Source organism: Triturus cristatus, chromosome 7, assembly GCF_964204655.1.
Source record: "Triturus cristatus chromosome 7, aTriCri1.1, whole genome shotgun sequence".
In the NCBI taxonomy this organism is placed as follows: domain Eukaryota; kingdom Metazoa; phylum Chordata; class Amphibia; order Caudata; family Salamandridae; genus Triturus; species Triturus cristatus.
In genome coordinates this window covers 411571968-412725400 of record NC_140590.1, presented here as the reverse complement: position 1 = coordinate 412725400, position 1153433 = coordinate 411571968, and the positions used below count along the sequence as shown (strand labels likewise).

Genomic DNA, 1153433 nt, shown 5'->3' with positions numbered 1-1153433 from the left:
AGAAGACAGTTATGTCCAGAAAAGTAATATTATCCATGCCTATGGTATAGGTACATTTGAGGTTGGTATCTGAGTTGTTTAGCCACCCGAGAAACTCCAAAAAAGATGTTTACAACAGAAACCACAGAGCGGAGCACATGGGGGTTACCAAACATAATGGGCCACTAATCTTGTGGCAACTGTAGTGTATGCCACCTGACCTACAGAACTACATCTTTTAATTTAGAACCATATAAAATATGGCATCTAAAAAAACACATATTGCAATTCCAGTAATGTCGTCTACATGATTACATGCTCTTGCGAACTGCGATACAGAGGAATGACAAGCAGAAAGATCAAGAAAAGAATTTATGAACATCGTAGCAACATCAGATGCAAATGGAATACCACAAAAATGACAGACCACTACCTGAAAGCATGCCACATGACCAATGACCTGAAATGGGTGGTAATAGAACAACTAGACACCCAACTAGGTGACCCCCCAGAATTTCCTCTTGGAGAAGGAACAGAGATGGATTTACTGCCTTTCCACATACCGACAAGGTTTAACGATGATATATACCGGAATTCTCTAAACCTTGGGAGATGAAACTGATTTTTATTCATCAATTTTTATTTTTTGATTGTCATTCCATCTCACTGTAGAGATTTACCTCTCCCTAGTAGATGGTCTGGCTTCCAGCAATACCAGACAACTTTGATAAAACAGCACTAACCAACCAACATTTAAATTTGCAACCCTCCTTAACCCCTTCAGTGCCACGCCCTTTCCCCCTCCTGTGCCGGGCGTTGCACTAGTGGGTGGGGTTCATGACGAGATAGTCTCGTCATGGGCACAGCGCAACCGTGCTCCATGACGAGACTATCTCGTCATGGGCACTGAAGAGGTTAATGAATTTAAGATCAAAAATACCTTGAGGTTTTACTCCTTGTTAATAATGGAGGTAATAAGACCAGTTTATTATTTTTTAATAGTCGCTCCCGACCGCATCGGTTCTATTAACTTAATACAGTGGATAGTGTCCATTAGCTGCCTTCTTTCACTGTAGTTTGGGGAAGGTAAGGGTTAACTCACGAGAGGGGCTCGCCTTCCCCAACCAATAGGAAGCCTCACCCTCTACATCCCTGGGTCAACGCGCACTGTGCATCAACGTACAAGAAAGCAGGCTTTCATATACACCTTCCAGCACCGGAGACACGGGTTCGCAGGAGAGACGAACCGTAGGTAACACAGCAGGCGACTGACCTTGATGCAGTGAGTAACTAAATGAAATAACCACTGAATCGGTTCTCTATGAGTCTTGCGGCAGCCATGATCCTAGTTGATACCATGTCTTTTTTTACCCTGATTTACATGACTTGAGTGTGACAACAGGCACCACTCCCACCGGGATCTATGTTACCAAAAATATTTGTACTTTAAGTAGGTGGTGCCAAATTCGCTCACACTTTGTAACATACACACTGACAATCTTTGCACCATCCTTGCTTTTTCCTGCCTAATTACCTGACGTGTCGGCACAATGTGGTGTTTAAGTAATGACACAATAAATTGGCTAATTGTTTGTAAATAAATGAGTCTTGCACCCAATGCTACCAACTGCATGTTATACTATACGACCATTTCACTCATGGTTGCATTAGTCAGTAGATGAATAACACTGGCCTGGGGGCATATGCATTGACGATTGGTCTTCACCGCATTGGACCCTGTAATGTTCACTTCCCCACTCAAAAACAGAAACAAAGACCAGCGCCACTGTAATGAGGCGTCAAAGCACATGCAGGAGGCACTCGGCCCCTTGGGTGGGAACACAATGATGAAGCCTGCCACTAACTAGGTTGGTGGGTGAGGGTTATTTTATATACCAAATGGGTTCCCTTCAAGGGAGACTTCTTTGATGACCTTTACTGTTTGGTTGATCAAAGCTGCATTTTGAGCATGTTCTCTTTGTTTGTTGACTCATTTCTAGGGGAGACGAACGAGCCCCTCTGTTCTCTCCTCCCTCTCCTTTTTGGTAAGATATTTATTTGTTGAACCATACAGTACTCGCTTATTCTTCTTTACTTTCTAACTTACGCTGTTTTGCCCTGACCAAATCCATCATATTTTCACTTATTTATTTGCTCCCTCTGCAGTGGGTAGAAAATAAGCATATAAAAGTACCATATGCAGGCACTGTCGAATACATGTAGAAATGCACCATTAGATCACTGAAAAGTCAGAAGATTCATAAGCTGTCTTCCAGAATAGCTAATTATAGATTTTAAATTGCAAAATGAAATAGACTGGTTGTAGCCAGAAGAGCCACTTTAGTTGAAAAAAGTGAATGGCTTAAATTTATTTTTGTAGTGTTATATAGCACATAGGAGGCTCAAAGGTAGTCAGTGGTGCACTTTACTTACAGATAATGAGAATAAATATAAAAATCTCACATAACTTCAAGAAGGATAACACTAGGTATAACAGAGTACAGGTAAAAATCAACTGCCAGGAGAAGAAAACAAACATGATATAGTTTACTTAAAAAGTGGTTATGTTTTAAGTAGAATCTTTCATTGTAATGAGGGCAAAGTACATATAAACAAAATATTGTACTGTCTTTCACTGAACTCATTACTGGAAGACAATTATAATGGTGATTTATATCACAAGCAATGATTGTGCATACACAGGTGTGGCCACCCGATAGAACTCTCATCTCTTTCCAGAAATGTTTCACATTAACTTTAGTTCCTTCTATATTAGAGCACAAGGCAAATCCCCACAGATGTGAGAGACATCACTCTCACATGACCCTATAAACGCCCCTCCATAAATAATTCACCTGTGGGTACCAAAATGTTTTCTGCAGGCTAGTCAGCAGACAGTGGCCCTTTGGTTTCCAGCAGGGCTAAAAACGTTCTCGCTGCTAACTGATATCAAACAAGTGTTATTTAGTGGTCTTCAAATAGTAAACGTCTGAATAGAAGTGGTTAAATGCACGCCATGAGATACAATCTAGCAACACAAACTTGCATGTAAGCATTCCTGCATATATATTCAGTTTTCATCCCATCCTGCCAATTATTTGATGTTCACAGTATGGGCTCTCCCTGCTCTGAGCGGAGGCGGATAGTTGGTGAACATATTGGCAGCTTGTAAGTTCAAGCTTCACTTCCGTCTTCGTGTGCTGGGGTCATGGGCTCTTCTCAATAATGATAGATCCTCAATAAAGGTCACGCAGAGGGCTGCAGGTTCAGAGATGAAATAAGCATGAGATTCCAAAACCAAATGACCAGAGAGTGTGATGGGTTCAGTGACTAAATATCGAGGGACAAAATATCGACTATACAAAAAATCGACACCAAAATATCGAGGGACAGAATATCGACTCCCTATCTACAAACAGGTAAGCACTAAAATATTGATTCCAAAATATAGACTGTCAAAATATAGTTAGCCAAAATATCGAATTTTTTAAATGTATTAAAAATAATATAAAATTAATTAAATATTAAAAACAATTAAATAAAACATACATAATATAATATAAAATAGCTTAAAATGTAAACATAAAATAAGTAATTTAAAAAAGTCGAGATTTTGTTGGATACTGAGAGCGTAAAAATTACTATTCCCACTCCAGTGAGTGCAACAGTAGGGAAAGCGTTGGATAGCGTAGGGGTAAAAATTACTATTCCCACTCCAGTGAGTGCAACAGTAGGGAAAACGTTGGATAGCGTAGGGGTAAAAATTACTATTCCAACTCCAAACAGTGCAACAGTAGGGAAAGCGTTGGATAGCGTAGAGGTAAAAATTACTATTCCCACTCCAGAGAGTGCAACAGTAGGGAAAGCGTTGGATAGCGGGAGGGTAACAATTACTATTCCCACTCCAGAGAGTGCAACACTGGGGAAAGCGTTGGATAGCGCAGGGGTAAAAATTACTATTCCCACTCCAGTGAGTGCAACAGTAGGGAAAGCGTTGGATAGTGGGAGGGTAACAATTACTATTCCCTCTCCAGAGAGTGCAACAGTAGGGAAAGTGTTGGATAGCGGGAGGGTAACAATTACTATTCCCACTGCAGAGAGTGCAACAGCAGGGAAAGGGTTGGATAGCGTAGGGGTAAAAATTACTATTCCCACTCCAGAGAGTGCAACAGTAGGGAAAGTGTTGGATAGCGTAGAGGTAAAAATTACTATTCCCACTCCAGAGAGTGCAACAGTAGGGAAAGCGTTGGATAGCGGGAGGGTAACAATTATTATTCCCACTCCAGAGAGTGCAACACTAGGGAAAGCGTTGGATAGCGCAGGGGTAAAAAATACTATTCCCACTCCTCAGAGTGCAAAAGTAGGGAAAGTAATGATTTAAATTAAATATAAGATGACATTAATTATCAATACCGATAAAAAGTTAATTAAAAATAATTACCAATTAATAACAATTAATTACCATTTAAAAATATTAATTATCAATTGATAAAATATATTACCAATTAATAATAATTAATTACCAATTACAAATTAATTATCAATTATCAATACACATAAATAAAAAAAATAATATTTACTTTATTACAATTAATTTACTTCCCACCCAATTCCCCTATAAACCCACAACCCACTCCCAATAATAAAAAATACAATTAACATTATTATCAATTAATCAATTAATAAAAATATTTTTGCAAATAATAAAAATTATTTAGCAATTCATACAAATTATTTACCCATTAATACAAATTAATTACCAATTATTAATTAATTATCAATTAATTATCAATACACATAAATAAAACATTAATTATTTACTTTATTACAATTAATTTACTTCCCACCCAATTCCCCTACAAACCCACAACCCGCTCCTATTAATAACAAATACAATTAACATAATTATCAATTAATCAATTAATATAAATTAATTATCAATTAATTAATTATCAAAACATATAAATATAATTAACATTTAATTAACCATAATTGAATTACTTCCCACCCTATTCCCCTATAAAACCACAACCTGCTACGGAATTAAATTACGCAATAATGAAATTACATAACATTCATTTGTTGAAATAAATTAAACATCCGTTACAAAAATAATACATCATTTTAACACATATACTACCATACATAACACAATTTTTTTTTCTCGATATTATGGTAATCTATATTTTAAAATTCGATATTATGGTATTCGATATTTTTAAGGTCTATATTTTGGTAATCGATATTTTGTACCCCAATTTCGATATTCTGACCTATCTATATTTTGATGAGTCGGTATTCTGTCCACTCTATATTTTAACTTCGATATTCTGGGCAGTCTATATTTTGGAATCGATATTTTGGGTGTTTACCAGTGTGATGAAAGGCCTGAGAGAGTGAAAACTCGAACACAAGCTTTTGCTTCTCTCTTGAGGCTGTGACTATCGTTTGTTTTCTTTCCTGGTCTGCTTTTTCCGTTTATCACCCTAAGAGCTTGCTTCCTGCAAATCAGAATGAGCCTTTGTAGCTTATGCTCTTCATAGGCCAGTGGGTGGAGATTAATGAGAGCTTGCCTGTCCGCAGAGGCGTGCAGCTGAGCGGAAACAGTGCCTGTGAGGCACCTCTTGGGGATCAGGCGTCAGGGAGCTCTGGTCCAAGCCTCTGTCCCTGTACCAGCCCTGCATGGTTTGCAAACATCCCGGGGGTCCTTGGCTGCTCATGTGCGTGTCCCATCTACTCCTTTGTTGTGCAGGCTATTTCCTTCTGGAGTATGGGCTTCGTTTTTGTATGTAACACTCTTGATAGGATCAGTGCTTGTTTACTGTTGTCATTGCTAATGCTTGTTGCACTGTGTTGGTACCAATGCATGACTACTTGTTAGCAAGGCACTGGCATGTTCGAGGACAGTCTGTTTACTTTGTTGCTGGGCAACCGTCATGCTTGGAGGTGTGTCCAGCCTTGTGCTCACCAATGGCACCTGATTGCATGTATAGTTTTTATTTACCTTACTGCACAAATATGTTCCTACGCAATGTATAAATCTTCAAGGTATGTTGATGTGGAGTTAGGCACAGTATATCTATACTTTCTCTACATGTACCCTCAATATTCTGTCCTAGATATTCTTGTACGATATTCTGGGAGTCGTTAGTAGTACAGCCAGTATTTGGGAAAGACTGCACCTATGATGCACTGCCTTAATGTTTGGTCATAGCCATGTCCCCTTAAAAAATATACTTGTGGCTATGGCCATGCTTACACACCCCTAATATTATTGACCAAGCTATGCCCCTGTGGGCACATTCACTCAATTCCTAAGGAACCGAAGGAAGGTAACGAGCTAATTTGATATTCAGGATGTTGTTAATTTAAAAAAAAAAAAAAAATGTTTGCATAAAATCAAATGTTCATTTATTTTAACCACCAGAGCCGAACTTGGACAAAAAATAGACCCGTGCAGTAAAATAAAAGGGGCCCCCATTAGGGAACATGATAGTTGAAAAAGAGGCCCACCTTTGCAAATCAAGCACGTTTAGAACTTGTAAAGGTATTTTGCAAGGTATGTGCAGCTGCATGCGTCTGTGTTTGCTGCAGGTAATGCTAGTGGCAATATCAGTGAAATCTCAAATACAGTGGGGCCTCTCTTATTTTTTACCTGCTCGTCGACAACGCTGTAGCGTTAAGGAGCTGCGCACCAGGTGCTCTATCTCAGCCGTAAATAAATAGAACCAGAGTTCCCGGCAGGCTCTCACCGTGATCCCCGGGGGTGGCGGTACCTTGACTGTAGTAACCCTTGCCAACTGTGCAAACAGCGAGTCTGATTGGCTCTGAGGCGGCGGACGGCAGCTTTGGTTTTTCCTTCGGCGACAGCCTCGGCTCAGATCATCAATACTGCACCGAGGTCCATGAATCTTTCAAGAAAGAGGATCCGACCGAGCCTGCCTTCCAGCGTGACGCCGATACCAGTGCGTCAGCATTGAAACAAACAATGTAATAAAGCACTTCCAGAGAGAACTGCACTGCACCCGACCTGCAGCATATCCCAGTTGGTAAGTGAGGATGTGGCTACCGGTCAGAGCTACCGACTTTAGCGCTGAAGAACTAGGCTTGAGTTTTGGCGTCTGCTCAACATCCTGTGGCTCTGGGCGAATCACGTAATCTGCCCGTTCCTAAAATCAAAACAAGCATCGGTAAATGGATTAGGTTTTTCCATATTGAATAAATAATAAGTACTAAAGTAATGCAATAACGTGCAGTGATGATATTACAAGTGCAGTATATATGAAGTCCGCATGTTGTTTAGACATTAGCATCCATTTTTTTGAAAGATCTTTTTATTGGCATTTATAAACATTACATACATAGGCACCTTAGGTAGTGCAGTTGGTATATAGGTGTACAAAGCAGGAACGCCTATTCGCGCCCCATGTGGATTCCTGTCTCGTGGGCCCGTGGGGTGTGCGTCTCTACTCTGTTTTAAGCTGCAGACAGGTGTCCGGGGCCTGCGTCTGGGTATGCCCTACTAGTGCGCATGGTGGTCGCCGCGCCGTATGGGGCCATGCCGTGTGTCTAATCCCCTGTGAGGTGTATCATAGAGGCTATGGGGCTGCAGCCATGAACTAACCATCAACGAATTGGGGATAGATAAACTGGGGGAGGGAATGCACTATGTCGCAGATAATGAGCAATAGTAGTCTTGCGCTTGAGAGCTGGACCATCGTATGGTAGACATTAGCATCCATACCCAGTATTGCACGTTGACTTGTAGGCTGCATGCCTCCTGACAGCATTCTAGACGTTCCTACTGCTATCGTGATTTTATGTGAGTGCAGGGCCGGCTTTAGGGCAGTGCGACTGGTGCGGCCGCACTGGGCACCGACTTGTGGAGGGGGCCTCTGACCTCAGGGGGGCGCAATGCTTGACAATATCTTATGATAGGAGAGATGAGGTGCACTTTTGCATGTGGTAGTGAGAGAATCCGAAGAGGCGGTCATGGGACATGAGGGCACCAAAAGGGATTTTTGCATCAGGGCGTCACCAGCGCTAAAGCCAGCCCTGAGTGAGTGTGCAAATAGGCATTGCACATTCTTTCAGGAGCTTGAAACACATGGACTCCGGTGGCATGTTCTGTGGCTTATTTATCAAACTATTGATGGTTGATGAGCAAGGAATAGTCGAAAGGGAAAAAAATCTAGCCCACTCATGTGCTTGGCAACAGCACAGCAGCTTGAGACGGGCTCTTGAGTACAGGGCTGGCTTTAGCACTTGTGGCGCCCTGTGCAACAATGTTTGTTGGTGCCCCCCCCCCATGACCACCTCCACCACGGATTCTCTCACTAGCACCCTTTAACAGTGACCAAGTCTCCATAACCACTCCCTCTCAGATGCATTGAATTAGTTATATAGTGCCACTGATAAAGCTGGAGTCTTATCTTATCTTACCATCCCTAAGAATCCTCAGGTCGACTGGACCTTTCTACCTGCTGAATAGTGTGAAGGGAAGAAAATCCAATTTCTCAATACATCCAATTAAACTTCAACTTTATACTTCAAAAATCACTGAATCCGAATTTCAAAATTTGGGGTTTATTACAAAGCAAAAATAACTGCACATACAAGCACCTCATCACGAGGTTATGGAAATAAATGGGCACTAATACAAAGAATATCCTACGCAGGAGTCTCATCCGACTCAGAATAAGGAGAATAGTTAACTCCAGAAGCATCAGGCAACCAATAACTGCTCCAATCTCTATGTTAGAAGTCATTAACCTAAAAGGAAAAGTAATCAATCTGTCCCTACACTATCTCTAAGGTGACATCCTACTTAGCATTTTCCCCAGGTAAGAGAGAAAAAGGTGTCAATAGTGAAGACTTCCTTAGAAGTAAACTCAGATTGCTTAAATCAGTAGCCAAAGCTATAGAGCTAGTTCTAAAATGCTCCTTCTACCTTCCCGTCTAATCCTCGACTGCTCAACCCTCTGGGCACTATCCCTAATTCAAAATCACAAAATAATAGAACACGCCCTCGTCACACCTCCTCGTCCAGGTCTTCCTTCTGTATTTTTCCATCGAGCGGTTGTATTGACCTTGGGTCCCAGGCCCCTTCTCCGCTGAAATTATCATATATGCATTCCAGTGTACTCCAATGGTTGCTTCTCCTACCGTCCTAACTCCTAAAACAAAGGGTTAGTCTTCCTAACGAGCTAGGTCAGTAAAGTAAGTAAGTAAGTAATTTATTTGTACATGATTAATTAAAATCTTTTCAAAACAATAAAAAAAAATTGCTAAAAGTTGTTAAAAATTCATCACACATGATTTCCTCAGTTTTACAAGTTTAGTTTATATCAGTTCGTAATAGTCAATAAAATGTTTCGATGTACATAAAACCTCATGTGTCTTTCTTTCTACTAAGTCAAAAAACTTTATGACCCGACAATTTAATTTTGTTTTTGCCGGGCTAAAACACAGTTTAACAGCCTGCCTGCTTGTCCTGACGCCATGTAATTTGAAGGAGGGACGTAATAAATTATACCTCAAATCCTTTAGTTTAGGACAAACGCACATGATGTGGACAATGTCTTCCTTGTCAGCTTTACACAGGTGACACTGCTGCGTGAAATTTTTTCTCACCCAGGGTGGTAAATGCGGAGTTACCGGGATTACGCCGAGGCGTAATTTTAAGAACTTTTCTTTAGTTTTTTGATTCATTCCAATGTTGAGATATGCTTGTGGCTGCATTCTTCGGTAATCACTGAGCGTGATCCAACCGTGCGTTCTTTTTGTTAATGCCTCCTTGTCCTCAATAGAAGAGATGATTCGTGCTGATTTTTTAGCAACTTTTTTGAAAGACAAGAGATCTGTTGGAGTGTCCAGAGGTCTGACAGACTCAGGACTTCAAGTGAGTCAAAAAGATAATCTCTAGCTGAAGATTTACGATGTCGGAGAAGCTCTTCCCATACATTGGAATTTAGAGAACCAACTTCAGCGCTGCGAATCTTGTGCCAGCTGGTAACGTACGCACTCCGCCTTTCTTATGTTTGTTTCAGAATACCGAATTCTAACCGAATTTGTGCAGGCGAGACGTATCTTGGCAGGTTAAAAATAGCCCTATATGAATTAGCTATTACTATATCCAGTAGTGCAGCATCCTTCCCTTGAAGGGATTCACTCCCGTATGTGAGAGTCGGTTGTAACTTTGCATACAAAACCTGAAGAAGAGGGTTGAGCGTTAGATCGGGAAGTTTGGCTTTCAAAGATTTTATCGCCAAGTAAGTCACAGTTCCCTTTCCTCGTAAAGAATCCAAATGAGGTTTGAACGAGTTCTTGAAGTCCAGAATTACTCCCAAATATTTGTAGGTGGTTACCAAGTCCAGCCCTTGTCCGTTGACGTGCCAATTGATTTTCCTTTTATTTTTTTTGTAGTTCACTGCCATAACCTTCGATTTATTGAAGTTTATTTGCAGGGCGTTCCTTTCTGAAAAGGAGTGGGCTACGTTTAGAAGGTGCTGGAAGCCTATTGGTGTCCGACTTATCAGCACCAGGTCGTCCGTGTAAAGCAAATTAGACAGTGGAATTTTCCCTAGTTTCGGTGCATGACAGAGGCATTTATCAAGTTCCCCTGGTAAGTCAGCAAGAAAAAGGTTAAATAAGATCGGTGCTAACACACAACCCTGTTTTAATCCTTTTGTTGTCGGAATGGGTTTAGAGAGGTGCATACCCACTCCAAGTTTGACTTTAATCCAGGTGTTTGAGTGGAGTAGTATCAACACGTCTAAAAGATGCTTGGGTATTCCCCAGTTGTCCAGTTTCTGCCAAAGTTTATTGCGATCCACGTGATCAAATGCAGCAGTGTAATCAATAAAGGAGAGGAAAAGGGGGGATTTGGTCTCTATTGCTGTGTCCATCAGCAGGGTCAGTGCCATGATGTTAGTTGTAGTCCCTTGACCCCTGCAGAAACCAGTTTGATTGATCGGGATTATTGAGTTATCAAATGCCCATGTCGTTAGCTCCTCCAGTATGGTTCCTGCAAAATAATTAGCCTCCACATCTATGAGGGCAATAAGCCGATAATTTATTGGATGTTTACTATTGCCATGTTTGAAGATTGGGCTGATTACTGACCCATGTCAGGACTCGGGAAGAGTTTGGGTGTTCTTTATGTTGTTAAATATCGGTGTTAGTACTACGCTCCAAAATTCCGCGTCTGATTTGTACAGCATTGGTGGAATGCTGTTTGGTCCGGGGGCACCTGTCGGTCCGCCCCTGGCTATTTGCCTTTTGACATCGGCTGGTGTGCTAGCCAGATGTCCAGACTCGGTGTGGAAAGAAGAACTTGGGTCAATCATTAATTTCTCTATTCGAGATGATAGCGTGGTTCCATTAGTGGCAGTTTCTTGAGTCATAACCATTGTATAGTATTTATCTATTTTTTCCCTCTGAACTTCTTTGCTGGACTTCTTTGTCCCCACCTCTACAAGGCTGTCCTCATTGGCAGCATTTATGGTGTTAAAGTGCTTGAAGAGGTGTTTTGTCCATGCTTCCTCCGTTATATTTGAGTTTAGGCCTAGATGGTCTGGGTTCTGTATTCTTTTGATCATTTGCCAGAACCTTGAAATATTTTGCCGTTTTGCTTCATAGAGGAGTTTAGCCCATAGCTTGTCGTTTCTTTGTTTCTGTTTTTCCCATTTCTTCCGTTGTAACAGTGTTTTCGCTTTCCGTAGAATTGTTTGCAAGTCGTAGTTTGTTGGATCTTTTCGCATCTGTCTCAGTGTTTGGTTTATTAACTGTTTTTGTGTTTTCATTTCTGGAGTGAGTTGTAATTTGGTTGATGCTCCCTTTCCTTGGCATATCCTGTTTGGCGCTCCTTTTAACAATTTCACACTGATGTCTAGGATGAAGTTTTGCCATACTCCTGACAGCTTTGTTGTGAAGCTTGCCACTTGAGTGAAAAGAGATTTCGCTGCAAGGCTTATGGAGTCGATGTTGCAGGGATTGCACCGAAGCCGCCTTAGATTCGAAGTCACTTCGATGTCAATACCTGTGTGCGGTTCAGTCTCAAGAAGTGAGTTGACTTTTATTGAGGCTTCTTGGGGCAGGTGGTCGCTGAGGTCGTTGGAGCCTATCTTGAACGACGTTACCCTGCCAAGCATATTTAAAGATGTAAATGTGTAATCCAGATGGGAGGATTGCTTGTCAGAATGAAAGGTTGTGACCGGTGGGTAATCTTCGGTGTAATGCCCATTCAAGGCTCTTAAGTTAAGGTGTTCTAATTGTCGAAGTAGATTTTTTGAGCAATTTGTACGTTTATTAATTTTTGCTGAACCCTGTCTTGGCACTCCCGATGCAGCGCTACGTTCTTGATTAAGATCGTCATCTGGATCTGAACTGATGAGAAACATGTTAAAGTCACCTGCCAAGATGAGTAAATCAGAATCCTCATCGTTCATTATTTTTCCCAAGGCTTTTATCAGTTCGTTCGCAGCTTGTCGTTTCTGTTTGGGGTGAATGTAAGTGTTGATTATTATAACATCTTGAAGTTGGTTATTTAACCAGAGTGAGATCTTTGCCACCTGTATTACACTTGGAGGTGCTATTTGAGATTCTATTGTCGTAATCCTGCCTATTGTTGCTATTGAGGCAAAAATCATCAGTCCCTCTGATCTACGACCAAAGGTGGAGATTTTGTTTGCTGGATTACAACAAGATGTGAACCCTTGCAGCTCAAATGCCTTTTCCTCCCAGGTCTCTTGAAGCAATAGTAGATCAAATGAGTTTAAATATTGTAGAAACTATGGATCATTGCTTTTGCTAGCTAAGCCGTTGATATTCCAAATGCATACGCTGATTTGCCTGATCTTTTCCAGGGGATGATTAAGATTCCTTCCCCTTTGTCAATTTGTATGGACAGCTGTATTGATGGTACGTTGAATCGACCTCCAGTTCAGTAGAGCGACCGGCGAAGCATTACCAGGGTGCTTTGGTTCTTGTCCAGAGAAGAATATTTTTGTGTCTTGAGGGTACACTCTTGGAGAAGCGCTCCTTGCTCCTTTTAATACTGAGTTTGTATTTTTTCGCACCAGTAACCTGGTAGGGGGTAAAAAAGGTTTCGGATAGGGAGGTTGCTTTTCTAGTCTCAGTTTAATCCCCCATTGTTTGAACATAGCTTCTTCCTCCAAAAGTTTCTTAACTATTTCGGTGGAGTTCCAGGTTGCTTTAATTGTTTCCAGGCGATGTGGATCATTGCTTGACAGAAACTCTATTTGGAGGAGATCAGAGGAGCTGATGTTTCCTAGGCTTGTAAATGAATGTAGAAGTCTTAATATGTTTCCCCTGTTCAGTATATCGTCTCTACCTCGGGACGTGTATTCTGGAGTGAAGAGAATGATAGTCAGACTGTCCTGGTGATGCATTGTTGTTGGCTTTATTAGCGGTCCCTCACAGCCAGGATGATCGGACTCGGAGGGGCGGCTTGGGCTGCCAATGACTGGGCAGGTTAGTTGCGCACTTTGTTGACAATCTCTCCCGGGTTCTCTTGTGTTGTTCATTGCTCCTTGTGTGGGTTGCTGAGGTAGCTCAGTGTTGCTGGTCTTGGCATTGTCCCGGATTTCTATTGTTAGAATGTTTTCAGGCATTGGTAGGTCGAGGTTATGTGCCAGTCGGATAGTTTTTGTTTGGGAGGACCTCCGCTTGATGTAACTAGCTCGAGGTTTCCGGGTGACGTCTCCAGGTAGTTTTGCCGGAGCTACTGGGGGGACGGCAATGGGCGATGCTGAAGGACTCTCTAGATCCTCATGTAAGGGTAAGTGTAGGAGTTGTTCCATGTCTGTGGCTTTTCGGCATTGGGTAATTACTGCTGAAGGTGGGTATAGTTGCAATTCTGTACGAGATCTTGCATCGATTAGAAGCCTGTTTCTTCCTTTCCTTTTTTTCTTTCTATTAGTTTTGCAAGAAGTCTGGGCGTTAACTAATGCCGGGTCAGCTATAGTTGCAGTGTGGTTCGTGAGTACCGCTTCCATTTCCTCTAACGATGATGGTAGAAGTTCTCTGCCCTCTGGAGATAGATTTCTAGGTGTGGTCTGTTCAACTGCTGACTGAGTCGCTAACGTTGCTAGTGTTGCAGGCAGTTCTGTGCTAAGGTCTGAGGTTTGTGGAACTGCTGATTTTAAGTCGGCTATCAAGTCCCCTAGCATGGATGGTAAAGTTGATAACTTGTCTATGATCAATAAGCAGGGGCATGGTGGTGGTATTGTTTGGACCACGTATGCCGCTTCTTGGCCCCTCTTTATAAGACCGTTTAGTTCTGATATCTTCCAGTCAATTCCTGAGATAGAGTCGGCCACTGTCTGTAGGACTGAGAGCTGCAGGTCCATTTTATGTGATTGAAATTCTAGAGATGCGGCTGAGACTTGCAAGGTATTTAGGATTGTTGTCCATACAGATTCCGGGAACGGGTTTCCGGCATTGTTACTTTTCTCCAGTCTTGGAAGATTGTTTGCTTCGTTGGGTGAGTTGACATGGGCTTGTTTCAAATTGTAAGATGCAACTAATTCTTCCCATTCCTGTGCGGCTATAAAGGTCATATCATTGTTCATGGAATGGGAATCGTTGTTTGGTAATAAAGTGCGACGCACTGAGGGCGCTTTTGCTGCTGGTCTGCTGTTTATTGCTATTTGCTCCCAGGTGTCTGCTTGGGTTGTTTGAGGTGTCTTAGTTTGAGTTGGAGAACTGTTGGTTGGTTGGAAGAATACTTTTGCGTTTTTTCTTCCCTGCGTTCCTGCTCCTTAATCGTTATTAATTGTTCTGTCTGTGTTACTTGGATTGTCTTCGTTGGAATTGGGGAACTACTGTACAGTTGGCAAAGAAATGAATCTTGTCCTTTTCCGTCGTTGTGAACCTGAGCCTTGGTTTTGACTGGTGAATCTAGATTTTCTGAATGCAGTATGCTAGCTTGGTTTGGATATGTCTTGACCCGACTGACTAAATTCGAGTGGATCGCTATCTCGGAGGATTTAACCGTCATTGGTGGGCTCCACAAGCTGTCATTAGTGATCCTTTTTTTGGAGCGTGACAGATCCAAGTTGTCCCTGCTTTGGCTGTTGCAGCTGTTAACTTCTTTACCTGCTGAGTGGATGGATACAGCCACTCCTCTGGTTCTAGATGATGTTGACATTGCAGTTGTTACCTCAGCGGTGGAATGATTGTGAACCGCAGCGAACCATGATGGGTCAGCTAGGTTGCTGTGGGTAAGGCTGTAGTCAGTTTTGCTTGATAGAAGTGGTGTTTGCAGCCCTTTTATGTTCCCAGTCTTGGAATAAATAGCTGTTCCAGGGTCTTTTAAAAAGGAAAACTTTGTATATCTCTTTGGTTGGTGGGTGCATATCTTTTTCCACTCAGGCATTCCTTCAACAGTTATAAGGCCATTTGGGTCCTTTGGTGATGGCGTTGGTGTAGAGGGTGATAATAGCTGTGGCAATGACTGTGGTATCTTAAATGAGGTCAGTGGTCTTAATGGCGGCTGATGAACTAAAGTTGGACTTAAGGGGAAGACATTTACCATTGATGGTACGTTGTCCTTTATATTTTCATTTGAAGTTACGTTTGAAATTGAGGTTGAAGTTGAGATTGCCATAATGGATCCTTCTTTGTATGTACTATGGGCGATGTTTTTCTTCTCCTGAGGATTGACTGGTTGTGATAACATTATTGGCTCGGGTTTCCTTTTCCTCGACTTGGAGTTAGATTTTGGTTTGAGTAAGGATTGCCTAACTCTGCCGGATCTCATTGCTCCTATGTATTGTTTTGTGAATGCTTTTTGTTTTTGAGTTATTTGTAAGAGTGTTTGATTTAATACTTAGGGCTTGGGGTATCTCCCCTCTGTGAGACCCCCTTTGACAGGGTCCAGCGCGGGGCTTCTCACTTAGCCCAACTGGAACCCAGGTCCTGAAATATTAACATTATAATTAATACTGATATTGGTAGTGTGATTGCTGTTGGAGGCAGAGTGCCTCACTCAGTGCTTTGTTTTGAGTTCCTTAAGGTCTTGGAGTCTTGGAGCCTTACTCTCATCCTGATCAACCCTCTTGGAGAGGTCACTAAGACGAAGGAAGAGGATAGTAGAAATTAAACAGACTGAAGATATAACAGTTATGACTGGCCACCCCAGTCAGACGTAGCGGAAACGCAGTCTCGGACCGAGGGCGCTGGAAGGCACAGGGGGCACAGGAGGCACTGGAGGCACAGGAGGCTCTGGGAGGCACTAGGAATCGCTGGGAGGTGCTGGGAGGGAGGCAACAATGAGCGGAGCGGCAGCTGGGGTGGTATAAGGGAGCAAGGGCGAAAACAAGGCACGCTACCAGGAGGGCAGCTGTTGCAGCGTACTCCATTGGCTTAAGCTACCACACTCCCCCGCCTTTTTATTACCTCAGCCTCAAACTCAACGTCAACCGCAGCCTCCTGCTTTCCACCTCGACATATGCCGGTCTCAATGCTCTGTAGACTGTGATTAATCTGCGCTGCCTCAGCTCCTCAACAACTTGGACTGCGGTGGTGCTTTGGTGGTACTTTGGTACTCTGGAAGTTGCTCTTGCTCTCATGTGAGGTTGAAAATGCCCCCCCGAAGAAGCCAGGGGCCGGTACTTCGTTGCTGTTCCAAGGGTAGGGCCCTCTTGAATGCTAGGGGTGCTAGGAGTGTTCTGTCTGTCACTGGACGCTAGGTGCTAACTTAGTCATCTTGTTAATGGCCTGTTGACCTGTTAGTCACCATCTAATGATTCTCGTACAAGTCTGCCCTCTCCCCCTGCCCTGTTGAGCAATTTTACCTGGCTATCTTTTTTTTTCTTCTTTGGTTGATACTCAGCACTCAGCGCTCGGCGGGCGGCAGGCAGGTAAACGAGCAGGCAGGCTCGTGCTCGTGGCAGGCGCCGGTCTGTAGCAGGTAATCCAGTAGCCTCAGGCAAAGGAGGCCGAGTGAAGGGACGGGGGGGGCAATCCCTTTCTACAAATCTTGACGGCCCCGGCCCCCGGTAGTAACAGCGGGTCTCGATGGCCGATTGAACTCGCGCGGCGGCGTTTTCCGCGGCACTCTGCGTTCAGCCTTCGCTGCCTGTGCTCTGCTCTGCGGCTCTCTCGGCTCTCCGAAAAACGTAAACTGGAATCCTCTGTGGCAGGAAGCTTGCCTCGGAGAAAAGATCGAGGTGAGGGATTTGGTCAGAGGCGAAGTATAGCCACTTTTAAGTGCTGCACAACCAATCCGGTAGCCAGCACAGAGACAAGACAAGTCCTCTCTGCAGCAGAGATACTGAATAGTGAGCCAGGTGTCCTTGCACCTGCAACAGAAACATGGGAACGGGAAACTTTCCACTCTCTGAGATATGCTGACTTTTCTAAAACCCAGAGCTTTTTCCAAGAAAAAACAATTTTCGGCCTACAATATTCGGTTAACATAAGAACGAATAGGCCTTTCTCCTAAACGTATATGCAGTCAGGCCATTGCATTTAAACACACATTTCTAAATCACATTAAAAGCATTGATTTCATTACTCTTCATACACGGATAAGCAAAACTACACATGCAGACTTTAATATGGTGCACTTTTAAACCCAATGCATCACCTTATACGTGAACTAATTCATTGTGCATCATCTCAAATTCATTTTCGATTAAACACTGCATCGATCTACATAATTGATGCTACTTTAGTACTATATTTCTAAAACTCACACGTTAATATAGTTCCTCTAGATATATGGGTGCGGACTACCTGTGATTATGATGCACCCCTACAATTTCAGAACGATATGACGCTCTATCAGTTCCCCCCTTTGATGACTAGTGTCATCACACCTTTACACAACTTCCTTGGAGAAAGAACTGACCTAAACAGAGCTTATTGCCATTCTCCCCCATTGGAGTCTCTCCAAATTCTTGAGGTTCTGATATTGACTGTCCTGCAGTCTGGTCATTCTCATCTCATTCTCCCTAAGGGCTCTCTCAACTCTGTTTCCTTTATACCACTTATAAACTCTGGCAAATCCCCACAAACAAACCATACAGACCACAATGATGATGAGAGGTCTCAACAGATAGCCAAGAAAACCTCTCCCCAGATTTGGGAACCAACTTCCCACTTGCCTGAATCCTTTGCCAACCTTTTCCCAAACACCTTCTTCAGTCAAATCCTCTATCTCATGATGGATTGTAGTGGTTACTTATATATTTCTCCAGATCTTTGCTATTGTCTGGTATATAAGTACAGCACTCCGGAACTTTCAATAATTTACAGACCCCGCCCTCTTTTGCTAATAAAACGTCTAAAGCAAGGCGGTTCTCCAAAACCATAGTCCTTATCGACAACATCTCTCCATCCACAAGTAACAGCGACTTTGCTGTATTCATTGGCAACTCATCAACCACAGTCGCCAATCTTATCACTCCAAACACATCTACAATCACTGCTCCTGCACTCTCAGCTCTTTTCACTTTCGAATGCGTTCCACTTTCTAAAAGCTCCAGATCCTCCACATGATAGATCTTTGGGAAAATAATCCCCAAATAACACGTACCATACCAATTCGAAGGCAACTTAACATAAGGATTTTTTTCACACACATAATATACAGTTGGTATCACTTGTACAGAACCTTGCAGAAAGTTGTTAGCAGAATCTTCCATAGTGAAAATGTGATCACACGTACTTTGCCCCACTGGGACCTTCTTGTAATAGGTCTGATACCGTCTCACACACAACTTCCCTCTCTGCTCCTTGTCCAATGCTATAGGACCATAACTTCCCTTTGCTCTGTGAGACCTTTCTTCTTCAGTCCAATCTACTGGACTGTCTCCTGTATCTCGTGTCTGTGTTAGTTTTCTGTATCTATCTTCTATCTGATCCACAAACTTTTTCTCAACTTCTGATAATGAACATGTTAAATTGTGTCTATGAGCATATGCTGTATCTAGTTCCAAAGACGGTATGAAATACTTCCTAAGCCTATCTTCTTGTTTATAGTAATCGTACTTGTTCAAATGCTTGTAAGCTGGAACCTCAGGAAGCACTGCATCATAATTGGAAAAGACATACTCAAACTGACCTCTTTCATAAAATATATTGAGCAACAAACTACATGAAATCCCATACGTCAGTGGAAGGTGGTGATACCTAATACCCTCATCCACTGAAGCAGGTAACTGCATACACACATAGCAGTCTTTCGCATCCATCGCATCCACGTACTCATATAGCAGCCTGGCATACGCATTAAGCTTAAAATCACCTCTAGACAAATCTATGTGAAATCTACGGCTCTCTTCGATTAGTAAAGCTCTTTCAGCTCCTATGGTGACCTCCTTTTGGGTAGGAGCGGTGGGTGTAGGGGTCCCTTGCACCTCCACTGCCTGCTCATGTGGGACTATATACGAAACCACAATTACTATGATTATGGAAACTATCACTCCACCTACGAATGTACCTATTACTAATTTAGATCTACGTCGTGTATCTCCAGCCTCCATGATTTCGGAAAAGTTCTCAAAAGTTTTTGGTTTCAGCAGCAAACACTCAAGAGTCTCTTTTCTCTTCCACACGTCGCTTAATAACCAGTTCGAACAACACTCCGAAAAGCTGGAAATCCCCTTTTGCAATTTCAGTTCTTTATTTACACAGTACACAAAAAGACTTCCCTAGCTCTCTTTCGTTGTCTCTGCGGAAAGTCCCTACGTTTATTCTTCTTCCACTCGGGCCTAGGTTATCTTCTTTTTAGACTCTTATTTACAACAAAGTTCACCCTCAGTCCAGAATAAGATCAGCTCCAAGAATCTCTAAAACATGCTGCAAAAGTTCAAGGCGAAGAATTATCGTTTCATGAGTCGGCGGCTGAAAACCAAATGTCAGAAAGGTCAATCTGTGCAATATCAGATTGCGAACTCTGCTCAGAAGCGGGGGATTCGGAACCGTGAGAGTCAACACTCCTTTGATTTCAAGTCCTAGAACCACCAATCCCACGTCGATTTTCACGTTAGTAATCTTGCTGACCACTGTCACGGACCTCAACTTCCCTGAGCTCACCACTCCTGGCATCAGTCACCACGTACGTCCACTCCAGGGTGGCATACCTCTGACACGGCACTCTTGTTCTCCTCGACCTTCTCGGACCTCCTTGAGCCTGTTCTTCGTCACTTGGTTCCAATTCAGACTCCCGGTGCACCACTTCCTCCTTCTGCTGAATTTGACTCTACTCCACCCACAGCAACACCTCCTTCATCTGAGTCAAATTCGGGGTTCTGATTGACGCAACCCCCTTCAGCTTGTTCCGGTGAACAACCAGCTGCATCAGCGATCCTTACAGCTTGACTTGCCCTCCCATGTGGCCCTGCCACATCAGCTGGATTTGCATTCACGAGAGGGGCTGTTTCTTCCAAGGGTGCTGGAACTCTGCGGGTATGGGAGGCATGCACCCAGTTTGGCAATCCTCTGCACTTCACTGTTGTATTCATTACCAGTATTACCTGGTAAGGGCCTCGCCATCGAACATCCAGGCAACTCTTCCTTACGTGCTTACGAACAAGCACCCAGTCCCCGGGACACAGGTCGTGGCATAGGTCACTCGAGGCTTGTACAGTTGCTGCTTGCACCTGCTGAGACACAGAACGAACCCCATCAGCTAGTCATTTGCAGTAATCAAGAATCAAGTAATCAGTGACGTTAATCAAAGCTGTAGCTGGTACTGCTGGCAATCACATCGCCCTCCCCATCAGAATCTCATGCGGGGACAACCCAGTTCTCCTGTCTGGAACACTGCGGATGTTCATGAGCACAAGGGGCAATGCATCAGGCCACTTCTCAGACGTTGATGTGCATCCTTTTGCCATCCGAGCTTTCAAAGCCCCATTAACCTGCGCCACAATCCCAGAAGCCTCTGGTCGATAGCTTCAATGTAACCTGATCCACATTCAATGCGGAACAAAGTAACTTCATGATTTCACTGTGGAAATGTGTCCCACTGTCTGTTTCCAAAGGGGTCGGAAAATGAGAAGCTCCCTCAATAACAGCTTAGCTACAGTAAGAGTGTCACACCTACGTGTTTGGTAAGCCTCCACCCATCGTGAAAAAACACACACCACCACCAGAATATACCTCAACCCATTACACTTAGGCATCTTAATGAAATCCAACTGCATCCTATTGAACGGTCCTCCCGACCTCCCAATGTGACTCAAAGTAACCACAGTCTTCTTTCCAGCATTCATCTGTTGGCAAGTAACACACCTCTGACACACTGCTTCAGCAACCGCTCGAAATTTCGGGTTGTATCATGTCGGTCTAAACACTCGCACTATTGCATCTCTGCCAAGAAGTACTGCACCATGTATCAGTCTTGCCATTGGGTTGAATACATTTTCTGGTAACACTGCTCGACCATCACTTGAAACCCAAACATCAACATCTCCTTTCTTGCATCCTGATCTGATCCATCCATCACGTTCCTGTTCGGTAACCTCATCCTGCAGGCATTTTACTTCCTCCCAAGTGTCTGCCATGGCTAACATCATGCTGAGCTCGGTTCTTTCTTGGTTCTCGCCTGTGTAATCTCCTGTAAATATACATCCTTGCTCTGCACAGAAACGGGCAACTTCATCAGCGTAATTATTGCCCAAGGAGATAAAATCAGTCCCCTTCCCATGAGCTGCACATTTTACAACTGCAATTTCCTTGGGACATTGCAATGCATCTAATAGCTGTCTCACATTCTCCCCATTCCTAATGGGTGACCCAGATGATGTCATAAATCCCCTCTGTGACCATAACTGTCCGAAGTCATGAGCCACACCGAACCTATACTGGCTGTCATTGTAGATCGTGATTCGGATTTGCTCAGCGGCCAGACATGCATGAGTCAAGGATTTCAGCTACCTGTGCGGAGTGTACTCCTTCTCGACAAGCAGCCTCAACAATTCCTTTGATGGTACACACAGTGAATGCTGCTCTCAATTGACCGACATTGTCTCTTAGACATGAACCATCTACGAAGAAAATTTCATTGGGGTCAATAAGTGGTTCCTCAACAATGTCAGGTCTCGGTTTGGTGCATAGTTCAGTCACATCGAGACAATCTTGGTCCTCACAATCTTTACGATCTGTATTTGGTACAGGCATCAATGAAGCAGGATTCTAGACAGAACACCTTTTCAGAGTCACATTCTCTGCGGCAAGTATGACTTGCTCGTAGCGTGTTAATCTGTTGTTCATTAGGTGCTGTGTCTTGGTCCTTGTCATTAACAATTCAGCAGAATGTGGTACGTACACAGTCAAGGGATGCCCCATCACAATGCTCTCACATCTTTCAATGCTGACACCTGTTGCAGCAACGGATTTGAGACATCTGGGCAACTCAGAAGCTACTGGGTCTAAAGTAACTGAGAAATAGGCACCTGTTCTACGGACACCTCCATGACTCTGAGTCAGGACTGACAATGCACAACCTTCTCTCTCACAACAGAACAACGAGAAAGCTATGTTGTAATCAGGCATTCCCAAAGCTGGGGCATGACACAAGGCCTTCCTCAGCCTTAAGAACGACATCAGACAGTCGTTGTCCCATGGCACTGGATCACTCACATCCTTGTGCGTCAGCCTCTGTAAGGGGTTCGAATCAAACGAAAAGTTGCGAATCCATTGATGACAGTAGCCAACCATCCCCAAGAACATTCTGACCTCCCGCTGAATGGTAGGCACGGCCATATTCATAATTGCCTCAATTCGGTCTAGTGACACCTTCCTCTTGCCTTTTTAATTTCTGTTACCTAAGTACTGTACTTCGCTTAGACAGTACTGCAATTTGTTCGGAGACACCTTGTGATCATTCTCTGCCAAATGATTCAATAGGGCTATTGTATCAATCCTGCAAGCGATTTCCGTTTCTGAGGCAATGAGCAGGTCATCTATATATTGCACGAGAACTGAGTTCTGCGGCAACACGAGAATCTAAAGAATTCTTTTTCAAGATCTGTTTAAAGATCGATGGGCTCTCTGTATACCCTTGAGGGATACAACACTATGTTAACACACAATTTTCCAGCCGGAAAGCAAAAAGAAATTGACTTTCCTCATGGAGTGGTATCGAGAAGAATGCTTGGCATAAGTCAATCACTGTAAACCACTCGGCTTCACATGGGATCTGAAACAATATCACTGATGGATTCTGTACCACTGGACAACATGGAACAACTATCATGTTGACCTTTCGCAGGTCTTGCATGATCCTGAATTTCCCGCTCGGTTTCTGTAGTCCCATGATAGGTGAATTACATGGGCTACCCATTATCTCCTTCAGAATCCCCTGCTTGATCATAGACTCGATTACAGGTTTAATCCCTGCAATAGTCTCAGGTGACAAATTGTACTGAGGCGTTCTAGGGAATTCTACATTCTATTTGACCTGAATCTTCACCGGTTCTACCCCTTTGATCAACCCAATCTCTTCTCCGGTGAAGTCCGACACTTCATGTGACAATGTATCTCTCAAATTGAGTGGAAGCTCTTCCACTGTCAGCGCTTCTATACACAAGTTCTGATTGTCAACCTTAAAGGAGGCATCGTCGTCTTTCATCTGTACTTCAACCCCCTTAGGTGTGCAATAGAAGGTACAATTTAACTTACACAATAGATCTCTCCCTAACAGACAGACTGGACTCGAGTCGCACACCACAAACTGGTGTCGGTCTCGGAAAGTTCCTATTTTCACAGGAATCGGTTCTGTCAATGGGTTAGTCATTTTCTTGTTCGCTACTCCAACAACTTGGATCGATTTTTCCGAGAGGGGTAGGTTAGGAGCTACTGCTGATCTTACAGTAGATCGGGTAGCATCAGTGTCAACCAAAAAGGTGGTAGGGTGACCGTCAACATCTGCTTCCACAAACGGTCCCCTCTGGTCTACCTCCAGGACTGCCCCAATTGTGCAGTCCTCCTCCCCCCCTCAGGCACCGTCATGCCAATGGGTCTGGGCTGTAGCCATCATACCCTTCAAAAAGAGGCATCTGCTGATAGGTCCGAGTTCCCTGTGGGACCCTCGGTGGCTGAGGAACTTGTACCTGCGGACTGAACGTCCCCCCTTTCATCGATCTTGGACTTGTCACTGTATTGACCACTTCAGGTGCAGGTACCTGTGCTATCTCTACCTCCTTCTGCACCTGGTTTGCCGGATTCAAGGGACACTCGTGTTTCCAATGTCCGATCTGGTGACAAAGATGACACGCAGTGGTCTTCTTCAATGTCGCCACATCCATTCCCGTGTTAGGGTCTACAGGTTTTCCTCTTCCCTGACCTTGCACGTTCTGATTCCCTTGATTATTTTCCTGTCTTCTTCCCAGCGTCCCTCCAGTAGGTTGGACCTGAGCCGGTTGCATCTGGACAAGCATCAGTTTGTCTTTCAACTTCCAGTGCTTCGGGTCTACCTCGTCACTACAGTACCTTGCATACCGCAAAATTTCATCCACCGGCTTGTTCTGCCAACAAATCAAATGTTGCTGTATCATGAGACTAACATCTGGCCTCAATCCCAAAACAAACCTTGAAACACACTGTCCCATATCCTTGGGGTCTAAGGTGTCTAGCCCACTATACTGTTTGAAGGCCTGCAAAAGACGTTCGTAATACTCATGCACTATCTCTTTTGGTTCCTGAACAGTTCGGTCCATTTTAACCCAATCAATATCTTGAGGTGAGATCGTCAACTCCAACCATGTGATCACTTGTTCATAACTATAGGTGATGGACCATTCATGACAGGATTCCCTGTCTGGTTCAGAAGTAGGCCATTCAACAGCAACCTTACAAGCTGACCATAGATCACCTGGTACTACAATGTCAAACAATGTGTTCAAATCAATCCACAAAACTTTCGAGATTTTAACAATACGGTCAACCTGTTTGTACCATTCTACAGACTTTTCCCTCAGCCGAGGAAAATAGTTCGTGAATGCAGCCAAATCTCCCCTACTCCAAGGCACATGCACATATCCTCCATTTTGTACTTCTCGCCAAGGGTAATTCTCTATCCGGGAGGTCTTGATCAACAAACCTGATCATAACAAAGAGCCACTTAATAAGGTTGTCTTTGTTAGTAAATTTTCCAATCTTAGCAATCAGATAAAAAAATGTGGTTAATAAGAACTGGCACATATTGAACTATGATGAGGAAGTCAAACTAGAGAGACCACTATATGCTTTTAAAAAGAACGAAAATCTGAGAGAGATGTTAGTACATACGTATAGGGAAGACAGTCGAGCCACTCAGAGATCTATGTTTGATACCCCTGCAGTTGGGAACGTTAGATGTGGCACATGCAATGTCTGTCCCCAATGTCTACAAATGAAAGAAATTACACATAATGGTTGTCTCAATAAATCTCATACTCTCAATAACTGTAGGAGCAGAAATCTAGTCTCCCTCCTTTTATGCCCCTGTGGCCTCGGCTATGTGGGCGAGACTGGTATTGAGGCACGCATAAGATTCCAAGAACACAGGTCTGCCATTAAAACCAGAAAAATTACTGCACTGTTGGTTAACCATTTTTTAGAACTTGGCCATGGGGAAAATGACTTCCTCTGGTATATTTTGGAGAAAGTCATAATAGGAAGAAGAGGTGGTAATGTCCACTCTAAACAGAAATCACGTGAACAATGGTATATCTCTCATCTGAATACTGTACATAAGGGCCTGAAATCAAAAGAAGAGTGGGGGCGACTTATAGGGGCGACATAGAACATGGCCTCTTTCCTTTGAGAGACAGTATTATAATGGTTCTGGATGTGAGGCTCATTCAATTTTATTCAAGAACTAACCAGATATTCTTAGCATTGGTGTGGCATGGATGGCAGACGCTTAGTCAAGCGGCATATTTTAAAGATGGCGACCCTTTTCATTTATGTAGTAGAAAGATGTGTCCCTTGTTAGTCTCTGAAATTTAAAGAGGGAGGTCCTTTAGTACCAGTTTGTTGCGAAATAAGTAGATTATGGATATGTAACTAGGGTTGCAGTATGGACATTGTTAAAGCGTCATTTTGATGCAGATAGAATCTCCTATGTGGTACGGTTACAGTGTTAAGATGGTGACCGTTTTGTCTATCACGTAAGGCGCGCTTGGGTTCCTCCTTGTGACCGGAAGTAGGCGGTTCCTCTTTCTTTCCCTGACCCGTTTTGCGTGTATTTAAAGACCCGAATGAGGCAGGGTTATTTACACCGTACATTCCCGGAGGCGTCGGCCCCGCGTATCTGGACGCAAAGAAGATAAACAGGTAATAGGTTGTTAACCCCTTCCATGCTCATGACGGAACGGTTCCGTCATGAGCCACGGTTGAGCTGTGCTCATGACGGAACCGTTCCGTCATGAGCCCGCCCGCGCTCGAACCCTTCAGCACCGCGGCGGAATTCGCCCAGCGCTGAAGGGGTTAAGCTGGGTGTTTTATTTATTTTTATTCTCTAGTAGGTGTCGCCCTTGGTAACAATACTATTCTTTTGCCCATGGTTTATAGATTTGGTTCGGAACTGCATTTAAACTTGAAACGTGATTCTTTTTGACCGTGGTGAATGAAGTTTCCTTTGAGGAGAATTTCTCATTCGGATTTAGAAATAGTAGGTACACGTTTGACTATCTTATGATGGGTTACACATTTTGGCATCATTAAGAGTTACGTATATAGAAACCACTAATTTAGATGTCATTAATAGCCTTATATATATAAAAATTGCTTTCCTCGTAGTTTATCTCACAGTTGGGGCGCTGGGGCATTTGTATTATTATATCTTCCTACGTCCACGCGGCATCTTCTTAATAGCTCCTTTTTTCTCAGAGTTTACTCGATACTTGGTGTGCTGTGGCGTTTGTATTATTTAATCTCCTTACGTCCACTTTGCATCTTTTTTTTAAAAAAGCTCCTGTTTTAGAAATAGCAAAAGGTTCCCTTAATAGGATCCATGTAGTAAGGCGGATATGGGTAGAGCATTGGTATGGTCCATTTTGATTTAAATTATGAGAGCTGCTGTGGTGTGATGGTTGTATCTATTGACCTCACCCCCACCGCCTTAATTCTATACTTTTTTTTATCCCTGCAGTTCATCTCGCAGCCTATTGTGCAGAGCTTACAAGGGGCTACTCTATCTCAGAATATTTTTTTTCCGGGTCACACGTGGAATCCTGTTCCGGATTTAAGACGGTATCACACTACGAATAAGCACCTATCCTGTGCTATTGGTGGTTTGGATTTGGAGGTATGATGTAGGAATATACAGCTTAAACAAATAGTCAATCGGGTGTACATATATACGTTATTGGTAAACAAACACTTCTCTTCATGGATATAGATACTGGCTGTCGCTAATATTAACTGACGGTTACACATGGAGATTTTCCCGTCTTGGATATTCAGGTACTTTGAGGATATCTTTCTTTTAGGAAACACCTTGGTACCAGCTATTAACTGCGTTTGGAGACTTTTGTCCTTGTTTCTCCTTAGATCATTCATAAATTTAAAAAAATGTGTTTGATTATTGAGGCGATTACCACACAGTACTGTGACCTGTATTGTCCTTTTTTTTTTAATGCACCTATTAGAGTCCATTAGGCTCAGTAAAACAATAGCCATGGCTCTATACATTAGAACTTGAGATTTTGTTTTGTCGTGTGGTTTTTGAGGTAGCTATGTCTGATCTCTTCATTGGTGTGCTGTATGCTTGCCTTTATGGTATGAATGTTATGCCTTCAATTTTGGTGGCATGTTTTTTCACCAGCTTTTTGAAAATCTGAACAATGAGGCTATGTATGTATATATATTGTGATTTATGTGACTAGATATTACATATTCTTTATTTCTGTTTGTTTTTAGATTTTAATATATGAGATTGGGAATATATTACTGTTTTCCTGAAGAAGGTATTGGCTATATATTGACTGCCCACCGAAACGCGTCGATGCTTTTTAGAAAAGGAAACTAGGTCAAGTTTGTGAAGATAATCATATTGCATGGAATAATCGGAATAACAGCTCTATGAATCATAAACTGATTTGTACTTACTGACGTATTGTTTCCTTGTCAATAGGAATTATTTCTTCCTTTTTTGTGTTCCCAATTGTTTAGTCTGTCCTGCATTTAGCAAATTTTTTTGGCACATTGTATAATATTTTTGTTTTTATTATTTTTATTTTAAGTTTATTAGTGAATATATTAATTAGAGATAATGTATTTTATATTGTGTCTCTTTGTATATTGTCAATAAAAATTTTATTTTAATATCTTTAAAAAAAAAAAAACTTTTGTGTTTGGTCACATTTCCTCCTTGTTCACTTTTCAGATGACTGGTGTATCAATGGTGTGTGAGATATAGTGATTTGGTGTGTATCATATTTACCCGAAGGGGACACGTTTTATGACTTTGGTCTTTGTTGGAACCCTTCCTCTTCGTTGTTGGGTCCCTCTCTCTTTTTTGGAGATAATTCTCTATCCCTAACATCCCTCTACCCGGGCATCTCTCCTACCGTCTTTTTGGAGCTCTTCTTCTCGGACCACCTTTCCTCCCATTTATCAAGCATGATCCATGCATGCATCCCTACAATCAAATCTCTGATGTGTGTCCTCAATCCTATGACCCTCTTTTGTTCCAGTTCTTGGTCACTATACTGCAACCTATGACTCCCCTGAAACTACTTTGTTTTGGACAAATCCACCTCGTACCTTTTTGCCAGGTCTGTCAGTTTCTCATGCGCAGTCCACGCTTTTCGAGTCACATCTTTTGCTACAAAAAGCAGCTCATCTTGTTCATACATTTCGATCCTGTCCAAAGGCAGATTTCCATTAATTATTTCATCTATCTCTGCTTTCAACCTCACTACATCCAACATACTCGCCCTCATGGCTCCTCTCCATGTTTGTCGACAAGCTGCGCCATTCCATTCATCATACTCGCAGCTCTGATCTCGAGACCTACTCTCTTCTGCCATGTTCCTAGAGACTGGTCTGTTTCCTGAATCGTCTTGCTCACTATTCCTTGTCGTCCTACTATTCTGATTACAAGTGGTACCCACATCCTCAAATCTGATCTTGACTCAGCCAAAGACCTTGGTCTCACCAATCTCACATCCATCTGTCCTCTAGAGGAGTGGCTGGCAATGGCGTACTCCATTCTATAGGTCTCGGAGCCGGTGCTATTTCACTCACTGTGCCATTCCCTTCGGTATAGATTCGCTCTCCTGCAGTTGACTGTGCTAGACTGCCATTCTTCACTTGGTCTGAGTCATATATCGATACTATGGGTCCAATGGTAACCGGTACTGTTAGAGCATCTGGTAACCTCACGTTTCCTGCTGCTTCTGTACCTACTGGAGACTGTATTTTCATGTCCTCTGTTCCTGTTGAGATTTTCCCTACTACTCTCACATTTGACTGGGTCTGTGATCCACTAGTCCCTTCTACTGGTATCAACTTTCCTTCATAAGAATCGGGATTAAAAGGAGGTGGTCTTTCTGACAACAATCTCTCTACCAAGCTGTCATCTGTATCACTGTCATCTTCCTCTACGCTCTTCGCCTGCGCGCTTCCTGTCTTTTCTATTAGTGGATATAATCTATCCCCCTCAATTGTTTCCACTCTCCACCTTTTCTCTAGTGCATCCCACCTGGCATCTTGAATGCCCTGATCGACTTCTTCACCCTTTCCTGACTCCTATCTCTTTTCCTGTCATACGCTGCTCTAATCCATGCGTGTAGTGCCTCAAATTTTGTCGGTCTAGGCAGCGGTTGCAAAGAAGACATCACAGATTTCAACTGGTACAACACATCTAGCCTGAAGGTACCATATCGTGGGAAAATCAATTCTCCCTCTCCTTGAGTCATTTTATGCCAATTTTCAAGCCAAATTATGGTATGCAACCCCACATTCTTAGCCATGTAATGTGCTGGAGTATCCTCTGGAGGGGCTTCTTCTCCTCCCCGAGTAACCACATGTCTCTCTCCTCGTTTACTTCCTGATGTCAATCCACCAATACCAGCGCGACTCATACCAACCGACATATTGCAGCACGGCACCATCTGACGTCACCCTTTCTTAGCTCGTAGCAGTTCCCCTCCTTTAAAATTCGCTTCTCACCCTTACATGCGTCTCATTCACACTCTGAAGTAATTATCTGTCTAGGAAACGACCGGACAATCACTTCTCTGACTGTCTGTCCACGAAACGACCGGACAGTCTCTCGAAACTGTTGATCTCAAATCTGGCAACTGTCTGAATGCAAAACGACCGGACAATCGCCTCTAAATCAATCGATAGGATTCACACTCTCAATGTTCCACATACAGCAACCTACGACCAGCGTCGGTTACTCACGCACTCACCCATACGCTTCCTATCATCCGTGGGTTGTCAACGACGTCTCATGACTCCCACAATCTCTGGTCAACAATTTAAACTCTGGGTGTCTTCTACACCACAATCTCTTATCCCGGGATATCAAAATCAAATCTCTTGGTTCACGCGCACTCACGGTCCAAACCTCAATCACATGACTCTTATTCCAACTCCGAAAGACATCACACACTCAAATCAGCACCACAATCTAACAAACATCACCCTGTTCATACTCATGCTACCACAAACTGCTACTTCCGCCGCACTGCTACTCTCCGTCAGTTTCCATCAACCGCCATCGTCCTCCGCTTACAATCCAATGGATCACCATCGCTCGAACTCTATGGGACTCGGTAATCTCCTATCTTGATCTAGGTCTCCCCTTACTATCAGAGATAACCATCCTACTCTGCTACCAACTGATAAAGCTGGATTCTTATCTTATCGTATCTTACCATTCCTAAGAATCCTCAGATCGACTGGACCTTTCTACCTGCTGAATAGTGTGAAGGGAAGAAAATTCAATTTCTCAATATAGCCAATTAAACTTCAACTTTATACTTCAAAATTCACTGACTCCGAATTTCTAAATTTAGGGTTTATTACAAAGCCAAAAATAATTGCACATACAAGCACCTCATCACGAGGTTAAGGAAATAAATGGGCAATAATACAAAGAATATCCTACGCAGGAGTCTCATCCAACTCAGAATAAGGAGAATAGTTAACTCCAGAAGCATCAGGCGACCAATAACTGCTCCAATCTCTATGCTAGAAGTAATTAACCTAAAGAGAAAAGTAATCAATCTGTCCCTACACTATCTCTAAGGTGACATCCTACTTAGCATTTTCCCCAGGTAAGAGAGAAAAAGGTGTCAATAGTGAAGACTTCCTTAGAAGGACACTCACTTTGCTTAAATCAGTAGCCAAAGCTATAGAGCTCGTTCTAAGATGCTCCTTCTAGCTTCCCATCTAATCCTCGACTGCTCAACCTTCGGGGCACTATCCCTAATTCAAAATCACAAAATAATAGAACACGCCCTCATCACACCTCCTCGGCCAGGTCTTCCTTCTGTATTTTTCCATCGAGCGGTTGGATTGACCTTGGGTCCCAGGCCCCTTCTCCGCTGAAATTATCATATATGCATTCCAGTGTACTCCCATGGTTGCTTCTCCTACCGTCCTAACTCCTAAAACAAAGGGTTAGTCTTCCTAACGAGCTAGGTGTCCTTGCACTTGCAACAGAAACATGGGAACGAGAAACTTTCCACTCTCTGAGATCTGCTGTCTTTTATAAAACCCAGAGCCTTTCCAAGGGAAACAATTTTTGGCCTACAATATTCGGCTAACATAAGAACGAATAGGCCTTTCTCCTAAACATATATGCAGTCAGGCCTTTGAATTTAAACAAACATTTCCAAATCACATTAAAAACATTGATTTCATTACTCTTCATACATGGATAAGCAAAACTACACGTGCAGACTTTAATATGGTGCACTTTTAAACCTAATGCATCACCTTATACGTGAACTAATTCATTGAGCATCATCTAAAATTCATTTTTGATTAAACACTGCATCGATCTACATAATTGACACGATTACACTTCTACTCGCACTATTATATGCTACTTTAGTACTATATTTCTAAAACCCACACGTTATTATATTTCCTAGTAAAAGATATAGGCAGGTGTCCAATAACAGGATCACAGGCGCACCTTTATAAATGCCATGTGAGGACTATTTTGTAATTTATGAAGAAACACGTCTGTGTGCGCTTGCTCAAATTAGCCTGAGTTTTGCACGTGTGACTGAAGCCCTGTGATATTTCCTGTGAATCATATAGTTTTTGAGTATATTAGATCTTTGTGATAAAGGCACACATTTTTTTTGCTTACTTATTTTTCATAGTGTTGGTTATTGTTGACTTGTTTGTGCAGTCTACTTTCTTAGGAAGGATAATGGCTAGCCGAAGGATTACTGCTCAGCAAGTTGTTGGTATGCTTTTTGAGTCTTCCTCTGACCATGGTTCAGAGACTGGCTCTGCATCGGAGGCAGAGGTGAGAGGGGAAGATTCTGGCAGTGAGTTTTCTCTCCACGTGGAATCATCGGATTCCATGTGGAAGCTACTCTTAGTGTGGATAAAGTGCCTCTGTTAGAGGAGGACATTGATGTGTCGATAGTGCGCCAAGAGGCACCTGGGCTGCAGACTTGAGCTGCAAGGCTTCCCGTTGGTATAGTGCGGCAAGAGGCATCTGGGTTGAAGCCTGGGGCTGCAAGGCTACCAGTTGTAAGTGATGACCTCTGGGTGGCCCCAGCATGGTGCAGCCGGCATTGCCAGACCTTACTGGTGTTTCAGGGTGTAGAGTGAATACAGAAAACATTTTGCCAATACATTTTTTTCTGTTGTTTATGGACGATGTGTTTTTGGCAGAGATTGTTGAGCAGACTAATTTGTATGCCAAACAGTTTTTGAGGGACAACAGTGCTAGCCTTAAGCCCCATTCTAGAGCTACCCAGTGGACTCCCCAAATCTGGAAGAGATGAAGAAGTTCTTGGGTTTAACTTTTTTGATGGGCTTGCTAAGGAAGCCATCAATGTCTTCATATTGGTCTACTAGTCCCTTGATGGCAACGGCTATATTTCCGGCAGTCATGAGTCGTGGTATGTATTTGCTTCTGCTTCAGATGCTGCATTTTGTCGATAATGGTTTAGCGTTGCCACAAGATCACCCTGAGTGTGACCGTCTTTTTAAGATTCGGCCTGTCACTGATCACTTTGTAGATCGATTTTATGAGATCTGAGCTCCAGGGAAAGAAATAGCAGTTGATGAGTCTTTGGTCTTGTTCAAGGGCCACTTGGTTTTTAGGCAATACATTCCTAGTAAGAGGGCACGCTATGGAATTAAGCTGTATATGCTGTGTGACAGTAGGACTGGATATGTCTCTAGTTTCAGGGTGTACACCAGTAAGGAATCCAGGATTAACCGCCTTGGTTGTCCGTCCACTTTTGGAGTGACTGAGAAAATTGTGTGGGAACTTGGTAGAGGACTTTTTAACAAAGGTCACCATTTATATGTAGATAACTTCTACACTAGTGTGCGGTTGATCAGGGAATTGGCCAAAGTGGACACTGTTGCTTGTGGCACAATCCGCTCTAACCGTAAAGGTTTCCCTAAATAACTAGTTTGTCAAAAGCTTGTGCGGGGACAGTGCAGTGCGTTGCGAGGAACTTCTAGGTGTGAACTTTTCAGACAGGAGCGATGTCTACATGCTGACTACCATCCATGATGAAAGCACTTCACCTGTGACTGTTTGGGGTCAGCTTGCTGAAGCACGCATACCTGTGTGCATTTTAGACTATAATAGGCACATGGGTGGTGTTGACAGAGTAGATCAGAGGTTGGAACCTTACACTGCTCTTAGTTATGCTTACATTTGGTATAAGAAGTTGGCTATCCATATTTTCCACTTGGCAACCTTTAATGGTTTTGTTGTATTCAAGGATTCTTCTCCTGAGTCAAAGATGACTTTTGCTAAGTTTCAGGAGTCTGTAATACGCATCCTTGTTTTAGTGGAACAGGCAAGTGTTCCTAGAATTGGAGTGGTGTAGGATGGGGCTAGATTGAAAGATCGACACCTTCCTGATCACATTCCTCCCACACCCTCAAAAGACTTTCCCAGTAGGAGATGTAGAGTCTGTTGGCGAAGAGGTACGCAGAAGGAGACTCGTATGTACTGCCCCAAGTGTCCTTCTAACCCTGTGCTGTGTGTGCCTGCTTGTTTTAGAATGTACCACGTGCAAAATAATTTTTGGGAGCATCCATGAGTGGTAAAGTGAACTGGCTGGCCTCTATTGTTTAATATTTTTGGTTCAGTTTCAAGGTTGGCATTTGTATAGTGTATTTAGTTTCAGATTTTGTGTTAGTAGATTTGTATCTATTTGCAATTTGTTTGTGTTTTCTTATTTGTATAAAAAAAATCCTAAATGTGATGGTGGTGTGCGTGGAGTGGTGCTTTTCTGGTGGTGTGCGTGGATTGGCACTTGGCTGGCTGTGTGTTTGGATTGGCGCTTGGTTTGCGGTGTGCATCGACTGGCGCTTGGCTGGCGGTGTGTGTGAACTGGTGCTTGGCTGGCGGTGTGTGTGGACTGGCGCTTGACTGGCTGTGTACGTGGACTGGCACTTGGCTGGCGGTATACGTGGACTCGTGCTTGGCTGGCGGTGTGTGTGGACTGGCGCTTGGCTGGCGGTATGTTTGGATTGGTGCTTGGCTGGCAGTGTGCGTGGACTGGCACTTGGCTGGCGGTGTGTTTGGACTGGCGCTTGGCTGTCAGTGTGTTTGGACTGGCACTTGGTTGGTGGTGTGCGTGGACTGGCGCTTGGCTGGCGGTGTGTGTGGACTGACTCTTGGCTGGCAATATGCGTGGACTGGCACTCGGCTGGTGGTGTACATGGACTGGTGCTTGGCTGACGGTGTGTGAGTAGTGACTAGCTGCTGGTCACTACACACACTGCTAGCCAAACGCCACTCCACGCAACCCGTGAGCTGGTGTGGTTTCTGTGTCAGGAATATGGGCGTGTGAAAGTGATCGGCCCTTGAATGGCACTGTCTGCTGGTGTGAGTGTTGTAATGTGCTGGGCCCGCGGCTTGCTGTGTGAAAGGGTTTGTATGTGTCACACATATGAAAGGTGTATGAATGGCCTGTAAAGAGGTTGGTGCCCTGTCGTGGCTTTACAGCTCATGAGCTGTGAGTCAATGGTTCAGTTTCTCGTCCTTTCAACTATTAAGAGTGCATTTAATTTTGGTGAAATCTGAGGTTAATACAACTATATATACTGAACCATCACTCCCCCTCGTGCCAAACCCAACCAGTATGTATGTGTGCTTGAGGAATAGGTAGTTGTGTAGAAAAAAAAATATTTTTTGTCTCTCTGCCAAGGTGTACATTTCATCTAAGAATAACCTACCAACTGTAGATTTTGTCATAAACTAAACACCCATGGGAGATCATGCAGCTGCCTCTCGTGTGGATCCCAACAAGTTATCTTACCCACAAGGTCCTGCAAACCTCAAAATGACATTTTCCTTGCATTATTGCGCTCATATTTTCACGCTGCAGAAAGTAACAACAAATTTCCAACCCCCCAGCATTTCTCCAAGTATCCCAATAGGAATGGTACCTCACTTGTATGGGGGGGCCAAGTACCCGTGGCAGGGAAGGGCCCAAAACCTATTGATGCGACATCAAAATTACCTATCACAAACCATCCAGGTTTTGCAAGGGGGAGTCCCATGAGTTTGTGGCCCGGGGCTCGACGGCCATCTAGGGAAACCTACCAAACCCACACATTTCTGGAAACTAGACACTTGTGTGGGTCCCCCAACATACTTCTACCCAGAATCCCCTGCAAACCTCAAATTTCGCTGGAAAAAAATAACATTTTCTCAAATTTCTGTGTGGGAAAGTTTTGGAATCTACGTGGATCCACAAATTTCCTCCCACCCAGCGTTCCCCCAGGTCTCCCAATAAAAATGGTACCTCACTTGCGTGGGTGGGTCAAGGACCCGCGACAGGCAAGGGCCCAAAACCTATTGAGGCGACATCAAAATGACCCAGGGTCAAAAACTCATGGAACGCCCCTTGCAAAACCAGGTTGGTTTGAGATAGGTAATTTTGATGTCGCCTCAATAGGTTTTGGGCCCTTGACTGTTGCGGTTCCTTGACCCACCCACGTAAGTGAGGTACCATTTTTCTCGGAAGACTTTGGGGGACGAGGGGTGGGTGAATTTTGTGGATCCACACAGATTCCAGAACATCCACCACAGAAATGTGAGGAAAATGTGTTTTTTTGGACAATTATTTTAGGTTTGCAAGGGATTCTGGGTAACAGAACCTGGTGAGAGCCAGTCAAGTCACCCCATCCTTGATTCCCCTGGGTGTCTAGTCTTCAAAATTGTATAGGTTTGCTAGGTTTCCCTTGGTGCCGGCAGAGCTAGGGTTCAAAAACTACAGCTAGGCACTTTGCCAAAAAAGGGTCATTTTTCACTGCGAAATTGTGGTGTGTCCACATTGCGTTTTGCGCCATTTCCTGTCGCAGGCACTATGCCTACCCACTAAAGTGAGGTACCATTTTTCTCTGAAGACTTTGGGGAACGCGGGGTTGGTAGAAATTTGTGGATCCATGCAGATTCCAGAACTTTCCGCCACAGACATGTTAGGAAAATGTGTTTTTTTGACAATTTGTTAGGTTTGCAAGGGATTTTGGGTAACAGACCCTGATGAGAGCCAGTCAAGTCACCCCATCCTGGATTCCCCTGGGTGTCTAGTTTTCAGAAATGTATAGGTTTGCTAAGTTTCCCTAGGTGTCGGCAGAGCTAGGGTTAAAAAACTACAGCTAGGCACTTTGCCAAAAAAGGGTCATTTTTCACAGTGAAAATGTGGTGTGTTCACGTTGCGAATTGAGCCGTTTCCTGTCGTGGGCACTATGCCTACCCACACAAGTGAGGTACCCTTTTTATTGGGAGACTTAGGGTAATTCAGATTTGTAAAGCAACTGTTATTACCTATTGACTTTCGATGCATTTCTGCCTTCCAAATGAAAGACAATGTGTAAAAAAGAAGTCATTCTAAAAAATGACCGATAATTCTCATGCTAGTATGAGTATTCCCAATTTTAGAAATGTGCAAATATCTACTGTTTCTAAACTCAATATTTTGTTCCCATTTCAGAAATACATAGGTGCCTTTCATACGGATTTTTCCATGTATACATTTTCCCAGAATATTTGCTATATACCCGGTACATAATAAAAAACCATTGCAAGTCACTGCTCAGTTTTTGGCTCTGGGTTCGTCGGGTTCTTGGAAAACCTGCAAGTCCTATATATCCCTACAACCAGTAAGGTCCAGTGGATGTAATGGTATATTGCTTTCAAAGACCTGTCATAATTAGAAGAAGTTACAGGTGAAAACGTTGACTCAAAAGGCTATTTTTTTCAACTAATTTTCAATTTGTCCTTTATTTAACTGTTAGTTTCTATAAAGAAACCTTGAAGGACCTACACAAATGACCCCTTGCTGAATTCAGAATTTTGTCTACTTTTCTAAAATGTATAGCTTTCCAGGATCCATTATTTCTTTCATACCCATTTCTACTATTAACTGGAAGGAGGTTGAAAGCACAAAAAGTAGCAAAAATAGGCTAGGAAAATGCCAAAACTGTGTAAAACATTTTGGTTTTCTGACAAAAGTCTGTCATACCCTAAAAGCTGGGAAAATGGTGATTTCAACCCCACAAACCCTTTTTTGATACCATTTGCAGGGAAAAGCCCAGACGCTTTCATTTGCAGCACTTTTTTCCCATTTCCCCCCCCCCCAAATTTTTTTTGCTGTATTTTGGCTAATTTCTGGGTCTCCTCCAGGGGAATCCACAAACCTTGGGTACCTTTAGAATCCCCAGGATGTTGTAAGAAAAGTACGCAAATTTGGCACGGATACCTTATATGGTCAAAAGGTTACAGGGGCCTAAGCGCGAACTACCCCAACTAGCCAAAAACAGGCTTAGCACAGGGGGGTTGGGGGGAAGGCCTAGAAGCAAAGGGGTTAATAATAAGAATCGATTTCTAGCCAAATTAACCCTTTTTGATCAATGTCCTAATGTATACTTCACAGTGTGTATGCAGTTCTATGATGGAAGTGAATAGCTCACTGTTGAACATCAGGACTTTAAGTTATACATTGCAAGTAACAAAAGGATGTCTCTTTTGAAAACAGTATCCTGCTGATCTGTTTACATTATATTCACTCTGTAATTTACTTGGTACACATTCTTTGCAGCAGGCATATTAACCCTCTGCACTAACTTCACATAAGTCAAAGCCTCAACTATACAAAATGCTGATCTCTCTCCAGGAAGATAATTAACATTTTTGTGAGGCTTGGTAATTGCCAGAGGAAAGGAACGTTGCAGCAGGTGCTTTAAAAACATAATAAACTTGCAAACATGGTGCCCCCAGGAAGCCAGCACCCGGTGCAGTGGCACCAGTCGACACCGCCCTAGAGCCGGCCCTGCTTGAGTAAATGCCTTATTGATAGTTTGTTGCATTTGTAATTTACCATAGAGACAGGTTTGATCTATAATTGGCTGTCTACAGAGGTAATCATCATGTCGATACATACTGAATATTATGGAAGTCATTGGTGAATAAAAAGAGCCATTCATCTTAAATCGCTTGTCCTCAGTGCTCACAGATTTATTTTGTCAACAGTGAATCCTTGGGAAGATAATCTAACTGAAGAACTAAAGAGATGTGTGTGTAGGGCAGTGAGTGATGTATGGGTTTGGCAGTGAAGCATGGGTCTGTGTGTTTCATACTGAAGAGGTGTGTGGGTGTGGCAGTGAAGCGATGTGTCTGTGTGTTTCAAGATATGTGTGTACGGCAGTGAGTGATGTGTGGTGTGGCAGTGAAGCGATGTGTCTGTGTGTTTCAAGATATGTGTGTACGGCAGTGAGTGATGTGTGGTGTGGCAGTGAAGCGATGTGTCTGTATGTTTCAAGATGTGTGTGTACGGCAGTGAGTGATGTGTGGTGTGGCAGTGAAGCGATGTGTCTGGGTGTTTCAAGATGTGTGTGTATGGCAGTGAGTGATGTGTGGGTGTGGCAGTGAAGCGATGTGTCTGTGTGTTTCAAGATGTGTGTACGGCAGTGAGTGATGTGTGGGTGTGGCAGTGAAGCGATGTGTCTGTGTGTTTCAAGATGTGTGTGTACGGCAGTGAGTGATGTGTGGGTGTGGCAGTGAAGGGATGCGTCTGTGTGTTTCAAGTAGGGTGACCAACTGGCATTGGTGCAAATTCAGGACAGTGAGTGTAAAAATTCAGGACAAAGGGTCAAAATTCAGGACACAAATTCAGGACAGGAGGTCAAAATTCAGGACAAAACTTCAGGACAATAGGTAAGTTTTACAGACACATCAGAGGAGGTCACGCAATAGTATATAAGTAACCCAGCCATATCCAAACATATTTAACCATTTGCAAACCTATCCATCATGTATCCTTCCATCTATCATTTCACTCATCCATCCCTTCATCCATCCTTTCACTCATCCATCCATTATCCATCCATCCAACCTTTCACCCTATCCATCTGTACACTCATCCATCCACTCTTCTACCCATCCATCCAGCCATTTACCCGTTCACCCATCCAGCCATCCTTTCACTTACTCATCCATACACCCAGTCACTCATCTTTCCACCCTTTCAGTCATCCATCCATCCTCCCTTTCTCTCTCCATCGACCCTTATACTAAGTCATCCTTCCTTCCATCCATCCATCCACCCACCCATCCATCTACTCATCCACTCATGAATCCATCCATTGACCCTATCACTCATCCATCCTTTCTCTCATCCATTTATCCTTTCACTCATCTATTCATCCTTTTGTCCACCTACCCTCCCTTTCACTCACTCATCCATCCTTACATCCATCCGTTCACTCATCCGTCCATCCATTCACCCTTGCACTTATCAATTCATAAATCCATCCATCCTTTCACTCATCCATCCACCCACTCACTCACTCATCATCCACCTTTTCACTCATCCATCCTTTCACTCATCCATCCACCCTTTTACCCATCCAGCTACCCTTCCACCTATACATCCAGCTATTTACCTTTTTCTCTCATCCATCCTTCCACTCACTCATCAATCCATCCTCTCTCATTATCCATCTATTCATTCTTTCATTCATCTATTCACCCTTTCACTAATTCATCCAGCCATCCACCCATCCCTTCACTTACTCACTCACCTTTTCATATTAATTTTGAGCTGAGCCTTTTTGAGAAGAGGCCCATCAAGAACTTCACCCTCGCTGCAGGAGACATTCCAGTACTGGGACAGAAGCCACCCAGGGCAGAGACAGGATCCACCACGGGGGGAGGGGGTGGGGGGGACAGGAGCCATCACAGGCGGGAGAGGGGGGACAGGAGCCACCACATGGGGGGACAGGAGCCATTACTGGGGGGGGCAGGAGCCATCACAGGAGGGGGAACAGGATCCACCAGGGTGGGCACAGGGGTGGGCATGCAGTATTCTAGTATCATCTTGGTCTCTTCCAGGGTGGGGTAGGGCTCCTCACCTCCTCCTGGACAAGTCAAAGAGATGACAGGCTCTCTTTCTAAAAGGTTCATTTTGCCATCCCCCACTGTGATGTACAGTACTTACAGGAGATGCTCCAAGAGAACTGATTAAACTGATTGTCCTTCATACTTTGTTAATCAGTATGGGTGCGATTGTGCCATTTCTGTATTTTATTACATTATAGACTGCATGTTTGAAGAGCCAAGGTTTGCTTACAATTTAGTAACCGTAATTAAGCTCTGTGAAGAGAACTGCGTGCTGCCTCGGTGTAATCAGTGCCGGTTCTACAATTTTTGGGGCCCTGGGCAGAAAGGGAATGTGTGAAGCCCCTCTAAATTGCAGAGACATGACGCATTCAGGGCTGTTTGCATCTGAATAGATGCCCCTTCTCCTAAGCTGCAGCCCCTCCCTCTCATGAAGTACTGGGTATTTTAAGCCCAGCGGTGCAGGGGAACACACCCTATGACTTCGGGGTTCTTCCTGTTTCAGACCTACAGAAACACAGAGTCTTCTGGGTGAAGTCAAAGATCAGTTTATTGGCTGCAGACCAATTACAGGTATCCTAGAAGTACAACAGCGTGTATGTTCTCAGGAGACTGCTAAAAATCACAGAAACGGGCTTCTCCTTAAATACAGAATTTCTTGCCTCAGGCATACATTCTTAAGTTTATGGTATGGTCATTCAAAGTATACATTACAAAACGAAAAGGCAGAGTCATGATGACCATCCCACATTCCAGTTAAGCCAGCCCGCAATTATTTACACAGCAAAGCTCAGATCCCACATCAGATATCGATAGGCCCCAATAAACATGAGCATCTCCTGTTTTGGGAAACAAGCCATAAAGCAGGAACAGTCAGGTGTGAAAGAGATTAGCTGGAGGCTTGTGTAGGATGAAAAGACTTTATGGTGTGTCAAGCCCTGATGCTAATCACAGGTGGCCAGAGGACGGGGAACTCGTGAGACCAGTTTGACCTGGGACAGCGGAGCCAAGCTGTCCAGGTCACAGAAAAGTCAAAGAAAGCCACATGTGCTCTGAAAGGCCCGTTTTCGCTTCATGCTATATAGCCTATGTGAGGGCAACCATAAGATGGCCACCGATACAAAATGGAACCCACGTAGTGATGTGAAATAGCGTATACACAGTGTATTCATAGCTAAAACGTTACAAAAAGCACTTGTACATACCGCATTAACCATTCGCGGTTCACTATTACCGGGATAGACAGGGGTAGGGTCCTGCCTCCTACGCTGTCCCAAATTCTAAAGTACGACAGACCCTCCTTTTGCCCTTACATAGGCAATAACTATACTCATTTCAATCCGAGTCTAGGTCAATATTCATGAAGTCATGGAGATGTTGCTGTAGCATCATCCTATTACTCAGCTCGTCCCTCGATACAGGTTTCCTTACACATAATGTAGCACAGAGGCCACATATCACAGGACCACACTGTATGCACAGACAGATCAGGAAAAGGATGGCTAAGATCATTCCAATGACCATCAGAACTTTCCAACCCCAGGCAGATATCAATTCCCAGAACCATCCCACCAGTGACCAATCTCCTTTATCCACGTGTATGGACTCAGATATTTTATGCAATTTGGAGATGGCTTGATAAACTGTTGGAGCGTTGTCTGGTATGAAAATGCAACAACTGGATTGGATAACCTTACATACCCCACCACGGTCTGCAAGTATGACGTCTAGAACCATGCGGTTCTGCAAAGTCATGAGGCGATCCGCTTGGAGCTCAGCTGTCAAATTACCAAGGGCACCAGCCGTAACATTAACAGTGGATTCAACCACACAAGTCAGTTGTCTCAGGTTCCTACTATTAACCATAGGTCCCCAAAATGGCAGGAAACCCAAAAAGAAATCTCCCGCTTCCTGACCGGCAGTATCCTCCTTACTAATCACGCCTCTCACAACTCTGGTCTTGTGATAGTCAGAGGCGGCAGTAAATGTTGGCGGTAGCAGATTTGCAATATAACATGTGCCCGAGAAATCAGGGGGCAACCATGTATATGCTCGGTCATTGCAGATAAAATATGTACCCTTGGCAGCCAAAAACGCAGGGGAAAACTGTGACGGAAAAGTGTACGTTTCAGTACAGTCACTTCTTCCCAGTTGAGCTCTAGGATTCTGACCATTACCTTGCAAACAGAACCGACCTATGTGGGGTACGACCCAGATTGGGGATGAGATTTTCCGTTGTCTTTCACCTAGACTAATACTATACCCCGTTGCGTTCTACCCTACATAAGCTCTCAGCTCTTCTTTGGGAATGGATGAGTATGCATCGATATCTCTCCTCATATTGGCAACTCCTTTCATTAAAGCTTTATTATTGGTGCTAGGTCTGATGGAACGCGGTTGTCGCGGGGAGTATACTTCTAGTGCATAAAGAAACATAGTCTGGAATGCCCATGACGATCCATTGTAACTATACGGCAGCACTAGATAAAGAATACCCTTATTAATGGTATGTGGCATTAAACCACACACCCAGCAATTGGTTGTATTCATGACTAGCTGGTGCTGGTGCAGGAGCTGAATAAACGAGTTATTCACAAACTCTGATCGTCTAACTTGTTCATGTTCAGGCAGAGGGTGAAAAGAGTGTGAGGAGACAGTAGAAGGAGGTATAGGCTGTACAGTGGGTGCAATGGGCTCTTGAGAGGAGAAGAATACAAATCCTACAGTAAACATGATCATACTACATAATACAAACAGGCATAAAAACACAAAACGTTTGCTTTTCGTTATTTTACATATTCTTGCTTTAAAATTCATTTCCTCAGTGAGTCTCTCCATCTTACAAAACTCCATCCTCTAATCGTGCCGCTCGCGGCGGATGAGTTTCTTCTGCTAAGGGGTACGCCTGTCAGTCCAGGGAACGCCCTAGACCAACCAGAACCGTCGACCTAACGTCTTCGGCCTGTACCCCAAAGTCTTGGCACCGCGACCCTGCGGCTGAACCCGGATGGTGGTTCAAAAAACAAAAATCAAGAAAGTCCTTCAGATGGGAGAGCTCTGGTTATCAAAAAATAAAAAGGTAAAAGAAAAAGAATATTTATTTGTCCATAGGCCTTGGTCTCAGATTGTAGTGGAGACGGCCAGGTACTGTTTGATCTTGGAACAAGAGTTCAGGCTCTGTGGTGTCCAATCGAATTGACGGTGGCACAGCTTCTTGCAAAATGTCGTCACTCTCCTGCGCTGAAGTTGTGCCTTTTATGCGTGCATCACTGAACGGCACAAAACGAGGTACAGTGTCTGTTTCAGAGTCTGCGATACCCTCCTGGACCCACTGGTCATACGGCAGAGGCAAAGGGATCCTTTTGATGTGGGCGCCGTGGATCCAGTTTTTCTTCCCCTTCACTCGAACAGCTGATATTGTAGACAGTAGTACGAGGTGCGGGCCAATCCAGCGGGGCTCATCGTTGGCTTTCCGCTGGAAGTTTTTCACAAGGATCCACGTGCCTGGTTCGATAGGGTGTCCAGGAGCTTCAGAAGCCGGGGGGAGAGTATCATGCACCTGTTGGTGTAAAACACACAGTTTAGCTGTCAATTCGTGCAAGTAATCAAACAGTACTGGATGCTCGATTTCACTGAATTTCGTCGGCCTTGGCACACCCCATACATTGGCCGGGCGGCCAAAAACGACCTCATAAGGACTAAGTCCCACTCGTGAGTGCACAGTCATTCTGGTGGACAGGAGTGCTAGAGGCAGAGCGTCAGGCCATTTAAGACCTGAGCTCGCTTGGATTTTGGCCAGTTTAAGTTTTAGTGCGCCGTTGTAGCGCTCTACTAATCCAGCTCATTGGGGGTGATTTGCAGCGTGAAACTTCTGCCTTATACCTAGTCCCTCACACACATTCTTCATCACTTGGCCCACAAACTCACTCCCATTATCACTCCACACCATTCTTGGCATTCCAAACCTAGGGAAAAATTCGTTCACAAGGGCTTTGGCTGTGGACAGAGCAGTGTTATCCTTTAGAGGATAGGCCTCTACCCATTTTGAGAAAGCGCAAACAACCACTAATACATATTTCAGGTTGTTGCACCTTTCCATGTGAATAAAATCTAGCTGCAAAACTTCAAATGGATATGATGGAGTCGCAAAATGACCAGCTGGAGTTGGGGTTCCCCTACCAGGGTTGTACTTCAAGCATACCATACAATTCTTGACCACATTCTCTGCACACTTAGGGATCCCAGCATTCTGCCATACTGGAGCCAACAACTTACAGATTCCTTTCGTACTGATGTGTGCCATTCCATGTGCCATAGTAACCACTGGAAGCACATTTGCATCAGGTAACAGCCATCGCCTATGTTCTGACGAATCAATCCAACAACCATTCTTATCCAACCTACCCATACTTTCTCTCCACTTACTCAACTCTTTCTCTGTGGCTTCAGCTTGAAGGGACTTTACACTCTCTATTGTGTTTTCACACATTCCAACATCACCAACCCATCTGGCAGGGCCTGCAACATACATTCGAGTCTTCACATCTTTTGCTGTTTCTTTCGCAACTTCATCAGCAAACGCATTACCACGACCAACATCATCAGTGATTTTCCTGTGCGCACTGCATTTCATAATCGCAACTTGCAACGGTAGGGTCAGCGACTCAAGGAGATCATTCACCAGCTTGCCATTCTGAATCTTAGCTCCATGCGAAGTCAGGAACCCACGTTCTCTCCACAATCGCCCAAAATTATGAGCCACGCCAAAGGCGTATTGGCTATCTGTGTATATGTTCACTTTCATTCCTTCAGACAAACGCATGCTCTCGTAAGGGCAATCAATTCTGCTGCTTGAGCCGAATTCTGTGGCACACGCGCAGTTTCAACAATCGTGTGCAAAGTCGTGATAGCATATGGAGCAGTCGTATCACCATTCGGAAGCTTGAAACACGAACCATCCACCCATAAAGTACCATCACACTCAGTCAGGGGAGTATCTTTGAGATCTACTCTTCCTTTCGTCCCTTCTTCTGTTCTGAACAGACAATCATGTTGCTCAATCTCATCTAGGTCTGCTGGGATTGGTAATAGTGTAGCTGGATTCAATGTGTTACATCTCTTTATGTGTATATGATTTGCTAACAGTGTCAGCTCATAACCAGATAATCGCGCACTAGTTAAGTGTTGTGTCTTAGTCCTGTTTAACAATGTGTCTACAGCATGTGGAACCATAACGATCAATGTATTATCCATTACTAGGCCAGCAGACTGTCGAATAGACATAGCTGCGGCCGCTGTGGCTCTCAGACAACTTGGCAATGCCCTCGCTACCGGGTCCAAGGTTGACGAAAAATACGCGCATGGACGCGGTCTGTCGCCAAAAGGCTGTGTTAACACTGATAATGCGCAACCATCTTTCTCATGAACATACAATGTAAAAGGCTTGCTGTAGTCAGGGGTACCCAACACAGGAGCTGAACACAATGCATCACGCATTTCCAAAAAACTTTTCTGACACTCTTCAGACCATGGAATAGGATTCGGTGTGTCTTTGCATGTTAATGCTAACAAAGGTTTTGCCAACAAGGAAAAATTTGGTATCCAATGCCTACAGTATGAAGTAATGCCCAAGAAAGCACGCACTTCTCTCTGTGTTCTAGGCACACTCAACTGTGCAATGGCTTGAATTCTTTCTGGGGTCAGTTTCCTTCCCTCCTTCGATAAGAGATGGCCTAGGTAGGTCACCTCTTGTCGACAATATTGCAGCTTTTTTGAGAGAGACACTTTGTGATGGGAGGCAGACAAATGACGCAACAATGACAAGGTAGCGTTTTTGCAAATCTTTTCAGTATCCGCGGCGATTAATAAATCGTCGACGTACTGAATGAGGATAGCGCCACTGGGTAAAACCAGTGCATCAAGCTGCGCTTTTAAAGCTTGGCTGTATATTGATGGACTTTCACAGTAGCCCTGGGGAGCGCGTTTAAAGCGGAAACTGCGACCTCCTAAACTGAAGCCAAAAATGTCTCTGCTCTCTTCTGCAATTGGGATGCTAAAGAAAGCATTCTTTATATCGATCACTGAGAACCATGCAGCGGAGGCTGGAATCATAGTTAACAAGGCAGTTATATCAGGGACAACTGGAAACTGTGGTACAACAATCTTATTAACCTCTCTAAGATCAATCACAAATCTGTAAACAGGTGGCTGTGAAGGGTCCGTTCGTTTTAAGACAGGTAAAACAGGACTATTACAAACGTTGCCTCTTGTCTCTTCAATCACACCCTTCTTGATCAAATCGCTGACAATTTCTAACAACGCTTTCTGACCTTCATTGGAGATCTTATACTGGGGAATACGTGGCAATCTGACATTGGCTTTTAAAGTGACCACATATGGCGGTATTTCCAAAAGACCCACATCATTGGGACCAGTAGCCCAAAGGACATCCGGAAGGGATGACAATTCAGGTGGCATTGCATTTTTAGACAAATACATTGGGGAAATCACTTTCTTACCTAATGTAAGTTGTACTCCTGAGGGAGAACAATATAGTGTTGCATGCAATCTTTTTAGCAAATCTAAGCCTAGCAAATTTTCACCACAACCTGTCGTTAGAATGAGGGGTGCTTTTAGCTCACAAGGTCCAACAGAAAGTGACATAGAACTAGAAATCGGGTTCCTAACTGGGGCGCCAGAAAAACCTACTGAGACATTCATTTCGCCAGACAAAGGCGCGCCAGGGAGTTTTGAATGCATGATTGAACTCTTTGCAGCACCAGTATCCAGCAGAAAGGGCTCCGTTACATTTGCTGTAGTTACTTTAACATAGGGTCCACTCTGATCCACTGGCACTGAAACAACTCCCTCTCTCTGTCTACGGCGGTCCTAGTAATCATCATCTTCTACATTGTCATCTTCTGCATAATAATCATTATTGTAATACTGAGCTGTATTACCAGTCGCGTTGGCTTGCTGATCAAAGCGATTTATGGTATTTTGAGGCGGAAGAGGACGCGCGTTCTGGGGAGCATTTCCACGCCCTCTACCCCTAGGAGCTTGCTAACCACCTCTACCTCTTGCGCCATACGCATTACTGTTACGCTGCATTAATTTAGGGCAACTATATTTAAAATGACCTTCCTCTTTGCAATATGAACATTGGTTGGGACCTACAGGGATTCGTGGTTGATAATACCCATTCATTTGCTGACTATTCTGAAACTGTTGGGGCTGGTGATAGACACCTTGTGTTTGCCTAGAATTACTCTGCCCTCCACATGGCGGATAGGCCTGCTGTAAAAGGACCTTTGTCTTTAGTTCTTTCGTTTTCTTATCTGTTCTATCCTTCTCATCTTTGCCTCTATTCTCATAATACTGTGCAGTAGCCAGTATTTGCGCTGAAGAGGAACCAGCCCAAGAACTTTCTGAGTCTTTAAATTTTTTACACAACTCGGGAAGTAGATTCTGCACAAATTTATCAACGAATAACCGTTGGCCACCTTCAGTGCTCATGTCTTGGCCACTGTGGTCAATAAACGTTTCTTCAAACCTGGTGAAGAAATCAGACACTGTCTCATCTTTCTTCTGCTTGCATGCGGATAGTTTGTCCCAATTTACGCGCATCGCAGGCATTATAGTTTTCAGACAGGTAATAATTCTACCAGGGAGCTCTGCTACCAAAGGCTCAGGTTTTGCACCACCAACTTGTCTAGCGTCTGCAGCAACGATATTAGCCCATGTGTCACCCAATTCTACAGCGTGATCTATATTACGAATGGATCCCCATAAAGGCTGTGGAACCACATTCCCAAACAGCATATCTATGTCGGCCAAATTCATTACACAAGATTCTGCAGTTTGGGACAACTCCTTATAATATCCTGCAGGGTTTTTACGGGGATCAGGCAATGTCTGTTTAAGTGCTAACACCTCAGATCGCTTCCATGGAACATGTACCCAAACACGCTGAAAATGTGCTGGCATAGCAGCAATACCATGAGCGGCATCAGTCGCAACAGCTTCCTTTCATACCGGAGGGACTTCTCTCATAGGGTATTGTCGCGCTTTTCCCTTTCTCCCCACAGGGAAATCTTGGTCAAACAATTATTGCTGACAATCGCCATTTCTGAGGGACAGTAAAGTCGCGACTGCTTTATCTACCTTGGGGCCCACAATTACACCTGTTTCGAAATCAAATCGCACTCGACACAATTCCTATGGGTTTGGGTTTGCACCCTTATCCTCCAATTCCTCACAGAGGAATTCACACATTTTATCAAAGACATACCTCTGTTTTGGGGCATCCCATTGGTGAAAAACGTTAACAACTGATTCCACATCATAGAGTGAAGGGAAACCAATCCACCTACGCGCCAGATGATCTAACACCTCTTTCTCGTCAGAACCAGGCAGCTGACTGTGCAATTGCTTACGCTGTAAAGCGGGAGTCGCACTAGATGACCCAAAGAGAGGCGACATTAGACTAGTAACTACATTAGCTAGTCGTTGTCGTGCTGAAGGAGAAGTTGAGGCGAAAACAGGGGGATAGACAGAGGGAAGAAAAACAGATTCAGATACAGGTACCGGGGTAGTGCAGAAAGGAGCGCCAGAGGAGACCGCTGGCGTGCTAGGCAAAGTAGCAGAAAGCGCGGGGGTAACAGGTAGCAAAACTGGCGGTCCTTGAGAGGGCTGCACTACAGGGATAGGAGCCAGCTGAAGAGGAGCTGGCAGCTGCGGGAAGGCTTGCGGCATATTTACTAGAGGCTGCGCATTTACAAGCTGTGGAGGTGCGGTGGCATTTTGCGCATATGGGGGTGGCGAACTTAACAAATGGGACATTAGGGAATCCTTCTCATTCTCTTTTGTCTCATCTTGCACAAGGGGTGACAAAACAGGGTAACATTTATCAATCCCTAGTTTGCGCTGTCTATGTAACTGTTCCTTCATTTGTTCCTCCTCATTATCTCTAAATTGCACAGCTGCTTGCATCACTGACATACCTCTCTCTCTCTTATCTCTTTTCGCTAGCTTAATTTCCTTCTGTTTGGCTTCCTTTCGCCATAGGCGGAAAGAATCAAACATCGCCGGCCGGGCTTTCTTTTTAAACAATTTAACTTCCAAATTATCTAAGATATCTGTATCGAAACTACCATTTTGGGGCCATTTTAAAACACCGTCCTTTCTGGTGTATCGGATCCATATTTCATTATATGCAATGGGGCCCACGCCATGTTTTACATAAAGCTCATAAGTAGGAGTTCCAATTGGAGGAACCGGACATGAATCCTCCAACTGGAAATCCCTTCCACAACCCAAACAAAACAATCTACAAAATACACTAGAACCAGGCATCTTTGCTCACTAGTCTAGTTTCAAACGTCAAAGGATTATCGAATACGATAGTCTCGTGAATACACGAGTCCTCTGGCTTTGGGACTTACAAGCACCAAATCGAAATGATCCCGAAGGATACCAAATTCAAACTGGGAGACGCTCCACTTATACTTAACTGAATATTGATGATCGATGGCGTCACCAGAAGACTCTCTCGATTGTTTCGCTCTACCAAAATCGTCAAGGGTCCAAAACAGGGCGATTAATCAGGGCAGCAGTCCTTCGTAGCCGTCGGGACGCGGAGAACCTCGCAGAAAAGACCTTCGGACCACGTCGACATGCAGGGGTCGATGAAGTGGCGGCCTTCCTCCAGAATTTCCACACGAAGCTCCTCACGAACCTCTGGCTTGGACCGGTACCGCTGATATCGCGCCGAGTTGGGCGCCAACTGAAGTACTGGGTATTTTAAGCCCAGCGGTGCAGGGGAACACACCCTATGACTTCGGGGTTCTTCCTGTTTCAGACCTACAGAAACACAGAGGTGGCGATTACGATCCGGTAATAAATTTCCCCGTGTGACTCGTATCCGGTCTTTTTACCGTACGAATCGTACAAGTGCCGTACGAACTGGCAATCACGATTCGCATGGTAAAAAGTCCATACGAACCGCATTGGGAATCATTCCCCACACGTCCTCGGGTCGGAAAATGTGTCCGACACGTCCTCGTACGATTTACCGTACGAATGTGAAAGGTGAAGTCCGACCGAGGAATCACGATCCATCCCGTGCGTCCGAGGTTACAACCGGATGGAAAAAACACCGTCCGCACCGAACTCCCATAGCAACCATGGAGACGTGCCCGCATACGCGCGACCCCCCCCCAGCCCCCGTACGTACGCACCGTACCCCCCCAGCCCCCGTACGTACGCGCCGACCCCCCCCAGCCCCCGTACGTACGCACCGTACCCCCCCCAGCCCCGTACGTACGCACCGTACCCCCCCCAGCCCCCGTACATACACGTCAACCCCCCCCAGCCCCCGTACGTACGCGCCGACACCCCCAGCCCCCGTACGTGCGCGCCGACCCCCCCCAGCCCCCGTATGTACGCGCCGACCCCCCGTGTATGTACACCCGTGTACGTTCGAGTCGTACCCCCCGTGTACGTTCGAGTCGTACCCCCACCCGTGTATGTACGGTGCGTACCCCCAGCGCTACGCGCTGGGGGTACGCACCGTACATACACGGGTAGGGGTATGACTCGAACGTACACGGGTGTACATACAGGGGGGTTCGACTCGAACGTACACGGGGGGTTCGACTCGAACGTACACGGGGGGTACGACTCGAACGTACACGGGGGGGTTCGACTCGAATGTACACGGGGGGTTTCGACTCGAACGTACACGCGCGTACATACGGGGGCTGGGGGGGTCGCCGCGTACATACGGGGGCTGGGGGGGGTCGGCGTGTACGTACGGGGGCTGGGGGGGGTCGGCGCGTACGTACGGGGGCTGGGGGGGGTACGGTGCGTACCGGGCCACCTACTCTGGTCGATTCACACCGTACTTCGCTTTTCCGGCACTTTTTGGGTGCCGTGAAAATATTGCCGTCCGGACTGCTGTCGGTTCGAATCGTAATTCCTGGGTCGTGAAACGCTGCCTGAAAGCGTCCCGACGTCACGTCGCAGCATTCCCGGATCACATTCGTATGTATGTTTTCGTCGGTCGGTGTTTTTTACGATTCGTACGGAAATGGTGTTTCCGTGCGAATCGTAATTCCATGTTTGTAAAGTTTTACGACCGGGTACGAGTCGGACAGGGAAAACGCTCCGACCGACGGTTCGTACCCGGTTTTTACCGGATCGTAATCGGCACCAGAGTCTTCTGGGTGAAGTCAAAGATCAGTTTATTGGCTGCAGACCAATTACAGGTATCCTAGAAGTACAACAGCGTGTATGTTCTCAGGAGACTGCTAAAAATCACAGAAACGGGCTTCTCCTTAAATACAGAATTTCTTGCCTCAGGCATACATTCTTAAGTTTATGGTATGGTCATTCAAAGTATACATTACAAACCGAAAAGGCAGAGTCATGATGATCATCCCACATTCCAGTTAAGCCAGCCCGCAATTATTTACACAGCAAAGCTCAGATCCCACATCAGATATCGATAGGCCCCAATAAACATGAGCATCTCCTGTTTTGGGAAACAAGCCATAAAGCAGGAACAGTCAGGTGTGAAAGAGATTAGCTGGAGGCTTGTGTAGGATGAAAAGACTTTATGGTGTGTCAAGCCCTGATGCTAATCACAGGTGGCCAGAGGACGGGGAACTCGTGAGACCAGTTTGACCTGGGGCAGCGGAGACAAGCTGCCCAGGTCACAGAAAAGTCAAAGAAAGCCACATGTGCTCTGAAAGGCCCGTTTTCGCTTCATGCTATATAGCCTATGTGAGGGCAACCATAAGATGGCCACCGATACAAAATGGAACCCACGTAGTGATGTGAAATAGCGTATACACAGCGCATTCATAGCTAAAATGTTACAAAAAGCACTTGTACATACCGCATTAACCATTCGCGGTTCACTATTACCGGGATAGACAGGGGTAGGGTCCTGCCTCCTACGCGGTCCCAAATTCTAAAGTACGACACTCAGTCACCTTCAAGCACCTCTTAACAGCTCATCAAGGGCTGAAGGTGTGAGGGTTGCCATCCCGCTGTGCCTCTCCAATGCTGCTGGGTATCTGATCTTTGGTACTGCATCAGAGTCTGTTACACCAGACCTCACCAGCATCGGAGTCAAGCAGGGAGGTGGGTGGAAGCTGTGACGGCTTTAGGGTGGTGCGACCAGTGCCCGGTTAAAATTACGGACAAATGGCGTCCGTTAAAGAATCCTTCACGGACAACGGACAGACGACCAAAATTACGGACTGTTCGTGAAATTTACGGACGGTTGGTCACCCTAGTTTCAAGATGTGTGTGTACGGCAGTGAGTGATGTGTGGGTGTGGCAGTGAAGCGATATGTCTGTGTGTTTCATACTGAGGAGATGTGTGTGTACAGCAGAGAGTAATGTGCAAGTGTGGCAGTGCAACAATGTGCCTGTGTGTTTCCTACTAAAGCGATGTGTGTGACCGGCATTGGTGTGATGTGGAAATGTGGCGATGAAGCGATGTGTAAAAATGCATTCACACTCTTAAACTCAAGATTAGGCTTTTTAGCGTCAAAAGTAAAAATAGTTTTTCCCTTTGGAGCACTCCTCTTGTACGTGTATTTTGATCCTTTTTTATGTGCTCTCACAGCGAGTGTGCTGTATTACTTTGCTCTTTGAAACACTGCAAAAGGTTGAGGCCAGATAAAATAACGTGGTCAGATAGAGCAAAGACAGAAATTGGCCATTATTTACTCTAAAAGAGGCTGATATAAGCGAATGCGTCAGAAGCATAAAAGTTGCAGAAAAGAATGAGGGCTAGAATGTATTCTGAAAAGAAAGACGCGGTGTTGTAATGATACATGTTGTAAGCTTTTGTCTTCCGCAACATAAGTATTAGTTAGTTGTCATAAAAAGTGACAAAGGCAACCTTCCAACACATTCTCTCACTTTAAAGTCCCTTTTATAAAGCAAACAGTTACAAAGATTCCCCCCCAAAAAAGTCGCTCTACCATAATTTTGTTTTCCAAATAAACTTGGACTTGTTGATCGTTTAAAAAATACATGATTCCTGCTGCCAGCAATAAAAGCTACTTCCAAAACGGCCACAGTAATACAATTTGAAGTGTAGAAATGACTGTGGAAGTGTCCCTTTTTTAGGTCCAGTCTGGTCAGCGCATGTGCTGCTCCGCAAGGCATGCTGTATTGAGGCATGGAATAGAAGCACTGCCCATTTCCCTGCCATCTTTTCAACTGGCTCCTGTTACCTGGAACGAGCTCCTGATCAACATCAGTCGCGCACCCTCCCTGAACATCTTCAGGAAGATGCTCAAGACCTGGCTCTTCGACTGAACTGAGCTGCTCCCCCCCACCCCCCAGCGCCTTCGGACCCTCACGGGTGAGTAGTGCACTTACAATTCCCCTGATTGATTGATTGAATTTCCTTTTGAAATCTTTGCTTTTTATTTGTGACTAGACTTAGCAGTCCCTCCTTGGTACCGCCTTGTCTGCATTTGTAACCTCCCATAAGGACTGGACTTTTTACTATTCCACCCACGACGTCGCAGCACGCTGCCCGCTTTTATATTGTTATTAGTAATGTATATATTTAATTTACAGTGTGTCCACTTTAACTTTAGTGGGCGTGCTTATTTATTTATGGCGTGGTCCGCTTTCACTATAGTAGCCGCCTTATTTATTTATTTAATTTACAGAGCGGCCGCTTTCACTATAGCGTCTGCACTTTTTTATTTAATTTACATTGCGGGCCGCTTTCACTTTAGCGACCGCGTCACAGATCCTTTTTTTAATTATTTATTTTTTCTTTTTGTATGAAAGCGCCCCATACCGTGCTTTCACTTTATTGTTGGCCGCGTCCCTTTCTTTAGACGCTGCTCACTGTAACCTAAATACGGAGAGCAGTGTCTGAAGAAAGGGGCGCGGGCATCATTAAAGTGGTCTACCATTTGCAAGAGTTTGTGCTATTATCATTAGACATGACAATGCCTTTTATATATGTGTTGCTTTTAAATACATATAAATAAAAGGCATTGCCATTTACAATACCAATAGCTTAAACTCTCGCAAATGCAAGACCTATTTAATTGAAAATGCTTGTTTATACATTTGGGAGCGTGACGTTTCCTTATTTTGGCAGAAGTCTTTTCTACTGAATCCAACTACCCGAAAAATAAATCAAGCAGAAAAGAAACAAGCATTTGCAATGCAAACGGTCTCGCCTTTGGGACCTTATATGTATTTAGCTTTGCCGCACATTGGCCAACTCCTCACTTCTCATAAGTGGGGGAGTTACGGCATGACGTCATGCCAGGTGAGTGTTGTAGGGTAAGGGAAATCCTTGCTTCTTACACCTCCCATGTGTGCTTTTTAAAACACAAAACTCTGAGCGCTGATGCGAGTGACGGGGCCCTATTGAATAGCGCACACTTCAAATTGCCACTTCACTTTTCGAAACTCAGAAGCAGTAACATTGTTGTGGTGTCACCAGGGCTTTAAGTGGAAGCTTTTTCAATATTATAATTTAGCCATAGTTGCTGCTTGATTATCTTATGCAACTAACAACCATTGACAAAGCCAATAGTCCTGACTTGTTGTAGATATGATGTTACTTGTTGTATCATATGTCTGGATGCAATGACAGAAACAGAAAAATACAAGTCGGCCGGCACACTATGCTAAGCGCATATTTTTAGCTTATGTGTTTTAAGCTATGCCCTTAATTACATTGGCCACGCCCCTTTGAGTGACCACCCCCACAGTTTTTTCATCCCACTTAAAGCCCTGTGCACCTCTATACAGTTCATAGAAAAAAGTGACGGTGACCGCCAGGTCCAGCAGCGCGGCCTCCGAGTGACTGCTTTTGGGGCAGGGCTGGGGCAAAGAGCCATGGCTTGCAGCCGGCTCTGAGTCGTACACAGCCGTGTGGCAGGGCGACTTAGACTGGGACGGACTGAACAGGATGTGCGCTGCGCTTGAGAAGAGCTCTTGGCCCGGGAGGTCAGCGGCAGTCTTTAACTGCTGCAGGTGATGATCTTTCAGAGGGTGCTTCTAACCTTAAATATGTTAAATTCTCCGGGCATCCCAGGCCGCACTGACTACAGTGCAGCCGCACCCGTGACAGACTGTGTACAGTACTCACACATTCAGTGTCACTGCTGGTGCTGTGCTCTGCTCAGCTCTGTGTTTTATTGAGCCCACGTCTGCAAATCTGTTTTTTAAGGCTGATAATTTTAGCAGCCGAGTTCAGCTGCAGCCCGACTCGTCGCTGTCTGTGCTTGTGAAGGAGAGCAGCACTGCTGGTGTTGCAAAGGATGCAATTTGCTGTGCTCTGCCCTTGTTCATGGGCCCCAGAAACTCAACAAATGTGTGAGCCCGATGGTGGTTTATGAAATAGACTGTTAACACTGAAATGTGTCAACAACTTGCGAGTAAGTCTACCCTCACCTCGCACAATGTACAGTGGATCTGGCCTGGCATGGGTGCACACTCACAAGTGCAGGGTAAGCAGAGAGAAAATGTGCTGGAGCCAGCTGGAATAAAACAGAGGGAAGGATGGTGGGATGAGAGAGGAGAACAATGTGTGCGATTAATAGTAGTGCAAGACATCTGACTCATTGCTGCCCTTTGGCTCCGGTATCCTTTGCAGAAAAAAACAATCCATGCTAATGCTAATTAAGTTGTGGTAATTGGTCCACAGGAAGCTACAGTAATGTAGCTGCCGTGGATTGTGTAAACCTGTAATAAGACTGAATTACTTTTTTTTTTGTTTTTTTTTTGGTTGCACATTTATATAGCGCAAACTCGACCCAAAGGTATTCGAGCGCTGTACATGAGCACCATATTTACATTACACATTCAGGCACGGGGAGATTAAGTGATTTGCCCAGAATCACAGGATGTGGACGCGACCTCGAGGCTCGAACCCTGGTTTCCTGCACCAGAGGCGGCTTTCAGAACCAAAGACCCCACTCGAGGGCACAAAAGGCATTTTTACTGGGCAGCACTGAAACACCCGATCAGCTGCTGCTTCCTCGCAAAAACAAAGTTTTCTTCAGTCACGTAAATGAAGATGCCCAATTAATGACTTGGTCTGTAACGCAATATCCTGCTAACACCTTAATTGAGATGGGGCCTCCATTCCCCACATGGCCGCCGCAGCTTTACTGCGTTTCGCGAGGTCGAGGAGTTAAAGCCCTCAAACCTTGCTGCTTAGAGGACACACTGATGGGATAATGGTGTTCAGCATGCTCCACCAGGTGCAAATGGGACCGCTTATGTCATGGAGGGCTTATTTACCAGCTGCACGAAAAGCAATGTATACAACAAGACCGTGGCCCAATAACCACAGGAAATGGTATCATATAGCATGGGCGATTCACACAAGTCTCTGGCAATGCTTTCAAACCCCTCCCCATGCCAATGGAGTACTAACTTGACATGTTTTCGCCTTGATCCGAGTCCCGCACTAACTTCTGGTCCACATTAAGGAGCAGGGTATGAGTGTCCGTATGCGATTAAATACTCGCGGCGCCCCATTGTTTAAGCCGGAATTGAGGTCTTATAACGAAAGTTAAATAAACATGAAAAAAAGATTCTTATTGCAAGTGTGGTGTCCATTATGTAACAGTGTGTGTGCGCGTAGCTGTGTTTGTTGGTGTGACTCCCCCCTCCCCTCTTCAGTCCCAGAGCACACCCTCCCTGGGGGGTTTATTGCTCCGGCCAGACAGTGACAGCCCCTCAGACGGCCATTGTTGGGGGGCGGAGGGGGTGATTTACTGCTGCAGAATCACGGGTGACTCTTCTTTACCAGCCTGGAATAAAGGCCGGGTGACATCTACTGCAGTATATCACTGCTGCAACGAGTGATAATGGTTCGGATATCACTCTTCCTGACAGGGGGCACCCCGAGTTATTGTATGGGGGGTGCAGGGTACTGGCATGGAGGCAAGGAACAACAGAGCACACACTGAGTGTGAATGCCTCCGCGAGACAGTGGCCGGGGGTGTTTGTGCGTCACCGTAAGAAGGAAACTGCCCCAGCGGGGGCAAGATGGCAATGATGGGGGCTGGGCACGTAGTGAGAGGCAAACTCAGTGAGAGGCAAGAGTCACCGATTTACGTGCAGACCCTTTGGGGTTGTTATGGCTTTTTGCCCATGCTGAATATTATTTTTCTTCTTTGTTTTCTCGAGTTTTAATAAAGCGCTATTGCTGTTTCCTTTGCACTGCAAGGACTCTATGTGAAGCCTCGGCCCCAGCAGAGTAAGTATCGCGCTTGGTCACACGGACCATAGCCTCACTGACGGTGCTTAGGACAAGGAAGGAGTGGCGTTGTTAGCTCGTGGAGGATATTACTGAACAGCAGTGACAATACTGCTGCTGGACATGTGCGTGCTGCGGGCGGAACAGGTCAGATTTTTACAACTAGCGCAGCATTGCTCCTGCATAGCACAGTACTGGGATCCAGTGCACGGTGTCATTGCAGACATTACGGCAAGTGTGCTACCACGACTGCCAAAAGGGTTCGTTCTCAGCTATGCCACCCAACCTTTCCCAATCTGTTGTTAGTCACTTGCCTGAGGCTATGACTGTCTTTGAAAGCCAGGGTAGCGTTGTGCCAAGTGCCTCTCCCTGATGAAGCCTCCGCGTCTCCTCCCGCTCTGGTGCTGGCGCCCTGGAAGTCACCTGCTGAGGCGTCCACTCGGTTCTCCTGACGTCCTCCTGTGGAACTCTGGCAAACGTCCGGCGACCTCCATTGTCCAACGGCAAATCAGTGCTGTTTTTTCAAATTGACTGTGGGAGGCAGAGACAGCACAAGCAGCGGCCGGGAAAATGCTGGGAGCAGATAATGAGCCTTTTCCCGGCCGCTGCTTGTGCTGTCTCTGCCTCTCACAGTCAATTGGAGAAAACTGATTTGTCACGCATGCGTACGATGTAAGGCATCGCGCGCATGTGAAACAAAGAGTGCAATTTGGGCCACCAATCAGAAAACAAACAAGCACTGAAAATGCAACGGGACTCGTATTTACGCGAGCCCTGTTGCATTTGAAACAGAAGTGCGGGCATTAAAGAAGCCACGAATGGGAGGGGGTGGGCGGGTGGTTGTGGTGAAAAAAATTACGGACTGCAGGAGGGAAGGGTTAGAGGCAGGGGAACAAAACGGTTTTTACAGTAAAGGGGCTGATAGCCTCGGAAGAATAATAATGACGACATGGCCGTCAGGAGGCGGGACTAAGAAGGTAAAAATCAATCAGAATGCTCAATTTATAATGGAAGACAATGAAACTTATAGATGGAAAGTGGGCGGAGCTTCCCCCAGGTATAGTGTATACTGCATGCCTCGCAAAGCGATGGCAGCGCTTTTGCGCTGCATCACTAGGCGAGACCTAAAAATGTGGCCGAATAAAGCGAACAGTGAGAGCAAATTTACAAATATCGATGTTTTGCTGCCATACGTAGGACCGGTTGCTATTTAGTTTAAGACAGTTTATTTTTGTGTAAGCTCCAGAGACACAAACACTACAGCAAATGTAGCTTTTTAAAAAAAATCTTTTTTATTGACACTTTCACGATAAAACATTTTTCCAAACAAGCATATCATATCAAGTAAAGTGTGCTCAGGTTCAGTTTCTCAATTTACACAACAATTTAATATAGGATCTCGTTGTTACTCTGCGCAACTATCAGCCAGAGTTCACCGATCTCAAATGTCATATTCTCAGTCTTTCAACCATCGGTAACAATAACTCTAAACATACCCTCCCCCCCAGCCCATCCCCCGTTCCCTCCCTTCCCCCGGTCATGGGTGAGTATGTTAATTGCAAGGCTAGAAGACCGCCCTGCTATTAATAACCTCAACTTTCTGTGTTATTCTCTAGCGTGCGGGGAACCACGTGTGGGCGTGACGTGCCGGTCTATATCTAAGTAGAACTCAGGGAAAGCTCCTCCCTCTCTGAGGATCCCCTCTCTGTGGTCAATTCTGTAATCTTTAAATACCAAGCCCTCACATCTTCTTCAAGCTTGTCGTCCCTCCTGACCTTCTTCATCTGCCTAATCCATTTCTCATACTGGCGATTCTGGAGTTAGCCAGTGAATTGCGATTTGTCTTTTTGCAAAGACAGGCCTAGCTGTATAAACCTCCCAGTGAGCTTTTTAGTTTTTGGCGTAGGTAATAACCCCAACACCACCCCTTTAATAGTGGCTGGTATAGTCCATCTCGTGTTAGCCTGCAAAGTTTCTATAACAGCCCCCCAGTAGCGTGCCAGTCTAGGACAGTCCCATAACATATGGATAAAATGTGCATCCGAACATCTGCATCTAGGGCATGTGTCTGCTTGGTCCAGGTGTATTTTATGTAATTCTCGGGGAGTGAGGTATGTCTGGTGCACCACATTATATTGAGTTAATTGTTTCCGTCAGCAAATGTAGCTTGATATGTACAGCAAATAATTTGGGAGATTGCCAACTCGGTTCCAGTCTCTATGTGAAGTTTCAAAGCTGGTGATTCAGGGCAATTCATGCCATGTTTATAACAAAAGACACATTTCCAAGTGTGAACAGCGATACAGCTCTTTATAGAAAGGCTCGTTTTCTCTTGCGTGCAGTGTGGGTATCGGCTTTCAAAATAGTGTAAGTGCATGGCAATTGGTTTCCATGATAAAGATAGAGTAAAGGCATAAAAAAGAACATATTTGAGCTTTTAAGCCATCTGCTGCAAGTGTTTTTTTTACCATGGACAACAGTAAATATGCAACAAGTTGTCTGGTGTGGCGGGAGAGGGTTAATTAGTGTAGGGCACTGAAAAAGAGAATCTATTTTAAATAAATAAAATAAAAGGACTCCACAATATTTAATGTACCATGCAAAGTTTGTCATTTTGTAAAGTTTAAATAAAAGATGTCTTTGTATTATTATTATTATTATTTCAATTTATAGGGCACACGGCTACCCAGCAGGTTTCCTGGTGTTAAGCATAGGTAGAAATATCTAACTGGAGGATTAGAATAACCAGGTCTTACGAAAGGTACAGTGTCTTAAAAATTCTGGGAGGGCATTCCTTAGTTTGGATAATTATTAAGGAACAACCTCTTATTTGCGCTAGGTGGATTCTGGGCACTAGGCGGAGAGCCTTATTCCAGGAGCTTAATGACCACCTAGGCTGATAGGGAGTCTAGCCCTGGCTTTAAAAATAAAACAGAGAATTTTAAATTGAAATCTCTATTTTTAATTGGAAGCCAGTGCAGTTCCTGGAGGAGAGGCGAAGTAGGAGCATACTTTGGGAGCTGATACAGGAGTCGTGTTGCTGAATTCTGTATTACCTGCAGGCGACGAATACAGAATGATACCATAGTCAACTCGTGAGAGTATCAGGGGTTTATTCAGTGTTCTTAGTGCAGAGTGAGAAATTATCCAAATTACATTCTTCACCCACTTGATCATGGCAAAACTTTGGCCAATTGAGGTCGCATATAGAGATTTTTATCCAGCCAGAACCCCAAGCTTTTTATTTTGGGAGATTGTGTTGGGAGAGTTCCCAGCGACTCTGTCCAGTGTTGTATACCCCAGAGCTCTGGATTCCTACTAAGCACCATAACCTCGGTCTTATCACCGTTGAGTTTAAGCAAGTTGCATCCATCCAGAAGGCAACTTGGATTAGACCAAAGTAAAGGGCATCTGGGTTATGCCCCTATGTCAGTGCTTAATTTGTGCCAGTGCTTTCCGGGGCTTAGCACCGGCACTTACTTTTCAGGGCCGGGTCTAAACGCGTCTGCACGACTGCACGTCACGTATGACATGATGTTAGCTTACTGACTCGGCGCAGAGTGTTGTTCTAACTTCTTGGTCTCCCAAGTCCCAGTGAGTGCTTCGGTTGAGTCACTGAGTATGAATGTGAGCCGGAGACTGCATTGAGCAAAGATTACTGCATTGATCACATATGTGATGGCCCTTAGTTCAGTGTTGCCGGTGGTGGGCGGGAGTCAGACACTGATTGGGCTGGGCTGGGCTGGATTTGGTGGTGGGTGCTGCGCACAGATTTATTTCCAATTGCCACGCCCCAGCACACCCGCTCTCAACGAATCATCAGCCCAACCATGTTGAGGGCAGGCAGTGCAGCAGTAGCAGCACCAGGCGGCACATCAGTTACTAAAGGCAGTGCCCCGCAGCCGCGGCCGACCACGAGTGTAACCGTAAGTAGTACTAAGCATTAAGCAGTGAGTCATCATGCCATGCCATGTCCATTGCCAAACCAACGTACACTACTTGTTTTTTTTTGCATGGTGGAATGTCGGGCACCGCGGTAGCTCCGACTCCTTCCACAAGATTCAGCCCACGGTACACATTATTACAGAGCAGAGCCCACATTCTGGGCCTTGGCACAAAGAGACCATTGATAGGTGATAGGCAGGGTGGAGGGAGCCAGGGGGAGGGGGTGGCTGAAGAGCAGTGTTTACCAATAAGGTGCCCAGATCCTACTGGCCCGCAAACCTGGTCGCTTCAAACAGGACTGGCTTGCAGATTGGAGAAGAGCCAGTCACAAGTCAGGTGCCAGCCTTGTCCGTGACTGACTCTGCCCCACTCCTGCTGGCCTCTAGTGTCCCTGGCTTTCCCGCCCTTAGCGCCTGAGTGCCAGGGACGCTGCTGACGGGAGCTGTGTGGAAACGGCAGGTTGTGGGCAGAGGCCATCCGGGTGTGTTATAGAAGGGATGCAAACCTGCAGGATGTCTTTCAAAGTTCTGTGGGAAAAATTCATATTAATGTTTCTTAGAAAGAGAAACATAATGAGGTCTGTGCATCAAACTGCTCTCACCACAATTATTTTCAACATTCCTGGATGTTTAGAAAACAAGATGAATGATATCTTAAACTAAATCGGGTCTCTGTATCCTCCTCACACACATCTGTCTGCACCTAGGGTTTGTGAAGTCAAGGTCTGTGCCTCCCTCACATACTGCCCTCCCACACATACATCTCTCAGCAGCGTCGCTGTGGATGTTCACTGTAGCACCTCTCTCCTCGCCCCCTCCAATATTAATTCAGTATACATTAAAAATGTCTGATACCTGCTCGCCAAGTCATTCTTATAGATTTGGGGGCCTGGAATAGTTTGTACTGTGACACTTGTGGGAGTGTGATGGTTAGTAGTTGTGTTGTTACTGTCATTGGCAGCACTGGCAGGGGCAATGGGCAGTGCCAGCTGCAGTGGCCTCCTGACGAGAGCCCAGGCACTTATCTTATTACAAATTAAGCACTGCCCTATGTATACGACAATGTGAAGACAATTTGTGTGTCATCTGCATATAAATGCAGTGTCAGATCACGACTCTCCACCAAATAAGAGAGAAGGCGAACATACTGGTTGAACAACATGGGGCTCAATGCGGAGCCCTGGGGACCCCAGAGGTCAAGGCACAGATTCCTGACCTTGCAAGTAAAGAAAAAACTTGGAATTACCTATCTTTCAGGAAGGAGTTCAACAAAGCTAGGGCTGTTCCTTCGAGGCCCGGTGTCCCCAGTCTATCCACCAAAATAGAGTGGGACACAATATCGAAGGCTGCGTTGAGAACTAAAAGAATCAACGCTGCTGTACCGCCTCCATCTAGAGGTTGTATTAGGTGTTCCATGGTTCCTAGGAGAGTGGACTCCATACTGTGTCTGGCCCTGAAATCTGACTGAGAGGGGTGTAGGAATTGATGGGCTTATACAAAGGTGGTGAGGTATGAGTTTACATGCTTTTCCAAAATTTTGGAAAAGACGGACAGGAAGGAGATGGGTCTAAAATTATCCCAACTGGTTGGATTAAGATAGGGTTTCTATGGTTTCTTTAGAAGTGGGAGGACCATGGCATGTTTTAAGAGCATGAAACACAGCCCTCATGAAGTGAGGAAATTAAGCAAGTCCACCACCACTTGCAATAATTCTGGATCAAGAAGCTCCAACTTGACTGGAGAAAGCAGGTCTAGGGTAGAGCCTGATTTGATTGATAGCAAGATAGACAAGAATCCAGAAAGGTCCAGCTGAGGCCTGCACTCAATTTTTGTGGCTGGGCCTGACATTTCCTGAAGAGGAATAGGAGGATAAAAGGGGAATGGCCTGTGCCATCATCAGTATCCTCAACTTGTATTCATACCTTGTGGCTCACCCCAAATTGCAATTTAATTGTAGCCACCTTTTCCACAAAAAGTGGTCTTGTTCTGCACATTAAGAGTGGGAAAGAAGAGGTACAGGGGACAATTTGCTCAGATAGTTCTTTCACCACATTAAAGAGCATCTTAGGACAGTTCTGAGCATGAGTAATTTTATCTGAGAAATAAAACACATGTGCTGCGCTGCACATTGCGTGATATTTATAAATAGCAGTTTTATATTCGGCTGTAGCCTCCAGACTGTACATCTTCCGCCAGAGTCCCTCGAGACCCTTGCAACGTTTTTTCTCTAAATGAAGCATGTCATTAAACCAAGGGGCTTGAGGATGGGATCTCACCAAAGCCTTAAGAGCCAACCCTCTATAAGGTACATGGCATCCGGAAACTTCTCCCCTAAAGAATCAAACTAGTATTGCTGATGTCTGGGTAGGGACTGACAGTTGAGACTATAAAAGCAGAACTAGTAGTGTGACTCAAGTCGGTATTTTCTTTAGTTTCTGAAAGGCTGAAGTCATCTAACTTAGCTGAGAAAGTACAGTGGGAGCAGAAAAGTGGGCTCGCCAGTGGGCCCACAGCATTTAGCAGCCTTCCAAACAGACAGGTTGTAGTGCCATAAGGTAATCAGGGCCATAGGACAATCTAGAAAATCTACAACTGTAGAGGTCCTCATAAACGTAAAAGGAATTTGGATCCTTTGGTTATTATCTGGTATCACCGCTAGTATGCTCAGGTACGTACTTTATGAAAACGCCAATTTTGAAACCCAGCAAAAGGCTGAGAACAGCAGAAATAACAGGAAGAGACAGGGCAAAGACACATATCCCCCTCAAAAAGTGCTATCTTGACTTGACCTTAAAAATAACATGCCTGCAAGCAGGCGCGGATCGTCCATTGGGGCGTTGGGGCGTAGCCCCCCTGCCCCCGCGCACCCGCCCGCGCCCGCAGCTCCCTCGGTGTCTCTGAACTTAGTTTACTTAAGTTCAGAGACGCCGAGGGTGGGGAGAACTAACTGACAATGCATGTCAGTCAGCATGACGTCGGACCGTGGGCGGTCCGCGTCATGTTGACTGACAAGCATTGTCAGACCAGGCAGCACTGCAGCACAAGTGCGCATGAGTGGGCACGGTGAGCTAGTTTTTAGCCCGTGCCCAGTCATGCGCACCTGTGTTTTCACAGATTTGCGCATGCCCATTAGGAGCCCTCCTAATGGGCAGGCGGCGGGCGAGGAGTAGGCTGTGCCCTCCGCCAATCCTGGCTCTGCAGCAGTGCCAGGATTGGCTGAGGGGTTGCCACGCAGTGCTGACGTGCTGTTCCAGTTCGAAGAGGGAAGAGGCGCCAACGCGGACCAGGAGCAGAGGCGGTCAGGTACGTTTTTTTCCTCTTATTTTTAAATGTATAAGGCTTGTTTGTACTTTGTAGTGTTTATAAATGTGTCTTTAGTGTTAGACATGGGCGTATTATAGCATTGGTGTGCCTGCTGTACTCACGCTGGTGGTTTGTGTCTGTTTGGTTCACTACCGGCAACTATCAGGTGTATGAAAACACCCCCCATTTGTGGCCTCTGAAGAAGGACTTCCTGCAGCAGGAAAAGGGAGAATTGAATTTGCCTTTTGACTTGCTTTGCTGTGCAGTAAGCCTTTCTTTTCGGGGGAGCCCGGATAAAAAGACGTCGAGAAATACCCAAAATGAAGGCTAAATAATAAAACAAAGCGTCCACTCTTCCTAACGGTGAAAGTCTTGTTACTTGCGCGCACGTTGTCTCACTTTTGCCAAGTCATGAATAGAAGCAATAGAATGCGTTCTCGCGCTTGAGAGTGGCATGCATTTAGCTACAGAAAGCTGCAGTCCACGGTCTCATTTGTGCGGAGTATGTTTAATTAAATATCACCAGAAATAGCTCTAGATTCGAAATTTCAACTCCTGGAAAATTACTTGGTCGTCCGTGCTTCAAGATTTTGTATTTTCTACTAGGTGTGTTAGTTTGTGTGTTCGGGAGCGTGTGTCCTATGAGTGCTGTGTCGCGCCCCGAGATGCAGGCACACTGTGCAGTCCGCCTTTCCTTCTCTGAGCAGTAGTTTGTGAGCGGCCGCCCCTTCCTGGCGTCCTACCTGATCAGAAGCACATTGCGACGGCGTAGTCATTAAACTGGGAGCTGGAACGGGCCAGACGTTTTCATCGGCGCTGTCAGTCAGCGCCGGTAAATCATAGGCGCACTTGAACTTGGAAGCAACTGGCTGAGTACGGGGGTCTCCGGGGCCTGATTTGGTTACCCCTGCCCTACTGCAGTAACTCTGTCCCTCTACTGGAAGTACGGTATGTATTCTGGTTCGTAACCTGGAAACAACCATCGCAAACACACACAAACATACACACCACAGATTTACATTGAAACAGGGAATGCAGGCGTGGGGGCCTATCCGGAGCCCGCAATCTGAATTTATTTGCAAGTGACGGTTTAAGAGTTTCATGTTAAAGGGGAAGTCATCTGTGGGACATAGTTATGGGTACAAGCAAAACAGTGACGCGGTTCGGTACATCTAATACTGACAGCGCTTATGTCGTGGGTTTCGATTGGTGCTGTAGCCCTTGGATGAAAATCCATTTTTCTATGGCAACGTAGACAACATGGGGACATGATGGGTATTGGTCCACCAGCCTCTTCGAGGGCAATATTTGTTCAATGTTTACTGAATGTGTAGGTGCATGTTTTGATTGCTTTTAGAAGCTTATACGAGAATCTTTTAAAATGACGATGTGAACAATATTAGGAGGTGGAGGGGGTGCTGAATCACTGTGCGCTTGTGGAACACAATTTTCATTTTTTTTTTTACAGTGTAGTGTATTGCAGATGCAACCGAATGCCTTCTTGTTTGTGGACGTGGTGGCCACCTGTACTCACGCACTTTGTTGTAGTCCTGTATTTGTTTCGAAATATAACGATGTTCGTACGTGTTTTTTGACATGGTGTTGACCTCGCTCGTTGCTCTGTATTAGGACAATAATTTTACGTCTCACCACTTTCAAATGTCACCGGCCGCCCCTGGCTGCAAGGCAGTAGATGGGAGAAGCAAAAGCAGCAAAGCCAGAAGACATGCAGAAGTGACCCTAAGTCCACAGAAACTAAAAGAAGATACTTTATTTAACAAGGCTCTTTGATTAAATGTTGTTCAAAGATCAAATGTAATCACACGGAAAATAAATCAAGTGGTTCCTATGTCCAAACCTGAAAAGTAAATAGCACTCCTTTCCACTCAAAACACTATATAGTAGTTTTTGTAAAAGTATGTTAACGATTCAATCGCCATTATGAACACTTCCCAAAAATGCAAATCATTTGTCCACAGTTACACAACTAGTAATCACAAAGCCTAAATGCAATCAAAAGCGACCTTAAAATATGGGTTCTTCCCAGAACTGCTAAACATATGTCCACAGTTACCCAACTAGTAGTCATGTAGCCTAAAATCAAGCATAGGCGACCATTAAATATCAGTTCTCTTACTTTAAAATACAAAACTGAAAGTATTCATGCGCAAATGTACCCCATTTCAAAAGCTGTGCAACTGTAATGGTTTCCACAAACAAACCCAAACCTGATGTGTCTTTAAAATATGTTAATTCCTCTTCCGAACCTGAAAACACCTTTTAAAACAGCCGCAATACTAAAGGATAGATCTCGGCTTCCGCGAAGCGTTCGCCTAGTTTGTGAGAATTCCTTTCTACAGGAAAAAACAAAGATTCGAAATCACACTGGAAAGAAAATCAAGCTGCCGCAGTGTACAAAAATTAAATAGCACTCCTTTCCTCACCTACGTAATACATTAAAGAGCTCAAAAAGCTATTTCTTCATGTGAAAGCGACCAGTAAAAAGTCCTCCCAAAACTGCCTTAATGCTGCAAGCTGAACCAAAATCACACACAAAAATAAATCAAGCGAGCGCTATGTACGAACCTCAAAAATAAATATCGCTCCTTTCCAAAAAACAAGGCGTCAGAGGCAAGAATGTAAAACAAGCTTCTGTCAGAAGCAGTGAGTAGTTAAACTAGAAGTCTCCACTCCCCGTTAAAGGTACAGCCTTGTTTACAGTATGAGTAACATCAAGAGGAAGGTGAGGGTGAAGGAGAAGGAAAAATATGCAGTTGACAAGCAGGCGCACATAAAAACAAGCTCCACACAAATGCGGATGAACACAGTACTTCGGCTCCGGTAACTGATATGAGCCCTTTTTAAGATATATTAACTACAGAAGATTTCACAAGCACAGCGTAGGCAAAACCTAAACAAGAATGCGTACTTGTGTAATGTAAATGGTGCACCAGTAAATCGCTCCAATACTTTCGGATTAAGTTTGCGCTACATAAAAGTGGCAAAAAACCAGGATGCCTGTCAAGAAGGGTCAAACACTGCTAGGGAGTGAATTTATTTATTTATTTTTATTTACTTGAGTTTTATATAGCGCTGGCTAGAACCGATGGGATCAGAGCGCTTTACATGAGGAAAGTTACATAGGTTACAAGTTACACATTGTTACAGAAGATACATAAGTTACAAGTTACATCAGTTGGTTTGTGGCATGTAGAAGGGTAAGGGGGTAATGTAAAAGGGTAACGGGGAGGGAGATGAAGTGGAGAGACGAAGGAAAGTCTGCCCAATGTCCGGCTGGGTACGTGACAGATTCACAGGTTCCTTGTCATGATGGGAGAGCCAGATGGGGGTGGCAGGTTGGGGAAATGAGCAAGGTCTGGTCGGTGTCCACTATGGGAGCTGTCGTATTCATACCATCTGTGCGTCGTGGCCGGCGCCCACCGCTACTCTTCTCTCCTGCTGACCTGATATTGAGTGCTCTCCCTCGGAGTACGGCCTCATTGATTTGTTGGGCTACAGTCCGAAATGCATCAGGTGCCATTTCAGGGTCAGTCAGGCTCGGGCGTTCCCTACAGCCTTTCCAGCAGTGAAAGCCGGTTTCAACCGGTGCAGAGCCCCTAGCCCCAGCCAGAGGGAAGCGTCGAAGTTAGGGAGCGTATATGATCATTGCTCTCACCATCTTTCCCAGTAAGTTGTTGAGACTCTAAACTGAAAATCCTGGGCCTCCACTGGGACTAATTATTGCTTCTCAGATGCCATCTTAGAGTCAGGCAAATGCAGTCACCAGATTAGTTACTGCTTCGCAGCCCTTGTGTGCACATAAAAGGGTAGAGATTTAGCTTGTCTTTCTCATACCCCAGTCGTATAGGAAGGACCCCTATTCAACTGCTCCATGCCCCCCTTACTGGTAAGCCTCGTCGTATGTTGTCCATCTTAGGGTCAGGCGTCTCGTCCCGACCGCACTCTCCCTCTCCGTACAGATCATGACTGGAAAAGGCCAATTTGTGATGGTGCAGGAGGAAACCTCCTGGTCAGTTTTCAAGGCGGGCGGCCACAGAAATGGAGGGCCGATCAAGGGGTGCACAGCGCCAGCGTCCGCCGATCCCTCCACATTAGCAACTCGGGCTCATACACGAGGTCACAGTGTAGTGAAAGAATTGCCTGGCCGGCGCCATCTTAGGGTCAGGCATTAGTCAATGGGTGTCTTAAAGGTAGTCTGGCCAGCCCCAGGCTTCTCTGTCAGCGAGTCTCCATGCCTCAAAACGTAGCATGCCGGTCCCCTGCACTTGTCGCCTCTTCCCCCTTCTCACTGGGTGCATCGCCTGAACGCCAGCTTCTCGTGCGTGCTGTCTGGAGGGGGGAGGGGTCAGGGAAGGCTCTCTATCGAGTCAGCGTGCTCGGGTTGCGGTCACATAACATCACCTCCGTTCCTCTCGGAATGGGTCGCGGCAGACTCATGGAGCGAGAGCCGCGGGCTTTCTCAATTCACTCCTTCAGTCTGACCGCGAGCCCTTCGTCTATTGTCCGATCCTCCGTGGCGGCCGCCATCTTGCTGCCTTCCCCGGGCTGCCAGGAATCTTCACTATAAGACACCACCGGCAGTCTCCGGGCTGCAAAAACGCTCAGGAGCTCATGATTAGCTCTTCATCTGGGTTCGAATTCTTGGCAGTCTAAGCGCTGTATTTGTCCATTTCTACGGGGCCTGGAGCGGAGCTGAAAGGATTCACATCCGTTCGGCTCCAGGCTCCACCCAGCCTATCAAGTGTGAAGAGTGAAGCCTTATTGAAGCATGTAATGTGGTACATTTATGAAAGGAAACAGGCAGGAGTTTGAATTTAATGATCAGTCTTGTTGTGGTAAAGTGTATGTAGTCAAACATGGTCTGGCAATTTTACACCTGAGACAGCAGTGTGCACTGCCTGTGGTACTGCAAGCAGGTGCACCGGAGTGCATGTAAAAATGTAGGTTGTTACAGGTCAGTGGCCTAGATTTAAGGTGCTTTTGCAGTAGTTGCAACAACTTGTTCTTGATACTCAAAATACTGTAATTTCTGCTATATATCTCATTCGATGCACTTCTTTCCTTGGTTTTACTTGAAAGAAAGTGTCACTCAGAGTGTCACACATTTCGTTGTTAAATATATTTCACTCAGAAGTACACTGAAACCATGTAAATATCACACATAAGGAATCTGTGAATTTGGCAGCTATGCAAACAGCTAAAAAGAATGGTCCACACACTGATCTGTGAGACCAGCCATCGGGCACTGCCTGCTTGTCCTATAGGCCAGTCCAACCCTGTTAACCGCATTGGCATACTGACATATAACAACTTTATGATCATTCACCTTACTTCTCAAGAAGCATAGTTATTCCATGATTTAACAAATGTTTAGAACTCCCCAACTATGAGGTACTACTGCGCTGCAGAACATTTGTCCGCATACTGAGGAAATGAGAAGATAGTTGAGTGCCAAACAATGACACTATTTATCAGAGATAAAACCATGCAGATATTTAAACTAGCAGTGACTGGACTTCCACTGGCCATCATGCTCAATCGCGCGTGGCCCTGTAATTTCTTACGGATTTTACGGTGCACAGTGAGTTATTGTGCTAGTGTTCTACCGATCCGCAAATTACTGCTTCTAGTATTCAATCACCTTGAAATCTCTTTAACCCAGGAAGATATCTTAGTGACTTCTGCTTCCATGGTGCAGCTTTGAAAACTGGTACTTGTTAAAGAATAACAGGTGAATCCTGCTATGCCAGCAAATTTGTAAATAGTTGTCTGTGTTGCACGTCGTCAAAGTCCTGCAGGACATCACATGTGGATTCTTTAAGAATGGTGTTCTTTAAAAGGGCATCATTCTGTCTGCCATTGGTTTTTGCAGCATGTGCATTGTGCATGACTCAGGAAATCTGGGAAAAGAAACCACAATTCTTATAAGAATAGCCAAAGACATCTGGGTGTTTTAGAATTCTGTTTCCAAACTAGTTTTTCCTAATAATAATGCGTGCATTTATTCTGAATTTTAGATAGTGCTATGTTCCGCTTTTCAGTTATTTCATAGGGTTTTTAGAGCCAACATTATACTAATTAGTGAAGTGTCTAGAAGGGCTGGAGTCCAGTCAGAAAGACAGAGCTCATATTCTGTGTTCATCAGTTGCAACCCTTGATCTGTGATGGTCTTAGAAAGCAACACATGCAGGAACAAGACAGTTTCCCTTCAGAAGAGATTTTAAACCTTAACCTTCTAGACCAAGAATTATGATGCAGAAATATTAGGATGGAATCATGCAGCTGGTTTAATTCAATACATTGTATCCCATTACAAGTGCACCAAAAACAAAGCTGTGAATGGTGACATCTGTGAAAGGTTGTGCGTTGGTGCTGTACAAAAATATATACAACATATATGTACACTTGTCACCAGGGGCTGATAAATTTAAAGATTCTCAACACTGCTCAAAATAGAAGTACAGTGTGTACTCCATGATAAATCATATCAGTGCACTAGTTCATTTGTCAACGTTTCGGCCCTATAGAGAGTGACTTACCAGGGTCATCATCAGGACAACAAAATAATGGTAGCAACCTAAAAGGAAGAAGAGAGCCAAGATAAATTAGCATGCACCCTAAACATATTAGGGGCGGATGCAAACAATTATATGTTGAGGAAAGCTACCAGTACAAAAGGAAAAATCCCCATATGGTAAAGAATAGGTCAGGAAATTAATGTAGAGTCTGCAAAGGATACAGAGCAGTGCAAAGTCAGAGGTGAAACCTTTTATCATCAACATCACACGTGCATCTCCAAAGAATCACAGTGGTCAGGATTCCTAGTTGAAAGAATTATATAGATTGCTGACATTATTTTGTTGTCACTATATTGTTTTGGAGCACCTTATTGCGATATGATTTATAGACTTAAACTAACTGTATAATTTAATCCTAATATTTTTGGATCATAAGTCTTGGCCTAGGAGGTTTAGGTCTAAAACTTCTCCCGAAGGGATCCACTGTCTTGTTCTTGCATTGGTCTTAGGAAGCAAGGCTGAATACTTCTACCTTCAGGAGTTTGCTCAATTTAAAGTGTTTATGGTCATATCTCAAGAAGGAGTGGAGGGCCTTCCAAGGTCAGGGCCTTGGACTCCCAGAGCTCTGACTATGTGTTTCATCATCTTGAATGATTCCATATGCATTAGGTGGACATGTGCTGATGAAGGGTTTGTGGCTGGGGTGTAGTACGGGACGAATCCTGCAGGTATTCTGGGCCTTAGCCCTAGCTGGTCTTGTAGATGGGAGAGAGCACCTTAAATTTAATCCTAGCTTTTAATGAGTGAGTATTAAGCCTGGGCTTCACTTGGTCTCATTTATTGCAATTCAGGTTCAGGTGTTTGGCTGTTTAGTTCTTTCGTTTTTGTTGGCTGGCAATAATATATCTGTGAAGGCAAGTGTAGATAATGTTGTAATAGTCCAGGCATGACATAACCAGGGCTCTCATCAGTTCCACTTGGTGAATGGTTTGGAGAAGCAGGAGCATAATATGAAAATCAGAGACCTCTGACCACTGCACTGACTTGAGGGCCTACTAAAAGTTCAGAGTTAAAATCACATTCTCAGGATTCCTAGCTTCTTGGGCGGCTGCAGAGGGGGTTCTTAGAACATGGGACTAGCCTTAAGGTAGAGAGGGTTGGCTTTTCTCCCATTACAAGGAGCTTAGTTTTGTCTCATGCATAGTTACTCCCCCTTCATGCAATTGATTATGTGGTCCACATATGCACATGATGTTGGTGGCTTTATATTATTGGTTTCCTAGCCACAATTGATAAATAATAATTTGTGTGTAATTCACATACATTTGGCAGTTCACCTGATACTGTTTGAGTGGCTGAGAAAGAGGAGAGGCTTAAACATTGACAAAGAGGAAAGGACGGGATGAACCTAGGGGAATACCATACGCACTTGGGCCCTGATTTACTTTGACACAATACAATTCAGCATGAGAAGTGCCTGAATTGTTTCAATAGTGCCACATCTGCTAAGACACAATGCAAAGGCATCTGCATTGTGGTCGGATTCATTTTTGTGCTGGAAGGAATATCTTACTGCACAAAAAATATTCTTAGAGACTTATTTCTCTTTGCATTTGTGCTATACTTGGGTTAGGTGCACCATACTGACAAAAACCCATATTTACTGACTTTGGTAAATATGAGTTTGCATCAGAGAACATGAGTGGATGCATGGAAACGCCCATGCTCCACCCATGTAGTGCTTCCAGGATGCAAGATAGTGCAAGACCCAGACACAAAATAGTAGTAAATCTGGGCCCTGGTACCTAGATGATAAAATTGAGCCTGTACTGAGGTTTTAGCTCTGGTTGGATAAAAAAGATCAAATCCAACATAGAGAAGATCCGGGTATTCCCATCTCTCATTCCAGCCTTTCCATCAGTGTCGAGTAGTCGACAGTGTTATGGGCCACAGAGAAATAAAGGATTGTAAGCCTTGCCAGGTAGGTCGCTCCCCCCCACTGCGGCGCCACCTGCGCTCCGAGTGTCCTGTGTCCTTCTGCTCCTCTGTGCCCCGCTGCCCATTTTTCTTCTTGTTGCCCCGCTCCTGTGTGCATTTGTTCCCCTGTGCCCCGCTGCCCATTTTTCTTTTTGTTTCCCCCGCTCTAGTGTGCCTTGTTCCCCGGTGCCCCGCTGCTCATTTTTCTTCTGTTTCCCCGCTCCTGTGTGCCTTTGTTCCCCGGTGCCCCGCTGCCCATTTTTGCCTTCTGTGTATTCTTGCCGCTGCATCCCCTGCGGCCCCACCCCCCCGTGCCCATTCGCTGCCCCCTGCCACCCGCCTCCCGCTACCCAGCTGCTCCTCCCTCCCACCTCCCCTTAAAATGGTGGCCGCTGGTGCAACAAAGGCGCGCCCATCTGCGCCTGTCCGTGCCTGGACCGCGCCCAGTGCCAGAACCCCTTGCCCCTGCACCAGCCATGAAGACCACCTCTGATACGACGCCAGCACCCTCATCGCTCTCAACCCAGGACAGACCCTCACCTGCTGCAGGGCCACCCCGAAGCGCACCCACGGTCCCTTCGCCTGCCGGAACTGCAGCTTCTCCTGCATCGAAGACGCAGAGATATCCACCACGACAAAACACAACCAACTCCGATGCATCCTGATCAACACCCGCTCCGCACGCAAACACGCCGTCGAGCTCTGGAACCTACTTGACACCGCAGCACCAGACGTTGCCTTCCTGACCAAGACCTGGATGAACAAAGCCTCCTCTCCAGACATCGCCATAGCCATCGCCCGCAGAGACCGCACCAACGGAGTCGGAGGAGGAATCGCCATCGTCCACAAAAAGACCATCAGGGTCTCAACAAACACCGAGGACACTCTCAGCACCGCCGAACACATGCACTTCTAGATCCGCATGGACCCCAAGACCACGGTAAGAGGCACCCTCGTATACAGACCACCCGCACCCCGACCACAATTCTGCGACACCATCGCTGACTTCATCAGCACGCACGCACTGACCTCCACTGACTACATCCTCCTCGGAGACCTGAACTTCCATATGGAGAACAACAACGACAGCAACTCCTCCACCCTGATAGACAACCTTGCCAACCTCGGAGTGGAACAGCTCGTCATGATGCCAACCCTCATCGCCGGACACATGCTCGAGGCCATCTTCTCCTCAAGCCCCCACGTCTCCTTCAGCCACGTCTCCGAACCCACCTGGACCGACCACCACTGCATCCACTTCACCTTTCGGAAACCTGTCGCACATCACCGCAACCTACAGATCACCCGTCGCTGCAGGGGCAAAATCACCGAAGTACAACTACAGACAAACCTCGCACTCAACCCACCGACCAACCCCTCCAACCCCGACGAAGGTGCGCGCACCCTCAGACGATGGATGGACGACTGCGCCAACACCTTAGCCTCGCTGAAAAAACAAACCCTCAAAGACACCAGCAAGAGAGCCAACTGGTTCACCCCGGAACTCCTAGCGTCAAAGCGCACCTGCCAGAAGTTGGAGAACATATGGCACAGCGAGAAGTCGCCGGGCAGCCGCGCAGCCCACAAAGACTCCATCCGCAACCACCACCACCTCATAAGGACCGCCAAGAGGACCTCCTTCAAAGACCACCTTGACAACAATGCACACAACAGCAAGGAGCTCTTCAACATCGTGAAGGAACTCTCCAACCCCAGCTCCAACGCCAACGACATCCCGACACCGCAAGCACTGTGCGACTCCCTCGCCACCTTCTTCCACCGCAAGATAGCCGACATCCACGATAGCTTCAACCCCCGGACGACCCTAGCAAGCCCCAACGCGCCGGAACCACCACCACCCACCGACCACCTGACAACCTGGGCCAACGTGAGCACCGAAGACACAATCAAGACCATGGGCACAATCCACTCCGGCTCGTTGTCTGACCCTTTTCCACACCACATCTTCAACAAAGCCGGCAGCTCCATCGCACCCCACCTGCGCAACGTCATCAACCTCTCCTTCAAAACCGCGTCCTTCCTTGAAAGCTGGAAACACGCCGAGATCAACGCCCTACTGAAGAAACCCAAGGCGGACCCGAGCGAACTCAAAAACTTCCGGCCCATCTTTCTGCTTCCGTTCCCAGCTAAGGTCATCGAGAAGAAATCCAGCTCACCCGCTACCTCGAAGACAACAGCATCCTGGACCCCTCCCAGTCAGGATTCCACAGCAACCACAGCACCAAGACCGCCCTCATCGCCGCCACAGACGACATCAGGATCCTACTGGACAACGGCGAGACGGCGGCCCTCATCCTTCTGGACCTCTCCGCCGCCTTCGACACCGTCTGCCACCGCACACTGCGCACACGACTCCACGATGCAGGGATCCGAGACAAGGCCCTGGACTGGACCTCCTCCTTCCTCTCCGGCAGAACCCAGAGAGTCCGCCTCCTCCCACTCCGATCCAAAGCCTCCAAGATCATCTGCGGCATCCCGCAGGGATCCTCCCTCAGCCCGATGCTGTTCACCGTCTACATGGCTCCTCTCGCATGCATCGCCTGACACCACGACCTCAACATAATCTCCTACTCCGACGACACGCAACTGATCCTCTCCCTCACCAAGGACCCCCTCACCGCCAAATCCAACCTCCACCAGGGAATGAAGGCCGTCGCCGACTGGATGGAGGATAGCCGCCTTCAGCTGAACACAAACAAGACGGAGATCCTCATCCTCGGGCCCAACCCCTCAGCATGGGATGACTCCTGGTGGCCCGCGTCGCTGGGGACACCCCCCGCACCCGCCAACCGCTCACGCAACCTGGGAGTCATCCTCGACTCGAAACTCACCATGACCAAACAAGTCAACGCTGTCTCCTCCACCAGCTTCAACACCCTCCGTATGCTCCACAAGATCTACAGATGGATCCCAACAAACACAAGGAAAACAGTCACCCAGGCCCTGGTCAGCAGCAGGCTCGACTACGGAAACGCCCTCTATGCAGGAGCCCCGACCAAGCTCATCAACAGACTGCAAAGAATCCAGAATGTCTCCGCACGCCTGATCCTCGACCTGCCGTGTCGCGACCACATCACCCCCCACCTGAGGAACCTGTAATGGCTCCCTGTCGACAAAAGAATCTCCTTCAAGCTCCTGATCTACGCACACAAGGCACTCCAGAAGACAGGCCCAGCTCATCTCAACAGTTGCGTCTCCTTCTACGTGCCCAACAGGAAACTCCACTCCGCAGACCTCTCCCTGGCTACCGTCCCACGCATCTGTAGAACCACAGCCGGAGGCAAATCCTTCTCCCACCGCGCCGCCAAGACCTGGAACACCCTCCCCCTCATCCTACGACAAACCGAAGACCTTCTAGCCTTCAGGAGACAACTCAAGACCTGGCTGTTCGACCAGTAGCATCTGCACCCCCCCTCTCCCCTCCCTCAGCGCCTTGAAACCCTTGCGGGTATGTAGTCCGCTTTACAAATTATTGATTGATTGATTGAGAAGTGCTGTTTTCATTTCTGTGTCTTCCACGGACAAGAGAAACTCCTTGTGCCTAAAAAAAAAAAAGTTGAGCCTGCGCTATATAAAACTTCAAAAAATAGAATAAATAAAATAAAACAAATCAAAATATTGTGTAGGGCTGCACGCGGTCTCGCAAACCTGCATCCTGAGACTGCGCGAGCGGCAGCTCCGCCTCCAATCACCGCCGTGGCAGGCTGCGGCACGCGTTTACCAACAAACAACACGCCAGAGGTACTGCAGTAGCACAAAGACTTAGCTCCTCTCACTTTGGGTGCCACCCACTCTGTAGCACAAATACTTTGCCCCTCTCACCGCAGGTGCCATCGCGCCAAACCCCAAAACAGTTTTCCATATTCCGGCCGCTCCATTTCTGGATGGAGAGACGGCCGGTGTGTTCACCGTATCAACTCTCCCCTTAAAGGGAGGGCCCGCATGTTTGTCCGGTAAAGCTCTGAAGTTATCGGAGTGCCTTGTTGTGTTTATTTCCTGGCTATTGTTGTTAATAGTTCCAGTTCCAAAACTTGGAGAAGACAATTAATTGTGTGTTTTTAAATGTACACTGGGTGACCTCTTTATGTGCTGGCACAGTCCCTTGGCAGTATGTGTTTGTAAAATCCTGGAACTGTACCTCCATGTTTGAAAAGCTTGTATTCATTCCCAAACTGTGCCACTGTTCATTGCACTCATTCAAAGGAGAAAAGGAATTCGGATCCCTACAACATTCTGTTTCTATCTCCCACAGACTGCACGAGTACCCACATTCTCACTCATTTTCTCTCTCGTTCTATATTTTCTAGCTCTCGCTATGTCGCCTCTTGTCTCCCATGTTTCTGTTTGTTTTTATTCTTCTCACAGTCACACACTTGCATGCCCAGAAACACAGTAGCTTTTTGCCAAAAAACGTGCTTGTTTGCTTCACTTTCCTCTACCCCAGCTGGCACTGCATGCTATTTTGATAGAGACAGAGCCTTCTTTCTCGCTGTACTGCACATTGACTGTATTTTATGTTTGTGTACTTAGTGCCTAAATTAAAAGCGAGAACGAAGACAAACACACATGAGGAGTGTAAATACAGAGCGAGAAAAAAGAAATATGAAATTGAGCGGTGCATAGAATCTGCTGCTCTCCCAGCTAGTTTGTCAGTGTTAAGGTTTTCACAATGACTGTTGTCTTTTCCAACCATTAAACATGTATCTCTTCTATTATATGGAGAATGGATTCGCACCAAAGGGCCTTATGCTTATGTGCCCAGCAGGGGACTCTTCAATTCAGCCCCTATGTTTACAACAGATCACCCTCCCCTTTATTCACAACAAGGGGCATTCTAGAAGACATAAAAACTCCACTAAACTTCAGTTGATTTTAAAAATAAAAATATAGAAACAGAAATTATAGAGTTTGATAAACAGACTTTATTTGGTAAACTTTAAACATGCCCATGCTTCACTGTTCAGAATGTAGAATAAAACAACACAGAGTGAGGCCAAATGTCCGGTGTACGTTAAATGCGAAAATAACGAACAGCCAACAAAATTAAAAAGAGACAATTCCACAGCTAACAATTCCAATTCAACCCACATAATAATAGATAAAATACATTATCATTTACAATGCCAATAGCTCTAACTCTCCCAAATGCAAGGCAGATTGCATTGCAAATGCTTGTTTAGGAGATGAGGGATGATGGCGCGTTTTAGAGGGCTGGACACAACTCCCTAATAAAAGGAAGCATTCATCATGTTTTTAGGGCGCATGTGACAGAAAAGATAAATTATTTGTAGCAGGAGCTGAGCAGATGTACATGGGTGAATTTGATACTTTTGCCTTGATAGTGACGCTTATCAACTTGGTGGCCTTTGTAGGTGTGATTGAGAATAAGGTCATTTATAGCAGAAATTGAGACATGGGTGGGAAGTGATGCATTTCCAGGTTCTTGGGAAACTGAGCAGTGGTTATTGGCAGTTTTAGATTTGAATAGCTCAAGTGGGTCCTTGCTGTGTTGTTTGGATGCACATAGATTGCCCAGCATCAAGACTGACCAGTTGATAATTAATATTGAAGACTTCTTTGTTTGATTACGTCACGTGTGTAGTTTATCCACATGGTCAGTGACTGGCTACCGCCCTCCCCCTATGACCACACCACCCCCGGACACAGCACCCAGACGTGGTATCTTTGGAAGGCGGGGGGTCGCGAAACCCCCCGGCCGTATTTATTAAGTACAAAACAATAAATTTCAAATTTGCATGATAAACGGTTATACAAAATTCAGCAGGACATTAGATACATTATTGTCAACAGGTGTGAGTGTCTATCCTTAACAAAGACTCTAATACAGATTGTTTCCTAACCGAGTCTAACATCCTCCTCTGCATTTTGTATACTAACATTTCTGGGCCATATGGCAAGGTCGCTAACCGGTGTCAGGTCCTACTAGCTGCGCCTCCCCTACAGGTGTGCACATGCGCAGCCGGGCCCGGTAATTACCCGGTCCACGCCGTGAACTTCATTTACCCACTAAAGGAGGGCCCTTACTCTGCGCCATCCGGTGACGTCATGAGTATGCGCGCGCGGGGTGGCTACCAGCCTAAGGAAAGCGTGACTCCCCAACCCGCGCCCCTTTGAAGCACCAGTTACCTTGCCCCTGAAGTTCTAGGAGGGGCCAGTGGCCCCTCCCCCTGGGCGGGCGCCTCCGTAGGATGATGCCCGCCCCCTCAGACCTTCAAATAGTTGCTCACCGGTCATGACCTTACCGCATGCCCCTCATACCTAATAAATACGACGACCTAAGGGAGAAAATTCTAAAGGACAACTACACTGACTAAAATCACAGGTCATGTATAACATCATAAAGCTACAAGGGAAAGAAAAGGCCTAAACACGACTGCAACAGTTACACATAGTCCAGTATCCTTCGCTACCTTGGGAGAAAAAAGGCCTACAAGAAAGCATAGTCAAGAACATAACTGCACAATACCATATTGATCACTACAATGGGAGAAAAAGTCCTAACAGCAAAAAACCTCATCAAAAACTAACATCTCATGACAGCTTCACGCGCCCAATGCCCGCTAGTTGGTCTAGCAACGCATCGACCACGTACTCCAGGGATGTGGGTGGGGAAAAGTTATCCGCCCCGAGCGCCGGGGCACGTCCTATGTGGGGGAGCGTCCAGGGAACAAGGGGGTCACCTGGGCGCTCCCCACCGCTTTATCCCCCCCCCCAGTGGCCCGCCCCCCTCCCTTCCGACCCGGATGTCGATTAACGACATCCGGGTCATGCAGGCAGCCAATCGGTGGTAGGGCGCGCCCCCTCAGTGACGCGCCCCACCACCGAGTAGTCCGGGGGAGGTCGCCGCACAGCCATGCAGGCGGGGGGGCCAAGAGCCCCCCCTTTCCACATGGTCAGTGACTGGCTACCGCCCTCCCCCTATGACCACACCACCCCCGGACACAGCACCCAGACGTGGTATCTTTGGAAGGCGGGGGGTCGCGAAACCCCCCGGCCGTATTTATTAAGTACAAAACAATAAATTTCAAATTTGCATGATAAACGGTTATACAAAATTCAGCAGGACATTAGATACATTATTGTCAACAGGTGTGAGTGTCTATCCTTAACAAAGACTCTAATACAGATTGTTTCCTAACCGAGTCTAACATCCTCCTCTGCATTTTGTATACTAACATTTCTGGGCCATATGGCAAGGTCGCTAACCGGTGTCAGGTCCTACTAGCTGCGCCTCCCCTACAGGTGTGCGCATGCGCAGCCGGGCCCGGTAATTACCCGGTCCACGCCGTGAACTTCATTTACCCACTAAAGGAGGGCCCTTACTCTGCGCCATCCGGTGACGTCATGAGTATGCGCGCGCGGGGTGGCTACCAGCCTAAGGAAAGCGTGACTCCCCAACCCGCGCCCCTTTGAAGCACCAGTTACCTTGCCCCTGAAGTTCTAGGAGGGGCCAATGGCCCCTCCCCCTGGGCGGGCACCTCCGTAGGATGATGCCCGCCCCCTCAGACCTTCAAATAGTTGCTCACCGGTCATGACCTTACCGCCACGGGCCAGCATTGTTAACCGACGATCTGGCCTCCCCCTCTACCCAGACCTAAACCAGGAGCGCGCCTATTTTTTAAAAACCCCTCCAACCAGGCCCAGACATTATTAGACCACAAGACATTCGCTGCCTCCGTCTAGTGCACCCCGTCCCTCAAGTAAAAATGCTCGCCCCAGATACACCCATGTGGAATCGTCTGCAACTGGGGGGTCCGAAATAATTTGTCCAACTGTGTGTTGACCCTCCGTACCGAGTGATTCAACGCCCTGACCGAGACCCCCCCTCGCCACTGCCACCGAGGAATAAGTTGCGACCAAACTACTGTGGAACCCGGGCAAGCCCTGGCCACCCACCCCGCAGTGGAAATGATCTCCTCAATGAGCACGCGCCTCCCCAATTTTGCCAAATCATTCTCCCCCAGGTGAAGTATCACCACTGATGGGGGGGGCCGCTGCTGAGCTAAGATTCCCTGGAAGAAACTCCGAAACTGGCTAAGGCATAAACCACCCCTCCCGAAAAATGATATCTCCAACCCCTTTTGCGCTGCACTCGTCCTACGGTCTCCTGAAAGAAAAACATGTTCCGCACGCCTAACATAAGAATGGCCCACAATCCAAGTCACCAATTTCTTGTGTCCTCCGTGCTGTGCCGATGTCGGTCGTTGTCGCCCGATGACGAGTTCCTCCCCTGCGTGACAGGTTTGAGAAACTGCAAACAAAAGAAACATACAGGGCGTGAGCACCATCTTGTCACAACATGTCAATTCGTACATAACTCTTGTAACGTTCAGACGACCATCTCCCCAGTGTCTTCACACTCTCCACTGAGAGACCCCTCGCCACTGCCTCAGTTGCTGCCCCAATCCTAAATGAGTGGGTGCCGAATTCCTTTGGATCGAACCCTGCCAGACTGACCGTTAGCTCCAAGACTCGCCTAAACTGGTACCTAGTCAATGGTGTACCATCGGCGTGACACAGCAGTGTGTCCCCCGCCGTGCACTCCCGCTGCCTGCAGAAAGCCTCCATGTGAGAAACCGGGCAGCAGGGGTTGGCCCGCGCCCGATGGAGCACTATGGTGTGACCCCGAGAGTCCTGATCGGTTTTTGATTTCTGAATTGTTATTCGCATAACGTCTTCCTTGATCTCAACCCCGGCCCACTGTAGTCCCCCCACTCTATCAGTTTTTGACCCAGCAACTAACTCCCCAACCCTCAAAGCCCCATAAAAGGCCAGGGAAAATGCCGCCTTGAACAAGATAACCTCCCACTGGGAGCTACAAACACTGTGCAGCGCCCCCAATAAGGCCGTCAGCCGTGCCAATCCAATGGGCCTCCTCCTATCGCCCCGGTAACCCTGTACACGGCGCCAACCCCTCAACGCCTTGCGCACCAGAAAGGTGTTAGTGGGATCTCGCATACCCCTACTCTGCGCAAAGAAGGAGATTGCCGCCCTATGTCTGTTCGCAGTCGCCACTGAGCGCCCTTCCCTGTGCATTGATTCTAGGTAAGCTGCAAAGCTGTCCTCCTGGGACCACCTAGCCTCCCATTCCCGCCCCAAGAAAGCCCGGTAAGACAAAAACGCCCCTTCGTAAGCTGTCTTGGTCCTGGGGGCTAAGCTAGCGACCACGAGGTCCTGTAATCTGGGGCACCAATCTGCCAAAGTACTGCCGGGAATTGCGCCGGCTGGGGATCTGCCGCCGGAAGATGTTCCCTGAAAACCTGCATTTTAAAGCGAGAAAGGGAGTCAGCTGCATTATTGAGGACGCCAGGGACATGCTTGGTCTGAAAACCACATTCCATTTTAAGCATTGCAACACAATCTCCTTCAGTAAGTGGAGTATGAATGGACAGCGTGCCCCCTGCTGGTTTATGCATTCCACCACCGTCATGTTATCCGACCAGAACACCACGGATTGGTTGCGTAAGTGTTCCGGCCAGACCATCAACGCTACCCATATCGGAAAAAGCTCCAGAAAACCAATATTGGTAGTCAGACCCTGTGTCCTCCATTCCGCTGGCCACCGCTGGGCGACCCACCTGGTACCCAAAATGGCGCCAAAGCCGGTACTCCCAGCAGCGTCCGTCCATAGGCCCAATTCCGCCGATGTGGAGGGAGGACCCGGCCACACTACTCTGCCATTAAAATCCTCCAGAAATGCCATCCAAATGAGCATATCCTGGCGAACCTCAGATGACAACCTCGTGTGGTGGTGTTTCTCCCGTAGTCCTCTCATTGCTTGGGCAATAGAGCGTGAAAAGGGGCGTGCCATTGGGATAACCCGAAGCGCAAAATTCAATTGCCCCACCACCTCCTGTAGCTGTTGCAATGTAACCTTGTCTTTGCGTAGGCATTCCCGTAGGGCTGCTCTAAAGCTAGCTACCTTAGCCCTGGGTAACCTGAAGCATCCCTCCACGGAATCAATTTCGATACCGAGGAATTCCAAACAGGTGGACGGGCCCACCGTCTTCCCCGGCGCTAGCGGGACACCAAAAGCCCGCATGAGCACGCAAAATTCCTGCAACGCCCAAGCACACTCCTGAGATCCCGCCGCACCCAAGAAAAGGAAATCGTCCAGATAATGCATCACCTGCCGGTGCCCCGTCACCTCCCTCATGACCCATTCCAAAAATGAGCTAAACGCCTCAAAGTACGCACATGAGAAAGAACAGCCCATGGGCATACATTTATCCATATAAAACTTGCCATCGAAAGTGAAACCTAAAAGATGATGGTCCAGAGGATGAACTGGGAGGAGGCGGAAGGCAAATTCTATGTCAGATTTTGCCATCAATGCCCCTGGCCCCAGTGCCCGCAATAAATCCACTGCCTGGTCAAATGATGCATACTTGACGCTACAAATTCCCTCATCAATCGCATCATTCAGTGACGCACCTCTCGGAGCCGACAGGTTGTGGATCAATCTGAACTCCCCTTTCTCTTTTTTGGGTACCACCCCTAGTGGAGAACACACAAAATCGGGGACAGGCACCTCCTGGAAAGGGCCAGCTATCCTACCCAGGGACAGTTCCTTGCTAATCTTAGCAGCCACCACTGCGGGGTTATGTTGCACCGACAGTTGGTTCCTGCAATGTGTGCTACCTGTGTAGCCCCCCGCCGGGATCCTAAAACCTTGAGAAAAACCTTCTTGCAGTAGAGTGGCCGCTGTGTGATTCGGGTACCTATTCAACCAAGGGATCATTGCCAAAACATCTATAGGGGTTAGGATATCCCGAATATCTGCCCTACACTGGCTTCCCCCTCCCCCTCTGGCTGTGGTTGCCCTGCTTGGACCTGCAAGATGACTCGGGGTGGGAGGGATGACCGCAGATCGCACATGCATGTCTGAATTTACAGGTGCCCGGGGCCCTCGTGCAGGTACGCTTTTTAAAGTCCCAACACACCCCTTTTCTCTCAAACCCCCCCCCCTACCCCTACCCGGGACCTCACTCCCCTGAACCGCCCGAAAGGGGTGCTGAGGTCTGGCGAAGTACCCCCTGCCCGCAGTGGCAGACTGTAGTGGGGCAGAGCTCCCAGAGAACTGCCTATGCCATGACACAGAGTCCACCTTATCCCATGCCAATGACGCGTCAAATTCCCTAGCTTTCCTGAAATTGACATCATACTCCTTCCAGGCATCCCCCGGGTACTGCTCGCTCCACCCCACGATTCTACTCTGGTAGCAAGCCAATGACGCCTGCACATTAGGAGGCCGCTCGGCCATGATGGTCGTGAACACTGCGAAAGCCCTAACCCAATTGAGCAAAGATTCTTCTACCCTAAACCTAGCACACTGTGCCCTCCACTCACTTGGAAGCATCCACTCCTTTAGTGTCTTTGCCTGTTCCATCTCCCTGTGATCCAATAGCAATGAAAAAATGTAAACATATTTCCCCGCCCAAATGCATTCCTTCGTTGCCTGGGACACATGTTGTGCCAAATTCTCACTCCTAGAGGGCAATGACCCATCGCCCAAGAGGGGCAGTGCCACCTCCTTACCCTTTTCCTGCGCCGCGACCGGTTGACCACCATCTGCCTTCGGTTGGGCGGGGCTGGAACCTGCAAGTGAAGAAGAGGGGGGAACCGCAGCTCTATCCGCTGCCGCTGCTGATTTAATCTTTTCTACCAGCTGTGCTGCTTCTGCTGCATGATCTGATGACGCTGGTAACACCCCCCCCTTTTTTAGCCAAGGTAATAAAGCCGCTATCTGAGATACCAATTCAGGCGGGACCGAGTCCGGGCTATCTGGTGGGACTATGGGCCCCCCGGGAGGCATAGCCGGTGGGGCTGGCATGGTAGGCAATGGAGAGACCGGTACCGGCAAACCCGGCACTGGGATCGGTAGCACGGGCGGGGGAGTAGGCCCCACAGGAGGTGGCGGCGGCGGCATGGCAGGAGCCAATGTAACGGGTGCCGGGACAGGTACCAAGGGTACTGAATCAGGTACCAGGGGTACCGAAACCGCGGGTGTGATTGAAACCGGTACCACTGGGGCTGGGGCACTGCGCCTTCGCTTCTTAGCCTTGGACGACTTGGGCGGGCTAACAAAATCCCCTCTGGACAAGGGTGCCTTCCGCTGCCGCGCGGGCCTGCCTGCAGAAGCTGGGGGGTCAGTAAACCTTTCATTCAAGCGTGCTTCCAATTCATCCACTTTACTCAATCTCTTATTGATGCTATTCATCTCCTGCATCATGGCCTGCAACATGGCCTCCATCCTGGACCCCCCTTCACCACCCATTGGCCCCGCCATGACTTGGGTGCACCGCCCTACACTAATACCCTAATACAGGCGTCAGTACGCTTATTACCTTCACTAGATGGAGGATCTACAGGGGGCTGTAAGCACCATGCAACCGTAACCGCAACGCCCCGGCTTATCCGGTTTGTCAGGGGTGAGTAAACTCTAACGTAGACCCACCCGGCGGCTACCAGAAGCAATGTAATGCGAGCCCCCCGCTCTCCTCTTACCGTTCCAATCCTGCGTACTCCCAGCCGGAATTGAAGTGACCTGCGACCACAACTGCTGGCCACCACTCAGGGCTTACCACAAGAAATTGCAGGGACGTAGTAATAACACCTGAAATAGAAAATGTATTAAATCCCGGTAGTTATGCAAAGTTACACACGTATGTACAAGCTCTACCTTCTTTCACTGCCCAGTCCACTGGCCTTGGCTGTTGCCCCTATCCTACCAACCAGAGAAAGTGTACTAGCCACCAGGCCAATGCAGGCGCCCTTACTATTCCCTTGCGCGTGTTTCAGTGTCACACAGTCCCCGCAGTAAAGCCGATACCCTGTACTTTCCCTGCCACCCCCTGCAACTCCTCCTGAAATTAAGCAGCGCCAACTTCCTTTAACTGCCTACCTAAGCAACCACCGATCGCTTTAATATTAAGGTGCACTAACAGTACTTCCAACTGTGCTCTGTAAAACAGACTTATTTGCACCTGTGATCGTAATATCCAAAAACAGGCTTCCACACTCGACGCCTTACTCCCCTGGTCCACCAAACCTTGTTTACTGGCTGTTCCCTCCCCTGTGCCAGCAGCGTCCGGAAAAATGAAGAACAAAGGACCCAGGAGTGACGCCAGCACCTAAAGCGGCAGCAATCAAGACTGGGCGGCAAATCCGCACCCCCCCGCTCCCTCGCAGTACCTCTGTCGTGTACCGCAGGACTCGACCCAGCACGACGCTACACCTCGCACCGAGACGGAACGATCCTTGGAAGGCAACTCGCAACTCTGCTCACATCACCGGACACCGCAGCGAAGGCACGAAGCAGCTTCCTTCGAAGGCGGGAGCCCAGCGCCGACGAGTCGCGATCCGCCTGAAAAACAAACAAAACAACAGAAAAGTTATCCGCCCCGAGCGCCGGGGCACGTCCTATGTGGGGGAGCGTCCAGGGAACAAGGGGGTCACCTGGGCGCTCCCCACCGCTTTATCCCCCCCCCAGTGGCCCGCCCCCCTCCCTTCCGACCCGGATGTCGATTAACGACATCCGGGTCATGCAGGCAGCCAATCGGTGGTAGGGCGCGCCCCCTCAGTGACGCGCCCCACCACCGAGTAGTCCGGGGGAGGTCGCCGCACAGCCATGCAGGCGGGGGGGCCAAGAGCCCCCCCTTTCCATTTGGTAAAGTACATCTTTTGGCTTTCTTAATTCCTTTGTACAGGCTTCTGCAGTACATATTTTTTTATAACAAGTTTTATCTGCTTTAGAAGTTAATTTGTGCCATTGTCATTCTAGATATTGGTTAACACAGTTAATTTCAAGTAGATATCCTCTGAATCACCTATCGTATGCTTTGATATCTCTCTTGGGTTTTCACATCTTGAGCTAGGATTCAGTGGCGGCTATCAGCTATGGGTACTGGGGAGCAGGAGGACTGGAAAAAAAATAGCAGGAGGAAAAGAAAAAAAATCCCTTACCTGGCTGCACTCCTCGCTCCGGTCCCGATCTTCTGCAGCATGGGCACAGCCAACTTCCTTAACCAATCCTGGCGCTGCTCTCATTCTGTGAGAGCAGCACGAGGATTGGATGGAGCAGGCTTGCTGGACTCTCCTACAGGCCCTGGAGGCCTGTGTTTGGTCTCCACCCAGCTGTCTAAGACAGCTAGGCAGGAACATTCAAAGTGCGCATGTCATTTTGGCCGGCGCAAGACAGCCAGCCAAACTGACATGCACATTTTGGAGCATCCAGCCAGACACTGCTACTGTCCTCTCCTGTCAATCGGCAGCAGATGACACACCTCGCTTGTCTCTGTGCTCAGGGAAGTCTGGATGCTGCAGTGTGGTGAGTGCACATGTTGGAAAAATAAAATGGCAATAAAATCGTTTCATTGCCATTTTATTTTTCCAGCGAGGCTCGCAGCAGGTTGACGCTCCCCTGCCCAAGTGAAGAAACTCTAGCTGCCAGGATGTTTAGGATGGAAAAAGAGTTACGGTAGAGATGGTCTAATGCAGTTTTGGATTTGCTGGGTCAGTTTGCTTGGTCTTCACAACACTGGAAATAGACTTGAAGTTCTCAATGGTGATGATATTTCTGAGGTGCTTTAGAAAGAAGGCAGAAGGATAGGTTTGTAATTTTGGTTGGCCTAGTCGCTGAAGGCGAAGAAGTTAAAGAAGAGAAAGTGATACAATCACTCTTGCAGCAATTAAGGTCACATTTGCACCCAGCACTCTGCACTGGGACATTCACAACCTTCAGAAAACATAATGGCTTCATATTTTCAAGGAGGTCTGTAGTAGGATTGTTAAAGTTGTTCATAATCAGGAGTTTGTTGGCAGTAGTCTGTGGATGGAGTGTCATTTTGCTTTTTGCTGATAATTTTGTTGATGTAACACAGCATCGGAAAACAGTTCTAGCAATGCTAGTAGGTCCAAAAGGTGAGACCAATTGACTTTGCCAATGCCTATTTAGTCTCTTTCTTGAGTTTTTAGATGTTGGCTACATGAGGGTAATCTCTCTGGACCTGCACATTGGAGCAATGTTATTTTCTGTATTTGGGGTTAGAGTATAGGTGGTGCTCGGGCAGTAAGACCCCATGCTGTCAAGAAGGAGAGTTTATTGAGGAGCTTGTGGTGTGTGATAGAATGACTTGCACTGCTGTGTGCTTAGATGATTTATAACACTAGGCTTCTCATGTAATCTTGTGGAATGCATGTCCTTCCACTGCGAGTGGATTTGTTATTTGGTGCCAAATTGTACCTGCTTTGTTGGGTATTGGGTGGTTGCCAAAGTAGTCATGAGGCTTGTTTTCAAGTAACGCTTTGTACCACAATCTTTTTTGCATGTGGTGTTGATACCAGGTGTTATTATTACCAAGTGAAAAGGCATACAATTTGCCAGCCTCAGAATGATAGACGTCTGATTTGGCCCTCATTACATGCAGATGTCACGAGGCATCCGTTGCAGGTGATTCATTCACTGCGCCATCTTGTGAAGGCAAAAGGTGAAACAGCAGGTATACAAATATTCAATTTGGCATTGTCTGGTTTCTATATTTTCTTTTATGAAGTTTGACGTTCATTTCATTGCATAGGCTTTACAACAAAAGAATTTAAAAACTACCATAAGTGCAAAGCAGGTCAGTTTAGGAGGTTACGTATGGACGTGTGGAAGATAGTGGAAGATATTGATTGGTGGAGGGAGAGACATCCTCAATGACAGAACATAAACTAGTAAGTATTGTAGGTGAAGAGTGAGGTATCAGCAATAACAGAATATAAATGTAGTATGTACGAGCTACTCTTTATACAATACTCTTGTCTATAACAATGAAATAAATGCTGTTTTTTCATTGTCACCAAAGTGGTTTGGCCGATTAATGCAGTAATCGGTCATGCTGGTAATATTTGTATGCTGAGCCTAGTGATAAATTACTGTAGATCAGCTAAATAAAGCCCTCTAATTAGATCGAGTTTAATGTCTGTTGATTTATCAAGGCACAAAAACCATATCAAGCCACTAAGTGTAATCCTCGCCTTAGCAAAAATGTAAAGCAACCAGCATGGCTACAGGGATCCAATTACATTTAGAGCAGGAAACCAAGTGTTGGCGCCTAACACTGCGGTAAAGGATAAGATGGCTTAGGGATTTATTTATTTATTTATTTGTATAATGCAACTGATGCCCTGAGGCGTCCAGGCGCTTGGCATCCAACCACATGACATCGCTGAGATTCCGTTGAGAGGCTCGTGGTCTGAATATGAAACACTATAAGGTAAATAACTAAGGGTCAGATGTATCAAAGGGTTTTACCCATTCTGTGTCTATGGGAAAATGTGTTCATACATATGGCCCTAGGTCTTTAAACCTTTCCTAAAGGAAAGCAGGTCAGGCGAGTTTTTAAGCTTAATAGGCAGACGATTCCGCAGTCTAGCTGTGATGTTTACAAAGCTTTTGCCACCCCAGTTCAAGAGTCGGGGTTTGGACACCCCCACAAACTTGTGTGAAGAGGACCGAAGATTTCTGGACGGGGTATACCAGCGGAAAGGATCAATCAAATAATCAGGGCCATGTTTATGCAGGGCCAGAAAGGCAATGCATCAGGCCTTGCAATTTACAAACTTAAGACAAACTTAAGACAAAATCCTAACTTAAGTCTGTCTTAAGTTTGTCTTAAGTCTGTCTTAAGTCTGTCTTAAGTCTGTCTTAAGTCTGTCTTAAGTCTGTCTTAAGTTTGTCTTAAGTTTGTCTTAAGTTTGTCTTAAGACAAACTTAAGACAAAATCCTAACTTCTGTGAATACCAAAAGTAGTACGTTTAGGATTTTGTCTTAAGTTAGTTCTGTGAATCGGGCCCGATCAGTTTTTCCATGGGTAGCCAGTGTAGAGCATAAAAGGCCTGCTTGGCTGAAGAGTGTTTAGGAATGCCAAAAGGCAGCCGAGCCGCAGAGTTTTGGAGAACCTGCAGGTTAACAAGGAGTCCCTTGTTTATACCGACCAGAAGGGCATTACAGTAGTCCAACTTGGACAAAACTAGGGCAGAGACCACTGTTTTCTGTAGTTCTGGACATATGAAAGGAAACGTTTTTCTCAGAATTTTCCATGTGTAAAAAGTAGATGATGTGAGTACCTTCACGTGATGTGAAAAAGACAGGGTTGTGTCAAAGATGGTTCCCAGGTTGTTGCCTTAGTGGCTGGAATGGGAGGAGGGCCCAATTCCACAGGCCACCAGTCAGTGGACCAGAAGGACGGATCTCTGCCAAAAAGTAGAACTTCGGTCATATTAGAGTTTAACTTGAGGCAGTTCTCTGACATCCATCTACTCACATCTCACATGTCACATTCAGGCGTGAAAGTTGTGGGCTGTGTCCTGAATATTATTTGGAATGGAGACAATAATCAGAATATCGTCCACATATCATACCATAGCAAAACCGTAGGATTTAATCAATCTTTGTTAGAGGGGTATCGTACACATTAATAAGGGTTGGGCTCAAAGACGAGCCCTGTGGGACCCGCATAGGAGCTTAAAGCTATGGGACCTAGAGCCGTCCACTTCCACAAATTGTTCTCGATCTGTCAGGAAGGATTTGAAAAGTGAGAGGGCTGCACCAGCTATACCTATTTTATTTATTTTTTTATTTCTTGGAGGCGATTTATCAGGACGTTATGATCTACCTTATCAAACACCGCCGAAAGATCCAGCATTATCAGGGCAGCCATGCCTCCATAATCTACTGAACGCCTAATTTCTTCTGTTGCAGTGATCAGTGCAAGCTCGGTACCGTGCTCACTCCGGAAGCCATATTGCGTTGAACCAAGGATGTGGTTATTGTTAATGAAAGTAGATAATTCTTGGTTCATGTATTTTCAAGAAGTTTTGCTGTTAAAGGCAGGTGGGAAATTGGACGATAGTTGCCTGGATCTGTTTTATCCAAATTAGTGTTTTTTAAAGTGGCAAAATGGACGTCTTTTCCCAGAATTTAGGGAATGTTCCAGTTTTAATGACTAGATTGAATATATCTGTGAGTTGACGTGCAACTGTCTCAGGTACTGTGTGCATTATCTTAGGAGAACACAGATCCAATGGCGATCCGGTTTTGGTGTCCGAGAGAAGTTTAGCGACATGCTCATAAGCTACAGGTGGAAAATCTAAACAGCTGAGGAAAATCTGAAGCTCAGAGAATGTTGGGTTCCTTTAATTCTGCTCTCTCTGCATCAGATTGTGAAGACTGAGTGCTATTGTCCTTTACAGGTCACAAGGCAAACGTATCATAGATGCTAGGTACCTTTTCACAGAAGAAAGATGCTAGGGTGTTACAAAAAACCTGGTCTATTACATTGTGCCTGTAGTCCTGCATGCGGCTGAGTTTCTGGACCGTAGCAAACAATTCTTTAAAATTATTTTTCACTACTTTAATTTTCTCCAAAAAATAGTTGATTTTAGTTTTATGAGTCATCATTATCATAAATCTTTATTTGAATCTTTTTTGGATTCATAAAAGTACAAACAATTTAAAATTCATTTTCAGTTTTATAAAATCCATGATATTGTGTTTAAAAGAACTTCATATAATAGCATTAAAATCTTCATCATTACACATCATTAAGTTATCCCAGTTGATAATGTTACTTTTTGGCCCAGGTCCATCCTTCATTCGGTTTCATAAACAAGTTGGTCTAAAAATGTTAGAGATTTCCTTCTTTGTGTGCCCGTTTTATGAAACCAACAACAGCACTATAGGCTAACTTATTATCAAGGGTACATATGAATTTCATTGTGTCTTTGTAAAAAAATCATTTCTGTGCGATAAAAATTGGGCGTAAAATGTTAACTGATAATCCTATGTCTTCATGTGTATCTATCCATTCTAAATATTATTAATAAAAAATTTGACACAAAAAAAATTGGCGTAAAAATATTTTTCTAATGTCTTGGTAAAACTTGCAAAACAACATAAAGTGCATCGTGGTCTGTATGGCTTTTCCCTCACATGGGCATTTATGTTCTATTTTCTGCCATTTATTATGTTTTGGGAAAGTCACTAATTCATGAGCTATACCCAGACGCATTCTTGTCAGATAGAATCTATCTTGTAAATTTGTAACTTTTACCAAGTCATTTGGGAGGCCAATTGACTCAATATTGGACACGTATCTTGATACGCTAATTTTTTCTTCCTCTCTCCTGGCTCTTACTTGGCTTACTTTCTCCTTATAATATTTGTTCACGTAATTTTTTCCAAATTGTAATATGGCTGTGGGTTTTTTTACCGATAAATCTCTGTCGATACTCTTTAATAAGCTGTCCTTGTATGCTAGCCAGGGAATCTTGTTTGTATAGTCCAAAGCTAAAGAATCCTTAATAATGTCCCTGGTGAATTTTAGTCCCTCCTTACACCAGATTTTATGCCAGGCGCACAGCGCTCTTACTTGAATTAGGTCAGTGACATATGATACATCCAGTCCCTTGTGTAGGAGAAATGTTGGCGTTGATCTTGGTACAGCCAGCGTACGACAGAGAAAGTAGTTTTCAAGGATTGCAATGCATTAGGATTACCATTACCCCACACTAGAGAGCCGTAAGTAGCTACGGGTAGGCATTTACTGCCATATATTTTTAGCATATCCCGGATAGATTTACTGCCTATCTTATTACAGAATATAAAATCACCTCTATGGTTCTAGTAAGTTTGAATCTGGTCTGGTCTAGATGGGAGGTCCAATTACAATTAAAAGTGAATAAAACACCCAAATAGGAACAACTCTTAACTTCAATTAGCTTATGGTCCCTTACATAATGGGACTTTTTCTTAGCCCTAGCTTTGCCACATGTCATCACAAATGTTTTGGAGATGTTTAATTTTAAATCTCTCTGCTCCATGTATGAATCAAAAGCTTCAATCAGATCTTGCAGTTCATTTGTATTTCTCGAGCTTAGGACTGCATCGTTTGCATACAGGAGCAGCGGGGTTGGTCTCACACCTATTTTCGGGACATATGTATTTAGGTTCTGGAGGGTTTTATTAATTCCGTTTATTTATAATGAAAATGGGAGTGGAGCAATGACGACACAACCCTGTCATTTTCCCCTGGATACCTTTAAATTTGATGTGCATTCGTCTCCCCTTCCATACCTTATTCTAGATGTCAGTCTTGAGTATAGTTGTGATAGAAATGATATAATATCGACAGGGCCATCATTCTCCATCATAGCTTCCCATAGTTTGGCGTGATTTACACAGTCAAAGGCAGTACTCAGGTCTGCAAAGCCTAGATAAATGTGTTCTTCCTTTGCCATAGTGTATTTATTTATGATTAAGTGTAGGTTTAAGCACTGCTCTACCGTCCCCATATCCCCTCTAAAGCCTTATTGGGTTTCAGTCAGGATGTTTTTATCATTTTCACAGTTCTCCAGTCTTTCCAGAACTATAGGCCCCATGATCTTGACAAATGAGTCCAGAAGGGATATGGGGCGGTAGCATCCAGCATCAACTCGGCTGTCCTTTTTGAAAATTGGGACAATAACACTGTCTGTCCAGGTCTTGGGGATGCAACCTTTGGCAGCTGCATTGCAGACCTGAGTTAAAATAGGTGCCCATAGCTGTGCATATTTTTTATATGCATCAGCTGGAACCCTATCGGGTCCAGGAGCCTTACCCTGTTTCGTCTTATTTGATTCTTATAGTTACCTCCTCCAATCTAATTTGTTGGAGAGGTATCACAGCTATAGAAGAGGGCTGTTCTATGTTATTAATGGATGCATTCAATATTCCGCTAAAATGGGTAAGCCAATCCTTTGGGGCAATGACTGTTTCAACAATAGGGTCTTGATCATTTTTCCACATAGGGGAGTTTATCACTTTCCAGAAGAGGGTGGAGTCCCTAGTCTCTGTGGCTTGATTCAGTTCCGACCAGGCCTCCTCTTGTACCTCACGCTTCCTATTTTTTAAAGCTTGCTTATATAATAGTCTGAGATGCTTGGTTTGATTCCTGTCTCTAGGTATTTTATGTAGGGTCTTAATTAAATCTTGTTTTGCCTGCGTACAGTCGTGGTTAAACCAGCCATTTTCCTGTCTCATTTTCACTGTGATTTCCTTTCTTAAGTTGCTAGATATTGCCACGGTAATTCTCTCGTAAGCAGTTATAATTTCTTCGTGCAGGGAATTGATATCAGTACAAATAGAAAAACTTTCCATATTATCGTTTACAACCTTGTGTAACATTGAGTCTTCATTGATACCTGTCCGTTTAATAGTGACAGTATCTTTCCCGGCTGCCACTACATTTGGCAGCATTAGCCTATCCACAGGCCCAGTTATGGTCAAATATAAGGTCAGGGTCAGCGAAGCATGGTCACTAAATCTAGTAAATTCGCTGGTTGGCAAGCCACAGTAGATAAGACCAGTAGTGGACACTAGCATGTGATCAATACATGATGAATTTCCACTGCCTTGGAAGGTTGGATAAGTGATTACTCCATCTTCTCCTCTTTGAGCTAATATCTCCAAGCTGTACTTACAAAGTACTTCATTTAGTGATTCCACATAACCATCATGTGGGAAGTGTTGTAGATTGGTCCCTGTAATATCTGAAAAACCACAGACATTTGTTTCAGAGAGACAGCATATACTAATATTAAAATCCCCCATCCAAATGCATGTGTATGCGGGATATACCACCTTTCTAAAGGTAGCCAGTGCTCTTTCTAACTAGTTTACAATTTATAGCAGGTAGCATTAAAAATATTATTATAGAAATTCACCACTACTAATGCTAATGGTTGGTTCTTCCCCATTATCAATAGAAATATTTGAAAATAGGTAGAGCCATTGTACAGCTACAAGAAAATGCAATACCGTAAATAGAAACAATATTAGTACATTTATCCACGCAAGTATTCATGGTGGCATAGGAGAGGAGTTGCTCGTTTTTAGTGACACAACTTATAATTTCAGAGTTGATGTTTAATTTTTGTTTGTGAACTTGCCAACCTGGCAAATTAAGTTCTTCCTGGTGTGACTTGCCAGTGACAACGTTTGAATCTCGGTAAAGTCTCATCTTTTTGAGGTTGATAAATCGAGTTGCATTCATTTGGATAATAACATTTACTATTTACTGCACTTTTAAGAAGCAATTCTGCAACATTAAGCAATAGATACATTCGAAATTAGCATTGTCGTCAGAGGGCACTCCAAAAAGTTTAGTAACTGGTAGCAGGGACACTTTCACAATGACTTTGCCGCTGCTATTTTGAAGAATGTTGATGTACTCTTTCCAGAAGTTATTTATATTTCATAGAAAATCGCTAAAATCAAAGCTTTACACTTGTGGACAATACACCCGTGGATTTCTCCTTTTGGTATGGTAATCGCCATTTTCTAGAAGACAATCAAATTGTTTTATTTAAGTCATTCAACATGATTGGACATAAGTTGTGGGCCATCTCAAATGTGCATTACCCCTCACCTCCGCACCCTCTCTGCTCTTCTCCATGTATTCCTCTCTGCACATGCCTTCCACATCAGCTGCTGGAGGTACAACAAAGCAGGCCTGCACTCTCCATTCAGTCTCCGTTTTATTCAAGCTTTGTATACTCCATTTGGGCATGTGGTTTGAAACCTGCACCAGTGGTTCCGCATATACTATTTGCAAACAGCATGTACCGTTTTGGCTTATGTCCCCTTTTTAGGTCTCGCCTGACCCAGCGCATTACTTTCACTTTCGCAGCCGCTTTGATATGTGATCGTGATCGCAATCCCGATCACTCTCACTTTTGCGGCCGCTTTGCATAGCCAATAGGTCTCGGGACAGGCCAGACATAAAAGTAAGGTTAAAGAACTCAGGGGCATATGTATCAAACGATTTTTTAACCGCAAACGCTGCGATTCGCAAAATAACAGCGTTTGCGATTAAAAAATCGCTAATCGGGATGTATGAGCCAATATCTCATCGCAAAATTAAGGAATTGCTAATTTAGCGATTTCTTAATTTTGCGTAAGCATTTAAGAAATCGCAAAATGCGATTTCTTAACCTCTTCAGTGCCCATGACGAGATAGTCTCATCATGGAACACGGTCGCGCTGTGCCCATGACGAGACTATCTCGTCATGAACCCCACCCACTAATACAACGCCCGTCACAGGAGAGGGAAAGGGCGTGGCACAGAAGGGGTTAAATGATATGTAACACGCACCCAAGTTGTGCGAATTATCCTTAAGAAATCGCAAATTACCACCAACTTCTAGTTGGTGGTAATTTGCGATTCCCTTTCAAAATGCACTGTTTTGAATTTTACAAAGTGCCACGTGGCGCACATACATGCCCTTAGGGCATGTATGTGCGCCATATGCGCACACATGCTCATTTCAGGGGGGCATCAGGGTGTCATCATGACACCCTTGCACCTTTGAAATGATTCTCAAATTGCGATTAGCAAATTGCGAATCGCAATTTGAGAATTACTTCACATTCATTCCTATGGTTCTCCTGGCCCATAGGAATGAATGGGAAGGTATTCCTTAATTGCGATTTCGCAATTTGCTATTCGCAATTAAGGAATTTTAAGAAATCGCAAAAGTTTTGCGATTGTTTAAATACATCCCGTTTTGCAATTCTCAAATAGCGATTCTTTAAAAATCGCTATTTGAGAATCGCAAATGAAGATGTTGATACATATGCCCCTCAGTCCTACTTGTGTCTGATCTGTTCCTATTTTTCTTCTCAAACCCTAGGCATAGTTCAACTACTGATGAGCGAGGGGGGTAGCGGATATGCTAAATCTTTGCATGTTCTGGAAGACTTGAAGTCCTCCCTAACTTACATGTTCTGCATGCTAATGGACTTTCTCCCTTTCCAGGCGCTATCTACACAGATGCAACTGTCATGTTTTCACATGGGTCTGTCTCCCTTGAAGTGCAGCCCCGAAGATGGGCTCGCGCTGGGTTACTTAACGCCCGCCGTACTCTTTCCGATTAGTCGTTCCTTTGCTAGAAGCCGTTCGTCTAATTGGCCCCTTCCTACAAAGGTCCGGGGCATGCGCATAGTGCCAATATCGGCAACAGTTGTCACAAAACACATAAGTACATAAATAAACCACACGACACTATTGTAAGTGGAGAAATATTGCTGCAGGTTTATTAGCATAAGCAATATGCAAACATGGTGGGTTATCTTACGGGCGATCCCAGGGCAGGCCAGCCCCTGTGCCGCCTGCCCGTCTGATAAGCCTAGAGTCACCATGGCAACGCCAGATGGTGTATACCAACTAATGGGAGGGGCCATCACTCCCATACGTGGACCCCCAGTCCACTTGCTTCACACGCCCCCTGCCCCGTGAGGGGTGGGCGGAGCATACATGGCAGCCCCCGGTTGCTCAGACCCACAACCGCCTGTCGGCTAACGGGGCGCCGTCGTTATTCCAGGGGACAACGCTAAAACATCCCTGGGTATCCTGGTTTAGCACCCCGCGGTGCTGCTGCATGATGTACCCCTTGGTATGTGCAGACCCTGGATCGCCCTGTAACTCCTCCACAGCCTTGGGAGTGGCCACCGTCACTACCAGGGCCCCCACCAAGGTAGACCTATTTACTTACAACCTGCTGCAGCCAAAGCTTCCCCTAGGTCCAGTAGGAGAAGGTCCATGCCTAAACTATAGAGGTGCACCCCATCTCCCTCCAGGCACCCTGTGGACTTGACGTGTAAAAGACCATGCCAGATGAAGCCAAGACCTCTTTGCTCTGCGCAACTGCGCATGGCTCCCGGTAGGCCTTTTTTTACCTACAGCATGCTGATACCGGGCTTCTCCCAGGTCCAGCCAACACAAGTCTACGCCTAACCGGCCAGCGGCCAGCAAGCACCATCAGGACAGGTTCCCTCATCCTTTCTAAACTCCCCCGGGATTTTTGACTGAAATGACCTTAAACCTAAACTAGGCGATGGTCCAAAGTTGCCTTTGCATGGCTGAAGAAAAATCCCTTTGACAGGACACTCCTGCCTGGCCGTGCCAATGCGGGAGGGGGTAAGGGTTGACAAGCCCGCCTTACTTCCTCTTTCACTCCGTTGGAGTGCCTCCTTTGCATTCCATCAGTCACCACCAAAGCCATGTGAAGCCATGTCCTCCCAAAATTCTGCTAGTATACCAGGGAGGGACAGGACAGAGTGACCACAGAGGAGAACCAGCGAGTAAAATTCTTCTCTATTTTGAATACTGGGGAAGCCAATTGTTCTCCACCTGGTTTCTAGCACAAAGTGTCACCCCGGGGAATCCCTTAATCATATGGACCATCTGGCCCCCGTTGGAAGGCCACTTCCACCACCTGCCTAGCTGCCAGCCAGTGCTGGAGGGTGAGAGAATTTACCCGGTACCGGTACTCGCATCAATGGTACCTGTTTCGTCGAACTCAAGGACGGGCTGCTGAGTGACCAACCAGGCTCCGCCCTTGATCCAGGGTCAAAACCAAGCCCCTCCAAGTTCTGCTGCTTCACCTGCCTGTTAACATGAATCCTAGGGCAGATCACCGGCCTATGACCCATGTTTGGCCATGCCTGAGCTAAAACACCTCTGAACAGCATGACAACAGGCTAACCACCAGCATAGCATTCCGAATGTTCCTGACACAGCCAAGAAACATGCGCATACCTAAAGCAACTGGCACCATGCCATAAAAGTATCAATTCAGCCTTCTATGAATGCAAAATGTGCTCTGTGGCGATCCGTATTAGTGTTCCCTCCAAACCAGCCGCCCTAACTAGGCAACCCGCACCCTCTTGGCACTGGCACACTCCCGCCCCAGCTGCCCTAGAGTTCCTGGTCGCGTGTGACCAACCGTGGCGGGAACCACTCCTGTATATTCTAGTACAAATGGTCCCTGTTGACCTGTCACTGCCTGATGTACGTGACCTCGGTACATGGTCCCTTGGCATGGCGGCATGCCATTGAGATAGATATCCAATCCCCGATAAATACCACTGCCTGCCTACGCTACAATCTTGCCTGGCATTCCTCCATGCCCCGATATACCATGCGATGATTGCTCTACTCCGTCACTTGACCCGACCATACTTCGAAGAACAAACACAGCGTGAGGAAGCGGCCTGTGACCTGCCCCAAAACTCAACGGAATCATCATATGAGCCGAGTGATGTGCGAGCTCGCCGCCACCTCTGTAAAAGCCTGCCAACCCCACCAGAATTTGGAGAGGGGCAGTCCCGTCTGGAAATGTGTGTCATGAAGGACATGTGTCCTAGAGTACATACTGTTTGGGTGCAAATATCAGTACCACAAGTACCTGGTGTGTTCAATACTAAGAACAAGTCTAACAACTCAATCATCGTCTTAAAACCGTGTGAGACAAACAGGGAGATTAAAGGCAGGCTAACCCCAGTGTGACCCGGAAAGATCCACCACGCGGCTGTGCCCCAAAATCCACCATCCTGCATCAAACAGACCCGATGGAAAGACAACAAGAGCCTAGCGCTCTACACCCGCGGATAACCTAGGAAATAACCAATAACACTCGAATAAATAACAACGGACATCCTTTCAGCGTCTGAAAGCCTAGCCCTTTCAGAAGTGACCTGGGGGCCCAGGGCCAGGCATCAGTGCAGGCCACGGCACCAGTGGTGTGTGTGATCGTAGCCCACTTCAGTGTGACCCAGGGCCCGCGAAGCATACTGTCTTCATGATCGCTAAAGCACACGTAAACCACCCTAGCTGTTCCTTGCCGCTAGGTCGTCCTACCCAAAGGAGCACCAATGAACGACCCGGAAACATTACAACTCCTTCAACACTAAGCTTAACTCTTAGATTAGCATACGTGCTGAAAGCGGTGAGTACACCTTCCCCCTGATGCCGGACACAGCGTTGAGGAGACCCCGGAGAACCCGGCCATTCTAAAAGACACCCAGAGCCGAGGGAGCCCTGCGCAAGCTTCAAGTGTCGTTAAAGAACGACAGCTAATCTGCAGTGCTCCCCAGCTAGCTCAGGCAATGACTATGGCCTGCAGACCGGCCACTGGCCCACCGCACATTTACTAGGTGTCTGGCTCACTGAAACCTGACTGATCGCCATTCATGGCATTAATCTATGCACATTGAGAGATACATTTCCTTATAAGAATATGTGAACGCCAAGGTGTTGAAACGTTGAACATGAGCTCCAGTTACATAACATACTGAGCACGTCAAAGCATCCCTATATTTACTACACACTGGGCTCAATCCGGCAGAAGCCCCTCTATTGGCTAATCAGTGCTGCTAATGCATATAGTGAAATAATTCCCCATTATAGTTCGGTTGCATGGCACCGAGAGCTATTCTACCTCAGATTAAACTATCCTGCGAATACGAAAGCTGGGCTGGCCTTCCCACACCTGCAGACAGCCAATTCTGCACAGCACCCAGGGGAGCCCCTAATAAAAGGTGTGGATTGAGGAGTTGCACAAGATACACAGTGGCCTCCTTGGAAGGAAGGCCCCACCAGCTCTTCCCTTTCCGTTATCGGCAAACTACCAGCACCGCCGAATCCTCACTCTCAACACCAATAACGATGTGATTCCAAATCATCGTAACCTGTTGCGCTTATACCTTATCATCCTACTCTTAAACAACATAATGCTTCTGTGTGGCCTATTGCGGCCTCTGTCACTGCCTCAAGCTACTTACTACAAAAGGACACTATACCTACAAGCCAAACTTGTTGGGAGGTAGTAGCCTCATTGCCTAGGCAACCTGTAGCTCCGTTGTACATGTTATGTTATGTTATGTTACGTTCGGTTTATATAGCGCCAACTCACCTACAGGTCTCTAGGCGCTTAGAACCTCTAGCCAACAACTATACTTCAAGCATAAAAAGCGAGGGAGATACCCTGCAAGAAACTATTTAAATAGGCCAAAAGCCTCTTTAAAAAGGAGCGTTTTTAGCTGCTTCTAAAACATAAGAGGTTTCCTTCTCTCCGGAGTGATTCCGGTAGTCTGTTCCATAATTGTGGGACCAGTACCGAGAAGGATCTGCCTCCTTTAGTTGACAGCTTGTATCGAGTGTAAATGTAAATATCAATGGGGAGGGAATGAGAAGCAGTGATCCATCCGGCTTCCAATGGTAATGCAAAAAATCAAGTTTTGGGAGAATGGATCACTTGTCCTGTGCTATCAGGGTCTGAGATCTTAGGAGTCTGTGTAAGAAAACCCTCATATGAGTACACAGGTCGGTGGCGGTGTATCTTGATTCTCCGCCTTCGTGTACTGTCACAGCATCTTCATTGGGTTTCTTTTTGTTAGTATGCTGTCCTCCACCTGGAGGTAGACCAACTGATATTACAGTAGCGTCCAGATATCAAAATGGAGAGGGATGTGCAAAGTGCTCATAAGTGGTGAGGTTAAAATTCACTACTTCACTCTAAAAAATGCAAAAAAATTTTAATGAAAATACGAATGAAGTGAGAAATTAAAATAAGAGTGATGTTTTGATAGACGGAGTTAATAGTCTATTACATCAGTGGATAAGAACTGTGAATGAGGTCAACATGTTTCAGCCTTCTTGTGTATTCTTGAGGCTTTCGTCAGGACCAGAAAGTAAAAAGGGGGGCCGTTCTGCCGCCTTTTTATGTGATCAGGTGATCACAATTATATTAATTCCTTTAATGAGTTATTGACTCTGTAATATAAACAAGATTTCATTATAATTATTTTACCCTCTTTACAGCATCAATGATACCGTGACCATTTGTCTTATATAATTGATGGGGCTGTAACAGTAATTGTTTTATAATCATTGTGCTTCCAAATTAAGCACTTCAACTAGGAAAATTACGCGCTAAAAATAACTGAGCAGTCAAGGAGAGATTGGCATGTGGGCTACACGAAGAGGAAAGTCATGAAAATAGCTGGATATTTTAATTATGATAGCTCTAGTGTGATCATATAGAATATTCGACTATTAAAATTAACAAGCAATTAGACAGTCCGTAAGCGTCTAAATCTTCAAAACGGTAGTGTATGTTTTCCATGAGTAAAGAAGCGCGTACAATTAACCCCTGAACCAAACTTACTACCAATTAATATGTACGCCGATTCTTACGGGTCAATCTTCCCAAATTAGTATAAGTATAAACATTATCTCTTTTACCTTGCCCAATGTCTTGTATGAGCTTCCTCGGGACCTCAGAGATCAAGAAACCTGTTCCTGTAAGGTTAAATGTTATTTAGTTAGATACTCTTACCGCGTTAGTCTTCTGCCTCGTGGTAGCGAGTAGCAAGGGCTTACCGGTTCTTCATCACGCACTGCTTGTGCTGACTCTGATCGCCGTGTCCCGGTTAACGCGGGGCCGCGTATCGGTCGTTTTTACCTGTTTGGGTTTAGAAACTGAGGAGAGACTCTTATTATTGCATCTGGTTGGCAGAGCGGTTGGCAAAGGTCTTCGATGTTAGGAAAGAAGACTAAGGTGCAAGATATAAGTTGGCAATGGTCATGTTGAAGAGAATTAATTAAATGATTTAAGGATTAGCGATGCGTTTAAAGGAGTTATATTAATGTGATCGCTATAATTGTGTTTTTCAATACTTATTCTTTTGGGGAAACTATTCTTTTCCAGGTGATGACGTGAATGGTTTCTGTCGTCTTTTTTAGATTGGCATCTGATTGTATCATCTCAACCAAAGTGTCACGCCAGCGTATGCCATGGGATAAAATCATTTAACCCTTCAATGTCTGTTTTAAGGCGATGTACCCAGCGCTGTTCTTTTTCGAAAAGGATGCGTTCAGCATTGTTTGTTGTTGCTGTCAGGGTTTCTAGTACTACCCACTTGAGATCTTCTGAATTATGGTTATGTTCTATGTAGTGTTTACTCATTTTCGTCGTTGCTCTCTTGCAGTTCACATTGCTCTTGTGTTCTCCTATGCGGAGTTTGACTTTACGGCATGTCATGCCAACGTACCTCTTTTGACATGGGCAGGTGATCATGTATATCACGTGGCTGGTATTGCAGTTCGTATGATGTCTAAGGGTCCATGTGAAGTTAGGTAACAAGTCAAGTTTTTTTGTAGCTGTGGTGAGTTTGCATACAACACATGACCCACATGGGTAATGGCCCGTAATGGGACTCATGTTCCAGAGTGATGTTATGTTCTGTTTTTTCTTGACTGAGGCTGGTCTGGTATGTACCAACTGATCTTTCAAGTTACGTGTCCTTTTGTTGGCAAACCTCGGTTTGGGCCATTGGAGGGTATTTGAGGTTAGAATCCTCCAGTTGCGATTTATTATTTTCTTCACAGTGTTGCTTGACGTGTTGTAAGTCGTGACACATGTTAGAAGGTCTGCAGGTGGTGTTTTAGGTGTTACTTCAAGAAGACTCTCCCTCGCTTGATTGCGTGCTCTCTTTTGGCATTTTTTGATAATTCTGTCGGGGTAATCACGTTGGTGTAGTTTTATTTCCAGTGCTTTAGCTTGTATCGAGGACAAACCAGCAACTGAGCATTCCCAGATCTGAGAGCTCGTTTGGGCCTGTAGAGCTCCAAACGTTCCTTGATATATACAGGAGCCTGTCCATAAATCGCCTTATGAGCCGTGCAAAGGCTCTTAAACTCCACTCTCTGCACGATGGGAAGCCAATGTAATTTATGCAGTAAGGATGAGGCTTGAGTTCTTCTAGAGAGTCTAAAGATCAGTCGTGCAGCATCATTCAACACAACCTGCAATCTGTTGGTCAAAGACTTAGGTAGGCCTAAATAGAGGGCGTTCCCATAATCCAGCCTTGATATTATTGTAGCAGAAACAACTGTACAAAGCATAGAAAAAGAAAAAAAAGGGACAAGTTTGCGCAGCTGTCTAATCATGCCAGTACAGGTCCCTACAACAGCGGAGATCTGACTGGCCATTGACAGCTCATTGTCAATCTTGATCCCAAGGCTTTTTACTTTGTTGCTTGGTGTCAGCGTAGGACCCAAATCCTGGGGCCAATATAGATCACACCAAGGTGAGGCTGTGGTCGAGACCACCAATATCTCTGTCTTATCTGGGTTTATTTTCAACAGATTTGCCGTCATCCAACTGACCGTGTGTCTGAGAATATTTTGAGCATTGGATTGTGCTGTCACCGTATTATCAATACTTAATAGGAACTGGGTGTCATCGGCGTAATTAAACACATGACAACCCATGTTAGCTAAGGAGTTGATCAGAGGTTGCAAGTAAAGATTAAATAGTAATGGAGAAAGGGCTGAGCCCTGCAGAACACCGCACTCCAAGACTCCCACCTCCGAAACACAGTCCCCCAATTGGATCCTCTGTGTCCTTCCTTTCAAAAAAGACTGTAACCATTTATGGGCCAGGTCTTTTATCCCAAAACAAGCCAATCTGTCCAATAGCTGGGAGTGGCTGACTGTATCAAACGCCGCTGATAGATCTAAAAGTATCAGGGCGCTTGGTTTCTTACTGTCAGCCATACCTCTGAGCTCATCCAGCACCGCAAGCATCACCAACTCGGTGCTGTGATGTGCACGAAAGCCTGCCTGACGTTCCTGCAGTATATGGTGTGACTCCAGGAATAAGGAAAGAGACTTCAGCACATGTTGCTCCAAAACCTTGGACAAGAAAGGCAGTTGAGAGATCGGCCTGTAGTTTTTCAAAATGGTCGCATCGGCTCCAGGTTTCTTTAGTAGTGGTCTAACTCGGGCTTCCTTAAAACTAGATGGTAAAAGGCCGGTCTCCAACGAGCTATTGAGGAGGGGGATAATGTGATCTCCTAACATTGGGCACGCCAAACGAAAAACCCTAGGGGGACATGGGTCCGCCGGGGATCCTGACTTAATTCTATTCATAAGCTGTTCAAGGCTTTGATAGTCTATTTCCGGAAACCTTGAAAGAGAAATTTCCAGGGGAGTTTGAGCTGCCTGTGGTGAAGGTGGGCCATTCAAAATACCGTTCTTAATCTCCAAGAGAATAGTCTACACCTTCTCCAGGAAGAAGCGTTGAAACGTGTCCACATTTATTGTAGATTCCAACGTTTCTGATTTTTTACTCAGCTCTGTCAGGATGTTAAATGTTTCCTTCTGGGTATTTTCAGCCTGATTGATACGAGTTTCATAAAAGGCTACTTTTGTAGCCATAATCAACTTTTTGTAGCCATTAAGAGAGATTTTATATCGTTCCCTATCAGTGCCATCCTTTGTTCTCCTCCAATTCCTTTCCAGAGAACGAAGCTTTTTTTTAAGGTCCCTCAATGCCGAGGTAAACCACGGGGCCCCCTTTCCTGTTCTTTTTACTTTTTGTGATTTCTCAGGTGCTATCTGATCTATCGCTAGACTCAAATTCCGAGTTATGTTCTTGTAGTCTTGGTCTAGATCTCCGCTAGATGCCAGTAGTTGAGCGTACCCAGAGAGGGTATTTGTCAGTGATTGTGAATCAACTCTTTTCCACTGACGAACTACTTTCATTTTTAGAGGTTTTTGAACTGGGTACCCTATAATAGGGATCTCACAGTTCTCCATATAATGGTCTGACCAGATACATGGCGAAATATCCACAACATGTACCTCGGGGTCTGAGGTCCAAATAAGATCAAGGATATTCCCCTTAATATGCGTGGGGGCATTTGCAAGCTGTCTAATACCAAAAGAGGACATGATGTTCTCTAAATGGCGAGGTGCCAAGTCATTATGGCTTTTATCCCAATGCATATTAAAATCCCCGGTTACCACAATTTTTTGGTATCTTGTACAAAGGTCAGATATCAAAGAGGCGAATAAATCATTAAACTCTGACGTCGAATTTGGAGGACGATAAACAGTAAAAATCGCAAAACATGAATTATTCAAAGTAATCTTCACTCCCAAGACGTCAGATATGTCCAACGTTTCAGCCGCTATCTTGACAACCTTTAGATGTTTTTTGTACAAGATTGCTACCCCCCCCCTAGCATTTTGGGCACGATTATGCCACACCGCATCGTATCCAAGGGGGAGGGCGGCTATGATATCAGGTAGGGAGTCATCACCCAACCATGTCTCCGTGAGGGTTAGGACATCAATGTCCTCATCCTGCAGGAGTGTAAAGATTTCTAAATGGTGCTTATGGAGCGACCTAGTATTCAAACACGTTAGCTTTAAAGTAGGTGATTTGGCCCCAGACCTCCCGCTAGGGACTCGAAGTAAATTCATGTCCCCTAGCCTAGCCATGGTGGTAGGATCTAGCCTCTGCATACCGCTGTCTAAGTGACGTAAATCACTGACAGAATATACATGGCGGGAGGTAATAGTCTGCTGACCTGAGCCCGGTCGAGCGTGGACGGGCGCAGACGGGCTGAACTCAGGCGTAACTCCGGCGGAAATCCGGTAGACCCGCTGCACGTGCCCGCTGCGCGTCAGCATGACCGCCTTACGTACAGTTCTAGCGTCCTTGTGACGACTAGAGCCTAAAAAAGATGGCGCCGCCAGGCGTCCTTCTCACCCACCCAATATGTCCCCCAAGTAGTGGAGTGTAATCAAGGACCCGCTAAAAGAGCGGTGAATATTACCGATTATAGTGCGAGTATGAGGCCTGCCCATTAAAACCAGGGGAAAACAAAGCAAAATCAACTTAAATAGCAAACCGGGAAATATTTTTAAAAAGATTCTTACAAGCGCACTAATGCCGCTTCCAGCGAGACGCGCAATGCGCAGTTAGTGTCCGTTCAAGGTCCAGCATGTAATGGTTTTGGAAAGAAGAGGCTGTGTAAATCCTAATCAGGCACTTTGAAGTTACATCCCCCTTACAACTGTCTACCCAACTACACTTTATCACCGCAATGCTTCAATGCGCACCCAAACGCGAGCCACCGTCGACACACCCAGGTGACAGCCCGATGTGACAAAGCACACAAATTTAAAGGCATCACAGCACACCTTGAAACCTTCCAATGCAACCCTATCTTACAAAAGGGACCCCAATCTTAAGGAAGGGTACCGCTCATCTGGTGGTGCGGAACCTGGGGGAGGTAATGAAAGCATGAAATGAGTGGCTGGGTGAGGTCAGGAGCACGCGAGAAATGGACAGCAGGTCTACTGAAGGTAACTGGAGGATGTACGAATATTGTATGTCTCCCACTACGTCGTGCCTTCCCAACTGGCAATAAGTTCAAGATCTGCATCACCCAGTAGCTCTGCCCATGTGACTGCGCCCATACTTCGAGACCCGGGCAGGAAGGACTGTGACTGCCCCCATCCCCTTGCCCTAACACTGGCCCAGCTGTGTCCAAAAGACCTACAATTCAGCATGTAAAGTGCTTAACTCGTATAACTCTGTCAGGACTGACACTAGGCGGTCCCTTATAATGCACCATACATGCTCCTGCCGTGCTGCCAAACCTGCACACACTAACTACTGACCCTTACACTCGAGCAACTAAGTGCCCGGACTGGCGACAGGCGGTCACTTCAGTTTGCCCCACACATGGCTCCCGCTGCACTGCCACTCCTAGTGGCATCACAACTCCTAACCCTGACACCCGACCAAGTGTGACAGTAAAGACTATTCCATACTCCCACCGCTATTGGAACGGCCTGGGCAGCAGGCAATAGCAATCGTAACGAGGTTGAATTACTCAATGCGTGCTGTAGTGGTATCCTCTAAAATTAGACCGGCAGTGCTAACTGGTAGCCTGTCACAAGTGCCGGAGCTGAACAATAAGGGGCGGTGCCATGCACCGTGTATGGAGCTGGAGCGCCCTATCGTGTCACACGATTGTCTGCATTGTCTGTCCCAGCCAGTGCGAGGTTGATGCTCCCCCACTCTAAGGAGCCCCTCTTCTCTATATAGTGCGTACCCGAACCGAAGGTATTGGAGCGCTTTACATTACCCCAGATTTACATTACTATTCTGGCCCGGGGGTAAGTATATTGACCAGCATCACAGGAGGGGGGGCACGGCCTAGTTTCCTGCTCCGGGATGTTAAACTATTTGCCAGCCATCAGTGTGCCTGACATCGCATGTGCACGCACGCAACCTTCCCCCTGTTCCCGCATACCGTACTCGGGCTAACGCTTCACGGGGGAGTGGGTGGGGATACTACAATTTCCAGAAATGGCCATCTTTCGCCTTAAATGCCCTGCAAAGCACATGAAAGGGGGGGCAGCGCGTATTGTAAGAATCAATGGGAATAGAACCTGTGACCTCGAATAAGAGTCTCTCTCGGACCGTAACCCTTAGGCCACAGTGCCTTCACCCGCGCTGAACCAAGGGGGGCGGCCAAATTAACTGAAGCCAGAGATCACACGATGGTGACGCAACCACTATGCTCGCAACTTGCAGTCGCGCACATTTGGCGGCAGCGGCGCCGACGGACCACCTCCTCCAGGCACCACCCGGTCACAACTCGACGCACAGGGGCATTTACCTTCAATAATTTCCCAGGAACACAGGATGGTGCCGCCACCACAAGGCTCGCAGCCTGCAGCACCGCCCTTCCGCGGCAGCGCCACCAACGGAACCCATCTTCATGGCCCCACTCGGATCCACTCGACGCCCAGTGAAATACAATAAATGATTTTCCCAGGATCACCGGATGGTGCCACCAACCTATTAAATCATTAGGCCAGGATCACGGGGTGGTGCCGCCACCACTAGGCTAGCAGCCTGCGATACCGCACCTTTCGCGGCAACACGACCAACGGACAACCTCGTCGAGGCCCCACCCGGACCCGACCTCGAGGCAGGGGAGGAGGGGTTAAAAGACTTGCCCAAGATCACATAGCGGCGATTCCCAATATCATCAGCAATGCCCAGTTATTAGTTAGCGTGCGGGCGTCTTCCCCCTTACCTCCCACGTTGCAACAAGTGATATTACAGACCTATTTACATCATACGCACTCTGAAATCTACTTGGCACACATTCTTTGCAGCAGGCATATTAACCCTCTGCACTAACTACACCGAAGTCCAAACCTCAACTATACAAATTCCAGATCTCTCTCCAGGAAGTTAACGAATCACACGAGTTATCTAGACATATATGTGAGGCCAGCACTTGCCGCGGGAAGAACGCAGCATCCGGTGCTTCAGCATAATACTTCCAAACCCGGCAGGAGGCGACGGCAGGGAACCGCGACAGAGGACAAGACATCAGGACATGGTGGCATGTCATGCGCCGTACTCATCTACCTGTAGCCGAGATTATTCCTTAGCGTTTAGTCTCGAAACGGACACTTCAGGGCACGAGAGAGAGACCAGGCCATAGCATTTCCTTTGTTCCTTGGAGTGCCCGACCACCAAGTAAAACGGCTCTACAGCCCCCCCCCTCCCCCCGGCAGCCTTTCAGAACACGTAGGTCCATGGCAGATGTTTGAAGGGCTGTTTCTGGCATCAGTTGTTAGGTAGCGCGGACTTGACCCGAGGTATTACCTGAGCACCAGTTACTTTACACAAGGATACTAATATTTGGGCAGGCGCGGGTCGATTCCGTGATTTGCCTAGAATCGCAGGATGTTTCAGCTGGCGCCGAACCTCGAATCCCCACATCTCCTCACCCCCACCAAGAACGCAGTGCTCCACCACAGACAGAGCACTTGTTTTATTAGCACATGCGTTCTATTAAATGTAGTCATCTCCGTGCGTGAATGAAGTCTGGATTACGTTGCAAGCTAAAAGGTTTGATTTAAAAACTAAATCGCCCAGGGCTGGTTACCTGTGTGCGTGGTGACTCGAGTCGCCTGCCCTTCATAGCACGGGCGTCCCCCCAAGTTTGCCCCGTTATCCTTTGGCATTGGCACCGCCTGCCGCGGGCTGCGTCCTCACTTAGGTGTAGCAGAGCAATGCGCCCAGACAGGGAGTGGCCACGCAGTCTGCATCGGAGATTTCTCTCAGCTATGCCTACTGCTCCAAGTTAGTTTTGTGACTGAATTGCTTCGTAAACGCACAGGAGGATTTTACTGAGGGAGTTTCTAGCATAATCTCTGGGAATCTCTGGGAATTTACCCGTTGCCCTTCTTTCTGTTTAATCACTCTGACCACGTATCCTCTCAGTATTCTGTCTTTAACTTTCAGTCACCCTACTCACCCATAACACTCCAAGACATCTTCGGTTATCACACCACTGTCACTATCTATCCCTCATATTCCGTCAACCCGGCTGCCACTACCCCGTACCCTACCTTCACCCCACTGTGACTGCCCCGTCACCCTCACTCCTGGCTGTCAGACCCGCTTTCGTCACACCCACTGCTGTCACCTTCGCTTCCCCCTGGTCATCACCCTCTACTTTCTTCACCCTGTCAGCCATTACCTCAACACTTCTGGAAGTTACTTTCCTGACAGGTTTCATGTTTTTCCTATTCATCTCTGGAGGCCCTGACGGGATCTGCTCCAAGGGATGCAGAAAGGAGGCTGGGGTTTCCATTCCAACACTTTTCTCTCCCACCCTCATTTGGAGCGGATCCAAGTGCCTCTCTGAGATGCATGCTGCTGTGGACTGAAGCAAAGGTATCTAGTGCGATGGGGGCACGGAGCCGCAGCCAAGGTCTCTCCCACCACGGTCTGAGGCTGTCTGCCCGCAGGAAGTCAGGACTTCATGGCAGACGGTTTGTGGCACGTGCCCCTTTGGCTCCTGTGGTGTCAGAAGTCGCCAGAACCTGTGAAGTGGGGGGCCTGAATTACCGCTGCCCACATGCTGCGTGAGTGACACTCGCTGTCGGTCATGGGCTTGAACGCTACAAGCTTAACTCTTGCCACATCGTGAGAGGCAACTGCCATTGATTCCGAGGTGAGACAGCAGCCCTGGTCCGTCTTACCCGGGAGCACCAGGCCCGTCTGGCCAGTTCCTGCCCACTGTTGACACCAGACTACCAGGTCTACAGTCCTACAATTGCTTCCTATTGAATTTGGTTTGTTCCAGAATTCTCAAATGCAGTTTTTGTTTGGCTGCCGATGAGGACTTATGTTGGCCGTGGCTGTAGGCCCCCGACCTATAGCAGTGTGACAATTTGTTAAGTGTCCTGCAGGTCTGTTTATACCTTATGCGTGTTAAAAGCCTCCTGTTTCCACTGTAATTACAGACAACCACGGGATAATCGACGTTTGACCTGGCTGTGGCACCCCGGGTGGAGATCTCTTAAGACCTTTGAACAGCTGGTGTGGGGGCACCCCGGCTTATCCTTCCTACAGCAGGCCGCCGGGGCCTGGTGCCTCTCTGGGCAGGTAGATTGCATGAGGACGCTACGGCCTGACTTTATACCGAGGGTACATAGAGCTCATTTTCCTCGACTGTGGCATGCTGTGAGCACCAACCCTGTAGCAGTGACGCAGGTTGAAATCAGGGTTATGGCTTCGCGCAACGTGTCCAGCTTCTTAGGTTATTCATGCCAGAAGCAGGTGACTCCCAGTGGTTCCACACAAACTGAGAGGGATGGAGTTCAAAAGAGGTGGAGTCCCATCTTGGAAATGCTGCAACTTTTTTTTTTTTTTTTTGTCGCATTTTTGCAGAACTTAGTCTGTTCTTCTGTTTCAGTTATGAAATTAAACCCAGTTTAAAGGTTTGTGTAACAAAAAGAGAAGCTGGAGCAATTGGAAACAAATAGGCAGAACTAGTAGCATAAAGGCTAGCAATGCTGCAAGGCAAAGCGTATTGTGATATGTTGTAATCAACCAAACCTGACAATAGATGCTTTTGTAAGGGATACATCCGGGTCCTGCATACCAAGAGGAAGTAGTTCATCAGTTTAAGATGCATTGTATAAGGTAAGCATTGACACCATACAGTCAGTCTCACATTTTATAGAGTTTAGAGGATGATTCCAGACCTCAGGGTGCTCATGCAACATCTCCCATATAGGGCAAGCCACAGCCAACACCCTGCTAAAAAATGCTCTTTTAAAAACGAACCCTGGAGCCAGGTACAAATCGGACCACTTTGTGACCTCTGGCAGGGATCTGATGCGCTGTCTAAATGATGCAGCACAATTATACGGCTGCACCCTTGAAGGATGGCTATATCCCTGAGAGATCAGCTGAAGTCCTTGACTTTGAGACAGAGGTGGAAAGCAGAAAGGAGTGGGTTGGGAAGGTTGTGGGAGTGCACATGCAGCACCGGGCATCGATAGCTGTGATTGAGTGTATATGACTACAAGCGCAGCACTATGCGCATTCAATCAACCTTTTCCCTACTACAGTGAATATGTGACCTCCTTTAGTATGTTCATCCTTTTAAGCCATTTCATTCGCCATTCGTATCCCCTCCTTCTCTCTATTTTCACCTATGTAATTTAAAATATGTACCAAAGTTAGTAATAATTTACTAGGCTGACTTGGTCTTCTCTGTCTGAGTTTGAGTCCTCAAAAATCCATCACAGTATTTGGACATGGCCATGAGAAATGCAGCAAATCCTCCAGACCAGGAGTCCTCATGTGGACACGTTTATTCTAGATGGTTGTTGTTAATTAACACACCGCTCGTAGTTTGATTTTTCGTGGGGCATCACAATGCTTTTAATAGCCCACGGAATGACCTTCTAATATGTTGCATAGATTCCTTCGCGGACAAGACAGAGTCTGAATAGGTTTGTGTTGGAGCGCTGTCAGTAGGGCAAGGAATGTCCCTTTGTAAGAAGATTTTCTACGACACAGTGAGATGGTTAGAAGGGAGCAGAGATCTGTACCAGGTCGTTTAAGTATCCTGCATTTTTATGCATGGACATAAAACCGGAGCTGAGACTTGTACAGTGGAACCTCAGCTCTTACATCTTCTTATGTATCGCAAATCGCATTTAAGATATATAGATCTAATACTGTTACTACTAGCCACTCTGGGGCAGTGGTCTGACTTCACTGAAAGACCTTCTTGAGGAGGTTGGTTGTTTGGTCTGGTTCCAGCCACAAATGACTACGTTCTAATCGTAGCCTGAATGGGCTAATGTTCAATATGTACCTTCCAGTGTGAGTCATCAGACTGGATCTCGAAGCCTAGTGCTGGTTAAGGAGACATTTGTGGCTAAGGACAGTCTTCTGATACTCTTTCCCAAGATAACAAGCATTGGCATAGCCAATAGGTCTCGCTTTTGGGACCTTATCAGTATTTAGTTATGCAGCACAATATCCTTGGTGCAACAACATCAACTGTTGCATGGTTAAACACTTAAAAGGTCCCAAAGGCGAGACCTATTGGCTATGCCAATGCTTGTTCTTTTTAAGTGTTGTTCTTCTCCCAAGAGCACTATCACCTGCTTTATGGTTTCCAGGGGATACCATAATCGTGTCCCCTGGTTGTTTACTTTTCTTGGTCGGTGGTGGGCTTATAGCTCGTGAGGTGGATAATTCTAATAACTCTAAGGATTTATTAGAGACACATGGTTGTTCCTCACGTTCAGGACATTCCTTCCCAGATTTCTCTTTTCTGAGGGCACCAGAACAGGCAGCCTCCTCAATTTGTGTCACTCCTTTATGTGAAACTCTGCTCACAATCTGTTTGGTGGCCGCTAACCTTTCCTCCGCATTACTTAATTCACTTTCAATCAGCCCCACTGCATTAGTTAAATAAATAGTTACGGCATTTGATGTTTTCGGCTGTGGTTTCCCTTGTGGAGCTTCCATTTGTTTTCTTTAACCCATTTCCACTCAGAGACACCTTTACCCAATTACTAATTACTAATTTCACAAAAAGTTATACAGCAACAATACTTTCAATTATCCTTAAACAGAAAGCTCTAGAGGCACAGCAGAAAAAAGGACATAACATCTCTTGTAACAATAATATCAGATTCCTGGGGAAAAGACCAATTGAGCTTTAACTAGTTAGAGACCTTAAAGCAGCAGTCAGCAAGCCTCTCGGGCGTATATTAATTGTTATGTCCAGATAGCCAAAATAGATGAAAAGCACAGGATGGCTCTCTTCCAGAAGAACTCACCCGTTTTCAGATAGCGCAGAAGAGTTCGGACAACAAAGAGAGGGGGCCTGGCCCACTGTAAAGACGAAGCGTCAGGAGGTTAAACTTAAGTAAGTTTATTACTCAGATAACGACACACTCAACCGGAGGCTAAGTGCAACCAGTACATAATGACATTAATACCAACTGTCACAATTGCCACTTAGAATGTCCGGCTGTCAACATTCCAACCGGGAGATGCCACGCGCAGGAGGGAGGGGCGCGCGGGGAAACGGAGCAAGTGACATATTTACTGTGTAACAACATAACACATCTCCTCCTCAAGGAAGGGAATAATTTGTGAAATGGAATATAAAAGAACAGCAAGGATAAGAGTGAGTAACAAGCAACTATTCACAAACAAAATCTTTGTATTTGCTGGGTTTAATCACGACGCGACCACATCTACTTGTGGTTGCATCTTCTTCTGCATTGTCCGTCTCCAACACTGGTTCCAGATTGGTTTCAGGTGTTTCATTAGGCTCCTTGGAATCTCCAGGTGTACAGGCAACTGGAACACATCTATCTCCGCTTGGTTCTACAGCTTCCAGTTCACTCTCCAACTCAATATCACTACCATGACTCACAGAAGACCCAGATTCACTTGTGGTCGCTTCACAGTTCGCACCTATGGTCTCGATAACTTCACTTCCCTGTACGTCTGTGCTGTTTAGTCCCTTGTATTGCTGTTGCATGTGATCACCGTCTTCCTCTGAATCTGTAAAATCCAGTTCAACACGACCCGGCACGTCTAACTCTTTACTATTTTCTTCCTTTTCCATGTGTATTTTACTCCTTGTTTCGTTAGGAGTCTTATCTTTCCTTTTACAAACAGACAATGCTGAGGCATGCCATACTTTCCCATCACTGAGTCGTGCAGAATTGCAAAATACTTTTTCCACTTTTAACGGGTTAGAGAACCTGTTTTGTCCTTTGCTTACGTTTCCACTTCTCCTTACTCTCACCATGTCCCCAACTTCCAGGTTGATTTCTTTGCAGTTGTGTTTGCTGTCAAATCTTCCTTTACTCTGGTCCTTAGACTCTTGTATCTTCTTTCTCACATTTTCTACAGACCATTCTGATTTTCTTGCGCTTTTCAGCCAACCAATATTGTCTTTAGAAATGGGAGTTCTTCCTCTCAGCATCTCAAACGGGCTTACCATGGTTTTTTCTCCCGGTGTTATCCTGTAGCTCCATACCATTTTTCCCAATTCCTTCCTTTCTTCCAGCATTTTTTGTTGTTGTTAGCCAACTGGATGATGCCTTTTATCACCCTGTTAAATCTCTCTACGGCTCCGTTGCCCGCTGGATGGTAGATGCTTGTAGTTTTATGTTTAATTCCTTTTCCATATACATATTTTTTGAAAACGTCAGACATGAACTGACTACCATTGTCACTGACAATAATTTTTGGTATGCCTTCCCTACTGAATATTTTGTCCAAAAATTTGACAATATCAGTTGCATCCACTTTCCTGCAAACCTTAATTTCCGGCCATTTAGAGAAATGATCAATTAAAACCAATACATACATCTGTTCTTCCTGCCATCTCACTGGACCCATTATATCCATTCCAACTCTTTCCCACGCCATATTGGGGCATTCTAACGGTTGAAGTGGCGGTCTTAAGACATTTTGGGTTTTATCTGAATTCTCACAAGGTACACAATTCCTCACAGCTCTTTCTATCTGTATGTCGCACCCTGGCCACCAATACCAGCTCTTTATTCTCTGTTTTGTTTTATTTATGCCAAGATGACCCTCATGGCATAAATCGATAAGCCTTTCTCTTAAAGCTGTGGGGGGTATCACTTTGCCCTGTCTTAATATCAATTCGTTTTCCATAGATAACTCATTCCTTAATTCCCAATAGGCTCGCATTTCTTTCGTCATGTTACTCTTCTTTGGCCATCCTACCACAATGTGTCTTTTTATCTCATCTAATGTTCCATCTTTTTCATATTCTTCTTTCCATGCTTCTTTGGTTATACTTGGGAATTCCTCACTCACATTGGCAACACATAGTTCTTCCTCCTTCTCTGCTCTCTCCACACTGTGCAAGGGTAACCGACTTAGAAAATCAGCAACGACGTTCTTTGATCCTGGCAAGTACTGCACATCATAATTGTAATCTAACAATTTGATTGACAATCTTGCTAATCTTGGTGATGCATTGAATAATCCCTTAACTGTGAGCACTTTAGTCAAGGGTTTGTGGTCACTCCTTAAAATTATTCTTTTCCCCCATATATATTGTCTGTAATGGTCAAGTCCCCACGCACACACCAGGGCTTCGCGCTCTATTACGGAATACTTCTCTTCCGTTTGTGTCAAAGATCGAGAAGCGAAGGCAATAGTGACTTCTTTACCATCAGGTTCCACTTGGGTTAATACCGCTCCAATGCCCTTTCCGCTTGCATCTGTGGTGACTACACATTGTAAATCGTTCTCAAAACCCTTAAGGGGTGGTGCGTCACAAATCTCTTTTTTTAGGTTTTTGAAACTGTTTTCACAGTCTTGCGACCACTCGAATTTGATTTTGCTTTTTAGAAGGGTTCTGATACAGTATGTTTTCATCGAGAAATTTTTAACAAACTTGGAATAATATTCCACCAGACCTAGGAACGCTCTAAGTTCCTCTTTATTCTGTGGCACAGGGGCATCCTTGATGGCTTTAATCAATTCTTTCTTGGGTTTCACTCCATCCTTGGTGATTTCGTGTCCTAGGTACGTGACGGAGTCTTTGCTAAACTTACACTTCCTGTATTCTGCTGTCAATCCACCTTTCTCTAAGATTTTCAGAACTTGTTCCAACCGTTTGTCGTGTTCTTTTTTGTCTTTTCCCATTATGAGAATATCGTCTTGAAAAATGAGTATGTTCTTTATTCCTTTGAATATCTCGTGCATCAGTCTTTGAAACAGTGCAGCTGCGGATGCTAGCCCAAAAGGTACTCTTTTAAATCTGAAGCACCCAGAAGGCGTTATAAATGTTGTAAGGTGTCTGCTCTCGGGATGTAGAGACACCTGGTGGTATGCTGCAGCTAAGTCGATGGTTGAAAATACAGTCATGCCCTTGGTAAGGGACAACATCTCGTTTATTTTCGGTAAAGGGTATTGATCGATTAGAATGTTCTTGTTAAGGTCGCGCAAATCAATGCATAATCTTAACTTTTTGTTGGCCCTCCTTGCGACCACCAGAGGTGCGACCCACTCTGACGATTCAGTTGTTTCAATTATTTCAGCATCTAGCAGTTTGTTTATTTCAGTTTCTACTTCTTCTCTGAGAGACAACGGTATCTGTCTTACTTTATGTAGACATGGTACTACACCCTCCTTGAGCTTTATTACATGTTGGAACCCTTTTAGTTTCCCTATTTTTCCGTTAAATACTTTAGGAAACTTGTTTACTAAATCACAGTTCTCCTGTAGTGTTATCAGGACAGGTTCAGCACTATTTGGATTGAGAGTTATTCCAAGTTTGCCTTGGTCTCTCCAACCAAGTACTGAAGGACCATTAATCGCTACATATAATTTGCTGCTAGTTTCCCTTTCTTTGAATGCAAACTTTAGTTCCTTAAACCCCATAAGTTCTATGGGTTCACCAGTGAATGTCTTGAGACTGATATCTGGTTCCTCTAAATGTTTTCCAACCTTGCTTCTAAACTTCTCTTTCCATACTTCACGGTTAATTATTGTACATGGTGACCCGGAATCAGCTACAATATTAATATTCACACCACCTATTTCCACCAAGCAGGTTGGTTTTTTTTTCTTGTACTTCTCCTCCTCCTTCACAGTCGTTTCCTCATTTATCTCCAGTATACATAAATTGTACACAGACTCGTCAGAGGATTCTTGCTCGGACTCTTCTTCTTCTACGTCTTCTACGAATTTCACCTTTCTCTTTACCCTTTCTTTTGCATGATTTCTGGAAATGGCCAATGATTCCACATTGGGTACATTTATTGTTTCTTGCTGGACATTTCCAATCATTTGCCAGATGTTTTCCGCTACCACAGCGGTAACACTTCAACTGTTCAAACTGACCGGCACTACCTTTGTATTTGGGCGTGTCCTTCATCTTATTCTTTGAATATGTTTTACTACTACTTATCTTTGCCACTACACTGGTTTCTTCAAATTTATTTTTCCCTTCGTTAATCACTTCCTTAGCACATCTACTGGTTAATTCTGCTTTCTTTACAATTTCTATTACTTGGAGAAGTGGTTTTTCTCCCTTTGCCCACAGAGCGTCTTGTATATTTGAATTCGCAGCACACATGACAATCTGGTCTCTTATTAAATCGTCATGCATATTTTCAAATTTGCATGAAAGTGCCAAGTTCTTAAGTGCCGACACATAGTCATCGATGCTTTTATCTTTCCCTTGTTTCCTCCTGTAGAACTTGTATCTAAATCCTCCATAGCCTCATCGTATACTTTTCTATCACCACCTGTTCTAGTTTTTTTTGTAATATTGTTATATACCGTCAAACCTCCTGCACCCAAACAATGTAACAAATTTTTTTTCTTTTCTTCCTGTTTAAGTGGTTCATCCTCCTTGTCAAATGTTGAAATATAATTGCAAAAATACTCTTTCCAATTCTCCCATTTTACACTCGGTACACCTGTACCCTTTAGAAATGCTTCTGGTGGCTGTAGATTATATACATTGCCTGATGCCATACTTGACTACCTTGGTTTTCTTTTTTTTTTTTAGGCTCTGTTCTTTCAAAATATTTTTCCCTATTTTTTTTTTTAAATTAAATTCCTTCAATTTAAATGAGATATACTTTATTTTTCCACAATGTCACTCTCACCTGTATGTATGATACACTTCTGCTAGAGTTCCGTAAAAAAAAACGGGGTTTTTCCTACTCTCCAGCTGGTCGAAACTGTCTTTGTCACTCGTAGCTCCGTAACATGTAAATAGCGCTTCACTTCCTTGTTAAGATGGCGGCACGCCGGTTTCCTGTGCGTGAATTCACTTTGAACTAGACCGCAGACTGGATACTCACTTCCGGTTGCTTCTACGTCACGACGTTCTATCTTGAACGCCCCAGGTCTGAGGTGAATTTTTTCCTCGTTACTTCACGACCACTTGCACCTCCGGAATCCTCCAAAAGAACACTTTGGTGAGTTTATCGCATGGCTTTTCCTTTACTGTCAGTCACTACTCACATGACTTTGTTCCTTCGCTGTTAGTTCCGTGGTGCGTCGCAAGTGATTCAGTCACATTAAGTCCAATTATTCTCAGTTGCGCCAACTATTCTTCAATAAGATTCCTTTCATCCGAAAATGTCGTAAGGAATATTCACTTCGCAGCTCCTTCAGTTAAAATTTTTTTCCCTATAAGGCGTAGAATTTAACATTAGTCTTTTCTATTCCGTAAATGTTGCAGCTCAATAGTTGTCCTCCATTGAATTTCTTTTTTCTTTTAGTGCCGCAATTTCAAAATTTTCCTTCGTACCGCTTCCGCTGCACATTCATCCGGTTAACTTCTTCTATTACTTCATTTTCACAATCCCTTACTCGTGGGTTCTTCTGTGTGTCGTTCACCATCACTCGTCGCCAAATTGTAAAGACGAAGCGTCAGGAGGTTAAACTTAAGTAAGTTTATTACTCAGATAACGACACACTCAACCGGAGGCTAAGTGCAACCAGTACATAATGACATTAATACCAACTGTCACAACTGCCACTTAGAATGTCCGGCTGTCAACATTCCAACCGGGAGATGCCACGCGCAGGAGGGAGGGGCGCGCGGGGAAACGGAGCAAGTGACATATTTACTGTGTAACAACATAACACCCACCCTCCTCCGGTCTCGGACGGGCGCAGACGGGCCCTGCTTTGGGCCGAGCACGCCCGCGTGGGTTCCGTGCTGTGAGAGATCCGGCCGCCTGAAATGCACCGCATGGCGCGTGGCTGGCATCACTGGTGTGCGTCCCACTCGGCAAGCAGGGAAATAAAGTCCTCGTACTCCGCTATCCTTCGGTCTTGTTCTGGTGCTAATTTCGGTCTCCCGCACTGCGGGAGAACCGGTCACCTGAAATCCACCTCCTTGCGCCTGGATGGCGTCACTGATGTGCGTCCTGAAGGGCAAGCAGGCAAATGGAGTTCCCGTACTCCGCTATCCTTCGGTCTTCTTCTGGTGCTAATTTCTGTCTCCCGCGCTGCGGGAGAACCGGCCGCCTGATATGCGCCTCCTGGCACCTGGATAGCGTCATTCGTGTGCGTCCCGCAGGGCAAGCAGGGAAATAGAGTTCCTGTACTTCGCTATTCTTCGGTCTTGTTTTGGTGCTATTTTCGGTCCCCCACGGTGCGGGAGAACCGGGCGCCTAAAATGATCCTCCTGGCGTATGGATGAACCGGCCGCCTGATATGCGCCTCCTGGCACCTGGATAGCGTCACTGGTGTGCGTCCCGCAGGGCAAGCAGGGAAATGGAGTCCCCATACTCCTCTATCCTTCGGTCTTGTTCTGGTGCTTATTTCGGTCTCATTTCCTTATATTGTGTCAGTAGTTCCTTACATGATTCTTTTTCCTTGGCGCCATAAAACTGTCTCCAACGCCTTTCTTGTCTACGACATTGCCTCTTAAGAAGCCTTAGTTCCTCCCATAATCTGTTCTAAACCTACACTGGTCTACAGATCCATGAGGGCACTAGAATCTTTGTTTTGGTGGTTCTCCAGGTGAAAATTAAGATCCCCAAGAATAGTGTAGTCGTGGGAGTTGACTTTATGTTCAAGTAAATGCCCCATGGTGTTGTGAAGTTAGCCCTAGGACAGGGAGGCCGATAAACCAGCAGCCCATTAAAGGAATATGTGTGATTAATAGCTATCTTGAAGGAGAACACTTTGCTATCAGAGCCTGTAGGGATCTCTTTAAAGGATGCTTTCAGATAGTCCCGATAGACTATGGCCAGCTCTCCCCCTTTTTAGGTCGAGGACCGTCCGGTCTGCCGAAGGCAGAACCGGAAGTTGGAGATTTAATGTTTCTGAGAGTGGCTCTTTTGCCCGCCTCTCTTTTTGCCTCTCCTCCATTGGCTGGCTTCCTAAACGGAGGCCAGCCATTGGAGGAGAGAGCCGTCCCTCCAAATAGGCTCCGTCTTTTTCAGATTCGGGGGCGTGTTCCGTGCTGTTCTTTCCACTTTTTAGCCACGCCCTTTCTCGAACAGCAGGAACACGCCCCCGAATCCGAAAAAGTTTCGAAGCTTCCAGCTGCCATTTTTAGGTCTCGGCTCGAAGACTGGCTGCTGGGCTCGCTCGCCGCGGCAGTCTCAAGGAAGGTAGAGAGCAGGCAGCAGAGGCTTGGATTTTCCGCCGTCTTCCCTTTTTAGAGCCACAAGCTTGCATCCAGCTCGCGCTCCGGGATCATGGTTCCATTGCAGGCTGGGAGAAGCCCCTCCCGATTTTTGGGGGCCCGTGACTCTTTGGTGAAAATGCCGATTCGGCACTACAGAGGCTCACTCGTCGTGATAAGAGAGGAAGCCGTTACTCGCAGGCGGACAGAAGCCAGATATAATTATTCTGGAATCTAGTTCGCTGCTGCCTGTTTTCTTTTTCGCCACCCGATGCCTCTCTGAAAATAAAGGGGGTGGGGGGTCGTGGGGTGGTTAAGGCGGGAGGGCCAGCGGAGACGGCTTCTTCAGAGCAGTGAAGGTTCCTTTGCACTCGCGGTGTGGAGGCGCTGGACTAGCGCCAACAAACACGCGCATTCATCAGCAGCTGGGTGTGACTTTTTTTTCCCTTTCATTTTCTTTACAGTGTTCCCATGCAGTCAATTGAGAGCAGAGGTGAGGGCGCAGGCTTAATTTAGGTCTATAAAATAACTGGGGGTGGGGAAACAAAATGTTCCTTTAATGACCTCTTGAATAAATATGGCAAGTTCATGAAAGACGTCGGAGAATTCAGTGGAACCCGAGTCAGGGGCGCAAGTGCCTGAGGGTGAGAGACGTGCAGGGGAGTTTATATTTGGGAGTCCGGAGAGCGACGCGCCGTCAGAATCACTTTTCACCCTGGACGTGGTGCTTTTTAGGCCCCCCTGGGGCTTCTGTGAAAGAAAACTGAGCGCTTTACTGCGCTGGTGAATGAATCGGAAGCAGTGTGCTCCTGCCACTTAATGAAGGTTTACTTCAGAGTCTGCAAATGCGTACCAGATGAGCGGCTGCTGCGGGCCCGGCTCCCCGGCCGTCTGTGTGTGTGTGTGTGTGTGTGGGGGGGGTGGAGGGGAGGGTAGGTGACGCTGCATGCCTGCCCCTGCAAGCACGTGCACACAGAGGTGGAGGGGTTGAGGCACAGGGTGGTGCGCATCCCTGAAAAACTGTCCGAGTCTCGGTGGCGGTTTGGATACGGACCTTACATTCCTATGGCAACCCGCATTCCAGGTGGTACAGTAGGAAGCGGCATCACATGCCAGGCAGGCCCCGCCCAGCGTGCGTAGGGCCCCGACACACGGTATGGTGAATATTTGTACAGTCAAAAAAAAAAAGAGAGGGGGGGACCAGGAGCTCGTTATGGTCCAATGTCCGTGCTCCACTCGTAACAGTTAAATCAATAAGGACATTGTTCCCTGTTGGCGGCGAAACTGAGAATATCGTTCACCTGCTCAACACAGGAGAAAAAGGTGGGAAGAGTGTGAAGATAGGGAGAGGGAACAAGAAGGGGGGGGGGGGGAAAGAAAGAGGAGGGAGGGGGATAGGGGTAAGTTGAAAAGAGGCAAAGAGAATTTCCCCAGTCTCAAGGATCCACTCCTGAAGGGGAGGACTCTATGAAGCCTCTCGTGAGCCCTCACACACCCCGAAGGATGTCTTGCTTCATCATTGGGCTAGTTGTTGCTCCTCGTCGGGCCGGCGCTGCAATGCCCGACGGTCCCCCGAAGGGTCTCTCTATCGGAGGTCTTTTAAAGAGAAAAGCCGTAAGGTGAATGCGGGTGTGTGGGCAAAAAAAGAGAGAGGCGGTGAGATGGATCCGAGAGGTTAGTGGTAAGATGCGTGCAAAGTGTGTGGGTTTAAAAATGCCTAGGGGTGTCCAAAAAAGTGGATATTTAATAATGTGGACCCTCTGGCAGACTAAAAAGACCAAAAGGTCACGGGGTCACTAATCAGCTCAAGGTGCTGGTGTGACTATAATTAAAAGGTCGACATGTTTCACGCCTTGGATGCCCAGACGGGTCAGTGGCGTTTCTTCAGGACCGTAGATAAGTGAAAAGTAGTGCACGGTGAAGACGGGAGTGCCAGAGATTGGAAGGGTAACTCACGTCTAAGGAAAAGGTTAAAAAAGGTACGGGACTGCGGGGTACAATGACCTGGTCAGCAAGAAGAACGTACCAAACTAGTGTAACCTGTAGGGGAAAAAAAAGGAAAACGGGAGAGGGAAGGTAGGGAGGAAAGGTTTCAAGAGAAAGGGGATGGAAAAAAGGGGGGGGGAAGAGGGGGGAGGGGTGACAATACACACATGAATAGTTAGGACAGAACTGGTACAATCTGGACACAGTTATTACGAGAAAGCACAGCAAGATCTGAATGTGCCTCCGCAAACCATTCACATGGTGTAAGTGTGGTCACCCCGGTGACCATGTCAACAGAAACGAATAATCGAGGACAAAGCCTAGACATCATCGACTTGATGGAGCGAACAGACCAGCGTAGCGACTAGCGTACACCACATTGCCAAGAACGGACCCACTCAACTAGTTGCGGTGGACCCGGACGTGGAAGGTTTATATGCCGTGAGCAAAACAGATGGAAGAAAACAGATGAACCAAACACGTAAAATACACACATCAAGTTGCTCGTAAACAACGCGCCTCACTGGACTAGGTGAGGAAGAGGCTTGGCCGGATTGGTTAGTGCGGTCATAGAGCGGGCGCTTAAAAAGAGAGTCATTCAAGAAGGCATTGTCTATATACAGGGTCATGAGGATATTTAAAAGCATGCAACCTCTATCAAACTTCTATAGTGACTCACAAGGTAATCCCATCCTTACCCTCGTGTATCTGTACGGGGCTGCATAGGATCCGCCGAGGCTGCCAGCGCCCTATTTGCTGGTGGGTCAAAACGTAGAGAGTATAAGGGGGTGACTCCTGCATGGAGGTGGACTTCGTATATAGGATAGTCCCTGTAGGATCCTGCATGTTTGTACTCACGGTTGCGTCGGAGGCCGGCTCAGTCAGCACCTACCCACTGCCATCGGCTGCCTGGAGATATTGTTCGTTGCTTGCAGGCTTCATTATAAGGCGTCATGGAAAGGGAGTGAACCATTTCCTGTGGGAGGGCCGGTGGCGTGTGCCGTGTGCCGCGCATGCGTGAGTGAGCGTGTCCATGGTTGTGCGCATGCGTGAGTGAGCGTGTCCATGGTTGTGCGCATGCGTGGAGTGTAGAAGCGAAACAACGCCAGATGCGTGTGCACTATAGACACCCCATGGTGTCCTGCTCGAGGATGGTGAGTTGTCCTAAGGAGCTCATAAGCCCATGTTTAACCCCAGGTACAGTCAGGACTGGAGAGGGTGGCGTATAGGGGTAGCCCGGGCTTGGTATGTCCCGTGATGTGTACTGTGGCTCCCTGGTGCAGCCAAGAATAGAAAAGGGGGGGGGGGAACAGATGTGTGTATCTTGGACACGGTGTGTCCCGTAGTGAACAGCGAGGCGAACACGGGTTCCCTAACCTGTACAAACTTAAAACAGGCGCAGGCGAAGGTGCGGGAGAAGGGAGACCCAGGCCGTAGGCTTGTATGTATACTTACATTATAGCGCGCCCCTGTGTATTCTATTATTCTCTCATACGTGGTGAGGAGTATCTATCGGGGTCAGGGTATGGCCAATGTGAGTTACAGTTCTACCCATGGTATCTCGTCATTAAGTCCCTGCGTGTTGGTACGGAGGCGGAACACCCAGCGTTGCTCCTGGCGTAGTAGGGCTTGAGCGTTCCAGGAGGGTCGTGACTCTAGTATGGTCCATGTAAGTTGTTCGCTGGTATGCCCTTGGTCAATGAAGTGGTTAGTGAGCTTCGTGGCAGTTCGTCCACGACGGATGGTACTCTTGTGTTCGCTGATGCGGATTTTAATGGAACGTGAGGTCATGCCGACATACCTTAGGCCACATGGACATGTGATGAGGTAGACGCAATTTTTGGTGTTGCAATTGGTGTGACCTCGTTGTTCCCATGTGAAGTTGCCCAGAAAGAGTTGCTTACTGTGCGTGGTCGTGGAGCAAGCGTGGCAATTTCCACACGGGTAGTGGCCTGACACAGGGGTTGAGTTCCACAGTGTGTTGTTGGGTTGATCCTGTCTACGTTGCAGCGGCCGTGTGTTGACCAGTCTGTCACGTAGGTTCGCTGTTCATTTAAAAGCGAAGCGTGGTAATTCTAGGTTCAGTGTGTCGGTGTTCAGAATTTTCCAGTTCCGTTTTATGATCTGTTTGATTTTATTGGACTTGGGTGTAAAAGTGGTGACGCATGTGATGGACTCGCTGGGTGTCTTTGTTCTGTGTTCCAGTAATGCGTCCCTGTGATTGTTTCGGGCTCTTTTTCTTGCGTATCTTACTACTCTCTTGGGGTAGTGTCTGTCCATGAGGTTTTGCTCAAGGTGGTTGGCTTCCTTCTCAAAATCTTGACTGGTTGAGCAGTTCCGTCGTATACGCAAGAATTGTCCGTACGGGAGGTTCTCCCGAAGGGCTTTAGGGTGGTGACTGTTAAAATCAAGCAGGCTATTGCGGTCAGTCGATTTTTTGTGAAGTGTGGTCCTTAGGGTGCCGTCCTCGAGGATGATCCGGAGGTCCAAAAAGGGGATGGTGGTCTCGCTTACAGTTCCCGTGAAACGGAGGTGTGGGTTCAGTCCATTGACCCATTCCAGGAAGGTATCGCAAGACGTTCTGGTGCCCTTCCAGAAGATCAAAATATCATCTATGTATCGTTTCCATATGATGATGTTTTGCTTGTATGGGTTTGTGTCGGGAAAGATGGGGCTTATGAGCTCCTTAGGACAACTCACCATCCTCGAGCAGGACACCATGGGGTGTCTATAGTGCACACGCATCTGGCGTTGTTTCGCTTCTACACTCCACGCATGCGCACAACCATGGACACGCTCACTCACGCATGCGCACAACCATGGACACGCTCACTCACGCATGCGCGGCACACGGCACACGCCTCCGGCCCTCCCACAGGAAATGGTTCACTCCCTTTCCATGACGCCTTATAATGAAGCCTGCAAGCAACGAACAATATCTCCAGGCAGCCGATGGCAGTGGGTAGGTGCTGACTGAGCCGGCCTCCGACGCAACCGTGAGTACAAACATGCAGGATCCTACAGGGACTATCCTATATACGAAGTCCACCTCCATGCAGGAGTCACCCCCTTATACTCTCTACGTTTTGACCCACCAGCAAATAGGGCGCTGGCAGCCTCGGCGGATCCTATGCAGCCCCGTACAGATACACGAGGGTAAGGATGGGATTACCTTGTGAGTCACTATAGAAGTTTGATAGAGGTTGCATGCTTTTAAATATCCTCATGACCCTGTATATAGACAATGCCTTCTTGAATGACTCTCTTTTTAAGCGCCCGCTCTATGACCGCACTAACCAATCCGGCCAAGCCTCTTCCTCACCTAGTCCAGTGAGGCGCGTTGTTTACGAGCAACTTGATGTGTGTATTTTACGTGTTTGGTTCATCTGTTTTCTTCCATCTGTTTTGCTCACGGCATATAAACCTTCCACGTCCGGGTCCACCGCAACTAGTTGAGTGGGTCCGTTCTTGGCAATGTGGTGTACGCTAGTCGCTACGCTGGTCTGTTCGCTCCATCAAGTCGATGATGTCTAGGCTTTGTCCTCGATTATTCGTTTCTGTTGACATGGTCACCGGGGTGACCACACTTACACCATGTGAATGGTTTGCGGAGGCACATTCAGATCTTGCTGTGCTTTCTCGTAATAACTGTGTCCAGATTGTACCAGTTCTGTCCTAACTATTCATGTGTGTATTGTCACCCCTCCCCCCTCTTCCCCCCCCCTTTTTTCCATCCCCTTTCTCTTGAAACCTTTCCTCCCTACCTTCCCTCTCCCGTTTTCCTTTTTTTCCCCTACAGGTTACACTAGTTTGGTACGTTCTTCTTGCTGACCAGGTCATTGTACCCCGCAGTCCCGTACCTTTTTTAACCTTTTCCTTAGACGTGAGTTACCCTTCCAATCTCTGGCACTCCCGTCTTCACCGTGCACTACTTTTCACTTATCTACGGTCCTGAAGAAACGCCACTGACCCGTCTGGGCATCCAAGGCGTGAAACATGTCGACCTTTTAATTATAGTCACACCAGCACCTTGAGCTGATTAGTGACCCCGTGACCTTTTGGTCTTTTTAGTCTGCCAGAGGGTCCACATTATTAAATATCCACTTTTTTGGACACCCCTAGGCATTTTTAAACCCACACACTTTGCACGCATCTTACCACTAACCTCTCGGATCCATCTCACCGCCTCTCTCTTTTTTTGCCCACACACCCGCATTCACCTTACGGCTTTTCTCTTTAAAAGACCTCCGATAGAGAGACCCTTCGGGGGACCGTCGGGCATTGCAGCGCCGGCCCGACGAGGAGCAACAACTAGCCCAATGATGAAGCAAGACATCCTTCGGGGTGTGTGAGGGCTCACGAGAGGCTTCATAGAGTCCTCCCCTTCAGGAGTGGATCCTTGAGACTGGGGAAATTCTCTTTGCCTCTTTTCAACTTACCCCTATCCCCCTCCCCTCCTCTTTCTTCCCCCCCCCCCCTTTTTGTTCCCTCTCCCTATCTTCACACTCTTCCCACCTTTTTCTCCTGTGTTGAGCAGGTGAACGATATTCTCAGTTTCGCCGCCAACAGGGAACAATGTCCTTATTGATTGAATATTTGTACAGCACATGGCGTGCTGAAGAGCAGCTACCCCGAACAGGGGCATCATTTCCACTGGTGCAGCAGGAGCAGTGACACCGGGACACAGGCCAGAGTAGCTCATTGCACTCGGAATATTGCTGTGTTTCCCAGTTCACACATCAGTCAATGGCGCGTTTCCTTACTTCGACTAGGGCCCATGACAAGCTGTCAATCCACTGATCCCAAACCCACTCTCTCCACCATCAGAGCTTTGGTCTGTCATAGACAGTTGTTAATTCCAAGCTGTTTGCGATTATCTTCCAGTACACAGTGCTGAATGTGGCACCCGCTTCAGGGCTTTAAGTGTGCCGGGTCTTGCCGGTGCTAAGCACCGGCGCTTCTTCAAAGCAGTTGCAGAGACGGGTCCCTATCGGGCTCTGCATTTATGCCCTCACCCTCAGGGTGGGAAAGAAAATCTTAACTCTGCATCAGTACCCCTGCTCAAAGACTTTGATGTAACTTCAAAGAGACTCGTTTTAGTTCTTTCACAGTCTCATCATTTTAAAAACTGAAACATTTTCAATAATATATACAACACAGCCATAGTCGTTGCTTATTTATTTTTTGCAACTAACAACCATTGACAAAGCTGATAGCCCTGGCTTGTTGTAGGTGTAATGTTACTTGTTGTATTATATATCTGGATTCAAAAATTCAAACATATGCAAAAACAAAGCTAATGCCAATAGAAATGACAATGCCGTTTATTTAGGGATACGAAAATGATAAAAAAATAATGAGCAATACCAATAGCTCTACCTATAATATTGCCGAGACCATTGAATTGTAAATGCTTGTTTCCCAATGCGATCTTTCCTAGCGATGGAGCAACCAGAAAGGATGGCCACCACCAGGTCGGGACCAGAGGTCTTATCCGCCCAAGTATCCACAACAAATATTATGTCGAGGGCATGCACTTCTATGAAATCCGCAAATTCGTTTTTGTGTTTAATTAATGAGCGTGCACATATGAGAGCGCAATATAGCCCTTGTGGGGCCCTATTTACCACAAGATCAAATGTGTCCTTCCCTTTTTAGGTCTCGCGAGCCAAAGGCTCGAAGAGACATTTTATATGTGGGATTTCCAAAGTGCTACCCACAGTCTTTTGGCTGGCCTAAACCTTGAGTGCACAATCACATGCACGTGCACAGCTGCTCCTCTGCTCATTGCATTCCCCCTTCCCTTCTCACCCAGCCCTTTGATGCTCTGCTCAATTACTTTCACTTTCGCCGCTTTGACCCTTGCATTCCCCCCTCCCTTCTCACCCAGCCCTTTGATGCTCTGCTCGCATCTCCCTCCTCCCTGGGCGTGAAGTGGAGACAGAGCCATCCTGCTTGATTAATGGCTTTGCATTCCCATGTGTTCCCGTAGTAAACATGCCCGAGGCGCCAGCCGAGCGCAAGGCTCACGGAGACATTCTCTTTACCCTCATCTCACTTGTATTCAGGCTCCTCGCATTCCCCCCTCCCTTCTCGCCCGGCCCTTCTTGTTTGTTTTTACCAGAATACTTCTGTGCCACATGCCTTGTCCCAAACGGATGCAGTTTGCCAAAGCTGGTGTTCTTTAACAATAAGCAATTTCTTAGGATATCCCCACATTGCGCAAACCACCCCATGCACCCACTTTTCCTCCCGTCACTTTTTAATCTTCTCCTTTTGGAATTGTAACTACACCCAAAAAAGAATTTGGGTGCATTTATTTCTGAATTTGGACGCATCTAGTGGACTACAACGCTCGACTGCTGTCCCGTATCAATTTACGTGCTTCTTTTGTGTCCTACCAAACGGGCTTTTTTTATTTATTATTTAAGCTAAAAAATTCTGCATCCAATCTTTAACTTGTCAGGCTTGAGGTAGGATTTCAGCGTGCAGTAATGCTCTGCATCGGGCCTCATTTCAACATTGCAATACTCGGTTTCAGTGAGAGGTCAGTGATTGCTGCGGTGCATGTGGCAAGGGGCGCTTTTCATTTCCCAGCTGCAAGCCTCTGATAGCAGACGTGAGTTTGAGGCAAGGGCTTAATGTTCCCGTCTTCTAGTGTATTATAGATGTTTTTATAGTTACATGACTCCAAACTCGAAGTTATTGTGGAGTTGTGATTTAAAAGTACAAGACTTAAACCCTGACATGCTGCAGTCCTCCCACAATCGTTGATATGATCTTAGGAACAATGATCACATGCCCCATGGCTGTTTTATTTATTTATTCATTTCTCATAACCTATTGTCCGTGTCCAATTGAAGATACCGGTTACAAAGAGGGCCTTGTGTCATGACAGAACTGTGATAACGAAATGAATCTCGGCTGCTGCATTTACCTCCCATTACCATGTGATTAGAGACATAAAAGCAGTCGAACCTTCGACGTGTCCTCTGAATTACTTTCTTGGGATCCCTGCGATTTCGGGTGAGGGCACGTGGTTTGCTGATAGGATTAATGTACTGAAATGATGCCTAAGCCACGTTTTATGGCAACACAGTTAAAATGAGTTCAGTTTTCAGGTTGAAATCTAGATCTGATGTTCTGGGCAAGCTAAGTACTTGTGTGTGCCTACACCTACACATCTTGATGTGCCTGTCAGGTCTTGGTCATGTGTGAACATGCAGCATGAGTTACCATGGGCAGGCCTGTCATTGAATATTGAGTGTGCAATTGCTCCACTGATGGGTATTTGCTGTATTTAAAAGCTTGCATATGTTGTGGCGAGGGTGCACACAGCTGTAAAAATAAAATGGTGACGAATGTTATACCAAAGTTCGACATTTTGTAAATCAGAAGTACCATAAATACTGTATTCTCTCATGATTACTTTGCCAATCTCCTATTGGTGCAGCTATATTTTTGCACAAGGCCACTGTAATTGATTTTGTGAGCAGTGCTGGGTGTTTGAGCCATAATGTAGACTGGCAACTGTGTTCTTGAATGTACAAATGGGCTCGTGTTTGGTGTACTTTGGCATCTTCAAAGGCATATTTAATTTTTTTCCAGATCTGATATGCACATTTCAATTTATCTGTAGTTTGAGTACACAATGTAGCAAGTATATATTAAAAAAAAATCCCAATGTAGTTTTAACCCCTACTAAACGAACAAGCATGTGCAATGCAATCGGTCTCGCATTTATGCGAGTTTCAGCTATTGGCGTTGTAAATGACAATGCTTTTTATTTATGTTTTAAAAACGGAAACAAAAATAAAAGGCATTGTTATTTGCAATGTCAATAGCTCAAACTCACGTAAATGCGAGACCTATTGCATTGCAAATGCTTGTTCTTTGTGGGGCTTTCTGGGATGAATATTAGTGTTCAGTGTACTCTTGATATTTGTGAGCATGAGTTTACAGGTGAGGCAACTCTGTGTCCCTGGGCTGTTACCATAGTTACAAACTGGTCCAGGGCAACACGGGTTAATGTTAGATAGCTCCAAAAGCTTACTTCCTGAGCATGAAATCATGGTTTCCGGATGGCTCCCCGATCCGGCACAGTGGCTGGCACTGAGTGCGGTCCGAGCGCAGACCGCGCCGACGGGCTTGCCTTCGGCGCCCTGACGGTGTGCCAGCTGCACACGTCAGGGCTGGTTTATGTAGTAGAGCAGAGTCCGATAGCCCGAGTGGTGTGGGATGACTAGAACGTCAACCGCTCAAGATTGCGGCCGTCGACGTCTCAGCCAGTCCACCAAGCCCAACTCTCTCCACTCAATCGGCACAAGCGAAGGCTGTGGTGGACTGGAGAGCGGCGTGCACGAGGGAAAGAAATCTGCTTAAGAGGTACAAACTAACTGACAGTATGACAAAGGACTTTAAAATATTAAAAGAAAAAAATAGTTGCTTGGTGCAACTTTTCGACGTGTGCAGAATAGCGTGTGGATTAAGGATTAGGTAAATCAAACTGTTCAGCAAATCTCAGTGAGTAGCTGTGTTGGTAGGAAACCTTGGATGATTGCTATGCTCCAAACTCCAGATTCAGATTTAGATGGCAAATAGGAAGAGAAACCAATTTCAGATCAGTCGGAGACAATTTAAAAGAAGATACTGAACAAATGTAGATGAGTTGACACATTTGTGTTGAAGTAGTGTCCAAATAGTTATTTTCAAAACAAGAAGATTTATAATAATTACACAATACTCAACAAATGTATTGTGTGTATAAATTAATTATAGAAAATATAGCCAACGATAGTAACAAATCAATGATTATATATTCTATATATTCTTGTGATTAATTAACAGCAGCATCAGTGTGAACTGAAAAATAAATGCTCAGTTCGCAAAGTGAGCATGCAGTACTCATAAAAAGCGTGTGTACTGCAAAAGGTGATACACAATACAGTTGCAGCGACGGCGGTGGGGGGTGGGGTTTAATTAAAAGAAAAATTACCTGAACCTGTGACTGCCTTGCGCTCGGGTGCTCCTCCGTTCTCCTGCTACTCCCTGCAGTCCTTGGGATAGTCTCCCTCTCCCATCCAGATGCTGCTCCCATAGCATGATAGCAGTGCCTGGTTCGGCCTGAGCGGGCTGGTTTTATGCTTCACCCAGGAACAGGGAGTCTGTGCTGTTTCTCTTCAACAGTCAGTGTTAACCCCTTCAGTGCCCCGCCCTTTCCCCCTCCTGTGCCGGGCATTGTATTAGCGGGCGGGGTCCATGACGAGATAGTCTCGTCATGGGCACAGCGCAACCGCGCTCCATGACGAGACTATCTCGTCATGGGCATAGAAGAGGTTAAAGAAACCTAAGTACGCATGTCTATTTGGCCTGCCTAAGATGGCTGACCAAACAGACAAGTGCACTTAGAAGTACACATAGCACTTTGTTCCTCCTCCCTCCCATGGTCTGGCCCGCCCCTCCCTACACACTGGCTCAGCAGTCTTTTAGCCAGTGTGGTGACGCTCCTCTGCCTTTGAAGAGATGCCGCCGCTGCACAAATAAGGGCTAAAAATGGCAAAAATAAAAATTTGTCAATCTGAGTTTTCATTGCACAGGATGTATAAATAAGTATATTTTCAGGCTGGATCTTGTCGACAGCGTTTCAACCTTCCATAGTTCATCAGGTCATCATCAGGACAGAAACAATGAAAGAGCATGGGAAATCAAATTGCTGGCTAGAAAAAAACAGAGAGGATTGGAGCATAGGATGAAATTTAATTCAAATGGATTTCTATATACTACGCTTAAGTTGGTAATGGCCTAAATCACTAATACCTGCACATTGATTTCCAGGAAAATCAGTAAGAATGATGACATAAATAAATAATGAATTGGTAAGTGTGCGAAACAGTGTGCATGCAGTCACATGCCAAAGTGAGATGTGCAGGTAGACTCATGATTAAATCTGCAGAATGCCTGCTCCTGTAAAATTAATAATAAGGCCAGAAAACGAGCACTAGCTAGTAGCTAGGCGAATCACCAAAGTACAGAGAACAAGTGCAGCCTCACAGATATTCACAGTTGATGATTGAGGTGACTGAGCTCCAGCAACAAGGGAAGCTCAAGTAGTAGGACTAAAAAGGCACTGTAGATTACAGGAAGTCTGGCTTAGAAAAAATCAGGGAGCAGTCACCCTAGGAGTTCAACTAGTGATGCTGAAACATGCAAAGGAGAAATAGGAAAGAGCAAACCTCTAGGGACATGAATCATTTATCAGAGGAGCTGCGTTATAGTCCAAAGCACTGGGTAATCATGTTGCTACGACAAGTGTTCAGGTAGGGTGTAAATAGGGCTGATGAGACGGCATTCAGAATAAGGTGCATAAAACAACTATAATGCTTAATGTCTAGGACTAGGAATGCAGGGAAGAGGGCTGTAGAATGTAAACGTCCACTGAAAGAAAAAAGGCTGATGCTGTGGCATACAGCATGTGGTACGTAAGACCTAGAGAATGCACTGGCCATGCACAAATTACTGTTGGGAATGTACTGACAGGCACAATTCATCATGCAGATTTTGGGGCAGTGCAGGATAAAAACACAAAAGGAAAACACCAAATATATGATTGGTAAATTCAGGAAGGGAAGGGACTCATGTCCGTAATAAGGACAAAAACAACAAGCATTTGCAATGCAATAGGTCTCGCATTTACGCGAGTTTAAGCTATTGGCATTGTAAATGACACTGCCTTTTATTTAAGTTTTAAAAAAGAAAACAAAAATAAAAGGCATTGTTATTTGTAATGTGAATAGCTCAAACTTGCGTAAATGCGAGACCTATTGCATTGCAAATGCTTGTTCTGCAAATGTAGAGGGGAGTAGAATTATGTGGTGTCAAGTAGAGTGGAAATATGCAGAGTGAAATTAAGATGTGTGGGGTGAAATTATGTGGCATGAAAGTATGTTGAGTGGCTTGGAACTGTGTGGCATGGAGCTGAATTGTGAGATGTGGAATTGATTGGCGTGGTGTGGCATAGACTGCAATTGTATGGAAATGAATTATGTTACCTGGAGTTAAATTATGTGGCATGGTGTGGAATTAAGAGATGTGGTGTGGAATTAGTTGGCATGGCGTGGAGTAGGATTATATGGTGTGGTGTGGAATTGTGTGGAGTGGAATTGTGTGGCATGGAATTGTGTGGCATGGAATTGTGTTGAGAGGAATGGAAGTATGTGTCATGGAATGGAGTGGAAATATGTGGCATGGAATGAAATTATGTGGTGGAGTTGAATTATGTGCCGCTTAGTGGAATTATGTTATTGAGTGGATTGACTAATAGTGGAGCGGAATTATGTGGCATGGAATTACGTGCCATGGAGTGGAATTATGTGGTATGGCATGGAATTAATTGGTGTGGATTTGTGTGGTGTGGCCTAGAATTGTGGGGTGTTGAGGGAAATTGTGAGACATGGAATTGTGTGGCGTGGTATGCAATTGTGTGACATGGAGTGCAATTCTGCGGAGAGGAAGTATGGGGGTGGAGTGGAATTATGTGATGTGGTGTGCAATTATGGGGTGTGGTATGGAATTATGTGGCATGAAATTGTGTGCCATGGAATGGAATTATATGGTGTGGATTTATGAGAAGTGGAGAGCACTTTATGTGGCATGGAATTATGTGGGGGGGAATTATTTTGCATTCACTGAGATAGACATGTTACTGTGTGGCGTGAACTACAATTATGTGACGTGGTGTGCAATAGTGTGGAGAGGAATTCAGTGGCGTGAAGTGGAATTAAGTGACATGGTGTGAAATCAAGTGGTGTGGCATAGAATTAGGTGGCAAGGAGTGGAATTATGCTCCGTGGAGTAGAATTATGAGATGTGACATGGAATGGTCTGGCATGGAATTGTGTGGTGTAGAATTGTGTGGTGTGAAATTATGTTGGTTTGGGGAGATTACATTTAGGTGGTACAGTGTGGTACAATGTGGAATTATGTGGTATGGAGTGGAATTATGTCTCATGGAGTGGAATTATGTAGCATGATGTGGAGTCATGTGATGTTGCATGGAGTGAAATTATGTGGCATAGAGTTGAATTGTGTGGCATGGAATTGTGGGGTGTTGACTAGTGGAATTATGTGGTGTAGAGTAGAATTAGGTGGCGTGAAATTATGTGGAGAAGAATTGTGTTGCATTGAATTGTTTGGCATGGTATTGTGCGGCATTGAGAGGATTGGAATTATGCGACATGGAGTGGAATTATGTGGCTTGGATTAGAAATATGAGGTCGGAGTGCAATTAAGTCATGGAAACAGCTGTATTTGTGTTCATATTTTACAAAAATGTCTGTAATTCATTTCAAACAAACGACGTTTTCGGCAAAACTCACACACGCTGGCGACTGTTTTTTCAGGAACATATATTTCCCGAGAGATATTTACCAACGCGTGTAAAAGTGTGAAAGTGAGGGTTTCAGAATATTGCTGGTACGGATTACTCGAAACATGCATTTCAAACTCAAACTACAGCAGCCATTTGTCAGAATTACTCTCTTCCCCGTGCCTCCAGACAAGATGCGTCATCGTGCATCTTACGTCTCAATGTGCATGGGGCAGTTCTCTGGTTCACACGCCACCAGTTTATCAACTGAAGCAGCAACCAGTGCCTGTGCGCTTATCCCCAACGCCATTTCAGGAACAAGGCACTTGCGGGATCCGTAGATGTGCTTAATGAAAGAAACGCTAACAAGCAAACATTGGCATAGGTACTGAAGATAGCCCCAACCCCCCCCCACCTAGTTTAAAATAGCCCCCCCTTAAAGTGTGTATGTAAAATAGCGCCCCTGACAGCAGATGCAGTGTTTTAAACTTTGGCCATGCGAGAGTTATGGCTGGAGGTCCGCGTGCACGAGTGGACACAGAAAACAACAGAGATACCGGTGATTGGAGAGCTCTGGGGCCAGCATGCATTGGCACGGTGTGATCCTGGTCACTCGTAAAGAAGAACCCACGCGTGCCGGCAGGAACGCCAGTGTAATTAGTGTTGTCAGAGGGAGAACACGTGGAAAGTATGCGGCCAGGAAAGTTTGAGAATGAGCCGGTTAAAGCAGGGCGAGAGGCAGAGAGGAGTAGGTGTTATTAGCGAGATGGAGAGGGAGGGAACACGGAGAGCTGTGAATGCAAAGAAAGATGTAGCGGTGAGAAAAGGAAGGGTGTAAAAGAGGAAGGTATTTCACGGGTTGCTGATAGCAGGGAGAATGGATAAAGGTAGAGGAGGAGTGAAAGAGGTGAAGCTGGCGAAAGATGAGGAGGGAGCGGGGTGTATGCTCAGAGCTTTGTCATAATGTGTGCTATTAAACGCTGCAGGGTGGCACGACTTGATGGGCAGTGCTCACGAGAGCACACCGACACCCAAACACATGGGATGTGACTCGTGTCGGTTTGTACAGATTTCTATCTGATTTTCGTAGTGTTTAGCATTATTGGGGCCCCATAGGTCATTTAAGTTCCTGCTGCTTGTTTCCTCTGACAGACGGTCACTTGAGAGCAATGTATCGGAGTTCGGAGCTGATCAATAACTTGTCCACAGGACCCGATGTGTTCTCGGCTCAGAGGGGAAACAGCAATTAAGGAGGATGTCTCTGTCTCCCTTCATGCCCAGGGAGGAGGGAGATGGGAGCAGAGCATCAAAGGGCTGGGTGAGAAGGGAGGGGGAATGCAATTAGCAGAGGAGCAGCTGTGCACGTGCATGTGATCTCGTGCACTCAAGGTTTAGGTCAGCCAAAAGACTGTGGGTAGCACTTTGAAAATCCCACATATAAAATGTCTCTTCGAGCCTTTGGCTCGCGAGTCCTAAAAAGGAAAAAAATCAATGAATCCATTTGTGAAATACATAAACAGTCAAGTTATCCCACCAGTAGAGGTTTACAATCAAAAGAGAGGTACAATCTCGTTGTGATGACTATATGACTAGAGGTGTGCAGAATGTTTCGTTCTGCCCGCGGCGGGATTTTAGCCACTCTGCGTTACTCTTTAATGTGCAATTCTGGCCAAATTTTGCCAATCACCATGTGGGGAAATTTTTCTCCCATGAGGCTCTAGAATATGCGAACTGGTGAGCGAGATTTGGTGTCTCCTAGGGTGATTTTACATCACAGACTATCATCCGCCTTTACCATCAGTTGCGGGCAGAGGGCTGCCACTCGAATAGATTTGATGCAGCTTGAGTAGATTTTCAACTCAAGCAGCAGCAAAATCAACATAAATAGCAGCGAGATTTTGCAAAGCGCATGGTGCTGTTTGAACTGATATATTCAGAGCTGCTCGTAGTACCGGTGCCAAATTGGAGCATGAACAGTGCGAGCTGAATATTTTCTTCCCATTGGTGGAATTTCGCAGAATCTTGCTGAAACTCCATGAGCTCTGCCCAACGCTATATATGACCAATGACACAATGTGAATCAAAATTAATCAAACTGAGGAGTCTAAATGCCTGAGCAAAAAAAATTACAAAAAAGTAAAAACAACATTATCATGTAGACACTTCATAGCAATAGTTTTAGAATGCCTTGAAAAGTAAGAAAGGTCTTAAAAATGTAATTGTAAAAGACAAGGAAAGATATTTGAGGGGAAGGGTATTTAGAGGAAAACTATCTTAATACAGGCAAAGCGGATTAGTGCTTGGTTTGTAATTTGTGCTTGCACCACCCATGCCCCCTGTCATCACTGCCAAAACAACTACTAACAACTTCTCTTGCCTGCAGGTGCTACAGTTCAGATCATTCTAGGTCCCTAAAGCTAAAGGAATAGCTGGGGAGGCAGGTATTCACAATTTTTTTATGCGTATTGTATTCATAAACAACTGTTGTTCTCCTCATCTCTAAATAATATGAGCAGCGCTTCCCTCTGGCAGTCGGTCCTATGTGCGGTGGTGACAATTAAGTGCTGGTGCTGAGCACCGGAAACCACTGGCTCAAATTTAGCACTGCAGCGGACTGTAGGGAAGTAGAATTAGTATGTTCACAAAAGAAGTCCTGAATGTGTGTGTATATTGAACACTGCATGGTAGTGTTTAAAGGAATCACAGTCACTGACCATTTCCAAAAGTTGGTAATGATCTCAAGTAGTTAAATGGTGACCATACTGTTCCATTCATCTAATGTATTTACTATTTAGTCCATTGTTCAGTGTGTCACATTTAGCGATCCAACCACCTCCACAATGTGTTCGCTATTGTAAAATGATGCCACACTTTAATGGTAGCCTGGGCTCGTCAGTTACCTGCCATATGAAATACTTTTTTGAGTGGTTGTGCAACAAGAAATGTGACACCAGGGGGGTACTCCCTGTACCACAACATATGCAAATATTATGTTGGATTATGCATGTTTTGATCATTTGGGTTGTTTGGCCAATGTAGATAGTTCACATGAGCACTGGATGGCATATCTTATATTGGTAGATCTACAATTTAGAAAAAAATTAGGGAGTAAGAGTTTATGCCTTGCTTGAACTCCTTAGTGTTGAAGGTTTGTGGGCATAAAGAGCAATTTTGACATTTGTTGTGGCCGGTTTTAAGTGTATACCCCAATGAGTGGCGATTGTCTGGTTGCTAGATATATCATTTGTAGACCAAGTCATGACATGTACCAAATGATCATCCAAATTCCATCCTCTTTTATATGAAAAGAGTGTGGGATTAATGAAAAAGTAATGAAATCAGAGGATATCCCATCTTTTCTAGACTATTTTACTAAACTTGTTACTAGATGGACAAAAAGTAATAACAAATGGAATGCATCTATTAGGGTGTCGATTCCGATCCGGTAAAACCCGGGTACAAATGGTCGGACGGAGCGTTTTTTCCGTCCGACTGGTACCCGGTAAAAACACCTTACAAACTCGCAAGTACGATTTGCACAGAAATACCATTACCGCCCGAGTCGGAAAAAACAGCGTCCGGCAAAAATTTACATACATATCTCTGTCTGGACGGCGCACAAGCGACGTCCGGACTGAGTCAGGCAGCGTTTCACGGACCAGCAAGTACGATTCGTGGCGACGTCACTCCGCACACACCAGTTTTTACGGGAGCCAAAAACTGCCGGGAAATTGAGGACGACGCCAACAAGGAGCCCCGGCACGCCATGGACAGCGATGGACCCCAACCTGCGCGTCATCCCGGCCCTCATATCCTACCACCTCGTATACAGAAACCGACGCAGACGCCGCAGAAGGTCAGAACAACCCCCAGGGGCAAAGGGGGGGTGTGTGCAAGGGTCAGGAAACATAACCCACACCCCACAGATTACTAAAACAACATGTACAGTAATTACCACCATGGACACGTCACTTTGGGGGGCGTGTCCACCAATCCCATGTCCCGCCACAACGGAAGTGGACGTGGGCGCGTACCCGTCACCACCACAATGGTGGTACGGCACATACCAAGCCCACCCCTACGTCACACCAACAATGGCGGTACGGCCTGTACCCACGTCCCACAGGCATGGGTACGGGCCGCACCACCACAGTTGGGGTGCCCTAGGGGTACGGGCCCTACCCATGCCAACAGCGTGTGTGGACGACACATACCACGCCCACCCCTACATCACACCAACAATGGCGGTACGGCCTGTACCCACGTCCCACAGGCATGGGTACGGGCTGCACCACCACAGTTGGGGTGCCCTAGGGGTACGGGCCCTACCCATGCCAACAGCGTGTGTGGACGACACATACCACGCCCACCCCTACGTCACACCAACTACGCCGGTACGGCCTGTACCCACATCCAACAGGCATGGGTACGGGCCGCACCACTACAGTTGGGGTGCCCTAGGGGTACGGGCCCTACCCATGCCAACAGCGCGTGTGGATGGCACATACCACGCCCACCCCTACGTCACACCAACTACGCCGGTACGGCCTGTACCCACGTCCCAAAGGCATGGGTACGGGCCGCACCCCCAAAGTTGTGGTGCCCTAAGGGTACAGGCCACACCCAGGCCATCAGCGCGTGGGTCCGGCTTGTACCACGACAGTGGACAGACACATAGGGGTGTGTGCCTATCACTCCCAGAAGTGGCCAGACATATGAGGGGTGGGTGTCTATCACTCCCAGCAGTGCCCAGACATATGAGGGGTGGGTGCCCATCACTCCCAGCAGTGGCCAGACATATGAGAGGTGGGTGTCTATCGCTCCCAGCAGTGGCCAGACATATGAGGGGTGGGTGCCCATCACTCCCAGCAGTGCCCAGACATAGGAGGGGTGGGTGCCCATTACTCCCAGCAGTGCCCAGACATAGGAGGGGTGGGTGCAGTGGACCCCCAGCAGTGGCCAGAGACATTGGGTGTGTACATCACCCTCCGATGAGCAAAACTCCATGGGTGCATGAAGGCATCCACAATGTGCGACAATGTTGAGAGTGCCATGACAACACATCACTGACAGCAGTGTCCCACGCCTAAGAGGATGGACGTCCTTCCCCCACTGCATGACACACCACATGTGGGTGTGATGACAAATTACACATGCATACCCACCCCTGGCGGAGGCAACACAATACACACACTGAGATCATGCCACAAGACTGCATCCTCATGTCAAACACCACCAAATCAACAGAGCCAATGGGAACACACACCTATTCACCCCGCCTACACTTTCACATGTTTTCTCCACACTATCTTACTATCTGTCTCATTAACACACTGTCATTATTCCTTTCGCCATTGGCTTTACCACCTTTTTCCAGATTACGCTTGTCTATACACTTGCGTCTTTTCACTTCTCTGTTTTCAACATTTCTTTTGACTTTTCGTATACCTTTTATTGATCCTGTACACTCTTCCTACCATTTACGTATCTCTTTACACGCAGCTACACAGCCGCCGTTACTTCGTAACAGGCTTGTAGTCCTCTGTTTTGAATGGACTCTACCATTCACGATAAACCTATCGGCTCTTTACACGTTGGACGACACATTTACCAGTACTAATGTAGACGATTGGCTACGAGGCCTCCAGTATCTGATTAGTGATTACGATCACCTGACACCCTTTAAAACCGCACGCGTTTCACAGTTTACTGACTTGCTGACACACCGGCACCTTTGACCGCTTTGTCTTGATCGACTTTAACCCAGCATCACGTAAGTAGTGTACGCCATTGCCGACACCGCCTCGCTCCTCTATAACTGTGCCGTTCTACACCCACCTTGTCTATTTACACACCTTTGGCTCTCTTTTTCACCTGGCTCTTAAACTTTTCCATCACCTTTCATCTTTGACTTTCTTGAAACTCTCCGTATAGTTTGTTTATCTCTGCACTTTTCTCAACTATGAGAACGCGTACTTGCCTTGTTTTCCCGTCACGTAGTTTAACCTTGATCTACACCGTTTCTTTATATTATTTTTTTACGTTCGCATGCAATCTATTTTAACACACTTCACTCATTCCACAGGATTTATCACCCACGCTCGTGACTTCAGTTCACTTTCTTAAACTTTGGCATAATACAATGTACTTGTTTACGCACCACCGTGTTCCTTAAATCACAATATTCAAACCTTGTTCACATTCTTGCTTGCTTTATTGACATCTAACCCGCTAATTTGGATTGTTGATTTATGCTTACCGCTCTTTAGATTGATTGCCGATTGACATTACTGTATTGAGTAAAAGCTGTTCCCTTGTATCCTCCCTTTTAGTGCTGCCCCTGACGAAGGGCCGCATTGGCCCGAAATGCATTGGGCTACATCGAGTTATGAATTCCAATATACTCGTTTGTGATGTTTAACCTTCAGTGAAAACGATACCTTTTCAAAGGAATGACTACATACATGTGAATTGAATAAACCTATGAAATACAGAAAACGACCTTCGCTTGATTAATTTCTCCATCGGAGTGCAATTCGAGTGACACGCTTCCTACCAGAACGTGCTTTCACAGTATTCTCATCCCTACTCAGGGGGATCTACTCGTCTGCACCCATACCTCGCTTACCGAAAGTACATTGATTTAACACGAGTGCGCTTCCTCTCTCTTCATCAACACACACTGTCACCCACACTCCAGGAATGATAGGAATGTACAGGTGCCGGGGCAGCCAACAAGCCGTTGCCTCCCATGGAAGGAAAAGGGTGGAGTACACACAGATACAATGCCCACAATAGTCCGGCAGGTGCCAAAATACCCTGCAGAACACATAACACATGTGTGTGAGGCAGGGAGTACACACATGCAAAGTGCGGAAAAGGGAAAATGTCCACATGAAGTCATGTCAATATACTACATACACAAGTACAGTGTCCACCAAGGATGCCACAAACGATGCAGGTGGAGACATTGCACAGCATGCATTGCCAAAGTCGAAGGGATGTGTCACACACCGAGGAAATGTTGACACAGCTCAGCACAACAATTGGGAAACACCCTGCAGGGAAGATGACAGGTGCCACAGAGGAAGGAACACACCTTGGGACAATGTCACCATGCAGTAAGAGCTAACATGACCTAAGAATATATGCAGACACCTTGTGACGGCATGCAGATACCAGGGTCCACCCCATGAGCAGGACACAACAACATATACCAGACACCCAACACATCATCACCACCCCAACTCAGGGAGCAGCAGCACCACCAGCAATACCAGAAAAGAAATAGTGTGCTAAGGAAAAAATAACAACCACATTCAGCATCTCGAAGAAAAGTAGCTACAGTACACCATTCAACAAGCCCATAGGCCATGCCAGTTGCGAAGTCCCGGGGGGGGGGGACACGTTGGGACGCGTCTCCCCAAGCCCGCCTGCACACTTCACTGTACCATATCATCCACAGCAGGGGGGCCATCATGTGGGGAGGAAGAACCAGGCACCGCAGGGACAGGAGGGGCAAGGGTAGGTGTTGTGGGTGCAGGGACGGATGACTCCACCACAGGGGGTGGGGCAGCGCCAAAGGAGGAGGGCAGTATGGCGCTGCACACAGCCGCCAGTTCTTCCAGTGTCTCCTCTACACCCGAAGGCACCACAGGCCCCAAGGTGGGGGGGGGTCGGAGGGATGGGTCGCAGCGCAACTGGGGGAGGGTGTGGACAGGGGGGGGACTCAACTACCCTGCCAGGGGAATTCCACAATCGCTTGCGGGGTGGTGTCACACTGGGGCTGAGGGACGGACTGGCCATGAAGGACACTCTGTCCGACTGTTGGGCAAGAGAGCCAAGGGGAGTGGTATTGGAGGCAGTGTGTCATGAGGAATGCGGACTCCTACTGTGACAGCGTGGCTGATGTTTGCCCCCCGACCCAGTGCCTGTGCCTTCTCCCCCAGTGTGTGCGTGACAGGAGGTGTGCGCTTGGCCTTCCCTGGTTGTGTGCTGCCTGTGTCCGGTGGGGTGCGTGCATGGGGACGTCTGGGTGTGCATGGGACAGGCATGGGAGTGGGAAGTGCGGATGGTGCCGGGGTAGGGGGGAGACGGAGTGCTGCAGGAGACCCACCGCTGCCGTCAGTGACGAGTCCATGGACCTCAGCAACATCCGTTGGTCAGACATTGCTGATGACATGCCCTCCATGTACGACACCATCTGTGTCAGCATTCTGGTGTGGCCATGGAGGACAGTCAGGATCGATGTCTGCTCAACCTGCAACTGCCGCTGAATGTCCACAGACTCTGCATTGACGGCAGCAGGGGAGACAGGGGCAGGGGGTGCGGTGCCTGGCACGAAGGAGACATGTTTGGCGTACCACACACTCCCCTCAGAACCCAGAAGCCCACATCCGACTAGCTAAGTGTCCCATTCGATATCCGAGGTTGGGCCCGGCGGTTCCAATGTATAGACAAGCCAGAACAAGCGACTTACAACATCCTCAGGAATGGTGGGAATCAGACATACCTGTTCGTCATGGTTCACAGATCAGTCCACAACAGAATAGACACAGACAAGGTATAGTTTAATGAGTACATTCAATGAACCTCGCGTCCCAAGATGCAGGACTGTGGCCAACATAAGCAGACAAATGGTTAAGGCCAGAAACATCAGCATTGTTGCAATATCATAGACATTGAAAGGAGCAATCATAAGAAACTGACAGTGGAAACAGCAACCTTCCTGTCGCCAGTAAACTAATAGTAGTATCATTCGACTAATAGAAGGTCCCTAAGCTAGAACGGGGGACCCCCCACCGTACAGATCAGCTCAGTGGAATCACATCACAGGATCATCTAGTCCCATCTCCTGCAAATGTCCTCCATCACAATGAAACGAAAACGTGCTGCACTGCAATATGGCAAGCCCTTGTCTATTAGGTATCTGCAGCTGAGTGCATGCAATGGCTAACTAGTGGGACGATCAACCTGCACACAACAACATGCACCGTCTAGTCACCCTGACTGTGTGTGCACACAATGTACAGTACAAGCTCGCTGCTCACTGTGAAGGATGTCAATCAACAGACAGTCCTCATGTGAAGTAAACTCGAGTAGGCATTTAAAAAGTAATAACACGCAACCACAGTGTCGCGTGCAAAAGCAGAAAAAGTGGCAAGATGGCTTACTGACAACTAACGCGGTGGTGCCAAATTAGCATTGTAAATAGGGAGATAGGAATCGTCACTACACCCCCCCTTGTTCGTACCACTAACCACTAGGGGCTCAAATTTGAGAACGCAGAGTTCAAGTTTGATAGAACGGAACCAAGGGCATGAACTGGAAGTCCATAGTAGGGAAGCGAAAAAGTCAGAAAAGAAATGTCAATTATGAACGATGTTGAAGGGCAATTAACCATGTAAAAGGGGAGAAAAATATCACATCGACGGATGCACCATGAAATGAGCAGGGCTAAAGTCAATCCATCAAGGCATAGGCACTATAAGTTGCAACAGCTTCCAACAGGAAATCATCTGCACGTTCCGAAAAATTGTCTGCCATCCAGTTCAGCAGGGGGAAAGAACACACGTGTTCCTCAACAATCGGGCTATCCAGCAAATGTGTGGACAACAGGTGGGGACATCAAGATAACTCCTGGACAAGAATTCATTTGCTGCCGTTCCGATGTCCCAATTCCCTAGGACTCCATGTGCAGCAGCACAGGCCATGACACTGACGCCAGAACAGTCCAACTCATGAGCCACTAAGGGGCTCATCAGTCGATCAAAATCCGGGTCAGGAGCCACTGAGTTAGACAGGCACAAATCCAGAGCCCATTTGAATGGACAATCTAGGCAATGAAAGACAAGTTGCACGCAGGTAAAGAAGGGAAACCGGAAGGACAATCCATAGGCACTGCTTAAGATCGCCAGCGGCAGAGTGCCGTAGAATTCAAGCATCATGTTCCGAAGATGGAGCAGCCGGTGCATGATGTCTTGTAACGCAAGTTGTGAAGCCACAGCGTAGTACGCAGATCAATTATGGCACCCCAGCTACGAGGGCAAGAAGCAAAGGGACACCTCCGAAGACGGTAGACAAAATCGAATGATGAAATGCGGGGATTACACCAAACAGAGTTTGGAAGGGGGTCACGAGGCCGGAGCACACAATATAGAAAAAAACAGCCAGGCCACCTGTTGACGAGGCATGAAAGATAGTCTGAATCCAAATCCCAAATATGTAGTGGGAGATCAGTGTTAAAAAGCGCTTGCACCTCTGTGCGCGTGTGATCTACGTGAAGGCCAAATGTTTCTCGGGATGAAGTCAACACGACTTGTTTTTGAGACAATGGAGCCCTTATACTGCTCATCTTGTTGAACTCCGCTTTCAAGGTTGGAATGGAAGGCCAGATGGATACATCCAGCTGGCCATGCGGGGATGGGAAAAGGTCGTAATGACAGAAAACCACTCGTAGTGATACAGTCACGATGTCAGGAATTGCCGGAAGCATCCCACAGCAAGCTTCAGCATTGAATAGTACATAATTACCGTTAGCAAACAGCCTACAAGACGGGGTCATGACTGGCACACGAATCCCTATCAGAATACACGCTACATCATGAGCGTGCATGTGACAAGCACCATGCTATTGAATGTGCCGACACACCACAGAATGATCCGGAGTGGAAGTGCACCCTTCACCTCTTAAATACACCTCCTTGCCGTGTCTCACGCATCTGTTGTCGCCTAGCACGGACACAAGGGACCCGAGCTACTGGGAGGGCGGTGATGAGAATGGAGGGGGCGGCGAGAGATGGAGTGCTGCTTTCAGCTCTGGGAGCAGCCTCCGCCCCCTCTGGGGGCTCAGCCTCGGATCCCTCAGCGTCATAGTCGGTGTTGGGACTGGACAGGTCCTCCGCCTGACTCCCCTCGGCCTCCATGCCACTTGCAGCGCCAGAATCCCCAGCACTGGTGGCCCCGGTGCTGGATCCCTCCCCCACGTCCGTGCCAGTGTCTCCCTCGGTTTCCCCCGACGATGCTGTGGCCAAGTTGAAGAAACAGGAAATGATCAGACACCTGTATACATATGATACATGAGTCCAAACTACATAGGACACAGCGCATAGCATGAACAGCAACATGAGTGACATCTACAATACTACAAACATATGTAGGCCCTGCACCACACAGTTGGTTTACCCACCATGCCACTGGGAAACAATGGGGAGCATGACACAACAGCAAATCACTTGATCTGAATCGATACAGAGGAGCCACTCTCTGTGGACAGTCGAGCACTGCATCACTGGCATGGCACAGTCACCTACACCCGCAACTGTCCCCCGATGCCAGGGACACGGATAATGACACCTGACATGTAACTACCGGCGTTGCACGATGTGACTATGTCATGTGTGTGTCATGTGTTCCCATGAGCTTGCTGTAGTTGTTCCGTGACATGCATCTGCAGTTGCTGCATTCAACATGTGTGTGCGTGTCGATGGGCATGGCACACTATTACGCACACCAGGCCACATGTGGAATCAGACGTGACGGGTGTATTTATGCCTCGCACATGGACTTGCGAGACAAGGACATATCTGCGTAGTCTCAATGTATGTCTGATCATTCCTGACATGTACCCCTACATGGCAAGGTGTGTGGACTGTGCCTCTAGTGTCCTGCTACTGGTCTGTGTGATAATACATCCTTCTCATGCACATATGTGGATGTCTGTCACTCCTGTAATGCGTCAGCCTCTTCACTAACACTGGCCCACACGTAGTTCCATGGCATGTCATGTTGACCCTGCGCACCCACGTGTGTAGCTGACTGTTGTTAGGGGCGTTACCTGGCTGGCATACGTGTCCTGGATGCATTGCACAGTACAGACTATGTATGTAGCAGATGTGTAGTAGCTGTTGAACATGTGCTCAGTCCATTGACAGTGGTGTAGTGCTGTACTCAATCTTCGTTATTCCTTCCAAATTTCTGCAGGGCACCGCCTCTCCCCCGACCAATGCCAGACTTGACTGCCATGAGGGAACGTGACTGTATACGCCGCTACCGCTTCTCCCAACCGTTGAGTGACAACTTGACCACAAGGCTCGAGCCACACCTCCAACCGCTACACAGGTATCCTACTGCACTGACAGCCAAGATGAAGGTGATGGCAGCCCTACATTTCTTTGCCACGGGTACGTTTCAATTGACCATAGCTGATGTAGGTGGCATGTCCCAGACCATGTTCAGCCGTGTCCTGCATGATGTGTTAGAGGCCATGTTGTTACACCTGGATGAATTCATAACTTTTCCAACTCGTGAGCAGTTGACAGGTGTCAAGGGTGAATTCTATGCCCTGGGAGGGATGCCCCATGTCATTGGGGCCATTGATGGGACACATGTGGCTTTGGTGCCACCACACGCACAGGAGGTAGCCTTCCGTAATTGCAAGCATTACCACTCCATCAATGCCCTTGTGGTATGTCTTGCTAACATGATGATATCTCATGTCTGTGCCCGATTTCCAGGATCAGCACACGATGCTTACATCATGAGGCGTAGCAGGGTGCCAGAAATGATGCTGCAGCTGCGCAACGAACATGCATGTCTTGTTGGTGGGTATACTCTGTCAGTCCTGTATTTGGCGGTTTCTTCATATCTTACTGCCTCTCCTGACCCACTTCTGTCCATGATGTTTCCATGTAGGGGACGCTGGCTATCCCAACATGCCATGGCTGACGACGCCTCTCCGCAACCCCAGAACAGCCGCAGAACACCGGTACAACGACACCCATGGGCAGACGAGGCGCATGATTGAGAGGACGTTTGGACTCCTGAAGAGCAGATTCCGGTGCCTCCACAAGACCGGCGGCGCACTCCCATATGCCCCGGTGAAGGTCTGCAAAATCTTCCTTGTGTGCTCCATGCTGCATAACATGGCAGTGGAGAAGGCCGTGCCACTCATCCTGGATCCTGATGAGCAAGATCATCCACCCGTGGAGGATGAAGGGCTTGGGCACGGGGCAAGTGAGGATGAGGATGAGGACATCCGGAGTCAGCTTATCCGCAACTTCTTCTCATGAGGGTGAGTCCCTGTGGCTGAGTGTGCACGCTTAGAGCCTTGTGTGGCATGTGTTGCAATGTGTGTGTCGAGCTGACTGTGTGCCAAGTGACTTGGAGGTGTGTTCTGAGGGGTCATACAAGTGATAATGTCATTCCCCATATTTGTGCAGGAACACCAAAGTCATTATTTCGATGGTGACAACATCAATCCTGTAGAGTGCATGTACATGTCTACGGATTACTAGCTCCTTGCTGACTTGTTGTGTGTCTGTCCTCCCCAGGTTCCTGCGGCTGTCGTCTGCTCATGTCATCATTGCACTCCTGCTATCCCTCATGAGTATTGCAACGTGTGCTGGATCAGAGTTACATGCACAGAGATGGTGAAAAGTCATCGGGGTAAGGAGTGCAGCAAGGCGTTTTGTGGGTGGTACGTGTTTGTGAGATGTGGGGACTGCTCCTGTGCATGTTGTGTCACCATGCATACATGTCGACTCACCATGGGCCACGTGACATCTTGCATGGCTCCCATGAATTGATAGTCACCCTTCCTGACAGTCATCTGTCATGGATTGTGGATTCTGATGAAGGCATGGATGTGTGTGTAACGACCCTCAGGTACATACGGGATGGCCATGGTGGACATGGTGTGGGACATCCCCATATGAGGCTCAATGTGGAATTGTAGACTCTCCGTGTGCAGCAAGGGGTGTGAGGCTCAACACCTTCACATGTGTGCCAGCTCAGTAGGATTTACCACATCTGGGTGTCCAGTGTGGGTCACACATGTTCAGCCGAATGACCTGTGCTTCTGTTCCAATGGATGCCATTCCATTAGTGTGAGGATGAGTGATAAAGGTGTTTGTCACACTCCAAGGTGCCTTGTCACTGTCAATGCAGGTCTCTTGCCACTTGGCATGCGGCATCTCTGGCATACTTGCTGTAGATAATGCATAGGAGTCCATGTGTAGTTTAGCGGCATGCATGCAGTTGATCATGGATTAGGCACTCTATTGGGCATGTAGTACATGGTCGTGTATGTTTTTTGGCGAGGTCAACCACACAATGGGCCATCACCAGTTGCTGAGGCTGTGTCTCCAGTGCGCAGGTCGACCTTCAGTTTCCTGATCCGGTGTAATGGTTCTTTGGTGATTGTGCATACATTGTCTCTGTGTGTGCCATGTGACACTGGACACTCCTCACTTTACACATGCGTCTGTTGCAGTTGTCCTTCTGACATCCTAGTCTTTGCGTGCAAAATGGGCCTTTTGGCAGGGAGATGGCGCCTGCTGCTGCAGGCCCTGCACAAGCACCCAGTGGCCACACACACAAGATGGTGTGCATCATGTTTGGCTCGCACACATATGTCATGCTAGTCCACTGCAACTGTACCTCATGCTGCAACGCCCTCTGCTTCATGCACATGATCCACAGATAGATCCACTCCAAGTTACGACAGACCATCCCCCAGGTCCATGACAACATCCATCTCAAATACTGCCCTGCCCTCTACGGAGCAACTACATCCAAACTCCAAGGACACTGGCCCACTTCCAGGGGCATCTGCACACCTCAGCTTCTACACCCTGCGCCCCAGCCACCTCACCGTTCACCATAGATAGCTGCAATGGATCACTGTCTGCTGCAGGGTGTCCTCCACACACCCCACCCACACTCAGGAGGCAGTCCACAGACACGACCCCACACCAACCTTGTACGTCTGTCATCCTAGATCCCGTTGGTCCATCTCCGTGCATCCAAACTTGCCCTGGCCACCATTCTTCACATCCACCGTACTCCAGCATACAGGACATTGTACTCCCACCTGGCCACACATACCTGGGACTCCCTCCCCGGGTACCTCCACATGGGCCATGACCTCTACGCCTTGATGGTGATCTCCCAAATAGGTCTCTTCGCACAGTTTTGCAAGCCCCCCCTCAGCAGCCAGCGCCCATCACAGGTGAGTATGGTGCTCCATGCCTACATTGAATGATACCTTGTGACCCATGTGTGTCCTGTACCAGACTCTGTTCCCAGGGTATGGATGGCTGGAGTTGGTTCAACACTCAGGCATGGTTAGACATTTCCACACACATTTGTCGTAGAATAATGCAAAATGACAGCAACATCTCATGTGCAGTACAATGTGAATTTATTTTGGGGGGGTGAGTCTTTTGGTAGATGTGCTAAGGTGCTCTACCGCGAATAGAATCCAAAGTTCACTGGGGGAGATGGCATCCTTGGCATTGGAAGTCATCAGAGTCCAGACCACAGTGTTGGTCAGCATTGGTCAGACTGTGACTAGCAAGTCCATATGGCAGAGAATGTCATTGGGTGAGGTGCTGCTGTTGCACCAGAGGGCCAGGTGCCAGGCCAGGTGACCTGGGAGATGGCGATGGTCCGCTGACTCTCACGGTCTTTTACGTGGACGACCCATCTTCCTCCGGGGACCCTCAGATGCAGGCCTTGACGATGTTAGGGACGCTCTGTCAGATGAATCCTCCTCCTCCTCGTCCCTCCCTGTGTCTGGTGCTGGTCTACGCCTGGTGGCACAGGGAGGGTTTGCCAGACTTTGGGCGATCTGACGGAGTGATTGGCTCACGTCCCTGTGCACCGCCAGGAGCTCAGCCAGTCGTGCCTCCATCCATCCTTGGTGTTGTTGATGACTGGCATGATGCTCGACCTGCAGGTTCTTTATCTCATCGAGCGTCCCCTGCATACAGGAAAGTCGGGATACGACCTGGTCCATGCCTCTGGTGTCACGCCGGTATGAGTCCAGGATGTTGCGTATGTGTGCAATACCGGGCTCCTGAGCTGGCTGGTCAGGTTCGCGCCTCCGCCTGCCTCCACTCCCACCACCCCTGCCCACTTGAGACTGGCCTGCCCTTGTGGGCACATCGGGTCTACGGGACCCCTGAGGGTTGGCATTTGCAGGGTTGCCTGCCTCCTCCTGGGTGCCCGCAGAACCTTGTCCCTCCTGTTCAGACTGGCTGTGTTGTTCAGTGCGAGCAGGGATCCTGGGTGCGTCCTGGGATGTGGCGGGAATGAGGGTGGTGGTTGGCACAGATGTACCTGACGCAGGTGCTGCAGGTGCTTGTACACCAGAGGGTCCAGGTTGGTCGGGGTCATCCACGGAGTGGTGAGAGTCGTCGCTGCCGGTGGGATCGTCTTCACGCGATGCCTGGGACTGTGATTCTTCCCCCCCAGTGTTGGGGGGAGATCGTCGACATTGCCCTGTGTGTGAGAGGGAGACAATGTTAATGCTGTTTCATGCCACATCCATGTTTCATACATAATCAAGTTGACACAGTTCCCCCAGGTAGTTGGATGTCCCTAGCATTCCTCTCAGTGTCCACTTGGGGATGGGTATGTTGCGGGGGACAGATTGGGATGTTCTCCTGAGTGTGTGACCTGTGGATAGTTGTCTCTGATCAGGCGCGCAACACCCATTGGGCTCACTGGGCTTCAGCCCCCCCCTCATGTGTGTCAGCCCGGCTGAGAGCCTTGCGGGCTGGCGTCCGTCTAATTGCAGCCGGGCCCGGGTACTTCACATGTCTTTGGAAGACCATTTACTCGTTAATGATGCTTTTGTTGTGTTTTTGCCCCTTCTTACAGCCTATGGCTGGATGATTTAGCCCCCCCCAAAATATTTTCCTGCCCCCCCCGGAAATTGCCCCGGAAATTGCCTCTAGTTGCCCGCCTGGCTCTGATGCTCACTTGGCTCTGGATTGGTCTTGTTGGGTCACATGTCCATTGTGGGAATGTGTGAATCCGTTGCCTGCCCCGGGGGTGTGTGCTTGTGTTAGGGGGGGGTGTGACCGGGCGTGCTGTTGTGTGTAGTGTGAGTTGTCATTGGGTCTCCCAGGTGATGTGTGTGTCCCCTCATGGTGTATGCTGGCATGACAGTGTGTGTGAGTTCCTGTGCTAGATACCTGTACTTGTGGAGTTGGTGTTTGAGTGTACAGTGGTCCCAGGAGGGCCTTGTGCTGCATACAGCAGGGCCCAGTGTCAGCTGCCTTGTCAGTAGTTTGCCAGTCCCTGTGCATTGTGAATGGGTATGTCCCTATGCCATATGGGCTGAGGACATTGTTTTCTGCGTCTTGACGATGTGTTGTGTGGGGCCCACCCTCCCAGCCTCCCAGACATCCAGTCTTGTGTTTGTGGTTGTTGTGGCCTTGGACATGGCCTTGCCTTGATTTGTGAAGGGTGGATGGTGATGTTCGTGGCATGGGCGTGGTTATTGAGTGTGGTTGTGTGCGGTGAGTGCTTGGGGTAGGTGCGTGCATTTGTTGTTGTTGGGGTGTGGATGCCATTCCCCCCATGTTACGTGAGTTGTTTGTGTACTCACCAGGCTCTGCGACTCCTTCCACTCCGTGTAGTCCCACCGGCGGTAACATGGCCATCACCTTCTCCTCTCAGGGATGGTAGTGTACGGGTCTGCGGGGCGGCCCACCTCCAGTGATGTTGGTCTGGGCATATTCTTCATTCATCTTCCTCTTGACCGCCCTGCGCAGATCGTACCACCTGGCTTGGCATTCATGCCTGGTCCTTTGAACGGGCGCAACGGCATTCACCTTGTCGACGATCCTCTGCCACATGGCAGATTTTTCAGATATGCTGGTCTGTCTGACCATTGTTCCAAACAGCTGTGGCTGATGACTTCGTTGACAAGGAGCTCCAGCTCTGCCGTAGTGAACTTTGGATTCTTGTCTGTGGGCATGGTGTGGGGTGTGGGTGGTTGTGGATGTGTGTGTGGGTGTGATTGTGTGTGTGTGTGAATGTGAAGAGGGGGATGTTTGTGGGGGAGGTTGTGTGGAGGTGTGTGAGTGGCAGTGTTGCGGTGTAGCGAAGGTATGAGTTTTGTGTGTGGGCTCTGTCCGCAGTAGGTCTGTTGCAAAGGCTCATGGTTTGTGTGTGTGGGCCCTTTTTATTGGTCAATTTTTGGGTGTGGCTGTGTTTGAATTTTGGTGGGTGTGTTATAAGTGGTGGTTGTGTTTGGGGCCTCTGTTGGCCAGTTTGGATGTGGCAGGTCAGTCATTGAGTTGTAGTTTGTCGTGTGGACGTGTTTTGTGTTGTTGTGTGAGTCGCTTTGACCCTCCTTGTGCTGTTTTACACTGTCCTGGTTCTGTATGTGTCTTTTTGGTGTGGGTATGACCTGTACATACGCGATGCTGGGAGAGGGTGCTGGGGTACGGTGTTGGTGTTTGGCGCATACATGCGGGGGGGCTGAGGGCACAGTGCGTACATGCGGTGTTGGTGTGCGGTGCGTAAATGTGGTGGGGGGCTGGGGGTGCAGGGAGTACATGGGGGGCTGGGGTACAGTGCGGACAGGGTGGTGTACGGTGTTGGCATATTTGGGGGTGGGGGGCTGTACGGCTCGTACACGGGCATGGGTTTACCCATGTACTTGTGTGCTGTGGAAATATGGATTTTTCTGATCAGTTATGTCCCCTATCTTGGACCCCAACGGTTTCATGTATAAATCACAAGTACATGTATGTTCCCTCCAGTTCCAGTTATGAAGACGCAAACTCATGTGCGTCCACCGTCAACATGTCCTCTTTCAGATCCGCCATGAATAGGCTGGATATTCCATTCCTAAGTATGAAAGGCCACCGGCTTTATATGGTTCACTTATGCCATTTTACAGTCCAGGCAAGTAGGCCCTGATTCTGTCATCAAGCTTTTCTTGCTTTCTGTCTCTGAAGCTCCAGTCTGAGCCTGCATCTGTGACCATGAACTTTGTCTCATTCCCTGCGCGGCTCACGATGCCTGACATCAGCCTGTTGCCTGCCAAGAAACTGTATTTCACCTTCGAAATTATCTGCTCCGCTCCCTGCCCAATGCATTCCTGTCTAGTAGTTTAAGTAAACATTCTTCCAGCTACCGAGCAAAGGCCCGGTTTCTCTGTCTTTATGCAAGTAATTCATAGCCTTATTATTATGGAAGACTTCTGCCCTCGCATCTAGTGTAGACACTTAGACGCTTGTACACGCACTAACAGTCAGTATAGGCAGTATAGAATAAGATTCTACTCTAAAAGACCTCTCTTTTGGATAACATAGTTCTTTAAACATAGGATGTTAGATATGATTTGGGATTAGGTTGACTTGACCCTCCAGACATCTGTCGCCACATGTAGAGCTAAATGTCAAGTCCCCTTCACCCCCTAGTTGCACGTCAATCACACGTCATGCTGCTGCGCGCGCATTTCTGCCAAGTAATTCTGCTAACGTTGCGAAATTCTTTCATGGAACCACCCTATTATGACATCCCACCTGATGACGTTCTTTAGTTACACCCAGTTACGCCTACTTTTGCTACGTATGTATGTTTTATCTACACTATCAATTGTTACGCCTCCTGCATTTGCTTCACTGTAATGCCTATTGTATAAAAGTGATTAATTATCAATAATGTATGTACTTCACTTCCTGAACCTCCGTGGTGATGGAACTTGGAGTCACCGATTCGAATCGTCCATTGGAATAAAGCCCATTCCGAACCTCTAATACCACGGATTCAGCCTCTTATTTATTGAGCTATTTTTATTATGTTTCTGTATCAAATTAAGTCCCGGTAATTAAATTATTTACCACAGTGCTCCAGCGTTGGCTCTGTACGGGCCTTTTTACGTGCGATTGTGTATTCGGACGGACGGTCGGGATCGTACTTGCGCGCTCGGACTAGTGTTTTACGATTTTTACGTGAGACTGTCCGGCTCAGTTTCGTACACTGTTCCCGACGATATTCGGACGTGAACACTTTCCGACGCACTCTCGTAAACTTTTCCCAACAGTATTCGTAGTTATTTTTCACGTACCAATCGTACTTGGCAGTTTGTACGGTACTTGTGCGACTCGTACGTAAAAAAATACGGATACGAGTCGTGCGGTAATTTTTTTTACCGGATCGGAATCGACATCTTACTGATTTCTCTTTTGAAGTTAACAAGGTATCCCTTGGACAATACTAGGTGTGTTTCAGTGATCGGCCCCGTACTAACAATTTTTGTGCCAGGTTCACGAAAATAGTCCTTTCGCCATTTGCAGGTTCTATGAATACATAGAAATTGTCTATATGGTAAACCATGCCGTAGACCTCTCGGTTGGTTGCTGGTATATTACAACAATTTATTCAATTATTGGGTCGTGTTTCTTTTTGTTTTTTAGTTGTACATATCGCGAACTAGACCCAAGACATCGGGTATCAGAGCACTTTACATGAGCCCCAGTTTCGTTCCAAATAGACACATTCATTTGTGGTAAGCACAAGGAGATTAAGTGATTTGTCAAGAATCACAGGATTTTGAGGATTGTTGCTGAGACTCAAACCCAGTCCCCCAGCTTCGAGGTCGACTTGTCTAGCTGTAAGGCTACATCCTCTTCCCATCTCTTCAGTTGTAAATGTTAAGTGTGAATATGTGTGATTCTTGATACTGTCTCTCCAGATTAGTATGATATCATCAATGTTTTTTTCCTGTAGGCAGATGTTGTCAAGAAAGGGAATATCTGGTCGCAAAACTTAAATTCAGTATAAGTCATCAACTTCAAGAATCGCTAAATCTGGTGCAAAACCTGGATACTCCCTTCTTCTGGATGTAAAATGTATCCGAGTACATAAAGTAATTCTGCATGTGTGCTATTTCAAGAAGTTCCATAATAAAGTCAGTGGGAACATGTGTAGGCTGTGGCCTCATGTCCAGTAGCTTTTTGATGATCTCAATGTCCTCACGTTGTGGGATATTTTCGAAAAGCGATGCTTTATCTAGTCCCACCAAGATGTCTGTATTAGGGTCTATGTCCATGTCCTCTATTATGCTGTTTTGATCCATGTTATCCCTAATATAGGTGTTTGCATGGGGAAAAAATTCATTGATAAAGGCTTCTATGTATTTTCCCAGTGGTTCTAAGATAGAGCCACAGCCTGAAACAATTGGGCAGCCTAGGGGCTTAGAAGAGTTTTAATTAATTGTAGGCAGTACATAAATTATGGGAGTTCTGGTGTTGACATTATTAAGGAATGAATATTCCATATTAGAAATAAATCAATTTTTCAGGGCTGATTAAAAAACCCTTTTAAGCCTTGATTGGATCTGCTGTAGAGGATCACCAGGGAGAGGGCAATAATGATCAGTGTTGGCAAGTAGTAACATAATCTCAGCACAATATTTGGCTTGATTCATTATCACAATGCCCCTCCCTTGACTGCTTGTTTGATAATGAGATCATAGTTATTTTTAGGCAGAGTAAGACCTGTTTTTCTTGGGATGAAAATGTATATGGCACATATTCAAAGGTCAGTATCTCTGTTAGTATAGTGGAAAAGGGAGGGTTGAAAGTAGAAGGGGGTGAAGTTGGGTAATGTTAGCTATAGAGTCCTGGGGTTTATCCACCAAAAATATGGATATCTGATTCTTCTGAAAAACCTCAAAAGATCTTCATGGAGTGTAAAATAATTACTGTCCACAGTTGGGACCAAAGAGATTCCTCTATTAAGAATATTATTGTCACTAGATGATCATAAATGGCTATAGAGATTGCAGAGAGGGATTGTGTCTATGTTGGGACTGAATGTGGTCTCAGTTGTTTAGGTCTGTATTGCATCCGTACACATTACTTGTAATGGTGGGCAACCCTATCTGTACAATGTACGGTGGGTTTGTTGCTCGTCTGAATGCTTGCACTAGAAGTTGCCTCTACCCCGACTCTCTGCTTCGACAATGACCCCATACTTGATCTAAAAGATAGGTTGGTTCCATTTACTGAATATCCAAAAGAGTTCCAGTGTTTATGCCCTTGCCAGGATCTAGTTCATCAACTGAACTGTTAGACGATTCAGAAAAAGTTACTACCTTCTGATTTTTGTATTGACCCCAAGACTGATAATTGTGAGCGAGGATTGGGGTGGTGTAGACATCGTTGTTCAGATAGAAATTCGTATTTTTAGTTAGTATAGTTGTTAATGTCTTACAGGATTATATTGATCATTTTGATTTGTTATATTTCTTTGAAAGTGCCAATGGTATTATTTATTTTCTCAAAATGTTGGGCGTCTGTTTAGAAATCATTATCAAGGATTTGTTTTTTGAATTCTGCTATTTCCCCCAAGTACTTTTTTGCTATGTTCCCGGGCTGTGTCTAAGCCCGGCACCATCCAATAATAGTAGTGAGGTGCATGTTATTTGACAAATTTGTATTTTTGCCATTTTTTTATCCCTCGTATGTGTATCAACCTGCACTGTTGTCAGAACCACTGGGCCTTCGACACGAGTAGTTAATGTGATTTACACATATCCGAAAATAAGCTGGAACAGGAGATGTGGAAAATGCACAAAAGATCGCGCTTGGAGTGCCTTGCTGCAAAGAAGAAATTCCAAGATGGCCACCGCGGTACAATCGCGGTAGCGGTCTAGTCTTTGTCTTCACACCTGTGTGGAGCCTTGGTGGAATGCGCTCTCCCTAACGAATGCGCACTTCACCGAAGCGTCGCCCGAGGTTGGAGCAGAACTTGCGCGTCTCAGGAAAATCTTAGAATTTTAAAGTTAGTGATTATTTCAGTTTACAGTAAGGGTTTGGAGAGTCATAGCCTTGTTACCTAGTTCTTACCCGATACTTCCCTCAAGTCAGGAGATTTCAAGACTGGTGTGAGGAATTCTTCCTGACGTAACTACTCCACCTCAGCAACTCTTGACAGGAGTTAACTCTAGCGGCCTGAAGGAAGAAGAACACGGAGCCGACTTCGAAAGCTAAGTTATATGTTGTTCATTTGTAGAAAGAGTATTACGAGAAATACATTGCTGGTAGAAAAAATATAAAAAGACATAGTCACTATATAAGTAGAGAAAACTTACCTGAATATAGAGAGAGATAACTGCTAAAGTATCAAGCTAAAAGAAAGGATGAAAACAAGATAAAATAACTGAATAAATGCAATAACAAGAAAACAACTACGCAGAACATAAATCCTAGTGAAGGAGAAGACAACGAAATCTTATCACAACGATATAGAGAAGAATAGAGAGCGTTACATTTAAAAATACTGGTAGGTGAGCTGATAAATAGAATAATAATAATTAGAATTAGATTAAGGAACAGGTATTAACCATTTAATGTTTATGTGTCTCAGGTAGAACTGTACAGAACCAATAAGAGAAAACCATTTCAGGCAGTCAACTACCACCACACGAAGAGAGGCTAGTTCAAGAGGATTAAGGGGTACGTTCCTTCCCAAGGGTACAACTAAATATTTATAGAGTTAGGTAGACAAGTGCAGAGTAGACTAGGGTGCTAAGTATTGTGCTCTATTAGTTCCCTCAGGCATCGTTCAAGAGAAGGTCTATAGAACGGGCTGACAAGAAGAAGGGTGCTGTGGAGCAGATCCGAAGAATCCTGAACCAGTCTCTTCTTTCTTTTATTATTTTGTCCACTCCCCCTTCCCCCTTTGGGGTTGTTTTAGAGACGTGATCTAATTCGGTCTCTGGAGGATCCTGGAGGGGGCATTGGGAACTAGCATCTCTGTTCCTGTGCAAGTTCATGGTAAGAATTCCTCTGTTGTAGATCTTGACAACTGTCCACATAAGTTTTACGAGCACTGTGTGTTCACCTTGCACATTGAGCCCCTAATTTTCAATCTACAATTATACAGCTCTTAATGTTCAAAAGAAGATATAAATATATGACCATTCATTTGATACTATCATTACTACCAATAAGTCTGGCTTGTAAATAAAAGTGCCTTTTCAGTCACTTGTGAGTTTAGGCACTCAATAAGTCATCATCGATGCACTCAGTCACTTGTTCTTGAATTCATGCATCCATAGATTTACCCACTGACTAGTTATTGAATTTATTGAATTCACCAACTTGCTCAGTCACAATAAAGCACACAGACACTCAACAAGCATATGCAGGATAAATTAAAAGAAAAAAGTAGAAAACATGCCTCCACCTAAACATGGCAGTCAAAGGCCTCAATAAAATATAAAATTATTCATAGCAGCACCGGGCCGTCTTCCTATGGCATTGTACAACATGTTTTGTTGTTGTAAAATTCCAATATGTTCATCAGGTTTACAAGCAACATTAGCTATCTTGGATCATGAAATCAATGACACACTGTGCATAGTACCACTCTAGGATGGACACTTAGTAAATATCACACATGGCTGCCATCTTGTAATGGTATTATACATAGTGTAGGCTTGTTGCACTGATCCAAGATGGTCGACATAATGCTGTAAATGTGGCTGCGTTTAGGGAACTGTGAAACAATTATTTATAGTAGACAATAACATTTAACTTGGGTGCCCAGTTTAGAAGCAGTTTCCACGGAGGGTAGGGCATAGGAGATGAATTGAGTGATAAGTGGCCCAGTAGCCATGTCTATCGAGCTAATACTTTTCACAATAAATACCTCGGGCGGACTGACTTTATCATAACTGTTCACTCTTTGCAGAGAGTGCAAAATGTCGAGATTCCCCCCAAATGCGAAGACTCCACACTAGTAAGTTTACTACACGTAAATAACCTTCGTGAATCGGGCCCTTAGCCACTCTGCCTACCTCACATGTAAAAACGCTGGGGTTATTAACTAGTTTCTTTTGTGGGTGCTCGCTTGGAGCAAAGCAACACAAAACGTTGCATTTATTTATTTGCGATTACAAGACCTTTGGATGTAGTGCAAATTTGCGCCCTCACAACCCTTAATAAATCTAGGTCTCTGTCTTAAGTTAAAGCTCTTTTATTTTATTACGTTGTGGGTTGTGTTCAGCCCACCTTTTTATACGTTTCCTTAAATATGGTTACGCAAGCTGAATGCACCATCGGACTCTCCCCACAAGACAATTCTGCATGCACGCTTTGAAAGTTGTAAATAATCCATTTGCTTATTTTAATGAAAAAATGCTGATTTGAGTTCCTCTGGAAAATGTTGGAAATGTGAATAGCAAGACAAACAAACATTGGCAAAGCCAATACGTCTGGCATTGCCTGCCAGCTTTTTTTGTGATTTCTTGTTTTGTTGTGGTTGTAACAAAACGTTATTGTTTGGGAAGGTATTTCAAAAGATCCTTAGCACACGTCAATTATTAAAGTACGGTACAATAAATAAAAATTACAGAACAAATGTAGGATAGATCAATAATCCACAATTAACAGCCGGTTTTCATGATATTCTTCCCTCTTTTAATTCATGTGATGATTTTCTTTTTTTGTATCTACTTCATTTAGCTGGTGCAAAATTTCAAAGTCAAAGCCCAAAGCCAACACGTGTTTTGTTGCTTTTTGTATTAATGTACATGCAACTTTTTCAATGCTAGGTTTAAAACAAATATAAACCAAGGTCAACACAGGTATGTACAAATCTTACATCAACTGCTATCGTGTAACACTTTATACCAACACCGTGATAATAAAATCATAAGTTGTCATCCTTCTAATTTCAATTTTAATTAGCGTTCTAAATTAATCAAAATGTGCAAATTAGTAAAGCATGCACTAGTTGCAAATTTGCAGCTAGTCAACCTAGTAGAGTGAACCTCAATTAGGTAATCATCATAATACAAATGAGGATACCATAGGATGTGTTATGTGTAAAGTTATGTCTAATATGAGACTAATCATCAATGCTGATATCACCAAAGAGCAAAGTGTCTACCAAAATAAGCACCAGCGGTCAACAGTGAGTGCCCTGCCACCCACAAACAATAAGTCATGCCATGGGCTTACTTACTAACCTGGATACGTACATTGTAATAAAGCTGTAAAATGACAAAAGAGAAAGGGAACAGTATGCATATAGTGCCACATTCTAAAATTCCATAACTGCAAAAGTAGCTGTAGGTCCGGAAACTGATCAATAAAGAACCTACTTGGCGTGTGGTGTTAATTCCAACGTAGCAAGGCGTGCGGTCAAACAAATTTCAGTTCATAAGTAGTCACAGAGTCCGTGTACGGATCCGAAGGTCAGTGTTCAGCACTGCAAGGAACATGAGAAAAGCGTCTAGTGCCACAAGCAATATATATTCTCTAGTATGCAGAAAAAATAAAGTGAAGTACTCTAATGTCTACAGCACCAAATAAATACATCTCTATCAATGTAGTAACATGGCGGAATTAGACTGTGGCCATCTCTCTATCGTTAACGTACCATCTGCAAGTAGCCACCATGTGTAACAAAGTTAGCATATCCACTCGAACAAAGGGAACTCTGGCCATGTTTCAGTGGGAGTCAGTATCTGTTGCTAAAAAACTCACGATAAGGGTACGCCCGTTTGTTCTAAAAGCCACTTCGCCTCCTAGCGTTAATTATAAATACCTGAACACATAATTGCCAGAGTAGCTATACGTATGCAGGATGTGATATTAAACACAAGTCATCTCCGAGAGTAAGTACCCCAAATGGGCTCGAAAAGTCGATAGGGAGACTTACCGATAACAAGAAGTCCCATCTAATCGAATATCTGCCACAACACGCCTCTCAATCTCGAGTGCAAGACTGCTAACCATCCCGGGCAGCCATTGAAGTAAGCTGTCATCTGGGTCACATGTTTTACAGAAACAGGCTCCATCCCATTACGCAAAATAGACAGACCGTGCGCCATATTGGAGCGAGTAGTGCACTCACGAAATCTATGTAAGTCACTGCAAAAGGTAAAAACCGCTTCGAGCATGAAATAAAAATAAACAGACGGAAAAGAGATCTCAAAATAGAAAAATTAAAGTCATGCCATCCAATATGCAAACTCAGGAGGTATAAAAACCCGACATAGTAACACTTCACAAACAAGTTGAAAGCACATATATAAAATGCATAAGAATCTGTGAACAATGAAGAGTCAATCTCGCCAAAGACTGATTGCTGCGTCCCGTCTCAAGTTAGTAATGTAAGGCAGGTGCTCTGATATACTCAGAATAGACTGTAAACACCATTAAAACTAGTCCCTACAATGCTTATACGTGTATATAGTGCATGAAATTAATCACTATTAAGGAAAATCACAACTTCCATCAAATTCACAAAGGAAAGTAAAAACATGCACAATACCTCTAAGGCCTAAAGGTACCAGTTTGTCCTTAAAGTATAATTTTAAAGTACATACTCATTAACATATGCGTAATCGTATCCAAGGTCGTTCTCTCTATATTTTCTCATGATATCCGCATGATGATATTCATTTATGTGTCATAAATTAGCTTATATATGTATCCAAATTAATATATCTAATGTCCCACCAGTATGCAAACAGAAAAACAATAATACACAATATAAATTCAGAGTACATTAGATGTGAGGACCACCATGTGCATCTAGTTAGATACATCTATCAGAGGAGTATGTAACAAAACGGTCATCCTGAGCAAGCAACATACAATTCAAACCTGCAGTGCATAAGACTCAAATCAGTACAGAGTGCTATTATAATACACATCAATTGGTGCTGGGCCTAAAGTGAATAATGTTCCAGTAGTATAAGAGGACCCCCCTTATTACTACCTAGTACCCAAGAAATAGTGTAGCTCCTGGTCAATATTCAGCCCCAGCTCGGTAGCCCGCAGTCTCAAAATCCATGTCCTCCTTAAAGCAAGTTCGCGATTGCCCCCTCCTGGGTGTCCGTGTGTAAGATCTATCCTGTAAAATTTAAAATCCTTGGATTTTCCCTGAGATTCGCACTGACTAATGTGAGCCGCAATAGGATATCTCTGGTCGTCATGTTTCACTGACCTGATATGTTCTCCAATTCTTTCTCTCAATGTGCGTATGGTGCTACCTACATATTTCTTGTGATATCTGCACTCAATGACGTAAATGACAAATATGGAGCAGCAGTTTATATTGTATCTTATGTGGTGCCGTTTGTTACCAGGTCCCAAGAACTCTGTAACGCCATGATCAGCCCATTCGCAGGCCACACAGTTCCCACATTTATAGAAACCAAGATCTTGTTGTAAGCCAATCAGTTTGTGTTCTCGGGATGCAAAAACTGGGACACAATAAAGTTCTCAAGCAAGTACCTCTCCTATATGTGACTTCAGGTCTAGTTTTGATAGATTCCTTCGGAGTGGCGTCCTCCCTCAATATGTGCCAATGTCTATTGAGGCTTTTGACCAGGGCTTTCGAATGGGTGTTGTAATCAGTGATGAGTCTTATTTTATCGTCTATAATGTCATTGTGTCGTTTGACCTTAGATAGTAATGTGTCAGGTCTTTTGATCTTTCTTATTCGGGATCTGGCTAAATCCAGCACCCGACTGTCATAGCCTCTTCTCCTGAATCTTTTCACCATGTTATCAGCACATAATTCAAACTCCAGGTCCTCGCTGCAGTTACGTCTAGCTCTCATCAGCTCACCATACGGGATTGCCTTGTTATGATGGGAGGGGTGTGCACTGGTGGCATGTAGTGTAGAATTACACTCAGTAGCTTTCCTGAATTATCGGCTATGTATCCTGCCATCCTTAGTGTATAATTCTGTATCCAAGAATGCAATTTTTTCACTACTTTTTTCATAAGTGAATTTAATATTGAAATCATTGCTATTGAGGTATTTTACAAAATCATCTAGCTTTTTATTGTTCCCTGTCCAGATCATCAGACAGTCGTCGATGTAACGCCCCCAGTAAAGGATGTCATCAAGCCACTTGTTGCCCAGCGAACTCCAGATCCACACCTCCTCAAGCCAACCCATGAAAAGGTTCACATACGAAGGTGAGAATCTGGAGCCCATGGCCACACCTTGTCTGAAAATAAAGACATTATTATCTAGTATTAGTTCGATCATGTTCATGATCATTTCCGTATGTTCCCAAGTGCTTGCAGACCTTACACTAAACATTTTTCTGATAGCTTTAAGACCATCTTCTCTTTGGATGCTAGTGTATAGGGCAGTGATGTCTAGTGTGACCACTGTCATGTTGTCTTCCCATGTCAAGTCCGTTAAGATACCCTAAACATGTTTCGTGTCCTTAATGAAGGAAGGTAAATTGTTAACTAACGGCTTCAGAAACATATCTACATACTCTGATAGCCTTTCGGTGGGTCCTCTATTGCCCGATATACTAGGTCTCCCCGGAGGGAATGGGAGCTGTTCGTGAACTTTTGGAAGGGTGTATATACAAGGGTATCTAGGTTTGTCTACCTTCAGATAACTTGTTTTCTCCTCATCCAATAACCCCATGCCATGCCATTGTTTAAGATGTCTGTTGATGTGTTCAGTCAGTGTCCAGATAGAATTGCTGGACAGTTTTTGGTAACAAGAGGTATCATTTATTTGTGACAGGATCTCAGTGTCATAGTCAGTACTTGTCATTATCACAATGTTCCCCCCCCTGTCAGCCTTTCTGATGGTGATGCTATCATCTTGCATTAAACTTTTCAAAGACTTTTTTCCGTCAGGTGAAAGATTGTCATATACCCTCCTATGTTGTTGTTTATTGCCTTTCAGTTCACTTCTGTCTAAGTCTGCTAGGACCAATTTATGGAAGATATCAATATTGTTCCCTGTATGTAAAGTTGGTGTCCATTTAGGCTAATCTTTAAGGCCACTAGGTACAGGCATATCACCGATCACATTAAGATCATGCATGATGATATCAGCACTCACAATCTCATCCTCGCAATCTGTTAAGGATAATAACAATCTAGTGTCCAGAATTTCTTGAATAGTGATTTCACTTAGCAATTGTCTTTGATGCAAGGATCTAGGTACTTTATTCATATCATTAAACAGTTGAAAATGTTTCTTAATTTTAACCTTTCTAATGAACTTATACAAGTCAATCTTCAAATCACATATGTCCCCAAAATTAGTCGGACAGAAACCCAGACTTTTTTTCAATAATGCATGATCGTTACTGGATAAATCTTTACATGACAAGTTCAACACATTGACATCTTCTACTTCCTCTGATTCCAGGAGCGCATCCTCATGCCGGGCCTGTCTTCCTCTGTTGCCCCCTCTTTTTCCCCTCCTTATTTTTGACCTATGGTGGGACGTCTGTTCTGTTCTATGTTTCCCCGTTTGATGCGCCGTACTTCCCTTAAAAAACGATTTTCAACATTGGTGTCAGTAGACTCACCCCCACTGTCTGACTCAGCTCCACTAGTGACGGGGGTGTCCAATGAGGTAGTGCTAGAGCTAATAGACACACCTTCTTTGGGTTTAGCCTGATTGTCTTTATTCGCCAAATCATCATACTTTCTCACGAAAGTAAATATTCCACCATTAAGGTAGTCTTGTTCATCCCTCTTCAGTTTCCTTGTTTTCCTCAATTTAATTTCGGCTAGATGACGGTGCCAGGCTCTCCCCAATGTCAAAAAAATAGAAATTGTATGAAGGCAAAAATGTTTTTGGGTTTGAAAATAGCACACATTACTATTGTACTTTCTGATACTGAAGGAAACTATGTATGTGAATTTGCCCCCTGTGAAAGGACAGAATGTCAATGATGTCATCAGTGATGTCATAAATTATGTCATAGAACTTTTCATGAGTGAAGTAAGATGTGAGTTCACAAGCAGTGCATAGCAGGGGCTCAAGTTATAGTTAGCCCTGCCAATTATAACTGGAGAATGTATGTGTTTTTCTTTAGTTCAAAGTGTTATTATTGTCACTGACATATTCACCTAACTATAATGTTATTTTAACCTTTGGTTTTTTCAGTGAATTTCTAGAGATTTTTAATTTAAAGTAATATTTAATTACAATATGTAAATGCGGCCACCTGCCGCGGGGGGCCTTTGGCTACAGGCAACCCCCACTACCGAAACTCATATGCAGTCAATCCCATCCTGCTTGTCCCCTCTATATAAAGTAATTTTTGCCCCTGGTGGGCTCTATGGGGCCTCTGGAGGCTCAAGGTGAGAGCCCATGCAGCCCCCTCTCCTTCACGAGTACAGCCCGAAGGGGGGCTCCCTCGGGCATAAAAATAATAAAGGTGGTCCTGCCACCATTTTGGTTTTTTCTCGATCCCTTAAGTATCCAGTGTGATCGCAGTATTTTTTTTATATTTTTTAATATTTTGGCTTCAGGGGAGGTCCCTTTGAATCCACTCCATGGAGCCCAGACGGTCAGGTTCCCTGCCCCCTTATGTTATTATTGTTTTCTAACTTCGGGACAGAGGACTATGTCCCTGAGTCTTGTAATGGCTGCCTGCATCATTTTTCTCATGTTGATGGCAGCCAACCAGAAGGCTCGCTCCCATGGGGATCTGACCCCACAGGAGTGAAAAGGCTCAAGGGAAATAAAGCTCCCTAGGCCAATCAAAATGCTTGAATTTTAAATTACCACTCTCATGAGTGTTGAGAATCTCATGGACTCAACCCTCCAGATATACAAATATTTGTCAACCATAATTCCTCAAAAAAGGACTCAATGGACCAAGATCTAGCTTCCTGCTTAATTTGATGTAGATCTGTTCAGTTCATTCAGCGGTTTTTGCTGTAGCCTTAATTAAAGAAGTCTATAGAAAATGCATGTGGATTCTGCGCTATGGGGTCGATCCCCCTTTATTCTCTGCCTCCAACTTGATAGATCACCCCAAAACTTTCCATCCACAAACTAGCCAAAAAGTAGCACCTTTTTGTAGAGTTTCGTAGAGATTCGTCAAATTGAGTTAAAGGCAGCAACACAAAAAACGCTTTTCCTAACTATACCCACCTATGTTATGCGAATCCTACAAACATATCAGAACTGTGAATTAGACCAACACGCACCTCATAGTATAGGGACTTCATCCACAAATGCCATCAGTGATGGTTTGCTCACTAGCTCACTGTTCCACACCTAACCCCTAAACCAACCAGGGTAACAAATGTTTTCAGCCACCTCAAACATGACACTTTGATTCCCCAGGAATCTGTGGAAACAGATGTAACCAGGGGCGGCTCCTCAAGTATGGCAGAGGAGCATCTTCCCACTGCTTTTGTGCAGTGCACAGTAAAGGAAATATAAAATGATAGTAACTTTTGGTTATCATTTTAAACTATACTAACTAACTATAACTCGCGCGCCCACAATCCACTGCTCATGACGTCACATATTACATCACTCATGACATGGTCAGTGGCATCACTCATGACATCACTGATGACATCATCCTTGTGATAGAGTGGCGGTCGCGCGAGTTATAGTTATCTGAACTAACTATAACGGGGGAATTTCATTGGTTTTTTACGAGTGAAATATCCACCTAACTATAACATGTGTGAAACCTATGGTTTTTTAAGTGAATTTGAAAGGTTTTTTAAATGCTAATTCCTAACTATAACGTGTGTGAAACCTATGGTTTTTTCAGTGAATTTGTACGTTTTTTTAAATGCTAATTTATTTATGTATTATTATTTTTTTTCTATATTTATTTTACAAAAAACTACGTATTAAAAAATAGTTTTTTTTTTCACCGTGCGCGCACCCCCGCGATTTTTTTTTTTTTTTAAATAAATATATTTTTTGGGGGGGGGGGGTTTCACCGTGCGCGCACTGTGCGCGCACCCCCGTGATTTAAAAAAAATAAATAATTTTTTTCTGCCTTCGGGGTCCTTCAGGGACCCCCTGACAAAGGCTAGGGGGTCAGGAACTCTCTACCCTGCCCCCTTTTCACGTTCGCCGCCTTCCTTTTTCACTCTCGCACTGAAAACAAACAAAATGGCGGCCGACACTTCCTGATTTTGACCGATTCGAATGTTGACTAACATGTAACCACCAATCAGAATTACGCTCGCGCACGTTAGGGTGCTCGCACGGTGCGCGCACCCTGCGCGCGTATAGATATTGATATGCTTTTAAATGCTATTTTCTCAGGAAATACTGAACAGATTTACACCAGACCTGCAAAAGACACTTCCTTGACCTTATGGCTACCTCTCTGCCAAATTTTAAGTAATTCTGTTCAGCCGTTCGGGCTGTAGCTGTGTCTAAAGGTCCTATGGAAAAATGCATGGGGAAAACGCGTTTTGGAACCCCCCTTTTTTTTTGGCCCCCGCTTGACGAATCACCCTGAGACTTTCAGGGTAGGAGCTGAATGGAGCGCCCCATTAGTTTTGAAAATTTCGCGAGGATTCGTCAACTGGCGCCAAAGTTATTCAAAATAGAATTTTGAGATTTCCTATGGAAACACGGTCCTAACTATAACTATCTACTGGCGACCGCCATTAGATAATATATATATATATATATATATATATATATATATATATATATATATATATATTTATATATATATATATATTTATATATATAAACACATATATATATATATATATATATATACATATTCTCTGAAGAAAACATTGGTTTCAGGCACGTTATAGTTAGAAATTAGCATTTAAAAAACCTTAGAAATTCACAGAAAAAAACAGGTTTCAGGGACGTTATGGTTAGTTGGACTTTTCGCTGGTACAAAACCAGTGAAATTCAGCCGTTATAGTTAGTTCATCTAACTATAACTCACGCCCCCGCAATGCACTGCTGATGACATCACATATTACATCATTCATGACATGGTCAGTGACATCACTGATGACAACTAGACTCCCGTACCGGAAGTGTACCAAGCTCCATCACCACGCGAATCCTATCCGCGATATTGCAAAACTCATTAAGGATGCGCATTTCGTATCCGACGGCTTCGTAGCACCGTGTCCCGCCTACCATCATATACGTATAAGGTCGCGCCAGCTCCTATTTTGGTATGCGATGGCTGCACGGTACCAAAACGCACGGTATGTCATCTATGTATAGGGTCACGGCGGCTGTGCATTCCGTATGCGACGAGTGCACGCTGCCAGGCCCTGTGTACGTCATAGACATATGGTATCGCGCCAGGTATGCCATTCCCTCATTTATTTTTTTATGTCTCAAAGCTATATCTAAATAAGTTTAAAGTGTATATGAGAGCAAGCGATAATCTAAAATATTTTCCACATTTATATATTTCTAACTGTAATAAACTTTTATTATGGTAAATACATTTTCTCAAAATCGCGTCGGGTGCGGCCTCCTTGCGGAGCTCGGTGTGCGATTGCCATGTGACCTTAAAAAAAAGCTTTTGATTGGTTCATAACATTTCCCATTGTAACAGTTGGAGTACCCCACCCATTTTAGTCATTCTCTCTACAGCGTTTGATGAGAGACACCTCTTCTGCTTAGAGAACTTTTTTTAAAAGGTTTTTGCTGTGTACACATATCTTATACTACACACAACATGCAACGATCATCTTGATCAATAATCATGCTCTGTACAGTAGCCTTCCACCTGTGATGGTCATGCATCTGAAACATTACATCAAAAAACAAATGTGTGTTACACGATGCCCCTGGTGTGTGTGTGCGCGCATTATTGTGCTGCCTTTCGGCCTGGGTATTGATGGCTCGAAGGGGTATCATCAGCCACAGGCAGAGTGCACATCCTAGATCACATATGACAAACAGTAAAGAGTAATGTGTAGATTTGTGTTGCAGTATGCTCTGTTGTCAGGCTTTACCAGTATAGTAGTGTGTCATATGTGATTTTTTCAGATTCACGTTTGACATGCATTGCTTGACTATAATGAGCGTTATCACTGTGTTTGACTTACTGCTGATCCTCCCTCCATCCGAGCACATTCACATGTGTTTGCTTCGCGATAGCAACACTTTCAATAATACCGCACACAATATGCGTGTCTGCGCATATCCACAAGCTTGACAACATGTGATGTTGTCCATTCAATATTTTTGGACAGCATCTCACTAGCGATAGTTGCCGCCCTCCCGGTACATGCTACATTAATGTAAATTGTGGATTGTGCGATGTCAAAACTGCAACAGGGACACACACATAAGAACGCCCAGGTCTCCGGAATAATTATTCACACCCCTATGCTGGCCTGGCGTACGCAAGCCCAGCCCACTTTGCGTACGTATAAATAGGATAACGATGACGCCACATGTCCCAGTTCTTCCACACTGCTTCAGGTGATATGGCCGCATCCACCTCCCATATCACAATGCGCAATGAAAAAAAGGGATCCATGAGGTGTACATCATCCTGGCAATCAAAACTACATCTGAATTGTGAACCCTGCTGGCTGTCATGTTTGGACACAAACCAATGACAGCAGGTGAGCAGTAGGGCCTGGGTGCACAGGGGCTGCAATTGAGCGCAGCGGGGGGTGGGGTGCATCAGCCTGGGTGCACACTTGCAAACAAGCGCTGTTGTCGTGTGTAATGATGTGATCTGTGACCTCATTCAGTCACATCTCTGTCTCATTTTAAGGACCTGCTGGACCGTAGTGTAGGCCTGAGCCAGCAGGCAGCACTGTCCTACAGACACGTGGCGTTCGCTTTTGGAACACTGTAGTGAGCTGATTACTAAGTGTACATGCACACAGGCTTGCACCACTGCATTGCACGTGCACATTATGACATTATGCTTCTAGCATGCGCTCTGTTCCTTTGTATGTGAACGTTGTTATATCATATTATTATTTACCCATGTCTATTCTCGTGCACTCCAACTCCTCTTTGAACCACGATTACTACTAACAGTTGGTAGATCGTACTTCAAGAAGGAAGGATGCACTCAACTGGTGTTCTCTCTTAAGCTTGAAATAAACCTTCATTTGCCTTAAGATGTTTCCAACATTATATTATTTCTCCCTTTTCAGACAGAGTTAGTTGCACGAAAAAGCAAGCAGCAGGTGCTCAACTGGTACTGATGCTCTGGCCTTTCTGACGCCTTCCATCATGGTATCAAGACACCGTCCCACACTGGAGACCTGCTGTGCCACCCTGAGAGGCACCCCGGAGTCGGAGTTCACACAGGCACGTCGTTGGACACACCGGTTGTGGCAGGTGAGCTGCATTTGTGCACAGTGCGGGGGAAGGGCCTGGGGTCCAGTAGCCTGAGTGCATAGGTGCAGGCAAGCGATGTTGCCGTAGATAATAATATAATCTCTGGCCTCATTCATATCTCTGTTTCATTTTAAAGACTTGCTGGACCGCTCTGTTTCTTGCTGACCACAGCATCCCAGACACACGGGTGACGGGAGGTGAACAGCGAGGACTGGGTGCAGTGACGTCATCAGCAGTGCATTGCGGGGGCGCGAGTTATAGTTAGCTGAACTAACTATAACGGGGGAATTTCATTGGTTTTGTATGAGAGAAATGTCCAGCTAACTATAACATGTGTGAAACCTATGGTTTTTTCAGTGAATTTGCAAGGTTTTTTAAATGCTAATTCCTAACTATAACGTGTGTGAAACCTTTGGTTTTTTCAGTGAATTTGTACGGTTTTTTAAATGCTAATTTTTGAATTATTTAATTAAATATTTTTTTTTATAATAAAAATAAAATTCCTATGTATTCATTTATATATTATCTGTATCCTTTTATTTGTTTTTGCTTTTTTCAAAAAATTTCAATTAGGATAAAGTTGAACAGTTTTTTTAATTTTTGCAATTAATTTTTCTCCACTTTTTTTTTAATATAAATTCTTGGGGTGCGCGCTCTGAGCGCGCTCCTAGTACAATTTCGTAAGTTTTTTATGAATACCGTCGTACGTTATTTACGTACGCATCTATACGTCATAGTGCGTGCTGGGAGCGCGCACCCAGTACGTATGCGTACGTACGTACGCATGCGTGCGTGCGTCCTACGCGCTCCACTTCTGCATACGCTTAAATTACGCGCAATAACGTTCGCGTATACGCGTGTTCAACGTATGCGTGCTACGTACGCGCATATGACGTATGCACATGCGCTCCTACGTGTTCGCGCATGCGTAATCACGAGGTGCGCGCTCGGAGCTTGCTCAGTGCGCGCACCTCGGGTTATATGCTTAATAAAACAACACTTCTTATTGGTTATCATTACTTTCAGTTTCTGATTGTTTCAACACCACACCCAATCCCCTCATGGCAAGTCATGTGATCAAGAATCATCACTTTTGATTGGTTTGAAGTACTTTCAGTTCCAGATTCTTCCCAAACCACACCTACTCCCCTCATTATTAGTTCTGATTCCTTTGGAGAAGGAGCTATTCTGTTGTTGAGAGACAATGGCTGAACAGCAACCATCTTCAGACAGTGACCAGGACACTCTTGAGAGGCAGAGGAGCAGGAAGCAGAAAGACAGCTTTATTTGGCAGTTTTTCACTTTTCCAGAGGGACAAAAAAAGGTAAATGCACCTAAAGTTACATGTGTACTTTGTCAAAAAGTCTTGTCACGTGGGAATCCTAACAAGAAGTATTCTTTTAGCATTCACAGTATGTTGAGGCATGTTGACAAAATGCATCCAGTGACTTTTTGTCGAGCTTCTGGAGCAAACCCTCCACCTGCTCAACCGACGACATCTGCAGCAGCTCAGCCGAGCACATCTTCGGCAGCTCAGGCGAGCACTTCTTCTGCAGTGGTGCCTTTGCCTTCTTCCACACCTCGTTTTGGACCACCTTGTTTTGCGAGGTTGTTCACATGCTGAACTGATTGCGGTCAACTTATTTCTGTGTGTGAGACCAGTCTTGATCTCATTCAGAGAAAATTTGATGCGCATCATTGCAGTAGGCCATAGATGTTTTTTCTTTTTTTTCGTTTTTCTCTTCCTGTTTCCCTCCATTAACTCAAGGGCTCTTTTAAGAGCCACTTAAAAACTAAACCCCAAATATTTTTTGGGGGGATTTTTTTTTTTTTTTTTTTGGGGGGGTGCGCGCACCCTGCGCGCACCCAAGGATGTTTTTTTTAATTTTTTTTTTTTTTTTTTAAATTTAATGTACAAAAAGAGGTGAAGAAATGGAAGCATGAAAAGGGAGGATTGAGAAATACAAATATTTTTCACTTATTTTTTAAAAAAAAAAAATTATTTTGAAAAACATTTTTTAAAGTATTTTGCAAGGGAACAGAATTTTTTTTTTATTTTTTCTTTCCAGTTCTGCAAAAAAAGAAAAAAAGTATTAATATTCAATCATACATTACAAAAAGCATTACATGTTTTTACATATTTTACAAAGCAATTTTTTGCCCTTTTTTGCTGTTTTCAGAATTTTTTATTTTTCACTTAAAATAGTGAAAACAATTGTATTCATCATTTAACAGCGGGCAAAAAAAACAATCTGAAAGATTGTTTAAAAAAAGCCCTAAAACTTTCCTCACTAAAATATACCTTGTTAGAAATATTACATATATATTACAAGTACTTTTCTAGATGAATAAAAATTTTCTAGACAAACCGTCTTTAAACCTTGTCGCAAAAGCACACATGCCAAAATAATTTCTGTCAAAAGAGTCCACAATTGTTTTTATTACTTTTCCTTTAGGCCAAGTAGTAATTTTAAAATCCTTTTTAAGTGATATCTTCAATTATAATCCTTTAAATTTACAAAAAATGCTTTGTTCAGATGTAGTTTTTAGTTTTCAAAATTTAGGTTTCAGAAAAATTAAATAAGAATTGGGTAAATCATAAGGCAAACGTTGCTTGAAAATCAATTGGGAATCATTACACAGTGTCCAGCCTTTTCACATTTAAGATAAACTGTGTAATGTCCAGAAGTTACAGTAGGTCCTTCATGAAAAATTATTGCAACTGTAACAAAAGTTTTTCCAGAAATTGATAATTGTTGTCCTATAAACTTCTTTATTAAAGTATCCAATTTTGAACCATCAGCTCTACAACGTTGCATCATTAAAATTACATACTGACCATATTTCTTTAAAAGTAACGTGGAAAACATGTCAGATTTACATTCAGAACATTCCATGTTGTGATTGGCATCTTTAACTAATTTACTAAAAGTCACTGATTTACTTTGTGGTAATAGTAAAAATATGAACCTTTCTGAATCAACATTACTACTACATGTGTTCATACAGTTTTCACAGCAATGTTCCCATTTGTAAGAGACACCAAATAAGTTTTCTAATTCTACTCCTTCATCTTCAAGTACACTCAAAATATATATTAAGAATTCCTGTGCATCTTGCTGGACATTTTCTTTAAACTGTGTAGAACCACAACATACATCTAAAAGATTTCTAACATCAGTAGCACTTTCTATTTCAGTTTTATCATTACTCAGCTTCTCATAAAGGAGACTCAGCAGAGAACACAATCTTTTTCCATGATTTACTATTATCTGTTCTAGCAACTTTTCAAGATAAAATACAACATTCAGCACTACATTTGCATAGCAGTTGACACCAGAGCTATTTTCAAAATGGCAACCAACAACCTCTTCAACACTGTCCTTTTTCTTTTTCCTTGCTATCACATCACTGTCCTTTTTTTTTGTTCTGTTCATCCACATTACAGATATTTTCAAATCTCCTTTTCCGAGAAACAACATGTTTTTCAATCACAGGATACTGACCTAAATGAGGAGCATAGGTTCTTCTTAATCTATTATACTCCTTTACACAGTTTGTATCAGCACTAACTTTTGAGTCATCAAAGTCTATCATAAATAAACCAGATAATGTTTTCACTCGTGACAAAGCAACATATGCCATACCTTCTTTGAACACAGTAGAACCAATGTTTACAAAAGCACTATCTACAGTCAATCCTTGAGACTTGTGAATAGTTACAGCATATGCTAGAGAAAACGGAAACTGCTTCCTACGTACATATAAGTCTTTCACAAGCATGAAACGAACTGAACAACGACAAATGTCTTTAACTTCTTCTATCTGATCAAATTTTATTTTTAAACATTCAATTCCTTCTTTTTTCTGATAATTAATAAAACCCACAACTCTTCCCATAGCACCATTCACTAAACCTTTTTCTACATCCAAATTTCTCCTTAAAATCACTCGACAATTCATGCAAACATATAGATTTTTTTCTAATCCAGCTGTTTTGGAAATGTTCTTCTCTAGTGAATCCAATTAATTTTTCAGTTTGCCTGTTAATGTAAAAGTAATTCTTTCATGCTGAATTTTGTCCTCTGCTTCCATTTTCTTAATCTCTTCCTTTTCCAATTTCAAAAGTTCCTCATTGAATATTGAGCACTCACGTAGTGTTGGCATTAAGCAGATTACAGTATTTTTTTCAGCAATGTTCTTGTATATTTTCTCTGCAACTATTTCTTCATTTGGAAATAAATTATGTAGCAAACGACTCTGTAATGCTTTTTTGCCAACTTCTGTGAGTAGTCCAATTCTGATATCTTTCAGAATACTTGCATAATCTTCGTCGTTTGCTTGTCTCATATTGGTAGTGAGTTCTTTGTACTCAAAGAACAACCAAATATTCGCATTACCAATGCTTCCTAATGACTTCTTCGTGTCTTCATGTGTCACAGTATTAAACACTGGTTGTCCTTTAACTGGAGTGAGCTGTAAAAGATCTCCAAAAACTATGACGTGTTTACCTCCAAATAACACGTCATAGTCTCTCTTAAGAATTTGTTGCATTCTTAAATGCACAAAGGCAAGCATTAAATTTGAAACCATGCTCACCTCATCAATAATGAGAACTTGCATCTTCTTCAACACTCTTGAAACTTCGAAGCATGCTTCTCCAGTTAGCTTGTGGTATTCTATTTTGTTCTCATGCTCCACTGGTAACATTAGCAAGCGATGTAAGGTAATTCCTTTTATGTTATAGGCTGCTAACCCAGTTGGAGCAGTTACCACACAAGACAAATTTGAAGCTGTTTTTTGCTGTAGGTAGCTTCTGATGACTTTTATTAAGAAACTTTTACCAGTTCCAGCTTGCCCACTCACATACATCCTGATTGGTTCAAATTATGTGCATGAGCACTCTTTCTTTTCATGTAGTAATCCATGATCAATTTTTTTGGTGACTTCTTCATAAATTTGTTTTTGTTCTTCATTCAGTTGTTGTTCCAGATTTAGTAAGTCGATTGAATCTTCCTGTGCTTGATTCATAGCCGTTTCTACTTCAGTCATGGCTACTGCAGCTTCATTTTCTATGATTGGTTGTCCTAGGGGATCTTGACTAAGTGTTCCTGAACTTTGGCTGTCTTGAGAACTGTCTCTAGCTACTTCAGCTGCAATTTTTGCTTCCTATTCATTTTCTTCATTTAACATTTGGACATAAGTTGTGAAAGTACTGCATTCTATGCTATCTTTGCTAGCATTAAAAGAATCTTCATAGCTTTGAAATTCTCCCAGTAGTTCGTCCTCTGAACGCCATGGTTTAAACAGCTGTAAAAGAGCCAAGTAGTAAAATTCCTTTTTGTCAGTAGTGGCGCAACTCAGCTTCCTGTGATTTATCAAACTTCCTTTTGTTTGCTTCACCAAACATCCTTCCTCACCAATGACTTTATATTTTCCATTGTTGATGTCTTCTGTGGCTTTCCGTGAAAAAATGTAGTTCTGCAGCACTTCATAGAGACACATGTTCTCAAGATGATGACTTCTTTTTGGGTAATATGTGTCCAATATGTTTGTTTTCAAAATATCTGTACTTTCTGGGTCATTCTCGGCCAAATATTCAATTTCTCCAACAGATTTCAGTACCCGATTTCTCATTCCTGCAAGGCCTAAGCTTACCCAAATTATTCTTCTGGATTTCGAGTAAAGACTTGCAGATGATAACCTATCTGAGCATTCGTAGGATCCAATTTCTCGATGCGATAACATCTTTAAACTGAAACTGTACAGCTTCTTACGGACAGTCTTCTCGTGAGAAATCTCTTCCCACATTTTCTTCAATTCTGTTTTCTCAGATTTAGTGATGTAAGATGTGACATACCGAGCAACAGCAATAGAATTGTCTGCCACATACTGAATATCCATGATAGCATTCCACATGGATAAAATGACTGGGTTGAAGTCATTTATAAATTTTGACTCTTCTTTTCTTTTTAGGTTGTATGTATTTTTGGGAGATTTTCTGGTTATAGTATGTCGCACAGCTGACATAAAACTGTTGACTCTTCCTTTTGAAAGAACAGGTCTAGTAAATCCAAATCGACTCTTTGTGTAGAATTTATCTTTGGTCTTGTGCTTCCGTCAACAGTATTTTCCACACCGATGACTTTGGAAACGTAAAACTTGTTCTTTTAACTTTTTCTCTTCTGTGCTTTTAGGTATAGCACATGTTGCATATTCTTCAATGAAAGATAACAGTGCTTCATCAGCATCTGTTCCAAATTTTGGGGCATCCTTGATCCACAACAGCATATGAATATGAGGAGCACCTCTTGCCTGGTACTCTTTTCTCCAAAAGAAATCCACTACTTCTCCAAGAGGTGGATTTTTTTTATTGCAGATGAAGGACATCATAGCCTCAAATCTATGATTGAAATATCTGCAAACATTAACCGGATCCAATGAGCACAGTTCTCCTGCTGTCTTGTATTCAATGTTTTTTATGTTTGAATTTGCCTCTCGTAGAAAATCCAGTAAATCATCCCAAGCGTACTCGGCACAGCTTAGGGTTAGAAACCATGTAGGAGTTCCTAAATTCCGTAACATGCATTTTAATTCACCATGGCGTCGGTACCAATATTCATTTGTCCCACGCTGACAAGCCATCAGATTGATCAGTTGTGTTTCCAAATGATCATCTCGGTGCTGCACTTTCTCCATAAAATCCTTAGCAGACACATTATGTAGATGTACTCCACTTTTTAAAATGTGATTTACTGCATAAGATAATGCAGACAAGTCGCTTTCAAATAAAAGATGAAACAAATAAGGAATACTTTGACGAAATCTTGAATCTTCAGCATATAGTCTTGTAGTCCGATACTCAGAAGCTGGAATCTGTTCTGGGCGTTCATCGTATCGTCCACCTTTTCCTGTAGGAAACAGCTGAGGAAAACATCGAGCTTCCAAGCTCTTCTCCCATACACTCACGGGAGTTCCTTTTGCTTTCTTCATCTGAAACAGATCAATAGTGTCTCCCATAACTTCTTTTGAATGAAGAGGATGTATGCTAAAATGTTCATAAATTTCTTCTTCCTTTGACTTGTCCACTTTTTCAATTTGACCAGTTGGTATTCCTTTTCAAATATAAATTTGCTCTTTGTACTTTCCGTACATCTACCAGCTCCTGCCAAATCTTCTTATTCTTTGTAGGTACACCATTAACCAGAATAACTAATGGTTCAGTTTCCAAAGTATCTGCATCAATAGTTTCCATATTTGTTTTCAAATCCAAGGGCAAATACACCACTCTTCCTTTTAAACCTCTCAGTAAATCTGAAGGAGGTAATTTACCAGTTTTGGGCTCCATACGTACTATGGTCTGGAATGGATGAACACATTGAATGAGTATAGACTCATATGTATTTAAATCAGAAAGTTCGGCAGGAATAGCATCCAATTCTAAATTATTATGTACAGCTCTGGTCGGCATTCTATTTTCTTCTAACTTGTTATAACAGTATTTACAAATACGCTGATCTTCACCCAATTCAAAACAATTTTCAAGAAATATATATGTTGCAAAATCTTTCCACTTATAATTATCTTCATTTTGACTTTTTTTATACAGATCAACATTCCTTGTTTTAATTTTATAATGGCTTCTGCCGCAACAAATACAAGTAATATTTGGTCATTTCATCCTCAAAATTTTCAGTAATAATGAGTTCTACATTCTGTTCCTCATTTTCCTCATTAACTGTGTCCTTTTCTGCACTTTCTTGTTCTGGACCAAAGTAACAAAACTGAATCTCATCAGTAACCTTCACTACATCTGATACAGATCCACGGAACAGAGCATTATTCAACTCAATTAACTTTACTGCTGGACCTTTAGCAAAATACAATGTTCTCACAAACTTTCTCATTTCAGTATGATGAACAGCCAGCATCCTAAAATGATGAAAAACACTTTTACACACTTTTCTAGATAGACAAGCCAGAGAATGTCCCTGCAAACCAGTATTCTCTCTCACTCTGCATGGATCTAGTGTTTGAAGCACCTTCATCTTCTGTTTTACACTCTTTTTACTATATTCTCTTAGAAAGTCACGTAATTTATCAATAGATTCCTGACGCACAGTACAAATACTACTACAGTTCCAAGTGTACACTGGGGCTTTTGGACGTCTCCCCATAGCCTCAGCAGCCATTACTTCTTCCTCATTTCTTGGGACCATTTTCTCTTTTTCCATCACACAACCATCCTTAACTTCATATGCTCTACCATTGGTGTCAACTGCATGCAACAAACTATTACTTTGAAGATAACTGTCTTCATTAAAAAATGGTTCAGTACTTGAACTGTGTTTCCATTCTCCCAAGAACACTTTACAAAAGTTACTTTTTTTCACTTCTCTTTTCCTTTTGCTTTGTGACTTTATTGCATTCACTAATTTATCTAATCTACGCTAGGCCTGGGCAAAAATTTCGTTCCGTTCGCGGAAATTGCGATAATTTGACATTTTTGCGTTCCGCGGAGAGCGCGAAAATGTCAAAAATTCCGGTTTCCGCAGCTTGGCGATAATTTGTTTCTTGCTCGCGCTGTAAAATGATACATTCTTGCGCGCGCGCGATCGCCTTACCTGAATCCCTGCGTTCGCCGACAAGTTTTCTTGATCCGGTCGCGTTCTCCATGAGATGTTGTATTGTTTTTAGCCATTTGCGCTGTCTCGCGACAGTTCGCGCCCGCAGTGACGTCATGCGTCGCGCGATCACGTCTTTCTTCTCGCGATCATGCACCGCGAGAACAACTCAAAACAAGATGGCCGCGCCCGCAAGCAACCACATGGGTAAGTTGGCGACCCGCAACCATGCAGAAAATCTCGCGAAGATGCGGAAGTTTTTTTCCGGCATGTTCGCGAGATTTTCTGCATGTTGTACATTAGCTTTTGTTTTTTGCTGTTGACTCTGTTGTTGCTTTGTACATAAAACACTGTTTGTTTTACATTTATTTTTGCCATTTTTTTGTTTTTTGAACATCTTTTTTAAGAAATCTCTACTCTGCTTACCAGTAGACTTTTTCTTTTTGCCATCACCAGCTTCCCCTCCTATTTTTTTTTTCCCAGTTTTGTCCAGATATACTTGTTGTTGCTTTTCTTTCCTCTTTCTTGTCCTTAAAGGCATTTTTTTATTTTTTCACTGTTGCTCAGCAATACCTGCAAGAAACTTAAAAAAAAATCTTTTTTGTAATTATAATTCATTAAAATATTTTTTTTTGCTTTTCATTAATTTCAAATGTTTATCCATTTGCCTCTCATTTGTGATTTACTAATTTGTGCACAGTGCTACCCACCACAGTTGAAAAAAAACAAGCTGCCCCTTTCCTGCAAGTGCATGTTTTACAGAACAACTGCAACACAAATTATATCTGTGGCCACAATTCCTGTGCGCACAGAGCCTCATGGTGTGCTTCTAAGCAGAAAACAGAATTTGATTTGCAAATTCAAAGCACATTTACTACTCTGGTAGATCAAGTGATAATTGCTGTTACAGCCTGACACATTTTCCTTATAGTTTACAGAGACAGAAAAGAGCACATTTCCTAACAGCTACTTCATACCATAAGCATCTGCAACCTGGGTGAGTGTTTAGAGTAGAGCAAAGAAAATGAGGCCTTGATGATGTTTTTATGTGTTTGCGTTATACACTGCTTTCTGAAACATCACACAGAGCTAAGTACTACGCATGGGAGTGTTGGAGAAGCTGCTGCATGTGTGCCAAGAGTGTGTTTCTGCAGACTATGTATTGTCAGCTGCAAGAGAGATGAGCAAGGAGACTTCCAGAACTGCATGAAGACTGCAGGGATGTATGTAACAGTGCATGTGTGCTAAGGGATAATTTGTGTAAAGACAACAGGCTGCCCCTTTCCTGGGACGGCAATTCTTACTGAACAACAACTTCACAAATTAAATCTCTGCCCACAATTCCTGTGCGCACACAGACTCATGCCATCATTTTAGGCACATAACACAGGCTGCCCCTTTCCTGGGACTGCAATTCTTACTGAACAACAACTTCACAAATTAAATCTCTGCCCACAATTCCTGTGCGCACACAGACTCATGCCATCATTTTAGGCACATAACACAGGCTGCCCCTTTCCTTGGACTGCAATTCTTACTGAACAACAACTTCATAAATTAAATCTCTGCCCACAATTCCTGTGTGCACACAGACTCATATCGTCATTTTAGGCACATAACACAGGCTGCCCCTTTCCTGGGACTACATTTCTTTCAGAACAACAACTTCACAAATTAAATCTCTGCCCACAATTTCTGTATACACACAGACTCATGCTATGTTTTTTGGAACAAAACAGTGTTCCTGAATAGTACCAAATAACTGTTACAGCCTGACACATTTCCCTTATCATTTACAGAAGCAGAAAACAGCACATGTCCTAACAGCTCCTTGAGACCATAACCATGTGTTACAGGGTGAGTGACGTTGAATGTGTTTGCATTACACAATGCTATCTGAAACATCACACAGACCTGAGTACTACGCATGGGAGTGTTGGAGAAGCTGCTGCGTGTGTGCCAAGAGTGTGTTTCTGCAGACTATGTATTGTCAGCTGCAAGAGAGATGAGCAAGGAGACTTCCAGAACTGCATGAAGACTGCAGGGATGTATGTAACAGTGCATGTGTGCTGAGGGATAATTTGTGTAAAGACAACAGGCTGCCCCTTTCCTGGGACTGCAATTCTTACTGAACAACAACTTCACAAATTAAATCTCTGCCCACAATTCCTCTGCGCACACAGACTCATGCCATCATTTTAGGCACATAACACAGGCTGCCCCTTTCCTGGGACTGCAATTCTTACTAAACAACAACTTCACAAATTAAATCTCTGCCCACAATTCCTGTGCGCACACAGACTCATGCCATCATTTTAGGCACATAACACAGGCTGCCCCTTTCCAGGGACTGCAATTCTTACTGAACAACAACTTCATAAATTAAATCTCTGCCCACAATTCCTGTGTGCACACAGACTCATATCATCATTTTAGGCACATAACACAGGCTGCCCCTTTCCTGGGATTGCATTTCTTTCAGAACAACAACTTCACAAATTAAATCTCTGCCCACAATTCCTGTATACACACAGACTTATGCTATGTTTTTTGGAACAAAACAGTGTTCCTGAATAGTACCAAATTACTGTTACAGCCTGACACATTTTCCTTATCATTTACAGAGGCAGAAAACAGCACATGTCCTAACAGCTCCTTGAGACCATAACCATGTGTTACAGGGTGAGTGATTAGACTAGATCAAAGAAAATGAGCCTTGGTGACGTTGAATGTGTTTGCGTTACACAGTGCTATCTGAAACACCACACAGACCTGAGTACTACACATGGGAGTGTTGGAGAAGCTGCTGCGTGTGTGCCAAGAGTGTGTTTCTGGACACTGTGTATTGTCTGGTGCAAGACAGATGAGCAAAGAGACTTCCAAAACTGCATGAAGACTGCTGGGATGTATGTAACAGTGCATGTGTGCTAAGGGTTATTTTCAGTTTTGAACATATGGCAACTACCTGTGCCTTTGCTATTTTGAATTGAAAATCTACCCTATTGGTTTCAAATGTTTTAGCTTTTGCCTCTAATTTCAGATTAAGTGATTTCTGTTGACTGCTAACCACCACATTTGAAGAAAACAAGCTGTCCCTTTCCTGCAAGTGCATGTTTTACAGAACAACTGCAACACAAAATACATCTCTGGCCACAATTCCTATATGCACACAGACTCATGCTGTGTTGGTAGGCACAAAACACAGGCTGCCCCTTTCCTGGGTCTGCAATCCTTACAGAACAACAACTTCACAAATTAAATCTCAGACAACAATTCCTATATGCACACAGACTCATGCTGTGTTGGTAGGCACAAAACACAGGCTGCCCCTTTCCTGGGTCTGCAATTCTTATAGAACTAATGCTAATTTCAAATGTGCTACCATTTTCCTCTCTTTTCTTTCAAAGTGATTTCTGCTAAATCCTAACCATCACAATTAAAAACAAGCTGTCCTTTCCTTTCAACTGCAAGTCTTACTTTTCAACAGCAATGCAAATTAAATCTCTGTCAACAATTCTTCTCTGCACACAGACTCATGGTTTGATGGTAGGCACAAAACAGTATTCCTCATTCTTACCAGTACACATTAACTTATTGTGAAAACATACTCCATAATATCTTACAAGTTCAAAACAGTTAAATATCTTGCAAACCTCAAAATGTAAAACATAACTTTTGAAGAAGAATCACAATTCTTATATTTATCTCAAAAATCACCACATACTTCCCCTCTCAAACTCATAACTCACCTTTAAAATTAGTTAGTTGTGAAAGAAATGTGCCACTCAAACAGCAGACTATCAGAGTCAGAATATCAGAGCTCTACACCTCTCTCCTCTCTCCACAACCAGTAAATGGCAATGTTTCCCTCTCTTTTTTCACACATATACATGTTAATTTCAAATCTCAGTGCTTCCCACTTTTTTTCAAATGAAATCACACATTTCTATTGGTTGAAAACTTCAACCCCTTTCCAAATGTACCCTTCCCCCAACTTGACTTCTGCCTGATACCATAGCAACAGGTCATGGAACACTGCTGTGAAGAGAGAGGTCAGAAGTTCAGCAGACAATGTTTCATATCCAAAGAGCAAGAGTGCTTGACTTTTCAAACCTAACAGCCAATCCATAGTAATGTTCTTTGGTAACACATTTTTCTGTACCAATACAAAACATGCTTTTTAAAATTTAAACATACAACATACAGCCTAGTTTTTAGTGTAGAATGGTTGGAAACAGCTGTCTTTCATTTCATATTGCCTTTCTACTGAAAGACACCTCCTGAGTGCATCCAGATCTCCTTGGAAGATGTTCACAGTGTGGATTGTAGGTCACAGCTATGTCTTCTGGAGTGAAAAATTTGCAGAAAAAAGAGGTATGGTGAGAGACCTTGCTTTGCCAAATGTAGACATTAAATGGATTGGTCAGAGAGGGTTAAAGTGGCACCAATTAATGCCTTTGGTGAAAACCTTTCTACATCTCCCACAGCCTAACCTTATTATTGTGCACTGTGGTGGTAATGACCTAGGCACTTTAACTGGGGTAGGTCTGGAAATGCTTATTAAGGCCACCTTTGTGCAATTGATGTCGCTTTTTCCACAAACTGCCTTTGTATATTCTAACATATGCCAAAGGCAAAAGTGGAACTGGTCCAACCAATTTTGTCCGCAGATTGACAAAGCAAGGAAGCACGTCAACAAATCTATTTCTGCTTTCCTCAGAGACTATGGTATGGGTTCTATATGCCACAACAACTTGCGTTACAACATGCAAGACATTTATAGAGGAGACGGTGTACATTTCAATGATGAAGGGAACAGAGTCTTCCTCTTGAACTTTAAACTCTGCATCGGTACTTACTTGTAGGTACCAAAAAACACACAATAAACACAAGGGCTCTTTTTAGAGCCACCTTATATCTTTTTACTTAATTCCTTTTTTTTTTTAATTTTTTTCGGGTGCGCGCTGGGTGCGCGCACTCGCCGATATTTTTTTTCAAAATATAAATCTTTTTTTGCCCTACAAGGTCCTACTGTGACCCCCCTTACAATGCCTAGTGGGTCAATATCTCCCCACTCTGCCCCCTTTTCATGTTCTCCCCCTTTGTTTATCACCCCCTCTTTATGCGAGAGACAAAATGGTGGCCACCGCTTCCTGATTTCCACCGATTCGAATGTTTACTGACATCTAACAACCAATCAGAAGTGCGCTCGCGCACGGCAGGGTGCGCGCACAGGACTTGCTCAGTGCGCGCACGCTGCGCGCGTACAGATATATATATTGATTTAAATGCTAATTTCTCAGGAAATACTGAACAGATTTACACCAAACCTGCAAAAGGCACTTCATGGACCTTATGGCTACCTCTCTGCCAAATTTCACATAATTCTGTTCAGCCGTTCGGGCTGTAGCTGCGACTAAAGTCCCTATGGAAAAATGCATGGGGAAAATGCGTTTTGGGACCCCCCTTTTTTCTCGGCCCCCGCTTTACGAATCACCCCAAAACTTTCAGGGTAGGAGCTGAGCGGAGCGCCCCATTAGTTTTGAAAATTTCGCGAAGATTCGTCAACCGGCGCCAAAGTTATTCAAAATAGAATTTTCAGATTTCTTATGGAAACACGGTCCTAACTATAACTACCTACTGGCGACCACCAGTAGGTAATATATATATATATATATATATATATATATATATATATATATATATATATTCACTTAAAAAACCATAGGTTTCACACATGTTATAGTTAGGTGGATATTTCACTCGTAAAAAACCAATGAAATTCCCCCGTTATAGTTAGTTGGTCAGTGGCATCACTCATGACATCACTGATGACATCATCCTTGTGATAGAGTGGCGGTCGCGCGAGTTATAGTTATCTCAACTAACTATAACGGGGGAATTTCATTGGTTTTTTACGAGTGAAATATCCACCTAAATATAACATTTGTGAAACCTATGGTTTTTTAAGTGAATTTGCAAGGTTTTTTAAATGCTAATTCCTAACTATAACGTGTGTGAAACCTATGGTTGGTTTCATTGAATTTGTATGGTATTTTAAATGCTAAGGTATGTATGTATTATTATTTTTTTTATATATTTATTTTTCAATAAACTACGTATTAAAATTTTTAATTTTTTTATTTATGGTTTTTCACCGTGCGCGCACGGTGCGCGCACCCCCGCGATTTATAAAAAAAAAATGTAATGTTTTTTTCTGCCTTCGGGGTTCTTCAGGGATACCCTGACCAAGGCTAGGGAACTCTCTACCCTGCCCCCTTTTCACGTTCGCCACCTTCCTTTTCCTCTCTCGCACTGAAAACAAACAAAATGGCGGCCGACATTTCCTGATTTCGACCGATTCGAACGTTGACTGACATGTAACAACCAATCAGAATTACGCTCGAACACGTAAGGGTGCGCGCACGGTGCGCGGCTATAGATATGTATGCGCTTTTTACTGCAGTTTTCTCTGAAACTACTGAACAGATTGACTCCATATATTCAAAAGGCACATCCCTGACCTGAGGACTACCTTTCTGCCAAATTTCAAGTAATTCTGTTCAGCCGTTCGGGCTGTACCTTCGACTAAAGGTCCTATGGGAAAATGCATGGGGAAAATGCGTTTTGGGACCTCCCTTTTTTCTCGGCCCCCGCTTGACGAATCCCCCCGAGACTTTCAGGGTAGGAGCTGAGCGGAGCGCCCCATTAGTTTTGAAAATTTCGCGAAGATTCGTCAACCGGCGCCAAAGTTATTCAAAATAGAATTTTGAGATTTGCTATGGAAACACGGTCCTAACTATAACTATCTACTGGCAACCGCCAGTAGATAATATATATGTATATATATATATATATATATATATATATATATATATATATCAAAATGTTTCTTCAAATGACGATGCACACTCAGGAGTCCATTGCATCCACAGGTATTTATTTCAGACAATCGCTACGCGTTTCGACACACAGAGTGTCTTGATCACACGATCTCAATGGAAATTCATGACGTGTATATATTAACAAACATAGAAAACAGCACTTCCTGTCAGGTATACACTTTCGCCACGTTGGTTGGCATCCATCTTAAACTAGTTTACATTTAATGAAATGCATCACTGTTTCTTTGGTTTGCGAGTCTCTAGAAAAAGAAGATTGATTCCAGCAATAATATACCATGTATTTCGTAGTCATACATAATGTAGTTGTTTGAAAACTGGTGATGTTCAACATTTAAATAAACCCAAACAATCATACAGCATTGCTATGAGGTTGGTTCGATTGCACAATGAGCAAATCTATGTATTGTGCTCGTGAACTGCAAGTGCAGAAGATTTGCAAAGTAACTCATCAGCCGAAAAAAATTCTAAAATCAATGCTGACAGTTATATGAACTCGTATTTGTCATTGTCGGTTGTCAATAAAGTTTACAGACAAAAAAATGAAAAAATGTTTATATATAGCGCGACAAGTGTCAAAATAATACAAGACTCCATTTGTTTCTTTGTAAGTTATTACCAGTGTTGTGCTTACAAGCTATTGTAGCAGAATAGATGGAATGCATCTTAAGGCATACTAAGATATGTGCGATCTAGTGTCCAAATTATTCAGCGTTGGTAACGTCTAAGCATGGCTTGAAAAGGCAAGTGCCCTACAAAAGCTGATTTGTTATTAAGAAAAAGAAAGTGAAATGGATCGTTTAGAAATTGAACGCCACAGTGGCTATGATCCAGGCCTTTAGACGTGGTTCAAGTTAATAAATTCCAGGTAAGTGCATATGAACGTACAAACTAATATCAGAAAAAGTGCTGTACATAATCAGACGTGTTTTTACTTCTCTTTGATGGTGAGTGCCCAGATGATTCTGACGAAGGAAAAGGGTAGGGTGCCCGTGAAAGTTGTGCCCGCAAGTGCCAGTGAAGGGTCCCTTCCTTTCCTCCTGAAATTCAACAAGAAAAAACCTAAGTTAAAAACACATTATATACAATATAAATATAAAGTATTCAATACATTTATCACAAAAAAAATTTTTCTCTGTACATACAATTTCATATTTAACACAGTTAGTAACCAAGAGAGGGGGGGGGGGAAATTTCTAATCTTCATGTAGATGACTTGCTAGTTCTTCATCGAGATTATGCCCCCCGGGAATCTGGTTTCTAATTCTATGATCCATTTCGATTCCTTCTTTCTAAGGGCTGCCTCTCTGTTTCCGCCCCTCTTACTTGTGTTGACCTGTTCAATGGCAAAAAATCTCAGAAGGGAGTTGTTTGATTGATGTTTTGCTTCAAAATGACGAGCTACGGGGTAATGCTGATCTGAGCACGTAAATGCTCCTGCACTCGTTTCTTAACCATGCAGGTTGTGCTCCCCACATATCTTAATTTGCAAGGGCATTCTAGAACATATATTATGAAGTTGGTGCTGCATGTTAGGAATTGCTCTATTTTACTGTTGTGTTTCGTCCCTGGGACCTCAAACTCTTTCACCATATGGCTAGATTTACACGCCCTACAGTGCCCGCATGGGTAGAAGCCTTTGAGGTTATGATTCTTTTCAGGAATTTCAGTAATATCTCCTTTAACTAAGATATCCTTTAGGCTTCTGCCTCTGCGATACGTGATCAAGGGTCTGTCTCCTATGTTGGGACCTATAACGCTGTCCGTTTTCAAGATTTTCCAGTTGTCAACTAGTATTTTTTTAATCTTTTCAGAATCATGATTGAATGTAGTAATTACTCTGGTTTCAACTTCTTCACTTGCTACTGGTTGTTTGGTTTCCAGGGTACTTGATCTCGTGGTATCCTTGATTTTATTAATTGCTCTGTTAAGAGCCCATTCTGGATAGCCACGTTCTCTGAACCTAGCAAGCATTTTCTCCTGTTCTTGTAAATACAAGTCCTCAGTACTACAGTTCCTCCTTGCCCTCAGTAATTCCCCGAAAGGAATGCTCCATTTGAGAGCTTCCGGGTGAGCACTGAGGGCATGAAGGAGACTGTTCCCAGCTGTTTCTTTCCTGTGGAGACTGCTGACTAGCTTTCCTTCTTTCACTACAATAAGAGTGTCAAGAAAATCCAACTTTTCCTTACTAATGTTAGAAGTTAGTGAAATGTTGTATGGGTTAGAATTAAGTTTCTCAATGAAGATATGTGCTTCTAATTCCGTGCCCTTCCAGATGACGAACAGGTCGTCAATGTACCTGATCCACATCACTACTAAATCAAATTCAGATTTGAGATTATCGTCCTTGCGGATTTCTTCCTCCCATTTGCCTAAAAACAAATTAGCAAAACTCGGTGAAAAACAAGAACCCATAGTGGTACCGCGTATTTGTTTGTAAAGGTCACCATCAAACATAAAAATATTGTTAGTAAGGCATATTCTCAACATTTCGATAATCATGTCTGTGTGTTCAAGATAACATATATCCCGTTGTTGTAAAAAATGAAAACAAGCCTCTATACCTTGGTCATGGTTTATAATTGTATAGAGTGAACTTACATCCATTGTGATCAAAAGATACTCATTGACCCATTCTACATTTTCGATTTTGTTAAGAAAGTCTTTTGTGTCTTTAGTATAGGAAGGGAGAAGTGTGACATATTCTCTCAAAAAGAAATCAATATACTTAGATATATTTTCATTCACACTTCCTATCGCAGAAACAATTGGTCTGCCTGGTGGTTTGTTTGCATCTTTATGAACTTTGGGTAGCAAGTATATTATGGGTAGTTTAGGATAGTCCTTTTTGAGAAAACAGTACTCTGGCCAAGTCAGTAGACCAGTTTCTTGCCATAGAGCCAGTTTTTCCCATGTGTCAGTAATAGTTTGGTTGTATTCTGTAGTACTGCTGACAACATAAAAGTTGCTATCATTGAGTTGTTTGTAGGCCTCTTCAATGTACATCTGCCTACCCCAAAGTACGATGTTGCCACCTTTGTCTGATGGTCTAATGATCACATTAGTGTCTTTGGCCAATGTGGTGATGAAATCTCTTTGTTGTCTAGTTAAGTTAAATTTAACGTTCTTATGTTTAACTGCTCTGTATTTTTGTTTGTTCAGTTCTCTGTTTACAACTTCGTGAAAAGTATCTAATGAGTCATGGGGTAGAGCAGGGCAAAATACAGATTTGGGTTTAAAAGGGGTACATGCTGATCTATTTGTATTGGTATATTGTGAATATACCCCATCTTCATTATTCGTTTCTATGTCACCCAAATTGTACACAGTTTGTAACATATTTGCATCACCTACAGTCAACATGGGAAGATTGCTAGCTTCATCACATATGTCCGACATGGTAGTTGGTCGCTCGTTGTTAAATATAGAGTGCCATTTTTTTAATTTTAATTTACGAATAAATTTAAAAATGTCTGCTCTAGTGTTGGTGTAATTAAATAGTTCAGTGGGACAAAACGTAAGTCCTAAACACAGTGTTGTTTTCTCACTTTGAGTCAGTGTTCTCGATGATAGATTAATGATAGTGCGATTTACCATTGACATATCCATGTTCATTTTGCTCCTCTGTAGCCCCCACGTTTGGTTCCCACTGGCTCTCTCCTTCCGTTTCCTCTGTTGTTGTTTGAGGCGTTTCTTCTTTGAGCGCCCCTGCCTCTTGTTCTTCCTCTCCCCCGGTTCCGTCCTCTTTCTGTTTGATATGGCTGGGGTGTTGATTGTGACTGTTCCTTTTGTCGACGTGTTCTCAACACCCGAAACTCGTCTAAAAAAGTCGCTGGTTTGGAGGTGATTTCTACATCAGAGGTACTGCTTGTGGTTGTTGCTGACACATCAGTGTCTGTATCACTAATCCGGTCATGATCTTGTACAGTTGTTGGAACTTCCTCAGTGATGATTTTATCTGCACGAACTCCTTCCTGACTATATAGATGGTCGTATTTGGGGCTATATGTCAAAATACGGCCGCTCTCGTAGTCACCACAGTCCCTGTGAAGTTTCCTTTGTTTACGGAACTTTATATCATCCTCATATTTCTTCAGTTTGTCTTTCAATTCGTCTTTGAATTTTTTGATGTTCTCTTGTTCAGTGCTGTTGTTAAATTCTTCATCTAGCTGTTGAAGTTCCTTCATGATGGCTTCCCGGTCTTCCCATGCATACTTCACCAGTATGCCTAGCATATTTTTCGAGCTGGCCGCTGAGTTTGCTGCCCAATCATCAAGCATCTTGGGGTTGGGTGATTCGTGTGAAGAAGTAATATAAATGCGCAATCCTCGTGGTACCATGTCTTTTTCCATGTAGTCTTGTAGGGAGATTGCCTCCCACCACTTAGAGGTTTCTTGTTTTTTCAATTTTTCGTATCTTCTGAGTTTAGTATTAATCGGACTCCCCTCCGATTTATCTGCCATTGTAACATTCTTTGTGCCTCTTCCCGGTGCTCTGGCAAATAAAGTTTGTGCTTCTCTTCGCCTTGCATCCTCCTCATCCATATTGGAAAAACCGTGTATAAAACACACCGAGTTATGTGTACTTTATCATAGATTATACACGTCACGATTTGAAAGAAAATTGCGGTTTGTGGGTCTCCGCTTCTTTTGATCCCTGTGTACTGCGCTGGCTCTCCTGCCCCACGTGAGCAGTTCCTGGTGCTGAATCCAATTTGAGAGTACCGTGGATACTTGAACATATATCGGAACAAAGTGCGAAAGCTTCCGCTACCATGAGTCAGTATTCAAGTTTTCCTAGTTCCCTGCATGCTAGCCCGTAAATTGAGAAAGTACAGACCAAAGGTACCGCGTCCCCGTCAACCCGGAAGTACGCTCGAACACTTGTGTACGAACGTCTCCCAGTCGGCGTTTCAGCAAACCAAGGCTCACCTTCAAAATTCGTAGCTGCAGCGTTTCACACGTTCTCATTACGATGGAAAAGTTCTTGCATTTCTTGATTCCAGCCGGCATGCTATCCCTCCAATAATATACCAAGAGAAATACGGGTCCTTCCAAGATCAGTCCCTTCGCCAGGTGATGCGTCGACCGGCAGAAACCCAAGCCGGTAAATAAGTATCAAAATGTTTCTTCAAATGACAATGCACACTCAGGAGTCCATTGCATCCACAGGTATTTATTTTAGACAATCGCTACGCGTTTCGACACACAGAGTGTCTTGATCACACGATCTCAATGGAAATTCATGACGTGTATATATTAACAAACATAGAAAAAAGCACTTCCTGTCAGGTATACACTTTCGCCACGTTGGTTGGCATCCATCTTAAACTAGTTTACATTTAATGAAATGCATCACTGTTTCTTTGGTTTGCGAGTCTCTAGAAAAAGAAGATTGATTCCAGCAATAATATACCATGTATTTCGTAGTCATACATAATGTAGTTGTTTGAAAACTGGTGATGTTCAACATTTAAATAAACCCAAACAATCATACAGCATTGCTATGAGGTTGGTTCGATTGCACAATGAGCAAATCTATGTATTGTGCTCGTGAACTGCAAGTGCAGAAGACTTGCAAAGTAACTCATCAGCCGAAAAAAATTCTAAAATCAATGCTGACAGTTATATGAACTCGTATTTGTCATTGTCGGTTGTCAATAAAGTTTACAGACAAAAAAATGAAAAAATGTTTATATATAGCGCGACAAGTGTCAAAATATTACAAGACTCCATTTGTTTCTTTGTAAGTTATTACCAGTGTTGTGCTTACAAGCTATTGTAGCAGAATAGATGGAATGCATCTTAAGGCATACTAAGATATGTGCAATCTAGTGTCCAAATTATTCAGCGTTGGTAACGTCTAAGCATGGCTTGAAAAGGCAAGTGCCCTACAAAAGCTGATTTGTTATTAAGAAAAAGAAAATGAAATGGATCGTTTAGAAATTGAACGCCACAGTGGCTATGATCCAGGCCTTTAGACGTGGTTCAAGTTAATAAATTCCAGGTAAGTGCATATGAACGTACAAACTAATATCAGAAAAAGTGCTGTACATAATCAGACGTGTTTTTACTTCTCTTTGATGGTGAGTGCCCAGATGATTCTGACGAAGGAAAAGGGTAGGGTGCCCGTGAAAGTTGTGCCCGCAAGTGCCAGTGAAGGGTCCCTTCCTTTCCTCCTGAAATTCAACAAGAAAAAACCTAAGTTAAAAACACATTATATACAATATAAATATAAAGTATTCAATACATTTATCACAAAAAAATTTTTTTCTCTGTACATACAATTTCATATTTAACACAGTTAGTAACCAAGAGAGGGGGGGGGGGAAATTTCTAATCTTCATGTAGATGACTTGCTAGTTCTTCATCGAGATTATGCCCCCCCGGGAATCTGGTTTCTAATTCTATGATCCATTTCGATTCCTTCTTTCTAAGGGCTGCCTCTCTGTTTCCGCCCCTCTTACTTGTGTTGACCTGTTCAATGGCAAAAAATCTCAGAAGGGAGTTGTTTGATTGATGTTTTGCTTCAAAATGACGAGCTACGGGGTAATGCTGATCTTTGTTAGTAATAGCACGTAAATGCTCCTGCACTCGTTTCTTAACCATGCAGGTTGTGCTCCCCACATATCTTAATTTGCAAGGGCATTCTAAAACATATATTATGAAGTTGGTGCTGCATGTTAGGAATTGCTCTATTTTTCTGTTGTGTTTCGTCCCTGGGACCTCAAACTCTTTCACCATATGGCTAGATTTACACGCCCTACAGTGCCCGCATGGGTAGAAGCCTTTGAGGTTATGATTCTTTTCAGGAATTTCAGTAATATCTCCTTTAACTAAGATATCCTTTAGGCTTCTGCCTCTGCGATACGTGATCAAAGGTCTGTCTCCTATGTTGGGACCTATCACGCTGTCCGTTTTCAAGATTTTCCAGTTGTCAACTAGTATTTTTTTAATCTTTTCAGAATCATGATTGAATGTAGTAATTACTCTGGTTTCAACTTCTTCACTTGCTACTGGTTGTTTGGTTTCCAGGGTACTTGATCTCGTGGTATCCTTGATTTTATTAATTGCTCTGTTAAGAGCCCATTCTGGATAGCCACGTTCTCTGAACCTAGCAAGCATTTTCTCCTGTTCTTGTAAATACAAGTCCTCAGTACTACAGTTCCTCCTTGCCCTCAGTAATTTTTTTTTTTTTTTTGTCTGTAAACTTTATTGACAACCGACAATGACAAATACGAGTTCATATAACTGTCAGCATTGATTTTAGAATTTTTTTCGGCTGATGAGTTACTTTGCAAATCTTCTGCACTTGCAGTTCACGAGCACAATACATAGATTTGCTCATTGTGCAATCGAACCAACCTCATAGCAATGCTGTATGATTGTTTGGGTTTATTTAAATGTTGAACATCACTAGTTTTCAAACAACTACATTATGTATGACTACGAAATACATGGTATATTATTGCTGGAATCAATCTTCTTTTTCTAGAGACTCGCAAACCAAAGAAACAGTGATGCATTTCATTAAATGTAAACTAGTTTAAGATGGATGCCAACCAACGTGGCGAAAGTGTATACCTGACAGGAAGTGCTTTTTTCTATATTTGTTAATATATAGACGTCATGAATTTCCATTGAGATCGTGTGATCAAGACACTCTGTGTGTCGAAACGCGTAGCGATTGTCTGAAATAAATACCTGTGGATGCAATGGACTCCTGAGTGTGCATTGTCATTTGAAGAAACATTTTGATACTTATTTACCGGCTTGGGTTTCTGCCGGTCGACGCATCACCTGGCGAAGGGACTGATCTTGGAAGGACCCGTATTTCTCTTGGTATATTATTGGAGGGATAGCATGCCGGCTGGAATCAAGAAATGCAAGAACTTTTCCATCGTAATGAGACCGTGTGAAACGCTGCAGCTACGAATTTTGAAGGTGAGCCTTGGTTTGCTGAAACGCCGACTGGGAGACGTTCGTACACAAGTGTTCGAGCGTACTTCCGGGTTGACGGGGACGCGGTACCTTTGGTCTGTACTTTCTCAATTTACGGGCTAGCATGCAGGGAACTAGGAAAACTTGAATACTGACTCATGGTAGCGGAAGCTTTCGCACTTTGTTCCGATATATGTTCAAGTATCCACGGTACTCTCAAATTGGATTCAGCACCAGGAACTGCTCACGTGGGGCAGGGGAGCCAGCGCAGTACACAGGGATCAAAAGAAGCGGAGACCCACAAACCGCAATTTTCTTTCAAATCGTGACGTGTATAATCTATGATAAAGTACACATAACTCGGTGTGTTTTATACACGGTTTTTCCAATATGGATGAGGAGGATGCAAGGCGAAGAGAAGCACAAACTTTATTTGCCAGAGCACCGGGAAGAGGCACAAAGAAAGTTACAATGGCAGATAAATCGGAGGGGAGTCCGATTAATACTAAACTCAGAAGATACGAAAAATTGAAAAAACAAGAAACCTCTAAGTGGTGGGAGGCAATCTCCCTACAAGACTACATGGAAAAAGACATGGTACCACGAGGATTGCGCATTTATATTACTCCTTCACACGAATCACCCAACCCCAAGATGCTTGATGATTGGGCAGCAAACTCAGCGGCCAGCTCGAAAAATATGCTAGGCATACTGGTGAAGTATGCATGGGAAGACCGGGAAGCCATCATGAAGGAACTTCAACAGCTAGATGAAGAATTTAACAACAGCACTGAACAAGAGAACATCAAAAAATTCAAAGACGAATTGAAAGACAAACTGAAGAAATATGAGGATGATATAAAGTTCCGTAAACAAAGGAAACTTCACAGGGACTGTGGTGACTACGAGAGCGGCCGTATTTTGACATATAGCCCCAAATACGACCATCTATATAGTCAGGAAGGAGTTCGTGCAGATAAAATCATCACTGAGGAAGTTCCAACAACTGTACAAGATCATGACCGGATTAGTGATACAGACACTGATGTGTCAGCAACAACCACAAGCAGTAACTCCGATGTAGAAATCACCTCCAAACCAGCGACTTTTTTAGACGAGTTTCGGGTGTTGAGAACACGTCGACAAAAGGAACAGTCACAATCAACACCCCAGCCATATCAAACAGAAAGAGGACGGAACCGGGGGAGAGGAAGAACAAGAGACAGGGGCGCTCAAAGAAGAAACGCCTCAAACAACAACAGAGGAAACGGAAGGAGAGAGCCAGTGGGAACCAAACGTGGGGGCTACAGAGGAGCAAAATGAACATGGATATGTCAATGGTAAATCGCACTATCATTAATCTATCATCGAGAACACTGACTCAAAGTGAGAAAACAACACTGTGTTTAGGACTTACGTTTTGTCCCACTGAACTATTTAATTACACCAACACTAGAGTAGACATTTTTAAATTTATTCGTAAATTAAAATTAAAAAAATGGCACTCTATATTTAACAACGAGCGACCAACTACCATGTCGGACATATGTGATGAAGCTAGCAATCTTCCCATGTTGACTGTAGGTGATGCAAATATGTTACAAACCGTGTACAATTTGGGTGACATAGACACGAACAATGAAGAAGGGGTATATTCACAATATACCAATACAAATAGAGCAGCATGTACCCCTTTTAAACCCAAATCTGTATTTTGCCCTGCTCTACCCCATGACTCATTAGATACTTTTCACGAAGTTGTAAACAGAGAACTGAACAAACAAAAATACAGAGCAGTTAAACATAAGAACGTTAAATTTAACTTAACTAGACAACAAAGAGATTTCATCACCACATTGGCCAAAGACACTAATGTGATCATTAGACCATCAGACAAAGGTGGCAACATCGTACTTTGGGGTAGGCAGATGTACATTGAAGAGGCCTACAAACAACTCAATGATAGCAACTTTTATGTTGTCAGCAGTACTACAGAATACAACCAAACTATTACTGACACATGGGAAAAACTGGCTCTATGGCAAGAAACTGGTCTACTGACTTGGCCAGAGTACTGTTTTCTCAAAAAGGACTATCCTAAACTACCCATAATATACTTGCTACCCAAAGTCCATAAAGATGCAAACAAACCACCAGGCAGACCAATTGTTTCTGCGATAGGAAGTGTGAATGAAAATATATCTAAGTATATTGATTTCTTTTTGAGAGAATATGTCACACTTCTCCCTTCCTATACTAAAGACACAAAAGACTTTCTTAACAAAATCGAAAATGTAGAATGGGTCAATGAGTATCTTTTGATCACAATGGATGTAAGTTCACTCTATACAATTATAAACCATGACCAAGGTATAGAGGCTTGTTTTAATTTTTTACAACAACGGGATATATGTTATCTTGAACACACAGACATGATTATCGAAATGTTGAGAATATGCCTTACTAACAATATTTTTATGTTTGATGGTGACCTTTACAAACAAATACGCGGTACCACTATGGGTTCTTGTTTTTCACCGAGTTTTGCTAATTTGTTTTTAGGCAAATGGGAGGAAGAAATCCGCAAGGACGATAATCTCAAATCTGAATTTGATTTAGTAGTGATGTGGATCAGGTACATTGACGACCTGTTCGTCATCTGGAAGGGCACGGAATTAGAATCACATATCTTCATTGAGAAACTTAATTCTAACCCATACAACATTTCTCTAACTTCTAACATTAGTAAGGAAAAGTTGAATTTTCTTGACACTCTTATTGTAGTGAAAGAAGGAAAGCTAGTCAGCAGTCTCCACAGGAAAGAAACAGCTGGGAACAGTCTCCTTCATGCCCTCAGTGCTCACCCGGAAGCTCTCAAATGGAGCATTCCTTTCGGGGAATTACTGAGGGCAAGGAGGAACTGTAGTACTGAGGACTTGTATTTACAAGAACAGGAGAAAATGCTTGCTAGGTTCAGAGAACGTGGCTATCCAGAATGGGCTCTTAACAGAGCAATTAATAAAATCAAGGATACCACGAGATCAAGTACACTGGAAACCAAACAACCAGTAGCAAGTGAAGAAGTTGAAACCAGAGTAATTACTACATTCAATCATGATTCTGAAAAGATTAAAGAAATACTAGTTGACAACTGGAAAATCTTGAAAACGGACAGCGTGATAGGTCCCAACATAGGAGACAGACCCTTGATCACGTATCGCAGAGGCAGAAGCCTAAAGGATATCTTAGTTAAAGGAGATATTACTGAAATTCCTGAAAAGAATCATAACCTCAAAGGCTTCTACCCATGCGGGCACTGTAGGGCGTGTAAATCTAGCCATATGGTGAAAGAGTTTGAGGTCCCAGGGACGAAACACAACAGAAAAATAGAGCAATTCCTAACATGCAGCACCAACTTCATAATATATGTTCTAGAATGCCCTTGCAAATTAAGATATGTGGGGAGCACAACCTGCATGGTTAAGAAACGAGTGCAGGAGCATTTACGTGCTATTACTAACAGAGATCAGCATTACCCCGTAGCTCGTCATTTTGAAGCAAAACATCAATCAAACAACTCCCTTCTGAGATTTTTTGCCATTGAACAGGTCAACACAAGTAAGAGGGGCGGAAACAGAGAGGCAGCCGTTAGAAAGAAGGAATCGAAATGGATCATAGAATTAGAAACCAGATTCCCGGGGGGGCATAATCTCGATGAAGAACTAGCAAGTCATCTACATGAAGATTAGAAATTTCCCCCCCCCCCCTCTCTTGGTTACTAACTGTGTTAAATATGAAATTGTATGTACAGAGAAAAAATTTTTGGGTGATAAATGTATTGAATACTTTATATTTATATTGCATATAATGTGTTTTTAACTTAGGTTTTTTCTTGTTGAATTTCAGGAGGAAAGGAAGGGACCCTTCACTGGCACTTGCGGGCACAACTTTCACGGGCACCCTACCCTTTTCCTTCGTCAGAATCATCTGGGCACTCACCATCAAAGAGAAGTACGTTCATATGCACTTACCTGGAATTTATTAACTTGAACCACGTCTAAAGGCCTGGATCATAGCCACTGTGGCGTTCAATTTCTAAACGATCCATTTCACTTTCTTTTTCTTAATAACAAATCAGCTTTTGTAGGGCACTTGCCTTTTCAAGACATGCTTAGACGTTACCAACGCTGAATAATTTGGACACTAGATCGCACATATCTTAGTATGCCTTAAGATGCATTCCATCTATTCTGCTACAAAAGCTTGTAAGCACAACACTGGTAATAACTTACAAAGAAACAAATGGAGTCTTGTATTATTTTGACACTTGTCGCGCTATATATAAACATTTTTTCATTTTTTTGTCTGTAAACTTTATTGACAACCGACAATGACAAATACGAGTTCATATAACTGTCAGCATTGATTTTAGAATTTTTTTTGGCTGATGAGTTACTTTGCAAATCTTCTGCACTTGCAGTTCACGAGCACAATACATAGATTTGCTCATTGTGCAATCGAACCAACCTCATAGCAATGCTGTATGATTGTTTGGGTTTATTTAAATGTTGAACATCACCAGTTTTCAAACAACTACATTATGTATGACTACGAAATACATGGTATATTATTGCTGGAATCAATCTTCTTTTTGTAGAGACTCGCAAACCAAAGAAACAGTGATGCATTTCATTAAATGTAAACTAGTTTAAGATGGATGCCAACCAACGTAGCGAAAGTGTATACCTGACAGGAAGTGCTTTTTTCTATGTTTGTTAATATATACACGTCATGAATTTCCATTGAGATCGTGTGATCAAGACACTCTGTGTGTCGAAACGCGTAGCGATTGTCTGAAATAAATACCTGTGGATGCAATGGACTTCTGAGTGTGCATCGTCATTTGAAGAAACATTTTGATACTTATTTACCGGCTTGGGTTTCTGCCGGTCGACGCATCACCTGGCGAAGGGACTGATCTTGGAAGGACCCGTATTTCTCTTGGTATATATATATATATATATATACATATATATATTACCTACTGGCGGTCGCCAGTAGGTAGTTATAGTTAGGACCACGTTTCCATAGGAAATCCGCAACATTCTATTTTGAATAACTTTGGCACCGGTCGACAAATCCTCGCAAATTTTTCAAAATAGGTGGGGCGCTACGCTCCGCTCCTACCCTGAAAGTCTCGAGGGGATTCGTCAAGCGGGGGCTGTGATAAAAGGGGGGTCCCAAAACGCGTTTTTCCCATGCATTTTTCCATAGGACCTTTAGACAGGGCTACAGCCCGAACGGCTGAACAGAATTACTAGAAATTTGGCAGAGAGGTAGTCCTCAGGTCAAGGAAGTGCCTTTTGTAGGTTTGGTGTAAATCTGTTCAGTAGATTCTGAGAAAATAGCCTTTAAATCAATATATATATCTGAGCCAGCTTACGGTGCGCTTACGGTACGCTTACCGTACGCGTACGGTGGCGTGCGCGAGCGCGATTCTGATTGGCTCTTAGATCTTAGTAAACATTCGAATCGGCCGAAACCAGGAAGCGGCGGCCGCCATTTTCTCTCTCGCACTGAGAGAGATGTTTAAAATATAAAGCACAAAAACTTGTAAAGGGGCTGTTTAGACAGCTCCCACACACATAGCCATGTTGAGGGAGTCCCCAAAGATCCCCCAAGGCCAAAAACGGAATTTTTATTTTTTCGCTAATTTCGCCGATTACGCTTACCGTACGCGTACGGTAAAAAATTATAAAAAAAAAAAAATTATCCACACTCTCCCCACCCCGTGTTCAATTTGTGGCCGAAGGCCACCAATTGTGCATGGCTTATTACACCTGAGATAAACTGTAATATTTAAATAAAAAAAAATTAAAAAAAAAATTATCCACACTCTCTCCACCCCATGTGCAAATGGTGCCCGAAGGGCACCATTTGTGCATGGCTTATAAAATTTACGAAAAATTAAAATATTACCTTTCAAAACGAAGTGCATCATATGTCCTCCATGTGCGCACGGTGCGCGAAGCGCATCGTGCGTACATGGCCCATCTAGCGTAACGTGGGCACGCGGTGCGCGTAGCGCACCGCGTGCTTAGTGTGCGCACCGTGCGCGCACGGAACGAACTGCGTTAAGTGGGCGCGCACGCCACGAATGGCGTAAAGTAACTTAGCATTTAAAAAACCGTACAAATTCACTGAAAAAACCATAGGTTTCACACACGTTATAGTTAGGAATTAGCATTTAAAAAACCTTGCAAATTCACTGAAAAAAACATAGGTTTCACACATGTTATAGTTAGCGGAAATTTTACTGATAAAAAACCAATGAAATTCCCCCGTTATAGTTAGTGCAGGCAACTATAACTCACGCGACCGCAATCTTCTGCTGATGACATATGTGTCTTTATGAAAAAAAAATATTTGTAATATATGTATAGCTAAAAATGTATGGAAGAAGACATGGGCAAATAAGTGTCTAAATACAGTATTAGCATCAGCAGAGGATTGCGGTCGCGTGAGTTATAGTTGCCTGCACTAACTATAACGGGGGAATTTCATTGGTTTTTTATCAGTAAAATTTCCGCTAACTATAACATGTGTGAAACCTATGGTTTTTTCAGTGAATATATATATATATATATAACCCACGCTTGCTCAGGAACACCCACCACCTCCAAAACAGAGGGCGCGTCGGCATTGCAGACCTCCCAAACACAGTCCGAGTAACTTTGCCACACTTCCAAACAGGAAAGTCGGCGCCGTGTCTTTACGGAAAATTGCCTTTAAGGTCATCTGTTAATGTTAATATTTACAGCTGACATTAAAGGCAATTTTCTGTAAAGACACAGCGTCGACTTTCCTGTTGGAAGTGTGGGGAAAAAAAAATACGATTAATATCGAGACAACAATCCAAGTGCAGTCATGCACAAAGTAGGTACGCACTTCAGAATATGCTGGTGCCAATTGAAAATTTCATTTAGCTTGTGCTGCCCATGACGCGTTTCGGCCACGTCCTGTGGCCTTGATCACATATATAGATATATATATCCTCAAGGTGCCTGTTCATAAATAAAAGCAGGCTCAAGCACGCTCTGGCACACTAATAACAGCTTTTAATGTGACTCACAAACACAGGTAATGCGTTTCAACCACTGCCGCGGTCTTTGTCAAACCTGTAGTCGCTGCCATTTTTGTTTTCATTTATGCATCCTAAAGGAGTTTCAAACCTTAAAGTGACAGTGCAATATTTTCTAATTATAGTGACGTGCATTTTTTTCTTTTTCTTTTTCCCTTAGTTTCTCAAACAAAGTGACCTGTGCCAAATGTGTTAAATCTTAGTGTGCATTGAAATTCATCACTACACAGTCGACATGATACAATCTTCCATTTCGTTATAAACAAAGATAAATTGAATAGCTGCCTAGTGCCTTCCTTATATGATCACAATATCACCAGGTACTGTACTGTAGTTCCTATATCCCTGATCTGCACATTGGAATAACATACACTATAGATTTTAGATAGGCCTAAGGTCAGTATGTCTCTATCGAGTATATTAAACTTAATTACTTGTGTGTGCCAGTTAACTCAGAGGTCACTAGAAACTTCTCGAATATACAAGAAGGGATTAGTCTCTGACAACCGCATAAACATGGCAATTATGTTTCCCTTTAGAATCGGAACAGTCTCAGAATCATAGAAACAATAGATAACAGTTTCACTCAGTCAATCGTGCATGCTTCGTATCTACAGAGTTGCACAGTAATAGAGAGATGGGCGTTTCAATAAAAGGGTTTATTGAACAGTCTTATTTCTCATGCAAGAGATATGAATTGCTACAATCATAAGACAGACTGCGAAGTACAATATGTATGAGGTTAGCAGTAAGATAAAATAATACTGCAATAGCATGGTTTGTAGCTATGACATATATGACTCAAAATACATACATAAATAACATAATGCTAAAATGTGATACTCATCTGATGCTTCTAAATTGTTCTACCCCAGTGTACCTAACCTAAGTGCAGTACGAGGTTTGAAGTAGGTGCTGTTTCTAAAGTATAGCTAGCTATATTTTAGTTTAGCCAAGATTTGCCAAATGTTTCTCTGATTTCTTGTCAGCTCCATACCTGAGAATGAGAGAGGTTGGAATCTCTTTTCTGGACTCGATAGTCTAACCCCCCGCAAGGGAAGTCAGAGAGCACTGGAGCTGGATTCTCTGCGAGGAGGATGTCAGCGTCAGGTCAGTGCATCAGGCTGGAATTCAATCTCCTTCCGAACTTGCCGTGGTGAACCGCATAGTCTGGGTTGGATCGAATCCTCTGGGAACTGCAATTTGCCAAGGCAAGTGCGGGTATATTTATACCATGAAGGTGTCTAGGAATGCCAGTATTGACGTAAAAGTCGGGCAGAGGAATGTCATGAATGAACCCCTATGGAATAGATGTTCATGCATACTTAATGAGTTCTTGGAGAAATCAATATTCAAGCTGAGGGAAATTCCTAAAGGTTTAAGGGTCTGGTTTTCCAAGAATTTGTTGTGACGTGGATGGACGGATGTAGGTGGCCATGCCTGTATTTGGTTTGTACGGACAATGTCTAAATAAGGGACGGATTTCTATGTCCAAATAAGGGCAATGTGAATTGTACCTATATAAGGGCATAAATCGGGAATCCTATATACGGAATCTAAATCTGCACACAACAGTGCCTCAATATTCCTCCTGATGTGGTCACAATATCATACAGGGAAAGTGGCCATTGTAAGTTAACTAACACATATAATCATTTTTTTAAAGGACATCCAAAATTCCTACTGAGTGTAAACTACCTACTTAATACTAAAGTGCTGTGCAAACAATGAATGTGAAACTCCCTAAAAACTTGAACAAAACTCTCTATATAGGAATTTGCTTAGATGGTAAAAATCTGAAATACTCTATGGACATTGGAACCATGTTCTCTACAGATCTCTTATGGAGTGGCCTCACTTGGTAATTTCATAAGTGGAAATGCAGATCTTCTTCAGTATTGAGACCATTAGGGATCTTTGAGATAAATCGTAAAATGTATCTAGATTCCAGCTGTCTCAAATACTTCTCTCTGTTGCCACCTCTCATTCTATTGGGCACCTGATCTAAAACAAAATACTCCAAGTTACTAAAATTGCTCTCATGGATCTGTTCAAAATGTCTCGCTACTGGGTATGTCTCAGCTTTATTTTTAATAGACCGAATGTGCTGTAAAATAAGTTGGTGTGCGCACAAAATAGTGCTGCCTATGTAGAGCTTCAGACAACTACACCTCAGAGCATATACAACAAACCCACTTCTATAATTCAAAGGTTTCATGAACTTCTATTTTCTATCTGAGAAAGGTACAGGCACTTCAGCGGTATTGACACCATACTTACAAGCTTTGCATTTATGGCATTGTCTAAATCCTTTACTCACACTCAGCCATGTTTCTTGTTGCTTTGTGCCTGGACTACTGTCCACAAGATTTTGCCTCATTGATCTTGCTTTGCAGAATGTATTAAGTCATCTGTTTTGTATTTTTGGCCCTAGTGTAAGATCACTCCTAATTAGACACCCTCCAGCCCACAGGCCACGCCCGCCCCTGCCCTGCCATCCGCGACTCATGCCATGGGGTTATTCTTGAGAGTCAACTACTATGGTAGCAGAAAATTAAATCAAGTAAAAACAAAATATGGGTTGGGTGTTCACAGGAGGATGGGCCTCCATAGAGGTTGTGGCACTAGGCCTGGCTGGAAGCCAGGCCCAGCAGGCAGTCCCCACCATGTATGGTTGAAGGCCTGGCACAGAGGTGAGTTGGGCGACAGTAGAGGATTAAGGAACAGGACTGTCAGCTGACGACCGGTCCTGCAGCCAACCCCCTACTGTGTCTCATCAAAGAGGGTTGGATGCAGGATGTTTCCAGAGGCCAGGTCCTGTGGCAGGGTCGGCTGCCCACAGGCCAAAGGCAGTGCTTAATTTGTTAAAAATTAAGTGCCAGGGTCCTTCTCGGAAGGCCACTACAGCCTGAACCACCCATACCCTGCTAGTGCTGCCAATGACTGTACCAACATAACATCTAACCATCTCAGTGCTACAAGTTTGACAATTCAGACTATTTCAAGCCACACAAAGCTACCATAATATGATGAGTAACTAGTAATATTATTTTTCAATGTATTTTGACCGAATTAACATGGTTGTTGTGCTCATCTCAAAATGAAAATACAGTGCGACCGTATTGTGGACTGTCACTAGAGCTAGTGCTGAGAATTAAGATCAAGTGTTGAGCACTGGAAATCACTGGCACAAATTATGCACTGACCACAGTCCATCTTAGCCCCCGCTGCACTCAGCCAAAAGCCCAGTGGTTTGCCTCTCTTGAACGCTTGTCACAGGGCTTGACCAAAGGCCAAGTCTTGCTGGAAATCTCTCCCAGGCCAACTGTTGGGTATTGGTTGCCTGCGGTCAACTCACTGCTGCGCCCAGCCCAATATTGCCCACACTGAGGTGGGGTTTGGAGTAGGGCCTGGATGGCGGCAAAAGGCCATGCTCGGCTTAGGAGTTGGCAAGAATATGATCAAAAAAACCATGACGTTCACACAAAAACTATGGTTAAAATGATGTTAGAGTTAGGTATTGTAATAAAATCTAAACTTTCATTAAGAAAAGCTAGAAATTCACCGAAGAAAAAACATTAAAGTGACGTTATTTTAATGTGTTGACATCTCAAATTACTTAATTGATGACAATTTCTGATTACATCATCCAGCCATTTTTACAGTGTCCTACAGGGTTTGTGCACTTGAAGTAATTCAATATGCTACACCTCTGGCTAATTTTCTGTTAACTTAGTGGGATAATCCACTTAGAGAGTTCACATGACCCGCAGTTTTAATTAGAGGTTGAAAGGCAAGCATGTGCCACTTCTGCCAGGCCCTTGAGCACCCTTCTGTAGATTGGTAAAATACACTACAAACATTCCTGAAATAGGCACAATGGCATGCAACCGCCAACCTCAGAGCCATGCACACCAGTGTGAAATAAATCACCTCTAATTAGGACACTATTACATTATTCAGCAATCTGCAATAGCTCAATACCTTCAGTGGAGTTCACAGTTAAATAAACATCCACAGCTTACAAACATCCTCACTATCTGTCTATAGAACTGTATTACATCTATTTATCACAGGCACATGACCAGATATACTTGCATAATGTATTGTCAGCTTAAACGTTAGCTTTTCTCAAAGGCTTGTTGGAACAGGGTTTGGCTTCCATAAGTGGGCACCATTGTAAATTGGTGAATCCACCAAGTCCACGAGGGTATGATTATGTCAAAATGTGGCAGTTTGCTCAAATGGATGTCTTTTTTATTATTTTTATTTGCTTTCATGTGCTACAAAACACAAAAAATAAACAATGTGCAGGCATGCAGAGCAAGATGGATTACAAACACCATGGCAGCGCAATATGGAAATAGAAATCAGTATATCATTTTCTAACAGAGGCTACCCTCTAATATAACAGGACTCCCGCATTGGTACATGTTGGTCCCTTTAGAGGGCCAGTGTAGGCACCGTCCTACTTCCCCAAATCCAGATGATGTCATGCTTTGCAACCGCCAGCGCCTCGTGACAAAGGAAGAGTGCATATTTGTTCAAGGTTTGCTTGTTCCATATTCCTAGAGCTACATATTATGGGGTGAGGGCCAGTTTGTCCCCAGGCACCGAGGACAATATGTGAGTGGCCACCTTCCAATAGCTTTGTATTTCGGGACAGTGGCAGAGAGTATCTATTAATGTCCCAGCTTTGGCTTGGTTGCAGCCCTGCAGGCAGCGCTCGCTATCTGTCTGCCCCCTACGATATAGCCATGATCATGTATAATAGGCCCCGTGAAGGATTTTTAATTCAAAGGACTGTCTTGAGGCATGATAAAGCTATGTTTATTTAGGAACTTATAATGATATTTGTCAATTTTATGGTGGATTCGCTAAATTAAAATGATGCCTACTTATGTGAGCGATATTTTGACCCATATTCATTTCACAATAGTTTAGGGTGGATTCACGAATTCAAAATTGTACCCGTCCATGGGAGCGATCATGTGATCCATATACCATTCCACAATAGTCGGGAGGAAAAATATATATATCGTTTCTATATATTTTAATAAATGACACGGAGTACCATGGTACTTCTAAGGAGGTACCACGGTACTTAAAAAAAAGTTAAAAGTATATATGGATTATTTTTTTATAAATCTGTATTACATTATATTTCACAAACATAGTGTACCAAAGCTTTTTAATTTTTTTCACATAGTTAATTATTTATAATTAAAAGTGGAATTACTGTAACAGTTCAAAGCAACTTTCTAGGTAATAGAGCAGCACTTTGTAAACATTTCTTTAAATTATATATAGAAAAATATGAATTAATTTCCATATAATTAGAAGGTAGGGATTGATAATAAAAACTACTATTTACTATAATTAAGGCCCTAACCCAGAACACAGGTAAACTGTATTAAAAATAATATGCCTGCCTTTTAATTTTGTAAAGGCAGCCATTAGCTAATTATATACTGCCTTGTCACCGGCATGTACTGCAGTATAATGGAAAGTTACCGAGATATTCTGTGGCAGAACATTTAACTAAAGGACACATGGTTTATTGTATTGCCTTTACCCTTGTGTCACCCAAGGTCTTAAATGGGTAACACAATACTTAAGTCACCTTTACAAAGTAGAACAGGGCCACTATGCTTGGCCTGTATTTCTTTATAAATCAGGAGAAATACAAGGCACCAGAAATTGCTGCCCTGTGTTAATCTACACACCATATTCTACATTCCTAACAAATGTAATCAACATCTGTATGCCACACCACACTACCCCACTCCACTCTACGCCACTCCACTGTATGCCACTCTACTCTACAATAATCCACTGTAGGCCAATCTACTGTACGCCACTAAATACTACGCCATTCAGTTGTATGCCAGTGCAGTGCATGCTACTCTACCTCATGCCACTCCAGTGTATGCCACTCCACTCTACTCCACTCCACGTTACGTCACTCCACTATATGCTGATCCACTCTACGTTATTTCACTGTGCAACACTCCAATCTTCGCTATTCCACTGTACACTACGCCACTCTACTCCACTCTGACACTCCACTGCAAGCCATTCGACTAAATTCAACTACACTGTACGCCACTCCACTGTATGCTGTGCCACTCTACCCTACTCCATTGTATGCCAATCCACTTCACGCTATTCCACTGTATGCAACTCTATTCCTTGCCACTCCATTCTATGGTATTTCATTCTACCAGACTCCATTGTATGCCACTATGGTGTAAGCCACTCCACTGTATGCTACTCCACTCTATGCTTTTGCACTCTACTCACTATATGCTACAATGTTCCACTGTAAGCCAGTCCACTCTACGCCACTTCACTGTACTCTATTCTACTGTATGTCACTGTACTGTACCGTACTCCACTCTTCGACACTCCACTGTCTGCTATTCCACTGTACCCCACTCCACTGTGTGCACTCAAGTCCACGCCACTCCATTATACACCTGTGAGCTGCCACTTCACTGTACGTTTCCCCACTTTACACTATCCCACTCTACGCTATTTCACTGTATGCCCCTCCACTGTACAATATTCTATTGTATACCACTCCAGTGTATGCTAAGACACTCTACTCTTCTGTATGCCACTCCACTCTACACTATTCACTTTACGCCACTCCACTTTCCTGTACAATAGTCCACTGTATGCCACTCCACTCTATGCTATTTAACTGTATGCTACTCCACTCAAAGCCAAGCCACTATATGACACTCCACTAGCCGCATCTCCACTCTATGTCACTCCACTTTGCGCTATTCCACAGGAAACAAATATACTTTATGCCTCACTACTCTATTCTATGCAACTCTACCGTGCTCCCCTGTACCTCTCTCCACTCAACGCCTCTCCACTGTTTGTTATTCCACTGTATGTCACTCCAGTGTACACTAAACTCTATGCCTCTACACTGTATGTCACTCAACTCAACATCACTCCACTTTATGCTAGTCCACTGTACAACACTCCTGTCTATGTAACTCCACTGTATGCTCTTTCATTGGATGCCACTACACTCTACTCTGCGCTATTCCACTCTACTTTACACTAGTACAATGTATGCCACGCCACTGTACACCGCACCACCCAATGGGGCTGTATGCCACAACACTCTACAACACTGTATGCCACTCCATTGTAGCACACTGCACCACAATCTAGTCTATTCTAACTCACTTTACTGTGCAACACTGTACTCCACTTTATGCCACTACACTGTACTCCACTTTATAACATTTTACCACACTCTATGACACAGCATACCACTCCGCTGTGCGACACACTACTCCTCTCTGTAACACTTTACTCCACTCTGTGCTACACCACTCAACTGTATTCCACCCTCTACCCTCTAGACCTGCTTAGGGGTTCCCACAAGGACCCCCAGGGCCCCCCCAATGTATTTCTTTTTTAAACGGCAGAATGCGCGCATGTCATGAATGATGTAATATGTGACATCATCAGCAGTGCATTGCCGGGGCATGAGTTATAGTTAGCTCAACTAACTGTAACAGGGGAATTTTTAAGGTTTTCTGTGAGTGAAATGTCCAACTAACTATAACGTCCCTGAAACCTATGATTTTTTCAATAAATTTCTAAGGTTTTTTTAAATGCTAACTCCTATCTATAACGTCTGTAAAACCTATGGTTTTTTCAGTGAATATATATAGATATATATATATATGTGCAGCCAAGATCGCTCCTTACGAGACCACGGACCCGTGGAGGGTGGTGTATACACCGGAAGAGCACCCGGTCCTGTAATTTTCCATCTGTCTGTACTCGATAATAATACTCTCAGGCTCCAAAGACCATAATAATTAGGACGTTTATTTCCACGCTACGCGTTTCGGCTAAACAGCCTTGTTCACACGATGGAAAAACAAACAATTGTCACCATTTTGTACATTGATCGCTCCACGTGAGGTAATAAACATGAATAACGGACTCATATGAAAACAGTTTAGATATCGTTTGTACAATAGTCGCGGCCATATTGGAATGGTTATATCTCATGTATCCTTTGGCTCTCCACATAACATACACCATACCTTATGTATCTTTTCTATACAATATATACATGTCATCACCGTTTCATTTTCAAAATATATCTATAAAATTGCATAAATAAAACGTGCCTCAAAATGAAAATAATTTCAATTGAAACCTTATATCCGTGAAGTGAAAAGTGTAAAATACATGATCAATATCATAAATCTCATCTTTACGTCAGTAATAGGTTCTGTCCATTGTTGATGGCAATCCACGGTTAATACCTAAAATGATGGACAAGTGTCCATTTGCTGGTATGCAAATGTTGATACAATATCTCAAACAAGCCTGAAAATATCTATCGTATCCTAGGTGCTAATTCCCGATTTCGTAAACGACGGACCAAATCATAACTGTATTCTCGGGAGGTTGTAAGGAGTCTATCGGACAATATGTCAGACAATAAATCACAAGCCAGTGCCTATGATCGCCTATGTATAGGCCGAAATATAAATCCAAAAAGACTAAAGGTGACAAAAATAAATCTACGGTGATACCAACTCGTGTAGTGCCTCCGGAAAAAAGGGTGGGGACCCGTGAATGTGATACCACCCCCGTGGTATGGGTCCCTGCCTTTCCTCCTGCAGTGAAAAAGAAAGAAACAAGAAGAGAAAGATGTGTAAGAGCATAGATATAAATATAGAAAATTGTGAATTAAAATCAGTTCAACAGAACAATCATGTGCCCAATAGCAATCTAAGCATTTTTTTCATTTTTTTCAACCTAAGCATGTTTTTCTTTTTGTTTCATGCTTATTATTTTCTATATATGCATGCTTTCTAGCATAATCAACATTTTTTCAGCATATATAAACATACTTCTTTCGGTTTGTTATGAAGAGCAAATGACGATCAGTTATACATTACTTATCATACAAATGTATTCGTAGTTCTTCATCCATATTGAGCCCCCCCGGGAATTTGGTCTGAAGATCAATAATAGACTTAGATTCTCGCTGTCTAAGTTTTAATACCCTGTTACCACCCCTCGGGGATCTTGGGATATGTTCCATGGCAAAACAGCTAAGACCTGTGTTGTTTGAAAAATGATGTTCTTGAAAATGACGGGCTACCGGATACTGTTGATCACAGTTTGTGATAGCCCTCATATGCTCCAGTACACGTTTCTTGGCAGGATGAACTGTACTGCCTATGTATCTCAACTTGCAGGGACATTCCAGACAGTATACAACAAATGGGGTTACACAAGTGAGAAACTGTGTAATGATTTTAGTTTTACCACCTCCATCTTGGTACTCTTTTTTCATGATACTGTTTCTGCATGCCCTGCAATGTCCACAGGGAAAGAAACCTTTGAGTCCCTGATTTTTCATGGTATTGTAAATGGTGATGTCACTATGTACTAGTCTGTCTCTAAAGCTGTATCCTTTTCTGTAGGTAATACAGGGTTTCTCACTAATGATGGTACCTATATTTGGATCACTTTTAAGAATATCCCAGTTCTTCGTTAGTATGTTCTTAATATCCCTAGCATTTCTGTTGTACGTGAGTATAATTCTGGTTGTCTCCTCAGGTGGTGTTGGTTCAGAATCCTTATCTATGCTTGATCTAAGAGTTTCTGTCCTCTCAATTTGTTCCACTTTACGCATTGCTTTGTTTAAGACCCATGTGGGGTATCCCCTTGTTTTGAATCTTTCTAGCATAATGGCAGATTCTTCTTTGAACCCTATCGGGGTACTGCAGTTCCGTTTAGCCCTTAATAGCTCCCCAAACGGTATACTCCATTTTAAAGGATCAGGGTGGCTGCTGAGGGCATGTAATAGGGTATTGCCAGCTGTGTCTTTGCGAAAGAGCTTGGTTTGGATGGTATTACCTTCTACTTCGACTTTGGTGTCCAGAAATTCTACCGAAATTTTACTCATAGTGCTGGTGAGAATGATGTTATATTTGTTGTTGTTAAGTTTCTCAATGAATTCCGTAGCCTCAACATCTGTGCCCCTCCACACCAGAAAAATATTATCGATGTAGCGGAGCCAGAGCCTGATCATATGTCGTTCTGGAAAATTGGATTCATCACCTAATGTCTCTTCCTCCCATTTGCCTAGGAACAGATTCGCAAACGATGGAGCAAAACAAGTTCCCATCGCTGGGCCGGTCACTTGTTTGTACAGTGAACAATCAAACATAAAGATATTGTGGGTGAGACAAAACTCCATCATCTCCAATACCATGGTAGTATGGTCCTTGAATCTGATGTGTCTGGTTTTGAGATAGTGTTTGCATGCCTCTACACCATGCTCATGTTTGATTATGGTGTAGAGGGAGCTGACATCCAATGTCACCAACAGACAATCATCATCCCATTCAATACCATCGATTTTATCTAAAAAAATCCTTGGTATCCTTGACATGGGAAGGCAGTCCACTGACATAGTCTCTCAGGAAGAAGTCAACATATTTGGAAATGTTCTTAGAAATACTTCCTTTGGAGGAAACAATGGGTCTCCCTGGAGGATTTGTAGGGTTTTTATGTACTTTGGGTAGTAAGTGCAATACAGGTAAAATAGGATAGTCCGGTTTTTTAATAGCAGTACTCTTGCCATTCTAAAATCCCCAAATCTTTCCAGTTGTTTAGTTTCTCCCAGATCAATTCTATACTTTTAGAGTAAACCTCCCTGTTGATTTGTATGTGGAACTTCTCATCTTGGAGTTGGCGTAAAGCTTCTGCAATATATTTGTCTCTGTCCATTATGACTACATTCCCCCCCTGTTTATTACCTCACGTGGAGCGATCAATGTACAAAATGGTGACAATTGTTTGTTTTTCCATCGTGTGAACAAGGTTGTTTAGCCGAAACGCGTAGCGTGGAAATAAACGTCCTAATTATTATGGTCTTTGGAGCCAGAGACTGTATTATTATCAAGTACAGACAGATGGAAAAAAATAATATATATATATATATATTCACTGAAAAAACCATAGGTTTCACACATGTTATAGTTAGCTGGACATTTTACTGATAAAAAACCAATGAAATTCCCCCGTTATAGTTACTGTAGGCAACTATAACTCACGCGACCGCAATCCTCTGCTGATGCTAATACTGTATTTAGACACTTATTTGCCCATATCTTCTTCCATTAAATTTTAGCTATACATATATTACAAATATTTTTTTTTCATAAAGACACATATGTCATCAGCAGAGGATTACGGTCGCGTGAGTTATAGTTGCCTACAGTAACTATAACGGGGGAATTTCATTGGTTTTTTATCAGTAAAATGTCCAGCTAACTATAACATGTGTGAAACCTATGGTTTTTTCAGTGAATTAGCAAGGTTTTTTAAATGCTATTTCCTAACTATAACGTGTGTGAAACCTATGGTTTTTTCAGTGAATTTGTACGGTTTTTTAAATGCTAAGTTACTTTACGCCATTTGTGGCGTGCGCGCCCACTTAACGCAGTTCGTTCCGTGCACGGTTTTTATCAACTTTAATAAGCCCTGTACATTTGGTGGCCTTCGGCCACCAAAAGCACAGGGGGTGAGGTCAATGTGGATAGTGTTTTTTTTATTTCGATTTTATAATTTCATGTTGCCAAAATTACGTTTTTTTTCTCTATTAATAAGCCCTGCACATTTGGTGGCCTGCGGCCACCAAAAGCACAGGGGGTGGGGTAAGTGTGGATAGTGTTTTTTTTATTTTTATTTTTTTACCGTAAGCGTACGGTAAGCGTACGGTAAGCGTACGGTAAGCGTACCCCGCGAAATTGCCGAAAAAAAAATAAAACCGTTTTTGCTCTTGGGGGATGTTTGGGGACTCCCTCAACATGACTATGTGGGAGGGAGTTGTCAAAACAGCCCCGTAACATGTTTTTGGCCATCATGTTTGATAAACAACACTCAGTGCGAGAGACAAAATGGCGGACGCCGCTTCCTGGTTTCGGCCGATTCGAATGTTTACTAAGATCTAAGAGCCAATCAGAATCGCGCTCGCGCACGCCACCGTAAGCGTGCTCACGGTAAGCGTACCGTAAGCGGGCTCAGATATATATATTGATTTAAAGGCTATTTTCTCAGAATCTACTGAACAGATTTACACCAAACCTACAAAAGGCACTTCCTTGACCTAGGGACTACCTCTCTGCCAAATTTCTAGTAATTCTGTTCAGCCGTTCGGGCTGTAGCTCGTTCTAAAGGTCCTATGGAAAAATGCATGGGAAAAACGCGTTTTGGGACCCCCCTTTTATCTCAGCCCCCGCTTGACGAATCCCCCCGAGACTTTCAGGGTAGGAGCGGAGCGTAGCGCCCCACCTATTTTGAGAAATTCGCGAGGATTCATCGACCGGCGCCAAAGTTATTCAAAATAGAATGTTGAGGTTTTCCTATGGAAACGTGGTCCTAACTATAACTACCTACTGGCGACCGCCAGTAGGTAATATATATATATATATATATATATATATATATATATATATATATATATATATATATATATATATATATATATATATATATATATATATATATATGCCACAAGGAATCGCCTCACAGGATGCGCTGCATGAATACGCCAGAGACAAACACGGACCCAGAAGTAGGTGCTCTTAATTCTTTATTTTAATCCACAACCTGCACCGCCGCCATGACGCGTTTCGACCTACTGGAGGCCTTGGTCACATGACGCTAACGATAGAAGCCTGAGTTTTTAAAGTGCAAGTGCGTGATAACGTGACATCGTAACCATGAACTTAGACAACAGATTTTAGCGTCGTTATTTTGAAAACAAATGTCAACAGTTTTCTTGCCATACATGAATTTGTTATAATACATGTTAAATACATTTTGATCCCTAAAAAACAACGAAAAAAGGTCACAGAAAAATAAATCAATTGGCACATGATTGGGGGACACCATGCAATCAGGGAGCACCTATAGCTGAGAAATAATTTCATGAATATTTTTTCATTGATTTTAAACAGCTTATATAAGAACCCCATCTGGTTACAAATCAAGGTTGTAAAAATATCGCCTAAAAACCACGCCATTCCTCATCATTTGGTTTGCGTGTGAACCCAACCTGAATGGATAACTCGGTTCGTGTCAGATTAATTGAGTTGCTACCTATAACTGGTTTAATCCATTTCAACTCACGTTAAACATCACCCCACAAATAAAGGAGTTGACCACTTCAATTCCTGAGACCTTCTAAGTATAACTACGTTCAAGAAAGTATTGTTAGTGCTGCCAGTTTAAAAACCAACATCTGAATTGTTGGTAGGGCAAAAAGGAAGAGACAGAGAAAGAGTGATAACTACAGTTCAAAATAAAAGAAAATAACAGAGGGGAAGAACAATGATGGTCAACAGTCGCATTGAATCCAAACTCTAGCGCGGAACAAGTGCTATTAGATGCTATACAGAATACACCTGCAGGGCAGATATTGTGTAGGAAAAAATTAAAGCCATGTGAAGAAGTCCTCACTGGCGTTTGGGTACCTTGGAGTCTAGCTCCAAAATGTACCGCGTTTCTAGATTTCTGAGGATGGCTTCCCGATCCCCCCCACGTCTAAGTGGAGGCACCGAATCGATGACAAAGTAGCTAAGATGTTCAAGGTTGCTGTTGTGTTTGTCACCGAAATGTCTTGCTACGGGATAAGATACGTCATGATTCATGATCACCCTCATGTGCTGGAGTATACGTTTGTGTGCCTGCAATTTGGTACTACCAATATATTGCAGGCCACATGTACACTCCAGCACATAAACTACAAAATCTGTCCTGCATGTGAGTTTTTTTAGTAATCTTACAGGGTGTATTGGCAAACGGAGAAGAATAAGTAGTAGTACTTCTGCCCAACGTGCAGGCCTTGCAAGAGGAACATTTAATGAATCCCGTACTGGCTTGTAACCAATTGCTTATGTTACTACTTAATTCGGGACTGCTCTTTACCAGCATATTGCTCATGGACCGAGCCTTGTGAAAAGTTACAGCAGGGGCATTAGGCACATTGCTACCTATTACCGGGTCAAGGCGAATAAGCGACCAATTTTTCTTGAAAATCTTACGCAAACTATGATGTTGGCGACTGTAGGTTAAAATCAATCTGGGTGCATCATCTTGGGTAGGTGTCACACTAGAGGCATTCTTAGAATTGGAATTGGTGTTTCTGGTAGGCAGGGTAAGGTCTCTGGACAAAGACCTAGTACGAGCCATTGCCTTGTCAATCACTGCCGGGGAATAACCCCTTGCTAGGAACCTCAGCTTACTCTGTTCCTGGGCTGATGTACAGTGTGCATCCGTACTGCAAATGCGTCTAATACGCAGCATCTCCCCGTAGGGGATGCTACGTATGAGATGTTCCGGATGATGGCTATGAGCATGCAGCACGGTGTTGCCCGCGGTTGCTTTGCGGAACAGCTTAGTGTGTAGATTGCCCTCAAGAACAAAGACCTCCACATCTAGAAAGCTAACTTGAGTTTGGCTAATCTGAGCCGTAAATTGTAGATTAAGTCGGTTGACATTGATGGCCTGAATAAAGTCCAAGGCAGAAGTTCTTGGCCCCTTCCAAACCACAAAAAGGTCATCTATATAGCGAAGCCAAGTAATGATGTTGTTAGACATGACCTCACTAAAGTCGACTTTGAGGACTTGCTCTTCCCACATGCCCATGTGTAAACACGCGTAGCTCGGGGAAAAGCAAGCCCCCATTGCCACGCCTCTTAGTTGTTGGAACACTGTATTCTGAAATAGAAAAAAGTTGTTATTAAGACAGATGTTAATCATGTCCAGAATCATTTTACAGTGGTCCATCATATACATAGGCTCAGTCCTCAAAAAGTGTTCAACCGCTTTGATCCCATCATGATGGTGAATACTGGTGTACAAAGCAGTAACATCCAGAGTGATTAACCAGTATTCATCCTGCCACTCAATATCATTGATCTTCCTCAAAAAATCGTTAGTGTCTTGTATATAGGATGGTAATCCCTTCACGTGCTTTTGTAGGAAGAAATCAACGTAGAGCGATGTATTCTCCAAAATACTACCCCTGGCCGAGATAATAGGCCTTCCAGGGGGTTTAGCTGTGTTCTTGTGTATCTTGGGAATAAGATAGAAAACCGGCATGATGGGATGGTTGACTTTCAAGAATTTGAATTCCTCAGTGCTGAGAAGACCAGTGCTCTTCCACGCCAAAAGTTTGCTATAGAAATCGCCCCATGCAGCTTTAACCACCTTCCATTCGCTTCTCTTGTAGCACAACCTGTCATTTAGATGCAACAGGGCCTCATCAACATACAACTTTCTTGGCCACAAGACAACGTTTCCTCCCTTATCCGATTGACGGACAATAACATTGTCATCACTTTGGATTTTCTTCATCAATTGTCCATAACCATGGTTCCAGTGTTGTTGAGTATGCTGAGCACCTTTAACTGATTTGTGTAAAGATTTCAATTGGCAGGTAACCATTTCATTGTATGTTTCTATATTGTCATGGACCATGATGGGGTTAAAAGTGGACTTTGGTTTAAATGGTGTTATGCCAGGTTTGTTGGTAATGGGAGCAACATCGACTTGTGAAAGATTGTCAACACAGCCTTCTTCTTGTAGCAATTGAAGGTCACAAAGAAGATTGTAGTCACCCACAGTACCTACTGGAGGACTGGAGGGAATAGCGGATGTTACACTTTGCGTTTTAGTGGCTTTATCTTTGTTCAGTTCAAAAAACTTACGAAGTTTCAACTTCCGTATGAATTTGTAAACGTCTATGCGGGTTTGCGCATAGTTGAAGTTGTCTGCTGGACAAAAAGAAAGGCCGAGGGCAAGAATCTTCTCTTCATTGGTGCTGAGTTGCATGTTGGTGAGGTTAATGACAGCAAGGGGTTTGGAAGCTTCGTTCAATGTTTGCGAGTCCATCGCTTCTGACCTCTTTTGTTGTTCTGCGGTCTTTGACCGCTGTTGGATCTTGCGGTGTTTCCTACGTTCCCTTCGCTTGATGTTGTTTCTCCTGCCATTCTTGTGTTCTGCACACGGGGCCTTAAGGTCTGGCGTCTGTCGTGCCGAAGGCAGGCCACCTCTTGCGCCGGGGTAAGCCTTGTAAACCCCAATTCTTTGCTCGCAGAGGCTTGTTCATTTTCTGATTCACTGCCTGGAATAGAGCTAAGATCAGAAACAGAGGATGATGAATACGCCCCGGTTTTACTGCCCGCCAATTGCGTTGTTGTGGCAGACTGGCAAACCTTCTGTTTCAGAGTGACAAACTTCCTGGCAAATGTAAATATTTGACCATTTTGATAGTCAATTTTGTCCCTCTGAAATTTAAAGGCCTTTCGTTTCTTGATAGCCTCTTCTTCTTTGGCTAATCGGGTATGCATTTCTTCACGATGTTTTTTCTCCAAATCAGAGGGACCCAGTTTTTTTATTTGTTCATTCAACTCTTCGATGGTTGTTTGGATTTTTAAACGATCGCTTTCAGCATACCTGACCAGAATTCTCAACAAGTTAGCAAAAGATTGTAAGTTGCATTCCGCCCAGTCTACCAGCATCTGAGGATCCGGGTTCTCATAGCTAGGTGCCAGCATGATACGCAAACCACGCGGTATGCGTCCAACTTCCAAATAGCGTGATAGAGAACGATGCTCCCACCATTTCGAGGTCTCAACTCGCATGGCCTTTTCTAACTTTTTAAATAGTTCTTTCAGATCCGTGTTGCCCACCCGGGGAACCTCCGCGGAACTAGTCGGTTCAGATTCAATGACCGGAGAATCGTCGAACATTTCCATTGCCGCCTCCTCACGGCTTCTCGCAGCGCTGGCGGCCATGGTGCCCAGGTTACGGAAAATGAATAATAATCTGTAAATTCACTTTGACGGCACCGCACCAAATGACGATGCTCGCGAATGTGAATACGCACACTTCTTAACCGGTCAAAAATGCCAATCCGCCTACCTTTGCAATCTTCACGGCCGCCTGCAACTCAGGCCGGCTGGCCTCTGGCTCTCGGTAGGGGTCGTAGCTGCTGACCGGGGGCTAGCGCAACCGCTCCGACTAGGAGCTTGTAGAACTTCCGGGTGACCAGAAGGATGCTTCCTGTTGCTAAGCCCAGGCAAAGAAGGGGTCCGTGACACTCCGTAGAAGCTGAACGGAGAAATGATAAACGCCACAAGGAAATCGCCTCACAGGATGCGCTGCATGAATACGCCAGAGACGAACACGGACCCAGAAGTAGGTGCTCTTAATTCTTTATTTTAATCCATAACCTGCACCGCCGCCATGACGCGTTTCGACCTACTGGAGGCCTTGGTCACATGACGCTAACGATAGAAGCCTGAGTTTTTAAAGTGCAAGTGCGTGATAACGTGACATCGTAACCATGAACATAGACAACAGATTTTAGCGTTGTTATTTTGAAAACAAATGTCAACAGTTTTCTTGCCATACATGAATTTGTTATAATATATATATATTCAGTTCCACAATTGCCCACAAGCAGGATGCACTCACTGTAAGCATACTCCAGTTAAGGGAAGGCACTCATGCTCCCAGCATCAGCAGAGCCTGACGCGTTTCAGGATTACTCCCTTTCTCAAAGGCTTTTCTGCAATTGAATGACTGCCAGCTACACAACTATCAGCGTATGTCCCTCCTTTATTTCCATGTCACAATCACACTCAGGTGAGTTAAACTTCACAGAGGCATTCTGGGGCTGATAGTTCGAAAAATAAATCCCAAGTGGGCTGCAGGCAGTCCATTCAACCTAATATTAAAACATCACAGGGGCACAGGCAGAGTCCTTCCCCGTTCGAATTTCATGCTAATCAGTCCAGTTCCGCTGATGCGTCGCACCGGCAGTGGGACCGCTGACTTCTGCGGCGGAGCTTCCTTCGACCGGGTCGGCCGATTAAATTCAGTTCCACAATTGCCCACAAGCAGGATGCACTCACTGTAAGCATACTCCAGTTAAGGGAAGGCACCCATGCTCCCAGCATCAGCAGAGCCTGACGCGTTTCAGGATTACTCCCTTTCTCAAAGGCTTTTCTGCAATTGAATGACTGCCAGCTACACAACTATCAGCGTATGTCCCTCCTTTATTTCCATGTCACAATCACACTCAGGTGAGTTAAACTTCACAGATGCATTCTGGGGCTGATAGTTCAAAAAATAAATCCCAAGTAGGCTGCAGGCAGTCCATTCAACCTAATATTAAAACATCACAGGGGCACAGGCAGAGTCCTTCCCCGTTCGAATTTCATGCTAATCAGTCCAGTTCTGCTGATGCATCGCACCGGCAGTGGGACCGCCGACATCTGCGGCGGTGCTTCCTTCGACCGGGTCGGCCGATTAAATTCAGTTCCACAATTGCCCACAAGCAGGATGCACTCACTGTAAGCATACTCCAGTTAAGGCTCCGCTTGAAGGTCTGGTGTCTGCCGTCTCCCATTCTGGGGACTATCTGGATTTCATTTGCTGATTTTGAACTTGCCACCGCGCCTCGCGGCCCCCGCTGCGCGGGAGCCGCTCAAGGGACCGAGACTCTGCTGCCTGCCTCCTCCCGGATTGCTGCATTCTGCCCGATATCGGCGAGGGAGTGTACCTGGACACTCTGATCACTGTGAGTGCCCGGCGCATTCGGGACTGCGAGGACCAGGGTGCTGCGCGTGATGCAGACCAGCTGCACCTGGTCCTCTTCCCGACTCCTCCCCCAACACCTTCATTAAGCATTGCTGCTCTCGTTCTATGGGCTCCGCTTGAAGGTCTGGTGTCTGCCGTCTCCCATTCTGGGGACTATCTGGATTTCATTTGCTGATTTTGAACTTGCCACCGTGCCTCGCGGCCCCCGCTGTGCGGGGGCCGCTCGAGGGACCGAGACTCTGCTGCCTGCCTCCTTAAAGTGTCACCGGTGCTTTTATTCTACGTTGCCCGGATTGCTGCATTCTGCCCGAGATCGGCGAGGGAGTGTACCTGGACACTCTGATCACTGTGAGTGCCCGGCGCATTCGGGACTGCGAGGACCAGGGTGCTGCGCGTGACGCAGACCAGCTGCACCTGGTCCTCTTCCCGACTCCTCCCCCAACACCTTCATTAAGCATTGCTGCTCTCGTTCTATGGGCTCCGCTTGAAGGTCTGGTGTCTGCCGTCTCCCATTCTGGGGACTATCTGGATTTCATTTGCTGATTTTGAACTTGCCACCGCGCCTCGCGGCCCCCGCTGCGCGGGAGCCGCTCGAGGGACCGAGACTCTGCTGCCTGCCTCCTTAAAGTGTCACCGGTGCTTTTATTCTACGTTGCCCGGATTGCTGCATTCTGCCCGAGATCGGCGAGGGAGTGTACCTGGACACTCTGATCACTGTGAGTGCCCGGCGCATTCGGGAATGCGAGGACCAGGGTGCTGCGCGTGATGCAGACCAGCTGCACCTGGTCCTCTTCCCGACTCCTCCCCCAATACCACCGCCTCCCTTTGCCTTTTATATTGTCTTCCCGCTTACACGCGCCAGCGGGACGCGCGCGGGCCTTAGCCCGGGGCTAAGACCGGGCAAAGAGCGGGCCGTTTGAGGCCGTTAGAGAACGGAAGAGACCGGACCGGGCCATCCCCCTAACGCTCTTAACTCTCTGTGAACTGTGTACGTATTACTACATGTAATTTTATTATATTATTATTGCATATGTATGTTTTAAAAGACTGAGTATTTCCGATAAATACGTGCACTTAAATTCCTACCCATTCTTATTGGTATTTAGGAAATATGGTATTAACCAGAGGGAAAAAAAACAAAGTAAAGGGGGGTGGGGGCAAACTTTCAGGCCCCATGGACGATTTTATAGTCAAGGCTAACACATTTATTGACCAAAGTATCAGTTTAATAGAAGGTAGGGTGTCTTTGGATTTAGCGTTGGCTAAAAGATCATCTATTGGCAACCTAAGGAATGCGAAAACCCCGGAAACTCTAAGCATTAATGGGCGTAGGTCGCCTTGCGAGGGTAGGCGTAGCCTGCCAAACAATGTTGACCTATCGGCCTCTCAACTATCTGATTTTCAGCTAAGTCTAGACTTAGAGAGGACACCAGAGATGATTCCCCAATTAACACCGGATGATTTGAGACAATCAAGAGGGAGGAGAGAGGGCGCCACACGGAAACGAAAGAACAATTCTAAAAATTCTAGCTCCCAAGAAATTGCCGATCAGCGTAGTGGGGAAGAGATTGTACCTCACAGTGCAGAACAGTTAACTGATCCCATAATGATAAACCAGTCTACGCATGATATTTTAGAATTAATTAGCGAGGAAGTTCCTATGCATTTACCATCTAGCAAAACAAGAAAGGAGATTGAAAACTCACAATTAATTAATAATATCACAGCCCTCCTAAAATCTTTCCTCGCTCCACTTGAATCAAGACTAACACAGATAGAGCACCAGCTATCGAACTTGATCAATATTACGAAATTTAAGCAAGCCCCCGGGGACCAAAGTAGGGAAAGAGCTAAGATGCCCCCTCAAAAGCCAGTACACAGACAAAATAAAGTCTCAGAAATTTTACCTGTAAAAATAACATCTAAATTACCACCTTCTAAAGTACGAAACACCAACAGAGTAGTGGAACCTACCCTAAATCCCACGACAACTTCGCCTCAGGGCAATGTCCCGATAGAAAAAACCCCTGTCCCGATAATCTTGGCACCTAAAAAATTGCTGCCTAATACAAAAACGTTGTCCCCAAACAAATCTCCCCCAAAAACCGTGGCGCCTGATACCAACAGAGGCGATTTAAGGAAACCTCTTGAAACTAGTTTGGCTGTTGATTTGCCCCCAGAAGCAAGTCCCTTCGTAGTTGTAATGACAGGTGTCCCTGAAATAGACGACCGAAACGCAGAACCTACGTGGTCATTGAAAAATAAGGTCCAATACTGGCTAAATACTAATCGTCCTGTACCAGCAAATTGGACTTGTAGGATTCTGATGGTACGCAGGACCCCTTGGATGGGAAATAGTAGAAAAACTATACCAGGAGACTGCATTTTGATTACATTCGAGGACCCAAGTGTGGTAAATTATATTTGCTCCTGGGAGTTCTCGAATGTAAATGAGGAAATAGGAACTAGGAGACTCTCCTTTTTCTATCCTTCCGGCCTCTATAAAGGGAACCCAAATCATTTCACTCGCCCCTGGGAAGTAACAGCTTTACGTCATGGGAAACATTCCAATCATTGGCAAGTAGCGGGTTCCCGCCATTATGACCACGATGGTCCCTGGCATTCATCGGGGCCACGATATTGGGGAGGAGGACGGGACGATTGGGGCACTCGTATAGCATATAGAGAGCCACCCCAAAGGGATTTTTGGTCCAGTATCCCGACGGTAAATAGGTACAGTGTTCTTGAATCAGTCGACTGACCACTAGTGATGACAGAAACAACTAATTCCAAGTTATGTCATCCAATGCCCAAGGAAAAAACAATCTGTCTAATCAATGAACCCGTGACCAACCCAGAAATTATTAACTCCAAGATATGTTACCCAGCGCCCAAAGAAAAAATGATTCGTGTAGTAAATGAAGCCCCGACTAATATAGAATCGCAGCCCTTACCTATCCTCTTCTGGAACGTAGCGGGCCTCCGCTCCAAAATCGACGATGGGACGGCTGTTACCTTCTTGGAGTTGGGGAAAATCATATGTCTTCAGGAGACATGGTCCACGACCGAGCTCCATCTTCCGGGCTATAAAACATTTTTTACCCCCGCTCTGGGTACTAATGTAGGCAGACCTAAGGGAGGGTTGATCACATACATTGCAAATACAGCTAATTTTTTGAAAGTATCTGTAGTAGTGTATGACCCAAATTTCCAGTTACTTTCCCTTGTGTTAAAAAACAAAGAGTCGATCCTATTGCTTAATCTTTATAACAACCTAGAAGAGGACAAATTCCTGATTCTTCTCTCTAACATCAAGGAAAAGCTAATCCATAATTTAAGGATAGGAAAAGGGGCAGTCCATCTTTTATGGGGAGGAGATTTGAATTTACACCCATGCCCACATGTCGGAAAAAATCGTTGCGTGATTGTGGATGAAAATGATATTCCCCTCATGCATTTTTCTCATAGCAGGGGGGGGAACGCAATGAATAATGTTTTAACAGACCTGGAACTTGTAATCGCTAACGAGCCAAGTCCAGGTTCAAATTCCCTGCAACCAACATATGTGGGTCGGGGTTACAAAACGACAGTAGATTACATCCTCGTGTCAATAGGACTGTTGCCTCGAGCCAGGCTGTTTGAGGTCTTGACAAATGATTTAAGTGATCATTCTGCCCTTAGGATGGAGTTTTATGTAACTAATTTTCAATCTCCAACTGCTGCTATAGCGAAGACCCTCGCACAAAATAACCTTGAGCTAGGAAGGCAAAATGATTACACATTAAAATGGGGGAAAATAAACCCAGAAGAAATCACAGGAAAATTGGTAAATGAGGCATATGCAAATATAATTAAGTGTTTGGATTTAGGAGTATCAGATGTAGAAGTCCTAAATAATTTCGCACAAATATTAGAGAAAATTAAGGGACTTCTCACAATAACTTCAAACAACTCAAACCCAACTACTAAAGGGTGGTTTAACCATAGCTGTACTATGGCTCTAACTAAATTAAAGGAGGCGCTAAATAAAACTGTTAGAGATCGGGAGCAGATCCAATCCCTGAGACATCAATATCGATGGGCACGCAAGCAAAGAATCAAAGACTTAAAAGAGAAATTATGGAATGATTTACATTCCAGTGCCGTCTCCAAAAACAGTGCCGCTTTTTGGCGAACTGTTAAAACCCCTTATTTACAAGACAAAGACGGCCCAAAGATAGAAGTTGCAATAGAAGAAGACATCTGGGTGTCTCATTTTTCTAAGATCTTTAAAAATACAGCAACACCGGTAGGGACACAATCGCTACTTCCAACAGTCGTATATCCAATTCCCCTGTACTTCGACATTTCTGAAGTTATAGTGGCCTTGGAAGCAAGTAAAAGTGGGAAAGCCCCAGGCCCAGATGGGGTTCCAGTGGATCTTTTTAAATTCAATCTAGATCTCTGGTCCCCCATCCTCACGAGAGTTTGTATTGCAGCCGTGAAGCTGGGTCTGTTAAAATCCTGGACAAAATCGATCATGGTCCCAATTTTTAAAAAGGGTGATCGTCAAGACGTGAAATGTTACCGTCCGATCTCCTTATTAGATTCTTTGGGAAAGGTCGTTGGCAGAGTCGTGCTTGAACGACTCCGGCTCTGGGCTGAGGAGGGAGATATCATTTCAGATCTTCAGTTTGGATTTCGGGAGGGTTTTGGAACGGTAGAGCAGGCCCTTAATCTCAGTTTGATAGTGGGCAAATATCTCCAAGCAAAGAAGGACACGGTTTACATGGTCTATGTGGACCTGTCCGCCGCTTTCGATTGCGTCTCGCACGCAAAACTTTGGATGATCTTGGCCCATATGGGAGTGGATCCCCCTCTTTTAGATTTTTTAAGAGAGCTGTACTCAAACGCATCAGCAAGGGTCCGTTTTGGCACGAGGGGGGAGTTGACAGCACCTTTTGCAGTAGAGCGTGGAGTCAGGCAGGGATGTGTCCTGGCTCCCTTCCTCTTCTCTCTGTACACAAATGGATTAGAGGGGGAGATGTTGAGGGGGGCTCAGGATCTACCACGAGTAAAACAACGCCTGATTCCCGCTCTGCTCTATGCAGATGATGCTGTCATTTTGGCACGCACGCCGCGAGAACTACAAAGGTCCCTGAATAGATATGTCGACTTCATGGGTGGGCTGGACCTACAAGTAAACGTTAAAAAAACGTTCATCATGGTAGCAGGTAGCGGGAAAAAACTTCTAAAGAACATTTACCTCAAAGATCAAAAACTTGAGGTAACCACTCAGTACTGCTACCTGGGTATCATGATTGATGAAAGACTTAATTGGAGACCAGCAGTAGAGGCCAGATGTCATCTTCTTAAAAGAGCCATAACCTCCTTGATGAGTTTTTCTCAGAGACTGGGGAGAAGGCCCCCAGTGGAATTACTAAAAATATATATAGCCAAGTGTCAGGCGATTGCACTCTATGGGGCGGGACTCTGGGGATATGCAGATGTTAGTGCCCTACAGGTGGCCGAAAACACTTTCCTTAGATTCCTCTTAGCAACACCGCGTAGCACTTCAACTTACGCTTCCCATCTAGAACTTGGAATCCCTTATTTAGAGGATTTACTAAGGATTCAACCACTACTGCTTTGGCGGCGCATTTGGACTTCTGATAAAAACATCTTAACCCAGGAAATTGTGGCAGATTCAATGATCCTTGACCAATCACTAAAAATTAAATGGCTTCGGTACATCAGAAATTTCTTCAATGATCTCGGATTGGAGAAGTATTACCTTGAACCTAAAAACATTATCGAAGTATCTAAGCGATCACTGAAACAACTGGCTCTGACACATTTAGAGTCATTGAGGTTGACATCCGAGTCGACAAAACCCTCAGTTCTTCATGCCAATATGACCCAGCTCACGTTTTTTATCCAGCCTTATCTTACATTACAGATTAGTACCTATGATAGAATGTTATTGACAAGATTCAGACTAGATCTTTTTCACAGATTAGTAGCCTTTCCAGACAGAAAAAATTGGGATCCAATTCTCCCTACCTGTCCTTGTGATGAGGAATCAATACAGTCAAACTTACATACAATACTGTTTTGTAAATTCCATCATTTACATAGAAGGGTTTGGCTATTACCCTTACTAAAGCAGTGGGGACTTAGACAATGTCGCCCTGTTATGCTACGTCTCCAACTGCTAGAATCCGAACTGGTCTGTTACCGCGTCCTTAACTTTTTAAAATGTATTATAAAGCATAGGAAAAATCTGTAAAACGTATGTTAGATGTACTCCCAAATACGGTATTGAAACTATAAGAATCGTTTCTTGCAAAATATTTGACTCTGGACTTGTGTAAATTTTATTTTTATTATGATTTTTTGTCTTATTGTGTATTTATATTTCTTTGTGAAATGTATCTTTTATGGTTTTACAATTTGTAATAACCGAATAAAGAAGTTTATATATATATATATATATATATATAGATAGATATTTTCAAAATAGATTCAGCTCCTCCTGGGATATCCGCCCATTGTCTGGTGGCGCGCAGGGCCGGTAGAGCCACAGCCGGCGTAAAGTTTTAATTCCAGTTTACAAAATGAAGCACGCTCTCAGAAGGGTATATCAACCAGCGATCTTTATTCCGACGTTACGCGTTTCGAGAGTGAACTCTCTTGATCACACGTCGAACGCTTGTGACACAGTGCATTACATACAATTCAAAAGCTCAACATAGAAAAGGGACTCCCATTGAGATAGTACCTCTGTGCGGGTGGCCGCCATATTAGAACATGTCATATTCGATTCATATAACTGTTTAAATGGTGAATACCAAAAGATTTCTGTGATCCGATTTTGTACGCAGATTTTACATATATATACAAAAAATATAACGCCTGGTGGCAAGGTGGATCTGCCAATCCTGTACTTGTTCACAGTCACTATATAATCACAGTGCTCTATATAATGTTGCAGACAAATGTCTCGAGTACTCGTTTATACATTTGTATAATGCGCCAAGTGGCATGCGAGCCTGATAGATTTGTGCGTCTACCTGTTTCTGCACGCAGTGAAGGAATCTAACTATGTGTTATCTATTGCCAGCGTAAAGTTCCCGTTAATCGCCTAATTAGATTTACTACTAGCGCAGGCAAGTGTTTAGGGTATTCGTATGTACGTATACAAATCAGCGCCAAGTGGCGTGCAAACTTGACAGGTGTGTGTGGTTGCCTGCTGTGGCGCGCACTGACGGCATCTATCAGTATGTGATCTATTGCCAACCTAAAGTTCCCGTTAGTGGGATTACTTGAAGCGCTGTTAGCGCCCTAGTGACACAGTAATCAGAGAGGCATAATACTATTAAGTGAGTAGCAGTCGACCTTATACAGTGAAGAACTATAGTGATATAATAATTTGTGAAAGTTCTTATCTAGTTTCTTCATCGGTGCTCTCCTTGAGATATTGAAGAAAAGGGTAGGTGGCCCGTGATTGTGCTTGTGTTGCTTTGATGGGCCCCTTCCTTTCTTCCTGCATGGAAAGAGAGAAATTCAATTAAAATAAATTAGAGCACACAGTGTTCTAAAGTCATAAAATCACAAAATCAAAATAATACTAGTAGGTACGGTCACTAAAGCATCATGAGTTAAGCACAAACAATCATCACAATCCACATTTTCGCAGTTACTCTTCTATCAGGTGAGTCGCCATCTCCTCATCCTGATTGTGTCCCTTGGGCTGCTTAGTTTCGAGGTCTAGGATCCATTTTGATTCCTTCCTTCTGAGGGACAGTTCCCTATTACCCCCTCTATGTTTGGCAGGTATCTGTTCTATTACAAAGTACCTCAACAGGCTGCTGTTGGATAGATGGAATTCCGCAAAGTGGCGTGCCACAGGGTATTGGGGATCTTTGTTTGTAATGGCTCTGAGGTGTTCTAAGACCCTCTTCTTTGCCGTCAGTGTGGTGCTCCCCACACATCTTTTGTTACAGGGACACTCCAGTATGTAAATGGCATACGATGTGGTGCATGTAAGAAACTGCATTATTTTGGATTTTACTTTTTTTTTTTGGTGTACTAAATTCCTTCACCATTCCGCTGTTCCTGCATGCCTTGCAGTGGCCGCATGGATAGAACCCCTTCAGATTATGCTGGCTACTGGCTGTCTGTTCAGTTATGTCACCCTTCATGAGTATGTCTCTGAGACTTCTACTCTTGCGGTATGTGATTCTGGGTCAGTCACTGATCTGGTGACCTATGATGGGGTCACTTTGTAAGATATTCCAATTCTCATTGAGGATTTTGTACACTTTCTGAGAATCTTTATTATACGCGAGAATTACTCTACTTTCTGGGCCCTCATCCTGATTTTCTCTGGGTTTTGCTTCCATGGTTCTTTCTCTTGTTATGTGTTCCATTTTTTTCACAGCTCTATTTAAGACCCACTCTGGGTAACCCCTCTCCCTGAATCTTTGTAACATGAGTCTTTCTTCTTCCTGGTAGCAGGTGGTGTCACTGCAGTTCCTTCTTGCTCTCAGCAACTCGCCATATGGAATTCTCCATTTAAGAGTGTCAGGGTGGCTGCTGAGAGCATGAAGGAGACTGTTGCCTGCGGTCTCTTTTCTGAAGAGTTCCGTCTGTAAAGTATTGGCGGTAGCCTTTACTTTCACATGGAGTAATTCTATCTCGTCTCTGCTTATTTTGTGGGTTAACACGATGTTATAGGTGTTTCTATTAAGAAGATTAACAAAATCTTCTGCCTCTTGTTTGGTACCCTGCCATATTACAAAGAGGTCGTCGATGTACCGTAACCATTTGTTAACCTTCTTGAAATGGGCATCATACAGGACATCATTGTGTATTTCCTCCTCCCAGAGCCCCAGGAAGAGGTTCGCGAAGCTTGGCGCAAAGCTCGTACCCATAGATGTACCTGTTGTTTGCTTGTACAGATCTCCGTTAAACATAAATATGTTGTTTTTTAGACATATATCCATCATTTCTATTAGCATTTTTGTATGTTCTAGATGCCTGATATCTATTCCCTTAAGGTAATGGTTGCACGCTCTCACCCCTTGTTTATGTTCTATAATAGTGTACAATGAGCAGACATCCATAGTGGGAAAATGATCGCCCTCCTCCCACTTCAAGTTGTCAATTTTACACAAGAAGTCTTTAGTATCTCGTACATGGGACGGGAGTTCTGACACATATTCCTGCAGAAAGAAGTCCACATATCTAGATATATTTTCAAAAGCACTTCCAATGGATGAGACAATAGGTCTACCTGGGGGGGGCCAGGGGATTCTTATGCACTTTAGGGAGGAAGTATATGATGGGGAGCCTCGGATAGTCTTTTTTAAGAAAGAGATATTCGTGCCAGGATATTATCCCTTGTTGTTGCCATTCTGTCAGACAACTCCACGTTGTCGTTATGCTTTCATTATATGTCTTTGTGTTACTTTTGCAGTAAAAGGATTCATTGTTGAGTTGTCTTAGGGCCTCTTTGATGTATAGTTCCTTGTCCTGTATCACAACGTTCCCCCCTCTGTCTGCTGGACGAATTATGATGTTTGTATTGTCTGCTAGGGATGAGATTATGTTTTTTTGTTTCACAGTTAGGTTGAAACCTTTAGATCTACCTTTAGCTTGTTGGTGTTTGTATTCTATGAGAGAATTAGTCACCACGTCCTGGAAGGTGTCCAGATTATCGTGTGGTAGGGAGGGGTAAAATACAGATTTGGGCTTGAATTTAGTATTCGCTGCTTTGTCAGTAGTGATATCCCAGCATTCAAGAGTTTCGAAAGTGTCCTCATTCTCAGGGATTTCAGTATTCATAGCCAGATCCTGCATAGTTCTTAGTATGCTGGAATCCCCTACAGTAAGATTGGGTTGGGGGTGAATTTCATTAATTGGGGTATCATTCCTCTTGCTGCTATTCTTCAGAGTATGCCATTTCTTTAGCTTAAGTTTCCTGATATATTTATACATATCAATACATGTTTCTGAGTAGTTAAAAGTTTCAGTAGGGCAAAATGATAATCCTAGACAAAGTGTTTTCTTTTCTAGAAATTAGAGCTTCCGACTAGAGAGATTAACAATAGTCTTATTTACCATTTCAGTATCATCCATTATTGTCGATTCCGATAGCCCCCACGTCTGGTTCCCATTGGCTCTATTTCTTTGTCTTTTCTTGTTTCTTTGTTTGCGTCTTTGTCTTCTCTGTTTACTCCGCCCCTCCCTAGTTGGTTGATATGGCCTTCTGAGAGCACGCTTCATTTTGTAAACTGGAATTAAAAAAAAAAATATATATATATATATTCACTGAAAAAACCATAGGTTTCAGGGGTGTTATAGTTAGCTGGACTTTTCACTTGTACAAAACCATTGAAATTCCCCCGTTATAGTTAGTTCAGCTAACTATAACTCGCGCGCCCGCAATGCACTGCTGATGACGTCACATATTACATCACTCATGACATGGTCAGTGACATCACTCATGACATCACTGATGACATCTGAAATGACATCACTGATGACATCACTGATGACATCATCCAGTGAATGTGTGTTTTTCTGAAAATTAAATATGTTTTATATATGTATATCTCAAGGTCGATGGAAGAATAAATGGGTATATAAGTGTCTAAATGGATGATTTGTTTTTGAAAAATTGATTGTGTAACTGACTGATTAAGTGTATCATAGTGAATACATGGCTTAGTGAGTAATGTTTAAATATGTAAATATCTGTATCAGTCTCTCACTTTGTGTATAAGTGGCTGCATGGGTTGGTGAGTAGCTACATGGGTGTCTATATAGGTTATTAGTTGGTTTTTTGAGTATCAGTCTGAGTGTCTGCATGGTTCGGTGGGGGGTATTACGTAGTGCATAGGTGCATGAATGAGTGACTCACTGTTTGTATGGGTTGAACACAGCATGTGTGCAGGACTGTATGGGTGGATGAGTGTGTGTATGGGTGTGTTAGTGAGTGAATGACTGTCTCAATAGTGTCTTTATGAAGAACTACATATGTTTTAAACTAGTATATGTGACTATTGGTGTATATATGTGAGTATATGTGAGAGTGAGAGATTGAAAGAGTTCCTGTATGAATAAGTATGTGTTTTTTTAAGTGATTGTTTAAAAGACTAAGTATGTGTAAGTTTCCGTAGAAGTAAGTATGGTGGTGTGTGTATAACTGTATATGCAAGTAAATGTATGTTTGATTCTTTATTAGCATGAGTGACTATGTGTGTGAGTAACTCTATGGATGAGTGGCATTGTGTAACAGGATGTATAGGTGTATGAGTACATATGATGAGTGAGTACATGTATGAGTGACTGTATAGGACTGTTGGTGAATGAGTGGATGTGTATGTGGATCTTAGAATTACTGAAGAGGTTGTTGTAACTGGTATTGGTATGTCCATTGTTTTGAAAATGTTAGTCTCTATTTTTGAATGTGTGTATCAAAGGTTATATTAGGGTGAGAGGAGGTCTGCCACTCTATCACAAGGATGATGTCATCAGTGATGTCATCAGTGATGTCATTTGAGATGTCATCAGTGATGTCATGAGTGATGTCACTGACCATGTCATGAGTGATGTAATATGTGACGTCATCAGCAGTGCATTGCGGGCGCGCGAGTTATAGTTAGCTGAACTAACTATAACGGGGGAATTTCAATGGTTTTGTACAAGTGAAAAGTCCAGCTAACTATAACACCCCTGAAACCTATGGTTTTTTCAGTGAATTTCTGAGGTTTTTTAAATGCTAATTCCTAACTATAACGTGCCTGAAACCTATGGTTTTTTCTGTGAATTTCAAAGGTTTTTTAAATGCTAATTTCTAACTATGCCTACAGAGATAGGCCATGTGAAGAAAGAAGAAAAAATGCACAGAAAGAAACAAAAGAAGTGCAGAAAGAAGCAACATAAGTCCTCAAATACGAAGATAAGTGCAGGAAGAAGGATAACGTGCAGAAAGAACAAAAAGAAGAGCAGAAAGAAGCCTTGTTGCAAAATCATCCTGTACCCTCAACTTTTTCAGACGGATACTGGTGGTAACTGAGTCTGACTAACCAGTCCTAGAGCCAGTGCTATGTTAAAAGACACTTAGAATACAGTGAAAACACCTACATACACTAGGGAACATTATGCGTTGGGGTCCCCCTGTGATTAGCATGACCTCCTCTGTAAGCCCCTAGTATATAATAGGGCATGGGGATTAAAACTACCTCTTAAAACAGGCCACAGGGCGTTTTTGCACACGTTAACTCAGGCCCCGTCCCCTCCATTCACCACTGTGTAAACACGCCCTGTGTCCATTTTTAGTTGGGAGATTAAGTTCATTTGAATCCTGAGGGTCCCTAGGGTCCAACTAGCCCACTAGGTACCTCCAGTAAGTGCCACAGAGCTGCGTTGCAGAGAGGTGTAAAAAGTGGCACGGCCTGGACCACCTCTCTGCAATGCAGCTCAGTGGCGCTTACTGGAAGCACTTGGTGGGCTAGTTAGCCCCCAGGGGCCCTCAGTATTGAAGGGAAATTATATCCCCAATTTAAAACGTGCCATAGTGCGTGTTTGCACACGTCACCTCAGGCCCCGTCCCCTCCCTTCACCACTGTGTAAACGCGCCCTGTGGCTGTTCTAAGTTGAGAGATTAAGTCCCCTTGAATCCTAAGGGTCCCTAGGGTCAAACTAGACCACTAGGTACCTCCAGTAAGCGCCACAGAGCTGCGTTGCAGAGAGGTGTAAAAAGGGGCTTGGCCTCAGAACACCTGGCTGCAGCGCAGCTCCCTGGCGCATACTGGAGATGCCTGTTGGGGGCGCATTTGCAGAGTGCTGCACGGAGGGGGCATGGCCTCCGGCACGATGCCAGTCTTTTATTTATTTTAGTTTTTTAAGAAGGGGGGCTGTTTGGTTCCCCTTCTTATTCTAATTTATTGGCCCTGATGACCCCATCCCCCAGGGCCAGTCTCCTAATTATATTTTTTTGACCCCATTCCCCAGGGCCGGCCACTGTTTTTTATTATTTTTAAAAAATATATATTTATAGACACACCTAGGACATGCTGGACAAACCGTACGTACCTATCACCATGACGATTTGCGTGATATTCATTAAAAGGCGACTATGCATGCAATGAATCCACGTGGAATGTATTTACACCACTAGTGAAGCTCTGACATGTCTGATGCCCTACCGTGCCTAATCCTGGTAGACACCCTTGTCGTTTATTTATACAAACATGGGTAGCTATTGACGGGCACATTTAATACACATGCACACCAAGCCATTCAAAGGGGATTCGACAAAAATTCGACCAAAACTATGCAAGAAACCCCCCTCACGGTTAATAAAACACACATCCACTGCCGGATGTGTAATACTTTTTATTTTACTCTCTGGAAAGGGGACGAACATCACTTGAGAGTCACAGCGTGCTCCTGACAGAGCCCAATGCTGTGTTACACCCACCATTGCCTGCCGAGTGCCACACACCTCTGTGTTGTATTCCACTAGCTAGTGCATATGCTATGACACTCTCTAGCCCATGTGCACTGTAACACCACCCCGTGAATATGTCATGCCACACTTGTCTTTGCACGGGTTATATTGCCCCATCTAACGTGCCTTTCTCGATGCCTATGTTATAACGCACAGTGCTATGCCATACATATTACAATCTGGGATCCATATCTTTGTCACAGTGCATATGCAACGTTACACTCCCCAGCACATATTTTATATTACAACTTTAGAGACTAGTTAGGTTACACAACACTGCCCTGTGCATATTACACTCCAAGGCGCATATCGCATAGCACACGCTAGTGCCTGTGCTATCTCGCGCTCTCCAATGAATCTGTCATTGCGCACAATGTATTGCATATTATATTTCACGCCCGGTTCATCTTATATCACACTTTTTGGTGCATAGTTTATACCATACACTATATCTAGTTTTTATTTTCAATCGTGCTCTCAGGACTATGTTCTATATAACACTGTGTTCACCTACCCTTTTCACGGGCATTACATTTTGCGATAGGGGGTGGAGGGTCAGGGGGTGTTTCTGCCAAGTGAGCCCGGAGTCACAGTCACAAACGTCCTCTTCTTCCTGAATAAAAGTGAGATTATGCTGCATACTTGTTCATATTTTAAGTAGTTCGCACAGACACAATGTTTTAAAAACAATAAAGTTCCTAATACCCGCCTTCTCTGAACAGTTAGCTTGCTGCCCCATCCCCTTCCTCCCTATCCTCTGTTGTGTGAATCCATGGACTAGCCTCCTCCCTCCTGCCATGCATGGTCTGATGTGCTGCCACTGCCCTCAATTTAGTATGATGTACCAGTCCACTCCTCCTGCCCTCCATTGCCCAATTCTATGCCCCATCATTGACCTCCTGCTTAAACTCTGTGCTTAGCTTGCTGCCCCTATTCTCCTTCCCCCTGCCCTCCGATGTCTTTGTGCATGCCCCTGCTCCATCCTTTTTGCCCACCATGTCCCATGGACCTGCCACTCCTATCTACTCTGAGTGTTCTGTTGAGCTGCCACTCCCCTCCCACCTGCCTAGCATTGTCAGATGACTGTAACCTGTCCCTGCCACCTCCACCCTGCCTGTCCACATGCCATGCCCCTATCCTCTTCCTCCTGTCCTACATGGTCCATTGTACTGCCACACCCTTCTGCCCTCCCTGGTCTGTTGTGCTGCAACTGCTCCTCCTGCCTGCCCCGTGTGGTCTGTTGTGAGGTCCCTTCCCCTGAACTTTCTTGTCTGTGCACAGGTCCTGACCCTCCCTTCTATCCTCCATCGTCCTTTGTGCATGCCCCTCCACCCTCCTTCTTGCCCATCATAGCCATTGTGCTGCCACTAACCCTCCCACTTGCCATGCATGGTCTTCTGTGCTGCCATGGACCCTCCCACCTTCCCTGTGTGGTCAGTTAGCTGCCCCTGACCCCCTCCCACCTTCCCTCCATGGTCTGTGTGTATGCCATCACAGTCTCACTGTTGCTCTTCATGGTGTGTCTTGCTTCTAGTGCCCATCCTGCCTGACCTCCATGGCTATCTTGCTGCTCCTGCCCTGCCCCCTTGCCCCCAGCCCTACTCCCTCCCTCCTGGCTTGTCTGTTCCATTGTAATGCCCCTGATCCGTCCCTCCTGCCCTTTATGGTCTGTTATGCTGCAGCTTTCTCTCCTGTCTGTCCATTATGGTCAGCTAGCTACCATTGCCTCTTGCCCCTGTTGTCCATGTGCATGGTCCTGTCCCCTCCCTATTGCTGTCTATGGATTGTTGTGCTGCACTCCCGTCCCGCATGCCCTGTGTGGTGTATTGTGCTGCTGCAAACCCTGATGCCTGCCCTGCAGGGTCAGTTTGGTGCACCTCTCCATGTCCCTCCTGTCCTCTGTTATCCAAGTCCATGTCCCTATCCCATTTCCTTCCATGATCCAATGTACCATACTTGCGAACATTTTGAACTTGGTAAGAGGGAGATTTTGAAAAAAAACTGGGGTATTGATTTTCCCCTTTGAGTTACATTGAAATAGAGGATATTGTAGACAGGAGACAGATCAAATAAAGCCCATTTGAGCTTAAAAACATTGGACGTTTCCTGGCTGAATCGGGTCTGTTGGCATGTATGGTTGTACTACCATTGCCTCTTCCTTCTGCCCACAATGGTCTATTACATTGCCACAGCCTTGAAGGAGGGTAGATTTTGTATCACAGGGGGCCCCTGGCCCGTTCTGTCCACACCTGAAGTATGAGACCCTTGTCCTTGCCCTGCCAGCTGCATTTGTAGGCCGTATTAAATTGACCAGCGGGTCCTGTGTTGCTATATAATTATCCTGAGACATCCTTACCACTCAGCCAGCATAAAACCCCTGTGTAGGCCCTTCTGTTCAATATGTAGGCCTCTTTGTTAAATTGACCATAGCTCTGCAATTTTAGTGTATAGCAGTCTGAAGGCAGGTCGGCGAGGCCTTCTGATCCAAACTAGTAGCCCCCACCCTACCCGAGTGCTCCGTGCTCGGTATCAAAGTTCAACATCCCCCTGAAGCTGTCGACATACAGTAGGCTGCATCCTGGACTGGTACTTGCTTCCTGGGCAGGTTTCCCGCTTTTAAGGAAGTGGCAACCGCAGAGCGTCAAGTTAGGAGAACTGAGGAGATTTTATACATGAATATATTGAATTCCCGTACAATACCCATTATTTTCTGCTTGCTCTATGGAACTTACGATAAGCGATTGGCCTGAGAGACTGACCTTTTCACCCAGTCCATTGTCAGCATTAAGTGGGTAAATGACGAAATGTCTGGTAAAATCTGCAGACAAAGCTTTTGGGTAGCATACGTAGGTAGATGTAGCGTGCAAAGGAGCCCACAAAATGATATAAAAAGGGAGCACCCACAGATATCGACGGACTACCTCGCCGTCTGTATGTAGGTTAACAGGCAGTGCAGGTTTTCCCCAAGAGCTGGGAGCTCTTGTCTTCCTTTGCTTAAAATGTCTTGCTCTGCTTTGCTTGAAGTATCTTATTCTATTTTACCTATATGAAATGTCATGTTATGTTTAACCATTGTTCTCTTTACTTTTGCATTTAAAAGATTTTGTATTGTAATTGCAGGAATGCTTGCTCTAAGAGTAAACGTGAGTGTTCCTAGGTAACATTTTCCTTGGTGTAACTTGTTTCTCATGATGCATTTATAGATGTGTTTTCTCTCTCTCTCTGTCAGTACATTACTTGAGATACAGAGAATATTATGACAGCTGTATGATTATCTGGATTCTGTATTTTGTACTTTATGTCTCTATTCTGCGGTTTCTTTGAAGTTGCATCTTCTCATTAAACTGCCATTGTATTCTGCCTCCAATTCCATGTCTCATATGTCTGTTTTCTTCATTTTTGGAGCAAGCGTTCCCTAGGCACCCCGGCTCAAATTAAGGTGCCCCTTTTGTCCCTGACTCACTCTCCTGCTCAGTTCTGTGGTGGCTCCCGGGGATCTGGGGACCGCCCCTAGCTTCCTTGACCCGTAATAGATCTTCCCTCCAACAGCCTCTCTTGCAAGTCATGTATTGTTGGTTTGTTGCCCCTGCCCCCCTTTCCACTGCCCTCCATAGTCTGTTGTGCTTCCACGGCCCTTCCTGCCTGCTCAGTGTGGTTAAATTGTTGCCTTTGCACCCTCCTACCTGCCTTCAATTTTCAGAGTCCGTGCCCCTGGCCTCTGCCTCTCAACAGTATCCTAATGAACAACTAGATTGCTAACATTCTATATTTATTACAAAAGTGTGGAACGCCTGACATCATCTTGATGTAATCAAAACTGTAATACCTAGAGCATTTCCTTTAGAAATTACATATATGAGAGGGTCTTATTGGCATCAAAATTATGGTTAGTGCTCTAAAAGACTAAAATAAGGACATATTTTCTGAGTTTTCAAATAGCGACAAAGCACTTTTAAATTATTTGTTATCTTTATGTTTTTTTATCCAGTTGACCACTTGATTAAATGTTGCACTTAGGGGAGAGGATGTGGTGTTACTTCCAGAACTGCAGACTTTGCAACTGGGGAACCAGGTTGAAGTTTCTGCTTCAGCTCGACATTCTGTGATTCTGGTCAAATCACTTAGTCTCCCCATGTCTACAAACAAAATGAATTTGTTCTTGTGTGATGTAACCAATGCTCATGTAAAGCACTCCAATACCTGACAAGTCTGCACTATATAACACTGCAAAAACACAAAATAATAAGTGTTTTGCACACTTCTGTCATTGGGCTATATTTGGGCTACATCTGGGTGATTTTGGGCTACATTTGGGCTCTTTTGTCTCCGGTGGCCATCTTGGGAGATTTATTTGTTATGAAGTTTCCTAATTTCCTCATGTACTGCAGTCTCCTCAGTAGGAAATGCTTTCAGTTTTTTACTTTGATTCCATCATGAAGGTATCCAGATATGTCACACATTTGCCATAAATTCTGAATGTTAGCACTCTAGTTGCTCATTAGATCACTGTAGTAAAACTACTGCACCATGGAAGTCTGCTCCTGGTATTAAAAGTGCATGTTTCAGTCTGCATGTCAGAATGTTTTAATGAAATAGAAGAGGATTTGAGAAGTCACTCAAAATGTGCCCTCATTTTCTTTCTTCAGCATTAATCATAATTTCTATGGCAAAATGAACCTCCTCATTGTGTTCCTTTTTAAATTAAATGTTTTAAGTGTTACCAGTTTATTCCAATCAAGATGGCTTCAGGTGTGCCATACTTTTGTCATAATGAAGACAGTAAGCGCTCTAGTTGTTTTTAAGAACATTCTGGGACATTCTGTCATTGGGCTATACTTGGGCTACATCTGGGTGATATTTGGGCTACATTTGGGCTCTTTTGTCTCTGGTGGCCATCTTGGGAGACTTATTTGTTATGAAGTTTCCTAATTTCCTTATTTACTGCAGTCTCCTCAGTAGGAAATACTTTCAGTTTTTTACTTTGATTCCATCAAGAAGGCATTCAGATGTGTCACACATTTGCCATAAATTCAGAATGTTAGCACTCTTTTTGCTCATTAGATCACTGTAGTAAAGCTACTGCTCACCAGGGAAAACTGCTGCTGGTATTGAAAGTGCATGTTTCAGTCTGCATGTCAGAATGTTTTAATGAAATAGAAGAGGATTTGAGAAGTCACTCAAAATGTGCCCTAATTTTTCTTTCTGCACCACTAATCATACTTTTTATGGAAAAATGAACGCCCTCATTTTGTTCCTTTTTAAATTAAATGTTTTAAGAGTTACCACTTTAATCCAAGCAAGATAGCTTCAGGTGTGCCATACGTTTATCATAAGTAGGACTGTTAGCGCTCTAGTAGTTCTTTGGAACACTCTGGGAAGCTGCAGTAGAACACAAAGGAATCAACTGACAGTCTCTGCCCTTGTTGGATGTACATGTTTTACTGAGAATGTCAGACTTCATTCTCACATGACTGAGAAAGATAATGTGAATTTACAGAAAATAAGCTCTCAGTTTAGCCTATAGATCACCTTCCAAACCTCTGTGGTAAAAGCATGAGAAAATATTTTTCTCTCAATCATGATATCCCAGCAGAAGGCTTTTTCACATGGTGAAATCACCTTAGAACATACCACAATTCCTAAAATGAGTATGGTACCATCAACAAATGATTTATAATGTAACTAAAGTCTTAAAACCTTCTATTAACTGCAATGCTTTTTAATGAGGTGCTATCATGTATATTGGTCCCAAGATGGCTGCCAACACTTCTTGGATGAAGTGCTGACAGCCAATCAGATCTCAGGATGAGATGTGTGGTTAGGCTCCGCCCACATATATATATGCTTTTAAATGCTATTTTCTCAGGAAATACTGAACAGATTTACACCAGACCTGCAAAAGGCACTTCCTTGACCTTATGGCTACCTCTCTGCCAAATTTCAAGTAATTCTGTTCAGCCGTTCGGGCTGTAGCTGTGTCTAAAGGTCCTATGGAAAAATGCATGGGGAAAACGCGTTTTGGGACCCCCCTTTTTTCTCAGCCCCTGCTTGACGAATCCCCCCGAGACTTTCAGGGTAGGAGCGGAGCGTAGTGCCCCACCTATTTTGAAAATTTCGCGAGAATTCGTCGACCGGCGCCAAAGTTATTCCAAATAGAATGTTGCGGATTTCTAATGGAAACAGGGTCCTAACTATAACTACCTACTGGCGACCGCCAGTAGGTAATATATATATATATATATATATATCGCCAATTCAAAGGGACCCAAGATACTGGGGCACACGGGCAGCGGGTGCTCTGCATACGGGCCGGATCCAGGCCCCAAAATTCAATAATAAATCCAAAGGATGCGGCACTCGGGAAAGAGAATTTTCAAAAGTAAATTTATTTGCCAAACAGCTCCACCAACGCGTTTCAGCCAACAAGGCCTTGGTCACGGTCAGTGAGTCCTTTCTCTATTGCACCTTATATACATCCACTAAATCGTAATGTTGCATTGTGGGTGATGTAGTGCATTAAAAAACAAAAAGTGTGTATGAATTCAAAAGGGTACTCAAAATCGACTGTTAAATAACAGGAAAAGAGGATTTCAACTGAGTTGCGGTCTAGTACCTGACATTTCTAATAACTGTGAATTATAATGCTAATAGAAAAACGATAAGTGACATTGCTATGATGTCTAACAGTGTAGATACATGCTCAAGTCATTGTATAGTACAATTATAGTATAAGCGACACAATTAATGTGAAATGAAAAAGGTTTCAAAGTCCTATGCTTTCTAAGGTGGAAGAAAAAGGGAGGAACACAAGCAAGAAGAGAAAGCAAGTCAGTTTGAGAGAGTGGAGGTCCCAATCAAGTTCATCGGAGATCAACAGCTTCATCATGTAGCGGGACTTTATTCCAGGTGTACATAAAGTTCTTCGTCATTGTTCATGCCTCGCGGGTTCTTCGTTTTGAGTTTAATTATGTAGCGTGATTCAAGTTGGCGAAGTTTCCTGATTCTATTGCCACCTCGCTCATTCACAGGGATGGTGTCGATCCCATAATAACACATTGATCTCCAGTCTCCTTTCTGGCAGAGTATCATGTGTTTAGCAGTTGCGTAGGCAATGTCTTTATTTTTCACTGCTCGAATATGTTCAAGAATACGCTTTTTTAGTGGGCAGATGGTGCTCCCCACATATTGCTGTCCACAGGTGCATTCAATGACGTAGATCGCGAATTTGGTGTTACAAGTTATTCTTGTCCCTATCGTTACTATGTTTCCATTAGGTTCTGTGATGGTTCTTGTGTTTTTGCCAATCTTGCATGCCTTGCACGAATTGCATTTAGTAAACCCATTTTGTTTTTCTGTCAGCCAAGTTGTTTCTTCTTTTTTTACAAAATGGCTTTTGACAAGCATATCCCTGAGAGATTTGGTTTTCCTGTATGTAACAGTTGGTTTGGTGCCAACTAGTTTTCCTATGTCTGGGTCTTTCATGATTAGGTACCAATGTTTTCTGATTTTGCCCATGATGGTGCTGCTTTCTTTGCTGTAGGTGGTTACAAATCTCGGTATTTGTTTTTCATCCTCAGGTATTGGTATTGTTTTAGGTATTAGGGTCTCTGCACGGCTCTTTTTGTCGATTCTTTTTTTGTTTTTCTTGAGAGTGCGTTCTGAGTAACCTCTCTCTCTGAACCTTTCCATGGATTCGTGAATTTTGTCTTCGGCATCTTCTGGTTTGGAGCAGTTCCGTTTTAATCGCATAAATTCCCCATAGGGAATACTGTCCAGAAGGGGCTTGGGATGGAAGCTTGTTCCGTGCAGGATACTGTTCGTCGCTGTTTCCTTTCTGTACAATGTAGAGTGAATCTGGTCGTTCTCAATGTAGATCAGAGTGTCCAGGAAAGGGATTTCGGATCTGCTCATACTGTATGTGAAGGATAGGCCGATTTCATTGTTGTTCAGTTTCTCAAAATACTTTTTGAAATCTTCATCTGTGCCATTCCAAATTAAAAACAGATCGTCGATGTAACGAACCCATAAAACAATTTTTTCTAATTCTTCCTGGTTGTCGAGATTCCATGCAATAGTTTTCTCCCACCATCCCATGGTGATATTGGCGTAGTTTACAGAGAAGGAAATGCCCATGGCTGTTCCGCACATTTGTTTGAACAGTTCCTTGTTGAAACAGAAGATGTTGTTCGTGAGACACATTTCGATCATGCTAAGAAGCATTTGAGTGTGTTTTTTTTCCGTGATTTTCCTTTGTCTCAGAAAGTAATTGCATGCTTCCAGGCCCACCTCATGTCGTATAGATGTGTATAATGAAACTGCATCTATAGTAATTAACAGAAACTGATTATTCCAGGATATCCCATTTAAGACACGCAAGAAGTCTCCGGTGTCCCTAATATAGGAGCTCATGCTGCGAGCTATTGGTGCAAGGAAGTGATCCACATATTCTGATACATTCTCAAACATAGAGTCACATGAGGACACGATCGGTCTGCCCGGTGGATGGTGTAGAGTTTTATGGATTTTAGGCAGAAAGTATATGGTGGGAATAGTAGGGAATTCATTCGTCATGAATTTCAGTTCCTCTGCACTGATAAGGTTTTCGTTGTGCCATTTGGTTAATTTTTCATTAAGGTTTTTAATCATTGTGTTCATTGGATTAGTAGTAATCCTGTTGTAATTATAGGTGTTGTTCAGTTGTCTGTATGCTTCATTCAAATAGTCTTCAGTGTTTAGAAGTACTATATTGCCTCCTTTATCCGCCGGTTTTATTATCAGATTTTTATTTTGCATCAGGTTTTTGATTGCTTCTCGTTCTTTTTTACTCATGTTCTCTCTGTTTGTGACATTTCTGGTGGTTGTGATTTTGTCCAGTTCTTCAATTACTGCCTCGCTAAATTGATCGAAGCGATTTCCAGGTGGTAAGATAGGGCAATACTTTGATTTCTTCTTAAGTCCGCTGTCTGGTCTTTTGTCTGTTTCTATTGCCAGGTGTTCAAGAAGTTGTTCCTCAGTCATCTCATCATCATTTAGATCAAATAAGAGATCAAAGATATTTTTTAGATCAGTTGCTTGGTCAATACTCAGCATGGGTTCTCGGTTTGGAGGAGATTCATCATTAGATGTCTGTACGTTCATCATCTCTTTGGAGGCTTTATTTGCGTGAATTTTGGCAAGTTTCAGTTTACGAATGTATTTATAGAGATCTATCCTCACTTGAGTGTGGTCAAAGTGACTTTCTGGACAAAAAGATAATCCTTTGTTTAGTGCGGATTCTTCTTCTGGTGTGAGTACATGTTTTGAGAGGTTAATGATCAAGTTGACATTATGTGTTTTTATTTTCGGTTCCGTAGCGAGTATTGTTTTTTTCCGCTTAGCGCGTCTGGTTTTTCTGGTACTTGTGAGGGGTGTTCTCCCCTTCCTCGTCCGCGGTTTTGGTTTCTTCCGCGGCCTCTTCCTCGTGTCAAGGTCTGATCTACATGCATCAGCCGCATTTCCTCTAAAAAATTCGTTTTTGGGCCAGGTGTTACTCCAGTGTTAGATTCTCCTTCACTAAGGTCTGATTCCCCTTCAGTTGTGCTGTCCGTTGATCTTGGAATCTGTGCGGGGTAATTTTTCTTCAAAGTTTCGAACCTTTTAGCAAAAGTGAGGATTCTTCCATATCGATAGTCGTGTTCATCTCGTATGAATTTTCGTTTTTTTCGTTCCTGAATTTCAATCTCATATTTTTCCAATCTAGACTCCATCTCTTTACGTAATTTTGTAACTTCCTCCAAATCTGAATGCGCTTGTATCAATGTCTCCAATTCTTCAAGATGTTTCGTTATTTCCAGCAAGTCGATGTTTGCGTGTTTAATTAAGATGCGCATCATATTCATGGAACATTGGGCGTTATTTTCTGCCCATTCTTCAAGTAATTCGATTTTGGTATCAGGATGTGTTGGCATTGTGAAGATACGAAGTCCTCTGGGGACTCGTTTGACTTCTATATAATTCTCGAGTGCAAGTATCTCCCAACTTTTGTTGATTTCCCTCTTGTATAGTCTCTCCATTTTATTAAATTGTTGTTTGATCGTAAGATCAGCCGGTGATGTCGTTACTCTGGAGGTAACGTCTTCTGTCTGTTCCGTGGGTTCCGTCACTTTAAATAAAGTTGCCGCTGTCATCGCTCGTTTTCCTTTGCGAGCTTCCATTTTCCAATTCCTGTATGTATTTAAGTCGAAAAAACACACTGGAGCTGTGTGTGAATTATGGCATATGATGCTAAAGTCTCTTTCCCAATGTGTCTGTGAGGAGGCTCCCGCTGTATAGGTATACAGAACGGGTCGTGTGCGTCCTACAACAAACAAACAGTCGCTTCGAGAAATGCGCTTTGTATCAGGCAGATGTCACTCACCCTGACAAAGACTCCCGTGCGGGCGGCGTCCTCCGACTCCGTCCTACGGCGCTTGCTCACAGGGCGAGTTGCTTTCATCCAACGTTGCGGCGCGCACTCTCGGGTGCTCCCAGGTCAGTTAATCGCCAATTCAAAGGGACCCAAGATACTGGGGCACACGGGCAGCGGGTGCTCTGCATACGGGCCGGATCCAGGCCCCAAAATTCAATAATAAATCCAAAGGATGCGGCACTCGGGAAAGAGAATTTTCAAAAGTAAATTTATTTGCCAAACAGCTCCACCAACGCGTTTCAGCCAACAAGGCCTTGGTCACGGTCAGTGAGTCCTTTCTCTATTGCACCTTATATACATCCACTAAATCGTAATGTTGCATTGTGGGTGATGTAGTGCATTAAAAAACAAAAAGTGTGTATGAATTCAAAAGGGTACTCAAAATCGACTGTTAAATAACAGGAAAAGAGGATTTCAACTGAGTTGCGGTCTAGTACCTGACATTTCTAATAACTGTGAATTATAATGCTAATAGAAAAACGATAAGTGACATTGCTATGATGTCTAACAGTGTAGATACATGCTCAAGTCATTGTATAGTACAATTATAGTATAAGCGACACAATTAATGTGAAATGAAAAAGGTTTCAAAGTCCTATGCTTTCTAAGGTGGAAGAAAAAGGGAGGAACACAAGCAAGAAGAGAAAGCAAGTCAGTTTGAGAGAGTGGAGGTCCCAATCAAGTTCATCGGAGATCAACAGCTTCATCATGTAGCGGGACTTTATTCCAGGTGTACATAAACCATCACAGAACCTAATGGAAACATAGTAACGATAGGGACAAGAATAACTTGTAACACCAAATTCGCGATCTACGTCATTGAATGCACCTGTGGACAGCAATATGTGGGGAGCACCATCTGCCCACTAAAAAAGCGTATTCTTGAACATATTCGAGCAGTGAAAAATAAAGACATTGCCTACGCAACTGCTAAACACATGATACTCTGCCAGAAAGGAGACTGGAGATCAATGTGTTATTATGGGATCGACACCATCCCTGTGAATGAGCGAGGTGGCAATAGAATCAGGAAACTTCGCCAACTTGAATCACGCTACATAATTAAACTCAAAACGAAGAACCCGCGAGGCATGAACAATGACGAAGAACTTTATGTACACCTGGAATAAAGTCCCGCTACATGATGAAGCTGTTGATCTCCGATGAACTTGATTGGGACCTCCACTCTCTCAAACTGACTTGCTTTCTCTTCTTGCTTGTGTTCCTCCCTTTTTCTTCCACCTTAGAAAGCATAGGACTTTGAAACCTTTTTCATTTCACATTAATTGTGTCGCTTATACTATAATTGTACTATACAATGACTTGAGCATGTATCTACACTGTTAGACATCATAGCAATGTCACTTATCGTTTTTCTATTAGCATTATAATTCACAGTTATTAGAAATGTCAGGTACTAGACCGCAACTCAGTTGAAATCCTCTTTTCCTGTTATTTAACAGTCGATTTTGAGTACCCTTTTGAATTCATACACACTTTTTGTTTTTTAATGCACTACATCACCCACAATGCAACATTACGATTTAGTGGATGTATATAAGGTGCAATAGAGAAAGGACTCACTGACCGTGACCAAGGCCTTGTTGGCTGAAACGCGTTGGTGGAGCTGTTTGGCAAATAAATTTACTTTTGAAAATTCTCTTTCCCGAGTGCCGCATCCTTTGGATTTATTATTGAATTTTGGGGCCTGGATCCGGCCCGTATGCAGAGCACCCGCTGCCCGTGTGCCCCAGTATCTTGGGTCCCTTTGAATTGGCGATTAACTGACCTGGGAGCACCCGAGAGTGCGCGCCGCAACGTTGGATGAAAGCAACTCGCCCTGTGAGCAAGCGCCGTAGGACGGAGTCGGAGGACGCCGCCCGCACGGGAGTCTTTGTCAGGGTGAGTGACATCTGCCTGATACAAAGCGCATTTCTCGAAGCGACTGTTTGTTTGTTGTAGGACGCACACGACCCGTTCTGTATACCTATACAGCGGGAGCCTCCTCACAGACACATTGGGAAAGAGACTTTAGCATCATATGCCATAATTCACACACAGCTCCAGTGTGTTTTTTCGACTTAAATACATACAGGAATTGTAAAATGGAAGCTCGCAAAGGAAAACGAGCGATGACAGCGGCAACTTTATTTAAAGTGACGGAACCCACGGAACAGACAGAAGACGTTACCTCCAGAGTAACGACATCACCGGCTGATCTTACGATCAAACAACAATTTAATAAAATGGAGAGACTATACAAGAGGGAAATCAACAAAAGTTGGGAGATACTTGCACTCGAGAATTATATAGAAGTCAAACGAGTCCCCAGAGGACTTCGTATCTTCACAATGCCAACACATCCTGATACCAAAATCGAATTACTTGAAGAATGGGCAGAAAATAACGCCCAATGTTCCATGAATATGATGCGCATCTTAATTAAACACGCAAACATCGACTTGCTGGAAATAACGAAACATCTTGAAGAATTGGAGACATTGATACAAGCGCATTCAGATTTGGAGGAAGTTACAAAATTACGTAAAGAGATGGAGTCTAGATTGGAAAAATATGAGATTGAAATTCAGGAACGAAAAAAACGAAAATTCATACGAGATGAACACGACTATCGATATGGAAGAATCCTCACTTTTGCTAAAAGGTTCGAAACTTTGAAGAAAAATTACCCCGCACAGATTCCAAGATCAACGGACAGCACAACTGAAGGGGAATCAGACCTTAGTGAAGGAGAATCTAACACTGGAGTAACACCTGGCCCAAAAACGAATTTTTTAGAGGAAATGCGGCTGATGCATGTAGATCAGACCTTGACACGAGGAAGAGGCCGCGGAAGAAACCAAAACCGCGGACGAGGAAGGGGAGAACACCCCTCACAAGTACCAGAAAAACCAGACGCGCTAAGCGGAAAAAAACAATACTCGCTACGGAACCGAAAATAAAAACACATAATGTCAACTTGATCATTAACCTCTCAAAACATGTACTCACACCAGAAGAAGAATCCGCACTAAACAAAGGATTATCTTTTTGTCCAGAAAGTCACTTTGACCACACTCAAGTGAGGATAGATCTCTATAAATACATTCGTAAACTGAAACTTGCCAAAATTCACGCAAATAAAGCCTCCAAAGAGATGATGAACGTACAGACATCTAATGATGAATCTCCTCCAAACCGAGAACCCATGCTGAGTATTGACCAAGCAACTGATCTAAAAAATATCTTTGATCTCTTATTTGATCTAAATGATGATGAGATGACTGAGGAACAACTTCTTGAACACCTGGCAATAGAAACAGACAAAAGACCAGACAGCGGACTTAAGAAGAAATCAAAGTATTGCCCTATCTTACCACCTGGAAATCGCTTCGATCAATTTAGCGAGGCAGTAATTGAAGAACTGGACAAAATCACAACCACCAGAAATGTCACAAACAGAGAGAACATGAGTAAAAAAGAACGAGAAGCAATCAAAAACCTGATGCAAAATAAAAATCTGATAATAAAACCGGCGGATAAAGGAGGCAATATAGTACTTCTAAACACTGAAGACTATTTGAATGAAGCATACAGACAACTGAACAACACCTATAATTACAACAGGATTACTACTAATCCAATGAACACAATGATTAAAAACCTTAATGAAAAATTAACCAAATGGCACAACGAAAACCTTATCAGTGCAGAGGAACTGAAATTCATGACGAATGAATTCCCTACTATTCCCACCATATACTTTCTGCCTAAAATCCATAAAACTCTACACCATCCACCGGGCAGACCGATCGTGTCCTCATGTGACTCTATGTTTGAGAATGTATCAGAATATGTGGATCACTTCCTTGCACCAATAGCTCGCAGCATGAGCTCCTATATTAGGGACACCGGAGACTTCTTGCGTGTCTTAAATGGGATATCCTGGAATAATCAGTTTCTGTTAATTACTATAGATGCAGTTTCATTATACACATCTATACGACATGAGGTGGGCCTGGAAGCATGCAATTACTTTCTGAGACAAAGGAAAATCACGGAAAAAAAACACACTCAAATGCTTCTTAGCATGATCGAAATGTGTCTCACGAACAACATCTTCTGTTTCAACAAGGAACTGTTCAAACAAATGTGCGGAACAGCCATGGGCATTTCCTTCTCTGTAAACTACGCCAATATCACCATGGGATGGTGGGAGAAAACTATTGCATGGAATCTCGACAACCAGGAAGAATTAGAAAAAATTGTTTTATGGGTTCGTTACATCGACGATCTGTTTTTAATTTGGAATGGCACAGATGAAGATTTCAAAAAGTATTTTGAGAAACTGAACAACAATGAAATCGGCCTATCCTTCACATACAGTATGAGCAGATCCGAAATCCCTTTCCTGGACACTCTGATCTACATTGAGAACGACCAGATTCACTCTACATTGTACAGAAAGGAAACAGCGACGAACAGTATCCTGCACGGAACAAGCTTCCATCCCAAGCCCCTTCTGGACAGTATTCCCTATGGGGAATTTATGCGATTAAAACGGAACTGCTCCAAACCAGAAGATGCCGAAGACAAAATTCACGAATCCATGGAAAGGTTCAGAGAGAGAGGTTACTCAGAACGCACTCTCAAGAAAAACAAAAAAAGAATCGACAAAAAGAGCCGTGCAGAGACCCTAATACCTAAAACAATACCAATACCTGAGGATGAAAAACAAATACCGAGATTTGTAACCACCTACAGCAAAGAAAGCAGCACCATCATGGGCAAAATCAGAAAACATTGGTACCTAATCATGAAAGACCCAGACATAGGAAAACTAGTTGGCACCAAACCAACTGTTACATACAGGAAAACCAAATCTCTCAGGGATATGCTTGTCAAAAGCCATTTTGTAAAAAAAGAAGAAACAACTTGGCTGACAGAAAAACAAAATGGGTTTACTAAATGCAATTCGTGCAAGGCATGCAAGATTGGCAAAAACACAAGAACCATCACAGAACCTAATGGAAACATAGTAACGATAGGGACAAGAATAACTTGTAACACCAAATTCGCGATCTACGTCATTGAATGCACCTGTGGACAGCAATATGTGGGGAGCACCATCTGCCCACTAAAAAAGCGTATTCTTGAACATATTCGAGCAGTGAAAAATAAAGACATTGCCTACGCAACTGCTAAACACATGATACTCTGCCAGAAAGGAGACTGGAGATCAATGTGTTATTATGGGATCGACACCATCCCTGTGAATGAGCGAGGTGGCAATAGAATCAGGAAACTTCGCCAACTTGAATCACGCTACATAATTAAACTCAAAACGAAGAACCCGCGAGGCATGAACAATGACGAAGAACTTTATGTACACCTGGAATAAAGTCCCGCTACATGATGAAGCTGTTGATCTCCGATGAACTTGATTGGGACCTCCACTCTCTCAAACTGACTTGCTTTCTCTTCTTGCTTGTGTTCCTCCCTTTTTCTTCCACCTTAGAAAGCATAGGACTTTGAAACCTTTTTCATTTCACATTAATTGTGTCGCTTATACTATAATTGTACTATACAATGACTTGAGCATGTATCTACACTGTTAGACATCATAGCAATGTCACTTATCGTTTTTCTATTAGCATTATAATTCACAGTTATTAGAAATGTCAGGTACTAGACCGCAACTCAGTTGAAATCCTCTTTTCCTGTTATTTAACAGTCGATTTTGAGTACCCTTTTGAATTCATACACACTTTTTGTTTTTTAATGCACTACATCACCCACAATGCAACATTACGATTTAGTGGATGTATATAAGGTGCAATAGAGAAAGGACTCACTGACCGTGACCAAGGCCTTGTTGGCTGAAACGCGTTGGTGGAGCTGTTTGGCAAATAAATTTACTTTTGAAAATTCTCTTTCCCGAGTGCCGCATCCTTTGGATTTAATATATATATATATATATATATATATATATATATATATATAAGCACAAAGTCCTGACCCTCCAATGTCAAAGAGGGATTCTTACGCAGGTACGGACCACAGTTCACTTCATTGTAAGCCCAGAGAATACACCACAAACAGTTTCTGAATGCCAATTATCCTTCTCTTATTCATTGGAATAGATCAGACAAGTGTCCGCCTCAGACGCGTTTCGATCACCTCCGCGATCTTGATCACATGACGCGCTGATGCCGGACCTCCCATTAAAAGTTAAATTCATCCAATCAGAGAATGATTCATTAATAGAAACTGTAAAACATACCAAAACAAGGAAACAATACATCATGAAAAAAGTTACAACCTGACCAATTACACTTAATCCAAAGTAAAGTAAAGACAAAATCCTAAACTTACTCCCATTTTGGTATTCACAGAAGGCACTTACTCATTTACGTATTCACAGAAGTTAGGAGTCCTAACTTTAGGACTCCTAAATGCCTTCTGTGAATACCGAAAGTCTTAAAATTAGGATTTTTCTCAGTTTAGTAGTAGTATAGTTAGGACTCCTAACTTTAGGACTCCTAAATGCCTTCTGTGGATACCGAAATTCTTAAAATTAGGATTTTTCTCAATTTAGTAGTAGTAAAGTTAGGACTCCTAACTTTAGGACTCCTAAATGCCTTCTGTGAATACCGAAAGCCTTAAAATTAGGATTTTTCTCAGTTTAGTAGTAGTATAGTTAGGACTCCTAACGTTAGGACTCCTAAATGCCTTCTGTGAATACCGAAAGTCTTAAAATTAGGATTTTTCTCAATTTAGTAGTAGTAAAGTTAGGACTCCTAACTTTAGGACTCCTAAATGCCTTCTGTGAATACCTAAAGCCTTAAAATTAGGATTGTTCTCAGTTTAGTAGTAGTATAGTTAGGACTCCTAACGTTAGGACTCCTAAATGCCTTCTGTGAATACCGAAAGTCTTAAAATTAGGATTTTTCTCAATATAGTAGTAGTAAAGGTAGGACTCCTAACTTTAGGACTCCTAAATGCCTTCTGTGAATACCAAAAGCCTTAAAATTTGGATTTTCTCAGTTTAGTAGTAGTAAAGTTGTGAGTCCTAACTTTAGGACTCCTAAACTGAGAAAAATCCTAACTTTAAGACTTTCGGTATTCACAGAAGGCATTTAGGAGTCCTAAAGTTAGGATTCCTAACTTCTGTGAATACCAAAATGAGTAAGTGCCTTCTGTGAATACGAAAATGGTAGTAAGTTTAGGATTTTGTCTAAAGTTAGTTCTGTGAATCGGGCCCTATTTGTTGTTATTGAAGATCAAAGAGGAACAGCAAAAATCGTACCTTCTTATTTGAATATGTGTATAGAAGCAAAGAACAATTCAATTAACACTCCTCTTGATCCAAAACAAATTATAGGTTTGGAAAAAATAAATCCTAGATTGATTGATAACTCCTGATAAATAAGTCCAATTGTGTTCTCAAATAGTATGTTTGCAGAGTTTGGTATAAAAAATATTTTTGTAAAAAATTACAATATCATTAAACACATATAAAAGAGAGACAAAGGTGAGGCTGAAGCCAAAGGTAACCGTTCAGTTTAAACAATGCTAACTAAAGTGCAAGTGCTACAATGTAAGACTGCCAGTGACAAAGGAATCTTTTTTATGTACAAAAGGATAATCCAAAAAAGATTAAACAACTAACAGATAAGGGGAACAGTCCGAAGTGAACTTAAATGTTCACCTCACTGACCAAAGAGGTAGAACTACAGGGGCAAAGAGAAGTACTAGACTGTATGGAATGTAACCAAACATGGATGTTGGCATGTTATTAACGGCCTATCAGATACAGAATTGGCGTCATCTCCCTGGTTTTGTCCAGATTGGACTTTTCCAACAGTCTTTACCTCGGGCTCCAAACTGGAGAGCTAAGACGCCTCCAGCTGGTTCAAAACCAGGCAGCCAGACTTCTCTTGAACATCCCTAGAAGGCAATCAGTCAGATCTGGCTTGAAACAGCTGCATTGGCTCCCGGTTGAGCAACGCGTGGCCTTCAAAGCTGGGTGTATCCTCTTCAAGTCTTTACACGACATTGGCCCCATTTTCATCAGAGACCTATTTAAAAAATACAGCCCCTCCCGCAACCTCCGGTCTGCTCATAAAGCCCTTCTGACTATCCCCTCGTATAAGAAGAAGCGTCTCGGAGGCAGCTGCTTTGACCATCTTGCAGCTGCCTTCTGGAACTCTCTCCCTCTTCATCTGAAACTTAGTGACAACATCCTCAGCTTCAGACACTCTCTGAAGACCTGGCTCTTCTCCCAGGCGCATCACTAAGCTGCCTTTTCTCCACCTACCGATGGCCACGCCTGTTCCTTCCTACAGCGCCATGAAGCCTCCGGGCGTACGAGCGCTTAATAAATATCATATAACATTAACATTAACATTAACATATATATATGTAGGTAGTTATAGTTAGGACGAAGTTTCCATAGGAAGAAAATTTTTTGTTTTGCTAATAACTTTGCCGTCCTTTGATGAATCTTCATGAAATTTTCCAAACTAATTCTTTGTTTATATCAACTCCTCTGTGGGAAGTTTGGGAGTGATTCATCAAGGGGGGGGCCGAGAAAAAAGGGGGGTCCCATAACGTGTTTTCTCCATGTTAATTTCCATAGGAACTTTAGACAAGGCTACAGGTCGAACGGGTGAATGGAATTGCCCCAAATTTGGCAGGAAGAAGGGTCTTGGTCTAGAAAGCACACTTTTGTTTATTTGGTGTACATCGGTTCAGTAGTTTTTGAGAAATATTGAAATTTACAGATATCAATAATTGGGAATTCTGCCATCTGATTGGCTGAGGCGTTACGAGCACGAGCTTGCTGCTTATTGGCTGCGAGCAGTGTGAACGGTTGCAACTAGGAAGTGTTGGCCGCCATTTTGTGATTCCATTGAAATGAGCAAGGGGGAAAAAGGGCGGAAAAAGTAGGGAAGGGGAAGGTAGGAGCACTGTAACGTCTGTGGGGTATTTAGGGTGTGCGATACAGGGAGTGTGAAGCGAAGTATTTAGTCCTACCGGTGTGAAAGTGCTGTTTTGCCGAGAGTGAGAGGGTGCTGAGGTGAGGTGCTGGTATACTTGGGGATGAACGCATGCGCCTAAACAATGAGCTGAGTGCTGTAAACTGATGTGCTGAAGTATTTATACCAACCGGTGTGAAAGTGGTGTTTTGCGCAGAGTGAGATGGTGCTGAGGTGAGGTGCTGGTACACTCGGGGATGAAAGCGTGCGCCTAAACCATGAGCTGAGTGGTGTAAACTGATGTGGTCTGGGTGCTGTAGCATCCTGGCTGCTGTAGGATAGCTGTGCAGGTGGTGTTGGTATGTGTTTAGAGTATAGCGGGAGTGGGAAGCAAACTACTCACTGGTACTGGTATGAAGATTCGGGGAGGAAACCGTGAGCGTAAGCCGTGAGCTGATTGGTGTAAAGTGATGTGTGTGGGCACTGTAGGATACTGGCCGCTTTAGCATATCTGTGTAAGTAGTGTTAGTATGTGTTTATACGATACAGGGAGTGGAAAGCGAACAACTCACCTCTACTTTCTGAAGACTTGAATGCAGTGTTTTAGGAAGCACGAATAAAGAAATAATCGTGAAGAATGTAATGCAGAATTTTGCAATGCCACAGAAGAGCAATGGTAAAATCAGATGTGTCTAAGAAAGTGGGTGTGTGTAATAGGAAGGAGGAATAAAGAAATAATTGTGAAGAATATAATACAGAATGTTGCAATGCCACAGAAGAGAAATTGTGAAATCACGTGTGTCTAAGAAAGTGGCTGTGTGTAATAAAGCGATGGAGTGTGAAAGTTATATATAGAGTGTCTTTATTTAAGTGACATAAATGGATCTACTGGTGCAAGAGTTAAGGCATTCAGTTGAGGCAAATTCTAACCGCTTCTGCTGTATTCAAACGTAAGCTCCTGCATCAGTAAAATCTATATTACATGTTACAGTTCCATGTGACATAAACAATACCTATTACACTTGAATGACTCGAAATTCTATCATGAAAATAAAGGTAGGATATGATTAACACATGTATCCTTTAAGAAAAGAAGCAAAAAAAAAATTGCAAAGTGTAATCATCAAACTTCTTCGGTACCCTGGTACTCCTTTGTTGTAACACAAAATTATCAACAGTAGAACAGTCAGCAATCTCTTCTACGGTAGATTCAATCTGGTGCGTATCAGAATTGGTAATAGTTCTAGTCACATCAGAACTTTGAGGAGGAACACAAAATTGTGCTTCTGAGAAGCACATTAGGTACCCTTCTCATCAAACCATACATTATTTTCTTCAACTCTTTCAAAATAAAATTATTGTGCAAAGAGCTAAGGCACCTAGCTGAGGCAAACTCTAACCTATTCTGTTATATTCAAATCTGAAGCTGCTGCATTAGTGAATTCCACATTACATGTAACAGTTCCATGTGACATAAACAATAGCTATTAGACATGAATGACTCAATTCTATAATGAAAATAAAGGTAGGATACGATTAGCACACTGTGCCAACCAGTTCCTAAACAATGTTATGTTTTTTGATGTTGATCGCCAGCTCGTGAGTAGAGGCTGAGGATGAGTAAATTTGTGGGAAAGGGCTTCGTGGATAACAGGCAGGCAGAGAGACGTGTGTACAAAGAATAGAGAGGGTTTCAAAATGGATATCGGGTTTAGACTAATTTAGGAAGTAAATAGCGTATTTGGATAAGCCATGCATCACCCATCCATGGTTAGACTGGAGACGTAAGGGGCAATAATGAAAACAGAGTTCAAATGCCTGAGCATACTTAGAAAGTTATTATATGAAAATAATTCAATTAAAGTGTATTAAAAAAATTGAGAGGAAAAAGTCAAAAAGTTGGTAAAAGTCAATCCAAGAAGAACGTGAATTTCTTACAAGTTTTGGAGCTTGCAGTCCGGAAGTTCTTCAGCACCTTGAGATGCGTAATGTTCGAAGAGGTCATTGTTGCCATCGTGTGAGAAAAGGGAAGCGATCCAATTCATATCTTTGAAGGGACAGTAATGCTCCTCGAAAGTTGGAGTGGCAATTTGAATTGGCAGGCCATCTGCGATGTTGTCAAAGGTCGTACGTTGCAGTGGATCTTTTGCGGCTGCCCAGAAATCCTATTCTGCCACTATACCTTTTTGCGTTTCATCCGCCATTGCTCTACTGCCTGAACAATCGAGTTCATGGTTTTCAAGATACTCCATTTCCTGCTGGATATCGGGAGCAATTGTTGGGATGTTGGCAAGGCATACATCCAGTCGAATGGGCAAGTTTTGCAATATGAAGATGGTTGGACGAACATTGGATATGTGTAAATAAATGTCATGTTGTAGCTCGCTCCGATAATAGATAGAGGCAGGCAGCCGAAAAGTAGTTCAATTTTTTTACGGTATTGATGTAGCTTCGTGTAGAGGCGTATTCTGTCGGAGATGCTTGTTACCACAGGGAGCTCAGTCATTTTTTACAAGCAAAAATAGTAGTAGGATGGCCGCAAAGAGAGCGAGAATTTTGAGCACTGTTTCTGTTATTCCAGAGATGATTGAATGAATGAAGTGTGGTATTATACCAAAAACAGTTTGAACGGGTGTGAGAAGGCCGGAAGAGACGGTATTAAAAAAGTGTGCCAGACCTTGAGTGTGAGATGTGTTGAAAATTGGGTAACAATTCACAAAGTGTAATGGGAGGTTCGAATTTAAAAGTGACTGTATTTTACTGGAAGTTCGTGCTATCTGCAGGCGATAAATTATTTTGCAGAAGTGAGGGACACTTGCGCTTTAGTTTGGTTAGTTTAATGAAATGTGTTTGCAAAGTAGGGATTCAAGGCCAAGTTGAAGTTTGGGAGTTAGTTCGTGTGGGTGGGAATAGACGTTGCTACGGGAAGTTACTCGGTTTGAAACAGTAATGACATACGGTAAGCCACCTCACATTCCGTAGGAGTGCATGTTATTGAAAAGCAGATAACTGCCGTTAGAAAGCTGTGTGAATGTTGATGTGATTGTGGGAGTTGGCATGCTTTCAAGAAAGCAGGCAAGATTGGGGGCTGTAAGCTTAGAAGTGTCGTGCAGTTTGGAAATTCTTGCATAGTAATGAATGACTGCCATTGTGCTCACAGTTTGCACCTGTGAGAAAAACTTCTGTATGCTCTTTAAGATAGCGATATGTAAATAGGAGAAACCACTGCTCGTGAATAAACGCGCTATCTTATATAATCGCATACAACATGACAAACAGCATGTACACCTATCAGACACAATGACACTACGTACTGTGGGAACTGTGACTAGCCATGTACACAAAGCAAACATGGCATAGCACCTCTGTTACACAATGCAGAATGCGGGGCGAAATGGGAGGAAAGTATGTGAGAAGGTGGCAAGTGATTCTCGATTGTAAAAGTAAACAATGGAAAGTGTTGAGGGGATGTTGCGGACAGACTTGAGTATGCAGAGCACACACATGTACATGTGAACATACACTGATGGTCTATTGAGTGGACAAAACCATAATAGTACAGTCAGTAGGGAAGATTTCGAAAACAAAGCGTGTACGTGCCCTTCCCCCCCAAAAATCTTTTGCGTAGTGGGCTGGCTCGGCGTACGCAAGGCTAGCGTAGGGGTATGAATAAAAGGCACGTTTCTCTGGGTGTGGTTCTCTTCCGGAATGTCGAACGTGTCTGCCAGGTAGGCCTGGGACAAAATTCCGTTCCGCTCACGGAAATTGCGATAATTTGGCATTTTCACGTTCCGCGGAAAGCGTGAAAATGTCAAAATTTCTGCAATCCGCATCTTAGCGGTAATTTGTTTCTTGCCCGCGCTGTAAAAAAATACATTGTCGCGTGCGTGCGATCGCCCTACCTGAATCCCCGCGTTCGCCGACAAGTTTTCCCAACCCGGTCGCTTTCTCCATGAGATGTTGGATTGTTGGTAGCCATTTTGCGCTGTCTCGCGACAGTTCGTGCCCACATTAACGTCATTTGTCGCGCGATCACGTCATTTGTCGCGCGATCACGTCATTTGTCGCACGATCACGTCTTTCTTCTCGTGATCATGCACCGCGAGAGTATGAGAAGATTGAGATCTCGAACACGTCATTCTCCAAAGCGAGCAAGAGCGTGAGGACGCGGGCACGTCTAATCGAATGCGAAAAGGAGAAAGAGACCCCGAACACGTCATATCCAACGCGACGGGGAGCGAGAGAACGCGATCAAGTCATTTTGGACATGCCATCGACATCCGGCGGAAGTAATGTGAAGCTCGAGAACTCGAGCATGTAAAACTTTCAATTTGGATAAGAATATCAGCTCTAACAGCCTGAAACCTTCTGCAAATGATGATTTTGGATGAAAACAACTCCTCAGATTAACATTTGGCTGTCCTTTTTTGTGCAAGGAGTCCTTTTTTTAAAAGGTGGGGAGAGGGAGAAAGTGCCACAGAATCTCCAACTTCCTGTTCCTGTCCAGCAGGCTCCTCCCAGTACTTTGCCCATCTCCTGCTCATTCTGCCTTTGGAATTTGAGCTGGAAAGATCACTTTTTTTGTCTGCTGCATCATTGCAATTGGATTTGAGGATTTTTTATTTGGATGTTTTACAAGTAAGTGGTTGTTGTGTCTGTTTGATTGTGGGCATTGCAGTTGTTGTAACTACAATTTATTTTTGGTAACTATCATCATTCCTTTTTTTAAAAATGTTGTGGGTAGTAGTAGTCAGTAGTAGGCCCGAGCTAGTCATGGCCTCATGGGTGTGTGCATGATGAAGCAACTGTTCCTTTGGTGTTTTTTGAATGTATTTCATTTTCAAGCATCATTTAGGGCCTGCATGGCCATTTTGAAGCCTAGGCCTGCAAGCTTGCCTGGCCTTGTCTGCCAACAGGCCTGCTTTCATCCAGTAGGATCAGAGCAGGTAACCACGGCTTTATTAATCAAGCGTTTTCTGTGTGGTCTGTTGAATTTAGACATCATTTAGGGCATGGATGGCATTGGATTGAGTTGGGGAAGAGTGTTTTTTTGGGGTGGGCTTTCTGATGTTGTTGGGCCTGGCCATGTGGCTGGTGGCCATTTTGAAGCCTAGGCCTGCAAGCTTGCCTGGCCTTGTCTGCCAACAGGCCTGCTTTCATCCAGTAGGATCAGAGCAGGTAACCACGGCTTTATTAATCAAGTGTTTTCTGTGTGGTCTGTTGAATTTAGACATCATTTAGGGCATGGATGGCATTGGATTGAGTTGGGGAAGTGTGTTTTTTTGGGGTGGGCTTTCTGATGTTGTTGGGCCTGGCCATGTGGCTGGTGGCCATTTTGAAGCCTAGGCCTGCAAGCTTGCCTGTCCTTGTCTGCCAACAGGCCTGCTTTCATCCAGTAGGATGAGAGCAGGTAACCACAGCTTTATTAATCAAGTGTTTTCTGTGCGGTCTGTTGAATTTAGACATCATTTAGGGCATGGATGGCATTGGATTGAGTTGGGGAAGTGTGTTTTTTTGGGGTGGGCTTTCTGATGTTGTTGGGCCTGGCCATGTGGCTGGTGGCCATTTTGAAGCCTAGGCCTGCAAGCTTGCCTGGACTTGTCTGCCAACAGGCCTGCTTTCATCCACTAGGATCAGAGCAGGTAGCCACAGCTTTATTAATCAAGTGTTTTCTGTGTGGTCTGTTGAATTTAGACATCATTTAGGGCATGGATGGCATTGGATTGAGTTGGGGAAGTGTGTTTTTTTGGGGTGGGCTTTCTGATGTTGTTGGGCCTGGCCATGTGGCTGGTGGCCATTTTGAAGCCTAGGCCTGCAAGCTTATCTGGCCTTGTCTGCCAACAGGCCTGCTTTCATCCAGTAGGATCAGAGCAGGTAGCCATAGCTGAATTAATCAAGTGTTTTCTGTGTGGTCTGTTGAATTTAGACATCATTTAGGGCATGGATGGCATTGGATTGAGTTGGGGAAGTGTGTTTTTTTGGGGTGGGCTTTCTGATGTTGTTGGGCCTGGCCATGTGGCTGGTGGCCATTTTGAAGCCTAGGCCTGCAAGCTTGCCTGGCCTTGTCTGCCAACAGGCCTGCTTTCATCCAGTAGGATGAGAGCAGGTAGCCACAGCTTTATTAATCAAGTGTTTTCTGTGCGGTCTGTTGAATTTAGACATCATTTAGGGCATGGATGGCATTGGATTGAGTTGGGGAAGTGTGTTTTTTTTGGGTGGGCTTTCTGATGTTGTTGGGCCTGGCCATGTGGCTGGTGGCCATTTTGAAGCCTAGGCCTGCAAGCTTGCCTGGCCTTGTCTGCCAAAAGGCCTGCTTTCATCCAGTAGGATGAGAGCAGGTAGCCACAGCTTTATTAATCAAGTGTTTTCTGTGTGGTCTGTTGAATTTAGACATCATTTAGGGCATGGATGGCATTGGATTGAGTTGGGGAAGTGTGATTTTTTGGGGTGGGCTTTCTGATGTTGTTGGGCCTGGCCATGTGGCTGGTGGCCATTTTGAAGTCTAGGACTGCAAGCTTGTCTGGCCTTGTCTGCCAACAGGCCTGCTTTCATCCAGTAGGATCAGAGTAGGTAGCCACAGCTTTATTAATCATGTGTTTTCTGTGTGGTCTGTTGAATTAGGCATCATTTAGGGCATGGATGGCATTGGAGTGTGTTTTTTTGGGGTGGGCTTTCTGATGTTGGTTGTCTTAAAGACATGCTTTTGTTGTGTGTGTCTGGTGTGTGTTGGTGTGCAATGCATGTACCCTGTACCCTACAGACCTTTTTGGGGCCTGTGAATGTTCGTATTTGCATTTTGTTGCATTAACAATGTAGAGCAGTGTGCTTTAGCATGCATCCTTTACCTGGCTGTTATAGGCCTTTTGTCAGCTCCTGGTGTTTCCCAGGCCCCCTGCTTGTTTGTGATTTGTGAGTGTCCATGTGGCTGGTGGCCTATTTTTTTCTGTTGGGAGTTATTAGTGTCCTGCTTTTGCCATATAGGCCTGCATGGTTTTCCTATTGGCTTACTGCTTCCATCCATCCACCCCCTTTGCCAGCAGCAGCTCCATGGATGCTGAGATGCTCAAATAATTTAATGGCAAATAGGGTCCACCCCACTTCCATTACATTTTTATTTTGGTGGTTCTTATTAACTTTCCTATCCTTCCTGAGAGTGTAGTGTATGACTGTACACAGTAGTATAACATAGCCCTTGTTAAAAAAAAGTCATAAATGGCTAGACTATATCTTTTGTTTGCACTAGTACAGTAGTAAGTAACTGAACCACAACAACAAATGCAACATTTCACTGATGTTCTTCTCCTGGCTTATTTGCTTTTAGGTGCACAAAAAGCCAGAGGAGGAGGTGTCATCAGCATCACCCGGCTACCCGTTGTTCTGCCAGCCAGGCAGGAGTCCTGCTGCGCATCACGTCCACGTGTGACCAGAAGTTGTTGTGCATCTGCATCCTGCCTGACATCTGAAGAAGATGGCCCCAAAGAAAGGTACCAGGTCCAGTACCAAGAAAGCTGCCGGTGAGAAGAAGGAACTGAAAAAGGAAGTGCCATTAACCACGAATGGTGGTGTGCCGGACAATGTTTTTTTGGCACCAAAAAAGTTACGCCTGCAGCAGCGTTGTCCGGGAACCAAGCTGGGAGCAGCACCTTAGCACCAGCGGTCCAACCCCACCAACCTAGGCCCAAGGGCTTTAGTGTCGCAGAGGTAGCCAGTCTATTAACGAGCAGCGATGTTGAAGAAATGTCATTATCGCAAAGTAGTACACAATCAACACAGGCGCAAACTCAGCAGATAAGTGTGCAGCCGCAACAAGAACAGCAGCAGCCGCAATAAGAACAGCAGCAGCCGCAACAGGCCACCATAGTAGTTGTTGCTCCTGACGTAGGGGCATTTCAGGAAATCGAGCTTCCTGCAGACAAAGTGGAGCAAAGTGAAGCCACTGTTTCAGAAGATCTACTGTCTTCCAGACCACCAGCAAGGAAAAGGAGACTTAGTCCATCATCTTCTTCTTCAAGCCCCGCTTCTGATGATCGTGATGCCACTTGGCACCCACCAGCTCAGTCTGAGAGTGATATACGCCACAAGACAATGCTTCTGAAAAGGAAGGTCCCAGAAAAACTTAGAGTTATGGAGGTAGATGTAGAAGAGGGGGGTGATGTTGATGAAGACGAGTCAGTCATCACGCACATTACTCCCACCCCAAAGGGATTGGAGACCAACATTCTCACCCTATCCAGAAAGGCTGCTACTGAGCGGGATATAGCACGGATATCACCAACACAGGTTACACCACCACTACCTCCAGCTGCCATATTTTCCAAGGCCCGGCAGGGACCTACATCCAGCTCAACCATCTCAGTAGGTAGTGGTAGTAAAAGTCACAGTCTAGGTGCACAGGGTCACATTTCAAGCACACCCTCCAGTTCATCTGGTATTGAAAGTGGCACATCCAGCAGTGCCAGAAAGTTCTCCTCCCCAGTTTGGGACTTCTTTTCTGTTAGCACCAAGGAGGAGAACGTTGCTATATGCTCAATTTGTCGGCAAGGTGTTCGGCGGGGTAAGCTTGGTACAAACTATGGTACCGGAGGCCAAGCAAGTCATCTCAGAATACACCACACTATCGTGTGGGAGAATCACCTACTTCAGTTAAAAGAAAGTAGAAAAACTCAACCCACTGAATTTGGTCAGGAAGAATCAGGGAGCGATATTATTGCAGTGGAAGGTGAAGAAGAGGGAGGCATTTCTAGCCCTGTCCCCAGTAGTGCAGTGGTACCGCCCACATCCTCCTCAGTAACATCTGAGTGGCACCGCAGTAAGAGCCATACCCAGAGTCAGGCTGAGAGACCAAGGCGAGCGAGTACCGCAATGAGACAAACTGTGTCGTTGAGCCTAAGTGGGTTAATGAAAACAGCACCACAAAGGAAAGTAATACAGCCTACCATTGAGAGCATGTTTAGGTTGGAGGGGAAGTTCCAACGCAACCACCCAACGGCACGGTTGTACAATGCGAAGCTTGCTAAAATGTTAGCGCTGGACCTTCTTCCTTTTTCATTTGTGGAAGGGGTGGGTTTCCTTGAATTTGTGTCAGCCATCTTCCCTAAATGGAAGGTTCCCAGCAGGTCCTATTTCGCAAGAATTGCTGTTCCGGCACTACATCATGATGTGCTGTAATTGGTTGGACAAGCTTTGCAGCAGAGTGCTGTTCACAATATCCACCTGACAACAGACATGTGGACCAGTTGCCAAGCCACAGATTACATGTGCATCACTGCACATTGGGTCTCTTTTGTGGGGGTTAGAGATAAGCTATCTGCACGAGGTGCTGTTGACACAGCTGCGATTTTTAAAGGTACTCGGAAACATGCAACTGTAGCCATGTTCGCCATGAAGAAATCTCATACGGCTGAAAACATTTTAGACGAGTTTCGCAGCAAGGTTTTGGAATGGCTGCGGCCAAGAGGGCTTAGTACTGGTTTTGTTGCCACAGACAATGGCTGTAATGTACTTAAGGCCATGGAACTTGGTTCCTATTTCAGGGTTCTGTGTTTGGCGCACTGCATAATCATTATAGTTCAAGACTTTTTTGAAAAAAGAACCCATAGTCAGCAATTTACTGGCCATCTGCTGAAGAATATGCACTCATTTCAGCCATTCTTTTAAAGCTCGGAAGCAGCTGAGTATCATCCAACGTGAACATAGGATGCCAGTCAAGGCACTCATCCAGGAGGTGGCAACACGTTGGAACTCAACGTATTACATGCTTGATCGTCTGTATGAGCAGTACAGGTCACTCCATGAATATGTCTGGAAAAGAAGAGGGGATGCTACTGTTAAAGGTATGAACCTTGAGATGGAGCAATGGAGCCTAATTAAATGCCTGACTGAGATGCTTTGTTCTTTTGAGGTCTTCACACGTGAAGTCAGCAAGGAGGACTGTACAATGGGCCAAGCTATCCCATTATTGCAAATGCTAGAGCATCAGCTGAAGAATGTGTCTGAATCATACAAAGGTGTAGAGGACAAAAGGGAAGCCTATGACTTGGTGGGGAGCTTAGCCCGTCGCTTAGCTGAAAATGTAAGGATACAAAATCAAATTTTGTCACAAGAACATTACATTTGTGCCACAATTCTGGCTCCACGTGCAAAATTTGGACTGAAGACATTCTTTGCTTTTTCCGAGATTGATGTTGCCCGCTACAAAACTTGTATAGCTGAAGCAGCTAGTAAGTTGGAAAATGAACGGCTGCTAATTAAAAGCCCGCAAGATCAACCCACAAGAAGCACTGCAGCAGAGCCAGCTTTGAATCTTCGTCGGCTGAGGGCAGTGCGTTTGGATCAAAACATTCACCATCACTATCGACAACAGCAACAATAACTGGATCATTAGGCCCAGTACAATTGTTAGACGATTGGTATGTACAGTTAGGCATTAATAAGCACAGTGCTGATGCACAGAGAAAAGAGCACGAAAGCTTACCAGCAGCACCCCTGAACATTGAGCGGATGGTCCAGGCCTATCTGGACGACCCAACAGAGGTGTACATTGATCAAAACCTATTGCAGTATTGGTATAGGAAAAGGTCTGAATGGCCACTGCTCAGCAGACTGGCGATAAGCTATCTGGCTTGCCCTGTCGCAAGTGTCTCTTCCGAATGTGTTTTCAGTGCTGATGGTTCCATTGTAACATTGAGAAGGACCAGTCTCTCGCCCAAAAACGTGGAGAGGTTAACACTGATCAAAATGAATCAGCACTTCATACCACCGAATTACACAATACATGAAGCAATGGAGGAAGATGAGGACAGCGGCTCAGGTGACGGAAGTAGTGTGTCACATGATGATTACCTACTACTGGCTGACCCCCCAGAGTTTGAGGACGAGCTATACTTCCCTGACAATTATGCTTGCACTTACTGTCTTCCTCCCCTTTTTCCCCCTTTATTTGTGTGTCTGTCGTTCAGGTTACAAACTTGTGAATCACAACAAATCCATTACCACCGTCTTCTACTCTTCTTATTTAATATACAAGTTTCAGGTGTGTGCAGTTTGATAGTACAGTCCTCCGAATCCAGCTCCTCCGCTCCATCATACTGAATCTCCCACCCAAATCCATTGCCCTCATGAATGATGATTGGATGATGGTAAATACTAGAAGAACAAATTCAAACTTTCCTAGTCCTGCCAAAAGAAGTGGAGCATGAATCAGATGACTACTATAGCTATCCTCCTTTCAGAGCCGAGAGAGACTGCCCATTAACTGAAAATAAGATGGAACAGGTAATGATTGATGCTATGCATTGGACGCAGAGTCGCAGACTGAATGATTTTGTTGTGTTTGTTGTGCATGAAGTTATGTTATTGTGCACTAATCATCTTTCTACAGAACACACTAAACTTAACTCAAGGTGAATTCAATTTTCCCCTTCTTGCAAATAAGAAATTTGTACTTCTCCTGCAGCTTGGTGATACATTGCTTTTAATTCAATACAGGAAGGGGACTCACTCAATCTGCGCAATGAGTATGATTGACACAACAGCACCGTCCATGATGATGATGGCGAAATAGACGGCCCGTTAACTTAAGATGAGAAGGAACAGGTAATGACAATTAATGGCATGCATTGGACACCTGACTCTGAGCGATTGATGTTTGTGTTTTCGTTGTTTGTTTGTTGTGCACAAAGTGAAGTCAAAGTGTACTAGTAATCTATCTTTCTGTACAAACGAAAGACTGACTCAAGTCAATAATATTTCTACTCTTGTTGTGTAATAACAATTTTACTTCTATGTGCAGGCCGATCTTCACAGTCAGTCAGTAAAAGCATCGGAGATGATGATGAAGTCAGGAGGACGTTTCATGAGTGGCATAAAACTTAAAAGCCTAAAGGTAAGCACTTCAACAACAACCACAGCAGACCCAAATGTCTGTGTAGAAGTGGAATAGAGTGTAGCGGTGGGATGACTGTGGTGCATTGATTTACTAACTTAAACTGTAAAATGCTATGTTTGGAATGGATAATGTGCTTTGCCTTTGTCCAACTCTTTAAACAAAAAAAACAAGTACTCTAAAGTCTAAACGTAGGATGTGCTACTGCTAAGCAACGTGCCGTCAGGCCTGTCACTGTGGGCCTGCTCTCTTCTGTTATTGTTGAAGGTCAATGCTGGAAACAGACTAGAGTAGAGATGATGCATACATGCCACCTCGGAAAGTGTTCTTGTTGCACCACACCATAACTTGTGCATTTGTTTCAACTTTGTTTCTCAATATCCCCTTTGGTTTTCCATCTACAATTACAGGCCGGGCCTTGCCCTATACTTTGGAAAACATTACAATGCACACTTACCTTACCAATAAATCGACATTTTTTTTCCAGCCGGGCAGTGGCGACACACCCAAGATTGACGGACGAGAGGACCAAGAGGAATGCCGAGATCGAAATCCAGTCCACATTTTTTACCAGGATAACACAGTAACAGTATCAACTTTTATCTTCTTTTAAATAATTTGAATAATTTTTTTGTATACAATCTTTACAACAGTGTGTTCTTGTTGTTGTTATTATCATCATTAGGTTTTCTCTCTGTTTACGATTCTTCCCTACCAATATTTAAAATTTCTATTTGCTATCTGTAAAAGTATTAAGGCCGGAACAACAGAACAAGAAGTGTATGTAATCCGGGTCTCTCATCATCATGCATGCATTTCCTTTTTCTCCCTTAACATATGGATATGGTAGTCTTCAAAGATTGTCGTTTGTTTGTCCATGCATACTGTTTTTCAATGTCAAACCTTTCCCAAAACCCCCTTCCCATCCATTCAACAAACCCTAACCCTCTTCCCCCGGGCTGTGTGACTTATTGTCGAGGTGTGACTAAATTAAATGTACACCAATACTTAATCACACGCTTGCTGGGGCGGATGTGGCGAAAGCAACAGTACTTCAATTTCAAGGCAGAGCAATGATGTTCTTCTGCTTTCCCACCCATGAGTAGGATATTTTAGAGGTTATTTTATTTAACAAAGGAACATATACCTCAGCATTAATTGCCGGCATTGATTGGATTTGTTTGTTGTCATTCCTCATACACAGCACTAACTGTTAGGCTGTATGCCTAGTTAAGTGACTCGACACAACTATAGTTTGTAACTCTGTCTAGTAGGCTATCCCAACCACCATTATGTTTTGTTGTAAAATATTTGAGCATATTATTGTTGCTCTGTAAGTTCTGTACTGTACTTCATTCTACTACTCCTCTAACAGTCTCTCAAAGGCGATTGACTGTCTCCTTTTCTCTTTTTTGCAAATGCTGCTGCCCTGCCAGTGTCTACTACTACTACTATACTACCACCACCACCCCAATCATGGCATGTTAGAAAAAGGAAACCATCTTCACCATGCAGCCATTGTTGTGCCTAAGTTAAACATCAAGCACAGGTAAGAGAGAAGTTTGGGGGAGGCAGAATTAATAATGGACATGTTTTCAATTAATTCAATTTCACAAACCCCCTTGAGTCCAGATAAAGAATGCATAGACTAGAGGAGAGACTGAAAGTACTAGTAGGACAAGTCAATCAGTGAGGGGTGTCGCATCTATCTGTTTGTGTCTTATACAGTCAGCCAATTATTTAAATCAAACACTGGCTATGGGCGGCCCTGCACCAGCAAGGAAACAGTGTGATGTAAAACAGTAACCCCACCTACAAAACATTAACAACATTGCATGTAACGTAGAAAAATATATTTAATTTACCCTAACAAAAATAAACTAAAAACCCACAAAAGCTGACCCACCCCCCTCCCTAACCCCAACCAATGTCCGTAGGAAAGTCCAGGAGAAAATAGTAGTCTGAAAAGCAAAAACCCAACGCCCATACCAGTTCCCACCCACCCAAACAAGAATTAAAAAAGGGGCAGAACTTGAAGACAGGGACTAAGGTGTGGGGCGGGACTGAAGGAGGACACGCATCTGCTCCTCTAATCGGGCGACGCGGCGTCTGAGGGCGCGGCAGTTGCAGCCACAGTGGGGGGGCACCAGAGATGGCACTGCGGTGGCGGCGGGCAGCCGCCAGACGGTGGTGCCGTACCGCTGGAGGGCGGTGGCTGGGGCCCGGGGCACTGGAGGAGGCTTCAAGTGCTGCTGCAGTCTCCTCCTCCTCCTCTGCCAAGACCACCAGCCGCTGGTATTCACGCTTGATTGCCTCCAGATTCAGGCACCGTGCCTTGGCGGCCAACTCCTTTTGATTGAGTTTAGGAGTAGCTGTGTATCAAAAAGAAAAAAACAAGACAATTGTGAAATATACTCTTAGAAAAACAGTAAGACAAGTTAATTATTTATACACATAGTGGCATGGTAGAGTAGCACTATAAAGCACAGTAGTACATAACATTTTAAATCTCGCCCGTCCTTCTTCCTTCCACCCGTCTTTCACTTTTTAGTTGAACAGTGCACCAGGTGCTCTTCTCCATAAAACTTTCAAAGCAGAGTTGAAATCAGATAGATGAGGCCATTGGTTACTCAATACTCCCGCTCCTATGCCAATTAAATGGATTCTAGTCTTCTAGTTCACTCTTCAAACGTTCACAACAACTCATACTTACTTAGGACATCGGATGGCGGGCAGACTTTGTCCGCTGGCCATCCTCATGCTAAAAAGGGTGGGGGTCCCGTGGGGAGAATTAATTAGGAGGATGCGCCCGGCACAGTGGCGGGCACATCCTGTTCTTTTTACATTCTGGTTGGCGGTGCCGAAAGCAATGCTAAAAATACATGTTGTTCTGCTTTTCCAAGCACAACATGACAGGTCCCGCGCAGAGCATGTCACGTTTTGCTTTGAAAGGCAGGGGGATACCATAGCATAGGTACCCTCCAAGGGGGCCCCCAAGCATACTCTGCAATGTCTGCAAGACTTTCTGTGGCGGACGGCAATGCCGCCACGCAAAGGCATTCCAAAATGCAGATCATATGGCTGGCGGTGTGTTCAGAAAGACACCACCACCATATTGAACCCTTTTCCGCCTGGTCGACATGTGGGGGGTCTAACTCTTTTCTACAGGGATGGCGGGAGGTTTGCCCCTGCGGTGTCGGCGGTGAATACCGCTGGCCCGGCGGGGGCAATACGCCCGCCATCCTAATGGGGCCCTAAGTCTCAACAGTACAGTATACATACAGTACACCCTTGCAGTGAGTGTACTGTCAAGTTCAACAATAGTTAAGGATTATGAATCTAACTTACCACCTCCTGCCACTGGTGCTGCCACTCCCCCTACCGCTCCATCGTCGGTATCTGCAGCAACTGCCGCATCCTCTCCCTCCACGCCGCCTTCGCTGGCCCCGGCAATGGTGGTCGGTAGTGCGCCTAGAAAACATTACACATTTATTAGGCGTCATATACACCTCCCCCTATTGATCAGTAGCAAGGTTGAAAAATGAGTTAATAGTATACTAACATACATCACTAGGACAAATCAGTTAGTAGTAGAGTAGACACTAATAGTTATATATGGTCATTCTAGCCTTTTCTTAGTTAGCCCGAGCCAATCAACCATTTTACATTTGTGTCTTTTATTTTTGCACATGTGACGTTACCTTGCAGCTTTTTGTATAAGACACCTTTGAGCCCACATGACCTGCCTCACACTGCTACTGTCTACGCGCTGCATACAAGCGGTCAACAAAAACATTAACAAGCCACATTTTTTATGAAGTACTGGTGCACTGTTAGTCCATATTGCTTATCCATAAATGCTACACTTTTTGGCACGGCTGAGAAATGCTTGCAAGTTGCAATATACTAACGTGCACCATTTCATTTTTCGCATTACAGACGGAAGATTCCCTTCTACGAACCAGTGCTTTGCAGAGCTTATGAATGATGCAACAACTACCAGTACTAGGTTCTTCTAAGGTGTGGGGTCCCTTCACTCAGATCTTCATTTATAAATTTATATAAACTAAATTCCTAGGGGATGGTGGTGCTGCCTTCCACCACTGTTCAGTTATCCTGATTTAATTCCCAACTGTAAGTAAGTGTAACAATGTTTATTGTTTTAATGTTATTGATTTTCCGGTTGGTGCTGCATTTTATAATAGAACAATGTACAGAGCTTCTCAATTCAAAATAAAAATTTTGAACTTACATAGACTTGGTGGTATTTGGTGTGGACTAACTTACACGAGTGAGCAAATTAAAGTAAGGGTGTGCATGTGCATTGCTTCCACGACTGAGAGATTGGGTGTGTTATGTTCTGGGTTGTCTACTTGTTGGGTATCTTGGGGGGAGGGTTCGGAGACCTAAAAGTTATGACAAGACAGTACTATAGTCGAGCAGGGGATTGTGGTGGGTTCTGAATTTCTGATTGAGGTGTGTGAGGAAGGTCCAACCTACCATCACCAACATCCTATTTTCTTGTGCAAAGGTCTGTATGTGCAAGATCCCTACAACAGTAGTAGTATGTCCTATAGGCTATCATATCAAAATAGTAATAAATCTGGTTGGGCATTTGTTGCTGTGAATTGTCAAAGCCTCAAGATTAACAAAGACTCCAGATCAATAAGACTAGAAGTAGTACAATTGGACGACCCAAAGGACTGGACTCAATGGCTAGAGCTACTGGTGACTCTGAGTTTTATTACAACCTTTCACATAAAGAGTGGAACTGGCCAACGGGGCAAGCTTAGCTACTACAGTACAGACAGACTGATAGTAGTAGTAGTACTGAGAGTCATCATAGCAGAAGCAGGGATAACAAGATGTTTGAAACAGTACAGATCGAAGGATAATTGTTGGTAAAAAATAGCATTGGGAAACTGAAACAATAGTTCGTGAAAAATATGGTGCAGTAAAAGTTATGGAATAAGAAATATTATTACAAACAAGAAGACTTACTAGGGCCAGCAGAGGAGCCCTCATTGGTGGTAGCCACTCCCTGTCTGTCTACCCCTGGGTACTGATGAACAGGAAAGATATAAGAAAGAGACAAACATTGATGGATGGTGTCAAACAAATACAATATTTTTAAAGAACGGTCAAAAACACTTATGTAAACAACAATTGCAATAACTAAATTGACCTATCTCATCTGGTCCACAAGTAGTATCGGGGGATTCGGGATCGACTACTTAAGTTACTATTTATCAACAGTAATCCAGTCTTCCATTCTGATTCCAGAATACTAAGTTACAACTAAGCCTAAGTACGACGTACCACCCGACCTAGGCCACCTATTCCAGGCATGCCAATTGTACATTAAGTATGCATTTCCACTTCTTTTATTCCTCAACAATGCATATGGTCAAATGGAGGACACATGACTACATTTTTTGTATACACCAAATTTTGGGTTGATTGATTGATGCTGATGTTCTGCTAGTGCTAAGCCAATTACCACTCATTGAACAAACTAGAAAAGGTTCTAATAAAGACTGCCGTACTAGCTGCACGTCACGTAACTGAGGGGGTATCACGCATACCACTAACAAATTAGAAACTCATACCAAGTACCTAAACCTAAGTATCAATCCGCCCCTATCTCTTAGTGACAGGACAAAGTAAGGAGTGGACTAGAGTCACTGTAGCATTACGTAACTTAATTTCTCTAAAATAAACTCTTACAGAATCACGCTAAGCGAGCGCAAATGCAAAGTTGCAAACAAGTAAGATTAGTAGTAGCGCAGAAGAGCACCTGTGCCATAATCACAGAAGACTTTTAAACGTAATTAACCTGGAATGTAAGCAGCAACATTCTAGCTCGTTGGAAGAAAAAAAAGATATTCACAATATATAACACAGAGCAGAAGAACAGACACAAAGTAGTAATAATTAAATAGTTACTCACCAAGCCCCGGGACCTCCACTCCTAGCAGGTCCAGCAGGTCCTGCTCACGGTCCAGGATGTCGGACCACCGGTGCGTCAGCTGCGCCTGGGTGCGCCGGACCCCAGAGAAGTGCAACCCTGCCCGGCGCACCTTCCCCCACCGCTGCCGACGCTCCCGGAGGCCGTACCCGGACCCAGGCCTGCCACCTGCTGCCAGGGTTGAGGGGAGGTGGCGCTGCACAAAGAAAATGAGTGCAGCCAACTCCACCTCCCCAAATCAGGCCCTTGCCTGCACCTCTTGTGGGCGCCGCCTTCCGCAAGGAAGGCGGTCGCGGCTCTCACTGCGACGACCAGCCCTACCCTTTGACATGGTTCTGGGACGGGGCGGGAAAGAAAAGGTAATAAAATTAAAGAAGTAAAGGAAATAAATAGCAGGCAATAATAGAAAGAGAGAAAAAGTAGCTAAAAAACTAAAAAAAGGTAGACAAAAACAAAAAATAGAGAAGCAGGAAAATAGTTAGAGAAATAATAAATAAGAAAGATCCAAAAAAAAGTGACTTTAAACAAAGGATTGAAAAGATGTAGGGAGGATTCAAAATCAGGCCCCAAAACCATGCAATAGAGTGAAACACAAGATGGCCTCGCCCATTGCGACCATGTGCGCGAGTTTGCGCGATATTTTCTCCCCGAGCAAGCAAAAAGCAACGCGATCAAGTAAAAGCAGTCGCGAACAGGAAATATCTACCGCGAACGGGCGCGAACATGCATTGCGTGACCCGGTACAGGAAGTAAGCATCGCTAGAGGGCGGGACAAGTGAAAACAAGATGGCCGCGCCCGTGAGCAACCGCATGGGTAAGTTGGGGAGCCGCGATCACGCAAAAATACCACGAACAGGCGGGAAAAAAACTTTTGTGTCTTCGCGATATTTCTGGCGTGTTTGCGGAGATTTTCAGCATTTTCGCGATAGTTTGCGAAAGTTAATTTCGCCCACCCCTACTGCCAGGTCTGCGCAGCTTACACCACCACGAAGTTGACCTCGTGAGTGAAGGTGGCTGTGGGAATAATGCTCTTAGCCTGATGGTACTCAGAAACCGTTGTGGCCTCTGCGACACACATATGCCCCACTGTTCACCTTTTGCTACTGCATTATGTGAAAGAGGGCCCACCACATGCCAGCGGAAGCTCCTGGGGCGAGGTCTGCGAGGTCGGAAGGTTCCTCAGATCAACGCTGGCTACCGCGACACAGGCACACAGCGTTCAGTTTGAGGCCTAGCAGCGTGGAGTGCTCTGTGTACTACTAACACAGTAGTCGAACAGGTACCAACAGTGGAACGGTGTCTTGGTCCCACAATGGAGGATGTTAGAACTGCAACTGAGAGTGGAGATGAAGGTAATCCCTTGGAGCAGGTGCAACCAACTCTAGGTCACAGTAGTGGAATGGTGTATTGATTCCAGAATGGACGATGTCCGATATTACTTGCTGGTGGGTTTTCACAGAACTCCTTCTGTTCATGTGCATCAGACTCTGTGCATCCGTAGGTACTTGCTGCACATGATTATTGTGCTTGGCTGACTGCAGTGGCTGGAGTACACCGCGCTATAGCAGGTCTGAACAGTGAAACGGGGTCTTGATTCCACAATGGATGATGTTAGAACTGCATCTGAGAGTGGAGATAATGGTACTCCCTTCAAGCAGGTGCTACCAACTCTAGGTCCCAACAGTGGAACTGTGTCTTGATCCCCCAATGGACTATCTTAGAACTGCATCTCAGAGTGCAGATGAAGGTACTCCCTTCCACCAGGTGCAGCCAACTCTAGGTCCCAATAGTGGAATGGTGTCTTGATCCCACAATGGATGATGTTAGAACTGGATCTGAGAGTGGACATGAAGGTACTCCCTTTGACCAGGTACAAGCAATTCTAGGTCCCAACAGTGGAACGGTGTCTTGATCCCAGAATGGACGATGTCCGATATTACCTGCTGCTGGGTCTTCAAGGAACTTCCTCCGTTGAGGTGCATCAGACTCTCTGCTTTCGTAGCTAATTGCTGCACATGATAATTTGGCTTGGCTGACTGTAGTGGCTGGAGTACACCGCAGTACAGCAGGTCCGAACAGTGGAACGGGGTCTTGATCCCACAATGGACGATGTTAGAACTGCATCAGAGAGTGGAGATGAAGGTACTCCCTTCGACCAGATGCAACCAACTCTAGGTCCCAACAGTGGACGGTGTCTTGATCCCACAATGGACTATTTTAGAACTGCATCTCAGAGTGGAGATGAAGGTACTCCCTTCCACCATGTGCAACCAACTCTAGGTGCAATCAACTCTAGGTCTTAACAGTGGAACAGTGTCTTGATCCCACAATGGACGATGTTAGAACTGCATCTGAGAGTGGAGATGAAGGTACTCCCTTTGAACAGGTGCAATCAACTCTAGGTCCCAACAGTGGAACGGTGTCTTGATCCCACAATGGACGGTGTCCGACATTAACTGCTGCTTGCTTTTCACAGAACTTTGTCCGTTGAGGTGCATCAGTGTCGTCTGTGCTTCCGTAGTTAACTGCTTCACAAGTTTATTGGGCTTGGTTGACTGTAGTCGGAAGACTACACCGTGGTACAGAAGGTCCGAACAGTGAAACGGGGTCTTGATTATATGATTGAGGATGTCAGAATTTAAAGTCTGTGATGATTTCTGTGTACCCCCTTCGACCAGGTGCAACCAACTCCGTGCATCCGAATCGAATGGCACATGGCTGTGAGGTGGTAATGACTACTGCCTCTGGCTTACACTGTGGTCAGTAGGGCTCACAATTCAGATCGAGTGGCGATTGTTTAATTACAGAATTCAGTAGGCAACTAACTACAAAGTCTTGAAATATACAGAACATTCTTTTAGTATATTTGCTTGAAGAATTTTTTGGGGATGAGTTATATGTTTAGTACAATGGTGAAATTCATCTTGCAAGTTCAAAGGAACCCTGAATAGTCTACACTGTGGACAGTAGAAATCGCACTTCGAATTGTTTTGATTTATTTATTGCAGAGTTTTCTGTAAATTATGTTGTTGTATTTTGGGAAGAGGAAGTGAGAAAAAGTATTAATGAATATCTGTGTGACTATTGCCTTCAATTTACACTGCAGACAGCAGTGTTCACAATTCAGATCGAGTCTGTATTGTAGATGACGCAGTCCTGTAGGAAAAGACATTGCTGCAGTGCGCTCTGTCCGCACCATGCATACACGTCATTGCAGGCTCTGCACACGCTTTTTCTTGTTTTGCGTACGACAAACTGTGTAGCTCAAGTCCACCTTACGTAGGTGTGGGTCCTTGCTGACTGCTCTCTCTGGTCTACACTGCAGACCGCAGTGTTCACAATTGAGATCGAGTCGGTATTGCAGATGATGCGGTGTTGATGGCAACAGACATTGCTGCTAGTACGGCCCGCTCTCAGCGCGATTCATCGCTGGCTGTACACATGCTGAATGCTTTTGATGTGGCTATCTGAGTGCACTGGAACTGCTGGACCCTTTATGATACAATCTTTTGGTGTATTTTTTCAGATCTATTGCCTGTGTCTGAATATAGCACAAGTTGTGGTTCTTTTAGGATAGAATTTTTTCTGTATTATTTTACATCTACTGTCCCTACCTTACTGCAGCACAAACTATTGACTCTTTTATTATTGAATCTCTGTGTGTGATCCAATGATTACTGTTGAAGTTGATGCTAGCAGCAACCATTTCCTGAGGGCTGGTTTACACTCACCCCACACGCATCCAGCCCAGACGTCACTGGATATGTGACACTGGTAATAAAGAGGAGTCGAGCGCATGTGCCCGTACCCACTTCCACTATCTATCTGTGTCTGTGTGTTCATTATGTATGTATGATACTGCCCCTGGGCCGTACCACATTACCTTGTGCTGTGGACAGCGTATGCAACCATGTTACCTCTGGCAGTGGGGAAAAGTTCTGTTATGTAGCTTTTAGATGCATGGCTATCACAGGTGGAAGGCTGCTTTCTAGAGCATGAATATTGATGAAGATGTTGTGTGTACTGTCAGATATGTGTACATAACAAAAAGGCTTCAAAAAAGCTCTGTAAGCAGAAGAGGAGTCTCTCATCAAACGCTGTAGAGAGAATGGCGAAAAAGGGTGGGATCCTCCAACTGTTACAATGGGAAATGTTATGAACCAATCAAATGCTTTTCTTTAAGGTCACATGGCAATTGCGCAGCGAGCGTGCAAGGAAGCCGCACCCGACGCGATTATGAGAAAATATTACCATAATATAAGTTTATTACAGTTATAAATATATAAATGTTTAAAATATTTTAGATTATCGCTTGTTCTCATATATATTTTAAACTTAATTAGATATAGTTTTGAGGCAAAAAAATGCAGGAATGGCGTTCCCAGCGCGATACCATACGTCTATGATGTAACACAGGGCCTGGCAGCGTGCACTTATCGCATTCGCAACGTGCAGTGAGTGTGACCCCATACGTACATGACGTGAGGCGTGGCTTGGTACTGCATACCCGTTGCATACCAAAGTAGCAACTGGTGCGACCACATACGTATATGATGTTACACGGGACGCTGGTGCCACGAACTCGTCGGATACGAAATGCGAATCCTTTACGAGTTAAGCAATATGGCGGATAGGATTCGCGTGCTGCTGGAGCTTGGTAGACTACCGGTACGGGACTCTAGTTTTCTAAAAAACTAAAAATATATACATACTTTTTTTTGAAGATATAAAAAATTACATAATTTTTCAAATTTAAAAAAAAGTTTATAGAGTTCCAAAATATTTGTAAAAAAATTTGAACAAATATAGGTTTTATAAATATTACATTATGAAATTAACATTTAAAAAACCTTCGAAATTCACTGAAAAAACCATAGGTTTTACAGACGTTATAGTGAGGAATTAGCATTTTAAAAACCTTGAAATTGACTGAAAAAACCATAGGTTTCAGGGACGTTATAGTTAGTTGGACATTTCACTCACAGAAAACCTTAGAAATTCCCCTGTTATAGTTAGTTGAGCTAACTATGACTCACCCCCCGGCAATGCACTGCTGATGACGTCACATATTACATCATTAATGACATGGTCAGTGACATCACTGATGACATCACTGACGGCATCTCAAATTACATCACTGATTACATCATGGATGACATCATCCACGTGAAAATCTGATGCACCTCATCAGACCCTAATATAATAGTTGATACACCCACTCTAAAATAGAGACTAATATTTCCAAAACCATGAACACACCAATACCAGTTAGAACATATCCATTCACTAATTCCTAGGTCTACACACACATCCATTCATTCACCCATACAGTCACTCATATATACAGTCAGCCATCAATACAGCATTATCATATCCAGTCACATATCTATACAGACACTCACACACTGCCTCTCAATGGTAGAGTTATTCACACAATAATGGAAATAATCAATCACAGTTTTATTTACTCACCTGTACAGTTACACATATCCCACCTCACGTATTTAAGCAAATACTAACAAATACTTCCACTCTAATACAATAACTAATACAAGCACATACTGATCCATACAGGCACTCTCATAATCACTCAGTCTCACATATAGTCATTTATACACTCCAACACTAATGTATACTATCTTTCACATATGCAGTTACTCGCACATGTACCACTGAGGTATCCATTCAGTCACCAATACACTCATACACACACTCACCGAGCCATACAGCCCTTCACAGATATAGACCTGAACACATATACCCATTGAATTATCCACTTACACATCTATGCACAGAGTCACAACCCCCACCCATCCACAAAGACACTCAGGCACCCATACAGATACTCAGACAACCAATCAATACCCATATAGATCCTCATTTAACTGCTAACCAACGCATGCAATCGCTTACACACCAACTGACAACCTAAACTGTGTGAATGTCTGTATCAGTCACTAACACATGCATTAAGTAAGACACAATTAATCACTCACTTATACAGTCAGTTACACACCTACTGATCATCAATCCTGACTCTCATACACCCATTCATTCTTCAATACAGCTTGACATATATATATAAAACATATTTACATTTTATAGAAACAGATAGTCACTAGATGATGTCATCAGTGATGTCATCAGTGATGTCATTTGAGATGTCATTAGTGATGTCATCAGTAATGTCACTGACCATGTCATGAATGATGTAATATGTGACGTCATCAGCAGTGCATTGCGGGGGCGCAAGTTATAGTTAGCTCAACTAACTATAACAGGGGAATTTCTAAGGTTTTCTGTGAGTGAAATGTCCAATTAACTAAAACGTCCCTAAAACCTATGTTTTTTTCAGTGTATTTATAAGGCTTTTTAAATGCTAATTCCTAACTATAACGTCTGTAAAACCTATGTTATATATATATATATATTCACTGAAAAAACCATAGGTTTTAGGGATAGTTATAGTTAGTTGGACATTTCACTCATACAAAACCAGTGAAATTCCCCCGTTATAGTTAGTTCCGCTAACTATAACTTGCGCCCCCGCAATGCACTGCTGATGACGTCAAATATTACATCACTCATGACATGGTCAGTGACATCACTGATGACATCACTGATGATATCTCAAATGACATCACTGATGACATTACTGATGACATCATCCAGTGTGTGTGTTTCTGTAAAGTTGAAACATGTTTAATATATATAGGGAAAGGCGTATTGAAGAATGAGTGTGTGTATAAGTGTCTGAATGGTTCAATCAATCAAGAAATTTGTAAAGCGCACTACTTACCCGTGAGGGTCTCAAGGCGCTGGGGGGGCGCTACTGCTCGAAGAGCCAGGTGTTGAGGAGTCTTCTGAAGGTGAGCAGGTCCTGGGTCTGCCATAGGTGGGTGGGGAGGATGTTCCAGGTTTTGGCGGCGAGGTAGGAGAAAGATCTGCCGCCGGTGGTCTTTCGTTGGATGCGGAGGATAGCAGCGAGGGCGAGGTTTGCTGAGCGGAGCTGGCGGGTGGGGGTGTAGAAGTGGAGTCTGTCGTTCAGGTAGCCTGGTCCGGCGTTGTGGAGTGCTTTGTGTGTGTGGGTGAGGAGTTTGAAGGTGATCCTCTTGTTGACGGGGAGCCAGTGCAGGTCTTTCAGGTGGGGGGTGATGTGGCTGCGGCAGGGTAGGTCAAGGATCAGTCGTGCAGAGGCGTTTTGGATGCGCTGAAGTCGATGCAGGTGCTTGGCTGGGATTCCTGCGTAGAGTGCGTTGCCGTAGTCCAGCCTGCTGCTAACGAGGGCCTGTGTAACAGTTCTCCTTGTTTCGGATGGGATCCACTTGTAGATCCTGCATAGCATGCGGAGGGTGTTGTAGCAGGAGGAGGAGACGGCGTTGATCTGCTTCGACATGGAGAGGGAGGAGTCGAGGACGAATCTGAGGTTGCGTGTGTGGTCGGTGGGGGTGGGTGCCGGTCGCAGCGTTGTTGGCCACCACGAGTCGTCCCAGGCCGAGGAGTTGGGTCCGAGGATGAGGACCTCCGTCTTGTCCGAATTCAGTTTCAGACGGCTGCTCTGAGTCCAGTCGGCGACGGCCTTCATTCCCTCGTGGAGGTTCATTTTGGCAGTGTGTGGGTCCTTAGTGGATGAGCTGGGTGTCGTCGGCGTAGGAGATGATGTTGAGGTTGTGCAGACAGGCCACTTGTGCGAGGGGGGTCGTGTAGATGTTGAACAGCGTCGGGCTGAGTGACGATCCCTGGGGGACGCCGCAGATGATGTCGGTGGCTTTGGATAGGAAGGGTGGGAGTCGAACTCTCTGGGTTCTGCCGGAGAGGAAGGATGTGGTTCAGCTGAGGGCTTTCCCGTGGATCCCGGCTTCTTGAAGGCGTGTTTTTAGGGTGCAATGGCAGACCGTGTCAAAGGCGGCCGAAAGGTCCAGGAGGAGGAGGGCTGAGGTTTCACCGTTATCGAGTTGGCGCCTGATGTCATCTGTGGTGGCGATGAGGGCTGTTTCAGTGCTGTGGTTTCGTCTGAACCCGGACTGGGATGGGTCCAGGATGTTGTTGTCTTTGAGGTGGCGGGTTAGTTGTGCGTTGACGATTTTCTCGATGACCTTCGTCGGGAACGGGAGCAGGGAGATGGGCCGGAAGTTCTTGAGGTCGTTGGGGTCCGCCTTGGGCTTCTTGAGGAGGGCGTTGATTTCGGCGTGCGTCCAGCTGTCCGGGAATGTGGCTGTCTCGAAGGAGGCGTAGATGACCTTCCGTAGTTGGGGTGCAATGGTTGCGTCGGCTTTGTTGAACACGTGGTGAGGGCATGGGTCTGATGGTGATCCAGAGTGGATGGAGTTCATGACCTTGCGTGTTTCTTCTTTGTTGACGTTGGTCCAGGAGGTCAGGTGGTTGGTCCAGGTGGTGTTAGCGGGGGTGGAGTCTGGTGTGATTGGGTCGATCGGGGGGTAGAAGCTGTTGTGGATGTCTGCAATCTTCTGGTGGAAGAAGGTTGCCAGAGCGTTGCACAGTTCTTGGAGGGCGGGATGTCGTTGGCGTTGGGGTTGGAGAGTTCCTTCACGATGCTGAGGAGCTCTTTGCTGTCATGTGCGTTGTTGTCCAGTCGGTTTTTGAAGGAGGATCTTTTGGCCATTCTGATGAGGTGGTGGTGTCTACGAGTGGCGTCCTTGTGGGCTGTGTGACTGTCTGGTGTGCGTTCGCAGAGCCATTTCTTCTCCAGTTTCCGGCAGGCGCGTTTGGAGGTCTGTAGCTTGTCGATGAACCAGGTGGCTTTCTTGCTGGCGTGGTTGATGGGGAGTTTCCTGAGTGGAGCGAGGGTGTTGGCGCAGTCTTCAATCCACTGTCTGAGGTTGCGGGATGCTGTGTTTGGGTTGGTGGAGGCCTCAGGTGGGATCTGGGCGAGGGTGGAGGTCAGTTGGTCTTCGGTGACTTTGCTCCAGCAGCGATGGGGGAGTTGTTGGGTGCGGTGGTGCGTGGTTGGTTTCTTGAAGGTGAAGTGGATGCAGCGGTGGTCGGTCCAGTGGAGTTCGGTGGTGTGGTTGAAGGCGATGTGGGTGCATGTGGAGAAGATGGGGTCCAGTGTGTGGCCGGCGGCGTGGGTGGGTGCGGTGACGAGCTGTCTGAGGCCGAGGTTTGCGAGGTTGTCAATCAAGGTGGCGGAGTTGGCATCGCTGTTGTTCTCGAGGTGGAAGTTCAGGTCCCCGAGGAGGATGTAGTCCATGGATGCGAGTGCGTGGGTGCTGGCGAGGTCGGCGATGGAGTCGCTGAACGGCACCCTGGGTCCCGGGGGTTTGTAGATGAGAGTTCCTCTGAGGGTGGTGTTGGGGTCAGTGTGGATTTGGAAGTGCAGGTGTTCGGCAGTCTTGAGGGTGTCGTCTGTGTGGGTGGAGACCTTGAGGGTGGACTTGTGGACGATGGCTATTCCTCCTCTGATACCGTTGGCGCGGTCTCTGCGGGTGATCTTGTAGCCGTCTGGGATGGCTATGGCGATGTCGTGCGCCGAGGAGTCGTTCCACCAGGTCTCAGTCAGGAAGGCCACGTCAGGGGAGGTGGTGTCGAGCAGGTCCCAGAGCTCGACAGTGTGCCTGCGTGTGGAGCGGGTGTTGAGGAGTATGCAGCGGAGGTGGTTGGGTCTGGTTGTTGGAGGTTTGGTGGCTCTGTCACAGGTGAGGCTGCACGGCAGGAGAACGGTCCATGGGTGCGTTTCGGTGCGGCCTGGAAGCAGCTGTGTTTTCATCCGGTGTTGAGAGCGTGGAGGGCCGTGGCGTCGTAGGGGAATCTGGTGTAGTGGCGTTTGCGGGGTCCTGGGGTTTGGGCGCTGGGCGCGGGCCCAGCACGGACAGGCGCAGACGGGCTTGCCTCTGGCACGCCTCAGGCGCGCCAGCGGCGCAGCCGTGCAGCGGCCTCCATTATGAGGGGGGGATGAGGGAGGGAGGAGCAGCTGGGAGGGGGGAGCGTGACAAATCGGGACACAGGGGGGGCGGGGCCACAGGGGAGACAGCGGCGGGAAACGCGGGGCGGCAGGAGGGGGGAAAACAAGGAACCAGCGGACGGGGCACGGAGGAGAGCAGGCAATAGAGCAAAAAGGGGGGCACAGAGGGGGTACAGTCAACAGCAACAGACAAAAGAGGAAATAAACGAAACCAAAATAAATACAGAAAAAGCACGCAATAGAGCAACAAGGGGGGCACAAGGGGGTACAGTCAACAGCAGAGACCGAACAAAAGGAAGTAAACAAAACCTAAATAAACAAGAACGCATGCAACAGAATTAAACAACAGTCAGGGGCAGACAGTACTTACGAGCCCACCACTGGGCCACCAGGGAAGAGGCGGAGGCGGGACCCTGTGGGTGGAGGAGGGCCTCCAACTCTCGGCAGTAGTGTCAGGGACACGGCGCTTAGCAGGGTGAGCTAGCGCGGTGGGGGAGTGGCCTGGCCTGAAATCAGTTGAAATGGTTGATTTAGTAGGTGCATGACTGACTCTATAAGTGAGTGATTAAATGTATCTTACTGAATGCATGGGTTACCGACTAAACTGTGTGAATGTCTGTATCCGTCTGTCTGTTGGTGTGTAAGCAGCTGCATGGGTTTGTGAATAGCTACATGAGTGTCTATATGAGTTATTGATTGGTTGTCTGACTATCTGTATCGGTGCCTGAGTGTTTGTGTGGGTGGGGTGTGTGTGACTCTGTGCATAGATTTGTGAGTGGGTGATTCACTGGGTGCATGGTTTCAAGAGTGCATCTGTGATGGACGGTATGGGTGGGTGAGTATGTATATGGGTGTGTTAGTGAGTGAATGTATATCTCAGTAATACATATGTGAGTAACTACATATGTGAAAGGCAGTATATATGTGAGTTAGAGTATATAAATCGCTATAAGTGAGAGTGTGTGATTATGAGAATAGCTGTATGGATGAGTGTGTGTGCTTGTATCAGTGATTGTATGAAAGCGTAAGAATGTGCTAGTATTTGTATGAGTAAGTGATCTGGTGTGTGTATAACTCTATAGGTGAGTAAATGGGAGTGTGATTAATTATTTGCATGACTGACTAGGTGTGTGAGTACCTCTATGGATGAGTGGCAGTGTGTGAGTGTCTATATAGATGTATGAGTGCATATGATAGTCCTGTACTGAGTGACCGTATGTATGAGTGATTGTACGGGTGAGTGGGTGGATGTGTGTGTGGACCTAAGAATCAGTGAGTGGGTATGTAGTTATTGATGTTGGAGTGTCATTGGTTTTGAGAATGGCCGTTTAGAGTGGGTGTATCAAAGGTTATATTAGGGTGTGAAAAGATGCATCAATTTATCACATGGATGATGTCATCAGTGATGTCATCAGTGATTTCTTTTGATATGTCATCAGTGATGTCATGAGTGATGTCACTGACCATGTCATGAGTGATGTGATATGTGATGTCATCACTAGTGCATTGCGGGGGTGTGAGTTAAAGTTAGCTGAACTAACTATAACTGGGGAATTTCACTGGTTTTGTATGAGTGAAATGTCCAACTAATTATTACTTTCCCTAAAACCTATGGTTTTTTCAGTGAATTTCTAAGGTTTTTTAAATGCTAATTTCTAACTATAACGTGCCTGAAACCTATGTTTTTTTCAGTGAATTTCAAAGGTTTTTTAAATGCTAATTCCTAACTATAACCCCCCTGAAAACTATGTTTTTTTCAGTGAATTTCAAAGGTTTTTTAAATGATAATGTTTAAATATATTCATTGTTATATTTAGTTTTTTGATACTGTTTTTCTATATTTTTTAAACTATTTATTTTTACATATTTTATTTTTTTAAATTACATACATATTTTTAATATAACTTGAAAAAAATGTTTTTAAAAATATTGAAACTCTATTATTGTTTTTTATTTTATATATTTTTTAATATATTTATATTTTTTTAATTGTTTTTTTCAAATTGTTTTTGGAGCCGTGCCCCCAACACAAGAGGAGTCGCGCACCCAACGCGTTAGAAGTCGTGCACCAAACGCATTAGAAGTCCCGCACTCAGCGTGTGCACACCAGGGGGCCGCGCTGAGCGCCGTGCTGGGTGTGCGACTCCTGATTTGCCCGTAAACATTTTTTAGCACCTATCACTAATTTCTATTCTCCCCAGGGACCCCATCCCCCGGGGCCTATATACAATGTTGGGGACCGTGGGGGAACCCCAATGCCCCCACGGTCCCAGCCTGCTCCCCGCGTCCTTCGGGAGCCGGCATTGCTTTTCCACACGGGGAGCTGCTAACATGCAGCTCCCCATGTGGAAAAGCAATATGGTTTGCATTTTGAAAGAGAGAGCAGATTTCCATGCTCTCTCCCTGCTCTCTCTTTCAAAATCCAAACCAAGCTTGCTATGACTGGACGGGAGCCTTGGCTCCCGCCATGCCATAGCAAACAGAAGTGTCCCGGGGGTGGGCACCCTGAGACACTGCAGGAGCCGGCCCTTGGGGGGTGGCGGTCCCCAGGGCCATCAACGGCTCCAGGAGGGGGGCACGCGACCCCCATCCCACAATACAAAAAACCCCGGGGGTGGTGGTCCCTGGGGCTTGCGGGGGCCTTTGAGCCCCCCACCCATTTTTTTGAAAGCCACGGGGGGTAGCGGTCCCCGGGGGCTGGAGGGGCCTTTGAGGCCCCACCCATTTATTTTGGAGCCCCGGGGGTGGCGATCCCAGGGGCTGGGGGGCACCTCCAGGCCTCCCATCAAATTTAATATTTTTGCCCCTGGGATTTGGCCCCCCGGGGGCTAATTGTTAAAGAAGTGTGGGAGCCCGCACTTCGTTTTTTTTTTTTTTTTACGGCAGTCTCCGCGCACCCTGCGCATATTTTGCTGTTTTTTCAAAAAAGAAAATTGGGGGGGCCCTGGGGCTCCTTGTGGGACCCTCTAAGCAGGTCTAGAGAGTCAGGGTTTTTCTACCCTGCCCCCTTTATACGTTTTGCACACTTGATCTACTGATTTCTTGAGCCTTGCTTCTACCGAGGCACAAAATGGCTGCCAACACTTCCTGGTTTGGAGTGTTGACAGCCAGTTGACAGCAAATTAGCATGCAGCTCATGATCGGGAGCGTGCGCGCTGGGTGCGTATAGGGTGCACGGATCCGCCGAGGCCATAGATATATATGTGATTTTACTTTTGATTTTCTCAGCAACTACTGAACGGATTTACACCAAAAGGCACGAGTGTGAACCAAGGGCTACCTCTTTGCCAAATTTGGTGTAATTCCGTTCAGCAGTTCGGGCTGTAGCTGCGATTAAAGGTTCCTATGGAAAATTGCATGGGAAAACATGTTTTGGGACCCCCTTTTTTCTCGGCCCCCGCTTGATGAATCACCCCGAGACTTTCAGGATAGGAGCAGACCGGAGCGCCTCACCAGTTTTGAAAATTGCGCAAAGATTCGTCAACCGGCGCCAAAGTTATTCCAAATAGAATGTTGCGGATTTCCTAGGGATAATAGGTCCTAACTTTAACTACCTACTGGTTTGCCACACCCTTCAGCTGCTGTTTGGAAATTTTTGGGGTGATTTGTTAAGTGGGAGCAGAGAAAAAAATTCAATTTTTGGTAGGGATTTTCGGCTGTTTCTAATTTGCTCTTAATCTGTTCAGTAGTATTGGGGTTATTAACCCACTTGCATGCTCCTGACGGAACCACTCCGTCATGAGCCACGGGCGCCGTGTGCTCATGACGGAGTGGGTCCGTCATGTTGCGGCCGTTGGCGGCCGCTCCGCCCATGCGGCGCTGTTTCCCCACCTGTGCGGGCGATCAGCGCAAGTGGGTGGAGTCATGACGGAACCACGCCGTCATGAGCACAGCTCGCCCTTGACTCACGATGGCGTGGTTCCGTCATGAGCATGGCGGCGCCGCGCTCACCCCAAACCCCCCCAGTGCTGCGGCGGAATTTGCGCCGCAGCGAAGGGGTTAAAGGAAAAAGATTTATGTACATCCAATGATTCGGATCCATCATAGAGGACTTGCGGAATCATGCACTGTTGGACAGGCCACACGAAGGGCTTGCTCCCTCCCCGCACGACAGGGCCCGAGCTCCGGCCCACCAGGCATAACCCACGAAAAGCACCTGTACCCCGTCTCCCGACGGATCTTCTGCCCTCGGACCTCTACTCATCACGGGGCCCAGCCCCACCGGCTCCCCCGGCCGGTTCAAGCCGCCATCTTGGGCCCTGCACCACGAGGCCGCGTGGCCTTGCCCCGACCCTAACCCCGGGCCTGACCGGCCCCGACATCCCGGCACCACCATCCACCCGGGAGGTGAGCGGACCACTTGGCAGGTCAATGGGAGGACGAAGTGTCAAGAGCTCTTCCCTCGCCAGGTGCCGATCGCCTCCAGCCCCCCCAGGCGCTGGCTCCACCCCCTGCTGGGTGTCTGGACACCTTCATCCCGGGCCCTCCGACCTCCAAGTGCGAGGGTCCGGACATCAAAGAGCGCCTGCCCTATAACTGGGGCAACTCCGGAGCAGGAAGGCAGTTGTATCCTGGAGTCGAGAGACACCGAGAGAACTCAGCCTTGACGGACTACTGGCGCTGCCGTAGCCCTATCTTGCGAACTATCGTCCTGCCTGCTGGCGCTGCCGCGGCCTTCTGCAACATCCATCCTCGTCGGGACCTGCTGGCGCTGCCGCGGCCCGTTGTAACGACCATCTTCACCGGGACCTGCTGGCGCTGCCGCGGACCGTACCCCGACCATCTCTACCGGGACCTGCTGGCGCTGCCGCGGCCCGTACCAGCTACACCACCAAGCTCGAGGATTGTGGGCTAACCATCATCTCATCCGAACTACCGGACTGGTAAACAGACTGTCCCGCTTCCCCTTCCCTATCCCAAGAGACCTAAATCGAGGGGACCCCTGGGTCCAGACCTCCTTGTACTATTTCATCGTACCTTAAGAAGTGCATATAAAGAACACTAAATCTTATCCTTGTGTGGTGTCTGTCTGTGGGGGGGGAGTCACTTGTCTGTACGATCGCTGGAGACGGCTCTCCCCGGAGACCTCTCCTCCTGACCTCGGCCGACCCTCCCGGTCCGTCTACCCTTTCTAACATTGGTGGCAGCGGTGGGATCCGAATCAACGCGTAATCGTACAGAGAGTAGCTCACCCCACGACAAAAACACGATGTCAGCCAAAGATAGCAGCTCCACCGAGAAATTCCAAATGGATAAGTTAGAAGAATACAACCACCGCGAATTGAGACAATTCTGCATAGAACTTGGCATTGCTACCACCGGCCTGAGTACCAAGGATGATCTAAAGCACGCCCTAGAGTCATGGACAGAAACTGGGGTCGCCGGACCCTCCGACCAAAGCAGCATCACACCAGAGGGGAACGCCACGGCTCCCGAGGAGCGGGGAACGGGCCTCTCGCAGGAGGAGATCCGAGAAAGAGAAAGAACCAGATTGCACGAGTTGGAAATGGCACGACTCAAGATGGATGGGGAACTCAAGTTAGCTGAACAGAAACTCAACCTCGAGCATATGCGGCTCCGAGAAGAACGAGAAGAGAAGCAGAGACAGAGAGAGCTGGAGGAGAAAAAAATAACGCTCGAGCACGAGCGCCAACTAGCGGAGATAGAACTTCGGAAACAGAATAAAGAACTGGGGGTGCCTGAGCGGCCACACACCCCGGGGCCAATCGAGAAAAAAGTCCACATCCCCAAGGATGTTGTCCGCGAGTATGTCCGAGAAGACGACATACAACAGTGGTTTAAAGCCTACGAGATCGCCATGACCTCCCACCGGATCGACCGGAGTGATTGGGGAGCCGGACTTTGGGGAAGGTTTGTCAACGAGGGTCGCGATGCCCTACTGCAGCTCCCAGATCACCAAATGTCGTCCTACGACCACATGAAGGCTGCCCTCCTCACCCGCTACGGCCTCACACCCGAGATGTACCGCCAGAGGTTCAGAGATTGCACCCGGATCCCAGGTACAACTTGGGTAGAATACGTGAACTATTTTAGCCGTGCCTTCGAGGGTTGGATCAAGGGGAGCCATGTCACCACCTACGAACAACTCTTTAACCTTATGGTATGGGAGCACCTGTCGAACAACTGTTTCGTCGAGCTCAGGCAGCACCTCCTCGACAGTAAGCTGACTGACCCCCGGCAGCTCGCCGCCGAAGCTGACCGATGGGAAAGCACCCGAGTGGGCCGGAGGGGGCCACACGAACAGAACAGAAGCAACCCAGGCCAGCACCGTCCTCGGGGAGGAGGAGGGGGCCAGGGGCGAGGGAGAGACGCCTTGCCAGCAACACCCGTGGCCAGCACCCCGCCTCCGGCCGGCCGGGGCAACCCCCCGTGGCGTCCTGGGTTCCGAGCCAACGTCACGTGCCACCGATGCCAGCGAGTCGGCCACTACGCCAATGACCCGAGCTGCCCGCAGAACCAAACACCCAAGCCCCGCCAGGTAGCTGCCGCCGCCCTGGGGGAAGAGCGATTATCGGGGGAACCAGAAGAGTATGAGCCGGCCCAGCAAGAGTGGGAACCGGCCGCCATGGTCCTGGCGTGCTTAGGGGGAAGAGACATGGTCCCACGGGCTCCCCTACCCGCTAACACCAGGAAATACGGTCAGTGGGTGACCATTAATGGACAGCGAGCCGAGGCCTTGCGTGACACAGGCGCCAGTGTGACGGCCGTCCGCTGTCACCTGGTGAAGCCCGAGCAGATCCTGCCGAACATTCTCTGCCCCGTCCGCTCGGCAGACAACTCTGAGAGTATGTGTCAAATGGCCTGCGTCCCGTTCGAATGGGGAGGGGTCTCCGGCCTGTTGAAGGTGACGGTCCGGGACGATGCCCCCGTGGACTGCCTCCTGGGGAATGACCTCGAGAGTTCCCCGTGGGCCACCGTTGAGAGAAGAGAGCACCTGGGGATGCTGGGCCTCCCGGACTGGGCCTGCGTAACCACCCGGTCCAGGGCCGCCCGTGCCGTCCCCCGATCAGAAGAACCGGAATGGCCAGCACCTCCGCCCCCGGTCGACCCAGTAGAAGACAACGACGAGGCCGGCCTCCCAGACCCGACGACCGAAGGGGACGCGCAACCCCAGAACCTTCCTGACCTGGCTCAGTGGCGTCAAGAAGGGGGGCCCGCCCAAGAACAGTTCCGCCAGGAACAAAAGACCTGTCCCTCCCTCGAGGGACTCCGCCAACAAGCCAGCGCCCAGAACGCAGGGGACTCCACCGGAACTCACTGGGTCTACTGGGATAACGACCTGCTATACAGCGAGCAAAGAATCGCCGAGCTGGGGGCCGGTCGAGTACTGGTGGTACCTCTCCGCTTCAGAGACTTTCTGCTCAACCTGGCCCACGATGTCCCCCTGGCTGGACACCTGGGCCAGGACAAAACGTACAGCCGCCTAGTGACCCACTTTTTCTGGCCGAAAATGAGGAACGACGTCCTGAACCACTGCCGATCTTGCCCCACATGCCAAGCCAGCGGGAAGAGTGGTCGGAAGCTGAAAGCCCCTCTGCAACCCTTCCCTGTGGTCACCACCCCGTTCGAGAGGGTGGGGATAGACATTGTGGGGCCTCTGGACCCCTGCACGGCACAAGGACACAGGTTCATCTTAGTACTGGTGGACCATGCCACCCGCTACCCCGAGGCGGTGCCCCTACGGACCGTGACAGCTCCGGTGGTTGGCCGGGCCCTAATGGGGATCTTCTCCCGGGTAGGCTTCCCCCGAGAAGTCGTCAGCGACCGAGGCACGAACTTTATATCCAAATACATGAAGTCCCTCTGGCAACAATGCGGGGTCACCTACAGATTCACGACCCCCTATCACCCCCAAGGGAACGGACTAGTGGAGCGTTTTAACCGCACTCTCAAGGGGATGATTGGGGGATTGGAAGAGCCCCTCCGTCGCCAGTGGGATGTACTACTCCCGTGCCTCCTCTTCGCCTACCGAGAAGTTCCCCAGAAGTCCCTCGGTTTTAGCCCTTTCGAACTCCTGTACGGGCACCCTGTGCGAGGGCCCCTCAGCCTAGTAAAAGAAGGTTGGGAGATGGCCCCCCTAAAGACCCCTCCAGACGTCTTCAAATACCTCCTGGCCCTACGCAATCAGACCCGGCGCTTCAGAGAGATGGCCAAGGCGAACCTCGAGGCCAGCCAGGAGGACATGAAGAGGTGGTATGATCACAATGCCTCCTCCGTTGAGTTCGAGCCTGGACAACAAGTATGGGTGATGTCCCCCACCGAACCATGTGCCTTGCAAGATAAGTGGACGGGGCCCTTCAAAGTGGTCGAGCGCAAAAGCCCCGTCACTTACCTCATCGACCTGGGGACCTCCCGGAACCCCCTTCGGGTCCTCCACACCAACCGACTCAAACCACACTTTGTGCGCTCAGAACTCAGCCTCCTGATGGCTACGGACAGTGGGGCAGAGGAAGACTCCGAACCCCTCCCGGACCTTCTGAAGACTCAGGAGAATGATGGCTCCGTGGACGGGGTCCGGCTCTCTGACGCCCTCACTTCGGGGCAACGCCAGGGCTGCCGGAACCTCCTGCTGCAGTTCGCTACCCTGTTCTCCCTCACCCCCGGGGTCACCCCTTGGTGTTTGCACGACGTGGACACCGGGGACAGTCCCCCTGTCCGACACCGGGCCTACCGCGTACCAGATCGGGTACGGACCTGCATACAGGAGGAAGTGGCCAAGATGCTCACAATCGGGGTCATCGAGCCCTCGGACAGTCCCTGGGCCAGTCCGGTTGTATTGGTCCCCAAAGCCGCTGCCCCCGGCACCGCACCTGAACTGAGATTCTGCGTCGACTACCGGGGCTTGAACGCTGTCACCCGGACCGACGCTCATCCGATCCCCCGAGCAGACGAGCTGATCGACCGGCTGGGGGCCGCCCGCTACCTCAGTATCTTCGACCTAACAGCGGGCTACTGGCAGATCGGCCTAACACCCAGGGCTCAGGAACGGTCAGCCTTCTCTACCCCCGATGGCCACTACCAATTCAAGGTCATGCCCTTCGGCATGAAGAATGCCCCCGCCACGTTTCAACGCCTCGTGAACCAGGTCTTGGCGGGGCTCGAAGAGTTCAGCGCTGCCTACCTGGACGATATCGCTGTATACAGCCGCCACTGGCCCGACCACCTCCGTCACCTCCAAGAGGTCCTACAGGCCCTCCAGCGGGCCGGCCTCACAATCAAGGCCGGCAAGTGCCAAATTGGCCAAGGGTCTGTGACCTACCTTGGGCACCAAGTGGGAAGCGGGCTGGTGGCCCCGCTACAACTTAAGATTGCTGCCATCCAGTCCTGGCAGCCCCCCGTCACCCAGACCGAGGTCCGAGCCTTCTTGGGGCTCACCGGCTACTACCGGCGGTTCGTGAAGGACTACGGCAGCATCGTGGGGCCCCTCACGGGTCTCACGTCCAAGAACCAACCCAAGCGGATTAACTGGACCCCCGATTGTCAAGCGGCCTTCGAGAAGCTGAAGGCCGCCCTGTGCACCGCCCCTGTGCTCCAGGCCCCCGATTACAGTCGGGAATTCGTGGTACAGACCGACGCCTCCGACCACGGCATCGGAGCCGTCCTTTCTCAGTTAAACCCCGAAGGTCATGACCAGCCGGTGGCCTTCATCAGTCGACGTCTCCTGGCCCGAGAACAGCGCTGGAGCACCATCGAGAGGGAGGCCTTCGCAGTGGTGTGGGCCTTCAAAAAGCTCCGGCCCTATCTCTTCGGTACCCACTTCCGGGTACAAACCGACCATCGACCCCTGCAGTGGCTGATGCAGATGCGGGGGGAGAACCCAAAACTCTTGCGCTGGTCCATTTCCCTGCAGGGAATGGACTTCACTGTGGAGCACCGACCAGGCCAAGACCACGCCAACGCGGATGGCCTGTCCCGCTTTTTCCGCCTCGACGAAGAGAGTCCCCAAGGAGATGGGTGACTCTCCCCGCCTTCAGCTGGGGGGGACGCATGTTGGACAGGCCACACGAAGGGCTTGCTCCCTCCCCGCACGACAGGGCCCGAGCTCCGGCCCACCAGGCATAACCCACGAAAAGCACCTGTACCCCATCTCCCGACGGATCTTCTGCCCTCGGACCTCTACTCATCACGGGGCCCAGCCCCACCGGCTCCCCCGGCCGGTTCAAGCCGCCATCTTGGGCCCTGCACCACGAGGCCGCGTGGCCTCGCCCCGACCCTAACCCCGGGCCTGACCGGCCCCGACATCCCGGCACCACCATCCACCCGGGAGGTGAGCGGACCACTTGGCAGGTCAATGGGAGGACGAAGTGTCAAGAGCTCTTCCCCCGCCAGGTGCCGATCGCCTCCAGCCCCCCCAGGCGCTGGCTCCACCCCCTGCTGGGTGTCTGGACACCTTCATCCCGGGCCCTCCGACCTCCAAGTGCGAGGGTCCGGACATCAAAGAGCGCCTGCCCTATAACTGGGGCAACTCCGGAGCAGGAAGGCAGTTGTATCCTGGAGTCGAGAGACACCGAGAGAACTCAGCCTTGACGGACTACTGGCGCTGCCGTAGCCCTATCTTGCGAACTATCGTCCTGCCTGCTGGCGCTGCCGCGGCCTTCTGCAACATCCATCCTCGTCGGGACCTGCTGGCGCTGCCGCGGCCCGTTGTAACGACCATCTTCACCGGGACCTGCTGGCGCTGCCGCGGACCGTACCCCGACCATCTCTACCGGGACCTGCTGGCGCTGCCGCGGCCCGTACCAGCTACACCACCAAGCTCGAGGATTGTGGGCTAACCATCATCTCATCCGAACTACCGGACTGGTAAACAGACTGTCCCGCTTCCCCTTCCCTATCCCAAGAGACCTAAATCGAGGGGACCCCTGAGTCCAGACCTCCTTGTACTATTTCATTGTACCTTAAGAAGTGCATATAAAGAACACTAAATCTTATCCTTGTGTGGTGTCTGTCTGTGGGGGGGGAGTCACTTGTCTGTACGATCGCTGGAGACGGCTCTCCCCGGAGACCTCTCCTCCTGACCTTGGCCGACCCTCCCGGTCCGTCTACCATGCACCTACAGCAATGCCGTGATTGGCTGGGCGCAACCTGCGAGGTAAGTGGCACCCTCCATTTTGTTTCTTGGCACTCGGTGAGTGGAGGAATAAAGATGAAATAGGATATAAGGGGTCTGGATTGAGGTATGCTGACCCCATAGGACTGATAGTGGGGTCTGTAACGGACCCCAATGTGATACTCAGCGCGGTCCCTGTGTGAATACGCAGCCGATCTGTGGATCCTGACCCCAATTCAAAAAAACTCAAAACACCCAATCACAGACCCACTCACACACTCTCTCACACCCATACAACCACACACAAACCCACTCACACACCCGTACAGTCATTCACATATCTACTCAAAAACCTACAGAACCACTCACAGGCCTAAACAGGTATTCCGACACCCACTAATTGACCCATAAAATACCCACCCACTCACAGATCCACACAGACACTTACACAGGCACTCAAACACCCATTGAAATACTCATAAACCCATTGACACACTCATACATCCACTCACAGAACTGAGAAAAAAACGTATACACCCACTCAGACCCACATAAACACTCACATACCCATTCACACACTCACACACCTAGTCACACACCCTTTCACACATTCACACACCCATTCACATCCTCACACATTCACTCACATATCCACTCACAGAACCACACAGGTACTCACATATGCATTCACACACTCACACACCCATTCACATACTCATACACTTACTCACACACTCATTTACATACTCACACACCCACTCAAAGATCCACACAGGTACTCACACTCCCATTCACACACTCACACAGCCACTCATACACCCATTCAAACATGCACACCCTCACACATTCACACTCACTCATTTATACACTCACACACCCACACATAAACCCACAAAATAACTGATACACCCAGTCACTCACCTACACAGCTAGTCATACACCGTACAGCTACTCTCATATCCACTCAGAGACTCAAACAGCCACTCACACACCCAATCACAGACTGACACTCCCACTTACACACCCTCATACTCATACAGCCACTTGCACACCCACTCACAGACCCACAAAACCACTCACACACCCACACAGTTGCTTACACATCTACTCACACACCCAGACTCAGGCAGTGATACAGTTATATAAATTGTAATGGGAAATGTTTGTATTAAATGTGTTGTTGTTTTGTATTAAATGTGTGCTTTGTTTGCGAAAGGATCTGCGGATCCATCATGGATCTGCCTGCAACATAACCAGTAGACCCCTTATTTGGCCGAGGATCTAAAGCAGATCTGCGAATACGAGTGAGAAATTAGAAAAATTGATTTTAGAACAAAAAAAGCAGTGTTTGGAAAAAGGGTTGACTCTGAAAAGAGCCTTTGTGCTTATGGCGTGTAGATGATAACTACACATAGAACAGTTTGCAGTCTTAAGTTGGTTAGGAACACCCTGTTGCCTCCGTCTATGGAAGGGGCTCAGTCTTTTCGAAGAATACAATTCATATAAAAGTGTAAGTTGTTATGGTATATAGAGCCCATGCCGTACTCTTGGAAAAATGCAGAAACAGTTTAATGACACGTAACCTGGATTTCTCTATCCGTGCACAAAATATGGTTGACTATTGCCACTTTTGTCTTTGGAAAATGTTGGAGAACATCAAGCCAGCCTGTGTGAAAAGTGTCATTAATTAACCAAAGTTATCCTTCATTAGGATTTCCAGTCCTACCCCAATAATTGTGCAGAGGGCATTTCCACCACATTATACAATCAAGAGGACTGTATGTTGGCAATCTGCAATGCTTTCAACCAAAGGCAGTAATTGATGCCCTTCAACCCTCTCTGGCCAACCCGAGCAATATCTACATTGGGTCAATGCCACTCTTTCTAACACTCTCTCTGGCTAAAAACACAGAACTACATCCTACAATTCAGACTCTGACCATATTGGTGACAAGCAGGTATAGCACACAGGATAAGGCTACCACAGATTGAAGCGGTTTTGAAGATGAGAACCATCCTAAATGGAGGACAGCAAGAAAAATATATAAGAACATATTTGATTGGAGATCTGCAGGGAACTAAAATTAGGTAGTGGCTTTAACAAAAAAAGAAACTACCTTTATGATTGGCTTAGAAAATATAAAAAAAAGTATATTGTTTGGGATATGCCTAGAATTGCTAACACTCAACCACACCTGCTACACTTAATATGAAGCTATTACGCTGTTTAGAGAAAGTCTTGTGAATTTTTCACCTACTGGATGGCAGAGACTATTTAAAACATGGTTTGGACCTGGCCCTTTTTGCAAGGTGGTTCCCAAACCTTTGCCGTCCTCCTGTATTAAGCGGTACTTGTGCCACACACAAAAGTAGTCTTTAAACTTGTCTCAGGCATCTGCCACTGCAAGGCCTGTGTACACAATGTACTGCCACCTTGACTTGGCATTTAAAGTACTTGCCAAGTCTGGAACTCCCCTTCTACTACTTGTAGGTCACCCCCAAGGTAGCCCCTAGGCAGCCCTATGGACAGGGTGCTCTGTAGGTAAAAGGTAGGACATGTTCCTTTGTTGTGTGACATGTCCTGGTAGTGACAAACAGCCTATTTGGTTTCTCACTGCTGTGAGGTTGCTCCTCTCATAGAGTTGCATTGGGAATTCCCTGAAATGTGTTTCGGTGGTAATTTCTAATCTGGAAGGAGTAGCGTTGCCATGTTTGGTATGTGTGGAATACTGGTGATGAATCCTTCTTATTGGTAAAAGTGGATATCGTATTACTATTTTAGAAATGCAACTTTTAGAAGTGGGCATTTCTATGTGCTTATGACCCTTTGTGCTTATCAGACTGACTCCAATCAACGTCTGGTTTAGACTGACAGTGGCCTGTTTTGTGCATTCACTCTGGACAGTCAGAACAGGAGCTGAGGTGTGCCACGCATATCCTGATGAGCCTTCTTTGGCTAGAGTGGTGAGAGGAGTAGCCACCTGCACCTAAATAGGGCTGTGCCTGCCTTTCACAATGCTACCTCCAATAGGGTGTCTGGAGCTTGGGCTGAGACTGAATGGAGGTGTTGTGCACTTCTAAAGTTCAGAGACGTTTTGAGTATAAGTTCTGGAGCTCTGACACCATGATTTTTTACACTTGTGTTGACTTGTAACCAGATGCTGCTTGCTCTACAGACTGCACATTGCTAGGAGGAAATGTTATGCTGCCAGGAGAAACCGCCATGGGTCTTTGCTTTTTTGTACCCACCTGCTAAGGAGGACCCTTATGTGCTGGCCTGCTGCGTGCATTCCAGCTCTGGTGCCCCCAGCACTCTTCACAGAATGCTGTTTATGCTCCTTGCCTCTGTTGAACCCAGCGCATCTTGAAATGACCAGTGCATGTTTTGAGCTCTGCTGTGTTTTTGGCCCTATGGAGAAGTGTGTGGTGGGCATTGGTGCTCTGGAGAAGCTGTGCAGCCTTTCTGCTTTCCCTCCTGGATGTGTCCCCTTCCACGAGTGCAGCATTTCCCCCTTGAGGTGTGGCCAGGGAGCAGGGTAAGTATGGCAGTCTCAGTTGTGGCAATCAAGGGCGGACAGAGATGCAGAGATGCACTGAGGTCAGCACGGTGTTCCACCCTGTGAGGCAGAGCAGGTTACCATAGAGGCTCAAGGAGGAGCCCTAGGCGAATTCCTCAGCTTTCCTACTCTCCTCTGCAGGCAGCTGCCATCCAGTATTTTTCCTGATGCAGACTCAGAGGTCCTCACACTGACTGCGCAGGTGGTCTGTGTTGGCAGGTCTGGCCAGCAATCCGCAAGTCCCCAGAGGCCTGAAGACTGCCACAGTGTCTCTCTGCTGGGGGTGGCGAACCTCACGGTGGAAGCGGCTGCCCTGCACATTGGTGAGCAGGGACTTTGATTACTTTCAACTCAGGGAAACCAGCGATGCCCCCGCTGAGCCTGCAGTGTGCACACCCACCCCATTTTGCTGCATATGGCGGAGCATTTGCACCAACTACTAGTTTGGTTTCAGTGATCCACTGTGATTACCGTATTCCTCGTTATAGGTGCAAAGGTGCTGCTGTGCCCAGTATTCTTGTGTTGGTTAACGTATAACATGCAATAAGAGCACAGGAGCGCTGACATGTTTCTGCTGCAACTTTATGCCTTTATGTTGTTATGTACGTTGTTCTTCCTCACAATGCCAGGATGTGCATAGGATGCCCAGAAGTTATGATTTATGTGTATTAAAGCCTACACGTTGTGCCCATATTTATGATGCATGTCGTTTTTCATGCTTGCAGGATAATGAGTACTATTTCAGTACCTGCATACTATGTACTGTGATGGTGTAGGGTGTTTTCATGACGTGTTCAACCTATAAGTATTTACTTTATTGCACTAACTGTGACGTTATGACAATTGCCTAGTTGGCAAAGTGATTTATGATTTATGTGCTTGTGGTCTATTTTACAATATATGACATAGTTTTAAATAATACAGTGTGCGGTCCCCTTTGTGGTGTGTTTTATTGTGTCACTGGTGTGTGTGTTGCGCAAACACCTTACACATTGCTTTACACATTGCTCTGGGGTAAGCCTGACTGAGCAGCCAAGCTTCCAAGGGGGTGAGCTGGGGTTTTCTTAAGTGTGTAATTCCTTCACCTGACTCAAGTGGTGAGATCTGCCTATATTAGGTACATACCGTAGCCAGCCAGAAGCCCCATTTTGAACACATGGTTACTAGGGAAACGGAGCTAATATAGTGTGGTGGGGAGGGAACAACAGAGACTGAAATTGAAAAGCATACTGGTGAACATATATTGCTAAGTACGGAGCGTATGTCTTATAATTAATGATATTTTACAAAATGAAACTTAAATGAAAAGCATTAACAGTAGATTGCTGAATGCTTTTCAGTGGTTCCGTGTGAATCGGCGGATCCACAGCAAATTTACATGGGCGCCGCACTGAGCGCGTCGGTGGATCCACAAAAAGCCTACCAAATTGATCTTCATTACTGAAAACATTGAAAGGGTTTAAAATTGGTGACCATTTAGGAGTGGTATAACAAAAATAAAAAAGGAAAGGAGGAATGTATGACGTTACTATGCCATACATTACCACGCAGTAGGTTACAACATGATCGTTACATTGTCCGCGTTGTTATCACGCATGGCTTTACATCGCAAGTCGTTTCTACGACTTGCACTAGATGGCGCGCTGAACTTAGGAATAGTATAAAATACTATTCTTACTCCAGTTAGCGCAACAGCAGGAATGTGTTGGATTTAAAATCCAACACATTCACTGTGGTGTGTGCCATCTAGTGCAAGTCGTAGAAATAACTTGCGATGTAATGCTATGCGTGGTAGCAACGCGGGCAATGTAACGTCTGCATTGTAACCTACCAGCGCGGTATTGACAGCGTTGAAAACGCTGTTTCCCTGAAAGGAGGTATGTGATATGCAAAGAATAGGAGTATGAGTAAGAACACATGGGAAGGGTAGCCATTTGAGGTACATTTCTAATAAGCGTGGTGGAGGTTTGCCACTGTTCTGAGATGAGATTCGCAGTGGAAAACAAATGTTAAAAGAAATTACACAAAACAATTGGACAACAGCAAAATCATTTTACAGGTATGTTAATTAGGTTGTAATAAAGTATATTTTAAAAAGAAAAGTGTGAGTGTATATCAGCTGAAAGAAAAAGTGTAGCTTCTAGAAACTACAGTAAAAGGCAAAATAGAAGGGAGCTTAGATGACTAGATAACTAAAAAATATAGTAAGCAGCAAAGGAGGAAAAGGAATTGTTGTACTGAAAATATAGCTATATTAATAAGCTTGTGTGAATGAATGTGTTAGAAATTAGATGTGGGTCATTGCTTATTGTGTGTAGTAGAATATTATGCAATTTGCACCCACTCACACAGTCAGGGAGGCACTTACATACCCAGTTACATTCCCACAAAACCACTTATGTACACAGCACTCACAGAGCTAGACATGACTGACACAGTCAGACACCCATAAATCCATTCACACCGCTATTTAGTTACCTATACATCCACTTACATAGAAATTCATATACCCATACAGCTACGGTCACACCCACCTACACACCTATACAGCCATTTATCTATCCAGCACTCAGAGGGGCATATTCTCAAGAACGTGTGATAATCATCGCAAAAGTAAATTAACGCAACTCGCAACATCGCAGTCTATCACGAGAAATTTACGCCGTGCTAACCAAGTATTCACAACACGGTGGTACCATGCGATAGTCACCAGATAACGTGTCAAATGGCCTCGTTAAAATCATCGCCACGCTGCAAAAATGCGAAACACGAATGCCAAAAAAGCTGCGATGAGGCAAAGCGCGATACAAAAAGCTGCGAAAACCAGCCACAGGCCTGCAAATCCTAAGCGTCTGGCGGGAAAATGCACTATAAAAGCAGAACAAGTAAAACACTCCAGAAACAATCCAAAGGGCGCAGCACCATGGATGCACCCTGACCAAGCGTAGAGGCCAACGCGAATCCCACAAGCCCCACAGACTACCAGCAAGGTATAACGGGGTTGGGGAAGGCCAGAGAGAAGAGGGAGAGGAAGACGGGGTGCAGTCCACAGCAACACAAGACCAGTGTCACGGAGGTGACAGAACACTACCGGCAACTGTCACACAATCAGGCTACCTGGAATGCAGCCGGAATGTCGAGGAGGACAATGGATGAGGCCAAGAGGCACTGGCATGACCTGAAAACCAAAACCAGGCACAAACCCGCTGCCAACAGGAACGCAGCAACTGTGACAGGAGGTGGGAGTCCTGCGCCACAGGAGGAGCAGGAGGAAATGGAGGCCAGTTATCAGTGTGGAGATGGTGCAAGAAGGTAGGAGTACAGACACAGCTCGAGAGGACCTGACACAACAACAGGGTGAGTAACGACCAGGGACTGGAGGGACGGGTGGCGATGGGCACAATGGCACACATGCACAATCAAGTATAGCACACTGCACACCCACAATGACCTGGGATCATGTCCCTCATCCCAGTGGCACACTGCAGCAGATACACATAGCAATCACAGCACATCCCATGACAATGTGGCACAAAGTGCAACACCGACACTGCAGAACAGGGGACACAACTGGGTCTGCTCATGCGCAAAAACAGGCCAATCACATTGGAAAGAGCAGGAAACTGTGAGATGCATATGCACGGATACAACCTCACATCCGTCATGTAGTCCCAATGCCCACTCTCCCCCCCAAATTGCCAGCACCGCCCAAACATTCACCACGTACATTGTCACACAGTCTACATGTAAACAAGAACAATGTGCAAACATAAATGTCAACACAATGTCAACATGCAACTCCCATTCACATTGCAGAGGGACAAAAACACCTCCAGCAGGTCAGACCAAACAACCCATCAGTGATGCCGGAGACGACCACCACACCTCAGACATCGATGCCCTACAATAGCTCATGGACTTCTCAGGCAACCCACCCCCAGGAGCAGGGCAGCCAAGCTACATAGAGAAGACCCTAGCCCCTGCACAGACCACAGAGCAGGTAGCACCCGCCACCATGGCTGGCTCCCAACACTTCACTGAGGCACACATTGCATTCCAATGCCAAGTGTCAGAATGCCAAAAGGAGGTGGCCGAAAAGGTGCGGGTGGGCTCAGAGCTCATGGAAGGTGACGTAGATCACATACATGGGCGTTCAAGTCCCAAAAGGGACCACCTACACCCCACAATGGAGACCCACACCACGACAGATACACATGCATGTGCACATGTACTGCAATGAACCACGCCCAGACCCACGGAATCATCATTCACACCCCGACGGGAAACCTCTGTACGACAGCCCAGTCCACTCCTCTTATGTATTGAGTGGCTGACTACAAAGCTACATGTCCAAGGTCTTACCCCCTACCTGCGGTGACATGTCTGTGTCTGCTGAACACAGCACAATGTAATGTCGTAGGGCCCAAGGCCCTCATGCATACAACAGGACCACAGGGACACATGCATATATCATGTTTAACTGGCTAAGGGCACGTGCGCCTGGCCCCTTTATTGGCAGGGCCACATGTAAAGTGACGCCTGTGCTGGATGTGTGTGGGGTGAGTATAAGCCAGCCTGCACAGAGTGCTTGGTGCTGGCAACAACTTGAACAGTGGACACCAGTGCAATGGAAACAGAAAACACCTGCATAAAAGAGTCAACTGCTGAGCAACATGGAGGGAGCCGGAGCAAGGATGGCTGTCACCCAACATTCAAACAGAAGTGTCCGTGAGTTGCAGTGCACTGACGTTGGGGCACTAGAGATGAGCATGCTCATGTGAAGAAATTGCTAGGATTGTGTCCGTTCGGGTTAGTCCTGATGCAGATGCAGAGGGGTGTGTTACACCTGCATCAACTTCCTCATCAACGTCCCAGGTCCCCCACTCTACCTGATGTGACATTGCTGCGCAACCTCTCCACAGCACATAACTCAATCAGTAACGGTCAGTGGGTGCGGTGCACTGAGTCAGTGGCAACTGGAGTGCTGAGCAGGGATCAGGCAGATAATTACATCCACGACAGGTCTGAGCAACTCCGTTAGTCTGCCGGTACCATTGTCTGGCAGATGGTGGATGGAGATGGCCCTTGCGATGGTGGCGTGTGCCTCTGCAGTGATGTGACGTCTGGCCCGGTCAGGACTCGATTTGATATGTGAGCCCTGGTGGTCCGCAGTTGAGGCCAGAGGCAGCAAACAGCGCAGAGCCACATGCACATGGCGTTGATGACCCCAAGACCACCATCACAGAGGTCATCCAATAATTATTCAGACATGGGGGCTTTTGGCAGCGGTGGGCGTCCTGCGCCTAACATTGGGGTGTCATCTAGCACCACTTGATGGGACGAGGGGTCTGAGGGCTGCCGGGGCATTACCTCTCTGCCTTCTCCCCCTACCACATGTACCTACCGTGGTCTACAGCTTCACTCAGGGGTGTAACTCAACACCCTATAGCACAAGCCTCCCCCTCAACCTTCCATGGGTCCAAATCCTTCAGAGGTGCCCCATTCACTTCAAGGCTTATGAGTGTCTGGGAGACTAAGGGGCCCTCATCACATATTGCAGCGGGCCCCATCATTTTACTGATGCCACTGGCTTCACGCGTCACACTTACACCCCCCCCACACACACACATACTTAACCCCGACCCTAGTTCCCCGATATTCTCATGTACAAATAAGGAAAAATAAAAAGAGGAACGATCACACTCTTCCACGGTACCTGGTTCATTATAGATGCTCTGGCATCCTGCGCATCCAAGAGCACCCGCCTGGCGAGAGCAGCCTGTGCATATAAATCATTTAACCAGCAACTACGCTCTATCTCACACAAGCAGGTCTTTTAACCAACCTTTGAACATTTTTTAAGACAAAACACCCCTGAAAACTGAAATATGTTCTCTTCAGCATTCCATTCTGTAACTTCACACCAGCAGCAGAAAGGCTAGTTGTCTGTGACATGGTCTGATGCCTCCCCTGCCTGCCAGGGCACCATCTAGCCCCCACTTTATACCCAATTATATAAATACACAAGAAACCGTTTTTTATAATCTGAAAACATTGAAAGCAAGGCACTGCATTTCTTCCCCTGCCAGAGCAAGGGATGCTTTACCACGGGGACCGCAACGCCCAGACTTCCCGCTATGCCAGATAATTCCAAAAGTTAAGCCCCCACCTCTTTCTGTTGGCGATGCTGTCCCTCAGGGGTTTAGAAGCCACCTCATTTCAGATGCTAATGTGCCTGTGAGCGGATTCAAGGAGGCAGGCAGCCGGCTCACATCCCAGCACTGTGGGTCGAGCAGTAACGATGGGTACCAGGCAACGAGAGCACTCTGTGCCTAAAAGGGTGGGCCCAGGCGGGCTGCCGAGGCTCACTGGTGCGTCTTCCGAGGCTGCCATCTGCGCTCCCTGCCCTCTGCGGCTATGATGCTCCTCGTGCCCGGATGTTAGCAACAGCACCCAGCGTGTGCGAGCTGAGGCAGGCTGTGACAGATCGTGTTACGGAGCCAGCTCCACTCTCCGCTGGCACAGAGCGTGGCCGCCCGATGCGATAGGCTGAGACTCTTCTGTTTACACCCAGGGAGGGAAGGGGGCGGAGGCAGGTGCCTTTAACTCTTTGCAGGCCACCAGCCTGCCGCTTTTGTCAGGAAAAGAAGACACGCACACCTGAGCAGTGCCTAAAATCGATCCGTAACAAAAAGGCACCCGAGTCCCAGATGTGACCATGCGCCGTCGCCCTGTTCGCTCGGGTTTGTGTGCGATAATGTTTGTGGTCCCCTTTCCGTGGTAGCTTAATGTGGCTGCGTTGTGCACCCCCATCTCTGTTATACAGCCCCTGGCATGCTCGCTGCATTGTTCATTGTGTGATGATACCAAGGGCGAGGAGGCGACGTCCCTTGTTTACCCATTCATCATTACCGGGCAGCATGAAACCAGAGTGAAAAAGAAGGATTTTAGTCAAATAAATCAGTAAGCGTGACAGGGACGACATTCCCAGGCTTCCGAAAGAGCATCGGTGCTGACTCGACAGCTGGGGCGGCTCAGCTTGTATGTAGACTTAGTCCATGACTAAAGCCACTACATTTTTTGGATGCGGCGGGGTGGGAGGGATGCAACAGCATTATGAGTAACCAGTTGTGCACGTGCACCACAGAGGAGCAGGGGGAGGGAGCGCGGCAGCGAGGCAAACGCGCGCTGCTGCACGTGCGAGACACGGTCAGGAATGGGCATTGCAATGGTGGGACATATGTCCGCCTTTGCCCAATCGCGTGCCTTTTAAAAAAAAAAAAACATGAGAATGCCAATGCCTGCCGGCGAAAGCCTGATCAGACGCACGATCGTGTGGTCAGCTTTCAAAACCCCATACAAAAGGGCTCTCGCTGCGCGAGCAGTGCAGTGCACTTCAATGCAGGTGCGAGCCCTAAAAACAAGGAGGGAGGCCATGTGGTTCCCATGGCCGGACCCTGCTGTGTCCTGGAGTGCCAACCCCAGGACATCGCTGTGACTTGGCTGTGTATGAGGGAAGCCTAACTAAAATGTCCCTGTAACTTTTGTTGTTTAACCTGTGCATATATATATATATATATATATATATATCTCCACCCAAAAGGTTCCTTTTTGCCGGTTCCTCGCAGCGCTCGTCGTGGGTGCGTTGCCCCGCGGTTGAACCTTACCGCTATTAATTTGCACAACAATCCTCCTGGAGGGGAGGAAAAACGGGCCGCACTCCCAAGGTATCAGTTGCAAACTCTTTATTTCTTTACATCAGGGCCGTAGCAGAGCTAGATCTACGCGTTTCGATGCCGCCTGGCACCTTGCTCACGATCAACTCGCTCTCGGACAAAAGTCTCATTTAAAAAGCAAACCACTTGCTATGACGTCACTTCCTGTTAGTTTCCAGGCTCAGTGGCTCATGGTCGTTGTAGTTTGTCAGCGATGTTTTTCTGAAACGAAGGGTGTCTTTGTGTTTCTTCTATCGAATTGTGATGGCTCAGATGTCCTTTTCAGTTAAGAAGGGTTAATGAAGTTACTCATTTCATATGTGTTTGTGCTTCCCCAGATTAGATTCTTCTCTCGGCTTGATGGTGATATATTGTCTCGTTTCGTGCGGGAAAGGGGTTCCCTGCACATATGGATTGTGTTTTTATTTGCCATTTTCTTCATAAAGTTATTCTGTTGTTTTTTTTCCTCTCTCCTGTATCTTTCCATTTTTTTCTGTTCTTTATCGCTTTGTTTGTTGATTTTTACCAAATCTTTGCATTGAGTTTATCTTTTAATTGTGAGGGTAATGAGATAATGTTTGTCCTTATTCTGCTTTGTTACTTATCTCACTTCCGTGTTCACCGAATAACTGGCATTTCACAATGATTGATTTCTTGTTATTGTGTGTTGCACGTCATTTATACATGACAATCGTTCCACTTCTGTATCTTTTGTTGAACTTCTGTTGATTTGGGGTCTTTTTATTGGGGGTCGTAAAACACTCTTCATTAGTGTGTTGCCATATTTCATGATTTTTCATTTGTTTCTTTTCAAATTCTTATTTTAGAGATGAATGTATAGCTCCTCAGATTGATTCAGGCCATGGGGAGTGAGAGTTCGCAGGTTGATGATGTAGCGCGACTCCTTCTGGCGCAACATTTTCTCACGATCTCCTCCGCGTTCTCTTTTTGGAATAGTCTCGATTCCAAAGAATTTCAATTTTTTCCAGTCTCCTTGATGTTTCTGTTCCATATGTTTAGATACTGCGTTGGATCTGTCCTTGTGGATGGTCGCCCTGACGTGCTCCATGATTCTCTTTTTTAATTCGCAGATTGTGCTCCCCACATACCTGAGTGGGCATGGGCATTCCATCACATAAATTGTGTATTGCGTCTTGCAGGTGATGAGTTGGCGAATTTCCCAGGTTTTGTTGTTAGCCAATTTCACCTCTTTAGTTGGTTTCGCTATTTGGCACATCTTGCACGAATGGCATTTGACAAATCCTTTGGTCTTTAACCACGTTGGTTCTTTCTTTTTGGCTTTGAAGTGGCTGTGGATCAGATGGTCCTTCAGATTTTTAGCTCTTCTGTAAGTTACCGTGGGATGTTTTCCCACTATCTCTTTAACCGTGTTGTCCAGTTGCAGTATCTTCCAATTTTTCCTCAATATTTTTGTGACTTGTGTACTTTCTTGCGAAAAGTCCATGATCATCCTTATTGGTTCTTGTGTCTCCTTGTTGTTTGTTTGCTTTGCTGCCAGGCATTCCACTCGAGTTTTCTCGTTGGTTCTTTTTAAACAGCGGGCTATTATACCAGGATTATATTGTCTCCTCCTGAAACGTTTCACTGTTCTCTCGCTGTGGGTTTGCCATTCCGTTTCTTCACTGCAGATCCTACGGATTCTGAGGAATTCCCCGTATGGGATGCTGGAGATCAGGGAGCTTTGATGGAAACTGGTTGCCTCTAGGGTAGCATTCGTTGCTGTTATTTTTCTGTGCAGCGTGGTATGGATCTCATTGTTGCTGATATATATTTCCGTATCCAAGAAGATGACCCTCTCTTTGCTGATGGTGTAAGTACATTTTAAGTCATTTGTAGAGTTGTTAATTAAATTGAAATACTCTTGGAATTCCATCGCTGTGCCATCCCAGATTATAAGCAGATCGTCGATGTATCTCTTCCAGCTGACGATTTTGTTTACTGCTTGTTCATTGTTTGTGCTCCATGCGAACTCTTGCTCCCATAGTCCCATGGCTAAACAGGCATAGCTCGGACTAAATGAAAATCCCATGGCAGTCCCGCTGTTTTGGCGGAATATTTCTTCCCCAAATAGAAATATGTTCTGATTGAGACATATGGAGATCATTTCCAACAGCATCTTGTTGTGGTTGCTGTTTGTGATGTTTCTATTGTTGAGGAAAAATTTGCAAGCTTCAATGCCCATGTCATTCCCTATGTTGGTATAAAGGGCTATGACGTCCATTGTTATCAGGTGGTATGATGATTGCCAAGGTGTATTTTGCAATAATCTCAACAGATCAGTGGTGTCTTGCAAGTATGAGCTCAGCTGCGTCACATATGGTCTTAAGAAGTGGTCAATGGAGTTCGCCAGGGGTTCCAACAAAGACCCCTTTGCCGACAGTATCGGTCTTCCCGGAGGCTTACTCTGATCTTTATGTAACTTCGGCAGGAAGTAAATAGTTGATGTTATGGGATGTGTTACCGTCAAGAATTTTCTTTCTTCTTCATCAATGAGTCCCTCTGATAACCACGATGAGAGTTTTTCATCCACCATTTTTTTGATTATTGCGGTGGGGTTAGTTGTTAATTTTTCATAGAAGCGAGTTTGTCTTAGTTGGCGATGTGCTTCTGTAACATATGCTGAGCGTTCCCAGATCACTATGTTACCGCCCTTGTCGGCCATTTTGATTTCAATCTGGTCGTCGGTAGATAATGATTTCAGGGCATGTCTCTCATCATTTGACAGGTTATCATCATATTTGGAGTGTTGTAATTTGTACAGGTCTTGGATTACAGCTTCCTGGAACAAATCAATTTTGTTTCCATGTGCTAGTTGGGGATAAAACTTTGATGTCGATTTTTTACCACTTAAGCCTTTCCCTGTTTGTTGACAAGCTTCTTCCAGGGGTATTTCTTCCCCTTCCATAGTATCCAAATTAATTAGAGTCAGAAAGCCATCCGCGTCCTTAACTTGCAATTCTCCCAATGTTTCCATGGGTATGTTTTGACTTTGTTTTTTCCATGTTGCTTCTTGGAAAAGTTTCGCCAGTTTGATTTTTCTGATATACAAATATAGATCAATGCGTACTTGCGCCAGATCTATGTGAATTTTGGGGCAAAAATTAATCCCTTTCTTTAGAAGTTTCGTCTCTGCTTCATTTATCGATCTCTTTGATAAATTCACTACCTGTAGCTCATCATTTATCGTTTCTGTCTCTGTCGCATGCTCCTCGTTTCCGTGCCTATTTTCTCCGAACCTCCGCTTGCTCCTTTTTCCTCGTCTCTGCGGTTTCTGTCCGGCCACTGTCGGCCTCTTCCTCTTCCCCTTTGTGGTTGCTGTTGCATGGGGCGATTTTGTTCCCATTGTCTCTGTTGAAGTACGAGGCGCATGTCCCCTAAAAAAGACATTTTCACGGTGTCTCTCATTGATGTGGATTCCCCATCATTAGAGTCTCCGGATGCTAGTGATGAAACATTGCTTGATAAGCTACTGGTGCTATTCCATGAAATTTGTTCTTTCAGTCCATCAAACTTCCTCGCGAAAGTGAATATGCGGCCTTCTGCATAATCATTTGTGTCTCGTATGAACTTGGAATGTTTTCTTTCCCTAACTGTATCTTCGTGTTTTTCTATTTGGATCTCCAGCTCGTCTTTGAATTTGTTCATTTCAGGTGTTAGTTTTAATTGCATGATTTCTTTTTCTGTATCTTGAAGCTGTAATTTGATTTTTTCCAAACCTATCTCGATGTGTTTGCATAATATTTCAATTAGGCCCAGTGATGATTTTAATATAAAGTCACCCCATTCCTGCAGTAGTTCATTCGTACTGTCTTGATTGTTGGGCATTAGCATTATCCTAAGACCCCTTGGTACTCGTTGTACTTCTAGATATTTTTTGAGGGTGATGAGTTCCCATGCTTTGTTGATTTCTTTACGGCTTAGTTTTTCCCAAAGTCTTAGTTTATTTTTCACATCCATTTTACCAGTCGTGGTAGTTGTAGTGCTGGTCTCCTTCGTACCATGACCTTTATCAAACATGTCATTGAGGAGTTCATTTCTTTTCGCTTCCCTTCATTCCATATTCTGCTATCTTTAGGCCCGTTTTGATGATTAAATGATCTTTAACTTCTTTTGTGTCCCTGATACCTTGCCCGGTATTCCTATACACAGTCAAACAAATGGCGTTTCATCCGCTCGTTTCTCACATTGAAACCATGTTGCGGTTTGAGGTGCTGTGACTGAAAGGCTCCCCGGCACTTAGCTGAAATGCACAAAAACTTGTGCAACAATGTATGCAATGATTATTTGCAGGCGTCCGCTTACCGTAGTTTCTAAGCGGCGTGTTGCTTTCCAAATGTTCGTTCGTTCTCCATCAGCGTTCACTGCAACCGGGCTGAATATCTCCACCCAAAAGGTTCCTTTTTGCCGGTTCCTCGCAGCGCTCGTCGTGGGTGCGTTGCCCCGCGGTTGAACCTTACCGCTATTAATTTGCACAACAATCCTCCTGGAGGGGAGGAAAAACGGGCCGCACTCCCAAGGTATCAGTTGCAAACTCTTTATTACTTTACATCAGGGCCGTAGCAGAGCTAGATCTACGCGTTTCGATGCCGCCTGGCACCTTGCTCACGATCAACTCGCTCTCGGACAAAAGTCTCATTTAAAAAGCAAACCACTTGCTATGACGTCACTTCCTGTTAGTTTCCAGGCTCAGTGGCTCATGGTCGTTGTAGTTTGTCAGCGATGTTTTTCTGAAACGAAGGGTGTCTTTGTGTTTCTTCTATCGAATTGTGATGGCTCAGATGTCCTTTTCAGTTAAGAAGGGTTAATGAAGTTACTCATTTCATATGTGTTTGTGCTTCCCCAGATTAGATTCTTCTCTCGGCTTGATGGTGATATATTGTCTCGTTTCGTGCGGGAAAGGGGTTCCCTGCACATATGGATTGTGTTTTTATTTGCCATTTTCTTCATAAAGTTATTCTGTTGTTTTTTTTCCTCTCTCCTGTATCTTTCCATTTTTTTCTGTTCTTTATCGCTTTGTTTGTTGATTTTTACCAAATCTTTGCATTGAGTTTATCTTTTAATTGTGAGGGTAATGAGATAATGTTTGTCCTTATTCTGCTTTGTTACTTATCTCACTTCCGTGTTCACCGAATAACTGGCATTTCACAATGATTGATTTCTTGTTATTGTGTGTTGCACGTCATTTATACATGACAATCGTTCCACTTCTGTATCTTTTGTTGAACTTCTGTTGATTTGGGGTCTTTTTATTGGGGGTCGTAAAACACTCTTCATTAGTGTGTTGCCATATTTCATGATTTTTCATTTGTTTCTTTTCAAATTCTTATTTTAGAGATGAATGTATAGCTCCTCAGATTGATTCAGGCCATGGGGAATGAGAGTTCGCAGGTTGATGATGTAGCGCGACTCCTTCTGGCGCAACATTTTCTCACGATCTCCTCCGCGTTCTCCCCACCGCAATAATCAAAAAAATGGTGGATGAAAAACTCTCATCGTGGTTATCAGAGGGACTCATTGATGAAGAAGAAAGAAAATTCTTGACGGTAACACATCCCATAACATCAACTATTTACTTCCTGCCGAAGTTACATAAAGATCAGAGTAAGCCTCCGGGAAGACCAATACTGTCGGCAAAGGGGTCTTTGTTGGAACCCCTGGCGAACTTCATTGACCACTTCTTAAGACCATATGTGACGCAGCTGAGCTCATACTTGCAAGACACCACTGATCTGTTGAGATTATTGCAAAATACACCTTGGCAATCATCATACCACCTGATAACAATGGACGTCATAGCCCTTTATACCAACATAGGGAATGACATGGGCATTGAAGCTTGCAAATTTTTCCTCAACAATAGAAACATCACATACAGCAACCACAACAAGATGCTGTTGGAAATGATCTCCATATGTCTCAATCAGAACATATTTCTATTTGGGGAAGAAATATTCCGCCAAAACAGCGGGACTGCCATGGGATTTTCATTTAGTCCGAGCTATGCCTGTTTAGCCATGGGACTATGGGAGCAAGAGTTCGCATGGAGCACAAACAATGAACAAGCAGTAAACAAAATCGTCAGCTGGAAGAGATACATCGACGATCTGCTTATAATCTGGGATGGCACAGCGATGGAATTCCAAGAGTATTTCAATTTAATTAACAACTCTACAAATGACTTAAAATTTACTTACACCATCAGCAAAGAGAGGGTCATCTTCTTGGATACGGAAATATATATCAGCAACAATGAGATCCATACCACGCTGCACAGAAAAATAACAGCAACGAATGCTACCCTAGAGGCAACCAGTTTCCATCAAAGCTCCCTGATCTCCAGCATCCCATACGGGGAATTCCTCAGAATCCGTAGGATCTGCAGTGAAGAAACGGAATGGCAAACCCACAGCGAGAGAACAGTGAAACGTTTCAGGAGGAGACAATATAATCCTGGTATAATAGCCCGCTGTTTAAAAAGAACCAACGAGAAAACTCGAGTGGAATGCCTGGCAGCAAAGCAAACAAACAACAAGGAGACACAAGAACCAATAAGGATGATCATGGACTTTTCGCAAGAAAGTACACAAGTCACAAAAATATTGAGGAAAAATTGGAAGATACTGCAACTGGACAACACGGTTAAAGAGATAGTGGGAAAACATCCCACGGTAACTTACAGAAGAGCTAAAAATCTGAAGGACCATCTGATCCACAGCCACTTCAAAGCCAAAAAGAAAGAACCAACGTGGTTAAAGACCAAAGGATTTGTCAAATGCCATTCGTGCAAGATGTGCCAAATAGCGAAACCAACTAAAGAGGTGAAATAGGCTAACAACAAAACCTGGGAAATTCGCCAACTCATCACCTGCAAGACGCAATACACAATTTATGTGATGGAATGCCCATGCCCACTCAGGTATGTGGGGAGCACAATCTGCGAATTAAAAAAGAGAATCATGGAGCACGTCAGGGCGACCATCCACAAGGACAGATCCAACGCAGTATCTAAACATATGGAACAGAAACATCAAGGAGACTGGAAAAAATTGAAATTCTTTGGAATCGAGACTATTCCAAAAAGAGAACGCGGAGGAGATCGTGAGAAAATGTTGCGCCAGAAGGAGTCGCGCTACATCATCAACCTGCGAACTCTCACTCCCCATGGCCTGAATCAATCTGAGGAGCTATACATTCATCTCTAAAATAAGAATTTGAAAAGAAACAAATGAAAAATCATGAAATATGGCAACACACTAATGAAGAGTGTTTTACGACCCCCAATAAAAAGACCCCAAATCAACAGAAGTTCAACAAAAGATACAGAAGTGGAACGATTGTCATGTATAAATGACGTGCAACACACAATAACAAGAAATCAATCATTGTGAAATGCCAGTTATTCGGTGAACACGGAAGTGAGATAAGTAACAAAGCAGAATAAGGACAAACATTATCTCATTACCCTCACAATTAAAAGATAAACTCAATGCAAAGATTTGGTAAAAATCAACAAACAAAGCGATAAAGAACAGAAAAAAATGGAAAGATACAGGAGAGAGGAAAAAAAACAACAGAATAACTTTATGAAGAAAATGGCAAATAAAAACACAATCCATATGTGCAGGGAACCCCTTTCCCGCACGAAACGAGACAATATATCACCATCAAGCCGAGAGAAGAATCTAATCTGGGGAAGCACAAACACATATGAAATGAGTAACTTCATTAACCCTTCTTAACTGAAAAGGACATCTGAGCCATCACAATTCGATAGAAGAAACACAAAGACACCCTTCGTTTCAGAAAAACATCGCTGACAAACTACAACGACCATGAGCCACTGAGCCTGGAAACTAACAGGAAGTGACGTCATAGCAAGTGGTTTGCTTTTTAAATGAGACTTTTGTCCGAGAGCGAGTTGATCGTGAGCAAGGTGCCAGGCGGCATCGAAACGCGTAGATCTAGCTCTGCTACGGCCCTGATATATATATATATATATATACATACACAAACTCAGACCCAGCTTATCCGGTTGCACGACACTTTCAAGATATCGACAACAACAATTTAGAGCATCTTGAAAATTTTGTAGTGGATTCGGTTCCTGCCCCAAGACGAGGGGGCAACTGGGAAGCTCAACTAATAAAACTTGAAACACGCTACATAATTTAACTAGACACTAAAACACCACAGGGCCATAATTCCAATGAGGATTTCTTTACATCCCTTTAATTTCAAAAACAATATTACAGTACACAGTAATAAGGTAATCCTACAAACATCTACTGTACATTAAACACGCATATCCCTTTTAGCAATTCGCTGTGTCCCATAAGATGTAAAAAATGTTAATTGCTATTTCTTTTTATACATGCACTTTCGCACTTTATGAACATGAATGTTCATTAGGGTGGCACTGGGTGGTTTTAATGCACTAATGCACTTTAAAGATTATATAAAGAGAAGAGACATGAGCAGGCCCACATGGGCTTTACCAAATATGAACACAGTCAGGAAGGACCTGGGGACTCCAATTAATAGAAAATAATCACGATGAAATATGTCCTCACAAGAGCCAGTATAGACATTCATTATCCTGTGTATTGAAATGAAATACATCTCATTTAATATGCAAATAGAATATCTTAATTATTGTTATGTACTATACAAAAACAACTGTTATCAACTGGTATTGTAAATGAATATTTTAATTATTTAAGTATCAGATGTGACTATACATTTAAAAATCTCAAATGTAAAGATGAAGACGCGGAAACTGCTCCCAATAGTAATCCTTCTCTTTCTATGCCATCCGCATACCACATCTGCATGCACTTGGCACTTTAAACATGTAAATACACTCTGCAGTCATGTCATGTGATCAAGGCCTGTTGAGGCCGAAACGCGTCATGGCGGTGTAAGGGCGAAATAAATAATTTTGTTGCCACAGAAACTGAAGTTTGCATTAGGGAAGGGGGTCAGAGAAATGTATATATATATATATATATATATATATATATATATATATATATATATATATATATATATATATTATCCCACAAGTTGCTCAGATTTGAGGCCGCAACTCGCCAGCAGGTGACTCACAAAGCCATTTTAAAGATCATTGCAGATTCCCATCAAGTATTTTGTCCTTCGGCCTGACGCGTTTCGAAGCCTTTGCGCTTCTCCTCAGAGGCCCCACGCAGGAAATCAGAGCATTTATGCCGCATTTACCCAGCATGCTTTAATGAGACCGCCATTAGTCCCCTCTTTAAGTAAAGTTCAATTTCACACATAGCATGTTGGGAGATGTAGTCACTAGGCAATTCATTACCCTGAATGGGTTCCGTTCCTGCATGTGTTTTAGGACCCGTTTCCAGCCCTCCAGTGGGCTCCCCGATGAGATTCGAACAATGTCAATTATCTACCTGCTGACGCCACTCAGGGAGGAACATTACCTCTCTGTAGGTCCTGATACGATTACAGGCAGCGCGATCCCTCCACGGCCGGAGCCGCCGCGATATTGATTATCCCACAAGTTGCTCAGATTTGAGGCCGCAACTCGCCAGCAGGTGACTCACAAAGCCATTTTAAAGATCATTGCAGATTCCCATCAAGTATTTTGTCCTTCGGCCTGACGCGTTTCGAAGCCTTTGCGCTTCTCCTCAGAGGCCCCACGCAGGAAATCAGAGCATTTATGCCGCATTTACCCAGCATGCTTTAATGAGACCGCCATTAGTCCCCTCTTTAAGTAAAGTTCAATTTCACACATAGCATGTTGGGAGATGTAGTCACTAGGCAATTCATTACCCTGAATGGGTTCCGTTCCTGCATGTGTTTTAGGACCCGTTTCCAGCCCTCCAGTGGGCTCCCCGATGAGATTCGAACAATGTCAATTATCTACCTGCTGACGCCACTCAGGGAGGAACATTACCTCTCTGTAGGTCCTGATACGATTACAGGCAGCACGATCCCTCCACGGCCGGAGCCGCCGCGATTTTGATTATCCCACAAGTTGCTCAGATTTGAGGCCGCAACTCGCCAGCAGGTGACTCACAAAGCCATTTTAAAGATCATTGCAGATTCCCATCAAGTATTTTGTCCTTCGGCCTGACGCGTTTCGAAGCCTTTGCGCTTCTCCTCAGAGGCCCCACGCAGGAAATCAGAGCATTTATGCCGCATTTACCCAGCATGCTTTAATGAGACCGCCATTAGTCCCCTCTTTAAGTAAAGTTCAATTTCACACATAGCATGTTGGGAGATGTAGTCACTAGGCAATTCATTACCCTGAATGGGTTCCGTTCCTGCATGTGTTTTAGGACCCGTTTCCAGCCCTCCAGTGGGCTCCCCGATGAGATTCGAACAATGTCAATTATCTACCTGCTGACGCCACTCAGGGAGGAACATTACCTCTCTGTAGGTCCTGATACGATTACAGGCAGCGCGATCCCTCCACGGCCGGAGCCGCCGCGATATTGATTATCCCACAAGTTGCTCAGATTTGAGGCCGCAACTCGCCAGCAGGTGACTCACAAAGCCATTTTAATGATCATTGCAGATTCCCATCAAGTATTTTGTCCTTCGGCCTGACGCGTTTCGAAGCCTTTGCGCTTCTCCTCAGAGGCCCCACGCAGGAAATCAGAGCATTTATGCCGCATTTACCCAGCATGCTTTAATGAGACCGCCATTAGTCCCCTCTTTAAGTAAAGTTCAATTTCACACATAGCATGTTGGGAGATGTAGTCACTAGGCAATTCATTACCCTGAATGGGTTCCGTTCCTGCATGTGTTTTAGGACCCGTTTCCAGCCCTCCAGTGGGCTCCCCGATGAGATTCGAACAATGTCAATTATCTACCTGCTGACGCCACTCAGGGAGGAACATTACCTCTCTGTAGGTCCTGATACGATTACAGGCAGCGCGATCCCTCCACGGCCGGAGCCGCCGCGATATTGATTATCCCACAAGTTGCTCAGATTTGAGGCCGCAACTCGCCAGCAGGTGACTCACAAAGCCATTTTAAAGATCATTGCAGATTCCCATCAAGTATTTTGTCCTTCGGCCTGACGCGTTTCGAAGCCTTTGCGCTTCTCCTCAGAGGCCCCACGCAGGAAATCAGAGCATTTATGCCGCATTTACCCAGCATGCTTTAATGAGACCGCCATTAGTCCCCTCTTTAAGTAAAGTTCAATTTCACACATAGCATGTTGGGAGATGTAGTCACTAGGCAATTCATTACCCTGAATGGGTTCCGTTCCTGCATGTGTTTTAGGACCCGTTTCCAGCCCTCCAGTGGGCTCCCCGATGAGATTCGAACAATGTCAATTATCTACCTGCTGACGCCACTCAGGGAGGAACATTACCTCTCTGTAGGTCCTGATACGATTACAGGCAGCGCGATCCCTCCACGGCCGGAGCCGCCGCGATATTGATTATCCCACAAGTTGCTCAGATTTGAGGCCGCAACTCGCCAGCAGGTGACTCACAAAGCCATTTTAAAGATCATTGCAGATTCCCATCAAGTATTTTGTCCTTCGGCCTGACGCGTTTCGAAGCCTTTGCGCTTCTCCTCAGAGGCCCCACGCAGGAAATCAGAGCATTTATGCCGCATTTACCCAGCATGCTTTAATGAGACCGCCATTAGTCCCCTCTTTAAGTAAAGTTCAATTTCACACATAGCATGTTGGGAGATGTAGTCACTAGGCAATTCATTACCCTGAATGGGTTCCGTTCCTGCATGTGTTTTAGGACCCGTTTCCAGCCCTCCAGTGGGCTCCCCGATGAGATTCGAACAATGTCAATTATCTACCTGCTGACGCCACTCAGGGAGGAACATTACCTCTCTGTAGGTCCTGATACGATTACAGGCAGCGCGATCCCTCCACGGCCGGAGCCGCCGCGATATTGATTATCCCACAAGTTGCTCAGATTTGAGGCCGCAACTCGCCAGCAGGTGACTCACAAAGCCATTTTAAAGATCATTGCAGATTCCCATCAAGTATTTTGTCCTTCGGCCTGACGCGTTTCGAAGCCTTTGCGCTTCTCCTCAGAGGCCCCACGCAGGAAATCAGAGCATTTATGCCGCATTTACCCAGCATGCTTTAATGAGACCGCCATTAGTCCCCTTGTGGAAATGTGGATTTTCCTGATCAGTTATGTCCCCTATCTTGAACCCCAACGGTTCTATGTGCATGTCACAAGTACATGTATGTTCCCTCCAGTTCCAGTTTCCAAGACGCAAACATATGTGCGTCCACCGTCAACATGTTCTCTGTCAGATCCGCCATCAATGGGCTGGATATTCGATTCCTAAGTATGAAAGGACACCGACTTTATATGGCTAAGTTACTCCATTTTTAATGTTCAAGCAGAATAGGCCCGATTCTGTCCTCAAAGCCTTTCCCTGCTCTCTGTCTCTGACAGCTTCAGCTTGAGCTCGCATCTGTATCCATGAACTTTGTCCTACTCCCTGTGCAGCTAACGGTGCCTGCCTCGGCCAGTTTCGCCTGCCTGCCAAGAAGCTGTATTTCACCTTCGAATTATCTACTTTGCTTTTCAGCCGATGCATTCCTGTCTAGTGATTTAGGTAAACATTTCCTTTAGCTCCCAAGCAAAGGACTCGGCCCTTCCGTCCTCATGCAAGTAATTCATAGCCCTGTTGCCATGGAAAGTTTTCTGCCCCTCGCATCTCATATAGGCACTTAGACGCTTGTACACGCACACACAGTCAGTATAGAATAGATTCTGCTCGAGAGTCCTTCCTTGTGGATAACATAGTTCTCTAAACATAGGATGTTAGATATGATTTGGGATTAGGTTGACTTGACCCCCCAGACTTCTCGTCTCCACATGTAGAGCTAAATGTCAAGTCCCCTTCACCCCCTAGTTGCACGTCAATTACACGTCATGCTGCTGCGCGCGCATCTATGTTAAGTATTATCTTATAGATCCACCTATGTATGATAAGCAGAGCCAATCATGTTTCTTTTTGCTCCTTATTACGCCTAGTTTCGATTACATATTTACTATGTCATTTCTCTTATCAATTGTTACGCCTTCTACATTCGTTTCATTGTAATGTATGACCTATAAAAGTTACTTCTTGTCAATAAAGTATTGTACTTCACTTCCTGAACCCTCGTGGTGACGGAACCTGAAGGCCGCCACTCGAGTCGGCCATTTTGGAATAAAGCCCATTCAGAAAACCTCTTATACCACGGATTCTGCCTCTTATTATTCTGAGCTATTTTACTTTATTTTAGATTCCGTATGAAATTCAGTCTAGGTAAAAGAATATTTACCACATAATGGCGCCCGAACAGGGACACTTTCTCATCTCACGCGCCGGCGGTGCGTTGCAGGCCCGGTCTCCTGCCACAGCTGGACGGACCATAACGCGTACCAGCAGGATTTTCCTGTAGCTCCCTCCGGTCAAGCGGGGGCGACTGAGGCTGCGATCAACCCAGACGAGGCGGTGAGAAGTGCGAAGTATCCCGACCAGAGCCTAGCTGAGAGAGCAAGATCCGAGGTATACAGAGGCCCACCAGGTTTTCGAAGTCCCGATGTCCAGAGGGTCCGCTGTCCGCAGTCATCGAGTCCCGTTCATTCTCTGAGGCCTTCCGTTTCAAGGAGCTACTCGTGAGTACCATCGCCGGGGAGGCGTGTTGACGCGCACATAGGTTGTGCCGGTCAAGACGGATTTGGGTACACAAATCCGGTCTGCACTGTTTAGCAGTGTATATGTACTGTTTAGCAGTATATCAAGTATTCCGAAGTATTCAGTTATTGTCAAGAATTCAGCTTGGTGATTAGTTATGCAGACTGTCATCATTGTCGGTCATTTTTTAAAATGTTTAATGTTTAAATGTTTAAAGTGTTCAAATGTCTTGCATATTGTGGTATGAATGATTGTTCATTGTTCACTGTTCATTATTGTGTTTTTTCGTATTAAGTGAGTTCAAGAGTAAGTATCAGATCAGTTGTCAATATGCCGCTCTTCTCGAAGTTAAGACAGATTACTACCAGAAAAGGGGTGCTTGAAGAAGCAGTTCCTATTCCTCCTAGGGACACTCCAGGGCATTTTATGTATCACAAGCATGGCTTAGATGCCATATTATTTCTTGATTTATGGGTAGATTATACCAAGGGATTGCCAGAAAGTCAAAGGTGGCCCGCAGCGGGAACCTGGGATGCAGAGTGCATCATGAAAGTGGAGGAAGAGTTATGGAAAAGAAAAGTCAGACAGTCACAGAAAGACGCTGTTGAGTTATGGCGTAAAGAATCTCATAGACGTACAGAAAAAGCACGTAGACAAGAAGAGAGGAGTAAAGAAAGTTCAAAGGAAGTTCAAGAAAATCTATTAATTGAGGAAGGTATCCGAGTGAAATCAGAACAAGTAGATAGACAAAGAAATGCTCTTATGAATGGTATGTATCCCCTTCTAGCCGAAGGACTACCTAAGGCTGTTCCAGAGATGCCAAAAGACTTGCCACCCCCATTATTTCCAATTAAGGTACATCCTAAAGGGCATCCCAGAACCGCAGAAGATGTTTTTCTTTCCTCATATCTAGATGACGCAGCTCCCGAGTATGCTAACCCCGCACCACATAGACCGTCTGGCGGAGGGGTTCAACGTCAGGATCAGGTATCTGTCCCCGTGCAACAGCAAGTCCCGACACAAGCTCCGGCAAGCACATCTGTTTCCGCATCTGTCTCCGCAATCGATTCTACAGTGGTATCGACACCTATAGTTGCTGTGTCACGTTCGACGAATCCATTCACACCCGACGCCCCAGATGGGGCCACGGGAGGTGCTAGCAATACTTTTACGCCACCTAGAATAAATAAACTTGTTTTTCAAGAGTCAGCGCATTCACGTACACCCAAATTCGTAAGTGAACGTGCGCTTAAGGAACTCCTTATAGATTGTAGATATGACCCGGTGGTCGGTAAAGAGGACGAAATGGTCCTGGCATCATTACGTATCAGACGAGCCGCAGAGTATTTAGCGAGGTTACCAGGAATGACTACGCATCTAGATAAAATATATCATTTTGTTCAAACAGGGCGAGATCCAGAATGTATTAACAGAGCTATGGAATTCCAGAAAGTAGAGATACAGGGGGAACTGTTACGTTTCCTCATAAACTGTATGATCAGAAATCAAGACCGTCCGGGGGTAGACCCGAATGCAATGCTTATTCTTACAAGATGGAGCCAGAATATATCAGAAGGGAGACACGATAAGCAAAACTGTATAATAGCCATGTGCCGAAAAATCCGTAAAGAAATAGAACGTATTCATGAAGAAAGATTGGAAACAGACGAGTTCGAGCAAGATGAAGTGTCCGAATCAGGGAATTCCGCAAGACAGTCAGAGACCATAGCCTACGTAGGCAGAGGAAGATCCTGTAATAATACTAGATGCTTTTCTGATCCCATACACTCTGTATGTCCAAATAATAGCAGAACGTATCCGACGCCTGTAATAAATCTGAAGTCTCCTGAACATTTGTTTCAAGCCGCAGATAAAATACTACGAGAACGAAGGGGTTACCACCTCCTCGATTCCATGGATGAGCAAGAATTAGCCAGATCAGCCGTTCACTGGATTGACAGTCCTGAAAAATACGGTGATGAGACCGTAGCACACACGTTTTTTTAACCTCAGTGCAGATGAACAACGTTTAGCTGGAATCTATATGATTCAGCAACTCCTTATATTATATAAGAGCCAACATGCTGACCCTGGTCCTTTACCTGATATATTAACGGAACTACTCGCGAACAAATGGAGAGGTTCTAGTAACAAGTTAATTAAAGAAATATTAGTGTCACGTAAACAGTATGTCCTTTTTGTAAGTCCGGATTCTTTCTCGCTGCCCCGCAAAGAAAGAACGCCGTATCATATGGATAGACAAAATCCCTTACGAGAAGTGCACCCAATAAAAGGCGAAGACAATCAGTTTCACCGTGTATTTGTATACACACCCATAACAAAAATTGAATTGTTAGAAATGAAGAAAGTAGTACCCAGTCATGACAAAGACCCAGCGGGTTTCCACCGAGAAATTAAGGACATGTTACTGATGGGAGAGTATACCTATCCTGATATTATGACGATATTAAAGGTGCTCTTGCCTGCTGGCATTTATGAAAAACTGAAAGAAAAAGAGTGGGAAGTGGGAGACCAAAAGATAGATTGGACAGCATTAGAAATGGAAGAAAAGGCCCGAACTGCAGGTTCAGGGCTCGGGGATAAAGTTAAAGCATTACCAGGTTTACTAGTACAAGTACTGCCACGTTTATTAACTACGAAAAAGGAAGATTGGGGTGCAATCTCAGCCTGTAAACAAAAGCATGATGAAGACACAAGTGATTATTATGCCCGATTTGAAAAATGTTTTGGAATAAATAGTGGTATAAAAACAAGTAGTGAGTCGTATCCACATTTATTTGTGACAAAATTAGTAGAAAATGCATTACCTCCAGTAAAGAATAGAATATTGAAATTCGAGAGTACCTGGCAAAGTAACACTCCGTCACAAATGCTACAAATGTTACAGTATCATCACAATAGAATTAGAGATGAACAAGAGCACGAACAAAGACGTATGAAAGATACAAAAATGAAAATGCTAGTGTTTCAGACAGTACCAGCTGAAGGACATAAAAAGGGTATGACACATTCCGATTCAGCAGGACCGGTAAAAGGGACATGCAATTATTGCAAAAAGTCAGGTCATTACGTACACGATTGTCCAGTTTTAAAACATAATATCGCCATAGGTAAAACACAAGAAAGACCACGGCCACTCAGACAAGATCAGAATGAACAAGGAGCTATGCAGCATGCCCAGGCCATGCCAGCCGCACAACAACCCATACAGTTTGTGCCAGCTGCACCACCGTTGCCTGCTACTGCCACACAAACCACAACACGACAAATGTATCAGACCGCACAGTATGAATACCCTGAGTATCAGCGTTACGCATGAACCAGCCTAGAGAGGGAAGTTGACTTACCCCTTATCGAGATTCCTGTAGATCAAGAAGGACCTTATGTACATAGTGAATTATTAGGTCAAGATAGAAAATTCTTACTCGATACAGGGGCAAGTCGAACAACTATAAAACGTAGTGAAGTTCCAGGGGCACCCCTCTCAGGCTCTCAGAATATCTCCCTTGGTTTTTCAGGAAAACCTATTGTTAATGAAGTATCACAGCCTCTTCCACTTACGATAGGACCTTTGACACGAACTACAGATTTATTGCTTACTAAATCATGCCCAGAAAATCTGTTAGGAATTAAAACTCTGAAAGCCCTAGGAGCCATAATATGTTGTTCTCCGGAAGGAGTAAGGTTGTTTTTACGTGATTTTAAAGGTCACTATGTGTCTAGAGACATGGATCCCCGACTACAGACTTTACCTACACATCTATGGGCACAAGGCCCTACTGATGTTGGTTGCATGAACATTACACCATACCGAGTCACATTGAAAGCAGGAGTGGTACTACCACGAATGCGACAATACAAGTTACCGCAAGATGCTGTAGTGGCTTTGCTGAAAATCATTGATGAGCTAATTGTCCAAGGAGTAGTTGTAGAAACAGACTCCAATGTATGTAATTCACCGATAATTCCGATTCTTAAACGAACTGATCCTACTGCTCCGCCAGTATACAGATTGGTTATTGATTTGCGTGAACTAAACAAGTGCATTGTGCCACAATTTCCTGTGGTCCCCGATATATCATCATTATTGACAGCAATTGATTCCGAAGCAACATTCTTTACTGTAATTGATCTCAAGAATGCCTTTTTCAGCGTCCCAATAGATCCGGAAAGTCAATATTTGTTCGGATTCAGTTTAAATGGGCGTAGCTTTAAATTCTCACGCGCTCCCCAAGGATTCACAGAAAGTCCCAACATCTACAGCCAAGCACTGAAACGAGAACTTGACAGTATCCACATGCCAGTCAATACTGCACTGCTTCAATATGTCGATGATCTGCTGATCACCGCGAGAAGCGAACCCGAATGTGAAAAGGCTTCTCTGACAGTTTTACATTTTCTAGCCGACAAGGGGCACAAGGTGTCTCCTTCTAAGCTGCAATTCTGTGTCCAGCGAGTTATTTATCTTGGTCACTCGCTGTCCAAGGAGGGAAGGCAGCTTACACCAGATCGCATCCAGTTAATTGCTAACATGTCAATACCCCAGACACAAAAGGAGGTGCGGGCTTTCATAGGCCTCACTTCATATTGTAGGCAGTGGATCCCTCAGTACGCATTTCTAGCAAAACCACTCATTCAGTTAACCACACAGGAGGCAGCCACATCGACTGTTCTCCCTTGGACTCAGGAACATACACAAGCTTTTGAAAGCTTAAAGAAAGCTTTATGTCAAGCACCTGTTTTAGCAACACCATGTTATAGCAAACATTTTACACTCTTTGTTACAGAACGCGAAGGTACTGCCTTGTCAGTACTCACTCAGGAACAAGCAGGATCACGCAAGCCATGTGCTTATTTTTCCAGTACATTAGATCCCGTAGCTCAGGCTTTGCCTGCGTGCCTGAAATCAGTGGCAGCAACAGCTTTAGCAATCAGACAAAGCGATGCCATAGTGTTAGGACATCCATTGACAGTACAAGTACCACATGCAGTAGAAGTTCTTGTGAACCGAACGCAAACACAACACTTGACCATAGCAAGACTTACCGGTTATGAACTGACATTGTTTCAGCCACACATAGAGATCCGACGTTGTAATACATTGAATCCTGCTACACTGTTACCTGTAATTGGAACAGACCCACTGGCTCATGATTGTGTTGAAATTATTGAAATAAAGACGAAACCTAGACAAGACTTGACAGACGTTCCATTGTTAGATCCAGACCTGACGTTGTATGTAGACGGATCATGCATGAGAACAAGTACAGGAGATTTAGTGGCCGCGTATGCAGTCACAACAGACACTGAAGTTATTGAGACAAACTGTATAGATACTTTGTCAGCCCAAGCAGCAGAACTTATTGCTCTAACACAAGCCTGTATTCAAGCCACAAATAAGAAAGTTAATGTATACACTGACTCACGTTATGCATTCGGAGTTGTACACGACTTCGGTGTGCTGTGGCGAGAGAGAGGTTATTTAACTTCCCATGGTGCCCACATTCAGCACGGAACCCTCATTCATGCCTTACTAGATGCAATACATCTACCCACTGCTATATCGATTATGAAATGTAAAGCACACACGAAGGTTACTGATATCATTTCTCAAGGCAATGATTTAGCTGACAGAACAGCTAAACAGACTGCTCAGACTCGCACATTCGACATGACAAAGCCAATAGTTCAGACACCAACACAGTGTATGACAATTAAGGATCCCGCACTTGACGTAATTGACATACAGACACATGCTACTGCAGAAGAATTAAAGAAATGGACTGAACTAGGAGGGATCCATACAGATCAGGGATGGATGACGAAGGAGAAATCTGTATGGTTTCTTCCTGACTCTATGGTCCAAGCCATTATAGCTACAATTCACAGTCCGGCGCATTTAGGGGAGAAAGCTATGCTAGATAGCATTCAACACATTTGGTTCAATAAACATTTACGAGCAGCAGCTAAACAAAAAGTCCGTACCTGTATGATATGTTGTCAGTTCAACCCAGGAAAAAGTGTTCCCGTAGAACAGGGTGGATTTCAGACTCCTGATCATCCTTTTGAAGTGCTCCAAATGGATTATATCCAGATGGAACGATGTCGAGGATTCAAATATGTTCTTGTAGTTGTCTGCGCTCTCTCCCGATGGACTGAGGCGTACCCAGTATCAGATTACACGGCCCCGACTACTGCCAAACAGTTAGTTCGAGAATTTTTCCCACGGTACGGTTTACCACGTGTTGTATATTCAGATAACGGCCAGCCTTTCTCATCCGAATTAATGAAACATGTCTCACTTTTGTTGGGATATCAGTGGAAATTCCACTGTGTCCGACACCCCGAGGCAGCAGGTCTCGTGGAACGACATAATCAAATTTTGAAAATCAGATTGTCTAAAATATGTAAGGAGAAAGGTGTTGACTGGATAGTAGCCTTACCAGTTGCACTATTTTACATAAGAATGGTAGCACACTCTCGAACAGGGCTATCCCCGTATGAGGTGATCTTCGGAAGACCACCAAATATGTGGGGGACGCCTATACCACGTAAAATAACTGATGTTAATTGTAATATGCTGACAGATTACTTGGCTTCCTTGATGTCTGCACTACAATCTTGTCGTTCACAGGTAGCTGCAGCCTTTCCTGACAACACTGAGGTGAAACCCCATGACGTTGCTCCGGGTGATCTGGTGTTTGTGAGGAATTTCGATCGAAAGACCCAGTTGGAGCCCAGGTGGAAAGCACCGAAGCTAGTCCTGCTGACCACAAGAACAGCCGTGAAAGTTGAGGGCCGCAAGGGCTGGATACATTCCAGCCACATCAAGAAATTTCATGGACTATCGTCGGATATAGACACTGTGCCCTGCACTCCCTCACAGACTGATTCAAAACTTCCCTTTGTTGAACAAAATGACTCTCAGAACTATAAATTAAAGCTTAGGCCCAAACAGTCGAGCAATTTGATTGTTTAAGTCCTCTCCAAGGTGAAGCGGTTGAATTGTCTCTGACATGTATCCCTTGGACCTGAGTAGAGAAAATACCCGAGAAATGTTGAAACGACAGGCGTATTGTAAATCACTGCGTAGCTACTGTATGAGGACATTATTAATTCTGTTTTTATTGAGTCTTTTAATAATTATTACGAGTGTGATTTTGCACATATATCATCCTATTTCTAGACATGTTTATAATGTTGCTGCTGAACATTCTTTTAGTGACCTACCGCCACATGAATTATCTTATAGACTTGCGCTGCGCAATAACACTTTCATTAGTATGTTACATCATTCCCATCAGACTAGTAATGCCACCAATTGTTGGGTGTGTGGCCGACTCCCTCCCTATCAGAATAACAAAGGAGTTCTGCCTTTCTTTCCACATCCGTTCACACATAATGGCTCCTGTGGAGCATGGTTTAGTTTACTAAATTCCATAGACCCAGACACAGCAGTTTATCAACAACATTGGATATGGGGAAATCTGAATCTAGTTTTATTCAAAGTCTGTCACCCTAATAAGGAGGGACACCCCAGTAGAACAGGACCAGATCTAGAAAATGAAGTGTATAAATTAGGTAATTTTACACCCAATCTTATGATTCTGAATGTCAAATCCGAAGTTGAACTAATTCTGCCCACTATGTCAGTATTTCCAGTTAAAGGTGAATTATGTGTAAGAAAAGTTGGTTCCATACATATGGGCCATAGCAAATGCGTTACTACAGTAGAATATAGTGATCAAGGTAAATCTTCATTTAGAGCTTCTCGCCATTCTTACTTTATATGTGGTCAGACGGCATATATGCGTCTGCCTCTAGATTGGGATGGTACCTGTTACATAGCATTCCTTTTGCCACCTGTTTTCCTAGCTCCTCCTGATTATTATCGAAATGTTCATTTAGTACACAATAGAGAGCGAAGAGATCTCCCAGTTGTCGATTATACTGAAACGGCATGGGACAAGTATGTAGATTTCAATAAAGGTATCTTTCCCTATATAGGTACAATATCAAATAGTAAGCTGATACGTAGACTAACCAAGACTCTTGAAGCTGTAGTAAACGAGACTATAGCCGCCCTAGGCAATCTGACAGAGGAACAATCAGTGATGAGAATTGTTGTTCTTCAGAATCGTCTTGTCCTTGACGTCATCCTGGCCGATAGGGGCGGAGCTTGCAGGGTCATCGGATCCAGCTGCTGCATATTCATACCAGAAAATTCGCCATCTGTATATAAAGCTATAACACGCCTTCATAAGATTGTGAGCCAGATACACGAGAATCCAGGCACTTGGACGTGGTCCGGGTGGTTTTGGAGTGTGATATCAGCCTGGGGATGGAGAGTTCTATCCTTCCTAGGTATTGGCCTTCTTATGCTCTTCAGTTGCTGTTTATGCCTGCAATGTGGACCAGCGATTTGTGGTCTGTGTGCCACATCGTGCATTCCATATCAAGGTTCTCGTTCAAAATGCCGGAAGAAGAAGGAAGAAGAAATGATGCTCCATGAGCAAATCGATGGAATAATGAAGATTGATATCTCTTGAAGGGCAAGTAGGGGACAAGGAGGGAATGTGGAAATGTGGATTTTCCTGATCAGTTATGTCCCCTATCTTGAACCCCAACGGTTCTATGTGCATGTCACAAGTACATGTATGTTCCCTCCAGTTCCAGTTTCCAAGACGCAAACATATGTGCGTCCACCGTCAACATGTTCTCTGTCAGATCCGCCATCAATGGGCTGGATATTCGATTCCTAAGTATGAAAGGACACCGACTTTATATGGCTAAGTTACTCCATTTTTAATGTTCAAGCAGAATAGGCCCGATTCTGTCCTCAAAGCCTTTCCCTGCTCTCTGTCTCTGACAGCTTCAGCTTGAGCTCGCATCTGTATCCATGAACTTTGTCCTACTCCCTGTGCAGCTAACGGTGCCTGCCTCGGCCAGTTTCGCCTGCCTGCCAAGAAGCTGTATTTCACCTTCGAATTATCTACTTTGCTTTTCAGCCGATGCATTCCTGTCTAGTGATTTAGGTAAACATTTCCTTTAGCTCCCAAGCAAAGGACTCGGCCCTTCCGTCCTCATGCAAGTAATTCATAGCCCTGTTGCCATGGAAAGTTTTCTGCCCCTCGCATCTCATATAGGCACTTAGACGCTTGTACACGCACACACAGTCAGTATAGAATAGATTCTGCTCGAGAGTCCTTCCTTGTGGATAACATAGTTCTCTAAACATAGGATGTTAGATATGATTTGGGATTAGGTTGACTTGACCCCCCAGACTTCTCGTCTCCACATGTAGAGCTAAATGTCAAGTCCCCTTCACCCCCTAGTTGCACGTCAATTACACGTCATGCTGCTGCGCGCGCATCTATGTTAAGTATTATCTTATAGATCCACCTATGTATGATAAGCAGAGCCAATCATGTTTCTTTTTGCTCCTTATTACGCCTAGTTTCGATTACATATTTACTATGTCATTTCTCTTATCAATTGTTACGCCTTCTACATTCGTTTCATTGTAATGTATGACCTATAAAAGTTACTTCTTGTCAATAAAGTATTGTACTTCACTTCCTGAACCCTCGTGGTGACGGAACCTGAAGGCCGCCACTCGAGTCGGCCATTTTGGAATAAAGCCCATTCAGAAAACCTCTTATACCACGGATTCTGCCTCTTATTATTCTGAGCTATTTTACTTTATTTTAGATTCCGTATGAAATTCAGTCTAGGTAAAAGAATATTTACCACACCCTCTTTAAGTAAAGTTCAATTTCACACATAGCATGTTGGGAGATGTAGTCACTAGGCAATTCATTACCCTGAATGGGTTCCGTTCCTGCATGTGTTTTAGGACCCATTTCCAGCCCTCCAGTGGGCTCCCCGATGAGATTCGAACAATGTCAATTATCTACCTGCTGACGCCACTCAGGGAGGAACATTACCTCTCTGTAGGTCCTGATACGATTACAGGCAGCGCGATCCCTCCACGGCCGGAGCCGCCGCGATATTGATTATCCCACAAGTTGCTCAGATTTGAGGCCGCAACTCGCCAGCAGGTGACTCACAAAGCCATTTTAAAGATCATTGCAGATTCCCATCAAGTATTTTGTCCTTCGGCCTGACGCGTTTCGAAGCCTTTGCGCTTCTCCTCAGAGGCCCCACGCAGGAAATCAGAGCATTTATGCCGCATTTACCCAGCATGCTTTAATGAGACCACCATTAGTCCCCTCTTTAAGTAAAGTTCAATTTCACACATAGCATGTTGGGAGATGTAGTCACTAGGCAATTCATTACCCTGAATGGGTTCCGTTCCTGCATGTGTTTTAGGACCCGTTTCCAGCCCTCCAGTGGGCTCCCCGATGAGATTCGAACAATGTCAATTATCTACCTGCTGACGCCACTCAGGGAGGAACATTACCTCTCTGTAGGTCCTGATACGATTACAGGCAGCGCGATCCCTCCACGGCCGGAGCCGCCGCGATATTGATTATCCCACAAGTTGCTCAGATTTGAGGCCGCAACTCGCCAGCAGGTGACTCACAAAGCCATTTTAAAGATCATTGCAGATTCCCATCAAGTATTTTGTCCTTCGGCCTGACGCGTTTCGAAGCCTTTGCGCTTCTCCTCAGAGGCCCCACGCAGGAAATCAGAGCATTTATGCCGCATTTACCCAGCATGCTTTAATGAGACCGCCATTAGTCCCCTCTTTAAGTAAAGTTCAATTTCACACATAGCATGTTGGGAGATGTAGTCACTAGGCAATTCATTACCCTGAATGGGTTCCGTTCCTGCATGTGTTTTAGGACCCGTTTCCAGCCCTCCAGTGGGCTCCCCGATGAGATTCGAACAATGTCAATTATCTACCTGCTGACGCCACTCAGGGAGGAACATTACCTCTCTGTAGGTCCTGATACGATTACAGGCAGCGCGATCCCTCCACGGCCGGAGCCGCCGCGATATTGATTATCCCACAAGTTGCTAAGATTTGAGGCCGCAACTCGCCAGCAGGTGACTCACAAAGCCATTTTAAAGATCATTGCAGATTCCCATCAAGTATTTTGTCCTTCGGCCTGACGCGTTTCGAAGCCTTTGCGCTTCTCCTCAGAGGCCCCACGCAGGAAATCAGAGCATTTATGCCGCATTTACCCAGCATGCTTTAATGAGACCGCCATTAGTCCCCTCTTTAAGTAAAGTTCAATTTCACACATAGCATGTTGGGAGATGTAGTCACTAGGCAATTCATTACCCTGAATGGGTTCCGTTCCTGCATGTGTTTTAGGACCCGTTTCCAGCCCTCCAGTGGGCTCCCCGATGAGATTCGAACAATGTTAATTATCTACCTGCTGACGCCACTCAGGGAGGAACATTACCTCTCTGTAGGTCCTGATACGATTACAGGCAGCGCGATCCCTCCACGGCCGGAGCCGCCGCGATATTGATTATCCCACAAGTTGCTCAGATTTGAGGCCGCAACTCGCCAGCAGGTGACTCACAAAGCCATTTTAAAGATCATTGCAGATTCCCATCAAGTATTTTGTCCTTCGGCCTGACGCGTTTCGAAGCCTTTGCGCTTCTCCTCAGAGGCCCCACGCAGGAAATCAGAGCATTTATGCCGCATTTACCCAGCATGCTTTAATGAGACCGCCATTAGTCCCCTCTTTAAGTAAAGTTCAATTTCACACATAGCATGTTGGGAGATGTAGTCACTAGGCAATTCATTACCCTGAATGGGTTCCGTTCCTGCATGTGTTTTAGGACCCGTTTCCAGCCCTCCAGTGGGCTCCCCGATGAGATTCGAACAATGTCAATTATCTACCTGCTGACGCCACTCAGGGAGGAACATTACCTCTCTGTAGGTCCTGATACGATTACAGGCAGCGCGATCCCTCCACGGCCGGAGCCGCCGCGATATTGATTATCCCACAAGTTGCTAAGATTTGAGGCCGCAACTCGCCAGCAGGTGACTCACAAAGCCATTTTAAAGATCATTGCAGATTCCCATCAAGTATTTTGTCCTTCGGCCTGACGCGTTTCGAAGCCTTTGCGCTTCTCCTCAGAGGCCCCACGCAGGAAATCAGAGCATTTATGCCGCATTTACCCAGCATGCTTTAATGAGACCGCCATTAGTCCCCTCTTTAAGTAAAGTTCAATTTCACACATAGCATGTTGGGAGATGTAGTCACTAGGCAATTCATTACCCTGAATGGGTTCCGTTCCTGCATGTGTTTTAGGACCCGTTTCCAGCCCTCCAGTGGGCTCCCCGATGAGATTCGAACAATGTTAATTATCTACCTGCTGACGCCACTCAGGGAGGAACATTACCTCTCTGTAGGTCCTGATACGATTACAGGCAGCGCGATCCCTCCACGGCCGGAGCCGCCGCGATATTGATTATCCCACAAGTTGCTCAGATTTGAGGCCGCAACTCGCCAGCAGGTGACTCACAAAGCCATTTTAAAGATCATTGCAGATTCCCATCAAGTATTTTGTCCTTCGGCCTGATATATATATATATATATGATCCTGAATGGAGTCCCAAACGCGCTCTTGGAGTAGAAAATAATTACCAGGGAAACGGATGGTCACATTGACACAGGTAGGTTTATTCACGTCATAAACCTGCTGCAACGCGTTTCACCCGCGAACGGGCTTGTTCACACAGCGTGCCAAACACAAATGCCACAATACATACTGTTCCGTAGAAAAATCATTAACATAGACAAAGGACTTGAAAATACAAGCAGTCTGTAATGGTACGCTAAGTAAGGCGCCATTTTGTAATGTGTTTTCACTGGTAGTACATATAAGTGATCATCCACTATTTTATCTGTTATTCTGTCAGAAAATATCTACCATGAAAGAAAGTGTCACCATTGTAATGGTGCTAATCCTTCACTAGTTAGCGGAAAAATCCGCATCAACATCATACTTTGGCGTATCTTGCGTTAATACAAACAACGATATAAGAAGTAATTTCAAGGCATGCGATACTAATTAAACAACAGTGTCTGAGGCTGATTATAGCATTGTGCCGTTCGTAATGTGTGGTCTCTATTTTTGGGTTAGAACCTTCACATGCTAAGTAGCCGTTTTTTTTAAAGAAAACTTTATGTAAGTATGTGAATACAACGTAATCCCTGGGATCGTGTAATGATCGCCTAATAGTGGCAAACACCATTGTAATGCATCTGTTTGGATATAAGCAGTAACATATACCGTAGTTAGTCACCGTCAACTTTGCATGCATGTACTTTGATAAATAAAAAACTTAGTACATGCAATTGTTCATTTAACTTGTTAAAAAGTTCAGACGGTTAAACAAATTCGCCATATAGTGGCAAAGAGAACATACCGTCTATCTATTGTTCCTCAGTCAATTGATTACGTCAGTAGTACTACGCCAATTCATAGCAAAAATAGCAAAACGTCTATTCCATGTTATCCTAGAAGGAAAGAGCATCAACCCTACTCTAAAGACTCTATGCAGAACTTTCTTCATGTACACGTGATGCTTTGAGTTATACAAGAAACGTCCAAAGTCACTGTCGGGACTATGAATGTGGTATATTGTGTTTACCCTGTTCAAACTAACTTCCTCTAAAACACCCATCAGTGAAAACAAAATAGTATAAGAAGAAGAATTCTTATAGAAGATAGAGAGAGAAGAGAGCATCTTGGTTTGTTTAAATGACAAGAGGTCACATTAGAGGTCAAAATCTCTGACATGCCTGTTAAGTACAGCATAAGACAAAAGTTCGTTAATATGTACTCGGAACCTCAAATTATAGTAAATTACTTGATAGTTGTCAAAACCCCAAGGTCTGGAAGGTAAGTGAAGAAAAGGGTAGGGACCCCTTTGGCCCTTGGAAAATCATGGTCCCTTCCTTTCCTCCTGTAAGAAGAAGAACAAAAGAAAAGTGGAGTGAGAGAAAAGCAGAAGGATATCGTATTTACATTTTACACATGTTTGTGACTTAATTCAAAAATTATGGAACAGTTATATAAACATCTGGAGACATTTTACAGTAAAAATTCTCTAGAAAAATCTATAAGGAAGACTAAAAAAGTATTGTCTCAATTAATACATGGAAGTTCGTTTGTACATACATCCTGAAAGTAGACCTGGTAAGAACCTGAAAAGGACCTAAAAGGATCACAAAAGCTATACATTATTTAAGAGATTCTTAGTCTGTAATATGTGCTGCTTCACAGAGTTTGTGAAGGTGATGGTGCTTTCAACAAAATATTCATTCAGACTGTAAATGGATCGCCATTTCCTCATCCATATTATGTCCATTGGGAAATCTGGTGCAAAGACAAAGAGAATCAAGACTATAACTCACGCAACCGCAATCCTCTGCTGATGACGTCAGATATTACATCACTGTATTTAGACACTTATTTACCCATGTCTTCTTCTATTAATCTTTAGCTATACATATATTACAAATATTTATTTTTCAGAAAGACACATATGTCATCAGTGATGTAATATCTGACGTCATCAGCAGAGGATTGCGGTCGCGTGAGTTATAGTTGCCTGCACTAACTATAACGGAGGAATCTCATTGGTTTTTTACGAGTGAAATGTCCAGCTAACTATAACATGTGTGAAACCTATGGTTTTTTAAGTGAATTTGCAAGGTTTTTTAAATGCTAATTCGTAACAATAACGTGTGTGAAACCTATGGTTTTTTCAGTGAATTTAAAAGGTTTTTTAAATGCTAATTTATGTATGTATTTTTTCTGGGATTTTTAGCGTGCGCGAACCTCGCTTAATTTTCTGTTAAAATTTTTTTTTTTTTAAATTACGTGTGTTTTACAGCGTGCGCGCACAGTGCGCGCACTCCGCGATTTTTCAAAAAAAAATTTAAATCTTTTTTTTGCCCTTGGGGGTCCTTCTGGGACCCCCTGACAAAGGCTAGGGGGTCAGGAACTGTCCACCCTGCCCCCTTTTCACGTTCTCCACCTTTGTTTTTCACCCCCTCATACTGTGAGAGACAAAATGGCGGCCGACACTTCCTGGTTTCGACCGATTCGAATGTTTACCGACATCTAACAACCAATCAGAATTGTGCTCGCGCATGGCAGGGTGCGCGCACAGAGCGTGCACGTTGCGCGTGTATAGATCTTTATATGCTTTTAAATGCTATTTTCTCAGGAAAAACTGAACAGATTTACACGAGACCTTCAAAAGGCACTTCCTTGACCTTATGGCTACCTCTCTGCCAAATTTCACGTAATTCTGTTAAGCCGTTCGGGCTGTACCTTCGACTAAAGGTCCTATGGAAAAATGCATGGGGAAAACGTGTTTTGGGACCCCCCATTTTTCTCGGCCCCTGCTTGACAAATCACCCCGAGACTTTCAGGGTAGGAGCTCAACGGAGCGCCCCATTTGTTTTGAAAATTTCGTGAGAATTCGTCAACCGGCGCCAAAGTTATTCAAAATAGAATTTTGAGATTTCCTATGGAAACTAGGTTGTAACTATAACTATCTACTGGCGACCGCCAGTAGATAATATATATATATATTCACTGAAAAAAAACATAGGTTTCAGGGACGTTATAGTTAGTTGGACATTTGACTCATATAAAACCAGAGAAATTCGCCTGTTATAGTTAGTTGAGCTAACTATAACTATAACTCGCACGCCCGCAATGCACTGCTGATGATGTCCCATATTACATTACTCATGACATGGTCAGTGACATCACAGATGACATCACTGATGACATCTCAAATGACATCACTCATGACATCACTCATGACATCATCCAGTGAATGTGTATTTCTATAAAATGTAAATATGTTTTATATATATATATGCCAAGGTGTATTGAAGAATGAATGCATTTACAAGTGCCTAATGCCTAAAGGAATTATTTTGTATGTGTGTGACTGACTGTATAAGCTAGTGATTGAACGTGTCTTCCTGAATGCATGGGTTAGGGACTAAACTGTGTAAAAGTCTGTATTAGTCTCTCCATTGGTGTGTAAGCAACTGCATGGGTTGCTGAATACCTACATGAGTGTCTATATAGGTTATTGATTTGTTGTCTGAGTATCTGTATGGGGCCCTGGGTGTCTATGTTGTATGACTCTGTGCATAGATGTCGGTGTGGGTGATTCAGTGGTTGTATGGATTAAAAAGTGCATCTGGAAAGAGATATATGGGTGAGTTAGTGTGTCTATGGGTGTGTTGGTGAGTGAATAAATGTCTCAGTGGTATATCTGTGACTAACTACATATGTTTTAAGTCACTATACGTGAGTGTTGGAGTATATAAATGAGTATACGTGAGACTAAGTTATTTCAAGAGTGGGTGTATAAATAAGTGTATGCTTCTGTCAGTGATTGTATGAGACAGTAAATATGTGTTAGTATCTGTATAAATAAGTGATGTGGTATGTCTAAAAATAACGAAGTTGGTGTGCATAACTGTGTACATGATTAAATGGGTATGTGATTAATTCTTTGCATTACTGACTAGGCATGTGAGTAACTCTATGGATCAGTGGCAGCGTGTAACTGGATGCATAGATGTATGAGTGCATATTATAGTCCTCTATTGATGAGTAACTACATGTATAAGTGACTGGATGTGTGTGTAGACCTAGGAAATAGCGAGTGCTATGTAGTATTTGGCATTCTTCTGTGTATGGTTTCAAAAATAGTAGTCAGCATTTTACAATGGGTGTATCAAAGTTTATATTAGAGCATCAGTATGTGCATCAGATTTTCACATGAATGATGTCATGAGTGATGTCATTTGAGATGTCATCAGTGATGTCATCAGTGATGTCACTGACCATCTCATGAGTGATGTAATATGTGACCTCATCAGCAGGGCATTGCAGGCGTGCGAGTTATAGTTAGCTCAACTAAATATAACAGGCAAATTTCTCGAGTTTTATATGAGTCAAATGTCCAACTAACTATAACGTCCCTGAAACCTATGGTTTTTTTCAGTGAATTTCTAAGGTTTTTTAATTGCTAATTCCTGACTATTATGTCTGTAAAACCGATGGTTTTTTCAGTGAATTATGAAGGTTTTTTAAATGCTAATTTCTAAGTATAACGTCTTTGAAACCTATGGTTTTTTCAATGAATTTCAAAGGTTTTTTAAATATCGAACTACTATTGTGTATTTGTCATTAATACTATTTTTTCTAACGTTTCAACTACATAAAATAAACTGCAAAAATACTATGTAACGTAATACATTTCACAAATTACAATGAGTTTTTAAATAATACAAAACAATTTAACATTCAGATAACAATTTTTCTCCCTTTTTTGCTGTCATCAGCTACTACTTAACTTCACTATTCACAGTGATGCCAGTGTAGTTTCATCATAAACAGCAGGGAAAAAAAACAATCAACTAGATTGTTAAAAAAAAAAAACTAATTCTCTCAAATATAATACAAAATCAACACAAATAACACATACAATAGTACTTCAAATGTTCAAAGGTTACCTTTACTTCGTAGATTAGCTGCAAATTTACCCAATACGCCAGATAATGTATCAAACATTTTGCTTTGATAGCATCCAGTATGAATTCCTTCAAGATCTTACGTAGTTTCTCTGCACATTTTCCCAATACGCCAGATAATATATCAAATATTTCTCTTTGAAAGCATCCAGTATGAATTCCTTAAAGATCTTATGTAGTTTCTCTGCACAATTTTTCCAATACACCACCTAATGTATAAAAAGAAAATCTTTGAAAGCATCCAGTATGAATTAATTAAAGATCTTACGTAGTTTCTCTGAACATTTTCCCAATACACCAGATAATGTATCAAAAATTTCACTTTGAAAGCATCCAGTATGAATTCCTTAAAGATCTATACACCTTCCCATTAAGGCCGAATAGTGTATCTAAAATCTTTGTTTCAGAAAAATTAAGTATGAGTTGGGTAATTCATAAGGCAATTAAGAAATCCTTCAAAATCGGTAAATAAGAGTCGGTAATTAACACTGATGGAAAGCAGGTGGTAATTTTCAACAGTGCATTTAAGCAATCCCAAAATGCAACAGCATGGACAACATGGCCGCTCTGTATGTCATTGCAAGGCGGCTACGTCTACAGGCTGCAGGACTGAGGATATGGAGACGGGAGGAACGCATCTACAGACAGCGCATCACACTCTTCCAACTGACTGACGCAGAGATACATAAAAGGTACAGGCTACACCCCCAAACCATCTTGGACCTGATAAGGGACCTGCACCCACTCCTGGACCAGCCAACAAGAAGGGCCCATGCCATACCACCACATGTGCAGGTGCTCTGCAGCCTACACCTACTTGCATCTGGCAGTTACCAGGGGGTGATAGCTGCGGTGGGCGGTGTTTCCCAGAGTTGCATGTCCCGTTTCTTCAGGAAGTTCCTGGATGCCATGATGCAGAGAATGCACCACTACATCAGCTTTCCAAACACACAGGCTGAACTGCAGAAAACTAAAACTGACTTTTATCAAATGGCACAGTTCCCCCATGTCATTGGCTGTATAGATGGCACACACATCCCAATCTGCCCACCAGCTGCCACTGAGCACATCTACAGAAACAGAAAGTCCACCCACTCCATCAATGTGCAAGTAATCTGCGATGCTGGGAACATCATCACTGATATCGTTGCCAAATTCCCTGGGAGCACCCATGACTCCTACATCTTCCAGAACAGTGGGATCTACACACGACTGCTTGCGGGAGAATTCGGAGAAGGATACCTGCTAGGTAAGTAACAGTGACGCTACATAGTACTCAGTGCAAATCATAGTGTATTGAGGCATGTGACTGATGTCTCCCTTTTACTTACCTAGGGGACAGTGCATATGCCGTGCGGTCATTCATCCTCACTCCCTATCTACACCCATCAACCCAGAGAGAGAGACGATATAATGTGGCACACAAATCTACTCGCAATGTGGTGGAGCGCACGTTTGGACTACTGAAGAGCAGGTTTCGCTGCCTCCATAAGAGTGGAGGTGCACGCCAGTACACACCCATCCTCTGCTGCAAGATTATTGCCACTTGTGCAATGCTGCACAACCTTGCCACAAAGAGAGGCACAGAGGTCGAAATGACATATATTGAGGACAATGATGATGAGCCTGCGCATGCAGAGGCCAACGCAGCAGGAGTACAAGCAGCAGCAGATGGAAGAGTGAGACGGGCAGAGATCACATCCAACTATTTCTGAATGAGTAAGGGGACACAGCCTGTAGTTGGATGCCATGACGTAGTTTAATCAGGCAGCACTACGCCACAACACAAAGGAAACTGTATTGCAACAACAATGGAAAATTAAATTTTGTGAGTTAAGGGTTACTTCACCCAAATGTGTCATTGTTTCGCATGGGGCATTAATGTTTGCGCCCACGCGCAGCAGTGCGGGATGGAATTGAGGGGGCGTCCTCACTGGCTGGGGTACCAGTGGCACCACGTTGACGCCTGTTGCTCCGACGAGTGTCTGGGACGGGGGGGGGTTATGCTGCTCCTGCTGGTCGTGTCTTCTGTGTCGCCAGCATCCAAAGCGCCAGCTGCTGCAGACTGGCTGGTGAGCAGCACTTCTAGTGCACTTGTGACCCTAACCATCCCCCTGGACACATCTGTGCTGCACTGTGCAAGGCCCTCCTGCATCGCAACAGAGCGCCTGCAGATCAGCGATGTGGCAGTCGCCAGCCGGTTCACTGCCCTCGAGGTCTGATCCTTCCTCTGATGTCCCCTGCGCCGTGTGGCCCTGTCCTCATCGAACTTTGAGCACAGCTCCATGATGGATTGGGACATGTCCCGCATGCCCGCTGCCATATCAGCAATGCCCCCTGCCATGGTGGTGATGCCCTTTTCAATGTTTCCAAAGGTGTTGTGTAGGCCACGCATCTGTCGCTGTACGGACACCATTGCCCTTGCCTGTACGCGTTGTATTTTCACCATGGTGCCCTCAAGACCTGAGAACACTCCATGGCCCTGCCCAAGAGGAGGTGGACTCTGCGGCCGAGCCCTGCGGCGCCGTCTGCCAACTGTGTGTTCTCCCTCAGACTCGGACGGCACACTGGCATGGGTTACATCCTGGGGTACAGTGGACGTTTCCGGGCCCCTCGACTCATCGGATGATGAGTCGGTCACATCCAACCTAGCTGCAGGACGCCTCCTCAACCTGTGCTGTGCAGGAGGTGAAGATGGTGGTGAAACCTGCAGGACTGGGGATGCTGGCTGGAGCGGCGATGCTGGCTGGGGTGGTGTAAGTGCCTGTGGTGCCGTTCCCTGGCCGGAACTGGTGGTGGCCTTCTCTGTGCTGGGTGTGTGGTGTGCTCTCTCTCCCTTCTCATGGCCAGTTCTGTGCGCAGTAGTGCCTGTGGACAGAAAAGCAACAGCAGCTAAGTGTACCTGAAGCTTTGTCTTGCTGACATAACAATACAATTTCTAGACAGTATCTCAATGTCCTCGTATCATGTTTGGCCTTTCAGGGACTACATCTCCCATGATGCATTGCAGGCATGCACTAATACCTGTACTGGAGTGGGATTCTCATGGCACATTTTGGGAGTTGGGATAGGGGTAGGGGGGGGCACATTGCTGTGCAAGCGTCTTACCTTGTTTGGAGGTGCCTCTGGCGGAGCTGTCAGCGTCCCCAATCCCCACGATGCTTTCTGGCTCAATCGTTGTCTCTACTAGCTCCTTCAGTTCTGTCAGGGCTGGTGCTCTGTTGCGTCCACCTCCTGTCTGGCTGGCCTCTTTTTTTAAATCTGCCACCTTCCTCTTGGTGATAATGCGGATGTCATACCACCGCTTCTTCAGGACATCGATGTCCCGGGGGGTCACTCCTATGGCATTCACCTGTGCCTGGATTCCAAGCCAGATCTTTCTTTTTTCTGACTCAGGCACTTGCTGTGACAGTTTCCCAAATAGTTTCTGGTGCTGCTTCACGACCTCCTCCACCAGAACTTGCAGCTCCTTTGGGCTGAATTTGAGCTTTCGCTTCCTCTCCCCTCCTTCCCTCTCTGTGTCCTGGCTGGCCATTCTTGCAGTCTCCAGGTCTGAATCTGGCAGTTGCTCTCTTCCTCTCCTCAGCACTCCCAGCCTCTCCAGAGTCTGCTAATTGTGTGCACCTGCCTGGGTGTGGCCACTCCCTGGTTGGGTGGGGTTGAGGTTGCACAGGATTGGCTGCTTGAAGTCATGTGTTGTTGAACTGCCGATTCGGTATTTACCGATTCGGTATTTACCGATTCGGAAAATACCGCTTCGGTATTTACCGAATCGGAAAATACCGCTTCGGTATTTACCGATTCGGTAAATTCCGATTCATGTTTACCGAATTTTACCGATTCGGTAAAGTTTACCGATTGTTGACCTACATATAACTTACCGATTCTTAAATACCAATTCGGTAAAATTCGGTATTTATGAATCGGTAAAAATAATTTACCTACATATGGCCCTGAATGTTTTAAAGATCCAGTACATGTATCCAACAGTTGGCGAATACCAGAATCAGAATTAATCTTACTTCTATCAGTTCTCAATTCTTGAAATAAAGTGTAGAGTGCAGAACATAAAGGTTTTTGCTGACTTTCCATAATTTCACCACAAACATCTTCAAGAAAAATATAACATTTAGAATGACATTACCATAGCAGTTGATACCAGAAGCATTTTCTAATTGGTATCCAACAACATCATCACTTGTTTGTATTTTCTGCTTCTTTACATCTTTTCTTTTCTGTTGATTTTCTTTCTGCTTTTCAACCATAGTTAACTCTTCAACATATTTGAATTTTGAACACACAACACGTTTCTCATAAATAGGATATTCACCTAAATGGGGAGCATAAAACCTTTTCAAACGATTATATTCTCTTACACAATTAACATCAGCACTAATCTTGTTCTCATCAAAACCAATTAAATACAAACCAGACAATGTTCTAACTCGAGATAATGCAACATATACCATTCCCTCTTTAAACACAGTTTTTCCATATTAACCAAAGCATTATCTACACTTAAACCTTGTGATTTGTGAATAGTTATTGCATATGCTAAACAGAAGGGAAACTGTTTTATATGAACATACAAGTCTTTTACAAACAAAAAACGTGCGGCAGAACATGCAATCTGTCTTACCTCTGCAATCTGATCAAATTTAACTTTAAAAAATTAAATTCCATTTCTATTTTGATATTTCACAAAATCAACAACTTTCCCCATTGCTCCATTCACTAAACCTTCTTCTACATTCAGATTACGCTTCAAAATTACCCGACAGTTTAAACATACATCTAAAAATGTTTCTAAGCCAGCAGTTTTTGATACAGACTTTTCCAAAGAATCCACTTTAGTCTGTAGTTTTTCTGAAAGAACAATTGTTATTCCTTGATGCTCTATTTTATCAATAGCTTCAATGCGAACTATTTCTTGATTTTCCAATTTCATAAGTTCTCTATTAAATGTATAACACTCTTCCACTGTAGGCATTAAGCAAACTATAGACTTTTTTCCTTTCATTTTCTTGTACATTACTTCTGCTGGTGTATTTTCATTTGTAAACAAGTTCTTTAGTAGACGACTTTTAAAAGCTTGCTTACCATGTTTGCTTAGAACACCAATTCTTACATCTTGTAGAATATTTCAAAAATCTTCATCTCTTGCTTGTCGCATATTCTGAATGAGTTCTTTATATTCAAAATGTAACCAGAGATTCACATTTCCAATACTTCCCAAAGATTTCTTAGTGTCTTCATGTAGAAGACTTTTAAACACTGGTTCTCCTTTTACAGGGGTTAGTTGTAGCAGAACTCCAAATACAATTAAATGTTTTCCCCCAAAGAGAACGTCGTAATCTGTTTTTAATATATGTTGCATTCTTAAGTGTACAAAAGCAAGCATTAAGTTTGAGACCATGCTAACCTCATCAATAATTAAAAGTTTCATTCTCTTCAGCACTCTTGACACTTCATAAGAAGCATCTCCAGACAACTTCTGATATTCTAATTTATCATCATGCTCCACTGGTAACATCAATAATCTATATAAAGTAACTCCTTTAACATTGTGTGCAGCTAATCCAGTTGGAGCTGTTACCACACAACATAAATGTGAACCAGTAGTTTTTTAAAGATAGGAACTGGTCAAAACTTAAACTTTTACCTGTCCCAGCTTGACCACTGATGTACATCAGAAGAGGTTTAAAAGATGAACACAAAACATTCTTTTAATTCATGCAATAAATCATGTTCTATCCGTTCTCTCACTTGCACATATATTTCTTTCTGTTCAACATTTACTTGTTCTTCTAACTTTTCCAATGTTATATTCTCCTTGTGTGCTTGTTGCATTGCAATTTCGACTTCATGCATAGCAATCGCTGCTTCATTTAACAGCATTGGTTGTCCAAGAGGATCTTGACTACATGGACCACTACTTTGACTATCTTGAGAACTTTCATGAGCTATTTCAGCTATAATAGTCTTTTCCTGTTCAACTTCATCATTCAACATTTTTAAATATGTCATCAAATGCTATCTTTACAAGCATTAAAAGAATCTTCGTAGTAGTCAAACTCTCCAAGTAATTCACTTTCGCTACACCATGGTTTAAACAGCTGCAGAAGTGCTAAATAGTAAAATTCTCGCTTACCTGGAGTTTCACAACTAAGGGGCATATTATCAAGGGCGGCTTTAAAAATTATCACCAGTTTAGCGGCAGAAAACTGCTGCTAAAGCAGCCATAATGGGCTTGATAATATGCCCTTGAGAATTCCAATAGAAGTCCATGTTCTGGTATGAACATGGGCTTCTATTGGAATTCTCCAGGGCACATTATCAAGCCCATCATCGCCACTTTAGGGGCAGTCTTCTGCTGCTAAACAGACGAGAATGTTAATGCCGTCCTTGATAATATGCCCCTAGGTTTGTTGTGGTTTATAAAATTACCCTTTGCATGTTTTACTAAACAACCATGATATCTAACTACTGCAAACTATCCTTCTTTTAAATTCTCTTTAACAATTTTTTTTAAAGCTGTAATGTTGAAGTACTTCATACAGACATAGCTGTTCCAGATGTTGACTCCTTTTCGGATAGTATGGGGCAGATTTATAATAACTGGTGCATCCCTGCATATCAGCAGGGATGCGCCAGTTATTGTGTGCCACAGCTCCGCCACCATGGATGCGCCGCATTTACAATGCGGCGCACCACGGGGCAAAAACGGCACAGATGCGTGACGCATCTGTGCCGTAAAAGTGGCGCATTGCTGGAGTTGCGTCGCAAGCACGACGCAGCTCCAGCAATGCTTTGGGGGGACCTATCTTCACAATGCTGCGTCAATCCTTACGCCTGCTTCAAGCAGGCGCAGGATTTTGACGCAGCATGGGCTCAAAAGTGACTGAGTGAAATCTTGTACAGGTACGCCTACTGTTGGCGCAGGGCTTTACAACGTGACGCATCTCCCAGATGCGTCACGTTGTAAATACCCCGCATCATGGCGCAGGATTTGCACCGCCGCTGCGTCACAAAAGTGACACAACGGCGGCGTAAATGAGGCGCAAGGGCCTCATAAATCTGCCCCTGAGTGTCTAACATATTAGTTTTAAGAATGTCTGTACTATCTGGCTCATTTGCTGCTAATTGTTCAATTTCTCCCAATGATTTCAACACTCTATTTAGTTTGCAGGCAAGACCTAAACTTACCCAAATGATTCCTCGTGACTTTGAATATCAACTTGAAGAACACAAGCGGTCTGAACATCTATACGATCCAATTTCTCGGTGGGAAAGCATTTTCAAACTAAAGCTGTACAATTTTTTGCTAAGTCTATTCTCTGTTATCTACGATGTAACATAACGTGCAACAGCAATTGAGTTATCCGCAACAAACTGGATGTCCATGTTCGCATTCCACATTTTTTAAATGACTGGATTGTAGTCATTGATATACTTTGACACTTCTGTTCTTTTTAAGTTGTAGGTATTTTTTGGAGATTTCCGAGTTATTGCGTGCCTCGCAGAAGAAAAAAAAGAATTTACTCTTCCTTTACAAATGACTGGACGGGGAAAATCAAACCGACATTTGGCGTACAATTTTCTTTTAGACTTGTATATTCTTTTGCAGTACTTTCCACAACGGTGACTTTGGAAACGTAAAACTTGCTGTCTCAAGCTTCTATCTCCTCATTCTTTTGGAATCTCACATGTCACATACTGTTCGATAAAAGACAATACTGTTTCATCAGAATCAGTTCCAAATTTAGGTGCATCCGTGACCCATAGTAGCATATGTATATAAGGTGCACCTCTTGCTTGGTACTCCTTTCTCCAAAAGAAATCGGTGACATCTCCAAGAGGTGGATTCTTTTTATTACAGATAAAAGACATCATACCTTGAAACTTATGATTAAAATATCTGCACACATTTACAGGATCCAATGAACACAGTTCACCAGGAGTTTTTATTTCAATATTTTTTATATTAGAATTCGCTTCCCATGCATACTCTGCACAGCTAAGTGTGAGAAACCATATTGGTGTATCTAAGTTCCATAACATACACTTGAGTTCTCCATGACGACGATACCAATACTCATTTGTTACACGTTGACAAGCCATCAACTTGATTAACTGTGCTTCTAAATTTTCTTGAACTTTCTCCACAATTTTTTTCGCAGAAAGAAGTGATTCAAGAACTCCAGTTTTAAGCATATGATTCACTGCATACGAGAGAGAAGACAGATCACTTTCAAGCAAAAGGTGAAATATGTATGGAATGCACTGTCGAAATCTAGTATCTTTAGAATATAATCTTGTTGACCGATATTCTGAAGCTGGAATCCGTACAGGCCGGTCATCATATCGTCCACCTTCTCCAGTAGGAAACAACTGTGGAAAACAACGAGCTTCCAAGCTTTTCTCCCATACACTCATTGGAGTTCCCTGTGTTTTTTTCATTTAAAATAACTCAATGCTACTTCTTATCACTTCTTTTCAATGCAAAGGGCATATTGTATAATATTCATAAATCTCTTCAGTCCTTAACTTGTCCACTTTCTCTATTTGACCACTTGAAATTTCAAAATCGTCTTCTAAATGTATTACCTGTTTATTATTACATTTACATTTTTGTAATAAATATTGTTCTCTATAAGATATAAGGTAGCCTTTTCAACTTTATTAAAATCCACAAATTCTTGCCATATTTTCCGACTCTTTGTAGGTACACCACTTACTAAAATAACTACTGCCTCATCTTCCTCTTTCTCTCCAGCAATAGTTTCAATGTTTTTCTTAAAATCCAAAGGTAAGTACTCCACTCTTCCTTTCAGCCCTCTTTGCAAGTCTCTTGGTGGCAGTTTACCTGTTTTAGGCTTCATCCGAATTATAGTTTGAAAAAGATTAAATTAGAACTGACTCATATGTATTCAATTTGGCCAGCTCCTGTGGAATAGCTACTAACTCCAACTTATTCTGCGCTGCTCTAGCTCTCTTCTAATTTGTTTCTCCTTTTCACTTTTCAAATACAAATCAACACTCCTACTTTGACTTTTATAATGAGTATGTCGACAACAAACACAAGCATAGTTTGGTATTTCAGAGCAAACTTCATTAAACTTTCCAATTTCTTCTTCAAACTGATCTGTGCTAATCACTATCCCATCTCCTCCAACATCTGTAATTGTCAAACTTTCACTTTGTATGAACTGGTCTTCTGAACCAAAATATCGCATTTCAATATCATCGCACTTTTTTTGAACATCTGATAAAGAACCATATAAAAGACTTCCATTCAGTTCACTCAAACTTAATTTAGGACTTTTTACATAGTACAGTTTCTTTACAAAGTTCAGCATTTCTGAATGGTGGACTGCTAACATCCTCAAATGATGAAAAACACTTTTACAAACTTTTCTTGAAAGACAAGCCAGAGAAGGCCCATACTTCTCAGTATATTTTCTTACATTGCATGGAACTAGTCCTTGTAACAACTTAATCTTCTGTTTTATATTTTTCTGACTATATTCTTGTAGCAAATTTCACATTTTATCAATGGGTTCCTGTTGAATACTACAAATGCTACTACAACTCCACTTATACACAGGAGCTCATGGACGTTTCCCATGCACTTCTTCAGCTATTAACTCTTCTCCACTTTTACCAACCATTTCCTCCTTTGGAAGAGGAACACCATCCTGAACTTCGTAGCAACGACCTCCAGTATCAACTGCAAATGATAAACTATTTTCCTGGAAGTAACTTTCCTCATTAAAAAAAGGCTCAGTACTAGAAGTATGTCTCCAATATCCACTAAAGATTTTACAAAAGTTGGTTCTGTTCACAAGTCTTTTTTTTCTACTTTTGTCTTTCAATACTTTGACTATTTTATCCAATACTTTCAATCTCTTTAAAATCAAAATTAACAACTTCTGTTTCATATTGAAAGCAGTATCCGCTATACTTTCAATACGCTGCTTCTCTTTGAATACATTCTGAATCATTCTAGATTGAAAAAGTCTCTGACGAATTTCTTGAAGTTGTTTTTGTCTCCGAGTACCAGATACTATTTCTTTATCATCTTTCCTTTTCCTCGTATTTGAAATTGAACTCTGCTTCACCTTACTTGAAAAATTCTTCTTTTTGCTTTGTGTGATGTTTTTTCTCATTAAATGTTCATAATATTTTTTTCAAAAATTGTCTTTTGCTTTTACTCGAACAAACAGTTTCTCTACTACTCGCATTTTTTCTACTTCAAGATCTTTCCTCTTCGTCAAATATATATTTTTCTTCTCTTTTCTTTTTTTTCACTTCTTCTAGGCATTTCCAAATTTCAATCCAAACTAAATAAGTTTCTGAAAAAAAAATAGATTCAATTATTTTTCACATTTCTTCACTATGTTAAAATAATAACATACAATTGCAAAACTTCCACTAACAACTTCCAGACCCAGTGCTGCAATGTGATGGAGCACGACAAATGAGCACTAGGATGACAAGTAGTGCCATAGAACATACAGCAAGTATTTATTTAATTAATTATTTACATACTCCTTTACAATTTATATATAACTGCACTACCTCATACTTTTCACCTCTCTGCCACACCCCACCACCCCACACCACTTTCTCTGCAACCCACCGCACACAACTTCATAAATAGTATTTTTTTAAATGTTAATCTATGTACTTAGAATGATATTGTCAACCAATCAGCACACATAAACATTTCCATTATTACCTAACAATTTTAGCAACAACTTCACAAACATAATACTGCACCCAGGGCTTTAATGGGAGCGGGTATCTGTGGGGATGTGACCACCAGCCCTTTATTTTTGGGAGCCTCGAAACGGGTCTTTATAGGGCTCTATTTTCCGACCTCACAAACGTAATCCGTTTTATTTTTCTTTATTACACTGCAGTGACACTGTGAGACCATGCTCATTACTCACTACTTAGAAGTGCAGACATCATGCCAAGTGACTTGCATTGTAGGAGAAGGGAAATCCTTTAAATAGAGCCATTTTCTCTCAGTATTTCCCTTCTCTTTTTGCAACGCACCAGCGACATCATCGTGGGGTGATTAGCAGACAGACCACCAGGCGTGCAATGCCCATTGCCCCAGACTCTCTGACACAGCTTCCTGGGCGCACACACAGAGCCGCAACCGATTACTTTTGTAAAGGAGACTCTGTTCTTTTTCACCCCTTTTTACAACCCCTACATGCCCACTCTGCCTATTGCTGAAAGAATTAGGCTCCCCTAAAATTTCCCTCTGGTTGTGCCTCTGCAAACGACCACAACAAGGCAAACCTGCTCTCACCTTACACACAGTCTTGTTTTAGTGCTATGAAAACACACACTTTGCCTGCCTCACTAAGCTCTCACACCCCCTCTTTAATATGAACATGAAAGCTTTCCAATTACTTTTATATTCCTATACTGTGCTTCACATGGAAATATAGAACTCAAGGATCTCACCACCCCAAATTAGCTCTCTGGTATACCTTATCAAATATAAGAAGTACAGGTATTCAGTATCTTTCAGTCACGGCCACTTTAAAACAGTGTACCTATAAACAACTCGACAAAACGTTATGTTTCTAAATTAACGTATTACACTTAAAAGCTCCATTACATTTCTTTCGCTAGATGTACCTTTGTTTAAAACACCACCAGAGAAGGGTGTTGAAGTATGCTCCACAAAGAGTAACTCAAAGCTTTATTATTCTTTATTAAAAAATCTGCCTGTCAATGCTTTTCGCAAGCCTTTTCAACGCCTTAAGAGGGTAGCTGGATGAGTATAATACATCGTATTTAAGATCGAGGGCGGACGATGCACGGAAATAAGAACGTATAGTTGAATAAAGGGCGAGTGGATGCATGGCCAGATGCATTAATGGATCGATACATAGATCAATGTATCAATGTATGGATGGATGGAAGGATGAATGAATGCAAAGACCAGTACTTACGATAGACGGGTGGGCTGATAAATGCTTAGGATTGATTCTGGGACAGATATATCTATGCATATATAGGCGTATCGCTGCATGAATGGCACAGTGCTTACTATAGGCGAGTGCGCTCATAGATGCTTAAGATAAGCGGACAAACAGATTTATGTATATATATAAGGAGGAATATATCCATCAATTAAAAGATGGTTGAATGGCGCAGTGCTTAGGATACATGGATACAGCGCTTTAGTTGGGCCAGGTCTGAGGACCGGCACTTATTTTCAGGCAGCCTCCAAACGACTCTCTTCGAGGCTCTATTTTCGGCCCTCTCAAAGATAGTCAATTTTTTTTATTTTTTATTACACTGCAGTGACAGCATGCACATCATTGTACGCATGCTTATTTTGCTCACTACTGAGAACTGGAGACATCACGCTAGGTTACCCAAGTTGTAGAAGAAAGGGAAATCCTTTAAACACTGTTTTTTTCTGAACCTACAATAATTAGAGAGGATTTTCTAAAGCACACAATGATACTTATCTTGATTTAGACCACGCCCCAACTTGCATAGCCCACACCCCTTTAAGAGCTTTGCCCCCCTTTTAGAGCACCCCCACTTTTTTTTCTCCCACTTAGAACCCTAACTACATCATAGTAACAAACAAACAGTGTAACTTTCCATTAAAATCTACAATGGCACTAAGTGTCATAATTTTCCATCAACGCTATCAGCCTTCTACCACAGTACAAGAGTGTCTATCAGCACGAAGATGTCTTATCCACAGAAATGTTGTGTAATTTCTTTACCTGTCTGCTGAAACACTCATCACCAAAACGTATTAAAACATGGGACTTTGCCAGAAAAACATATACCATACCATAAAGCGATTCATAAATGGGCACACTGCCACTGCACCACCCATTCTTCCTTAACTTTACAAAATTAAAGAAAGAGCCACCACAAACCTAGTAAACACACTATACCAATACAAGAACTTAATTTCAACAACCATCTACCGGAAAGCTCATGAGCAAAGCATAATAAAACATACAAATTTGCGAGTAAAACATATACCATGCCATAGGGCACTTTATAAGTTCTCCCAGTGGTTCTACATCACCTTCAGTAGCTCGACATCTGCACATTACTAAATTCTGTGTTTTAACAAGAAACATACCCACCTCCCCCACACCCACCCCCGCCCTTCCTTAACTGTACGAAATCAAACAGAAGCCCCCACCATTCCTAGTAGCGCCACTATACTCATACACAGGCTTAATTTTAACAGGTGTGTGCCGGAACACTTATCAACAAAAAGTATTCAAACATGCAAATTCGTGGGAAAAACATAAACAATACCATAGCACGGTTAATAAATAGGCCCACTCAAACTACATTACCTTTACTAACTACACATGCCCACGTTACAAATGTCCATTTTTTAATCAGCAACATACGCACATCCCCCACCCCCACCAACACCCATGCTTAACCTTACGAAATCAAACAACGAGCCCCTGCACTCCCGTTACCGCCACTATAGCCATAGATAGTCTTAATGTCAACAGATGTCTGTTGGAACGCTCATCAGCAAAACCTATTTAAACCTGCAATTTTGCAACTCAAACATACACCATACCATAAGAGGGTTAATAAATAGTCACAGTACAACTACACCACCTCAACACCCGCCCTTGCTTAACTTTACACAATAAAAGAAAGAGCCCCAGCAAACGTAGAAGTGCCTCTATAGCCAAACAGGCTTAATTTCAACAGATGTCTCCCGAAACGCTCATCAGAAAAACTTATTAAAACATGCAAAACTGCCACTAAAACATATCCCATGCCATAGGGCACTTTAGAAGTGCTCCCAGTGGTAGTAGATCACCTTTAGTAGCTCGACATCTGCACGTTACTATATTCTGTGTTTCATTCAGCACCATAACCACCTCGCCCACACCCACCCTTGCTTAACCGTACGAAATCAAACAGAAACCCCCACCATTCCCAGTTGCGCCACTATACCCATATACGACGTTAATTTGAACAGGTGTCTGCCGGAACACTTATCAGCAAAAAGTATTCAAACATGCAAATTGGCGGGTAAAACATAAACCATCCCATAGCACGGTTTATAAATTTGCCCAGTTGAACTACACCACCTTTACTAGCTAGACATCTATATGTTACGAAAGTTGTTTAAACAGTCTGTAGAGTGTATAGCCGGGCATGGGGAGAGTAAACAAAGTTCTAATTCCCAAACTTTTGATATACAGTCCCTTTACTGTATCTATATTAAAGATATTAAATGGAATGAATAACTTGACGAGTGTCTCAAAAGGGATAGTGAAGCTCACAGCAGTAAAACATGAACCACTTCAACACCTACATATATCTGCCACAGCGACACAGCCTGACAAATAGTATCACTTAAAATCACATGTAATTCTCTAATGTCAAAAAACTCATACAGAAAATATACCGCACATTTAAATTTTTTTATCTCTCACACATTTTTAAAACATCTCTTCTAATGAAGCACTCCCCAACTACTTCGATTCCATAAGAACAGACAATAATTAATACATTTACTACCATATATTTTAGTCAATCTACCTTTTTATTATTCACTAGTCAGAAGCTACAAAAACTATTCACTATACCCAAATGCAAACCAGAAACCATATTCATATTTATCTCAACTTAGGATCACATGATTCAAACTATGCGTACGTATAAAAGGAATGTATCACTTGTTCTATCTCCATCTCCTCTCCATGTAATCTCCAAACCCTGTACACGGCCCCACTGTTCACTCAAACCTACCTCTCAGTGTCAAAAATAGGAACACAACCTGCCCACATAACACTTTTGCATTTTGTTTTATTGCTTTTAACTTAATAACACATACGTCTCCTACAACCACCCCCACCCCACTATTTCCACAAAAAATATCAGTTGCAAACTTGCGACATTTTCTTTATCTCCCCAAATACATTACAAACTCAAATTAACGCTGTACCTCATTTTCACAACAATACAGTCCTATAAAGATGACAAACTATACTTCTCTGTGAAAAATTCCTAAACATATATAAAATACTTATAAACAACAGCTCAAATTTTATGCATATTTCATAACCAATATCAAACACCACACTTCACTAACACTATATTACTTTGAAATAAAAAATACTTTCAAAATTAAAAACATCACCTCAAATACTTAATCAAGACTATAAAACACATAACACACCTTGTTCATTTCTAACTCAGTTGTTATCCAGATTTCAAGTGACACATGAATACAATTCTCTCCTTCTCACATAGTACATGTAAAGCTCCGACTTCATCAAGAACGAAACCAGGAATGGCACAATTTCTCTGTCACTCCACACATTAATACATGTAAAGAACAAATCAGAATACTTCATTCCTTCAACGATATTCCAAAACTTGCCTCCATTGGTTAATTTTGAATTTTCCATCTGAAAAGCTACTTATTATTACGCGCCACATACTGGTCACAAGTTCAACCTATTTTATCACCACACTTTCTGGAACCTTCTACGACACCTGCACGTTAAAAGGTCATCATTTTTTTTTTACGTAAAAATATACTTTTGCAACATTTTATCGAACATTCAACAGCACGTGCATGTTAAAATTTCACAATAGGGGTCAGTAGTTCATCAGCTTTATTCCCAACTCCAGCAGCACCTCACCTTACGACCCCAGCGCCATCAAACCCGTAGGAGTCAGTGCTTTCCACTTTCCAAATACCAAATTCATTTCATATGCACAAATTTACCTTCGCACTCCCTATATAACACCCCCTAAGCACCATACACAAGTTACAATGTTCGAAACAAAAGTACCTCCAAGTAGCTATAGCTACATGCTGACACTACTTGCACAGATGTGGCATAGCGGCCAGAGCACATGACTTCACAGCACATGACACACAGTTTGGGCCCCGAGTCCGGCAGCAGCTCAGCTTAGGAGCATGAGACTCTACACACTACCTCACATATTTTCCGTACACCAGAACTTTCAGACCAGTACGGGTCAGTAGTTCGTCCTAGTAGTTATAAACACATGCTGACACTATTTCCAAAACTGTACTGCAGCGGCCACGGCACATGACTTCACAGCATAAGACACAATTTAAACTCACGCTCTAATCCCCGAGTCCCGCACCACCTCACCTTAGCAGCATCACACTCTAGGCAATACCTCACTTAATTTTTGTAGCCTAGCACTTTCACACCGGTAGGTGGGATTAGTTCACTTTGCACCCCCTCTATAGCACACACTAAACACCCCATAAAGGTTAAAGTGCTCCTACCCTCCTATTTCCCACTTTTTTCACCCTTTCTTCCTCTTACTCGCTTCAACGGAATAACAAAATGGCAGCCAACACTTCCTCCTTCCATGAGACTCTAGAGAATACCTCACATATTTTCCGTACCCAGGACATTCACACCACTACGGGTCAGCAGTTCATCCTAGTAGGTATAAACACATGCTGATACTACTTCCACAACGGTACTGCAGCAGCCAGGGCACATGACTTCACAGCATAAGACAAACAGTGTGGGCTCATGCTTTAATCCTCGAGTCACGCACAAGCTCACCTTAGAAACATCACACACTAGCCAATACCTCACTTAATTTGTGTAGCCTAGAACTTTCACACCAGTAGGTATGATTAGTTCACTTTGCACCCCCTCTATAGCACACCCTAAACACCCCACAAAGGTTACAGTGCTCCTACCCACCTCTTTCCCACATTTCTCACGCTTTTTCCCCCTTATTCACTTCAACAGAATCAAAAAATGGCAGCCAGCACTTCCTAGTTGCAAACGCTCGCAGCGCTCACAGCCAATCAGCAGCAATCCTGTGCTCATAACGCCTCAGCCAATCAGATGGCAGAATTCCCAAATATCTATATCTGTAAATTTCGATATTTCTCAAAAACTACTGAACGGATTTACACCAAATAAACAAAAGCGTGCTTTCTAGACCAAGACCCTTCTCTCTGCCAAATTTGGGGTAATTCCGTTCACCCGTTCGACCTGTAGCCTTGTCTAAATATATAGAATGTTGCGGATTTCCTATGTTGCCATTTTCCTACAGTAACTAGGCGGTATAGGTAGTTATAGTCAGGACCTAATTACTATAGGAAAATGGCAACATTCTATTCATAATAACTTTGGCGTCCATTGATGAATCTTCATGAAATTTTCACAACTAATTCTTTGTTGAGATCAGCTCCTATGTTGAAAGTTTAGGGGTGATTCGTCAAGTGGGGACCGAGAAAAAAGGGGTCCCAAAACGTGTTTTTTCAATGTTAATTTCCATAGTAAACTTTAGACAAGGCTGCAGTTCGATATATATATATATGTATTGAAACTACAATTCCCATAATTCCTCTTAACGGCTAATATGGGTATCACTATAAATAAAGAACATTGAAAAAAGACTCACATACCGTGAGCAAGACCGATTGTGGTTGAAACGCGTTGGTGGTGGAGTTGGTGACAATTTGCACGTAAAGAATAAAATCCTGAATCGTATAACTTCCTTGGTGTGCAGTGGTTCCTTCCTTGAGGAAATCGGTGAAAAAAAAAAAAAAATATATATATATATATATATATATATTATTATTATCTACTGGCGGTCGCCAGTAGATAGTTATAGTTAGGACCGTGTTTCCATAGGAAATCTGAAAATTCTATTTTGAATAACTTTGGCGCCGCTTGACGAATCCTCGCGAAATTTTCAAAAATAATGGGGCACTCCGCTCAGCTCCAATCCTGAAAGTCTCGGGGTGATTCGTCAAGCGGGGGCCGAGAAAAAAGGGGGGTCCCAAAACGCGTTTTCCCCATGCATTTTTCCATAGGACCTTTAGTCGAAGGTACAGCCCGAACGGCTGAACAGAATTACTTGAAATTTGGCAGAGAGGTAGTCCTCAGGTCACGGAAGTGCCTTTTGCAGGTCTGGTGTCAATCTGTTCAGTAGTTCCTGAGAATATAGCATTTAAAAGCATATACATATCTATAGCCGCGCACCGTGCGCGCACCGTGCGCGCACCGTGTGAGCACCCTAACGTGCACGAGAGTCATTCTGATTGGTGGTTACATGTTAGTCAATGTTCGAATTGGTCGAAATCAGGAAGTGTCAGCCGCCATTTTGTTTGTTTTCAGTGCGAGAGTGAAAAAGGAAGGGGGCGAATGTGAAAAGGGCGCAGGGTAGAGAGTTCCTGACCCCCTAGCCTTTGTCAGGGGGTCCCTGAAGGACCACGAAGGCAGAAAAATTTGTAAATTTTAATTTTTTTTTAAATCGCGGGGGTGCGCATACCGTGCGCGCACGGTGAAAACCCCCAAAAAATATATATATTTTTTAATACGTAGTTTATTGTAAAATAAATATATAAAAAAAATATTAATACATACATAACTTAGCATTTAAAAAACCGTACAAATTCACTGAAAAAACCATAGGTTTCACACACGTTATAGTTAGAAATTAGCATTTAAAAAACCTTGCAAATTCACTTAAAAAACCATAGGTTTCACACATGTTATAGTTAGGTGGATTTTTCACTCATAAAAAAACAATGAAATTCCCCCTTTATATTTAGTTCAGATAACTATAACTCACGCGACCGCCACTCTATCACAAAAATGATGTCATCAGTGATGTCATGAGTGATGCCACTGACTATGTCATGAGTGATGTAATATGTGACATCATGAGCAGGATTGCGGACGCGCGAGTGATAGTTATCTGAACTAACTCTAACGGGGGAATTTCATTGGTTTTTTACGAGTGAAAAATCCACCTAACTATAACATGTGTATATATATATATCAATCACCAACCTTTGCTTTAACAAAAGAAATCCAGGACACGCAAGAGTGTATGATGAAAAGATTTACTGGGCAAGTTAGCACCTCACCGACGCGTTTCGCTTTACAGCTTTCTCACGGTATGGCTGACATTTTCATTTTCCTGTATTTACATCCTGCTTGCCACCATTAACATTAAAGAAGGACTTAAAGGATTACATGGGCTTTTTTGTGTAAGTGTCACCGCCATTTTGGTATGTAGTATAGTGCACTGAACAAGTCCTAATTCATACACATATGTCGAGCAAGAATAACAAATAATATTCTGTTGTATCCGGCAAATGAAAAACTTTTCAGTTCACATTATATGGTTTAACTGCATTATGTTCGTAATTCTTTGATGTACATTAATATCCTCAACTCAATGCTTTTGTTCAGTGCAGCATTATTGGCGCCATTTTTAAATCGACAGTGGTCAATGAAATTTTAAACAAATCCTGCAACAACGCAAACCCAAGTGGGTTGCGATAACATCTGTTATGATGCATGTTGTGCACCTGATGCTTCAATATAACAGACATGAAAATCTCGCCCCATATATATGTATATATATATATATATATTATTATTATCTACTGGCGGTCGCCAGTAGATAGTTATAGTTAGAACCGTGTTTCCATAGGAAATCTGAAAATTCTATTTTAAATAATTTTGGCGCCGGTTGACGAATCCTCGCGAAATTTTCAAATCTAATGGGGCGCTCCGCTCAGCTCCAATCCTGAAAGTCTTGGGGTGATTCGTCAAGCGGGGGCCGAGAAAAAAGGGGGGTCCCAAAACGCGTTTTCCCCATGCATTTTTCCATAGGACCTTTAGTCGAAGGTACAGCCGAACGGCTGAACAGAATTACTTGAAATTTGGCAGAGAGGTAGTCCTCAGGTCAGGGAAGTGCCTTTTGCAGGTCTGGTGTCAATATGTTCAGTAGTTCCTGAGAATATAGCATTTAAAAGCATAGAAATATCTATAGCCGCGCACCGTGCGCGCACCGTGCGCGCACCGTGCGAGCACCCTAACGTGCGCAAGCGTCATTCTGATTGGTGGTTACATGTTAGTCAATGTTCGAATTGGTCGAAATCAGGAAGTGTCGGCCGCCATTTTGTTTGTTTTCAGTGCGAGAGTGAAAAAGGAAGGTGGCGAATGTGAAAAGGGCGCAGGGTAGAGAGTTCCTGACCCCCTAGCCTTTGTCAGGGGGTCCCTGAAGGACCACGAAGGCAGAAAAATTTTTAAATTTTTTTTTTTTTTAAATCGCGGGGGTGCGCACACCGTGCGCGCACGGTGAAAACCCCCAAAAAATATATATTTTTTTTAATACGTAGTTTATTGTAAAATAAATATATAAAAAAATATTAATACATACATAACTTAGCATTTAAAAAACCGTACAAATTCACTGAAAAAACCATAGGTTTCACACACGTGATAGTTAGGAATTAGCATTTAAAAAACCTTGCAAATTCACTTAAAAAACCATAGGTTTCACACATGTTATAGTTAGGTGGATTTTTCACTCATAAAAAACCAATGAAATTCCCCAGTTATATTTAGTTCAGATAACTATAACTCGCGCGACCGCCACTCTATCACAAGAATGATGTCATCAGTGATGTCATGAGTGATGCCACTGACCATGTCATGAGTGATGTAATATGTGACGTCATGAGCAGGATTGCGGGCGCGCGAGTTATAGTTATCTGAACTAACTCTAACGGGGGAATTTCCTTGTTTTTTTACGAGTGAAAAATCCACCTAACTATAACATGTGTGAAACCTATGTTTTTTTTAAGTGAATATATATATATATATATATATATATATATGTATATATATATATATATATATATATATATTCACTGAAAAAACCATAGGTTTCAGGGGTGTTATAGTTAGCTGGACTTTTCACTTGTACAAAACCATTGAAATTCCCCCGTTATAGTTAGTTCAGCTAACTATAACTCGCGCGCCCGCAATGCACTGCTGATGACGTCACATATTACATCACTCATGACATGGTCAGTGACATCACTCATGACATCACTCATGACATCTCAAATGACATCACTGATGACATCATCCAGTGAATGTGTGTTTTTCTGAAAATTAAATATGTTTTATATATGTATATCTCAAGGTCGATGGAAGAATGAATGGGTATATAAGTGTCTAAATGGATGATTTGTTTTTGAAAAATTGATTGTGTAACTGACTGATTAAGTGTATCATAGTGAATACATGGCTTAGTGAGTAATGTTTAAATATGTAAATATCTGCATCAGTCTCTCACTTTGTGTATAAGTGGCTGCACGGGTTGGTGAGTAGCTACATGGGTGTCTATATAGGTTATTAGTTGGTTTTTTGAGTATAAGTCTGAGTGTCTGCATGGTTCGGTGGGGGTATTACGTAGTGCATAGGTGCATGAATGAGTGACTCACTCTTTGTATGTGTTGAAGACAGCATGTGTGCAGGACTGTATGGGTGGATGAGTGTGTGTATGGGTGTGTTAGTGAGTGAATGACTGTCTCAATAGTGTCTTTATGAGTAACTACATATGTTTTAAACTAGTATATGTGACTATTGGTGTATATAAGTGAGTATATGTGAGAGTGAGAGATTGAAAGAGTTCCTGTATGAATAAGTATGTGTTTCTATAAGTGATTGTTTAAAAGACTAAGTATGTGTAAGTTTCCGTAGAAGTAAGTGTGGTGGTGTGTGTATAACTGTATATGCAAATAAATGTATGTTTGATTCTTTATTAGCATGAGTGACTATGTGTGTGAGTAACTCTATGGATGAGTGGCATTGTGTAACAGGATGTATAGGTGTATGAGTACATATGATGAGTGAATACATGTATGAGTGACTGTATAGGACTGTTGGTGAATGAGTGGATGTGTATGTGGATCTTAGAATTACTGAAGAGGTTGTTGTAACTGGTATTGGTATGTCCATTGTTTTGAAAAGTTTAGTCTCTATTTTTGTATGTGTGTATCAAAGGTTAAATTAGGGTGAGAGGAGGTCTGCCACTCTATCACAAGGATGATGTCATCAGTGATGTCATCAGTGATGTCATTTGAGATGTCATAAGTGATGTCATGAGTGATGTCACTGACCATGTCATGAGTGATGTAATATGTGACGTCATCAGCAGTGCATTGCGGGCGCGCGAGTTATAGTTAGCTGAACTAACTATAACGGGGGAATTTCAATGGTTTTGCACAAGTGAAAAGTCCAGCTAACTATAACACCCCTGAAACCTATGTTTTTTTCATTGAATTTCTGAGGTTTTTTAAATGCTAATTCCTAACTATAACGTGCCTGAAACCTATGGTTTTTTCTGTGAATTTCAAATGTTTTTTAAATGCTAATTTGTAACTATGCCTACAGAGATAGGACATGTGAAGAAAGAAGAAAAAATGCACAGAAAGAAAAAAAAGAAGTGCAGAAAGAAGCAACAGAAGTCCTCAAAGACGAAGAAAAGTGCAGGAAGAAGGATAACGTGCAGAAAGAACAAAAAGAAGAGCAGAAAGAAGCCTTGTTGCAAAATCATCCTGTACCCTCAACTTTTTCAGACGGATACTGGTGGTAACTGAGTCTTACTAACCAGTCCTAGAGCCAGTGCTATGTTAAAAGACACTTAGACTACAGTGAAAACACCTACATACACTAGGGAACATTATGCGTTTGGGTCCCCCGGTGATTAGCATTACCTCCTCTGTAAGCCCCTAGTATATAATAGGGCAGGGGGATTAAAACTACCTCTTAAAACAGGCCACAGGGCGTTTTTGCACACGTTAACTCAGGCCCCGTCCCCTCCCTTCACCACTGTGTAAACACGCCCTGTGTCCGTTTTTAGTTGGGAGATTAAGTTCATTTGAATCCTGAGGGTCCCTAGGGTCCAACTAGCCCACTAGGTACCTCCAGTAAGTGCCACAGAGCTGTGTTGCAGAGAGGTGTAAAAAGTGGCACAGCCTGGACCACCTCTCTGCAATGCAGCTCAGTGGCGCTTACTGGAAGCACTTGGTGGGCTAGTTAGCCCCCAGGGGCCCTCAGTATTGAAGGAAAATTATATCCCCAATTTAAAACGTGCCATAGTGCGTGTTTGCACACGTCACCTCTGGCCCCGTCCCCTCCCTTCACCACTGTGTAAACGCGCCCTGTGGCTGTTCTAAGTTGAGAGATTAAGTCCCCTTGAATCCTAAGGGTCCCTAGGGTCAAACTAGACCACTAGGTACCTCCAGTAAGCGCCACAGAGCTGCGTTGCAGAGAGGTGTAAAAAGGGGCTTGGCCTCAGAACACCTGTCTGCAGCGCAGCTCCCTGGTGCATACTGGAGATGCCTGTTGGGCTAGTTGGCCCTCAGGGACCCTCAGTATTGAAGAGGAATTAATTCCCCAACTTACAACTCGCCAGGGGGCGCGTTTGCAGAGTGCTGCAAGGAGGGGGCGTGGCCTCCGGCACGATGCCAGTCTTTTATTTATTTTAATTTTTTAAGAAGGGGGGCTGTGTGGTTCCCCTTCTTATTCTAATTTATTGGCCATGATGACCCCATCCCCCAGGGCCTGTCTCCTAATTATATTTTTTTGACCCCAATCCCCAGGGCCGGCCACTGTTTTTTATTATTTTAAAAAAATATATATTTATAGACACACCTAGGACATGCTGGACAAACCGTACGTACCTATCACCATGACGATTTGCGTGATATTTATTAAAAGGCGACTATGCATACAATGAATCCACGTGGAATGTATTTACACCACTAGTGAAGCTCTGACATGTCTGATGCCCTACCGTGCCTAATCCCAGTAGACACCCTTGTCGTTTATTCATACAAACATGGGTAGCTATTGACGGGCACATTTAATACACATGCACACCAAGCCATTCAAAGGGGATTCAACAAAAATTCAACAAAAACTATGCAAGAAACCCCCCTCACGGTTAATAAAACACACATCCACTGCCGGATGTGTAATACTTTTTATTTTACTCTCTGGAAAGGGGACGAACATCACTTGAGAGTCACAGCGCGCTTCTGGCAGAGCCCAATGCTGTGTTACACCCACCATTGCCTGCTGAGTGCCACACACCTCTGTGTTGTATTCCACTAGCTAGTGCATATGCTATGACACTCTCTAGCCCATGTGCACTGTAACACCCCCCGTGAATATGTCATGCCACACTTGTCTTCGCACGGGTTATATTGCCCCATCTAACGTGCCTTCCTCGATGCCTATGTTATAACGCACAGTGCTATGCCATACATATTACAATCTGGGATCCATATCTTTGTCACAGTGCATATGCAACGTTACACTCCCCAGCACATATTTTATATTTCAACTTTAGAGACTAGTTAGGTTACACAACACTGCCCTGTGCATATTACACTCCAAGGCGCATATCGCATAGCACACGCTAGTGCCTGTGCTATCTCGCGCTCTCCAATGAATCTGTCATTGCGCACAATGTATTGCATATTATATTTCACGCCCTGTTCATCTTATATCACACTTTTTGGTGCATAGTTTATACCATACACTATATCTAGTTTTCATTTTCAATCGTGCTCTCAGGACTATGTTCTATATAACACTGTGTTCACCTAACCTTTTCACGGGCATTACATTTTGCGATAGGGGGTGGAGGGTCAGGGGGTGTTTCTGCCAAGTGAGCCCGGAGTCACAGTCACAAACGTCCTCTTCTTCCTGAATAAAAGCGAGATTATGCTGCATACTTGTTCATATTTTAAGTAGTTCGCACAGACACACGTTTTAAAAACAATAAAGTTCCTAATACCCGCCTTCTCTGGACAGTTAGCTTGCTGCCCCATCCCCCTCCTCCCTATCCTCTGTTGTGTGAATCCATGGACTAGCCTCCTCCCTCCTGCCATGCATGGTCTGATGTGCTGCCACTGCCCTCAATTTAGTAGGATGTACCAGTCCACTCCTCCTGCCCTCCATTGCCCAATTCTATGCCCCATCATTGACCTCCTGCTTAAACTCTGTGCTTAGCTTGCTGCCCCTATTCTCCTTCCCCCTGCCCTCTGATGTCTTTGTACATGCCCCTGCTCCATCCTTTTTGCCCACCATGTTCCATGGACCTGCCACTCCTATCTACTCTGAGTGTTCTGTTGAGCTGCCACTCCCCTCCCACCTGCCTAGCATTGTCAGATGACTGTAACCTGTCCCTGCCACCTCCACCCTGCCTGTCCACATGCCATGCCCCTATCCTCTTCCTCCTGTCCTACATGGTCCATTGTACTGCCACACCCTTCTGCCCTCCCTGGTCTGTTGTGCTGCAACTGCTCCTCCTGCCTGCCCCGTGCAGTCTGTTGTGAGGCCCCTTCCCCTGAACTTTCTTGTCTGTGCACAGCTCCTGACCCTCCCTTCTATCCTCCATCGTCCTTTGTGCATGCCCCTGCACCCTCCTTCTTGCCCATCATAGCCATTGTGCTGCAACTAACCCTCCCACTTGCCATGCATGGTCTTCTGTGCTGCCATGGCCCCTCCCACCTTCCCTGTGTGGTCAGTTAGCTGCCCCTGAACCCCTCCCCCCTTCCCTCCATGGTCTGTGTATATGCCATCACAGTCTCACTGTTGCTCTTCATGGTGTGTCTTGCTTCTAGTGCCCATCCTGCCTGACCTCCATGGCTATCTTGCTGCTCCTGCCCTGCCCCCTTGCCCCCAGCCCTCTGCTTACATGTGCAGACCCCTACTCCCTCCCTCCTGGCTTGTCTGTTCCATTGTAATGCCCCTGATCCATCCCTCCTGCCCTTTATGGTCTGTTATGCTGCAGCTTTCTCTCCTGTCTGTCCATTATGGTCCTGCCTCTTGCCCCTCTGTTCTCTGTTGTCCAAGTGCATGGTCCTGTCCCCTCCCTCTTGCTTTCTCTGGATTGTTGTGCTGCACACCCGTCCCGCATGCCCTGTGTGGTGTATTGTGCTGCTGCAAACCCTGATGCCTGCCCTGCAGGGTCAGTTTGGTGCACCTCTCCATGCCCCTCCTGTCCTCTGTTATCCAAGTCCATGTCCCTACCCCATTTCCTTCCATGATCCAATGTACCATACTTGCGAACATTTTGAACTTGGTAAGAGGGAGATTTTGAAAAAAATCTGGGGTATTGATTTTCCCCTTTGAGTTACATTGAAAAAGAGGAGATTGTAGACAGGAGACAGATAAAATAAAGCGCATTTAAGCTTAAAAACATTGGACGTTTCGGGTCTGTTGGCATGTATGGTTGTACTACCATTGCCTCTTCCTTCTGCCCACAATGGTCTATTACATTGCCACAGCCTCTCTTGCAAGTCCTGTATTGTTGGTTTGTTGCCCCTGCCCCCCTTTCCACTGCCCTCCATAGTCTGTTGTGCTGCCACGGCCCTTCCTGCCTGCTCAGTGTGGTTAAATTGTTGCCTTTGCACCCGTCTACCTGCCTTCAATTTTCAGAGTCCGTGCCCCTGGCCTCTGCCTCTCAACAGTATCCTAATGAACAACTAGATTGCTAACATTCTATATTTATTACAAAAGTGTGGAACGCCTGACGTCATCTTGATGTAATCAAAACTGTAATACCTAGAGCATTTCCTTTAGAAATTACATATATGAGAGGGTCTTATTGGCATCAAAATTATGGTTAGTGCTCTAAAAGACTAAAATAAGGACATATTTTCTGAGTTTTCAAATAGCGAGAAAGCACTTTTAAATTATTTGTTACCTTTATGTTTTTTTATCCAGTTGAGCACTTGATTAAATGTTGCACTTAGGGGAGAGGATGTGGTGTTACTTCCAGAACTGCAGACTTTGCAACTGGGGAACCAGTTTGGAGTTTCTGCTTCAGCTCGACATTCTGTGATTCTGGTCAAATCACTTAGTCTCCCCATGTCTACAACCAAAATGAATTTGTTCTTGTGTGATGTAACCAATGCTCATGTAAAGCACTCCAAAACCTGACAAGTCTGCACTATATAACACTGCAAAAACACAAAATAATAAGTGTTTTGCACACTTCTGTCATTGGGCTATATTTGGGCTACATCTGGGTGATATTTGGGCTACATTTGAGCTCTTTTGTCTCTGGTGGCCATCTTGGCAGACTTATTTGTTATGAAGTTTCCTAATTTCCTCATTTACTGCAGTCTCCTCAGTAGGAAATACTTTCAGTTTTTTACTTTGATTCCATCAAGAAGGCATTCAGATGTGTCACACACCTGCCATAAATTCAGAATGTTAGCACTCTTTTTGCTCATTAGATCACTGTAGTAAAGCTACTGCTCACCAGGGAAAACTGCTGCTGGTATTGAAAGTGCATGTTTCAGTCTGCATGTCAGAATTTTTTAATGAAATAGAAGAGGATTTGAGAAGTCACTCAAAATGTGCCCTAATTTTTCTTTCTGCAGCACTAATCATACTTTTTATGGAAAAATGAACCCCCTCATATTGTTCCTTTTTAAATTAAATGTTTTAAGAGTTACCACTTTAATCCAAGCAAGATGGCTTCAGGTGTGCCATATGTTTATCATAAGTAGGACTGTTAGCGCTCTAGTTGTTCTTTGGAATACTCTGGGAAGCTGCAGTAGAACACAAAGGAATCAACTGACAGTCTCTGCCCTTGTTGGATGTACATGTTTTACTGAGAATGTCAGACTTCATTCTCACATGACTGAGAAAGATAATGTGAATTTACAGAAAATAAACTCTCAGTTTAGCTTATAGATAACCTTCCAAACCTCTGTGGGAAAAGCATGAGAAAATATTTTTCTCTCAATCATGATATCCCAGCAGAAGGCTTTTTCACATGGTGAAATCACCTTAGAACATACCACAATTCCTAAAATGAGTATGGTACCATCAACAAATGATTTATAATGTAACTAAAGTCTTAAAACCTTATATTAACTGCAATGCTTTTTAATGAGGTGCTATCATGTATATTGGTCCCAAGATGGCTGCCAACACTTCTTGGATGAAGTGCTGACAGCCAATCAGATCTCAGGATGAGATGTGTGGTTAGGCTCCGCCCACATATATATATGATTTTACTTTTGATTTTCTCAGGAACTACTGAACAGATTGACACCAGACCTGCAAAAGGCACAACCCTGACCTGAGGACTACCTCTCTGCCAAATTTCAAGTAATTCTGTTCAGCCATTCGGGCTGTACCTTGGACTAAAGGTCCCTATGGAAAATTGCATGGGGAAAACGCGTTTTGGGACCCCCCTTTTTTCTCATCCCCCGCTTGACGAATCCCCCCGAGACTTTCAGGGTAGGAGCAGAGCGCCCCACCTATTTTGAAAATTTCGCGAGGATTTTCCCATGCATTTTTCCATAGGACCTTTAGAACCAGCTACAGCCCGAACGGCTGAACAGAATTACTCAAAATTTGGCAGAGAGGTAGTCCCTAGGTCAAGGTAGTCCCTAGGTTTGGTGTAAATCTGTTCAGTAGATTCTGAGAAAATAGCCTTTAAATCAATATATATATCTGAGCCCGCTTACGGTACGCTTACCGTACGCTTACGGTAAGCGTACGGTGGCGTGCGCGAGCGCGATTCTGATTGGCTCTTAGATCTTAGTAAACATTCGAATCGGTCGAAACCAGGAAGCGGCGGCCGCCATTTTGTGTATTTCACTCTGAAAAAAAAGAGTGAAAACAAGGAAAGGGGGCAATGAGGAGAGTTACAGACCCCCTAACATTTGTAAGGGGGTCAAAGAAGGACAGAAAAGTACAAAGAAAACATTTATTGATTTTAAAAAAAATCACGGGGTACGCGTACGGTAAGCTTACGGTAAGCGTACGGTAAAAAAAATAAAAATAAATAAATGAAAAGCAGATTTAAGAGTTTAGATATTAGGGGGCTCTAAAAAGAGCCGTTGTGTTTATGAAGTGATTTTTTAGTGGTACCTACAAGTAAGTACCGATGCAGAGTCTAAGGTTCAAGAGGAAGACTCTGTTCCCTTCATCAGTGAAGTGCACACCATCTCCTCTATAAATGTCTTGCATGTCGTAACGCAAGTTGTTGTGGTAAATGGCACCCATACCATAGTCACGGAGGAAAGCAGAAACAGATTTGTTGACGTGCTTTCTTGCTTTGTCAATCTGTGGACAGAAATGATTGGACCAGTTCCATTTTTGCCTTTGGCATATGTTGGAAACACAAAGGCAGTTTTAGGGAAAAGTGTAAACAGTTGTGCAAAGGTGTCCTTCATAAGCATTTCCAGACCTACCCCAGTCAAAGTGCCTAGGTCATTGCCACCACAGTGCACTATTATGAGGTCAGGGTGTTGGATTTGAATGAAGGATTTCACCAATGGCATCAATTGGTGCCACTTTAACCCTCTCTGACCAATCCATTTAATGTCTACATTTGGCAAAGCAAGGTCTCTCACCATACCTGTTTTCTCTGCAAACTTTTCACTCCAGAAGACATAGCTGTGCCCTACAATCCACACTGTGAACATCTTCAAAGGAGAACTTGATGCACTTAGGAGGTGTCTTTCAGTAGAATGGCAATATGAAAAGAAAGACAGTTTGGAAATGGAGGCATACATATTTTTTTCAAAACAAAAAGAACTGATTGGCTGTTTCATACCATTCTAGAATAAAAACTAGGCTGTATGTGTAAATTAATAGAAGCATGTTTTGTATTGGTAAAAAAAAATGTGTAACCAAAGAACAGTACTATGGATTTGCTGTTAGGTTTGAAAAGTCAAGCACTCTTGCTCTGTGGAATTGAAACATTGTTTGGCGAACTTCTGACCTAACTCAACACAGCAGTGTTCCATGAGCTGTTGCTATGGTAGCAGGCAGAAGTCAAGTTGGGGGAAGGGTACTAGGCAGAAGTCAAGTTGGGGGAAGGGTACTTTTGGAAAAGGGTTGGTTTTCAACCAATAGAAATGTGTGATTACATTTGAAAAAAAGGGGGAAGCACTGAGATTTGAAACTTACAAGTATATGTGTGGAAAAATAGAGGGAAAGTTTGCCATTATCTGGTTCTGCTGAGAGGAGAGAGGTGAACACAACAGAGATCCTGGCTCTGATAATCTGCTGTTTGAGTGTCACATTTCTTTCACAACTAACTAATTTTAAAGGTGAGTTTACAGTTTGAGAGGGGATGTATGTGGTAACTTAAGAAATGAATAATAGAAATGGAAATTGTTTTTGTTGTAGTTACACATGGTGGTTTCATAATGTGTCAGTCTGTAAAAGTGATTTTCACTTGCCCAAAAAAAAGAGCAGTAAGTGTGCTTTCAAATTGGCAAAGAAATTTCGTTTTGGGACTAATGTGAAATCATGACTCTGTGTGCAGAGAGGAATTATAGGCAGAGATTTATTGCGTATTGCTCTGGTGATTTCACAGTTGCATTAGATGGAAAGGGGGAGCGAATTTTTGGGGGAAGAAGCAGAGTCTTAGCACACACCCATGTGCTTGCCATGTATAGTCATGCACAGTATTTACAAGCGAGTGGGGTTTTCAGGTTTCAGTCTGTAATGCAAATACATTCAGCATCACTAAGGCTGGTTGCCCTTGCTGGAGTGTAGGCAGTCACCGAGAATACACATGGTGGTGGTCTGAAAAAACAGTTTGGACATGTGCATTTAAATAAATCAAAAAAAGTGGTTTCATAATGTGTCAGTCTGTAAAAGTGATTTTCACTTGTAAAAAGTGATTTTCACTTGCCCCGAAAAAAAAAGAGCAGTAAGTGTGCTTTCAAATTGGCAAAGAAATTTAGTTTTGGGACTAATGTGAAAACATGACTCTGTGTGCAGAGAGGAATTATAGGCAGAGATTTATTGCGTATTGCTCTGGTGATTTCACAGTTGCATTAGATGGAAAGGGGGAGCGAATTTTTGGGGGAAGAAGTAGAGTCTTAGCACACACCCATGTGCTTGCCATGTATAGTCATGCACAGTATTTACAAGCGAGTGGGGTTTTCAGGTTTCAGTCTGTAATGCAAATACATTCAGCCTCACTAAGGCTGGTTGCCCTTGCTGGAGTGTAGGCAGTCACCGAGAATACACATGGTGGTGGTCTGAAAAAACAGTTTGGACATGTGCATTTAAATAAATCAAAAAAAGTGGTTTCATAATGTGTCAGTCTGTAAAAGTGATTTTCACTTGCGCCGAAAAAAAAAAGAGCAGTAAGTGTGCTTTCAAATTGGCAAAGAAATTTCGTTTTGGGACTAATGTGAAAACATGACTCTGTGTGCAGAGAGGAATTATAGGCAGAGATTTATTGCGTCTTGCTCTGGTGATTTCACAGTTGCATTAGATGGAAAGGGGGAGCGAATTTTTGGGGGAAGAAGCAGAGTCTTAGCACACACCCATGTGCTTGCCATGTATAGTCATGCACAGTATTTACAAGCGAGTGGGGTTTTCAGGTTTCAGTCTGTAATGCAAATACATTCAGCATCACTAAGGCTGGTTGCCCTTGCTGGAGTGTAGGCAGTCACCGAGAATACACATGGTGGTGGTCTGAAAAAACAGTTTGGACATGTGCATTTAAAAAAATCTGAAAAGTGGTTTCATAATGTGACAGTTTGTAAAAGTGATTTTCACTTGCCCAAAAAAAAGAGCAGTTTGTGTGCATTCAAATTGGCAAAGAAATTTCGTTTTGTGACTAATGTGAAAACATGACTCTGTGTGCAGAGAGGAATTATAGGCAGAGATTTATTGCGTATTGCTCTGGTGATTTCACAGTTGCATTAGATGGAAAGGGGGAGCGAATTTTTGGAGGAAGAAGCAGAGTCTTAGCACACACCCATGTGCTTGCCATGTATAGTCATGCACAGTATTTACAAGCGAGTGGGGTTTTCAGGTTTCAGTCTGTAATGCAAATACATTCAGCATCACTAAGGCTGGTTGCCCTTGCTGGAGTGTAGGCAGTCACCGAGAATACACATGGTGGTGGTCTGAAAAAACAGTTTGGACATGTGCATTTAAATAAATCAAAAAAAGTGGTTTCATAATGTGTCAGTCTGTAAAAGTGATTTTCACTTGTAAAAAGTGATTTTCACTTGCCCCGAAAAAAAAAAGAGCAGTAAGTGTGCTTTCAAATTGGCAAAGAAATTTCGTTTTGGGACTAATGTGAAAACATGACTCTGTGTGCAGAGAGGAATTATAGGCAGAGATTTATTGCGTATTGCTCTGGTGATTTCCTAGTTACATTAGATGGAAAGGGGGAGCGAATTTTTGGGGGAAGAAGCAGAGTCTTAGCACACACCCATGTGCTTGCCATGTATAGTCATGCACAGTATTTACAAGCGAGTGGGGTTTTCAGGTTTCAGTCTGTAATGCAAATACATTCAGCATCACTAAGGCTGGTTGCCCTTGCTGGAGTGTAGGCAGTCACCGAGAATACACATGGTGGTGGTCTGAAAAAACAGTTTGGACATGTGCATTTAAATAAATCAAAAAAAGTGGTTTCATAATGTGTCAGTCTGTAAAAGTGATTTTCACTTGTAAAAAGTGATTTTCACTTGCCCCGAAAAAAAAAAGAGCAGTAAGTGTGCTTTCAAATTGGCAAAGAAATTTCGTTTTGGGACTAATGTGAAAACATGACTCTGTGTGCAGAGAGGAATTATAGGCAGAGATTTCTTGCGTCTTGCTCTGGTGATTTCACAGTTGCATTAGATGGAAAGGGGGAGCGAATTTTTGGGGGAAGAAGCAGAGTCTTAGCACACACCCATGTGCTTGCCATGTATAGTCATGCACAGTATTTACAAGCGAGTGGGGTTTTCAGGTTTCAGTCTGTAATGCAAATACATTCAGCATCACTAAGGCTGGTTGCCCTTGCTGGAGTGTAGCACTCTGGACATGGGCTTTTTAAAAAATCTGAAAAGTGGTTTCATAATGTGACAGTTTGTAAAAGTGATTTTCACTTGCCCAAAAAAAAGAGCAGTTTGTGTGCATTCAAATTGGCAAAGAAATTTCGTTTTGTGACTATTGTGAAAAGAAATGTAGTAATATATTTAAATACAATAAAGGATTTTTTTTAGTTTTTTTCAGGTATTGCTGAAGAGCAGTGAACAAAATTTAAGATGCCTACAAAATCCAGAGTTCAAAAAACGCTAAAAAAAAAACTATATTTGAAGACAACTGGAGGACCAAAGTTAGTAGAAGATGCTCATGTTGGGAAAAAGAAAAAATCTTCTGGTAAGCAGAAAAAACAATTTCTTAAAAATATATTCAAAACAAAGAAAAATGTACAAAATGTCTGTACTGGAAAGAATGTTACAAAAGGCAGAGAACAGGAAAAAATTGAGAATTTAGTTAATGCAAATATACCTTCTGCAACTGAAAAGATTTACATAAACAGAAAAACAGCGTTTAAAGAGATACGTAGAAAAATGTTTCAGAGAAGAGTTATGTCCAATTTGATAAAGGATGTGAAGAAATATAAGCAAAAGGCAAAATATTACAAGAGAAAAAAAGAAATTGAAGCCATTGCAGCAAAGGCATTAGAATTAAAAAGGAAACTATTCATATTAATTTTGAATAGGATGCGTACATTAGATAAAATGGTTAATGTACTGAAATCACAAAGCAAAAGCAAAAGAGTAGTGAACAGAACAAACTTTTGTAAAGTGTTTTTAGGAAAGTGGATGCATAGTTCAAGTAGTGAACCTTTTTTTAATGAAGAGAGCTATTTTCAAAGTAATAGTTTGCTGCATGCAGTTGACACCAGAGGTCGTGCTTACGAAGTGAAAAATGGTTGCATAATGGAGAAGGAGATAATGGTTCCAAGAGATGAGGTACAAGTGATGGCAGATGAGGCAATGGGGAGACGTCCTAAAGCCCCAGTGTACACTTGGAATTGTAGTAGTATTTGCACTGTGCGTCAGGATTCTATTGACAAATTTCGAGAGTTTCTTAGAGAATATAGTAAAAAAAGTGTAAAACAGAAGATTAAGGTGCTTCAAAGTCTGGATCCATGCAGAGTGAGAGAGAATACTGGTTTGCAGGGTCATTCTCTGGCTTGTCTATCTAGAAAAGTGTGCAATAGTGTTTTCCATCATTTTAGGATGCTGGCTGTTCATCATACTGAAATGAGAAAGTTTGTGAGACGGTTGTATTTTGCCAAAAGTCCAGCAATAAAGTTAAATGAATTGAATAGGGCTCTGTTCCGAGGAACGGTATCAGATGTAGAGAAGGTTGTTGATGAAATTCAGTTTTGTTACTTTGGTCCTGAACAAAACAGTGCAGAGAAGGACACAGTAAATGAGGAAGAAGTGGAAGAGAATGTAGAACCTTCTGTAAGTAAGACATTTAATGATCACATAACAAAATTTGCAATAGTCTCTAATGAAAGACCAAATGTTACTTGTATTTGTTGCCGCAGAACTCATTATAGAAAACAAACTAGGAATGTTGATCTCTACAGAAAGAGTGAAAATGAAGATAATTATAAGTGGAAGGATTTTGCCACATATATATTTCTAGAAAATTGTTTTGAATTGGGTGAAGATCAGCGTATTTGTAAATACTGTTACAACAAGTTAGAGGAAAATAGAATGCCGACCAGAGCTGTACATAATAATTTAGAATTGGATGCTATTCCTGCTGAACTTTCTGAATTAAATACATATGAGTCTATACTCATTCAATGTGTTCATCCGTTCCAGACCATAGTACGTATGGAGCCCAAAACTGGTAAATTACCTCCTTCAGATTTACTGAGAGGTTTAAAAGGTAGAGTGGTGTATTTGCCCTTGGATTTGAAAAAAAATATGGAAACTATTGATGCGGATACTTTGGAAACTGAACCATTAATTATTCTGGTTAATGGTGTACCTACAAAGAATAAGAAGATTTGGCAGGAGCTGGTAGATGTGCGGAAAGTACAAAGAGCAAATTTGTATTTGAAAAAAAATAACAAATGGTATGAATCAATTTATATAGAAGAAGAAGAAGAAGATTTTCAAGAAGACACAGAAACACCAACTGGACAAATTGAAAAAGTGGACAAGTCAAAGGAAGAAGAAATTTATGAACATTTTAGCATACATCCTCTTAATTCGAAAGAAGTTATGGGAGACAATATTGATCTCTTTCAGATGAAGAAAGCAAAAGGAACTCCTGTGAGTGTATGGGAGGAGAGCTTGGAAGCTCGATGTTTTCCCCAGCTGTTTCCTAAAGGAAAAGGAGGACGATACGATGAACGTCCAGAACAGATTCCAGCTTCAGAGTATCGGACTACAAGACTATATGCTGAAGATCCCAGATTTCGACAAAGTATTCCTTATTTGTTCCATCTTTTATTTGAAAGCGACTTGTCTGCACTGTCTTATGCAGTAAATCACATTTTAAAAAGTGGAGTACATTTACAAAATGTGTCTGCTAAGGATTTTATGGAGAAAGTGCAGCACCGAGATGATCATTTGGAAACACAACTGATCAATCTGATGGCTTGTCAGCGTGGGACAAATGAATATTGGTACCGACGCCATGGTGAACTAAAATGCATGTTACGGAATTTAGGAACACCAACATGGTTCCTTACCCTAAGCTGTGCCGAGTACGCTTGGGATGATTTACTGGATTTTCTACGAGAGGCCAATTCAAACATTAAAAACATCGAATACAAGACAGCAGGAGAACTGTGCTCATTGGATCCGGTTAATGTTTGCAGATATTTCAATCATAGATTTGAGGCTATGATGTCCTTCATCTGCAATAAAAAAAATCCACCCCTTGGAGAAGTAGTGGATTTCTTTTGGAGAAAAGAGTACCAGGCAAGAGGTGCTCCTCATATTCATATGCTGTTGTGGATCAAGGATGCCCCAAAGTTTGGAACAGATGCTGATGAAGCAGTGTTATCTTACATTCAAGAATATGCAACATGTGCTATACCAAAAAGCACAGAAGAGAACAAGTTAAAGGAGCAAGTTTTACGTTTCCAAAGTCATCGGTGTGGAAAATACTGTCGACGGAAATACAAGAGCAAAGAAAAATACTACACTAAATGTCGATTTGGATTTCCTAGACCTGTTCTTTCAAATGGAAGAGTAAACAGTTTTATGTCAGCTGTGAGACATACTATCACAAGAAAATCACCTAAGAATACCTACAACCTTAAAAGAAAAGAAGAATCAAAAAATATAAATGACTACAACCCAGTCATTTTATCCATGTGGAACGCTAACATGGATATACAGTATGTAGCTGACAATTCCATTGCTGTTGCACGATATGTAACGTCTTACATTACGAAATCAGAAAAAACAGAATTGAAGGAAATGTGGGAAGAGATTTCTCACGAGAAGACTGTCAGTAAGAAGCTGTACAGTTTCAGTTTGAAGATGTTATCGCATCGAGAAATTGGATCCTACGAATGTTCAGATAGGTTATCTTCTGCAAGTCTCTACTCGAAGTCAAGAAGAATAATTTGGGCAAGTTTAGGCCTTGCAGCAATGAGAAATCGGGTACTGAAATCTGTAGGAGAAATTGAATATTTGGTCGAGAATGACCCAGAAAGTACAGATATATTGAAAACAAACATGTTGGACACATATTATCCCAAGAGAAGTCAACATCTGGAGAATATGTGTCTCTATGAAGTGCTGCAGAACTACATTTATTCAAGGAAAGCCACAGAAGACATCAATAATGGAAAATATAAAGTCGTTGGTGAAGAAGGATGTTTGGTGAAGCAAACAAAAGGAAGTTTGATAAATCACCGGAAGCTGAGTTGCGACACTACTGACAAGAAAGAATTTTACTACTTGGCTCTTTTACAGTTGTTTAAACCATGGCGTACAGAGGAAGAACTACTGGGAGAATTTCAAAGCTATGAAGATTCATTTAATGCTTGCAAAGACAGCATACAATGCAATACATTCACAACTTATCTGCAAATGTTAAATGAAGAAATTGAACAGGAAACTACAATTGCAGCAGAAATAGCTAGAGACAGTTCTCAGGACAGCCAAAGTTCAGGAACACACAGTCAAGATCCCCTAGGACAACCAATCATTGAAAATGAAGCATCAATAGCCATGAATGAAGTGGAAACGGCTATGAATCAAGCTCAAGAAGAATTTATAGACTTAGAAAATTTGGAAAGACAACTGAATCAAGAGCAGCAACAAATTTATGAAGAGATCAAAAACAAAATTGATCACGGATTTCTACATGTAAAAAAAGAGTGCTCATGCACATCATTTCATCCAATCAGGATGTATGTAAGCGGACAAGCTGGAACTGGAAAAAGTTTCCTAATAAAAGTCATCAGAAGCTACCTACAGCAAAAAACGGATTCTACTTTGTCTTGTGTGGTTACTGCTCCAACTGGGTTAGCAGCATATAACATAAAAGGAATCACCTTACATCGTTTGCTAATGTTACCAGTGGAGCATGAGAACAAAATACAATTCAACAAGCTAACTGGAGAAGCATCCTTGGAAGTTTCAAGAGTATTGAAGAAGATGCAAGTTCTCATTATTGATGAGGTGAGCATGGTATCAAACCTAATGCTTGCCTTTGTGCATTTAAGAATGCAGCAAATTTTGAAGACAGACTATGACATGTTATTTGGTGGAAAACACGTCATAGTTTTTGGAGATCTTTTGCAACTTACTCCAGTTAAAGGACAACCAGTGTTTAATACTGTGACACATGAAGACACGAAGAAGTCATTGGGAAGCATCGGAAATACAAATATTTGGTCCTTCTTTGAGTACAAGGAACTTACTACTAATATGAGGCAAGCAAACGATGAAGAATATGGAAGTATTCTGAAAGATATCAGGATTGGACTACTGACAGAAGTTGGCAAAAAAGCATTACAGAGTCGGCTGCTACATAATTTATTTCCAAAGGAAGAAATAGTTGCAGAGAAGATATACAAGAACATTGCAGAAAACAAAAGTGTCATCTGCTTAATGCCAACTCTACGTGAATGCTCAATATTCAATGAGGAGCTTTTGAAATTGGAAAAGGAAGAGATCAGGAAATTGGAAGCAGTGGACAAAATTGAGGATGGAAGAATTACTGTCACAGTAACAGGCAAACTGAAAAATAAATTGGACTCACTAGAGAAGAACATCTCCAAAACAGCTGGATTAGAAAAAAATCTATATGTTTGCATGAACTGTAGAGTGTTTTTAAGGAGAAATTTGGATGTTGAGAAAGGTTTAGTTAATGGAGCGATGGGAAGAGTTGTGGGTTTTATTAATTACCAGAAAAAAGAAGGAGTTGAATGTTTAAAAATAAAATTTGATCAGATAGATGAAGTTAAAGATATTTGTCGTTGTACAGTTCGTTTTATGCTTGTGAAAGACTTATATGTACGTAGGAAGCAGTTTCCGTTTTCTCTAGCATATGCTGTAACTATTCACAAGTCTCAAGGATTGACTGTAGATTGTGCATTTGTGAACATTGGTTCAACTGTGTTCAAAGAAGGTATGGCATATGTTGCTTTGTCACGAGTCAAAACATTATCAGGTTTATTCATGATAGACTTTGATGAGTCAAAAGTTAGTGCTGATACAAACTGTGTAAAGGAGTATAATAGATTAAGAAGAAGCTATGCTCCTCATTTAGGTCAGTATCCTGTGTTGGAGAAACGTGTAGTTTCTCGTAAAAGAAAAAATTAGAATATCTGTAGTGAAGATGTAGAGAAGAGGAAAAAAAAGAGGAGTGATGTAATTGCAAGCAAAAAGAAAAAGGAAAATGAAGAACAGGTTGTAGGATGTCATTTTGAAAATAGCTCTGGTGTCAACTGCTACGCAAATGTAGTGCTGAATGTTGCATTTTATCTGGAAAGTTTGCAAGAGCAGATAATAGTAAATCAGGGAAAAAGATTCTGTTCAGAGCTGAGTCTCCTTTTTCAAAAGCTGAGTAAAGATAAAACTCAAATAGAAAGTGCTACTGACATTAGAAAACTTTTAGATGTATGTTCAGGACGAACACAGTTTTCTCAAAATGAACAGCAAGATGCACATGAATTTTTGATGTATTTTCTTCAGGTAGTGGAAGAAGAAGGAGTTCCCATTGACATTTTTTTTGGTCTCTCTTATAAATGGGAACATAGTTGTGATAATTGTTATAATATATGTGGCTCTATTGTTGATAATGAAAGGTTTATTTATTTGACATTGCCAGAGAGTAAAACAGTCACTTTTGCAAAATTAGTTAAAGATGCTAATCATAGCATGAAATGTGGTGAGTGTAATTCTGACATGTTTTCAACATTAATTTTAAAGGAATACGGACAGTATGTAATTTTAATGATGCAACGATGTAGAGCTGATGGTTCAAAATTGGATACTTTAATAAAGAAGTTTACAGGACAGCAATTATCAATTTCAGGAAAAACTTTTGTAACTGTTGCAATAATTTTCCATGATGGACCTACTGTTACTTCTGGACATTACACAGTTTATCTTAAATGTGAAAAAGGCTGGACACTGTGTAATGATTCCCAATTGATTTTCAAACAACGTTTGCCTTTTGATTTAGCAAATTCCTATCTAATCTTCCTGAAACCTAAATTTTAGAGAGACTTGGCAAGATCTGGACAAAACAATTTTACCATTTTACTGGATTACCATTGCAATTTTGTAAAAAAAAGATTTTTTAAATTATCATTTGGCCTAATGGAAAGATAACCAATTGTAATGTGGACTTTTTTAATTTTTAATGAAACTTTGAAAAACCAATAATTTAGAGATTATCGGTAACTTCTGCACATTTTAAATTTTGGAATGTTATGGGACTGCCATTGGAAATTTTTTCAAAAATGTTTTAAAAAATTACTATTTGGCCATGTGGAAAAGTAACCAATTCTATTGTGGACTTAATAAATTATTCAAAAAATTTTCGTGAACCAAAATGTTACAGAGAATCGGTGAGATCTGGACAAATTAAACTTTAGAATTTTATTGGATTACCGTTGGAAATTTATTCAAAAAAAAAATTTAAAATTACTATTTGGTCTAAAGGAAATGAAATCAGATGTATTTTGGAGTTATTTGAGATATAATATTGTGATTATACTTCTGAAACAAACATATCAGACGGTATTTTAAAGAAATAACTATTGGTATTAGATGATATTTTTTTACAATATTATGCATTTCTATAATGTTAAGTTTAAGTAAAAAAAGAATCAGGGCATTTTTAATACAATCTTTGTGATTGGTATTTTTTTTTGCCCGCTGTAAAATGATGAATGCAATTGCTTTCACAATTTATAGTGAAATGCAATATATTCTGAAAACAGCAAAAATAAGGCAAAAATATTTTTTGGAAAAAAATGTAAATATGTGTACTGTATTATAAAATGTTTTAAAAATATTAATACTTTTTTCTTTTTTTCCAGATAGATATAGAAAATTTTCGAAAACTACAAACATTTTTAAAACTATTTTTAAAAAAAACAAATGAATAAATATTTTTTCAGTGAGTATGGTAAGTCAATAATAATAATTGTAGTCTCTCAAGGACAATGTAATGTGATAAATGATTTTTAGTGTTTTTTTAAAAAAAAAAAAAAAAGTACGCGCACCGTACGCGTACGGTAAAAAAAAAAAAAAAAAAAAAGTTTTTAAAAACATATGTAAAAAAAAGATGAAAGATAAGGTTGGCTCTTAAAAGAACCGTTGTGTTCATGCAGGGACAGAGGAAAGGAAGCATGGGAAAATTATTCAAAGCGACAAATGTGCTGATCTATTTTGTTGTTCACTAGGGAAACACTGGTCTCCCTATGGCAAATTAGATCTTTACAAAATGTGCAATGAATATCAACCTTCCGAAATCGAGGGTTCATTTCCAGAGGGCCAGCAAAAGGAGATTCTCCCCCCACAGATGAAGGGCTCACCTGACCTGCAGAAGAAGGAGTCAGCCCTGCAGATGATGGTCCAGGCTGAGCTACTGTGGATGTACTGGCTCGTCTTTCTGAAGAGTTACCTCCAAAAAGATGACCATGTGTCCTTCTGTGTACATCCTGGAGGTGTCTCTTCATGGTGTGATTCCCAAAGGAATACTTCCTGTTAGGATTACCTCTAGAAAGTACACGCTTACACAGCTTACAAGTCACTAAGGGTGCATTTACCTTTTGCTGGCCTTCAGGAAAAGTAAAATAATCCCATACATAAGAGGGCTTTTGTTTCCTCGATCTCTGCCTCAAGACAGTGCTGCTAGTGCTAGCCTCACTCTCAGAAGAGCTCTGCTGTTCTGCCATCGTATCCCAAAGACAAACCAGCTCCTTCTCCCAAGGGATCACAAGCAGAAATGAGGGGAATGGGTGTGGTGTAGGAGAGTTCTAGAACTGAAAGTAGTTTCAACCAATCAAAAGTTGTGTTTCATGATCACATGACCTACCGTACGCTTACGGTACGCTTACGGTGCGCTTACGGCAAAAGTGCGCATGCGCGTAAAAAAGACACGCGCTTGCGCGCATGCGCATAACAGTCACTACCCGACACTTCCGCGTAACGTGCGCGTGTAGCGTAAGCGCGCACGCGTCCCACGCGCAGTACGCGCGGCTACGCAAAGTGCGTAACTATACGCAAGCAGCGTAGATAGATTACGGACGTTGCGTAAACCGTACGCTTACCGTGAGCTTACGGTACGCGTACTAAAAAAATATTTTTTTTTTTAAAAAAGTACTGCAAATAAATTTTACATGTTTATTTTAAAAAATATATTTAAAAAAACATATTAAAGAATTTTAAAAATTTAATCATAGTCTTTATAAAAGGTAAGATAATTAAATTAAAAATATGTTAGAAAAAAAAAAAAAAAAAAAATTAGCATTTAAAAAACCTTGCAAATTCACTGAAAAAACCATGGGTTTCACACACGTTATAGTTAGGAATTAGCATTTAAAAAACCTTAGAAATTCAGTGAAAAAACCATAGGTTTCACACACGTTATAGTTAGGAATTAGCATTTAAAAAACCTTAGAAATTCAGTGAAAAAACCATAGGTTTCACACATGTTATAGTTAGCTGGACATTTTACTCGTAAAAAACCAATGAAATTGCCCCGTTATAGTTAGTTCAGCTAACTATAACTCGCGCGCCCGCAATGCACTGCTGATGACGTCACATATTACATCACTCATGACATGGTCAGTGACATCACTCATGACATCACTGATGACATCTCAAATGACATCACTGATGACATCACTGATGACATCATCCTTGTGATAGAGTGGCAGACCTCCTCTCACCCTAATATAACCTTTGACACACACATTCAAAAATAGAGACTAAAATTTTCAAAACAATGGACATACCAATACCAGTTACAACAACCTCTTCAGTAATTCTAAGATCCACATACACATCCACTCATTCACCAACAGTCCAATACAGTCACTCATACATGTACTCACTCATCATATGTACTCATACACCTATACATCCTGTTACACAATGCCACTCATCCATAGAGTTACTCACACACATAGTCACTCGTACTAATAAAGAATCAAACATACATTTACTTGCATATACAGTTATACACACACCACCATACTTACTTCTACGGAAACTTACACATACTTAGTCTTTTAAACAATCACTTATAGAAACACATACTTATTCATACAGGAACTCTTCCAATCTCTCACCCTTGCATATACTCACATATATACACCAATAGTCACATATACTAGTTTTAAACATATGTAGTTACTCATAAAGACACTATTGAGACAGTCATTCACTCACTAACACACCCATACACACACTCATCCACCCATGCAGTCCTGCACACATGGTCTGTTCAACACATACAAACAGTGAGTCACTCATTCATGCACCTGTGCACTACGTAATACCCCCCACCGAACCATGCAGACACTCAGACTGATACTCAAAAAACCAACTAATAACCTATATAGACACCCATGTAGCTACTCACCAACCCATGCAGCCACTTATACACAAAGTGAGAGACTGATACAGATATATACATATTTAAACATTACTCACTAAAACATGTATTCACTATGATACACTTAATCAGTCAGTTAAACAATCAATTTTTCAAAAACAAATCATCCATTTAGACACTTATATACCCATTTATTCTTCCATCGACCTTGAGATATACATATATAAAACATATTTAATTTTCAGAAAAACCCACATTCACTGGATGATGTCATCAGTGATGTCATCAGTGATGTCATTTGAGATGTCATCAGTGATGTCATGAGTGATGTCACTGACCATGTCATGAGTGATGTAATATGTGACGTCATCAGCAGTGCATTGCGGGCGCGCGAGTTATAGTTAGCTGAACTAACTATAACGGGGCAATTTCATTGGTTTTTTACGAGTAAAATGTCCAGCTAACTATAACATGTGTGAAACCTATGGTTTTTTCACTGAATTTCTAAGGTTTTTTAAATGCTAATTCCTAACTATAACGTGTGTGAAACCTATGGTTTTTTCACTGAATTTCTAAGGTTTTTTAAATGCTAATTCCTAACTATAACGTGTGTGAAACCCATGGTTTTTTCAGTGAATATATATATATATATATATATATATATATATATATATATATATATATATTACCTACTGGCAGTCGCCAGTAGGTAGTTATAGTTAGGACCTATTTTCCATAGGAAATCCGCAACATTCTATTCCCAATAAGTCTGGCGCCGGATGGCGAATCTTCCTGAGAATTTCCAAACTTTTGGCCAGCTCCGGTCCGCTCCTGAAAGTTTCGTGGTGATTCATCAAGCGGGGGATGAGAAGATAGGGGGGTCCCAAAACACGTTTTCCCAATGCAATCCCCCATACGACCTGTTAACGCAGCTACAGCCCGAACTGCTGAATGGAATTACACCAAATTTGGCAAAGAGGTAGTCCTCAGTTCAGACTCATGCCTTTTGCATAAATGGTGTTAATCCATTCAGTAGTTCCTGAGAAAATTAGACTAAAAAAGACAGATATATCTATGGCCTCGGAGGATCCGCTCACCCTGCCCTGCGAACCGAGCGCACACCCTCCCGATCACATGCTGAATGCTAATTGGCTGTCAATTGTCTGTCTACATTCGAAACCAGGAACTGTTGGCAGCCATTTTGTCCCTCAGTAGAAGCGAGACTGATTAAGTAAGGGAAATAAGTGTGTGAAAGATGTAAAGGGGGCAGAAGAAATACTCTGACCCTCTAGTGTTGCTTGGGGGTCCCAGAAGGACCCCCTGGGGCCCCCCTTTTTTTTTTTTAAGAGCGAAATGCACGCAGGGTGTGCGGATCCGGCCGAAAAAGAAAAAAAAAACCAAAGCGCGGGCTTCCGCGCTTCTTTAATAGTTAGCCCCCGGGTGGGCCAAATCCTGGGGTCAAAATCTTTATAAATTAATGGGGAGGGGGCTGCATGGCCCCCCTCCTGGAGCCCTCGAGGGGCCTGGGGACCGCCACCACCCAGGGCCGGCTCCTACAGTGTCCTGGGGTGCCCACCCCAGGACACTGTTGTTTGCTATGAGAGGGCGGGAGTCTCCCACCCTCCCATAGCATACTTCGTTAGGATTTTGAAAGAGAGAGCAGGGAAACCTGCTCTCTCTTTCAAAATCCAAACGATATTGCTTTTCCACACGGGGAGCTGCATGTCAGCAGCTCCCCATGTGGAAAAGCAATGCCGGCTCCCAAAGGACGCGGGGAGCCGGCTGGGACCGTGGGGGTGTTGGGGCTCCCCCCACGATCTCCAATGTTTTTTTATAAGCCCCGGGGGATGGGGTCCCTGGGGATAATAAAAATTAGTGATAGGGGCTATTTTTTTTTTACGATAAAATTAGGAATCGTGCATCCTAACGCGTTGGGTGCACGATTTCTCTTCCGTTGAGTGCGCGATTCCTAACACGTTGGGTGTGCGGATCCAAGGAAAAAAACTTACATTTTTGGGAGATAAACATCAAGCTTAAGTGTTTTGTTCTTGAGTGGCTCAAAAAAGAGCCATTGTGTTCATTGAGAATTGTTGGTACTTATAAGTAAGTACCTATACAGAGTCTAAAGTTGTTGAGGAAGACTCTGTTTCCTTCATCAGTAAAGTGTACTCCATCTCTCTTATAAATCTCTTGCATATGAAAGAGCAGATTGTTATTGTAAATGGACCCGATTCTATAGTCTCGTAGAAAAGCAGAAACAGATTTATTCACATGTTTCCTAGCTTTCTCAATTTGTGGACAAAAATGATTGGACCAGTTCCATTTTTGCCTTTGGCATATGTTAGAATACACAAAGGCAGTTTTGGGAAAAAGTGAAATCAATTCTGCAAAGGTGTCCTTCATAAGCATTTCCAGACCTACCCCAGTCAAAGTGCCTAGGTCATTGCCAACACAGTGCACTATTATGAGGTCAGGGTGTTGAATATGCATAAAGGATTTTACCAATGGCATCAATTGGTGCCACTTTAACCCTCTCTGTCCAATCCATTTAATGTCTACATTTGGCAAACCTAGGTCTTTGTGAATGCCTTTGTTTTCTGCATACCTTTGGCTCCAGAAAATATAGCTGAGTCCCACAATCCACACTCTAAGCATCTTAAAGGGAGGTCTGGATGCACTCAGATGGTCTCTGTAAATGAAATGGCAATTTGAAAAGTAAGATTTTTCTAAAATGGTGACTAAGATGCAGTTTTGAAAAAAGACAAGAAATCATTGGTTGTTTGACAACCTTCTACACTGAAAGGTAGGGTGCATGTTTCTGTTTTTTAAACGCATGATTCTTATTGGTTAACAAAAACTGATTGAAAGGAACATTATATGATAAGCTGGTATGTTGAAAAGTCAAGCACACTTGCTGTTTTGATTAGCAACATTGTGTGCTCAACTTGTGACCTGTGTGCTCAGTTAAGTGTTCCATGACCTGTTTCTATGGTAACAGGCAGAAGGCAGTTTGGGGGTAGGGTTCAAATTTAAGTCATTTGGAAAGGGCTGTTTAACCAATAGAAATGTGTGTTAGCTTTTGAATTTATGTGGGAAGGAATGTGATTTGATGTTTACATGTATATGTGTGGAAAATGAGAGGGAAACTTTGCAATTCTTTGGTTTTGCTGACAGGTGCACAGTGCAGAGATTCTATATAAGAAAATCTGGTGTGTGACTGATGCACTTCTTAATCTACAAAACAACTTGAAAGGTGAGTTATTTAATTGTGAGGGGATGTGTGTGGTCTATTTTGATTTTAATCAAACTAATGTGTTTCTCCTGCTAAAGTGCAGGGAGTACTTTTTTTTGTCTACAATCTTATAGTCAGTGTGTGTGCACGTAGAAACTATTCTGTGATAAAAATTTGTGTTTTTCATGTGTTTGCAGACAGAAAACTGCTGTTTTTATATTTTGGTACAATTACAAAGCAGTCATTGTTTATGAATTTGCAAAATGAGTCATGTTTCTACACTAAAATGTAGTATTTATAGATTAAGGAATGTGTTTTGGTATAGTGCAAGGGATAGTGTTGTTTGTCTAGAATCACACAGTGAGTCTGTGTGCATTTAGGAATCATTTTAAGAGAAGCATTTTGGTACTAATATGTAGTAGAACTTTTTTACTGTAATGTGTGCAGTCACCTTAGATCTTGTAGACTAGTAAATGTATTTTGTACAAGGAATAGTTGGCTGTCTACAATCACACTGAGTCTGTGTGTATTTGGGTAACCATTGTGAGAGAAGCATTTGGTAACATCGTGCATTTGCATGCAGATAACTGTTTTAAACCCCGTCAAGATGTCAAGTTTTAGTAGCATTAGAAGCCAGTCTTTGTTTATGCATTAATAAAATGACTCAGGCTTTGACACTAAAGTGCAGTACTTAAATATGTAGATTGTGTGCAGTACCCTTACCCCTTCCAGACTAGTGAAGGAGTTTTGGTAAACTCCTAGGATAGTGTTGCTTGTCTAAAATCACACTGTGAGACTGTCTGCATTCGGGTAAGGATTGTGAGAGAAGTATTTGGTAACATCGTGTATTTGCTGACAGATAACTGTTTTAAAACCGGTCATGTTGTCAAGTTTTAGTAGCATTAGAAACCAGTCTTTGCTTATGCATTGATAAAATGAGTCAGGCATTGACACTAAAGTGCAGTACTGAAATATGTAGATTGTCTGCAGTATCCTTACCCTTTTCAGAGTAGTGAATGAGTTTTGGTAAACTCCTAGGATAGTGTTGCTTGTCTAAAATCACACTGTGAGTCTGTGTGTATTTGGTTAAGGATTGTGAGAGAAGCATTTGGTAACATCGTGTATTTGCTGACAGATAACTATTTTAAAAACCTGTCATGTTGTCAAGTTTTAGTAGCATTAAAAGCCAGTCTTTGCTTATGCATTGACAAAATGAGTCAGGCTTTGTCACTAAAGCGCAGTACTTAAATATGTAGATTGTGTTCAGTCCCCTTACCCCTTCCACAGTAGTGAATCAGTTTTGGTAAACTGCTATTGATAGTGTTGCTTGTCTAGAATCACACTGTGAGTCTGTGTGCATTTGGGAACCACTGTGAGAGAAGCATTTGGTAACATCATGTATTTGCTGACAGATAACTGTTTTAAAAACCTGTCATATTGTCAAGTTTTAGTAGCATTAAAAGTCAGTCTTTGCTTATGCATTGATAAAATGAGTCAGGCTTTGACACTAAAGTGCAGTACTTAAATATGTAGATTGTGTGCAGTACGCTTACCCCTTCCAGACTAGTGAAAGAGTTTTGGTAAACTCCTAGGATAGTGTTGCTTGTCTAAAATCACACTGTGAGTCTGTGTGCATTTGGGTAAGGATTGTGAGAGAAGCATTTGGTAACATAGTGTATTTGCTGACAGATAATTGTTTTAAAACCGGTCATGTTGTCAAGTTTTAGTAGCATTAGAAGCCAGTGTTTGCTTATGCATTGGTAAAATGAGACAGGGTTTGACACTAAAGTGCAGTACTGAAATATATAGATTGTGTGCAGTCCTCTTACCTCTTCCACAGTAGTGAATGAGTTTTGATGAACTCCTAAGGATAATGTTGCTTGTCTAGAATCACACTGTGAGTCTGTGTGCAGTTGTGTAACCATTGTGAGAGAAGCATTTGGTAACATTGTGTATTTGCTGACAGATAACTGTTTTAAAACCTGTCATATTGTCAAATTTTACTAGCATTACAAGCCAGTCTTTGCTTATGCATTGATAAAATGAGTCAGGCTTTGACACTAAAGTGCAGTACTGAGATATGTAGATTGTGTGCAGTACCCTTACCCCTTCTAGACTAGTGAATGAGTTTTGGTAAACTCCTAAGATAGTGTTGCTTGTCTAGAATCACACTGTGAGTCTGTGTGCATTTGGGAACCCCTGTGAGAGAAGCATTTGAGAATTGATATCTTTGCATACGCATAACTGCTTAAAAACCTTTCCTGTTCTCAAGTTTTGGTAGAATTAGAAGGCAGTCATTGCTTATGTATTCACCCAGGAACTGTCCTTGCAATACTGTAAACATTCAGTTAGTATCCAAGTAGTAACGGAGTGAGGCAGGCCTTACCACATGCATTGATTCAAATGCTTATCCACTATGCATGCAGTCCTCGATTCATCTACACAGTTCTCTTTCACACCTTTAATTCCACAGTCAGTACCCGTACACTTCCAGCAAGCACCCTGTCACTCCCCTTGTACTTCTCTAGTGACCCATTCAGCACCATGTACTAATCCATTCCCTGTGCCAAAACCCAAACACTTATAAATTCACCGAGGCACTCTCCTTGTAGTACTCTAATGATTCAGTTAGTACCCAGGTACTTATGTAGTGAACCCGGACTTAGCACATGGAGTACTTGCAACATCTATACACTATGCATGCTTGCATCAAATCACCTATACAATTGTCCTTCACATCTTCAATTGCCCAGTCAGTATTTATATAGTCTAATAAACATCCTGTCACTCCCCTTGCACACCTCCAGTGTTTCATCCAGCACCATGTACTAATCTATTCACTGTGCCAAAATCCAGAAACTTAAAAGATTGATGCAGGCACTCTCCTTGCAGTACTCTAATGATTCAGTCAGTACCTAGGTACTCATGCAGTTACCCAGCCTTAGCTAGTGGACTGCTTCAAATGTCTGTCTAGTATGCATGCAGGTCTCTAACCACCTATACACTTGTCTTTCACACCTTCAATATCCCAGCCAGTATTTATACGGTTTCCGCAAACACCCTGTTACTCCCCTTACACTTCTCCAGTGACCCATTCAGTACCATGTACTAATCCATTTACTGCGACAAAACCCAAACACTTATAAATTCGCTGAGGCACTCTCCTTGTACTTCTCTAATGATTCAGTCAGTACTCAGGTACTTATGTAGTGAACCCGGTTTTAGCACATGGACTACTTCAAATGACTATCCATTATGCATGCAGGCCTCTAACCACCTATAGAACTATCCTTCACACCTTAATTTGCCCAGTCAGTATCTATATACTCCAATAACCACCCTGTCACTCCCCTTGCACACCTCCAGTGACTCATTCAGCAGCATGTACGAATCTATTCACTGCGCCAAAACCCAAAAACGTAAAAGATTTATCCAGGCACTCTCCTTACAGTACTCTAATGATTCAGTCAGTACCTAGGTACTCATGCAGTGACCCATGCCTTAGCCCATGGACTGCTTCAAATGTCTGTCCAGTATGCGTGCAGGCCTCTAGTCACCTACACATTTGTCTTTCGCTTTTTCAATTAACTAGTCAGTATCTAGGAACTCCAGTAAACACTCTTTCAGTCCATTTCCACACCTCTACTGACTCATCTGGCACTATGTAATAATCTATTCATTGCACCAAAACACAAAAACTTAAAAAGATTAACCCAGGCATTCTCCTTGCAGTAGTGTAATGATTCAGTCAGTGCCCAGGTAATCATGCAGTGTCTGAGGTCCTAGCTCATGGACTGTTTAAATGTCTATCCACTTTGCATGCAGGCCTCTAGTCACCGACACACTTGTCTTTGACTTCTTTAAGTAACTAGTCTGTATCAATATACTTCAATAAACACCCTGTCACTCATCTTGCACACCTCCAGTGACTGATCCAGTACCATGTACTAATCTATTCACTGCGCCAAAACCGAAAAACTTAAAAGTTTCATCCTGGCAGTCTATTAACAGTAGTTTAATGATTCAGTCAGTACGTAGGTACTCATGCAGTGAACTGTGCATTACCACATGGACTGCTTCAAGGTCTATCCAGTATGCATGCAGGCTTCTAACCTACTATACATGTGTCTATAACAGCTTGAATTCTCCAGTCAGTGTGCATGTACTTCCAGCAAACACCCTGTCAACCTTCTAGCACTCTTCCAGTGACTTATTCAGCACCATGTAGTAATGCATTCACTGTGCCAAAACTGAAACACTTATAAATTCTCCCAGGCACTCTTCTTGCAATAGTCTAATCATTTAGCCAGTACCTAAGTGCTAATGGAGTGAGGTAGGCCTTAGTACATGGATTGATTCAAACGTCTGTCCAGTATGCAGGCAGGCATGTAGTCACCTGTACACTTGTCTTTCACTTGTTCAATTAACTACTCAGGTGCCGATCACGATCCTGCAAAAACCGGGTACGAACCGTCGAACGGAGCATATTCTCCGTCTGACGCGTACCCGGTCGTCAAAATATACAAACATGGAATTATGATTCGCACGGAAACTCAATTTCCGTATGAATCGTACAAAACCCCGACTGACGAAAATAAACATACAAATGCGATCCGGGAAAGTGCCGACGTGACGTCGGGACGCACGCAGCCTGCCATTCACGAACCAGGAATTACGATTCGCACCGACGTCATCCCGCACGGACAATATTTTCCGGCTGCCAAAAACTGCCGGGAAATCAGGACGACGCGAACAAGGAGGACCTGTATGCGACGGACAGACATGGACCCGAACCTACGTGTCATCCCGGCCCTCATAGCAGTCGACCTCCTCTACAGGTTCCGACGCAGACACCGCAAAAGGTCAGAACAACTAAGGGAGGGGGGGAAAAGGGGGGGGCAGGACCAGGGGCAGGCCACAAAACCACCACCAATGTCACACAGCACACATGCCCTGGACATACCTGACCCCCATACCCTGGTCACTACGAGGGGGTGGGGGCGTGTCCAGCAAAGCCAGCGTCCGCCACAAAGGAAGTACCTGACGATGCGAACCGGCAACACAACTATACAGGTACGTCCCGTACCCACGCCTTAAGAGCGTGGGTACGAGTCGTACCACGCCCACACCTATGTCACCCCAACAATGGCGGGACGGCTGTACCCACGTGGCAAAGGCCTGGGTACGGCCCGCACAAGCATCACATAGCGTGGGGATGGATATGTACAGACCGTACCCCCACCCCCGTATGCATGGAGCGTACCCCCAACCCCAACAGTGTAAGTACGACCCGTACCCCCACCCACGTATGTATGGAGCGTACCCCCCACCCCAACAGTGTAAGTACGACCCCTACCCTCACCCGCGTATGCATGGAGCGTATTCCCCACCCCAACAGTGTAAGTATGACCCGTACCCCCACCCGCGTACGTATGGAGCGTACCCCCCACCCCAACAGTGTAAGTACGACCCGTACCCTCACCCGTGTATGCATGGAGCGTACCCCCCACCCCAACAGTGTAAGTACGACCCGTACCCCCCCGCGTACGTATGGAGCGTACCCCCACCCCAACAGTGTAAGTACGACCCGTACCCTCACCCGCGTATGCATGGAGCGTACCCCCCACCCCAACAGTGTAAGTACGACCCGTACCCTCACCCCCGTACGTATGGAGCGTACCCCCACCGCAAGTGTATGTACGACCTGTACCCTCACCCCCATACGTATGGAGCATACCCCCCACCCCAACAGTGTAAGTATGACCCGTACCCTCACCCGCGTACGTATGGAGCGTACCCCCACCCCAACCGTGTATGTACGGACCGTACCCCCACCCCAACAGTGTAAGTACGACCCGTACCCTCACCCGCATACGTATACGTCCCACCCCAACAGTGTAAGTACGACCCGTACCCTCACCCGCGTACGTATACGTCCCACCCCAACAGTGTAAGTACGACCCGTACCCCCACCCGCGTATGCATGGAGCATACCCCAACAGTGTAAGTACGACCCGTACCCCCACCTCGTATGCATGGAGCGTACCCCAACCCCAACAGTGTATGTACGTACCGTACCACCACCCCAACAGTGTAAGTACGACCCGTACCCCACCCGCGTACGTATGGAGCGTACTCCCACCCCAACAGTGTAAGTACGACCCTTACCCCACCCGCGTACGTATGGAGCCTACTCCCACCCCAACAGTGTAAGTACGAACCGTACCCCCATGGAGCGAACCCACACATGTGTATGTTCTAAGCGTACATATTGTTAAATAGGAGGGGTGTGTGCCTATCACTCCCAGCAGTGCCCAGACGCAGGAGGGGTGGGTGCCTATCACTCCCAGCAGTGCCCAGACACAGGAGGGGTGGGTGCAGAGTCCTCCCAGCAGTGCCCAGGCACAGGAGGGGTGGGTGTAGAGTCCCCCCAGCAGTGCCCAGACGCAGGAGGGGTGGGTGCCTATCACTCCCAGCAGTGCCCAGACACAGGAGGGGTGGGTGCAGAGTCCCCCCAGCAGTGCCCAGACGCAGGAGGGGTGGGTGCCTATCACTCCCAGCAGTGCCCAGACACAGGAGGGGTGGGTGCAGAGTCCTCCCAGCAGTGCCCAGACACAGGAGGGGTGGGTGCCTATCACTCCCAGCAGTGCCCAGACGCAGGAGGGGTGGGTGCCTATCACTCCCAGCAGTGCCCAGACACAGGAGGGGTGTGTGCAGAGTCCTCCCAGCAGTGCCCAGACACAGGAGGGGTGTGTGCAGAGTCCTCCCAGCAGTGCCCAGACACAGGAGGGGTGGGTGCCTATCACTCCCGGCAGTGCCCAGACATAGGAGGGGTGGGTGCAGAGTCCTCCCAGCAGTGCCCAGACAGAGGAGGGGTGGGTGCAGAGTCCTCCCAGCAGTGCCCAGACACAGGAGGGGTGGGTGCAGAGTCCTCCCAGCAGTGCCCAGACACAGGAGGGGTGGGTGCCTATCACTCACAGCAGTGCCCAGACACAGGAGGGGTGGGTGCAGAGTCCTCCCAGCAGTGCCCAGACACAGGAGGGGTGGGTGCAGAGTCCTCCCAGCAGTGCCCAGACACAGGAGGGGTGGGTGCAGAGTCCTCCCAGCAGTACCCAGACACAGGAGGGGTGGGTGCCTATCACTCCCAGCAGTGTCCAGACGCAGGAGGGGTGGGTGCCTATCACTCCCAGCAGTGCCCAGACACAGGAGGGGTGGGTGCAGAGTCCTCCCAGCAGTGCCCAGACACAGGAGGGGTGGTTGCCTATCACTCACAGCAGTGTCCAGACACAGGAGGGGTGGGTGCAGAGTCCTCCCAGCAGTGCCCAGACACAGGAGGGGTGGGTGCAGAGTCCTCCCAGCAGTGCCCAGACACAGGAGGGGTGGGTGCAGAGTCCTCCCAGCAGTGCCCAGACACAGGAGGGGTGGGTGCAGAGTCCTCCCAGCAGTGCCCAGACACAGGAGGGGTGGGTGCCTATCACTCCCAGCAGTGCCCAGACGCAGGAGGGGTGGGTGCCTATCACTCCCAGCAGTGCCCAGACATAGGAGGGGTGTGTGCAGAGTCCTCCCAGCAGTGCCCAGACACAGGAGGGGTGTGTGCAGAGTCCTCCCAGCAGTGCCCAGACACAGGAGGGGTGGGTGCCTATCACTCCCGGCAGTGCCCAGACATAGGAGGGGTGGGTGCAGAGTCCTCCCAGCAGTGCCCAGACAGAGGAGGGGTGGGTGCAGAGTCCTCCCAGCAGTGCCCAGACACAGGAGGGGTGTGTGCAGAGTCCTCCCAGCAGTGCCCCGACACAGGAGGGGTGTGTGCAGAGTCCTACCAGCAGTGCCCAGACACAGGAAGGGTGGGTGCAGAGTCCTCCCAGCAGTGCCCAGACGCAGGAGGGGTGGGTGCCTATCACTCCCAGCAGTGCCCAGACACAGGAGGGGTGTGTGCAGAGTCCTCCCAGCAGTGCCCAGACACAGGAGGGGTGTGTGCAGAGTCCTCCCATCAGTGCCCAGACACAGGAGGGGTGTGTGCAGAGACCTCCCAGCAGTGCCCACACACAGGAGGGGTGTGTGCAGAGTCCTCTCAGCAGTGCCCAGACACAGGAGGGGTGGGTGCAGAGTCCTCCCAGCAGTGCCCAGAGTCAGGAGGGGTGGGTGCAGAGTCCTCCCAGCAGTGCCCAGAGTCAGGAGGGGTGGGTGCAGAGTCCTCCCAGCAGTGCCCAGAGACAGGAGGGGTGGGTGCAGAGTCCTCCCAGCAGTGCCCAGAGTCAGGAGGGGTGGGTGCAGAGTCCTCCCAGCAGTGCCCAGACACAGGAGGGGTGTGTGCAGAGTCCTCCCAGCAGTGCCCAGACACAGGAGGGGTTGGTGCCTATCACTCCCAGCAGTGCCCAGACATAGGAGGGGTGGGTGCAGAGTCCTCCCAGCAGTGCCCAGACAGAGGAGGGGTGGGTGCAGAGTCCTCCCAGCAGTGCCCAGACACAGGAGGGGTGGGTGCAGAGTCCTCCCAGCAGTGCCCAGACGCTGGAGGGGTGGGTGCCTATCACTCCCAGCAGTGCCCAGACACAGGAGGGGTGGGTGCAGAGTCCTCCCAGCAGTGCCCAGACACAGGAGGGGTGTGTGCAGAGTCCTCCCAGCAGTGCCCAGACACAGGAGGGGTGTGGGCAGAGTCCTCCCAGCAGTGCCCAGACACAGGAGGGGTGTGTGCAGAGTCCTCCCAGCAGTGCCCAGACACAGGAGGGGTGGGTGCAGAGTCCTCCCAGCAGTGCCCAGACGCAGGAGGGGTGGGTGCCTATTACTCCCAGCAGTGCCCAGACACAGGAGGGGTGTGTGCAGAGTCCTCCCAGCAGTGCCCAGACACAGGAGGGGTGTGTGCAGAGTCCTCCCAGCAGTGCCCATACACAGGAGGGGTGGGTGCAGAGTCCTCTCAGCAGTGTCCAGAGTCAGGAGGGGTGGGTGCAGAGTCCTCCCAGCAGTGCCCAGAGTCAGGAGGGGTGGGTGCAGAGTCCTCCCAGCAGTGCCCAGACGGAGGAGGGGTGGGTGCAGAGTCCTCCCAGCAGTGCCCAGACACAGGAGGGGTGGGTGCCTATCACTCCCAGCAGTGCCCAGACATAGGAGGGGTGGGTGCAGAGTCCTCCCAGCAGTGCCCAGACACAGGAGGGGTGGGTGCAGAGTCCTCCCAGCAGTGCCCAGACGCAGGAAGGGTGGGTGCCTATCACTCCCAGCAGTGCCCAGACACAGGAGGGGTGGGTGCAGAGTCCTCCCAGCAGTGCCCAGACACAGGAGGGGTGTGTGCAGAGTCCTCCCAGCAGTGCCCAGACACAGGAGGGGTGTGTGCAGAGTCCTCCCAGCAGTGCCCAGACACTGGAGGGGTGTGTGCAGAGTCCTCCCAGCAGTGCCTAGACACAGGAGGGGTGGGTGCAGAGTCCTCCCAGCTGTGCCCAGATGCAGGAGGGGTGGGTGCCTATCACTCCCAGCAGTGCCCAGACACAGGAGGGGTGTGTGCAGAGTCCTCCCAGCAGTGCCCAGACACAGGAGGGGTGTGTGCAGAGTCCTCCCAGCAGTGCCCAGACACAGGAGGGGTGTGTGCAGAGTCCTCCCAGCAGTGCCCAGTCACAAGAGGGGTGTGTGCCTAACACTCACAGCAGTGCCCATGGAACGCAAAGGGTGGAGTAGCCACAGATACCATGCCCACAAATTTCAGTCAGGTGCACAAAGACCCTGCAGTACATGTAACACATGTGTGCGAGGCTGGGAGTATACGCATGCATAGCGCAGAAAAGAAAACATGTCCACATGAAGTCATGTCAATAGTCCACATACACAAGTACAATGACTACCAAGGATGCCACGAATGATGCAGGTGGAGACATCGCTCAGCATGCATGTGCAAAGTTGAAGGAGTCCGTCACACACCCAGCTAATGTACACACAGCTCAGCGCTAAATATTGGGAACACCCTGCAGGGAAGATGTCAGGGTACACAGAGGAAGGAATACACCTTTGGACAATTTCACCATGCAGCAACTGCTTACATGAACACAGAAACCTAGCTAACACCGTGTGATGGCACACAGATCCCAGGGTCCCCCCTATGACCAGCACACTACTACATTTCCCACACACCCAACACATGAACACCACCCAAAACCATGTAGCAGCCCCACCAACAGCAATACCAGCAAAGCAGTAGTGTTCCAAGGGGAAAAAAATAAATTGCTTTATTCAGCATGAACCAAAAAATCTTGTTTGTAGGAAGTTCAATATTTACAAAGCCCATAGGGCAGTCCAGAAGTCACAGCTGGATGGGGGACACAGTGGGATGCGTGTCCCCTAGCTTGCCTGCACAGTTACATTCCGTCGTCTTCCACAGGGGTGAGGGCATCATGTGGGGGGGAAGAACCAGGCACCGCAGGGACAGAAGGGTGAAGGGTAGGCGTCGTGGGTGCAGGGATGGAGGACTCCACCACAGGGGGTGGGGCAGGGCCAAAGGCGGAGGCCAGGATCTCGCTGCACACCTTAGCAAGGTCCTCCAGGGAATCCCCTGCACCCGAAGGAACCACAGGCCCCAAGGTGGGGGAGGGGTCAGAGGGATGGGTCGCAGCGCCACTGGGGGAGGGTGTGGACGGGGGGCGACTCAACCACCCTGACCGGGGACTTCCTTGACGGCTTGCGTGGTGGTGTCACTGTGGGGCTCAGGGACAGAGCGGCCATGAAGGAGTCTTTGGGGGAGATGTGGCCAGGAGAGCTGAGGGGAGGGGATTTGGAGGGAGTGGATTTGGTGGAATGCGGACTCCCACTCTGGCTGCGTGTCACACATTTGCAGTGGGTGTGCCTACTTCACCCTGTGTGTGCGTGTCAGGAGGTGTGCGGTGGACCTTCCCTGCTGGTGTGGTGCCTGTGTGTGTTGTGGTGGGTGCATGCTGACGTCTGGGTGTAAGTGGGACAGGCATGGGAGTGGGAAGTGTGGATGGGGCAGGGGTAGGGGGTGGGACGTAGCGCTGCAGGAGACCCACTGCTGCAGTCAGTGTCGAGTCTATCGACCTCAGCAAGCTGCGTTGGTCAGCCTGCGATGAATGAATGCCCTCCAAGTATGCCTCCATGTTGTTGAGGACCTGGCTGTGGCCATGGAGGACATTAAGGATCGCAGCCTGACCAATCTGCAACTGCCGCTGGATGTCCACAGACTTGGCATTGGTGGCAGCAGTGGAGACAGGGGCAGGGGGTGCGGTGCCTGGCAGGAAGGAGACATGTGGTGACCGGGCACGTTGGGAAGGGACACGAGCAAGTGGGAGGCGGCTGATGGCAATGGAGGGGGCGGGGCGAGATGTAGTGCCGCTGTCAGCTGCTGGTGCAGCCTCCGCCCACTCGGAGGGATCATCCTCGGACCCGTCAGCTTCATACTCTGTTGTGCCAGTCGACAGGTCCCCGGCTTCACTCTCCTCCGCCTCAGTCCCACTTGATGTGCCAGCCCCGATGTCACCGCTGGCACTGGTGCTCGGTCCCTCTGCTCCGTCTGTGCCCATCTCTCCCTCCGTGTCCCCCGACGATGCTGTGGGCAAGGTGAAGAGACAGAAATTAATCATACACCTGTATACATATGTCACATGAGTCCAATCTACATAGGTCACAGTGCATAGCCTGAAACAAAAGAAGAGTTACATCTACAAAACAAGGTACGTATGTAGGGCATGCAAGACACAGTTGTTCGACCCACCATGCCACTGAAAAACTATGGAGAGCATGACACAATAGCAAATGAGATGGAATGGAATTTTGACTGAGGAGCAAGGCCCTGGGGACAATCCAGCACTGCATCTGCACCACACAGTGTGGCAGGAAATAGGGATGAGCAGGGACCATATCCAGGAACAAGAGGCACATGCAGCATAGGTTATACTGAAAACATGCCCACCATGACTGGCTCACTTCACCTTGAGTGCATGTCCAGACAAACATCACACACTGGCCAGTCCTAGCAAGGAGATATCAGGTTGTGACATGAGGGCCATGCCCGCACCACCCACCCCCTAGATGAGACAATTATTTGGAGACACAGGAAGCACTTACATCCCTTAGTCTGGGTGAAATACACATGGGATGCAACAATTCAAGATTGCACACAAAATACCCAAGGTGCGCCTGTCCAAATAATCATGTACAAATGGGCATCATCATATGATTGTAACAAGGCACACAGGCAATGTCCACCGTGAGTATGAACAAGGAAAATCAGGTCAGGCTGTACTGTGGACACTTGTACTACATTTCACGTCAATATACATTTGGCCAGGGGACAATGGCACAGAGCACAACCTATGCTGTAGACACAGAGATTGTTGACATATTCGGATTACACACATGATACCTAGGAAAATATGCCCCTGGGGACAGTAGTGGCCACACAACTCCATGCTCCTGAATGGGAATGACTGCAACACACGCTACCATCCCCGCACTATGCGTACCGCACACTCATGCACATCATGTCACAGGCCACCACATAGGACATGCGTGCTGTAAGGCCTCACACTTGAGAGACTAACTCCCATGTCTGGACTCAGCATTAGTGCCAACTGACATGGAACCCACAAGACCAGAACTGGACAGGGCACAGGCAAGGTCCCAAAACCTGTTACACACCACCCCCACACATGATGCTGCAGGCATTGTACACATGGAGAAGGTGCCAGGCTACATAACCTTGTGACGGAGTGACTTCACACAGACCAGGGAACACATTGCAAGGAGGGGAAGGGAGGCAGGAGAGCACTGCAATACTGTGGGTAACAGGATCTGCACAGCACCATTAAACCCTGGCAGTGTATCCATGGAACAGTGCACTTACAAATGCTGGTGAAACACAACAAACACACATGTACCTACCCCCTTCCTGCTGCTGCATCTCCTGTAAGCACCTGTCCAAGTCTGGAAATACCACCGCCAGCACACGCTTGTGGATGTGGGAGAGACGGCGGCGCCCGCGGTTCTTATGGCCCTCAGGTGAGTCCCCCAGCAGGACCCGTGCGATCCTCCGCGTCCAGCACCGGATATCCTGCCAGCGTTTCCTCACCTGGGACAGGCGCCGCTTGCGACCATTCGCACTCCTCACGGCACTGACGGCGGTCAGCCAGATCTGCTCATTGGCAGAGGCGCCTACCTGTGAGGATGAACAAGTGACACTACATCAATACACCTGCAACATGTCACAGAGACACATATGAGAACAAATTAGCTGGTTACAACAAGGCATGTCATGCAGCCAACGCATTGCACCTTTGCCATAGGGACATACTCCTCTGGGGAAGGGCAAAAGCAGTACGTGCCAGTGAAATTACACAGGTGGAATGAGGGCAAAGACACAATCAATTATCAAGGCTCACACTGTGCATCACACCCACCCCTCCTGCGTCTGGGCACTGCTGGGAGGACTCTGCACCCACCCCTCCTGACTCTGGGCACTGCTGGGAGGACTCTGCACCCACCCCTCCTGTCTCTGGGCACTGCTGAGAGGACTCTGCACCCACCCCTCCTGCGTCTGGGCACTGCTGGATGGACTCTGCACCCACCCCTCCTGACTCTGGGCACTGCTGAGAGGACTCTGCACCCACCCCTCCTGACTCTGGGCACTGCTGGGAGGACTCTGCACCCACCCCTCCTGTCTCTGGGCACTGCTGGGAGGACTCTGCACCCACCCCTCCTGCGTCTGGGCACTGCTGGGAGGACTCTGCACCCACCCCTCCTGACTCTGGGCACTGCTGGGAGGACTCTGCACCCACCCCTCCTGTCTCTGGGCACTGCTGGGAGGACTCTGCACCCACCCCTCCTGCGTCTGGGCACTGCTGGGAGGACTCTGCACCCACCCCTCCTGACTCTGGGCACTGCTGGGAGGACTCTGCACCCACCCCTCCTGTCTCTGGGCACTGCTGGGAGGACTCTGCACCCACCCCTCCTGTCTCTGGGCACTGCTGGGAGGACTCTGCACCCACCCCTCCTGCATCTGGGCACTGCTGGGAGGACTCTGCACCCACCCCTCCTGACTCTGGGCACTGCTGGGAGGACTCTGCACCCACCCCTCCTGTCTCTGGGCACTGCTGGGAGGACTCTGCACCCACCCCTCCTGACTCTGGGCACTGCTGGGAGGACTCTGCACCCACCCCTCCTGACTCTGGGCACTGGCTGGGAGACATCAGGCATTCCCCCCCCTGGGACCCCCCCTACAGTACATAGCATGTGTGTCACACCTGGACACAATGGCAGAAGTCACAGTCACAAAAAAGGGACACAGTCTGTGCTAGTAGCCTCTGCACTCACCTGATACCCTGGTCGCCCATACAGCAGGGGGTACTGTGGGAGGATCACATCCAGCAATGCCAGGTTCTCCTCCAGGGTGAATGGCTGTGACCTCTCCACAGACCTTGACATGGTTCCAGGGAATCAGGAGCAGCAGCAGTGTGGTAGAATCGAAATATGTGCAGGCAAGTGATCCCTCATGGGACCTGGCTGCCTTATATCTGCCTTGCTGTCCTGTTTCATGCACAGGAGTACAGAGTGATTGGTCACTCACATTTGCATCCTATATTTCCTCCAATCCCTTCAAACCTAGCACAGTCAGTGGGTTCTTATTGTGTTTTTTTCTTCAGCATGATGTCAACCCCACAAACACATTGCAACAAAGTAGATTCATTCCAACTGACTTCTGCTGTGCACCTTCCAGAACAAATTCAAACTTAAAACTTGGTCTCCATGACAACCAGCATGCATGTAGGCCTTAATACTTGTCCCTCATGTGTCCCCTATGTAAACTTGAGCTTCACACACAGGTACGGTGCGTTCCGGGGCCCTAGGGCACCCCAAATGCATAGCAACGGCCCGTACAGGTGTGTGTACGGGCCGTACCACTATGAGTACGCATACGCAAGAACACCCATAGTGGTACGGCCCGTACACGTTTGCGTACGTTCACTATCACTATGGGTGTCCTCGCGTATGCGTACTCACAGTGGTACGGCCCGGATACACGCCTGTACGTTCACTATCACCATGGGTGTCCTCGCGTATGCGTACTCGCAGTGGTACAGCCCGTACACACGCCTGTACGTTCACTATCACCATGGGTGTCCTCGCGTATGCGTACTCATAGTGATAGTGAGCGTACAGGCGTGTGTACGGGCCGTACCACTACGAGTACGCATACGCGAGGACACCCATAGTGATAGTGAGCGTACAGGCGTGTGTACGGTCCGTCTCACTATGGGTGTTCTCGCGTATGCGTACTCATGGTGATAGTGAGCGTACAGGCGTGTGTACGGGCCGTACCACTACGAGTACGCATACGCGAGGACACCCATAGTGATAGTGAGCGTACAGGCGTGTGTACGGTCCGTCTCACTATGGGTGTTCTCGCGTATGCATACTCATAGTGATAGTGAGCGTACAGGCATGTGTACGGGCCGTACCACTACGAGTACGCATACGCGAGGACACCCATGGTGATAGTGCACGTACAGGCGTGTGTACGGGCCGTACCACTGCGAGTACGCATACGCGAGGACACCCATGGTGATAGTGAACATACGCACGCGTGTACGGGACGTACCACTATGGGTGTTCTTACTTACTGACCGTACACATGCCTGTACGCTCACCATCACTATGGGTAGACATACGGCAGCACTCCCATAGTGATATGGGAACGTACACAGGCCCTCTTAGCAGCAGTACGGTGGTTTTCACACATCACAGTGGTGACAGGCAGCACACAGGAAGGAATAGGGCTGACATACTTGTCAATGGATGGACATCAAGGCATTGTCTGGGCAGTACTACATGTGTGGGGCACAGGTGTGAAAGGCTGTGATGTGGCACATGACTGCTGAGTCGAGAAGGCACCAGATGTATGATGAGATGTGTACACATGTAATGTGTGACGGTGCAATGTGTGCCAGGCATGCCCTTGACTCCTTTGACATGTGTGCATGTCGTACTGCACACTTGTGATGAGCGTCACTGGCATGGCACGGACACCAACGCACGGAAGTGTCCCCTGATGCCCGGTACAGGGGTTACCACACCTGACATGTCACTACCCACGGTGCACGATGTGACTATGTCATGTATGTGGGGGGGGTTCCCATTAGGTTGATGTTGGAGCTCCCTCAAAAGCTGCAGCTGTTGCAGCAACCAACATGTGTCTGTGTGTAGATTGACATTGCACACTGTTCCGCACACCATGCCACATGTGGTATCGGATGTGAGGTGCGTATGTATGCATGGGACACGGAGTAGCGTAACAAGGACATGTCTGCATCCTCTCTATGAATGTGTGGTGAGTCATGACATGTACACCTTCATGGCAAGGTGTGTGGGCTGTCCTAGTGTAATGTCAAGTGACCTGTGGCTCTAGTGTTCTGCTACCAGTCTCTGCAACCGACATCCTACTTCTGCTGATGTGTGAATGTATGTCACTCCTGTCTTGCGTCTGGCTGTTCACTTGCACTGGGACACAGCTAATCCCATGCCATGGCATGTGGAGGTTCACAATCTCCATGTGTAGCTGGGTCTTGGTAGGAGTGTCACCTGGCAGCCATACGTGTCCAGGGCATGTGGCACATACCTGACTCCGTATGTAGCATATGTGTATAGACAGATTAACATGTGCTCAGTACAAATTAATTGTTGTTGTGGTGCACTCACTCTTCCTTGTCACTTCGAAATTACTGCAGAGCGCCGCCTCTTCCCCGACCAATTCCGGACTTGGCTGCCATGCGGGAGAATGACTGCATCCGGTGCTACCACTTCCCCCAACGGTTGATTCTGGATTTGACGGCGAGACTGGCAACACACCTGCAACCGCTGCACAGGTATCCTACGGCACTGACACCCAAGCTGAAGGTAATGGCAGCCCTACATTTTCTAGCCACGGGTACCTTTCAAAATACCATAGCTCATGTTGGTGGCATGTCCCAGAGCATGTTCTGCCGTGTGCTGCATGATTTCTTAGAGGCCATGTTGATTCACCTGGATGACTTCATCCATTTTCCTACCCCTGAAATGTTGACTGGGGTCAAGCGTGGATTCTATGCCCTGGGAGGGATGCCCCATGTCATTGGGTCCATAGATGGGACACATGTGGCTTTGGTACCACCACAGGCACAGGAGGTAGCGTACCGGAGTCGCAAGCACTACCACTCCATCAATGCCCTTGTGGTGTGTCTGTCCAACATGGTGATTTCACATGTCTGTGCTCGTTTTCCAGGATCAGCACACGATGCCTACATCATGAGGCGTAGCAGGGTGCCTGAAATGATGACGCAGCTGTGCAACGAACGAGCATGTGTTGTTGGTGGGTACACTCTGTCTGTCCTGTATTTTGCGTAGACTTCCAGCACGACCGCTTCTCCTGTCCTGCTTATGTCCATGTGCTTTCCATGTAGGGGACGCTGGCTATCCCAACATGCCATGGCTGATCACACCTCTCCGCAACCCCATCACGCCGGCCCAGCTCCGCTACAACACCGCCCATGGCCGGACAAGGCGAGTGATAGAGAGGACGTTTGGCCTCCTGAAGAGCCGATTCAGATGCCTCCACAAGACCGGCGGCGCCCTCCCATATGCCCCGGCGAAGGTCTGCAAAATCTTCATGGTCTGCTGCATGCTGCACAACATGGCAGTTGAGAAAGCTGTGGAGAACGAAGGGCTTGGCAATGGGGCTAGTGATGTGGAGGATGTGGAGCCACAAGAGGACATCCGGACTCGGCTCATACGCGACTTCTTTGCTTAGAGGTGAGTACCAGTGTCTGAGTGTGCACGCATTGGTCCCCGTGTGGCATGTGTTGCGATGTGTGTCTCCACCTGCATGTGTGGCACGTGAGTCAGAGGTGTGTGTGGGTGTGTCACTGGAGTGATGGTGCCAGTGATGGTTGTATTTCCCCAGTCATAATTGTGACCTAGCATGTTGTCATCCATACATGTGTCGAGTACATGCACATGCAAGTGGCTGTGCTTTTTGTGGCTGACTTCTTGTGTGTCTCTCTTCCCCAGGTACTTGCGCATGCCGTCTGCTGGTTGCATTGTTGTGGCACTGCTATTCCTCATGGACACGTCATCGTGTGCTGACTCAGCGTTACAGGCACGGACACGTTTGGAAGTCTCCTTAGGGTAAGGGATGCATCAGGGGTGTATTGGGTGTGGCAGTTGTTCACGATGTATGCACACTGCCCCTGTCGATGTTTGGTTCCTCTGCAGACATGTTGCATCACCATGGTACACATTACATGCAGCTGGGTACACCTGAATAGATGGTCAGACTTGTTGACAGTCATCAGTGATGGGATTGTGGAATGTGATGATGGCATCAATGTGTGTAACACTGCCCTCGGACACATACGGTTTGCATTGGCTTGACATGCTGTGGGACTTCCACATCAGCGGATCAATGGTGTATGGCAGGCTCTCCGTGAGCAGCTGGGGGTGTTTAGCTGTTAGCCGACACTTGTGTGCCAGTTCCATGGCTATCACGCATTTGTGCTGCAGAAGGGGGGTGCCAGTGTTGGACCCACATGTTACTCCACATGAACTGTTCATGTGTACTTCGAGTTGCCTCTGCAATCCCGAATACATGACTAATAAAGGTGTCCCTATGCCTCCAAGGTGCCTCTTCTCAGTCAATGCTGGTGTGTTGCCACGGTGCATCCGGCATGTCTGGCATGGTTTTCCGTGATAGTGGCTATGTGTCTATGTGTCGAGTAGCAAGATGCAAGCTGTTTGTGTGGGATTAGACTGTGTATTGTGCATGATGGCCATGACTGTGTGGGTATTGTGACATGTGCCATCCCCATGCATCCAACGTTGGCCAGGCCACCATTCTCTGCATCCACCTGACTCAAGCTTGCAGGACATGGTTCTGCCACCTGTCCACACATACCTGGGTGCCCCCCAGGACACTCCACATGATCCCTGACCTCTGCGCATGGCTGTCGCTGTACTCAATATGTCTGTCGGCACGGTTGTGCGGCCACCCCCTCAGCTGGTTGGGTCCATCACGGGTGTGTATGGTGCTCCATGTCTGTCTTGCTTAATACACTGTGACCCATGTGTGTCCTGTGCCAGACTCAGGCCCCAGGGTGTGGATGGTTGAAGTCAAAAGAGAACTCAGGCATGTTTAGACTTTACAAGACACATGTAAGGTAATAATGCAACCAGCAGGCATCTTCTCTTCATGGTGTGACTTTTTATTTTAGTGGGGGGGGGGGGGGTGGGTTTGACATGAGGGGCTTTCCGGGTGTGTGGAATCCAAAGTTCACTAGGGGAGTTGGTGTCCTTGCCATTTGAAATCCTCAGAGTCCATGCCACAGTCTTTGTCAACATTGGTCAGACAGTGACCAGCAAGGCCATGTGGCAGAGAATGTCTTTTGATGCTGTGCTGCTGTTGCTCCAGTGGGCCAGGTGCCAGGCCAGGTGTCCTGGGAGATGGTGCTGTAGCGCCGACCCTCACGGTCTTTTCCATGGACGACCCGCCCTCCTGCGGGGACCCTCAGAAGCAGGCCGTGACGATGTTTGGGATGCTCCATCGGATGTTTCCTCCTCCTCCTCCTGATCCCTCCCTGTGGGTGGTGATGTTCTACGCCTTCTGGCACAGGGAGGGTTGCCCATGTTGTCGGCCATCCGACGGAGTGTACTGTGAATTCCCTTGAACACCGTCACGAGCTCAGCCTGTCTGTCCTCCATCCTCCGTTGGTGTTGCAGTAGACAGGCATGTTGCTCCGCATGTTGCTGGGCCTGCTGGGTCTTGATCCCCTCGAGGACGGACACAACCTGGGCCATGCCCGTGGTGTCCTGCCGGTATGTGTCCAGGATGTTTCGGACATGGGAATATACCGTTTCCCCAGCCAACTGGTCAGGCTGGCGCCTCCGCTGTCCTCCACTCCCACCACCCCTGCCCACTTGCGCCTGGCCTGCCGTTGTGGGCACATCGGGTCTCCGGGACCCCTGAGGGATGGCATTTGCAGTGTTGCCTGCCTCCTCCTGGGTGCCCGGAGAACCTTGTCCCTTCTGGACAGACTGGCTGCTTTGTGGTGGGGGGGCAGGTATCCTGGATGTCTCCTGGGATGTGGCAGGAGTGGGGGTGGTGGTTGGCCCCGTTGTACCTGACGCAGGTGCTGCAGGTCGTTGGACACCAGAGGGGCCAGGTTGGTCGGGGTCATCCACAGAGGCGTGAGAGTCGTCGCTGCTGGTGGGATTGGCCTCCCGCAGAGCCTGGTCCTGTGAGTCTTCCCCCCCAGTGTTGGGGGGTGAACCACGACATTGACCTGTGTGTGAGAGAGACAATGTTAATTTTGTTCCATGCAACATCCATGTTTCATTCGTTTCAAAGTTGGAACATTTCCTCTGGGAATTTGGATCTGTCTTGCATTCCACTCACAGTGCACTTGTGCATGGGTATGTCCCTTGGGCACAGCTTTGGTGACTTTAACTATGTGTAGCACAGTCTTACTTGCTGCGTCAAGTGTGACTGCAGTCAGCAGTGGAGTGGGCAGGTGTGGCGAGCCGTGCATTGGCGCCTTCCGTGTTGCACTGTACGTGGGCACATGAAGTTGTTCCACACACTTCAATGATGCAGGTAGCTGTCGTTGTGCTCGTGCACAGGTTGTGACATGGCCCTGTGTTTTGCCATGGAGGAGAGGGGGGGTGCTGGCACTGGCCACCCTTGTCTACATGCACGCAGTCTACCTGCTGACGAGCAGACATTCCCACACACCACAAGGCTGATTTGCTCTCCCTGTGTCTCCCTCCCTCCCTCTCTGTCCCCCTCTCCCTCCCTCTGTGTGTCGGCCTCCTCCCTCTGTCCGTCTCCCTGTGTCTCCCTCCCTCCCTGTCCCCCTCTCCCTCCCTCTGTGTGTTGGCCTCCTCCCTCTGTCTGTCTCCCTGTGTCTCCCTCCCTCTCTGTCCCCCTCTCCCTCCCTCTGTGTGTCGGCCTCCTCCCTCTGTCCGTCTCCCTGTGTCTCCCTCCCTCTCTGTCCCCCTCTCCCTCCCTCTGTGTGTCGGCCTCCTCCCTCTGTCCATCTTCCTGTGTCTCCCTCCCTCTCTGTCCCCCTCTCCCTCCCTCTGTGTGTCACCCTCTGTCACCTCAGCCCAGCTTCCTGGTCATACACTGTTAGCAGTTCTTTGAATGGCCCTTGGATTGTTGCTGTGAGTTTGTTTCTGATCTCCAGGCACCCATTGGGTGTAGTGTCTGTGTCTGCGCTGCTGCTGTGGTGGTGTGTGCTGCCACACTTTCACAGTGTTGGCTGTTCATTAGCTGCTGTCATGTTCAAAAACGTGCCTTCACCCCCATGTGTTAATGCAAGGCGTCCGCCATTTGCTGGCAAGTCTTTCCTGTGGCTGTGACCTAGGCCATATGGGCAGAGGGCATTGTTGTCTGCTTCTGAGTTGCACTATGTGATTTTTCGGGCCCACCCTCCCGCCATCCGGGTTACCGTGTCATGTGTTGGTGTCGTCTGTGGCCTGTGACTTGACATTGTCCAGCTGGGTGCATGGGGCATGGTGGTGCCAGTGGCATGTGCGTGTTCATGGAGTGTGGTTGAGTCATGCGATAGCTTGGGGTGGTTGCGTGCCTGTTTGTGAGTTTGGTTGTGGATGACGTTCCCCCCATGTGAGGTGCGTTGTTTGTGTACTCACCCGGGTCTCGGAGTCCTCCTAATCCTTCGACTGCCTCCACCGGCAGTATGGCCATCACCCTCTCCTCCCAGGGATGGTAGTGTACGGGTCTGCGGGACGGCCCTCCTCCAGTGACGTTGGCCTGGTTGTGTTCATCCGTCATCTTGGCTCGGACCCTCCTCCGCAGATCGTACCACCTGGCTTGGCATTCCTGCTTGTTCCTTCTGGTGTCCGCAACAGCATTCACAGCATCGACGATGGTCTGCCACATGGCTGTTTTTGCTGAAATGCTGGTCTGTCTGACCAATGTTCCATAGAGGTGTGGCTCGACTCTGAGGATTTCATCGACAAGGACCTCCAACTCTCGGCTAGTGAACTTTGGATTCTTGTTAGTGGGCATGGTGAAGGGTGTGGGTGTGGATGGTGGGGGGGTGTGGATGGTTGTGGGTGTGTGGGTGTGGTTGTGCAGGTGTGTGTGTGAATGAGATGAGGGGGTGTTTGTGAAGGTGGTTGTGTGAAGGTGTGCAAGTGTAAGGTGTGGTAAAGCTTCTAGTATGGTGCTGTAGGTTGTCTGTGGGGTCTGGCAGCAGTGAGTCTGTTGCAAAGGCTCATAGTTTGTGTGTGTGGGCCCTTTTTATTGGTCCATTGGTGGGTGTGGCTGTGTTTGAACTTTGGGTGGGTGTGTTATAAGGAGTGGTGGTGTTTTGGGCCTCTGTTTGTTTTTGGCAGTTGCAGGTCAGTGAATGTGTTGTTTTAGTGGTTGTTGGACATGTTTAGTGGCTTTGTACCATTCGAATGGTGTATTCTTGTGTTGTTTTGGTTTGTCCTGGTTGTGTACGTGCGTTTTTAGCGTGTGTACGGTGTGTACATGGGCCATTTTGTTGTACAGTGCTGTCCTTGTGTGTGGCTTGGTACGACTCGTACATGCGGTTGTGATGTTGGGGCCTGGGGTACGACACGTACAGGGGTGTACATACGGGGGGGGTACGACACGTACACGGGTGTACATACACGGGGGGTATGACACGTACAGGGGTGTACATACACGGGGGGTACGACACGTACACGGGTGTACATACATGGGGGTACAACACGTACACGGGTGTACATACATGGGGGTACGACACGTACAGGGGTGTACATACACGGGGGTATGACACGTACAGGGGTGTACATACAGGGGGGGTAGGACACGTACACGGGTGTACATACAGGGGGGTACGACACGTACACGGGTGTACATACACGGGGGGTAGGACACGTACACGGGTGTACATACAGGGGGGGTACGACACATACACGGGTGTACATACACGGGGGGTACGACACGTACACGGGTGTACATACATGGGGGTACGACACGTACAGGGGTGTACATACAGGGGGGGGGTACGACACATACACGGGTGTACATACACGGGGGGTACGACACGTACACGGGTGTACATACACGGGGGTACGACACGTACACGGGTGTACATACACGGGGGGTATGACACGTACAGGGGTGTACATACACGGGGGTACGACACGTACACGGGTGTACATACATGGGGGTACGACACATACACGGGTGTACATACACGGGGGTACGACACGTACACGGGTGTACATACACGGGGGTACGACATGTACAGGGGTGTACATACAGGGGGGTAGGACACGTACACAGGTGTACATACACGGGGGTACGACACATACACGGGTGTACATACACGGGGGGTACGACACGCACAGGGGTGTACATACAGGGGGGGTACGACACGTACACGGGTGTACATACATGGGGGTATGACATGTACACGGGTGTACATACACGGGGGTACGACACGTACACGGGTGTACATACACGGGGGGTAAGACACGTACAGGGGTGTACATACAGGGGGGGTAGGACACGTACACGGGTGTACATACAGGGGGGGGTATGACACGTACACGGGTGTACACACATGGGGGTACGACACGTACACGGGTGTACATACACGGGGGTACGACACGTACAGGGGTGTACATACAGGGGGGGTACGACACGTACACGGGTGTACATACACGGGGGGTACGACACGTACACGGGTGTACATACACGGGGGGTACGGCACGTACAGGGGTGTACATACACGGGGGGTACGACACGTACACGGGTGTACATACACGGGGGGTACGACACGTACACGGGTGTACATACACGGGGTACGACACGTACACGGGTGTACATACACGGGGGTATGACTCATACAGGGGTGTACATACAGGGGGGGTAGGACACGTACACGGGTGTACATACAGGGGTGTACGACACGTACACGGGTGTACATACACGGGGGTACGACACGTACACGGGTGTACATACACGGGGGGTACGACACGTACAGGGGTGTACATACAGGGGGGGTACGACACGTACATGGGTGTACATACACGGGGGGTATGACACGTACACGGGTGTACATACACGGGGGTACGACACGTACAGGGGTGTACATACAGGGGGAGGGTAGGACACGTACACGGGTGTACATACAGGGGGGTATGACACGTACACGGGTGTACATACACGGGGGGTACGACACGTACACGGGTGTACATACACGGGGGTACGACACGTACAGGGGTGTACATACAGGGGGGGGTACCTCACGTACACAGGTGTACATACACGGGGGTACGACACGTACAGGGGTGTACATACAGGGGGGGTGTACATACACGGGGGTGTACATACACGGGGGTGTACATACACGGGGGGTACGACTCGAACGTACGGGGGCTGGGGGGGTGTTGGGCACGTATGCGGGCACATGACTCCATGGTTGCTATGGGTGTTCGGTGCGGACTTTTTTTTTCCATACGGTTGTAACTTCTGACGCATGGGATGGATCGTGATTCCGCGGTCGGACTTCACTTTTCAAATTTGTACGGTGATTCGTCCGAGGACGTGTCGGACACATTTTCCGACATGAGGACGTGTGGGGAATTATTCCCAATGAGATTCGTATTGTCTTTTTCCCATGCGAATCGTAATTGGTAGTTTGTATGGCACTTGTACGATTCGTACGGTAAAAAGACAGGATACGAGTCGTACAGGGAAATTTTTTACCGGATCGTAATTGCCACCTAAATAGAGGCCACAAAAAAGGGGGGGGACTGGCTATTATTTACCATAATTCAATTTCAGCTTCCTTCACCCCCATATCTATAGTGGATTGTGAAGTCTTAGAGTTCTGTCTAAACCTATCACACCACTGCTCGTTTAGATGCTCTCTCATTTACAGGCCTCCTGGTCCCAGAGGAAGTTTCCCCACCCAAGTTGGTAATTTAATAGAAAGAGGCATTAGCCTCGACTACTATACTATCCTAGGAGACTTTAATTACCATCTGGAATCCTCCTCAACTGACACAACTCAGCTAACAGAGCTAATGAGAGGCGCCAAATTTGAACAATTGGTGAATGAAGCTACTCACAAAGCAGGCCACACACTAGACGGCATTTTTTCCAATAACCCAAATTTGACCTTTTTAAACACGTTACAGCTGACATGGTCAGACCATTTTGCGGTTATCAGTGAATTTAATTTGCCTGCCAATGTGGCCCCTAAATTACTGAGAAAAAAATGCTCAGTAACTAGAGCCTGGAACAAGATTGATCCAAGAGAAATACAACAGCATCTCACTCTCACAACACCAACACTGCCCAGAAATTTAGATGCGGCAACTAACATCTACACAAACTGGTTGACAGCTGCAGAAAACAAACACACTCCACTGAAACCTCTTCGCGTCAACAGACAACATCCTTCGGCTCCTTGGTATTCCTCTGAACTTAGAGACCAGAAACTGGTGTGTAAGCGCTTGGAAAGAAAATGGAGGGAGGGATACAAGGAAAAAGACAAATCGATCTATAAAGTAAGCCTGTCAACATATAAACACCTATTGCAAAAAACAAAACAAATGTTTTTTACGGACAAAATCAACACAGCAAAAAACTCCTCCAAAGAAATTTTTAAAATAGTAAAAAATCTATCTCATCCATGTACCCCATCAGTTCAGGCCAGCCAAGAACTGTGTAATAAAATAGCTAAAAGTTTTTTTGAAAAAGTAAATAATATCTTTGTCACATTCTCTAATTCTGTTAATGAAACTACTCAGAGCTTAGCCTCTCCCCGAACTGACTCTATGACTAAAAGTCCCCTCCTGCAGAATTTTGTCCCGTTAACTGAATCTGATACATCGAAGCTAATGTGTAAGATAAAGTCAGGTTCCCCCTATGACCCCTGTCCTTGTAGGGTCGTCTTACTAGCAGTAGAACCTATTTCAAAAATACTCACCCCCATTTTTAACACCATGTATCTAGACGGATACTTCCCAAAAGTCTGGAAACATGCGTCAATCCTGCCACTTTTAAAGAAACCCAATCTAGACATCAATGACCCAAACAATTTTAGACCCATATCAAGAATCCCTCTTCCGGCAAAGGTCATAGAGAGGAATATTAACGCCCAACTAAATACATTTCTGCAAGACCATCAAGTCCTGGACCCAACTCAGTTTGGATTTAGAGGGGAGCACAGCACTGAAACTGCGCTGCTAAAATCCACTGGAGAGATCAGGAACATTCTGGACCAGGGAGGGAATGCCGCTCTGATCATGCTAGATCTGTCTGCGGCGTTCGACACCGTTCATCACGGTATATTGATGAAACGCCTCAAGGAGATAGGAGTTAAGGGTTCCGCTTGGAATCTCCTCAAATCCTTTCTTACGGATAGAGTACAAACTAGAGGACTTTCAGGCTGAATCATTCTCCCTGCCCTGCGGAGTCCCCCAAGGTTCTTCATTGAGCCCGACTCTTTTTAATATATATGTTTCCTCCCTAGCACCGCTTGTTGAATCATTTGGGTTCACTTTAACTTCATATGCTGACGATACCCAAATATTGGTCAACCTGCTTCCAGGAAATTCCGGGCATATACCCCTAAGACTACAACACTGTATGTCCGCAGTGGGAGACTGGATGACATTAAACTGCCCAAAGCTTAACTCCAACAAAACGGAGGTTATTCTTTTTGGCAACAACCCTAACCTATGGTCCCCAGATTGCTGGCCGATTGATCTCGGCCAACTCCCCATCCCTGTAGGGAAAGTAAAAAATATGGGCGTGTGGTTGGATGACAAACTAAGTGGCAGGGATCAAGTGAACAAAGTTGTCTCCACCACCACACATATTCTCAAATCTTGCAAAACAATTATGCCACTACTCCCAAAAGCAGCACAGCAAATAATTGTCACAGCTCTCATTATGCCTAGATTGGACTATTGCAATAGTCTCTACCTTGGGATACATGAAGGATCTCCAAATAAACTACAGATTCTGCAGAACGCGGCGGCCAGACTCCTCACGGACACGCCTAGGACTGGTTCCATCTCTGCTCAAATTAAAGCCCTACATTGGCTACCTGTGAGACAACGTATTCAATTCAAAGCCTTGACATTGGCCTTCAGGGCCCTCCATGGAATGGGGCCTAAATTCCTAACACAACAACTTCACTGGTACTCCCCTACCAGAAGCCTACGATCCTCGGATGCCAAATTGGCTATAGTTCCAAGAGTGAAGAGGGCCAATTGGGGTGGTAGAGGCTTTGTGGCCAGTGCTACCAGGGCATGGAATGCTATTCCTGTGTCTTTGAGAAGTATGACCGATCTTCTATCATTCCGAAAGACATTAAAAACACTTCTTTTTAATTATTGATCCTCCTTATCCCTTCATCTCTCTCACACTATACCTCTTTAGGTCTTCTCTGAGCGCCAGGACACCTTTTTGGTAACAGTTGCGCTTTATAAATGCTCATAACATAACATAACATTCAGGACTCAGCGACATCTGTGAGATCTGCGGAGAAGCTAATGTCTCCGCCATTCATGACTCAGGACTCAGCGACATATCTGGGATGCGCAGAGTCTTGACGAGCACATGGAGTGCCCACTGCTGCACACTCCGGTGGCACCAGGTAATTATTTGCTCATGGATACGCAGAGGAGGCAGTGTCTGTCTGTCTCTCTCGCTCTCTCTCTCTCTCGTCCTCCTTTTCCTTCTATCTCTCTAACTCTCTCTCGTCCTTCTCCCTTTCTCACTCCCTTTCTTTCTTTCCCTCTCTTTTTCTCTCTGGCTTTATTTTCCTTCTCTGTTTGTCTGCGCCTCTCTCCTTTGATATGCCCGTTACACACGTCCTTATTTTGTGCTTTATTTTCCAGGCTCTGTCGTCGACATCCATGGTCCCCACAGGAGTGTTCCGCCTTCTTGTTTTCTATTATTTTTGTTACATTTTGTTTATTAGTTTATCATTTATATATATGTTAATAAAAAAATAAATTTTGCAAATGGTTTTTCGTTTATCGTTTACATATATATTTATAAAAAAATAAAGTTTAAAAAAAAAAATAATAACGTTTTTGGTTGTTCTCTTCACTGCTCTATGACTCTTTCTTGTTCTTATTACTGTTATTTCATGGAGTCCACCATGGTGTTAAATTTTGGGGCACTTATCGTGGGAATACTGGTGATGTCTGCAGTTTACACCAACTTCTGAATAGTGTGTTAGATTTATCTCAGCTTTACTTCCATTGAAGTGATGATAATGAAATGCCATTCCCGTACAAAAAGACCTTTTCAATTTATTCTAAATACTAAAATCCTGTATTGAATTGCACTGAGGTAGTGGCTGCACTTACAGTGTGCACACAAAATCAATTAAGAACTCTCATTGTATTTATATTGATTGGGAATAGTGCATCAAGTGCTGCATCTTGACAAGATACACTGCTCAGTTTGTATATTGTTCTGCACACAAATCACATCACAACTTTCACACCAACTACAATGCGAAACAAATTCCAACGATAAGCCACGCTAGCACCAGGTATTTTACACCTGCTTTCTGCTGGTGATAAGCAGGACGACTACCTGCACCATGAAATGGAACACAGCCAAGAGTCACACCACAACACCCACAGGTGCTAAAGAATCAATGAGCATGATGCAGGGATACCCATAAGGGCCACAAGACTCATCGCAACAACTCCAGGACCGCCAACGCCCCCCAAACCCACATCTGAGCAAGTGTGTCCCTGTGGTCATTGTCTTAGCATGGTAGGCACGAGCCCTGCAACATCACAGTGTGCTGTCACCTCAGTGTTGGCAGTGAGCCTGGACATGTAGCTATGCACGCATCCTCCTGCATTTTGTTTGCCACCAGAGGTGAATGCCGTCCACTCACTACTAAGAGAGGACAGGTTATGGCTGTAAAAGCCATTGGAAATTTCAAGTGTGGTTTTAAACCTTTTTCTCACGAGACTATCGACGAGAGCCGAACTATGGGTGTTCTGTACCGCACAGGTCCGACAATGAGAGTTTAAGTGCCGGTAATCCAAAACTAGGCGGTACGACCCGTCAGGCTTCGTCACAGTGAATAAGGGATTATTCATAGGTGACACACATGTTTCGATTACTCCCTGATATTCCAATTGTTCAAGGATTGACGCGACGTGAGGTCTAGCTTCACGACGCATGGGGTATTGGGGTTGTGGTTGGGGCATAGTCCGCAACGGAATCTCATGGCCGGGAGCTAATTTATCCCAGCCAACCTGATTTCGATACAACGCAGGCGCTTGCACCTGAGCCCATTCCCTGGCGTACTTTTTAGCTAGGACCTTAGGCACAGTGTGTGCAAAGGCTGGGAGGATCACCTCCTCCCCTCTAGGAGCATCTAAAACGAAAGCCGGGGGCCAATCTGCCTCAGCCAATAGAATATCATAGGTAGTGGTCAGATTATCCCAAAACACCCCTTGAATTGTACGTTGTCTGTCACCTTCTATTTGAAGGACAATATTAAATAGTCTATCAGGGGGAGACACCCGAGTGTCAGCAGTCTCAATATTCATGAATATATCAGTTGCTGTCGCCTCCAGATATGGACGCAGTGCTTGTCGCACTACTGTAACTTCCGCCGCGCTGTCTAGCAGCGTTAGCGCCCATGTCAGGTTCTGAAGCTGCGTCCGTACCATCTGAGGCATACCTCGCTGTGAGAGCAGCAACTTTCTTCTTCTGAAACGGGGGTCTTTGACGTGCAGAGTCTCCTGGCTTGCCTTTGCCGTCAGTCTGTCGGGATTGCTCACGTGCTTGCAGTGCACCCCGACTTTTCCCAGCGCCTCCGCCACCGGATTGTGAAGCCGATGTTTCCTGTGAAGAACGAGGAGAGCGTTGTTCAGAAACCTGAAATCTATCAGGTGACTTAATAGTAGCACGATCGCGCAGATCATAAGTGCGTTCACTACTTGACTGTACTGGAGAGGCAGGACGAGACCCCTGTTTCTGTTGCTGTTTCTCCTGTTTTTTCGCCCTCCAACTTTGTTTTGGAAAGTTAGGGCGTTCGTCCTTACCAGACGAATTTGCATTTGTCTGCTGAGAATCAGGATATTTCACAGTCGGCTTAACCCCTAAAGCGCTCCGACCAACTTGTTTATAGGCCATCGCGATAATTTTCGCGAATTCCCTCGGCTTGTCATCTTCGTTTACTGCGTCTAATTTATTAAGCACCTGGAACTGCATAGCATTCCCTTTGAGGTTGCCCAATATCATGGTAGCAACCACATCAAAGACTCCGACAAGCCGCATACCCAATTCAATAGCAGCCACCGCACCATGATTCTCCTGAACACGTTTTATAACGGAGGGCAGTACCGACAGAGACGGAGTGCCATAGCACTTCGAGTATGTCGCTGCAAAGACCTTACCCCAGTTTTGATAATCGGCCATATCTGGGACTAAGTCTTTAGGCAAAGCGATGGTAAGGATCCTGTGTTTCTCCACAGGAGTCGTACGCGGATAAACCGCTTCCAGTTGGTCAAATTCCTCAGCAAGCCAATAAGGGAAATCATCCCAATTTTGGGGTCACTTGCCGACTACCGAATTAACCATAACAGAACTAATCACCACCACGTGGTGGTCCGTCTGATGTCCCGCAACAGCAGCAGCGACCGCCTGCACGTTGCGTGACACGTACTGCACTAAAGCCCTATGTACTGAAATAAGGGCAGTGTGAAGTACACGCAACTCAGCCACCGATACCTGTAGATAGCGGGGATGAGGCGTAAATCCGGCAAGTACCGGCCATGTGGCCACTGCAATCGACAAAGGGCCCATTCTCGCCGGTACAACCGCATGGGGAAGGGCGCCATTAAACCAAATGTTATGCTGCCAGGCAGAAATAGGAATTTCCTGTGTCCTCTAAGGCATATAGTGGGCTAGTAACTGTGTGGCAGTATAGGTGTGGAACGTATCATCGTCCTCACTCACCGCCGGCAAAGTAACCCAAGAGTAGAACAACTCAAATGGAAACAACGCATCGGCACTTACCACAAAACTCACAGCCATACCATCGTCCGGCACCCCATACTGCGCCAAGTGACGTTTCAAGGGTGCTCGGCTATGAGCCGGAATATCGACCGCCATTAGGACATAAACAGTAAATCTACAGTATAGTAGTAGCACTAGGGTTCAGATTAAAAAACCTTTTTAAAGATCAAGCATGAAGGAACCTATTTAGTCAAAACACAGGTAGGTTAAACCGTCACTTCCGCTATCCGGAAACCAGAGTGAGGGTGTTGTGGACTAATACAAGCACTACTAAGGCGTCTCAAATCAATTGACCAAACGTTAGGTGCGCCATGTTGCAGGGATTCTGCTTATGCGCAGAACTATGTGCAGGAACCCAGGCCCTCAGTGAATTGCGGTGTACCAAAAACCCACCTCAGAACCCAGAACACCTTATCCGGCCAGCATCAGTGTCCCATTTGATATCCGAGGTTTAACTCGGCGGTCCCAATGTATAGACAACTCAGAACAAGCGACTTAATATATTTCTCAGGAATGGTGGGAATCAGAAATACCTTTTCGTAAATATTCTCGTACCAGTCCACAACAGAATAAACAGAGACGCGGTTAAAAGTTTAAAGAGTTTATTTTATAAACCTCGTGTCCTAAGATGCAGCAGTTTGGCTAACATTAGCAGACAAACGATTAAAATCAAAACCATCAGCATAGTTACAATACCATAAAAAATGAAAGGAGTAATCATACTAAAATGACAGTGGATCTAAGCCACCTTCCTTTCTCTAACACACTAAAGTATTATTAGACTAATAGAAGGTCTCTAGGCTTGAATGGGGAACCCCATACCGTAAATATCAGCTCAGAGAGCTCACATCGCAGGATCAGCTATGCTCTGCTCCTAGGAACGCTCTTCTTCCGAATGTAATGAAAACATGTAACGCTGCAATATTAAAAGCATTCGACTTTCAGGCATTTGCAGCTGCGTGCGTGTTATGGCTAAACTAGTGGGCCGATCAACCTGAACTCAACAACATGCACCGTCTAGCGACCCAGACTGTTTCTTTACACGGTGTACAGACCAAGGTCGCTGTTCACTGTTTGGGATGGTAACAACAGACAGTTCTCATTTGAAGCAAAGTCGAGTAAGCATTTCTCAATTGAATAACATGTGACTACAGTGTCGTGTGCAAAAGCAGCAAATGCGGCAAGATGGCATTCTAACATCTAACGTGGTTATGCTAACTTAGCGTTGTACATAGGTAGATAACGATCTTCACTACAGCACCACCTCCAAACAGCACTGTGATGGTGTAGTTTGAATGTAGCAGGACATGCGCGAATAGGCATTACAATGGTGTGCTGTACGAGTGCACGAGATACAACAGCACACCGTAGAAAAGTGTGGGGGCTCATGGGATGGAGAAGCAGCTGTTTGGCAATGTAACACACAGTGAACTCGCCCATGTGCCACATGCTGGGCATCTCATCCATGATAACCATGGTCGCAGACATCCCACAACACCAACGACCGGCCTTTGTACACATCCTTTATGAATACAGCATGGTTTTCACTTCTATGCTCGTTCAGTGGTGTGATGTTGGCGGGTTGTGTGACTTGTGCTCCTTGTTAGTGCGTTTCATTTTGGCCATTGTTTGTCTATACTTGTGCTATACTTAATTGTGCATGTGTGCCATTCTGCCCATCTCCCCCATCCCACCACTTCCTGCTTCTTCCTCTTCCTGGTGCTGTTGTGTCTATAATTTTGTTGCTCCACACATAAAGACATGTGAAGAACAAATTAGAATAGTTCCTAGATTCTTTTAGGTTTCAAAACTTCTCTCTATTGGTTTCTTTTTAATTTTTCATATAAACCGTTTTTTTAATGTTCAACAACACATAGAAGTCAGAAGTGCAACGCATTCTATCAACACATTTTCTCGAACGGCACGTGCAGGTTAAAAGTTCACGATTGTTTTAAGTTTGAACAGTGCCTCCCAAATGCAAGTAGCAGCTGTGGTTCAGTTGAGCAAATTTTATCCTATGATATGTACTCCACGTTGAAACTGCTTTTTCTTAACCACTCACAAAGATGCTTTTCCACAAAACGAATGTGCACCCTACTTTTAAAAAAGAATGCTTTTCAACTCCCAATCACGTATCGTTTTGTATGGCAAAAGTACTTCCCCATATTTAAACATATCTCTTATTCTACCAAGGAACTGCATGAGCTACAGACATATTTCCATACCTTTCAACCATACCTTCAAAATGCTAGTGTGGATCGTAGGACATAGCTATATTTTCAGGTGCAAGAGGTATACAGAACACAGACGTATTGACTTAGACCTAGGTTTACAAAATGTGGACATTAAATGGTTTACACAGAGAAGATTGAAGTTGCACCAATTGCTACCTTTGGTTAAAACCTCTTTTCATCTTCCATACCCTGACCTCATGATTGTACATTGCGGTGGACATGACCTAGGCACATTGACTGGAGTAGGTTTGGAAATGCTTATGAAGGACACCTTTGGACACCTCAGCTCAGCACCATGTGACTCTGGGCAACAGCTCGCTTAATAGCTCACATAATTTCCACGCCTGCCTCGAGGGCCTTCAGAACCATAGGGATGAGTAGTTTGCGCTTTACCAATACCATATTGATATAATACACGCAAATGTACCTTCGCACTCCCTGCATAACACCCCCTAAGCACCACACACAAGTTACAATGTTCAAAACAAAAGTTCCTCGGAGTAGGTATAACTACATGCTGACACTACTTGACAGATGTGGCACAGCGGCCAGAGCACATGACTTCACAGCATATGACACACAGTTTGGACTCAAGCTTTCCTCCCCGACTCCGGCAGCACCTCAGCTTAGCACCATGTGACTCTAGACAATACCTCACATATTTTCCATACCCCAGGACTTTCAAACCAGTAGGAGTAAGTAGTTTGTCCTAGTAGGTATAAACACATGCTGACACTACTTCCACAGGTGTGCTGCAGCGGCTAGGGCACATGGCTTCACACCATAAGACACACAGTTTAGGCTCACGCTTTCATCCCTGACTCCCACAGCAGCTCACCTTAGCAGCATCAGACTACGCAATACCTCACTTAATTTCTGTACCCAGTACTTTCAGACTGGTAGGTATGAGTAGTTCACTTCGCACCCCCTCTATAGCACACCCTAAACACCCCACAGAGGTTACAGTGCTCCTACCCTCCTCTTTCTCACATTTTTCGCCCTTTTTCCCCCTTATTCGCTTCAATGGAATCAAAGAATGGTGGCCAACACTTCCTAGTAGCAAACGCTCGCTGCACTCACAGCCAATCAGCAGCAGGCTCGTGCTCGTAACTCCTCAGCCAATCAGATGGCAGAATTCCCAAATATCGATATCTGTAAATTTCGATATTTCTCAAAAACTACTGGACGGATTTACACCAAAAAACAAAAGCGTGCTTTCTAGATCAAGACCCTTCTCCCTGCTAAATTTGGGGTAATTCCGTTCACCCGTTCGATCTGTAGCCTTGTCTAAAGTTTCCTATGGAAATTAACATTGAGAAAACAAGTTTTGGGACCCCCTTTTTACTCAGCGCCCCCTTGACGAATCACCCCCAAAATTTCTACATAGGAGCTGATCTCAACAAAGAATTCGTCTTGAAACTTTTCTCAAAGATTCATCAATCGGTGCCAGAGTAGAATAGAATGTTGCCATTTGTAAATAGGTCCTACCTATAACTACCTACTGGCGACAGCCAGTAGGTAATATATATACATATATATTCACTGAAAAAACCATAGGTTTCAGAGTCGTTTTAGTTAGAAATTACCATTTAAAAAACCTTAGAAATTCACTGAAAAAAACACAAGTTTCAGGGACATCTCCAATTACATCACTAATGACATCATCCGGTGACTGTGTGTTTCTGTAAAGTATAAATATGTTTTATATATATATAAGGTGTATTGAAGAATGAGTGGGTGTATGAGTGTCTGAAGGGATGATTTATTATGTGTATGACTGACTGTATAAGTGAGTGATTGAACGTGTCTTACTGAATGCATGGGTTATTGACTAAACTGTGTGAATGTGTATATAAGTCTGTCAGTTGGTGTGTGAGCACCTGCATGGGTTGGTAGGTATTTTCATGAGTTTCTATATGTGTTGTTGATTGGTTGTCTGAGTATCTGTATGGGTGCCTGAGTGTCTGTATGGGTGGGTGTGGGTGGGTGACTCTGTGCATAGATGTGTGAGTGGGTGATTCATTGGTATATGGGTTCAAGAGTGCATCTGTGAAGGGCTTTTTGGGTGGGTGAGTGTGTGCATGGGTATGTTGGTGAGTGAATGGATGTCTCAGTAGTACATGTGTGAGTAACTACATATGTGTAAGGCAGTATTTGTGAGTAATGGAGTATATAAATGACTATATGTGAGAGTGAGTGATTGTGAGAGTGGCTGTATGGATGAGTGTGTGCTTGTGTCAGTGATTGTGTAAGAGAGTAAGTATATGTTAGTATCTGTATGAATCAGTGAGGTGGTGTGTGTATAACTATATAGGTGTGTAAATGGGAGTGTGATTGATTCTTTGCCTGACTGACTAGGTGTGTGAGTAACTCTGGATAAGTGGCACTGTGTAAGTATCTGTATAGGTGTATGAGTGCATTTGATAGTGTAGTATTGATGAGTGATTGCATGTATGAGTGACTATAAGGGTGAATGAGTGGATGTGTGTGTAGACCTAGGAAACAGTGAGTGGGTATGTAGTAACTGGCATTGGTATGTCTATGGTTGGAAAATGGTAGTATGTATTTTAGACTGGGTGTATCAAAGGTTATATTAGGGTGTGAGGAGGTGCATCAGATTATCACGTGGATGATGTCCATTTAAGATGGATTAATCCCCAAACGCAAAGTGCGCCAGGAGGTGCGTTTGCAGAGTCATGCAGGGAGGAGGCGGGTTTCTCTTTTTTTTATGGAAGGGGGCTGCGTGGCCCCCCTCCAGCGGCCAATTATGGCCCGGGGACCCCATCCCCCGGGGCCTGGCCAGCCTTGTCATTTTTATTTTTGGAGGGGGCTGTGTTGCCCCCCTCCTGAGGCCAATTATGGCCCCGGGGACCCCATCGCCCAGGGCCTGGCCAGCTTATTAAAAAAATATATTGTATTGGAGGAGGCCATGCGGCCCCCCTTCCCTGGTCCACTTTTGGCCTTGGGGACCCCAACCCCCGGGGGATGGCCATTATATATTTTTCTCAGGACGGGGCCTCTTTTTTTTTTAAATATAGGGAAGGGGGCCACGTGACCTGCCTTCCCTGGGGCACTATTGGCCCCGGGGACCCCATCCCCAGGGCTTGGCCATTATATACTTTTTTTAAGGAGTGGGGGCTGCGTGGCCCCCCTCCCCAGGCCAATTTTGGCCCTGGGGACCCCATCCCTCTGGGCCAGGCAATTTTATTTTTTAAATAAAGGGAGGGGGCCGTGTGGCCCTCCTCCCAGGCCACGTCTGACCCTGTGGGACCCATCCCCCGGGGCCGGCCCTAAAGTTGTGAACCTCCGGGGGAGCCCCAATTCCCCTGCAGTCCTTGCCGGCTACCCGCCTCCTGCAGGAGCCGGCATTGCTTTTGGGCAAGGGGAGCTGCTGACATGCAGATCCCTTTGCCCATAAGCAATTCTGCTTCGCTTCATGAAAGCGAGAGCAGATTTCCTGCTCTAGCTTCCATGAAGCGAAGCAGATTTTGCTATGACAGGGTGGGACATTGCAGGAGCCGGCCCTGGGGGGTGGCAGTCCCCAGTGCCATGTATGGCTCCAGGAGGGGGGCCGATCTGCCCCACTAACATCATTTGCATAGCCATGGGGAAGTGGTGGTCCCTGGGGGGCCGCAACGGACCCCCATGTTTAAATAAAGTTTGCCCCGGGAAGGCGGTGATCCCTGGGGCAGTGTGGGGAGGGGCAGGAGCCCATCCCACACTTTTTAATGTTATGTAAGCCCCGGGAAGTTAGCGGTCCCCAGGGCTTGGGGGCCGTGAGACCCCCCAAAAGTAATTTACAATGCCACGGGGAGGTGGTGGTTCCCGGGGCTGCCCCTGGACATAAATAATAAAGCCCTGGGGAGGTGGCGGTGCCTGGGGCTGTGGGGTCCACCGCAGGCCCCCGCTATTAGTAAAACATAAGAGGTATAAGCAGTCTCTCACAAACTCCCTATTACTCACTGCCAGTCTCAAAATACATTCCTCCGACCCTCAGACCTCATCACCTAGCCTTCAGCAAGCTCAACTAGACTCTCAGTTGATGTCAGAAACACAAGCAGTTTATGTTTGGTTAAGTGCTTAGAGGTATTCAATGTTTTTGGTTGCTCTTACATACTCCAAGCCATCTTTTGAATAACACCACCTAAAACAAAGACCACCTGTTAGAAATGGGATTTCTGGTTGGCTAGGGCAAGCGCCTAAGCCAGTCAGAAACCACCACTCTAGTCAGGGCACGGGAGTTACACACTGAAGATAACCCCTGCTCACCCACTTGGTAGCTTGGCAGAGCAGTCAGGCTTATCCCAGAGGCAATGTGTAAAGCATTTGTGCAACACACACTCACACACAGCAGCGACACACTAGGCACACCACAAAAGAAACTCTACACAAGGTTATATAAAAAATAGCCTTCATATTACTCATAAAACACATTAGAACGTAATCACTTATACACACTGTGCCATCTGGCACTTGATATGACTTTACAGGGATTATATACACTACAGGGCCAATCGGGCCACTATCAGAACCATCACAATTCAGTTAGTGAAGAAAAAAGTAACTACTGGTAAGGGTACACTTAGCACATTATTGTGCAAAAAATAATCAGCAACAGTGCACCATATCCACTTACAAGGTGCACCCACCAGCTGTGCACTATAGCACATTACATTCCCTCAGAAGGAGCCTTACAGTAGGGGTCACCCTGAGCATAGCACATTTATGCATAACATCAGCAGCCATGCACCATAGTAGCACCTGCCACAATGTACATCACATTAGCCCTTCTGAGGTATAAACGTAATTGTTTATAGGCAACCATCTCTCTGGGAGCCCACTGGCCCCCAATCGGCAGTCCCAGTGCCTCTGCATCCTGGACTGTACGGTGACATCTGTGAAGGGCCCTTCCTCCACCAAGACTCGGGGGGCATCCGTTGAGGTTAACCCCAAGCTTCCACGACCCCCAACAAGGCCTTTTCCCCCAAAAGTAGGACTGTGAGGCCAAGAGTCACTCCGGCAGCTGCCCACTACCACCCAGGGCAGCTGCTACCCTGGCTACGTGTGGTGACGCTGACTCAGCTCCTCACCTTGCTTTTTCCTCCCTTACTGCTGAGGGGGGGAGTGCTGCTTCCCCCGGTGTGGAGCAACTAAAAAGACTCCTACCCCAATGTTACGGTGTGTTGGGGATCCTTCAGGATCTCCCAGACTGCCGTTGACAGCCTCCCGCAATGAAGACACCGGTGTCTCTTCAGACGCGCGGACAGCGCGCTGAACACCTCGCCCACAAGCAGGCAACAGCCTGACTTCCGGTTACAGGAAAGTCCTGCCCACAGCGTCTGCTTCCACTGCACGGGCCCCGCCCACAGTCAGGCTGAGCTTATGCCTGACTTCTGGCCCGCTGGCAATTAAGGAGCGAGGTCTCCGTCTGCTTTTTGGAAACTGCACAACTTCCCGATTTGCACCTGCCTGGCAATCATGCCACACAAGCCCCCGTCAGGGCTCCAAACCCCTAGGGCACAGCAATCCTGCAGTGCTCTCCATGCCGCTATGGGCACAATGCCCTTCTCAGGCCCTCCTGGTCACAAGACCGGGGCGCTCACCACGCACTGGGTTTAGAGGGCAGATCAAAAGAAAAGTACACTGCTCAGCCTGTCTCCCACCCGGAACCACCAACAGGGAGGAGGCTGCGCTTCCTTGCCAGACCTCCACAAGGAAATAACTGGGCACAGGTAGACAGACACACAGGGCCTACCAGCAGAGGGCAGCCCCTCCAACGCCTTAGGCAGCAACTGGGTCCCACGGCGGTTCCTCCTGGCCATCCAGCAGCCCGCCGGCCACAAGTCCTAAGAAAGCACAACAGCATTTTACATGGGGTCACAGGCCCAATATTTATATCCCATAGTATCTTTGTTCTGCCCTGGCTCAGGGCACTGGACCTAGTCCAAACCAGTTCTGGGGGCACTTAACAAGCGCACAACAGTCCCCATTGTTAGTGTAGGCTCTGGGCCTAGACACACCACATGGGGGCGGAGCCAGCATTGTGTAAGGCAGGCACAGTCCTATTCAGGGTCAGGTGCTACTCCTCCCACTACTCCAAATGCAGATCACCCTTTTCAGCCTTGCGCTGACTCACCCAGCCCCTCTGGAGCCACGGCACCTCCTCAGCCCCTATCATCCAGAGCCAGACATGCAATACATAACAGGCAGGCACAAAGACACATAGCACACAGAAATGCCCACTTCCAAAAGTGGAATTTCTAAAATAGTGATAATAAATCTGCGAATACCATTACGCAGCATTTATTTCCACTATTCCAAACATACCAAACTTGATCACGCTACCCCTCTCATATCAGATTACCACTGAACCATATATCAGGGAATCCACAATGCATTCCTATGAAAGGGCAGCCTCACAGTAGTGAGAAACCAAATAGGCTGTTTGTCACTACCAGGACATGCCACACAATTAAAGCACTTGTCCTACCTTTTACCTACAGTGCGCACTGCCCATAGGGCTAGCTAGGGCCTACCTTAGTGGTGACTGAAATGTAGTAAAAGGGGAGTCACAGACGTGGCAACCACTTTATGTGCCATGTCACAGCAGCAGTAAACAGTGCATTTAGGCCCTGTAATTGCAAAGGCCTGAGAGAGGTTAGAAAGGCTACTTTGGTGGGTGGCACAAGCAGCTCTGCAAGACCACCAGTAGTATTTAATTTACTGGCCCTGGGTGAATGTATGTTGTTATCCCACAGTCTTTTTCCCCGCTGGGAATCACAACACGGTCGTTACAACCACCGCGTTGTGATTCCGCATATCATTACTCCGCAAGTCAGAACAACGACTTGCGAAGGGGGGGCGCTGGATGTTGAAATAGCATAATTTACTATTCCAACTCCAGTCTGTGCGGACAATATGGAAGGTGTTGGATTTTAAATCCAACACCTCCCCCCCCCTCCGCAGGTCGTTGTTCCGACTTGCGGAGTAATGGTATGCAGAATCACAATGCGGTCGTTGTAAATACCACGTTGTGATTCCCTGCAGGGAAAAAGATTTGTGGTAAACGTTGTTTACCGCCCTGGGTATATGAGATACCACTTGACAAGGGACTGATAGGTAAATTCAATACGCCAAAGAGGTGTAGACCAGTTTAACCACGTTTACCATAGTGAGTACATGTCCTTTACCGCTGGACAGTAGTAATGAAGTGCCCATAGTTCTAAAACCACCAACACCAGGTCAGAAAAAATATCAGGAGGAATGCAAAAAGTTCTGGGATGACCCTGCAAAAAGGGCCAAGTCCAACACCACTCCAACTGGCCCTCAGAGATCATCAACCGGCCGCCATGATGTCTTAGGTTGTCTTCCCTGGCTGGCCACCAACATGCCTTGGCTGCCCTCACAAGATCCTTAGAAAGTCTTCACCACATCGACGGTTGCTCCTAGGCTCCCCTTCCCTAGCCCTAAGCCTGCTCTTAGAACCCTGCAACTCATCTTTAAACATCATAGAACTCTTGCCTTGTCCCGAGCACCCCCTCACGGCTGCTCCTAGTCTGCTCTTAGACAGGCCCAAAGGGACGTTGCGGCTTTGGGAGCAAATTATGCGGCCAAAAAAAGAAACATTTGCAGCCCAAACCCTCAAAATTCACAGCATTTTTGCGGTGGACAAAAGATGTGCCCACCACAAAAATACTGAAGGCTTGAACTCTGTCACTGCTAGAGAATGTGCTATGCCACAATCTGTAATGTAGTCTCCAGCAGCACAGCGCTTGGAACCGAAGGGTGTCTGATGCCAAAAGAGTGGACTACAATATGTAGCCTACTCTTTTTAGCAGCAGACAACCTGTGCGTGCAGGGCAGAAGTGGTCGGGGGGGACGTACAGGGGATTCATGAACGCAGAGAAGGTTGAGGGTATGGAAAAAAGAAATATGACATGGGGAAGTTAGTGGTAACAGGAGACAATGGGGGGCCAAGGGAGAGAAGTGCAGTCGGGGGTAAGGTGGCCGGAGAGTCTTCCAATGGCCTGCAGGGGGACACAAACATGTGAGGCCGGCTGCAGGCTAATTGCTCAGGAGGGGGCTCGGTGCATTTCAGAGGCAGACGACAGAACACCTCTGTTGCCTGCTGGCCTTTTGCTCACCCTCCCTTTTCTGGCTTAGTGGCAGCACAGACTCAGTACAGAGAATGTAAAAGCCAGGTTTTTTTAATACATATTTTACGGGCACTTTTGTACAAATCACTGAATTTTTACAAAAGTTCAGATTTTGCAATTTATTTACAAATTGCAAAATCATGGGGGGTCTTCCTAGACCTAGACACTGGTCTGCAGCCTCCAAGCCACACTTATCCCCCAAGTAAGTCTCAGAGATGAGATACTCATTTGTGTGCATGTATCTCCATGACCATCCAAGGAGAGATGGGAAGCTAACCCTACAATGAACTTGGAGAAGAAGATGCTAGCTCATTAAAATCAGTGTAAACAAGCATTTGCAATGCAATCAGTCTCACCTTTGGGACCTTATATGTATTTAGCTATGCAGCACACAAGCCTGGGTGCTGAAACATCTACTGTTTTTTAACATGGAGGGAAAGTGAGCACCAAACTGCGTGACACATCAGGTATGGGAACACATGGAGAGAATATTGCCTTTCACCTGGAAATGGTATACTCCAAAGCTCTGTTTTTAATATAAAATCAGGCATTCGATGCTCATATAACTTAAAATTACAAGATTTGAAAAAATATTGTTGTCTACTAGTTCTTGTGGAAGACAATTTCTATGGACTGTAATCTAGAGCATGCGAAAGTGATTCTGGTATTTTACTGACCTCTGCTGGTCGTTTTTCCATCAAAAAAGTTAAATAGGGGCAGTTGCCAGAAAAAAAAGAAGAAAAAAAGTCCCTCAAAAGAAAGCAATTCTGGTATTTTACCGAACTCTACTGGTTGTTTTCTATAAAGACAGTTAAATTGAGGCAGTTGAACAGATAAAAGTCCCTAAGCGGAAGCAGAGAAGTCCTAGGGCTGATCTCTAGAGCCCACAAAATACATACACATGTAAGTATAAACTAAAATATATACAAGAAGTCTTGAATGCTCGACCTGAAAAACACCACGAGAGTCCTATAGGCAAAATGTAGAAGAGCAACACATAATTCATAGCATACCTTAATTGATTGGTACTGTAATATATATATATATATGTTGGACTTGGCCCTTTTGGCAGGTTCACCCCTCAACTTTTTGCCTGTCTCTTAGCCTTTTCCCTGTGTGGTGTTGGTGGTTTTAGACCTCTGCACACTTTAGCACTGTGGGCCAGTGGAAAGTGCGAGCGCGCTCTGAGTGCGTGTGGTGAGATTGGCCTGCTCTCCCATAGGAATGCATGGGGATATGTGTGTCCTTGGTAATTTCTGGTATGAGAGGAGTACAGGGGCTAGTTTAGTATGTATGAACTCGTGAGAATAAATGCTGCGCAATGGTGTGCGCAGATTTATGGTGACTAGTGGAGAAATGCCACTTTTAGAAGTTGGCATTTCTGTGTGCTATGTGTCTGCCTGCCAGATGTGGAGTGCATGTCTTGCTTGTGAGTGACAGGAGCTGAGGGGTGTGGGTGGCTCCAGGAGACAGGGTGAGTCAGCCCAGTGGTGAATAGAGAGATCTGCATCTAGATAGGAGGGAAGAGTTGCACCTGGGACCTGAATAGGGCTGTGCCTTCCCTCCACAATGCTGGCTCCGCCTCCTGTGGTGCGTCTGAGCACTAAGCCCCCACTGAACAAAGGGGAAGAGGAGCTGGGTAAACAGAGTGCTCCAAATCCCCCTGAACCAGTTGCATCTGGTCCTCCCCCAGCCCTGTGCCCTCACACAAAGGAAATATCCTATAAAAGAAGGGGCTGTTACCCCATGAAGATGTTCTGTTGTGCTGTTCCTGACTTGGGGGGGCCTGCTGCTGCTGGGCTCCAGGAGGAACCGCCACTAGGGACTGCCTCCCTGCTTGAAGACCTTGTGAGCTGGCCTGCCTGGGCCCAGCCTTTGCCCCACTTTCATCCCAAAGGGCTTACTTTGGACTATAGCGCCTGTGAGCGCTTTATTTTGCATTTGGAAGAGCGCTTGACTTTCGCCCCTGTGACCGCTATATTTCTGCCCAGGAGGACTGATGCAGTAGCCTGCAGCATGAAGCTGCCTCGTGGGAGATTCCCCCACCTTGCTGGGAAACCAGCCGGGAGCCCACCCCGCCATTGTGCTCATTGTCGCGGATGTCCACCCCGCTGGAGAGCTGTTGTGGCGTGTGCCCACCCCACACTTTGGTGAAGGACGGAGAAAAATCACCGCCGTGGCCCCGAGGGAAGCCGGAGTGTTGCCTGGCAACCGGGACTCCCACCACCACATCATCCCGATGCAGTGCGGAGGCAGGAAGTCCCGGCTCCAGGGAGATCGCAAGGAGGGAGTCGGTGTCTTCACACGGGGCCCCCGAGAGTGAGGGAGAGCGCCGTGGTGCCCGATGAGAAGCGGAGAAGTGCTGCAGTCGTTGGCGGGGCTCCCATGTGTCGGTGGGAGCCCCGTGTGTGCCAGCAAACAGAGCCTGAAGTTCGGCGGGAGCCTACTCCGCATGCCGCCGGGAGCCTCGCAGGCTCTCCGTTGAAGTTCCGGTCCCAGGAAGGGGGATCGGGTGAAGTAAGGGGTTGGAAGGAGCCTCCCCAACTTCAGGTGAGACTGCTGGTGCCTTCCCAGAGGGGTCCCCGGATAGCACCGAGTGGGCAATTGTTGTTTTAGAGTCCCAGTGGGGGATCCGGTGGCACCGTGAGTGCGAGTGCTTATTGTGCCTCTTCAGCTGCACCACCGTAGCGGGCAGCTGCGACATAGTGCCAAGATATTTACAGAGCCCCCGAAGGGGGGTTCACCCGGCACAGCAGCGCCAGTGCGATTTTCACTGGGGGCATTTTGTTTTGAGAAAGGGGGTGTGTTATACTCCCCCAAGCCCCAGCGCATTAACGGGCAGTAAGAGTGCTGCCTAGGTAGTTGGAGGGCCAGTTGAGAGGCCCTAGGTTTTACAGTCCCAGAGGAGGACTTGGGCAATTGGGATATTGGTAGCCCCCGAGAGGGCCCAGCGAGTGCCAATGCCTTCCGTGATGTTCAGAGCTGCCCAGCAATTAGTGGGAAGCTGCAACGTTTAGGCCGGCGCAATTGCGCACTTTGCTTTGCTGTTTTTTTCAGCCCGCCCTGACGTTCTGGACATTGGGCATTTTGAGCCCCTGTGAGAGGCCAGTTGGTCTGGGCCAGTTTCAGTGCGTTGTGCCCCCGATTGGGGCACACTGTTTTTATGCCAATTTATTTCCCAAGGTTTATGCTGGGTATTGCATAATGTATTTTGCTTGTGATGCCTATTGCACAATGCGTTCTCCTAATCTGTTTTATGCCTCATGATTCTTACATAATGTACGTTTGAGGTTGGTGCATAAGGTGTGATCCTAACATGTTTTATGCCTAATAGCATAATGCTAAGGTCATTATTGTGCCAGTAGTTACTGGTTGTGCTCTACATTTATGATAAGTCTTACTTTTATTATTTCTACTAAGTGATGATTCTGACAGTGGTCCATGTGGCCCTGTCATGTGTATATAATCCCCTGTAAATATTGCCCAGTGCCAGTTGGCACAGTGTATATTGCGTGATTACCATCTAATGTGTTTTATGATAATACAAAGGCTATTTTTGATATAACCTTGTGTAGAGTTCCTTTTGTGGTGTGCCTAGTGTGTTGCTGCTGTGAGTGTGTGTTGCGCAAGCGCTTTACACATTGCCTCCAGAATAAGCCTGACTGCTCGTGCCAAGCTACCAAGGGGGTGAACAGGGGTTATCTTTGGCGTGTAACTCCCTTGCCCTGACTAGAGTCGTGGTCTCTGCCTGACTTTGGCGCAAGCCCACCAGGTACCTCCAATAAGCGCCACGGAGCTGCGTTGCAGAGTGTTGTAAAAAGGGGCGTGGCCTCTGAACACCTCTCTGCAACACAGCTCCCTGGCGCATACTGGAGGTACCTGGTGGACTAGTTGGCCCCAGGGAACCTCAGTATTGAAGAGCAATTATTTCCCCAACTTAAAATGCGCCACAGGGTGTGTTTGCACACATGTCACCTCAGGCCCCGTCCCCTTCCTTCACTATTGTGCAAACATTCCTCTAAAATCAGCCGAACTACGAATTCCGATTTACTCACCTGTTATCAGGAGAGACCTCAGTGCTGCATCTTTGAGCCCAGTACTGATCCTGAAAAGAAATTCTAACCGTACTTACCAGTAACTTGAATGTCCTTCCATAGGCTAACATTGACTGGTTTCACATGGAAATTCTTCTAAGTGTGGAGTTTTGCAACTTACAAATATTCCTCTAAAATCAGCCGAACTACGAATTCCGATTTACTTACCTGTTATCAGGAGAGACCCTAGTGCTGCTTCTTTGAGCCCAGTACTGATCCTGAAAAGTAATTCTAACCGTACTTACCAGTAACTTGAATTTCCTTCCATAGGCTAACATTGACTGCTTTCACTTGGAAATTCTTCTAATTGTGGAGTTTTGGAACTTTAAAATATTCACCTAAAATCATCCAAGCATCGAATTGCGATTTACTCACCTGTTATCAGGAGAGAACCTAGTGCTGCATCTTTTAGCCTAGCACTGACCCTGAAAAGTAATTTTAACCGTACTTACCAGTAAGTTGTATTTCCTTCCATAGGAATCCATTGTGTGGTTTTCACCAGAAACGTTTCAAAGTGTCGATTTTCACAAACTACAAATATTCCTTAAAAATCGCCTGTATGACTTAGACGCATTCTTTCAACTGTTTACAGGAGATGCACCAGTGCTGGATCCAGGATTCACCACTGAGTAAGAAAAAGTAACAATACCACTACTTATCTGGTAAGTGAATTTCCTCCCATAGGATAACATTGGTGATTCTATGTGAAAAAGTTTCTGTCAACTTTTAAAATACAATAATATTCCTCAAAAATCACTACTGTAACCAAAACGCTTTTACTCTACTGTTTACAGGAGATGTCCCAGGACTGAATCAGTCCTGTGGTTAGAAAAGTAATCCATAAAGTAACTATTTGCATTTAACTAGAAATTCCCATTGAGCTCAATGTTGCATTGTGTTTGAAATTGTGTTGCCCATTGCAACAACTGTAACTACTGTACTTAAAAGTCTATTGCCTATTTGCAAAGTATTTATACTAAAGTAATTCGTTCTGAGAAAGTATATTTTGTAATGTAATGTATAATGTAATTATAATGTAATTTAAAAAATAAAATATCTAAAAATAAATAGTTTAAAAAAATGTAGGAAATCAGTATCAAAAAAATCAATATAACAATTAATACATTTAAAAATTGTAATTTACAAAACCTTTGAAATTCACTGAAAAAACCATAGGTTTCAGGCACGTTATAGTTAGGAATTAGCATTTAAAAAACCTTAGAAATTCACTGAAAAAACCATAGGTTTCAGGTGCGTTATAGTTAGTTGGACATTTCACTCATACAAAACCATTGAAATTCCCCCGTTATAGTTAGTTCAGCTAACTATAACTCGCTTGCCCGCAATGTACTGCTGATGACGTCACATATTACATCACTCATGACATGGCCAGTGACATCACTCATGACATCACTGATGACATCTCAAATGATATCACTGATGACATCACTGATGACATCATCCTTGTGATAGAGTGGTAGACCTCCTCTCACCATAATAGAACCTTTGATACACACACTCAAAAATAGAAACTAACATTTTCAAATGAATGGACATAGCAATACCACTTACAACACACCATTTCAGTAATTCCAAGATCTACACACATATCCACTCATTCACCAACAGTCCTATACAGTCACTCATATATGTACTCACTCATCATATGTACTTATACACCTATACATCCTGTTACACAGTGACACTCATCCATAGAGTTACTCAGACACATAGTCACACATGCAAACAAAGTATCAAACATCCATTAAATTGCATATATACAGTTATACACACACCACCACACGTACTGCTACAGAAACTTACACATACTTACTCTCTTAAGCAATCAATTATAGAAACACAGACTAATTTATACAGGAACTCTTCCAATCTCTCACTCTCACATATACTCACTTATATACACCAATACTCACAGATACTAGTTTAAAACATATGTAGTTACTCATATAGACACTATTGAGACAGTCATTCGCTCACTAACACACAACACACACTCATCCACCCATACAGTGCTGCACACATGCTGTCTTCAACACATGCAAACAGTGAGTCACTCATTCATGCATCTATGCACTATGTAATACCCCCACCAAACCATACAGACACTCAGACACTCATACTGATACTCAAAAAAACAACTAATAACCTAGATAGACACTCATGTAGCTACTCACCAACCCATGCAGCCACTTATACACAAAGTGAGAGACTGATACAGATATTTACATATATAAAGATTACTTACTAACCCGTGTATTCACTAAGATACACTTAATCAGTCAGTTATAGAATCAATTTTCCCAAAACAAAAATTCATCCATTTAGACACTTATATACCCATTTATTCTTCCATCAACATTGAGATATACATATATAAAACATATTTGATTTTCAGAAAAACAGACATTTACTGGATGATGTCATCAGTGATGTCATTTGAGATGTCATCAGTGATGTCATCAGTGATGTCACTGACCATGTCATGAGTGATGTAATATGTGACGTCATCAGCAGTGCATTGCGGGCGCGCGAGTTATAGTTAGCTGAACTAACTATAACGGGGGAATTTCAATGGTTTTGAACGTGTGAAATGTCCAACTAATTATAACGCACCTGAAACCTATGTTTTTTTTAGTAAAAAAAAAATATATATATATATATATATATATATATATATATATACACACACATATATATGAGAGAAGCCTTAAGTGCTCCATAATGCATACCACACTTTTGTCCTATGTAGTTTAAGGTTTGCATTGTTCTGGTGAGGGATGCATAGAAGGACTCAGCTTAATAGGCCACATGCTCTTAAGACATGCCAGTGATGCATACTGTTGCTTCATGTCCGCGATACCCGTTGAGAGATCCGCAGCTTGGTCATAGTTGTCGATGGAAATGGAGATCGCAGCCTTGGTGGTGCCACCACCAGAAATTATGGACTGAACGTCTCGCACTTTCTAGAAGCAGGATGGAAAAGGAATGATTAAATGACAACCAATGTACAAACATCCCTTTTCACCATAAAAATTAACCCTTCCAAATAAAGGCATAAAACGTTTTTCATAGTTCCTTCAGTTCAAACATTTCGCCATATGACAGAATGCATAAAAACCTCTGATTAAGTTGAATGAATAGAAGTGAGAATAAGATATTTTTTAAATGGTTAGTGTAGTGAATAAACATTTTTGATAGAATACCTTTGCAGACACCTTCTTTTACCGCGTTTTACCTAATAATTTCTAATACCTAAACCTGATTCAACATCTTCTTTGGTGCATCTTCTAAGGCCAATGTTGGCTTGGTTAGCTTACAACATAGTTTTACCTATGAAGCAAGCGAAAAAATAAAAGGAGGAGTACACCTCCAAAAGAAGGTCTCAACTTTCAGACCAGCCTGTGCTGGCAAGGCACACGGCCACAACACCTCTCCCAGACACAAGTGCGGTGACAAACAACAACACCCTGTCCGACTCACAGCTCAAGTGACACATGCTATATGCAAGATATACGGCTGACATCACATCTATTGCATTCCACATATTAAGCTAAAATTACACTTGGTGCCGCCCTATGAAAAGCTGGTGTGACAGCAAGTCTCTGCCCATGCACAGTTTAAATGGCACAATAACCATGCCCCAAACACAGCTAGGGTGACAGCGAGGTGCTTTCTAATGCACAGCTGGCACGCTGACGAGAAAGCAAATAATTGACCATGTACACAGCTGGAATGACAACCAGTACATGCTTAAGTGGCGCCTGGTGCCTAGCCCTGGCATTCGGAGAATGCCCCCATTTTCAGGGCCAGAATGGGGGACCAAAATCAGCCGTGGTAAAATGTGTAAACCAGTCCTCTCTCTACCTTCCTCTTCTCGCTCCGTCTCTTCCATCCATCCATTCTGACTCTCTCTCCTTCCTCTCTGATCTTTTTCACTCCGACTCCCTCCTTCTTTTCTCTCTCTCTCTTCTGAAGCACCCTTTGCCTGGCTCAATGGGCCAGCAAGGAGCTTGGGGAAGAGACAGATGCCCAAGCAACTTCCTGGACTTTTAAAGCCGGCCTCAAATGGCCCCCGCCCTCCAGAGAAGTGCCACCTATAGACTATCTCATGCACAGTTCAAGTGACATGGAATGCAGGGCCTGTAAGTAGCTGAAGTGCCACCATCATACATTTCACGCACATCTGAAGTGACATTCAATGCAAGACTTTAGACACCTCTTACGTGGTACCCATCGCCTCCTTTGTGCATAGCTTAAGTAGCACCAAGTGCAGACAGGAGTGCACCACTGTGCCTTGTATTCCATGAGCCGCTGAATGTGTTACTGCTGAATACTCTCCTAGAACCGCACTCAGCTGGAATGTCACTCTGTTCTAGATATGCAGCTGGAGTGATGCCCAGTGCCTACCCCCTACCCAGCCCACCCCAAACACAGTTGGCATCACACTAAGTCCTTTCTCGTGTACATATGAAGTGACATCTAGCGCAGTACTCGTCCTGAGTGGCACCAGTCGCCTGCCTCCAGCACAAGTAAAGATGCACCAAATGTTTTTGCTACAATTTGCTACAAAAAAGAAGTCTTCAAACACTGCTGACATGGTCGCTGTCCTCGCTTCCATACACTGCTTTAGTTGACTTAAGGTGGCACACGGGTAGAGTGGCAGCTAGGACCCATGCACAGCTGGAGTGACACCCAGTGCCCGCCTTCCTCCTACATCTGCAGTGACACCAGTGTCTCGGCATGTCTTCTTACCTTGTTGATGAAGGCTGCAAACCTGTTGTTCAGTGTCTGCAGCTCCTCCTTCTTCCACTGCCGGGTCACCTGCACTGTGTCCATAGATGGCAGGGACGGGTCAATGGAAGGCATGCTGAAGGTTGCGGACGGCCTCCCTCGTCCTCCAGGCCCTCCTGCCTTCAAGCTCAAGAAGCCCAGGCTAGGGCTGCCGCCGTAGGAGCCCAAAAACACACCTATAAGGTCTGAGGGAATTTTATAGACTCAATACGGATTAAATCCCCCTATTCTATTAATCACAAAACAATAAGTATAATCCGCGGTCTTAACAATACTTAGCTGCTTATCTAGACAGATTTCTAGAACAAAGTCCACCAAAATTGTTCTTAGGCTGAATGTAATCAAAGAGGATCAAGCAGGAGTACAAAGATTCGTAAACCAAAAAGAAAAAGACCCATTCAGGATTGTTGGTATCCCATCATTCACCAAAGTGACCATTGTCATCCTTTGGGGTTCCAACCAAACTCTCCTCTGTCCTCACTATTCATAGAGGAAAAATGAGTGAGTTGTATCCTCTATTGGATCTTTTCGGAGGGAACAGAGAAAACATAAAGTGAATTTAGAGCTTGTATTTGTCCTTTAGGGGTATTTCTAATTAGAAAAGTGCAGTGCAAAAAGAAGAAAAGTCCATGATTAAAATAGGATTTCCAAGAGAGAAAAACATTTTTTTGACTTTTTTATACTCTCTATTGCATTCCTACATAAAACCAGTGCAGAAAAAAAGCAGTTCAAAAAGTTTACTGCTTATAAATAGTCGACATGTTTCAGCCAATGGGACAACTGTCCCCGGCTTTCTTCAGGACCTCACCATGAATTTCTTCGCTACTGCTTTGTGTATAACGTGAAATATTTTTTATAATTATCAAGTATACATACAAATTGGGTTGAGTATACCCTTGTTATCTTTATGCTGATCCTCTGTATCTACAAGATGTATAGGACATCTGCAAAACAATAAAATTATAACTTCAGTCAAAGAGCATCTAGATTTCTGAATCAAAAAAAGCAGCTTTGTACCAAGAAAAAACATCACAATGGTATGAAAACTCAAAAAGCTCACCCGTAGTGTACGAGGACTAGACCTCACCTCACCCGGCACCAGCTCCAGTCAATGAGGCCCCGCTCTAGATAGCGTCCATCAAGCACCCAAAAACGAAGGGGATACAAGATTTCATTTAAAACACGCTTTTTAATGTCCATGTATCATCTCTCACATGGATCACAATCTCATTGATTGCATGCTTTGGAAAAAGTGTATCAATTCAAGTGTACACTACAATCTTTTAAAACCGATATCATCTCATGGCATGTTGCAGGAATGGCATCTGAGAGCTGGTGTGACAGCAAGTCTCTGCCCATGCACAGTTGAAATGGCACAATAACCATGCCCCAAACACAGCTAGGGTGACAGCGAGGTGCTTTCTAATGCACAGCTGGCACGCTGACGTGAAAGCCAATAATTGACCATGTACACAGCTGGAATGACAACCAGTACATGCTTAAGTGGCGCCTGGCGCCTAGCCCTGGGACTCGGAGAATGCCCCCACTTTCAGGGCCAGAATGGGGGACCAAAATCAGCTGTGGTAAAATGTGCAAACCAGTCCTCTCTCTATCTTCCTCTTCTCGCTCCGTCTCTTCCATCCATCCATTCTGACTCTCTCTCCTTCCTCTCTGATCTTTTTCACTCCGACTCCCTCCTTCTTTTCTTTCTCTCTCTTCTGAAGCACCCTTTGCTTGGCTCAATGGGCCAGCAAGGAGCTTGGGGAAGAGACAGATGCCCAAGCAACGGCCTGAACTTTTAAAGCCGGCCTCAAATGGCCCCCGCCCACCAGAGAAGTGCCACCTAAGGACTATCTCATGCACAGTTCAAGTGACATGGAATGCAGGACCTGTAAGTAGCTGAAGTGCCACCATCACACATTTCAAGCACAGCTGAAGTGACATTCAATGCAAGACTTTAGACACCTCTTACCTGGTACCCATCGCCTCCTTCGTGCATAGCTTAAGTGGCACCAAGTGCAGACCGGAGTGCACCGTTGTGCCTTGTTTCCCATGAGCCGCTGAATGTGTTACTGCTGAATATTCTCCTAGAACCGCACTCAGCTGGAATGTCACTCGGTACTACATATGCAGCTGGAGTGATGCCCAGTGCCTACTCCATACCCAGCCCACCCCAGACACAGTTGGCATCACACTAAGTGCTTTCTCGTGTACATATCAAGTGACATCTAGCGCGGTACTCGTCCTGAGTTGCACCAGTTGCCTGCCTCCAGCACAAGTTAAGATGCACCAAATGTTTTTGCTACAATTTGCTACAATAAAGAAGACTTCAAACACTGCTGACGTGGTCTCTGTCCTCACTTCCATACACTGCTGAAGTTGACTTAAGGTGGCACACGGGTAGAGTGGCAGCTAGGACCTATGCACAGCTGGAGTGACACCCAGTGCCTGCCTTCCTCCTACATCTGCAGTGACACCAGTGTCTCGGCATGTCTTCTTACCTTGTCGATGAAGGCTGCAAACCTGTTGTTGAGTGTCTGCATCTCCTCCTTCCCCCGCTGCTGGGTCACCTGCACTGTGTCCATAGATGGCAGGGACGGGTCAATGGAAGGCATGCTGAAGGTTGCGGACGGCCTCCCTCGTCCTCCAGGCCCTCCTGCCTTCAAGCTCAAGAAGCCCAGGCTAGGGCTGCCGCCGTAGGAGCCCAAAAACACACCTATAAGGTCTGAGGGAATTTTATAGACTCAATACGGATTAAATACCCCTATTCTATTAATCACAAAACAATAAGTATAATCCGCGGTCTTAACAATACTTAGCTGCTTATCTAGACAGATTTCTAGAACAAAGTCCACCAAAATTGTTCTTAGGCTGAATGTAATCAAAGAAGATCAAGCAGGAGTACAAAGATTCGTAAACCAAAAAGAAAAAGACCCATTCAGGATTGTTGGTATCCCATCATTCACCAAAGTGACCATTGTCATCCTTTGGGGTTCCAACCAAACTCTCCTCTGTCCTCACTATTCATAGAGGAAAAATGAGTGAGTTGTATCCTCTATTGGATCTTTTCGGAGGGAACAGAGAAAACATAAAGTGAAGTTAGAGCTTGTATTTGTCCTTTAGGGGTATTTCTAATTAGAAAAGTGCAGTGCAAAAAGAAGAAAAGTCCATGATTAAAATAGGATTTCCAAGAGAGAAAAACATTTTTTTGACTTTTTTATACTCTCTATTGCATTCCTACATAAAACCAGTGCAGAAAAAAAGCAGTTCAAAAAGTTTACTGCTTATAAATAGTCGACATGTTTCAGCCAATGGAATGCAGGACCTGTAAGTAGCTGAAGTGCCACCATCACACATTTCAAGCACAGCTGAAGTGACATTCAATGCAAGACTTTAGACACCTCTTACCTGGTACCCATCGCCTCCTTCGTGCATAGCTTAAGTGGCACCAAGTGCAGACCGGAGTGCACCGCTGTGCCTTGTTTCCCATGAGCCGCTGAATGTGTTACTGCTGAATACTCTCCTAGAACCGCACTCAGCTGGAATGTCGCTCTGTTCTAGATATGCAGCTGGAGTGATGCCCAGTGCCTACCCCCTACCCAGCCCACCCCAAACACAGTTGGCATCACACTAAGTCCTTTCTCGTGTACATATGAAGTGACATCTAGCGCAGTACTCGTCCTGAGTGGCACCAGTCGCCTGCCTCCAGCACAAGTAAAGAGGCACCAAATGTTTTTGCTACAATTTCCTACAAAAAAGAAGTCTTCAAACACTGCTGACGTGGTCGCTGTCCTCGCTTCCATACACTGCTTTAGTTGACTTAAGGTGGCACACGGGTAGAGTGGCAGCTAGGACCCATGCACAGCTGGAGTGACACCCAGTGCCCGCCTTCCTCCTACATCTGCAGTGACACCAGTGTCTCGGCATGTCTTCTTACCTTGTTGATGAAGGCTGCAAACCTGTTGTTCAGTGTCTGCAGCTCCTCCTTCTTCCACTGCCGGGTCACCTGCACTGTGTCCATAGATGGCAGGGACGGGTCAATGGAAGGCATGCTGACGGGTGCAGACGGCCTCCCTCGTCCTCCAGGCCCTCCTGCCTTCAAGCTCAAGAAGCCCTGGCTGGGGCTGCCGCCGTAGGAGCCCACCCTGGTCACTCAGCCACCCGTGCAGCCCCTTAGCAGGGCGACGTACGCCGCCCCCACCCTAGCTGCCGGCCCTAGGGGCCATGGCCCCCACCGGCTGCTCCTAGGACAATGCCCATGCTGGAGCCCCCGAAGCCCAAGTCCCCTGCCCTGCAGCCTCCACCGAACCCATGGGCTCCTCCGGACAACAGCATGAGCCTGGCCCCGCTGCCCCCATTCCTCCCCCGAAGCTCGCTCTGCCTCCGCCGAAGAAGCTGGCCGTCTTGCTGAAGAGACTGCTGCTCCCATAGACTATCCCCATGCAGACAGCGCCGCCCTGCACTTTGTGTTTTTTTTCTAAGGCCATGGTGCTTGTTGTGCTAGCGGGGAGGAGAAGAGGAATGACCCAAAAGCGAGTCCCCTGGTGCCGGTGCCGGGCTACTATACCCTGCCGCCCGGACGGGGGTACGCCACAGCCGCCGCTGCCATTGGCCTGCGAACCGGGCCTCTGCTGACAAGGCCCCACGTGTCAGCGTGCAGCCCCGGCCCGGCACGGGGAGTGCGTTGGTGGGGGAGGAGGGCTTCAGCTCCGCTGCCCCGGGGCCGGGTGGCAGGTGTTGATACTTGTAGGCCGCATACTGTGTCTAGCGTATTCATTTTGTACCTCGAACCAGTGAGCGAGCTAATAAAACAACCTCTGCCTACAGGAAAAAGGGCCTCCTTCTTCCCGTCCAATGCTGATTATGCTCCCCGGTAAGCCGTAAATGCGTGTGGTGTTTTGTCGCACATGCGCACGATGTAAGGCATTGTGCGCATGTAAGACACCGCGCGCTGCCTGCCATGTTGTGCATGGAACTGCTGTGCACCCCCCACCTCCCAGAAACCCTGGGGGTCCGCTACGGGCCCCCAATGGCGAAAACCGCCTTCCTTTCCGTGTCGGGAAAGGCAACACCCCGCCAGCATACTGATATGGATGGCGGTGTCTACCAGACACCGCCACCATATTAACTGCTTTTCCGCCCGGTAGGCCATCGGGCGTATTGCCTACCGGCGGAAAACCGGCAAACGGTCTTCCCATCCGCCGGGGTCCCCCCCACCATGATAATGTGGCGGGAGGAATTCATATGCGGGCGGTGGTTTTCTGCGGACAGATCGCCACCGCCATATGGGCGGTGGCGATCCACACGTTATCTTAATGAGCCCCATAGTTCATAAAATTTAACTCGCTGGTATTACAGGACTAACATGATTTTTTCATGAAAATGATACGTTTTTTGGGGGGTAAATAGAGTTTATTTTCTAAAATGAAATGTGTGTGTTTGATAGCAAACTATGCAAATTAACTGACCAGCATCCTTCAGTGTACATTGTACAACAGTATCAGGAGAGATTTCCAGGTTTACCTCCAGCCATCCTGAAGGCCAAGGCACCAATTCTGATAAGTTTGATTCTGGGCAACGAAAGGGGGATAAGATTAGCCGAGCACAAGGAGCGACTAATGTGATACCTGCTAGGCTTAAAAGCTGTAAAATCTGGAAAGTGCTGGACAATAGCTCTGTGAAAGCCATGGTCTTAGGGAGAGCCTGCTGGTGGACAAGAAGCCAGTGAAGGAACTGGAGAATAGTGGAATCGTCCTCCTTTCTTGGAAGACAATGTTTTATGCGTGCTGCTGCATCTTGCACTAACTGCATACAGGGCAGTGCTTTTCCCGACCCATGACTCAAGCGGTACATCCTGTACGTGAAACTGTTGCTCGATGTAGGGCAAAATTATTTTCAGGCGTTTTTGTTTGGAAAAACCTGTGCTTGCTCCTTGGAAAGTTGGACAGCTGATTCACGATTTTGCTGACGATTAACACCCAATTGGCGCACATATTTGGTAGCGGTCAAGCACTGGCCCATGACAGCAAAGTTTTACTGCACTGAGATTGTGAGGTTTGTGTAGTTTGTGATATTTATCTTTCCAACATGCAACCTTTCAAAGAGAGTCTCAGTTGCAAGAGAGAATCTACCCATAAGGAGCAGATTTAAAGTAGAATTGTACATAGATGCTATGGTCAATGATCGGTCATGTGAGACTTCATGTTCTCCACTACCTGCATCACTTGTGGTTTTTTACATGTTTTTTAAGGCGATTGTGCTGAAAGATGCACACTGGTCACCATTGTCTCAAGTTTATCTCAAAACTCTTGGGGGATGACATGAGAGTAAGAGTACTGAAAACATTCCACTTTATCTGCAAATTGGCCCGTAAAAATCATTTTTTTCTTAAGTGTTCTTGGGTGAAAACTCATGTTTACCAGAATCACCTTTGAATGACTCTGAGACCAACAACGAAAATATTTGGGACCCAGTAAGAAGTTTCCATTTTATCCCGTTTTGCCGTGTTTGAACTTGAGGAGGTATTCATTTAGAAGGGGGGGCTTGGGGGGGGTAGACGACCGCAGGGAGTTCCCCCCCCGGGCGGTTTGGGAGGGGGTGTGTGGGGGGGCGTGGCTGGCCCTGCGCCGGCCATTTTGCGTTTGGGCTACAAATTTTGTAGCCCAAATATAGCCAAAATATAGCCCAAGCTATAAAGGATTTTGGCGCCCCTTCCCAGCCACCATTTTAGTTTGTGGTGACCTGGTGGCTGGGATTTAGACGGTGTGTTTTTTGTCCTCGGTGAGTGAGCGGGGCCGCCAGCATTTTAAAAGGCGGCCCCGGCTTTTGTAATGCAGCCGCGGGTGCGGGCGACGGGGGGTGAGGTGGGAGGAGTGAGAGGGGAGGGTCGGGAGATCTGGCACGGTGAGGAGTTAGTGGCGTCTGAGCCGGCTTCAGCGGTGCGATTGTATTCCTCCCCCGCGGCGAGAGGCAGGCGCGGGGGAGGGCGTGTGTCAAAGAAGCGTTCCTCTTCTTTGCCGGAGGCTCCTCTGCGCGTTAAAAAGGAGGCGGGAGGTGTCACGATGCAGGGTGCCGGTGGAGCGTGTCATGAGGGTAGTTTTGTGGAGCGGGGGGAAGTTTCCCCTCGCGCGTTTGTTTTTAGTGAGGCAGGTGGCAGGACCGGCCGCGTGGGGGGTGTAAGAAGCCACTTGGCCAGTACTGGTTTGTTGCAGGGGAGTTTCTCAGGGCACTTGGGAGAAGAGCAGGATTTTGGAGTGCTAGGCATGGCTGACAGAGCTGGTGAGGAGGGGGTGGTGGGCGGTGAGAGTCCTTTATTGTTTTCTTCCCCTCTATCTTTGAGGGGAGGGTTGGGGTCTGTGGGAGCGAGCTCTTTGGGCGAGGGGGAGTGGGTTTCAGGTAGGGGGTTGGGTTCTCAGCAGGTTTTACTTTCTTCCAGGGAACTCGGGGGTTCTAAGGCTTCGGTGTCTTTGGGTGGGGGGGGTTGCATTCTACGGTATTTGGGGAGGGTCAGGGTCGGGCAGGGGCAGGTGGGGGCGGTAGTGGGGATGAGGGTTTGGTTTTGGCGAGTTGGAGCCGGCTGGGGGGGGACAGGGCTTGGGTCTGTAGGTGTTCGGGGCCTTGGCGGGGAGGTGGCATTGGGCTTTTCTCACGTTCAGGGGCGCGGCGAGGGTTTGGATATAGGGGTGCGGGCAGGGGTTGGTGTTAGAGGTCAGGATCGCATTGGGGCAGGAGGCTCGTGGGTTCGCGGGGTTCCGATAGACATGGGTTCTGCGTCTGCGGTGGTTCGGGCGGTGTTAGTTTGGAGTGGGGATGAGGAAGGTGGGGCTTCGCCGTTTTCGGGCGGTGTGTTTCACGCAGGGGGTTCTGGAAGTTGGCAGAATAGGGAGGTTTTTCCGAGTGGTCGTGAGGCAAGTGGTTTGGTTAGCTTGCAGGGCCCCAGCACACCAGTCCACTATTTTCTTTACAGGACAAAAAGCGTAGCAGCGCAGCAGACTCGGTAGGGCGAGGTGCGGCCCATTTGCGCCGAGGAGAAGGGAGGGTGAGGCCTGGCGCGGCACATCCGTACCAGCGGTGGATCCCGTCGCGGCTAGCGCACGAAGGTCCGGCGCGACCTCGCTGGCCCCAACGTCACTACAGTCAAGGTGGACAGCTTTTTGAGATATATGGTTTGTGATGCCAGTCATAGGAAGGGGGAGGACCGGCGTGTACAGTCGGCTCCCCCGCAGAGTGGTCATACAGGTCATGTGGGGTCTGGTAAGGCCCGCACGGTGGATCCCGTCGTGGCTAACGCACTAAGGTCCGGCGCGACCTCGCTGGCCCCAACGTCACTACAGTCAAGGTGGACAGCTTTTTGAGATATAATGGTTTGTGATGCCAGTCATCGGAGGGGGGAGGACCGGCGTGCACAGTCGGCTCCCCCGCAAAGTGGTCATACAAGTCATGTGGGGTCTGGTAAGGCCCACACGGTGGATTTTGATGAGGTGTTGCAGGTGGAAGAGCCACTCTTGCTTGATGATGATGAGGATACCCCTGTGGAAGGGGAATTGCGGGATTATGAGGAGGGGGGGCCCTCTCATGGTTCTTGTAGTTTTTGCAGGTTTTCAAGGGAGCGGTACCCCTAAAGCAGCCGGTGGTGGTGAAAGGCAAAGGAAAGCGCGGCCCATCGGTGAGGGCTCTTCCTGGAAGGGAATCTTATGAGAGACCGGCGCGGAGATCGGAGTCGGTCCGAGCGTCCTTTTTAGAGCCAGGTGAGAGCATATTAACACGGGCCAAACCTATTATGGTGTCTCTGGGGTCGGCGGGGGGGGAGTGGGGGCAGGACGGAAGGGAGATTATATAAGGGTAGGTACGTAAGGGACCCGGGAGTAGGCACAGAGGATGGGGGAGTGGTTTTGGACGCTAAAGTGGAGAGTGGGTCTAACACAGTGGCTGTGGGTGGCAAGGAGCCGTTGGTAAGTGAAGACTTGACAATTCAAAAGCTCCTTTATATGGGGGTGAGTAAGCCCTTAGGCGCACACCTAATGCTCGCAACAAAGGAGCGCATATGGAAAGGGGAATATGTTGAGATTTTGAAGGTTTTGCACAGGGAGGTGAGATCTAAGGGGCTCTAAGGAGGAGGAGTATGAATTGGCCAAGCGCCCTAAAGTACCGTTGACAATTGAGAATTGGACAGCGGCATTTTTAATTTCCGCCAGTGTGTACTGCGAGAAGTTCCCTGAGCGCTGTGTGGCTATATTTAAGTATATGGATGTCATACGGAAGGCCCAGATTACAGGTAGTGGTTTTGCATGGGCACAGTATGACGGAGAGTTCAGGGCTCGGATGGCTTGGGACTCAGAGGCAAAATGGGGTGAGTTGGATAAGGATTTGTGGCAACACAAACTGGATTTGGGGCATGTGGGGATTTTAACAAGGGTTTATGCACACGGGAGTTTTGCAAATACCGACACGAGTGCTCTAGTTGCGGGAACAGACATCCTCTCGTTAAATGTTGGGGCATCAGACCGTCCGGCGGACGGCAAGGGCAGCAGGCAGGCGCAGGGATGTCTGGCAAGGCGCAGCAATCTCAGGGTGGACGGGGGGGTAGGGGAGCACAGGTTTCTGGGCCAAAGGGCTCCTACGCTAATTAATTGGGTGGCGGATAATTTGAAATCTGCATCAGAGCATAATTTGGTTGTGCGTGGGAAATCGAACAAGGAAGTGCGGGAGGGGAGGATGGCAGGCCCCTTTTGATGAGTGGCCAGTTCACAATTTAATCAATTCACATATTGGTGTGGTGCCTAAAAAGGAGGAAGGGCACTTTCGGCTGATACATTTGTCATGGCCTGAAGGTTCATCAGTCAACGATTTTATTGATGAAGATGCTGCATCGGTGTTATATTCCCCAGTTGATGTACCCATGTCACTTGTAGTGACCGCGGGCGCAGCTGCAGGCATAGCAAAGTGTGATATCGAGTCGGCTTTTAAGCTGCTCCCGGTTCATCCGGATGATGGGCATTTGCTGGGGATACAATTTGAAGGCAAATGGTATGTGGACAAGGCCTTACCAATGGGCACTACTTGGATGATTTCTTTTTGTGGGTTTCCCGGGCTCCTCGGAGTGCCAGCATGCTCTGGACACTTTTCATGAGCTTATGGAAGAGCTTGGGGTGTCGCTAGCACCGGAAAAGACAAGAGGGCCTGATACTGTTATATCCTTTTTGGGTATTGAGCTTGACTCAGTGGCAATGCAGGCCAGTCTGCCTGAGGATGAAAAATGCAGAATGTTGGCTTTATGGGACGGGATGTTATCTAAGCGGAAAGTGACAGTGAAAGACATTCAAGTGTTGTTAGGTCATCTGAATTTTGCCTGTAGGGTGGTCAGGACAGGTAGGATTTTCTGCAGGCGCCTGTGCCGGGCTTTGGCGGGTCAGCATTTGCCTCACCATCACGTGCGCTTGTCAGCAGGGGTGAAGGAGGACCTGCGCAGGTGGTCTGTTTTCTTGCACTCTCTTAACGGAGTACCACTGGCTAGGGACGAGAATGTACAGTGGGATGTGCAAAAGTTTTCGGATGCGGCAGGCAGTGTTGGTTTTGGTATTTACTGGCAAGGGCGGTGGTGTGTAGAGAAGTGGCCGCAGAATTGGAAGAATGGAGGGCGGAGCATTACTTTTTTGGAGCTTTTTCCGCTCTTGGTGGCATTGACCATTTGGGGCAAAGAGCTGGAGCATGAGAAGGTGCTTTTCCGTGTAGACAATATGGCAGTGGTGCATATAGTCAACAGGCAGTCAGCAAGGGATGAGCAGATTTTGAAATTGTTGAGAGTGTTTGTGCTGGGCTGTTTGTGCTACGACATTTCATTCGGGGCTTTGCACGTACCAGGTGTGGACAATGACATTGTGGATGCTTTGTCGCGTTCACAGTGGGGGAGATTCCATGGGCTGGCCGAGGGGGCGGACAAGTCACCGACCCCGATGCCGGAGCACCTTTGGCATGTCGGCAACGCAGGGTATTTCAACTGGTGGTAGGTTCTCTGTCTGTTCCCACTTGTGTTGCTTGTTCTTTGGCGTGGAGGGAATTTTTGGCGTCGGGAGCTTGTAAGAGGGAGGAGTTTTGGCACAGTTCAGAAGATGTTGTGCAGTTTATCTTGGACCTCATTTAGAAAGGTTTGTCTAGATTTACTATTGCTGGGAAGTTGGCGGGTATTTCCTTTATGGGTAAGTTGTTTTGGGGATATTCCCCTTCTGCTGGGGAATAAGGAAGGAGGATGCTTGAGGGCTGGGCTAGGGAGCGGGGAGGGGCTCTTGTGTCTCGTTCACCTATTTCTTGGCAGACGTTAGCACGTTTGTTGGAAGTTTTGCCTGTAGTCTGCAGGGATGATTTTGAGGCATCGTTGTTTGCTACCCTTATGGTTTTTATGGTTTTTGGGCCTTTTCGGGTTTCGGAGCTTCTTGGGACCAAAGTAAAGAGGGGCGTTGTTGGCAGGAGGTGTTCTTTACGGACACAGGTTTGAACATTTGGTTGTCCAGTGCAAAAACGGATCAGTGGGGTGTTGATAAGGGGGTGTGGTTAGAGGCAGGAACCCCCAGTTGTACTTGTCCGCTGCGTTTGGCAAAGCAATGGAAGATCCTATGGGAGGGATCTGGTTTTCAAGCATATGAATGGCTCTCGTGTCTCGGATTATCAGCTGCGTATGGTTTTTCGCAAAGGATTACAGAGGATTGGTTTGGATGGGGCTCGGTTTGGGACTCATTCTTTTAGGATCAGGGCGGCATCTGCAGCGCATAACCGGGGTTGGTCCCAGGGTGACGCCATGCGGCTAGGGCGTTGGTCATCAGACTGTTTCCATAAATATGTGAGAGCTAATGCAGCGGAAGCGCATGCGTCAACCCTCTTTTTGTGAGTCTCATTCTTGTTTCTCTTTTCAGGTTCTGTGGCTGGGCCCCACGCGGGGGAATTGACGGTGTGGATTGTGGGGCATTCCTTCATCAAATGGGCACATGTACAAGCGTGCAAAAGTTATTTTGGGGGAATGTTGGGATTTAATGAGCGCCTTTTCAGGATTATAGGGAAAGGTAAAGGGGGAATGCTTTGGAGGGAGTTTATCCCGTGTTTGAACAATGCCATGGTGAGAGGTCAATGCTCGGATATTCCGTGGATACACTGGGGCGAGAATGATCGTTGTGGCGTCAAAGGGGTGGTCTTGTTGCGGGCAATGCAGAGGGATTTGGTTTTGTTGTAGGAGCATTGGTCGGGTTGTCATGTACTTTGGACGGAATTGGTCCCGCGGAGGGTTTGGAGAGGGGCGTTGAACCCCAGAGCCATTGACAGGTCTCGGAAGAAAGTGAATGCAGAGATTTCCAGATTTTGCCGCAATCTGGGTTGTGGTAAAGTGACTCACAAGGACATTCGTTTTCAGGCGGTGGAGTTTTTTGGGGGTGATGGTGTTGGGGGTGATGGTGTAGATTTGTCTAGGTTGGGCATGGACCTTTATTTGCTTGCAATTAGGGAGGTTCTGTCTTGGTGCGTACACGTGCAGAGTCATGGTTTTAGGGGTCTAAAAGTTTTCTTTGTTGGGGGGCAGAAAGATGGGGTGGTTAGGGGATATACCACCCCCTGTCTTTTTGGGTGGCGGGGGTTATGCGAATTTTGACATTTTTGCCGGAGGTTGGTTGATTTATTTGTTGAGTTGCGTTATCGGCAGGGAAAGGATAGGTTAGGTAAGTTTAGCTCGGTTACACAGTTTGGTTGATCGATAGCTGTAAAGGGGCAGGCAGGGGAGTTTGGTTATCCGAAGGTTTGGATTTAGAGATTGTTGATGGGTTATACAGGAATGTAATGTTTGATAATGATGTAATGTACGGGCGGGGGCGGGTTTGAAGAAAATTTAGGGGAGGGGGGTGGGGTTAGGTATATGTTGTATTTAGTGAGGTTTAGTTTTAGAAGGCTGTTTGCCAAGGTTTTAAAATTGTAATGTGCACCTGTTCCGATAAAGCGGCCTTTTTCACACAAAGTCTTTTGTCAGTGGCCTGCTTCCCCCCCACCCCTCCCTCCCAAGGGGGGCTTGGGGGGGTAGACAACCGCAGGGAGTTCCCCCCCCCGGGCGGTTTGGGAGGGGGTGTGTGGGGGGGGCGTGGCTGGCCCTGCGCCGGCCATTTTGCGTTTGGGCTACAAATTTTGTAGCCCAAATATAGCCAAAATATAGCCCAAGCTATAAAGGATTTTGGCGCCCCTTCCCAGCCACCATTTTAGTTTGTGGTGACCTGGTGGCTGGGATTTAGACGGTGTGTTTTTTGTCCCCCTCCCTCCCACAAAAAAAGTCTTTTGTCAGTGGCCTGCTTCCCCCCCCACCCCTCCCTCCCAAAAGAGGCAAATATTAACAGTCGCTGCCCAATAGCTTCAATTCAAGGCAGGCTGGGTCTGACAGCAAACAAGCACCGGAGTCTGCACATCAACGCCCAGCCCCGGCACAGTGAAGGAGAGGCTAGCGGACGGTTACCGGGCACACGGAGCTGCGGCGGTGCGGCGCGTAGGAGGGCGACGCGGAGGTGCAGAGAACCGCGAAAAACATTTACCAACTAGCCGCGCGCTGCTGGAGGTACACATATTTACTTATATTTTGGCACTGTGAAGGTTCCACCCTCTTGATAATGAATGATACCACAGTCTGAACTTGTCATTGAAATATGCTGGTTTAGGCATGTACTGTGTTGAATAGAAAGTGTCTGCATATCTCAGCACTGGTCAAATAAATATACTGGAGGGCCCCGGTACTTCTCAGTAACAAACATATTTTGAGGTAGTGAGTACTCGCGTGTCTGTATTTCCATTTAAGGTCATTTAAGCCTCGGGGGCCTGCAAGCGCCTGGATACCCTATCGGGTAATTAGTCGCGCTTTATGAATCGGGATTCATTGAAGGCAATGTTCACATAGGTTTGCATTAATTCCTCCTGAGTGTCACAAGCATAATTGTGAAAATGTCACAGTTACACATGCGTCATTCTTTCCATCCTGGACAGTCTGATTGTTGCTTTTTATCACCTGAAATACTTGTTTTCAGTGGCGGAGGCAGTATTTAGTGCCAGAGGAAGCGAATCGGTCCCCAGGGGTACCCCTCACATAAATCCATTCCATACACCTTCTCCTGAGACGTACCGAGAGGGGTTTATTTCTCCGTACTGCCCGTCTGCCGTCTCTCACCCTCACCCCCCCCTGGTAACACTCTTCTTCCTCACACCTGCCAGCTGTCTTCGCCACACACTTGGGGCCGATTCACAGAACTAACTTAAGACAAAATCCTAAACTTACTACCATTTTGGTATTCACAGAAGGCACTTACTCATTTTGGTATTCACAGAAGGCACTTACTCATTTCGGTATTCACAGAAGTTAGGAGTCCTAACTTTAGGACTCCTAAATGCCTTCTGTGAATACCGAAAGCCTTAAAATTAGGATTTTTCTCAGTTTAGTAGTAGTACAGTTAGGACTCCTAACTTTAGGACTCCTAAATGCCTTCTGTGAATACCGAAAGTCTTAAAATATGTATTTTTCTCAATTTAGTAGTAGTAAAGTTAGGACTCCTAACTTTAGGACTCCTAAATGCCTTCTGTGAATACCGAAAGCCTTAAAATTAGGATTTTTCTCAGTTTAGTAGTAGTAAAGTTAGGAGTCCTAACTTTAGGACTCCTAAACTGAGAAAAATCCTAATTTTAAGACTTTCGGTATTCACAGAAGGCATTTAGGAGTCCTAAAGTTAGGACTCCTAACTTCTGTGAATACCGAAGTGAGTAAGTGTCTTCTGTGAATACCAAAATGAGTAAGTGCCTTCTGTGAATATGAAAATGGTAGTAAGTTTAGGATTTTGTCTTAAGTTAGTTCTGTGAATCGGGCCCTCTGGTTTTTTAAATACTTGCGTCCTTCACACACTTGTAATGTGCACATACCCATCGAGTGTGTTTCCACACACCTGGCCATAAAGTGATGGTGGACACAGCAGGGAAAATACAGAATTTCCCCAATGTGCATGAACAAACTCCATGCGCGTTGTGGAAACAGCTTTTTTGATTTTGAGAAAAGAAACTTCTGTGTGTAGTTTTTTTCTCTCCGAACAAAACGGTTTGCCGAGTGGGGGCTTTAAATAAACATGACGGACCTTCGGTGCTGTAAATGGAACTGCTGTGGCAGCTGTGGTTTCACAGCACAGAAATCAGTGGCAGGCAGGGATCGCACAATAGGGCTGGCAGTCATGATCTCCTGCCCCTTATGAACCAGGGTCTGTCAGTCAGGGTCTCATAAGGCCCTTAGTCAACTGAGTGATACACATTTTATCAATCTCAGAAGGATGAAAGGCTGAGGATTTAACCCTTCCCTGCAGCCTCACATAGATGCCTTCAGGGTTTGCAAAAGTGGAACATATACACACATATATTCATAGCATGTCATGTGCATTAAGTACAATGATTATTAGCACAGCAAATTTAATGTTTGCTGTTGAAACATGCAGTTATGTGCTGGTCACATGTTTGAAGGCCAGCAAGGCAGACCCCCCCCCCCTCCATCCTTCTGAGGGTGCCATTACATTAGGTAGTATTAAAGCCTGATATTTACAGCGCTTAGATAAGGTAGAAGTACGTCACCGGCGCTTTACAAACTAACACTACAACACGTATTTGCTTGCCCAGTAATCATAGAGCAGCCTTTCTTTTCTATGAGGTTACATTCAAATAATACAGTGTTATGGAAAAAAAAATCACATTCACAGCAAAAAATGTTGTTCTAATTACGTAATAGTATTTCTTAATGTTTCTTGAGAGGGCAAATTCCGTCCCTGGTGTTTACTTCCAGATCTCAGTGTGTTCGTCACTGAATCATGGGCCCTTTACTGTGTTCCTTCTATAGGGGTGGAACTCGCACCCTGCCAGAGAGTTATCCCACAGTGCTGCTGATGTAGGACGAACGTCGGTGCACCTCAGAGGGATTGGATGCACGGTAAAAAGCAACGGGAGGCTTCAACAGCTGAAAACAGCCCTGCGAGAGAAGAGGGGCATGTACCACACCTGGGATGGGACAGGGTAGTCAGACGTCAGCCAATCGCAAAAAACCTGCTTCGGTCGGGGGAGGACACAGAAGCTCCTCCCGTTGCACGCCTGGTTGCTGCAGCCTTTCTCCTATTAACTGTGATCTGTCTGCGCTGCCTCGTTCCTACACCTGTCACGGTAGGCTCGCTGTGTCCTCACACATTTATAGAGTTGGCTTCTATCACTTTCCTTATCTATTCTCTCCACCCCGGTACCTGCTGCCTTCCCTAACTCCCCACAGTAATCTTCACAGCCTCTTCGTGCTTCTCTTTTGCACCTGCCCATTCAGCCTCTCCCCGCAGGCAACTAAATACAGTGGCTTACTTCCTCTCACACAAATTTCCTGTGCAGTCTCGCGCTTCACACCATCTCAGCAGCCTCTTTCTTTCCATTCCATTGTCTCTGCAGTCTTGCTCTCTTTGAACATGTCTGTAGGCTCTCTCTCTCTCTCTCTCTCTCTCTCCCTGCCTCTGCGCTCTCGCCCTCATTGAACACCTGGCTGTAGGTTCTCTCTCCCTCCCCCCTCTCTCCCCCCCCCCCCCTCTCTCTATCTGTCTCTACCGCCTCCGCAATCTCACTCTCCTTGAACACCTGTCACTAGGTTCTCTCTCTCTCACTGCCTCTGCACTCACCCTCCTTGAATACCTGTCTGTCTGTAGGTTCTCTCTCTCTCTCTCTCTCTCTCTTTCTCTCTCTCTCTCTTTCTCTCTCTCGCCCTTCATGAACATCTGTCTGTATGTTCTCTCTCTCTCTCTCTCTCTCACTCTCCCTGCCTCTGCGCTCTCGCCCTCATTGAACACCTGTCTGTAGGTTCTCTCTCTCTCTCTTTCTCTCTCTCCCCCCCCTCCCTCTCTCTCTCTCTCTCTCTCTCTCTCTCTATCTCTGTCTCTACCGCCTCTGCAATCTCACTCTCCTTGAACACCTGTCACTAGGTTCTCTCTCTCTCCCTGCCTCTGCACTCTCACCCTCCTTGAACACCTGTCTGTAGGTTCTCTCTCTCTCGCTGTCTCTCGCTCTCTCTCTCTGCACACTCGCCCTTCATGAACATCTATCTCCTGCCTCTGCAGTCTCACTCTCTTTGAACACCTGTCTCTAGGTTTTCTATCGCTCTCTTTTTTCTCTCTTTTTCTCTCTCTTTCCGCCTTGTACAACAGTATTATGAAAACAGAATTCCCGAGTTAGAAATGTTTGATGAGAACATTTGTGCTTATTTCTTTTGTGAAATTTTGGTGATGGTAGTGTGTATTGTTGTATTTTGTGCAGCTGTGTTCTAATATTGCCGTGTGATATTTTCTTACTTTGCGGTTGATGTGCTGCATTTTGTGACTGGTTTGTTGTTGTGTGCCTTGCTATGTTTACTTGCATTGTTATGTTGCTGTGTGTGTTATTGTGCCACATTCAGTTGTTTACTTTAGAGATGTCAACAAATGCTGCTGTATTTCTAGCCCAAAACAGCACATTCCTTAAATTTCCTTTGACAAACATTTACCACCGTCTAAGGTGGTAAAATTCTGCTGCTCCTGCCTTTCAACACCTTAAGACACCAGCCCCAAACTTTGGCAGCGACTGTTCATTTAGTGCTTGCTCTGCCCTCTGGCGCCCCTTGCACATCTCTCCCTAGGGCCTCGCACACTCTTCTCACACCTGTTCCTGATGTCCTGTTGGCTGCAGTCAGTCTCCTCTCACCTTCCCCTGCAGTCTTTGACACCCCACACCTCTTGCCATTGTGAGCAGAACCCTTACTACCCGTACGTTTCCCTTTAGGCCATCTCACCCATCTGTCCAGGAAGTGTATTTTCCCCTCCAGTCCAGTTCTTGGTGCCTTTCTCCTTTCTCTGTCCCACCAAATGCACATGTATGTGCAGTCTCTGTCCTCGCAGCTGTCACTGCAGTATGCCTTCTCACAGCTGTCCTTGCAGTACACTTCCTTCCTCGCAACTGTCGCTCCTGCTACCTGTCCAATCGTTTTTGTGTCTCAGACCCTTCCTTTCAGTCTCTTGCCTCACACTCGTCAGTGCAGTCTCGTTTCTCAGACCTGTCTCTGCAGTTTCTCACCACTCCTGTCAATGCAGTCTCCTGTCATAGCTGCCCCCCCCACCCCCCGTGAACCTTCGGTCTCTCTCCTCAGAGCTCTCCCTTCGGTCTCTCTCCTCAGGGCTCTCCCTTCGGTCTCTCTCCTCAGGGCTCTCCCTTCGGTCTCTCTCCTCAGAGCTCTCCCTTCGGTCTCTCTCCTCAGGGCTCTCCCTTCGGTCTCTCTCCTCAGGGCTCTCCCTTCGGTCTCTCTCCTCAGAGCTCTCCCTTCGGTCTCTCTCCTCAGGGCTCTCCCTTCGGTCTTTCTCCTCAGGGCTCTCCCTTCGGTCTCTCTCCTCAGAGCTCTCCCTGCGGTCTCTCTCCTCAGAGCTCTCCCTTCGGTCTCTCTCCTCAGGGCTCTCCCTTCGGTCTCTCTCCTCGGGTCTCTCCCTTCGGTCTCTCTCCTCAGAGCTCTCCCTTCGGTCTCTCTCCTCAGAGCTCTCCCTTCGGTCTCTCTCCTCAGGGCTCTCCCTCCGGTCTCTCTCCTCAGGGCTCTCCCTTCGGTCTCTCTCCTCAGAGCTCTCCCTTCGGTCTCTCTCCTCAGAGCTCTCCCTTCGGTCTCTCTCCTCAGGGCTCTCCCTTCGGTCTCTCTCCTCAGGGCTCTCCCTTCGGTCTCTCTCCTCAGAGCTCTCCCTTCGGTCTCTCTCCTCAGGGCTCTCCCTTCGGTCTCTCTCCTCAGAGCTCTCCCTTCGGTCTCTCTCCTCAGGGCTCTCCCTTCGGTCTCTCTCCTCAGGGCTCTCCCTTCGGTCTCTCTCCTCAGAGCTCTCCCTTTGGTCTCTCTCCTCAGAGCTCTCCCTTCGGTCTCTCTCCTCAGGGCTCTCCCTTCGGTCTCTCTCCTCAGGGCTCTCCCTTCGGTCTCTCTCCTCAGAGCTCTCCCTTCGGTCTCTCTCCTCAGAGCTCTCCCTTCGGTCTCTCTCCTCAGGGCTCTCCCTTCGGTCTCTCTCCTCAGGGCTCTCCCTTCGGTCTCTCTCCTCAGGGCTCTCCCTTCGGTCTCTCTCCTCAGGGCTCTCCCTTCGGTCTCTCTCCTCAGAGCTCTCCCTTCAGTCTCTCTCCTCAGGGCTCTCCCTTCGGTCTCTCTCCTCTGGGCTCTCCCTTCAGTCTCTCTCCGTACACATGTGCCTCCTATAACAATATAATGCGTAGTGGTGCACCACATCAATAACCAAAAATGGATAAGAGGAGAAAAACACCAGACTAAAACAAATGAAGTTTATGTGGTTCTCGTCTTTATTTCCTTTTGTTAAAAAGTATTACACATTTGCAGTAAAGACAGCCAACGCATTTCGTCCATAACAATGGACTTCTTCAGGGCTCCGATACAATATATATGTACAAAATGTAAAAACACCAAACATAACAAGCTTTTGCAATGCAGAAGGTCTTGCCTTACAGACAACCCTGGTGTTATTTGGCTATGCTGTGAAAAATACAGAACAAAAGCAGACTGAAATTGCGTGCCCTTTCAATTTTCAAAGAGATATTACAAGCGGGTATCAACGCGTGCTCCTTTTCAGTTAGCATGCACTTCAGCTGCTGTGAATGAGCAAGGACAGCAATGCGCCGTGTTGCCTACCACCGGGCTTCTGAGAGCCGCCGCTTTCTCCTGGACCGTGGCCATAGCGGCATCCAGCATTGTGCTCGGCATGAGTCGGGGCACAGGTGGCATGAGCGCCTCAGTATCCAGCATTATGCTCGGCATGAGTCGGGGCACAGGTGGCATGAACGCCTCAGTATGCAGCAATGTGCTCTGCATAAGTCAGGGCACAGGTGGCATGAGCGCCTCAGTATCCAGCATTGTGCTCGGCATGAGTCGGGGCACAGGTGGCATGAACGCCTCAGTATCCAGCATTGAGCTCTGCATGAGTCGGGGCACAGGTGGCATGAGCGCCTCAGTATCCAGCATTGTGCTCGGCATGAGTCGGGGCACAGGTGGCATGAGCGCCTCAGTATCCAGCATTGTGCTCTGTATGAGTCGGGGCACAGGTGGCATGAGCGCCTCAGTATCCAGCATTGTGCTCGGCATGAGTCGGGGCACAGGTGGTATGAACGCCTCAGTATCCAGCATTATGCTCGGCATGAGTCGGGGCACAGGTGGCATGAGCGCCTCAGTATCCAGCATTGTGCTCTGTATGAGTCGGGGCACAGGTGGCATGAGCGCCTCAGTATCCAGCATTGTGCTCGGCATGAGTCGGGGCACAGGTGGCATGAGCGCCTCAGTATCCAGCATTGTGCTCGGCATGAGTCGGGGCACAGGTGGCATGAGCGCCTCAGTATCCAGCATTATGCTCGGCATGAGTCGGAGCACAGGTGGCATGAGCGCCTCAGTATCCAGTATTGTGCTCTGCATGAGTCGGGGCACAGGTGGCATAAGCGCCTCAGTATCCAGCATTGAGCTCTGCATGAGTCAGGGCACAGGTGGCATGAGCGCCTCAGTATTCAGCATTGAGCTCTGCATGAGTCGGGGCACAGGTGGCATGAGAGCCTCAGTATCCAGCATTGTGCTCTGCATGAGTCGGGGCACAGGTGGCATGAACGCCTCAGTATCCAGCATTATGCTCGGCATGAGTCGGGGCACAGGTGGCATGAGCGCCTCAGTATCCAGTATTGTGCTCTGCATGAGTCGGGGCACAGGTGGCATAAGCGCCTCAGTATCCAGCATTGAGCTCTGCATGAGTCAGGGCACAGGTGGCATGAGCGCCTCAGTATTCAGCATTGAGCTCTGCATGAGTCGGGGCACAGGTGGCATAAGCGCCTCAGTATCCAGCATTGAGCTCTGCATGAGTCAGGGAACAGGTGGCATGAGCGCCTCAGTATCCAGCATTGTGCTCGGCATGAGTCAGGGCACAGGTGGCATGAACGCCTCAGTATCCAGCATTGAGCTCTGCATGAGTCAGGGAACAGGTGGCATGAGCGCCTCAGTATCCAGCATTGTGCTCGGCATGAGTCGGGGCACAGGTGGCATGAGCGCCTCAGTATCCAGCATTGTGCTCGGCATGAGTCGGGGCACAGGTGACATGAGCGCCTCAGTATCCAGCATTATGCTCGGCATGAGTCGGGGCGCAGGTGGCATGAGCGCCTCAGTATCCAGCATTGTGCTCTGCATGAGTCGGGGCACAGGTGGCATAAGCGCCTCAGTATCCAGCATTGTGCTCGGCATGAGTCGGGGCACAGGTGGCATAAGCGCCTCAGTATCCAGCATTGAGCTCTGCATGAGTCAGGGCACAGGTGGCATGAGCGCCTCAGTATTCAGCATTGAGCTCTGCATGAGTTGGGGCGCAGGTGGCATAAGCGCCTCAGTATTCAGCATTGAGCTCTGCATGAGTCGGGGCACAGGTGGCATGAGCGCCTCAGTATCCAGCATTGTGCTCGGCATGAGTCGGGGCACAGGTGGCATGAGCGCCTCAGTATCCAGCATAATGCTCGGCATGAGTCGGGGCACAAGTGGCATGAGCGCCTCAGTATCCAGCATTGTGCTCTGCATGAGTCGGGCACAGGTGACATGAGCGCCTCAGTATCCAGCATTATGCTCGGCATGAGTCGGGGCGCAGGTGGCATGAGCGCCTCAGTATCCAGCATTGTGCTCTGCATGAGTCGGGGCACAGGTGGCATAAGCGCCTCAGTATCCAGCATTGAGCTCTGCATGAGTCGGGGCACAGGTGGCATGAGCGCCTCAGTATCCAGCATTGTGCTCGGCATGAGTCGGGGCACAGGTGGCATGAGCGCCTCAGTATCCAGCATAATGCTCGGCATGAGTCGGGGCACAAGTGGCATGAGCGCCTCAGTATCCAGCATTGTGCTCTGCATGAGTCGGGGCACAGGTGACATGAGCGCCTCAGTATCCAGCATTATGCTCGGCATGAGTCGGGGCGCAGGTGGCATGAGCGCCTCAGTATCCAGCATTGTGCTCTGCATGAGTCGGGGCACAGGTGGCATAAGCGCCTCAGTATCCAGCATTGTGCTCTGCATGAGTCGGGGCACAGGTGGCATAAGCGCCTCAGTATCCAGCATTGAGCTCTGCATGAGTCGGGGCACAGGTGGCATGAGCGCCTCAGTATTCAGCATTGAGCTCTGCATGAGTCGGGGCACAGGTGGCATAAGCGCCTCAGTATCCAGCATTGTGCTCGGCATGAGTCGGGGCACAGGTGGCATAAGCGCCTCAGTATCCAGCATTGAGCTCTGCATGAGTCAGGGCACAGGTGGCATGAGCGCCTCAGTATTCAGCATTGAGCTCTGCATGAGTTGGGGCGCAGGTGGCATAAGCGCCTCAGTATTCAGCATTGAGCTCTGCATGAGTCGGGGCACAGGTGGCATGAGCGCCTCAGTATCCAGCATTGTGCTCGGCATGAGTCGGGGCACAGGTGGCATAAGCGCCTCAGTATCCAGCATTGAGCTCTGCATGAGTCAGGGCACAGGTGGCATGAGCGCCTCAGTATTCAGCATTGAGCGCTGCATGAGTTGGGGCACAGGTGGCATGAGCGCCTCAGTTACGCATTAGGAGTATCCTTGCACAGCAAGCAGGTTAAATGGGAATGAAACAGCAACAGAGGATGATTTCACCGCTTCCAGCACTTCCCTCCTCGGCTAGAGGCGTTGCCGTCTGATGAAAACTCAGCAATTTACGAATATATGGTCTGCTTCTTCAGAGCATTTACTCCGCCCTGCTTTTAACTGTGTTCCATTAATCAACCTAGGGGGGAAGGAGGGGTGGGGAGAGCCCCATGTTTTCTAAATAAAAAGTTACATTTATTAAAAACAAAAAAGGAACACGTACACAGAAAAGGGAGAGGAGGAGGGACGTGGGGGTGGTCAACCCAAGTAACAAGAGGGGGGTGTGAACGCAAGCAGTAGAAAAGCCACGCCGCCCCAAGGCATTCAAAGGCAAGAGTGCAGAGGGCAGGGAAGGAGGGAGGGGAAGCATAACCTGTCCAATCAGCACAGGAAGCACTGGCCAATATAAGACAATGGGGTAACCCAGATACGTGCAGAACCTGGGGATCTATGCTTTAAGGGAAAAGTGGTTCTGTAATTGTATAGTGTTTATCTGTGTGTGCATATATTCATTCCTTTTGAATACACAATTTATATACATTTTATATAACTCTCAAAGCAATACATGATTTCTTTTTATTTAAATTTGGGTTTGGATCCAACTAAAATACGTAAAATGTTTCATTAAAGGGCAGCCCTATAAAGAGAGAAGGACACTAATTGAATTTAAGTTTTAGGCTCTTTTGAAGCTATTCAGTGGCAGAACCACTTTTCCCTTAAAGCAGGAAGCACTGGCAGCAGGCTCTGTATATGTTTGTTAGGGGGAAGGTGGGTTCGCAAGAGGCCTGTGTATTGTATTAAACGAAAGTATTATTTATTACCCCAAAAACAAAAACACTCTGCGTTTAGAAAAGGGAGAGGAGGAGGGAGGAAGGAGATGGTCAACAGGCAATGGGAAGGGGCAGGAGCAAAGTCAACACAACAACAGGTGGCACAGAGCTTGGAACACAAGCTGGAAACTAAGATAAGAAGCTGAGGCAAAAAGTAGTGCGCCAACACTATATATGGCCAGTGGGGAAAAAATCAATGTAACAGGGCCAGTCTGCAGGGTGGGAACAAAGCAGCCAAAAGGCACGACAAAGTAAAACTTTTACCTACCAAACCAAAGGAATTTTGAGAAGTCTCTAGAAGGAGCCAATGAAGTGATGGGTGTGGTAAATGCTAATGCGCAGCCTAGGCTTGACTTAAAAACCAAACATAGCAACCTACATAACACGTGAAATTCCCCCGTTATAGTTAGTGCAGGCAACTATAATTCACGCGACCGCAATCCTCAGCTGATGCTAAGACTATTTAGACACTTATTTGCCCATGTCTTCTTCCATAAATTTTTAGCTATACATATATTACAAATATTTTTTTTTCATAAAGACACATATGTCATCAGCGGAAGATTGCGGTCGCGTGAGTTATAGTTGCCTGCACTAACTATAACGGGGGAATTTCATTGGTTTTTTATCAGTAAAATTTCCGCTAACTATAACGTGTGAAACCTATCGTTTTTTCAGTGAATTTGCAAGGTTTTTTAAATGCTAATTCCTAACTATAACGTGTGTGAAACCTATGGTTTTTTCAGTGAATTTGTACAGTTTTTTAAATGCTAAGTTACTTTACGCCATTCGTGGCGTGCGCGCCCACTTAACGCAGTTCGTTCCGTGCGTGCATGGTGCGCTTCGCGCACCGTGCGCGCACAGTGAGCACGCGGTGCGCTTCGCGCACCGCACGCCCACTTTACGCAGTTAGTGCCGTGCACGCGCGGTGGGCACGTGGTGCGCTACGCGCACCGCGTGCCCACGTTACGCTAGATGGGCCATGTACGCACGATGCGCTTCACGCACCGTGCGCACATGGAGGACATATGATGCGCTTCGTTGTGAAAGGTAATATTTTAATTTTTCACATATGTAATATGCTATGCACAAATGGTGCCCTTCGGGCACCATTTGCACATGGGGTGGGGAGAGTATGGATAATTTTTTTTAAAAAAAACTTTTTACCGTACGCGTACGGTAAGCGTAATCGGCGAAATTATCGAAAAAATTAAAATTCCGTTTTTGGCCTTGGGGGATCTTTGGGGACTCCCCCAACATGGCTAGGTGCTTAGGAGCTGTCTAAACAGCCCCTTTACATGTTTTTGTCCTTTGTTTTTTAATCCCCACTCAGAGTGCGAGAGAGAAAATGGCGGCCGCCGCTTCCTGGTTTCGACCGATTCGAATGTTTACTAAGATCTATCAGCCAATCAGAATCGCGCTCGCGCACGTCACCGTACGCGTACGGTAAGCGCACCGTAAGCGCACCGTAAGCTGGCTCAGATATATATATTGATTTAAAGGCTATTTTCTCAGAATCTACTGAACAGATTTACACCAAACCTACAAAAGGCACTTCCTTGACCTGAGGACTACCTCTCTGCCAAATTTCAAGGAACTCTGTTCAGCCGTTCGGGCTGTAGCTGTGTCTAAAGGTCCTATGGAAAAATGCATGGGAAAAATGCGTTTTGGGACCCCCCTTTTATCTCAGCCCCCGCTTGACGAATCCCCCCGAGACATTCAGGGTAGGAGTGGAGCGCAGCGCCCCACCTATTTTGAAAATTTGGCGGGGACTCGTCGACCGGCGCCAAAGTTATTCAAGATAGAATGTTGCGGATTTCCTATGGTAAGAGGGTCCTAACTATAACTACCTACTGGCGACCGCCAGTAGGTAATATATATATATAACACACAAATCCCGGAAGTGCGGAGCTTCAATCACAGCGGTCCTGGATGGGCTCCGGTAGCCCCATAAATCCCAAGCGCTACTTTTCGAAGGTCACGAAAAAAAAGCAATCCAGGACTCCCAGGAATGCTGTATTCAAAATTTTAATCCAGGCAAAATCGTAGCCTTAACCAACGCGTTTCCCAATAAAGCTTGTTCACGGTATGGCTTGCAATACAATCACATCCTACTTACATATGCGCAATCAACAAAATAGAAATGGGACTAAGAAAAGAATATACTTTCAAAGTCTAAGCGCCATTTTGCAGTAGTGTAAAACGAAGTTTGTTGCAACCAAAACATGAAATTAAATATGCATGTCATGTCAAAATCTAACATTTCATTGATTATGAACAATATAAACAGACAAAGATAATCCATTTACGAGATAGTATGTGATCAAAGCAACAATAGGGTCTGGATTTTGTGAAATACAAACGTATTTGAGATTCAATGCCCCAGTGGGCAAATGTTGCTAATGTCGTAACGCAGTTGCTGTTCAGGCAGTGGCATTCTTAAATCAATACACACTGAAAATTACGCTGAGAATTTCATCACATAAATCAATATGGTAGCCCAAGTGGGCATTGTCTGTATTCTGCAATCCATGGCATACCACATACAAATGTTGGGTTAACTCAAAGTTGTATAAACAATCCACTTGGCGCTTCCTAAAGTACAATAACTCCACATCAAGTCAATTTTTGGATGCTACATCAAGGAGAACAAAAAAGATAAGGAAGGGAAGGAAGGGTGGCAACTAAAAAGGGGGTGGGGGAAGAGGAGAAAGGGGGAAAAGAGAGAGAAAGACAGAACATTTGATAAATCTTTCAAATACTCTTATCATATTTAACTTATCCCAATCTACAATATAACCTACTACAGTAATCCTAAAAAAACATTGTTAAAATTGTAAGCAAAATCAGTAACAGATATAATCAACTGATAATATTCATCTCTTTAAATCACAAATGTACAGCCATCTCTTCACTTGAGTTCAACCCTGTGGGTGTAAGGGTGTCAAAGTTTATAATAAACCTAGATTCCATCCGTCTTAATTCACGCTCTCTATCACCACCTCGCTCAGGTCTTGGGATGGTATAGAATACTGCAAAAGACAACAATTTTTCATTTTGATTGTGTTCCTTAAAAAAATGTCGTGCTACTGGATATTGCACGTCATTTTTCTTAATTGCACGTAGATGTTCCAAGACTGTTTTTTTTTTTGCTCGATGGCTGGAACTCCCTATATACAATTTTCCACAAGGGCAGCGAAGACAGTAAATGCAATAGTCAGTTTCACAGGAGAAGTTCCCTCTAATTTCATATCCTCTGTTATCATTGGGGAGTATTAAGGTCTTACAATCTCTGCTGTTAGCACATGCTTTACAGTGTTTACAAGTTTTAAAGCCGGCAAAATTTGTATTACTCACCACATCCGTGAAAGAGATAGCATTTTTGCATAATTCATCTCTGAGAGATCTGTTCCTAGGTAATTTTATCTGTGGTGTAACATTAAGACATTTTTTCAAGGTCACATCGCTCAATAAAATATGCCAGTTGTGATTAAATAGTTTCCTAATTTTAAATGCACTGTTAGAAAAGGTGGTAATAAATCTAACATTATCATTTTGTTCATCACCTATTGGTTTAGGTCTCAAGAGTTCAGATCTGACAAGCATATCCGCCTTCTTCTCTGCTTGTTTAATTCTTTGATGGCTGTACCCGCGTTCGCGGAAGCGATCGTACATAACTGACTTCTCTTTCTCATACTCCACCAATGTACTACAATTTCGTTTTGCTCGTATAAGCTCTCCATAAGGGATGCTTTGAATTAAGCTTGATGGATGAGCACTTTGTGCATACAAGAGCCTATTTCCAGCGGTTTTCTTCCTGTGTAATTTCGTGACAAGGGTTAAATCTTTAACTTGAATTTCCACCTCTAGAAATACAATCTGTGTTTTACTGATGTGTGATGTAAATTGTAAATTTAACTCGTTGTCATTCAGAGTCTCAGTAAACCGATTAACCGATGATTCATCACCCTTCCAAATTAGGAAGATGTCAAAAAATTAAACAAGCAGAGAAGAAGGCGGATATGCTTGTCAGATCTGTTAGGAAGATGTCGTCGATAAATCTGGCCCATCGACGACATCTTCCTAATTTGGAAGGGTGATGAATCATTGGTTAATCGGTTTATTGTCCCTTCCTGCACAAGAACAATCTCCCCACCACGCAGGCATCCTTGCAGCATGGTGCAAGTGAGCCTGCGCCGGCGCATGGCTGCAGTTTGTGCACCAGCGCAGGGGAAGCATAGAGATGCGAAATATTCTTGTAAATATGTCACATCTCTGTGCTTCGAAACTAACGCAGCACGGCGCAGCAAAATTACTTGCTGCACCGTGCTGCATTAGTTTGTTATAAATCTGCCCCTCTGTTTCTAACACTCCTCCTCTTTCCATCACTCATTTTCCATCTATGTTAATTTTTTAACCTTCTCCGTCATTCTCCTTCCCTCACCTTCCCTAACTGTCACTATCCTTTTCTCATAGTCACTCCTATTCTCCTACTTCACTTCCTCCTGTCTGTATCTCACACCCCTTCACCTTTTCGCATTCTTTCCTTCAATCTCACTCACTCTGCTTTGCTCATTGAAATCCTGACTCCCTTTCTCTCACTCCAGTTTCCTAAATCCCTCCATCCCCTCACTCCCCATCTCTCACTTTCCCATACCCCCTTTTGTAATCCTCATACCTGTTATCTCACCGTCACTCCACTTCTCTTACTTTCAATCCCTTTAGCCTGCTGTACTTCATCCGCTTCATCTGTTACTCCCTTTTCCTATCTCGGTCCCTTACTCCCCTTTTCTCACTCACCCCTCCCTCACTCTCCATTACTCACTGCCATTCCCTTACTCATTCACTCTTCTTACCTGTATCCTCTACCTTTAGTCCTTTTGTTGCAGTCAGTCTTTCACTTCCCTTTCATGACTGATCATACTTTACTTTTCTCACTCATTCTGTCAGTCGTTTCCTCCTCTTCACTCAGTCATTTCAATCATTTCAATCATTCATGTATACACTACACATTCATTCAATAAAATTACAACACAGTATATTAAGAATATAGCTCTTCTTGGAGAAGTGAAGTGAGTTCTGAAAAGAACTGTTTTTTTTGTGGAGCAGCAAAAAAAAAAAAGAAAATGAAAAACTGTTCACCAGGAACAAAAAAAAAACAATATGGGGTGGTGCATTTGTGCTGTTGGATTTTGTTCTCTATCAGGTTAATGCTGCTCTCACCATAACAGAGAACAACATTGCACACATTGCACCGGATATGAACCCTCTGGAACAGAGGGTGGAAATCCAGAGGTCTGGAACCAGGTGATTCTGCGGCCGCAGATGATGTGCTTGGCTGAGGACCTGGAGGGTTGTCTCTTGTGGCTGTTCTACACTCACGTGCATAAGCCACAGGATGCACTGTTTGAAAGTGCCTCAACATAGTATAAATACTAAAGGAGTATTTTTTTTTGGCTCTCCTCGAGACAAAACAACTCCACAAACAGTGCAGGTGACTTTTGGGGCATTCACCTTCTTCTGACCCTCTGGAAAAGTAAAGAACTTCCAGATGAAAGAGTCCTTTTGTTTCCTCTGCCTTGCTGCCACAAAGGTCTCCTCCTCACTCTCTGAAGTAGTCTGCTGTTCTGCCGTTGCTGTTCAGCTCCTTTTCCCAGAAAATAAGAAGAAATAATGAGGGGAGTGGGTGTGGTGTTTGAAGATTCTGGAACTGAAACTACTATGAACCAATGAAAAGTGTTGTTTCGTAATCACATGACTTGCCGTGCGCGCACCGTGTGCGCACAGTGCGTGCACCGTGCGAGCACGGAGCACGCACGCATGCGCACACGGAGCACGCATGCGTGTGCACACGGAGCACGCACGCATGCGCACTCTGAGCACGCACGGAGCATGCACGCATGCGCACACGGAGACGGAGCGCGCACGGTTAGCGCACCCCCCGCTGCAGAAGATAGCCAATGAGAAAAGTTAAGAATGTGAAAACAAGTAATGGAAGACACTTCCTAACGCCCTAGGCATTGTCACAGGGTCTCAAAAGGACCCACAAGAGGTCGCACCGTCAAAAACCCTAAAAAAAAAAACACATTTAACTGTTTATAAGTTTATAGAAGATATTAACTATGCTGTTCAACTTTATCCAAATTCAATCTTTAACTATATACATAGGTAGTTTATTGTAAAATAAATATATAACACATATAATAATACATACATAAATTAGCATTTTAAAAAACTTACAAATTCAGTAAAAAAACCATAGGTTTCACACACGTTATAGTTAGGAATTAGGATTTAAAAAACCTTTGAAATTCACTGAAAAAAACATAGGTTTCACACACGTTATAGTTAGGAATTAGCATTTAAAAAACCTTGCAAATTCACTGAAAACACCATAGGTTTCACACACGTTATAGTTAGGAATTAGCATTTAAAAAACCTTGCAAATTCACTGAAAAAACCATAGGTTTCACACACGTTATAGTTAGGAATTTGCATTTAAAAAACCTTGCAAATTCACTGAAAAAACCATAGGTTTCACACACGTTATAGTTAGGAATTAGCATTTAAAAAACCTTGCAAATTCACTGAAAAAACCATAGGTTTCACACATGTTATAGTTAGCTTGACATTTCAAAACCATTGAAATTCCCCCATTATAGTTAGTTCAGCTAACTATAACTCGCGCGCCCGCAATCCACTGCTGATGACGTCACATATTACATCACTCATGACATGGTCAGTGACATCACTCATGACATCACTGATGACATCTCAAATGACATCATTGATGACATCACTGATGACATCATCCAGTGAATATGTGTCTTTCTGAAAAATAAATATTTTTTATATCTGTATATCTAAAGGTTAATGGAAGAAAACATTGGTAACTAAGCGTCTAAATGGATGATTTTTTTTGTAAAATTAATTATATAACTGACTTATTAACAGTATCTTAGTGAATACAAGTATTAGTGAGTAATGTTTAAATATTTAAATATCTGTATCAGTGTCTCACTTTGTGGATAAGTGGCTGCATGGGTTAATGAGTAGCTACATGAGTGTGTATATGGGTTATTAGTTCGTTTTTAGAGTATCAGTATGAGTGTCTGTATGGTTCAGTGGGGGATGTTACTTAGCGTATGGACGCATGAATGAGTGACTCACTGTTTGTATGTATTTTGAAGACAGTATGTGAGCAGGACAGTATGGGTGGATGAGTGTGTGTATGGGTGAGTAAGAGAGTGAATGACTGTCTCAATAGTTTTTTTATGAGTAAGTCCATATGTTTTGAACTAGTATATGTGAGTATTGATGTATATAAGTGAGTATATATGAGAGTGAGAGATTGGAAGAGTTCCTGTATAAATAAGTATGTGTTTCTATAAGTGATTGTTTTAGAGAGTAAGTATGTGTACGTTTCTGTAGAAGTAAGTGTACTGGTGTGTGTATAGCTGTACATGCAAGTAAATGGATGTTTATTTGCATGTGTGAGTATGTGTGTGAGTAACTCTATGTATGAGTGTAGGTGTGTAACAGGATGTATAGGTGTATGAGTACATATGATGACTGAGTACATGTATGAGTGACTATATAGAAGTGTTGATGAATGAGTGGATGCGTATGTAGATTTTGGAATTACTGAATAGGTTGTTCTAACTGGTATTGGTATCTCTATAGTTTTCAAAACTTTAGTTTCTATTTTTCAATGTGTGTATCAAAGTTTATATTAGGATAAGAGGAGGACTGCCACTCTTACACAAGGATGATGTCATCAGTGATGTCATCAGTGATCAGTGATGTCATTTGAGATGTCATCAGTGATGTCATGAGTGATGTCACTGACCATGTCATGAGTGATGTATTATGTGACGTCATCAGCAGTGGATTGCGGGCACGCGAGTTATAGTTAGCTGAACTAACTATAACGGGGGAATTTCAATGGTTTTGTACGAGTGAAATGTCCAGCTAACTATAACATGTGTGAAACCTATGGTTTTTTCAGTGAATATGTCTCTATATATATATATATATATATATATATATATATATAAATTCACTGAAAAAACCATAGGTTTCACACATGTTATAGTTAGCGGAAATTTTACTGATAAAAAACCAATGAAATTGCCCCGTTATAGTTAGTGCTGGCAACTATAACTCACGCGACCGCAATCCTCTGCTGATGCTAATACTGTATTTAGACACTTATTTGCCCATGTCTTCTTCCATACATTTTTAGCTATACATATATTACAAATATTTTTTTTTATAAAGACACATATGTCATCAGCAGAAGATTGCGGTCGCGTGAGTTATAGTTGCCAGCACTAACTATAACGGGGCAATTTCATTGGTTTTTTATCAGTAAAATTTCCGCTAACTATAACATGTGTGAAACCTATGGTTTTTTCAGTGAATTTGCAAGGTTTTTTAAATGCTAATTCCTAACTATAACGTGTGTGAAACCTATGGTTTTTTCAGTGAATTTGCACGGTTTTTTAAATGCTAAGTTACTTTACGCCATTCGAGGCGTGCGCGCCCACTTAACGCAGTGCGTTCCGTGCACGGTTTTTATCAACTTTAATAAGCCCTGTACATTTGGTGGCCTTCGGCCACCAAAAGCACAGGGGGTGAGGTCAATGTGGATAGTGTTTTTTTTATTTCGATTTTATAATTTCATGTTGCCAAAATATAGTTTTTTTACTGATGTAATAAGCCCTGTACATTTCGTGGCCTACGGCCACCAAAAGCACAGGGGGTGGGGTAAGTGTGGATAGTGTTTTTTTTATTTCTATTTTTTACCGTATGCTTACGGTAAGCGTACGGTAAGCGTACTCGGCGAAATTGCCGAAAAAAAAATAAAACCGTTTTTGCTCTTGGGGGATGTTTGGGGACTCCCTCAACATGACTATGTGGGAGGGAGTTGTCAAAACAGCCCCGTAACATGTTTTTGGGCATCATGTTTGATAAATAACACTCAGTGCGAGAGACAAAATGGCGGACGCCGCTTCCTGGTTTTGGCCGATTCGAATGTTTACTAAGATCTAAGAGCCAATCAGAATCGCGCTCGCGCACGCCACCGTACGCGTACGGTAAGCGTACGGTAAGCGTACCGTAAGTGGGCTCAGATATATATATTGATTTAAAGGCTATTTTCTCAGAATCTACTGAACAGATTTACACCAAACCTACAAAAGTCACTTCCTTGACATAGGGACTACCTCTCTGCCAAATTTCTAGTAATTCTGTTCAGCCGTTCGGGCTGTAGCTCGTTCTAAAGGTCCTATGGAAAAATGCATGGGAAAAACGCGTTTTGGGACCCCCCTTTTATCTCAGCCCCCGCTTGACGAATCCCCCCGAGACTTTCAGGGTAGGAGCGGAGCGTAGCGCCCCACCTATTTTGAGAAATTCGCGAAGATTCATCGACCGGCGCCAAAGTTATTCAAAATAGAATGTTGCGGATTTCCTATGGAAAAGGGGTCCTAACTATAACTACCTACTGGCGACCGCCAGTAGGTAATATATATATATATATATATATATATATATGTGTATCAAGACCATAGTAACACGGTCGAAACGCGTCATGCTGGGCACTTGCCATTACCTGACTGGTTGCTGTTTGATAGATTATTTATGAAAACAAAGCACTACAACTATGAAATACATCTGGTGGTCCGTACCTGCTTTCTCCATGCCGTGTGTGGTGGTGATCCTGTCCTCATATATATATATATATATATATAAGGCAGCATGAGACAAGGCAGCGTGAGACTGCTGAAACGCGTAGATGTGCCTTCATCTAATAATAAAAACTGACCGAGTGACCAAATTTTCATTGGAGTGCCGGATGATTATTTATGTGGAAGTGGAATAATCCTATATTGAATATATATATATATATGTATATATATATATATATATATATATATATATATCAAAACACAAGGTGCCTGGAGAGAAGGAAGCCCACAACAGGTAGGTTTAGCCAAAATTCTTTACTTGGAGGGAACAAGGAGGATGTAAAGTTCGCCAGCACAGGGGTGTCGTCCAAGCCGCCTGACGCGTTTCGTGATATTCACTTCTTCAGAGGCGATGGATTGGTTGAACGTGAGGCAAATCAAATTTCAGGCTTTTAAATGTCAATTTCTTGCTCCGCCTCAGTGGGCGTGGTCACAGTTCGTGGCATGATGGTAGTTGCAGTGCCTTGTATTTCTACAGTGAGCTGACGTTGCCTCACATTAAAAATGTCAAATGAAGCCAACAGTGGGGGGTGCTGCAAACCAAATGTCCTCGTTGACGCTGAGTGTCTCCAAGTAATAGGCACCTGTCCCTTGAACAACGGCGTCGATTGGCGTCGCTGCAGGGGTGCAGAAACACCAGTGCTTCCTCCGCGGCTCAGGCGAGACCGCTAAACATCAAAACACAAGGTGCCTGGAGAGAAGGAAGCCCACAACAGGTAGGTTTAGCCAAAATTCTTTACTTGGAGGGAACAAGGAGGATGTAAAGTTCGCCAGCACAGGGGTGTCGTCCAAGCCGCCTGACGCGTTTCGTGATATTCACTTCTTCAGAGGCGATGGATTGGTTGAACGTGAGGCAAATCAAATTTCAGGCTTTTAAATGTCAATTTCTTGCTCCGCCTCAGTGGGCGTGGTCACAGTTCGTGGCATGATGGTAGTTGCAGTGCCTTGTATTTCTACAGTGAGCTGACGTTGCCTCACATTAAAAATGTCAAATGAAGCCAACAGTGGGGGGTGCTGCAAACCAAATGTCCTCGTTGACGCTGAGTGTCTCCAAGTAATAGGCACCTGTCCCTTGAACAACGGCGTCGATTGGCGTCGCTGCAGGGGTGCAGAAACACCAGTGCTTCCTCCGCGGCTCAGGCGAGACCGCTAAACATCAAAACACAAGGTGCCTGGAGAGAAGGAAGCCCACAACAGGTAGGTTTAGCCAAAATTCTTTACTTGGAGGGAACAAGGAGGATGTAAAGTTCGCCAGCACAGGGGTGTCGTCCAAGCCGCCTGACGCGTTTCGTGATATTCACTTCTTCAGAGGCGATGGATTGGTTGAACGTGAGGCAAATCAAATTTCAGGCTTTTAAATGTCAATTTCTTGCTCCGCCTCAGTGGGCGTGGTCACAGTTCGTGGCATGATGGTAGTTGCAGTGCCTTGTATTTCTACAGTGAGCTGACGTTGCCTCACATTAAAAATGTCAAATGAAGCCAACAGTGGGGGGTGCTGCAAACCAAATGTCCTCGTTGACGCTGAGTGTCTCCAAGTAATAGGCACCTGTCCCTTGAACAACGGCGTCGATTGGCGTCGCTGCAGGGGTGCAGAAACACCAGTGCTTCCTCCGCGGCTCAGGCGAGACCGCTAAACATCAAAACACAAGGTGCCTGGAGAGAAGGAAGCCCACAACAGGTAGGTTTAGCCAAAATTCTTTACTTGGAGGGAACAAGGAGGATGTAAAGTTCGCCAGCACAGGGGTGTCGTCCAAGCCGCCTGACGCGTTTCGTGATATTCACTTCTTCAGAGGCGATGGATTGGTTGAACGTGAGGCAAATCAAATTTCAGGCTTTTAAATGTCAATTTCTTGCTCCGCCTCAGTGGGTGTGGTCACAGTTCGTGGCATGATGGTAGTTGCAGTGCCTTGTATTTCTACAGTGAGCTGACGTTGCCTCACATTAAAAATGTCAAATGAAGCCAACAGTGGGGGGTGCTGCAAACCAAATGTCCTCGTTGACGCTGAGTGTCTCCAAGTAATAGGCACCTGTCCCTTGAACAACGGCGTCGATTGGCGTCGCTGCAGGGGTGCAGAAACACCAGTGCTTCCTCCGCGGCTCAGGCGAGACCGCTAAACATCAAAACACAAGGTGCCTGGAGAGAAGGAAGCCCACAACAGGTAGGTTTAGCCAAAATTCTTTACTTGGAGGGAACAAGGAGGATGTAAAGTTCGCCAGCACAGGGGTGTCGTCCAAGCCGCCTGACGCGTTTCGTGATATTCACTTCTTCAGAGGCGATGGATTGGTTGAACGTGAGGCAAATCAAATTTCAGGCTTTTAAATGTCAATTTCTTGCTCCGCCTCAGTGGGCGTGGTCACAGTTCGTGGCATGATGGTAGTTGCAGTGCCTTGTATTTCTACAGTGAGCTGACGTTGCCTCACATTAAAAATGTCAAATGAAGCCAACAGTGGGGGGTGCTGCAAACCAAATGTCCTCGTTGACGCTGAGTGTCTCCAAGTAATAGGCACCTGTCCCTTGAACAACGGCGTCGATTGGCGTCGCTGCAGGGGTGCAGAAACACCAGTGCTTCCTCCGCGGCTCAGGCGAGACCGCTAAACATCAAAACACAAGGTGCCTGGAGAGAAGGAAGCCCACAACAGGTAGGTTTAGCCAAAATTCTTTACTTGGAGGGAACAAGGAGGATGTAAAGTTCGCCAGCACAGGGGTGTCGTCCAAGCCGCCTGACGCGTTTCGTGATATTCACTTCTTCAGAGGCGATGGATTGGTTGAACGTGAGGCAAATCAAATTTCAGGCTTTTAAATGTCAATTTCTTGCTCCGCCTCAGTGGGCGTGGTCACAGTTCGTGGCATGATGGTAGTTGCAGTGCCTTGTATTTCTACAGTGAGCTGACGTTGCCTCACATTAAAAATGTCAAATGAAGCCAACAGTGGGGGGTGCTGCAAACCAAATGTCCTCGTTGACGCTGAGTGTCTCCAAGTAATAGGCACCTGTCCCTTGAACAACGGCGTCGATTGGCGTCGCTGCAGGGGTGCAGAAACACCAGTGCTTCCTCCGCGGCTCAGGCGAGACCGCTAAACATCAAAACACAAGGTGCCTGGAGAGAAGGAAGCCCACAACAGCGTCAGCTCACTGTAGAAATACAAGGCACTGCAACTACCATCATGCCACGAACTGTGACCACGCCCACTGAGGCGGAGCAAGAAATTGACATTTAAAAGCCTGAAATTTGATTTGCCTCACGTTCAACCAATCCATCGCCTCTGAAGAAGTGAATATCACGAAACGCGTCAGGCGGCTTGGACGACACCCCTGTGCTGGCGAACTTTACATCCTCCTTGTTCCCTCCAAGTAAAGAATTTTGGCTAAACCTACCTGTTGTGGGCTTCCTTCTCTCCAGGCACCTTGTGTTTTGATGTTTAGCGGTCTCGCCTGAGCCGCGGAGGAAGCACTGGTGTTTCTGCACCCCTGCAGCGACGCCAATCGACGCCGTTGTTCAAGGGACAGGTGCCTATTACTTGGAGACACTCAGCGTCAACGAGGACATTTGGTTTGCAGCACCCCCCACTGTTGGCTTCATTTGACATTTTTAATGTGAGGCAACGTCAGCTCACTGTAGAAATACAAGGCACTGCAACTACCATCATGCCACGAACTGTGACCACGCCCACTGAGGCGGAGCAAGAAATTGACATTTAAAAGCCTGAAATTTGATTTGCCTCACGTTCAACCAATCCATCGCCTCTGAAGAAGTGAATATCACGAAACGCGTCAGGCGGCTTGGACGACACCCCTGTGCTGGCGAACTTTACATCCTCCTTGTTCCCTCCAAGTAAAGAATTTTGGCTAAACCTACCTGTTGTGGGCTTCCTTCTCTCCAGGCACCTTGTGTTTTGATGTTTAGCGGTCTCGCCTGAGCCGCGGAGGAAGCACTGGTGTTTCTGCACCCCTGCAGCGACGCCAATCGACGCCGTTGTTCAAGGGACAGGTGCCTATTACTTGGAGACACTCAGCGTCAACGAGGACATTTGGTTTGCAGCACCCCCCACTGTTGGCTTCATTTGACATTTTTAATGTGAGGCAACGTCAGCTCACTGTAGAAATACAAGGCACTGCAACTACCATCATGCCACGAACTGTGACCACGCCCACTGAGGCGGAGCAAGAAATTGACATTTAAAAGCCTGAAATTTGATTTGCCTCACGTTCAACCAATCCATCGCCTCTGAAGAAGTGAATATCACGAAACGCGTCAGGCGGCTTGGACGACACCCCTGTGCTGGCGAACTTTACATCCTCCTTGTTCCCTCCAAGTAAAGAATTTTGGCTAAACCTACCTGTTGTGGGCTTCCTTCTCTCCAGGCACCTTGTGTTTTGATGTTTAGCGGTCTCGCCTGAGCCGCGGAGGAAGCACTGGTGTTTCTGCACCCCTGCAGCGACGCCAATCGACGCCGTTGTTCAAGGGACAGGTGCCTATTACTTGGAGACACTCAGCGTCAACGAGGACATTTGGTTTGCAGCACCCCCCACTGTTGGCTTCATTTGACATTTTTAATGTGAGGCAACGTCAGCTCACTGTAGAAATACAAGGCACTGCAACTACCATCATGCCACGAACTGTGACCACGCCCACTGAGGCGGAGCAAGAAATTGACATTTAAAAGCCTGAAATTTGATTTGCCTCACGTTCAACCAATCCATCGCCTCTGAAGAAGTGAATATCACGAAACGCGTCAGGCGGCTTGGACGACACCCCTGTGCTGGCGAACTTTACATCCTCCTTGTTCCCTCCAAGTAAAGAATTTTGGCTAAACCTACCTGTTGTGGGCTTCCTTCTCTCCAGGCACCTTGTGTTTTGATGTTTAGCGGTCTCGCCTGAGCCGCGGAGGAAGCACTGGTGTTTCTGCACCCCTGCAGCGACGCCAATCGACGCCGTTGTTCAAGGGACAGGTGCCTATTACTTGGAGACACTCAGCGTCAACGAGGACATTTGGTTTGCAGCACCCCCCACTGTTGGCTTCATTTGACATTTTTAATGTGAGGCCACGTCAGCTCACTGTAGAAATACAAGGCACTGCAACTACCATCATGCCACGAACTGTGACCACGCCCACTGAGGCGGAGCAAGAAATTGACATTTAAAAGCCTGAAATTTGATTTGCCTCACGTTCAACCAATCCATCGCCTCTGAAGAAGTGAATATCACGAAACGCGTCAGGCGGCTTGGACGACACCCCTGTGCTGGCGAACTTTACATCCTCCTTGTTCCCTCCAAGTAAAGAATTTTGGCTAAACCTACCTGTTGTGGGCTTCCTTCTCTCCAGGCACCTTGTGTTTTGATGTTTAGCGGTCTCGCCTGAGCCGCGGAGGAAGCACTGGTGTTTCTGCACCCCTGCAGCGACGCCAATCGACGCCGTTGTTCAAGGGACAGGTGCCTATTACTTGGAGACACTCAGCGTCAACGAGGACATTTGGTTTGCAGCACCCCCCACTGTTGGCTTCATTTGACATTTTTAATGTGAGGCAACGTCAGCTCACTGTAGAAATACAAGGCACTGCAACTACCATCATGCCACGAACTGTGACCACGCCCACTGAGGCGGAGCAAGAAATTGACATTTAAAAGCCTGAAATTTGATTTGCCTCACGTTCAACCAATCCATCGCCTCTGAAGATGTGAATATCACGAAACGCGTCAGGCGGCTTGGACGACACCCCTGTGCTGGCGAACTTTACATCCTCCTTGTTCCCTCCAAGTAAAGAATTTTGGCTAAACCTACCTGTTGTGGGCTTCCTTCTCTCCAGGCACCTTGTGTTTTGATGTTTAGCGGTCTCGCCTGAGCCGCGGAGGAAGCACTGGTGTTTCTGCACCCCTGCAGCGACGCCAATCGACGCCGTTGTTCAAGGGACAGGTGCCTATTACTTGGAGACACTCAGCGTCAACGAGGACATTTGGTTTGCAGCACCCCCCACTGTTGGCTTCATTTGACATTTTTAATGTGAGGCAACGTCAGCTCACTGTAGAAATACAAGGCACTGCAACTACCATCATGCCACGAACTGTGACCACGCCCACTGAGGCGGAGCAAGAAATTGACATTTAAAAGCCTGAAATTTGATTTGCCTCACGTTCAACCAATCCATCGCCTCTGAAGAAGTGAATATCACGAAACGCGTCAGGCGGCTTGGACGACACCCCTGTGCTGGCGAACTTTACATCCTCCTTGTTCCCTCCAAGTAAAGAATTTTGGCTAAACCTACCTGTTGTGGGCTTCCTTCTCTCCAGGCACCTTGTGTTTTGATATATATATATATATATATATATATATATATATGTTCTGCGCGCTTGCCCACTTTTTCTAGTATGCTTGGAAAAAAGGCAAGACGCGTTTTGGCCAGTTACGACGGCCTTGAACACATGATAGCGCATGGGCGGCATTACCTCAATTTAAAGTGCAAATGCAGCAGCAATAAACATAGTAAACATACTACACATTTACAATACATAAATAACAGCATAATGCTAAAATCATGTTCAAATGTGAGTAAAAATTACAATAAAACCAGGAAAACAAATCGCTTTAAAATACAGTAAAGTGCATTGACAACCCCTACTTGATAAATATATAAAGGAATAGTGGGTATGGGGATATATTTTAGTCAAAATACTATTATAGAACCCCTATATCCTGCACTTATTTACTATCCTGGTTAGGTAGAGAATCTTGCTGCTGTATTTAATAAAGTGGCTAAGTGCTAAGTGAGTTACCCTCATCTTCCTAATGTGCGAGACCCGTATAGATAAAATTGTGTGCAAAAAGTGCAATAATAAAGTGCAAAATACTTCTATGTGTGCTAAGAGAGTGCTAACAGCCTAACTGGTACTGGCTAATGCCTGTTACCTATTAATTGACCGAATACAGAAAAAAACGCTAAATTATGTATAACCGGTACATTTAAGTAGAAGACGATTAGTCAGTAAGTTTATTATAGAGATAGTCATGAGGTTGATTCCCACAAAATGACATTCACAATAAAAATGTTGTAAAATCATTTCAACCTAAAATCTCAATAAATTAACTAAAATCTCCTGATTATATACTTGAAACATCATACCATTTTTTAAAAATGATAATGGAAGCAACTTGTGTGTTTGAAATACAACCTTGTTGGTAATTTATCCCTCAGTCAGAATATATATATATATATATATATGCATGTTTCTGGACGCCTGTACTGATCTACCTATTGATTGAGAGGGATACAAAATAAATAAAAAGTAAATCCCCCATGTGTAGGTAGGCCGACAACCTGAGCAACTAATAATACTGTGTAATCACTTAAATAAATTAATAAATAAATAAATACGCAATAAATATTAAATGGATGTTAAGAAACATTACAGTGACTAGGAAATATCAGAGATATGTATACAGATCCTCACTGGTATTGAGACCCCTTGGCTGCTTGGTATCTAGTTCTAATATATATCTGGTCTCCAAGCGCCGCAGTCTGGCTTCTCTGTTACCCCCTCTCTTGTTGATAGGCACTGTGTCCAGCACATAATATTTAAAATATTTAAGGCTGCTTTGATGGTGTTCCTTAAAGTGCCTTGCCACCGGGTAGATAGGGTCGTTGCTAACAATAGCTTGTGTGTGCTGCAGGATTTTTTTATGCACTGGTAATTTTGTGCTGCCTATGTATATTAAATTGCAGCTACATACCAGTGCATGAACACGAAATTCAGTTTTGCATGACAGATATTTCACAATGAAATGTATCTTAGGGCTAAAAGGCGTTTGATAAGTCTTAGTGTTAATGCCAAATTGGCACGCTTTGCAATTGGCACATTTATAGAAACCTGCTCTGGGAGCTAGCCAAGTGCTGTAATCCACATCCTCTGGGCTATTTTTCATTAGTGCATTACCCATAGATGCTGTTCTTCTGAACGTGATGGCTGTTTTTTTGGGCATAGCTCCACCTATAACAGGATCTCCTATTACTGTATGCCAATTGCGTCGTATTATGGCCCTTTTCTGTCCTTCCTGCTTGTTGTACCCTAGTATCAACCTAGCGGGTTCAGGGGGAGTAGTATCCAATGCTGCATTGGACTTGGATTTATATTGGAGTAAATCCTGCCTTGCTCTAGATCTGGATTTAGATATTGCTGCATCAATAGTGTGAGTCTTGTACCCTCGCTGTAAGGATCTGTTTTTGCATTCTTGTTGTTTCAATTGCATATCCTGTTCTTCACTACAGATTCTCTTAATTCTCAGCATCTCCCCGTAGGGGATGCTGTGAATCAGGTGGGGGGGGATGGGCACTTGTTGCATGCAATATCGAATTTCCCGCTGTGGGGTTTCTAAAAAGTGTAGTTGCCAGACCTTTGTGGGAAATGTATACCTTAGTATCTAGGAATGTAATAGTTTCACAACTGATGTCGTATGTGAACTTTAGATTAAAATTGTTTATATTAATCTCAGCAATAAACTCTTGTGCACTTTGTATAGACCCCTTCCAGACAACAAAAAGGTCGTCGATAAATCGTAACCAAACCATTATATTCTTGGAGAATATGTGGGCATATTGTTTCATGAGGACCAGCATCTCCCAACATCCCATAAAAAGACAGGCATTACTGGGGGAGAAGCTGGCCCCCATTGCCACACCTTGTATTTGTTGATATACTTGGTTCTTATATAAAAACAAGTTATTCTCCAGACAAAATGTCAATAAGTCTATCAACATCTGGTTGTGTTTGGCATATTTCACGGGTCGGTTTGCCAAGAAGTATTCCACTGCTTTGACTCCATCATTATTTTGTATGCAGGTATATAGGGCTGTTACATCCAAAGCTATAAGGCAATAGCCCTCCTGCCATCTGATTTTCTCAATTTTTCTGATGAAGTTGCTTGTGTCTTGCACATAAGAGTTGAGATTTTTCACATGGTGTTGCAAAAATGAGTCAAAATACACAGACATGTTCTCTAGTGGCCTGCTTGGCGGTTTCTCCATATTTAAGTACCTTCGGAACAAACTACAGTAGGGGGATAGTTGGATTTTCCTTCTTGAGGTACTTATATTCTTGCAAATCCAGTCGGCCCGTGCTTTTCCATGCCAATTATTTCCCGAAGAAGTTATCCTGTGCTTGTTTGAACTTCTGCATAGAGCTTTTACGATAGCAGTCCGTATCGTTCAATTGTTTTGCTGCTTCCTCTGAATAATCTTTGAGTGACCATAGCACCACATTTCCCCCTTTGTCTGCATTCCTCACTACAACCTGTTTGTTCTTGTTGATTTTCTTCATCAGTTGCTGATATTTCCGTTCCTGATTGTTAATCAATTTGTTGTTTTTACTAGTTTCCACATATAGATGTTTTATTTCCGCCACCACTTGCTCATTAAATAGGTGTAGGGAGTCACAAGGCATAATGGGAATGAACTTAGACTTGTGTTTGAAATTCGTTTCAGGCTTAGCACATGTTTCATAGCTGGGTGATAACAGGTCCTGGGTTACCAATTCCGGATATTCCCCTCCACCTGTATTGCTGCCATCATCTGTTTCGCATTCATTACCCAGATTGAGCAAGTCTTTAAGTACTCCCAAATCAGCCACACTTAGACTGCTTTCTCCAGTCTCTACTGTTTGGTGGCTGGTTGCATTTGTTGCTTGTGACATTCTTTGAGACCTAGCCTTCATTAGATGGAATTTTTTAAGTTTAAGTTTTCTGACGAATTTGTAAATATCCGCACGGGTGTTAGTGTAATCAAAATTAGTAGAGGGGCAATATGATAGGCCTAGTGAGAGGATCCGTTGTTCGGAGGGTTCAAGGTGGATGTCTGTGAGGTTAATGATAGTATTGTTAGTACTCACTATTCCTTCCATTTCTGTAGCCCCATGGTTATCTTGATTGTCTAGGGGTATTGTTTCTTCCTCCATTCCCCCCTTCCTCTCACTTGTTTTGTATTTCCCCTGCTGCCACCTTTCTCTGGCAGCCCTCCTTCGCTGCCGCCTGCTGTGTGTCCTTTTTTTGAAGTTTTGGTGGCCGAGGTCTGAGAGTTTCCCTGCGGCTTCTTCTGAGGCAGTCCAATTCTTCTGCCAGGGACGGTTTGGTTGCCCCTGAGGTTGGTCTACCCCTCATGTTTTCTGCCTCAGCTTTACTCTCGATGGCAGAGCTCAGATCAGATGCTGATGTAAATGATGCGCCACCACGTTCCTCATTGCGCTCTTGTTGCAATCTTTTGCCCCTCGTTGATTTGGTTCTAAAAGCATCGTATTTCCGCGCGAAAGTGAATATCTGTCCGTTTGCGTAGTCATCTCTTTGAAATTTGAAAAATGTTCTTTGTTTTATTTTTTCTTCTTCTTTATTAAGCGTAACTGACATTTCCTCATGGTGTTTCTTTCTTTGTTGCATGTCTCCTTGTTGTTCTATTTCTGCACTGAGAACTTAAATTTTGTTCTGTAGCTCCAAACTGTCCACCTCCGCATACTTTTCAAGTATTTCCACTAATCTGTGGGAGGAGTCCACGTTGCACTCAGCCCACTCAGCCATCATCCGTGGGTTGAGGGTATCATAGCTGGGGGCTAACATGATTCTTAGCCCCCTCAGAATTCTGCCAGCATCTAAATATTTTTGGAGGGACTTTGCCTCCCTCCATTTAGCAGTTTCCTGTTTCATGAGTTTCTCCAGTGCGTGATAAATATCCTTTAGTCCTTTGGTTACCGTTGTTGTTTCCACACCCCCTGATCATTCTTTTGCTGCCTCTTGAGAGGATTATCAGTGAAAATCTCCTCTGCTGCAGACTCCCGGTCTCTCAGCGCTGCGGCGGACATGGTGATTGCCAAAATAATACTCTAGTAGGTTGCTTTGCCTACAGTCCCCAATTGAAATGTCCCTGGGGACTTAAGTTAAGCTGACACCTCCCCGCCTGTGCAGTGTTGTTACGCTATTGAAAAAAGGTTACCTCGCTCGTCGGGCGTCTGCAGGAGAAATCTCTAAAGCTGCTGCTGAGCGGCTCTGCCGAGCTGCTACCGGCGTGTCCCACAATTACACCATTGAAGCCGACACCCTTCTGCTGGTTCAATCCTTTCGTTCTCTGCTGCATAAGCACAGGGGGCTCTGTAGATTCCTGACACGGAAGTATTTGCACAGACTTCCGAAACTCCCGCGGCTCCGATGGCGGCCGCCGAAACTGACAGCACCACTCACCAGGGTATTCGGAAGACAGAGACCACCAGCCACGGAGCCAACTTATGGAAAGAGGGTCCACAAAACTGGAGGAGGTCAATCCGGTAATAATATTCTGCGCGCTTGCCCACTTTGTCTAGTCCGCTTGGAAAAAAGGCAAGAGTAGCCCCATTTTCTTCTAAGTGATTTGTTTAGCAATCACCATGTCGCCATGACGCGTTTCGGCCGGTAAAGACGGCCTTGATCACATGACAGCGCATGGGCAGGATTACCTCAATTTAAAGTGCAAATGCAGCAGCAATACACATAGTAAACCTACTACACATTTAAAATACATAAATAACAGCATAATACTCAAATAATGTTCAAATGTGAGTAAAAATTACACTAAAAATAGGAAAACAAATCGCTGTAAAATACAGTAAAGTGCATGGACAACCCTTACTTGATAAATATCCAAAGTAATAGTGGGTATGTGGATATATTTTACTCAAAATCATATTATAGAACCCATATATACTGCACATATTTACTATCCTGGTTAGGTAGAGAATCTTGCTGCTGTATTTAATAAAGTGGCTAAGTGAGTTACCCCCATCTTCCTAATGTGCGAGACCCGTATAGATAAAATTGTGTGCAAAAAGTGCAATGATAAAGTGCAAAATACTTCTATGTATGCAAAGAGAGTGCTAGCTTCCTATCTGGTATGTATATATATATATATATATATATATATATATATATATATATATATATATATATATATATATTCACTGAAAAAACCATAGGTTTCACACATGTTATAGTTAGCGGAAATTTTACTGATAAAAAACCAATGAAATTCCCCCGTTATAGTTAGTGCAGGAAACTATAACTCACGCGACCGCAATCCTCTGCTGATGCTAATACTGTATTTAGACACTTATTTGCCCATGTCTTCTTCCATAAATTTTTAGCTATACATATATTACAAATATTTTTTTTTCATAAAGACACGTATGTCATCAGCAGAAGATTGCGGTCGCGTGAGTTATAGTTTCCTGCACTAACTATAACGGGGGAATTTAATTGGTTTTTTATCAGTAAAATTTCCGCTAACTATAACATGTGTGAAACCTATGGTTTTTTCAGTGAATTTGCAAGGTTTTTTAAATGCTAATTCCTAACTATAACGTGTGTGAAACCTATGGTTTTTTCAGTGAATTTGTACGGTTTTTTAAATGCTAAGTTACTTTACGCCATTCGTGGCGTGCGCGCCCACTTAACGCAGTTCGTTCCGTGCGCGCACCGTGCGCGCACAGTGAGCACGCGGTGCACTTCGCGCACCGCGTGCCCACTTTACGCAGTTAGTGCCGTGCACGCAAGGTGCCCACGTTACGCTAGATGGGCCATGTACGCACGATGCGCTTCGCGCACCGTGCGCACATGGACGACATATTATGCGCTTCCTTGTGATAGGTAATCTGTTGAAATTTTTGGGGGAAATGCTGTGCTCTTATATGCCATGCACAAATGGTGGCCTTCGGCCACCATTTGCACACGGGGTGGAGAGAGTGGGTTTTTTTTTATTAATAATTTTTTACCGTATGCGTACGGTAAGCGTACGGTAAGCGTAATCGGCAAAATTTTCGAAAAATAAAAAATTACCGTTTTTTGCCTTGGGGGATCTTTGAAGACTCAACTAACATGGTTATGTGCATGGGCGCTGTCTAAACAGCCCCTTTATATGTTTTTGGCATTTGTTTATCAGCTCCCCCCTCAGAGTGCGAGAGAGAAAATGGCGGCCGCCGCTTCCTGGTTTCGACCGATTCAAATGTTTACTAAGATCTAAGGGCCAATCAGAATCGCGCTCGCGCACGCCACCGTACGCGCACGGTAAGCGTACCGTAAGCGCACCGTAAGCTGGCTCAGATATATATATTGGTTTAAAGGCTATTTTCTCAGAATCTACTGAACAGATTTACACCACACCTACAAAAGGCACTTCCTTGACCTGAGGACTACCTCTCTGCCAAATTTCAAGTAATTCTGTTCAGCCGTTCGGGCTGTAGCTGTGTCTAAAGGTCCTATGGAAAAATGCATGGGAAAAATGCGTTTTGGGACCCCCCTTTTATCTCAGTCCCCGCTTGACGAATCCCCCCGAGACTTTCAGGGAAGGAGCGGAGCGTAGCGCCCCACCTATTTTGAAAAATGCGCGAGGATTCGTCGACCGGCGCCAAAGTTATTCAAAATAGAATGTTGCGGATTTCCTATGGAAACGTGGTCCTAACTATAACTACCTACTGGCGACCACCAGTAGGTAATATATATATATATATATATATATATATATATATATATATATGTGTGTGTTATTGCTCATTCTCTATTATTCCTTGGAAAGGGACACCTTCCTGTACATAAACAATAACCAGAGGTGATTTTCTCTTTCTAAGTGTGCTGCAGAACGCAACACGCATAGAAAGAAGAAATAAAACGAGGAGAAAAATACATTTCTCCTTGTGGCGACTCCCTATTACTCCGCCAGGGAGGCGTAGCATTCAGACACCTTTCCAGATTTACGATTTCTAGTAAATCTGGAAATGTGTTTGGTTTCAAGGGTGTTGCGTGGGAACACCCACAGCAACACCCATGGAACGCCCATTTCACGGAAAGTGCTGTGTGCAAATGGGCCATATTTACAAGACCAGGAAAAGTCACGCAGGGTGGCTTTTCCTGTCCTTGGACATATGGGGCACTAAAATGCGCCACCGGTGCGTCACTTTTTGTGACACACCCGTGGCACAAGTGGCTTGTAAATCTGCCCCATTATGTGTGTGATGTAAAGTGCTCTGACATCCTACAATGGTATGATAGATGCTGTAAAACAAATGAAATACATGTGACAGACGGGCTATGGAGAGATGAGAGGCACTGTTGGAGGGTGATAATAAGGGAATCATTGAAGAACCCCAACAAAGATTGTCGTATCCTGGTGCATAGTAAGGTCATCATTTACTATTCTTTAAAAGCTGATACAATTCAATATATAATGATAAATTTGTTGTAGAATGCACCATTGTTTCCTAAATTTTCTTGTGGGGACAGCCTCCCAAAGTCCCCTTTGTAGTGGTCAGACGCACTCACCACACTTGGTGTGCACTGTATGGGGACTGGTTTGAAAACATTTGCCAGGGCTGCTTTGGGTTTCCAATCTGGCCACTGACAGAAGCCTTGTACTGCGAAATAAAACAAACCATTTAAAAGTTAGTTACGGAGATGCAGCACTAACCTTCCCGTTTTTTGCGACTTCTTTCAATATAACATACTAAAATCCTTAGTAATTTGAGTATTTGTTTTGTCTGCACATGCATGTTTACTGTTTTCGAATTATTGTTTTAATGTTTGAAATTTAAATCATACAAATTGCTTGGGGGTCCCCGGTTTCCAGTGGTGACTCAATAGTGGTCCTCAGGAGTCAAACGTTTGGGAACCACTGTACTAGAGTGTTATACACTGACATAGACTGGATTATAGTGTTGTACAGTGTTGTGGCATAGAGTGGCATACAGTGGCCTGGTGTACATTGGAATAGCGTACAGTGGAGTGGGGTAGAATGGAGATGCATATAGTGGAATAGAGTGCCCACCCCAGGGAAACAGCTGTTTCCAATTGCTTGGCAGGAGCATTACCGCTCCCGCCAAGCCATAGCAAACTGTGCTCACTTTTTATAGTCCGCTTGGAAAAAAGCGAAGAGTAGACCCATTTTCTTTTAGTGATTTATTTCACAATCACCATGTCGCCATGAGGCGTTTCGGCCGGTAAAGACGGCCTTGATCACATGATGGCGCATGGGCGAAATTACCTCAATTTAAAGTGCAAATGCAGCAGCAATAAACATAGTAAACATACTACACATTTAAAATACATAAATAACAGCATAATGCTAAAATCATGTTCAAATGTTAGTAAAAATTACAATAAAACCAGGAAAACAAATCGCTGTAAAATACAGTAAAGTGCAAGGACAACCCCTACTTGATAATTATCCAAAGTAATAGTGGGCATGGGGATATATTTTAGTCAAAATCCTATTGTAGAACCCCGATATCCTGCACTTATTTACTATCCCGGTTAGGTAGAGAATCTTGCAGCTGTATTTAATAAAGTGGCTAAGTGCTAAGTTAGTTACCCCCCATCTTCTTAATGTGCGAGACCTGTCTAGATAAAATTGTGTGCAAAAAGTGCAATAATAAAGTGCAAAATACTTCTATGTGTGCAAAGAGAGTGATAGCAGCCTAACTGGTATATATATATAATTTTTTCAAACAGATAAAAGAGGGTGGAGGTTGTATTACCGCACCTGTCAAATGAATAGTGTCGTTAAAGTATGCTTCTATAGTGCAAAGAACCGAGGAACACTCCGCTCTGAGCTCCTCAATCAGGAACAAGTCCTATCAAAAACATACATACAACAGGGTTCAGCACTATTGATAAAGAGTCCGTTGTAATTAAAGGATGTCCAAGACGTAAAGCTGATTTTCAAACGAATTCCTTTCTTTATTTGGTTTTTTCACAGCCTTAATAACATGAGAAAGCCATAGCCAACGCGTTTCGTCTCCTACAGGGAGACTTCTTCAGGGCAAACAAATAATTGATAGGGTTTCCTCAGTTCAGGAATAAAAGCCTTTATCTGGATGAAGGCAAATGTAAACCTTCGTTCAACAATGTTCAATACCCAAATAGACTCAAAACTCTAGTTAGTTTTTCCTGGTCGCAGTCATGGAGAAGTCAAATACTCAAGAAATAGCTTCTTTAAATCTCCCGCTCCATAATATGCAGTATCAAAACGGCGTGGTAGCCCGTAGCCTCGTCTCTGCGGTCTCGAGTAACTAGAGACCGCAGTGATGTCATTTGAGATGTCATCAGTGATGTCATGAGTGATGTCACTGACCATGTCATGAGTGATGTAATATGTGATGTCATCAGCAGTGCATTGCGGGCTCGCGAGTTATAGTTAGCTGAACTAACTATAACGGGGGAATTTCAATGGTCTTGTACAAGTGAAAAGTCCAGCTAACTATAACGCCCCTGAAACCTATGGTTTTTTCAGTGAATTTCTAAGGTTTTTTAAATGCTAATTCCTAACTATAATGTGCCTGAAACCTATGGTTTTTTCAGTAAATTTCAAAGGTTTTTTAAATGCAAATTTCTAACTATGCCTACAGAAATAGGACATGTAAAGAAAGAAGAAAAAACGCACAGAAAGGAAAAAAAAGAAATGCAGAAAGAAGCAACAGAAGTCCTCAAAGACGAAGAAAAGTGCAGGAAGAAGGATAACGTGCAGAAAGAACAAACAGAAGAGCAGAAAGAAGCCTTGTTGCAAAATCATCCTGTACCCTTTTTTCTCTTCTGTGCCCCGCACCGGTCTCCTGTCCCCCGTCCCCGCCTCCCCTGTGGCCCCGCCCCCTCCACACCCATTCGTTCACCCGTCCCTCGTCTTCCGCCTCCCAGCTGCTCCTCCCTCCCCACCTCCCCATACATGACGGCCACTGCGCGGTGATGAGAGCGACCCTTGACCTTCCTGGTAGGTCGCTCCCCCCCCGCTGCAGCTCCGCCGTCACCCTGCTGTCTCCTGCTGCTGCTGGTGTATTGAGGCCCTCCACCACCCGCAGGCTCCACCTGCGCCTCATCCCTGGTGGCCAGTCGTCGCCTTAGGTACGCTTCGCTTGCTGCCTGTTGCTTTGTGCCTGCTTTGTAACTGTCTGTGCCCCCTGCCCCCCACTCGCCACTCTGATTCTGTGCCAACTTTTATTCTGTACCCCTCTCTGTTCTTTGTACCCCTGTGCTGACTTGTGCCTCTGTGCCCCTTGATTTTGTCCCCTTTTTTCTCTTCTGTGCCCCGTGCCAGTCTCCTGTTCCCGTCCCCGTCGCTGCCTCCCCTGCAGTGCTCGGCACCCATTCGGTCACCCGTCCCTCGCCTCCCACCTCCCAGCTGCTCCTCCCTCCCCACCTCCCCATATATGGTGGCCGCTGTGCGGCCGCGCGCAGCGGGTGCGCCGCTGGCGTGCTGAAGGCACGCCTAAGGCAAGCCCGTCTGCGCCCGTCAGCGCCTGGACCGCACCCAGCATCAGAACCCCTGGCCCCCGCACCAGCCACGAAGACCGCCTCCGGTACGACGGCAGCACCCTCGTCGCTCTCAACCTAGGAAGAACCAACACCTGCTGCAGGGCCACCCCGAAGCGCACCCACGGCCCCTTCACCTGCCGGAACTGCAGCTTCTCCTGCCTCAAAAGCGCCAAGACACCTGCCACACAGGAACCCAACCAGCTTAGATGCATCCTGATCAACACCCGCTCCGCACACAAACACGCTGTCGAACTTTGGGACCTACTCAACACCACATCACCGGACGTCGGCTTCCTGACCGAGACCTGGATGAACGAAACCTCCTCGCCAGACATTGCCATAGCCATCCCAGATGGGTACGAGATCACCCGCAGAGACTGCACCAACAGGGCCGGAGGAGGAATCGCTATCATCCACAAAAACACCATCAGGGTATCAACAAACGCCAACGACACCCTCAGCACCGCCGAACACATGCACTTCCAGATCCACATGGACCCCAAGACCACCCTCGTCTAGAGACCACCAGGACCCCGGCCTCAATTCTGCGACTCCATCGCCGACCTCATCAGCACGAACGCGCTGACCTCCACCGACTACATCTTCCTCGGAGACCTGAACTTTCACCTGGAGAACAACAACGACAGCAACTCCTCCACCCTGATCGACAATCTCACCAACCTCGGACTGAAACAGCTCATCACGATGCCGACCCACAGCGCTGGCCACACGCTAGATGCCATCTTCTCCTCAAGCCCCCACGTCACCTTCAGCCACGCCTCCGAACTCACCTGGACAGACCACCACTGCATCCACTTCTCCTTCCGAAAACCCAAAGTCACCAAAGAACAACTACAGACAAGCCTCGCACTCAACCCTCCAACGAACCCCACCAACCCAGATGAAGGTGCACTCACCCTCGAACGCTGGATGAATGACTGCGCCAACATTGTCGCCCCGCTGAAAAACCCCACCAACAGACACCAGCAGAGGAGTCAGCTGGTGCACCCCGGAACTCCTCGACTCAAAACGCACCTGCCAGAAACTGGAAAACATATGGCACAGCGACAAGACGCCAGACAGCTGCACTGCCCACAAAGATGCCATCCGCAACCACCACCTCTATCAGGCCCGCCAAAAGAACCTCCTTCACAAACCGCCTTGACAACAACGCACACAACAGCAAGGAGCTCTTCACCATCATGAAGGAACTCTCCAACCCCAGCTCCAACGCCAACGACATCCCACCATCGCAAGCCCTGTGTGACTCCCTTGCCACCTTCTTTCACTGGAAAATCACCGACATCCATGACAGCTTCAGACCCCGGACGACCCCTGCCGACCACACCACACCGAACCCACCGCCCATGACACCCTGACAACCTGGGCCAACGTGAGCATAGAGGACACAAGACCATGGGAACAATCCACTCAGGTTCCCCATCCGACCCTCTCCGGCACCACATCTTCAACAAAGCCAGCAATTCCATCGCACCCCACCTGCACAAAATCATCAACCTCTCCTTCGAGACCGCCACCTTCCCTGAGAACTGGAAGCACGCAGAGATCAACGCCCTACTGAAGAAACCCAAGGCGGATCCGAGCGACCTCAAGAACGTCCGTCCCATCTCCCTGCTTCCGTTGCCAGCAAAGGTCATTGAGAAGATAGTAAACACCCAGCTCAACCGTCACCTCAAAGACAACAACATCCTGGACCCATTCCGATCAGGTTTCCGCAGCAACCACAGCACCGAAACCGCCCTCATCGCCACCACAGTCGACATCTGGATCCTGCTAGACAACGGCGAGATGGCCGCGCTCATACTCCTGGACCTCTCCGCCGCCTTCGACACCGTCTGCCATCACACACTACGCACACGCCTCCATGACACAGGGATCCGAGACAAGGCCCTGGACTAGACCACCTCCTTCCTCTCCGGCAGAACTCAGAGAGTCCGCCTCCCCCCGTTCCGATCCGATGCCTCCGAGATCATCTGCGGCATCCCTCAAGGATCTTCCCTCAGCCCGACGCTGTTCAATGTCTACATGGCTCCACTAGCACGCATTGCCCGACAGCACGACCTCAACATAATCTCCTACGCCGACGACACTCAGCTGATCCTCTCCCTCACCAAGGACCCCCACACCGCCAAATCCAACATCCACCAGGGAATGAAGGCCGTCACAGACAGCCGCCGTAAACTGAACACAGACAAGACGGAAATCATCATCCTCGAGTCCAACCCCTCCGCATGGGACAACTCTTGGTGGCCCACATCACTGGGGTCCCCCCCAGCCCCCACCGACCACGCACTTAACCTGGGAGTCATCCTCGACTCGAAACTCTCCATGACCAAATAAGTCAACGCAGTCTCCTCCACCTGTTTCAACACCCTCCGCATGCTCCGCAGGAACTACAGATGGATCCCGACAAACACAAGGAAAACAGTCACCCAGGCCTTAGTCAGCAGCAGACTCGACTACGGAAACGCCCTCTACGCCGGAGCCTCGTCCAAGCTCATCAGCAGACTACAGAGAATCCAGAATGCCTCTGTACGCCTGATCCTCGACGTCCCACGCCGCAACCACATCACCCCCCCCCCCCCCGAGGAACCTGCACTGGCTCTCCGTCGACAAAAGAATCTCCTCCAAGCCCCTGATCCACCAACACAAGGCACTCCACAAAACCGGCCCAGCCTATCTCAACAGTCGACTCTCCTTCTACGTACCCAACAGGAAACTCCGCTCTGCCGACCACGCCCTGGCCACGGCCCCACGCATCTGGAGAACTACTTCCGGAGGCAGATCCTTCTCCCATCGCGCCGCCAGGACCTGGTACACCCTCCCTCTCTACCTGCGACAAACCGAAGACCTGCTGACCTTCAGGAGACAACTCAAGCCCTGGCTCTTGGACCAATAGCAGCAGCACCCCCCCCCCCCCCAGCGCCTTGAAACCATCATGGGTATGTAGTGCACTTTACAAGTTATGTGATTGATTGATTGATTACCCTCAACTTTTTCTTATGTTAAAAGACACTCAGAATACAGTGAAAACACCTACATACACTAGGGAACACTATGCATCGGGGTCCCCCTGTGATTAGCATGACCTCCTCTGTAAGCCCCTAGTATATAATAGGGCAGGGGATTAAAACTACCTCTTAAAATGTGCCACAGGGTGTGTTTGCACCCGTCACCTCAGGCCCCATCCCCTCCCTTCCCCACTGTGTAAACACGCCCTGTGGCCGTTTTAAATTGGGAGATTAAGTCCCCTTGAATACTGAGGGTCCCTAGGGTCCAGCTAGGCAACTAGCACCACAGAGCTGCGTTGCAGAGAGGTGTAAAAAGTGGCACGGCCTGGACCACCTCTCTGCAACGCAGCTCAGTGGCGCTTACTGGAAGCACCTGGTGGGCTAGTTAGCCCCCAGGGGCCCTCAGGATTGAAGGGGAATTATCTCCCCAACTTAAAACGCGCCATAGGGCTTGTTTGCGCACGTCACCTCAGGCCCCGTCCCCTCCCTTCCCCACTGTGTAAACACGCCCTGTGGCCGTTTTTTAAGTTGGGAGATTAGGTCCCCTTGAATCCTGAGGGTCCCTAGGGGCAAAATAGCCCACTAGGTACGTCCAGTAAGCGCCATTGCAGAGAGGCGTAAAAAGGGGCACGGCCAGCACCACCTCTCTGCAACGCAGAGCAGTGGCGCTTACTGGAAGCAACTGGTGGGCTAGTTGGCCCCCAGGGTCCCTCAGGATTGAAAGGGAATTATTTCCCCAACTTAAAACGCACCACAGGGTGTGTTTGCACACGTCACCTCAGGCCCCGTCCCCTCCCTTCACCACTGTGTAAACGCGCCCTGTGGCCATACTAAGTTGAGAGATTATGTCCCCTTGAATCCTAAGGGTTCCTAGGGTCAAACTAGCCCACTAGGTACCTCCAGTAAGCGCCACAGAGGTGCGTTGCATATAGGTGTAAAAAGGGGCGTGGCCTCAGAACACCTGTCTGCAACGCAGCTCCCTGGCGCATACTGGAGATACCTGTTGGGCTAGTTGGCCCACAGGGACCCTCAGTATTGAAGGGGAATTAATTCCACAACTTACAACTGGCCAGGGGGCGCGTTTGCAGAGTGCTGCAAGGAGGGGGCATGGCCTCCGGCGCGATGCCGGTCTTTTATTTATTTTATTTTTTTAAGAAGGAGGGCTGTGTGGCCCCCCTTCTTTTTCTAATTTTTGAATACCTTCTTGATGGAACCAAAGTAAAAAACTGAAAGTATTTCCAACTGAGGAGACTGCAGTAAATGAGGGAATTAGGAAACTTCATAACAAATAAATCTCCCAAGATGGCCACCAGAGACAAAAGAGCCCAAATGCAGCACAAATATCACCCAGATGTAGTTCACATGTAGCCCAATGACAGAAGTGTGCAAAACACTTATTTTTTGTGTATTTGCAGTGTTATATAGTGCAGACTTGTCAGGTATTGGAGTGCTTTACATGAGCATTGGTTACATCACACAAGATCAAATTCATTTTGGTTGTAGACATGGGTAGATTAAGTGACTTGACCAGAATCACAGAATGTTGAACTGAAGCAGAAACTCCAACCTGGTTCCCCAGTTGCAAAGTCTGCAGCTCTGGAAGTAACACCACATCCTCTCCCCTAGGTGCAACATTTAATCAAGTGGTCAACTGGATAAAAAAAACATAAAGATGACAAATAATTTAAAAGTTCTTTGTCGCTATTTGAAAACTGAGAAAATATGTCCTCATTTTAGTTTTTTAGAGCACTATCCATACTTTTGATGAAAATAAGACCCTCTCGTATATGTAATTTCTAAAGGAAATGCTCTAGGTATTACAGTTTCGATTACATCAAGATGACGTCAGGCGGTCCACACTTTTGTAATAAATCTAGAATGTTAGCAATCTAGTTGTTCATTGGGATACTGTTGAGAGGCAGAGGCCAGGGGCACGGACTCTGAAAATTGAAGGCAGGTAGGAGAGTGCAGAGGCAACAATTTGACCACACTGGGCAGGCAGGAAGGGCAGTGGCAGCACAACAGACTATGGATGGCAGTGGAAAGGGGGGCAGGGGCAACAAACCAACCATACAGGACTGGCAAGAGAGGCTTTGGCAATATAATAGACCATTGTGGGCAGAAGGAAGAGGCAGTGGTAGTACAACCATACATGCCAACAGACCCGTTTCAGCCAGGAAACGTCCAATGTTTTTAAGCTCAAATGGGCTTTATTTGATCTGTCTCCTGTCTACAATCTCCTCTTTTTCAATGTAACTCAAAGGGGAAAATCAATACCCCAGTTTTTTTTCAAAATCTCCCTCTTACCAAGTTCAAAATGTTCGCAAGTATGGCATATTGGATCATGGTAGGCAGGAGGAATTGGGGTAGGGACATGGACTCGGATAACAGAGGACAGGAGGCACATGGAGAGGTGCACCAAACTGACCCTACAGGGCAGGCATCAGGGTTTGTAGCAGCACCACAATACACCACACAGGGCATGCAGGACGGGAGTGCAGCACAACAATCCATAGAAAGCAATAGGGAGGGGACAGGACCATGCACATGGACAACAGAGAACAGAGGGGAAAGAGGCAATGCTAGCTAGATGACCATAATGGACAGACAGGAGAGAAAGCTGCAGCATAACAGACCATAAAGGGCAGGAAGGACGGATCAGAGGCATTACAATGGAACAGACAAGCCAGGAGGGAGGGAATAGGGGTCTACACATGGAAACAGAGGACTGGGGGCAAGGGGGCAGGGCAGGAGCAGCAAGATGACCATGGAGGTCAGGCAGGATGGGCACTAGAAACAAGACACACCATGGAGAGCAACAGTGAGACTATGATGGCATACACACAGACCATGGAGGGAAGGTGGGAGGGGGGGTCAGGGGCAGCTAGCTGTCCACACAGGGAAGGTGGGAGGGGCCATGGCAGCAAAGAAGACCATGCATGGCAAGCGGGATGGTTAGTGGCAGCACAATGGCTATGATGGGCAAGAAGAAGGGTGCAGGAGCATGCACAAAGGACCATGGAGGATAGAAGGGAGGGTCAGGACTTGGGCACAGACAAGAGAGGTCAGGGGCAGGGGCCTCACAACAGACAGTGCGGGGCAGGCAGGAGGAGCAGTTGCAGCACAACAGACCAGGGAGGGCAGAAGGGTGTGGCAGTAAAATGGACCATGGAGGACAGGAGGAAGGGTATAGGGGAATGGCATGTGGACAGGCAGGGTGGAAGTGGCAGGGACCGGTTACAGTCATCTGACAATGCAAGGCAGGTGGGAGGGAAGTGGCAGCTCAACAGAACACTCAGAGTAGATAGGAGTGGCAGGTCCATGGAACATGGTGGGCAAAAAGGATGGAGCAGGGGCATGCACGAAGACATCAGAGGGCGGGAGGAAGGAGAATAGGGGCAGCAAGCTAAGCACAGAGGCTAAGCAGGAGGTCAATGATGGGCCATAGAATTGGGCAATGGTGGGCAGGAGGAGTGGACTGGTACATCATGCTAAATGGAGGGCAGTGGCAGCACATCAGACCATGCATGGCAGGAGGGAGGAGGCTAGTCCATGGATTCAGACAACAGAGGATAGGGAGGAGGTGGATGGGGCAGCAAGCTAACTGTTCAGAGAAGGTGGGTATTAGGAACTTTATTGTTTTTAAAATGTGTGTCTGTGCGAACTACTTAAAATATGAACAAGTATGCAGCATAATCTCACTTTTTTTCAGGAAGAAGAGGACGTTTTTGACTGTGACTCCGGGCTCACTTGGCAGAAACGCCCCCTGACCCTCCATCCCCCATCGCACAATGTAATGCCCATGAAAAGGGTAGGTGGACGCAGTGTTATATAGAACATAGTCCTGAGAGCACGATTGAAAATGAAAACTAGATATAGTATATGGTATAAACTATGCACCAAAAGGTGTGATATAAGAAGAACCGGGCGTGAAATATAATATGCAATACATTGTGCGTAATGCGAGATAGCACAGGCACTAGCGCGTGCTATGCGATATGCGCCTTGGAGTGTAATATGCACAGGGCAGTGTTGTGTAACCTAACTAGTCTTTAAAGTTGTAATATAAAATATGTGTATACTGCAATGCGGCTTGGATTCGGATCGCTCAGCAGCGGGTGCGAGTGTTGGGCCAAGCCAGCGGCCAAGAGTCAATTTTACAGCAAATGACACTCGCACTCAGGAACCTTGCAGATATTTTATTCTTTAACAGAGTACCCTTCTGTTACACCAACGCGTTTCAGCCCTGTCGGCCTTGAACAAGGCCGACAGGGCTGAAACGCGTTGGTGTAACAGAAGGGTACTCTGTTAAAGAATAAAATATCTGCAAGGTTCCTGAGTGCGAGTGTCATTTGCTGTAAAATATAAAATATGTGCTGGGGAGTATAACGTTGCATATGCTCTGTGACAAAGATATGGATCCCAGATTGTAATATGTATGGCATAGCGCTGTGCGTTATAACATAGGCATCGAGGAAGATGGGGCAATATAACCCGTGCGAAGGCAAGTGTGGCATGACATATTCACGGTGTGGTGTTGCAGTGCACATGGGCTAGAGAGTGTCATAGCATACGCACTAGCTGGTGGAATACAACACAGAGGTGTGTGGCACTCGGCGGGCACTGGTGGGTGTAACACAGCATTGGGCTTGGCCAGGAGCACGCTGTGACTCTTCAGTGAGGTTCGTCTCCTTTCCAGAGAGTAAAATAAAAGTATTACACAGCCGGCGGTGGACGTGTGTTTTATTAACCGTGAGGGGGGTTTCTTGCATAGCTTGGTCGAATTTTTGTCGAATCCCCTTTGAATGGCTTGGTGTGCGTGTGTATTAAATGTGCCCGTCAATAGCTACCCATGTTTATATAAATAAACGACGAGGGTGTCTACTTGGAGAGTACCCACTGGCGGGGGCGCCGGGATTAGGCACGGTAGGGCGTCAGACACGTCAGAGCTTCACTAGCGGTGTAAATACATTCCACGTGGATTTATTGTATGCATAGTCGCCTTTTAATGAATATCACACAATCGTCATGGTGATAGGTACATACAGTTTGTCCAGCATGTCCTAGGTGTTTCTATAATTATATAAATATTTTTTAAATAATAAAAAACAAAGGCCGGCCCCGGGGGATGGGGTTCCCGGGGCCATAAGTGGCCTGAGGAGGGGGGCAACGCAGCCCCCTCCTAAAGAATAAAAAAAAAAGGCCATGACCCGGGGGTTGGGGTCCCTGGGGCCGATTAAGGACTTGGGAGGACCAAATTTATTTTTATCAACAAAAAAATGAGGGTGCAGGCCCTCGGGGATGGGGTCCCCAGGGCCATTAAATTAGAAAAAGAAGGGGGGCCACACAGCCCTCCTTCTTAAAAAAATTAAATAAATAAAAGACCGGCATCGCACCGGAGGCCACGCCCCCTCCTTGCAGCACTCTGCAAACACGCCCCCTGGCCAGTTGTAAGTTGGGGAATTAATTCCCCTTCAATACTGAGGGTCCCTGAGGGCCAACTAGCCCAACAGGTAGCTCCAGTATGCGCCAGGGAGCTGCGTTGCAGACAGGTGTTCTGAGGCCACGCCCTTTTTTTACACCTCTGTGCAACGCAGCTCTGTGGCGCTTCCTGGAGGTACCTAGTGGGCTAGTTTGACCCTAGGGACCCTTAGGATTCAAGGGGACTTAATCTCTCAACTTAGAACGGCCACAGGGCGTGTTTACACAGTGGTGAAGGGAGGGGACGGAGCCTGAGTTAACGTGTGCAAGCACGCCCTGTGGCGCGTTTTTAGTTGGGGAAATAATTCCCCTTCAATCCTGAGGGACCCTGGGGGCCAAGTAGCCCACCAGGTGCTTCCAATAAGCGCCACTGCGCTGCGTTGCAATGAGGTGGTCTAGGCAGTGCCCCTTTTTACATCTCTCTGCAACGCAGCTCTGTGGCGCTTACTGGAGGTACCTAGTGGTCTAGTTGGACCCTAGGGACCCTCAGGATTCAAGGGGACTTAATCTCCCAACTTAAAACGGCCACAGGGCATGTTTACCCAGTGGGGAACGGAGGGTACGGGGCCTGAGGTGACGTGTGCAAACACGCCCTGTAGCGTGTTTTAAGAGGTAGTTTTAATCCCCTGCCCTATTATATACTAGGGGCTTACAGAGGAGGTCATGCTAATCACAGGGGGACCCCAAAGCATAGTGTTCTCTAGTGTATGTAGGTGTTTTCACTGTATTCTGAGTGTCTTAAACATAGCACTGGCTCTAGGACTGGTTAGTCAGACTCAGCTACCACCAGTATCCGTCTGAAAAAGTTGAGGGTACAGGATGATTTTGCAACAAGGCTTCTTTCTGCTCTTCTGTTTGTTCTTTCTGCACGTTAGTCTTCTTCCAGCACTTTTCTTCGTCTTTGAGGACTTCTGTTGCTTCTTTCTGCATTTCTTTTTTTTCTTTCTGTGCATTTTTTCTTCTTTCTTCACATGTCCTATCTCTGTAGGCATAGTTAGAAATTAGCATTTAAAAAACCTTTGAAATTCACTGAAAAAACCATAGGTTTCAGGGGGTTTATAGTTAGCTGGACTTTTCACTCGTACAAAACCATTGAAATTCCCCCGTTATAGTTAGTTCAGCTAACTATAACTTGCGCGCCCGCAATGCACTGCTGATGACATCACATATTACATCACTCATGACATGGTCAGTGACATCACTCATGACATCACTGATGACATCTCAAATGACATCACTGATGACATCATCCTTATGATAGAGTGGCAGACCTCCTCTCCCCCTAATATAACCTTTGATACACACATTCAAAAATAAAAACTAAAATGTTCAAAACAATAGACATACCAATACCAGTTACAACAACCTATTCAGTAATTCTAAGATCCACATACACATCCACTCTTTCACCAACAGTCCTATACAGTCACTCATACATGTACTCACTCATCATATGTACTCATACACCTATACATCACATTACACAACACCACTCATCCATAGTTACTCACACACATAGTCACTCATGCTAATAAAGAATCAAACATCCATTTACTTGCATATACAGTTATACACACACCACCACACTTACTTCTACAGAAGCTTACACATACTTAGTCTTTTAAACAATCACTAATAGAAACACATACTTATTCATACAGGAACTCTTTCAATCTCTCACTCTCACATATACTCACTTATATACACCAATAGTCACATATACTTGTTTAAAACATATGTAGTTACTCATAAAGACACTATTGAGACAGTCATTCACTCACTAACACACCCATACACACGCTGTCTTCAACACATACAAACAGTGAGTCATTCATGCGCTTATGCACTACCTAATACCCCCCACCGAACCATACAGACACTCAGACACTCATACTGATACTCAAAAAACCAACTAATAACCTATATAGACACTCATGTAGCTACTCACCAACCCATGCAGCCACTTATACACAAAATTTACATATTTAAACATTACTCACTAAGCCATGTATTCACTAAGATACACTTAATCAGTCAGTTATACAATCAATTTTTCACAAAACAAATCATCCATTTAGACACTTATATACCCATTTATTCTTCCATCGACCTTGAGATATACATATTAAAAACATATGTATTTTTCAGAAAAACACACATTCACTGGATGATGTCATCAGTGATGTCATCAGTGATGTCATTTGAGATGTCATCAGTGATGTCATGAGTGATGTCGCTGACCATGTAATGAGTGATGTAATATGTGACATCATCAGCAGTGCATTGCGGGCGCGCTAGTTATAGTTAGCTGAACTAACTATAACGGGGAATTTCAATGGTTTTGTACGAGTGAAAAGTCCAGCTAACTATAACGCCCCTGAAACCTATGGTTTTTTCAGTGAATTTCTAAGGTTTTTTAAATGCTAATTCCTAACTATAACGTGCCTGAAACCTATGTTTTTTTCAGTGAACATATATATAATGATAAAACAAAGGTTACAGCTTAGTTGTAATTAGGAAAAGTGTATTTATTCTTCCTATGCAATCAAACTTAAACTACACAAATATTAGAAATTCTAAAGTTCTATTTGTACTGTACATTTATTAATTATGATCCATCTCTAAATTACTATAACTTCATTAATTCTTTCTAAACAACAAATCTTAAATTACACAAACAGTAGAACATGTGAAGTTAAGTTATACCTTAAATCTAAATTCTGCACAGCCTTCACATTATTATAAGTCGCGCACCTCCATGCACAGCTCACTAACTACACAACTATAACTTGCCACTCTGCCATGCACTGTGTTTTCACAAATTATGTGATGCAAGATTTTATAGGTGTTTTTATAAATGGTATGATTTCATATGGTATAAGCAATGTAATATAAAAGGGTATAAGCAGTGAATGGAGAAAAAGTGAGTTATAGAAATAGTTGTGGAGTGGAGTAGAGTGTCCTGGTGTTGCATACAGTGAAGTAAAGTTTCACAGCGTGGGGTGGGGTGTCATACAGTGGAGTGGCCTAGTGTGTTTTAGAGTCTTGGAAATTCTTGTCAGTGGAGTGGAGTGCCACAGAGTGGATTAGAGTGTTGTACAATGGAGTGGAGAGACATGGTGTAGACTACAGTGCATTGGTGTGGAGTGGCATAGAGTGGATTAGAGTTAAGTGGCATAGAGTGGAGTAGAATGAATTACAGTAGGTTATACGGAGTAGTATCAGAGTTGAGTGCTTGGAGTAACAAAGAGGGACTTGCGTAAAGTGTTTTACAGTGAATTAGACTGTAGACTTGAAAGAACCTGCTTTGGATGCTTCCAAACCAGAAAAAGTTTGCCCTACCTCTCTTCCACCCTTTCTTGCCAAGGTTAAAGAGGTACACATCAATGCTATTTTAATTAAGTATTTGGAAGAGAATCAGATCCTGGATATCTCCCAGAATAGCTTTAGGTCGCAACATAGCATGGAGTAAGCCCTTCTCGCAGTCACAGAGCAACTTCGCAGCACTTTAGACAAAGGCAGATAGTCTGTACTGATCTTCCTTGACTTTAGTGCTGCATTTGACATTGTACCGCTAAATCCTGCTTCAGTACCTACAGGAGATTGACATAGGTAGGTCTGCCTTAGCCTGGTTCGATTCCTTTCTTTCTGATTGATTTTTCCAGATCATTTCCCCTCACATGCTCTGCACCTCGGCATTTCCCAGGGCTCCTCTATTAGCCCTACTTTGTTTAATATCTACATTAAACCCCTGGCCCAAGTTGTGAAAGCCCTAGGGCATGCGCTGGTGTCTTATGCAGATGACACTCAGCTTGTGTTTTCATTTTCTAAAAACCCCACTTTGGACTTGGCTATGTTGCAGAGTGGATGGCTACCAACTGTCTGCAAATGAACACAAGTAAAACTGAAATTCTTCTTCTGGGTAAAGATATCCACTTCTGGGGCTACCACGGGTGGCCTCCTCATCCAACATCAGTGGTTAGAAACCTAGGTGTGTGGGGGGGAAGAGCATTAACTTTTGAAGCACAGGTGAAATCTGTGTTAGGCATTTGTTTCAGGCTTTTAGGTGGACTCAAAAACATTCTGGTTTTTTTTTATCCCCATATTCAACAAGTCATTTATCAGGCAAAAATCCTCTCCAGGTTGGGCTGATGTAAAATCTTGTACCTGGATACTAACACAGCTGGGATTAGAAGACTCCAGCTGGCTCCGAATGCTGCGGCTAGGATGTTGTTTTCTCTCCCGAGTAGTGTGTGGTAGAGTGAAGGAGTGTATAATGTTGTTGAGTAGACTAGAGTGTTGTAGAGCAGCATGGAGTGTGATGGCATACAGTCGAGTACTGTGTCATAGAGGATAGTAGAGTAGAGTGTTATAGTGTGGCATGTAGTGGAGTAGTGTCATACAGTGCTATAGAGTGGAGTAGTATGTTGTACAGTAGACTGTAGGGGCATTGAGTGTAGTAGAGTGTTTTAGAGTACAGTTGGATATAGTAGAGTGGAGTGTTGTTGGGAAGGGTGAAGTGTTGTGATGTAGCATAGAGTGTAGTAAAATGTCTAGTGGCATGTCGTACAGCAGAGTGTTGTGGTACTCTGTAGAGTGTTGGAAACTGTTGTACAGTGGAGTGGCATATAGTGGAGTAGAGCACTGTACACTACAGTGTGTTACTGTGTGGTGGAGTTGGGTGGCATAATGTCGAGTGGTGCAGAGTGGTTAGTGGAGTGCACTGGAGTACTGTGTCAGAGTGGAGTACATTGAGGTGGATTGGCATAGAGGGAGTTGCGTGGAGTGTAATTGAGTAGAGTGTTATACATTGGCATAGAGTGTACTAGAGTGTTATACACTGACATAGACTGGATTATAGTGTTGTACAGTGTTGTGGCATAGAGTGGCATAAAGTGGCCTGGTGTACATGGGAATAGCGTACAGTGGAGTGGGGTAGAATGGAGATGCATATAGTGGAATAGAGTGCCCACCCCAGGGAAACAGCTGTTTCCAATTGCTTGGCAGGAGCTTTACCGCTCCTGCCAAGCCATAGCAAACTGTGCTCACTTTTTATAGTCCGCTTGGAAAAAAGGCAAGAGTAGATCCATTTTCTTCTAAGTGATTTATTTCACAATCACCATGTCGCCATGACGTGTTTCAGCCGGTAAAGGCGGCCTTGATCACATGACAGCGCATGGGTGGGATTACCTCAATTTAAAGTGCAAATGCAGCCGCAATAAACACAGTAAACATACCACACATTTAAAATACATAAATAACAGCATAATGCTAAAATCATGTTCAAATGTGAGTAAAAATTACAATAAAACCAGGAAAACAAATCGCTGTAAAATACAGTAAAGTGCAAGGACAACCCCTACTTGATAAATATCCAAAGTAATAGTGGACATGGGGATATATTTTAGTCAAAATCCTATTATAGAACCCCTATATCCTGCACTTATTTACTATCATGGTTAGGTAGAGAATCTTGCTGCTGTATTTAATAAAGTGGCTAAGTGCTAAGTTATTTACCCCCCATCTTCCTAATGTGCGAGATCCGTATAGATAAAATTGTGTGCAAAAAGTGTAATAATAAAGTGCAAAATACTTCTATGTGTGCAAAGAGTGCTAGCAACCTAACTGGTATATATATATATATAAATATGTTATTGCTCATTCTCCATTAGTCCTTGGAAAAATAGGCACTCACTTGGTTTTTCATTCCAATCCGTTTTTATTGCGTTAGCAAAACATGACGCGTTTCAGCAAGCGCCTTAATCATATGTTTCACAAGCACGCCAGAGTCATGACATTTTTTATACAAAAAAATCAACATTCAAACCAGATCACATGCTTTCCGGGGCACTTGTAATCAAAGACGGACATTCCCTCCTTCAAGAGGACCCACCATGCTTGATTGATAAAAAATGCATTCAATTCAATTCATAATAAAAGCATTTTCTGTTTTAAACGTCTGTAAAGTATTAACAATTGTTGTGTTCGTTAATCAAAACAATTTCCTTAAACCCCACTTGTTTTTTCATTGCCCTCTCCATGTTGAGAAGCTGCATTATTTAGCCATCTATCGGCTTTAGCGAGTTCTTTCACCTATGGTGAGAAACACTCTATCATTGCTCTTGATCCTCATTCACGCTGTATATCGGCTTTTATAAATTAAATAACGTTTTCAAAAATCTTGTAAGCAAAATTGCCAAAAATGTATTTTGCCATATATTGGCTCGATATCAAAAACGAATATCCAAGGACTAACGGAGAATGAGCAATAATTGAATTATCGGTCGCACCTCCGCGAGAAAGGCACCCGTTCGAGAGTGCCCAAAGCAGGTGTAAACGAGCAGGATATATATATTTATACATATAATATATTTAAATATATATATATATATATATATATATATATATATATATATATAATGATAAAACAAAGGTTACAGCTTAGTTGTAGTTAGGAAAAGTGTATTTATTCTTCCTATGCAATCTAACTTAAACTACACAAATATTAGAAATTCTAAAGTTCTATTTGTACTGTACATTTATTATTTAAGATCCATCTCTAAATTACTATAACTTCATTAATTCTTTCTAAACAACAAATCTTAAATTACACAAACAGTAGAACATGTGAAGTTAAGTTATACCTTAAATCTAAATTCTGCACAACCTTCACATTATTATAAGTTGCGCACCTCCATTCACAGCTCACCAACTACACAACTATAATTTGCCACTCTGCCATGCACTGTTTTCAAAAATTATGTGATGCAAGATGTTATAAGTGTATTTATAAATGGTATGATTTCATATGGTATAAGCAATGTAATATAAAAGGGTATAAGCAGTGAATGAAGAAGAAGTGAGTTATAGATATAGTTGTGGAGTGGAGTAGAGTGTCCTGGTGTTGCATACAGTGAAGTAAAGTGTCACAGCGTGGAGTGGTGTTTCATACAGTGGAGTGGCCTAGTGTGTTTTAGAGTCTTAGAAATTCTTGTCAGTGGAGTGGAGTGTCACAGAGTGGATTAGATTGTTGTACAATGGAGTGGAAAGACATGGTGTATAATACAGTGCATTGGTGTGGAGTAGCATAAAGTGGATTAGAGTTAAGTGGCATAGAGTGGAGCAGAATGAATTACAGTAGGGTATACGGAGTAGTATCAGAGTTGAGTGCTTGGAGTAACAAAGAGGGACTTGCGTAAAGTGTTTTACAGTGAATTAGACTGTAGACTTGAAAAAACCTGCTTTGGATGCTTCCAAACCAGAAAAAGTTTGCCCTACCTGTCTTCCACCCTTTCTTGCCAAGGTTAAAGAGGTACACGTCAATGCTATTTTAATTAAGTACTTGGAAGAGATTCAGATCCTGGATCTCTCCCAGAATAGTTTTAGGTCGCTGCATAGCATGGAGTAAGCCCTCCTCTCAGTCACAGAGCAACTTTGCGGCCCTTTAGACAAAGGCAGATCGTCTATACTGATCTTCCTTGACTTTAGTGCTGCATTTGGCATTGTATCGCTAAATCCTGCTTCAGTAACTACAGGAGATTGACATAGGTAGGTCTGCCTTAGCCTGGTTCGCTTCCTTTCTTTCTGATTGATTTTTCCAGATCATTTCTCCTCACATGCTCTGCACCGTGGCATTTCCCAGGGCTCCTCTATTAGCCCTACTTTGTTTAATATCTACATTAAACCCCTGGCCCAAGTTGTGAATGCCCTAGGGCATGCACTGATGTCTTATGCAGATGGCACTCAGCTTGTGTTCTTATTTTCTAAAAACCCCACTTTGGACTTGGCTATGTTGCAGAGTGGATGGCTACCAACTGTCTGCAAATGAACACACGTAAAACTGAAATTCTTCTTCTGGGTAAAGATACCCACTTCTGGGGCTACCACTGGTGGCCTCCTCATCCAACATCAGTGGTTAAAAACCTAGGTGTGTGGGGGGGGGAGAGCATTAACTTTTAAAGCACAGGGGAAATTTGTGTTAGGCATTTGTTTCAGGCTTTTATGTGGACTCAAACCCATTCTGGGTTTTTTTGATCCCCATATTCAACAAGTCATTTATCACGCAACAATCCTCTCCAGGTTGGACTGATGTAAAATCTTATACCTGGATACTAACAAGGCTGGGATTAGAAAACTCCAGCTGTCTCCGAATGCTGCGGCTAGGATGTTGTTTTCTCTCCCGAGTATTGTGTGGTAGAGTGGAGGAGTGTATAATGTCGTTGAGTAGACTAGAGTGTTGTAGAGCAGCATGGAGTGTGATGGCATACAGTCGAGTACTGTGTCATAGAGGATAGTAGAGTAGAGTGTCATAGTGTGGCATATAGTGGAGTAGTGTCATACAGTGCTATAGAGGGGAGTAGTATGTTCTACAGTAGACTGTAGGGGCATAGAGTGTAGTAGAGTGTTGTAGAGTGCAGATGGATATAGTAGAGTGGGGTGCTGTTGAGTAGGGTGAAGTGTTGTGATGTAGCATAGAGTATAGTAAAATGTGAAGTGGCATGTCGTACAGCAGAGTGTTGTGGTATTCTGTAGAGTGTTGGAAACTGTTGTACAGTGGAGTGGCATTTAGTGGAGTAGAGCACTGTACACTACAGTGTGTTACTGTGTGGTGGAGTTGGGTGGCATAGTGTCGAGTGGTGTAGAGTGGTTAGTGGAGTACAGTGGAGTACTGTGTCAGATTGGAGTACATTGAGGTGGAGTCGCATAGAGGGAGTTGCGTGGAGTGTCATTGAGTAGCGTGTTATACATTGGCATAGACTAGAGTGTACTACATTGTTATACACTGACATAGACTGGATTATAGTATTGTACAGTGTTGTGGCATAGAGTGGCATACAGTGGCCTGGTGTACATTGATATAGCATACAGTGGAGTGGGGTAGAATGGAGATGCATATAGTGGAATAGAGTGCCCACCCCAGGGAGACAAATGCAAAAAGAACTATTGATGGACGGAATGCAGAACAAATCAAAACATTCACCCCAGTCAACAGATCTGGGTTAAATCCATCATTCTTTTCTCACCATGCTTCCCCAGTTTAGACCTGGCCATATGCAAATCAGTCTTGACCCTGTGCCTCATGGTAACAGTCCAGCCCGAACTGCCAAGCCAGGTCCTTCCTGGACCGGAAACAAGCATCCTAGGACCGGTTTCGGGGTTTCACCCCTCTTCAGCCAGGATAGCTTGATTCCAGTGGCATGGGGAGCATGGGACTCACGTCTGAGCATACCCGTCCCACTCGGGGTGACAAATGCAAAAAGAACTATTGATGGACGGAATGCAGAACAAATCAAAACATTCACCCCCAGTCAAGAGATCTGGGTTAAATCCATCATTCTTTTGCTCACCATGCTACCCCAGCTGTTTCCAATTGCTTGGCAGGAACTTTACTGCTCCCGTCAAGCCATAGCAAACTGTGCTCACTTTCAGCAAGCGAGACCATTGAACATGGTCTTGCTTGCTGAAAGCTAGCACAATTGCTTTGACAGAGAAGAAGGTGCATGTTAGCAGCTCCCTCTGTGTCAAAGCATTGCCATCTCCCGCAAGAGGCAGGGCCGGCAGGGACAACTGGGGCCTTGAGGCTCTCCCAGGGGTCCTCAACACTTAAATCTGAATGCCCTGGGTGGGACCAGAGCACCCACAATCGAGGCCAGGCTCCTGGCGATGGGGTCCCCAGAGCCAAAATTGGCCTGGGCGGGGCATGGGGTGCTCCTCTCTCTCTAAAAAAAAAAGGAAAACCGGGAAAAAAAAAATATAGGCGAAAAAAGCAGGGCCATGGGGGATGGGGTCGCAGGGGCCGAAATTGGCCTCCATCCCCTAATAATAGATTTCTTTTTTTTATATGGGACTGGCAAATCGCTGAAGGCCCCACCCCCTTTTACCACCTCTCTGGGAATTCACCTGCTGGTGCATGTCTGGTTGGGGGATGAAGTCCCCTAGGTCCATAGGGTAATTGGGGGCCAACAAGCCCTCCTGTTACCTCCAGTAAGTCCCATAGGGTGTAATTGCTGAGAGAACTTATGAGGACACAACCCCTTTCTCCACCACTCTGCAAACATGCCTCCTGGCGCACTTCTGGTTGGGGACTAAAGTCCCTTGGCTCCAGTGTGTCCTTGGGGGCCAACAAGAACTTCTGTTGCCTCCAGTAAGTCCCACAGAACGCGGTTGCTGAGGTGAATTTGGAGGCCCTACCCCCTTTCTCCACCACCCTGCAAACGTGAATACTAGTTAAAATGGTAGTTACTGACCATGTCGTGATTGATGTTTCATGTGAGGTAATAAGCACTGCAATGTGGGGGCGTAAGTTATAGTTAGCTCAGGTAACTATAACTGCAGAGTTTCCCTGGTTTTCTATGAGTGAAATCTGAGCTTAACTACTCCTTTGTTTTTTTCCAGCCAATTTCTAAGGTTTTTATAATTCTATTTCCTAACTATAATTTCCCGATAACCTTTACTTTTTTCAAGTGAATATAATAGTTTGTCTATTAAAGTGCTGGTTCATCAATGGTTTCTTGATACTGTGGGGTACATATCCAAAGTTAAACAGATTGCACAAATAAAGGCACGTATAGGCTTGTTTAAAACGCCAGGTATTTATATTTTCCCCCAAAACAATGAATTAAAAAAGTGAATTTTTGTAGCAAGTTCCTCAGGCCAGAAGTGTATTTTTAGGGGGGCATGGCTCTCCTCTATGACAAAACATGAAAGCTGTGCTCTATAGGTTAATTGTTTCCCAAATACTGGTAGTGCTACTACATATCGACCTCCAGAATATCGTGGTACAAGAGTATCGAGGACTGCACATTCCTTGAAGATATATCTATATCACACAGGTAAATATATATGTGGAATAAGTTAAAGAAAATCTATACTTGCTATGCTGTCAGTATTTTGGATTCGATATTCTGGTTTCAAAATTCAGCATGCAGAAAGTGTGAATCTTTGTGAAGGAATATGTGGATTTTTTATGTTTCCTAATAAAGCAGCTCAATCAATTTCCCATAATCCAAATTTGTTAAGCCATAGCAAACTGTGCTCACTTTCAGCAAGCGAGACCATTGAAAATGGTCTTGCTTGCTGAAAGCTAGCACAATTGCTTTGACAGAGAGGAAGCTGCATGTTAGCAGCTCCCTCTGTGTCAAAGCATTGCCATCTCCCGCAAGAGGCAGGGAGCCGGCAGGGACAACTGGGGCCTTGAGGCTCCCCCAGGGGTCCTCAACACTTAAATCTGAATGCCCTGGGTGGGACCAGAGCACCGACAATCGAGGCCGGGCCCCTAGCGATGGGGTCCCCAGAGCCAAAATTGGCCTGGGAGGGGCGTGGGGGTGCTCCTCTCTCTAAAAAAAGAAAAAGGAAAACCGGAAAAATAAATATAGGCGAAAAAAGCTGGGCCATGGGGGATGGGGTCGCAGGGGCCAAAATTGGCCTCCATCCCCTAATAATAGATTTATTTTTTTTATATGGGACTGGCAAATCGCTGAAGGCCCCACCCCCTTTTACCACCTCTCTGGGAATTCACCTGCTGGTGCATGTCTGGTTGGGGGATGAAGTCCCCTAGGTCCATAGGGTAATTGGGGGCCAACAAGCCCTCCTGTTACCTCCAGTAAGTCCCATAGGGTGTAATTGCTGAGAGAACTTATGAGGACACACCCCCTTTCTCCACCACTCTGCAAACATGCCTCCTGGCGCACTTCTGGTTGGGGACTAAAGTCCCTTGGCTCCAGTGTGTCCTTGGGGGCCAATAAGAACTTCTGTTGCCTCTAGTAAGTCCCACAGAACGCGGTTGCTGAGGTGACTTTGGAGGCCCTACCCCCTTTGCGGGTCAGTGACTCGCAAAATAGCGTTTGTACATGACATTACCCTTTTTTGCGGTCACAAACGGGAGGATCTCCCATTTGCAGTCGCAAAATAGGGTTGTACATCTGGCCCAGAGAAACATCAAGATTTTGCCTTTCAAGTTGACCCATACTGGCTATGTTGGTAGCTGTGGTATTTAGGCCAGGGCTCGGTCGACACCCACGGAAACCTGCCAGGTCCAGACAATTTTGAAACAAGGTACCTTGGGTAGTCTGGGGTGGTGTGACTTACAATATCTTTTCTTACCCAGAATGCCCTGCAAACACCAAACTTGGGCTAAATCATCAATTTTTCTGAAATCTTTAAGGATCCATTAAACTGCTCCTGTCCAGTGTTCCCATACTTTTACCAATAAAAAAACTACAGCAGGTGTTCGCCAAGTATTAAGCATTTGGAAAATGAATTACATGGGACCACATAACAGCAATTTATATGCTATGCCCATAAACTGGATTAAGATAAAGCAGTTAATTTTCATAAAGCAAATTCATACTATACAAATCTCAAATTACATTGTATAAAAACCAGAGAAAATGTGTCAGTGTTCTGTGGGATTGTCTAGAGAGATCAACTGTAATACAAATGCTTTCAGCCTCAGATGCCCTGATAATGGTTTCCAAAATATTTGGTTCAAGGTGATCATTCCTCAGTGTGTTGACTTTGGCAGAGTTATCTAACTAATAAACCATTTTAGAAAAATAGATGCTGTCATAGCACCACTTAGTAACATGGCAGGCTATATTAAGTCATTTCAGATTCCCACTACTGCTAGTTTGGCTATTTGCAGCCCTCTGCAGCAGGCACATCAACCCACCAAACTTTCAGGCTCCTGCAAACAAAATAAAGATCTCTAGAGTAGACACATTATCTCACCAGTCTATATTTCACAACAGACCTGTGCCCTAGAAATGTTGGTTAGATGCAAGTCATACCTGACTTGTGATGACTCAGCCCCAGCACAATAGCCTAATCAAAGCACTATGCAATCAATTGAATCGGGATAATTCCATTGCTTCTGAATGGCTCATAGGTTTAGGTAGTGACAATCACTTATGTATCAACTATAGGAAAGGTCATGAAAGTTCCTGGCTTAAGAACAGCATGACTCAATGTACACTTGTGTGATCTTTTCCACACACAAATTCTTGTTTGGTATACTATATGTGGAAGGTGGTGGAGTTCAGCTAATGTCCATTGAATTCTTGGCCTCTCAACTGTGACTTTCAACTAGTGTTAGTACCACCCGCAAATCTGGCTTCCATCATATCATTTCTATTTTCTAAATCTACCCAACCCCTTTACCAAACCGGAATCATTCAAAATCACCTTTTACAACTATGCAGATGACACAAAATCATTTAAAAAATGGATGATCTGGAAGACCATAACAATTTAAAACTTGATGACTGCATTTGGACCATGAACACATGGATACAGCATAATGTTACAAGTGAATAATTCAGTTATATTCTATAGTAACTATATTCCTACCCTGTAACTGATACATTTCTCCTAGCAATCTGAATTCTAAAAATGTAAGTGAATTTTATTCCCCCACAAGAAAAAATGGGTTCCCGATGCCATAAAGTTTTAATGTATATTTGTTCCACTGATTTTTATAATTGTGTTGTTCAATTGTGACGTTATGCAGTACATAATTTTACTGTGGTGGCGCAACTCTGTGTCCCCAAATGTATATAGTGAGACTGTACAACCTCTTGCCTTACTTGTGCCTGTCTTGCTTCCTTTACTATCCACTTTGGGCCTTCAATTGGATTTGTTCACCCTTGCAGCCCTCCTTCATATCATCTTTCTCTAGGTACCCCTGGGACACCTCTCAGTCCTACAGACCCTCCCAACGGTTTGTAGTATAGTTCCGTAATGCTGATTGATGTACCACATCTTTCTTAAACATTTTCCCTAATTCAACCCAGCGGCCAGTTGCTCCACCAACTGCCTTGACTCAGACCCCGCCTGGAGGAAGCTCATTCTCCCACAGCAAGTGCATTATTGCTCTACCCCCTTTCTAATGGTGGCCTCATATGTAATTTTGTGAATCTTTTCATTTAGAGGAAATCCTGTGACCCACAACGTATCATGCTGGTCTCTCTATGATGCTTGGCACATAGTTTCTCTCCTGAAATTTGCACATCTAACAAGCGCCTCCATTAGTTCAATGAGCCCAGCTGGGCCCCACCCACTTGCCCTACCTCTGTCTACTCACGGAGTTTCGCTCTATGAATTAGCATAAATTCACTCATGGGTTGGTTAGTGTACATTTCTATCGAAACCTCAAAACTATAAACTTAGTTGGTGTATACTAAATCCAAGACAGTGTCCTCACTTTATTTCAGAAATACTTTACCTCATGGTGTGACTGGCTATCGGACTCTACCGATGCCCTTGGCATTAGGATTAATTACTTCCTGATGCACTCCACGTTCGTACTGTCCCCATATGGCACCCCAAGTTCCCACCGGCACACTGTTTCACTGGAGACACGAGGGCTTCTTAAATTAAATTTACATCCCTCCACTCCCTGGCTAACCACAGGCTTCTCCTTTTTCCTTTTTCCTTATCTTAGGTTCAAGGATAACCATAAGGTATTTGCACTGACATTCATTCGCTAAGGCACTTTTTAATCTAGCCCTCTTTTAAATCCTTCTTTCGTTCTACTCTTCAGGCAGCAATCAATTATTCATATGATTTTTTTTCTCCTGATGAGGACCTGCAAATAATTAAGGTCAAAATCCAATTGACATAAAACAGTGGATTCACGGTCTCTGACTTGTAACATGATTTGGTAAAAGCTGTCTATCCCTATTTCATGTTTAATATCGGTTAAAATCAATGCACCTTCGCTGTCTCCTTGCCTTCACCTTTCCAAATTTCTGATGCGCTATTCACTGTTTTCTCCATCAGCGCTATGTGCTCACTATATATTTCATATTATCAAACAAACGTTGATACTACTTTTAAGCTCTTCTTGTTCATCTTTTGAAATATAACCGCAGAAATCAATCATTGGTGCTGCTAGTTTTTCTTTATGATTTCTTTAAGAAATTAATTGTGTAACTGATACCATTTGAGACGTTGTGTGTTACTACTAGTCCTGAAGTACTGATTGTAACACCCACTTAAAAAGCACCCTAAAACATGTCCCAGGTCTGTCACTGTATCCTGAATGCAGTTTTAAACTGCCATGTCGACCCTCTTGCCAAGCCTTAAACTCTCCTTTTTTTACATATAATTATTTTTCACTCTTTAGGTAGGCCTTAGGTTGCCCTTAGGGCTGGGTGCTCTGTTCTTGAAAGGTTGGGCATGTACTTTTAGGTTTTACATGTCTTGATAGTGAAAAACCTTTAAATGAATTTTCCATTGCTATGAAGCCTATACCTCCCATGGGATAACATTCGGAATTCCTTATTATATTTAATAGGCTGAAATTTCCAATTGGATGCCGGTAGCTATGCCATGTTTAGTGTCTTAGGAATTGTGGCGAAGAGTCGTGTTAAATGGTAAAGTTGTTTTTTCTATTACAATTTTAAAAAATGCCACTTCTAGATAGTTTAGCATTATTCTGCCCTTCACCCTTTCTGTGTTTTTAGCCTGCCCTGGGTCACATGAATGGGTGTAACTGACAGAGTTTGTGATCTCTTCCCAGACAGTCTCCTACTAAGGGATTAGGTGATCCTGAATGGGCCATCTGCTGGCAGGATGGTGTGCTGGAGCTGAGCACATCCAGGCCAAGGGATTTCAGTGGTTTCGGTCTAGCTAATGCAGAGGTAACCTCTTCATGTCTGATCGGCTGCTCCAGTTTTTCTGCCTGTGCTGTGGTGAGTCTTGTTATTTGGGCCTTCTCAAGGTATCTAGGGATACCTTCAGTATTCTATTTCTGGTCCGAATATAGATTTAGGTAAAAATCCCAGATGATAGATGCTTATAGTCTATTCCCCGTGATCTCCTCCCCCTACTCAACCCTGATCTTGCCTATGTTTTCTGCTGTCTCTTGGAAAGCAGACAGTGCACCAGCAATCATCCACATTACCTCCCCTGGCATAGTATTTGTGCTTAAGGTGCATCAGGGCGTATTCTACCCTGTTGAGGTTCAATTGTTTAAGCAGTACACATGCCTTGTCCAGTTCACGCCATAACCTGGAGACACCTGTGTGTTTATGGATGGTCTCTAATTCCTTTAAGGCGCTTTCTAATTGTGTCACTTTTCCCTGCTCAGACAGTTATTTCGAGCCAACATGGCAATTAGTTCCATCTGACTACTGTTTTAAATGTTTCACAGAGCGTGGCCACAGCCGTCATCCCAGTGTCGTTTTTGCGGAGGTAAGCAGAGAGGACAGTGTTTATGATCTTGACGTTGTTTGTGTCTTGGATGAGACTGTCTCTCAGCATCCAAGCATTTGGAGCCAAGAGCATCCTCTCCACCCCCATCACCAATGTTACGGGGTGTGTTTGGAGAGAGACATGGGATCGATGATCACCTCCCAGACCAGGGTCTGAATAGCAGGAGTGTCCAAAAAAGTCTGTGTGTTCGTAGGTTTTGTGTACCACGGAGAACAATGTATAGTCCCTGCCACTGGGGGTAGGAGTGCCTCCCTAGGTCTTCCAGGCCTCCATCTTGTGTCCACTACAGAGCTTTTGCTGAGAATGCTCTATTCTGACCACATCACTGACCCAATTGGTCTAATTTGTTCTTCATCACTAGATTTAAATCTCTGCCTACAAATTTCGCCGCGTCTGGAGACTGCATGGTATCTGATAGGGCTTCCTAAATGAATTGTCACTGTTGCTCTTTGGAAGCGTATATTGAGGCTTGTGTGAATATTTGAGACCCCATATGTATGTGATACGCTAGTAGGTGGCATTTGATGTCAGCAGTTTTCCCCAGCACATCCCCTCTGGAGCCCAGGAGAGAAGTGTGGCCACTCCCCCTTTTTTACCTGTCTCTGAGAAGCCAAATTGTCGGGAAACCATCGAGACTTCATCCTCACTTCATCTTTCAATACTAAATGCGTCCCCTGGAGCAGGCATATATCACTCACGCTGTGTTCCACGATAGACAATATGATGACCTGCTCGGTCGAATGATTTAGGCCTCTAATATTGAGGCTAAGTACCTTGAGTTCTTTTGCTAGTGGTCAAGGGAGATGATATTGTATTGGGCCTTGGGGTGCGCATTGTGCAGGGAAAAGTTCAGAGCCCCCTGCATGCGTCCATATGTTGTGGTCTCCAGTAGTGTTGAGATGAACAATGTGGGTTGTCCTAGTGTCATGAGTGGCAAACACAAACATTCCCCAATAAAAAACATACCAAGTTGTACTATCTGGAGTCCATAGTAAATGGAAGATGAAAAGTCAAGTAGATCAAGCTAAGCTTGATCGAGAAAGTGGAGATCCCCCATCTGTGGGAAAGGGAGTCCATTCTGCCAACCCCTGCCCAAGTGCAAATAAGGGATGAGGGGTTTTTGCTACTTGGCAGGCTGCCTTACATTGCCTCAGGAGGGGTCTCAAGGATGTTCCGTGCTGCATCCCATACCTGAGAGTCTGTTAAGGACCGCTCTGTGGTCCGGTGTGATCAGGCCTGGGTCTGGATACAACAGCTTGGTTGATTTTGAGGGCCTGCACCAGTATGTGGCCTGAGAGGGCAATGGTCCCAAGGACCCTGCTGGCACATCATTGGCTATCTTGTGGCTGCAGGCTCACTGTCCAGGAGATGCCACCCAAATAGTGAGGGAATATTTTTATTGTATCTTCTGGGGACAGTGGGCTCTCAGCCAACAAGTGTCTAAGCCACGAGCTATCAGTGAATGTTCTGGGGGAGAGTGGTTTGGCCCAGAGTTGTAGAGCTGGTTGCTGGCGTCAGCCCTATCTACCAATTTCCCCTCTCAAAAGATGGCTGTGAGCATTGTCCTACCCACAACTGTGATGGGTCCGTTCAGCTGGTTGGGCATCCCATCTGTCCTCTGGGTGTGGTATGTGCCTTCTTGGGCAGCTAGAAATCCATAGAAAGCCCTGGGAGCCCTCGCCATCCCAGGCTTTGGCTGAAACTCCTGCATGCCCCCCTGATGCCCTTAATGCCCCCCATAACAAGACACACTGTCAGCAGGAGAGAAGCACCCGTCTCTTGTGAGGAAGGCACTTTTAATGTCCCAGTCCATAGCACTGAGTTGGCGCCTCCACTGATGAATGAGCGGTGGATGGCCACTCCTGTGTCCCACTCCTGCGTCCCATCTCGGCCGCTGTATCCAGTCACCTCACCAGACCACCAATCTCTTTGTCCAATGCATGCTCCTCCGTGCTTCAGTCCCAGGCTCCCTGTGTGGGAAAGGTGAACACCCCCCCCCCCCTTCACACCATAGCTCAGAGGCATTGGATGGTCCCACACACCGATTTTACTCATCTGTGGGCAGTGCAGAGAGGAGAGCTCACCAAAGGAAGCTCAGGCTTCAGGGCTAGGCCAACGGCACTTAGTTGCTGTGCGGGTCTAAGTCATTTGTTGCATTGATGGGCAATGAGCAATATGCGCCAGGTGGCCTTCAGTTCTTCTCCTTTTGTAGGTGGTCATGCTGGGCTCCCGGGACTCCCTTAATGCCCAATCCTTGTTGTGCTGAAGTTGTGGAAGCCTCACGGCTCGCCACCCGGGCAGACTAGACTATCTCCCACCTTCAAATGTCACTAATCTTGTAACCCGGAGTGAGGAGGCATGCTCTGGATGTCTTACATGGCCACCATCCTTGCCATGCTTCGCCGTGCACTACATTTTAAAGTGTTGTGTACAAGTTGTTGGGTAAAATGCATCATTGACTGTGCAAAAGAGCCAGTTACTGAAGATGCCGACCCATTACAACTGAAGATGCCGACCCTAGCAACTCAGCCGTGTCCCAAATCTTCCTTGGTGACTTTAATCTGCACTGGGCTAACTCAATAGATCCGGCAGTTTCTAGCCTCAAAACCTTTCTAAGTGATCAGGATCTGACCCAGCATTGCGACCAACCAACCCATAATAAAGGAAAAATTCTTGACCTCATTATTTCGAACGGGCAGACCGTCACCTTGGAGTCTATTACCCCGTGTGACTGGTCTGATCACCACTGCATCCTTTTTTTTATCAACAAGGAGGTACAGCGGTGGAAGGCCCAACCAACGAAATCAAAGATTTGGAAAAAGGACCTTAGATTAGTAAACCCTGTTGAGCTAGCCGCCCACTGTACATCTGCCCTCTCCTCTCAAGCGGACCTGACGGAGGTGCAATTACTCACTGACTCCTACAATGAGACAATCTCCAACATCATGAATGACATTGCTCCACTCAAACATAAAAATGCTTCAACTAAAATTTCCAAACCATGGTATAATGAAAACCTAAACACGGAACGTCGCAACCTTAGGGCAATTGAACGCTCCTGGAGAACGAATCCCTCTTCGCACCAACTTAAACTCCTAAGAGATGCTAGGAGCATGTACTACAAACAAATCAGGAACGCCAAGTCTAACTATTTCAGACACCAATTAGATCAAGCGGCAAACCGCCCCAAGAAACTTTTTGAATTGGTCAAACAGCAATCAACTGTAGGTCCAAACCTATCGGAACCTGGAAGCAGTCCACCCTCATGTGAAGATCTTGCTTCCTTCTTCATTGAGAAATCCAAACTCATATCATCTGACCTCGCTGCTAAGAACGCTGAACTCCTCTCCTCCAGAGCCGCATCTCCACCTGTCCCCTCTGAAAAGTTCAACTCCACCCCCCTGACCCTTAAGAACAACGCGGCCTGGGACACCTTTATCCCGCTCAGTGAACAAGACATCAAAAAGATTCTCCGGAATATCAACCCGTCCAACCACTTCAGTGACCCACTACCCCCCTCCATTTTCAAGGAAATCAAGAATACACTCATCCCTACCTGGACAAGGATTGTAAATGCGTATCTTTCACAAGGTACAATCCCTGTTTGCTTAAAAGCAGCTCAAGTATCCCCTATACTAAAAAAACCTTATGCTGATAGGACAGACCTCAATAATTTCCGACCTGTCTCCAACATACCCACCCTTGCGAAACTCCTTGAAAAATGCGTTCAGGCCCAACTCTGTGCCCACATAGAAAACTACCAGCTCTTGGACCAACATCAATCCGGCTTTCAGATGGGGCACAGCACTGAATCGGCCCTCACTCATGTAATGGATGACATTTTAAAGATTCTCGATCAAAATGAATCCTGCCTCCTGATCCTCCTTGACCTTTCCTCTGTCTTTGATACGGTTAATCATGACATTCTCTTATCCATTCTGCAAAACAGGATGGGTTTTGGTGATCAGGTGCTACAGTGGTTCTCGTCCTTCCTCCATCACAGATCGCAAAGAGTCAAGGCAAATCACTCTCTCTCCAAGCCTTCGCCCGTTCTCATGGGAGTCCCCCAAGGATCTGCTTTATCTCCTATCCTCTTCAACCTCTGTTTGGAACCTTTAGCTAACGCTCTTACCTCCATGGATATTCATTTCCACATGTATGCCGATGACACGCAACTCTACTTGAAAATCTCATCCCCGGAAAACATCATATCACTCAACACCATCTTAACTTATACTCAAAACTGGTTAACTGAGAACCATCTCCTGCTCAACACCTCAAAAACAGAATTCTTGCTTGTCTCCCCTCAGAAGTACACCCCTAATCTTGACCTCTGGATGAGCCACCTCACTGCTTTCAACCGTACTCCGCTCATCGTAAACTCAGCCAAATCTCTAGGAGTCACCATGGATAATAACCTGAATATGAAAAATCATATCAGCACTACATGTAAAGGAGCAAACCACTTGATTAGGACACTCAGAAACATCAAACCTTTCCTTCCACTGAAGGATTTCAAGCAGGTGGTTCAATCGCTGGTCCTACCGAGAATAGATTACGGCAGTGTTATCCTCTGTGGCCTGCCCAAATACACCCTGGCTCCGCTAAGGGCTTCACTGAATGCTGCTGCGAGATTGGTTACAGGCACCAAACGCAATGAGCGCATATCGCCAGTCCTAAAAACGCTAAATTGGCTCCCCTTTGAAGCACGAATCCAGCTAAAAATTGCCACGATGACCAACAAAGCAATCCACCTCAAGACGCCCAGGTATCTGGCGCAAAAACTTGAGCTATCTGGTGGTGCAAGAGTCTCTAGAAGCGCTACTACCTTACTTTTGAAACCACCTATCTTTAACAAAAAGAGAACCTCTCACAGAGCCTTCTCGGGTGCGGCTCCAAGGATATGGAACTCTCTTCCTCCAGAATTTCGCAGAATCACCAGTACAACGGTGTTCAAACTGGAAGTCAAAAGATTCCTGATGAACAAACTCCTTCAGTAATTGGGCTACCCACCTTGGCCCATTGACATTGTTCCTTCCCCCATTGTGTCAACATCTACTACACTTTTTTTTTTTTCTTTTTTCTTTGACTCTTTGTTCTGATGTCCTTACACTGTACTTTGTTTAACTTAACTTCAATGCGAACTTTCGTGCACTTTATGGTTAATTTGTGTTTTTTTTTTTTCCTGTGGTTGTTTCCTGTTCTAGTTTGAATGTAAAGCGCTCTGATATCCCCTGGGATCTTGTTCGCGCTATATAAAACTTTATAAATAAATAAATAAATAAATACATTACCCTATGGTGTATGCTGAGGTGGGCAGAAGCAAAGGGTGAATGGCAATGTAACTGACCAATTGTCAATGGCAATGTACTGACAAAGCCCTGCACAATGAAGGACCAGCATACATCAACAAACAAATGACCTTCCACCAACCGGCCAGACACCCTCGACCTACCTCCCTCTTCCTCGCAGACCCCCCCCTATCCATCGAGCCAACAACTGAGAATGCTCTCTCACCTGGCAGCCAAAGCCTGGAACAAACTTTCCCTGTACCTTAGGACTGCCTAATCGCTGCCGGAATTTGGGTAAGGACTCAGGACCTGGCAGTGTGAATGAACATATCACTGCAAAGCAGCTAGCAACTCCAGCGCCATTAGACCCTTGCCGTGCTTTATAAATCCTTATTGAGTGAATGCATGAAGACCGCTGACAAAGAACCTCTGTATGATACACTGACCCATGCTGCATGCTCCAGTTGGCAGAATGTGAATGGCATCTTAATAGTCTAAGACCGCTAATAGAATGATGGATGGAGATGGCTAACCAAAAGCCTGGTTATGTATGAATGTATTTTATTTGGAGGTTGGGTAGATGAGCCCAAATCAAATAAGTAACAACAATATTTTACTAATGATACTACATATACAAATTACTAGGTATGGTTTTTATGTTATCATACTACAAAAACAGTAATAATTATTTATCCATACAAACAATACTTAATAAATAACATAAGTAGTGTCACTTTTTAAATATTTTGTATATTATTATATTTAAATTAAAAAATGAAAGTACATGGAAAATGGAAACTTTCATCGTGTAAAGACCCAATTCACATTTACATTTTTCGTCATGAAAATACTTATACAAAAAGGTTTATTATGCCTTTGCAGGAAATCGCAAAAGGCACCTTGCATGTGTAGGCTAATTCACTACTCATTAATACCATTCACTGTCATATAATATTGCATAGAGGTAAATCACACACTAGACTCGACTCTTACGCTCGACTCTTACACCTCGATTCGACTCTTACACCTGGAAAGCTGTGACTGGCACGGCTTTCCAAACATAATGCTAACATGATCAGTGATTAGCCTAAAGCTGTAAACCTACACCTCTGCATAGGAATATGAATATTGTTGTAAATCTATGGCATCTTTGCCAATCTGGCCCTCAATATTTAGGTGCTGCATGCCATGGTGTTATGTTTTTAACTATTTATTTTGTGTTTTATAGAGCGCGAACTTGACCCGTAAGGGTATCAGAGCATTTTACAGGAATCATGGAAGTGTACAAAGTGCTAGGAATCACAGGAATATACAATAGATTAGGAGGGGACGGGGTTCTGGGTACAAAAGCGATAGCAAGACACGTATGTACAGTTTACATTTACAATTACTCAAGACAAGGCCCCAGGTTTCTTGGTGGGGTGACTAGATAATCCGAGGGAAGGCAGTAGTCGGAAGTAAATCAGGGTCTCTGAGGTGGGTGAAGGCAACATTTTAAGCGAGGAATTTACCCATGAGAAAGGTTTTGGCATCCTTTTTGAAGCGTGCTAGAGAAGGAGTTCTTCTGATGGCGGGCGGGATTGAGTTCCATATTCTTGGTGCAGCTCCAGAGAAAGCCTGAGTATTATTATTTTTTACGAAAGCGTGCAGGTTGGAGAAAGAGGTCTCTGGCGGACCGGGAGTTTCTGATTCCTCCAGATACCACAAGTTTTTGTGTGAGATATGCAGGGGAGTTAGAGTATAAGGCCTTGTGTGTGATGCATGCCAGTTTAAGCTGTATTCTGGCCTCGAGAGGAAGCCAGTTCAGAGCGTTTAGGCGTGGCAAAATGTGGTTGAATTTCCTTGTGCCAGTAAGAAGTCTAGCTGCCGTGTTAAGGCAGGCTTTTACGGGAGCCAGGGAGATCTTGGGTAAACCTGAGAGGGTAGAACAGCATATTCCAGTCTTGAGATAACTAGTGCTTGGACTGCCATTTTTAGGGCGGGAGCGTCGAGGAAGGGTTTCAATTTCCAAAGATAGCTCAGGTGGAATCTGGCTGATTTGGCCATTAAGTTGATGTGGTCTTGCATGTTCAGGTTGCAGTCAAGGGTTATTCCCAGAGATTTGGCAGTCCACAATGGTCAGTGGGCAATTTAAGGCTGTGATAGCCTTAGTCCATATCTGAATCTCAGGGTTGGTTTTTGGAGGGGAAACTAAGAGAAATTCAGTTTTCTTCACGTTGAGTTTGAGTTGATTGGAGGCGAGCCATTGGACAGTCAATTTCAGGGTCTCGTTCAGGGAGGGGATCTCCTCCAGAGATGAGGTTTTGATGTAGATCTGAGTGTCGTCAGCATACATATGGAAGGAGATATTCGCTGTGCGTAGTACTTCGGCAAGTGGTTCTAGGTAAAGGTTGAAGAGGGTGGGGGACAGGGTTGATCCTTGAGGGACTCCAACCGTGACCAGAGAGGGAGCAGACAGGTTGCCGTTAATTAGGAATCTCTGTGAACGGTTATGGAGGAAGGACCTAAACCATTCTAGAACAGGGCCATCCAGTCCCATCCTGAAGTTGATGCGTTCGAGTAGTTGTCATGGTTGACCGTGTCGAAGGCCGAGGATAGGTCTAAGAGGATTAGGAGACAGGTTTTGCCTTGGTCAAGGGCTTGGAGTGCATCATCAACGATGTAGAGCATGGTGGTTTCAGTGCTGTGCCCAGGTCTGAATCTGGATTGGAAGTCATCTAGCAGGTAAAAGTTGTTGATGTGTTGACTTAGCTGCTGTTGCAAACATTTCTCCAACACCTTAGCTAAGACAGGGATATTGGAGATAGGTCTGAAGTTGTCAGGGGAAGCTGGATCCAGCGACGTGTTTTTACAAAACGGGGAGGAATCGATCCCTGCCAGAGAGAGGCATTATTTATTGCAGTCCAGCTAGGTATAATGGATTGGGCGATGGCAGCTAGGCAGTTGGCGGGGAGCGGGTCATTAAAATGGTTGTTCGGGTTTAAGGTAGATAGGATTTTCAAGAAGGAGTCTTCGTCGTAGAAGTTGAAGTTGGTCCAGTGTGCTTGATTTTTATGTGAGGCCTGTGGGGGCAGCACGGAAGGGGGAGGCAGTTCAGGAGGGGGTTGCGAGTGTGTGGCGGAGATACGTTTGTTTCATAAGGCTGTGACTTTTTCAGCGAAATAAGAAGCGAATTCCTCAGATGCTATTAGAGACGTGGGGGTTTCTTTTAGTGTTTTGGCCAGTTTCTAAGGGCCATATGTAGGTAGCTAAATACCGGTCGGTAGCAGCCAAAAATCGGTAATTTTCCCGTTACCGACCGGTATTTAGCCCTTTCTAATGTAGGAGACAGGTTTTAAGGATTCGGTAATTTACCGATTCCTTATTTTAAGGAATCGGTAAAATACCGAATCCTTAAAAGCTATGTAGGAGGCACTCAAGTGAGTGCATTTTTGCATCCAGGATTCCTTATTTACCAGCAACTACAAGTTGGTGGTAAATATCGAATACCTTTAAAAAAGCAATAATTTGCTTTTTTCAAGGTGCCATGTGGCAGACATACATGCCCTTAGGGCATGTATGTGCGTCACTTGTGCACACATGCACGATTCAGGGATGCAACAGGGTGTCAATGTGACACCCTGCCACCCTTGAATATGCTCCCCCTATTACCGATTCGGTATTTACCGAATCGGTAATAGTGAATGACTTCCCATTCATTCCTATGGGCCTCCTAATTTACTAAGTTTCATATCTTCTACCTTATGAATGTGTCTGAATTTCTTAAGTTCAGCTCCGTCCTCAAATATGTTGTCTGTCCTTGTAAGTAGCCTTAAAGAAACAAGGATGAATAAGGCTGTATCGAGCGTTCATTGATCAAAGCGTGGGTCTGTGATCCAAAATTAATTCCATCGCTTAGCAGTGGTCCTGGAAACATCTTGACTAAAGATCATTTCTTGGCCCGGCCTGAGCATTTGCGGACATTGTTTAGCAGCTGCAAGAAGCATCATTAAATCAGAATATTTAAGAAAAAATGCAATAATCCCTCTCGATCTGATTATTGAGTTCCACTGAGTTTTGTAGGCCAGCTATTTTTGGAATGTGAAGCTTCTAGAAGTTAATATTGTCAGGCGCTTCAGAACCTTGGTATCCCATAAATGCGCTAATTATTATGCCGATTACAATTTTCTAACTCTTCTGTTAACTTTTTAGATTGAGCTTAGCAGTGTGCATGCGCTGACTGCAAGACCTGTTGTATTCAGTTAAGGACTTAGCTCCAGCCTGCTGCTCACCATTGGTTTGACCCTGTGTCACTCTTCTTTGCTGACTGTTAACTGTTCGGCAACAATACATCACTTCTGTTTTTTTACATAACAGCACCAGCCAAGTACAGTTTTGTTATCCATTTTTTGCATATCTGTTCTTTCTGGGAACTCCTTTTTAATTGCTTTACATTTTGCTTCCATGTGAGGCCGTAGGATCCCTCTGCTGAACCTAGCCGGTCCAGCTCCTGTTTACGGTGTGCCACTACTTCGGCTGGAGGCCCTTTGATTTCTGTCTGTGGCTGTGTCCAATATCTGAGCCTTGCATTTCCACTTCATGTTGCCAGGTACTTACTCTAAAAATAGCTCCTTCTACCTAGAAGCCACTCTGCGGAGAGGTCCAGCTGTGCGTTGGTCTTATCTTGCAGATCTGATGTCTGCTGGCAGCACTACAATGTAAGGTTAAAAAAAAACATTGCCATGATGCTGCATGGACTGCAGATTAGCAGGAGCATGGCACCCCCAGGGCTGACCTTTGGATGTGTCCGCCAGGGTAAAAATACATTTGCAGGTAGGCTGCCTGAGGAGCTGCCATTCGTGCCTATTGCAGGCTCGCAGACCCACGGCCATGTCAACACAATTTTTCTTCCCCCTTCCCATCTGCTACAGAGTTGAAATCCATTTCTATTCTTTTTTGTCTGCCAAACTGCTCTGGCTGTGATTAAGGTGTCTGGGTTTGGAAGCGCACACTTTATTTCCCCCACCACCATTTTGCCATGGAAGCAGCCAGGCATTCCCGGCCCTTCTCTGGACACTAGACAGGGGCAGCAAATTCACTCTGGAAATTCAAGGTTGAGTTTCAGGTAAACTAATTGGCGGAGGAATTCCTCACATCCAAATACACATGGAGCGCTGGGTGATAATGCTCTCTGGAGGCATTAGTGCGACCCCTGGAAAATAAGAGCGAGTGTTATGATCCTAGGCAGGGAAGGGTGGAGCTAACCCTCAGCACGGAGCAGCTTGTGAACACTTCTCATGGCGTAAGTAATAATATGCAAAATTTGCTGCGCTATGCCACATAATTTACTTAATGCTACCACATAATTTGGTCCCTCATCGTATAATTCCAGTGGTCCTGCACACAAGTCACACAGCATCACGTAGTCTCTTCTATTGCATTGTGTGGCATAGCGGGTGTAGTTCCTTCCAACCAAAAAGTGTAGTGTGGCAGTCTATACTGTGGCAGAGTAAAAACAATGTGCAAAGCATTAACTGACTTAATTTAATAATAAATAATAATTTCTATTTTATATGGTGTTTCTGTTTTATAGGGTGCTTCACACTGCAGTTTTTGTCATCTCCGAGATCTGAAAATTACCTAATTTAATCATACACAATATATCAACCCCAAAAGGATGGAATGCTGTGTTGACCTTGCCATCATTTGGACTTGTGAGCAGCAGATGGCAGCAGCGAATGTTTAACTCATTGAGTCATTTTACCGGCTTACATTTAGTGGACCTAATTGTCTTTTGCAGCCCTTTTAGAGAATAGTACCAAATATAACACTGTAGCTGAACTATTGCACCGTTTTAATATAAATTAAAATGCTTGTAATTTCCCTGTTATTACACAAAAACAATGTTAAACGAAATGTATTCATAGAGATGGTGGTAACTTTATGGAACCACCTTCTGGTAAGCCAGTAGATAGCTCAGTGAGACAAACACTCACTGCTGGTCACTGTTATGAATCCTGGTGGGAGCGACTCAGCGTTTCCTCCTTCTGAGATTATTAAATGGAGTTAAGCCTAGTTGTGTAACAATGTATGTTTAGTTCTTTGCACATTACGCACTGCAAGACCTACTTGGGTGCTAGTGGTGCACCGTGGCTGACTGGTGTTAGTTGTGTTTGTGCTCTGTGTGCGTGCATGTGTGTGTGTGTGTGTGCCAATGAACGCACCTCAAACTTTTCCTCCCACACATTCCAGACTGGCGCCACTATCCACGGTGCATTAGCCGAGACCTTTTGAATTTACTAAAAATATATAAATAATATATTCACTTATGAGCTTCCAGCCTCTCTCTATCCATTGGCTTGTTGTTGTGTCATTCACTTTTTTTGTGTGTGATTACTAAAGCATGGTGCAGTGGGCCAGCCTACTTCAGCCTTTGGCCATTTTCACTGTGAGTGAAGGTATTCTGGTTTTACAGAAGGAGCGCATCCGCACACAAAGTAGTTCCTTTCAGTGGCAGGGGTTACTAGTGCAATGTGTGCTTTTTTCTTTAAACAAAAGAAAAAGGGGTTTGAGACAGTAATAGTTTTTTTATATGATTATTTTGGCGGGGTCCTGGCAGCTCCCACAATCATAAAGTTTTCCAGAAACTAAGAAAAAACTAAATATGCATTAATAATTACTTTGCTTGCACTCGCCCAGCGGCACACCTTCAACACCTCAGCGTCTCGGGAGGAGTTCTATCTAGCGCCCAACTTGTCTCGCCACCGCCACCACCCAGCAGTCTTTTCAACCTTGAGCAGCCATCAGGATCCATCTACCTACCTCACTGGAAATCATTCAGGGCCCGCAGAATCAATCAAAGCTGTAACCACTGACCCAGAGCCAGCCGCTTCAGCTATCAAGCCACAAGCACTCAATATGAAGCGCTTCCCTGGCTTGAAAAGCAGAGCAGTCTTTACCGATGAGGAAGAGGAGTTGGCGTAACGGCTAGGGCGCTCGACCTCAGACCTTGATGAATACAGGCCCCAGCTAGGCCCGCAGAATACTAGGGTTCGCTCTCCTGTAACGTAAACTAGAAGGAAGTTGGCATGGAAACTGCAAATACAAAGACAGAGTTTATTAACCCTTAAGGGTGGTCCTACAACCTATACAACACTCTTCAGTATTGCATAGAGTAGCACAAAGAACTTGCATACACAGTCCCCTTTTATACACAACAGAGGGGCTCATAAGTGGGTGGATACGACATGAGGCGAAAAGCATTACCTTTTATGGACATTTTCGATACAGAATCAATATGTGGGCGGAGTTGACGATTCCCTGAGCCCGCGAAAACATGGTCAAGCAAGTACTAACTGATAACAGATGTGGTCAAGTCTGGACATGCGCCAGAGGGACAAAGGAGCTATTTATAGACTGTTACTAGGCAGATTACAAGAGCAACTAACAAAAAGGAAGGACTCTTCTCGTGCAAAGCACGTGGAGACATGACAATACAAAATGGAGTCCAGACATTAGGCAACATAAGACAGAAGACATGTTTTAACTAGAGAGAATTCATGTCTTTAGTGAATGCTTAATCATATCGCCGTTTTAGTTTTCAACAGACGACCCTTTCAGCATTTACTGAAGACATTCGGCTTATTAGAATAATCATCATATATGTCAATTTTCATCATCTCTTCCACCTCTTTGGTTAAGTGTTTCTGATAGGTGACATTGGCAATAGCTTTCTTATCAGGAATACAGAATGACACACATAAAGAACAGAGTAAAGGACCACACTGGACACAGATGCAGCAGGAAAACAGAATTGCCACAATAATGCAGAGACCAGTTAAAACCTTCCATCCCCATGTAGTGATCAATGCCCAAAACCATCCAGAAAAGGTCCAAGTGCCATTTTCTGTATGAATCTCAGCTGCGATTTTATGCAATTTATTAATGGCGTTATAAACTGATGGCGTATGGTCAGGAATGAACACACAACAACTACTTCCGATAATTTTACTTGCTCCACCTCTATCAGCTAACATAACATCTAATACCATACGATTCTGCAATGCAACAATTCTAGTAATTTGTAATTCTTCCGTAAGATTCCCAAGAGCAGCAGCGGTTTGATTCGTCACAGCCTCTACAACTCTCGTTAATCTTCGAACCTTCCTACTATTTAGGGCAGCTCCAACAAAGAAAAACAATCCTAGGTTAAAATCAACATACTGCTGTAAGCTAGTATCGGTTTGATCAACATCGTCAATGGATAGAGTACGTTTATACCTGTTTACAGTCACATTATTCAACAACTTCAAATCTTTATGAAAAGATGCAGGTGCTAAAAATACAGGGGGTAATAAGAATGCTACATAGCATACTCCGGACCATCCGGCTGGTAAGCGATAGTAACCCTTATTCCCACATACAAAGTACGTATTATGGGAGGCTAAGAAAGTACTATTATTTAATCCATCGATATTTAACACAATAATACAGTCACTAACACCAACAGGAATATAACCCACACTCTGAACACACAGGTCCGCTTGAGCTTGTGCCACTTGAATCACAAATTTCTCATTCCCAGCAGTGTCTCTGGTGTTCGTGAAAATGTAGGGGATCGATTCATTGTCTGGTCGATATTCTTCCCACTCCCATACTGTCCCATTTGCTTGTGGATAGCCTTCTTTATCCTGATGACATTCCTTATTAAGTCTGAAAAGTAATCGTCCTACTGTAGGTTTCCGTGTGGCAAAAAGCAAAGTGTACCATGCTCTACAAGAGCCATTATGAGAGAAAGGAAGAGGTATGAACGGCGTTCCTCCTTTCTTCTGATGAGCTGGCATCATACCACATATCCAACAGTTCGTGGCATTCGTAGCAACATGGGTATGATGCAACATCTGGATGAAAGTGTTATTCAAATAAGACTGACGATGCTTCAATTCTTGATACGGAAGGGTATAAAAGTAGTGCTCCTCAGGCACTGGAGTGGTCAAAACAAGCAACTCACGGGCAGGAGTCACGTCCTCAACAAACCATGTGGTTATACCAACAATAGCTACAATGATAATAAAACTCGTCGCACAAAGAATCTTCTTCTTCTCCATCTTGTAATAAGAAGTCAATATCTTCCTGAAACTAAAAGGTTGTCAGAACTCTTCCCCTTAGGCAGCCGTTGATTTCTTCACCAGCGGGCCAAGACGGGTGTCACTACACTAATGCAGGGCTGATCCCCCCCCCCTTGCCTCATTGGCTCTCCGTTTCACTAACCTAAGGGCCGTTCTGACAACGTCTTTGGATACAACAATCACTTCCTTGGTCTGAGGTGATATCTTCTTCCTCCAGGAATCGCTTGGTCCGGGAAGAGCTCCTCAGTGTCGTCCGGTTCCACAGCACGGCCTTTCTCCGCAGTCAGGATCTCTCGATGGTCGGTCAACACAGCAGGCTCCACCAATCCAGGCGGCACTTTACGACAGTGCAAAGAGTGGATCCAGTTCTTCCGATTGGAAACTCGCACAGCTGTCCTCGTTGTGAGCAGGACTTGCTCAGGACCGACCCATCTCGGCTCCAGACTGTTCGTCCTTTCAAATACCTTTATCATAACCTGATCTCCAGGTCGGAGATTATGACCTTCACCCGTGGACCGATCAGGGAGCGCTTCTCGAACCTGTTGATGAATAGAAACCAAATTATCCGTTAACTGTGCCAGATAATCATTCATCATTACACAAGGTACATCATACACTGACTTCGGTTTTGGTGGACCCCAAATATTCATTGGGCGTTCGAACACGATCTCGTAAGGTGTGAGACCGGTCCGAGAATGCGGTATCGATCTAATTGACAATAATGCCAGCAGTAAAGCATCTGGCCAAGTCAAAGAAGTCGAAGCTTGGATCTTCGCGATCTTAAGCTTTAAAGTACCGTTATATTTCTCAACCAATCCCGCAGACTGAGGGTGAAACACTGCATGAAATTTTTGGGTAATTCCCAGGCCTTTCAGGACATACTTGATAACGTCTGCTATAAAATGAGGTCCGTTATCACTCCACAACAATCTACAAACACCATATCAAGGGAAGAACTCTTTCAATAGCATCTTGGCTGTAGTCATTGCAGTATTGTCTTTCGTAGGGTATGCCTCAACCCATTTACTGAAGGCACAAACCACTACTAGAACATACTTCAGATTGTTACAGCGCTCAAGCTGAATGTAATCCATCTGCAAAACCTCAAAGGGTGCAGTAGGTGTCGCAAATCCTCCTGCTGGAGTTCGCGTACCCTTTCCTGGGTTATACCTCAGGCAAATCATGCAGGTCTGCACCACCCTCTTTGCCGTACTAGCGATCTCCGGATGCTCCCAAACTCGTGTGAGTAATTTGACAATTGCGGAAGCTCCGACATGCGCTAGTCCATGTGCCATCTGAACCATAGGTTGTACGAAGGCTGTGGGTAACTTCCATTTATCCATCTGCTTACTTCTCCAACACCCTTCATCATCTAATTCTCCATCCTTGGACCATTGCTCCCGTTCCTTATCGGAAGCTGTCCTCTGTATTTCCAGCACTTCTCTCCTAGCATCGTGCCATCTTTCTGCCTGCGACTTCACAACATACATTGCAGTAGCCCCAGGCTGCATCGCAGTCTCTCGTGCCACCCGGTCTGCTTAAGCATTCCCCTCTCCAACTTTATCAACCACTTTTTTATGGGCACTACATTTAACTATAGCAGTCTTCTTTGGATATGTTAATGCAGTCAAAAGATTGTGAACTAACTCCCCATACATTATCTGTGCTCCATGTGACGTTAGAAACCCTCTCTCCTTCCAGAGTAGGCCAAAATCGTGCGCTACTCCGAAGGCATAGCGGCTATCTGTATAAACATTCACACACAATCCTGCACTGAGCTCACATGCTCGTGTTAATGCTATCAGTTCCGCTGCTTGAGCTGATTTCTGCGGTATGCGCGCTGTCTCCACTATTGTTTGTAATGTGGTAATTGCATACGCTGCCGAAGTCGTACCATCTGATAGCTTCAGGCATGATCCGTCCACCCACAGTTCTCCATCTACATCTGTAAAGGGCGTATCCTGGAGATCAATACGACCCTTTGTCTGTTCCTCAGTCACAAGAATACAATCATGTGCTTTCCGTGCTTCAGACTGAGTTTCCGGGAACGGCAACAATGTGGCTGGATTTAACGTTGCACATCTCTTTAACGTAATATGAGGAGCCAAAGGCGTCAACTCATATCCCGTTAATCGAGCACTGGTCAAATGCTGCGTCTTTGTCTGATTAAGCAGGGCATCAACAGCATGGGGGACTAATACCAACAGTTTGTGAGATAACACAATTCCCTCGCTTTGGCGTATTGACACAGCTGTCGCCGCAACCGAGCGAAAACAACCAGGCAATGCTCGGGCAACAGGATCAAGTACAGCTGAAAAATATGCACAAGGGCGTTGCTTGTCGCCGTGCAGCTGCACTAAAACTGATAATACACATCCATCTTTCTCATGCACATACAGTGAAAAGGGCTTCGTATAATCAGGGGTACCTAACACTGGTGCTGAACAAAGGGCTTGTCGTAATTGCTGAAAAGCAATTTCACACTCATTTGACCAGGGAAGAGGAATCGGTGTGTCTTTTGTCAAAAGGGCTAACAATGGTTTAGCTATGTGTGAAAACCCCAATATCCATTGTCTACAGAAAGAAGCAAGACCCAAAAATGCACGCACGTCCTTCTGTGTGGAAGGTACTGGCGTGTCCAAAATTACTTGAATACGATCTGGTGTGAGTGCACGCCCCTCCTTAGACAAAAGGTGACCCAAATAAGTCACCTTTGGTCTACAGAATTGCAATTTCTTCCTGGACACTTTGTGATGATGAGATGCCAAAAAGGAAAGCAAAGATAACGTACACTGCTCACAAAACTCCGGAGTGTCGGCCGCCAACAAGATCTCATCGACATATTGTATAAGGGCGACACCATCAGGCAGAACAAAGGAATCCAACTGCCTTTTCAATGCTTGACTGTAAATACTAGGGCTTTCTGTATAACCCTGAGGGACTCCACAAAATCTATAAGACCTATTATTCAGAGTAAAACCGAAAAGGTATCGGCTATCGGGATGAATAGGAATCGAAAAGAAGGCATTTTTCAAATCAATAACTGAAAACGTGGTCGCCGTTGGCGGGACCAGAGTGAGTAATGTCGTGATATCAGAAACCACTGGGTACTGAGGTATCACTATCTTATTCACTTCCCTTAAGTCAATGATAAAACGATAAACCCTAGTATCGGTATCTTTCTTCAAAATGGGTAAAATGGGACTGTTACAGACATTGTAGGGAACTTCCTCCACTACTCCCACCGTAATCAAATCCTGCACAATCTGTATGAGTGCCTCCTCCCCCTCCTGGGAAATACGATACTGAGGGAGGCGTGGTAACACAGCACCCTCCTGGACACTAATGTGGACAGGCGGAATCACCATCTGTCCCACATCCGTATCCGAAGTAGCCCACAAAGACTGAGGGAGGGAAGCTAATGCAGTATCCTCCGCAACCACACACATCCGGTCTGTCATTGGGTGATTGTCATTTAATATCACACGTACTCCAGTAGGGGAGCAGCGGATCGTAGCTCTGAAGTGCTTGAGCATATCAAGACCCATAATGTTGTCAGGCGTGTTCGGGGCAAGCAAAAACGGACAGGGTGCAGAAAAGTGGTCAACATGGAATGCAAGGGGTCGGGAAAGAGGGCTTCGAGAGAGTGTACCATCAAACCCTACTGATGTAACCATTAAGCCAGATGGGGGAGCCCTCGGAACCAATTGTTTGGACAGCGCACTGCGAGTATCTCCTGTATCAACTAGGAACCGATCAGTAGAACCCAAAACATTTGCTGAAACATAAGGACCCTTCTGATCAACCGGCACTTCAACTGATTCTAACCCCCATCCAACGCAATCCTACGCATGCTGTGAGTCATGGTACCCAGAACGGTCGTTCCCAGACATCTGATACTGGTGTTGCCTATCAAACACATTAGGCATATCCCGTTGCTGTACGTTAGGCTCCAATCGAGTACGATCATTAGAGTTCCCTCTATAATTCGAAAAACCCCCTCTACCTCTCGGTGGTCCCTGACCACGTCCCTGACGAGATGCATATAACACCGGACAATCTCTAGCCCAATGACCCGACTGTTTACAATACGCACATTGATTTCTATTAACATCTGACCGACCCGAAGGGGGACCATAGAATCCTCCTCTACCCCTTTCTACACCCCGACGAGGCGGACCATACACTTGTGCTAGCATCACCTTAGTTTTCAAATCTTTTGATTTCTTCTCCTCATTTCCCTTCGCTTCTTGTTCCTGACGCTCATAATACTGAGCCATGGTCAGGAGGGATGCCGGAGACGAAGTGGACCAAGAACTTTCACTCACTTTTAAACGAGCTGCTATTCCCGGCAATAAATTCGCCACATATTTATCAACAAAAAGATGTCGGCCCGTATCATCCGTAAGCGACTGACCACTGAAATCATGAAATGTCTCCTCAAAGCGTGTAAAGAAATCTGAAACTGATTCATCAACCTTTTGTTTACATGAGGCTAACATGTTCCAGTCAATCTTTTTAGGGGGGATAATTGTTTTCAATTTAGTCAGGATAGCCGCAGGAAGATCTAAAATAAGCTGGGGTGGTTTTTGCGCGGGTTTTCTCTCCCTATCCACATCCTCAATCTCAGACCATTTGGCCTTAAAAGCGGCTTGATCATCCACCTTCCGCACAGATCGCCACATATCCGGTGGTAAAATGAGCCCAAAGAACAAATCTATATCTGCTAAAGTCATAGTACAAGAATTCAAGGCCCCTTCGACCTCTTCGTAAAAGGCTGCCGGATTCTTGCGGGGGTCAGGCAGTGCATTCTTTAATGCCATAACATCAGCCCTATGCCAGGGAGTATAAACCCAATTATACACAAAATATCCCCTAGCATCGGGGGAAGACATATCTGAGCTAGTTCCTGCTCCTTTAGGAGGAACATACAAAGGTGCCGCCTCTCGCATTGGTTTAGCATGCACTAGTTCGCTCTTATCTGATTGGGAGGTAGATGATTGGCCGCCGCCAATGTGCGAATCCGATTGCTCCTTTTCCGCTGCCTGTGGGCGCGCTCTCTCTTTAAGTTCAAATGCCGCGTCCCGCAATGCAAACAGCCGTCGGACCGCATCAGGTGCCGTAGAGGGAGAAAAAACACCATTACGTAATGCTTTAGCATCCAATACTACAGCTTCAGGCTCGAAAACATCTGAATATTTCCGAAAGGCAGTAATCACTTCATCAGAACAAGTTTCAAGAAAATACAGCTTCTCTCTATCCTGCCACTTTTCCAAAGATTCCAATAATTCAGAAAGAGATAGCTTGCCCTTAAGCGCACAAAGAGAAATTTTCCGCAGCTCACCCATACGCTCAGTTGATAACATGGACCGCGTGTCTACCTTATCCGAAACCGATCCAGAATCCTGTGATCTCGGGGCGGACGCACCAACATAAGGGGGCGGAGAATGATCTAATAAATAAAAATCATCTTCAAGATTAGTAAGGACAGGATAAAGTGGCTGGCGGACAGCATATTGACCCGAGACTTGCAACCTACGCTCTTTCTCTTGTCTCTCCTCCAGTTCTCTTTCTTCCCGACGCTTCGCTTCCTGGGCTCTCACATGATCATTTTTCCATTGCTCTTTATCAAACAGCGCTTTCTCACGTTTCTCTCGCTCACACACTTCCTTCACCCATAACCGTACACATTCAAACATGTCTTGCCGAGCACGCCGTTTACACATACACTGTTCCACATACTCAATCTTACGCATATCAAACGATCCATACAAAGGCCATCGTAACTCAGGATCCTTTTTGGTATATTTCCTCCACACTGTGCTGTACATTATAAAGGAAAGACCATGCTTCACATACATATCCCTATTAGGAGTCCCCTCTGGGGGGGCTGGAGCAGATTCCTCGAGATTTAACCGGTTTCCAAAACAGCAGCACCACTTACAGAGTGCGCTAAAAGCAGGCATGCTCAAAAATAATGCAAAATATGCAGTATTATCAAAAATGGCACTTAAACTTTGCGCCGTTCAGATTTACACAGCTCCGGAGAAATATCTCCACATTACCTGCCTATATGTGTTGCAACGCATATATTCTCACAATAATCAATACAAAATATGACCGGTCATCACAAATCAAACTCAAATAGCCAACCCAGGCTTCAAAACTCGGAGCAAGTACCGTACAACAGTTCTTACCAATCAAGAGTGTCCAGATTCCAAATGCCAAGTTCCAAAATTCGCCCAAACGGCTGTCGCTGCAAACCGACAGAAGAGGTCTCAGTCGAGGACCGGCGCCACCCAGAAGGTCAGTTCGGAAGGGAAGGAAGAAAACCTCGGGATGCCAGGGCTAAAACCGCCGCTGGCAGTGATCACATCCCCGGCCGAATTCCTCACCTTCGTCACGACCAGTCCTTCGAGCATCCGAGTCGCCGATGAGCCCCACGTGACGGGCGCCAATTGATGAATACAGGCCCCAGCTAGGCCCGCAGAATACTAGGGTTCGCTCTCCTGTAACGTAAACTAGAAGGAAGTTGGCACGGAAACTGCAAATACAAAGACAGAGTTTATTAACCCTTAAGGGTGGTCCTACAACCTATACAACACTCTTCAGTATTGCATAGAGTAGCACAAAGAACTTGCGTACACAGTCCCCTTTTATACACAACAGAGGGGCTCATAAGTGGGTGGATACGACATGAGGCGAAAAGCATTACCTTTTATGGACATTTTCGATACAGAATCAATATGTGGGCGGAGTTGACGATTCCCTGAGCCCGCGAAAATATGGTCAAGCAAGGACTAACTGATAACAGATGTGGTCAAGTCTGGACATGCGCCAGAGGGACAAAGGAGCTATTTATAGACTGTTACTAGGCAGATTACAAGAGCAACTAACAAAAAGGAAGGACTCTTCTCGTGCAAAGCACGTGGAGACATGACAATACAAAATGGAGTCCAGACATTAGGCAACATAAGACAGAAGACATGTTTTAACTAGAGAGAATTCATGTCTTTAGTGAATGCTTAATCATATCGCCGTTTTAGTTTTCAACAACCTGGGGGACTGGGTTCGAGTCTCGGTAATGACGCTGAACATCCTGTGATTCTGGGCAAATCACTTAATCTCCCCGTGATTAAATGTGTGTCCTCATGTAACGTAACTGGTGCTATGTAAAGCGCTCTGATACCCGATTGGATTCGGGTCAACTTCGCGCTATATAAAACTCTGCGCAAAAAAAAAAAAAAAGTCACAGGACATGAGTCCCTGGCTCGAAATGCCAGGTAGTGCAGTCAGTCTGTTGGTCCATGAACAACAGACTATCCTGATCCTGGCTTGAAATGCATGAGGGTCGGAGGGCAGGATGCTCGTCCCTGGCTTGAAAGGCCTGACCATCAGCGCTGTCTGTCAGGGTGTGGACCGCAGGCAGGAGGCACCTGACTGTCCTGAAAGGCCAGGCATGCGGTGCAATCTTACGGGGTGGGAGCAGCTGACAGGATGCACATTCCTGGCTTGAAACTGAGGAAATATCAGACAGCTAGCACAGTCTGTCACATTGGAGGCACTCAACTGGATGCCGTTCCCCTGCGTACTTCCCTGTCCTGCTTTTGGGGCATGAGTAGCCATCAAAATGAAAATCACGTGTGGCCAAACAGAAGTACCTGTCAGAGCTTCCGCCTCTAGCACAGATCTGGCTTCTATAGCTTGAGGACCACGCTTCTCTCACGAGAAACGCTTTCTTTTCAGCAACATGTCCCACAGCGGTGGCATAATGTCTCAGGGCTTGAACCGATGGTAATCTGCACTTGCCTAACTGAAAGTCCCTAATAGGTAGAGCTATCATTTGTTAGGTACTCTTCAGTCTGACAGCCTAGAACAGAATGTTTTTTAGCTTAAGGCTCGAGGCTAAGAAGTAATGGATGTCTTACCCAAGCCCACGCTTAAACAGTTTCTGAACAGTATGTGCCGACTTCATGCAATAGTATGAGTGGCCATCTATCTCAACCGTAGGTTTGGGGCTCAAAAGTAAATATGAAAAAAGAAGCAAGAGAATTATGAGAAAATATTCAATTCGAATCCTTTTCGGGGTAGTTTGGCATGTGAGGTAAACGGCAGTGGTGTTTTGTTTGTTTCAAATACCCCTGTGATCCTATTGCCCTTCGCTCTCTTTTAGATGACTGACCCCTTGCTTGGCTACAATTACATGCATCATGTACCTGTATTGGCCAATGTCTAATTTCCTCTTACTTTAACTTTGTTGCAGTTGCAGAGCAAGGACTTCAAACAAGTTTTGAGCCATTCATGAAGGAGGTAAGTTAATTTTAGGCCTTAATGTCACATCACCGCATCAGTGGCACACACCTGGTTTCCAACTTCCTTCCAACTGCAGTCAGCTGGCAGACTACACGCAGCACGCAGCACGCAGCACGCAGACTCCAACATTCTATGCATGTTTGCGTTCTCACAGCACCACTCTGAACATTCTACAGCATGGTTTCTCAGTTCACGCTTACACAGGCACATCATGTCACTAGACATGTGCTTGCTAGGACTCTTAATACTGGAACATGTTTGGCACACTTTGATATATGAAGAATAGGCTGGTTTCATTCAAAATTGTCAAACATGAGTTACTATCTGCTGGATTCTCTAGTACACAAATATTATGCTATTGCGTCAGCAGAAATGTTTTACATGTCATGGAAGGTTCATGAAATGACTTACGTGCATCTGTTTTTTGCTTGACCGCGTGTAAAAATGTATTGTGGGATGCCAGTAGGAGATTGGTCCGAGCAAAATATGTCTCTTTGAAAGATATGTTCGGCACAAACCTGTATCCCGCAAGTGAATATTACGTGAAATCGCATAATGCGCAATTTATACATTTCATGCAATTCACACGTTTTTTATTTATATTTTGCCCATGTAATCCGTGTCTCCTAGGTCTAGCCACTAGCACTCTCGGCGGCGCTCAAGGGAGTTTCAAGGCGTAGCATGAAAGTGCCACAAATCATGTTATGTATCCTAATGAGTTCCTCATTTCATCATGAGTACCATGCATCTGAAGGAGCTCTGTTGTGCACGGAGACTGCGTTGATTCTGCTTGTTGACTCACCTGAGAAAGTGAGAGGCCTGAGCTGACATCTTTTGACCCAGGCTGTGACTCTGTGAGGGCGACCAGCTGGGACTGGCTCCTTGGATGCAGGGCTCAGCTGCTGTCCCTTGACGGACACCGCTGTATGGCTGGAGAGCGGCCAAGGATGTTGGCTGTGCGCCTGATTGTTGAGCCTGCTCCATTGACTCGGTGCCCCTGAGGAGGAGGTGTGACTTTGGCAGCTGTGGGGTCCAGGGCTGGTGACTGCCATGGCTTGCTGGAAACTGGGGACAATGGTGGGGTGCAGGCGTGCAACGCCAATGGGGCTCAAGGGGCTTCAGTCGTGTATGCCTGCCCGGGCTGAGACAACTTGCCGGGCACAAACATAGACAGTTTTTGAGCTGCTGCAGGCTGGCTGGTGTGGCGTTCGTCTTATTGCAGGCGTACCCAACTACTTCACAGGTCTTTAAAAAGACCATTTACTTGCTAACGAGGCTTTATTGTTTCTTTCACCCCTTCTTAGAGCCCCTGCATCTCTGTTCCACCTATTGCTGGAAGAATTACTCCCCCCCCCCCCCCCCGAAATATTTATTAGCCCCTCCACCCCCGCAAATGTGGCTCTAGTCGCTCCTCTGGTCGGGTCTGTGGAGCAGAGCTTAGGGGCTGCACAAGAGCTGCTTCATGTACAAAGCAAGTGTTCCCTGTCAAGGGTCTGTGATAACTGACTCCAGCAGAGAGAGCGCTCCCTCTAGTGAAAGCCATACAGGAGCGGTGATCTGCAATATGGCAACAGAGGGGACCCTTCGAACACCTATATTTATCTGACAGCCATTGTTTGTGCTCTTGCACTACAACTTGAGGGGGTGGCCTGCAGTCTACATGTACCATGCACCTAAAGGTTGATATAATGCTGAAGTTCTGCAAGACAAGTAAATGATATATGAAGGGAAAATCATTCAGAGAATCTACCCCTACAGCTACAGAAACCTCTATTTGCAAGGATCATCAGATGGTCTGTTAGATCTTTGAGGAATAATGGGCCAAGTAGTGGTGTGTAGTCAGTGGTTGTGTTTTGGAACTGTCACCCTTCCAGCTGATTGTGCCGGATTCTTATCTTTAAATCTCCCTAAGAATCCTCGGTTGACTGGACCTTTGTTATCTGCTGAAAAGTGTAAAGGGGAGGAAACCAATGTATTCACGTTTAAATAGCATGGACCAATTTACTTAGACTCCGAAAGAATCGCTGACTACGAATTCCAATTTAGGGGTTCTATTACAAAGACAAAACCAATTGAACATACACGCTCCTCAGGACGAGGTTAAAGAAATACATGGGCACTAATACAAAGTTCATCCTACGCACCAGTCTGATCCAGTGAAGCATAAAAAGAATGAGCAACTCCAAGAATATTAAACAATCAATAACTGCTTCGACATCTAAATTAGTCTTCATTAGTGGCTGTAAAAGAAATCTATTAATCTGTCCCTACACTATCACTAAGGTGGCATCCCTGCTTAGCCTTTCCCAGGCAAGATCAAGAAAAGGTGTCGGCACGTGAAGACTTCCTAAGAAGTACACTCACGTTGTAAAGGTCAGTAACCAAAGCTACAAAGTTTGCTCTAAGTCTTCTCAGTATCGATCCTTTCCTTCTACCCTGTAACGGCTCTCTGCTAACTCATCCCTTGGGGCACTGTCCCTAATACAAAATGCACAATAGGCAGGACACGCCTCTAAAACACCTCCTCTGGCCGGGCACCTCTCGTAGGTAATTTTCCACCAAAACTTGTACTCCATCCAGCAATGGTTGGTATGTCCTTGGGTCTCAGGTTTCTTCAGCGGGAAAGAGTAACAGCTCCCAATTATCGACATTCCTGAATATATTGTTGCAGGCCTCCTCCACACCTAACTCCTAAAACAAAAGGCGTCAGTCTAAATAACGAAGACGGTGTCCTTGCACCTGCAACAGAAGCATGAGAACAGACCAACCGTGCACGCACACGAATTTCGCGGACTACCTCCAAATGAGAGCTTTACCAGGGAAAGTACACTTCAGGCCTACATAATTCAGCTAACATAAGAAATACCAATAGGCCTTTTATAGCAAAACGTGAACATTCATTTAGGCCTTTACACATCAGGAAATTACAAGCATTAATAAATTATGCATCTGTAAGCACTACAATTCACAACATTTAAAGCACAATTTCACTGTAAAATCTAATGCATTACATTACACGTGAGCTACTTCATTAAGCATTTGCAATGAATATCGAGAATCACATAATTCCATTTAAATGCCACTTTACTTTCTCGAATGGCACAAACTAATTTTCTATCATTACAGTTACACATTTTGTTATTACTACACATTTCTAAAGATCGGTTTTTAGTACAACACAAGAATACATGTGGGTGCGGATTATTAATGATTATGATGCACCCCTACAATTTTCAGAATCTCATGGCGCTCTATCAGTTCCCCCCTTTGATGACTAGTGTCATCAACAAATTCACAATTCCCTGGAGAAAGAACCGACCTAAACAGAGCTTGTAGCCATTCTTCCCTGTTGGAACTTCTCTAGATTCTTGATATTCTGATAGTGACTGTCCTGCAGTCTAGACATCCTCATCTCTTGCTCCCTAAGGGATCTTTCAACTTGGTTCGCTTTGTACCACTGATAAGCTCTAGCAAATCCCCATAAGAAAACCACACAGACCTCAATGATAATGATAGGCTTAAGAATATAACCAAGAATACATTTTCCGGAGGAGGAGCCAAGATGGCGACCGGGACGGCAGCGTAGATCCCCGGCTCCGTGAACCTCCGCATCCCGCACGGATATCCTGCATGAAATCCTTATTCTGCGCTATGAGATCGTGTTTGTAAACGAAAGTGGCAACCGATCGTGTGACTCCGAGGTTTCTGGCTGCCGTACCGCCGGAGAAATCAGCGGTTGAACTTTGCGGCCCGTGCGGCCCTGGAGCCGGGACCTCGAGTGGATGCCTTGGCCGGGTGGCAGTTTAACAACAGCGGCCTGTGGTGACTGGGTGGAGTCGGTCCGCCGGAGTGGTGCTGCCCTCGGCCTGTATTTTGCCGTAGTCGCTCACCCTGCTGAGCGTTGCGGAACGAGGACATGCCCGGGGGTGCAATTCTCGGATTCTGTGGTGTTTGCCCCTGCCTTTGACGGTGAGCTGCCCGGACGCCGTCCCTAGCTCGCCCTGATCCTTGCGGGCTGCTCCCGGCTTTTCGCGGGAGCTGGTCCGTGGCGGAGACGACTGTTGCCCGTGACCGCGCAACGGCTGAATTTGTGCCTGGCCCAGGATCCCTGTCTTCAGCGACGTGGACCTCGAGGCGTTTGTCCCGGGGTCCTGGCCCCAATACGAGTCGGGCCTTCCCGGCGGCCATTTTGTTGCTATGCAGCCTACCATCCTGTCCACTGGGTCGCAGCAGGATTGGGGGTGTGTGACTTTTGGGAGTGTGGCAGAGCGATCGGAGAGAGCTGCTCTGGGGTACGGCGACCTCCTGGAGGCCCTTGGTGCCCTTCATTTCTCCTTGGCTCATGGCGCCGGGGTCCTGGGGAGGAAGCTAGATGGTGTGGCATCAGCGTTGGGACAGTGGCGGCATGCTGGTCCACAGGTACACAGTGGCTTCCCACACTGCACACAGGAGGAAGATGTTGCGGCCCCCCCTGCGATTAGTGCACAGCCGGACACTCCGGACAGTATGCTACCGTGTGGTCGGCTAACTGTGGGCTTGATCTGTTCCGGAGGTATTGGACCTGAGTGGAAGATGGTGGCCTCGTCCCGTGCACGGTCTCTGGCGACCCAGGGACAATTCCAGCAACGTGTGTCTCCTTTGGCTGATTCAGCCTGTCTGGACCTTGTGTGCAGTGCAGATCCTGGGGCAGCACTGGAAAAGACGCCCCTCCATGATGCGGTCTGTGCTGGTACTCAGAGACTTCCACCCCACCTGTGTGCGTCGCTTCCCGGTTGTTTTTGGACACTCCCGTACCTTGGAACATCGGTCATGGTGCTGGGTCGAGGGGCAGGCATGGGCAGAATCGCAAAGAGTGGTCAAGGCTGAGGCTGATCCTTCGGGGGTGGTCACCTAGTAGACGGGCGGACTCATGGTTGCGTGCTCTCATGGTTATTCGCATAGTTGGTGCATAATGCTCCCCATTCCCCCCCTTTTTTGATATGATCGACTTGGTGCTGCTAATTGTTTGCTGTGGGGAGACTTCACCGTGCGGGAGGGAGAAGCCGGGGGTATGATTTGTAGGCCCTCCTCCAGTTTATTATACTCTCTCCGCCCCCCCGTCTGGTGGGGTCCTTTCTTACTCCTTTTTCCCTGTTTCTTCTATATTTCGGGTCTAGTTCCAGGGCGACAGGCACACTGCTGGGGGGTGGGGCCATACTCATTCGCAGAGGTGCAGGGTGGGGGGTTGGGGGAGGGGACTCTTTAGTCTTTATCTCTTTTTCCATGGCCTCCTTTTTCTTCTCCGTTTCTTCTTGTCTTCCTTTTTCTGGGATCAGTGCGGTACACCTCCCTTATTGTGAATCGTTGCCTCTTCATGTGTGCCACAGTTTCCGGGGTGTTCGCTGGGCGTTAGGTACTGGGGTCTGCAGGCGCGACTGTTTTTTGATATTCTTCCCCATCCGGAATTTCCCGTGTCTGCACCATTGATTCAATATATTGCTGCTTATTGCTTACGTCTCCTATCCTTGCCCCTTATCGCTGTTGGGAAATTGTTTGGCACCTGATCCTACTGTTTTGTTTTATTATAAAATGAAAAACCCTTTTTCTCCTGGTATCCTACCTGCGCGGCTTATTGGCCGGACTATATTGGATTGAAGATTTTGCTCTCCGAGGTGCCGCCTGTGTTTACATTTGCTTTTATTGTTCTGATTACTTAGCGGCCGGCCCCGGGGGGTTGTAGGCCCATACGTGTAAATGATTGAAACGTCAATAAAGGTTTTTCAAAAAAAAAAAAAAAAAAAGAATACATTTTCCCAAGTTTGCAAACCAATTTCCCACTCTACCAAATCCTTTACCAACTTTTTCCCAACACCCTCTTCAGTCAGATCCTGGATCTCATGATGGATCACGGTGATGTTACTTATATATTTCTCCAGATCTTCACTGTTATCTGGTATATATGTACAGCACTCTTGAACCTTCAACATTTTACAGACTCTGCCCTCTTTTGCCAATAACCCTAGTCCTTATCAGTGCTTAATTTGTGCCGGTGCTATCCGGTGCTCAGCACCGGCACCTTTTTATCAGGGCCGGGTCTATACTGCCAGTGCCAAACTACATTAACAACATGACTGCGCTGCAGTCTGCACGTCATGGCCAAAGTATATTAAATATAATTCCTTACTGCAGTGTTGCTCACTTCACAGACAGTCTCCAGAATCCTCCGCTGGTGAAGAAGAGTGTTTCTCTGCATGGCTGTTGAGAGAGCGAGCCCGATAAATCCATATCCATCATGCAAATTAATTTGCATTCAGTGTTGCTGGTGGTGGGCGGGCCACTGATTGGGCTGTATCTGGTTGTGTAGGGTAGGGGGCTGTGGCAGCGTGCCGTGCGTAAACGTTTTTCATTCCAGGGACGGTGGACCACACCCCAGCACACACGCACTGGACGAGTCATTAGCACCAGTAAGCGCAACGTCGAGGCGGGCATTTTGAAGCAGCAGCATGCTACTTATAAAGTCAGTGCCACCACCAGTAACCGCAGTAAGTAATAAAAAAATGCTGCTGCTTTTACTGGCTCGAGGTGACAGTCATCTGAACCGAGGCTGAGGCCCCAGCAATCATGTTACTGGCATGATCGGGCGGGGCACCGTGTGCACTGCTACACTCCGAGGCTGCCAGAAGCGCACCCCTATTTACTAAAGTGTATACTTACTTTTACTTGGCTGCCAGTGCTCAAAAGAAATGAAGCAATCCTCGAAAGCCAAATGGATTAAAAAAAAGGTGTGATAATCTTTCAGGAAATGTGATTTGCATGGTGTGGGAAGAGCCACCAGCAGTAACCGTGGCTCGAGGTGATGGTCACTTGAACCTAGTCAGAGAGGCCCCAGAAATCATGCCACTGACGTCAGGCAGGGCACTGTGTGTAGTGAATCGACACAGCGCAAAGAATCGTTCTGGTCACATACTTGTGACACAAACAGTGTGCAGCCAAATCACGTCTCACTTGTCCCTGATTTCCAGTGTCCCCAAGTTACGCACTCTTCTACGTACAACACTCCCTGATTGAAATGACCCTTCGAAAATAAGAATAATCCCTGCACAGCCCCCTGCAGCTGGCTGTAAATCCATTTGTGACACATCGAACACAGTAAAGAAAACTTTTAAGCACGAGGGGCCTTCAGAAGCACATTTGCTAACTGACATTTTATGAGAACGGTGCTGCGAATAAAATACACAACTCAACAATGCCTTCTTCTAATTGCCACTTCACTGGTGTCCGACAACATTGTCCCTGCCTCAATTAAATAATCTACTTAGTTTCTTTAGCACCTGTCTTGCTATTTAATTCAAGGAGCAGAATGACCATCAGCGCTATAATTAAGGCAGGCCGACTGGCACACTGACATTCTGCACGCACAAGTGTTTTCTTTTTTCAGCAGCACCCTTTTCAAGGTATTGTGTCCTACTTTATTTTATTTGTGTAGAGAGTAGTTTCACGGTAGTTGTGTAACCTCTTCCAAATCATCTCCCCTGAGGCTGTAGGATTATCTCATGGACAAATTTCAAAATCTTTCTTATTGCTCTGCACTCTGTTTGCACAAGCAGTTTATTCATATTTATTTTCAAACAAAAATATTGCTTGCACAAAATACCGAAATGTGCAGTCTAACATGTACAATTTCAAAACTAAGTTGCGATAAACAGGTCGCAAGAAAGGCAGAGGAAATAAACCCAAATATCCTCCCAACTGAGCTTTTCACAAGCATACATCCAAAGTGTGCACAGGATCAGGAGGGCTAGCCATGCGAGAATGTGCCTGGCACAAATTTAGCTCAAGAACAGTGCAAGAATCACGAGGCCTCAGTCCACGGACCTGGCTGCAGCCTCCCAGGGGAGTTTGAGGGTCAGTGGGGGTGAAAGGTTTGTTGGCAGGCATGTCTTGGTACATGATGTACATGCTTGTGAGTGGTTAGTCTGTAGAATGAGGCAGTGACTTAACTTCACATTGGGGCAACTCCCTGCAGGGGGTGTGCAGTGCGTTCCTAGAGAAGTTTGAAATGCGGGGGTGAGGCCGGCCTGGATAACCCCCCCAGCATAGACAGAGGAGAGAGCAGGAGAGATAGTGGTTTGGAGGCCTGCCTGGAGAGGGCTGAGGAGGGCAGGTGATGTCTGCCTGGGGAAGAGTACAGAAGAGCGTGTGGGGTCGGTCCGTGTCAGTCTAGTACAGGAGACTGGAGACCAGAAGGGAGTGGGGGGCAGCCCTGTAGGAGAGAGCAGGAAAGAGGGACGAGTCTATGTTTATAAAGCAGAAGTGATGAGCAAGTGTGCAGGCCTACCGGAGGTAGGGGGTCAGAAGAACATGCAGGATGGGGAGGTGTCAGGCATAGCGAAAAGACCGAAAGGAAAGTAGGGGATAGCCCTGCGAGAACTTGACATGGGGGAGGGGGGTCATGCTCATGGCTGAGAGGCGAGGAGGCCTCACGGAGAGATCAGAAGAGATAGGGACTGGCAGCAGAAGAGGGTGAGTGTGCAGGCCTTGGGGATATCAGAAGGGGGTGGGGGGGTTAGAGCTTGTCTAGATAGAGGCTGAGTGCAAGAGGGGAAAGTGCGCAGGTGTGTGAAGACAGCAGGAGAGAGGGAGGTGTAAGGGCGTTTGCAGGTCTGGTGGAGGAAACAGAGGGGTATGGGGAGGTAAGGGCACACTGTGGAGGAAGTGGGTGGAGCCAGGGGGAAGTGGGTGTGGCCTCCAACAAATATTTGAGCACCTGGACTTCATATTTTACAAATTAAGCACTGGTCCTTAGCAACAACATCTCTCCATCAACAAGTATCAGCAACTTAGCTGTATTAGTCAACAACTTGTCAACAACAGTCGCCAACTTTCTAATCTACACATCATTCTGAATCACTCCCAAACTTGGTATTGCTGCTCCAAAGATATCTCCAATCACTGCTCCTGCACTTACATCCTCGTTGCTCTAGAATGCTTTTCACCTTCCAAAAGTTCTAGTTCCTCCGCGTGGTAGATCTTAGGGAAAAGAATTCCCAAATAACAAATACCATACCAATTCACAGGCACTCTCACATAAGCATTCTTTCCACACACATAAAATACTGTTGGCACCATTTGCACAGGACCATGCAAAAAGTTATTTTCGGACTCTTCCATAGTTAAAATGTGATCACACGTACTCGGTCCCACATAGACCTTGTCATAATAGGTCTGTACACGTTTCACACACAGCTTCCCCTTCTGCACTAGATCCAGTGCTATAGGGCCATAGCTCTCTTTTGCTCTGTGAGCTCTCTCCTCTTCTGTCCAGTCTACTGGACTTTCTCCGGTGTTATGTGTTTGTGTTAACTGTCGATATCTATCATCTACTTGATCTACACATTTCTTCTCTACACCTGTTAGTGAGCAGGTCAGGTTATGTCTATGGGCATAGGGTGTATCTAAAGTTGTAGTCCGTATGAACTACTTCCCAATCCTATCTTCCTGCTTATAATAATCATACTTGTTCAGGTGCTTGTAAGCTGGTACCTCTGAAAGCACCGCATCATAATTGGAAAATAAGTACTTCTATTGACCTCTCCCATAGAACATACTAAGCAACAAACAAATCCCATACGTCAGTGGGAGATGGTGGAATTTAATGCCCTCATCCACTGAGACAGGCAACTGCATACACACATAACAATCTTTTGCATCCATCGCCTCGACATATTCGTATAGCAGCTTGGCATATGCATTAATCTTAAAATCACCTCTAGACAAATCTACATGCAATCTACAATCGTTCTGATCTAGCATAGCTTTTTCAGCTCCTATGATACCCTCTTTCTTGATAGAAGTGCTGGGTGTAGGTGTCCCCTTCACCTCTACGACTTCTACTTCATGTGGAATAGCAACTGACACTATGATAACTATGACTATTGAAACTATCACTCCTACTATGAGTGTACCTATCATACATTTGGACCTACGGTTCGGATTTCCAGGCTCCATTTTCGTTGTTGATTTGGTTTTAGCAAACAAACACAAACAGGCACATGCATCAAGCACAAAACCGGTCGCAAACGGGCAGATTCTCAGAATCTGCCCCTTTGCGACCGGTATTTTTGCATTTGGGATGCATCATCCCGAATGCAAAAATCGCTATTTAAGGAATCTCAAAATTGGGATTCCTTAAATAGCGATTGCATTTAAGGAATCCCTAATTGAGATTCCTTAAATGCAATGCATTACAGTTTAAAAATAGCGATTTCGCTATTAGCGTGAGCAAATTACCATGAGGCTGGACCTCATGGTAATTTGCGAAAACTTAGAAAAATGCACTTATTTGCATTTTTCTAAGTTTCATGTTGCCCACACACATGCCCTTAGAGCATGTGTGTATGCAACATTTGTGCAGAGTGAACATACATGGGTGCAATAGGGTGTCATTGTGACACCCTTGCACCATCGAAATTGCGGGAGCAATTTGCGAGTACCTACTGGTACTCGCAAATTGCTCCCGCAATCTCTAATTCATTCCTATGGGCCTGGAATGGGAAGACATTCCTTAATTGCGACTCGCAATTTGCTAGTCGCAATTAAGGAATTTGTGGGAATCGCTATTTCTTTAGCGATTCCTACATGCATAGGGTTTTGCTATTCCTTAATTGCGATTCCTTAATAATCGCTATTAAGGAATAGCAAAACCCTATGATGATGCATGTGCCTGTTAGAGTCCTTTTCTTAACCACAAGTTGCTGTTTAACCAGTTCAAACACCACTCCGGAAGTGCTGGAAATTCCCTTTACAGAACTTTTGTTCTTCATTTACACAGTCCAAAAAGACTTTCTTAACCCTCTTTCTTCTTCTACGGAAAGTGCCTAAATTTCTTCTTCTTCCTCTCGGGCCTAGGTTATCTTCTTTAAAGCACTTATTTACAAAACACAGTTCATTCGCAATCTACAATAAGTTCAGATCCAATTGTGGCTAAAACATGTTGCAAAATCTCAAGACAAACATCTACCATTTCATGAGGTGGTGGTTCAAATCCAAACGTTGGGAAAACCAATCTGTGAAAGATCAGGATTCGTACCTTGCTCAAAACTGGAGGTTTCGGAACCATGATGGTCAACACCCCTTTGATTTCAAGTCCTGTAACTAGCAGTCCCTTATCGATTTTCTGTCGGATTCCTGCTCATCACTTTCACGGACCTCAGCCTCCCGGAACTCACTACTCCCGGCATCAGTTACTGCATAAGTCCACTCCGGGGCAGCACATCTCTGGCAAGGCACTCTTGTCCTTCTGGATCTTCTCAGGCCTGGAGTCTGTTCTTCTTCACTGTCTTCCGATTCAGAGAGATCTCAGACACGGGGGCAAGATCTCTCTCAGGAGCCAGTCTCAGATTCAGTCTTCCCTGTCTCTCAGGCCACGCTTCTTCTGCACATCTAACCCTTCTGCTTTCCTCCCGATCACTCTGCGCACCACTTCCTTCCGCTGAGTTTGACTCTGTACCACTCACAACGTGATCTTCTTCCTCAGAGTCAATATCTGGGTTGTGTGTTGCGTAACCCTCCTCAGCCTGGTCTGGTGAACAACCAGCTTCGTCAGCAACCCTCACAGCTTGACTTGTCCTCTATCATGGCCCTGCCGCCACAGCTGGATTTTCATTCATGAGAGGAGCTGTTTCTTCCAAAGGTGCTGAAACTCTGCAGGTGTGCGAAGCATGTACCTAGTTTGGCAATCCTCCTCACTTCACTGCTGTGTTCATTACCAGTATCACCTGATAAGGGTCTCGCCACCGACCATCCAGGCAGCTCTTTCTCACATGCTTGCCGACACGTACCCAATCTCTCGGGCACAGGTCGTGGCATAGATCACTTAAAGTGGGAACAGCGGCAGCTTGCACATGCTGAGACACAGAATGGACCACATCAGCTAGTCCTTTGCAGTAATCGAGGATTAAGTCATCAGTGATGCTTATCAAAGCTGTGGACAGTAGTGCTGGCAATCGCATCGCCCTCCCCATAAGGATTTCATGCGGGGAAAGACCGGTCCTCCTATCTGGGACACTGCGAACACTCATCAACACCAAAGGCAATGCATCAGGCCATTTCAAAGATGTAGACGAACACACTTTTGCCATCCGTGCTTTCAAAGTTCCATTGATCTGCTCTACTATCCCAGAAGCCTCTGGTCGATAGCTACAATGGAGTCTCTGATCCAACATTCAAAGCAGCGCAAAGCAACTTCATGATCTCGCTGTGGAAGTGTGTTCCTCTATCCGACTCCAACAAGGTTGGAAAACCAAACCTAGGGATCAACTCCCTCAATAACAGCTTCGCCACTGTAAGGGTGTCACACCTTCGTGTTGGGTAAGCTTCCATCCACCATGAAAACACACACACCACCACTAGAATGTACCTCAATCCATTGCACTTAGGCATCTCGATAACATTTACCTGCATTCAATTGAAAGGCCCTTCTGACCTCCTAATGTGACTCAACGAAACCACAGTCTTCTTTCCAGCATTAATTTGTTGACAAGTAACACACCTCTGACACACTGCTTCAGCAACTGTACGAAATCGTGGGTTATACCATGTCTGTCTGAACACTCGCACCATCGCATCCTTCCAAGGTGCACAGCACCATGAATCTGCCTTGCCATCGGGTTCAATAGGTCATCTGGTAACACTGCTTGGCCATCACTTGAAACCCAAATGTCAATATCCCATTTCTCACATCCTGATTTGGTCCATACCTCCTTTTCCTGCTCTGAAACCTCTTCCTGCAGGCACTTGAGTTCATCCCAAGTGTCTGCCATGGCTAACATCATGTTGAGCTCGGTTCTCTCTTGGCTCTCTCCTGTCTAATCTCCAGTAAAAATACACCCCTGTTTAGCGCAAAAACGTGCAACTTCATCGGCATATTTATTGCCAAGAGGAACAAAGTCAGTTCCCTTCCCATGTGCTGCGCACTTTACTTCAGCAATTTCCTTGGGACATTGCAACGCTTCCAACACTTGTCTCACGTATTCTCCATTTCTGATGGGAGAACCAGATGATGTTATGTAACCCCTCTGAAAACATAGGTGTCCAAAATCATGAACCACACTAAACCCATACTGGCTGTCGGTGTAGATGGTGATTCTGATCTGATCAGCTTCCAAATAGGCGCGAGTAAAGGCCAATACTTTCGGCCACTTGTGCGGAATATACTCCTTCTAAGCAAGAAGATTCAACCACTCCCATAAAAGTACATACAGCAAACGCTGCTCTCAACTGACCAGCATTGTCTCTTAAGCATGAACCATTTACAAAGAAAATTTCATCACAGTCAGACAGCGGTTCATCAACAATGTCAGGACTCGGTTTGGTGCAAAGTTCAGTCACATCAAGACAGTCGTGGTCTTCACAATCTTCATCATCTGCATTTGGAAAAGGTATCAGTGTAGCAGGATTTAAAACAGAACACCTTCTCAGAGTCACATTCTCCACGGCAAGTATGACTTGCTCGTAGCATGTGAGTCTATTGTTTGTCAGGTGCTGTGTCTTAGTCCTCGTCATCAACAGTTCAACAGAATGCGGAACATAGAATATAAAAGGGTGACCCATGACAATGCTTTCACATCTCTCAATGCTGACACCTGTTGCAGCAACGGATTTGAGACATCCGGGCAACACTGAAGCTGTTGGATCTAGAGTAGCTGAGACATAGGCAACTGCTCTACGGACACCTCCATGACTCTGAGTCAGGACTGACAATGCGCAACCTTCTCACTCACAACAGAACAATGTAAAGGGCTTGTTGTAGTTAGGCATTCCAAAAGCCGGAGCACGGCACATGCCATCTCTCAACTCCAAGAACGAAACCAGACAGTCATGGTCCCATGGTACCGGATCACTCACATCCTTGTGTGTCAGCCTTTGCAAAAGCTTCGCCTTCAGGGAGAAATTGGGAATCCATTGGCGACAGTAGCCAACCATTCCTAAGAACATTCTAACTTCCCTCTGAGTGGTAGGTACAGCCATATTCATGATCGCCTCAATTCGATCTGGTGACACCTTTCTCTTGCCTTTCTCAATTCAATGACCCAAGTACAGTAACTCACTCAAACAGTACTGCAAATTATTTGGGGACACCTTGTGTCCTTTCTCTGCCAAATGATTCAGTAGGGCAATCGTGTCGATCCTGCAAGCATCCTCAGTTTCTGACGCAATAAGGAAATCGTCAATGTATTGCACGAGAACTGAGTTCTGCAGCAACACAAGACTCTCAAGATTCTTTTTCAAGATCTGGTTAAAGATCGATGGACTCTCTGTATACCCTTGAGGGATACGACTCCACGTTAACACACAGTCTTCCAGCCGGAAAGCAAACAAAAATTGGCTTTCCTCGTGGAGAGGTATCAAAATGAATGCTTAACACAAGTCAATCACAGTAAACCACTCAGCCTCGCATAGAATCCGGAATAGTATCACTGGACAACATGGAACAACAATCATGTTGAACTTTTGCAGGACTTGCATGATTCTGAATTTCCCGCTTGGCTTCTGCAATCCCATAATGGGTGTGTTGCATGGACTGCTAATTATCTCCTTCAGGATTTTTTTTTGCAGAGTTTTATATAGCGTGAACTTGACCTGAATCCAATCAGGTATCAGAGCGCTTTACATAGCACCAGTTACGTTACATGAGGACACACACATTCATTTTTTGTTAGGCACGGGGAGATAAAGTGATTTGCCCAGAATCACAGGATGTTCAGCGTCATTACCGAGACTCAAACCCAGTTCACCAGGTCTGAGGTCGAGCACCCTAGCCGTTAGGCCAACTCCTCTCCCCTGCTTCCCTCCCCGGATTCCCTGCTTAATCATAGAAGCGATTACAGGTTTGATCACTGCGATTGTCCCAGGTGACAGATTGTACAGGGGCGTTCTCAGGAACTGAAAATTGTGCTTAATCTGGATCTTAACTGGCTCAACCCCCTTGATTAATCCAATCTGTTCTCCCGTGAAATCCCACACATCCAATGAAACAGAGTCTCTTAGGTCAAGTGGAAGCTCTTCCACTGTCAACACAGGATACATCTCTATGCACAAATTCTGATTCGCAACCTTAAAGGTGGCATCATTGTCCTTTTTCTGTACTTCCACTCCCTTGGGCCTGCAGTAGATGGTACAATTCAACTTGCACAAAAGATCTCGTCCTAGGAAGCAGACTGGACTTGAGTCGCACACCACAAACTGGCGTTGATCTCGAAAGGTTCCTATTCTCACAGGAATCGGCTCAGTCAATGGATTAGTCATTTTCTTATTTGCCACTCTTAAAACTTGGATTGATTGTCCCAAGAGGGGTAGGTTGGGAACTACTGCAGATCTCACAGTAGAAAGGGTAGCACCAGTATCAACCAAAAAAGTGGTGGGATTACCGTAAACATCCGCCTCTACAAACGGTCCCCTCTGGTCTACCTCTAAGACTGCCCCAAGAGTGCAGTCTTCCTCCCCCTCAGTCACCGTAATTTCAACGGGTCTGAGCTGTACTCATCATAATTCTCGGAAAGGGGCATCTGCTGGTACATCCGGTTTCCGGATGGAATGCTTGGAGGTTGTGGGACTTACACCTGCGGGACCATCGTCCCCCCTTCCATGGACCTAGGTCTCGTTTCTGTATTGACAACATCAGGTACCTGCACTATCTCTGCCTTTTGTTGCACCTGGTTTACTGGGTTCAATCTACACTTGCGCTTCCATTGCCCGTTCTTGTGACACAGGTGACATGCAGTGGTCGTTTTCAGTGTTGCCACATCCAGCCCTGTCTTGGGGTCTACAAGTTTCCCTTTCCCTTGATCTTGCGTATTCTGGGTCCCTCCTTGATTTTTTCCCTCTCTTCTCCCGAGCGCCCTTCCACTTGGCTGTGTCTGGAGTTCCCTGTCAGGGGTTTGCATTTGGACTAGCATCAGGTTGTCCTTAAGCTCCCTGTGTTTCGAGTCCACTTCATCGCTGCAGTACCTGGCATACCGCATATTTCATCCACTGACTTGTTCTGCCAGCAGGTCAGATGTTGCTGAATCATAAAGCTAACTTCTGGTCTCAGACCCAAAAAGAACTTGGAAACAAACTGTCCCATGTCTTTAGGGTCTAATGTGTCCAGCCCACTGTAGTGCTTAACGGCTTGTAGGAGTCTCTCATAGTATTCATGTACGGACTCCTTCGGCTCCTGAACAGTTCGATCTATCTTAACCCAATCAATATCTTGTGGCGAGATTTTGGATTTCAGCCATGTAATTACTGTGAGAAGTTGGCCTGGTATATGCTGTTCACTAGTTATAGTGGGTACCCTGTACCAGTCCAAACAACCCCTTATTGGTTATAGGTTAAAGACAACCTTTATTGAAAGTTATCCTAGTGGTAGCTATGGAGAGCAGCCTTCAGGCTAAGTCTTGAAGGAATGTAAAGCAGCTTGTTTTACCAGTCTATAATCTCTTGAGTGCCTAAATGAAAGACAACCACCCCAGGTATATATAACAAATATATGTATTTATTTCTAAACACACCCTCCTAGGCTCTTCATGAGTCTAGAGTTCAAAACACATAAGTTGCACTTCAAATATGACAGTAACAAGCACAAATACACGTCAGGCCCTGGGGCGAGCCAAACCATATACTAAAATAGTGTAAGAACCACGACTTAACTAGACACAAGGCCTAGAGCCTGTGGAATCACTGGGACCCCAAGGAACCACCCAAGGTAGTGACACAGGGGACCCACGGGGGCTGCGTGCAGTGTGAGAACACAGCTGTGAGCTCCCGTTAGCTTCTATGGGGAAAGTCGCGGTTAGATTTTTAAAGATTAGGGACACTTAGAATTGAGTCAGGACCAAACCCTTTGGGACCCAGGAAGTTCTAGGGACAACACCCACAGAAGCACCAGAGTACCTGTGTTACCTCACCCAGGGAAGCCGGGTGCAGAGGTGTCAAATGGTGTCGGGTAGCGTCGTCGATTTCAATGGGAGCTGGCAAAGAAGTGCTGCTGCTGGGAAGATGCGGAGTGTCCAAAGAGATCCAAGCCTGTATCAAAGATGAGAATAACCTGAAAGCAGAGGGGACAGAGTCTGGGTCACTAGCCAGTGACCAGGAAGGCGATAGGCAGATGCCCACCGATGTCGGGTGATTTCAGGTGAAGAAGGTGAAGCTTGACTCTTCAGCCACGAGGACCAGGAGGTGTCGAGGATGACCAGGAGCAAGATTCAAGCTGTCCCATGAAGAATGTCGAGTCCTGCAGCAGTGGTGCCCAGATTGGACACAGCAAGCCTTGGCAACAGCAACCCATGCAGAAACAAGAAAGATGCTTCGGTGCAGACCAGCAAGGTCTGTGGGACTCACCACTTGGTAGGGAGTTGGGGCACGTCTGGAGCAACCAGGGAAGCCCAAGGAAAATCAAAGTTACCCCTTCAGGGACTCACCAGTCGACAGACCATGGATCGCAAAGGGACCTCAAGACAAAACACAAAATGGCGGCCCACGGGTCACTCGGGGTGACTAGGCCAACAATCTTCGATGGATTCTGTGCTTGAGGTGGGGGCTATAAATAAGCCCAAGCACAACTTCAAGAGATGTCGAGAAGTTAATGCACTTGCAAAAGTGCACGGTGACCAGGAGTACCGGTTCCACGCTACTCACAAGGGCTGCGGGTCTCAGCTTTGCTGGGGACTCGGGTTGGCCTGTGAGATGTCTGGAAATCCTCTTCCTGGGCTGCAAATACTTTGGAGTCCAGCGGGAGCTTCGAAAATGCAGACAGGCAAATTGCTTTGTCGGTGCCTGCCAAGCAGCCAAGCAAGGGAGTCACTCCTTGACCCTAAGGGAGATTTCTCAGTCCTCTAGTCTTGAGTAGAGCATCGAAGTTCCAGGATTCTGCTTCAGAGTTTCGTCCAGGGATATCTAAAGTTCTGGTTACAGAGGTTCCTTACTTATACCTAAGGAAGGGGTTGGACTAGCTCTGGAGACCCACCTATGGGAGGGTTTGGAAAAAGGGGTGGCTACACCCATTTCCTTTGTCCAGATTTGCACCAGAGCAGGGGATGGAAGCCCCTGAACCGGTTTGTGCTGGACTATGCACAGGGACACCAAATGTGCCCCCAGTGAAGGACTTCAAAGCACTCAGAGTGCTCCCACCCAGCCCCAATACACAGAAGCCTGTCTGGGAGGTGGTTACACCTTCCTGTGACAGGAAACCTATTGTCCAGGCCTCCCCTGCCAGAGTTTTGGTCAGCAGCAGGAGGCCAGACCCGTGTCTGTGGCTGCAGCATCCATTCTGTGATGCCAGGGCTCTGTTAAGTTTCTACTGGGTAACCCAGTACTGTTGTGTCTCTCCCTTTAGAAGGGCGGAATCATACTCCCACACCAGTTACTGGTGTGTGGGTATGATTTCAAGGTGTTTGACACCAAACACGACATGTTTCCATGCAGCCAGTCCAAAGTTAGCATTAACCGTTTAAGATATAATGCATTTAAGAGTATATGGTCAGACTGCACCACTGACAACCCCGGAGAAGATATTCTGAAGGCTGCAGAGGGGCTCAGCTCATGCCTGGGCACCCTCTCACATATAACCAAGCACCCTGCCTTCAGGATGGATAAGGCCTGCCATAGGGGTGACTGATAGGTTTGTATGTGCAGTGATAGGTGAGGTATAGTGAACCTATACCTCAGTAAGAAGTGCATGCACCACCTTACCCAGGCTGCCTTAGTACACCTGTGGTGTCATTTTGGGTGGCTTTCCAGGGGTGGCATAATACATGCTTCAGCCCTTGGTAGGTCTCTGGGGTACCTATGCCCTGGGTACATAGTATACCATATACTAGGGACTCACAAGGGTACATTAGGATCCAATCTATGGTGTACCTAAAGTACATGCAATTAATTTAGAGAGGAAGCAGCTAGGCCGGGGCCCTGAATAGCAGGGGCCCAGCCAGACTAAAGTCGAAAAACAGTAAAACACCAGTAAAAAGTGGGGGTATACATGTGAAGCAGATCCTACTCTCCTACAATTACCTGTTCAAACTTTTTTATAACTATAGGTGAAGGACCATTTGTAACAGAATCCCTGTCTGGTTCGGAAGTTGGCCAATCAATTGCAACTTTACAAGCTGCCCACAAGTCGCTTGGCACTACGATGTCAAACAATGTATTCAGATCAACCCACAACACCTTCGAGATTTTAACAAAACGATCGACCTGCTTGTACGATTCGACAGGCTTCTCCCTCAGCCGAGGAAAGTCATTCGTAAATGCTGCCAAATCACCTCTACTCGAGGCACATGCACATACTCTCTGTTCTGTCCTTCTTGTAAAGGGCAATTCTCCACTCCTATTAGTCCCCCTCCTGGAGGCGGTGTCTCTCCTACGCTCCTTTTGGTGCTCTTCTCTTTGGACCATCTTTCCTCCCACTTATCAAGCATGCTCCATGCACGTATCCCTATAATCAATTCTCAAATGTGAGCTTTCAATCCTATGACTCTCTTCTCTTCCAATTCCTGATCACTGTACTGCAATCTGTGACTTCCCTGCAACATCTTTGTCTTAAACAGATCCACCTCATATCTCTTTGCCAGTTCTGTCAGTTTTTCATGTGCTGACCTTGCTTTACGAGTTACGTCCTTTGCTACAAACAACAACTCGTCTGGTTCGTAAAGTTCCACTCTTTCCAAAAGGCAGGTTCCCACTAATTATCTCATCTACTTCAGCTTTCAATCTCACCACATCCAACATCTTTCCTCTTATAGCGACTTTCAGGGTCCCTTGACTAGATGCACCACTCGATTCTTCATTCTCCGCGCATCTGTTCCCTTCCACTACATTCCTATGGGCTGACCGGCTTCCTGAGTCTCCACGATCCCAATCCCCTGTCATCCTGTCACTCTGGCTTCTCACTGGTGGTTCCCACATCCTTATGTCGGATCTTGAATCGGCCAAAGACTTTGGTCTTGCCGTTCTCACACCCACTTGTCTTCTAGAGGAGTCTGCAGTGGATGGCAATGGCATACTCGATTCTATGGGTCTCGGAAGGTGAGCTATTCCACCCACTGTGCCATTCCCTCCAGAGCTAGTCCCCGCTCCAACTGCTGACTGTCCCAAACTCCCATTTCTCACCTGATCTGAGTCATATACTGACACTATGGGAACAATGGGAACCGGCACTGTAAAGGCACCCGGTAACCTTTTAACACCTATAACTCCATTAGCTTCAGTATCTGCTGGATTCTGTGTTCCCCTTCCTTCTGTTCCTTCTGTTCCTGTTGAGATTATCCCAACAACTCTCACACTAGGTTGAGTCTGCAATTCTCCAATCCCCTCGGATGGTACTGAATTTCCCTCCTCTGAAACTGGGTTATATGGAGGTGGTCTTTCTGATAGTAATCTGTATAACAAGCTGTCATCTGTATCACTATCATCTTCCTCACCACACTTCTTCAGGGTGTCTCCTAATTTCACCATCAACGGGAATAGCCTATCCTCCTCAATAGTTTCCAGGCTAAATCATTTCACATTCAGCACCCCTTGAAGCGACCTTGCCCTCGCGAGTTTCTGCACCTGGAACAAGTGATGTGCCCAGGATAACACAATTGGCTAAGAAGAAAAGCAGAGAGTTTATCCACATTCTTAGTTAACCTTAAAGCTGCATATTAGCCACCAGAGCATCTCCCTGTTGCAAATAATGTCCCAGTCTTGCTAGGGAGTATGGGGCAAGGGATACAGATGCTAATCCTCCAAGTTCCATCCATGTTGGGACGTCTCAAGAGGTAGTGTAGTAGAAGTACCTCAGAAAGGAGGTCTGAAGTGTGGAAAAAGGGATTATAGGGGCTAGGTAAGTAAGAGAGAACACCACAGACCTGCTGGAGTACACCACAGAGGAGCCCCTCAACACAGCAGATGGCAAGGAAATGTAGCTTCAGTGTCTGAGCAGAACCTTTTGCCAACAGATGGCACAAAGATTAGCAGCACAGGGAAGCAGTACCATCAGCCAAGGTCTGATTTGAACCAATGGGTACTTCAGACGTAATAGCAGTGACAAGTCCCATAGGTACCAGGAAACACCATGGGGCTATGAAGGACCCAGTGGATAAGACACCAGTGGACCAACTGATGCGATGGAGAGGTTTAGTCCGGTATTCATTGTGGAGGCAAACAGGAATAACAATCACAGCACCACAGGTAACAAAGGTAAAGCTAACTGGGAAGTGAACAAAACAATAAAGGTGAGAGATGCAAGTCTGTGAAAAACTTAGTGAGAGTCATACAACATACGAGAAGTTACCGAGCACCATGTTGCTAGTTCAGACCTGTTTTATGGGAACCTGTGGCCAATATACTTGCACTACTAGCCCTGACACACAACTGTCGGTCTCTGATCTCGAACACCAGTCGTCTCCAATCTCTTGCTGAAAATGTAGTCTGTCTATAGCAATATTGTAAGTTTATGCACAGATGTCTTCTCCTTCATCGCATTCTTCTTGATGAAATCCTCTTTTGAGTGACTTTGCCATTGTTTTGCAATTAAAAGAAGTACGAAATATTTTATTTAAATGAAACAAATGCATAAGTGAAGATGTAAAATAATGTGTTAGTGCTTTAAATGGGCTGGTACTCACAGGTACTGAGTACCAGCACTTCCGATTTTTTTTTGCCCTCAGTACCGGCACTTCTCTGTAGCCAGGGAAGAGTACCGGTACCCTGATCCACAGCAGGGCAGGCGCGGGTTAGGTTTCTCATCCAGGGCAGATTCCGCTCTGCTTCAGAGGAGCATGTAATTATGTGTAATGGGTTTATCTGTTTTATTGCCATAAACACATTTCTCGTGTGTTTTGAAGTGCTGCAACTGGTACAGAAGTCATTAGCTATGATCATATATTGCTCTTCGCCCCGCCCCTAGTCCCGCCCACTTGCCACGCCTCTATTCTAATGCGTACCTGCACTTATTTTTTCTCATTTAAAGAACTGGTTCTGTTGGAATGCTCCTAATTGCAGACTCTCTGTGGTGCAATCCACTGTATATGCTATACTTGTGAAGTGCAAACACAATGACAGTTCTATTGTCCTGTGGGAAAGAGCATATTTCTCTTCATAGGCACAGCTAACTTCAGGTCAGGCTTTGTAAAATTATTGTGTATTCAGCACTCAGTGGGAGTGCACGTGATTAGTTGTTCCCTGCTACCTTTTAATCTCACTGCGCTCTCTTAAGCTCTGTCCCACTCCCCATTCCACTTATCATGTTAAGTTGTTTTAACATTCTATTTATTTATGTGTTTACGAGGGTCTGATAGTTACAAATTGGCGCTGGGCCACTTGCTTATTTTTTGGTTTCTATGTGCACTTGTTTTTCATTGCTTATACATTTCAACTAACCTTTCTAACTTGGGCATTCACCATGTTAAGACGGTAAATTAAAAAAATGCTTGCTTTGTGTCATGAGACTGTGAGAGCCAAACCTAAATCATTTATTGAACATCAATTTTTTATGCACCCTGATTTTAACTTCATGTAGTTTTGCTCCATAATTTCTCAATGATCTAGAAGCAAGAGATTACACTCCTCAACATTTGCCCAATAATTAGCAGAGTAGACTGAGTTTTCACTCAAAATGTAATTCAACGAGGTTTATTACATAATTATTACCATATAACATTACACAAAAATGCATAGTTTGCCATGAAGGATTAGATACAGAAAATTTCAATAAAATTCCTATTTAGGTGCCGATTCCGATCCTGTAAAACCCGGGTACGAATGGTTGTACGGAGCGTTTTCTCCGTACAACTCCTACCCGGAAAATCCTCCTTACAAACCAGCAAGTACGATTCGTACAGAAATACCATTTCCGTACGATTCGTACAAAACTACGTGCGGCAAAAAAATACCGACAATTCCGATCCGGGACATCGCGTACGTGACGTCCGGACGGAGTCAGGCAGCATTTTACGGACCAGCAAGTACGATTCGTGCCTACGTCACTCCGCACGGCTCATTTTTTACGGCAGCCAAAAACTCCTGGGAAATTGAGGACGACGCGAAGAAGGAGCACCTGTACGTGACGGACAGCCATGGACCCCATCCTACGTGCCCTCAGAGCGTGGGTACGGGCCGAACCCCTACGTCACCCCAACAATGATGGTACGGCCCGTACCCACGCCCTCAGAGCGTGGGTACGGTCCGTACCACCATAGTTGGGGTGACGTAGGGGTACGTGTGGTACGACCCGTACCCACGCCCTCAGAGCGTGGGTACGGTCCGTACCCCTACATCACCCCAACTATGGTGGTACGGCCCGTACACACGCTCTGAGGGCGTGGGTACGGGCCATACCCCTACGTCACCCCAACAATAGTGGTACGGGCCGTACATACGCCCTCAGAACGTGGGTACGGTCCGTACCCCTACATCACCACAACTATGGTGGTACGGCTCGTACACACGCTCTGAGGCTGTGGGTACGGCCCGTACCCCTACGTCACCCCAACAATAGTGGTACAGGCCGTACACACGCCCTCAGAGCGTGGGTACCGCCCGTACCACCAGAGTTGTGGTGATGTAGGGGTACGGACCGTACCCACGCTCTGAGAGCGTGGGTATGGACCGCATCACGTGTACCCCTAGGGCACCAGTACATCAGTGATACAAGGCATACACACGCCACGAATGTTGTCATAGGGCCTGGTGCAGCATCTAACCAGTATATTGGGGGGGTGTATGCCCAGGAGAGCAGTGTACTGCAGCAAGGGTGCAGGCGGGTGGGTGGGTGTCTGCCTAGGATTCACATCAGTGGACAGAGACATGTGAGGGGTGGGTGCCTATCACTCCCAGCAGTGGACAGAGATATGTGAGGCGTAGGTGCATATCACTCCCAGCAGTGCCCAGACATATGAGGGCTGGGTGCATATCACTCCCAGCAGTGCCCAGACATATGAGGGGTGGGTGCATATCACTCCCAGCAGTGGATAGAGATATGTAAGGGGTGGGTGCATATCACTCCCAGCAGTGGACAGAGACATGGGGGTGGGTGCAGAGGAATACCAGCAGTGGACAGAGACATATGAGGGGTGGGTGCATATCACTCCCAGCAGTGCCCAGACATATGAGGGGTGGGTGCCTAGCACTCCCAGCAGTGGACAGAGACATATGTGGGGTGGGTGCATATCACTCCCAGCAGTGCCCAGACATATGAGGGGTGGCTGCCTATCACTCCCAGCAGTGGACAGAGACATATGTGGGGTGGGTGCATATCACTCCCAGCAGTGCCCAGACATATGAGGGGTGGGTGCCTATCACTCCCAGCAGTGGACAGAGACATATGTGGGGAGGGTGCATATCACTCCCAGCAGTGCCCAGACATATGAGGGGTGGGTGCCTATCACTCCCAGCAGTGGACAGAGACATATGTGGGGTGGGTGCATATCACTCCCAGCAGTGACCAGACATATGAGGGGTGGGTGCCTATCACTCCCAGCAGTGGACAGAGATATGAGGGGTGGGTGCCTATCACTCCCAGCAGTGGACAAAGACATATGTGGGGTGGGTGCATATCACTCCCAGCAGTGCCCAGACATATGAGGGGTGGGTGCATATCACTCCCAGCAGTGCCCAGACATATGTGGGGTGGGTGCCTATCACTCCCAGCAGTGGACAGAGACATATGTGGGGTGGGTGCATATCACTCCCAGCAGTGCCCAGACATATGAGGGGTGGGTGCCTATCACTCCCAGCAGTGGACAGAGACAGATGTGAGGTGGGTGCATATCACTCCCAGCAGTGCCCAGACATATGAGGGGTGGGTGCCTATCATTCCCAGCAGTGGACAGAGACATATGTGGGGTGGGTGCATATCACTCCCAGCAGTGCCCAGATATATGAGGGGTGGGTGCATATCACTCCCAGCAGTGCCCAGACATATGAGGGGTGGGTGCATATCACTCCCAGCAGTGCCCAGACATATGAGGGGTGGGTGCCTATCACTCCCAGCAGTGCCCAGACATATGAGGGGTGGGTGCATATCACTCCCAGCAGTGCCCAGACATATGAGGGGTGGGTGCCTATCACTGCCAGCAGTGGACAGAGACATGGGGGTGGGTGCAGAGGAATACCAGCAATGGACAGAGACATGGGGGTGTGTACATCATCCTCAGATGACCACAACTCCATGGGTGTATGAACGCATCCACAATGTGCGACTATGTTGAGAGTGCCATAACAACACATCACTGACAGCAGTGTCCCACTTCCATGAGGATGGATGTCCTTCCCCCACTGCATGACACACCACATGTGTGTGTGATGACAAATGACACATGCATACCCACCCCTGGCGGATGCAGCACAATACACACACTGAGATCATGCCACAAGACTGTATAGTCATGTTTAAGCCTAATAAACTAAGAGAGCCAAAGGGAACACACACTGTCACGCACATCCCAGGACTGATAGGAATGTACAGGTGCTGGGACAGCCACCAAGTTGTTGTCTCCCATGGAAGGAATAGGGTGGAGTTCCCACAGATACAATGCCCACAATTGTGAGTCTGGTGCCCAAATACCCTGCAGAACAAGTAACATATGTGTGCTAGGCTGGGAGTACACACATGCATAGTGCGTAAAAGGGACCATTTCTACATGAAAAGAACGTTAAACAGGAGTAAACCCGTTGACCCAGTTGAGACCGGGTAAATTATAATACCAAAGCAACAATGTCTCAACTAGTGTTTCTAAGGACACATTTGGGAAAATGTATAAATCATGAAGGAGGGAAAACGAGAGACCAAAGTAAGAAATGTGTTTGTTATTATTATACAAATAGTTATAACAGCACTATAGTACAAATAGATTAAATTCAATTAAAGTACTGACCGTGCTTGGTGCAAGTGATAAGTGCAGTGACACAAGTGATACATACAGTGTGAAACAGCGCAAAGTGAGAACAAACATTAATCAAGAACAAATTACATAAATACAATAGATAATTTGTTATAAAGTATTAATCCTTCGAAGGCCGTGAATTACACTGGGATGTCCATCATGCCACTTGGAAACAATGAAAATTAGGACACAACAGCAAATAACTCGATATCCAATTAGACAGAGGATATGGTGTCTGGGAATTGTTGAGCACAGCCAGACTATGAAGGCATGCCACCTCTTGTTCACTGTGAAAGAAACAGTATTGGTGCACCCAAGGGCAAATAACTGACGCCAATGCTGAAGGTGTCCCCACACTCAGAGACCTGTGAGTAATTAAGAAAGCCAAAATAAATACATTGTGAACCCTTGGGAATCACAACACTTTACACAATCGACGTGTTTGGAATGTGTGAATGTGCCACTTTTTGATCAGAACACACATGTGCCTGTATAATAGAAGTCACACAAGGAGGTGCACAGAAAACTACATTTACACAGTCATTGTATGAACTGGCAGCCCAAATCAAATAAGCCACTGTAAAGAAGAAATGGGGTATCAGTAAGTACATATACATGGCACCATGGTGGTCTGGATGGCTTGACACTCATAAGTTGGTATCATCAACAACCAAGGACTTACCCAAATGCAACCACACAGTGGGAACATGTATATGTATAATCTCTAAACAAATATTTTTCAAAACTGTGCCTTTGTTTTTAATGTGCCAGCGTGTCCAAGAAAAGTGTAAAGGTGGTGTCTTGTGCACTTCCTTGGGAGACATCTGTCATGCAGGCACATTATTGTCATTCACGACAAAACATCAAAGTCATGCATATCAACTATTGAGACATGTTGACAAGTGTAGTGAGTGCCAACGTACAAGACTGCTTGACTAACAACTTGAATCATGCCACCTGTTACATGGCCATTCGTACCATCATGACACATTTGGCAACACATCTGACCCACTACCTGTCATGTGGAGTGGCACACATGTCCAAACACAGGACAATGCATTAGCTAATGGCCCTGCAATTGTGTCGGAACAAGGAGCACCTGCACTGAGGAGACACCCTCATGGGAACCAAGATTGTCCACACAGATGTCAGCACACACAGACCAAACTACGTAGCATCTGGACCACACACCGTTGCCAAAAATGGATGAGCAGGAACCATGTCTTTTAACTTTTGACACATGCTGCAAAGCACAAACATTAAACCCTGCACAACATGACTGGGTCACTGCATGTTGAGTGTCTGTCCAGACAATTATCACACACAGGTCAGACCTGGCAAGGAGACATGAGGTTTGGTCATGTAGGCCTTGCCCGCACAAACCCCCCCTACCTGAGACAATGTGATGGAGACAGAGCAAGTACTTACACCTCTTAATCTGGGTTTACTAAAATGTGCATCAAGAACTCCTAAATGTACTCAACATCACCCCGTGAGGCTGACCACACATATTAGTGACAAACAACCATCATCAGATAGTTGTACATAGACACACAGGCACTGGCCAGTGTGAGTATGCACAAGCCAAATGGGGTCACCCTGTACAGTGGACGCATGTAGCACGTAAATACAAATGAGGCCAGGGAACAATGCCACAGAGGCCAACCTATGCTGAACACACAGAGAATGTCCACAGTGTTGGATGACACACATGATTCCTGTGATTAGTTGTTCCCTGCTACCTTTTAATCTCACTGCGCTCTCTTAAGCTCTGTCCCACTCCCCATTCCACTTATCATGTTAAGTTGTTTTAACATTCTATTTATTTATGTGTTTACGAGGGTCTGATAGTTACAAATTGGCGCTGGGCCACTTGCTTATTTTTTGGTTTCTATGTGCACTTGTTTTTCATTGCTTATACATTTCAACTAACCTTTCTAACTTGGGCATTCACCATGTTAAGACGGTAAATTAAAAAAATGCTTGCTTTGTGTCATGAGACTGTGAGAGCCAAACCTAAATAATTTATTGAACATCAATTTTTTATGCACCCTGATTTTAACTTCATGTAGTTTTGCTCCATAATTTCTCAATGATCTAGAAGCAAGAGATTACACTCCTCAACATTTGCCCAATAATTAGCAGAGTAGACTGAGTTTTCACTCAAAATGTAATTCAACGAGGTTTATTACATAATTATTACCATATAACATTACACAAAAATGCATAGTTTGCCATGAAGGATTAGATACAGAAAATTTCAATAAAATTCCTATTTAGGTGCCGATTCCGATCCTGTAAAACCCGGGTACGAATGGTTGTACGGAGCGTTTTCTCCGTACGACTCCTACCCGGAAAATCCTCCTTACAAACCAGCAAGTACGATTCGTACAGAAATACCATTTCCGTACGATTCGTACAAAACTACGTGCGGCAAAAAAATACCCACAATTCCGATCCGGGACATCGCGTACGTGACGTCCGGACGGAGTCAGGCAGCGTTTTACGGACCAGCAAGTACGATTCGTGCCTACGTCACTCCGCACGGCTCATTTTTTACGGCAGCCAAAAACTCCTGGGAAATTGAGGACGACGCGAAGAAGGAGCTGTACAGGGTGACATGGGGTCACCCTGTACAGTGGACACATGTAGCACGTAAATACAAATGAGGCCAGGGAACAATGCCACAGAGGCCAACCTATGCTGAACACACAGAGAATGTCCACAGTGTTGGATGACACACATGATTCCTAGGAAAAGGTGTCTCAGGGGACTGTAGTGGGCACACTGCTCCATGGTCCTGGAATGATCTGACTGTAACAGGAGCAACCGTCCCGGCACTATGCATATCTCCCACTCGTGCACATCATGTCTGAGGCCACAACATCGGTAATGCATGCTGCAAGTCTGTTCACTTTAAGCCTCACACTCCTATGTTGAGACTCAGCATCAGTGCCAACAATTATGGACTCCCAAATGACTGAACAGGCACAGGGCACAGGCAAGGTACCAACACATGTAACAGACCACCCCACACATGATGCAGCAAGCATTGTGCACTTGGATTAACTGGCAGCCTAGATGACCATGTGCAAGAGTGATTACACACAGACCAGGGAACACATGTCAAGGAGGGGAAGGGAGGAAGAACATCCCCGGTTGACTTGGGGCAACAGGAAATGCACTGCACATATAAACCCTGGCAGTGTATCCATGCGACTGAGCAGTTCCTAAAGCTGGTGACACACAACAAACACACATGTACCTACCCCCTCCTTGCTGCTGTCCCTCCTGTAACCGCCTATCCATGTCAGGGGAAGACCACCACCAGGACACGCTTCATCTGGTGGGTCAGTCGTCGATGCCCGCTGTGGGGGCGTGGAGGTGAGTCCCCCAGCAGGACCAGGGCGATCCTCCTGGTCCAGCACCGGATGTCCTGCCAGCGTTTCCTCACTTGGGGTAGGCGCCGACAGCGACCCTCCACCGACATCACAGCCCTGACGGCCCGCTTCCAAATTCTCCCCTTCTCGTAGGCGGTTACCTGTGAGGATGACAAAGTGAGACAACATCACTACACCTGCTCCATGTCACAGAGACACACATTTGAACATCTTTGCTTTTTTGAACAGGTCATAGTATGCTGCCAACTAATAGCACCTTTGTCATAGGGACATTAGCCTCTGGGGAAGCCCAAATGCACTACATGGCATTGAAAGTACACAGGTGGCATGAGGGGTGCGACACACTCACTGATCATGGCTCACACTGTGCATCACAAGCACCACAAAGCTGATGGACAGCACCTCAAAGCAGTCACATGCCCCAGGCCACTGACGCTACCTCAGCAGAGTAGACAGACACACACAGGCACAGATCAATCACCTGCCATTGGCAACAGCGGATATAAACCTCACTCTGCACATGTGCCACTTGCCTGGGGGGTGTCACAGCTCAGCACATCAGACACACAGCACGGCTTCCTTCTCACATCAGATGGGTAGAGCATTTGCCTCCTCCATGCAGCTGTGGTGCAACACTCCACATAGACACTCACCCACATGACAAGGAACATTCACACACATCAATGTCTATGAGGTCATACACATCATTTGGACACTCTCACCACAGCTCCACTCAACTCACACACATCTGTGGGTACAGTCACCTGTCACACCGGAGGGACCACAGAATCACATTAGGACTATAGAACAAAAATGCCCAACAGGATTAGCCAGGCTGAATGTGCCATGCACCATGCAGTGATTGTCACAGTAAGCACAATGCAAGTGAGGAGTGCAGACATGAACTACATCATGCTCTGAATGAGAGACATAAGGCATTCCCCCCCGGGACCCACTCTAAACAACATTGCATGTCTGTCACACCTGGACACAATGCCAGAAGTGACAGTCACAAAAAAGGTGCACAGTCAAAGCTAGTGGAGTCAGCGCTCACCTGGTCTCCCATACAGGCTGGGGTACTGTGGGAGGATGACGTCCAGCAACGCCTCATTCTCCTCCTGGGTGAATGGCTGGGCCCTCTCCACAGACCTTGACATGGTGACAGAGGAAGCAATGACAGCAGCAGGGGTGTCCAATGACGTGTTGTGCAGGCTAGTGCCCTCTCATGGGTTCTGGCTGCCTTATATCTGCCTTGCTGGGCTGTTTCATTTACAGGAGTACAGAGTGATTGGTCAGACTCATTTGCATCCTATGTTTCCTCCAATCCCTTTAAACATACACCAGTGAGTGCCTTTGCATGGTTCAAATTTTGAGCATCATGTCAAGTCAACAACCACTTTGCAACATTGTATATTGTCTCCAACCAACTTTTGCTGGCCACCTGATGAAAAAATTTGAACTGGAAACTCGGTCTCCATGACAACCAGCATGCATTTAGGCCATAATAATTCTCCCTCATGTGTCCCCTATGTAATTGTACAATCCACACACAGGTACGGTGCGTTTGACACGTACCCCTATGGCACCAGTTGTACAGTGCGTTTGACATGTACGTGTACACACTGGTCATACACGCACGTGTACACACTGGTCGTACACGTACGTGTACACAATGGTCGTACACGTACGTGTGTACGGTCCTTACACACACGTGTACTCCTACGCCCACACCAATATAGTGATACGTACCGTACACACGCCCTCAGAGCGTGTGTATGGTGCGTTTCACATCTTCCACTGGTGATAGGAGGTGCACAGGACAGGAATGGAGGTCTCACACTCGCACAAGTCTGAACATCAATTCATTGTCAGTGCAGTCCTTCTTGTGCAGGGCCTATGTGTGTCAGGCAGTGATATGGCACATGTCTCCTCATGTTTTTGCACAATAGATATGTGATGACCTGTGTACAGATGGCATGTGTGATGGGGCACTATGTGGCACACTTCCCCTTCACATTTTGCACATGTGTGCATGTAGTAAAAACGTGTCAAGCACTGCATCACTGGTATGGCACAGTCACCAACACCCGCAACTGTCCCCTGATGCCAGGGACAGGGACACTGACACCTGACATCTCACTACCAGCGTGGCCCGATGTGACTATGTCGTGTGTGTCATGTGTTCCCATAAGCTTGCTGTTTGTGTTCCGTCAACTGCATCTGCTGTTGCTGCATCCAACATGTGTCTGTGCGTAGATGGCCATGGCACACATATAAGCACACCATGCCACATGTGGATTCACACGTTACGTGTGTCTGGATGCTTCGAACATGTTCTTTTGACATGAGGACATTTCTGCATCGTCTCCATGTCTGTGTTTTATTTTTTCATGTGTACCCCTTCATCGCAATGTGTGTGAGCTGCTACTTTCTAATGACATGTGCCCTGTGCGTCTAGCTTGCCGCCAGCTGTCTGTATGAGATGACATCCTTCAAATGCAGATATGTGGATGTATGTCACTCCTGTGATGTCTCTGGCTGTTCACTTACACTGGCCCACAGCTTGTTTCAGGGCATGAAATGTAGAACTTGACAATCAACGGTTGTAGCTGGCTCTTCGTAGGAGTCTCATCTGACTGGCATACGTGTCCTGGATGTATTGCACAGACCAGACTCTGTATTTCGCAGATGTGTATTAGCAGTTGAACATGTGCTCAGTTTATTGACATTGGTGTTGTGATGTACTCACTCTTCGTTATTCCTTCCAAATTTCTGCAGGGCACCGCCTCTCCCCCGACCAATGCCAGACTTGGGTGCCATGAGGGAACGTGACTGCATAAGACGCTACCGCTTCTCGCAAGAGTTGATTGAGCACTTGACCGCCCGGCTGGAACCACACCTCCAACCGCTACACAGGTATCCTACTGCGCTGACCCCCAAGATGAAGGTGATGGCAGCCCTACATTTTTTTGCCACCGGTACGTTTCAATTCACCATAGCTGATGTGGGTGGCATGTCCCAGACCATGTTCAGCCGTGTCCTGCATGATGTTTTAGAAGCCATGTTGGAGCACCTGGATGAATTCATCCATTTTCCGACTTGTGAGCAGTTGACAGGTGTCAAGGGTGAGTTCTATGCCCTGGGAGGGATGCCCCATGTAATTGGGTCCATTGATGGGACACATGTGGCTTTGGTGCCACCACAGGCACAGGAGGTAGCCTATCGAAACCAAAAACATTATCACTCCATTAATGCCCTTGTGGTGTGTCTACCTAACATGCTGATTTCCCATGTCTGTGCACGTTTTCCAGGGTCAGCACACGATGCCTACATCATGAGGCCTAGCAGGGTGCCAGAAATGATGCTGCGGCTGCACAACGAACGAGCATATCTTGTTGGTGGGATACTCTGTTTGTCCTGTATTTAGCGGTATCTTTGTATCTTACAGCATCTCCTTACCCACTTCTGTACATGATGTTTCCATGTAGGGGACTCTGGCTATCTCAACATGCCATGGCTGATGACGCCTCTCCGCAACCCCAGAACAGCTGCAGATCACCGTTACAACAACACCCATGGGCAGACCAGGTGAGTGATTGAGAGGACGTTTGGCCTCCTGAAGAGCCGATTCCGGTGCCTTCACAAGACAGGCGTATCCCTCTAATATGCACTGGTGAAGGTCTGCAAAATCTTCATCGTGTGCTGCATGCTGCACAACATGGCAGTGGAGAAATCTGTGCCACTCATCCTGGATCCAGATGAGCAGGAACATCCACCCGTGGAGGATGAAGGGCTTGGTCACGAGGCAAGTGAGGAGGAGGAGGAGGAGGACATCCAGAGTCAGCTCATACGAAACTTCTTCTCATAATGGTGAGTCCCTGGGTCTGAGTGTGCACGCTTTTAGCCTTGTGTGGCATTTGTTGCGATGTGTGTGTCCAGCTGACTGTATGCTAAGTGACTTAGAGGTGTGTTCTGATGTGTCACTCGAGTGATGATGTCATTCCACACATTGTGGCTGAGACAGTAAATTTAAAACTAGCATGGTGACAACCTTATTCCTGTAGAGTCAATGACCATGCATGCGGTTGACTATCTTTTCGGTGACTTTATGTGTGTCTGTCATCCCCAGGTAGTTGCGCATGCTGTCTGCTCGTGGCATCGTTGGGCTCCTGCTATTCCTCATGAGTATTGCAACGTGTGCTGAATCAGCATTACATGCACGGACATAGTGAAATTCTCCTTTGGGTAGGATTGCAACAAGGAATTTTGGGTGTGGTAGTTGTTTGGAATGTGTGGGCACTGCTCCTGTGCATGTTTTGTCACTATGCATACATGTCGACTCACCATGGGGTACCTGACATGTAGCATGACTCCCATGAATTGACGTGACAGTCATCTGTAATGGGATTGTGGATTGTGAGGAAGGCATCAATGTGTGTGAAACTTCCCTCTGAAACATACGGGGGGCTACGGGTGGACATAGTGTGGGACATCCCCATAAGAGGCTCAATGGGGAATTGCAGCCTCTCCATGTGCAGCAGGGGTTGTTTGGCTCACCCCTTTCACTTGTGTGCCAGTTCAATGGTTTTACAGCATCTGTGGTGTGAAGGGGGTGTCCAGTGTAGGTCCCACATGTTCAGCCAAATGACCTGTGAGTCTGTTCATATTGATGCATTTCCCTTACTGTTGGCCTGAGTAATAAAGGTGTTCCTCACCCTCCAAGGTGCCTCATCTCTGTCAATGCAGGTCTCTTGCCACTGTGCATGCGGCATCTCTGGCATAGTTGTCAAAGATTGTGCATATGAGTCTATGTGTAGATGAGCAACATGCATGGTGTTCTTCATGGATTAGAATCTCTATTGTGCATGAAGTCCATGGTTGTGTATGTATTTGGGCATGTTGGTCCCCACAACGGGCCCTCAATACCTGCTGAGGGTGTGTTTCCTGTGCGCAGCTCGGCCTTCAGTTTCCTGATCCGGTGTCAATCATCTTTGGTGATTGTGCATCCATTGTCTCTGGGTGTGCCATGGAAAACCGGACACTCCTTCCTTTACATACGCCTGTTGCTGTTGGCCTTTCTGACATCCTTGTCTTTGTGTGCAACTTGTGGCATATTTTCCAGGACATGCCGCCTGCTGCTGCAGCCCCTGCAGCAAGGGCACACAGTTTTTCCCGATTTGGCAACACACACGCCTCAAAGATGCTCCTCCCTTCCTCCCTCCACCCATTCATTTGGCTGGCATCAGCTTGTCTGTGCCACTGTTGCGGCCACGCGGTGCCAAAGGCTGGACCGTCTGCACATGCAACGTGCACATTGCACGACCCTCATGTCCTTGCATGACCCACATCACACTACAGTCTGATGTTGCAGCCACCCTCCATGCAATGTCCATCCGCATATCTACTGGCTGCTCTCAGGCATACACTAAGCGCACACACAACACCTTTGCATGATGAGTGTGCAACTCCGACTGCCTACACAGCGCTGCCACGCCTTCCAGGTCCTGTCACACCAACCAGGTCATGTCCCTCCTACTCCCCAGCAAGGCCATGTGCGTGGGACTCAAGGCTTCTGCATGTAGTATGGTGTCGTCATCTGGCACATGGCACAGGTATCACCTCTCAGTGTGTCAATCTACAATGTGTCCAGGACCCCCTCACCACCATCACATGCACACAGCACCTCATCATCATGTCGTATGCCATTGACAGCCAGGTGCTCCTCACCCTCACCAAAGACGCCGACATTGCCAGTTCCAATAATCAAGAATGCATGAGATCCATTGATGGATGGCTGAACATCAGCCACCTGAGGCTGGACTTGTACAGGACTGAGGTAATCATCTGCGGATTGTCCCCTTACAGCTGGGTCAACTGCTTGTGTCCCACCCGCAAGAGCCCTGCACAGGCACCCAGTGGGCACGCACACAAGATGGTGTGCATCATGCAGTGCTCGCTCACATTTGCCATGGTAATCACCAGCATCTGTACCTCAGGTTGCAACACCCTCTGCATTATGCACATGATCCACAGATAGATCCACTCCAAGGAAAGACAGACCATCCCCAGGTCCACGACAACATCCGTGTCAAATACTGCCCTGCCCTCTACGGAGCAAGTACATCCAAACTCCCGGGAAACTAGTACACATCCAGGGTGCATCTGCACACCTCAGCTTCAACATCCGGCGCCCCAGCCACATCACCGACCAGCAGAGATAGGTGCAATGGATCACTGTGTACTGCAGGATGACCTTCAGACTCCCCACCCACACTCAGGAGGCAGGCCACAACCCGACCCAAAACCAACCTTGTACCACTGTCATCCGAGACCCCGTTGGGCCATCTCCGTGCATCCAACCTTGCCCTGGCCACCATTCTTCACATCCACCGTACTCCAGCATGCAGGACATAGTTATCCCACCTGGGAAAACATACCTGGGACTCCATCCCCGGGAACCTCCACATGAGCCATGACCTCTACGCCTTAATGATACTCTTCCAAATAGGTCTGTCCGCACAGTATTGCAAGCCCACCCTCAGCAGCTTGAGGCCATCACAGGTGAGTATTGTGCTCCATGTCTGCATTGAATGATACATTGTGACCCATGTGTGTCCTGTACTAGACTCAGATCCAAGGGTATGGATGGGTGGAGTTAGTTCAACACTCAGGCATAGTTTGACATTTACACACACATATGTTGTGGACTAATGCAAAATGACTGCAACATCTCATAATACAAAATAAATCTTTTTCTTTGCGGTGGGGTATGTGTTTTGGTAGATAAAATAAGGTGCTCTACCGGGTGCATGGAATCCAAAGTTCACAGGGGGAGATGGTATCCTTGGCATTAGAAGTCCTCAGAGTCCAGACCACAGTGTTGGTCTTCATTGGTCAGACTGTGACCAGCAAGTCCATGTGGCAGAGAATGTCATTGGATGTGGTGCTGCTGTTGCGCCAGAGGGCCAGGTGCCAGGCCAGGTGACCTGGGAGATGTGGATGGTCCGCTGCCTCTCACGGTCTTTTCCATGGACGACCCACCTTCCTCAGGGGACCCTCAGATGCAGGCCTTGACGATGTTTGGGACGCTCCGTCGGACGAATCCTCCTCCTCCCTCCCTGTGGCTGGTGCTGGTCTGCGTCTGGTGTCACAGGGAGGGTTGCCCATGTTGTCGGCGATCCGACGGAGTGAATGGCTTATGTCCCTTTGCACCGCCAGGAGCTCAGCCAGTCTTGCCTCCATCCGTCCTTGGTGTTGTTGTTGACTGGCATGTTGCTCGGCCTGCAGGTTCTTCATCTCGTCGAGGGTCCCCTTCATCTCTGTGAGGCTCCCCACTACCTGGCTGATGCCCCTGGTGTCACGCCGGTATGTGTCCAGGATGTGGCGTACGTGTGACATACCGGTTCCCTCAGCTGGCTGGTCAGGTTCGCACCTCCGCCTGCCTCCACTCCCACCACCCCTGCCCACATGAGGCTGGCCTGCCATTGTGGGCACATCGGGTCTACGGGACCCCTGAGGGATGGCATTTGCGGGGTTGCCTGCCTCCTCCTGGGTGCCCGGAGAACCTTGTCCCTCCTGGTCAGACTTGCTCTGTTGTTCAGTGCGAGCAGGGCTCCTGGGTGTCTCCTGGGATGTGGCAGGAATGGGGGTGGTGGTTGGCACAGATGTACCTGAAGCAGGTGCTGCAGGGGCTTGGGCACCAGAGGGTCCAGGTTAGTCGGGGTCATCCACGGAGTGGTGAGAGTCGTCGCTGCCGGTGGGATCATCTTCACGCCGTGCCTGGGACTGTGATTGTTTCCCCCCATTGTTGGGGGGAGATTCATGACGTTGCCCTGTGTGTGAGAGAGAGACAATGTCAATGCTGTTTCATGCGACATCCATGTTTCAGACATATTCAAGTTGGCACAGTTCCTCCAGGTAGTTGGATGTGCCTAGCATTCCTCTCAATGTCCACTTGTGGATGGGTATGTTGCGGGGGACAGATTGATATGTTCTCCTGAGTGTTTGACCTGTAGAATTGTGGCTAGGATGCTTATTTGGCTATGGATTGAACTTGTTGTGTCACATGTCCATTGTGAGAGTGGATGAATCCGTTACCTGCCCCAGGGGTGTGTGCTTGTGTAAGGGGGGGGGGGTTGTGACCGGGCCTGCTGTTGTGTGTAGTGTGATTTGTCATTGGGTCTCCCAGGTGATGTGTCTGTCCCCTCATGGTGCATGCTGGCATGACAGTGAGTGTGAGTTCCTGTGCTAGATATCTGAGCTGGTGGAGTTGGTGTTTGAGTGTACAGTGGTCACAGGAGGGCCTTGTGCTGCATACAGCAGGGCCAAGTGTCAGCTACCTTGTCAGTACTTTCCCAGTCCCTGTGCCTTGGGCATGGTGCATGGGTATGTACCTAGGCCATATGGGCTGAGGGCATTGGTGTCTGCTTCTGAGTGTCACAATGTGTTTTGTGAGGCCTACCCTCCCAGCATCCCGGACATCCAGTCTTGGGTTTGTGGTTTGTGTAGCCTGGGACATGGCATGGCCTTGCTTTGTGAATGGGGCATGGACATGTTAGTGGCATGAGCGTGGTTTTTGAGTGTGGTTGTGTCCGGTGAGGGCTTGGGGCTAGTTGCGTGTATTTGGTGTATTTGGGGTGTGGATACCATTGCCCCCATGTTACGTAAGTAGTTTGTGTACTCACCAGGCTCTGCGACTCCTTCGACTCCGTGTACTCCCACCGGCGGAAGCAGGGCCATCACCTTCTCCTCCCAGGCATGGTAATGTACGGGTCTGCGGGGCGGCCCACCTCCAGTTATGTTGCTCTGGGCGTATTCCTCGTGCATTTTGCGCTTGACTGCCCTGTGCAGATCGTACCACCTGGCTTGGCATTCATGCCTGGTCCTTCGGATGGGCGCAACAGCATTCACCTTCTCGACGATCCTCTGCCACAGGCTACTTTTTTGGGCTATGCTGGTCTGTCTGACCAATGTTCCAAACAGCTGTGGCTCGACTCTGATGACTTTGTTGACAAGGAGGTCCAGCTCCACCCTTGTGAACTTTGGATTCTTGTCTGTGGGCATGGTGTGGGGTGTGGGTGTGGATGGTTGTGGGCATGTGGGTGTGAATGTGACGGTGTGTGTGTGAATGTGAAGAGGGGTTGTTTGTGAAGGAGGTTGTGTGAAGGTGTGTAAGTTAAGGTGTAGTTAAGGTGTAAGTAAGGTGCAGTTGTTTGTCTGTGGGGTCTGGCAGCAGTGGGTCTGTTGCAAAGGCTCATGGGTTGTGTGTGTGGGCACTGTTTATTGGTCCATTTGTGGGTGTGGCTGGGTTTGAATTTGTGGTGGGTGTGTTATAAGAGTTGGTTGTGATTTAGGGCCTCTGTTTGCCTGTTTGGATGTGCCAGGTCAGCCATTGAGATGTATTTTGTCATGTAGACGTGTTTTGTGGTGTTGTGCGAGTCGAATTGAACCTCCTTGTGCTGTTTTACAGTGTCCTGGTTCTGTAGGAGTCTTTTTCGCGTAGGTAAGGTCTGTACATACGCGATGCTGGGTGATGGTGCTGGGGTACAGTGTTGGGGTACGGTGCGTACAGGTACGGGGCTGGGGTACGGGCCTGGGGTGCGGCATGTACAGGTGAAGGGCTGGGGTACGGTGTTGGGGTATGGTGCGAACAGGTGCGGGGCTGGGGTACGGTGTTGGGGTATGGTGTGTACAGGTACGGGGCTGGGGTACAGGGCTGGGGTATGGGCCTGGGGTATGGTGCGCATAGGTGCGGGGCTGGGGTACGGAGTTGGGGTACGGTGCGTACAGGTACAGGGCTGGGGTACAGGCCTGGGGTGCAGCGCGTACAGGTGCGGGGCTGGGGTACGGTGTTGGGGTACGGTGCGTACAGGTACGGGGCTGGGGTACGGGCCTGTGGTGCAGCGCGTACAGGTGGGGGGCTGGGGTACGGTGTTGGGGTACAGTGCGTACAGGTACGGGGCTGGGGTACGGGCCTGGGGTGCGGCGCGTACAGATGTGGGGCTGGGGTACAGTGTTGGGGTACGGTGTGTACAGGTGCGGGGCTGGGGTACGGTGTTGGGGTACGGTGCGTACAGGTACGGGGCTGGGGTACGGGCCTGGGGTGTGGCGCGTACAGGTGGGGGGCTGAGGTACAGGCCTGGGGTATGGTGCGTACAGGTGCGGGGCTGGGAGACGGGCCTGGGGTGCCGCGCGTACAGGTGTGGGGCTGGGGTACGGTCCTGGGGTACGGTGCAGAGTGGGGGGGTACGGTGCTGACATCCGGGGGAACGGTGCTGACATATGCAGGGGGAGGCGGGGGCTGTACGACTCGTATCCAGGCACAAGTTTACCTGTGTACATGTGTGCTACAGCGTTCGCTCCATACGGGGCCTTTTACATGCAGTTGTGTATTCGGACGGGCGGTACGGATCGCACTTGCGCGCTCGGACTTCTGTTTTACGATTTGCACGTAAAAATGTCCGACTCCCTCTCGTACACTTTTCCCGACGCTATTCGTATGTATTTTTAACGTACGAATCGTACTTCGCCGGTTGTAGGGCACTTGTACGAATCGTACGTAAAAATATACGGATACAAGTCGTACGCAAATTGTTTTTAACGGATCGGAATCGGCACCTTAGTCATTTAAATCTCTCCAGAATCTAAGTCTCAAACTCTTAAAGAGAACTGACAGGATCCTAAAGGAGAAGTAAAAGTCTCAAATAAATCAGACAGAGCTTTTGGAGGAAAATGAGAAGTTGTCCTCAAACCTTCAAAACTAGGAGTTTTTATACACATTTTATGCATAAGCAATAATCAAAAATTGTCGATCCAGCATGGTATGATCATGGTTAGGACGCATTGAAAAATTAAAAGCAGCTTCATAATAATAAAAACGTTTAACACTAACCAATTTCATAAGGTAAGAGAAAATCCTCCACTTGCTTCCTCAGAAACTGCACTCCAGAGATGTACAACATAATCTAGAACATTTCTCAAACAGTAGCTCATATAATTTTGTTTGTCTGCACACCTGCATCAGAACGTCCAGCAGAAATTCTTGAAAATGATACATCAGGTACACAGTGGAAAGTTTAATTCACAATAGATGCTTTCTAATACAATCAATTTCTTTTTACTTCATAGCATATTGTGCTCGGCAGAAATTGTGGGGCGAGAAGACTCGCAGCGAGTCTCTAAATGGGAGGGGGAAATAAACTGGAGCAAGACATGTATACGTGTCATGGTGCATGCATGTGCATGCACATTGGCAGACATCTTGAAATAATTTTTCTTTAACAGAAAGCTCATTTCAAAGCCATGATCTTACTTGTACAACTGCAGCCTATTGGATTTGCAAATACTTGTTTTGCACAGGATTTACTATAAATTTGAAGGCGTCGCTATGCCGTGTGGTTGGTCTCTTCTTCCCTTTCAGACGTATCCAAAAATGTTTAAGGGTCAACAAATTGAAATGTATTCATCTCCCTTGTTTTTGACACTTGGCTTTAACCTTTATTTTGTTACTGATTTGTACAAAAGTGCATTCAGTGGGTTATGTGAAATTAAAAAGTTTGAAGGTCTGCAAGATTTTCAGGGAGGGTAGGGTCATATTTTTAGGTTTTAATTTATAGCAAGATTTTAGAGTAAGCAAGAGAGTTCACATTTCAGTAAAATCTCATATTATTGGCTGGCATAACATTAAAAACTCCATATGTGTCCAATAGCTGGAGCCATCACAAGATGCAGAAGCCACTAATTTCCAAGTTACAGTTGATGTCCTGTATCAAATACTGACAGTAATAAATTGAATATTGACCAATGATCAACTATCATTGGTCTATATTCAAATGTATTATTCAACTTCAAACTGAATCATACTTTGGCATGTTAACAATAGGTGTCGTCAAACCATTGTTTATTATTATATTAAATTCAGAAGGGTAGAAAGTTAATTCGGCACCCAGCAGAATGTGCACATTGTCAGGCATCTACTAGATCACTACAGTAGTTGCTCAGACGGATGAGCAAGCAAATAGGCGATGCTAAGCTACTTTGGGGAAACGTCCTTCTATAGTTAAGTACATTTTTTTTAAATGCTTCTCAATTCTTGCTGTGTAGTCCCAGTAGTTTGCACCCCAAGTAAACATTGGGATTGTTCTCTTTTAGGAACTTGGAAACCTGTGTGCCACTTAACCTCTGATTCTGCAATTCAGTCTGCTGCTGATGGAGATGTTCAAGCAATACAATGCCCCACTAGGCAATGGGAGTTGTCACTCAGCTACCAGAAACACAAAATTGCTTTCATTGTCATGCTAATACCAGGGAGTCTCATGAGTTAGGGCTAACAGGGGCTAAAACTGAATAGTTGCAAGTGCATAGATGCTGCTGCTGTATCACAACATAGTGAATCTCAGGCAAAACATTAAACTATCTGAATGCTTTTGTTACTCAGTCAGTGTGCAACCCAAATCAGAAAACCAGTTGGACTGCACCCATACATAACCCACTGAGTAATATTTGCATAAGATGTGTTGCGAGATTACAGGGACAGTTAGTGGGATACCAAAACCTCTTTCATAAATGAATAAAACCCTCAAGGCTCGCTAGAAAATCAAAAACACATTTTAAAGTATTTACTTTTTTAACTGAAACTCTAATCTTGTGCACACAATGTGAGTTGTTACCATAATGAAAATAAACATAGGCAGGAGAGTTATAAGAAATGTTAACAGTAAAAAATGCTCCAACAATATTGCTACATATTTTACAGCACTAGCATCCTTATTTCCTAATTTTAAGTGTTATACTAGTTAACCCCTTCGCCGCGGCACGAATTTTGCCGCTGCGCTGGGGGGATTTGGGGGGTTTGCGGCGCCGCCATGCTCGTGACGGAACCAATCCGTCATGAGCCATGGGCGCGCTGTGCTCATGACGGAGTGGTTCCGTCACGACTCCGCCCACTTGCATTGTTCGCCCGCACAGGCAGGGAATCAGTGCTGCGTTTGCGGAGCGGCCGCTAACGGCCGCAGCATGACGGAGCCACTCCGTCATGAGCACACGGCGCCCGTGGCTCATGACGGAGTGGTTCCGTCATGAGCAGGGAAGGGGTTAATAATAATGAAAAAAATAATAGTACACTTAGAGAGCGCACAACTACCTCCACCGGAGGTGTCCCGGCGCTAGACAGACTGGCAGTGAGGGAGGAGGGGAAAGACTACGGGAGGCTAAACAGCCAGGTTTCCTGCGCTTTCCTGAAAGCCAGCTCAGACTTCAGCATATTAAGATGGAGAGGCATGGAGTTCCAGAGAGCGGCAGTTCTCACTGAAAAAGCACATCCACCTATCCTCGCCTTAGAGAAGTGGGAAATCCTGAGCAGATTCTGATGATCAGATCTAAGCGCCCTGTCAGGGTGATAGTGCTGGAGTCTCTGTTTCAAGTAACCAGGTCCTCGATTTCTGATGGTTCTAAAGGCAAAAGACAAAGTCTTAAACTCAATTCTCATTCTGACCGGCAACCAGTGGAGGCTATGCAGGTGAGGGGGAATGTGGTGCTGGAACAGAACATTCCTAATAAGGCTGGCTGCCGCTTCTGGATAATCTGCAGTCTATGGCTCAAGTATGCCAGTAGACCGATATAAAGACTGTTAGAGTAGTCCAGCTGGGACGTAACCAACGCATGGACCACCGTCTTCTGGCAATTCATAGGCAGGAGATGAAGAAATCTCCGCAAGGCTCTCAACTTCCAAGGAGACTTGACAAATCTGGGCTTTAAAAGACAGGGTTGTATCAAATTTGAAACCCAAGTTCCTGGCAGAATCTACTGAAATCGGCGGAGGGTTGAGCACTGACGACCACTATATCTTGAAGGAAAGAGGAGCCGATTGATTGAAAAACAATACCTCAGTCTTGTCGGCATTTAATTTCAATCAGCTATTTGTCATCCAAGCCGCAATATTAGTCAGGCAGAGCTTAAATGTGACAAAAGCTGCCTCCAATTGTTCTCTAAAAGTGAGCATCAATTGGGTATCGTCAGCGTAGGATACCACTTTAACTCCCTATTGCTCAATTAAAGTCGCGAGGGGGGGCCACATAGACATTGATTAACGTAGGACTCAGAGCCGACCCCTGGGGAACCCCACATGAGAGGGGTTTCATTGAGGAGACGTAAGGACGAAGAAGGACCTGCTGGGACCTGCCCTCCAAGAACGACTGGAACCAGGCATGTGTGGTTCCCCTAACTCCCAAATGCTTAAGTCTCTCCAACAGAATCCAATGAGTCACTGTATCGAAAGTTGCGGATAAGTCTAACAGCACGAGCATTGCGGAGTTGCCCTAGTATAATGCTACCCGTATAGTATCCGCAACTTCCAACAGGGCTGTTTCCGTGCTATATCCGGATCTAAAGCCAGATTGGGAGTCATGAGGCAATTGTTGGATTCCAAGAAGTTGGAGAGTTGCTTCTGGACTTCTTTCACCAGGATTGTGGTGGGAGCAGATAGAAGGGAGATAGGCCTAAAATTCTTGAGTTCAGCTGGATTGGCATCGGGTTTCTTTAAAATAGGCAGTACCTAAGCCGATTTTCAGGCAGCTGGATAGAAACCAGTAGTCAAGTAGGAGATCCAGATTAGATTTAGATAAGGGTTCATCCAAGGGGCAAGTGCTTTAAAGAACTTAGCCGGGCATGGGTCCCCCGGAGAACAAGTTTTACACTTGTCTAGTTCTGTCAGAGAAGCTTTCGGGTAAAGCGGGCGAAATTCGGACCAGATGCTGCACGGATCCGAGGAGGCGTATAGTGAAGCTCAACCAGAAGGAAGGAGGAGTAAATAAGTTGTATTTTCTCCTGGAAGAAGGTTGATGAATCCTGACAAAGGGTAGCTAAAGGGGCTGTAGTGCTGTCCAGAGCCTTAGGCCTGAGAAAACCTTGGACGATCTTAAAGACCTGTTTGGCTGAGTTATCAGATGAACATATTGGATCCGCAAAGAAGTCCCTAATGGTATTACGCTTCAGTTTTTTTAACACCACTCTGTAGGTGCACTTGGCTGCGGGATTATACGATTTGTGCAAAACACGTTCAAGCTTCTTGCATAAACTTTTTTCCAATTGAAGTTCCAAAGTAAACCACGGGGCAAAGGGTTTTTTCCTGGTTCATTTTGCCGGCCTAAGGGGTGCAATTCTGTCAAGGGTGAGGGTGACCCAGCGGTGAAAGATAACCACATTATTGCTGGGGTCTCCCATCAGTTGAGGGGGATTATTTAATAGCTCAGAGCCCTCAGCTTTCGTGGAAACCTTTGTCCAATTTCTGCATGCAACGACTGTCGAACTGGCACTAAAGCCAAGCTGAAAGGGAACAACAAGTGTTCTAACCAGGTTAGCGATAGTGGAGCCTCTACTTTCAAATTGGGGATATTAGTGAAAATAAGATCTAGCATATGTCCCACTACGTGAGTAGGAGCACACACCCTTTGTATCAGATTTAGATTCTTCAGTGTGTCTGCCAATTTTGAAGCCTCGGGACATTTGGCATTGTCCATGTGGACATTGAAATCTCCAAGGACGAGGAAGTTGGAAAGCTTCAAGGACAGATCTGCATTAACATCATAAAGTGCAAGCAGGTGGCCAGCAGAAGCGTCAGGGGGTCTATAAAGCAAAATACCAGCCACCGAAAGTGCTGGGGAGGTCCTTATGCAGTAGGAAAGTGCCTCTATTGACGCCAAGCCATCAAGACTCCTGCAGGAAATCTCTCAATCCTCCCTCATAATGATGGTAATCCCACCCCCACACTTGTGGCCTATCCGGTTGGCAACAGAAATCTGAAAACCCTCCGGAACAGCCAGCCTAATGTCGGGATTGGAACCAGGTTTCAGTTAAAAACATGAGGTCCCAGGAGTTAGACTTCAAAGAGAGCCAGATAACATCGCAGTGTTTGGAGAGAGATCTGCAGTTTATCAAACAAGCCTGTATATTAGAGCTAGAGGCCCTCTGGCAGATTGGCAGTGACTTAGCGTCAGTATTATCCATAGTGTTACCCAAGGGTGTCCACTCCGCGCACCACCCCAGGGCGAAGGAGTAATGACTGCAGGGGACAGATCCAGACTGGCCGTCCCGGGACAGGCCAGTCTATTCATATCAAGAGAACCAAGAGAACATGGCTGCTGGTAGAGTAGGGGCAGCATGGCTGGCGCTGGCCGGACATGGACGGGCGCAGACAGGCTTGCATTTGGCGCACCAGCGGTGCATCCGCTGCATGTCCACAATGCAGCTCCCATTAAGTAGGAGAGTGTCAAGGTCCGGCCATTCAACAACTAGACCGCCGACCCAAGATGGCGCCTGAATTTGTGCCAAGAGGGAATTTGAAAAATAGCCTTGAGAGAGGAGGAAATACACTAAGAAGGAGGCAAAGCGGGAGTCCACACCCCCGCGACTCTCCAGGTAAGAGGGACAGGGGAAAAAAGTCGAGAGGAAGCCTAACTGCACCCTGCAACACGCAGCAGTACAGAAGGCCTGCGATGCCCCAAAAACATTGAACATACACCAAAACATTAAAACGGCTTTTTAAAACATTAAAATGAGTGCAAATAGCAATACAAGCAGCAGGATCAACAGCATAAAACCAAGTGGCAGCAAGTATTAGCAGCAGGGAGGGTCACAGCCCACTATTACCCTAGCACATTAATAGCACAAAGTAATTAAAAGCCTATATTGAATTTCAAAGATGGTTCATAACCGCATAGCTAATTCCAGAAAGATAAGTTAATAGGTTTTTTTCACTGTACAATGGATGCTGTATGTAAGTGAAAGTCAGCAGCAAAGAGACCTTCTCCATTATCAAATACCTTAACACATCAGCAGCAACATCACCTCATTGCAAGGACTATGCAACAACCTCTCAGACTTCTTTTGTAGCAAAATCATATGCAAAAACTTCAACTGTTAACCTGCCCCTTGCAACATCACTCCTAGTCTACAGATCAGAAACAGAGAACACACCTGGGCCCCCACCATCATGAAGTCTATCCACTCTGGGTCCCTGCCCCCACCACGTCTTCAACAAAGGGTACACTCCCATCAGCATGGCCCCACACTCCCCCCTCTACACCTCCATCGACACAGAAACATTCCCTGAAGCCTGGAAGCATGCGGCAGTCAACCATGTCCTAAACAAGCCATCAGTAGACCTCACCAAACTAGCTAACTACCAATGATTTCCCCCCTAACATACCAAGCCAAGGTCCTAGAGAACAGATGCCTCAAAGACACCCTCGCCAACCATTAGCTCCTCAACACCACCTAGACAGGCTTCAGGCCCAACCACAGCCCGGTGACAGCCCTGATCACAGGAACAAATGACATCTGGGGGACCCTGGATAGAAGAGAAACTTTGACTCTCATCCTACGGAACCTCTCGGCAGCCTTTGACATAGTCTCAACACCAAATTATGATTAGATAATTGCACAAGAGTGTCATTCACGGCCTGCCCTCTAATGGATCTTTTCCTAAATGGGAGAACCCAAACAGTCAACCCAACACCTTTCTCTCCAGAAGCTCGAACTAATTTGCGTAGAACCTCAAGGCTCCTTTCTCAGCCCCACCCTCTTCATCATCTACATGACCATACTGGCCAATGTCCTCCACAGCCACACCAACAGAATCCTATCATACGCCAATGACACACAGCTGATAGTCATTCTCAGATAAATCTTCCAGCAATAGGAACAACTAGGAACAACTTCACCACCTGCATGACCAAAGTGGTCACCTGGGTGAGGTCCAACTGTCTTAAACTGAACACAGACAAAATAGAAGTGGCCCTTTTCTGAAAAAAGTTCTTACTGTAGGACTCTACCTGGTGGCCTACAGTCCTCGATCTCACCCTCCTTGCACAAAAGTAGGAAAACTTGGTATCATCATTGACAACAAATAAATATGCCCGTCCTTGTCAACGAAGTCAATGCATCCTGTTTCAACACACTGAAAATGCAGAGAAAGATCTACAAGTGGCTACCAAACAAAAGACCATCAACCAAGCCCTCATAACAACCAGACTATGTGAAACTCCCTCTACACAGGAATTAACAAGCAACTCACAAAGAGACTACACACTATTCAGAACGCAGCAGTCAGACTCGTCCTCACCCTCCCATGCTGGACTCGTATCACAGCACACCTGAGGATGCCTCACTGGCTCCAAGTATACAAGCATGCCCAATTCAAGCTACTCATCCACACATTCAAAACACTTTACAACTAAGGACCAGCCTACTTGAACAGCAGCATACACTTGCACCAACCGTCCAGGCACCTCCACTTGGCCAAATCTTCCTAGCACACATCCAACGCATCCCCTGAAGCAGATTCAGAGGTCAAACCTTCTCATAAATTGCTCCTAACGCATGGAATTACCTCACACTCCACATCAGAGCCTCCTCTCTTCTTGAATTCTGGCTCTTAGAGTAAGTCCCCCCCGATAGCGTCACACACCTGCAAAGGGCCAGGATACCCTGGTGCACTATACAAATTTGTAACATAACATCACCACAGTCTACAAAGCAACCGGCAGAGACAGCTAATGAAGTTTGTATGACACAGGCATGCATGGCTAAACCACGCATGCCTTTACCATGCAATTTCGTGATAAAGGCATGACTGGTAAGGGATATGTGTGGTCAATTTGACACCTGAGTCCTCACCCCTGAGCCCCCAAAAATACCCTGAGCCCTAAAAACTACACCGCCCCCTAGACCTAAAAACGAACATGACCCCCGAACCTTAAAAACTACCCGACCACCCTGAGCTCAAAAATGTACCCCAAACACCAAGAGCCCTAAAAACCACAATGCGCCCCCAAGCCCTATAAACTACCAGACTGCCCCTGAGCCCTAAAAACATCCCTGATCCCCCAATCGCTGGAAACTACCCTGACCCACTGAGCCCTAAAAACTAACCTGCCTCCCTTGAGACATTACAACTACCCCAACCTCCCCTTAGCCCTAATAATTTCCCCAAACCCCAAATCCTAAAAAGTACCTGACTCCCCATTAGTCTTAAAACTACCCTGTCCCCCAGCTCTAAAAACTATCCCCTAGCCCTTAAAAACTACCCCACCCCCCACCAAAACCCGGCCCCATCCCCATTTACCTCACCGCTGCCTCTCCCAGTCCTTCCTGTTCGTGGGCCACCCAATTCCAGCATCTAGACTGCGCATATGCCTTATCACACGCATATGCGTGTTTTTTTGTGTTGTCATTTTGTATTGACTTTCACATGGAAAAATACATGTAAGTGGGATAATAGTGCATTAGTACATTTTGGTACATAGGTCCATCCACGACATGGCAAATATGATGATAGGATAATAATAATGGGAGGAGAGAAGAGGAGGGCAGTGAGAAAATATTGGGAGGTGAGGAAAAAGGCGGGGAGAGTTAGGAACAGAAAAACTGGCATAAGCATTAACATTGAGAATGACAGTCGTATAACACCTCATGATGAGTGGTATATGTGACTGTTCTTGAAATAAATATCTTGTCTCCCGATCATTGTTCAGAATATGTCTTAAAGGTGATCTTGTGCTATGAATATGACCTCATGGGGGGAAGGGTCGGTGAGTGGAGTAGGGCGAGAGAGGGAGAAGGGGAGAATTTACTAATATTTGATGGTGTGGACATCTGGTGGGGTGAGGGAACGGGTGTATATTATAACCAGGAGAGAAGTGAAATGTCTATAGGTAGAGGTAGTCATGATGTGAATGCGCTGCCACAGGGGCGGAGTGGTCTGCATCCTATGGGGCGAGTTAGTACTTCAGTTTCGGAGGCATGGCAAAGGTGAATCTATGTGGGGTGGAGAGGGGGGACGAGGGGTACATATGCATGTTTAAGACATATGTATGGTTAAGACCAGCATGGTTGCGTTTGCAGGGAAACAGCACATGTGGCATAGCCCACGTTGCAAAGGCTGTTTCCCGCTATTGAAGGCTTCAGTTAAGGCAGGTGAGCAATTGTGTTTATCGCCTGACATTAATTTTCTCTCTGACTTCTAGCTCTCTTTGCTCAGTTGTAAGATTATTCTGAAGTTTATTGAATACTTTCAGGGTAAACATTCAACAGTGACTGGCACAAGGCCCTTTCAACTACTTTTGCTCTATAAGTCAGTGATCTTTTGAAGGGACAACAAATGTTAACACGCAATTATCAACCGTGTAGAAACTTATTAATTTCACAATAATTAAACATAAAATGATCAACAGCTGTAATTAAATACCATGACTATAGTTGTGTAAGCTTGATTATCCTTATTGCAAGAACAGAACAATATGAAAATAATGTGCACTTGATTTAATCATACAAATTCATGTTTTTCATTTGTTGCCTTGGGTTAAAAAAATGTGTATGGAAATCAATAGCAAAAATGTGATACTTTCCCCTTTCAAATCGTTTTCTTCAAGAAAAAGCAGGAACTATTTTTTGCATGTTGTGATACAGAACTTGGCCATTTATACAGCTTGTGATGTTCATATAAATCTTCCATGGAATGTTGAAGTTAAAGGAACATAAAACACATGAACCATTGATTTTAAGGCTGGAGGTGTGATGGTTTGCAGAACAGGACAGCTGAATTTGGCAGCATCAGTCTTGTTGTTGACAGAGAGTTTGAGTTATTTAGATGAAGTGTAGCATGAATAGAACCCAAAGAAGAAAGGATTATTGGTCTGACTCTTGCCTGAGCAGGTGATGGAGAAGCTGTTGGAATAGGTGTTGGAGTAGGTGTTGTTGGTATTATTGACCCATCAACTTCAGCATATTTTAGGGTGGGTAACTGCATTGCTGTGCAGTATGCCTGGTGTGTTCTTAATATTCAAATAGCTTCTCTCATGTTAAAGTGTGCGATGGGTGGTGTTTCCAGTTTTGTGCCCATATTGGGGGTATTGATATGTTGTTCTCGAGTCTATGAATGAATGGGTAAATAAAAAGCGCAAATAGAAGAGGAGAGCAGGGGCATCCCTGTCTCATCCCCCTGGTGATGGTTATCTTTTCTGACGTTGACTTGTTTACCATTAAAACTGCCATTGGATCAATATATAACATTTGTATTGCTTTAATAAATTGTTCCCTAATACCACTTCTTAACATTACGGCCCAGAGATATAACCAGGAGACCCTATCGAAAGCTTTTTCAGCGTCTAATAATATAAATGCCATGGGGTCTACTGCAACTTCTGATTTGTCAAACAGTGATATCACCCTTTGCAAGTGATCTGTTGTAGATCTCCCTGGGATGAACCCATGTTGGCGGTCGGATACCATTTTATGTATAACTGGTGCTAATCAACTAGCTAATAGCTTTGAATATAACATTGAGTCCCCATTTATCAGGGTAAAAGGGCGATAGGACCCGAGTTCTGTAGGGTCTTTATTTTTTTTTAAAAGACTACAATTTTAGCTAGAGACCAAGATCCAGGAGGGCGTCCCCCCTGGAAGATATGTACGAACAGTTCCTGCATTATATTTTTTAGCTGCGGAGAGAATTTAACATAATATTCCGATAGTATCCCATCCATTCTGGCCGCTTTCCCTATCGCTAAGCTGCTCATTGAAAAGAGGATTTTGTCCCACTGTGGTATGCCATCCAAGCTATCTTGATCCTCTGCTTCCAGTCTTAATGGTTCATTTTGATTTAGGTATTCCTCAATTTTCCCATGCTGTACATCCGTGTCATCATATAACTTTTGATAAAACCGCTGAAATGCAGATCTTACTGTATTCGGTTCGTCCCTTTGCCCATATTCAGGGTCTCTAATTTCCCTTATTATATTGGCTGTGCTTCGCTCTCTGGTACGTACCGCCAATTGATGTCCAACCTGTTCGCTCAATTCGTATATGCTTTCCCTAACTGTCGATAATAAGATTTTTAGCGGTTGCTACATGCGCTAGTTGATTTTCAGTTTCCCATCCCTCTTGTATAGCTTTTACCAATACTTCCTCAGCAATACCCAAATTTCTCTGTAATACCATCAGTTTTTGTTTGGCCTCCCTGTTATAATTTAATGAAAATCGGAGCGGCTCTCCTCTGATTCCTGCCTTCAGGGTGTCCCAAACTATATCAATAGTAGAACTGCCTACATTATCCTCTAGAAACTCGGGTATCCATTTATTCATATGGAGAATATATTTCTCTTTCGCTAACAATGCCCTTTCAAACATCCACGTTTTAACATTGGCGTTCCCTGCTTCAAATTCGATATTTAAAACTAGGGGATTGTGGTCAGACAGCACCCTAGGCAGTTTCTCTATTGTACAGTTAGAGCTTATCGTGTTTGAGACCAGTATATAGTCCAGTCTCACATGTTAAGGGTGTGGGTAGGAGAAATAGGTAAATCCTGGATCCCTTGGGTGCCCTGTTTGTCAACAGTCGGTTAAGCCATGCGTTTGACAAAAATTTGTAAGAGCCTGAAAGACTCTTGGTTTCCTGCCCTGATATTTAAATTCTGAGTCCACTGACCAGCCACAGGGCAGATTTAGATTAAAATTGCCACATACTATTAGAGGGAGAGGCCAGTGAGTAAGTTCATTAGAAATATAGTTTAACACATCTGGGTCATCGCTGACACTACCATATAATGAACATAATGTCATTTTTTGATCGTTGTTATGCTGACATTCTTTAATTACCCACTGCCCAAGTTTGTCCGATAAGGACCGAATAAATTGTAGTCCTCCCCCTTTTGCTAATATAGCCACTCACCTGGTCCTAGTACCTTGATTTGTAGCAGTTATCAACCTGTACCCGAGAGATTTAAGTAAATGCCGTTGTGACCCTCTATGTGCGACTCCTGTAGACATATATATTAGCCCCTGTTGTTTGCAATCCGATAGAGACTCTTTGCATTTTCTTAATATCATTGAGCCCACATATATTGATAGTGAGAATTTTCAGTCTAGCCATATGGGTGCTCAGTTATGTCCTGCTGTGGATATTTCCCCTCTCGGGTCCACTTCCAGTTGTACACTTTTAGCCATTGTTTGCCCTTCCTCACTCTACGATGGTCTCCCCTAATTGCACCTTTTATTACCTCTACCTGTCTGAGATTACCCCCTCCCCTCCACAGCCACCCACCCCGCTCCCTCCACTATTATTAAGGCAGTCAGGCTCAATCCTGAGCCTGTGTGAAAGCGTCTGGTCCATCCTCACCCACACTCCACCTCCCCCTCGTCCCCTTGTGTCTTAAAACATGTTATTGCTCAGAATACAACAAATTTCATTACGTTAAATATATACTGATACAGACAACAGGTAACATCAGGCCTAACCCCAGTGTCGCCACCCTACTGGAGGCTACGCTGAAGCCTACTATTTAACCTTGACAGTGACAGTTTTCTGTGCTATGATTTCCTCTAAGGCTTTTTGAGCTAATATCTCTGAGGTAAAATAATAGCTTTGCCCTTGCAAGATAACTTTTAGTTTAGCAGGGTTCTGTAGAAACACTGTTTTTTTAAATGGCGTAATCAGTTGCCTAAGTCTCCATTTTCTTTCCACCGTGGCGTGCGCGAAGTCAGGTCTAGTAAAAAATGAGAAGTTCTCCCAATTCCTTCGCTTGTTGGGTCTTGCCAGATCATACACTACCTGTCGTAGGAGAAAGTTTCCAAATTATATTAAAATGACCTTTGGATATGACTGGTCATTCGGTGGATGACACAGCATTGTTAAAGGGACTCTATGGACCCGTTGGATTTCTTTCTCTCAGTCCCATTCTACTAGTTCTGGCAGAGAGCTTCTCAGTAAATTGATTGTGAACTTCCTGATATCATTCCCTTCAGTGTTCTCCGGAATTCCTAGCAACCTTAGATTATTGCGCCGTTGGTGGTTTTCCGCCTCTTCTAGCTTCCACATTACATCCTTCAGGGAGCTCTCTTGAGAGGCTGATTGCGCTTTTAATGTGTCCACTGTGGTTTCGAGGGCTTCTGCCCGGTTTTCCACTATGCTTAATCTCTCTACGATCTCTGTGCAGGTTTTCCCAATCTTACGTATTGAGCCTTGTAGCTTTTTTGAGGCCAGTCGGGCTTGACGATTTTCTGCTTTGACCTCTTCTTGAAATGATTTAATAGACCGTTAAATCAAGGACAAGGATGGTTCGACAGGCTGTTCAGGGGTTTTCGGTCCTTTCAGATTTCCTGTCTGTTTCCTAGATATCCTCTCTAACTCATGGGCTCCATTGGAGGGTAGCGGCTATACATATGAATAGTCCCATCTGAGTTCTCCTGCTTCCTCTCGACCACCCTGCTTCTGACTGCTCTTTTTCCCCTCCGATAACCTCTTAGCTCTCCTAGGCATCCTTTTTGTCCCTTTCTGGCTGTAGTCGCTTGTGGATGTATCTTCACCATCGTCCTCATTGCTACTACTGCTCGATACTGCATTGACTGAGTCACCGGACTCCTCGTTCGGGGAATAGAAGTTTTCCATGGGATCTGGGGACTGATATCCCATTTCATGTCTTTTTTCCTGTATCTCCTCCTCTGCAGTGAGACTGTATTTTTCTTGTGCTTTTTCCTGGATCGACTCGGCATTTCTCCTCTCTTTTATCGTGATTACTGATTCATTCCTGTTTTCTGTAGTGAGGGTACACTGATCTGGGCTACTTTCCTGGGGCCGCTCGTTTTATTGGGGAGTACTAACCAATGACCCAGGCATTCCTAACACAATATTTGAGCCCCACAACTCTTTACTTGATTTTAACAGCATGTCCTTCATGGCAGTCTGTGAGCCTACCTATTCTGGTAAATCCACGCTGGTATAAATATTCTTTGCAGAATGTGACAGTTCTATCTCCTTTGTGCCCTCACGTAAGTCTTTAGTTTGATTATCATCCTGTAAGCCACCCATTGGTATCCCTGATGCTCCCGGTTCAGTTCTTTTACTGCTTACTGTCCATAATGGAGTAGCCTGTGAGTCTGCTAACTCTGCTGATCTGAGTAATTCTATGCCGGTAAGGGTGCCAGTTACATCAGCCATTGTTTCTTTCCCTTTCATACTTTCATGTGAGCCCTTAGATGGAAACAAACTCGTAATAGCCACCTGCTTTTTCCCTTGCACTCCCATAGTTAAGCCCTTCTGGACAGGGTTTTTGCTATCATCTTTCCCCCCTTACCGGTACGTAGTTCATCTTTTCTCGTGTCGGGTCTAGGGTCAGGTTCCCATCTTGTCAGCAGCAGCAGCTGCACAGACGAGCGCGTTTTGCTCTGAGCTCGCTGCTATGGATTCCTTGAAATGCAGTCTGGGATCTCCGGAGTCCACATTGCTAGGAGACTCCGGTCGGCGTCTGTCAGTAATTCCCCAGCCGTAAACCACCGTTAGAAGCAGCAGGGCAAGAGACTCCCAGCGTCCACAGCAACCCTCGGTACGATCTTTTCTCCTTCTGCCACCGTGATCATCCGGTCTCCAGCCTCCTTCAAGCCCTTTCGTGCCTCTGATCCAGCGGTCAAATTCTGCTCGCATTGCCGGCTTAGCTCGGAGAAAAACTACATTGAGGGTCTGAGCGGTGCGGAGGTGAGTGACAATAGACCTCACTCAGACACCATCTTGCCTCCCGCGATGGGTGGTGTTTCAAGGGATAATCCAAGCAGATTGTTTCAAAACAGTTCATGCACCAGAAAGCTGGTCTCACTTGAGGAGCTTAAAGCTTGTTTAATGACAAAGTCCAATGCTCACTGACTGCAGAAAACAAATCTGCTCCAAAGTAGAACACCATATTTTTCCAGCTATGCTGCTCTTTGGGATATTTATGTGGACGGAGAGCACCGCGAACTGTTATCGAAGCTTTTCCCATTTCCTGTGAATTTCCATTGTGAATCACTGTGGTTTACTTGTACGTATTCTCTTGGACACAGTCCATTATAAAATCGTCGTTTTATATCAAACACTTAATTCTTGATTCCACTTATGGAATTTTTGAGCCCTGCCACTTTGTCAAGGCTCTAGCTTCTGATGAATATTTGGATACTTTTTATTGTGATTAATTCATTAGTCATTAACTTTTTTATGATGGATGCTTTTACAACGCTTATCTTGTGTCCTGATGATGACCTTCTAAAGTGATAAGGTTGAAACGCCGTCAACGTTCCCTTTGGCAACTAAAGAGAATGCAGTCACTGCACTATTGATCTTGTGATGTATTAGACATTTTGTTTATTACTCCTCTGCTATTGTTTGTTTGTATACACTGTAATTTATATTTCCATATGTTTATTATGTGTAATCCTGTGAGCACCATGTTATATGTTTGTATTAGTCCTGATATTTTTTATGTTGTACAATAAGCTGTTTCAATGACAAAAAGCTATTTTCAAGAAATTTCTGTCTTTGGGTACCTTTTAATCACACTTTTTCATACGGTTAAATATACTTCTTTTTATGTAAATTCCTCCCTGAATCACTGTAGCTATTGTATTGTTGAATTGCCACAGATTCTGGGAAGTAGGGCTTCCCCTGTTATGGGTAATCGCTCTTTGTGATAGTCACAAGTTATGTTTATTTTGTTGATATACATATTGGCTTATTTCTCCACTAAAGATCAGGAAGATAGTTTCTATTTCAAGCAGAACTGTAATCAGCATCATAATGCACATTATATGAAAAAGAAACACCCTAGTAGCAATCCATAAATAGGAACAAGCTGGAGAAAAAATCAGCACAAATAGGTATTATTTATTATTATTATTGCGTCTTGTAAAGAGTTTTCTGGTGCTGGGCAAAGGTAGGATGGATCGAGCCCACATATTAGAACAACCAGATCTTCAAGTTCTTACGGCACACGGTAAGAGATGTGCATCATCGCACAGATTCCAAGAGGGCATTCCATAACTTCGGGCCCAGGTATGCAAAGGATCGACCTCCCACGTGCGCCAGGCAGATTCTAGGCACTTTGCAGAGGGACTGATTGGGTGATTAAATCATGCACGTGGGCTGGTAAGGCGCCACCAGGTCTTAGATATAGTGTGGGCCTGTGCGGGATCTGGCCTTGTGTATCTAGCATAAGGCTTTAAACTGTATTTATTTCTCAATGGTATGCATATAAAGCTCTTGGAGGGGGTGCGAGAAAGATTTTGGAAGGCGATAGAGAAGACTAGCGGGTGCATTCTGGACTACTCGTAGGTGCCGAATATCTGCCTTGTCTGCTCCCAGATACAAGATGCTCCTGTAGTCAATTCTTGAAAGAATCAGGGCTTGAATCACTATTTTTTGGGCTGACGGTGGCATCATCCCAATGATTATTTTTACACACTCCAGCGCTGCAAAGCACGTGGAGGCCACCTTGACTACCTGCGGCTTCATTGATATGCTCTCCTTCAGCTAGAAGCAAAGTTGATATACCTTGGGATACAGTTCCGGAAGGGCTGTGAGATCCTCTGGCCAGTGCTGACAGCCCCATAACTGAGGGTTCTTGCTCAAAACCATTATCTAGTTCTTCTCTGCTATACATTGAAGTGATTTGTTATTCATCCAGGTAGAAATCTGGCTCATGCACAGGTTAGGGGCTCCGTTGCTGTATCCCTGCGTAGATGACAGTGAGAAGATAATCTGCATGTCATCTGCGCATGAGAACAGGGTTAGTCCACAGCTCTCTACCACGTCCACGAGAGGGCATATGTATATGTTAAAAAGCATCAGGCTTGGGGCTGAGCCCTGAGAAACTCCAGATGTGAGAGCACATAGCTCTTATCTGGCACTGGCTGAGAAAACCTGGAACCAGTGGTCTTTCAGAAACTAGCTCATCCAGGCTGAATCTGTTCATTGGAGCCCCATTGTCATTGGCCTTTTCAGGAGAACGGAATGGGACACAGTGTTGAAGGCCACGCTGAGATTTAATAGAATCAGCAAGGCTGTACTGCCCTCGTCCAGGAGTCATCTTAGGTGTTCTGTGGCTCCTAAGGGGCAGATTCTGTGCTTATTCACCCCTCAAGCCCGCATGTGATGAGTGGAGAAAGTTTGGGCTTCCACAAAGTTGGAGCGCTGCAAGTTTGCATGTTTCTCTAGGATTTTGGAGAAGATGTGCAGCATTGAGATTGGTCTATAATCAGACCAATTGGTGAGGTCGACGTTATACATTCTTAAAAGAAGTAAGACCGTGGCATGTTTCCATGCCAGTGGGGTGAGTCCCTCTTACAGTTAGGAACTAATTAGTCCATCCAGGAGATTGCGTTTGGTCAGACGGGGAGGATCTGGTGACGACCCTGGTTTAATTGACCAAAGTAGGGTAAAAATGTGAGCGGTGCCCAACAGAGAAACGGACTCCATTTCAGGAGTGGCTAACGGCGTGTTCAGAGAATTTACTTCCCCTCTTGGAATGTGAACCTTTGTGCTGATGTAGGGGGTGATGTTAGCAGCCTGCCGATCTGCCGTATGAACCATCGCAAGGTGAAGCTGAATGTCAGCCACATGTCTAATGAAGAAGTGTGCCAGCTCATTGCAACGAGCTTGCAACAGTGAAGGCACCGGAGATGTTTTACTTTGGTCTGAGAGTTTCATGACCACCTTAAAAAGTGTCTTCGGGCAGTTTTTGCCATTATAGATTTTGTCCGAATAGAGTGACGACCTAGCAACCTTGCAGAGCCCATGGTAGTATGTCAGGGAGCTGCACCCATGGCTCTCCATAGACATCTCAAAGTGAAGGAGTGCTATAAAGCTGCTCTGGAACACCTACAGTGTTATGACTATAAAGATTATGTTGCACAAGTGCACGAGGAGGAGGGGCGATGAGGAAGGCTCCTGGCTTGGCAGATCAGACCTGAGACTGGAGGTGCACCAATCTCCCAGCTCCAAGCAGCTGACGGTACACAATTCATTTTCCCGGAAGCCATCAGTGTTGCATTTTAGAATGATTATGAAACACTTTATCGTTACCCAGAGCTACTCCCAGAGGGGCTTCAGACAGATTTACTCGACCGGCTACCACTTACGATGTTGCCGCTTGAAGCCCTGGAGGCCCTGGGAGGTTTGGTGGTGGTGCAAGAGATTCAATCTGCCATTAAAGAAATGGCTAATGGCAAAAACCCAGGCCCGGATGGGTTTCCTGCGGAGAAATTTCTACATTTGTGGCCTAATTGGTCCTGAAACTGGAGGTCCTCTATGCAGAGTCTTTGTGAGTGGGATCCCTGCCTGATTCTACGAGAAGCACAACTGTGATACCTCTCCCTAAGACCTTTCCCCCACTGGTCCCTGCCCCACCACTGCCCCGCTACCATTTTTTATTAATAGCTGTCCTACACACACCATGAGGCAGTTTGATTTTTTTTCTTACTATTTTGGTTATTTTCCATGTTTCCCCTTTCCCTGCCTCCTGACCCAGAATCTTGTAGGTCACGTGGGATAACACAACTTTCACTATTACAGTATCTCTGCCTTGGTTGGCCTAGCTGACATGTTTCAGCAGTGGGTGAGAGGAGCCTATCACTATTTTACAGTTGAGTTGTGTACCTTTCCACTCTCATGGGACTGGTTCTGCAATTCTGTGATTGCTGATTATTCACATATCACTCTATAACTGTGATGTGCATATTTATCATCTGTTGAGTGGCAATCTTGCAGAGCTTAGATAATACTGTTTTTATTAGATTGCCAATAAACATATGTTTAAAAAGAAAAGTTGTTTGACCTTCATCGTGAACTATGTAAGTATAGCCTAAGGTACTGGGACAACTAATAATTACTAGGGTGTTTTAATTATCTCTAGTCTGTAAGTATTTCGTCTCTAGCGCGTTGGCTTACAGTCCATGTATGATAGCTGTGCCCGCTTTAGTCAAATACTTTTCAAAAAATGTGAGAGTAGTCAAATCAAACAAGGGATTCACTCTCTCAGAAAAATCTAGGAAGTAAGCTCTCCTGAACTTAAGAAATCCTATCAGGGAGTGCAATGTATTTAGAGCACCCTCATACCGGACATTTATCCTGACTGGATAACACATAACTCAAAAACGAATGTTTCAATACACAATTTGGGCTTTTAAAAATGTGTTTTATTTCCACTCTGGGCCGGATATTTCGATATCCTGTCCACTTAATTCAGATGTTCAGACGTTTTATCACCTGTGATGTATGTACCATCAATGTGTGAAAGCATCCCAGGATCTTCTTGTAAGATCTCCATAATTCTTGCTGCAGACAAAGCAGGACTGTTCTTATAGCTCATCAGTAATGCTGGATACACATACTCAAATCCACTGAAAGCTATTAGATATAGGCTTTCAGGAGATCTATGAAGACTAAAAAATAAAATTGATATATTCAGCGTCATTTTATATTTTTTCTTCATCAGGTTCATCATTGGTGAACATTTTGTTCAGCATGAGTGCGTGTATGTCTATTTAAATTGCTGTAATCTTAGTCTTTTCATTATCATCCATCAGGGAAAAAGATGGGTTTACTTGGTAGAACGACAAGGCACGCAATAGCAGGGTTAGGCCTTGCTTCTGTACCTAATCTCAAATGGCGTTAAAATTACATTTAGCTACTGGCTTCATAGGATTTTGATCCTGCACTAGTGTCTCTCTCCCGAAAGCCATGATATTTGGAACCAATGCTATGTCCCACCCTGCTTAGTTTCTGTACAATGCAGGAGCCTGTTTTAATGTTCATTCCCTTGCAAATTATTCCATGAGCTCTTTGTGTACTAAGGAGTAAAATGTTTGCATTATTCCCACTTCCCCTTGGGTTGCACCCTTTCCAAAACCTGGAGGCCAATCATCTTCTGCAAAACATATATAAGAAGCATCCAATAAATGAGGCCAGAATATTAGTTTTATGCCACATGGTCTATCCCCCTCAATCTGTATTTCTACATCAGGAGGTTTACATGTACAATCTAGATTTAAACATGTATATAATCTGTAGTTGGAGTAACCACCAGATGCTCTTTGAAAGTCTGCAAACCATCATCACTTCTGCTCTGCTGTCCAGAAGCACTGTCACCAAGGTCCGTGCTGCAGAAGTATCCATAAATTGCACTGCATGTTTCCTTGTTAGTCGAGCAACCTTCTTCTTTTAAAGCGAGTCTAGGAGTCTGCACCTTTCTCTTCCGTCTTTATACTAATCAGCGCCTCACGTCTTGATTTACTTTTCTGCTTGACATACTCATCTTGCCTGCAATACTCAGTCCACCTCTGTCAGCCCTTTTGCTGTCAGAATCCTGAAAAGAGCAGGAAGAGTGTCCATCAGGGTACATAGACATATCTGCCATTTTAATTTTATTATGGTCCCTCAGATTATATCCCCCTTTCTAGATCCCTGTGCTGAGGGAAGGCTATTCCTTGTTTTCTGGTTTACCCTTTGCTTCTCTAGTCTCCAGCATGGCTTTTTCTTCGGAGGAACCCTCAATCTATTTTATTTGTTTGTTTTAAGATGAGATTTAAGTGCCCGTGAACCTAGTGTATCAAGGTCAACAGAGGTGTAAACTCCTTTGGCTATTCCTGTTCATGATCCTGAACTGGGACTGTTAACACTCTCAGGGATACAGTCAGACTGCGTCTTCCTCTTGTATGTTGCTCACAATAACTGAGGACAGTCTTTCAGAATTTCTCAATCAAGGTCACTCCTTAATCACCAGTTGAAGCAGTTCTGTGCTCATTTTGTACTTGTTTTGATAATCCCATTAAAGCTAATGAGGGTGTGCCATGTGGAGGTGTAAATAATACTCACAAATACACTTACCCAGGTGTTGCAGTCATCTACTGTAGGCACCATCTCAAGGCATAGTCCAAATCTTATGCTTGTTCTGGGGTGTTACATTGAGGATTGACCGCTTCCAATTTACAAGCAATCCAGATTGACATTTCATCTTGTTTCATGGGCACTTTGCCAATGGTAGCTTATAGTCTGTGAACTGATTGTCTGCATTATATTGTGGCATTCATATGAGGTGCTGGTCCTGGAGGAGCTGTAATAGACGTTTGTAAAACATACTATTTGAGTCGCTTATAGAGATTCACTAGTTGATTCAGGAACTAAGTCATTTCTGGGACTGATATTTACTGTCTGGATATAGTGTGTACCCGCCCAGTACAGGCCAGATGGATCTCTCGTTACTTAGGGGTCAAATTCTATCATTATGTGCTACATGATGTAGTTGACCACCAAACCAAGCTTATTGTTTCTTGTATCATAAAGGAACTTCAGGTCACAGCTAGGTACTTATTTAGCTGGTGACGATGCAGGTCTGTATAAATGAACATTCCATATATTGGGATCAATAGGATCACACTCCACCCATGATTGAAATATTTTGAAAGGGTATGCCTATAAAACAAATGTTACAACACCCCGTGTAGAGGACACCTGTAGCAAGATACTCCGTGATTGATGCCCTTCTGTTTATGACTGTTGCTGCAGAAGCAGCTTGTGCACGTTTTTATGAAAAGATTCAACAAACATGAGGTTCAAAATCAGAACAACTTTTTATGAGTCAAGTACTTGACAAACGGGGGAGTGGCCTTATCGAGCACCAAGATGGTGGCTTGACCACACTGATACAGCTGCATACTGGCGCACTAGCGGGACGTGTACAGCCTTAAGCAGCGGCACTGGCGGCTGGAAACCAGCGGGCATGCATAGAGAGCTGCAGTGAAGGTGAGAGGGTCCCTAGGCACCTGTGGCAGCTTCCACACGACTGTGACCTGACGCCGCCTTCCGAGGGCCCGATACGCCAGTGGTCGCAGGTGAGCCTAAGGGCAGGGCTTCAGTCGTGTGAGTCAGCCGTGGGAATTTATCTGGCCCGGGGAGCTGCGGCCTGCAGAACCATGGCCGAGAGAGACCGGCGCCCAACTGAGCTGACATTGCAAGACATGGTGATCTCTGTGCTGTAGTGGGGGACCACACCCTCCCCTACTTAGCCTAAATATGCACCTCAAATCAGAGCAAACACAAGGAGATGATGGGCGGAGCGCTGAAACTTTTCAGACACTCACCCCCAGTCACAGATCTGGGTTGAATCCATCATCATTCTTTAGCTCACTTCACCACCTTATTTCAGACCCAGCTATATGCAAATCAGTCTTGACCCTGTGCCTCATGGGAACAGTCCAGCTCGAACTGCCAAGCCAGGTCTTCCCTGAACCGGAAACAAGCATCCTGGGACGGTTTCTGGGTAACACCCTTCATCAGCCAGGCTAACTTCAAACCAGTGGCAAAGTGAGCCATGGACCCATGTCTGAGCATACCCTGCCAACTTAGGGCGAACAAAGCAAACACAAGGAGATGATGGACGGAGCGCTGAAACTTTTCAGACACTCACCCGCAGTCAGAGATCTGGGTTGAATCCATCATCATTCTTTAGCTCACTTCAAATCAGAGCGACATGCCGAGGGCTTCAGGACTGCCAGCTGTCCACCGCATACTGGGAGTGGTAACTGACATGCATGGAGGCCATCTGAGGAGCAATATGAGGATGTAACCCCCATGCTTCCCATTGCCGATAAACCCATCGCAGAGCGCAGTGTTGTGTGCTTGAAGAATTGTTGCACTTGTGCTTGAAGCGCCCTGTGCAGAGAAGTGGTGGAGATATTTGCGGCCCACTGCTCTGAATTTAGGTCTGGGGGCTGAAGGAATTACTGTGGTCTCCCCGCACCATGAGCGTTGTGCCTCACGATATTGCCTGGCCTTGAGGACAGGTGCCCTTCCTTGTCACTGCACATAATCGATCACCATGGGTCGGAATGACCCTAAACAGAGGCAGCTCATCTTTGAGGCCTCCAAGACCCCGAGGAAGGAGAGCAGAGAAGAAATGCACCGGGAGAACCCCCCCTGAGCGTGCCGATTCACCGGTGACTGGTGGTGCTATGGCAGAGGGAACCTCCACGATCATGGCTGAACTGTGTGCTGGGTTTAAGGCCATAGATGCACGTTTTGATGAACTTGGCGCACAGATGGATGGCATGCTCCGCCGCCTAGAGCAACATGAGGCCCGCATAGATGCTGCTGAGAACCGCATTTCCGATACTGAAGACACGCACGTCGCAATGAACAAATGCCTAGATCTAGTGGAGCGCCTACTTAAAGCGACTGCGGCAAAGGCGGACGATCTTGAATTGTGATTGCGCCGCAATAATCTACAAATTGCGGGGATCACCGAATCCACCAATACTGGTCCCATGGAAGCTTTTGTAGAGACGGGTTCTGACTGGCCTCTTCTGCAGAGACAGTTTTTCTTTCTTTTCTTTTTTTTCTTTTTTTTCAGCTGATCCGTTAATTGACCTACCTCCTCCTGTTTTCCTATGCTGGCCTACGAAGCTGACAATCTGCCCCCTTAAACCGGCCTTGAACGCATCCCATACTATTTCCCTAGAGGGTCTAAACCTATTGATGTCAAAATACTGTCATGTTCACCCCCTAATATGTTCCACAAAACCCCTCTGTAACCAATAGTTTCCTGTCGAATGGTCCACTTTGTTATGCTAAGTTGATGTCACTGCACCATAATATCCAAAATCAAAGGGTTATGATCTGACAGTACCTTCGGCATCTTCCTTATATTCTCACCATTCATAAGGGCAGAGGAGGCAAAAAAATAATCGAGCCTAACATGTCTTCTATGGCGGCATGAAAAATAGGTATAGCCTAGATCCCTTGGCTTCCTAGAAGCCCAGATATCGACCCGCCCATGGCTGGTGGTCAGAGCCACTAAAGCTTTGTACACCTGGGGCTTTCCCCCCTGGTAATCCTTGGTAAAGGGACCGCTTGCCTGCAAATTAATGTTAAAATCCCCACACATGATAAGGGGGAAGGCCAAGCAGCTAGTTCTAACTCCAGTTCTACTAGCATCCCTGGGTCATCTAGATTTGGCCCATACACCGTGCATACCATAGGCCCATCTGATAACGAGGCTATGGCCCATCGCCCCCATTTATCTGATAGCATATGTTTTGCAGTTGGTAATCGATTGGAAATATGAATTGCGGCCCCTCTAGTAGTAGTGGTAGCCTGAGTGGAGCAGATTACCGGAGTATTACCTGGGATTAAGCCCTCTTTGCTGCCAGGGGATGTGGGTTTCTTGTTGGAAGATTACATCTATCCCTAGCGACCTAAGTACCTCATTTACTCTAACCCTCTTCCCCCTATCGGTAATCCCCCAACATTAATCGAGCAAATAGTTAGCTTTCCCATTACTGAGGCAAACTGTACACCTAAATCGATTACTATACATTTCGAGCGAAATAGTGTAACAAATCTCATTCCTACGATAGTTGGCTTCCTTCTGCTTTTCTGGTGTTTTTCACCCCCCCACCTCCACCCTGAACCATCTTCACCCCTCCCCTCCACCCTCCCTCTACCACCAGCAGTCCCACCCGTTCCCCATCCCTGTGCTCCCGCAAACTGGGGAAAAACAGATCTGAGCTGGTCTGTAAGTGATGGACGGCGGTGCCTCTTCCAGCTAGTGGCCTATTGTGCATACATACTTATTTGTCATTTCCCCTTGTTTAGCTATCTTTCCCCCTTGATATTTCTGCCCACAAAAAAAGGGACAATTATTTTCCACCTGAGGACAAGAAATCTTTAGCCTTAATTTCAGTAGTAAAGAGTCTGGTACTGTTTCCCCAAACTACTTTCATTCGAGCCGGGTTTAATAAAAAAGGCCTGTGCCCCTTTCTCCTAGAAGGCTCTAATCATTTGGCACAAGCGCCACCAGCGTTTCATGGTGACGTGGCAAAAAGCAGGTCATGTGAAAAATAAAAATCTATCCCCGGCTTGCTCAGCCTCTGATCTGGCTTTTTCAAAAATGTTTTGGCGCAACAGGAAGTTACCAAAGTACACCAAGAGTGCGCGTGGTTTGGCATCAGGGTTAGCAGGCTGCAAAAGAGTAAATGAGATGCGATGCGCTCTTTTTACTTCGTGTAGCCAGTTTCAGCCTTCTAGTTCTGGAAATTATTTCTGCAGTAACTGAACCATATACATCCAGGCATCAGATCCTTCTCTCTCTTTGGGAATTCCTAAAAACCGTAAATTGTTCCGCCTTTGCCAGTTTTTGTTATCCTCGAGCTTTCACTGAATGTCGATAAGTTGTGAGTCATGGGCTTCTTCTTGACCCTTTGTCCCGGCGATATCCGACTAGAAGGCAGCTGTTCTGGTCTCAAGCCCAGTCAGCCAATCACTAATGGCATGGCAAGTTGTGGCAACTTTCCTTACTGTCCCCTGTTGTTTTCGAGCTGTGGTTTGTGAGTGCCTGCTCTCCTGGAGAGTCTGCAGGTTGACTGTCACAGGGGTCCTTATTATTATCCCCCATCAGTTAGTCACCAGGTGAGTAGTCCCACTTCAAATCCTTGTAGCTCTGGTTGTCCATTCTGCTCCCTTTGTTATGACCCTTCTGAGTGGTGGCTATGGAATCCCTACCGCTGGTACTGTGAAGACTTTCCGACTCGCTTGAATCTGAGTTGGTCCCTGAAGCCGAACCCACGTCTGACCAGATGGCATCTGATAGAGAGAAGGACAGATCATTGGCCTCTGAATCCAGCTCTTGTTCACTCCAAGCCCCTGGTTTTGTGGGCCTTGATTCCCTATGTTGCTTTAGGCTTGCGTGTGCATCCACCTCGAAAGGGGCTAGAGCGAGCCCACTTGTCCGTCCAGTGTGTACTTTCATAGAGCCCTTGTGCCCCACTCAAGGATCACATGTAGAGATGGATCATCTTTACCTGGAGTTGGAGCATTTAGAGGGGCCCCTTGCCCCGGCTGTTGTGGTTGTGAGGTGTGTTGAGCCGTGATACCTGAGGATCCTCCACTGCCCCTTCCACTCCCACCGGTTACCTCATGGTTTACTGCTGGATTGGCCTCGATTTCTCGCTCCGGGTACCCAGCAGCTTCAGCTATAGCTTCTGCTTCCCCCAAAAGCTCTCCAGTGCTCAGTGCACCCTCCCCAGACCCTAGCTTCTGCTCTTCCAATGCCTCGACCCCCCTAGAGGTATCATTGTCCCCACCTCATGTTGTAACCAGCACCTGCATGACACTCTGGCCGCCTACCTGAACAGGGCAGAGTCCTGTCCTGTACCTCCCGCTGACATGGCTTCATTCCCAGCACTCCGGAGCAGCTCAATCACAGAAGGACCAGTCCGCTGTGGCTGGGGCTGCGCGCTCTTTCCCTTCCCCTCTTGGCTAGATTCCGTTCGTTATTTTCTGCCGGTGTCCTGTCACGGGTCATCCGGAGGCAGTGTCTGCTGGGCTAACTGAAGAGATGTACCAGATGTAAAGTGCTGACTTGCTACTCTCCCTCTTGCAGCTTTTGGTCCCATTGCTGACACTGCTCCTCCTGCAAACGGGAGTCCTGCCGTTGGTAGAAGCTCCCTCTCCAACCCCCTTACAACGAGTGAACAGCAACTCTGCCTGCTGAGCCACCAGTCGTATCCAAGATATGATACGGCCGGGCTCCGCTGTGATCCTAATCCGTGGGGGCTTCGTCATAATCTAGTTTTAAGAGCCCTTACATTTCTTCTCTACTGCCCCTGTGTTGGAAGCCGCTTATGGCCGAATCAAATGGCCGCTATCTTGGAACGGTGAGCACGCGCCACCGCAAATGTGGTTGAAAAACTGCAGAGACAGTTTTTCAACCCGATTTGCGGTGAAGCGTGCCCACCGTACCCTGGCTCCCATGTCTACTCCAGGTGCGCCTCCCCGTCTTATCATTGCGCAACTGCTGAATTATCATGACAGAGACGTTGCACTACGAAAGGCCCAGTGATAAAAAATCTGCAGTTCCTCTCGTTTTACCCAGACTTCACTCCTGTGGTGCAGGAGGCCAGGCGCAAGTTTCAAGACATCAAGCGAACTCTGAGGAACAAGAACATTTGCTACGCTATGTTGTACCTGGCACGCCTATGTGTGCAGCTCGGTGGTAAAACCTTCATATTTGACACACCTGCGGAGGCAACAGAGCACTGGAAATGCCCTAAATCCGGCAGACCTGCCTCCCCTGGAAAATAGATGCACGCATGGACTGGGGGCATAGGATGAGTGGTTGGGTGCTTACAGCTCCCTTGAGGTGACATTGACTTCGGCACAAACTCAGACATATTGAGCACATTGGCCAATTTGATGCCCTCTCTCCCTGTTTTCTTTTCTTTCCACTATTGACATGCTTGTTATGCTATCTCTACATGAAGGCAGCTGCATATAATTGATGGTGTAATGTTATCATACTTTGTGGTTTCGCGCGTGGCGTTGCTGTCCCCCTAGGAGATCTCCTACGACTCGCACTTATTGCAGTGCAGTTTCTTTGATTAGTTTGTTTCATTCAATGGGAATGTACTGGGATTCACCGAATACAAGTTGGGTGGATATCCGATGTGGGTGTGGTGTGGGCGGGAGGGACTTCTGGTTGCTCTTTCTTATTTTATTTATTTGTGCACAGGTCATGGAGAATACCAACAACTGGCTATCCAAACATAACCATACTGTTACATTGATCCGCATAATATTGCGCCTGTAGAGCCGAGGGCGAGGGTGGACTGTCAAATCGGCGTAAGGGTCGACAGGTGCTTGCATACCTAGCCAGACACAACATTCATGTTGCGCTGTTACAGGAGACCCATCACACCCCAAAATCAGACAATAGATTTGCAGCTGCATGGGGAGACAACCGATTTTTCGCAAGGTATAGTACCTATTCCTAGGGAGTTTGTATACTAATTCATAAAACACTCCCGTTCACTGCTCACACTGTGATCAAAGACCAAGAGGATCGTTACCTACTGGTGGCAGGATCTATAGGTACACAGCATCTACTGTTTATAAATGTCTACGCCCCTAATGTGGATGCGTGGGACTTCTTTGCCAGCATATCTACCCACAACACTGCCATATTAATCGATTCTATAATATTTGGTGGGGACTTTAATACTACGTTACAGCCAGGGGCGGACACCACGGGCACTGGACACACCACTAAACCCTGCTCCACGAGGGAGCTTCAGACACTGAGACATACACACCTACTGGCAGATGCCTGGTGACACTGGTGCCCGGCTGCCCGGGGTACTTATTTTATTCGGTGCCTCTTGGTAGCTGGTCCCATATAGATAGATGGTATGTCACCCCTGACTTGCTCATTAACATACAGGAGGTGGATCACTTGCCGTGTACTCTCTTGGACCACTCACCGGTTCTCCTGTCACTTGTCTTGCCCGCTATTGTGCGTCCATCCGTGGCCTGGTGCTTCCCTGCTTAGGCCCTTCTGGATACTGTTTTTAGAAGTGAAGTATATGACGCAATCGTAGAATACTTTCAGGTAAATACTGGCTCGGTGCCTCGATATGCCACCCTATGGGAGGCCTTTAAGGTCTACATCAGGGGTATGTGCAATGATAAGTAGTCCGGGGTGCTTCGCACTTTTCGCCGTGATCTCGATGCCACTGAGCGGGAACTAGGGGAATTGGATGCCCTGCTCTATTACATCAGTGTGCCAGGCTACAGTGAGAATTTCAGGAACTGGCACAGCGGGAGGCTACTTACTTGGGGAAATATGCTCGCACTCTGGTATATGGGGAGGGAGGGTGGTCTGAGCGCACTCTGGCACCATGCTACATATATTATTCGGGTCCAAGATACATATAGCGCCCATGTAACGGAGGGTGCTGATATTCAGTCATGTTTCTTGTCCTATACACTCGCCTCTACACCACGTGTTTGCCGCCGACAGGCGAATCGCTGACAGAATATCTAAATGTAATAGCAATGGTATGACTTGAGAGGGGGCAGCAGGAGTTCCTCGCCTCGCCCATTGGTGCAGATGAAATTATTGAGGCCATAGACAACTTGGAGGGCTCGAGGGCCCCTGGCACGGATGGTCTCACTGGCTCGTTTCATAAGGCCTACAAGGAGAAACTTGTTCCACTATTACTTGAGGTCTATGCAGAAGCGTTAGAGGCAGATGAGCTTTCCTCCACTATGCATGAGGATATAGTAACTCTGCTACTGAAGCAGGGTATGCCGGTTGACAACTGCGCCTTGTACAGGCTGTTGTCCCTCCTAAACCAGGACTATAAAATATTAGCTAAAGTACTGGCCACGCATATTTCGCTTAGAATTGGGTAGATCACATCTCCCTTCCAGCCGGGGTTTATGCCGAACAGGTCCAAATCAGTAAATCTACATGCGTTGTTCACAGTCATCAACTAGATTAATCCTGAGCTCCCTGCCGCTGCGATTTTGTTAGCTGCTGAAAAAGCATATGATGCTTTAGAGTGGGACTTTTTGCATGCGGCATTAAGCAAACTTGGCTTCCCTCTAGGCAGCTCTGCTAGCTGCTCCTTTGGTCTCATTTGGTAATTCCACATTCTAAGTCCTCTACACAGTGATGCTAACTGCTTCTCTGGTCTCATCTGTAATTTTGTTTTTCTAAGTCCTCTAGGCAGTGCTGCAGATGTGTCTCTGTTCATACATCCACTCTCTCCAAATAACAAGCATTGGCATAGCCAACAGGTCTCACCTTTGGGACCTTACAAGTGTTTAGTTATCCAGCACAGTATCCTTGGTGCAACAACATCAACTGTTGCATGGCTAAATATTTATAAGGTTCCAAAGGCGAGACCTATTGGCTATGCCAATGCTTGTTCATCATCGCAATGGATCCGCTAGTGCAGCATTTGCAGGAGCATCAACTGCATCGGGGGATAGGGTTTCATCAGGGTCCCCTCCTTGCTTCACTATATGCGGACGACATTCTTCTATTCGTCCGCGAGCCGGCTCAAAATCTCCCTCCTATCATGAGAGAGGTGGTGCGGTTCAGTGTCTTCTCCGGGCTGATCATCAATTGGAGGAAATCCAAAATATTCCCTTTGACAGGTGCCACCATGCCTTTTGCGCTTGCGTTTCCATTGTGATGATCCCCCAAAGTACCTCGGGGTAACTATACATGGCACAGGAGAACTCCGGCTGAAATTCACTCTCTATAAACCACAAGTTGGGCCTGGGAACCCCTGCGCAGGTACCTGGGGGCTGAACACCTGTATTCTCCACACTTACCGATCTTAAATAATCTCTGGATAGCACCCACGACTGAAGCGTTGACACAGCGGGTACTTATTCGCTGTCAAGTGCACAACATGAGAGGCATGTTCAAGAACAGTAAATTACGTACGGTGGCAGATCTAACGGCGGACCGAGATTTAAATATATTTGACTGCTTCCTGATGCATAGAACAAGGACCGCGCTGGCTGCTGCACTTTGCCCAGGAAGGAGCAGACCTTAAGGGGGATGCCCTGCAGCCTATCGGGGACCGACCTGGGGGACCTGCCTGAGCTGACCCATTGGCAGCAGGAGGGGCGGCCCACCAGGGAGGACTTTTGTGAGCAGCAGAAAATGTGCCCTTCTCTTGAGGGTATGCGGCGTCAGGCTGCAGCCCAGGCAGCAGGTGATATGTCTGGTTCGCATCTGATCTATTGGGAGAACAGTCTCCTGTATAGTGAGCCTAAGGCTGCTGAGCCGGGGTCGGCCCATGTGCTGGTGGTACCCGAGTGCTTCAGAGCCTTCCTACTGGGGTTGGCTCATGACATTCCGTTGGCAGGACATCTGGGGCAGACCAAGACCTTTGAGAGACTGGGCACCCACTTCTATTGACCCCGGATGCACAAAAGTACAGATACTTATTGCAGGAGCAGTGAGACTTGCCAGGCAAGTGGGACGAGTGGGGGGAAGATCAAGGCACCACTCCAGCTCTTTCCAGTTGTGAGTACCCCATTTGAGCGAGTGGGAATTGACATTGTGGGGCCTCTGGACCCCAAGACAGCCATATGCAACAGGTACATCCTGGTCTTGGTGGACCATGCCACCCGGTACCCTGAAGCCATCCCGCTCAGGACAGTGATGGCCCCCGTGGTGGGACGTGCATTGATGGGGATCTTCTCCCGTGTGGGTTTCCCCAGAGAGGTGGTGTCTGACAGGCGGACCAACTTCATCTCCCAGTACATGAAGTCTCTGTGGGAGGAGTGTGGGGTAACTTATAAGTTCACCACTCCTTACCACCCCCAAGGAAATAGCCTGGTTGAAAGGTTCAAACGGACCTTGAAAGGTATGATTATGGGCCTAGAGGAGCCCCTGAGGTGTAAGTGGGATGTCCTCTTGCCATGCCTGTTGTTCGCCTACTGTGAGGTGCCCCAGAAGTCCTTAGGGTTCAGCCCCTTTGAACTACTCTATGGTCACCAGGTCAGAGGGCCTCTGAGTCTGGTCAGGGAAGGCTGGGAGCAATCTCCCAGGAAACCTCCCCAAGATGTATTTAGCTACATCTTGGCCTTCCGGAACCAGACTCGGCGTTTCAGAAAGATTGCTGAGGCAAATCTGAAAGCCAGCCAGGAGGAGATGAAACATTGGCAAAACCAGAATGCCACTCTGGTTGAGTTTCAACCTGGTCAGAAGGTTTGGGTACTGGCCCCAGTGGAGCCCTGCGAGCTCCAAGATAAGTGGACCGGTCCATTTGGGGTGGTGGAGCGCAAAAGTCAAGTTACCTACTCGGTGGACTTTCAGTCACCCAGGAACCCCCTGCGAGTCCTGCATGTGAACCGCCTGAAGCCCCACTTTGCGAGGTCTGAAGTGGGCATGTTGCTTGCCACAGATGCTGGGATGGAGGAGGAGAGTGAGCCTCTTCCTGACCTCCAGTGAGCAGAAAAGAAGGATGGGTCAGTTGAGGGTGTGGTCCTCTCTCCACCACACTGACCGCTGAGCAGCAGAGAATTGTCACCAGCTGTTGGGACAGTTCTCAGATTTGTTTTCCCTAGTGCCTGGTGTCACTGACTGGTGCGTCCATGAGGTAGACACCGGGGACAGCCCCCCGGTCAAGCATAAGACTTACCGGGTGTCTGACAGGGTCAGGGCCTACATTAAGAAGGAAGTCTCCAAAATGTTTTCCCTAGGGGTGATTGAGTCCTCTAGCAGCCCTTGGTCCAGCCCAGTGGTCTTGGTACCGAAAGCTGCCACGCCTGGTGAGGCCCCTGAACTAAGGTTCTGTGTGGACTACCGAGGTCTCCATTCGGTCACAAGGACCGTCGCGCACCCCATCCCCAGGGCAGATGAGCTCATTGATCGGCTAGGGGCTGCCCGGTACCTCAGGACATTTGATCTGAAGTCTGGGTACAGGCAGATCGCCTTGACTGATGGGGCAAAGGAGAGGTCAGCATTCTCTACACCAGATGGGCACTACCAGTTCCGTGTGATGCTCTTTGGGATGAAGAATGCACCTGCCACCTTTCAGAGGTTGGTCAACCAGGTGTTGGCTGGGCTGGAGGATTTCAGTGCCGCCTACCTGGACGACATTGCAGTGTTCAGTTCCTCCTGGGAAGATCACTTGCGCCACCTCTGGGAAGTGTTGATGGCGCTGCGCAGAGAAGGCCTCACAATCAAGGCCAGTAAGTGCCAGATTGGGCAGGGTTCTGTGGTGTACCTAGGACACCAAGTGGGGAGTGGCCAGGTGGCATCCCTGCAGCCCAAGATTGAGACCATCCTGGCTTGGGAGCCCCCAAGGACCCAGACACAGGTGAGAGCCTTCTTAGGACTCACGGGGTACTACAGGAGGTTTGTCAAGGGGTATGGCAACATTGTTGCACCCTTGACTGAGCTGACTTCCAAGAAGCAGCCAGAGATTGTGAACTGGACTGACACCTGTCAAAAAGCTTTTGATGCCCTCAAGACTGCCATGTGTAGAGCGCCCGTACTCCAGGCACCCAACTTTGCTAAAGAATTTATTGTCCAGACAGACGCTTCAGAGCATGGGGTGGGGGCTGTTCTGACACAGATCAATGAGGAGGGACTAGACCAACCTGTAGCCTTCATCAGCAGGAGGTTACTGCCACGGGAACAGAGGTGGAGTGCAATTGAGCGGGAAGCATTTGCTGTGGTCTGGGCGCTGAAGAAGCTGAGACCATACCTGTTTGGGACTCACTTCCGGGTTCAGACAGACCACAGGCCCCTCAGATGGTTGATGCAAATGAGGGGTGAGAATCCAAAGTTGTTGAGATGGTCCATTTCCCTACAGGGGATGGACTTTACGGTGGAACATCGTCCTGGTACAGAGCACGCCAATGCTGACGGTCTGTCCAGATTTTTCCACCTTAGTGATGAGAACTTCCCAGGGGATGGGTAGTTCTCCCCATATTTCTGCTGGGGGGTACACGTGGTAGACCTGGCTCCATTGGCGTGAGTCTCCCTTCCATTTTTTCGCTGTGCCTCCTCTGTTTTTTTCTGGTGATAGGTGCTCTGGGCGCTGCACCACTGCCAATCAGTGCCGCAGCGTGGATGTTCCCTGTGTAAAGATGACATATGAATTGATGTATCCCTGATTGGCTTATTTGGTCTACCTGTTAGTCCCTAGTAATGTGGTCTGTGTGTGCCCAGGGCTAGTGAATCAAAATGCTGCTGGTGGGCCTGCAGCACTGGGTTGTGCCACCCACAGAAGCAGCTTGTAAATTGTGTCTCAGACCTGCCACTGCAGAGTCTGTGTGCTGTCCAGAACTGCCATCTTGGCTGTGAAGTGCACCTACTTCCAAGCCCCTGAACCTTCCCTTGGCATCATGTAAGTCCCCCTTATGGTAGGGTGCATTGTATGTGTAAGGTAAGACATGCCCTGGTGTATGTAGCATGTCCTGGTAGTGAATTACACCCTATTTCGTTTTTCACTACTGTAAGGCTACCTGTACCCCATAGGCCAGAATGGGTGATTTGACTATTACACCCTATAGTCCTAACTGAGCCCAGGAACATGGTAGAAAGATAAATTTAGTATGCCTGAGCTCAGAATATTAAAATACATCTTTTAGTGGAGTTGATTTATATATTCTGTGTTTGAAAATACTACTTTTAGAAAGTGAGTATTTTTTTGCCTAAGCCTTCCAGTGTGCTCTGCTGTCTTGTGTATTGACTGTCTGGTTTTGGAGGGGCAGGGCGGGCTGAGTCAGACCTGGGTTGAATAGAGAGGGCTCCTTCCTGAGTGAGGGGAGGGGCAGCTGCTTGACCTGAATAGGGCTGTGCCTGGCAAGGTGAATGCTGGCTCAACCTCCTGCTGTGTGTCTGATAGCAGGCCCCCTTTTCTGAAAGAGAAGATGCAGAACTGGTTCTGGCTGGGTTCAGTGCCTGGTAGCTTGGAAGACCAAAGACTTTTTGGGGTATAAATATTTGTGCCCAAACCCCTACAAATTGTATTGCCCCTGGATCTCAAGACCAACCTCTGTCCATGGAACTGAAGGAGACTGCAGGAGAGGACTGTCCTTGTGTTGTGTGCTGTTCCCTGGATTGGCCTGCAGTAGTTGTCATTGGACTGGAAAGAAGATGGAAAAGGAGCTGTAAGAGAACTTTTTAATCTTGAACCTGCAATCACTCAAGGGCTAGAGAGAGAACTAGCCTCCTACCTGAAGTCTCAGGCCCAGTAGACTTCATTTCGTCGCTAAAGCCTGTTAACGAGCCGTTGCAGCCGAGGAGCGTCAAGAAATCCATTGCACGCTGCCGCTGAGTGCTCGCTGACCAAATCATCGCACCGCCCGCTTACAGATGGCCATCTTGTCGCTAATGCCCGTTAGCGAGCTGCCGCGGCCAAAGAGCGCTCGGAGATCCATCGCGCTGCTGCCGCTGAGTGCTCGCTGACCTGATCATCGCCCTGCACGTTTGCGGGCCTCGAAACCATCGCTAAGGTCCGTCTGCGAGCCGTTGCGACCAAGAGCGTGAGGAAAAACATTGCTATCACGCCATACCGGAATTTTGTGGATTATTGACACCAACATCCAGGAACTGTGAGTAAAAGGATCGCAGAGACCCCTGCCCTGAACTGAACTTTGCATTCCCCAATTGAACTATTTTTGCAGCATCAAGAGTATTATTTTTGTTCAGTATTGTGGCTTTCTCGTGATTTGGTCTTGTGATAAGCCTATATATAAAGATAACTATTTTTGATAACTACCTGTGTTGTGTCCCTTTATAGTGTTCCTCACTGTATTACTATGTATGGTCATAGATGCTTAACACACTGCCTCTGAGATTAGCCTAACTGTTCGTGCTACGTTACCACAGGGTGGAGCAGGGGTTGTCAAAAGGGGTGCAGCCCTTCACTCTGACTTAGAAAGAAGGGTCCCTGCTTGGACGGTCGCCATCCACTGCCAACCAGAGACCCCCATTTCTAACATCACCCCTGTGTTACTTGCAAAGATGGATCGTTCGAAGCCAGACCACTGTCAGCGATGTGCGATGGCGCAGGCTGATTTTATCCATTTGGCATGGAACTGCACTAGGGTTCTGGCCTACTGGGAGGCATTGTTTGGGCATCTTGAGCAGATGGTTGAGACCGAGCATTCACACACACCCTTGCTTGTCCTGTTGGGGTATGTGCTTCCGCTGAGTCGAGGGATAAGGTGGTTTACTGCCATAGCGCTAATGCTGGCCAAGAGACAGGTTTCACTAAATTGGGGAGGAACTGCACTGCCTGTGGTGGGAGCATGGCTCAGGGATATGAGTTATTGTGATACGACCTGTGATGTATACTCGTCCCTACTTCCACTTGCTTCTCACCCTAAAAACATCTTGCAGCCACTCCGCTCCTATCTGTTATTACATCTGGAACTTACTGATTGAAGTGCTACACAGGATGCAGTGACTATTGGCTGAGCCAACTGGTCCTATGGACAGGGGCAGTCAAAATGTTTCTATTACATGAACCTGTATTGTTGTTTTATACTTAATGATCTTAGTGCACTGTGTGGATAATTCTTTACCGATACCTGTCAATTAATGCTTCATGTAGTCCACATTGGGAGAACAAGGTAAATGCATTTCTTATTTTTGTATAATTTGTTGGAAAATGTAATAAAAAACGAGTACAAAAAAAGCACTTGACGAACAATAGGGAGCATCCGACAATGCAGCAGGAGGTAACTGATATTACGATGGATGTCTCCACTAATTGTTATTCTTGGCTTTGGGTGTGTCATTCAAAATTATTCAAAGACCTAGATCAAGTGTACACGCAAACATTTTTCCAGAGGCCAAAAAGTTTGATCTGTGATGTGACCAAGGGCTGCACTGATGCCAGCAGGGTGGCGGTCAGGGTTTGGGGGAGAAGAGGTTGAAGTAAGGTTGGTGTAGGGGAAGGGAAGCATATACATCTCGGGCCAAATTTATCAAAGAGTTGCATTGCTCTTGTGCTTGACAAAACTAGAGTATCACAGCGCAGAGCAAATCTCTGCATTGCGCTAATCTGCCCCAGGGAGGCGTTCCATGGGTGGAGCTTGGGTGTTCTCACGCATCCACCCATGGATTTTGATGCATTCCCAGATTCACCATTACTGATAGACCTGGGAATGGGTCAAAACGCTACACATTATTTCTCCTCTTTTTTCCCTCTTTCTATGCGTGCTGCTTCCTTGATTATCATACTTGTGAGAACAGAAAATTATGGAAAAAATGGGTACTTAATTTATTCATACATATCCATTTTTGAATAATTAGTTGGCACATGTCATTCACAGAAAGAGATTTCATGCCCTAAAAAAGGGAAGAAAAACATACAGTGGCGGTGCGTCCATTAAGGGCACTGGGGCGTTCCCCCACAAAGCAGCCCGTGCCCGCAGCTCCCTCGGCATCTCTGAACTTAAGTAAACTGACTCAGTTTGCTTAAGTTCAGAGACGCCGAGGGCGAACTGTCTGACAATCATGTCAGTCAGCATGACGTCAGACTGCCCACCCCCTTCAGAGTCTGATACATTATTGTCAACAGGTGTGAGTGACTATCCTTAACAAAGACTCTAATACAGATTGTTTCCTAACCGAGTCTAACATCCTCCTCTGCATTTTTGTATACTAACATTTCTGGGCCATATGGCAAGGTCGCTAACCGGTGTCAGGTCCTACTAGCTGCGCCTCCCCTACAGGTGTGCGCATGCGCAGCCGGGCCCGGTAATTACCCGGTCCACGCCGTGAACTTCATTTACCCACTAAAGGAGGGCCCTTACTCTGCGCCATCCGGTGACGTCATGAGTATGCGTGCGCGGGGTGGCTACCAGCCTAAGGAAAGCGTGACTCCCCAACCCGCGCCCCTTTGAAGCACCAGTTACCTTGCCCCTGAAGTTCTAGGAGGGGCCAATGGCCCCTCCCCCTGGGCGGGCACCTCCGTAGGATGATGCCCGCCCCCTCAGACCTTCAAATAGTTGCTCACCGGTCATGACCTTACCGCCACAGGCCAGCATTGTTAACCGACGATCTGGCCTCCCCCTCTACCCAGACCTAAACCAGGAGCGCGCTTATTTTGAAAATCCCTCCAACCAGGCCCAGACATTATTAGACCACAAGACGTTCGCTGCCTCCGTCAAGTGCACCCCGTCCCTCAAGTAAAAATGCTCGCCCCAGATACACCCATGTGGAATCGTCTGCAACTGGGGGGTCCGAAATAATTTGTCCAACTGTGTGTTGACCCTCCGTACCGAGTGATTCAACGCCCTGACCGAGACCCCCCCTCGCCACTGCCACCGAGGAATAAGTTGCGACCAAACTACTGTGGAACCCGGGCAAGCCCTGGCCACCCACCCCGCAGTGGAAATGATCTCCTCAATAAGCACGCGCCTCCCCAATTTTGCCAAATCATTCTCCCCCAGGTGAAGTATCACCACTGACGGGGGGGCCGCTGCTGAGCTAAGAGTCCCTGGAAAAAATTCCGAAACTGGCTGAGGCATAAACCCCCCCTCCCGAAAAATTATATATCCAACCCCTTTTGCGCTGCACTCGTCCTACGGTCTCCTGAAAGAAAAACATGTTCCGCACGCCTAACATAAGAGTGGCCCACAATCCAAGTCACCAATTTCTTTTGTCCTCCGTGCTGTGCCGATGTCGGTCGTTGTCGCCCGGTGACGAGTTCCTCCCCTGCGTGACAGGTTTGAGAAACTGCAAACAACAAGAAACATACCGGGCGTGAGCACCATCTTGTCACAACATGTCAATTCGTACATAACTCTTGTAACGTTCAGACGACCATCTCCCCAGTTTCTTCACATTCTCCACTGAGAGACCCCTCGCCACTGCCTCAGTTGCTGCCCCAATCCTAAATGAGTGGGTGCCGAATTCCCTTGGATCGAACCCTGCCAGACTGACCGTTAGCTCCAAGACTCGCCTAAACTGGTACCTAGTCAATGGTGTACCATCGGCGTGACACAGCAGTGTGTCCCCCGCCGTGCACTCCCACTGCCTGCAGAAAGCCTCCACGTGAGAAACCGGGCAGCAGGGGTTGGCCCGCGCCCGATGGAGCACTATGGTGTGACCCCGAGAGTCCTGATCGGTTTTTGATCTCTGAATTGTTATTCTCATAACGTCTTCCCTGATCTCCACCCCGGCCCACCGTAGTCCCCCACTCTCTCAGCTTTTGACCCAGCAACTAACTCCCCAACCCTCAAAGCCCCATAAAAGGCCAGGGAAAATGCCGCCTTGAACAAGATAACCTCCCACTGGGAGCTACAAACACTGTGCAGCGCCCCCAATAAGGCCGTCAGCCGTGCCAATCCAATGGGCCTTCTCCTATCGCCCCGGTAACCCTGTAAACGGCGCCAACCCCTCAAGGCCTTGCGCACCAGAAAGGTGTTAGTGGGATCTCGCATACCCTTACTCTGCGCAAAGAAGGAGACCGCCGCCCTATGTCTGTTCGCAGTCGCCACTGAGCGCCCTTCCCTGTGCATTGATTCTAGGTAAGCTGCAAAGCTGTCCTCCTGGGCCCACCTAGCCTCCCATTCCTGCCCCAAAAAAGCCCGGTAAGACAAAAACGCCCCTTCGTAAGCTGTCTTGGTCCTGGGGGCTAAGCTAGCGACCACGAGGTCCTGTAATCTGGGGCACCAATCTGCCAAAGTACTGTCGGGAATTGCGCCGGCTGGTGATCTGCCGCAGGAAGATGTTCCCTGAAAACCTGCATTTTAAAGCGAGAAAGGGAGTCAGCTGCATTATTGAGGATGCCAGGGACATGCTTGGCTCTGAAAACCACATTCCATTTTAAGCATTGCAACACAATCTCCTTCAGTAAACGGAGTATGAATGGACAGCGTGCCCCCTGCTGGTTCATGCATTCCACCACCGTCATGTTATCCGACCAGAACACCACGGATTGGTTGCATAAGTGTTCCTGCCAGACCATCAATGCTACCCATATCGGAAAAAGCTCCAGAAAGCCAATATTGGTAGTCAGTCCCTGTGTCCTCCATTCCGCTGGCCACCGCTGGGCGACCCACCTGGTACCCAGAATGGCGCCAAAGCCGGTACTCCCAGCAGCGTCCGTCCATAAGCCCAATTCCGCCGATGTGGAGGGAGGACCCGGCCACACTACTCTGCCATTAAAATCCTCCAGAAATGCCATCCAAATAAGCATATCCTGGCGAACCTCAGATGACAACCTCGTGTGGTGGTGTTTCTCCCGTAGTCCTTTCATAGCTTGGGCAATAGAGCGTGAAAAAGGGCGTGCCATTGGGATAACCCGAAGCGCAAAATTCAATTGCCCCACCACCTCCTGTAGCTGTTGCAATGTAACCTTGTCTTTGCGTAGGCATTGCCGTAGGGCTGCTCTAAAGCTAGATACCTTAGCCCTGGGTAACCTGAAGCATCCCTCCACGGAATCAATCTCGATACCAAGGAATTCCAAACAGGTGGACGGGCCCACCGTCTTCCCCGGCGCTAGCGGGACCCCAAAAGCCCGCATGAGCACGCAAAATTCCTGCAACGCCCAAGCACACTCCTGAGATCCCGCCGCACCTAAGAAAAGGAAATCGTCCAGATAATGCATAACCTGCCGGTGCCCCGTCACCTCCCTCATGACCCATTCCAAAAATGAGCTAAACGCCTCAAAGTAAGCACATGAGATAGAACAGCCCATGGGCATACATTTATCCATATAGAACTTGCCATCGAAAGTGAAACCTAAAAGATGATGGTCCAGAGGATGGACTGGGAGGAGGCGGAAGGCAGATTCTATGTCAGATTTTGCCATCAATGCCCCTGGCCCCAGTGCCCGCAATAAATCAACTGCCTGGTCAAATGAGGCATACTTGACACTACAAATCCCCTCATCAATCGCATCATTCAGTGACGCACCTCTCGGAGCCGACAGGTTGTGGATCAATCTGAACTCCCCTTTCTCTTTTTTGGGTACTACCCCTAGTGGAGAACACACAAAATCGGGGACAGGCACCTTCTGGAAAGGGCCAGCTATCCTACCCAGGGACAGTTCCTTGCTAATCTTAGCAGCCACCACTGCGGGGTTATGTTGCACCGACAGTTGGTTCCTGCAATGTGCGCTACCTGTGTAGCCCCCTGCCGGGATCCTAAAACCTTGAGAAAAACCTTCCTGCAGTAGAGTGGCCGCTGTGTGATTCGGGTACCTATTCAACCAAGGGATCATTGCCAAAACATCTATAGGGGTTGGGATATCCCGAATATCTGCACTACACTGGCTTCCCCCTCCCCCTCTGACTGTGGTTGCCCTGCTTGGACCTGCAAGATGACTCGGGTGGGAGAGATGACCGCAGATCGAACATGCATGTCTGAATTTACAAGTGCCAGGGGCCCTCGTGCAGATGCGCTTATTAAAGTCCCAACACACCCCTTTCCTCTCAACCCCCCCCCCCCCCACCCCTACCCGGGACCTCACTCCCCTGAGCCGCCCGAAAGGGGTGTTGAGGTCTGGTGGAGTACCCCCTGACCGCAGTGGTGGACTGTAGTGGGGCAGAGCTCCCTGAGAACTGCCTATGCCATGACACAGAGTCCACCTTGTCCCATGCCAATGATGTGTCAAATTCCTTAGCTTTCCTGAAATTGACATCATACTCCTTCCAGGCATCCCCCGGGTACTGCTCGCTCCACCCCACAATCCTACTCTGGTAGCAAGCCAATGGCGCCTGCACATTAGGAGGCCGTTCGGCCATGATGGTCGTGAACACTGCGAAAGCCCTAACCCAATTGAGCAAAGATTCCTCTACCCTAAATCTAGCACACTGTGCCCTCCACTCACTTGGATGCATCCACTCCTTTAGTGTCTTTGCCTGTTCCATCTCCCTGTGATCCAGTAGCAATGAAAAAATGTAAACATATTTTCCCGCCCAAATCAATTCCTTCGTTGCCTGGGACACATGTTGTGCCAAATTCTCACTCCTAGAGGGCAATGACCCATCACCCAAGAGAGGCAGTGCCACCTCCTTACCATTTTCCTGCGCCGCGGCCGGTTGACCACCATCTGCCTTCGGTTGGGCGGGGCTGGAACCTGCAAGTGAAGAAGAGGGGGGAACCGCAGCTCTATCCGCTGCCGCTGCTGATTTAATCTTTTCTACCAACTGTGCTGCTTCTGCTGCATGATCTGACGACGCTGGTAACACACCCCCCTTTTTTAGCCAAGGCTATAAAGCCGCTATCTGAGATACCAATTCAGGCGGGACCGAGTCCGGGCTATCTGCTGGGACTACGGGCGCCCCGGGGGGCATGGCCGGTGGCACTGGCATGGTAGGCAACGGAGAGACCGGTGGCGGCAGACCCGGCACTGGGATCGGTAGCACGGGCGGGGAAGTAGGCCCCACAGGAGGTAGCGCCGGCGGCATGGCAGGAGCCGATGTAACGGGTGCCGGGACAGGTACAAGGGGTACCGAATCAGGTACAAGGGGTACCGAAACCGCGGGTGGGATCGAAACCGGTACCACTGGGGCTGGGGCACTGCGCCTTCGCTTCTTAGCCTTAGACGTCTTGGGCGGGCTAACAAAATCCCCTCTGGACAAGGGTGCCTTCCGCTGCCGCGCGGGCCTGCCTGAAGAAACTGGGGGGCCAGTAAACCTTTCATTCATGCGGGCCTCCAATTCATCCACCTTACTCAATCTCTTATTAATACTGTTCATCTCCTGCATCATGGCCTGCAACATAGCCTCCATCCTGGACCCCCCTTCACCACCCATTGACCCCGGCATGACTTGGGTGCACCGCCCTACACTAATACCCTACTACAGGCGTAAGTATGCTCATTACCTTCACCAGATGGAGGATATACAGGGGGCTGTAAGCACCATGCAACCGTAACCGCAACGCCCCGGCTTATCCGGTTTGTCAGGGGTGAGTAAACTCTAACGTAGACCCACCCGGCGGCTACCAGAAGCAATGTAATGCGAGCCCCCCGCTCTCCTCTTACCGTTCCAATCCTGCGTACTCCCAGCCGGAATTGACCTGCGACCACAACCGCTGGCCACCACTCGGGGCTTACCACGAGAAATTGCAGAAATGCAGTAATAACACACCTAAAATAGAAAATGTATTAATTCCTGGGAGTTGTAAATCACACAGATGAGCAAGCAGACTGTGTAAAGTTAAACACGTATGTACAAGCTCTAACTTTCTTTAACTGCCCAGTCCACTGCCCTTGGCTGTTGCCCCTACCTTAGCAATCACAGAACGTATACTAGCGATCAGACCAAGGCACGCGCCCTTATTATTCACACCCTTTGAGCAGTATTGAGAACAACCTACTCTATAGAGCTCGTTAAAGAAAGCCTTTAAACCTCTTTGCGCGTGCTTCTGTCTCTAAACACTTCCTGCAGTAGTGCTAATACCCTGTCTTTTCCTGTATCCCCCTGCAACTACTCTTTCAGTAATGTGCACCACCAGTACTCTCACAATGCTCTGCTAATGTCCTATTCCGGCCGTGCCCTCCACGCCGGTAAAACGAGAAAAAAGGACCCAGGAGTGCCGCCAGAAACTTAAACCGGCACCAGTAGAGAATGGGCGGGAAATCCGCTCTGCCGGCGCTTGCCGCCGCACCCCACCCGCTGCCTCGCAATACCTCTGTCCTGCACCGCAGCACTCGACCCAGCACGACGCACCGGACCTCGCTAATTTCCTTCGAGCCGGGTCTGCACCAGCTTCCCCACTACGATCCTCCGAAGGCTCCCGCACCGCAACTCCGCTCCGTCAACACGAAACCGCAACGCAACGCAACGAAAGCACGAAGCAGCTTCCCCCAGCGGGCGGCAGTCCAGCGCCGAAGAGTCCCGGTCCAGCCAGCCGACCTGTAAGACAAAAGAAAAAAGAAAAGTTTTCCGCCCCGAGCGCCGGGGCACGTCTGATGTGGGGGAGCGTCCAGGGAACAAGGGGGTCACCTGGGCACTCCCCGCCGCTTTATCCCCCCCCCAGTGGCCCCCCCCCCCTCCCTTCCGACCCGGATGTCGATTAACGACATCCGGGTCACGTAGGCAGCCAATCGGTGGTAGGGCGCGCCCCCAGTGAACACGCCCCACCACCGAGAAGTCCGGGGGAGGTCGCCGCACTGCCATGCAGGCGAGGGGGCCAAGAGCCCCCCCTTTCCAAGCGCGACTGTCCATTGTGTAGCTTTGTTGCTTAGGATTGGGGAAATGAGACAGTTCAGTTTAGAACAACTGGTATTGCAGGGCAGAATGAATTTTGTCCGTTAGGGCACACCCGAGGCAGAACTTTACAGTGGGAATCATGTACACCTTAGCACAAAAGTGGGCACAAAAATCCCCGGTGCAAACAAAATTTTCGCCAGTGCCTGACAATATTTGATTCTGCAACTTGTGTGTGCATGTGCGCTTGAAGAACCATGATGAAGTTGATGCAAACCTTTATGTAAGTGCAGAGATACTACAGTTAAAGACACTACATTGTAACTGCTGCAACTGCATCTTTCTGTGTGCCTGCCTATCTCCTTTTCACTTGTGCAGTAAAGAGTGTTCCCGCTTCCAATATTACAATGGACTGTGGCCCTTCACACCCATTGTGAGTTCCAACACGATACTTCCCGTACACAGTGAGTACCAGCCGTACACTGACTGACCCCTGACTCTGAGTACCACGCAGGCAGCACAGTCGTCACTGCCCTCCTCGTGCACAGGTGAGTTCCAGCGCCATACTGCCCCAGAGTCGGCATCCGGCCCAGGGAACCCGTCTGCTTCTAAAGAAACACGGGGCAGCGAGGGCTGGGGCGAGGGCCGGAGCAGCGAGGGCCGGGGCAGCGAGGGCCGGGGCAGCGAGGGCCGGGGCAGAGAGGGCCGGGGCAGCGAGGGCTGGGGCAGCGAGGGCTGGCACAGCTCGTTCGGAGTTCTGCAAGAATAAAAACAAAACTGTCTTGAGAGCAGCAGAAACATTCACTCCTGGGCAGAGCTCGTCTTTGTATAGTTGCAGAAATCCCCTGCTTTGGAATAAAAGGAGCGCGCCTTTAATCCTGACACATTTACAACATTTAAATTCTGAGACAAGGTAGTCCGCGCCTCCAGACGGTGTCCTTATCCGTGTTTCAATCAGGTATTTTTACGGGACAGGACAGCGCAGAAGGGAGGTGCTCGATAGCACAGGGCCCTTTTGTTAAAATCTTCAATTAATCTGTCATGGTCGGTTTTGTGTCACTCCGTTCTGCATGATTTGAGCCAGGCAACTGAGGCCAGGAAGATTAATGCTCATTGCATTACCCCCGAATAGGTGCATTTTTTACCGGTGCTTAATTTAGACAGGAATGTGAACGGTGCCCAAAGTTTTTTACAGAAGGGCAGCTGAGCCGTTGTGAAATGTAACAGTTGCCGTATCTCAAGGGTGTCTAATAAGCCATTGACCCTCCCAACCCCCCAAAAAAAGGAATGTCCGTCTGCCCCAAATGCAACTACCGGCTCAAATTAAACACTCATCGCCCAGCTCATGGTTGGTACGTTTTAGGAGTTTGTTTCTCGTTCTAAACTGCATTTATTATAATTGCATTTATATAGCACGTACTATCCCTGATGAGGCTACAAACACTTACATTGTGAGTTAAATCAGGATAAGGGAAGGTGATTTTCAAAGGTGGTCTCGTTCCGATTTCTAAAACTCTGAATGTGGCATTAATATCAATTTATAAAAAAAAGGCAGGGCGCAGCACAACTATATTATTGCGGTATTACCACATGGCATTCAGAGCATCATTTAACGAGGACGAGAGAATATACACAATCCTGGGTATGACGCCTGGGTAGCCTGTGAAAATATAACTTACAGTCTGGACAAACAAATAAACCAGACACTAACTCACTGATCACTTCCTCCACATGGTAATCTTAGAGGATCTACCACTGACATATTCTCAGCTTGAATTTTCTATATCTGTAATATGTTATGTCGAAGCGGTACAAAAGGGGGTGGTGATGGACGGAGCATCAGAACCAATCAAATACTCACACCCAGTCAACAGATCTGGGTTTGATCCATCACCGTTCTTTAGCCCACTCTGCCACCCCAGTTCAAACATGGCCATATGCAAATCAGTCTGACCCTGTGCCTCATGGGAACAGTCCAGCCCGAACTGCCAAGCCATGCCTTCCCTGGACCGGAAACAAGCTTCCTAGGACCGGTTTCTGGCATTTCAGCCGTCTTCAGCCAAGCTTGCTTGAATCAAGTGGCAAAGTGAGCAAGGGACTCACGTCTGAGCATACCCTGCCAACTTATGGCGGACAAAGCGGTACAAAAGGGGGTGGTGATGGACGGAGCATCAGAACCAATCAAACACTCACACCCCGTCAACAGATCTGGGTTTGATCCATCACCGTTCTTTAGCCCACTCTGCCACCCCAGTTCAGACATGGCCTAGTATGTTATGTCGAAGGCAGCTTGGCTGACCCAAGAACTGCTCGCCATCTTTGTAACCAAAGTACTTGAAATATGTGGCTTTACAGGAGGAAATTCTGTGGCATGGTTGACTAAATACTGTGGCATGAAAAGGGCTCATTATGCAGTTTTGTGAGTAAAGGCAGTTTATGCAGCATTTTGAATGTCATTTTTACATATTTGGGTGTTGATGCAGATCAGTCCAAGCACTCTGAACTTTTACGGCCACCACTTTCAAATGTCACCAGCTGCCACTGAAAACATATTTATGACACTTCACAGAAAAAACACAGTTTTGTTACAAGGTACATGTAAATACTTGGCCTCACCTGCAGCGTTACATCCAGTTCTGGGGAAGATCAGCAAAATTGTTAACAACAAATTACAGATCCACAGGTAGCGCTACCGAGACGTTTCAGTGTCTGCACCAGAAATAATATGAGGCACGTGATAAGCCTTAAACGTATCCAGTTTGGCAATGCAGAAGAAGTGGAGTGTAAAGAGAAGTATTGACTATTTCAAAGTTTTAAGATAGTTAGGCAAGCTCCTGCCAGTGCATGTCAGCTTCTTGTTAAAGGGGCAGTAAGATTAGGCAGGTCATAAGAGTCTCAATATTATTACGTTTTAAGAGGTTGGTGGACAAGTATGGATGAAACAGCCTTCTATGATGCAGAATTAGTGTAAAAACAGTACAAGAATTAACAAGCATTTACAGTGCAATAGGTCTCGCATTTTCGTGAGTTTGAGCTATTGGCATTGTAAATGGCAATGCCTTTTAGTTATGTTTTAAAAATTAAAACATAAATAAAAGGCATTGCCATTTACAATGCTAAAAGCTCAAACTCGCATAAATACAAGACCTACCGCATTGCAAATGCTTGTTTTTTTAATGTTGGATTTTTTTGGGTGGGGGCGATTTTGCTAATATTCGAACTTTAGTTGCACACACCACTATTTTTATGAACCTATAGAACACCTCCAACGTGCAGAAGCCCTTTTTAAGTCCTGTTTTGGGTTTAAAACAGAGGTGCAGCCACTATCCATGGGTGTAATCACTAATATACCCAGTCAGTGTAAGAACAAGCGGCTGGCAGCAAAATGGTACTTGCTTCTTCAATTCAAGTGTTCCCTTCCGATATGTATGCTAGTTCCTTCCCCTCGCGTGCTCGCTTCTACCGAGGCTTGTCCACGCTTGATCAGAACAAGAGTAGCCTTATCTTGCTGCGTCTGGTAATTGGAAAACTTAAATGGCTTGTTTAACTCGGCTTCCCTACAGCTTTTTTTTTTTTCTTCAAATGATCAAAAATGAAACTTAAATATATAATTGAAATGTCAAGACTTTGCGGCGCATAGCATCGCACTCTGGATGTTTTAGTTGTGTACAGACAAGCAATGGTTAAGTACATTGGTAATGCTCCTGAATATCACGAGGTGGTAAGATGGTGTTTTTACACAATGCATACTTGTAAGTGGTCCATAAAGCCACATGACTCCATGGCACCATCATCACCTGTATCCAGCCATGGGCCTTTCTCTCCCAAGCTGCCGTATTCTGGATTTTGCTGTCCACCTTCTTCTGCGATTAACAAGTACGAAATCTCCCAGAGTGCACTTGCTTGGTAAATGAATGCTGAAAAAATGTGTAGGTAACCAGAGGTCATGAGTTCTGCTGTCTAATGTGACCAGAACTGGTTAACACATGCAGGAACGTTTTGTGGCATGGGCACATTGGGCAATTGCCCAGGGCCCAAACCTACCAAGGGGACCCCCTGGTAAAGGGAACCTTTTCTCTTTGGCTTCTCTTTATTCAATTTCTCACTCTAAACTTCTACCCCTCTCTGCCTGTACCTATTTCTGACTATGTCTCCTGTACTGCATGTCATCTTAAGGATTTTTGGGGTCATGGGTTAAGCATATTTCAGCTGGTTTTGTGTGACCCTGTTAATGTTTAACTTATAATGTAGTATTGTCTGCCATCTTGCAGGCTTGAGCTGGTGGGAAATGGGTAGTAAAATGAACAAGAGAAGCAATGCACCCCTCAATCACAACACTCATCGGAGCCCAATTTCCAATCAGAAAGCCAGATATATAGTTTGTCTGCTGGTGGGGTTCCCATCTCTGCCAATGGAGAGCCCGGTGAACTACAACTCCCAGAATCCCTGCTCATCACGTGATGAGCAAGCCGGGGGAATGTGACCGACACAATGGGGCTGTTCCTTGCCCATAAGGAAGCACTGGGTTCCTTCCGATAAAACCACACCTGCACCCCCCCCCCTCTTGCATTAACCGGTACCTCTCTGCAGCAGGTCTTCCGGACCAGCTGCACCCCGGCAATAGAAGCAGTGGTTTAGTTGGAGAGCTCAACAGTCAACGGTCTGCCCCCGCAACCCCCTACAGCCCCTGACAGGCATGCAGGCAGAGCAAAGAGCATGAACAGGAAGCGCAAGAGTGCCCGCTGCAGCAGCACCATGCAGAGCTCCAGGCTGTGAAAGGAAAACTTAGCAAAAGTAAACTACACACAATAACACTTTGCCATTTGCCCGGAGTTTTTCTGTAAAAATAAAAATTACAAATGCCAACATTTTGAACTAAATGTCAGGCAACGGTATGCATTGTGGTGTAAAAATAAAAATTGCAAATGCCAACATTTTGAACTAAATGTAAGGCACCGGGATGCCTGCTGCAGCTGTGTAGCTGCAGAACGGTTGAGAAAGATAGATGGCTCTAGCATTGAAACTGCAAGTTAAAGCTAAATTACGGCGGACGTATTAAAACAAGTAGTCCCCAACAGGAACACACAAAAACTACGGTGTAAGGAAACTGTAGTTGGCCAGTGCTTCTCAACTAAAAAGTCAGAAGTGAGGTATCGGCAGCCCACCTGTAAGGAGCCAGGAAATGTGAGCAACAGAGAAGTGAACCACCTGAAGCAGAAGGCAGGATTATACTCTGTGTGGAGTGATTACAACAGATCTTGCAGACAGTGCATGCGCGCTGATACTAGACTTAAACACAGGCTGAAACAGACACTCAGGTACAAGTCATCTTAGTGTGAAAGAGTTATATACCATAAGCTCCATAGTGATTTGACATGATTTAGGTAACAGTTATAATCTTGACAGTGTTGGTAGACAGCACATTTTGTCTGCATCAGTTTATAGAGCAGACACAGGGCTTATTAAGAGTTGAATGTTACCTTGCCTGTTCTATTGTAGTTGCCTTTACATAGCACCTCATGGCCAAGACAGGGTGCTGGGAGTGCATTTCTGTATGTGCAGCATGGAACTCCAGAAGAGGTTTTTGGATGGAAGAGGGTGCATCTGTCATGTGGCTTGTAAGGGTGATAATATCATGTTGTGAATGAAGACCAGAGTTGTGCTCTCAACGTGTCTCTTTTTGCTGCTCATATTTATGAATTTAAATGTGAAAAGGAGCCAGTGATATGACACTTAATGTAGATATTACTGTATGGATGCATGGAAGTGTGTGAGTTATATCTGGCCTATTTGGTGGAGGGCATGTATTGTAAAGCCTGCTCTGACCCTGCTGCAGGAAGTGTGTAGCTCCTGATGTAGATGGTGTAAGAAAAAAGTGTGAGACCAGATGCTGTTGTGCAAAGATGGCTACCTACGCTTTTTAAACTCTTTGTATTTTACAGTTTAATCCAGATGGGAGGTTAATCCATTGAATATAGTGTATACTCTGGAGTCCACCCAGGACCGGGAGGGAGTAACCAGCTGCATTATACAGTTAACCATAGTATATGCTCTGCTCTGATTGGTCCACAGTTGAACAATAGAGAGTCACACATAGTAATATGTAATTAAACAAACTTGATATGTTCTCTACAGATTTCAGTCAGGAACAGCTGGAAGCAACCCATAGAAAATGGATATTTCACAATGTTAGTACAGGAACATCCTCATGGTAAGCTGGCATGTGCTCCTGCCACAAGTGAGCCAAGTGCAAGTGATGTCTGGTATTCTGACATTTAGTGGCACAGCATACAAAAATACACAACAATCTAATGCATTCTGAGGAACAGGCCTGTCCTTTGACTCTTACATCCAGAGTAGGGATGGGAAACATTCCCATTTTAACTGACAGAAAGCAGATGGGAAAGTAGGGAAAAATTTGCAATCTCCACCCCTGCCGTCCATTGATTAGAAAAAGGAAGTAATTCAGGTGAAATGCCCTGCAAAACATGAATTCCTCATTCTGGGCATTGAGGAATGCAAGGAACGAGAAATTCTTGTGCTGCATGGCACCATCAGGACTGCCCACTGTAATTAAATTAAATTAATTGTAATTACATTTTGTTAATTACTATGGCTGGTCCCTAACAGTGCTCTTCAAAACAACTTTTCCAAACAGGAGAGCTTATGTGTGGGTCATGCCTGCTAGAGTGGCAGGAAGACCTTGTAGGCAAGCACTGCACCCAGACTTTCCTGCTGCAGAAGTTGCTTCAAAGGGTACTGTCTGGAGTCCAGACAATGTATTTACTTCAATACAGTAAGCATTATGAAAAATACATTGCCCAGCCCCTCTCGGTACATTAGACAAAATGTGATTTTTAAATTTTGCCGGGACAGCGGTTGCCCTGTGCTGGTGAAATCTATTGTACTTAATATAGATCTTAAAATGGGCTTACATCCCGCCACTAATGTTCATTTGTTCAAGTGTTTGCTACTTACTTTTCCTCTGTTTCTATTGGCTGTAGCTTGCTATTTCTTGTTCTTCGTGTGCTTTCCTTATGAGTGGAGCTTGACTCAAGAACTCCTTTTCATCCACTTTTGTTGACTTACTTTGTTATCTAAGAGCAAGCGTGTTAGGCGGCTGCATGTGACTTTACTTTTGTTCTCTGCCCTTCACCTAAGCTCCACTCTGTTGTTTCCTGATCTCCCTTTTATTTGTTTCCCAACCCTGTTCGTTCTTTTATCTTATCAATTTAAGTTTAAAAGAGCACCAGTTGAATTAAAGTAAATGATGAGCAACGTTCAGTAACTGAACTCACGTAAGTTTGAAAATGGGTTGTCTGAGTAGGAGGTAATGGCCAAGGAAATGGTACTTTAACTCTAGGCATGAGCATCCGTGATTTGCCCAGAATTACATGATGTGGACCCACCTCCGAGACTCGAACCCTGTTCTTTAACTTCAAGGTTGGCACTCTAGCCCCTATACGACATTCTCTGCTCGAATTAGGAAGATCAACATATAAAATGTCTGGCACTCATTTGGAATGCATAATTGTTATGCATTTAAATTATGTGTTCCAAAGCAGCGGCAACCATCTTGTTTTCTGTATCATCATTGCTTTTTGACTTGTTTTGTACGTGGGCTGCTGGCTCTGAGCAGTTAGTGGAAAAACTGTGAATTAATGAGTCCGCTGGTACTTGAAGAAACATGCCACACAGAGTAGGTAAAACTGTTCCTTCTCAGTGCTGTGCACCCAGTAAAGCACAGTCTTCTGTGAATAAAGCTACCTGCCAGTCAAATTGTTTACGCTTCCCAGATGTTTTTTGCAATCCTTCTTTATGTATAGCTATTTACTATGCTTTTTACATGCCAAGATTTAAGATTCAAAGCACAGCTGTCTTGCTGTTTGTTGGTTTGTCTTAGTCCTGGGCAGTGATTTCTGACTGCTGTGGTACTTCAAGAAAAGGCCTCACATACGCAAACAGCACATGATGAAAATTGTGGGCTGAATGTTTAGAGTTTACTTTGAGGGCACATAGAGCCTTGTTTGTGAAGAATTTAAAATTCTGGCACACTTTTTTTGATAGGCACAGTAATACATTCTCTTCCACTTCCGAATAATCTGTGATGGCTGAGGTTTAACACATTTTGGGTAGCACTGTATTTTTTGTACACTAATCTTAATCACTGCACTGGGTGCAGCATCCATGTAAAATGTGTAGCTTGGTGAGTTAGCCATGTACATATGTAAACATCCAATGGCCGCAGGTTAAAGACCTTAGGAAGCTTTGCTTTCTGGCTGGTGTGTGTGTGTGTGTGTGTGGTGGTCTTGTCCCACCAGGAGCATCAGTTGCACTGCAGGGCTCAGGCTTTCCTGCCATGACACTGTGATTACAAGGCTTATACTACTGACCTTCATTGTGCAAACACATTTTTTCACCCTCTGCAGGCTTGACTTCCTACACTTTCTGCCCCTCCTTTCAAACCAATGTGCAGATTCCGATTCGGGTAAAAAACATTTGCAAACGACTCGTATCCGTATATTTTCACGTACGAATCGTACAAGTACCGTACAAACTGCGCAGTACGATTCGTACGTGAAAAATACATACGAATTGCGTCGGGAAAATGGTCCGAGAGGGAACCGTACATTTTTACGTGCAAATCGTAAAACAGAAGTCCTAGCGCGCAAGTACGATCCGTACCGCCCATCCGAATACACAACCGCATGTAAAAGGGCCCGTACGGAGCGAATGCTGTAGCACACATGTACACGGGTAAACTTGTGCCCGGATACGAGTCGTACAGCCCCCCTCACCCCGCACATGTCAGCACCGCACCCCCGTATGTCAGCACCGTACCCCCCCTCCGCACCGTACCCCAACACCATAGCACAGCCCCGCACCTGTACACGCCGCACCCCAGGCCCATCTCCCAGCCCCGCACCTGTACGCGCCGCACCCCAGGCCCGTCTCCCAGCCCTGTACCTGTACGCACCGTACCCCAACACCGTAGCCCAGCCCCGCACCTGTACGCACTGTACCCCAACACCGTATGTACGCACCGTACCCCCACCCCCCATATGTATGCACCGTACCCCCATCCCGTATGTACACACCGTACCCCCACCCCTGTATGTACGCGCCGTACCCCCACCCCCGTATGTACGCGATGTACCCCCACCCCCGTATGTACGCACCATACCCCCACCCCGTATGTACGCGCCATACCCCCAGCGCTATGCGCTGAGGTACGGCGCGTACATACGGAGGTGGGGGTACGGCGCGTACATACGGGGGGCTGGGGGTATGCGCATACATACGGGGGTGGGAGTACGGTGCGTACATACGGGGGGTGGGGGTACGGCGCGTACATACGGGGGTGGGGGTACGGTGCGTACAGGTACGGGGCTGGGCTACGGTGTTGGGGTACGGTGCGTACATGCGGGGTGGGGGTACGGAGCGTACATACGGGGTGGGGGTACGGCACGTACATGCGGGGGGCTGGGGGTACGGCGCATACATACGGTGTTGGGGTACGGTGCGTACATGCGGGGGGGTACGGCGCGTACATACGGGGTGGGGGTACGGCGCGTACATGCGGGGGGGCTGGGGGTACGGTGCGTACATACTGGGTTGGGGGTACGACGTGTACCGGGCCCCCTTTTCCTCGTGCATTGCGTCGTACTTAGCTTTTCCGTCACTTTTTGGCTCCCGTAAAAATATAGCCGTGCGAAGTGCTGTGGGTACGAATTGTACTTGCTGGTCCGTAAAACGCTGCCTGACTCCGTGCGGACGTCGCGTACGCGCTATCCAGTTTCGGAATTGTATGTATTTTTTAGCCGCACGGTGTTTTTTACGATTCGTACGGAAATGGTATTTCTGTACGAATCGTACTTGCTGGTTTGTACGGTGGAATTCCCGGGTACGAGTCGTACGGAGAAAACGCTCCGTACGACCATTTGTACCCGGGTTTTACAGGATCGGAATCGGCACCCAAGTGTCACCAGGCACCTTCTGACTTTCCAAGCAGTGGTTCTTGGCCAAAGCGTCCAACTGCTGGATGCCTTGCTGTTTCTTGCAGCTCCTGCTTTTGAAAAGTGATATTACACATTTTAATTTGTGGATGTGTGTCCGTCAGGTGTGTCATTAGGTCTCGCCTGACCCAGCGCATGCGCTGGTCTGCGAGACTTTTTGTGAGGGCTCAAAAAATGCTACCATGGCCAGCCTAGAGCTACAGTGCATGTGCGCGGGCGTGCGCTTAGGAGCAGAGGCTGGCAAACCTCGCCATGCTCATTAAGCGCCCGCAATCACTTTCACTTTCGCCCGCGATCACTTTCGCGGCGCCCCTGTTCAAAGAACATCAAACATCAAAGAACATGTTGTTGTGTTAATGCTTTGCTGTGCCCATTTGACTTACAATGTGCTTTCTATTTCCACAAACTCGATGTTTGTGTTCCTTTATTTTTAGATGCTTTTAGTATTACTGTTTTGTGACTTAAAGAACATTAAGGGAATGTTACTGTGAAACTGGACAACGTTCACAGTGTTTATTTCTGATCACAGCGGTTGCTTCATGTCCGCTGCACCATTCAGGGAGTCCTTTCGTTGGCACTTTCATGAGGACATGATGAGGAAGCTGGAAACTTCTGGAACATTCTCTTTAAAAGCACAGCATGGTGGCGACTGGTTAATCGATTAGACCTATGTAGCGCTTTAGATCTCAAAGCGCTATGATGGATGCAACAGTTACAACTCATGTAATATGGGGTGCAACTCACAAGGAAGGGGCAGGTTTGAGTGCACATTGGCTGCAATCGAACTCTTAAGATGATGGGCTGTGTGTATCCATTATCAGCACCTAGTCTTCGCTAAGTGATCTTGTTTGTTTTGTTGTTGTGTTAATGCTTTGCTGCGCCCCTTTGACTTACAACGTGCTTTCTCTTTCCACAAACTCGATGTTTGTGTTCCTTTATTTTGAGATGCCTTTAGTATTATTGTCACACACACAACCACCACCACCACACACACAACCACACACACAACCACACGCACAACCACACAACCACACACACACAACCACACATACAAACACACACAACCACACACATACACACAACCACATACACACACACAAAACCACACCCACAACCACACCCACAACCCCACACACAACCCCACACACACAACCACAACCACACACACAACCACAACCACACCCACAACCACACATACAACCACACACACACAACCACACACATACACACAACCACACACACAACTACACACACAACCACACATACAGCCACAAACAAAACCACACACACACAACCCCACACACACACACACAACCACACACACAACCACATGCACAACCACACGCACAACCACACAACCACACCCACAACCACACACACACAACCACACCCAACCACACAACCACACACACAACCACACACACAACCACACTCACAACCACAACCACACACACAACCACACACAACCACACCCACAACCACACCCACAATCACACACACACACAACCACACACACAACCACACACAACCACAACCACGCCCACAACCACACACACAACCACACACACACAACCACACACAACCATACACACACACAACCACAACCACACACACAGCACACAACCACACACACACACAACCACAACCACACACACACACAACCTCAACCACACACAACCACACCCACAACCACACACACACAACCATACACACACACAACCACACACACAACCACAATCACACACAAACAACCACACACACTCACAACCACACACAACCACACCCAACCACACACACAAACACACAACCACACACACAACCACACACACACACAACCACACACAACCACACCACCACACACACAAGCACAGACACAACCACACACAAACACAACCATACACACAATCACACACACACAACCACACACAACCGCACACACAACCACACACACAACCACACACACACACACACACACAACCACACACACATCACCACACACACAACCACACACACACCACCACACACACACACAACCACACACACAACCACACACACACACACAACCACACACACACACAACCACACACACACAACCACACACACACAACCACACAAACAACCACAACTACACACACAACCACACACACACACAACCACACACACACACACAACTACACACACAACCACACACACACACACAACCACAAAACCACACACACAAACACACACACAACCACACATACAACCACACACACACACCCACACAACCACACCCACACAACCACACCCACACAACCACACACACACACAACCACACACACATACAACCACACACACAACCACACACAACCACACATCCACACACACACCCACAACCACACCGCAACCACACCCACACACAACCACAACCACACACACACACAACCACAACCACACACAGCCACACACAACCAAACACACAACCACACACACACAACCATAACCATACACACAACCACACACACAACCACATACAACCCCACACACACAACCACACACAAACACATACACACAACCACACACACAACCACACCCACAACCGCACCCACAACTGCACCCACAACCAACCACACACACAACCACACACACAACCACACACAGCCAACACACACAACCACACACACAACCACACCAAGCATTGGGATAGCCAATAGGTCTCGCCTTTGGGACCTTATAAGTGTTTAGCCACGCAACAGTTGATGTGGTTGCACCAAGGATATTGTGCTGCATAACTAAATACTTAGAAGGTCCCAAAAGCGAGACCTATTGGCTATGCCAGTGCTCGTTTTTTCTTGTATTTGAATCCCATAGGCGACCTGTGTGATGGCGAACGGTCTCCAACCCCTATCCTCTCCCCCATAGCCTTAGTTGATGATAACTTACTATATAGTCCTGTAATGATAATAATTAATGAGCATGAGTTCCTGGTTGACCCACCTGTGTACTTTTCCTTTTAAGATCTCGTCTGTTGCAGCGCATGCACTACTGCTGCTAGTTGTATTGTTTATTGAAAGGGGCTTAGATCCCAACCATTACCATTTGTTGACTTTATTGTCACTCTTATTTGCTTCCTCCAAAATGGCCAGCACTTGCAGAAGCCACTTCTGTTCAACAGTTTGGAGCAGTGACCAAGTACTTATTGATTTAATTATATGAATATTGTTCCATGGTCCACCCGCTGCTCTCTGTGATTCAGATTCTTCTCCAATTGATTCTTCCACTTCCGCTCCTCACCCATTGTGTTGCTTCTTCTTCCTCTGATGTCCATTTTGCTTCATCCCTTCCACCTGCAACCTCCTGTTGTCCGTTTTGCCTTTAGCCCCCAATCCAGCATAAAAAAGACTATGATGCACGCAGGTTTCACTTACAACGTGCATGTGCTGTCTGTGAAAGCTATTGTTAAAGAAAGAAAAAAGCTTTAAACAGATTTAGAGCCCTTCTAATACTTACCAATACCTACCATTGGTTGGATTCCACATCACTCTAGTTTCTTTAGTTCTTACTGATCACACTCTTGCTTCCTGCCTGCTGCTCACCCACATATGCATTCTTCGCAGGTCTTCTGTCCCTGCTGTGGAGCATGGACCTATGGCAGATTCCTGTCTAGGGCCAGTGTCCTTTCATTGGCTGTGCCCCACTCCAGGTACTTTTGATAAACATTTTGCAATGCACTCTATCGGTCTCCACACTCCTGCCCTTCTCCTGCTGTCTGTAATTGCTCTCCCCCAACACTGCAGCACACTTGTATTCATGGTCCTATAACCAAGTTCTTGTATTCCAACCTCCCCGGCTCCCTCCCACTGTCTGTTGTGGTCCCAAACCTTGCCCTCCTCTCTCTGTCAGTTGTGTTCCACACCCCCTGTCCTCCTCCCTCTGTCTGTTATGTCACCTATGCAAAATCTATTGGCTTTGCCAATTTATTTTACATAACGCAGAGCAGTTGAACTGCTGTGCAACATGGCTTAAAATGTTTTAAAAACCTCAATGCCACGGCCAGCATTGTCCATATCATAGCAATTTTTTGGTACCTTTAAGTTATATTGCACAGAAGTTCATCTGATCTGCAATATGTAAAAAACATTGAAAAGTCAATACAATGCCAATGCTTATTGTTTTTATTTTCACCCACTGAGCATCACATCCACCCCAATTCAACACCACACACAAAAAATAAAACAGGCAAAAATAACATGTTTTGCTTTCTGTGCAACTCTAGACCAGAACTTGGTTATAGGACCCTGAGAGACTCACCAAGCGTGCCCTCTGGTTGACATGGGATTACTGTCCACGTCTTGGGTTATCACCATAAAACATTAGTGGCAGTTTTTATAATTCTAGAACTCTGATTCAGAAGATGAGTGGTGCCTACTAGCTGCTCTCATGTAAAGTTCGACTTGTATTGTCGTGTAGTTCCCACTAATCTGTAAGATCTGTGCATTTTTTGGACAACATAAACTTTGGGTGAGGTGCCCAGACTGATTCCAAGCACCTCCACAGGATATGTTGGACATACAGCAGCTAGCTCAAAGTGCCATCATAAGCCCCCCTAAACCTACCAGGGAGCAAACGGTTCCTGGCAACCACTGAACATGATCTCCCTGGCACCTCAGGGATCGTGGTTCCAGATCAGAACCTCTCACTCAATAACTCTTTCTTTTATAGAATACATGTGTTAGGATAATCAGTAGACGGAAGCAGATGAAAGTGATTACAAGCACCAATAGAGTAATAGTAGGTAGAGTTCTACCTTGGTGCAGAAACAGTGTATAAATGAAGGCATATACAACAAGGTAGTAATCGGGCATACTCCTACTATGCGAGCCCTACTCTGTGTGTACCTAGAGTGTGTGTGTGTCCCCCAAAGTACAATCCAACCCCATTACCTGGTGGGAGAGAATGTAGACCCCGGTCTTGGTCACTAACGGGACCCCCTCACATAAATGTCAGAGAGCTGGGTGGTGAAGTATCAGCATGTAGGGACCTTGGGTGTCAGCTGAAGTGCCTCCTCTGCTAATCTTATGAGATGCTGATTATTTAAAATAAAAAGCACCCTTGCGATGTACAAGTAGATTAGAAATGTTATGGCTGTTTAGAGAGCCCTGTCGCCCCGTGGATGAAGATAGAATGACATTTGTACATTTGTGTGTAGAGACATTTTACGTGGAGTTCGAGGTATTGTCATGCACGCAAATACGTGCAAAAGGTCACAGCATAAATGTTATTGTGAAAAAAAAGACAATGTAAGAAATGAGCAGCTTCACTACACGCATCTAACCTGAGCACAGAACACCTATTCCTCATTCTAAAGGTCAATATATAAAATCTATCTAAAAAAGGCAACATACCATAATGAAACAAAAACTAAAAAATGTCCTAAATCATCATAAAGCAAGCCTCCCTTTTAAATATTCATAAAAACCATTAAAAGTCATCATACTCTTTAAAACTCCAAGCACTCAGAAAGCCATGGTTCATAGAAAAGCAGAAAAAATATTGTTTTGATCCTTTTTGCTTAAAAAACAGGCCGAATCTTTCCGACCTCATGGAAAAGCCAATTGTTTGTGTTCCGAGTGATAGTCGCAACATTGCCGTCACAGGCAAACACAGACGATGTTCCCAGAGGCGCACCTCAAAGCAGGTTTCCGTAGTAAAGGTAATTCCATCCAGTTCCCACAGCAGCTTCTGAGGGAGTGACTGCATCCTCTAAGCGTATCGTAGAGCTGGTATCCAGTTCACTAGGAGCCAAAGCATCCCAAGATAGCTTGAAGAATGCATTTATCAGCAATGGAATATGCTGGGGACAAGAATACCCATGGACCTTTAAGGGGTCCATTATACTTTAATGTCCGGTAGCACAACCGATTGAGATCCAAGGAATATATCCAATATGCTTTCATGTCAGCAAAGCAGGTAGCAGAATGCAGGTTGTACGCAGTGAAGCCAAACAGGCCTGAAAGACAAGAACCAGTGCTCATTCAGTTATCAAAGTTGAGTTGTGCCGAAGCAGTGTATCTTGTGCTCACGGCATCGTAGCACAGTCAGTGCAGTCTCCATTCTGGGTAAGCAGGGACGTCCATTGTGGAGCTGAAAAATTAAAATCAGAATCCTGGCCACAAGTGGCAGGACATGCGTGAGACCTCCAAATACGCTTACCAACACGAGTGTATGAAAGATGGTATAAATTCGAAAATCGTATGAAAATTGCTAACCAGTCCAGAGTCAATACATTTAATAAAGTGTATCAGACATATTAAAGATATGTGGAACAGTTCCCCAAAATGGAGCAAGAAGTTAGTATGGAGTAGTGTCTGTATCTCGGATGAGGACCTTGAAATCCGTAGATCAAACGTCTCTCTGGCTGATGTTAAGGCCACATCTTTTTTTGTTAAAACATGGCTTTCAGTTTGCTCAGAGAATCAAAGCATATGTTGGAAATATTTATCAAAGGTTATAGTGTTGTCTCCTTAACTGTGAGGGCAGGTGAAAACAGTACTTGTGTGCAACAAGTGACTATGCAATTAACCATTACCAGATAAGTGATACCTGGTTCCATTCCGCAGCAACCTTGCTCATTCAACATCAAACAGCTACCATTAGAGAGCAGCTTGAAAACTGGATATGTCACAGGAACTGACGAGCCCGTCAGATAACAGGACAAATTAGCAACTTACATTTACAAGCCTTGTATGCCGAATGAAGCAAAGTGTCTCTGCATACTAAGATCCCGCACAAAGCATCCTCGCATTTGTACCTGTTATGGACAACCTCTGTTTCCTCATTCCTACATCGACACCTGAATGGTAATTCCCAGTATCCTTCCCAAAGCGCTTCATATCTGCCTACTTGGTGGTATTATAGACAATATTGGAAAGTGGTGCCCGGTAGGGTGATGAAACCACAGATTATTTAGTCTGTGGATGGTGTCCCAGCCATGGTGAAAGGTAATTAGCCTAACTTTTCAATGTACAACATAATATATTTTGCATCTCTTCATGCAATTATTATCTGTCTTTCAGTCAGCTCATATGCAGTAAACAGACTGATTCTGTTGATATAACGCCATGGCACATGGCCAAAACGTAACGTGTCCAGATTAATAGTCCAATGGACTGTTGTTTTGCTTGTCCATGCTGTAAGATAGACATATCCTGTTGTAATATGTAAATTGCAGAAGATACTATGTTGCCCAGTGATTATATCCTGGATTTTAATGTGATCATACTGTTGTCAACCACAGCCAAAGCCTTTTCTAAGTTAACCCAATAAATCTCACTTAGTTGCTCTGCAGCTTCCTGTTGAGAAACATTCCACAGCTCATTGTATATTGCATACAAGAAGCACTTGTTGGTTCCGGGGACCTAACAAGAAATCCCTGAGATCCTTGTCACCAGAAACAAGGGACAAGTGTTGTGTCACCTGAGAAAGTGTTAAGGTTTTTAGCCAATCGAGGCACAACTCCCCAGCACTATATGATGTCACCACCCGAGTGTTCTGATTGTACATATCGCTGGTCAGGCCTATTCACTTTAAACCCTTCGGCATTGCCTAGGAATCTAGACTGACACCCATTAGTGTCCCCAGTCCTAACCAACCATCCCTTCCAATTGGGGTCTGAAGAATTGTGAGAAACATTTTGTATCATGGCATCTAATGTATCCTCATTGTATTGTGTGAAAGGCTGCCAGTTCTCAAAACTTGAGAACGTGGGAATACGAGGTGTGTTCAAATCCTTAATCTTGGCTATTCCAAGACAGGAAGTGTGTGGTGCTGTTTTATTCAGGGAAATCACTTGATGTGGTATTTGGCATGCTCTAAACATGGCCTCAGTTCCCTGAACCTGCCAATCTTTTGTCACCATGACAGATTTTGGGGCTATCTTGTCTTTCCAAAATCAAAACCCTGTACAGACATATGGGAAAGAAAGGAAGCGGAGTATATCAGCTTGGTGTTTGTTAGCATATTTTTCTTTGCAGGTGTAGGTGCAAGCCTATAGTAGTAAGAGCTTGGGTCTGACGTGTCAAAACCAGAAAAATAAGCAAACTTTTGTGCAGATGTTTTTGAACTACCTTTAGGTGGTATTGGGCAGTGTTTCGATTGGGTGTAATTATAAACAGCGCGTGTAATACTAGCTTTATGTAAAAAATGGTGACCAAAATGTTGATAGCCAAACATATCACCGTAATTAGATGTACCATCATACAATTCATCAGAAAAAGAGCACTAGATTCTTCAAGATCTCTAAGCATATTATGTACTGTATCAATTTCCCACTTAACAGAGATAGCACTTGAGGTGATGAGATCATTTCCATTTTATTCAATTTTATTTTATTGATTTAGATCTCTGACAAGATCAACAATTATACTAGATACATAATTCCATCTCTTTATGGAAAATTCTTCTACACAAATATTTAAAAAATCATCTAAAACATGGATACAATAGATTTCATAAATGTATACAATTTATAACAAACAAATGTGTTTGGTTACTTTTGAAAAAGGCAATCAGATCAGTAGTAGAGGAGAGGTCATGTTTAAAACAATAGATATTATAAAACGATTTCTAGTCTCAACCACCTCTTTATCAGAACATAAACTAAAAACATGCGTCAAATCCTGTATTCCATAATTGCATTTATCACAAACCCCACAATCTTCATCTAGGTTACTCCAACTTCTTGTGTAGGCTTTTAGAGGGAGTATACCTAATCGAAGCATAATGATACATCACCTGATACTCTGCTCCAAAGTAAATCTTGCATATTTTTGAGGGATCTTAAACTCAATAGTAGAGGTGAGAAATGTATAATGAGATACTTGAAGGCAGTATGCCTTATCGAGCTCAATAGGGGAGTTATATTTTTCAAAAAGTGCTTTGTTTGTATTGGGGACCAGGATTGAAGGATGGTTTCCGTACATTCAAACTATTCTAAAGCTGTCTTAAGATTTATTTGGAAAGAATCATATTTTTCCTCTGACTTAGAGTTTTGTGTTTCAATAAGGCCAGTAAAGAGCCTTCTTTGGCATGCAGTAGTTTAAATCTGATTAAGTTGGCTAGATTAATTGAGAATGCACTTACTACAGCAAGTTATAAGCGAAGGATCTGTACTGGGACAGCCTGACTCAATAAGATTATTTGTCTTAATAATTTACCTTCGCTGTTACTCAGTACCTTCCATCTAGCTATGGGAATATACTCTTGCGTAGATTATGATTGGAGGAATGTTTGCACTATAAACTTCTATATGAGCTTGAAAGTACCTCTTGCCCGAGTAGGAGCTTTTGCCAGCTCAATTGTTCTATCACCTAATTTCTATTTATATTGGGTGTAGTGTTTCCTTCCCCTAAATGGGACTACCTCCGTCTTGGAGATATTCACCTTTAGGTGGTTCATTTCTGAATCTTTCGTGAGGGCATTCATATTTCTCTGTAAGCCCAATAGGATAAGGTCGAAGAGTACCAAATCATCGACATTCATTAACACATGTATATTTTCTGAAGCTACTTTAGAAGGGAAATGATTTACATTTTGGAAAATGTCTGGTAGATCACTTATATAAAGCGAGAACAGAAGGGAAGCTAATAGGCAACACTTCTTTAGACTATTCTCTGTGGATATCTTGTGAGTCAAGCCTTTGTCTCCGCCCATCTGGGCTTTACACCATGTTGAAGTGTGTAGGACTACTATCAGCCTCAAAAGTAAAACCGGCATCCTTATTTCCTTTAGTTTCCTGCAGAGAGATGGTCTATCAACCCTATCAATAGCTGTCGAGAAGTCGATAAAAAGGCTATACATTACTTGATTTAGAACGTGCTTAGTACATGCTTATCAATAATTGACTGTAGAATCCCTATATTATCGATCACAGAATGATTGGGCCAAAAGCCTGCTTGGAACTTTGGGATAATGCCCCTGGAGAAAGCCCAGTCACTTAAATGCTCAAGAACACTTGCGGTGAAAGTTTTCCCTGTAGCGTCCAGAAGTGCAGTATTGGAAATATGACACTCCCAGTCTATGAATCAGGAATTTGTGCGGTGGCATAACAATCTCGAAAAGGGGTGCCAGAAAGGTGCTCCACTTCCCTTGGTTGCTTTGCGGAGCTTTTATTGGTATTTTGTCTGGGCCCATGGCTGCTGAAGTTCTCGCTCTCTTGATATAGAGCTCAAGTTGTTTTCCTGAGGGAGGGGGTAAAAATTGCACAGTCTCATCAAAATGTCTCATATTGGGTGTTTTCCTACAACCAGAATGCTGTATATTTAATTTATAAAGTTCTAGAAGGTAGCTTTCCCTCTCGGTCTCTGATACTGGTGACACTGTTATGGCTTAAGACTTGATATCATTTAAGGATATTTTAAACAAATATGGTATTTGTAATAGTTCAGTAGGACCATACACATCATACGATTCCATATCGCACACAACTCCTTCCAAAACTGAAACCGCTGTAATGTTCACAAGGGACAGGTCCCTTTGTTCACTGTGCGATTATGTATGTGGTTTCAATACCAGGTTCAAAAGTTGTACTGCAGATCGTTCTGGGAGATAGAGTCCCTTCAGAAGCAGGAACAATACAATCACCAAACCAATCCTGAGGACCAGAAAAAATAACCCAATTGTAATGCAGAGGTGTAAGCAAGGAGTAACAAACTATGTATTTTTCAGCCAAAGATAGAGAGCACATATTTGTAGCTTGAAAGGAAGAGGTGGTGGCAATGGTGGCTCAGGTCCAGATAAATTTGATGAGAAATTGTCCTAGTCCAAGAAGTAGTCAGAAGCTGTTCGGTCTATCTTTGGCAGCTCAGCAGGTATTGTAGAACTGGGAGATGACTCCATCTGTGGCATAATCACATAGACATTGTCAATTTTTTGAATTGACATTGGGGTTTATGTCCTTGTTGCCTGTCCAGTTGTAGTTGTTTCAAAAGGAAGAAGAAATATTTCCCTTCTCTTTGGAGAGGGGAATCTTCTTTAGGTATTAAAGCTTCCATCTGAACTTCCTGAACATTTGCGAGAGGAGTGTGGCAGCTACCCAGGAGCCCACACTGCCTACAGTTGGAATCGGCCGCATAGTGTGGTATGATCAGAACAATTGAGACAAACCTTTTGTCTCGGCGGCTGGCAAGAGGGAGAAGTATAGTTCTGGTACCTTCGACAGCCAGGACAGGTACAGGCACTCTGTAAGATAGCTCAAATTCTTTCTTGTCCATGATTTTCTTTCCCTGACCAGATCCCCAATCTTTGGGACCCATCCAGGTCTTGCCGGAACAACCTTCATTTCCCCAGTTATGCAACGTGGAATGACGATGGACACTTCCCACGCGTGATACCAATAGTGTTCACATCTGGTCATGCACCAGAAGTGAAGGCATGAATGCGTAGCTGCAGCGGAATGCCGGTTCCGATCGGAGCAAATGGATCTCCATGGTTGCGGAAATGGCATGTGACACAGGAGTCGGTTCCCGCATAGCTGCATGGGGGCAGGAGGGGCCGAAGTGCCCTGCCTTACATCAGCAAAAAACAGCATTAGCAGTGTGTCCGGAGACGGAGCTTCCTGGAGGAGAGGTGAGAGCACACTGACACAGGGGCTGTGGTAGGTCGGGTCTCACTGACTCCATAGGGGGCGGCCATTTCTCGGTTTCTCCTTTGCTGTATGCCTTACTTTTCTCACACTCTGTTGACTCATTAGGTGTTAGCTACCCATTAAAGCGCCGCCCCTCTGGTCAAAAATACAAGGAAAGGAAAGCAGCAGCAGATGAACAATGCCATCATCTGAGGCTATACCTACACATTGAAATTTCTATCATCACTTAGACACTGCACCTTAAAAGACCTCTTGGCTACTATTTATATTTGACATTTGACATGCCTTAATGGTAACTTTGATGCCACCAGCCCGAGGTGATAGGAGAACAGGAAAGAGCAGAGCACTGAGAGCTTTGATGTCTAGTGCAATCCTTGAGGATGTAAAAAAAGGACACAGCAAGCATCAGCTGATTTTTTATTAGAGACCACTGTCTGAAAAACTAATCTCAACCAAAATCCTCAGTAAAGGGCGGTAAACAAATATCAGCTGCAGTATGTGCACAGTTAAGCATAAGCCCCCAAGTGTCAGCTCAGCTTCTCTCAATCAATCTACTCCCGCCCAGAAACTGCGACAGAAAGGCTCTCAAGAAATACCACCCAATAATGCTCGCACACTAGAAAATGCACAGCAAAGGATGGATGTAAAAAGACAACAGCTGCTTGAGGCAGGCAGTCTTGAGGGTCTAGACATCCAGGTTGAAAGTGAAAAAGGGGCAGAAACTGAAAGTGGCAAAGATACTTCGGAATTATAAATATCCTGTTCCCCTTCAACTTTGGAAGTGGTGGAAAACAGCATTATCTTGCAGGACATTCATTAGATATGTACCGCCAAGCCTCCTGTAAGCCCTACTCTATGCAAACAATACCCCCTTTTCTGCATAAATTGCACAAATCTCTGACAGCTACAGCCACGGGTGTTCAGTTGGAAACCTTAACAATGTCTCAGCCATTGGCAACCATGGCCCAACATCCGGCTCTTCATGATATATCTGCAGATTATTTCCCAGTATCGTTGAAAGACTAAAATAGGGCAGGTTATCAGGATTTGGAACTAGAACTGGTACCTGGCCAGTCTATGAAAAGTATGTTCGATCTTATTGCTGAGATAGAAGAGTTACGAACAACACAGTCTCAAGAAATCGCAACACTCCATGTGAGGCTGACAAGGATAGAGGAAGCAATGTCCAAATTTCCAGAACGTGTGACAGAAGCAGAAGACCGAGTCTCCAGCTTAGAGGACAAAGTTGCGTCCTTTAAACGGGAAACAGCAATTGCCATGCAGAGCCTTTACCACTCATTTTTTAACAACATATGTGGTGAGGGCATATGCTGGTAACGGTGGTAAAGGTACCTTTGTTGTCAAGGCTATTGGCGTCGTTAGAGGAGCGAAGAGATCCTTCTGCTTCCTCCCTGTTCCATGCCTAACAAGAGTTGCTTCATTGCTGTCCTGTAAAGGTAAGGGGGATTGGGCCTGCGACGGGTGTTGGGCTTTAGGCTGGGTTTTTTTTTTTTTAAGGAACTAGGGGCCAGGGGAAGGTTGCGCCGGGGTACAGATTTAGGGTTCAGGGCAGGGGCATGGTATTTTTTAAAAGGGCTGGGGGCCAGGAGGCTGGTCGCACTGGGGTCGAGATTTAGGGCAAGGGTCAGGTATTTTCTTAAAAAGAGCAGGGGGCCAGTGGGGGGGTCATGCCGGTTCTATTTTTAGGGATTAGGGCAGGGGTCGGGTATTTTAAAAAGGGTCGGGTAGGGGGGCACCAGGGACCAACTTGAGGACCAAGGACAGGGATCAAGGAAAACATTTAGCATGCATAGGCCTTTAACATACATGCTTTACAACAAAATAGGTTGTAAGAGCATGCATGGTAAAGGTCATGTGTGGTAAAGGCATTCAGGTTGTGATTTATACATGGTAAAGGCATACATTGCAATGGTATTCGTTGTTCCATCATACAACCCTTTGAACAAGAAGTCACTCAAATCAGGCAAAGCAAAGATGCCCTGGAATCTAAATTGCAGGACTTGGAAAACTACAATAGGCATTCAAATCTACACATAGTATGCGTTCCTGAAACAAGTGAAGATCACCAAGCGGCAGAGTGGGTTGAGTCCCAGTTAAAAAAAGCAATTCCAGAGTTAACAGGTGAGTTAACTGTCACAAGAGCTCTTAGGGTACCCTCCCAGCGCCCTACTAATGTGTAATATCCTTGCACAATTTTAGTCAACTTTGCCGATTTTCAACTGAGGGAAAATATACTGAATAAAGCCATAGAAAAAAAGCCTCTTTCAACGCAAGAAGTTCCGCACTTCAGAATTTTTTTGCACATGACAGCCTTACAAGAAGGCGAAGAGAATTTGTCGAGATGATTGTCCCTTTTAAAGAGAAGGGGGATCAATTGTCTATCGTCCAGTAATCTAAACTGAAAGTTTTAGCAGATGGCCAATTCCACCTTTTTGATGATGTAGGAAAGGCTCAGATGTTGCTGCAGAATTGGTCTAATGAATGCTAAGAGGGGTAGATGGTAAGTTATGGTGAGGAGGGGCTGGGGGTGTGCATATGTAGCCACGGTATGCGTTCCAGGGAGCCCAGATCCTAGACCACTTTCGGGGACAACCCCTAGCCGTGTACACTGTCTTTTCCCGCAGCATACACCAGTCGAGATCTGTCTCCCAATCTACGACACTTGGAGCATGTGTTGCCCCCCAGAGTTGGGCAATATTTCTCTTGGCAATCATGCAGCCCAATGTGACCCATTGTATAGCATGTGAGTTAAGGTCAGTAGGTTCCCAGATATTAAGGAGGCATCTGGGGGCCTCAGGTCTTACAGTAAGTTCCAGTGCTTGGCTCATAATGTTATGAATATCACGCCAGTAAGTCTGTACTGGGTCGCAGTGCCATATTATGTGCATGAACATGCCTAGTTGGGTGCATCCCCTTCTGCAATACCCATTCGTTGGACCACCCATGTGTATCAGTTGGGGGCCCGTGATGTAGACTCTATGCAATATTTTTAGTTGCACAAGACGGAGGCGCGCTGGGATGGCAACAGTTTTGGGGGAGGAGACTGCTGTCTACCAATTTTCATCGTCCAACTCGATACCGTCCTCTACCCATTTCTCTCGCACAGGCAACAATGGATCGTCCATATTGTTAATGAGCTTTCTATAGGTTAGGGAGATGGCTCTCTCGGGCAGATAACCATCTAGCAGTCTGTCCTCTAATGGAGAATAGTCAGGTGGGGAAGTGTCACAGGGCAGAGCTGTTTGCAATGCGTGGCGTACTTGTTGGTAGCGAAAACGCTCTGACTCCGCCATGGCAAATTGACGTTGAAGGGAGTCAAAGGATTTAACACCATTTTTATCCCACAAGTCTCAGATGTGGGAGATGCCAATTAGGTCCCATTTATCAAAGCCCTGCGAGTTGCCCAGGTCCCCGAGTCTCTGGGAGTCCCACAGGGGCGTGAACAGGGTCAGTCTGTTGGTCCAACCCAGCGATGCAGTCGCCACGTGCCAGATATGGACAGTATGCTTAGTGGGACCAGTGAGGGGGTATCTGTTGGGCTTAGAGTAAAGGGCCCGGGTGAAGGAACCATTTGGAAGGAGCAGTCTATCCATGCTAAACCCGGGGTCGTCAGGCCGTCCATAGTTGTTGTGGTTTATTGTCATTAGGTGTGAAGCCCAGTAGTATTTCTTAATGTCAGGCAATCCAATCCCCCATCGAACCAGTTGAGGGTGAGTTTTTGTAAAGCAATAGGAGGCCTCCCATCCCAGAGAAGGTCTCGTTGAAGCCCCTCTATTTGTTTAAAGTAAGAGTTTGGTACTGGGTCTGCCGAATTCTGGAGGACATAGAGAAAGCGGGGTAGGGACATCATTTTGAAAAGGGCCGCCTTGCCCAGCAAGGAGAGAGGGAGTGATTTCCAATGTACGATATCTTGCTTTAGTCGTTGTATCGGGGAGCAAGGTTTCAGGTAAAACAAAGAGTTTTGTCCAGCGAAATAAAAATACCCAGGTATTTAAAGCCTTCTGAGACTATTGGTATGGGACAATTTCGGGGTATTGAGGGGCCCTTTCCACTCAGGACGTAGAGGAGAGATTTCTGCCAGTTGATGCCATACCCGGAGTATCTACCAAAGACGGACAAGATGTCAAATACCGCGATAAGAGATCTTTTGGGGGATGCAAGGTATAGCAGTATATCGTCCGCATACAGGGATATACGGTCTTCCCAGTCAGCCGACCACCTCAACCCACGGATCATTGCGGCCCTGCGGACCCAGGCCGCAAGGGGCTCAAGAGCTAAGGTGAACAGTAGAGGGGAGAGGGGGCACCCCTGACGAGTCCCTCGGCTAAGTAGAAAGGATTCAGATTTCCTGTTATTTACAGTTACCTGAGCCATTGGAGAACTGTATTGTAGTCGTACCCATTGACTAAAGCCCGGCCCAAATCCCTTAGTGAGTACGGCGAAAAGATAAGGCCATTCAAGTGTGTCGAAGGCCATAGTGGCATCCACGGAGACCACAATGGCATCTTCGCGCAAAGTCGACGCCCTGCCCAAGACCCCGTGTAGTCTGCGCAGGTTAAGAGCGGTGTTTCGCCGAGGCATAAACCCCGATTGGTCAGGGTGCACCAGGCCACCTATAACCTTAACCAGTCTGTTGGCGAGTACCTTGGCTAATATTTTGGGCTCAGCATTCAACAATGAGAAGGGCCTATAGGACGCACAGTCAGTTTTAGGTTTCCATTCTTTATGGATCGTCACAATGGTTGCGGTTCGTTGGTCAAGGGGAAGCGATCCCTGCTCCAGACTAGTCTCAAACATAGATTTCAAATGTGGTGCTAGCCTGTCCGGGCGGAGCTTGTAGAGTTCGATCGGGATGCAATTGGGACCCAGCGCCTTGCCAGGACGGAGTGCTCTAATTGCGGTTGCAATCTCGTCAGCAATCAGGGCACTATCCATGAACGCGCGGTCACTGTCGGATAGTACCGGCAGAGAAATGTCACGCAAAAGTTCAGCGGAGTCCGTTTCGGTGTATGGCGCGATGGAGCAGTAAACTGTACGGAAGTGAGCTGCGAAGTGGTCAACTATACCTTGAGGATCCACTATGTCGGATCCTCCAGAACTCTTTGATTCAGGAACTAGTCGGCTAGCGTGCTCCTTTTTGTCCAGCCAGGCGATTAATTTCCCGGCTTTGTCTCCCCAGTCGTAAATTCGTCGCAGTCTGCACTGTCCTTGCAGTTTAGCACGGTCGGTGACCAGGGCTCGGTATTCCTCCTGACGGAGTCGCAAGGCATGAAGAGTCTCTGGCAAGGGGTCAGGGTCAAGGTCGTTCTCGAGACGATAGATGTCTTGTTCTATGTCAGAAACCGCCATCAGCTTGTCTTTTTTGGACCCTGCTATTAAGGAGAGGGTTTCGCCCTGTAGCACTGCTTTGAAGGCTTCCGACAGTGTCTGTGGGGAGTCGACCGAATGTTCATTCTCCTGAAAATAATTATCTATGGATTTAATCAGACCGGTCCGTATTTTAGGGCTTTTAAGGTACCAGGGGTTAATTGGGCGATACACCCCACCAGGGAGTCGTCGAGGACAATGTGGACCCAGAGGGGAGAGTGGTCAGAGATGCCTCTAGCTAAGTGCCGTATCTCGTGTATGTCTGTCACCTGCGGGGTGGGGACAACGATATAGTCTAGCCGCGAAAGGCTATTATAGGCGCCCGAGTGGAAAGTGTGTTGGACCTTGCCAGGGTGATACGTGCTCCAACCATCCACTAGTCCCATCGCCTACAAGAAACTAGAGAAAGAGTGAGCGGTGGGAGGTAGCGTGTGTGGGGGGTATCTGTCCAGTGTACCTGATATAACGGAGTTGAAGTCTCCCCCGATCACAAGATGCCCCTCCGCAAATGCCAGCAGCACAGCGCTGAAATCGGAGAATGTGGTGGCCTGCAACCCCGGGGGTGCATAAACGGACATGAAGGTGATGATTCTCCCCTCCCATTTGCCCGTGATACCCACATATCTACCTCGGTCATCTACATGGGTGGAAGCAGGTGAGAAAGGGAATGATTTCTTTTGCATAATGCCCACCCCTCTAGAATTAGACGCAAACCCTGCATGGGTGATCATGGAATAGCTCCATCTGTGCATAGCTTTACATGTGTGGCCAATGAGGTGTGTTTCCTGAAGTAACACAATATCCGGTGACAGCCTCCGAACCTGTTGCAATACTATACTACGTTTGATTTTGTCCCCCAACCCATTCACATTCCAACTTAAAATTCTAACTTCCTTGTTACGCCGTAGCCCCATTGATACGTGCGCGGAGCGTGGTATTGATACCCTTCAAAAATAGAAAGTGTACCATCATCATAACATCGAGTTCACCAAACAAAAAACAGGCAAATAAGAAGACCCTTACCCAACAACCCCCCGCCCTGCTGCCCTGCCCTCTGGGCTCGAAACTGCCCATTAACAACTTGCAGAGTGCCTGTCGCCCTAGAAAATTCAAGGAAAGAAGGAAAAAACGATCCAAAGGGGTAAAGCAGGGAGCACCGTGTCTATGCCCTAAGCTACATCACTGTCGCACCTTCATTACACAATGACAAATGTCCATTAATAAATCAGTAGTCCCGTTTAGGTGTGATGCCATGGATCCCATTGCCCACCCCCCCGCCCACCCCCCAAGCTGCAAAGAAACCTGTCCTCGTCGAGGCTCCCCTTAAGGTCGGTCCATTGTCATCAGGGCCTCCGGCTCTCCCCGCCGCAGGGCTTTTAGTGCCTCGATACTCAATCCCATCAGCTATGTCTTCAGGCCGATCAAAAAACCAAGCTCTACCCTCCGCCTCAACCCGGAGGCGGGCCGGGAACAGCATCGAGGACTTTAGGCCTTTCTCTCTCAGGATGCGCTTGACAGACAAAAATAGTCTTCGTTGTTTTTGTACCCTTTGTGTGAAGTCTGGGAAGAAGGAGATATTAGCATTTTCATATCGGAGGGGGGGGGGGTGCCGGCCCTGGAATTTTGAAGGATCACATCTCGGTCTCGATAGTTTAGGACACTGGCCAGCATAGGCCGCGGGGGAGCGCCCGGCTTGGGTTGGCCGCCCGGGACCCTGTGGGCCCGTTCGATCACAAAGAATTTACTGAGTCCCTTGGGTCGCAGGTACTTGAGGATAAGGTCCTCGACAAACAGATCAGGAGTCTGTCCCTCTGATTTCTCTGGAACTCCTATGATACGGAGGTTGTTGCGGCGAAGACGGCCCTCATAGTCATCCAACTTGAGGTCTGGGAGTCCAGTAGATCATGGACCTCCCTCTGCAGCAGCGCTACGTCACTCACCAGGCCGGCAGTCGTGATTTCAACCTGCTTCACCTTTTCATTAAGTTTCCCAAGGTCGGTCCTGATAAGGTTGACGTCAATAGCCACTGAGTCCAAAGAGGTCTTGACCCCCGTTATTGCCTCCATGACATCTTTAAGGGAGAGTTCCTGCTCCTCAGGTCCAGGTCCTCCCCGCTCGCCCTCCTCCGGCTGGTGATCCCGCTGCAGGTCCTTAGAGATCGTATACCTGTCCAGTTTATTTGTTTGGACCGACTTTGCTGCCCTGATGCCAGATCCCTTGACACAGTCCATCAGGGCACCAGATATGAGCCGACTCCAGGTAAGAAACGGAGGGGGCGGGTAGGCGAAGCGATACACAGAGCTCCCTGATCGGTGTGTCGGGATCAGTACAGGTGCCTTCACACCCGTGGACCACACAGTCGAAGTTCCGCTCCCCAGGCGCAAGACAGCGGTTCGTGTTGAGGCTGATGGAGGGGGTGTACTCAAGAAAGCGTCATAGTGAGACCGCTGTCTCCTCTCGGCGAGCAGTTACCAGCAGTTCCAAACCAGGGCCCGTAATGCCACTCCGTTCAGCTGCAATCTACGGTGGTAGGCCAAGGCACCTGGCGTTGCCCCCTGCTGTCCAGTGCAGTGCGCCCGACACCACACAATGCTATAGGAGCGAGTAAGTCCCCAGATTAGGCCGCCAGCATCAAGGGTGTGCCCCCGGTTGGTTCGCCTCAGTTCAGTTGCACTGTGTCGTGATATCGCACCCGCTACATTTCTGTAGGTCCAGGATCCCCTCCATACACCTTGCAGCGAGGTCCGTGCTCAGGCAGGGTCCCGACAGCCCCACCGATCGCTCGAATCCGGATAGATCATCCGCTTGTCAAAGAGGCAGGTCCCTCCGTGGTCCGCCACCAAGTGCCACTCTAAATTCAGGTATCAAACGGGGGGCCCCACCACTAAAGCCGCGCCGCCGCCATTTTTGAGTCCAGAGGCCGGCGCGCTCAATTTAGAACGCAGCAACGGTTACTCACGGTTCCCGCCGATGTCCCGTGGGACCACCAGTATCGCCAGTTACTCCAGAGCGGGCAAAATCTTTACGGTAGCGCCAGCAGGGGGACGGGGGTCACAGCCGCGGCGTCAGCGTTGAAAGGGGAGGAGCGGCCCGGATCTCCACGGCGGCCGCAGCCGTCACCACAGGCCCCGGCTGCAGAGCGGTGAGCAGGCCGCGAACTTGGAGAGGCGCCCGCTCCCTCGTTATCGATCGTCCACGCGCTGGGCTGAGGTGGATGGGCTCCGCCAATGGTCCGACATTCGGAATCGCGTCTGGGCGCTGCGGATCGATGAACAGGATAGTTAAGGGCTAAGTCGGGCGACGGAGCTCACATACTACGCAGCCATTTCCAGTCCCTGCTTGGCCACGCCCCCCCGAACATAAGCTTTTTTGACCAATTTAGAAGTCCAACCATTTTTGGAATCCCTTTAATAGGCCTAGCACTATTACTCCCATGGCTCTTATTTATTAAAACAACCAACCACTGACTAAACAATCGACTTTCAACAACTCAAACCTGATTTTTGGCACGTTTACAAAACAACTTATACTCCCCATCAACACTAAAGGACACAGCTGATCTCTTCTATCAGCCTCTTTAATAATATTTTTGATCACTATTAACCGGCTAAGCGTGCTGCCATATACATTTACCCCAACAACTCAACTCTCTTTAAACCTTTTTCTTGCTGTTCCACTATGACTAGCTACAGTTCTTACTCGACTTCGAAACCAACCAACTGCCGCTCTTGAACACATGCTACCAGAAGGCACTCCAACATCCCTAGTCCCGGTTCAAAATATTATTGAAATAATTAGCCTGTTTATTCGACCATTAGCTCCAGGGGTGCAACTAACAGCTAACCTTACAGCTGGACACTTACTAATTCAACTAATCTCAACAGATTTGCTAGTTCCTATACCATTAATACCCGTAGTATCTGCCCTAACCATGCTTGCATTGTTTCTACTGACCCTGCTAGAAAATGCAGTAGCCATTATTCAAGCCTATGTCTTTGTTCTCTTGCTGCTGCGTCATAAAGGACCTCCCGTAATGTATATGTATGTGATGGCAGTGACCCCTTAACCTGCCTGCCAGGCCCCTGCATGTGGTCTCGGTTTTGGGCACTATTGTAACTCTATTTACTTTTATGTTTAGCTCAAGCAGTAAACTGTAGTATATTTACTGTGGCATTGACACAACCCATTGTCCCGTGGTATTCTCAGGAACTTAAGGCACAAAAACTGAAATGTAAACAGTTGGAACGGTCCTGGAGGAAGGAGTACCGACCAGCTGAGAGAATAAAATACAAACAAGGCCTCTTACTTTATAAACAGTTATTGTTTAAGACTAAGCGAAAGTTCTTTGTTGGACAAATTAATTCAGCCCTTAATTCACCAAAGAAGCTTTTCAAAGTAGTAACTAGGTTGGCACATCCACAACCAGCAATTATTCAAACGAGCCAGGAACTATGCGAAGGCATCGCAAAGTTCTTCCTGGCAAAGGTGGAGCTATTTTTAGCACCTTTAAGGGTCCAATTGCCAGTAGGACAGAAGTCCTAATACAGGGCCACACAATGAGGCCAGACTCAATGCCCACTATGGATAGATTTGCACCAGTATCCCCAACAGAAACACTCAAGCTTCTTTTGTCAGCCAAATCAGGCTCACCTTATGATCCCTGTCCAGTGGCGGTTGAAAAATTGGCTTCAGAACCTATTGCCATGGCACTCCCTCACTTATGGAATGCTATGTTTGCTGAAGGGCATTTCCCTAAAGTGTGGAAAATAGCATCAGTTATGCTACTTTTGAAAAAGCCGCGTTTGGACACGAAAGATTCAAACAGCTTTCGCCCCATTTCACGCCTCCCACTTCCCTCTAAAATGTTTGAGAAACATATGAATATTCAACTGAGCACTTATCTACGCGAGGCCAAGATTTTGGACCCCACTCAATTTGGGTTCAGAGAAGGGCACAGTACGGAAACTGCCCTTCTGAAATCCACAGAAGAGATCAGGATAGCACTGGATCAGGGAGGAAAGGCCGCACTGATCATGCTTGACCTCTCCGCAGCATTGGATACGGTCCATCATGGAGTACAGATGGCTTGTGGAGTGCAGGATAAAGCATGGAATCTCCTCAAATCCTTCCTCTCAGATAAACTAAAGTCCCAGTAGGTGAGTTTTTCTCTAAACCGTTCTCACTCCCTTGTGCAGTTTCTCAGGGGTCATCATTAAGCCCTACGCTTTTTAATATTTATGTGTCCTCTCTGGCCCCTCTGATTGAGTCATTCGGCTTTTGTCTTACCTCATACGCCGACGATACTCAAATTGTGGTGTCCCTTCAACCAGGGTAGGAGAAGGCAACTGGGAAGAGGCTCCAGGATTGTATGGAGCAGTAGGAAGTTGGATGAACCAAAACTGTTTAAAGCTAAATTCTCGCAAATCAGAGGTCATCCTGTTTGGGAAGGATGCTAATTTCTGGACCCCCGGTTGGTGGCCATAATCGATGGGGACTTTACTTATACCCTCCAGGAAAGTGAAAAACATGGGAGTGGTTATAGATAACAGCCTTGAAATGGGCTGCCAGGTCAATGCGGTAGTCTCAGCCACAACATATATTCTCAGGACAAGGAAAATGTTGCCTCTTCTGCTGAAAGACAGCCAGCGCACAGTGGTCACAGCATTGATTATGTTGAGACTAGACTATTGCAATAGTCTATACTTGAATATGCAGAAGCGCTATATGCAAAAGCTACAGATGTTGCAAAATGCGGCAGCCAGATTGCTTACTGGAACCCCGAAATTTGCACCAATTTCTAGTGCATTCAAAAAACGTAATTGGCTTCCCGTTAGAAAATGAGTACACTTTAAAACCCTCTGTTTAGTTTTCTGAGCTTTTCAAGGTACAGGCCCAGCTCATTTGAATCAACAATTCCAGTGGTATGTGCTCAAAAGATCCCTACACTCCTCAGGAGCGAAATTAGTAATAGTACCACCTATAAAGAAAAGTTGGATGGGGAGGCAGAAGTTTTGCCACTGGCGCAGCAAAGACTTGGAATGGGCTCCCCTTCCATCTAAGAAACTCTATTGATTTATTGGCCTTTAGGAAGGCGTTGAAAACATGGTTGTTCTGAACAACATTCTGGCAGCAATCTGTGAAAGTTAGGAGGACTGCAGCAAGCGCCAGAATACCTTATGATAACTGTTGCGCTGTTTAAGTGTTCCTAACATTACATAACATAACATAACATATGCATTAGGATCTGGAGGTAATAATTATAGGACTGGACCCAGTAATATGAATCACAAACTATTAGTGTGGGGAATCCATGATCCATATTTTGGTAGTGTCAGTATCAGGGCTTTGAGTTCTGCCAGCTGCTCTGTACATTGTGTGTTTTTTTTCAGGACTGACCTTTCCATCATGCATGCGCTCCTTTACAATTGCGCATGCCGTGGAATATTGGTGTCTTGTCCCTACGGCAGGCTGAACAGACCCATCAGTGTAAATGATAGTTATATCAATCTAGAGGCATTATTTTATTTGTCAGAGGACATTCTTGTTCATACTGCAAAAATGCCTGTTTGTAATGTAGAATCAAACCTGTAGTCTACATCTGTTGTAGTGAGAGAGCTAGCCCATTGCATCCAACGTGGATGTGAACCTTTAGCTTTTGTAACGCTCGCTTTTGTAACGGCCTATAAGTCATAACAATTATGCATTTTCCCCTGCTCTCTCACTACAGCAGTCTGTACCGCTGTGAGAATATTCTCAGTGGGAGCAAAATGCATTTCAGCCTTTGTGTACAATTGTGATTTTTATGTAATCGGTATTGTATTGAAAGTGATGAAGGTGTACCCTGTTGGTCCAGCGACTACAGGGATCACCAGGTTGGATGTGTTTACATGTTTGGAAGCTATCATATCAGCTTGTACGAACTTAAAATGTTTGTATGTTCCTGTGTCCAATGGTTGATTGAAAAATTGGGTCTAATCAAGTCATAGAATGGTTTTACTTGTTCTGCATAATCCAAAATGTTTGTGCTGCCAAAATTAAAAAATACTAAAATGGATTGTAGTCTTTTCAGAGTCGTTGGAAATTGGAGCAACTCACATTTTTCTAAAAAAAACTTCTGCCACGTTTTTGCCTTCACTTGACAACTCGTATCCCAGAAACAGGACATGTAGATGGTCTATTTTAATTTTTTTAAATTTAATTTGTAGCCCAGGTGAGTACACCATAGAATTGTACAGTCTACTCTGGCCAAGTGTTCTATTAATTCATCGCCCATCAGATAAATATAATCTACATAGTGCAACGCCTCCTCATCAAATTTTGAAGTAACTCTATTACTCTGCCTGAAAACAGCCCAGGGCTATTCCTATACCCTTGAGGTAAACAGAAAAATTGTCTCTGTAACCCTGGTGCCGTAAAAATGCTGTCAAATATCTGCTTTCAGGTGCTATATTTTGGCAAATATCCATTTGAGATGTCTGGTGTTGTTTTGTACTTTTTTTGCACTATGTTATTAATTAGTGCAGCACTGTGCATTTTGTACTGCAAATGTGAGATTAGATGTGTTTAAATGCTGGTAGTGTAAAACTAGACGTTATGAATTGTTCAGTAGTATTACAGAAAAAAATGGATTATTCATTGGATGAGGCGCAATTTTCTATTACACCCTGGTATTCAGGTTCTTCTAGGATTTCCCCAACTTGTTTTTTAGCTTCATATTTTATTGGGTAGTGTCTCTCAGGAGTTGTTTTTAATGGGATTTTGTGATGAGGTGACTCATCATCCCACCCAACATCATTGTGGTATAAAGCAGGAGCTAGCGCTAATGCCCACACCTTGGCATATGAATGTTTAATTGATTCTGGAACGAGGTCAGAGAAAGCAGGTAAAATTACTGTTTCCCCCATTGAGCATTCCATTACAAACTCAGGTGGCCAGTATTTTTCAGCCAAAAGAATATCAGAACCAAATGTCAATTCTCCCAAAAGGGAGCCTTGATGTTTCTCTTATATCCCCCTCCAAATGAAGTGGTATTTCATATAAAGGATGGGGGAAACTTACCTTTGTATCAGGTGTTTCCACCCTTATCTGCTCACCTAGCGCTGCTACCACCAGATAATCCATCAGGTTCTGGTGAGATATTGTGACTTCTGCCGCACTGTGCAGCATCGTCACTGCCCATTCCCTGTAGAAGCAGAGTCCTCAGTAGCCTGGGCATGCATTATTTTAATCCTGGCTAACATCTTCTTTTTAAATTCAGATTAAGGTTTTTTTTGTTTCTTCTTTTTTAATGATGTAGTCTGATGAGCTTGTGATTCCCTCTTCGGTTTCACACACTCTTCTGATCCTCGCTCTGACCATCTCCCTCTCTTTGAACGTGTATCGGATAAATTCTGAATGAAACGAGAGGAACGTGTATCAGTATCTTGATACTAGTCAGACTTTCTAATATTATCATGGTTTCTCAGATTATATTTCCTATCAGTGGTTTCCTATTGAGGAGACCCACCCTGTGATTGTATATTGTTTTGTTTATTTTTTTGTTTATTATCCCATTTATACTTGGAAAAATCGAGTGCTTGCTTAGAGTTATCCTTTTCAGAATTACTCTTAACCTGTGGTTTCCTAGGTCTGGCTTCAAAAATTTTCATAGATTTCTTTGACAATTTTAGGCAATTCCCGCTCCTGCTGGGCAGGATTAAAATCCCTCAAGCATTGGTGTATAGCTAACATAGCTCCCTCCTCTTTTATGTTACTCAACATAATGGTGGATACTATGGCAAAATTGGCCGTCAGTTTCATCCCTAAGTCCAAGGCAGGTGTTGCCCCATACTCAGTCATAAGCTGTTTCAAAACATCAGGTAAGACAGACAGTGGAGGGGTACCATGAGTTCTGGTGTAAACGGCAGTGAAGACTGTACCCCAAGTGGCACAATCTTTCACCGGGGGAGCCATCCCCATTAGCATGCAAATTGTTCATATTCTGTATTATTCCTGCAGGCACATATAGGGAAAACTGCCTTGAGCTGGTTTGTTTTCTTTGCTATGCAGAACTGAATTTGCTCCTGACTGGTGGGAATCTTTCCCATTATGGCATTCACCATTTTCAGGCTGATACCCGTAGTAGCCAACTGTGATTGTGCAGCGAGAGCAGTCCGCGCAGGGTTAATTGTGAGTGTTCACACTGTGAACTTTGCTGGAGTCTATGATCGCTCCCACTTCTCTTTACCTACTCTCACTTCCCTTTACCTCAGTGAATGTGTGCCACGTTCCTGGAGCCAGACTGTACTAGAATGGTAAGACAAGTAAGCTGCACCTTTCATACCCTCTATTCTTGACAACCTAAGTTTAAGGTAAGTTATTAGCATCCATTTGGTGATCTAGAAGTGGATTGCTCCCATTTGAGAATGCAAATGCAGGGATGGGGGCTTGCTGCTCCTTGCAGGCCATCATCCTTGTTTCTGATGCCAATCACAGGGGGCGGCAAATAGTGACTTACCTAATTAATATTTATTAGGCAGGTTGTTCTGTAACTGGAGATTTTGTTATGTGAGCTAATAGTACATAACAGTACTCAAACACAAAGGAAAACCCAAGAGTTACCCGGGGCAGTGGTTCTTGGAATTTCTAAAATATATCTACTTACAAGGCCACAGAATATGATGATGCACTTAATGCAACCCAACCACGTACTTTATACAAATAAATATAGATGAACACAGTGGGCCCGATTCACAGAACTAACTTAAGACAAAATCCTAAACTTACTACCATTTTCGTATTCACAGAATGCACTAACTCATTTTGGTATTCACAGAAGACACTTACTCACTTCGGTATTCACAGAAGTTAGGAGTCCTAACTTTAGGACTCCTAAATGCCTTCTGTGAATACCGAAAGTCTTAAAATTAGGATTTTTCTCAGTTTAGGAGTCCTAAAGTTAGGACTCCTAACTTTACTACTACTAAACTGAGAAAAATCCTAATTTTAAAGCTTTCGGTATTCACAGAAGGCATTTAGGAGTCCTAAAGTTAGGACTCCTAACTTCTGTGAATACCGAAATGAGTAAGTGCCTTCTGTGAATACCAAAATGAGTAAGTGCCTTCGGTGAATACCAAAATGGTAGTAAGTTTAGGATTTTGTCTTAAGTTAGTTCTGTGAATCAGGCCCTAAGGGCCCAATTCCGATTTCGGTTGGAAGGGCCTTGAATCGGATTTGATTTTAACTAAACAGATCCGGAGCCCTTGCTTCCGACGAACTCGTTCCCAGTTCCGAACAATCAAGTATGATGCCTGGAAAACCTTAGCACTAACCAAATCGGTTCTGGAAAGCATACGGAGAGATAGAGCCCTCTGGAGCTGAATCGTACAGCTCTATAGCGAGCAAGTTTAATTAATGATTTGGACAGCTTTTATAATTTGTTTTGCAAAGATCGAAAAGGCTGCCGGAATTGGTCTTTGGGGTCCCATAGCATGGCCCCCTTCACCCGGGACCCTCCTAATCGTGCCCGTGGGGCTACCCATGGGTCCCCCTTACAGATGATGCACAGTGTGGCAGGCACCAAGAGTTGCCGCCACAGGGTGCACGATGATCCTGAACCGCCGCTTTTGTCAATGGGAGACTGCGTATGCGTTCGGTGCACAGGCTCCCTTTGAATTCAATGGGAGTCTGACCGAATCGTATCCGGATGCATTGAAATGCTTTGTACTTGTTCGGTCAGACTCCCTTGACACGAGTCATACAGAAAGCATTCCGGACATGAGTCGTTCTGTTTGCTTTCCGAACGAGATCGGAATAGGGCCCTAATTATTAAATAAACATAATGCATGGTACCATATGCACATTACAATTTTAATATGGAAAAACATGAAGTGGGCGAAAGCAGGCAGCCGAGGCTGTTTTTACAGTTCACAAAGGTTCGGGCTTTTTCGACTTGCAAAATGGATTTCAACAAACCAAAAGGCCATTTTGCTGTTGCAAACACTGTGATTTTGCGAATCAATTGCAAAATGGGTATATTGATTAGGCTTTACGTTCCATAAAGTTTTCAGTAATAAAGTTGAGCAAATGTTTTTCATTGTTTTGCTGTTTCTTGCCTTAAATAGAATGGAGAGGGAACTATATTGAAGTTTTTCACAATGGAAACACGACCTAGGCAGGCTGTGAAATTATTGTACAGATGCATGACATGCAATAGTTTTAAAAAATAGTGAAATAGTTTTAAAAATAGAAACAAGTTGATCCATGTAAACTTTGTTTAAAACATTAAGTAAATTAGAAACAGGGCAGACTAATTCATATATAGTTTCGTTATGATGCTGTAACTTGGAACAAAACTACATACAAATGTTAATTAAAAAGGTGCAAGGAGTGGCCAATTCCATCTTCACTGCTATGCTTAACTTGCGTAATAACTTTTCCATGTTTGTACTTGCATACAACTTGAGGCACATGACGTTTTTGTTTCATAGGCATGAAAGGCAAATAAACCAATACATGTTTAAAATATTTTTGCCCGAAGATATAGCAGCAAACTGAATATTGTGTTACATTTTTGCTATGTTTGCATAGAAAAGTAGAGGATACATTCTTATCTGGTTTTAAAGTGTAAAAGATAAAAGTGTTTTTTAGGTGAAATAGTGTTCCAAGCAAATTAATGAAATGTAAACAACATACCACGAGTAGTTTGATGCCCATATGGAGCTTTGTCTCTTATACATTCACAGTCGGAGCATAACGCTAATCTTGCACTTTTTTCCTCATACAAAAAGCAAGGACGCAGAATTCAGAACAGGAGGACTTTCAGAGCACTATTTAGTAATACACATTCACCCCTTCCTCCCTCAGCTTACAAGTGGTGTCTTTAGGTTATGTCAGTCGGGGGTGAACTCGGAACCAAAATCATCCCTGGCAAACATTTTTAAACCAGCCCCTGTATGCGGGATGCCATTCCTTGAACTGATGAATCAGACTTTGCTGGTGGGATCCTTGCAGTCCACCCAGCTCTTTAAGTAGACCCCAGCCTGCAGCCTACTGTGGGAAAGACAGAGTTGTCAGTCCGGTCCTACAATCAGTAAGCCCAGGGAGAGCAAAGAACACAGGTGCAAGAAGCTTGTGAAAGCACCGCCTGTTTCACAATGTAGGTGATGTTTCTCACTGGCTGTCCTAATGTTTAAAGCAACCTTTGGGGAAAGTTTTATTACGCAAAAAAGTCAGTGCAGTGCTGTCAATCTCATGACTTCTATTACTTTGTTTTTGTGCAAAAGGAATGTGATTGATCACTTTTCGCTTTTGTCTTCTATCATTAAAAAGAGGGTTTAAGAATTCTGGAATGCGGTAAAGTGATTTTAACGGTCAGAGCCTTTCACTCTGTCGCTGAGATGTTTGGAGTCTTCATCGGACAGGCTCTCTTTCCCCTTTGTGTCTTTTCAGCACAATGTTATTGCTCCAGCGGAAAGGGCAAATTTACATATTCTCCCTATGTCACAGACTCGTCACCATACTAACTCATCCATACACTCATTCATTGGTGGGGCCCATAACACCAATCACGCACTTGTTTTACACTAATCTGTACACAGGAGAAAAAGCGCTGGACATGTGGGTACCTTTTTACCTATCAGGATTAACATTTCTTTACATTATACACATTATTTACATCTGCACCTATAGAATCCTGACCTTAACATCAAGGCACTCCACCAGTTGGTCGACGGACCAATTAGTTGGACTGGTTGATGGTGATTTAGAACCAGTTAAAACACAACTAAAGCCTACGAAACATTTGATTAACTTTCAATACTCAATTAAAGGAATCACAAACTAATTTCTTATTAATCCAAATTTGTTTATCTAATATTAATTAGCTCTGCATCAGCATTTAGATGCTACAGATTATAACATAATTTAGTTCATTTCAAGAAGAAAATCAAATCTTTAGAACATAAGCATTGATTTCGAATTGCATTATATTTACCAAATATCAAACATTGGTGAACCTCCGATCACACAGATGTAATGTTCAAAGTCTCTGCTACAATCTCCCGAAACTGTTCAACCCACAGGAATGATCAAATTACCAGATGGAATAACTTTTCAAAAAATCAAAGAAACCCAAGGTAAACCATGGAAATCTTCATCAGCTCAACGTAGACCCAACGCCACGGAAGATCAGCCCAGTGAACCACTCGCCTAGGGCGGACGAGAGTCTTTATACCCTTTTCCCCGCTTACTTCAGATCAATATGCAACAATTTTAGGGTTAGAAACTGTTTGGATTGATCAGTCCAATTCAATTTGCAATTTCTTAAATGTTTCACATGTCCCACAGTTTTCCATGAGACGTGGCATAGCAAAGCATAAAATGTGTCCTGTATCCTTCGGTTCACAGGCGAAAGTTCCGAAGTAATAACAAGCCATTGTCCCCTTGGTAGTTCACACCGTTCATCACTTGGCAACCCTCAATGCTTCTATCCTTGACAAGGGACATGCCGGTACAGGGGCTGAGGTCACTTGGAAATATCCAGAGCCATCCGATTCTGCGCAGTAGTCATCGCGCTCACATGACGGCGGCACCACAAGAGCTCTATCTTAAGTACTGCGGCCTAGCAAGCCCGAATGCCAACTTAAGCAAAAACAGACATAACAGTAATTACAATATAGAAATGAGGATTCTAATGTTTAATCCCAAACTAATCCCAATGTATATTAGTATTTTCCTAGCTTATAGCAACATTTAAAGCAATAATACTCACCATTCTGAATCGCTGTAAGCACAAACCATCACAAAAGCAACATGAATCATGCAATTCTCTATCTCACCACAATCTAAAGTTAGTTTGCGTACCACAGTTAATTAATTTAGTTGTTCTGCCATGCAATTAGCATTTTAGTCCCACGTGTATCTTGTGTTTATCAAGGTGTAAGGGTTGGTTAGTTGTCTCACTTCAAACTAATTAGTACACGTTAATGCCTAGAATGAGTACGTAATTAATTTCATGCAAATAGAGGAGGTATACAAATTTTTGTTTTACCTGCTCCATCATTATCACTTGACAAACAGGTTTAGAGTAACTGATTTAGCCTCATGGTACAATTTTCCATGAATCCCCTTTTCTCTTCAAGTAAAACTGCTGCAGTTTCTGCAATATTACTGCATTTATTTGAGATGACTGATTTAAGAATTCAAGTCTGGAAACATTATTTTGCCTGATAAATGCACCAGTGAGGGAGCAGATTCATCTTGTGGAGTCCTTTTGTTCAGCACTTGATTTCTAGACAGAGATTGCGATGGCCGGTCTTGTTGTGATGTTCAATGGGATTCCCAAGATACTGAAGACACACATCGAAGCCTACCTCAATCTCGTGTTATGCTAGTACCTCAATTGTAGCAGATAGCAGCTAATTTTCAAGGTATCAGGCCCTTGCTAAGCTGCATCAGAAAAGCCTCGGGAGGTTCCTCCCAGCCACACACCTTGGGAAGGCTGTTTCAAGCAAAAGTATGCGTGGTCACTATATTCTCAGCATAACAAGTGTTTATTTTCTGCTGGTTTGCAGGGTGGGCCACTTTCCGTTATCTCAACTTTGCACGTGGAGACATTAGAAGATGTTTGTTTGATGGGGTGACCCACGAGTCACCAAGTGGGACTTTACCCATGCTAAAGAGTGTTTTCTTAGATGGCGTTGCTGTGGCAGAGAGGAAACAGAGCTGTGCAAGCCCAGTGCGCATAGGTAAATCGCACTAAAAACTGTATCAACCACTGAACCATATCTTTTTGGGCCAAAAAGCATTTAGAATTGCTTTCTATTGACTAGATTTTGGTTTGATCTTTTTCACTATCTCCTAGCACAACCACATGATGTTCACAGAGGGCAGTGCCTCATGCCCTGTGGCTGCGACAGTTAGTCTCCTCAGGACATGATGCACTTTTTAATGTTTTGTAGTTTTTATAAGGTTCTCAGAAAGTCTTTTATTATCCTTATTCTTAAAAAGGCTTGTTTTAGGAGGGTGAGACGTGCTTTTATTTTTTTACAACTTCTCTCTAATGACACTGTCTTGTACACACTCAGCTTTTTAACGGCCGCTAATAGGCTTAGATCAAGCTGCGACTAACCTTGGCATTGGAATCTATACATCTTACTTTGTAATTAGTTCACACGGGATGTACTGTATCACGATTTTGTATTTATGTGAAGTTTTTATCAATGCTTATGACTTTTATGGTTTTATTTGAAAAAACGAATAAAGATTGATAATGATGAGTCGCCAAGTGTATATTTGGGGTTTCATCCCACAACGCCACCCTCAAGATCAGATCCTTAGCCTTTTAAAACACATAGCATTGACGTGGTATAGAGTTTATAGAATATGACTTCCTTGTCATACGGTCATTGAGTTCTGATCTCTTTACCACGCCATAGAGTTAGCCTTCACTGCTCTCAATTGCGATCCTTGGAGATATAAGTAAACACGATGTAATGCTCCATTATCCAGTTGGAATGCCATATCTTCATCCCTGAAAAATCAATGGAAACAGCTTTATCCGAGATAGTTGCTGCCCAGGAACCTCCCACTTTCCTAGGACCCCTAAAACGTTCTTACAATTTACTTCTGCCTTTTTCCCATCATCAACAATCATTAGAGGTGCTAAAAAACAAGCTCAATTCAGGTAGTAGCTGCTAAAAGAAGAAACCTTGGCAGGGCCACTCATAAGATTGACAGGTCCCTGAGATGGGCAGACACTAGTGTATGGTGCAGTGAGTATGTTTTACCAGTGAAACAAGGAGACTTGGGGCCATATGTAGGTAAATTACATTTACCGATTCTTAAATACCGAATTTTACTGATTCGGTATTTATGAATCGGTAAATGTAATGTAGGTAAAAACATACCGAATCGGTAAGTGTCGGTATTTTAGAATCGGTATTTACCGATTCGGTAATGGTAACCTGTTTCCCATTGATTCCTATGGGCCAGGAGGCCCATAGGAATCAATGGGAAGCCAGTTACCATTACCGAATCGGTAAATACCGATTCGGTAATGGGGGGAGGCATCATCATGGGTGGCAGGGTGTTACATTGACACCCTGTTGCACCCCTGATTCGTCCATGTGTGCACATGTGGCGCACATACATGCCCTAGGGACATGTATGTCTGCCACATTGAACACTTCACAGTGCACAAAAATGCATTTTCACACCTATTCGTCATTTACCACCAACTTTTAGTTGGTGGTAAATAACGAATCCCCACACCCACCACACACTTTCCCTACATCTCATTTCTGTATTCGGTATTTACCGAATCGGTAAAATTACCGATTCGGTAATTGTACCGATTCGGTAACTTACCGAATACAGAAATGATCCCCCTACATAGCACAAGCCTAAATACCGGTCGGTAACGGTATATTTACCGAAAATCGGCCGTTACCGACATGAGGCCCTTGATATCTAATCCACCCTCTATCACTTTACCAAAAATGTTGGTGACAAACCCAGAATTACAAATCTGAGTTGGGCTTCCAACACAGTGGTATTTCCTGGCATATCAATGTCATCGAATTGTGTGCTATCTAGTCACTTTTTTACCCTTTTTCTCTTTTCTCATTTTCAGGTACGATTGGAAGTAGGAACATTTAGGTTAAAAGCTCTTAGTCAGTGTGTGATAAATAAAATAATGGCACCCAACACATCTAGAGAGACTGTGCCCAGCACCGGTCTGTTCACCAAAATGTACTTTAGTTGGAAAGTCTCAGTTCTCCTACTTTAGCAAACTGTTCTCTCTGGAGTAAATAATGTTCACCATATGCATCTTTCCCTTTGCCTGTCATCATTTGGGAACATTTGAAACAGCTAAATGCAGCAAATTCTCACCAACGGCTAATTTCCAGAATATATCGGAGCAAATATGTAATTCACACATGATTATGACTGACTCCCTAGTTTCACCATTTCCCAGTGTGGATGGATTTAAAAGAATCCAGGACGGCTGACTGGCAACTAAAATAATCTGACCAGTATGGGGCTGATCTCCTGATGGCAAAAGACAATTCACATTTCTCATTATCAGCACCTCTTTTAAAACAAAAGTGTATCTAAATTTGCATTTAGCACTCCACCCTCTTTGCTGCTGCTCCCGCTTGTAGCCAAGGCCGGACTGGCCAGCCGGGCAAGCGGGCAATTCCCCGGGAGGCTGAAGCCCCAGGAGGCCGGTATTGATACTTGAAGGCCGGGTTCAGCCTCTTGGAATGGTGGTGCTCATTATCGATCCCGGCCGCAACTTGAAAGAGTTGCTTTTATCCTAACGCACATTAGGACGTCTGCCCGTGCAAGCTGAATTTTTAGTTTTTGCCAGGACTGTTTTAAGTTTCCAGTCCGGCCCTGCTTGTAGCCACCCTCTAAACAACCTCTGGGCATCGACATGCACTAATTAAATGGGAGAGCCGAGTCACGCAAAGAGTGCGGCTCCTCTCTGTGTGCCCCTGCCAAGCATTGAGAATATTTGACTTGTAAACCATGCAGCAAACATTGTGTATAGAAATGATGAATAATATTCAAAATGTATTTAGCTTGCTGAAGCTTTGTTACTTTAGTACTTCGGATATATTAAACGGGATAGATTTTAATCATGAAGTTAAAGACATTTCTATTCCCCTAACTCTGATGAGAGTGCCCGTAGTGAAGAGGCAACTCAGTTATGTGTACCCTGTGTGCCTTTCATTCTTACTATACATGGAGCAATGCAGTGATGTTATAGTGTATTACATTAAACTCAAGGGGTTTCTGTGCAGCGTACAACATGAAATCACGTCTTTGAAGCTCCTCAAATGTGTAATAATGATGAACAAGCATTTGCAATGCAATAGGTCTCGCATTTGCGAGAGTTTGAGCTTTTGGCATTGTAAATGACAATGCCTTTTATTGATATGTTTTGAAAACCTGCAAGTAGTGCGTTAACACGTACTTTGTACTTATAGGCATTTCTTACTACAAGCGAGGCCGGCAGTAACTGCGCCTCTTTGTACTTGTGGTCCATGCTTACCAGAAGCAAGACGAGCCGTAAAAGCGACGCAGTTGCTGCCAGCCTTGCTTCTCGTAAGGAATGCCTATAAGTACAAAGGGCGTGTTTATGCACCACATTACAGGTTTTCAAAACAGATAAATAAAAGGCATTGTCATTTACAATGCCAATAGCTCAAACTCTCGCAAATAAGAGACCAATTGCATTGCAAATGCTGGTTTTGTGTTTCGAATTGTGAAATGTGGATTCTGGTATTGCAGTCGCACTAGTCTGTAACCCTGTAACAACGGTTTTTATGTATCCCTGTAAGTAGCTGGGGGGCACAGCCAGGAAACAAAGCTTGAACTCTTTTTCAGATTGTTTCATATTAAATGTTTGGAAAGGTTAGATGGGTTGGGAAGAGGTCACCTTGCCTTAGATCTGTGCATTAGTAAGAATGCTTTTGGTGTGCGCCGGATCGCTCCTAACTGGCAAGGGTTATTATTTAAAAAAACAGGGAGCAATTTAGGTCGCATTTACAAATGTTTACTTTGCATTAAATGAAACACATAAGATTTGCTGGGGAAAAGTCACTTTGCAGCCATGCTGTAACTGTATTACAATGTTTTTATGTATGTCTGTAAGTAGCCAGGGGAGGCGACCAGGGGAGGAAGTGTGAAGTATTATGCAGATTGCAATTTATTAAGGCTTCAGAGCGGTTAGATGGGCTGGGTAGAGGTCACCTTGCTTTGGACCTATGCATTAGTAAAGATGCTTGTGATGTGCGCCTCTAACGATCTACAGGCGAAGGGGAGGAAAGGAAGCTTGCAGTATAATAGGATATTTAGCGATTTAGACTTTAAAGTACAACTGTTTAATCCTATAAAAAGAACGAAAAATACAACATTGGCTTATTTAAGCAAGCTGTACCAGAAATGCTGCTTAAAATGCACTTATAGCTGTTTAAAAAAAAACAAATTTAAACAAAGTCTGTGTTGGTATGAGCTTTTTAATTGCACATCTCCTGAAAGCAAACACTTACAGTGCAATAAAGATAAAAATAGCTTAAAAGTAAATATTTTATTCTTTATTTCAGTGACATATGTGGATAAGAGATTAGATACAGCACAGGAATCACACTGTAACCCTGTAAACAAGCATTGGCATAGCCAATAGGTCTCGCCTGTGGGACCTTATGTTTATTCATGCAACAGTTGATGTTGTTGCACCAAGGAAATTGTACTGCTTAACCAGCCGCGGTGCGTCCATTAGGGTGCTGGGGCTTTGCCCCCCCAGCCGCCCGTACCCGCAGCTCCCTCGGCATCTCTGAATTTAAGTAAACTCTCAGTTTACTTAAGTTCAGAGACGCCGAGGGAGAACTGACAATGCCTGTCAGTCAGCATGACGTCGGACCGCCCACCCCTTTCAGAGTCTGAAGGGGGTGGGCGGTTCGGCAACATGTTGACTGACAGGCATTGTCAGGGGCAGGCAGCAGCACGACAAGTGCGCATGAGTGGTGAAGGTGGGTGAATTTTTCTGCCGTATCCACTCATGCGCACTGGTGTCTGCTGTGGCTGGCGCATGCCCATTAGGAGAGAGAGGGTTGAGCAAAGGCTCAAACCTCGGTCTCCTAATGGGCAGGCGGGCTAACAGTAACCGTGCCCTCAGTCAACCCTGGCACTGCCATCAGCGCCAGGATTGGCTGAGAGGGCTTGCCACTCATTTGCCAGCACTGCAGCAGTGATGCGGCTGTTGAAGGCGCCAACGGACGGACCCGAGGCGGCGCGGACCAGGTAAGATGATTTTTTATTTTATTTAAACCCCCCCGCAACACCTCCCCCTCCCCGCAAGCCGCGACTGATCTTAATTTGACATTAAAGTGCGCTGCAACCGAGTGATACGTTGAGAAAAAAAGAAAATATTGGTAACTTGATGATAAAAAACGCCTTACCTGACCATTACCTTAACTATTGGAACACAAAGAGACGCTGATTTCTTTCTTTCTAATACTCTATTTTAATGAATCGTACTTTCATTTTTGAGTGTTCGTTTTTGTTCTGCATTTATGCATCCTGATTTCCTGCGTTCCCCTGCTAGATTTTCTTTTACAGGTCATCCCAGGCGTGGCCTGCAGTATATTACACTGGGAAGCACACTTTCCACAGCTTCACAAGGGGGGTACCAAAGTCTCAAACATGGGCTGTTAGTGGCGAACGGGAGACAGAGGGGAGCGGCAAAATGGCAAAATGTAATTTCCCCTTGAGTTCTAAGAATGTTCTTTGCAGCATAACCGAGGCCAATACCCTGAGTTCTCCATGTAGCTTCTAAAGGCTCTTTTCTGAGAGAACCTGCACTAAACTGCTTGGTTTGCCCAAGGTGGCACAGAATCTGTTAAATTCAGACTCTTTGGCTTTTGGAACATGGCTGAGTAGGTCTGTCTTTACTCGCACTGACCAATCTCCTCCCAAGCCAGGATCAATGCTTCCATACACCCACACTTTAGATTTGAGGAGTATCACTGACATAACCCTTTCACTTTTTTCCTGCAAGAAAATAATATTTGCACGTGGAAGAAGTTCTTGCGCATCTTTTGCCATTGGGGTGAGCTGATACACAATGGTTTCGATCCAAGTTGTTGGTGTAGCAAATAAGAAACTGACTAGTCCATTGACCGAGCCAATTCCTGTGAGAATAGGAACTTTCAAAGATCGACACCAGTTTGTGGTGTGCGACTCGAGTCCAGTTCGCCTGTTAGGTAGAGACCTGTTGTGCAAGTTGAATTGCACCATCTATTGCACACAGAAGGGAGTGGAAGTACAGACAAAGGATGATGATGCGATCTTTAAGGTTGTGAATCAGCGTGTGTATAGAAATTTATCCAGCTCTGACAGTAGAGGAGCTTCCACTCGATTTGAGGGATTCTGTGTCAATTGATGTGTGGGACCTCAGTGGAGAAGAGATCGGATTGGACAAAGGTGTAGATCCAGTAAAGATCCAGATCAAGCCAAATGTAGAATTTCCTAGGACGCCCCAGTATAATTTGTCACCTGAAACGATTACAGGGATTAAGCCTGTAATTGAGTCTATGATCAAGCAGGGAATTCTGAAGGAGATAATGGGTAGCCCATGCAATTCACCTATCATGGGACTACAGAAACCAAGTGGGAAATTCAGGATTGTACAAGACTTGCGAAAAATCAATGAGATAGTCGTTCCATGTTGTCCGGTGGTACCGAATCCATCTGTAATCCTGTTTCAGATTCCATGCGAAGCTGATTCGTTCACAGTGATCGACTTGTGTCAAGCATTCTTCTCGATCCCACTACATGAGGAAAGCCAATTTATTTTTGCTTTCCGGCTGGAGAACCGCGTGTTGTTAACGTGGGGTCGTATCCCACAGGGGTACACAGAGAGTCCATCGATCTTCAATCAGATCTTGAAGAAGAATCTTGAAGGTCTTGTGTTGCCGCAGAACTCCGTTCTGGTGCAATACATTGATGATTTGCTCGTTGCGTCAGAAACCGAAGACGCTTGCAGGATCGATACCATTGCTTTACTGAATCATTTGGCAGAGAATGGACACAAGGTGTTTCCGAGCAAATTGCAGTACTGTCTGAGCGAAGTGCAGTATTTGGGTCACAGAATTGAGAAAGCCAAGAGAAAGGTGTCACCTGATCGTATTGAGGCTATTATGAATATGCCTGTGCCTACCACTCAGAGAGAAGTCAGAATGTGGATGGTTGTCTATTGTCGCCAATGGATTCCCAATTTATCCTTTGAAGCGAAGCCCTTACAACGGCTGACGTCCAAGGATGTAAGTGATCCGGTACCATGGGACGAAGACTGCTTGAGATCATTTTTGAGGCTGAGAGAAGCCTTGTGTTGCGCTCCAGCTTTGGGGATGCCTGATTACAACAAGGCATTTGCATCGTTCTGTTGCGAGTGAGAAGGTTGCGCATTGGCAGTTCTGACTCAGAATCATGGAGGTGTCCGTAGACCACTTGCCTATTTTTCAGCCACCTTAGATCCAGTGGCTTCTGCGTTGCCCGGATGTCTTAAATCCGTTGCTGCAACTGGTGTCAGTATTGAAAGATGTGAGAGTATTGTAATGGGACATCCCCTTACAGTTTATGTGCCACACTCTGTTGAACTGTGATGACAAGGACTAAAACACAGCACCTCACGAACAACAGGTTGACACAATATGAGCAAGTCATACTTGCTGCAGAGAATGTGAATTTGAAGAGGTGTTCTGTTTTAAATCCTGCAACATTGATGCCTATTCCAAATGTAGATGACGAAGATTGTGAGGATCACAACTGTCTCGATGTGACTGAACTGTGCACCAAACTGAGACCAGACATTGTTGATGAACCGCTCCTTGACCCTGATGAAATTTTCTTTGTGGATGGTTCATGTCTGAGAGACAGTGCTGGTCGATTGAGAGCAGCATTCGCTGTATGTACCATCACAGGGGTGGTTGAAGCCGCTTGTCTAGAAGGAGTACACTCCGCACAGGTAGCTGAAATCATCGCCTTAACCCGTGCCTGCTTGGCGGCTGATCAGATTCGGATAACGATTTATACCGATTGTCAGTACGGATTTGGTGTCGTTCACGACTTCGGACAGTTATGGAAACAGAGGGGGTTCATGACATCGTCTGGTTCGCCCATTATAAATGGGGAATATGTGAGACAGTTGTTGGAAGCATTGCAATGTCCGAAAGAGATAGCTGTCGTCAAGTGTTCAGCTCATTCCAAAGGAAGCGACTTTGTGTCAATGGGGAATTGCTATGCTGATCAAGTCGCCCGATTCTGTGCAGAACAAGGATGTATATTTACTGGAGGGTATACTGGAGAAAGCCAAGAAAGAACTGATCTCAGCATGATGTTAGCCATGGCTGATACATGGGAGAAACTAAAGCGACTGCAGGATGAGGTGACTGATCAGGAACGAGATAGCTGGATACGAGCAGGATGTGAGCAGGGAGATGTGGATGTGTGGGTTTCGAGTGATGGACGAACTGTGCTACCAGAATGTCTGTTGAACCTAATGGCAAGACTGATTCATGGTGCAGTACATCTTGGCAGAGATGCGATGGTGGGTGTGTTCAGACAGAAATGGTACAATCCGAAGTTTCGTGCAGTAGCTGAAGCTGTGTGTCAGAGATGTGTTACCTGACAGCAGATGAATGCGGGAAAGAGAACTGCTTTTCCCAATGAAGTCTAACTTTGGTGACTATGTTTTGATAATTGTATTTCCTCCCCTCTACACTATTTAGCAGATAAAAAGATCCTGGCGACCAGAGAGGATTCTTGGAGCTAACCAAGTAGGCAAGAATCTGGCCCTGTCACATCCTAAACAGCGCCCAACTGTTTTAAAAAATAAACCACAACATCGCCGGAGCTCTGTAATAGAAAAGTCCTACACACAGTGACGGCATTGATACTTCGGGCGGGTAGAAAGAGGCCTGGCTATGATTAGTGCGGGCCACATGCATGACGTATGTGAACTCATTAACTGAAGAGGGTGACCAGTGCATGCAGCCTGGACAAGCTGCCCGCAGAATCTTTTTAATACCCCCAACAGGGAGCTATTTGTAAACTTCACTGGGAGTCTTTTTGTTTCACATTAGCATCCCACAAACAGATTAATTTAAAGAAACGGGTAAAGGCTCCTATTCTAATAAATCTTTTTAGCAAATAAAAACATTTAATAATCTGTAGATATTTGCATTTGATTTTAAAGATTATATGCACTTAAGTTATCAAACAAAATTTAAAATACTAGATGACCTAAAATTATATTTTAAACAAAAAGTGTACGTTTATTTTGCAGACAGCCGGGACACAGTATGCAGACATTGTCAGAAAAAAAAAGTCAGCATGTTGTACCCAATGCTTTAGCGCGTTCTAGGACGGGGTAATGGGGACGCATCGTCTCTTTTAGCAATGAACTTATGACTATTTGTTCCAATGGCCTCAAACATGCACTGTTACAAAATGTCCCCTCAAAGTTACCTGTTTTAACCCCTCAAGGCAAAGTGGCATTAGTGATGGCAAGAGGACATGGTTTTTCAACTCCCCTATCCGACAGGCTCGCACAGATGATGGTATCACTTGTTTTCACATTGTCGAGGAACGATCATGTCTTCAAGTTTGTCATGTATTTAAATGACGTCAGAGCACGACTCGACCTGTTGAGCACAGTCTGTGTTCAGTGAACTTTCATTGCACCCCTACCGGTCTCCTGTTGTGTGTGAACGGCCCCTCCCTTTGTAGGATATGTTGATGTCTGTTCGCTAGTTCAGTTATAAATCATTTTGTTCTACCAGTTGTGAATATTCCGTATTTTAATGCTCTGTCTGACGTGGTTTTAAGCGTGCAGATATTTCGACACCCACACACACCACAAACATCTGTAGCAGCAATCAAAACGCAGGTAAACATTTTGGTCTCAAGCGTCAGGGATTTTATGGGGCAAAATAACAGTTTTTTTTCATTTTTCCAAAACAAAAAACAAGAGGTAAGACTGTTTAATTTATAAGTACATATCAGGGAATTTGTATGTCAGGGTCGCTGTTAATGACATTAATAATTTAACAACATAATAAAATTAAGAAAACGGTATATGGCCGAGTAAGTTTTACTCAGCACAACAGCAACTAGCTGTAGAGAAGTAGGGAAAGTTACCAGAAAATGCTGTATAAACTTCCCATGAGCACGCCTGGCTCATTTGTGTTATGCCACACGCCCACTTAATGTAGAACATTTAACTTTGGATGAATTTTTCAATCACCAGTGGATCAGCAGCGTGGATTCGTCAGGCTGGTGCCATCCGTACACGGACTGTGGCCATGACCTGCTCACGGTGCAGTTTAACCAGGGAAACTCATTGCCTGACGACCCATTCTCCTTGATTGCATAAGGCCTGTGGCAGGCATTGGCATAGCATATACAAGCGCTACTGCCTACTTGTTAACAGTAGTCCACTTATAAGGTCCCAAAGGCAAGACCTATTGGCTATGCCAATGCTTGTTTTTAGAAGTGGTGGTAAAATAATACACAGCAGGCAGTGAACATGAAAACCCTCATCAAACATGGAATCTCAGGATAAATATACAAGCATTGGTAATGCATCGGTTTCTGCTATATGATGAATAAAAAGCAGTTTTTATTAATCATCGTCGGGGAGGAAGGAAAGAAAGAGGTCGCTGACAAGTAACCCGAGAGTGAAGAGGATAGTGAAGAGGATGTGGCGCAGCGGCCAAAGCGGCTGATTTAAGAGCTGGGGATCTCGGTTCGAGTCTCGCAGCACAACATCCTGTGACTCTGGGAAAATCACTTAATCTCTCCATAAATTGCTATATAAATCTGCTGCAAGAGTTAAAAGCAAAAAGAAGCACAACTTTATAAAAAATAGTTCCACCAAAGCAGATGTTAACAGTATTTCGGCTCCACAAAACTGATTAGAGAAGCTGACCAGTAACAAGCATTGGTAAATGCAATAAAATGTGCTACAGCCATTATAAATAGAGGAAAGCACAGGGACCAATCAAAAGCCAGGAAAGAGAGAAGGCTAGATGTTAGTGCCTTTTTAAGTTTATATTAAAAACAATAGATTTCACAAGCAAGCCTTGTGCGGACAAAACCTAAAAAGGAGAGTACTAGAGATGAAACAGGAGCTTGAGTGTGCCGAGAAGAAAACTAGAAAAGGTGGGGGTAAAAGGAGAGTAATTGAAGAAGCAGGCTAAAAGAAGATGAAATCTGGAAGATTGAAGCCACAGAAGGTTTGACATAGATATGAGGTAGGTGAGATGGTGGTGGGGATATAGCAGTAAGAACATTAGAGAGGGGGAACTAGATATAGCGATAATTCACTGTCAAAGATAGGGGTGAATATTGTGTCGGATGGAGCTAAGATAACTTAAAACTTGCTGGTCTGAGGAAAATGAGGATGGAGATGATAATGACAGAAGTAGAGGAGGGAGGGAAACTGAGAAAAATGTAGGTGAATGTGAGATAGGCAGAGAGAAATGTGAGCGATTAGAGTGATAAAGTTGGAGGAAGAGGCAAATTTTGGACCCACATGAACGTGAAGGGCATGGAGAGAAACCCAGGAGAAAGGTTAGAAAGAGCCTGTCCGATACACAGGTAAAAAAATAAAGAGAGGCAGATGTGATGGGAAATGTGCAAGCAATGGTAATGAGAGGTGGTAATGAGAGGGAACAGGTGAGGGAACTGTGAGTTGGATATAACAGAGGTTCGGTTGAGAGATAAGCTGGGAAAGAGAAGAAGGCATCACGGGATGATGTAGAAATACTGTTAAAGGGATGAGTACGACATGAAATGGTGTAAGTCCGAAGAAGATGGAGTACGAAGGTGATAAGATAGCAACTATAGAGGTGAGAGGGATCCTGAGGCAGAGGTGTAGCAGATAGAGATGATGAATGAAAGAGAAATGTGAAGATATGATAAAGATATACACGTGGCATCATTTCTGGGAAAACATCAGAGGCCATATGATGTAATTTCCTGTGATGTCAAGCGGCTGGGGTAAAAGGGCATGTGATGTGAATCGAGTTGCATGCCAAGATGCACGAACAAAGAAAAGTGGAGCAGAGCAGGGGAGAAGAGAGGCGACGTGTCAGAAGTGGTAATAGGAGCCAAGTGGAAAGACAGGTGCAAGGGTCTCCGCCTCTGAAAAATTCTCTATCAAAATCTGGATGTTACAGGCATTATTTGTTACCATTTGGAATTGTGCTCTTAACACAGAATGTAACAGCAACATCAGAACCCCCAACAGGAAACCTGAAACACAGCTTTGTCCTCTCTAGGAGACAGGCCTCAATAGGCTATTGTTCTCCCTTAAAACATAATATTCCATCAAGCTAAGTTGGTGTGAGGTATTATGCAAACATCCTTATTGGCAGTTACCCAGTCTTTTATCCCGTTCCCCAGACTTAGATGCAGCAAGGTTGTGGGTACTGGACCTGGCAAACGTAACAGGGGTTTGTAATATGCATGCCTCCCCCCACGCCCCACTCCACTCCCCCACCCCCCACATAGACTAAATGTGCATGTGTGGATTTTGGCGGTCTCTGAATGGGCGTATCTGTGAGATTTAAACATTTCCTGGCAGGGAGACTCCTCAATCTTGTTTAGCAGCTTCGTGTATTGTGAGTTGTTTTTCAAATGCACTATAAATGGCAAATTGAAAATAAATGTGGATATTCTTAAGTCTTGAAAACATTGTATAATGTGGAAAGCAGCACATCACATCACAGTATGTGGACAATATATTCTTTTTAAATAAAAGAGGAATTGGTCTCCATAGACACAAACAGTATTAGACCCTTTCTGAAAAACAAATATGTAGTGCTTAATTTGAGCCGGTGGTTGCAGGTGGGGTCTACTAGTACTTAATTGTTGGGGACCAGTACTTACACCGACATTGACCGAGAGCGAGAAATACACAAATCGAGGAAAAGAAGAGGAAGAGAAAGAGAGGAAAAGAGAAAGCAAAGATGAAAACAAAAACCTGCCAGAATTAAATAACAGGGACAGGGAGTGCCTGATGGAAGAAGGAATCAAAAGGTGGAATCAAGACTATGCATCCTAGGTATTTCGGAATCTTCAAGAAAAACCTTGGACACTGGCACCTATTATTTTATAAATTAAGCACTGATTATATGGATGTAAATTTAGTAAAGTCAAAGGTTGTAAAGGTTTTAAGGACATTTTTAACAAGCATCTACAATGCAATAGGTCTTGCATTTACGTGAGTTTGATCTATTGGCATTGTAAATGACAGTGTCTATTATGTTTGTTTTGGTTTTAATAGGTTCGTAAATGCAAGACCTATTGCATTCTAAGTGCTTGAAGGCATTGCTGAATTGCCCCCTTCGGTTCTCATGGCCCCTGAAGAGCTCCCCGTTTGCTACAAGTTAAATAAACAAGCCAGTGTTCACAACTGCACATGAGAGGCCCTTCTGCAGTAAGAGAAACTCATTAAAGAAAATAGTGCTTACAGACTAAAGAAGACGTACTGTGTAAAAACCGAAGTAAAAGGGCCAGTCCTCATGGGAGGTTACAAATGAATACAAGGCGGTACTAAGGAGGGACTAACAGGCCTAATTAGGAATCAGAAGCCAGTATTTACAAAGGGCAATGACACAAGCCACTTACAAATATGGGTGGAGAGTGGGCAGGGCTTCAAGTACATACTCCATTACAGCATGGCTTGCAGTAAAAAAGTGAGCTCGAGGTATCTAACAGAGTCTTAAGAGTGCTGCTGCGTAAATATTTCATAATTTTGTTTAATGAAAGAGAAGGATTCCACAGCTAGCTTCATAACCGAAATCTAAAGCCAACCCCCTCCGCTTTGCCTTGAGCTGTCTAACAAAGGAAATGAATTAAATAAACTACAATCCCTTGGAACAGAGGTTTATCAGGGGAAACCTCCAACGTTTTTCGGTGCTGTACTACTTTTTAGAACCCTCTGAACTTCATGGTCATCCTCACAGGACCAAATCAGTATAAACAAACAATCACGGGAATTGGCAGCCTCATTTATAACAAGCATTGACACAGCCAATATGTTTTGCCTTGTTTGTTTGATCAGGAGCTACTTCTCCGCAATGGTGGAGGAGCTTCGCCCCACTGGCTCAGAGCCAGCACCTGGAAACTAAAATGATATACTTTCATCATTTAATTTTTCAGTTGCTTACTGAGGCAGCGTGCAATAGGGAGGGGCAGGGCCATGGAAGGGGGAGGAGTAGTGCTATGTGTACTTAAAGTGGGCATGTGTGTTTGGCCAGCCGTCTCAGGTCGGCCAAACACACATGCACACATAGGTTTCACTAACCCAGTTGTCTGGAACAGCCAGGCAGGAGAAACAGCAGAGACTCCCTGTCCAGAGCGGAGCATTTTTTCAGCCCGCTCAGGCCAATCCCTGCACTGCTCTCATACCATGAGAGCAGCGCGGGGATGGCACAGAGAGTCTATGACATAGTCCCAGTGTCTGCTGGGACCAGGAAGACCGAGGCTTGACGTGGGAGGTGGCCGGCCGCTGTAGGTAAGTTTTCCTTTTTTTATTATTATTAAACTCCCACCGTGATCCCCCTCCCCGCTTCCCCCGCTACCCCCGCACCCTCACCTCACCACGTTTTGTTTGTGGCGGCCGCCACTGGTACTTGTTTGGATTCTACTGAGTGATTGCCATTGGTTAGACCTATTGATTTTTTGCCGTTACCAATGCCATTTGCTGATACTGTGCAGCATTGGCAAAAATAGAGCGAAAAATAAGAAAAGCATGAAATGTCTTTCTGTAGAAATACACATGCGTGATGACTCATGTTAGAAATGGGATTTCTGGTTGGCTAAGGCTTGTGCCAAAGCCAGGAAGAACCCACCACTCTAGTCAAGGCAAGGGAGTTAAACACTGACGATAACCACTGCTCAACCCCTTGGTAGCTTGGCACGAGCAGTCAGGCTTATCCCAGAGGCAATGTGTAAAGCGTTTGAGCAACACACACACACACACACACACACACAGCAGCAACACTCTAGGCACAACACAAAAGAAATTCCACACAAGGTTATATCAAAAATAACCTTTGTATTGTCATAAACACATTAGAAACATAATCACACATTTACACTGCGCCAACTGGCACTAGGCAATATTCACAGGGGATTATATACAGGACCAAGCCAATCGGGCCATGGTCAGAACCATCAGAACTGGTAAGTCAATAAACACCACAACCAGTAACTACTGGTACAATAATGACCTAAGCACTATCACAGTCACCTTAAGACCAGTCCTGTGCACACATACAATTCATTGAATCAAAAATTGACATAAGTAAGTACAATGCAACAAAGAAAACATCCATATATAAATTGGTAATTCCGTTTAATAAGCATATCCAGCCGACACGTGTTTCATCGTGGGACGTGTAAACCACGACTCTATGTCAGTGTACACTGACATACAGAATAGATGCCGCCAGGACGCTTTTGATACTTCGTTCCATATATAATGGTTTGCTCAGACTTGGTATAACGAACACGTTACCTGACTCATACGAGCTGGAATTACTCTTTAAGGATACTTTTTATGTATAACTGAATTTTACGTGACTGGCGGTATGAAGTCATCTTTGATCCTTGTTGCTTTATTTTGAAGAGACGATACTTATCTGCACAGATCGACTGACCCTTTGTTCACCCTACCGGGTTGGAATTATCACCGGTGGAGGGTATCTACTTTAAGTTTGGCATTAGCTTCAGCCCTGAAGAGTCGTGGTTTACACGTCCCACGATGAAACACGTGTCGGCTGGATATGCTTATTAAACGGAATTACCAATTTATATATGGATGTTTTCTTTGTTGCATTGTACTTACTTATGTCAATTTTTGATTCAATGAATTGTATGTGTGCACAGGACTGGTCTTTTGCTTAGTTTTAGGTCAATTTTATTTGGCCTTTACAATTTGAGGGGTTTAGGGGTCTCCCCTCCCTGTTTTGCACCATACAGATATTGTAGCTTACTGTACCTACGTTTATCTGCAGAGCGCCACTACTTCCTAATTTTTGAATACCCTGTTTCTAAAAATTTTTATCACAGTCACCTTAGACACCATCCTAAGATATCATAGCATGACATTAGGCATATCCACATTAGGCCCAAACCTCACTAGTATAAACACATTACGCAATAGGCCTTACCAGCATAAACACGATATGCAATAAATCACGGTGCATAAATCACTGATGTCATGGGTATCACGTAAATGACAGGGGGCAAAAAATCACCAACATAGTCACATTACGCAATAGGCATCATAAGCCTAAACAGGGCACCACAGTAACTCAGCACTTTAGGCATAACCCACTTTATGCATCACATCACAGTAGGACATAGGTGTCACGTGTTATAAATACCTCAGGATCCCTTTCACTACTGTTCATCCATTGGGAACCTCAGTCCTTCAATAGGTGTGTTACCACCCAGTGTTATCGTCCCCAAATCAGGACACTATCAGGTAGGGGCCCTGTCCTGGGCTCGCCCCGCAGTCCCCCTTTCCAAGTGTGGGGTTTGCCAAATCCAGGCCCCTTCACAAGGCTTCCGATAGCGCCTTGGCTGCAGTTACAGCAGAGACAATGCCCGTAATATGAGGGAGGGGGCGGGGGTAAAACTCTCTGGGAGCTCTGGGAACTGCTCTGGGAGCTCCCCCCTCCTGGGAGACTCCAAAGTGCCGCAGCAACACCCTCGCTCTGTCCCACTCACCACACACAGGGGGCGCAACGGTTCAGGTCGCAGCCGTCTGCTGCTCAGCGTAGTAGGGTTCCGGTCACCATGCGCTCTCCTCCGTCTGCCGGGCCGGGTGATCTCCACGGAGTGAGATCTCCGTCGACTGGCTTCCCCTCACAGGGTAAGATTCCCCTCCAGCACTTTGCGGGACCCGGAGCGAAGTCTCCCTTCCCTTGCCTTCTTTTTCTTCGGTGCACGTCCCAGCACGGGGTGGGCTCCCGCTTGGTTCTTCTGGGTTGGCGCTGCTTTTCCGATCCCGCTTCTCTACGACCCCGCCCGCAACTCTCCTTTACTCTTTCTGGCAAGGCTTCCTCTCCGCCCAAAACCAGGCTATCCTTGCCTGTCTTCCGGGCCCTTTGCTCAGATCACGGAGTGGAGTCTCCGTCGGTTCTGGACACTTTACCCCACAGTGGCCACTACCAACAGGGAGAAGGAGAGCACTTCTTCCATTCAGCTCTCCTCTCTCATTTCTCTAGTACTCAGCACAACTTTCCCGCGATGAAGGGGGGGGTCACAGCGCTCGTCCTGCGCTCAGCCTGTCTCTACCTCAGAGACACGACACAAGGTCCTGGCAGCACTCTTCTTGCGCCAGGCGCGCTTTTGAGGGAAATGGCAATCAGCTTGAAGGAAGCCTGGGAGAAGATCCAGTGCTTACAAAGTGCTCACACCTACTGACACAAGTAGTGAACAGGTAGCAATCCCTTCCAAGGAGTGCACAGGCAGGCCAGCGCACTGGGGTCTCAAGCAGACAGCAGACCCCTCAGCTGCCAGGCAGGGCAGCAGGTCAATCCCCAGTGGCGATTTCCTCTGGTAGACCAGCAGCCTGCCGGCCACCAGCCCAAAAGTAAGCCCCCAGCTGCACAACACATGGGGTCACAGCCCCTCTATTTATATTCAGTTTTACTTTGTCTGCCCTGGCACAGGGCTTGGGGGAACCAGTCCCAACTGGTTCTGGTGGGGGTAAAAGCACTCTGTGTACAGTGCTCACACTCTCCTTTGTGAGATGGGGGCTCTGCCATCAGACACACCACAGGGGGGCGGAGCCAGCATTCACATAGGCAGGCACAGACCTATTCAGGGTCAGGGGACTTCTCCTCCCACCACTCCAAATGCAGATGTCCCATTCAGCCTAGTGCTTACTCACCCTGCCCATCCTGGAGCCACACACACCTCACCAGCCGTCACTCAAAAGCCAAACATTCAATTCACATCAGGCAGGCAGACCCAGAGCACACAGAAATGCCAACTTCTAAAAGTGGCATTTATAAAATAGTTATAATAAATCTGCGCACACCATTGGGTAGCATTTATTATCACTATTCCAAACATACCAAACTGGACCACGCTGCGCCTCTCATATCAGGGATTACCACTGAAACACTTATCAGGGAATCCCCAATGCATTCCTATGGTAGGGCAGCCCCACAGTAGTGAGATACCAAAATGGCTGTTTGTCACTACCAGGACATGTCACTCACTTAAGGTACATGTCCTATCTTTTACTTACAATGCACCCTGCCCATAGGGCTAGCTAGGGCCTACCTTGGGGGTGACTGACATGTTGTAAAAGGGGGATCACGGACATGGCACACACTTTAGGTGCCACGTCACAGTGGCAGTAACACTGCACGCACAGGCCCTGCAATGGCAGAGGCCTGGGATGTGTTTGAAAGGCTACTTTGGTGGGTGGTGCAATCAGCACTACAAGCCCACCAGTAGCATTTAATTTACCAGCCCTGGGTATATGAGATACCACTTTACAAGGGACTGACAGGTAAATTAAATAGGCCAAACAGGTGTAGACCAATCTTACCATGTTTTTCACAGAGAGCACACACTTTACACTGGACAGCAGTGCTAAAGTGCCCAGGGTCCTAAAACTACCAACACCATGTCAGAAAAAAGGCCAGGAGAAAGGCAAAAAGTTTAGGGATGACCCTGCAAAAAGGGTTAAGTCCAACACAATCCCCTTCCCGCCAAAACACAGGTTAGATCAATCACCACCTTGATGGGCTTCCCTGCCTTGGGTGATAGAACACGGACGCGGGCCCGCAACAGAAGGGACACCCTCCAGTTCTACGCCATTCTGAACCCATGTGGTTCCCTCTGTAAAAGCTCCCAGGACCTACTAAGCTACCCCACTGGTACTCCCTAGTTGTCCTCGGCCAGCCCAGGCCCTAGGCCATCCAAATGTATCCGGTCCTTGCCATCTCACAGAGTGGGGGGCGGTATCCCCAGGCACATAGTACCCATTCTCCACTCTACCCCTCATCAGGGCAGTTCTAAACTGCCACTGATCCTCCAGCCTAGGGTCCGCCCCCTTAGGCTGACCAGAAGTCACAGGCGAGGCTCTCATCCCCCTACCTCTCCTTCTAGGGTTCCGTACTCTCCTCCTTTGAGAGGCACCCTCAGTACACAACTCTCCCACCAGTTCTAGACCTCTCTCCAACAACTGGACTCCCAACTTAGGGTCTAAACCCTCAAGTTGCAACGGGGTCAGAGGCGAGGACTCCCTCCCTCTGCACCCCCTTCCAGAGTTCTGCACCCTCCCAACTGGCGCGGTATCCCTGGAAGCCAAACCGGCCAGGACACTGCTTACAGATGTCCCTCTCTCCAGGTGAGGCAGATCCTGAACCTGTCCTCCCAACCTTCGGGCTGACCCTTCGGCTGAAGACTTGCCTGGCATGCCAGGACTTCTGGGGACTCACACAGTATCCCCCTTGTTAGAAATTGGGGTCTCTAGTTGGCCATGGCTGGCGCCAATGTCCAAATAGGGACCCTTCTTCCTAAGTCAGGGCCAGTGGGCTACCCCCTTTGATAACCCTTGCTCAACCATGTGGTAACATAGCGCGAGCAGTTAGGCCTATCTCAGAGGCAGTGTGTGAACGGAGTCACAGGCCAACAAAACAGTCAGTGTCTGTCTTTCCCATTCTGAGAGTGCTTCGGCAGATTCTCCCGTTACTATCTAGTGATACTAGACCTCTTGTAGTAAGGAGCATAATTCTGAGCAGACTGGATTACTGCAACTCCCTGTATCTGGGAGCACCACAATTCATCTTACAGGGGTTGCAGAGAGAGCAGTCTATAGCAGCAAAACTGGTGTTAAACAGGCAGCGTAGGTCCTCTACGGCATTGGCCTTGAGGGATCTTCACTGGCTACCTATTAAGGAAAGAGTCTGCTTTAAGTCTCTCTGTATTGTGTTTAGAGCAGTACGTGGCCTGGGTCCAGTACCCCTGCAGGAGAAATTTACCTGGTATAAGCCCAAGAGGCAACTTTGTTCCTCCAGTGCAAATCCGTTAATGACCACCAGATTTAAGAAGTCTAGGATGGGAGGCAGAGCATTTGGGGTTGCTGCCTCACAACTATGGAACCAGCTGCCCCAGAGCATTAGACAAGCCAACTCCCTGCTATTTTTTTAGAAAAAGTCTGAAAACCTGGCCATTCCCAAGGAATGAGCACAATGCTTCCCTCTGATAATCAGGTCAATGTTTGCGGTTGTCATCTTTTAAGTCACAGCGCCAGGATACCAGCAGGGTGACAGTTTGCGCTGTATAAGTTTTCTATAGAATACAATACAATAGTATGCGAGGAACAGAAATTGAGTTATCTGCAACATATTGTATGTCCATATTTGCATTCCACATCTTCAAAATTACTGGATTGTAATCATTAATGTACTTTGATTCTTCTGTTCTTTTTATATTATAAGTATTTTTGGGTGATTTTCGAGTGATAGTATGCCTCACTGCTGACATAAAACTGTTCACTCTTCCGTGCAATGACTTATGGTGCAGTGACTTAGTAGTACCTTTGGCACTCAGCGTGTATGTACCCTGCGATGATTCGTTGTCTGGGAGTCGGAGCAATGTCTTTTGTCTATTGAATTCTGCCTCAGTAAGGCGACGTGTCGAGGTCTTGTGTTGCACTGAGTTAGTAGTACCTTTGGTGCTCAGCGTGTACGTACCCTGCGATGATGCGTTGTCCGGGAGGGCCGCATTCGGACCAATGTCTTTTGTCTATTGAATTCTGCCTCAGTAAGGCGACGTGTCGATGTCTTGTGGTGCCCTGAGTTAGTAGTACCTTTGGCGCTCAGCGTGTACGTACCCTGCGATGATGCGTTGTCTGGGGGGGCCACTCTCGGATGAATGTCTTTTATCTATTGAATTCTGCCCTGGTATGATTTGTGGTGCACTGAGTTAGTGGCATCTGAAGTACTCAGCGTGGGCGCACCCTGCGATGATGCGTGGTCCGAGAGGGCCGCACTGGGAGCAATGTATCTTGCGTACTGCACTGCGTCATCTGCAATTGTGAGGCATGCTGTCCGCAGTGTAGACCGAAGACAGTAGTCTGTACAGGCATAAGTCTGCGGTGCTGTGCCGCTGGGTTTGCAGGGGGCCTGTGTTGAGGAGAGCCGCAGTCATGGCGGCAGCCTCGTGGCAGGGTGAGGCCTGCCGCTCTGGCACAGTCGTTTGTCTTCACAGTTCACAAGTGAACCACGCCCAGAGCCCTGGCCAATTTATTCATACTCCTACGCTGAAGCGGCGTACGTCAGACCAGCCCACTCTGGTTACCCTTATGCTTAAAGGGGGGACGATACAGCTACATGATTGAGATCGGCCCTAGTGTTTGACGTAACATGGTTGGGTCAACTGTCCACAACACTACAAGCACCTTAGTATTTGTGCACATGGAGAGGTGTGTGTTCTGCATACTGAGATGTCTCCAACACAACACCGCTACACTTTGCATTGTGTGCATTGTTATTCATGGGTGAATTGCTTCCTTCACATATAGTTTGTTCACACCTGTACCAATATTCAGCTTTTGTGTGGCTGAGGGGCCATGCCGTTTTCGGAAAGTTCGCTGTCTTGTTCTGCGCTGCCTCGTGGTAGAGGTGGTGTGTCCTCGGGGTGGTGGTCGGTGTTGTGGCGTTCTTGGGTGTGGGAGCTGCTTCATCAGTAGGTCTATGACATGTGTTGGTCTTCAGATGTGGCTCTGGGCTGGGCTCCCTTTCATACTGTATGTAGTTGTTTAATATTTAAAATACAAGAAGACATTAAATAATAAATTAAAAAAATACAAAAACAATTTTTAGGATACTAAAGTTACAAAATATCACATTATTTTTCAAAATTACTGAGAAAAACATAGGTTTTATGAACATTATAATTAGAAATTAGTATTTAAAAAACCTTTGTAATTCACAGAAAAAAACATGTTTCAGGCACGTTATAGTTAAAAACTAGCATTTAAAAAACTTTAGAAATTCACTGAAAAAGCCATAGGTTTCAGGCACAGTATAGTTAGAAATTAGCATTTAAAAAACCTTAGAAATTCACTGAAAAAACCATAGGTTTCAGGGACGTTATAGTTAGTTGGACATTGGACTCATTTAAAACCAGAGAAATTCGCCCGTTATAGTTAGTTGAGCTAACTATAACTCGTGCGCCCGCAGTGCACTGTTGATGGCGTCACATATTACATCACTCATGACATGGTCAGTGACATCACTCATGACATCACTCATGACATCATCCACGTGATAGTCTGATACACCTCCTCACGCTCTAATATAACCTTTAAAACACGTACTCTAAAATACAGACTACCATTTTCAAAACCATAGACACACCAATAGCAGATACTAGATACTCATCCACTGATTCCTATATATATATTGTGAGCTAGACATACACTCATACAGTCACCCATACATGCTGTCACTCATCATTACCTCAGTATAATATCCACTTATACACCTATATATACATTCACACAGTGCTACTGATCCATAAAGTTACTCACACATCTACTCAGTCATGCCAAAAATCAATCACACACCCATGTACTCACTTATGCAGATATATACACACCACCTGACTTATTTATACACACTCCACCTCCCTTATTTATTTAGATGCTAACACATACTTACTCTCTTATACAATCACTAATACAAGTACACATTCATGTATGTAGACACTCTTGCAATCACTCTCTCTCACAAATAGTCAATTATACACCCCAACACTCACATATACTGTCTAAAAACATGTATAGTTGCTCACATATATACAACTGAGACATCAATTCACTAATCAACACACCTGTACACACAGTCAGCTACTCAGACAGCCCTTCCGAGATGCACTTTTGAATCTATACAACCAGGGAATCAGCCATTTAGACACCCCCCACATAGACACTCAGACACCCATACAGATACTCATACAATCAATCAATAACCCATATAGACACTGATGTAGCTACTCACCAACCCATGCATCTGCTTACACACCAACTGAGAGACTAATATAGGCATTCAAATAGTTAAGTCACTAACCCATGCATTCAGTAACATACGTTCAATCAGTGACTTATACGGTCAGTCATGCATCTACTAAATAATCCATTCAGGCACTTCTACATCCACTCATTCTTCAATAGACCTTGGCATAGATATATATGAAAAATATTTAAACTTTACAGAAACACACATTCACTGGATGATGTCATCAGTAATGTCATTTGAGATGTCATCAGTGATGTCATGAGTGATGTCACTGACCATGTCATAAGTGATGTAATATGTGACGTCATCAGCAGTGCATTGCGGGTGCGCGAGTTATAGCTAGCTTAACTAACTATAATGGGTAAATTTCTCTGGTTTTATATGATTCCAGTGTCTAACTAACTATAACGTCCCTGAAACATATGTTTTTTTCAGTGAATATATATATATATGCACACCACCTTTTCTCCGCGATCCCTCAGACAGGAATCAAGAAAGGGAACGGACTCTACTTCTTTTGTGCAAGTAATACTTCTTTATTCGTGCTCTGCCGCCATGACGCATTTCAGCCCCAGAGGCTTAGATCACATGATATGCCACCATTTCCTAAACCATTTAAAGTGCCCCGTGTTAACAAAAACGGAAAACAGACTCCTCGTCTGTTTTCCTTGCCGCAGCTTTAAAAATACATTTTACATTTAAAATCCACATGTGCAAAACTTGCAATATCTATATGGATACGTAACCTGTGTGGAGTACGCAATGATATCTGTATAACTACAATAATGCCCTCAGAATTGTCATTATGCAAGGTGGTACCTGAAAGCGCTAGTCAGTAAACAACACACTACACGTTTGTTTTCCTAGCATCAGTTACACTAGCTAGAATTGATATTGATCAACTTCATAGCCGTTTGTGCAAAATAAGAAAGATAACTGTTTAAATAACATATAATGTATAGTAGCCTTGCTACAAATCTTCATGCAAACATATACAATTTATACCCGTATGTATATGATAACTTGTAATCTGAGTTTACAATTTGACTGTAGCACTGTGCAAATTTATCGCCATCTGTGCAAAGTACACAATCATTTCTGGTTTCAATACCATACCCCAAAATATCACTTGAGAGCATATCCTGTGCAAAATTCCGCAAATCAGTAAAAAGCATCGTCACTGCAAACTTTTGTCAGACTGATCTTTGACATCTGTCATGTTTATGGCTTCTCATATGTGCAAATTAAATCAAATTAATTATGTGTATAAATACCCTAGGTAAAATACCACATAGAAAAGGCAGTCTAAAAACAATGCTTTGATAAATGACCTTTAAAATCAGGTATTAGTGGATTAACATAAAGCTGCTTTGGTTATGTACCTTACTATTTCGTTCTGTTAAATATGTGTGAAAAATGTGCTACCAATTGTGATTTTGATATGCAATTATCCATTCTTCAATTCCTGAATGTCATTAAACTGCAAAAAAAGTGCAAAAGTGCAAATAGGTACATCTTTGACTTGCTGAAGTCAACCATCCTGAATGACCTCGGCAGCCAAAATTAAGAATAGGAAACCAGGTTTGAAAGAGACATAAAAAGATGTTAGTAGGAGGTGTAAAAAAGTTTTTTGACAGGAGTTAAAATATACCATCTTGGATAAAAAAGTGCATTCTTCTTTTATCCTTGTGTTCACATAGGTTCTCATGGGATCACACGTTTGTATGCCATGTATGAATTATAAGAATTGATCAATTTAGTTCAAAGCCAAGTATGCAGATCCCTTATTGTATTTAGACTGTTTGGATTTTTGCTGTCTAATTTAAGTATATACTTTGTCTCCAAACGTCTAAGACAGGCCTCTCTATTCCCACCCCTTCTCAGTGGCAAAACAGTATCCACTACAAAGTATCTTAGTTTGTCCAAGTCGTTTTTATGGACGTGCCACGGGGTAAGTCGCATCGGAAATGGAGATGGCCCTTAGGTGCTGGAGCACTCTCTTGTGGACTGGCAGCTTGGTACTACCCACATACTGCGGTCCACAGGAGCACTCCAGCACATATACAGCGTATTCTGTCTTGCATGTTAAGAATTTGTCGATAGAGCAGGGCTTATTCTTAAATAGAGAGCAGAAAGTAGTTCTGTTGCTACCATATTTGCAAGCTCTGCATGATGTGCATCTGACAAAACCCTTGCGCACTGTTGATAACCAACTAGAACCTGTTTTGACCTCTGGACTATTGCTGACTATTAAGTCACTAGTGCTTGGTGCCCTTCTATACGTTATAGTGTGGGTGCGGGGTAACCTCTCCCCTAATATTGGGTCGCTGAGTACTAAGTGCCAGTTACTCTTAAAGATCTTATACAGACTATCCTTTTGTTTGTCATACGTAAGGCTCAATCTTGGGCTGTTGGTTTCAGGGCCTGTACTACTCGAAACTGTATTATTTCCCTGTGAATGTTTTAAAAGCAGGTCTTTGCGAGCTACTGCTCTTGTTCGTTTAATGGCCTCATCAATAGTGTGGTGCGAGTAACCTCTTTCTAAGAATCTGTTTATACACTCTTGTTGTGCTACTTTTAAGTCCTCTTCCTTACTGCAAATTCTACGAATTCTTTAACATTTCCCCGTAGGAGTTGCTGCAGATAGTGTGTTTCGGGTGGAAGCTGGTCGAGTGGAGTATCGTGATTCTTGCCGTGGGCTTTCGATGTAGTTTGGTTTCTAGCAACCCATTCGCCACGTATACTTCTACATCTAAGAAAGTGATGGAACTGTTACTGATAGTATGGGTGAAATGTAAGTTCATATCATTGTTGTTAAGATTAAGGTGCCGATTCCAATCCGGGTCGGCAAGCACTCCGAGCAAGCCGAATCCGGAGTGTTTTCCAACCGAGCTGGAGTCCTGCAGTCCGACTGAGCGAGTACGATGCGGCCATATGCTGCCAGACTCGGTTCGGTCGGACTCCCATAGAAGTCAATGGGAGCCGGTTGTACGACGCATACATGGGCTCCCATTGACTGAATGGGTACGTCGTGGATAAGTGCGCCCCCAACATGTGGGTACGCGTCGATGCCATCCGCACCATACATGCCTGTGTTGTGGAGACCCATGGGTCTCCCCCTGTGTCTGAGTCGTAGGGCTGTGGGTGACAGGGGGTCTGATGCGGACCCCCAAAGGCAACCACCCGTACGATTTGCGATCCGGACACTCCGGCTCGCACAGGCTGTCCGAAGCGTGCATCGTACTGGCTCGGTCGTTAATCACATCCATTGCACACCACGGTTAGCTTACGACCGAGACGTACGGAGCGGTTCGGACCCAGAAACGACTCGGTCGGTGAATTTTATGTGGCTCGCATCGTACTTGCTCGCTCGTACAGCTGTACAAGTCGGCCAGAAAACACACGTACGGCTCGTAGTTTTTCGGCCGGATCGCGTTCGATGCCCTTCCGCCCCGGATCAGAATCGGCCCCTAAATATGAACTCCTCTGCACTTCCTCTCTCCCCATGCCAAACTAGGAAAAGATCGTCAATGTACCGGGCCCATTTGACTACATTATGAACCATGATGTCTGCATATTAGTTGGTGAGAATCATTCTCTCCCACCAACCCATATGAAGACAGGCGTAGCGAGGGGAAAAGCTGGCCCCCATAGATACGCCTCTCACCTGATGGTACACCTGTTGGTTAAACATAAAGTAGATATTTTCCAAACATAATCTTGTGAGACTTATGAGCATTTTGTTGTGAGCATAGTACTAAATAGACCTAGTCCCCAGGTAGAATTCCAACACCCTAATTCCATCATCATGTTGAATAGACGTGTACAGGGTATAAACATCTAATGCTATTGCTAAATAGTCATTTTGCCATTCAAAGTCCTGAATTTGTTTTAAGAAATCCGTAGTATCTTGTACATATGACGGAAAGGTCCTTAAGTGTTCCTGAAGGAATGAGTCTATATATACTGAGACGTTTTCCAAAAGGCTCTGTTTGGCGGATATGATAGGTCTTCCCGGTTGACAAGCTATATCTTTATGTACTTTTGGTATTAAATAAATTATAGGCATGGTAGGAGAGTCATTTTTTAAAAACCTCAGTTAATCCTGATTAATCAGCCCTGCACTTCTCCAGGCTAAAAGTTTCGAATGTAAATCATTGTTTACCGCCCTGGTCACTTGTCGATTGCTTACTCTATAGGAATTTCGATCCAAGAGTTGACGATTGGCTTCATCCAAGTATTGTTTAAGTGGCCAGATGACCACATTGCCACCTTTATCTGCGTTACATACCACGATGGAATCCTTTTCCCGTATTTTGTGGATTAGTTGTTGGTGTTTTTTATTGCCAGGCTGATCGATTTTTAGCCTGCCTCTGCGTTATGATATTCAGTTTTTTAACCTCAGCTGTGACGATTTCATGAAAAGTATCTACTGAGTCCATTGGCATAACAGGTACAAACGTTGATTTGGGTTTAAAACCTGTTTGCGGCATTGTACTGATGTTTATGGATTGATGTGTTAAAACTCTTTGTGTGGAACCCTCCTCACTGTGTTCGGAGTTGTTGCTTTCTAGTTCCCGTAAGACCCTGAGTAGGCTGACATCTGAAGCTAACCAAGCATTTACACCCTCAGTAGATGTAGATCCGAGTGTCTGCCCTGTGCTGTTTTTCATTTTCTGGTGGTGCAACTTTTGTAATTTGAGCTTCCTAATAAACTTAAAATGTCTGCTCTAGTCTGGGGGTAATCAAATTCATTTTCAGGGTAGTAACGAGAGTCCCAATGAGAGCAATTGAAGTTCCGCTTGGTCCAAATCAATATTAGATAAATTGATTATTGAGTTTACATTTTGGGAACCTGGAATTACTTGCGCCGCCACCCCTTGTTGTTGGGTTTCTTTTCATTGGTTTTCTTTGTGTTGGCGCCTTCTCCTCCTTTTACGGCGCTTGATGTTTCTCCTTTGCTTGCATTGGGATTGGGCTTCCTTGGGCGCAAAGTTTTGTGCCTTTCCTCCCTTAAAAAAACAAACTCCCCCACTAATGTGTGTTTATGCGCCTGGGATTGGTTTGTTGCTCTCAGATTACCTTCTGATTCCGACTCGGTTTCCACGTATGAGCTCAAGTCAGACAAAGATGATGCGGTTTGCAATTCACTGCTGGGGCCTGCCACTGCACCCCCCCCCCTTATAATGGAATTGCCTCTATGACCTGCTCTTGCTGCATCATACTTATGGGCAAAAGTAAATATTTGACCCACAACCCTCTTTGACAGAAGAATGGAGCGTACTCAAGAGTGAAGTTTTGCAGCTTTTTAATCCATTTAGCTAGTTTCACGGGCAACGCGTTACGGTCTCCCTGAGACCTTGATCTCAGGGAGACCGAAAAGCTGCAAAACTTCACCAGTGAGTGCGCTCCGTTCTTCTGTCAAAGAGGGTTGTGAAGACAGCTTGGCTCTGTCGTGGAGTGTGCACCGCGTTTGGAAGCGCCGAGATATCCAGCAAAAGGGAGATGACATATGGTGATATATATATATATTTCCCCAAAATTCCTCTGGACTCCGCACCCACAGAGAGCGCTGCCATAATCCGATGCAGTGGAACCAAGTTAGTGGATTAATCAAATCGGAAGCAGTGAACGCCTGCAAAATCTGAAGCTCCAAGAACACAGCAGGAATCACACCGCTCGGAACGGAAAACCAAGGTAAGCGTGTGAGGCTGTGTAGACTCGCCTGAGAGTGAAAGTATTGTGTTTTTTGTTACCGCAAGAAAGTGGAATGCCGGTTGTTGTCGAGAAGGCAAAATTGTAGCAGAAAACAATCGCAACTTTGTTTCAACGAAGAAACAAGCATTTTGAAAGGTTAACTGAAAGATATTTGCGTATACCGACTGCAGGGAATCACGTTCGTGAATTGAAACATTCTTGCAAGAAACAGTTGCAGTTGTAGAAATGTTGAAATTTAAGGAAAATTTGGACGCCCAAATTGAGAAACATGAAGACACAGTCAGAGAATGCAAACACACCGAATTCATACGAGATTCAATTGATTACACTGAGGGCCGCATATTTACATTTGCAAGGAAATTTGGCTCACTGAAACAACAAGTAACTTTGAACAATACAGCCAGTGCATCAAGCAGTTTCTCCTCTCTAGCATCCACGGACCTAAGTGAAGGGGAATCTGGCCAATCATCTGACAATACAAAGCTCTCTTTTTTAGGAGAAATGCGCCAAGTCCTACAACAAAGGCAGTGGGAACAAAATCGCACCCCACTCCAACACCAAAAAGGAAGAGGCAGAAGACGCCAATGGACCCAAAGAAACCAAAAAGAAGGGGAAAAAGGCAGAAGCGGGACAACAGAAATAACGGGAACCGAAACGAGGAATATGCACCAGAGGAGGAATCGATAACGGATGAATTGCAAGTAATACATTTATCAAAAAGACCAATATCAGAAACAGAGACATCATTATTAAAATGAGGAATACATTTCTGCCCGACACAAAAAATTAACTTGGCCCAAGTAAGAATTGATCTATATTTGTGTATTCGTAAAATCAAATTGGCAAAGTTCTTCGCAGAAACTTAAACCAGACAAAAACTAACAAAAGCAACAGAAGAACCGTTGTCTGCTTTATTGGCAAAGGACACGGAAGGTTTCCTAACTGTACTAAATTTAGATGCACAGGAAGCTGAAGATATCCCCTTACAAGTGGCATGTACACAAACAGGAGAAGGCTTCGGTGGCAAAAAAAATAAATCCAAATTCTACCCCCAGTTAGCACCTGGAAATAAAGTAGAATTATTCCAAAAGCAGTTATTCAAGATCTGTATAAGTTGAAGGGATCCAAATATAAGGATAACCTGACAAAAACATAACGGGTAGCTTTGGCGACCCTAAAAATTGATAATTAGATCGAAATCAAAATAGCGGACAAGGGTGGAAATATACAGGCACATGCATCAAAGCTTTTTACGATCGCAAACAGCGCGAATTGCAAAAATCGGATATTTGCGATCGCAAAATTTGCTTTTGCGATGCATGAAACAACTTGCCACTCGCACTTTAAAAAATCGCAATCAATTTCAATTTATTAAATTGCGATTGCATTTAAGGAATCGCAATTTGCAATTCCTTAAATGCAATGCAAGAACCACTTGAGAATAGCAATTTCGCTAAAGGGGGCGCAAATTACCATGAATTTGAACTTCATGGTAATTTGCAAGAACTTTAAAAAATGCACTTTAGTGCATTTTTCAAAGTTTCATGTTGCGCACTCACATGCCCTTAGGGCATGTGTGTGCGCAACATATGTGCACAGATCAATTTCAGGGAGTGCAACAGAGTATCCTTTTGACACCCTTGCACCCAGAAATTGCATGCGCAATTTGCAAGGGCCTATGCAGGCCCATAGGAATGAATGGCAAGCCATTCCTTATTTGCCACTCGCAATTACACCGAAAGAAAACAGCAACCAATGCCACCCTAGAAGCAACAAGTTTTCATCAGCAGTCACTAATCTCAAGCATCCCATATGGTGAATTCCTCAAAATTCGAAGAATATGCAGTGAAGAAGAGGAATGGCAGAAATACAGCATAGCAACTGCAGCAAGATTTGAACGAAGGAAATACAACAAAAACATAATCAAATGATGCTGGGATAGAATCAATGAAAAATCACGTGAAGAATGTCTCAAACAAAAGAACACTAAAGAGAAATCTGACCCTGAACCAATAGGATTAATTAGAGATTACTCACAGGAAAGCAAGGAAATAATACAAATCCTGCAAAAAAAATTGGAAGATCTTACAGCTGGACAGCACTGTGAGCAAAATGGTAGGCAAACTTCCAACTATAACCTGTCGGCGGGCATGAAATCTAAAGGATAGACTGGGACAATTTGTGCATCATTTGCAGGTTCTTACCCTGCCGCTGACACCGCCAGGAGTCTGTTCACGAGAGGAGCCCCTGCCCCTGATTTTGCTACCCGCGCTGCCGCCACTGGACCACATCTCCCAAGGTCCTTTGCGGTGGCGGCGCTCACAGCTGACGACACCACAGCGCCCGGAGGCGCACTTAAGAGCCGCTGAGTTTGGCGGAGCGGGGGGACAATTTGTGCATCATTTGCAAGTTCTTACCCAGCCGCTGACACCGCCAGGAGTCTGTTCACGAGAGGCCCACAAGAGGAGCCCCTGTCCCTGATTCTGCTACCCGTGCTGCCGCCACTGAACCACATCTCCCAAGGTCCTTTGCGGCGGCGGCGCTCACAGCTGACGACACCACAGCGCCCGGAGGCGCACTTAAGAGCCGCCGAGTTTGGCGGAGCGGGGGGACAATTTGTGCATCATTTGCAGGTTCTTACCCTGCCGCTGACACCACCAGGAGTCTGTTCACGAGAGGCCCACGAGAGGAGCCCCTGCCCCTGATTTTGCTACCCCCGCTGCCGCCACTGGACCACATCTCCCAAGGTCCTTTGCGGCGGCGGCGCTCACAGCTGACGACACCACAGCGCCCGGAGGCGCACTTAAGAGCCGCCGAGTTCCGCTACGCGGGACGCGCCGGGCGAAGCCCGGGCAAAGGGCGGGCCGTCTGTGGCCGTCCGGGGCTGTACGAGGCTGGACTGGGCCACCCCCCTAACTAGTGCTAGACGTACTCTGAGACTGTGTGTTCCAACATTCTGCTGGATTTCAAGGTTTGCTTTTTCAAGGACTTCCACGGTTTGGCTGTTGTTGTTATAAACGCATTCAGGTCTCTGATCAGTATACACTATGGCGAAAATCCACATTAAGGGCTCTATAGCGGGGGGGGGTCAGGGACACTAGATGCTTACCTAAAAAAAGCTGAAAATGCTGTGTCAAGAGAAATTGAAATGGTGGAAAGAAGGTTGTCATTGGAGCCTTTAACCCAGTTTAATTCAGTGTTACAACATGGTGATTCTATTGTAGATTGTGGTTCTACACAGGCTACCCATCCTCTTCCTTCTGGGCCTGTATTAGAGCCCAGTCTTGTTACAGCCCCCCTTTTTATGAACGTCTCTAGCCCCTCTCTTTCCCCTCCAGCCACACGAACTAGGCAGTTAAAGATCCCTTCTGTTGCCCCTGTTAAAGCATCTAAGGGAAAGAGAAAAGCTAATTATGCCCCCAAAGGAGGTCGTCAATCAGCTAAACAACCCAGGATTAAAGATCCTGTTCAAGGGTTGGTTCGACCGGAATGTAGTTTGGTGGCTCAGGCAACTCCTGATAAGGGTAATGGGCTTATTGAGCATATGGTTCAAGGGGATGTAGTGACCATGGGGGACATGTCGGTCGATTTGATTACGCTTATGGACGAGCGATTGAGAGCGATCATATCGCCAGTCATGGATAGATTTAGTAAGATTGATGATAGACTTGTTCTCATTGAACGTCATATAGCGGGTCAGAACGTACCGGTGTTAAGGCATAATCCATCTGATTTCCACCCCCTAAGTGTAAGTGTAGTTACATCTAGAGTGTCTGAACTGGTAGAGTCTATGACGACACCTGTTGTTGGTCCTATAAACCCCCTACTACCTGCTCTGGGTACAAACTGTGATGTTAGTCCCGGGTTGAGGGGTCACACTGAAAGATTAAGTTCACGGGGGGAGCTTGCTCGTAAGGAACGTCCATTACATTTGCCACCGGAGGCCTGCCCATATACTGTTATTTTGGCCAATGTTCCGAAAATTTGTGACGGCAAGGAAGAGCATAGGTCCTCCTTAAAAAATAAAGCCCTTCACTATTTGGCTGGTAAGACAGTTTTGGGGAGTCACCTCTATGATTGTTTTAAAATGGTGAGAAGGGTTCCATGGGTGGGGAAGTCCAATAATACACTGAAGGGTGATTGTGTTGTTGTGAATTTTAGTTCCCTTGATATAGTCGATCACATCTTGAGGCAAGCTGGGTCTATCAGAATACAACAGGACTATGTTAATGTTCTCCCATTGGGCTTTTTTGATCCACCTCATTTTTTGGGGTCTGCCGGAATGAGAGAGAATACTTTTCAGCACGCCCCTGTAAGTAAATTATTGGCATTAAGTAATAGATATGAGGTCCTTAGTACTTTAGATGTTAATGACTGACTCAGGGTTGATAGAGTTTACACCCACAATGATGTATCTAGAGTAGTCTTTTCTAATTTCTCTGGGTCTTTATCGCCCAGGGCACCTGCTGTGGAAAATACGGTTAACTTTAGTGATTCAACAGATAAAATGTTACCTCTACAGGCAGAGTACGGCAAAAGAGCCATTCAGAGGTGCATTGAGGAAGCTCCTGTAGTTGGGAGCGGTATAGCTCCCACTATTGATCCTGTAAATCTGAGTGTTGAGTTGCCTATTCACGGAGTGGAAGTTGATTCACAATCTCTCTCACTTAATTTGGAAAATAGCATAATACAAGAGCTAGGGTGTGTAGGGGGTTCTCCTGCAATGGATATAATGACCAAGGCCCAAGAAACTTAAAAACTGGTTTGACCATGCTTGTGTTAGTGCTCACTCCGCTCTCTTGTCGGCACTGAAAGAACCCGGTTAAAACCCAAGTAAGATTGCAGAGGCAAGAAGATGTTATAAAAAAGCAATAAAGGACAGGAAAACTCAGTTAAGAAACAAGGCATGGGACGATTTGTCAGACGCAAGTGTTCAGAAAAATAGTATCCAGTTCTGGAAGGTGATTAATAGTCCACTTTTCGATGAACTGGAGAATACTAACAAAGAGTGCCTTATCCCGCCAGATAGATGGGTGGCTCATTTCAGTGTTCTTTACTCGGAGATTCAAGAATTTAATCCAGTAAACTTTGCGGATAGTATATTAGCCTCAAGAATCCTTTTTAAGGAAGAAGAAGTCCTGGAGGCCATTGAGTCAATGGCAAAAGGTAAAGCTCCAGGACCGGATGGAGTCCCCGCGGACCTTTATAGGGCAGATCCAAGGTTTTGGGCAAAACTTTTAACTTGTGTTTTTAATGGTGCATCTGAGGCCAGTGCTCCTAATTCCTGGGGCAAAGCTGTTATTGTCCCACTATTTGAAAAAGGTTCAAGAGAAGATCCGGCATGTTATCGGCCTATTTCTCTCTTGGATTCTGCCATGAAAGTAATGGGTAAAGTTGTCCTTGCCCGTTTAACAAGTTGGTTGGGGGATAAATCCATAATCTCTGACCTACAATACGGGTTTAGACAAGGAAAGGGTACTGTAGGTCAATGCCTTAATTTACATCTCATTATTGGGAAATACACGGTCGCTAAGCAGGGGGACCTTCATTTAGCTTTTATGGATTTGTCCACTGCTTTCGATCTTGTAAATCGGCAAAAATTATGGGCTTTACTATCTGTTTTGGGGCTTGACCCAATATTGATTTCATTTTTGGCTGTTATCCACGAGGACACTACCGCAGTCGTCCACTATAGTGAAGACGGGAGTCTGTCAGATGCTTGGCAGGTAAGGCGCGGGGTAAGACAGGGGTGCATTCTTGCCCCCCTGCTTTTCTCGCTTTACATTAATAATTTGGGTGCGGTTTTAACCTCGGTTAGTAAAGATCTCCCCAAAGCCGGCTCAAAAATGATCCCTGTGTTACTATATGCCGATGATACTGTCTTGTTGGCATGAACCGCGAGAGGTTTACAAGGTCTTTTAAATGGTTTTTATGATTTTATGGTCTCCTTAGACTTATTAATAAATTTCAAAAAATCACATTCCATGTCAATAGGTACTGGGAGGGCGAAAAGGGTTACATTTTTCTGTAATGGGCAGGAGCTAATAAAAGTGCAGACCTTCCCATATTTGGGAATCGTATTCGACGATAGAAGATCTTGGGTCATGCAACGTGCTCAGAAAAAGAATACCCTTGCTAGAGCAACAGGAGCGCTGTTGGGCTTTGCAAAACGTTTGGGGTGTAAACCGCTTCCCGCTCTTATGAAGATTTATAGAGCTAAGTGTATGCCCATGGCCCTATATGGTAGCGAGGTTTGGGGTTATAAGGCCTCGCCTGACATCCAAATAGTAGAAAATACTTTCTTTCGGAAATTGTTGTCTCTTCCCCCTTCTGCTTCAATTTTTAACATACATGAGGATTTGGGGTTGGGATATCTTATTGATCAAATTTCCGTGGCTCCACTATTAGGTTGGTTTAGAGTTTGGGCACAGCAGCCTCCGAATCTAAACCAACAAATTATTCAAGACTGTTTGTCCCTTGATGAAGCTATGTCTATCCCATGGATTCGTTACATTAAAAACAACCTGGAGTCACTTGGCTGTCTCGAATTGTTTGACAGTCCATGTGCGCTGAGCAAGGTGAAAATAAAGGCCTTTAAGACCCAATTTTTGAACAGAGCGATGCTGCTGAGGGAAGGAGATGAATTGGGGAAGCCGGCAGTTAGGAAGTTTGTCATGCTAAGTTTAGGTTGTGAGATCCAGCCATACTTAACCTATATAAACAAACCATTCCATCTGTTTTTGTTAATAAGGTTTAAACATGGAATGCTTCCCTGGCTATTGGCCTACCCCAAAGGTTTTTTCAAAGAGGGTACTTTGGGGCCTTGCCCTTGTGACAACATTTCTGAACAAAATACGTTGCACATGGTATTTTTTTTAAATTTTTACTCTTCACAGCGTAAAAAACATATTCTCCTGATTTTTAAGAATCGTCATTTTGAGCAAGTGAGGCCTGCTTTGGCCTATTTACAAATGCTGGAGTCTCCTCTGGTTTGTTTTGGGGTTGCTAGCTTCATCGTCGGGGCCATTAGGTGTAGAAATAGGGTTTAGCCCACTCAGTAATCCCCCTCCTATTGTTTTTAATAACTGTTGAAGACGGAATGCTGAAGTAGAAATGATTTTATAGATTTGTAATATGGTTGAATTAATTGAAAGACATACTTTTATTGTATTTAGTGCCAAAATGTATAGTATTTATTTTTGTGTGAATTTTTTGTAATTGCATTTACCCGTACCATGAAATTTTGTCTTGTGCTTTGATGGTTTTAAAATTTTAACCGAATAAAGCAAACTTTTGACTTTGACTTTGATAGACTGATACATAGCCACTTCAAGGGAAAGAAAAAGAATGAGACATGGGTAAAAACAAAAGTTTTCATCAAATGTCATTCTTGTAAAGTTTGTCAAATTGTCAAAGAACAAAAGAAATTTGACTGGCTAACAACAAAACATGGGAAATTAGAGAACTTATCACGTGCAATACCCAATTTACAGTGTATGTAGTGGAATGTCCATGCCCATTAAAGTATGTGCAAAAACAACAGTTGATGGACAGAATGCAGAATAATGTCAAACATTCACCCCAGTACAGAGATCTGGGCCTAAATCCATCGTTTTTTTGCTCACCATGCCGTTCGAGTTTGAACCCAGCCATATGCAAATCAGTCTTGACTCTGTGCCTCATGGGAACAGTCCAGCCCGAACTGCCATGTCAGGTCCTCCTTGGACTGGAAACAAGCATCCCAGGACCGGTTTCGGGGTTTCACCCCTCTTCAGCCAGGATAGCTTGATACACAGTGAGTCCTGGGCTCACTGTGCCACTGGAATCAAGCTATCCTGGCTGAAGAGGGGTGAAACCCTGAAACCGGTCCTAGGATGCCTGTTTCCAGTCCAAGGAGGACCTGGCTTGGCAGCTCGGGCTTGACTGTTCTCATGAGGCACAGGGCCAAGACTAATTTGCATATAGCCATGTCTAAACTGGGGTGGCATGGTGAGCAAAAGAATGATGGATTTAACCCAGATCTCTTGACAGGGGGTGAATGTTGAGATTTGTTCTGCATTCCGTCCATCAATTGTGTGTCTTTTGCTTTCTCGCCCCAAGTGCGCCAGGTATGCTCAGACGTGAGTCCTGGGCTCACTGTGCCACTGGAATCAAGCTATCCTGGCTGAAGAGGGGTGAAACCCTGAAACCAGTCCTAGGATGCCTGTGTCCGGTCCAGGGAGGACCTGGCTTGGCAGCTCGGGCTGGACTGTTCCCATGAGGCACAGGGTCAAGGCTGATCTGCATATAGCCAGGTCTAAACTGGGGTGGCATGGTGAGCAAAAGAATGATGGATTAAACCCAGATCTCTTGACTGGAGGTGAATGTTTTGATTTGTTCTGCATTCCGTCCATCAATTGTGTCTTTTGCTTTCTCACCCTAAGTGCGCCAGGTATGCTCAGACGTGAGTCCTGGGCTCACTGTGCCACTGGAATCAAGTTATCCTGGCTGAAGAGGGGTGAAACCCCGAAACCGGTCCTAGGATGCCTGTTTCCGGTCCAGGGAGGACCTGGCTTGGCAGTTCGGGCTGGACTGTTCCCATGAGGCACAGGGTCAAGACTGATTTGCATATAGCCAGGTCTAAACTGGGGTGGCATGGTGAGCAAAAGAATGATGGATTTAACCCAGATCTCTTGACTGGGGGTGAATGTTTTGATTTGTTCTGCATTCCGTCCATCAATTGTATGTCTTTTGCTTTCTCGCCCTAAGTGCGCCAGGTATGCTCAGACGTGAGTCCTGGGCTCACTGTGCCACTGGAATCAAGCTATCCTGGCTGAAGAGGGGTGAAACCCGGAAACCGGTCCTAGGATGCCTGTTTGCGGTCCAGGGAGGACCTGGCGTGGCAATTCGGACTGGACTGTTCCCATGAGGCACAGGGTCAAGACTGATTTGCATATAGCCAGGTCGAAACTGGGGTGGCATGGTGAGCAAAAGAATGATGGATTTAACCCAGATCTCTTGACTGGGGGTGAATGTTTTGATTTGTTCTGCATTCCGTCCAGCAATTGTGTGTCCGTTAAAGTATGTGGGCAGCACCATATGTGCATTAAAGAAACGAATAATGGAACACATGAGAGCTACAACAAACAGAGATAAAACCATTGAACAGTACCACCAAAGTAACTGGAAGCTACTGAAGTTCTATGGCATTGAAACAGTACCAAGTAGTGAACGGGGAGGAAACAGAGAAAAAATCCTCTGCCAAAAAGAATCAGATATATCCTGAATTTACGGACCCTGACACCACACGGCCTAAATTAATCGGAAGAATTATACATCCACTTATTAACTCACCAAGTAGCTCCCTTCAAGTATACAAGAAAGAAAAAGCACAAAGAGAAAATAAAGGGAAAAGAAAAAAATGAAAATTGAATGCAACAAAAATGTGGGTGTCATTTAAAACGGAAAACTTTATGAGTGAATGTTAACAAGAATCAGGTTATTAAGATACTTTGGACTTTGGATCAATAACCATAATCTCATCCCACTGGAGGGAAAAACTATTGTGAAAAGGACATGTGACCCGAGTAAGGGAAGAAATCAAATAAATTAGTGAAATTCTGATTCAAATATGATAAAATGGGCATCTATCATTTCAATATAATCGTCCTTTGATTATAATTGTCACACAAGATAAAATCACTTTGAACTTATCACTATGTATGAATTCATATTGCACTTATAAAATGGACATTTAAAAGAGACTACATCTCCCACAAAACTCACAGGGTGTTTGTGATGTCACACAGGAAATGATGTAATGAGTTTTTGCATGTAATTCATTAGCACTTTGCAAGCGGTTTGGCAAGATCGTTATCAAGGTATTGGGTAATACTGAAACGCATTGATCTATATCACCTGTATCCCTGGTAATGATCAGATAAAAGAAAAGAAAAAATTGCAAAACCTGTGGGAGTGTGATCCATTTATTCATCTGTGTTCAGAGGAATTGTTGGGAAATATGTAGTGGTGTGGTTCTGCCGCGGGACTCCGCACCCACAGAGAGCGCTGCCATAATCCGATGCAGTTGAACCAAGTTGGAGGATATATACATATATATATATATATATATTAGAAAATGGATTGGGTTACAGGTAAACTGCCCGGCGCTCAAATATATATATATTACCTACTGGCAGTCGCTAGTAGGTAGTTATAGTTAGGACCTATTTTCCATAGGAAATCCGCAACATTCTATTTGGAATAACGTTGGCGCCGATTGACGAATCTTCGTGAAATTTTCCAAACTGTTGGCCAGCTCCGGTGTGCTCTTATCCTGAAAACTGCACGGTGATTCGGCAAGCGGGGGCCGTGAAAAAAGGGGGGTCCCAAAACGCATTTTCCCCATGCATTTTCCCATAGGACCTGTTGACGCAGCTACAGCCCGAACTGCTGAACGGAATGACACCACTTTGGCAAAGAGGTAGTCCTCAGTTCATACTCGTGCCTTTTGCTTAAATGGTGTAAATCCGTTCAGAAGTTCCTGAGAAAATTAGAGTTAAAAAGATAAATATCTGGGCGGAGCCTAACTACACATCTCATCGTGAGATCTGATTGGCTATCAGTACTTCATCCAAGAAGTGTTGGCAGCCATCTTGGGACCAATATACATGATAGCACCTCATTAAAAAGCATTGCAGTTAATAGAAGGTTTTAAGACTTTAGTTACATTACAAATCATTTGTTGATGGTACCATTTTAGGAATTGTGGTGTATTCTAAGGTGATTTTACCATGTGAAAAAGCCTTCTGCTGTGATATTATGAATAATGTTTGAGAGAAAACTATTTTCTCTTGCTTTTCCCACAGAGGTTTGGAAGGTGATCTATAAGCTAAACTGAGAGAATATTTTCTGTAAATTCACATTATCTTTCTCAGTCATGTGAGAATGAAGTCTGAAATTCTCAGTAAAACATGTACATCCAACAAGGGCAGAGACTGTCAGTTGATTACTTTGTGTTCTACTGCAGCTTCCCAGAGTATTCTAAAGAACAACTAGAGCGATAACAGTCCTACTTATGACAAACGTATTGAACACCTGAAGCCATCTTGATTGGAATAAAGTGGTAACTCTTAAAACATTTAATTTAAAAAGGAACAAAATGAGGGGGTACATTTTACCATAGAAAGTATGATTAGTGCTGCAGAAAGAAAAATTAGGGCACATTTTCAGTGACTTCTCAAAACCTCTTCTATTTCATTAAAAAATTCTGACATGCAGACTGAAACATGCACTTTCAATACCAGCAGCAGACTTCCCTGGTGAGCAGTAGCTTTACTACAGTGATCTAATAAGCAACTAGAGTGCTAACATTCTGAATTTATGGCAAATGTGTGACACATCTGAATGCCTTCTTGATGGAATCAAAGTAAAAAACTGAAAGTATTTCATACTGAGGAGACTGTAGTAAATGAGGAAATTAGGAAACTTCATAACAAATAAGTCTCCCAAAATGGCCACCAGAGACAAAAGAGTCCAAATGTAGCACAAATATCACCCAGATGTAGCCCAAGTATAGCCCAATGACAGAATGTCCCAGAGTGTTCTAACGTACAACTAGAGCGCTAACAGTCTTACTTATGACAAAATTATGGCACACCTGAAGCCATCTTGATTGGAATAAACTTGTAACACTTAAAACATTTAATTTACAAAGGAACAAAATGAGGGGGTTCATTTTGCCATAGAAATTATGATTAGTGATGCAGAAAGAATAATTAGGGCACATTTTGACTTCTCAAATCTTCTTCTATTTCATAAAAACATTCTTACATGCAGACTGAAACATGCACTTTGATTACCAGCAGCAGACTTCCCTGGTGAGCAGTAGCTTTACTACAGTGATCTAATGAGCAACTAGAGTGCAAACATTCAGAATTTATGGCAAATGTGTGACACTTCTGAATGTCTTCTTGATGGAACCAAAGTAAAAACCTGAAAGCATTTCCTTCTGTGGAGACTGCAGTAAAGGAGGAAATTAGGAAACTTCATAACAAATAAATTTCCCAAGATGGTAACCAGAGACAAAAGAGCCCAAATGCAGCACAAATATCACCCAGATGTAGCCCACATGTAGCCCAATGACAGAAGTGTGCAAAACACTTATTTTTTGTGTATGTGCTGTTTTATATAGTGCAGACTTGTCAGGTATTGGAGTGCTTTACATGAGCATTGGTTACATCACACAAGATCAAATGCATTTTGGTTGTAGACATGGGGAGATTAAGTGATTTGACCAGAATCACAGAATGTTGAGCTGAAGCAGAAACTCCAACCTGGTTCCCCAGTTGCAAAGTCTGCTGCTCTGGAAGTAACACCACATCCTCTTCCCTAAGTGCAACATTTAATCAAGTGGTCAACTGGATAAAAAAACATAAAGATTACAAATAATTTAAAAGTTCTTTGTCGCTATTTGAAAACTCAGAAAATATGTCCTCATTTTATTTTTTTAGAGCACTAACCATAATTTTGATGCAAATAAGACCCTCTAATATATGTAATTTCTAAAGGAAATGCTCTAGGTATTACAGTTTTGATTACATCAAGATGACGTCAGGCGTTCCACACTTTTGTAATAAATATAGAATGTTAGCAATCTAGTTGTTCATTGGGATACTGTTGAGAGGCAGAGGCCAGGGGCACGGACTCTGAAAATTGAAGGCAGGTAGGAGAGTGCAGAAGCAACAATTTGACGACACTGGGCAGGCAGGAAGGGCAGTGGCAGCACAACAGACTATGGAGGGCAGTGGAAAGGGGGGCAGAGGCAATAAACCAACAATACAGGACTGGCAAGAGAGGCTGTGGCAATATAATAGACCATTGTGGGTAGAAGGAAGAGGCAGTGGTAGTACAACCATACATGCCAACAGACCCGTTTCAGCCAGGAAACGTCCAATGTTTTTAAGCTCAAATGGGCTTTATTTGATCTGTCTCCTGTCTACAATCTCCTCTTTTTCAATGTAGCTCAAAGGGGAAAATCAATACCCCAGTTTTTTTTTCAAAATCTCCCTCTTACCAAGTTCAAAATGTTCGCAAGTATAACAGACCGCATGGGGCAGGCAGGAGGAGCAGTTGCAGCACAACAGACCAGGGAGGGCAGAGGGGTGTGGCAGTAAAATGGACCATGGAGGACAGGAGGAAGGGGATAGGGGCATGGCATGTGGGCAGGCAGGGTGGAGGTGGCAGGGACAGGTTACAGTCATCTGACAATGCTAGGCAGGTGGGAGGGGAGGGGCAGCTCAACAGAACACTCAGAGTAGATAGGAGTGGCAGGTCCATGGAACATGGTGGGCAAAAAGAATGGAGCAGGGGCATGCACAAAGACATCGGAGAGCAGGGGGAAGGAGAATAGGGGCAGTAAGCTAAGCACAGAGGCTAAGCAGGAGGTCAATGATGGGCCATAGAATTGGACAATGGAGGGCAGGAGGAGTGGACTGGTACATCATGCTAAATGGAGGGCAGTGGCAGCACATCAGACTATGCATGGCAGGAGGGAGGAGGCTAGTCCATATATTCAGACAACAGAGGATAGGGAGGAGGTGGATGGGGCAGCAAGCTAACTGTTCAGAGAAGGTGGGTATTAGGAACGTTATTGTTTTTAAAATGTGTGTCTGTGCGAACTACTTAAAATATGAACAAGTATTCAGCATAATCTCACTTTTATTCAGGAAGAAGAGGACGTTTGTGACTGTGACATGCGCTCACTTGGCAGAAACACCCACTGACCCACCACCCCCATCGCAAGATGTAATACCCGTGAAAAGGGTAGGTGGACGCAGTGTTATATAGAACATAGTCCTGAGAGCACGATTGAAAATGAAAACTAGATATAGTATATGGTATAAACTATGCACCAAAAAGTGTGATATAAGATGAACCGGGGCGTGAAATATAATATGCAATACATTGTGCGCAATGACAGATTCATTGGAGAGCGCGAGATAACACAGGCACTAGCGCGTGCTATGTGATATGCGCCTTGGAGTGTAATATGCACAGGGCACTGTTGTGTAACCTAACTAGTCTCTAAAGTTGTAATATAAAATATGTGCTGGGGATTGTAACCATGCATATGCACTGTGACAAAGATATGGATCCCAGATTGTAATATGTATGGCATAGCGCTGTGAGAGGATGTGGTGTTACTTCCAGAGCTGCAGACTTTGCAATTGGGGAACCAGGTTGGAGTTTCTGCTTCAGCTCGACATTCTGTGATTCTGGTCAAATCACTTAATCTCCCCATGTCTACAACCAAAATGAATTTGTTCTTGTGTGATGTAACCAATGCTCATGTAAAGCACTCCAATACCTGACAAGTCTGCACTATATAAAACTGCAAACACACAAAAAATAAAAAGTGTTTTGCATACTTCTGTCATTGGGCTATATGTGGGCTACATCTGGGTGATATTTGTGCTACATTTGGGCTCCTTAGTCTCTGGTGACCATCTTGGGAGACTTATTTGTTATGAAGTTTCCTAATTTCCTCATTTACTGCAGTCTCCTCAGTAGAAAATACTTTGTTTTTTACTTTGCTTCCATCACACATTTGCCATAAATTTAGAATGTTAGCACTCTAGTTGCTCATTAGATCGCTGTAGTAAAGCTACTGCTCACCAGGGAAGTCTGCTGCTGGTATTGAAAGTGCATGTTTCAGTCTGCATATCAGAATTTTTTAATAAAATAGAAGAGGATTTGAGAAGTCACTCAAAATGTGCCCAAATCTTTCTTTCTGCAGCAGTAATCATACTTTCTATGGCAAAATGAACCCCCTCATTTCGTTCCTTTTTACATTAAATGTTTTAAGAGTTACCACTTTATTCCAATCAAGATGGCTTCAGGTGTGCAATACGTTTGTCATAAGTAGGACTGTTAGCGCTCTAGTTGTTCTTTAGAACACTCTGGGAAGCTGCAGTAGAACACAAAGCAATCAACTGACAGTCTCTGCCCTTGTTGGATGTACATGTTTTACCGAGAATGTCAGACTTCATTCTCACATGACTGAGAAAGATAATGTGAATTTACAGAAAATATGCTCTCAGTTTAGCTTATAGATCACCTTCCAAACCTCTGTGGGAAAAGCATGAGAAAATAGTTTTCTCTCAAACATGATTCATGATATCCCAGCAGAAGGCTTTTTCACATGGTAAAATCACCTTAGAACACACCACAATTCCTAAAATGAGTATGGTACCATCAACAAATGATTTATAATGTAACTAAAGTCTTAAAACCTTCTATTAACAGCAATGCTTTTTAATGAGGTGCTATCATGTATATTGGTCCCAAGATGGCTGCCAATACTTCTTTGGATGAAGTGCTGACAGTCAATCAGATCTCACGATGAGATGTGTGGTTAGGCTCCGCCCAGATATACATGTGATTTTACTTTTGATTTTCTCAGGAACTACTCAACGGATTTACACCATTTAACCAAAAGGCACGACTCTGAACCAAGGGCTACCTTTTTGCCAAATTTTGTGTAATTCCGTTCAGCAATTCGGGCTGTAGCTGCGATTAAATGTTCCTATGGAAAATTGCATGGGGAAAACACATTTTGGGACCCCCCTTTATTCTCGGCCCCCGCTTGACAAATCACCTCGAGACTCTAAGGATAGGAGCGGACCGGAGCGCCCCACCAGTTTTGAAAATTTTGCAAAGATGCGTCAACCGGTGCCAAAGTTATTCCAAATAGAATGTTGCGGATTTCCTATGGATAATAGGTCCTAACTATAACTACCTACTGGCGACTGCCAGTAGGTAATATATATATATATATATATATACAAATTCACAAGGACGTTTGTTTGGAAATGGAATTAAATCAATCAATCAATCATAGCATTTGTAAAGTGCACTATATACCCGTGAGGGTCTCAAGGCACTGGGGGGGGGAGCTGCTACTGCTCAAAAAGCCAGGTCTTGAGGAGTCTTCTGAAGGTCAGCAGGTCTTGGGTCTGCCGTAGGTGGATGGGGAGGCTGTTCCAGGTCTTGACAGCGATGTGGGAGAACGATCTGCCACCGGAGGTCGCTCTTTGGATGAGGGGAACTATGGCGAGGGCGAGGTCGGCGGAGCAAAGCTGGTAGGTGGGGGTGTAGAAGCTGAGTCGTCTGTTGAGGTACGCTGGTCCGGTGTTGTGGAGTGCCTTGTGTGCGTGGGTGAGGAGCTTGAACGTTAGCCTCTTTTTGACGGGGAGCCAATGCAGGTCTCTCAGGTGGGGTGTGATGTGGCTGCAGCGGGGGATGTCGAGGATCAGGCATGCAGAGGCGTTCTGAATGCGTTGAAGATGTCTCAGGAGTTTGGCCGAGGCTCCTGCATAGAGGGCGTTTCCGTAGTCCAACCTGCTGCTGACGAGGGCCTGGGTGACCGTTCTTCTCGTTTCGGTGGGGATCCACTTGTAGATCTTGCGGAGCATTCGGAGGGAGTTGAAGCAGGAGGAAGAGACGGCGCTGACCTTTTATGTCATGGAGAGGCTAGAGTCGAGGATGATCCCTAGGTTGCGTGCATGGTCGGTGGGTGTTGGAGCTGTTCCCAGTGCGGTCAGCCACCAGGAGTCATCCCAGGCCGAGGGGGTGGATCCGACGATTAGGACCTCTGTCTTGTCTGAGTTCAGCTTCAGACGGCTGTTCTTCATCCACTCGGCGACGGCTTTCATTCCTTCGTGGAGGTTGGTTTTGGCGGTGTGGGGGTCCTTGGTGAGGGAGAGGATCAGCTGGGAGTCATTGGCGTAAGAGATGATGTTGCGGTCGTGCAGTCGGGTGACGTGGGCGAGCTGTGCCCCCCCCTCCGTTATCCCCAGCATTAGGAGCTAAAGGGACTAACAGTCAATTATCTGAACACACTCTCGCTGGTCAAACACCAGCTCGAAATTTTTCATCTTTTAGATTCAGACAAAGCGGATATATTCTGCCTCATCGAAACTTGGCTTACTGAAGAATCTGCCCCTGACATCCTAGCAGTGGTGCCCAATAGTTACTATATTCTTCATGGTAATAGGTCTTCAGGAAAAGCAGGGGGAAGGGGTTGCAGCTATTATTCCTCAGAAATACAGTTCACTTCACTGGTAGTTACAGGTCAACCCTCAGTTGACAGCCTAGTCTTGAACTTTGAGTCTTCTCAGTCTCCGTGTATCTGTGCCCAACTTTATAGACCCCCCTTGTCATATGCCTACATTCCCCCAGCTACTGGGTGAAATTAACTCCCACCTAGTTATCAACCATGCTAGAATCCTCATAATTGGAGATTTCAATTATTGGCCTAACGATGTGTGATAGAGTGCTAGCTCTGTTCAATCAATCAATCAATCACGTGTTTGTTAAGCGCGAGTTTACACCTGTAAAAGGTGAGGTGTAGGTTCCAGTCCATCAAGGAGGGGGTCTGTCGAAGAGGAAAGTTTTGAGTTTTCTCGTGAAGATGGGGAGTGATGTTGTTTGTCTGAGGTGGAGCGGTAGGGCTTTCCAGACTCTGGCCGATAGGAAGGAAAAGGAGCGGCCTCCCGATCTGGTCTTTCTGTCATGGGGAACCACGGCGTAGGAGAGCTGGGCTGATTGTAGGGTTCTTTGGGGTGCATGGAAGTTGAGTCGGCTGTTCAGTATGCTGGTCCGGTGTTTTGGAGGGCTTTGTGTGCGTGGGTGAGGATCTTGAAGGTGATTCTAGTCTCGATGGGGAGCCAGTGGAGTGTGCGCAGGTGCTGGGAGATGTGGCAGTGTCTTGGCAGGTTGAGGGCCAGTCTTGCGGCAGTGTTCTGGATGTTTTGTAGCTTGCAGGTGAGATTTTTGTTTATTCCGGCATAAAGCGCGTTGCCGTAGTCGAGTCTGCTGGTGACGAGGGCGTGAGTGATGGTTTTTCTGTGCTCGAGGGGGATCCATTTGAAGGTCTTACATAGCAGGCGGAGGGTGTGGAAGCAGGAGGATGCAACAGAGTTGATCCGGCTGTCCATTTTAAGCTCGGAGTTCAAGTATGATACCCAGGTTTTGTGCGTGGTCCGTGGGGGTGGGTGGGCTTCCGAGGGCAGGGGGCCCCCAGGTGTCGTTCCAGGCATCGGGGTGTGGGCCCATGATGAGTACTTCGGTTTTGTCGGTGTTTAGTTGTAGACAGCTGCTTTTCATCCATCTGGTGACAGCTTCAATGACTTCTTGAAAGTTGTGTTTGGCTGCGTTGGGTTAGCTGGATAGGGAGAGAATGAGTTGGGTGTCGTCTGCGTATGAAACAATGTTGAGTCCATATGTTCTGACGATGGCGGGGGAGGGGAGCCATGTAGACGTTGAAGAGCGTTGGGCGGAGGGAGGACCTCTGGGGGACTCCGCAGGTGGTTGGTGTAGGGTCCGAGAGGAAAGGAGGGAGTGTGACCCATTGCGTTCTGCTGGAGAGGAAAGAGTGGATCCAGTCAAGGGCCTTGTCCCGATCCCTGCGTTCTGGAGTGTGCATCTTAGGGTATGGTGGGAGACTGTGTCGACGGCCGCCGAGAGGTCGAGGAGGATGAGGGCTACGGTTTCCCCTCTGTCCAGTAGGGAGTGGATTTCATCTGTTGCGGCGAGGAGGGTGGTTTCTGTGCTGTGGTTTTTTCTGAAGCCGGATTGGGACATGTCGAGGATGTTGTGCTCTTCGATGAAGGTGGCGAGTTGGCTGTTGATGGCTTTCTCGATGACTTTAGCTGGGAACGGGAGCAGGGAGATGGGTCTGTAGTTTTTGAGGTCGGTGGGGTCTGCTGAGGCCTTCTTCAGGAGGGGTTGATCTCAGCGTGCTTCCAGTCATCAGGGAAGGAGGCGTTCGTCAGGGAGTGGTTGATGGTGTAGCAGAGCATGGGTGCGATGGTGTCTGTGGCTCTGTTGAAGATGTGGTGGGGGCAGAGGTCCATGTGGGCCCCAGAGTGGATTGACTTCATCGTCTTCAGTGTGTCTTTGGTGGTGAGTGCTGTCCAGCTGTCTATCGTTGGCTTCAGGGTGTCGGGGGTGGCTGGTGATGGTTCAGTGTGTTGGTTGTCTTCGTTGAAGTTGTCGTAGATGTTCTTGATTATGTGGTGGAAGAAGGGGCTGAGTTTGTGGCATAGGCCTTGTGAGGGAGGGATGTCAGTAGACTCGCTGGTGGGTTGGGCGAACTCCTTGATGATGTTGAAGAGTTCTTTGCTGTTGTGTGCATGAGTGGAGATTCTGTCTTCAATCGCTTTTTTCCTCATTTTTCTGATGAGTTGGTGGTGGGCATTGGTGGCGGTTCTGAAGTTGTTGTGGGCTTCTGTGGGTTTGGAGTTCCTCCAGGCCTTCTCGAGGCGGCAGCAGATGCGCCTAGACTCTTGAAGTTCAGTGGGAAACCATCTAGCTTTCTTGGCATATGTGTTGTTGTTCTTCTTGAGGGGGGCTATGGTGTTGATGCTGTCGGTGATCCATCTGTGCAGAGTTCGGGCTGCGGTGTTGGGGTCATCATCTTGCGCGGTGGTTGGGGTAGAGTTGCCGAGTGGGGAGGTGAGCTGGTCGTCTGAGATTTTGGTCCAGTTTCTCTGTGGGAGAATGAGCTGGTGTCTGTGGATGGTGGGTGTTCTGAAGTTGAAGTGAATGCATCGATGGTCTGCCCACGGGAGTTCGGTGGTGTGGCTGAAAGTGATGGAGTTTCCTGTAGTGAAGAGGGGGTCGAGGGTGTGTGGGTTTGGTCACAATCTGGCCGAGTCCAATGTTGTGGAGGTTGTCCAGGAGGGATGTGGTGTTGGGGTCTAGTTGGTTGTCGAGGTGGAAGTTGAGGTCTCTCAGTAGTAGTGTAGTTGGTGGATGCAATGGCTTGCGGGCAGATGAAGTCCGTGATGGAGTTGATGAATGGTCCGTGAGGTCAGTAGATGAGGGTTCCCCAGAGGGTGGTGGTAGGGCTGGCCTGTATCTTGAAGTGAAGGTGTTCCATCAGGTCTGTGGGCTCGTCAGCTAGTTTGCTCAGGCAGAAGGTGGATTTGTGGACGATGGCGATTCCTCCTACCCTGCGGGTGGGGCGGTCCTTCCGGGAGATCTTGTATCGTTGTGGAATGGCGATGGTGATGTCCGGTCCCGAGGTGGTGTTGGTGCAGGTTTCTGTGAAGAATGCTACGTCTGGGGTGGTGCTGTCGAGGAGGTCCCAGCTTTCGGTGGCGTGTTTGTGGAGGGATCGGATGTTGAGGAGGATGCATTGCAGGGTCTTCATTTCGGTTGTGTTCTTGAGGTCGGGTTGTGCTGGGTCCGTGTTCCTGGCAGTGCTGTACATGTGCCGGCAGCGGTGACAGCTGAAGGGTCCGTGGGTGTCAGCTGGTGATGCTAGCTTGCAGTTGTTGTTGCGGCCTGGTTGAGTGCGTGAAGTGCTGCTGGGTCGTAGCTTTGGTGGTGCAGAGGTCCAGGGTTCCTGGCACTGGTTGCGGTCGGGTCACGCACAGACGGGCTTGCCTTTGTCGCGCCTTCTGCGCACCAGCAGCGCAGCCGCACAGCGGCAGCTATTAAGTAGGGGTTGGGGAAGGCTGGACAGCTGGCAGGTGGGAGCAGGGAGGGGAACTGGCTTGGGCCAGTCGCGCTGGGGGGTGGGGCCGTGGGGGCAGCAGCGACGGGGAAAAATGGGCGAAAAATGGGCGAAAAAAGTGCGAAAGAGAGGAATAATATTGAAATCAAAACAGAAAAGTGCAAGAAAAGTGGGGGAAAGAGATAGATGGAGAGTAAAAGGGAGAGATAAAATGAGGATGAAAAAACTAGTAAAACGGAGCAGGAGAGGAAAAGCGGAGTGAGAGAAGGAGACAGAGGTCCACTGGACTACCTGGGATAACATGCGGGTGGAGGAGGGCCTTGAACACCAACATTCAAGAATGCAGGGGCTCGGGGGAGGCCTCACTTAATGTTGGATCTGCGAGGGTGGGAGAACAATATAATTTCACTGACAATGAGCCAGTATTCTTGCTAGCTTGTCCCCACAGCGGCCGCCATTAAGTAGGGGTTGGGGAGGGCTGGAGAGATGGGAGATGGGAGGTGTGAGCGGGGAGGGGAACTGGCTTGGGCCGGTCGCGCTGGTCGTGCTGGGGGGGAGGGGCAATGGGGGCAGCAGCAGAGGGGTAAAACAGGCGAAAAAAGTGTGAAAGAGTTGAATAAAAGGGAAATAAAAACAGAAAAGTACAAGAAAAGTGGGGGAAAGAAATAGAAGGAGAGTAAAAGGGAGAGATATAATGAGGGTGAAAAAATGAGCAAAACGGTGCAGGAGAGGAAAAGCGAAGCAATAGAAGGAGAAAGAGGTCCACTGGACCACCAGGGATGAGGTGCAGGTATAACCTGCGGGTGGAGGAGGGCCTCGAACACCAACACTCGAGAGTGCAGAGGCTCAGGGGAGGCCTCACTTAATGGTGGAGCTGCGAGGGTTGGAGAATAATTTCACTGACAATGAGTCGGTGGTCTTGCTCTGTTGAACTGGCAGATCTACTCTCTGGAATGAATTGTACTCAGCATGTGAGTACCGCTACCCATATAAAAGGTCACATTCTTGACCAAGTTTGGACATCTAATCTGACCTCTAAGTTACTGATTTCCCCGTGCACTTGGTCAGACCACCATTTAATAACATTCACTCTCTCCAGTGTTCATTCAACCAAGCCCCAACGGACAGAGAACCGTATGGCTAGAAATTGGAGATGCGCCAATATAGGCGACTTTTGCTCGCTGCTAACTACCACGGCCCCGCTAGAACAGGAGTCACTTCACAATCAAGCAGAAAGTATCAAGATATGGCTTGAATCTGCTAGCGACAGGATCGCTCCTATTAAGAAAACGAAGATCATGAGATCTCATGATGCCCAATGTTGGTTTTCTGATGATTTAAAATTAAAGAAACTTGCCCTACATCAAGCAGTATATAACGGGAGATGCATTACTCCCCAGATAAGAAATATATATTCGTAACTCAGCTTAAAGAATATAAAAATGCCATTCTACAAACTAACTGAGAGAAAAAAAGCTGTGATGCACTCAAAAAGAATCAAGTTACAAACGATACACAAAACTCTGAATAGTAAATTGACTGATACAATCGTGTGTGCACCAGGTTAAGTGGCTCTGCGGACCACTGAATACAACAGTACAACTAAAACCCAGAAGTGTATCTGGGAATGCCCAGTGCACTACAAAAAACACTATCCAGTGTGAATCTATCACATTCATGAACATTAAATAACCATATACTTCACATGAAACACATTACAATATTGTGAGTCCAAAGATATTCGCTGAGTCAAACAGAATCCAATCGAAGTCATATGTTGATTGCACAACAATTCTTCTTTATTGTCGAAGAATATCAGTGTTCATAGTTGCTGTAGCATAAGACAGCGTTAGTAAATGATCAAAACAACCGTCTCAATGTATGAATTTCCCAATGCATTTCGGGCTGATAAAGCAAAGCCCTTCGTCAGGGGTATCTGTGAAACATAAACAATAACGGTCTGCATAATTGTCATTCCAACATACATATATACATTGATATTTACATTATGGCTCATGCGAGGACAGGGATAACGGAATGCCAAAAGTGCGTAATAATGGTAGAAAAAACAGGAAATGGAAAAAAAGAGAAAGAGTAAAGAATCAATGAATAAAAAAACTGACTGAAAAACAAAATCTAAAACAGTGATCAAAAACACCCGGAGTACTAGAGAGAGAACAGCCGTCAGCCTAAGCCGTAGCTGAAGATATCCAAAAGGTTTGAAACATAATATCATACCAGTGAACGGTCAGGATATCAATGTCGGGTGAAATGAATACCGGACAAACGTCTAACGGGTTGTGAAACCTGAACAATGAATAAAGACAAAAGTGAGCAGAAAAATAGTGTTTGCACAAAGATAACCATCACCACCTATCGTACTCGAGTCTTACCACGTAATGTAGTATTAAGCGCGACAGTGGCCCAAAGGAGAAGATGTCAGAAAGATTGCTGCAAAATATGAAAACCGCACCATGAAAGCGAGTAAGCTTTGAGCAATTAACTTAAAATAGTCAAAATACGCTACAAGAAAGCCGATAAACGCTTACCCGTGAAAATGAAACGAACGTCTCTAAGCACACAGCGTCGGCTCTCGCAAATGGGAGGGGAGTGCCTAGCATTATATGAAGCGTGCACGTCTAGGTAAGAGTCACCAGAGTGGAAAGAGGACTACGTAAAAAAGACACTGGCAGCCATGATAGAAAGAGCATCGTGCAATAGAATGTATGTGGAAAATAAAGAAAAGAAAATCAGTAAAAAGCAACCTACTATAATTCATAGGATAATCAAGACCATCTATATAAGAACAAAACAGTGTCATTGCAAAGCCTTATACAGATTCAACAGTACGAAAAATCAAAAAATAGAATATATATACAATGGTTGAAAATGGTTCAGAATAAAGTACCAGGCAGAGAGATTCTAAGTAAACACAGATGGTGACAATAATAGTGTACTTGGAATGCTATAAAAAACATGATAATTCAAATTTATCATTCAGCCCCAACGGGGAAAGTGTTTGCAAAAACCATATCCAATGAGACTCACGTTGTGATAACATTTTCGACATATTTCTTCCCGGGATAGCCTCAATGATTTCAAGAACCCCAAATTTAAGCTGGGCTATGGTGTGTTTAGCTGCTGCCCAATTTTGTGCGAGCGGAGAACTGATGGTCTTAGTTCGAATCCGACTCTTATGTTCGGTGATCCTGGTGCGGAGGACTCGTTCAGTTTTTCCAACATAGCTTAAATCGCAGGGACATTTGATGATGTAAACTACATGATGACTATTACAGTTCGCGTTGAAATGCAAATTGATCTTCTTCCCAGTGCGAGGATGAGGTAAACTCTTACCTACCATTACATTGTTACAGTGGGAACAATTCATGCATTTGGACATACCCTTATGAACCAAATTGGGTTTGTTACAAGACTTATTCAAAATTTCATTTAAGTTCAAAGATCTCTTGTAGGCGAACAGTGGAACATCAACAAATAAACCTTGAAAGTCAGGCTCACATTTAATTAAATCCCATCTCTGCAATATGCTTTTTTTCAACAAATGGGAATCGGTAGAGTATGTAGAGACAAAAACCTCTCTCTTTTTATCAGTGAGCGGTGTTTTCTTTTTAAGTAAGTCTTCACGATTGAGGGATGTGGCCCTTATCGCTGCCTGATCTACAATGTGTGAGGGATATCCTCTGTCTAAGAACTTGTTTTTGGAAGCTTCAATCGCCTGCATGCCAACCACTGGATCAGAAGTGATAAGTTTGACCCTGAGAAACTGTGAGTAAGGAAGGTGGCGTTTTAGAGGCCAGGGATGAAAACTTTGGAACAACAAAGAATTGTTACGGTCCGTGGATTTGGTGAAAACTGTGGTCTGAATGGAAGAACCGAACAGAGTGAGTTGTACATCCAGAAATGCTATGCTGGAGGGTTCAATCAAATGTGTGAATTGAATACGAGGATTAATGTGGTTAAGTGACAGAATCTCAGTTTCAAGGCTGCTGCGTGACCCATTCCAAATGATAAGTATATCGTCGATATATCGACGGTATACAATCAGACTTGAGGTCCATGCATTATCAGCTAAGATGTGTTCTGTTTCAAACTTGAACATAAAAATGTTCGCGTAACTGGGGGCCCCAGAAAAACTCATCGATGTGCCATTGGATTGAAGGAAAAAATGACCCTTCCACTGGAAATAGCTATGAAACAGACAAAAATTCAAAATTTCAACAAGAAATACTTTATTGGCTCTGACATCATCTTGACGCAGTAAAGCCCATTCGATGGCTTCAATGCCGTCCATGTGGGGGATGGATGTGTACAAGGAGACAACATCTATTGTACATAACCAAAGTTGTTCAGTCTCAGGAATGTGAGTGTCGTGAAGTATGGTCAATAAATGAGTCGTATCTTCAATCAATCAATCAAGGCATTTATACAGCGCACTACTCACCCGGAGGGTCTCAAGGCGCTTGGGGGGGGGTGGGGTGCCGCTACTGCTCGAACAGCCAGGTCTTGAGCTTCTTCCTGAAGGAGAGGTGGTCTTGGGTCAGACGAAGGTCGGTCGGGAGGGTGTTCCAGGTCTTGGCGGCCAGGTAGGAGAAGGACCTTCCTCCAGTTGTTGCTCTTCGGATGCGGGGGACGGCGGCGAGGGCGTGGTTGGTCGATCGGAGGTGGCGTTTGGGAGCGTAGAAGTTGAGGCGGTTGTTGAGGTAGCTCGGGCCTTGGTCGTGTAGGGCTTTGTGTGCGTGGGTGAGGAGACAGAAGGTGATTCTCTTGTTGACGGGGAGCCAGTGCAGGTCTCTCAGATGTACGGAGATGTGGCTGCGTCGGGGGATGTCGAGGATGAGTCTGGCTGAGGCGTTCTGGATCCGCTGGAGTCTCTTCTGGAGCTTGGCGGTGGTTCCAGCGTAGAGGGCGTTGCCGTAGTCCAGTCGGCTGGTGACGAGTGCCTGGGTGACCGTCTTCCTGGTCTCGGTGGGGATCCACCGGAAGATCTTCCGTAGCATGCGCAGGATGTTGAAACAGGACGCGGAGACGGCGTTGACTTGTCTGGTCATGGAGAGGGAGGAGTCCAGGATGAAGCCCAGGTTGCGTGCGTGGTCTGTCGGTTTCGGTGCGGTGCCCAGGGCGGGGGGCCACCAGGAGTCGTCCCAGGCGGAGGGCGAGGAGCCCAGGATGAGGACTTCCGTCTTGTCTGAGTTCAGTTTCAGGTGGCTGGTCGTCATCCACTCGGCTACGTCTTTCATCCCTTCGTGGAGGTTGGTTCTGGCGGCGGCGGGGTCGTTGGTCAGGGAGAGGATCAGCTGGGTGTCGTCGGCGTAGGAGATGATGTTGAGGTTGTGTTGGCGTGCGATGGCCGCAAGGGGGCTCATGTAGACGTTGAAGAGGGTGGGGCTGAGCGAGGAGCCCTGGGGGACGCCGCAGATGACTTCCGTGGCTGCAGATCTGAACGGTGGTAGGCGGACTCTCTGTGTCCTTCCATCGAGATGATCCACTCCAGTGCCTTCTCCTGGATTCCGATGTTGCTGAGGCGCTGCACTAGGGTGCGGTGGCAAACAGTGTTGAACGCTGCGGAGAGGTCTAGGAGGATGAGGGCCGCTGTTTCACCGTTGTCCAGCAGGGCTCGGATGTCATCGGTGGCAGCGATGAGGGCGGTCTCGGTGCTGTGGTTGGCTCGGAAGCCGGACTGTGAGGGGTCGAGGGATCCATTCGTCTCGAGGAAGGCGGCCAGCTGCTTGTTGACGGTCTTCTCGATGACTTTGGCTGGAAACGGGAGGAGCGAGATGGGGCGGTAATTCTTGAGTTCGGTGGGGTCCGCTGTCGGTTTCTTTAGTAGAGCGCTGAGTTCGGCGTGCTTCCAGCTCTCAGGGAAGGTGGCGGTGTCGAAGGAGGTGTTGATGATGTCCCGCAGGTGGGGTGCGATGACAGCGTCGGCCTTGTTGAAGACGTGGTGGGGGCAGGGGTCGGTCGGAGATCCGGAGTGGATAGAGTTCATCGTGCAGATGGTGTCTTCTGTGTTGATCTGGGTCCAGGCGCTGAGGGTGGTGGTGGGGGGCGTTGGTGCGGTCGTGGGGAGCGTTGTTTGTGGGCTGAAGCTGTTGTGTATGTCAGCGATCTTGTTGTGGAAGTAGGAGGCGAGGGAGTTGCAGAGGTCTTGTGACGGGGTGATGTCGTTGTTTCCGGCGTTGGGGTTGGAGAGCTCTTTCACGATGTTGAAGAGTTCCTTGCAGTTGTGCGCGTTGTTGTCCAGCCGGTCCTTGAATGCTGTTTTCTTGGTGGCGTGGATCAGTTGATGGTGCTTCCGGGTGGCGAGCTTGAGGGTGGTCATGTTGTCCGGTGTTGGCTCCCTTCTCCAGGCTTTCTCGAGGGCTCGGCAGTTCTTCTTGGAGCTCTTGAGTTCGTCGGTGAACCATGGGGCCTTCTTGCTGCCGGGTCTGCTAGACGGGGTCTTCAATGGGGCGAGGTCATCTGCGCAGTCGCTGATCCACTTCGTGAGGTTGTCGGCGGCCTGGCTGGGGTTCGCTGAGCTGGTGGGAGGGTGCTGGCTCAGGGAAGCGGCGAGCTGGTCTGCTGTGATCTTGTTCCAGTTTCTTCGGGCAGCCTGTTGCTGGTGGTGGTGGATCGTGGATCTTCTGAAGGTGAAGTGGACGCAGCTGTGGTCCGTCCAGTGGAGTCCGGTGGCGTGGCTGAAGCCGATGTCCTTGCTGGAAGAAAAGACAGCGTCGAGTGTGTGTCCGGCGAGGTGGGTGGGGGTGGTCACCAGCTGCTTGAGTCCGAGGTTGGCGAGGTTGTCGAGCAGGGTGGTGGTGTTGCGGTCGTTGTTGTTCTCCATGTGGAAGTTGATGTCCCCCAGGAGGATGTAGTCAGCGGAGGGGAGGGCGTGTGGGCTGATGAAGTCGGCGATGTCTTCGCTGAATTGTGTGCGTGGACCCGGGGGTCGGTAGATGAGGGTGCCTCTGAGGGTGGTCTTGGGGTCCGTGTGGATCTGGAAGTGCAGGTGTTCGGCGGTTGTCAGGGTGTCGTCGGTGTTGGTTGTGATGCGGATGGTGTCCCTGTAGATGATGGCGATCCCTCCTCCCGTCTGGTTGTCGCGGTCTCTTCGGGTGATCTTGTAGCCCTCTGGGATGGCGATGGCGATGTCGGGCGCTGAGGAGTCGTTCATCCAGGTTTCCGTGAGGAAGGCGACGTCAGGAGCTGTGGTGTCGAGGAGGTTCCAGAGCTCGATGGCGTGTCTGTGGACGGAGCGGGTGTTGAGTAGGATGCACTTGAGGTGGTTGCTGCTGGTGTTCGGCTTGGCGGGTGCTGGTGCGGGGCTGGTCCGGATGCAGGTGAACTTGCAGGCGCGGCAGCTGAAGGGTCCGTGGGTTCGTCTCGGGGTGGCTCGGTAGCATCCCGGGATTCGGCCGGTGTTGAGTGCGTTGAGGGTGGCGGCGTCGTACGTCTGGCGGGTGGGCTGGGGTCTGCGGGGGCCAGGGGTCCTGGCACTGGGCGCGGTCCAGGCGCGTCGGCGCTCAATCGGCGCTCCCGCTGCGCGCTCCCGCTGCGCGGTCGCTCCGGGGGCGTCATAAGTAAGGAGCCGGGAGGGAGGGTCAGCTGGGTGGCGGGAGCGGGGCGGCGAATGGGAGGACACGTGGGCGTGGCCGCCGGGGGCAGCGGCGGGAAAACGGATCAGCTGGGCAGCGGCGTGCGGGGCTGAATGCAGGCAGGCAGGAGGCAGCGGAGTCAGCAGGGCAGCGAGCAGGCAGAGGTGGCAGGAGGGAGAGGAGCGACGGAGCTCAGAAGCTGAGCGGTCTTGAACATATGAAGGACAGCTTTGGACTATGGGTTGAAGAAAAGTGTCAAGATAATGGCCAAGGGGGTCGAGGATAGAGCCACATCCCGAGACAATAGGCCTCAAGGAGGGGTCATTCAAATTTTTATGAATTTTTGGGAGCATATATAAACTCGGTCTTCGTGGAAATCGAGTGAATAAATACTCTCTGGTTTTAGTGGTTATCTATTGCATTTCAATGGCATGTGACAAAATAGAATCCAAAGTTCTGGAAAATTCATCCGTGGGATCTGTATCTAGTGGCAAGTACGTGGACCGATCTTGTAACATCTGATCAATCTTAAGCTCATATTTAATGCGATCCATGACCACTAGTGCACCACCTTTGTCGGCTTTGGTGAAATGTAAAGAGTCTTGAGATTGCAAAGATTTCAAGGCAAAACTCTCACTTTTTGATAAATTGGGAATACCCAAAGGCCCAGATGGAAACTTTGATATATCTTGTTTGACCAGAGTTTCAAATAAGTCAATAGCCTTATGTGTGATGGGAGATAAGAAGGTACTGCGTGGCTTGAACTCAAGGTATTCTACATCAGTATTTGAATGAGACTCAGTGTCAATGGTTGAGAAAAAGTATCTCAAACGTAATTTTCTGGTGAACTTGTATAGAGCAACCAAATCTTGTGTCACGTATGGAAACTGAAGCATGGTCCAGCACTCTCACGGACATCAATTTGAAATTAGATGTATACGCTAAAGAAATTCACGAGCGTAAAGTAAGGAAATTCCGTCGTGACTTCTTTGAAACTCTGGTCAAACAAGATATATCAAAGTTTCCATCTGGGCCTTTGGGTATTCCCAATTTATCAAAAAGTGAGAGTTTTGCATTGAAGCCATCGAATGGGCTTTACTGCGTCAAGATGATGTCAGAGCCAATAAAGTATTTCTTGTTGAAATTTTGAATTTTTGTCTGTTTCATAGCTATTTCCAGTGGAAGGGTCATTTTTTCCTTCAATCCAATGGCACATCAATGGGTTTTTCTGGGGCCCCCAGTTACACGAACATTTTTATGTTCAAGTTTGAAACAGAACACATCTTAGCTGATAATGCATGGACCTCAAGTCTGATTGTATACCGTCGATATATCGACGATATACTTATCATTTGGAATGGGTCACGCAGCAGCCTTGAAACTCAGATTCTGTCACTTAACCACATTAATCCTCGTATTCAATTCACACATTTGATTGAACCCTCCAGCATAGCATTTCTGGATGTACAACTCACTCTGTTCGGTTCTTCCATTCAGACCACAGTTTTCACCAAATCCACGGACCGTAACAATTCTTTGTTGTTCCAAAGTTTTCATCCCTGGCCTCTAAAACGCCACCTTCCTTACTCACAGTTTCTCAGGATCAAACTTATCACTACTGATCCAGTGGTTGGCATGCAGGCGATTGAAGCTTTCAAAAACAAGTTCTTAGACAGAGGATATCCCTCACACATTGTAGATCAGGCAGCGATAAGGGCCACATCCCTCAATCGTGAAGACTTACTTAAAAAGAAAACACCGCTCACTGATAAAAAGAGAGAGGTTTTTGTCTCTACATACTCTACCGATTCCCATTTGTTGAAAAAAAGCATATTGCAGAGATGGGATTTAATTAAATGTGAGCCTGACTTTCAAGGTTTATTTGTTGATGTTCCACTGTTCGCCTACAAGAGATCTTTGAACTTAAAAGAAATTTTGAATAATAACAAACCCAATTTGGTTCATAAGGGTATGTCCAAATGCATGAATTGTTCCCACTGTAACAATGTAATGGTAGGTAAGAGTTTACCTCATCCTCGCACTGGGAAGAAGATCAATTTGCATTTCAACGCGAACTGTAATAGTCATCATGTAGTTTACATCATCAAATGTCCCTGCGATTTAAGCTATTTTGAAAAACTGAACGAATCCTCCGCACCAGGATCACCGAACATAAGAGTCGGATTCGAACTAAGACCATCAGTTCTCCGCTCGCACAACATTGGGCAGCAGCTAAACACACCATAGCCCAGCTTAAATTTGGGGTTCTTGAAATCATTGAGGCTATCCCGGGAAGAAATATGTCGAAAATGTTATCACAACGTGAGTCTCATTGGATATGGTTTTTGCAAACACTTTCCCCGTTGGGGCTGAATGATAAATTTGAATTATCATGTTTTTTATAGCATTCCAAGTACACTATTATTGTCACCATCTGTGTTTACTTAGAATCTCTCTGCCTGGTACTTTATTCTGAACCATTTTCAACCATTGTATATATATTCTATTTTTTGATTTTTCGTACTGTTGAATCTGTATAAGGCTTTGCAATGACACTGTTTTGTTCTTATATAGATGGTCTTGATTATCCTATGAATTATAGTAGGTTGCTTTTTACTGATTTTCTTTTCTTTATTTTCCACATACATTCTATTGCACGATGCTCTTTCTATCATGGCTGCCAGTGTCTTTTTTACGTAGTCCTCTTTCCACTCTGGTGACTCTTACCTAGACGTGCACGCTTCATATAATGCTAGGCACTCCCCTCCCATTTGCGAGAGCCGACGCTGTGTGCTTAGAGACGTTCGTTTCATTTTCACGGGTAAGCGTTTGTCGGCTTTCTTGTAGCATATTTTGACTATTTTAAGTTTATTGCTCAAAGCTTACTCGCTTTCATGGTGCGGTTTTCATATTTTGCAGCAATCTTTCTGACATCTTCTCCTTTGGGCCACTGTCGCGCTTAGTACTACATTACGTGGTAAGACTCGAGTACGATAGGTGGTGATGGTTATCTTTGTGCAAACACTATTTTTCTGCTCACTTTTGTCTTTATTCATTGTTCAGGTTTCACAACCCGTTAGACGTTTGTCCGGTATTCATTTCACCCGACATTGATATCCTGACCGTTCACTGGTATGATATTATGTTTCAAACCTTTTGGATATCTTCAGCTACGGCTTAGGGTGACGGCTGTTCTCTCACTAGTACTCCGGGTGTTTTTGATCACTGTTTTAGATTTTGTTTTTCAGTCAGTTTTTTTATTCATTGATTCTTTACTCTTTCTCTTTTTTTCCATTTCCTGTTTTTTCTACCATTATTACGCACTTTTGGCATTCCGTTATCCCTGTCCTCGCATGAGCCATAATGTAAATATCAATGTATATATGTATGTTGGAATGACAATTATGCAGACCGTTATTGTTTATGTTTCACAGATACCCCTGACGAAGGGCTTTGCTTTATCAGCCCGAAATGCATTGGGAAATTCATACATTGAGACGGTTGTTTTGATCATTTACTAACGCTGTCTTATGCTACAGCAACTATGAACACTGATATTCTTCGACAATAAAGAAGAATTGTTGTGCAATCAACATATGACTTTGATTGGATTCTGTTTGACTCAGCGAATATCTTTGGACTCACAATATTGTAATGTGTTTCATGTGAAGTATATGGTTATTTAATGTTCATGAATGTGATAGATTCACACTGGATAGTGTTTTTTGTAGTGCACTGGGCATTCCCAGATACACTTCTGAGTTTTAGTTGTACTATTCTACAAACTAAGGCAGATTATTTTTCCAACAAGATCTTAAACTTGGCGAATAAGCCTAAAGATATCTTCTGTATAATAGATGAGCTATCCAAGCCAGATAGAGTCACGGTGAAACCTGTCCCTTCTCAAACCCTATGTGACTCTCTCAACTCCTATTTTATTGAAAAAATTGTCACTATTAAGTCTAGCATCCCCACAAATACTTCTCCAACATACTTTCTGCTCATTTGCAGAAACCCTCTTCTCCTTGACCAGATCCCTCCAATCTCTAGGGAAGCTTTCTTTGGCCTGCTCAGGAAGGTCGGTTCTGGTTCCCCTACTGATTGTTGCCCTCTCTACATATTACAGTAAGCTTTTCTCACCTGTCCGGACCCCCGCTTTCGCTCCTGAACAACTCTCTTAAGCAGGGTATAGTTCCAAATATATTTTAAGATGCGGAAATCCTCTCACTCTTAAAGAAACCGGGCTCTGATTCCTTGGCCCTTAGCAACTATTGTCCCATCTCCCTGTTGCCCTACTTACGCAAAATTTTAAAGGCTCATGCAGTGAGTTGCCTCAGCTCCTACATTGAACACTCCCACTATCACACCCCCATCAGGCTGGTTTTAGACCTGCACACTCAACGGAGTCGGTTATTCTTACAGTCATGGACGAGCTCAGAGGGGGGCAGACAAGGGCATCACCCAGGCCCTGGTACTTCTTGACCTGTCAGCGGGATTTGACACAGTCAATCATGATCTTCTGATTGACCGTGTCAGTGATTCTGGGATCCAGGGCTTGGCTCTGAAGTGGCTCTCCTCCTTTCTCAGTAACCGGTCTCAAGCAGTTCGCCTTGCCAATTATTCTTCTACCAAAATTAAACTGACCTGCGAGGTTCCTCAGGGTTCCTCTCTCTCACCGCTTCTCTTTAATCTGTATCTACTACCCTTGATCTGCTCTCTCAGACAAAGAAAGTTTGGAACCTTTAATTATGTTAACGATCTCCAATTGGTATTCGAGATCGATCAATCGACATCCTCTGTTTCCAACTTCCAATCCACCATGAAATTCATCAGGGAATGAATGAACAGCAACCAGCTAAAAGTAAAACCTGATAAAACCGAGCTGATCCTAATGGGTGAGCCAGCCAATCCCTGGAACTCCAACTTCTATGCACCCCAACTGGGCAACCCCCCACTCCCAGCATGTTCTACCAAAAGCCTGGGCATCGTGATCAGCAACGACCTGTATATGAAAGCTCAGATTGGGTCAGTGGTCTCCTCCTGTTTCTTCTAATTGGGATGGATCAGGAAGATTAGCAGATTTCTGACCACCGAAGCTCTGACCCTAGCCATCTTGGATCTGGTTATCTCCCGCATTGATTATGCCAACTCACTATATTTAGGTATCCCGGCATATCAACTACACCGCAGAACCAAGTGGCCAGATTAATTTACCACCAGCCTAAATGGCACCATGTCAGATACCTAATGAAAAGCCTACACTGGCTCCCAGTGGCCAAACGCTGAGCCTTCAAGTTAGGATGTATCTTTTTCAAAACCCTATCTCACAACAGTCCAGCATTCATCTCCTTTCGGATTCAGCGCTACGGTCCTTCTCGGGACCTTAGGTCCTCCCATTTGAATTTGCTGGTTATTCCATCCTTCAGACACAAGAAACATGGGGGAATAAGATCTGCAGTCTTGGCCCCTCAATTTTGGAACTCTCTCTATGGAGCTGAGGTCTGAGACCTCTTACGCACAGTTTAGGAAACAGCTAAAGACCTGGCTGTTCTCCCAGGCGTATGACTAATTTAACCCACCTCCAATGACTCCTGGGCTCAGTTAAACTATCAATACAATAAAGGTATCCACTGTAACTCAGTAGTCTGTTTCCCCTCTTGATTTAATATAGTTTGCTTGATTTCTTGCTGCCATTCTTTATCTGCAGGTAGAAAGAAAAAAAGATTTAAAAAATGCTCCAGAGAAATGGTATATGGATGTGTGTTTTTTAATTTTCCCTGGAAGGGAAAAATGTTTTATTTCACAATCTACATGTCTTTTTTATTGGTTATTTATCTTAGGTTTTGCTCTGTTTGCTTTGTAGGCTCTCCCCTTCCCTCCAAAAATGTCAAAGTGACCTCCTGCTCAACACTAAGGACACATGTGAGCCCACCCTCTCTATTGTTCAGGCTAGGAGCTTGCCCTGTCATAAATCACAGGGGATGCTGTTGCAGCTTCTGAAATTCACAACCCTGGCATTCCCTTCAGTAGCAGAACCTTAGGTTCTCCAGAATACACCTAACGTACAATAGGGCCATTTATTCCCCAGCAGGTGGGTTGGAACAGCAATTGTCTCCACTCATCAAGGTTGTTCAAAGGGCCCATGTCATTAGTGGGAAGCCTAGGAAGTTCTGCTTTATACACAAATGTGTGAAGGAATTTATGTAATGTAAACCTGAATTCTCGGTACAAGACATTGACTCTTGCCCTTGCAACATGTTTTTGTTAATATTTAATACATTTTTAAATATAAACTTCACAGTTGTGAAACCACCACAGATCAAACAGAAATGGAAAGGCACCTTCCCTTTCAGTATCCAACTGAATCATACCCCTGCTGGCCATAGGCAGCTGACCCTATGATAAATTATAGTCACCAGAGTTTGCAGCTCCTAGTCAATTTAAGTGGAGCTCTTCAAAAAGCGAGACGCAGTTTGGGAGCCTTACACCAAAGCAGAAGTATGAAATAAGAGGTTCAAGAGTGAAAACACTAGGCTGGGCACGGGTAGAACAAACTCTGGTAAATCAGTAAAAGACAATATTCGTATATCTTTTATGAGGGGGGATTTCAGAGGGATTATCACCTATAGCCAACCAATCATAATTGTAAAGTGTATTTGGTGATGGGCAGTTTACTTGGAGGGCTATCTGCCTGTATGTGTGATACACAGGTTAATCCCAGGACACCCACTTATGTGTATTTAAGCAGTGCAAAAATGTAAATACTTGAACTATTTGAAACGTGCAGCATTCAATGCATGTGCAGTCGTGGTTACCTGGAGTTGGTTTGTCTTCCTTTCATATGTTGCCACTGAGCTTTTCAGGAGCAGAGGAGGTGAAAAAATAAATATCCTTCTGTTGGTGTTCTTTACACAATATGGTGATCAGAGTCCATCAACCTCCTCCCTTTTTAGTCAATTAAATTAAATGTAAATCTCTGATCTGACCCTGTTGAAATGTAGGATTATCTGACAGATTCTGTAGAGCTTTGTCTGTACTGGTGATCCTGTCTGCCTATTTACAAGTGCCGTAGGATATAATGCACGTACTTGTAATATGGTGGACAGGATGTCCTGCATGTTTGTGATGGAGTAACACATCATGCAAACTCCAAATCAGGCCCTAGATGCTGAACAAACCTGTAATGCAAACCACTGTCACCCCTCCAGAGTATACTTTCCCGTTGTGGCCGGTGCGGGTAAGAGTGGTGGGCGGTGGAGCGGGTTGGATGGTAGGTCTGAGTCAACAGACAACGAATAGGGAAAATAAACTCGACTCGGTGGATTGTAAATGGTTTTCATTTTTTTTGTTTCTTGTCGACTTCACTGCACTTACATTCACTGGCCACATGTGCAAGTTGCAACTGCAAGTCCCCCCCCCCCCCAAAAAAAGAAAACTTACCTGGGCTTGCCATATCGCCCGACTCAGTGATTTTTCCTCAACGCAATCCTTTACAAATGAGTTCATATATTAATGAATTATTCAGGTTGGGGTGTGCTCTTTGTTATGGGGTTGGGATTTAATATATGACAATAGTACAAAGAAAACATCAAAACACTTAGAGAACCATAATATATGTTTTACTGTAGATTAGAAGGTTTCACTACCTTAACACACTCCACTGCACTCTATCAAAAACCCACAATAATACAAATGTTGCTGCAATCTGTTTCCCCGGAATTCACCAGTTTTTTAGCTGTATTCCCCGCTTCAAAACACTCTGGGGGCGATTACGATGTCGGTCAGAAAGCCTCTGACCGACACCTTCTCGGTCTCAGGACTGACCAACCTCCGGTAGGCAGTTCCGACCTCCTGATTACTAAGCAAACCAAACAGTGTTTGGTCGGATACTTGTATTTCTCTATGGGACCTTCTGTTACGGCCGTAAACCAGCCATAATACAGGCTCCCATAAAGAAATGGGTGTGTGTGTAAAACCCCACACCTTAAGGCAGGCACGCCATGGTGTCTGCCACATGCTGCATGGATTTACAGTTAGGCACCCTAGGTACACCCTCCCCCACCAACCATAGGCCGTGGAGGCAAAGGGGGCCCTGGTAGGGCCCCCAAAGTCGCTTTCCGAAAGCCTTTCCATGTCGGAAAGGCCGGCACAGAAAGGATGTGGGAAACCAACATCACAATCCCAATGGCACAAATGCCGTCCATAGGGCATTACATTGTGGGTCCGACTGGCCGAAAGACTCAGATAGCCAGTCGAATTCATGTCAGAAGGACCATCCGGTTCACGCTCTGATCGCCGATATTGTAAGGGTTTTCATTTGTTCACTTTCTGATTGCCGATATTGTAAGGGTTTTCATTTGTTCAATATTTTTACGAACATCAATCTCAATTGCAGAGGCAGAGTGGTTATGTTCAGTTGTTTTTTCAACAGTGTCACCAAGAGTAACCCCTCTACCTGTGCAATGGGGTGCATAATACTGCACACACCTCCAATGACCCCTGGGCTCAGTTAATTTCTCATTACAATAAACGTATCCACCGTAACTCAGTAGTCTGTTTCCCCTCTTGATTTAATATAGTTTGCTTGATTTCTTGAGTGATTTGGCAGTTGTACTGCAAACCAACTGTGTCGGTCAGAAAGCCTCCGACCGCGGCCGGAAAACTTCTGACTAGCGATCGGCGGCTTTCAGACTGACATCGTAATCGGCCCCAATATGTTTATTGCTAAAACATGAACAGAAGCAAAAATTCCTCTTCCCCTTTCAAATATTCACACTTTAATAATATTTAGCAAAAGGCATCCCAACTGGATTTGTCAGTGCTTGCTTATCATTGATTGTAGCTCTTTAGCAATCCTTTCTATATGCTATATTGACCTTATTTTATCTCACATAGCCTACCAAAATACAAGTTACTTCCCAAAGCAGTTCTTGTCAGTACTAAACCAGGTGATAGAATGTTTATCTTCATATTATTCTAAGTAACTTTCATACCCAGTTTTTCCTGGTTTAAATACAACAAATCTGAGAAGTTCTCTATTTTAGTTCAAGTAGCAGGGTGAAGAAAGATATCTGGCTTAGCACCACCTTCTGAACTTTCAGAGCATACATTAAAATTTAAGTTAGCAATCAGAAATGTGGCAGATTCCAGAAGAGAAACCACACCATGATTGGTGCCAGTGTTAGAAGCAGAACCTGACCCATGATTATAATTTGTAAGGCACAAGAAGGGAAGCTTCACCAAAAACCATGCAACAGTACTCCAAGAGGTCTACTTGGCCAGAAACCTCCTGGAATACCGGTGCCTGCTTTCTGGTGGAACTTAATTTCAGTGTTTTGCGTGGAATTATTATTGTGCCTCATTTGTTTACTAAGTCTTTCTGAAATGTAGCAAATCATATGATGTATTTGATGTAGATTCTTTAATGGTATTAGTCAAGTGGTGTCAAAATCCCAAAAGATCAGTGTTTTAACCCAACCACAAGGTAAGTGGCAGTGTTATGTATTTACAGTCTAATTGCACCTCCAGTTTGACTTTTGAAAATGCCCACAAACTATACTGTGAAAAAAATGTGATGTTATATACAGCAAAATGTGATGTTATATACATAGATTAATGTGTACTGGTATTCTCTTTCTCTCTAGGTGCACCATGTTCTTGGACACTAACACATATGTGCTGGATATTTTCATTTTCCGCATAATTGTTGTAGCTGCTGCCATCTTCTTCATCTACAAGTATGTTATTCTTAACTGTTCATTCATTTTCTGTATCACTTAGAATCTGCCACATTCTACAGTGTTTAAGAGTTCTTTGACTCCAAGATACGCACAAAAATTGAACTCCTGCTCAAATACAGTGAAGAGGTTTAGAGAAAAAGCATTTCATTCTTATCCAAGAATTTCCTGTCATTTTTTTGCACAGTAAATATACTGAGATGCCATAGTAGAACTGTGTTGTGATCAAGTTGTAGCCAACACTTTTTGTGAATATGGGAGCATTGGTGGCTATATATTGATTTGTATTGAATTTTGGCATCTGGTTCATGGTTCATTGAGGATTATACAGAAAGTACAAATTTTCCTCAATCGTGATGATCCTGCACATTGCAAGTATTTATAGAGAGACTTTAGGGTTAATGATGGAACATATATGTTGTCTAGTAATGTCCCACCTCAATGGTTTTGGCTGCATACAATAAGGTGAACCTATGTGAGTTATGGCACTTGGCTGTATAAGTGTAAAGTGTCTGATAATTATGGAATTATTGCCTACTAAACAAAACATAGACATGGCCTCTGGAACATTGCAGACAATGATGTGCAATGACAGAACACAATTTAATTATCCTATATTTGAATAATAGATTTATTAAAAAAATTAGAGAAAGTGGTTAATTAGTTGGGGTGGATTCGTGTGCACTTCAAGTAATAAAGCCTCTATCCTCTTAGGTCCAGCCAAAGTTTTCAGTAATTTAAACCTGAGCTCAACCTCTGGTATCTACAGTACAGAGTGGACATGCTTAAACTTTTTTTTAAAGTATGTTTTTATTAAGCTTTTGCATGAGTACAATACACATTGCTAGTGCATTATCATGTAATGTTTCAGCTAATCAGTGTACAATGTTCCATTAGGTCAATGCATCCGATATAGTAGCGGAAACACATGTAGGGGACATTGGTTCATTCTTTAAGGTAAACGTGACAAATGATATGATTAACAGTCTGAACTGGGAGGGCACTAACAGTTCCAGAGTCAAGATCTGTGTCTTCAATGTGGCAGGGTGTATGCATGGCACATGGCAGGCATCCAGCTCCTTAATTCTGTTACCACCCACAGCCGGCACCACTTAAGTAACCCACAGAAGGCGGAATGAGCCAAGGTGGGGTGGAACAGGCATGGCATCAGGAGAAAGGAAACAGGGGGGGACAGAATCGCAACTCACTGCAGGACCCCCTCACCTCAGTCTCCTCAAAGTTGATCTGTAACTCAAACGCAAGAGCATCCTACTCATGCGCAATGGGAAGTCTCCGTAGGCCCCTCGCCTCCTCCCTGCCTAGCGCTGTGGACTCAGCTCTACTCCATTTCTACATTGCTGTATACCAGTTGTTGGACTTGGCCCTTTTTGCAGGGTCATCCCTAAACTTTTTGCCTTTCTCCTAGTCTTTTTTCTGACATGGTGTTGGTGGTTTTAGGGCTCTGGGCACTTTAGCACTGCTGTCCAGTGAAAAGTGCATGTGGTCTCTGTGTTAAATATGGTAAGATTGGTCTACACCTGTTTGGCCTATTTAATTTACCTGTCAGTCCCTTGTAAAGTGGTATCTCCGTTACCCAGGGCTGGTAAATTAAATGCTACCGGTGGGCTTGCAGCGCTGATTGCGCCACCCACCAAAGTAGCCTTTCAAACCTATCTCAGGCCTCTGCCATTGCAGGGCCTGTGCGCGCAGTGTTACAGCCGCTGTGACATGGCACCTAAAGTGTGTGCCATGTCGGTGACCCCCCTTTTACTGCATGTCAGTCACCCCTAAGGTAGGCCCTAGCTAGCCCTATGGGCAGGGTGCATTGTAGGTAAAATATAGGGCATGTACCTTAAGTGTGTGACTTGCCCTGGTAGTGACAAACAGCCATTTTGGTTTCTCACTACTGTGGGGCTGCCCTCCCATAGAAATGCATTGGGGATTCCCTGATAAGTGTTTCAGTGGTAATTCCTGATATGGGAGGCGCAGCGCGGTCAAGTTTGGTATGTTTGGAATAGTGATAATTAATCCTACGCAATGGTGTGCGCAGATTTATAATAACTATTTTAGAAATGCCACTTTTAGAAGATGGCATTTCTGTGTGCTATGTGTCTTCCTGCCTGATGTGGGAGGTGTGTGTGGCTCCAGGAGGGGCGGGGTGAGTCAGCTCTAGGCTGAATGGGACATCTGCATAGGGAGTAGTGGGAGGAGTAATTCCCTGACCCTGAATAGATCTGTGCCTAGCCTGGACAATGCTGGCTCCGCCCCCCGGGGTGTGTCTGATCACCCAGCCCCAACCTGACAAAGGGGAAGAGGAGCTTGGAAAACAAAGTGCTTCAAATCCCCCCTGAACCAGTTGCATCTGGTTCCCCCAAACCCTACACTGCAGACAAAGGAATGCATAATATAAATATAGGGGCTGTGACCCCATGAAGTTGTTCTGTGCGTGTGCTGTTCCTGACTTGCTGGGGCTTGCTGCTGCTGGGGCCCAGGAGGAACCGCCATGGGGGCTTACCTCGCTGCTTGAGGGTCCTGTGTGCTGGCCTCCCTGGGTCCAGCTATGCCCCATGGACCTGGAGGAACTTTGGCTTGGACTCATTCCTTTTAAATACGGGACTCCTGCTTCTAGCGCCTCGTGAGGGCTTTCTTTTTATTTTCCCAAGAAGGAGAGCGTGGGCTGCACAGCGCTGAGCTGCTTTTTTTTTAAAGGGAATCCCAACCGTAGGGATTCCCCACGATGCCTATGCAGCGGGTGCCCTCCCCACATTTTCCTTTATTTTCGCGGGTGCCCACCCTGCTTATTTGATATTCAAATTGCGTGTGCCCACCCCGCTTATGCTTTTAATTCGAGCGGGTGCCCACCCCGCATTTGGTGCTTTACTAGCGGGCGCCCACCTCGCATTGAGGATCTATATTACGAGCGGGAGCCCACTCCGCTGTGCTGCCGAAAATTGTGAGCTGCTGCCAAGACGAGCATCGTGGCTGCAAAGGAAATCAGGCCAGTGAATTCCTGACTGTGAGCGGGGCATGAAGCAGAAGCTGTGGCAAGTAAAGTAAATGGAGCTCCCCTGTGGGAAGGAGAGCCCCGCGTCCAGCAGCCCTTGGTGATTGAGGCGGAGGGGACCCGAAGCACATTGTCAGTGCCTGCCTGCCCCCGCCACACGGGAGAAAACACCGCAGAAGCCTCTCCTTGAGCGAGGGAGAAGTCCCGCAGAGATCTGCCCCAGTGAGTGAGGGCAGAGAGGAGCGGCGGTGACGCTCCCTGAAGCATTGTCGTGCCCGTGCTTGGTGCCGACCCGAGGGAGCGCTGAGGAGACCAGAGAAGCAGAGCCCCGGTGAGAGTGGCTCAGTGTTGCACCCGGTTGGTGCCGTTCAAGGCACAGTGCTGGGTCTAGTGCCTGAGCGGTCCCGCGAGAGAGCGGGCCGCCCCAACGAAGGGCATATTTGTTGTTAGGTGCCTCTTCAGTTTGGCTATTATGTTTTTTACAGTTGCCCCGCTTGACAGTGGGCAACTGCAATGAGGGGGCCACTTTTAGTTAGAGGACCCCAGTGGAGCTTGAGGGCTCAGTCGTGCCAGGGCCCATTTACTTTGTCCTCAGCTGCGCCGCACCAGCACGGGCAGCTGCATAGTTTTTACATATTTGTTCAGAGGGCACAGTGAGTGGCCAGGCCCACATTCTGCTTCACAGCTGCACGGCAATTAGCAGCGGCTGCAACATTTCTTTGGGGGCACTTTTAGTGAGATAGGAGTGAGGTACACTCCTCTGCTCCAGCGCAATTGCGTACTGTGTGTTTGCCGGTAATTACTGGTTGAGTTCTACATTTATTATTGGTTCTACATCTACTAGTTTCACTTTGTGATGGTTCTGACAGTGGCCCAATTGGCCCTGCCAGGTGTATTTAATCCCCTGTAAATATTGCCTAGTGCCTGACTAGAGTGGTGGTTTCTGCCTGGCTTAGGCGCAAGCCCTAGCCAACCAGAAATCCCATTTCTAACACCAGTTAAGGGTGGGTGGCAAACTCCACTCCACTGAGTTTTGCCAACTCCCCACTCCACTGGGAATGCGGAGTTCAGGCAAAAACTCCCATTCCGCAGCGTGGTGGAGTTTGCTCCTGCTGCCCACCCCATGGAGAGAGGTACAGGATGAGGAAGACCAGCACTTACCTGGGTCTGACGTTCTCGGCCAGACTCAGGTAAGTGAAAGCAGGTGGCAATCTGGGGGTCAGGAACCCCGACCAGGTCTGCCGCCTGCATTCTGTAGGGCGGGGCGGAGCGGAATTCCACAGAGTTTTTAGGCAACTCCGTGGAATTCCATGTAGTGGCACTCCACCAACTCTGCCCACCCTTAATACCAGTAGGATATGCTTGGAAGGCAGGCACCCTCCAATTGCACGTTTAGCTATGATTAGGGCTAAATCTATGAAAGGGACTGTTGCATTTTCCCTCCCCGAGGTTGATAAATTCCCAGTAATCCTGCCTCCATGGTGCTGAGATCGACTCTACCCGTAACCTCTGTCAAGGCACTTAAGACTGCCCTCCCATAATAACTGTGCCTCTGGACTGTTCTAGAACATATGAGCCTTATCTGCATTTCAGAAACCATATCTGGGGCACACAGACTTGCTTCCATACATTCGGTGCAGTTGCTCGGGGGTAAGATAGACCCTGTGTAAGATGTTGTGTTGGATGTATTGAAACCTCGCATTGCGGAAATGTTTATGCAGGTAGATGAGCGCTCTATTCGATTCTTTAGGAGTGATCTCACACCCAATGTCCCACTTCCAGTCTAGTTTCATAGGCTGCATCAAGTCCCTTAAATTAGAGGCCATCACGTGTGTGAACCACGTGATAAGGTGCCGGCCGGAACCCATCACATGGACTGTGTTTAACAATGGATGTGTCTCAGGTTCTTCGTCTGTAATGCACTAAAGCCACCATAGTACGGTCAGTAGTGTACGGTGCACTAGGAAATGGCCTGTAGGGATGTCATGATGTTCGGCTAGGTGCTTAAAGGGCGCAAGAGCTTGCTTGTGAACGAAGGTGCCCAGTGTGTCTGCCTCCCACAGTTCCACCCCTTCCCTTCCCAAGCTGGTCCCTTAAAGGTCATATAGATCTAACTCTGATCCCTGGCATGTAAGGCACCTGTAACAGAGTCAAGAAGAGGCTTTTAGTGTAGCTGGCATGTGCTATGGTCAATAGGGTTTTGGAATGCGGGGGAGTTTACCAGTCGGCAACAGCCTGTCATGTATCATTTTAGCAACTCGGACCAGCGAGGATGAGCCCAGCGCACCAGATGGTGACCCACCAGCCATCGTGATGGCCACTGCAACTGTGCAGCGAAAAATTAGTGTTTGGCGTTGAGAGCCCTCAGTCCCCCCAAAGCAACAGACCGCTAGATCATCCTCTGTGCAACCCATCTCCACCCTTAGTTCCAGATAAAGGAGTCTAACATCCTGTGTAGTGTGTGTAATGTGGAAGCTTAATACAGTGACCGGCAGGTTCTGAAAGTAATATTGAAGCCGGGGGACCATCACCATCTTGGAGATGGAAATTCGCCCATGCACCGTGAGGGGTAGGGTGCTCCAGAAGAATATCTGTGGCTTCAGGGATGTAATTTCCCTGGTAAGATTGCCGTATAGTAGATCACAGGTGTCATGGTAGATACAAACACCAAGGTAGCGGAACGTGTACGGTCACTAATGCACTTGGTAGGGTTGTGCCGTGAGGAACTGCGGTGGGCAGGTTGGGCTCAACGGAAAGAGTCAAGTCTTGTCCCAGTTCACTCCCGGACCTGAGTGTTCTTAAATTATTTAAGCACTGAGTTAATGCATCCAAGTCCCTGCCGGATGTCTCATATGTAAAGAAGGACATCATCCGTGTATAGGTAGACGGCATGTAGTTCAGTCCCTAGATAAATGACCACTCCTCCCACAAGTGACTCAGATGCTGGGCCAATGGTTCCACCGCCAATGCAAATAGAAGCAGGGATAGCGGACACCCTTGGCGTGTACCTCAACTGATTTCAAAGAGGGCTGAGATAAGCTGTCCCTTTTTGACCCTGTCAGTATGGGCTGTGTAGAAAAGGAGAGTGAGGGGTGAGTAGCCTCATCAGGAGTCCCTAGTCGAAAGAGTACTGCAAACATGTGTTCCTAGTCTATGGTGTCAAATGCGTGCTCTAGGTCTATAACTAAACCGCCAGCAAAGGGTGAGTGGGTGGAGCCTGTTCCAGTACTCCATGCCACCTTCATATGTTTAGAGCATTTGAGCGACCAGGTATGAAACCATTCTGGTACACGAGCCTTGGCGTCAGCAGCATATTCTTCTTTACGCGGCCAGCGATGACTGTGCTGAATATCTTGTAGTCTGTGACTAGCATTGAAAGAGGACGATACGACTTTATCAAGTGGGTCCTTGTCAGGTTTTTGTAGCGCAATTATAAGAGTCTAGAGACTCGCGGAGTGTCGGCAATAGCCCCCCCCTCTGATGCTACTTGATAAATCTCCAAAAGTTTAGGGACTAGACTAGGAGTTTTGAAGGTGGCTAACCCCTGTATTGCTGCCCGAAGTTCTTGTTCTGTTATGGGCTGCAACTCTAGGACCTCAAGGAATGAATGTATGTGCGCTTCACAGGCAATAGGGTATGGGTGATATAATGCTCTGTAGTATGTTGTGAATGCATTATGTATATCTAACTGGGTGGCGATCGTATTTGTTGGGGATAGCCATATTGCTGTGATAGGTACTTGTGGAGTAGCTGTGCAGGAGCCAGGCCAGTATCTGGCCAGCTTTTTTTCCCTCTGCATGTACCCTGGGCTGGTATGCCCTAAGGTCGAGCCGTTGCAGCTGCACCACCAGCTGGGCATGGCGGTCCCTGCAGCAGTGAGGGCTTGATGCTCAGCCATAGGCTCTTGTGCCCGTGCCTCGAGGGTACTCAGGGCCACCTCCAAGGCTGTCAACTCGTTATATAAATCTATCTGCACCCCCATAACAGTGCTAATACACTGCTCCTGCAGTACAACTTTCAGTGCCTCCCACTCTGTCCGCCTGGACTTCGCTGTGCCCCAGTTTTCTGTCTTCCAGTATGGTCAACTGCAATCGTGGTGGGTGCAGGTGGGGGACAGACACCCCAGCGCAAGTGCAATAGCAGGGGATAGTGGTCAGAGAATGGGCGGGCTAAATATTCACCATCTGTTGCTTGTGTATGTATTGCTGGGAAACAAAGGATCCGGTCCAATCTGACATGCTAATCCAGCGGTTCTGAATAATAAGAATATCCCCTCGCAACAGGATAAAGTATGCACCACAAATTTAGGAGGTCCCAGTGTGGCTGACACCAGAGGGGGTGACAGGGTGGATGGGAGTGATCTAATCTGTTGAAGTCTCCCCCAATTTACCAGGGACTATATATACAAATACAGGTGGCAGTGGTCGAACAGCTCAGCTCGCGCATCACAAATTCAGGGTAAATGTAAAGACAAAGTCATAAAGTAATGTGTGTTCATAAGGACAAACAACACTATGTCACCTATCTAGTGTTGACAGATATAAGAAAGAAACTTTCAGATATTATCAAAATAATAAAATGTCCAGAGCACCACACAATTAAAGTATCTTGGTCTGTCAATCTTACAGGTCCAAAGCTTTTTCTTTAGAAAACAGAAAGTTGGTAGTACATAAATCATAGTCCAAATAGGAAGACAACATGTAGGTCTGTAGTCCCAAAGGATTTGATTTCTTAGACATTCATACTAATTGGAATCCAAAGATGAAACAGCTGACACATGTGTGTCATTGTTTGACGACTTTTTCTGGGCTGTTAGTTTGAAATATATATACTTTCTACACTATACAATATCAGTTATTACAGGTAATCACATTGTATTAGATATTACCTATTAATCATTCAATTGATCACAGAACAAGCGAAAAAGCACGCGTGCCAGGTTTAAAAAGTATGATCGAGAAGACTTCAAGAGCAAAATAAATTATAACACGCAAATACCTAAGACTACAGTTTAAAGGATGATCAGAAAAGATAAGAAAATACCTTAAATGTGACCCTCAAAGACCAATTATCAATTATTAAGTTTGACAGTAGTGAAAATAACAAAGGGGAAAAAAAACAAGAACATTTGCCCATACTTTCCAAGTACGAAAAATATATATGCTAAATACCTTAAAAGTCTCACAGAGCTGATGCGCTCCTATTGCATCTAGCACCAAAAGATTCAAAGAGTTCCTCGGAGCCCCGAGGACGAAAATCAATTCTTTGGATGATTTCTTAAAGCTAAATCTTAAAATCCACAGAAATTCTAGATTGGAGTATGCTAAAAAGTGCTGAAAAGAAACAACAACCATAAACGTTGTAAAGATGATGCAAACAACAATGTATGAAATAACATGAAAAGCGATATTGACACGATCAGTGTTATGCCCAAGGCATGCCAGGAAGTTCTCATCATGTTACCATACTACTCGTCAGTCAGTCACCAATATGCAATTAGAAGCAGCACCAAGTATATAATCAAAAAGCGCACCTACAGACTAATGCCATCTTACCTGAAGTCAAACAGCAACACCCAAGCATAGACGTTGCTCTGTCGATGGCTATGATAAGCCCATCATTATCATATTTCTAGGTTGCTAAAGAGGTAACTAGAAATACAAAGAAACACACCATCAGTGTCTAATGTAACACCTTGATCATCCTAGTCATACCCTAAACATTCATAAAGTGTAGAGCCAAAGCTTACAGGCACCTTCCTAAGTCCCGTCAGTATGGACGCGTACGTAATGTGATCACATGATCGACTCTAAATATGGACAAGGTTAATAGACAGTAAAGACGGTCCAACTTCACTATCCCATTGTGTAGAAAATGGCTGCCATATTGGTCGTGTAAATGTAAACAAATCTACAAGTTGATACAAAGCAACAGTAGTACCAATGTATACACATCCAAAGAAAACAGTCAATAACTGAAAGTGCAAGAGCCAACCCCTTGTGCATCACGTGCTCTGAAATAAAAGCAGACTGTGCTTGAGGAAAAGGAAAGACTGGAAATAGTGGTCCCAGAACAGTTAAAAAACAGAGAACATTTACTAACACAAAGTCCATGATAAATGTAAACATTGCACCTTAAAAGCGAAATGATCATATTTTTTAACATTAAAAAAAAGATTAACAAGCATTGGCTTAGCCAATAGGTCTCGCTTTTGGGACCTTATAAGTATTTAGTTATGCAACACAATATCCTTGGTGAAACAACATCAACTGTTGCATGGCTAAACACTTATAAGGTCCCAAAAGCGAGATCTATTGGCTATGCCAATGCTTGTTTATTTTTATTGTATATTCTTGCTATATGAAATGTTTAAAACAAAAATAGTAGCTCTGCATCTTGTCAAGCTCAGACCTGTTGACCTTACCATTGCTTCTTTAAAGGTCTTGTAGAGTTCCTTTCTTTGGTGGGATCTGCGTTTTATTGGCAGTAATATGTGAAAGGGTTGTGGTGAGCTAGGGTTTAAAGCTAGTACCTTTACTCGAATAGTGTTCCTTTGCCACATTTTCTGTTAAATGTATTGACTTTACCTGCAGCCATTCTTAGAACACTTCTTCCTGTGCCTGCGATTCTAAGAAGAGAGCAGTTTCATAATGTTCTATTTTCATAGCCTGAATGAATGACACTCCCCTGGGGAACACATCTAAGGTGCCTTTAGCTGTGAGAGGGGAGGGAGCGCGTGTATTCTGGCCCCTTTGGCTGCAGCACAGATGGTCGGGTGAGATGGGGAGCACATCTGGTCTGCAGTCACGCAGGGCAGGGCTCATTTTCCGTGGCTTGCTCATTGTGGTTAAAGAACAGCTACAGTTTTGTGCAGCTGTGAGCAATCGGCAAATTGAAGTGACGAGTGGTATAAAAATCAGTGCCAAAACTCTGTGTGTGTGTGTTCATGCTATCACAAATAAATACAAAATGAAACAAAAAATACGCCAGTGATGCTCTAAGCAGAGTGATAAACCCAGGCCTACAGTGAATAGTGGACACGTATGACGTGTTTGATAGCTGCAGCCCAGCAGCACTGTTTGAAAGTGGACGTGTTTTCCGCTGTGCTAGATTAAAACCTATTGGCCCACCGTGAGCCACATGCAGGCGTCATAGTGAAAAGCCAGAAATATTTAAAGGTCCCTTGACCCAACCATGTAAAAACTGTGAGGAGCGCTACAAGGGTTTTATTTTGATCCGCCGTGCGAGGGCTTGTCATTAAAAGGTGCGCAGACTTCTATTAACAAGCATTGGCTGCGCGGCAGTAAAAGTAATGCCGCGCAGCTGTAAAAGCGAATGTCATCGCGATCACTCTGAAAGCGAAAGTGATCGCGATCGCAATGACACGCTACAGCACGCTAGGGATGTGCGCGCAGCAGTGCGCGCGCTTGTGCGCGTGACAGTAAGCTGGTGGCCGCTTTGGTAGCACTTTTCAAAGCAGCTACTAAATGTCTCGGCTAGACCAGCGCATGCGCTGGATCAGGCGTGACCTAAAAACCTTCTTTTCAGTTAATAATAATATGAACCAAGCTTAATCCCTGCAAACATTCACCAGCAGATATTTTTAGCAACAGTATCAAAATAATCATTAGACGATTTCTAGTTATTACATTATAAGACGTAATATAAATGTTCCCATTCGGTTTCAATGTTAACACCAAACAGTAGCCATATATAGGAAGTATTCGCCTAAGTCTATGTAAGACTAGAAATTTATCCCAGTATTGCTTGCAACATAGGTGACTTTCCCCATAAGTTAGCATGAGAAAGGAATGGAAATATTTTCCATACAAAATGTATACCAAAGCATCCAGACATAATCTAGAATGAGCAAAGTTCAAAACACATAGTCATCTAAAAATGCATACAGCCCCCTGTCTACATTAGAAACAAAAAATGTGGCCCTAAGTTTGGTTATCCAGCTGTCTCTGGTTTTCTCAACATTTGTGTCCTGTCACCGCTTCTGGGATGATCCTGATCCATCCCCACACCGTGGAATCTTACTAGTGGCAGCTCGCAGACCCATGCCAACTGTTAAAGTGCACAGCTAGAGGATAGGTTTTGTTATCATTCCTGATAGCACAAATGTGCTCTTGAATCCTTACTTTTAAGGGCCAGATGGCACTGCCAATGTAAATGTGTTTGCACACAGACAGAACACAGTAAACCACAAATAATGTATTACAATATATAAAGTTCCCTATCTTATATTTAACATATTTAATATTGAAAGCTTTTGATTTTATCTAATGTGTATTGACACACATGTTGCAATGTCCACATTTGAAAAATCCCTTAGGTTGAGGAGGTAACCAACCTAAACTTGTATTTCTCTTCTTGGGATTGTAAAAACTGGTACACAGTATGTTGTGCAAACTTGTACCTCTTCTATAAATGATCCCAGGTTTATCTGAAATACATTTATTAAGAGTGGAATCCACCCTGAGTTTGTGCATAATATTGTAAAACATGTGACAGTGTATGATAGGGTGTTATCACAGATACGCTATTTTAGTTTTTTGCTAATCACATGTTGTGCTTGAGTAGCTTGTTATGATCAGTTTTCAATAACCATTGTTTATCAGCAGAAATTATATTCAATGGATGTCCTCTTGCTAGAAATCTTTTTTCAGCCATGTCAACCTCAGATCAAAAAACCTCATCTTCACTGCAATTACGTCTTACCCGAGTCATCTCTCCAAATGGGATAGGAAATTCCTGTGACCTAGGATGTGAGGAGTGAGCGTGGCAAATTGAATTGCATGCTGTGGATTTTCCTTTGCGACAGTCCTAGTGTGGCTGACCCTACAGGGGAGGTCTCAAAGAGGGGATGGGAGCAAAATAACCTGTTGAAGTCTCCCCTATTAACCAGGGAATATTTTCCTGGCTCGCAAGGAGAGCAGCAAGATGGGCCAGAAAGGACGGCTGCGCTACGATCAGCGCCTAAACACTCCCCAGTAATATAGGATGGCCATCCATTTGTCCCTCCACAAAGAAGTAACACCCCTCAGGGTCAATTTCCCCAACTAGGGGACGAAAGGGGACTGCTGGGCGGATCCATATAAGTGCCCCTGTTGCGAATCCTGAATATGTTGTGCTATAGCACTGCCTGCACCATTTCTTTTTAAAATGGACATCCTCCCCACCAGCCACGTGTCTCCTGGAGCAGCGTGACATGCGCATCATGCCTGCGTGGGAATTGCTGAACCAGATGCTGCTTATGCGCTGTCCCCATTCCACGTATTTTCCAGGTGAGGAAATTGAGGTTTGTCATAGATTTTTTTAATAAGCAGGGCTGGTGCATAGGTCTGCGCCTATGTGTAACCTTTCTCGTGCCCTGCATAACCAAAGAATATGAAATTCTCAACTCCTCCCTGGGGTAAACGCCAATGGGCGGTCACCCAAACATTGATCCAAGAGACCCATTACATGAGAGTTCTCCTACCAGGACTTCATACAAGCTCCACAATACCTGGGAGGTGGAGAGGACCACCGAAAGAATGGGGGGAGTCTACCAGTGGCCAATGTCAGTACTCCAACACCTACAACAAAAGGAAATCTGGCACCTAAAAGCGAGAGTTAAGGGAAGTAATCAGTTCAAAACCCAACCACACGGCCAGTGTAGTACGATCCATCATGGTATCAACAATTTGCAAGTAAGATAATAATAGTGGCCGGCAGTTGTACCAATAGACGGATGTTCACCAAAATGAACCAATTCCTCGGTAACAGCAATGTTACCAACTGTGTAACGGTGAGCAAGTCAGATCATTGAGTCCGCTGTCTGTGGGGTCAGATTAAGCAGAGTAAGTGAGGTAGTGCTACTGGGTGAAATAGGTGATCCAATGTCTGACTGCAAGTCATCAGTAGGTCTGTTGGGCAGGGGAGAGTGGTGCTCTGTCATCAGGAGCGACACATCCAACAGTGTGCCCTGCTGTTTGTATCACATCTGTTCCAATGAGGGCGCCCCTTTAGCACCAGATCGCGTTTTCCCCCAATCATGCCATTTCCTGACACATCGCTTCCTCTCTGTTCCAGACCACTTGCTTGGTGTAGCTGGAGCGGACGATGCATATCTCCTCTGCTCTACCGAGTCCAAGGCATCTGTCTGTGATGTGAAAAAGGAGTTGGTTTGGTGGCTATCACTTTTAGCTGTGCTGGGTACAATAGTGAGTACTTGGGACCAATCTCTCTCAAATGTTTCGTGACACCCATGAAGGATGCTCATTTGCGCTGCACCAGCAAGGTCTAGTCCAGAAAGATATACATGTGGGTGTTCTCGTATTGTAATGGACCTGCACCCCTGGCCACTTTCAGTATAGTTTCTTTGTCCTTAAAGTTCAAAAGGCGAAACACCTCCGGTCTGGGGAGGGATCCAGAAGGCCGCCGCCGCCTCCTCCACTGGACCCTATGCGCTCGCTCAATCTGATAATGCGGCGAGAGAGCTAACGGAACTACCACCTGTGCCAGCCACTGTTCAAAGAAAGAAACTGGATCAGGGCCCTCTGCCCCCTCTGGAAATCCCACAACCCAAAGGTTGTAGCGGCGGGAGCAGCCTTCAGAACCCTCTGCCCTGTCCTCCAGCTCCTGCCCTCTGGCCATTAATGTGGCTTCCTGATCCTCCATTTCTTTTACCATGCGTTTTAATTCCCCTCCGTCTGCGTGACTTGACCAGCCAGCTTTTTCTGGTCATCCCATAGTATACTATGTTCAGGTCTATTGCTACTGCGTCTATGCAGTTGCACAGGTCTTGATGGGTCTTCGCGATGGCTGACAGTATTTTGTCATATTTGTTACCTGCAGAGGGTTCACCCAATCTATCTCTCTGTCCATCAGGGGAGTTAATTTCCTAGCATCCCAAGGAATGTGGTTTAGGCCCCCCTCACCTCCCCATGTCTCATGACAGACATCTCAGGGCAAGCAGACTGTCCAGGCCGTCGACGGAAGGCACAGAGCAATCAATCGATTCCCAAGACACACAGGCGTGATGCATATCTAGTCAGTGCGTCAGTGTAAGCACGGGGATCTTGTACCTCTAAAAGTAGCCCGCGTCCTGAGGACAAGCAGCTGGGAGTGCAGTTCGCTGGCACTCATACTGGCATCAGTATGGGGGAGTGGAGGATCTAATACCCCTCCACTCCCCAATCCTCGCTTCTGTAGTAGCCCAGAGCAGTCTCTCAATGACACCTTCACTGCCTCCAACATCTTCTCACTGAGGTGCCAGGAGAGTGCTGAGGGTGAGGCGGTGTTCCACCCACTATGCCCCTTTCCAGGCTCACTGCAATCCCTCAGATCTTCACCAGGAACAGGGGGAATAGGAGCTCAGGCTAGCAACAGCAGCAACGGTCCCTGGGGTCCCACATGGTCATATCGCGCCATCTTGGGGGAACATGCCACTAGAGGGAACCCGCCTCACCTCTTCCTGCCCCAGTGACTCAGAGGCCATGCCAGCAAAGATGCAACAGGGGGAGGAGCAGAAGCAGCCCGCCCCCTCCCGCCAAACTCCTTCTAGGGTCATTTGAATGCTGGTGTCGGGTCCCCGGTAAGTCTCTGGTTGGAGGCAGTGGGGCAGGCCGAGCCCATTATAGGCCCCACCACTCCAGTCTACGCCAGCGAGGATGTTCCCCCAGGGCCTCACTCACCACCTATGTTAGGCTGTCAGGACCATTACGCAATTGCCTGCCTCGGGCAGTAGAATCATGGGCTGTTGAGTTGTGCAGGGGCTCGCCAGTCTCCCTGCCTGCTACACAGGTCGGGGCAATCAATCAATCAATCAAGAAATTTGTATAGCGCTCTACTCACCCGGAGGGTCTCAAGGCGCTTGGGGTAAGGGGGTCCGCTACTGCTCGAACAGCCAGGTCTTGAGTTGCTTCCTGAAGGAGAGGTGGTCTTGGGTCAGACGGAGGTGGATGGGGAGGGAGTTCCAAGTCTTGGCTGCCAGGTAGGAGAAGGATCTTCCTCCCGCGGTGGCTCTTCGGATGCGTGGAACGGCGGCGAGGGCGTAGCTGGTCGAACGTAGCTGGCGGGTGGGAGTGTTGAAGGTTAGGCGGTCGTTGAGGTACCTGGGGCCCAGGTTGTGGAGGGCCTTGTGTGCGTGGGTGAGGAGTCAGAACGTGATTCTCTTGCTGATGGGGAGCCAGTGCAGGTCTCTCAGGTGTCTGGAGATGTGGCTGTATCGGGGGATGTCCAGGATGAGTCTTGCGGAGGCGTTCTGGATGCGTTGGAGTCTTTTCTGTAGTTTGGCTGTGTTTCCGGTGTAGAGGGTGTTTCCGTAGTCCAGTCGGCTGGTGACGAGTGCCTCGGTGACCGTCTTCCTGGTTTCGTGGGAATCTATCGGAAGATCTTTCGGAGCATGCGTAGGATGTTGAAACATGACAATGAGACGGCGTTGACTTGTCTGGTCATCGAGAGGGAGGAGTCCAGGATGAAGCCCAGGTTGCATGCGTGGTCTGTTGGTTTGGGTGCGCTGCCCAGGGCAGGGGGCCACCAGGAGTCGTCCCAGGAAGAGGGTGATGGTCCAAGGATGAGGACTTCCGTCTTGTCTGAATTCAGTTTCAGGCGGCTGTTCATCGTCCACTCGGCTACTTCTTTTATCCCTTCGTATAGGTTGGTTTTGGCAGTGGCGGGGTCGTTGGTGAGGGAGAGGATCAGCTGGGTGTCGTCGGCGTAGGAGAGGCACAGACTGTGCAGGCCGCATCTGGCTCCCACAAATAGCGCGGCCCCTGCACCGTTCTCTGGAATGGCAGAGAAGAAGGGGAAGGACCTCTGTGGGCAGGGTGGGCCTCTCCTCTGCCCCTGCGCCACTGCAGCAATGCAGCTTGGCCCAGGTCTTCACTCGGGCACGCAACCTCTTGTCATGAGGCCATGCTATGCTCTGATGAGCCTGGTGGGCCTAAGTGCGATATGACGCTGCACAAAAAGCTTCAGTGGGCTCCACGGGTGTTGTGCTGCACATAGAGCCCACAGCGGATACAATTGTTCTGGTATGTCAGGATCATTGGCTCCGGATCGTGGATCTGGGCTCATAGCTCATTTAGCTTGCATCTGTCATCTTGCCGCAGTTAGCACTGTCCTCGCGGACAGGCTTAATCTAATTGAAATGTATGTGTGAAGCATTTAGTAGTACCAAAACAGTTAAAAAGTTGAAAACTCAACTCAATAAAAATCCCAGTTCAATTCAGAAAAGAAAAAAATCCAATAAGGAGAACCGGTTACATGTATTTTTAAATATTTAACAGGAATTAACACCAAAAAGCTAAATCTGCCAATTGTAGTCAATAGCGCAGGTAAACCAGTACCTAGGTGTGATGCGTGACCAACTGCGAGGGTGCACCAAGTGAACCAAGTAGATTGGTCCCACTGGAGCCTGGAAGCGGAAAAGTAAAAAGAAAAATATTCCAATCAAAAAACGGACTTTGTCAGTTGTCGGAAGAAATAACCCACCCTCCCCATCCTTCCCATATGGGACAAAGCTAAAATTGCAGCTGCTGCTGTGGAAGTTGGAAACATGGAGCCAATTTCTGAAGCTTTGGAGTTATTGAGGTTTTTTGGTTGAAAGACTTTCTATATCCTAAGTTAGAGTCTATCAGAGTGTCCGGCAGAGGACACCAGAAAAGTTTGCACTGATCATCTGTGAATTTACAAGTAAAAGCCCCTTGCAGCTTGTTGTGTTCATGTAGCCACACAGGAGGTCATACAACTGATGACTGGAATCCATTTCTTTTTCCTGGGTACTAAAAGGAACAGGTTGAGTCCTTCAGGGTCCTCTCAGGTGGCAGGCAGCAGGCCTAGTCCTCTGTTCTTCTTCCACAGGTCTTGAAAGAATTCTGAGGCAGCGTATTGGGTTGCCACATTTATGCCTGGCAATAGCTAGTGGGTGGGGGTGACTCCTGGTCACTCTCTAACCAATGGGGTAAAGGTTCCCAGTGACACCCCTACTTACTATTTCAGTAGTTTTTGTTTTCTTTACAGCAAAAGGTTTCAAAATGCCTTGTGCCAGGGCAATGCCAAGATAGATGAAGTATTCAGCCACACACTAATTGGGCTTTGAAGGCTGGAGGTGTGTGGGAGCGTGGACTATAAAATTTACCAGTGTCCACCAATAACTAGCACTAAAATCTAGTTTGAAGCAGGCCCTGTGCCCACAACAAATCAGAAAACAGAAATCTGGTAAGACAAAAACATGGCCACTCAGCACTAGACAATGAATGCACAAGAATTGTCCTGGCACTTTTTGCTCTTTTTCAAGTGCGGCAAAGTGTTATATGTAGCTCAAACAGATCTGTCAGGCCAGATTTGACATTGTGGTACCCACAGGATGGCAAGCCTCTACCCTTTTGCTGAGCTCCAAGGAGTCATCCTTGCAGGTTCAGCTCAACCTGTTGATCACTGTGGGGCCCATAACACCAACATTCATTCTATCAAACTATCCGCGCCTACAAAATGCTTTCCTTAGATGGAAGAACCACTTTCCCTGAATCACCCTAACGATTCCTCCATCAAATAGGTCGATCGAATCATTTAGTTGTTATTAGTTCAATGATACCTTAACACTCTAAATTAATCAATAAACATCTCAATGAAATAATCACCCGACACATTAATTCAAATAATGATTTTCTTTTATCTAATTTAAATGCAGGTTAAATCTTAATAATGGAATATCATCTTTTGTCATATTTACCTATTCTGGCTAATTGTCGTTTTCTAAGTCAGAACTGGTCCTCAGTAAATTCGTCAGAGTTCTGTTCTATCATGTAGAGTCACCGTCCTCTCCGTCAGCATAAGGATCTCTGATCATCGGTTCTCCGTCAACAGCTACTCTAAACACCTCTCTAGTCTACCAATATTTATACTAAAATTTGCATATCAAATGTTACATTTCTCATTTCACAGTAATATGATTGGCTGAATTCAAATACATCTCGGCACATCAGGATACATTTTTCAATTCTTCCCATGCGGTAAAAGTCTCAAAGCGAATGTATGGGAACGAGTAATCCGTGCTCCTAAATGTATCAGTTCGTTGAGAACAGGTCGAGTTCAACAGTTCATATTCTCAATTGTAACATTTTCTTTACGTTCAGGGGCATTGGCACCTCGCCCAGGGTAGTCTTCATGGGCATGGTCTGACAGGTCACACAGGGGACACGGTCGAAGTCAGTGCAGGCGCCTTTCTCCATTGTTCAAATGGTGAAGTAATGTACTTTAGTTAGGCTTCAGTCGGCGGCCATCTTTTGGTAGGCCAGAATAGTCAACTTTAAGCAAAGAGACACAAAATCGTAATTAATACATGGAAATGATTAAAACAGTGTTATTCCCTTGCTAATACCCTTATGTCTGTGCATTTATCTAGCCATATGCAACATCCAAAGCCGTTAAGAGTGGATTATTTAAGCGCAAATCGCAATAACATTACTCAACCAAGTTTATCATTTAATATGCAAACAAACTTAGTTCACTTATTATTTTAGCCATGCAAATGCATTCCCACGTGTATTCTTTCTGTTAATAAGGTTGGTTTAGTCCTTTCACATCACACTATTAATTATTATAATTATTCATTAATCGTTTTAATATAAACATATATAAATGGATTGGGTATATAAAAAGAAAACATTTTACCCGCTCCATCAATCCCCCCTTTGGTGATTTTATCACCAACAAAACCCACAATCAATTTATTTTCCCCTGTTATGGAAATTCTAAATGTTTTCTTGCTCAATTATAATTCTGTTTCCCCTTCATCTTCTCTTTTTGTTTTGTCATACATACTCTCCTTCCATTCTTCTAATTCTATTTCTTCAAAATCTCTTTCTTGTTTCTTTTCCCTCTTTTTAATAATTTCTCGTCTAATTTTCTTTTTATTTCTTTTGTGTTTGCAACACATACATCCTAGTCTAAGTATTAATAATATGAAAATTACACACGTTAATGGAAATAATATTTTCCCTAATATAGTACTACCTAATTTCCTTAAGAAAGTCTTAATAGCAGCCATTTTATTACTAATTTTAGTCCAGATACTTTCAACTTCCAGTGGTACTATTTCATCATGCAATTCTGTAATATTTTTTATATAAACTTTTAGATCTTTGCTTTCATCAGGAATGTAAGTGCAACAATGTTGAACTTTCAGCATTCCACAGACTCCACCCTCTTTTGCCAATAAGATATCAAGGGCAAGTCGATTTTGCATAATCATAGCACGCATAGCAACCATTTCGGTGTTTACCAAAAGAAACCCTCCAGCGGTGCTTGTTGACAAGCGATCCACTATTGTTGACAATTTCCGAATATTATTTGCATTCAAAGATATTCCCACTGCTGGTATCAAGGCTCCAAAAATATCACCTACAATTTCTAACCAAGTTTCTCTTCTACTACGCATTAGTAGGTTATGTGATCCACTATTTTCTACTCTACCCATGTGAAAGATTTTTGGAAAGACCAGGCCAACATAACATGTGCCATACCAATGGTCGGGCAGCCTGTAATAAGCCTTGTTCCCACAAATGTAGTATAATCCAGGAAAGACTGGATCTTCTCCGCCTCTAAATCCCCATCCGGATGCAATGAAGTATGTATCATGACACTCACTTGTCCCTATATAATAATAATCATATTGAGATCTTTCCCCTCATAATACATAATTTGCCTTTCTGTGGTGAATCTATAGCTATTGTTGGTCTAACTTCACCCTTTGTCTCCCTTTTCCCATCTATGTTCCAAACATTTTCTCCCACTTCATGTCCTTCTGCCTTTTTATGCATCTTCAATCTCCTTTCTTCGACCATATCTAGAAATGTTTTCTCTTCTTTCTTCAAACTGCAAGTTAAATTGTTTCTAAAAATATATTCTAATGTTAGTTCCTTAGTTTCTATAAAAATCTCACCTAGTACATTAGCAGTTTTAGCAGGATTCAATTCATTATTCATGGGCAATTGTCCAAGAATGTTATCTATATTAGACAGATTATATTCTAATTTCCCTACTTGATAAAATATACTTGTTAAAACGCTACATGTTATTCCATAAGTTGCTGGGAGGTGATAAGTCACCCCTTCTGAAACAGAGGCAGGTAACTGCATACAGACGTAGCAATCCCTTACATCCATGGTTTTTACATATTCATACAATTATTTTGAAAATACATTGCTAGAAAAATCAGTTATAGACCTATCCTTGTGCATATGTTCAGTGCTTGTTTTAAATGGAACTACCTTTTGTGAACTTTTCGCTATGTTAGTCATATCCTCTGTATGCCCTTCTAGTGTATCTAAAGTTACTTTGAAAGAGATCAAAAGAGCGAGTACGCTCCATAGAAGCATTAATAATCCTGTACAGCAACAACACATTTTGCACCATCTTTCCATAAAAGTACATCTACTCTTGTTAGCATCTATGTTAGCCATCTTGTTAAATTGACTGTGTCTTTTGACTTAGCCTCTTCTACTCCACTCCTTGCTCCTTCACCTGAAAGAGCAAAGCACTTATCAGGTTAACCCAGTTCTTCAATTTCTTAATCAATCCTTTATATTTTCATACAATGATCTTCTTGAAATTACTCAGTTTGGCATCTCATCGTTTTTCACTTCCTTTTTGTCATCCACATACAGAAATTCCTGAATTTCCGCTTCTTCTCCAATATCGGATAGGATAACTCTCAGGATTTCTGCTGTTTCTTCTTCCTCCACCACTTTCAGTCAAGTCTCCTCTGGATTTCATTGACTATCTACCTATTCTCCTTGTTCAGGCAGTGCCACATACGTCCAATCAGGTGACTTATACTTCTAGTTGGGTTTTCTTGATCTTTTGTTTTCTTCCGACACCTCTGTCTCTCCCTCTTTTTCTTTGAGCTGACTAGTCACTTCATTCACTTGTTCAGCTTTTGTGGGTTTGACTCGTGTCAATCGGTATCTCAGTCTCATTATTTTGTTTGGCCAAAGGTCTCCTTTAGCATTTCTTCTTAGTTTACCTTCTTTACTGTTTCTTTCCTCGATCCAAGTTCTCTTTCTCAGAACTCGACCCTCTGGTATTTCAGTTTCACTGTCTTCAGATTCTGTCTCGTTTGGCTTTTCCTTTTCAACAGTTTCTTTTTCCACCTCTTGTGTTTGCCCTACTTCTGTCCCTCCTCGGGTCTCCGACACGCAATCTTTCTGTTTGCTACTTGGCCCTTCACCTAACTCAGTGTTGGTTGTCCCTACACCTCTTCGGGGGTCTTCCGCAGAAATCTGTCCCTCTCTCTCTATTTCTGTCCCTTCTTCTCCTTCAAGAATTTTCTCCGGTGGAACTTCTCCTACTCTTTCATCTGGTGTGAATGTTACTTCTGTTGACACATTCTTTTCTTTTCTTCTTTCTGTGCTCGCGACTGGCGTTTTGCTCATCTCCAGAATCTGAACTATCTGAAATCTGCAATCACTTCCTCAGGATTTCTTCTCTTGGAGTTGAAACTAGTCTTGACTCCTTCTCCCCCCTTTCGGGGTTTTCTTTTGTCTTTGAATTCTCATCATCTGAATCAGCACTTGATTCCGAAGCATCAAAATATTCTTTTCCAATGCTATCTGCTGGGTTTGGAACTCTCAAAGTGTGACTCGCATGTATCCAATTTTTCAATCCAGCACACTTCACAGCAGTTGTGTGGTCAAGATAACTTGCCTTGGCCTTCCCCACCTTGGAACCAAGCAATTCCTTCTTCTGTGGACATTTATTTTCACCCAGTCCCCTGGGCTCAGGTCATGGGCTGGTTTTCTTTCAAGGGTAGTGGCATCCGCTCCAACCTGGTGAAACACAGAATGGACTGCGTCAGCCAGGCCTTTACAGTAATCCAAAACCATGTCATCAGTTAATGTCATCAACTTGTTGACGGGAACAAACACGTGTCTCATGGCCCGTCCCATGATAATTTCGTGGGGACTCAAACCTGTAGTTCTGTCTGGAGTAGATCTGATTGTCATCAAGACTAGAGGCAAGACATCAGGCCATTTCATTCCTGTGGCTAAATACATTTTCCCTATTCTGTTTTTGATCGTACCATTCATTTGTTCAACCACACCAGAAGCCTCTGGTCGATAGGCACAATGTAGTTTTTGCTGTACACCCAATGCTTCACAAATCAAACCCATGATCTCATTGTAAAAGTGTGCTCCTATGTCTGATTCAATGGTCACTGGGAACCCAAATCTTGGGATGAATTCCCTTAGCAATAGCTTGGCCACTGTGATTCCATCATTTCTTCTGGTTGGGTATGCCTCCACCCACCTTGAGAACAGACAAACTACCACCAGAACATACCTTAATTTGTTATAAGGGGGCATTTCAGGGAAATCTATTTGCATTCTGGTGAAAGGTCCTCCCTCTCGGCCTATTGTGCCTAGGCTCACCACTGTTTTCCTTCCAGGATTGTACTGCTGACATATCAGGCATCTTTGACAGAGACTCTCTGCTATCAACCTAAATTTTGCATTGTACCAGGTCTGCTTAAAGGCCCTTATCATGGCATCCCTCCCTAGATGCCCTTGGCCATGATACATCCGTGCCATGGTTGACATCATGCTATCAGGCATTACTGGTCTTCCATCCCGATAGACCCACACATGGTCTTTCTCCCTTGGGGCACAACCTGCTTTTACCCACTGTTTCATTTCTTCATCTCCTGCTGCATCCTGCAACTGCCTCACCTCTTCCCATGTTTCCACAACATTAGTGAACATTAAGGAGCAAGAAGACATTTCCTTTTCTTTTCCCCTATTAATTGAATACTGATTTCGGGCACAGTACTGAGCCATGTCGATTGCATATCGGTTCCCAGTAGCGATGTAATCACTACCTTGACTATGAGCAGCACATTTCACAACAGCCAGTTCTTTAGGCAACTGTATTGCTTCAAGTAATTTTCCAACCACTTCTGCATTCTTTATAGGAGTTCCACTGGAGGTCAGGAAACCTCTCTGCAGCCAAAGTTGGCCAAAATTGTGGACAACTCCAAAGCCGTACTGGCTGTCAGTTATCACAGTCACTGTCACATTCTTCCCGATTTTGCATGCCTTTGTCAGTGCCACTAGTTCTGCTTCTTGAGCGGATTTAACTCCTTTTAAGTGTGATGCCTCCACGACTGCTGCAACTGTGCATATTGCATATGCTGCACTCAACAATCCTTCATCCGTTCTCAAACAAGATCCATCCACAAACATCACATAATAACTTTCTGGTGATGGTAAATCTTTTATGTCTGGTCTGGGTTTTGTGCAGAAATCAAGCACATCCAAGCAATCATGATCAACATCATCTCTTACCTCCACTCTCTCCGCATCTGGTAATAGTGTAGCTGGATTTACATTCACACATCTCTCCAGACTCACATTGGTTGCACCTAGAATGACCTTCTCATACTTAGTCAGCCGACTATGTGACATGAACTGTGTTCGGCTCCTTGTTAAAAGGATCGCCACAGCATGAGGTACAAACACTCTTACTGGATATCCCATCACGATGCCCTCACTCTGCTCTAGGCTTCGACATGTAGCAGCTACTGCTTTCAGACATCCTGGTAGACCCACTGCTACTGGATCTAGCATTGATGAGAAATATGCAACTGGTCTCCTTAATCTTCCATGTTTCTGTATTAACACCGAGAGTGCACATCTGTTTCTCTCACTGCAGTACAATTCAAACTCTTTCTCATAGTCTGGCATACCCAGAGCTGGGGCTTCACAAAGCTTGTCCTTCAATTGTCTGAATGCTGCCAATTCTTCTTTTTTCAATTCAAGGGCATCTTTAACCTCACTTTTTGTCAATTTTACCAAGGGTTTGGCAATCAGGGAAAAGTTACTTATCCACTGACGACAGTAGCCAACCATCCCTAGGAACATTCTCACTTCTCTCTGGGTCATTGGAGATCTCATCCCTCTGATAATTTTGATTCTGTCTATTGGCACTTTTCTCAGCCCTTTTTCAATGTTATGTCCTAGGTATTGTACTTCCTTTTTGCAGAATTGCAATTTTGTCGGAGAAACTTTTAGTCCTCCATCTGCTAAATGATTTAGCAAAGCTATGGTATCTGTTTCACAAGCTTCACGCGTTTTCGATGCCACCAATAGATCATCGATGTACTGGACCAAAACTGAATTTTCAGGCATCGTTAGACTTTCCAGAGATTTCTTCAGCAACTGATTAAATATTGAGGGGCTCTCTGTGTACCCCTGTGGGATTCGGCACCATGCCAAAATATGCTCTCCAAACCGAAATGCAAATATCGGCTGGCTGTCATGATGCAACGGAATGGAAAAGAAAGCATGACACAAATCAATTACTGTGTACCATTCTGCATCATGGGGAATCTGATACAAAATCACTGATGGATTTGTAACAATGGGACAGCATGACACAACAATTTTGTTAATTTTTCTCAAATCCTGCACTATCCTGAACTTTCCATTTGGCTTCTTCAGTCCCATTATAGGTGAGTTACATGGGCTGCTCATGATTTCCCTCAACACTCCTTGTTGAATCATTCTCTCAATTAAAGGTGTCACTCCTTCAATTATTTCAGGTGTCAGTCTGTATTGTGGAATGTTTGGATAAACTACTCCTTCTTTTAATGTAATTTTTACTGGATCTATATTTCTCATAAGGCCTACATCTTCTCCAGTAAAATCCCAGACTCCTGCTTTCACAGACTGCTTCAATTCTTTAGGTAACTCATCAGGGTTGAATACTGCATAAGTTCCTATAACTTCATGCTCTTGATTAGCAATTGTCATTTTATACAGTACATCCTCATCTGGTGTCTCAAATGCTATTCCATCTGGGGTACAGAATATAGTGCAATTCATCTTGCACAACAAATCCCTTCCTAACAAATTCACAGGACTGGTATCGCACACCACAAATCGGTGCATGTCTGTGAATTTCCCTATTTTGACCTTTACCGGTTCGGTAAGATAGGTCCTAATCTGGGTGTTTGACACACCAACTACTTGGATTGTTTCATCCGAGAGAGGAAGATTCTTTACATCTGCTGACCTGACAGTTGATCGTGTAGCTCCAGTGTCTACTAGAAAAGTAATGTTTTCATCATTAACTTTCCCATCCACAAATGGTCCTGTCTGATCTATTTCTAGAGTTGCGCCAAGCACGCACTCTTCTTCCTCCCTTCGGCACCGTCAATAATTCTCCTCTGAATCACTCTCTTCATTTCGCAGCCAATATTGTGAAACAGCACTTGTGCGTTGCGGCTTGTTTACCTGCTCTTCATTGTAGAATCCCACTTCTTTATTGTATTTCTGGGTATTTCTGCTTTGCGGTAGTGGCGGTTTTGGCACCTGATTCTGTGGATTAACAGCCTTCTGCTGTTGCTGCGGCTGGCCACCCACCTCACACTGCACCTGTGGATTCAATGATGGATTTTCTTTATTAGTACTTGGTGGATATTTACACTCAGATTTCCAATGCCCTAACCTACCGCAATTGTGGCAGGGAAACTTCTTTTTAGCTTCTTCTATATTACCCTTCTCCCTTCCTGGGCCAAATTTCGATTTGTTTCCTGGGTTACTTGCTTGTTCAACTAGCTGAGCTTCCTGTCTTTCTGCAACTTTCACTTGTGCCCACATTGCCTTTTCCTCAAGTTTCCGCTGCTTTGCCTCAATCTCATCACTGAAGTATTTGGCATGTCTCAGAATTTCATCTATCTTCTTGCTTTGCCAGTCGACTGTGTGCTGCTTGATCATTTCACTAATTTCAGGACGCAACCCATACACAAATCTGTACACAAAATGACTCAGGTCCTTTTCACCAAGATTCTCATCTCCACTAAACTGTTTGAAAGCCAGTATCAGTCTCTCATAGTAAGCATGAACTGATTCCTTCACTTCCTGATGTGTTCGATCTATATTTACCCAATCTGTTTCTTTGGGAGGTACTTTGTTTTTCAAAAATACCATAACCTGTTCGTATTTCTTCATTACCTCGGGGTCTGGTGCTCCTGTTGTGGGGTCTCTCGGGTATTCTTTAGCTGGCCAATCAATGACTATTTTGCATTCTGCCCATAAGTCTGCTGGCACTATTATATCAAACGCTATTTAAATCAATCCACAGTACTTTTGACAGCTTAACAAATCTGTCCGCCTGTCTGTACCACTCGACGGGCTTTTCTCGTAATCGAGGGAAGTCATTTGTAAATGACAAAATGTCCTGTCTTGTCCACGGGACATGCACATATCCCCCTCCTGGAATCTCTCTCATGGGAAACTCTGTCACTACCTTTTCCTTTTCTCTCACAGGAAATGCTGGGAATGTTCTGTCTGAGGTATGATCCCGCTTTCCATACCACCTGCTTTTCCATTTGTCCACATCTCCCCATTTCCTTAACAATGTGATTATATCCTTAATCTGCCCTATTCGTCCTGCAGTATTCAGATTTTCAATATCCTTTTCCGTGAAATCCACTCGGTAAGGCTTCTGTAAAGCTTTTACCTTATCCATATCAATTCCCATTTCACTTGCTATTTCTTCTAGCCTGTCATGTAAATTCTTCGCTCTCCAAGTGACACTCTTGCATAAAAACAACAGCTCCGGGGGAGGAGCCTAGCGCGCATCCAAGATGGTCGCGTGAGCACAGGGCTCCCCGGACCCTCGCTGCTCCTCGGAATTTATCCTGACAATATCCTGATTTGGTTTATGGAATCTGGGAGATGACGACCGGCTGAGCACGTATCTCTTTTCAGAAATTTAATCGGACCCGGGAATCCTGAGTTATCGTTGTTTGAACTTTTGGGACCCACCCGACGGAGGTGCCCGGGGCGAAGGTGGGCCGTGGGGCCGTGTCGCAGTTGAACAACAACGGCTGCGGCGCGGTGCCAGGGGCCGCTCGGCCACTTTCGGTTTCACTTTCAGACCTCAGGGGGCTGGCCGGTGGAGCGATTGAGGTGGCGGGGTGTTTCCCTGACCTCTGCACAAAGCTTTGTCTCCACCTGCCACTAGAGTGCCTATCGCCTTGGGTCCCCCCGCACCGCCATATTGTGGCCTCGGGTGAGGCGCTGGTTTCCAGGGCCGGTATCCCAACTACTTTTGATCGGCGGTCCCCCTCGGAGTCCGTGGCCGCATGGGGGGCAGGGGGGGCCCCGAGGGGCGTAAGACTAAATCCTCCCTCCGTGGAGGATCGGTCCAGACCAACAACATGGACCGCTACACTCAGGGCAGAGGCTCTCCTGGAACGGCCGGTCCCCCCTCAGACGTCGCCGGTGGTGGCACATCCGTCTCTTCGGAACTTTCCCTACAGGACATCATGGGCGCCATTGATGGCATCAGGGAGACCATCGCCACGCAATACGAGGCCCTGGCCCGCAAGATCGATACGGTGGCGATTGATGTCACCTTAATACGGGCGGACCTCTCCAAAACAAACGAGAGGGTTCAAACTCTCGATGCGCGGACCTCCACCCTGGGTGCGGATGTGTCGGACCTGCAGGCCGCGCTTGGCGACATCAAGGTGGTCAATGAGCAGATGGCCCGGCGGCTGGAGGACTTCGAGGGACGGGCCCGACGCAACAACATCCGTGTCGTCGGCGTACCGGAGTCCTCCGACGACCGCCCGGTTGACCTCCTGGTCGAGGAACTCATCCTCCAACAGCTGACCCCTGCGGGCTTGAGTAAATTTTTTGCCGTTGAACGGGCACATCGAGTTCCGGGCGGGCGGCCACGGCCGGTGGCCCCCCCGAGGCCTATCGTGGCCAAACTGTTTTACTACAGAGACCGGGATGCGATTCTGCAGGCCTCGCGGGTCCATGGCCCGGTTCGACATGAGAACTCATCCATTAACTTTTATCCGGACTTTACTCAACTTGTCCAGAAACAGCGGATGGGATTCCAGGGGGTGAAACGTCGTCTTCGTGAGCTGGGCCTAAAGTACTCTATGCTCTACCCTGCCAAACTCCGAGTGGAACATGAGGATCGGACTGCCTTCTTTGACTCTCCTGTGGCCGTGAGTGACTGGTTGGACTCGCTGCCGGACGGAGGGGGCCGTCCCGGGCCCTCTGCAGGTGCCAACGGTGACGGGTCCCCTTTGGAGTGACTCTTGGTCCTTGATTTTGCCAATTTGCACTGCTCAGCTGGGTTGTACTTCTTTGGTTCAGTGTGTTTTGCTAGTACCTGTATGGGGGGCGGGCAGGGACGGGTCCCTTTCCTCCTCCGGGGTCTTTTTGTAGACTGGGGTTAGTTGGGCGACAGGCACACTGCAATTTGGGGGGGTTTTTTGGCCCGCAGGGGTGCAGGGTGGGGGGAGTTGGGTGTTGGGGGGGGTGGGGGGGAAGGAGGGGTTGTTTTGTAGTGTGGTTTTTGTTTGCAGGGCGAGGTATTGATTTTTTGCCACCTTTGGGACTTGTGCTACTTGTGGGGGGACCTCTGATCTATTGGAGGGGATGGGGGGGGACGGGTTGAAGCTGATGTCATGGAACGTCAATGGGTTGGGGGACCGTATCAAACGGGGTGTAGTTCTGCAGTATTTGCGTCGTCTGACTCCTGATGTGGTGTTTATCCAGGAGACGCATTTGGTTGGTAATGTCTGCCATGCAATGAACAGGGGGGGATACCGCCTCGTGGCTCACTCTGGTTTCACAACTGGCTCCAGGGGGGTGGGCATTCTCCTGCGATCCTCACTTCCGTTGGAGATCACGAGGGTGGTCTCAGATGACAGAGGGCGTTATGTTTGTCTGACTGGGAGGTGGGAGGGGCATCCCCTTGCCCTGGTCTCAATTTACGTCCCACCGGGCCTCCAGAACTCCACCTTCGCGGACTTGGGTCGAATGCTGCTTGAACTTCCGGATGGCCTTTTGCTTATGGGCGGGGATTTTAATTCGGTGGTTTCGGGTGACCTGGATCGTCACCCACCCAGGGCCCTCCCCGCTGCCCAGGCTTGGCTAGGTGGTCTGTTGGAGACCTTCGGCCTGGTGGATAGTTGGCGATTAATGCATCCGACCCAATGTCAATACACCTTTCACTCTGGGGCACATGGGAGTCTTTCTAGGTTAGACTATTTCCTTATGCCCGCGGCGCAGACGGGTCGAATTCGAGAGGTCAGGCACCTGGCGAGGGGTATCTCCGATCATTCCCCGCTGTGGCTTCTCTTTGACACCGAGTCGCGGTCTGCAGGGCGGATCGCTCCCATTAACCCGTGGTACCTGCGAGACCCTACGACCCGCGAGAGTCTGGTTAAGGCTATGGACCAATACTTTCTTGAAAACGAGGGGTCTGTGTTGTCTGCAATGTCCCTGTGGGAAGCCTTTAAAACCGTAATCCGCGGACACGCCCTCTCCCAGATAGTGGTGGCTAAGAAGCTCAGGAGTGAGGCGGTGGTGAAGCTGGAGACTGACATCTCGGGGCTGGAGTCGGCCTTGGAGGCGGGTGTCACTCCGGACGGGCTCCATGCCCTCAGCCTGAAACAGTTTGAATACAGATCTCTTGTCACCGACGCTGCCAAAACTATGTATAGGGAGCAGCAGGGTCGGTTGTATGATGCCGGGGACAAGGCGGGAAAGCTGATTGCGTGGCTGGACAGGAAGGAGAAAGTGAATCGTGTGGTCCCGGAGTTGCGTGTCTCGGATGGAGTGTGTGTGACTGAGCCTGGTGAGATTGTGGAATGTTTTGCCGACCACCTCCGGACTGTGTACTCCCCGGTGACTGATAGGGATGAGGAAGATTCTCGCCTTCTCCTGAGGGACATTGCTTTGCCTGGCCTTTCTGCCGAGGACCGTGAGCAGCTGGACGCTCCCTTGTCGGTAGATGAAATCGCGACTGCGATTCGGTCCCTTCGCTCGGGCAAGGCCATGGGTCCCAACGGTCTACCTATCGAATTATATAAGTTGCGCCCGGATAAACTAGCGCCCTTCCTCCGTCGGATGTTTCAGGAGTCCCTTGAGGCCGGTTCCCTTCCGGTCGACCAGCGACTGGCCACGATAGTCGTGATCCCCAAGGAAGGTAAGCCACGGGACCGCTGTGCCTCTTACAGGCCTATCTCACTGCTAAATGCAGAGCCTAAAATCCTGGCTAAAGTCCTTGCCAATCGTTTGTTGAGCGTCATCTGCGATCTGATTCATCCTGATCAATGCGGCTTCATCCCACATCTCAACACCGCCCTCAACTTGCGGCGTCTCCATGGCGCCCTCGCCAGGGCAGAGTCCCTCTCCGAACCGGCCGTGCTGGTTTCTTTAGATGCCACGATGGCCTTTGACACCATCGAGTGGCCATTCCTCTGGGCTGTCTTGACCAAATTCGGCTTTGGGGAGGGATTTCTTGGCTGGGTGAAGCTTCTCTACACGGGACCCATGGCTCAGGTGGTGGTTAATGGGCGGGTCTCTCGGCCCTTCGCTCTCGGTAGGGGTACGAGGCAGGGGTGCCCGTTGTCCCCTCTGCTCTTCGCTCTCGCCCTGGAGCCACTCGCCGCTTGGCTCCGTTGGGAGCCCTCGATCAGGGGGATCCGGTGGGCCCCGGGCTTTGAGGATCGGGTCTCGTTATATGCTGACGATATCCTCCTGTACCTTACCTCGCCGCGGCAGTCGCTTAACGTTCTTTTCGATGTTCTGACTTCCTACGGGAGAAATTCGGGTCTCACGATTAACTGGTCTAAATCCTGTGTCTATCCTATCTCCGGTGGCCCCCCTCTCCTGCCGCCTCGGCTTCCGATCCAAATATCTCTGTCCGGCTTTAAATACCTGGGGATACACATCTCGTTGGACCCGGTAGCTCGCTATGAGCACAATCTCCTGCTTCCACTTCGGCGTTTGAGGGAAGACACGGCTCGGTGGTGTAGGCTGCCCCTGTCCCCACTGGGTCGGGCCGCATTGTTTAAAATGATGTCCCTTCCCAGGTTCCTCTATGCACTTCAGAACTCCTTCGACATCATTCCAGTGGCCTACTTTCGGGAAGTAGAGAGCCTGCAGAGGAGACTGGTGTGGGACGGACGGGCGCGTATCGCCCTGGCCAAACTCACTCTCCCCTGGTACGACGGGGGCATCGCGCTTCCCGACATTCGCAGGTATTATTGGGCTTCACAGCTATCAGCCATTAACCATGCCACGTATGCGCCTGGCTTGAACCCGGCGTATGAGATGGATAAATTCCTGCTTCCCGGCGGTAACTATAACAGGGCGCTTTACTCCCGCTCGGCTGGACGGACCCTGACGGGCCCCACTAAGATCGCAGTACGGATTTGGAAGGCGGCCAATGTAGCCATGGGCTGGAGTGAGCGACTAACATGCGCTACTCCTTTATTTGCCTCCGACCGACTGGGAAGCCTCTGGACAACGAAGGGGTTTGACCGTTGGGATACGATTGGCATCAGTAGAGTGGGAGACTTATGGATGAAGGGCGCGGTTAAGACCTTCGCGGCGCTCCAGAGCGAATACGAACTCACGGAAAAGGAGTTCTTCCGATACGCCCAGGTTCGGCATGCCCTGCTCTCTGTCTTTGGGGAGGGGACCAAGATCCCGGCCTCTTCGCCCCTCGAGGACCGCATACTTGATGGTCATGTTCCCGACAGTACTATCTCCTTAATCTATAAAAAACTCATTAATAATCGGGCTGACCTATTGGTGCGCCTTCGGGAGACGTGGACGGGAGACGGGGTGGAATTAGACGACGAGGACTGGCAGTCCGCACTATCGTCCCCCAAGGAAGTTGCCATTCCAGCCCGTCTCCGCCTGGTCCAGTTAAAGATTCTCCACCGGGTGTATGTGACGGGCCCCCGTCTGGTCTCGATGGGATTCTCGGAAGATGGGCTCTGCAAGCGGGGGTGTGGGCTCAGTGCCACCTTTCTCCATATCCTTTGGGAGTGCCGGGAGGTGGCGGAATACTGGCGTCGGGTTCATGGGGTCATGGGACAAGTCACCGGGGTGGCGCTGCTGCCGGAGGTGCGTCGCTGTGTCTTGAATGTGTGGGAGCCCAATGATTATAACGCGGCGCAGACTCGGTGGGCGGCCCTGGGCTACATGATTGCTAAGAGGGATATAGCGCAGCTTTGGGGCTCCCAGCGGCCACCCACTGTGTCAGTATGGAAGGAAAACATGGACTGGTGTATGTTCAGGGAGAAGACTGTATATGTGGCCCGCGGTAAACCCGGGGCATGGGGTAGAATTTGGGGGCAATGGAACGTGTATCGTGGGGGTATCTGTACGCCCCCCCTAGTGGACACCGATATTGCCTTGTCCCCCTGACCCTTGATGGTTCCTTGCAACTGATTGTAATAATCGAATATAGATGTTCCTTTCCCGTTACCCCCCCCGATCTTTCAGTACTCCCTCCTGTTGATAGCTAATTGAAGGTTTGGAGTAAAAGTCCCCCGGATGTAGCCTGACCCACGCTTTTTGCCCGTATGCCTCGCCTTTTGTTTTTTGTTGTTATTTATGTTAAACGTATGTCTCCTGCTTCTCTCGAGCTCTCCTGATCCATTTACGGGGCTGGGCCCCGGGTGTCGCCTACTGCTTTAACTAATGTACGATCCTTTCTGAATCTAGCGGCCGGCCCTGGTGGTTGTAGGCCCATGCTTGTAACTGATTTATTGTTTCAATAAAAAATTTTGGAAAAAAAAAAAAAAAAAAAAAAAACCAACAGCTCCTCATCCTGGTAATTTTTCAGCATTTCCGTGGGGATTGTCCCTACTGTTAATTCTTCTAACACCATGCGTAATTTTGCCACATCAATAGTTTGAGGTTCTTTCTCTTTTCCCTGCAAACTTTCAACCATTCGCTCAATTCATCTGTAGTTATACCCACTGATTTTTCCACATTGCCTGGTTCTGTCATTCTTTGTGGTTCTAATATTTGTCCTCCTACTATTCTGTCTCTTTCTACAGAATCAGGACTATAAAACGGTTTATTTCACACATTTAGTCCACCTTCACTCATTGTATGTCTCCAAGGATTCTCCCTTGCTCTCATTGGGGTTTGTTCCGCGTGTCTACTGCTCACATACGGAACTGTTAGACCCTGCTCACTCTCTTTCTGCTTCTCAAAAATGGGCATAACCGGACCTATGGTTACAGGATTTGTAACTGCTTCTAGATTCTTTGTTAATTCTCTTATTTTCTCTGTTAATTCTAACGTGGTTTTCGCTAATTCTTTTGAATTTCACTTCCAGCCTTGTTTTCCATCTCTCTTTCCCTAATGGAATTTCTCCTCTTTACCTCTGGAGTCATAACCTCTGTCTTAATGATTCGTAGGGTTTCCCTCACTGGAGTATCTGGGGTTAATATCTCTGATTCTTGTCTGTACGGAGGTGGGTTTTTGTAAAACATATCATCTAGGACATCGTCCTCCGATTCATTCGCTTCATACCTTCTAGGTTCTACATTATGTTTTTTGTCTACACATTTCCTTCCTTCATTTTCTCCTGCAGCTCTTACGGGAAACAGTCCTTCAGTCATACTTGCGTCTCGCCACCTTTTCGATCATAATGAGTTTCACGATCATTTGGCCTTCCAAACATATATCTATACCTCCTGCCATTTCTCTGTTTTTCTTGCTCATGCATCTCATCTTCCCACTCAGTCAATGCCTCGAACTGTGTAGGTCTTGGTCGGGGATCTAATCTCATCATCATTTCACGCAAGTTTCTTAAAATCGCCAAATTAAATGAACCATGTTCCGGAAAAGCTAAAACTCCGTCTTCCTTAGTATACTTTGCCCAATTGTCTAACCAAATGCAAGTATGGTATCCATATTTCGCAGAATCAAAAGGGAAGTGGGGGACCAGGAGCTGGTTGTGGTCCAATGTCCGTGCTCCACCAATGACAATTAAATCAATGAGGACATTGTTCCATGTTGGCAGTGAAACAAAAATGGCGATCACCTGCTCAACAAAAAAAGGGGGGGAGAAAGAAAGAGTGTAGAGGAGGGAGGGAGGTATAGGGGAGGTGGAAAGAGGCAGAGAGAAATTTCCCCAGTGTCAAGGATTCAATCCCGAAGGGGAGGACTCAATGTAGCCTCTTGTTGGCCCTCACACACCCCGAAGGATGTCTTGCTTCATCATCGGGCTTGTTATTGCTCCTCGTCGGGCCGGCGCTGCAATGCCCGACGGTCCCCCGAAGGGTCTCTTTATCGGAGGTCTTTTAAAGAGAAAAGCCGTTAGGTGAGTGCAGGTGTGTGGGCTTAAAAAACAATAGTAGTGGATCCAGGAGGTAGGTGATTGTGTGCGTGCAGAGTGTGTTAATAAAAATGCCTAGGGGTGGCCAAAAAGTACTACTTTAATGTTGTGGGGCCCCTGGCAAAGAGTAAAAAAGACCAATAGGTCACGGGGTCACTAATAAGCGCAAGGTGCTAGTGTGACTTATAAAAAGCTCGACATGTTTCACGCCTAGATAGCCTGGGAGGGTCAGTGGCGTTTCTTCAGGACCTAACTTAGTGGGGGGATGTGCACGGTGGGGACGGGGGTTCCAGTGCCTGAAAAGGTAACCTGCGTCTATGAAAGGTAAAGAGAGGTACGGAACTGCGGGGTACAGTGACCTATTCAGCAGATATAGAGAAAGCGTACCAAGCTAGTGTAACCTAAAAGGGTAAATAAATGGGGGGGGGAGGAAACGAGGGAAAGGGGTGACAGACACACATGGATGTTTTTAGACAGATCTGGTACAAATATAAACACCACTTTATCGAGAGAACACAGCAAAAAACTGACCGTGCCCCCGATTGCCATCCAAGTCGTAAGTGTGCATTCACACCCATGGTTGTGTACAAAGAGACATACACAGATACCGTGATAGCGGTATAACATTAGTGCCAGGCACACACATCTTAACGGAAGGTGATATAACGCCCGAACGTGGAGGGGCGGTGTTAGAGGTCAAAAGTCACGTAAACTAGGTCAACATCAATGCCAAACAATGAATGACGTTATGAGGGGGCAGTCTGTGCACCTAGAGAAAAATAATAATAGTAATAATGATTCGGGGGTGAACCTTAGCGTATGCATTCCACAAAACAAAGATAGAGCCCCACTCTGCTCGTAGGTGGAGGGCAGTGGTTAAACAGAAAGTACAGAACACACGTGGAAACTCGGTTCGTCTCACAGGAGTGAGTACAATAAAGTTGGCATTCAAAATATCATACGAGACTCACACACATGTATACCAAGCTCCTTACCCTCGTAAATGTAAGCGAGGGCTTCCTAGGTGTTGCCGTGGCTGCCTGCGCCCTATTTGCTAGAAAGACAAAGCATAGGTAGATTGATGCTGGGGCCCATAAGCAAGGGCGAGCTGCGTATTGGGATCGTGGAACGTCTCCCAAGCGGACCCTGCGTTGTTGAGTACTTACGGTTGCGTCGGGGGCCGGCTCATTCAGCACCTACCCTCTGCCAGCGGCTGCCTGTAGATAGTCCTGGTAGTATTCAGGGTTCCATTTAAAGCCGTTAAAGGAGGCGTGTCCCACTTCCTGTTCTGGAGGAGCGAGTCGGGTCGCTGTGAGTGATGGATCTAGCGCATGCGTGGGTGACAATGTCTTGATAGGCGCGCATGCTCTGACGGAGCAACAGGCGGTCTGCGCGTGCGTACTGAGTTAACCTCGGTGCCCTTCTAGGAGGTGGGATGCATGCTCAAAACGGAACCAAAGACGGTGTGCGCATGCGTTCTGACTGAACTCGGTGCCCTTCTAGGAAGTTGACTACGCTCATGTGACTAATGGGGCTAGTGAATCCTGGTGGTGCCTCGTTGTCTGGCATAGAATTACGGAGTGGCGTGCCCACCCCAACTGAACCGGACGTGTCCGAGTATGAAGTGTTCGGTATCGTCTGGATGCCCCTTCATAAAGTGGTCAATGTTTCAAGGGGCATCAGAGGAGAACCAGGGGGATGTCCCTTAATCAATAGCCAAAGGGCCAACGTTAAGTCACAAGTGTACAGATATGTGCCCAACGGAGGGATGGTGTATGTAAGGGGCTGATTAGAGTTCCACCCAGGGTATCTCATCATTGAGTCCTTTCGTGTCAGTGTGAAGACGGAACACCCAGCGTTGTTCTTGACGTAAGAGAGCCTGGGCATTCTGGATTCTAGTATGGTCCAAGACAGTTGTTCACAGTTATGCCCAAGTTCAAGGAAATGGTTAGTGAGCTTGGTGGCTGTTCGTCCCCGTCGGATGGTGCTCTTATGCTCGCTTATACGTATTTTGATGGGACGTGAGGTCATGCCGACATACCTGAGACCACATGGGCATGTGATAAGGTAGACGCAGTTCTTGGTATTACAATTGGAATGTCCTTGTTGTTCCCAGATGAAGTTCTCCAGGGTAAGTTGTTTGCTGTGGGTTGTGGTGGAGCAGGCGTGGCAGTTCCCACATGGGTAGTGGCCTGTGACAGGGGGTAGGTTCCACAATGTGGTATTAGGTGGGTCCGGTTTGCATTGTAATGGTCGCGTGTTGACCAGTCGGTCACGAAGGTTAGAGGTTCTTTTGAATGCGAATCGTGGTTGTTCCAATTCCAGTGTGTCGGTATTCAAAATCTTCCAATTCCGTTTTATGATTTGTTTAATCCTGTTGGACCGGGGTGTGAAAGTGGTGACACATGTAATGGACTCGCTGGGTGCCTTGATTCTAGTTTCCAATAATGTCTCCCTGTGGTTGTTACGTTACGGGCTCTTTTTCTTGCGTGTCTGACAACCCTCTTGGGGTAGTGTCTATCCAAGAGGTTTTTTTCAAGGTGGTTTGCTTCAGTCTCAGAGTCCTGACTAGTTGTGCAGTTGCGTCGTATACGCAAAAATTGGCCGTACGGTAGATTCTCCCGAAGGGCCTTGGGATGGTGGCTGTTAAAATCAAGGAGGCTGTTACAGTCCGTGGGTTTCTTGTGTAGTGTCGTCCTCAGGGTGCCATCCTCTAGAATCATCTTTAGATCCAGGAAAGGGATAGAGGTTTCGCTCATAGTTCCTGTGAATCGGAGGTGTGGGTTCAATCCGTTAGCCCATTCCAAGAAGGTCTCACAGGATGATCTAGTGCCCTTCCAGAAGACCAAAATGTCATCTATGTACCGCTTCCATGTAACGATGTTGTCCTTGTATGGGTTTGTGTCTGAGAAGACATAGCTGCTCTCAAAAGAGGCCATGTACAGACCAGCCAGACTCGGCGCGAAGGTACTACCCATGCTGGTACCTTGTACCTGAAGGAAGATGGAAGTTTTGTACATAAAGAAATTTTCTTTCAGGGCTAGTGCGATCAGGTCCATGATAAAGGCCACTGGTGTGTTAGTTAGGGGTTCTGCCATCTGGAGTAGATCGTTGACAACCTCGATGGTGGCGTCTTGAGGGATGTTGGTATACAACGCTTCTACATCCATGGTCAGGAGTAGGTCAATAGGTTCCGTGTTCTCTTTGTTGATGGTTTCTATTAGGTTGAGGACATCCCGTGTGTCCTTGAGATACGCGGTGGTGTTCTGAACCAGTGGACGGAGGAAGTAGTCACTGAATTGGCTCAGTGGTTCCAGGAGGGAGTTGATCCCCGAGACAATGGGTCTTCCTGGAGGGGGGATAACCCCCTTGTGTATTTTGAAGAGGATATAGAAGTATGGTGTCTTGGGGTCATTGTTGATCAGGAAGGCCGCTTCATTGGGGGTGATCCACCCCTCCGTGCTGGCCTCATTGACCAATATCTTGATCCTTTTAGACAAATCATCTGTTGGGCCTTTGTTCAATTTGCGGTAATATGTAGTGTTCCTGAGTTGTTTCTCACATTCAGCTTCGTAGTCGGTGATGTCCAGGAGGACAGTGGCACCCCCTTTATCCGCAGGCTTAATGATGATCGTTTCATCTCCTCTGAGTGACTCCAAAGCCCGGCGTGTTTTGTTTGGAAGGTTGTTGTACGGTGATCTTTTTGTAAGTCGAGTCGTCTCTTTGAGTACGGCCTTCTCGAAAGTAAGGACCTCAGGTGGAACCATTGCGGTGGTGGGTGTAAATTTGGATGGGGGTCTAAGTCCAGAATCATCTCTGTCATGGGGTGGTTTCCCCTGAAAAAATGCCTGTAATCGAATTTTTCTGAATAGTTGGTGTAGTTCCTGATTCATCCTGAAGTCATCCTCCTTAGGGGTAGGAACGAAATCAAGGCCTAGTTCAAGGGGCGTGGTTTCGTCTTCATTCAGCTGTTTCTTGGAAAGGTTGACGATCAGGGTCTTTGATTTGTCATGCTCCTGGTTTGTCTCTGCTGTTGTTGTTGTTGGAGTTGTCCGGCGTCCTGCCATTGTACCTGCTTCTGACCTCTTCTTCTCCCTCTGCCTCGCCCCCTGCCTCTGTACTGAAAAGGAGGTGGTGGGTTTGGGAAGAATGGTTGAGGGTAGCCGGGCTGTATGTATCCTGGTTGTGGTCCATTAAATGCAGGGTACCACATTGGGCCTTGAGGTGGATAAGAGGGATGGTGGAAGCCATAAGAGTTGGGTGGCATATGTTGGGGTGGGGGGAGGAGTCCCGGTTGTTTCATAGCTCTCCCCCAGCTCCTGTCACTCGAGTTGCTATAGGATGAATGTCCTGAGTGATTAGATGATGTTGAGCCGTCTTCCGAGAGGGCATCGTTATCTGTGGTTTGATAGTCATCTTTGATATAGGGGTAAACTTTTTCTCTGTCAAATTTTTTGACATCTTTCTGGAGTTGTTGTAACAGGTAGTCATGGTGTTCATTCATCTCGCTATTGATCTCAGCGAGACGTGTTTTGAAGGATGATATGTTGACGCCTGTTTTCACTAGCCCCATTAGTCACATGAGCGTAGTCAACTTCCTAGAAGGGCACCGAGTTCAGTCAGAACCGATGCGCACACCGTCTTTGGTTCCGTTTTGAGCAGGCACGCCACCTCCTAGAAGGGCACCGAGGTTAACTCAGTACGCACGCGCACACCGCCTGTTGCTCCGTCAGAGCATGCGCGCCTATCAAGACATTGTCATCCACGCATGCGCTAGATCCATCACTCACAGCGACCCGACTCGCTCCTCCAGAACAGGAAGTGGGACGAGCCTCCTTTAACGGCTTTAAATGGAACCCTGAATACTACCAGGACTATCTACAGGCAGCCGCTGGCCGAGGGTAGGTGCTGAATGAGCCGGCCCCCGACGCAACCGTAAGTACTCAACAACGCAGGGTCCGCTTGGGAGACGTTCCACGATCCCAATACGCAGCTCGCCCTTGCTTAGGGGCCCCAGCATCAATCTACCTATGCTTTGTCTTTCTAGCAAATAGGGCGCAGGCAGCCACGGCAACACCTAGGAAGCCCTCGCTTACATTTACGAGGGTAAGGAGCTTGGTATACATGTGTGTGAGTCTCGTATGATATTTTGAATGCCAACTTTATTATACTCACTCCTGTGAGACGAACCAAGTTTCCACGTGTGTTCTGTGCTTTCTGTTTAACCACTGCCCTCCACCTACGAGCAGAGTGGGGCTCTATCTTTGTTTTGTGGAATGCATACGCTAAGGTTCACCCCCGAATCATTATTACTATTATTATTTTTCTCTAGGTGCACAGACTGCCCCCTCATAACGTCATTCATTGTTTGGCATTGATGTTGACCTAGTTTACGTGACTTTTGACCTCTAACACCGCCCCTCCACGTTCGGGCGTTATATCACCTTCCGTTAAGATGTGTGTGCCTGGCACTAATGTTATACCGCTATCACGGTATCTGTGTATGTCTCTTTGTACACAACCATGGGTGTGACTGCACACTTACGACTTGGATGGCAATCGGGGGCACGGTCAGTTTTTTGCTGTGTTCTCTCGATAAAGTGGTGTTTATATTTGTACCAGATCTGTCTAAAAACATCCATGTGTATCTGTCACCCCTTTCCCTCGTTTCCTCCAACCCCCCTCTCCCCCGTTTATTTCCCCTTTTAGGTTACACTAGCTTGGTACACTTTCTCTATATCTGCTGAATAGGTCACTGTACCCCGCAGTTCCGTACCTCTCTTTACCTTTCATAGACGCAGGTTACCTTTTCAACCACTGGAACCCCCGTCCCCACCGTGCACATCCCCCCACTAAGTTAGGTCCTGAAGAAACGCCACTGACCCTCCCGGGCTATCTAGGCGTGAAACATGTCGAGCTTTTTATAAGTCACACTAGCACCTTGCGCTTATTAGTGACCCCGTGACCTATTGGTCTTTTTTACTCTTTGCCAGGGGCCCCACAACATTAAAGTAGTACTTTTTGGCCACCCCTAGGCATTTTTATTAACACACTCTGCACGCACGCAATCACCTACCTCCTGGATCCACTACTATTATTTTTTAAGCCCACACACCCGCACTCACCTAACGGCTTTTCTCTTTAAAAGACCTCCGATAAAGAGACCCTTCGGGGGACCGTCGGGCATTGCAGCGCCGGCCCGACGAGGAGCAATAACAAGCCCGATGATGAAGCAAGACATCCTTCGGGGTGTGTGAGGGCCAACAAGAGGCTACATTGAGTCCTCCCCTTCGGGATTGGATCCTTGACACTGGGGAAATTTCTCTCTGCCTCTTTCCACCTCCCCTCTACCTCCCTCCCTCCTCCACACTCTTTCTTTCTCCCCCCCTTTTTTTGTTGAGCAGGTGATCGCCATTTTTGTTTCACCGCCAACATGGAACAATGTCCTCATTGATTTAATTATCCATATTTCGCAACCATGAAGGATGCGGGTGTCTTCGTCGGAGGATGTAACTGTCCTTCCCTTGTCACAATCTCTTTGTCTTTCACAAACCACCCTTTTATTTTACTAAACAAGGATTTTTTCTTCTTTTCGGCTGAATGGTAATACATCTTCCTTTCTTCCGTGAACCCCTAGACTTTTTGTCAACTGTACGGTCTTTAGTTCAATAGCAGCGCGAATCTCACTTACGCACCAATCCTGGAGCGTCTACGTCACTGTTACAATCCACAAATCCCAGCGCGACTCACACTAACGCACCAATCCTAGAGCGTCTACGTCACCCTGTGCTTCTCCCAATCCTTTCGCGGCACACACTAACGCACCAATCAGGGCGTTTCTGCTGTTCTAACCCGCTGTTCAATCCCAGCGCGGTCTTTCTGACGTCAGCAGTCGCTGCAGCAGCTCCTGCTCCTGACTCCTGTCTACCCCTCCTTTACCAGACTACTCGGTAGACTTTGTTTCAACTTTACAATACCGTTAGTTACAACATATAAACATCTCCATTGTCTGCTTCGCTAACCACAGAATAGCAATAGACCTTTCTCACGAGAATTCTGCCTTTCCCGAGAGCAGCGCTTACCTCTGCCCTACTACAGAATCGTTACTTCCGTTGATAAAGTAGCACATCCCTCTACTTCACCCTTCTAACAAGCATCAGCTAACTGTTTCTCCAGAATTAAGACACATAGTTGGAAACGCAATGCTCCTGAGAAATAAAACCAGAGTTTCACAATTAACCCGAATGCTATTTCATTCACGCACTTTCATACAAGAAAAATGTAGTTCATTCACACAGAATCCTGTCTTTTCCGAGAACAGCGAACAGTCTGTCCTACTACAGAATTATGACATACGTTAACAAAGCAGCGCTTACCTCTACCTTGTCCTTCACTCAAGCTCAGAGAACACCTGCTACCTTTTCAGTGATAAGCGTTATCGCTATGCCAATTGGTTTCCTGGTACTTAAAGACCAAAATTTCACAGGTACTCTTCGCTATCATACGCACTTCTCTCACACTGAAAATGTCTCTAATGGCAACACACGACGATGTCACCGAATCGAACCCAGACGATGCGACGCGCAACTTCAATTGTCACACGTTTTTCCCGTGTACCTACGGGCAACCACAATCCCGTCTTTCCCGAGAGCAGCGCTTACCTCTGCCCTACTACGGAACTGTCACCGACTTCTTACATCCCAGAAGCCGTACAGACTACATAAAACTCAATACGACTTCAATATATAGTGTTAGTACACATATCAATACCAATCAAAAATCAATAAGCTATATACAAGCAAAAATCATTAAACCTAACAATAAAAACCATCATCTTGCTACCAGAAAAACTGGTGCAGTTCGAGTTCAATTTCCCTTTACTTCCACGGACAGAATGATTTCTCAGTCACACACACACACACACACATCATACGCTGGTGGGGCCCATAACACCAACATTCATTCTATCAAACTATCCGCGCCTACAAAGGGACATCAGTTCCGAACCAAACTGCTTTCCTTAGATGGAAGAACCACTTTCCCTGAATCACCCTCACGATTCCTCCATCAAATAGGTCGATCGAATCATTTAGTTGTTATTAGTTCAATAATACCTTAACACTCTAAATTAATCAATAAACATTTCAATGAAATAATCACCCGACACATTAATTCAAATAATTATTTTCTTTTATCTAATTTAAATGCAGGTTAAATCTTAATAATGCAATATCATCTTTTGTCATATTTACCTATTCTGGCTAATTGTCGTTTTCTAAGTCAGAACTTGTCCTCAGTAAATTCGTCCGAGTTCTGTTCTATCATGTTGAGTCACCGTCCTCTCCGTCAGCATAAGGATCTCTGATCCGTCAACAGCTACTCTAAACACCTCTCTAGTCTACCAATATTTATACTAAAATTTGCATATCAAATGTTACATTTCTCATTTCACAGTAATATGATTGGCTGAATTCAAATACATCTCGGCACATCAGGATACATTTTTCAATTCTTCCCATGCGGTAAAAGTCTCAAAGCGAATGTATGGGAATGAGTAATCCGTGGTCCTAAATGTATCAGTTCGTTGAGAACAGGTCGGCTTCAACAGTTCATATTCTCAATTGTAACATTTTCTTCACGTTCAGGGGCATTGGCACCTCGCCCAGGGTAGTCTTCATGGGCATGGTCTGACAGGTCACACAGGGGACCCGGTCGAAGTCAGTGCAGGCGCCTTTCTCCATTGTTCAAATGGTGAAGTAATGTACTTTAGTTAGGCTTCAGTCAGCGGCCATCTTTTTGTAGGCCATAATAGTCAACTTTAAGCAAAGAAACACAAAATCGTAATTAATAGATGGAAATGATTAAAACCGTGTTATTCCCCTGCTAATACCCTTATGTGTGTGCATTTATCTAGCCATATGCAACATCCAAAGCCGTTAATGCTGGATTATTTAAGCGCAAATCGCAAAACCATTACTCAAGCAACGTTTATCATTTAATATGCAAACAATCTTAGTTCACTTATTATTTTAGCCATGCAAATGCATTCCCACGTGTATTCTTTCTGTTAATAAGGTTGGTTTAGTCCTTTCACATCACACTATTAATTATTATAATTATTCATTAATTGTTTTAATATAAACGTATATAAATGGATTGGGTATATAAAAAGAAAACATTTTACCCGCTCCATCAGCATTGCATACCATTACAATGCAAGTCGTTACAACGACTTGCTTAAGGGGGGGGTGCATGATTTTGGAATACTATAATTTACTATTCCAACTCCAGTCTGTGCAACAGTAGGGAAGGTTTTGGATTTTAAATCCAACACCTTCTGCCCCCTACAGCAAGGCGTTATAACAACTTGTGTTGTAATGGTATGTGATGTAATAACAAGGTCGTTGTAATGACCGCATCATAATGGCATGCAATGTATCGCATGCGTTGTAAATGATGTTTCCGCCTGTAACCTAGACTGATCCTTTACAATATATCTTCCTCATATTTTCTTCATTACTTGCTACTTGTCTTCCTGCCTACGAGTGTCTATCTTTGTTATTACCCACCTTTTGTGGACAATCCTCCTACACCTCTAAAAATCACTTTCTCTAGTAACAAACGGCAGGCCATTATTAGTTAGAAATGAATTGGAAAACCTCTTTCTTTGAAAATCTTTCTAAAAAATCCTGTAATGCTCCTGCGCCTTTCCTTAGTCTTACTCATATCCTAGTGTCCTTTATGTACTACAGCCACAATCTTGTCTTTAAGTGACAGATGTCACAGCCAAGCATGTACCTCTCAAAATAACCTCATTATCCATTGACAAGTCATTTTGAACATTCCAAAAACCTCTCATTTCTGCATCTGATCTGAAATAAGACCCCTCTGTCTTAAAAACCTTACATACTTTATGTAAAACTCTGCTCTCCAAAGGTGTTTCTCACCACACCTCCTAGGAAATGAGTCAGTTAGTAACACTGTAAACTTTAATGTTGTCATCAAAATCTTCCTCTGCTTCAACTGCATTCTTTGCAAACAAAGGAGACAAACAATCCATATTGCGGTTGTCCAACCCTCTGATGTACTCGACGTACAGAAATTTTGTAATCCCACAATCCACTTGCTGATGCATAAAGCCCCTTTTTGCTAAATACATCTTGTGTATATGGTCTGCCCAAACACACAACTTCTTGCCCTAGATAAAGTTCCTTAATTTGTTAACAGACCAAAAAACTCCCATCCCTTGCCTCTTCATGCAACGCCCTTGAAATGCACAGAATTGTTCTCAGACCCCCTTAACCTCCCACAGCAGCATGGCATCTCACCCGTAAATGCTAGAGTCGGTAACTAGGCAGCACTCCAAGGCTGGATTGAAGCAATGCTGATTGGCAACTCTCATTTCTTGTTGCTGTTCATGAGCCAAAGGCACATGCCACATCTGTAGCAATTACTTTTGAATTTGGTACTGGCAGCACTACTTTTCTTCAAGTTGCTTGCTTGTTCTTATGCGGCAACTGTCAACTTTTTCGAAATTTTTAAACCACTTCCTTTAGCGACAGTACTCTCTTTATACAAATGGTGGAGATCTAACTTCCTAATGCATATTTCAAATTCATTCAAATCCTATGCCTCTTCTTTCTCCAAGTATGGTAAACTTTCAGAAATCTCTTACCCTTCCACACCTAAACAGGCATTAAAATGGAGGTTTTACTTTCAGATGTAACACTAGAGCCAAACACTTTAGCATGGTTCCCTAATGTTTTTCTCCACTTTGTCCACTTGATGGGGGGTTCTCTGGGCAAGTCCCAAAGAAATTTGGTGCTAAATTGTGCAGCTTAACGTACATTAAACAAAAAATAACAAACTTAAATAAAACAACATTCATCACCAGTGCCATCACTTGCACAAAATAATACAACTGCGGCAAGGAAGAAATGTGGAACCAAAGAAATAATGTATTTTTTTATCTCAATACCAAGGTGCATTGATGGCGTGCCATTGGTGTCTGAAAGAAAGTTTAGTAAAACCCCATGGACAACTACAAAAGCACAGTATGTCAATGTAAGTGGCCCATGATACCAAATACAGCTGCACCAAAAACAGTGAACCATGATGAAATAGTTACACTGAACAAAAATAAAAGTAGAGCACAATCACTCCCACAATTAGGCATTGAAAAAGATTTACCATAGATATGGTGTGTAGTCACACCGCATTGCCTGATGCCCTTTACAATGTCTTATACGCACCCAGGCAGTAAATACCAGCAAGCCCACCATTATCAACAGTGCCAAGTCCCTGGGAGTCATCCTAGATAAGAAACTTAACTTACAATTGCAAGTCAACACCATGGTCACAAATGCACTCTTTTAATTGTGTCTTTTCTGGGGAATTCGCCACTACATTCCAGAACAAGACCTGAAACCTCTGTTCAATCACCAGTGCTATCAAGAATCAACTACTGTAACTCTTTCCTGACTGGTTATTTTAAGACTCATCCCACCCCTCTTAAATCAATGCTACATTCGGCAACATGCATCGTCTATGGAGACAAAAGGAGTGACTATATTCCACTAATACTGGCTACATTTCACTGGCTGCCCATTGAAGCCGGGCCATATACAAGAAGGTCTGTATCATTCATAAAGCCCTACACATATCCTCTCCACATTACCTGATTGACAGATTCAAGCTATCTGTGGGCATTAGACCATCACAGAATACCAAAGCACAATATCCTTGATGCAACAACATCAACTGTTGCATGGCTAAACACTTACAAGGTTCCAAAAGCGAGACCTATTGGCTATGCCAATGCTTGTTTAATAGGGTAGTTCAGTTGTACATGTCTTCTTGCTTAATATATATATATATATATATATTCACTGAAAAAACCATAGGTTTCACACATGTTATAGTTAGCTGGACATTTTACTGATAAAAAACCAATGAAATTCCCCCGTTATAGTTACTGTAGGCAACTATAACTCACGCGACCGCAATCCTCTGCTGATGCTAATACTGTATTTAGACACTTATTTGCCCATATCTTCTTCCATTAAATTTTAGCTATACATATATTACAAATATTTTTTTTTCATAAAGACACATATGTCATCAGCAGAGGATTACGGTCGCGTGAGTTATAGTTGCCTACAGTAACTATAACGGGGGAATTTCATTGGTTTTTTATCAGTAAAATGTCCAGCTAACTATAACATGTGTGAAACCTATGGTTTTTTCAGTGAATTAGCAAGGTTTTTTAAATGCTATTTCCTAACTATAACGTGTGTGAAACCTATGGTTTTTTCAGTGAATTTGTACGGTTTTTTAAATGCTAAGTTACTTTACGCCATTTGTGGCGTGCGCGCCCACTTAACGCAGTTCGTTCCGTGCACGGTTTTTATCAACTTTAATAAGCCCTGTACATTTGGTGGCCTTCGGCCACCAAAAGCACAGGGGATGAGGTCAATGTGGATAGTGTTTTTTTTATTTCGATTTTATAATTTCATGTTGCCAAAATTACGTTTTTTTTCTCTATTAATAAGCCCTGCACATTTGGTGGCCTGCGGCCACCAAAAGCACAGGGGGTGGGGTAAGTGTGGATAGTGTTTTTTTTATTTTTATTTTTTTACCGTAAGCGTACGGTAAGCTTACGGTAAGCGTACGGTAAGCGTACGGTAAGCGTACCCCGCGAAATTGCCGAAAAAAAAATAAAACCGTTTTTGCTCTTGGGGGATGTTTGGGGACTCCCTCAACATGACTATGTGGGAGGGAGTTGTCAAAACAGCCCCGTAACATGTTTTTGGCCATCATGTTTGATAAACAACACTCAGTGCGAGAGACAAAATGGCGGACGCCGCTTCCTGGTTTCGGCCGATTCGAATGTTTACTAAGATCTAAGAGCCAATCAGAATCGCGCTCGCGCACGCCCCCGTAAGCTTACGGTAAGCGTACGGTAAGCGTACGGTAAGCGTACCGTAAGCGGGCTCAGATATATATATTGATTTAAAGGCTATTTTCTCAGAATCTACTGAACAGATTTACACCAAACCTACAAAAGGCACTTCCTTGACCTAGGGACTACCTCTCTGCCAAATTTCTAGTAATTCTGTTCAGCCGTTCGGGCTGTAGCTCGTTCTAAAGGTCCTATGGAAAAATGCATGGGAAAAACGCGTTTTGGGACCCCCCTTTTATCTCAGCCCCCGCTTGACGAATCCCCCCGAGACTTTCAGGGTAGGAGCGGAGCGTAGCGCCCCACCTATTTTGAGAAATTCGCGAGGATTCGTCGACCGGCGCCAAAGTTATTCAAAATAGAATGTTGAGGTTTTCCTATGGAAACGTGGTCCTAACTATAACTACCTACTGGCGACCGCCAGTAGGTAATATATATATATATATATATATATATATTCACTGAAAAAACCATAGGTTTCACACATGTTATAGTTAGCTGGACATTTTACTGATAAAAAACCAATGAAATTCCCCCGTTATAGTTACTGTAGGCAACTATAACTCACGCGACCGCAATCCTCTGCTGATGCTAATACTGTATTTAGACACTTATTTGCTCATGTCTTCTTCCATTAAATTTTAGCTATACATATATTACAAATATTTTTTTTTCATAAAGACACATATGTCATCAGCAGAGGATTACGGTCGCGTGAGTTATAGTTGCCTACAGTAACTATAACGGGGGAATTTCATTGGTTTTTTATCAGTAAAATGTCCAGCTAACTATAACATGTGTGAAACCTATGGTTTTTTCAGTGAATTAGCAAGGTTTTTTAAATGCTAATTCCTAACTATAACGTGTGTGAAACCTATGGTTTTTTCAGTGAATTTGTACGGTTTTTTAAATGCTAAGTTACTTTACGCCATTTGTGGCGTGCGCGCCCACTTAACGCAGTTCGTTCCGTGCACGCACGGTGGGCACGCGGTGCGCGTAGCGCACCGCGTGCCCACGTTACGCTAGATGGGCCATGTACGCACGATGCGCTTCGCGCACCGTGCGCACATGGAGGACATATGATGCACTTCGTTTTGAAAGGTAATATTTTAATTTTTCGTAATTTTTATAAGCCATGCACAAATGGTGCCCTTCGGGCACCATTTGCACACGGTGAGGAGAGAGTGTGGATAATTTTTTTTTTTATTTATTTTTTTTTAAATATTATAGTTTTTCTCACCTCGAATAAGCCATGCACAATTGGTGGCCTTCGGCAACCAATTGCACACGGGGTGGGGAGAGTGTGGATAATTTTTTTTTTTTTTTAATTTTTAACCGTACACGTACGGTAAGCGTAATCGGCGAAATTAGCGAAAAAATAAAAATTCCGTTTTTGCCCTTGAGGGATCTTTGGGGACTACCTCAACATGCCTATGTGTGTGGGGGCTGTCTAAACAGCCCCTTTACATGTTTTTGGGCTTTATATTTTAAACATCACTCTCAGTGCGAGAGAGAAAATGGCGGACGCCGCTTCCTGGTTTCGGCCGATTCGAATGTTTACTAGGATCTAAGAGCCAATCAGAATCGCGCTCGCGCACGCCACCGTACGCGTACGGTAAGCGTACCGTAAGCGCACCGTAAGCTGGCTCAGATATATATATTGATTTAAAGGCTATTTTCTCATAATCTACTGAACAGATTTACACCAAACATACAAAAGGCACTTCCTTGACCTGAGAACTACCTCTCTGCCAAATTTCTAGTAATTCTGTTCAGCCGTTCGGGCTGTAGCCCTGTCTAAAGGTCCTATGGAAAAATGCATGGGAAAAACGCGTTTTGGGACCCCCCTTTTATCTCAGCCCCCGCTTGACGAATCCCCCCGAGACTTTCAGGGTAGGAGCGGAGCGTAGCGCCCCACCTATTTTGAAAAATTTGCGAGGATTCGTCGACCGGTGCCAAAGTTATTCAAAATAGAATGTTGCGGATTTCCTATGGAAACGTGGTCCTAACTATAACTACCTACTGGCGACCGCCAGTAGGTAATATATATATATATATATATCAACACTGCACAATCCTCCTTCTGGTCAGCTCGGGACCCTTGAAGAGTGGCGCACGCACCGGCGGAGAAGACCGGTTCGTAAATAATGCATAAATCCTCAATAAGTACGCTCTCAGAAAACACCAACTCCGTGAGATGTATAAATATCGCTGTTTATTCAAAACGCGTTTCACTTTGACAAGCTTGATCACGTGAATGCCGTGCACCCAATGACAGCCGAACTTATAGTAATCATGTCAATCGCAGGTAAGATAGTAAACAAAGAGAGAGGACTCAAACGAAATTCATTTTGGCAGACATCTTAAAGTGGAGCGAAATCCGTGGACACCGGATAAGTGCCCTGGATGCCTCTAATTTAAACACGATTCAAAGTTAAATACAAAATGAGACCAGTGTTAAAGTGAAGCATCCTGCTGGGGCACCTCAATGTATGCAAATGCAAATAATGGGTCATCCGATAATTCCAAATAAACAGTACAAGCATGTCAGAACTGAAGCAATAAATGTGCTTAGATATGTGGTTAACTGTTGTCAAATAAGGTATGTACACTCCGGGTTTGCCAAAGATCCATCAGTTATCAAAATTGCTTCAATTACGCAACAGATAAGCTCGCATCAAGTAAATCTGTGTCTAGCTCAAATTTGCTGGGGTATCGAACAGATGGAAATATGAGTGACGAGCATCTGGATGGGTGAAAAAATTATTGGTTGACAAAAATAATAAGTAAATGGCTGCTCCATTGTCATTAGCATAATGTCAAAGAAGGGGGGGGGTTTAATAGGGCAAGTGCCCAAGGTCTTAAGGGCGATGTTCACTAGATCTAATGCATACTCTTCTATAAGTATCCAAAGAAAAGATAGTCCCATCTTCCCAGATTCCGGGAGACAACACCCCTAGTGTGAGCGGCCTACAAAAAGTTCGAAAGTTGTCAAGGCAATGTTAAATTGTTCCTCAGCCTGCATCTTATGTATCAGTTACATAGTGGGTTCAGCCATCAAAGAAGAGTGAGTGAAATACGTGCTCTTGATGCGAGAGAAAAAGGGGGAAAAAGGCATTTATTGAGGATTTATGCATTATATATATATGTATATTCACTGAAAAAACCATAGGTTTCAGGCACGTTATAGTTAGGAATTAGCATTTAAAAAACCTTAGAAATTCACTGAAAAAAACATAGGTTTCAGGGGCATTATAGTTAGCTGGACTTTTCACTCGTACAAGACCATTGAAATTCCCCCGTTATAGTTAGTTCAGCTAACTATAACTCGCGCGCCCGCAAAGCACTGCTGATGACGTCACATATTACATCACTCATGACATGGTCAGTGACATCACTCATGACATCACTGATGACATCTCAAATGACATCACTGATGACATCACTGATGACATCATCCTTGTGATAGAGTGGCAGACCTTCTCTCCCCCTAATATAACCTTTGATACACACATTCAAAAATAGAAACTAAAATTTTCAAAACAATGGACATACCAATACCAGTTACAACAACCCACTAGGTACCTTCAGTAAGCGCGACAGAGCTGCGTTTTATAGAGGTGTAAAAAGGGGCGTGGCCTCACAACACCTGTCTGCAACGCAGCTCCCTGGCGCATACTGGAGATACCTGTTGGGCTAGTTGGCCCTAAGGGACCCTCAGTATTGAAGGGGAATTAATTCCCCAACTTACAACTGGCCAGGGGGCGCGTTTGCAGAGTGCTGCAAGGAGGGGGCGTGGCCTCCGGTGCGATGCCGGTCTTTTATTTATTTTATTTTTTTAAGATGAAGGGCTGTGTGGCCCCCCTTCTTTTTCTAATTTATTGGCCCTGGGGACCCCATCCCCCAGGACCTGCACCCTAATTGTCGGGTCATGGCCTTTTTTTTTTTTTTTTATTCTTTAGGAGGGGGGCTGCGTTGCTCCCCTCCACAGGCCACTTATGGCCCCGGGGACCCCATCCCCCGGGGCCGGCCTTTGTTTTTTATTAATTTAAAAAAATATATATTTATAGAAACACCTAGGGCATGCTGGACAAACCGTATGTACCTATCACCATGACGATTTGCGTGATATTCATTAAAAGGCGACTATGCATACAATGAATCCACGTGGAATGTATTTACACCGCTAGTGAAGCTCTGACGTGTCTGACGCCCTAGCGTGCCTAATCCCGGCGCCCCCGCCGGTGGGTACTCTCCAAGTAGACACCCTTGTTGTTTATTTATACAAACATGATTAGCTATTGACGGGCACATTTAATAAACACGCACACCAAGCCATTCAAAGGGGATTTTACAAAAATTCGACCAAACTAGGCAAGAAACCCCCCTCACGGTTAATAAAACACACATCCACCACTGGATGTGTAATACTTTTTATTTTACTCTCTGGAAAGGAGACAAACCTCACTTGAGAGTCACAGCGTGCTCCTGGCTGAGCCCAATGCTGTGTTACACCCACCAGTGCCCACTGAGTGCCACACACCTCTGTGTTGTATTCCACCAGCTATTGCGTATGCTATGACACTCTCTAACCCATGTGCACTGTAACACCACCCCGTGAATATGTCATGCCACACTTGCCTTCGCACGGGTTATACTGCCCCATCTAACGTGCCTTCCTCGATGCCTATATTATAACGCACAGCGCTATGCCATGCATATTACAATCTGGGATCCATATCTTTGTCACAGTGCATATGCAACGTTACACTCCCCAGCACATATTTTATATTACAACTTTATAGACTAGTTAGGTTACACAAAACTGCCCTGTGCATATTACACTCCAAGGCACATATCGCATAGCACGCGCTTGTGCCTGTGCTATCTCGCGCTCTCCAATGAATCTGTCATTGCGCACAATGTATTGCATATTATATTTCACGCCCCGGTTCATCTTATATCACACTTTTTGGTGCAAAGTTTATACCATATACTATATCTAGTTTTCATTTTCAATCTTGCTCTAAGGACTATGTTCTATATAACACTGCGTCCACCTACCCTTTTCACGGGCATTACATTTTGCGATGGGGGTGGAGGGTCAGGGGGTGTTTCTGTCGAGTGAGCCCGGAGTCACAGTCACAAACGTCCTCTTCTTCCTGAATAAAAGTGAGATTATGCTGCATACTTGTTGATATTTTAAGTAGTTTGCACAGACACACATTTTAAAAACAATAAAGTTCCTAATACCCACCTTCTCTGAAAGTTAGCTTGCTGCCCCATCCACCTCCTCCCTATCCTCTGTTGTATGAATCCATGGACTAGCCTCCTCCCTCCTGCCATGCATGGTCTGATGTGCTGCCACTTCCCTCCATTTAGCGTGATGTACCAGTCCACTCCTCCTGCCCTCCATTGCCCAATTCTATGGCCCATCATTGACCTCCTGCTTAGCCTCTGTGCTTAGCTTGCTGCCCCTATTCTCCTTCCCCCTGCCCTCCGATGTCTTTGTGCATTCCCCTGCTCCATCCTTTTTGCCCACCATGTTCCATGGACCTGCCACTCCTATCTACTCTGAGTGTTCTGTTGAGCTGCCACTCCCCTCCCACCTGCCTAGCATTGTCAGATGACTGTAACCTGTCCCTGCCACCTCCACCCTGCCTGTCCACATGCCATGCCCCTATCCCCTTCCTTCTGTCCTCCATGGTCCATTTTACTGCCACACCCTTCTGCCCCCCCTGGTCTGTTGTGCTGCAACTGCTCCTCCTGCCTTCCCCGCGCGGTCTGTTGTGAGGCCCCTTCCCCTGAACTCTTGTCTGTGCCCAGGTCCTGACCCTCCCTTCTATCCTCCATGGTCCATTGTGCATGCCCCTGCACCCTCCTTCTTGCCCATCATAGCCATCGTGCTGCCACTAACCCTCCCACTTGCCATGCATGGTCTTCTGTGCTGCCATGGCCTCTCCCACCTTCCCTGTGTGGTCAGCTAGCTGCCCCTGACCCCCTCCCACCTTCCCTCCATGGTCTGTGTGCATGCTATCATAGACTCACTGTTGCTCTCCATGGTGTGTCTTGTTTCTAGTGCCCATCCTTCCTGACCTCCATGGTCATCTTGCTGCTCCTGCCCTGCCCCCTTGCCTCCAGCCCTCTGTTTCCATGTGCAGACCCCCTATTCCCTCCCTCCTGGCTTCTCTGTTCCATTGTAATGCCCCTGATCCATTCCTCCTGCCCTTTATGGTCTGTTATGCTGCAGCTTTCTCTCCTGTCTGTCCTTTATGGTCAGCTAGCTACCATTGCCTCTTTCCCCTCTGCTCTCTGTTGTCCATGTGCATGGTCCTGTCCCCTCCGTATTGCTTTCTATGGATTGTTGTGCTGCACTCCCGTCCCGCATGCCCTGTGTGGTGTATTCTGCTGCTGCAAACCCTGATGCCTGCCCTGTAGGGTCAGTTTGGTGCACCTCTCCATGTCCCTCCTGTCCTCTGTTATCCGAGTCCATGGCCCTACCCCAATTCCTCCTGCCTACCATGATCCAATGTACCATACTTGCGAACATTTTGAACTTGGTAAGAGGGAGATTTTGAAAAAAAACTGGGGTATTGATTTTCCTCTTTAAGCTACATTGAAAAAGAGGAGATTGTAGACAGGAGACAGATCAAATAAAGCCCATTTGAGCTTAGAAACATTGGACGTTTCCTGGCTGAAACGGGTCTGTTGGCACATATGGTTGTACTACCACTGCCTCTTCCTTCTGCCCACAATGGTCTATTATATTGCCACAGCCTCTCTTGCCAGTCCTGTATTGTTGGTTTGTTGCCCCTACCCCCTTTCCACTGCCCTCCATAGTCTGTTGTGCTGCCACTGCCCTTCCTGCCTGCCCAGTGTGGTCAAATTGTTGCCTCTGCACTCTCCTACCTGCCTTCAATTTTCAGAGTCCGTGCCCCTGGCCTCTGCCTCCCAACAGTATCCCAATGAACAACTAGATTGCTAACATTCTATATTTATTACAAAAGTGTGGAACGCCTGACGTCATCTTAATGTAATCAAAACTGTAATACCTAGAGCATTTCCTTTAGAAATTACATATATGAGAGGGTCTTATTTGCTCAAAATTATGGTTAGTGCTCTAAAAACTAAAATGAGGACATATTTTCTGAGTTTTCAAATAGCGACAAAGAACTTTTAAATTATTTGTAATCTTTATTTTTTTTTTATCCAGTTGACCACTTGATTAAATGTTGCACTTAGGGGAGAGGATGTGGTGTTACTTCCAGAGCTGCAGACTTTGCAACTGGGGAACCAGGTTGGAGTTTCTGCTTCAGCTCAACATTCTGTGATTCTGGTCAAATCACTTAATCTCCCCATGTCTACAACCAAAATGAATTTGATCTTGTGTGATGTAACCAATGTTCATGTAAAGCAATCCAATACCTGACAAGTCTGCACTATATAAAACTGAAATGCACAAAAAATAAGTGGTTTGCACACTTCTGTCATTGGGCTACATGTGGGCTACATCTGGGTGATATTTGTGCTGCATTTGGGCTCTTTTGTCTCTGGTGGCCATCTTGGGAGATTTGTTATGAAGTTTCCTAATTTCCTCATTTACTGCAGTCTCCTCAGTAGGAAATACTTTCAGTTTTTTACTTGGGTTCTGTCAAGAAGGCATTCAGATGTGTCAGACATTTGCCATAAATTCTGAATGTTAGCACTCTAGTTGCTCATTAGATCACTGTAGTAAAGCTACTGCTCACCAGGGAAGTCTACTGCTGGTATTCAAAGTGCATGTTTCAGTCTGCATGTCAGAATTTTTTCATGAAATAGAAGAGGATTTGAGAAGTCACTCAAAATGTGCCCTAATTTTTCTTTCTGCAGCACTAATCATATTTTCTATGGCAAAATGAACCCCCCCATTTTGTTTCTATTTAAATTAAATGTTTTAAGAGTTACCACTTTATTCCAATCAAGATGGCTACAGGTGTGCAATACGGTTGTCATAAGTAGGACTGTTAGCTCTCTAGTTGTTCTTCAGAACACTCAGGGAAGCTGCAGTAGAACACAAAGGAACCAACTGACAGTCTCTGCCCTTGTTGGATGTACATGTTTTACTGAGAATGTCAGACTTCATTCTCACATGATTCAGAAAGATAATGTGAATTTACAGAAAATATGCTCTCAGTTTAGCTTATAGATCACCTTCCGAACCTCTTCACCTTTTAATGAATATCACGCAAATCGTCATGGTGATAGGTACATACGGTTTGTCCAGGATTTCCTAGGTGTTTCTATAAATATATATATTTTTTAAATAATAAAAAACAAAGGCCGGGCCCGGGGGATGGGGTCCCCGGGGCCATAAGTGGCCTGAGGAGGGAAGCAATGCAGCCCCCCTCCTAAAGAATAATAAAAAAAAAAAAAGGCCATGACCCGGGGGTTGGGGTCCCCGGGGCCGATTAAGGCATTGGGAGGGGGGCCGCGCGGCCCCCTTCCAAATTAATTTTTTTCAACAAAAAAAATTAGGGTGCAGGCCCTGGGGGATGGGGTCCCCAGGGCCAATAAATTAGAAAAAGGAGGGCCACACAGCCCTCCTTCTTAAAAAAATACAAAAAAATAAAAGACCGGCATCGCGCCTGAGGCCACGCCCCTTCCTTGCACCACTCTGCAAACGCGCCCCCTGGCCAGTTGTAAGTTGGGGAATTAATTCCCCTTCAATACTGAGGGTCCCTGAGGGCCAACTAGCCCAACAGGTATCTCCAAAATGCGTCAGGGAGCTGCGTTGCAGACAGGTGTTCTGAAGCCACGCCCCTTTTTACACCTCTATGCAACGCAGCTCTGTGGCGCTTACTGGAGGTACCTAGTGGGCTAGTTTGAACCTAGGGACCCTTAGGATTCAGGGGGACTTAATCTCTCAACTTAGAACGGCCACAGGGCGCATTTACACAGTGGTGAAGAGAGGGGATGGGGCCTGAGGTAACGTGTGCAAACACGCCCTGTGGTGCGTTTTAAGTTGGGGAAATAATTCCCTTTCAATCCTGAGGGACCCTGGGGGCCAACTAGCCCACCAGGTGCTTCCAGTAAGTGCCACTGCTCTGCGTTGCAGAGAGGTGGTGCAGGCTGTGCCCCTTTTTACATCTCTCTGCAATGGCGCTTACTGGACGTACCTAGTGGGCTATTTTGCCCCTAGGGAACCTCAGGATTCAAGGGGACTTAATCTCCCAACTTAAAACGGCCACAGGGCGTGTTTACACAGTGGGGAAGGGAGGGGACGGGGCCTGAGGTGACGTGTGCAAACACGCCCTATGGCGCGTTTTAAGTTGGGGAAATAATTCCCCTTCAATCCTGAGGGCCCCTGGGGGGTAACTAGCCCACCAGGTGCTTCCAGTAAGCGCCACTGAGCTGCGTTGCAGGGAGGTGGTCTAGGCCGTGCCCCTTTTTACATCTCTCTGCAACGCAGCTCTGTGGCGCTTACTGGAGGTACCTAGTGGGCTAGTTGGACCCTAGGGACCCTCAGGATTCAAGGGAACTTAATCTCCCAACTAAAAACGGTCACAGGGCGTGTTTACACAGTGGTGAACGGAGGGGACGGGGCCTGAGGTGACGTGTGCAAACACGCCCTGTGGCGCGTTTTAAGAGGTATTTTTAATCCCCTGCCCTATTATATACTAGGGGCTTACAGAGGAGGTCATGCTAATCACAGGGGGACCCCAACGCATAGTGTTCTCTAGTGTATGTAGGTGTTCTCACTGTATTCTGAGTGTGTTTTAACATAGCACTGGATCTAGGACTGGTTAGTCAGACTCAGTTACCACCAGTATCCGTCTGAAAAAGTTGAGGGTACAGGATGATTTTGCAATAAGGCTTCTTTCTGTTCTTCTGTTTGTTCTTTCTGCACGTTATCCTTCTTCCTGCACTTTTCATCGTCTTTGAGGACTTCTGTTGCTTCTTTCTGCATTTCTTTTTTTCCTTTCTGTTCGTTTATTCTTCTTTCTTCACATGTCCTATCTCTGTAGGCATAGTTAGAAATTACCATTTAAAAAACCTTTGAAATTCACTGAAAAAAACATAGGTTTCAGGCACGTTATAGTTAGGAATTAGCATTTAAAAAACCTTAAAAATTCACTGAAAAAAACCATAGGTTTCAGGGGCGTTATAGTTAGCTGGACTTTTCACTCGTACAAAACCATTGAAATTCCCCTGTTATAGTTAGTTCAGCTAACTATAACTTGCGCGCCCGCAATGCACTGCTGATGACGTCACATATTACATCACTCATGACATGGTCAGTGACATCACTCATGACATCACTGATGACATCTCAAATGACATCACTGATGACATCACTGATGACATCATCCTTGCGATAGAGTGGCAGACCTCCTCTCCCCCTAATATAACCTTTGATACACACATTCAAAAATAGAAACTAAAATTTTCAAAACAATGGACATACCAATACCAGTTACAACAACCTATTCAGTAATTCTAAGATCCACATACACATCCACTCATTCACCAACAGTCCTATACATTCACTCATACATGTACTCACTCATATTATGTACTCATACACCTATACATCCTGTTACACAACGCCACTGATCCATAGAGTTACTCACACACATAGTCACTCATGCTAATAAAGAATCAAACATCCATTTACTTGCATATACAGTTATACACACACCACCACACTTACTTCTACAGAAACTTACACATACTTAGTCTTTTAAACAATCACTTATAGAAACACATACTTATTCATACAGGAACTCTTCCAATCTCCCACTCTCACATATACTCACTTATATACACCAATAGTCACATATACTAGATAAAAACATATGTAGTTACTCATAAAGACACTATTGAGACAGTCATTCACTCACTAACACACCCATGCACACACTCATCCACCCATACAGTCCTGCACACATGCTATCTTCAACACATACAAACAGTGAGCCACTCATTCATGCACCTATGCACTATGGAATACCCCCCTCCGAACCATACAGACACTCAGACACTCATACTGATACTCAAAAAACAAACTAATAACCTATATAGACACTCATGTAGCTACTCACCAACCCATGCAGCCACTTATACACAAAGTGAGAGACTGATACAGATAGACATATTTAAACATTACTCACTAAGCCATGTATTCCCTAAGATACACTTAATCAGTCAGTTATACAATCAATTTTTCAAAAACAAATCATCCATTTAGACACTTATATACCCATTTATTCTTCCATCGACCTTGAGATATACATATATAAAACATATGTAATTTTCAGAAAAACACACATTCACTGGATGATGTCATCATTGATGTCATTTGAGATGTCATCAGTGATGTCATGAGTGATGTCACTGACCATGTCATGAGTGATGTAATATGTGACGTCATCAGCAATGCATTGCGGGCGTGCGAGTTATAGTTAGCTGAACTAACTATAACGGGGGAATTTCAATGGTTTTGTACGAGTGAAAAGTCCAGCTAACTATAACTCCCCTGAAACCTATGGGTTTTTTCAGTGAATATATATATATATATTATTAAAAATGCATATACCACTTTATTACAACTTTTCAACATGCTGCACAGAAGCCACGCTACTCTACAACATAGCTTAAAGACATTGGCAAAGCCAATAGCTCTGGCTAAACACTTATAAGGTCCCAAAGGCAAGACCTAAAGGCTATGCCAATGTTCATTTTCTGCTGACAAACATAGCACTGTTATCAGCATAATGCTTCTTTTTGGCTAGAGCCTGCCCCCCCTCCCCGATCGCCCAACCCCCCCATTTGAAGATCCCTGCCCTTAACCATCGCAAACTGCGGATGTTTCCTTCCCATTACCACTGTGTAAAGGGATTCAGTCCTGCCCTCAACAGGAGTCAATCAATCAATAACACAACTATCACCCCTAGGGGTATCTGGGCGCTGATGCTGCCGGAGCTTAGTCAAAAAGCCAGGTCTCTTGAGTTTCTTCTAGAAGACTTCCAGGGTGGGTGCAGTCCGGAGGTAGAGGGGCAGGTCGTTCCAGGTTTTGGCGGAGATGTAGGAGAAGGAGCATCTCCCACTGTGTTGGATGCGTGGGGTGAGGGTGAGGGCAAGTGAGGTGGAACGCAGGTGTCTTAAGGGCTGATGGAATTTCAGTTGATGGTTTAAGTAGGACGGTCCCTGGCTGTTTAAGTATTTGTAGGCGTGTGTGAGGAACTTGAACTGGCATCTCTTCTGAACTGGGAGCCAGTGGAGGTTTTGGAGGTGTGGGGTGATGAAAAAATCTGGGATTCTTTCTAGTGGGGAAATTGATTGGAAAAATGTTTATGAATACTCTCAAACCCTCACTTTTACGAGTGTTCACAAACTTCCCTGGGTATCCTGGCCGAGGAATGACACTTACCCTTGCACACGTTAATTAAGCCATTACACATTTAGGTTGAACTTACAACCGTGAATGGCTTTGTGAATCTGCCAACTCTCTGGACCTGACAGACTGTTCTCTAATGGGTTTTAGCTACAGTTTAGGAACAGATCACAATCGCAGTTGTAAAACTGGTAGAATCGCACAACTTCTACAAATGCAGCACTGTAAAAAGGAACACAAACCCCACACAGTCCGGTGGTTAACTTGTGCAGGCAGTTGCAGGTGCTGAGCATAGACACTCATTTAGAGGCACCCAACTTATTTTTCGTCCTCGGGCTTGAGAAAGGCAGACAGTGAAGAAAGTAAGAGGAAGAGAAGGACAGGAAAACAGCGAGAACGCAGGAATCGAAAAAGAACTGTTAGTAAGACAAAGACAGACGTGTAGGGGTGGAAGAAAAGAGCATGCGGTAGAATCAAGAAATGCCGCTGCCCGCGTCCCACGCAGTGGGACATCAGCAGGGCAGCTCTCTAGTGGCCGCCCGTCGCAGCCTTCCCCTCTCCCCCTTCTTCTGCCTCGCACGCGAGGCCACGCCCAGGGAAGAGATCTCCCAATAAGTGTACAGGTGGAGGCGGGCCGTTGGGGGTGGGGGGGCGAGGCTAGCCCCCCTACTTAGGCGACCCTCTCGCCCAGTTCCTCCTCTGCTTCCTGCGCGCCGCTCCTGCTCGGACACGCGTATTCCCACCCTTTCCGCTTACCCCGCGTGGCAGAGACAGCGCGTTATTGGAATGTTTTAATGTTTTTCTTTTGCGTTGCAGGCGGAGTTACAGGGCGATCTGGATGCAGACGGGTACAGTAAGGGTACCTCTGCGACAGGCGGTACAGTAAGGGTACCCCTGTCCGGCACAGTAAGGGTGCCCGAGCCAAGGTCCAGGAGCCGAAGGGGGTTCTGGGAAGACCGCGACGGCGCCCCGTTAGTCCTTCGGGCGGTTGGGTGCCTGACCAACCGGGGGTGTGCCACAACACGCACCGCCCCTGTCAGAAGGGGCGGGAGTAGGAGACAGATCACATGAACCAGTGGATGATCTGCAAAGAAATATGTGCCACACTGCCGGGCATCGACCCACCGTGTGTGCTGGCTCACCAGGCGGGCGGAGCAGCTAGGGGCTGCTTGCCCTGGATCGCCCGTAAGATAACCCATTTATCGTCATACTTATGTTGTATGAAATAAACCTGCAGCAGTTCTTCACCCACAAAGAAATTGTCAGTGTAATCCTTGGGTGACGTCTGTGCATGTGTGTTGATTGAAGCGGATGACGGTGTGGTGACTAAGGCCTGGGTATACAGGAAACATGGCATTTTGGCTTCTTACAAAAAAAAAAACACGCTTTTATTCCCCAAAATTAAACACTGACACAGGCAATCGGTTATACGAGCTGTTGTGCATTTACATTTAACACTATTTTAGTAAGGGAGCTTTCCATATATTCTGTTATGGCGAATCAAGGACATAAAAGGGGTTTTAAATGACAAAGGCTTCCCAGGGGTCTATGACGGCTTCAATGCTTTGATGGACAATTCCTAGTCAGGTAAATAACTTTGGCAATTGGCACACATATTAAAACCACTTTCTTCCCAAAGCAGCGCATTTACTGCAGCATTCAAAAACAAGCACACAAAAGATCGTCCTACGCAATAGAATATGTGCCTTTAGCCTCTTTGCCCGTGGACTGAAAAGGGTAGCGAAGTTAAATATTTCTCATAATCAGTAATTATGATAAGATAACGGAGCATCCGATAATGAAGCGCTGAAATGATGGAAGACCGGCGCCCTAAGAAATATAATAGCACATTAGCATAACCGTGTATGCAAAGTACATAGAGCCGCTGCCACGGTTAACTTGTCATTGAAGGATTAGGTTGGAATTCCTAATTAGAAAGATCAACAGTGTAATTTATTGGCGCCCGTGACAGTTATGGTTCATTAGATGTTGTCTGCTAAACAGTGACCTCTAGCAGCTAAGGCGCTCCTGTGCCACAGAACGTTTGTGATCAGAGGAAGCGGGCGACCCAGCTCACCCCGAAGGACGTCATTTCACGTACTCTATAACAGTCATCATGAAACAAGCATTGGCATAGCCAATAGGTCTCGCCTTTGGGACCTTATGTGTTTAGCCATGCAACAGTTGCATAACTAAATACTTATAAGGTCCCAAAAGCGAGACCTATTGGCTATGCCAAGCGGCCGTGCAGCCGCGCAAGTGAAAGGGATCGCGATCGCGATCAGATCAAAGCGGCCAGCCGCGAAAGTGAAAGTAATTGCGGTAAAGCGCGCGCCCGCGCACATGCACTGGAGGCGAGCTCTAAGTTGGCCTGGTAGCACTTTTTGGAGCCCTCTCAATAAGTCTCGCCAGACCAGCGCATGCGCTGGGTCGGGCGAGACCTAAAATGGAACGACTGCTCATGAAGCGTGACCAGAGAATGGAACTGCTTACCTCTGAATCTGCGCACCAGCACCTCAAACGCTGCCTTTAAATCCAGCTGCGACCCGTGCAGGTACGAGCGGTGGGGCCGGTTTGAGGGGGAAGGGGGATTTGACAGACGACCACGAGGGAAAATTAAATAAATAATTGATTTTCCCTTGTTGTCTGTCGAAATCCCCCCTCCCGTCACACCGCTCTTACGTGCACCGGCCGCCGCTGTTTAAATCTGAGCTGAAACCTCATCTCTTTCAAAGACATTTTAGCTAACCTCACCTTCTCAGTCTAGACCTGGTTTAGTCTATGAACTAATCGGTACCTCGAGATTTACCGTACTGTATTGTTTGGATTAGATACCATATTGCACTTGGCACCTGTTGGAATCCTGTTATGTAACTTCCATAACTGCTGTAACTTATACTTGACTCCAATGTACATGGGTTTTTAATGTATTAGCATCTTAATTTTGCGCCTAATGTAAGGATTTGTTCTTCTAGTGCAATGTTCTTTGTGTACCTAAATATATTAACATCCTTGGATAATGTAATTTCGCACCTTATGCAATGATCCATTTCTATTGTGGAGCGCTCTAATACCTTTAGGTAATGTCCTCACTATATAAAAACACATCAGTAAATAGACTGGTGAATACATAAGAGAGCTTGTCAACAGTGCAGGCGCCGGAGCACACAGATTATGAAATGCAGACTTTTGGGGTTTTTTAAAACGTTTTTATTGGTTTTTATAATACAGGCGTGCATCACAGTATAACAGTCTTCCAGAGCTTTATCAGTACATCATTGAGCATAATATTTTGGTAGGTGACATAGTAAACAAACATTTGCAATGCATAGGTCTCGCATTTACGCGGGTTTCAGCTATTAGCATTGTAAATGACAATGACTTTTATTTATGTTTTAAAAAAAGAAACAAAATGTAAAAGGCATTGTCATTTACAATGCCAATAGCTTAAACTTGGGTAAATGCGAGACCAATTGCATTGCAAATGCTTATTATAGAAGGGTACATGCTTAATGACACAGTCTCTGGCGCTCTCCAAGAGTGCATGCTTAGTGATACTCTGGTACTGCATAAAGATGCATGCTTAGTGATGTTTTGGTGCTGCATAAAGGTGCATGTTTGGTAACAGCACCTGCTGCTGCATAAAGATGCATGTGTGATGATACTGTGGTGCTGCACAAGAGATGCCACCTAGTGCTTTATAAGGGTGGCTGCTTGGTGACACTCCCTGGTGCTGCAAAAGGCTACATGCTTAGTGATACTCTGGTCTTGCATACGGGTACATGAGTGGTGTGCTTTGTAAGGATGCTCGCTAGGTAACACTCTCTGGTGCTGTCTAAAGGTTCATGCTGGGTGAATCCCTTTGGTGCTGCACAGGGGTGCATACTTCAGGATACTCTGTGCTGCATAAGGGTGCATGTTTGGTACTGCGTTTGGTGCTACATTAGGGTGCATACGTGGTGCACGGTGGTAGTGCATAAGGATACATGCTTGGGGACACTGCTGCTGCACAAGGGAGCATGCTTGAGCACACCGTCTAAAGCTGCATACGGGTGCTTTCTTGGTGACTTTCTCTGGTGCTGTATAAGACCTCATGATGCATTTACTCAGCCTCCGTTACATACGCACCCGCATTGCCGGTCACACACCCCTCGTGCTGTATGAGGGTGATGCGCGATCACACTCTCTGAGATGTATATAAGACCTCATGATACATTCCTCAGCCTCCGGTCCATACGCGCCCACATGGCCCATCCCTCACCTCTTGTGCTGTGCGAGGTCCATGATGAACAGGCAGGAGAATGCATTATTCCACCTCACCTACCCCCACACTCTCGGTGACTTCCCCCTCCGAATTTATTTAACTGTCTTTAATCTTCACAACTCCTCTGACAGATCAAAGAAAATGAAAGAATTCCCACCAGGGCACCCACGAAAGACATCGCAGTCCAAAAACCATCTGATTGATTTCTGCCCCTTCAGAAAATGAGTGGTGCGCGCGCCACAGCGAGCCATGTGCTTTCTGGGCACGATAACTAAAACCACCTGGCAGCGGTGCGGGTAACCGACACCAATAGGTCATGGGCGGAGCAATGCGCCCGCCTTTGGCCAATTGCGTGCTGTCTTTGATAAAAAAACGCACACAAAGGCCAATAGCGAGGGCCAAAAGGAAAAGCACACGCACGAGTGTGTGCGATTCCAAGGTCTGGTTTGAAACACCCTAATAGAGGTCTCTCGCTGTGCTGCACTGCAACGCTAGGCGCAAGACCTAAAAAGGACTGTCATTTTGTGTTGAAGAATATACAATGAAAGTGAGTAATACATGCTCATGGGGTATCCTCGGGTGCCGGATTCCCCAGTAAGATTGCAAAGAAACAACAAATAACAAAACACAAAACCATCGAACTATGTTTTTCCAGTTGTAGCACAGTGAGTTGCCCACTGTAGGCAGATACACAGAGCCTGTGATATTTCAGGAGTCATTGAACCTGAGGGGGATTGGGTTTGGGGGGGAGGGCATGTGTTAAGTTTGAGATAGTGGGCGGATTGGGTAGTGGGGAATTGAGGTGGGTCTGCAGGTGGGGTGGGGTGGGCTGGGTGGGCGACCGAAAAGGGGTAGTATGTAGAGTACTACAATGTGTTGCGTTATTTAAGGTCCGAAATTGCTGGGGTGCATCAGACAATGATAATACGGAGGGGTTGACATATGTCTTTTGGTCTGGAGAATGGGGGTTGGAGTGAGGCAAAGAGCTCGCTGGTAACGTCACAGTCGGCCAGACTTGCCAGCCAGTCTTTAACAGTGGGAGCATGTCTGCTCCCCCAGTGCATGTTAATCTCACATCCGGCAAGAAAGAGGGCCATTGTCGTGTATCGGTGGATTTTTCGGGACAGCCTGCACATATCCCACTAATACTGAGAGTAGGGCTAGAATGAGGTACACCTCTATCGTTTGTGCCAGGTGGGAAAAGATATCTGCCCAGTAGCGTGCAAACTATGTACAAGTCCAAGCCATACGCAGAAAGTCATCGCCTGTGTTGTGGCATTTGGGACATTCGTGGATCTCGAGTGATCAAACCTATGTTGGTCTACTGGAGTGAGATCTGTGCAATGTAAAAACTTGAAATGGATGAGTTTATGGCAGTGATTAGGGGAAATGCTGTGTGTTTGTCTACACCAGGCTGTCCACACCCTGTCTGTCAACTTGCAACCTAATTTATGTTACCAACGGCTTCGAAGTTTCTGATCAAGGGTGGGAAATAAAAACAGACATGTATGATACAGTTTGGACACTAAACGAGTGCTACTCTCATAATCTATCAGATGTGTGAGGGGTGGGAACTCATCGGGCACCAAAGGATTACACAGGAGCCTCATATGTAGTGGCTATATAGACGGCACATTACAAAATGGTCCATGGCACATATCTGTAGAGTGTCAAATAACATGTCAGTCAGGAAAAAGATCACCAAATGTGAGGAGCTCATAGTGTGCCAAAGTATGTTTAACCAAGGCCTTACAGGTGATGGGGAGGCAAGGTTTATCAGCTAGTACCAAGGAAAGGGAGCATAGTATCAACAACGCCCAGTAGCTTAATCTGCGGGCTGATTAATTGTAGGTCATTGGTAAAACACCACACGGAAATTGCTCTGCTGATTGACAATATGAAGCTTGATGCCCTGTTCCTCACGGAAACATGGATCAGGGCAGAATCGATAGTAGAGATAGGCCTCGCCTGCCCCGAAGGCTTCAAAATCTTACATAACCCAAGGAAAGGAGGCAGAGGGGGAGGGGTGGGAGTGATATTTAGGGAAGAACTTAAATTCACCCTTCTACAGGTGGACGAGGTAGACGGCATTGAACTGATGGGATTCTCGCTGCAGGAAGCCAAGGGTAATCTCTTTTCAGGTTTGATCTACTATCGTCCTCCAGGGAGTACCACCATGTATCAGTCCTTCTTCGATACCATTACCAACCTATCCCTAACACACTCTAATCTAATCATTCTGGGCGACTTCAACTTGTGGGAGAATGCAAATATGGGTAGCTATTTGAGAGATTTGAAATGCACTTGTACCAACTTTAATCTCCAACAATTAGTTACCTCCCCGACCCATCAGGGAGGGCACATTCTCGATCTCCTGTTTGCAAATGAGCTGAAAGTTGAAATACTAAACATTGTTCCTCAAAACTGGACAGATCATTACCTAATTCATTTTAAAATGCTGCTAGCTGGCCGACGGGACCAAGTTAAAACTTCTGCGACTTCTCGAAGAGGTAGAAATTGGGCTCAGTTGGCCAAGACCGGTGCCCTCCTGATACCTCCTATAGGGAACCCCTTCCGTGCATCTAGCACAGTGGAGGAAAACTATACTATTTATCAGGAGTTCATTACGGATGCCCTGGACCAATTAATCCCTCTGAAGAATATAAAAACCAGAAATAAAACTTCTGCGCCCTGGTACAGTGAGGAACTGAAACAGCTACGCCTCCGGTGCAAGCAGGCAGAAAGGAAATGGAGGAAGGGGTACTTGGAGGAGGATAAGTTAGTGCTAAAGACGGCACAGACTAAGTACAAGACGCTTATTCTAGAAAGTAAAGCCACTTTCTACGCCAAAACTATTGTACAAGCAACAAATGGAACCAGAGAACTCTTTAAGATTGTTAGAGACCTCTCAGCTCCAACTTGCCTAGAAAACAAAGTGGAGGCTTCACAGAAGTTATGCGATGAGATCGCCACCCACTTTGAGGAAAAAGTGGCAAAGATCGTGGGCTCCTTCAAGGACAACGAAACTGCTACCCAGGATGGGTTAGAGGTAACTGAAGGGGTCCCGGGTCAGCAATGCACCTTGGATAGGTTTCCTACCCTTTCAGACCTTGTCTTCAATTCTACGGTGCAAAGCATATCTTCGGGCTCACCACTCGACCCCTTGCCCCAGAAGGTGTGGAGATCATATGGCCACCTGACCTTCCCTTGGTTGCGACAGATATGTAACCACTCTCTGGAAGAAGGTACAGTCCCAAAGGGCTGGAAGAAGGCGGTGGTGTCACCTCTGATCAAGAAGCCCTCTTTGGACCCGAATAACCCGGCCAACTTTCGGCCAATCTCCCTCCTTCCCTTCCCAATTAAAATTTTGGAAAGGGTTGTGAGCAGATCGCTTTCAGATTACTTGGAAGAGCATAACTTGTTGGATAGGGATCAGTTTGGCTTCCGACCCGGACATGGGACAGAGTCAGCCCTGACAACTATGATGGATAATCTACGGATGCGGGCGGACAACGGGAGCACAGCGGTCTTGGTGCTCCTGGATATGTCGGCCGCATTCGACACAGTGAGTCATCCAATTTTGCTCGAGAGACTGGAGGGCATCGGGATAAAGGGACGGGCACTGCAGTGGTTCCGTTCCTATCTGACAGGGAGACAGCAGATGGTAACCTTGGGACCATTTACATCTAGGACTTTTTCTATAGCCCATGGAGTACCGCAGGGCTCCAGTATCAGCCCCATTCTTTTTAACATTTACTTACAACCACTCTTCTCTATTATTAAAGCATTCGGGGTTGAATTGGTCAACTATGCTGATGACACGCAATTGGTATTCTCCATGGAGGGTAAACTTGCTGTCCCCACGGAACGATTCCATGAGTGTATGCGGCTGACCACAGGCTGGCTGCAGCGTAACTCTCTACAGTTCAATGGAGGAAAGACTGAGATACTGTACTACTCACCAGCAAGAGTACCTCTACTATCTCCGGTGGAATTCAGGCTTGCCCCAGAGGAAGATTCGTTGACCCCGACTAAGACAATACGCAACCTGGGGGTCCTTATAGATAACAACCTCCAAATGGAATCTCAGGCAGGCAAGACAGCCAGTGTGTGCTTTGGGCTACTGCGCTTGTTGCGCCAGATCTTACCGATTCTACCGAATGAGATGCGCTCCCTGGTCGTGAGCAGCACAGTGTTAAGTAGGATGGACTACTGTAACTCCCTGTATCTGGGGGCCCCTCAATATATCATCCAGGGGCTGCAGAGAGTCCAATCAGCTGCAGCCAAATTAGTGTTAAACCGTAGACGTGCTTCATCCTCTACTCAGGCTCTGAGAGAGCTTCACTGGCTGGCAATCAAAGAACGGGTCCAATTTAAATCCCTCTGTTTGGTATATAGAGCAACACATGGGATGGGCCCAATACCCCTCCAGGAAAAATTCACCTGGTACCTCCCACAGAGACAGCTTCGCTCTTCCAGCGCTAACCTGTTGGTAGTTCCTAGATTCAAACGGTCTAGGATGGGCGGGCGGGCTTTCAGCGTGGCAGGAGCCTTGCTGTGGAATGAGCTACCACAGAAGATTAGACAACTTGACTCATTAACCGACTTCAGAAAGAGCCTTAAAACCTGGCTGTTTCCGAAAGCCTAATCCCCCGTCTGTTTATCATCTCGAACCGGTAATAGTTGTGCTATATCAGAGCGCCAGGATACCCGTAGGGTCACAGTAGCGCTATATAAGAATCAATACAATACAATCCAATACAGTATCGAGGGCTTTAATTGATCTTGGAGTTTGTGCCATGCCCAGCTTGTAGTGGGCTAGTCTGCACATCATTGCAGTCCGAGGGAAGACCATGTGGTAGGATGGAGGTGAGCAGTACTGGTGCGGCCCGATCAATTTCCAGTTTGGTGTATGAGAGCCTGGCATCTTTGTGAAACCAGTGATGCATGTATTGGCATTGTACTGCCAAGTGAAATTGGTGGGAGTGCAGCACCCCAAACAAATTGGTCAGAGGAATCAGGATGCTTTGAAAGAGATAGAAAAAGCGGGGAAACAATGAAATGCAGAGTTGCTCAGGCAACACTGAATTCGACCACTTGTTTTTCTTCCTGGTACACGCTATGTGATGTAACACAGGGCATGCTCCACAAGTTACTAGGCTAGAGAGTGACATGCCAGTAGGCTCTAGTAGTAACCGTAAACATCTGGCTTCTGCTTCTGTGACTCCCTATACATTCCACATGATTTTTGTTGTCCTCATTGGGTGATACTGCAATGAAAAAGCCAGGCATGTATAGGCAATAGTATCTGCCTCCTGGTGGCTTTCTTGACATGGCCGTCACCTGACTTCCATTTATGGGCTAGCTTCAACCATCAATCTCTAAGTGCGGCTTCTGGGAAAGACATCTGATTTCCACTCCCAATTCGCCACAGGGATCAGCTGATTGGTTATTAATGGATTTTGTTCCGAATCCAAAAAGTGGAACGGTACTCCACAGCATTCAACTATTGCAGTATCATTGGAAGATTAGGATGAAGATGCCCAGCTTCATGTTGGGCCATTAAAGAATCCTTTCGTCCCCACTGTGAGAAAGGCTCTGGTTGCAGAAGAGGATTCAGGTATACGTTTAAAGAGGTTAACACCCCAGCAACAGTTCGAGCCCAAACTGCCAGCATCCAGAACTCCCTTTCAAAACATACCAGGAGTTGAAATCCTGGGGGGATTCCATTCACTAATGAAACAAAAGGAGAGGGAGAAGTATTAACTTGTCCGTCTGCCAAACCGCTCAATATTTGTAACAACAATAGAACGAGTATTCCTATTGGATGCTGTCCAAATTATCATTGATTTGGAAAACACAAAGAGTTTTTTTTTTAAAACCTTACTCACCTAGCTAGTAGGTGACATGCTTTATCATAGCATTCTACCTGGGCCCTGAATGCTTCCAGGATGTGCTGCAACGCCTGATTACAGCGGAGCTGGTTTTTGTGAAGGAGTGGTATTGTGGTTGTGTTTGTGTTGGCGTAAGCTCAAACATAAAATTAACTTGAGGCTCCTATCCACAGGTTATGATTTTATTTTCAGGACTCTCGGTTAATATTAAAATCATGGCAGATAAATGTGGGATATTAAAATGCTCCCACTTATCCTTGGTGTGGTCAACATGGTTCAGCCATATTGTTTGCCTCTCAGGGTCAGATTGGATATCTTCATGACCAGAGAATATGTTCACTTTGCATGTGTGTGTACTACAACATGCAAGTGCGGGTTGTCATGCAGTAAGTACTTAAAGGACCCTACTGTTAGTGAAGACAGTACTACTTGTATCCTGTCCTGTAAAACAAGAGTTATAAAAAAAATAGCATTTTGGAGACATTATATGCAGAACATTTCTTATTTGGGAGTCAGGTAAGTGATTCACTTCCTACAGCTCCATGATGTGCTGGAGCGAATTGCTTTTGGCGATGCACATCATTTATTGATTTGTAATTCCTAGTATCAAGAGACGTGATACCTTTTGTCTTCGCTTACACGAATGCGCATGCATGTTAATTTTGTTTTCAAATCACATAGGTATTGTGCTAGACCAACAGCAGGCAGAGAAAACGTTTTTTAGACCACGGTCGTATGATTTTAAGCGCTTAACGTGAGTGTTGCCCTTTCAGGCACATCAAACCCTCATAAATGATGGTGGTGAAACAGACCAAACATTTAAATTACAAGTAAAAATGCCTTCGTTTTGTGGGTCAGCCAGGTCTTGAAATTATGAACTTACATATAGATGGTCTTATCATCTATGACTGCTATATGGATGTTGTGATATGTACTTCCGAGGCAGGCATATTGTGAAGGCAAATGGTGGTCATTAACGATATTCGTGAACTCAGCTCATTGTCCCACAAAGTATAAATAATAAAAATCATTCAGAAAAATCATTTAGAGAACAAAAGATTGTCCTGACTTAGTTAAAGGTAGCTTGTTGCTCCTTGGGATACGGTGTGGAGGTGGACCCAGAAATCAAACCCTGAAAATTAGTTTAAAAAAACAACATTTATGTAAAGCGCTCGTGTCAGCCTTTTGTATTTAAATAGGTAACCCACCGTCCTACTTACTTCCTCAATGCGCCTTACCTTCCCTCATGCGAATGTATCACATCCTCTACAGTCCCGTAACTGAAGGTCTGTGATCGGGCGGCTCAGTTATAAAAGGTTAACGCCTTCCTGTTTCCGGTCCCACCGGAGGCGCCCTGACCACTGTTTGACCTCGCGTTGGGCAGAGTTGCGTCCTGACGTGTGTCAATGGGCAATGTGTTGCGTGTGTTAATGATGGATCTGCACCACACATATAGATAGTACTTATGTTTTGGATGTGATACCTGATAGCTACTATTTACACAGATGCCTCTGTTAAGTTATTTCCTTTCTCTTATGCGTGTAAGCCTACACGTTGTCAGGTATTCCCAAAAAGGGTTATCCCATATATGAATTATGTTGACAATGAGCAGATACTATTTATTATCCATTGGAATTCCTTTTATTATGGTGGCATCTGCATTAGTGGAAGATCCCTCTTGGATGGTTGGGATACTTAAGGTAAACACTATATACATTTTTATGAGCTAAGCAGGGATGTTTTTATACAAAAATAACTGCCTTATATTAACAGACAATGATGTGGAAGAGATCCTGTCCAGACCACCACTATTAACAGATCTGACCATGGCCCAGCCAATTGCGCAAACTAAAGATTGGGATAGAGGAACCGAACAAAAAAAAAATAGAATCTGGACTATACTACATGGGGTCATAATGAGCGAATATCTTAGATCAAGCACAGCTCCAAGAGGCCTCATAGTAACAAACGCTCCCAGATTTTTTCTCGATGATCCTCTTTTCTGAAAAGGCTGGGCCCAACTCGTGAGGCACTGTACCCGTGATTGGCTTATCCTCATAACAAAAACCGCCAAACACCTCTCCGAAGCCATGTTGATCGAAATATAACTGACAGGAACACAATTAAAGATGACCATTTCTTCACATAAAAAAAGATTAGAAGAAATAAACAAGCAATTGACTGAGTACAAGGACTATCTAACACAATCAAAAATACAAACATTTCAGAAGGATCTAAAACAAATTGCTTTCACAAAACATATCCTTATGCAGCCCCAGACTATGTCACCACAGAAAATGAGGGCTACTCATCTGACAAGTACACCACTGATGATGGCTCCTTAGACACTGGAAGTTGGTCTAATGGAGAGGAGAAGAGGAACAGGCCAAACAATAGAAAACAAAGAGGCAAACAAATATATCAACCATGGCAGAGTTATAACCCACATCTGAATCAGATTGGTGGATTCCAACAACCTTTTCTACCACAAATACCTCAACCCCAGTATTACGGATGAGGAATGCCTTTTCATTAACCATCACCACAATTTCCTCAAATACAGTGGCCCCCTATTTTATGAAGGGGAGGAAGAGGTCGAGGCAGGAGAAGAAGGGAGAATCACGTGCACTGGGAAGACACACAACAGAGAGTGAATATGAGGAGCATGTCTAGAGACAATCAACCAGGAATGAGCAGAGGACGGGTATAATAACAAACCTTTCAACATGGAATCTAACAGACATACAGGAACAAGTTTTTTTTACAAAGGACTCGGATTTGTACCCAACATCAGCTCTGCTGTAATCAGGCGTTGCAACACACCCTGGAAGTATTCGGCGACCAGGGTGCAACCCTATGATGAAGCATATTACCTACTAGGTAGGTGAGTGGTTTAAAAAAAAAACACTCTGTGTTTTTCACATCAATGATAATTTGGAAAACATCCAAAAGAAAGGTTATGGGAAAGACAAATAAGATACGGGATTCCCCACACGCCAACTCCTGTAGAGTCCACTCCCTTAGGCTAAGGGAGCACAGTGAGCAAAACATATGACCGTACTATACCATAATTCTTGTCATTAAAGAGTGCTTAATTTATGTTTGAGTCAAGGGTCCTTTTACGCTGGTATGCAAGTTATCGGGCCTTTCCTTCCCCAGTCTTTAATGGGCCATACTCCATAATTGATGTTTCAATGGAAGCCATGTACAACAAAGAAATGAGTGAGAGAAAAATAAGTGAAACCATTTACTATAACCTTCTATATTCTCTGAGAGGATCTCGTTGTACTTACTTCGGATGTATCCTGCTGATGCCTTGTTTAAATATGTGCTCCTGTTCTAGAATTTTTGGGAACACATACATTACCAGTAAATCACGTTCTCTTTGACTCTGGCCTCTACAATTTCGGAAAAACTAACTGAGCAATCTCTTTACATCACAGGCTGCTTTTTTTTTACCCTGAATTAGCATTTCGTTTACGGCATATGTGAAGATTTTGGGGCATATGTATCAAATTCCGTTATTGCGATTCTCAAATAGCGATTTTTAGGGAATCGCTATTTGAGAATCGCAAAACGGGATGTAATAAAAAATTCGCAAATGTTTTGCGATTCCTTGGCATTCCTTAATTGCGATTAGCAAATTGCACATCACAATTAAGGAATACCTTCTCATTCATTCCTATGGGCTAGGAGGCCCATAGGAATGTATGGGAAGACATTCTCAATTTGCGATTCGCAATTTGAGAATCGCAAAATGAGAATGCAATTTCAAGGGTGCCAGGGTGTCAAAAGGACACCCTGTTGCACCCCTGAAATATGTATGTGTGCACATGAGGCGAACATACATGCCCTTAGGGCATGTATTTGCGGCACATGGCACTTTGAAAAATGCAAATAAGTGAATTTTTCAAAGAAATCGCATATTACCACCAACTTGAAGTTGGTGGTAATTTGCTATTCCTTACGGCCAATTTGCAATTTTTCTGTGCGTCATACATTGCATTTAAGGAATCGCAATTTGAGATTCCTTAAATGCAATCACAAAATAGAGAATCGCAAATTTTGCGATTCTCTAATTTGCGATTCCCTTTTGGGATGATACATCCCAAAAGGCCTTTTCCCGTTCGCAAACGGGCAGATTCTGAGAATCGGCCCATTTGCGAACGGGAAAAGGGCTTGATACATAGGCCCCTTAGTTCCTGCCTCTCAGGCAACTGTGGTTTGGTGAATTGTTTAGCAATGCTGTTGTTTTAAAATACGTTTTAGTGAATGAATAATGTGTGTGCGTGTATTTTGTTCTTACTGAATTTTGTACTCTGGAGTGAACTTCACTAATGTTTCTATTTTTCCTACAGGTTCACAGGGAACACTACAAGATACCTTTTATTTATTCTTCTCTTTTCTCTTGTACTTGTTGTTATATTTGCTGACTCCTACTTTTGCAGGTAAGCCCCATTGTGTCATATATCCATATATTTGGTTTGATAAGTGATTCTTAATTCTCCCTCATTACTGTGTGCCTCAGTGGACAGTGGTGGCAGCCTGGACCATTGCTGCCTCCATCACATCATTTGTTTGACTCACCAATGGAAGTTCATACACCAAAATGTCAGGCTTTGCAGAAATTGACTACACCTTAGTGGCCATCGGAGGCAAAGGGCTGTACCTGAGCCCAGACCATTGCGCCTCAACAGCTTCCTGTTTGCTGCGATAGAGTGGGTCATGGGCAGGGAGTTTAAATTAACGATTATAAAGTGGGATCCTAAAGCCCTCCCTAATTTCTTTTCCTGCTGTTCTCTTCACGAACCCTTAAACTCATAGATAACAAAAGGAGTGGCATGGGTATGAAAGGGCAGGCAATGGGTAGCAGCAGCTACCCCCTAATTGACATCCATGCTTGCGCCACCAAAGTAAGAAGTCAGGTCTCCTTGCTCATACTCTAGAAAGACTGCTGTGTGCACAAGGGCCTGAGAAAGGTTGAGGAGGAAGGATAATCCTCTGAATTCCAGCAGAAGTGCTACATTTAGAGGGGCATTTACAAGAGGAATTTCCTCCACCATAAGAGCAGGGTGATTTTGCATGACTATCAGCCCTTAAAGCAGACCCGTGATGTGCTCTGGAGCCTGTTGGAGGGCTAGTGGTCTGGGGACAGCGAGGTCAGACTTTAATTCACTAGTATCTAGTAAATATCAGCTTAACCAGCAGCACCTTTCAGTGATAGAAACATGGAGAGATGCTGCCTGAATGAAGTTAATACTCCAAGGCTGGGAATTAATATCTGGAATAAAGATTGTGTGAAACGCTCACAAGAATGTTAAAACTGTTGGGTGTACAATGCAATTCATCGGCAGGGAAGAGAGGCTGCTCAACGTGGCATTACAACCCACAGCATCCCAAAGCTTTGTCTTGCAGGAAGTGCCTAGAGGCTGGAAACGAGACACTATAGAACAACCCCTACATCGAATCTTACATTCAGTGCCCAAAGCAATACTAGACGCAGAAGTAGAAGCAAGAGGCTGTAAAAAAAATAAAAAATACCTTTCTTGCTGCAGGGGGTAGAGTCTTAGAGCAAGTGCAAGGATTCTTGTCTATCTCACTGATATAGTTATGGATGCCATGGGCGCCACTGATCATGGGACCTCATGGTGGAAAGTATGATGGTTGTAAGGCTCTGCATCCTGCTGAAATGTGCCAGATCATGCGCTCAGTGGACAGTAGCACTCTCCTATGTGCATCTTCTGCACTTACATAAGCTTGTGTGAACTGTATGTGCTTCTTATGTAACACCAGTTTAGCCTCCCTCCACCTGGGGCAGATAGACTGGAGTAAAGTAAGAGGATAATTTACTATTTACCATTTTAGTGGCAGGTCTAAAATATTTGATGATTGCCCAAAGTATTTCAGGAGACTTACTTTACTACTCTAGCTCCAGCATTAGATTTTTGTGGAAAGTGTAACCAGAGCAAGAAAGATCATCACTGTGACTCTCCACTCTCCTGGGCACTGACTTCTGCAGGTCAGGGTGGATATTTTGAGTGTATCTCTGCATAACTAAATATGTATCTTCTTGAAGCCTATATTTCTACAGTTGTACCTCAATTGAGATGATTGGTTTAGTTTCTAGCAGGCATGGCCGTGCAACACACACACACGTGCACACCCACACGTTCTTTCTGCATCTAATTCTTTCACTGGAAGTAAGTTACCATTTGTTCTAAATGTTTCAAGGTTGTTTTCTTTCAAAACAACATGGATTTATAAGCTCATGCATACCTAAGGTGCTAAGGGTCTAATGTATGAAATGATCTGCAGCTGCAAACCAGGGATTTAAACAACTCTAAGGAGATGTGGTTGCAAAATGTCATTACTTAATGGACCAAAATCTTTTTGTGATTTCGAGAAGCCTTTGCAAAACGTAAAATGGTTTTTGCAAATCATTCCAAATGTAAAATTACGAGGAGGGGTGAAAGAGACGCTCCCTCCTTTTTATGAAACACAATGAGATGTATTATTGGCTTAGGACCGTAATTGTAGTCGCAAACCACTGAACACCTTTGACACCACAAACACAGTGGTAACTGATTGACAAAGGGGAAGCTGTCTTTGTGTAAATCTTTGTGCTGTAGGATGCATTTATTCTTCCATTCTTGCAGTAAATATTCATATTCTATGATAGGTTACTTGAGTTCATCATACACAAGTTTTGTTAGATACATAGACCTCATTAGTTTGAATGGAGAAGACATTGATAAATATGTAATCATAATTTCACAAAGAGCAGTTGCTTATCTATTCAATACACTCAGCAGTGTAATGCAAGGCTCAATGTAGTACACTATGGGAGTTTTAAATACCGTCTTACAAAATATCATAACCAGAATATTGATGGCCACAAAATGGTAAAGGAAAGAATACATAATTAAGTATAAATGTACTGTTCTCCACATCCACATGATGTCATAAAACCTGTCATGAGTGATATCATATGTAAGGTCATAAGCAGTGCATGGCGGGGCACAAGTTATAGTCAGCACTGTTAACTATAACTGGTGAATTTCTCTTTTTTTTTAAAATTAAATATGTTAATGTTCACGCTGAAAAATTCCCCTAACTTTAACATTACTTTAACCTTTGTTTTTTTCAGTAGATAGATGGATAAATCGATAGATAGATAGATAGATAGATAGATAGATAGATAGATAGATAGATAGATAGATAGATAGATAGATAGATAGATAGATAGATAGATAGATAGATAGATAGATAGATAGATAGAGTTGGAAATTCCGTTATTAGTAGTGGTAACTATACATCTAGCACTGGCAATAAGGCCACTAACACAGCCTAGGGCTCAGAATAGGTCTCAATAAATTATTCCTATGCTCTACCTTGGGTATCTTGGCTGTGAGCAGGCAGGCTTAACTTACGAGACAGGTATGTAAAGCATTTAAAAACATCAATTCAGTAAATAATTAAGATACAACACAATAAAAATCAAACACCAATTAAAAATTATAGAAAATATGTTTGTCTTTAGCCAAAACAACAAAAAGCCAATTTAGGGAACCAGAGGTATGAATTTTTAAAGATTTAGCACTATATAGCACTTAGAAACCTATGATGCCACTCTAGTAAATCTGGTCGCACCTGACTGGGACAAAGTCAAATTTCAGGCCGACCGCTATGGAGGCCTGCTCAGATACCCCTCGCGGTAGGCCTCGGTCAGCATTTTTCCTTTGAGATTAGAAACTTATTTGGAGCTTTTTCTGTCGGGGTCCCTCAATGTTCTTCATCAGTCCAGATTCAGAGAGGGTTTCAGGGAGTTCCCGGTCAAACTCTGGAAGTTGGACCTTCAGAGCTTTTAAAAGGGACGAACCAGCAGGTCAGGCCAGCTTGCGGTTGAAGGTGGCAGTTGAGTCCCCTTATGGAGCTTTTTACAAAAAGTTGCTTCAGACTTCTGGAACTTCTTCCTGAAGTTCTTCTTGAGGGTCTAAAATGTCCAAAACACAATCCATCCAAGGGTCTGGAAGCTTCAAGATGGTATTTGAAAGTTTAGGACCTCAATTCCCACAATGCACCTGGACAAAACCCTTACAAATCCACTGGACACACTCCAGGCAGGAGGCCTGTAGCTTGCAGGGAGTGCACTCTTCAATACTTTTGAAGCGAGGTACATCCAAAGGGCTGTAGTTCCAGATAGTACAGCAGGCGCTGTCAGTCAGAATGCAGGGCCTGATGGTGCAAATCAAGTTTCCAGCTCGGCAAACATTCATCTTCTCTTACTTTCATGCAGAAGATCTGAGAACCTCAGCACCTCTCACATATTTATTCAGTGTTCTCTGGATTCAAGTAGGAGAGCACTCTTGTCCAATGAGGTGCATGGAAACACCCTAGAGCATGACCACTTCCTCCAAAGTGTGGCATAATCTTCTCCAGGAAAGCGCTGCGCCTCCAAAATTCAGTATGACTGAAATCTCAGCAGAGGAGCAAGAACTAGTTAAACCAACATCCAGTATAGCTCATTTCCATAGCTCTCCTACCCCTACCATCAGCTGATTCCTTCCTTAAGCCAGCCATATGGCTGTGTCAAAGGGGATGTGGTTAGATGGACCTGGCATTCCCCGCCTGTCATATTCCTCCTTTGAGGCTTCGTGCTTTATTACCCTTCTCCCCTACTCTGGCATTCCTGTGTAGCAGAGCTCTCTCCACCAGATAGTCTCCCCCTGGTTGAGCCACTTATCACTTCATCAAAGCAGCCTAGCTAATCCTATTAACTCTGACCAATCAGGAAAGAGTTTAGGAATGCAGAATTTTGGCTAACAGACAATAAGGTATTTTAACTTAGTTTCTGTACAATTTAGGATAAATTCAGCAGTGGCATTTTGCTGGTTTTATCAATACTATTCTCCTAAGTCCTTGAATGATATCGTATTTCAATTCCTAGCCATAGTTATCATTCATAAACTATTGCCGTGTTATTCTATGGGGCTATGCATCTACAATGGGGAAACTGCAATGTGCAATTTCTCCATCATCAGGGCATATGCAACATCTTTTATAAGGTCCCTGCTTATGGTTACATGACCCCCCACCCATGGAACGCCTAGGGGAGACTTTAGGGGTTCCTTAATATGCAAAATTAGTGTAGATACTCACTCCACAGTACTCTAAGCACCAAAGTCGATTTTGGGAGGCACATTACTACAATGGGGAAAGTGAAGTGTGCAATTTCTTTATCCCCAGGGCATAGAAAACATATTTTAAAAGGGCCCTTCTTATAATGACAGGACCCCCACCCCTGGAACACCTAGGGGAGACCCTCGGGGTACCCAAAATGCCAAAATATTGCGGTTTATCACTTTTTAAGTGCCCCTACCACCAAAGTCAAATTCAGTCACAAATTACATTTAAAAGTAGTGCTGCAATAAAGGGCTGCTTTTAAAATGGCCTCAGCAGTGCACATGCAAGGGCAGAAAGGTATGCTAGCCTGTACATTGCCATGCCCTATTATATACTAGGGACTTATAGGCAGTTTCAATCCCCCTGCCCTATTATCTACTGGGACTTACAGGGTAGGTCATCCCAATTATAGGTGTACCCCACACATGGTGTACTCTAATGTATGTGTGTGTGTTTCACTGTGTATTTAACATAGCGCTGGCCCTGGGCCTGGTTAGACAGAGCCCAGGGACAGTCAGAGTCAGTTACCAACTGTACCAGTCAGCACAAAATGGGGGTGCACCGGTCACATAGGATGACTTTGCAACAGATAGATAGATAGATTAAATAGATAGATAGATAGATAGATAGATAGATAGATAGATAGATAGATAGATCGATAGATCGATAGATAGATAGATAGATAGATAGATAGATAGATAGATAGATAGATAGATAGATAGATAGATAGATAGATAGATAGATAGATAGATAGATAGATAGATAGATAGATAGATAGATAGATAGGATAGATAGATAGATAAGATAGATAGATAGATAGATAGATAGATAGATAGATAGATAGATAGATAGATAGATAGATAGATAGATAGATAAGATAGATTAGATAGATAGATAGATAGATAGATAGATAGATAGATAGATAGATAGATAGATAGATAGATAGATAGATAGATAGATAGATAGATAGATAGATAGATAGATAGATAGATAAAATAGATAGATATATTCACTGAAAAAACAAAGGTTAAAGTAACATTATAGTTAGGTGAAGTTTTAAGTTACAACGTAATGTTTTGAACTGAAAAAAACACAGAAATTCACCAGTCTTTAGTTATAGTTATCTCAAGTAACTATAGCTCGTGCCCGAAGGCAGCTATAACTCTCACCTCTCCATGCAGTTTTCTCATCAATAATTTCATTGCAAATTTTGCAGTGATTTTATCAATTATGTCTTAGAAGAAGTCATGAGTGATGTAATATATGGGGTAATTAGAACTGAACTAAGAGAAACACAGAAATTAACCAGTTATAGTTATCAGAGCTAACTATATCTTGTACCCCACCATGCACTGCTTACGACCTCACATATTAACTTACTCATAACATGTTCTTTGACATCATTTATGACAGCACTGATAACATTCCTAATGACATCATTGATGACATCATTGATGCTGCCAGGTCCTGCAATAAACCCCCACAGGCAGCCAACTCCATGCTGCGCACGGCCTTTGGCCAGGCCCAGCAAGGGGTTGGCCAACCCACCCAGAGGGAGCCAACCCCCTTGCAAGCAAGATCGAGGGAGCGCACTGCGCCAGCCATGCTGCCCGTGACACCAGGAAACTGCGTTATTCAAGCCAGGCATTGCGGGAGATAGGTGAGAAGGGTGGTGCCGGGGTAGGCATGCCAATATTTGAGAACTCGGCCAGCCCGAAGTCCGACTTCATTAGTAAGGAAGCTTTGGTCTGTGGATTACTGAATGTTAGATCTCTCCATAAACATGTCACAGAGATCCAATTACTCACTGAAGCGCATCACCTTGACTTGCTACTCGTGACTGAGACTTGGACTTTTCCAGACTCCGCTTTTGGACTAGGTTTGGCGTGCCCCCCAGGTTATAAGATCTTTCACAAGCCCAGAGCCACAGGTAGAGGTGGTGGGGTTGGTTTTATGTTTAAAGAAGGCTGGGATATTGTCCCTATGGACATCGACGCAGTAGAGGGATTTGAGCTCCTGGGGATTTCCTTAAAAGACCCCAGGGGCACCTACTGGATGGCATAGTGTACTACAGACCCCCTGTCACAATCAATCCGTCTCAATTACAGGTGCTGATAGATGTTTTTAACAATATGGCTGTCACTCACTCGAGACTGCTTATTGCAGGGGACTTTAATCTCTGGCAAAATGGGACCTTAGATACAGGCTACCATACCCTTCTTCAATCTTGCGAAAGTCTGGGCCTAATCCAGGGAGTAACTGGACCTACACATATAAGGGGACATATGCTCGACCTAGTTTTCACTGAGGAAAGGGTTATTGACCGCATGGAGATTCTTCCTGTAGATTGGACTGACCATCATTTGATCACATTTTTGATGGCCATTCCTAGCCGAGGAGCTATCGCCCTGAGAGATGTTAGGAACTTTCTGGGTAGGGATTGGAAGATGTTACTGGAAAAGGTGACACAGTCACCAACGTTCCCTTTCAAAGGGGATTTTGATGTACATATATCAGTGGAGGAGAACTATACGGTTCTCGGTAATCATATATTTGCCCCTCTGAAACGCTGCAAAAATAGAGGCAGACCCTCCACTAGGTGGTTCAATGAAAAACTAAAAGAAATGAAATGAAAAAAGGAAAACAGGCAGAAAGAAAATGGAGAAAGCACTATGCATATGAGGATAAGCTTGCCTGGAAAGTGGCTATATCTCTTTATAAAAAAGAAATTTCTGCCGCTAAACAGGAATATTTCGCAGAGATCATTCTGAACTCGTCGAAAAAGTCCAAATGCATCTTTAAATTAGTTGAAGATCTCACTAATCCTCAGTGCTCACAAAATTAGATTCAGCCTACTCAAGATCTCTGCGATAGTTTAGCAACCTTTTTTTACGAAAAAGTCAGTACTATCATCACGGGGCTTAAGAACAACACCTCCGGGGGGGGGTAGAAGGTATGATTCCTAAAGTAGCAACCTCAATTGATAGTGCGGGCGGAGTGCCCTATGTAGGTGTACAGACTGGGGAAGGGACTGGGGAAGGGACTGGTAAAATGAGTCTCCTGGACCATTTTGAGCCCCTCACGGAGGAGGAATTTAGTAGGCTCGCCCTGGGCATCTCCTCAGGTTCCCCACTGGACCCCCTCCCACACAAAATTTGGAAGGAATTTGCCTCAGAACATTTTCCCAGGCTTCAACAGATTTGTAATCAATCACTTTCTAGTGAAGTGGTACCATCTGGCTGGAAACAGGCTGTAGTTACGCCACTCATGAAGAAGGCCACTCTTGATCCAACCTGCCCGGTTAATTATCGGCCCATCTCTCTCCTCCCCTATCCAGTGAAAATTCTTAAACGTCTGGTCAGCAAATCTCTGTCAGCATTTTTAGAACCACTAGTTGCCTGGCAGATGTACAATTTGGTTTCCGTCCAGAACACGGAACTGAGTCGGCTGTGGTGACCATGATGGACGATCTGCATCAGTTGGCAGACAGGGGACAATCAGCAATACTTATTTTGCTTGACCTGTCTGCCGCTTTCGACACGGTCAACCACAATATTCTGCTAACCCGTCTAGAGGAGGTGGGAGTAGAGGGCACTGCCCTGAATTGGTTTCGATCCTATCTATCTGAAAGGTGTCAGGCCGTGGCTCTTCCACCGTTCCAATCAGCCTTCACTAATATCTGTCATGGGGTTCCACAAGGATCTGCCATCCGCCCAATTTTATTCAACATTTATCTGAGCCCATTGATTAATACCATTCAGGCCCACAATGTGAAATTGGTAAACTATGCTGATGACACCCAGATCATTCTATCTCTTGATGGAACCCAACCTAATGCCCTGGAGGATTTTCATTCGTGCATGCATGACACTGCGCAGTGGTTACGAAATAACTCTTTACAATTTAATTCGGATAAGACCAAAATTCTACACTGCGCAGTTGGGAAGGTTCCTCTGCCTCTTCCTTGAAACTTCTGGCCTCTCGGCACTTCTACTCCCTTGGCGCCATCCACGACGGTGCGAAACTTGGATGTCATGTTCAATGCCAACCTGTCATTGGAGACGCAAGTGAATAAGACGGTGGGGTGCTGTTTCGGCCTTATGAGAGCTCTAAGAAAGATCCTTCCATTGCTTCCAGTCTCGGCCAGAGCCTTGATTGTTCAAGGCATTATCTTAAGTAGACTTGACTACTGCAACGCCTTACTGATGGAATCCCCCAAATATTTAATCCAGAGACAACGTGTTCAGAACACCGCAGCGAAACTAGCCCTGTCCAGACAACAAGGTTCTTCTGCCTCAATGTGCCTAGCCGAGCTACACTGGCTTCCTGTGCAGCAAAGGATATATTTTAAATCCCTTTGCATTGGGTTTAGGGCACTGCATGGACTCGGTCCTAAGCCACTACAGAAGAAACTGGTTTGGCAAACTCCTACCCGAAGTCTCCATTCCTCTTCCGCCTATCTGGCAAAGGTACCCAGATTCTACAGGGCCAGACTGGGAGGAAGATCCTTTAGTTTTGCAGCCGCGAAACTCTGGAATGAACTTCCACTCGCAATCAGACAATGTAGTACCTTGTCCCTGTTCAGGAAAAGGGTCAAAACGTGCTTGTTCCCTAGAAACTGATTCTGTTGTCTCTGAGTAATGTTCATATTAGGCTCTATTTTTCTTGTTCCCTGCTGGTCCGTGTTCACGTATCTTCAGCGCCGGGGTACCCGTAGGATGTTTGTCGCGCTCTGTAAATAATATATACAATACAATACAAGCAGCCAACCCCATGCTGTGCACAGCCTTTTGTTGTGTGTGGCATGGGTTCGGCCACAGGCAGCCAACTGGAAATAGCCAATCCCATGCCATGCATGGCTTTTAGTCATGCATGGTATGGGGTTGGGCACAGGGCCTATCGTGCAGCCAGGCCCTGCTTCCAACTCCCTACAGGCAGCTAACCCCACGCTGCTCACAGCCTTCGGCTGTGCTCAGCAGGGTGTTGGCCACAGGATTTGGACTTCATCCAGGTCATGTGGCCAAACCCCTAGCAAGCTGCTAACCCCATACTACACACAGGCTTTGGTGTGTGCGGTGTTGGATTGGCTTTTGGGCCCCAGATACCCAATTCTCTGGGGCAAAACATATATATTAAGGGGACGGAGCATGCACCCCCCCCCTTTCCCTGACCCTTAATTGACTCTGGGGACCCCATCCTCTGGACCAGTTCCAATAAAAAGGGGATGGGGCAATGTAGCCTCCATCCCTAATCCTCAAAAGAATCTGGGGACCCTATTGTCCGTGGCCAGATTATAATTAAACAGGGGAAGAGGGCATGCATCCTACCTTCTCAAGCCTTTATAGGTCCCGGAGACCCCATCCCCCAGGCCTAAATATTCCCAGGGCCCCTCTCCACGAGACTTGTGTGGACCTGGGGCAACACCGTGTGGCCAAAATCAAAGGGGATGGGCGTGCAGCCCCCCTTCCTAAGCCCTAATGGATCACAGGGACCCCATCCCACTGCACCACATATATTTAAAAAAAACAAATCGAGTGGGGCCGCACAGGTCCCCTCCCTGAGTCTTATTAGGCTCTAGGACCCCATCCCCCGGGGCTGTTCATTTTTTTTAGAAGGGGAGGCAGGCCACGTGGACCACATCTCTGAGCCTTCTGAGGCCCCGGTGACCCCATCCTTGTGGTAATCTACTTTTTAATAGGGGAGAGGGGCCATATGGCCTCCCTCGCTGAGCCTCTTTTAGCCATGGGGAACCCATTCCCCCCCGGGCCATCCATTTTTGAAAGGGGAGGGTGGCTGCATGGCCCCTCCTCCCTGAGGCTTTATTAGGACTTGTGGACCCCATCCCATGGGGATGTATTACATTGTAAAAGCTAGCGGGGCCACGTGCCCCCCTCCCAAAGCCTTCTGAGGCCTCAGTGCCCCATTCCCCAGGTCTGTCTGTTTTAAAAATGTGATAGAGGCCATAGGAGCCCCCTCCCAAACCCCCTCATAGCCCGGGGGAACCCATTTCTGGTGACATCTATATTTTGAAAGGGGAGAGGGCTGTGTGTCTCCCTCCCCGCAGCCTTATTGGGACCCCTGAACCCCATCCCACGGGGCTGTGCTTTTTAAAAATAATGTTTTTTAAAAGAGTAGGTGAGCCGCATGACTGTATTTATTTTAAAGTGTAGGGGGGTGCATGTCCAAACTCCCCAATATTTATTAGGCCCCTGGGACCCCAACCCCAAGGGCCAACTAATTAACAAAAGGAAGGAGGGGTACATGGTCCCCTCACTGGGCTTAATTAGGCCCCATGGAGCCTATCCCTTTGATCGAAACTTACATAAAATGGGAGGAGGGCTGTGCACCCCCCAAGCCTTACTAGGACCCTTGCACTCCATCCCCAGGATCGCATCACAGACTAAAGGGGAAGGGTGCCACATGCCCCTCCTCACCGAGCTTTCTGAGCCCCCTGGGACCCATCCCCAGGGCCTTGCTTTTTTAAAAACATTAGGGGGCAGACGTGCTTGCATTTGGCGTGCGGATGGTGCGGCCACACTGTGGCCTCCATTAAGTAGGTCCTGGGGGGAAAGCAGGGCTCTGGGTTGCGGGAGGAGGGAAATGGCTGGAAGAATCAAGCAGAAAAAGGCAAAGTAAAGGATAGAGAACTAACAGAAAAAGGAAAAATAGAAGGCAGAAAGAAGCAGAAAAACCAGCAGAATGCGAGCAGAAAAATGCAGAAAAGCAATCAGAAAATGAGTAGAGGAGGCACAAACAGAAGGCAGCAGAGAGAAGTGGACTTCAGGCAAGCAGGACAGGAGGACTGTCACTGGGGGAGCTGACACAAGGACCTCCCCAATGAGGTCACGCTGTGGTTCTGATAGGAGGGCGGGGCACTACATAGTGGTAGGAGGAAATGGTGGAAGGAGGGAAATAGCGGGAAGAGGGAAGAAACAAGCAGAAAACGGCAGAATAGAGGGTATAAACAAGCAGAAAAAAGTCAGAAACACTAACAGAAAACCGAGCACAACAAAGGTAGAAAAACGAGCAGAAAACCAACAGAGGAGGCACCAACAGAAAGCAGCAAAGGGCAGTGGACTGTGGGCAAGCTGGAAAAGAGACCTGTCGCAGGCGGAGCTGGCACGAGGACCTTGAGCCTAATTATGCCCGAGGACACTACCACTTGGGCTGAACTTAAATAAAAGGGGAGGCGGGCCATGCAGCCCCAGAGCCTTAATGGGACCCATCCCTGAGGCCACATTACATTCTCAAGGGGGGAGGGCTGTGTGCCCCCCTTCCCAGAGTCTTCTGAGGACCCTGGGACCCCATCCCAGAGCCTTGCTTGTTTTTCCATAAAAGGCCAAATAAGGCTCAGGGGAGGCAGCTTTGGGGACCTCCTCCCCTAAACATGAAAGCCATTAGCGTCTCTTTCTCTGTTGACTTTTAAGACAGTGAATGAATATATACTTGCACGGTTGGAAGACGAAAAAAGCAGTAGGAAAGGCTGCCACGCTTAGAAGCAGTAAAAGGAACAAGAATTTGCAATGCAATCGGTCTCGCATTTGCAAGAGTTTGAGTTATTGGCATTGTAAATGACTATGCCTTTCATTTATGTGCTTACCCACTGAAATGCAGATCTGCATGCACCAAAAAGCAAACAAAAAGAATGAGGGAAATATAATAAATTTTAATGTAATGCAGGTCTTCTGACTAAAAGCCAACACTGACTGGTGTCTCACAGGTCACATGGTCTATAAGCCATTGTGTTTGTTCGGTTTTGCAATCCAGATGGAAATAGTATGTAGCATATAAACGAAAGTGTTTCATAAACTGACACTTTAAAAAGCATCACAAGCTCTTACACATTCATTACCCGCAAAGGTAATTTTAGTGTGTGTAAAAGTATCAAATGACTGGTACCTAAGCACTTCAGTGAAATAAGTTATTCGTTACTGTGGCTCGGTTTTAAAGATGGGTAAACAAACACTAGGAGCACGCTAAAAACAACAAAACGTCAAAGAAATTTAGTGCAAAAACGCTGTACAAATAGTTCACAGTGGCGCTTTATTTTGGCATTTCACAACAAAATGTATCTATTCTGCACTTCTCCAGACTCCCTTTCACAGCTTGAAGGTCAACATGGGTCATATTTAGCAAAATCAAAGAACAGGAAGAGAGGTTGCATTTTTACAGTGTTATAAAAGAATATGAGTTTAGTTCTTTATAAACATTAAACTGTTTTCAAACAAGCTGTGGGTCACTAAACTAGGACAAGGTTTGAGCCTGTTATGCAAGGGCGTCTTTATTTATTATAAGCAATAGAGACAAAGAAAGCCATTTCTTCCACATCTGAAAAAACACCGCACCTTTCCTACAAAGATAACATAGCTCTTCTGGCATTTGCGTGCAGATAGCGGACAGGACGCCAAGAACGTTTGACTCTGGACACATTTTTTAAAGTTAATGAAACAGTAAGAGCCATTGTGTTAACTGTTCTGTGCGCCAACAAGAAGTCCATCAGTTGCTACCCACGATCAATGACCGCTGTTGCAGAGCGAGGATCCTGTGGGAGGCAAGATGGGCAGGCTCTCGGGTGCCACTCCGTGTGAGCCAGCAGCGCTGCAGCCCTACTGTGAAATGGGAGGGGTGTTGTGAAACGCGAAGTGAGCAAATCTTCTGCCTCTGTAGTCTGTACGGTATGTTTGCAGGGGGTCCAGGGATGTTGGCGCTACCTACGTCAAGGCAACACAAACAGCCATGCTCACATAGGAAAAGAGGCAACACCGAACGTTTGAAAATGGGAACACGGGCGCCAATGTTAAAGCTGGCATTTTTCCGCTTTTGAAAACAAATATTTTCAAAAGTTGATTTAGGCGAGCCACGAAGCACAAAAGAAAGGTGTGTGGCTGCTATGTTAAATCCAACACGGTGTGGCACTGTTTAAAGCGCAACATTCATTTATTGTGATTCACGCATAAAGATAGCTGCCTGCTATTCACACACGCTGGAGCCCCGTGACTGACAAGGAGGGAGGGGGAGAAGGGGGAGAAGGGGGTAGTGAGAGCAGTAAGCAGGGGTTGGAGGAGCATGGAAAGCGACAGCAATCAAACCATTAACAGCACGGCGCTTGTGAATAGGTGCCATGCTGATAATGTATGTATGCATGTCACACACTTGGAAATTAAATAAAAAAGTATTTGTATGTCTCGCCTGACCCAGCGCATGCACTGGTCTGGCGAGACATTTTGAGAGGGCTCCAAAAAGTGCTACCTGGCCAGCCTAGGGCTACAGTGCATGTGCGTGGGCGCGCGAGCCGCGCTTGACCGCAATTACTTTCACTTTCGCGGCCGCTTTGATGTTTGATCGGGATCGCGATCACTTTCGTGGCCGCACGGACGCTTGGCATAGCCAATAGGCCTCGATGTTGGGACCTTATAAGTATTTAGTTATGCAACTGTTGCATGGCTAAACACTTATAAGCAGGGCACAAGTCCTAAAAAAAGAAGTGGGGGGACGCTGTCACCGGAAGTGACGTCACAACAGGAATCTCATGAAAAGAAGTGGGGGGACGCTGTCACCGGAAGTGACGTCACAACAGGAATCTCATGAGTATTCATATGCCTTTAGATGACGGGGCATTTCACAGCACTGCTACCCCTGGTCTGTTCCTCGATGTCCTTTGCAACCCCCCCCTCCCCCCCACTCCCCCGAGGGGGTGCCCCAGTTGCACAACGAAGTGCTCAAAAGTGCACAAGATACAGAAGGACACACATTCCAAGCGTTAACCGCCAACGCCTGCTCGCTCCGCCTCCCAATCACTCCAGCCTGCACACACCACCGGTGCCTCTTAAAGTCTCCAATTACAAATATTAGCATATCTTTGGTAATTTACGGGAAACTTCCCTCCCACCCGGGCTCTCTGCTCACACAATGCTGTCCAGCTTTTGGGCAGGGTGGACGGCGTCCACCCGGAAAAACCTGGTAAAATAAGTGGGGGGACGCCGTCCACCCGCGTGGTACCCCGACTCGAGCCCTGCTTATAAGGTCCCAAAGGCGAGACCTATTGGCTATGCCAATGCTTGTTTAAAAAGGCGCCATGCAGCACAATTGAAACATTTCAAGTTAAAGCGTAACGTGGCATTTGTGGTGAGCAACGCATACAGATAGGCGCCTGCTGTTTACACAAGCTGGAGCCCGATGACTGATGAGCAGGGAGGGGGAGAAGGGAGGTGGGGGAGTGAGAGCGGAAAGCGAGGGTGGAGGAAACAATGAGACGATTAACAGTGCGGCGCTCGTGAAAGGGCGCCGTGCCGATTATGTATGCATGTGTGTGTGTGATTCTCGACCTAAGAAAAGCAGTTCCCAAAATAATATATAAACACTCGCAGTGTAGGGAAACTGTAGTTGGTCGGTGCTGCTTCCTCCAAAAACGGAAGTGACGTATGGAATTGCCAGCGAACAGTAAGCCAGATAACAACAGCAATGCCAGAGTTAACCAATGGCAAGTGGCCGGAGAAATTACCCTCGATATTGTATTTACTATAGGTCTTGCGACAGCGCAAGCGCTGTCTACGCAAGGCCTAAAAAGGATGTTACCAGTGATTTTACAAGCTCAGCGCTCCCGAGGTCAGCAAAGAAAGAGACAAAGATGGTTTTCATGTTTACGTTGTTATGGCAGCTATCGGTGGAAGGTACGAGATAAACGCTAAATAATACATATGTTGGGAACCAAGGATTGTACGTTTTCGAAATGAGACAGCACATCGAACTGAAGAGGCTCAGGAATTTGAATAGTACTTTGAAAGGAGCAAAAGCTGAGAGATGAAATGTGTTGCCTCTGCCAGTCGCGAGTAGGAAGGGCACCTGAATTCTGAAATTAAGCCGTTAATTTCCACTACTGCACTTTGAATTGCAAGAACTTTTGTTGAGCCTTTTTTTGTAATGGTTTTATTTTTCATATGGAACGTGTTTGCGAATGATTACACGATTTAAGGCTTAAAGGAGATAGAACCTCATTTATGTCTATGTGATTGCAAATAAGTGGATAATATTTAAACTGTGAAGTAATAAAGCTTGTTAGGTTGACAAAGGCTGAGTAAACTGTTGAAACGCATTTCTGTGATCAAGAGCTGTCTTTGAATAAATGAAATGTCCCAAAGAATTGAGTGCGGCCTTCTCTCCTCTCCGTGGGGAAATGTCTTTGAAGTAAAAGAGACGTTTGTGGTATCACCTCCCTCCAGCACCATTTGGGATCAGGATGCACGAAAGCCATACATTATAAGGATATTGTAAGTCACAAAGGATTTCCATAACCATATAGAGGGATGAGACCAAAGCCAAAGTTCTCTCTGCTTGTCATTGAAAGCTGAAAAAAACAAAGCAGAAAAGAGAAATGCAAAGTTCTGTTTGTGGTGCTTTAAACAGCAGCTTCAGTTATGCTCTGTGACCTCTCCTGCCTTTCATCTCAGCTACTGGCTCTGGCAGCAGACATTGTGACGTCAGAACTCGAGTGTAATAACTTGTAATAGTTGAGTTCAGATTTTTTTTTTTTATACTTGCCGATTGGGTGAGTCACAAGTCACCGATTATAAAGAAATCATTGGCTGTTGTTTATACAGGGATTGCAGAATCCTATGATTTATATAGGGCCACATGCAGCAAACTAAAAACCGGTCGCAAACGGGCAGATTCTCAGAATCTGCCCCTTTGCGACCAATATTTTTGCATTTGGGATGCATCATCCCAAATGTAAAAATCGCAAATTGCGATTGCATTTAAGAAATCGCAAATTGTGATGCCTTGAATGCAATACAAGGTGCCATTTAAACTAGCAATTTCGCTATTAGGGTCTGCTAATTACCGGAAAACTATACCTGATGGTAACTTTTTCAAAGTTCCAGGTTACACACACACATGCCTCGGGGCATGTGTGTGCGCAACATGTGTACATATATCAATTTCAGGGGTGCAACAGGGTGTCCTTTTGGCACCCTTGCACCCTTGAAATTGCATGGCAAATTTGCGAGTACCTATTGGGTACTCGCAAATTGCGCATGCAATTTCCATTGATTCCTACGGGCCTTTAGACCCATAGTAATGAATGAGTAGCAATTCATTAATTGAGACTCGCAATTTGCGAGTTGCAATTAAGGAATGTTCAGGAATCACTATTTTTTTAGGGATTCCTAGCTGCATAGGCATTTGCCATTCCTTATTAGCGAATCCTTATTTTTTGCTAATAAGGAATCGCAAATGACATTTCTGATGCATGTGCCAGATTGTGTTTAGTCTGACTACTGTACACAGTCTATGGAGGAGATGAACCCAGTGTTAGGCAATCAATTCTGTATAATGTTTAAAAATAAAGATTTTTTTTTGCAAGTTGTGCTTAAATCCTAGCAAACAACTACAGAGAAAATACTGAAATTGTCATATAAGTGAGAAATAATTGTTCACCGTTTTCCTCTTTTTACTAAACCTTTAGTAAAGTCTGACAAAAGAGATATATATTACCTCATTTTAGTCTTTTTTTCCAGGCTACTGCTTTCAGTATATACAGCATTGTCTCAAACTCAATCCCTCAATTATACTTCTCAATTTTTTGTGGTCCTTTGAGTTTATTCGGGAAGTAAAATGCAATTCTCACAAATGGCAAGAGGCACTGTTCTGCTGTCAGAATCTGTAACAATCCCAGAAAGAAGTTTATATTTCACTTCCTCTTGTAAATCCACAGAGGTTAATCTATCTTCTTGTTGACATTCCATTCACATGATACTACTTAAACCTATTGAACCAAGGCTTGGCAAAAATTAGATTTAATTTCATGTCTTGTATCATGTTCACCATGGTTTGATCTGTGAAACGAATGTCTGAAGTGCTTAGAACAGGGCAATGCAGGATCACTATGTCTACATTTTAGGTTTGGCTTTTAAAAAAAAATGTCCTTTAAAAATGCATGTTTATACATACATAAATACAAGGATTCAGGTTGGAGACTTGACCCGTGGGACATTATGGACTGGAACACAAGATGGTTTAATATAGAGGAAACAGACTTTAAGAACAAAACAGGGACTGTGGAGTCAGCGACGGAAATGTGTGAGGCTTATAAAGCAGTAATAAGGGGTCATCTGATTGGTCATTTGCCAGGGAAAAGAAGAGAGATGGAAAAGGAGTGCAGGGAGTTGGAGACTCATCATAACTGGCACACCTTATAGAAAGCACAAGACACAAGTACATATCTCTTGCTTAGCAAGAAGTGAAGGCACAATATAGGGTAAGGCAAGGAAAGCTATAAGAGATAGATAGGCAACAAGGCTGGGAAACGATTGACCTGGTTGGCAAAGAACAGGGAGCAGTAGAAATGGATGCATTCGGTGCATAGGAAGGATGGCGAGTTGGCTGAGACCCCCATAGATTTTATCACAAGTTCATAGCCATGTATTTAGGTGTACTTTATCAGTCACAGAGTGGAGGCACCATGGGCGATATAGAAGGCTTTGTCATGGACATCTCAGCTCCCAAGTTCTGGGAGCAAGCATATAGGTCCCTAGAAGCCGACATAACAAAAACAGAGATCTCTGAGGGGCTGGCTCAGCTGTAATGTGGTGAATCTCCAGGCCCAAATAGTCTGCTGGCTGAATTCTATAGATGTGTGAGATCCTGGATTGTGGGACCTCTTTGACCTATGTTCTGTGAAGCAAAGAATAAAGGTACTCTTCTACGCGATTTGAGGCAGGCAATTATCGTCCTTATCCACAAGAAGGGGAAAGCGCTGGAATACTGTGCCTCTTATAGGCTGATATCACTTCCTAATTTAGAGACCAAAGTACTGGCGAGGGTCTTGACAAACTGTATGATACAGGTTGTGAATTCACTTATTGGTCAGGACCAATCAGCCTTTATGCCTTATAGGATGATGAGGCAGAGTTTTAGGTGACTGTTTGGGTTCTTAGGATGAAGAGAACACCTGATGGAGTAGGCTATTATACTGGCCCTAGATGCTGAAAAAGCATTCAACTCATTAGTGTGGATCTACATGATGACAGTTCTGCATAAGAAATGCTTTGGTCCAGCATTCCTGAATTGGGGGAGGTTGCTCTATAGGGACCCAGTCCCCTTTTGAGTTAGATTCAATGGCACGCTTTCATCTGAATTTAAATTGGGTAGTGGTACGTGGCAGGGGTGCCCGTTGTCCCCTCTGTTATTTGCTGTGGCAATTGAGACACTGGCGGCATGGTTGTGGAGGGATGCGCTGGTCTCGCGTCTTCAATGGGATCCGAACTGGTCGGATGTGATTTCACCATGCAGACTTTATTCTGCTATGTTTTGTGAACCCGGAGCGCTCTATTCTGAGGATATTGCCGATCTTGAGTGTGTTTGGCTCCCATACAGGAATTCGCATCAACTGGCTTAAGTCAATGGCATTCCCACTAACAGATTGCAGACTCTGGTCTCTTGAGGTGGGAAACGCTGGGTTTTTACATACCTTGAGATATATGTAGCCACTGACCATGTGCATGTGGGACGTTGGCAGCGACTGCCCTTGTCCATGTTGGGTAGGGCGGCTCTCTATAAAATAATCTATTTTCCCCAAATTCTCTATGTTTTGCAGAATACCCCCTTTGAGGTCTTGGACAGGATCTGCGGCTCAGTTGATGAGGAGACAAGATTATTGGTGTGTGATGGGGAGGGGGGCACCAAAACTATCCCTTTGTGCTTTAACCAGGATGGAGGTATAGCCCTTCCGAATCTGCCGCTCAATTACTGGAAAGCCCGACTGTTGGTGGTTAATAACCAGGCTTTCTCCACGCTGCAGGAGTCTTCACTACTTGCAGACAGATGAGCGCTGAGCCCAGAGGACTACATTTGTTGACTATGGTGGGAGAGGGACCGTGCCATTTCCTTTTTTCTTCTTTCCTGTTTCCCATTAACTTTGTTCGCTCTTACAGGGTTCAATACCGACCTTGAGTTTTTTAACCCATACTCTTTCCTAGGGTTATTCAGGCTCCTCCACCCCGGAAGACCATGAGGCTATTTTTGCTTAACTAATAAGTAGGTCCAGAAGCCATTATATATGTTTTATGTAATGTTTGTTTTGTCGGTTGTCCCATCACGAGTGTTGTGTGTGTTTTTGCCTCTAAATACGTGTTTCTTCACTTTAGAGACACATGATTACCAGACTGCACTGGATTTTGACACCTATTCTAAGTTACAGTCATGAGCACCACCACTTATGTTTTATTATGAACCAAGATGTTCACCTGCCCACGACACTGATGGGCAGGTTTCTTATTAACATGTTGTTTTCACTTTATTACAGGTTGTCCACGGAGTGGTACACATGGGGCTGGTCCCCATGCGGTCCTGAAGAAGAGGTTTAGGGGATAACCTCGAAACATGTTGACTGAATATTAGGGACTATTAGCACATAATTACCTAATTCCTGCCCTTTTATTAAACCCCTTTTTATTCATTACCAGCTAGGAGCAAGAATAAACTTATCCTACACTCACTAGCTAGGCAAATTGTAATCAATCCACACCACTCCCCCCCTCACTGCACTACACATAGTCTTTACTAATTCAGTGCTCCTACGTAACTATCGCAAGTCGCAGCACGCCCCAAGTAGTAGATGCTTGGGATGGCCCCAATGATGAAGCATGTCACCTAAGGGAAACCTTGGGTGAGTGAGGGAACTCAAAAGTATTTTCTTTTCTTTCAATTGTGGTGCGTTGACTCATTGAATTGACCCACATTTCCCTACTAACTAGGTTCACGGATCCATGACCTTGGATCTTTTTGTCTTACATGTACCTAGGAGGACGAACCTAGTTATATCCTCCTCTCCCTCCTTTCTGTTTTAATATTTACACAGCGCAAGCTGCGGGAGCCCCTCCCCCTTTGTTTCTTATATTCCCACACACTCACTTTTCTGGGACACTTTACTAACAACTTTTTTGTGACAATATGGCGGAAATAACAGGCCTTACATACACTGAGGAAGAAGTAGCGAGAATCATTTCCTCCATGATCCCTTTGGTAGATCCAACACCCAGTAGCAGCAATGAGGCATCACAGTGCTGGGATGAACTCACAAAACTAAAAAGGAACCATGTAAAAACAATCATACATGGAGTAATGATGACAGAATATCTCAGAGTCAATACTGCTCCTAGAGGACTCATTGTACGCAAAGAGCCTTTTATTTTCCAGCAGGACAAGCTTTTCAAAAAAGATTGGTCGCTAATCTCTTGGCACTGCAAAAGAGATTGGCTTGTCTAATCATAAAAACTGCCACACGCTTAGCACACACAAGAAATGAAGGACGAAATTCACACCCTAGAGGTGAAATTAAAAACTTTCCAATCTCCAGCTGAACTGAAAAAACGCCTTGAGGAACTAAACAAAACTATGACGGATTTCGAAATCACTTTGAAAGACACTAAATACCAAAAATTCAAAAAAGATGCCAAAACTTTCAATCACGAAACAGTATATCCCTACATTAGGGATGACTACCACCTCACCGGGAGAAATCCAGGATACAACACGGATACTGACGGGTCAGATACCAGCTCTAACAGCTCAGACCAGAGCTCCGGAAGATGGAATTACACGAGGGGACAAGGCAACCGAGCACGTAGGATGCGAAACAGGGGCAACCAAGGCAACTATGAATGGCCTCCTATCCAGCCATCACCTTTCCAAGCAGCACCCTACTACTACGGTCCACAACCATATCAACCACAACCATACCCATATTGCGAACCCAATGCCCAAGCTGAATACCCAGGACCACAGGTTCCTTTTTTAGGACGTGGTCAGGGACCACAGAGGGGAAAAACAAGAAGAAGACAACAAGTCCATTGGGCACAACCTTTTGAGCCCACACGGAGTCACACATGGAGCATGGGCCCTCCGAATCTACCGAGCCCAAGCAACAATCGAGCCTAGTGGTAAACCTATCAGGGATTACTTTGTCTAAAGACCAACTCGAGGTCCTAGAGAAAGGTCTGGGTTTCGTACCCACCCCATCCCTGGATAAGTTTCTACTCAGCTGTAAACTAAGTGAGTTCATAGGGAAACTAAAACTAAGAGTCTATTTTGACAATAAACCATCAATAGATACTCCAAGCGGTGACACAAACTTACACCCAAAGTCAACCTTTACACCACCTTCCAGCTCTTTCCCAGTAGAACTCTTGGCTTTTGAAAAAGCAGTCCTAAGAGAAGCAGGAAACCTGGATCCAAGAACACTTAAAGTGTTCCATAATATGACCAGAAGGGAACAAGATGCACTTAAATCGTTGGCAGACAATGGAGAGATCATCATAAAACCAGCCGACAAAGGGGGTGGCATCGTGATACAAAGTACAGAGGCATACCGTTCAGAATGCCTTAGACTCCTATCAGACGAAAGGAACTATACCGAATGTATGAGGATTGGAATAACAAGTATGGTAGAAGAAGCCCTAGCCCACGATTGGATAGCCAAGAAAGAGGGTGATTTCCTGATCAACAACCACCCCACAGTACCATACTTCTACACACTACCGAAGATCCACAAACATTTAGAGAATCCCCCAGGTCGCCCTATTGTCTCAGGTATCGGGTCCATCCTGGAACCACTGTCTAAATTTGCGGATGCTTTCCTACGGCCGCTCATTCAAAATACCAATACCTACCTCAAAGACACGAAAGCAGTCCTCTCCCTCCTAAAAGACTTACCATTCGACCCTACTAACAACATTCTCATAGGTCTTGTTGTGGAAAGCCTCTACACAAGCTTGCCACACAAGGCAACTTTGGACATCCTTGAAGACATCTTGTATGGAGTACCCTGGCCTTACCAAACACCTCGCCATATGGTCTTAGAATGCTATAAGTGGGCCCTCACAGAAAACTTCTTGCGTTTCGAAGACACCATCTTCCAACAACAACACGGGACCAGTATGGGCAGTACATTCGCTCCTAGTGTAGCGGGGCTGTATGTCTACCACATGGAGGAACACAAGATCCTTTCGGACCACAATACCTTCCGGACCCAGATCGTGGAATGGAAGAGGTACATAGATGATATTTTGGTAATATGGAACGGCAATGAAAGAGAGGCTAACCTCTTTTTGGAATGGTTGAACCTACAAAACCCATTCCTAAAATGCACACACATAATGAGCAGGTCTGAGCTTACCTTCCTGGACTTGAACATCTATGCCGCAGAGGGAAACCTAAAAACTACAACCCATTTCAAACCCACTGCAAAAAATTGTCTCCTACTCTATGATAGTTTCCATCCAAGACACCTCAAAGAAAACCTACCATTTGGCCAATTCCTCAGATTAAGGAGGAACTGCACGGAAACCACTGACTATGAGGAACAGGCTAGAGACCTAGCAAGGAAACTGAAGGATAGAAAGTATCCTTCCCACATCATCAACAAGGCAAACAAGCATTTGCAATGCAACAGGTCTCGCATTTACGCAAGTTTAAGCTATTGGAATTGTAAATGACAATGCATTTTATTTACGTTTTAAAAACAAAAATAAAAGGCATTGTCATTTGCAATGTCAATAGCTCAAACTCGCATAAATGCAAGACCTATTGCATTGCAAATGCTTGTTACGATGGGTGTCCAGCACCAGGGAGGAGTAACGACTACTAAGCTTAATGCAGGCAGAAGGAGAGTAGGACTGTCCCTGAGAGATCGCCAGGTTTCCCGGACTTTTTTGGCACATGTTAGGCTTTGCCTACAAGCAACACCCAATTGCCTGAGATCCCTTAGTTAACCATGCTGCATCAGGCACTTCCACTGAGTTAAAGCGATTCAAAACACTGGAGCAGTAAACCACCAAAATGGCGCCTCATGGTGGAATCGCAAGCCAACATAAGGAAGTAGGGAGCGGGGAGTGCTGCAGCGTATGCAAGAACAATAAAACGTTTAAAAGTAAAGAGCTTGAGTTTTTTTCAAATAAATTTTACAACACCCCCACCCCAAGCAGTGCAAATTCAATTACAGTCCCACATGTGCACAACACCCCCACCCCAAGCAGTGCAAATTCAATTACAGTCGTACATGTGCAGAAAAGCAAAGTGTGTGAAAACAACAAGCATTACTTAGCAGGCGAAATTCAGAACGGACCGCAGCAGTCTTACGGGCATCGTGGCCAAGGTAAATAAAGAGGTGGGCGTATGACCTCCATAGTTAAAGATAATTCGCAACATGCTGCGATGCAAAAAAAACATAGAATGTTGGAAAAGTAAAGTTAGGGGAGCCGTGCACAACTAATCTAAGGAGCACTTACACTTATGTCCGAGTGCCAGGAATCAACCCTCCATGCAGCAGCTGAGTCATCCATGCGGCGGTTCACTGATCCTTCCTCCTCCCCCTTGTCCATGGCCAGGCTGTGACTGCGAGCCTGAAAGTGGCGAAGGCAGGTGGGGTAGGTTTTTCAATTAACACAGTGCCGGCTTCGCACCCTGTCTCCGTGCAGCGGGTGAGAGGGGGTGCAGAGCACATTTAAAAGTGATAGACGTTAAGTGAAAGCGCATCGGGCGCTTCATTAAAACAAAGCACGTCGTGCCTGCAGTAAGAGAAACTCAACAAGCATTGGCCGCACGCGCGCCTTGCGCTTTAAGTTTAAAAAAAAAAAGACAAGCCCGGTGGAGCGTGGCGCGCGCGCGCTTGGGGGCGGGGGAGCGGTCCCTTTGAAGTGCTCCCAAAAGGCGGATTGCATGGCTACACGATGCGCGTGATTGTGCGCGTCCTAGCCATGCAATCCGCTTTTTGGGAGCACTTTTCAAACCCGCTCTCTATAGTCTCGCTTTGCGATCGCTTACGCGATAGCAAGGCGAGACCTAAAAAGAGAGCAAAAAATAACAATCGAGATGCTCTCCTAGAGACTTATGTAAAACAAGAAACAGAAAAAGATAGGAGACCCATCTGCATCACCACTTTCAGCACGGCGTCGGACAAAATCACCAAGATGGTAAAGAAACACTGGGGGATCCTTAACAGCGGCAAGCTTGATATCCCTGCACCTATGTTTTCACATAAGAGAGGCAAAAATTTACGTGACCTTTTGGTATACTCACGCCCTAGATCGAACCAAAAGAAAATGCAACAGACCATAAGCACTCTACCAACTGGCCATCACCCATGTCATAACTGCAGTGTGTGCCACCTGACCTCCACCACAAAGACAGTCCATTTCAATACAGGCTCAACATGGGAACTAAGAAATTTCACGACATGCAACACAGTGGGAGTAGTGTATCTGATCACATGCTCCTGCAATCTCCACTATGTGGGTATGACAACTAGAAACGTGACCACAAGGATTTGTGAACACCGCAGTAACATCCGATGCCACAGAGCAAGTACCAGAATGACAGCACATTTTAACGACATGCAACACTCACCAAACGACATGAGGTGGGTGGTACTAGAGCATATAAAATCATGTGACAACCTTGAACGCAGACTGCTGGAAAAAGAACAGCGCTGGGTTTTCAAACTATGCACTCAATCAATCAATCATAGCATTTGTAAAGTGCCCTACTCACCCGGAAGGGTCTCAAGGCGCTGGGGGGGAGGGGTCCGCTACTGCTCGAATAGCCAGGTCTTGAGTTGCTTTCTGAATGAGAGGTGGTCCTGGGTCGTTCGAAGGCAGATGGGGAGGGAGTTCCAAGTCTTGGCGGCCAGGTAGGAGAAGGATCTTCCTCCGGCGGTGGCTCTGTGAATGCGTGGTACGGCGGCGAGGCTGGATGAGCGTAGCTGGCGGGTGGGTGTGTAGAAAGTCAGGCGGTTGTTGAGGTACTTGGGGCCCAGGTCGTGGAGGGCCTTGTGTGCGTGGGTGAGGAGTCTGAACGTGATCCTCTTGCTGACGGGGAGCCAGTGCAGGTCTCTCAGGTGGCCGGAGATGTGGTTGTGTCGGGGGATGTCCAGGACGAGACGTGCGGAGGCGTTCTGTATGCGCCGGAGTCTTTTCTGTAGTTTGGCTGTGGTTCCGGAGTAGAGGGTGTTTCTGTAGTCCAGTCGGCTGATGACGAGTGCCTGGGTGACCGTCTTCCTGGTTTCGGTGGGGATCCATCGGAAGATCTTACGGAGCATGCGCAGGGTGTTGTAGCATGATGAAGAGACGGCGTTGACTTGTCTGGTCATCGAGAGGAAGGAGTCCAGGATGAAGCCCAGGTTGTGTGCGTGGTCCGTTGGCTTGGGGGTGGTGCCCAGGGCAGGGGGCCACCAAGTGTCGTCCCAGGCGGAGGGGGCTGATCCCAGGATGAGGACTTCCGTCTTGTCTGAGTTCAGTTTCAAGTGGCTGTTCTTCATCCACTCAGCGACGTCTCTCATCCCTTCGTGTAGGCTGGCTCTGGTGGTGGCGGGGTCGTTGGTGAGGGAGAGGATAAGCTGGGTGTCGTCGGCGTAGGAGATGATGTTGAGGTTGTGTTGGCGTGCGATGGCTGCGAGAGGGCTCATGTAGACGTTGAAGAGGGTCGGGCTGAGAGATGATCCTTGTGGTACGCCGCAGATGACTTCAGTGGCCTCGGATCTGAACGGGGAGAGGCGGACTCTCTGGGTTCTGCCGGCGAGGAATGAGATGATCCACTCCAGTGCCTTCTCTCGGATGCCGACATCGCTGAGGCGCTGTACTAGGGTGCGGTGGCAGACAGTGTCGAACGCCGCGGAGAGGTCCAGGAGGATGAGGGCTGCTGTTTCCCCGTTGTCGAGCAGGGATCTGATGTCATCGGTGGCTGCGATCAGGGCGGTCTCGGTGCTGTGGTTGGCTCGGAAACCGGACTGCGAGGGGTCGAGGGAACCGTTCGTCTCGAAGAAGGCGGCGAGCTGTCTGTTGACTGTCTTCTCGATGACTTTGGCAGGGATACTAAAGGACTGAACAACAGTATCTCGAACCTTTTTCTGTCAAACTACTAATTGTTTGCCTATTTTTGTGTAACAATACTTTTGTTTTATTTTTGCAAAATGACACTCTGCATCAAATGGAAGTATATCTATATAGATATTTTGATTTTCTTTGCCAAAGAATTTTTTTAAAATTTTTCGGAATTTTTTTTTCCAGGCACCCTCCCTCCTACTATTATTATTTATCTATTCTTTTTTACTATTATTATCACTTCTCCTCCTTCCCCCACTTATTTCTTTTACTTATCCCTTTTTTGTTGTAACGCGTGGCATTGCTCACCGCCTTTTTACCCGTATCCCTTTACCTATAGTCCAACCCAATATGGCCGCCACGTTATTCCAATTGTGTTAGACAGATTGACTTTCACTGGCTGGGTTCGCGCCCCACCTCTATCCTTTAGAAATGTTTTCTAATTTTAATTCCCTATATTTTTATTTTTATTTCCCATTTTCCGTTACACCCGTTGCTATTGTGCTCCTTACGTTTTTATAAACCTTTTGGAGAGCTTTCCCAAGATTTCTAAAGGAACCGCGTCCACCGAAAAACTCAAGATGGCCGCCGCTAACAGTACTCGATACGCCGTCTAGTTCCTTTCTCTCCCTCGAGTCAATGACCGTGCATTTTTCTACCGCTGCACACAGTATTAATAGCGCTGAAACTAAGACATGCTAAGATGCGGTCTACCGAAGGGTCTCAACAGGTCGAATTGACGGAGGCAAGCCGAGTCAAGTAAGCCTTTACCTCCCATGTCTGGGCTCACTCGTAACCACGAGCCCGACCGTGCCATTTCCTTTTTTCTTCTTTCCTTTTTCCCATTAACTTTGTTCGCTCTTACAGGGTTCAATACCGACCTTGAGTTTTTTAACCCATACTCTTTCCTAGGGTTATTTAGGCTCCTCCACCCCGGCAGACCATGAGGCTATTTATGCTTAACTAATAAGTAGGTCCAGAAGCCATTATATATGTTTTATGTAATGTTTGTTTTGTCGGTTGTCCCATCACGAGTGTTGTGTGTGTTTTTCCATCTAAATACGTGTTTCTTCACTTTAGAGACACACGATTACCAGACTGCACTGGATTTTAACACCTATTCTAAGTTACAGTCATGAGCACCACCACTTATGTTTTATTATGATCCAAGATGTTCACCTGCCCACGACACGGATGGGAAGGTAGCTTATTAACATGTATGTCTTTTTGTATCCATCTAGATACTACGTGTTCAGTGTAACCGTATGTAAATTGTTTACGCTGACACTGAGGTGCGCGTTCATTATTATTTTCACTTTATTACAGGTTGTGCAAGGAGTGGTACACATGCGGCTGGTCCCCATGCGGTCCTGAAGAAGAGGTTTAGGGGATAACCTCGAAACATGTTGACTCTTAAGGACTATTAGCACATAATTACCTAATTCCTCCCTTTTATTAAACCCCTTTTTATCCTTTACCAGCTAGGAGCAGAAAAAACTTATCCTACACTCACTAACTAGGTAAATTTTAATCAATCCACACCACTCCCCCCCTCACTGCACTACACATAGTCTTTACTAATTCAGTGCTCCTACGTAACTATCGCAAGTCGCAGCACGCCCCAAGCAGTAGATGCTTGGGATGGCCCAATGATGAAGCATGTCACCTAAGGGAAACCTTGGGTGAGTGAGGGGACTCAAGAAAAGTATTTTCTTTTCTTTCAATTGTGGTGCGTTGACTCATTGAGTTGACCCCCACTTCCCTACTAACTAGATTCACGGATCCATGACCTTGGATCTTTTTGTCTTACATGTACCTAGGAGGACGAACCTAGTTATATCCTCCTCTCCCTCCTTTCTGTTTTGGGAGAGGGGCAGCCCCATTTCCTGCCCCAACAGCCAATTTGCTGAAGATAAGGAGAAGGGCACAGCATATTCTAGGTCAGAAGGGCAAATTGGCACTTAAGACTCCCTTGCGGGATACAGATATATTGAATGGGCTAAGGGATATGGAAAGCTATATGACTTATTAGTATTCTCCAAGTTGGGAGATATCTGGCGGGATAATGCGATTATATCAGTTTCTGTACTGCAGGAACAATATAAACTGACGGTGATCCAATACCTCAGATACCTACAGCTGAAATATATTCTGCGGGACTATGATAATCTGTTACAGGACATGGTTAAGGAGACACCATAGGGGTACACGGTGCTGGGAGCTCCCCGGATCAGCGACACCCTCTCCCAAATATATACTAATCTCCTGAACAATAGTCTCTCACCGCTGGATAGCCTGAGAGATAGGTGGGAACAAGACCTAGGTTGACTGGAAGTTGACGATTGATGTGCCGCCTTTAGGTACCCACGGGAGGGGGCCATACAGGTCTGCTTCTGTCTGATCCAATTTAAAATGTAAACAGGGCTTACTATACAAGTAATGGGCTGTTCCGAATGGGTAGGATATATAATGATCTTTGCCAAAAGGGCTGCCGTCAGAGGAGTACACTGCTGCACATGATCTGGAGTTGCCCATGGCCTCAGGGATATTGGGGGAATGTGGGCTGTCGGATAGCCACAGTGATCAATTTGTCTGTAGAACTTACTCCTGATTTGGTGGCACAGGGCATCTGCGGAGAGCAAACTCTGGTCAAATATATGCTCCTCTTTTTTTAATGTTGCCTGATGGTGGCAAGACGTAATCAGACACTGGGGAGGTGTATTGGTTCTAACCCTGCAGGAGTGGAAATCTGGCATGGAATGGAGTTAGAAGTCTGAACAATTGGTATATAAGGCAGGGGGATGTCTGAGTAAGTTTGAAAAAGTATGGGGTCTTTGGAGAGGCACCGAGGATATGGGGGCATAACAGGTGGGAAGAGGCCTTCGTCACAGGATGACATTGCAAACATGGTAGTCTACTGGTGAAGTCGGGGCAGCAAGTATGTATCTTAGCTCTGGAATGAAACTGTTTACTTACCTATTTACTATTGAACATTGACTACTTTCTTGGTGATAAGGACTCGACTTGTAAGTGTTATAATTTACCTTATTGAATTGTATCTTTTAAACATCGTGATTTCCCAGCAACTGCATGTGCCGGTTTCTTTTTTTTCTTTTTTTTTTTTTTTTCATATGCCGGTTTCATGTGGTGATTCTAGAATGTAAGCGGAGAGCAGTTGTACTGGGAGCAGCACTGGGCACATGAAGGGCCTTTTTACTTATGGAATAAACACATCTGCAATCTTATCAAGTGGCGTTTCATCGTTTCTTCAGTGGCGACGATTTTGGGATCTCATTGAAAAGCGCCGTGGGACATTTATAAAGAAAGACTGAACTTCTATCCACGTTCTACATCAACGACGTTAAAGAAGATAGAAACGTAAGGCCCTTGAATTCAAAGTTCATGTTTCCGAGCTTTTGCCGATCTTCTGCGTGTGCATTTCAAGATCTGTGATTTTTATTCAAGATATTAGGCATAGAAGTGCTCACCGTTTATTAAAATCCTCGCGCTGTGTGGAGGTGGCGCGCGGCGTCTGCTCGAGCTTGTCTGACGTGTACTGAGGCTCACGGGATTGCTAACACTGCTACGAGTCACGCACAGCGTGCGTGTTACGTGTCACAGCGTGCATGCATCCATTTTGGATTGGGATGCAAATCGAAGGATTACACAGCGTTATTACTGTCAAAAGCATTTTCGGGTTATTTTAATAAGCAATTGTTCGTTGTGACATTAAAATAAGCGTCCATATCGCTAAAAACATCATTTTTATACAGCCTTTCTTAATATTTCGTTACTTTCGTTATTTTTTCTTCTCGTCCATTCTGCAACTAAAAAATAAATAAACCAGCAATATACACACGCCCCCTGTTGACCTTAACAGTAATTTCATTTGACTGTAAAACTTTCGAATTATACTATTCCACAATGTCTTCCCAATCAACAATAACTGCTCCTTCGCCATTTTTACAGAAGCCATGACAACCAGACATTCCATGGGAAGAATGGAAGGAAGCTTTTGAAACTTATTTAGAGGCCATAGGTGGGGATGTATACGTGTCAAAAAGGAAATTGGCCATTTTAAAACACTCCCTTGGTCAAGAAGGAAGGAACGTGTTAAAGACATTACCTGAAATGGATGAAATTAATGCAACAGCAGACTAAACTGGTGACAGTGGCGATAATAACGATATCGATGTCTACGAAATAGCGCTGAAAGCCCTGGAAGAAAATTTTGGAAGAAAAATCAGCATAGTAGTAGAGCGACACAAATTCTTCTCCCGAGCTCAAAAGCAAACAGAATCCATTGAACAATATGTGTCCAACTTACGTAAACTTGCGGTAAATTGCAATTTCAAAGACCTTAGAGATGAACTCATTAGGGATCAAATGATCAATAGATTATATAATCTCAAGATTCAAGAAAAATTGCTTGGTATGAAGAATCCTTCATTAGAGAAGTCAATTTCTACAGCAGAGAGAATGGAGAATACATCTAAGTATGTAAAAGAATTAAATGAAAGTTCAACGAGCAAAGATGTACAAGATGAAGCCATCCACAGTATCAATAATCCTAACAAACATTACAATAAACAAGTCCAGACAAAGCTTGACGAGAGAAAGTTAGATCAAACCAGATCTAAGTCAAGATATTGTTTTAGATGTGGTAGCCCTAAACATACTGCTGATGCTACACATTGTCCAGCCATCAGGAGCAGATGTTATAGATGTAAGAAAATTGGGCACTATTCTAGACTATGCAAAGGACCTAATTTTCAAATGAATAAGAAAGTTATTAACTTCGTGAAAGAAGATGAAGTCTCAAGTGAAAGTGTAAACGACGATATAGAATTGCTAATGATTGATTCTTCACAAGTCTACAATTGTGAAGGATCCAAAGACTCTTATCGTCCTCCCAAGTGTCTAGTGAAAATTAATGAGTCAGATGTACATATGTGGGAGGATTCATGTTCTCCTTTTTCTATAATTGATAAAACAATTTGGGAAAAAATAGGTTTCCATCCAAAAGATTTGATACCCACTGATGTCACACCAGAGGGATACTGTGGCAATAAACTACCTGTCATTGGTTATGTCTCAACTGAGATCAGTTTCAAAAACAAGAAAACATTAGCCAAATTATACATTGTGGAAAAAGGAAAATCTCTTTTGGGATGGAAAGAACAACGAGCTTTAGACATCATTTTAAATCCCAATCATCCCGATCAAGTGTTGAACATAATTTCTTCCAACAACAAATGTGTTACCAAGTTTCCAGATCTATTTAAAGAATCTTTAGGATGTCTTAAAAAATTTAAACATCGGATCATCTTAAAGGACAGTGCTGTACCCAAAGTACACAAAGTGAGGAACGTGCCAATGGTTTTGAGAAAGAAATTGAAGGACGAATTACAAAGATTATGTAAGGATGGCATAATCGAGCCGATAGAGGCATCGGAATGGTTAAGTCCGGTAGTTTTGGCCAAGAAACCAAATGGCAAGATCAGAATGTGCATTGATTTGAGGGACTTGAACGAGTGCATATGGATTGATCGTCATCCGCTTCCTAAAATAAATGAAATGTTGGCCAGCATTGAGGGTGGCACGCATTTCACCACATTAGACTTATCAAGTGCATACCACCAAATTCTTTTAGATGAAGGAAGCAGACATCTCACTTCTTTCATTACGCCTGAAGGTGCATTTCAGTTTATACGGATGCCATTTGGTCTTGCTTCGGCATCCGCAGTCTTTCAAAGAGTAATGCAAAAGATTTTAGCGGGGCTTAAGAACACATTAGTATTTCAGGATGATGTATTGGGTTGGGGCACTGATAGTGCTCAACATGATGTCATACTAGAATCAGTTTTGAGCAAACTGGATAATGCGGGGCTTACGATAGGTCTTGAGAAATGCAAATTTTGTATGCCTGAAGTGGAATATTTAGGGCACACCTTAACAAAAGAAGGGATTAAGCCTAAAATTAGTTTAATTGATCCCATAGAAAAGGCGCCTTCTCCAACAGACAAAGACCAGTTAAGATCCTTTTTAGGTCTTGTTGAGTACTACTCTAAATTTGTTAGCCATTTTTCTGACAAAATTCAAATCCTTAGAAATCTTATGAAGAAGGGAATAAAATTTAATTGGTCTAATGAGTGCCAAACAACATTTGAGAGCATTAAGAAGACCATTGCAAAAGCGGTTTGTTTAAAACCATTTAATCCTAATGACATGACTATCATATCCACAGATGCTAGCAATCATGGTCTGGGTGCTGTCCTCATTCAAGTACACGAGGGAAAAGAAAGAGTGGTAGCATTTGCTTCACGTACTTTAAAGGGTGCAGAACATACTTATTCAACAGTCGAAAAAGAAGCTCTTGCTTGCTGGTGGGGTGTCCAACATTTTCGCATATATGTTTGGGGCATTAGATTTACGTTGAGAACTGACCATAAACCATTGGTGAGTCTTTTCTCTACAAAAGGATCAGCTAAAGCAACTCCCAGAATTGCTAAGCGGCTTTATCGACTCCAAGAATACTCTTTTGATGTTAAATATGTCCCTGGGGTAAAAAACTGTAAATGCAGATTGTCTGTCTAGATTGCCGATTGATAATATTAGTGTGAATGATGACGATGAATGGATGATAGCTGACATTAATGATGTGTGTAGTGCTATATCTGAAGAGGAATGGATATCTGCTGCCAAGGATGATATCACTCTTAAGAACCTCATGGAAGCTCTTACAGACATTCAAGGGTGGAAGTTGCATCCGGAATGCTTAGAGCCTTTCAAACTTATATGGTCTGAATTTACCAAATTTGGTGAGAAGAGGTTGTCGTCTTGTAGTTCCACAAAGTCTAAGAGGTAGACTGTTAAGTCTCATGCACGAGGGTCATTGTGGCATGTCTGCTTTAAAAAGACGCATCAGGGAAGATTTCTGTTGGCCAGGTATGGATACTCAAATAGAAAGATTTGTACGTGATTGCGTTGCCTGTGCTTTGAGTGACAAATCACATACCACCCAAGAGTCCACAATTGATCCTATACCTTTACCAGAATCACCTTGGGAAAAAACTAGCCATTGACATATGTGGTCCATTTGAAACTCTTGGTACCAGTGACAGGTTCGCTTTTGTCATGATAGACTATTTTTCAAAGTGGCCTGAAGTAACATTTGTAAAAGAAGTAAAATCCAGTATAGTAATTGCATTTTGCGAAGATATTTTCAGAAGGGAAGGTTGTCCAGCTGAAATTATCTCAGACAATGGTTCGCAATTCATTTCAAATCCTTAGAAATCTTATGAAGAAGGGAATACAATGTAATTGGTCTAATGAGTGCCAAACAACATTTGAGAGCATTAAGAAGACCATTGCAAAAGCGGTTTGTTTAAAACCATTTAATCCTAATGACATGACTATCATATCCACAGATGCTAGCAATCATGGTCTGGGTGCTGTCATCATTCAAGTACACGAGGGAAAAGAAAGAGTGGTAGCATTTGCTTCACGTACTTTAAAGGGTGCAGAACATACTTATTCAACAGTCGAAAAAGAAGCTCTTGCTTGCTGGTGGGGTGTCCAACATTTTCGCATATATGTTTGGGGCATTAGATTTACGTTGAGAACTGACCATAAACCATTGGTGAGTCTTTTCTCTACAAAAGGATCAGCTAAAGCAACTCCCAGAATTGCCAAGTGGCTTTATCGACTCCAAGAATACTCTTTTGATGTTAAATATGTCCCTGGGGTAAAAAATGTAAATGCAGATTGTCTGTCTAGATTGCCGATTGATAATATCAGTGTGAATGATGACGATGAATGGATGATAGCTGACATTAATGATGTGTGTAGTGCTATATCTGAAGAGGAATGGATATCTGCTGCCAAGGATGATATCACTCTTAAGAACCTCATGGAAGCTCTTACAGACATTCAAGGGTGGAAGTTGCATCCGGAATGCTTAGAGCCTTTCAAACTTATATGGTCTGAATTTACCAAATTTGGTGAGAAGAGGTTGTCGTCTTGTAGTTCCACAAAGTCTAAGAGGTAGACTGTTAAGTCTCATGCACGAGGGTCATTGTGGCATGTCTGCTTTGAAAAGATGCATCAGGGAAGATTTCTGTTGGCCAGGTATGGATACTCAAATAGAAAGATTTGTACGTGATTGCGTTGCCTGTGCTTTGAGTGACAAATCACATACCACCCAAGAGTCCACAATTGATCCTATACCTTTAACTGAATCTCCTTGGGAAAAAACTAGCCATTGACATATGTGGTCCATTTGAAACTCTTGGTACCAGTGACAGGTTCGCTTTTGTCATGATAGACTATTTTTCAAAGTGGCCTGAAGTAACATTTGTAAAAGAAGTAAAATCCAGTATAGTAATTTCATTTTGCGAAGATATTTTCAGAAGGGAAGGTTGTCCAGCTGAAATTATCTCAGACAATGGTTCGCAATTCATTTCAGCTGAATTTAAAAAATTTCTAAGTACATGGGGAATTAAGCATACCAGAACTCCGTTGTATCATCCTAGGGGAAACGGTCTTGTGGAAAGGTTTAATAGAGTACTAGTAGAAAGTATACAACTGGCTAACAAAAGTGGTTTAAACATGTTATGGAGTTATAGGACTACTCCTCACTCTGTCACCAAAGAGACTCCATTCAGCATTCTCAAAGGTAGAATACCTTGCACAGTAGCTGTACCGGCGTGGATGAAGAGAGCGCGCAAGAGTGTGGTAAATCATGATGATATTAGAGTGCGTGTTAAGAAACATCAGGATTCTTATGGTCATAGACACAATTCTCACATTCACAAGGTTCCTCGATTGTTTAGGACAGGAATGTGGGTTAGAGTTTATATAGGTGACAGATCTAAAAAAGGCACATCTAAGTGGTCTTGTCCCAAGGAGATTGTACATGTCAAAGGCAATTGTGTAAAATTGGCGGATGGCAATTGGTGGAATACTAGGAAGGTTTCCATATGTAATTCCACTGAGGAAAATGAGTGGTTAAGATGTCAATCTTCTAAATCCATTTGCAGGAAAGAAGGTGATTCTAATTGCGATAAGGATATATCAAGAAAAATTGTACCCAATGCTACTATTACTCGTCAATCTTCCCGCACTATTGTCAGACCTAAATTTCTCAAAGATTATATTTGTGACTAGTTAGTTAAGTGCATGTATTAATTGTCAATGCTATTATTATTATTATTGCAGAGGGTATATGCATTGTTATTTTTTTTGTATTGATAGAAGGGAGATATGTTATAATTTACCTTATTGAATTGTATCTTTTAAACATCGTGATTTCCCAGCAACTGCATGTGCCGGTTACATGTGGTGATTCTAGAATGTAAGCGGAGAGCAGTTGTACTGGGAGCAGCACTGGGCACATCAAGGGCCTTTTTACTTATGGAATAAACTTATCTACAATCTTATCATGTGGCGTTTCATCGTTTCTTCAGTAAGCTTCACAGTTTATGTTTACAGTTTGTAATGGTACTTTGTTTACCTACTAAAAAACTCAATAAAAATATTTAAACAAAAAATAAATACAAGGATTAATTTATCTATAGCTCTATTCTAGTTTCATTCAAATTTCCTTACATACAGCATGGGGCAGTGGATTGTCCCTCTTCAGCCTTTGAATTCTTTCTCTGTGAGTGGCAGTATTCCTCTCAAGCGCAATGTATTTAGCCACACAGACATTAGTCCCATTCAGTGCCTGAGACCAATGGGCCAAGGTGTTCTTTTTCTATCTCTTTTCCCTCACCATTCATTATTTGTCACTTCAGACACCTTTGCTTTTGAGTGTGGTGTGTTCTATGCCTCACTTGTGCTTGACTTACCATAAATGTTATATGCATCTGCAGTGGTTACTGGTTCTTCTTCTGTGCTTGGTTCTGCAGAGATTATCAATTTAGTATACTTTTTTTCCAATTCAGTTATGATTGAGTGGCGTGTTTATAAAACTGACCCTCTAACACAGTCAGGTTGTACACTTTGCCTAGCTCTGTGTCTTTGTCTAAGGTTGCCACAAGGGAATCATGGTCGCCAGCACCAAAGTTTTTGCAGGAGTTTATTGTGGGATCTCAGAGATACACCAAGGTCTTCAGTCCCTGACTCATTCAGTTCATCTTCTAGTGGTTGGTGCACTAAATTCATCTTCATATGCACTGGTGCAGGTGTTGGACTCATATTCACATCATCATCTGCAGTATTGAAATATACCATTGAATGACTGCTACGATTATGGAACTAATGCTGGAGCTGAGATTTTATGTGTAAATTATTTATTATACTTTTTGACTACATTCCTGTAACCCTTAAATGAGCTCTGTCTGTTTGAGTCTCTTTTAATTCTGTAAATTTGTAGAAGTGCTGCAAAAGTCTTACTAGTTTCTATTTGTTCTAAAACCACGAAAAGTCATTGCTGTTTTTTTTATGTGGATAAAAGGTAAAAGTGACCAACATTTGCTGAGTAAGGTCAAGAAAAGCAGAAAAACATTAGAATAACAGTTTAAAAAATATCTAAATGGTATTTCATAATCTTTTCAATTGCTTAAAAAAGATTTGCAAATAGTAGTTTCAGGAGAATAAACTATAACTTTCCTAATTGTGCTATCAGTTGAATATTTCAAAGCTACCAATAGATTGGCTAGGTAACTGCTAACTAAGGGCCTCATTACGAATAGGTGGCAACAGACTGGAATCTCCGAATTTGACCAATACCTCCACAGCTAAATCCAGAGTTTTTTCCCTGAATGGTGAATAACAAATGAACTGACTCTAAATCTAGTTGTTTTCCCCCTTTCAGGGAGTGCTTAATTTGTATACGGATGATTGCTGGTGCCTAAAGCTCTGCTCAGAAGCCCGCAGCCAGGGCAATTAAAGGTTGGCTCCTAATACCCAGCTTCGGCTTGTGCAGGTAAGAGTGGTGAGGGAGATTTCGACAGACGACGACAAGGAAAAAATAATTATTTAACTTTCCCTCGTAGTCGTCTGTTGAATCCCCCCTCAACCAGCCGCAGCACTCTTACCTGCACGGGCCGCTCCTGCTAATACCAATGGTCCGTAGTCTTGAATCCACCTCATGACTCTTTAATCCAGTACCAGGAACTCCTGCCCCTTTATCTCACCCTTGTAGGTTACTGCTTTCTTCTTTTATGACACATTTTCTGTATTTCTTTTCCTACGTCTTTAGACTTTGTTTTTCTCTCTCTTGCTTGCCCAGTGACCATAGACAGATTCGCTACTGAAACTTCCACTTGGGCAGTAGTCTGGTTTGATGGTGCAGATATTCATCTGGAAACCCCATCTGGCTCATATTGGTAGAGGCAATAGACCTGCTTGGAACAATGTTAGGAAAAGATCATATGACACTGTTGGAACATGAGCACCAGAGACACACTAGCGTGCTGATTTTTAAACAGGCTCACCAGAGATGTCATTGGATCTAGTGCTGTTAGTTATTTTGTTGTTAGCAGTTTGAGTGTAACCCTGGGCGTAGGACTACGCTACGCTGCCGAACAGTATTTTGGACAGTGCACTACGCAGTTCGCGTAGCCACGCGTAGCTTGCGTAGTGCGAAGTGCACTTCGCATAGCTACGCGTAGCGCTACTACGCGAACTACGCCCAGGGTTATTTGAGTGCCTGTCGATGGATTGAGATCACCACTGCTCGCTTTGTCTATTTTGAATCTCACTAGAGTTTGAGATTCACATGAGTTTGAGATTCACATGAGAGTCCAGCTATTCATATGAAATCTTGATTCCTGAATCCTTTAGACATTATGTCCTGATAATGCAGGGTGCCTAGCTTGCGGCTTTTTAGAAGGAGGGTATCATTTCATAGCAGAATACACCAAAACATGCAAGGCATAGGGCATAGCACATGAGCAAGAAAATATGCACATGTTTCAAAAGCTATCTCCATCTAACAGTTTGGTGAGAACTTATCTAGAAAACATGGATCAGAAGTTTGAAAACTCATCTCTGTTCCTTTCCAGTGTAGTAGTCTGACTGGGATGCTAGTGTGGCCACGTGCATTGCTTAGAGGTATAACTTTGTGAGGAACAATAAACTAATTATTAGCTGTATAACTGTTTTTTAGTGTTTATTTTCTGCTGCGCTGTGTTATGATAGTTGATAGATTGTGAGTAGGGATCCCTTTGTCAGAAATTCCTTTCCGAAGTTGCCCCTTTCTGGAAGTTTACCCCCACTCTGACCTTGTTTGACTGCTGCTGCTTTTGAGGTGATCAGTAAGGTTTAGAAAGGGGATAGCAGGATGAATGAAGCTCCTATAATCAAGGCTCAGGCATACTCTTGACAGAACCTGAAGAAGGGGCCACCTTCAGGGGATCCATGCGTCATCAACAAAGCACACAGGTTATTTCAATCTTTCTGCTCAAACCCCGCTGCATTTCAGTTTCCCCTCAGCTATATCAAACATTGGGCATGGACGAAGGACTGTCCACAAGTACCAAAACTACATTTGACAAAATCTACAACTCTTCCAAACTACAAGGTTTATAGACACTAGCAAACAGCTAGTCCTCTACCGTAGGATTCTGACTTGGCTCTCCGCATAGCAAGAGATCTGGTTCCAATGGATCTTCAAACTGTTCAGCAAGGTCTGGGAAAATATACTGGATGTTTGTAGAGTTTAAAGAATATAGATTCCTACTTTCTGTAGCATTAAAATATGAAGAGCTAAATAATTCTAGAACCAAGGACCTTGATAGGGAAATGTTGGTTCTCTCCGAACACCTATGTTTGTACCCCTTTAGTGATCACCATGTGTGATTTTCAATTAGTTAGTTGGAAGGAAGGATCTCATCAATGTAATAATGCAAGATCTGGGCCTAAATCCATCTTTTTTTTGCTCACCATGCCATTCCAGTTTGTACCCAGTCATATGCAAATCAGCCTTGACCCTGTGCCCCATGGGAACAGTCCAGCCCGAACTGCCAGGCCAGGTCCTCCCTGGACTGGAAACAAGCATCCTAGGACCGACTTCGGGGTTTTACCCCTCTTCAGCCAGGATAGCTTGATTCCAGTGGCATGGAGTGCACAGGACTCACGTCTGACCATAGCCGTCCCACTCGGGGTGACACATGCAAAAACAATAGTTGATGGACAGAATGCAGAACAATTTCATACATTCACCCCAGGATATTGCTACCTCCTTTGGCGATGCCAATGCCTTCCGCCACTACTCCCCCTCTGGTTCCAACAAGTCCTGCTCCCACTTTTCACGGAGTAGTAGAAGGGGATCTGGTGAGTGGTTCATGTTCTAACCATTGTTAACATAATTTACCAACCAAATTAGTGGGAACTGTATTGGAGTCGGGGTGTGTGGGTAGCGTAGATCTGGTCTATGTAGTGAGAACCCTGAAGTAGTATTCATGAAACAAGGATGACAGAAATGTGTATCTGTTGGCCACAAAGCCCACCCAAGTGGATTTATCATGGCAGAATTCAAATATTATTTGAGTTGGTATCAAACATGCACGGAGCAAGACTCAGTACCTTGCTCTTACCATAACTTAGTACCCCATACTGATTTCAAATAAATGATATCTCCCCAATAATTATATCCCTTCTAAGTTTTCAATAAAAGGAATAAATTAACTTGGTTTAGGTAAGCATTTATTTTTTTGAAGGCGCAGGAATGAATTTAAAATAATATGAAAGTGGGTTTGAAAGGTTATTACAGGTAAAATATGTGTACTTCTGTTTTTGTGTACTAGAACGACCCTGAGATTGAGTAGGGCAAGGTTCCCGCTGTGTATAACTGAAAAGGGGATACTCTCCGCGAGTTCTATGCAGAAAATGATGTCCATAATGTCGGTAACAAAATAAATTGGCATAGTTAGCCAAATTCAAATACAAATCTTCTGTATGAAAGACAGTGTAATATTGCAATTCGGAAAACAAAGAATTCACAGCATTGACATCCCAATCATCTGATTGTAAAAGAAGGTATAACCACATCACCCAGAGAAACACAGAAAACATATGGTATCTGTAGGGTCTCAGCAGAACCATACACAAATGGCACTTTATCCCATACAATCCAATCAGCGACTGGAACTGCTGAAATGTTAACAAGGGATTGGTCTCTTCATTTTATGCAAGGAAGACTATGGGGCCCACACCCCAGTCATCCAGTTCCACTGCAGGGCAGTCTGGAAGGTAGTGGCCATTAGGCAAAAGAAAAAACACAGTCACAAATCCAATCCACATGAAAATGAACACCATGGAAAACACGATCCAGATATACGTCCAAGGTGGGACCAGATAAGTGTGTTTTAACCAAGCGATCAAAACACAAATCTGCGCAGGTGGTGGGGATAGAACTCAAGACAATGAAGAAGAGTCAGATGAAAAATTATCTTGATCGTTATAGTAACCTCTAGAAATCTGCTGAAACAACAGTGGTTGTGGTTCCGGACTTAAACTTGCAGCTTGCTGTTCCACCGGGGATTCAAGAGGTGGGGTAGATTAAGCAATTTTAATTGTAGAATGTTTAGAAGGTAAAACTGGGAACTGGTAAACTGAAGACTCGATCTCCCCTTCTGGCACCTGGAGAGAATCAGAACAAAGGGAGCTCACATGCTGTAATTAAACATCCCGACGTGGGACGCTTCTAGGCATACCATTGAGTATTGGCCATATGGTGTAACTTGACATGTTCAATTGAAACAAAGCGATTGTCTTTGTATCCTGGTAGTGGAGATAAAATCACAGTTCGGGTGCCCTGAAGACCAAGGACTGGGATAGGACCACGATACGAGGGACCAAATTCGTTGTTGATCACCACCTTTTTACAAAACAGATCACTAACTTTCAGAAGCCAGCCAGAAACAGGAATTAGCACCGCTGCATCCGCTGGTGAGGTTGAGGGCAAATGTTTTTTCGCCAGAGCATCACAACTCCGTTGTAGATCCTGTAACAGAGCACAGTGGTTATCTATGTCAAATGTAGCTGCAGTCACCCCAATATCTAGACCCTCAAGGTCTGGAACAAACATCCTAATGCCAAAGAGCATCTCGTTCGGGTCCACTCATCCAGAGATCTTCGAGGGAGATTATTAAGAGCGCGCTGAACCCCATATAGATGAGTCAACCAGTCACGGCTCATACCTCCTACTCTTGTTGTTAAACACTGCTTCAAGTCACGGTTCATCAGCTCCACAACAGAATTGTCTCGGGCCTACATGGAAACGAGAAATGCATCTTCACCCCCATGGACTTCATCGATTCACGGTAATCCTTAGATGCAAAAGCCGGACCTTGGTTGAATGAAAAGTGCAAAAGGCTGAAGTCTCCACAGAGACATGCAAATCTTTTATAACAGCACAAGCGTCAGCAGATCGCTGCGGCCAAACCCAGAGGAACCTAGTGCATGAATACACTGCAACCAAAATATATTTGAACTCATTACCGGATGTTAATGGACTACAATGATCAAGATAAAAACACCCAAATAGATGTTTAAAAATGAAGAGATGAGTCTGAGGTGGCTGTGACATAGTAGAACTCTTAATTTGGTAACAAACACCACAAAAAAGCACATATTTGCAAGGCTGCTGGTATAAACCATGCCACCAATAGTGCTGCTGTAGCCGATACTCCAGCATGAGCAATAGCCAAGCCTTCATGGGCGGCCACAATGAGCAATAGTCTGCAGTCATTGTTGGGAATCAAGCGATCACCAACTGTAGGAATAGTAACAAAGGGTTATTTGTCAGCAGTCATCTGATAAGTATAGCAGGAAGGGAAATCCTGGGAAATGGAGTACCCTCCTTTGTTGCGGATATAGCCACCAAAATCTCATCGTGAATTTTATTCATGAACCTAGTAATTGCAGGTAGTTTAACTGCGGATAATGCGGATTTAGCTGTTTCATTAGCCATAGAATTACAAACAGCGTGTGCTCCCACATGTTAATGTCCTAACATTTGGATATCATATGTAAGTGGCAAACGGTCTTTAACCGCGGCCACACGGACCCAAAGCATCTTATGCTTGACTGTGCAACTTTTAGAATCCGAAAATCATTTTGTTTCCAAAAAACAAATTGTCATTAGAAGACTGTACACAGTAAAAAGAGTCACACACAACAAGTGTGGGCAACTCGGGATCAGCAAATTCAAGAGGTAAAAGTAGAGCTCTTAACTCGGCCAATTGTGCCCTGCAGTCTCCAAGAGACTATGTGTGCACCAAAGAGGACTGAAATACTCCATCTACTATTGTACCTGTTACAATAGCACAGGCTGCAGAATAGGCCTGTTTAGAAACAATGGGCGGTTGATCAGAACCATCAGTGTCAATGATACATTTGTATTGATCAAGAGGAAGAATCAAAGAAGGGAGAGGATGAACATGTTCATACTGAAGAAATTCTTGTGTTTGTAAATAAGGATCAAAAACAAAACTGACATCAGCTGATGTCAAGGACGTAGCCCATTGTATCCAACGAGGATGTAGAGCTTTAGAGTTAGGCACACTAGCCTTCATGACTGCCTCTAAGGCAGGCACTGGTAAACACGACAAAAATGCCTTTACCCTATGCAAAAGGGAATTCCTTCAGAATCGCCATCTGCACTGCCGTCAGTATTTTTTCAGTGGAAGAAAAACGCAACTCTGCAGGAGTATAGAGATGCAATGTATAGGCTACGGGAACAGTGTCACCCGCATTAAAAGTTACGTAAGTGAAACCAATGGCTCCAGGTAAAATCCGGATGATCAAATTGGTAGTATTCAATCTAGTTTGTAAGTATTGTATTGCAAGCAACTCAGACTGCAAAGAGTGCAGCACTGCGGTGTGTTCCGTAAGCCAACAGGAAGCAGAAAAGGAAGGATGTATCATAGAGTAAAGAGGCTTGATATGCTGAGCAGAATCAGGAATGTAAGTCCTGCCGAATTTCAATTAACCCAGCAAAGATTGCAATTTCTTAAGGGTAGATGGAGGCTGCTATTGAGCACACTTCTCCAAAAAGTGGGGTACTAACCCATACCCTCATTTGTCAATTCCTAACCAAGAAAAAGAACGGGCAAAAATGCAATATGCGATTTTGCTAAATAGAATTTGTAACCTAAAGTGGTGAAACGTGTGGTAATGCGACCCACTCATGCAAGATGAGGATTTAATTCATCATCTGTCAGGTAAATGTCATCGACATATAAAAAAGCATCATGGTAAATTTAATTCAAAAGGGAAACTATACGTGCTGCAAATACCCCAAGGCTATTGTTATACCCCGTTGGAAATCTCGCTTAGCCCCTCTGGGTGCCCAGGGCACTGAATGTGGTCAAGTCATGGCTCTTGTTGGAAAGGCGTTCGCCGGAAGGGGGTTCGATACACGTCTTGCCCACCCCTTTGACCCACCTCTCCCAAGTAAGCCGAACCAGGCGCGCACACCCTGAACTGCACTGTGAACAGAGGGACACCACACGTATTCTTTGTAGGACGATAAGTTCTTTTATCGATGATTTCAAGGGATCTTTATGACCCAAAAGGCAAATAGTACAGCAGTGGCACAACGTACCATGAGTCAGTCGTGGGGAATGGGGGTAGCGGGACAGTCTTTCAAGATAGTGTCTCTGCGAAATACCCTGCGGAAGCTCACAATCCTCGAGCCGGAGGGTGTCGTGTCTCTGGGCGATCTCTTCCTGAGTCGTCCTCAAGGGGAGCGCCGCGAGTCTCTCAGCAGGCACAGGTGGTCGGAGTTCAGGAGCCGCGATTCCGTCAGCAGGGCTCAGATGATTTAATAGCTGGGGGCCGCGAGTCACTCAGCAGGCCTAGGTGGTTCAGTGATCGGGAGCCGCGACCTCGTCCGCAGGGCTCAGATGGTTCAATAGCAAGAGGCCGCGAGTCACTCAGCAGGCCCAGGTGACTTCAGCGTTCAGGAGCCGCGACAGCGTCTGCAGGCTCAGATGGTTCCAGGTCTGCTCCCTCTTTGTTTCTCCGGCACCCCTTGTTATACTCCGCTGGTTCTTTGAAGTCCGGAGTGCTCGCAGAGGGGGGGACTGGGGTGACGGAGGGGGTTCGGCGGGATTTCCTGCCGCTCACTTCTTTGGTCTTTTCAGGTGGGTCTGGGAGGGACCCCAGACGCTCGGTAGGGGAGGCGCCTGCTCCCCAGGGGCCTGGTGGCCGATTGAGTCCTCCCGGGGAAGGCGACTCGAGGTGTGACTGGGCTGGTGCCTCTGGGTCTGTGTTGAGGGCTCCCGCTTCCTTGGTTGGACATGCGTGGTAGGGTGGTGAGTTGGTCAGGCCTCTGGCCGGCCCGCGGATCGGGGGTGGCTGGGGCGGCCGGAGTCGGGGATGTCGTGTCTTGAGGGTGGTTGCAGGTTGGCTGGATGATGGAGAGGGCCACGCCGTGAGGCCGGTCTCACACGCGTCCCCCCCAGCTGAAAGGCGTGGAGAACTACCCAGCCACTGGGGGGTTCTCCTCGCCGAAGCGGAAGAACCGGGACAGGCCGTCGGCGTTGGCATGATCCGTCCCGGGGCGATGTTCGACAGTGAAATCCATCCCTTGGAGGGAGATGGACCATCGTAGTAGCTTGGGGTTCTCCCCCCTCATCCGCATTAGCCATTGCAAGGGCCGGTGGTCCGTCTGTACTCGAAAATGGGTTCCGAACAAGTAGGGCCGCAGTTTCTTGAGGGCCCAGACTACGGCAAAGGCCTCTCGCTCTATAGTACTCCAACGCTGCTCTCTCGGCAGCAGCCTTCGGCTGATGAAAGCTATGGGCTGATCAATGCCCTTGTCGTCGAACTGCGAGAGCACGGCCCCGATGCCATGTTCGGATGCGTCGGTCTGGACCACGAACTCTTGGGAGTAGTCGGGGGCCTTGAGTACGGGAGCGGTGCACATGGCGGTTTTCAAGGCGTCGAACGCCTGCTGGCACTGGGGGGTCCACTGCACCTTCTGCGGAAGCTTTTTGGAGGTCAATTCTGTGAGGGGCCCTGCGATACTACCATAATTTTTAATGAACCTCCGGTAGTGCCCCGTAAGGCCCAGGAAGGCCCGAACCTCTGTCTGCATGGTGGGGGGCTCCCAGGACTTGATGGCATCGATCTTCGGCTGGAGAGGGGTGACCTGGCCGCTGCCCACCTGGTGCCCCAGGTAGACCGCGGAGCCTTGTCCGCGCTGGCATTTGCTGGCTTTCACTGTCAGGCCTGCTTGGCGCAGGGCCATTAGTACTTGTCGGAGGTGCTGGAGATGCTCGTGCCATTGAGAGCTAAATACGGCGATGTCGTCAAGGTACGCTGCGCTGAACTCCTCGAGTCCGGCCAGGACCTTGTTCACCAACCGCTGGAACGTGGCTGGGGCGTTTTTCATTCTGAACGGCATGACCCTGAAGCGGTAGTGGCCATCTGGCGTGGAGAAGGCAGAGCGCTCTTTCGCCCCTTCCGTGAGAGCGATCTGCCAGTACCCGCAGGTCAGGTCGAAAGTGCTGAGGAACTGGGCGGCCCCCAGGCGGTCGATGAGCTCGTCGGCTCGGGGAATAGGGTGAGCGTCGGCACGGGTGACCGCGTTGAGCCCCCGATAGTCTACACAGAATCTTAGTTCGGGGGCGACCCCTGGGGAGGCCGCCTTCGGGACCAGAACCACCGGGCTGGACCAGGGGCTGTCGGAGGGCTCGATGACCCCCTAGGTTGAGCATTTTCTGTACCTCGGTCTTGATGCAGGTGCAGACCCGGTCAGGCACCCGGTAGGCTCGGTGTCTCACAGGCGGGCAGTCGCCGGTGTCCACGTCGTGGACACACCAGTCGGTCACCCTTGGAATGAGGGAGAAGAGGTCTGCGAATTGTCCGAGCAGCTGGCGGCAGTCGTCGGCCTGCTGGGGAGTGAGGGTGGCCGACAGTTTCACACCCTCCACGGAACCGTCCAGTTCTTTCGTGCACAGGAGGTCGGGCAGGGGTTCAGTGTCTTCTTCTGCCCCCTCATCGGTGGCCAGTAGCAAACTCAATTCTGTCCTTACGAAGTGGGGCTTGAGACGGTTTACGTGGAGGACCCGGAGGGGGTTCCGTGGGGACTGTACGTCGACCAGATACGTGACCTGGCTCTTCCGTTCGACCACCTTGAATGGACCAGTCCATTTGTCTTGTAGGGCGCCGGGTTTCACCGGAGCCATGACCCAAACCTGCTGGCCCGGCTAGAACTCGACCAGGGTTGCGTTCTGGTCATACCAGCGCTTCATTTCTTCTTGGCTGGCCTCGAGGTTAGCCTCTGCAAGTTCTCTAAACTTCCTCGTCTGGTTGCGGAGCGCCAGGATGTAGCGGAACACATCCGGGGGTGTCCCCCGGGGGCTTGTCTCCCAGCCCTCTTTGACCAGGCTCAGGGGCCCTCGAACGGGATGTCCGTACAGCAGTTCGAAGGGGCTGAACCCCAGAGATTTTTGGGGAACCTCCCGGTACGCGAATAGGAGGCAAGGGAGGAGGACGTCCCATTTCCGGCGCAGGGGCTCTTCGAGGCCCAGGATCATTCCCTTCAGAGTTCGGTTGAAGCGCTCCACCAGGCCGTTGCCCTGGGGGTGGTAGGGGGTCGTGAACTTATACGTGACTCCGCACTGCTGCCACAGGGACTTCATGTAGCGGGATATAAAGTTCGTGCCACGATCACTCACAACCTCGCGGGGAAATCCGACACGGGAGAAGATCCCCATGAGAGCCCGGCCCACCACGGGAGCCGTCACGGTGCGGAGGGGAATGGCCTCGGGGTAGCGGGTGGCATGGTCCACCAGGACAAGGATGAATCTGTGGCCCTGGGCGGTCTTCGGATCCAGGGGTCCCACGATGTCGATGCCGACCCGCTCGAACGGGGTACTCACAACGGGGAACGGTTGTAAGGGAGCTTTGCGTTTTCCGCCACTCTTCCCACTGCCCTGGCACGTGAGGCATGATTTGCAGTGTACTTCTACATTCGCTCGCATCTTGGGCCAATAGAAGTGGGTAACCAATCGCTGATATGTCTTGTCTTGGCCTAAGTGGCCTGCCAAGGGTACATCGTGGGCCAGGCCCAGGAGGAGGCTCCGGAACCGCAGGGGTACCACCAGTACTCGTGCTGCGCATAGCTCGGCGGACTTTTGCTCGCTGTAGAGGAGGCCATTGTCCCAATAGACCCAATGGGTTCCGGTTTGGTCACCGGCGACCTGGGCTTCGGCTTGTTGTCTAAGTCCCTCGAGGGAGGGGCAAGTGGTCTGTTCCTGGCATAACTCTTCGCGGGAGGGCCCCCCTTCGCAGGGCCACTGGCCCAACTCGGGCAGTTCTTCGAGTTCCATCGGGGCCTCTGGGGCGGAAGGTTCCGGTCCTTCCCCTGGGTTAGTGTCTCCTTCTTCCTCGGGAGGAGGGTTGTCTGCTTCTGGTAGGGGGTCCCTGCTCTCGGGGAAAGTGTTCGGTAAGAGGGCTTCACCGCCCTTGGAGGGGGCCACTCGTGCGGTCATGGAGCGCGTGGTGGCGCAGACCCATTCTGGTAGGCCCATCATCTCCAGGTGGGCTCTTCGTTCTACCTGCCCCCACGGGGAACTCTCCAGGTCGTTGCCCAGGAGGCAGTCTACGGGCTGCGAGGTCCGGACCGCTACCTTCAGTTCTCCGGAGACCCCTCCCCACTCGAAGGGCACCAGGGCCATCTGGCAGAGGCTCTCAGAATTGTCGGAGGATACGACCGGACAGAGGGCTCCGGCTAGGATCTGGTCTTCGGAAATTAGGCTGCGGTGGACCGCGGTGACACTCGCCCCAGTGTCGCGAAGGCCCTCGACTCGGTGGCCGTTGATGGACACCCGCTGTCGGTACTTTTCTGTGTTGGCGGGCAAGGGTGTCCCGGGGACCATCTCTCGATCACCAAGGGAGACCAGGGCCATGGCCGCCGGTTCCCATTCCTCGGAGTCTTCCATTTCTTCCCCCAGAGCCACGGAGGCCATCTGCCGGGTCGGGGGGTTGGTCGTGGTGGTTCGCTGATACTGGGGACACTGGGGGTCATTGGCGTAGTGTCCGGGCTGCTGGCAGCGGAAGCAGGTGATCCTAGCTCGTGGACCTGGTCGTCCTGGGGCTCCGGTGCTGGCTGGAGACTGGGCCGAACCCGCCGCTGGTGGGCTGCTGGGGGGGCTGGTGGAGGACCCCCCGGCAAAGTCTCTTGGTCGGCCGTGGTTCCCTCCGCCCCTCTGGCGGGGGGGACCCTGACTGTGGCGGCCGTAGTCCCCCACGGGGCCCCGGGTGGCCCGGGTGTTCACCCAACGATCAGCCTCAGCGGCCAGCTTCCGAGGGTCAGTGAGTTTACTGTCTAGGAGAGGCTGGCGCAGTTCTATAAAGCAATTGGCCGCTAAATGTTCCCAGGCGATCAGATCGAACAGTTCTTCGAAGGTGGAGACCTTGCTGCCCTTGATCCACCCGTCCAAGGCTCGGCTGTAAAAGTTCACGTATTCGACCCACGTGGTGCTCGGTATCTTTTTGCAATCTCGGAACCGTTGTCGGTACATTTCGGGGGTGAGTCCGTACCGGCCCACGAGGGCTTCCTTCATGTGGCTGTAGGAGTTCATGACCGTGGAGGGCAGATCGAGCAGAGTGTCCCTTCCTTCGCTTAAGAACCGGCCCCATAGGCCAGCCCCCCAATCCTTCTGCGGGACTCGGTGAGAGGTCATGGCGACCTCGTAGGCCTTAAACCACTGCTGGATATCATCGTTCTTATAATACTCCTTGACCACATCCTTGGGGATGTGAACTTTGGTTTCCCCGGCGGGAGCGGGCTGTGGGTTCCCGGGCGGCTGTGACTTTTCGTGTCTAGCCCGCCACTCAATCTCCTTCAGGCCGCGTTCATGTTCTAGCTGGAGTTTCTTTTCGTCGTGCTCCCTTTGGAGTCTCTTCTCTTCGAGTTCCCCTTGTAGCCGTAACTGCTCGACGGCTAACTTCTTCTCTGCCAGTTTTATCTCTCCCTCGATTTTTAGTTTTGCCAGTTCCAGTTCGTGGTTGCGGCTTCTCTCTCGGTCCGCTAGTTCCTCGGAGGACAGGTTCCCCTCTGGCCCGTTGTTTCTCGCCGGGGTGCTTGTTTGTTCATGGGTAGAGACTTCTTCCGTTTGGGTCGGGGGCGCCCCCGTCTCGACCCAGGCTTTCAGTACTTTCTGGAAGTCTTCCTTTGTGCTTAGTCCGGTGGTAGCGATGCCAAGGTCTTTGCAAAACTGTTTGAGTTCTCTATGCGTGTAATAGTCCAATTGATCCTCTCGGAACGGTGAGCTTATTTCGGTACCTGCGGCACCCAGGGGGGTTTCTCCTTCCATCTCTGTTTGGTAGTGCGTCAGTCGTTCACTGTACGCTCTCTTTCGGTGTCGGCTCGGATCCCGTCGTCTGCCACCAAATGTTGGAAAGGCGTTCGCCGGAAGGGGGTTCGATACACGTCTTGCCCACCCCTTTGACCCACCTCTCCCAAGTAAGCCGAACCAGGCGCGCACACCCTGAACTGCACTGTGAACAGAGGGACACCACACGTATTCTTTGTAGGACGATAAGTTCTTTTATCGATGATTTCAAGGGATCTTTATGACCCAAAAGGCAAATAGTACAGCAGTGGCACAACGTACCACGAGTCAGTCGTGGGGAATGGGGGTAGCGGGACAGTCTTTCAAGATAGTGTCTCTGCGAAATACCCTGCGGAAGCTCACAATCCTCGAGCCGGAGGGTGTCGTGTCTCTGGGCGATCTCTTCCCGAGTCGTCCTCAAGGGGAGCGCCGCGAGTCTCTCAGCAGGCACAGGTGGTAAGAGTTCAGGAGCCGCGATTCCGTCAGCAGGGCTCAGATGATTTAATAGCTGGGGGCCGCGAGTCACTCAGCAGGCCTAGGTGGTTCAGTGTTCGGGAGCCGCGACCTCGTCCGCAGGGCTCAGATGGTTCAATAGCAAGAGGCCGCGAGTCACTCGGCAGGCCCAGGTGACTTCAGCGTTCAGGAGCCGCGACAGCGTCTGCAGGCTCAGATGGTTCCAGGTCTTCTCCCTCTTTGTTTCTCCGGCACCCCTTGTTATACTCCGCTGGTTCTTTGAAGTCCGGAGTGCTCGCAGAGGGGGGGACTGGGGTGACGGAGGGGGTTCGGCGGGATTTCCTGCCGCTCACTTCTTTGGTCTTTTCAGGTGGGTCTGGGAGGGACCCCAGACGCTCGGTAGGGGAGGCGCCTGCTCCCCAGGGGCCTGGTGGCCGATTGAGTCCTCCCGGGGAAGGCGACCCGAGGTGTGACTGGGCTGGCGCCTCTGGGTCTGTGTTGAGGGCTCCCGCTTCCTTGGTTGGACATGCGTGGTAGGGTGGTGAGTTGGTCAGGCCTCTGGCTGGCCCGCGGATCGGTGGTGAGTGGGGCGGCCAGAGTCGGGGATGTCGTGTCTTGAGGGTGGTTGCAGGTTGGCTGGATGATGGAGAGGGCCACGCCGTGAGGCCGGTCTCACAGCTCTCCAGAGCCAAATTGTGACTGAAAAAGTAATTAGAAATATCTAAAGTAGTTACACACTTTTTACACATAATTTTATTGATCAGTGCCGTACCATGAGTGTTCTGTACGGCAAAGGTACAGGTATGGCTATTCAAATGCTCCATGCATAACCCTCATAAGACCCGAGGGCTCTGTGTCTATTGGATGGCTATTCAAATGTCTGTAATCCAAAACTATGAAATATGAACCATCCAGTTTCAATATCGGAAAAAGAGGATTATTCATCGAAGGGACACAGTGTTCAATTACACTCCGATATTCCAATTGAGTGAGAATCTTTTTAACGGATGCTTTAACATCACGTTTGATTGGATATTGAGGTTGCGACTGAGGAGTAGAACATATTGGAACAACATGCAATGGAGAATCCTTATTCCAACCAGCCTAGTTATGAAATAAAACAGGAGCTAAGGCTTGAGCCCACTCCGAAGAATAAGCATGCTTAGTGTCATCTGGGACATATTGCGAAAAGGAAGGATTAAGTGCCTCCTCGCCACAAGGACAAGCCAGAACAAACGAGGGAGGCTACTCAACCTCCGCCAGTAAAATGTCATAAAAAGACGTCAGGTTGTCCCAAAACCCGCATTTATAGTGCACTTTATATCACCTTCAATCTGAAGGTCTACATGATAAAGTCTATCAGGGGGAGCTACACGGGTGTCTGTGGTTTCAACATTAACAAATGTGTCAGTTGCTTTCGCCTCCAGAAACTGGCAGAGTGTCTGCCGCACTATGGTAACTTCCACTGCCCTGTCAAGGAGAGTCACCGCCCAACTCCTGTCCAGTAGGAGGGTTCACACCGACTGGGGCATATTTTGCTGTCAAAGCGGCAACTTTTTTCTTCTGTAACAGGATGTCATATGGAGGTGGTTCCTCCCATTTGACTTTCACGTTAAACTGGCGCTGTGGGTCTCGCTTAGGTTGCGTGGACTCACCTTGTCTGCGATCCCATGGTCCCCCTCCGCCAAATTGTGATCTGAAGATTCCTTAAAGGAATGAGGAGAACGATGATCAGGAACCTGAAACCTCTCAGGAGTTTTAATTTTAGAGTGATCAGGTAAATCATATCTACGTTCAGAAGCGTCAGGTGGTGGTGAACCAGCACAAGACTTAGGCTTCTGTTGCTGCTTATTTTTGTCCCATGTCTTCTTAGGAAAGCCCGGATGTCACTGCTTATCAGGAGGGGGTTTAATCTGAGACTGTGTAGATGGTCTGACTCCTAAATTATTGTGACCCAACGATGTATAAACATCAGCAATAATAATCTGCAACTCACGTTCCCGATCAATCGCAGCCACCCTCGAAAGGCATTGGCAAACCTATAAGCAAACTGCTTCACCCTTAATATTTGTAAGAATTATTTCAGAAACAACGGGAAAAATACCCACCAATTTCACCCCCAAATCCACGGCTGGACGAGTCCCTTGTTCATTCTGTACTTGCTTCAGAACACTCGGAAGAGCGCTCATGGAAGGGGTGCCGAAACAAAGTGTATACACTGAGGGTAACACCGTCTCCCAGGTGTTGCAGTCCACTAAAGGAGGAATCAGACCACTTGGTAAACACATAGTAAAAATCCTATGTTACTGCACAGGACCTGTGTGAGGGCAGACAGCATCAAGCTTGAAATCAAGTGTCTATAGAAAAGAAGCAATTGACCATATAGTAACCGTACATCTACCACATTAGCATTAACATTATTGGTATGCAGGGTAAAACCAGCCAACACTGGCCATGTGGCCCCATCAATACTTAAGGAGCCCATACGACAAAATGAGACAGGATGGGGAAGTGTGCCATTAAACCAAATCTGGTGCACCCAGGACGTAAAAGGAACTTCAACCACCACATAAGGGGTATACGCTGCTGGCACAGTAGCTACTGTATAAGCATGAAAAGAATTATTAGTCGCATCCACTGTGAGAAATGCAACCCAGGACTAAAAGACCTTGAAGCGGTATGCAGGATCTGCTTCGACCACAAAAACAACTGGAGACCCCGCATTGGGGACCCCATGCTGTAACAAATGATGTGTAACCGCTGCACGGCAATGTGCTGGGATTGCGATTGATTAAGCCATTATATGTAGCAAAAGGGGAACAAACGGTGGCACAAAATGGGTCAAAACACCTTTTAAAATTAAAGCATGAAAAACCTACACAAATAGGTTAATTTCTACAAAGTGAGGAGGCAAAGCCTTCCCACCATGGATGTCTCCGTGAGGGTATCGTGGACAAGCACAAGTACTACTAAGGGGTCCAGTGAATAAGTACCAGAGCAAATGTTGCAGGGATTCTGCCAAATCGCAGAACTATGCATGGTATCATGGGACCTTACTGGTCAGGGACTGAATCATCCTAGCACCTTAATACCCATGAGCCCAGGATGACTGGCTACAGTGTCTCACTTATCCTCCTACTTACTCACAGAGGAACAAGTGATTAGACTCCCCAAAATACAACACTCCAGACCCTCTCAAGAATCGCAGATGCCAGACACCCCCTTTCACTCACGCTCTTGTACTCATCCACAATAAGATCTGACAGAGACACGAGAAATATTTAAAATGTTTATTTTAACTAACGTGCTCTAGTGTGCAGTATATGTCCCACAAGATGTAGAAAAATGCCCAACACAAATACGGTCAGCATAGCAAGTAGTCCGTAAATCATAAATGGAGCTGTCATGATCTATGACAGCGTAGCCTCACCTCCCTCCCCTTGTATAGAAGCAAGATGATTATATATTAGAAGGTCTCTGGGTGTGGGCAGCATCCCCGTACCTAGTTTTCTGCACTACGTGGAGCTCACGGAGTTCCGAAAAACTCTGCTTCGTGTTGCGGAGCGGAGTTTTTTCCTCGTTCGCGTTCGTCAACATCAAGTTGGCGAGTGCAAGTGAGGGAAACCCACCTCCCGATTAGATTTTCCCTTCGTTTGCGATCGCCAACAGCAAGCGTGGAGAATCACCTCCTAGCGCAATTTCTCAACGTATGTGATCAGATTTGTCATTGCGAGTGTTACGGTATGCTCGCGACCACTCGCGTAGAGAATGCCCATTCACATTGAGAAAGCAGCCACTCGACTAAAAATCTACTTGAGTGGCAGAAAGGAAGCAGCGCCCGCTTGCGCTGTGCATTGTGCCGTTCGTGATGATTGCACAGTGTGGACAAGCATCTGGCACTGAAAATAACTGTGAACCACATTTATTTAACACACTTTTTTTTTTGCAGTTCGTATTGGAACCCCGCAAATGCCGCCAAGGCTTACCCGTACCTCAGTCTTATACATGGAAGATCTACATGCCATGCTCTTCTCACTGAAAAGATCCTTCTCCAAGTGTCTGTGTTACCTATCCGTGTAGCCCCATATGACCAAAGTATGTATTCCCAAATAACAGCTGCATCTGCATGTTTTGTCTCAGTGCTACAGCCTGACCAGAACAGACTAACAAGGGGCATGGCTGTTGAACTTTGTCTGCAATATTCCGACTAAATCCCAGGAAAGAACAGAGTGCAAAAACAACAGCATGTTCTATGTGAAAGTTTCAGCGTGGCCCGAAGCAAAATAGTTTTGTGTAGGAACATGCGCAAAGCAGAAGACCAGTCTGTAACGGGCTCATGCTAACATAGGGAAGACGACAATGCCCATATTGGCCACGTGACAGCAGCATATGTCTCAAGGATCTGAGGGTCACAAAACAAGAACCAGACAATGCTTTAATCAGATGCTCAAAGGTGAGCTTAGAATCAAATTTGACCCCACTGTTTCTTACCACCGATGAAGGTTAGGGGTAGATCCCATATCCGATGGCCACAAGAGGTTATGATCAGGTATTAATTTAGCACCCAAAAAAGAATCTCCGTTTTATCTGAGTTCAATTTTTAAAAAAAATGGTATTCATCTAGAACATAACAAATCTGTGGCAGGTTCTAAAAAAACTCAGAGAGGAAGTAACCTTTTCATGAAAGGTCAGAGAAATTGCGTGTCGTTCTCATAGGAAACTATTCTTACTGCCAAGGACTTAACAATATTGGCTAGAGGTGACATATATACATTAAAAAGGGTAGGGCTAAGAGCTGACCCCTCAGGAACACCACAATATAAGGGTTTTGCTTCAGAGGTGGAGCGGGGGGGGGAGACACTGCCTGAGTACGATTGCTGATGTAAGATTTAAACCATAACAGGGCATGATCAGTAATATCCATCACTTCCAGGATCTCAAGCAAAATAGCATGAGAGACTGTAAGTTATGGCATCAAGCGGTACCCCCAACAAGGGGAGCCTGGTGAAACTCAGTGAGATATTAAAGGGATTTGGATCAGAAGGTTAATGTGTATAGAGAAAGAATAGATCTTGGGTCATTTCGGAATTTGCTACATCACTTAGATCCTGATTAGATTACCTTATAATGTCCCATGATTATACCTCTTGGTCAGCTCATGCCGTGTGGTGCCGGTGGCTCTCGCAAGTACATCAGCTGAGACTGAACCCCCAAGTTACGAGCAACAGGAGTGGATCAGACCGAGAGGTTGTATTAGCTACGGAGGTCATAAGAGGACAAAAAAAAAAAAGAGGGACTGTATTAAAGGCCATAGAAAGATCCAAAAGCATTACCATGACTGGGGAGTTTAAATCAAGATTAGCTTTGAAATATTCAGAGACCTCAAGAAGAATGGTCTCAGTGCTATGACCAGAGCGAAAACCTGCTTGCTTGTCATGAAGTAGATGGTTTTCTTCCCAGAAAATGTGTTAACTGTGTATTCACAATTTTTTCAACAGCTTTGCCATAATGGGGAGAAGTGAGATGGGCCTAAAATTACTCAAAATCTTAGAATTAGCAGAGGGCTTCTTGATTAGAGGGATTAGAAGGGTCTGCTTCCACCCAGAAGGACCGACAGCCTGAGCAAGTTAATCATTGAGTAGGCTGGTCACAATGGGATTTACCTCTGAAGCTGCCATTTTGAAAATGGGGGGGGGACAGGGGTTGAGTGGAGATCCCAACTTACACTCGACAAGCTTCTTGGATTAATTTTCGAGGGAGATGGGAACAAAACAGGAAAGTAAGGGAACAGAAGAGCGAAGGAAGGGGAACACAGAAGTGAAAGAAGGCTTTGGAAAAAGATCCGAAGTAACTGAATCTTATTATGAAAAAAATCTGAGAGGCCTTTGCAATGCTTCATCGAGGGAGTAAGAGTATTTTTAGTCGCCTTAGGGGAGAGAAAGGTGCTAACCACTTTAAACAGTTCCCCAGGAGAATTTTCTGCCTCAAAAATATTCAAGGCAATAAACGTTTTTCGAGCAATACAAATTTCTCCATGGTATTTCTTGAGGGCAGACTGATAAATCAATGACTGATTGATTGATTTAGCATCCTTATCATAATTTGTTCTCCGTTGCCTTTCAAGCTTCTTCCAAGTAGATTTACGTAATTTGAAAGCATCGGAAATCAATGGTGCCAAAGGCTTCAATCTCTTAGCAGAATGAAATTTCCTAGGTGCAATGGTGTCCATAGCCTTCTCAACTCAATTGTTTAAAAGAACAGCGTCATGCTCTAAGACTCCAGTCTGATCAAAAGAGACGGACTGAAGGGCATCTGCCAAAAGCAGGTAATTCACTTTGTAACAGGGTCTGAACACCTTTTTTGTCATTCACGCAGGGCACGAGGGGTGGGTATTAAATCTCAAATGGAATTAAGACATGGTCAAGCCATATGAGATTAACAACCAGTTGTACTTTGACCAGGAGGGAACCGGCCAAAATAAGGCCAAGAATATGACTGGCTTTGTGAGGGGCTATTTTAACAAGTTGTTTAAGGTTAAACCCTCCAAGGTACTCACAAATTACTGTGCCAGTTTATTCTTGGGGGCATCCACATGGAGATTAAAATCTCCTAAAACCAAAAAGTTTGAGGGTAGCAGATCAAATTGGCCCAAAGTGTCAGACAGGGATTGTAAAGATGTGACGGCTCCATCAGGGGGATGATAGATAAGGCCACCAGAAACAGCAAAAGTGAGAAAAAGAGTAACAGTAAACAACAATAATCTCATCATTAGTAAACTTGGAAACAGAGCACAGGAATGAAGAGTGGCGTAGAATCGCAATCCCACCCCCATTTGTATTGCCTTGATAAAAATGTTTGATAGAAATCTCCTGGGGGATAGTTAAGGTAATGCCAGCAGCAGAACTGTCTTAAAGACACGGTTCGGGGAGGTATAAAACATCCCACTTTTTATCAGTAAAAAGGTTAAAAATATCCAGTGAATTTCTAGATAGGGAGCGACAGTTTAAAAGACCAGCTGTAAAATATGATGGAGAAAGAGAACCAAAAAAGGGGGGCACTGTTCCGTAGTGAGTGTTGCGGAGAAGCAACCTACACTTCAAAAGGTGAAGAGGGAAAAAGGTGGAGGAGGGGACAGAGAGAAGTACTAGGTCAGGGACTTAGTGATCGAGAAGGGGAGAGACACAAATTGTCTCTTGTTGTCCTCACACATCCCGGGGGATGTCATGCTTCATCATCGGGCGGTTGCTCCTCGTCGCGCCGGCGGTGCAATGCCCTACGGGTCCCCCGAAGGTTCTCTTTGGCGGAGATCTTTTTAGAGAACTGCCGATGGGTGCAAGTGGGTGTGTGGGTAAAAGTCCTCTGTGAGGTGAAGGTACTGTGTGCAGTGTATGTTAAAACTGCCTAAGGGTTACCAAAGGAGGGTTTTAATAAAGAGGTACCCTTGGCAGAATAAAAACCCGTAGTTTGAGAGTTACCAGTTGAGGTGCAATGTGCCCGGGTAACTATGCTGTGGTCGACATGTTTCACGCCTATATTGGTCTAGAAGATCCTCGGCGTTTCATCAGGACCGGGAGTGAAGGTGGTGTGAAGTGAGTGCACGGACGTATTAGTGTGAGTGGGGTACCATTACAGGCGGAGAAAGAGAAACTCCAGCTCAGTCATCAGGGAACAAAGGTCCAAAGGAATTATTAATTGAGCGACTAGCTAATTCCAAATGCTTAAATGAAAAACTGCATCTCGGGCAAATGAAACCTGTTAACGGGTTAGCAGAGTCAGGAGCTCACAAATGGACACATTGAGCAGGGCGTAATGCACACAACGCTTTCTTAGAGTTTTTAGTAAGAGCAGCAGAATGAGGTTGCTCACTGGCAGCATGGCTTTTGCTGGCCGTGATCCGAGCGTGGACAGGTGCAGACAGCGAGCCAACAGCACTTAAGCGAGCCTTTGGTGCGCCAGCGGTGCATCTGCTGCATCAGCCGATTAAAAATAGTGTAGGAACACTGAACGACTAAAGCGCAGCCTAGCAAAGATGGCGGTACTAAAGTTGGTCAAATGGAAATCAGGAAGTAAAAGTGTAAGTGCAAGATATGGTAACAATAGAAAAGTATGCATTTTCAAAAAAGGTTCAGATAATCAGATTCCTGTAACATTATCCTGCCAAAACAAACGCTCCTTAACACGAACGATCGGAAAAATAAAAAGCATTTGCGATGCAATAGGTCTTGCAATTGTGAGATTTTGAGCTATTAGCATTGTAAATGACAATGCTTTTTATTTATGTGTTAAAAAAAACTGCAATAATAAACGGGATTGTTATTTAAAATACCAATCGGTGAAAGTTTCTAAAATGCGAGACCCATTGCACTGCAAATTAATCCAAATAATTACACCAATTGAATAGCCCTGTATGTGGTGTTCTATTATTGCTGAAATGACAGTAGTTCTGCTACAGCAACAAATTATCTGTTTTTGGGGATAAATGAATGGCTTTTTGCTGTGGTTGCACTGCCACTACCTCAGGCACTTGTGAACACGTGTGGCTGTGACATGATCCTCAAAGGTAACACATTAAACTGCCACAAAACAAAGGTATTAGTGGTGTTTTAGTCGCCTGTCTATTTAGAAACTGAAGTTTTTATTGTTGGTGTTTAAGAAACCTATGAAGATTGCAATCACGTAATAGCCCTAGCAACACTGCACACTTTCTGATAAGCCTGATGTCTGTCCCACTAAACTAGAAGTGGCATAGGAAAAGGGGCAAGTACCATAGGTAAGCAATAATGAAAACATTCAAATTGATGAAAAACACCTAATTTCAGATAGAGGGCTGTGTTAGAGGATAGCAATGACAGCACTCCAGGAAAAGCACCTGTAGTAAGAACGTAAAAACTGCAATGCATAAACTAACTGGTATCACCTACTGCAGAAACATTATTCTCTAACTCATTGTGGCACATGGAGTCATTCAACATGCCTAATCAAGAAGCACACTTTGTTAAATTGTTACAACAGATGGATCCTGTTTAGACCAAGGGAGGGTATACTTTTCACTCTGTAGGTCAAAAGAATGAACACCCAATAACAATATTTCAGATTGACTGAGTGCAAGTGCTGAGATCACCCCCTCTGCAAGACTAGTTATGGTTGAGTACCTTTGTTTGAAACAGGGAAAGCAGATGGTAATGAAATGATACAAAGAAGGAGATGCGGGATTCAGGCAATATTGACGCCCTGAATTCCAAAATCTCTTAGATGGGGCGGTTCAGCAGTGTCAGTCTTGTGAAAACCATTATTTTCCTAATTTCAGTGTGAAAGTCATTATACAAGAAGCAATCTGCAAGTCCAAAAACGTTAAGGATAAAACTGGATTGAAAGGCTTCTTCGGTGCCTTGGTAACGTTCACAGCTGTTACTTTGAGAGTGTAGCCCTGCTCCACCCACTTCTATGTCTATGTAAAAGATTTATAAAGCGCGACTGTTACGCCGAGGAGTGTCCTGGCTCTACTGCAGAATGGTCGTCAGCAAGAAGAATGAAGGACAGAACTAGGGGCAGGAGAAAAACCAGGTTTTACGTTTTTTCCGAAAAACACAGGTGTTGCCTTAATACACCTGAGAGTCAATGAAAGCTTGTTCCAGAGAGAGGGGCCCAGAGAGGAGAGAGATCTGCCCCCTGCCCTTGCCTTTCTAATACGAGGAACTATAGCTAAACAAAGATTTTCAGAAGGGAGGTTTCTCTAGGGAATGTGGAGCTTACTTCTATCTTGTAGATAACTTGGGCCAGTTTGTGGAGTGCTCTCTGGGTAACAGGCAGCATCTTAAAAGTGATCCTCTGTAGCCAATGAAGGCATCGAAAAAGGCAAGTGGTGTGGGAATTGCGTGGGACCCCAATTATGGTATGTGCTGCTGCATTCTGGACTAACTGCAGCCAATTAATCAGGTATTTGGGAAATCCTATGTACAGACAGCTCCAGTAGTCAAGCCGTGAGAATATCAAGGCTGGCGTCATTTGTTGTCTAGCCTTAAAAGATAAGATACAAAAAAAGTTCCTAAGTACGCATAGGAGGGAAAAATCAGTGCCCACCACCGAGTTAACTTGGGAACGAAATAACGCTTGCCCATCAAATTTGAAGCCCAGATTCTTTACCACCGGACTTTGAAATATCGAGGGTGGCATCCTTAAGCCAGAAAGTCTTCCCAGGTGTCTCTGCCTCTGAGCCAAAAACGAGGAGCTCGGTCTTCCCGGCATTACATTTAAGTTGGTTACTGGATAGCCAACTGAACTTTGCAGTAAGACAGTTACAAATGTTCTCACCTGGGAAAGCCTCGCCCTTCCCCCAGGAAAACAAGCATTGGCATAGCCAATAGGTCTCGCCTTTGGGACCTTATAAGTTTTTAGCCATGCAACCGCTGATGTTATTGCACCAAGGATATTGTGCTGCATAACTAAATACTTATAAGGTCCCAAAAGCGAGACCTATTGGCTATGCCAATGCTTGTTTTGTTCCATCTCTCTTGGTGGATTTTGAAGGTGGCAGCTACATAGCTATTATGTTTATTGCTTTATTCCATATTGTACTTTTTGGCAGCTGCATAGTTTTTCTTTTTTTTTTAAATTAAGGGGACTGTGCCTTCTCGCATTTATTTACACAAGCACTAAAACGTTAACAAAAATAATGGTGCACACAGATCAGGATAATTAGGGTGTATCCGACTTCATACAAAGCGTATTGAAAAATACGATCCAGGCCAGGTGGCACTGCGTCCCCTTGAGGTTATTTTTAAATATGAACTTTCAACTTATCCAAAAGAATGTCGCATGCCCTTGCCAGCTGGCCTGCTGTGTACATTCCACTTTCCAAATGGATTTGGAGACGGGGTAGCCCACATTGTACTCTTGCACAATGCAGAATAGCAGATCCCCCACCCCCTTTTTTCCATACGATTTCATCCATATAGAAATGGAAACTTTCACTTCCATTTCAGGCTGGTGATAATAAGGTGAAACCTTTGCCTCTACAGTGGCAACGTGTAAAAATGACAAAGTAATAACTCGGGTACTAAATCACAAGATGTTCTGCCTTAAGACGCACAATCTAGGAAACTCTACCGCATAATTTGGTCCTCCCCATAATTTCAATGCCCTGCTTTAGAGTAATAAACCTGATGCTCACAAGAGACATGAGCTGAAAACCCGGATGAGACAAAAGCAAGGTCTTTGAGATCTCACCTAGCCCTCGGCCAACTGTGTCCTCTGTATACTGCAGCTGCTGTCAGTTCACATGGGTCGAGCTGTTTGTAATCACAAAAGAGCCCAGGAAAAACCACACCCACAAAGGCAGCAGTGAGTCCAACGTCCCTTCATTTAACTACTATGTGAGAAGCCAGTCACCAAGAGAATGGTCTAAGCTCATCCTTGAAACTAGAACATATGAAGCTAGGGTCACCAGTGATTCCGCGGCCTAACAAGGGTGTCCTGGGCCCTAATGCAATTAGGAAAAAGAGCCAGCCCCCATCCCATGGTGCGGAAGTTAAAAATAAATGCAAATCAGCCGTAGAAGTGATGCAGTCGGCTCCTGGTGCCACTGCACCAGCTGCACTTCAGATAGCTGCGCCCCAGCGCTGGTTTGGTTCTATTTCGAAACAAGATGTGGGATTCCGACCAATTTGACCAAAGTAGCAGTTGAGGCGGTCTTTTAAAGGAATGTTCGCGAATCTAGAATTGTTTCTGGCGTGAGCTGGGGCCATCTGAGTGCTACAGAACACAAAGCCCGTTCATTCAGAAGTGCCTGGAGATACTAGCATCCTTCTTTGAGGCACGTTTGTAGAGCTAGGTGATTTCTTTTTCAGCTTGGAAGCTGGTGAAAGAGCTGAGTGAACTAATGATTCCACTGTAGAGTAAAAACGTGATCACATAACGTGTAAAGCGCTCTGATACCTTCAGGTCTAGCTAGCGCTATACAAACCTCAAAATAATAACAAAAGGCTCCAAATTCAGTCTTTTGTCCTTTAGTGGTCGAAATAATGATTAACTGAGTTGGGTAGTAATGTACATATCAGTGCCTAGATAACAAACGAACGGTAGACAGCGTTATGTGCAGTTAATTCTGTTACTTTTGTCTGCCACAGCCGTACATAAGTTCGCTCAACAATACTTTTTGCGGGCTCACTAAACATAATTTTACATTAAGAGGAATACCTGTGGAGTACACATTACTTGCACTGGCTGCGTTTTCAAAAACTTAAACCGGGGCGAAATATTTCACGAATCTCAGGCCACACCATGGCTTTAAGTGGGCCAGGTCACACCGGTGCTGAGCACCGGCAGTTTTTTTGAGGAGGCCTCGAAACGGGTCTCTATCGGGTTCTGTTTTGTGCCCTAGCACAGGCAGTCCGTTTCTTTCAGGACTGCAGTGACAGCAGGCACATCGATGTGCGCGTGCTAACCCTGCTCACTTCTCACTAGTGGAGAACTTACGGCATGACGTCATGCCAGGTGAGCGTTGTAGGGGAAGGGAAATCCTTTAAAGAGAGTCATTGTCTCTGGATTTCCCTTCTCTTTTTGAAACTCAGGAGCAGCAACATTATCGTGGTGCCACCAGAGCTTTAAGTGGATTATTTTCCAAGATTATATACAAGCCATAGTTGCTGCTTATTTATCTTATGCAACTAACAACCATTGACAAAGCCAATAGTCGTGACTTTTTGTAGATAAGATGTTACTTGTTGTGTCATATATCTGAATACAATGACAGAAACAGCAAAATACAGGTCGGGCGGCACACTATGCTAAGCACAGACTTTTTAGCATAGGCGTTTTTAAGCCCTGCCCTTAATTACATTGGCCATGCCCCTTTGAGAGACCCCCCCAGTTTTTTCATCCCACTTAAAGCCCTGGGCCACACATAGTGAACTCACCCCCGCAGCTGGTGAAACGAGGTGCAAGCGGCACCGAGTGGTGAAAAACAGGTGAAATGAGCAACACTGAACAAAAGGCGAGGCCTCTGAAGTGCTGTGGCCGATTTAACACCTTAACTGTGACGTTGCCGAGGTGCAAATGGCAGCGGCACAAGCTACAGTAAGGTCACTGCAAGAGGACTGCAGCAACATGCGGCAGATGAAGAGCGCGAATGACAAAAGAGAAGTGGGAAGGTGAGAAGCCAAACAAGAAAGGGGCAGAGAGGATCGCGTTGCAGACTGTATGGTCAGAGATCAAAAGATAGCAAGACAAGAGGAGCCTTAGAGTGACGAGGCGCTAATTGTCTGTCCTGCCGATAGGCGCGGGGAGGAAGGAACCGGAAGGAACGGCAGGCTGTAGTAAAGAGCGTCATTCAGTACGTGTGGGAGAATGGACGAGGGGCACTCACTGCAGGGGCACTGCTGCGGTGCATCAAAGGGCTTGCCAGGTAAATAAACAAACACGGGCCCGCAGTGGGATTGCTCGTTTCTGGCTGTAATAGGAAAGTCATCAGATTATTTCACACAGGAGAAGGTCGCCAAAAGTTAGGTAAATTTGCACACACATTAACGGCATGGCCATGCCCTCTCTCACCTGGCGTCTAACTTGGGTGCACTCAAAGAAAGATGAAAATAGATGTACTGATGGATGACAATCGAGACGTGGTGTCATCTCTCGCGCTAATTCTTTACTCGGAAAGCCAAACAGGCACAAGCGTGCGCCTCGCATAGAGGAGGGGGCCTGTGCGATTCCCTTGAGGGAGCGAGCAGCAAGGCACGATAATTGATACCATATGGCGCTGCCGCTCGCTCCCGCACGAGAATCGCCACACGTGCACGCGTTGCCATTGAAGGCAATGGAATGCGTGCATGTTTTTGGGCGAAATAGGGAACCAATGGCTAAAAGTCTCCTCCTATGTAGCGCATGCGCGCTGCGTAGGCGAGACCTAAAAAAGGAGTTGGGTGTCATCTGCATATGACACAATTTTTGCCCCACAGGATTCTACCAAAGAGGCCAAGGGAGTTAGATAAACATTAAATAGAGTTGGACTCAGGGCTGAGCCCTGTGGCACTCTTCCCCTTAGCTTACTGGAGGCAGCAGAAAACGGGTTGCACCATACCTCTTGTCCTCATTCCTCGAAAAACGAAGCAAGCCACTGCCAAGCCAGCCCTCTAATTCCCATCAAATGTAGATGAGCTAAAAGGATGGGGCGAGAGATGGGATTTAACGCTGCCGATAGGTGACGCAGAACCAGCAGCCCTCTGTCACCTCTGTCCAGACTGAGGTGGATGGAATCAAGTACTTCCAGCACAGCTGACTCAGTGCTATAGTTGAGCTGGAACCCAGATTGGCTAGCATTAAGCAAGTTGTTGCCTTCTTAGTACACGCAAATCTGTTGGTTAACATGTTTCTCAAGTACTTTTGACAGAGCTGGGAGGAGAGAGATTGGTCTGTAGTTGGTTGTGTCAATAGGGTGAGCCTGAGATTTTTTTTTAAGCTGTTGAATATTTGCCCGTTTTCATGCTCTGGGCATCAAAGCCAATGAAAGAGAAGTATTAAATAATACACATGACACACATCCTCCTGGCTGCTGCACACAAAACATTTCTACTCTGAGGCTCGGTTTGCCACCATTTCCCTTTCCCTCATCTAATCGGAGCCTAAGTAGCACAATGTGCGCAGGGTACTCATAACAAACAAAACGCTGCATCCTATAAATTTCTAGATACAATTCGCAGCCAAAATACATTGTTGACCAAAAGCAGTAGACAGCCGTACGTAAACTGAAAGTGCGCAACGCACAGCCGTGCATAAACAAATAAAAGCGGGCGGCAGCTAGCTTCAGTAAAGTGACATTGTGCTCTGACACACACTAGCCATTAAATTAAATAAACAAGTAGTCCCCAAATAACACTTACTAGTGTAAAGGGACTGTAATTGGCCAGTGCTCCTTGCGAAAAATCGGAAATGATGTATCGGAGCGCTAACGAATAAGGAGCAAGGAAACAAAAAATGACACACAAATTAATCAATTGCAAGAAGCATGCCAGAATGCCAGATTACACTCGATAGAGTGATCACTGAAGGTCTTGCAGACAGCAAATGCTCGACCTAAAAACTGCTTGACTGTTCTCCAGCCATAAGCAGGGTAGTTGACACAGTGAGAAACCTCAACAGTTAAAAAATTTGAACAAGCAGAGTTAAAAGCCAGTAACAGCAAATTAAAAGAATGCAATTTATAAGAAATGTGGGAAAACCAACCGCGGCGCGTCCGCTGCACCAGTCAGATAAAATAGCGTAGGAACACTGAACGACTAGAACACAGCCTAGCAAATATGGCGGCTCCGAATTCATTCAAATACGAATCAGGAAGCAAAAGTGCAAGATACAGAAAGATACACAGCTTGCAGTTTAAAGAAGCTTCAGATAACCCAATATCTGTCACATTATCCCCCCAAAAATGAAAAGAGAAAATGAACGCTCCTGAGCAAGAGTGATTGGAAAAAAAGGGAAAAAGCTTGATCGAGGCCCAGCAGCCGTAAGCAGCGTAGGCAACACAGCTAGAAGCCCTAACAGTTAATAATTGAACAAGCACAGTTAAAAACTTGTAAAAACAGATTTAAAGAACAGCAATTTAAAAGAAATGCGGGCAAACTAAAAGGGGAAGCGTATGTCCCTCGGCCCTTCTCCAGGCACAGAGCAAGCAGGCTTACTCTTCTTCTCTGCTCTCACATGTTCAGTTGTGATATTGTAGTCAAAAAACATATTTGGGGGGAGGCGTGGTTGAATCACCGAAGATGGCGGTTACGAATTAACTTCGCTCACCAGGCATCCCCAGTAAATCCTGCATCATTCTATGTATATCAAATTCCCTGGACCTGGGATGGGATAGCTCCACATGAGGAGTCTTTGGTGATTGTGGTAGAGCCGGGGAAGAGGCCATGGATACCACCAGTGAAACTTATTGGAGCCACGGCCAACAGAGGCCTAGCATAGCAGCGGCATTGAGGGCTGGGTGTTGTGACCCTGCAGCCACTCGCATAATGTAGGCGTGGTGTGGAGGGTGCGCTTCGGGGGTGGCGGGCCATTGACAGACTCCCAAGGAAAAGACTGTTCCTCCAAGAGAAGCGTGTGGTCCATGGATCTAATGTTGGAAGTAGCCCCGGGGGACTTGAGCTGAGGGATGGCTGGGCAGCTGGGCCGGCAGACGTGGTGTGGCCTGAGTGAGGCTGTCTGACTGCCTGTGCTGAGGTGCAGCAGTCAGAGTATGCCCTACTGTGAAGTCTTTGAAAATGATAGGACCCTTGCTCCAGTGCCCAGAACTCCTAAGTTACATCACAGGGTTCCCTTTGTGAAATGAGGATCCCCACATTACAAACTGACTGTTTCCGGAAACAGATTCCGACTATCTGGAACTGATGAGATGGGTGGAATGGGTGCCATTTCCGAGGCCTTCCTCACATTAGAGCCTGTTTAGAGTAACCGTGTGAAATAACTTTATTCGATCTATTTAAAAAATGGATCATATAAATGCAAACATACATAAAAACATCAATTTATGAAATATGTCAAATAAAAAGTAAAATTAAAAACTGTTGATAAAAAGACAACAGGTTAAAATGTAACTTTCATTTCAGACAATTGGTGTAATCTCCTAGGGCCTCATGTAGGTAGCCAAATACCGGTCGGTAACGGCCGATTTTCGGTAATTATACCATTACCGACCGGTATTTTGGCTATTGGTATGTAGGGGGACAAGTTTTGGCTTCGGAATTTACCGAATCGGTAAAATTACCGATTCGGTAATAATACCGAATCGGTAATGTTACCGAATCGGTAACTATTCCGAATCGGTAATTTCACCGATTCGGTAAATTCCGAAGCCAAAATCGAGATGTAGGGGGAGTGTGTGGGTGTGTTTTAGAGTCGGTATTTACCACCAACTTATAGTTGGTGGTAAATAATTAATGTATGTGTTTAAGCATTTTTACGCGCGTAGCAGTGTGCAATGTGGCATACATACATGCCCTTAGGGCATGTATGTGTGCCACATGTGCACACATGGCCGAATCAGGGGTGCAACAGGGTGTCAATGTGACACCCTGCCACCCTTTCATGTGTTCCCCCCATTACCGAATCGGTATTTACCGATTCGGTAATGAGGCATACCTTCCCATCAATGGGAAGGTATGCCTCATTACCGAATCGGTAAATACCGATTCGGTAATTACCGACTTGTAACGAATCGGTAAAAAATACCGACTCATTACCTACATACGAGTTACCACTTCTAAAATACCGATTCGGTATCGTTCGGTATTTTAGAAGTGGTAACTGGTATGCTACCTACATGAGGCCCTGAGTCTTTAAAAACAGGCATACAAATTGTAAGTGTTTTTAACTTTAAACTTTATTTATCATATTCCATAAATTGATGTTTTTATGTATGTTTGTACTAATATGATCTATTTGTAACTTGGATCGAATAAAGTAATTTGACTTGAGTAAACATGTGAGAAGTGTCAGGTTTAGTCTCCTCCTCAGGGATTTAAATTGGGTTTCTCTTCATTTCTTTCACATCCAGGCCAATGATTGGCCCACTCAGTTTTTCTTCTATTGTCTGTGGGCACACAGATGTTAGAGGCCAGAGTATGTGCACTTCGAGGCTGGATAGCAGTCCCAACAGTACCCAAAAAGATAATACCATTAGTCTATCAACAATATCATGGGGGGACCCTTAAAATATGCACTTTCTTATATCTCTGTTATAGACAAAGAACCTTAAGAGGGGGTTGCATAAGGTGCTATTGATTTGTTGTATCATTAGAAGGGCTCATGTCCCCATATGGTATATATTTCGCTTGTATATTGTTTTATGAGTGAATTCTCACAATATACATTAGTCTCAAATCTCAGATCCCTTACACATTCTTCTTTTGTCCTATAGTTCAAGGATTGTTAAACAACCATGTTTTGGTAACAACACATACATACAAAATTGTAGAACAGTATATATTTATTTAAGATATCCTCTTTTTACTAACCACGTGCATGAATAGCTAAGACTGCGATTTTATACAATCAAAAAACCCTAAATTCTTAATCTAATTGTCAGCCTATATAATTTCTCTAAAGGCATACTGAAGCCATTGAAGCGCTGGCCAAATCTGATGCTATCAACCAAACACTAGTGACCTAGAACAGAAGATCAGTGTTAGCTCCACCTTCTCAAGGAACTGGTGTCTGCCCCTCACCCATCCCAGCTTGTGGTCTAGAACATACTCTTGATTCAAGGATTGGAACAGCCAAGAACAACACACATGATGCCCTCTCTATGACCACTTCAATAGACACTTCACTCACAAATATAAACCCAACAAGTCTCAGGCAGTCAGAAATCTCCTACAAAATATATTGCTCTACTCACTCCGGTAGCCTCATCTATGAAAAGATCAAATGGAAAGTAACACCTCAGATAACAACTCTGCCGCTAAGACAAGCTTCATGCTTTATAATTGTGCAGCACTGATGAATGCCAATGACGTCTATTACACTATATTTTCTCAGAACTTTGATCGGCTATTTCTGTTTGACACATTGTTCAGATCCACATCTCAGTGAGATATGCACATTCTCCTGCCTGTAGGTCACAATAGCTCTCAGCTTGAGTGGGAAAATATGGCAACGTGCGGAGTAGCCATCAATCAATCAATCAATCAGTGCATTTATAGAGCGCGCTACTCACCCGTGAGGGTCTCAAGGCGCTGAAGGGAGGGGGGGTGCTGCTACTGCTCGAATAACCAGGCCTTGAGGTGTTTCCTGAAGGTGAGATGGTCCTGGGTCAGTCGTAGGTGTGCGGGGAGGGAGTTCCATGTTTTGGCTGCCAGGTAGGAGAATGATCTTCCTCCGGCGGTGATTCCACGAATCCGTGGGCTGGTGGCGAGGGCGAGGCTGGCGGAGCGGAGCTGGCGGGTGGGGGTGTAGAACGAGAGGCGGCTGTTGAGGTATTCGGGACCCATGTCGTGGAGTGCTTTGTGCGCGTGGGTGAGGAGCCTGAACGTGATCCTCTTGCTGACTGGGAGCCAGTGCAGGTTTCTCAGGTGGGCCGATATGTGGTTGTGGCGAGGGATGTCGAGGAGGAGTCATGCGGAGGCGTTCTGTATGCGTTGAAGACGTTTTTGAAGTTTTGCGGTGGTTCCTGCGTAGAGGGCGTTTCCGTTGTCCAGTCGGCTGGTAACGAGGGCCTGGGAGACGGTCTTTCTGGTTTCGGTGGGGATCCACCTGAAGATTTTTCGGAGCATGCGCAGGGTGTTAAAGCAGGAGGACGATACGGCGTTGACTTGTTTGGTCATCGTGAGGAAGGAATCCAGGATGAATCCCAGGTTGTGTGCGTGGTCCGAGGGTGTCGGAGCGGAGCCCAGCACTGTGGGCCACCAGGAGTCGTCGCAGGCGGATGGGGATTGTCCGAGGATGAGGACCTCTGTCTTGTCTGAGTTCAGCTTCAGGCGGCTGAGCTTCATCCATTCTGCAACGTCTTTCATTCCTTCCTGGAGGTTGGTTTTGGCGGTGGCTGGGTCTTTGGTGAGGGAGAGTATCAGCTGGGTGTCATCGGCGTAGGAGATGATGTTGATGTTGTGTTTGCGTGCGATTGCGGCGAGGGGGCTCATGTAGATATTGAAGAGGGTTGGGCTGAGCAAGGAGCCTTGGGGTACGCCGCAGATGATCTCCGTGGCCGCTGAGCAGAAGGGGGAGAGGCGGACTCTCTGGGTTCTGTCGTACAGGAACGAGGTGATCCAGTCCAGGGCCTTTCCTTGGATCCCGGTGTTGAAGAGGCGGGTTATTAGGGTGCGATGACATACTGTATCGAAGGCTGCCGAGAGGTCTAGGAGGATGAGAGCGGTTGTTTCTCCGTTGTTCATCAGGGTCCTGATGTCGTCGGTGGCTGCGATGAGGGCGGTCTCGGTGCTGTGGTTGGCTCGAAATCCGGACTGGGATGGGTCGAGCGATTTGTTTGCCTCGAGGAAGCAGTCAGCTGTTTGTTGACGGACTTCTCGATGACTTTAGCCGGGAAGGGAAGGAGCAAGATGGGGCGGAAGTTCTTGAGATCTTTGTGGTCCACTGTGGGTTTCTTCAGAAGGGCATTGATTTCTGCATGTTTCCAGCGTTCAGGGATCATCTACATAGACATTATGCGATCCACACAGATCCTCCAATTCACACTTTCTAATGTTCATCCGCAAACATCCAATGTCTCATCCTCAAACATCATTAAAACAAACTTCAGTCACCAAACCTCTTCAATCATGGAGAATTTATTGAACATATAACCAACGAAAGGTTAGTCTCTTAAAATGTAATCTTCCACTGAGACATAAACATCTTTTGCAGTGACCCTTAAAATCATGCATTTGAAAGATTCAACCTGTTAACCACAGATCAGCGCAGCCCCATTGAGCAGGTCCTTCTGCCAGCTCTTCCACGCTGCTTGGCTGCATGCCTCTGCCCCGTCAGTGTCCTCTGTGCCCGTATTGCTTGCTGTGTGTTGCTTAGCAACAGTAGACTGTTTAGCCTTATTTTAGTCATTTGATTTTTTATTTAGTTTATTTTTGTGCCTGTTTGCGCTATGTGGCTGTTTTGCTCATCGAGCCTCGAATCTTGCTTGCCGTTTACTGCCACCCACTTTCCGTCTCACCATTTCCCTTCCCAGGACCTACCTAATGGAGGCCGCAGTGCAGCCATGCCACCATGTGCCGATGCCATGCCATAGGCAGGCCCGTCTGCACCTGTCCTGCCCTGAACCGCTCCCAGCAACAGGCACCCTGGCCCTCTGGGCATCCACAGGTACTTCTCCGCAGATCTTCAAGCACTGGACCCTGGAGGCCACAACAACTGCTGCCTCACATCACCTTGTTCTACAGTAGGACCATTCACCTGCCTCCGCTGTCCCTTTACCTGATACCTAGGAGCACCCGCCCTCACAGATTGCGAACCCGTTTGCGCATGCAAAAACATATTGGGCCATGTACATATAGCCTATTTAGCGAGTCGCAATTTTCTTGCGACTCGCTATATAGGTTTTGCGACTCGCTATTTGGAAGGGGGGTTCCCTTCCAAATAGTGAGTCTCAAAACAATGTACTAATGTTTCGCGACCGCAACTGCTGTCGCAAAATACTCACAATTAACACCTCCTTCAAGTAGGTGGTAATGCATTTGCAAATGGGAAGGGGACCCCTTACCCTTTGAAAATGCATGCGAAATTTTGCAGGCAGTGGTCCCACGGACCACTGCCTGCCCTTAAAAAATGAAAAAAGCTGTTTTGTTAGAAAGCAGTCCCAGACATGGTGGTCTGCTGCTCCCTATATGAAACACAAAGGCACCACTTTACGATCCCCGTCAAGCTGCACAGCCAATCGCCAACGAATCCAATGAATTAAATTCATACTTATTAATCCTCAATTTTGTCCACAATTATTCATCCTATGTTTTCTTCTTTTTATTCAATTCATTTTACCCATTTCCATGTATGCTCATTCACTGTTCATGTAACCACAGGAGAAAAGTTGTTTCCACATGCCGCATTTTATTTTAAATCACCCAATGCATTTCGGGAAAAAATCCCTTCTTCAGGGGTTTCTAGAATACAAACATAATCATCGCCATTTCAATCAGGGTTCTTATAATGTTATCAGCTAGTTAAACACGTATATATTTCCAAGCTGTTTAAACTATACATTTCATTTCATGTTATTCCCTGAGAACCATTTAATTCAACAGTCAAACTATAAACGCTGATCCATGTAACCTATCAACTGGCCTCACACCCAAAATATCTAAAAAAGCTCTATGAATACGGTGCTCCAATATTACTATCCTACTGTTCACCCCTGAGGCCTTTCCTTAATTGTGGTTAGAGAAAATTTACTATAAAGCGCGCTCACCGTGACATGTGCTAGTAAAACCTTCAAAGCCAAAGCTTTGCTGAACGTCCTCTCATTTTCAGCTCAATTCATTCCTGTAGCTCAGGGAATCCTGCGCTCTGCTTCAACACGCCTTGCTCACCAAAACGATATTCTGCTGCTACAATTTCGCGCTCACTTTAATCCCGCGCCCAGCATGCCATCATCCCTGGGAGGGTTGGCATTCACAATGGGCGCGCAAATTGCGAGAGGCTCATTAATATTAATGAGCCTCACAATTTACGACCCCATTGGGAATCGCAAACCAGTGTAAACACAGTGTTGTACATTTCATTTAGCGCCTTGCAGTTTGCGACTCGAAATTTGGCGCAAATTGCGAGGCGCTATATGAAAGGGTCATACATCTGGCCCCAAGTCCACCAACTTCCTGGAACGAATGGAAAACTTTGGCCTCACCATAGACCCCACACACAAAGCAGGACACACACTGGACCTTATCTTCATGTCCAGCATCAAATACAGCCATGCCACTGAACTCACCTGCTTCTGCAGCAGGAGCAAAGTAACACAGACCCAATGGCTGGATGCCCTTAACACCACCCAGCCCGACTCTGCCACCAACCTGGAACACGCAGTGCGGAACTTCAACACCTGGATCACCAACACCGCCAACCTAGTCACCCCTATCAAACTAGCCAAAACCTGTAGATTCACCAAACAAGTCATCTGATTCACACCAGAACCCAGTACAATGAAACGCAGATGCAAACAACTGGCGAGAAGGTGGCGCAACAGCAGAGACATTACATACAGAGCACCTTCTAGTCAGCACTCAATGAATACCACCAATGACTCAAAGACGCGAAAAAGGGTGCCCTTGCAGACTTCATCAAGGCAAGCACCAACCAAATCAAGGAAATCTTCACCATCATAAGAGAGCTCTCTCACCCAACAGCCATGAGAACATTATTCCTCCTTCAAAAACTGTGAAATGCTCTAGCGCACTTCCATGAGAAGATATCCACCATATACAGGAACTTTGAGCCCCAACCCACTAACCTCCTCAGCCTCCTCATGCCAATGAAAGCCTCCCCCGACCAGCATCTCAGAACATTGGAGTAGCTCACCACACCAAACACCATAACCATCATTAACTCAATCCACTCAGGAGCACCGACTGCCCCCTGCCCCACCACGTCTTCAACCTAGGAAGCAAGGAGATAAGCCACCAGCTCAACACCACCCTAACGCATCCATCACCACAGCCACCTTTCCAGACGCATGGAAACGTGCAGCAGTTAGACCACTCCTCAAGAAACCCTCAGCCGACCCGAGCGCACTCCAGAACTACTGCCCTATCTTGCTGCTGCCTTTCCCTGCCAAGGCCCTTGGGAAGGGCATCAGCCAGCAGCTCCCTGAACACCTGGAGAAAAACAACCTGCTAGATGCCTTACAATCCGGTTTTCGCACCAACCACAACACTGGGACCGTCCTGATTGCCGCCATGGATGACATCCACACCCTACTCGACAGGGTAGAATCAGTGGTCCTGATACCCCTCAACCTCACCACAGCTTCCGACATCGTATTGCACCACACACTCATCAAGAGACTGCACCAGATTAGGATCAAGGGAGACGCACTCAGATCAACTGCTTCATTCCTTACGGGATGAACACAGAGAATCCAAATACTTTCCTTCACCTTGGAACCAAGGAGCACTATCTGTGGTGTCCCTCAAGGCTCATCCCCCAGCCCCACCATCTACAACACTTATATGAGGCTTCTAACCGACATCGTCCGAACCCACGGCCTCAACATCATGTTCTATGCCGGTGATACCCAGCTCATCCTCTTGTTCTCGGCTGACCCCGCCATTATTAAGACCAACTTCCTGCATAATGAATGTTGCACAATGGATGAAGGACAAGTGTCTGAAGCTTAGCACTGACATGACTGAAGTGCTGATCTTTGGCAACCACACCTCCCTCTGGTGCGACATCTGGTGGTCTGCCAGATTCGGACCCACTCCCACACCAAAAGACTACAGGCCAGATTGAGGTAATCCTGAAATACCGAGTCCTTAATAGCAAATTTTACCGATTCGTTATTAAGAACTCGGTATTTCAGATGTACGTAATGAATCGGTAAAAATTACCGATTCGGTAAAAATCGTTAATAAATAGCGATTCGGAATGAATCAGCAAAAAATAAATACCGATTCCCCATTACCGACTTGTTATCACCGAATCCTTAATACCGATTCGGTAATTAGCGATTCGGTAATTTAAAATATCGGTAATTGTCGAATCAGCCAATCCTGTGCATCCTCATTACCTCCCAAACAGGAAATGGCCACACCCATGCATCTGCACTGAACCTGGAGCTGATTGTGAGGCAGGGAGCAGAGAAGCCAGGAGCAACTCAACTGAATTTTGCAAACAAAACTGAGCAAAATGGAGAAGCAGGAGAGGGAGAAGGAGGCAGGTGAAAGAAATAGGAAGCACAAAATCAGTGAGAGGGAGCTGGAGGTCCTTATTGAGGATGTGACCAAGGACCCAAGAAATTATTTGGCAAACAGTCCCTGCACATGCCTGATTCACAGAAAAGGCAGATTTGGCATGCAATTCAAGAAAAAATAAATGCCATCGGAGTCACCCAGCGCTCCATTGAGGACCTAAAAAAAAGATGGTATGATCTGAGGAAGTCTGCTAAGGCGAGGCTGGCAGAGAGGCAGAAGCAGGCCAACTGTACAGGTGGAGGGAGGAACACAGCACCTGCACCAACTGCCCTGGATCTCCTGGTCGAGTCCACCCTCCAGCCGGAGAGTGTGAGTAGGATTGGGGATGCAGACAGCTCAGCCAGAGCTGCCAACAAACAAGGTAAGATGCATTCACAGCATGCTGTGCCCCCCACTCCCTACCCCCAATCCTCAAAGAGGCATAGGGACTCCCACTCCAGTACATGTTTTACTTAAAACCTGCAATGCATTATGGGAGATGCAGTCAGAAGTAACAGGTCAGAACTGTCAGTCCATTGAACCCAAAGGCATGTGACACCAATTAGCAATTACCAAGCAGAGGACAGTCAGTGTAATTGGCAGGCATGAAATTTATTACAATGCAAATGCTGCCAGATAAGTGAGCAAATGTACATTCTGTCTTCACAGGCGAGCCATCTCGCAGGGCAGCAGAGGGGAGCAAATGAAAGGCACCCAGGACAGAAAGGAGACAAGAGGAGGAGGTCCAGTCGCCTGCAGGGCACACCAGTCCACCACCACCACCGCCACCATCACCACCACCACCATTACCACCACCACCACCATCACCATCACTAACGCCACCATCAACGCCACCAGCACCGAGAGGCAGGAGGCATTCAGTGGCCACCCTCCAGCAGATGGAGGTGTCCGAGGAGGACAGCACAGGAGGACAACAGTCCACGGTGGCTGAGGATGCCAATGGGGCAGGCTCACAGTCCCCCACAGAGTGTGCCCACACACGTTCCAGACACCGCATGGCAAGGGCAGCCAGTCCTCCTTCTCAGGGCGAAGATGAGAGTGTGTTCGCTGGCCTTGAAGGGAACATGTTGAAGGTCCAGCGCCTGCAAGGAAAAGCAATTAGGTCAGTGCAGCGGCAGATGGCACAGATGAATGGCTACATGCAGCGTATTGAGAAAAGCATCTGTTCCATGAACACTACTGTGGCTGAGGGCATGAGGAACGTGTCCGAGGCTGTGAGGCTGCTGTGCAGCAAATTAGATGAGGACCGTTTGTCAAGGCGCAGGGAGAGGCAGAAACTCGACATTTACACCAAGGCGGTGAACCGCCTCTCCACTGCCACCTCTTGCTGTGCAGGTGCTCGGTGGCCATGCAGGAGGAGATGGCCCACTGCTGCCGTGATGTGGCAAGGGGGCTGGTCACAGTGACCAGTGCACTAGAAGTGCTACAAACTGACAAGGTAGCTACTACAGGTGATGGGGGTGAATGTGAAGAGGCTACTAGCCGCAGTAGCATCACGCCCCCTCCCACAGAGTCAAGGAGGCGCAGTGAACGCCACAGCGCTGCCACAGGACATACTGACAGTGAGGAGAGTGTGGCCAAGGAACGCAGCAGTGCAGCGTGTGGGCGCAGGAAGTAGAGCCAGCCTTAACATGGCTTTCCTCAAATGGGTGATGTAACCCATTTTTTGTATGGACACTGCATTTGATTTAGGCCTAACATGTGACACACTTCAAGTTGTGGTGGTGTGCTATGATCATTAAACACCATCACTCACATACAGTAACTGGCTATGGGGCATATTATCAAGACAGGCGATAAAATTATCGCCGCTTTAGTGGCAGAAAACTGGCGCTAAAACGGCGATAATGGGCTTGATGATATGCTCTATGGAATTCCAATTGAAGCCCATGTTAGACGTCCTTCACATTTAACATGGGCTTCAATTGGAATTCCATAGAGCATATTATCAAGCCCATCATCGCTGTTTTAGCTGCAGTTTTCTGTCGCTAAAGCGGCGATAATTTTATCGCCTGTCTTGATAGTATGCCCCTATGTCTCCTTACTTACTCAGAAATAGTTGTGTGTTATCTCAGCCTGTCTGTGTCTCCCATCCGGTGCTGCTGCCACACCTGCTGCGCTGTGCTCTGGCTGTGGACAGTCCTCACCCTCGTCCTCAGAGTCAGTTAGTTCCACTGCTGTTCCTTCCTTTGTGGCAAGGTTATGCAGCATTGCACATGTTGCTATTATTTTGCAGCAGATGATGGGGCGGTACTGACATGCACCTCCACTTTCGAGGAGGTAATGGAACCTGCTTTTTAGTAGTCCAAAGGTGCGCTCCACAACGTTGCGCTTGCTTTTATGTGCCACATTGTATATCCTCTCACTTGGGGTGGAAGGGTTGAGGTATGGAGTTTGGATAAATGACCGCATGGCATATGCGCTGTCACCTAAATGGGAAAGGAAGTGCAATTAATTGCAGTCACCAATACATTCATCCAAGGTATACATCAGGGTGTGTCACATTGATTTACCTAGCAGGTATCCTTCTCCAAATTCACCACCAGCCAGATGTGTGTAGATCCCACTGTTCCTGAATATGTAGGAGTCATGGGTACTCCCTGGAAATTTTCCACGATGTCAGTGATGATGTTGTCTGCATCACATATCACCTGCACATTGATGGAATGCGTGGATTTGCGGTTGCGGTATATGTATTCTGTAGCAGCAGGTGGGCAGATTGGTATGTGGGTCCCATCAATGCACCCTATTACATGTGGGAACTGCGCCTTGTGGTAGAAATCCAGCTTTGTCTTCTGCAGTTCCGCCTCTGTGCTGGGAAAGCGTATGTAGTGATGCATTCTCTGCATCATGGCATCCAAGAAGGAGTTGAAGAAAGGGGAAAGGCAACTCTGTGACACACCACCTGCCACAGCTATCACACCCTGGTAACTTCCTGATGCAAGTAGGTGCAGGCTACAGAGCACCTGCCCATGTGTTGGTATGGCGTGCACCCTTGGTGTCTGATGCTCCAGGAATGGGTGAAGGTCCCGTATCGGGTCCAGGATGGTTTGTGGGTGTAGCCTGTACCTCACATGTATTTGTGCCTCAGTCATTTGGAACAGTGTGACATGCAGTCTGTACACACACTCCTCCCGTCTCCAGACCCTCAGTCCTGCTGCTCGCAAATGTAGCCGCCTTGCTATAACGTAGAGGGCCGCCATTGTGTTCACACTGTTGCATTTTGGGGCTGTTTTTATGCAGTGCACCTGATTACCACCTGTTTGGAGTCAGTGGTAATTACCGATTCTTAAATACCGATTTTTGGCAAATTCGGTATTACCGATTTTTGGTACATCGCATTTGCGATTATTTACCGATTTCTTATTTACCGATTTGGTATTTTAGTGTTTCGGTGTCTGCCAATCGCTAAATAAGGAATCGGTAACTGGTTTCCCTTATTTTTACCAATTCCTTATTAGCGATGGCGTTTGGTAATACCTACATCGCACATGGGTAAATACAGGTCGGTAACGCAGAAATTTTATGAATTTCGGCGTTACTGACCAGTATTTAGCCACCTACATCTGGCCCTAAGTCTGCATTCTCAGCATCATCCTGGACAGCAAACTCACTATGAAAGGACAGATCAACCCAGTGTCCTCTGCCTGCTTCCACACTCTCGGCATGCTATAAAGAATCCTCAAATGGCTCCCCCTCAGCACAAGAAAAACAGTCAGGCAAGCCTTAATCACCACTCGGTTGGACTATGGAAATGCACTGTACACAGGAACCACCACCAAACTCGTGAAAAGGCTCCAGACGATACGGAACTCAATGGCCAGACTGATCCTCAACCTGCCTAAATGGACCCACATCCCCCAACACCCGAGGATTCTCCACTGGCTCCTCGTCAAAAAAAGAAGACAATTCAAGATACTAACACACATCTACAAAGACTTCACGACCAAGGATCAGCATACATGAGCCACCGCCTGAACTTCTACCAATCATCCAGAATCCTCCACTCCGCCTCTCTTGCAGATACACCACGCATGCGCCATAGTCACAGCAGAGGTCGCTCTTTCTCCCACCTTGCCGGCAAATTCTGGAACGTCATCCCCTACGAACCTCACCCCTTGCTGACAGACTTCAGGAAGAGACTCAAGACTTGGATACCCTCACTGGTGATAAACTGCACTCTACAAGTACTGTGTTTATATAAACAATGTGCCATAGAAGAAACATTTTTGTAAATCCAAAACCTTTTTCAACAACAAATCAATCAAGCAGCAAATACATGTGCAATAATAGCAGTGGATTATAGAGAGCTCATGCAGTCAAATATAGAAACTACTATACATATTTTAAGAGAGAATAACATAAAATAATCTATGCAAGGCATGCGATCAGATGACTAGGAGCCTTGGATGAATGCTTGGTCCTCATCCCAGTCTTGCGTTCTCCTGGTGCACATGACCAGGCATTTACTGCTCTCCCTAGATATGAACTGATCCTATGCACTTGGATGCTGCAACACATTATACTAATCATACTAACCGATTGGAAGTCTCAGCGATTTTTCCTCCCACCTGGACAAGTAATTTTTTCTTACAAACAGAAAAAAGGCATCAACGACAGACAAAGGTTGAGCACATAAATTCTCAACATTTTTTAGTTCATTCGCAGATTGGTGCATCCACTTCCAGCATCCGTCGTTGATTGATGCTATAAAGATCCAAGATTCATATCAACAAAAGGAAGGTGCACTCAACACAAGAGTCATGTAAACCATACTCGATGTCCAATCATATTTCCAATTTATTCCAAATAAGTAAACATAGACGGCAAACAGCCAATGCGTTTCGTCCCTTTGCCAAGGAACTTCTTCAGGGCTGTGAGAATAACATGAAAAAGACACAAATTGTGATACGACAAACGATAAAAAATGGACAATCACAAATACAATAACAAAAATACAAACCCATGTACACAAATTTGACCAACAATAATCTTATCAATAATAACGAGTACATAGAGACCAAGACCAAAAACAGAGAATGCAAAAATACATATAACAAAATTGCAAAAAACATGTATAACATACTTACACCACAAACATCACATGTATTTGGTTTACTAATAGAAAATATATAAATAAATCTTTCAGAAATATGTTAAATTTGTAAATTGATATCGAAACTTAAGAGTAAACAGAACTTCCAATCCGACTATTACTAGTTGTAGTCAGCTGAAAACAACCCAAAGTTTTGAGAGGTTCAGATACATGAAGAGTTCAGAGAGATGTTTTTAGTAAAGAATATATAAAATATATAATAAGAGAAAAAGGAGAACAGCTAAGAGATTGAGAAGACAGAAGCAAAAATACAGAGAGACCAGAAAATAAGAATAAGAATAAAAAATATATGAAAAACATGTATATAGCAACAAAGGTCGTAGACCATATAAAACCACATCCATTGTTTAAAGATTCAAACCTAGATAATCTCCATATCAGTAACTGATCCATAGTGAGGAATTTATATTGGTATTCTCACCTAAGGATCAACGTGATATATTGGTTCTTACGAGAACAGCAGCAGAATAGCCTGAGAAAAGTAGTCCAATTCACGCGGAAACATCAAAGGCATATGTATCCAAGTACGCTGAACCAAAAAAGAGAGGAAATGGACAGTTGTTGGCTGTAATGTGAACTAACACATTACTATACAGTAGAAAGACGTATTCGTAAAGCAAAGAGATTATTATTTATACTATATTTCTTGATACAACACAGACGTGCATATTCGATTAGTCAGCGGGATGTCAAAATAAGTTGTCATCAAGAACATCCATCAATGAAATAAAGAGACAGAACTCCGTAAAGACATAAGGTTCTCACATGTCACACATATGTTCTTTTAATCAATTCATTATGTTAACTAAATTAAAAAGCAAACAAACAAGCCTGACGTCAAGAGAAAATAACGAATCTCTCACCAGAGTAAGTTCAAAGGTCACATCCGTATTCACGCGGAATCATAACATCAAGAGCGAGATTGTCGCCAGAGTAAGTAAGTTCTTATAATATAATTCTTAGATTTCCCGTGTAGTAGGAGTCCCAATCTGTGAGGAAGAGACCAATGAAACGCTATTTGTAACAGCTAGCCCAATCACGATCGTTATATCCAAATCCTACTTGCCAGATCACTAGAATACCAACCGTATCCTAACCTTCCAAGTTAAGGTCACCTATCGTTATGCAAACACACGGTCAGAAACAGAGCCCCAAACTTGTGACAAACATTTAAAAAACCAAAAGCATCCGTAACTCACGGAAATTTTGTTCGGCTAAACCAACAGCGATATACGTATTAATTATAAAATATATGACACCCTTATACGCTATACGTGCTAATCATGACATATATGAAACCCTTATAAGAATAGCATAATAGCTGGCGCGATTCTATACTCACGTATTGCGGTAGCTCCGACAGCATGATAACTGACTAGCAAACATTGTCAGTAAAATGCGGCAAGTTTTTAAACGAAATCTGACTGTAACGTAAGAGGACGCACTCTACGTAGGAATGCGCCATAGAGAAACAAACATTAAAAGCGGACTATGCCCGGGTCGTTCCAATATCATCACCATCTTACCATGGCCAGATTCAAACTACACCCAAGGTGCCTATTCGAAATCAGATTAAATATGATTGAATATGAGTCTGATGGTTAGTCACAATTAAGTGTAAGTAAAAGTAAAAATGACCAAAGATAACTAGTGAGATATAGATTAGCAGCGCATAAAACATGAACCAATAGGTTCACGTATTTTACAAAAATAGTGTCGACAGCATAATTGCTAAGCAAATATAGTCCGTAAAACTCAACATGTTTATGAGAAGCCAGATAATAAAAACCGTAGAGGCAATAACCTCCATAAAAGTGCGTAATCAGCGAGTAGAAAATAAGAGAAGGACTAAGCGTAACTCATTCTTAAAGGCACCGCCATCTTGAAACGGGTAGTTGGTATACGAACCATTAGGAATGGTACAACATACAAATGAGCATAGTGGTATACATTTTTGTAAATGTCCAATACACAGCAATTTTGCTGAAAGGAACCATGCAATATCTATCCACAGCAAAGGGTGTAAAACGGGGATTCTCTTTTTTGATAATGTCGCCATCTAGAAACGGGAAGTTGGTATATAAAACATTAAGAATGATAAACCACACGCATAAGCATAATGGTATACATTTTTGTCCATGACAAATATAGAACAATTTTTCCTGAAAGGAGCCATGCAATATCTATCCACAGCACAAGGTTCAAAGAGGGATTCTAATGTGTAGATAGTATTATAACACGATACAGAACAGGAGATGGTATAGCAATGCATTCCATTTGGCTATATTATTGATGGTAACTTTTAGAAGTAGCCATACATGTGTTATAAGAAAATAAAAATCACCGAGAACTCAGTGAAAAGTTACCAAAGCCAGGTACTTATTTCAATGCGTCAAATGAGAGGACCAAAAAATAAGAGGACCAAAAAATAACAGAGAGGGGAATAAAGAAAGAATGAAAAAAGAGTGAAAAGGAGCGGGAGGGGGGGAAAAAGTTTGGGGAGGGAAGGGAGAGAGAAACCCATGTACTGTATTGAACAATCAAGTGTATATGTTTAAACGTAGATGAAATGTCTACACATATAAAGTAGTAGGGGCATAAACCAAGTTAATATACCCAATAGTACAGTATCAAATAATCAAGTATATATGTTTCAACATAGATGAAATGTCTACACATATAAGATAGTGAAAGAACAATCCAAAATGATATACCCAAACTTATGCAATGTAAAGAATTCTCACACGAATTTTTGGAGTCTATATCTCATACACAGGGAAAGACCCAATCTTTATTAAATAAGATTTCTAGATTCTAATGCTGAACACAGTACTCATCCGAGGAAGAAATGGAGCTCTTTGTCCGTATTGTGGCCCATCTGGGTGGCCCTTAGACGGCATATCCATTTTGCCTCTCTTTGTCTGACCTGGAGCTCCCTATTACCACCCCTGTTGCCAATTGGAACATGGTCAATACCATGGAACCAAAACATACTGTTGTCTGGGTGTACCTTCTTATAGTGTTCGCTCAGGGGGTATCTGTCATCACCATTCAATATCGCCCTACGGTGTTCCTGTATCCTGATTTTCAATAGGCGTGTTGTACTCCCCACATAAATAATTCCACAGATACATCCCATTACATAAATAACGTGAGTGGTATTACAGTTTATGAAATGGAGTATGTCATATGTTCTCGTAGTGTTATAAGAGAAATTACAGATTTTATTTCTGCCCGATGGGCAGACATTGCACGCTCCACATGTAAAAAAGCCCCTTGGTTTTTGAGGTGACCATGTGGCATTATTACTGGTAACGTAACTGGGGCACAAAGAGTTACGTAATGACTTACCCCTTTTGTAGGCAACAGAGGGTACATTTCTAATGGAGTTTTTTAGTCCCGGGATTTCCAATAAGACACTCCAATTTTTCTTAAGTATGTTATAGATCTTCCCACTATTAATGTTGTATTGTGTGATGAATCTAACAATACTATTTGTTATTACTTTATTTGATTTCTTTTGTTTCTCTCAGAGTATGTCCTCTCTCTTGATATGTTGGATCTTCTCTATTGTTTTATCCAGAAGTTTATTCTTATAACCTCTCTGTATAAATCTCTTCTTGGATTCTGCAATATTGTAGAGATAGGTAGTTTCCTCACTGCAATTTCTTCTTATCCTGGTTAGTTCTCCAAAGGGTATATTTTGGACCACGGACCTAGCATGTGCACTGTCTGCATGCAAGATGCTATTGCATGCTGTATCTTTCCTATACAGAGTACTCTGTATGGTACCATCCTTTACATAGAAACTTATATCAAGAAAATGTATTCTTTCTCTGTTACATGTCATAGTAAATTGTACATTGTGATCATTTGCATTTAAATACGTAAAGTATTCTGTTAATGAATCCAAAGACCCAGACCAGAGGCAGATGATATCGTCTATGTACCTCCCCTAGAACACGATGTTATTGGTCCAAGGGGAGGCACATCTGCCCCAGGCATGCTCCCTCTCGAACCACCCCATGAAGAGGCAGGCATAAGAGGGAGCAAACCTGGAGCCCAAAGCGGTACCAAGTATCTGTTGGAACCAACACCTATCAAATAGGAAAAAGTTATTACTGAGAATGATATCAATCATTTCCATGATCATTTCGTTGAACATATATAGGTCGGCGCTATCCTTATCCAAAAAGGACTGTACCGCCAAGCAGCCCAGATCTTTTCGTATACAGGTATATAGGCTTACCACGTCGAACGTGACGAACATCAGTTCATCCGACCATTCATAGTCCTTGAATTTTACCAAAATGTCCTTACTATCACGGACATACGATGGAAGATTTATCACATATTTTTGGAGTTTTAAGTCCACAAATTCGGAGAGTTTTTCTGTGGGTGAGCCCACCCCAGAAATTATTGGACGGCCAGGGGGAAAAGGGTCTGGCTTGTGCACTTTGGGCAAAATGTAAATGCACGGATAATTTGGATTGTCTACCCTAAGGTACCTAAATTCATTTTGTCTACCCTAAGGTACCTAAATTCATTTTCCGTGAGCAATGCAATATTTTTCCATTCGGAAAGTCTCATATTGATTGTAGTAACTAAGCTCGTTATTGGATTATGAGCAAGCTTTTTGTAACACAAATCATCCCTCAGCTGTCGATTAATTTCACCCATATAATCACAGTGATTCATAATTACAACATTACCGCCCTTATCCGCCTCACGTATAACCACGGTATTATCTTGTTTCAACCTATCGATCGCTTTCCTTTCTTGGGCGGTAATGTTGTGATGTTTCGTCGTGAGACGTTTACCAGATCCCTCCAAGTTATAAAGTTCCTCACTCACTTTATTATAGAAGGTATCAATATTAGGGTGGTAATTTGTAGCTGGCAAAAATTTCGATTTGGGTTTAAATCCACTGTCAGTCATGAAATTTTGAGTAATATCGAGTTCATTCATAATGGAGAACATGTCCTGATTGTCTTCATCGTCCAATGTCACCAAGCTGTGTATGCCCCGAATATCAGCAATGGTGTGTGCTGCAGGTTCATTTAATACTGCTGAGTCGGCATTTTGGGTTAAAGACTTGGAAAAGTAATCCTTAAGTTTGAGAACTCGAACAAATTTGTACAGATCTATATGTGCATCGATTACATCCCCACTTTGGGTGGGACAAAAGTTCAATCCCTTACTTAAAACAGCAATTTCATCTGCATCCAGTACTTTATTTGATAGATTCACAATTTTCAGATCATTACCACTATTCATGACATGTGATGTTCCAATATTGCAATCAACATCGTTATTTATTCTGTGGACCGTGCTACAGTCTTTCCCCTTCCTACTGTACCTCCTTTGGAGCTCCCCTTTCCCCCTACTGCCTCCCCTCCGGGTTTTGATTGGTCCCTTTTTTGTTGTAACCTGTTGCTGATACGTAATTTTGCGAGCTCCTTCTGAAAAGAAGAAGCTCCTTCCTCTAAAGGGACCTCATGTGATGTATTCGACGCTAAGCTGTTAATGGAAGTGGAGGAGGTGCTCCTTATTGAGCTAGAACCTTCACTCCCATCCTTCTCATCTCTGGATCTTTTTTTGTCTTCCGTTTCTTGCAAATTATCAAACTTTTTTGCAAAAGTATATACACAGCCATCATTATAGTCTCTGTCGTCCCTCTTTATTTTCCTTAGCTTTTTGTCTCTAAGGTACAGTTGGTAATCATCCATGACTTTCTTAAGAATAGTAAAATTCTTTTCAATAAGATCTTTTGGTTCTAGATCATTAATTTCCTTCTCTGTAACTTCTATCTCTTCTTGAAGTTTTTCTCCTTTCTCTCTAGCGTGTTTGATCAGTATCTGCATCATAATAACCGATGCACTTTCCAGGTTACCCTCCCATTCCTTGAGAAGATCTACACTTAGATCCTCAAAAGTCGGGAAGATAAGAATCCTTAGGCCTCTAGGCACTTTTTTATTTTCTAAATATTGCTGAAGTGTCACCCCATCCCACCAACGGGAGAGTTCCTGTTTTTTTAGGCGCTCTAGTCTGAGAAATAATGTTTTAAGACTTGTACTGGGAGGGGTATCAGGTTGTGCAGGTTGTCGTGATTTACTTGTACCGAACAGATTAAGGGCCATTTCTTCCCTACCATCTCCAAATTTGGACATGCTGGTAATTTTTAAGTAAGAGTGGGGAATAAGTGCAGAACAGTCCAAAAAATCAAAGATTTTATACAAACAGAAAAAAGGCACCAACGACAGACAAAGGTTGAGCACATAAATTCCCAAAATTTTTAGTTCATTCGCAGATTGGTGCATCCACTTCCAGCATCCGTCGTTGATTGATGCTATAAAGATCCAAGATTCATATCAACAAAAGGAAGGTGCACTCAACACAAGAGTCATGTAAACCATACTTGATGTCCAATCATATTTCCAATTTATTCCAAATAAGTAAACATAGACGGCAAACAGCCAACGCGTTTCGTCCCTTTGCCAAGGAACTTCTTCAGGCCTGTGAGAATAACATGAAAAAGACACAAATTGTGATACGACAAACGATAAAAAATGGACAATCACAAATACAATAACAAAAATACAAACCCATGTACACAAATTTGACCAACAATAATCTTATCAATAATAACGAGTACATAGAGACCAAGACCAAAAACAGAGAATGCAAAAATACATATAACAAAATTGCAAAAAACATGTATAACATACTTACACCACAAACATCACATGTATTTGGTTTACTAATAGAAAATATATAAATAAATCTTTCAGAAATATGTTAAATTTGTAAATTGATATCGAAACTTAAGAGTAAACAGAACTTCCAATCCGACTATTACTAGTTGTAGTCAGCTGAAAACAACCCAAAGTTTTGAGAGGTTCAGATACATGAAGAGTTCAGAGAGATGTTTTTAGTAAAGAATATATAAAATATATAATAAGAGAAAAAGGAGAACAGCTAAGAGATTGAGAAGACAGAAGCAAAAATACAGAGAGACCAGAAAATAAGAATAAGAATAAAAAATATATAAAAAACATGTATATAGCAACAAAGGTCGTAGACCATATAAAACCACATCCATTGTTTAAAGATTCAAACCTAGATAATCTCCATATCAGTAACTGATCCATAGTGAGGAATTTATATTGGTATTCTCACCTGAGGATCAACGTGATATATTGGTTCTTACGAGAACAGCAGCAGAATAGCCTGAGAAAAGTAGTCCAATTCACGCGGAAACATCAAAGGCATATGTATCCAACTACGCTGAACCAAAAAAGAGAGGAAATGGACAGTTGTTGGCTGTAATGTGAACTAACACATTACTATACAGTAGAAAGACGTATTCGTAAAGCAAAGAGATTATTATTTATACTATATTTCTTGATACAACACAGACGTGCATATTCGATTAGTCAGCGGGATGTCAAAATAAGTTGTCATCAAGAACATCCATCAATGAAATAAAGAGACAGAACTCCGTAAAGACATAAGGTTCTCACATGTCACACATATGTTCTTTTAATCAATTCATTATGTTAACTAAGTTAAAAAGCAAACAAACAAGCCTGACGTCAAGAGAAAATAACGAATCTCTCACCAGAGTAAGTTCAAAGGTCACATCCGTATTCACGCGGAATCATAACATCAAGAGCGAGATTGTCGCCAGAGTAAGTAAGTTCTTATAATATAATTCTTAGATTTCCCGTGTAGTAGGAGTCCCAATCTGTGAGAAAGAGACCAATGAAACGCTATTTGTAACAGCTAGCCCAATCACGATCGTTATATCCAAATCCTCCTTGCGAGATCACTAGAATACCAACCGTATCCTAACCTTCCAAGTTAAGGTCACCTATCGTTATGCAAACACACGGTCAGAAACAGAGCCCCAAACTTGTGACAAACATTTAAAAAACCAAAAGCGTCCGTAACTCACGGAAATTTTGTTCGGCTAAACCAACAGCGATATACGTATTAATTATAAAATATATGAAACCCTTATACGCTATACGTGCTAATCATGACATATATGAAACCCTTATAAGAATAGCATAATAGCTGGCGCGATTCTATACTCACGTATTGCGGTAGCTCCGAAAGCATGATAACTGACTAGCAAACATTGTCAGTAAAATGCGGCAAGTTTTTAAACGAAATCCGACTGTAACGTAAGAGGACGCACTCTACGTAGGAACGCGCCATAGAGAAACAAACATTAAAAGCGGACTATGCCCGGGTCGTTCCAATATCATCACCAACTTCCCATGGCCAGATTCAAACTACACCCAAGGTGCCTATTCGAAATCAGATTAAATATGATTGAATATGAGTCTGATGGTTAGTCACAATTAAGTGTAAGTAAAAGTAAAAATGACCAAAGATAACTAGTGAGATATAGATTAGCAGCGCATAAAACATGAACCAATAGGTTCACGTATTTTACAAAAATAGTGTTGACAGCATAATTGCTAAGCAAATATAGTCTGTAAAACTCAACATGTTTATGAGAAGCCAGATGATAAAAACCGTAGAGGCAATAACCTCCATAAAAGTGCGTAATCAGCAGGTAGAAAATAAGAGAGGGACTAAGCGTAACTCATTCTTAAAGGCACCGCCATCTTGAAACGGGTAGATGGTATACGAACCATTAGGAATGGTACAACATACAAATGAGCATAGTGGTATACATTTTTGTAAATGTCCAATACACAGCAATTTTGCTGAAAGGAACCATGCAATATCTATCCACAGCAAAGGGTGTAAAACGGGGATTCTCTTTTTTGATAATGTCACCATCTAGAAACGGGAAGTTGGTATATAAAACATTAAGAATGATAAACCACACGCATAAGCATAATGGTATACATTTTTGTCCATGACAAATATAGAACAATTTTTCCTGAAAGGAGCCATGCAATATCTATCCACAGCACAAGGTTCAAAGAGGGATTCTAATGTGTAGATAGTATTATAACACGATACAGAACAGGAGATGGTATAGCAATGCATTCCATTTGGCTATATTATTGATGGTAACTTTTAGAAGTAGCCATACATGTGTTATAAGAAAATAAAAATCACCGAGATCTCAGTGAAAAGTTACCAAAGCCAGGTACTTATTTCAATGCGTCAAATGAGAGGACCAAAAAATAAGAGGACCAAAAAATAACAGAGAGGGGAATAAAGAAAGAATGAAAAAAGAATGAAAGAATAAAGAAAGAAAAGGAGCGGGAGGGGGGGAAAAGTGGGGGGAGGGAAGGGAGAGAGAAACCCATGTACTGTATTGAACAATCAAGTGTATATGTTTAAACGTAGATGAAATGTCTACACATATAAAGTAGTAGGGGCATAAACCAAGTTAATATACCCAATAGTACAGTATCAAATAATCAAGTATATATGTTTCAACATAGATGAAATGTCTACACATATAAGATAGTGAAAGAACAATCCAAAATGATATACCCAAATTTATGCAATGTAAAGAATTCTCACACGAATTTTTGGAGTCTATATCTCATACACAGGGAAAGACCCAATCTTTATTAAATAAGATTTCTAGATTCTAATGCTGAACACAGTACTCATCCGAGGAAGTAATGGAGCTCTTTGTCCGTATTGTGGCCCATCTGGGTGGCCCTTAGACGGCATATCCATTTTGCCTCTCTTTGTCTGACCTGGAGCTCCCTATTACCACCCCTGTTGCCAATTGGAACATGGTCAATACCATGGAACCAAAACATACTGTTGTCTGGGTGTACCTTCTTATAGTGTTCGCTCAGGGGGTATCTGTCATCACCATTCAATATCGCCCTACGGTGTTCCTGTATCCTGATTTTCAATAGGCGTGTTGTACTCCCCACATAAATAATTCCACAGATACATCCCATTACATAAATAACGTGAGTAGTATTACAGTTTATGAAATGGAGTATGTCATATGTTCTCGTAGTGTTATAAGAGAAATTACAGATTTTATTTCTGCCCGATGGGCAGACATTGCACGCTCCACATGTAAAAAAGCCCCTTGGTTTTTGAGGTAACCATGTGGCATTATTACTGGTAACGTAACTGGGGCACAAAGAGTTACGTAATGACTTACCCCTTTTGTAGGCAACAGAGGGTACATTTCTAATGGAGTTTTTTAGTCCCGGGATTTCCAATAAGACACTCCAATTTTTCTTAAGTATGTTATAGATCTTCCCACTATTAGTGTTGTATTGTGTGATGAATCTAACAATACTATTTGTTATTACTTTATTTGATTTCTTTTGTTTCTCTCGGAGTGTGTCCTCTCTCTTGATATGTTGGATCTTCTCTATTGTTTTATCCAGAAGTTTATTCTTATAACCTCTCTGTATAAATCTCTTCTTGGATTCTGCAATATTGTAGAGATAGGTAGTTTCCTCACTGCAATTTCTTCTTATCCTGGTTAGTTCTCCAAAGGGTATAATTTGGACCACGGACCTAGCATGTGCACTGTCTGCATGCAAGATGCTATTGCATGCTGTATCTTTCCTATACAGAGTACTCTGTATGGTACCATCCTTTACATAGAAACTTATATCAAGAAAATGTATTCTTTCTCTGTTACATGTCATAGTAAATTGTACATTGTGATCATTTGCATTTAAATACGTAAAGTATTCTGTTAATGAATCCAAAGACCCAGACCAGAGGCAGATGATATCGTCTATGTACCTCCCCCAGAACACGATGTTATTGGTCCAAGGGGAGGCACATCTGCCCCAGGCATGCTCCCTCTCGAACCACCCCATGAAGAGGCAGGCATAAGAGGGAGCAAACCTGGAGCCCATAGCGGTACCAAGTATCTGTTGGAACCAACACCTATCAAATAGGAAAAAGTTATTACTGAGAATGATATCAATCATTTCCATGATCATTTCGTTGAACATATATAGGTCGGCGCTATCCTTATCCAAAAAGGACTGTACCGCCAAGCAGCCCAGATCTTTTCGTATACAGGTATATAGGCTTACCACGTCAAACGTGACGAACATCAGTTCATCCGACCATTCATAGTCCTTGAATTTTACCAAAATGTCCTTACTATCACGGACATACGATGGAAGATTTATCACATATTTTTGGAGTTTTAAGTCCACAAATTCGGAGAGTTTTTCTGTGGGTGAGTCCACCCCAGAAATTATTGGACGGCCAGGGGGAAAAGGGTCTGGCTTGTGCACTTTGGGCAAAATGTAAATGCACGGATAATTTGGATTGTCTACCCTAAGGTACCTAAATTTATTTTCCGTGAGCAATGCAATATCTTTCCATTCGGAAAGTCTCATATTGATTGTAGTAACTAAGCTCGTGATTGGATTATGAGCAAGCTTTTTGTAACACAAATCATCACTCAGCTGTCGATTAATTTCACCCATATAATCACAGTGATTCATAATTACAACATTACCGCCCTTATCCGCCTCACGTATAACCACGGTATTATCTTGTTTCAACCTATTGATCGCTTTCCTTTCTTGGGCGATAATGTTGTGATGTTTCGTCGTGAGACGTTTACCAGATCCCTCCAAGTTATAAAGTTCCTCACTCACTTTATTATAGAAGGTATCAATATTAGGGTGGTAATTTGTAGCTGGCAAAAATTTCGATTTGGGTTTAAATCCACTGTCAGTCATGAAATTTTGAGTAATATCGAGTTCATTCATAATGGAGAACATGTCCTGATTGTCTTCATCGTCCAATGTCACCAAGCAGTGTATGCCCCGAATATCAGCAATGGTGTGTGCTGCAGGTTCATTTAATACTGCTGAGTCGGCATTTTGGGTTAAAGACTTGGAAAAGTAATCCTTAAGTTTGAGAACTCAAACAAATTTGTACAGATCTATATGTGCATCGATTACATCCCCACTTTGGGTGGGACAAAAGTTCAATCCCTTACTTAAAACAGCAATTTCATCTGCATCCAGTACTTTATTTGATAGATTCACAATTTTCAAATCATTACCATTATTCATGACATGTGATGTTCCAATATTGCAATCAACATCGTTTTTGACTAACCATCAGACTCATATTCAATCATATTTAATCTGATTTCGAATAGGCACCTTGGGTGTAGTTTGAATCTGGCCATGGTAAGATGGTGATGATATTGGAACGACCCGGGCATAGTCCGCTTTTAATGTTTGTTTCTCTATGGCGCGTTCCTACGTAGAGTGCGTCCTCTTACGTTACAGTCGGATTTCGTTTAAAAACTTGCCGCATTTTACTGACAATGTTTGCTAGTCAGTTATCATGCTGTCGGAGCTACCGCAATACGTGAGTATAGAATTGCGCCAGCTATTATGCTATTCTTATAAGGGTTTCATATATGTCATGATTAGCACGTATAGCGTATAAGGGTTTCATATATTTTATAATTAATACGTATATCGCTGTTGGTTTAGCCGAACAAAATTTCCGTGAGTTACGGACGCTTTTGGTTTTTTAAATGTTTGTCACAAGTTTGGGGCTCTGTTTCTGACCGTGTGTTTGCATAACGATAGGTGACCTTAACTTGGAAGGTTAGGATACGGTTGGTATTCTAGTGATCTCGCAAGGAGGATTTGGATATAACGATCGTGATTGGGCTAGCTGTTACAAATAGCGTTTCATTGGTCTCTTTCTCACAGATTGGGACTCCTACTACACAGGAAATCTAAGAATTATATTATAAGAACTTACTTACTCTGGCGACAATCTCGCTCTTGATGTTATGATTCCGCGTGAATACGGATGTGACCTTTGAACTTACTCTGGTGAGAGATTCGTTATTTTCTCTTGACGTCAGGCTTGTTTGTTTGCTTTTTAACTTAGTTAACATAATGAATTGATTAAAAGAACATATGTGTGACATGTGAGAACCTTATGTCTTTACGGAGTTCTGTCTCTTTATTTCATTGATGGATGTTCTTGATGACAACTTATTTTGACATCCCGCTGACTAATCGAATATGCACGTCTGTGTTGTATCAAGAAATATAGTATAAATAATAATCTCTTTGCTTTACGAATACGTCTTTCTACTGTATAGTAATGTGTTAGTTCACATTACAGCCAACAACTGTCCATTTCCTCTCTTTTTTGGTTCAGCGTACTTGGATACATATGCCTTTGATGTTTCCGCGTGAATTGGACTACTTTTCTCAGGCTATTCTGCTGCTGTTCTCGTAAGAACCAATATATCACGTTGATCCTTAGGTGAGAATACCAATATAAATTCCTCACTATGGATCAGTTACTGATATGGAGATTATCTAGGTTTGAATCTTTAAACAATGGATGTGGTTTTATATGGTCGACGACCTTTGTTGCTATATACATGTTTTTTATATATTTTTTATTCTTATTCTTATTTTCTGGTCTCTCTCTATTTTTGCTTCTGTCTTCTCAATCTCTTAGCTGTTCTCCTTTTTCTCTTATTATATATTTTATATATTCTTTACTAAAAACATCTCTCTGAACTCTTCATGTATCTGAACCTCTCAAAACTTTGGGTTGTTTTCAGCTGACTACAACTAGTAATAGTCGGATTGGAAGTTCTGTTTACTCTTAAGTTTCGATATCAATTTACAAATTTAACATATTTCTGAAAGATTTATTTATATATTTTCTATTAGTAAACCAAATACATGTGATGTTTGTGGTGTAAGTATGTTATACATGTTTTTTGCAATTTTGTTATATGTATTTTTGCATTCTCTGTTTTTGGTCTTGGTCTCTATGTACTCGTTATTATTGATAAGATTATTGTTGGTCAAATTTGTGTACATGGGTTTGTATTTTTGTTAGTGTATTTGTGATTGTCCATTTTTTATCGTTTGTCGTATCACAATTTGTGTCTTTTTCAAGTTATTCTCACAGCCCTGAAGAAGTTCCTTGGCAAAGGGACGAAACGCGTTGGCTGTTTGCCGTCTATGTTTACTTATTTGGAATAAATTGGAAATATGATTGGACATCAAGTATGGTTTACATGACTCTTGTGTTGAGTGCACCTTCCTTTTGTTGATATGAATGAAGTAATTTTTTCTTGTTAATTTGGATATTTGTGTTCCAAAGCTCCTATACAGCCCCAGGTCACACCATGAGCCATTTTAGATTATTTTCAGTGTTTAACCCTTAATCTGGCCTTCGTGTTTGCCTTTTGATGTTTTAGGTCACTGTTCCCTTCTTCTTGTCCTTATGATAAGCCAACACTATTATAAGGTTTGAGATACTGTAAATGATTCTGAAGACCTAGTATAGATAATTCTATATCTAGTATAGGATCAATTGACAGACTCTGGCTCCTTGTATCTTTATATCTCCTAGGGAACTGTGGTTTTATATTTATTCAACTTTGTAATGAACATTCTTTCTCCTTAAAATTCTTTTTTCATCTTGTGATCCCCATTTACCCTAATTACACTGAGTACGTTAGTATTTTATATTTATGTCTTCCACAAAATGAAAGTCTTGCTCCCCTCTAAATAACGATAAATATGTATATATACATATATATTTATATATATATATGTGTGTGTGTGTGTGTGTGTGTGTGTGGGTGGGTGTGTGCATATGTATACAACAGCAGTGGACGCTTAGATATATATATATATTCGTATATATATTCACTGAAAGAAATACAGATTTCAGGGATTTTATAGTTACAAATTTGCATTTAAAAAACCTTAGACATGCACTGAAAAAGCGACAGGCTTCAGGGACGTTATAGTTAGAAATTAACATTTAGAAAATCTTAGATATTCTCAGAAAAAATAAAAGTTAGAGGGATGTTATAGTTAGTCTGACATTTCGCTCATACTAAACCAGAGAAATTCAGCCATTATTTTTAGCTGAGGTAACTATAAATCATGCCCCCCGCAATGCATTGCTTATGACATTGCATATCACATCACTCATGACATGGTCAGTGCCATCACTGATGACACCAATGATGACATCTCAAATGACATCAGTGATGACATCATCCACAGCATCTCTGATGCACCCACTCACACCACTGTGAAATCTTTTATACACCAACTGCTGCTCCTACACAACCATTCACAAACCCATTCACAGAGCCATACCAGTACTTACATACCCACTCACTGATTCATTGATCTATACATACATCCACTTGCTCACCCATACTGCCACTCATAGGCCCACTCCCTCACTAATACAGCCATTGACATATCCACTTATACAGGCATACAGGCACTGACACACTGAGTGAGTCACCCATAGAACTACTCACACACCTAGACACTCACTCATACAGCCAATCATACAGCCACTTACTCACCCAAACAGTTACACACCCACCCACTTACTTACTCATGCAAATAGCAACACATACTTACTCAGCTGTACAGTCACTGATAGAAGCATGCACTCATCTATATAGCCACTCTCACATTTACTCACTCACGCACACAGTCACTCATATACCCTGTCACTCACGTATACTGCCTTTCACATTCTCAATTACTCACCCATACTGACACATGCACTCAATCAGCGACACAGCCATACAGACTCTCACTCACTAACTCACCCACTCACTGATCCATACAGGCAGTCACACCCCTCCTCACCCACAAACACAGACACCCAGACAACCATAGACATAGTCAGACAACCAATCAACCACGCATATAGCCATTCAAGTACCCACTAACACGTTCATACTCCTGCTTTGACATTAACTGACAGCCAGATACACACATTCACACAACCAGTCTCTCACCCAAACATTCACTGAGACACCTAATCACTCACTAATACAGTGAGTCACACACCCACTGAGTCATCCATACAGTCACTCATAAACCCACTGATTCACTAATACACCTTGGTATATATATTTAACACTCATAAACTTTTTAAAAAAACACTCAGTCACTGGATGATGTCACTACTGATGTCATCAGTGATGTCATTTGAGATGGCATCAGTGATGACATATAAGGTCCCTCTAACCTTTGTTTTTTTCTGTGAAAAAAAAAATATATATATATATGTATATACACACATATACGCATTCTATATCTGACTGCATTATCTTTTTAAACTCCATTTCTAGCACTTTAAATTAATGTATTGCTTGTCTGAGCCATTGTTTACATGATAGTTACTTTGATGAACACACGTTTTTTTTCCATAGAACATTGCTGTTGAAAAAATCATGGCCTTCCGTATGAACAATAATGTGCACCTTAAAATCGGCACACAACAAAGGTGCTATCCTGGACAAAATGATAGCAGAACCGGAGTAGATGCTCTTTCTCCCATTGATTAGTTGGACCACCTCCAAAGTCCCTTTTATATTGATATTCCCCAAACCAACCTATGTCCCTCAAAACCTGGACGCATTATAAACTTCTATATGTACTATTATCCGAGATCTCTCACTTTCTACATCTTTCTCCTCTCTTCGACAATTACAAATCTTCCACATCTTATATAATTATTGAGCAGGCACCCTTTAAGCAAAATGAGAAAGAAAAAACAGAACTGGTAAAGCCAATGGTTCTGGCTTATAACTGAAAGTGAATTTTCACTGATGGATGAGTTAAGGCACCCAGGGGCCAATTCAGAGTTTGGTAGAGTTCCTTGTCCGTCAAACCCTTGGTATGCCCCGCAGTTTTCATCTTTCTGAAGGCAGAACCCCGCTTGCTCCGCCGATAGAAAGCTTCCTGATAGGCTGATGGGATAAGGCCTGTCGCATAAAGGTTCTCAGACTGCTCGCCCTGTTTACAGCGGACAGTCTGATGGGTCTTTCTTACTGTCCATCAGTGTTACCAAAAATCTAGCTGTTTTCACTCTGGGAGTTTGTGAAAAACAAAAAAGCTTGGTGCTTGGCTGCCTGAAAGATGACAGCTGCGCACCAAACTCACAGTGCCTTCGGATGAACTTGCCATTAGGTGGCTCCTCTGAAGGCCGGGAAGAACCACTGGGCGGGTACTGATCTCGGAATATGGCGGGCCGTATGCTTGTTCCCTAACTTCCAGACTTTTCATTTACCTTGCAAATGAAAGTTTTTACTTGTGACCATGGTATTGGATACTGTGTTGGCTGTGCTAGGTGAATGTTATGGCATTCTTTATTCTTGGGAGATTAGCTGGAATGAGTATCATCAACTGTGTAGCTAAGAATGCTCAAACACAGAAATGTCGGCATGACTGTGGTATGTCTCTTGCTTTGCTAGCCCATGATTTCTCATTTTAGCTCTGTGATTTGCTCCGTCCATGTTGCTTTTCAGTTTAGTTTCATACAAGGTAGTGTGTGCACATACATTCGTGTTTACCAATTGGCGGGTCTTGACTTTTTGTTCTTTTTGGGGGTTATGTTACCATGAGGTGCAGCTGGCTTTTTCACACAGCCACTTCAGAAGTTACTGCTTGTTTCAGCAGCTCCTGTGGTTGAAAGCTTCAGGAATGGGGGTACTTCAACACAAAACAGGTTAAGAATTTGTTTTCATCTAAACTGCTAGCAAATGTTGTGGACTGGAGATACCTTAACCAGATCGTTTTTATGGCATTCATTGTGCTGTATTTTTTGCAATACCTAGGACTTCCCTGAAATTTGAAAGACGGAGCGGGACTGGGAACATCTCATCTACATGCTGATAACAAATGATGTTTAAAATATTTAACAATTGAAACAGCCATGGATCACCTTATTCCCATTAACATATTTCTTGGCTTTGGGAAAAAACCCTGGCTGAAGTCCACCAAGAAATCAATCACTTTCAACTGAAATACAGCACTCCTACACTCCTGTAAGAAGGTACCAGCAAGGGCCTTAGAGCAGTCTGAGGAAGCCAGCATTGCACTGAGGAAAGTAGCATTGTAGGGAGGTACTGCATGGTTTGTGGATCCAGTGTGTGGTCAGCAGGCCTCCTGGCCTCGTGGGAGGTACTCAGCTGAAAAAAAATGTTCACCAGGAACTCATTTAAAGAAAGGTTTATAGCTTGTGGCAAATTATATGATTTTTTTGCAGTGACTCTCTCATAAGCCTAAAGAAGGGACACTACAATCTTGAGGTATAAAATAATTTCCACGTTGTAATATTTACTTAATATTTATACATGAAAAAGCCCAAAAGGACTATTAGTTAATACTCGCTTCAGCAGAAGTAAGTAACCTGTATTTGTAAATGAAAAAAAATAAAAAGCTAATAAAAAACAACTCACATAACACAACATATATTGATAAAGCTTGCGCAAATATTGAAAAATTTGAAAAAAAGTTGACTTATGTGGCCCCAGTGAAGTGACCATAACCAACATGTAGTGGAACACAAGTGACTGTATTGAAAAACAGGTTATTGGAGTAACAAGGATGTCTTCTGTGATTCTGATACAATATTTCAGATCAAGGATCAGAGTTTTTTTCTAGTGCTCTCAAGACCATCCTTAATGGTTGCCGACGACATTTTGATCCCACTATGGATACCGTGGTCTCCTCAGGACGGAGAAGTCTGGGGACTATAAGTATGAAATAGTGTTAGTGAGATATTTAAGGAGTTGCGTAAGGGCTATTAGAGGAGAGGTAAGTGGGAACATTGCTTACCTACTGGTACTTAAGTTTGTGTCGTAAGTGCCAGGTTACTGGTGGCAATTTCTTCTAATTACCATTGGTCCGCACCCTCAGTTCATTGAATCTGGGTGACTGATATGATATGGGTACACTGCCTAAAAAGGGGGGGGAAGAGTGGTGGTTATAGGGCATACAGAGCTCTCATTAAAAGATGGGCATGGTGCTGAGGGAGGAATTCTCACTCACCAAGCAGAAGGAATCTTCAAGTTTGAGCCCTTATGGTAGGAATGCATCTGGTGTAGGCAGGTGCAGTAGCCTAGACAAATAAGGGGTATTATTCAATTGACTGTCCACGAGGGACAATTGGTGATTAGAATGACAAGTGGTGTTATCAACTCACCATGAAAATAATTGTATTATGTTATTGGGGATCACTTCCAGAGATAACCGATCTCGTGCTGTGAAAGCATGAATTGCCCTCTTATAAAGGTCCAAGACTCAAAGTGTGCAGTATTTTGTCAATGCTTGCTGTCAATACGGCGAAGCACGAGCTCCAGGAAAAATTCTGTGGAGCATAAAGTCTAAATTAGGAACATATAAGGTGGGAGAGATAATCATCGCGGGACAGGTAAGAGCAGTACTTATTAGGATAAAGAAGCCGTTGGGGTTCACTGATCGGCAGGGTCAGTGGGAGTTAATGCTCGGACCCGTTTTGACAAATCTTTCCCATTCGTAATAGAAATAGAGAAAGGAGATGATACGTCCAGCACGCTGGTGCGTGGGTGTGTTGTGATACTAGGACGTTCGTATCGTGCAATGGCAGCCATCTTAAAGAGGCCAGAGGGCCTGATTCTAGTGTGTTTCTGTGGTAGAGGATTCTCAAATTATAGTAAAGGCCAACAAGAAATGGCCGGCTTAAGTGTTTTCAATTAATAATACCAGTCCTGCCAAGTATCAGGCATCATGTGTGACACTAACGCATTTCAGTGTGGTGTTATGCATCACCGCACTGAAATGCTTTGTCACGCATTTTAATGCCACTGTCTTGGGTGCTACTACTAGCACGCCGCCGCTCTGCTGCTCCCAGCAGTTTCAATTGCGCCAGGCCGCTGAGCGCTCTCTGGCTCATAAACAGTTAAGGATCGCAGCTCTGGCTGGAAGTCAGAGTGCTGAAGTGCTGCTAGCTACATTTGTTACAATTTACGGCCTCAGCCGCCCCTGCCAGGCAGCCTTAATTAATATTTCCGCCCCGCCCGCGGCGCCACGCAGCAGGCTGTGAAACTGACACACAGCCCACACTCACTAGGGCACCGGGGCCTGCCCATTATCCGGATGTGACCTCACGCGGTCCTCCTACACACTGCAGGAAGTGAGATCACTCATCGCCAGAGAAGGCGCGCTCACTTCAGTGTAATTACAATTAAAAATTTGCGAACATTCGTGACAAGAATTTTCAATTCTATTAAGCACAACGGAGGCGAGGATTATGCTTCTAATTTTCTTTGCTTTATTACATCAGCCAATAAAAAACGATCTTTTTTACTCAACATATTATAGTAAACCACAAATCCCATGAGCACCTTATACTCCATAACCATAGAGACTGAGCCCATATAATGTCCAACCGAGGCACACACGTCCTCTTGCTTTGCGAAACTGCAACAGGTAAGTCCAACATTGTCAACTTAGCACTTTCTTGCACGCAGACCGTGATGAAAAACTTTAGAAGAACCAAAGATCCCGAAGACCAACAGGGAAACTTGGGATGCGACGGACCAGCTTCTGCTCGATAACCCTGGTGAGGAAACACCATCTTCGTAGAAGAAGATTACTCTCCGTGGTAGTCTGAAGCCAACATGTGCGAGCCTCACTTGCCATTTGAATCTGAAACAAAAATTAAGAAAGCCCGTAATGACGGCGATCCCCGAACTGCGTGCCAAGAGCAAATCATGCAATAGGGGTGGAAAAAATAACCAACATAATACCATTAGAGCGTAATACATAAGTAAACGTACTTTCACATTTTATGAATCACATAGGTAAAACCATAACTCGCCTCCGTTGTCCTTAACAGAATTTTTAATTCTATGTCAGGACCGGAGGCTCCGATTATGCTTGTTTGAAGCTGATCCACCACCACTGATGCAACATCCACAATCGGTTTGTAATAGAAAGATTTAAATGTAGATTCCGTTGACCAGTCAGCCATATTCATGATCTCAGAGAGGCTTACTCCCAATGAAAAGGATTTAGAGGCCATTGCGCCTCGAACAGAATGGGCCCCAAATTTAGATATATCAATGCCTGCTTCATTCATAAGCCAACGTACCCATCTTGCTAAGGTAGCTAGAGTCCCTGGCCTGAAAGGCTTTTGCAATGCAATAAACAGTTGACCTTGCATATCAGAACGAAATTCAGAGGTACTTACCTCGTACGCTTTTAGGCATTGCACCACGCATAACTTGGGGTTCTCTGGAAACATTGGGTATGACACCGAGGTAGAATTACATTTGGTGCGTCTAGAAATATTAAAAGTGACCCCTTCCGGGGAGAATCGACGACCAGCCAGGTCTAAAGCTCTGATGTCGGAAACTCTTTTGCAAGAGACTAGGCATAAAAGCATAGCCAACTTGGCTGAAAGCTGCTTACGTGATAGATATTTGTCTGCCGGCCAAGCTTCTAAGAACCGGAGAACTACTGACACATCCCACAGGAATGAATATTTTGGACATGGTGGTTTGACCATCCTAATACCTCTAAGTAATTTACAAACCAAGGGATGCTCCCCTACAGGTTTGCCCTCAAGCTGAGTATGCCCTGCTGAAATCGCTGACCGAAAGTTATTGACTGTCCTATACGCAGAACCCGAGGAAGCCAAAGAGGCTAGGAAATTCATGACCATGGAGACATCGGCTGTAGTGGGATCGATGTCCCGTCGAACACACCAGCTACACCACTTGTTCCATGCTGATGAATACCGCTTGTGGGTATTAGCTGACCATGCTTGTTTGATGAATTCAGAAGCGTCTGCCGAAAGGCCAGGGACGTGCCATCTGTCCCGGAAACTCGCCATGCCACTAGTGGCAGTTGACCTGCATCGATTAGAGGATGAGGGATATTGTGAGGGTCCAGCAACAGATTCCATCTCTGAGGGAGGAGGACAGTGACAGCAGAAGACATTCCCAACACCATCGGGAACCATGCTTGTGCTCTCCACAAAGGTGTTACTAACACCAGTACCGCACGTTGTCGCCTGGCTTGGGCCAGGACCCTGGTGATCATGGCAAAAGGCGGGAAGGCATAACAAAGGACTTGGGGCCACGTCTGAAGAAACGCATCCGAGACCATTACCTCGAGATCTGGGCGCCAGCAGTGGAACTCCGGGAGTTGTTTGTTCAGGTGTGACGCAAATAGGTCCAACTGACAAGGACCCCATAAGAGGTTCAGCATCCGGAAAACTCGAGGGTGTAACCGCCAGTCGCTGTAATCCTTAAGGTAGCGGGAGTGCCAATCGACCACTTCGTTCCTGCACCCCGGGAGATATTCCGCCACCACCGACAGTCTGTGCTGTAGACAGTAATGCCAAAAATCTTTGGCAATTTCTGCCAGAATACGAGACCTCGTACCTCCCAGCTTGTTCACGTATCGCACCGCCGACACGTTGTGCATCCGCAATAGAATGCAACAGTCTGTCTTCTGTGGGGAAAGGCTGCGGATGGCGAATTAACCTGCCAGCAACTCCAGGCAGTTGATATGGAGAGTAAACTCCTCCGGAGACCAGCGGCCCCCCGTTGTGATCGGACCGCAGCGGGCACCCCAGCCCCAGCGGCGGGCGTCCGATTCGATCACCACCTCGGGTATCGAGCCGAAGCTGGCTCTCCCATTCCACAACTCCATGTGATCTAATCACCATAACATCTCCAACCTCGCGTCCTCTGAAAGAGGAATCTGTTCGGCATAACCGAGGCCTTTGCGGATATGCTGGATCTTCAAGCGTTGGAGTGCGCGGTAGTGAAGGGGCCCTGGGAAGATCACTTGGATCGACGAGGCTAGTAACCCCACTACTCAGGCAATGGACCTCAAGGACACAATCTGCCTGCTCACAATCAACTTCAATTCTCTCTTGATCGCTGTGATCTTGTATGAGGGCAAGAGAAGATGGCATCTGCGGGAATCCACCTGAAACTCAAGAAACTCTATGGACTGCATAGTGGTCAGGACTGATTTCTGAGAGTTTATCAGGAATCCCAGGCTCTGAAGGAGCTGGATGGACCATTCCAGATGAGTAATCGCCAGCTGAGGAGACCGCGCCATGAGAATGATGTCGTCTAGATATACGATCAGTCGCACCCCTCGTGCGCGCAGGGACTCTACCACTGGGCAAAGGAGTTTCATGAAGCACAAAGGTGCTGACGAAAGTCCAAAGGGAAGGACTGTATATTCATAACAGACGCCTTGCCAGAGAAACTGAAGGAAACGCCGATGCGGGGAGTATATGGGGACGGATAAATACACGTCCTTCAGATCCAACCGGACCATCCAATCCCCTTCTTGTAGACGGTTGCGTAGCAGATGGACGCCTTCCATTTTGAAATGGCGGTAGACGATCCACTCATTGAACTCCTTGAGATTCAGGACCAACCTGGACCCGCCCCCTTTCTTCTCGACCATGAATACATTTCTGAGTAAACCCTGAGGGTGACATTGAGTGATCGCGATCGCCCCTTTCGTCAGGAGGGAATTTATCTCTTCTGAGATAAAAGTCTGATCTAGTTGGGAAAAACTTAGGGGGAGGGGCGGAGCATTTAGGAGGGTGTCTCGTACATCTCCAGCTTGTACCCCTGCACCGTTTCCAAGATCCAAGGATCTTGCGAGAGGGTGCGCCATTGCTGTTGAAATAACTGAACACATCCCCCCAAGACCACTTCTGAACATGGAATTATTCTCACCTGTAGATCCTGCATCCAGGTGATTTCCATGGTTGCCCCCGAAACGTCCCTGCGGAACCGGTTCCTCGACCTTCGTGAAGGATAGAAGTTTGGATTGCCGGCGGAGTTGTCTTGATAACCACCTCTGTGGTGTTGCTGGCCACGTGGGGCACCTTGGTTGTTTCCTCGGCCAAACAACCGCCCTCGACTTCATCCGGCCCTGGTGAAAACCGGTTTGAAGGCTCGGCGCAGAGATTCTTGAGCCTTGTCCAGGCCACTAAAGGTGGCCATGAATTTGGCCAGCTCTTTTAAGAAAGGTTGGCCGAAGAGGAGGCCTTGAGCCACAGGACCTGCCTCCGATAAGGATAGTTCAGCCAATTTAGGGTCCAGCTTGAGGAGAATAGACCTCCTCCTCTCGCTGGACATGGCACAATTGGCGTTACCTAACAGGCACACCACCCTTTGCGCCCAACCAATGAGGGCATACGGGTTTATCGGTGTTCCGGATTCCTTAGCCTGGTATGCCAGCTCCAGGATTTTTGTTAGGGGGCCTGAGAGGTCCAGCAGTTTATCTTGGCATGACCGCCAGGCGCGGTCTATGCACCTCTTAGGATCCTTTGTGTAAGTAAGTGAGCATCGTCGGATCCACCTCAGGTGTTTCAGCGACCCACGCCACCAGATCCAGTCTGGACACTCCGACCGCAGCCGGGCCCTGACGTCTTTATCAAAGGGTTGGCGGAGGTGGGACTGGACGTAATCCGCCACCTCCTGCGGTGGGAGCCACGCCATAGAGTTGGGGTGGACGATGTCTGTTGGCTCAAGGGTTAACACTTTGGGTTGTGGCGGCTCGGTATGATACTCCTTCCCGAGATTTTTCGCCAGTTTAGGACTCACTTCCTCACCCGAGTCCGTATCAGTGTTGGGGAGGGTGAGGTGTCACCTTGATCGCCGTGGGTAGACTCCGTCGGATCTGCTCTCGTGACATATGCGTGATCATTGGAGAAAGCCTTGGAGAGTCTTGAAAAATCCTCAGCGTGAGGGTTGGCAGCCTTGGTCTCTTTAGCCTTTTTACACCCGGACGCAGCCGGGATCCATCCTTGCTGTATGGCATACTTATCCAGGTGACGCTTAAGAGGAGCAATAGCCTGCACCAGAATTCACAGAATGCTGCACACCAGCATCCAGCGCCTCCACGAGGTCCTGTTCTAGGGAGCCTGACGGCTCTTCATAATAGTAGTCATCCTCATAGCAGTAGTCCGCCATGGTAGACTGGACGGTATCAATTAAACTGTGGTAAATAGAACAGAGGAGTAAGGGGGAGAGGCACAACCCCAGGCATGCCAGGCTAGACAACCAAACAAAGTTCAGGCATGGAGGGAGGGCCTGCCTGTACCAAAACCTCTCTAGGCAGTGCCTATGCAGAGTTATACAGCCCGCAGCACAAATAAGCTTTGGGCGTCACCGGGGCACAAAATACACAGGATTTATATTTTAAAAAACTGCTGGTTTCCCGCTCTGATCAGTGCCGTAACGATCGCGGTGAAATTTGACAGAATAAAATGGCCGCCACGCATGTGCGGTATCAGCAGCCCATCAGCACAGAAAGAGGACCTAGCGCGATCGTGACGCGTGGTCCTTGAGCCCCCAAAACTCCCGATCCACTTAAACACAGACGCGGGCGACTTGCGCCCGGCTGGGGAGGCTGACGCGCTCCCTTTATATCGCGCCCACGAATGGAGGCAGAAATCTGGGGAAAAAAGCGGGCGAGCGGGCTCGGAGCTGTGAGTACCACACGCTTCAGGTATGCGTCAGCAGCGAGCCCACCAGAGCGCGAGCATGCATTATAAAATGCCTCATTTATCACCAACGCGCAAATACAGCGAGACAACGCTATTGAAATACAATCAACTACCATGTACAATAAGCCTAAATGTGCCAAATACAGTGCGGTGCCCCCAACCCATACACCACTAGTGCTAGAAAAGTAGTAAGGGAGAGGCACTTAACTGACTGCGGAGCAGCAAAGAAAGAGGACGTGTGTGCCTCGGTTGTACATTATATGGGCTCAGTCTCTATGGTTATGGAGTACAAGGTGCTCATGTGAATTGTGGTTTACTATAATATGTTGAATAAAAAAGATAGTTTTTTATTGGCTGCTGTAATAAAGCAAAGAAAATGAGAAGCATAATCGGAGCCTCCGGTCCTGACCTAGAATTCATTAGCAGATGAGAGGTCTGCACTGCCTGCTACCAGTCTGGTCGGTCGAGTCTCACATGGTCAGAGGCTACCTGGACAGACTGTTTCAATCATTGATTGCCATGGTTAAGGAGGAGCCTGGGACAAAGGTGGGGTGGGTGGGTGCAGTGCTGACAAGACCTGACCGTTGTTTGTGCGCATTGTGGCCTATCTCACATGACATTGGAGGTGAGCAAAAACTTCAAGAAATGTTAAGAAAAAATGTTTCATTCATTTGTGTTTGAAATTGTTTATATCATTGACGTAATTATTTTCGTGATTTCGTACATAGGCGACGATATTCAGTTTGATTTTGCCGCGGTGACGTTGCAGCGGCCAGGCCTGGACCCATTGCCGTGGCTTGCGGCCTCGCAACTTAGTGAGTGCAGTTAGAGAGTGTGTTAATTAAATTAGCTTTTTAGTGGCAGTACGCGATCTGCTGCCTGCATTGCCGGTCGTATAATTAGGTGAAGTTTTTCTGCCCAGGGCTGTTTTTACACTCTTTTGAACTGAGGCAAAACACAAACGCAGGTCAGTCATGAAATAGCTCACTGAAAAAACATCTTGGCATCTGGTGAGATAGCCAGTCTTAGATAACAAGCTTCCCCAGTAGTCCCTTTGAAATTTTTTCATGCGGTCTAGAAAGATGAGCGTTTCAGAAAAAATAATAATGACTAAGCGAAGGTGGCTGTTTGTGTTTAGGCCTCGGCTAGCGTTGCAGCGCATGCGTTGCTCGCTTTGCGAGGCATGCAGTATACACTATAGTGGGGAAGCTTCATGGAAGCTCCGCCCACTCTCCGCCCATATTTCTTATTGGCTTATTTCCTTAATGCAGGCTTCCGATAGATTTTATGTTTGTTAGTCCCGCCTCATGACGACCATGTCGTCATTTGTATCCTGCCACGGCTACTGGCCCCTTTACTGAAAGCTCTATTTTGTTCCCCTACCCCCTCCCACAGTCGTCCTTCTCGGACCCTCCCACCCGCACTCCTGTTCGTGCACTTTTTTCACGTGCGCATAGCCCCCCCTGCCAAGCAATGTCTGTTGATCCAGGCGGTACTTTAAACTCCTTCAAACTGTTTGCATCAGAGCAGCGTGAGCATTTCTTTCTGCCCAATCCAATTTTGTTCCCCTACTCCCCTCCCGCAGTCGTTTTTCGGACCCTCTCACCCGCACTCATGTTCGTGCACTTTTTTCACATGCGCATAGCCCCCCCTGCCAAGCAATGTCTGTTTATCCGGGCGGTACTTTAAACTCCTTCAAACTGTTTGCATCAGAGCAGCGTGAGCATTTCTTTCTGCCCAATCCAATTTTTCCCCTACTCCCCTCCCGCAGTTGTCCTTCTCGGACCCTCCCACCCGCACTCCTGTTCGTGCACTTTCTTTATGTGCGCATAGCTCCCCCTGCCAAGCGCTGTCTGTTTATCCGGACGGTACTTTAAACTCCTTCAAACTGTTTGCATCAGAGCAGCGTGAGCATTTCTTTCTGCCCATTCCAATTTTGTTCCCCTACTCCCCCCTCCCACAGTCGTCCTTCTCGGACCCTCTCACCCGCACTCCTGTTCGTGCACTTTCTTTACGTGCGCATAGCTCCCCCTGCCAAGCGCTGTCTGTTTATCCGGGCGGTACTTTAAATTCCTTCAAACTGTTTGCATCAGAGCAGCGTGAGCATTAGTGACCACACCGTCATCCGCTTCAGTCAACACGCATACACAGACGTCACCCAAAGATTACACTGACACTTTATTTGTGGGTGAAGAACTGCTGCAGGTTTATTTCATACAACACAGTATGATAATAAAATTGGGTTATCTTACGGGCGATCCAGGGCAGGCAGCCCCTTGCTGCTCCGCCCGCCTGGTGAGCCAGCACACACGGTGGGTCGATGCCCGGCAGTGTGGCACATAATTATTTACAGATCATCCACTGGGTCACGTGATCTGCCTCCTACTCCCGCCCCTTCCGACAGGGGCGGAGCGTGTTGTGGCACACCCCCGGTTGGTCAGGCCCCCCAACCGCCCGAAGGACTAACGGGGCGCCGTCGCGGTCTTCCCAGAACCCCCTTCGGCTCCTGGACCTTGGCTCGGGCACCCTTACTGTGCCGGACAGGGGTACCCTTACTGTACCGCCTGTCGCAGAGGTACCCTTACTGTACCAGTCTGCATCCAGATCGCCCTGTAACTCCGCCTGCAACGCAAAAAAGAAAAACATTAAAACATTCCAATAACGCGCTGTGCCTGACACGTGGGGTAAGTGGAAAGGGTGGGAAAACGCGTGTCCAGGCTGGAGCGGCGCGCAGGAGACAGAGGAGGAACTGGGCGAGAGGGCCTCCTAAGTAGGGGGGGCAAGCCGCGCCCCCCGCCCCCCAATGGCCCGCCTCCAGCTCCACACGATAGGGGGTCATAACCCTAGTGGGCGTAGGCCTCGCGCGCGAGGCAGCAAGGGGGAAGGCTCCGACGGGCGGCCACTAAAATGCTGCCCTGCTGATGTCCCACTGCTTGGGACGCGGGCAGCGGCAGAGTGACCACACCGTCATCCGCTTCAGTCAACACGCATACACAGACGTCACCCAAAGATTACACTGACACTTTATTTGTGGGTGAAGAACTGCTGCAGGTTTATTTCATACAACACAGTATGATAATAAAATTGGGTTATCTTACGGGCGATCCAGGGCAGGCAGCCCCTTGCTGCTCCGCCCGCCTGGTGAGCCAGCACACACGGTGGGTCGATGCCCGGCAGTGTGGCACATAATTATTTACAGATCATCCACTGGGTCACGTGATCTGCCTCCTACTCCCGCCCCTTCCGACAGGGGCGGAGCGTGTTGTGGCACACCCCCGGTTGGTCAGGCCCCCCAACCGCCCGAAGGACTAACGGGGCGCCGTCGCGGTCTTCCCAGAACCCCCTTCGGCTCCTGGACCTTGGCTCGGGCACCCTTACTGTGCCGGACAGGGGTACCCTTACTGTACCGCCTGTCGCAGAGGTACCCTTACTGTACCAGTCTGCATCCAGATCGCCCTGTAACTCCGCCACAGCTCTGGGGAGGCTACCGTCGCTGCCAGAGCCCCCCTCTCCTAACGAGTGTTACTGATGTCCCTTGCTAGCCAATGCCTCTTGTACGTCAAGCAGGAACATGTCCATCCCTACCCTGGACAGGTGCACCCCGTCAGCCTCATAATACCCTTCAACCTTCTCTTGGATCAAAGCATGTCTGATGAAGCCCATGCCCCTGCGCTCCATGAATTTCTGCATGGACCTATTAAGCCTCCTACGGGACCGCTCTACCGCCGCCGGGGACCTAGCCCCTCTCCAAACCCTGCGGGGGACGATTTCAGACCACCAGACCTCGCATGACCCCACGGCTTGGCTAATGGCCTGTAAGTCAGTTTGCATTGACAGTAGCAGAGCCCTCCTCCCCCTGGCAACCAGGTCATTACCCCTTAAGTGCAAGATGATAACAGTGGGCTGGACCCCTGCAACTGCCAGGCGCTGCTCAATCATGCCGCGAGCTTCACTCCATTTCATGCCCGGGGAACCCAACCACACAAGCTGTGTAGTAGCAAAGTTCTGCGACCAGTTCCTGTGTGCTGCCCAGCGTTCCATCCTCGAGATGTAGGAATGGCCTACCAACCATACCCGGGGACCTGTCAATAAAGCGATGAAACGGCTTTTAGGTAAGCGTATCTTTATTACACACACAAAACGATGCGTTCATGACAATGGATCAAAACAAAACTTGGAGCGGGAACAAAGCTCCGGGTTGTACCACAGCATTACGGACGGACATACTTCTTGAAACAGTCCGATTCCCAGCGGCCTACCCCTTTTACTCCTTCCGGGCCCAGGCCGGCTTTGGCTGCAGAAGTAGCAGCACCAATCCTGAAGGAGTGCGAGGAGAACCTGCGCCCGCACCCCGCTAGACCGGCTCTAGCCAGTGAAGCTCCTAGTAGACGCTCAAACTGAAATTTAGTGAGGGGGGATCCGTCCGCATGAACCAGAAAGGGACCAGGAGATCCTGGACGCATAGCAAGGTATTCCCTGACCAAGTGAACCGGGCAGTACCTGTTATCCCCTAGGGTCTGTAACACCACCGTCTTCCCCTTCCCCACCTGGTCTGTTTTAGATCTGCGGATACGTAGCTCCAGTGCTGTGTTGAGGGTCACATCCGCAATCCCCAGCGCGCAATCAGACAGGTCTTCCTTAGATTTTGCCACCAGCTCGCTGACCCTGAAAGCGCCAAAGAATGCCAGGCAGAAGGCCGTGGAAAACAAGCTGGCCTCAAACGGTGAGAAAGTCACCAGGGGTAACACATCTAGGAGGAGTTGGAGGTCTCTGTATTCAATGGGTGCCCTAGTGTCTGGCTGTCTGACCTCCTCCCTGGCCCAACCCTTCAGGGCCGCCCTGATCTTGGATGATCCCGCGGGGTCGCCCCTACCATCTAGCTTAGCATCGTGGCGCACCGCTGCCAAGTGACCGCTGATCCAGGAGTGCGATCTGCCGGTCTCCTTGACCAACACCACAAAGGCCTCCACTTGATCTTCCGCCCCTAAGGCTGAGGCACCCAGCGCCTCCCTTACAGCTCTGAAAGTCGCTAGCTGCGAGTCGTATTTTCGCCGTGTCGCCGGCGCCAGGGACCTCTCCCCCATCTTCCTCAGTCTTTCTCCCACTGAAGCAAGCGCCAGAGGTGGTCCGGAAATGGTGTCATCTCCGCCCTCGCCCGCGGCCAGGCCTCCCGGAACCGGAGCCACTGAAAGCGAGAAAGAGCATCAGCTGCCACATTCCGTACCCCCGCGATGTGCCGTGCCCTACACTCGACATTGCTGCGCAGGCCCTCCCTGACTAATTCCCTCAGTAGGCTCAGGACCAGCGGGCAAGAGGCAGTCAGGCCGTTGATGGCGTGCACCACCGCCATGTTGTCTGACCAGAAGACAACCTTCCTGTTGCTCAGTGCCGCCCGCCAGAGGTGCAGTGCTACCACAATTGGGAAGAGCTCCAACACTGCCACATTCTGCGTCACCTTCTTCTTACGCCATGCATTGGGCCATCGCATCGCGCACCATTCGTCCCCCAGAATCACACCAAAACCTTCCCTTCCTGACGCATCTGAAAACAAGCAGAGCTCCTGACTGGCTATCCATGGGGCCCTCCAGATCACCGTCCCGTTAAAGTCCCTGAGGAATTCCGCCCACATGGCAAGGTCAGCCTTCAAGCCCGCGGTCAGTCTTACAAAGTGGTGCTTCAGAGTCACCTTTGCCGTGGCCCCCGCCAGTCTCCTTGAAAACACTCTGCCTGCTGGGATCACTCTCGCTGCAAAATTCAATTTGCCAATCAAGCTCTGGACAGCCCCGAGGGTCGCTTTGTCCTTGCCCAACAGCGCCTGGATGTCCTGTAACAAGCCCAGTACCTTCTCAGCGGGGAGCCTCGACTCGCCCTTTACCGTGTCCAACTCCACCCCGAGAAAGGTCAGCACCTGCGCAGGGCCCTCGGTCTTACCTGGGGCAAGGGAAACACCCAGAAACTCTGCCAGCTCCTCAAACCGACTCAGACCCACTGCACACTCATCGGACCCACTCGCACCAAAAAATAGGAAGTCATCCAGATAGTGGGTCACCTGCGTGATCCCGTGCAGTTCCCCCAAGGCCCACTGAAGGAACGAACTGAAGGCTTCGAAGTAGGCGCAGGAGACGGCACAGCCCATCGGCATGCAACGATCATAAAAGAACTGCCCCGCCCACTTGAAGCCTAGCAGATGTTGACTGGCTGGATGAACCGGCAGCAGGCGGAATGCGGATTCAATGTCCGCCTTCGCAAGCCACGCCCCCTGCCCCACTCTCCTGACCATGTCAATGGCCATGTCCAGGGAGCAGTACACTACAGAACAAATACCCTCGTCCAGCCAGTGGTTCACCGAATTTCCTTCAGGGTAAGACAAGTGGTGGATCAAACGGTAGGTGCCCGGTTGTTTTTTCGGCACCACCCCCAGTGGTGACACTAAAAAGTTGTCCAAGGGCGGGCCGCTAAAAGGACCCGCTATCCTACCAGCTAACAACTCTTTCCCCACCTTTTGGTCCACCACTCCGGGCATATCCCTAGCGGACTTAAGGTTCTTCGCATCTCTGGACTCCAGCGGCCCATTGTAGGGAATCCTGAACCCATCGATAAACCCCCCCGCCAGGAGCGGTCTGTCCCGGAGCAGTGGATACCTCCTGATGAGTGGAAGGATATTTCCCAGGATGATGGGTGAAGGACCTTTGACAGGGGCCATAGCGCTCTGTGGTGAGCCCTGAAATGCAGGGGGCGTGACTGGTGTGGGAGGGAGGGGTGCTGACGGGGGGAGGGGCCCGTGTGTGGTCTCAGATTCGGGCGTCAGTCCTGGTCGCTGCTGTGGGCTGCGGGGCGCTCTGGCCGGAGGAGCAGGTAGTGGCGGGGTGCTGCGCGCCGCACTTGCTGCAGCTGTGTGTGAACTTACATGACCTTCCCCAGGTGCAATTGCCCCATTGTAAAGGCGGCACGTCCCAGAATTGAATCTCTTTCCCTGCCGCTGCCCCCGCCCCCTGCCACCCCGAAAAGGCTGCTTAAAGGGGCGCTTGGGGAAGTAGTCTTTCTTTTTTTCAGATGCCTCACCCTGCCCTTTATATCCCTGGTCCTTCTTCTCCCTAGTGGGGCGGCACATGTGTTCTACCCAGAGCTGAATTTCTTTCTGGTCCCACCCCAGGTCTGGGCATATGGCCATTCTTTTTCTGAAATCCTGGTCATAGTAGAACCACCCTAACCCCCCCGAGAGCCTCGCCTCCTCTTGTATAGTGCTGGCGTACTGCATTAGGGCCTCACTCTGATCGGGGAATTTCTGCACTATAACCGCTGCCAATATATTGAATGCAGATGTCCAGTTTTCGATGGTCTTGTCCGGCCACCGCTGGTACCTGACCCTCTCCTCTTCCTTGCGGCCCATCTTTCTCGTGTCCACCCCAGCAGACCCATGCATAAGTAATGTCAGGATGTCTATATATTCCCTCCTCCAGATCCCTTCTTTTGCGGCCTGCGGCACCAACCACGCCAGGGAGCAGCGGCCCGATGCCAGCGGTGCTTGGGTAACGAGGGGCTTCGGGACCTGGGTTACACCCCCTCCTCCGGACGCCGCCACAACTGTTGCTGCAACGGGCGCAGGCTCCGCGGCAGCGGGGATGGGGGGTATGGTAACCGCCTGTGCGGGTGGGGGGGGTGCCGTTGCGCCGGCCGGGGGGGTGCTTGCCGCCATGCTTGTGGAAGGGCCAGCCTCCCCTGGTGTTGACAACCCCAACGCTCCCCCCAGCTCACCATTGCGTCGTTCAACGGTTGTGCTCTGCCCAGCCCAGACTTGTAGGACGGGCGCCTGGGCAGGTGCGGGGGCCGGGGCTGGGGGCACCTGTGGTGGTGCGGCCAGCGCATCGAGGCGGCTCTGAAAAACAGACATGAGGCCAAGCATCTGGTCCATGGCTTTACCCATCTGGGCCAAGTCAGTTAGTCCTGTGGCAGAATCGTGTACCGGTGTTGTTGCGACCGCCGGGAGGCCGGAGCGTGTTGCGGTCGCCTGCCGTTTCCTGGCCGGCTGGGCCTCCGGCATGTCTTTTGATGTGGGCTTGCGCACCCGGGTGGACCTCCAGGGCTCAGACCCGGATAGGCCAGGGGCGCCCTCGGAGGGGGGGGGAGTTACGACAACGCCCGAATCCTCCACCCTGCGGCCCTCCAGAAAACCTTGGGCCCACGCCGTGCCCTTCTCTCGGGCGAACGCCATAAAGTCCGCCCAAACCCCTTCCTGTGGTGCGCTCGACTGCGTCTCCTCGACCGACGTTTCTTGGGAGAACAGTGGACCCGGTGTCCCGATATTCTCCATGGCGATGCTCTGACAGTACAGCTATGTGCGTCCCTTAGCGCCTTCGCCTCCGGTCCTAGCCCTATACTCGCGGGCGCTCCCTCACCGATCTGCAATTGAGAAAAGGAACGGTGATTAGTACAATGGCAAGCATCTAGCGTACACACAGCAGCTTGGCAGTTACCGTGAATAGGCCTCCAGCCCTGAGAAAGTGATGAAGTAGTTAACCCTAACCCCCTTGCAGGCACCCAGTGCGCCGGCTTGCCCTGTGCATCGCTAGAAATCCCCTCGCAGGGTACCTGGCCAAAAAAACATCCGTACCTAACCCGCACACCGCGTCAGGTCCGGCGGCAACCTCCAGGGCGGGGACAGTCCTACATGTGCTTAACCCGCCCCTGGGGTCACCTGAGTATGTAACCTGCAGTGCCAACATGTTGGCTTGCCTTACCGGACTGCACCGCATGAGACACTTGATGACCAGCCCCCTGCTAGGAAACAATTCCGACAGGGAGGGGTGAACCCAGGCCTAGCGCCTTGGACCAGACAACACCATAAAAAGGGGGTTGAAGATTACCGCTCTATGACACTTCGACAGCGTTGACGGGACTCGAACCCATGTCCTATGAGAGCCTCAAGAAAAAACTACTCACTGAAACCCAATGTACACACCTTGTTGGTGCTCTATATAGTTTATCAGTAAACATGTATAGCTGTGCAGATTAAGTGCCAATGTAACGGGAAAATGCGCCTTTTGTTAATGACAGTGTGCTACCACGCCATGATTAGTGATTTTTTTTTTTTTTTATTTATTTTTTGGCGTCCCCCACTGCAAATGCCAGGATGCGTTATGCCGCTGCCCCCTCCCCCGCTGTGCGCGCCGGGCGCTCCATACCGAACTCTGGATGGAGCGAACCCCCCCGTGCACGACATCCAGGCCAGCGCGAGGCAGCAGTCCTTAACTCGCGCGCGTCTCGCCCCCCCCAGTCGGGGCGCTGCCGGGCGGGGGGGCGCGACTGCTAGTGTTGGGGGGGGGGGTGGGGGGGTGCCGACCGGATCGTAGTACCTAGACCTGGCCCCGCAGCCCCTCCCCCCCCCCGCAATGTCTCCTACCTGATGTGGGCTATGTCCGCCCTGCCTTTCAGGATTCTACGGGCGAAAACTAGAAAGCTGCGGGGGGCGGTGGAGATACCTATGACGCGCACATGCTGTGTCCAGGGGCGTCGGCGGCCCGCTACAGCATCCGGGCACTGCCTGGCACTACGGGTTCCCGCGCATGCTGAAGGCGTGCACTTTAGTGTTTGCTGACCTATCGCTTCCCCAGCTCCGAGGATGGGGTGTTTGAATCTGGGCAGTTTACGCAACCACCCCACGCCTACCAATTGAGAGAAATGATTTGGTGCTTTTACTTACGCACCCTACGAGCCATTTACCCCGCCCCACAAAGGGGCCCCCAGTAGCCGACTGGGTCCATACCAACGCGCGTCAGATGAACGGGTCCACATCCCAACCTTCAAGCCGGAAGCATAAGACTGGGGACGCGAGAGCCGCCCGGGGCCAAGACCCGATTTTAGCGAAATAATGCACTACTGCAATCAGGTGCTGTTAGTTAGATGAACGCGTTACCTGTCCCGTTCTCGAAACCGAGGCCCTGCGAGATCCGTTTACTCTCCTCCTACCTCCCCACCGCGTCGTTTGGCCCTACAATTCTGCCACACCTTCGCCAGTGAGCCGCCCGCTACCCGTATTCGCTTAACTCGCAAGTTAGTATACCGGGTGCTCACTACGTTTAAAATTGGGAAGGTAGGTCTCGAACCCTGCTACTACATGCGCCCAGTCAACTGTACTTAGTGGTCCACGCTACCAGAACCAACCCTGCTGGAATTTTGGTAATGCTCTTAGAATAATGACATTTCGCCTATGTTGCGGGGCCATCGACTCGGCCACGTCTGGGCGCCAACCGCGTCGCACACGGACGCCTAAACTCTGCTCAAACGATACCTACTCTCTCTCCCTGGTCCCCCGCTCGGAGGTCGGCAGCACTATGCACGAAGCAGGAATACCGGGGGACGAACCCGAGGCCTAAGGCAAGCGCTCTACCAATGAGCTACAGCCCCGCGGGTGGTAAGTTGGGCACATTGCTGAGGCCGGAAGCCGCACGGTGCCGCGGCGCCACGAATACGGCCCTTGCCGCTCACACCCCACGCTAATCTAGGGCCAGTCTGGTAGCGCTGCCGCAATTATAAAGCCGTTCCTGCCAGCCCATCCCTCCTTCTTGGCCACCCTGCGACCTGGGAGCGTTCGAAAACGCGCCGCGATACAATCTTGCTTTCCCGCCATATTGTCCCGCTCATGACAAGGGGCAGGGCCGGGGGCGGAGGGAGGAAGCACACTCACCGTAGCCGGGTGGTGCAACACGCACGACGACACCGGGGCCACGTGTCCGGGCCTGGCCGCTACAACTCGCAACCTTCTGCATACGCCCGGTACCATACTGGCCCTCCACTCGCCCTGCCACCCCGCAATCGCGCCGCGACACCTAACCCACCCCAGCAACACCCGCATTGCCCCGCAGGGACACGGGCCACTGCTTGCGCCCCCCACACCCATGGCCATCCGGGCCACAGGGCCCCGTCCACCTGGTCATGCCCAGGGACAGGGCCGGGGTGGGAGAGGTTAGCAAGACTCACCGGCGTAGATGATATCCCGGAAGGCACGACGACGCTGGGGGGGGGGCCGATCAGCGTACCGAAGAAAACGCGTGTCCAGGCTGGAGCGGCGCGCAGGAGACAGAGGAGGAACTGGGCGAGAGGGCCTCCTAAGTAGGGGGGGCAAGCCGCGCCCCCCGCCCCCCAATGGCCCGCCTCCAGCTCCACACGATAGGGGGTCATAACCCTAGTGGGCGTAGGCCTCGCGCGCGAGGCAGCAAGGGGGAAGGCTCCGACGGGCGGCCACTAAAATGCTGCCCTGCTGATGTCCCACTGCTTGGGACGCAGGCAGCGGCATTCTTTCTGCCCAATCCAATGTAAAGAGGTGTGGGCGATACCATGTTTTGACATTGGCAGGGAATATTGTTCAGCGCGGTGTCCGCTCGTGTCCCAGGCAGCTTCGCTCTGACTCACATTTAGAGGTTGAACTTAGCCTATCACATTGTCTTAGATGTGCACCATGCCTTGTCTGTGCCCTGGGGGAGTGCGCACATTTTATAGAACGAGCTCGCTGTATAGCGCGAGCAGGAGTCTCCGTGGGAGGGGACAGATCCCTTGCGTCGCCTGCAGCAGCTGAGGTGGTCAGAGGTCCTGGGTCCTAGTAGCTGACCAAGCAGGCTTGTGGTTTTCCGGGATCCCGTCTCAAAAGGCAAATTTAACACTGTGTGTCAGCATATGTCCATATTTATTGGGCAAACCGGTAGAAGATTCGCGGAGAAGGAAGCTTTAAATGTACTCTTTGAAAATGCATCTTTCATGTACAATCCCTTCAGGAGGGATGGTGGTGGGTAAGTTTGCTTAATAAGGGCGACGGCGGATCCTAACAATTTAGCTACTGACTATAAGAAGGCCGAAACATACTCAGTTAGGATTCGGTGGGTGGAGCCGGGTTCACTTGCTGTATTAAAAGGAATGAAAGGGGAAGGGGAGGGACTTTTCTGGACCGCACACAGATTCCACTCTCACCAGTGGCAGCATGGGTTGGCAGCCCTTTGTCTCACAGGTAAGAACCTTCTAGTTTTACCAAAACCAGATAGGCATCCTTCCTTGTCTCAGAAACAGAAAGCGAGGACTAAGGACTCTGGCTTCACTGGCACGTCAGTCACCTCCAAGGTATCATGCATAATAACAATGTAAAGTTCAAAACACATAATCAAGATACCTCGGCGGCCATAGTGAAAGTGAATGAACAGAGGCCGAGTATTTGTATGCACATTTTTACAGCTCCACTACTTGTGACTTGTATCATACCTCTTAATTGTACAATTTTACCTGACACTCGTGTTGGCAGGCTTAGGCACCTGGGTGACTCTGATATTATGATATCATTTCTGTCATCAGGACCATTGCTAGCTGGTTTCACAGCAACTGAGTATTTTCTGGGGCCAGAAGACAGACATGTCACTCCCCAGGTGAAGGTTTAGCAGTCAACGTTAGTGCACATCTCAGGACAGCGCTCACAATGCTGAGCAAGCGCAGCACGGAGGCCAGCGCCGTGCTGTTCCCAAGCTGGAGCCACAGCCACCAACACAGGTCTCTTGTCCAGAAGCAACTCCTCATAAAGCCACCACAGAAAGAAACAGTAGCCCCACAAAGCCACAGCAATCCACCACAGACTTGCCACAGCTCTCGATATAACCATCAAGACTGAACAATAGCTTTTCAATTAGCCACCATAATTCCTCACAAAACTGCTAAAGCCATCAAAGGGTCAACGCATCCCGCTTAACCACTACCTGCCTCCCATCACATATTCATCATAGTGCCAGGCATAAAACCACAGCAGTTCACATATCACTTAGAGCTTCTCGCATAGACGCTTCACAGCTTCTCTCACAGGGACACTTCCACTCATATACTCCATGTGGCCCTGTACCCAGAGGCGCAACTAGAGCCAAATTTCGGGGGGGCTGAGCAAAAATTTCGGGGGGGGCTGAACTTTAAGCAATAGGCAGAGTGGAGCTGCAGGGGCTCTTACAAGGGGTGAAACAACAGCAGCGAGGGCTCATTAACATGCAAATGGTCTTTTAAAGACCTGTGAAGTGCTCGGGTGCGGCTGCTTTTTTGCCCGGGAAGGTGTCTCATCCCGGCCTGCCACACACGACGGGGAGGGCTGAAGCCCTGTGAGTCCAATGGGTGTTGCGCGCCTGCCTGTACCCCTTCACACGGTTAGCCCTTCACACAGTCCATGTGTATCTTTGAACACCCAACACAGCTCCCCCATAGTCCTGCCTGCAGACCCCACAGCCACCGCATTGTCTGCACAATCCCTCGCACAGGACTACAGCTCCACGCTTATATCCATTGGCTTCTCACATGGACCACAGCCCCTCACGCAGCCTCTTATTTACAGCTGACTTCAACTCATGAAGAACCTTGGACTTTCATATTGCTACAAAGTCCCTCGCATAGCCCCAGAGCCCTTTATATAGTAAACAGCTCCAAATATGGAATTTCACATAGCTCAATCACCACAGCTGATCATGCAGCCCCAGGCCCCTAACACAGCTCTAAGCTTCTCACACATACGCTAAAGCCATTCATGAGGCACCAATAACAACATCCCATCATATCACTCGCACAACCCTTCACACAGCCTCCCCTGCCCATCACATTACCATCACTGCCTCTCACATAACCACCGGAAGCTACATATTGCCTACAAAAGGTGGCAAGTTCTGGGTCCACAAGCTCTAGGGTTAATATTTCCGGGAATGATGTCCCACTCACTCTCCTGCACCCCTGGGTAGAGGAAGGGGACCACCCTCAGGCTTGCTTGTGAATCCTCACCAGACCAAGAAGCATTCTCAGCGGCAAATGCCCCGCATTACTCCCGGTGCTTTGGAGTTGTCACGCTTTTGCCACTGACCGTCACCGCACTCTGCTGACAGCGCGCCGTTAGAGTCCCGGCTGGGCTGCACAGCATCGACAACCCTCACCTGACAGAGTGACTCTCTCACTCAGTCTCAGTCAGGCAGCATGGCCGCGCGGCATGATCATCATGAGAGGCATGGGCGCTGCGGGGAGACTGCACGCGGCAGTGCTGTGCGTCCGCGACCCTGTGCCTTCTGCAGCCAGACTGAAGTTCACAACAAGTAAGTACTTTCTGGTCAGTGGCAGCCGGCCACTGACTTTACAGTAGTCATGTTGTTACAATACCTTTGTCACAGTACAGCAGCACACACGCAGTCTGCAGATCTGATCAGTATTTCAGTCAAATCTGCAGGGCTGCTTTGTCTCGTCATCCTTCAAAAGTTTGAGATCATCTGCAAGATCTGATCCTTTCATGAATGCAGGCAGGGCTGATCATGTTACACAGAGGGTTATGATGATGATCTACACAGTGACTTGTCAGTCATTTAAAGGGTGCTCTCTGACTACTTCATATTTAAAGTTTCTTTTTCTTCCCGATTTGTTTTGTTTTTCTAGAACATTCGCCATCCGTAACCTATTTCTGCGGGCTAATGTGCCTGTTAGATTGATTTGTTACTTTGTGGTCACAGAAACAGATCCGGGTGGGCCTACTCGGCCTTTCATCCAGAGCGATACATCGATTGCCATTGTGTTGGGCAGTTGGGCCACCCATTAAAGCCGAAAAAGCTGAATGACAATTATATGCTGCCTTGTAGCTTTTTTATACCAAGGGTGCATGATTATTTACAACAGTACGAATTGAATCAATAAGACATCAACCTGGGGCTCCCTGCCTGGGTTTTGCTTTCGTTACGAGAACTTGCGGTGGCCAGAAAAAAGAGAAATGACTGGGGTGCCGCTCGTCACATAAGGCTGCTGGACACTGCGAAGCTACTGGGACTGCTGTACTCTATGGACTACGTACTTGGGGAGGCTGCCGCTTAACATCGCTACCCCGGGACTGCGAGGACCAGGGTGCTCGTTGTTCTTCTGATCGAGCACACCTGTGAACTCTTCCCGGTCCCTCCCCCATCCAGTTCTTTACCGCTCGCGGCCCCCGCTTCGCGGGAGCCGCTCGTCACATAAGGCTGCTGGACACTGCGAAGCTACTGGGACTGCTGTACTCTATGGACTACGTACTTGGGGAGGCTGCCGCTTAACATCGCTACCCCGGGACTGCGAGGACCAGGGTGCTCGTTGTTCTTCTGATCGAGCACACCTGTGAACTCTTCCCGGCCCCTCCCCCATCCAGTTCTTTACCGCTCGCGGCCCCCGCTTCGCGGGAGCCGCTCGTCACATAAGGCTGCTGGACACTGCGAAGCTACTGGGACTGCTGTACTCTATGGACTACGTACTTGGGGAGGCTGCCGCTTAACATCGCTACCCCGGGACTGCGAGGACCAGGGTGCTCGTTGTTCTTCTGATCGAGCACACCTGTGAACTCTTCCCGGCCCCTCCCCCATCCAGTTCTTTACCGCTCGCGGCCCCCGCTTCGCGGGTGCCGCTCGTCACATAAGGCTGCTGGACACTGCGAAGCTACTGGGACTGCTGTACTCTATGGACTACGTACTTGGGGAGGCTGCCGCTTAACATCGCTACCCCGGGACTGCGAGGACCAGGGTGCTCGTTGTTCTTCTGATCGAGCACACCTGTGAACTCTTCCCAGCCCCTCCCCCTTTTTAAATATTTGCACAACATAAGAGCCCCGCCCCTACGCGCCAGCGGAACGCGCCCGGAGCGAAGACCGGGCAAAGAGCGGGCCGTTTGAGGCCGTTCGAGGACAGGAGAGGCAGGGTCAGGGCCTACCCTCTTTCGCCCCTACTGTGACTGTATCAATGGCGACTGCGAGAGAAACTCGGAGTAAAACAACCCAGGCTGCTGCAAAGCCCACAGGTACATTGGACTTATATTTTGCAAAGGCTGGATCCCTATTGATTGACGACATAACCACTCTAGAGAAGCGTATTTCCCTAGAAATAGACTGGATTAGAAGATCGTCTCTAGGCCCTCTCAAACATGCTACCTCCCCACCACAACTGCCAGAATCTGTTGACCATGTTAAGGGGGGACCGCCTGGATTGCCGGTTTCCTTGACATCATTGAATCCAAGCACTACGATTTCATCTATCACAGACTGCGATATTTCTACTCCAATTGATTTTATTACACTATCCCTCCCGCCTCCAAGGCTCTCTACTGCCCTCACAACTTGCAGTCTGGATATAGCCCCTGAGACAACTATGAACACTAATGATATTCCTAGTGCAGATCCTATTCAAGGGAATTGTGAGGGAGCAATACCTAAGAGGAAGGGAAGGGCCCAAACTGTAGGAGGGCGCAGGCCAAAGAATCTGATGCCTGCCTCCAGGGGGAAAACAAACTCTCCATTAGTGGGACGAAAGGGAGCGGCTGCACCCCAAACCAAAAGACCAGTAAGCCCAAAAATTGCTGCACGGGTGGAGGGCCCCTCACTTGCAGATATAAAATTTCTCTTGAGCGAGTTACTCACCCCTCTAATAGATCGCCTTGCTAAATTGGAATCATCTATAAATAATCTTCATCATGGTATGGCTCAGTTAGGGGTTAATTCTAAACCAACTAAAACATCTATAAAGACCCCAGTCATACCACTCTCTAGGGACAGTCCTGGTCTACAACAGCTCCCCCATTTACACCTGCCCAGATCGATTCCTTCTCCAAAACCTGGACCTACGATCCCTCCACAGAATACCATCCCCACTCCCCGTGACACACCGCTTCCTTCTCCACCACGGGCGCAGGAACATAATAGCAGATATAGACCAGTTAACTTACCGCCTGAGTCAGCCCCATATACAGTTATCTTAACGGGTATCCCGGAATTAAAACCATCTACCAGCGAACCAGTGGTGGCTCTGAAAAACAAAGTCATCCACTGGCTCTCTAAAAATAGGCCTTTACCAGAGGGCATTAACAGTGAGGTTCTCATGGTTAGGAGACTCCCGTGGCTGGGTAATACCAAAAAAACTACCCCGGGAGACTGTGTATTGATTAATTTTAGGGATCCCCGAACAGTTTCTCACATATGTAGTTGGCCACATCCAACTACGGGTTCTCTTATTCAATCGCTCCCACTCTCCTTCTTCTACCCTCCCACAACAACTACACAAGTTGAGGACGGGTGGGATCTAGTACCCTGGAGAAACAGGTCAAGGGCTCCACAGGCGGATAGGGAACGCTGGCTGACAGGGTGCCCTAGACATGACCAAGTACCCACCCACAACCGTTTCTCTACTTTAGACATGGTGGATTGACCGTTTTTGTCTGTGGGTGGTGGCGCTTTGAACACAACCAAGAATAGACAACCAGTACCCCCTAAGGATGAGGAACATTTTCCGTACACTAAAGTTACTGAAGAGGGTAGCTCAGAGGTGGCCTTCCCACCTTGGAGCACCCCACCCGCGAGGGCTACGCAGGGAATCGATTACGGCCCAACCTCTCCCCGGGGGTCGGAGTCGGAAGTGGTTTCACCCCCCAGTTCACCTTGCACGGCACCAATTTCCTCACCACTCAAAATTCTATCCTGGAATATTGCGGGCCTTTCTAACAAACTTGATAACCCATCCTGGTGTTCTTTTATCGAGCAGAAAGACATCTGTCTCTTACAAGAGACGTGGGCTAGAGAAAATATTGTTCACAAGGGCTTTGCAACCTTTTCTAAGCATGCAACGTGGGGGGGCAGGGGGCGCCCGTCAGGTGGCCTCACAATATGGGTGGCCACTGACTTAGGTTGCAGGGCGGATATATTACCCACTAATTCAGCAGACATCCTTGCTGTGTTGCTGGAGTGGCCAAATGCCGCTAGTCTGTTGTTGATTAACACCTACTCACGCCCAACTAATATTTCCCAGGAGTCATCTACCATCACGGAGCTCGCTCTGGTTTTAAATGACATACCAGAGGGTACTGCCTATCTCGTAGGAGGGGATTTCAATTGCCATTATGAGCCCCTCCCTGGCTTCATGGAGGGTCTGGCCACGGAGGAGGATCTCCTCTGGAATATTCCTCCCACTCAGGCTCCTAAGACATGGTCCCCCCTGGCCCTGCAAATTAACTCCCTCTCGTTGAAATACGGCCTTCGCGCCTGCAATGGCAGGTCTAAGTCTGACAGTATGGCAAGATGTACTTTTAATAGAATGGGCAGTGAGTCCAGACTGGACTATGTTTTGGTTCCTGTGTTTTTATGGTCCTTTGTAACAGACTTTTGGGTTACATTCAGGAGTGATAGCGACCATAACGCCCTTGAACTAAATTATAGTCACCCCGGTTCCCCAGTTAGGGGAATTTATAGGGGCGAATCTGAAGAATGCCGGGTACTTGAGTCCAATAGACGCAGAATAAAGTGGGAGCATATATCTTCCCATCCGGATAAGATACATAACTTATATGCTCAAGCACTGCCTCTATTTGAGAAACTCAGGTGCTAGCAGAGAAAGGTACTAGTGAGGTTATCTATTCTGACTTGGGACAGCTGCATGCCGACTTCCTAATAATAGTTTCTGAATGCCTAACGAAACCAATAACCAGGACCAACAGAAAATCTTTTGGTCCATCATGGTACAACGGCGCTTGCCGAAAGGCGAAAGCCGACCTCCTGGGTGCAATCAAGGAAGGCAGGTGTGCCGTGGACATCAGGGCCAGACGAAGTGTCTATAAGTCCATGACCTCAAACGCTAAAAGAGAATGGGAATATGATAAATGGATTAATCTCACTAATCTCCTGGCCCGTGCAGACTCGCGCAAATTTTGGCGCTGCGTCAACACGGGTTCCGAGGAATTGACACCTGCCTCAGAACCAAATATCTCAGCTAAGGCATGGCAGGACCATTTTCAGTCCCTTTATAAACTGCCTGAGGATGTAGGGGAAAATTCTAACTACCCCCACTGCTCCCTTGAGACTGGTGAACCATTCACTTTTAAGGAGGTGCGAGCCGTTCTGACTGGCCTTGCCACAGGAAAGGCACCTGGTTTAGATGGACTTCCGGGTGACTTGTTCAAGCAGGAGCCAGACGTTTGGACCCCCTATCTTGCGACCCTCTACAACGCCATCTTAGCAGGTATGGCTATTCCGGGTACTTGGCTGGGGGCGGAGATTGTACAAATTTTTAAAAAGGGTTCCCCTCTGCTCCCAGCCAATTACAGACCCATTAGCCTAACAGATGTACCGCAGAAGATTTTTGGCAGGCTCATTTTAAATCGCCTCCAGGACTGGATCGAAGAAATGGCGATTATGAGCCCTTACCAAGCGGGTTTCCAGCGTGGTATTTCCACCACCGACCAAATCTTCCATTTAAACCTTTTATATTGGAAGACGGTGCTGATTGAGGGTGGCAGTCTTTATACAGTCTTTGTGGACCTTCGTGCCACCTTCGATCTGGTACCCAGAGATAAGTTATGGTCGGTGTTAACAAAGATGGGGGTCCCCGGGGATATTCTCTCAATTTTGAGAAGGTTGCACCAGGGGAATTATGCAAGAGTAAGATGTGGAAGGGATGGTACACTGTCTGATGCTTTCCCGGTCGCTAGGGTGGTTAGGCAGGGTTGTGTCCTCGCCCCGACTCTCTTTTGTCTATTCGTTAACGGGGTCGTAGATCACCTTTGCACCCTGAACGATATTGATGCCCCTAAGTTGGACGGCAGCAGGGTTCCCGCAATTATGTTTGCGGATGATACCCTGCTGCTCTCCAAATCCCCCATGGGACTCCAACGGGTCTTGGATGGCTTTGTAGATTTCTGCGAGGAGCGTGGGTTGGAGATCAATGCTGCTAAAACTAAATATATGATCTTCAACCCACCCCCGACCACACGATCGTCGACCAGTATAGGATCCTCTAGGCTGGAGAGGGTTTTTACCTTTGAATATCTGGGTATAGTTATTAACGAACGCATGACCTGGGATTCACACAAACTAAGAGCGAATATGAAATTGACCCAGTCTGTGGGTGGCATTGCCAGGATGACAAAGGGCCTTACATATAGAACCCTAGGCCCACGTATACAAATATATAAGGTCCAGGCCCGGGGGGGCCATTATTTATGGTGCAGAAATTTGGGGACATACGCCTGTGCAGAAGCTTCAGGTAACCGAGAACACTTTTCTCAGGCAGCTGACAGCTTTACCGGCCAGTACACCTCTTCTGCCACTCAGATTAGATCTGGGATTCCCGCAAACTTATCACGAAGGTATTTCGTGAGCACCACTTACAAGGTGCTATAAGGACAGCGAGGGAGGGCTCCCATATTGACCATTTCTTGGTTTTTAAAGATTTTTACCACTTAGAGTCAACTTATAATGATATGGGTCCCACACTCACAAGAAAGCTTTACATGCAATGGCGCTATAACACTCTTCCTCTGAGGGCATACACTGCCCTGTGGTCACACGCAGCACACACGGCCCTTTGCCCCCTTTGCAAGCAGACACAAGAGACAGACCTGCATGTTGTATTCTTTTGTCCGGTGTACAGCAGAGCAAGGAAGTATTGGCTCTGCCCATTACTTAGAAACATGGGTTTCAAACAACACCTCCCAGCTTTTAGAATACTTAAATCTGACATCTCGCCCCCAATTGCTTTTACGGTTGCCAAGTTTTTAACGTCTATGTGGTTTACACGCTCACGTCTTCTTAAAACGATATCAAGTAATGACGTTGGACTGAGTGAATATTTTTATCACAACTGTGTAATGTTTTAATACTGTTATGTTTTTATTGTACTATGATGCTTTCTTTTATGGTCTTAACGACCGAAATAAAGATATTTGATGATGATGAATAAGACATTGCTGCTCTCTGGCTGGGGTCTTTGTAGAAGCCAGTTATTTTATGCTACTTTTTACCATTGTTTTTGCTCGTACCAAAAAAGGTAGCAATTCTGGTTGGCGTTGGGCTGCATTCCGCTATTACAGTGATTGAGCTCTAGCGTAAACATTTTTGATTTTTTTTCATCATTTTTGTTTGTCAATGAAGCCACATTGTCTACTCTGAGCTGCATGTAACAGTTTAATCGGTCTGTGGCAAGACTTTCTGCGAGAAATGTCCTGGTAAACATCTTCAAACAATAAAGATCCAATAATAAATAATAATAATTCACATTTGTAAAGCGCGAACAATCACCCGTAAGGGTCTCTAGGCGCTGGGGGCCGTCACAACAAGTTGTGGTATGTCCATTGATTTACGTTTGTGTGTCATTTTTTCAGGGCTTCCACAGTCTTGGTGAATGTCGTTTTAGTGCTGTTTTCAAACCAGCAAGTTAATTAAGCTAGTATTTTACTGATGCTTGGCTCTTTGCTGATCAAATCTAATTGCAGAGTTTGTTTCCAATGCCAGTGTGAGAACTTCTATTACAAACCTAAAAATGGTCTGTACAGGCATTACTGCTGCCTCAACTTCTTTTGTGTAATCGAATTTTGATGTCATCTCTGTTAAGTCGAAAAACATTTAAACATATAAGACCAAGAAAAAAGGAGACCCAATGATGGACGCAACATCTTATTAGACACAAAACGAAGAGGGAAGTCCAGCCCGAAAAACTCTAACAGATTTAGTATTGCAAATAAGACAAATATGCTACATTTCGACCAAATTTCATCATCTATTCCAAGTGGACGAGAGATTTTCTCATACCAACACTCACTTCAAAGAAGTAGTGTCAGTCAGTACATCTCCAGCATATTCATATGCTGGTTTTATGGAACAAAACGTCATGTACAAAGCTCTTAGAGGTGAATATTGCTTCTAGTCTGTGAGCTAGGACTAGCAGTTTAACAATCCCACTCTGTCCATCCACATTGGTTGGTAATGTAAATAAACTCTCCCAAATAGTATTGCTCCATTAAATACATACCACCAATACAAGAGTGCTAAAAATTAATTATTATTTATATGAACACACTTTAAAAATTACAATATATTAAATACGTTTTCCCTAATTTGTAATGTCACTTCAAAGACCGGGAGGTTTTGGGGATAATAATGAAGTGGACTTACTAAAGGATTGATTGGGGACCAGATCACATTTCCATTTATTTATCCATCCTATTTATCACCGTGCATGCTAACAGTTACATTACACAATAAATGTTGGCATGTATACAGAGCTTTAAGTGGGCCAGGTTTTGCCGGTGATAAAGTTTTAACAAGCATTTGCATTCGCATTTAAGTGAGTTTAAGCTATTGGCATTGTAATTGACAATGCCTTTTATTTATGTTTTAAAAAACAAAAATAATACCTGGTGTGTCACGCAGTTTGGTGCTCACTTTCCCTCCATGTTAAACAACAGTAGATGTTTCAGCACCCAGGCTAATGTGCTGCATAGCTAAATAGATATAAGGTCCCAAAGACGAGGCCGATTGCATTGCAAATGCTTGTTTACTCAGCATCTAATATGTTTTTTTACCCAGCATCTAATACGGACACGCACACGTTTCCATGCAATCCTATTTTGTTGGTAACGGAGCGGAGTACATGAAGATCGGCTGATTTGACAAGGGTTGCACAATACTCATGAGTGAAGAGACCGACCACGCTTCTAACACTGAGGTTTCCATATTCTATGTAGGGCAATGTATTCTTAGGGCAAGATCTTAGAGCTACCTTGCTCACATGGGTGTCATTTCATATATTTATGAGTTTCCCTAGTCTTCCTTACTTGATTTTGCGCACGAGACAGTGTCACTCACTATTACACTGAAGTTATGAAGATGTCACACGTGTCAATCTGAAACCTTGGCAGCTGTGGAATACACTTATTGTGATAGGCCAAGTCTTGGGTCCTGTAAAACCCGCTTGGCTAATGATGGTCTGATAATCATGTACTGCCTTGCGCTGTACAGTCTGATTCTATTGGTATAATATAGTGTTGTCTGTAAAAAGCAAGTAAAAAAGAAAACCTTTAATACTTTCAAAAATATACCTTTGCATATTAATTTACCTTAAAACAGTTACAGCCAGGAAACCTTTGTGATGCCACTATACCCAATCATCAGTACCTCAAAAGCTTTCAAGTAGAAAAGCAATATACAGATTAGTATTGCAAACTGGGAATAGCGGGGGTGGCATGTGGACATTTTGAGCTTGTAATGGTACTATTAGAATCAGGGTCATCCTAAACTGACAAGTATCATTAGCAAGGAGCTGGCTGGTTTTCACCATTGTAAAATAACCTGGACATCTAATTCCAAAGAAAATTCACTATGGCCACAATTATCAGAGATTCCTATTGATGAGAGAGATCAGATTCCAATATAAATACCCCTCCAGGTACAGTGCATGGACGCCTAGGCGTCAAGGGAACAAAAATATTGAGGCTGGGGTGCTCCTCATCCACCAAGAAAACAACATGATTTCAGCTTTTACTTGTAATTTGGAGCTAATCGGTTGAGGCCATACTGTAGCAACCTTGCTAAACCAATGGAAGCACCAGACCTGAACCTGGCATCTTAAATCTGCAATTATTATACTATTCTCTTGCATTACTTAGTGTGTCCACCTAGTAGCTGACCTTTACGGTACTACGTTCTGCTTTTTATAATGTACTGAAACTGATCATCGAGACCCATGCACATTTATGTGGAGTTACTTTATATAATGAATAATTATATGTCATTGGAGCACACAAAATATTGTAATTTACAATACAAAAGTTTCCAAGAGGCAGTCAATATATATGAAGTTGTCCACTTTAATTCAGGCGCTGAGAAGAACACGTTGCAATAGAATTCCATATAAAGACTTTATTTCATGATTTCTTCACTTTATACACTCCACTAAAATTCTCCATCTAAGAACATGACATCTACAGCTAAGCCAACATGTGTTTTGCAAGTTTCTCGCTTCTTCAGGGCTTCAAATGTTAAGGAAGACGATACATCTTTCAATATATTCAATTTAAATTTTTTAAATTTCATTTTTTCCTATGACCTCCATCTTTCCCTCTGAAATATCATCTGCTATCTCTTACGGCTGTAGGCATCGCCTATTCCATCCCGCAGTCGCCTGAGAACTGAGAATCAGGGCCCTCCCAATTCCTATTTTTCCCCCTCTTTGATAAATATGAAGTTGTGTTTACTCTTGTTTTCTGGCAGCTGACACATGTTTCGTCTATCTAGATTTCTTCAAAGCTAAAAATCCCTAGAGTTGTCTATTTTCAAATGGTCAGGAAAATAAGAGCAGACCTTCCTGGTGTAAACACTTTAGTGCTCAAAAGGTAAATCAAAAGTATATCCATGGCTCACATGGCAATATATAGAGCCAAAGGAAAAGAGAAGATGTAAAGTCCTGCAACGGTGAGTGACTCAAGCCAGTTCACTCCTCATTCAGCAGTTTAACGTACATAAACCATGATATGCTGTACTGCAAGTCTAAAACCAAAATGTAAATCAGGTTTTCGTTACTTTCTATAATATTACCACTTTACTCAGGGACAAGAAAAAATAAAACAGTGATCAACCAAATAGCTGCAGAAATTAACATGCACAATCCTCATTCTTACTCTCCTACTTCCACAAATAGTGCCATACCCACTGCATAGATGGATCGTTTTGTGCCCATTTTACGCATGGCACCTGGTGAATAAAAGCCTACCAGCATGGCAAAGCACAGCACAAATTGAGCAGGTGCCTAGGCCCACCCCCCACTTACCTGCGACTGGTCCCCTGGCCAGTCAAGGCCCTTTACAATCTGGCTCCCTTGCCTCGAGGCTCCCGGATTGTTCCTTCTGCTGTCCACTTTTAACCAGCTCCTTTTCTCCTTTAATTTTTTGCTGATCCTTTGCCTCTGCCAAGCTCTCTCACCTTGCTTTGCCTTTTGCTCTTTCACTTCACATTTTTGTCAATCTTTTACTTATTTTTCTGCTTGCTTTCTCTTTCACCATTTGTGCCCCAGAGCTATTTTCATTTGTCTTTGTCACGCTTTTCGCTTGTTTTTCTGCCTGCTTTCTCCTTCACCCCTTGTCCCTCTGTGCTCTTGTCACTTGTTTGTGTCACGCTTTTCACCTGTTTTTTAGGTCGATCTGAGGGAGCGAGCATGCGCTGTCTGCAAGACCTGCTGTAGTCGGAAAAAATACTTTGGTCCCACCTGCTGCTTGACAAACGCTCAGGCCAGTGTTGCTAGGTTTTTTCTCCTAACTCGTTCAGTAACCCATACGTCACTTACATTTGAATGCAGAGGAGCACGGCAAAATACCGCAAACTTATGCTTTCATTCTTAAACAGCTGGTTGTCAGTACTCTTTTTTATTATTTTTTTTAATTGTTGCTTTTCGCCCCTTACTGCTTATTATTAGTGCATACTTCTTTAATCGACATGGCTCACTGTGCTTCATCACAGGACATGGAGCTGCTAGACTGAGGAGCAGATGTGAGATCAGCACTAGAGTGCATTGTTCACAAAGCTGGCACAGACTCTCCCTGTCGCAGAAGGGTCCCTGGCACCCTCGGGCCTCTATGCTGTGAATCGAAGGGAGCTTTTAATATTTCAGTTCTCCTCTGCAAGGAGCCATTTCCCTGATAGTTAAATATTTGCTGCTCTTAATATAATATGGATAGGGAAAGGCATTCGTATAATTGATATCTATGGTTATGTTGTTGGGCTGCTTCATTTTGCATCACACCACTGCCTCTGTGCCTCCACGCTACCGTGGGGCTCTTATTTTGACACGCACATCATCTAGCTGTTCGTCAGGGGTGTTCTGCAGGAACAGGTAGAGGACATTTTCAAGTGTAAATTCAATGACAATATTTGATTACATTAATAATTCTGCAAAAGGCAGAAATATTGAATGTCGCTGAAGCCGTAGATATTTCAAGCGGTTGTAATAAAACACATGGCCCCAATGCGGTGGGACGAACCTCATCTATAACGTCATGGGGATTACTGTTCTTGCTCTTATTTATATCCTGAGGTACAGGCGCGATGATTATATCCTTTTCACATGCCTAATCTACCATGGCTAAGGTCACCTACCTTTGGGCTGCATTTAGTGCTGATTTGGTAGCCGCTAATTGCTCCTCCACTTGAACAATCTCATTATTGATAAGGCCCATGGCACTTTTTAAGGACTTTGTGATTGGTTCATATTTCCCCCAGGTTTCACTTTACTTGGGGTCAACTTTCTTTTTCCCATGTTGATCTTGGTTACTCTTGGTATTATAGCCAAGTTAAATAAGAACCTGCCCTTACCGTTTCTCACCTCCGATTTGATACCACCACTCGCGAAAAAGAGTAAACAGCAATCTATCGGCACGAAAACTGGTTCCTAAAACTCAAATCGCCCAGTTAAAGAAAAAAAGGGTAAAAATACAAAAACAGATGGAAAAGGTACAGGGTCTGGAGACTCACCATACCATATACAAGGCATAGATACCCTGTTCAAAAAACTACATGGGAAGATAGATAATATTGAAAGACGTGTTACAAATGAAATTAAATAAATACAAGAGATATCACCCATTAACGGGCTGGTTACAACACTATCGTCATCAAATTTGTGCCAGAAGTCTTTGCCTAGTAGTAATCCGGCCACGAAAGTATCAACTGGCCAAATCTTTGACAATGGAGCAAAAAGAGACATAAGTAACTCAACACTGATGAACTGCTCAGAGGAGTGCCTCAAAAGACAGGGTTAATATTTTACAAAACTTTAAAAATAAGTTTAACACAGTAACTGCAGATGCAATACGGCCTAAGAGGCATCATGAGGCTCCCCTTAATTTACCGCCTCAGGCTACCCCTTATGTTGTCATTTTAAAAAACGTCCGTAATTGCCAGACAACACTACAGAATCTTGGGGGTCATTCAAAAATCGAGTTGTTCATTGGTTTTCAGCAAATACCCGTTGTAGTATTAGAATCCTCACCCAGGAAATAATTATGCTGAGAAGAGTGAGTTGGGTGGGTTAAACAGTGAAAGCAAGTGAATGTGACTGTATTGTTGTAAACTTCCGCACCCCGAAGTGGTAGATTCCATTTTAGAAGAAATATCAGTAAAAGATACATGGCCATCTGACCGTTCGGACGAAAGAGTTATTGCAGTCCCCCTTGGTTATTTCTATAGACCAAGAATGGAGTTTTCTTATCCAAGTGGTAGATATAATCCTAGTATTTCGACACAGATGTTACTGACTACCCGGATTAGATTTGCCCCCTTGGGAAGCTGCAGTGAGGTTGATTGACTGGATGAGAAAGTTGTGCAACCAATTGAAAGCATTAATGTTACCCCCTTAAATAATATTCCTGGTATTAATGTAATTGGCAGTAGCAGTATGTTATATGGTTCACTAAAATGTATGTCCTGGAACATTGCAGGGGTTAAAACAAGTTACACGAAACAGATTGGCTCAATAGCATTCAAGATTGTACATTGATTTTATTACACTAAACTTGGCTCACTGAATGCTTTTTTTATAAATGGTTTTAAAACTATTTTCACAGAAGCAACCCCATCGAAGGCGGGGAGAGCTAGAGGAGGCTGAGCAGTATTATCTGCGGTGACCTGCCCCCTGATTTTATAGAAGGTCTATATGAAATCACAGTTTTTTCAGTTCTTACTGCTCTCTGTTCAAGGGAAGCGGCACTCTATTGTGGTGATTAACTTTTACAATAATATTTTTGATAAAACAAAACATGGGGTAGTTGTTAAAATGGAAAAGGAGTTAGATGTTTTCTTGAAGGGGGTAGAGGGGGATTACATATTGAGCTGGGCAGGGGATTTTAACAGCGAGGTATGTAGCTTTTCAATAGCGGACCGATGTGGAAATGGAGACACCCCAGGTGATTGTATCTCCCATTTCCCTCATAACCCCTATGGTGAGGCAATTAACCATGCTATGTACAAACATAACTTGGAAATTGTGGAACTTGTTGAGTATGAGGTCGAATATGTAAATCACTACTATGAGGGGGCTAGTTCATCATCATGCATCAACCACATTGTGGCATCAAGGAGCTGTAGGCCCTTCGTGGAAAAGTGTTACATACAGGCTAGTTTATATAGTGATCATCATCCTCTGCTTCTAATGCTGACCCCGAATTTATATCATATTGAGAAGGTGTTTGTCACAACTGGAGAAATTAAAAAACAAGGCGAAAATTGGAACTCTATTAAGTGGTCAGGTGTCAATCCGACAGCCTTTATGGAGAAAATAGTTAAAAATAATAACCACTCTATTAATACATGCTTGGATAAGTCATCCACCAACATAGAGATAGTAAGTGCTTTCCAAAACATTGCTGCCGAAATTTCCAATAATTTGAAATTTAGGAATAAGAAACATAAGGACCACCATCCTAGATGGTTCTACAAGCAGTGTTTCAAATTAAATAAAGATTTAAGGGAGGCATTAAAGGTAAGACCTAGAAACGCTGACATCATCAGTACACTCAGGAAACGTTACAAAGAAGCATTGAAATTAAGGAAATTAGAGATTAGGGAGTCTGCTTGGGATAGCCTGATCCAAGCGGCAGAGACTAGGAACTCTGCCAATTTCTGTAAAACAATTGATCAACCATTATTTAAGGACATTACATCCACTAAATTTGAAACGGTAGTGAGCCCAGAAGACCGGCTGTCCCATTTTGACAACATTTTTAATCCCATACATGAGAATATCGAGATAGATGAAAACTGCAATATCATATCCCTAAGTGTCGCTAAGATAGAACCCATTATCATCGAGGAGATTAAAACCGCCTCAAAGAATAGCGCCAGCGGTAAAGCCGCAGGCCCAGATGGGGTCCCAATAGAAATTTTTAAGTATAATGTTGATTTCTGGTCTCCGATTTTAGTAAACTTTTTTAACGCCATCATTAGTGGGATACTGCCTATAACGTGGGCAGGAAGTACGATTGTCCCTATTTTTAAACAAGCATTTACAATGCAATGGTCTCAGCATTGGTAAAGTTAGAGCTATTGGCATTGCTCATGACATTATTTTTGTTTATGTTTTTGTTTTTAAAACATTTAAAGAAACGGCATTGTCACGAGCAATGCCAATAGCTCTAACTTTAACAATGCCGAGACCATTGCATTGTAAATGCTTGTTGTTTTCTTTCATTGTTACTATGTATTTGCCTTTATGGTGTCTAGTTTTTACTTTCGTAATTTTTGTTCCTGGGTCTTGAAGATCGGATTCAGGCTCTATGATTGGACATTATAAATAAAAAGAAACTAAACGCTGAACCATTTGTGTGTTGCCTGAGAGTCAAACTACCAGTTCCCGGTCAGAAACCTCTGTGGTATTTAAATGACTTTCGGAAAAAATGTCTGATGCTCAAAAGAACCTACGCCAACAGGGTAAACGTGTCCCCTCCACACGGAACGGTGACAACAATAACACTGGGCATTCATGGGTCACCAGCATTTTAAAACAGAGTTATTTCCCATCTCAGTGTTACTCATTTCATCTACTTTAAATGAGTGAAAGGCTGACACAACGCACTACTGTGATGTGATTACGGAACCGGCAGATTTCTGCAGTGGTGACTCAACCCACTGAGCTGTCTTGCCAGCTAAAATGTTAACTTTCTCGTACATTCCTGCCAAAGAGAAGACCCCCCCCTGTGGAGTTTTAGACATTTTAAATGTAAAAGATGTTGACTGAAAGAATAGGCACATAGGTGGCCTTACAAACTGTGCCTGGCCGAAGGTGAACCGCTTCTGGGCGCTACTGAGTGGATTAATGCTCTAGAACGGTGACAAAACTTCAGCACTGAAATCGTACGTGCGAGGCTCATCACACCCAGTCAGTGCGCATCAGACCCGGTTCGATCAAGAACAGCGTTGTGCTGCGTCATGTTATGGCAATGAACGACTATATTATGTCCCTCCCATAAACGGCCTATCTCTAGCATGTCTCACTCTTTCAGGCGAGCACACATTGTACTTGCGAAATGGACGATGCCAGGCGTTGCTTTGTCAATCAAAGAAACACTCTCTTCGATAGTCACCGACCACTGGTGTATCTCTTCCCACCGATGCAGTGCACGAGTTATGATACCGTGCAACCTCAAGGATATGGGCACAAGGAAAGGCTAAAAACCTATAAAAGCCCGTGGCACGTGACGTTAATGGTCGATGCCACCGGCTCCGCTCCAGCGAGCGCGCGAGCAGCTGGAAGCAGACCTGTCACTCCTGGCAGGTAAGTGCACACCTCCTGCCTGAGCGCTTTTGTTCCTTCCTCCCACGCGCACGTCTCCGCACAGAGCAGCATGAATGTAGCAGGCCAACAAAGCCGCCAATAGAGCACCCTCTGCCGCGAAGCCGATGACTGCATTCAGAAGCAAGGAGAAGCGCTCGTGAAATGGAGGCGCTCATTCCACAACCCGGGCGCCAATTACTCACTCAAGTGGATGCGTGGATTGTTTGAAGCCTCACATCGTCTACATCCATACCCGACCACATGAAATGGCTCCTACGGCTCTCCACAAAGGTCTCTTCTGTGAAGACCCTGCCCTCCACAGCTCAGGAGGATACCAGAGCAGCAGCCAACACGGGAGACACGAGCAGGGGGAGAGGACGCCATGAACACCGCCGCCTTTCTCCGAGGTCAAGAAGAAATGCCTCGGAGAAAGGCAGCGGCATTTTCGGATTCGGGGACGTGTTTGTCTTTTCTCTCCTCCAGCCATTGGCTGGAGGAGAGAATGAGACTTCTTGCAAAAAACACGCCCCCCGATCCGAAAAGGATGGGGCCTGATCGGAATGACTGACCTCTTCTCCAATGGCTGGCCAGCATTCAAGAGGCCAGCCAATGGAGAACAGGTGAGAAGAGGGGAGGGTTCAAGCCCCTCTTCTCCAAGTCATTAAATCTCTCGACTTCGGCAGACCGGATGGTCCCGAGACCTAAAAAGGCGACAGAGGAAGTGCAAAATGCTACCGACCAATATCCCTACTGGATTCTACGTCTAAACGAATGGGTAGAATTATGTTGAATAGATTGGAATGTTGAGTCGAGGAGAAAAATATTTTAACAGCAGCCCAATTTGGTTTTAGAAAGGGTATTGGCACGGTCCAGCAATGTGTCAATCTTGATATGCTAATAGGGAAATACGCGATAGTTAAGGAAGGTCAGCTTCATTTATGTTTTGTTGACCTTACCAGCGATTTAGTGAATATCACATTGTGTTAGGGTTTTCACTCAATGAAGTCATCTCCACTCCCTGAGCTTATCTGACTTTTGCAGATCCCCTATAATCCTCCACCCGGGAAGAGACGCCTCGGCGAATCATCCCACTCTTTGGGCTGTCTACACTCCCACTTGTCCTGAAGAAGACCTGCAATGACATTCCAATAATGCTCTGTCGGGGTCGAAACATCGACGAATGCAGAGGGTTCAGATCAATCAAATCTCTGGTTGTCAAATCAATAAGCTAACCCGCTGTTCACCAGAGCTACTGTCTACTTTCATTCTGACCGCATTCTATTCCCCTGTGTAAATAATTGTACATATTGTCACCGTGCATATATGCACTACACCATTATCACCGAGCAGTCAATGTCACCTTATCACATATCACTTTATCAGTATTTCTTGTATTGACAGCCCTCCGATTCTCGGTATATATTGAATTTATGCATTTAATTTATATAAAAGAAGAACCTTTTGCAAGCATTTATTAGTAGGTGTTTTGCTTTAATCTGTGTCTTTCGATCACTTGATATTCGTTCCAACGTTTTTGCAATATGTTTTATGAACTAACCCATGTAAATGCTATACTTGTTATACTCAGTCAATAGGTACCAAGCAACTCTCTCTGTCCCTTTAAAGCAATTGGGTTCTCCCCGACAGAAGCATTGTAGCTTATCACTTCGGACCTAGCCATATGCACATCAGTCTTGACCTTGCTCCTCATGGGAACAGTCCAGCATGAAGTGCCAGGTCAAGTACTCCCTAAATCAGAACAAAAGCAACCTAGGACCGGTTTTGCCATAGTTATGACTCTCCAGTCAGGTATAGCTTGGTTCCGGGGGCACAGTGAGCTTGTGACCCACGTCTGGGCATACACGGCGCATCTAGGGTGACAAATACAAAAATAACAAGGTGATGGATGGAATGCTTGAATTAATCTCACCTACTGGCAATTGCTCAGGCTGCATCCCAATCCATCAATTTTTTTGCCCACCTCTATTTGGAACCAGCTATATGCAAATCAATCTTGGCCCTGCTCCTATGAGAAAAGTCCAGCCTGAACTGCCAGGCCAGGTCCTCCCTGAACTGGACAACAAGCAACCTTGGGCCGGTTCCACACTGGTGAGTGTCTTTTTGTGTGCTTTGTGTCACCCTAAGTGGGACAGGTATGCCCAGATGTGGGTCCCATTCACACTGTGTCATGAGAAATAAACTGTACCTAGCTGATGAGCCCATAACTAGGGAGAAACCGGTCCTGAGTTGCTTGTGTTCTGGTTTAGGGAGAACCTGGCTCTGCAGTTTGGGCTGGACTGCTCTGATTGAAGCAGGGTCAAGTCTGATTTGCATATAACTGAGTCTAAACTGAGGTGACAGTGTGTAAAGTAAAATCTTTAGGATGTGGCCTGAGTAATTACCAGTGGCTGGGATTGATTCAAGTATTCCATCCGTCACGTGTTGTGTCTATAGTCAACTCAACTGACACTTAGAGATCCTTGGCTGGACTCCGAGTTCCACTAACTCCGCTTGAATACTCTCACCTTGCACTTAAATACCCTCAGTTGTTTCTCACAGACCCTCAGCACATCATCAGAGACCATTACCTTGCTGTCAGTTACTCACAGCTGTTACATAAACACCCATGGCTGGTCTTAGAGACTTTCTAGTGTCTCCCTAGGGACCTCCAGCATGGCCTAGGAAATCCTCGCCCTGCCCTCTGTCACCCCCACTAGTCCTTACACTCCTCTAGCAGGCCATGAAAGACCCTCATAATGTCTCAGAGACATGCCACTCGCCTTCAGACACCCCATACTGACTATTACAACCCAAAGCCATCTTTACAGACAACTAGCTGCCCCATAAAGGGCCTCAATCAGGATTCAGTCAACCACAGATGCTCTGCTCCACAAACCTAAGTGCTGCAATTGCACATCTGACTGGCCAAGTGACAACAAATGACAAGGATAGACATAATAAAGGTCAGTACACTGAGCACAATCCAGTGCACTGTGCTATAGTTACCAATGAAAATATTGACATTTCTTACCTTAAGATTGGCATACGTACAGTACTATCACAGGTTTATGCTTCATAAGTAAATAAGTACATTTTATTGTATATAGTTAATTAAAACCTTTACAATTGTTGTGCTAAAATCATCCAGATAACGTTTAAAAGGTAAAAAGGATGCACAGGTAATATATACTATCATAGTTACAAAATTGAGGTTGAATTAGGTGTTGTGCTGTGATTTGCATCTCAGTCCTTTGGTTATACACATTTGATTTCATACACTGTAATACGCCACGGTGTGCAGATCTAGAGATAACAATATAATGGTTACGTAATAAAACTAAATATTAAAAAATTATGTCAGGAGGAAAGAAAACTGTAACATTCAGCATCATTCTTTTCCCATAGCTAGAGATTAAAAAAATTCTATTTTTCAGATTTCTGTAGTAAGAAACTGACTTTCTGCAGGAATCTGGTGGCCCCGCATGCTACCTGTAACGATTGGCTATTCAGTGCTAGCATTACTGCTGGCCGACATGATCTAATTTGATATGTACGAAATGCTTGTAATAGATAATAACGTCTCAAGTTATTCACAGTTGGACAAATGCACAGTAAATTAATTAGAGTTTCTTCTGCTTGGCCGCAAAGTCTGCAGAGTGTTTTTGGCCATGTTTGTTTCCATGCTGGAACCTGATCTTTTGAGATAAAAGCCCCCAACCGAGTTCGAAGTAGCAGTTTATGCCTCATACATTTATAACAATATAAAAAACGATATGTCCAAACAACAGCGCTGCAGCAACAGTGATCAGGAGAAATTAATATAGTGGGGGTCTCTGTCCCTTCTCCATTCCTGGTTGTCCATTGATAATCATGCCATCTAGTAACCCACTGCAGCTGTAGCTACGCTGCTAAAAATTACCACGTCTGAGACGGCCATTCCCCCAATAGCAGCGGTCAATTGTTACTTTGCCAATTTTCCTCTTTTTAATTGCGGTCCCTATATTAGCTGAACTGTTAGACCTGGCACCTTGGCGTGAGTTTCCCTTCCACTTTTTGATGGTGTGCCTCGATTGTTTTGCTGGTGTTGTCCGCTCAGGGCACTGCGCCACGGCTAATCCGTGCCGCAGTGCAAGTGCTCCCTAAGTAAAGTGTACCTGTAATTGATGTCCATGATTGGTTTATTGGATTCACTGTCAGTCCCCAGTAAAGTGCACCAGGGGTGCCAGGGCTTGTGAATGCCAATGCTGCTGGTGGGCTTGCAGCGCTGGTTGCGGCACCCACAGAAAGCGGCTTTGTAAAGTGTGTCTAGGGTCTGCCACCGCAGGCCCTGTGCGCGGTCCGGGACCGTCGCGCTGACTGCGCAAGTGCCCCCACTTGCCAGTCCCTAAACCTTCCCTTACCTACATATTAGCCACCCCTCTGGTAGGCCCAAGGGCAGGGTGCATTGTAGGCATAAGGTAGGACATGCCCTGATGTGTGTGGCCTGTCTTAGTAGTGAATTACAGCCATTTTCGTTCTTCACTATTGAAGGCTACCTGCTCTCCATAGGCCAGAATGGGCTGCTGGAGTCACTACACGCTGTGACCCCAGTGGACTCAGAGAGCATGGTAGAGTGTCAAGTTTAGTATGCCTGAACTCAGGATAATAAAATACTTCTTGTAGTCAAGTTTATTTTAATATCCTGGGTTTGTAAATACTACTTTTAGAAAGTTAGTATTTACTGACCTGACCATCTCAGTCCGCCTCTGCTGTGTGTGTGTGTGTTCTGCCTAGCAACAGTAAGGAGCAGGGTGGGGGGATCCCCAGAGACAGGTTGGCTGCCAGGTGGTGGGTAGAGAGGTGACACCTGGATGGGTGGGAGGAGTACACCTTGACTCTTGAATAGCCCTGTGCTCTGCCACCACAAAGCCGGCGCCGCCCCCTGTGGGGCGGCTGATGTCTCTGCCCTGCTGCTGAAAGGAAAGAGCAGAGTCACCATAACAAAGTGCTCCAGAACTGGACTGAGCCAGGCCTAGGCCCCCTGGCGCTAAAGAACAAAAGAATCATGGTATAAAAGTAGGAGCCTGGCTCCTAAGAAATCAGAATCCTGTTTACCACAAAGAACCTCTGCCCGACTAGAAGGAGAAGAAGACGCTGGAGGAGCTGGCCTGCTGCTTGCCTTGCTGAGAAAGGAGAGGAAGAGACTACTGAAAAGACTTTGCTACTTTGTGCTTGAACATTCTCCAAGGGCTTGATCTGAGCTTGCCCCCTGAACTGAACCCCAGGAACAGTGGGTTCTCTGTGCTTTTGCTCGTCCTCCAATTCGAGCCGTGTGTGCATCCCGCTGGAAAGAGACTGCGCCCCTCATCGCCCCTCCTAGGACCGTGACACTCAGAAGCTCGCCTGCCTCAAACCCGTGAGAGCCCCGCTCCGTCCCGAGCCGCTCTCTGTCCCCGGGCCAGGCCGCCTGCATCCCTGTCACCGCCTGCTACTGGAGCGCGCTGACCGCGCTATCACCCCTCCCGCCGGAAGCCGTCCGACGACTGTGATCTACGCCGGGTCATCCAGCTGCACTGACCGTGCCCTGCGACCCCGCTTCGCTATCCCCGGACATCTCAGGCCGCGCCGCCCCCGCTGTGGAGACCCTCCTGCACCGCCGTGCTAAAGGGTCGCTGGCCGCGCCTGCCTACGTGCCCACACCTGCTGATTGAGGACCCAAGAACACTTCTTAAGCCGAGAGTCGCACCGACCTGTGCCGACTCTCCACATCACGAAAAAAGTTCCAGTATCGGGCTCGGGGCCCGCAACGCCTTATTTCCCCGTTCGCAGGAGCCGATCTCTGTGAGTACTGGAACCACAAGTAACATTTGCAAGAGACTACAAAGTATCCATTTGAAGCTACGAACAACGAACATTTGCCTGCTTTACAACCTGGTGGCATAGCGAAAACGTTATTGGTCTTGTGATAAGTCTGCTGAGATATATATACCTATTTTTACATAAAGAAGCGTATTTTTATATATACCCAAGTCTGGTGTCCGTTTCTGGGGGGATTGATGTATTTACTGTGTGTATGATTGTAAGTGCTTAACCAACAACGCCTGAGGAATCGCCTTGGCTGCTCACGCCACGCACCTAGAGGGTGAGCAAGGGTCATTCGCGAGGGGTTATCCTGCGCCCTGACGTGGAGGAGAGGGTTCCTGCTTGACACAAGGGCAACCTTGCGCCAACCAGAGATCCCCGACTCTAACATGAACCAATAACCCATAAATGTCCCTGAAGTGTCTTTCTAGGTATCTATATTGGGAGGGTAGTGAAAAAAACAAAGCAACCTCAGGAGAAGAAACCTTTCTCATTGAGCAATTGTTCCCATTATCGACAATGGCAACATTTGCCAAAACGGAATAGATTGTCACAAGCAGGACAGTGCCGCCATGATGCTGCCGATCTGCCAATTGATATCTAATAGTTTCTGTCTCCCTTCGGATAGCCCCCAATTTCCTCAAGTCTGCCATCTGCCGTGAGGGTCGTTATAAGATTCGCACATTATCTCTCTACTTTACCCATAGTACTGATAACTACCAAAGTGTAGAGTGTTGAGGATGCCTTTCACATCCTCAGCTGTCCCTCGCAAATACAACATATTGTCCACTTCTAATGATAAGTACAGAGAAGTCCCATTGATAAACAGCCCACAATAGTGGTTTCTCTATCAAATCGTCCTAGCCAGAGGTTCTAGTGCCATCGCAAACAACAACACGGGCAACATCAAGCAACCCTGCTCTGTGCTATTGCCCACCGTACAACTATCTGATATGATGCTACCCATCTTGATTCGTGCCTTAGGATTTCACTACTTAGAGAAACTCCCACTGCTAAGAGTCGAAGGCCTTTCAATGTCTATTGCCAATGTTGGGGACTTGGGATAGTCTGGCAAAGAGTGATGCAACACCTGCACCAGCCTTCTGATGTTCAGAGTTGTGCTGAGAGTGGGGACAAACCTACATTGTTCCAGGTGTATCAAGTCTCAAAGTCCACGTAGCAATCGTTTGTCCAATATGCGATTGAGGATCTTGTACTTCACATTTATCAACAACAACGGCCTATCAGAGGCTATGTTCTCGCATCCTCTGCCTGGTTTGGCCAGCATAGTCATCAGCGCCTTCCACAAAGTTGGTGGATGAGCCCCTGGCTTCCTGGCGACCATCACACAATTCTACAAGGTTTGGAGCAAGTTGCTCACTGTATGCAACATAGAATTCTATAGGAAACCCATCTGTCTCAGGCACATTGCCTCTTGCCAGCTCCCTGATAATCTCCCTGATTTCGTGCACTATTACAAGACCAAGGAATTTGGCATCCGTGCTGAAAAATCTATGGAAGTTTGCATTTATCACATAATCATGTACCCTTGGCATATTTAGTACCTTCTGTAAGACATATAGGGCCAGATGTATGACTTGGTTTTGCATGAGCAAACGGGTTTGCAAACCTGTTTGCGCATGCAAAATCACTGTTGGCCATGTACAATTCCTAAATAGCGAGTTGCAATTTATTTGCAACTCGCTATTTAGGTATTGCGTGTAACAATTAGGAAGGGGCACTTCCTTCCTAATTGCGTCCGCAATGCTATGTGTGAATGTTCTGTGACCGCAATTGTGGTCGCAAAACACACACAAATTACCACCCTCTTCAAGAGGGTGGTTATGCAGTCGTAATTTGGAATGAGTCCCAAAGGGACCACTTCCACTTTGTGACTGTCTCTAAAAATATTTTTTAAGGGTAGGCAGTGGTCCCAGGGACCACTGTCTGCCCTTAAAAAATGAAACGAAAACGTTTAATCTTTTTTTTTTTTTAAATGCATCCCGTTTTCCTTTAACCCCTTGTGTGCCCATGACGAGCTGGACTCGTCATAGGCCGCGGTTGCGCTGTGCCCATGACGAGTCCAGCTCGTCATAAACCCCGCCCGCTAATGTAACGGCCGGCACAGGGCGGGGAAAGGGCGTGGCACACAAGGGGTTAAGGAAATGGGCTGCATTTAAAAAAAAAAAAAAAAGCTGCTTTATTAAAAAGCAGTCCCAGACATGGTGGTCTGCTGAGCCCAGCAGTCCATCATCCCTGGGAGGTCTGGTATTCCCAATGGGCTCGCAAATTGTGAGAGGCTCATTAATATTAATGAGCCTCGCAATTTATGACCCCTTTGGGAATCGCAAAACAGTGTAATAACACTGTTGTACATTTCATTTAGTGCCTCGCAATTTGCGACTCTCAATGAGTCACAAATTGCGAAGCGCTAAATGAGAGGGTCGTACATCAGGCCCTGAGTTGTGTCTAATATTCCCTAAAGACTACGCTAATTATGCTTGTGTGCACAGCAGGTTCCAAGCAGCGACCTCAATGTACAGAATCTCGGAGTACTTCCTTTCAGGATTAGCCAGCCATGCAGGCAGCCTCCCAGTGTGTCCCTTTCGTCAGGCACCTTATTAATATATCTGGGGTAGTCATAACACTCCAAACACTCTATGAGAGTCACCAATTTTTCTCACGCCTCCCACACTCTAGTACCAGAGCATAGATCGCCCACCATTGCTAATTCTAAATTATAGAACAAGGTTTCTTGAGTATGTATGTCATTATTAAGCCGCACTGTAATCCCTACTGATGTGGCAATGCAGTATGCTTGTATTATAACTTTAAATGCTTCCCTCTAGACCAGGGGAGAAACTGCTGAGCCTTCATTTTTGTCAAAGTAATTCTTGATGGCTACACCAAGCCCTGTTCGAAACACTGGATCCACCTACAGTTCAACATTGAGCTTCTAGCTCGGTGTCACCGTTTTAGGAGTATCTCAATTGATAGTCAGGCACAATAGATTGTGATCTGAGTGTGTTCGGGCATGATTCTCTGCACCCACCCCCCTCCCATGCGCATCACATATCAAGGCACACATGCCACTCATGCATGCCACAGTAGAACGAGTACTCCCATTGGCGGGGATGGAGTATCTTCCAAGAATCTAATACATACAGACTTTCCTCTTTGTTAAGAAAGTTGGGGGGATAAGCAGATGATTAAGAACTTTAGTGCCCATCAGGGGTGCTTCTTCAGCAGCCTGCCTCTGCTCTTTTGATGAGACGTAGCGTGAACTGGATCAGTACTCTTGTCTCATTGGGCTCCCACACTAGCAAGGCAGCAGCACAGTAGTTAAGAAGAGAATGATCATGCTCTACAGCCTTAGTCAGGATGAAATAGGCAATAAAGGGTCCACACAGTTTCAAATGAACAAGATGATCAGGGAGTTAAAGGCCATTTCCAGATTATTTTCCCAGAGTCAAACGGCTGGGCTGAAATCAACTGGCAGTCAGTGCCCAGTGCCTCCTTAGAATTCACATGTCAAGCCTATCAGTCTTTCATTCCTTGGAAAGGAGTCTTAGATTATACAACTGCAGGACACTGTAGTGGTGTCTGCCCTTGTGAAGAGGCCTGGTTACACACTCCAGAACCTGCAAGGGGAAAATGGGAAAAAACAGGTTGAAATGTGGTGGAATGATTAGTACTAGACCCCCCTTTTTCCAAACACCATTCTTACGCTAAAGGAATGCACATCCACAGTTACGAGTACCCCTAATGACACGTGGTTTATCGTAATTCACTCATTCTAATCTGTTTGTGATGGGCTATGCGTACGATAACCGCATGTAATATATGTGGCTATAGAATTCATTAAAAATAAGTAAATACAAACCTTAAGTCTCTGTATTTCCATTTGCACAGGGAGGCCAGATGGTAATACCACTGGATGTAAGCAGGCACTACAAAACCTATAGTAAGCTGCCCCAACAAGGAACTTGCACATAGGGAGTCCAAAGGGCTACATCATGAATGCTACAGCCCACATTTACAAAGACTTTGCATCAGAGTTATGTCACTTTTTTGACACAGCCCCAATGCTAAATCCTATTTGGTATTTACAAAACCATTCATTTTGATTTGCGTGGCTTTGTAAGAAAAAGTCATGCAACACAGCGCATTGAACTGCCTTGCATTGCTTTGTGTCAGGGAGGTCTTTCATGGGTGGTGCATGAGTGTGCTGATGCATCTTTCCAGGGATTTTGGTGCAAACCTATACTTAAAAAGAGATGGAATCATGGGTTGGCGCCAAAATGGTGCGACTGCCTGAGGCTGGTGTAATGAGAAAAAATATTCTCCTCATTATTTCTGTTTGTATTCTGCAGCACACACACAAAGAGGAAAAAGTCTCTAAGGATATATTTTATGCAGGAAGGTACCCATTCCTGCACGGAAAATGATCCTAACTACAACTCAGCACCCTTGTACTAAGGCACAAGGGTGCCTGCGATAGCATTAGGTAGCACAAAGAACAGACCTGAGCCATTTCTTTGAAGATGTGGTGCAGTTCTGCTCTATCCCTTTCACGTAGTGCTGCAACTTTACTTGCTGCACTGCGTTTCGTGAATTCTTTGCTAATATGCTTTGTGTGGGAGCCAATAGCAGTTCTCCTCATCCTCAGTCACACCAAAGGGTTCTCTGAAAAGCACCAGAGGTTTGAGGGATCCCCAGCACTTATGAGCTCCACAGCTTCTATCATTCGAAAGCAAAAGTTCATGAGAGCATTTAGAGACAAAGGAAAATGGTATGGAAGGACCCGCCTCTGTGTTGCCTCTTGACTTTCACTCCAAGAGATGACATCCTGCATGTGAACTGTGGATTGCATGCAATGTCTGGCCTAGAAAATTTGCTCGCATTGATTTCAGTCCAACAGCTAAAAAATGTCCATGCATTAATATTCTTCTAAACAATTAAAATATATAATGTTTAAACATGTTGTTAATAGCCACAGTTCCTCTTATTAGCATTCGCTTCATGAAAAGTGAACAAAACACGAGCTTACTAGAAGCTTCCTACTGCTAGCTGAGCCATACATTTTCAGACGAAATGTGCTTTTGACACACTAAAGCTTCACTATAATAAAACCTTCTGCCTAAGATTAAAGAACATGAGAATCTATTCGTTTTACTACAATTTGAAAATATAGTGCAGTGTCTTCTTTTTCCTGGTTAAAGTAAAACATATATTTTCATCTCAAATGAACTAAACTAAATGTGTAGTATAAACAGTACATAAAGGGCTACATGTATTATAGTCCATCAAAGCTTTTACTGTCACAAGTGACATTTTCAAACCATTAGTCCTTCTGTCTCGTAATTAATGTGACCAAAATTCCTCAATTGTATTATTGGAATATAATACAAAGTTACTTGTTAAGTATATTCTGCTCATTCAATAGATTTACAGGGATCAATAAACAACTAATTCCTAAATAGGGAGTTCAGGGTAAAGCTGATTCCATACATATTACATGAAAAAAAAAACATTGAAATCAGTCTGCTGAAATGTAAAGCGAAGAAGTCTCTTCAGAGATACTAAACTCAATCTTTGTTTAAAGGCATTCTACTCAAGAAGAACTGAACTGCAACTCCCTCGATGGACAACCTGATCCCGGTATACCAAGGTGAGCTTTACGATGAAGTTTCCCTCTACGGGTTCTATTCTGTGATGCAATATTCTATGCTCCTGCTCTTCAGCTGAATCACGTACTCCACAAACATTTATTAGCTAACTTCTTGAAAGCTAAAATAACTGTCGTTTTTCAGATATTAAAGTTAAAAAACATTCTATATCTGGGGCGGCTGTGTTACAGAAAGTGCCCCGGGGCGAAATAGACACTTGTCCACTTGGGATTATAGAAGGGGCTGCATGTGCCTGTGCTGCCCCTTCTGAAATACATATAGCGCTGGTGCATATGTAGTTCCAGCTCTATCTCAAAAGGGGTTTCCCTCATTTGCATGAGGGCATGGCCCCAAGCAAATGAGAGAATCTCTTTGTCTGTATGCCAAACGCAAAGAAGCTCTCCCAAAAGGTGGCACACTGTCAGTGCTCCCCCTGTTGGTAGCCCTCTAGAGTAGGGAAATGGGGTCTCATGGAACCCCCATACATCCTCTTGCAGGCGGGTGAAGTCACTCACCGCACCCGTCTGCAAAGGGATCTCGCATTCCTCTTTAAAGTGCAAGTGATGGTCACATGCTTTGTGAAACCGAGGAGGCTTGAAATCAGCCTCTTCGTTTTTCACTTGAATGTGCTGCCCCCAAGGTAGCACGGGTTTTCGGCTACCCTGAGGGCAGAGCATTCACTGTAATAGTGTGTACTTCCCTGTTTGCCAAGAGCACTCCTACTTAAAGATGAGATGTGGCGCTAACAGGAAAAGCGTGCCCTATGCGTAATAAGGGCCCTATGTTTGCTGGGTTCTCTGGAGCTTTGTGAGAAACCCACTATCACACAACTTCAAATAATAGAGTGATCTGATTGGCCGAGGAGGCTTTTATCCCCGTTGGTCATCTTGCGTTAACTCACGCTCTGATTGACTGGCCTCAACATGAAGAGAAATGTTGCGCCTACCATTTCGAGAATCGGGATTCTGGCCCTGTGTCCTGAATACGAATAAAAAAAATAAGGTACAAGGGGGCAGGATATGGATACCCTAACCCCCTGGAGCTTTGTTGGTTGGGTAAAATGTTAAAAAAATTATTTTTGTGAGTTTCCACGATCCCACGAGTATTCCACGGGAGCTGGCATGGCCACATGGACTCCCTGGAGGAGTCCCATGGGAGCACAGGAGCTGCACTGCCTTCCGTGGGAGTCTTCTGGTGGTGGGGCTTGTGTGTCTGTGGTGGTTTCCCGTGAACAGGTGAACACACTGCATGGTGGGCAGTTGGCTTCCTGTGGGGGATTGCGTGCAGGGCCTGGTGGTAGGTAGGCACTATGGCCAGCCCCACACTGTGCACGGCAGGAGTTCAGCTTGCTGCGTTGGAGGTTGGATGCACGGATTTAGCTATGGTAGCGGGTTTGGCCTTATGTTTGGTAATAAAATATTACTTTTTTTTTTTTTTACCTAAAAATTCACTGAAAAAATAGAGGATAAAGTGGCGTTATAGTTAGGTGAAAATGTCAATTTAAATGTTACGTTGTAAACTAAAAACAGTTATAGTTATTTTAAGTAACTATAACTCACACCCTCACCATACACTGCTTAAGACCTCACATATTACACCCTTATTGGCATGTTCTGTGACATCATTAATAACATTCCTGATGACAGGACTTAATTGACAACAATGCTGTGCATGGCAGGGGCGTGAGCATAGGAAATAGATTTTTTGGTTTGCTAATATCTTTCGTGCCATTTGATGAATATTTACAAGCCTTTCCAAAAAAAAGTTAATCCTCCTCAAATCGTTCTTTGAAAGTTTTGGGGTAATCTGTCAAGCAGGGTCGAGACAAAAGGGGGTCCCAAAATGTAATTTTCCCATGCAATTTCCCCTGGGAATTTTCGACACTTTGATGTAAATCTGTTCAGTATTTTTGAGAAATTGAGGTTCAAAATCTATACATATTTGGACGGTTGGATTATCAGGACTCTCACAAGACCCTTGTGGGCATGCCACATCAAATAACAGAGCGATCTGACTGGCTGCCTCACTCCAGCTCGTGCTCTGGTTGGCTGACGGCAACATGAATAGAAATGTTTCAACCACCATTACATGATACAGGGACTCAGTCACCTTCTCCTGAAAATAAAAAAAAAGATATAAGGGTGCAAAGTATGGCAACCTGACCGAGGGACCCACATGGGGTCAGACTTAGGGCCTACTTTTAAATGTACAATAGATGATTCAGCCATGCTGGCATATTAGTCATATAGTAAAAAACAAAATTCAAACTTGGGCATATGTAAACTTACACCGTCGTATGGGTGCAGTTTTACAACTCTTTGCATTTCACAAAAACGTTACTGAAGTTTTGTCAATCAGAGGTTTTCAGACATAATCCAGTAAAAAGTATATGAATTTCTTTTAACAGCTTTACGTCAGAGTTTCTGCAGGTCTAATGGTTCGACTACATCAGCTGAAATGTACTAGCGCTGGAGTCTCCAACATTTTCTTTAATAAGATCTACTTTTGTTAAATGAAAATCACCTCGAGCTACTAATAGTAGTGACGTAACGGTGACCGCCCCTTCTAAGATGGTTAGGTTAGCAGTGATAACATCAGGGCATTAAGCAGCGTTGCCATCAGTAAAGTAAAAAAACTATCATTTTGGAATGCCTCTTTATGGGTAATGCATAAAAAACATAACTGCAATCACCCTGGCACGAAGGTTATAATATGCGTAATAAATTTCTCCAACTCACATAACAGCTTAAAATATATAAAAAATCCAACCATTTGTCTCAAATGTCAACTTATGAATTAAGAAAATACATGCATTTTCATCTTGAATACACGCTTTTGTACTTTTGTTATACATATAATAATTCCACCAAGCAAAAGCTTCTATAATATTAGGCTGAGCTGCACCCAGGAGAGCAACTCACAGGTACCTGGAGAGCTACTGGTAGCTTACGAGCTACTCGTTGAAGACACCTGCACTAGCGTACCAAAACTTGAAGGGGCCCCCCTGAAAACTACAAGGAGGGGCCCACTTCAGACTCGGTCAGGAGCTCTCAGGCTAGGGTAATGAGCATACAGGGTTCGTCTTTAGACACTCCTACACCACATCTGTTACTACTAACCACACCACCCACATCCAATAGGGAACCAACTTAGAACCAGGCTGCCTGCCGCCCATCATCTCAAAAGGCGTTTTCCCCACGCTGGCATTTACCGTGGTGCAATGAGCCTACAGCATATCTTTGACGGCACCCTGAATTGGCAATCCCGCACTATACACAGATCATCACCCCCCCCTAATATATTGGCTCTAGGGGCAAGTGTAATTAACCCCTTGGCCAACAAACATCTGAAATAATCATTGTCTTCATCAGTAGTACCTCGCATCAGGAAGCAGGCTAAATTATTGACCTGCTTAAGAAGCCTCAGGCAGACCAGGGAGAGCAATCTAATTACAGACCTATATCTCTGCAAACAACATTATCTAAAGTACTGTAGAAGCATGTACACCAGCAGTTCTCCCAGTACTTAGAAAGTAATAATTTGCTTCACCCAAATCATTCAGGCTTGAGTCCCAATTTCAGTACAGAGACGGTGTTAGTAAAGGTTGCTGATTAAACCAATCTCTCTAGATTCTGGAGGGAAGGCAGTGCTGATTATGTTAGATCTTTCAGCAGTCTTCAATAGAGTGCCTCATGCCAGACTCCTAGTGCATACCCAATCTATTAGAATTGTGGGTCAAGCCCTGAATTGGTTGGATTATTTTCTGGAGGGATGGGGTCAAGAGATCTGAATCCCTCCTTTCTCATCATGGTCTCAGGAACTACTAGTGAGTGTGCCACAGGGTACAGCCTTGAGCCCAACCCAATTTAATATTTATCTTACTCCTCTAGCTCTACTCACCCAGGCCGTGGGAGCAAAAGTGATTTCCTATGCTGACAATCCTCAGCTGCCGTTCTCCTGGGAGAGGCAGGTAGTGTTCCTTGGCAAAACTGTCAATTCCTGTCTCACAGCTTTCTTCCAGTGGCTAACTCACCATCAGCTAAAATGCAATGCTGAAAAGACTGAACTGCTATTTCTCAGTATGAAGGCCCCTGAGACACGGCAGAACCTTTGGTCTGCTGACATTACACCGAACCCCACCCCCAGGCATCAAGGAAATTCAATGTCTTTCTCTCTTTTCAACCACATGGTTAAAATTGTGGTGGCGCCTGTTATGAACTGCTGCGCATTTCAAGAAAGTTTTTATATTTCCTCTCATTCACAGCCAGGAAGCTGGTAATACAGGCATTGATAACATATAAACCGGATTATGGCAATGCCCTGTACTTGAGTCTCCCGGTCTATCTCATTAATAGATTGCAGGTGGTCCAAAATGCAGCTGCCCGCACTCTTCTAGGTCTGCCTCTGAAAACACGTGACCCTGCATTTGCTGGATCTTCACTGGCTCCCGATAAAGAAGAGAATTTTATTTAAATTGTTGGTGCATAGGCCTCTTCATCATACTGCTGCAGGTTTTTTCAGGGCAAGGATTAGCTTCTACACCCCATCAAGGTGCCTTTGTACAGCCAATACTCTCCTGCCCAGAATCCCTAGGGCTCGGTGTTTCAGGGCTGGAGGAAGGTCCTTCTCTTTCTTAGGGCCATCAGCGTGGAACAAGCTTCCATCTGAGTTACGAGCCATTGCTGCAACCTTCTTGTTCAGGAAGAAACTGAAAACGTGGTACTTTAATCAGGATTAATTGACTTGACTATACTTGGCAGTGAAGTATAGTAGTAGTATAGTTAGGACTCCTAACTTTAGGACTCCTAAATGCCTTCTGTGAATACCGAAAGTCTTAAAATAAGGATTTTTCTCAATTTAGTAGTAGTAAAGTTAGGAGTCCTAACTGTAGGACTCCTAAATGCCTTCTGTGAATACCGAAAGCCTTAAAATTAGGATTATTCTCAGTTTAGTTGTAGTAAAGTTAGGAGTCCTAACTTTAGGACTCCTAAACTGAGAAAAATCCTAATTTTAAGACTTTCGGTATTCACAGAAGGCATTTAGGAGTCCTAAAGTTAGGACTCCTAACTTCTGTGAATACCGAAGTGAGTAAGTGTCTTCTGTGAATACCAAAATGAGTAAGTGTCTTCTGTGAATACGAAAATGGTAGTAAGTTTAGGATTTTGTCTTAAGTTAGTTCTGTGAATCGGGCCCTAACTGTTGAGGACAGTCCAAGCAGCATGTGAGTAATCTGTAACATTCCCTCTGTGGTGATGAAAGCTGTTAGTGATTTGGACTCCTCATGGAGTTAAATTTGTGTGGTAAGCGCTTTTGAGATCTAATTTGGAAAAATGCTTCCCACCTCAAAGCAACAGCACTAGTTCACAAATGTTGGAAAATATATCTGGAACAATATTTTGATTCAATGACCGGAGATCAACACAGAATCTTAACTTTTCATCAGCTTTCTCCACTATAACAGGGGATATCCAGCTAAATGCTTCTACTGGCTCTATGGCCCGCTCATTTAACATATACTGTATACATTTCTTTAACCTCTTCTCGAACACTGATAGGTACCGTTCTGACTTTGTGTTGCACTGGCACTGCACTTTCCAGAGCATGATTTTATGTACATACCCCTTAAGTTGTCCTGGTTTGTCATCAAATATTTCCTTCATCCCATCCAATATTTCCTGAATGGATTCATCTTCCACAACCATAATGTGAGACGTGGCCCTGGGGTTAATGATGAAATACAGATCATACTGATGTAACCACCCCACAACTGGAGGTTCATGTTTCGCTACATAAACCTTTCCTTGTATGTTTCTTTTCTCAATTGAAATGTGAAACTCCATATAACCCAATATGTCAATAATATTTCCATGATACCCCCCTGGAGATATATCCTTGGATTTTAAATTAGTTCCTCCCCACTCCCGTTCAAAAACTTCTTCAGGGATTATAGTGTGCATGGATCCAGTGTTTACCATAAGTTGGATCTGAGTCTGTTTACTTAAAAAATGGCCATGGGCCTATTTCTCCTTTCGTTTTTGTCAATCACTTGTTCTTCATAACCCACACTTAAAATTCCATCTGCCTCTTCTGTGGCCGACAATGAGTCTCACGATATTAAAGCCACTTTGTTATGAGGCCCATATTTTTATATCCTAGTGACCTAAATGACCACACTTTCTACATTCTTTGTTAAGAGCACAGCAAGATTTCTTGCCCGACACATAGCCCCTACTTCCACATCTGTTGCACCTACTAGATTGTTTAAAAGTTCTCCTGCTTTTATATTGTCGGTTTGAAGACTTTAAAACAGCCCCTACTTCTACTTCAGTTTCAGCAACAATACCCTGATTTTTGTTCCAGCTGCGCTCCATACAGGTAACAGTGGTGAGAATTTCGAGGGACGATGCTGAGGGAAAATTAAATAAATAATTAAATAAATAATTAAATTTCCCTCGTCATCATCCCTCGGAATCCCCCCAACTCGGCCCCACTGCTGTTACCAGCACGGACCACGGCTGTTTTGTTCTCCATTTCCTTCATACATAGATCTGATTGTTCAACAACTTTTGCAATGTCAATTGCATCTTTCAGTGTAGGAATCTTAGCTGCCCTTATTCTTTCTTGAATATTCTTCCTTTTACACTGCACTGATCTTGGATGAGTTCCTCTGTTAAACCTTCAAATTGGCACTTAGTTGACAATTCTCTTAGCCTGGCTAAAAATTCATCAGTTGTCTACTCTGTACTTTGGTGTTTGGTATAAAATGTGTATCTCACAGGACAAGATTCTCATCTCTAGCAAATCCTATTTTTAACTGACATCTAGCCTCTTTAAACATATCTTGTATAGGCTGACGATTTGGTTCTATGGCTTGTGGCAAATACTTTAAAATGCTTTGCCCTTTCTTATCCAAAGCACTCAATAATAATGCTTTCTTCCTTGGGGTCGAAAATCTTGGCCATCCAAGGCCTCTAAATAAATTTGAAACATTAAAATCCAGTCTTCCCATGGAAAAGGCGGTGTACCAGCTTGTAACAAAAAACAAGGTGGAGTGATGACTGACATTTGAGTTGTATCCATTAGCGCAATATTCAGTCTACAGTATACTGTCTGACAGAGGTTCTGAAAGTACAAATTACTTTGCACACACATGCACTGATATGTTACCCAATACACTCTAATGTGCTGTCTAAAACCAAGGTTATTGAAGCACAAAGTACTTTGCACAATACACCACACTATCCAATACACTATATAGTATGTGGTATGTGCATCACTACTCCTGGATGCTCTTGATCGAAGTCTCTCAAACTCATGCATGTACAAATTATGCTCGGCCTCTATCTCTGAATGCGTATGACCGTTGTATGGCTACTGTCCACTCTGGTTTGATGAGCGCATCACTGTACACTGTGTTTTATGAGGAGTGCGTATGACTGTACGCTTTGCCTTAATGTTCAAATCAAATGTTAGGCCCACAAACATTAGCCGAGACCCTTATGTTTAAAAACTGCTTGTTGATGCCTTATAATGGTGTGCGCATCACCGTGCTCCCTCTTGATATATGTTTGGCAAGGTTTGCGTATCAAACAGTATTCAGCCCAACTCAAGATGGCCGCCGTGCATCCTTAAACATCTGTAACCATGCACGTTTCACCTGTGTCACTTGGCATCCAAGAAACCAGAGTTTCATGGATGTTGGGGGCGTCTGTTGCGCTTGCTCACTTCTGCGCACTCTCGCACTCGATCTGTCATATTCCGTTTTACCACCAAAAACACTTCCATACAGTACTTGCTGTGACTCATACAAGGATGCTACTCCCAGCTGCTCCCACTTCACAACACCTCTAAGCTGTGCCGACACTCTACGATCGCGGCGATTCACGGGTGCACATAGATTATTTTCTCCACTACTATTTAACACTGTATCTCTTTCACTAGCCAGCTTGGTGCCAAACTTTTGTAAATAAGTTCTGGGTACAAACTTCTGTTGTCTTCAGAATTACTTTTATTAGATCTACAGTCATAAGTGGTAGCTCCCTTGCTGGTCAGGAAAACCTGACCAACACGGAACGCTCCTACTTTAATCAAACACATAGAACATCACAGAGGTTCTTATTCCAAAGCAATGCATGAGGCATAAGCCATTATAACAAACATCTCTATCCAACGCCAGACAACGCCAGTGTTAGTATGCAATTCTAGCCACATGCTTGATCAGAACATACCAATTTAATTGATTCTAAAGGGAATAGGGGGAAAATATTTAGACAACCAAAGAAGACTTTATGCATGTATGTATAATCCCTTTAATACCAGCCGTTCCATTTGTTTTGGTCACAGTCCCGCCAGGTAGCGGTTCTGTCAACCACCAGAAAGATGAACCCAAACGTATCTATGACCAGTCCAGAAGTCTGAAAGGAAAGAGAGTACTTCGAGAAATGTGAATAATAGTTTTTGGAACTTTGAGGTAAAATGGCATTTGGGTGAGCACAACAAGCACTTTGTCACCTTTCTCAGGATCCTGATGGTAGCTGTTTGAGTAGTACATAGGAGCGCACTTTAATTTAGAATGGGGAGCTAATTTCAATTAGGTATTTAATTAATTGGGATATGTGTTAATACCTCTAGATTTTATTAGCCCTAGATTTAGCATCCCAGCAGACAAAAATTCAGCAAAATATTTGGATCCGCAGCTTGAGATAGATTTTTACACACATCATTTCCACCACCCATTTGTTCGTGGAAACTTCTGTGCAGTAATGTGGTGCTCCTGTATTATGCTAAATCCTCAAAAACTGTAGTAATGTGCAGTAACCCGAACACTGTACATTTTCCCCACTATGACTAGTTTCTGTACAAGTCTGTCTGTGTTTTTTAATTTCACCAATCACTTCTAACTGCTTTCAGTACCAAGTATGTACCCTCCCACTAATGTCTATTTTACTCTGCATGTCTCTGCCACCGAACCCGAGCCTGGAGTACACTTATTTCTACATCTGCTCTACAGTCCTGTAGTGTCAGCGGAGGAACAACGCAGACACGTGTGAGGGCTCAACTCTTCCTTTATTACATGCGACCTACTTCGTCGCTCGCCTGCATCTAACTACCGTTCTTTTCCCGGGCATCTACTTGCCCTGCCTTAGTCCCGCCCCTCCCTGCCTCCTAGTTCGAGGTGGTCCTAGCGCCCTTCCAATTCAGCACCACATTACAAGTCCTTTTTACTAACACCACTATATCGATTTTTTAAGTTGTGTCGCATTGGAAACATGAGGAATACAGTCTTTAGAAACTAAATTACAAGTTACAACATGCATAAAAACATTAATGAGATTGTAATGGTAGCCCAACTGCTGGCCACTTCTGAACTGAAGCTTTAAACCTTTTCCTGCATCTTTCTCTTTTCAGTATTATCTATGATAAGCCGAATATCATGCAGCCTCAGTGAGTATTTCTGTATTTCACGTACTTTGCATAAGGTTCTAAATTTTAAACCTAATCTTCTCTGCCATTTTTAGGCAATTCTCAGGGTTAGATTTGGTCTTATGTTTATTTTGTTAGTAATGCGATTCCATTGTGACGGTCCTGTTACTAATAGATTACCTTTCAGATTGGTCTGATTGAAGCTGCATTGACATTTGCTTTGTGATTTGGAGTTAAAAGTCAAAACCTGTACATGGCCTGTTATGTATTTTTGTTTGGATGGATGCCATTTTGGGCAGTTGTAGTAAATTAATTCTTTTCTCAAGTAACACTAGTTATGTGTTCTTGAGTGCCTATGTCAGCAACAACATCCTCCAGAATCCATCGCTCTCTGAATCCATTGGAACCATGAGACACAATGACCTCCTTCGGATATAAGCAGAGTGTTGGCAGTTCCATGATTGCTTCCTTTTCACCATGGGCTCCACTCTTACAATAGGCTTCCAAAGTGAGATCATATTTAAAGCCATGTCAATTGTACATGAAGAGAAGTACCATAAAATCCCTGTATTTTTTTACCACAAATGTGTGTGGTATTCACTCATGCATTCACTGCACCCATGGAATCAATTCCTCTTTTGGTCACTGAAGACAGAAGAGTGACCTACAGGAAATGATCTTTTTCTGTTGAACAGAAAAAATCAGCAAATCTCTTCCTTCCATGCTTCCGGCAGAGCAAACTTTATTGAACGCCAGAAAAATACTAAAGACCTGGCTATTGTTTTTATCGATAATGTTTTATTATGCGTCTCTTTTTCACTGCCCAGTCTGTCCAGTAGAGGGTTGCAGATTTTTAGCTGTTATTTAAATGATGTCAAGGGCAGAGTTATCAAGGGTGCATCTGATGCAATGGCACCCTAGCCCAGAGGGGCATGGAAAATGCCTGCTCTGCATAAGCTGCTATTTAACAGGCTGCTCCCTTATAACTTCTTTTGTAAGTGCCTCCCTCTGGGCCTGGCTCTCCTGAGAGTTAAACAATCTCCATGCAGGCATTAACACATACTGGAGCGGACTTCCATCTGAAACTGTGCACTGGGGATCGCCAGGACCTGAGCCTAAGTAGAACACGTAGGTGGACTATGCCCTCGTTGGAACACTGGCCTGTGTCGTACATACAACTTCTTGAAGTAGTAGGTAGGATGAACAAATAGACAAGGGGAATATGAAAGAGAGAGCGTAATGAAAGAGAAGAGACTGGGTGAAAGCAAGCATTGCTACAGCCAATAGTTTTCGGCTCCAAAAGGTCATTGCCAATGGCTTTGCCAGAGCTTTTTCCTTACCTCTCACATGTGAGCACATGCATTATGAGGTATGTGCACACATGATGAGCAATCTTGGTACAGGTCATCAATTCTGTAATTTATACTACTACTAACAAGGCTGCCGCTCTTCCTGTCAGGCAATGTCATGACAGAAGAAAGTCTACTTTTTCTTCACCGTTGTCTAAGCTATAGTATGGTCAATCGAATGAGGTGATACAGGAAATACAATTGTAGCGCTCTGTATGAATAACACAACATGCCCGCCCATATATCCACCAACCAACCCAACAACCACCTCCAACAAGCCAGATGCATAATTAGTGCATCCCTGCTACACAAACCACAAGACTTGCACTTGTCACCATCCCATCGACAGTGTACTGATGCCCGGCATCACCCAGAAAGATCCCTGTTGGCCAATCCTTCAAGGGGAAGAGGCGAGTCCCCAAGGAAAAATTAGATATGTGAATATCAAACATTTTCCCTCAGATTTTTACTTAAAGGCGAGGCCAGAGACAGTCAATTATCATCACTATATCACCAAAAAACCCTCCCTTTTGGAAACTCCATCAAGCACAGATGTATGCTGATAGTGAAACCGAAGTGAAACTATTATTCTCCCACTTCACTAAATTGTGTGATTTGGGCACAACACTTCCTTCGTTTCTACATCTGACAAAATTTGAACTAATACTGCCATTTAAACCCACCGCCTGGTCTGGTGTCTTTGCTACAAAATGTATGGGCAAAAATCCAGAACCAACGAAGCACTCCCTCAGGAGGGCATCTGCAGAACATGGGCTACATCATGCATAAAAGTCGACATTCCTGAACTGGCAGATCCCAGTGACATAACGAAACTTGAGGGTGCCTTCCTGCAAAGTACATGGAGGCCGCTCTGGATCCAGTGGGAAGCGCTCAGATCAGGGGCCCATGCATAGTGCCAGAGGAGGCCCCTGGAGCTCATGCCACCCCATATCACGGGGGCTAATGTTACGCCACTGCCAGAGTCCAGTCATCGACAGGGTCTAATCCACAAGAGAGATGACCTAAAGAACAACCCACAACAGCAGGCAGCGCACAGTGACACAAAGCAGTGAAATTACTACAGCATCATCTGGTTCACTCCAAGGACATTAGATGTCTGGCTGCAGACCAGCCTTGAACTGCAGCTTCTGCAGGTTGATCAGGAAGTGCCAGTCACCCTCAACAGACCTCTACTGTCAATCCTGCAAGATTCACAGGTTGTATACCAAGCTGTACGGAATATCTCAAATAGCTCACACTGCTCAATGGGTCAATGCAACTGATGCAGAATTCACTGTGCTGTTCAAATCGAGCTCCACCCTTTACAGATAAAGAAACTGAACTGGGCACACTAGCACCTTGTAGGCTACAAATAAACTTGTTGGCTATGAATAGACTGCAGCTGCTATGTATAAATTATAAATCACAGGACAAACAGGACACAGGGTGCGGTTCACTGTGAATAGATGTATTATTCAAGAAATCAGGCCCACCATTTAGCTCTTATAAACTCTCAGAAATGTTTGCATACGTTGCAGTTGGTACTAGTTTTGCAGGACTGCAAATAATAGACTATTGATTGTTAAGGATTTTGCCTTGCCCCTAGCAACTTTAAACAACATTGCTGGCTTCCAACAACTCTGTGACAACCTATCCAACATCTTCCACAGCAAAATTTGCAAACATATACAACTTTCCACACCAACCCAACCAAAGAGAATTTGTTACTAACTTACTCGACACCAGCTAAGACGGCCACCTGTCCAAATGGACAACCCACACCAGAGCAACACAGCGGCAATCCTACAGATTATCCACTCAGGGGCCCCAATGGACCCAAGCCCCCACTGTATCTATAATCTGGGAACATCACCAATCAGCACCAACTTGATCAACATCATCAACCGCTCCATTACATCCACCACTTTTCCAGATGAATAGAAACTTGCAGAAATCAACGTTATCCTCAAGAAGTCCATGGCCATCCTGAATCAACTAAGAAAGTTCTGACCCATCTCCCTGCTCCCCTACCCAGCCAAAGTGATTGATAAGGCCATCAACAAGCAACTCACAGCCCACCTCAAACATCACCATCTTCTAGACAGCACTCAATCAGGATTCAGAAATAACCACAGCACTGAAACAGCACTCATTGCAGCCACTAACAACACTTGAATCACCCTGGACCGAGTGGAAATGGAGGCCCTCATCTGGCTCAAACTCTCCACCACCTTCGATACTGTGTCCCAAAACACCCTTATCAGAAGATTCCACAAGATTGGCATACAAGAATCTACTCTCTAATGGATTTGCTCCATCCTTATGAGAAGAACCCAAAGGGTTAGGCTGTCACCCTTCACATCAGAGACCAAAAGGCTGATATGCAGAGTCCCAAAGGGATTGTACCTCAGCCCCACCTTTCTCAACATATACATGACACCGCTCACCAACATTATCCGATCACAAGACATCACTATCATCTCCTACGCCGATGACAGCCAACTCACCCTCTCCCTGACGGGCAAGACAACCACCACTAGGACCAACTTCACCAACTGCATGACCATGGTGGCAGACTGGATGCAAACCAACTCCCTGCAGCTCAACTAGAACAAAACCTCACTATGGGACACCACCTTGTGCCCATCAGAGCAATGATCAACACCCACACTCAAACCCACAGACAATGCAAGAAACCTAGGGATCATTCTGGACCAAAAGCTCAACATGACAACTCAAGTCAACGCAGTGTGCACCGTCTGCTTAAACATCCTATGCATGCTACGAACAATCTTTGAATGGTTTCTTCAGAATACCAGAAGGACGGTCAAGCAAGCACTCATCACAAGCAAGCTGGACTTTGGCAACACTCTCCATACCGGACTCTCCACACAATTCTAGCCCATCCAGAACACCACTGAAAGACTCCGACGCTGCGCCCACATCCCACCTCACCTCAAGAAGCTTCACTGGCTCCCAATTCACAAGTGCAGCCAATTCAAACTTCTCACACACACATACACAGCCCTACACAATACAGGACCCGAATACCTCAACAGCCACATACACTTTCACTAACCTTCCAGACACCTACACTCTGCCTCTCTCGCACATATTCCCATCATCCACAAAAGCAAAACTGGAGGTCGTGCATTCTCCTACATTAGAATCCCAAGACATGGAATGACCTCCCTCAACTCATCAGAGCCTCCTCCTCACTTCTTGAGTTCCACAAGAAGCTGAAGACCTGGTTCTTCATATATGCACTTTAGGGACTTCACACCTACATACCTGCCCAAGCGCCTCGATACTCTCTACGGTGATTAGTGCGCTAATCAAAACAATATAACATAACATAATTATCGGACTTACATGAACCTATTTTATTGAGACCCAAACAATGATAAGATGCTGCTCAAACTAGTGAGCCATTATTGCATGTGGAGCTTGATGCCTGGCCAAAAAATATACATTGTTTTGTGACTCCAAGGGAACGTACTTATTTCAAATCTGCCCAGAGCGGCAAAATGCTGTTCTATTTTATTATACCTTGTTTCTTTAAATGCTTTGGAGTTATTTGTATTTAAAATGCCTTCTGTCTCCTGTTACCATGGTGTGGAGATTCTAGGTTCAGGCTGTTAGTATAGTAGCTCTAGAGCAATTGCCCTGAGCGGTTGGGTGTACTGTGCTGCAACAAAATAAATACCTTTTATATATTCTGTGTTTCCTGGAATGCTTCTCTACACATGCCCATCGGCGGTGATGTTACCCTGCACCACTGTGCATCAAAGAGATATAAAGGCCACGAGACATAAAAGTGGGGAATGAAGCAGACATTTTGGATTCTCTGAAAAGACAAAAAATAAAAATGTTGGTTTGGCAAGTGCACACACTGATTGTTCCACAACAAACAGCTAGTTTTGAGAATAAAAGCTAAACACGCTTTTAAATAGTTTAAAAGGTCGCTGCAACTGAATTAAAACTACCCTCAACCGGAAAAGCATCAGGCATTGTAATGGTGTAGTTAGCCATGGAAACAAGGCAGTCGTTCCACTTATTAGTTACATGATTTAAATACACAAGTACATAATGTACATAAAATTTGTAATTCTAAAGTTAATCGTTAAATTCGAATAATGGTTGTACACTAATGCAGTCGACCAAAAATGGTTTTCGTAAAATGAAAGTGCCAAGTTCTCACATGTTAATAGACCTGTCGAACCTACTCTAAGATGTGTAGCAATATCGCCTGTGTACAGAGTTTTATAGCATTTATAGTAACTTGAGTTTTATAGGACTATAGCCAGACTGCGTAATTTCAAGACTGCACTGTACTGTAATTTTATTGTACTGAAATGTTTTTTACATTGTGCCTCAAACCCTTGGTGAGGCACCAAAGCGCTATACGGTTCTATAATGATCGAATGAGGATGCCGTTACCCTCCTTCTCTTAGTAGTGATGGGTTTACATGCCATAAGTGCTGGCATATGAAACTTAAAGGTGTGCTGTTCCTGAATGATCTAGAATTCAGCAATATACAGAGGACAGTAGGCTACAGAGTCAAAGAGATGGAAATCCATTTCTTTGGAATGTAATGCCCTCACACACCCAGTTGGGTGTCATGCTTCATCAACAGGCTGCTCCTCGTCTGACCGGCGCTACAATGCCTGAAAGAGGGGCACTTTGGCGGAGATCTTTTTCTGTCGTATGGGTGCAGTTTTACAACTCTTTGCATTTCACAAAAACGTTACTGAAGTTTTGTCAATCAGAGGTTTTCAGGCATAATCCAGTAAAAAGTATATGAAATTCTTTTAACAGCTTTACGTCAGAGTTTCTGCAGGTCTAATGGTTCGACTACATCAGCTGAAATGTACTAGCGCTGGAGTCTCCAACATTTTCTTTAATAAGATCTACTTTTGTTAAATGAAAATCACCTCGAGCTACTAATAGTAGTGACGTAACGGTGACCACCCCTTCTAAGATGGTTAGGTTAGCAGTGATAACATCAGGGCATTAAGCAGCGTTGCCATCAGAAAAGTAAAAAAACTATCATTTTGGAATGCCTCTTTATGGGTAATGCATAAAAAACATAACTGCAATCACCCTGGCACGAAGGTTATAATATGCGTAATAAATTTCTCCAACTCACATAACAGCTTAAAATATATAAAAAATCCAACCATTTGTCTCAAATGTCAACTTATGAATTAAGAAAATACATGCATTTTCATCTTGAATACACGCTTTTGTACTTTTGTTATACATATAATAATTCCAGCAAGCAAAAGCTTCTATAATAATAGGCTGAGCTGCACCCAGGAGAGCAACTCACAGGTACCTGGAGAGCTACTGGTAGCTTACGAGCTACTCGTTGAAGACACCTGCACTAGCGTAACAAAACTTGAAGGGGCCCCCCTGAAAACTACAAGGAGGGGCCCACTTCAGACTCGGTCAGGAGCTCTCAGGCTAGGGTAATGAGCATACAGGGTTCGTCTTTAGACACTCCTACACCACATCTGTTACTACTAATCACACCACCCACATCCAATAGGGAATCAACTTAGAACCAGGCTGCCTGCCGCCCATCATCTCAAAAGGCGTTTTCCCCACGCTGGCATTTACCGTGGTGCGATGAGCCCACAGCATATCTTTGACGGCACCCTGAATTGGCAATCCCGCACTATACACAGATCCTCACCCCCCCTAATATATTGGCTCTAGGGGCAAGTGTAATTAACCCCTTGGCCAACAAACATCTGAAATAATCATTGTCTTCATCAGTAGTACCTCGCATCAGGAAGCAGGCCAAATTATTGACCTGCTTAAGAAGCCTCAGGCAGACCAGGGAGAGCAATCTAATTACAGACCTATATCTCTGCAAACAACATTATCTAAAGTACTGTAGAAGCATGTACACCATCAGTTCTCCCAGTACTTAGAAAGTAATAATTTGCTTCACCCAAATCATTCAGGCTTTAGTCCCAATTTCAGTACAGAGACGGTGTTAGTAAAGGTTGCTGATTAAACCAATCTCTCTGGATGCTGGAGGGAAGGCAGTGCTGATTATGTTAGATCTTTCAGCAGTCTTCAATAGAGTGCCTCATGCCAGACTCCTAGTGCATACCCAATCTATTAGAATTGTGGGTCAAGCCCTGAATTGGTTGGATTATTTTCTGGAGGGATGGGGTCAAGAGATCTGAATTCCTCCTTTCTCATCATGGTCTCAGGAACTACTAGTGAGTGTGCCACAGGGTACAGCCTTGAGCCCTACCCAATTTAATATTTATCTTACTCCTCTAGCTCTACTAACCCAGGCCTTGGGAGCAAAAGTGATTTCCTATGCTGACAATACTCAGCTGCCGTTCTCCTGGGGCAGGCAGGTAGTGTTCCTTGGCAAAACTGTCAGATCCTGTCTCACAGCTTTCTTCCAGTGGCTAACTCACCATCAGCTGAAATGCAATGCTGAAAAGACTGAACTGCTATTTCTCAGTATGAAGGCCCCTGAGACACGGCAGAACCTTTGGTCTGCTGACATTACACCGAACCCCACCCCCAGGCATCAAGGAAATTCGATGGCTTGCTCTCTTTTCAACCACATGGTTAAAATTGTGGTGGCGCCTGTTATGACCTGCTGCGCATTTCAAGAAAGTTTTTATATTTCCTCTCATTCACAGCCAGGAAGATGGTAATACAGGCATTGATAACATATAAACCGGATTATGGCAATGCCCTGTACTTGAGTCTCCCGGTCTATCTCATTAATAGATTGCAGGTGGTCCAAAATGCAGCTGCCCGCACTCTTCTGGGTCTGCCTCTGAAAACACGTGACCCTGCATTTGCTGGATCTTCACTGGCTCCCGATAAAGAAGAGAATTTTATTTAAATTGTTGGTGCATAGGCCTCTTCATCATACTGGTGCAGGTTATTTCAGGGCAAGGATTAGCTTCTACACCCCATCAAGGTGCCTTTGTACAGCCAATACTCTCCTGCCCAGAATCCCTAGGACTCGGTGTTTCAGGGCTGGAGGAAGGTCCTTCTCTTTCTTAGGGCCATCAGCGTGGAACAAGCTTCCATCTGAGTTACGAGCCATTGCTGCAACCTTCTTGTTCAGGAAGAAACTGAAAACGTGGTACTTTAATCAGGATTAACTGACTTGACTATACTTGGCAGTGAAGTTCTGTGTGCAGAGCGCCAGGACACTCTTTGGACTATCAGCTTGCTATACAAGTGTCTTCTCATCCTCAGCATCACCATAATATGTAATTTCTATAGTTTCCATAACCAACCAGTTGACCCTTTCCATCAAACCAGTACTTTGGGGATTGTACAAAGATGTACACACATGCTTAACCCCCAGATTGTCCAAGAATGACCTCATCTCCAATGAAAGTGAGCTGGGTTCCATTTTCTGTAAGAAAGGTTGAAGGAATCCTTTCCCTTCTAAAGAACTCACCTAGGTCTGCTATTGTAGATCTAGTGCTGATGCACCTCATAACAAGCATTTGCAATGCAATAGGTCTCGCATTTGTTAAAGTTAGAACTGTTGACTTGGAAAATGGCAATGTTTTTTACTTTTGCTGAATATAAAGTTTATTTTAAGAATCTGGAGTATGGATGGGGAGAATGAGAGAGGCACTGGACATGAATGGGGGAGAGAGACACTGAATGCAGGTGAAGCAAAACCAAAAAAAAGGTATAATGGAGACACGAAGTGGAGCAAAACATTGGTGAGTACAATAATAATTAAAGAGACACAGGATAGATGAAAAGCTAAGAAGAAGGAGAAAAGAGACTGTTGAACGATATGATAGAAGGCAGAGAAACTGCCTCTATATCCTCCTCTATAAAAACAAATAGGGTGTTACGAGAGGAGAAGTGAGAGGAATAAGAAGACGCCATCTTCGAAACAAAACCTATTGCAGTACAAATGGGGAAACAAAAAGAGCTGTGTTACTCCCCACCCACCTCCTCACATATGAAGGAGCCAATGCTGCCAATGCTCCTCGAAGTACTAACGGAAAAATAGATTTTTGCGAGCTGCGCCTTTCACTGGAGTGGGGTGAGGTGGGGCTTGCAGAATGCCGAACAGAGTCTGCCCAATTTTGTAATGCATGCAAATATAAAAAGCACGGATCCCTTGGTATACAGAGCATCACTGCTTCTGCAACATAACAAACTTAAGTAGCATCTTCAGCAGCTCTGTCTGATGCAGCCATGACGAGGGCAGCAGAGCACCCCCGCCCCCTCACACACATTGCACTCGCAGCATGGTAGTTTTCAGCAGTGCTTGTGTTGAGAGAAGCCTGATCTTTGGCTGGGAAAAAAGAGTTCAAACAAACATTTAAAGGCTCTGGCCGAAACTTAACAGACGACTCCGCAGCTGTCTCTCAGGAAAAGATCACATGCGCAGATATATGCCGGAGGAGGAGGGAGGATGGGCGACCTCACACGAGCTCAACTTTTTTGGGGGGAATCTACGATGTGAGCAAATGTAAATTGTAAACAGTAGTGCTCGAGAAAAGAACTATTGGCCACAGAAATGCCGATGACCAGCTGTGGGGTCACCGAGCTGCAGTGCACCCTGCCCCCTCATACACATCAGACTGCGAGAAATTGGGCTGCTGACAGAGCTGGTCTTCAAGGAGCTCTGGTTTTCTCGTGGAAGCGTTCAACGGGGTGATTGGAATCAGCTTGAGTCTTGCATCAGCCAAAGCTATGCTATGGTTTATCTGAGGCACAGATATAAATACCGAGAGATGAAAGCGGGCGCAGCGGCGCCCATGCATATTAAACATATGAGCATAGCGGAAAGTAATGATGAAAGCGGGAACCATGCATATTAAACATATGCGCATAGCGGAAAGTAATGATGAAAGCGGGCACCACAGCACCCATGCATATTAAACATATGCGCATAGCGGCCCATGAAGCGGGCGCCATGGCGACTAAATCAAGTAGTCCCTAAACGAAACTGACAAACCCTACAGCGCATTAAACCTGTAGTTGGTCGGTGCTGCTTCCGATAAAAACGGAAGTGATACATCGGACCAGCAACCAATAGGGAGGCTGGAAATCATAGTGACGCATAAATAATCCAATTGCAAGCACCAGGAAAGCAGCAGGCGGGATTACTCTTGCTATACAGATTACTGTATGTCTCGGAGAGACAGCGCATGCAGGCTGCCTATGCGAGACCTAAGAACTGCTTCAACCCATCTGGATTTGCCATCCACTATGACTGCGGCAAAGTTTTGCTGATCCAGTAAACCAAGAGACCAATGAAATCCAAACAAGTTTTCTCCCCAACTGCCTTTACTTTTGCCACCTGCTGGTCTTGGGCAGAGACCCCTAAGACCACTCTCAACTGTTTTTCTGAATCTTTACACAAATCACATTCCTGCATCCATGTTGTCACCTGACCATTCATAAGCGGCCACCAGAATTTTCCCCTCAACCTCTTCAGTGTGAATGTCTGACCCAGATGACCCTCATGTACGAAATGTACCAGCTTTAGGTACACAGAATTGGGTGGCATGAATCTAAAACCCTTCATAACTATGCCCTCGCTTTGTAAGGATAACTCCTCCAGAACCTTATGGAAAGGTCTGAGCACCTCAGGCAAATACCTTTCCCTCCTCAGTCCTCCTCTGAGCAGTTCGACTACTGCCTTCAATGTGTTGTCACTCTCCAGAGCCCTCATCCACTCTGGAGACACAAACCTCCAACCCCTCAGTGGCATCCATCACATTAGCAGCCACCTATACTGATGGGTTGGAGGGTTTTATCTTCTAGACTGAGTGGATGAGGGCTATGGAGAGTGATAATGGAGAATGATAATGACGCATGGTACACAAGGCCATCACAGCTGTGTTCTTTCTCTGGGGTTCTCCTGATGGTAGGCAGATGTCTTACCAAGTTATCACCAAAGAAATGTAGTAAGCTCGCTGGACACAGAAGTATCTTCCATCAAGATCCTATATTCCATCAGAAAAAACACCTTTACAGCCACCCAAGCCAGGCTAAGCCAACAACTGCATTTTCATGATTCAAACCCCCCACAAGCCTTTGATGTCATAGGAGCTCTACCTAGATAACATTCCATCAGCCAGAGCTCAGAAGGAGTAAACACTATAACAGAGGGAGCTGGTGACAAATCTTTTGCTTTTAACAAGTCCTTCATTGGTTTCACTTCTTCCCCGGAGATAGCATATCCTAAATATTCAATTTAGGATATTGTGCGGTTCAATTGTTTCCCAACAGATTAGAATGTTGTCTTGAAAATACGGGACGTTTTGTAATTGTTTAAGCACTTTGCTTATCACCCTCTGAAAAACGTTAACTGTTGAGGACAGTCCAAACAGCATGTGAGTAAACTGTAACATTCCCTCTGTGGGGATGTAAGCTGTTAGTGATTTGGACTCCTCATGGAGTTAAATTTGTGTGGTAAGCGCTTTTGAGATCTAATTTGGAAAAATGCTTCCCACCTAAAAGCAACAGCACTAGTTCACAAATGTTGGAAAATATATCAGGAACAATTTTTTGATTCAATGACCGGAGATCAACACCGAATCTTAACTTTTCATCAGCTTTCTCCACTATAACAACAGGGGATATCCAGCTAAATGCTTCTACTGGCTCTATGGCCCGCTCATTTAACATATCCTGTATACATTTCTTTAACCTCTTCTCGAACACTAATAGGTACCGTTCTGACTTTGTGTTGCACTGGCACTGCACTTTCCAGAGCATGATTTTATGTACATACCCCTTAAGTTGTCCTGGTTTGTCATCAAATATTTCCTTCATCCCATCCAATATTTCCTGAATGGATTCCTCCTCCACAACCATAATGTGAGACGTGGCCCTGGGGTTAATGATGAAATACAGATCATACTGATGTAACCACCCCAGAACTGGAGGTTCATGTTTCGCTACATAAACCTTTCCTTGTATGTTTCTTTTCTCATTTGAAATGTGATCCTCCATATAACCCAATATGTCAATAGTATTTCCATGATACCCCCTGGAGATATATCCTTGGATTTTAAGTTAGTTCCTCCCCACTCCCGTTCAAAAACTTCTTCAGGGATTATAGTGTGCATGGATCCAGTGTTTACCATAAGTTGGATCTGAGTCTGTTTACTTAAAAAATAGCCATGGGCCTATTTCTCCTTTCGTTTTTGTCAATCACTTGTTCTTCATAACCCACACTTAAAATTCCATCTGCCTCTTCTGTGGCCGACAATGAGTCTCACGATATTAAAGCCACTTTGTTATGAGGCCCATATTTTTATATCCTAGTGACCTAAACAACCACACTTTCTACATTCTTTGTTAAGAGCACAGCAAGATTTCTTGTCCGACACATAGCCCATACTTCCACATCTGTTGCACCTACTAGATTGTTTAAAAGTTCTCCTGCTTTTATATTGTCGGTTTGAAGACTTTAAAACAGCCCCCACTTCTACTTCAGTTTCAGCAACAATACCCTGATTTTTGTTCCAGCTGCACTCCATACAGGTAACAGTGGTGAGAATTTCGAGGGAAATTAAATAAATAATTAAATAAATAATTAAATTTCCCTCGTCATCATCCCTCGGTATCCCCCCAACCCGGCCCCACTGCTGTTACCAGCACGGACCACGGCTGTTTTGTTCTCCATTTCTTTCATACATACATCGATTGTTCAACAACTTTTGCAATGTCAATTGCATCTTTCAGTGTAGGAATCTTAGCTGCCCCTATTCTTTCTTGAATATTCTTACTTTTACACTGCACTGATCTTGGATGAGTTCCTCTGTTAAACCTTCAAATTGGCACTTAGTTGACAATTCTCTTAGCCTGGCTAAAAATTCATCAGTTGTCTACTCTGGACTTTGTTGTTTGGTATAAAATGTGTATCTCACAGGACAAGGTTCTCATCTCTAGCAAATCCTATTTTTAACGGACTTCTAGCCTCTTTAAACATATCTTGAATAGGCTGACCATTTGGTTCTATGGCTTGTGGCAAATACTTTAAAATGCTTTGCCCTTTCTTATCCAAAGCACTCAATAATAATGCTTTCTTCCTTGGGGTCGAAAATCTTGGCCATCCAAGGCCTCTAAATAAATTTGAAACATTAAAATCCAGTCTTCCCATGGAAAAGGCGGTGTACCAGCTTGTAACAAAAAACAAGGTGGAGTGATGACTGACATTTGAGTTGTATCCATTAGCGCAATATTCAGTCTACAGTATACTGTCTGACAGAGGTTCTGAAAGTACAAATTACTTTGCACACACATGCACTGATATGTTACCCAATACACTCTATAATGTGCTGTCTAAAACCAAGGTTATTGAAGCACAAAGTACTTTGCACAATACACCACACTATCCAATACACTATATAGTATGTGGTATGTGCATCACTACTCCTGGATGCTCTTGATCGAAGTCTCTCAAACTCATGCATGTACAAATTATGCTCGGCCTTTATCTCTGAATGCGTATGACCGTTGTATGGCTACTGTCCACTCTGGTTTGATGAGCGCATCACTGTACACTGTGTTTTATGAGGAGTGCGTATGACTGTACGCTTTGCCTTAATGTTCAAATCAAATGTTAGTCCCACAAACATTAGCCGAGACCCTTATGTTTAAAAACTGCTTGCTGATGCCTTATAATGGTGTGCGCATCACCGTGCTCCCTCTTGATATATGTTTGGCAAGGTTTGCATATCACACAGTATTCAGCCCAACTCAAGATGGCCGCCGTGTGTCCTTAAACATCTGTAACCATGCACGTTTCACCTGTGTCACATGGCATCCAAGAAACCAGAGTTTCTTGGATGTTGGGGGCGTCTGTTGCGCTTGCTCACTTCTGCGCACTCTCGCACTCGATCTGTCATATTCCGTTTTACCACCAAAAACACTTCCATACAGTACTTGCTGTGACTCATACAAGGATGCTACTCTCAGCTGCTCCCACTTCACAACATCTCTAAGCTGTGCCGACACTCTACGATCGCGGCGATTCACGGGTGCGCATAGATTATTTTCTCCACTACTATTTAACACTGTAGCTCTTTCACTAGCCAGCTTGTTGCCAAACTTTTGTAAATAAGTTCTGGGTACAAACTTCTGTTGTCTTCCGAATTACTTTTATTAGATCTACAGTCATAAGTGGTAGCTCCCTTGCTGGTCAGGAAAACCTGACCAACATGGAACGCTCCTACTTTAATCAAACACATAGAACATCACAGAGGTTCTTATTCCAAAGCAATGCATGAGGCATAAGCCATTATAACAAACATCTCTATCCAACGCCAGACAAAGATGGTGTCAGTATGCAATTCTAGCCACATGCTTGATCAGAACATACCAATTTAATTGATTCTAAAGGGAATAGGGGGAAAATATTTAGACAACCAAAGAAGACTTTAATGCATGTATGTATAATCCCTTTAATACCAGCCGTTCCATTTGTCTTGGTCACAGTCCCGCCAGGTAGCGGTTCTGTCAACCACCAGAAAGATGAACCCAAACGTATCTACAACCAGACCAGAAGTCTGAAAGGAAAGAGAGTACTTCGAGAAATGTGAATAATAGTTTTCGGAACTGTGAGGTAAAATGGCATTTGGGTGAGCACAACAAGCACTTTGTCACCTTTCTCAGGATCCTGATGGTAGCTGTTTGAGTAGTACATAGGAGCGCACTTTAATTTAGAATGGGGAGCTAATTTCAATTAGGTATTTAATTAATTGGGATATGTGTTAATACCTCTAGATTTTATTAGCCCTAGATTTAGCATCCCAGCAGACAAAAAATTCAGTAAAATATTTGGATCCGCAGCTTGAGATAGATTTTTACACACATCATTTCCACCACCCATTTGTTCGTGGAAACTTCTGTGGAGTAATGTGGTGCTCCTGTATTATGCTAAATCCTCAAAAACTGTAGTAATGTGCACTAACCCGAACACTGTACATTTTCCCCACTATGACTAGTTTCTGTACAAGTCTGTCTGTGTTTTTTAATTTCACCAATCACTGCTAACTGCTTTCAGTACCAAGTATGTACCCTCCCACTAATGTCTATTTTACTCTGCATGTCTCTGCCACCGAACCCGGGCCTGGAGTACACTTACTTCTACATCTGCTCTACAGTCCTGTAGTGTCGGCGGAGGAACAACGCAGACACGTGTGAGGGCTCAACTCTTCCTTTATTACATGCGACCTACTTCGTCGCTCGCCTGCATCTAACTACCGTTCTTTTCCCGGGCATCTACTTGCCCTGCCTTAGTCCCGCCCCTCCCTGCCTCCTAGTTCGAGGCGGTCCTAGCGCCCTTCCAATTCAGCACCACATTACAAGTCCTTTTTACTAACACCACTATATCGATTTTTAGGTCTCGCCTGATTCAGCGCTTGCGCTGATCTGGCCGAGACATTTTGTAAACAGGCTTTTTCGAAGTGCTGCCGTGGCCTAAAGCTACAGTGCACGTAAACGTGCACGCGCGCCCTCCGTTGCACGGGATCGTAATCGCGATTGCGATCACTTTCACTTTCGCGGCCGCGTCACTTTCGCGGACGCGTTGCCAAAGCTTGTTTTATTATTTTGCGGCGCGAGCCGCTTTCACTTTTGGAGTAAATCACAAAAGGTCGTGATTTTGAAATACTCCTGCTTTAGACATTTTGGGCTTACGGCCGTCGAAGTCAGTCTGAGGCTGGCTAACTGCAAACACACAAGTCTCATGGTATTTTAAAAGCTTTCTAAACATTTGTTGGCTGTCTGCTACTTTTAATGTTTACTGGAATTTGCAGGTCGACGTTTTGGCACGTAACCGTGGGCTCTTTAAGAGTGCTTGCCCCCGCCCCTTTATCCGAAACGGGCATTGAGGCACCGACTTAGAGGAGTCTTAAGGTCTTCTTTCTTCGGGTATGTCTTGGGCTGGTGCCCTTTCACAGTTACACTTTTAAAGGGTATACAACGTTTACAACGCAACTTTTACACCGCACTACCATTACAACGAAACTGTAACAACGCGAAATCTGTTACAACGCATGCCATTACAACGCATGCCATTACAACGAAATGCACTAGATGGCGTGCTAACATTAGAAATAGTGTAGTCTTACTATCCAAACACCTTCCCTACTGCAACGTGGACTGGAGTTAGAATAGTAAATTATACATTTCTAATGTCAGCACTCCATCTAGTGTACGTCGTTGTAAAAGCATGCGTTGTAAAGGCTTGCGTTGTAACAGATCTTGCGGTGTAAAAAATGCGTTGTAACGGCATGCGGTGTAAAAGCATGCGTTGTAACGTCATACATCCCTTTTAAAGTGATCATTCGTAAATAGCCGTTTCACAATGAAAACATGCTTGTTCTGTGGAAAGTACCATTTTATTACACAGGATAGACAGTTCCATAATGTGTGCCAGGTTTTCAGCCCAAACTAGCATATATTTTGTTGGAGTGAAGCCTGACGCCTCAGCGAGCAGTCTTCACCTAATGCCGCAGCTCTTCCTAACTCCCACATGTTCTTGGGAGCGTCCATTCTTCCTCATGATAGTTGCGCGTCTCGAGCTAATGCTTGCAGTGGGCGATTCGAATCCTGCTTGCACCCGTGTCCCTTTAAAGTCCATATTGCCTTTCTCGGTGTGCGGCCTTGTCCTGCCTTGCGATGCACAACCTTTCAGTCTGGTGTAATGTGGGGGGAACTACACTTGTGACGGTTCTAATACGTCTTTATGCTTTATGGCACAATATTCTCTGAATCACAACACAGACCACTTACATTTTCACAGTTTTCGGCTGGTTTTAAACAATTCTGTTACCAGAATCGTAACTATTGGGATGACTGGAGACCCCTAGAGTGGGTGGGTGGTGGAGCCTCATCAGGAAGATCCAGGTTGGGGAGAGAAGCCCTTTGCAGCGTAGCCAATCCCAGAATCGTGTTCCTGTGCACGGAGCTAACAGGACAGCCACTTCCCCACCCCCACCCCCACCCCCAGTTCTCCTGGGCTCACTTCCGCCCACCTCCTGCATAGCTCAAACCAAGCTAACGGGCTGCAGAGTCCTGTACAGGGTAATTAAATTTCCCAGTAGATGGCTATCTGTCCCTCTGAAACATGTACTTCAGTGCACTTAATAGCGAGGCTAAAGCCCCACATGGCTTTCAAATTGTTCTTTCCAAGCTCTATGATTTAAGAACAAGCATTTGCAATGCAATAGGTCTCGCATTTACGCGAGTTTGAGCTTTTGTCATTGTAAGTGACAATGCCTTTAATTTATGTTTTGGTTTTTAAAACCTAAATAAAAGACATTATCATTTACAATGCCAATAGCTTAAACTCTCGTAAATGCGAGACCTATTGCATTGCAAATGCTTGTTTAAGTTGTGTCGCATTGGAAACATGAGGAATACAGTCTTTAGAAACTAAATTACAAGTTACAACATGCATAAAAACATTAATGAGATTGTAATGGTAGCCCAACTGCTGGCCACTTCTGAACTGAAGCTTTAAACCTTTTCCTGCATCTTTCTCTTTTCAGTGTTATCTATGAGAAGCCGAATATCATGCAGCATCAGTGAGTATTTCTGTATTTCACGTACTTTGCATGAATTCTATTATTTGTATAGCAAGAGAACGAACAAATCTCTTGAGGTTGGTACACCAGAGGCCCATGGGCAATAAAGTATAAGGTTCTAAATTTTAAACCTAATCTTCTCTGCCATTTTTAGGCAATTCTCAGGGTTAGATTTGGTCTTATGTTTATTTTGTTAGTAATGCTATTCCATTGTGACGGTCCTGTTACTAATAGATTACCTTTCAGATTGGTCTGATTGAAGCTGCATTGACATTTGCTTTGTGGTTTGGAGTTAAAAGTCAAAACCTGTACATGGCCTGTTATGTATTTTTGTTTGGAAGGATGCCATTTTGGGCAGTTGTAGTAAATTAATTCTTTTTCTCAAGTAACACTAGTTATGTGTTCTTGAGTGCCTATGTCAGCAACAACATCCTCCAGAATCCATCTCTCTCTGAATCCATTGGAACCATGAGACACAATGACCTCCTTCCGCTATAAGCAGAGTGTTGGCAGTTCCATGATTGCTTCCTTTTCACCATGGGCTCCACTCTTACAATAGGCTTCCCAAGTGAGATCATATTTAAAGCCATGTCAATTGTACATGAAGAGAAGTACCATCAAATCCCTGTATTTTTTTACCACAAATGTGTGTGGTATTCACTCATGCATTCACTGCACCCATGGAATCAATTCCTCTTTTGGTCACTAAAGACAGATGAGTGACCCACAGGAAATGTTCTCTTTCTGTTGCAGCAGAAAAAATCAGCAGATCTCTTCCTTCCATGCTTCCGGCAGAGCAAACTTTATTGAACGCCAGAAAAATACTAAAGACCTGGCTATTGTTTTTATTGATAATGTTTTATTATGCGTCTCTCTTTCACTGCCCAGTCTGTCCAGTAGAGGGTTGCAGATTTTTAGCCGTTATTTAAATGATGTCAAGGGCAGAGCTATCAAGGGTGCATCTGATGCAATGGTACCCTAGCCCAGAGGGGCATGGAAAATCCCTGCTCTGCATAAGCTGCTATTTAACAGGCTGCTCCCTTATAACTTCTTTTGTAAGTGCCTCCCTCTGGGCCTGGCTCTCCTGGAGTTAAACAAGCTCCATGCAGGCATTAACACATACTGGAGCGGACTTCCATCTGAAACTGTGCACTGGGGATCGCCAGGACCTGAGCCTAAGTAGAACACGTAGGTGGACTATGCCCTCGTTGGAACACTGGCCTGTGTCGTACATACAACTTCTTGAAGTAGTAGGTAGGATGAACAAATAGACAAGGGGAATATGAAAGAGAGAGCGTAATGAAAGAGAAGAGACTGGGTGAAAGCAAGCATTGCTACAGCCAATAGTTTTCGGCTCCAAAAGGTCGTTGCCAATGGCTTTGCCAGAGCTTTTTCCTTACCTCTCACATGTGAGCACATGCGTTATGAGGTATGTGCACACATGATGAGCAATCTTGGTACAGGTCAGCAATTCTGTAATTTATACTACTACTAACAAGGCTGCCGCTCTTCCTGTCAGGCAATGTAATGACAGAAGAAAGTCTACTTTTTCTTCACCGTTGTCTAATCAATAGTATGGTCAATTGAATGAGGTGATACAGGAAATAAAATTGTAGCGCTCTGTATGAATAACACAACATGCCCGCCCATCTATCCACCAACCAACCCAACAACCACCTCCAACAAGCCAGATGCATCATTACTGCATCCCTGCTACACAAACCACAAGACTTGCACTTGTCACCATCCCATCGACAGTGTACTGATGCCCGGCATCACCCAGAACGATCCCTGTTGGCCAATCCTTCAAGGGGAAGAGGCGAGTCCCCAAGGGAAAATTAGATATGTGAATATCAAACATTTTCCCTCAGATTTTTACTTAAAGGCGAGGCCAGACACAGTCAATTATCATCACTACATCACCAAAAAACCCTCCCTTTTGGAAACTCCATCTAGCACAGATGTATGCTGATAGTGAAACCGAAGTGAAACTATTATTCTCCCACTTCACTAAATTGTGTGATTTGGGCACAACACTTCCTTCGTTTCTACATCTGACAAAATTTGAACTAATACTGCCATTTCAACCCACCGCCTGGTCTGGTGTCTTTGCTACAAAATGTATGGGCAAAAATCCAGAACCAACGAAGCACTCCCTCAGGAGGGCATCTGCAGAACATGGGCTACATCATGCATAAAAGTCGACATTTCTAAACTGCCAGAGCCCAGTGATATAACGAAACTTGAGGGTGCCTTCCTGCAAAGTACATGGAGGCCGCTCTGGATCCAGTCGGAAGCGCTCAGATCAGGGGCCCATGCATAGTGCCAGAGGAGGCCCCTGGAGCTCAGGCCACCCCATATCACGGGGGCTAATGTTACGCCACTGCCAGAGTCCAGTCATCGACAGGGTCTAATCCACAAGAAAGATGACCTAAAGAACAACCCACAACAGCAGGCAGCGCAGAGTGACACAAAGCAGTGAAGTTACTACAGCATCATCTGGTTCACTCCAAGGGCATTAGATGTCTGGCTGCAGACCAGCCTTGAACTGCAGCTTCTGCAGGTTGATCAGGAAGTGCCAGTCACCCTCAACAGACCTCTACTGTCAATCCTGCAAGATTCACAGGTTGTATACCAAGCTGTACGGAATATCTCAAATAGCTCACACTGCTCAATGGGTCAATGCAACTGATGCAGAATTCACTGTGCTAGTCAAATCGAGCTCCACCCTTTTCAGATAAAGAAACTGAACTGGGCACACTAGCACCTTGTAGGCTACAAATAAACGTGTTGGCTTTGAATAGACTGCAGCTGCTATGTATAAATTATAAATCACAGGACAAACAGGACATAGGGAGCGGTTCACTGTGAATAGATGTATTATTCAAGAAATCAGGCCCACCATTTAGCTCTTATAAACTCTCAGAAATGTTTGCACACATTGCAGTTGGTACTAGTTTTGCAGGACTGCAAATAATAGACCTTTGATTTTATTGATTGTTAAGGATTTTGCCTTGCCCCTAGCAACTTTAACAACATTGCTGGCTTCCAACAACTCTGTGACAACCTATCCAACATCTTCCACAGCAACATTTGCAAACATATACAACTTTCCACACCAACCCAACCAAAGAGAATTTGTTACTAACTTACTCGACACCAGCTAAGATGGCCACCTGTCCAAATGGACAACCCACACCAGAGCAACACAGCGGCAATCCTACAGATCATCCAATCAGGGGCCCCAATGGACCCAAGCCCCCACTGTATCTGTAATCTGGGAACATCACCAATCAGCACCAACTTGATCAACATCATCAACCGCTCCATTACATCCACCACTTTTCCAGATGAATAGAAACTTGCAGAAATCAACGTTATCCTCAAGAAGTCCATGGCCATCCTGAATAAACTAAGAAAGTTCTGACCCATCTCCCTGCTCCCCTACCCAGCCAAAGTGATTGATAAGGCCATCAACAAGCAACTCACAGCCCACCTTAAACATCACCATCTTCTAGACAGCACTCAATCAGGATTCAGAAATACCCCCAGGACTGAAACAGCACTCATTGCAGCCACTAACAACACTTGAATCACCCTGGACCGAGGAGAAACGGAGGCCCTCATCTGGCTCAAACTCTCCGCCACCTTCGATACTGTGTCCCAAAACACCCTTATCAGAAGACTCCACAAGATTGGCATACAAGAATCTACTCTCTAATGGATTTGCTCCATCCTTATGAGAAGAAACCAAAGGGTTAGGCTATCTCCCTTCACATCAGAGACCAAAAGGCTGATATGCAGAGTCCCAAAGGGATTGTACCTCAGCCCCACCCTTCTCAACAAATACATGACACCGCTCACCAACATTATCCGATCACAAGACATCACTATCATCTCCTACGCCGATGACAGCCAACTCACCCTCTCCCTGACGGGCAAGACAACCACCACTAGGACCAACTTCACCAACTGCATGACCATGGTGGCAGACTGGATGCAAACCAACTCCCTGCAGCTCAACTAGAACAAAACCTCAATATGGGACTCCACCGTGTGCCCATCAGAGCAATGATCAACACCCACACTCAAACCCACAGACAATGCAAGAAACCTAGGGATCATTCTAGACCACAAGCTCAACATGACAACTCAAGTCAACGCAGTGTGCACCGTCTGCTTAAACATCCTATGCATGCTACGAACAATCTTCGAATGGTTTCTTCAGAATACCAGAAGGACGGTCAAGCGAGCACTCATCACAAGCAAGCTGGACTTTGGCAACACTCTCCATACCGGACTCTCCACACAATTCTAGCCCATCCAGAACACCACTGAAAGACTCCCACGCTGCACCCACATCCTACCTCACCGCAAGAAGCTTCACTGGCTCCCAATTCACAAGTGCAGCCAATTCAAACTTCTCACACACACATACAAAGCCCTACACAATACAGGACCCGAATACCTCAACAGCCACATACACTTTCACTAACCTTCCAGACACCTACACTCTGCCTCTCTCGCACATATTCCCATCATGCACAAAAGCAAAAATGGAGGTCGTGCATTCTCCTACATTAGAATCCCAAGACATGGAATGACCTCCCTCAACTCATCAGAGCCTCCTCCTCACTTCTTGAGTTCCACAAGAAGCTGAAGACCTGGTTCTTCATATATGCACTTTGGGGACTTCACACCTACATACCTGCCCAAGCGCCTAGATACTCTCTACGGTGATTAGTGCGCTAATCAAAACAATATAACATAACATAATTATCGGACTTACATGAACCTATTCTATTGAGACCCAAACAATGAAAAGATGCTGCTCAAACTAGTGAGCCATTATTGCATGTGGAGCTTGATGCCTGGCCAAAAAATATAGATTGTTTTTTGACTCCAAGGGAACGTACTTATTTCCAATCTGCCCAGAGCGGCAAAATGCTGTTCTATTTTATTATACCTTGTTTCTTTAAATGCTTTGGAATTATTTGTATTTAAAATGCCTTCTGTCTCCTTTTACCATGGTGTGGAGATTCTTGGTTCAGGCTGGTAGTAGCTCTAGAGCAATTGCCCTGAGCGGTTGGGTGTACTGTGCTGCAACAAAATAAATACCTTTTATATATTCTGTGTTTCCTGGAATGCTTCTCTACACATGCCCATCGGCGGTGATGTTACCCTGCACCACTGTGCATCAAAGAGATATAAAGGCCACGAGACATAAAAGTGGGGAATGAAGCAGACATTTTGGATTCTCTGAAAAGACAAAAAATAAAAATGTTGGTTTGGCAAGTGCACACACTGATTGTTCCACAACAAACAGCTAGTTTTGAGAATAAAAGCTAAACACGCTTTTAAATAGTTTAAAAGGTCGCTGCAACTGAATTAAAACTACCCTCAACCGAAAAAGCATCAGGCATTGTAATGGTGTAGTTAGCCATGGAAACAAGGCAGTCGTTCCACTTATTAGTTACATGATGTAAATACACAAGTACATAATGTACATAAAATTTGTAATTCTAAAGTTAATCGTTAAATTCGAATAATGGTTGTACACTAATGCAGTCGACCAAAAATGGTTTTCGTAAAATGGAAGTGCCAAGTTCTCACATGTTAATAGACCTGTCGAACCTACTCTAAGATGTGTAGCAATATCGCCTGTGTACAGAGTTTTATAGCATTTATAGTAACTTGAGTTTTATAGGACTATAGCCAGACTGCGTAATTTCAAGACTGCATTGTACTGTAATTTTATTGTACTGAAATGTTTTTTACAGTGTGCCTCGAACCCTTGGTGAGGCACCAAAGCGCTATACGGTTCTATAATGATCGAATGAGGATGCCGTTACCCTCCTTCTCTTAGTAGTGATGGGTTTACATGCCATAAGTGCTGGCATATGAAACTTAAAGGTGTGCTGTTCCTGAATGATCTAGAATTCAGCAATATACAGAGGACAGTAGGCTACAGAGTCAAAGAGATGGAAATCCATTTCTTTGGAATGTAATGCCCTCACACACCCAGTTGGGTGTCATGCTTCATCAACAGGCTGCTCCTCGTCTGACCGGCGCTACAATGCCTGAAAGAGGGGCACTTTGGCGGAGATCTTTTTCCAAATAGTCGTTTGGTGCCGTGGGGGTGAGAGATTTAGTGAGTGTAGATGAATAAGTGGTGTGTGATGTTTATGTGAGTTAAAACAGGGTTGGTAGTACCAGCAAAAATAACTTTAAATGTGGGGTCTCCTACCCTGATTAAAATAAAGAGGAAAGGCGCAATGCTAAGTTAATGTCTTAGGTGTGGCGCTCTTTCGTGTGGTTGGTCAACATGTTTCTTCGCAATTCTACAAGTCTAGAGGCGATTCATCAGGACCTAAAGTTAAAAACTATCTACACTAAGGTGGAATGGAAAACAATAATGAATTAATGTTTAGGATTTAAGCCACCATGACTTATTCTGCCTAATGGCTATCCCCAATATGTAATATTACATAATTGTGAATCCTAGTGTACTGGGTCTAATGAAGGGCAATAGGTGTCAATGATGCAGTGATAAGATGCTATTCCAGGGTAGTTTTTAAGTGCGTAAAGCGCTCCAAGGAATGTCCTCCTTCAGTCCTTGTCTGTCAGAAGACAGACAATGCACCCATCTTTGTTCTTTGTAAAACAAAGCTTCTTTGCTGATTTTAGTAAATGTTTCAAGAATTACCCAACAAAAATAGTCTGGTGAATGTTGGGTGTTGGAGAAGTGTGTGCACATTTTGGTATTCTCTTTATGACACCAGAAAGTACTGCGATGTTCCGTGATTCTCACTTTGACCGGACGTGTAGTCATCCCTATGTATCTGAGATTGCAGGGACACATAATCATATAAATGCAATTTGTCGTATTACAACTCATATGTTTACGCAATTCCCATGTGAAGGTTGCATTGAAGATGATATTCTTAGTCACAGTTGTGAGGGCGCAGACTGTACAGGTGCTGCACGGGTAGTGACCCTGAACCGGCGGAACGTCCCACAACTGTCTTTGTGTATTAACCATTCGTGTCTGAGGCCTGGTGTGGATCAGTATGTCTTTCAGATTCTTTGATCATTTGAAGGCAAACTGTGGTTGTTCAAGGGTCATGCTCCCAGAATGTAATATGCCCCAATGTTTCCTGATGACATTTTTTATCCTATTGGAGGCTGGAGTATATGTTGTTACACATGTCAACATATCTGTTTTTTCTTTTTGTCTAGGTTCTAATAGAGCCTCCCTGTTATTGTTTCTTGCGTGTGTTTTTGAAAGGGCAATACTGCGTGCGGGATATTCACGTTGCGCAAGACTTTTTGCCAATGTTCCTGCTTCTGTTTCATAGTCCTCCAGTGGGCTACAATTTCTGCGGAGTCTCAGAAACTGTCCCACAGGGAGATTCTCTTTAAGGGCACGTGGATGGTAACTACTGATAGTAGAAGGCTGTTGTGATCCGTTGGCTTCCTATATAGTGTTGTGCTCAAGGTACCATTATCTTTCAAAAGATCAAGGAACGGAATTTGGTTGACTGAAATGGGGCTTGTGAATTTGAGGTATGGATTCAAAGTATTAATCCACACGCAGAAATCGTTACATGTATCCACATTGCCTCGCCAGAAGATAAATATATCATCTATAAACCTCTTCCAGAGGCATTGATTTTGGCCTCTTTTGAAGAGGAATTCATTTTAAACGACTCCAACCCATACCAGGAAAATCTATGCCTCTGGAAGAGGTTTATAGATGATATAATCATCTTCTGGCAAGGCAATGTGGATACATGTAACGATTTCTGCGTGTGGATTAATACTTTGAATCCATACCTCAAATACACAAGTTTCATTTCAGTCAACCAAATTCCGTTACTTGATCTTTTGAAGAATAATGATACCTTGAGCATAACAATATAAAGGAAGCTAACGGATCGCAACAGCCTTCTACTGTTCAGTAGGTGCCATCCACGTGCCCTTAAAGAGAATCTCCCTGTTGGACAATTTCTGAGACTCCGCAGAAATTGTAGCCAACTGGAGGACTATAAAACAGAAGCAGAAACATTGGCAAAAAGTCTTGCGCAACATGAATATCCCGCACGCAGTATTGCCCTTTCAAAAACACGCGCAAGATCAATAACAGGGAGGCTCTATTAGAACCTAGACAAAAAGCAGAAACAGAGATGTTGACATGTGTAACAACATATACTCCAGCCTCCAATAGGATAAAAAATGTAATCAGGAAACATTGGAGCATATTAATCACTGGGAGCATGACCCTTGAACAACCACGCTTTGCCTACAAATGATCAAAGAATCTGAAAGACATACTGATCCACACCAGGCATCAGACACGAATGGTTAACATACAAAGAGAGTTGTGGGACCTTCCGCCAGTTCAGGGTCACTACCCGTGCAGCACCTGTACAGTCTGCGCCCTCACAACTGTGACTAAGAATATCATCTCCAATGCAATCGTCACATGGGAATTGCGTAAACACACGAATTGTAATACGACAAATTGCATTTATATGATTACGTGTCCCTGCAATCTCAGATACATAGGGATGACTACACATCCGGTCAAAGTGAGAATCACAAAACATCGCAGTAATTTACGGTGTCATAAAGTGAATACCAAAATGTGCACACACTTCTCCAACACCCAATATTCACCAGACTCTTTTCGCTGGGTAATTCTTGAAACATTCACTAAAATCAGCAAAGAAGCTTTGTTTTACAAAGAACCAAGATGGGTGCATTGTCTGTCTTCTGACAGACAAGGACTGAATGAGGACATTCCTTGGAGCACTTTACACACTTAAAAACTACCTTGGAATAGCATCTTATCACTGCATCACTGACACCTACTGCCCTTGATTAGACCCGGTACACTAAGATTCACAATTATGTAATATTACATATTGGGGATACTTAGCAGGAGAGGATAATGAAGCCTTATTGTGACCTTTACTCCATTCCAAAATGGCCCCCAAGCTTTCAAAAGATTAAAAAATGACCCCCATCGTCCTTTTCTTTTCTTTAGCATGAACGGAGGACGCGCCAATCTCATGATGGTTGCCAACCAAGATTACCTTTATAAACTCGACACATAACCTATTAGGTTACTCTCCTATCTACGTTTCACACAGTGCGGGGCAGAACAATGTATATCTTTAGTAGCCTCACGTTCGCTCACCATGTATATACTTTTTATTTAAAATAAGGCGGAAGCCCAGGCGGTTGAGTGTTTTAATAATTCCACAACCTCCAAAACCCTCTACTTGGTCGGGGTTGTTTCTATAGCCTTCAGAAGTAGAAACTGACTAGCTGCTCAAGTTAGGGTACACACTCCAAGATTACGCCCGCAGTAGAGAGAACAGCACAATGGCTGTCTTCACTCACACGAGCGGTCCAGCTGGTAGCAATCAGGAGTTAATGAGGAGGAGCAGCAGGTATTTAAACTGGGCTTTTTCACTACACCATACCTCCTGGTCCTGGCAGCTGTGGGTTGGTCCTTGGACACATTGCGTACTACGCAAACGTGAGTACTATGTTAACCTTTATGGTCTGTTGACGTTCCGCATTCCCAACCCGTGTTAATGGGCTTCCCAGCCAGTTTAAAACATTCAACTAGTTAGATGCACTTTCCCTACCTTCCCCCCCTTTTTTCTTTCTTTTTTTGTTTCTTTTGCCCAACTTCAATAACAAATATGAATCCTGTGTTGTTCAACCATAACTGGGATCACTTTTTAATGTTGTGGGCAATGTTAAAGAACTACCCCTGAATGATGTGCACTACTCTATGTGCCAGATAGCATGATGTAGGAGCATGTTACTATATGTTCTAAGGAGGCCCACATATCCAATCCTCTAGTTTATTCAATTAAAACGCTATTAACTTCGCAAACTGGCAGTTTTTAACTGTTGCTTTTTATCTGCATACCCCTGTAGTATATGGGGAAGTTCCTCATATCTTGACCTGCGGGGGATTGATGAAGCAGTAGTATATCCCAATCATGGTGAGTCTCGTGCTCTTTCTGCAGTTTTTGGTTTTTAATACACGCATTTGGTCACTACACACATGAGCAATAATGTGACCACTTTAATATTTGGCTCCTGGTGTTTATATGCCTGTAAAACCTCACCACTGTGTGCTGTGATTTAGACACACAGGGAATAGGACAGCAGTGTTTCATACTAGTGATATTTGTTTGACATCATACATTAATATGTGATTTTCTCTCCATAATAGGTAGAACCAGTACTACCAGCCATTAGACAGAGTAAGTCATGGTGGCTTAAATCCTAAACATTAATTAATTATTGTTTTCCATGCCACCTTAGTGTAGATAGTTTTTTAACTTTAGGTCCTGACGAATCGCGTCTAGACTTGTAGAATTGCGAAGAAATATGTTGACCAACAACACGAAAGAGCGCCAGACCTAAGACGTTAACTTAGCATTGCACCTTTCCTCTTTATTTTAATCAGGGTAGGAGGCCCCACAATTAAAGTAATTTTTGCTGGTACTCCCAACCCGGTTTAACTCACATAAACATCACACACCACTTATTCATCTACACTCACTAAATTTCTCACCCCACGGCACCAAACGGCTATTTGGAAAAAGATCTCCGCCATAGTGCCCCTCATTGAGAGCCCGTCAGGCATTGCAGCGTTGGCCAGACGAGGAGCAGCCTGATGATGAAGCATGACACCCAAATTAGTGTGTGAGGGCATTACATTTCAAAGAAATGGATTCCCATCTCTTTGACTCTGTAGCCTACAGCCCTTTGTATATTGCTGAATTCTAGATCATTCAAGAACAGCACATTTTAATTTTCATATTGCATTTGGGCAACTGTGCTTGACCTCATGTATAAAAGCTCTTTGTTCCTCTATTTGTGAATATTAATAAGTGCGGGCATGCCATGGGTGATGGTGATTAATTTTAGCTGAAGTCCCTGGCTTGTTGATGCCAGCTTCTCTTACACACTCTTCAACATGAGGAATTCTGTGAGGTCCAGGGGTGCATATTGTCTCTACCACAGCATCTTGTGCCCCTCTCAGTCTTTCCTTACACCAAGGGGAGTAAACGTGAGCGTCCTTGCTTTAAACTCCTCCACTAGTTGGACAGAAGCCCTCCAGTGGAGAGAGTGTAAGAGAACACTGGAGAGGAGTTGGCCTAAACACTGGAGAGGAGTTGGCCTAACGTCTAGGGTGGTCAATCTCGAATCTGGGGAACTGGGTTTGTGTCTCGGCAATGACGCTGAACATCCTGTGATTCTGGGCAAATCACTTAATCTACCCGTGCCTAACAAAAATTAATATGTCCTCATGTAACGCAACTGGTGCTACGTAAAGCGATCTGATACCCGATTCGGGTTAACTTCGCGCTATATAAAACTCCGTAAAAAAAAAAAAAACTGGCATGAGCAGGCAAGGCTAAACACTGCCTGGGGTAAATATTCCAGAAAAAAAACAAGCAGGACGGGGGATAAGACTGGGAAAGCAACAGATGATCTGGGACGAGGTACTAGATAAAGCAACACTGAGGCCGAGCTGGGGTGGTACAGGAAGCAACGCAGTGCAAGGGGGCAGGACACACTGGAAGAGATCAAGAAAATGTATGCACTCTTAATGAGTGCTTAAAAGAAAAGAAATAAAGAGGAAAGCAGCACACAGGGATAGAGCAAGGAAACACCTGCATACCCAATTATTGCATTAAAGAAGTATGTTGTCCTCCGAATGCAAACAACCTCATCAACAAAAGGATATATCCATTCAGCCATGAGCAAGGTGCTGATCCAAAGTCCACTCTATGCATGTTGGAAACAATATGCCAGTAGCTGACACTGAAGAAGGACAAAGAAGATGGGAAAGGCTGAATGAAAAGAGAGGAGTTCTGAGAAAGGAAAAGAGAAAATACACTTAGGATATACATACTGGAAAGAAACAGATGAGCGCTAAGGAGGAGGTATGGAAAAAAAAGAGAAGAGGGTAGAATTGAGTATATAGAGTGAAAGCATGGGCAGGAACAAAGAAGGAAGACAGAGAACAATAAATGATGAGCCGTGGAGGTGAGAAAGAAAAGGGTAGACCATTAGATAAGCAAAATTATAGAATAGAGAAAAGGGGGGAGAAAAAGAGAGGGTGAATATGTCAAGAAAAGGAAAAGGTGAGTGAAAGAGGGGAAGGAATAACAGAAAGGAGAATGAATTAATTAATTAATTAATTTGTAAAGCACAACTGCTGCTTCATAAGAAGCATCCTGGCGCTATGCTGGTAGTGGAAGTAGAAACAGCATTACACATCCTGAAACAAAAAAGTCTGCAACTGTGCCTTAAACAAACCTTTGCTCGAAATAGACCGGAGATACCATGGTAGAGCATTCCAAAGACTTGGAGCACTAAATAACAAAAAGATCTGCTACATCATCTGGTTTTTGGCACTTTGGGGGCACATAGCAGATTTTGATTGGCAAAGCGGAGTGCCCTAATGGTAGAATATTTTTTTAGCTTCTCCTGGCCATATCTCGGGCCGTTATGATGAAATGCCCTGAAAGTAACCATAAGTGCTTTAAACTTAATTCTAGACTTAACAGGCACCCAGTAAAGTTGCTTCAGGCCTTGCTGAATAGATTGCTTTTTGGAATATTTAAAAACAAACCTAGCGACAGCATTCTGAACTCGCTGAAGGCGATTTAGCACATCCAGAGATACTGCCAGATAGAGTATATTGGCATAATCCGATCTGGAAATAATTAATGCATGTATAATATCTTTCCAGGTAGCTAGAAGAACATATTTTAGAAACTTTCTTAATGTTTTAAAAGCCCAAAAGAGGTAGCAGAAGTGGCCTGCACCTGAGGCTTAAAAGATAGGGCCATATCAGATAATACGCCCAGATTCCTTGCAACTGCTGAGGGGGTTTGCCCTAGATCAGAAGGCCAGAGTCTAGTAGCATCGACTGGGCAAGAAGTGCCAAACAATAATATACCTGATTTGTCAGAGTTAAGTTGTAGGCAGCAGTTATACATCCAGTCGGCAACATCTGTAACACCGTCCTGGAAATCACCGACCACAGTGTCATCGAGCTGTTGAAATGCCAGCATAAGCTGTGTCTAGAGAGAGAAGAAAGATTTTAAGCAAAAAGGGATCACTGACAGAATATTGTAAACAGAAATATCATGTGGGCATATTGTATCAAAAATATCAAGGGACAAAATATTGCGAAGGTACAAATAGGTAAGTATAGATTTACTATTCATTACTCCACATCTATGTATCTTGAATATATATATATTACCTACTGGCGGTCGCCAGTAGGTAGTTATAGTTAGGACCTAGTTTCCATAGGAAACTCGTTTTTTGTTTTCCCAATAACTTTGGCGCAGGTTGATGAATCTTTGCAAATTTTCAAAACGTATGGCTTGCTCCGGTCAGCTCCTATCTTGAAAGTTTCGGGGTGATTCGCCAAGCGGGAGCCGAGAAAAAAGGGGGGGGGGCCCAAAACGTGTTTTCTCCATGTTATTTCCCATAGGAAACTTTAGACATGACTACAGCCCGAACTGCTGAATGGAATTACACCAAATTTGGCATAAAAGGTATACCTTGGTTCAGAAAGATGCCTTTTTGTTAAATGGTGTAAATCCGTTCAGTAGTTCATGAGAAATTAAAAAAATAGGGGTAAAAAAATCAATTTCCCATAGGAAACTTTAGATACGGTTACAGCCAAAACTGCTGAACGGAATTCCACCACATTTGGCAAAAAGGTAGCCATTGGTTCAAAAAGAGACCTATTTTTTAAATGGTGTAAATCCGTTCAGTAGTTGCTGAGAAAATCAAAAAATAAAAGTTTTGATATCTATGGCGCGGTGGATCCGCGCACCCTGCCGATCACGAGCTGCATTCTAATTGGCTCTCAACACTTCAAACCAGGAAGTGTTGGCAGACATATTGTGCCTCGGTAAACTGAGGCACAAGAAAACAGTTAAAAAAAATGTGCAAAACAAGAAAAGGGGGCAGGGTAGAAATACCCTGACCCCCTAGGCCTGCTCAGGGGGTCCCACAAGGACCCCCAGGGCCAAACAAATCATTAAAAAAAAAAACATCGGCAAAATCCGCGACGGATCCACGGATCATACCATGAAAATAAAAGAAAAAAAGCGTGGGCTCCTGCGCTTCGTTATCATTTAGCCCCCAGATGGGCAAGTCCCGGGGGCAGAGAAAAATTGAAATTGCAGGGCCACAAGCAGTGCCCCCCCAGCCACGGGGACAGCCACCGCCTGGGACTTTTATAAAAAATTTGCAGGGGTGCTCATGGCCCCCCTGCAGCCCCGGGGACCACCACCCCCCCCCCCCGGGCTTTGCTTTTTTAATCTGTGGCCCCCACAAGCCCCAGGGACCGCCACCCCCAGGGCTTTTATTATTTATTTAGCGGGGCACACGGCCCCCCCACTGCCCTGGGGACCGCCAACCCTGGGGCTTTTTCTTTAAAATAATAGACCTGTGTGGGGGTGCTCAAGCCCCGGGGACCACCACCTGTGCAATTGTTGGGAGGGGGCCACGTGGCCCCCCTACTGGAGCCCCTCATGGTCCTGGGGACCGCCACCCCCCAGGGCCAGCTCCTGCAGTGTTCCGGGGTGCTGTTTGCAATGACAGGGCGGGAGCCGTGCGGCTCCCGCCCTGTCATTGGAAACTCTGCTTTGCTTCATTGAAGCGAGAGCAGGGAAACCAGCTCTCGCTTCAATGAAGCAAAGCAGGATTGCTTTTCCATAAGGGGAGCTGCATGTCAGCAGCTCCCCTTGTGGCAAAGCAATGCCGGCTCCCGCAGGACGCGGGGACCCGGCGGGACCATGAGGGGATTGGGGACCCCCCCATGGTCCCCAACGGATAGGGCTAGCCCCAGGGGATGGGGGCCATGCAGCCTCCCCACCCCCTCCCAATAAAATGGCAGACCAGACACAGGGGATGGGGTCCGCGGGACAATAATTGGCCTGAGGAGGGGGGCCCATGCGGCCCCCTTCCCATTACCATTTATATATTTTTTTTAAATGGGGGTCAGGCCCTGGGGGATGGGGTCCCCAGGGCCCCAAAAAAGTAAAAAGAAGAGGGGCCACACAGCCCCCCTTCCAAAAAAAAAAACACACGTGATCGTGGCGGAAGCCCTGCCCCCTCCCAGTTACACTCTGCAAACGCGCCCTGTGGCACGTTTTAAGTTGGGGAATTAATTCCCCTTCAATACTGGGGGTCTCTGGGGGCCAACTAGCCCAGCAGGTACTTCCGGTAAGCACCACAGGTTTGCGTTGCAGAGAGGTGGTCCAGGCCACGCCCCTTTTTACACCTCTCTGCAACTCAGTTCTGTGGCACTTACTGGAGGTACCTGGTTGGCTAGTTGAACCCCAGGGACCGTCAGGATTCAAGGGGACTTAATCTCCCAACTTAAAATGGCCACAGGGTGTGTTTGCACACATATCACCTCAGGCCCCCCCTCCCTTCACCACTGTGCAAACGCACCCCGTAGCGTGTTTTTAGAGGTAGTTTCAATCCCCCTGCCCTATTATGTACTAGGGCTTTACAGAGGAGGTCATGCTAATCACAGGGGTACCCAAACGCATAGTGTTCCCTAGTGTATGTAGGTGTTTTCACTGTATTCTAAGTGTCTTTTAGCATAGTACTGGCTCTAGGCCTGGTTAGTCAGAGTCAGTTACCACTAGTACCCGTCTGAAAAAGTTGTGGGCACAGGATGATTTTGCAAGAAGGCCTCTTTCTGCTCCTCTGTTGATTCTTTCTGCACGTCTTGCTTCTTCCTGCACTTTCTTCGTCTTTGTGGACTTCTGTTGCTTCTTTCTGCATTTCTTTTGCTTCTTTCTGTGCATTTTTTCTTCATTCTTCACATGTCCTACTTCTATAGGCATAGTTAGAAACTAGCATTTGAAAAACCTTTGAAATTCACTGGGAAAAAAATCATAGGTTTCAGGCACGTTATAGTTAGAAATTAGCATTTTAAAAAACCTTTGAAATTCACTGAAAAAACCATAGGTTTCAGGCACGTTATAGTAAGAAATTAGCATTTAAAAAACCTTAGAAATTCACTGAAAAAACCATAGGTTTTAGGGAAAGTTATAGTTAGTTGGACATTTCACTCATACAAAACCTATGAAATTACCCCGTTATAGTTAGTTCAGCTAACTATAACTCGCGCCCCCGCAATGCACTGCTGATGACATCACATATTACATCACTCATGACATGGTCAGTGACATCACTCATGACATCACTGATTACATCATCCATGTAATAATTTCATGCATCTTCTCACACCCTAATATAACTTTCGATACACCCACTCTAAATTACAGACTGCCATTCTCAAAACCATAGACACTCCAACACCAATACTTACATACCCACTCACTGATTCTTACGTCTACACACACATCCACTCACTCACCCGTACAGTCACTCATACTTATGGTCACTCAGTACAGGACTATCATATACATTCATACACCTATATAGACACTCACACACCGCCACTCATCCACAGAGGTACTCGCACACCTAGTCAGTCATGCAAATAATTAATCACACTACCATTTACTCACCTATACAGTTATACACACGCCAGCTCACTTACTCATACAAATACTAGCACATTTTTATGTCCTTATACAATCACTGATACAAGCAAACACTCAACCATACAGCCACTCTCACAATCACACACTCTCACTTATAGACATTTTTATACTCTAACACACATATATACTGCCTTTCATATATGTAGTTAGTCACACATGTACCACTGAGATATACAGTCACTCACTAACACTCCCATACACACACTCACCCACCCATACAGTCCATCACAGATGCACACTTCAAACTATGCACCCAGTGAATCACCCACTCACACATCTATGCACAGTCACACACACCCCACCCACACAAACTCTCAGGCACCCATACAGATACTCAGACAACCAATCAATAACTCATATACACACTTATGTAGTTATTCTAAAACCCATGCAGCCGCTTACACACCAACAGACAGACAGATACAGAGATTCACACAGTTTAGTCACTAACCCATGCATTCAGTAAGATATGTTTAATCACTCACTTATAGTCAGTCACGCACCTAGTAAAACATCCATTAAGACACTTATACACCCACTTATTCTTCAATATGCCTTTCTCTATATATATTAAACATATTTACACTTTACAGAAACACACAGTCACTGGATGATGTCATCAGTGATGTCACTGACCATGTCATGAGTGATGTAATATGCGACGTTATCAGCAGTGCATTGCGGGGGCTGAACTAATTATAACGGGAAAATATATATATATATTCACTTAAAAAACCATAGGTTTCACACATGTTATAGTTAGCTGGACATTTCACTCGTAAAAAACCATTGAAATTCCCCCGTTATAGTTAGTGCAGGCAACTATAACTCACGCGACCGCAATCCTCTGCCGATGACGTCAGATATTACATCACTGTATTTAGACACTTATTTACCCATGTCTTCTTCCATTAATTTTTAGCTATACATATATTACAAATATTTTTTTTTCAGAAAGACACATATGTCATCAGTGATGTAATATCTGACGTCCTCAGCAGAGGATTGCGGTCGCGTGAGTTATATTTGCCTGCACTAACTATAACGGGGGAATTTCAATGGTTTTTCACGAGTGAAATGTCCAGCTAACTAGAACATGTGTGAAACCTATGGCTTTTTAAGTGAATTTGCAAGGTTTTTTAAATGCTAATTCCTAACTATAACGTGTGTGAAACCTATGGTTTTTTCAGTGAATTTGTACGTTTTTTTAAATGCTAAGTTATGTATTTTATTTTTTTTTTAAAGTTTTTTCACCGTGCGCGTACCGTACGCTGTGGGCGCTTGGTGCGCTTCACACACCAAGCACCCACGATGCGTTTTTCGTGCCGTGCGCGTACGGTGCACGCACCCCGCGATTTTTTGCAAAAAAAAAATTTTTTTTTTTTACCCTTGGGGGTCCTTCAGTGACCCCCTGACAAAGGCTAGGGGGTCAGGACCTGTCCATCCTGCCCCCTTCTCACGTTTTCCCCCTTTGTTTTCATTGCCTCAGACTGCGAGAGACAAAATGGCGGCCGACACTTCCTGATTTCGACCGATTCGGATGTTTACTGACCTCTAACAACCAATCAGAATTGCGCTCGCGCACGCCACCGTGCGCGTACGGTATGCTTACCGTACGCGCACGGTGCGCGCCTATAGATATATATATGCTTTTAACTGCAATTTTCTCAGGAACTAATGAACAGATTTACACCAGACCTGCAAAAGGCACATGCCTGAACTGAGGACTACCTCTCTGCCAAATTTCAAGTAATTCTGTTCAGCCGTACGGGCTGTAGCTTGGACTAAAGGTCCTATGGAAAAATGCATGGTGAAAACGCGTTTTGGGACCCCCCCTTTTTCTCAGCCCCCGCTTGACGAATCCCCCCGAGACTTTCGGGGAAGGAGCGGAGCGGAGCGCCCCACCTATTTTGAAAATTTCGCGAGGATTCGTCAATCGGCGCCAAAGTTATTCCAAATAGAATGTTGCGGATTTCCTATGGAAACACGGTCCTAACTATAACTATCTACTGGCGACTGCCAGTAGATAATATATATATATATATATATATATATATATATATATATATATATATATATATATATATATATATATATATATATATATTACCTAGTTATAGTTAGGACCTATTTTCCACAGGAAATTCAAAACATTCTATTTCCAATAACTTTGGTGCCGGTTGATGAATCTTCGCGAAATTTTCTAAAGTCGTGGGACACTCTGGTCCGCTCCAATTCTGAAAGTTTCGGAGTAATTCGGCAAGTGGGGACCAAGTAAAAAGGGGATCCCAAAACATGTTTTCCCCATGCAGTTTTCCATAGGAAACTTTAGACACGGCTACAGTAGAACTGCTGAACGGAATTACACCAAATTTGCCAAAGAGGTAGTTCTTGGTTCAGAAAGAACCCTTTTTAGGTCTCGCTAGCGTAGGCTGCGCACATGCGCAGTCTCGCTGGCGAGATTTAATGTTTTTGGGTAGTTTCAGTAAAGGGCTTTAAGCCCCGCCCCTCTTTCCCATTGGCCGGCATCACTGTTTATGCTAAATGGTGGCCAGCCATTGGGAAAGAGCTGTTGGTGATGTTTTCGCTCGGCTTTTTCTGCCATCCCACTTGGATGACCTCACTTGCTTTCCTTCTGAAGTAATAGGTTTCTTATCTTTATGGGGCCAAACACATGGCCCCATAAAGATAAGAAACCTTTTAGCAGGCGAGGCCATCCAAGTGGGACGGCAGAAAAAGCCAAACGAAAATATCATGGCGAGCGCTTGTATTATATGGCGGTCTCTTTAGAGCTCGAAGCGCCTAGTGTGAGGCAGAGGTGCACATCTTCTCCCTTACACTCTCCCCGTCTGCTGACTCTGGCCCCTCAGTACGGTGTTGGATAAGACTGGTCCACACCCCCATGTCCGGGAAGCTGGGACAGTTGTCAGGAAGAGACTCATCATTGTCTCGAGTCTCCTGGGAGAATGGAGAGGCTGAAACAGCATTCCATCTTCCTCCTCCTCCTGGCTCGTGTCTTCAGGAAGCCCCAGGTCAGCGCCGCTGTCCTGTCAGTAGCAATTCAGAGACCGGGTGTCTGGGCAGCGCCCCGCCCCGTGAGTTCTCAACCCTCCATGTAATTAACCCTCTGCTTCCGCCATGGTGGACTCACACACACGCAATCTCAGCCACGCATTTCATCACAGGCGGCGACGTCGCCAATCACACGAATACTAAGAGCATCACAGTACTATTCACAGTCAGTGTATGCACCTGAGTGTGTGCTCGGCGCATGGTGTAATGTTCTGCCAACGTGTACTCACAGTCCGAGCACTGATCTGTTTATCAGTCTAAGCATCTAGTTACACTCACAATCTTAGTGGCATTTGCACAAACCAAGGAGTACTGCTGGTCGCCCACATATGTACTTAGACTCAAACACTTTAGTTGGTCCTAATGAAGCACGCATGCACGCACGCACGTACATGGTGAGCCACACTGTGCCACACACGTGCTCATCACACACGCTCTAGATCACAAGCACCGTCGCACCTGCAGCAGCGTGCCAAGTCCCAGGAGCTTGCATGTTACAGACTCTGTCCTGGCCCTGTCGGCTCCTGCCACGTGACTCTGACCCCTTGCATGCTGCTGTGACAACACCTATGTGTACCATGTAATGGTGCTTGCAGGCTGCTGTGACAACACCTATGTGTACCATGTAATGGTGCTTGCAGGATGCTGTGACAACACATATGTGTACCATGTAATGGTGCTTGCAGGCTTCTGTGACAACACCTATGTGTACCATGTAATGGTGCTTGCATGCTGCTGTGACAACACCTATGTGTACCATGTAATAGTGGTTGCATGCTGCTATGACAACACCTATGTCTACCATGTAATGGTGCCGGGGGCTTGAGTTTGGCCTATTCTAGTGGGAAGTGTATCCCGTAATGGTTTCCCACCATGATCCTGTACAATGATTCCTGAGTGTACCCTGAATTGGTACTCCGGTATGGCCAGGGGGTGATGGGCGGAGAAAGAGAAGGAGAGAGAGAGAGTTTTTTATGGAGGAGACATGAATTATGTGATTTATTAAACTGGTGCATTTTCCAAATTTTTAGGGGCCTCATGTAGGTACCTCAATACCGGTCGGTAACTGCCGAAAATCGGTAAATATCCCGTTACCGACCGGTATTGAGGCACTTGAGATGTAGGTGGCTGATTTCTGGATTCGGTATTTACCGAATCGGAATTTTAAGAAATCGGTAAAATACCGATTCGGTAAATACCGAATCCAGAAATGCAATGTAGGGGGCACTCAAGTGAGTGCATTATTGGTGTATGGATTCGTTATTTACCACCAACTACAAGTTGATGGTAAATGACGAATACCTTACAAAAAGCATTTTTGTGCTATTTGTAAAGTGCCATGTGGCAGACATACATGCCCTTGGGGCATGTATGTGCGCCACATGTGCACACATGCACGAATCAGGGGTGCAACAGGGTGTCAATGTGACACCCTGCCACCCATGATAATGGCTCCCCTATTACCGATTCGGTATTTACCGAATCGGTAATAGTAACTGGCTTCCCATTCATTCCTATGGGCCTCCAGGCCCATAGGAATGAATGGGAAGGGATGCATTATTACCGATTCGGTAAATACCGATTCATAATTACCGATATTTACCGAATCGGTAATAATTACCGATTATTTACCTACATACTATTTACCGATTCATAAATACCGAATCGGTAAAATTCGGTATTTATGAATCAGTAAATAGTATGTTACCTACATGAGGCCCTAGATCTTTTGATTCATATACAATTTTATATTCATTTTAGGCTGGCGATATGTGCTTGTTGAATCGATTGGATTAAGTGTTGTGTATGGGTGATGTTATGATATTTGTAATTGTATATCAATAAATTGGGTAATGTGCAATCTTTTGTAAGAATTATTTTGGGGGAAATAAAGAACTTGATCTGATCACATTATTCTATTCCATGAATAACTTTATTTCGGTCATGAGACCTTAAAAGTACAATAAGATATATACAAGTATAAGGATAAGACCATAAATACAAGAAAGGTTTAAAAAGATTATTAAACAATGGGTTATCATGGTTAAAAAAGAAAATAAAGCTAAAAAGGAAGCATTTCTTCAAATAAAATTCATCCTTCTCCGCCACATGCCATGTAAAAAAAGGGAAACTGCATAGACAATGAGAGGATTGGTGTCAAACGTCAAGACTCTACAAGCTTGTGCACACTATCTGAGCCCCAAATTTTTGCACGAGTGGACAAGCCAACATTTCCGAATCATGCTGTAAGTTGGACAGAAGAACATGATATGAGTAATATCTTCATTACAAGTTTTGCAGGCTGGGCAAATGCCCTCCTTCAATTTATCCCATCTAGATGTTAACGGCCCAATTGGCAGGGAACCATGTCTCATCTGAATATATAATTTCCTAGCTAGAGGAGGCTGTACTAAGTCCAAAAAAACCTCCAACCCAAAGTCGATTTTCACCATTAAGAACTCAGAGGTCAACCTACCCAAGGTGGTCGAGCAGCATAGAATTTTGGAATTGTAAAGTCTAACAGCCGCCAATATCTCTGACCTTTGAGTCCTCACACAGCTAATGCCCGGGGTGTCCTAAAGATGGGGCAAACCAACTTGATAAAGGGAAGTCTTTATATGGAGTAGCCATGGTATTTTCTTGTAGTTTAGCTGTCCCCAAATTGCAATAAATTCCGCTCTGAAAGTTGCAAGTTCAGGGACAGACCAAAGCCTTCTCCAATAAAGTAATGGTCGTACAGCCGCCAGATCAATGACGGATTCTAGGTCCATGTCAAAACGCAGTGGTATAAGAGGTGTGCTCTGGGGGAGACCAACCAAACCGCGCATAAAAGCATGTTCTACCTTCCATAAGTTGGATGTATTTATGTGGCCCCACAGTTCAGCAGCATACAGGGCGGCTGACCTCACCTGTATTTTGTAGATCTCTAGTACAGGAGTAACAGGTTTGAATATCGAGATTCTATGGAATCTTCCGATTCCTCCCGTTATTTGGGATAGCCTCAGGGAAGATTTAGCTACTTGAGCATCCCACACGAAGTGCTCAGTCAACGTGACTCCCAAATATATAAAGGTCTTAACTCTTTCTAGGGGAACACCACCTAGTGCAGGGTTCGGGCGGGTGTGCCTCGGGGGATTGAAGATCATAAACTTAGTTTTCCCCAGATTGATCTCCAATCCCCTCGAGGCACAAAAGGTCATAAATCCGTCCAGAACCCGCTGGATGCCCGATGATGTCCGCGACAGCAACAATGTGTCGTCCGCGAACATCAGAGCGGGCACCCGAACAGAAGCCAAAAACGGGGCGTCACTATCCCTGAGACTATTTAGTTCGTTAATCAAACCATTTACATATAGGCTGAACAATGTAGGGGCCAGTACACAACCCTGGCGTACCCCCCGGGTTACAGGAAAGCGAGCTGATAGCTCCCCATTCTTCCCACACCTCACCTGTGCGAAGTTCCCTGTATGAAAGCGAACCAGCACATCAAGTAGGTAGGGTGGGAGACCAAGTCCCTTCAGCACCGTCCAAAGTTTCTCCCTGGGGACCAGATCAAATGCGGCCCACAGATCCACAAAAACAAGGTAGAGGCTGCCACCCTCCACTCTTTTTGGGAAAAAGGGGGTGGTGATGGACAGAGTTTCTGAATGATGCAGAATACTCTTACCAAGTCAAGAGATCATGGTTTTAATCCATCACCGTTTTTTAGCTCACTGCACCATCCCAGCTCAGAACCTGGCTACATGCAAATTAGTCTGTACCTGTCCCAGTGCATGATGGGAACAGAGCAAACCAAACTACCAAGCCAATTCTTATACTGGGAAGGAAACAAGCTTCCGGGGACCGGTTTCTGGCATCACAGCCTTCGTCGGCCCGGCTTGCCTGAATCCTGATGGTGCAATGAGCAAGGGACTCACGTCTGAGCATACCCTCCCACACTGAGTGTGGATAAAATCGATTTGGGAAAAAGGGGGTGGTGATGGACAGAGTTTCTGAATGATGCAGAATACTCTTACCAAGTCAAGAGATCATGGTTTTAATCCATCACCCTCCACTCTTGCAGTTTTCCAATACAGGACCTGGAGCCGGAAGATCTGGTCCAGGGTAGAAATACCCGATCGAAACCGGCTTGTAAGGGAGTCAGTATTTTGTTCACCTCCATCCAATCTAATAGTCTGTTCAAAAGTATTCGGCCCATCAGTTTTTGGGTGGTATCCAATAAACTGATGGGTCTGTAATTGGATGGGGCTAATGGACAGCCTTCTTAAAAATTGGAACAATCTCGGCTCCAATCCATGTCTCCGGCAGCGCGGAACCTTGCAGAACCGCGTTAAACAGAGCAGTCAGGTATGGAGCCCAGATTTTAGGTTGGGAACGGAAGAGGTCCCCCGGGAGCTTATCAAGGCCTGGCGCTTTATTTAGGGGCAATCCCTCAATTGGAGATTCCACTTCTTTAAGAGAAATTGGATCTGAATAATTGACCTCATTCCCAACATGAAGGTCCTGAGAGCTCGACCCTAAGCCCGAATGACTATAATCAAAGGGGGGGTCTACAAATACAGCAGTCCCTTGAGATGGTGTATTGTCCTGTGCCTGGGAGACAGAAGCCCTCAGCTCGGGACTTGAATAGAGTTCTTTAAAATGAGCATCCCACACTAAGGGAGCAATATTAGGGACCCCTTCCTCCCGATCGCCTCTCAATGATAAAGAGACAATGGCCCAAAAACTCTTGTGATCCTTGGAGAGGAGTGCTTGTCTCAAATCATTCCATCTGGATTCCTCCCACTCTCTCTTGGCCCTAGTCAATTCCTTCTTATAGGATAACCTGAGTGCTCTAATTTTTGATTTAGCCTTAGATTTAATTGCTGCAAGCATATCTCTCTTTGCAGTTTTACAGGCATGATCATACCAGGGATGTATTCTGGCCCTTGACTGCCGAGTCCTGGCAACTGGATAAAATATTTCACCTAGACTCGTAGTCAACTTCCTGTGTATCTCTGTAGCCTGGCTAGGGGAGGGAAAACCCCCCATTTCACTAATAAGTGGAATGGCAATCTGGTAAATTGCTGCAAGCCGAGTTGGTGAATCCAGACATGTTGGCCATTTGACCCTTCTCCTATTATTAGATATAATAAAAGGTGGTGGAGCCATCTTTGTACTTGGGTCTGGGTTAGATAGGCCGAAAGCACCTGGCTTAAGCGTCAGAACCAGGGCATTATGGTCGCTGTCATGTCTGTTTACAACCCTAAAATCTTTAAGCTTGTCCCAGTGTTTAGCTTCTATTAGAATATAGTCTAAAATTGATGTACTATTAGACCTATTAAATGTGGGTAGACCAGAGCTAGCATTATCAAACCTTCCATTGCACGCCCATAAGGACGTTGCGAGTGTGAAGGATTTGATTTGCAATACCAGCTTGGTCCAAGCCCTTACTGGGGCTATCGCGGGGGTTGGAATGCACCCAAGCGAATCAACTTCATCATGGTTGCCATAATCAGGAATACTCAGAGGTTCATACTGGCAATTAAAATCACCACCCAGGATTATCATTATAGTAGGGTCAAGAGACTGAATGAATAAGATCCTCCTCAGCGGTTTTGGGCTTTGCTGGGAAGCTAGGGGCTAGGCCCATGCAAGCTCTTCTGAAAATCTACAAGAGCAAACCAGTGGCCATAGCGGCCTATGGTTCCCAACTGTGGGGTTACGTAAACCTGGATCCAATTCAGAGAGCAGAAAATAGATTCATTAGATCCTTGCTCTCAGTCCCGCAATCCACCCCAACGTATTCCATCCATAAGGAGGTGGGTCTGCCCTATCTATCTGATACCCTGAGCCTTGCTCCGCTAACTTTGTGGCTGAAATTGTGGACAAATGATGACCTACCTCTGAACCACAAGATTTTGCACGATGTCTTATCCTTGGATAAATACACCAGTATCCCTTGGTTGGCATATGTAGCTAAAACCCTTGCAGATCTGGGTCGCCCAGATCTTTTTTCATCTCCGGAAAATATTAGGAGACAGGACATAGTAACCATCAAAGAGTTATTTAGGGACAGGCAGGAAGCACGGAGGGAGGATCTCGAAGTGTTGAAACCCGCAGTAAGGGCACATAACCTCCTGGTTTGTACACCCTCACTCACCCCCTACTTGAACTTTGTCACATTCCCATATCACAGGTTTTTATTATCAAAGTTCCGATTTAATTTGATACATTTTTATCTAGGTTCATTTAAGACCTGGCAGAAGCCTGAGCAGGCCCCACCGTGCTGCTGCGACAATTTTTCGGTGCAGGATACTCTGCACTTTGTTATGTTTTGTAGTATATACCATGAGCAGAGAAAGAAATATTTGTTGCCTATTTTGAAAAAAGCTGGTTTTGTCCAAGTAAGACCAGCCCTGCTCTTTCTACAACTACTACCTAACATACATGTTACTTTTTGTATGGCAAACTTTCTGGTAGCCGCAATGCGGGCGAAACCTGTTAGCCATAGCTTACTTTAAAACTTCTCTTGTTGTTTGAGCATGTTTACGTGATAGATTTGTATAGAAATATTTTATCCATGTCTAAAATTTTTCTTCTGTTTGTTTATTAGGTTTTTTTGTGTGGGAAATGTAAATAGATGTATAGTAGGCATTGCATTGCAAAGTATTTTTTTTTTTTTTTTTTTATGTTCTTTGTATGACTTGTAATAAGTTGAATAAAGATATTTTGACTGACTGATTGACTGACTGAATGAATAAGTCAAGCGTAGTAAAAGTGCTTGATTAATTTCCATTCGTGGTGGGCCTGGAATAAGTATTTATAATAGCCAGTCGTGACTTGTCAGGAAGGATTAATAAAACACATTGGATATCTAAAGAGTTTGTTCCGAGCTCAGTGGCCTGTATACCCAAATGTGTTCCTACCCAGATAGATAGGCCCCCAGAAGGGCGGCCCTTGCCCCTAGAAACTGCGGGAATATCAAAGGTCGCAAAACCATGACATGCACTCCCTTCCAGGGCCCAGGTCTCTTGCATCAGACAGATGTCATGCTTTGCCATAAAGGTAAACCACTCCGGCACTAATAGTTTGTTCTTTAGTCCCGCTATGTTCCATAATGAAATCTCTAAGCATCCTTGCTTTTTTTTATCAGAACCTTGCTCGTTCCCCTGTTCTTTTAAAGGTACCTGAACTCGAATGTCTTCAATTCTCTTTTGTACCCTCCCAGTACCAGTAGGGCAGGGATCAACACACTTGTCCAGAACCACCCGTATATTCACTATTATTCGGTTCTGGGCTAGGGGTTTCACTGAGAATCAGTCAATCTACCTCCTCTAAAACACTAAACCTGTTCCTATGGGCATATGACTGAAAGGAGAGAATAGGGTTTGAAGGGCGTTCCATAAATGACTTCCAATGTCGAGACCCATTGGATGGCACAAGCTGATTCCTGTCATATTGGGGCCTCTGTATACAATTCAGATTGGAACTTGAGGTAGGGTAGAAATAAGACAGATGCAGGGGAAATATCTGGGAGTTCCACCAAAGAGGGATTCTACAGATATAATCCGCTGCGGCAGGGTCCCTAAAATGTATTGTTATGGCATCTCCTGCCACTGTTTTGGGACCCCTTCCTATCCAATCAATTCTTCTCACCACCAAAATTTCCCCTGAAATATTAGGAGGGAGAGGTCTGTTTATGCTTAGCCACTGAATGCATTTGTTTTTAAGATCACTCTCATATTCTTTTTTCCCCTCTTTAAGGGCCGGAACACCTACTAAAACTACCACATAAGGTTGTGCTTCTGGGGGCAGGTTTATAGAAGGCAACTGGGAAGGGACTACCCTAGACTCCTCAGATCTCTTTGCCTTAAGTGAGGCAGTTTTTAGCAGAGTTGTATCCTCCTTGGAATGTGGTCTATAATTAACGGGTAAAGCCCTTGCGGGCTGGGAAGTAGAACTCCCTACAGTTGGTGCAGGAGGGAGTAAAGGCATGGAGTTTGTACGCTCGTGAATGCTTGTTGATACTCTTAGGTTTAAGTTCTGTGCTACTGGAATATCTTCTGTTGCTACCCTCTGACTACCAGTTGCGGGTGATGGTATCTTATCCTGAGGAGTTATAGACTTCGCTGTACCCCCCTCTCTCTTATTTAGAATGGAGACAATTCTATCTAATTTTGAAACAAGGGGTTTAATATGGGTGGCAATAGTCTGTTCCAGGCATGCCTGTAGATCAGCCACCATATTGGTGACCCAACATGGCACCCCCAATTGAGGATGCAATGTACTGTCCGATGGGGTCACCAAATTGTGGTTGGCTTCCATTTTTTTCCCTAGTTTCCTTGTTTTTTTAGGGAGACTATTTTTCCTCGACTTAGGGCCTGGCTTCCCAGATTTCACAATTGATACAGGGGAGGAAGGACGCAGGATAGAATGAGGGTCTTCAACATTACCAGAAGACTCCACTAAGGCCTGGACTAGTTCCTCATTTCTCGAGGATTCGGGAAGCATCTGGGAACATGGCAGCTCAGCATAAGTAGGAACAAGATAAGAATCGGAAACCATAGGATCAATAGTAATTGCTGAGCAATCCCCCCCGTAGTCTTGTAAGCATAGTGTGGGAGTGATAGATAGTCTCCTTTCCGTATTTTCTATTGCAGTGGCCACAACTCCGATAGTCTGCTGCAGCATTTTATCAATGGCCGTGAGTGATGGTAAAGGCTGGGGAAAGGCTGCATGTAATCTAGTATTAGGGCGGGACGCAGCAAGCTTGGATACCTTGCCCGGTTCACTCATTTTCTTTCCACAATAGTATATACAGTTTCCAAAATAGTCCAGTGCAGACTATTACAACACAATAGATGGGCAAAACTATAACAGCCAGACCAAAAACAGGACTAGTGACAATGACGCAAACAAAGTACCTTCATATATTCCGACCAGTCTTAACCAGTTCCAGGGATATCTGAGGGAGGATGTTAATGGAGTTGCCCAGCCCAGCCCCCTCCGGCCCCGGACGGCCAGAGACGGCCCGCCCTTTTCCCGGGCTTAGCCCGGCGCCGACCGGGCGCGGGCCCGCGACACGGGGAGATGAGCCGATTTTAAATCGCCTCCAGGCGCGGGAGGTGGTGACGCTGCTTCTGTTGTTGAACAGCCGGGGAGCCTGGGAATGGTAGTTTTCTCTCTCCCTCCCTCCTCACTGCGACAGCGAGAGTCACAGGCGCGGCGGCGGGAGGGTAAAGGCAGCAGGAGCAGCAGCAATGGCGCCAAACAAAGAAGACCAGAAGGTAAGCGCAGGTTCCAGCGGGGGCAAAGAGGCAAACAGGCAAAGTGACACCCGCTCCACCGGGAGATGAGCCGATTTTAAATCGCCTCCAGGCGCGGGAGGTGGTGACGCTGCTTCCGTTGTTGAACAGCCGGGGAGCCTGGGAATGGTAGTTTTCTCTCTCCCTCCCTCCTCACTGCGGCCGCGAGAGTCACAGGCGCGGCGGCGGGAGGGTAAAGGCAGCAGGAGCAGCAGCAATGGCGCCAAACAGGGAAGACCAGAAGGTAAGCGCAGGTTCCAGCGGGGGCAAAGAGGCAAACAGGCAAAGTCACATTATTAGAGATTTACTGTACTTGCCACATAATCCAGCACTTTCTGTATAATTAGCTGTTTATAAGAAAAATGATTCTAGCTCAAACGTTTCTGAAAGAAAGTGATGCATGACATGCTGTGAAGTGGCAGACCAACTACAAAAGTGAACTGGTCAGGTCACCTTTCAGTTGCTGATTGCCGCATTCAGGTGTTAAAAGTACTATGGAGGACATACGTTTGCGCAGACAGTAAGATTTTGTGTTAATTACAAAACCAGCAAAATAATACTGCAACAGAATGTGCTGTATTACTCACATGATTTGCATTCTCTTGCTATTTAGTCAACACTGCCACACAATTTAGCCTTCCTTCAAGGCTTAAATCCTGGTTATAGTATTTGTTTTAGGGAGGTCTGGATTAAAAATCAATCTGGAATATGCCAAATGTCAGGTAGGCTGTGCTTGGGGGTGAAGGGGTGCGCTTTGCATGGGTCCCTCAGGAAAGAAGATGGCGATATATTTTCACCCAGGTTTCTGTTAGAGCAAAGGTCGATTATGACGACGATCAGGTTATTTCTGGGTTAGGAGGGGAGGATGCAGGTTGCTCTCTCTCTGCGGGGGTGGGGGGGTCGTGTTCCGAATGTGACACACTGGCACTGCTTGACACTGCCCATCAATGGTTTCTGGTCCCAAGTGAGGCTGTAATTTATCACCAGTGGGACCTGGCGCAGGGAAGCAGTCAGGGCCAGGCTCTGCACGCCTGGCATCTGCAGGGCACACTTCACAAGCAAGGCAGCACGAGGGTACCCAAGGAGTAGGCAAGCACAGAAAGGTAGCCGGCCTGGGCTGTGTTTGGGGGTTTCGGGCTTTCAGGGCGAAGCCAAGGACAGAGCCGAGTTAAGGGCATGGGAAAGTGAAGGAAAGGGGCAAGGGTCTTCACCCACGGGCCAGCCGGGATAGCCATGGTGTATTCTTGAGCGTGAAAACGCGCGAGGGCACAGAGTAGGGTGCGGTATCCTCACGGTCAGTGCCTAGAGTCAAGTGCAAGCGTGGAGTGCAGTGCGCACGAAGGATATAGCAGAGGCTCAACAAAGACCACGCGAAGAGCAGTCAAATGCAGGCCCAGTAAACGTAGGGTTCTTTGTAGTGACGGATTCAGCTACCTGCAGAATGCAGGACAGAGGGGGGTGGAGTACAGTAATGCGAAAGCCACAGTTCAGATAAACACAGTGGAAAATAATAAAATATGGAGGGCACGACGACGCATTGACAACCGCAGATAAGGAGAAGGGGGATATTAAAATACCCGTGTCCTATAGAGCAGGCTGTCAGACCCTAGTGCAGACCCGGCCCACGCACACGCTGAGACACTGAGATGCACAGGAGACAGTGAGGTAGAGAGTGAGAGTGACTGATAGGCAATGCTAGAGAGGGGGGAAGGGTGACCTGGGGCACAGGCGATTCACATAAACAAATATAAATGCCTCAAACGCCCAGCAAAAACACAACTTTAAAAAGCCCAGTGCGGCTCCGGCAGGACACTCCCAGATTCCGGAAGTCTTCCTCGCTGTAGAGTCATGCTGGACACGCACCCATGTTCTGGACGGCCATACCGACCTGGACAAGCCACGCCCGGAAAACCTCTGTACTCTCCCACTGAAGCCCGTCCCCTCGGACCTGAATTACAAAGATACTGATGTCTTCCTGAGGACTTAAACGCAGTTTTTATTTCTTACTTTTGCTTGTTCGCTGCTGCTTCTTCACCAAGCTGTCTGGAGTGCTGCGCGGCCTTGTGCGCTGGGACTGGGCAGCTGTGTCAAGATCCGTATTGTTAACGAGGCTTTCTTGTGTTTTCACCCCGTTCTTAGAGCCCCTGCATCTCCACTCTGCCGATTGCTGGAAGAATTACCCCCTCCCGCCCCCCCCCCCGTGAAATCTTTATCAGCCCCACCCGAAATTTGGCTCTGGTTGCACCTCGGACTTGGGCCACGAGGGAACCGAGCCTGAGGCTAGATAGACCTGGTAGGCCAGGCTGATCTAAAGTACCCGAAGGCCACATCAAGGCTATGTACACCTGGGCAGTGTCCGTTTATATCTTTCATGATTTCCTTTAACCCGAGGCTCACCTTTCCCTAACAAACAATGTGGCTGAAGGCTAGAGGTGGACCTCGAAGCTGGGGACCCGAGTTCGAATCTCGGCAGTGATGCTCAACATCCTGCGTTTCTGGGAGTACTACTCTATACTATATTATAACTTTATTGCGTGATTTGTTGAAGCCCTTGCAACAATCTACATTGTAGAGAATCATTACTGTATATAAAATAGGTAATATGATTAAAAACTTTGCATACAATTAAAAGACAGGCGTCATCATGACATGTAAAACTCTGTTACAAATGCACTGTCCTTGGTTCTCGATAGATTGTGTTCAGACAAGGAGATGGCAATCCCAAATAGACTGGAGATTAGATGCGTCATACCTCCTCTAGCTTTTTTGCGAAGCGGTCCATAAACCTGACCAAGGCGCAGTTTAGTATTGTGTTCCTGGGGTCGAAGCAGGCCAGCACTGCTCCTCTGTAAGATCTAACGTCCTTATCGATCCAGCCCCTTCGTAATAGGGTTCTTCTATCCTCTAGGAGATTAGGGAACAAGCATAGCACATGCAGAATGTCTTCCCGATGTTGACAGCAGAGCTGGCACATTTCCTGAGCACAATCTCTTTTCCATTTAGGGAGATGGCAGTTCATAGGAATCACCCCCTATTCTCAGCCTTAAGAACTGGAGCTTGATACGTGCACTGAAGGTGGTCGTTAGGTAGCTCTGAGGTTTCAACTGTGGATAGGTGCGAAGGGTCATCCAACCGTGACTCCGTGCCCACAGGTTGGCCCTGTCTTCTACTGAAGAAAGTCGTTACGCACTGAGTTTTGCTAGCCTCTTGAACTTGTGTTGGCTCGCATGCAGGGCCCAGAGGTTGCTCAGGCCAAGAGTGCTAAGGCCACAGGACAGATAGCGGTTCCCTGCCTGCCATCGACTTGTGTCCAGCTGGCTCCAAAGGTAGTGAGCCAAGCTGCATTCCTTTGACGCCCTCAGCTTGCAGCAGCTTATAAAAGAAGTCGCCATATGGCCCTGTGACTGTCTACAGATTCCAAATTCCAATCTGATTTGTGCTGGTGACGTGTAAGGAGGTATCTGGAAGATCGTTCTCTACATTTTTGTGACTGACTTATCTCATAGCACGCTATCCAGCCCTTTTAGCCCGTAGGTTAGAGTTGGAACGACCTTTCCCTGGGCCATCTGGAGGATTGGAGCGAAAATTGGGCCACTTAGTTTTTTTAGGTTTCGCCTAGCAAAAGCAGCGCATGCGTTGCTCTCGCTATTGCGAATACCTTTTGGAATCGATTCTTCGGAGGGCTTGCATGCACGCGTCTGCATGGACAAACATGGCTGCTCTCGCCATCTGTTCATAGCATAGCAGACAGCAAGCACATGTCCGTCGGACTGTGGACAGCCCGACGCCATCTTGCAATGCTTTCGTTGTCACAGCAACGAAAAAGCGATCGCTTTCACTGCCGCTTGTTGACAAGTAGCCGCTGAAGGCGAAGTGTTGCCTTGTGTGAACGTGTATGTATCGCGTTAAGATTTAAACGGTATCCCAACCAGCACAGACGGTGAAATGTTCAAGTTCATGGTTTCTCATACCTCAGTGGTGGTCGGCAAAAGCTGGGGACCCAAATGTCTTGGAACCACGTTAGTAATTTTAAGCGGTGAAGTTTGCAACTCTGTCAAGCGCTTAGTTGGTTGTCTTTCATATATTATCTTGTCTGACTCACTGAGTGTGACCTTAGGAAGGAGACCATACATTGATAACAATGAAAACCATGCTTTCTTTGCTGGACTAAACATTTCCGCTGCACAAACGGCATATATCTGCCAGAGCATTAACATGTTCACATGTCCCAATATGCCATATATGTTGTCCAGATTATGAATACATGCCACTCCTTTTAAAGCCTTGGCGCTCACATACAATGGAGTGTGAAATCTTTCATGCACATCCCGGAAGTGCACGCTTCCTCTATATGGCCTGCATGAGTTCCACTTAGTTTTTCCTCCGTGGAGACTTTCCTCCTAGGGCACGTCTGCGTTAGATTTGTATTCTTCTCATGGTTGCTTCCTGTGTCTGCCTATCGTGTTGCATTCGCAGTTGTTTTTTGTGTTATCTTGCAGTGCGGATTACATTTATTCAATGAAATGCCTAGTGAATAGCCGAGTTTGAACTGCAGCTGGGATGTCAAGCCTCCTTATCGCAGTTTCACATATTCAGAACTGCCGATCTCCAGCTGCCAGTAGGCATTTCGACATTTGCTTTACAAAGCATATTTGAATGTGTGCATATTTTTACAGTTAGATAACGGTCTTATTAAATCATTGGTGGTTAGCTTTATCCACGGGTTATCTGCTAAACTCGTCACTCCCAGCTCCAAACTAAACTCGTCACTTCCTGTTCCAATTTGAGCAATCTACAACTCCATTTGTTGTCGCGTTTCGCCACCGCTTTGGCTCCATTGAGAAATGCCAGGAAGAGTTTGCAGAGTACGTTGAGCAACGTCTTGCACTGCGACAAATTCAACATTCAAACTTCGAGTCTGCCATGACGAGTTGCACTGTTCTATAGCTGTATGAATGGGATCTGAATGATGACATAGTCAACTAAATCATACTCTTAAAATTCCTGGAATATATATATATAGCTGACCCGGAGGTAAGTGATTTATCAAGTGCATTTTTTTTTTCTTTCAAGCATTTGCAATGCAATAGGTCTCACATGTACGCGACTTTAAGCTATTGGCATCGCAAATTACAATGCCTTTTATTTATCTGTTTTAAAAACGAAAACAATAATAAAAGGCATTGCCATTTACAATGTCTATAGCTCAAACTTGCGTAAATGCGAGACCTACTGCATTGCAAATGGTGTAAATCCGTTCTGTAGTTGCTGAGAAAATCAAAAGTAGAAACACATATATATCTATGGCCGTGCAGGATCCGCGCACCCTCCCGATCATGAGCTTTATGGTAATTGGCTGTCAACACTCCAAACCAGGAAGTGTTGGCAGCCATCTTGTGCCTCGGTAGAACCGAGGTACAAGAAAACAGAAAAAGTAATGCGCAAAACGCAAAAAGGGGGCAGGGTAGATACACCCTGACTCCCTAGGCCTGCTCAGGGGGCCCCACAAGGACCCCCAGGGCCCAAAAAAGCATTTTTTTCCAAACAAAATCAGCGAGATTCGCGCACCCAGTGCGAATTTCGGCCGAGATTTATAAAAAAACGAAGCGCGGGCTCCCGCACTTCATTAATAATTAACCAGGTGGGCCAAATCCCCGGGGCTTTTCAAACATAATATTGGGGGGGGGGAGCTCACAGCCCCCCCAGCCCCGGGGACCGCCACCCCCTGGGACTTTGGAATGAAATGTGTGGGGGGCTCAAAGGCCCCCCCCAAGCCCCAGGGACCGCCACCCCCAGGGCTTAACAAAAATATTTGTGGAGAGGCTCACAGCCCCCCCCGCAGCCCTGGGAACCGCCACCCCCGGGGCTTGTTTTTCCTTAAAAAAAAAACCTGTGTGGAGGGCTTGAACCCCCCCACAAGCCCCGGGGACCACCACCCCCAGGGCTTTGTAAATGGTGGGAGGGGGGCCCCCCTCCTCGAGCCTAGTCATGGCCCTGGGGACCGCCACCACCCAGGGCCGGCTCCTGCAGTGTCCCATGGTGCCCACCCCCTGGACACTGCTGTTTGCTATGGGAGGGCGGGAGCCTCGCGGCTCCCACCCTGCCATAGCAAACTCTGCTTTGGTATTTGGAAGAGAGAGCAGGAAACCTGCTCTCTCTTCCAAATACCAAAGCAGATTGCTTTTCAACACGGGGAGCTGCATCTTAGCAGCTCCCCATGTGGAAAAAGCAATGCCGGCTCCTGCAGGAGGCGGGGAGCCGGCGGGACCGTGGAGGGAATGGGCACCCCCACGGTCCCCAACGGATAGGGCCAGCCCCGGGGGATGGGGTCCCTGGGCCCATAAGTGGCCCAGGAGGGGGGACACGCAGCCCCCCTCCGAAATTATAAAAAAAAAAAAAAAAGGAAATGTCGGTCCCGGGGGATGGGGTCCCCGGGGCCATAAATAGCCTGAGGAGGGGGGCCATGCAGCCCCCTCCAATTAAATGAAAATTTAAAAAAAGGCCATGCCCCAGGGGATGGGGTCCCCGGGGCAATCAAAATTGATTGAAGAGGAATTAATTCCCCAACTTAAAATGCGTCAAAGGTTGTGTTTGCACACATGTCACCTCAGGCCCTGCCCCCTTCCTGTACCATTGTGCAAACACGCACCCCGGCGAGTTGTAAGTTGGGGAATTAATTCTCCTTCAATACTGCGGGTCCCTGAGGGCCAACTAGCCCACCAGGTATCTCCAGTATGTGCCAGGGAGCTGCGTTGCAGACAGGTGCTCAGAGGCCATGCCCCTCTTTACACCTCTCTGCAACACAGCTCTGTGGCACTTACTGGACGTGCCTAGTGGGCTAGTTGGACCCTAGGGACCCTCAGGATTCAAGGGGACTTAATCTCCCAAATTAAAATGGCCACAGGACGTGTTTACACAGTGGTGCAGGGAGTGTACGGGGCCTGAGGTGACGTGTGCAAACACGCCCTGTGGCGCGTTTTAAATTGTGGAAATAATTCCCCTTCAATCTTGAAGGCCCCTGGGGGCCACCTACCCCACCAGGTGCTTCCAGTAAGTGCCACTGTGCTGCTTTGCAGATAGGTGGTCTAGGCTGTGCCCCTTTTTACACCTCTCTGCAACGCAGCTCTGTGGCACTTACTGGAGGTACCTAGTGGGCTAGTTTGACCCTAGGGACCCTTAGTATTCAAGGGGACTTAATCTCCCAACTTAAAACGGCCACAGGGCATGTTTACACAGTGGTGAAGGGAGGGGACGGGGCCTGAGATGACATGTGCAAACACGCCCTGTGGTGCGTTTTAAGTTGGGGAAATAATTCCCATTCAATCCTGAGGGCCCCGGGGCCAACTAGCCCACCAGGTGCTTCCAGTAAGCGTCACTGCGCTGCGTTGCAGAGGTGGTCTAGGCCGTGCCCCTTTTTACACCTCTCTGCAACGCAGCTCTGTGGCACTTACTGGAGGTACCTAGTGGGCTAGTTGTACCCAAGGGACACTCAGGATTCAAGGGGACTTTATCCACCAAATTAAAACGGCCACAGGGCCTGTTTGCACACGTCAGTTCAGCTCCCCCCTCCCTTCACCAGTGTGCAAACGTACCCTGTGGAGCGTTTTAAGCGGTAGTTTCAATCCTCCTGCCCTATTATGTACTAGGGTCTTACAGAGAAGGCCATGGTAATCACAGGGGTACCCCAACGCATAGTGTTCCCTAGTGTATGTTGGTGCTTTAACGGTATTCTAAGTGTCTTTTAGCATAGCACTGGCTCTAGGACTGGTTAGTCCGAGTCAGTTACCACCAGTACCCATCTCAAAAAGTTGAGGGTACAGGATGATTTTGCAACAAGGACTCTTTCTGCTCCTCTGTTTGTTCTTTCTGCCCATCTTCCTTCTTCCTGCACTTTTCTTCGTCTTTGAGGACTGTTGCTTCTTTCTGCATTTCTTTTTCTTCTTTCTGTGTGTTGTTTCTTCTTTCTTTACATCTCCTACCTCTGTAGGCATAGTTAGAAACTAGCATTTAAAAAACCTTAGAAATTAACTGAAAAAACCATAGGTTTCAGGCACGTTATAGTTACAAATTAGCATTTAAAAAAGCTTAGAAATTCACTGCAAAAAACCATAGGTTTCAGGCACGTTATAGTTAGGAATTAGCATTTAAAAAAGCTTAGAAGGGAGGAGCTTCGCGCGCATCCAAGATGGCCACGTGAGCACAGGGCTCCCCGGACCCTTGCCGCTCCTCGCAACTTATCCTGACATTATCCTGGATTTGTGGACGGATTCTGGAGGATGAACCTTGGCTGAATCAATAACTCTTTTCAGAACGTAAATCGGACCTGGGAGACCTGAAATACAGCGTCTTGCATTTTGGAGGCCCACCTGGAAGCTGTGCCCGGTGCTTTAGTGAACTGTGGAGCCGGGGAGTAGTTGAACAACATCGGCATCGGAGCCTTGCCAATGACCGCACCCCCACTTTCAGTTTCGCTTTTGCACTTCTGCATGGCCTGATCGAGGAGCTACTTCGCGCGGCTGGGGCGTCCTCCGGCCTTGGTACTGGACTGATTTGTGCCTTTTTCTCAACTCTTCCGAGCGGGCCCTCGGACAGTCTGTGTCTATCTGCTGGCACCCCTTTGCTATCGGTCCGGACGGACCCCTCTGGTGAGCATCGCTCAACATGGCGGGCAAGGGGGACCCCGAGAAACGGAGGGCCAAGACATCCCAGCGTGGGGGACCAGTCCAGAGTAACATCATGGATCGTTATACCCAGGGTAAAGGATCCCCCGGGCCAGCTGGTGCCGTCGTGGAGGACTCCGGTGGTGGCCCGTCCGTCCCCACGGAATTGTCGCTGCAGGACGTTATGAGTGCCATCAACGGCATAAGGGAGACCATCGCCCAGCAGTACGAGGCTCTGGCCCGTAAAATTGATACGGTTGCCATTGATGTTACGTTAATTCGGGCAGATCTCTCTAAGACTAACGAGAGGGTTCAGTCGCTGGACTTGAGGACATCCACTCTTGTCACGGATGTATCAGACCTCCAGGCGACTCTTGGCGATCTAAAGTCGGCAAACGACACAATGTCCCGGCGGCTGGAGGATTTCGAAGGTCGGGCACGACGCAACAATATCCGCATCATAGGTGTACCAGAGACTTCCGACACTCGTCCGGTGGACCTCATGGTCGAAGATCTCATCCTCAATTATCTTGCTCCTTCAGGCCTGAGCAAGTTCTTCGCCGTGGAGCGTGCCCATCGTGTCCCGGGCGGTAGGCCTCGACCGGGAGCTCCCCCGAGGCCTATCATTGCAAAACTTTTTCACTACAGAGACCGGGATGCGATCTTGCAGGCCTCGAGGGTGCACGGCCCAGTTAAATATGAGAATTCCTCCGTTAACTTCTTTCCGGACTTCACCCAACTCGTTCAGAAACAGAGAATGGGCTTTCAGGGGGTGAAGCGCCGTCTTCGAGATCTGGAACTTAAATACTCTATGCTTTTCCCTGCCAGGCTTCGTGTGGAATATGAAGATCGGACTATCTTTTTTGAACGCCCTGACACCGTGTGTGACTGGTTAGATTCCCTGCCGGACCGGGGCGACCGACCGGGGCGTACTGGCGGTGCCGAGGGCGGAGGGCCTCTGCAGGAATGATTCTTGGTCCTCCACTTTGACCTTTCCTTCTGCGCCCAGCCAGGTTCTACTTCAACTGTATATTTTGTCTATTAATGTTTCGTTTGGGTGCGGGCGGGGACGGGTCCCTTTCCTCCTCTAGGGTCTTTTTGTAGCATGGGATTGTTAGGGCGACAGGCACACTGCAAGTTGGGGGGGCTGCATAGTCCGCAGGGGTGCAGGGTGGGGGGAGTTGCAATGGTGTGGGGGTGGGAGGGTGGCAGTGGTGGTTGGGTTGTGTGTTTTTTCTTTTCAAGGCGGTGTGTTTGTTCCTTTTCAGTTTCAGGTGTCTGGCTGCGTGCCCGGGGACTCCAGCTTCTTGTTTTGGGATGGGGGGGGACGGGTTGAAACTGATGTCTTGGAACGTCAACGGATTGGGGGACCGTATCAAACGTGGGGTTGTGTTGCAATATTTGCGCCGATTGGCCCCTGATGTGGTATTTCTTCAAGAGACGCACTTGGTGGGCAATGTATGCCATGCTATGAACAGGGGGGGCTACCGACTGGTTGCACATTCTGGCTTCACCACTGGATCCAGAGGGGTGGGCATCTTGCTGCGATCTTCCCTCCCGCTTGAGATTGACAAAGTCACTCTTGATGATAGAGGGCGCTATGCGTCCTTGACTGGACGATGGGAGGGGCAGACTCTTTCATTGGTTTCGGTCTATGTTCCCCCGGGCCTCCAGACCTCCACTTTCTCTGATGTGGGTCGTATGCTACTTGAGCTTCCCGATAGTCTCTTGCTTGTGGGTGGGGATTTTAACTCCGTGATTTCTGGTGAGTTGGATCGTTACCCTCCCAGAGCCCTCTCTGCCGCCCAGGCGTGGCTCGGCAGGTTCTTGGACACTTTCGGACTAGTGGACTGCTGGAGGTTGATACATCCGGCACAGAGTCAGTACACATTCCACTCCGGGGCCCACGGGAGTCTCTCCAGACTAGATTATTTTCTCATGCCCGCGGCCCAGACCACCCGGGTCCGGGAGGTTAAGCACCTGGCCCGGGGCATTTCCGATCATTCCCCATTGTGGCTCCTCTTCGATACCGGGATGCGATCCGCCGGGCGGATCGCCCCCATTAACCCCTGGTACCTGCGTGACCCCAAGATTCGCAAGGGTCTCATTAAGTCGCTCGATCAGTATTTTCTTGAGAATGAGGGGTCCGTCTTGTCCTCAGTGTCCTTGTGGGAGGCTTTCAAAACGGTTCTCCGAGCACACGCCCTATCCCTGATCGTGGAGGCCAAGAAAGCTAAGAACGGGGAGGTGGTTGCGTTGGAGGCTGAGATATCGGGGTTGGAGGCTGCCTTGGAGACGGGTGTCACTCAGGACGGGCTCCACGCCCTCAGCCTGAAGCAGTTCGAGTATAAGTCCCTTGTTACGGATGCTGCTCGGACAATGTATAGGGAACAGCAGGGTAGACTGTATGATGCTGGGGATAAGGCGGGTAAATTGATTGCTTGGCTTGATAAGAAGGAGAGAGTGGTCCCCGTGCTTCAGACGTCAGAGGGAGTGAGTGTGACTGACCCTGGTGAGATTGTGGAGTGTTTTGCTGACTACTTCTGTGCTGTGTACTCCCCGGTGTCCGCCAGAGATGAGGCTGACTCTCGTCACTTGTTGAAGGATATTGCCTTGCCCTGCCTGTCGGTGGATGAGCGTGAGCAGATGGATGCCCCACTATCGGTCGACGAGATCGCTACCGCGATTCGTTCTCTTCGCTCCGGCAAGGCTATGGGCCCCAACGGACTCCCGATTGAACTCTATAAGCTGCAACCGGATAAAATTGCGCCATTTCTCCATCGTATGTTTTCGGAGTCGCTTGAACTTGGTTCTCTCCCCGATGACCAACGTCTGGCCACTGTAGTCGTGATTCCCAAGGACGGTAAGCCTCGGGACCGTTGCGCCTCGTATAGACCTATTTCCCTGTTGAACGCCGAGCCTAAAATCCTTGCCAAGGTTCTTGCTAACCGCCTGCTTACTGTTATTTGTGATCTGGTGCATCCGGACCAATCCGGTTTTATCCCGCACCGGAACACGGCCCTTAACTTGCGGCGCCTTCACGGCGTACTTGCAAGGGCGGAATATCTTTCAGAGCCGGCCATCTTGGTTTCCTTGGATGCCACGATGGCCTTCGATACGATAGAATGGCCGTATCTTTGGGCCGCCCTGGCAAAGTTTGGCTTCGGGGCGGAATTTATTAGTTGGGTTAAACTCTTATACGCTGCTCCGTTGGCTCAGGTTGTCGTTAATGGGAGGGTTTCCCGGCCTTTCATTCTTGGGAGGGGCACTAGGCAGGGGTGTCCGTTGTCTCCCCTGCTCTTCGCTCTGGCTTTGGAACCGCTCGCTGCTTGGCTTCGTTGGGAACCGTCGATAAGAGGGATCCAGTGGGCCCCTGGCTTCGAGGATCGAGTTTCGTTGTACGCGGACGACATTCTTTTGTACCTCACCTCACCCCGTAAGTCACTCAATGTGCTCTTTGACATCCTCACTTCCTTCGGCAAGAACTCGGGTTTGATCATTAACTGGTCCAAATCCTGCGTCTATGCTATATCCGGTGGCTTTCCTCTCTTGCCTTCTCGTTTTCCCATTAAAGTGTCCCACTCCGGCTTTACGTACCTGGGGGTGTACGTCTCATTGGATCCGGCTGTCCGCTACGAGCATAATCTCCTCTCTCCGCTCCGGAGATTGAGGTTAGACGTGGCCCGTTGGTGTAAGCTTCCCTTGTCTCCCCTCGGTCGTGCGGCACTTTTTAAAATGATGTCTCTTCCCCGATTCCTATACGCACTTCAGAACTCCTTTGATATTATTCCGGCGGCCTACTTCCGGGAAGTGGAGAGCTTACAAAGGAGACTTGTTTGGGACGGTCGTGCACGTATTGCTCTTGCAAAACTGACTCTCCCCTGGTATGACGGGGGCATCGCGCTCCCGGACATCAGGAGGTACTATTGGGCTTCCCAGCTATCTGCTATTAACCATGCAACGTATGCCCCTGGTCCGAATCCGGCTTTCGAAATGGATAGATTTTTGTTGCCTGGCGGCAACTTTAACAGAGCGCTTTACTCTCGATCGGCTGGGAGGAACTTAACCGGTCCCACTAAGATTGCAGTACGCTTGTGGAAGGCTGCGAATGTGGCCATGGGCTGGAATGATCGCTTGACGGGTGCGACCCCTTTGTTTGCGTCTGACAGATTGGGAAGCCTCTGGACGACGAAGGGCTTTGAGCGTTGGGACACGATTGGCATCAGCAGAGTGGGTGACCTCTGGGTGAAGGGTGCGGTTAAATCCTTTGCTGCGCTGCAGAGTGAGTATGAATTGAGTGAGAGGGAGTTCTTTCGGTACGTTCAGGTTCGGCACGCTTTGCTCTCGGTCTTCGGGGCTGGGACTGCAGTCCCTGTGTCCTCGCCACTCGAGGACCGCATACTCGATGGTCACTTGCCCGACAGTACTATTTCCCTTATTTATAAAAAACTAATAAACATTCGGGCGGATCTCCTCGTGCGTCTTCGGGAGGCGTGGATCGGGGACGGTGTGGAACTGGACGATGAGGATTGGCAGTCTGCGCTGTCCTCCCCTAAGGAGTTGGCCATACCCGCGCGTCTCCGTCTTGTCCAGCTTAAGATTCTCCACCGCGTCTACGTGACGGGCCCTCGTTTAGTTTTGATGGGTTTTTCTGAAGACGGGCTCTGTAGGCGCGGCTGTGGGCTCAGCGCCACTTTTCTCCATGTTCTCTGGGAGTGCTGTGAGGTGGCGGAGTATTGGCGCCGGGTGCATGCTGTCATGGCATGTGTCACTGGGGTCGCTCTGTTGCCTGAGGTTCGCCGATGTTTGCTGAACGTGTGGGAGCCTAATGACTATAATGCGGCTTAGACTCGGTGGGCGGCCCTTGGGAACATGATTGCGAAGAGAGACATCGCACAGCTTTGGGGTTCCCGGCGGCCTCCCACCGTGTCAGTATGGAAGGAGAACATGGATTGGTGCATGTGCAGAGAGAAGACTGTGTATGTGGCTCGGGGTAAGCCGGGGGCGTGGGGTAGAATCTGGGGTCAGTGGAACGCGTACCGAGGGAACATCTGCACACCCCCTTCATGGACACATCTGATGCTGCCTTGTCCCCCTGATCCTGAGGTTCCCGGACTATTACATTTTACCTGTAGATGGTTGTGGCTTTCCCGTCGCCCCCACCTCCCCCTTGATCATCCTCATTGACCACCCGAGGGTGGAGTATGTATTGTGTGGTCCCCCGGCTGTGGTTAGACGCCCTTTTTCGATGGTTTCCGCCTTGCTTTTTGGTGTTATTTTATTTTTATTTTTTGTTTCTATTTCTAAAATTTATGTATCCTGCTTACGTCAGAGGTGCACTCAGTAATTTGTTAATTCGGCTGAGCCCCAGGGGGCCTGTTGTTGCCTTGACTTTGTTGAGCATGTATATATTAGCGGCCGGCCCTGGTGGTTGTAGGCCCATGTTTGTATTGATCTTTTATGTACAATAAAGGTTTTTGCAAAAAAAAAAAAAAAAGCTTAGAAATTCACTGCAAAAAACCATAGGTTTCAGGGGCGTTATAGTTGGTTGGACATTTCGTACAAGACCATAGAAATTCCCCCGTTATAGTTAGTTCAGCTAACTCTAACTTGTGCGCCCGCAATGCACTGCTGATGACGTCACATATTACATCACTCATGACATGGTCAGTGACATCACTGATGACATCTCAAATGACATCACTGATGACATCATCCTTGTGATAGAGTGGCAGACCTCCTCTCAGCCTAATATAACCTTTGATACACACACTCAAAAATAGAAACTAACATTTTCAAAACAATGGACATACCAATACCACTTACAACACACCTATTTAGTAATTCCAAGATCTACACACACACATCCACTCATTCACCAACAGTCCTATACAGTCACTCATACATGTACACACTCATCATATGTACTCATACACCTATACATCCTGTAACACAATGACACTCATCCATAGAGTTACTCACACACATAGTCACACATGCAAACAAAGTATCAAACATCCATTAAATTGTATATACAGTTATACACACACCACCACACTTACTGGTACAGAAACTTACACATACTTACTCTCTTAAGCAATCACTTATAGAAACACAGACTAATTTATACAGGAACTCTTCCAATCTCTCACTCTCACATATACTCACTTATATACACCAATACTCACATATACTAGTTTAAAATATATGTAGTTACTTATAAAGACACTATTGAGACAGTCATTCACTCACTAACACACCCATACACACTCTCATCCACCCATACAGTCCTGCACACATACTGTCTTCAACACATACAAACAGTGACGCACTCATTCATGCATCTATGCACTAAGTAATACCTCCCACTGAACCATACAGACACTCAGACACTCATACTGATACTCGAAAAACCAACTAATAACCTATATAGACACTCATGTAGCTACTCACCAACCCATGCAGCCACTTATACACAAAGTGAGAGACTGATACAGATATTTACATATTTAAACATTACTCACTAACCCATGTGTTCACTAAGATACACTTAATCAGTCCGTTATACAATAAATTTTTCACAAAAAAAATCATCCATTTAGACACTTATATACCCACTTATTCTTTCATTTTCAGAATAACACACATTCACTGGATGATGTCATGATATCATTTGAGATGTCATGAGTGATGTCATGAGTGATGTCACTGACCATGTCATGAGTGATGTAATATGTGACGTCATCAGCAGTGCATTGCATCATTAGCTGAACTAACTATAACGGGGGAATTTCTATGGTTTTGTACGAGTGAAATGTCCAACTAACTATAACGCCCCTGAAACCTATGTTTTTTTCAGTGAATATATATATATATATTTCCTACTGGCAGTCGCCAGTAGGAAGTTATAGTTACGACCAAGTTTCCATTGGAAGAGCATTTTTTGTTTTGCTTATAACTTTGGTGTCGTTTGATGAATCTTCATGAAATTTTCCAAACTAATTCTTTGTTCGTATCAGCTCCTATGTGGGAAGTTTGGGGGTGATTCGTCAAGGGGGGGGCCAAGAAAAAAGGGAGGTCCCAAAATGTGTTTTCGCTATGTTAATTTCCATAGGAAACTTTAGACAAGCCTACAGGTTGAACGGGTGAATGGAATTGCCACAAATTTGGCAGGGAGAAGGGCCTTGGTCTAGAAAGCATGCTTTTGTTTATTTGGTGTAAATCCGTTCTGTAGTTTTGGAGAAATATCAAAATTTACAGATATCGATATTTGGGAATTCTGCCATCTGATTGGCTGAGGCGTTATGAGCACGAGCTTGCTGCTTATTGGTTGTGAGCGCTGCGAGCGGTTGCAACTAGGAAGTGTTGGCCGCCATTTTGTGATTCCATTGAAGCGAGTAAGGGGGAAAAAGGGTCAAAAGAGTAGGAAACAGGAGGATAGGAGCACTGTAACCTCTGTGGGGGAGTGCGAAGCGAAGTAGTCACACCTACCGGTCTGAAAGTACGGTGTTGCTCAGAGTGACATGGTGCTGGGATGAGATGCTGCTACAGTAGGGTATGAAACCTAGAGCCTAAACCGGGAGGTCATTGCTGTAAAGTGATGTGCTCTGGTGTTTGTAGGATACCTGTGGAAGTAGTGTTAGTAGGCGATTATACCATACAGGGAGTGGGAAGCAAACTACTGAGCTCTACCGTGCGTTTATAATATACCAGGAGTGGGAAGCGAAGTACTACGCCTACCGGTGTGAAGACTTAGGGATCAAACCTAGCTGATTGTTGTAAAGTAATGGGCTGTGGGCGCTGTAGCATACTGGCCACTGTAGTATAACTGTAAGTAGTGTTAGTATGCGTTTATACTATACAGGGAGCGGGAAGCGAACTACTCACCCCTACTGGTCTGAAGACTCGGGGATTAAACCGTGAGCTCATTGCTGTAAAGTGATGTGCTATGGGCGCTGTAGCATACCTGTGGAAGTAGTGTTAGTTTGCGTTTATACAATGCAGGGAGTGGGAAGCGAACTACTCACCCCTACCGCTCTCAAGACTTGTGGATGAAACCCTGAGCTCATTGCTGTAAAGTCATGTGTTCTGTGTAGTATTCCAATGTAAGTCATAGTAGAATGTTAGTATGTAATGCTACTATAATGTAAGTATGTAATGTTAGAATGGAGGGCTGTCATGAGAGGAATCTTGGGGAGTTTGTACACGGTGCTGGAGAAGACGGATGCCTTGGTGTCTGGTCCTGTTGGTGGCTGTTTAAGCTGTCTTCTTTTCCTGCAATAAATCTACTTATCAGATCCACTGCTGCCTTCCTGTTCACTACATAAATTTGGCGACGAGCAGGAGAAGGTGAAAAGAAGGCAGCACTCACCAAATTTTGCGCTTGCTTGCGTTGTGCTGAAGACCCGTTTTCTTGGTGAATCTGTTTCTACTTATCCCAGGGTCGTGTGCTGAAGACCAGTTTTCTTGGTGAATCTGTTTCTATTCATCCAAGGGTCGTCGGCTGATCGAACTATGTGATCCTACCTCTGGTAGAATTTGTATTTTTTGATTTTGGGCTTCCTCTGCCTCTTCACTACACTCTGGTTGCTGTACCACACGTGTGCAAGTAGTGTTAGTATGCGTTTATACTAATTCTGTAGTTATGCATTAAACAAAGCATCATGGTCCCATGGAGCGCCACCTCCCAGGTGCAGGTCATACAATGTCCCGTGGTGTGCAAGCGCGGGACATTTATATTTGCTATTACACGGCGGGAGCATTGTTTGCACCCTGTGATAGTAAATTCTTGTTTGCCTCATTGAAGCGAGAGGAGGAAAACCTCGTATCGTTTCAATAAAGTGGAACCGGATGGTAAAAATGGAGAAAAAAAAATGAAGCGGGGTCTCACCCATTCATTTAAATGAGCTCACTGGTGGGTAATGTTCCGGGGCCAATACTATTATTATATTGCGGGGTCTCTGCAGAACTGGGGATCTTAATCTCACATGTAAATTAGGCGTGGGAGGGCACAGAGACATTTCGCAGACTAGGGGATCGACACCTCCCCGGGTATTGTTTACAAATTGTTCAGGGGGCTTTGAGGCCAACTCAAGAACGGGGATCGGCAACCTCGGGGCTTTATTTAAATATGCAGGGTGGGCCTCGCCAGTCCTTGAAGCCTCGGTGGCCCTAGGCAGTGCCTTATTGGTTCTGAAATCACACGGGCAGTACTCATGGTGTTATAAAGTGATACACTCATAGAACTCTTGCCGTTGTACAATTACCCAGGCTTCATTTATGTAATAGTCTGTTGGTTTATATTTGGCAGGTGCACCAGAAAATTAAACAACATGTCCCTTATAACCTACTATCAACCGCCGATTTTCACAATAAACTACAGACAAGTGTTGTCAGTAAAAGAAGACCCATACACTCAGTTATTTATTGGTAAAAAAATAACTTTTATTAACACAACACAAATAAATGGAAATGTAACTTTATTCGAACAACAGTAAAACATGAAAGAGGTGGGTGGGACTCCTCTGGAAGCAGCGTACAAAACCTGCAACACAAAAAAGAAACATAAGTATGTGTGTCATGTCTAAGAGAAAAAGAAAGGTAGTGAGAATGAATGGAGGAAAGTGAGAATGGGACAGAGAGCGAGTGGGTGGAAGGGAGAAGGGGAGGGACAGTGAAAAGAACAGAGGGAGGAGGAGACGCTGGCCTACTGCACCCAGCCCTCACTGTTCACCTCCCATCACCCGTGCGTCTGGGACGCTGGGGTCCGCGAGAAAGAGTGCGGTCCAGAAAGTCCTTAAAACGAAACAGAGATATGAATGAGGCCAGAGATTACATTATTATCTATCGCAACCGCGCTTGCCTGCATCTGTGCACCCAGGCTGCTGCACCCCAGCCCCTTTCTCCACTCTGTGCTCAATTGCAGCTCCTGCGTGCCGAGGCTTGACCGCTCACCTGCCACAACCGGTGTGTCCAAGGACGTGCCGGTTCGAGCTTCAACTCCGGGGTGCTGCTATCAGGGTGGCCCAGCAGGTCTCCGGTCGGGGACGGTGTCTTGATACCACGGTGGAAGGCGTCAGAATACCCAGGGCATCATCACGGGGTGAGCTCCCGCTCCACTAACCCAGTGTCTGAAAAGGGAGAAAAAAAATATAATGTTGGAAACGTCTTGAGGTAAATTAAGATTTCTTTCAATGTTAATAGAGAACACCAGTTGAGTGCATCCTTCCTTCTTGAAGCACGATCTTCGAACTGTTAGTGCTAATCGTGGTTCAAATAGGAGTTGGAGTGCACGAGAATACACAAGGTTAAATAATAATATGTTATGCCAACGTTCACATACAAAGGAACAGTGCGCATGGTAGAAACATAATGTGCGCGTGTAATGCAGTGGCGCAAGCCTGTGTGCATGTACACTTAGTAATCAGCTCACTACAGTGCCCCAAAAGCCAATGCCACATGTCTCTAGGACAGCGCTGGCCGCTGGCTCAGGCCTACAGTACGGCCCAGCAGGTCCTTAAAATGAGACAGAGATGTGACTGAATGAGGTCAGAGATCACATCGGTACGCTTGTTTGTACCTGCGCACCCAGGCTGATGCACCCCACCCCTCCCGCAGCATCGTGCTCAATTGCAGCCCCTGTGCACCCAGGCCCCACTGCTCACCTGCTGTCATTGTTGTGTGCCCAAACACGACGGGCAGCAGTGTTCACAATTCAGGCGCAGTGTTGATTGCGACGATGGTGTATGCCTTATGGATCCCTTTTTTTATTGCGCATTGTGATATACGAGGTGGATGCAGCCATATCACCTGAGGCAATGTAGAAGAGCTGGGACATGTGGCGTCGTTGTTATCCTATTTATACGTATGCAAAGTGGGCTGGGCTTGCGTACGCCAGGTGAGCGTAGGGGTGTGAATAATAGTTCCGGGGACCTGGGCGCTGTTCAGTTCCTGCCTGGCCAGGAAGAGTACTTATGTGTGTTTGTGTTGCAATTTTGACATTGCAGAATGCGCAATTTACATTAATGTAGCATGTACCAGGAGGGCGGCAACTATCGCTAATGAGATGCTGTTCGAAAACGTTGAATGGCCAACATCACATGTCGTTGTCAAGCTTGTGGATATGCACAGACACGCATGTTAATGGTGTGCGGTATTCTTGAAAGTGTTGCTATCGCGAAGTGCACACATGTGAATGTGCTCGGAAGGAGGGAGGATCAGCAGTGAGGCTATGTCATAAATAGTGATAACGTTCATTATAGTCAAGCAATGCATGCCAAATGTGAATCTGAAAGTCTCACATATGACACACTACTATACTGGTAAAGCCTGACAACAGAGAATACAGCAATACAAATGTACAAATTACTGTTTACTGTTTGTCATATGTGATCTAGGATGTGCACTCTGCCCGTGGCTGATGATACCCCTTCGGGCCAGCAATACCCAGGCCGAAAGGCAACACAATGATGTGCACACACACACACACACCAGGGGCATCGTGTAACACACATTTGATTTTTGATGTAACGTTTGAGATGCATGGCCATCACACGTGGAAGGCTAATGTACAGACCATGAATCTTGATCAAGATGATCGTTGCATGTTGAGTGTAGTAGAAGATATGTGTAATGAGCAAAAAACCTTTTCAAAAAAGCTCTCTAAGCAGAATGGGTGTGTCTCATCAAACGCTGTAGAGAGAATGACTAAAATGGGTGGGGTCCTCCAACTGTTACAATGGGAAATGTTATGAACTAATCAAATGCTTTTCTTTAAGGTCACATGGAATCGCGCATCGAGGGTGCAAGGAGGCCGCACCCGACAAGATTTTGAGAAAATATATTTATCATAAAATAAATTTATTACAGTTAGAAATATATAAATGTTTAAACTATTTTAGATTATCGCTTGCTCTCATATACAGTTTAAAGTTATTTAGATATAGTTTTGAGACATAAAAAAAAACAGAGGGAATGGCGTACTAGGCGCGACACCATATGTCTATGACGTAACACAGGGCCTGGCAGCGTGCACTCGTCACATACGCAACGCGCGGGCGTGACCCCATACGTACATGACGTAACTCATGGCTTGGTACTGCGTACCCGTCGGATACTTATGTAGCAGCTGGCGCGAACTCATGTGTATATGATGTTACGCGGGACGCGGTGACACTAATCCATTGGATACGAAATGCCCATCCTTTACGAGTTTAGCAATATGGCGGATAGGATTCGTGTGGTGATGGAGCTTGGTACACTACTGATATGGGAGTGCAGGTTTCTCCCCCCAAAAAAATATATACATATTTTTGGGGGAAGATATAAAACATTACTTAATTTTTGAAGTTACAAAAAAGAAGTATAATAGAGTTCCAAAATATTACAAAAAAAAAGAAAAAATAATGGTTTTATAAACATTAAAATATGAAATTGACATTTAAAAAACCTTCGAAATTCACTGAAAAAGCCATAGGTTTTACAGACCTTATAGTTGGGAATTAGCATTTAAAAAACCTTTGAAATTCACAAAAAAAGCCATAGGTTTCAGGGACGTTATAGTTAGTTGGACATATAAAACCAGAGAAATTCGCCTGTTGTAGTTAGTTGAGCTAACTGTAACTCGCGCGCCCGCAATGCACTGCTGATGATGTCACATATTACATCACTCATGACATGGTCAGTGACATCACTGATGACATCACTGATGACATCTCACATGACATCACTGATTACATCATCCACGTGCTAATCTGATGCACATACTGATGCCCTAATATAAACTTTGATATACCCATTCTAAAATGCAGACTACAATGTTTGAAACTATACACACAACAATGCCATATACTACATACCACTCACTGTTTCCTAGGTCTACACACACATCCAGTCACTTATACATGTAGTTACTCATCAATCCAGTAGTATAATATGCACTCATACATCTATACATGCAGTCACACTCCGCGGTTCATCCATAGTTACTCACACACCTAGTCAGTAGTGCAAAGAATCAATCACATATCCATTTACTCATGTATACAGTTATACACACCAAGTCTGTTATTTATAGACACACCATATCACTTATTTATAGAGATACTTACACATATTTACTGTCTTATACAATCACTGATACAAGCAGACACTCATTTATACACGAACTCTTCAAATACCTTACTCTCATATATAGTCATTTATATACTCCAACACTCGCATATAGTGCCTTAAAACATATGTAGTTAGTCACACATATACCACTGAGACATTCATTCACTCACCAACACACCCATACACACAGTAACTCATCCATACAGGCCGTCCCAGATGCACTTTTGAATCCATACAACCAGTGAATCACCCACTCAGACATCTATGCACAGAGTCATACACCACCCCACCCACCCATACAGACACTCAGGGACGCATACAGATACTCAGACAACAAATCAATAACCCATATAGATACTCATGTAGCTATTCAGCAACCCAAGCAGTTGCTTACTCAACAACTGAGAGACTAATACAGACTTTCACACAGTGTAATCACTAACCCATGAATTCAGTAAGACACGTTCAATCACTCACTTATACAGTCAGTCACGCACCTACTAAATAATCCCTTCAGGCACTTGTAAATGCATTCATTGTTCAATTCACCTTGGCATAGATATATATGAAAAATATTTAAACTTTACAGAAACACACATTCACTGGATGATGTCATCAGTGATGTCATTTGAGATGTTATCAGTGATGTCATTAGTGATGTCACTGACCATGTCATGAGTGATGTAATATGTGACATCATCAGCAGTGTGTGAGTTATAGTTAGCTCAACTAAATATAGCAGGCGAATTTCTCTGGTTTTATATGAGTCAAATGTCCAACTAACTATAACGTCCCTGAAACCTATGTTTTTTTTAGTGAATTTCAAAGGTTTTTTAAATGCTAATTCCTAACTATAACGTCTGTAAAACCTATGGTTTTTTCAGTGAATATATCTATATATATCTATATATATCTATCTATATATATATATATATATATATATATATATATTACCTACTGGCGGTCGCCAGTAGGTAGTTATAGTTAGGACCACGTTTCCATAGGAAAACCTCAACATTCTATTTTGAATAACTTTGGCGCCGGTCGACGAATCCTCGCGAATTTCTCAAAATAGGTGGGGCGCTACGCTCCGCTCCTACCCTGAAAGTTTCGGGGGGATCCGTCAAGCGGGGGCTGAGATAAAAGGGGGGTCCCAAAACGCATTTTTCCCATGCATTTTTCCATAGGACCTTTAGAACGAGCTACAGCCCGAACGGCTGAACAGAATTACTCAAAATTTGGCAGAGAGGTAGTCCCTAGGTCAAGGAAGTGCCTTTTGTAGGTTTGGTGTAAATCTGTTCAGTAGATTCTGAGAAAATAGCCTTTAAATCAATATATATATCTGAGCCCGCTTACGGTACGCTTACCGTACGCTTACGGTAAGCGTACGGCGGCGTGCGCGAGCGCGATTCTGATTGGCTGTTAGATCTTAGTAAACATTCGAATCGGCCGAAACCAGGAAGCGGCGGCCGCCATTTTGTGTATTTCACTCTGAAAAAAAAGAGTGAAAACAAGGAAAGGGGGCAATGAGGAGAGTTACAGACCCCCTAACATTTGTAAGGGGGTCAAAGAAGGACAGAAAAGTACAAAAAAAACATTTATTGATTTTAAAAAAAATCACGGGGTACGCGTACGGTAAGCTTACGGTAAGCGTACGGTAAAAAAATAAAAATAGATAAATGAAAAGCAGATTTAAGAGTTTAGAAATTAGGGAGCTCTAAAAAGAGCTGTTGTGTTTATGAAGTCATTTTTTTAGTGGTACCTACAAGTAAGTACCGATGCAGAGTCTAAGGTTCAAGAGAAAGACTCTGTTCCCTTCATCATTGAAGTGCACACCATCTCCTCTATAAATGTCTTGCATGTCATAACGCAAGTTGTTGTGGTAAATGGCACCCATACCATAGTCACGGAGGAAAGCAGAAACAGATTTGTTGACGTGCTTTCTTGCTTTGTCAATCTGTGGACAGAAATGATTGGACCAGTTCCATTTTTGCCTTTGGCATATGTTGGAAAACACAAAGGCAGTTTTAGGGAAAAGTGTAAACAGTTGTGCAAAGGTGTCCTTCATAAGCATTTCCAGACCTACCCCAGTCAAAGTGCCTAGGTCATTGCCACCACAGTGCACTATTATGAGGTCAGGGTGTTGGATTTGAATGAAGGATTTCACCAATGGCATCAATTGGTGCCACTTTAACCCTCTCTGACCAATCCATTTAATGTCTACATTTGGCAAAGCAAGGTCTCTCACCATATCTGTTTTCTCTGCAAACTTTTCACTCCAGAAGACATAGCTGTGCCCTACAATCCACACTGTGAACATCTTCAAAGGAGAACTGGATGCACTCAGGAGGTGTCTTTCAGTAGAATGGCAATATGAAAAGAAAGACAGTTTGGAAATGGAGGCATACATATTTTTTACAAAACAAAAAGAACTGATTGGCTGTTTCATACCATTCTAGAAAAAAAACTAGGCTGTATGTGAAAATTAATACAAGCATGTTTTGTATTGGTACAAAAAAATGTGTGACTAAAGAATAGTACTATGGATTTGCTGTTAGGTTTGAAAAGTCAAGCACTCTTGCTCTGTGGAATTGAAACATTGTGTGTCGAACTTCTGACCTAACTGAACACAGCAGTGTTCCATGAGCTGTTGCTATGGTAGCAGGCAGAAGTCAAGTTGGGGGAAGGGTACTAGGCAGAAGTCAAGTTGGGGGCAGGGTACTTTTGGAAAAGGGTTGGTTTTCAACCAATAGAAATGTGAGATTACATTTAAAAAAAAGGGGGAAGCACTGAGATTTGAAACTTACATGTATATGTGTGGAAAAATAGAGGGAAAGTTTGCCATTATCTGGTTCTGCTGAGAGGAGACAGGTGAACAGAACAGAGATCCTGGCTCTGATAATCTGCTGTTTGAGTGTCACATTTCTTTCAGAACTAACTAATTTTAAAGGTGAGTTTTCAGTTTGAGAGGGTATGTATGTGGTAACTTAAGAAATGAATAATAGAAATGGGAATTGTTTTTGTTGTAGTTACACATGGTGGTTTCATAATGTGTCAGTGTGTAAAAGTGATTTACATTTGCCCCTGAAAAAATAAAAGAGCAGTAAGTGTGCTTTGAAATTGGCAAAGAAATTTCGTTTTGGCACTAATGTGAAAACATGACTCTGTGTGCATAGAAGAATTATAGACAGAGATTTATTGCGTCTTGCTCTGGTGATTTCACAGTTGCATTAGATGGAAAGGGGGAGCGAATTTTTGGGGGAAGAAGCAGAGGCTTAGCACACACCCATGTCCTTGCCGTGTATAGTCATGCTCAGTATGTACAAGCCAGTGGGGTTTTCAGGTTTAAGTCTGTAATGCAAATACATTCAGCATCACTAAGGCTGGTTGCCCTTGGTGGAGTGTAGGCAGTCACAGAGAATGCACATGGTGGTGGTCTGATAAAAAAAACAGCTTGGACACGTGCAATTAAATAAAGCAAAAATAGTGGTTTCATAATGTGTCAGTCTGTAAAAGTGATTTCAAATTGTAAAAAGAGATTTTCACTTGCCCCTGAAAAAATAAAAGAGCAGTAAGTGTGCTTTGAAATTGGCAAAGAAATTTCGTTTTGGCACTAATGTGAAAACATGACTCTGTGTGCATAGAAGAATTATAGACAGAGATTTATTGCGTCTTGCTCTGGTGATTTCACAGTTGCATTAGATGGAAAGGGGGAGCGAATTTTTGGGGGAAGAAGCAGAGGCTTAGCACACACCCATGTCCTTGCCGTGTATAGTCATGCACAGTATGTACAAGCCAGTGGGGTTTTCAGGTTTAAGTCTGTAATGCAAATACATTCAGCATCACTAAGGCTGGTTGCCCTTGGTGGAGTGTAGGCAGTCACAGAGAATGCACATGGTGGTGGTCTGAAAAAAAAACAGCTTGGACACGTGCAATTAAATAAAGCAAAAATAGTGGTTTCATAATGTGTCAGTCTGTAAAAGTGATTTCAAATTGTAAAAAGAGATTTTCACTTGCCCCTGAAAAAATAAAAGAGCAGTAAGTGTGCTTTGAAATTGGCAAAGAAATTTCGTTTTGGCACTAATGTGAAAACATGACTCTGTGTGCATAGAAGAATTATAGACAGAGATTTATTGCGTCTTGCTCTGGTGATTTCACAGTTGCATTAGATGGAAAGGGGGAGCGAATTTTTGGGGGAAGAAGCAGAGGCTTAGCACACACCCATGTCCTTGCCGTGTATAGTCATGCACAGTATGTACAAGCCAGTGGGGTTTTCAGGTTTAAGTCTGTAATGCAAATACATTCAGCATCACTAAGGCTGGTTGCCCTTGGTGGAGTGTAGGCAGTCACAGAGAATGCACATGGTGGTGGTCTGAAAAAAAAACAGCTTGGACACGTGCAATTAAATAAAGCAAAAATAGTGGTTTCATAATGTGTCAGTCTGTAAAAGTGATTTCAAATTGTAAAAAGAGATTTTCACTTGCCCCTGAAAAAATAAAAGAGCAGTAAGTGTGCTTTGAAATTGGCAAAGAAATTTCGTTTTGGCACTAATGTGAAAACATGACTCTGTGTGCATAGAAGAATTATAGACAGAGATTTATTGCGTCTTGCTCTGGTGATTTCACAGTTGCATTAGATGGAAAGGGGGAGCGAATTTTTGGGGGAAGAAGCAGAGGCTTAGCACACACCCATGTCCTTGCCGTGTATAGTCATGCACAGTATGTACAAGCCAGTGGGGTTTTCAGGTTTAAGTCTGTAATGCAAATACATTCAGCATCACTAAGGCTGGTTGCCCTTGGTGGAGTGTAGGCAGTCACAGAGAATGCACATGGTGGTGGTCTGAAAAAAAAACAGCTTGGACACGTGCAATTAAATAAAGCAAAAATAGTGGTTTCATAATGTGTCAGTCTGTAAAAGTGATTTCAAATTGTAAAAAGAGATTTTCACTTGCCCCTGAAAAAATAAAAGAGCAGTAAGTGTGCTTTGAAATTGGCAAAGAAATTTCGTTTTGGCACTAATGTGAAAACATGACTCTGTGTGCATAGAAGAATTATAGACAGAGATTTATTGCGTCTTGCTCTGGTGATTTCACAGTTGCATTAGATGGAAAGGGGGAGCGAATTTTTGGGGGAAGAAGCAGAGGCTTAGCACACACCCATGTCCTTGCCGTGTATAGTCATGCACAGTATGTACAAGCCAGTGGGGTTTTCAGGTTTAAGTCTGTAATGCAAATACATTCAGCATCACTAAGGCTGGTTGCCCTTGGTGGAGTGTAGGCAGTCACAGAGAATGCACATGGTGGTGGTCTGAAAAAAAAACAGCTTGGACACGTGCAATTAAATAAAGCAAAAATAGTGGTTTCATAATGTGTCAGTCTGTAAAAGTGATTTCAAATTGTAAAAAGAGATTTTCACTTGCCCCTGAAAAAATAAAAGAGCAGTAAGTGTGCTTTGAAATTGGCAAAGAAATTTCGTTTTGGCACTAATGTGAAAACATGACTCTGTGTGCATAGAAGAATTATAGACAGAGATTTATTGCGTCTTGCTCTGGTGATTTCACAGTTGCATTAGATGGAAAGGGGGAGCGAATTTTTGGGGGAAGAAGCAGAGGCTTAGCACACACATGTCCTTGCCGTGTATAGTCATGCACAGTATGTACAAGCCAGTGGGGTTTTCAGGTTTAAGTCTGTAATGCAAATACATTCAGCATCACTAAGGCTGGTTGCCCTTGGTGGAGTGTAGGCAGTCACAGAGAATGCACATGGTGGTGGTCTGAAAAAAAAACAGCTTGGACACGTGCAATTAAATAAAGCAAAAATAGTGGTTTCATAATGTGTCAGTCTGTAAAAGTGATTTCAAATTGTAAAAAGAGATTTTCACTTGCCCCTGAAAAAATAAAAGAGCAGTAAGTGTGCTTTGAAATTGGCAAAGAAATTTCGTTTTGGCACTAATGTGAAAACATGACTCTGTGTGCATAGAAGAATTATAGACAGAGATTTATTGCGTCTTGCTCTGGTGATTTCACAGTTGCATTAGATGGAAAGGGGGAGCGAATTTTTGGGGGAAGAAGCAGAGGCTTAGCACACACCCATGTCCTTGCCGTGTATAGTCATGCACAGTATGTACAAGCCAGTGGGGTTTTCAGGTTTAAGTCTGTAATGCAAATACATTCAGCATCACTAAGGCTGGTTGCCCTTGGTGGAGTGTAGGCAGTCACAGAGAATGCACATGGTGGTGGTCTGAAAAAAAAACAGCTTGGACACGTGCAATTAAATAAAGCAAAAATAGTGGTTTCATAATGTGTCAGTCTGTAAAAGTGATTTCAAATTGTAAAAAGAGATTTTCACTTGCCCCTGAAAAAATAAAAGAGCAGTAAGTGTGCTTTGAAATTGGCAAAGAAATTTCGTTTTGGCACTAATGTGAAAACATGACTCTGTGTGCATAGAAGAATTATAGACAGAGATTTATTGCGTCTTGCTCTGGTGATTTCACAGTTGCATTAGATGGAAAGGGGGAGCGAATTATTGGGGGAAGAAGCAGAGGCTTAGCACACACCCATGTCCTTGCCGTGTATAGTCATGCACAGTATGTACAAGCCAGTGGTATTTTCAGGTTTAAGTCTGTAATGCAAATACATTCAGCATCACTAAGGCTGGTTGCCCTTGGTGGAGTGTAGGCAGTCACAGAGAATGCACATGGTGGTGGTCTGAAAAAAAAACAGCTTGGACACGTGCAATTAAATAAAGCAAAAATAGTGGTTTCATAATGTGTCAGTCTGTAAAAGTGATTTCAAATTGTAAAAAGAGATTTTCACTTGCCCCTGAAAAAATAAAAGAGCAGTAAGTGTGCTTTGAAATTGGCAAAGAAATTTCGTTTTGGCACTAATGTGAAAACATGACTCTGTGTGCATAGAAGAATTATAGGCAGAGATTTATTGCGTCTTGCTCTGGTGATTTCACAGTTGCATTAGATGGAAAGGGGGAGCGAATTTTTGGGGGAAGAAGCAGAGGCTTAGCACACACCCATGTCCTTGCCGTGTATAGTCATGCACAGTATGTACAAGCCAGTGGGGTTTTCAGGTTTAAGTCTGTAATGCAAATACATTCAGCATCACTAAGGCTGGTTGCCCTTGGTGGAGTGTAGGCAGTCACAGAGAATGCACATGGTGGTGGTCTGAAAAAAAAACAGCTTGGACACGTGCAATTAAATAAAGCAAAAATAGTGGTTTCATAATGTGTCAGTCTGTAAAAGTGATTTCAAATTGTAAAAAGAGATTTTCACTTGCCCCTGAAAAAATAAAAGAGCAGTAAGTGTGCTTTGAAATTGGCAAAGAAATTTCGTTTTGGCACTAATGTGAAAACATGACTCTGTGTGCATAGAAGAATTATAGGCAGAGATTTATTGCGTCTTGCTCTGGTGATTTCACAGTTGCATTAGATGGAAAGGGGGAGCGAATTATTGGGGGAAGAAGCAGAGGCTTAGCACACACCCATGTCCTTGCCGTGTATAGTCATGCACAGTATTTACAAGCCAGTGGGGTTTTCAGGTTTAAGTCTGTAATGCAAATACATTCAGCATCACTAAGGCTGGTTGCCCTTGGTGGAGTGTAGGCAGTCACAGAGAATGCACATGGTGGTGGTCTGAAAAAAAAGCAGCTTGGACACGTGCAATTAAATAAAGCAAAAATAGTGGTTTCATAATGTGTCAGTCTGTAAAAGTGATTTCAAATTGTAAAAAGAGATTTTCACTTGCCCCTGAAAAAATAAAAGAGCAGTAAGTGTGCTTTGAAATTGGCAAAGAAATTTCGTTTTGGCACTAATGTGAAAACATGACTCTGTGTGCATAGAAGAATTATAGGCAGAGATTTATTGCGTCTTGCTCTGGTGATTTCACAGTTGCATTAGATGGAAAGGGGGAGCGAATTTTTGGGGGAAGAAGCAGAGGCTTAGCACACACCCATGTCCTTGCCGTGTATAGTCATGCACAGTATGTACAAGCCAGTGGGGTTTTCAGGTTTAAGTCTGTAATGCAAATACATTCAGCATCACTAAGGCTGGTTGCCCTTGGTGGAGTGTAGGCAGTCACAGAGAATGCACATGGTGGTGGTCTGAAAAAAAAACAGCTTGGACACGTGCAATTAAATAAAGCAAAAATAGTGGATTCATAATGTGTCAGTCTGTAAAAGTGATTTCAAATTGTAAAAAGAGATTTTCACTTGCCCCTGAAAAAATAAAAGAGCAGTAAGTGTGCTTTGAAATTGGCAAAGAAATTTCGTTTTGGCACTAATGTGAAAACATGACTCTGTGTGCATAGTAGAATTATAGACAGAGATTTATTGCGTCTTGCTCTGGTGATTTCACAGTTGCATTAGATGGAAAGGGGGAGCGAATTTTTGGGGGAAGAAGCAGAGGCTTAGCACACACCCATGTCCTTGCCGTGTATAGTCATGCACAGTATGTACAAGCCAGTGGGGTTTTCAGGTTTAAGTCTGTAATGCAAATACATTCAGCATCACTAAGGCTGGTTGCCCTTGGTGGAGTGTAGCACTGTGGACATGGGCTTTTTAAAAAATCTGAAAAGTGGTTTCATAATGTGACAGTTTGTAAAAGAGATTTTCACTTGCCCAAAAAAAAGAGCAGTTTGTGTGAATTCAAATTGGCAAAGAAATTTCGTTTTGTGACTATTGTGAAAAGAAATTTAGTAATATATTTAAATACAATAACGGATTTTTTTTTTAGTTTTTTTCAGGTATTGCTGAAGAACAGTGAACAAAATTTAAGATGCCTACAAAATCTCGAGTTCAAAAAACGCTAAAAAAAAAACTATATTTGAAGACAACTGGAGGACCAAAGTTAGTAGAAGATGCTGATGTTGGGAAAAAGAAAAAATCTTCTGGTAAGCAAAAAAAACAATTTGTAAACAAAATATTCAAAACAAAGAAAAATGTACAAAATGTCTGTTCTCGGAAAAATGTAACAAAAAATAGAGAACAGCAAAAAATTGAGAATTTAGTTAATGCAAATATACCTTCTGCAATTGAAAAGTTTAACATAAACAGAAAAACAGCATTTAAAGAGATACGTAGAAAAATGTTTCAGAGAAGAGTTATGTCCAATTTGATAAAGGATATAAAGAAATATAAGCAAAAGGCAAAATATTACAAGAGAAAAAAAGAAATTGAAGCCATTGCAGCAAAGGCATTAGAATTAAAAAGGAAACTATTCATTTTAATTTTGAATAGGATGCGTACATTAGATAAAATGGTTAATGTACTGAAATCACAAAGCAAAAGCAAAAGAGTAGTGAACAGAACAAACTTTTGTAAAGTTTTTTTAGGAAAGTGGATGCATAGTTCAAGTAGTGAACCTTTTTTTAATGAAGAGAGCTATTTTCAAAGTAATAGTTTGCTGCATGCAGTTGACACCAGAGGTCGTTCATACGAAGTAAAAAATGGTAGCATAATGGAGAAGGAGATAATGGTTCCAAGAGATGAGGTACAAGTGATGGCAGATGAGGCAATGGGGAGACGTCCTAAAGCCCCAGTGTACACTTGGAATTGTAGTAGTATTTGCACTGTGCGTCAGGAATCTATTGACAGATTTCGAGAGTTTCTAAGAGAATATAGTAAAAAAAGTGTAAAACAAAAGATTAAGGTGCTTCAAAGTCTGGATCCATGCAGAGTGAGAGAGAATACTGGTTTGCAGGGTCATTCTCTTGCTTGTCTATCTAGAAAAGTGTGCAATAGTGTTTTCCATCATTTTAGGATGCTGGCTGTTCATCATACTGAAATGAGAAAGTTTGTGAGACGGTTGTATTTTGCCAAAAGTCCAGCAATAAAGTTAAATGAATTGAATAGGGCTCTGTTCCGAGGAACGGTATCAGATGTAGAGAAGGTTGTTGATGAAATTCAGTTTTGTTACTTTGGTCCTGAACAAAACAGTGCAGAGAAGGACACAGTAAATGAGGCAGAAGTGGAAGAGAATGTAGAACCTTGTGTAAGTAAGACATTTAATGATCACATAACAAAATTTGCAATAATCTCTAATGAAAGACCAAATGTTACTTGTATTTGTTGCCGCAGAACTCATTATAGAAAACAAACTAGGAATGTTGATCTCTACAGAAAGAGTGAAAATGAAGATAATTATAAGTGGATGGATTTTGCCACATATATATTTCTTGAAAATTGTTTTGAATTGGGTGAAGATCAGCGTATTTGTAAATACTGCTACAACAAGTTAGAGGAAAATAGAATGCCGACCAGAGCTGTACATAATAATTTAGAATTGGATGCTATTCCTGCTGAACTTTCTGAATTAAATACATATGAGTCTATACTCATTCAATGTGTTCATCCGTTCCAGACCATAGTACGTATGGAGCCCAAAACTGGTAAATTACCTCCTTCAGATTTACTGAGAGGTTTAAAAGGTAGAGTGGTGTATTTGCCCTTGGATTTGAAAAAAAATATGGAAACTATTGATGCGGATACTTTGGAAACTGAACCATTAATTATTCTGGTTAATGGTGTACCTACAAAGAATAAGAAGATTTGGCAGGAGCTGGTAGATGTGCGGAAAGTACAAAGAGCAAATTTGTATTTGAAAAAAAATAACAAATGGTATGAATCAATTTATATAGAAGAAGAAGAAGAAGAAGAAGAAGAAGATTTACAAGGAGACACAGAAACACCAACTGGACAAATTGAAAAAGTGGACAAGTCAAAGGAAGAAGAAATTTATGAACATTTTAGCATACATCCTCTCCATTCGAAAGAAGTTATGGGAGACAATATTGATCTCTTTCAGATGAAGAAAGCAAAAGGAAATCCCGTGAGTGTATGGGAGGAGAGCTTGGAAGCTCGATGTTTTCCCCAGCTGTTTCCTAAAGGAAAAGGAGGACGATACGATGAACGTCCAGAACAGATTCCAGCTTCAGAGTATCGAACTACAAGACTATATGCTGAAGATCCCAGATTTCGACAAAGTATTCCTTATTTGTTCCATCTTTTATTTGAAAGCGACTTGTCTGCACTGTCTTATGCAGTAAATCACATTTTAAAAAGTGGAGTACATTTACAAAATGTGTCTGCTAAGGATTTTATGGAGAAAGTGCAGCACCGAGATGATCATTTGGAAACACAACTGATCAATCTGATGGCTTGTCAGCGTGGGACAAATGAATATTGGTACCGACGCCATGGTGAACTAAAATGCATGTTACGCAATTTAGGAACACCAACATGGTTCCTTACCCTAAGCTGTGCCGAGTACGCTTGGGATGATTTACTGGATTTTCTACGAGAGGCCAATTCAAACATTAAAAACATCGAATACAAGACAGCAGGAGAACTGTGCTCATTGGATCCGGTTAATGTTTGCAGATATTTCAATCATAGATTTGAGGCTATGATGTCCTTCATCTGCAATAAAAAAAATCCACCCCTTGGAGAAGTAGTGGATTTCTTTTGGAGAAAAGAGTACCAGGCAAGAGGTGCTCCTCATATTCATATGCTGCTGTGGATCAAGGATGCCCCAAAGTTTGGAACAGATACTGATGAAGCAGTGTTATCTTACATTGAAGAATATGCAACATGTGCTATACCTAAAAGCACAGAAGAGAACAAGTTAAAGGAGCAAGTTCTACGTTTCCAAAGTCATCGGTGTGGAAAATACTGTCGACGGAAATACAAGAGCAAAGAAAAATACTACACTAAATGTCGATTTGGATTTCCTAGACCTGTTCTTACAAATGGAAGAGTCAACAGTTTTATGTCAGCTGTGAGACATACTATCACAAGAAAATCACCTAAGAATACCTACAACCTTAAAAGAAAAGAAGAATCAAAAAATATAAATGACTACAACCCAGTCATTTTATCCATGTGGAACGCTAACATGGATATACAGTATGTTGCTGACAATTCCATTGCTGTTGCTCGATATGTAACGTCTTACATTACGAAATCAGAAAAAACAGAATTGAAGGAAATGTGGGAAGAGATTTCTCACGAGAAGACTGTCAGTAAGAAGCTGTACAGTTTCAGTTTGAAGATGTTATCGCATCGAGAAATTGGATCCTACGAATGTTCAGATAGGTTATCTTCTGCAAGTCTCTACTCGAAGTCAAGAAGAATAATTTGGGCAAGTTTAGGCCTTGCAGCAATGAGAAATCGGGTACTGAAATCTGTTGGAGAAATTGAATATTTGGCTGAGAATGACCCAGAAAGTACAGACATATTGAAAACAAACATGTTGGACACATATTATCCCAAGAGAAGTCATCATCTGGAGAACATGTGTCTCTATGAAGTGTTACAGAACTACATTTATTCACGGAAAGCTGCAGAAGACATCAACAGTGGAAAATATAAAGTTGTTGGTGAAGAAGGATGTTTGGTGAAGCAAACCAAAGGAAGTTTGATAAATCACCGGAAGCTGAGTTGCGACACTACCGACAAGAAAGAATTTTACTACTTGGCTCTTTTACAGTTGTTTAAACCATGGCGTACAGAGGATGAACTACTGGGAGAATTCCAGAGCTATGAAGATTCTTTTAATGCTTGCAAAGACAGCATACAATGCAGTACATTCTCAACTTATCTGCAAATGTTAAATGAAGAAATTGAACAGGAAACTACAATTGCAGCAGAAATAGCTAGAGACAGTTCTCAGGACAGCCAAAGTTCAGGAACACACAGTCAAGATCCCCTAGGACAACCAATCGTTGAAAATGAAGCATCAATAGCCATGAATGAAGTGGAAACGGCTATGAATCAAGCTCAAGAAGAATTTATAGACTTAGAAAATTTGGAAAGACAACTGAATCAAGAGCAGCAACAAATTTATGAAGAGATCAAAAACAAAATTGATCACGGATTTCTACATATCAAAAAAGAGTGCTCATGCACATCATTTCATCCAATCAGGATGTATGTAAGCGGACAAGCTGGCACTGGAAAAAGTTTCCTAATTAAAGTCATCAGAAGCTACCTAAAGCAAAAAACGGATTCTACTTTGTCTTGTGTGGTTACTGCTCCAACTGGGTTAGCAGCATATAACATAAAAGGAATCACCTTACATCGTTTGCTAATGTTACCAGTGGAGCATGAGAACAAAATACAATTCAACAAGCTAACTGGAGAAGCATCCTTGGAAGTTTCACGAGTATTGAAGAAGATGCAAGTTCTCATTATTGATGAGGTGAGCATGGTATCAAACTTAATGCTTGCCTTTGTGCATTTAAGAATGCAGCAAATTTTGAAGACAGACTATGACGTGTTATTTGGTGGAAAACACGTCATAGTTTTTGGGGATCTTTTGCAACTTACTCCAGTTAAAGGACAACCAGTGTTTAATACTGTGACACATGAAGACACAAAGAAGTCATTGGGAAGCATTGGAAATACAAATATTTGGTCCTTCTTTGAGTACAAGGAACTTACAACTAATATGAGGCAAGCAAACGATGAAGAATATGGAAGTATTCTGAAAGATATCAGGATTGGACTACTCACAGATGTTGGGAAAAAAGCATTACAGAGTTGGCTGCTACATAATTTATTTCCAAAGGAAGAAATAGTTGCAGAGAAAATATACAAGAATATTGCAGAAAACAAAAGTGTCATCTGCTTAATGCCAACTCTACGTGAATGCTCAATATTTAATGAGGAGCTTTTGAAATTGGAAAAGGAAGACATCAGGAAATTGGAAGCAGTGGACAAAATTGAGGATGGAAGAATTACAGTCACAGTAACAGGCAAACTGAAAAATAAATTGGACTCACTAGAGAAGAACATCTCCAAAACAGCAGGATTAGAAAAAAATCTTTATGTTTGCATGAACTGTAGAGTGTTTTTAAGGAGACATTTGGATGTTGAGAAAGGCTTAGTGAATGGAGCGATGGGAAGAGTTGTGGGTTTTATTAATTATCAGAAAAAAGAAGGAATTGAATGTTTACAGATAAAATTTGATCAGATAGAGGAAGTTAAAGACATTTGTCGTTGTTCAGTTCGTTTCATGCTTGTGAAAGACTTATATGTACGTAGGAAGCAGTTTCCGTTTTCACTAGCATATGCTGTAACTATCCACAAGTCTCAAGGATTGACTGTAGATTGTGCATTTGTGAACATTGGTTCAACTGTGTTCAAAGAAGGTATGGCATATGTAGCTTTGTCACGAGTCAAAACATTATCAGGTTTATTCATGATAGACTTTGATGACTCAAAAGTTAGTGCTGATACAAACTGTGTAAAGGAGTATAATAGATTAAGAAGAAGCTATGCTCCTCATTTAGGTCAGTATCCTGTGTTGGAGAAACGTGTAGTTTCTCGTAAAAGGAGAAATGAGAATATCTGTAATGAAGATGTAGAGAAGAGGAAAAAAAAGAGGAGTGATGTAATTGCAAGCAAAAAGAATAAGGAAAATGAAGAACAGGTTGTAGGATGTCATTTTGAAAATAGCTCTGGTGTCAACTGCTACGCTAATGTAGTGCTGAATGTTGCATTTTATCTGGAAAGTTTGCAAGAGCAGATAATAGTAAATCAGGGAAAAAGATTCTGTTCAGAGCTCAGTCTCCTTTTTGAAAAGCTGAGTAAAGATAAAACTCAAATAGAAAGTGCTACTGAAATTAGAAAACTTTTAGATGTATGTTCAGGACGAACACAGTTTTCTCAAAATGAACAGCAAGATGCACACGAATTTTTGATGTATTTTCTTCAGGTAGTGGAAGAAGAAGGAGTTCCCATTGACAGTTTTTTTGGTCTCTCTTATAAATGGGAACATAGTTGTGATAATTGTTATAATATATGTGGCTCTATTGTTGATAATGAAAGGTTTATTTATTTGACATTGCCAGAGAGTAAAACAGTCACTTTTGCAAAATTAGTTAAAGATGCTAATCATAGCATGAAATGTGGTGAGTGTAATTCTGACATGTTTTCAACATTAATTTTAAGGGAATACGGACAGTATGTAATTTTAATGATGCAACGATGTAGAGCTGATGGATCAAAATTGGATACTTTAATAAAGAAGTTTACAGGACAGCAATTATCAATTTCAGGAAAAACTTTTGTAACTGTTGCAATAATTTTCCATGATGGACCTACTGTTACTTCTGGACATTACACAGTTTATCTAAAATGTGAAAAAGGCTGGACACTGTGTAATGATTCCCAATTGATTTTCAAACAACGTTTGCCTTTTGATTTAGCAAATTCCTATCTAATCTTCCTGAAACCTAAATTTTAGAGAGATTTGGCAAGATCTGGACAAAATAATTTTACCATTTTACTGGATTACCATTGCAATTTTGTAGAAAAAAGATTTTTAAAATTATCATTTGGCCTAAAGGAAAGATAACCAATTGTAATGTGGACTTTTTTAAATTTTAATGCAATTTTCAAAAACCAATAATTTAGAGATAATCGGTAACTTCTGCACATTTTAAATTATGGAATGCTATTGGACTGCCATTGGAAATTTTTTCAAAAATGATTTAAAAAATTACTATTTGGCCATGTGGAAAAGTAAGCAATTCTATTGTGGACTAAATAAATTATTCAAAAAATTTTCGTGAACCAAAATGTTACAGAGAATTGGTGAGATCTGGACAGATTAAACTTTAGAATTTTAATGGTTTTCCCTTGGAAATTTATTCCAGGAAAAAAAAAAAATACTATTTGGCCTAAAGGAAATAAAATCAGATGTATTTTGGAGTTATTTGAGATATAATATTGTGATTATACTTCTGAAACAAACATATCAGACGGTATTTTAAAGAAAAACGTATTGTTTTTAGATGATATTTTTTTAGAATAATATGCATTTCTGTAATGATAAGTTTAAGTGAGAAGACATTCTGGGCTTTTTTAATACAATCTTTGTGATTGTTAATTTTTTTTGCCCGCTGTAAAATGATGAATGCAATTGCTTTCACAATTAATAGTGAAATGCAATATATTCTGAAAACAGCAAAAATAAGGCAAAAATATTTTTTTGTTAAAAATGTAAATATGTGTATTGTATTATAAAATGGATAAAAAATATTAATACTTTTTTCTTTATTTTCAGATCGATATAGAAAATTTTCGGAAACTACAACCATTTTAAAAACTATTTTTTAAAAAAACAAATGAATAAATATTTTTTTTAGTGAGTATGGTAAGTTAAAAATAAAAATTGTAGTCTCTCAAGGACTTTGTAATGAGATAAATGATTTTTAGTGTTTTTTTTAAAAAAATAAAAAAAAGGTACGCTTACCGTACGCGTACGGTAAAAAAAAAAAAAAAAAGTTTTTAAAAAAAAAGAAAAAAAAAGATGAAAGATAAGGTTGGCTCTTAAAAGAACCGTTGTGTTCATGCAGGGACAGAGGAAAGAAAGATTGGGAATATTAGACGGTACGACAAGTGTGCTGATCTATTTTACTGTTCACCAGGGAAACACTGGTCTCCCTATAAGTAATTAGATCGTGACAAGTGGCGCACCGTACTTCAACCCTCGCAAACCGAGGGTTAATTTCCAGAGGGCCAGCAAAAGGAGATTCTCCCCCCACAGATGAAGGGCTCACCTGACCTGCAGAAGAAGGAGTCTGCCCTGCAGATGATGGTCCAGGCTGAGCTGCTGTGGATGTACTGGCTCGTCTTTCTGAAGAGTTACCTCCAAAAAGATGACCATGTGTCCTTCTGTGTACTTCCTGGAGGTGTCTCTTCATGGTGTGATTCCCAAAGGTATACTTCCTGTTAGGATTACCTCTAGAAAGTACACGCTTACACAGCTTGCAAGTAACTAAGGGTGCATTCACCTTTTGCTGGCCTTCTGGAAAAGTAAAATACTCCCAAACGTAAGAAGGCTTTACTTTCCTCGCTCTCTGCCTCAAGACAGTGCTGCTGGTGCTAGCCTCACTCTCAGAAGAGCTCTGCTGTTCTGCCATCGTATCCCAAAGACAAACCAGCTCCTTCTCCCAAGGGATCACAAGCAGAAATGAGGGGAATGGGTGTGGTGTAGGAGAGTTCTAGAACTGAAAGTAGTTTCAACCAATCAAAAGTTGTGTTTCAAGATCACATGACCTACCGTACGCTTACGGTACGCTTACGGTACGCTTACGGCAAAAAGTACGCGTGCGCGTAAAAAAGACACGCGCTTGCGCGCATGCGCATAACAGTCATTTCCCGGCACTTCCGCGTAACGTGCGCGTGTTGCGTAAGCGCGCACGCGTCCCACGCGCAGTACGCGCGGCCACGCAAAGTACGTAACTATGCGCAAGCAGCGTAGATAGATTACGGACGTTGCGTAAACCGTACGCTTACCGTGAGCTTACGGTACGCGTACTATAAAAAAAAAAAAAAAAAAAATCTGGAAATACATTTTACATGTTTATTTTAAAAAATATATATAAAAAAAATATTTAAGGATTTTAAAAATTTAAGCATAGTCTTTATAAAAGATAAGAAAATTAAATTAAAAATATGTTTGAAAAAAATGAAGAATAAAAGAAAAAAATAGCATTTAAAAAACCTTGCAAATTCACTGAAAAAACCATGGGTTTCACACACGTTATAGTTAGGAATTAGCATTTAAAAAACCTTGAAAATTCACTGAAAAAACCATGGGTTTCACACTCGTTATAGTTAGGAATTAGCATTTAAAAAACCTTAGAAATTCACTGAAAAAACCATAGGTTTCACACACGTTATAGTTAGGAATTAGCATTTAAAAAACCTTAGAAATTCAGTGAAAAAACCATAGGTTTCACACATGTTATAGTTAGCTGGACATTTTACTCGTAAAAAACCAATGAAATTGCCCCGTTATAGTTAGTTCAGCTAACTATAACTCGCGCGCCCGCAATGCACTGCTGATGACGTCACATATTACATCACTCATGACATGGTCAGTGACATCACTCATGACATCACTGATGACATCTCAAATGACATCACTGATGACATCACTGATGACATCATCCTTGTGATAGAGTGGCAGACCTCCTCTCACCTTAATATAAGCTTTGATACACACATTCAAAAATAGAGACTAAAAATTTCAAAACAATGGACATACCAATACCAGTTACAACAACCTCTTCAGTAATTCTAAGATCCACATACACATCCACTCATTCACCAACAGTCCTATACAGTCACTCATACATGTACTCACTCATCATATGTACTCATACATCTATACATCCTGTTACACAATGCCACTCATCCATAGAGTTACTCACACACATAGTCACTCATGCTAATAAAGAATAAAACATACATTTACTTGCATATACAGTAATACACACACCACCATACTTACTTCTACGGAAACTTACACATACTTAGTCTTTTAAACAATCACTTATAGAAACACATACTTATTCATACAGGAACTCTTTCAATCTCTCCCTCTCACATATACTCACATATATACACCAATAGTCACATATACTAGTTAAAAACATATGTAGTTACTCCTGAAGACACTATTGAGACAGTCATTCACTCAATAACACACCCATACACACACTCATCCACACATACAGTCCTGCACACATGCTGTCTTCAACACATACAAACAGTGAGTCACTCATTCATACACCTATGCACTACGTAATACCCCCCACCGTACCATACAGACACTCAGACTGATACTCAAAAAAACAACTAATAACCTATATAGACACCCATGTAGCTACTCACCAACCCATGCAGCCACTTATACACAAAGTGAGAGATACACTTAATCAGTCAGTAACACAATCAATTTTTCAAAAACAAATCATCCATCTAGACACTTATATACCCATTTATTCTTCCATCGACCTTGAGATACACATATATAAAACATATTTAATTTTCAGAAAAACACACATTCACTGGATGATGTCATCAGTGATGTCATTTGAGATGTCATCAGTGATGTCATGAGTGATGTCACTGACCATGTCATGAGTGATGTAATATGTGACGTCATCAGCAGTGCATTGCGGGCGCGCGAGTTATAGTTAGCTGAACTAACTATAACGGGGCAATTTCATTGGTTTTTTACGAGTAAAATGTCCAGCTAACTATAACATGTGTGAAACCTATGGTTTTTTCACTGAATTTCTAAGGTTTTTTAAATGCTAATTCCTAACTATAACGTGTGTGAAACCTATGGTTTTTTCAGTGAATTTCTAAGGTTTTTTAAATGCTAATTCCTAACTATAACGAGTGTGAAACCCATGGTTTTTTCAGTGAATATATATATATATATATATATAGATATATATATATAGATATATATATCTATGTCTTCAAGGGACATCAATGTGGAGGTGTAGGCAGAGTGAAGGGTAGGTCTAAGCGCCATACACCACGACTATCCACCAGCTTTTTTGCCGCAGCACAGTCTCTGTCCCCCTGCCATGGCCCAAGGTGCATTGTATTTCTAATCAAAGGGTTGGAAATCCATACTCCCTTTGGTCATTTGAGCACTAGAACCTTTGTGACCTACTTATATTTATGTAGTGGTATCATAGAATCCCCCACGAGACACAAAATACCCCCACATAACCCGGATTGCCCCCTCCCTGTTTTGGTCCTGATGAAACCCCATAGATCCCTCCTGGACTACCGAGGCGTGAAACATGTCAACCCAGATCCACACACACTGGTAGATTGCCTTTCTCAATTACAAGAAGCTCACAATCTACATACACCTTTTAACCCTACCGCGGGAAACCCTGATTAGATAATAACATTGAGGTACCCCTCGGGTAGTTTTAATTCACTACCACAACCCCCTTTCTCTTTCTTTTTTCCACATACCCGCAATCACCATCAGGGCTTCCTCTAACAAAAAAAATCTCTATTAAAGAGCCCTTTCACAGTGCCGACCCCACGAGGCGAAGAGGACGATGATGAAGCATGACACCTTCACAGGTGTGTGAGGGCACCACTTCCTAATAATGGAGATGCCTTTCAATTCCCCCCACCTCTTTTCCAACATGTGAATTAGCACCATAGGAACAGCTATCCCACAGTACTGCCATATTTGTTCTTGGGAGCAAGAGTATTAGACCTCTTTTTAGCTCCCTTTCCCCTTTCTTATTTGATATTGATATACTCAATATTTGTGACACAATATTTTCTTCCATGTGTTGCTCGGATATTAATTTACTTTAAAAATGAAAAGATAAGAGGCATTTGGCAAAACAGGAACAAGTCAGTTTAATCAAACGCAGCGGCTGGGGGAGTATAGACAGAGTAGCGTCTGAAGAAAGTTTCTCATTGTACAGAAGTTGTGGCCTTGCTGGATTGCTGCCCTGCTGCCCTCCTGCCTGAGTCAGAGGAATGGGACCTGCACCTGAATCCAGCACTCCCAGAGAAACTCAAAGGGCTAGTTTGCTGTCCTCATCTTCAGAGCCACGGGGATATAACAGGCTCAAAACCACCTGAACTAGCACCCTGATCCGGCTGAAGTAGAGCAAGACTCTGACCCCCGAGTGGTGCCCCTCATATCCTGGACACTTGGTGTTGCCTCAGAGAGGCTGAATGAAAGATTTTGTGCTTTTCACGAACTAGCCCATTGGCGCCAAAACCTTGTGGCTTGCACTGCCCGCCACGGCAAAGTTGCATCATGTCTGCTGAGACCCTTTGCTTTGAACTGGTCCAACCGCTCGTGATGACAAGATCTCCTTGCTACAGCAACACCCACCTGCATCTTCAGGCTCCATTTACCTGCTCCTCGTGGCTTCCTACATAGCGAACAGCTCTTTGCTCTGGACTAAGAAAGTAACTTTTCAGTGGGAATTAACTGGTCCTTGTACTCGTCAAGCAATCCATCACAGTCAACCTGAGCTTGTGACATTCTCAATGTCTTGTATAACACAGGGCCGGCTTTAGCACTGGTGGCGCCCAGTTTTTTGGCGCCCCCCAACGACCACCTCAGTCATGGATACACTCACTACCACCCTTTAACAGTCTCCATAACCTCTCTCTCAGATGCATTTAATTAATTTTATAGCGTCACCCATGAAAGTGAAGGGTGTCAAAGCATTTTAAATAATAGTAAATGTTGTGAAGAGTACTTGGTCTGGAGAAGCACAAACTCTGAATTTAAAATGTAACACAATGGATTGGGGCTCTCTTTAATAGCAAGAACTGATTTGTACCCAAAATGAACCCTTTTTGCAACATTACAATAATGAAAGTCTGGGGCAATAATCCATAGCTCTAATCTATACCTTGAAGTCTGCACGTAGTTCTTTGATGACAGTTAATAGCTCACTGTAAACGACAACTAACAAAAGGAAGTCTCTGACAAAAGCAGTAACCCACTGACCAGTTTACATTACATTCACTTTGTTATCTGTATGGTACATGTTATTTGCAGCCAGCATATTAACCCTCTGCGCTACCTTCAAAACCTCCACGAGTCAAAATTTACTAAGAGAAAACTCCGATCTTGCCTGGAAGAACATTAATCCCTAGAGTTTTCTTGACATTTTAATTGTTGACTGAAAATTACTTGAGGCCAGGAACGCAGCAGCAGGTGCTTTTAAGCAAACAGGTGCTGCCATGTGAAGTCAGCACCCGGTGCGGTGGCACTGGTGGCAGCGCCCTAAAGAGGGCCCTGGTATAACCAGATAGCTGTGAGTGGCGCTTCGGGCTTTTTAAACAGAAATCTTCAAAATTGCAGATCTCTGGCTCTACTGATTGAATTTTTGTCATTTCTAAAATAGTGTGGGATCCTTTTGTGGTGTGTTACTGTTTGAAGTGTTGGGCAAATACTTTATACATTCCCTCTGAGTTTAGCCGGACTGCTCAGTGCCAAGCTACCCAAGGGTTGATTACAGGTTAATTCAGGTTTTGCTTGGGACTTCAGCCTGAAAAGAATTGTGGTTGATGCTTGAGAAGGGTCTCACCCTCCCCCACCAGAAACCCAACTGTTTTGTCTGTGTGTGGTGCCTATCATATGATTTGCGCTGGAAAGGTATGCATATAGTACAAGATACTCTGATAGACATCTTTAAAAGCTTTTACATATCTTCTGTGTGTTGCACAGTGCAGGACTCATGCAATGTGTGAAAAAACTAGGAGAAATAAACCATTTCTCTTTCTTAGCCCCTGTCTCAATGAGATATTTTTTGGCAAAAAGCCCCGTCTGCTATTGTTAGTAGATATTGGTTTGCACCAAACACCGCGATTGGTAGCACAGAAATTCAATAAGGGCCTTGTCAGCAAAGCACTGCTTCTTGGTTCCTTATGAGCACTGCCATTTGGTGGGTGGAAGGGTTGGGGGTGGGATAGCATTTTCTGTTTTTCAAAGTAAGAAGTGTTTTGACACAGAGCCTGCCATTTTGCCTGTCTCTGATTACTGCTTCAGGCAGCCTCACGACAGCCAGGTGCAGACAACTCACATTTCATTGTGCCTACATTTTGGCAGATACTGCTTTGAGCAAGCCATTTACTACCTGCTGTGAGAAACATCACTTTACACAAATCCCCTATTTGGGAAATCTGCATAAAAGTGGGATCCAAGCCATCCCTTTCCAAGTTATTTATGAGCAACAAAGGGGATGCTCTATAGAGTACTCAAAGGACTGTTGTCTGTCAAGGCATGGTGTGTGCAGTACAGCCAGTTTCTGAGAGGTGATGGAACATCACTTGAATTCTACACTTTCTGCCGAAGTAGCTGAGGTTCTGTCTAGACCCTAGAGCCTGCCTGCTTGCTGAGAGAGAAAAGGAGTGGACTTGGCTCTGCAGGAGGAGACTGTCCACAAGGAGAAGTCCAGCATGTTCCTGTCACAGGGACTAGCCAGATAAAGGGAGAGACTACCAGAGACTGAAACTAGGAGCAATACAGATGTGAATATCGGTCCCTGCAGTCTCTGAACACGTTTCCTTTTGTGAACAGCATCTAGACTTCTAGAGAAAGCAAGCATCAAGCAAGATCGACAGCAGCTGAAAGACAGGGGCTGATGCTGCTGATGTAGATGGACCGAGTGCTTTGGATACCATTAGATATGCAGCCTGATTGGCTCAGTCAGCTGCAAGGTCAAGATTGGCCCCGAAGCCACACCTGTCAAGAATGCATCCATTCAGCACCTGGCCTAGAGACCTTGAAATTGCTGAAAAAAGGAAGCTGCTGGGGGAAGCCTGCTGCCCACATTCATCCTGCCAATGCTCTCATTTCCTGAAACTGGTAACCACGAGGCACAAGAACTGTAAGCGAACCAGAAAATGGAAAATGGACTGAAGCCTGCTGCACAAACTAAGAATTTTTCTGCATAAATGTTGCATGAAGGGAAAAGGGAAGTGAATTGGTAGGCATATAAGCCTTGGGGAGCGAATAAGTAACTGAGCTTGAGCCTACCCAGTGCATAGCTGTGTCCCTACAAGGTATCATAGACAGTGGGAAACTCTGTTAGCAGGGCGTAGGTATGGAAGAGTTTGTGCCTTGAATCACAATCAGTATTTTAACCCTAAATTGCATTTCTATCATTGTACTGAGTAGTATTAAGTAAACTTGTGCGCTTATTTCTTTTACTTGAAAAACTAGTAGTGGGTTGAAGAATCATTTTTATATTATTGTTGAGTTTTGAGCTCTTGGGCCCTAACCACTGTCTTCCTGACACACCGGTAAAAGCTTGCCCACGCTGCCCTGAAAGTCAACCATGGAAGGGATCCAGTAACTTCCATCTAGCCTATGACCTCCCACCCGAAATTGGCCTGACGCCAAGGCAGAATATGGTTATCTAGGACTGACTGATGGGCTAGTGTAACAAAAAATTGAATCATTGCCTCATATATGAAGAAGCTGTGCCTCTGGAAAAGGTACCCCAACCACATCTTTAGAGCAAAGCTATCAATCATTTTAGACCTCTTCAGAGCACCCAATGATTTGCCAGTGATGATTACTATGACGGATGAACAATTAAGACTCACAGATCTTAAGTGACCAAGCAAATTGAGCCTACTGCCTCCACAGTCACAGTAGTACTAAAGCTGACCAAGATACTGACCACCAAAGAGAACTCAAATCAGATAGTGGCCCAACACATCACCAAAACCTCTCCTTGATGGATGCAATGTAATGGTGCAGTTGCATGTGTAATGGGTACCTTTAGAAGGCAGTGATGACATCACATGGGTAGCAGACATGTTGGAGATAGCTATGTTGTGGTTGCTCTCAAACTGTTGATCCACCCCTATTTATCTAACAGATGCACAACATCTAGCAGCTGTGTTGAGGCTGCATCATTGATTGTAGATGTCTTCCAACATCAATGATGAAAGGTAGCAAAAAAAACAAGCAAGCGTTCATCTGCAAGGCAGTGCCAAACAATCAGACATCTGTGTGGGAATCCTGTGCTATTTTGTCACCAGCATCTTGGGAAAAGCTTAGAATGCCCTTTGAGCCCACCTCCTCACAGTGGAGCAGAAAAACGATACCATACTGACAGCTAGAAGTGACAAAGTGGAAGTGGTTGACCTTTGAGGGGTTTCGGGCTAGGGTACGCCTTGAGTACAACTCAGCTCACAACTCCTATCATCCGGTGGGTCCCATGCATTCAGCCAGGACATTGACCCATGAACCTATGTACTGGTAGATGAGATGTCTTCCCGCAGGAAGCTGAGGATCCTTCACAGATTGAAGCTAATGAGCCATCTCAATCAATCAATCAATCAATCAGCCGATTTGTAAAGTGCACTACTCACCCGTTAGGGTCTCAAGGTGCTGGGAGGAGGGGGGGCAACCGCTATTGCTCGAACAGCCAGGTCTTGAGTTGCTTCCTGAAGGAGAGGTGGCCCTGGTTCATCTGTAGGTGGGTGGGGAGGGAGTTCCATGTCTTGGCTGCCAGGTAGGAGAAGGATCTTCCTCCAGCTGTGGCCTTGCGGACAAGTGGGACGGTGGCGAAGGCGAGGCTGGCGGAGCGGAGTTGTCTGGTGGGTGTGTAGAATGTGAGGTGGCTGTTGAGGTATTTGGGTCCCATGTTGTGGAGAGATTTGTGAGCGTGGGTGATGAGTCTGAACGTGATCCTCTTGCTGACGGGGAGCCAGTACAGGTCTTTCAGATGGGCAGAGATGTGGCTGTGGCGGGGGATGTCCAGGATGAGTCGTGCAGAAGCGTTCTGTATGGGCTGGAGTCTCTTCTGGAGTTTGGCTGTGGTTCCCGCGTAGAGGGTGTTCCTGTAGTCCAGTCGGCTGGTGACGAGGGCCTGGGTGACCGTCTTGGTTTCGATGGGGATCCACCGGAAGATCTTTCGGAGCATGCGCAGGATGTTGAAACAGGATGATGAGACGGCGTTGACTTGCTTGGTCATCATGAGGGAAGAGTCCTGGATGAAACCCAGGTTGCGTGCGTGGTCCATTGGCTTGGGGGCAGTGCCCAGGGCAGGGGGCCACCAGGAGTCATCCCAGGCAGAGTGGGATGGTCCCAGGATGAGGACTTCCGTCTTGTCAGAGTTCAGTTTCAGACGGCTGAGCTTCATCCATTCCGCTATGTCTTTCATTCCTTCCTGGAGGTTGGCTCTGGCGGTGGTGGGGTCATTGGTGAGGGAGAGGATCATCTGGGTGTCGTCGGCGTAGGAGATGATGTTGAGGTTGTGTTGGCGTGCGATGGCTGCGAGGGGGCTCATGTTGATGTTGAAGAGGGTGGGGCTGAGTGAGGATCCTTGCGGGATGCCGCAGATAACTTCGGTGGCCGCGGAGCGGAATGGGGGGAGACGGACTCTCTGGGTTCTTCCGGTGAGGAACGAGATGATCCACTCCAGGGCCGTTCCTTGGATTCCGGTGTTGCTGAGGCGATGTATCAGTGTGCGGTGGCATAAGGTGTTGAAGGCTGCTGAGAGGTCCAGTAGGATGAGGGCGGCTGTTTCCCCGTTGTCAAGCAGGGCCCTGATGTCATCGGTGCCGGACTGCGAGGGGTCGAGGGATCCGTTAGTCTCGAGGAAGGCGGAGAGTTGTCTGTTGATGGTCTTCTCTATGACTTTGGCAGGAAAAGGGAGGAGCGAGATGGGGTGGAAGTTCTTGAGGTCGGTGGGGTCCGCGTTGGGTTTCTTCAGGAGGGCGCTGAGTTCGGCATGTTTCCAGCTCTCCGGAAAGGTGGCGGATGCGAAGGAGCTGTTGATTATGTCCCTGAGTTGGAGTGCGATGATGGAGTCGGTTTTGTTGAAGATGTGGTGTGGACAGGGGTCGGTGGGGGAGCCGGAGTGGATGGTGTTCATCGTGCGGGTGTGAAGTACTGGGTATTTTAAGCCCAGCGGTGCAGGGGAACACACCCTATGACTTCGGGGTTCTTCCTGTTTCAGACCTACAGAAACACAGAGTCTTCTAGGTGAAGTCAAAGATCAGTTTATTGGCTGCAGACCAATTACAGGCGTCCTAGAAGTACAACAGCGTGTATGCTAAAAATCACAGAAACGGACTTCTCCTTAAATACAGATTTTCCTGCCTCAGGCACACATTCCTAGGTTTACGATATGGCCATATAAAGTATACATTACAAACGAAAAGGCAGAGTCATGATGACCATCCCACATTCCAGTGAAGCCAGCCCGCAATTATTTACACAGTTAAGCTCAGATCCCACATCAGATATCGATTGGCCCCAATAAACATGAGCATCTCCTGTTTTGGGAAACAAGCCATAAAGCAGGAACAGCCAGGTGTGAAAGAGATTAGCTGGGGGCTTGTGTAGGATGAAAAGACTTTATGGTGTGTCAAGCCTTGATGCTAATCACAGGTGGCCAGAGGACGGGGAACTCGTGAGACCAGTTTGACCTGGGGCAGCGGAGCCAAGCTGCCCAGGTCACAGAGAAGTCAAGGAAAGGCACATGTGCTCTAAAAGGCCCGTTTTAGCTTCATGCTATATAGCCTATGTGAGGGCAACCATAAGATGGTCACCGATACAAAATGGAACCCACGTAGTGATGTAAAATAGCGTATACACAGTGCATTCATAGCAAAAACGTTACAGAAAGCACTCGTACATACCGCATTAACCATTCGCGGTTCACTACTACCGAGATAGACAGGGGTAGGGCCCTATCTCCTACGCGGTCCCAAATTCTAAAGTACGACAGACCCTCCTTTTGCCCTTACATAGGCAATAACTATACTCATTTCAATCCGAGTCTAGGTCAATATTCACGAAGTCATGGAGATGTTGCTGTAGCATCATCCTATTACTTAGCTCGTCCCTCGATACAGGTTTCCTTACACATAATGTAGCACAGAGGCCACATATCGCAGGAGCACACTGTATACACAGACAGAACAGGAAAAGGATGGCTAAGATCATTCCAATGACCATCAGAACTTTCCAACCCCAGGCAGATATCAGTTCCCAGAACCACCCCACCAGTGACCAATCTCCTTTATCCACGTGTATGGACTCAAATATTTTATGTAGTTTGGAGATGGCTTGATAAACTGTTGGAGCGTTGTCTGGTATGAAAATGCAACAACTGGATTGGATAACCTTACATACCCCGCCGCGGTCTGCAAGTATGACGTCTAGAACCATGCGGTTCTGCAAAGTCATGAGGCGATCCGCTTGGAGCTCAGCTGTCAAATTACCAAGGGCACCAGCCGTAACATTAACAGTGGATTCAACCACACGAGTCAGCTGTCTCAGGTTCCTACTATTGACCATAGGTCCCCAAAACGGCAGGAAACCCAAAAAGAAATCTCCCGCTTCCTGACCGGCAGTATCCTCCTTACTAATCACGCCTCTCACAATTCTGGTCTTGTGATAGTCAGAGGCGGCAGTAAATGTTGGCGGTAGCAGATTTGCAATATAACATGTGCCCGAGAAATCAGGGGGCAACCATGTATATGCTCGGTCATTGCAGATAAAATATGTACCCTTGGCAGCCAAAAACGCCGGGGAAAACTGTGACGGAAAAGTGTACGTTTCAGTACAGTCACTTCTTCCCAGTTGAGCTCTAGGATTCTGACCATTACCTTGCAAACAGAACCGACCTATGTGGGGTACGACCCAGATTGGGGATGAGATTTTCCGCTGTCTTTCACCTAGACTAATACTATACCCCGTCGCGTTCCACCCTACATAAGCTCTCCGCTCTTCTTTGGGAATGGAGGAGTATGCATCGATATCTCTACTCATATCGGCAACTCCTTTCATTAAAGCCTTGTTATTGGTGCTAGGTCTGATGGAACGCGGTTGTCGCGGGGAGTACGCATCTAGTGCATAGAGAAACATGGTCTGGAATGCCCATGACGATCCATTGTAACTATACGGCAGCACCAGATAGGGAATACCCTTATTAATGGTATGTGGCATTAAACCGCACACCCAACAATTTGTTGTATTCATGACTAGTTGGTGCTGGTGCAGGAGCTGAATAAACGAGTTATTCACAAACTCTGATCGTCTAGCTTGTTCATGTTCAGGCAGAGGGTGAAAAGAGTGTGAGGAGATAGTAGGAGGAGGTATAGGCTGTACAGTGGGTGCAATGGGTTCTTGAGAGGAGAAGAATACAAATCCTACAGTAAACACTACCATACTACATAATACAAACAGGCATAAAAATACAAAATGTTTGCGTGTCATGATTTTACACATTCTTGTTTTAAAGTTCATTTCCTCAGTGAGTCTCTCCATCTTACAAAACTCCATCCTCTAATCGTGCCACTCGCGGCGGGTGAGTATCTTCTGCTAAGGAGTACGCCTGTCAGTCCAGGGAACGCCCTAGACCAACCAGAACTGTCGACCTAACGTCTTCAGCCTGTACCCCAAAGTCTTGGCACCGCGACCCTGCGGCTGAACCCGGATGGTGGTTCGAAAAACAAAAATCAAGAAAGTCCTTCAGATGGGAGAGCTCTGGTTATCAAAAAAAAAAATAATAAAAAGGTAAAAGGAAAAGAATATTTATTTGTCCGTGGGCCTTGGCCTCAGATTGTAACGAAAACGGCCGGGCACTGTTTGATCTTGAAACAAGAGTTCAGGCTCTGTAGTGTCCAATCGAGCTGACGGTGGCACTGCTTCTTGCAAAATATCGTCACTTTCCTGCGCTGAAGCTGTGCCTTTTATGCGTGCATCACTGAACGGCACAAAACGAGGTACAGTGTCTGTTTCAGAGTCTGCGATACCCTCCTGGACCCACTGGTCATACGGCAGAGGCAAAGGGATCCTTTTGATGTGGGCGCCGTGGATCCAGTTTTTCTTCCCCTTTACTCGAACCGCTGATCTCGTAGATAGGAGCACGAGATGAGGGCCGATCCAACGAGGCTCATCGTTGCTCTTGCGCTGAAAATTTTTCACCAAGACCCACGTGCCCGGGTCAATAGGGTGTCCTGGAGCCTCAGAAGCCGGGGGGAGAGTATCATGCACCTGTTGGTGTAAAACACGCAGTTTAGCTGTCAATTCGTGCAAGTAATCAAACAGTACCGGATGCTCGATCTCACTGAATTTCATCGGTCTTGGCACACCCCATACATTGGCCGGGCGGCCAAAAACGACCTCGTAGGGACTAAGTCCCACTCGTGAGTGCACGGTCATTCTAGTGGACAGGAGTGCTAGAGGCAGAGCGTCAGGCCATTTAAGACCTGAGCTCGCTTGGATTTTGGCCAGCTTAAGTTTGAGAGCGCCATTGTAGCGCTCTACTAATCCAGCTGATTGGGGGTGATTTGCAGCGTGAAACTTCTGCCTTATACCTAGTCCCTCACACACATTCCTCATCACTTTACCCACAAACTCACTCCCATTATCGCTCCACACCATTCTTGGCATTTCAAACCTAGGGAAAAATTCCTTCACAAGGGCTTTGGCTGTGGATAGGGCAGTGTTATCTTTTAGAGGATAGGCCTCTATCCATTTTGAGAAAGCGCAAACAACCACTAATACATATTTCAGGTTGTTGCACCTTTCCATGTGGATAAAATCCAACTGCAAAACTTCAAATGGATATGATGGAGGCGCAAAATGACCAGCTGGAGTTGGGGTTCCCCTACCAGGGTTATACTTCAAGCATACCATACAATTCTTGACCACATTCTCTGCACACTTAGGAATTCCAGCATTCTGCCATACTGGAGCCAACAATTTACAGATTCCTTTCGTACTGATGTGTGCCATTCCATGTGCCATAGTAACCACTGGAAGCACATATGCATCAGGTAACAACCATCGCCTATGTTCTGACAAATCAATCCAACAACCATTCTCATCCAACTTACCCATACTTCCTCTCCACTTGCTTAACTCTTTCTCTGTGGCTTCAGCTTGAAGGGACTTTACACTTTCTATTGTGTTTTCACACATTCCAATATCACCAACCCATCTGGCAGGGCCTGCAACATACATTCGCGTCTTTACATCTTTTGCTGTTTCTTTCGCAACTTCATCAGCAAACGCATTACCACGACCAACATCATCAGTGATTTTCTTGTGCGCACTGCATTTCATAATCGCAACTTGTAACGGTAGGGTCAGTGACTCAAGGAGATCATTCACCAACTTGCCATTCTGAATCTTAGCTCCATGCGAAGTCAGGAACCCACGTTCTTTCCACAATCGCCCAAAACTATGAGCCACGCCAAAGGCGTACTGGCTGTCTGTATATATATTCACTCTCATTCCTTCGGACAACACGCATGCTCTCGTAAGGGCAATCAATTCTGCTGCTTGAGCCGAATTTTGTGGCACACGCGCAGTTTCCACAATCGTGTGCAAAGTCGTGATAGCATATGCAGCAGTCGTATCACCATTCGGAAGCTTGAAACACGAACCATCCACCCATAAAGTACCATCACACTCAGTCAGGGGAGTATCTTGGAGATCTACTCTTCCTTTCGTCTCTTCTTCTGTTCTGAACAGACAATCATGTTGCTCAATCTCGTCTAGGTCTGCTGGAATTGGTAATAGTGTAGCTGGATTCAATGTGTTGCATCTCTTTATGTGTATATGGTTTGCTAACAGTGTCAGCTCATAACCAGATAATCGCGCACTAGTTAAGTGCTGTGTCTTGGTCCTGTTTAACAATGTGTCCACGGCATGTGGAACCATAACAATCAATGTATTATCCATTACTAGTCCAGCAGACTGTCGAATAGACATGGCTGCGGCGGCTGTGGCTCTCAGACAGCTTGGCAATGCCCTCGCTACAGGGTCCAAGTTTGACGAAAAGTACGCGCATGGACGCGGTCTGTCGCCAAAAGGCTGTGTTAACACTGACAATGCACAACCATCTTTCTCGTGAACATACAATCTAAAAGGCTTGCTGTAGTCAGGGGTACCCAACACAGGAGCTGAACACAATGCATTACGCAATTCCAAAAAACTTTTCTGACACTCTTCAGACCATGGGATAGGATTCGGTGTGTCTTTGCATGTTAATGCTAACAAAGGTTTTGCCAACAAGGAAAAACTAGGAATCCAATGCCTACAGTATGAAGTAATGCCCAAGAAAGCACGCACTTCTCTCTGTGTTCTTGGCACACTCAACTGTGCAATGGCTTGAATTCTTTCTGGGGTCAGTCTCCTTCCCTCCTTCGATAAGAGATGACCTAAGTAGGTCACTTCTTGTCGACAATATTGCAGCTTTGAGAGAGACACTTTGTGATGGAAGGCAGACAAATGACGCAACAATGACAAGGTAGCATTTTTGCAAATCTTTTCAGTATCCGCAGCGATCAGTAAATCGTCGACATACTGAATGAGGATAGCGCCACTGGGTAAAACCAGTGCATCAAGCTGCGCTTTTAAAGCCTGACTGTATTGAGGAAATATGAATTTTTATGGTTAATTGTGTCCCCTATCTTAGACCCCAACGGCTCCATGTACATGCTACAAGTACATGTATGTTCCCTCCAGTTCCAGCTATGAAGACGCAAATACATGTGCGTCCAACGTCAACATGTCCTCTTTCAGATCCGCCATGAATGGGTCGAAATTTCCATTCCTAAATATGATTGGCCACCGACTTTATATGGTTCACTTTTCACATTTTACAGTTCAGGCGAGTAGGCCCTGAATTCTGTCATCAAGCCTTTTTCTGCTTCTGCCTCTGAAATGCTCCAGTTTGGACCTGCATCTGTATCCATGAACTTTGTCCTACTCCCTGCGCGGCTAACGGTGCCTGACGCGGCCTGTTGCCTGCCAAAAACTGTATTCAGCCTTCAAGTTATCTGCTCCGCTCCTCACCCAATGCATTCCTGTCTAGTAGTTTAGGTAAACATCCTTCCAGCTACCGAGCAAAGAGCTTGGCCTCGCTGTCTTTATACAAGTAATTCATGGCCCCTGTTACCATGGGAGATTCCTGCCCCCTCGCATCTCATGTAGACACATAGACGCTTGTACATGCACTAACAGTCAGTATAGAATAGATTCTGTCCGAGAGACCTTTCCTTTTGGATAAAACAGTTCCTTAAACAAAGATATTAGATACGATTTGGGATTAGGTTGACCTGACCCCCCAGACTTTTGTCTCCACATGTAGAGCTAAATGTCAATTCCCCTTCACCCTCTAGTTGCACGTCAATCACACGTCATGCGGCTGCGCGCGCATCTCTGCCAAAATATTTCTGCTGACACTGCAGGATTCTCTTATGGATCCACCCACTTGTGACATCATTTTAAATGACGTTTCTAGTATACGCCTGTATTTACGCCTATTTTCATTACGTATGTGTATCCTTATCTGTATTATCAGCTGTTACGCCTCCTGCATCTGTCTTAATGCAATGCTTTTCATATATATATTGTTACTTGTCAATAATGTATTGCCTATCCCTTCCTGAACCTTCGTGGTGATGGAATAAGATTGCCTAGTTCGAACTATGATTCCTTTGTAAGGAATAAAGCCCTTTTCAGAACCTCTAATACCACGGATTCTGCCTCTTATTTTTACTGAGTTATTCTTACTAGACTTTACCGCATAAAAAATAGTACAGGTAATTTAAATATTTACCACATAATTGGCGCCCGAACAGGGACACTTTCTCATCTCACGCGCCGGAGGTGCGTTGCAGGCCCGGTCCTCTGCCATAGCTGGACGGACAAAAACGCGTACCCGCAGGATTTCCTGTATCTCCCTCCGGCCAAGCGGGGGTGACTGAGGCTGCGATCAACACCCAGACGAGGCGGTGAGACGTGCGAAGTATCCCGACCAGAGCCTAGCTGAGAGAGCAAGATCCGAGGTATACAGAGGCCCACCACGTTCCGAAGTTTCCGAGTCGAGTCGAGTCCAGTCCGGTTCAGTTCAGTTCAGTTCCGAGGCCTTCCGTTCCGTGCTACCCGGTGAGTACCATTGCTGGGGAGGCAGTTAGACGTGCACATTGGTTTGTGCCGGTCCTGACGGGTTTGGGTACACAAATCCGGTCTGCACTGTTTTAGCAGTGTATCTGTACTGTTTAGCAGTATATCCAGTATGTTCATGTATATATAATCTAGTATTATCTAGTATTAGTATTATGTCAGTAGTTAGTTTTCTCTTAATTATCATTGTTCGTTAAATGTTAAATGTTAAATGTTTTACTGTGTTCAAAAATTGTGGTATGAATGAATGTTCATTATTGTGTTTTTCGTATTAATTGTGTTCAAGTTCAGTTCAAGTAAGAATCAAGTAGCAAGGTTTAAAAATGCCGTTCTTTTCAAAATTAAGACAGATCAAAACTAGAAAAGGAGTACTCGAAGAAGCTGTTCCCATTCCACCTAGGGATACTCCAGGGTATTTTATGTACCATAAGCATGGCCTAGATGCCGTATTATATCTTGATTTATGGGTGGACTACACCAAGGATTTAGCAGAGAGTCAGAGATGGCCCGGTGCTGGGACATGGGATGCCGATTGCATCATGAGAGTAGAAGAAGAATTATGGAAAAAGAAAGCCAGACAGTCGCAGAAAGATGCCATTGAACTATGGCGTAAAGAATCGCATCGGCGCACAGAGAAAGCGCTCAGACTGGAAGAGAAAAGTAGGGAGAACTTAAATAGAGCCCGAGAAAATATGTTAATTGAGGAAGGTACCCGAGTAAAAACAGAACAAGTAGACAGACAACGAAACACTCTTATGAATGGTATGTATCCTCTCTTGGCCGAAGGTTTACCTAAGGCCACCCCGGAAATACCGAAAGATTTGTCACCCCCATTACTCCCGATTAAAGCACATCCCAAGACCGCAAAAGATATTTTCCTTTCCTCCTATCTAGACGATGTAGCTCCCGAATATGTTAATGTTCCGCCACACCCACTACCTGTCGAGGGTGCTCAACGCCGAGATCATCCGCCCCCAACTCCGCAACCACAAACTCCTCCGCACAATCCAACTTTTCCTGCATCCACAGTTTCTACATTACATCCCACAAACCCTTTTATGCCTAGCACCTCAGAAGGTGCGACAGGAGGTGCGGCAGCAATTTTCGCCACGCCACCATTACGAAGTAAATCGTCTCTTAGAGATTTAGCAAACCAACGTACACCACAAATAGCAACGTCCGACATGTTTAAGGAACATCTTATAGATTGTAGATATGATCCAGTGCCCGGTAAAAATGACAGAATGCTGCTATCATCACTACGTATACGACGAGCTTCAACGTATTTAACGACATTACCAGGAATGATTAAACATTTAGACAATATATATCGCTTAGTCCAAACAGGGCAAGGCCCTGAAAGTATTGACGAAGCCATGGAATACCAGAAAGTGGATGTACAGAGACTACTGTTACGTTTCTTCATAAACTGCTTGATCAGAGACAGAGATAGGTCCGAGGTAGATCAGGATGAAATGCAAGTCCTTACCAGATGGGGTCAGAATATATCAGAGGGAAAGCACGATAAACAGACATGTATAGTAGCTATGTGCCGAAAGATCCGCAAGGAAGTAGAACGAACACATAAAGCCAGATCGGAGGCAGACAAAACTGAATCAGAGGGAGAGGAGGAGGAAGAATCAGAAATGCCCACAGGACAATTAGAAATGATTGCTTATGTAGGTAGGGGAAGACCCTGTAACAATACCAGATACTTTAATGACCCGATACGTCCGATACGTCCAGAATGTAACAGACATTTTCAAGCCCCTATGCTAAATGCGAAGTACCCTGAACACTTATTCCAGGCTGCTGATAAATTACTCCGAGACCGAAGGGGGTATCATATGCTCGACTCTATGGATGAACAAGAATTAGCCAGGTCAGCAGTACAATGGGCTGACAGTTCTGAAAAATACAGTGATGATGCGTTAGCACACACGTTTTTGAATCTTACCCCAGACGAACAGCGTTTAGCTGGTATATACATGATACAGCACCTCGTTATATTGTATAGAAGCCAACGTTCCGATCCTGGTCCCCTACCTGATATATTGGCAGAATTACTCACGAATAAATGGAGAGGTTCGGGTACTGATTTAATTAAAGAAATTCTAGAATATCGACACCAGTACATTGTCTTCGTATGCCCAGAACATGTTTCAGTTCCCCCCAAATTGGAAAGAAAAACATATCACATAGACAGACAGAATCCCTTACGCGAAGTACACCCAATCAGAGGTGAAGACAATACTTTTAAACGCGTGTTTGTGTACACGCCCATAACAAAAATTGAATTATTAGAAATGAAGAAAGTAGTACCTAGTCATGACAAAGACCCAGCAGGTTTCCACCGTGAGATAAAAGACATGTTACTCATGGGAGAGTATACTTATCCTGACATTATGAAAATATTAAAGGTTTTATTGCCTGCCGGTATTTACGAGAAACTCAAAGAAAAGGAATGGGAGGTGGGAGACCAAAAGATAGAGTGGACAGCATTAGAAAACGAAGAAAAAGCCCGAGCTGCAGGTTCAGGGCTTGGGGAAAAGACCACAGCATTACCAGGATTATTAGTGCAGGTACTACCACGTTTATTAACTACGAAAAAGGAAGACTGGGGTGCAATTTCAGCCTGTAAACAAAAACAAGATGAAGACACTAGTGATTTCTATTCCCGATTTGAAAAATGTTTTGGTATTAATAGTGGCATAAAAGCAAGTAGTGAGTCGTATCCACATCTGTTTGTGACAAAATTAGTTGAGAATTCCCTGCCGCAAGTTAAAGGTAGAGTATTAAAATTCGAGAGTACCTGGCAAGGTAACACACCGTCACAGATGTTACAAATGTTACAATATCATCACAATAGAATTAGAGAAGAACAAGAAAATGAACAAAGACGTATGAAAGACACGAAAATGAAAATGCTTGTTGCGCAGTCAGTTCCAGCTGAGGGTCATAAAAAGGGTACAACACAGTCCAATGATTCAGTAGGTCCTGTTAGAGGGACATGCAACTATTGTAAACAGCCAGGTCATTATATACACGATTGCGCAGTTCTAAAACATAATATCTCTACGGGTATAACGAAAGAGAGACCACGTCCGCCTAGACAGGATCAGATCCAACAACAAGTACCTCAGAATATACAGCCTATGCCAGTTCCACAACAGACCGCACCACAACATCAACAACAACCACAACAACAGCCACAGCCTATTGCTGCAACACAAAACACGACACAACAGATGTACCAGTATGCACAAAATGACTATCCAGAATATCAGCGCTACACATGAAATAGCCTAGAGAGGGAAGTTGGCCCACCCCTTATTGAGGTTCCCGTAGATCAAGAAGGTCCTTACGTACAGAGTCAAATATTAGGGAAAGACAGAAAGTTTCTACTCGATACAGGGGCAAGCAGAACCACTATCCGCCGCAGCGAAGTCCCAGGGGTACCCCTCTCAGGCTCACAAAATATTTCCCTTGGTTTTTCAGGAAAGCCCACTATTAATGAAGTATCGCAACCGCTTGCATTAACGGTCGGTCCATTAACACGGACTACAGATCTATTGCTCACAAAATCATGCCCAGAAAACTTGTTAGGTATAAAAACATTGAAAGCTCTAGGAGCTGTAATATGTTGTTCTCCGGAAGGAGTACGACTATTTTTGCGTGACTTTAAAGGTCACTATGTGTCTAGAGACATGGATCACCGGTTACAGAATCTACCTGCACATTTATGGGCACAAGGACCCACTGATGTAGGTTGTATGCACATTACACCATATCGAGTTACACTCAAAACAGGAGTAGTATTACCACGAATACGACAATACAAGTTACCGCCAGATGCTGTTGTGGCTTTACTGCAAATCATTGACGAGCTCATTGCACAAGGAGTGGTTGTAGAAACGGACTCCAATATATGTAATTCCCCGATAATTCCGATTCTTAAACGAACTGATCCAAAAGCACCACCAGTATATCGATTAGTTATTGATCTGCGAGAATTAAATAAATGCATTGTACCACAATACCCTGTGGTCCCAGATATCTCTTCATTGCTAACAGCCATAGATTCAGAAGCAACGTTCTTTACTGTAATTGATCTCAAGAACGCTTTCTTCAGCGTCCCAATTGACCCGGAAAGCCAATATTTGTTTGGATTCAGTTTAAATGGACGAAGTTTTAAATTCGCACGCGCACCTCAATGATTCACAGAAAGCCCCAGCATCTATAGCCAAGCACTGAAAAGAGAACTTGACAGTATCCACCTGCCAGCTAACACTGCCTTGCTTCAATACGTCGATGATCTGCTGATCACCGCCCGAAGCGAACCTGAATGTGAAAAAGCATCACTGACGGTTTTACATTTCCTAGCCGATAAGGGGCACAAGGTGTCCCCTTCAAAGCTGCAATTCTGTGTCCAGCAAGTTGTGTACCTTGGGCACTTGCTGTCCAAGGGGCGAAGACAGCTTACACCCGACCGTATCCAGTTAATTGTTAACATGCCGATACCCAAGACACAAAAGGAGGTACGGGCATTCATAGGCCTCACTTCGTACTGTAGGCAGTGGATCCCTCAATATGCATTTCTAGCAAAACCACTCATTCAGTTGACAACACAGGAGGCAGCGACATCAACTGTCCTCCCTTGGACTCAGGAACATACGCAAGCTTTTGAAAGATTAAAGAAAGCTTTATGTCAAGCACCTGTTTTAGCAACACCATGTTACAACAAACGTTTTACACTTTTTGTTACAGAACGTGAAGGTACTGCTTTGTCAGTACTCGCGCAGGAACAAGCAGGATCACACAAGCCATGTGCTTATTTTTCCAGTACATTAGATCCCGTAGCTCAGGCTCTTCCTGCGTGCCTGAAATCAGTCGCAGCAACAGCTTTAGCAATCAGACAAAGCGATGCCATAGTGTTAGGACATCAATTGACAGTACAAGTACCACATGCAGTAGAGGTTCTCTTGAACCGGACCCAAACACAACACTTGACCATAGCAAGACTGACGGGTTATGAATTAACATTGTTCCAGCCACACATAGAAATCAGACGTTGTAGTACATTAAATCCCGCCACACTTTTGCCAGTAAGTGGAACAGACCCATTGGCACATGATTGTATTGAAGTCATTACTATTACGACGAAACCCAGACAAGACTTGACAGATATCCCATTATCAGATCCAGACCTGACATTGTATGTAGATGGTTCATGCATGAGAACAAGTACAGGAGAGTTAGTGGCCGCTTATGCAGTCACAACAGACACTGAAGTTATTGAAACAAATTGTATAGATACCTTGTCAGCTCAAGCAGCAGAGCTCATCGCTCTGACACAAGCCTGTATTCAAGCCAAAAATAAGAAAGTCAACATATACACAGATTCACGTTATGCATTCGGAGTCGTCCATGACTTCGGCGTGCTTTGGCGAGAGAGAGGTTATTTAACTTCTCACGGTGCCCACATCCAGCACGGTCCCCTTATTCAAGCTCTGTTAGATGCAATACATCTGCCGACTGCAATATCGATTATGAAGTGTAAAGCCCATACAAAAGTGACTGACATTATTTCTCAGGGTAACGACCTAGCTGACAGAACAGCTAAACAGACTGCTCAGAATCAGACTCATACAACTGACACGACAAAGACAATAGTTCCGACACCAACACGCTGCATGACAGTTAAGGATCCCGCCCTTGATGTAATTGACATACAGACACATGCTACACCAGAAGAAATAAAGAAATGGACCGAATTAGGAGGGATCCAAACGGATCAAGGATGGATGACAAAGGGAAAATCTATATGGTTTCTCCCCGACTCAATGGTTCAAGTCATCATTAACACAATACATAGTCCAGCGCACCTAGGAGAGAAAGCTATGCTAGACAGTATTCAACACATTTGGTTCAATAAACACTTGCGAGCAGCAGCTAAACAGAAAGTACGTACCTGCATGATTTGTTGTCAGTTCAATCCAGGAAAAGGCGTACCTGTAGACCAGGGTGGATTTCAACCCCCCGATCACCCTTTTGAAGTCCTCCAGATGGATTATATCCAGATGGAACGATGTCGAGGATTCAAATATGTCCTCGTAGTTGTATGCGCTCTTTCCCGGTGGACAGAGGCGTATCCCGTCTCAGATTACACTGCCCCGACTACTGCCAAACAGTTAGTTCGAGAATTCTTCCCACGGTATGGTTTGCCCCGTGTCGTGTACTCAGATAATGGCCAACCGTTCTCATCCGAGCTAATGAAACATGTTTCACTTTTGCTAGGCTATCAATGGAAATTCCACTGTGTCCGACATCCCGAGGCAGCAGGTCTCGTGGAACGGCATAATCAAACTTTGAAAATTAGACTGTCCAAAGTATGTAGAGAAAAAGGTGTCGACTGGATAGTAGCTTTACCAGTTGCGCTCTTTTACATGAGAATGGTAGCACACTCTCGAACAGGGCTATCCCCGTATGAGGTGATCTTCGGTAGACCACCAAATATGTGGGGGACGCCTATACCCCGTAAAATAACTGATGTTGATTGTAATATGCTGACAGATTACCTGGCTTCCTTGATGTCTGCACTACAATCTTGTCGTTCACAGGTAGCTGCAGCTTTTCCCGATAACACTGAGGTGAAGCCCCATGACGTGGTTCCGGGAGATCTGGTACTGATAAGGAACTTCGACAGAAGGAATCCGCTGGAGCCTCGCTGGCAGTCGCCTAAACTCGTCTTATTGACCACAAGGACAGCTGTGAAGATTGAGGGACGTAAAGGGTGGTTGCACTCGAGCCATATCAAAAAATTTCATGGACTATCATCCGACTTGAATTATCAGCCCTGCATTCCCTCACAGACTGACTCAAAACTCCCCCTGGTTAACAAAACTGAAAAAGAAAACTATAAACTGAAACTAAGGTCTAGCAAGTCAGACAATTTGATTGTTTAAGTCCTCTTCAAGGTGAATCGGTTGAATTTGTCTCTGACATGTATCCTCTAGACCGAAATAGAGAGAGAAATAGACAGAAACAGCTAAAAAAATATGCGTACTGTAAATCACTTCGTAGTCACTGCATAGTGACATTGTTAATTATGTTTTTTCTAAGTCTTCTGATTATCATTACCAGTATGTTATTACACATGTATTACCCTATTTCCAAGCGTGCTTTCAATGTTACTGCCGAACATTCTTTTAGCGAACTACCCCCGCATGAGTTGTCCTATAGATTTGCGCTGCGCAACAACACATTCATTAGTATGTTACATCATTCTCATCAGACCAGCAATGCTACAAATTGTTGGATATGTGGCCGACTCCCTCCCTATCAGAAATACAAGGGAGTTCTGCCTCTCTTTCCGTATCCATTCACCCACAACGGCTCCTGTGGAGCATGGTTTAGTTTGATTAATTCCCTAGATTCAAATTCAGTAGTTTATCAAGACAACTGGGTTTGGGGAAACCTGAACCTAGTTTTACTTAGTCTGCTACCCTAACAAGGAGGGACTTCCCAAAAGAACAGGAACTGATCTAGAAAATGAAGTATATGGATTAGGTAACTTTACACTTAATCTCATGATCCTGAATGTTGAATCTGAAGCTACACCAATCTTGCCCGCTATGTCAGTATTTCCAGTTAGAGGCGAATTATGTGTAAGAAAGAATGGTTCAATTCACATGGGCCATAGTAAATGTACCACTGTAATAGAATTCAGTGATAAAGGCAAATCTACGTTTAGAGCTTCTCGTCACTCCTACTTCATCTGTGGTCACACCGCATACATACGCCTACCCCTAGATTGGGATGGTACCTGTTACATTGCATTCCTTCTGCCACCTGTTTTCCTAGCCCCGCCTGATTACCATAGGAATACCCATTTAGTACACAATAGACAGAAGAGAGATCTCCCAATTGTCGACTACACCGAAACAGCATGGGAGCAATACACAGATTTCAATAAAGGTTTCTTTCCCTACATAGGTACAGTCACCAATAGTAAGCTGATACGTAGATTAACTAGAACCCTTGAAGCAGTAGTGAATGAAACTACTTCCGCCTTAGGTAACTTAACAGAGGAGCAGTCTGCGATGCGGATTGTTGTTCTTCAAAATCGTCTTGTCCTTGACGTCATCCTGGCCGATAGGGGTGGAGCTTGTAGGGTCATCGGATCAAGTTGCTGTGTTTTCATACCAGAAAACGCGCCGTCAGTATATAAAGCCATAACTCGACTTCATAAGATCGTAAGCCAGATACACCAGAATCCAGGCACCTGGACTTGGTCCGGTTGGTTCTGGAGCGTGTTGTCAGCCTGGGGATGGAGGATCCTATCCTTCCTAGGTATTGGCTTACTCATTCTATTCAGTTGCTGCTTGTGTCTACAATGTGGGCCAGCGATTTGTGGTCTGTGTGCCACATCGTGTATCCCGCCTTCGAATTTTCACTCAAGATCCCGGAAGAAGAAAGAAGAACAAATGATGCTATATGAACAGATTGATGGATTGATGAAGATGGATATTTCATAAGGGTCCGTAGGGGACAAGGAGGGAATGAGGAAATATGAATTTTTATGGTTAATTGTGTCCCCTATCTTAGACCCCAACGGCTCCATGTACATGCTACAAGTACATGTATGTTCCCTCCAGTTCCAGCTATGAAGACGCAAATACATGTGCGTCCAACGTCAACATGTCCTCTTTCAGATCCGCCATGAATGGGTCGAAATTTCCATTCCTAAATATGATTGGCCACCGACTTTATATGGTTCACTTTTCACATTTTACAGTTCAGGCGAGTAGGCCCTGAATTCTGTCATCAAGCCTTTTTCTGCTTCTGCCTCTGAAATGCTCCAGTTTGGACCTGCATCTGTATCCATGAACTTTGTCCTACTCCCTGCGCGGCTAACGGTGCCTGACGCGGCCTGTTGCCTGCCAAAAACTGTATTCAGCCTTCAAGTTATCTGCTCCGCTCCTCACCCAATGCATTCCTGTCTAGTAGTTTAGGTAAACATCCTTCCAGCTACCGAGCAAAGAGCTTGGCCTCGCTGTCTTTATACAAGTAATTCATGGCCCCTGTTACCATGGGAGATTCCTGCCCCCTCGCATCTCATGTAGACACATAGACGCTTGTACATGCACTAACAGTCAGTATAGAATAGATTCTGTCCGAGAGACCTTTCCTTTTGGATAAAACAGTTCCTTAAACAAAGATATTAGATACGATTTGGGATTAGGTTGACCTGACCCCCCAGACTTTTGTCTCCACATGTAGAGCTAAATGTCAATTCCCCTTCACCCTCTAGTTGCACGTCAATCACACGTCATGCGGCTGCGCGCGCATCTCTGCCAAAATATTTCTGCTGACACTGCAGGATTCTCTTATGGATCCACCCACTTGTGACATCATTTTAAATGACGTTTCTAGTATACGCCTGTATTTACGCCTATTTTCATTACGTATGTGTATCCTTATCTGTATTATCAGCTGTTACACCTCCTGCATCTGTCTTAATGCAATGCTTTTCATATATATATTGTTACTTGTCAATAATGTATTGCCTATCCCTTCCTGAACCTTCGTGGTGATGGAATAAGATTGCCTAGTTCGAACTATGATTCCTTTGTAAGGAATAAAGCCCTTTTCAGAACCTCTAATACCACGGATTCTGCCTCTTATTTTTACTGAGTTATTCTTACTAGACTTTACCGCATAAAAAATAGTACAGGTAATTTAAATATTTACCACATAATATTGATGGACTCTCACAGTAGCCCTGGGGAGCGCGTTTAAAGCGGAAGCTGCGACCTCCTAAACTGAAGCCAAAGATGTCTCTGCTCTCCTCTGCAATTGGGATGCTAAAGAAAGCATTCTTTAGATCGATCACTGAGAACCATGCAGCGGAGGCTGGAATCATGGTTAACAAGGTAGTTATATCAGGGACAACTGGAAACTGTGGTACAACAATCTTATTAACCTCTCTAAGATCAATCACAAATCTGTAAACAGGTGGCTGTGAAGGGTCCGTTCGTTTTAAAACAGGTAAAACAGGACTATTGCAAACGTTGCCTCTTGTCTCTTCAATTACACCCTTCTTAATCAAATCGTTGACAATCCCTAACAACGCTTTCTGACCTTCATTGGAGATCTTATACTGGGGAATACGTGGCAATCTGACATTGGCTTTTAAAGTGACCACATATGGCGGTATTTCCAAGAGACCCACATCATTGGGAGCAGTAGCCCAAAGGGCATCCGGAAGGGATGACAATTCAGGTGGCATTGCATTTTTAGACAAATACATCGGGGAAATCACTTTCTTGCCTAATGTAAGTTGTACTCCTGAGGGAGAACAATATAGCGTTGCATGCAATCTTTTTAGCAAATCTAAGCCAAGCAAATTTTCACCACAACCTGTTGTTAGAATGAGGGGTGCTTTTAGCTCACAAGGTCCAACAGAAAGTGACATAGGACAAGAAATCGGGTTCCTAACTGGGGCGCCAGAAAAACCTACTGAGACATTCATTTCGCCAGACAAAGGCGCGCCAGGGAGTTTTGAATGCATGATTGAACTCTTTGCAGCACCAGTATCCAGCAGAAAGGGCTCTGTTACACCCGCTGTAGTCACTTTAACATAAGGTCCGCTCTGATCCACTGGCACTGAAACAACTCCCTCTCTCTGTCTACGGCTGTCCTAGTAATCATCATCTTCTACATTGTCATCTTCTGCATAATAATCATCATTGTAATACTGAGCTGTATTACCAGTCGCGTTGGCTTGCTGATCAAAGCTATTTATGGTATTTTGAGGCGGAAGAGGACGCGCGTTCTGGGGAGCATTTCCACGCCCTCTACCCCTAGGAGCTTGCTGACCACCTCTACCTCTTGCGCCATACGCATTACTGTTACGCTGCATTCATTTAGGGCAACTATATTTAAAATGACCTTCCTCTTTGCAATATGAACATTGGTTGGGACCTACAGGGATTCGTGGTTGATAATACCCATTCATTTGCTGATTATTCTGAAACTGTTGGGGCTGGTGATAGACACCTTGTGTTTGCCTATAATTATTCTGTCCTCCACGTGGCAGATAGGCCTGCTGCAAAAGGACCTTTGTCTTTAGTTCTTTCGTTTTCTTATCGGTTCTATCCTTCTCATCTTTGTCTCTATTCTCATAATACTGTGCAGTAGCCAGTATTTGCGCTGAAGAGGAAACAGCCCAAGAACTTTCTGAGTCTTTAAGTTTCTTACACAACTCGGGGAGTAGATTCTGCACAAATTTATCAACAAATAGCCGTTGGCCACCTTCAGTGCTCATGTCTTGACCACTGTGGTCGATAAACGTTTCTTCAAACCTGGTAAAGAAATCAGACACTGTCTCATCTTTCTTCTGCTTACATGCAGATAGTTTGTCCCAATTTACGCGCATCGCAGGCATTATAGTTTTCATGTAGGTAATAATTCTACCAGGGAGCGCTGCTATGAGGGGCTCAGGTTTTGCACCACCAACTTGTCTAGCGTCTGCGGCAATGATATTAGCCCATGTGTCCCCTAGTTCTGCAGCGTGATCTACATTACGAATGGATCCCCACAAAGGCTGTGGAACCACATTCCCAAACAGCATATCTATGTCGGCTAGATTCATTACACATGATTCTGCAGTTTGTGACAACTCCTTATAATATCCTGCAGGGTTTTTACGGGGATCAGGCAATGTCTGTTTAAGTGCTAACACCTCGGATCGCTTCCATGGGACATGTACCCAAACACGCTGAAAATATGGCTGAACAGGTGGGTTAGCAGCTAGATCACCAGGTCTCCAAACTGGAGGAACCTCGCGCATCGGATATTGGCGCGCTTTTACCTCCTTTCCTACAGGGAAATCCTGGTCAAACAATGATTGCTGACAATCGCCATTTCTGAGGGACAGTAAAGTCGCAACTGCTTTATCTACATTGGGGCCCACAATTACACCTGTTCCGAAATCAAATCGCACTCGACACAATTCCTGTGGGTTTGGGTTTGCACCCTTATCCTCCAATTCCTCACAGAGGAATTCACACATTTTATCAAAGACATACCTCTGTTTTGGGGCATCCCATTGGTGAAAAACATTAACAACCGATTCCACATCATAGCATGAAGGGAAACCAATCCACCTACGTGCCAGATGATCTAACACCTCTTTCTCTTCGGGACCAGGCAGCTGACTACGCAATTGCTTACGCTGTAAACCAGGAGTCGCACTAGATGACCCAAAGAGAGGCGACATTAAACTAGTAACTACATTAGCTAGTCGTTGTCGTGCCGAAGGAGAAGTTGAGGCGAAAACAGGGGGATAGACAGAGGGAAGAAAAACAGATTCAGATACAGGTACCTGGGTAGTGTAAGAAGCAGCGCCAGGGGAAACCGCTGGCGTGCTAGGCAAAGTCGCAGAAAGCGCGGGGGTAACAGGTAGCAAAACTGGCGGCCCTTGAGAGGGCTGCACTGCAGGGATAGGAGCCAGCTGAAGAGGAGCTGGCAGCTGCGGGAAGGCTTGCAGCATATTTACTAGAGGCTGCGCATTTACAAGCTGTGGAGGTGCGGTGGCATTTTGCGCATATGGGGGTGGTGAACTTAACAAGTGGGACATTAGGGAATCTTTTTCTTTCTCTTTTATCTCATCTTGCACAAGGGGTGACAAAACAGGGTAACATTTATCAATCCCTAGTTTGCGCTGTCTGTGTAACTGTTCCTTCATTTGTTCCTCCTCATTATCTTTAAATTGCACAGCTGCTTGCATCACTGACATACCTCTTTCCTTCTTATCCCTTTTCGCTAGCTTTATTTCCTTCTGTTTGGCTTCCTTTCGCCATAGGCGGAAAGAATCAAACATCGCCGGCCGGGCTTTCTTTTTAAACAATTTAACCTCTTCAGTGCCCCGCCCTTTCCACGCCCTGTGCCGGGCGTTTCATTAGCGGGCGGGGTTCATGACGAGATGGTCTCGTCATGGGCACAGCGCAACCGCGGCCCATGACGAGACCATCTCGTCATGGGCACTGAAGGGGTTAACTTCCAAATTATCTAAGATATCTGTATCGAAACTACCATTTTGGGGCCATTTTAAAACACCGTCCTTTCTGGTGGATCCATATTTCATTATATGCAATGGGGCCCACGCCATGTTTTACATAAAGCTCATAAGTTGGAGTTCCAATTGGAGGAACCGGACATGAATCCTCTAACTGGAAATCCCTTCCACAACCCAAACAAAACAATCTACAAAATACACTAGAACCAGGCATCTTCGCTCACTAGTCTAGTTTCAAAACGTCAAAGGATTATCGAATACGATAATCTCGTGAATACACGAGTCCTCTGGCTTTGGGACTTGCAAGCACCAAATCGAAATGATCCCAAAGGATACCAAATTCAAACTGGGAGACGCTCCACTTATACTTAACTGAATATTGATGATCGATGGCGTCACCAGAAGACTCTCTCGATTGTTTCGCTCTACCAAAATCGTCAAGGGTCCAAAACAGGGCGATTAATCAGGGCAGCAGTCCTTCGTAGCCGTCGGGACGCGGAGAACCTCGCAGAAAAGACTTTCGGACCACGTCGACATGCTGGGGTCGATGAAGTGGCGGCCTTCCTCCAGAATTTCTACACGAAGCTCCTCACGAACCTCTGGCTTTGACCGGTACTGCTGAAATCGTCCCGAGTTGGGCGCCAACTGAAGTACTGGGTATTTTAAGCCCAGCGGTGCAGGGGAACACACCCTATGACTTCGGGGTTCTTCCTGTTTCAGACCTACAGAAACATAGAGTCTTCTGGGTGAAGTCAAAGATCAGTTTATTGGCTGCAGACCAATTACAGGCGTCCTAGAAGTACAACAGCGTGTATGTTCTCAGGAGACTGCTAAAAATCACAGAAACGGACTTCTCCTTAAATACAGATTTTCCTGCCTCAGGCACACATTCCTAGGTTTACGATATGGCCATATAAAGTATACATTACAAACGAAAAGGCAGAGTCATGATGACCATCCCACATTCCAGTGAAGCCAGCCCGCAATTATTTACACAGTAAAGCTCAGATCCCACATCAGATATCGATAGGCCCCAATAAACATGAGCATCTCCTGTTTTGGGAAACAAGCCATAAAGCAGGAACAGCCAGGTGTGAAAGAGATTAGCTGGGGGCTTGTGTAGGATGAAAAGACTTTATGGTGTGTCAAGCCCTGATGCTAATCACAGGTGGCCAGAGGACAGGGAACTCGTGAGACCAGTTTGACCTGGGGCAGCGGAGCCAAGCTGCCCAGGTCACAGAGAAGTCAAGGAAAGGCACATGTGCTCTAAAAGGCCCGTTTTAGCTTCATGCTATATAGCCTATGTGAGGGCAACCATAAGATGGTCACCGATACAAAATGGAACCCACGTAGTGATGTAAAATAGCGTATACACAGTGCATTCATAGCAAAAACGTTACAGAAAGCACTCGTACATACCGCATTAACCATTCGCGGTTCACTACTACCGAGATAGACAGGGGTAGGGCCCTATCTCCTACGCGGTCCCAAATTCTAAAGTACGACAGGTGATGTCTTCGGTGTTGACCGGGGTCCAGGTGCAGAGGGTGGTGGTGGGGGAGCTGGTGCGGTGGTTGGGTGCGTGGTTTGTTAGTTGAAGCTGTTGTGTATGTCAGTGATCTTGTGGTGACAGAACCAGACGAGTGAGTCGCAGAGGTCTTGCGAGGGTGTGATGTCGTTGCTGCAGGCGCTGGGGTGGGCGAGCTCTTTGACAATTCTGAAGAGTTCCTTGCTGTGGTGGGTTTTGTTGTCCAGACGTTCTTTGAATGCTGTCCTTTTGGTGGTGCGGATCAGTTGGTGGTGATTGCGGGTGGCGTTTTTGAGGGCTGTCATGTTTTCTGGTTGTGGCGCCAGGCATTCTCGAGGGAGCGGCAGGTTTTCTTGGAGCTTTTGAGGTCGCCGGTGAACCACGAGGTTTTCTTGCTGCTTGGTCTGCTGGAAGGATTCTTCAGTGGTGCGAGGTCATCGGCGCAGTTGGTGAGCCACTGTGTGAGGTTACGTGCTGCTTCGTTGGGGTCCGTTGTGTTGGTGGGAGGGTTCTGGCTGAGGGAGGTGGTGAGCTGGTTGGTGGTGATCTTGCTCCAGCCTCTGCGGGGTGACTGTTGCGGTTGCTGGTGGGTCGTGGTTCTCCTGTAGCTGAAGTGGACGCAGCTGTGGTCTGTCCATTGTAGTTTTGTTGAGTGGTTGAAGGAGATGTGCTTGCTGGAGGAGAAGATGGGGTCAAGCGTGTGGCCGGCGTAGTGGGTGGGGGTGTTCACCAGTTGCTTGAGTCCGAGGTCGGCGAGGTTGTCCAGCAGGGCGGCGGTGTTGCTGTCGTTGTTGTTCTCCAGGTGGAAGTAGTCTGGGGAGGATAGGGCGTGCGGGCTGACGAAGTCTGCGATGGCTTCGCTGAATTGTGTACGCGGTCCCGGGGGTCTGTAGATGAGGGTGCCTCTGAGGGTGGTTTTGGGGTCGGTGTGTATCTGGAAGTGGAGGTGCTCGGCGGTGATGAGGGTGTCGTCGGAGTTGGTCATGACCCGGATGGTGTCTCTGTGAACGATGGTGATGCCTCCTCCGGTTTGGTTGACGCGGTCCCTCCGGGTGATCTTGTATCCCCCCGGGATGGCTATGGCGATGTCTGGGGCTGAGGCGTCGTTCATACAGGTTTCTGTGAGGAAGGCGACGTCTGGCGATGTTGTGTCGAGGAGGTCCCAGAGCTCGACGGCGTGCCTGTGGATGGAGCGGGTGTTGAGCAGGATGCACTTGAGGTGATTGTTGCTGGTGTCTGTCCCGGCGGGTGCGGTGTAGGGTCGGAGGCTGGTGAGTTTGCAGGCTAGGCAGGTGAAGGGTCCGTGGGTGCGTTTCGGGGTGGCTAGGTAGCAGGTGGGGATCCGATTGGGGTTGAGTGCATGGAGGGCGGCGGGCGTGTAGGTCTGGCATGTGGGCACGGGGTACAGAAAAAAAAAAAAAGAGAAGGGGGCGGCACACGAGGCACTCACTCAAAATGCGGGGTACAGAAAAAAAAGAGGCAAGGGGGGCAGGCACACGAGCAGGCACACGAGTACAGAACAAGACAGGCCAGGGGGCGATTGAGTAGAGCGCTGATCTGGGAAGGATCTGGCGGCAAAGCGGGCAGGCAGGCAGAGCTGCAGCGGTGGGGAAGTGACCTACCCGAGGGTCAAGGGTCACTGTCTCCGCCGTGCAGCGGTCGCCATAATAGGGAGGAGGGGAGGAGGGGTCAGCTGGGAGGAGGGAGGGAAGAGCCAATGGGTGTAGGGGGGGCGGGCCGCACGGGTGGCAGCGGCGGGAAAGACGGGGGAATCGGGAGGGAAAAAAGGACCAAGAAGCACGGGATGCTCACACAAATGCGCGGGGTACAGAAAACCCACTGGATCGGCAATTTTAGTCCAGTTCTGCGAGTGATGAGAGCATCCCTGCATGTAGAAAAAATATAGAACTGATGCCTTACTTCAGATTTTCTTATTGGTATTTACTTTGTGATGTTTTATGTTTGTTTTTGAATTTTATTGCAGGATGATGTTGCGGTTCCACAAAGCTAGATAGTTGTCTGGCTTTTGTGCGTGATATTACATTAATAAAGACAAAGGCAAATTACATGACTCTCAATTTATTACTTTAAGCCAGACCTACAGCAAACTAAGATACTGTTTGACATAGTCAAGAAGAACAGGACATCCAGCCCCTGTTGGACTGCCCAGGCCCCTGTGTCTACTATTTGAAGCTGATGACAAAGTTTGGTTCGGAGTGGGGCGTTGTGCTCTCATTTGATGCCAATGCCACAAAAACTTTAAGATGAGTCTACAATTTCTGGTATATGCAATCACACACACTCATTATGCTGGGGCAGTGCGGTGAGCTGAATAAAGTGGATGTGATTGTGCAAGTGTTCTTCTCGTTAACAAAGATAGGGTGTGCATATGCCTTTATGCTAGTGGTCTACTGCATCCTAAGGAGCAGAAAGCGTGTGACAGGTGTGATGACTAGATATTGTGACTATGTGGCTTGAGGAGAGACTGCTCAGGGATCCAAAATGTCAAATAAAAAAATAAAGCGTTCTGAAAGTTTTGCTCATTTTTCATAATTAAATGATGGAACTGCACCTCCAGAATACATTATTTTGTAACAGGATCCCAGACCTGGAGTCATGGTGTGTTCTGACGAGGTGAGATGGGGGAATCACATTGTGGCTAAGTCAGCCAGATGGAGTGAGTCCAAGGAGAGCAGCGGAGTAAGGGGCAGCGCTTGGCCGGCAATTTGAAACAACCAAAAGATCTCGGGTCATATGGTACCGGCGGTGGAGCCCCTTCTGGATCTGCCCTGATTGTTCGGACCTTGACCTCGAGACTGTCCCAGAGCCCCTGAGCCCCTGAGTCAATCTGGTTTCAACTTGGGCTCAAACCGGACACATTCCCCCTTTAATTCAAATAGACATCCTGACTAGGTCATACCCAACAACTCTACCCCCGGACTCACTGACCGAATTCCTCCGGTGACCCCAAGCCCACACAACAATCTAATTTTTCCAAATTAGGGGGACGAGGAAAACACCACTATCTACTGCTTTATAAACTGCCATACACCGCTCACCTAAGCTATACTAAGCGAAGCTGAGAAGAGCTGACCAACAAAGCTCCAACCTGCTGAGGCACCGAATTCCTCTAATCAAAAAATTCAGGGTCCCCAAAAACTCATTTACTCAACCGAGCAGCAACATAGAGCTGCAACAAAGAAACAGAGACAGCCGGATAGAAATGAGGTCAGGGAAAGAAAGGCGGAGCATTACAAGTGTTGTAAACAGTCGAACAAAGAAAAATAAGATCCTCAAAGAACCATCTAATGCATCCATCAGCAGCCAGGAAAACACGGGAGCAACAGATTCAATGGCTAACTTGGAGCATGAAGTGCTAGTAGATTTGAATAACGAAATCAATGGCACTGCGAAAGCACCAAAAACACTTTAGCAACCCAAAATCTACTCCAAATTTTCCTTAGTAAAAGACACTGGGGCAGTGCTAAACTTCTCCATCAAAATCCCATTAGACCCAGAAAAAAATCCTCAAAAAGGGATAGAGACAACAGCCTTAACAGGCCTACCAACAGAGGCCACTCGGACAAACGGCAATGGAAATCAGCAGTGCCAAGCCCTAAAAACTGATGGAGTTGAAGGAGGAACCCTTAGCCACGATCAAGCCCTAGATCAAGATATAGATCAAATACAGGTAACCAATAACAAAGATTGTATGGTTCGGAAGGGGGACTCTATTATCAAAATGTTTGAAAATGGGAACAATGATGCCAAGCAAATATTAGGAAACTTATTTATCACCAATTTCCCAGAAGCATCAAGTCTCCCACTGGAACCAGTCATAATGATCTGGACTTCCCTTCAATTAAAGCAGAGGAGATAAATCCAGGTGCGAGAGCAACAGCTTCCATCTTTGACACATTTTCAGAATTTAAACAGGACACTATTAGGATAGCTGGACTATCAACAACTACTGAGAAAGTAATGGCCCCTTAAAAGTCCCCAGGCGAATTATCTCCTTTTCATATCAGTTCGGGTACGAAAACACAGATATAAAGAAAGCAAACAGCAATAAAAACCTTGCAAGAAGAACATGGGCGCCTACAAAATCTGTGCTAAAAGGTGCCTGAAACATCACTGTGGAATTCACGGACAAAGTCATTCCAAGAGTTGGGGATAATTGCGAGATGGATACATCAAAAGACTGGTCTTGGGTAGCTAAAGCCATTAATAGTAGACACTCTGGCCAATGACAGAATACGGAACAACAAAAGAATGCCCCAAATCTAAAGCTTTGCTCATGGAACGTAAATGGCCTAGAATCAAAATCTACGAACATAGATCTATTGATGTACTTCCAGCAGTTCAACTTAATCCTACTCCAAGAAACTTGGCTGGCAGAGCCTTTCCATCTACAAGGCTAAAAGTCGTACCATCTTCCAGCCAGCAGAAGCTCAAAGGGCAGACACCTGAAAGGAGACCTCACCATATATGCCTCAATAAAATCGGTTACCACAGCTAAAGAATTATTGAAGAAGAACGTATCAAATAACGGAATTAACGTAATACAGATGGAGATAGCAGGCCCCTTACAAAAACAAAACAAACAACAGTTAATTCTGGTTAACATCTATCTACATCCGAGTGGAAAGAAAACCGGTGCAAAATTTGTAGTGTCGGAACTAACGAGGCTCATTACTGAAGAGGAGACATCGAATTATATTGTTTCAGGAGACTTTAATATGTTACTCTCGGGGAAAGCTGGGAACGATCAGCTGGCCGAAGATCATCTTCTCTATTGGGGGATCCCACCCCAAGAAGAGTGTAAATGGGACAAACAAACCAAGGCATCTAACGACTTACTGGCAGAGCTAACAAGTCTAGGCTTGATAGCATCAAACGGTAGATTACCTGGAGACTGCCCTCAATCAGCTGCTTACCACAACTCAATGGCAAGTACAGCGATAGACTACACTTTCCTATCGCTTTCATTTTTCAAATCAGTTATCGATTTTAAGATCAGGACTCAAGAGTGCAGCAATCCTTTGCCACAGGAGCTTACACTTATGGCTCACGGAACAGCATTAATATTCCCAAATGAATCTCAAAACTTAACAGTAACATCAAATTTCAAGAGGATTAAATGCAAAACCGCTGACCCCGGAAAACTCTTGGATGAGGCAAAAATCTGCTGGGAAGTTCACAAACAGCAAGATTGCGACGGAATTAACAACTGGGAGAATTTTATAAAAAACGTATGCTTAGCAAGCTCAAACTCAAGATCAACACAAGCAACACCTGCTAATAACAAGCATTGGCATAGCCAATAGGTCTCGCTTTTGGGGCCTTATAAGTATTTAATTATGCAGCACAATGTCCTTGGTCCAACAACATCAACTGTTGCATGGCTAAACACTTATAAGGTCCCAAAGGCGAGACCTATTGGCTATGCCAATGCTTATTTCCTTTTTGAGCTGGTGTTTGCAGGGGAGCTTACCAGCACTCATTTTTGGGGACATGCAGTTATTTTTTTTAAATTAGAATTAGACCCAGAAAAAGCGAGAGAAAGTCATGAAAGGGGGGAGGGAAAGGAAGGGCGAGAGACAGACTGAAAACCGTTGATAAAGGAAGAAAGCAGAAATGAAAAAGAACCAGAAAGAGTGGGATCAGAGGTCAGCGAGCATCTGGTGGTGGATGAGAGAGGCCTGGAATAGAATACAGATGAGAGTCCTCGGTGTTCGGTACCACCGCCTGCGGGCTTCACAGTAAAGCACTGGTGGGGTCCGGCACTTACTCTTCTACAAATTAAGCAGGGGGTAAGCCCATCCTAACAAAGCAGAAAGTGGCACATGCTACCCACCCCCATCAGTGTCATGACAAGCCGGTGACGTGCACCCCTAAAAGATGGGCCAGGTTTGTTCGCTACGGTTCTTTCAGCTAAGCAAACTACCCCGCCTGGTTTGTTGAAAGTGCCAAGGGGAAAATCACCAGAGCACAGCAGGCCGACACCCTGTCCACCTGCATTCTCTTCTCTGTCCCCCCCCAGTGGATGAGTTTATGAGAAAATGCATAATTAAACAAAGTAGGGAACATTTTTTACATCTGACATAAATAAGAGATTGGATGTCAGTTTAAAACAGCCTTCATGTCTCATCTCAGAAATGTGAAGTGACAAGACAAGTGCACCATGGGAAAGAGGGTTGCATTGGAGGGCACCAATGAATAATGAATACACAATGAGATAGCTCAGGCGGTCCAGCGGAAGCAGCAGACTGTAAATATATCCGACGTGCCACAGCTCAGTGAAATCGGATTACAAAAAAAACATGACCGTCTAAAATCTATTTAGATCAAATTCAGAAGATGTTTAATTAAAGCAGCGACAACCGAGAAATCAGAACTCAGTAAGCCTGCAGTAACTTGCTCCTACATAAATATACGACAAAGAAAGCAAGAAAAGTGCTTCTTTTTCCTTATATGCCCATAGCCTGAGAAGAACAAGCACTGGCAAAGCCAACTGGTGTGACTTCTGTGCAGTGAATGCACTTAGAGGCACACAGACAATCCCTCAACATACAACACATACACTAGCACTCGTGCACACGTACAGGTGTGAAGATACAGATGTGTGCAGTGGGACGCATTTGTGATGCGCATTATATGATGTTCATTGGCAGAGCAGAGGCGTGTCATTTGGCGTTCCGTCTCGAGGCGCTACTTGTACTGATCCTCAGGCAGATGACCGAGCGCTGCACTGCAGGGAAAACACTATGTGAGGTGTAGTTTAAGCGCTAAAGAAATGAGGTGGGGGCAGTGGGTCACATAGGGATGGACGACCGGGAAGACACTCGTGCACCCTGTGGACTCTTTTTGAATTCTAAGGGCATCTGGTCAACGAAGAACTAGAAGTCCCAGAATGCAAAGCTGAGTTGGCGGAAACTCCGAAACGGCTTAAGGTGCTGCACACGGCTTGGCCACTTGCATCTGGGCTACTGGAAGGGTGGACTGAAGCAGGTTTGTATTGCCATCTATGAAGGCTAACATTTCTTATCTTTGTTTTGCTTAAAGTTCCCTACTTATTTCAGCGCCATGAATTCTGCAGAGAAAACATGTGCATCAAATTCATACATTTGCACCTACTTAACTCCGCTCAGGGGGGGGGGGGGGGTGGAGCATGCAAAGATTGAGGGACCCATGCACAGACTGACAGAGAGAATGGACCATTGGGTACTCAGCGAGGGAGAGATGCACAAATGTTGAAAGAGAGAGTGGCCACAGTAGGATAATGAAGGAGGCAGGACAGAAACGAAAACAAAATTGAGAGACGAAGAAAAGTGAGGGGAGCGAGCGAGAGCGGCAACTCAAGGTGTTAGATGATGCAAGGGGGAGTGACTAGAGTCAAAGTTTTCAGAGGGCCCACAAGACAAACAAGGCAAAACAAGCAGGAAGTGGGATAAGGGAGGGGGTAGGGGAGAGAGGCACGCAGGCTGGCATATGGTGATTGATCATTTCGCGGCCGCTTTGATGTTCTCAGTGGCCGCGCGGCTCACTGAGAACATCAAAGCGGCCGCGAATTGATCACGTAGGCTGCCAAATGGTGCGCGCGCCCGGCGCACATGCACTGTATTTGGAGGCCTGAAAGCACTAGTTTGCACTTCCAAATCCCCTATTCACAAAAGCTCTCGCGAGAGCAGCGCTAAAGCGCTGGCACAGGCGAGACCTAAAAACGGCGAATACACACCCTGTAGTCATATAAATGATCAAAGATTAAATCTTTCATCAAGGCAAAGCTGCAAATTAAGACAAATTAAAAGGGAAATTAATAGAATAATCCGCAAACTGCGCATAATGGGCCCGGACGTCGGCATACAGACAGAACTAAGGGAGTTGAAGTGTAGAAAAATAAATTCATCTGGCTAGTGAAACAGGAATCTGCAGTGAAGATATGGGCCAAACTATTATATGATGTAAAAATTAACAACAGCGCCAGATTTTGGCACACAGTTAACAATTTAGACAATCCAAGGGCTCATAAAGTCAACTCGTATATAACAGAGGAATCCTATGTAAATTACCTGTCGCATCACTTGAACAAAGAAACAGGCGGAATTATTGAAGACAATGAAATTATCAACCATAGTCTACAAGCCAAAACCATCTAGATGTGGAGGCCTGTCTTCCATGCACAACCAAACAGATCAAGAACCGAATTATGAAAGGCAGGAAAGAGGGGGCCCCCGGGCCCAATGGAATACCACCAATTTTATATAAACAGGACACAAATTATTGGGCAGAGCAACTAAGTGCCCTCTTCAAAAACATTTTAAGAGTAGGAAAAATTTCAGATTCCTTGAAGGGATCAATTATTTCCCCTATTTATAAAAAAGGCAGCAGAAATCATGCGAAGAATTACAGGCTTATAGCATTAATTGATATAGACGCCAAATACTTTGCGGGTCTCCTGCTAGAAGAACTAACTGAATGGGCATCAAAGAAAAGCGTAATTTCGATCAATCAGTCCGGCTTCCAAAAAAGCTCAGGGACAGTGACAAACATCCTCGCTCTTTCACTGTTAATAGACGCTACTATAAAAATTAAAAAGCCACTATTCATCTGTTTTATCAACTACTCGTCGGCCTTTGACAGCATAGACAGGGGCAAACTATGGGCCAAACTATCCGATTGGGACATAGACCCGAAACTTTTGAAACAATTGATTTCTCTTCATTCGGAGACATGGGTTCAAATAAAACTAGGATCAGGCAACTGTCTATCAAGAAAAATAAGGACCACAAAGGGGGTGAAGCAGCGATGTGTTCTTGCCCCGACTCTGTTCAACCTCTTTCTTTCCGACATTTCGTCAGAGCTCAACATCTGTAACGATCATGCCCCAAACTTGGGAGGTTTAATATTGTCAAACGTATTGTATGTGGACGATCTAATACTGATAAGTAGAACCCCAGTTGGTTTGCAACATCTTATAAGTAACACAAGCAGATTCTCAGACAAGACAATAAACTTAGAAAAATCGAAAGTGATGACACTCAACGGAATGAACAAAAAACACTGCCTTAAATGGGAACTGCAAGATCAACAGTTGGAGGTGGTCAAAAAATATAAATACTTGGGAATAACCTTCGATAGAAGGGGATCGTTCAGACAAAAAAAAGCACTGATTAAAACAAGAGGGATCACACTGGCAGTGTCATTAAAAAACCTCAAGCAAAAAATAGCAGGACCGAGTCTAACTCCTCTACTAGAAATGCTTCGAGCAAAACTGCTACCATCTATCACTAATGGTAGTGAAAGTATGAGAGGGAGAGATGAGACAATCTTGGCCAAAGTGGTGTCAAAAACAATACGAATAATATTTAATCTCCCACAGTACACATCTCCAGCACAACTAAGGCTAGAGTTTGGCCTCCAAAAACAGCAATTAGCTCGAAAAGGAGCGTACACCAAATGCTGGCACAAGATGAAGGGAGCAGAGCAGGGCTCTCTGAATTCATACTTATGGAAGGAGATAGAAAGGAAAAAAAGTCCCGCAATGATCCACCACCAAACGGCAATAAGCTCTCTTGCCCTACAAGACCTCTGAGAACTTAATGGGCCTCATAAAATCTTTAAGCTTGTAAATAAAACATTAAAGCTACTATCTCTGGAGGAAGACAAGGCCACATTGACTAAGAGGGCTCACGGGTGGTTCGTTATTCAGAGTTACACAAGGTCTTTGCCACAAGCTTATTTGGGAACAGGGTTCTCAAGAAAAGTGAAGGAGTCCTAGTCGAAATTCAGGATGGGGATCCTACCTGTAAATCAGCATCCGCCACCTTGGGAACGTATAGAAACAAAAATAAATTGCAGAACCTGCAGCGACTTTAAAGAGGACGTCCTGCATATACTGTGTAGCTGTACAGCTCTAAACAATTAGCGAAGACTTTTATTAAAACCACTCTGGAACCAAAGAAGAATACGAACACGCAGTCAAGCACTAATAGCCAGCTTTGAGGAAAACGACACTCAGCTAGCATGTAGGCTAGAACAATTTATGAATATTGCAAAAGCCAGGTTAAAATTAACTACTAAGGGACCGATTCCGATCCGACCGAGCCAGATCCGGAGTGTTTTCCGACCGAGCCGGAGTCCTGCAGTCTGACCGAGCGAGTACGATGCAGCCGTATGCTGTCGGACTCGGTTCGGACGGACTCCCATAGAAGTCAATAGGAGCCGGTCATAGGACACGTACATGGGCTCTTATTGACTGAATGGGTACGTCTCAAACAAGTGCGCCCCCTACAGTGGGTACGCGTCGGTGCCATCCGTGCCATACATGCCTGTGTTGGGGAGACCCGTAGGTCTCCCCCTGTGTCCGAGTCGTAGGGCTGCGGGTGTCAGGGGGTTCGATGCGGACCCCCAAAGTCCGACTCCGGGAGCTTTTACGAGCCAGACACTCCGGTTCGCACTGGCTGTCCGATGTGTGCATCGTACTGGCTCGGTTGTAAATCGCATCCATTGCACGCCACGGTTAGCTTCCGACCGAGACGTACGGAGCGGTTCGGATCCGGAAACGACTCGGTCGATGAATCTCACCTAGCTCGCATCGTACTTGCTCGCTCGTACAGCTGTACGAGTCGGCCGGAAAACACGCGTACGGCTCGTAGTTTTTCTGGCCGGATCGTGTTTGGTGCCCTTCCGACCCGGATCGGAATCGGCCCCTAGGTGACGATTCCCTCAAAGTAGGCTATAATCAAAAGATAGATTTAGCCGCATAACCTTTAATTCTGAAGCTCCGCCCAAAGTTTTATATGCAGAATATTGTACCGCTAGAGCAGACCAGTTATGTGCTTTAAGGTATTGAGAGCAGAGTCCGACAACTGTTAATTTGGAACGTTCAGGTTCTTTTACTGTATTTTAAACCTTGCACAGAAATGGAATTTCATATGTGTTTTTAAAGACTTTTTACCCTGTCTAATCGTAATTCAGGCATATTTTCAACGTAGACTGCTTTTGAATGTATTTTTCCTATTGCAATGATTTTAATTAATCACAATCATGCAATAAAGAATTTTGTACCTCTTGTACATTGTGGCTAAGAAACAAGCAATGGAGGGACAGGCAAGTGATTGAAATATTCGAGGACATCCAGACTTGGGAGTTAGATCAATAACAGCCTTATAATTATTATATCAGGATGTTCTGTGATTGTCAAAGACCACTCTTGTGCTACAGACCATGCGAACTGCTGTCCTTTTTGTATTTTTCAGCCAGGTGATGACGGTCACTCCCTGGCTGGCTCCTGTGGTCTGGACTGGGACGTTCAACAGAGACATCCTGAACAAAGATTTTGAGAGGAAGAACTGCACCATAGGCCTCACCGTCTTTGCACTCGGAGGGTATGATATGCTGTGAAAGTGTTGCTTGTGCAATACCCTTTCCCCCCTCCCCCCTCTCTCTCACAGACACAAACACATGCACACGACACAAACTGAACTACAGCACAGTGATTGAAACCTTCAATGTGGGCCTTGGTTTTAGCCACACAATCACCCATGGGGCATTACATTCCTAGTGGTACAAAAGTTCTGCCCAAATAGCTCTGATACAGTAAGGCCAAGGCACATCCAGCAGCACTGGCATTTTCCGACACAACAACTCTTGCTCAAACGCTCAGTACATCTATGCACACTTCCTCTTTGTCTCATAGTAACTGCTGCTCATGTATAAGCAGCGCTCTTCTTCTCAGACTGTGTTCTCACTCACTTCTCTTTTAACATTTCTCTACTGCTCCTTCGTGTAGGTGGTAACTGTTTCCTCCCACCGCCAGCTTGTTTTCTAGCAAACTCCCCTTATCTGCGATATTTGCAAGTCACAATGCTTTGCATAGTGCCCGACTTTCTCCTTCTCGTCCTCCTTTCCTGAAAACTCAAATCTCAAATGGGAATGGCACTGGCAGATGTACTCTGTCCCTCCATCTTGACCAGCTTCTCCTGTTTCATGCTGCCCTGCCTCAATTTACTAAAATCTATCTCTTCAATATCACATCACTGTATATACATGCTCTTTTTTCCATCTGTCCAAAGAGCGCCTCCATCCTCTCTCTGAGCTATCATTGGGTTGATTGGGTATCATTGGGTTCAGCGGTTATCACTGGGTTCAATGGGTATCAGTGGGCATCATTGGGTTCATTGGGTCCAATGGGTATCAATGGTTATCACTGGGTATCACTAGGTTCAATGGGATCATTTGGTTCACTGTGTAATATTGTGTATCAGTAGGTCTGTTACAAATTGGGTTTCTGGTTGGCAGAGGTATGCTTCCTGTCCAAGCAGGGACCACAATCCTAGTCAGGGTAACTCTCTACACACCCTAAATTAACTTATGCTCACCCTCTGGTAGCTTGGCACAGAGCAGTTAGGCTTAACTTAAGAGGCAATGTGTAAAGTATTTGTGTATCACTTCATACAGTAACAGAGTGAAAACACCACAGAAAGACTCCACACCAGTTTAGAAAAATGGATTTTGGTTTTATAAATAAAATAAGACTAACATGACAAAAATCCAATAGGTAGAAGTCCAATTACTCATTTTGAAAGAGTACAATTGTATATAGTGCTTAGAAGAAATTAGTGCCAAAGGGGTTTATCTGGACTTGGTCAAAGTCTAGAGTTCACACCAACTGCGACGAAGCGCGGGATGGATACAGGAGCCATGCAAGGCCTGCTGAACAAAGAACCTTTATCCTGGTTGCAACAGCGAGATGCTTGGTGCAGCTGAGTGATGCATCGGTGCCTATCCCGCAGTCGAGGTGATGCATCGATTTTTTTTCCACGCAACAATGGCAATGCGCCGATTCCGTAGACGAAGCGCTGGAGCTGAAATGCAATGGTTCCAAAGCCAATGCAACGATTTTCTCCACACTGTCGAGGGGATATGTTGATTGTCTCTCACTGCAGCGGCGGTGATGCAGTGGTTCTGATGTGTCGGTGATTCATCCGTTCCACTGGAGCAAACACCTGGATCCACTTCCAATCGACCAGGCGCAAGAGCAGGAGGTGAGAGTTTGATATCCTTGAGTCTCAAAACAGGAGACAAGCCAGCTTGCCCTTGTAGATCTCTCTGGGTTCAAGCAAGAGTCCAGTTCTTCCTCAGCAGGGGCAGAGGGTAGCAGGCAGCAGGCCAGAACAGCAGAAATGCATTTCTTCCAGTTCAACAGTCCAGCAGAGTGGCTGTCCTTGTAGCAGCACGGCAGTCCTTCTTCCTGGCAGAGGTTTTTTACAAGTCTAGAAGTGTCTGATTTGATGGGGGTCAGAAACCCAGTGCTTATACCCAGTTGTTCCTTTGAAGTGGAGGTGACTTCAAAGAGGGGCTTTAAAGCGCACAGAGGTCCTCCCTTTTCAGCACTGGCTCTAGACTCACTACGGGGCTAAGCAACACTTTGTGTGGGGACAGGACACAGCCTATTTAGGTCTAAGTGTCAGCTCCTCCCTCGAATCCTGCCCGGGATGACCCATCAAGATGCAGATTGGCCACTCAGTCACACCTATCCTTCCTTTGTGTGTGGCTGTCTAAAGAGAATGCACAAAGTCCAGCTGACACCCACCCCAGGCATGTATTGGAGACAGGCTACAGACACACAGAACTAAGAGCAGAGAAATGCAGTCTTTCTAAAAGTGACATTTCTAAAATAGTAATGATAAATTCAACTTTGCCAGCAAAGAGGATTTATCACTACCACTCCGCTGATATTAAACATAACAGAGTTACTCCTTCTCAATCAGTAATTACAGCTCATAAGTGTAATAAGGAATTTCCAATGTTAACCTACAGTAGTGAAAAATAAATGTAGGTGTTTTTCACTACCAGGACATGCAAAACATAAAAGTGCATTCCCTACCTTTTACTTACACAGTATCCTGTACTATGGGTTACCTAGGGCCTACCTTAGAAGGTACAAATGTGATAAAAAGGGAGTTTAAGGGTTGGCAAGGAGTTTTGAATGCCAAGTCAACATGGCAGTGTAGACTGCACACACAGGCTCTGCTATGGCAAGTCTAAGACATATTTAAAGAGTCTTGCTTGGGTGGCATATTCAGTGCTGCAGGCCCACTAGTAGCATTTAATTTACAGGCCCGCGGCACATGTAGCACATTCTACTAGGGGCTTACTGATAAATTAAATATACCAATTGTGGATAAGTCGATCAAACCATGTTTAGAGGAGATAACACATGCACTTCAGCAGTGATTAGCAGTGTTAAAGTGCCCAGAGTCCTAAAACCAACAAAAACAAGGTCAGGAAAAAAAGAGAAGGAAGGCAAAAAGTTTGGGGTGACCCTTCAGAGAGGGACATTTTCCAACAGTATCATTGGGATCAAAGGGTATCATTGCGTTCAGTGGATATGATTTGATTCAATAGGTATTATTGGGTATCAGTCACTATCACTGGGTTCAATGGGTATCATTGGGTCCAATGGGTATCATTTGGTATCAGTGTGTATCATTGAGTTCAATGGGTATCATTTGATTCAGTGGGTATGATTGTGTATAAGTGGGTGTCATTGGGTATATCCACACCTGCACATCAACCATGTTTGAGATACAGTAGTTGGCCTCTTATGAACCTTTCTTATGCATACTCATATGTCTGTCTGTCTTCCCCAAAGAAGTTGTTCTTCTCCCTCCGATAGCTTTAGTCTGTGAACAGATAAGCCACTCTCTTTCACTTGATTATAGCTCTTTTTTCTAGATGTGAATGAGGAGCACCTTTTTTCCCCCAAAAATCATTTAAATAATGTTTTCTCAATTAACATAATGTTAAACAAGAGGAAATACTCCACCTCATTTCATATCAATATTGCATTACATGTTCCCTATTAATTACTCAGCCTTACGCCTTAGTCTCGAGCCTATTTCTGGAATTTAGGCTTCTTCACCTGAGTTCAATATGTTGTCATGTGTAATATTTAGTTTCTTTTGATAAAAAAAAGCAGACCTGCATGTTCCTGGAAACCATGACTAAATCCAGCCCTACAAATATTTTTCTAGCTAACTTCTTTCAGTTCCTTTGGGAGCTTTAAAGGATCACATGCTTCCATAAAAAGATTTTTGAGTCTGCCACGCAATTATGAATCAGCCTTATTTTTTACTAACACACTTTCATCTTTTCTAATAATATATCAGATCTTTCTCTTTTTCTCCAATCCAAATTTCTACTTCAATTGGCAATAACATGCTCAATCCATCATTTAGGGAATATCGTACATATCCATTTATCATCCAGGTTTTCCATGAGATATTTCTATCCCTTTCTTTCATTAAAAGTATCTCCCGTACTGTTACTCATAAATCTGCAATAAAACGTGTGAATTTCTGTAGTTGGCATTAGGACACCTGCCCCTTATTTTTATCATGGGCATGTCTTTGGCACAACCATCTTTGAACTTTTGAGTAAGCTTTGATCAACATTGTATCTCCACCTGCCCTTTATTTATTATATTTTTTTTTACTTTTTGGGCATGACTCTGGCGTACCCCACTGTGTATCCTGTTAGCTAACGTTGCTCAACCAGACATTTGGAATTATCCATGGGTGATTGGCTTCCCCCGCTTATGCAATGACCACCTGGGTTGAAGTTGCGTTAGCGCTACCATTCACCAATCCTGACTGCTGCAGGAAGCGTGAATGTTACATAAGACCCAGTATACTAACTTACCGTGAACTTTTTTGCGCTAACTTTTTTTGCGCTAACTTTCCATACGCAGCCCTTCTATCTGAACCGCACTGTAATATTTACCTGTTGATTTATACAACCTTGTTTCGTGAAACATTTTGTCACGCAGGTAGGGCATCCATCACTTTTTGATCACTTCCATGTCACACCGTGTTTACAATATGTGTAATTCGCATAAACGAACCCTTTTTAATGACCACCTAGTTGCTTTAATAACTAGGTCCACTTTTCAACTATTCCATTCTTAAATTTGTTTTCCTTCCGGTTCCCCTTGGCAGAGCCAGCACAATCCTCCGAGTAGACAAGCGGCCACACAGGTGCTGCATTCTAGCGATTCCCGCAACGTTAATTAAGGCGGGAACCTCAACTAGCTGCCCTATTTAAACTCCGCCTTGGTACGGCTCAGTTACCCAGTGGAGCCATTGGGGAGGTCACACGAGGCAGGTCAGTGTCCCGGGAGTAGTAAGTACGGCATAGCTGGTAGGAACTTCGGTATTGCGAGGATGTGCCTAGGACTACTCGATATTCCTCTCTTGTAAATCCCATTTTTTCTCCTAGATTGCCTATCAGGCACTCCTTCAACCCATTCAAGGCACATGGTGCATAATCCCTACAAATTCCATTTGCTGTTGATTCGGTACTTTTTGAAGCTGTTGATTTAAAATAATGATTGAACTTTTACAGACAAAGACGTAAAGGGCATTCCTTCTGAACTGCTGAATAACTGCAAATCAATATTAAGAAGAAAGTAGAAAGTATATACTGTCATTATACAGCCTCTGTCTGTGTGGGGCCACATTTATGCCTGGCACCAGAAGAGTGGGTGAGGGTACATTCTGAGAATTTCCTAACCAATAAGGTAAAAGGTCCCTGGGGCAACCCTACCCATTTTCTGTAGCAGTTCTTCAAAGCAAACACTATCACAGTGCATCTTATTCCCCAAATCGAAGACATGGAAACCCTTCTCCCCTTGTGCACAGCCTGTGTGCCCACCCAGAAGTGTGGCTGGGGTAATGAGCAGTCCCCTCCTCTACAGTCACTCAAAGCCAGTTCTGAGTAGCTTTTCTCCTACTGGGTTTAGTGCCAGCCTGACTAAGTGGGGTAAGGACTGGGGAACTTCCAGGTGCCACATAACATTTACTTGTGAAAGGGCAAGCCCTTTTGAAGTTAATTAAGTTCCTGGGCCCCTCCCAGCTGGTCCTCCTGCCAGGAGAAGAAAACACCTCATCACTCCCAGGCCATTGTCCCTGCTCTTGGAACAGTTTTCACACCTCTTTCAGGCCAAGTACAGGCTGGGCACTTGATGAAGAGTGAATGCAAATTAGCCTCTAGCAACTTCAGGCATGGTAAAGGTAACTTTCTAAAAGTTACATATCCAATATATTTATAGATAAAAATCAATTAGCTAAACTTTCTATTAAATATAAAAATAAGTCTTTGAATGGTGTCTGTAGCAGCGCCAAAACGTACAGATTAAAGTGTATAATCTATACTTTGATGTTTCCCAAGTGCCATTTATACCCTGACAGGTGACAATGTATTTTGGGCCTGGCCACTGGGAAAACATGCCATTTATAATGGCACACATGTACCACTCTTAAATGTTATGCATGCTACTTTGTGGGCAGTAAGGTGTGCTTAGGAGTGACTTTAATATTTAAAAATAATCACTGACTTGCTTGACAGATCTGTACAGCAGGGTTCAAGCTGCTGCTATAAGACTACATACTGTAGGTCAGAAGCCATGTTTCCAGGCCCACTTTGTTGGTGGCACAATAGGGGCCGCAGCCCACATGTTGCATTTAACTTCCAGCCCATGGGTACATTTTCTACACCATATACTAGTGAATTATAGGCAAGTTAAAACTGCCAATTAGAGATGAGCCAATGTAACCATGTTCAAGGGGGAGCACAAGCAATCTACTCCTATTTAACAGGGTTCTAAATTGAGCAAAAATAGGGTTCAGAAAATAGTGAAAAATCTGGAGTTATCAGGCAGGTAACGTGAATTTCCTACTTCAGCACTATACTGTTCAGAGGTATGTCACTTGTTCTGTTTTGAATCTATTAGTGCAGTTGATGAATACGTGACTTGTAGAAAACCATTGAGCAATCAGGCATCATGTTCATAGATCACCCCACATTCAAATGAGTCACTTTGGGACTTTTACTGTAGATGAGCTGGATGCTTTAGTAGCACCCATAGCTTGCTCCATACATGTGCACATCATCCAACGCCATTGCTAGTGGAGCAGTGCCTTCACTGTCTTAGGGCCAATTATGAGTCAAACGGTCCTCGGACTGCTAGACTCGGGGTGGGGTGGCAGTGGTGGTCTTCTGACTGCCACATTGTGACCTTGCCGTTCGTGCTGCCCTGGGACCGCCGACGGTCAAGAGGCATCAATATACTTTGTGGGACCACTGCGATGCCATAATGTGGCCCTTAGGATTTTCTGTTAATGTAATTGTTAATGGTATTTAGCGTGATGGCCATATTGGAAATAGAAGAATGCTTCAGAGCATGTTACTTTTTTTTCTGTGTCTAACACACTTGTAACTCTTTTTTTTCAGCTATTATAAGCTACTAAAAAGATTCTTGGAATCTGCAGAGAAGTTCTTCATGGTGGGACACAAGGTCATTTACTACGTTTACACAGATCAGCCAGAGAAAGTGGAGTGCATCACAACATATACCAATCGAAAGTGTAAAGTTCTCAAAACTAGATCATATGACTCTAAGATTCGAGTTTTCATGAAGAGGATGGAAATATTGCACCTCGACATCAAGTCGAAGGTCATCGATGTGCATTATTTAGTTTGTGCCGATGTAGACCTGGTCTTTCATAATGACGTGGGAGTGGAAATTCTTGGTGATCTTGTCGCAGCAGTGCACCCTGATTTTTACAAAGCTGGAAGAAATGATATTTCGTATGAGAGGAGAGAATCTTCCCAAGCCTATATTCCAGGAAATGAAGGAGATTTCTATTACCAGGCTAATTTATTTGCTGGCACAGTTGAGGAAATTTATCATCTGACCAAAAAGTGTGACGAAGCCATTAAAACAGATGACTCCAAAGGTATCATTGCAGTTTATCATGATGAAAGTCATTTAAATAAATATTTGTTGTACCATAAACCTACAAAGATCCTCTCTCCCGAATATATATGGCGACGGGGGCTCCCTGTGAAACCAGAAATAAAAACAATAAGAATTTTTCACGGAGATAAAAACTTATAAAGGCTTTGTTTTACCCAAAATTAAATCATATCATGGAGTAAGATAGTCAAAATAACCTGTTCCAAAACATTTCTGTCGGACCAGAACCAAAAACAACTACAATTGTAGCTTTCAGAATGCTCTACATATACTCTCTTTATTAGGGCTAGGATGGGAAGTATGGCACAATCCAATATTCAAAAGTGGGCATTTGATCAATGGGGAGAGAAACAAATCTCCATTTAACAAACCCTGATCCTGACTCCAAATTGTGAACACATTACAAATAACTTGGTCTAGGATATGTAAAATGGAGGTGAACGGTTACAGCACAGCCGGTAAACAGCAATAAGGTTCAGGGAAGGAACAGCTTGGATCGCTAAGACACTTACTGTAAACCGTATCAATGCTCTTGTGCCAATGCACCATGATCCACTATAGATAATGGCATACCAGTTGGACAAGTACCATAGAAAATGTATGTAACTATATGGATTGAGGAGTGTACCAACACCGGACACAGCACAAGCTACATCACAAAATCTGAAGCATTACTTTCGATCCACTGGAACTGCCATCTCTCTTTGGACCTGGAGATGCTTGTTATGAGTACATTAGTTACATCACATCACGGTAAAGGCAAGCATACAAAGGCAGTTGCTGGAATGCTGACCAGTCGGCATGTGAGGCTCAGGAACAAGTAAAATTACTAGTAGTAAAATTACACTCATTGGGGCAGATTTACAAGCCCCGTACACCACATTTGCGCCGCCGTTGCGTCACTTTTGTGACGCAGCGGCGGCGCATATCCAGCGCCATGCTGCGGGGTATTTACAACGTGACACATCTAGGGAGATGCATCACGTTGTAAAGCCCTGCGCCACATGTGGGCGTTCCGACACAGGGGGGGGCGTTCCGGCACAGGAACGCCTCCTAAAAGTGGCTGAGTGAAATCTACAAGATTTCACTCAGTCACTTTTACGGCCATGCTGCGTCAAAACCCTGTGCCTGCTTGAAGCAGGCATAAGGATTGATGCAGCATGTTAGGCATAGGGGCACCCCGAGGCTTGCTGGAGCTGCGTCACGCTTGCGACGCGACTCCAGCAATGCGTCACCTTTACGGCAGCAGATGCGTTACGCATCTGTCTTTTCTTGCCCCATGGTGTGACGCATTGTAAATGCGGCGCATCCATGGTGGCGCAAGAGGTGTCTGCCGTGACGCAAAATAACTGGCGCATCCCTGCTGATATGCAGGGATGTGCCAGTTATTGTAAATCTTCCCCATTGTTTGTGAATACCAAAAAGTTGTAAATTGTGGAAAGTTACATGGATTACCTCAGATCCACATACATTCATAAATCAGTACCATTTGAGGGGGACCCTCTTAAATTGTGTCTTCTACCAAATCTAAGGAAGGCACTCCAGTCTTCTTAATGGATTCTTAACCACATATTTTTATGTGGCACGCTTCATCATCGAGTCCTCACCCGGTGTACTTGTCTAAACCTGGTGGCCTCAATCCTTCTCTTGGGTGGACAACTTGGATATGATTGGGGAGCTCAATCTCAGGACTGGGAACAGATTAAAATGTAAATGTCTGTAGGTGTCCTTCAAAGCACTTTATTTCATTAGTATAAGAGCACTTTTAGCATTTTTAGAATGTTCAGGAGTTACGATGTCACAAGCAGGTACTCGGCCAAGCACGCAATCTGATGCAAGTTTGGTACAAGGGCTGCTCACTCGTAATGACCAATGGAGCAAAATAGGAACCCTTTACCAAAGTTAGACACTCTGGAGTGCCTGGTTGAAAATAAGCACAAACATCCAAAATCTTGTAAACACTGAGCATGTAGTATGAGATTGTGCATGGTAAAAAGTGGAAGTTTGGTAAAAAGTGGAAGTTTGGGTTATCTGCCCTTCTAACCAATAAGGTTTATACATTCGGGAGCCAAAGGGTTTTAATGAAAGCGAAATGACCTCATTGGTAAGCAAAACCAGCTGAAACACTATGGGCCCGATTCACAGAACTAACTTAAGACAAAATCCTAAACTTACTATCATTTTGGTATTCACAGAATGCACTTACTGCTTTTGGTATTCACAGAATGCACTTACTACTTTTGGTATTCACAGAATGGATTTACGACTACTAACTTTACGTCCGCACTTGGGCCGGAAATTCAGGCCCGGAGGCGGGGCTTCTGGCCCGGAGGCGGGGCTTCTGGCCCGGAGGCGGGGCTTCCAGCCCGGAGGCGGAGCTTCCGGCCCGGAGGCCGGGCTTCCGGGCCAGAGGCAGACCTTCCGGCCCAGAGGTGGAGATTTTGGCCATGGCTAAATCTCCGCCACTGGCCGGAATCCCCACCTCCGGGCCGGAAGCTCCGCCTCCGGGCCGGAAGCTCCGCCTCCGGGCTGGAATTTCCGGCCCGAGTGCGGACGTAAAGTTAGTAGTCGTAAATCCATTCTGTGAATACCAAAAGTAGTAAGTGCATTCTGTGAATACCAAAAGTAGTAAGTGCAGTCTGTGAATACCAAAAGTAGTAAGTTTAGGATTTTATCTTAAGTTAATTCTGTGAATCGGGCCCAAAGACTAGAGGATGTAGGAGCTAGTAAAACTCCTTACTGTTTTTAATCTGCCAAAGGTGCCCTAATACCAACTAAATAAAGCACTCTGAAGGACACTGAAAGAGCCTAAACCTGCGCTTTCTTTACTAATGGAAACCCTGCCTTTGCTTCAGAAATAAAGAACTGCATTTAAAAGGTGACACAGAGTGAAAACATGAGCTCTTGAAATTCACAGACTTCAGCCAGACACTTTAATTTAGCAATTTATGTAACCCATGTGCAAGTAATTCATAGTTTGATTTAAATGTGTTTAGTTAAATGTTGTTCTCACTATGAAAATGTGACTCTAACTTGTGAAAACTGTTAAATGTGCATTAGTAGAAATAATTTGCATTTGAATTAGCACAACATTTTATAATGTAGAAACAGAACCAGCTCGTGATTTAGCTTGGTCTGTTAGTTTCTGTCGACCTTAAAGATAAGCAAAGGAATGTTTTTCTCTCCATGGGAAGAGAACAGTGGCATGATTTGCAGCTGTGACCTCGGTCTGAGCCTTATCTCTCTAGTTGCTGGAAATGTTGAACAAAGCCTCATTTAATTCTTTGCTTTAGTGAGAACAGAAAATCACGTATTTCAAAAGTGCATTACCAAGTTTAATGTTTCTTGCTTAGTTTAAAAAGGTTATTTTGCAGTTCATGTTATGTGTGTAGTTAGAAATAAAATGTCTCTTTTAAAAGGAAGGTTAGGAGATGAAATTGTATTAAATAAGATGCAGAATGTACCGTGGGAAGGATCTTTGCCTGTCTGAGAGATGACGTATGAAATCTGCAGATGGGTGGAGGCATCCTTTTGGAGAATGCTGGATTACAGTTGGAGGAAGAGAAAGTCACGTCACATGCTTTGTAACATTATTACTTGATAAACGCGTTCCTAGTTAGGAGTTTCAGAGGGAGTTTGAGAGAGCAGAGGGGGGAGCAGAGGAGAGAGAAGAGAGGAGGAGAGAGGACGCTTTTAAGAATGCAGGCAGGAAGACTTTCAGAGCCCTTTGAGAGAGACAGACAGACAGAGATTTAGACGCAAAGCTGCAGAAGAGTTTCAGACTCCGACGCAGAAATGAAGGAGAGGGCAGAAGTGATTTATAGATGCAGTGAAGGAGAGGGCAGACCTTTGATGGAGAGCAGAACGTAGGCAGATTAGATGTAGGTTTAGTTTCATTCTGATTTTTGCTTTGACTAATTGGCTTTGCCAAGGCTTATTTGCTCTATTCTTTGTTTCCCTTCATGGGAGATTCTGCAATTATTAATTATTGATTGGTTTATGCTAACTCACTCTTGTTTCTGGAACTTTTCAGAAGTTCTGACTGACATCTTTTGAGCCCCATTGTCTTAGAATAGGGATTATTTCCTTTATGGAATGCGCTGTTTGCAAATTATGATGCTTTGTGCTAACCTAATTTTTCTGTTATCAATTCTGTAACCTGATTGATACCTGACTACTGAATGAAGAGTCAGAGATTCTTAAATTTTGATTGGAAAATAAATCCCTTTAAAACTGCTCATAACTCTCATTATTAGCTAAAATGTTTATCTGCATTTTATGAATTGCTCATGTTTATGTAGAAGCTCCCTGGTCATAAACGGTGGCAAAGATCCATTGACCTTTAGCGGAAATCCGGGAAACGGTAATCAGAGGAAATGGTGTCACATTTCCTAGATTTTCCAAAGCGAGATTACCGTGGGATTACCGCTGCAACAGGATGGTAGCAGAGTTAAGGTTAAACACCTTGACCAGAAGGAGCAGAGTTTAGGTTAATGCCCTGGAAGGAGCTACAAAAAAATTGCCCAAGTTAGAATAAGGCCCAAGCCCCAAAAAGTCCTGATTCCTGATTCCAATGCCCAGAAGTTGAAGATTGGCAAAGCGGTATTAGAAGGCGGTCCAAGAAGGTGGTTACTGAAGAAGATGTGAGTATTAATAGGGAGCAGCACATTTGCGTTAATTTCTGATTGCGGTAAATTTTGATTGAGGTAATTGCATATTGCGGTAATTGCGTTTGATTAGATCATGGTATGCGGTAATGGCATATGCGGTAATTGCATTGGATTAGATTGTGGTATGCGAAATTTCAGTTGTGGTAATTCCAGTTGCGGTAATGGCGGTTGTGGTAATTGCATGGAGTGTGTTAGATTGCGGTGTTGATTTGAATGTGTGATGTCTTGCGGAGTTGGAGTGAGTGTTGAGTGATTGTGAGATCAGGCTGTGAGCGCGCGCAGCCCGGGAAAGTCTTAGGCTCGACCAGTAGCTTAAGCGATTGGGTGTAGAAGACACCCGCGGTAGATTTTGTTGACCACCGAAAGGGGATCGTGAGACGTCATCGATTGCCCGGACCGAGATAGGGGGTGCGAATGTGTGAGTGCGTGAGTAACCAACGCTGGTCGTGGGTTGTTGTACGTGGAATTTGAGTATTTGTAACCTATCAGAGGTGATTGTCTGGTCGGACGTGGACAGACAGTTGCCAACCGAGGTCGATAATTTCGAGAGACTGTGGATGGACAGTCAGAGAAGTAACTCGTTTGGGACAAAAGGTTATTTCAGCGTATGAAAGGGACGTGTGAGTGAGTATGAGAGGGTGAACCGCTGCGAGCGGGGGAATAGTGACATCAGAGTGTGCTGCGATAGGTTCGTTGTGTGATTACCGTATCGAGATTGGTTTTAAGTCTTCAAAAATTTAAACTGCAACAGGATTGGAGGGAAAAATTTGACGTTTGCGGAATTGAATACAAATATTGGATTGAATTATTGCAGAAATGAAATTGTTTAAAGGTTTTAAGACACTTTTGAGAGGTAAATCGACAAATTCGATTTGGGTCGGTGACGAGACCCCACCTGAGGGAACGCCTGCACATTTTATGTTAGCGAATGTGGGATTGTTTTCATGTTTGTGGATTCGCCAATGGTGCAAGCTTACTGAGAAAGAGGGTCCTTTGAGATTTCCAAAATATGGTACTTTTGAACTGCAAATTATTGACAGATTAAGAGAAATGTTATCTGAAATAAAGTCACCATCTAGAGCCGCACAATTTGAAGCCTTAAGCTTGTGGGAAAAGACAGCAAGAGACATAGAAAGAGAGAACGATAGGGTAAAGAATCAGATACAGGAGGAGGAAATTATAGATGACAAAAAGCCTCAAACCGATAGTGATTTAGGGGATGGAATATTGGATGCATTATTAACTGAGTGTCCTCCACCTAATGTGGTCCTCAGTACAAATTATGATAGTAGTGTACCAGCAAGTACAACAGTGGCTACTGCTTCTGTTGAACCAAAGAAAATGCAGATTGAGTTAACTCTAAAGACGTTCCAGATTGCCCCACCACCTGTTGATTCGATACCGATAGTGATACATCCAGGCGTTAATGCTCCAATTGTGACTGATTCGGTACAAAAATTACAAACTGTAGCTGCACAAACAATGCGTAGACAAATTTTGACTGTCCAAATTAATATGGTCCCAACTCAAGAAGCTCAAAGAACTGTAGAAGGAGTAATTACATCAGGGTTTATCTCGACATCTCAGAATTCACAGATTACAGAACAGAAACTGCCCCAGACAGTTCAAGCATTGAAAGATAGAGAAAATATTGTCTTTAAAACACCAATAGCAAAGGGAGAAACAGATTTAATTGAAGATGGGATTTTTCGACCATGGTTTGAGGAAGCAGCAGGGATTGAAAGGACAAAGAACATGGTAGAACAAATTGACCCAGAAACTGAAAAAGAGAGACTACACAATGTTTCAAATTTAAAAATTGAACTTGAAGAAATTCTCAGGGAAGGTTTAGATCTTGGTAATTTGAACCAGTATCAGGAAAAAGACTTAATTTACTTGAGTAAGGAAATTACAAAATGTGCAGAAACTATACGTGACAGACTGACTGATTTGGCCCGAAAAGATGTAATGTAATGTAATGTAATGTAAAGGTGCATTTATACCGCGCGGCTACCACTCCAAGGAGTATCTTGGCGCTGAGTCAACCAGATGGAAAAGTTGAGAGGGGAAGACATAATTCACACAGGCACCAAGACTACACCATTGCTAAGCAAGCCGCGTCAGTAAGAGAAAAGATCCATGTTTTCAGAGCCTTTCTAAATTGGGCCTCCTGCGACAAGGATCGGATGAAAGAGGGAAGACCGTTCCAGGCTTTAGCACCCAAGACAAAAAGAGATTTGCCACCCTTGGTAGCTAGCCTGAATTTAGGGATAGTAAGCAGATTCAGTCCTGATGATCTCAAACAGCGTGCCGGATGGTAACGTTTAAAGCCATGACACAGATGCTTCGGACCTTGCTGATGGAAGGCCCTAAAAGTGAGTAAAAGGATCTTAAAAAGAATCCTTTTACCAATGGGGAGCCAGTGAAGAGTATTCAGTGCCGCTGATGCAGATGATTTACGAGGCCAGCGTAGTACTAAACGAGCCGCAGCATGCTGGACTATTTGTAGTTTACGTAGTACTGTTTTATTGGCTCCAGCATATAAACTATTACAATAGTCCAGCCTAGAGGTGATCAGAGCAACTGCGACTGTCTTCCTAGCTGGCAAGGGCAGGAGATCAAAAAACTTCCTTAATGATTTTATTATACAGAAGCATGAGCCTGCTACAGTCAGCGCTTGTTGTTTAAAGGATAGCTGGCAATCAAACCTGATGCCCAAATTCCGAGCAGAGGTGATGGCCATAGGGGGAACTTCAGCATCCTCGGGCCAGCAAGTTGTTGGGGAAAACAGGTTTTGTTTACCAAAGGGAATAATTTCTGTTTTGCCAGCGTTGCATTTAAGGTGATTGTCCGCCATCCAATGAAAAGTAGCAGCTAGACACTGTCTGAGATTGTCCTCACTATCTAAATGGTCGCCATCTAGTACTAAAATAAGCTGAGTATCATCAGCGTACGAGATACTACTAATCTGGAAACTTGTGATTAGTTTCATCAGGGGGACCATATACAAGTTAAAGAGCAGTGGACTCAAGCTTGATCCCTGAGGAACTCCAGAGCTAAGAGGTCTGGCCTCAGATTGAAAATTACCAAGCACTGTAACTTGTTGTCTATTTGTGAGGAAATTTTTTAGCCAGGCCAGAACCACCCCACCTACTCCTGCGGCAGCCAGACGGTTCAGAAGGATGTTATGAGAAACCGTATCAAAGGCTGCCGACAGGTCAAGTAGGATTAATACAGCTTTCTTACCCTGGTCCAAGGCCATCCGAAGGGTCTCTGCTGTAAACAGCAGGGCAGATTCGGTAGAATGATTAGATCTGAACCCTGACTGATTGGAATGCAGAATATTATTTTCTTCCAAGAAACTCGTGAGCTGGTAATTCACGAACTTCTCAGTCATTTTGGATAGAGCAGGGAGCAGGGATATTGGCCGTAAATTGGAGAGGGTGGTCGGGTCGGCTAATGCCTTTTTTTGAAGAGGCTTAAGAGCAGCAAGTTTCCAGTCGTTTGGAATATCCGCTGTGGCTAGAGATGAATTAATGATCCCATTAATAATGGGATTCATTACTGTGGCTAGGGTATGTAGGACTAATGCGGGACAGGGATCAAAAGGCGAGCCCGATTTACAGGCTAAAATGGCCTTTAAAGAGTCTTCCAGCGTTACGTGAGAGAATATTTCCAGAGTGGCTGTACTTTCCTTGCTCTCTGTGCTCTCAGTGATTTCTGTGATTTCTATAGTGGACGATGTTTGGGGGAAAGTCTTAACAATGTCCAGGATCTTATTCTCAAAATACACTGCAATTTCATCACAGAGTTTCTGGGATGGCGGTATTTCCTGCCGAAGGACTGACGGGTTAGTAAAATCCTTGACTATTTTAAAAATTTCTTTTTCCTTATTGCCTTGAGCTGCCACAGAAATGGCCTGGAGAAAATGCGCTTTCTTAGCTGACTTTATGTGAGCATGATAGATTCTTCTTGCTTGTTTGTAAGTGTCCCGAGCAGAGGCTTCATATAGCCTGCGCCATCTCCGTTCCAGTTTTTTTAACTCTGTCAGTTCTGATCGTAGGGCAGATGAGAACCAAGGGGCTCTCCTCTTTATTGTTCTAACATTAGAACTGGAGATCTGAGACCTAATAGGGTCTAATTGGTGACCTACCCTGTTTAACCAATCACAGAAACCTTGATTGTCTCCAGTTGTATTCCCTGTTGTCGTAGGTGCACTAGATATAAGAGAATCAATCAGATCAGGTCTCTTGGATAATTTCTTCCAATTGGGTTTACACAAGGACTTGGAATTAGGTTTCCTGTTAAAAATCGGTATCATAGTTTTATGGTTTAATGAAATATGAAAAGGTATGAAAAAGTGGTCAGACCAGATCTGGGGACAGGGTGATTTTACAACAAGTTTAGTGGAGTTAGAGCAAATACAATCCAAAATGAGACCTCCTGAATGTGTACTTTCATGGGTCAATAGGGTGAGTCCCAGGACATTGATAGTCTCCATAAAGCTGTCAACTCCAGGAGCAGAGGGAGAATCAAGATGCAGGTTTAAATCTCCTAACACAGTAAAATTAGAAAATCTAAGCACTAAATCACTTAATATGTTTCCCAAGTTGTCAAGGAATTCCTTCGCTGGGCCTGGGGGGCGATAAATCAATACCCCAGAAAAGGTGAACGAGTCATGGATGGCCAGGGAGAAGGCTAATGCTTCAGCTCCTTTAATGTCTACCAACTCGTAGGAAGAGCATTTTAAGGAATTGCGGTGAATAATAGCAATGCCTCATCCTCGTTGTAAGGGTCTATCTAACCGCTGTATTGAGTAGTCTTGTGGTAAGGCTATGACTAGATCTGGATTACACCACGGCTTCAGCCAGGTTTCGGTGACCAATATCCAATCTAGCATATTGTCAGAGATCAAATCATGTATATTTTGGGCGTTATTACAGATAGAACGGGCATTGATAAGGCCACCTCGAAGTGCCGTCGGATGGGCAGGAATCTTAAAATGCGTCCGATGGGGTGCGAGAAGTGGCAAGGTATCCCTGGGCAACATGTTCGGCATACACAAAACAGCAGATGCAGAGAATGAACACCTACGATAGGGGTCCGCCTCCACGCCTCCGTGACGCTGACGGGCGCAGACGGGCAGGACTCTGGCCTGACTCAGGCACGAGTCAGGCGCGACCGCTGCGCGTTATCGCTGCGCGAGCTAAGGGAGGGTTAAATAGAGACTCCCCACACGTTCGGCTGAGCACTAGAGCGCTCAGTGCAATGGCACCACCCGCTAATCCAGTCCCCCAAGATGGCGGCCAAATACAGTGATACGGTGATGCAATCCGCTAAGTAGCGGTGAATTCACAAATTGCAGTGCAGGAGTGTGGGCGGCTAAGAATACAGTTAAAAGCAAGGTATGAACAAAGCAACCAACTGAAATACAAAACGAGGAATAATTGTTAAAAAACGCCAGTAAGCTAGTAAGTTGCGTTAAGATAAGCGAAGCGCTAGCGAGTACAAAGCGCCGTAGTTAAATGTCTGGCTATCCCTTAGTGCATGAAACTAAGCGGTCAGCTTAAATAGAGAAATTGATGTTTCAGGAAGTTTTCAGTTTCAGGAAAGCTTCAGGGTACAGGTGGATGATGAAGCAATTGAGACAACACGTTATTCACAAATGCGATTACACGTTGCAGAATGGGTGAAATACATTTGTGAATGGAAGGGTTTTGAGAAATTAGGTGGGCAAGGAAACATGAAAAGAAAAAGAAACCGCCAGACCTAGAAAAGAAATGGGAGAAGAAAAAGAAACCACCAGACCTAGTTGAGGAAAACAATGAACAGGGTGAGGGAGAAACTTCAGCTTATCCATTGAGAGAAATAGTGGGAGAAGTGTATGTTCATGTACCACGGGACAAAGGTGAACTTGCATCATTTGTGAACAAATTTCCAAAATTGAGAGACAAACCTGTGTGTACCACACAAGTTGATGGATTTCTTGAAATCTCAAATGTATTGTGGATTGATTTCAAAATGTTCTTTGACACTGCAGAGCTAATTGAATTGTGGTTTGAATGTAAAGCGGTTGTGCAAGGGTCAAGTGAGGAGACAATGAGAGGGTCTTGCACTAATGCACCATCTTCTGTTATGGAGAAAAATGAAGCAGTGGTTACTTTTCTGAAGGGCCTAGTGACACTAAAAGATCTTAATTGGGTAAAAATCAAGAGAACCTCACAAGAACTAAAAGATTTGGTTAATGAATTATGTGAAAGAGTGTGTCATGATTTTCAACAGCACAGCAAGAGAGAGTGTACTCATGTTAGTGACATGAGAATCTTTGTGTCTCAATTTGTTATTGGATTAATGATCTTTGGTCAGATCAGTGTGTACATTCAGCAAAGTGTGGTTGGTTGGCAAAGAAAGTTGATAGATGGGATTGTAAAGATAAAGGTGAGATACAAGGTGTGGTTCCACAAGCAGGAGTACAAGGTCCTGAAGGAGGAATTGGTGTTTTACAGGACAGACATAGAGGAGTTTTGGTTGGTCTAAATTCAAGTATGGATGTCGCGATGTTGAAGAAAGTGACCTTTTGCCATCTTTGTAACAGATTTGAGCATTGGAAGAGGAAGTGTAGACTTAAACCTGATGCAGTAAATGGAAATGCACAAATAGAGGGAGAAATGCAGATGCCAGTTCAGCAAAAGCAAATGGCAATTCAGAAACAGGTACCAATGAGACAAGTTCTCCAAGCCCAGATCGTCCCACAAATTATGGGAAGCCCTCAGATTAACTTAAATCAGTTGTCCAAAGCAAATTTGAATTTTTTTCAGAACATAAACCAGAACACGTTTCAACAGTTGGCTGTATTTGAAATCAACAATTTTGTCCTCAACATTTCTGAGATCATTAGATCTATTGTGAGAACAGTGGAAGGTCCAGACCTACCTTATTTAGGGAAAAAGTGCGAAGTTGTAGGAGTTTTAAACAAAGAAATTACAAACCCAATTTTAGAAGAATTTGCACCACAAATAGACCCATTTGAAGAAAGTTACCAATTTATTGTTTGTGACTCAGGCCTGACAGGAAAACAATTGTTTTTCAAATTAAACTGCACAATTTACTGTACACCGGACGATATTGAAAATCAGACTCCTGATGAGGATGTACAGTTTAGAATGGTTCAACAAGAGACAGCTGAAGGATTGGTTTCAGAAATGACGGTTGAAAAATTACCCTCTGATTTGGAAGAAATGGTGAACCCAGTAGTATGGGAGTTCACAACGAAAGATGTCGAATTAATAAAAAGTGCAGAACCAGTCTTAGTCAAATTAGAATCAGATGCCATGTATACAGCAACACCATCATACAATTCGACACAATAGACAGTTGCAGGAATTTCACCCGTAACTGAAGATAAACTGAGCGAGGGACTTTTGCAGGAATTGATTGGAAGTTCATGTAACTCTCTGATCACGGGTTTACAGAAACCCAATGAGAAGTATAGATTAGTGCAGAAGATTAGCAGCATAGTTGGTCTGTGTTGTCCTGTGGAACCGAATCCAGCCAATATTCCTTTTCAAATTGCATGTACTGAAGAATGGCTTACCGTTATTGATATCTGTCAGGTTTATAATGAGGATAGTCAGGAGTACTGCCAGAAAGGAGATCAATATCTGGGACACATAATTGAAAAAGGAGCTAGAAAGTTGTCACCAGAGAGAGTGGAAGCAATTCACCAGATGAATCCACCTCGAATTCAGAAAGAAATCAGAATGTTGTTGGGAATGGTTGGCTACCGTAGACAGTCGACACCAAACCTTTCCCTAGTGGCTAAGCCTTTACTGAGGCTGACACAAAAGGATGTGTCTGATCCGCTTCCATTGGACAACGATTGCGCAAAAGCATGCCTAGAGTCGAAAGAGAAAATGTGTTTTGCCCCGGCACTAGGGATGCAAGTTTATTTAAAAGAATATACACCAATTTGCAGTGAGAGGGAGGGCTGCGCTCTCTCAGTGTCTGTTCAAAAACATGAAGATGTTCAAAAGTCTGTGACGTTTTTCCCAATGACCTTTGACCCCATAGTCACAGAAATGCCCAGCTGCCTTAACTTAGTAGCTGTGGTTGATGTCAGTCACAAAAAGAGTGAGAAATTAATGATGGAATGTCCAATAACTGAAATGGGTTCTCGTTTTGTGGAATTGTTACTGAAAAATCTTGAAATTGAAACATGTCGAAATTCAAATGTATTGAGTCTAATGCTAGTAAAGGAAAATGTTTGTGATGAAGCTGAACCTGAATGCCTATGTGTCATGAATCAATGCATGAAGCCAAGGTTAGTCATTAATGCCGAACCTCTGATTGAGCCCGATCATGTCTATTTTGTAGATGGCCAATGTTTACAAGAATTTACCTCAGCACAAGATACAAAATTGAATGTCCTTACCATAGAATGCAGTCTAACTGCTCAAATGAGAATAACAATTGTCATGGGAAAGATAGATGCAAATTTGGTTGCCCAATATAGTGTCCTGCTAGCTTACACATTTAAGGGGAATTTCACATGTGAATCTGAAAAGGACACTATCTATCCAATGTTGATGTCAATATCGAACACTTGTGAAGAGTTGCAGGGTGTACAAGAAACTGTTTCAGAGGAAGAACAACAAGGATGGATCAGAACAGATTTTGAGAAAAACGCAAATGATATCCAAGTATCAGCTGATGGGAGATCAATGTTGCCAAACAGTTTGTCGTTGCCAATGACACGATACATGCATGGACACACACACTTAGAGAGGAATTCAATGAAACGTCTCTTTAGAAAATATAGATACCAGCAAATGTTTAGGAAGCTCGCAGAAGAAGAGTGTCATCGAGATGTGACATGTCAACCAATGAATGCAGGGAAAAGAACACACGCTACAGTGAGTCACATAGGGAGATCAGAAGGTCCCTTCAAAAGAATGCGAAAGGACACTGTCATCAAAATGCCTAATTCCTACACAACCAGAAGAGTTGACAATCACATGGTAGCAAATGTGTTACTGCAAAAATCAATCCCTAAGTATAAATTGCAAGTTTCTCTGAAATCAGATCAAAAGACCCACTTTATCAATGAGGTCCAGAAAATGATATGTGCAGAACTACAGACTGAACAAGTATTGCACTGTAGCTATCGACCTGAAGTTTCAAGCAAAATCGAGCAACAGAAAGACATCATAGAGTCTCGCTTTGCAAAAGTCTGTGTCTCAACATCACTGGAGTGGCTTAATGATGTACCAGTAAAAGAATGTGGTCTTGGCTCTGGCCCCGGGCTTCCTTATCCAGTCCCAAGCGCGCCCCTGTGGTAGAGGGGGCGGACTTGCCATTCTGCACAGAGATCACTTCTCATGCAGAATTAGCGATGCTCACATCAAGGACTCAGAGAGCTGCCTTTTTACCATCCATCTAGCCCCGACAACCACGCTGACAGGCCTTCTGGTGTACCGTCCTCCCGGCCATTTCGGCCCCTTTGCCAGCGCTCTACTAGATTCCATATCAGCTCTTTCCCACTCTACACCCAACTTCACTGTTCTAGGGGACCTCAATATCCACTTTGATGATCCCCTTGACACAGGGGCTGCTGACCTGATTTCGGACTTAGCTGCCTATGGTCTCCAACTGACCAATATCGGAGCCACCCATATTAAGGGCCACCTGCTCGACCCTGTCTTTACAAATGTCAGTACCCTTCAGGCTAGACCCTCTTGCCCCCTCCCCTGGACAGACCATTTTCTGGTCCCCCTTTTTTGGCCAGGAGAACTTAGGAAGCCCCCCAAGCCCACCCCTTACACTCGGGATAGGGCATGGTCCAGACTCTCTATCAAAGACTGGGCCAATGCTCTAGAATCAACGACCCCCGCCCCCTCCGGGGACCCTGTTACAGCTGATAGTAACTTCAGTAAGTGGATTTCCGACTCACTTGACTCCATTATACCTATAAAAACCCGCGAAGACAAGAGTGGAAAGACAAGTTCAGCCCCCTGGTTCAATTCAGAACTCAGAGCCCTCCGGAAGGAATGTAAAAAAGCTGAGCGATTGTGGAGGAAGGATTGGCTTCACTCCAATAAAGATGTATATCGGAGGACTGTGAGAGCATACAAATCTGCTCTGAAAATCTCTAAAGCCTCCTACTATGACGATAGAATAAAAAATGCCACTAATTCCGCAAGAGAATCCTATCTCATTGTCAAAGAACTTCTAAAGGTTCCTGAACCCCCACCACTGACCGTGGCCCGTCCAGACAGGAGCAAAGAATTAGCCAAATTCTTCGACTCTAAAATTTCCCACATCCTAGATTCACTCCCGCAGCCTAGTCAGCTACCTTGCTGGGACAATGTGATGAATGACACCTGTCCGGTAGGCGCCCCTCGCCCGCTGCTTAATGCCTTTAGGGCGGTTACATCGGACGAAGTTGATAGGGATCTGGCCATTATGAAAAGTGGCTCCCCCCTTGATCCTTCCCCCATGAGGCTTCTTAAAACAGTCGCCCCTGCGATTGTCCCTTCAGTTTTGGAGTTGATCAATGCCTCTCTTTCCCAAGGCATCGTTCCTCCTAGCTGGAAGGGAGCGGTAGTCAAAGCCCTTCATAAAAAACCCCAACTGGACCCCGCCGACCTGGCCAATTATAGACCAATCTCGCTCCTTCCGGGCATCAGCAAAATTGCCGAAAAACTAGTCAACACTCAGTTGTCCCAGTTCCTGGAATCGAACAATCTGCTGCGACGGTCCCAAACGGGGTTTCGCCCTGGCCAAGGCACAGACACCGCCCTCCTCGCTGTCATCGAGGAGGCAAGGTGCATTTTGGATTCAGGTGGATCAGTGGCAGTGATCCTCCTGGACCTTAGTGCAGCCTTTGACACGGTGAACCACCGTGTCTTGCTCCATCGGCTGGCCAGGGCAGGACTCGGGGGCACAGCGCTGGCCTGGCTAGAGTCTTTCCTGTCAGGCCGCTCGTTTCAGGTCTGGGATGGCAGCTCCCGTTCTGACTCCCTTCCTCTGTCAAGTGGGGTTCCCCAAGGTTCCTCACTGAGTCCTACTCTTTTTAATGCCTACATGGCCCCTTTGGAGGATATAGTTGCCCCCTTCGGCATTAAGATTGTGAGCTACGCGGACGACACGCAATTGGTCGTCTCGCTCTCACATCTAGACCAATGCCCTGATAATCTTCTGCACTGCCTCCAGAAAATCCACCTCTGGATGTGCGACTCTTCACTCAAACTCAACGGGTCCAAAACAGAAGTCATGCTGATGGGCAAGAAATGGTCAACAATTCCACCATCCGTTTGGCCCGATACCATGGGTGAGGTACCCGCCCCCAGAAAAGAAATTAAGAGTCAGGGGGTATGGTTTGAACCAGACCTATCCATGAAAACCCAAGCTACCAAAACAGCCGGAACCTGTTTCGGACTTATGAGGTCAGTCCGCAAGATCCTTCCTCTGCTCCCCCCTCTTTCCAGGAAACTCCTGGTTCAAGGACTGGTTCTTGCACGACTCGATTACAGCAATGCTGTCTACTTAGGAGCCCCTGAAGCTACTCTGGGCAAGCTGCAACGAATCCAAAATGCAGCTGCTCGGATGCTGATGGGCCTCCCCCCCAGATCATCCGCCAGACCAGCACTTAAGGCACTCCACTGGTTGCCAGTGCAAGAGAGGATCGAGTTTAAGGCTATGTGCATCGCCCACAAGCTTCTCAATGGACAAGGCCCCTCGATCCTGGGAGACATGGTCACCCCGTACAAAGCCTTAAGATCTCTGCGCTCGGACAATGAGCGACTGGCGAACATCCCCAAGTTTAGGAGGGCACGTACCGGAGGTCGTCGCTTCTCGGTAAAGGCAGCCACCCGCTGGAATCTGCTTCCCCGTAGCTTGCGTTTGGAATCCTGCTATCTGCGTTTTCGCAAGCAACTTAAAACTCTGCTTTTCCCCAAATAAAAAGCCTTTCTTCTTCCTTTTCCCTCTTGCCAACCTTGCAGGTTATAGCGCGGGGATGCCTCCGGGTCACCAGGCGCTCTATAAATTCTTAAATAAATAAATAATAATAAAAATAAAAATACAGATGAGAAGATGAGCCATTGCTGTGAACGATTGGCTGATGTGGCGCATACAGTTTCTCACCAAGTTGCAGTGGCTACACGAGATCTGCATAGTGAACGGTGCAACAACCTCGATCTGAGAGATGATGACATTCGTAAGACTTGGTTGAAACCAAAATGGGAAAGACTGTTCCAAATGATCCTGGTCACAAGGATTGCTGTGAAGAGTGATGGCCTTCCGAACTTGGGTGCATGTCTTCCATGCTCGTAGGGTCCTGTGTCCCCTTGATGAAACAGCTCCTCTTCCAGAAGAGATGCCAGCGGTGGTTGAAAGGCCATGGAAGAGGGTCAGTCAAGCTGTAGGGGAACACACTGAGTCTGAAGCAGCACCAAAGCAAACCGAGGTGTGACTCGAAAAGCAAGAACTGGAAAATGGCTCGGATGAAATGGGTGTCGAAGTGGTGAAAGAGCCAGGTCCAGCCTCTGATGAAAGAACTAGTGCTGTGGGCCCACGAGTGGGAGTGGAAGAAAGCTGGCTAAAGGGGTACACAAAAAGTCTGCAGTTGTCCCCTGAAAAACCATTTGCACTCATAGATGAAACGTCTGAATCAGAACAAAGTAAAGGCGATGGGGGATGTCTTGGATTGATAAAGTCCAAAAGATCAATGGTACTCTGTCGGAGATATCCAGCACCTGAATGGTCATGTTCCATGGACAAAGCACTGAAAGTCAGAATGGATGAACTGCGTGATGCAGGATTTGAACTGTATAAGCCACCCTGATTTCAAGCTTGAGACAAAAAGAGAACTGAGCAAAGCTGAAACAATGACTGAGAACTGTCAAAAGCTGAAACGAAAACAAGTATTGGTCAATGAAAAAGAAAAAAAAGAAAGAAAAAGAAAAAAAAAGAACTGTTCTGAGAAAACTAACTATTCTAAGAAGCTACTTACAGAACTCTGCACTGAACCTTTGAACCTGGCTATATATGATCTGATTGATCTCACGTGTGGAATGAACTTGGTGTGATGATTACAAATCCTCAGAGGTGTGATGATTTAAATCATCAGAGGGAGGATTGAAAGAGCCTAAACCTGCGCTTTCTTTACTAATGGAAACCCTGCCTTTGCTTCAGAAATAAAGAACTGCATTTAAAAGGTGAAACAGAGTGAAAACATGAGCTCTTGAAATTCACAGACTTCAGCCAGACACTTTAATTTAGCGATTTATGTAACCCATGTGCAAATAATTCATAGTTTGATTTAAATGTGTTTAGTTAAATGTTGTTCTCACTATGAAAATGTGACTCTAACTTGTGAAAACTGTTAAATGTGCATTAGTAGAAATAATTTGCATTTGAATTAGCAAAACATTTTATAATGTAGAAACAGAACCAGCTCGTGATTTAGCTTGGTCTGTTAGTTTCTGTCGACCTTAAAGATAAGCAAAGGAATGTTTTTCTCTCCGTGCGAAGAGAACAGTGGCATGATTTGCAGCTGTGACCTCGGTCTGAGCCTTATCTCTCTAGTTGCTGGAAATGTTGAACAAAGCCTCATTTAATTCTTTGCTTTAGTGAGAACAGAAAATCACGTATTTCAAAAGTGCATTACCAAGTTTAATGTTTCTTGCTTAGTTTAAAAAGGTTATTTTGCAGTTCATGTTATGTGTGTAGTTAGAAATAAAATGTCTCTTTTAAAAGGAAGGTTAGGAGATGAAATTGTATTAAATAAGATGCAGACTGTACCGTGGGAAGGATCTTTGCCTGTCTGAGAGATGACGTATGAAATCTGCAGATGGGTGGAGGCATCCTTTTGGAGAATGCTGGATTACAGTTGGAGGAAGAGAAAGTCACGTCACATGCTTTGTAACATTATTACTTGATAAACGCGTTCCTAGTTAGGAGTTTCAGAGGGAGTTTGAGAGAGCAGAGGGGGGAGCAGAGGAGAGAGAAGAGAGGAGGAGAGAGGACGCTTTTAAGAATGCAGGCAGGAAGACTTTCAGAGCCCTTTGAGAGAGACAGACAGACAGAGATTTAGACGCAAAGCTGCAGAAGAGTTTCAGACTCCGACGCAGAAATGAAGGAGAGGGCAGAAGTGATTTATAGATGCAGTGAAGGAGAGGGCAGACCTTTGATGGAGAGCAGAACGTAGGCAGATTAGATGTAGGTTTAGTTTTATTCTGATTTTTGCTTTGACTAATTGGCTTTGCCAAGGCTTATTTGCTCTATTCTTTGTTTCCCTTCATGGGAGATTCTGCAATTATTAATTATTGATTGGTTTATGCTAACTCACTCTTGTTTCTGGAACTTTTCAGAAGTTCTGACTGACATCTTTTGAGCCCCATTGTTTTAGAATAGGGATTATTTCCTTTATGGAACGCGCTGTTTGCAAATTATGATGCTTTGTGCTAACCTAATTTTTCTGTTATCAATTCTGTAACCTGATTGATACCTGACTACTGAATGAAGAGTCAGAGATTCTTAAATGTTGATTGGAAAATAAATCCCTTTAAAACTGCTCATAACTCTCATTATTGGCTAAAATGTTTATCTGCATTTTATGAATTGCTCATGTTTATGTAGAAGCTCCCTGGTCATAAACGGTGGCAAAGATCCATTGACCTTTAGCGGAAATCCGGGAAACTGTAATCAGAGGAAATGGTGTCACATTTCCTAGAATTTCCAAAGCGAGATTACCGTGGGATTACCGCTGCAACAACACCTATAGGCATTTCAATGTGTTCCCGGTCCAAAGATTGAGCTTTCCAATCATGTAAACATGCTCACCCCAAGAGAGGAGCTGCTCCCACCTGCTTTAGACAGCTACACTAGGTGCATACTCATTGACAAAGCATGCCGTACAGAAATACGTGGGTAAAAGGCCATTAAACAAGCATTTGCAATGCAATTGTTCTCGCCTTTGGGACCTTATATGTATTTAGCTATGCAGCACATTAGCCTGGGTGCTGAAACATCTACTGTTCTTTAAGATGGAGGGAAAGTTAGCACCAAACTTCATGACATGCCAGGTATGGGAACACATGAAGAGAAATATTGCCTTTCAACGGGAAATGGTATAGTCCAAAGCTCTGGTGGTCATATCACTGAAAATACAAGATTTGAAAAAAATATTATTTTCTACGGGTGCTTGTGGAAGAAAATTTCTATTGACTGGAATCTAGAGAATGCTAAAGTGATTCTGGTATTGTACTGACGTCTGCTGGTCGTTTTCTATCAAGAAAGTTTAAAGAGAGGCAGTTGCCAGTAAAATAAAAAAAGAAAGTCCCTCAGCAAAAAGCAATTCTGGTGTTTTACGGGCCTCTATTGGTCGTTTTCTATCAAGACAGTTAAATAGAGGTAGTTGAGCAAGCAGAAAGCATTTCTGGTATTTTACTGACCTCTACTGGTCATTTTCCATTGAAACAGTTAAATAGAGGCAGTTGAACAGAAAAAAAGTCCCTAAGCGGAAGCAGACAAGTCCTAGGGCTGATCTCCAGAGCTCACAAAGTACATACACATGTAAGTATATACTAAAGTATATACAAGAGGTCTCGAATGCTCAATCTAAAAAGCAGGTGTGACTCTCTCAAGTTCGGTAAAAGACAATTTAGGAGGGTCCCTCTCCAGTGGTACTAAAATTAGCACATTCTAGGGGATATATGCCAGTTTGTGAATTATATGTATTTTAGCTCTTATAAAGTTGTACTTTAAATGTCCTTCTGAAAGTGCTTCTCTAAATACTGTAGCTAATACTGGGACGATCAGTGGTGTGATTATTTTATAAAATTCCACTGAAAAGCCATTCTCTCCAAGGGGTGTTACTAGCGGCCATCTTAATTGTCTCTATAATCTCTTCTGCTGAGACTTAACCATCCATTATTTCAGACAGTTCTTTTGTCAGAGTGGGTTCTTGCACCCCCTAAAAAACTCTGTCTTCTTCTTGGTTCCTGTCTGTATGTTGGAAATATACAAGGTCTCATAATACTTCTAAAATATGTTATGTATGTATGTTGGGTGTGTTATGAGGTCCTGTCTAACACTCTGGTTGATTTGATTTGTCAGAGTTGTGAAGCCAACAGCTCACCAGGTTTTTTCCCCCTCTCATAGTGTTGTTGACATAAATGAAAGTTTTCTCTGCTTCTGTCTTATTAAGGTCATTCAAATTGGTTTCATTTATGAGTAATTCTCGACGGGTGAATTGTGTGGGACATATGGAATAGGCAGCAGCCAACTGTTGTATTGCAGATTCTAATTAGGGTCTTGTCAAAGTAATGTGTTTCTTGGCAATAGTGGAATGTCTCATTAAATGCCCTCTTATAGAGTTGTCCCATGCCCCCCTCATATTGTCTGCGCAGATGTTACTGACTCTTTGTTTTCTGCAGGAAATTGTTTCATATTTATCCTCCAACATTCTCTATGGGGTTTTATCAGACCCAAGTCCAACTGTATGTCCATCAAGTAATGATCTGACACTCCACTCGGAATTTTGGAGGTGGAGATCAAGTGCTGGAGGATGTTAGATGTTGTCAGAATGTAATCAGTTCTGGTATGAATTTTGTGAGGGAATGAGGTAAAGGTGTAATCCCTCACTCAAGGATGTGTTAATCTCCAGAGATCTTGCAAGGCATTATCTTGTATAATGTCCATCAAGACATGTTATGGAGTCCAGGGATATGTTCCAATCCCCTCCTTGAAGAAATCTCGTATTCCCATATGTAGTGAGCAGAGTTTTTATTTTGAAGACTGTTTTTATTTTGGAGAGGAGACTGAATTTGTCACCTACAGGGATTCAGCTGGAATGCACTTTTATGTGTGTATCATGTAGGCAGAGTTTTGCTAAGACATACATCCCCATCTGCGTCTGACTACGACTGTAGAACTTTGAAAGGGAGTGATTTGATTTGAGTAGGAGTATCACCTTTCCCCTTTTTCTGGAGGTCAATACAATGTCTTTTGTGGGTCGGGTCTCCCTTTGTTATTGGAACCGGCATGAATGATGCTTCCCACCCAGTCCCTAAAACTTTTGTCACCCTCCTCTGGTGTAAGTTGAGTCTCTTGCAAGAGGGCTATGCCTTACTTCTCATGCCACATGAATTTAAGCACTTTGGTATGAAATGTGTGGAGCCATTGATATTTAGTGATGTTGCCTTTAACGGTGTCCAGTTCTTGAAGAGCATGTGTAAACAAGGTGTCTGGGTCATATAGTCTAGGGAGGCTCCTGTGTTTCGAAATAAGTATAACCAAAGACAATTGAGTGCAAGTACTGATACCAAGAAGTGTTGTCCCATATAGAAAAGTGAGTTCGGTGTAGGGGGATTCATAGGGTTACTGTTGGGAAGACTGTGTTTATTTGGGCTGGCAAGTCTCGCAGTCCTGTAGAAGTTATGCATGGTGCAGTATGTGTTATAAAATAGGTCAATGGAGACTGGAAAGCTGGAGGGAAAGAAATTAGAGTCCAGTGGTTAGGTTTGGGTGTTGCTGTAACACCGAGCATAGAAAGCTGGGTACAGCAAGGGTATAACTTCTTTCACCAGGTTTCAGGGGTACTGTTGAAACCAGAGGTGGAAAGGCCACTGAGGAACACAACAGATAATCTATGTTCAAGCGGCTGTAAAAATATGTTCTCCAAGAAGGAGTGGGGGGGTGCTCAGTTCTGGAGCTGTCTAAATAATGGCATGATGGAAAGGATTATAGAACAGAGGTACTAACAGACCCTTTGACTTTGGGCCACAGCTTGCAATTTTCTTATCTTAAATAAAAATGTTGGGAGTGGGAAGACATCAAATAAACTGATTTTGTTTCATGCCACATTGTGTGTATTATTTTCCGACACTTTGTTCACCGATAGCATGATAAAGATTTTGATTGAATTAAATACCTACTTAGACTAATATATGCATCTTGTGTTGTTGTTGTAGTGTTCAGGGATTCTTGCATAATGTACTGCTTAAAAATAGGTATGCTTAGTCACATTGTGCAATTAGGCAACAGGCAAGGTTTAGGAGCACTGCCAAGCCTGTGTTATTAGTCTCCCAGAACAGAACAACGGTCACGTCCCCAGTGAGGACATGTGGTCTACATACCGTTACTGAGGTCTGATTGCCACATACATAGCAAAGCGCAAAACACTGGTAAATGGGATTTTTCTTGATTGTGCCACACCACACAAACACACAAAAAAGTGAGTCGTGTACTGCACATTGAAAAGTGTTAATGCAGATTAGTAGATGTATTTGTTTCTTTGTTTTATTAAGCACTCAGTCATTAAGACCTTTTATAAGAACTATTAAATCACCACCTGTGCAAATTATGGGAATGTTGAAAGCATGCTGACAGCCAAGAGCATAGACATTTCACATATGGTGGATGTGAAAGTAGGAATTGTGCACCATTAAAGAGTAATGAAACCTTCTATCAATCCATGCTAGGAGGTTAGTATAATTTAGGTCCTTTTAATACTATCCATGCCTTTCACGTCTTTTCCTTTTATTGTGTATTTCTTTTTTTTTATGATGAAAGTAATTTCTTGTTTTCAAGTCAGTGGTTAACTTGTGTCAACAATACTCCTTCATTCACTCCTAAGTCATTCGAAGATGGATTCTTGAAGACGAATTTGGCCCATTGGAAATTATTTCCGCCGGGGGACGTGGCTTGTATGGCAATGAGGAAAGTTGCCTGAGTCTGCCACTCCATTATACCCTGGAAGCAGCTGAAAGATTTCATGACCAACCACCACACAAAAAGAAGAAAGAATGACCCCCGTGAATCGGAAAGGCTCGAGAGGAAGGGAGAGCCTGATTCAAAGACCCACCATGGAGGTTAAACGAGTAAATCCCAAAACTTCGGAGGAGCGGAGAAAACCAGAAGATGGCGCCTAGAAACTGAAACTACCACCACGGAAGACCAATAGTGCTACGGAGCACCCAGACCAGCAGCGTCTCCCTCGGCATTTAAGGTCAGTTCAGAAGTCCCTCCTCCTGTGACACACCCACAGCGAGTAGGAGAGTAGAACCCGGACAAAGAACCGAAACTGAAAACAAACGGAGTGGGCCGCCATCTTAGAAGCTGAAAGAGATAGCGTAGTGCACCCGAGCGGTTCGATACAACCCCTAACTGCCTCAAGCCGACAAAGACAGTGGACCTCTTGCGGGAGGGAAAGGCGGTGAGGTGAGGTGGGGAACGGACCACCGCAAGCACGGACTTACAAGCGAGCGGAAACATTGCCGATCACCAACACGGAGGGAATCGGAGGAACGAACAAGCGAGGAGAGGGGCAGCGGTGAGCTCCAATGACGGAACAGTGGAGGCCGCGCAAACCTAGGCGAGGAGTACAGATCGGAAACGTGGCAGAGCGGGCGAGAGAAACAATCAGCTGCAGGTAGAGGTGAGCAGCGGTCAGGATAGGGAGACGGGAACAAGATATGGAACATCTGCACCTACAAACCCTTATCTGGAGAGGAAGGGGGTCCGATTGCCGGCTCGCCACTCCAGGAACTACCCCAGGTGAGGGGGGGGGCCACACGCTGAAGACCAAAATCCCGCAAAAGAACCTGAGAGATTAATGGCGACTGCATAGCAAAAACGAAACTAAAAGGAGAGATACAAAGAACAACAGGCACCATTTTTTGTGTGGGCATAGGAAAGCCATTCGATCGTCTTCATCATACTGAGGCAGCTATCGAGCTCCCAAAAGATGCAAGAACGCAGGACTCTCGAGGTGAAACTGTAATCGAGGGCCATGAGACGGTCTTCAGTGAGGACCACTGGGCCACAATTGGACACAGAGGATACGCCACGTCACACAGGGGCTGCCGACCGCTGTGCCTCAACCAGAGCCACCCAGTGATAATAAGAGACAAGAAGATCCTGTGGACCGCAGGAATGTGGTAGGGGGCACAACTGCCAGCACACTAATTCCAGGCGAGGTGGGGGTGATATGTGGAAGGGCAAACAAGCCCTGCAAGATCGTGAGTCCCTAATGGTGAGGGAATAGGAAAAACGAAACTAAAGGAAGAGCATAAAGAACAACAGCCGCCATTTTGAGAAGCGGGAGGAGGAAGACCTGCCCTAACTCGAACTGATGCGAGCTGATGCGAGACAAGATCGATCGAAGGCGTATGTAGGTGGGGCGCACTGCACATCAACCGTTAGAGGGGACAAGCAGAGGAAAGAGAGGAGAACAGTCGGCAAACACATGCGCAGCATTCCTTGGCTCCCCTGCTCCATACAACACTAGTAAAGGTGGCCATAGCGAAAGCGCCTCCAACTGGAGTGAGTGGAAACGCCAAGAGAGGAAGCGGGGCACAGATTTATCAACAATAAATCACCCCAACTAAACAGAGAAGAACGCAGGGAAGGCCGCGCTCAGCAAGGGGGACGAGCAATGTAGAGACCCCACAAAATATAGGAGCAGGAATAGAGAACTGTCACTAAGGACAAAGAAGGAAAGTGAACGCACAGTACACCCGAGCAGCTCGAACAGAAAGGAAGAGAGGACTGACAATCATGGCAGGGAGCGAAGGGAAAATCCAACAGCAGACGCAAAAGAACAAGGGGGACACACTAACAGGCTCGCCCATCAAGCATAAACCGGATATCAACAGCACACTCGACATGGTTCTGAAAAAGCTGGCGGAGGTCCATGACCTAGCCAAATCCGCAAACCAGACTACGGATGCAATCCAACTGGAACTAGCAGCGGTTAGAGCGGACATCCACGCGGCAAACAACAGACTGACGGTAGTGGAGCAGAGAGTAAGCGACATAGAGGATGGAGACCAACAAACAAATAAAGCTCTCACGGCCCTAACTAAGACCACAACAGCCCTCCAAAGGCCGACGGCGGAACTAGAAGACCGAAACAGTTCCGGAGGACGAGGAAGACAAAGCGGGGTCCTGCATGGCCCTCATCGAGGAAATGATCCCAAAAATTACAAACATCAAATTCGACCACCCCTTCGAACTAGACAAAGCATACAGAGTACCAGCCTTCAAATCAACCACTAGGGCGGGTCCTCGTCTAATAATATGCAAGCCACTATGCTCACAATATACAAAGGCTATATTTGGAGTAGCAAGGAAAAACCAAAATATGCAGTGGAATGGGCAGAGGATAATCCTTACACAGGACTACTCCAAACCCACAGTGGACATAAGAAAAGGGTTCCTGGCCCTGAGAGACAAATTGAGACGATCATATTCCATTTGTGGGCCCCACAAGATTCAGGACAAAGGAAGAATGCACATTTTCGAGGATCCAAGAGAGCTAAGCAGATACCTACAAGGGCCGACGCAACAGGAGATGGAAACATCACAAACAGGAACAGGCAAGAGAAGAGCTTCGCCGGAACCAAGAGGGGTGTGAGCTGGTGGAAAGACTCTAAAGGTACACTCAGGAACAACAACTGTATCTACCTCAGGTCAGCCAAGGCTACCTCAGGACTAAACTAAACGAATACAGTACAGGGAACATCTTACTCAGAGAGGGAACAGGAGTGAACAAGAGTAAGACCAAGGGTCAGGAGGTTCACTCAGGAAGCTACGTACCTACCTCAGACCAACTGTTTTTTTCTTAACCTAAAAGACTAAAACAATATCTACCTCATGACACTGAGGGGTGAACCGAGATAAGGCCAAGCAGAACGTCACGCGACAGGGGATAAATATGGACTATATATACCTTTATATCCTTTTTGTGTATATTGATATAGGATATCTGTAGGGTTCTTAGGGAAAGGAGGGATCAGGGAGAACGCACATATGCAAAGAGACAATCAATACGCACATATGATATGCCGGGTCAGCTGAAAAGGACGCATGGGGGGAACATTAGCATACTAAGTTAACAGCTCCCAGGGGGACGGAATGGTGATCTTGCCGTCGCACGTCCAGAGTATGAGGATTTGTAACGGGGAGGTGGGGTGGGAGGGGGGAGGAAGGGGGGGAGGGATTGTCTGTCTTGTCTGTCTTGTCTATATACTCAGAATCTATCCACTGTCTTCTATGCTATCTACATCCTTCTATCTACACACCTACATATAAGAAGTAACATGAAGTCAAGATCTGGTAGGGGGAGCAACAGAGCCAACGTGGAGGGACACAGGTACCAATCACCACCTCAGGCAGGTAAACCAGGCAAGAAAGAAGGGCACTTACACAGCACAAGGGAGGGTAAGGGTGAACGATAAAAGTCGAGCACACACTATAACCAATGACACAAAATAGCACGACTTCCTTGACATCTAATCTAAAGATAGTCTCCCTCAATGTCAAAGGCCTCAACCACCCAGTCAAGAGAAAAAGAATCCTAGACTACCTAGCTAAGACCAAGGCGGATGTGATCCTGCTGCAAGAAACCAAGCTTTCTCTCTACGACGCCAAGCGAGTGAGAGCCAGATGGATTGGTCAGGTAGCCTGCTCTCCGGCAATAGGGAAGAAGCGGGGGTGATCACTCTGATAAATAAGAACTCCAAGATAACAATAGAGGATCAACAACACGACGAAGCAGGGAGAATACTGATAACACAACTAAAAAGGGGGGAAAAAAATATCCATGTAGCGAACATTTACGGTCCTAACACGGACGACACCGCCTTCTGGGAGGGAGTCTCGAAGAAACTGGAAGCAATTCCCCAGAATGACCTTACAGTGGTGGCCGGAGACTTTAACATAGCACTAGACTACACACCAGACAGACAATCACAATGCCACTCCCACCCCCCAAATGCACACAACATACTGAAGAACATATGCACCAGATTCAACCTCAAAGACCCATGGCGACTGCAACATCCGGACACTAGACTACACCTTCTACTCCAATCCGCACAACTCATACAGCAGGATAGACTACATATTAATCACAGGCACACACACTCACCTAATAGAACACACTGACATTGCGACTAGAACACTCTCAGACCACTCGTGCATCAGCCTACAGCTGTGGGGGCGCCATAACGAAGACATCCCACGTAGATGGAGGTTTAATAACGATGTCCTGGCAGACCAGGACAACAAAACCAAAATAGAAGAGGCCATAAAAGAATACCTGTGGCATAACGACACACAGAACACTGATCCCAAGATCATATGGGACGCACTGTAAGGGGTGCAATAATAGAAATTAAGGCCAAAATGAGCAAAAATGCTAACCAACAGCTGAACCAACTTGAAAAAGACATCAAAAGTTTAGAGACGAACCACATTACAGACACAAAGAACAGTAGCACCCTAACAGAACTCACTAGGAAAAAATACGAATACAACAAAATCTTGAGCGAGAGGGCCGGGCTGTGGGTGAACAAATATAAGGCCATCAAGCTCTGCGAGGCTAATAAAGCAGGGAAGCTCCTAGCCTCCTACCTGAAACACAAACAAAGACAGTACACCATCTCATCAATCACCGACTCACAAAACAACACACACACAAGACATAAAGAACTCCTAAGAACATTCCAAGAGTTCTATCAAGAACTCTACAAAAAAGACCAGTCCTTAGACCAAGAAGGTTGTGCAAGATACCTAGACAGACTAGACCTCCCAAAGATAACGAATGAAGAAGCACAGACGCTAGGAAGGGAAATAAGCTCTGCAGAAATAGAGATGGCGGTCAAGTCTCTCAAAGATAACAAAGCTCTACAAAACGTTCCTAACACACCTGCAGCCAACCATGAAAAAAGTGTTCAACCACTGCGCGGGGGAGGGTGTAGTTTCCCAATCCATGTCAGAGGCGAACATAATAATTATCCTGAAGGAAGGCAAAGACACACAACTACCCCAAAACTACAGGTCCATATCACTAATCAATGTAGACTGCAAAGTATACAAAAGGGGGTGGTGATGGACGGAGCATCAGAACCAATCAAACACTTACACCCCGTCAACAGATCTGGGTTTGATCCATCACCGTTCTTTAGCCTTCTCTGCCACCCCAGTTCAGACATGGCCATGTGCAAATCAGTCTGACCCTGTGCCTCATGGGAACAGTCTAGCCCGAACTGCCAAGCCATGCCTTCCCTGGACCGGAAACAAGCTTCCTAGGACCGGTTTCTGGCATTTCAGCCGTCTTCTGCCAGACTTGCTTGAATCCAGTGGCAAAGTGAGCAAGGGACTCAACGTCTGAGCATACCCTGCCAACTTATGGTGAACAAAGCGGTACAAAAGGGGGTGGTGATGGACGGAGCATCAGAACCAATCAAACACTCACACCCAGTCAACAGATCTGGGTTTGATCCATCACCGTTCTTTAGCCCACTCTGCCACCCCAGTTCAGACATGGCCATATGCAAATCAGTCTGACCCTGTGCCTCATGGGAACAGTCCAGCCCGAACTGCCAAGCCATGCCTTCCCTGGACCGGAAACAAGCTTCCTAGGACCGGTTTCTGGCATTTCAGCCGTCTTCAGCCAGGCTTGCTTGAATCCAGTGGCAAAGTGAGCAAGGGACTCAACGTCTGAGCATACCCTGCCAATTTATGGCGAACAAAGCGGTACAAAAGGGGGTGGTGATGGACGGAGCATCAGAACCAATCAAACACTCACACCCAGTCAACAGATCTGGGTTTGATCCATCACCGTTCTTTAGCCCACTCTGCCACCCCAGTTCAGACATGGCCATATGCAAATCAGTTTGACCCTGTGCCAAATGGGAACAGTATATGCCAAAATCCTGGCCTCAAGACTAAACACTGTGCTCCCAAGACTAATAAGCAACTTGCAGGTAGGGTTCCTAAAGACCCGCATGTCACATGATAACACCAGACTCTTATGCCTCATACTGGAACGCACCTCCAAAATAGACTAAACTGCGGTGGCTATCACACTAGATACCGAGAAAGCGTTTGACAGGGTATTGTGGGACTTCCTAGAACAATGCATGCGGACATACAATTTTGGGGAATCATACACACGGAAAGTAATGGCACTGTACGGGGACCCCAGAGCTCGAATAGTAGTTAATGGGGCGGTCTCTGACCCCTTCGCCCTACAACGCGGAACAAGACAAGGATGTCCCTTGTCCCCCTCGTTATTCCTGCTGGCCTTGGAACCCCTGATCAGGGATGTCAGTGCCAATGAGGAGGTGAGGGAGATCACCATCAATGAGGTCACAGTCAAACTAGCTGCGCAGGCAGACGACATCCTCATAGTGACAGAGCGACCCAGGACCTCCATCACGGCTCTCATGGAAACCATAGGAACATATTCAAAACACCAGGATACAAGCTCAACAAGGATAAGTCGGGGTGCAAAACACTTAACATCCACACCACTAGAGAGATATTGGGGAACTCGGGCCTAGCATGGCAAACAGGTTTCATCAAATACCTAGGGGTACACTTCGGCAAAGACCTCAGAACCACACTTGACCAAAATGAAAAGCTACTGTTAGAGAAGACAAGGACACTGTTAGAGTCCTGGTCCCACAAATTTATGGTGGGGGAGGATAGAAACAGTTAAGATGATGATCATCCCGATGATCAACTATCTGCTGGGTATGCTCCCTCTTCTATTCACCGACGACTTCCATCGCAAGATAGATAAGTTGATTAATACATTTTTATGGCGGGACAAAAAAGCGAGAATAAGCCTGAAAAAACTAAGACTAGACAAAAAACTGGGAGGCCTAAAGGTTGCAGACTTCAAAACCTTCCAAACTGCATTTCTAGCAAAACAGGGGGCCTACTGGCTTCTGCTTAACCAGGAATACACGTTGGTATGGCTTGCAATTGAGAGAGCCATTCTAAATAACCTATTGCCAATAGTACTCCTCACAGCCAATAAACACATACATGCTTCCAATCCAATACTCAAAAATACCAAAAATTCCCTGCTTAAAATAGATCAAAAAATGGAGTACAGTGTAAAAACCTCAATGTGGGAATCGCTGTGGCAAACCCCAAGGTTAAGTACAGGGGGAAACCTCTCTCCATAGACACATGGAAGAGGCTAGGAATCTCCTACCCAGCGTAGCTGGAAGAGGGGGGAAGCCCCACAACCTTCACCATGTTAAAAACAAAGCATAAACTACCAGACATAGAACTCTACAACTTCCTAAAAATCAGAACAGCCCTGACAAAAGCGAAATTAGCAAAGCACAAGCCATCAATCATTAAATACATGACGAATCTCAACAGAATAGGCCATTAGGTATCACATATCTACAAGCTACTACACCCCAGCTCCACTAAAATTAATGATAAAGCAGCCACATACTGGGACAACAACTCAACACCACACTCAGCGAGAGAGAACTCTATCTCCTCTGGGCCTCCACCTCACAAAACAAAATTTCCCCAGTATTAGCACAGACAAAATTCTGGTTACTACGCAAGACTTACTGGACTCCGGCTCGCCAGGCAGCGCTGGGCCTCAGGGAAAATGACCTGTGCTGGAACTCTGACAAAGAAAAGGGGGACCTAGCACACCTTATCTATTATTGTCCCAAAGTTAAAAGATTCTGGGAGAAAATATTCACCTTCATAAATAAAGCATTGGGGTGCACGGTAAAGCCAGATTTCTCTACCCTTACCACTGCGTTCATGACAACAGAGCTAGACTCACAACACGACAGAGACCTATGTTGTCTCTTACTGACAGCGGCAGTGAAAATGGTAATCACCAAATGGAAAGATACAGCCAAGGCGACTTTCAAGGGTTGACTCAACTGGGTGACGTATCTCAGAGGCGCCGACAGCACTGCCCTGTGGAACTCACCAGGGGAATGTGGGCTTCCTTGGACGAGTTCCTGGACCCCTACGAGCCCCCGTGAGCAGACCTAGAAAAAGGGCCCAAATGGCCTTAAACAACACCCCCACAAGATCAGAACGCAAACAAGAAGGAAGTAAACTTCTTGTATACTATGTCTTCTTTTCTCTCCCTTATTCTCTATCCTTTCCCTTTTCACTCATTCTTATTCTCTTAGCGGGACACTGGATAGGGGGACAGCAAAACATATATACTGTGTAACTGTATCCTCAACAAACACAGCCAGTTTGGGCTGCCACCCTGTAACGACAAAGTGTTGATGACTATATGTGCAAAAATCAATAAAATATGTTGAAATTAAAAAAAAAGGAAATTGTTTCCTCCTGCCTTGTGGTCCTCTCCAAGTGTCTTTTCCTAGAGTTTGAGGCGGACAAAGTCGTACTAAGGCCATTAAAGGTGTGTACTCTTTCTATTGCCACGCCTTCCAGGTAGAATTGGATGGATCTTGATTTGCTAGGGAGCCCCAAAGCATGATTCTACTTGTAACATTATTAATCTTGATACTGTTCTACATATTGTATGGCTATTTGATAAAGCAGTTGCTGTACGGTGTTGAGGGAGCACGCTGAAAGAACAGAATCATCAGCATAGAGTAGAACTCGAACACAAACCTTTCAGACTTTTGTTGTGTCAAGGATATTTTTCAGAAATTCTTCAACGAGTAATTTGTATATGAAAAAGGGAAGGTCTATCAAGCAGCCTAGTTTTATCTGTCTTTATTGGAAAGTACATGTATCAAAGTCACAATGTTTTGCAGTTCTACTTACACATTAAATTCATCAGCCTCTAACTTTGAAACCTCCTTTTTTTCCAAAGTTCACATGATCTCCCCGGGCTGTTTGTGGTAAGTACCTTTATCAGCAGCTCTCCTGACCTCCCATAGATTGGTGTGATGGGAGGAAGCGACCTTATCCAGTGGGTTAACTGTTACCTATGAGGCAAAATGTGTGGGTCCAAGGGTGGTGTGGTACACGTCCTCTGGTGAACCCAAAGTGGGAGGAGAAGTCAAGAGGCTAATGATGTCTGTTCCTTCTGTCTTGAAAGTGACCTTAAACACAGAGTTGTTGGGGGTGTTAGGTGTGTGTTTAAGGAAACAGAGGTTCTTTATAGAGGTTTTTGGGCAACTTTTTCTAGCCTCGACTGAGAGATAAGAATTTCAGCTTCTCTGTACTCCTAAAACAGACTTGTGGCTTCTGTGCAGGCAAGACAGCAACAGGGTATACCTTATAAGCTTTGTCTAGCCTTTAAGAGATAGCATACTTGCAGTTCAGACATCCATGAGGCACTGTGGGAGGACCAAGATAGTCCATTTCACGTTCCACTGCTTCTGAAGGGAATTCACATGTATAATCACACTCTTTGGCATTTGGGCAACAGTGTCATGATCCCTGTATGCATTGTAGTACCTGATGGCTACATGCTACCACACAAAGTGACACTTCCGAAGGACTGCTCTGATGAGTATATCCAACCCAGATAGCACCTAAAGAAGTGAGATGACAAAGAAGCGGATTCTGATGTGAACACTGTTTGGGAAAGTTCTGGAATCTCCATCCACAAATTTCCTACCACTCAACGTTCCCCCAGGTCTTCCAATAAAAATGGTACCTCACTCACGTGAGTGGGTCAAGTACTAGCGACAGGCAAGGGCCCAAACATATTGAGGAGACATCAAAATTACTTATCACAAAACAACCTGTTTTTGCACTACCAAACCCACACATTTCTGAAAACTAGACACACAGGGGAGTCCAGCGAGGTATGGCTTGCATGGATCCCCCAACATTTTCCTACCCAGAATCCCCTGCAAACTTCAAATTTAGCTGAAAAAAGCACATTTTCCTTCATATTGATTTTTTCATCAAAATTTGAGGTTTGAAGGGTATTCCGAGTAGGAAAACGTTGGGGGATTCATGCAAGCCACACCTCCATGATATCTAGTTTTCAGAAATGTGTGTGTTTGGTAGGTTTCCCTAGATGGCCACCAAGCCTCGGACCAAAAGCTCATGTGATCCCCTTGCAAAACCAAGTCATTTTCAGGTACATAGCAGGCATCTACGTTTTTGGTCCCGGGGTCGGCAGCCATCTAGGGAAACCTACCAAAACCACACATATCTGAACACTAGAGACCCGGGGGAGTCCAGGGAGGTATGGCTTGCATGGATCCCCCAACGTTTCCCTATCCAATATCCCCTGAAAACCTCAGATTTTGATTAAAAAATCAAATTGTTCTCAAATTTCTGTGTGGGAAAGCTGTAGGATCACCGGGCTGACACAAATTTCCTACCACCCAGCATTCTCTCAGGTCTCCCAATAAAAATGATACCTCACTCTTGTGGGTGGGTCAAGTACCCGCGACAGGCAAGGGACCAAAACGTATTGTGAAGATATCAAAATTACCGATCACAAAACGATCTGCTTTTGCAAGGGGGTTCACATGAGTTTTTGGTCCAGGGCTTGGCGGCCGTCTAGGGAAACCTACCGAACCCACACATTTCTGAAAACTAAAGACCTGGGGGAGTCCAAAGAGGCATGGCTTGCGTGGAACCCCCAAAGCTTCCCTACCCCGAAACCCCTGCAAACCTCAAATTTTGATGAAAAAAATAAAATTTTCTCAAATTTTTCGGGGTTTGCACTTATATGGCCCCAAGGGGGACAGACGGACTGTGGAATTTTTTGGGGCATGGTGGGGGCATTGGCATGCCCATTCTGGGCAGCCCACACCCCTGAATTTAAAAAATAAATATTCCCTGTGCCTATTGGGCTTTCTGCCCCACCCCCAGGAGGCAGATAAGGGGCTTTTTGGGGTGGGGGCATTGGCATGCCCATTCTGGGCAGCCCCCCTACATATAAATAAAAAAAAATCCCTGGTGCCTTGTGGGCCTTCTGCCCCCCGGGGGGGGGGGGGCAGATCAGGGGCTACTTCCCCCATCTGCTTCCTTGGGGGCAGAAAGACAGTTACTTTTTGGGGGGGATGGGGGCATTGGCATGCCCATACTGGGCAGCTCCCACCCGGAACTTTAGAAGAAGAAAAATGCCTGGTGCCTAGTGGGCTTATTGCCCCATCTGCCTCCCAGGGGGGGCAGAAAGACTGTACCATTTGTTTTTTGGTGGGGGCATTGTCATGCCCACTCTGGGCAGCCCCCACCCCTACATATAAAAAAAAAATCCCTTGTGCCTAGTGGGCTTTCTGCCCCCCCCCCCCGGGGGCAGATCAGGGGCTATTGCCCCCATCTGCCTCCTGGGGGGGGGGGGCAGAAAGTCTTTTGCCTTCTTTGCGGGGGTAGGGTGGGGGCATTGGGATGCCCATTCTGGGCAGCCCCCACCCCTGGCCAATTAAAAAAGAATCCCTGATGTCTAGGGTGCTTTCTGCTCCCACTGGTGGGATCAGATTGGGGGCTACTGCCCCCATCTGCTCTCCAGGCAGGGCAGAATGACTGTCTCTAGTAAAAATCTATAGGGGAAGGAAAGGCCTTGCCCAAGGGGCCGCTTCCCCCTCCCTGGTGCTAGTAGGTGGATCCCTGCTTGGGGATCCACTAGGGAAGGGTACCATTGGAAAGGGGGGATTCTCCCCTTTCCAACAATACCTCTCCCATGTGTTTCAGTGGTTGGGGGGGCTGAGATAACCCCACAAGCACTGAAACTGTGAAACTGAAAGTAAGTTTCAGTTTTGTTTTCCTTGTAATGACGACAGCGCACCATGCACGCAATCGTCATTGCAATGAAAACCCCTAACAGGCCTCGGTCGGTTAGGGAAGCTCTTCCCCACCCCCCAAGGCAAAAAAATACATGTGAAATCCCTCTGCTGTTTGCAACAAAGGGATTTTTCTTGCCTGTACTCATGACGTAATGGTTCCATCATGAGCACAGGAGAATTGGTGCTCCTGACGGAAACATTCCATCATGAGCATCCAAAGGGTTAAATGTGAGACCTATAGCATTGCAAATATTTTTTTCTTTACACTTGGTACGAGTCCTTTTGAAATGTAAATTAAGTAGCCTGTGCTCGAGGTGTGAGGGTTGAAAACTCCCCCACCCAGGAATGTGTGCATCCGGACCACAGCCAGTTACGCCTCTCTGACTGATGCTTCTTCCGCAGGAGTTGGAGCTAGTTCAGCTGCCTGCCCTCCCATTTCTGACTTCTGGAAGTACAGATGTCGGAGTTCGAGGAGTGTTCCCAGCGATGCTTAAAGGCACGTTCTGGCACTCATCTAGTTTAAGGTGGCTTGGACTTGGCTGCCAGACAGTAGGTGGCTGCTGAAATTAAGGCTTTGTGGCTTGATGCGAGAATACTCTTGTTTTTTGAGGTGCCGCACCCTGTACTGCCCCACCAGATGTGAAGGAATGCCAAACGGATCCATAGCAGGCCCTCCATCCGTTCTCTCCTTGGCAGCCTTGTAATTAGACCCTTAGCCACCTCTTCCTCAAGCTGCCGAAAATGAAGCTCCTCCCGCAACCCCCCTCCCCCTCTCTCCCCTCCCACCCGCTGCGCCCACTCATGTATGCTGTCTCTCTAACCCGACTCCGGTAATGACGCGTTTTACATGAGCACCAGTTGCGTTACACCAGGAAAAATTCCTTTTTGTGGTACTCAAGGGGACATACAATAATTAGCATAGGACCCAGGATGTTGAGCCACGCTGAGATCGAACCTGATTCCCCCACTCCAAAGTTGGCAGCTCTGAGCATAGGGCACCTCCCCTTCCCCCTTAGTCCCCACTATTGTCTACTGAAATAACGTTGTGCTCCTGATCGTGCCCACCCCTCTCTGTAACCATTCTCACTTGCCTACTCTGATCCCCATGGAGCACCACAACTCTTGTACTCCACCACCTAAAGAATGCACTCTTCCCCACAGAGATCTCCTGTCACTCTGTCCACGCCCTAGAGCCCGGCACGTCACATCGTGCGCTTGTGTTGTGCATTTTTCTGATTTTATGTCAACAGCATTTAACTTAAGCCTCCTGAGCAGCAGACAGACCTGTTGAAGACTCCACCCTTTGGGGGTCAGAACTGTGGATCCTGCCACCCACCGTGTGTGTGTGTTTGGGGAGGTTTCGGGGGCTGGTCTATTCTGGGACAGAGGCGGTAAACGGGCGTTTCCAAGTGATCCCCTTTCACCCTCACCTGGTTGCTCCTTGAGCTGTGAAGTGAGTGTGCAGGAGAGTAAATATTTGTCCCTTCCGTGCACACGAGCCACCTGCCCAGAGTCCACGCTCCTCCTGCCACGCTGGGTTGCAAACACATTGCACTAGTGCAAACATGGGTAATCCAGGTTGCCAGGGGTTTAAGTGGGATGCACAAAATGGGGGCTGGGGCTTTATAAAACAGGTAGGGCCTACATAATTAAGGGCGTGGCTTACCCATATACACAAAAATTCACTTAGAGTGCCACCGTAACCACACATTTGCATAGAATCGCATCTGCAGTTGGCATACGGGATCACTGCTCTGTGTGCTTTCTAAAGAGGCCATGGATTGGATGAGCACGTATTCTGAGCATGAATGAATGAATAAATGAAAGAGCATTTATGGAGCGCACAGCTATTCAGAAAGTGTGTCCCAAGAGGCGGGAGGCCAGGAGTTAGTTATGGAACAGCCAGGTTTTGAGCATTTTACTGAACACGGAAATACTGGACACTTTCCTGAGAGACAAAGGAAGAAGGTTCCAGGCGCGGGCTCCGGAACGGTATATCCTGGGGACGGATGCCAGGCTCAACGTGTAGGACCTCAGATTTCTTTGTGGCACATAGTTCGTCACTCTCCTTCTGAGATACTCCACCCCGTTTCCCTGAACGGCCTTTAAGAAGAGTACCAGGGCCTTAAAACTGATCCTTTTTAGGTCTCGCCTGGCGTAGGCTGCGCGCATCCGCAGTCTCGCTGGCGAGATTTAATGAGATGTGGGTATTTTCTGTAAGGGGCATTAAGCCCCGCCCCTCTTTTCCATTGGCTGGCATCACCGTTTATGCTAAACGGTGGCCAGCCATTGGAAAAAAGGTGTCCGTGACGTATTTGCTTGGCTTTCTGAGCCATCCCATTCGGACGGCCTCGCCTGCTTTGTGTTCGTTGCAAAACGTTTCTTATCTTTATGGGGCCAAACACTTGGCCCCATAAAGACAAGAACCCATTTGGCAGGCGAGGCCGGCAGGAAAAGCCGAGCAAATACGTCATGGGGTAATGGCGTCCGCTTGGCTTCTAGGTGTGGTGTTTACTGGGGGCTGGAGTCCTCTCTGGCAGCGGGAGGCAGCTGGCGGCAGAATGAAGCAAGTTGCGGGCTCCAATAAGTACATAAATCACATCAACAAAGAGCTGTTCCTTGTACTGGGGGCCAGGGATACAATCTCTTTCATGGATTACTTAAGCGAGGCAGGTTTTGAGGGCTGGATTACTGGGGTACAATCTTTATCCTGAGTCTCGCAGAGCACATCTACCCTGATCTCCTGACAGGTATCGTAAGAGCCACTAAACAATCAGATCGTGTCTTGTCCGAGTTCAGACTCCAATATCCATGGTCTCCACAGAATCACTCCCCCGTGTAATCTCAACAATGGTGTCACTATTTAAAGCAAGCCCCAAGGCGATGTCACCGGTAGAGGTTTGCCCCTGTGATCTTTTTACTGCAGGAGTATGTGAAATGGCCCCCTCTGCTGTTGTCAGGGAGTAGAGAAACAAAGTGTGCCCCCGTAATGTCACAGGTGCCCCGGCCGCCACCAATCTTGGACGAGGTGCGGTTACTACTAGAAAACCCCTTCCCGGTTACTACAAGACGGTAATAGGGCTACGGTACGCGTTGAAACTCCGCCACCGCCTCTGCTGTTCGTGTCTCTCTCGGGCACCTCCACGCTCCGAGGCTCTCCCCCCCCTTCCCCGCGGGAGCCAACACCACTCCCACCGTCAACGTGAAAAAGGAGGGCCGTTCCGCCCCCCAACCTCCGGCTTCTGCTTCGCAGCTACCAGGGCCTCGGACGCCTCCTTGGTAGTAACAGGACTCCGGGTCCAGGGGAAAACACCGCTTCGCAGTTCCCTCTGGCGGCACTGTGTGGGGAAAGGCGCAGTTCCTCAGGGAAGGGGAGAGCACTCCTCACTCTCCCGCTGCTGACAACCTGCTGGGCGAAATTTTAAAGTCGTTTACACCAAGCAGTAAATCGAAGCGGCAAGTCTGTGTGCCCCAGAGTACAGGGGGAGATTAATAGCTGAGATGCGGCGAAACTTCTTTTTAGCAGGAAATTTTTTTCGCACTATATTAATCAGACTGACTTATGCATTTTTTTCTCAGCTTCCTATGAGGGGCACATGTGAATGTTGAGGTTGTCAACACAAAGCACAATACAAAAACGTTAGTTATTGCATTTACGAAATGTAGGTTTCTGAGCTAACATTGAAAAAATGGTTTAGAGGCAATAAGAGGACTAAAGTAGTATCCGCTCACACCAGGTACCATCCTGGGCTGGTTCTGGGAAAGGGGAAATTTGCTTTTCCTCTCCTAAAAATAAACAAGCAGTTGCAATGCAATAGGTCTCGCATTTACGCGAGTTTGAACTATTGACATTGCAAATGACAATGCCTTTTATTTATCTTTTAAAAACAAAAATAAAAGGCATTGCCATTTGCAATGTTAATAGCTCAAACTCTTGTAAATGCGAGACCTATTGCATTTTTAATGCTTGTTTTACAGGAACCCAGTGCAAGGTCTTAAGGTGTGAGGAGATATGAGTCCTAGGCTTGAGCGCAAGGACAGCTCTAGCGGCTGCAGGGAGGCCTAGGTACAGGACGTTAACGTATTCCAGTCTTGAGATCATCAATGCATGGATCACGGTCTTCCTATGTTCAAGAGGCAAAAAGGGGGGACACATTTTCTGAGCATTCTTAGAACCCCAAAACATGAGCCTACTACAGACTGGACCTGAGATCTCATCAAGAGGGTACTGTTCATCAGGAAGCCCAGATTTTTGACAGTGCTAAGAGCTGATGGAGGAGGTGACATATCCGATGGCCACCAGAGTTTCCACTCATCCACGGGAGGGGAGCCAAAGACGTTGACCTCAGATTTTAACTGATTCTTCTTCAGCCATGAGAACACTTTCGAGAGACAGGAGTTGATTTTATCACCTTCATAGTCAGCTCCCTTATTGCAGGTAAATTGGAGCTGCGTGTCGTCTGCGTCAGAAATAATTTTAGAGCGGCACGCTTCTGCCAGAGGAGCCAAGGGAGACGTATATAGTTTGAACAGAGTGGGGAACAGTATCGAGCCCTGAGGAACTCCCACTTTCAGGTTGGGGATGGGGGCTGTGAAGGGGGGGGGTCCTGACTTCCTGTCGTCTATCCTTTTGGAAGGAGAAAAACCAATTCGGAACAGTGCTGCCTATTCTACAATCCTGTAGCCTGTTCAGGAGTCTTGAGCGCTGCACAGTATCAAAGGCCTCAGAGAGATCTAATAAAATCAATATGGCTTTCCCCCCCTGATCCAGCTTCTCCTTAATAAGATCAGAGACTTGGAGTAGGGCAGTCTCTGTACTATAGTTGGTTCTGAAACCTAACTGGCTCTGGTGTGAGTTTTTTTCAGCGTGGTCAGAGATCACTGATTTTACACATTTCACTAGGGCCTTAAAGAAAAATGGCAAAAGTGAGTTAGGTCTGTAATTTGCTGACACCGAGAGGTCAGCCGAGGGCTTCTTCAGTAAAGGGGTTGCGCCCCCTAGGCTGGATTGTCGGCAGGGTCATGACTCCTCCTTGTGAAGGAGTCCTGAATGGTCATAATTTTGTCATGAAAGAAAGATGCAAGTTGGTTGGCCATTAGAAAGAGAGGGGGGCGACAGATGATGAGGCAGAGAGGTCTCACAACTTTAAAGATCTCCTTGCCTTTGTTGCCGGACATCTCAATTTTTGCTTTCAGATAGCTTTTTTTAGCCTCCTGGATTTTAGTATAATGTGCCTTCAAGGCCTGTTTGTAATCCAATTTAACGTCGGAATAAAAGTTTTTACGTCACTTCCTTTCAAGGCGTTTGCAAGTACTTTTGCTCCGTCTCAGTGCCTCATTAAACCAAGGAGCTAAAAGTCTGGCTTTCTTGGGTGTACGAGTGGGCATAGGGGCAAACGCATAGGCGCAGTGCTGCACCCAGGTCTCGAGATGGAGGGCATCTCTCTCAGGTTCGCTAGATAGCAGAGGAGTGTATTTTTTCAGTGCCTCACTCAAAGTAGGAGTGACCCGGTGGAAAGGTCTATGAGTGTTTACCCATTTCGTGGCAGGGGTCTGACCGCTCCTTACAGATCTGGGGACCCTGAAACTATTAAGGTAGTGATCCGACCACACAAAAGGAAGGGGCGGATCCACTTTGAGATCTGAATTGGAGACGATTTGGTTAAGGGTGTGGCCCTTATTGTGTGTAGGGTGGGAAACATAAGGGAGCAGGTAGAGAGCAAGAGGAAATCGGTCAGGGAGATGACCTCGAGCTCATTGGGTTTGTCCACATGGATATTGAGGTCGCCCAAGACCAGAAAGTGGCTATATTTGAGGACCAGGAGGGAAATTGCCTCGTTAATGGATTTCAGGAAGGCGCCAGCAGGACTGGGAGGCCTATAAATCAGCAGGACCAGGGAGGCCTATAAATCAGCATCTTTTTGCCCCTGACAGGCACTCGCACTGTCACTGTGCTTAATCTTCAGTTTCGGTAGAAACATTCCAGACAGAAAATCACACCTTTAAGTCTTATGACTACGCACAGGTCCTGTGGCGGCTGGTGGATTTTGAAAGTGGTAGGGCGAAAAATGTTGTACCCTAATGTAATAAGTGAGCAAGCGAAGCGAGCGAGCCCGAACTGCAAAAGGAGGGTGCTGGGGGGTTCTCCCAAGCCCCCCTAAAGAAAACGTTGAGAAAAATTGATTCAAATGGTCGGTTTTACACCACATATTTCTTGTAAATTGTTGAAAAAAGGGGGATCCAAATATAGCATTTTGAAGCACAAGTGTGAAGAAAACATTAGAATCAAATAAAAAATGTGCCCAATCCTCAAACTGCTCTGCTTGCAAAATGACCCCTAAGCCAAGCGCATACAACCAATGGAAACAGGCTGTCTAAGTGTTTCCCACCTGTAAAACATCTCTGAACCACCTATGTTTTCATTGTATATAATTGTATATAATAATGAAAATGCTGCAGTTTGTTTTTATTTATCTTATGCAACGTACAACCATTGACAAAGCCTATAGTCCTGGCTGGTTGTAGGTTTAATGTCACTCGTATTATATATTATATATCTGGAGGCAATGACAGAAGGAGCACAATACCAGTGTGGCAGCACACTATCCTAAGTACAGATTTTTAGCTTAACAGTCCATGCACCAGTGAAACACACAAGTGCAGATGTAAACCCTCTACCCCATAGAACTTAAAATAACTTAGGGACAATAAGTAAACTGTTTGCCACCTAGAATGAAAATGAAAGAAAAGCAGATCACCAAGGACGTCACACTAAAATCTCTTTGCTCAAAACGCAGACAATTCATCACATCAGCCCAAGCCAGACACTACACTAATGCAATCAATGTAACCCCTGGTTCGGCAGTGATCTCTAAATTTGGCAGAGAGCTGTCCGTCATGGTGGCAGAAATGCAGTCTTCTGGCACCCTCACTGTCAGATTCCAGCCTGCCAAACCATAAATCAGGCCCAAGGTGAAAAAAATCCAGGAAACAGGCCTTACCAGGAAAAAGGTCTTTACCAGGAAACAGGCCTTTACCATCTACATCCCGAAGACTATCAGAATTGCCGAACTCCTTCTTTAATTCAGAAAATAGCTAAAGATGTATTTGTTTAAAGAACACTACATCACAACACTTTAGGAGAGCCACCTTCTTAATCTGAACACAGCAGCTCTTCACCCCTCCATCCTAATAGTGCTCACTAACTGTACTAGTTGTACAGTGCGCCGTTGTGCCTGGTTAGGTTTGTGCTTTATAAATACCCACATACATACATACATACAAAAATAATAAATGTGTTAATAAAATAGTGTTGCTGGGCTTCCATGTAACACAGGGCTATTATTATTCAGTGAATAACAGTTTGGATAGGGTCTGTTGAATATGTACACGTATTTAAACAAACTTTATCATTTCATGTCACTGGACTGGATTTTGCATCAGATGTCAGAACAGCTAGACAGCTGTGCCACATATGCATTGCATAATTTCCCTTTAAACTCATAATGAGCAATATCATTTTCGGTTTCTTGCCTCATAATTTGGGATTAGTTTTTCGTTTTTATAGTGTACATACCATCTTCTATAAACAACTGGTTGGCGAGAACGCAGATCAATAAAATCCTGAAGCTACTAATTCCCCATTCCACTTGCCCCAAAATTACAAGGTGTATGATCAGATGATAACCTGAAGAACATATCAAGACCAAATTCAAGACCAAACTTTATTTGCAACTATTTCCAAAGTTCACAACAAGGATGAGAATGACCAAATGATTAAGGGGGTCATCTGGTTGCAAGAAGCTAGGACAGTTCTGAGGAGATGATGACTGGCACTCAGAGGCAGCAGGGGCACATGATCTCCCTTAACTCTCTCTCTGGAGAGAGAGGAAAGACAGAAGGGGCTACCAATTGGCTCAAAATCACTTAAGTTTATCTTTTAATGAGTATATAATCTTTTCCATTGCTAAAACATCCCAGAGCCAAAACAGCCAATGCTTTAATTCCAGCATGCACTGTTTCCCCAGAGGGTTAGCATGGTTTGAGTTTGAGTTCCTTATGCCGCAGCCATGATAAAAGGATTGCCCCTTTGCAAGTTAGGGGAGTGTTGCTCTTGAAAATACAGGAAAGTAACGAGCACTCCCAGGTCATATTATGCATGGGTTTTGAACATTGTGTTTTCTTCCTGTAAAACGTTATATCTACGCAGTTTGGAGCAAGGCCTGAGTACATTTTAGAGGATTCTTATCACCCCAAATGCCCCCAGCTTGTATTTGTCCTTGTCTTGTCCTAAGTCTAAAATCTTTCTGGAATTTGATAACAGCAATGAAAAGTTTCTGTTGGGTCCCCCTCGCTCTCACACATTGTGTACAGCTGTTCATGTTTTCCTCATAAACGTTTCAACCATTCTTCCGGAATTAGCTGGTAAAGCTCAATGTTCTAGCATGCCTATCATGGCTCCCATCTCTCAGCAAATTCTCAGGCTCGATGATACCGCAATATGTCCCCTCTGTATGCCCCCTGCTACACCAATGCATGCCGTATACTCATAAATTCCACGGACTCCTATTCATAGCTGTACCAGAGATATATTTTGCCCACATACGCGTGACTTGTGGCGTAGACTCACGCTTTGTGGCTTCGCTTCAATCACAGCACATGCATGAGTGCAAGACAACAGTGGTATTTGGAAAAGTCTAAAAGCAGTAAAAGATGGTGCGAAAAGAAGTATTTATTTATTTAAACAACAAACTGTCAAAAAGAGCAATAAATTCGTCACACGTTCTCTGACTTTGTTGAAATTGAAAAGGTGCGCATTACTTATTTTAGCAAAAAGCTGAGAAGGGAACAGACACTGCAGACCTTTCGACGGGAATCTTCGTGGTGCCGCTGTGAAAGACAAACGTGTCTGCATAGACATTTTGTTGTGGGGAATGCAGTCTTTATGGCACATGTGCAGAGGCGTTAAGTCCAGTCCAATTAGAACAAAGATAAAATAGCAGCGTTTGGGACTACTCCACAGCCCATCATGGGATTCCATGGAAACCTTGATCGTGCAGTACCAGTGTCTGCTGGTGCCAAGGCTTGACTAGTACTGCAGTGCTCGTGGAAAAAGCAGCGCTACTACATCGAGAAACACTTTCTTCCTTCTCGCTCGTTCACTTGTTCTGTTAGTGAATAACAGTGGCGTCTTGGCCCCTTTAACACTCATAGAAGCATGGGTGCACGAAACTCAAACGGAGAAACATCCTTTCATTTCAGGGTTAAACTCTTCAGTAAAGAATGTTTTCAAGAAGGAGGAATACAAGTTTCCTCTCAAGGAAGTTACTACCTGCTGGGGACGATGATGTACATGCTCAGGTACCTTTCAGAGAGACAAGTGGACCCAGGGACGTTTTAAGGTATGATAGGACCGGATTCTTGCCTACCTGATTATCTCCAAGAATCCTCTCAGGTCGCCAGGATCTTTTTATCTGCTAAATAGTGTAAAGGGGAGAAAATTCCAATCTCAATACATTATTAACCAAATTAAATTTCCGATCCAAAGGACCACTGATGGTTAGTCCAATCTCTATATCTGAAACCATTAGCCTAAAAGAAAAAAACAGTTAGTCTTTCCCTACTCTATCTCTAAGGTGACATCCCTACTTAGGATTTCCCTTCCCAGGCAAGAGAATAAAAGGTGCCAGAAGTGAAGACTTCCTTAGAAGTACATTCACTTAGTCAGAGCTTGTTCTAAGATGCTCCTTCTAGCTTCCCATCTAAACCACAACTGCTCAACCCACCGGGCACTGTCCCTAATACAAAATCCCAAAAATGTAGAACACACCCTTCGGCACACCTCTTCAGCCAGGTCTTCTCCCAGTACTTTTCCAGTGAAACTTGTACTCCATCCAACGACGGTTAGCTTGACCTTGGGTCCCAGGCACCTTCTCCGTTGAAAGTATCATCTGCACATTCCAAAATACTCCCCTGTTGGCTTCTCGTACCATCCTGACTCCTAAAACAAAGACCTAGTCTCACTGTCCTTGCACCTGCAACAGAAACATGGGAACGAAAAACTTTTCACTTCTCTAAGATTTTCCATTCTCTTGAAACCGAAAGCCTTTACCAAGGCAAATCATTTTCGGCCTACAACGTTTAGCTAACATAAGAAATTAACAGGCCTTTCTCTTTACGTATATGCGATCAGGCCTTTACACTGTTAAACACTCCTAAATCACACTCTAAGCATTAATTTCATCACTCTTATATACGTGAATAAGCAAACTTTAACATGGCGCACGTTTAAACTAACACATTGCATTACGTGAAAATCAAACATTATGCGTTTACTAAAATACATTCACAATGGTCTGCAGCATTACTTGTCATGAAAAGCATGGTTACATTTCTAATCACTCCTATGTTAAACAATTCTAGTGATACATTTCTATGTCACACTTAAATTACATCGATTAATATGTGGGTGCGGACTAACAGTGAATATGATGCACCCCTACAAATTTCGGAGTAACGTGACGCTCTATCAGTTCCCCACTTTGATGACAAATGTCATCACACCATCACACAATTTACTCACTTGGAGAAAGAACCAACCTAAACAGTACTTGTTGCCATCCTCCCCCGTCGGAACCTCTCCATATTCTGATACTGACTGTCCTGCAGTCTAGCCATTCGCATTTCACTCGCTCTGAGAGCTCTTTCAATTCTGTTTCTCCGGTACCACTTGTAAGCTCTGATGAAACCCCACAAGCAGATCACACAAACCACAACAATAATGAGGGGTTTTAGCACAAACCCAAGGACTCCCTTTCCCAAATTAGCAAACCAACTTCCCACATGACCAAATCCTTTACCAATCTTTTCCCACACACCTTCTTCAGTCAAATCTTCAATCTCTTGATGAATCGTGGTAATATTATCTATATATCTCTCCAGATCCTTGCTATTGTCTAGAATATACGTACAACATTCCTGAACCTTCAATAATTTACAGACCACACTCTTTTGCCAATAATACATCTAAAGCAAAGCGATTCTGCAAAACCATCGTCCTTATCGACAACATCTCTCCATCCACCAATATCAAAGACCTTGCTGTATTCATTGACAACTCATCAACCACAGTCGCCAGCCTTCTGATCTTCACATCATTCAAAATCACACCCAAACTCGGTATCATTGCTCCAAAGACATCACCAATCACTGCTCCCGCACTCAGCTCTTCGTACTTTAGAATGATGTCCAGTCTCCAAAAGCTCCAAATCTTCTGCATGATAGATGTTCAGGAAAATAATGGCCAAGTAACACGTACCATACCAATTCGCAGGCAACCTCACATAGGCATTCCTTCCACACACATAATAAACGGTTGGAATCACTTGCACCGAGCCTTGCAAAAAGTTCTTAGCTGAGTCTTCCATTGTGAAGATATGATCACACGTACTTTGTCCTACCAAAATCTTTTCATAGTAGGTCTGAGGACGTCTCACACACCACTTCCCCTTCTGCACCTGGTCCAGTGCTATGGGTCTATAACTCCCCTTAGATCTGTGTAATCTCTCCTCATCGGTCCAATCTACTGTGATGAATACAGGCCCCAGCTAGGCCCGCAGGACACAAGGGTTCGCTCTCCTGTAATGGAATCTACAAGGAAGTTGGCACGGAAACTGCAAAGTACAAAGACAGCATTTATTAACCCTTAAGGGTGGTCCTACAATCCACACAACACTCTTCAGTATTGCATAGAGTAGCACAAAGAACCTTCGTACATGGTCCCCTTTTATACACAGTAGAGGGGCTCATAAGTGGGTGGATACAACATGAGGCCGAAGAACATTACCATTTATGGTCATTTTCGATACTGAATCAATATGTGGGCGGAGCTAACACACTCCTTGAGCCCGCGAAAACATGGTCAAGCAAGGCTAACTGATAACAGATGTGGTCAAGTCTGGGCATGTGCCAGATGGACAAAGGAGCTATTTATAGACTGTTACTAGGCAGATTACAAGAACAACTAACACAGAGGTTGGACTCTTCTCGTGGGGAACACGTGGAAGCATGACAATACAAAATGGAGTCCGAACTTTGGTCAACATAACGGAGAAAACATGATCTATAAAAGGGGAATTAATGTCTTTAGTAAATGCTTAATCACATCGTCGTTTCAATTTACAACAGACGACCCTTTCAGCATTTACTGAAGACATCCGGTTTGTTAGGATAATCATCATGTATGTCAATTGTCATCATTTCTTCAACTTCTTTAGCTAAACGTTTTTGGTGGGCAACATCGGCAATAGCTTTCTTATCAGGGATACAGAATGATACACATAATGAGCAGAGCAAGGGACCACATTGAATACAGATACAGCACGAAAACAGAACCGCTACAATAATGCAGAGACCAGTTAGAACCTTCCATCCCCAGGCAGTAATTAACGCCCAAAACCATCCAGAAAAGGACCAAGTGCCGTTTTCTGTATGGATCTCAGCTGCAATTTTATGCAGTTTATTGATGGCATTATAAACTGATGGCGTATGATCAGGAATAAACACACAACAGCTACTTCCAATAATTTTACATGCTCCTCCTCTGTCAGCTAGCATAACGTCTAATACCATACGATTCTGCAATGCAACAATTCTAGTAATTTGCAATTCCTCCGTAAGATTCCCAAGAGCAGCAGCAGTCTGATTTGTCACAGCTTCTACCACTCTTGTTAATCTTCGGATCTTCCTACTGTTCAGGGCAGCTCCAACAAAGAAAAACAGTCCTAAGTTAAAATCAATATACTGTTGCAGACTGGTTTCAGTCTGATCTACATCATCAATTGATAAGGTACGTTTATACCTATTTACAGTCACATTATTCAATAATTTCAGATCCTTATGATAAGATGCGGGTGCTAGGAATACAGGAGGTAATAGAAATGATACATAGCATACCCCAGACCACCCAGCCGGCAGACGGTAATAACCTTTATTTCCACACACAAAGTACGTATTATGGGAGGCTAAGAAGGTACTATTGTTCAACCCATCAATATTCAGAACAGTAATACAATCACTAACACCAACAGGGATAAAACCCACACTCTGGACACACAGGTCCGCTTGAGCTTGTGCTACTTGAATCACAAATTTGTCCTTCCCCACAGTGTCTCTTGTGTTCGTGAAGATGTAGGGAATGGATTCATTGTCTGGTCGGTACTCTTCCCACTCCCAAATTGTCCCATTCGCTTGTGGATACCCATTTTTGTCTTGATGGCATTCTTTATTAAGTCTAAAAAGCAATCGTCCCACTGTCGGTTTCCGAGTGGCAAAAAGCAAAGTATACCATGCTCTACAAGAGCCATTATGAGAGAAAGGAAGTGGTATAAATGGCGTTCCTCCTTTCTTCTGATGAGCTGGCATCATCCCACATATCCAACAGTTCGTAGCATTCGTAGCAACGTGGGTATGATGCAGCATCTGGATGAAAGTGTTATTCAAGAAAGACTGTCGATGCTTCAACTCTTGATATGGTAAAGTATAAAAGTAGTGCTCCTCAGGCACCGGAGTTGTCAACACAAGAATCTTCCGAGCGGGAGTTACATCCTCCACGAACCATGTGGTTATACCAACAATGGCTACTGTCAACATGAACCCTAATGCACAAAGGATTTTCTTTTTCTCCATATCAAAGTAAAAATAAAGGAATAAAACCAATATCTTCCTGAAACTAAAAGTCTGTCAGAACTCTTCCCCTTGGGCAGCGGTTGATTTCTTCACCAGCGGGCCAAGACGGGTGTCGCTACACTAATGCAGGGCTGATCCCCCCCCCTTGCCTCATCGGCTCTCCGTTTCACTAACCCAAGGGCCGTTCTGACAGTATGTCCCGGTACTAGAAAACTCACTTCCTTGGTCGGAGATGATATCGCCTTCCTCCAGGAGTCGCGTGGTACGGAAAGAGCTCCTCAGTGGCATTTGGCTCCGCAGCACGGCCTGTCTCTGCAGCCAAGATTTCTCGTTGATCGGTCAGCACGGCAGGTTCCACCAATCCGGGCGGCACCTTCCTACAATGCAGGGAGTGGATCCAATTCTTTCTGTTGGAGACTCGCACAGCCGTCCTTGTTGCGAGGAGGACTTGCTCAGGGCCCACCCATCTCGGCTCCAAACTGTTCGTTCTGTCGAAGACTTTCACCATGACATGGTCACCGGGCCGGAGACCATGTCCTTCGCCGGTAGACCGATCAGGGAGCGCCTCTCGGACCTGTTGATGGATAGAAACCAAATTATCCGTTAACTGTGCCAGATAATCGCTCATCATTACACAAGGTACATCATACACAGCCTTAGGTCTTGGTGGACCCCAAATATTCATTGGGCGTCCGAAAACAATCTCATAGGGCGTAAGGCCAGTTCGAGAGTGCGGTACCGATCTAATTGACAATAACGCCAGTGGCAGAGCGTCTGGCCAAGTCAAAGACGTCGAAGCTTGAATTTTGGCGATCTTAAGCTTCAGTGTACCATTATACTTCTCAACTAGGCCTGCAGACTGAGGGTGAAACACGGCGTGGAACTTCTGAGTGATGCCTAGGCCCTTCAAGACATACTTTATAACATCCGCTACAAAGTGAGGGCCGTTATCACTCCACAGAAGTCTACAAACGCCATATCGGGGGAAAAACTCCTTCAGCAGCAGCTTCGCAGTAGTCATTGCAGTATTGTCTTTCGTAGGGTACGCTTCAACCCATTTGCTGAAAGCGCAGACCACTACTAGAACATACTTCAGATTATTACAGCGCTCCAGCTGGATGTAATCCATCTGCAGAACCTCAAAGGGTGCAGTGGGTGTCACAAACCCTCCTGCTGGAGTTCGAGTACCCTTTCCTGGGTTATACCTCAGGCAGATCATACAAGTCTGCACCACCCTCTTCGCTGTGCTAGCAATCTCTGGATGCTCCCAGACTTGGGTAAGCAATTTCACAATTGCGGAAGCTCCAACATGTGCTAGCCCATGTGCCATCTGAACCATAGGTTGTACAAAAGCCGTGGGTAATTTCCATCTATCCATCTGCTTATTTCTCCAGCAACCCTCATCGTCCAATTCTCCCTCACTAGCCCATTGTTCCCGCTCTTTGTCAGAAGCGATCCTTTGCATTTCTCGCACTTCCTCCTTCGCATCATGCCATCTTTCCACCTGTGACTTTACTACATACATGGCAGTAGTACCGGGCTGCATCGCAGTCTCCCGTGCTACCCGGTCTGCTAACGCATTCCCTTCTCCAACTTTACTTGCCTATGGGCGCTACACTTAACGATGGCAATTTTCTTTGGATATGTCAGTGCAGTTAAAAGATTATGAACTAACTCTCCATGCATTATCTGTACTCCATGTGACGTTAAAAACCCTCTCTCCTTCCAGAGTAGGCCGAAGTCATGCGCTACTCCGAAGGCATAACGGCTATCTGTATAAACATTCACACATAGTCCTGTACTGAGCTCACATGCTCGTGTTAATGCTATCAGTTCCGCTGCTTGAGCTGATTTCTGTGGTATGCGTGCTGTCTCCACTATCGTTTGTAATGTGGTAATTGCATATGCTGCTGAAGTCGTACCATCTGGTAGCTTCAGACATGATCCATCCACCCACAGTTCTCCATCTACATCTGGAAAGGGCGTATCCTGGAGATCAATACGACCCTTTGTTTGTTCCTCAGTCACGAGAATACAATCATGCGCTTTCCGCGCCTCAGGCTGGGTTTCGGGGTATGGCAACAATGTTGCCGGGTTTAACGTTACGCACCTTTTCAACGTAATATGAGGAGCCAAAAGCGTCAACTCATATCCCGTTAAACGGGCGCTGGTCAAATGCTGCGTCTTCGTTTGATTGAGCAGGGCATCGACAGCATGGGGGACTAATACCAACAGCTTATGAGATAACACAATTCCCTCGCTTTGGCGTATTGACACAGCTGTCGCCGCAACCGAGCGAAAACACCCTGGTAATGCTCGGGCGACAGGATCAAGTACAGCCGAAAAATATGCACAAGGGCGCTGCTTATCGCCGTGCATCTGCACTAAAACTGACAATGCACATCCATCTTTCTCATGCACATACAACGAAAAGGGTTTTGCATAATCAGGGGTCCCTAACACTGGTGCTGAACAAAGGGCCTGCCGGAGTTGCTGAAAAGCAGTATCACACTCATCTGACCAAGGGATTGGGATAGGCGTGTCCTTTGTCAAGAGGGCTAACAATGGCTTAGCTATGTGCGAAAACCCCAATATCCACTGTCTACAAAAAGAAACGAGGCCCAAAAATGCACGCACATCCTTCTGTGTGGACGGTCTCGGTGTATCCAAAATTACTTGGATACGATCCGGTGTGAGTGCACGTCCCTCCTTAGACAAAAGGTGACCCAAATAAGTCACCTTTGGTCTACAGAATTGCAATTTCTTCCTAGATACCTTATGATTGTGGGACGCTAAAAAAGAAAGTAAGGACAACGTACTTTTTTCACACAACTCTTGGGTGTCAGCCGCCAGCAAGATGTCATCAACATATTGAATGAGGGCGACCCCCTCGAGCAGAACAAAGGAATCCAATTGTCGTTTCAAGGCCTGACTGTAAATGCTAGGGCTTTCTGTATAGCCCTGGGGAATCCTACAGAAACGATAAGATCTATTATTTAATGTAAACCCAAAAAGATATCGGCTATCAGGGTGAATGGGAATGGAAAAGAAGGCATTCTTCAAATCAATCACTGAGAACATGGTCGCCGTAGGCGGGACCAAGGTAAGCAACGTCGTGATATCGGAAACCACTGGGTATTGAGGTATCACGATCTTGTTCACTTCTCTCAAATCAATTATAAACCGATAAACTCTGGCATCCGTATCCTTTTTCAGTATGGGAAGAATCGGACTGTTACAAATGTTGTAGGGGACTTCCTCCACTACCCCTACCGCTATCAAATCCTGCACTATCTGTATAAGAGCCTCCTCCCCCTCCTGGGAAATACGGTACTGTGGGAGGCGTGGTAACACCGCCCCCTCCTGGACGCTAATGTGGACCGGTGGAATCACCATTTGTCCCACATCAGTATCCGAAGTTGCCCACAAAGCACGAGGGAGGGTAGCTAACAGCGCATCCTCTGACATCGCACACATCCGTTCTGATCGGGGGTAATTGTCATTCAATATTACCCGCACACCAGCAGGGGAGCAGCGGATCGTAGCCCTAAAATGCTTTAACATATCAAGACCCATAATGTTGTCCGGTGTGTACGGGGCAAGCAGAAACGGACAGGGTGCAGAAAAAGAATCAACCTTAAACATGAGGGGCTGTGAAAGAGGGCTTCGGGAGAGTGTACCGTCAAACCCTACCGATGTGACCATTAAGCCGGATGGGGGAGCCCCCGGAACCAATTGCTTAGATAGCGCACTACGTGTCGCTCCTGTATCCACTAGGAACTGATCAGTAGAGCCCAAAACCTCAGCCGATACATAAGGGCCCTTCTGATCGACCGGCACCTCAACTGATTCTAACCCCCATCCAACGCATTCCTATGCATGCTGAGAGTCATGGTACCCCGACCGGTCAATCCCTGACGCTTGATACTGATGCTGGCGATCGAAAACATTTGATCTATCTCGGTGCTGCCCAGCAGAGTCAAAACGAGCCTGTTCGTTAGAGTTCCCTCGAAAGTTCGAGAAACCCCCTCTACCTCGCGGGCCACCGTGGGTATGCCCCTGACGCGATGCATGCAACACCGGGCAGTCCCTAGCCCAATGACCCGATTGCTTACAATACGCACATTGGTTCCTATTCAAATCAGATCGGCCCGAGGGAGGACCATAAGATCCTCCCCTACCTCTATTACTACCCCGTCGAGGCGGGCCATAGACTTGTGCCAACATCACCTTAGTTTTCAAATCTTTCGATTTCTTTTCCTCCTGGCCCTTTGCTTCTTGCTCCTGACGCTCATAATACTGGGCGATAGTCAGGAGGGCCGTCGGTGTAGCGGAGGACCAAGAACTTTCACTCGCTTTTAGACGGGCCGCAACTGCCGGCAGCAGATTAGCCACATATTTATCCGCAAAAAGGTGGCGTCCCGTATCGTCGGTAAGCGACTGTCCACTAAAATCATGAAACGTCTCCTCAAAGCGCGTAAAGAAGTCCGCAACTGACTCGTCAACTTTCTGTTTACATGCAGCTAACATATTCCAGTCAATCTTTTTAGGGGGGATAATTGTCTTTAGCTTAGCCACAATAGCAGCAGGGAGATCTAAAATATTCTGGGGCGGTTTCTGCGCAGGCTTCCTCTCCCTATCCTCATCCTCCAGTTCAGACCATCGAGCCTTAAACGTGGCAACATCATCTACCTTTCGCACAGATCGCCACATATCTGGTGGTAGAATAAGCCCAAAGAACAAATCTATATCTGCTAAGGTCATAACGCAAGAATTCAAGGCCCCCTCAACTTCTTCATAGAAGGCCGCTGGATTCTTGCGGGGGTCGGGCAGCGCATTCTTCAACGCCATGACATCAGCCCTATGCCACGGAGTGTAAACCCAATTATACACAAAATATCCCTTAGCATCGGCGGAGGTAATGTCCGAGCTGGTCCCCGCTCCTTTAGGAGGAACATACAAAGGCGCCGCCTCGCGCATTGGCTTAGCATGCACTAGATCGCTCTTATCTGATTGAGAGGTGGATGAGTGGCCTTCGGCGGTACACAAATCCGGCTGCGTCTCCTCCCCTGCTCGTGGGCGCGCTTTTCCTTTATGGGCCAGCACCGCGTCCCGCAAGGCGAATAGCCGCCGAGCCGTATCAGGAGCCTTAGAGGGAGAAAAAACACCATCATGCAATGCTTTAGCATCCGACGTCACTTCTTCAGGCTCAAAGACACTAGAATATTTCCGAAAAGCAGCAATCACTTCCTCAGCGAAATGACTCAAAAAATACAATCTTTCTCTATCCTGCCACGACCCCCAAGTATGGAACAATTCGTCCACGGACACCTTACCCTTAAGTGCACGGAAGGAAATTTGCCGAAGCTCAGCCATATGCTCAGCCGATAACATGGACCGCGTATCTACCTTACCCGTACCCGGGACAGAATCTTGCGGCCTCGGAGCAGATGCGCCGACATAAGGGGGCGGAGAGCGATCTAGTAAATAAAAATCATCATCAAGATTATTAAGGACAGGATAAAGTGGCTGCCGAACAGCATATTGACCCGAAACTTGCAGCCTACGCTCTTTCTCTTGTCTCTCTGTCTGTTCTCTGTCTTCCCGACGCTTCGCTTCCTGGGCTCGCACATGATCATTCTTCCGTTGTTCTTTATCAAACAGCGCTTTCTCACACTTCTCTCGCTCACGCACCTCCTTCACCCACAACCGCACACACTCAAACATATCCTGACGAGCACGTCGCTTACACATACACTGTTCCACATACTCAATCTTACGTATATCAAACGATCCATACAAAGGCCATCTCAACTCAGGATCTTTTTTTGTATATTTCCGCCATACTGTGCTGTACATTATGGAAGAAAGACCATGCTTCACATACATATCCCTATTAGGAGTCCCCTCTGGGGGAGCTGGAGCAGATTCCTCAAGGTTCAACCGGTTTCCGAAACAGCAACACCACTTACGGAGTGCGCTGAAAGCAGGCATGCTCAGAAATAATGCAAAATATGCAATATTATAGAAAAAATGGCACTTAATCGTTGCGCCGTTCAAAGTGACACAGCTCCGGAGAAATCTCTCCACATTACCTGCCTATATGTGTTGCAACGCATATATATTCACAAAGACAAATACAAAATATGACTAGTCATCACAAATCAAACTCAAATAGCCAGATCAGGCTTCAAAAACTCGGAGCAAGTACCGTACACCGGTTCTTACCAATCAAGAGTCCAGATTCCAACTGCCAAGCTCCACAATCGCCCAAACGGCTTTCACGGCAAGACCGACAGAAGAGGTCTCAGTCGAGGACCGGCGCCACCCAGACGGTCAGCTCAGAAGGGAAGGAAGAAAAAACCTTGGGATGCCAGGGCTAAGACGCCGCTGGCAGTGATCACGTCCCCGGCCAAATTCCTCACCTTCGTCGCGACCAGTCCTTCGAGCATCCGAGTCGCCGATGAGCCCCACGTGACGGGCGCCAATTGATGAATACAGGCCCCAGCTAGGCCCGCAGGACACAAGGGTTCGCTCTCCTGTAATGGAATCTACAAGGAAGTTGGCACGGAAACTGCAAAGTACAAAGACAGCATTTATTAACCCTTAAGGGTGGTCCTACAATCCACACAACACTCTTCAGTATTGCATAGAGTAGCACAAAGAACCTTCGTACATGGTCCCCTTTTATACACAGTAGAGGGGCTCATAAGTGGGTGGATACAACATGAGGCCGAAGAACATTACCATTTATGGTCATTTTCGATACTGAATCAATATGTGGGCGGAGCTAACACACTCCTTGAGCCCGCGAAAACATGGTCAAGCAAGGCTAACTGATAACAGATGTGGTCAGGTCTGGGCATGTGCCAGATGGACAAAGGAGCTATTTATAGACTGTTACTAGGCAGATTACAAGAACAACTAACACAGAGGTTGGACTCTTCTCGTGGGGAACACGTGGAAGCATGACAATACAAAATGGAGTCCGAACTTTGGTCAACATAACGGAGAAAACATGATCTATAAAAGGGGAATTAATGTCTTTAGTAAATGCTTAATCACATCGTCGTTTCAATTTACAACAACTGGACTATCTCCTGTATTTTGTGTCTGTGTTAGTTTTCTATATCTATCTTCTACTTGACCTACAAACTTTTTCAATGACAATGAACTTGTCAAATTATGTCGGTGAGCATAAGCCATATCCAGTTCCAAAGACGATATGAAATACTTCCGAAGTCTGTCCTCTGACTTGTAATAATCATATTTATTCAAATGCTTGTAAGCTGGAACTTCAGGAAGTTCTGCATCGTTATTGGAAAAGAAATACTCAAACTGTCCTCTCTCTTAGAAAATACTAAGCAACAAACTACAAGAAATTCCATACGTCAGTGGAAGATGATGATATCTAATACCCTCATCCACAAAAGAAGGTAACTGCATGCACACAGAGCAATCTTTTGCATCCATCGCATCGACATATTCGTACAGCAGCTTTGCATACGCATTAAGCTTAAAATCACTTCTAGATATATCTATGTGAAATCTACGACTCTCTTCGATTAGTAAAGCTCTTTTAGCTCCTATAGTGACCTCCTTTTGGCTAGAAGTGGTAGGCGTAGGTGTTTCCTGTACCTCCCCCTCCTGCTCATGTGAAACGATATATGAGGCTACAACTATTATGACTATAGAAACTATCACAACCCTATAAGTGTACCTTCAGGGGTGGGGGAATCATATCGCCCGACGTCCGAGCCATGTTGATTTTTACCACGGACAAGAAGATTTAATGTCTATTTTGTCCGATGGACAAGTAGACATTAAATCTCGTACATAATACAGGCTTTAGGCACTCCTGGACTCACAACCAATCAAAAAGGCCGGAGATGATTTTTGAGGCCTCTGATTGGCCAGCAGTCCATGACTGGCTCTAGCCAGCGATTGGCTGGGGGATTGAAACGTCAGTCTCAACAAGCAGCAGTTTTAGCAATATGGTGTATCGCATTCTCAATATCAATGGGTTGGATGTGCAGAACTATGAGGAAGCTGTCTCCGTTTTAACACTAGAGGGTAGCACAAATAGCTTGTTGCTGGGGTTTGACCTGTAGACCGAGGTGAGGAGAAAGTGTGGTATTAATGTTACCAGGCTAATGCAAAGTGAACTTGCGGCATCAGGGGCATAGGAATACAGTTAACTTTATCTTCTCTGCTCGGAAAGGGAAAAAGAAATGCAAATATCCTGCAGAGAGCTCAACTGATTTCAGTCAAAATAACGGCATTACGCTAGTGCCCAGTTCAGATTCCACTAGAGAAAACAGAGCGCGCTAACTTGGGGTTTGGAGCGCACTATTCTTTAAGTGGAGCTCAGCTATGCAACTACGCATATTATACTAAATTTGCCATTAAAGAACTGTACCGGGTCGTAAACATTTAAAAATCCCGCGCTCAGTATCTCCGCATCACCACACGGTAGCATTAGAGCAAATGAGCAATATGTTTGTTTTACCTTGTATTGTCTGTGACAGCTGGTGGATTTTAAAACTGGCGAGGCGGATAGGTGATTTGTATTCATTTCCTTTAGGGACAGAAGTTGCAATCCGTTACCTGCACAGTGCCTGATCGAAGTCCACTAATTTTTGCTGGGATGAGAATTGAGGTGGTGAACAGTGAGCCTCTGTATGCTGTTATATAATATATGTATAGACGAAGAGATGTTGAAATTCCAGTGTCCCGAATCAGTCACATAGCGTAGACACTCATTCATTGGTGGGCTAATAGAGTGTGCGCCTTACATTGCACACAATGTGACATGAGTTAACACTATCTGTCTCATTGTCTCTCCCTCCTTTATTTTTCTCTCATGCGCCAACATTTCATGCTCTCTTTCCAGCTATTTTTCGGGACCACGTGCCTGTGTAACAACATTTTGAAATAACTGCTTGGCTCGTGAGGACTGTGAGTGCTGCTTGCAGCCACGTGCTGCAAGCGCCTCAGCCCAGTCTCTTCCTCCTCAAAGCCCCCTCTTAAGATGATTTTCCCATCTCATTACTTGCAGTTTAACTAGTTGACTTGTATGGATCAAACCACGTCAGTCCACCCTGACGCCTGGCACCCTTCCCCTTTTGCACATTACATGTTGCGTGTTCGAAAGACCACACTGTCTGCTTTCTTCCAGGAGACCACAAAGACAAAGATTTCCAACTAGTGCTCTAACATCATTTGTGATAATTGGGTGCATTTACAAGCCACGATGGAACTGGTGAAATTAAATTTATAGCACTGAAAATTGGGCAATTTCCCCTAACACTCACCTGGCACGGAATATCCTGCACGTGGGCTGCACAGGAGGCATGCAGAGTTTGCAAGAGACAGCCCAGCACTCTACAGTAGCACTCCATGAGCTCTCCGTCACAAGACAGCTCGCAGCAGCCGAACTCCAGGGCATATCAACAACAACCGGCGATAATTATCTCTAAGCGCACTTAGCGCTAGGATAATTATCGCCGGCTAGCGTGAACTTTTATCGCTGAGATAGCGTGCTATTAGCAACGCTTATCTCAATAGCGATAAAAATCCTCACGCTAACAGGCTAACATGAGATTATCGCTGGAAACCCAGCGATAATCTCACGTTACCTTGTTGATAGGGACAGGCAAACTTAGCCATGATATCCTCCTTCCATAGGATATCATGGCTAAGTCAGAAAAATACCAGACGTAAAAAAGCAGCGTTAACCGCGGTTAGCGCTGCTTTTTTTGTCTCTAACAGGGTTAGCGACATTCTTGATAATAGGAGAAATGTCGCTTAGCGACATTTCTCCTATTATTTTACTCTGGAACGCCCCCTTTGCATCTCATTAGAGATGCAAGGGGAAGCGTAGAGTAAAAGGGTGCTAACATGCGAATTTGCATGTTAGCACCCTGTTGTTGATAGGGCGCTAGTTTTAGCTCTCCTTTTTTGGCTTTTAAAGCCAAAAATGCAGAGATAAAGCCCTTGTTGATATGCCCCTCCGTTACTTTATCATAGTGAAATGTACTCTTTTCAGTCTTGGAACCAGCACGCCTCGGTTACATACTGGTTTTAGCAGGTGTAATTCTGCTCTAAAATTATTATCTCTCTTCCTGTTGCTCAGACTGTGTGTTATAAAAAAACTGAAAAATATCAAAACGAACAAGTGCACAACCCAGTAATTCCCCACTACTAGTCCTCGCACCCTCTTCACAGACTCCACGCACACACATCGGTTCTTGCTAAAGCACCTCAAGTTAGGCTGTCTCTGCTGTTATAAAAATGTTCTCTGTAATCCCCCGTTGCTCCAGGGAGTTAGACTATATCAACTACTAAAAATGTAGTAAAGATACCAACGACTCCACTCTTCCTTGCACTAATACACGCTCACATTCAGTCTATTGCCCACATTCTCCCCCTCTCCCCCTTACCCTCTCCCCCCTCCCCTACTCCTTTTCCCCCTCTCCAGCAGGCGAATCTACTCTTGAAACTAGCATACTGGCTTTGGAGCCTGAGACAGGCACATTGTAAACAGATCACAGAAGAAAAGACTCAGCCTGCTGATCTAACCCACTGGGATCGGAGCAGGGGAACTGCAGGTGTCTCTTTACATTGTATGCGGTAGCAGGCTTAAAATCTCACCAAACTACCATACTTGTATCTATCTGTGGCACGTAGGCTACGAACTGATCACTACAGCAGACTTTCAACCTCATTGGCTGTCCTATCGGGAATGGAGGCTGTAATCAGAAAGTCACAGTAGCCTGTGATGTGATCAGATTTTCTCAAGCTCTATTTAGGCAAGGAGCCCTCAATACTTGGGTACTTAGAGGTATATGAAGAATGTTTAGAGTGTTGTGCTCCCCATATTGCCACCCCTGAGCCTCATGCCCAGCACAAAACCCCAATCGATGCCTGCACTCGCCCATCCACATTATTTTTTATTCTGACTACAGAAATGATTTTCAGGGAATCTCAATGTCATAACCACTCATTGTCACTGGTTCAGTGTCGCATCAAAGCCTCCAAGACAGGCCCTTGCAGACACAGAGCTGTTTCATTGCCCCTTCCACCTCCGGTGACCAGAACCTCCTTCAGCAGAGACCCAGTGGCATCTCACAGCCTCCACCTCAACCCCAGACACCCAAAGGTGTGCCCGGCTCTTTTGACAGTTTGATGTTGTCTCTGGTGGAGTTCAGTGGCCTGCAGGACGGCTGCCTGTGGCTAGCATCAGAAGTCTGCAGTGAAACTTGCACAGCCACCTATGCACAGGGCTGCATGTGCAGTCTGCACATGTGGGTGCCTGTGCCTAAGACGGTCTGTCAGAGAGATTCCTGCCTGCTGTGCTAAATGTTCATTGGTTGGTCTGTGCATGAACTAATAGAGGTTCCATAATGTCCCACTGATTAACATACATTTTATTTCAATTAAAGCTGTCCATTATTATACATGAGACTCCAGAGTGGGTGAAGGGAGCAAAGAGCCCTCTTATTACGAAGAGAGATTGGGGCTGCCCCACCATTTTACCAACCACCATCCCTATGCCCTTCACACACACACACCACATACATACCCACCCTGTTCCTGACTCCCCTGTTACAGCCAGAGCTGCCGACTTTAAACCTTGGGGACGAGGTTTGAGTCGCAGCATAGCTAAACATCCTGTGCTTCTGGGCAGGTCACCCAATCTGCTCTGGACTAAAAAAAAAAATGAACATGATCTTGTGTAATTTAACTGGTGCTCATGGGAAGCGCTCCAATAACTTTGGGTCGTGATCGCGCTATATTAGCAAACTGCAAAAACATAAATGCCCACACTAGGCTCACATGACAAGCACGGTGCTTTCCATTCACAGATAAAGCAGACTCTGAAGCCTTCCCATTTTTAAAGGTGAAAGGAAATAATCCTGCATCTTGACCTCGGACACTACCACCATCAGTGCAAGAGGTGCAGGGAAAGTGCCTCAGTGTTTAGGCCTGTGTCCTGGCTTGATTTCATAACGTGCATTTATAAAGCACACATTTACCCAGAAGGGTATTTTTGCGCAGAATAGTAGATGTTTATTGTTATCCAACTCAATGGTACTAATTCTATCGACCTCAGAAGGATGAACGGCTAAGTGGACCCTGTGGGATGTGAACCTGGGCCCATGAGGTCAAACACAGGGCTCTACAATGGACGCATTAGTCCACTAAGCCACCAGACCCAATATGTCACTAGAGAAAATAAAATTAGTGGCGCTTTTGGGTGTTTGTTCAGCGATTATTGGATTTCTACATCCGCTGAAGAATAAACAAATTTAATTTGCCAGATAGCATTTTAATATCCAAGAGGCCAGGACAGTGTTTCCAACTCTACTGTGACTGAGCCTAGGCGTCCTTGCTAGGTGTGACATGGAATGCTGAGTGGTTGCGGTTACTCACTAGCCCCCATCTCAATGATGCTCAGTTCTCCACTTCTAGATTTACTGTCTTTTCAACTTAACACTCCTTCCCTTTGCTGTGAGACTAGCGCATGCTTTCCAGCTGTGTGAGTGTGAAGATTTCACAGCTGCTACATGTCCTACATATCTGAGGGAGACAAACTTGAACATAAGTTGCTGAGCTGCATCTCTTTATGTTAGGGCAGCTTACTCTGCTGCTGCCATTACTATATGCATGAGAGAACCCTGTACTGCTACTGCCAGTGCTGCAGATGCCCTTTGTGTTGGAGAAGAATGTGGAGATGTAGCAGTGAGGGCACAATAATATAAACAAACCACACAGAAGTGTAAAAGGAGAGCTTGATGTAACTGCCCATTACTGCCTCTTGTGTATTTGTACTTGCGGATACTGCCTCAGTGAACCACAGCACACCTGCTATGTGATTTTGCTGCCCCACAAATCATTCAAAAGCTCTGCCAAGAAGGGCAGTTATTCCCATCCACAAGTTTATCAGAGCATCTGAGTATTTTTGAAGCAGGACAGCTATGAGTTGGCCCTATGATGAAGAACACCCTTCTGTCCTACAGTTTCAAATTCCGACACAGTCTGGTTTGTGCCCAAAACACTTCAAGAAATGTAGTCAATTACCAGTCTGCACTCTGCCTTTAGGCACTATTTCTCAACATATGAAAATGTGTTACATGCACACTAGTTGATAAGTGGGTGCAGTGCACACTGACATCTGCACGCATGCTGTACAACCATCCAGTACAACAGTTGCATTTGAGAGTGCATGACCATGCACTGCATAATTGGACTTGGCATATATATTGCTCAGTATGTTGCACTGATTGCAGTGCAGGTTCTCTCCGTGCAGACCTACCGTAGTGATTTATGGAGTAGGTGGGGCAAGCAGTTACCTTACCAGGACAAGTAGATTTGTGTAACATTGTGTCCCCTGGCCAAGGAGATTTTTGAAAAATTTCCACACCCCTGGTACCTATCACTAATTTAGACCTACGGTGAGTATTTCCAGCATCGACCATCTTTGTAAAGTTCTCAAAGTTCTTGGCCTAACAGCAACAATTAAGAGTCTCTTTCTCCTCCAGATATCGCTAGTCAACCAGTTCAAACGACACTTCAAAAGCTGGAAATCCCCTTGCAACTTTCAGTTCCTTATTTACACAGTCCACAAAAGACTTCCCTAGCCCGCTTTCATTGTCTTGACGGAAAGTCCCTAATTTCATTCTTCATCCACTCGGGCCTAGGTTATCTTCTTTTTAGGCTTTTATATACAACCAAGTTCACCTTCAATCCAGAATAAGATCAGCTCCCAAAATCTCTAAAACACGTTGCAAAAGTTCAAGACGGAGCACCACTAATTCCTGATGCGGTGGTACATAACCAAAAGTTGGAAAAACCAGCGTCTCCAGAATCAGTTCACAAATCTTGCTCAGGAGTGGTGGATTCGGAATACTGAGAGTTAGTATTCCTTTGATCTCCACTCCTGGAACCAACAACAGCACGTCTATTTTCAGATTCGGAGAATTGCTGACCAGCGTCAAAGACCTCAGCCTCCCCGTGCTCAACACTCCTGGCATCAGTCACAGCGTATGCCCACTCTGGTGAGGCGTACCTTTGACACGGCACTCTTGTTCTCCTGGATCTTCTCAGACTACCTCGAGCTTGCTCTTCGTCACTTTGTTCAGATTCAGACGTTTCAGAAACTGGGGCAAGATCTCTTTCAGGTGCCAATCTCAAGTTCAGCTGTCTCTGACTCACAGGCCAAACTCTTTCTGCTTCTGTGGCACTTCTGCTCTCTCTTTGGGTACCCTGTGCACTACTTCCTTCTTCAGCAGAATTTGACTCTACTCCACCCACAGCAACACTTTCTCCGTCTGAGTCAAATTCGGGGCTTCGATTTTCACAACCCCTTTCAGCTCGATCTAGTGCACAACCAACTGCATCAGCAACCGTCACAGCTTGGCTTGCCCTCTCAGATGGCCCTGCCACCTCAGCTGGATTTTTATTCACGAGAGGGGCTGTATCTTCCAAGGGTGCTGGAACTCTGCGGGTATGGGAGGCATGCACCCAGTTCGGCAGTCCCCCACACTTCACTGCCGTGTTCGCGACCAGTATTACCTGGTACGGGCCATGCCAACGAACATCCAGGCAACTCTTCCTCACGTGTTTACGCACAAGCACCAAGTCTCCTGGGCACAAGTCATGGCACAGGTCACTTGCGGCTGGAACAGTTACTGCTTACACCTGCTGAGACACAGAACGGACTACGTCAGCCAGTCCCTTACAGTAGTCGAGAATCAAGTCATCTGTGATGTTAATCAAAGCAGTAGTAGGTATCGCTGGTAATCACAATGCCCTCCCCATCGGGATCTCGTGTGGTGACAACCCTGTTCTCCTATCAGGAATACTACGAAGGCTCATAAGGACCAAGGGCAGTGCGTCAGGCCATTTTAGGGATGTCGAAGAACACACTTTCGCCATCCGCGCCTTGAAAGTCCCATTAACTTGTTCCACAATCCCAGAAGCCTCTGGTCGATAACTGCAATGCAATCTCTGATCCACTTTCAAGGCAGCACAGAGCAACTTCATGATTTCACTGTGGAAGTGTGTCCCTCTGTCCGACTACAAAGAGGTCGGAAATCTGAACCTAGGGATAAGTTCCCTCAACAACAGCTTAGCTACAGTGAGTGTGTCGCACCTACGTGTTGGGTAAGCCTCCACCCACCTTGAAAAGACACATACCACAATTAAGATGTACCTCAACCCATTACACTTCGGCATCTCGATAAAGTCCAACTGCATCCTATTGAAAGGCCCTCCTGACCTCCCAATGTGACTCAAAGTCACAGCAGTTCTCTTTCCTGCATTCATCTGCTGACATGTAACACACCTCTGACATACAGCTTCAGCAACTGCACGAAACTTCGGATTGTACCATCGCACCATTGCATCTCAGCCAAGATGTACTGCATCATGTACCAATCTTGCCATTGGATTCAGCAGACATTCCGGTAACACAGCTCGTCCATCACTCGAAACCCACACATCCACAGCTCCTTTCTCACATCCTAATCTTATCCAGCAATCCCGTTCTTGATCAGGAACATCATCCTGCAATCGTTTTAGTTCCTCCCATGTATCGCCATGGCTAACATCATGCTGAGATCGGTTCTTTCTTGGCTTTCTCCAGTGTACCCTCCAGTAAATATGCATCCTTGCTCTGCACAGAACTGGGCAACTTCATCAGTGTAATTATTTCCCAGGGAAACAAAATCACTCCCTTTACTATGTGCTGAACATTTGACAACTGAAATTTCCTTCGGGCATTGTAATGCTTCCAACAACTGTCTCACATATTCTCCATTTCTAATGGGCTAACCAGAAGATGTCATAAACCCTCTCTGTGACCATAACTGCCCGAAGTCGTGAACTACACCAAACCCGTACTGACTGTCAGTGTAAATCGTTATCCGAATCTGATCAGCAGCCAAACAGTAACGGGTCAAAGCAATGATTTCAGCTACCTGTGCGGAGTGTACTCCTTCTAATGTGGTACTGAAAATTCTGGACCCGTGTTATAAACATCGTCGTATCATGACGATTTTGGTATCAGCAGACCGCAAATGACTAGGATACTATGCACAAGCATTTTCGCCATATTCGGGTGAAGAAATCACCCTGAAATCATAGTTTCCGTTCTGAACCCTCGGTTTCCATTGAACGGCAGCCATTTTGTGGTTGCCCTCACATAGGCCAATGCTAGGCCAAAAATCGAGTCTGAAGGACACATACACCTTTGCTGACTCCTCTGTGACCTGGGCAAGCTGACTCCACTGCCTAAAGCCAAACCTGTTCAGCCAGTTCCTTTCCCAGTGGCCGAATGAGATTAGTATCAAGGCACAACATATCATAAAACCTTTCATCACACACAAACCATGCCTAATCTTACACACACCTGTCCCTGTTTCTTACTTTATGACTTGCTTTACGAGGAGGAGGGGCTCGTTTTTATTGGGGGTCCGTCGATATCTGATGAAAGTACTGAGCCTTGTCGGGTAATTAATTGAGGGCTGGACAAACTGAAATATGGGCTTGTCATCATGACTTTTTCTTTGTAGTGAAAATATGTGAATAGTCAACTGTAAAATTTTGTTTGCCTAAAGCATAATATTTTGTATAAAAGAGAAGGCTGGCTTTGTAAGTTTGAGCAGTCTCCTGAGAATATACACCGTGTTGTACTTCTAGGATACCTGTTACTGGTTGCAGCCAATAAATACGATCTTTGACTTCACCAGGAAGACTCTGTGTTTCTGTAGTCTGAACCAGGAAGAACTCGAAGTCTTAGGGTGTGTTCCCTGGCACCGCTGGGTTCTGAAAAACCCAGTACTTCAGTTGGCGCCCAACGTAGGGCGATTTCAGCGGTACCGGTCCAAGCCAGAGGTTCGTGAGGAGCTTCGTGTGAAAATTCTGGAGGAAGGCCGCCACTTCATCGACCCCTGCATGTCGACGTGGTCCGAAAGTCTTTGCTGCGAGGTTCCCCGCTTCCCGACGGCTACGAAGGACTGCTGCCCTGACTATCGCCCTGTTTTGGACCCTTGATGTTTGGTAGAGCGAAACGATAGACGAGTCTTCTGGTGACGTCATCGATACCTCAGTTAAGTATAAGTGGAGCGTCTCCCAGTCCTTAGTTTGGTTCTTAGTTTGGTATCCCCTTGAGATCTTTGATTTGGAACTTGCAAGTACCAAAGCCGAGGGACTCGTGTATTCACGAGACTATCGTATTCGATAATCCTTTGAAGTTTGAAGCTAGACTAGAGAGCGAAGATGCCTGGTTTTAGCAGACTTGGAAATTT

General features: G+C 45.3%; 3 protein-coding genes and 1 long non-coding RNA gene across 5 annotated transcripts in view; 3 read left to right on the top strand and 1 right to left on the bottom strand.

Annotated features, from left to right (window-relative positions):
• The first annotated feature begins 529752 nt into the window (after positions 1 to 529752).
• Positions 529753 to 1087521, top strand: LOC146809822 (histo-blood group ABO system transferase 1-like). 2 transcript variants are annotated; one of them, XM_085616676.1, is made up of 8 exons: positions 529753 to 529800; positions 721468 to 721560; positions 795582 to 795671; positions 942368 to 942433; positions 951840 to 951875; positions 969740 to 969775; positions 1079686 to 1079814; positions 1086722 to 1087521. In XM_085616676.1, the coding sequence occupies exons 2-8, from the start codon at positions 721475 to 721477 to the stop codon at positions 1087386 to 1087388; spliced, it is 1110 nt and encodes a 369-aa protein (XP_085472802.1). In that variant the 5' UTR covers positions 529753 to 529800; positions 721468 to 721474; the 3' UTR covers positions 1087389 to 1087521. The 2 variants fall into 2 exon arrangements, with proteins under 2 accessions (XP_085472802.1, XP_085472803.1); XM_085616677.1 differs by lacking the exon at positions 951840 to 951875.
• On the bottom strand, positions 653218 to 730352 carry LOC146809823 (uncharacterized). Its single transcript, XR_014966490.1, has 3 exons — positions 730314 to 730352; positions 730120 to 730215; positions 653218 to 655905 (listed from the first exon to the last, which is right to left on the bottom strand). It is a non-coding gene; the product is annotated as an uncharacterized LOC146809823 (long non-coding RNA).
• A 4549-nt stretch (positions 1087522 to 1092070) lies between the features above and the next one.
• Positions 1092071 to 1101255, top strand: LOC146809821 (uncharacterized). The gene is made up of 2 exons (XM_085616675.1): positions 1092071 to 1093882; positions 1097492 to 1101255. The coding sequence occupies exon 2, from the start codon at positions 1099645 to 1099647 to the stop codon at positions 1101253 to 1101255; it is 1611 nt and encodes a 536-aa protein (XP_085472801.1). The 5' UTR covers positions 1092071 to 1093882; positions 1097492 to 1099644.
• A 52149-nt stretch (positions 1101256 to 1153404) lies between these two features.
• The window catches only part of LOC146809820 (uncharacterized), a 2439-nt gene continuing 2410 nt past the window's right edge, over positions 1153405 to 1153433 (top strand). The window contains exon 1 of the mRNA XM_085614388.1: positions 1153405 to 1153433. This exon is cut by the window's right edge and continues 2410 nt beyond it. Coding sequence (XP_085470514.1) covers positions 1153405 to 1153433 — 29 coding nt within the window.

Coding starts and splice junctions, on each gene's coding strand:
- LOC146809822 (XM_085616676.1), top strand. CDS start 721,475: ATGTTCTTGGACACTAACACATATGTGCTGGATATTTTCATTTTCCGC. Junction 795,672..942,367: donor GCTGACTCCTACTTTTGCAG/GTAAGCCCCATT, acceptor CTTTGTTTAAAG/GCATTCTACTCAAGAAGAAC. Junction 969,776..1,079,685: donor CCGAATATCATGCAGCATCA/GTGAGTATTTCT, acceptor TGTATTTTTCAG/CCAGGTGATGACGGTCACTC.
- LOC146809821 (XM_085616675.1), top strand. CDS start 1,099,645: ATGAATCCACCTCGAATTCAGAAAGAAATCAGAATGTTGTTGGGAATG.